At 45.0% G+C, this 1,153,433-nt stretch overlaps 3 protein-coding genes across 7 annotated transcripts; 1 reads left to right on the top strand and 2 right to left on the bottom strand.

Annotated features, from left to right (window-relative positions):
- The first annotated feature begins 429,157 nt into the window (after positions 1-429,157).
- Positions 429,158-588,853, top strand: MUC6 (mucin 6, oligomeric mucus/gel-forming). Of its 2 annotated transcripts, XM_085644896.1 has the most exons (37): positions 429,158-429,295; positions 448,766-448,816; positions 450,134-450,157; positions 469,944-470,184; positions 471,007-471,130; positions 471,629-471,716; positions 472,990-473,102; positions 473,531-473,738; positions 477,290-477,418; positions 478,361-478,481; positions 486,641-486,779; positions 487,487-487,591; positions 487,897-487,987; positions 488,175-488,312; positions 490,491-490,664; positions 491,627-491,721; positions 492,529-492,658; positions 494,018-494,267; positions 494,941-494,993; positions 495,317-495,423; positions 496,816-496,967; positions 498,475-498,616; positions 500,402-500,512; positions 501,075-501,260; positions 502,773-503,012; positions 505,195-505,351; positions 512,778-512,918; positions 516,953-517,015; positions 519,288-519,335; positions 527,866-537,297; positions 542,035-542,061; positions 550,927-554,544; positions 560,984-561,010; positions 573,007-573,033; positions 574,800-574,841; positions 579,235-579,334; positions 588,525-588,853. In XM_085644896.1, exons 1-37 carry the CDS (start codon positions 429,241-429,243, stop codon positions 588,700-588,702), a joined length of 17,127 nt encoding a protein of 5,708 aa, XP_085501022.1. In that variant the 5' UTR covers positions 429,158-429,240; the 3' UTR covers positions 588,703-588,853. The 2 variants fall into 2 exon arrangements, with proteins under 2 accessions (XP_085501022.1, XP_085501023.1); XM_085644897.1 differs by lacking the exon at positions 550,927-554,544.
- Positions 588,854-642,396: 53,543 nt separating this feature from the next.
- AP2A2 (adaptor related protein complex 2 subunit alpha 2) lies at positions 642,397-1,138,132 on the bottom strand. 4 transcript variants are annotated; one of them, XM_085644892.1, is made up of 24 exons: positions 1,137,916-1,138,132; positions 979,236-979,304; positions 800,334-800,476; positions 795,511-795,704; positions 775,712-775,841; positions 774,655-774,756; positions 762,728-762,836; positions 762,237-762,387; positions 761,209-761,377; positions 746,067-746,204; positions 739,479-739,661; positions 707,066-707,163; positions 706,470-706,701; positions 704,548-704,724; positions 698,794-698,922; positions 693,265-693,428; positions 689,506-689,583; positions 680,553-680,635; positions 674,016-674,104; positions 666,032-666,156; positions 644,282-644,398; positions 644,093-644,162; positions 643,119-643,253; positions 642,397-642,592 (listed from the first exon to the last, which is right to left on the bottom strand). In XM_085644892.1, exons 1-24 carry the CDS (start codon positions 1,137,980-1,137,982, stop codon positions 642,515-642,517), a joined length of 3,030 nt encoding a protein of 1,009 aa, XP_085501018.1. In that variant the 5' UTR covers positions 1,137,983-1,138,132; the 3' UTR covers positions 642,397-642,514. The 4 variants fall into 4 exon arrangements, with proteins under 4 accessions (XP_085501018.1, XP_085501019.1, XP_085501020.1 ...); XM_085644893.1 differs by lacking the exon at positions 689,506-689,583; XM_085644894.1 differs by lacking the exon at positions 698,794-698,922.
- Positions 821,095-829,408, bottom strand: LOC146860893 (uncharacterized). The gene is made up of 4 exons (XM_085646472.1): positions 829,093-829,408; positions 824,963-825,049; positions 823,317-823,442; positions 821,095-821,502 (listed from the first exon to the last, which is right to left on the bottom strand). Exons 1-4 carry the CDS (start codon positions 829,406-829,408, stop codon positions 821,132-821,134), a joined length of 900 nt encoding a protein of 299 aa, XP_085502598.1. The 3' UTR covers positions 821,095-821,131.
- Positions 1,138,133-1,153,433: the final 15,301 nt, after the last annotated feature.

Here is a 1,153,433-nt window from a genome sequence, read left to right as displayed (position 1 = left end):
AATACCCATGTGGGCCTCCGGGCCGAGGAAGCTGTTCTTTTCATCTTTCTGCCCCGCTGTGCCCTCCATCACGACGTGAAGTATTTCCGTCAGGCCCCACAAGAACGCTCATTGTGGCAAGTTCTCTACGGCCAGGCATGCCGCATTTAAATCCACAAAAAGGTTTGCCCTGAGGCGAGAACGAGACAACTGCATGGTGGAGTAGCCATGAATTGTTTGATGCAGCGATCACAGTCCAGAGTTAAAATTATTTCTCCATTTCTCCTTACGCGTTTCAAAACCTAGCGGTTTCTTCGTCAGAGGAACATCACTTTGATGGAAAGTAGCCCCAAGCATTTAAAGCGCACGCGCAATTACTTCCAGGTTGGCTTGGTATTAAGCATGCTGGTGCTTGTAGTTTAAGGTGACAGGCATCATTATTACCCCAGTTGGTCCCATTCAAAGTGCGGATGAAAGTCATTAAAATACCCATGTGGGCCTCTGGGCCGAGGAAGCTGTTGTTTTCATCTTTCTGCCTCGCTGTGCCTTCCATCACAACATAAAGTATTTCCGTTGTCAGGCCCACAAGAACGCTCATGGTGGCAAGTTCTCTGCGACCAGGCATGCCGCATTTACATCCCAAAAAAAGTTTGCCCTGAGGCGAGAACGAGCCAGCTGCAGGGTGGCGTAGCCATGAATTTATTTGATGCAGCGATCACAGTCCAGAGTTAAAATTATTTCTCCATTTCTCCTTACGCGTTTCAAAACCTGGCCGTTTCTTCATCAGAGGAACATCACTTTGATGGAAAGTAGCCCCAAGCATTTAAAGCGTACGCGCAATTACTCCCAGGTGGGCTTGGTATTAAGCATGCTGGTGTTTGTAGTTTAAGGTGACAGGCATCATAATTACCCCAGTGGGTTCCATTCAAAGTGCGGATGAAAGTCATTAAAATACCCATGTAGGCCTCTGGGCCGAGGAAGCTGTTCTTTTCATCTTTCTGCCCCGCTGTGCCCTCCATCACGATGTGAAGTATTTCCGTCGTCAGGCCCCACAAGAACGCTCGTGGTGGCAAGTTCTCTGCGGCCAGGCATGCCGTATTTAAATCCACAAAAAAGTTTGCACTGAGGCGAGAACGAGCCAACTGCAGGGTGGCGTAGCCATGAATTTCTTTGATGCAGCGATCACAGTCCAGAGTTAAAATTATTTCTCCATTTCTCCTTACGCGTATCAAAACCTGGTGGTTTCTTCATCAGAGGAACATCACTCTGATGGAAAGTAGCCCCAAGCATTTAAAGCGCACGTGCAATTACTCCCAGGTGGGCTTGGTATTAAGCATGCTGGTGCTTGTATTTAAGGTGACAGGCATCATTATTACCCCAGTGGGTTCCATTCAAAGTGCGGATGAAAGTCATTAAAATACCCATGTAGGCCTCCGGGCCGAGGAAGCTGTTCTTTTCATCTTCCTGCCCCGCTGTGCCCTCCATCACGACGTGAAGTATTTCCGTCGTCAGGCCCCACAAGAACACTCGTTGTGGCAAGTTCTCTGTGGCCAGGCATGTCGCATTTAAATCCACAAAAAAGTTTGCCCTGAGGCGAGAACGAGCTAACTGCAGGGTGGCGTAGCCATGAATTTATTTGATGCAGCGATCACAGTCCAGAGTTAAAATTATTTCTCCATTTCTCCTTACGCGTTTCAAAACCTGGCAGTTTCTTCGTCAGAGGATCATCACTTTGATGGAAAGTAGCCCCAAGCATTTAAAGCGCACGCGCCATTACTCCCAGGAGGGCTTGGTATTAAGCATGCTGGTGCTTGTAGTTTAAGGTGACAGGCATCATTATTACCCCAGTGGGATCCATTCAAAGTGCGAATGAAAGTCTTTAAAATAACCATGTGGGCCTCCGTGCCGAGGAAGCTGTTCTTTTCATCTTTCTGCCCCGCTGTGCCATCCATCACGGCGGGAAGTATTTCTGTCATCAGGCCCCACAAGAACGCTTGTGGTGGCAAGTTCTCTGCGGCCAGGCATGCCGCATTTGAATCCACAAAAAAGTTTGCCCTGAGGCGAGAACGAGACAACTGCATGGTGGAGTAGCCATGAATTTTTTGATGCAGCGATCACAGTCCAGAGTTATAATTATTTCTCCATTTCTCCTTACGCGTTTCAAAACCTGGCAGTTTCTTCGTCAGAGGATCATCACTTTGATGGAAAGTAGCCCCAAGCATTTAAAGCGCACGCGCCATTACTCCCAGGAGGGCTTGGTATTAAGCATGCTGGTGCTTGTAGTTTAAGGTGACAGGCATCATTATTACCCCAGTGGGATCCATTCAAAGTGCGAATGAAAGTCTTTAAAATAACCATGTGGGCCTCCGTGCCGAGGAAGCTGTTCTTTTCATCTTTCTGCCCCGCTGTGCCATCCATCACGGCGGGAAGTATTTCTGTCATCAGGCCCCACAAGAACGCTTGTGGTGGCAAGTTCTCTGCGGCCAGGCATGCCGCATTTAAATCCACAAAAAAGTTTGCCCTGAGGCGAGAACGAGACAACTGCATGGTGGAGTAGCCATGAATTTTTTGATGCAGCGATCACAGTCCAGAGTTAAAATTATTTCTCCATTTCTCCTTACGCGTTTCAAAACCTGGCGGTTTCTTCGTCAGAGTAACATCACTTTGATGGAAAGTAGCCCCAAGCATTTAAAGCGCACGCGCAATTACTCCCAGGTGGGCTTTGTAATAAGCATGCTGGTGCTTGTAGTTTAAGGTGACAGGCATCATTATTACCCCAGTGGGTTCCATTCAAAGTGCGGATGAAAGTTATTAAAATACCCATGTGGGCCTCCGGGCCGAGGAAGCTGTTCTTTTCATCTTTCTGCCCCGCTGTGCCCTCCATCCCGACGTGAAGTATTTCCGTCATCAGGCCCCACAAGAACGCTCGTGATGGCAAGTTCTCTGCGGCCAGGCACACCCCATTTAAATCCACAAAAAAAAGTTTGCCCTGAGGCGAGAACGAGCCAACTGCAGGGTGGCATAGCCATGAATTTATTTGATGCAGCGATCACAGTCCAGAGTTAAAATTATTTCTCCATTTCTCCTTACGCGTTTCAAAACCTGGCATTTTCTTCGTCAGAGGAACATCACTTTGATGGAGAGTAGCCCCAAGCATTTAAAGCGCACGCGCAATTACTCCAAGGTGGGCTTGGTATTAAGCATGCTGGTGTTTGTAGTTTAAGGTGACAGGCATCATAATTACCCCAGTAGGTTCCATTCAAAGTGCGGATGAAAGTCATTAAAATACCCATGTGGGCCTCTGGGCCGAGGAAGCTGTTTTTTTCATCTTTCTGCCCCGCTGTGCCCTCCATCACGATGTGAAGTATTTCCGTCGTCAGGCCCCACAAGAAAGCTTGTGGTGGCAAGTTCTCTGCGGCCAGGCATGCCGCATTTAAATCCACAAAAAAGTTTGCCCTGAGGCGAGAACGAGCCAACTGCAGGGTGGCGTAGCCATGAATTTATTTGATGCAGCGATCACAGTCCAGAGTTAAAATTATTTCTCCATTTCTCCTTACGCGTTTCAACACCTAGCGGTTTCTTCGTCACAGGAACATCACTTTGATGGAAAGTAGCCCCAAGCATTTAAAGCGCACGCGCAATTACTCCCAGGTGGGCTTTGCATTAAGCATGCTGGTGCTTGTAGTTTAAGGTGACAGGCATCATTATTACCCCAGTGGGTTCCATTCAAAGTGTGAATGAAAGTCATTAAAATAACCATGTGGGCCTCCATGCCGAGGAAGCTGTTCTTTTCATCTTTCTGCCCCGCTGTGCCGTCCATCACGACATGAAGTATTTCCGTCATCAGGCCCCACAAGAACGCTCGTGTTGGCAAGTTCTCTGCGGCCAGGCATGCCGCATTTAAATCCACAAAATGTTTGCCCTGAGGCGAGAACGAGCCAACTGCAGGGTGGCATAGCCTTGAATTTATGTGAAGCAGCGATCACAGTCCAGAGTTAAAATCATTTCTCCATTTTTCCTTACGCGTTTCAAAACCTGGCGGTTTCTTCGTCAGAGTAACATCACTTTGATGGAAAGTAGCCCCAAGCATTGAAAGCTCACGCGCAATTACTCCCAGGTGGGCTTGGTATTAAGCATGCTGGTGCTTGTAGTTTAAGGTGACAGGCATCATTATCACCCCAGTGGGTTCCATTCAAAGTGCTGCTGAAAGTCATTAAAATACCCATGTGGGCCTCCGGGCAGAGGAAGCTGTTCTTTTCATCTTTCTGCCCCGCTGTGCCCTCCATCCCGACGTGAAGTATTTCCGTCATCAGGCCCCACAAGAACGCTCGTGATGGCAAGTTCTCTGCGGCCAGGCACACCCCATTTAAATCCACAAAAAAAAGTTTGCCCTGAGGCGAGAACGAGCCAACTGCAGGGTGGCATAGCCATGAATTTATTTGATGCAGCGATCACAGTCCAGAGTTAAAATTATTTCTCCATTTCTCCTTACGCGTTTCAAAACCTGGCATTTTCTTCGTCAGAGGAACATCACTTTGATGGAGAGTAGCCCCAAGCATTTAAAGCGCACGCGCAATTACTCCCAGGTGGGCTTGGTATTAAGCATGCTGGTGTTTGTAGTTTAAGGTGAGAGGCATCATAATTACCCCAGTGGGTTCCATTCAAAGTGCGGATGAAAGTCATTAAAATACCCATGTGGGCCTCTGGGCCGAGGAAGCTGTTTTTTTCATCTTTCTGCCCCGCTGTGCCCTCCATCACGATGTGAAGTATTTCCGTCGTCAGGCCCCACAAGAACGCTCGTTGTGGCAAGTTCTCTGCGGCCAGGCATGCCGCATTTAAATCCACAAAAAAGTTTGCCCTGAGGCGAGAACGAGCCAACTGCAGGGTGGCGTAGCCATGAATTTATTTGATGCAGCGATCACAGTCCAGAGTTAAAATTATTTCTCCATTTCTCCTTACGCATTTCAACACCTAGCGGTTTCTTCGTCACAGGAACATCACTTTGATGGAAAGTAGCCCCAAGCATTTAAAGCGCACGCGCCATTACTCCCAGGTGGGCTTTGCATTAAGCATGCTGGTGCTTGTAGTTTAAGGTGACAGGCAGTATTATTACCCCAGTGGGTTCCATTCAAAGTGTGAATGAAAGTCATTAAAATAACCATGTGGGCCTCCATGCCGAGGAAGCTGTTCTTTTCATCTTTCTGCCCCGCTGTGCCGTCCATCACGACATGAAGTATTTCCGTCATCAGGCCCCACAAGAACGCTCGTGTTGGCAAGTTCTCTGCGGCCAGGCATGCCGCATTTAAATCCACAAAATGTTTGCCCTGAGGCGAGAACGAGCCAACTGCAGGGTGGCATAGCCTTGAATTTATGTGAAGCAGCGATCACAGTCCAGAGTTAAAATCATTTCTCCATTTTTCCTTACACGTTTCAAAACCTGGCGGTTTCTTCGTCAGAGTAACATCACTTTTTTTTTTTTTTTTTTTTTTTTTTATAAAGACCTTTATTGTGCAAAAGAATGGTCACACTGCGTCACGCCAACAACCCGGAGGCAGGCCGCAATATCAACAAATGTTTACAATTGAGGTGTACCAGATTAGGAGACGTAAACAATGTAATATCCTAACATTAATGGCGATACACACCCTCAACCCTGGTGAGGAGTACCAAGGTGTAACCAGTGTAGAGTGGATTGGTCTTACATTTTTGGGTTTCGTGTACTAGAAACGAATCCTAGGCTCACGGTCTCATGAGTAACATCACTTTGATGGAAAGTAGCCCCAAGCATTTAAAGCGCACGCGCAATTACTCCCAGGTGGGCTTGGTATTAAGCATGCTGGTGCTTGTAGTTTAAGGTGACAGGCATCATTATCACCCCAGTGGGTTCCATTCAAAGTGCTGATGAAAGTCATTAAAATACCCATGTGGGCCTCCGGGCAGAGGAAGCTGTTCTTTTCATCTTTCTTCCCCGCTGTGCCCTCCATCACGACGTGAAGTTTTTCCGTCATCAGGCCCCACAAGAACGCTCTTGATGGCAAGTTCTCTGCGGCCAGGCACGCCGCATTTAAATCCACAAAAAAATGTTTGCCCTGAGGCGAGAACGAGCCAACTGCAGGGTGGCATAGCCATTAATTTATTTGATGCAGCGATCGAAGTCCAGAGTTAAAATTATTTCTCCATTTCTCCTTACGCGTTTCAAAACCTGGCGTTTTCTTCGTCAGAGAAACTTCACTTTGATGGAAAGTAGCCCCAAGCATTTAAAGCGCACGCGCAATTACTCCCAGGTGGGCTTGGTATTAAGCATGCTGGTGCTTGTAGTTTAAGGTGACAGGCATCATTATTACCCCAGTGGGTTCCATTCAAAGTGCGGATGAAAGTCATTAAAATACCCATGTAGGCCTCCGGGCCGAGGAAGCTGTTCTTTTCATCTTTTTGCCCCGCTGTGCCCTCCATCACGACGTGAAGTATTTCCGTCGTCAGGCCCCACAAGAACGCTCGTGGTGGCTGGTTCTCTGCGGCCAGGCATGCCGCATTTAAATCCACAAAAAAGTTTGCCCTGAGGCGAGAACGAGTCAACTGCAGGGTGGCATAGCCATGAATTTATGTGAAGCAGCGATCACAGTCCAGAGTTAAAATTATTTCTCAATTTCTCCTTACGCGTTTCAAAACCTGGCGGTTTCTTCGTCAGAGTAACATCACTTTGATGGAAAGTAGCCCCAAGCATTTAAAGCGCATGCGCAATTACTCCCAGGTGGGCTTGTTATTAAGCATGCTGGTGGTTGTAGTTTAAGGTGACAGGCATCATTATTACCCCAGTGGGTTCCATTCAAAGTGCTGATGAAAGTCATTAAAATACCCATGTGGGCCTCCGGGCCGAGGAAGCTGTTCTTTTCATCTTTCTGCCCCGGGGTGCCCTCCATCACGACGTGAAGTATTTCCGACATCAGGCCCCACAAGAACGCTCGTGATGGCAAGTTCTCTGCGGCCAGGCACGCCACATTTAAATCCACAAAAAAAAGTTTGCCCTGAGGGGAGAACGAGCCAACTGCAGGGTGGCGTAGGCATGAATTTATTTGATGCAGCGATCACAGTCCAGAGTTAAAATTATTTCTCCATTTCTCCTTACGCGTTTCAAAACCTGGCGGTTTTTTTCTGCAGAGGAACATCACTTTGATGGAAAGTAGCCCCAAGCATTTAAAGCGTACGCGCAATTACTCCCAGGTGGATATATATATATCCACAGTTACCGAATCTTCACAACTCCATAATTCTGAGTCACAAACGGAATGGACACCATTTTCCTTCTTGCAAGTTGGTTTAATCAGTTGCAATTCCGCCATGACGCGTTTCAGCCCCTAGAGGCCTTGATCACATGACGTACTCGTGTTTCCTCTAACCTTTAAAGTGACAGTGCAACAAAAGAGCTGAAAAAAGACTTTCCGTCTGTTTTCGTACAGCAATGCCAATGTTGAATTTGCATTTTGAATTTTGTCATAATTTGCCACACAGATTCATACCAGTTTAAATACAATTTTGTAATATGTGCAAAGCGCCTCCTATAATACAGAATTGATTTCACAGATATAAATGTTAACAGTTTTAAATACTGATAAAATGTGTGCAAAATGATGCATTGATCTGTGCTATGTTAAAACAATTTGGCAGTCCTGAATAATAAAAGACTGATTAAATGATCATATTTCTGTGAAAAACACGCGGTTTTCAAAATGACCTCCTATGATCTCATAACTATCAAACAAATCTGAGTATCATACATACTTGTGCAAATAACGCATTACAGTGCAAGGAACGCAATTAACAGTACAACATGATAAGAACCCTGGAGGAATTGATACCTGTTTAAATACCATCTGTACCCTGCCAAACTGGCCTTCCTTAATTCATCATCATTAGATAACATGAATAGCATCACTATTGAGTACTATCAGAACTTGTGCAAATGCTGTCTGTAACTCTGCAAATAACACTAATATCCGCTAACAGTCATGTCAAATTGTTATAACATATCGGTTAAATTACCATCTTTACTGTGCAAAGGACACTTTCATTTGTGCAAATTAAGCAGAGGAATAGTGCAACTTCCGTACTTAATCCAATAAGTGCCTTTGTGCAACCAAGTGCTAAAGTGCATCAGTGTGATGTCCCCAAGCGGACATTGCCTAAAACATTAATTCATATACAAACATTAGTGTTCGGCCTGCCTCAGATGACAGATCTAGCTCATCCTAAGCCGCCGAAAAACAGGAAACAACTAATGGAAGAGGGTGGCCGTATTGACCAAGGGAATTGGCCACATCAAATCAATACATGGCTCCAATATGGAATCCATTAAAAGCAAACTATATACAAATGTGCAAAAATCATCATGATGATACAAGTGCAATCATCTGTTCAGTGCAGAAATAGTCAGAGCCAAGTATATAAGTCCTTGGTCGTGTTCAATCCATTTGGACTTTTGCAATCCAATTCCAGATTGTACTTGCTCTCCAAACGCCTGAGAATTGCCTCCCTATTACCCCCGCGTCTAGGGGAGAGAAGACTGTCAATCACAAAGTATCTTAATTGTTGAAGGTCATTCGAGTGGACATCCTTAAAATGCCTTGCAACTGGATAGGACTCATCTGAGTTTGTAATGGCCCGTAGGTGCTGGAGCACTCTCTTGTGGACCTGCAGTTTTGTGCTACCCACATACTGCAGTCCACAAGAGCACTCCAGCACATAAACTACATATTCGGACCTACAAGTCAACCATTTGTCGATGATGCAAGGTCTGTCCTTAAATGGAGAGATATATGATGTTTTGTTAATACCATATTTGCAGACCTTGCATGTTTGACACTTAAAGAAACCCTTACGGTTCGTTAGCCAATTACTCTTGGATTTTACTTCTGGGCTGTTGTTAACTACCAAATCCCTGGTGCTAGGAGCCCTTCTATAGGTGATCATAGGTGTGCATGGTATACTTTCCCCCAAGATGGAGTCACTCTGAATCAGATGCCAACTCTTCTTTAGTATTCTATACAGACTCTCCCTTTGTCTGTTGTATGTGAGAATGAGTCTCGGACTGTTACTGTTACCATCCTCCTTGGTGTTAGTGGTAGCCTGAGGATTCTTGATGTTGCGTCTAGGCTGTTTCTTAAGGAGATCAGTGCGAGACTTAGCCCTGGTGCGCTTTATCGCATCATCTATGATGCGATTAGCGTAACCTCTCTCTCAAAATCTGTCCTTACATTGTTGCTGGGCAACTACTAGGTCCTCATCCCTACTACATATTCTCAGAATCTGCAACATCTCCCCATAGGGGATGCTGCAGATGGTATGCTTCGGATAAAAACTTGATGAGTGGAGGATTGTGTTGCCCACGGTCACTTTCCGATGCAACCTGGTTTCCAGCTTTCCGTTTGCAACATATACTTCCACATCCAAGAAGGTGATGGACCTATCAGTGATGTCGTGAGTGAAATGTAAGTTTATTTTTGGATGTAAGGCTCACTGAGTGAAAAAGAACTGCAGTCCCAGTCGAGCCTCTATGAGAGTGCAATTTGATTGCTGATTGGAGCATTATATTGTCCATCTATGAGTTTTTTTATTTTGTTTGTTTGTTTCATTGGGTGGGTTAAGGAGGAATGTTATATTTCCGGAGGCTGCGTGGACTGTTCCATGCAGACCTCCCTAACAAGGGGTGTTTTGAAAGGCAACCCAGTTCAGCATGACCATGCTGCTAATGGTCATGACGTAACAGGGGGAAAATAAATAGCCTGGGGGCCTGAGCCTCAGCAGTTAAAAAATGTAAAGAACACTATGTGGGCACAATTCATTTCATGGGCTTAATCAAGGCCCTTATGCACATGCGAACTTGACAATGCTCGTGGCCAATCCTATGCAACATATACCCGGGGGCAGATTTACAAGCCCCTTGCGCCACTTTTGCGTAATTTTTAACATGGGAAAAGTGATGCAAAAGTGGTACAAGAGGCTTGTAAATCTGCCCCCCAGTGTTTGCGTCCATCAATTGAAAAATATGTGGGTCTAGAGCCCACAACTTTAGTTACATAAGTACTTCTCACAGAGCGTATTTCTAAACATTGATTATGACTTTCAAAAATGTTCACAGGAGGGCGCCATTGTTGCACGATTTTTCATAAATTTTCTGTTGATCACATATAACATGCATTTGCACTGCAATCGGTCTCGCCTTTGGGACCTTATAAGTATTCAGGGGCATATTATCAAGCACGGCGTTAAAATTATCGCCGCTTTAGTGGCAGAAAACTGCCGCTGAAGCGGCGATAATGGGCTTGAAAATATGCCCTTGAGAATTCCCATAGAAGCCCATGTTCTGGTGTCAACATGGGCTTCTAGTGGAATTCTCACGGGCATATTATCAAGCCCATTATCGCCGCTTTAGCGGCAGTTTTCTGCGGCTAAAGCGGCTATAATTTTAACGCCGTGCTTGATAATATTCCCCTTAGTGATGCAGCATATCGCACATTAGTGCAACGTTAATTTCAGTGGCTATAAATGTATAACTGTGTAAGCACTCCGTCAAATAATCAGATGCAGCTCCCTCTAAAATTCGACACCATGGGGTAATTTGGCGGCTCATATAAAGTAAAATTGTACGCCCCTGGGGGTGTAAATAAAGTGCGGAGGAGCTGTTGCCTTCCTTGAGAAGCGTGGGGCGGGGTCAGCCACCAGCATGATGCTTTTTACACCCACCTGTAGGTACGAAGATCTGTTAAAAAAAGAGGGAGAGAAGCGGGCTACCTGAGTATAGTGCAACACAGACCTGCAACTCGCTGGCCACAGGAAATGACCAGCCTGCAGCATAGCGCCCTCAGGGAGAGCGATAGCAATATCGGGATTGGAATGAGGCTTAGTCCACGTCTCAGTTAGAAATCCAAAGTGGGGATGATTAGAGGCCAACAAATCCCAGATATTAATGGCATGTTTGGGTAGTGAGCGCACATTGGCCAGGAAGCAATTCCAGGTTAAAATTGATTTAAGTATCGCATTTGGAGGCTTTAGTTGGGAAGGTGGTATCTTCAGATCGGTACTATTGTAAGTTAAGCATTGAAATCTGCAGTGCCTGCAGGAGACGGGACCATCTAGGACAGCTGGGAACACACATGTAGGTTTATGAGGATTCCTTTGATGGCTCTGAATTCTGATGGCTATGAGATCAGAGCTGGAATATTTTATGCGTACCGGAGTTTTTACATGCGGTTCCAAGGTAGTATTTGTAGGGGTACTGGCCACTGGCAGCGTCCTGGCGCGGACGGGCGCAGACGGGCTTGCCTTCGGCGTGCCGCCGGCGCGCCCGCTGCGCGCGTCCGCTGCGCGTTCGCCAGGCCATTGATTTTAAACCCCAGTGCCCCGGAAGTGGTGGGGGGAGGGGGAGGAGTCAGGCCCTAGGTCCACCCTCCGTGCAATCGGCACAAGCCGTGACGGACCGGGGTGCAGGGCGTCTCCAACAAACAAACAGCGAGTAAGTAATAATTAAAATTTTAAAATGATGAAAATATGTGCAAATAATGCAATCAAGGCGTAGTCAGCACCTCAGCAGCAGCGCTCAGCTTTGTCCGCAGTGCGTTCGCCAGGCCGTTGATTTTAAACCCCAGTGCCCCGGAAGTGGTGGGGGGAGGGGGAGGAGTCAGGCCCTAGGTCCACCCTCCGTGCAATCGGCACAAGCCGTGACGGACCGGGGTGCAGGGCGTCTCCAACAAACAAACAGCGAGTAAGTAATAATTAAAATTTTAAAATGATGAAAATATGTGCAAATAATGCAATCAAGGCGTAGTCAGCACCTCAGCAGCAGCGCTCAGCTTTGTCCGCAGTGCGTTCGCCAGGCCATTGATTTTAAACCCCAGTACCCCGGAAGTGGTGGGGGGAGGGGGAGGAGTCAGGCCCTAGGTCCACCCTCCGTGCAATCGGCACAAGCCGTAACGGACCGGGGTGCAGGGCGTCTCCAACAAACAAACAGCGAGTAAGTAATAATTAAAATTTTAAAATGATGAAAATATGTGCAAATAATGCAATCAAGGCGTAGTCAGCACCTCAGCAGCAGCGCTCAGCTTTGTCCGCAGTGCGTTCGCCAGGCCGTTGATTTTAAACCCCAGTGCCCCGGAAGTGGTGGGGGGAGGGGGAGGAGTCAGGCCCTAGGTCCACCCTCCGTGCAATCAGCACAAGCCGTGACGGACCGGGGTGCAGGGCGTCTCCAACAAACAAACAGCGAGTAAGTAATAATTAAAATTTTAAAATGATGAAAATATGTGCAAATAATGCAATCAAGGCGTAGTCAGCACCTCAGCAGCAGCGCTCAGCTTTGTCCGCAGTGCGTTCGCCAGGCCATTGATTTTAAACCCCAGTGCCCCGGAAGTGGTGGGGGGAGGGGGAGGAGTCAGGCCCTAGGTCCACCCTCCGTGCAATCGGCACAAGCCGTGACGGACCGGGGTGCAGGGCGTCTCCAACAAACAAACAGCGAGTAAGTAATAATTAAAATTTTAAAATGATGAAAATATGTGCAAATAATGCAATCAAGGCGTTGTCAGCACCTCAGCAGCAGCGCTCAGCTTTGTCCGCAGTGCGTTCGCCAGGCCGTTGATTTTAAACCCCAGTGCCCCGGAAGTGGTGGGGGGAGGGGGAGGAGTCAGGCCCTAGGTCCACCCTCCGTGCAATCGGCACAAGCCGTGACGGACCGGGGTGCAGGGCGTCTCCAACAAACAAACAGCGAGTAAGTAATAATTAAAATTTTAAAATGATGAAAATATGTGCAAATAATGCAATCAAGGCGTAGTCAGCACCTCAGCAGCAGCGCTCAGCTTTGTCCGCCTGAGGGCTATAGCATTCTAAGGCAAGACAGGCCTATCAGGGCAGGCGGAGGCCTGGCTCTTATATTTAAGGACCCTATTAAAGTAACTATTATAGAACAGCATTGCACTAATCTGATGGAGATAATGATCTTCAGAATTGACTTACATTCACAATTCTGCTGGAAAGGCGCCTTGGTCTATCGACCACCTGGACCTTTAACTAATTTCTCATGTCGATTACTGGAAATAATCTCTCCGCATGCAATTTCCACGAATAATTTTCTATTACTTGGGGACTTTAATGTCCAGGGAGAAAATACTAGCAACAAGGAAACTCTCTCCTTATTAGCAGACCTATCTACTCTAAGTTTAAGCATTATAAACACAAATATCACTCATCAGGCCAGGCACATGCTCGACCTTATTTTAACCAACTCCTCGGACATCCGCTACAATGCGACAACTCCTCTTGAGTGGTCTGACCATTATTTGGTGGACTTCTCAATCCTAAGCAAACAGGAGCTAGGAGGACATGAAACCAGACTCACCAGAGTCTTCAGACAGTGGCGTAGAGTTACTCCTCAATCTTTTCAGGACCTCTTTATCCCGCCATGTTTCAATGAGTTGGATGATATTGAGGACCATGTAACAGCTTTGAATGCCAACCTTGAAGCAGCCATTAACCAATTAGCTCCATCTAAATCACAACTGAACCCTCTTAAACGCGTGCAAGCCCCATGGTACATACCTACTCTGAAATCAGAGAAATCCCGTTGCAGAAAGTTGGAGCGGACCTGGCGCCTCTCACACAATCAAAATGATAAAGTCTTATTCAAAAATGCTCTAACAACTTATCACAAAAATTTGAGGCTCGCCCGTAAAATGCATATCGCGACTGAGATTGACAATGCTGAAAATTCCTCTCGTACGCTCTACCAAATATTAAATACGTTTACTAATCCTAAAGCTTGTAAAACAGATGCTGCTCCCTCACAACACCTCTGTGACAATATAGCAAATTATTTGTCTCAGAAAATTGAAAACATATATCAAAAAATTACTTCGACTAGTAGGCCTTGCCCCAGTCAGCCCCTAAATTCCATCCCCGTCAATGAGACATTACACACCCTAGACACCTTCCCTGCATGCACCTTATTGGAAGTTGCTGCTCTCCTAAAAAGTACCAAATCTGGCTCGCCGCTAGACCCTATGCCTGCCAAAATTGCAGCTACTTTGTCAGATTCGCTCGCCAGTCCTATTTGTGCTATCCTTAATAAGTCACTAAAGGATGGTGTTCTTGCGGCGGAGTGGAAGGCAGCCCAGGTCGTTCCTATTAAGAAAAATGTGAAGCTGTCACCGGAGGACTTTACCAACTACAGACCCATTTCGCTGCTCCCCCTCCTCAGTAAACTCCTCGAAAAACACATCAACAAACACCTATCCACGTTTATTGAATCTTCCCAATGCTTAGACGAATCACAATCCGGTTTCTGTCCAAAACATAGTACGGAGACTACATTAGTGGAGGTCATAGACAACATCAGAATGGCAGCAGATAAGGGTCAGGCAGTGTTATTGGTCCTGCTTGACCTGTCTGCTGCCTTCGACACCATATCCCATCAGGTCCTCATCACCAGACTTGAGGAGATGGGTGTAAGAGGTAAAGCGCTAAGTTGGCTGACTGATTTTCTGACCAACAGGACGCAAACTGTCAATCTAGGTCCCTTTAGCTCGTCAACCACCGGTATCAGCAAGGGGGTTCCTCAGGGCTCTTGCTTGAGCCCTACATTGTTTAACATCTATGTAGCCCCCTTGGCAGGATACCTCAGACGGCTTGGGTTTGACCCCATATCCTATGCCGATGATACGCAACTTTTGATGTCTTTCGACAAAGCAAATCCACTTACCCTGGACTTGTTCTCTGAGGGCATGAAAGGAGTTGCGCATTGGATGAGGGAAAACTATTTACAACTAAATTCTGACAAATCAGAAATCATGTTGTTTGGAGAGGCAAAACTAAGATGGTCCCCTAGCTGGTGGCCAGAGGAATTGGGCTCTGCCCCGTCCCCTAAAGATGTTGTAAAGGACCTGGGTGTGCGCCTGGACAATGATCTTACTTTTGAAGAACATGTTAACAGTACCGCCAACACCTGCTTTCATACTCTCCGCATGTTGCGTAGGGTCTGCCCCTTTCTTCCCTTATCTACCCGTAAATCTTTGGTCCAATCACTGATTATCAGTAGATTGGACTACTGCAATGCCTTGTTAATTGCAGCGAAAGAAAAATCTCTATGCAAACTGCAGGTGGTCCAGAACACCGCTGCCCGATTAGTAAATAACGCACTTCCCAGGACCCCCTCAGCTCCTTTGCTTCACGACCTCCATTGGCTCCCTATAAAAAAGAGGGTCAGATTCAAAATCTGTTGCATGGTTTTTAAATCCCTGCACAACTTGGGTCCTGGCTACTTTGCTCGGAAACTTGTTAGATACATTCCCACTAGATTACTGAGATCCAGCCAACTTGCATACCTGCAAATCCCTCGCATCAAATTTGCCCGGATGGGAGGTAAGGCGTTCTCCTATCTGGCACCCCGTTACTGGAATCTCCTCCCATTACATCTTCGCCAATGTACTAATTTAGGGGTCTACAGGAAATTACTGAAAACACATCTTTTCTAATCATACTTCCCTCAGTGGCCAATCAGCAGTCTAAAGCGCAGAGATACCCCGTATGGGGTGATTCGGGCGCTATACAAAACCCGTAAATAAATAAATAAATAGTGACAAAAACAAGCTTGAGCCCCCTTGTGAGTGTGGAGAGGTGATTGAATAAATCCCTCTTGATTTTCAAATAAATATTTCCATAATGCCTTCTACCATGTATTCAACGTTTGAGGACAAAGGAACCTTAATTATTATAAAAGGATTTCCCTCTAATGCTCAGCTTCGAATGGCACAGGGACCAGTAACTCGAATGGTGGCAAGTCCCAACACCACATAGGTGAAAACAAATAACTCACTGTTGCCTTATGTCTTCCCTATACAAGAAATCATACAAGTACCTCAGTAAACCGACCAACCACTTAGTCAGTTTATGATTATGCAGTTTTCAGGTAGTCACTAAATCGGTGAAAACGCCGATAATATTATCTCAAAAATAGTGAGTGCGTGTAAGACTGAGTGAGGGTTGATACATTGCATGGTGATGGATAGATGGCATAATAAGTGGATGAGTTAGTGGGTCACTGAGCGTCTAGTTAAAGAAGGTATGCAAGCGCACAGGCCTCTAGCTAGATAGATGGGTGCAGGATGTGTAAGTGAATGGGCGCGTGTCGACCATAGAGTTGAAGGATGCACAAGGGATAAATAGATGAATGTATGAGCACATATATGAATGTGCACATTCGTGAAGAGATTGGTGGATGGATGAGTAGTTGATCAAAGTGTGGGAGGCTGGATGGGTGCGTGCATCTGATTACTTCGGCTTGCAGTCATTTCAAGACATATTCTTGCCAGGCCGGATGGTCAAGCAGTCCACAGGGGCAAAGAGGTGAAGTGATAGTGTTGGCCCTGGACAGACTGCAGCCAGGATCTGTTTGATCACTCAGGCTAAAGAGCTTATTCTCAAGAATGCATAGTTCATTCTATTCCGAGACGCAGCGCTTTCAGGGAGAGCACTGCAGATTCCAGCTGCTGTGGAAGTCATGTTTGAGGTTTAACCCTTTTGGAGGGAATAAGCCATGCAGCAAAGGGCTCAAATGCAGGGGGCATAATTCCCTTGGTGCAGCAGGTGCAGTGACACCGGGGCACAGAAGTCTGAGGGGTCAACTGAACCCTGATTATTGCTGTATTTTATCATTTAAACAGCAGCTGGGGGACTAGATTTCTTTCTTGCACTGGGGTTCAGGTCACGCTGGCTAAGCTTCTCTACAACTGCCATTACTGTGGCAGACCATAGATTACCTCTGGGGATTCTTGCGAAGGACCCCATGCGGTGCACTGCTCCTCCCCACCCACCCCACTAGTATATGTAGTGCACCTTTGTACTTACTACCTCTCCTATGTGATTTTAGAGTTTATCTGTCTGTATCTCTTCCTTGAGTGACTTTACCACTTGTACATTTGCAATTTTTCCCTCCTTTCACTCCACTTGTATATTTGCAAACAAAAATTCTGTTTGTATCTCTTATGTAACTCATGTAATCCAAAGTCCTTATGTAACCCAACTGGTTCTTTTGTAAAGCGCCCTGACACCTTCGGGTAATGTTTGCGCTATATAAAATCACATTAAATAATAATAATAATGATGATGAGGGGTGTACGAACTTCCGGAAAACGTCGGGGCACAATAAACGCAATTGGGACTACAGCAGCTGTAAATGCTTTGCAACCCAGTAATCAGTAGAAGTGCTATAAAACGTCAGAGGAACAAGGCGGTGTGAAGCTGTAGAGCACCTAGAGGCAATTCACTTTGCTTGAACCGCTTTATTCTTTAACACCAGCACTTTTCATACCAATCTTCTGTTTCGCGCTTCCTCGTGTCGGTTTAATCTTCCCTGATTTTATTTTAAACAGTACGGGCCTCATGTAGGTAGCATACCAGTTACCACTTCTTAAATACCGAGCCGTACCGAATCGGTATTTAAGAAGTGGTAACTCGTATGTAGGTAATGAGTCGGTAATTTTTACCGATTCGTTACAATTCGGTAATTACCGAATCGGTATTTACCGATTCGGTAATGAGGCATACTTTCCCATTGAGGGGAAGGTATGCCTCATTACCGAATCGGTAAATACCGATTCGGTAATTGTGGAGAACATGCAAGGGTGGCAGGGTGTCACATTGACACCCTGTTGCACCCCTGATTCGGCCATGTGTGCACATGTGGCACACATACATGCCCTAAGGGCATGTATGTATGCCACATTGCACACTGCTACGCGCGTAAAAATGCTTACACACATACATTAATTATTTACCACCAACTATAAGTTGGTGGTAAATACCGACTCTTAAACACACCCACACACTCCCCCTACATCTCGATTTTGCTTTCGGAATTTACCGAATCGGTAAAATTACCAATTCGGAAAAGTTACCGATTCGGTAACATTACCGATTCGGTAATTTTACCGAATCGGTAATTTTACCGATTCGGTAAATTCCGAAAGCAAAACTTGTCCCCCTACATACCAATAGCCAAAATACCGGTCGGTAACGGTATAATTACCGAAAATCGGCCGTTACCGACCGGTATTTGGCTACCTACATGAGGCCCTACATGAGGTATTTCTAACTGTCAATTCTCGACATTTAAACTGTGCAGCTCCATTATTGTGCATGGGTGCAAATCATCACTTAAAAATAAGGTTCAGGATATCATCTATCAAAGTCAATGCAGTTCCAACAGGAATCTTCAGAGGTGTAATCTGAAAAGTCTAAATTGATCTTTAATGGCATACTGTCCTCTAGTGGCCTGATTATGTATTGCACCGAAGAATAGCAAAATTATACAATAGTTGTGAATGTATTTCATCCGTCTTTCATTCCCTGCTTTGGAAATGGCTGACCTGGAGTAACAGTCGCAGCAAGCACGGAGACGCCTGAGACCACTCTGTGGAGCCCTCACATAAAAGGAGCATCAACGGCTGCTTTCGTTACTGTCGCTTGCTTTGTTTTCAGCGCCAACAAAGCACCAGCTAAAGACACCCAAAAGGATACTAAGGCTGCAATGCCTAGACAGGAGGACCAATGTAAAAAGAACAATTGATGGACAGAATGCTGCCCAATGTCAAACATTCACCCCAGGACAGAGATCTGGACCTAAATCCATCGTGACCCATGCCTTTCCAGTTCAGACCCAACATATGCAAATCAGTCTTGACCCTGTTCCCCATGGGAACAATCCAGGTCCTCCCGGGACTGGATACAAGCATCCTGGGACCGGTTTAGGGGCATCACCCCTCATCAGACAGGTTAGCTTGACTGAGTGGCATGTAGAGCATGGTACCCACATCTCAGCATACCTGTCCCACTCAGGATGACAACTGCAAAAAGAACAACTGATAGACAGAATGCTGCACAATGTCAAACATTCACCCCAGTACAGAGATCTGGGCCTAAAATTCATCGTTTGTTTGCTCCCCATTCCTTTCCAGTTCAGAACCAGCCATATGCAAATCAGTCTTGACCCTGTTCCCTATCGGAACAGTCCAGCCCAAACTGCCAGGCTAGGTCCTCCCTGGACTGGAAACAAGCATCCTGGGACCTGTTTCCGGGCATCACCCCTCATCAGCCAGGCTAGCTTGACTCCTGTGGCATGGGGAGCATGGGACCCACGTCTGGGCAAACCCATTGCACTCGGCGTGACAAATGCAAAAAAGGGATGACAGGGCATCAGGGACATAACAAAGGACCCCACAGCCCCTGCAAGCCTACAGATGCAAGTGTGAGGTGCCCCTTCAGCATATCTTGTAGGGGGGCTCCCTCACGTTTTGTTACGCCACTGGGGGGCATTGTACATAGTGAAGGAGTATTGTGGCCGACAAAAATAAACTGTTAGTGAAATCGCAATGGGGGGAAGAGACAGAGAAAGGAAGGACCAACACGGACAAACACCAATAACAAGCCAGCATTTTTGAATGCCTCAGATAACTACCAATGGCAATCTGTGGGTGTTCCAAAAGCCAACAGGATACAACAGGTCTTTGAGGCTCGAGCTAAAAAGTAATGTCAGCGTCGAACTGGATGAAGTCGGTTGGAATAGCGAAACCAACGTTATTTTTCTAAAACAGTTGTATTGTGGCCTTTGCACAGCGCGTTTACTACTCCGCAGAGTGGGGGCGGTGAAGCGCTTATCCACGGGGACAGTTAATATAAATGTCGGGGAAAATAAACAATCTTTTGACCCAGAACAGCTAATTTGTGTTTCACCCACATGATGTTTAGGTGTAAAGAGATATTTCAGCGAGTTGAGCGGAAGAACAGCTGAAGAAAAACAAGCATTGGCAATGCATTTTGGTTATTGTTTTATAGATCAATTAATAAATGCTGTCATCTTAACCGGAAACGAAGTAGTGGACAACGAGAAGAAATCTGACTTTCACACCTTTGGATTGGCCCTGTAGTGATGAGGCGTATATGTGACTATTTTCAATTAATCTTGCTCTGTTGCTACTCACCTGGTTGTGAGAAGAAAACGTGAATGGATAGTGCCCGCGCTATTACTAATGAGTGTGTGAAGGAAGCTTCTACGTTGCACCTGGAGGGAGTGAAAGGACAGAACGGAGAAAAGTAAAATAGAAAGAAAACTGCAGAAAATCCAAAGGCATGAAATTTAGTTTTAAGTGATTGGCAGATCAATATTTTTAATCCTTCAGTGACAGTGGTTTCAAATAGAATGACTGCAGAAAGCACCATGGAGCCGTCGGGTCACAAGTTAAAATGGCCACTAAATTTGCACAGAGATACAGTGCAGGAAAGTGCCTCTTTTGAGATGTTTAGCCCCCACTTTTTGCCTGATGCATGATTTGATTTCGAATGTAAGTGCACTGGGTCCCTGCTACCAGGTTCCCAGTGGCAGATCTCTTTCCTAAAACTGAACCACGATTGACACAACTTCAGCAACCCCTGTTAGCCCCTAGTAAATGGCACCCCTGGTATCTAGAGCAGGAGAACTGCAGAGGGTCATCTAGGGCTTCAGCAAACATTGTGCCACACTAGGGACCCCTCACCGAGACCATGAAAACTGCCATTGTAGGCTGTGTGTCCTGGTGCAGAAAAAACTGAAGAGTCAACATGGCACTGCATGAGGTATAGGTAAGTCACCTCTACTGCAGGCCTTACAGCCCTAAGGCAGGGTGCACTATGTCCCATGTGTGGACATATCTGTATGAGTAGATATGACCCTATAATATCCAAGTCCAATCTTGGATACTGTAAGTGCACAGGGAAGCCATAGAGAGTACATGGGCTGGATACTTGTCATTGCGAGTTTCCTATCTCCATGATGGCTTCACTGTACCCTACAATATTTGGTATCAAACTTCTCATCTAAATTTTGTGTTTTGTTTTATATAGCACAAGCTTGACCCGAAGCTATTAGAGTGCTTTACATGAGCACCAGTTGCGTTACAGACGGACACATACATTTTGTTAGGCATGAGGAGACTAAGTACTTTGCCCAGAAGCACATAAAGTAGAGAGTCCTTGTCAAGACTCGAACCCGGTTCACCAGCTTCAAGGTTGACTGCTCTAGCCACTGGGCCTCGTCCTCTTCCTTTGATGCCAGTGTTACATTTATTAATACATACACACAGGAGACCTTTTAGAGGGCCCCCTAAAAACCTACCAAGCACTTGTGTGGTCTACGACTAGTCTAGTCACCAGGTATGCCCAGACGTGGTTCCTGGGCTCACTGTGCCACTGGAATCAAGCTATCCTGGCTGAAGAGGGGTGAAACCCCGAAACCGGTCCTAGGATGCTTGTTTCCGGTCCAGGGAGGACAGGGCTTGGCAGTTCGGGCAGGACTGTTCCCAGTGAGGCACAGGGTCAAGATTGATTTGCATATGGCCAGGTCTAAACTGGGGTGGCATTGTGAGCAAAAGAATGATGGATTTAATCCAGATCTCTTGACTGGGGGTGAATGTTTTGATTTGTTCTGCATTCCGTCCATCAATTGTGTGTCTTTTGCTTTCTTGCCCTAAGTGCGCCAGGTATGCCCAAACGTGGGTCCTGGGCTCACTGTTTCACTGGAATCAAGCTATCCTGGCTGAAGAGGGGTGAAACCCCGAAACCGGTCCTAGGATGCTTGTTTCCGGTCCAGGGAAGACCTGGCTTGGCAGTTTGGGCTGGACTGTTCCCATGAGGCACAGGGTCAAGACTGATTTGCATATGGCCAGGTCTAAACTGGGGTGGCATTGTGAGCAAAAGAATGATGGATTTAAACCAGATCTCTTGACTGGGGGTGAATGTTTTGATTTGTTCTGCATTCCGTCCATCAATTGTGTGTCTTTTGCTTTCTTGCCCTAAGTGTGCTAGGTATGCCCAGACGTGGGTCCTGGGCTCACTGTTTCACTGGAATCAAGCTATCCTGGCTGAAGAGGGGTGAAACCCGAAACCGGTCCTAGGATGCTTGTTTCCGGTCCAGGGAGGACCTGGCTTGGCAGTTCGGGCTGGACTGTTCCCATGAGGCACAGGGTCAAGACTGATTTTCATATGGCCAGGTCTAAACTGGGGTGGCATTGTGAGCAAAAGAATGATGGATTTAACCCAGATCTCTTGACTGGGGGTGAATGTTTTGATTTGTTCTGCATTCCGTCCATCAAGTGTGTGTCTTTTGCTTTCTTGCCCTAAGTGCGCCAGGTATGCCCAGATGTGGGTCCTGGGCTCGCTGTGCCACTGGAATCAAGCTATCCTGGCTGAAGAGGGGGGAAACCCCGAAACCGGTACTAGGATGCTTGTTTCCAGTCCAGGGAGGACCTGGCTTGGCAGTTCAGGCTGGACTGTTCCCATGAGGCACAGGGTGAAGACTGATTTGCATATGGCCAGGTCTAAACTGAGGTGGCATTGTGAGCAAAATAATTATAGATTTAACCCAGATCTCTTGACTGGGGGTGAATGTTTTGATTTGTTCTGCATTCCGTCCATCAATTGTGTGTCTACGACTAGTCTTAGCCATCCTGCCACCACCAGACATGTTTCTGACCTGTCGGGTGAGAGGCAGAGCTCTCAGAGGCCAGGGACAAAGACTGCTCTGGACAGAGGGGCTTCACACCTCCACTGGGCTGGGAAGGCCTGCCAGGACGGTAACCTTCAAAGGCAGTGCCGCCTTTCAAATGTAATCCAGGCCTCTCCAGATGGTGGAGGATGCCAATCCCCCTTTCCTGTTCCCTTTTTGAGGGAGGACAGGCAGGAAAACTAGTTACATTAGGAAGTGTGCCCACATTCTGCCAGCACTGCCCCTAAGGTGGGGCAGGCGATGTGAACATTACTTTTCCAATTCCCCCATCTTGAGGTGGTAGCAGGGTCGGACTGGGAATCAAAACCAGCCCTGACAAAGTGCTCGGCCGCCCCACCCACCCCCACCCCCCAGGGATTGGGGGTGCAGCCGAGCTCTTTACCAGGGTCGATTTCTAGGGCTAGGGTAGTGTCCCTTCCCACAGGAAGTGGTCCCTTATAGGGTGTAGACACCCTAATGGCAAGTAGCGCTTTGGCTACTACCTGTCACCCCCTTTAATGACCCTAAATTCAGTATTTAGGTAGAATTCCCGGACCCTGAACTCAGATTTGATGGACCTAAGAAGAGTAATGACCAAAGAAGAGCTGCTGACCCGGAAAACAAAGAAATGCTGCAGAAAATTTGCACCAAACACTGCCGGCTGCTTCCAGAACTTATCAACTGTGGTGTGCTGTCCCATCCTGCAACTTTGTGGACTCCAAGAGCCCCAGAGCATCTCCAGTCTTGGACACATTGCCAAGAACCTCCTCAGGAGTAGAGTATCTACTCTCCAGCAGGCACTGAACTGCGAAGTCCGGTTTACCGATCTGTTGTCCCTGGTGACTCCAACTCAGCATCCAAGCCAGAAGAGGTACATCAGCTCCGGAGGGTCAGATCTGTCCCTCCACCAAGTGAGAGGAGACCAGGACCTACCGGAGGCATACGAGGGGTACCGGATCCCCTATACCAAAGACCAAAAAGAAGGATTCCAATATGGACTCCAACTACCCACGACACATACACCGGGAGAGGGACTTCAAGACCCCGGAGACCTGCTCCCTGAGTGACCAAGCAGTCCCGGAATCATCCCTGCAACCTGTCTGTCCCTGACCGCGAGGACCATCTCGACACACGACACTTGGCTGCCCTATCTGCTCTGCACCCAGCCTGCCCGGCCTGGGTAACGATGAACCAACTGTTCTCCTCTGGTCCCAAGCCCCTTGCAACCTGATCCCTCGAGTAGGACCCCTCGGTCTTACCTTTAAGTCCCTCTATGCAGCGTGTTTTCAGATGGCCCCCTTCTTCATAGAGCACCTGCTACCAGCAACCTCAGCACCCTGCTACCGGCCGAATCCGAGACGCGTCTAATCTTCTGCTGCCAGAACACTGGATCTGGCCCTGCTACTTACCTAAATGCAATAGGTGAACCTTGAGAACCCACTGTGTGAATCAATATGCTTTTCCCTATTTTCTCCCATTTACTTCTATTGCGCGCAATTGTCCACAACAGTGATTTATTTTGCGAACTTTGAAAAATCATAACTTAAAAAGTAATTACCTTGGAATGAAGTTCTTGGTCTGAAAATTATATAAAAACTGATGTTATTTTTACCAATTGGTCTCAAATTTATTCTTGAGTGTGTGTGTCAATTATTGCCTCGGTGATTACAACAAAAGCTTAGCACTACCTCTGATAAGCCTCACTGCTCACCCAAATTACTACAAAAAGAACATTAGTATTATCTACTTTTTCCCCTGTATACCAGTAAGGGATCCACTGGACTCTCTACACAGTATATTTTGCTTTAGTATACTATATAGAGAGCCAGCCTCCTAAATACAGTTTTACCGGCAAAACTAAATTGCATATTGGGTGGAAATTGGCTTTCATTGAATACTTATCATTTGTGCATTATCAAGAAAAATTATCCTATTTAAATCTTTGTTTCCATCACACCTCAGAATTACGAAAATATTGCTTAGTTTTTGCTTTCTGAACTGCTGAATGTGTACAGTTCATTTAAAGGTATTTATATTTGAAGTGTCACAAAAAATGACATCATACAGCCTTTTACATTCTCTGTACCCCAGCAAGTTTGTTACATATTTTACTTTACTTTTCTTTCTCTGACTGTAAAAGTGAGAGGAGTTTATAAATACCAATACCCTTGATCAAAAAAATGAGCAGCAAAAGACATAGCCTGTTTGACACATGTCATTGAATAGTAGCAAATGTAACAAGATAAATACAGAATTTGTACGTGACCAGCGAATAAAAATAACAAGCTTTCCACGGTTTGTGTGTGTTTCAATATGAAACAGCCATACTTTATGATTCAAGAAAAAAAAATTATCACTCAGTTTAATGTAATAGAACCAAATATATTATAAAAAGTTACCTGTAGATGGGAGGCTAACAAATAAATACATGATATTTAACTCTATTTTTTTGCCTCATGCACTCTTGCACTCACATGCACTCTTGCACTCTAGACAATGTCCCCTACCTATTTTCACACACATAGTGTTTCAACAAAACAGACGTGCTACCCTTATTCTACAAAGTGATGGTGATTCCCCGATGGAGACTAATGTTCAGGCCCCTCACTAATGCACTCCATGTGAGCTAGCCTTCCTTTAGCAATTAATTCACTCTTTCTGTCCCTTTCTCCTCATGGGGTTTAGAATGAAATAACTACAGTTAAGAAGAGAACACACAGCAGTCAGTGCTTAATTTGAGCTGGTAATTTCCAGTGGTCTGCAACGGAACTTCATTGCCATCACCGGTGCTATGACAGTCTGCCACATGGTGGCGGTGTCTGCCTAATTTAGGTATGAGCACAACAACAGCTGTTTATTGGTTCAATTGACATTTGCAATGACTAATACCTGTCTACCAAGCCCTTCTTATAGCTTTGGGACCTGGAATAGTATGAATTTTCACATTTGTAGGAATATGATGGTTAGTTGTTATGTTGGCACTGTCACTGGCAGAGCTGGCAGAGGCAAGCGATGGTGCAAGTTGTAGTGTTCTCCTGATGAGGGCCCTGGCACTCATTATTTTACAAATTAAGCACTGACGCAGCCATCCTTTAAAGATGGACCGATGTGTAAACCCCATGCTAATAGGGGGAGGGATTCTTTTTTAGGTCTCGCCTGACCCAGCGCATGCGCTGGTCTGGCGAGACTTTTTGTGAGGGCTCAAAAAAGTGCTACCACTGTAGCCTAGAGCTACAGTGCACATGCGCGGGCGCGCGCGCCTCACTTTCGCGGCCGCACGGCCGCTTTGATGTTTCATGGCGATCACTGCTTTGATGTTCTCTCCGCTTTTTTTTCCAGTTTATTACTTCTATGTAGTAATGGTGGCACCCGTGCGCCGCCATTACTACAGAGCAGTAATAAACAGAATCAAGCATTGGCATAGCCAATAGGTCTCGCTTTTGGGACCTTATAAGTATTTAGTTATGCAACTGTTGCATGGCTAAACGCTTATAAGGTCCCAAAAGCGAGACCTATTGGCTATGCCAATGCTTGCCCTTGAAATACTTTTAGTAACTCCCTCCCCTATGTCTCCCCTCCATCAATATACCTGCCTGCAGAATCAAACGAGAAAATGTGAGTTTGCTGCAGAAACTGAAGCGCCTGGGATAGAATTAAAAGAATATAATGTAAGATTAATGATATTTCTAAGAGGCAAATATTAGAAGTGTAATCAATCTTACTGGGGCAAAAGATGATAGTTGTTATCAGAATTATAAACACTGAACAACAGTCTCACTCACTAATCTAACCCTAGGTGAGGTGAGGCCCCCCCAGTGGGGCTGGAGCAGTGTTTCTCGGCGGCGGTGCAGGTTATCAACATCACCTGGTGTAAGTGTCTTAACAGTACTTCCATGCTGCTGATGTATGGGTACTTTGGAAAGCAACCACACCACTTTATTTATGTATGTGATAGAAAACCTCTGCAACACTGGGGCCTTCTCCGTTGACCTGGTACTCCCACCCAAGAGAATCCTTACTTGAAATAACAAAGGGGCATATCAACAAGGGCTTTATCTCTGCTTTTTTTGCTTTCAAAGCCAAAAAAGGAGAGATAAAACTAGCACCCTATCAACAACAGGGTGCTAACATGCAAATTTGCATGTTAGCACCCTTTTACTCTACGCTTCCCCTTGCATCTCTAATGAGATGCAAAGGGGGCGTTCCAGAGTAAAATAATAGGAGAAATGTCGCTAAGCGACATTGCTATTATCAAGAATGTCCCTAACCCTGTTAGAGACAAAAAAAGCAGCGCTAACCGCGGTTAACGCTGCTTTTTTACATCTGGTATTTTTCTGACTTAGCCATGATATCCTATGGAAGGAGGATATCATGGCTAAGTTTGCCTGTCCCTATCAACAAGGTAACGTGAGATTATCGCTGGGTTTCCAGCGATAATCTGAAGTTAGCCTGTTAACATGAGGATTTTTATCGCTATTGAGATAAGCGTTGCTAATAGCACGCTATCTCAGCGATAAAAATTCACGCTAGCCGGCGATAATTATCCTAGCGCTAAGTGCGCTTAGAGATAATTATCACCGGTTGTTGTTGATATGCCCTACAATACTGTAAACATGCAGCAAGAGAAAAGAAGAGTAAACACAGCGCACTGTGTCCATCTAAAGCTGCAGAGAAGGGTAGCACGAGGAACATCTGACATTGTAGGCATCTCTGAAAAGCGCATATGCTCCTGTGAAATGGAGGCAGCCGGATGCAAAGCTCGGAAGTGCAGGGCAGCTAATCTGCTTGCATTTTGTTTCAGGCTCTTGCACCCTGATGGCTACTCCCTGACACTGGAACAGTAATGGCCTCTATTCCACCAGACTGGTGTCTTTTAATACAGCGGGATTTCTGGTGAATTTTAGGTCGAACCTAAACAGCGCTTGCGCTGTAGGCGATCTGTTGTACCTTCTTTGTGGAGTTTGACTCCTCCTTTGCTTAGCATTGTCTTATCTGAGTGTGGCATTGGCTGATGGGCGTTGCATGTCCCACCTTTCCATACAATTAACTCCCATGGAGTATTGCCGCGGGAACGAGCAGGGACACGCACGCTGCTTGAGTGTTTTTATATTCTATTTGTTTGTTTTGCCTAAATGCACTTTGGCTATAAAACGTGTTCATCCAATGTTAGAACAAATGGGTTTTATTTTGTAATGTACTCGTATTTTGTTTTGCTGGCTTTTTTTCTTTCATTATGTAAAAGTATTTATTGTATATTTTATTTATTTTTATGTAATAAATGCCTGCTAAGGGTCGGTTGGTACAGGTGTGCAATGTTACTTTCACACCGTATATTTGTTATTATACAATCCAGAGTTTAGGCATGTACGCTTGTTTTATTAGGTATCCGCTCACTAACGTGAGCCATCCGAATTTGCCCTGCATCTTGTCCCAGTCCGACCCTGCTATCAGCAACTAGGCCCAGGGACCTGCACAAGCCGACTGGGGCAAACATCTGGTGCCCAGAGTCCCAGCTCACCCTGCGGGGCCTCTGCGTCAGTGTCTCTCACTCACAGCTTATTCTGAAGAAATAATACTGAACTGTACAGGCATGGCCGTAGGAGACCCCCCCACACACACACACCTTACCTCAGTGTTTAACCCCTCAAGCGCCACCACCTACGGAAGAGGAGAGGTGCGCACTGATACGAGGAAGCGGAGTGTCATGTCTGACTCCCCAGGTGTTATTAAGGCACTCGGACCCAGTGGTAAGAGACAGGGCCTGCTCGAATGTAATCTGCTGGACTGACGTACACGGGGCTCTATACCACAATATCGAAAAGCAAGATTTTGCTCTCTTAAAATATCGTAGGCAAAATATCGCAGGCAAAAATATCGTTTTTTCAGTATGTCCGCAGTATTTTCCCTTAAATAATATCTACATGTATAAAGAATGCATACTATCTTCTATTCATACCATTTAAATGTGGACAGTTAAATGATAAAATACATACCACATACTAAAATATGACATCACAACTAGCTGTATACTTAGCCCCTACATTTACTTTAATACTTACTCGACAATATTATTATAGACAAGCATCTGCAATGCAATAGGTCTCGCATTTACGTAAGTTTGAGATATTGGCATTGTAAATGACAATGCCTTTTATTTATGCTTTGGTTTTTAAAACATAACTAAAAGGCATTCTCATTTACAATGCCCATAGCTTAAATTACTAGCTTAGGTGGAGCAATGGAAAACGTGTTACCTTGATCTGCATTTTTGAATCCCAACAAAGTAAATTAGTCTTTAATACTTCCTAAGTCGGTAAACCGACTGCCATGGAATTGAGTAAAAGTAACGCCTATTATTCGCAGTGCATACAAATGGTAAAAGTGCAGTATGCAGCTTATGCAGCACTATGTCTAAAACAAAGTATTACTATTATTCAAATGACTGGAAAAATAATTATATCATATGGGGCTATTACATATTCAAATTGTGAGTTTTATTTTCAACAGATGACTCAGCTTTCAACTAGTAATTTATATCTTTTCAAATTACTTTTTTTTCTAAATAGGGTATAATCTGTACTGTTTTACAGATGTAGGCCTTTTATGTTGATACAAGAGAAGACAGCCAGCCCTAAATGCCGTACCCCACAGTTCTGGCCCCCTTCGATCTCTGCATTATGGAATATTCAGGACCCTGTATACACTTGTGGTGTGCAAAGCCGATGCACGCAGTTCAAACATCAACTCATTTTCTAGCTCACAAGTCCTGCACTGTGCAGCACCAGTGAATGGTTGGGATAAACCTTTCTGGTAATGTCATTGGATTGTAGAGGGACCCATCATTGCCAATAATGCAAAGATCTGTTTCCTGGGATGTACCTGAGCTCCCTCAGGAGTTGCACTTTGAGAGTAAGGTGGAGTCAGTGATACACACCAGCGAGTGTGGAAAAGACTGCTGTTACACGCTAGGGGCACATGACCCTTGGAGAGTGCCATTCCATTGTTATTTCAATATACTCAAAAACAAAATGCGGAATTAGCACCCATCATTTGAAAGAGTCTTATTATGAATAATTAGAACATGAAACATCCATGGTGATCAGTAGAAGAAGCAGGTCCACAATTTTGCTTGTAGTCAGAAATAAATGTTCTTTATTCAAAAGTATTCAAATATTTAAAATCCAAAGACTATAAGAGTGAATCCTTTAGCCAACGCGTTTCGTCTCTATCGAGACTTCTTCAGGGCTAAAACAAAACATATATACATTATTTACAATTTACATATATATACCTATATAAAAAAAGACATTTTGGTCTGTACATATATCTATACAGGTGTATATACAAAACCTTTATCAGCTATTTCTTCTTTCAAAGAGCACAAAGAATTCTTCCGAGCTAGCAGATCAACATTTGACCAATTTTATAATGTGATATCATCATCGTTAAATCATTTAGTTTTGTCATAAGACATCAAACATTCTGAAAGGATAGCATAAGAATGGTGAAAAACCCTATATTGACATAATCATTACATTAATAATTTATCAGAAGGAGAGATTAACTTCAATGTTTTTTTTCAAACATCATCGCTACTGTCATGATAACATCACAGATAGTTTTAATGATTAATTTCTGCATTTCATACAATAATATACCTCAAGATTAAATATATATGGAGTCAGTTATGTTCCACTTAAAGAAAGAAAAAGTTTCAGCGGTACAGGTGAGTATTGTTGCACAATAATAATCTGAAAAGCAAACAAGAAAATAGTGTATAAAGCCACATCTTGATCCTATAAATGTCGCTCATATTAGCCAAAGTAAAATATATGTGAGTACATGGTCAAAATAGATTATCAATTATACGATCTTAATATAAGAAGCAGATTTGTTGCTCCATGGATTACATTCAATGAAAGACAATTTTGGCTAATCTTAAAATCTATCAAACTGCCAGTGCTAACTCATCTATATCAATAAAACAACTCAGTTGAATAACTTCACCATATTAGTTAAATACATATCTTCATATATGCAAATATTCCATTTATTTAGACCCATTATATCTTGTCAGAACCGCTCTAATATTTATTGTTGCCAAAACCGATCATTTACCATCAAAAAGTATTGACATCTAAAAAATAAGCCGAATGTACCAAACTTGGGCTCGTTTAATACTTGTGATAACTGATCCACTCATATACGATAACAAAATGGTATTTCGAAATTTAAAGAGAGCACCAGATATAGTACCTACGAGCAGATCCTATCCAGAAGGCATATCCACTATAATGACCAATATGAGATGGCCATATTTGTCTTGAATAGAAAACATAGAATCAGTGGTCAAAGCAATTCAAAGTAATGCAAGATACCACTAGACACAGACCAGTTGTCATATAGCCCGTTGACAAATAAAGATAGTCCATCATTCGTTGCATCTCATATAGGCCCATTTTTGCCAAAACTTTAAGTCAATATCAGCCCCATAATCCATAATCGGTACTCTCAGACACATAAATTTCTACCCAAACAAGTTGAGTAACGTTTTCATAGTTATATTACATACCAAAATGGGCAGGGTGGCCAGCAACAATCTAAGACGTCCGTATTCCAAAGCGGTAAGCCGACTAGTGGCATCTCCTCCATTTTTATACTATGTAAATTGTTTGATTAGCTTCACCTGTGTTGTAACGACATCAAAAACAGACAAAAGTAAAACTAATGTCTTTTAAATAAAGTTGCAGCAGCCATATTGGTGTGGGTTAACCTTACAAGGGCGCATTGTTTAATATATTGCATTTTTGTCCTAGTTCTTCCTTATTCGAAATGTCAAAAGCAGCCATTGTGCCAAATCACAGTGACTCAATATATTTGTATTGTTACGGCATATCTAATGGTATCGCAGACACAAAAATGATATACCATTATGTAGAATTGAACCTATGAATGTAGATATTCAAATGCTATAATACAACACACCACCATATTGTCAGAGGGCGCCATTTTGCTAAAGTTCCGATCTCGTAAATAAGCGCGGTCGGTATCTAATTACCATAAAGAAAAGAAAAATTATGTTCAAGCCTTAGGTAAAACTTGATTCATAACAAACTATTCAAATATGAAATGTCGTTACAAAATATAACAGAAAGTGTGTGTAATTAACCGCAAAAGCAACAGCGGCCATTTTAGTAAAGTGTCGATCTCTCGAATTATCAGCGAAGTTGATATCGGCCATGTTGATAAAGGCACGATGTTTGGAAACACAACATTAGACTATAATGGACGGCAGCTGTTATGATAAAATTTGAGAGAAAAGAACTACACCTAAGAGTATAAAAGGCTTATGATGCAGCACACAAAACCGTATTGTCTAACGGTGCCACTTTCATAAAGTTCTGATCTTGCAAGCATGCGCGATCTGCACCTTATAATCATAATAAGGTAGTACAAAAGAGCTATACTCAAGCCTCAAATTGAAATTAATTCACAGTTATATAATGAAATTTAATTACAAACTATAACCAAAGATTTTTTTCAAAATTGATCGCGACAGCAATAGTGGCCATTGTGGTAAAGTATCGACTTCTTGAATGGCCAGTGAAGTTGATGTCGGCCATGTTTGTAAAGACAGAATGTTTCAAAACACAATATTAAATATTCATCCTTACTTAACAACAAATATCACAATAAAATTAAGAAAAACAAAAATTTTCAAAAATAAAAAATAAAAAGCATTATTATAAGGTGTTAATATCTCAAATGATCAACAAAATTAGTATCGATCATATTTATAACGAACGATATTTCAAAACGCAAAATCGTATTTTCATCTTTAAATGGAAACTCCTATCACAATGAAATAAAAATGAAAAAAATATAAAAGGTGGACAATATAAAATAACCTTGTAAACGTCCAAAAGCGTATTCACACTAATAATTGATCACAGTAGTTCTAACATGTATTGCTATAAAGTTCTTGTCATTCAAACAACCAGCAATGTTGCTGTCAGCCAAGTTGGTAACAAATTAACAGATTGTATGACCACATTTGTAATGGATCACAGTAACTCTAACATATATTTCAATGAAGTTCTAATCTTGCAAGAACCAACAATATCACTGTCGACCATGCTAATGAAACGTAAAATTAATAAATGTCAGAAATTCCTACAGGAATAAGCACCCCTGACATTTATTGACAAACATTGTTTCTATTGGTGAAAATTCAAATTTTTGAAAATTCTGTACAAATAGGTATAATCAACATTGTCCACATCAGCACAGCACATTTTATTTCTCCCTTTCACTAAGAGACAGTCGGGATCCTAATGATTTTTTGAGGTCTTTCTCTCCTCTCTCTCACAAAGGAGAGTGGTCAAGATACAATAATTTCAGTCAGTTCGATTAGATACAAGATGGTAGTGTCATAATAGAAACCTTAGAAATTACAAAAAATTATGAAATTCATTATTTTGATTAAGCCCAAATTTCATACTACGAAGGCGACAAATCCACTTTGCCTCAAGCTGTCTTAAATGCAATTCTCTATGTCCACCCCTTTCATTCTGTTTCACATGATCCATAGCATGAAATTCAAAAATCTTGTTGTTTGGATGTTCATCATAGATATGATTAGCAATAGGATATTTGAGATCAGCATTTGTAATAGCCCTAACATGTTCTTGAATGCGTATTTTCAAACTTCGTATACTGCTACCAATATATGCTTTACAACATTCACATGTGATAGCATATATGGTAAATGTAGTATTGCAGTTAATGAAGTGATCTATTGTGTATTCTTTAGAGCTATTGTACGAGAATCTGGTGATTTTATTTTTCCCAAATTTGCATATGCAACAACCACCACATGTGAAAAAACCTTTAGGTTTATCCGGCAGCCATGTCTTAGTCAACACATTGGATTTGATGTAACTAGGACATAAAGTGTCTCTAAAGGTTGGTCCTCTTCTGTAGACCACCTTAGGTTTCTTTGAGACAGTGCCCTTTGGGATAAAGTCAGAGCCCAAAAAGTGCCAGTTTTTTCTAAGCACATTATAGATATGGCTGCTATAGGAGTTGTATTCAGTTATGAAAGTGACTTCTGTCGTGTTTTGCATGCTGTTCCTTCTTCGTTTCGAACTAGATCTTATCATCTGTTTTCTATCCAAGGCAAGTGCCCTACCTTCAGCTTTGTCAAGACACTCCATATCATAGCCCCTTTTTGTAAAGTTGCTTTTAATTTGATTTATGTTCTTAAAAAAATCAACGTCACGGCTACAATTTCTCCTAGCTCTGACCATTTCTCCATAAGGGATTGCCTTAATGGTGGAGCTAGGGTGTGAGCTAGTAGCGTGCAAAACACTATTACACGCAGTGCTTTTTTTGAAGATTTCACTATGTATGTTTCCATCATACACATACAACCTTAAATCCAAAAATTCAATCTCACTAATGGAGTATTTGATCGTCAATTTCACATTAAAACTATTGGTATTCAGATATGTGTGGTAGGCTTTCAGACTCTCAATCGAGCCATTCCAAATCATGATGATATCATGTATGTAACGAGCATAAAAAATTATGCTGTCACACCAGGTTTCAGCTGCTGGGCCCCAGGCATGCTCCTTCTCAAACAGACCCATAAAAAGGTTAGCGTAGGATGAAGCAAACCTGGAGCCCATCGCAGTACCTTGTTTCTGCAGAAACCATTCACCATCATGTAAGAAAGCATTTTGTGTCAATATCAGTTCAGCCATATCCAATAACATCAAGGTGTGCTCTAGTTTTTGAGCACCACGTTTGAACAAAAAATGCTTTAAAGCCTGTATGCCTTGCTCTTGTTTTATACAGGTGTATAGACTTTCGACGTCCATTGTTACAAAAAGTAACTCCACATGATCCCATGTGAAGTCCTCCAATTTGCTGAGTAAGTCACCACTGTCCCTTAAATAAGATGGAAGATTTTGCACAATGGGTTTGAGATAAAAATCCACGTATTCCGCTATACACTCTGTGGGCCCACCATTGCCGGAGATAATTGGTCTGCCAGGAGGGAAAATACCCCCCTTATGTACTTTGGGCAAGATATATATGCATGGAAATCTTGAGTGATGAGCCTGCAGATATCGATACTCATGATCAGACAGCAAGCATGACTCGTGCCAGTCACACAATCTTGCATTGATGGTGATTTCAATTAAAGATGTTGGATTTTGACTTAGTTTTTCATAGCAAGCAAGATCTGTGAGTTGTCTGTTGATTTCACCATGATAATCACGGCGATTCATTATGACTATACTACCACCCATATCTGCCTCTCTTATTACAAGATTTTCATAATTTTTCAAAGTATTCAATAAAGTCCAATCTTGTGTTGTCATATTTGTGAGATGTTTGCATTTATTGGGTGATAGATGTTGATCTTCAAGCTTATAAAGGTCTCCAGTCACTTTGTTGTAAAATTCATCTATAACTGAGTCATTAGATTGTGGTGGCATAAATTTAGAAGTAGTGCGTAACCCACTATCATTACTAAGATCTTCATAAATGCCCAACATGTTGGTAAACTGTACAATATCGCCAATCTGATCCTCGTCATATAAAGTGGCTAGCAGATGTGAGCTATGAATATCTTCAATAGATGGTGTATTTCCACAGTGATTCAATGCAGACATACGAGGCATAGAAGGATGTTCTTCAAAATATTTTTTTATTTTTAGTTTGCGTATAAACTTGAATAGGTCCAAATGAACCTTTTCAAAATTACATTTATTATTCGGGCAGTAACTGAGACCTTTACAGAGCACATCTAGTTCATGCTTCTCAAATTCTTTGGTAGATACATTGATCACACTTACATCATTGATAACAGTGGTGTCACATAAGTTTGAATCAGCATTACAGAGAAAGTTGTCTATTTTTTCATGTTGGAAACTTGTTCTCTTACTTTTGTTCCTGATCTGGTATTTTTTGCCACCCCGCCTTGTTCTTCGTCTGTGTTTTTCTTTCGAATGCCTAGGCGGTATCTCTGTACCTCTTGTAAAAAAACAGACGATGTACTGTCTGTTGGGGCACTGCTGGATCCTTCTCCCTGATCGCTCTCTACTGAAGAAAGCGAGATACTGCTAGATGATATGCTAGTATTGACTCTGGGATCAGATGTCACCTGTGCTTTGTTGACAACATCATCATATTTCCTAGCAAAGGTAAATATGCGTCCTTCCTTTTAATCACCCTCATCTCTTAAGATTTTCCTGTGTTTTTTCTCCTTTAAGTACAATTGATAACTGTTGAGTTCCCTCTTTAGAATTTCATTATTTTTCAAAATCACCTCTTTCAAATTGGATTCATTGATCTCTCTCTCTAATTCTGTTATCTCCTCTCTGATTTTTTTCACTTTCCTCTCAATATACTATTTCATTTCTGCAGTTTTCTTTCTGGATATGTCTCTTTAAGTAAGTAGCTTAGCATCCACTGTACATCATTCTAACACACCTAAGCCAGGTGTGCACAATATACAGCTGCAAACACGAATAACTAAATAAACAGCTTTCGTTTTCAGATTGCTTCGCCTTACAGGCTATCCTCACGATCAGGTTAATACCAATTTAACTCCTAGCCCACTCTCCTTTACTACCTAAAGGCTTCCTTTCTGGACCTACCCACAACCCTTTCTATGCAAAAACGTCCGGTTTCTAAGCTCTCCTTGACCCCTAAGTTAGAATCCCACACTCTGATTGGCCAAAGCCCCAGAATTCTGAAGGCATTATAAGTGGTATTGGCAGGCACTGTATCAGGAGATCATGCTTATAACAACAACAACAATCTCCCATGGAAAATGCACCATCTCGGAGAGAATCTTGGACACAAGGGAATTATTTATCACCTCCACTCCGTTTTCTACCACTAGATCAGTAAAGTACGTAAATACAAATGTAGATTTACTATTGCACATAATGGTAGGCAATATATTGGATGCAATATTTCTGTCATGCATATTTAATCACATGTTATATTGAATAAACCTCGACCCATATACATCCATGTGTACCCACTGAAGAGCCTCCTCACCTTTTCCACCTTCACTTATAAGCTGAGGAACTATTTACACTTTGTGTTCATTTACTTCAAGATCACCTACGGCTTTGTAAAGCCATCCAAACCTATGCATTTATGGACAGTATTTACTCTAGCATGCAATAGGTCTTAGTCGTATGAGGTCTTCCAGTGTGTGAGCTCTACTGTGCCAGGCAGATATTTTCAGTGGCAAGTTTGGTGCCTGAGAAGTTGGGTCTATAGGGCCAGGCTGGCAAGTGATGCTCACTCCATGGTACATATAGTGTATAATATCCCAGTGCATCTTATGAATGTAGTTTTGGAGCAAGGAACAACATTGTGGAAAAAGGGTGAGTTAAGTGAACCGACAGCAACTGCAACGAGGGTTGTATCTGTTGCCCTTGCATGAGCATCTTGCTGTAGCATGTCGATATGGATTTAAAGGGGTTTAAAGAAGCGTGGCTCTAACTCGTTTCTGAGTTTCCAAAATCTATGAAAATATTTCGCTTTTGAGGAAAGCAAAGCGTGTTCATGAGATAGGCTTTGCCCCTCATCAAGCTGTGTCCCAAGACACGTGGGTTCAAAAGCTATTTTCACACTTTCTAGAGTGAACCAGTTACACAGGATGCCCTTGGGTTTCGGTCATCAGTGGCTGTTGTTTCAAGGGGTAGTTGGAAGTGGTTGTATGTCATTACAACACATTCCGTTGCAATGCATGCCTTTACCACGCATGCGTTACAACGGAATGCTATTTCCTCGCACAACCTTTACCACGAATTTTCCTTTACCACCCATACTTGCATCGTAATGGAATACTCTTGGTAAAGGTTATACCCCTCCCCTGTACCCTTACGTGACCCCCAATCCTTATTATTATTACCCATGCCCGTTACCCTCAATCTTTATGTATATATATTTTTAATACTTTTATTCCCCTTACCTCTTCACGTCTTCTCCTTGATCTTCCTTGCTGACGTCCTACGTCGTAAATAGGAAGCGTCATTCCGTTTCCTCTAAAACGACGCGATTGTCACCACTTCCTGACGTTTTAACATGTTCTTTTTTGGGAGGGAGGGGGACGCCCCAAGCCACCTTTTTTTTCAGCACGCATTTTTTTTTGGGGGGGGGGGGGGGAAGACCCCAAGTCCCCTTTTTCTATTTTTACCCTTTAACACACGTCTTCGCCGACATCAAAAATTGACTGAATCGGACGAAGATGAACACGTTCCAGTGCAGCTTGAGTGGTAAAGACGGTCGTGGAAGGCATACGCGTGATAAAGACGTTTACGTGGTAAGTGTACCGTTGTAAACGTAACGCGTAGAAAAGCCTTCGTGGTTAAGGATGTTTCCCGTGGGAAGTATTACTAGGAAGGGTAAATATTTATTTAAATGTTTTATATAGCGCTAGCTAGACCCAAAGGTATCAGACTGCTTTACAAAATCGTGAACAGGAATACAGTAAATCAGGCACACAAACATGAAAAGAAGCAAGAATTCAAAATAGCAAAATAGTAAACATCAATGAAAATACATACGTCTTACCCTCTAAAGAGACAGTAAAATCATGAGCCTACATCCCCAGATACGCCCTGAAACATGGGGACGGGGACTATAGAGAGGTATCCTCAGGATTGAATTCTTAAATCCTGGCACCAGTTAGAGGAATGTGGATGCTGCTCACACCCACAGAGCAACAGGAATAGCCAGAAATAAACTGCTGGGACACAAAAAGTGCAATGCCTGTGTTCCACTGGCAGTCAATACTGTGCCACATTGCTGAGTAGACAAAGCCTTCTCTCCAGGAAATTCTTCAAAAGGAAGGTGCACCAGGAACCAAGTTCATTTCGCAAGGTTAAATCCATCATCTTCATTTATTAATCCTTAGTATTGTACAAATTTAAAATCCAGCCAACGCATTTCAATCCATGAAACATAGGAACTTCATCAGGGCTTAAAGAACAGTATGTCGTGATCACAATACTTGAAAACATTTGTCAATTTACCACCCTAGGACAACTATCATATCAAGGGGGCCAATTTTTCCCATCCACAGATGGTATAAAGGGACCATATCTTGTCCCAACTCGAGATCAAAATCTTATAAACAGCAACAATAACCTGCGGTCGGCGTTCAACTAATGAAATGTGTTGGCTGGATTTTAAATTTGTACAATACTAAGGATTAATAAATGAAGATGATGGATTTAACCGTGCGAAATGGAACTTCTTTCCTGGTGCACCCTCCTTTTGAAAAAATTACTGTTTCTGTTCTCCAGTAGCACTCAGTGCCGGAAGTGTTATGAACAGGACATTACATTTCTAAATACATGTTTAGGTGCAACATTGATGGTCCGCTGCTGTTAGCTTTTGTGCATATGTTCCCAGGGGTACGGAAGGTCCAGGGAACTTGGTCCCTGGACCGAATACCCAGTAATTTGTGTTTTGAGTGGGTGCAGGAGAGTCACTAGAGGCACTGGACCTCTCCAGTCTCTCTTGATAAGTTTTGCAGAGTGATATGAGTGATTTCTCCTCCAAAATTCGCTTTTTCTACATTAGTCCAAAGAAGGGTCCCATTCAGTATATACAAAAGATCTTTGTTTTATTTTATTTTTTATGTTTTCATTTTGAGCAAACTTTATCGGTTACATCTTCATTTCTCCAGGTTGTTATATGGAATACATTATATGTACAGTAGCAGCCGACACCTGTTTTTCGCCCTGTATGGTCAATGTGACCAGGGCTTTCCCAAGGCTTCATGTTTGATAGAAAGATTCCTTTTATGGATAAAAATTATATTTCCTTCAGATGAGCTACTTTTATATACAATATTGTACAATTTTGATTTTAATTTTACGAACGGCAGTCCTGGGTCAATCTCATAGTCGGTTTCCGTGGCTGGGTGTTATCATGGAAAATTGTACAATAATGCATATCAAAGAAGCTCATCTGAAAGAAATCTAATTTTTATCCATAAAAGGAGTCTTTCTATCATAAATGAAGCCTTGAGAAAGCCCTGGTTGCATTGACCATTCAGGGTGAAACACGTGTCGGCTGCTACAGTACTTTTTATGTATTCCATAAAACAACTTGGAGAAATGAAGATTTAACTGATAAAGTTTGCTCAAAATGAAAACATAAAAAAGAAAATAAAACAAAGATATTTTTATATACAGAATGAAACCCTTCCTTGGACTACTGTAGAAAAAGCGAATTTAGGAGAAAACACTCATATCACTCTGCAAAGCTTTTGTTCATATGCCTTCTCTCCAGGAAGTTGAGGTGCGGAGAGAAGACTTAACTGAAATGCCACCACTAAAAGCAAACAGAATCAAGATACAATGCAAGGGTTGGTTGAAATGTTTTTTCCCTTGGATGAAATCTCTTAAGATATAAGAATTTTGAATTACACAAATTTCATCATCATGTTTAGGTCGTGCCTAGGCAGCACATGCCCTGCACAGCGAGGCATGCTATATTGATGTATGGTATAGAAGCTCCGCCCATTTCCCACCCATTGTTACAATTGGCTTCTGTTACTGTCCTTTCGAAATCGTTGCTTTTCATTCCTTCGTGAGTAGGCTTAGAAGTCCCTCCTTGGTACCACCTTGTCTGCATTTGTAACCTCCCATAACAATTGGACTTTTAACTTGTGTTGTTACACGATCTGCTTTTTCTAGTCAGTGAGCACCATTTTCTTTAATGATCTTCCCTATTCCACCCACAACGTTGCAGCGTGCCACCATCTTTTATATTGTTATTAGTCATGTATTTTTTCATTTCCAGCGTGGTTCGCCTTCACTTTAGTGTCCACGCTTATTTATTTATTTATTTTATTTACAGAGTGACCGCTTTCACGTTAGCGGCCACACTACAAAACCTTTATTTATTTATTTTTACACTTTGTGTAAAAGCGCCCCATACGAGCTTTCAATTTAATGTTGGCCACTCCCCTTTCTTTAGATGCTGTTCACTGTAACCTGAATACGGCGAGCAGCGTCAAAAGAAAGGGGCGCAGCCACTATTAAAGTGATCTCGCATTTGCAAGAGTTTGAGCTATTGTCATTAGAAATGACGATGCCTTATATATATGTGCTTCTTTTAAAAACACATAAATAAATGACATCATCATTTACGATGTCAATAGCTGAAAATCTCGCAATTGCAAGACCTATTGGATTGAAAATGCCTTTTCTCTCTAGGGGGCAATGTTTTCGACATTTGCGCTTATCTACAAAACATCAATTAGCTAGCTTTGCGCAAGCTGTACTTTTCTGCTGGGCACATAAATGTATTTGTAGATGTAAAGCAAGAATTCCACAACAGACTAGGGCATCCTAAGGAATGAGAAAGCCTCTGCAGCTTTGCATCACAGTTGTCTCGAAAAACCCAACGATTATAAATGCCTCCATGTACTTGGGGAAAGACATAGAGCCATCCTTTGTATTGGCTGCCTATCCTTCGAGGAACCGGGTTACAGGTCCAGCCCTCACTAGGAGCCAGCCGGTGCTGTGCCGACGTCTAAGGGCTTTCACTGCTGAGCAACATTCTCTACTCACTGACATTGCACATCCTGCACCCATTCATCCATGTAGGACACACAGTATACTACCTTTCACAACAACACACACAGGCTCCCAAGAACCTCACAGTATTCTTACTGCCTGTTCACTGGCCACAATTTGTTAAATCCACAAGACAGTGTATAAAAAAATAGCTCCTTCCGAGAGCACCATATTAGTGTACCTCGCAAGCACAATGCATCAGTGCACAATGTTTCTAATATAAAACTCAGCTTCAAACCCCTTGGCCCCCTCTTCAACAACCTATTGACAAATGCAGGCCTTCACCTTATCCCATGCAAAGGACTTTGAATATCCCTGGCTAGCCGCACGTCTCAGTTCAAAACTACTCCTAAATACAACCAGGACTTCAACTGCTCAAAAGGGAATGGTCTTTTCCAACTATACACCCTGTAATGCAGCACAGGCTCAGCCAACTCTACTGTTCACTTTATTTCACCTTATACATCACATGCCACACTGTGCCCATTTATCTACTCTTAGGCTACCTCACCTATAGGTCTCAATTAATATCACCCACTACAATGTGCCCTTTGTGTACTCGTAGGCTGATTCATCACTACTATTCATCCTACAACACCTTATATGGCTTTAAAGAGATTACACACCACACTGTGCCATTTAGCGACTCACGGCTGTGCCAACACGGCTGTTAATTCTACAGCACGTCATAGGGCTTAGAAGACATCACACACCACACTGTGCCCTCAATCAATTCCTAGGCTGAGTAAACACGGCTGTTCATCCCGCGTCACCCTATAGGGCTCAGTAGATATCACACACTACAATGTGTCCTTTATTTTCTCCACTACTGTTCACACTACGACACCTCATGGGGCTAAAAAGAGATCACACACCACACTACGCCCTTTGTCGACTCCTAGGCTCAGTCAACACTGCTCTTCATTCTACGTCACCTCATAGGGTTTAGAAGATATCACACACCACACTGTGCCCTTTATTGACTAGCGGCTCTGCCAACACTACTGGAAGCTCTTCTTCCCCATTAGGATGACCAAACTTGATGCACTACTGTGTGCTCTTTATGACCAAGGACAATGAGGGCACTGAACAAACATCACTGTACACCCTACATTATGCCCCTGGAATGAATGAATAAACGTACATTACTGTATTTCCTTTACTGCCCCTTTCGGTGAGTACGCCACTTTTTTGTCAGCCACTCTACATAAAGTAAAGAAACACACTCCAGCATGTAGAATACACTTTACATTTATTAATCATGCACAAACATTTGCGCCATGCTCTCAAGCAGCATTAAAGCTAGACCTCTTACACTTACAACATATATGCATCTTGCTTACATTTAACTTCCACATTTGATGCACCAATAGTCAATCTGGGGCTCAAACACAAAACTAAGTTGCCCATTTCAGCAGGGCACCAACAAGAACATTTAAAACTAAAACCCAACATGGCTAAGATAAAAACCTCTACAGCATGGGTACTCACAAACTTTCTCTCGGGGGGCAAATTTACAGTGTGGTTTGTGGCCGAGGGCCGCACCGTGGCGGCGGGGTCATCGGGGGAGGGGGCGGGGCTAGAGCAACAAAAAAAACCTGTGACCATGAGGTGGAACACAGGTCCCTGCAGCGGACGCCTTCGTTCACTGAGCCACCGGACCCGGCATACACATATCTCTCTCTCTCTCTGTCTCCCTCTCTCTCTCTCTATCTCTCTCTCCCTCTATCTATCTCCCTCCTTCTGTCTGTCTCCCTCCCTCTCTCCATCTCTCTCTCCCTCTCTCTGTCTCCCTCCCTTTCTCTGTCTCCCTCCCTCTCTCTCACTCCCTCTGTCTCCCTCCTTCTGTCTCCCTGTCTCTGTTTCCCTCTCTCTCTGTCTCCCTCTCTCTCTGTCTCCCTCTCTCTCCGTCTCCCTCTCTCTCTATCCCCCTCTCTCTGTCTCCCTCCCTCTGTCTCCCTCCCTCCCTCTGTCTCCCTCCCTATGTCTGTCTCCCTCCCTCTGCATGTCTCCCTCTGCATCCCTCCCTCTACCTCCTTCCCTCTGTCTCCCCCTGACTCCCTCCCTCTGTCTCCCTCTGCCTCTGCCTCCCTCCCTCTGTCTCCCTCTCTCTGTCTCCCTCCCTCTGTCTCCCTCCCTCTCTCTGTGTCCCTCCCTCCCTCTCTGTCTCCCTCCCTCTCCCTCCCTCTCCCTCCCTCTCCCTCTCTCTGTCACCCTCTGTCTCCCTCCCTCCCTCTCCCTCCCCCTCCCTGTCTCCCTCCGTCTCCCTCTCTGTCTCCCTCTCCATCTGTCTGTCTCTGCCTCTATCTGTCTGTCCCTGTCTCTGCCTCTATCTGTCTCTGTCTGTCCCTGTCTCTGTTTGTCCCTGTCTCTATCTCCCTCCCTCTGTCTCCCTTTCCGTCTCTGTCTGTCTCTGTCTGCCCCATCCCTGTCTCTGCCTCGATCTGTCTCTGTCTGTCCCTGTCTCTGTCTGTCTCTCTCTCTATCTCTGTCTGTCTCTATCTCTGTCTGTTTCTGCCTCTATCTAGCTCTGTCTGCACCTGTCTCTATCTGTCTCCCTCCCTCTGTCTCCCTTTCCGTCTCTGTCTGTCTCTGTCTATCTCTGCCTCTATCTGTCTCTGCCTCTATATGTCCCTACCTCTATCTTTGTCTCTCTATCTGTCTCTATCGCTGTCTGTCTCTGTCTGTCTCTAACTCTATCCATCTCTGCCTCTATATGTCTCTGTCTGTCCCTGTCTCTGTTTGTCCCTGTCTCTGTCTCCCTCCCTCTGTCTCCCTTTCCGTCTCTGTCTGTCTCTGTCTGCCCCATCCCTGTCTCTGCCTCGATCTGTCTCTGTCTGTCCCTGTCTCTGTCTGTCTCTGTCTCTGTCTGTCTCTATCTCTGTCTGTTTCTGCCTCTATCTAGCTCTGTCTGCGCCTGTCTCTATCTGTCTCCCTCCCTCTGTCTCCCTTTCTGTCTCTGTCTGTCTCTGCCTCTATCTGTCTCTGCCTCTATATGTCCCTGCCTCTATCTTTGTCTCTCTATCTGATTCTATCGCTGTCTGTCTCTGTCTGTCTCTACCTCTATCCATCTCTGCCTCTATCTGTCCCTGTCTCTGTTAGTCTGTCCCTGTCTCTGCCTCTATCTAGCTCTGTCTGCCCCTGTCTCTATCTGTCTCTGCCTCTATCTGTCTCTGTCTCTATCTGTCTCTGTCTCTATCTGTCTCTGCCTCTATCTGTTTCTGTCTCTATCTCTATCTGTCAGTCTGTCCCTGTCTCTGTCTGTCTCTGTCTCTACCTCTATCTGCCTCTATCTGTCTCTGTCTGTCTCTATTTCTGTCTGTTTCTGCCTCTATCTGTCTCTGTCTGTCTCTGCCTCTATCTGTCTCTGCCTCTATATGTCCCTGCCTCTATCTTTGTCTCTCTCTCTGTCTCTCTCTCTCTGTCTCTATCACTGTCTGTCTCTGTCTGTCTCTACCTCTATCCGTCTCTGCCTCTATCTGTCTCTGTCAGTCTGTCCCTGTCTCTACCTCTATCTAGCTCTGTCTGCCCCTGTCTCTATCTGCCTCTGCCTCTATCTGTCTCTGTCTCTATCTGTCTCTGTCTCTATCTGTCTTTGTCTCTATCTGTCTCTGCCTCTATCTGTTTCTGTCTCTATCTGTCAGTCTGTCCCTGTCTCTGTCTGTCTCTGTCTCTAGCACTATCTGTCTCTGTCTGTTTCTGTCTCTCCCAACTGCCCTCTGTCACCTCACCCAACTCACACACCCTGCTATCCTCTGTCATTTTTTGTCACCTCACCCCCCCCCCCCCCTCACTTGTGTGGCAGCTGAGGCAGCTTCCCTTCCCAGGCACACACGCAGCCCCTTCCGAGTACTTCACAGGTCTTTAAGAGACCATTTGCATGATAACGAGGCTTTCTTGTATTTCACCTCTTCTTAGCGCCCCTGCAGCTCCACTCACTTGAATCGCCCGGCCCCCACAGAGCAGAGTCTGTGTTTGCTAACACTGTAAAAAAAAAAAAAACACCGGTACGATGTCTGCAATTTCCGCGGGCTGCCAAGAAAGGCTTGCCGGGCCCCGTACTATGAGTACCCGTGCGCTACAGGATCCAGTGAAAGTATGCACGATAGGAAAATGTACTGTGAATGTGCATGGCCCAGGCACAGGGATGCAGCCGACGTGCACATCATATGAAATGTGAATATGCATAGACCCAATACTGGTTGAAACTACAGGGACAGCCAATGTGTGCACTGCAAGAATATGTAAGGTAGCCTCCCTCTCCAACTCCGGACTTCACCCTCCCTCCAGGAATTCAGAAAGGGACTCAAGTCAAGACCTGGCTAATCAACTGATGTCACCTGAGATGCTTTACTTTCAGCACCTGGATACTTTCATGGGTGATTTGCCGCACAAATCTGGTTTGATTGATTGATAAAAGTTATAGTACCTGAGCATAAATCAGCGCTGACCAAACCACAGGGATAAAGCCAATAAAAATTACCTGACATATGTAGAAAATCAACACTGGCCCAAATCACAGGGATACAGCCATTAAAAGCTACAGTACATGTGTAAAGACTCAACAGCGACCCAAGCAACAGGGTACAGCCAATTAAATGTATAGAACCTGAGCATAAATTAACGTTGACCAAACCACAGGGATACAGCCAATAAAAGTTACTGTAAATGTTTATAGACTCAACAGTGAGCCAAACCACAGGGTACAGCCAAGAAAAGTTACAATACATGAACATAAATCAACGCTGACCAAACCACAGGGATGCAGCCAATACAAATTACCATACATCCGTAGAGAATCAACAGTGACCCAAACCACAGGGATACAGCCAATGAAAGTTAAAGTACATGAGCATAAATTAACACTGACTCAAGGATGTAACAGAACCAAGCATGCCATTACCACGCATGCCGCTACAACGCTGTCTAAACCACAAATAAGTCTAAACCACACACAACTTTACCACGCATTCTACCACCATGCATGTCCATAGAGTTACATTAAAATGACCTTTACCACGCATACTTTTATCACACATACCTTTACCATGCATGCCGTTACAACGCAAATTCATTAAACACATTAACAAAGGTTTCTACACTGCTGAATATATTTTTAGAGAAATAAATAATTTTTGTTCAAAAATGTAGTAAAGCTTACAGCAACACAGTTATTTTACTTTCTGAAAACATTTTACCAAAAAATATTTAAAACAAATAAACACAAGACATATATAATTTGGAGCAATACATCAGAAACAATCCAGGTACAACTGTAGTCCTTCCTTTGATTTCCTGCTTGTAAAACCATCTGAGCAAAACTAAAAGGGCTGTCGTAGTAAGTGCCGAACTTAGAAAACATTTTCCTCAAACCATAAAAAAAATACACTTTCAGTCAGAATATTTAAAACCTTAAAATGTATATTCCGAAGCATACTTTTTGTTCAAAATGTGGATACCCCTTCAAAAAAAGTAGAAAACGAGCAATTTACCATGATCAGCTCTCTCAGAACAGTGGCAGTTTGCTGTGGAGACACTGCCATTAAGTACAGTGTTTAGGCAAATAAAATACCTAACATGAACAAATTATTTCTAATGATTAATATTTATCTTTTTCTCCATTATTTCTCAGAATTTGTCATCCTGTAGTCTTTTTTTTACCAACTTCTGTAATCAATTACCATAATGTGAGTAGCTATTAGTTAATTTTTCATGAAAGTAATCAGATAAAATTCAAAATTATTTCGCTGGTTGGGGTCCTTCAGGACAGGTACAGGACAGTGACTGGGGGTGTATTTAATGTTCAAATTTTGCTGGGGATGTCCATTAGGGCAGGTGCTGGGGAGTGACTAGTGGCAAAATTAATATTCTAATTGCACTGGGGCATCTCTCAGGGTAGGTGCTCGATAGTGACTGGGGGCAAAATTTAATATTCTAACTCTCCTGAAGGCATCCCTCAGGGCAGGTGCTGGACAGGGGCTGGGGGCAAAATTGCTATTCTAACTTCACTGGGGATTTCCCTCAGGGCAGGTGTGGACAGTGACTAGTGGCACAATTACTATTCTAACTTCGCTGGGTGTATCCCTCAGGGGGGCAGGTGCTGGACATTGACTGGTGGCAAAATTAATAATCTTACTCCACTGGGGGTGCCCCACAGGACAAGTGCTGGACAGTGACTGGGGGCAGAATTACTATTTAAACTCCACTGGGGGCGCACCTCAGGGCAGGTGCTGTACAGTGACTGAGGGCAAACTTACTATTCTAACTTCACTGGGGGCGTCCCTCAAGGCAGGTGCTGGGCATTGATAGGGGGTAACATTTGTATTCTTACTCCACTGGGGGCATCCCTCAAGGCAAGTGCTGGACAGCGACTCGGACAAAATTACTATTTTAACTCTGCCGGGGGCGTCCCTCAGGGCAGGTGCTGGACAGTGACTTGGGGCAAAATTACTATTCTAACTCCACAGGGGTGTCCCTCAGTGCAGGTGCTGAAAAGTGGCTGGAGGCAAAATTACTATTCTAACTCTGCTAGGGGCATCCCTCAGGGCAGGTGTTGGACGTTGTCTGGGGACAAAATTACTATTCTTACCTAGATGGGGCGTTGCTCAGGGCACCTACCGGACAGTGACTGGGGGCAAGTTCTCATCAGTGATAGGAAGGGTGAATAAAAGTTTAATGGCAAAAACAGAAACATGTTTTTTCTTTTCTTACAGTGCCAGACCTATACTGCAATTACTCTGGAGACTCAGATTATATTCACCGTTGAACCCCAGACCAGCTTGAGGCATTACACATTTAGAAGTAAGTCAACCTTTACAAAAAGGTCATCAAAACATGAAGCCATAACAATACTACAGAATATGAAGCTAATAACTTGTTCCATCTTTTTGCCTCCACAATTAGAAAATCAACAACATTGGCTGACGAAATACTCAAAGCCCAAACCTGATTCTGAATACCACTGACTTTCTCATAAAGTACCAAGGCACACTATACTTCAGGTACACAAATCTCACCTTTCCATTTTTCCTTCTCTAACAAGCGCCCTTTTTTTCTAGGTTGTAATTTTCAAATAAGCTATGCAATGTAACAATTTCAAAAGAGTTTCTACAAAGTTCCTTTTCTCTGTTGCTAGCCTAAATTATCTAAACAATTTGTCTTTTTTTTTTCAAACAGGCACCCAAAACAGTATCCAAAAATTATAAATATTGTGAAAAACACGATAGTTTATACTTTTTCCCCTTTCTTTTTGTGTCCACAACTAGTAAACCAACAACTTTGGATGGAGTAAACCACAAAGGCCTAACCGGATTTCAAACATTTCAGACTTTCTAACAAAGTACTAAGACATATTATACTTCAGATAAACAAATATCACCTTTCCATTTCTCCTCTAATAAGCAACTTTTTTTCTAGGTAGTAATATGCAAATTAACATTGCAATTTTACATTTTCAACAGGGTTTCTAAATTTTCTAAACTGTTCCTTTTCTGTAAAGCTAGACAAAATTGAACAGGCAATAAAGGCCTTATTACAAATTTCGCGGTCTGCCATATCGGAGGTGGCGGTCCAAGCGCAGTGAGCTTGCCTGTCCCACTGCCGTATTACAAGTTAGGATGATTGGCTTTGCAACGGAAGCTGCTGGATTGCATATACCGCCAACTACCGGGTTTGCGATCGGGGTAAGGCAGCCGCCTCAGGGGAGCTGCCCCGCATTGCGTTTTACAAGTTGCCTGTTCCACGAGCGGACCATGGTGGTCCTTCCGCCTGCCGCATGCTTCAAGGTGGCGGTGACAAAGGATTTGGGGTGCATACTCACCCTTTTCTTCTTCCAGGCGGTTTCCAGTGTGCACCCCTTCCTCCCTTCCATCCCTTTACAGCAGGATTTTCACACTGAGGATTATGACCCTCTGTGCGATGATCTACAGGTGAGTCCTTTTCATACCATATACTCATTGCCAGGACTGCCCACATATGGGCTGAACCCCAGTAATGGTAATATAATATTGTCCCACACATATCATGCATATGTGTGCATCTGACACATATGCAGCCAAAATGCACACACATGCATCGATATGTCTGGTAATAGTGCTCACCACTGCTGCAAGATTCCCTCCTCCACATCGGCAGCCCTGTGGTCAACTCATAATACGGCTGTCTTTGGACTATCAGTGCTGTGGGCTGATGGGGGATGCAGTCTGTTGGTAATGGCCCTTTTTGCAGGGTCATCCCTAAGCTTTTTGACCTCCCTCCTGGAGTTTTCATAACCTGTTTTTGTTGGCTTTATGACTCTGGGCACTTTACCACTGCTGATCAGTGCTAAAGTGCATATGCTCTCCCTGTGTAAATATGACATGTGAATTGATATGTCCATGATTGGCTTATTTGGTTTACCTGTTAGTCCCTAGTAGCGTGGCCTGTGTGTGCCCAGGGCTGGTAACCCAAATGCTGGTGGTGGGCCTGCAGCGCTGGTTTGCGCCACCCACAGAAGCAGCTTGTAAAGTGTACCTCAGACCTGCCACTGCAGTGTCTGTGTGCAGTCCAGAACTGCCATCTTGGCTGTGAAGTGCACCCACTTCCCAGCTCCTGAACCTTCCCTTGGCATTATGTAAGCCACACCTATGGTACGGTGCATTGTATGTGTAAGGTAGGACATGCCTTGGTGTGTGTAGCATGTCCTGGTAGTGAATTACACCCAATTTTGTTTTTCACTACTGTTCTCCATAGGCCAGAATGGGCAGTTTGACTATTACATTCTATAGTCCTAACTGACCCAAAGAACATGGTAGAAAAACGAATTTAGTATGCCTGAGCTCAGAATATTAAAATACATCTTTTAGTGAAGTTTATTTTTATATTCTGTGTTTGAAAATACCACTTTTAGAAAGTAGGTATTTTCTTGCCTAAGCCTTCCAGTGTGCTCTGCTATTATGTGTATTGGCTGGTTTTGGAGTGACAGGGCTGGGGAATTCCAGGAGACAGGGTGAGGTGTCCCAGTGGTGAATAGAGAGATCTGCATCTAGATGGGTGGGAGGAGTTGCACCTGGGAGCTGAATCAGGCTGTGCCTTCCCTCCACAATGCTGGCTCCACCTCCTGTGGTGCGTCTGATGGCAGACCCCCTCTTTCTGAAAGGAAGGATGCAGCCTGGTAAACAAAGTGCTCCAGGACTGGGCAGAACTGGTTCTGGCTGGGTTCAGTGACTTGTAGCTTCTGAAGAACAAAGACTTTTGGGGTATAAATATCAAATGGTATTGCTCCTGGACAACAAGGGGAACCTCTGTCCGTGTAACTGAAGGAATCTGCAGGAGGTAACTGTCCTTGTGCTTATGTGCTGTTTCTTGGATTGGTCTGCAGTAGTTTTCACTGGACTTGGAATAAGAGGAAAAGGACTTTGAAGAGAACTTTTATTTCAACTTGCTAAAGCAATCACCTAAGGGCTAGAAGAGAGCTAGCCTCCTGCTGGAGTCTCAGGCACATCAGACTCCACCAACAACCTCCTGTTTCCTCCCAGCGAGGATTTCTCTCTGCAGGTGAGGCTCCTGTGAGTTCCAGGGCCTCCAGTTCTACTGTGGAGAAGAGAGTGCTAAAAATCATCCCGCTGCTGCCGCTGAGTGCTCGCTACCGGAGATCATCGCATCATACGTTTGCGGGCTACCAAATGCTCGCTAACCCGAAGATTATCGCATCGCATGTTTGCAGGCCTCCAAGTGCTCGCTAACCAAAGATCATCGCATCGAGTTCATCGCTTCACGACATCGCAGCGCGGATGCCGAGCGTTCGCCATTTTCATCGCATCAGGATCGTCGCACCCTCGCGGAGCGCCATTTCTTTTCATCGCAACAAGATCGCACACGCAACAGGCTCGGCGCATCATCCTTCCTTCGCGGCAAGGATTTCAATCTATCGCCGGCTTAGCGTGTAAAAGTTTGTCACTTTGTCCTGCACACAGATCAGCGCATCATCCTCCCTTGCGGCAAGGATTCAACGCATCGCTGGTCACGCGTGAGGAAAATCATCGGCACAACTCCTTAGCAACTTTTTGGTTGCTTTGCTACAGAATCCAGGTAGTTTGTGAGTAAAAGGGTCGCAGAGACCACTGCCTTGAACTGAACTCCTCTTCGCACACTTTGAACTATTTTTGCAGCATTTTAAGAGTAACCCTATTTTCCTAGTATTGTGGATTCTTACTGTTATTTGTCTTGTGTTAAGTCTATATATAAAGATACTTATTTTGTTTAGCTACTTGTGTGGTGTTCCTTTGTAGTGTTCCTCACTGTGTTACTGTGTATGGTCATAAATGCTTCACACACTGCCTCTAAGATAAGCCTAGCTGCTCGTGCTACGTTACCACAGGGTTGAGCAGGGGTTATCAAAGGGTGTAGCCCGATTACTCTGACTTAGGAAGAAGGGTCCCTACTTGGACAGTGGCCAGCCATTGCCAACTAGAGACCCCCATTTCTAACATTGGTGGTCAGCGGTGAGGATCTGGACTTGCATTTATGATCGCATACAGTAATTATAGTGTACACTACTAGTGAGTGCAGACCATAACATAACCCCATATACGTTTTTTGAGGTTTTGATTCTATTTTTGATTATTATTGCCAGTTATTGCTACAATGGGTCTTGCTGAAATGAGACCTACCTTTTACATAGATGACCTGTTGACCTACAGTCTAGAGGAGCTAAGGGGGTGAGGAGAGAGGTTTAGAAATGAGTAGGAAGGAGACTCAGCTATCCTTGCAGACATCCCTGAGGCTTTGGCAACAAGACTGATGGAGATTCATGGAGTCCCAGTACACCTACCAAGAGGGTAGTTGGTCTGAGGGTGGCTCTGTAGAGTCGGGAGAGGAGGAAGCAAGTGTTATGGAATATCTCATAGGTAGGGAGTCCCTTGCTGAGTCTATTGCCTATGGTAGTGACCGATTCCCTTCATGGTCCCCAGAGGAGTTGATGGACAGGTGGGAGGGTCCCATAGGTCGGGAGTCCCTTGCTGGTTTTTGTGCCCAGGGTAGTGCCCAATCCCCGTCATGGTCCCCTGAGGAGTTGGACAGACAGGGGGAGAGGGAGCAACAGCTGGAATTAGAGAGGCTCCAAATGGAGATTGCCCAGCTGCAGGCACACCTAGCGCAGATAGCAGTAAAGGAAAAGTTAGCTCTGGAGGGTAGGTTATCCCCTGAGCGCAGTGTTAATTGTCTGGATTCACCAGTGAGAGTGGGGTCCAGTGGTGGCAGCAAAGTTGAGTTATGTAGTGATGACAGTGTAGTACACCCACCCAGAGATGTGGCACCTGACTCGAAGAAGGGGGTTGATCTACACCAGGGGATTCAAGGATATGAGGTAGCTCCATTGGTGTGCAGTGTCCCTGAGGTGGATTGGGGAACTAGCGCAGGGGCCCACAGTCCTAGTGAGGGGAAGGACACCCTACCGACTCTAGATGTGAGGTGCAGGGAGAGGGGTTCACCCGTGGTTGAAATCCTGGTGTATGAGTGTGAGAATCGCCCAGATGAGTGTGGGTTGAGTGATAGAGACAGTCATGTAATGTCTCGCCCATTTAAGGAGAGTGGTGTGGGGTACGTATGTGAGGCACTGGATTGTGAGGTGAAGGTTAGCACCTGCATGGAACTGTGTAATCCAATTGTGGGAGAGCATATTGTGAGTTCCTGTTTTCCAGAGCTACACCAACACCTGTTAGAGCGCGAGTTCTCTGATAATAGGGGGCTTGCACAGGAGGCAGACCTCTGGGTGAGTACCAGAGGCTCTGTAGAGGCATTAGGGAATGACCCTAATAGGAGTGGTTCAGAGGTCTTCCAACCCAGAGTGGTGGGAGAGGTACAGAGTGATGCAGCTAGGTCCCCTTGTTGTGAGGAGGTTGTAGGGCCTCACATCCTGTCTTGTGGGAGCAGGAGTGAGACTGGGATAGGTCCCGAAGTGCCCCCACCTCAGTCTCCAGTACTGGATGGTTCCATGAGGGAACACCAGGTAGGGCATCTAGTCTGTCCGGATGGACCATCAGTTGTGGGGAGTCTCCCCGTGTTAGGTGAGCTGGGAGTGCCTGTAGTCAGGCCTCCATCAGTTCTTGTGTCTGGCAGTGCCACTCATAGAGGGAGGGTGCAGAAGTCCAGCTTGAGGGGTGAGAGGGGGAAAGAGTCCCCAGTGGGAGAACCAGTGGGTCAAGGGCCAGTCAGGAGGGCTGACCCCCAGAGGAGTGACCCTGGTGACACCACTTCTGTCCTGGGAGATCTTCGCGCCCTGTCAAGTGGACAGGGACCGGGAGATCTGTGCCAGGTAGACTGTCACGCAACACAAGCGTTATGTGTTACCCTCGGGGAGGGTGTTGGTACTCCCCAAGAAGTCCTGGTTCGCCGGGCAATTGCTCAACCACAGGGATGGTCCCTGGGTTGGAAGGCCAGGTACAGGCGATTCCTGACCTGGAGGGAAGGACATCGGTGGGTGGTGTCCTGCCTGTGGGGTTGATGTTGTGTGCGCCCCTTGAAGTCTTGGTTGGCCTGGCTTTTGTTCCGCTGCAGGGGTTGGTCCCTGGGTTGGTAAGTCAGGTTCAGGTGTTGTCTGACTTGGAGGGAGGGACAACTGTAATCAGTGTCCCGATCATTTTATTTTTCTAAGAGCACCACTCCAGGTGGGAGGGTGCAGTATGCTGGAAGGGGGTGCAGAGGGAAGGAGTCCTCGCCTCTGACCCCAGTGCAACCTGAGGATTTTTCCAGGTTGGTAGATCGGTCGCAGGGTCAAGGCCCTGAACTGGTGGAGGGGTGTGTTTTCCTCGAGGGGGGCCTGTGTGCTCCCCAGGAAGTCCTGGTGTGCCAGGCAGACTGTTGCACAACTCTAGAGGAGTGTGTTTTCCTTGGGGGGAATTGGTGTACTCTCCCAGAAGTCCTGGGTTGCCATGCACAGGCCCAGCCTAAGGGTACAGACCCTGGATTGGAGGGCCAGGTCAGGGTGTCCCCCCTGATCTGGAGGAAGGGGCCACTGCTAACAGTGCCCCTACCGGTTTGTGTTATGGGGCACATCTCCAGGTGGGAGGGTGCAGGGCCCCAGTAAGAGGGGCAGGGAGAGGGCAGCCTCACCCATGACCACTGCCCAGTCTAAGGGTACAGACCCTAGGCTGGAATGCCAGTTGCAGGATAGAACCCCTGAACTGGTGGGCAAATTGTCCAGGACACCTGCCACAGTTGCCCTGACAATTCTGGAAGGGCTTACCGCTCCAGGTAGGAGGGTACCGAGCCCCAAGGAGGCGGACCAGGTGTGGGAAAGCCCACCCCAGTCTCTCGCCCAGCCGCTGGGTATAGGCCCAGGGCTGGTGGGTCAGTGTCAGGGTGTCTTGCCTGACCTGGTGAGAGGGAGAGTGGACAAAAGGTGCCAGGCACCTGGGGTTACTGCCCCCCACTCTCTGATGCCACAGAGGCTTGAGAACCCTGAGAGGCATAAGGCCTGGGTCTCATCACTGACTACTGTCAATGGCCACTGTGGCTTGTTGTCTGACTGGTGGGACACACCTGTGAGCCAATTAAGGTTAGGTGCTGCACAGGTGGTGTCCACAGGTGAGGAGGAGGACCGGGTGTGGGAAAGCCCACCCCAGTCTCCGGTCCAGCCACTGGATACAGGCCCAGGGCTGGCGGGTCAGAGTCAGGGTAGCGTGCCTGACCTGACAGAAGGGAGAGTGGACAAAAGGTGCTGGGAACCTGGGGCTCCTGCCCCCACTCTCTGACACCACAGAGGTTGGAGAGCCCTGCGAGGTATAGGGCCTGGGTCTCATCGTCGACTACTGTCCGTGGAAACTATGGCTTGCTGTCTCTCTGTTGGGACACACCTGTGAGCAAGCTAGGGTTAGGTGATGCACAGGTGGTGTCCACAGGTGAGGGGCAGAGTTCCGCATTGGTTGTCTTAGTGGGCCCTGAGAGTGTGGACAGAGGGATCCACCAGGGTTCAGATTGGCGTAGAACTGGAATATGCCCCTGCAGTCGCGTGCCAGTTCCGTGTTCTATCGCCCAAAGCAGGGAATCCCATCGAGGTGGTGATTGGTCTCCCCTGCGTTTTGGCTGGAAGGGGGTTGTGTTGGAAATGGCCCTTTTTGCAGGGTCATCCCTAAGCTTTTTGACCTCCCTCCTGGATTTTTCCTAACCTGTTTTTGTTGGCTTTATGACTCTGGGCACTTTACCACTGCTGATCAGTGCTAAAGTGCATATGCTCTCCCTGTGTAAATATGACATTTGAATTGGTATATCCATGATTGGCTTATTTGGTTTACCTGTTACTCCCTAGTAGCATGGCCTGTGTGTGCCCAGGGTTGGTAACCCAAATGCTGCTGGTGGGCCTGCAGCGCTGGTTTGCGCCACCCACAGAAGCAGCTTGTAAAGTGTACCTCAGACCTGCCACTGCAGTGTCTGTGTGCAGTCCAGAACTGCCATCTTGGCTGTGAAGTGCACCCACTTCCCAGCCCCTGAACCTTCCCTTGGCATCATGTAAGCCACCCCTATGGTAGGGTGCATTGTATGTGTAAGGTAGGACATGCCTTGGTGTGTGTAGCATGTCCTGGTAGTGAATTACACCCAATTTCGTTTTTCACTACTGTGAGGCTACCTGCTCTCCATAGGCCAGAATGGGCAGTTTGACTATTACATTCTATAGTCCTAACTAACCCAAAGAACATGGTAGAAAAACGAATTTAGTATGCCTGAGCTCAGAATATTAAAATACATCTTTTAGTGAGGTTTATTTTTATATTCTGTGTTTGAAAATACCACTTTTAGAAAGTAGGTATTTTCATGCCTAAGCCTTCCAGTGTGCTCTGCTGTTATGTGCATTGGCTGTCTGGTTTTGGAGTGACAGGGCTGGGGAATTCCAGGAGACAGGGTGAGGTGTCCCAGTGGTGAATAGAGAGATCTGCATCTAGATGGGTGGGAGGAGTTGCACCTGGGAGCTGAATAGGGCTGTGCCTTCCCTCCACAATGCTGGCTCCACCTTCTGTGGTGCGTCTGATGGCAGACCCCCTCTTTCTGAAAGGAAGGATGCAGCCTGGTAAGCAAAGTGCTCCAGGACTGGGCAGAATTGGTTCTGGCTGGGTTCAGTGACTTGTATCATCTGAAGAACAAAGACTTTTGGGGTATAAATATCTCTGCTGAAACCCCTACAAATGGTATTGCTCCTTGACAACAAGGGGAACCTCTGTCCGTGTAACTGAAGGAATCTGCAGGAGGTGACTGTCCTTGTGCTTGTGTGCTGTTTCTTGGATTGGCCTGCAGTAGTTTTCACTGGACTTGGAAGAAGAGGAAAAGGACGTTGAAGAGAACTTTTATTTCAACTTGCTAAAGCAATCACCCAAGGGCTAGAAGAGAGCTAGCCTCCTGCTGGAGTCTCAGGCATATCAGACTACCCCACCAGCCTCCTGTTTCCTCCCAGCGAGGATTTCTCTCTGCAGGTGAGGCTCCTGTGAGTTCCAGGGCCTCCAGTTCTACTGTGGAGAAGAGAGTGCTGAAAATCATCCCGCTGCTGCCGCTGAGTGCTCGCTACCGGAGATCATCGCATCATACGTTTGCGGGCTGCCAAATGCTCGCTAACCCAAAGATTATCGCATCGCATGTTTGCGGGCCTCCAAGTGCTCGCTAACCAAAGATCATCGCATCGAGTTCATCGCTTCACGACATCGCAGCGCGAATGCCGAGCGTTCGCCATTTTCATCACATCAGGATCGTCGCTCCCTCGCGGAGCGCCATTTCTTTTCATCGCAACAAAATCGCACACGCAACAGGCTCGGCGCATCATCCTCCCTTCGTGGCAAGGATTTCAATCCATCGCCGGCTTAGCATGTAGAAGTTTGTCGCTTTGTCCTGCACACAGATCAGCGCATCATCCTCCCTTGCAGCAAGGATTTAACGCATCGCTGGTCACGCGTGAGGAAAATCATCGGCACAACTCCTTAGCGACATTTTGGTTGCTTTGTTACAGAATCCAGGTAGTTTGAGAGTAAAAGGGTCGCAGAGACCACTGCCTTGAACTGAACTCCTCTTTGCACACTTTGAACTATTTTTGCAGCATTTTAAGATTAACCCTATTTTCCTAGTATTGTGGATTCTTACTGTTATTGGTCTTGTGTTAAGTCTATATATAAAGATACTTATTTTGTATAACTACTTGTGTGGTGTCCCTTTGTAGTGTTCCTCACTGTGTTACTGTGTATGATCATAATTGCTTCACACACTGCCTCTGAGATAAGCCTAGCTGCTCGTGCTACGTTACCACAGGGTTGAGCAGGGGTTATCAAAGGGTGTAGCCCGCTTACTCTGACTTAGGAAGAAGGGTCCCTACTTGGACAGTGGCCAGCCATTGCCAACTAGAGGCCCCCATTTCTAACACGGTCCTACGGTGTTCAGGCTACCAAACTCATAACAAGGCCCTTAGTCTATTTTTGAAAACAGACATACAAACAGTGCACATAACGTTATAGTCATTGTATAAAAAAGCCCAAGCTTATACTTTTTTTCTCTTTCTGTTTTTGTCAACAGAATCGAAAGAAATGGCTGCAGCTAGACAAACACTGTCCGTGAAATCAAGATGGGGGAACCAACTGCTTATACATAGTGGTTACCTTTATTGTAAGGATAGATTGACTAAGCCCAGGAGTCACTGGAGGTGTGTGCAATATTTTCTTCATCCCATTGCACAGGCTGAGCACTTACTCTTGGTGAGTGTGTTGAAGGCACATTTGAACATAATCACTCTGCAATGGAGATATACGTTAGAGAGAACATTCAACAAATCAAACATCTTGCATTCACCTCCAATGAATTTGTGGGGAGGTCTTGAGGGAGGTTTCACAAACTATTCTGATCCGTGTAGCTAGTAGTATGCCTGCAATACCCAACTTTAGAAAGATGATTCAGACGCATAAACAGGCAAGTAATCCCCAACGTGTTACCCCACAGACCTTTTCTGGTATTAATATTCCCCAAGAACTTAAAATTACTTTCACTAATGAAACTTTCCAACTGCATGGTAACAAAAACCCTCAAAAAAGAATACACATTTTTTCAACAACCCTTAACCAGCTAACACTTGAGAATAGTGATATTTGGATGATGGATAGTACTTTTAAATCCACACCCTATCCATTCACCCAAATATACACTATTTCTGCTAAAATAAATAATACAACCATACCATTGTTATACAGTTCACTTCCAGATAAACAATCCTCAACATATTCTGAATTTTTGTCAGTAATAAAATCCAAAACCTAAAATAAAAGTGATTATTGACTTTAAAATATCAATGATTAATTTCATTTCTAAATTATATTCCACCACCCAAATTCAAGGACATTTTTTCCACATTTCTCAGGCATTTTTGCAAAAAAAAAAAAAAAAATCCTTAGTTGAGGATTGATTATATGTCTGACAGTAAATTGCAATTTGAATTACGTAAACTTCCTGCCTTATGCTTCATACCTCCTGAATGTGTAGAAGAGTTCTACACATCAATTACTGAAGCAGATCATTTTATAGAAAATGATGACAAATTAGCACCCTTATTAAATTATTTTGAAGACACCTGTATTGGCCATCCAAGTAGGACAAGTTGCAGGATTAAGCCTAGGTTCCCTATTTAGTGTTGGAACTACTATGTGGCCTGCTTAGAGGGTGCTGTGAAGACTAACAATGCCATCGAGGGATGGTACAACTCTATCAACTCCTTCAACAAACCTATTGTCAAATATCTCCCAAACCTCTATCACTTCCTAGACATTTTGAAGAAGGAGCAAAGTTTCCAGGAAATAAGAATTACACAATCTTTTACAGGTAGTCTGAATCCCCGAGTATCTAAAATGAGTAAAGAAATGTCAGAAAGACAATTGGCAAAAATCAGAGAATTTTAGACGAGTGCATCAGAATACTTAGAAAATATTGCATTTATCTTGCACTACTAACATCTACTAACACTCTGTCCCATTACTAGCTTGTTTTTAGAGAACTCTGATTTTATTCGGCATTTTTTAACACATTCTTTTGTTCTAAAATGTTATTAAACAAATTCTTGCTACGTGATTTCTTCTTTTTTCAACTCTTGGAAACGTTTTAAGTCCACCAGTCACCAAGACCTTTTTATTTCCCATATATCCAAATGTGTCTCCCACATACAAATCCAAAACCCTTACAGAAAAACTTTTTTTTTTTTAAATTTTTAAATGAGTTCCAGTTCCTGACAAGGGAAACCATCCACTTTTTGCAGAAAGAGTTATCCAAAAGCCAATTTCCAAAGTATTATCCAAAGCTGAAGTCTTCTCCATCCACATGTCATAATCTGATAAAAAATGACAAAATCCTTTAGCAAAAAGTAATCCATTGTTACCGATCAAAGTGTTCTAAAATGAGCTTAATTCCAAACAGGTTTCCGTCCCTTATAAAATGAAATCCCTAGTTTACGTAGAAATTCCAGACATCATCATCCATGTGCTCCTACCTGGTTCCACCAAGTAAGTGATGTTTCATCGAAATAAAAAAATGTGGTGTTTAAAATTAATAAGATGTTCTTTTCAAAATCATTGAAAAAAACTACTTACTGATGTGGTTTATGACTTTTCTAATTATTTATTGTAAAAAAAAAAACATGGGGATGTGGGCGTACTACTGCAACCTGTATGAGAATGGAATTATGTGTTAAACATTTGTCTATCTAAAAAGTAAATAAAGTTTGTCTTACCTGGCCGCAGCTCTCCCTTGCTTCCGATCTCCACTGCGACGGTACACCGACTGTTGAAATTCGTACAGAATAGAAAAAGGCAAGTTTCAAATCAATTTATTCACTAGGCTTTAAATAGAAGCGGCATCCCCTTGCTAGCATATTGACATATTGATATTAAATGGCTTTGCCATACTTGGAAATATATCCTTTAAAGGCAGAAGAAAGACATGCAAGCGCAATGCATTCAAGGGTGATTTAAAAACAGTATGGGACAATGAAGGAATAAAAGAAAAATTATATAATATATATATATATATATATATGCCACAATTTCCTTTTGCAAGAAAGATAGCGTCGCACTCCAGTTTGTGTCGATTAATTTATTCTTAAATCATTTGTAAGTCAGCAAAAAAGCCACACAGGTCCCAACGAACGCGTTTCGGTATTCGCAAAATACCTTGTTCACGGTCGTTTGTTTTACTCATACTGACTCGTATTTAAACATGTGATACAAAAAAACATTCCAAAAGGAAATGGTAATACCTCATTTCCTGTTCAGGACAATGATTACTCCTCAGACTTCTGGGAGTTGTAGTTCCACCTGTTTACTATTCATACTAAGCAAGTAAGCTTAGAGACAGAACCTAAACTTTACAAACAGTAATTTGAATTAGGTAATTAATCAGCAAATTTAAATGTTCAGAGTCGGCGAGACTGAGAGCCATAGTTCAAATTAAGAAAATATTTACACAGTTGTTTTGTCCAATTATTTAGATGTTCATGGAGTTGCACGGTCAAATAACCATTCGATTCTTTTGTTTGCAATGTCCGTGAAACGCCACATTGGCTATAAGTTGTAGTCCCAATATATTGAGTTGAGGATCATATGACTAACCCTTCAGTGGGAATTTATTCGTTTTTTCATTTTTTTCATTTGTTCGTTATGTGATTACATATATATTTCTCAGATCCTCCAGCAACTATGTACAAAGAAGGTGGGGCATTCAGGGCTGATTCCAAGTGGATTTATTATTTACAGGTCACCAACAGGATATACGGTCTCTCAGGACGCATTTCGGCTTCTTGCCTATCATATAATTCAGTAAAAACGCACTCTCAGGGCCAGGCAAGGTAAATGCGTCAATCCATTTATTTTAAATAACCCGTTTCGGATGCGCCACATGTGATCAGCTGAAATTAGTTATGTCAAATAAATGTAGAGATTGCTTTTTTACGGAAGTGAGATATTCAGTTAATGACTGTCGGTGTGCTCCGCCAGCGTACGCACCACTTCTCCACGGTCTGCTGTTTCCAGAAGGAGTACTGTGTATTCATTTAATACATTTTTTCTAGTGAAAAATGGTATCGTGTTTATTTTTTAATTAAGACATTATACATTTTTCAAATAATTTTGATTTATTTAATTTCTGAGTATTAAATATTTTTGCAATGTATTTAAAAATATGAATAAAACAATAAAACCTTATCAATATTTTATTTTAATAATGTTTTTGTAATAAATCTTTTTATTAACATAGCTCAATAGACCATACATTACAATAAGCATTTCCAACAGTGCACAGGAAGGCAGGCACAGTACTTCATCAACAGTGTGTTTACAGGGTGATGTCTGGCAGTGGAGGCCCCCAATACCATTCAGTGCTCCAAGCTCATTCCTCTGTACTTCTGCCAGGGTGCCCATATCCTTTCCCACTTCTTAACACAAACCCTTCTTTTGTAGACCGTTTCTTCAGCACGCTGGCACCAATCAAGGTCCCGTCTCCAGTCCTCCAGCGTGGGAGGCAGCGGCACTCCCCACCTCCTGGCGATGTTTCTCTTCGCTATTCCTGCAGCCAAGGCCAACCATATTCCCTCGTAACTGAACCAGTCCAAGTCACCTTTTATTATCAGAAGCAACCATTTCGCATCCGTTGCAACCACCCTCCACACAATCCTGGACATAGTGTCTGTGACTAGCAATCTCTGGGCATTCCCACAAAATGTGCATGAAGGTTTCCTCACCCTGGTATCCCCACACACATAGCGCTGTAGGGGTCCTGCCCCATGTGTATAGGTGGGTCCTCGGGTAGTAGGTGCGATGTAGTACCTTCAATTGCACTAGTCTAAATCTGGAGCAGACTGCTATTTCTCTTGGGCTCTGAATTGCTTCCTGCCACTCCTCGTCATCTATGGGTCTTTTTCCTATGTGTCTCGGAGGGCCCTCAAGGGATCAGGTCCATTGTTTATCAGTTTGCTATAGACCGTAGAGGTCGGCTTCTCCTTGATTGGGTCCAGTAGCGACCTATCCTCTAGTGGGGAATATTCTGGAATAGAGGTGTCACTATGAATGTAGGCTTGTAGTGCGTGTATTAGCCTCATGTGGTGATATCTTTGAGTTTGGTGCAAGTTATATTCCTGCTGGAGTTGCTCAAAAGTAAGGGGGGAGTCTCCCTTCCACACGTCACTCAAGTATTCAACCCCTCTCAGCTTCCACCCTTGAAAACCTGGTAGGGACGCTACCTGCCTCAGGGGATCACCCACCCACAACGGGGTTTTACCAATCAGCTTCCACGCCCAACCTAGTAGTTTATTGGCCTCTCTCCAACACTGAATCAACACTTTGGTGTGCAATGGCCACTCTGCTCGTGTCTTTCAGGAGTATAGAAGAGGCTCACAGTGTCATCTCGGCATGGCGGCTCTATCTGATCTATAAGCTGGTTCGTCCATGTCTGCATATACCCAGTCATTGATTACCTGGAGCTGCGAGGACCAATAGTATAGCCGAATGTCAAGAACTGCCACTCCACCATCATACACCCCCTTCTGTAGCTTGTGCAGCACTATTCTAGGTGCGCCACCCTGCCACATCAACGTTCTAACTTCCTGGGCTACCCGTTTAAAAACTGTCAGAGGGGCCGGATATGGGGTGTTTTGGAGTACACATAGGAGGCAAGGTAGTGTTATCGTTTTAAATAAAACCGCCCTACCCATGAGTGAAAGCGGATGAGTGCGCCAATGACTGACATCTGCGCCAAGGCGGCTTATTTGGGGCCCGAGATTCCTGTCAAGGAACTCCTTTGGATCCCGCGTGACATAGATACCCAAATACTTAAAGGCCTCCGACACCACTGGGGCCGAACATTGCGCTGGAACTCTGGGGGCGGGGGGCTCGACAGTGGAAAAATCACCGACTTGGACCAGTTAATGGTTATTTTAATAATGTTGAAGTATATTATTGAATTTAAAATTATACTTAGTGTTAGATCTGGGGGTCTCTAGTTGGCAGAGGTAAGCACCTTAGACCAAATAGGGACCCTTGCTTCTAGTCAGGGTACAGGGACACACACGGTAGATAACCCCTGCTCACCCTCTAGGTAGCTTGGCTCGAGCAGACAGGCTTATCCCCAAGGCAATGTGTAAAGTATTTGCACGTAATCACCACAATGACCCCCCTAGTACACCACAAACTGAGACCACACAGGTGAGTATATGAAAAATATAGCTTTATCTAGTTTCAGCAGTAAAACTCTATTATCATAGCATTGCACATTAATCTTCTGTTTCTCTTTCAGCTTTCTTGGATCGTTAGGTACGCAAAATAATTAGTCTCTAGTCTATTGAATGAATTCCACAAAGAATATGATCGCAGGTTCTGAGTTCTTAATACACGTTATTCCGTGGTGCCCTTGCGCTCGCGACTGTAGCGCTCTTCTCCGGCTGTCCCCTCGATGGGAACCAGCTGATTAGACCTTACGCGGCAGTCACCGAGCCCCCACACGCTACGCGGGCTGTTCGGGACTTGCGAAGGATGCTACTATGTCTCGGATTCCCTTTCCCTCTACAGACTCACCAGGATGGGGCCCGGGGTGCGAGGACTCGGCGCGTTGGAAGGTTTCTTCGGTGCAGGGCTCCTGCCACTCGCTAGCGCTGGCCAATCCGGTCGCGGCTCGTTCGTCGAGCCCCCAGTGACGTCGGCAGAGGTCCCCGGGCAACAACCAATCACAGCGCAGCTCCTCCGGCCAAGCCTCCACGAACCACCAATCGGGTCGTGGCCTTCTCGCTTCTTCCTTCGCGGCTTTGCGGAGCGAGTTGGTCGAGACGCTGCCGGGCTTCACAGCGGCTCAGGAGGCACCCACGATCTTTTAGGCTGGCAGGAATGCACGTGCCGATGAGCACGCCGATCTCCTCTCCACGGCAGCCGGTTTCAGGCAGGACTCGGGGCGACGCTCTCAAGCAAAGCGGAGAGCAGCCAGCGCAGTTCACGGGCAGAACAGAGTCTTGTAGTCGCGGCAACCTTGATGTCCCTGGGTTGCCAAACAGGAGGCCAGTTCTTCTCAGGCCCTTGGAGATTCAGAGTTTGAAGACACAGCACACAGCAAAGTCTTGTTTGTAGGTCAAGCAGGTAGGGTCACAGCACACAGCAAAGTCCCTTCTCCTCCTCAGCTTCAGTTGTACAGCAGGACAGGTCAGCCCTTAGAGCACACAGCAAGGCAATCTTCCTTCAGTCCTTCAGCGGTCCGTCTTTCAGCAGAGGTTCCTCTTGATTGTAGAATCTAAAAATCTGTTGTCAGGGGTCTTGTACTTATACCCCTAAAAGTCTTTGAAGTCTTTGTGCAAGTGGGTCCTGAGCCCAGTCTGATCCAGTTCTGGGTGTTGCTGGAGCACTTTGTTTTCCTGGCTTCTACTTTCTTTTCAGAGTGAGGGGCAGAGTCGTCAGCCACCCAGCAGGAGGTGGAGCCAGCAGTGAGGCAGGCAGGCACAGCCCTGTTCACTCCCAGGTGCTATCTCCTCCCTCCACTCTACTTGCAAATGTCGCCACTCAGCAAAGGGCTGACTCAGCCAACCTCCTGGGGGATCCCCAGCCCCTGTCACTCTCAAGCCAGACAGTCAATCCACAAGCATGCCCAGGCACACAGAAGGGTCAGACAAGAGAACAGCTACTCTCTAAAAAGTGCTATTCTCCAACTCAGGATTTAAAAACAGCCTCTCCTAAAAGATGTGTTATTAAATGCTGAGCTCAGGGATATCAAACACTCATGTCTTATCTTGTTCCTATGAGAAGATAGGCGGATAGCCATTGGCACCAGCCTCCCCCATGTTAGCCTATGGAGCAAGATAACCTTGCAGCAGTGAACACACAAAATGGCCGCTGTTCGCTACCAGAGCATGATACCTGCACTAGTACATGCTCTACCTTTTACATACACTGCACCCTGCCCAGGGGGGTACCTTGGGCCTTCCAGAGGGATGACTGATGTGCACAAAAAGGGAAGGGTTAGGCCTAGTCAGTGGGGACACTGACCAGGGTGACATGGCAGTCCGGGGACTGCAGGCAGGCCTGCGGTGGCAGGCCTGAGACACCATTTTAGGGCTACTCATGTGGGTGGCGCAATCAGCGCTGCAGGCCCACTAGTAGCATCTGTCATCACCAGCCCTGGCACACACAGTGCACTTTACTAGGGACTTCAGGGTGATACAAATATGCCAATCAGGTATATCCAATCAATATGATATTTTACACAGGGAGCACTTACACTCTGGCACTGATTAGCAGTGACAGAGTGTCCAAAGCATCTAAACCAGCAAAAACGAAATCCAGCACAGCATCAAAAATCCAGGTAGTAGAGGCAAAAGATAGGGGAAAAACCCACGCCAAGGATGTCAGGTCTAACACGTGTCCCCTCCAGCTGAAAGTGGGGAGAACTACCCAACCTCTTGGGAGTTCTCATCACTAAGGCGGAAAAACCTGGACAGACCATCAGCATTGGCGTGTTCTGTACCGGGACGGTGTTCCACCGTGAAGTCCATTCCCTGTAGGGAGATGGACCACCTCAACAGTTTTGGATTCTCACCCCTCATCTGCATTAACCATCTGAGTGGCCTGTGGTCGGTCTGAACACGGAAGTGAGTCCCAAACAGGTAGGGCCTCAGCTTCTTCAGGGCCCAGACCATAGCAAATGCTGCCCTTTCAATAGCGCTCCACCTCTGTTCCCTGGGGAGTAGCCTCCTACTAATGAAAGCTACAGGTTGGTCCCTGCCCTCGTCGTCCATCTGTGAGAGTACTGCTCCCACACCTTGCTCTGAAGCGTCTGTTTGCACAACAAACTCACTCGAAAAGTCAGGTGCCTTCAGCACTGGCGCTGTGCACATTGCAGTTTTTAGGGCATCAAAAGCAGTTTGACAGGCCTCGGTCCAATTCACTTTCCTGGGCTGATTTCTAGAGGTTAGTTCTGTCAAGGGGGCAACAATGGGGCCGTATCCCTTGATGAACCGTCTGTAATACCCGGTGAGTCCTAGAAAGGCTCTCACCTCTGTCTGGGTCTTGGGGGGTTCCCAAGCCAGAATGGTATCAATCTTAGCCTGTAGGGGCGCCACCTGGCCGCTCCCCACCTGGTGTCCCAAATACACCACCGATCCCTGCCCTATCTGGCACTTACTGGCCTTGATAGTGAGGCCTGCCTTTTGCAGAGCCCTCAACACTTCACAGAGGTGTTGCAAGTGTTCCTCCCAAGTGGAGCTGAACACAGCAATGTCATCCAAGTATGCGGCACTGAATTGCTCCAGCCCGGTCAGTACCCGGTTGACCAGTCTCTGGAAGGTGGCAGGGGCATTTTTCAATCCAAAGGGCATGACGCGAAACTGGAAGTGCCCCTCTGGTGTTGAAAATGCCGACCTCTCCTTAGCCCCCTCAGTTAAGGCAATCTGTCAGTACCCCGAAGTCAAATCAAAGGTGCTGAGATACCTGGCAGCTCCCAACCGATCCACGAGCTCATCAGCTCTGGGGATGGGGTGCGCGTCCGTCTTGGTGACCGCATTGAGCCCACGGTAGTCCACGGAAAACCGAAGTTCTGGCGGGTCACCGGGTGTAGCAGCTTTCTTGGGAACTAGGACCACTGGGCTAGCCCAGGGACTGCTGGAGGGCTCAATCACCCCTAACGCCAACATCTTGGAAACTTCTTCCTTGATGCTGGCCCTGACCTTGTCAGCTACTCTGTAAAACTTCTGTTTCACAGGTAGACTATCTCCAGTGTCCACATCATGGACGCACCAATTGGTGACACCTGGGGTCAGGGAGAACAGGGAGGCGAACTGACCCAACACCTGGCGACAGTCTCTCTGCTGTTCTGGGGTCAGGGTGGGCGAGAGGACCACACCATCCACTGACCCGTCTTGCTCCTTGGTTGCCAGGAGGTCAGGGAGAGGATCACTATCCTCTTCCCCACCATCATCTGTAGCCATGAGCATTGTCACTTCAGACCTCTCAAAGTGGGGCTTGAGGCGGTTCACATGCAAGACTCTCAGGGGCTGCCTAGGAGTCTTCATGTTGATCAGGTAGGTCACCTCACTCTTGCGCTCTACCACCTCGTATGGCCCGGTCCACTTGTCACGGAGCGCACAAGGCTCCACCGGCGCCATCACCCACACTTTCTGCCCAGGATGAAATTCAACCAGAGTGGTATTCTGGTCGTACCATCTTTTCATCTCCTCCTGGCTGGCTTCTAGGTTCTCCTGAGCGAGCTTCCTGAAGCGCTGCGTCTGGTTGCGGATGGCCAGCACATAGCTGAACACATCCTGGGGGGGTTTCCCACGGGATTTCTCCCACCCCTCTTTCACCAGTGTGAGAGGTCCTCTAACAGGGTGGCCATACAGCAGTTCAAAGGGGCTGAACCCTAAGGACTTCTGAGGCACCTCCCTGTAGGCAAACAACAGGCATGGTAACAAGACGTCCCACTTCCGTCTCATGGGCTCCGCTAGGCCCATAATCATACCTTTCAGGGTGCGGTTGAACCTTTCAACCAACCCATTTCCTTGAGGGTGGTAAGGAGTGGTGAACTTATAAGTTACCCCGCACTCCTCCCACAGAGACTTCATGTACCTAGAGATGAAGTTGGTACCCCGGTCGGAGACCACCTCTCTGGGGAACCCCACTCGGGAAAAGATCCCCATCAATGCACGGCCCACCACGGGTGCTGTGATTGTCCTGAGAGGGACTGCTTCCGGGTACCGGGTGGTGTGATCCACCAAGACCAGGATAAACCTGTTGCCTAAGGCGGTCTTGGGATCCAGGGGCCCTACGATATCAATGCCCACCCGCTCGAAAGGGGTGCTCACTACAGGAAACGGCTGGAGGGGCGCCACGCACTTCCCTCCGCTCTTACCACTGGCTTGACAGGTTTGGCAAGACTTACAAAACGTACTGACGTGCTTCTTCATCTGGGGCCAGTAGAAGTGGGTGACAAGCCTGTGATAGGTCTTGTCTTGCCCCAGATGTCCTGCGAGAGGCACGTCATGAGCCAGACCCAGTAAGAAGTTCCTGAAGCGCTCGGGTACCACCAGCACACGGGCTGCACCGGGCTCAGCAAACTTAGGCTCACTATAAAGTAAGTCATCCTCCCAGTAAATCAAATGTTCCTTGGACCCTAGGCCCGCTGCCTGGTCTGCAGCCTGCTGCCGCACACCAATGAGAGAAGGGCACTCCTTCTGAGCCTGGCAGAATTCCTCCCTGGAGGGACCACCCTCTTGCTGCCAATGGGTCAGCTCAGGCAATTCCCCCAGTTCGGCCACCTGTTCCCCTGTAGGTTCCAGGGCATCCCCCTCAGGTTCTGCTTCCTCCTGGACCGTGGGAACAGTGGGGACCGGTTTCCCGCGCCCTCTGCCTCCTCCTCTCCTGACAGGTTCCTGGGCCATTGTTCCAGGCTCCGGTTCTACTAATCCACCCTTACTGGCTGTCATGGCACGTGTGGATACACAGATCCACGCTGGCAGTCCTAACATCTCCAAGTGAGTTCTGTGCTCTAAGTCCTTCCATGGAGAACTCTCCAGGTCGTTACCCAACAGACAATCTACTGGCAAGGCATCACTGACACAGACTTCCAAGGTACCAGAGACTCCCCCCCATGTAAAGGGAACACGCGCCATCTTGCAGAGGCGCACTGAAGTGTCAGCTGCCACTACTGGGCGGAGCACATTGGGAATAACTTGCTCTTCAGACACCCATTGACACCTGACAGATGTCACACTAGCCCCGGTGTCTCTCAGAGCCTCTATCTCCCTCCCATTGATGGTCACCTTTTGCCCGTATTTTTTAGTGTTAGCGGGTATCAAGGTATCCTGGACCATCTCTTGGTCTCCTAAAGAGACAAGGGTCATCATAGCTAATCCTTCTTCCCCACTGGAAATCAAATCCCCTCCCAAAGCTACACTAGTTAACCCTGGGACTGGAGCAGCAGCTGGTGCTGGGGGTTTCTTGGGACACTTAGGGGCGATGTGCCCCACTTCCCTACAAGCATAGCAAGTAGGCGGTGGTCTGTTATCCTGTCTGCCCTTATGGGGCCAAGACTTCTTAGGCTTGGGGGCTTGGGACTCCTTCTCCTGGGAACTGTTTTGGGGCCCTTTAGAGAACTCCTTACTGTTACCCTTGTCCTCCCCACCTTTCTGCTGGGGACCCGGTCCACCCTTGGCTGGAATACTTACCACCCCTTTGTTGACCCTGGTGCTAGTCCAGCGGTATGCCTCTTTAGGAAGCTCACTGGGATCAGTTAACTTGCTGTCTAAAAGATGCTGGCGCAGCTCTGGAACACATAGACTACTCAAGTGCTCCCAACTAATCAAGTGACACAACCCCACATAATCAGTAACTTTGCTGCCCTTTATCCAACCTTCCAGTGCACGCGTGTACATACTCACACACTCCACCCAAGTACTTGAATCAAGTTTCTTGAAGTTCCTAAACTTCTGGCGGTACTGTTCTGGTGTAAGCCCATACCTGAGGCATAAGGCCTCCTTCATAGTGGGGTAGGTTAAGGTACCTGCTGCTTCTAAGGGTGCTAAGACATCCCTCCCAGAGGCCTCAAAATGCTTCCACAAACCTGCCCCCCAACTCTTCTCAGGCACTTCATTCATCTTCAAGGCAAGCTCATAGGATCTAAACCATGCATAGATATCCTCACCCCTCTGATAATTCTGCACCAAATCTTTCGGTATGTATACTTTACCCGCCTGTACTGGTTGTGCGCTGCCACCATTCGGACTGGACTCCACCTGTTTAGCTTTAATGTCCAGCTCCCTCATGCTCAACTCATGAGCCAACTGGAGTTTTCTCTCTTCCAAAGCGAGAGCATTCCTCCTCTCCTCCGCCTTCTTCTCACTGTCAAGGCGCAGTTTCCTCTCTTCTGCTTGAGCTTTGAGCTTAAAAAGTTCAATCTCATGGGCCCTAATCCTCTGATTCTCCTCCAGTTCCTCTGGAGAAAGGCCCCTACTGGAGTGGGTGCTGCTCGCCCTCGAAGGCGACACATTTACTGGCAAATCATTGGATCCAAATCCATGCTCCTGTGTATCATCCTCTCCAGTAGTATCTTCTGTTACAACATTTTTGGCCTCCCACCAGGCCCTTAGAGCTTTCTGTAGCTCATCTTTGTTAGCGCTGCCCTTCACTGGGCATCCATACTGTTTGCAGAATTGCATTAGTTGATCCTTCTTATATGTGAGCAACTTTTCTACTTCAAATTGCAATTCCACCTCCTTGCCTACTCCATTCAGAGACATGATGCTTCCTAGGTCTTCCAAAAGTAGGTTTAAAATACTTTTGTGCAATGCAACTGCTAACTAGACTAGTGATGTACAAAGAATCACTGCAGGTCAAGTGCAAATACTGGTTCTACTCCGCACCGCTGACCACCAATGTTAGATCTGGGGGTCTCTAGTTGGCAGAGGTAAGCACGTTAGACCAAATAGGGACCCTTGCTTCTAGTCAGGGTACAGGGACACACACAGTACATAACCCCTGCTCACCCTCTAGGTAGCTTGGCTCGAGCAGACAGGCTTATCCCCAAGGCAATGTGTAAAGTATTTGCACGTAATCACCACAATGACCCCCCTAGTATACCACAAACTGAGACCACACAGGTAAGTATATGAAAAATATAGCTTTATCTAGTTTCAGCAGTAAAACTCTATTATCATAGCATTGTACATTAATCTTCTGTTTCTCTTTCAGCTTTCTTGGATCGTTAGGTACGCAAAATAATTAGTCTCTAGTCTATTGAATGAATTCCACAAAGAATATGATCGCAGGTTCTGAGTTCTTAATACACGTTATTCCTTGGTGCCCTTGCGCTCGCGACTGTAGCGCTCTTCTCCGGCTGTCCCCTCGATGGGAACCAGCTGATTAGACCTTACGCGGCAGTCACCGAGCCCCCACACGCTACGCGGGCTGTTCGGGACTTGCGAAGGATGCTACTACGTCGCGGATTCCCTTTTCCTCTACAGACTCACCAGGATGGGGCCCGGGGTGCGAGGACTCGGCGCGTTGGAAGGTTTCTTCGGTGCAGGGCTCCTGCCACTCGCTAGCGCTGGCCAATCCGGTCGTGGCTCATTCGTCGAGCCCCCAGTGACGTCGGCAGAGGTCCCCGGGCAACAACCAATCGCAGCGCAGCTCCTCCGGCCAAGCCTCCACGAACCACCAATCGGGTCGCGGCCTTCTCGCTTCTTCCTTTGCGGCTTTGCGGAGCGAGTTGGTCGAGACGCCGCCGGGCTTCACAGCGGCTCAGGAGGCACCCACGATCTTTTAGGCTGGCAGGAATGCACGTGCCGATGAGCACGCCGATCTCCTCTCCACGGCAGCCGGTTTCAGGCAGGACTCAGGGCGGCGCTCTCAAGCAAAGCGGAGAGCAGCCAGCGCAGTTCACGGGCAGAACAGAGTCTTGTAGTCGCGGCAACCTTGATGTCCCTGGGTTGCCAAACAGGAGACCAGTTCTTCTCAGGCCCTTGGAGATTCAGAGTTTGAAGACACAGCACACAGCAAAGTCTTGTTTGTAGGTCAAGCAGGTAGGGTCACAGCACACAGCAAAGTCCCTTCTCCTCCTCAGCTTCAGTTGTACAGCAGGACAGGTCAGCCCTTAGAGCACACAGCAAGGCAATCTTCCTTCAGTCCTTCAGCGGTCCGTCTTTCAGCAGAGGTTCCTCTTGATTGTAGAATCTAAAAATCTGTTGTCAGGGGTCTTGTACTTATACCCCTAAAAGTCTTTGAAGTCTTTGTGCAAGTGGGTCCTGAGCCCGGTCTGATCCAGTTCTGGGTGTTGCTGGAGCACTTTGTTTTCCTGGCTTCTACTTTCTTTTCAGAGTGAGGGGCAGAGTCGTCAGCCGCCCAGCAGGAGGTGGAGCCAGCAGTGTGGCAGGCAGGCACAGCCCTGTTCACTCCCAGGTGCTATCTCCTCCCTCCACTCTACTTGCAAATGTCGCCACTCAGCAAAGGGCTGACTCAGCCAACCTCCTGGGGGATCCCCAGCCCCTGTCACTCTCAAGCCAGACAGTCAATCCACAAGCATGCCCAGGCACACAGAAGGGTCAGACAAGAGAACAGATACTCTCTAAAGAGTGCTATTCTCCAACTCAGGATTTAAAAACAGCCTCTCCTAAAAGATGTGTTATTAAATGCTGAGCTCAGGGATATCAAACACTCATGTCTTATCTTGTTCCTATGAGAAGATAGGCGGATAGCCATTGGCACCAGCCTCCCCCATGTTAGCCTATGGAGCAAGATAACCTTGCAGCAGTGAACACACAAAATGGCCGCTGTTCGCTACCAGAGCATGATACCTGCACTAGTACATGCTCTACCTTTTACATACACTGCACCCTGCCCAGGGGGGTACCTTGGGCCTTCCAGAGGGATGACTGATGTGCACAAAAAGGGAAGGGTTAGGCCTAGTCAGTGGGGACACTGACCAGGGTGACATGGCAGTCCGGGGACTGCAGGCAGGCCTGCGGTGGCAGGCCTGAGACACCATTTTAGGGCTACTCATATGGGTGGCGCAATCAGCGCTGCAGGCCCACTAGTAGCATCTGTCATCACCAGCCCTGGCACACACAGTGCACTTTACTAGGGACTTCAGGGTGATACAAATATGCCAATCAGGTATATCCAATCAATATGATATTTTACACAGGGAGCACTTACACTCTGGCACTGATTAGCAGTGGCAGAGTGTCCAAAGCATCTAAACCAGCAAAAACGAAATCCAGCACAGCATCAAAAATCCAGGTAGTAGAGGCAAAAGATAGGGGAAAAACCCACGCCAAGGATGTCAGGTCTAACACTTAGGTATTAAAATTAATTCATACATGAGTATTAATACACTCCCCCACCCTATACCCCTATATCCTTACTTCCGGTCCCTAAATTCAAGTGTCTTTGATTTTTATACATGTACAAAGTAATTGTTTTAAATTAATATTGTAGTATAGATTAATACTCAATTTTCTAAAATTGAAACTTGAATATTAATTTAATTTCCCACCCTATACCTCTATATCCCTTACATATCCCCACCCTATGCCCCCACATCCCATCCCTAGAATCCATTAAAAATGGTCATCAACAATATGTTTTTCACTCCCCCATTTTTAAAAAGTATTAAAATCTCCTAATATATTTACCACTATACTTACCTATATACTTACACATATATGAGCGTTAAAGGTATGCGTAAATGACATTCATTGTAAAGGCATATTTGTGGTACAGACTTCATTGTAAGTGCCTGTCGTGGCAATGACTGCGTGGTAAAGGCTATTTCCCCTGACTCAAACCACAGGACACAGCCAATAAAAGTTCCAGTACATGGGCATACATCAACACTGACTCAAACCACAGGAATACAGCGAATAAAAGTACCCATACATGTGTAGAGACTCATCAGTGACCCAAACCACAGGGAGCAGGTCGCGGTGCCAGCTCTCCCTCGCTGCCGTAAGCCCTTACTTAGCCATTTCTCCCTCTACCCTTCTATTTTCTTGTCCTACATACCCCTTCTTGTCTTCCTCTGCTGCCTTCATTTTGCCGATTCCTGCCTTATCTGTTCTTTGTTCTCCACAAATCTGCTCAGTCTGTATACATTGTTGCCTGCTTTTGCCATTCTGTTCATTTTGTCGATATCGTTGCCTGTCTTTTCCACTTCTCTTAATTTTGTGGGCATCATTAACTGTCTGCTGATTCCACATATTTTACCATTACAGCTGCCAAGTTGTATTTATTTTGTCTCTATAGTTGCCTGGTTGGCTTGCTGACCTATTGTTTGTTGTGTTTTTAAGCACGGTGCACAGCGAGCCTCGCCACTCGTTTTCCCACTGACTGCCGCTCCCACTTCCTGCCTCCCAGCAACCCTCCCAGAACCTACTTAATGGAGGCCGCAGTACCGCTGTGCAGCGAGCAAACCATTAGTGCACCAAATGCAATCTCATCTGCGCCTGTCCATTCCTGGACCACACTCAGTGCCAGGAACCCTGGATCTCCCGTCACCAGCAGCTACACCAGGACCAAACTCACTGTCCTAAACCCCAGATGCTGCAAAAACTGCGTCTGAAGCTCCCCACACACAACAACAGGACCCGTTGCATCCTACCACTGCTTCTTCGCCTGCTCCACCGGAGCACACGCTCATGCAACTGCCACCATAACGTCAACCACAACCGCACTGGGACTGCTCCACTGCCTCCTGCTCAGTGCCCGATTGCTCTGCAAGCCCACCACCGAGATCTGGGACACCATCACCTCCCTCACCCCATGTGTCATCTTCCTCACCGAGTTCTGGCTCAACCCTGCATCCACACCCTACATCGTTACTGCCACGCCCAAAAACACAAGATTGTGCACCAGAACCGCATCAACAAACGAGGTCTGATTGCCATCGTCCACAAAGAATCCATCCACTACACCACTGCCACAGACGACAGAACACCAATCATGGAACACTTTAACTTCCGACTCAGAATAGGTGGAAAAACTACCTTCAAAGGCAATCTTGCCGATAGACCTCCAGGAACATGCCCTGGCTTCTGGGACACCATTCCCAAATTCATTGCTCCCCAAGCCATTAATACAGAACACTACATCTTCCTCCAAGATCTCAACTTTCAACTCAATGACCCCAACAACGCCAATACAGCCAACCGTCTCAAATCATGAACACCATATGCCTCACCCAGCTAGTCACAGACTCCACAGACATTGCAGGGTACACACTGGACCCTATCTTCACAGCCAGCCACAGAATCAAGTGCAGCCATGTCACTGAGTTCACCTAGACAGACCACTCTATCACTCACTTCACCTGAAAAGCAGCCGTCAGCGCCACCATCAGACCACCCAGCACCTCACACCTCAGCAAGGTAGCTGAAAGCTAATGGACATACGCCCTTATCACCTTCCACCCTAATATCACCACTACCAATCTCTGCCAATCCATCAAGAAATGTACCACCTGGATCTCCGACTGCAACAAAAGAGTTGCCCCCATCAAACCCACCAAACTCAAGAGATCCACAAAACAGGCCAGCTCATCCTCTCTCTATCTGAAATCCAATCCACCATGAGGGCCAACTTCTGCCTGTACTAGAACAGCTTTGCTGAGTGGATGCAAAACACAGGCAAGACAGAAGTGCTGATCTTTGGGAACAACAGCTCCCTGTGGAACAACTCATGGTGGCCTGCTGACATGGGGCCCTCTCCTACACCACAGATCACGCCTGGAACCGCAGCATCATCTTGGACAGCAAACTCACCATGAAGAAAAAGATCAATGCAGTCTCCTCTGTCTGCTTTCTCACTCTGTGAATGCCCCAAAAGATATTCAAATGGCTCCAAGTCTCCACCAGACGCGCCGTCACTCAAAGCCCTTGTCACAAGCCGCTTGGACTACGGCAATGCATCCTACGCTTGAATTACCACACACCTCCTGAAAATACTGCAGACCACTCAGAACTCAGCAGCCAGACTCATCCTTGACCTCCCCAGATGGACCCACATCACCCCTCACCTGAAGAAACTCCACTGGCTCCTGCTCCATGAGAGATGCCAATTAAAGATTTTGAACCACACCTACAAAGCCCTGCCCAACCAAGGACCAGCATACATCAAACACTGTCTGAACCTCCAGCAACCCTCCAGACTCTTACACTCCACCTCCCTTGCCCTCACTCACATCCTCCGCATCCACCGAAGCAATTGTGGAGGAAGCTCCTTCTCCTACTTCAGCATGAAGGCCTGGAGTAGCCTCCTCCCTCCAGGAAGTCAGAAAGGGACTCAAGACCTGGCTAATCAACTGATGTCACCTGAGATGCTTGACTCTCAGCGCCTAGATACCTTCATGGGTGATTAGCCGCATATATCTAGTTTGATTGATTGATTGATTGATTGATAAAAGTTATAGTACCTGAGCATAAATCAACGCTGACCAAACCACAGGGATACAGCAAATAATAATTACCGTAAACGTGTAGAAAATCAACAGTGGCCCAAATTACACAGATACAGCCGATACAAGTTGCAGTACAGCAGCATAAATCAACATTGACCTAAACCACAGGGATTCTGCCAATAAACTTTACAGTACATGAATCAGCACTGTGCCAAACCTCAGGAATACAGCCTATTAGACCTGCCAGCCTTAAGGTGGTCTTCCCCCAAACCTTTTGCCTGCTTTCCTCCAGTGTTGCTAATGTTGTTCTGTTGGTTTTAGGACTAATCATAGTTTGATTGACTTATCCGCAGATGGCACATTAATTTAGCTATAAGTCCCTAGTAAAGTGCACTACATGTGGCCAGGGCCTGTAAATTAAATGCTACTAGAGGGCTTACAGCACTGATTGTGCCACCCTTTACAACATGTCTTAGGCCTGCCACTGAAAAGCCTGTTTGTGCAGTTTACACTGCCATGTCGACTTGGCAATTAAACCCCCTTGCCAGGCCTTAGACTCATTTTTTATTACATATGTCAACTCTAACATAGGCCCCAAGGTAGCCCATAGGCCAGGGTGCTTTGCAAATAAAAGACAGGACATGTATTTTAAAATGTTATATGTCCTGGTAGTAAAAAACTCCCAAATTCATTTTTCACTACTGTGAGGCATACCCTCCATTAGGTAAACTTGGGGATGCCTTGTTACGTCTAATACGTGTAATTCTCAATTGGAAGGAGGTAGATTTGTCATGTTTAGTACCTATGGAATTGCAATGATAAATCTTCTCTAATGATAAAGTAAATTTTATCAATACAATTTTTAAAATGCTACTTTTAGAAAAATGCTTAGTCCTGTATGCCTGCAGCCGTCTCCACTAGCTAGACCCCTGACCCTCAGTCAGAGATCTGCTCTTCCCCAGCACCTCCGCCTAGCTGTGCTCTGCCTTCGGTCCTTCCCAGGCAGGGTTCGAGTCCGCACCTCGCTGGTTCCTGCTTGTGCCCGCTGCCTGTGCCGGTATCACTCTTTTACCCCCTGCATTGTGCCCTTACATAGCTAATTACCGCTGTCCCCCTCTTTTATTTTGACTCCTCTGTTGTGTGATATCTTCAATACTGATTGTGCCCTTATCGAGCATTCTCAACACTGTTTTCCCCTTTTACTGTATTATTGTTTTCCTCTGCTGCTGTTGTATGTCAACTGCTTGTTATTTTTTCCCGCTGTACCCCGCTCCTGCCTCCTAACTGCACGCTCGACCCTCCTCCGCCACATAATAGCGACCACTGTGCAGTCACGCCACTGGCGCGCCGAAGGCGAGCCTAAGGCAAGCCCGTCTGCACCCGTCCATGACCCGACCGCGACCAGTGCCAGGCCCTGGATATCCGAGGCCTCGTCGATACGACTCCGCCGCCATTCACGCATTCAACCCTGGAAGACACACCTACTGCCAAAGAGCTGCACCTAACACCACCCACGGACAGTTCTCCTGCAGACACTGCCAGCGATCCTTCACCATCAACAGAACCCTCACGACCGCCGAAGACTGGACGGCCGCACCACCGAAGCCCTGACCTGCATCCTCCTCAACGTGCGTTCCCTACACAGACACTCCATAGAGATCTGGGACCTGATCGACACCCTCTCGCCCGACATCGCCTTCATCACTGAAACCTGTACCACTGCCAACCCCGGCCCCGACATCGCCACCGCCTCCACTCACAGAGCAGGACACACCCTCGACCCCATCTTTGCAGGAGGAACAAACATCCGCTTCAGCCACACCACGCAGCCCCTCTGGATGGACCACCACTGCGTACCCTTCACCTTCAACACCACCACCACACTCAAACCCCCCGCGCCTGCCACAAAGGAACTGGAGTAAGATCACAGAGGATTACCTCAACACCACCCTCCTCCTAGACCCCCCTGCACCATGACCGATGCCAACTCCGCAGCCAAAGAACTCCACCACTGGATCTCCAGCTGCGCCGACAAGCTTGCACCCCTCCGCCCCCCCGCCAAGCAACGCCCCCTGAAGGCTGCCTGGTTCACCACCAAACTCCAAGAACCTAGACGCTCCTGCAGACGCCTCGAGAAAACCTGGCAAAACCATCAAACCACGGAAGACCTGAACAACCACAAGAGCGCCCTGAAGGAATACCACCGGCAAATAAGGGACACCAAACAGACGCTTTCATCAAAAACAAGATCCACACCAGCGCAACCAACGCCAAAGAACTTTTCAACATCATACAGCAATTTACCGAGCCCCCAGCGAAGCCCGGATGTCACACCATCCCAGGAACTCTGCAACAAGCTCAGCTCCTACTTCCATCTGAAAATCAAGGCCCTCTATGACAATTTCAGCTAACAGATGCCGGGCTCCACCCACCTCCCCACCGCCGACAACCAGCCGACCGTCACAACCTGGAATCCTGCCACTGTTGAACACATCACAGTGACCATGAACAACACCCACTCAGGAGCCCCCACAGACCCCTGCCCTCCACACATCTACCACAGGGCCACCGCTGCCATCGTACCCGAACTAGGACGGACCATTAATGCCTCTTTCAAATACGGCATCTTCCCAGATGACTGGAAGGGGGCAGAAGTTAAGCCCCTTCTCAAGAAGCCCACAGCCGACCCGACGGACCTGAAAATCTACCGACCCATCTCCCTGCTCCCCTTCGCTGCCAAAATCACCGAGAGACTTGAAAACACTCGGCTGACTGCCTTCATTGAAGAGAACTCCGTCCTAGACTCCTCCCAGTCCAGATTCCGCAGCAACCACAGCACTGAGACCGCCCTCCTCACCGCCGCTGATTACATCCGCATGTTACTCGACCAGGAACTCACCCCATCCCTCATCCTATTAGACCTCTCCACAGCCTTCGACACCGTCTCTCATCGCTCGCTCGCAGCCAGACTTCACGACGCTGGGATTCGAGGAACTGGATCCGATCGTTCTTCTCCGGCAGAACTCAGAGGATCAGACTACCCCCTTCCTCTCCTAACCCATAGAGATCAACTGCGGAGTACCCCAAGGATCATCGCTCAGCCCCACACTCTTCAACATATACATGGCCCCCCTTGCCGCCATCGTCAGACAGCATGGGCTCAGCATAGTCTCATAAGCCAACAACACCCAACTCATCCTCTCCTCACGAAGAACACCGAAGACACCATAATAATAATAATAATCTTTATTTAGATGTAACACATATCTTTAAAAGAGTTTACAAGATTCACAGTTAAAAAGAAACCAACTGTTTTAAAATACAATACACTGTTATATGTTACACTGGCTATAAAAATACAACATAAGTATTAAAACAAGGCAGTGTTCTGTGGAATAGGATTAGATGTATTGATCTATCACTTTGCAGAGCATGATAAACGTTTCATTTCTTCTTCTCTAAAATTTTTGTTAACAAATACTGTTTTGCGTAAAGTTACGATATACTTGTTGAATAAAAGTTATTAAACCCAGGTTTAAGTCTTTGTTTTCAGGGTTCAGAGCCACAATAATGGCTTGCCTGCATGTCCGAACACCCATCCTATTCCACTCTACTTTAAGTTTACACCTGCGTTGCGAGTTAAAAGCTGGGCAGAGACAAACTACATGTAGCAGGGTTTCGGCCATCTTGCCGCACCCTCTGCAGATAACGTTTTCCGCCATACGTCGCCAGGGGGGCAGATCTTGCAAAAAGCGCCAGTCACCCATCCTGATTGCCATAAAGCTGCGTTTTAAGTACAGTGAATATGTGCAAGACAGATAAGATGCAGGGGCTAGCCGTCTGTAAGAATTTACAAGAGCCCAAGCATGACTACGTTTGGTGAAGAGGGCCTTATCCATTATGAGAGAACTCATTCTCACACATTTTTTGATGGCAGTTTTGAATGCTGCCCGGCTGGGGTTGAGGACCCATAGCTCGCTCGCCGACATTTGACAAATGTAATCCTTGAAAAGACAACCAAACGTACCGCCAGGGTTTTTCTGGGTAATTTCCAACCAGACCAAAGATTCTAGTGTGCCTAAGTCTGCTTGTCGCAGTTTGTGGCAGAGATTCAGGAGATGTACCAATGTTAGAAGCATCATAATTCAATATCCCCAGCTCAAGTCTTACCTGAGCTGGAGATGCGGAGTTTGGCAAGTGGAGTACCTTTTTATAGATTTTGCTTGTATGTTGGTTTAAGGCAATATTCAGCTTGCCCCTGAATATCTCTATACCATATGATAGAGAAGGGCCGATTTTTGCTCTCAGAACTTCTAAGAGTGGTAAAAGAGTTGGGCCAGAGATATTTTTCGAGACTTTAGCTAGTGATACAGCAAGGGTTATGGCTTTGACTGTGAGCTCGTTACGATGTTTAGTAAGGTTACCTCTAGAGTCCAAATGGACACCTAGGTACTTGTACGAGTGACCTACAACGAGGCTTGTGTTATTATATGACCAACCTCCAACAATGCGCCGTTTCCGACCAAATGGGACTACTTGTGTTTTCTTTAAATTAACCGAAGACACCAGACTCTTCTTCCAGGAAGGAATGAAGGACGTTGCGGCCTGGATGAAAGATAACTGCCTGAAGCTCAACTCGGAGAAGACTAAGGTCCTCATCCTAGGTCACTCCATCTCCGCCTGAGACAACACCTGGTGGCCCTCCACCCTCATTAGCCCACCAACCCCTACAGACCACGCATGGAACCTTGGCATCATCCTGGACTCCTCCCTCACCATGACCCGCCAGATCAACTCCGTTCCTCCACCAGCTTCAACTACCTTTGCATCCTCCAAAAGACCTTCAAATGGGTACCCCCCTCCCCCCCCCGAATGCAGAAAGACCGTCACCCACGCACTCATAACCAGCAGACTGGACTACGGCAAAGCGCTCTATGCCGAAATCAACAGAACTCTTCTACACAAGCTCCAAACCATCCAGAATGCTGCAGCCAGACTCGTCCTGGGGACCCCACGACATGAACACATGACCCAGCGCCTACAAGACCTCCACTGGCTCCCCATCGAGAAGAGAGTAACCTTCAAACTCCTCACCCAAGCCTACAAATCTCTCCACAACATCGGACCCAAATACCTCAACGAGAGAGTCTCCTTCCACATACCCAAAAGGAACCTCCGCTCTGGAGACCTCGCCCTGGCAAAGACCCCCCGCATCAGCAGAAACAGAACTGACGGATGAGCCTTCTCCTACATCACAGCCAAGACCTGGAACGAACTCCCAGCGAGCATCAGATGCTCCCCGAACCTGCACACCTTCAGGAAGAACCTCAAGACCTGGCTCTTCGACTGAAACCAGAGCTGCACTCCCTCCCCCCTCCCCAGCACCTTGGGACACTCACAGGTGAGTAGCACACTTTATAAACCTTTGATTGATTGATTGATTGATTGATTGATTGATATGTCTGGGGTAAGTGACAGCTGAGCCTTGTGCATTTCCTCTAGACAGCCACACACAAAGGGAGCTTAGGTGTGACTTGAAGGGCCATCCACATCCTGATGAGCCATTCTGAGCAGGACAGGAGGGAGGAGATGGGCACAGATCCACACTTACACCTGAATACAATGTGTCCTATCCCCACACAAAGGACTGCTTAACCCCCTATATTGGGTATTGAGCCAGGGCAGGGAGTGAGGATCTCTGTGTACTTTAAAGGCCCTCTTTGATGTCTCCCCCACTGCAAAGGCACCTCTGGGTATAAGAACTGTACTTCTGAGCCTATCACTTCAGTACACATCTGGACCTGTGGATACTCTGCCAGAAAGAAGGACTGCTGCGCTGCTGAAGGACTGTCACTCTGATGGACTGCTGCTCTGGAAGAACTACTTTCCTGCTGTGCTGACCTGCCTTCTATCTGCTGCCCTCCTTGCCTGGGTGAGAAGGATTGGACTTGCATCACATGAACCCAGAGTGACTCCATGGACTTGCTATCTTGCCTCCTGTTCTGAAGTCTCAGGGACATCAAAGACTTCCAACTCACCCTGCTACAGCACCTGGCAAGTGGTGCCAACCCAGTCCTGGACCCTTTGAAGTGGGTATAATGTGCTTCTCCAGCAGAAATTTAAGGCATTGATGCTGTGGCGCCACTCAGAACTGGTACAACTCTATCTATGACAATGAATTGCCGCTTCTGCGAGGATCGAGTGCATTTCATCGCCTATTGCACGGCTCATCACCTCCATCACTAACGCATCTCTAACTGTGAGCATCTCGGAGCCAACACATCATCTTCATCCTAAGGATCGATGACAAAGCATTGCCTCCTCCACTCTTCGCATCTCCCTCAATGTCAACACAAACAAGATACTTTGCAGCGGGTCAAGGCTGGGTCCTGAATCCGACACGCCATCCATCGCAGTCGGTCTGAACTTTTGACTTTGTCCCGGTCAAACAGATAGCCCCGGTTGGCACTTTCAGCACTACATTTCAGTTTATTATTTAAAAAATCTTATCTCCAGTTCTACTCTAGGTAATTTAGGGTGTGTTTGTGACTTACCTTGAGGAGGACTGTGGTTCCTGCCTGGACAGGGTGCATACCTCTACCAACCAGAATCCCAATTTCAAACACAGCCAATAAATTGTGAAGTACTATGTGCATCGAAGCAGCAGAGACCCACACAACAGGGATACAGCCAATAAAACTTACAGCACTATATGCAGGAAATCAACACTGGCCCAAACCACAGGGATACAAACAATACAAGCTGAAGTGTATGTGCTTAGAATAATAACTGGTCCAAATCAGAGGTATTCAGCCAAAAAAGCTTACAATACATGTGCACAGACTCTGCACTGCCCCTCACCACAGGGATACAGCCAATAAAAGTTACAGCACTATGTGCACAGACTCAACATTGACTCAAACCACAGGCATGCAGCCAATAAACATCACAATACATTTACATGGAATCAACACTGGCTCAAACCACAGAATATGCATCAATCCCAAACCACAGGGATACAGCCAATAAATTTAACTGCAAATGTGCACCTCATCAACATTGGCCCAAACTACAGGGAGGCATGCAACCAATAAGAGTTGCAATACATGTGCATAGAATCGACTCTGGCCAAAGCCAAAGGTATACAGCAAATGTATACACTGTAGGAAAAGTTACAGTAAGCCTGCATTTAACAAAATTAATATAAGTATTCTTCTATAAGTTGCAGCTCGCGGAGCTACTCATAGACACACAAGGCAATTCTCTTCCAAAGCCATTACATTCTGAAGGATGCCATTAGCAATTACTCTTGGGGCCTGATTCCGCGTTTGCCCGTCCATGGGATCGTCAAACCCGTGGTGGAGGTGTGGTAGCGGTCATAGATCACCAGAGCAGTGGTCCGACCACCACATTACGAGTTTGGCAGTCAGAACGTGAGGGGACCGCCACAATAGTCGGGGATCCGTGATCGCCGGAGGTGACTCGGCAGTCCTAATGCCACAAGATGCTTGGTGCTGCAGCTCCGGCACCACAAGCATATCGCCTTCCCGCCTCACTTTTCATGGTGGTGAACCTGCCGTGAAAAGTGAGGCAGGGAGGAAACAAAGGGGGCCCTACAGGGCCACCCTGTGCCTCTGAGCCTGGGGATACATGCAGGGGGGCACATGGTGTGCCCCCTCGTATGCATGCATACACCCCCTGTTCCTACATGGCATGGACTTAACAGTCGATGCTTTGCAGAGACAGCCTTTGACGTTCCCATGGTGGTGCCTTTTTGAAATGCACTGCCATGGGAACGCCATGGGACCACCCTTCAGACTACAAAAATATTTGTGATATGGTGTGCGGCGGGCGGTGAGCTTTAGCGGTGCGGGAGTAGGGCAGCTGCGTTGCGGCCTGCTCCCGCACCGCCAAAGTTGTAATCTGGCCCTTAGTGTGAAGTGCTGCAACAGAACTTCTACTGTTTACCACAGTGCACCAGCAAGAAGAGTCACCAGCTCACAAGTCATTTCTAGGTCTCGCCTACGCAGCGCGCATGCGTTGCTTAGGAGGACCTTTAGCTGCCGTTCTGCTCTTTTTCGAAGCATACACTCGTGCTTGTGGCGGCATCCACCTTGCGGGAGCTAGCAGCAGCGTGCATTCTAATTGGCTGTTACTCGCTCCCACAAGGCGGATGGTGCCACAAACACAAGTGTACGCGCGCGCGCGCACCACTCGTGGGTGCACCCCTACTCCTCCCTCATGTCCCTACTGCTGTAGCCTGCACGCCTTTTTTTTTTAACTTTCGGCGCGAGGCTCGCGCGCTTGTTGTACTTGTCCCAATTGCTGAGCCGCATAACTCCTCCCCGTGCAACTAACGTTTAAGAACATCCAGGTTTTCTAAAAAGTAAAAGAGTAATGCTTTCGGTGTCCGTCATACTGTCCCTTTTGACAAGCTGGAAGTAGCGGTAGATTTCCTCCTACCTTAGGTCTCACAAGCCGACACTTAAAATCTGACAGATTTCATATTACTGTTACACCCGCAACATACCCCCTTGATAGATTTTGGTGATGCTCGCAGTGAAGTTGTACTGTTCAGGGCACAGGTAATGACAGCCGCTGGTCGTTTGGTTTGGTTGTTACTTAATAAACCTAGACAGCCCAGGCATGTCTGCAGTACTGGGGGAGAGCAAACAGCAAAGCTGCCAGGCATGGTCTGCCAAGGGCAGCATCATCGAACTGAAGGGACCAAGACATAGCGTCTAGCTCCCATTGCATACAATGATTTTTCTCTCCTATGAGAACTAGTATTATGCTTTACTGCCATTTGAATTCTCTTCTTCTCAACCGTGCGCCCATAAATAGGAGAACAAAGTTATTTCGGTAATGTGAAACCCCTCATTACCAAGCCCCCATCGCCCCCTTGTCATTTTCTTCCAGACCCTTTTTTCTCTGACCGACATATCCCGTCCTTTAGAGCCAGGAAAAATAAGATGAGACTTAATCGTTGTATCCGTTGAATAGTTAGTCCATATTTTCTCTCCTATCAAGTCCACCAGTCATCAAATCTGCTTTTATTCAATTTATAGCCAGCATAAGACATCCTGTGGAAAATGTCTGAAGAGGCCTCTGCTCAGGTAAGAATCGATCAAGACGCTGTCCTCATAGGTTGGCATGTTTTCTGAAACAATAAAGAAAATAGTCTCACACGATTGGCTTGTTTACGGACTCACTAAAGGTCATCTCTGATATTTTGGAAAGCATCATGTGAGGAGGGACTCGTCTTCTACATGAATAAGGAGCGAGTAATTGCAAGGAGCTGCATACAATTACCAAGTGGCCGTGGGTCATATATGACATTTGAAGCTTTTTAAGCAACAGCAGCTTTATCTTCGGTTTTGTAGTTTTCTTTTTTATCATTCTGAGTATTGTCTTATAAATACCAACATGGCACCACAAGCAAGGCGGAACAGAAGGTGTCCCACATGACATAATACCTCATGGCAGCTATGCACATAGTCCTGTGGTATTTAAAATATAAAATACTTGTTACGCTGGTTTTGTTAAGGCATTGCTTATAAATGATAAGAAATAATAATCACTATTATGCAATAGTATCTTACCCCAGCTAGAAAACCATAAAAAATATTTATATAAATAAAAATACATAATTAATATAAATACATTTATTTTACAAGTAATAATAAAGTGCCTCCATCCGTTTCTTAAAAGCTTGCTATATGGATAGTGAGTGACACCTGTTTTTATTTCGCAAACCATTCATAATGGCTTAGATACACAGCATTATCTATAGTTAGTATTCTAGAACAATATACTTTACTTTCATATTGGGGGAGTTCCTTTAAAATGACATGATGATTATTGGTGTCTTAAGGGGGCTTCTGATTGATCCTTATTGAGTATGTTGATAAATATCGAGTAAGGATTTGTATATGTTTGTACAAAAAACCAATAAACTACGTTTTCAAAAAAAATGATTATTGGTGTCTTATAACCCATAAATAAATATTCTATACTTCAAAAAATCGTCCGGTCTGCATGAGACAAAACCTTGGGAAAAAAGCAGGTTTCTGACACTCTTCTGTCTTGTCGGTACCTTCCAGTATCTCAGAGACTACTGAAAGTTGAATCTCATTTCAGCTCTTAAAACAAGCATTGGCATAGCCAATAGGTCTCGCCTTTGGGACCTTATTAGTGTTTAGCCATGCAGCAGTTGATGTTGTTGCACCAAGGATATTGTGCTGCATAACTAAATACTTATAAGGTCCCAAAGGCGAGACCTATTGGCTATGCCAATGCTTGTTCTCTCTTGTCCTAACCATTCGCCTTTCTCTCACACGAGACCTCTAGATTCAGATAGCAATCAAAGGGTAATCTCCGGAAGTACCCCTTTGACACTTCCGTCTGCCTCTGCAGAAAAGGCTTTGCTGCACCACTTGATTTCTTTTCGCCTGGGCCACAGATGGCGCGTGGATGGGATGCCTCCTCCTCACACGCTCTCAGGTTCCCCTGCCTTGCCTCTGAAGATCAGGCCTCCTCTGATCCCTACTACAGCCCTCCATCCAGCACTGCAATGACGTGACGTTCTCCACCGCCCTGGGGTCTAACGACACAGACCCATCCACCTGAGGACACTATCACCGGTGAGGCAGTGGGAGTTCATTGCGGGAGGTTTCCTTTTCCTCTCGGAAGGAAAGACTTTACTGTTGAAGTTTTCTTTCTCTGGAGCATGCTTGCCGCGAGTGCCTCTTCCTTCTCCGTGCTATCAATAGTGGAGCAGGTGCAGTGGAACCGAGGTGAAGGGGCATGAGGCCTCTGCATCCCTACTTCGGCTCTATTTTAATTCCAAACGGGGGGTAGGAGCTGTCATTATCCTAATTCGCCTAAGAGACCAGGGTCCTCTTGCTCCGCCTAGGGGTGCCATGTGCTGGAAAGCAGGTGCTGCCCGACTTCAGCCTCCTTCCTTAGGGCTTTCAGACACTCTCCGCAGCAGCTCCCTTTCGCAGCAGTCACTCTCTGATCTGTGCACCTCACTGGTGCACGTTGGGTAGTTTGAGCTGACACCGCACAGCATTATATTGCAGCTCTAATTTTCTTCTTTATTTCTGGGAAGTCACTCGCGAATGAGGGGCACTAACTTTAAAAGCGCGCTCTCTTGATGTGTCCTTGTTACCTTCCGGTCAATACACCTGCACGGATGGGGCATTTAAAAACGTATCAGCAGCACCATAGCACAGGAAGGACATGCAGACGCCACGATGCTTGACAGCCTTAACTTTGAGGGAGTCAATGCATGGGTCATGCAGAGAATGAAAACACGCAGGATAACACACCTGGGGTCGTAGCCTTTACTTTAGTCCCCACTAATGCATAGCAGGGACCTTTACTAGTTGTGGTCTGTCACCGCAGCAACATGTTCATCCTTGCTTGGGTAATATTAAGAGGGTATGAAGGGATCAGCGAGATGGAAACTGCGCTGCGTCACCTTGGAGTATGGTGCCAACAAAGGCCTAAGATGGCGCTATCCATGCAGGCTTTTCACTATGGGGACTGACTCTGAAAATGATCCCCGTTTGGAATTATTGTATGTAATTATTGTATGGATGTCCCGATCACCTCAAATGGCTCCGGGGTACGTGGATCACTCATTGTTGGTCTCCCTAGAGCACCTCACGAGTAAAGGGTCAGCGGACAGAGAGCGGCCCTCGGACTGCCGTGCTGGCAGCCGCGGAGAACTCTCTGTGGAAAAGCAGCATGCTTGTGAACTGTTCAAACCAAGAGCTGCATTGTACAGGAACCCGGCACTGCGATCCTGGTCGTGCACAATAACCTGGCTGAGAAAAAAGGTCATGCATTAAATCTCCCCTGTCAACGCGTTCCTCGGCTCAGTGGCCCCAGCCAGAGTCCACCCTGTCCCTGTGCTGCGTAGATGGCGTTCTTACTCTGGAACTGGACAGTATAACCCTCACCGGGAGTGACAGGTAGAACACAGGGTGCATACATCAACGATGACCACTTCTTTGCCAGATAGGTCCCCAGCCGGAGCAGTTTGGCTAAAGGCCGACAATGGCTTGCAGGTCCGGTTCTAGGATTTTTGGGTGCTGGGGCCCTCTAATTTACAAAAGGGACACCTTTAGGGCTCCAGAAGCAGCGTTGTGGAGACTCTTCCTGGGCCCCAGCTCCTACTCTCAGCCACCTACAAGCACCTCTTTTACAACCCATTTCAGGTTGAAGGTGTGAGAATTGCTTGGGGGCTGAGAGTTAAACCTGTGGGGCGCTAAAGTGCTGGACAAAGGGCATCCCGCAGTGTCTCTGAATGGGCTGCCGGGCAGGAGGTATCATTGCAGGACAAACTTGTAAAATGCGTCTCCTTGTAACTGGGACACTAAGAGGCCCGGGGAGGGCTGGGACTCTAAGAGGCCCAGGGCCCTCCCTCTCATGGGCCCAATTGCTAAGGGAAGCGTTTCTTTAAAATAAAATTGAATCGGCGGGAGTACAGGAGGGCTGGTGGTGTCTTAAACTGGTGCGGGGCCCCATGCTGGTGGGCTGAGTGCGTGGCCCTGGGCAGCTGCCCTCACTGCCTATGCCTAGCGCCGGCCCTGTAAGTGTCCAAATATTACTGAGGCCATAAACATGAAGGCACTCGATTAAAGCAGTGGTCAAGCAGGCAATGCACAAAAAGGGGGTGTACTATTTGTCATATCGGGGTGCAGGGTCCTAGTGCCCCTTTCACCCGATACGACATCAATGTTGTATCAGGGTGCAGAGGGCACTAGGACCCTGCAGCTCGATACAACATTATTTCGGTACAGTGGCCCTGGCTCTGTGCAGGACAGCAGGCCCACCAACAAGGTTAATGAGATTCGTCCTTACATTTGAACACCTACCTTCACCTCGACCTAGTTTGTAGTGTATGCTGCATATGATCACAATTTTTTGATCGGTTCATTTCATCTGGTTCTGGGGGGAGGGCAGTGGGAATGACTACGTTTTGTTACACTTTTTACTTTTTGAATGTATAAGGCACTGGAGTTCTTTGACTCGTAATACTATTTGTACTAAAGCTATGTTTTATTGACTGTAACTGGTGCACATTAAAAAGATTTAAACCATAAGGATCCCAAAGAGCATAATTCAATACCTATTCAAATTGAACACACAGTAAGAAAGAAAACATATACCCTGAATGAAGGTTACTGCAAACAGCATGTATTAGGCTCAAGGTACATGGAACAATCTATGTACATGCCAATGATGGTTGCTCCAATATGTGCAGAGGTGTGATATAGTGCTCGCGCAGAGTGACTTGTGAACAAGGAAATGACTGAGGATATAAATACAGAGAAGTTCAAATGCAGCGCTGAAGCCAGCTGCCATCTGTCTGCCAACACAAATATGATCCGCTTTGCCAGGGGCAACTAGGAGAATTCCTTAGAGGTCCTAGGTGTGAGGTTAAGTTTACGTCCAGACACCAAAATAGCGTTGATGGTTCGACTCTGTGGATAGCATGTTTGTTTAAAACCATCAAGGAAGTCCTTCATCAGGAACTGCGGGGTGGCGAGAGGGCAACCTGTATGGTAAGGTAGGAATAGAAATAAAACCGGGTCTGGCATGTGTGAAAACAAGGAGGTGGTGCTGAGAATCATGCAAGAGCTCACCTTAAATCACAAGAAACAACACCTTCTGATGGTGAATATATGGAGAGGAGGAGGACGTAAGCCTGCTCATCCTGACAATGTCTGTATATAGAATAATATGCCTCAGTAAATCAACTGGTAAATGTCATTGCGCCAGCCGAAAGACAAGGTGAGAGTAAGGGAAACAACTCACTCCTGTGCACCCTGGTCCGGTCATACAGAACTGAAGTGAGCCCTTCCAGGAAATGGGGCTTGTGAAATATACTAAATAAAGGACACAATAAATGTGTAATTATTTAAAAACTAACCCCCAGTCAGCAGGTTAATGATATGCTAGTTTGATGTGCCCAATAAGTTAAGGCAGTCAATAGTTACCCAACAAATCATAAAGGGAGCCCTTTCTTCTATTTTAGGCTGGAATGCGCTGCAAGGATCACAAAAGTGCAATATCAAATCTTGTCCGAATTTCAAAAGGCATTCAGAACTTTATCTTTAAAAAGGCCCCTTGGAAGCGGGCTCGGAAACTCACCTAAAGTGGCCGATCACCGCAAATGCAGAGGAAAGACAGTGGTATGCGCCATGTCCCCCGTAGATAAGGATCTCCAGACATGACGCGAGTCTGCACGGTGGTCAAAGACACATTGGCATACTACCAAGATGGCCACCAGCGAAATCTGCATTTCTGGTACACAATTGCGGGCCCGCGATCATGTATCCAAAGACCTAAAGAATACCAACACTCCCCTGAGGCAAACAAAGACCCATGGCAAATGGTATGATTGCCAGTGCCACATAAATTAAAAGGTGCCACATAGTGGACTGCTGTAACAGGAGCAGGCCTCACACAATTATGTGGTGGGTCCATTTATGCATAATTTTATGGTGGCCTATAAACCATGTAGTTTCTGAAGTCAATGCCTTGTACATTAAATTCTAAGCACAAGAGAAATGAATATGTCAATTTAGAAGCGCACAATGTTCCTTATAAGTGCCATCCCGAGGACAACACTATAACTTAACTCTAGGCATCATACATTTGAACAAGTAGGTGATATGTCATATGCAGTATCATAAATGCAGTTTTACATATAACAAAGAAGACATCTCTGGATAAGGCATAATGAGGGGTGCCAGGCTATGGGGATACAATCATATAAGCTGATGTTAACATATTATAAGTAAAAGAGATGCAATGTTGGACCACTGTGGAATAGATTGACAGTTTTTTTTATAGTATTTGATAAGGCATCAGCTTGCACTGAAGTCAGGGATGAGAAAGGAATACATCATGTTGGTGGGAGTAGAAGTTCACTCAACCATTATTTAATGTGGCCGTCTGTCTGGCAATTTCCTCGAACTCATGAAGTCCTTTGGAGACTGTATCAAGAAGGTGTATCCACTTACATTCCCATATATTCAGGATATTGGTAATGTCCCCATCCCTGGGGTTGTTGGTATTCTTTTCTACTAAAAAACATTTTTAGCAAGCTTTTTACAGGGTGGTTTGATGTAGTAAAATGTTTTTCTAAGAGGGACCTTGTATCTTACACCTTATCCTGCTCCAATAGTGTGGTATCCTGGCCTTAACGTCTTGACATGTTTGGTCCACGTACAACTGGACACATGCTGCTGACAGCTGGCTGGTGGCTTACACACTACGTTTGAACTTCTCTGTATTTTTATCCTCAGTCACTTCCTTCTTCACAAGTCACTCTCCACAAGCACTTATGTCAAATCTCTGCACATATTAGAGCAGCCATCACTGACATGCACATAGATTGCCTCATGTACCTTGAGCCTAATACATACTGTGTTCAGTATTCTCATCCAGGTTCTATGTTTTCTTTCTAAATGTTTGTTCCTTTTGAATAGTTATTGAATTATGTTCTTTGGGATCCTTAAAGAAATATAGGGTGTCTAAAAAAATTGTGTTGGCACCGACAGGTCTTTCTTTTGTATGTATAAACTTTAGATTGAGAGCAGATAGAGTTATGATGTTTACACTCTATGGAATTGTAGTTTAATGTCCGTTTTAATAGCTCTGCCTTGCTGTCTGAGAAGGAAGACTGGACCTGCTTGCCTTCATGCCAGTTTACTCAGCATGACACCAAGGGTCCGTTGGCTGACCTGCTGGGCAGAGACAGCCGGTATTGATGAGCGCAAGGGGCATCGTTCTCCCACCCTGGGGGTCAAATAAAAGAATGAAAAGAAAAACAGAGTGCTATAAACGAATTGCAGATGCTGCCCTGTGACAAAGTGGGCTGAAATATGCGCTTTATGGGAGGGGGTAGGAGTTGGAGATGCACATGTATCGGCTGGGCGAGATCTGCCTCACTCTGGCATTGCAAGGTACGGCAGTGACATCGCAGTGGTCGGTGTGGTGGTTTTATCATTATGTATAGGGGTTCATTCGGGTTGTTAAAAATAATGGCCCAGGGCAGGATTAAAAAAGTGCATTCAATAAAAGGTGCCTGGGTGGGGGATCGAGCGTTACATTGTTAGAGGGGTGTGATGTCACTGACCTCTGCCTCCCCATTCCACCCAGCAACTGCAGTTGCTGCTTCTTGCTTTTTATTGCTAGGCGGACTTTGGCCTGGAGACGGGGACGGAGAGTCCTCAGCCTCCTTCCAGGGTAATGTTCTTGAACCAAAGGTGCCACGCAGTTCACGTTCAATGACAAAGACATTATATGCCACCATATCCCTGCAAAGCTTGAATACTTTCAAACAAATGGGTTGTTATTCCACTTGTCAGAGCCAGCACTAGTTAAACGAATAAAACTGTCTCCCTGAGTATTAGCAGCCTGTCCTGGCACAGTTCTGATGATCGCTCCCTGTGCCTCTTGCATAGGACAATCACTCAAAAGTCGACCACGTAAGTTAAGAGGCTGCCAGGAAAAGCAGCATGGTAAAGTACAGTTGTGTCATCCTTTGGGGTGCGGAGGGGACTGAGGAGGAAGTTGTTGGGATTGGGCTGTCAGAGTGCCTGATAGTAGCCCAGATGGTTTGCTGTCAATGTGAATTGCCCAAGCTCAAACTGGGTGCCCTTTATGGCGCAGCAGCACTGCAGAACTGCTTTTTGGTGCAGAGCTGTGAACGGCAATGTTTTCACATGTGAACATGCAAGGCTTGCAGATTGTTTCTTCACGGATAATAGTCCATTCAGATGGATGAAGTTGTGCGTGATGCCGGAAAACATATAATGACATCACAGCGCAAATATTGGTGAAACTATGTTCTCATCAAGCATAGTGGGTTTCGTGTGAAAGATCTACCCCACTGCAGGAGACTGAATATGTACTCTACAAAGACACGTTGATCCTATGTATTAGAGACCCACAATGATGGAGTCGCAGCAAACGTCCAAAATGGAATGCTCGCAATAAGTACATGGATGGCAAAGAATTGCCTTAAGCTGAACTCTGACAAAACAGAGGTAATGATCTTTGGCAACCTCTCCCCCAGCTGGTCTCCACTCTGGTGGCCAGCAGAGTTGGGCCCACCTCCATCCCCCGTAACAAAAGTCAGAAACCTAGGAATCATCTTTGACGACAAACTATCATTCCTACAACACGCCAACAACGTCGTCTCTTCGGCCTTCTACACCATTAAAAGGGTAAAGAAACTTCTACCTTACCTTCCATCAAGTGCCGGCAGAACTCTCATGAGCACACTAGTCATGTCCTGGGTAGACTATTGTAATGGTCTATTCCTTAACACCCAAGAAAAAGTTCTAAACAAACTACAAATGGTGCAAAACGTAGCAGAAAGGATCCTTACCAACACCCCCAAATTTAAACCCACATCCAACCTAATACGTAAGCTTCACTGGCTGCCCATCAGAAGCCGTACAAAGTTCAAGGCCCTATGTATCGCCTATAAAGCAGTAAACAACTCAGGACCTGAATTTCTAAAAAAAACGCTATGCCCCTATAAGCCAATCAGACCCCTACGTTCTTCCACAGCATACCTATTAAATGTCCCCAGACCAAAAAAATCATCATGAGGCGACAGAAGATTCACTGTCGCCACCGCCAAACTCTGGAACACACTCCCCCTTTACATCAAGACGGCCCCCTCTCTCCTTGCATTCCGCAAACAACTCAAAACATGGTTGTTCAACCAATAACAGACCAGCGCCCATTCTGTCCCATCATCAACCGTCCGCAGCGCCGAGACTCCCAAGGGTATTTGTGCGCTTAACAAATTGCATAAAAAAAAAAAATATCTTGTTTAAATGTGGAGTAATTGTTTTTTTTTTTACTTTCAGCATGACCATAAAGGAGTGTTCATGACCAACAATAGCTGACAATGCTCTGCACACCTTTACACGTGCCACATACTTGCTATGTAAGGATGTATTAGTATCTGGTAACTGCATATTTTGTTGAGGCCAACTGATAAATAGAGCGTTCCAAACTAAAAAGCACTACATACAGCAGAACTGTAACAGCATTTCCAGGCTTTCAGGGGCTGAAAATCTAACCCTTATCCAAATCTGCCTTATCCTTTATCATCACTAGCAAGCTGCACTTGGGAAGTTCATGCATTTAAATGAGAAAAGTAAGACTACATGTCTCAGAATGCAGAGAGAAATTTACATAAAAGCCTGCAACTGCTTGTGTCATACATGATATGGGTCACATGGGAGCTCTGCTTTGACACCAGGCCAGACAAGTCAATTGATTTTGCAAAACATTTTATGTACCTCAAGTTTTATTGTTGGTTTTATGGGAAGCAGTACGGTTACATAAATTGCATCAAATGTTCACCCCTCTATATGTTCGTTCTTTCAAAGTCTCAGAGCCCGATTACGATGGAGAGCCCTCAGCCTCCTTCCAGGGTAATGTTCTTGAACCAAAGGTGCCACGCAGTTCACGTTCAATGACAATGACATTATATGCCACCATATCCCTGCAAAGCTTGAATAATTTCAAACAAATGGGTTGTTATTGCACTTGTCAGAGCCAGCACTCAGGGCACCACCAAGCATATTTTGGCCCTCAAACCACCAAGGGACCACCAGGGAATGGCAGTTCCCTGGTGGCTGTGGGGGTGCAACAGAGGTCCGAGCGCTGAAGTCCTAAGAGGGCGGTCGGACACACGGTGCCCCCGCGAGTCTGGTAGTCCTTGGACCGCCAGACTCGTAATTAGGGCCTCAATCTCTATTTCACAGAGATTTTCTGAAATTCAATTTCTTAGGTGATATTTGCTGTGATAGTAGTGTATTTGAGATTTAACATTATCAAATTCACGTATGATACAGCAGCTCCGTAGTTTGAACCCATACTGTTTTGACCAATCTATAATCACAAAGTCATAGATTACATTTTAGATGGGCCTGCTCTGCCTTTCATGCTCTTAAGTTGAAAGCATTGAGTGGTGTTACTAACAAATGGACTGATGGTGTCACTGTAAAATGCTTAGACTGGGACAGACACATAACAACATATTCTGAGTTTGGAATTCTGGGAATTGTAGTTTTTGTTTACTTCGTTTGTGCAAATTTAAACTTTCAGAATGTATCTTGTACAGTATCACCACTTTTTTATGCCCTAATCTACAAAATACAGTAAACAGGCAGAGATGTGTTACTGGTAGGAAACACGTGAGGTTCCTACTTTCATGGGTGGATATGTGCGCTTGACACGTGGGGTAAAATGCCTCAAGTGGATTACATTTTTTTTTTTTTTTTAATTGTTGCAAACTTATGCCTTAAAATCCCCCATTTGCATCAATGTTTTTCAAAATTGTCTTTGGGAGGAAGAACTCCCTGCACCTTCCATTTTAAGTTTGGGCTCGCTTGTGCATTTGACTCGTATCTAAAATTTCCCACTCACCACTTTTGAAATCCACCACCCACTACTGCTTCTGGTAGAGCTACAGTGATATTATTTAATCAAAGGAGAGAGAGAGAAGCTGATATCCATTCAGCTTCCAAGCAAGGATAGCTAATCAGACGAGAATGGATCACTTGTCCTGTATTACAACTAGGGTCTGGTATATTGACCATCTTAAAAAATCCTCAATCACGTACAGGAGTGGTGGAGCGGTATATCTTGATTATCCACTTCTCAGATCACGTCATAGCATCATCATTGGATCTTTTATTAAAATATGCTTTCCTCCACCCGGAGGTAGACCAACTGGTGATTACAGTAGTGACCAGTAATCGAGTGAATGCAAGTGAAGTGAATTTAAAATTACCTACATCCCTCAACAAAGAGGATTTATTCAGTTGGACATGGGGCAAGGATAAAATCAGAGCTATGCATATATAGAAATGTTACTGTTCCATAACACCTGTGAGTTCATGTGAATGGTCGATATGTTTCAGCCCTTCTATTGCCCCGCTGGGTCAGGGGGCTTTCTTCAGGACCAGTGCGAGGCTAGTTGCTCAAAAAGCAATGCGTGAGACAACAAGCTTCAGAGATCTCCTTGGATCTGGCCAGCTGACCTGCTGCAACTGAACCTGCCTGACACCTTCTGCTGGCCTCTGCTGGAGTGAGTCCTGTTCCCCAAGAGGTGACCCCCCCCCCACCAGGTCCTGGACCCTTGGTTGGCATCCAAGAGACCTCCTTGCCTCACAGAAGGATCCATCAAATATGGCATGAAGTGATGCAAAGCCTTGCTGCACAGCTGACAGCTGTATCAGAACCGACACAGTGTGATGGGAAGCCGCAGATAGCTTTGCCACACAGCGGCAATCTTCACTGGAGCCGACATTAAGCACATCGCAGCCCCTCAAAGCCTTGCCACACAGTTGAGAGTTTCATCTGAACTGGCATCAAGATGTGGTCCTTGTGAAAACTATACCTGGCTGATGAACCCTAATTAGGGCAAACTGGTCCTGGGTTGCTTGTGTTCTGTTTAAGGGAGGACCTGGCCTGGCAGCTCAGGCTGAACTGTTCCTATTGGAGAAGGGAGCAAGACTGATTTGCATATAGCTGGGTTCAAAGTGATGTGGGATTTGTGCAGTATACCGATGAACTGTGATGTGGCCCGAGTAATTAACAGTGGCTGAGATTATTACAAGCATTCTATCCACCACTTTTTGTATTCTTGCTTGGAAAAGGGCAGCATTCTGTAACTCAAAGTGAAATCAGTCAGTGGTTGAAGTATGCTCACTCACTGCCCCATGATGCATGCTGCAGTGGCTGGAAATAATTGTGAATAGCACAAAAAAGACTAACGGATGAAGTCTGGCCAAAAACCCCTATCAGTAACTATGCTAGAAACATAACTTTAGAAAAATCAAAAGGTCTTGGCTAACACCAAACATTATAAAACCCAATTTGTTACCATTGGCTGCCAGCCTCTTGCCTTTTCTAATGCTTTTTTGTAATATGTTTGTATACGTTTTCTTACAAACAGACAGAAAGCCTTGCACAGACAGACAGGCACAGATAGACAGACAGAGAGACTTGCACCAACAGAGAGGCTTACATTGACAGAGATGCTTGCACAGACAGAGAGGCTCACACGGACAGACAGACAGACAGAGAAGCTTGAACAGACAGACAAGCTTGCACAGACATACAGAGAGGCTTTTCACAGACAGACAAAAAGAAATACATGCATAGACAGGCAGGTTTGCACAGACAAACAGAGAGGCTTGGATATACAAACAGAAAGGCTCGCATAGACAGACAGGCAGACAGACAGAGGCTTGCAGAAACAGATATTCAGTGGCTTGCATAGACAGACATAGAGGTTTGCACAAATAGACATAGAAGCTTGCACAGATAGACAGACAGACAGACAGAGGCTTGCACAGACAGGTAGAGGCTTGCAAAGAGAGAGGGAGATTGTATAAACGGATAGACAGTGATGTTTGCACAAACAGGCTTGCACAGACAGAGACAGACAGAGGTCTTACACAGACAGACAGAGAGGCTTGCACAGACAGACAGGCTTGCACAGACAGATAGACAAACTGAGAGGCTTGCAATATGCTCAGGCTTGCACTGGCAGATAAGCTTACACAGACAGACAGAGAGACTTAAGCAGACAGACAAAAAGGCTTGCACAGACAGACAGAGGCTTGCACAGACAGGCTGATTTAGACGGAGACTTGGATAGATAGACAAGACTTGCACATATAGACGTAGAGGCTTGCAGAGAGGGACAGACATAGGCTTGCACAGACAGACAAACAGGGGCTTTCACAGACAGGGACAGACAGACAGAGAGGCTAGCACAGACAGACAGATTTGCAAAGATAGATAGAGCTGGAAAGCTAAACAGATAATGTTGTAAAGGTAGATGGACTGCCAGATAGATAGGACAGACAGATAGAGTTGCAAAGGTAGATGGACTGACAGAGTTGCACAGGTAGATGGACAGACAGACAAATAGAGCTTTAAAGGTAGCTAGACAGGCAGATAGCTAGCTAAATAGATAGGGCATGAAACTGGAACACATGGCAGAGTTAAAATGAGTAATATAATAGTTAAATGGTAAAATAGGCAGGACATACAAGAGCATGAAAAGTACTCTAGAAAGCCATACAAGCAAGACATAAGGCCTAAATTAATTTTCAAATACAACTGTAGCCTTCAATTGAAATGCAGATCAGAATAACATACAGGAGTGCAGTTAAAAATGCACTTCATTGAGCCCATACTAAAAACATGGGGATGTGCACCTTGTGAAAGAGGACAAAATGAACTCACTCAAAGTGAAGTTACGCAGTAGTTGAAGCGGGCTGAGCCCCTGCTCTAAGTTGTATGCTGTAGTGGGTGGAAGCAAAATGTAAATTACACACCAAGAGGCCAATGATGAAGACAGCTGACAGAAAGACTCTTTCAACAATTACATTTTACAGATATATTTTTGAAAATCAAAAGGTCTTGGCTAACGTCAGACCTAAAAAGTGGCCGATATTTACAAATTGGGGACATTTGCAACGTGTAAAGACACGCTGTTGAAGTGTTTTGAATGTTATGGAAGGTTGGATGGATTTGAGCTTGCTGCAGCAATTTTTTCTTTTTTTCAGGAAAATCGACAGTAAAAACTGACCCAGCAGACCATAAAAGAGGCCCACAGACTGCCCAAAAAATGGTCCACATGCTAACCTGTCAGACCAGCTCATCGGGCCCTGCCTGATTGATGTGTAGGTCAGTTCAACACTGTGATCAGCTATCCACATCCAGGTGCAATAACCCCAGAAGTCAGCGGGAGAACAAGAAAGGAAATCTGTTGTGTCATGCCCTCAGAGCCATCAACAGTGTCTCAGCCTAATCGCCTGCACTCACATCCACAGTATTCTGTCACAGGCCTCCTCACCGGCAGTGACAATCGCAGTGTACTCCCATATGCCATCTATGAAGAAAACATTCTTTTACTGAATATAAAGACAACCACTGGGCAGGAAAGCTGCATTTGCTTTGCATTAGATAAGGCTTCCTAGTGCAAACTCCGTAGTTTTGCTCATCAGCAGTGCAGTTGTGTCCAGTGGTAAGGTATATGTTTGCAAATTATGTAGATCCAGCAATGATCCTTGAGGTTTTTTTTAAGGAAGACATGTGCATAGTCAATACACAAATGGGGTGCCAGGCAGGTGGCATAGATGGGATGGTATGGTAAGGGTGGGCCTAGGCCTTGTCAGTAGGCTACAGCTAGGTGCCAGTGAAGCAGTGAGCACAGGATCAACATCTGGGTATACCAATCGCACTTAGTGTGTCACACTGATGAATGCAAAAAAAAAAAATGATGGGTGGAATGGTTAAAACCAGTCCCAGGATGTTTGTCTCTGGGCCAGGGAGGACCTGGTTTGGGAGTTTAGGCTGGCCTGTTCCCATGAGGAGCAGGGTCAAGAGTGATTTGCATTAGGCTAGGTTAAAACTGGGGTGGCATACTGAGCAAAAGAACAATGGATTAAATACATATCTCTTGACTGGGGGTGAGTGGTTAAAAAATGTCAGCACTCCGTCCATCATCTTGTTGTGTTTGCTGATCTAAACTTAGCCACTGGTAATTATTCTGGACTCCACCCCATTCCTTCTTTGTTTTGCCCACCATGCCACCTCGGACGGGTACCAGCCATATGCAGTTTAGCCTTAGTCCTGCCCCAGCAGGAACAATCCAGCCTAAACTGACAGGACCGGTCCTCTCTAAATGGTAACACAAACAACTCCTGACGAGTTTCAGCCTATTTGGTCTACATCAATTTCATGCTGCTTGATCCCAGTAGCACAGTCAGCATGTGCACCATCTCTGGACTGAGATGCGGCCCGAGTATTTACCAGTGGCTGAGATCAATTCAGCATTCCACCAATGCTTCTGTTCCCCAGTGTGATGCCCTACGTGCCATGGGTATAATCAGCACTGCTAATGTAACTCACTGAAAAGGGAATACCTCTTGTTTACTCCACTATTTTTGCAAGGTCCTGGCCAAAACATGGCTTGATACCTGTGAAGAAAATACAACCTATATTTGTGGAATGCACCAATTCCGTAAGTTTCTTCGTGGACACGACCTGAACCTTTAAGAAAATAGTACTGAAATGGCATTAAACCCTTCATTCCAGACGAGCAATTTAAACAAGTGATCCAAGCAATGGTGTTTCAAGGTTTGACTCTGGAAATAGATTACTGGTTGGAATTTCTTGTCAGTGTTTACAGGAATGCAGGATAATGGGACGTAAATGTAAATACGGTCCATGATTGAAAGGTTTTCATGTATTTTTTAAGATGAGGAGAGGTCATGAGTATAAATAATATAGAAAAAGGATCATTCTAATTTAATGCACTAGAAAAGACATACAGTGATTCAATTCTGGACTTAAGGGCAGAACTTCTGGGGCAAAGTTGGAAAATGTAATATGAAATCTCCTTCTGCACAAGCTTAGGTGTCTGGCAGCATTCTGTTTTGCCTCAGCTACTTCTCTGCCCCTTAGTTAATCATTGACTTAACCCTTGCACATTTGTTTTGTTTGCCTTTCTCAGTTCTCTCTTTCTTTCCTTTATCCTCACCTTGAATCATTGTCTTATGGATTTATGACGAGCCTTCTAGTTTACATATGTGTGACTACCTGGAACTCGTTTAGAATTCTCAGTGTCCTGGTGCTTTGATTGTAGTTCACCATAGGGAACTGAGCTCAACCGTGCTCATTAATGCTGAGAAAAGGGTAGGTTTATCACTGAACAGCAAAATATATTTGCATGCCATTTATCTCGAGAGATTACTGATTTGTCTTTGTTGTGTCTTCTTTCAAAGAATACAGAGCAATGATTTTGTGAAGGTCCTGAGCCGATATCCACTGCCTGCCCTTAACCACTTAAGTAGTGCAGTCTCTTCCTCCCCCAAGAATCCCCTGGTCCCTAGTTCATACTTCCTCATAGTGTCTCTCAGTTGGAACAGGTGAGCGAGAGGGATTCTCAAGTAGGCGTCATCTTGGAAACCTCACTGTCTTCCTCATATCCTGCAGTTTGGCCGACCCACTAAAAAGCTCAATATGGATTTTGCTGAAAATCTCTTATAAACCAAGATGCAGGCACGTGAATGTATCAATTATGTTCTACTGGACAAGGTAGAGGTAGCTTCTCTGTAATCTCCCTCAGCATCTTGAAAATAAGACCTATAATGCAAGACAGGTAAGAGATGGACCTTTTTCACTTCTGGTGTCTCTCCTGATATGTCAATAGCCTTTTAGACAAAATTGAGGAGAGGCAGTGATTTAAGTTTCCAAACAACATGGGTCCGAAGTGCTGCTGTTCCAGGAGACACATCTACTAGGGAACAATTGTCCATGTTTATGATATATGGTGTTGCCATTAGCTACAATGCAGATTTCGCTAGAGGTTCTAGAAGTTTAGCAAAAAGTGTCCTGCACCAGGTTTGACAGACTGAGCAGGGATGTCATGGTGTCCGGATTCTGTATGTTAGAGTGGGAAAAATATTGTATATGCATGCCCGTTCCCCTGGTATCAATAACCATCTAGCAATTAATTAGATTTGAGGTGCCATTAGGCCTTCTTGTCATTGGGGGTGACTTCAATAGACTGATGGATAGGACAATAGACTGATTCACTTCTGTCACTATCATACACATCCATACACAGGTCCTATCAGTTCATGCTCCTTTCGAGGGAAGTGACTACCAGGACACAGAACATGTGGTTCCTGAATGCCTGGTGGCTCACAATAAATACATTTGTTGATTCCCTTAGTGTAGAGATACAATAATACCTCAAGACTATCACTGGTTTTGTAGCCTCTCTGAGGACACTCTTGGAGGACCCCTTTAGACAAGGATAAGGAGGTGATGTTGGTCTCAGGCGTGATTGCCCAGCTGGAATGTGGAAAACTCTATGCCCCCATAGGTTGCAAGGAGAGGTTTTAAAATGTTATTCGGACCTCTTGCCAACTCATCCAAGTCATGTTCACAAAATCGTGGGAGGTGTTACATCTTCCTACGAACCTGCATGATATTGAAGCCTGATCACCCAGCTTCTCATTCTGCCTCATATAGGCCTATTACACTAATCAATGCAGATTTTAAGATTTTTGCTAAGGTGCTTGCAAATCGACTCCTCCCAGTAATATACAATCTGTTCTTCCAAGACCAAAGTTCCTTTATGCCACAACAACCCAGCCATCATAACATACAATGATCGTTCAATGCACTGGCTCTGGCACAGCAGCTTTGAGGGCCCCTGGTGGTCCTTCTTGCCGACTTTGCCTTCTACTCATGAAGATAAGGAGTCTTTATATGCTAATGACCTATTATTTTATCTCAGCCACACCAAGCACTCTGGCTCTAGGGCTTAACATGTCTTGAATTAATTTGGAACTTTCTCAGAAATTAGAGTTAATTGAACCAAATCAATCATGTTTCCAGTCTATGGAGTTCTAGAGACTAAATGGTGGGACACACTGACATCAGTTGCTACTGACAGGCCATGCGTCTGGTCAAAAGATACCTCGCCAATGGTAGAGGTCTTGAAGGAAAACTATGGCACAGGGGCATACTTTGACTGTCCCTTATGGGTCCCGGCTGCCGTTATTAAAAAGATTGCTTTGTTCAAAGCCTGATATATTTTGCAAAACTGTCCATTGAGGATCACCTCCTCTTTCTTTATGCATGTTAACTTCCTACTGTGGTCTTTCCTGTGGCAAAATAGAATATCTAGAGTATCAATGGCAAAAAGTTGCAAATCTTCCTTTGATGGGAGTTTGGGGATGGCATATTCAGAGCCACTGGAATTATGATTGTGCAGCTGTAGCGTCTTTCACATAATTATACATTTGCCACATTTGCAACATAATCCATCATCTGCTGTGTAATCTGTAGATTTTAACAAAATAAATAGTTTATAGTTAAAATGGTTTGAAAGTTACAAAAAAAGCAGCAACGCATTTGACCGCGCAGTGGAAGGCACTTTGCAAAGCTTGACTGGTAACTTTTCTGTTGTTTATTGCTATATTTTAGTGTAAAACTGGTACCAATGAAGAGGAGTAGAATAAAAGACTACCCTTCGGATTACGATGGCACACAATGAGTACAGTCAGTCACTCACAAACAATAACCACTCACTTCACTCACCCCCCACGCGCCTGGGGTTTTAAAATTTAACCCCTTCGACGCGCTTGACGGAACGGTTCCGTCATGCACGTCGGTTGGGCTGTGCTTATGACGGAACCGTTCCGTCATGGCCCCGCCCGCGCACGGAATCTTCCGCGTGGAGCGGAAATCCGCGCCGCGCTGAAGGGGTTAAAGCACATACCATGACTGAGGAAATTTAAATGAACCTTTAATATCATATGGAACACACATCAATACCTCATCTTTGTGTCATCAGCTAGCAGTGCATGTCAAAGTCATATCTATTAAAAAAATCTTTTATGTTAAAAATAATCCCTTCTCAAAATCCTCCAAAATATTGGTGCAACAGAATGTAATCCAAATAAACAATATATATATGAAACAGTAATCAGACAGGAGACCCCTTACAAAACAGTGTTACTAAATCAGTTAAAAAGGCTGATCCATAATTTCTTAACCAACAAAGGTCCTGATGATTTTAAATGCCACCGGGTAGAAATTTGACATAGAGCTTGTTGTGATATGAATACCCCAAATTGGTTCTAATTTTATGGTTTGCGTGTGTTTTTATGGAGATTAAATAAATTGCTATTCCTAATCCGAGAAATGTTCAGGCCCAAATATTTGTCCTGAAGAAGGTGACTGAGATTTTTTTTAGCCAACTGACACACGTTGATATATATATATATATATATATATATATATATATATATATATATATATATATATATATATATATATATATATATATATATATTATCTACTGGCGGTCGCCAGTAGATAGTTATAGTTAGGACCGTGTTTCCATAGGAAATCTGAAAATTCTATTTTGAATAACTTTGGCGCTGGTTGACGGATCCTCGAGAAATTTTCAATTTTAATGGGGCGCTCCGCTCAGCTCCTACCCTGGAAGTCTCGGGGTGATTCGTCAAGCGGGGGCTGAGAAAAAAGGGGGGTCCCAAAACGCGTTTTCCCCATGCATTTTCCCATAGGACCTTTAGTCGAAGGTACAGTCCGAACGGCTGAACAGAATTACTTGAAATTTGGTAGTTCTCAGGTCAGGGATGTGCCTTTTGCATATATGGTGTCAATCTGTTCAGCAGTTCCTGAGAAAATTGCAGATAAAAATACATAAATATCTATATGTGCGCACCGTGCGCGTACCATAATGTGCGCAAGCGTAATTGTGATTGGTGGTTACATGTCAGTCAACATTCGAATCGGTCGAAATCAGGAAGTGTCATCCGTCATTTTGTGTGAAACAGTGAAAAAGAAAGGTGGAGAACGTGAAAAGGGGGCAGGGTACAGAGTTCCTGACCCCCTAGCTTTTGTCAGGGGGTCCCTGAAGGACCCCGAAGGGTGAAAAAAACATTTATTTATTTTTTTTAAATCGCGAGGTGCGCGCACCGTTGCGAGGTGCGCGCACGGTGTGCGCACGGCGGAAAAAAATCATAAATAAAATAGAATTAAAAATCAAATTTAAGTGTTTAGATGTTAGGTGGCTCTAAAAAGAGCCGTTGTGTTAATTGAGGAACAGTGGAACAAAAAAATGAAAAAAATTATGGGGTGCCGCATGTGTGCTGCTGTATCTTGCTCTCTATTAGGGGAATGCTGGTGTCACCATAAGAGAGAAGAGCATTGCACGCATTGCACCGTATATGCACCCTCTTGAACAGAGGTTGTATATCCAGAGGAACAGAAGCAGGTGAAGCTGCCGCCGCAGATGAAGTGCTTGGCTGAGCTGCCGATGATGTGCTCGGCTGAGCTGCTGCGGATGTGCTCGGCTGAGCTGCTGGAGGGTTGTCTCTAGCATCTCGAGCAAAAGCCACAGGATGTACTCCTTTAACGTGCCTGATCATAGTGAAAATACTAAAAGAGTATTTCTTTTTAGGATCTCCTCTTGATAAGACAACACCACAAATAGTGCAGGTGACTTTTGGAGCATTCACCTTCTTCTGCCCCTCTGGAAATGTAAAAAATTGCCATATTGCCAATTTCTGTTTCCTCTGTCTCACAAGGGTCTCCTGCTCACTCCCAGAAGATGACTGCTGCTCTGCCATTCTCAAGTACTGGAGTACTGGAAAAGCTGTTCAGCTCCTTTTCCCAGGGAATCAGAAGAAATAATGAGGGGAGTGGGTGTGGTGTTGGAAGTTTCTGGAACTGAAACTACTATAAACCAATGAAAAGTGTTGTTTCTTAATCACATGACCTGAACCTACTATAAACCAATGAAAAGTGTTTTTTCTAAATCACATGACTTGCCGTGCGCGAACGGAGCACGCGCGCATGCGCGTACGGAGCATGCGCGTACGGAGCACGCGCGTACGGAGCATGTGCGTACGGAGCACGCGGGCATGTGCGTACGGAGCACGCGTGCATGCGCGTACGGAGCAAGCGCGACGTACGCATGCGCACGTGGAGCACGTACGCATGCGTGCACCGTGCGCGCACGGTCAAAAACTCTAAAAAAAAAAATAACATTTTAAAGTGTTTATACGTTTATAGAAGATATTAACTATGCTGTTCAACTTTATCCAAATAAAAATAAAAAAAGAGCTGATCCATTCCATATTACAGGATAAAGTCAATCTATAAATATATACATAGGTAGCTTAATGTAAAATAAATATTTAAAAAATATAATAATACATTCATAAATTAGCATTTAAAAAACCTTGCAAATTCACTTAAAAAACAATAGGTTTCACATATGTTATAGTTAGGAATTAGCATTTAAAAAACCTTGCAAATTCACTGAAAAAACCATAGGTTTCACACACGTTATAGTTAGGAATTAGCATTTAAAGAACCTTGCAAATTCACTGAAAAAACCATAGGTTTCACACACGTTATAGTTAGGAATTAGCATTTAAAAAACCTTGCAAATTCACTGAAAAAACCATAGGTTTCACACATGTTATAGTTAGCTGGACATTTCACTCGTACAAAACCATTGAAATTCCCCCGTTATAGTTAGTTCAGCTAACTATAACTCGCGCGCCTACAATCCACTGCTGATGACGTCACAGATTACATCACTCATGACATGGTCATTGACATCACTCATGACATCACTGATGACATCTCAAATGACATCACTGATGACATCACTGATGACGTCATCCATGTGATAAATTACCACATCTTCTCACACCCTAATATAACCTTTGATACACCGACTCAAAATTTCAGAGTTCCATTCTCAAAACCATACATACTCCAATACCAATAACTACATACCCACTTATTAACTCTTAGGTCTACATACACCTCCACTCATTCACCTGTACAGTCACTTATACTGAAAGTCACTCCATACATCATATGCATTTATACACCTATATAGACACTCACACACCACCAATCATCCATAGAGGTACTCTCACACCTAGTCAGTCATGCAAATAATCACACTGCCATTTACTCACCTATGTGGTTATACACACTCAAGTTCACTTACTCATAAAAATAGTACCACATTCTTACGCTCTTATAGAATCATTGATACAAGCACACACTCATCCATACAGTCACTCTCACAATCACACACTCACATCTACCCACTTATATACTCTTACACGCATATATACTGCCTTCACATATGTAGTTAGTCACAAATGTACCACTGAGATATACATTCAATCCCTAACATACCCATACATACACTCACTCAACCATACAGTCCATCACAGATGCACTCTTAAAACCATGCACCCATAGAATCACCCACTCACACATCTATGCATAGAGTCACACACACCCTACCCACACAAACACTCAGGAACCCATACAGATACTGACACAAGCAATCAATAACTCATATAGACACTCATATAGCTATTCACAAAACTATGCAGCCACTTATACACCAACATACAGACACATACAGACATTTACACAGTTTAGTCACTAGTCTGCAGTAAGATACATTTAATGACTCACTTATAGAGTCAGTTACGCACCACAGAAAATCCTCCATTTACACACTTGTACACCCACTTATTCTTCAACAGGCCTTTCCCTATATATATTAAACATATTAAAATTGTTCAGAAACTCATACTCAATGGATGATGTCATCAGTGATGTCATTTGAGATGTCATCAGTGATGTCATGAGTGATGTCACTGACCATGTCATGAGTGATGTAATATGTGACGTCATCAGCAGTGGATTGCGGGCGCGCGAGTTATAGTTAGCTGAACTAACTATAACAGGGGAATTTCAATGGTTTTGTACGAGTCAAATGTCCAGCTAACTATAACATGTGTGAAACCTATGGTTTTTTCAGTGAATATATATATATATATATATATATATATCTTGCAACAATGTAGCCCAAACATTGTTGACGCCGGCGCTCGTTGCTGGGGCGGTGCGCTTCCCACGGCAGGGCTATGCCGATAAATATCCAAGCCAGTTCTCTGTCTTACGACAGAAATTATGAAGCGCACTCACTCGTAAGTAGAAGTTGTGGCAGTTTTATTGTTCAATTCTCATCATGCCCAGCTAACTATAACATCCATAAAACCTATTATTTTTTCAGTGAATTTTTAAGGTTTTTAAATGCTAATTCCTAACTATATCAGGCCTGAAACCTATGGTTTTTTTCTGTGAATTTCAAAGGTTTTTTAAATGCTAATTCCTAACTATATCAGGCCAGAAACCTATGGTTTTTCACTGAATTTCAAAGGATTTTTAAATGCTAATTCCTAACTATATCAGGCCTGAAACCTATGGTTTTTTCAGTCAAGATCAAAGGTTTTGTAAATGACAATTTGTAATGTATTAATTGTTATACTGATTTTTTTTATACTGATTTACTACATTTTTTTAACTATTTATTTTTAGATATATTTTTTTAATTACATTATAATTACATTATACATTACAATACAAAATATACTTTCTCAGAATGAATTACTTTAGCTTAAATACTTGGCAAATAGGCAACAGACTTTTAAGTACAGTAGTTACAGTTGCTGCAATGGGCAACACAATTTCAAACACAAAGCAACATTGAGCTGAATATGAATTTCTAGTTAAATGCAATTAGTTACTTTATGGATTACTTTTCTAACCACAGGACTGGATCTTAGATTCAGTCCTTGGACATCTCCTGTAAACAGTTGAGCAAAAGTGTTTCGGTTACAGTAGTTATTTTTAAGGGATATTATTGTATTTTAAAAGTTGACACAGAAAACTTTTCACATAAAATCACCAATGTTATCCTATGGCAGAAAATTCACATAGCAGATAAGTAGTGTTATCGTTACTTTTTCTTACTCAGTGGTGGATCCTGGATCCAGCACTGGTCAACCTCCTGTAAACAGTTGAAAAAATGTGTTTAAGTCATACAGACGATTTTTTAGGAATATTTTGTAGTTTGTGAAATTAGAAACTTTTCTGCTGAAAACCACACAATGGATTCCTATAGAAGGAAATACAAGTTACTGGTAAGCACGCTTAGAATTACTTTTCAGAGTCAGTGCTGGGCTAAAAGATGCAGCACTGGGTTCTCTCCTGATAACAGGTGAGTAAATTGGAAGAGGTTCTACCGAGGCACAAGATGGCTGCCAACACTTCCTGATCTGGAGTGTTGACAGCCAATTAAAATACAGCTCGTGCAGGGAAGGGTGCGCGCTGGGTGCGGGGAGGGTGCGCGGATCCTCCAAAGCCATAGATATCACTAACTTTTTTACCCTAATTTTCTCAGGAACTACTGAACGGATTTACACCATTTAAGCAAAAGGCACGAGTCTGAACTGAGGGTTCCATGATGGAATATCGTTAACATAAATATCGTCAGAAATAAATATCGTCACTAAAATATCGCTTACATTAATATCGTCATCCTATACTTAAACAAGAATTCACACAAATATCGATTTTTTTTTATCGACAACCCTAATATCGTTCACACTAATATCTACAACATAAATATCGACTACTACATTATCGACTTTATTTTAAATATCATTACCTTAGACATTTATATCGACTACACTAACATCGACGACCTATCTGCTTATATAAATATACAAAAAATATCGTCTTTTTATTACCAACTCGATATGCACGATTCTTTTATTTTACTCACTTGTTTTTACTATTTTACTTTACAAAACTATTCACACATATAATTATTTAGTTTTCCTAATACTTATTGATATAAAAATATATAATATATATTAAAAAAATTACATTTACTGATACTATCATACACTCCGATGGACTAAATGTGAAACACATTTCATTATTTTCTACATATAAACTATTTACATATAAAACAAAAAAGCACATATAAAACTTTTTACAATGTACTTTAACAAACAAATAGTGATGCAACAAACTCTTACGAAAATAACGGTTTTCTAATTTGAAATTACGTTCTCGACCAATGATTTTGAAATTTCACTAATTGAACCAATCAAAAGCTACCATTAATTAACTCACTAATATAAAAACAATTATACACTTTACGTAATTTACCATTTTTGGCACAAACTTGGAGAAAAACGGTTACCTTGCTGAGAGAAGAGAATACAAACCTACGACTACAACTACAAAACGTCATACTACACTTCAAGTAAGTAAAATCCCATTGCTTTTTTCATTCGAACTTAGCAAAAAGTAGATAAACTCCCTGATTTAAAAACTGTTCTTCTTTAGAGTGAAAACAAAACATGTTGAACTTATCAACAACGACCAAAAAATTAGATGTAAAAACATTTATAAACTACCTTATCCATGTCTACTTAGATAGCTGATAAAAATTATTTAAACTTGCTAAGTAAATGTACTATCATCCAAATACTATAAGTAACACAATGATTATTTTTTCCACAGACTCTACAAAATTATTTACCTATCTACAACTACACTACCAACATCTTCTACTACATCAAGTAAGTATAGTCACTGTATGTATAACAATTCTGAAAGTAAAATCAAACACCTATAACACTAAATCATGTCTTTCAATTATTCTTTAACACTACTACAGAACTTAAAAATAAGAAAATTCAGAAAGAGAAATAAGAATAAAAGAATTACCAGTGAAGCCACATAGTAAGTATATGTTCACGCTTTTTCCTGCTCTTATACACATCTCTGTAAATCGTCTTCAATGTTCTTAAAAATACATATATATATTTTCCACAGATCTACCTTAGACATGGCAACTGGAGCTACTTTCATTACTTCGCAAAAAGGGAAACTAATGCTGAACTACATGGGTTACACCTACACCCAAGAAAGAGTAAAAGCGAATAAGACCCATTGGAAATGTAGCAAATATTACTCAAGTGCATGCTATGGTAGAGCAACAACTGTTGATAACAATGTGGTAAATGTACGTGAGCATAACCACCCACCTGATGTAACAGAAGTGGAAGTTAGAGAAGCACTGGAAACATTGAAATATGCTAGTAAAGGATCACAAGAAACAAGCACTAGTATTTTGAAAAATGTTTTAAGCAAAGTGCCAGAACATGTGACAGGACAGCTACCTTCTATTCCCAACTTAAAAAGATTAATTTCAAAAACTAAACGTGCTTCAGATCCAACTCCACCAATGCCAGAAAGTTTTAAGGATATAAAAATATATCCTGAATATACCATTACACATAATGAGGATAAATTCCTAATGTATGACAACCAGAGTCATGACAAACGAGTTTTACTTTTTGCTACTAATAGTAATTTGCAAAAACTTAAATCATGTGAAACATGGATGATGGACGGGACTTTTAAAGTTTGTCCCAAACCTTTCTATCAACTTTACACCATCCATGGGGAATACCAAGATACAAATATCCCTCTAATTTATACTCTGCTGCCAAACAAAACAAATACTACCTACGTTGAACTTTTAACAAAGATCAAAGAATTAACAGATAATTACTATCCTCAAAGAATTATAATTGACTTTGAAATAGCCATGATTCAAGCTATCCTTAAGATATATCCCCATACCTCAATACAAGGTTGTTATTATCACTACAACCAAAGTATATGGAGGCACTTACAAAAATCTACCTTAAGCATTGAATATTGTACAAACAGTCACTTTGCTTATCAAATAAAAAAGTTGATTGCATTGGCATATGTACCAACAACAGAAGTAGCTAACTACTACAATTTATTAATTGACAGCCCTTTCTACCGCACCAATGAGAAAATACTAACTCCCTTCTTGGACTATTTTGAAGATACCTGGGTTGGAAGATTACATCGTTCAGGCCACCGTAGACAACCTAAATTTCAAATTCCATGGTGGAATGTGTATGCTAGTACAATAGCACAGAAAGCTAAAACTAACAACGCAGTTGAAGGATGGCATAAACCTTCCAAGCCACTTTAGGAAGAAGTCAACCAACACTTCACAAACTAATCCAAAGCATTAAAAAAGAACAAAGCTACCAAGAACTCAGAATAGAGCAATCCCTTTCTAAAATTGGCCCTAAACTAAGTAAACAAACATTAAATATGTACGAATATCTCCAGCAAAAAACTAGACTGTACCCAAGTATAGAAGGTCTAGCATACTTAGACCTAATAGCTAAATCCATCCTTTAAATATAAATTTACCATGTTTAGTAATAATTTACTTTTTATTCTTAAAAAACAAATGAATATTGTAAAATATACATTAATATGTTCAATAGAATTATATATTAATTGTTTATTGTATATTAAAAAATGTTTTTCATTGTTAAATATTTTTCTCAGATGTTAAAAAATGTAAATTTATGTTATGTACATATCGTGATAAAATCAATGTCATAAAAAATATGTAATATATTAAATTTTTATAAAAAATATAAAAATTTAATATACTAATGTATGCATAATTGAAACTGTATTTATGTACAAAACTGCAATATAATTTGTTAACAAAAATTATGTTAAATGTTTTATAAAATGTTCAAAATCTTTGCAGTACAAATTAAACTATGAATAAAAAAAAGATCTAAAAATTGTTATTTCTTAATTTAGAAACTTGTCATATGTATGTAAAAATGTTATAAAAATGTTTTTAATTTATATTGTTGAAATGAATATTACAACATGACATATATTATTCTTATTAAAAATAGTAAATAGATAATGCTGCATAATAAACCATAATAATTAACTATTCTAACTCCAATCCTACGTAAGTCAGGGTAAATGGTGGATAGTAAACCATTATAATTAACTATTCTAACTCCAAACAAAACATAAATCAAGGAAAGTGCTGGATTGTAAACCATAATAATTTACTAATCTAACTCCAATCCAACATAAGTCAGGGAAAGTGCTGGATTGTAAACCATAATAATTTACTATTCTAACTCCAATCCAACATAAGTCAGGGAAAATGCTGGATAGTAAACCATAATAAATTACTATTCTAACTCCAAACATAACATAACTCAGGGAAAGTGCTGGATAGTAAACCATAATAAATTACTATTCTAACTCCAATCCAACATAAGTCAGGGAAAGTGCTGGATAGTAAACCATAATAAATTACTATTCTAACTCCAAACATAACATAAGTCAGGGAGAGTGCTGGATAGTAAACCATAATAAATTACTATTCTAACTCCAATCCAACATAAGTCAGGGAAAGTGCTGGATTGTAAACCATAATAATTTACTATTCTAACTCCAATCCAACATAAATCAGGGAAAGTGCTGGATTGTAAACCATAATAATTTACTATTCAAAGTCCAATCCAACATAAGTCAGGGAAAGTGCTGGATAGTAAACCATAATAAATTACTATTCTAACTCCAAACATAACATAAGTCAGGGAAAGTGCTGGATAGTACACCATAATAAATTACTATTCTAACTCCAAACATAACATAACTCAGGGAAAGTGCTGGATAGTAAACCATAATAAATTACTATTCAAACTCCAATCCAACATAAGTCAGAGAGAGTGCTGGATAGTAAACCATAATAACTTACTATTCAAACTCCAATCCAACATAAGTCAGGGAAAGTGCTGGATAGTAAACCATAATAAATTACTATTCTAACTCCAAACATAACATAAGTCAGAGAGAGTGCTGGATAGTAAACCATAATAAATTACTATTCAAACTCCAATCCAACAAAAGTCAGAGAAAGTGCTGGATAGTAAACCATAATAAATTACTATTCTAACTCCAAACATAACATAAGTCAGGGAGAGTGCTGGATAGTAAACCATAATAAATTACTATTCTAACTCCAATCCAACATAAGTCAGGGAAAGTGCTGGATAGTAAACCATAAAAAATTACTATTCTAACTCCAAACATAACATAAGTCAGGGAGAGTGCTGGATAGTAAACCATAATAAATTACTATTCTAACTCCAAACATAACATAAGTCAGGGAGAGTGCTGGATAGTAAACCATAATAAATTACTATTCTAATTCCAATCCAACATAAGTCAGGGAAAGTGCTGGATAGTAAACCATAACAAATTACTATTCTAACTCCAATCCAACATAAATCAGGAAATGTGCAGGTTAGTAAACAATATAAATTTTTCTATCTAAATTATATTTTATACCCTATCACCCTATAATACCAAAATAACGCTTCTTCAATATTAATTTAATATTTTTTATTAAAATTAAAAAATAAATTTCATGTAAAATTTAAAATTTCGAAGTTAAATTTTGATTTCATGATAAATTTCTAATTTATTAATATTTTCTACACTTTTAAAACACGACATTTTTAAATTACTACCCACCCTAATCCCATATAATACCAACAACCCACTCCTAAAATTTTTTTTGGGAAGTTTAAAATTTAATTACAAATTTAATTTGGTGAACAATTCGAAATTTCTAATTAAAATTTCGATTTCTTAATTAATTTCTAATATTTTTATATTTTAGAAATTTTGTAAAAACCAAATTTTAAATTACTACCCACCCTTATCCCCTATAATACCAATAACCCGCTCCTAAAATTTTTTGGGGGAATTTTAAAATTTAATTACAAATTTAATTTCGTGAACAAATCGAAATTTCTAATTAAAATTTCGATTTCTTAATTATTTTCTAATATTTTTATATTTTAGAAATTTTGTAAAAACCAAATTTTAAATTACTACCCACCCTTATCCCCTATAATACCAATAACCCGCTACTAAACTTTTAACAATTCTTTTGTAGAAAATATTTTTTAACACATATTATTACTAGTAGGAGTTTTGTAAGTTTTTTAAAAACATAATACATATTTTTTTATAAATTTTATAACAACTTATATTTTTCTGTCGATATTATATGAAACGACATTTTGATCAACGATATTCTGTTCATCGATATTTTTTCTTGACGATATTTTTGTCATTCTCAAGAAACGATATTTTTTACAAAGATATTTTCTATTACGATATTTTTCACAGTCGATATTCTTACCACGATATTAATGCTAGTCAATATTTTCCCGTCGATATTCTATCTTTATACCGAACTGAGGACTACCTCTTTGCCAAATTTGGTGTAATTCCGTTCAGCAGTTCGGGCTGTAGCTGCGTCAACAGGTCCTAGGGGAAAATGCATGGGGAAAACGCGTTTTGGGACCCCCCTTTTTTCTCGGCCCCCGCTTGACGAATCACCATGAAATTTTCAGGATAGGAGCAGACCGGGGCTGGCCAAAAGTTTGGTAACTTTCGCGAAGATTCGTCAATCGGCGCCAACGTTATTCCAAATAGAATGTTGCGGATTTCCTATGGAAAATAGGTCCTAACTATATCTACCTACTGGTGACCGCCAGTAGGTTATATATATATATATTACCTACTGGCGGTCGCCAGTAGGTAGTTATAGTTAGGACCACGTTTCCATAGGAAATCCGCAACATTCTATTTTGAATAACTTTGGCGCCGGTCGACGAATCCTCGCGAAGTTTTCAAAATAGGTGGGGCGCTACGCTCCGCTCCTACCCTGAAAGTCTCAGGGGGATTCGTCAAGCGGGGGCTGAGATAAAAGGGGGGTCCCAAAACGCATTTTTCCTATGCATTTTTCCATAGGACCTTTAGACACAGCTACAGCCCGAACGGCTGAACAGAATTACTTGAAATTTGGCAGAGAGGTAGTCCTCAGGTCAAGGAAGTGCCTTTTGTAGGTTTGGTGTAAATCTGTTCAGTAGATTCAGAGAAAATAGCCTTTAAATCAATATATATATCTGAGCCAGCTTACGGTGCGCTTACGGTGCGCTTACCGTACGCGTACGGTGGCGTGCGCGAGCGCGATTTTGATTGGCTGTTAGATGTTAGTAAACATTCGAATCGGTCGAAACCAGGAAGCAGCGGCTGCCATTTTCTCTCTCGCTCTCTGAGTTGGGCAGCAAAAACGATGCCAAAAAATGTCTAAAGAGGCAGTTTTTTTAGATCCTAACCACCCAGCATTGATATAGGGGTCCCCAAACAACCCCCAAGGCCCAAAAAAAAAATTTTTTTTTTTTGGAAAATCGCCGATTACGCTTACCGTACGCGTACGGTAAATTTTTTTTTTTTTTTAAATTATCCACACCCTCCCCACCCCGTGTGCAAATGGTGCCCGAAGGGCACCATTTGTGCATGGCTTATTACTGGTCAAGAAATAAACAAAGAATAAATTTCACAAAGATGCGCATAATATGTCCCCCATGTGCGCACGGTGCGCGAAGCGCATCGTGCGTACATGGCTCATCCCGCATAACGTGGGCACGCGGTGCGCGCAGCGCACCGCGTGACCACCGTGCGTGCACGGCACTACTGGGCGCGCACGCCACGAATGGCGTAAAGTAACTTAGCATTTAAAAAACCGTACAAATTCACTGAAAAAACCATAGGTTTCACACACGTTATAGTTAGGAATTAGCATTTAAAAAACCTTGCAAATTCACTGAAAAAACCATAGGTTTCACACATGTTATAGTTAGCTGGACATTTTATTGATAAAAAACCAATGAAATTCCCCCGTTATAGTTAGTGCAGGCAACTATAACTCACGCGACCGCAATCTTCTGCTGATGACATATGTGTCTTTATGAAAAAAAAAATTTGTAATATATGTATAGCTAAAATTTAATGGAAGAAGACATGGGCAAATAAGTGTCTAAATACAGTATTAGCATCAGCAGAGGATTGCGGTCGCGTGAGTTATAGTTGCCTGCACTAACTATAACGGGGGAATTTCATTGGTTTTTTATCAATAAAATGTCCAGCTAACTATAACATGTGTGAAACCTATGGTTTTTTCAGTGAATTTGCAAGGTTTTTTAAATGCTAATTCCTAACTATAACGTGTGTGAAACCTATGGTTTTTTCAGTGAATATATATATATATATAGATAGATATAGATAGATATAGATATAGATGTAGATATATATATATATACATAGATATATACATAGATATATATATATATATATATATATATATATATATACACAAAGGAATTCGTTTCAAACTCGCATAAATCCTCATGCAAAGACGAACACGGACCCATCAATTGGTGCAAACTTTTTATCCAGTCCAACATGAACGCACCTCCGCCATGACGCGTTTCGGCCTACTGGAGGCCTTGAGTCAAATTTTATGCCAAATATGCCCAAGGACGCTATTGATACCTTCCACGATGTGATAGTGGAAGATTTGAAAAAGTTGCACCGTAAATTAAAACACCGAAAAGGTTTAAAAGTGAACAGGAGAAGAAATATGCATCCCTAATTAAAAAACTGAATAATGATCATCAAATTATTGTCACAACATCAGACAAGGGTGGCAATATCGTTATGTGGCCGCAGAAACAATATATTGCTGAAGCTCAGAAACAACTAAGCGATCCTCTGTGCTATGCCAAATCCAGTTTGAAACATTACAATGTTGCCAAAGATCAACTTAAAAAAATCCTTTTCAAATGGAAAAGAGAAGGGATGATCTCAATGCAAGAATACCAATTCCTACATGTGGAAAATCCAGTTCTACCAAGACTATATTTAAAACCAAAGGTGCACAAAGAAACATTTCCAGTTCCTGGACGTCCCATTATATCAGCCATACAAAGTGTTGCGGAACATATCACTGAATATATTGATTATTTTCTACAGGACCTAGTAACAAATTTGCCAACCTATATTAAAGACACTGGTGACTTTTTAAGAAAGATCAGAAATATTCCCCAGACTGAAGATTTGATATTTATCACTCTTGATATCGAATCACTGTATACTAGTATAGAACATCACACTGGGTTAAAAGCATTAGAATATTTCCTAGGAACTAGATCAGTACATTGTTATAGTCATAACAAAATGATTATGGAATTGGTTACCTGGTGCTTAAACAATAATTATTTTATGTTTGGCAATTAAATACATCTACAAAAGAGAGGAGTGGCGATGGGGGCCTGCTTCTCTCCCAGCTACGCATGTTTACACGTGGGCTGGTGGGAGGAGCAGGTCCTCAGACGCACACACCATGTGGCTTTCTCTGGCCACGTGCTAAAATGGATGCGATACATTGATGATGTTTTTGTTTTATGGAAGGGTGACGAAAGCAGTGCTAAGGAATTCATTAGAGAAATCAATATCAATCATGCAAATTTAAAGTTTACATCGAGCATCAGCAAACAAGAAGTAGATTTCTTAGATGTAAAGGTCTTCTTTCAGGAGGGACAAATAGCAACCAAACTCCATAGAAAAAGCACTGCTGGAAACACCATATTACACGCCAGCAGTGCTCACCCCAAACATGTCATCAATAACATCCCCTACGGTGTATTATTAAGACTTAAACGCATATGTAGCACAGAGGTCAATTTAGCCAATTGTATCTCACAAGCATTAGAAAGATTCAAACAAAAAGGATACAAAGATGCCATTTTAAATCAAGCACTTGACAAAATGCAGGCCAGGTCCAGAGAATCTCTACTGAGAAATGATAAAATCACTAATACAGATACAGTGACAGACAACCTAGATTCAGTCCCGAGGTTCATAACCACCTATAACCGCCAAGAAAGGAAGATCAGGTCTATTGTAACACATAGCTGGCCTATTCTATTAACAGATGCAGTTCTAGCTCTTCGACTTCCCAATACTCCGACAATCACATATAGGAAGGGACCTTCCATGAAAACTCAAATCAGTAGAAGTTTTCCAGAATTAAGTAAAAACCAAATGTGGCTGCAGTCCCGGCCGGGATTCGTCAAATGTTCCAGCTGCAGGGCTTGCAGATTTGGAACTAACACTACACAATATACCACCCCATTCAGTCCAGAAAGGGTAAACATTAAGGGGTCTTACAATTGTAAAACCGAGTATGCCATCTATGTCCTGACATGCACCTGTGGCCTGCAATATGTGGGCAGCACTAAGCTACAGGTGCATGTCAGAATCCTCCAGCATCTCCGGGCAATCGTTAATAGCGATAGCTCGTACCCAGTGGCCAGACACTTTAAGTCTGTGCACAATAATGATTTTCAGTGCCTCAAATATTTTGTAATCTCAGCAATTCCAAAACCACGAAGAGGAGGAGATAGAGACAAAATGCTGAGAAGGATGGAATCAAAAATAATTGTAGAACTAGATAGTAAATTTCCTAACGGACTCAATACCACGGAGGACTTATATCATTTTCTATAATAGACGGTATCAGGAAATCAGGAATCAATAGATCTGCACACATTACAATAAGGCACCTTCCCTGCCGCACTTTTGATCTTACTCCTTTTTTTTCTTTTTATTGTAGAATAATTTTTATAAACAAAAGACTTTTTGATATATCAAATTAAGCCCATTTTGGGAATTTGTCTATATAAAAAGTATTTCAGTTTTTATGTGGGTTGCACATTTCACTACTGCACTTTAATAATTAATCAAAAAATAGGAAAAAAATAGGGTCTGTATCCTTTCGGTTTTATAAAAGAGATGAAATAACGCGTTTGAAAATTAATTATATCAAAAAATTAGGTCGTGTTCAATCAGTCAGCATTCAGGCTGTATACAGATATTGTGTTTCCAATCATTATGAAATAGTTAATATGTATTATAGCCAACATTAACGCAATTTGCACAATTCAAAATACATTTGTTTACATAATATATTTGCGTATTGTTGCACATGTATATGTTTACTTATTGCGTATTTTGCACATTGTTGAAAAAATATATTTATTTGCGAATTTTGCACTAAAAAAAGCGATTTTTGTAAAAAAAAGCGATTTTTGCACATGGTCATAAATACAGGCTACAAATACGTATATGAATTGGTTTTAAGTTTCTCACAAAATAGTGGGAAAGGAACATAAAGTTAACATTATGAAAATATCGTTATGATTGATGGTTAAAACACTGATGTTTATTTATAGGAAAATATTGCATTGATGCCGGTAAAAAGTACACATATTTTCTCAAAAAAAACGCAAACAGAAAATCTCTTTAATATCAAATGTCAGATGACATTTGACTAGTTAGAAGAAAGACTCACCTTTTGGAAAATGCAAAAAAGTGGCAAATAGTATGTTGTCTATGTTTAGTATCACGTGTGATGTTTGCACAGCGTTTGTATACATAAAAAGAGTCATGGCCGATAACCAACAATCTGTGAGCAAGGACACCCGCCCGAAACGCGTCAGATTTTGCAGCTCGAAGAATAAAATATTTGTGCCTAAGAATTTGGTACTCGTGTTGTCTTTGGTTCGCCGAGAGGAAGTGATAAGACAGCCCACTTTTCTTTGATGTATATATATATATATATATATATATATATATATATATATATATATATATATATATAGCAAACAAGATGCGGGTCCTTCCGGGATCGGTCCCGTTGCCAGGTGATGCGTCTTCCGGCAGAAACCCAAGCCGGCAACAATATTCAAAATTTCCTTAGAGTAACGACGCACACTCAGGAATCCATTGCAAACCACAGAGGTTTATTAAAGTGAACCGCTACGCGTTTCGACACCAAGAGTGTCTTGATCACACGATTTTCACAGTGAATAATGCCGTGTATATAACAATAAGAAACATAGAAAAGGTACTCCACTCGGAGAACACAATGCTGTCCCGTATTTTTGGCAGCCATCTTGTAAGTGTAATCATAGTAAGTGTTGTCTGTCTGAATGAATGTAGATTCACCAATAACTTTTGTAAATTCACACAAATTAAAGCCTGTTTGCTGAGTCATGATTGCAAGTTATCATGTTTGAGATAAATACACGAACTAAAGTAGAATTACAAAATTAAACAGTTGACAATTTTATACATTAAAAAATGTCTCACTGATAGCTAACATGATTCTCAACTCAAGTCAATTGTGTGCAGGATCTGCACGTGCACATTCTTGTATAACGTTCCAGATATAAGGATATTATTTTGCAATAATATTATACTTGAACTCGACAAGTGTCAGCTTGCAGACAACAATGAAAATTTCTTCACATAGAGTTAAACAGGCAAGTGCTCTGAAAATTCTCTGTTGGTTCCCCTCATCTGATGGACCTCTCTCAATACAGGCGCCCTAGTGGCTCTAAGCAGGATTTCACATGATTCTTATCTGTTAGACCCCTAGTAGTCACACACGGAATATAATCCTGCACGGTGAAACATGGACCAAAATAACAGTAAATAAAGTTATAATTGAAAAGAAAAAAAGTTTTTTACGTCAATTAATTCGATGTAGAGTGCCCAGGTGGTTCAGTTGAAGAAAAGGGTAGGGTGCCCGTGAAATACTAAACCCACAAGTGCCAGTGAAGGGTCCCTTCCTTTCCTCCTAAAATGCAACAAAAACAGAGCACACAGTTAAAAACATATAAAATTAGCTGTAAACTATGATCACAAAATTTCAAATACAATTAGATCAGAATCAACACACTGTAGAACTTAATACTTTCTCAGTCCTCATGTAGATGACTTGCTAGTTCTTCATCGAGATTGTGCCCACCTGGGAATCTCGTTTCAAGTTCTATGATCCATTTGGATTCCTTTTTCCTAAGGGCAACTTCTCTGTTACCGCCCCTTTTCCCTAAGTTGATCTGTTCTATCGCAAAAAACCTCAAAAGGGAATTATTTGATTGGTGTTTGTCTCGAAAGTGGCGGGCAATGGGATAGTGTAGATCTTGATTTGTGAAGGCTCGTAGATGTTCCTGAACTCTTTTCTTAACCATGCATGTGGTGCTGCCTACATATCTCAGTTTGCACGGGCATTCCAAAACATATATCACAAAACTAGTGCTACATGTTAGGAATTGCCAAATCTTTTTGTTATGTTGGATCCCTGGGATCTCAAAATCCTGTACCATGTGGCTTGATTTACAAGCCCTGCAATGTCCACAGGGATAGAAACCTTTAAGGTTATGGATGCTTTTGTTCGGAATTTCAGAAATGTCACCTTTGACCAGGATGTCCCTCAGACTCTTACCTTTCCGATAAGTAACCAGCGGTCTATCTCCTATACTGGAACCTATCACATTGTCAGTTTTTAAGATTTTCCAATTATCGGTCAGTATTTTCTTAATTCTCTCAGAGTCGTGGTTAAAAGTGGTGATCACTCTGGTTACAGTGCCCTCACTGGATATAGGTGGTTTAGTCTCAAGAGTGCTCGATCTAGTGGTTTCCTTAATTCTATTGATGGCTCTACTCAGAGCCCATTCTGGATAACCTCGTTCCCTAAACCTAGCAAGCATCTTCTCTTGTTCACACATATACATGTCATCAGTGCTGCAGTTCCTCCTCGCCCTCAGTAACTCACCAAATGGAATGCTCCATTTAAGAGCCTCTGGATGGGCACTGAGGGCATGGAGGAGACTGTTACCTGCTGTTTCCTTCCTGTGTAAATTGGTGACCAACTTGTCTTGTTTAACCATCACACAAGTGTCCAGAAACTCCAGTTTTTCTTTGCTAATGTTGGAAGTGAGAGTGATGTTGTATGGATTAAGATTCAATTTGTCAATGAAGGCCCGTGCTTCTGTTTCCGTACCGCTCCAGACCACAAACAGATCGTCAATGTACCTAATCCATATAACCACTGAATTGAAATCAGATTTCCATCTTTGCGAATTTCCTCCTCCCACTTACCTAAGAACAAACTGGCAAAGCTCGGCGCAAAACATGAACCCATCGCGGTTCCGCGTACTTGTTTGTACAGATCATCGTCAAACATAAAAATGTTATTGGTTAGACATATCCTCAACATTTCAACAATCATGTGTGTGTGTTCTAGATATCCTATATCCCGTTCTTTTAAGAAATGAAAACAAGCCTCTATACCCTGGTCGTGGTCAATGATGGTATAAAGCGAGCTTACATCCATAGTCAATAGGAAATACCCATTCACCCAATTGACACATTCAATTTTGTTAAGGAAATCCTTAGTGTCTCTGGTGTAGGAAGGGAGGAGTGTGACATACTCCCTTAGAAAATGATCAATGTACTTGGATATGTTCTCATTGACACTACCTATCGATGACACAATAGGTCTGCCTGGTGGTTTGGTTGCATTTTGGTGTATCTTAGGCAACAGATAAATTATAGGTAGTTTGGGATAGTCTTTTTTGAGAAAACAAAATTCTGGCCAAGATAGTAGACCATTTTCCTGCCATAAAGACAGTTTCTTCCATGTGTTGATTATACTTGCATTATACTCTCCAGTATTGCTGACAACATAGAAGTTTCTATCATTCAGTTGTTTATGTACCTCTTCAATATATAGCTGCCTTCCCCAAAGAACAATGTTACCCCCTTTGTCTGATGGTCTAATGATAACATTGGTGTCTTTGGCCAGGGAGGTGATGAAGTCTCTTTGTTGTCGAGTTAAGTTAAACCTCACATTTTTAGTTTTAACCGTTCTGTACTTGTGTTTATTCAGTTCTCTATTAACAACTTCATGGAAGGTGTCTAGTGAGTCATGTGGGAGAGTAGGATAGAAAATCGATTGTGGTTTGAAGGGGGTGCATGCTGCTCTATCTGTGCTAGTATATTGTGAATGTGTATCATCTTCACCATTGGTGGTTACATCACCCAGATCATATACAGTTTCAAGTAGATTAGCATCACCCACAGTGAGTCCGGGAGGATTACAACCTTCGTCTGAAGTATTTATCACATTAGCAGCCTGTCTGTTGTTGAATAAAGAGTGCCATTTTTTTAACTTTAATTTTCGAATGAACTTGAAAATATCCACTCTAGTATTCGTGTAGTTAAACAGTTCGGTTGGACAGAAGGTCAACCCTAAACAGAGAGTGGTTTTTTCACCAAGAGTCAAAGTTCTAGATGATAAGTTTATAATAGTTTGATTTACCATTGTTTCATCCATGTTCACTTTGCTCTTCTGTAGCCTCCACGTCTGGTTCCCACCGGCTCTCTGTTTAAGTCTCCTCTGTTTTCGTTTGAGGCGTTTCTTCTTTGAGCGACCCTGCCTCTTGCTCTTCCTCTCCCCCGGCTCCTCCCTCTCGTACCTTGAGGTGTTGCTTGTGACTGTTCTTTTTGTCGACGTGTCCTTAGTACCCGGAACTCGTCTAAAAAAGTTGCCGGTTTGGAGGTTATTTCCACTTCAGAGGTACTGCTAGTTGTTGTTCCTGATACATCAGTATCCGTGTCACTGATCACTACCTGCTCTTGTGTGGTTGTCAGGACATCCGAATTCGTGTTATCTTCTGTACGTGCTCCTTCCTGACTATAAAGATGGTCATACTTAGGACTGTATGTTAAAAAAATACGGCCACTCTCATAGTCCCCACAGTCCCTATGTAATTTTCTTTGTTTTCGGAACTTAATATCATCCTCATATTTTTTCAGTCTCCCCTTAAGTTCCTCTTTGAACTTCTTGATATTTTCCTGTTCTGCGCTGCTACTAAACTCATCGTCCATTTGTTTAAGTTCTTTAATAATAGCTTCTCGATCTTCCCATGCATATTTCACCAGTATTACTATGATTACACTTACAAGATGGCTGCCAAAAATACGGGACAGCATTGTGTTCTCCGAGTGGAGTACCTTTTCTATGTTTCTTATTGTTATATACACGGCATTATTCACTGTGAAAATCGTGTGATCAAGACACTCTTGGTGTCGAAACGCGTAGCGGTTCACTTTAATAAACCTCTGTGGTTTGCAATGGATTCCTGAGTGTGCGTCGTTACTCTAAGGAAATTTTGAAAATATATATATATATATATATATATATATATATATATATATATATATATATATATATATATATATATATATACATATATATATCACTGATAAAACCATAGGTTTCACACAAGTTATAGTTAGCTGTACATTTCACTCGTAAAAAACCAATGAAATTCCACGTTATAGTTAGTGCAGGCAACTATAACTCACGCAACCGCAATCCTCTGCTGATGACATATGTGTCTTTATGAAAAAAAATATTTTTAATATATGTATAGCTAAAATTTAATGGAAGAAGACATGGGCAAATAAGTGTCTAAATACAGTATTAGCATCAGCAGAGGATTGCGGTCGCGTGAGTTATGGTTGCCTGCACTAACTATAACGTGGAATTTCATTGGTTTTTTACGAGTGAAATGTACAGCTAACTATAACTTGTGTGAAACCTATGGTTTTTTCAGTGAATTTGCAAGGTTTTTTAAATGCTAATTCCTAACTATAACGTGTGTGAAACCTATGGTTTTTTCAGTGAATTTGTACGGTTTTTTAAATGCTAAGTTACTTTACGCCGTTCGTGCCGTGCGCGCCCACTTCACGCAGTTCGTTCCGTGCGCGCACGGTGCGCGCACAGTGAGCACGCGGTGCGCTCACTTTACGCAGTTAGTGCCGTGCACGCACGGTGGGCACGCGGTGCGCTACGCGCACCGCGTGCCCACGTTACGCTGGATGGGCCATGTACGCACGATGCGCTTCGCGCACCGTCCGTACACGGAGGACATATTATGCGCTTCGTTGTGAAAGGTTATCTATTAAATGTTCTCCGATAATATAATGTGCCATGCACAGAATGTGCCCTGCGGGCACCTTTTGCACACGGGGGGGGGGATATGTGGAGTTTGGTTTTTTTTAAATTATTTTTTGCCGTACGCGTACGGTAAGCGCATTTGGCGTTTAAAAAAAAAAAAAAAGACCCCAGACTGCGTGTGGGGGGAAGTGAAGTGAGTGGTTATTGGCTGTGAGTGATTGACTGTACTCCTTGCGTATCATCGTAATGTAAAGGGGAGTCTTTTATTCTACTGATTTATAGTGGCTTGTTTCCTTAGTGTAAGGGTCCCTCTAAACTTTGTTCAAACTAATGAGGTGCAACCATTGTCAAGAAAGCTTTAACAAGTGTAAAAATGACAATATAAAGAAGCTATCCAATATCAAAATGTGCTGCATTACACTATATAACTTGCCTTTAGAGACGTGTGTCCCATGCTCACTGCGCGACTGTATTTAAGCTAGACTGTCTGATGAGGGGTGATGCCCTGAAACCGGTCCCAGGATGCTTAGTTCTGGTCCATGGAGGACCTGGCATGGCACTTCTGGCTGGACTGTTCTCATGAGGAACAGGGTCAAGACAGATTTGCATATGGCTGGGTCCAAACTGGGGTTGCATGGTGAGCAAAAGAACGATGGATTAAACCCATCCCTTTGTGACTGGGGGTGAAGGTTTGCATTGTTCAGCATTCTGTCCATCATTCATTCTTTTTGCTTTTATCGCCCTAAGTGGGAAGGGTATGCCCAGACGTGGGCCCGGTGTTCACTACACCACTGGATTCAAGCTAGCCTGGCTGATGAGGGCTGATGCCCCGAAACTAGTCCCATGATTGTTGTGTAGCTGGGCTATCACCCATTGTGGAATGAGTAGTTGCTCAATAAGCCTGGAGGGCCTGGCACATAGCTTGGCTCAAGTCAATTCCTTCCATGGATGCTCGTTGAATTACTCTCTTTTATCCCAGGCATGGTTGCTGGGACAGGCAATTACAGATGTGGCATGCTTTTAGCTCCTTCTGCACTCGCTTATCTCGCTGAGGGAACCACACTCTGTCTCTCAAGGCTCTTTTGGTGACTGCACTGCAACGATATCCTTCATGGGCCAACTGGATGACCTGTTACCTTGGACTTTCAGGTATGATGATTTTAGAGCCTCTCATTATTATGCCTTCTTGGGTGATTGTTAACTCATCATATACATTTTAGAACTTTTGTAATTCAGTATCATCAACCAAAGGCTTTGCTCGTCATCTCCATGATTGGGTTTCAATGAGTTCTTTAACAATAGTCAGCTCCTCGTCTGCATTGGTGAAGGCAATGATTTGATTCACAGACAAGGCTGCTGGTGTGCTGGACTTAACAATAACATTGAGATATTCATCAACCATCTTGGATGTTGAGCTAGGGCGATGTAGCGGCACTTGTGAAAAGTATTTGGCTGGGTTCTGATTTTTCCCAGGTTTGTGTACAATATCATAGTCATACTCTTGTAGCCTCTACCCCCACCTTTTGATTTGAGGAGGCACCTTAGTCTTGGGGTTCCCAAAAATACTGAGCAGCGCCTGGTGGTACGTGATGACAGTAATTTGTTTCCAAGGAATATATGAAAATGTTTGCTGGCCCACATTGCAGACAGACTCTCCTCTGGCTGAAAATAGGCATGTTCTGTTTCAGACAGGTTTCAACTGGCATGGGCCACAATGTATCTCTGTGCATTTGGATGGTCATGGTGTTGAGCAAGGATTGCCCCCAGCTCCAGGGGCTTGCATCCACCCACTGTGACTTCGGTATGCAGCTTGGGGTAGAAGTAGGCCATTTCAGTTGCATTCTAGATTGCATGGTTGATTTATTTGAAACTCTGATCACATTCAGAAGGCCACTGAAAAGGAATATTCCGCTTTGTCAAGTCTCTCAATGGGAAAATACGGTGGGGCAAATGGATGACATTGATTGGGAGGTGGCACTAATGCACCCAAGAGAGGCGGATCCAATTCAAGATACTTCATTGGATATATTATGATAGTGCGTGATTAACTAGGACCCCCTGAGTTGGAGAAAATAAAATTCCTAGGACACGGAGACACAGTCACATGTATTTACGTCCAGACACGTCTGCAGACGCTAATCATTCATGAATATTCAACAAATACTCCCCTGTTATTTCCGCACTACGTAATACGTCACCAGAGTAGCGTTTCACTTTACGCTATGACGTAACACGTACTTACACCTGTATCGAGTTACCCCTTTGTAGCCTCGATATTTAAACGCGGTAAAAACCACACAGAAATGTTTATCCTTTCTGTCCAACAGCCCGGTTATTTGCAGTATTGAGGCAATCTGTGTATTCGACCATCACCTACCAGGTAAGAAAGCTAAATAGTAAATGTGCGTATACGACATCATGCACTAAATCTACTCTTAACCAGAAAGAACGAGATTATACATTAGAAAAAGTTATCCCTGGCTTACTGCGATAAGTTCCACAAACAAATTCTTTCTGTTTTAAAACTACGACATAAGGACTTGGATGCAAGGCATCAATTCCATTTTTCATATGTCCCCCATTTAAATTCCTGAGTCCATCATATTTTTCAAACAAGCTATGTTTCACATAGTAAACTACCATCTTCGAATGGAATACTTTTCACCTTGGGCCTCTGTTCCCTTTTTTTCCCCTAGGAAACTTGCCCAATAGAATAGACGCTCGTCATCCATACGGCATCTTATTGCGAACTGAACTCTGGATAATCTCTATATAAATTAAAATACCAGGTAATTACAGATCAACTTTCGACATTTGTTAGCATTATCATTATTAGACAGATACTAATAAATAATATATACATTTGGCTCTCCATTTTCAGAACTATTCGTTCAACAGTGAATGCTTCCACAACATCAACGTTTATTGATTTTACATGGTACAGAGCATTCAATTATCAAACCTCGGGTGTACCTACACCAGACAACAGGTACCAAATCGTAACATTAAATAAAGTCATTTATCCTTTTCTTCTTAATAGAGAATATGCACTTAAGTACAATCCACTATAATTACAGGTCTTTTTAAATCGTCTCAAAATAAACCTTTGATCCATCCATGAGGATACCAAACCCCCAGGGGACCTTTATCAGATAACAGGTACCGAGTTGTAACATTAAATAAAGTTACCTTTCTTTTCCTTGTCTGAAAATATACTTAAGTACTATCCATTATAATTACAGGGCTCTTTGGAAACTTCCTAAAAACTACAAAATCCTTGATCCGTCTGTAAGGATTTCACTTTTAGTAAGCATTATTATACTTTTTAATTATTTTTTTGAATATTATATACCCAATAATAAAACGTTTTTATATAATTATCCTTATCTATATATTTTTGCATTTTTTATTTCATTTTCAAGTATCTGTCTACCTATTTTTTCTTATCTACTTTTTCTCTTTGAAATAATCCTCGCCCATATTCCCATAGAATGTTTATGAACAAAGAATGTGCAATGTAGATATACACAGATATATGAAGAAATTTGCAATTGTGTCAATTACATTTTGTAGCCACAATACGTTGAATATGAAATTGAAAAAATACCTATGTGAGATAGTATTGAGTTTATGTTTTTTAATTACAGGAGTTGTGGCTTTTCCTGACGAAGGCGTACTTTTCGCCGAAACGCGCGTAGAAGACTATTATATGGCCACAGAAGTGCCCCTATTTATGTATAGCTGTTGTAATTTTAATATAATTATTGTATTGAGTGACTATATATTGCACATTTGTACTTTATAAAAAAAAATTTACTTTGTGATATCTTGAAACATTAATAATAAACATTACTGTGTAATTTTTAATTTGTTGTGGCTACACTAATTTGACACTCTTAAAGTACAACATATTTGACCTACTAATTGCCTAGGAAGTTACTGTTTCAGTGTATATTATGATAGGACTTGCCTACACAAATTTGAAAGGGCAGAGTCCCCCCACTGTCTGTGTTGTAGAACAGAGCGAGGAACACACATACATGCTCTCTGGGAATACCCTAACATACACTCCTACTGGTCCACAATTTTAGAGGAACTCAACAAGATACTGGGGCAAAATATACCAATGGACACCAAGTACATCATGCTCTGCATACCCTCTGAGGTAGATATCCCCCAAATCAAACTCCCATTCTGTAACCTGGACCTCATAGTGGCCAAGTGAGATGTAGGGCATTGAAAACAAGAATGGACCATTATATGGGTGCTGAAAAAGTCACATACAAGGCAAGGGGTTACCCATAGAAGTTTTATAAGTTCTAGGGTCCCTGGCTGCAATACTATGGGAGAAGAGACTGAACGGCCCTCATCATTGCAACCAGTGTGAAATGTGAGAATTAATGGGGGACTTTAAGATGTTTGATGACCCTCCTACGATACTGGTCTATGGCACTTTTGCCTGTTTGACCATCTATGCTTCCACTCCCATGTATTTATGGGATCACTGATAGAATATCGACCACCACAATATCGACTTACACAAATATCGGGAAATAAATACCGTTGTCAAAAATATTGACCTCCTATATTTATCATGGTAAGTACAAAAATATCCCCCCAAAAAATATTTGTTGTAAAGAATATTGATGTACAAAATATCATTTTTTTAATATATGTATAAAAAATTATGTAAAATTAATTAAATAATAAATGTAACTTAAAACATTTTATTTAGATTTATTTGTAAATTTTAACGATTATAAGTAATACATTTTATTTAAAAAATAAAACATACATCAAATGTAATATATATATATTTACGTAACAACAATTAATACATAATAATTTTAATTAATTTTAAAATGTTATAAATATATAAAAATTATAAATAAATATATACACATACACTTGTAACATAAAAATTAATTTACAAACATTATATTATAAATTAAAAAATTAAAATCTTAAATATTTTTTAAACCTACATTGAGTGCAACAGTAGAGAAAGTGTTGGAAAGCGAAGGGGTACAAATTACTATTCCCATTCCAGCAAGTGCAACAGTAGAGAAAGTGTTGAACAGCGGATAGGTAAAACTTACTATTCCTACTCCAGCAACTGCAACAGTAGGAAAAGTGTTGGATAGCGAAGGGTTAAAATGTATCATTTCAACTCTAGCGAATGCAACAGTAGGCAAAGTGTTGGATAGCGGAGAGGTAAAAATGTGTATTCCCACTCCAGTGAATGTAATAGTAGGGAAAGTATTGGATAGCGGAGGGAAGTAATGTGCTATTCCCACTCCAATGAGTGCAACAGTAGGGAAAGTGTTGGATAGCGAAGGGTTAACACTTACTATTCCAACACCAGCTAATGCAACAGTGGGGAAAGTGTTGGATAGTGGAGAGGTAAAAATTAGTATTCCCACTCCAGCGAATGCAACAGCAGGGAAAGTGTTGGATAGCGGAGGGGATAAAATTACTATTGCCACTCCAGCAAGTGCAACAGTAGGGAAAGTGTTGGATAGCAAAGGGGAAAAATTTACTATTCCCACTCCTGTGAGTGCAACAGTAGGGAACGTGTTGGATAGCAGAGGGAATACAATTACTATTCCCACTCCCGCGAATGCAACAGTGGGGAAAATGTTGGATAGCAGAGAGGTAAAAATTAGTATTCCCACTCCAGTGAATGCAATAGTAGGGAAAGTGTTGGATAGTGGAGGGGAATAATTTACTATGCCCCCTCCAATGACTGCAACAGTAGGGAAAGTGTTGGATAGTGGAGGGGAAAAAATTACTATTCCCACTCCAGCGAGTGCAACAGTAGGGAAAGTGTTGGATAGTGGAGGGCTATAAATTACTATTCCCATTCCTGCAAATGCGGCAGTAGGGAAAGTGTTTGATAGCGGATGGGTATAAATTAGTATTCCCACTCCAGTGAATGCAATAGTAGGGAAATTGTTGGATAGTGGAGGGGAATAATTTACTATTCCCAATCCAGTGAGTGCAACAGTAGAGAAAGTGTTGGATAGAGGAGGGAAAAAGATTAATATTCCCACTCCAGTGAGTGCAACAGTAGGGAAAGTGTTGGATAGTGGAGGGCTATAAATTACTATTCCCACTCCTGCGAATGCAGCAGTAGGGAAAGTGTTGGATAGCGGAAGGGTATAAATTACTATTCCCACTCCTGCAAATGAAGCAGTAGGGAAAGTGTTGAATAGCAGAGGTGTAAAAATGACTATTCCCACTGAATTCAATTCAAATTTAAAAACAAACAAAATATCAACATCAATAGAAAAGATAATAAAAAACAACAAAACAAAACATATATAACAAATTAAAAAATTACAAAACATAGAAACATTATCTTAAAAAAGTTAAGAAATTACATACTAAGATAAATTTTTAAAAATGTAAATATAATTTACAAACAAATAAATATTTTGTAATAGAAATAATTTATAATCAAAAACATTAATTATATATAAATGTAATATTTTGTTTCCTATCCTATAACACCACACAATTTACAAAACATATCTAAAAAAAAAAATGTCATTGTACCTCCATAATTAACCCAATACATTTTCAAATAAACAATATTATTAAATAAAACTCACATTAAAACAGATAAAAATTATTGTACTGACCAAACGTTAACCCTATAGAACCAAAACCCACAAACAAAATAAAAACAACAATTATCAAACAAAGGGGGTCATTACAATGGCGGGCGGACCTGGGTCTGCATGCCATCGTAGCGGTGGACCCACCAACCAAATTACGTAGGGTGGGCGCATCCCGGGGCTTTAACATTGTGTACGGAGTTGCTTGCTGCAGCACCGTTCGCAATGTTAAAACATCATGCAGTGCACCACATGGCAGGCACCACGAAGTGCCTGCCTCCTAGTGCTGGGAAATGTTGGGGTACCATGGGTACCCCCACAGTGTACCACCTCCCAACACAGAGGGGACCCGCAACTGTCCTCTGAATCCAATCTCCGACAGCCTTTCCATTGCGGTTTCACCACCATAGAAAAGCTGCCTGAAGCCAGCTTGTAATCTGGCTCTGCACCGCCACCATTTTGCAGGTCCTATCCGCTCCGCCAGGCAATCGTAACGATTGCCTGTGGTGGAAGCATGGTGGGCGGTCTTTGCGCCCAACATGCTTGCGGAACTGATTCCCCCACACCATCGTACTGTGGCGGGGGGAAATTGGCACTCAGCTGGCAGTGACGGGCCTTCCACCATCAAAATGACCCCCATATTTATCAAGAAATAAATGAATATTAACGATCAAGTATTTATTACTAATTTAAACTAAATTACTTTCCACCCTCTACCCCAATAAACACCACAGCACACACATAAAAATAATTACACAATTTCCATAACTAATTTTACATTAATAAATTAATATCAATTAAGCACAAATCATTAATTAATTTTAAAAAATTTACTTCCCACCATTTACCACTATAAACACCACACCTCACACATCAAATTAATTACACAATTGCCATATTTAAATTCTAATTAATTAATTAGCATTAATTAACAAATAATTAATTACTTATAAATAAATTACCTCCCACCCTATTCCCCTATAAACCCCACCACCCATTTCTAAAAACATGACACTATAAAAACAATTAATTAATCAATTGATAACAATTAACATGCACATTTTAAATAATTATTAATAGATTTATTCCCACAATTAACACTATAAAATAAAATTAAATGAATAATATATAAGAGATATTAATACATTTATCAAAATTAAATTACTTCCCACCCTACTCCCCTATCAACCCACAACCCGCTCCTAAAAAAATGACACAATTAACATAATTACAAATTCATTAATAATAATTAACAAACAATTAATAAATAATTAATAATACATTAATTCCCACAATTCACAGTATAATATATTAAATAAATAAATATTAATTAATAAACAAGAATAATTCAATTATAAAAGTCATGCAAAACGTCGCAAAATCTTTTTTTCCTAATTTTCTTTCCAGTGCTAAAGCGCTGGAAACAATGTAAAAGTAATGCGAAGCAGCCATAGCGCTGCTTCACATTCCTTTGTGCCATGGGGGCATACCAAGGGTGGTGCATGGGTGTTCCCATGCAACCACCTAAAGTTACTAAACACAGTAGATTGGGTTTAGCATGACAAAACTGCGCCCTTTTAAACTAGGCGCAAGAAAGGCGAAATGCTTGCATTTCTCCTTCCTTTTCCGACTTTGCATGCACTGTGCAGCATGCATACAAAGTGGGAAAATCTTTCCCTCATGTCTAGGCATTGAACCTGTTCTGGACTCACACACACACCCTAGCGCTATGTCGCTAAAGTGTGTGAGTGGCGCACGTCAGCTGGAATCAGCGCTGTCGCAAGGGAAAGGGGAGGAGAGAGCCATATCTTTGAAAATATGGCGCTCTCCTGCTCCCTCCCTGTCGCGCAACGCAGCAAAGCCTTGCAGGGGGCTGCGCTGCATGAATTTTTCGTAAATCTTCCCCTCAGTGTCTCTCCCAACATGTGTCATCTGAAAGAATCTAAAAGGCCACCATCTATGATTCTGAGGCGCTTGGCTTCTTCATCGGTGAAATCCTAGAACTTTCACTGTTTGATAAGCGCGTCAAGCATTTCAATAAACTCATCTATTGTTGCACCAGTCTGTTGTCATGCTATGCTGAAGATATTTCTTTCATAGTCAACATTTGGCATTTGATTGAACTAGGCTCCCAGCACTTCAATCACCTTTCGGTATGACATTGCATCAGTCTATGAAATTTTCTTTGGTGCTTCTTTCACTCCATCACCTGCAAGTTTTTCAAATATTTAATGATTTTCTTATTATCTTCCTCATTTAATTCATATATGAAGTCATCGAAGGTTTCAATCCAAGGTGTCCATCTAGCACCGATGTTCTGTTTCTTGAATAAGTCAAACAGCTGTGGAGGCTTCAAGAACATGGCTGCATTTTATTTTGCAATCACTTCTGCCCTCATTTTGCTTGCACATGTCGTTCAGCTGATTTCGCCATGCAGGGCAACTCCAGCAACTTCTGCACGTATCAGCCATGTACAGAAGCATGTATTGCGGTATACTTTAATCACCCCTGTGTGTATGTTCTCTTTTCATGTACCTTGTTGGCGTTATGGTTATTTCTTGCTTCATCTGAATAGTTGCTTTATGTTTGGGACGCAGCGTCTCTGCTGACAACCTTATCGGTGGTATTGGCAGGTGGTCTGAATACGCTCCTTTGATTACTTCTGTGGATGTGTATGAACTGGAGCAGGGCTTTGACTCCACGTGTGCCGCTTTCAGACTGCTTTACATTGATTCCGGGTACACACGGCACACACAAGCAGTTTGCCGTACCTTTGTAATCTCTCAAGTGGAGCAGATTTATTTTCAACTGGCACGTATTCTCCTACACATAATCAGTTGTAGTGTCTTCCCCTGCCCTGGAGCATGCAGATAGATTACAAAACACATGGCAGCTGCTGATAAACATATCTTTTTCTCCAACATCCATTTACGCTCTGCCCATTATGTCATAATTCCCAGAACCACTCATTTACATTTTTGGGGGGGTGTTTTATATAGCACGAACTAGACCAGAAGGTATCAGAGTGCTTTACATGAGCACCAGCTGAGGTACAGGCAGACACATTAATTTTTTGTAAGGCACAAGGACATTAAGTGATTTGCCCAGAATCACAGGATGTTGAGCGTTCCGGCCGAGACTCGAACCCGGTTCCCCAGCTTCGAAGTGAACCAATCTAGCTGTTAGGCCACATCCTCTCCCCTTAACACCTCCCCCGCATATCAAGTAGTTCCTGTTCTGCCCAGAACCACAAGGGTTCTCGTGCGTATAGAATCAATACACTACAGACGTGAACACAACCACACAGCAGCCGGCCATTGACACTGCTACTGGCAATGGTAACGGATAAAGTACTGGGCTGAATCTCTTTCACCAATGGGCTTACACCAGCTTCCCTTCCCTTTGTATTTGGTTATTGAGGGATGAACAAAAGCCACTGACTTCCTTTTTGTCTACTTCACTAATGTATTTCCTGAGTACTTAAATCATTTGCCCATTTGCCTCCATTGCTTTTCTCCTTCATCCTAAAAATGCTCCTTGCACTTCCTAACACCATGACTACCTCAAAATCCATTTTGTCTCTTTGCTAGGCTTTGCTGTTTTCCCCTTTAATCCTTTGTTCTCCTACCTATATTGCATGCATCCTCTTGTTAATTCACTTTACTCCATGCCATCTGTAGGAACCTGGGTTCACCAGGCCCTAAGGGCGGTAACGTGGCGCGAGCCGGTCAGGCAATCAGAGGGCTATGTGTTAAGCAACCATACACCACACGCTTCTCATGGACTAGAGTCACACACAATAAGGGACGCCACACCGTTTAAATTATGCAAATACTTCAAGTTTATCCAAGTATAGCTGGTCAGTTGCAGTTCAGAAATAACAAGGTAATACATGAATCATAATACCATCGTTCAGTACATGCGACACTCTTGGTGATATCTATGCAGTGCCTAACCTCGTTCATGTACCCACGCCCGCTGGTTAAATGCGGGAGATTCTAGCGCTGTGCGCGCTTATGTAAAGTCTTTCCCTGAACAGGCCGTCTAACACAGCGTACTACTTGTAAGGGGGAACATTGGGTTCATCAACATGGCGCCTGTCGAACTGAGCGCTCCTCGTGACCACTGGCCCCTAGTACTGTGAAGCAAGGTATATAAAACACAGCGCTACGCGCAATCAGTTGCATATGGAAACGTTTGCGTAGAACAGTTAGCACAACGCGTTACTCGTAATCAGTTGCATATCATTACCTTCGAGCAGAGCATATAACACAGTGCGCTACTCGCGTTCCTGGGCAGGTAATTAATTTCGAGCAGAGCATATAACACAGTGCGCTACTCGCATTCCTTGGCATGTAATTTACTTTCGAGCAGAGCATATAACACAGTGCGCTACTCGCATTCCTTGGCATGTAATTTACTTTCGAGCAGAGCATATAACACAGTGCGCTACTCGCATTCCTTGGCATGTAATCTACTTTCGAGCAGAGCATATAACACAGTGCGCTACTCGCATTCCTTGGCATGTAATCTACTTTCGAGCAGAGCATATAACACAGTGGGTTACTCGCAGTCCCGGTCTCTCCGGCTGGGGAAGCAGTGTCGGTGGCGTGAAGCGCCACACGAGGGTAATGTCAGTCAGTTCTTTGGGCGGCTTCCAGCGGGGAGGGTGACCGGACTTGAGGAGCGGGTCCCTATGCTCCGGTGCAGTTCACAGAGCACCGCGCTCAGTATTACCAAAGGGGGGACACGGACAGGATCCCTCGGCGGGGTCTCTCCGTCGCGCAGGCAGGGGAGGGGACTCCCACGGAGGGGACAACCCGGGCCAAGTGCGGTGTGGTTTCCAGACCAGCAGGGGGCGCACCAGGGGAGATCTCGGCCTCCGGGCTTACCTCCGTCTCGGCGTCAGCAGGCGTCCGTCCTCACGACGTTGGGGGAACTCGGCCCCGACCTTGCGCACCTCCTCACACGGCTGCGACGGCAGCGACGGGGCCCCGGGCTTCGCCTGGGCCTCGCAACACAGCAGGGCACTCCTCCAGGCCTCCAGGCCGCGGCGGTGAGCGCGCTGGCTTCATCGTCGCAGGGGGGGGACTCAAATTAAGGATGGGGTAAAGTGCTCAGCGGAGCACGCTGCCAGGGGTCCCAGACCAGGGCAGGGAGCGCGGGGGCACAGCGCTAGTACCTGGTCGATCCCCGGTGGCTTGGCAATCAGTTCAGTAATTAGTTCAATAGGTTAGCTTGGACACGCAGTCTCAGCTCTGGCATAAAAGGAGCACGCTGACGCGCCGAAGGCGCGCCAAAGGCAAGCCCGTCTGCGCCCGTCCGCGCTCAGGCCGGGCGCAGGGCCATACCCCCTAGCCCTCCCCCGCCGATTAGGAGAATCACCTATTCTGGTAATGAGATGCTCAAGTGGGACCATGCTAACAAGGGAACACACTGTCATAAACTATCTCCAGCCTCCCTCTACGGATCGGATAAGACCCTAGACAGAAACGGTAGGAATCCTATATGCAAGGACTGTTCCACCCAGTTGCCTAGGTTATTAAATCTTCCTATCAAACAAAGGGTCTACACTCAGGCTCCAGACAACGGGGTTGGTATGGACACTTTGAAATGCTCTCTATTTAATGCCAGATCGCTAGTCAAACATTCGGAGGAATGTGCTCTCCTTTTGGAAGAAAAGAACATTAAATTGGCATTTATTACTGAGACATGGCTGGAGGCATCGTCGGGTCCTGATCTGGTGAAAGCCACTCCTTTTGGCTACCGGTGCTATTCACTGGATCGAACTCATAAAAGGGGCGGAGGGCTCGCAGTAATATATCATGACTCACTGACCCCACATTTTCTTCCGGTCCAAGTTTTAGGATGCGAAGCTCTGTCTTTCAAGATTTTCTCCTCTTCCTATAAACCTTTGAAAGGAACGCTTATTTATCGCCCTCCCGGAGGGAAAAACGACTTCTTAAACTCATTGAGTCTGATGCTTGAAGATGGTTTGAGTCAACAAACTTTCATGGTACTCGGAGACTTTAATTTCCATTTGGAAAAAAATGAAGATCCAGATACAGCCAGATTGAACAATATCATGGCTCTTGACGGTCTTAAACAACTGGTCCCTGTTCCCACTCACTCGAAAGGGCACACTTTAGATGGGATTTTCTCTAACAATTGTGATCTGATCAACATCTCTGTTTTTCCGATCACTTGGTCTGACCACTTTGTAGTCGCTTTCGAAGTTAACTATGTGAGAGGGGGCTTCGAGCAAAAGAAGGAAATCACTACTAGGGCGTGGGGTAAGTTAAATGTTAAACATCTGGAATCTACCCTCACTGATTCAATGTATGCAGCCCCTCAAGATCCTGATGCAGCGACTGGCTGCTACAATAGTTGGATAAATGACGCCTGTCTTAAATTAGCTCCCCCTAAAAAATGGGTTCCAAAAAGGGCACTTCCCACCGCCCCCTGGTATTCTGGTGAACTGAGGGATAAAAAACTACTTTGTAAGCGGGCCGAAAAAATATGGCGGAAGAACTATGATTCGGCCGACTGAGTAGAATTTAAACTTTCCATTTCCAGCTACAAAAAATCCCTTTTGCTAGATAAGAAGGAATACTTTTCTTCGAAAATCACGAAAGCTAAATCGGATACCAAGGAGCTTTTTAAAACTGTAATTAATCTGTCCAATCCCAGGATGCCTAACGGCCCTGTTGCCCCGGATTTTTGCAAAACTATAGCCACCTTCTTTAAGTCAAAAGTGGAAACTATTTTCCTTTCACTCTCAGAACAGATAGACAAAACCTATGACAATTCAGGCTCTAAAATTTCGCTCCCATCAGACAGTACCTTTGATCATTTTCTACCTCTGAACTTTGAGGACACTAAGAAACTTATGACCAATATTAAGTCAGGTGCCCCATCTGATCCCTGCCCCACTTGGATCATTAAGCAGATCGCGGACACTATTTGTAGTGTCTTGACTCCCCTGTTTAATGACATGTTCCGTACTGGAACTTTTCCCAGCTCTTGGAAAAAAGCATCAGTACTTCCACTTTTAAAAAATAAGTCCCTGGACCCTACAGATCCAACTAATTATCGCCCTATTTCTAGACTTCCCCTCCCTGCCAAAATGGTAGAAAAAGCCATGAATAGGCAACTTAGCAACTTCCTTCAGGATAATGACTCCCTGGATCACTCTCAATTTGGTTTTAGAGCCCTTCACAGTACGGAGCTGGCTCTTCTTAAATCCACAGAGGAGATCAGAGAGGTGATGGACAAGGGAGGAAGTGCGATGCTGATACTATTAGATCTCTCTGCGGCTTTCGATACTGTTCACCATAGGGTATTGATGAACAGGCTTTCTGAGATAGGGATAGGTGGTCAGGCATGGAATTTGCTGCACTCCTTTCTGAAGGACAGATCTCAAACTGTCGAACTCAACGGTGATGTCTCCGAACCTTTTTCACTGCCTTGTGGGGTTCCGCAGGGCTCATCCCTCAGCCCCACATTATTTAATATATATGTGGCACCCCTGGCGGGCATCATCAGATCTCATGGGTTTCAGCTTACCTCCTACGCTGACGACACTCAAATTGTGCTGTCGGTGATGGAGGGAACAGAAAAAGAAACAGGGGTTCGTTTTTCGGACTGTATGGGATCCATCTCTAGGTGGATGTCGGCTAATTGCCTCAAATTAAACTCAGCCAAAACTGAGGTTATGAGATTTGGTAATAACCCTCGGATGTGGACTCCCGACTGGTGGCCAGATAAGCTTGGTCCATGTCCCACACCCTGCAAAAAAGTCAAAAACTTGGGTGTGATGGTGGACGACAAACTTACGCTGGGGGACCAGGTGAGCAAGGTGACATCTGGATGCTCCTTGGTCCTCAGAATGATTAGAAAAATCAGACCTTACCTTTCGGAGGGATGCCTCAGAACGGTGGTGACGGCACTTATACTATCACGCCTTGACTACTGTAACAGTCTGTACGTTAATATGCAGATACAACATCTAAATCGCCTACAGGTTATTCAAAATGCTGCCGCCAGACTGCTAACTCGGACTCCGAGGACTGTTTCAATCAAGGGCGAATTACAGAAGCTTCATTGGCTCCCTATTCGTCTGAGAGCGCGCTTCAAGGCGGCGTGTATTGTGTTCAGGGCTCTGAACGGGATCGGGCCAAAGTTCCTTAGACAAACATTTTTTTGGTACGTGCCTAACAGAACTCTTAGATCAGCTGAGGCCAAACTAGTACAAACACCCCAGTTTAAAAAAGTTAATTGGGGAGGTAGAAGTTTTGCTCATAGCGCTTCCAAGATCTGGAATGAACTCCCATTTTTGTTAAGAAGCTCCTCTGATTTCTGCTTCTTCAGATAACATCTCAAGACTTGGTTTTTCTCACAGTTCTAGTTTTTGTTACTGTTAGTTGGCAGTGCTTAGCGCCAGGACACCGCAAGGTAATCGTGCGCTTTATAAGCTATAATAACATAACATTCAAGGCTTACAGCTCGCTCTTGTCATGCAGTCTCAGTTCTTAAAGTTAGGTTTCAGTTCTCAGTTGACAGATGAAGTCTTTTGGCGCAGATGTATCTGGCGCCCTTAAGGGGTTCTGTTACAGGGGTAGGGATGGAGAGGGCGACTAGGTCCTTCCTAGTCAGGCTGGCAGAGAGTCTCTGGGTCCTCCTACTAGTGGGCAAGATCAGTGGGATTCACAGGGCACCTCACTCACTTAAGAGGCAGTATCTAAATCCTGTCACTCTCAGAGGCATAAGTCCCTGGCTAGGCCCTACCGCCTACACTCCTGGTGGATTCTTCCAGCTCTGCTTCACCCCAATGGCCAACTCACCACAAAAGTTTCCCTCCCACTCTTAAGTAGCCCTAGGTCAGGTGACCTCTAGCCAAGGCGGCAAAAGTAAAACCCCACCTCCCTTCTAGAAGGTTCCAGCTTCTTCCAGGAGCTTCCCCACTCTAACTATGGGACAAAAAGGCGGGCTGGTATCGCAACATTGTTGTGGGTCCCAGCCAGCTCCTGGCAGCTAGGGTGCTACTATGAAAAACGACCACCCTGCAGTAGCAGGGGTCTGTGGCAGCCATCTTGGGAGAAGGGAGCACCTGCACCTTAACACTGCCTGGCAATGAAAAGGCGCCCGGAGACCTAGTCCAACATAAAAATGAGGGTGGAAAAAATGAGGCACGATACAAAAATAGAAGGGGAGACCACCCTAGGGCTGACAGGTCCAACATGCGTCCCCCCCAGCCGAAAGAGGGGAGAGCTACCCAACCTCTAGGGAGTTCTCTTCACTAAGGCGGAAAAACCTGGAGAGACCGTCAGCATTGGCGTGGTCAACCCCGGGCCGATGTTCCACCCGAAAGTCCATCCCCTGTAGGGAAATGGACCACCTCAACAACTTGGGGTTTTCGCCTCTCATCTGCATGAGCCAGCGAAGGGGGCGGTGGTCGGTCTGGATAAGGAAGTGAGTGCCAAAGAGGTATGGCCTCAACTTCTTCAGAGCCCATACCACTGCGAAGGCTTCTCTCTCAATGGTGCTCCATCGCCGTTCCCGAGGGAGGAGTCTTCGAGATATGAAGGCCACAGGTTGGTCCTGGCCCTCGGTGTTGAGTTGCGAGAGCACCGCACCTATGCCGTGTTCTGAGGCGTCGGTCTGTACAATAAATTCCTTGCTGAAATCGGGTGTTGCTAGTACTGGAGCTGTACACATCGCATTTTTCAGCGTATCAAAGGCTTCTTGGCATGCAGCTGTCCATATGACCTTGCGAGGTTGTTTCTTTGAGGTCAACTCCGTCAAGGGGGTCACGATGGTACCATATCCCTTGACGAACCGGCGGTAATACCCAGTGAGGCCGAGGAAAGCTCGGACCTCGGTTTGGGTCTTGGGGGGCTCCCAAGCCAAGATGGTTTCAATTTTGGCCTGGAGGGGTTGCACCTTACCTCCGCCCACCAGGTGTCCCAGGTACACGACAGATCCCTGTCCAATCTGGCACTTGCTGGCTTTAATGGTTAAACCAGCGCGTTGCAGCGCCTGCAATACCTCCTGGAGGTGTCGCAGATGGTCCTCCCAGCTGCTACTGAAGACAGCTATGTCATCCAAGTAGGCTGCTGAGAAGGACTCCAGGCCAGATAGTACCTGATTCACTAACTGCTGGAATGTGGCCGGAGCATTTTTGAGCCCAAAGGGCATCACTCGAAATTGGTAGTGGCCCTCTGGGGTGGAGAACGCTGTCTTCTCCCGTGCTCCGTCGGCCATGGCAATCTGCCAATATCCGGACGTCAGGTCAATGGTGCTGAGGTACCGGGCTGCTCCCAGCCAGTCCACCAGCTCATCTGCACGTGGGATGGGGTGAGCATCTGTCTTCGTGACAGAGTTCAACCCCCGGTAGTCCACACAGAACCGGAGTTCTGGCGTCGTACCCGGTGGGGCCGCTTTCGGCACCAACACCACTGGACTAGCCCACGGGCTGCTGGAAGGTTCTATCACCCCCAGCTCCAGCATCTTTGCCACCTCACGCTGGATGCTATCCTTCACTCGGTCAGAAAGCCGGTAAGACTTGTTCTTTACCGGGGGGCTATCCCCTGTGTCCACATCATGGGTACACCAATGAGTGATTCCAGGCGTGAGGGAGAACAACGAGGCGAACTGTCCCAGGACATGGCGACAGTCCCTCTGTTGCTCTGGGGTCAAGGATGGGGAGAGGACTACACCTTCCACCGAACCATCCTTCTCTTGTACCGCAAGAAGGTCAGGAAGAGCTTCACTCTCTTCCTCTTCGCTCCCATCCGTCACCATAAGGAGAGCAAGCTCCGATTGCTCATGGTGCGGCTTCAGGCGGTTGACGTGGAGCACCCTGAGGGGCTGACGGGGGTTTTTTACATCCACAACGTATGTGGTCTGGCCTCGCCGCTCCACAATGTCGAACGGGCCAGTCCACCGGTCCTGAAGGGCACAAAGCTCCCCAGGTTCCATAACCCACACCTTCTGTCCAACGTCCAACTCGACCGTCCGAGCGTTGCGGTCATACCACTCCTTCATCACGGTCTGGCTAGCCTCCAGGTTCTCTGTGGCTGCCTTCCACAGCTTGGCCATCTGGCTGCGGAACGCCAGCATGTAGCTGACAATGTCACGGGGAAGCTTCTGCGAAGTCTTCTCCCACCCCTCTTTCACTAAGCTGAGGGGACCCCTAACGGGATGGCCATAGAGCAATTCAAACGGGCTGAACCCGACTCCCTTCTGCGGTACCTCCCGATAGGAGAATAACAAGCAGGGGAGGAGGACGTCCCACTTACGCCTCAAGCCTTCGGGAAGGCTTCGGATCATCCCCTTCAATGTCTTATTGAAGCGCTCTACAAGTCCGTTAGTCTGGGGGTGGTAAGGGGTGGAGAACCGGTAGGTCACTCCACACTCCTTCCACATGGCCTGCATGTAGGCCGACATGAAATTGGTGCCCCTGTCCGACACCACGACCTTCGGGAATCCCACTTGGGTAAAAATTCCCAACAGTGCCCGCGCCACCACCGGTGCAGTGATGGTCCTCAGAGGAATAGCCTCTGGGTACCTTGTGGCGTGGTCCACCAAAACCAAGATGAACCGGTGTCCCGCTGCGGTCGGAGGGTCCAATAGCCCAACAATATCGATACCGACCCTCTCAAAAGGGGTCCCGACCACGGGGAGCGGTTCCAACGGGACTTTCAACTTTGTCCCGGTCTTGCCACTAGCCTGACAAGACTTGCAGGTCTTGCAAAAGGCGTCTGAGGCAATCTTCATCCTGGGCCAATAAAAATGGGGGACTAACCGTGCAAAGGTTTTGTCCTGGCCCAGGTGTCCAGCTAAGGGGATCTCGTGCGCTAACTCCTGCAGGAAGGCCCGGTAACACTGGGGGACCACTATGGCCCTCGAAGATCCATGTACCGGCACCCTGGGCTCACTGTATAGGAGACCATCCTCCCAATACACATGATAACCTCCCAGTTCCTGACTAGCCACTTGAGCTTCGGCCTGCCGCCGCATACCCTCAAGAGTGGGGCACGTCCTTTGTGCTCGACAAAACTCCTCCCGGGTAGGCCCTCCTTCCACTTGCCAGTCAGCAAGGGTCGGCAAGTCCTCCACAGGAACGACATCTACCTCCGCGGACTCCGGGGGCACCTCTGCGGCCTCCCCATCCGACTCACGGGGCATGTCCTCTACCACCTTCTTCTTCCCACGTTTGGGTTTGGGTTGGGCCATGATTCCAGGCTCCAACTCCGGGTGAGTTCCATGCCGGGCAGCCATGGACCGCGTGCTCACGCAAGTCCACCCTGGTAATCCCAGCATCTCAGTGTGAGCGTGAAACTCGACGTCCTTCCATTTGGTGTGCTCCAGGTCGTTCCCTAGCAAACACCCCACAGGCAAGGCAGGGCTCACAGCAACTCGCAGTAGGCCTTTGACTCCTCCCCACTCGAATAGAACACGAGCCACTGGATAGTGACTCAAACTGCCGTCAGCCAATACGGCCGGATGGAACTCCTCGGGGACTACTTGGTCTGGGGACACCAGCCGCCGCACGACAGTGGTCATGCTGGCCCCTGTGTCCCTCAGAGCTTCCACCTCCTCCCCATTAATTCTCACCCTCTGCTGATACTTAGCAGTGTTCGGGGGCAGGGGCACTACGGGGACCACTTCTCTATCCCCGAGTGAAACCAGCGTCAGGCCTGTCCACTCCCCTTCCCTATCTAAGGGCAGCTCCACCCCAAGCGCTATACTACTCACCCCGGGACTTTTCCCGCCCAATGGGGCTGGTGGTCGCTTGCGACACTTGGGATCTCCTCTGTAGTGTCCAATCTCCCCACACTCGTAGCACCGCACAATCCTTGGCTGCTGACTCCTGTCAGGGTAAGTGGGTCTTGTGGAATTGGACGGGGGTGGGGTTCCTACTCCCTTCCCAAACTTATTTTGGGGACCTTTCGAGAACTCCACCTTTTTTTCTCCCCCCTCTTTCTTCTGGGGGAAACCCTGTCCGCCTTTCGAGCCATCTCCCCCGGGGCCCTTGTGAGACACCCGGGTGCTCACCCAAATATCTGCCTCCTCCGCAAGCTCTCGAGGATCCTTCAGCTTGCGGTCCACCAGATGTTGGCGCAGCTCCGGAAAGCTCTTATCCAAGAGGTGCTCCCTTAAAAAAAGATCGTACAACCCTTGGTAGTCCTGTACCTCGCTGCCACGCACCCAACCATCTAGTGCCTTCCTCGCATAATCAAAAAAATCTACCCATGTCTGGGTGGACAGCTTATGGCTGCCACGAAACTTCTGCCTATACTTCTCGGGGTTCAGGCCAAACTTCTTTAACAAGACCTCTTTCATGGGGGCGTACTTAACCTGATCCGCCTTGGCCAAATATAACAGGGTGTCCCTAACAGTGGGAGGTATATACCGGTAGAGACCACCTCCCCAGTTACTCTCGGGTACCCCATGGGCCGTTAAGGCTACCTCGTATGCCTCCAACCACTTCATGATGTCATCCCCTAGTGTATAATTGGCTATGACTTCTTTGGGTAGGTAGAATTTTGGTTCTTGAGGTTCCCTGGGTATGCTGCCACCATTGTCTTTGTTAGACGCGTTCAATTGGAGGGCGCGTAGCTCCAGCTCTTTTAACTGAAGCTCGTGCGCCAGCTTCTTCTCCTCCATTGCCCATTTCTTATTCTCCCTTTCCCTTTCTCTTTCCTGTTCCAGTTTGGCTAGCTCCCATTTTAACTGCCTCTCTTCCCTTCTGTCCTCATACTCCTTGGGAGACGCGCTCCTACTAGACCCTGTCCTACTACTGGCCCCAGAACGTCTCCCTGGGGGCACATTTTCAGTCTCCTCTATGTTTACAATGTCTAGGACTTCTTGGGCGCTCTCCTCCTGAGGTGCATCTGGCGCCCCCTGTCCCTCATCCCCTCTCCCTTCTGGGTGGGATTCTACCCATGCCCTAATGGCGGTACAGAGTTCCGGCGCTTTGGCCCTCCGCATCCCAGGCACCCCCAACTCCTGCGCGAACTCCCTTAGTTGCTTCACTGTGTACCCCTCGAGGTCAGCTAACCGGGATTCCATTCTGGCAGGTGGGGACCTAGACACTAAGGAGAAAATTCCTAGGGTATAGGCAACAGTTACCGGCTCACCAGGCTTCTTGCACTCTCAACCTGGACAGTGGAACTAACAATGCAGCAATCAATGTTTTTAGAGCTTTGGAACACAACAGGCGTTTAATTGTGGCGCCTTTCGCCTCACGGAAGGGTGCTGTATGGTCACAAGTCCCAAGGATCCCACCGCTCGCCAACAATGTAGGAACCTGGGTTCACCAGGCCCTAAGGGCGGTAACGTGGCGCGAGTCGGTCAGGCAATCAGAGGGCTATGTGTTAAGCAACCATAAACCACACGCTTCTCATGGACTAGAGTCACACACAATAAGGGACGCCACACCGTTTAAATTATGCAAATACTTCAAGTTTATCCAAGTATAGCTGGTCAGTTGCAGTTCAGGAAATAACAAGGTAATACATGAATCATAATACCATCGTTCAGTACATGCGACACTCTTGGTGATATCTATGCAGTGCCTAACCTCGTTCATGTACCCACGCCCGCTGGTTAAATGCGGGAGATTCTAGCGCTGTGCGCGCTTATGTAAAGTCTTTCCCTGAACAGGCCGTCTAACACAGCGTACTACTTGTAAGGGGGAACATTGGGTTCATCAACATGGCGCCTGTCGAACTGAGCGCTCCTCGTGACCACTGGCCCCTAGTACTGTGAAGCAAGGCATATAAAACACAGCGCTACGCGCAATCAGTTGCATATGGAAACGTTTGCGTAGAACAGTTAGCACAACGCGTTACTCGTAATCAGTTGCATATCATTACCTTCGAGCAGAGCATATAACACAGTGCGCTACTCGCGTTCCTGGGCATGTAATTTACTTTCGAGCAGAGCATATAACACAGTGCGCTACTCGCATTCCTTGGCATGTAATTTACTTTCGAGCAGAGCATATAACACAGTGCGCTACTCGCATTCCTTGGCCTGTAATCTACTTTCGAGCAGAGCATATAACACAGTGCGCTACTCGCATTCCTTGGCATGTAATCTACTTTCGAGCAGAGCATATAACACAGTGGGTTACTCGCAGTCCCGGTCTCTCCGGCTGGGGAAGCAGTGTCGGTGGCGTGAAGCGCCACACGAGGGTAATGTCAGTCAGTTCTTTGGGCGGCTTCCAGCGGGGAGGGTGACCGGACTTGAGGAGCGGGTCCCTATGCTCCGGTGCAGTTCACAGAGCACCGCGCTCAGTATTACCAAAGGGGGGACACGGACAGGATCCCTCGGCGGGGTCTCTCCGTCGCGCAGGCAGGGGAGGGGACTCCCACGGAGGGGACAACCCGGGCCAAGTGCGGTGTGGTTTCCAGACCAGCAGGGGGCGCACCAGGGGAGATCTCGGCCTCCGGGCTTACCTCCGTCTCGGCGTCAGCAGGCGTCCGTCCTCACGACGTTGGGGGAACTCGGCCCCGACCTTGCGCACCTCCTCACACGGCTGCGACGGCAGCGACGGGGCCCCGGGCTTCGCCTGGGCCTCGCGACACAGCAGGGCACTCCTCCAGGCCTCCAGGCCGCGGCGTTGAGCGCGCTGGCTTCGTCGTCGCAGGGGGGGGGCTCAAATTAAGGATGGGGTAAAGTGCTCAGCGGAGCACGCTGCCGGGGGTCCCAGGGCAGGGAGTGCGGGGGTCACAGCGCTAGTACCTGGTCGATCCCCGGTGGCTTGGCAATCGGTTTAGTAATTAGTTCAATAGGTTAGCTTGGACACGCAGTCTCAGCTCTGGCATTCAAGGCTTACAGCTCGCTCTTGTCATGCAGTCTCAGTTCTTAAAGTTAGGTTTCAGTTCTCAGTTGACAGATGAAGTCTTTTGGCGCAGATGTATCTGGCGCCCTTAAGGGGTTCTGTTACAGGGGTAGGGATGGAGAGGGCGACTAGGTCCTTCCTAGTCAGGCTGGCAGAGAGTCTCTGGGTCCTCCTACTACTGGGTCAGATCAGTGGGATTCACAGGGCACCTCACTCACTTAAGAGGCAGTATCTAAATCCTGTCACTCTCAGAGGCATAAGTCCCTGGCTAGGCCCTACCGCCTACACTCCTGGTGGATTCTTCCAGCTCTGCTTCACCCCAATGGCCAACTCACCACAAAAGATTCCCTCCCACTCTTAAGTAGCCCTAGGTCAGGTGACCTCTAGCCAAGGCGGCAAAAGTAAAACCCCACCTCCCTTCTAGAAGGTTCCAGCTTCTTCCAGGAGCTTCTCCACTCTAACTATGGGACAAAAAGGCGGGCTGGTATCGCAACATTGTTGTGGGTCCCAGCCAGCTCCTGGCAGCTAGGGTGCTACTATGAAAAACGACCACCCTGCAGTAGCAGGGGTCTGTGGCAGCCATCTTGGGAGAAGGGAGCACCTGCACCTTAACACTGCCTGGCAATGAAAAGGCGCCCGGAGACCTAGTCCAACATAAAAATGAGGGTGGAAAAAATGAGGCACGATACAAAAATAGAAGGGGAGACCACCCTAGGGCTGACAGGTCCAACACCATCCTGATGATCTGGCTTGTACATCTTGAAGTAGTGCATCGTCTTACCACTTTTACAAAACACCTCTTCTCCAGCTGTTTCTTTATTTGCTTACTATAAAGTTTCAGTCACAACAAGGGTATCATTGAGCTTCGGCCTTTCCTCCTCTTCTCCATCCACCTATTTCTAGTCTCTGTTCGAGTCTCTTTAATATATTCTGCAGTAAAATTGACCTTCCTAAAGTCTAGGATTGGTAATGTACACATTTATAATGCTTTAGTAAGTATTTTTAGGTAAACCACACTGAATGTTGAGCACTAGACATCTATCAGATGTTCCCCATAACTGAGAAAATGATCTCAAATCGAACCATCACATTGTGCCTCTATGACCAGCTGCTTGGAGAGCATCCCTGTTATGGTACATTATGTATGTTTCTAGCTGTTATTGCTGAGGGCATAATGCAATCAACACTGGACCCTTTAGACCTTCCCAGAAGAGGACCTCACCATTGTTTGCTATCCAGAAGGGAATCAAATGACCCTATCCGCATTGATCAAGCCCCCCAAAGCTGGTCTTAAGTTCCAATTGAGGTTAAAAATTAAAAGGCCCAAAGAAAGATTTCATAATGAGTAGTGTTAGAAATTGGGTTACTGGTTGACTGAGGTGTGAGCCCTGGTCAAGTAGCAACCCCAATTCTAGTCAGCTTAAGGCACAAGCAAACCCCAAATCAACCTGTGCGTAACCCCCTGGTTGCTTGGCACACAGCAGTCAGACTTAACTTGAAGGCAATGTGAAAAGTATTTGTGCAGCACTTCAAACAGTAACACAGTGAAAACACAGCACATCAAGATCCCAATGTTAGAGAAAAAGAGCACAATTTAATAAATAAAACAAGACCAAAACAACAAAAATCCAATCAGTAGAACCGGAGTTATGACTTTTTAAAGAATAAACTGTAAAATAGCACATAAAAGCATAAAACGCCAAGCAGAGATATCTGGTTGCGCTGGACAGGGTTAAAGTTAAAAAAATCAGGCTGGCCACGATGTTTTACCTTCACAAGTTTTGTGCCAAGAGTCACGTTTACGTTGGAGCGGGACTCGGGGAGCAAGTAGAGTGTCGCTGGTCAGTGGGGTACCAGGAGAGGGCCGTCTGTTGCGAACTTACGGTGAGAGCGGGACAGTTCCGGTGTGAACATGTCCAATGGCGGTCGTGAAGTGTCCAAAAGTTTGATTTAGGAGCCCAATGAGACACACCAAGGGTCCAGGACCTGAGGGGCACAACTTGGGGGTCAGGAACTCACCGAAGATGGGTCTAGGAGCTATAGGGGAGCCTTTCATGTCCCTGAGGTTCAGAGCAGGAGGCCAGCAGACTAACCCTTTGAGTCACTCTGTGGTTCTGGGTTCAAGATGGGTTGCAGGTCCAGTTCTTCCTTTCCAGGCAAGAGGGCAGCAGGCAGCAGGTCAACACAAAAGGGCAAAAGCTCCCTTAGAGTTGTAGTCCAACAGAGTGGCAGGACTTTCAGCAGCACAACAGTTCTTACTGGCAGAGTATCCACAGGTCCAGAAGTGTACTGATTTGTTGGTGCCTGAGGTCCTTTTTTATACCCTGGTGCCCTGGTTCTGGAAGGTGGGAGAGGCTTCTAGATGGCTACTGTGAAGTGCATGGCATTCCCAGAATCTCCTACCCTGGTTCCAAGCTGGCAGAAGTGACAAAGCAGGGACATTAGGCCCTTTGTATGAAGGCAGAGCATCGGCTATTCAGCTGTAAGTGGAACTGTCCTCGGCTCCACCTTCCCATCCTGTCAGCAGATTGCCCATCCAGGTCACCAAATCCCTCTATTGTGTGACTGTCTGGGGGGGAGTCACAAAATCTGTCGGTTACACCCAGTCATGTGAAGCAAGACAGGCTACAGGCACAAAAAGGCTAAAAGCAGGAAAATGCCAACTTTCTGAAAGTGGCATTTTCAAAATTGTAATTTAAAATCCAACTGCATCATAAGATAGGATTTTAAATTCCAATTCCAGAGACACCAAACATGAACCGGTCATCCCTCCGCATTTGTAAATGACACTTATATAAGGTAATAAGGCAACTCCAATGTTGTCCTACACGAAAGCTAGGCCCCACAGTAGGGAAAAACTAATTTGGGGGGGTTTCACTACCATGACATGTAGAACTTAAATGTACATGCCCAATCTTTTGATTACACAGAACCCTGCCATATGGGCTACTTAGGGCCTACCTTAGGGGTGCGTTATATATATTAAAAGGGGAGTTCAAGACTTGACAAAGGGGTTTAAATGACAAGTCTACATGGCAGTTTGAGCTGTATTCAGGCTGCAATGGCAGACCTTGAACATGTTTTCAAGTGCTACTTAAGTGGGTGGCACAATAGGTGCTGCAGGTCCATGGTAGCATTTAATTTACAGGCCCTGGGTATATGGTATACCGCTTTACAAGGAACTTAGAAGTAAATTAAATATGGAAATTAGGTATAAGCCAATTCACCATGTATTAAGCAGAGAGCACAAGCTTTTTAGCACTGTTAACAGAGGTAAAGTGCTCAGAGTCCTGTGGCCAACAAAAATAAGGTTCAGCAAAATGGAGGAGGAGAGGCAAAAGGTTTGGGGGAAGACCACCATAAGGCTCACAGGTCTAACAGGCAGGGTGTGATTTTAATCATCTCCACAACTTCAACACCACCCTCCTCCAAGACCCCCTCACCACCATGACCGACGCCATCTCTGCAGCCACAGAATTTCACAGATGGATCTCCAGATGCGCCGACAAGATAGCCCTCCTCCGCCACCCAGCCAAACAACGCCCCCAGAAGGCCGTCTGGTTCATCACCAAACTCCAAGTCACCAGGCGTACCTGCAGACGCTTCGAGAAGACCTGGCGAAGCCGTAAAACCACAGAAGACTTAAATAACCACAGGCGCGCCCTGAAGATGTACCACCAGCTCATAAGGGACACCAAACGGACCTTCATCAAGAGCAAAATAGACACCAATGCAACCAACACCAAGGAACTTTTCAACGTCATTCAGCAATTCACCAAAACACCCAGCGAGGTCACAGACGTCACTCCATCCCAGGAACTTTGCAACAAGCTCAGCTCCTACTTCCATCAGAAGATAAAGACCATCTATGACCATTTCAGCGACCTCCGCGGACCACCAGCCGACCATCACCACCTGGACTCCCGCCACGGTGGAACTCATCCCCCCAACCATGATGAAAACCCGATCTGGAGCTCCCACGGACCCCTGCACTCCGCACATCTACCAGAGGGCTGCCACCACCATCGCCCCGGACTTCAACAGACCATCAACGCCTCCCTCCAATCCGCCATCTTCCCCAACATCTGGAAGCGGGATGAAGTTAAGCCCCTCCTCAAGAAACCCACGGCCGACCCTACAGACCTGAAGAACTACCGGCCCATCTCCCTGCTCCCTTTTGCCACCAAAATCACCGAAAGACTCGTGAGTACACAACTGACCACGTTCATCAAAGAAAACGCCATCATAAATGCTTCCCAGTCCAGATTCCGCAGCAACCACATCACCGACACCGCCCCCCTCGCCGCCACCGACGACATATGCATGCTACTCAAACAGGGACACAACGCAACCCACATCCTACTAGACCTCTCTGCGGCGTTCAACACCGTCTCACACCACACCCTCACAGCCAGACTATATGACTCCGGGATACAGGGAACTGCCCTCAACTGGATCCGTTCCTTTCTCTCTGGCAGAACCCAGAGGATCAGACTCCCCCCCTTCATCTCCGAACCCACAGAGATCAGCTGCGGAGTACCATAGGGCTCATCACTCTGCCCCACGCTGTTCAACATTTACATTGCCCCCCTCGCCGCCATCATCAGACAGCACGGACTCAAAATAGTTTCCTACACCGAAGACACACAGCTCATCCTCTCCCTCACGAAGGTTCCCAATGACACCAAGATCAGCTTCCAGGAAGGAATGAAGGATGTCGCGGCCTGTATGAAGGACAGCTGCCTGAAGCTCAACACTGAGAAGACAGAGGTCCTCATCCTAGGACCCTTGACCTCCACCTGGGACGACTCATGGTAGCCCTCCACCCTCGGAAGCCCTCCCACCCCGACAGACCACGCGCGGAACCTCGGCATCAAACCTTGACTCCTCCCTCACAGTGACTCGCCAGATCAACGCCGTCGCCTCCACCAGTTTCAACTGCCTCCGGATTCTCTGAAAGATCTTCAAATGGATCCCCCTGAGCACAGAAAAACCATCACCCACACACTCAAAAGCAGCAGACTGGACTACTGAAACGTCCTCTACGCCGGCATCAACAGAACCCTCCTACACAAACTCCAAACCATCCAAAACGCTGCGGCCAGACTCATGTTCAGGACACCTCGCCACAAACACATGATGCAACAACTCCACGACCTACACTGGCTCCCTGTTGAAAAGAGAATAACCTTCAAGCTTCTCATCCACATCTACAAATCCCTCCACAACATCAGACCCAAATACCTCAATGGCAGAGTCAGTTTCCACGCACCCAAAAGGAATCTCCGATCCGCCGACCTCGCACTAGCAGAGATCCCCCGCATCCGCAGAAGCAGAGCAGGACGAAGGCCTTCTCCTACATCGCAGCCAAGACCTGGAACGAGCTCCCAGTTAGCATAAGAAGCTCCCTGAACCTACACGCCTTCAGGAAGGACCTCAAGATCTTACTCTTCGACTGAGCCGGAGCTGCCACCCCCCAGCACCTTAAGACCCTCACGTGTGAGTAGCGCGCTCTATAAACCCCTGATTGATTGATTGAACAACAATGTGTGTTCAAGTAGGATGTGTGAGGAGTCAGAAACTACTTCTCAGGAAAAAAAAGTAATTGTTTAGATCTTAAGGTGTAAGCTACAATAATATGATGCTATAGTGATGAGCATATGCAGTCCACATATGATAAGGAAGACTGCTCAGGACAAGAAGAGGTCAAAGGGTTGCTAACAGACATCAACCACTGGTTCTCATGTCAAATATAACAAACACTTTGTAGCATCTTATGGATGTTGGGGACCCACCCTAATGAGTCACTAAACATTACATTCTTTGACTGAGCAAATTCATTAGAGACTCATTCTTTCTAAGCAGGAATGTGAAAGATCTGGATAAGGCTCAGATAACCAACACACGGACTTCAATAGGTGTAACGTTACATGCACACCACTTGTTTGACATGCATGTCCGTTTCCTTCCATGCTTTCAGGATCTCCCGGAGAACTGCAATCTCTCCAGGACTTCTAATCACTCGGCTATCAGGTTGCCCCCCTGCCCTTACCCTGTGGCCTGTTTGTCTTTAGTCCATATTGGGATAAGAAATAATTCTCAACTCAAAGCTAAATCAGATATCATTGTTTTCCATTCTCTTGCCTGGTACATGAAAAAGGAGTTGGCTTCAGTTTAATGTTTTACACAGTGGCTCGCCTTCCGTACTAGGTACTGTTGAAGTGTACTGTGCAAGCACTTGGCTTAGAGTTTGGAGGGGCAGGAGCATTGTCAACAATTGCTATACAGCTACCTTAACACTCTACAAATACCCATGTATTCAAGAATCAGCATCCTTCATTTGCGATCTTAGAGAAGTTAATATGAATCAAACTATGCCCACACTCTAGGCCCTCCCTGTAGTACATTTATTGAACAAAGAACCCATCTGAGACAAAGAGCCTACATAGGAAAAAACGTAAGCAGCAAAGCCACCTTCAATGTACTACTGATCCCACGATGCGCCAGACAGGCTGCCAGGTCAAGGGTTCCACCAGCACAGACATCTCATCTTTAAGTTCGCTGATGGAAGTCCAGGTGTTTCTACATCTGTAAATGGCTTAGGAGACCAGGAGTTTGGACTAGTCGTTTGGTTTAAAATTATGCGATTATATGGCATCATCAAGGACGCCCCCAGCAGAAGATATTTAGAGCGAGATCGGTCACTCTGTGCGTGGGCTACATGCATTCAGGTATTCTGAGGTACATCTTGGTGATGTCTGGCTTCCAAGATCCTTGAGTATTTGCTTAAGAATTGTTCACATTAGCAGATTTAGTTTTGCAAAAGCTCTCTCTGTTTTACCTTGAAAGAGCAAGGCCTGTGTGTCCTTCTCAGGGTCACTACTGAGACAACGTTTAGATTCCAGAGATCAAAAGAAGGTGGAAAGGGTTCTCGGAACCTGAGTTTTCTTCCAGTTAGGATCTGTGATTCCACATGGGTTGCTGGTTCCATAGATGACCAGTAAGGAAAGTTTTGAGTTTAAGCTTAGGAGTCAAATTAGCTTCCCAGGAATCTCAAGTGAAGGGTGCTTTTTCTTGTATTTATATATCGGTATTTGTAGAGTTTGCACGTACTTGTAGAGGAGCTGAGTGCTGAATATGGGTGGAATACTGAGATATGCTTCAGGACTTCTTACACGAGGCAGAACACTTACAAGTGGCAACTCCTATCATGCAGAGAACTGTCATATTATCTACATAGGTGATTAGTCAAATGCTTTCTCCATTGCAGCAGGGTTGGTTGCAGTTCTAATGTTGTCTTCTGGTTTTACCTTTGTTGCAGCTTTTTTATTTCCAGCCTGGCTTGTGTGTGCCAAAAAACCTCAAGAAAGCTCTCGGCCTTTAACAGGTGAACCCCTGGCTTCCATGTCTGAAAACGCATACCTGTCAAGGGTAACATAACTCGCCATGCTTTATTAATAAAACCGGAAGTGAGTAACAAACAACATTGCTTTAGCCCTCACTATATACACCATACATGAACGACTGCTCAACTTATAAAAGTAGCTAATAAAATAACAGCAAATTATTTGAACTAGCTATAAAGTGCACTGAATTTAGAGCGACCAGATTCTGAAAAGCAAGAACCAGGACAGGTTAGGCATAAAAGTAGAACTAAAGCCTTTGGTGTTGCATGTATGGCTGACCTGTTCCTGTTTTTTTGCGTAGCCTTGTAAATAAGTGTACCAGTGTATAAATACACATTTACAAGGCTACTTTATATAGCATTAGCTTGACCCTTATCCCAAAAACTAGGACATGTATTGAAAAAGAAGAAAAGTGTCGGGACAGACCTCTGAAATCCGGAACTGTCCAATAAAATCCTGGACGTCTTGTCACCCTAACAGAACTATTCGCTTCAAACACCATCACTGTGAAGCGCGTGGAAACCAGTGCGAGTGAGACAGCGCCCAATACCCTCCTCGCTGCTTAGTCTTCGTTTCACGAGGCTGCCTAAGAAGCAGTGGCCAATAAATCAGTTTTATGTTAGTCAAATTCATAAATTTTATCAAAGGGTACAAACAAGCATTGCCCTGCGTTCCTGGATAAATCACATGCTGGCAACCGAAGCGACTTGATCACAATACAGGGCGAAGCAGCTGCGCAGGCACAGCGCGGGTGCAGGCGGACTCTCGCTGGGCCAGGCGGATGCCACACAATGTTGGGCCAAACCAGGAAAAGTGCAGTGACCTCTCCCCTTCCAATCCCAACCTTCATTGTCATGGGGCACGGGCCGCTGTGCACGCCTGTCTGTCCACTTCCCGTGCGTCCACGCGGACCAGTGTCCAGTTCGAGGCCGTGTTATACATTTTCATTAAAGGGAACGTGTGATTAACATTAATCGATAAGAAAATGAACTAAAACCGATCATCGCCTCTCCATTTTATTAGATTCCACGAACTAAATAGAATGATGTATATTACAAAAGTTCCTTTTGTGGTTTGCCAGTCCATCTACAGTGCGGTATCATTTCCCTTTCGCAGAAATAAGAGCAGGTGAATATATTTTTTAGTGGCCTCAGCACTCAGACTGACGGATGTCCATTTTGAGTTTTATTAATCATTATTACTAAGCATTATTCGATGTAGTAAATGAAGCTAATTGCAAAAGTAGTTTACGGTACATACCCGTTAATTCAAGCTCTTAAAAAGAAGGCGAGGTTGACATAAATAATTTACAACCTGTGCTATTTTACACAGTGATTTCTAGAAGTGAAACTGGCCGCAAAACTGGGACACGTCGGAACAGATTTAGGACCTGTTTTAGAGTTTGGGGGACAGAGGAAAGCATCACAAACGTGACAGAGACCCAAACCTTCGGTCCACCCGCTCACTATGAGTCAGCCAGACCGCCAGTTTTCTGGCGGCAATGCCCAATGCAGGCCCGGGCATCTGAAAACTCCCTCCAATGGCCTGATGGAGTTAGGCCCTTCGGATTTAGCACATCGGACTGACCTCCGTGTTCAAACCAGGCAAACTGATATATTTTTTTCTATTTGTCACAAACAGAAAACAAAATAATGACCACCACACCGTGGGAGAAATCTTCCAGGGTATACAGGACATTAGCTTTTTGTTTTCCAGAAACAAGCTCCTGCATTGGCAGTTGGTTTCTGAAAAGCAAAAAAGTGAGGTATGCAGCCACATAAAAGATGGCGGCTGCACACCACTCTTTCAGTGCATTCACAGGAGGCAGCAGGACTGTGACTCCTGTGAAGCCACAGAGATCACCACAGGGTTGGTAGTTATCTCCTAATTTGAAGAGCAGCAGTCCAGTCAGGCTGGTGGAGGAGATGACCTCTTGCACCCTGATGGACGGCGAGCCACCCACCAGACCCTTAATATGGTTCAACATTTGTAGCACTATAAAAAGATGCTTTGGGTTGCAAGGAACAATACAAAAGTTGTATCTTCTTGATACAATAAATGTAGGCATTTCTAGAAAAGGTGACTAAGACAAGGGAGGGCAACCAAGAGGGGATGAGCATTGTGCACACCATATCACCAAAATACTAGGGGGTGATTGTGATACGGCCCGTAAAGGCTCCAACCTTGGTTGGGTCGGAAGCCTGGTTGGGAGGCGTTGAGCAGGTTGTGTTCTTCAAGGTACTCTTTGAGTTGGAGGTTGATGGACTTTGGCGGGGAAGGGAAGTAACAAGATGGGGCAGTAATTCTTGAGTTTGTTGGGTTTAGGGAAGAGTTTCTTCAAGAGAGGCTTGACTTCAGCGGGCTTCCATGTGTTGGGAATGGTGGACAGGTGATGGAAGCATTAAGGATCTTTGTGAGGTGGCTGCTGATTTCTTCTATTCCCAGGTTGTAGATGTGGTGTGGGCAGGGGTCCATGGGTGCTTCAGAGTGAATCAAGTTCATGGTGGGGGCGTCTTGGATGGAGAGCTGTTTCCAGTCGGTGAGACGGTGGCCGTGGTTTTTGTAGGCTTGTGTGTGGAGGTCAGTGGGTTGGGGGTCGAAGTTGCTGTAGTTGTCTGTGATCTTGTGGTGGAAGTAGTCCGCTAGGGTGTCGCAGAGGGTCTGGAAGGGGTGGATCATGTTTTCGGTGGCAACTGGGCAGGCAAAGTCTCTGACAATGCTGCAGAGTTCCTAGCTGTGGTTGGCACTGGTGTGGATGCGGTTGGTGAGGGTGTTTTTCCTGGCCACCCTGAGGCGGTGGTGGAAATGGTTCAGGACAGATCTGTAAGGGTTGCGATTGAAGTGGTTCTTGCTGGAGTGCCAGTGTCTAAGCCAGCGTGCAGTGGAGTGTTGATCTCTGAATCAGTGCCGGCTTGTCTGGAGTAACAGGGGTCAGGAATAGGGCACAATCAGAAGGCACACAAATAAACACAGGTTTAGAACCAAGCACACAAAATAACAATAACATTGGCAACAATAGCAGAACAGGAGTGAGTGGGAAAGCGGGGTTACCGGAGTTGGAAACGCTGCAGCACAAGGCAGAGGCATGAAGGGGGAGCTTGGTACGATAAACAGTGAAGAGTTGCCAATGCTGTGTTGGTTGAAGCAATAAAAAGCAAGATAGGGCCTCGATTTTGGCTTCCAGATGCTTTTATAAGATCACATCTGCTGTCAAAAGATACGGGGAGTAGGGAAAGTGAGAGAGTTCACTGACGGCTGCCAGACAGAGAGACCAACGTCCCTTTTGTAATAGGTTTTATCTGGTAGCAGGGATGGGTTCTGCTCTGGTGGAAGTAACATCTCCGCTAGTGCTTGTGTTGCCCGTTTTCCAGCCTATTTGTTCAGAAGGCAGAACAGAGGGTCCATGGTGCTGACTTAATGTGCTTGGGTGATACTGTCCTTTAGACGAAGCAAGTGGGGAGATGGCGGATGTGAGTGAGTTGGACTCAACAGAAATTCCTGTCAGCAGAGTGCCGATGGATTGGAAATGTCTGCACACGAAATAAGCATAGCCATTAAGGGGGTCATCTGCAATAAAGTGCCCTGGAGAGTTATTGCTGCGTGCGATGGGCATTCGAGTGCCTATTTCTCTGTGATACTTCCAGTCATTATGAAAGGGGCACCATTGCCGCCAACGTGGGCTGGGGTTGAAGTCGTCCCCATATTTAAATACAATTTGCCTGCAGACTACAGGCCCATAAGCCTGATAGTTCACAAAAGGTATTTTGTAGGGTCTTATTGGGTTGATTACAGAATTGGATGGCAGCAAATGGTATTTTTACACCTTTGCAGGCAGGTTTCAGGCAATCAATTAGTACAATCGACCAAGCATTTTGACTTTTGTTGTTGTACTGGGAAATAGTCACCTTGGGTGGTGGCCGACTGCACGTTATGTTCGTGGGCCTGCGTTCTGCATTTGATTTGGTCCAGAGGCTAACTTTTTGCCGGTTACTCCAGGAGTTGGAGGTACCAAGCTACTTGCTGAATGTCATTGTGAGGCTGCAGAATAAAAGCCATGCACAAGCCTGATGTGGGCAGCTCAGTGAGACATTAGAGCTATTCCCGGGTGGATAGAGGGGCGAGGCAGGGGTGTGAGCTTGCCCTCACATTGTTCTGACTGTATATAAAAGGCCTTATAATTTTTTTAGGTCAGTTTGAGAACGACGCACCTAGGCTGACAAACATGAGGGTTCCTGCCCTGAGGTTTGCTCTTGACATCCTTCTTTTGTCTAAATCCCTGATGGGTCTCTAGAAGATCTTGGATCATTTAAGAGTTTCTGCAATCAAAGGGCCCTTGAGATAAATGTGGCCAAAACAATATATATGGTCCTGACCTAAGGATCTATGACCAGGGCTAATCCAACACTTGCAAGAGTTTCACTCGAGCGAATATGCACTTTTTCATACTTGGGTATCACACTAACAGAGCAACTCGGGTGGCATGAACATATTATGCAGCGTAGGTTAAAGCAGGAACTGGCTGTCGCAGGAATTATCAAGATGCTGTATAGTTCACAGTTTTGTCCTGCCTGTCCTCCCTCCGGACCTGCAGATATATGAACATCATGCCCTAAGGACTGCTTCCTATGGTGTACAGCTGAGGGGTCATATGGGTGTGCCCACTTTAGTTAAAGCAGAAAATCTGCTCATGCGCCAGTTCGTGGGTGTTCCCATAAATACTCCTTTACTCCCGCTTAGGCTGGACCTACGGCTTAGAACGTTCACAGATAAAATCCGTCTACATCCCATTCTCTTTTTTTAAAAAAATATTATTTTATTTGCATTTGTAAACCAATACAAAACAGGTAGCGTGTCACATTTTATCACAACTTCAGCGAAGCATCTGCATGTTATACACATCCAAAAAACACCTCAATCCCCATATCCCATAGACCAGTGAAACAGCTGGTCGCCACGCCATGCACTGTTCCAGCAGTATGCTCCCCAACATCGTTGTCTCCCCCCAGAGTCATCTACATCCCATTCTCTACTGGAAGAGACTTTGGGCCACCCCAGAGCTCTACTCTTACCGGTCAGGTCTAAAAGAAAAACTTAGGTATATGGGCTCCTGCAACATACCCTGGCTTTGATATGTCAAACCCACTCTGACAGAGATTGGGAAGGTAAACTTGTGGTGTACCCCCGGTGAGGATGATGTGATCCTCAAGTCTAATTTAAAAGCAGCCTATTGGCCATATAAAGATTCCACATTGCATTCGCAGGATAGATCAGGGTCCCTGGCTGATGCTTTTCTCTCAATCAAGGATTACTTTTCCAGAGAGGAGTTCCTGGATGAGATCAAGGCACCACTAGCTCGGTGCTTGTACCTGTTATTCCAATATGAGACCTTACCCCTACATTTGTTTACTGTGAAGTGGGCGAAAATCCCAGGGCAGGCGATGTCCAGCTTGTGACACCTCTGATGAAACTACCCAGCATGCCACGTTCTTCTGCCCAGCTTACAGCAGTGGGAAGCTTTGTTGGATACTTCTGTTGTGTCGGAATATGGGCAACAGAGAGCACAAGGTGGCCCTAAGGATACTAAGTTCTGACACTACCAACATTTTGATCTACGCTCTTACTCACTATCTGGTAGTAATGTGGAGAGTAGGACAACATTTTGTGCGCCATTTGAGTAATACATTAGTGCTAACTTAAGAAGGCTCTCACTATAAATTAATACCACTGCACTCATCTGTGCACATCCTGATTATGGAGCACATATATTTGAATTGTTCTTAGCTCTTTAAAGTTATTTTTATTCTGTATATAATTTATTTTAACAAAGGACAAACAACCTATATAGGATGTGTTTTTTGCTTTTTATTGCAACATAAATGCCTTGGGCATGTTTGATGTGAACATTTTAATCGTGTGTAGGTTTTAATGGCAATGTTGTTTTATTTCCTATGCACTTTTATGGCTGTTCAGCCGAAATAAAGGTTCTTTGATTGATTGATTCAGTAGGGGTCCACAGAAGTCAATAGTCTAAGAACCACTGCTATAGACCACATAATGAATGTGAACTATGGGCCTCATCACGATGGCGGTGGGACTGCCACTGTCAGCCCGTCAGTGGCGGTCCCACCACCATCGAGCCCTTCCTCACTGCATGCCGCATTTTGATTGCGGGCTGATGGTTGGCGGTTTGAGAGATCTGTTGGAGGGAACCGCAATCCCTACAATGGTGGCAGTGCCTGTCAGGCACTGCCGTGGGGATTACGATGTCCCTTCCTGCCAGCCGTTTCACTGCAGTTTACCCGCCATGAAAAGGCAGGCGAAAGGGACATTGGGGGTCCGTAGTGGGCCCCCTTCCTCCCTGGCCCTCAGACATGGGACCTGAGGGGGCACCTATGGTGCCCCCCTACATATCCCTGCACCATGAAGCAGGCACCGCATGGTGCCTACCACATAGTACAGGGATATGCAAAATGTGTATTTTTTGGACTGCAACCCGCAATACACGCCGCAATACAAAAAATTTGCTTTGCGACCGCCTTGAAGGCGGTCGCATTGTAATTCCCATGGCAGGACCGTAGATAGCAAGTCAGGCAATCTCATTCCCAATATGATGGCAGTCAGCCCAAAGTCCGATGGCCATCATAATGAGGCCCTTTTTTTAACTCAAATTATTCCTTATTTTTTTATGAATTTTGGTTTATAATCATTTGCAAGGCACTGTCGCTTTTGAAAAACACAGAGGTGAAGGTTTGGTTGCATTCAAAAACATACATTTTCATGTATAATAATAAAACATGGCATTTATGGTCCAGGTGACCGAAATAAAGATTTAGAATGAAACATGGCATTCAATTATTTCAAAATGCTGTTTGTTTTTAGTTCTGTTTTTACTTAATCAGAAGAGTGTGCACTGCCCTGCTGGATTTATTTTGTGTTAAAAGCCTAAAGTGTAGAGTCCTGGTTCCAGTGGAAGCTGCAGAAAGTAAACAGTGCTCATCAATACACTGTTTAACTTCTGTACTTGCAGTGACAGCTGGTGACCTTTGACAATAGTGGGGCGTAATATTTACCGTGAATTGTAGAGAATGAGCCAAGCAAGTGAGCTTGACCTCTTATAGGAAGGATTTGAGGGGGCTTCCCCGAGGAAATTCTGAAACAAAATTAGGTAAAATAGTACACTTTGAAGCACAATGTTCACGTAAAGTCATAAGCTTCGAAAGGGTGCTAATTAAATAATCAAGTCCTCTCATGGGGTGCCAAACAAATGAAACTTGACACTCCCTATGAGTTGACCCCATTTTCTTTAAATCTGCTCTGAGGGCTCCCAATATGTCATTAATCACCTCAATTGTGACAGCGCCAGCAGTTTGTCATAGGTGTCCTACACATGCGCTGACTGCCCCTTAGGCCAAAGTCTCCGCCTCCGCCTCCGTCTCTATATCCCCTATCCTTCTCCTCCAAGACCAACTCCCTCTTTATGCTGGCTGCCACTATATGTTTAGCCAATACCAGGTGCTTTCTAAAATGCTCCATAATTGGCACAGACAATAGCAGTGACCATTAATCTTAAAACCTATGATATTTAATGTTTTTAAGATGGTGATCATGCTGAGTGGCACAACATGGCATGGTACAAAGTGTCAGCCAGCATGAAATGTTTTCATACTTTCAAGATGGCCGGCATACTGTGTGGCACTGACTGATGTAGCACAAAGTGGCAGCTATCTCAAAAGTATAGAATTCATTGGGATCGCCCTTTGTCCAGTGACGAGAAGATGACAAATAATATCAGTCAAACTACATATTAGTCTTCGTTCTATCTTGCTTCACCCAGACTTCACCAGCCTGCACTCCAGAAATTGAAGAATTCAGCATTACAAGAATCTACAAGGAACACCCCAAGTCCAATCAGATAGTAACAAGGACTGGCAAATCCAATAGGTCTCGCCTACGAGAGAGCTATTGGCTTTGTCAATGTTTTTTAACCATATTTTACAACAGCGTGGCTGCTGTGTAGCATTGCTGAAATTAAAAGAAAGTGTAATTTAAAAAAGTGCTGTGACTCTGCCAGCGCTGGCAGCAAGATAGCACTTTTTAAAAATTGCTAGTGGACAAGAGGCAAGCAAATACGAGTGGCAATTAAGCCAATGAATGTAAGCAATGGGTGGGCTCGAAGCCCACTGTTAGAAAAAAAAAGGTCTCAAAGAGACAGGGCGTGTGCTGTTTAGGTAAGACCTAAAAAGACTGCTGCACTGAAAGAAAGAAATTAATAAACCCAATTGCTCTCTGTATAGAATGTGTCCAGGAGATAAAAAATAGACCATCATACTTTTTAACTTAAGTGCTCAATAGGAGGTGAAATGCTACACCGAACACAAATAGTATAAGGAGAGAGAGAACTTTTCTAGTGGGCGGAGCTAGAGTCCATTTTATGCATATTTTAAAGCATTTGATCTGGCACCTGCGAAGGAAACAATACATTAATGTGGCATTGATGGATGACACCCATGCAGTAGAAACAGAAGCACTGAGGATGACAAAGAGGTCACTAGGTATTAAAAAACAGATCATAGACTCAACTACATTGAGATGAACAGAAAAACATGTATTTTAGTACTGCCAACCTTGACTGCCCCATAAACCTTATGGATTGCTTAATTTCATTAATGTCTTTATTCATTGTGGCAGATTAGTAAAATAAATGTTGTATTAAGGTGATTATATTGTTTTATGATTATAATATGTGAACTAATATGATTCATTTTAATTCGTGGTTGTTTTATGTAATGATTTTTATGTTGACTAGTAATTAAAATAAGCAAAACGTGATTTAGGTAATTAGTTAGTGACACCATTACGTCCTCTGAGTTACAACAAGGTTCTTATAAGGAAAGCTTTTTAATTAATTTGAAAACCTCGGAGCTGTAGTCTTCTTTAAAAAAAAATTCTATGATTTCAAAAAATGGATTGAGACTCATGAAGTGCTGACAATTCATTTACCTTGTAACATTTCGGATGGTCTTTTAAATTGTGCTATCTAGCAGATATCTTGGTAATGTAAACTGAAAACCTCTTGTTGTCCTCTTCCCCTTCTAATGCTAAAAAATTGAATTATAAATATATATTTTTTAAATTATAACATTGTAATGCACACCATTCTATTTAAGTTCTATGATAACGGGGAAGCTGAAATATCATTGCCCTGTCTAAGGAAGGAAAATGAAAGAGAAATTGTGAATGTAAATTTGTCGCACGTTAAAATAATTCATCTTAGAGTGGTCCATATATATTTTTTCACAGCGCTACAACACCCACCCAGGCTTGTGGCATTACATGTCAATGGCATCACACAAGGTAGTAATGCCACAGTCTGTAGACAACAGCTACAGCTCTCAGATCACCCAGTTTCATGCTTGAGTAGCTCGTCCAGTCCAAGTTTTCCACTGCAAGTTGCGATATATAGTCCCACTATGAAAAACAAAACTACAAGTCCCAGCATTCAAACAAAATTCCTGATCTGGAAGATCCACACATGACCCTGGGCAACTTGAGAGCACTGAACTGGGGCATTCAACATTGTGCTCAGGAGGGCCGCGTGCATTTCTCGTTTCCAGAATAGCCACACAAGGTTAACTCTTTTTATAACTAATCTAAATGTAAAGAAATCATAATATGATCAGTGTTTGCCCTAAAAACCGGGCATGGAGCTGAGCCTCATGAAACTATTTTGGGCACTCTTGAAAAAGATAGTCACGAAGAGTCCAATAAGTGAGTGGACTGAAATCTGTATAAAGCACTGAATAGCTTCAATGCGCTCCTTGGGTCTGTCGCAGATGTTTACGAATGAATGGAAGGCTTCAGAATGTTCTTGAGAGCGGAATACCCACCATTTCATGTGTTTAGGAATTGGGCATTAATTGATATGAAAGTCAGAGTACTGAGAGACCTCAATGCAGCACCTTTGCCAGGGGCCTCATGTGCACCAGTGAAAACCTGCAGGAGTCAATGGCCTCACAGGCAGCCGAACGATGACCATGCGTGGGCCATGCACGCGTCAATGTCTAACATGAGATATGGTAACTGCGCACCTTATCGCATGTGAAGTCAAACAAACATAATATACTAATGCACCACTACCGCTGGGTTGGCGCTTCAGGCACCCAGATCCATGCAACATAATACTGCCAGGGGGTAAACCAGACCTTCACCGCAGGGAATACCCACCCTCCAGGCGCCCCGATTCGGCATATGACCGATGGATTTCTGTGAGATATGAGTCATGGGAGCCCTTTTCACATTTTGGAGAGAGGCCTCATATTTTGTGTTACGCCACGCAACGCTGCCCGCAGGTAACCATGCTGGTGTTCTATGAAACATTGTGAATGATATGAAGCTCCTCAAATTACAATTACTGTTTTTAGCTCTGCCTTCTTGTGATACAGTGTTACATTATCAATGAAACCCTCATACACACAACAGTATTCAGAGTACTCTTCGCTGTATATGTCTACAGCTGAAAATATGTCTGATGGTTAAAAATGATTCCCAAAATATCACTCAAAATGTAGTCATCATGTTTGTATACATTTCATGTATTTATAAAAGAACATATGCTAATGAAGTCAATCAATCAATCAATCATGGCATTTGTAAAGCGCACTACATACCCGTGAGGGTTTCGCGGCGCTAGGGGGGTGAGGGGAAAGCTGCTACTGTTCGAAGAGCCAGGTCTTGAGAAGTCTTCTGAAGGTCAGAAGGTCTTCAGTCTGCCGTTGGTGGATGTGGAGGGTGTGCCATGTCTTGGCGGCGAGGTGGGAGAATGATCTGTCTCCGGCGGTCACTCTTCGGATGCGGGGGACGGTGGCGAGGGCGAGGTCTGCGGAGCGGAGCTGGCGGGTGGGGGTGTAGAGGCTGAGTTGGCTGTTGAGGTACGTTGGTCCGGTGTTGTGGAGTGCCTTGTGTGCGTTGGTGAGGAGTTTGAAGGTTATCCTCTTGTTGACAGGGGGCCAGTGTAGGTCTCTCAGGTGGGGTGTGATGTGGCTGCGGCGAGGGATGTCGAGGATCAGGCGTGCGGAGGCGTTGCATGTTGTCACAAACATCTGCTTAAGTATTGAGCTGGCACCGGGCACAGTGTCCCCTTGGAAAAAGGGTATGCCATTGTTTGTATAGTCAACCTTCGAACTGCGAGGATGCGGGACATATTGCTTTTTGCGTTCGTTTCAGTTGAGGATGGACGGTGCACAGCAGAAAATCGCTATACAAACGCCGATAACATGGCAAAAATATAGCCACAAGATTGAATGAGACGCACAAAATTTGTTTACATAAAATTATGGTCTTCCCAAGTTGTTACACTGCTATGCTATAACTCCTAGCAGCTATCAAAAACAAAACAAGTTCCTGAATTTCGACGAGGACGTAAACTTTTGAGGGAAAATGTCTTCACCTTGGTAAAAAGAAGAACCTTTTCAGAGAAAGGTTCAAACGGCATTTGCCACACGTTTTATGGCTAGCATTCAGCTTGTGGCTTTTGTTTACCGGTTTCAGACAGGACTTTACAAGCAAACAAATGCCTATGCCAACTCCCTCAAGCACCCTGCCAATAAACAGTGTCAGTTTTACGGGGCGCAACTGGAACCACACTGCCGGGTGGTGGAGGGTAGGAGGGGTAAGTGGGGGCTAAGACTCCCAACCAGGGCCGTCTCGAGCACTGATGGCAGCCATTACAATAGTCTTTTTGGTGCTGTCCTGCCCCATAACCTACTTCTCCATGAATTCCTCACTACCTCTCTCCAAAAGTGCACCTCATCGCTCCCTAGCCTCTTTCTAACATACATTTAATTTTTTATAGTGCTACTCATAGTTCAATCACACTCAATTCTCTGATCTGCACGGTACACATTCTTTGCAGTAGGCACATTGACCCTCTACACTACTTTATGATGAGCCAAAACTGCCATTAGACAAAATTCCGAACTCTCATCCATGGAAACATCAATCAGGAAAGTTATCCTGACATTTTTATTGTTGCCTGAAAACTGCCTGATGAACAAGGACATTCATGTGCCTTTTAACCAAAAATCATTTTTAAACACAGCGCCCTCCCCAAAGTCAACACGGTCACACCGCCTTAAAGTCAGTCCTGCTCCCAGCACTGGGGCAGGACAAGCATTTCCACAAATTGGGCTCAGAGCTAACCTAATAGCCATTATAGGAGGGAAAAGATGTTTGTAATTGGTGGGGTGTGATACTTCCTCCATATTCTAGCAAGCAAAAGAAGTCAACAGATTTCTTGTAGATGATGTAAAGGAGAGTAGACTTCTTCCCTGAGAATATTTTTAAACTTTTGTGCTCAAATTTGCTAAAACACCACAGACCCTTACAGGGCATTCATGAAATATTCCAGTAATTTCATGGTGCACCAGAGAATCAAGACCTTTTCTTATAATAGGTCTAGTTTAAATTTTTCAAATGTCCTATTTCAGAAATTACTTCCATTAAACCAAGGTCGTAATTTTTTATAGGTGAGCCCTTATTCCAAGAAGTACATTCAATATGACAGTGCAAAAATTTAGCATGGATATTTCAGCCACAGTCATTGGTACCTCTAACCATTCCATCTGTTATGCAAGGGTCAGCATTTGCAATTGACACCCCTATAAAATGAGTACAGGAAATCTTTTGACACTTATCCACACTTGATGTGTTCCAAGAGGCAGCACAGAGTGAACCCAACAAACTGTGTAGGGAATCCAGAGCCAGTAAGTTTGGGAAGGTCGCTAGACCTGGAAAAACTCTGGCAAATCTTATATGAAACAGTCACCCCAGCTCTGCCGTCACCTAGATAATAACAAAGAGCAGAGATGTAATTTGCGACACCTCTGAATTCCTGACAGAGTTCAGCACATACTTACAGGAGTTGTACAGCTCTAAAGGTTTCCCATTTCCTCACCTCAAGAGCTCACAACCTACTTTGACACAATAGCACTGGCATGGATGGATGTAGGGCGCAGGCAATGTTTGGGTCAATCCATAATGGTAGAAGAGATAGTAAAGAATATCCGTAACCTCCCAATGGGCTGCAAATTGTACACTGAATATGCACGGATGCTGGCACCCTGGCTGCTGTGGGTATGCACAGAGGCATAAGATCAGGGAACGTTACCCCATCCCTCCGAGAAGCATTGATGATTGCACTCCCCAAACCAGGCAAACCAAGCATGAAACCAGACTCATACAGGCCACTTTCGCTCATTAAGACAGACAACAAAATACAGCCTTAAATACCGGTAGTCAGAGTACTACCCTTCATGCCGCAGCTGGTCTGCCCTGACCCGATGGGATTTGTACCTGGTAGGTCTATGTCACACAACCTGCACACACTGTTCACGGTACTACATCATTTCGATCCGATACTGCGGCAGCAAGAATTTTTAGACATGACCAAAGCGATTGACTCATTAGAATAGGCCTATCTTTTCTATGTGTGGAAACGACTGCGCATCAGCAACCATTTCAAGCACTGGATACGTTTGGAGTACACTCGCCTGATAGCCAGGCTCAGGCAGAACAGAGTTGTGTCTGCCCTGATACAAGTGGCTAGGGGGATGTGGCATAGATGCCGGCTGTCCCCATCCTGTTGTGTTGGCAATGGAGCCGCTGGCTGTCAGGTTGCACTAGCATCACATGGAGAGGAAACTAGCATTCATGGAGAGGAGGGTTTTGAAATCACTGTATGCTGAAGATGTCACACTCTATGTCAAAGACCCGGCAACTAATAAGGCACACCTAATGTGTGAATTCATTCGCTTTGCTTCCCTTCTGGGAATTATGATAAACGGTACAAAGTCCCTTATGATGCCTCTCACAGACTGCACAAAACCATGAGTCTGTAAGACAGAGCCCTTTAGATACCTGAGGATCCATTTTAGCAGGGACATGCAAGAATTTGTTAGGGAAAATTATAGTAAAGTGCTGACAAAAACAGAACCATAGGTAGATAAATGGATCCGTCTCCCCCTGTCGCTGGTCAGAATGCTGTTTCTTGCCAAGGTGGTGATACTACCAAAATCTGTTCAATAATATATACATTTTACTAGACACAGCCTTCTTTCAGCAGTTGTGATCCCTTTTGACAAGGCTGGCGTGGGCTGGAAGGAAGACCCAGCTGAAGTGGGAGGCTTTGACAGTCGCGCATGAGAGAGACGGGCTGGGCGAGCTGAATAGACGGGCAAGTGATGGCTGATAACGACATGCATGGGTGCGAAGGACAAACTGATTGTGGATGCAGGGAAAATGTATTCTTTGAGTGTGCACTTAGAGGATCAAAACAACAAAAGCAAATTAAAAAAGCTTATTAATTTTCAAGAATATCAGAGATCTGCAATAACTGCAAAATTAGTAGATTTCCAAAGAATGTGTGAGACACTTAAGGACATTTCTGATGTGGTCACTATGGTTTACATGGCATACGTAGCCAGAAAGGATACCAGTGGGAACGATGTTAAAGGGCAATCCTAGATTTGAAAGCCCATCAAAAAGGAGATCTGCTGAAATGAAATTTCTGATGATGAAGGTGGTGGATAAGGGGGAAACAGCTGCACCATCAAGAACCCCATCTTTCCCTACACTCTAACTGAGTCGTCACAACTGAGAGGAGGGCAGATGTCACATCAATCCATTTTTGAAGGATTTCCACTTACCGCCTCCACAATATCTCTGACGTTAATCTCTCATGCCTGCAGACTGTCTTTTCTGCCACCTTCCCATCTAGACTATGATACAACATGTCAGCTAACATCTCGCCACAACATTGAATGACAGCAAGGTAACCCTAAAATGAATCAATGATGCAGGCAAACACAAACATGCTGGCTGGCATCCTGTCTGGGCATAACAATACACCTAAGCATCGCTTACAGAACAAGGCAACAATTTTCTTATGACACTAGCATGACAGACCTTCCACTTGCATACCAGCACAAGGAAGCTAACTAACATCCCATTCCAGCACTGAAAAATAACAAAAAAGATGTGTCCAAAACACAACTATCATGTCCAACATCGACAAGCATCCAGGGTGCAACCAGATAGAAGAATTTATTAAACCCATAGATATTACTAATGAATATACAGCAACAACACACACTTCCTAGATAAACACTATTCAAACAACTCCTCCACCAGGATAAAAAGGTCAAATATGCATTCTCATCAACGCTAGATCTAAATAAAAACAGTTATTACAAAAGTGACCGAATCATGGGGAGGCAATTCAACTGGCTATCTATAATTGACCCCTGACTTATCCAATGATGTAGCCCAGACAATGCCCAAAGCAACACCACCAGGATATAAAATCACCATGTCAAGTCACCTGAATAAAAGAGCTGATTAAAAGAGCTGAATAAAAGTATTAACAGCATCACAATTACAATGTTGGACTAGGAGTCCCTGCACATCCCGTAACCATGTTAATTCTAATCATTGGATTGCTGTTGTGGGAGCCGTACCCCAATAATGACCTGAACCCCAATATTTGGTCACCCCGATTTTCATCTAAATAACACGGCTCCAATGTCTGCAGTGTATCTAGTGGTTCTATACAACACTCCTCATCAGGAAAACACAATTTAGCAGAGAGAGTTAAACTGAAAAATATATTGAAAGCATAAAACACTGAATTCTAGATCAAAAATAGCCAAAAAGTGAATTTACTAAAGAATAGATAAGATACGGTACAGAGACAAATGCATGAAATGCCATGAAGGTCCAAATACAGAAGTACAGATACATGCAAATTCATAAAACATAGAAATTCCTAGGTAGGCACAATCAAAGCAAAAATTCCAAGTGTCAAATTAATAATGATTAGTGACAGCTTCCCAATAGCAAGTTTAAGTGCAAATGAACAGATTTATGGATAAACTTCAAAAGTCAATCCAAAGGAGACGCATGAGAAGGCACCTACAAGAAAAATAGTAAAATTTCCCACCAGAAACAACCCAGAGGTTTTATAGACAAATCACATAAGCTAATAATTGATTTTTTCAAATCCAGCATGGTATGATCATGGTTAGGGTCGCATTGGCAGATCATAAACAACAAAGTAATATTCTAGATCTTTAGTACTAACCCATTTCTTAAGGTAAGAGCAATCTTCCACCTGGTCCTTCAACAACTGTGCTGTACATCTCTGTGCAGCACTCCAGAGATGTACAACACAAAATGAAATATTTCTTAAACAATGGTTCATAGAATCAGCATGTCTACATCAGCACTTCCAGAGGAAGTCCTTAAAAATGATCCTTTGCATACTCGATGGAAGCTTCATCCACAATACACGTTTTTTAACCATGATGTACATTGACGTCATTCACTTGGTGCACCATGGAAACAAAAGGGAGATATGGCTCACAGCAGAACAATGATTTGGAGGGGAGAAATGAGCAGGAGCAAGTTGAGTAGAACACTAGGAACTTCATCCAAATAAAAATAATGGCATATTGCACTAAAAATGTGATATAACTATTCATAGAGAATGCTACGGCATGAAGCTCTGCAAATCAAATGCTACCTTTCCCCAAGGACACAATGCATCCTAATAATTTACCTCCATCCAGCCCAGAGCACCTCTTTCACTGCACCTTGCTGCAATTATATTGCTTATCTCACCATAAGCACCCCAATTTAGTTGCCCTTGGTGGCCTCCACCAAGTTGCAACTTCCATACAACCCAGCCCGCCATCACGCAGATGCCGCTGTGGATGGCAGAGTATTCATGGTCAGGCCAGGGAGCAGATGTGGTCCTTCAAGCAGCTGTCATTCCCCCCAAAAAATACACTGTCCAAACAGGAGAGCCTCCCCCTTACCAGAGAGTCTTCAAACACACATGCAGCTGAGTTCCTTGGGGAAGTAGAGCTCTGCCTGGAACCCATCCTGCAAGATCCTTGGGTTAAGAGGGAAGGTCACAAAGATGCACTTGCAAGTGCTAGGCACAATCTTCAAAAAGAACAAGAACCACTGGCTGTGGCACACTCAGCTCTGGGTTACACACCTTAGGGAGCTAGTCGGGTCTTTCTGGAGTACGGACAGGGTCCCATAGCAGCAAGACTCCCCGCTGTGGATGTTGTGCAATTGCTGACCACACCTGCAACCTCACTAAACTCGCACAGACAAGGAGGAAATGCTTTCTAGGCCCAGTTAGTGGCAGCCAGGACATATCCTTGGTGTACTGTGGCACAGGAACAAGTCTTTGCAGTGCTGAATAGCCTTTTGGCTTTGTATTTCAGATTTCACTCATAGTACTTGATCTGTCCTTTCTATGGTCAGTTCCTCCACAAAGCAGCTAAAGATGAGTTCTTCTCTGAGACGTTTCTTCCTGCAGAAATACCTCCAGTGCTCTCTCACTGTAGCAGTGCAGGCTCCTTGTAAAAAAAACAGGCCCTCAGCAATCTAGTAGAAGTCTTGGACTTCCGGGTGATGTTCACTCATCGGGCTGTGAAGTTGTCTGTCAGAGGCACCAGCTCTAGATCACAAATGTTTCTCCAATGCCTTGTAGGAGGGTCCATGGGCACTCACCAGTGAGAAGCCCTGGAACACTGATTGAGGATAGCGACAGACTTTACCTTTAAGTGATGTAACTGAGAATCTCCATCTTATAGAAACTGAAAACATTGTCGAAAAGGAAAGAGTAGCTTCTAAACCTATCAATCTACTGCTAAAGTAACACCTTTGGGAAAACAAAAGGTCCGAAAAAATCAATATCAAAATCTGCACTACTAAAGGAACTGCTGTCTCTTCTCCTCCCACACCCTAGAGTTTGGTGACTAACAAAATCTTCACGAAAGTATTAACCCCTTGTGTGCCACGCCCTTTCCCTGCCCTGTGCCGGGCGTTGCATTAGCGGGCGGGGTTCATGACGAGCTGGACTCGTCATGGGCACAGCGCAACCGCGGCCCATGACGAGTCCAGCTCGTCATGGGCACAGAAGCGGTTAAAGGAGACATGCAATACACACCGCCCACCAGGCAGGCTATCTCCACCTTGCACTTTGTACATCATTTTCACAGTGTGTTAGATCCAACATCCTTAGTGTAGTATTCCCCCAAACCTTTTGCTTTCACTCCTGTTCTCTGAATTCATTAGCGTTGGCATTCGGACTCTGTAAACTTTACCACTGCTAACCACTGCTAAAGTGCTTGTGCTCACTCCATAAATTAGCTCACACCTGATTGGCACCTTTAATTTGCTTATAAATCCCTAGTTTATTGTACTACAGGTACCATGGGCCTGTAAATTAAATGCTACTAGGGGTCTGCAGTAGTCATTGTGCCTCCCACAAAAATAGCACTTTAAAACATGTCTCAGGCCTGCCATTACATATAGTAGGGTAGTTTTAGACTGCCATTTCAATCTGGCAAAAGCATTGTTTTGTCAGGCCTAAACCTTCAGACGTAATACATATAAATCACCCCATGCAAAGTGCATTGCATTTAAAAAGTAGGACATGTGGATTTATGTTTTACATGTCCTTATAGTGAAAAACACCTAATTTCATTTTTCACTACTGTAAGGCCTACTTCTCCCATAGACTAACATTTGGTTTAATAGGTGCCAGTGATTGATTGGGAGCAGGTAGAATGTCATGTTTAGACTCAAATGAATTGTAGTTTAAAATCCCCTTTATTCGTAAAGTGGGATTTTAAGTCATAATTCTGAAAATGCTACTTTTAAAAGTTAGGAGTTTCTTGTCCTATCCATTTGTGCCCTCTGCCAGTGTCCTGGGGCACATGACTGTGAATGACTCTGCTGTTGCTTTGTGTATTCCTCCCAAACAGTGAGACTATAGGGGACTAAGTGTGGGCAGGGTGGGCCATCCTGCCAGGATGGCTAGAGGCACAGCTGTTCCCTGCCCCACTTACCCTTCAAAGGGCTTGCCTCCAGCACACACAAAAGACCCTGACATCAGCCTTTTGTCACACCAGACTTCTTGATATTGGAAGGGTAGAACTTTCCAGAACCAGATGTGGTAATACTATCTCCCAACTTCAAAGATTGGGACGAGGTATAAATATTGGACAGAAGGACTTCCATTCAGTACACACCTGGACCTGTGGTAGACTTCAGAAGGACTGCGTTGACCTCCAAAGGAATGCTCTGTTGCAACCAGAGGACTGCCCTGCTGCTTGAAGGGCATCCGATCTGCTTGAAAAACTTGAACATCTCCTTAATCCCAGAAACACCAAAAGTGACTTCAAGGGCTAGTTGGCTGGCCTCCTGTTTGAGCTACAAGGACATGGAAAGCTCCTGAGGCCGTGAACTCTGTACCTGGCCTCTGCTGGAGTGAGTCCTAACCCCCACGTGGTGGTCCCTCAGTTCCAGGACCCTTAGAAAGGGTGTTAGAGGTCTTAAAGCTTAGGACTTAGAAACATTTTTACCTCAAACTTCCTAGAGCTCCAACAGAAGACTGGGATCTACCTGCCAGCCGATTCATACAAGATGTATCATCGGTCGGCCTGACTTCAGAGTAGCTCTTGCTATGTTAATCTCCACAGCAGCAAATCCTGATCAGGGGGACGTCTCGGCAATCTTATCCAGCCATGTGGAACTGCCTTTGACTACAGGCTGCAGCTTCGTTTCACTGTTAGTTTTAACATCTAAAAAGTTGTCTAAGTCTAATTTTTTTTACTGGGTTCAACAGCGACTGGCTCTCCATCAACGATGGCAAACACCTTGTCTTCGAAATCAAGCTTTTCCTGCTCTGGACTTTTTCCTGCTATCGTGCAGAGCTTCACTGAGACTCTGTCCAGTAGCTCTCCAGGGACAACGACTCCTCCTCAGACACCGCCTGCTGCCTTAGCGAGTTGAATACTACCTTCTCCTGCACTTTTCTTGAAGACATTTTCTAAGTCCGAATGTAAGCTGAAATGGGGCCTGATCCACACCGTTGTATTCGACCCATGCTTCATCGAAGTCGGCCTAAACTTTCGACTTTGCCCAGGTCTCGTGTGACCTGATATCCAAGGTTGGCGCTTTGAGCTTTTAGGCATTGTTTTACACTAAAACTCTGGTTCTACTGATTGGATTTAATTTGTTTGGTGTCATTTTATTTATTAAATTTTTCTCTATTTTTTTTAATTGGTTTGGGATTTTTCTTCTGCTATGTTTTCACTCTATTACTGTTTGTGTGCTACAAAAATACTATCTACTGTTCCTCTAAGTTAAGTCTGATTCCTTTTGAACCAAGCTACAAGAGAATTAAGAACAGGTTAATTTAGTGACTTTTGTGGTTCACTCAGACAATGATTAAGGTTCTTGCCTGAGTGGGGTTTCCCACCCACTCAACCAATGACCCAATTACTTACACAGTGGAAATCACATGGGAACCTATCCACCTGGTCATGTGCACACATTGCACACACATCTTGATGCACTGAAGTACCCAGTAGCAGAGTAGTAACAAGCAATTTAAAGAGAAAAGACCAGAAGGCAACTCTCCCAGCACAGGTCACGGGTAAAAAAGCATGTCCTGTAAAACTAACACAGCGGGCCACAACTGTCACTACATTCTAGTCGAAAGGAGAGGGCATTGGGAGTGTCCCTCCAAATGACAGAGATTGGCCCTGGGTCACAAATTATTGAACAGCTGTCCCTCAGTGTACACACGTGATGGTTGAGTGCACAGATGCAAAAAATGGGTCAGAAAGCATAAACTGAGGATGCTTGTGTAACTCAAAGCAGGCATTCATGCTCACAAAACTATGCAGAAGAGATTTCCCGTAGCAGCACGCCTGCTGCAAGCAGCTCCAGCCACCTTTAAAGGTTTTAACTCAGCTTGGCTTCCTCTATACTTAATAAAATGGGTACTGTTGATAGTAAGTAAAAACAATTCATGAAAACAAGTATTACGTACCAAAACAATGCGTTTTCATTAATTTTGCAATGTACAAATTGGCATTGTTTAAGAAATACTATACATAGACCTGCATAGTTAACTTGATGAACCTACTCAAGTTACATACATACAGAAGCTGCGAAGTTACAAGACTTCTTTTTAGTAGTGTATCACTTGGAAACGTTTGAATTGGCACGCGGTGTATCTTTGTTTCTCATGAAGGGCTTCTGAATTTGGAGGTAGGGTCCAGCAGTGGCATTTGGAGAACGCCAGGGCAACATATAAATTAGACGCTGGCATAATTTGTGTCATTTTGGGAATTCTGTGTGATGTTTGTTACAGAAACGTTCCCAAGTTACACCATTAACCCACCTTAGATAATTATGCATCATTTGTGATACAAATGTACTGCAAACGCACCATTCACTGTAAAAGAAAATACCACGAATGCTCGGGAACCACAGAATGTGAGCAGGTGTTATTCATAGCGCTTTTGCATTTTTAGCTAAAATATGGAGCAAAATGATGGATTCGCATTTCACATGATTAAATGTGATTTCACTTTATGTTTGCCAAATTTTTACATAGTTATGCAATATCAAATGGCGCGAACCCCCAACTTGGAGCCAGGTGCACTGATGGGGAAAGGAGTCTCTAACGCCCCTGAGACACTCATGAGGATTGCAGCTTAGCACATCACAACTTGAATGAATGTGTATGGATGCCACTGCAGAATTTGCTGACATGTGTCTCTGTGTCGGCATGTTCCACCAAACACAGAAGAGAGAACTCGGTGAAACGAGGCCCTGACATTAAAACAACTGCTTGGACGTGTACCACTTCTAGGCTAGCACGGGTGGTGTGAGCCATATGGAGAAGGGGGCATGGAGTGAGACACCAGCGAGAAGGCAAAGAGGTTGTAGGCAGCGATGGGGAATGTGACAAGTGGGGGTGGCAAATGGGAGACAAAGAGACACATCCTGATCACCGGCAAAATAAAACACATACAAAAGGCATGGAGACAGGGTAACTTGCAAGCAAGCACTTTCCTACCTAAACTGTACTCATGTTCCATGACTAACTCCAAACCCACCTCCGTTTAACAGCCGCCCGCATAAAGCCTCCACAACCAACGCAACAGTTTAAGTAGGACATTGTCTGTACAACCAAATGCTACTCAAACATGCCAACCCCTCGTGCAATAAAGATGAATAGGTCTTCACTGCACCAAATGTACACGTTATCATCTATGCATTACAACGGAAGCGTTTCGTTTTCTTTGCAATGTAAGAGTATTTGATGGAATGTAAAGAACACAACTGTAACTTCTTACTGAGGAGACTATTTCTTGAAATTCTTGCGTCATTAGTTCTCCCCTTGTGGTACCAAAACGGCTCTATGCCACAACATAAAAGCTGTGCATTCTCAACCAGCTCACACGAGCCTAAACACTTACCAAGAGGGACCTGACTGTTAGTGACTGCTCCTCGTTTGACAGACTGAATGCAGACAACGCGAGATGACGCATGAACACGCACATTCGGGCTACTTGAGAAACTAGGATTAGAGCTTTGAGGCAGTATGACTGAAGCCCAGTGGGGGCATTAGAACACATAACGAGCACGGCCTGTGTAACTAATTGAGTAGGATATGTTCTGTTGAACGAGCAGGAAAATTAGTAAAACATTAAATACATTTTGCAACATCGCTACTAATGAAGCAGAATGCAATCTTCACTTCACACACTGTGAAGATGATGACACAGCTCCTTATGCAGTGTCAACTAACCCTCCGCGGAGAAAGTCGCATTACTCATTTATACCGTAGTCCTTTTTCACACGCAAGTATCAATTGTTTACACTTTTCCAGCTATTAGGCCGAGGCGGCCCTTTCACACAGCTCAAACACTTACTGATGCATGCTGAGTGAAAAGTAAACAGCAGGCACCCAGTGACTCATGCCAAGCCATTAAGAAAGATTTAAGAAGGAAAAGCATACAACATGAAGGCAAATGTTTGGGTTTGGCAGCAGGACATGGATTTGTTTTATCGCAGGATCAGAGTCATTCTATTATTCAAACCTTCGTCATGATGCCGCAATGTTTGCTAGTTGACTAGTTGCACGTGGTTTCTATTGGGTCCAGTGGTTATTATAGGCGCTCTTGGATACACTAATAAATGTCTATGGAGAAAATTCCAATCAGTTCAACTTGTCTCTTAGAACTGGTTACTAGTGTCTATTGATTTTACCTGGTATTGGTTTCACCAGTAGAGAATATAATCCCATGCTCTAAACCCTATGGTTTGCCACTGGTTCCATTAGCAAATGCTTGCTCTTGCTAGACTGTTATGCACCGGGGTGGGAGAGTAAACCAATGATCCTTTCAAAGCACAGTATGGTGCTCACAGCTACTCTTCATTTAATGTAAGAAAATGTGTTCCTGCAGTAGCCACTTATTTAGAAAGCTGTTCTAAATATGAGTCTGGTTTCACCTTGGAGTAGCCAATACAGGCATACCGAGCACCTCACAAAACAGCAAGAAAAAACAAACACTGTAGATTTCAGCCAACCTATCCTATAGGTCTGCACTTTTATCTGGATGCATACATTCCATGGAGGATGCAAGTCGTAGGATTCTGGTCCACGCCTGCTTTCCATTACAATCCGCAGGAGTTAGTCCTTTTTAACCTTCTTTTCTCACATTGAAAACATGATCCCATGTGGACGAAAGCCATTCTCTACACCCGTGATGAAAAGGGGTTCTTTTGGCTTCCTCCCAAATATACTGGCACACCTACCCCCACTGGTTTTTAGACCAAGTTAGATTTATAAAGAGGTCAGGAGAAGCGAATGGAATATGCGAGAATACCCACAACCCTATACCATTTTCCAACAATTCCAACATCACTTTTCCCAACCAAACCGTAAATCAAGCCCAGAGTTGAAGCGCCAAATGGTGCCATTGACCAAAGGGCTCAATACTCAAAGCCCTTCACCAGGGCGCAAGTCGGGGGTATACGCGGGTGGACGGCGTTCACCCACTTTTTTCACAGTGTGGACTCCGTCCACCCTGTCAAGAAGTTGGGCCCCACTAAAAAAGATGCTGCATTCGTCCCAATGTAATTTCCAAACACCAGGACACTCACAGCAGCGCCTGCACTTTGATTTCTGCTTTCGATCCACAACAACGTGCAGGTGGGACGGGATGGTATGGGGCTCTCTTATTTGTGACTCCTGCTGGGCCCATAACAAAGGCCGAATTTGAGGGGTGATCAGGCCTCCTTTTGTTGGAGTCTCCTTGCTGGCAGCAGTCAGGAGCCTCACACATGATGCAAATGAAGTAGAAGGGAATCAAAGGCTCACACCTTGTTAGCACTTCACACATACTTAAGAGAGGCAGCTTTTCACTTAGTTCAGGCTCTGTTTAGGAGAGATGCATTCACTGTAAGAAGTCAGATGTGTTGACCTTTCCCAGTATTTGCACAAAATAAATAGCATTTATATAGTGCTTACTACCCCTGAGGAGGCGTTGTAATAATTTAAATATCGCTATTTTTTGTTTTAAAGCACTATGGGTAGAGGGAGCTTTACGCCGACAAAAGGCAACATTGGTTTATGTGAAGCATACAAATGTGTGACTCCTCTGCCTAAATCATTAGGGTTTGCTAGTATTCTGGAAATGTGCACAAATGTACTCATGATAGACCTGCTAAACATATATGTGAGTGCTTCAGAGTTGATGTCACTTCTTGTGATGCCACTTCCAGTGATGTCACGCGCTGTGATGTCACGCACCTCACACGCCACGATGTCACGGGCCGTGATGCCACTTGCATACTGATTATTTAGGTTAGTCCCCCCAGTTCTTTTTTTAGGACTTGTGCCCTGCGCTTCACTCCAAAACATGTCTTAGTCTCGTAAAATGAATGTAGATTAGTAACCAAACATACACGCCTACTAAAAGTAAGTGGCTCAGACCTTGAGAGGACTCAGATCTTGGGACGAATGTTATAATTTCCTTTTGGAACTTGATATAGATATATATATAGAAAAATCCAGGAATGACTTTAAACCAAAATCTAGGTTTAATCCTATAACTTTACATGATGGGATCGATACTTTTCATGAGGTCATTCTTAAGGATATGCTTGACTTATGGAGGAGACAGCTGAATACTTTTGCACAGAATTTGACACCCGCACAGAGAAGTGGACTGGCGTCCCTTGAAAAAGCGACTCATTTTGTCATAAAACCTTCCGACAAAGGAGGAAATGTGGTCCTATGGGACATTGACAAATATCGTACGGAGGCTAAGCGCCAATTGGAGTTTTCTGGAAGTTATTTACGTTCCAGTTTGGGCAGATACAATAAAACCATATGTGAATACCATGGTATGTTAGAAGACTGGCAACAAAACGACTTATTGAGCAAAAATGAATATCTTTTTTTGCTCGTACAGAAACCTATGGTTCCAGTCTTTTACATTTTGCCCAAGGTGCATAAACATCCGACAGATCCTCCAGGAAGACCAATAATTGCAGCGAACCAGAGTCTTTTAGAGAATACCTCCATTTATTTGGACTATTTTCTTAGTCCATATGTATGCAACCTTCCCTCTTATTGTAGGGACACTATGGACTTTCTCTCTAAAATACAGGAGATCCCTTGGCAGGATACTTACATTCTGGCAACAATTGATGTTGTCGCGTTATATACCTGCATTGAACATGACGTTGGTATTGCAGCATGTAAATATTTCTTGAGGGACAGACCGCTAACACTGTTTGACCATACCACTGTCTTATTACAGATGTTACACTTTTGCTTGCATAATAACTGTTTTTTATTTGAAGATCAGTGGTACGAACAATATACAGGGACTGCGATGGGCAGTTGTTTTGCACCGAGTTACGCCTGCCTCATGATGGGGTGGTGGGAGGCAGAACATCTGTGGCATGACGGTAATGCAAAATATCAGGAAAATGTCATCCTGTGGACCCGGTACATAGATGATATTTTCATGATTTGGGACGGTCCACAGGATGACCTTGACTGTTTTATCCAGGGTCTTTCACTGAATGAACTGAATTTGGAATTCACGAGTAAAACCGATCCTCAGACCATTGAATTTTTAGATGTTCAGGTTGAGGTAGGAGGGGGCACCTTACAAACGAAACTGTATAGGAAACCTACTTCAGGCAATAGTATCTTACATTTTGGAAGTCACCATCCAGTGGGTTTAAAACGAAGTATTCCCTATGGTGAATTTTTAAGAGCAAAGAGAAATTGCAGTACCCAAGCACTGTTTGAGAAAGAGGTCACTAACATGCAGACAAGATTTAGGAGTAGAGGCTACACTGCCAAGAATCTAAAAACAGCCATTCGGAAAGTGGACACTAGAGAAAGAAGCAGTTTACTAACTCCTAAACCTCAGGCTAGTGATAAACAGGAAGTAAGATTGATCACCACATATAATTCCGCATCACGAGACTTACATCAGATAATACGCAAACATTGGCATATTATTAGGAGTGATGTTATTATTGGTAAATTGGTCAGCCCTACTCCTCACATCACTTACCGCAAGTGTCGATCCTTAAGAGACCTCCTAGTTCACAGTCACTTGACTATACCCAGTTCTACATCCAAATCCTGGTTGAGGGAACTCCCAGGGTTTTACAAATGTGGTAGATGTAAGGCGTGTAGTTGCAGTTCCAATGTTAAAACTTTCTCTCTCCCCAATGGCAAGCAAGGAAAAATACGGAATTTCATCAATTGTAACACCGAGTATGTTGTATATGTCATCAGCTGTATTTGTGGCCTACGCTATGTGGGGAGCACAATCTTCCCTGTAAAGAAACGCATTTTGGAACATCTGCGCGCAGTGAAAAATGGTGACATGTCATATGCTATTGCGAAACATTGTCATGTAATGCATGGTGACATCAAGGATATCAATACTAAGATTGCATTTTTTGGTAGCGACAGGGTTCCTGCTAATACTAGAGGTGGTGACCGGCAACGGCGATTGAGGCGCCTAGAATCAGAATATATTATTAAATTATGCAGCAAGTTCCCTGGTGGGCTCAATCAGGAGGAGGATCTCCACATTCATCTTGGATAGTTGGACCAGAGTCTATTTTGTTTATGATTAGCATGATATTATCTCTTATGCCTGAAACGGAATTGTAGCATTTCTTGGCAATTTTGTTCGGTATTATCACTCCTGGTCTTTCCCTACCCTTCTTTGATGTTTTTGGTGTTTTTTCCTATGAATGTACCCATTACAGTTTCCAATGCATCTTCAAGTATATATACATACACATACTTTTCCTTGACACTATTGCCCCTTATCCCATTGTCATCTTAACCTTCATCTTTATCTTTATCTTTTTCTTACTTTTTCTTTCTTTTTCTCTCCCTTCTTCCTTTGTCTTTATCCTAGCTCCTTGTCCCTTTATTCCCTCTATATCCCCTTGTTTCTCACATCTGCCCTGGTAACTTTGGGTTATGACTTGCCTATATCCACTTCGGATATATGCATTGATGCCTGGGCCTTGTGCTAGTCCTCTTGAGCGGCTGCTCGAGGTGTATCTTGGTTGGCCTAGGTTGTTTTATGTGATTTTTGTTTTCAACATATGATGTTGTTAACTTGCTGGTATGTTCTGTCCTTGTACATTTATTCTCTTTTGTGTTTAACTAGCAACCCGCAGGTGGTCGAATAGGGTGACTTAGCTTTCCCCCGCAGTAGGTAACTACGAGAAAGGTTATATATCCTTTACGGTGTTTGGAGTGGCAATTGCCTTTATATATGTTAACTTTGGGTGAGACATCTGTTATTCATGCACTTGCATAATACCATCTAAAAATTAGATAGAAATTGATCTTACGATGTTGGTCTTCTTTGCCACTTGGCATTTATTTTATATTTTTTATTATCTTTATTTTTATTCTTTTTTTCATACATATATGTTGACTCTCTGTACTTTACTTTGATGAATCATGTATATGTATTTGAAATTGTGTGATTCTATGTATGGATTTCACATTTATTTACTGTGATAGTCTGTTTTTCACTGAATCAACACTGCAGTTTCACTTTGTAACTCAACCCTGTTTTCTATGTCTACTAAATTGTGAGGAAGTACTTTTAAGCCCTTGACCACTTCCGGGTTACTGAATGACTCTTTGACAAAGACGGTTGTCGTTGAAACGCGTCAGAGTCAATAAAATTGTGTTTCGCCTATTTGAATCCTGAGTGCGTCTCATTTCTTATGCTGGAGCAGCGTAAGGCTTTTTTCAGATATATATATATATATATATATTATCTACTGGCGGTCGCCAGTAGATAGTTATAGTTAGGACCGAGTTCCCATAGGAAATCTGAAAATTCTATTTTGAATAACTTTGGCGCCGGTTGACTTATCTTCGTGAAATTTTCAAAACTAATGGGGCGCTCCGCTCAGCTCCTACCCTGAAAGTCTCGGGGTGATTCGTCAAGCGGGGGCTGAGAAAAAAGGGGGGTCCCAAAACGCATTTTCCCCATGCATTTTCCCATAGGACCTTTAGTCGAAGGTACAGTCCGAACGGCTGAACAGAATTACTTGAAATTTAGCAAAGAGGTAGTCCTCGGGTCAGGCATGTGCCTTTTGCATATATGGTGTCAATCTGTTCAGTAGTTCCTGAGAAAATTGCAGTTAAATGTACATAAATATCTATATGCGCGCACGGTGCTCGCACGGTGCGCGCACCAAATGTGCGCGAGCGTAATTCCGATTGGTGGTTAGATGTCAGTCAACATTCGAATCGGTCGAAATCAGGAAGTGTCGGACGCCATTTTGTGTGTCGCAGTGAAAAAGAAAGGTGGAGAACGTGAAAAGGGGGCAGGGTAGAGAGTTCCTGACCCCCTAGCCTTTGTCAGGGGGTCCCTGAAGGACCCCGAAGGGTGAAAAAAACATTTTATTTTTTTTCAAAAAGTCGCGGGGTGCGTGCACGGTGAAAAACCCATAAAAAAAAAAAAACATTTTAAACTGTTTATAAGTTTATAGGAGATATTAACTATGCTGTTCAACTTTATCCAAATTCAAAAAAAGAGCTGAGCCATTCCATATTACAGGACACAATCAATCTATAACTATATACATAGGTAGTTTATTGTAAAATAAATATATAAAAAATATAATAATACATACATAAATTAGCATTTAGAAAACCTTACAAATTCACTAAAAAAAACATAGGTTTCACACACGTTATAGTTAGAAATTAGCATTTAAATAACCTTGCAAATTCACTTAAAAATTTCAATGGTTTTTTACGAGTGAAATGTCCATAACATGTGTGAAACCTATGGTTTTTTCAGTGAATTTGCAAGGTTTTTTAAATGCTAATTCCTAACTATAACGTGTGTGAAACCTATGGTTTTTTAAGTGAATATTATATATATATATATATATATATATATATATATATATATATATATATATATATATATATATATATATATATATATATATAGATAGATATAGACAAGCAAACACTGTTTGTACCATAATGCAAGAGGATTTAATTGGTTTTGCCTGAGTTATAAGCTGGATAAATATTCGATTGAAAAACTGATTTTACTCAAGAGATAATGTTAAAATTTTGGATTCCAACGATTCACAAAGCCACAACGTTGTCATTGTTGACTGTCCAGAGGCAATCAAGGGTCGGGCACCTACTCTGCACTCATAGGGTCCAGGCACACACTCCACACTCACAGGGTCAAAGTCAAGCCCCCCAGGCACACTAGCATGCTCTCACAGGGCTCAGGCACATACCTCCTGCTCACAGGGTCCAGACCGACATCCTCTGCTCACAAGGGCCATGCATATACATTCTACAATGCAATACACGGCCTGTGCTCAATGTATTATGTAGCTTTAAAAATCTCCCATCTCTTCATGCCACTCTGTCTCAAGTCTTTTACTATGTGATATTCTTTGTAAACAGCATGTTTCCCAATTACATGGCTCCAAAAATTAAATTCTTCAGATACCGCAAGCATTCAAATTCTAGATTGATGAAAGTTCAGTCTCTCTATCTTCACTAATCCTAACATATACACACCCCCTCTACCTTCACGCTGCTGTACACAGCAAACTCCACAACATAGTCAACCCAACATTCAAGAAGCTGGGTACCCAAATCTGCAACTTATCTCCTTAGCCCGGGTGTTGAAAAATTATACCTGACCAACTTTGCTGGTGGTCGCCCATCCAAAAATAGTTCACAGAGAATCCAACCAAAATCCCCCCGTGTAGTAGGCCACGGAAAACAGGCTACACAGTAAGCAGAGTGCGAGAAAAATGTAGGCCATGGAAACTCCAAGCCCTTTATCAAACACAGCGTCAGTCTTTAAGAATGTTTCTGTAATATTGTGATGTGCTTTATACTATGGGATATTTTATTACAGGTAAGAATATCGTTTTTTTTTTCATACATTTTTAATATTGTTCTACCAAGTTTTTTAATATTGCTAAAATGTCACATTATGACTTTTGTATCTTTTAAGAAATTGATAGTTTAATTGTTTTATTATTTTTCATTATGTATCTTATTTTTATTTTACATATTCTGGGAGCAGGTTGTAGTGCTAGTAGGAGAATAGGGTGTGAAGTGTTTTTATTTTTTAAATATTTTTGTTCGGTTTTATGATAATTTGTAACGTTTTACTAATGTATGTTTTAGTGTATATATTAATTAAAATGTTTTATAAACGGTTTTCGATGATTAATAGTTTTTTTATTATTTTTAATTTTTTTATGCAATGGGCCCAACATTTAATGGGAAGTCAGATGGTTAGACAGGAGTGCAAAGGGTAACCTGTGTATTACTGTCTCTTCAACACACACACATATGGGTGCTGTAATGTACTTATTTGGCATGCGTCATGCATGGCTCACGCCAAATAAGTACATTACAACAACACATCTTCCATTGTAACCCATTGCAATGATCTGATTGATTAACTGATCAGGGTAACATTGATAATGCCACCACAACCAATCCGGGAAAGAGGTGTAGCTCTGTTGCACGTAATGGCGTGTCTAGGGAGGAAAGATTATGAAATTGGGGGAGGATTCAATATGGTGAAGCAGAGGCTGGAATCCAGACTAACTTTTTACACAATACATATTACCTCTGACACCATTGATCACAACATTTGTTTTATCGACTAGTCTGTTTAATGACTGCGATTTGAAACTCTTTTTTTCACTTGCTTAACAATTCTTAAATGAATGAACACTACTCCTTAGTAATACACTCCTTCTATACATAAAACGGTGACATATATTTACATATATACAGTGACTTCATAACATATCTAAATAACACTGCAGTTAATTGAAAAACATTCAAAAAGCCAGTTTTGGCGTGACAATAATCATGTGTCCGATATTGTTTGATTTACAGAACTTGAGCCAATGAGCTCCTATAGTTCTGGCTACTATTGCGGTCCTGGGCAGAGTCGGATACCTATGACTATAAAGAGTTCGACCAAACATATAGATTGCATTCCTTCTATTTATTTGCTTTAGGAGACGAGATGGTTTCTAAATTCGTCTCCCGCATAGGTGTTCACGATTACCCCAAAAAACTACTGAAGAGGGCATTAAAAAGGGCTTAGTACACGCCCAGAGACTCTCTTTTAACTCCAAGACCAGACAAAACCAGCCCAAAACTGGTATGCGTCACTACTTTTTCAAGTAGAACAACAGAAATGCAAAAGATCATCCGCAAGAACTGGGACACAATAAAAGGAATTCCATCATTTGCACAGATACCAATCTTTGCCCTTAAAAAAAACACTAGCATAAGAGAAAAATTGGTACGTGCAAATACCATGGATAAACATCCAGCAGCAACACTGAGGTCCATGCTTTCACTGCCTCCAATAAAAGGACACAAAAAATGCGGTACATGTGTATCATGCGAGAGTACAGTGGAAGGAACAAAGTTTGTATATGGACAAAAATACTTGATCCATGAAGATTTCACCAATTGTAACACCCACAACGTCATCTACTGCGTTGTATGCCCATGCCCACTGGCATACATCGGAAAAACGACACAACCGGTGAAAAACCGCATTTCGCAACATCGATCAAGAATTAAATGCAAAATTGTAAATGCACCGATGGTTTCCCACTGCATTGAGAAAAATCACAGCCCAAACGAACTCAAGTGGACAGTTCTACGCCATATTCAAGGCAAAAATGTTGACGCAACCCTTTCAAAGACGGAAGCAAAAAACATTATGTTCCTAGGGACAATAGAAAATGGATTAAATGAAATGACGGAAATATCCAACATCATTTAAGAGAGGCCTGACATGTCATCTCCTCGAGAAGCCAATTTTAACAACATAACATCTAGTTTATGTAAGCAGTGAGACACCAACAGCACTAGTTCTAGAAGTGCACAACCCGAGATACATCCAGATATCCGGGATCCAGCCCAGCTCATAATACGACCACCCGCAAATACGACTACGCACCAAAACATGCAACTCTCGCCCAGGAAGTAAATAAACCAAACATCAGAACAGTAACCTAAAAGACAACACTAAGTCAAGACTCCCGACACAACGACAAACTAACCACACCGTGAAACCGCCATCTACTTGTCCAAATAATTCTTATATACAACAGCCAGAAAGTGCAGATCAGTAAAAGGTCGTACAAAAGAACATCGCGTCCCTGCCAGGACAACAACCATGTAATCTTCACAACTAACAATCTCGGGCTGTCAGAACAGCAACTATGAATGTGCTGGATGTCGCCAAAAAACACGCAACGGCAGAATAAAGTTTTCTCGAACATTTTTTTCGGCAATAGCAACAGCTAGGTTTCCATGACTACAACCACCAGCTGGGACCTAAACCACGGCATACGTAATGGCGCCGGATACCCCACAAAAACCAATCAGCGGAAGAGGATTTCCCGGCATTTTGAAAACGCCAGAAGAGTAATCCAGAGCCGAGAAAGAGCAGGAAGAGCGAGGAGTAGCGCACCAGACACCGAGAGCCCGGACGATTGAAAAAGGTACGATTCAGTAAGCCCACACGGGACGCGCCACGAAAACACCGCGCTTGTACAAATCCAGAATTGATGCGACACGCACGTTAAAAAATCACGTTCTAAAAGCTATATTAAGATCTCTAAAGCACGCCCAGTAGGCTGACACCCAATGCGCCACGAGTGAAGCGGTATTTTATAAACACCGTCCCCTGCACGGACCAAATATAACACACAAGCGGTGAAGCCCCGCATGGCAACCTGAGCACCATTCAAATACACAAAGGCACCTAAAACTAACGTAAGCCATAAGCTCTCAGGCATGACGTGAAATGATAATTCAAGATGCACCAGCCACTATAACAAATATGGAGCACTAAATACCATCACTAACAGGTGACTATGACACCCTTGGCTCAGCAGCACCTATGACAACAACAGGGTGTAGATGCCAACCGTCTGTGTTCTCTTGCCCCCCAGAAAGAAACAAGTAAGACGCACAAGAGACAAGTCATCCCCCGTGAGCTGGCACCTCATATAACACGGCAAGACAAAAAAGACAAGTCCCCTTGTCTTAGAAAGAGCGTAAGTTGACACAAGACTTTTTTCATGCACTAATTTCTCCATTCACAACCATTCAATTTAGCACTAATACTAAATATACACTATTATGATTCGATTACAGGAATAGAAGTCCGATAACAACTTTATATCAGCCCTGACGACGACCTTATAAACACCCCACAGGTCCGCATTCACACTGGTCGAAACGCGTTGGCGAACATGCAGTGATCGTGAACACCTATGCGGGAGACGAATTTAGAAACCATCTCGTCTCCTAAAGCAAATAAATAGAAGGAATGCAATCTATATGTTTGGTCGAACTCTTTATAGTCATAGGTATCCGACTCTGCCCAGGACCGCAATAGTAGCCAGAACTATAGGAGCTCATTGGCTCAAGTTCTGTAAATCAAACAATATCGGACACATGATTATTGTCACGCCAAAACTGGCTTTTTGAATGTTTTTCAATTAACTGCAGTGTTATTTAGATATGTTATGAAGTCACTGTATATATGTAAATATATGTCACCGTTTTATGTATAGAAGGAGTGTATTACTAAGGAGTAGTGTTCATTCATTTAAGAATTGTTAAGCAAGTGAAAAAAAGAGTTTCAAATCGCAGTCATTAAACAGACTAGTCGATAAAACAAATGTTGTGATCAATGGTGTCAGAGGTAATATGTATTGTGTAAATAGGGAGGAAAGATAACATCTTTTGCACTTGTCTGGAATGCTAGCAGCAGTTCGACCCAGCCCTGTGAAAGGAGGCGTTTCCTTTGTTCTTTGGCCTCTTCCTGTCCGAACTGTGCTCTCAGCTTCAGTATAAGTCACTATCGAATGGCACCGCATATATGCCTTGGAGGGGGCGCTCACCTTCCAGTGTCAGATCACAATACACTTTGCAAGCAATAAGTTGAAGTCCAGAAAGTGGGGCGTAGGTTTGTTCATCTTGGTGCGTTAAAAAAATAACCGGGTGCAGACCTACCAACTGTGTAGTATGTAGCATGGAACTTGCTGTACTCCGTAACTTGGCAAACTAAGGTGCTTTGTGGACTCTAACCAGTACTGCAAAAGAGTGGAGCATGACCACATCATGTCTAGCTGACAACAGGTACACCAGGTAAAAAAAAGTTATTTTACTTCTGGTGAGGTAAGCACCAGCAGCGGCTCCTCCACTATGGCGAAGGAGCCTCACCCCCCAAAAACATCATGAAAGGAAAAATACGGCACTCGTTTTATTTTTCGTTTCCTGCCGAGTCTTGGGGGCAGGGCCTGGTAGTACAAGGCACTGATGGGAGTGGTAGTGCACTCCCATCACTGTGCATGATGGATTGGCCGGCTGTTTCAGGCCGGCCAAACCGTCATGCCCAGTGCAAGCTCTCTCCAACCCAGCAACAGAGCTGGGTTGTACAGAGCAGGCACAGACTCACAGTCCGACTTGGAGCGGGAATGGAGGGCACTCAGGCCAATCATGAAGCTGCTCTCTGTGCAAGAGCAGCTTCAGGATTGACCGCAGGGCGTTCTGGGAGCCTGTGCCCTCCTGAAGAGGTGAAGAACAGCGCAACGGGGACGGCTGCAGGTAAGTTTTTTTATTTGTAATTTTTTTTATCCTCCCCGACCGCCCACCCACCCCCTGCTCCTCCAGCTCACCGGCCGCTCCTGGGAAGCACTATGTACCACAGAGAACTGAATGAGTTTAAAGCTGGCCTTTCTAGGCACAGTGGCTGGATAAGATAGAATACAGTCCCATTCCTTGTCATTAAAGGCCCACCAAAGTTCCACTTCCATTTTATCTCACAGGCTAGCCAGGGTCACCTGAGTATGCTCACCGAGTCCTTTGGCAAGCCAGCTGACGAGACATCTGCCATTACCCAAAACATGAAGGCTTTGTAGGACCGCATGCATGTACAGCTGTTCTGAACTAATGCTCCAGTCCAGCTGAAGTACGTAAGGCATTGCATTAAACATTAAGAATTGACCTATTTGAGTAGCATATTGTTCCGTGACCTCCTCTAAAGACAAAAGGAGACTGTCCTGGAAGAGATTGTTCAATGTTTAAGGCCAGCAAAGTTCCAGCGCTTCAGGTTAGCTTCAGTTAAGGCACTCCTGCTGTACAGTAGAGGAATGACTGGCATATAAGGTAGGGGAGGGGTGGTGAGTCATAAGCTTCTTCTAAAGCAAGCATAAGCTACTCACAGCAAATGGGGGGTCTTCACTAGTCAGGCAGTTAACCCATTACTCAATCGTTGCAAAAGTGACATTGAACTGGCTACAACTACCATGAGGCCTTGTCACTCCAACTCCAACCAAGGTGGAGGCATAGCATGTTTACATCGTAGCAATCTTACAGTGAAAGTACTACAGACTGACCTCGTGCCGTCCTGTGAATACCTTTGCATTGAAGTGACTGGTGGCAACAATCACTCCTGCAAAATGCACACTTTTTACCACCCCCCTCGCGACAACCTTCCCTTCACAGAACTGATCATGGACATTATCGCGGCCAATGCAGACTTCCATGGCACTCAGATCTTCCTGGGAGATTTCAACCTCCACTGGAACAATGTACATGATGTGGTGGTCAATAGCCTTAAATCCTTCCTACTTGACCTCAACTTAACCCAAATCTGTGACAGCCCCACCCATCTCAAAGGAGCTACCTTAGATCCTGTTATTGATAAGCCCAACTTCAACCTCCTGGACTGGATCCTCCCATGTGATTGGACAGACCATTATTGCATCTCCTTCAGCATCCTGGATTCGGTAAAAGCAAGTAAATACCAGCCTACGAACCCAAAACAGCTGAAAAGATGCCTTTGGAACATCAACCCACAAGATCTGACTGCTCTCTGCGATAACATCATGCCCCCCTCCACCGAACATGTCTGATGTCCACGACCTTACGACCCACTATAACCACACAATGTTGAACTTACTAGACTCGGTTGCACCACTACAGCTTAAAAGAATGTCCTCTAAATGCTCCAAACCATGGTTTACTGATAGTCTTTCCGAAAGAAGAAACTTAAGACTTGCCGAAAGGCAGTGGTGGTCCTATCCCTCCCTTGAGCATCTCTACCCCCTGAGATCCCTGAGAAGCATATATAATAAACGCATCAGATGCTCAACTAGACCTAGCAAAAAACCGTCCCAAAAAATTGTTTGAACTCATCAAGTCCCATGCCAATAGTCATCCGAACGCCACGTCACAGGGTCAAGGGACACTGCAGGGACACTGCCTAATTTTGAAGAATTTGCAGACTTCTTCACAGATAAGATCAGGAAGATTGAAACTGAATTATGATCTGCTCTGGACCACCTGTCTATCAGTCCATTGACCTCCCATTTCCCCTAGGCGTGGATATCACTGACCCTGCTCAACCCTACCCCCCTAAAATCAATGCATCAAAGAGTTTGTTCCAAACCTTGGATGAATGCACTATACACAAAACACTGTCGACTCTGAAACCTTCCAATCACTACAACGACCCTCTGCCATCAAACCTTTTCCCAGAAGTTAGATCCTCCGTATTAACATTGTGGACTACGATCGTCAATGCATTACTTTGTCACGGTGCTATTCCAGACTGCCTAAAATTGGGTCAAGTTACCACGATTCTAAAGAAACCAACTGCTGATCCCACGGACCTGCATAACTTTTGCCCAGTCTCCAACATCACCACCCGCGCAAAGCTCCTGGAGAAATGTGTGCTTGCCCAACTCTGCAACCACATCGACCATTTCCAACTCCTGGACCAATGCCAATCTGGTTTCTGCCTGGGCCACAGCACAGAGTCGGCACTAACGCACATTGTCGATGATGCGCTAAGAATGCTGGACCATAATGAGTCATGCCTACTGATCCTTCTTGACCTTTTGTCAGCATTTGATACTGTCAAACAAGATTACCTAATTGACCTCCTGGAACACAGGATGGGGCTGCCTAGGCCTGTGCTTAACTGGTTCTCTTTGTTCCTCCTGAATAGATTCCAAAGCTTCAAGGTGAACCAATCCTTGTCCCATCCTGCACCGGTTACGTTGGGGGTTCCCCAAGGTTCAGCACTCTCTCCCACGAACTTTAACTTGTTCCTCGAGCCTCTAACAGAAATTCTGAAATCATACAGCATTCACTATCACATGTATGTGGACGACACCCAACTATATTTCAAGATCGCCTCCTCTGAGGACATTTAGACCCTCAACTCAGTCCTGCTGGAAGCACAAAGCTGGCTGACACGGAACCACCTGAAACGAAATGCTCTAAAAACAGAATTCCTCCTAATCTCACCCATAAGCAATCCCCGGTCTTGGAACAATGGCCTCCAGAAGTGCCAGCACCCTTTTACTCAAACCACAAAAATGCAAGAAAAAAAAGACCTACAATCGAGCCTTCTCAGGGATGGCGCAGAGGATCTGGAACTCTCTTCCCCCCAAAGTCAGGATGATCTCTTCCACTGCCTGCTTCAAAATGGAAGTTGAAGGGCTCTTGATGAAGAAATATGTGCCTCAGTCTGCCTTCCCCACTTGACTCTGGGACTATAGATGCTGTTTTGTAGCCCAGAGGCTTTACTCGCGTGATTGTTGGACATTTTAAGACTTTGTACTTTTCGCTTTGTTGAATCTGTTTGTTTGCCTTTACCCTTCCTGCTGCATAATCTGTAAAGTGCTCTGATACCCTCGGTGGTCATGTTTGCACTACATAAAACTTTATAAATAAATACGTAAATAAATAAATGCTACACTCCTCTTGCCCCTACTCTCTTGTCTCCCATGTTACAAGTTGAGCCCAAATTATTCCTCAAACCAAGCTCAAGATTCAGGAGAAAGTCATGCACACTCCCAACAAGTAAAGAATCTAGTAAGGTTTATTTAGGCTATGCGTTTTGGCATGAACAGTGTCTTGAGCACGAGTGATAGCGAAAAGTAACAGCAGACATTAAATACAGAACCTGGTGCATAAACATAAGCAAAGGACTTTAAAGTGAATGCGACGAAAGTATAGTCAACAAAAAACTGCAATTTGTAGCTCAATGATTGCCTCAAGGAGAGGATAACCAGATCCTTACATCAGACTGTACACAGAGAAGAGGGGAAAATAGCATACATGTTCTTATAAGACATCTCATGTGACAATGGAAATTAAACAGCCATATGTAAAAAAACATCATCATTATAATCATTGCTGCTCGTGCAACACATCTATGTATCTCCAGTTTGACTGCACATATCGTGTCATAATGACCTCATCACATCAAATACAAAATCGGAAAATCATGAGGGGGAGGTCATAGTCGTGCTGGTCATACATACTATCCTGGCATATAGCACAGTCCACACTGGATGTTAAAATCCCTTGTGAAAATATGCTTAAAATGAATAATCAAGAACACATTATTAGCACCCAAGTGGATCAGGGTACAGCCAAAATTGAAGCTCAAGGGGGCTGATGTCACATTTATAGTTATGCAGTCAAAGTAACATAACAACAAAACCAATAACAAAGAACACAAAAAGCACCCTTGTAGCGTTATTGAGCCACCCAGGGTGACAACTTAAGCTCATGTAAAAAAAAGTGTGTTTCCCATGGTAATTTGAATAGGGATTTTAGACACAACTACAGCCTGAACCGCTGAATGGAATTACACCAACTTTGGCAGAAAGGTAGTTCTTGGACTTGAACGCGCCCTTTTTAGGTCTCGACCTTGCTATCGCGTAAGCGATCGCAAAGCGAGACTATAGAGAGCGGGTTTGAAAAGTGCTCCCAAAAAGCGGATTGCATGGCTAGCACGCGCACAATCACGCGCATCGTGCCGCCATGCAATCCGCCTTTTGGGAGCACTTCAAAGGGTCCGCTCCCCCGCCCCCAAGCGCAATAAACAATGCCGCACTAACTGTGTTTCTTGACACCTGTCTTTAGAAGATAGGGGTAGTGCAGCATTAATAGATACAGCGATTTGCCCAGTATCACACAGTGTGCTCAACTTGTTTTATGTTCAAAGCTGCGTAAAAAAGCCTTCTAGATATGGGCAGGCATGGCGGTAGACCATTGCAAACTGAATTTACGTCACATTGAAAAGGCTCTCTCTCGCCAAGTGTATCCTTGGCATTCTCACCCCTTGAGCACATGCTGGCAGGCATATGAAAATGCACGAGGCTGGCAGAGCGCAGTGGTTACTGCTATTACACAAAACTGCTTTGATTCTTAACCAGCCGATTACCGCGATGAACACCACAGACAGCACCCATCATAATATACTGCATTGCTAAACACTTACAAGGTCCCAAAGGCCACTGTACTGTGAAGGAAATCACATAGATAAGACATTGTCATTTACAAAGCCACTAGCTCTAACTCTTGCAAATGCGAGACCTATTGCATTGCAAATGCTTGTTGTTGTTTGATGTAAATACGCTCAGTAATTTAGAGTTATTAAAATGAATCCAAATTTGTATATCTAGTGACGCAAACCCTCCAGATCTCGTGCAAAGATCTGTCTGGCTGCCAACACTTCAACCAGGTAGTGTTGGCAGCCATCTTGGGACTCGGTGTCAGCCAAATCATAAATAAAAATCTTAAAAAGAGAGGATGGGGCAGAGTAGGAATACCCTGACCCCCTAACCTTGGTGCTGGGCTCCTAGAGGGACCTCAGCAGGGCTAAATAACAATTCTTAAAAACATTTAGAGGTGGAAATCATGACAGATTTGCAAATTTGCAGCAAAAGGATGAAAAAAAAAATAAAGGAGGTGTGCACGGGGCCCCACTCCTGAGGCTCTTATGAGCCCCGGGGACCACCACCTCCCCAGGGCTTTATTGAAATTAAGGAGGGCGCCTAACAAACCCCCATCCATTGGTCTCTGAAAGCCCTGGGTGCTGCCATCTCTCCGGAGCTTCAATTGAATTAAAGGAGGGGGTCGCACATATTCCCCTCCCCCTGGGCCTTACAAATACCCCAGGGATCTCAACCTCCCCAGGGCAAAATACATTCAAAGAATGGGAGTGGGGCCGGCCTGTGCAAATTGAAGGAAGGGGTCTGCATGGCCTGCTTCTGGAGCCGCTATTAGCCCTGGGGGCCGCATACCACCAGGGTCAGCTCCTGCTATCTCCCGAGGTGCCCACTGTCTGGAGATAGCAGATTCCTTTTGCTTGGTAGGAGCTGTGGCAGTTTGTGCCAAGCGAGGGTAAACACTAAGCTGTCAAACTGTTCCCTCTTGATGGGAGCAGAGTTTTTATCTGTTTCCCTACCCACTGTCATGCAGGCAGGGAAACAGATGAAATGATTGCTCCTGCACACAGGAAGCTGTAATTCCAGCAGCTCCTGATGCGTTCGAGCAATGCCAGCTCCTGCAGAAGGTGGGGAGCCAGCTGACACCATGGTCCCCAGTGATACACACTGGGTGCCCTGTAAGCATATTTCTCATCGACATTTGTGTCTTTACTGTACAATTATATGGTTGTGATCTTTACATTTTCACATTTGTGGGTGATATTTCTCTAGGTTGATATTGTGTTTCTCAATAAAGTGTCATACAATCATAAGGCTAACTGGCAAACTTAAACACCCACCCCCTAGTAATGAACAATGCAATTGCTTTGAAGTCTGAATTCAGTCTGATCTCAAGGTGAGCAGATACGCAGATTTGAGAACCTATTTTGCGAACAACAGCCCTTTGCCCAAAAGCCATATCATTAATTGATGTCAGGCTATCTGAACTGCATCCTGTGATTACTAGAGTAAATATAGTTTTAAAAAATGTTGTTTCAAACTGTCCAGAGAGTTTGTAGTTCCCCTACAGAACACCCAAAGAAAAGTGGTGTGGGGACACTCTGAATTTTCTACGTTTTTCTGCAAACCTCTCAGCATTTATGCACACACCACAGCTAGGTGTCTTAACCTTATTCTCATTCTACCTTCATGTACACAAATACCACATCTATTAACCCAATAATTCTGACGAAACAATCTGCCACAATTACTTTCAATAAATAATGGTCCAGCACTCTGGATATCCTGGTGGCAAAACATAGCCCTCCAGAATCTATCATCACTAGGCTATTACTTTTCCTTGGGTCATTGCACCTTTGGCACCGTAATTCTGAACTTTGACTACAGTGGCATTGCTAGACCTTTGCCCACCCTCGATGGTCCCTGAGTGTGCCCCGTGTAAGAGCTGGGGTGCTGGCAATTCCTGTGTTTGCTGCCCCGTAGGTAAGATCCCTCTTGCTACTCCACTGCTTGACTAGCAAACCTCTCCTCATTTAAGCATGTTACTCTTTTAGCATGCAGTACTTTACTATTCCAGGTACACGCATAAGTCTTTTAACATTTTTGCTGGGTTTCACTATGTCTGACATTTCCCTGGACTGGCAATTACTTTTTTATTCTGTTTTACACTAATTCTGTAAGGCATCCTAGCAGCACTACATCATACTCCTGGCTACCACAACCAGGCAAGAAAAAATGCACTGATACCAGTGATGTGCACAAGAGAAATTAAGTGCACCCTTCTGTACATACTCCAGAGCATGTACAGTGATAGAATTGTAGAACTAAGCACCTGATTTTCCCTGCACTTGTGGCTCTTTGAGCTATGGGGTTCTTTATGCACCTTTAGCTGCACTCATATACTGGTGCCCTACACGATGCACTGGTACTACCCTCTTTTCGTGATGACTCCAGAAATGCAGGTAGCAACCTCTCTCTATTCACAAGCTGTCCACTAGCTTAACCGTGCTGTCTCTAACCAAGTGTGCTCATATTTGCATTTGCTTATGTGTTTGATACGTCCTTTATGAGCCTGTCATAGCCAGCATAAATTTCAGATTTGTACATTTAAAGTCCTCCAAAGTACAGAGGTTCAAAGTAGGTTTACTGCCTGTTCACTCAGCAAGAGGCAGTATTCTGCCATCATGCCTACTCTGACATCATACATTTTCATAATATAAAGATCCAGTTACACATGCAGATGATAGCCTGTGCTACACATTAAATAGTTTCACTTGTAATAATGCTAGGTGAATATACCATCATGTATCATAGTCTTGCATAAGGCATCGTATATCGACCTGTACAACGCCATTCCACTTTATTATATTGCAGATTTGCATAGGACAAATGTGAGTGATTTACACGAGAATCAGACGTTTCACGTGAGAGACAAGCATTACAACTTTTATTTATCTGGAGTTAGCCAAAGCCTTTTGTTATTTCTAAACTTATATATAAAATACACTTACTTACAGTGGTTTTCAGCCAGCTCTCTTCATCCAGTGATCTGTTGTTATATCATTCACATTTTATTTCTGCCTACTACAGCATGCAGCATGGTGCAGTGGGTCAATCGGCTTCAGTCATTGGAACTGCACTGAGTGTAGGCATTCTCCCTTTCATAAAAAGCACAAAGTAGTTCTCTTTGATGCAAGGGACTGCTAGGGCAAAGTCTTTATTATTGAGTCCAAAAATCATTCTTGCTATTAGCCAATATTTATTTTTTCATATTAGCGAGGGTCCAGCAGCTCCTCAAAATAAGTTTTTAGGAACGGGCAGTAAAGTCATTTGCCTAGAGTCACAGGCTGTTAAGCATAGGCCAGGATTCCAGCCTGGTTTCCCACTTCGAAAGTCTGCAGCTCTGGCCAATAAGCCACACCTCTTCTCTTTTCCAAAAAGCAACCTCAAGCATGTCGCAGATTGGCTACTATGGGTCTTGGAGTAGTCATGTCAGATCCATCCTCAGTGTATCATTTTGTCTGTTCTCACAACTCTCACATAAAGGATACTCTGATCTCCAGAGAAACAATGCCCATCTGCTTTCATAGAGCTTTTCTGTAATTTCAAACCTCTGCCTTGAACAAATATTCTTCTCAAAATTTGCATGTTGGATACTACACTCTAATGAGCCTGATCTAAATGTCTGCTTGCCCCTTCATTCCTTTCTTTGGTTGCTGTACTATTCATTGCCATTACCTACATTCTGCCGAGTCTGCAGTGCTTAATTTGAGCTGGTGGCTACTGGTGGGGCCCACTGGCATTCATTTTTGGGGGCCGCGCTTATTTCTCCTCATCAGACATTTACCAGAGTAAAAGAAAGAGGAAGACAAAGACAGAAAAAGTGTCACAAAGGGAGAAAGCAGCGACCTGCACAAGTGAAATACAGAGGTGGGGAATGTCTGGTGGTAATTAAAAAAGGTATGAAGTCAATTCAAGACTACATAACTTTGATATTCGACATGCCAATGTTTATTGGCATCAGCAGTTGGCTTCTGGGTGTTTGCACAAAATATCAGAGAAAAAATATTGTTTAGACTAAATAAGTGTCAAGAATATTGAGGACAAAAATATCACCAAGGTAAGTTTCTATGGTAAGCAAACTTTAACTATGCTTAAATTCACAGATATGTACCTTGACAATATATATATTATCAGGGAACAAAGATGTGGAGTTAAGAATAATAAATCTATACTTATCTCGTTGCACTTTCTCGATATTTTGGTCCTTGAGATTTTTGACATGATATTCTGCCCACACAATATTTATTTCCATGAAATTCTGTCAGACAACCAGCTTCTGAGCAGGGCTTTGGGCACTGGCACTCATTCTTTTACAAATTAAGCAATGCCAGTCTGCTTTGTCGGGTGTCTCATTTGTTTCTCATTTGTTACTAGGTTTCTTACTGGGGGCTATAACCAGTCGGGCTATAAGGTCAGTATCTGCTCTTTGAGTCCGGCAATCCACTCTTAATGTCCGATTCTATTAGATTGTTCTGTGAACTATGATTTCCTTGGAAAAACCTGGAAATTTCTGTCCTACTCAGAGGCACATATTGAATGAGTTTGATTAAATGTTTAGTATGGAACACATTATGAAGCTCATGAAGAAACAGGATGATATCCTAGGGATAATATATACTGAGTACCAAACACCTCCCAGTCTGAGTCTCTTCCTCGACAAGGAAAACTAGAAAACACAGCATTAGGTAGAACATTACCATTAGAAGTTGCAACCATTCTGAGGAAGAAGGAAATAAACCCAACTAATTAGAGCATGAGCCAGAGTTTAAAAAACATAAGAATCTAATTCTTTCAATTATCTTTATTCGACTGTCAACCGATAGCCATAAAAGCACAATCGTTAAAAGGACCATTACATCATGCTAAAACATTAAAACACATACATATATGTTAACATTAACAATTTTAAAACAATTTTAAAACAAAATATGATAATCCCACGCAAAATGATCATTAATAAGACCGGACATTCAAATTCATTTCTCCTATAGTCTTATTTTTTTCCTCTCATCAATTACTTTCAGAATGTACAGTGAAACACTATAGCTAGTTAAGGGGTCTCCTAATCTCATCATAAAAACCATAGCCTCCTTACATGACCTAATATTATGGGTAATAAATAATGGCTTTAAATAAAACCGCCTTAGATTCTTATAAAATGTACACAGCAACATAAAGTGCAACGTGCTCTGCTTACTTAGACTGTCACAAGGACATACATAATCTGCGGGCGGGTGTAACCGCATAGTAGGAAAGGCTACAAGAAAATGTACGATGCCACATCTAAACCTCGTTAGAACATATCGATGTTGTCCAAAGGCAACCTGTGAAAGGTCATTACTAGTAAGCGTATCAGTGCTATATGACATATATTGGGAGACAGTTGATTTGTTCTTTTCAATCAATACCCTTGAATTCATCATATTTTCCAAAAAGGTGTCTCCTATTTCTTTCTTAGTGTGTGCCAAGGTTTTGGACATTTCTGACCACACTGATGTTTTATACGCCTTTTCTAAAACCGTTTAAAGATACAGCAGCCACGAAATGTTAAGTGCCTTTTGCAATTTGAGACAGTCTAAAATAATTGATTTAGTAAAACCTGTTTCCTCTCTTTTCCAAATTGAGTCCCACAATAATATAGGTCGAGCCAGTTGGGAATCTTCTAGAAACCTAAGGCCCACCTCATGGTGAGCAATAAAATTAGATGCAGATGGTGGTAGGTATAATAAGCGTTTCAGGAATATATTTTCTTGAAGTTGCAAATCTTTGCTATTAGAGGAACCCCATAGCCCTGCCCCATACATGGCTATACTTATACTTTTTGCTTTAAATAAGTCTACCATTCCCATAATTGGCCGGCTCACCAACTTAGAGGAAAATTTAAAAATCCCTTCGGATGCCTTACTCATTTTTGCTTTCGTGTATGCAATATGTTGGGACCATGAACCATTATCCGTGAAAATAATACTTAGATAACAAAAGAAATTCACGGTCTTGATAATGGTATTTTCAATATAAAAGGTTTTAGAGGATTTAGGTTCAAGCACACATTGCATGGTGTAAGTTTTAGATTTATTTATAATAATTTTCTTCTGTAGCATAAAATCAGAGAATGCATCCATCAATCTCTGTAAACCTATTGGGGTTCTTGCAATAAGAACGGCATTGTCCGCATATAATAAAATTGGTGTTGGGCGACCTGTCACCATAGGGACGTCTGCATGAATTGCCTGTAAGTGATTATCAATACTGTTTAAAAATAATGGAAATAAAATTGGTGCTAGAAAGCACCCTTGCCGAATCCCCCGTCCCACATTAAAGTTCGCTGTACATTCTCCCTGAGGGCCATAACGGACCCGGGTAGTAAGTTTTTCGTACAGGCGGGAAAGGAACCCAATAATGGCCCTAGGGGCACCCATCTCTGATAAAGTTGGCCACAACAAATGGTGATCAACTAAATCGAATGCGCTGCTTAGATCAGCAAAACAAAGGTAAAGGGATTCTAATTTTGCCCTAGTATATTTCCCAATAATCAATACTAGGTTAGTACATTGTTCGATAGCCCCTAAACGTTTCCTAAACCCATATTGGACAGGTGACAGAACAGAATATTCAGTCACCCATTCCTCCAATCTTTTAAGGAGAACCCTACTCATTACTTTCATAGATGTATCTATGAGTGATATTGGACGGTTATTTCTAGGGTCTTCTTTATTCTCCTTTTTGAATATAGGTATAATTACCGATTCGTACCATGTCTTGGTAATTATATCAGTAGCAGCTGTATTAAAAACCCTAGTTAGAATGGGTCCCCATAGAGTAGGTGCTGTTTTGAAGACATCAACCGGGACACCATCCGGCCCTGGGGCCCGTCTCCCTGCACTAGTATTAATAGCTTGAATCACTTCTTCATTTGTAATGTTCAGGGAGAGGTTAATTCCACTGGCTGGGTGTTCATCCTGCCCTGTATCCAGCTCCCTATTACTTAGAACATTTTTGGAAAAATGTTCCACCCATTTATCTGCTGGTACAAAAGAACACATATCTGGGACACTATCGTTCTTCAGAAATGGGGCATTTACCGTCTCCCAGAAAAGTTTATTGCATCTAGTTTTAGCAGCAATGGCCAGATTTTTCCATGCCTCTTCCTTAAGAATCCTTTTACGGGATGTTATGGCAGTTTTATATTCGAACCTTAAAGATTGAATAATAGATAGGTCACGTGGGGTTTGGGACAGGGCACATTTTAAACACCTAAGTGCTTTGGTGCAGGCGCCATCAAACCACCCCTTCTTCTTATTACCAAATGGCCCAGGGATCTTTGTTAAAATGGAGTTGATCGATTTAGTAAAGTTAAAAAAGTTCTCAATTAATACCAATGGGGTAATTTCCTCCTGGAGGCAATATGGTATTTAACTTTTATTAGCAATTACAATTTTCTTCATTGTTAGTATGGGGTCAATACCAGTCCATTTAATGGTATCCCTATTAGTTCCAACCGGTTTTATATGTGTGATTGAGTTAAGGACATCCATCCTCTTCCCCCAAAACAGGAAGGGTAGTCTTAAGAGGTTATGGTCACTAAGCACGGAGGGAACCACAGTGAGATTGCCACACAAATGGCTTACATGGGCGGAAACCAAGACATGATCAATTATAGAGCAAGAGTTTCTACCTATAAAGGTTGGATCGGGGGTCTCATTTACACCCCCAGCTCCTCTAAGGAGAACAAGATCATATTTAGCCATCATCAGGTTAAGTGCTTCCCCATGGGTCATGTGGCAGAAATGATCAGATTCCTCCTCTATATTTATAAGGACACATGGCTTAGTATTAGGTGCTCCACAGGCCTGTAGGTTGAAATCCCCTGCCCAGATAATAGCTTACTCAACATTAATCCCAGATAAAAAAAAGTTCCAGGCCCTGATCAATTTCTATTATCACATTATCACGTGAACTATCAAAAACATTATTGTAAAAATTTGCAGTTATCAGATCTTTCTCCCCCTTTTTGCTTAGCCATAGAAATTGCGCATATGGGCCTATGGTTAAAACCTTTCTGAAGACGGTGGCAATTTTATTTGAAAGAAGAATTTGCAGGCCCCCCTTTGCCCGTCCAAAATGTGATCTAGTAGCTACTACAAAATGTGATGAATATCCTTCAACATGGACGGGCTAGTAGACCAGGTCTCCTGAAGACATATAACATCGTTACTATGAATGAACTTGGCCCAATCAGGTATAAGAACCTTACCAGCAAGCCCATACACATTCCAGGTTGCAAATACAAGCCCGCCATTGTTGTAATGCTCAACACGATGATTTACTGGGTAGTTTACGGAGTCATTACTAATTCCCTCATTGTTAGATAAATCATAAATGTCTGCTGCTAAGGGTGAAAACAGGGTGCTTTCAGTTACAGTTTGTGACCCATTAGTTCTATTGTCAGATGTATTCACATCCCTAGCAAGTAGTATGTCATTCAATTTTCCCAGGCAGCTATGGTTGTGGTCATCAGGATGGCTAGCCCTAATGCTAGGGGCGTCGTTAATAGATTCCCCGGCTACAGGTGTCATGGTTTTGTTACCTACACAAGAGAGAGTTGGCCCTTGTTGCACTACAGTGGTCAACGTGGGGGTGAGTCAATCAATGTCCTCTAGATCTTGTCAAATATCAAATCTGTTATACATTGGCAACCTGCAGCAATCTTGGGTACTAAAATTAGTACTAGGGTTAGTAGATCTCTGCTTTATAGAGTAGTTAGAATTATTCGTTGGGAGGTAAAAAAAAGCTAAGGGGCAATACATTTATACCATTTCTATTTACAAGATTGCTGCCGAGTCTCCATAGAACCTCCTGTACCAACCTCCGTGACCTAAAGGTAAGTACAATACAATCACCTGGGAGTTTTTTCTCTATTTTCCCCACCCAGCCGACTCGTCTTACCATTTTAAACTTGACAAAAAGAACCCCTGAGAGACCGGTTTTTGTCCCCAACCAGGAAAGGGACTTATTTCTCAGACCCTCCCATGTTTCCTTGATCATAGGAGTTAGCTGTGGGGCATTTGCTAGCACAATGGTATATGGGGTAGCTCCTGGTGGCAGATTTAATCTGTCCTCCTCCATTACCAAGTGGGGCACACGTGGGATAAGCAGGGGTCGAGGCTGGGATTGCGTGTCATTTAAATTAAGGTGACCCAGAGGCCCTGTATAGGAAACATTATTGACTCCCTTATGGCCTTCTAGTGGTTTATGTGCCATATGCATGTCTGTAATTTGCATAGGAGGAGTCATCTTTCCAATTTCCCGCACAAGGTTTAGAGGATTATGTGAGGGGTTTATTGCGGAGTTAGTTGAAGTTATTCCCCGTCCCAACCTTAGGGTATCCTCAATGACACTAAGCTTTGTCATCACTTTGTCTAGAGCAGCCAAAATAAGACGATTACTAGGAACATCAGGTGCAGCTGGCATATCTAGACCCGCACCTGCCCCTTTCCCAATGAGTTGCAAACTCTCATGTTTGTCCGACAAAATAGACATGGTAGACAGTACAGCGTCCATATGATCTAGACGGCCCTGAAACAGAGCAATGCTTTTGTCTATTAGTTCTTTAATGCGCCTAAGAGCCCAGTCATCAGCATAGTCCCCAGGAGTGTTAGAAGCTGCGTCCACAGGTGTGTAAATTAGGGAAACAGGGGGTGTGACTTCTGTTTGCGTGCCAATGGAACATGTTTGAATCACTCCCCCATTAGCACGCCTCCTCTGTTGCTTAGCTTTTTGAATACAAACACCCCCCTTGTGCTTCCCTGGAACCTCCTTCTTTTTGTCTATATGTTGAGGTTTAGTTGCTTGATTCCTAGTAGGTCTGCCATGGCCTTGAGGAGTAGCTGCAAGAGTAGTTTCTACAACTGATAGGTTGCATGGATAAGACTCCGCCTGTACAATAATTGGCGATCTAGTAACTCCAGTATCTCCGGAAGAAATATGGCCCAGAGAGAGACGCTTCTGCAAAGTCACAGGATCGAGAGAGAGGCACCTCTCGGTCAATGCGATTTTGTGGTTAAGCATAGATTCAGCCCTAACAATGATAGTGGGACACTAATGATAACAAGGTACAAAGTATGAAGATACAAGGGAATAATTGTGGCACGGACAAGTCTCCGCGTAACAAAATATATGTTATGGCCACAGTACCTGGGGGCAGACGATGAGTCGACAAGACCCCCGTCCGACTTTTGTTAGGGGGGTGGCCCAGCCCGGCCTCTTCTGGGTGATGGCAGGCAAGGACGGGCCGGCCCTTGGCCCAGGCTTGGCCCGGGCGCGTCCCACACGCGTCCCGTGAAGCGGGTGCTGCGACTTGATTATATGCGCCTCCAGGCGCACCGAACGCAGAACGGCGTCAGCGCCTCCTGGCACGGGCAAAGCAGCCTGGATCTTCGAGTCCCCCTGAGCGCGGTAATGAGGGTGTTGAAAAGCGTCTCCCCTCCAATCTGTCCGGGTGTATCCTAACAGCACCCACTGTTCCCAGGTTTCAATATAAAGTTCAGGGGGCTAAACACATATACTTATGAAAAATCAAATGCCTCCTTCCACCTTCAACCTTTAGCTGCTCCGTATCTTTTGGCCTCAATGCCTCTTCAACTCGTGTGCATACAGCCAGAAACACAGCCCAGTCCTTTTCAAAAAGACCCGGTGTCCTCTTTTAAAAGAAAAAATGCGTCTTTAAGCATCTTTAAGGCAATAAAGCTAGTAGGTTCGTGAAAGTAAAAAAAAACAAAAAAACTTACACCTTTTACTACCCCGTACCTCTTGTCCTGAGTGCCTCCTCAGTTTCCTCCGCATACAGCCCGAAAAACCATCCAGTCGTTCTCCACAGTCTGGCATTGGGGTTTTGCTGAAGTTTTCAAAGTCCAGAGTCTTCCTACAGGAGTAAAAACCCTGGCGCCCTCAGCTCTTTTCTTCTCCAGCGTCCTAGGAGAAGTGGGGCCGGCAGGTCCGTCGGGTTCGCGAATGGGAGAGCGACCTAGGAACCTGGGAACGCCCGTGAGAGCCTATACAGCGGCTCTCGACTCGACGGTTTCTTACTGGGGGCTATAACAAGTCGGGCTATCAGGTCAGTATCTGCTTTTTGAGTCCTGCAATCCACTCTTAATGTCCGATTCTATTAGATTGTTCTGTGAACTATGATCTCCTTGGAAAAACCTGGAAACTTCTGTCCTACTCAAAGGCACATACTGAATAGTTTCATTAAATGTTTAATATGGAATACATCATGAAGCTCATGAAGAAACAGGATGATATCCTTTGGATAATATATACTGAGTACCAAACAGCTCCCAGTCTGAGTCTCTTCCTCGACAAGGAAAACTAGAAAACACAGCATTAGGTAGAACATTACCATTAGAAGTTACAACCATTCTGAGGAAGAAGGAAATAAACCCAACCAATTAGAGCATGAGCCAGAGCTTAACAAACATAATAATCAAATTCAAAGTTAGAACATCTAGAAAATCCTTTAAATCCTGACTATTCAGTGGATCGGTTAATGGGTGACTTTATTTCCAGACTGCATTAATGCCCATGTTTTTATAGCACCAAGTGGCTCCCCCGCTTTAAAAATAGTGTGAAGTGTGACAGTATGTGAGAGATAGACATGCAAATTAAAATTTAATATGGATAATCAGCTTACCCGTGAGGCAGCGGGATGCTACATGCCTTTGCAACAAAAAGGAGGGTAATCGAAGAAGGTCCAACCATATGGCCGTAATCCATATTGCAACATGCGGGAGGCAAAGATGCTGTTGAATGAGTAAAAGGATGCCAAAAGAGCAAGAATGGGAATTGGTAACATCAGCAGTAGCCATGCTCTAGTAAGTCTTTGCTATTACCTGCTGCTGAATAAATGCATCCCACAAAGGAGGAATGAAAGTGAAGAGCAATCAGGTCTGCCAACCTGAGCACAAAATATACAAACTTTAAAAGGCCACCATTCCACCTATTCCTGATAAGCCAAAGAAAGCCAACCTTTTGAGCAGGATTTCATGCCCCAAGCCCCACTGAAGCTCTTCAAGCCTTCTAAAGGTGAGTGAGCCCTTCTCAGGCCGTGGCTCAGACTGCAGACATACTAGCCCCCTGCACATTTTAGGGTGAGAGCTGAAGCACGTTAGGTTGCTGCCTGACAGCACAAGAGTGAATCGACCTGCCTCATGGTACCCTGCTGTCCTCATCCCAATACCTCTCTTAGATCTATGATACACTTGTTCTTTCTAGGCATGCTTCTGACTTTCTTTAATTTCCTCCCAGAACAATTTCCACTCTCATTATTAGCAGTGAATCATATTTTAGGGTAAACGTGAGAAAATGTGACAAAAGGTGACTCATCCTGCTTCCATTGTTTCTGTTAGAACAGCAGCATAGCACAGTTTTGTCCATTTTCATTTTGTTAAATCTGAGCCAAGCTCTTCTCTTACTTGTGAGCCTTGTGAAAAACACTTTTTATATCTGCACCCACAAGTTTACTTCCCTTCCCTCCTGGGTCTGGTCTTTTACGAGTTGCAGATATGAAAATGATGATGAATAGAATAAATGCAGTGCATGAAAAAACTATTGAAACTGACTTCATATTGGATGGCAGTACATACATGATACTAATCTAGGATGAAATAGTTGTTCATAGCCTGTGGCTAAACATTTAAATCAGCACCAAAGTTTCACAACCAGGATTTTCTAATGTACCTTTCATACACACACTTGATCATAACTCAATGGACTTTCTAGCTACAAGACCTGTCGGTATGATGATGTGTTGCTGTTCAGATAGCTAGCTAGACAGTCAAAGAGTCCACTAAGTGCCAGTGTGTGAACTTCACTCTCCCTAAGAGTCTCTTGCTTGGTTCTTATATACTATTTCTCATTGTTATTATGAGAAAAAAAAACTTTGTGATTTGTGATGTAAGGTGTGAAAAGAAACATATGAATTAGCTTATACACTTGTCCAGGACTACTGTGTTCCTGTTGCCAGGGCACAATTGGGAGATGTTGAAAAACTTGGTTAGTTTAGACAGTTCACAGCCTTGACATTGAGTTTGGGATCAATTTGACTTTCTTTCTTTTGTTTGATTTAAGTAGTCATTTTGCATAAGTCTGTTGTGAATGCTGTCAGACTTAATTTCCGAGACCCTTGGATGCTTTTCTGTTTTTCTTCACTGGTGCAAGGGTTATAAGACTGGAGAAACTCAGGGAAAGAACAGCTACAGGTAAGTGTTCAGTCCATGAATCCTAGAAGCTCTTTCCCTAATCTTATTGTTTCATTACTCTTAGTCCTTCTTCCCTTTGTCTCTCTCTTCTTCCTCGTTTTAGTATCTTTATCATTCTGGCTATACAAACTACTTTTGAGTACTTTCTCTTTCTCTCTCTCTTAACATTTCAGTTCTACTTGATTTACAGAGGTTTACCCCTTTACTACATAAATATCGCCCTCAGTTCCCCTTTCAAGTAGGGTTTTTTTGTTTCTCCCCTCAGGGTTTTTATAGCTTCGACTCCCCTTGTTGCCAATCTGAGCTTGTGAGTATTTTCAAAATAACAATAGTGCATTGTAAAGAAAAACTAAAGAGGTTAAGAGAAAGGGAATCAAAAAACAACCTAAGTGTCTTTAGTCCATTTTCGGTGCTTTTCCTTATAATGACTTTCACATTTCCATTTATTACTAGTTCATGGTCAAATTAATATATATATATATACATATATATACTACCTACTGGCGGTTGCCAGTATTTAGTTATAGTTAGGGCCTTGTTTCTATTAAAAAGCATTTTTTCTTCTGCCAATTTCTTTGGTGCCAGTTGACGAATCTTCGCTAAATTTCCAAAACTAAAGGGGTGGTCAGGTCAGCTCATGTGTTGAAAGTTTCAGGGTGATTCATCAAGCGGGGGCCAAGAAAAAGATGGGTTTTCTCTATGTTAATTTCCATAGGAAACGTAAGACCTGGCTACAGCCCGACCTGCTGAATGGAATTACACCAAATTTGGCACAAAGGTAGCTCTTTCTCAGATATACAAATGTGGCCACAGAGGATCCGGGAACCCCCTCCCCAATCTCAGGCTTGCAATCTGATTGGCTGCCAACAGTTCCAACCAGGAAGTGTTGGCAGCCATCTTGTGACTCGGTTGAACGGAGTCACAAGAAAAAAGGGTAAAAGAAAGGACTGAAAACAAGAAAAGGGGACAGGGTAGAAACACCCTGACCCCCTAGGCTGCTCAGGGGGACCCCAGGACCCCCAGTGTTTTTTAAAAAACAAATAGGCGGGAGTCACGTTGGGTCCACGAATCCTGCCAAAATTTCTTTTAAAAACGAAGCGCGGCCTCCTGCTCTTCTGTTCTTCTAAGCCCCCGGCTGGGCCAGATACCGAGGGCAGTTGGAAATAGTAATCTCAAATCATTAAATACGGGGGGCACACGCCCCCCTCCTGCAGGCTCAGGGACCGCCACCTCTCCAGGGCTTTATTTCTTTTAAAACACACTCTGCAAATGCCTCTTGATGCACTGCTGGTGGGGGGATGAGGTCCCATTGTGTCCTGAGGACCTCAGGACTAAAGTTGACTTCATCCTCCAAGCAGCAGTGTGAAAGGAGGGGTGTTTGCAGGGTGGTGGAGAAAGGGGGTGTAAGCTTGGACCCCCTCTCAGAAATCCAGCTGTGTGGGGCTTACTGGAGGTAACAGAAGGGTTAGTTGGCCCCAGGGTCCCTCAAGAGGAAAGGGGAATTTATCCCCCTACCAAGAGTGCACCAGAAGGGGCGTTTGCAGAGTGGTGGAGAAAGGGGGCATGGCCTGCAACCACCTGTCAGCAATCCCTCTGTGTGGGCTGTAGGAAAGTATGATCTGCTTCTTCTGGTTACTCCCACTTTTTGCTTGATGTTACACTGTTTTTGACAAGTCTGACTGGGATCCTGCTAATCAGGACCCCAGTCTATCTGCTTTCTCCCTAAAATGTTATGTCATGTACTTAGGTACACTCCACATTGGATACTGGGGTACCCTTGTCAGTCCCTAGTATATAGTACACATGTACCCATAGCATAGGTACCCCAGAGGCCCCCCATGGGCTGAAGCATGTATTGTGCAACCTATGAGAGGCCATGCAAAATGAAATTAACGGCCTGACATTGCAGCCTGTGTAAGATCGTGAATGCACCACTTACTTTAGATGTAGGTTTACTATATCTATAGGTCACTACACTTAAAACCCATACATCAACCCTATAGCAGGCCTTGACAATCCTGAAGGCAGGGTGCTGGATTTTACATGAGAGGGTACCCCTGCATGAGCAGAGCACCCCTGCAGCCTTCAGAGCCCATTCTCCCGAGTTGTAGGTAACGCAGCCAGACATGGAGGTAGAGGTACATTATATGCTCGCGTAAAATGCTATCTCGAAAGCGGCTGCAACAAACCATGTGGTGTTTGGAATAAATCACCTTGGAATCATACCTCCTTACCAGTAAGCGGTGTGGGAGGTACGCTTCCACCGTTCAGAAGCAAGCTTCAGGGAGTCCCTGGTCTTCCCGGTACCAGTCCTCTCGAGCCGGACAGCACAAAATGGTTGCTGCCGACCAGAGACACATTTCTGCCCTCCTGCTGCTGAGACAAGCTTGAGCAGAAGAAGGCAGCGCAATAGGCATCCTGTCACAGGGAGGTGTGACCACCTTCCAGACAGGATTTAGTGTATTGGGGCTGGGTAGATGCACTGCCAAGGTCCCTGAAAGTCTGCATGAGGGGCACATTTGGTGTCCCTGTGCATAGTCCAGTTCAAACCAGTCCGGAGAGCCATTGCCTCCTGCTCTGGTGCAACACTGGACAAAGTACAGGAGAGTATCCTCCCCACTGTCCTGACCCTCCCCTCGGAGGGTCCCCTGCATTGGTCCAACCCTCTCCCGTGGGTACAAAAGGGCTTACTTGGCTGTAGGACCCTAGATTTGACGTGGACAAGATTCTGAACAAGAAACCACTGACCTTCGACCATTTGGACATTCTGCACTTCGCTGGACTTTGACTGGGCCCGACTTCGTCTCCCTCTCCGACCAAAGTATTGTCTGTGCCCATGCACCATACAGGCTCTTTGCAGGACCTGTGGAGCATCATGGACAACTGAAGCAGATCCCTTGGGGTGAAGGAGTCACTCCGCTGCATTCGCAGGCACCATAATGCAACTGACAGGTCTGCTGATCTTGAGCTCCTGTAGACTACAAAGGCTCCAGCAACACAAGAGGAGGGTTCCTATGTTTTTTGAGATTGAGCTGCCGTCCCACCAAGTTTGAGGCCAGTATCTCTTGAAGGGATTGCATAACCCAAACCCCTGTGCACTGCATACTTTTGCGAGTGCATATGCTTGTTGGCATTCCTCAACTAAGTGCATTGGACTATCAATAGCCCCTACCTCTGTGCACATTTTGTACAAAGGACTTTGGCCTCCTTGCACTCCGTGCCCTGCAAGCTGTTACTTTGTGAAACTGCTAGAAGTCCCCTTGCGACTCCTGTGCCTTCAGCCTGTGGGTTCATTTGAGGGACAAACCTTCTTTTCTTGGGCTCCCCTGCTTGCTCCAGTCCTGCCTGGACTCTCCTTGCTGTGGTGAGTCCCCTGGTCCTTGCTGGGCCAGACCGTAACCTTCTTTGACCGTCTTCGTGGGTTGCCGCTGCCAAGGCTTGTTGGTGCTCCCGCCAGAAACCGACCCCTCAGCACTCGACATCCTTCATGGGACAGCTCGTAACCAGCTCCTGGTTGTCCTCAACATCTCCTGGTCCCTGCGGCTGAAGAGTCAAGGTCTCCATCTTCACACCTGAAGTACCCGACATCGGTGGGCATTCGTCTACTGAGGCCCTGGTCACTCCTGAGTGACCCAGACTCTGTCCCCTCTGCTTTCAGGTTCCTTTCATCAAAAATCCACCTGCGAGTTCCACCAGACACTTTTCTTCTTTCGAGCAGTGGCATTTCTTTGAAGACTTCCATTGAGAACAACAGCAGTTTCCGACGCCACTTCAGCCCTATGCACCTGACTTCCCTGGGATAGGTAACTCTGGTATTTTGGTATCTATGGGTATCCATGGGTGGGGTGGCTCTTCAACATTCTATGTTCCAAAGGGTTTCTTCGTAATCCACTGGGAAGAGTGCAACTGCAACTCTCCCATTGAATTGTACGTAGCATTCTCACACTGCAGCCGTACTCCGTGAGGTCCCTACTCACTCACCTTGGGAGGTTACTTGGGGTCCCAACGATTCTACATCCTCTAGACTCTGTCTTCCCTCGAGTGGTGGTTCTTATACCTTTATTTCATTATATGGTTTGGTCTCCCCCGGGAGCCCACAGTGTATTAGTGCTGCTTACATTTGTTTCTGTGCTACAGTATTGTGTACTTTATGTTTATCTGTGTGTAGCATATACTGTGAGGTATTTAAGGTGTGTTATAATAATATGTACATATTTATGTAACTACTGTGTGGTTCTCCTTTCATTTACCCAATACATTAAGGTTGCATTCTGGTAAAACAGGCTGCTTAACATTTCTTCAAGACTAAGCCTGAAGGCTGCTCTCCACAGCTACCACTTGGATAACTTTCTAAGGTTATCTTTGACCTCTTAAACTGGTGCAAGGTGCACACTTTAGCCAGTGGACAACATATACCAGGCCAACTTCTCACAGGGGCTTATTGGAGGTAACAGGTAGGCTAGTTGGCCCCTAAGTACCCCTTGCAGCGAAGGGGACTGTATCCCCCAACCAAGAGCGGGCCAGGAGGCGCATTTGCAGAGTACTGGTGAAAGGGGCATGGGCTGCTATCAGAACTCCGCAATTCTGCTGTGTGGGACTTACTGCAGGTAATAGGAGGGGCCGTTGGCCTCCAAGGACCCAAGGATGTCCTTGGGGGCCAACGACCCCTCCTGTTACCTCCAGTAAGTCCAACAGAGTGGGATTGCTAAGAGGTTTTCAGAGGCCATGCCCCCTTTCTCCACCACTCTGTCAACACACCTCCTGGTGCTCTACTGGATGGGTTGGGGTATGAAGTCCCCTTTACTCTTGAGGGACCTTGGGAGCCAAGAAGCCATCCTGGTACTTCCTGTAAGTCCTACGCAGCGGGTTTCCTGAGCGCTGGTTAGAGGCCGAGCCCCCTCTCTCTACCACTTTGCAAACGCAACAGCTTGTTCAAAAACACAGGTTTCAGGGATGTTATAGATAGAAATTAGCATTTAAAAAATCTTAGAAATTCACTTAAAAAAGCACAGGTTTGAGGGACGTTATAGTTAGAAATTAACATTTTAAAAACCTTAGAAATTCACTGAAAAAACCACAGGTTTCAGGGACGTTATAGTTAGGAGTAAGCATTTTAAAAACCTTAGAAATTCACAGAAAAAATCAAAGATTAGAGGGTCATCACAGTTAGTCTGACATTTTACTCATACAAAACCAGAGAAATTCAGCTGTTATAGTTAGCTGAGCTAGCTCTAACTCACACCCCGCAATGCACAGCTTATGACCTCACATATTACATCATTCATGACATGGTCCATCACATCACTGATGACATCACTATTAACATCTCAAATGACAGTAGTGATGACATCATCCACAGCATCTCTGACACACCCACTCAATCCACTGTACAATCTTTTATACACCCACTGCCGCTCCCACACCATCATTCAGAAACCCATTCACACAGGAGGAGGTTGGTTGCACACTGCCTCACATCCCAGCACTCAGTTTGCCCTGATGCATCATAGTAAATGAAAAGGCTCCCTTGAGCTAATAAGCTGACGAGCTCTGGTTGATGCACCTGCGCCCAGCGAGTGGTACAGAGACCTGATAAGACTTTGGCCAGCACCCTCAAACATAATGTGTTGCTCTCTACTGAAAAAGGACAACTATCCTGAAATACGTGTCTAGAGATACACAGTTCTTGCTGCACCAACAAGGGTGAAGTAAGTGTTATCATGAACTGCATTTACTATGATTAGGCTATTTGGTTTTAGGTTTAAACCTATAATAACTGATAAAACCCCACCGAATGGAAAATAGCCATCACTGGTGTAATCATAAAAACACTGAAAAAACACCTTTGCAACCACAAACTAAGTGCCATTCAAAGAAAGGAAAAGATGAGTGAAAGAGTCATTTTTATTTCGTCCTTAAGGGGCCAATGCAATGTAACTTTGTTATACAAGGTAGTATCAAGAAAGACTGGGCTAACAATATTCTGTTTAAGTTTTGTTGTTTAGGGATGAAACTGAAACATTGTCTCTTCTTCCTTCTGCTTTTTTAGGTTTGTGGTCTTTGGTCTAAAGATGCTGGTTTAAATGCATTTTTAGGTCTTATTTAGTTATTTTATAAACTGTAGAGAATCGGGAAATATCAAAACCATATTTGAAATTTTGGCTATATTTGACTTCACTGATAGGTAAAATGGCTGGTTTCATTAGAATCTTTCCTAATATGTAGCATCACATTTACCTACAGACAGAGAATGGGTGAAATCCTTTGATACATCTGCCCCCCTTTCTAGTGAGTCAATATTGACTGTAAGTGAATTGCCAAACACCCAAGTTTTCAAACATTCAATGCAAGATGTAGTGACAGGTATGTGTGAAAAGAATGTTATCACCAAGCATCTGAGATAGTGGTGAAAACATGACACCAGGTGTTTGGTAAACATGGAACACAGTACTGCTGAAAAAAGTTCCTACCAAGTTCAATTAAGATTGGAGTGATATTGTTTGTATTTGCAGTAATTCACCTACGTATATGAACAAGTTGTATGATGGCCTGTCAAAATCAATACCTGAGCTGAAGTGCTTCCCTGTAAGAGATCCTTGTCACTTGCTAGATGGTATGCTGAAAGCATCTTTACAATTTTCAGAGTTAATGAAGAATGCTATTGACTTAGTAGTTCATTCTGGTGCAGTAAAAATGCATTTGGTTCTCATATACCCTGTGCACACACTACCTATACACATGCACTATCAGTGCAGAAAGCAAGCAATAATTCAAATTAAATTAAAATTCCATAAACACCGGAAAAACACTGTTTCTTTTGTTTTTAATGGCGCAAAAATGTGTAACCACTGATAACCACTGTTTTTTAAGGTATTGAAAAAACTGAGAAAACCCCACCAGAATTTACAAAAAATAGAAACTGAAAACAGGAAAGCCTAACTATGATGTATCTGGGCAAACAGAGTGTTGGGATGTGAGGCAGTGTGCGCCCACCCTCCTGCTGTTTGAAAAGGCTCCCTTGAGTTAATGAGCTGACGAGCCCTGGTTGATGCACCTGCACCCAGCGAGTGGTACAGAGACATGAGAAGACTTTGGGTAGCATTTGCAGCAACCCCAAAAAGAATGTGTTCCTGTGTCTAGAGATACACAACACTGGCTGTACCAAGGGTGAAAAACTAAAGCCTGTCACCGAAGTAAGTGTTATCATGCACTGCACTTACTATGATGCATCAGGGCTAACTGAGTGCTGGGATATGAGACAGTGTGTGCATCCTCCTCCTGTTTATAAACCCATTCACAGAGCCATACCAGTACTTACACACCCACTCACTGATTCATTGATCTATACTCACATCTACTCACTCACCCATACTGCAACTCATAGAACCACTCACTCACTAATACAGCCACTGACATATCCACTAATACAGGCATACAGGGGCTGACACACTGAGTAATTCACCAATAAAACTGCTCACATTTAGGAACTCACCCATACTGTCAATCATACTGCCACTTACTCACCTCCACAGCTACACACCAACACACTTACTTACTCATACAAATAGGAATACATACTTACTCAGCTATGCAGTCACTGGCAAAAGCATTCACTTATCTATATAGCCACTCTCACATTTACTCACTCACTTATACAGTGACTCATATACTCCATCCCTCACGTATACTGCCTTTCATGTACTCAGTTACTCACTCATAAAGACACATGCACTAAATCACTGACACAGCCATAGAGACACTCACTCACTCATATAACTTTACACACATGCTACCGTACCCCATACAGCCACTGACTAACCCACTCACTGATCCACACAGGCAGTCTCACACCTCCTCACCCACAAACACAGACACCCAGACAGCCATAGACATAGTCAGCAACCAATCAATCACCCATATAGCCATTCATGCACCCACAAACACACTCATATACTCACTTAGACTTTAAATGACAGACAGATACATACATTCATACAACCAGTCATTCACCCATATATTCACTGAGACAGCTAATCACTCACTTATACAGTCAGTTATGCAACCACTGAGTCATCCATACAGTCACTCATAAGCCCACTGATTCACAAATACAGTTTAGTATATATATGACCAAGACTCTTAGGAGTTGAAACGCGTAATGGCGGTGACATTGAGAAAATAAATACTTGAATCTTGCACCAATTTTGTGGTCCATGTCCGTGTGTGGCGAGAGGAAGCAGAGGACGCTGCGGATATCGTGATATATATATATATATTGAAAACTCAGAAACTTTTTAAAAACACTCACAGTCACTGGATGATGTAATTAGTGATGTCATTTGAGATGTCACCAGTGATGTCATGAGTGATGTCACTGACCATATCATGAGTGATGTAAAATGTGAGGTCATAAGCAGTGCATGTTGGGGGTACAAGTTATAGGTAGCTCAGCTAACTATAACGGCTAAATTTCTCTATGGTGCATACTGGAGGTACTTGATGGGCTATTTGGCCCCCAGGGACCATCAGTATTCAAGGTGAATTAATTCCCCAACTTACAATGCGCCAGGGTGTGCGTTTGCAGAGTGCTGCAGGGAGGGGGCATGGCCTCCGGCGCGATGCCAGATTTTTTATTTTGTAATTTTTTTTAGAATGGGGCTGTGTGGCCCCCCTTCTTTTACTATTGGTTGGGCCCGGAAGACCCCATCCCAAAGGGCGTGACCCCTATTTAAAAAAAATAAAGATTAAAAAATGGGAATGGGGCCACGTGGCCCCCCTCCCAAAGCCAATTTAGGCCCCGGGGACCACATAACCCGGGCATGGCCAGAATTTTCTTTTTTTTTTATTATTTCTTTGGAGGGAGGCCACATGGCCCCCCCCCCCCCTCAAGCCAATTAGGCCCCGGGGACCACATACCCCGGGGCCTGACATCAGCTTTGGAGACCAATTGCCCCCATGGTTCCTGCCGGATTCCCGTGTCCTGCGGGAGCCGGCATTGCTTTTCCACAAGGGAAGCTGCTGACATGCAGCTCCCCTTCTGGAAAAGCAATCCTGCTTTGCTTCGTTGAAACGAAAGCAGGTTTCCCTGCTCTCGCTTCAATGAAGCAAAGCAGAGTTTGCAATGACAGGGCGGGAGCCGCATGGCTCCCGCCCTGTCATTGCAAACAGCAGTGTCCCAGGGGTGGGCACCCCGGGACACTGCAGGAGCGGGCCCTGGGGGGTTGTGGTCCCAAGGGCCATCAAGGGATCCAAGAGGGGGGCTGCACAGCCCCCTCCCTTAATTTTAAACACCCCAGAAAGGTGGTTGTCCCAGAGGCATGGGGGTCCGTAACGGACCCCCAAATTTAAATTTAGAGTGCCCCAGGGAGGTGGTGGTCCCCAGGGCATGTGGGAGAGCTCGAAACCCCCACACATGTTTTATTTATAAACAGAGCCCTGGGGAGGTGGCTGTCCCCAGGGCTGCGGTGGGGCCGCGTGCCCCCGCGTTGTTTCTGAGAGCCCCGGGGAGGTGGCGGTTCCCAGGGCAGCATGGGGGATTGGGACCCCCACATATTTTTTTCACAGCCCCCGGCAGGTGGCGGTCCCCCGGGCTACGGGGTCCCCACGGGCCCCTGCTAATTAATTGGCAGTGCCCCTGGGACCTGGCCCACCCGGGGGGTTTTGGAAACCAAGCGCGGCTCTGGGGTGCTTGTGGGACCCCATGAACAGGCCCTTTTATTGTTTTTTAACCTCTTTTTTCTGTTTTCTTGTGACTCGGTTCTACTGAGTCACAAGATTGCTGTCAACACTTACTGGTTTGGAGTGTTGGCAGCCAATTAGAATGAAGCTCATGGTCGGGAGGGTTCGCGAAACCTCGGCCACAGATATCGAAACTATTTATTTTTCTAATTTCTCAGGAACTACTGAACGGATTTATACCATTTAACAAAAAGGATCTTTCTGAACCAAGACCTACCTTTGTGCCAAATTTGGTGTCTAAAGTTTCGAATGGAAAATAACATGGGGAAAACTCGTTTAGGGACTCCCCTTTTTTCTCAGCCCCCGCTTGACGAATCCCCCCCAAATTTTCAAGACAGGAGCTGGCGAAGCGGCCCACTAGTTTTGAAAATTTCGCGAAGATTCATCAACCGGCGCAAAAGTTATTGAGAAAAGAAAAAACACTCTTTGAATAGAAATGAGGTCCTAACTATAACTACCTACTGGCGACCGCCAGTAGGTAAAAAAATATATATATATATATATTATATATATATTATATATATATATATTTTTTTTTTTTTTCACTGAAACAAAACATAGGTTTCAGGGACGTTATAGTTAGTTGGACATTTGACTCATATAAAACCAGAGATATTTGCCTGTTATAGTTAGTTGAGCTAACTAAAACTCGCGCGCCCGCAATGCACTGCTGATGATGTCACATATTACATAACTCATGACATGGTCAATGACATCACTGATGACATCACTGATGACATCTCAAATGACATCACTGATGACATCACTCATAACATCATCCGTGAATTTGTGTTTCTATAAAATGTAAATATGTTTTATATATATATGCCAAGAAGTATTGAAGAATGAATGCATTTACAAGTGCCTAAAGGAATTATTTCGTATGTGTGTGACTAACTGTATAAGTGAGTGATTGAACGTGTCTTACTGAATACATGGGTTAGTGACTAAACTGTGTAAAAGTCTGTATTAGTCTCTCCATTGGTGTGTAAGCAACTGCATGGGTTGCTGAATACCTACATGAGTGTCTATATAGGTTATTGATTTGTTGTCTGAGTATCTGTATGGGTCCCTGAGTGTCTGTGTGGGTGGATGGGTGCATGAGACTGTGCATGGATGTCTGAGTGGGTGATTCAGTGGTTGTATGGATTAAAAAGTACATCTGGAAAGGGCTGCCTGGGTGAGTTAGTGTGTCTATGGGTGTGTTGGTGAGTGAATAAATGTCTCAGTGGTATATCTGTGACTAACTACATATGTTTTAAGCCACTATATGTGAGTGTTGGAGTATATAAATGAGTATACGTAAGACTAAGTTATTTCAAGAGTGGGTGTATAAATAAGTGTCTGCTTCTATCAGTGATTGTATAAGACAGTAAATATGTGTTAGCATCTGTATAAATAAGTGATGTTGTATGTCTAAAAATAACAAAGTTGGTGTGTATAACTTTATTCATGATTAAATGGGCATGTGAATCATTCTTTGCATTACTGACTATGTGTGTGATTAACTCTATGGATGAGTGGCAGCGTGTGACTACATGTATAGATGTATGAGTGCATATTATAGTCCTCTATTGATGAGTAACTACATGTATAAGTGACTGGATGTGTGAATGTGTGGACCTAGGAAATAGTGAGTGCTACGTAGTATATGACATTCTTCTGTGTATGGTTTCAAAAATAGTAGTCAGCATTTTACAATGGGTGTATCAAAGTTTATATTAGAGCATCAGTATGTGCAGCAGATTGTCACGTGGATGATGTCATGAGTGATGTCATCAGTGATGTCATTTGAGATGTCATCAGTGATGTCATCAGTGATGTCACTGACCATGTCATGAGTGATGTAATATGGGACATCGTTAGCAGTGCATTGCGGGTGCGCGAGTTATAGTTAGCTCAACTAACTATAACAGGCGAATTTCTCTGGTTTTATATGAGTCAAATGTCCAACTAACTATAACATCCCTGAAACCTATGGTTTTTTCAGTGAATTTCGAAGGTTTTTTCAATGCTAATTCCTAACTATAACGTCTGTAAAACCTATGTTTTTTTCAGTGAATTTCTAAGGTTTTTTAAATGCTAATTCCTAACTATAACATCTGTAAAACCTATATTTTTTCAGTGAATTTCGAAGGTTTTTTAAATGCTAATTTCTAAGTATAACGTCTCTGAAACCTATGGTTTTTTCAATGAATTTCAAAGTTTTTTTAAATATTGAACTACTATTGTGTATTTGTCATTAATACTATTTTTTCTAACTTTTCAACTATATAAAATAAACTGCAAAAGTGCTATGTAACGTAATACATTTCACAAATTACAATGAGTTTTTAAATAATACAAAACAATTTAACATTCAGATAACAATTTTTCTCCCTTTTTTTTCTGTCATCAGCTACTACTTAACTTCACTATTCACAGGGATGCCAGTGCAGTTTCATCATAAACAGCAGGGAAAAAAACAATCAACTAGATTGTTAAAAAAAAAAAAACTAATTCTCTCAAATATAATACAAAATCAACACAAATAACACATCCAATAGTATTTCAAATGTTCAAAGCTTACCTTTACTTCGTTGATTGTCTGCAAATTTACCCAATACGCCAGATAATGTATAACAAATTTCGCTTTGAAAGCATCCAGTATGAATTCCTTCAAGATCTTACGTAGTTTCTCTGCACATATTCCCAATACGCCAGATAATATATCAAAAATTTCACTTTCAAAGCATCCAGTATGAATTCCTTAAAGATCCTACGTAGTTTCTCTGCACAATTTTTCCAATACACCACATAATGTATCAAGAATTTCGCTTTGAAAGCATCCAGTATGAATTCCATAAAGATCTTACGTAGTTTCTCAGCACAATTTTCCCAATACACCAGATAATGTATCAAACATTTTGCTTTGAAAGCATCCAGTATGAATTCCTTATAGATCTATACACCTTCCCATTAAAGCCGAATAGTGTATCTAAAATCTTTGTTTCAGAAAAATTAAGTATGAGTTGGGTAATTCATAAGGCAATCTCTGTTTCATTTCCAAGTGTGTATCATTACAGTGACTCCAGCCATTATTACACTTTAAATAAACTGTATAATGTCCACTTGTAGTAGTACTTCCAGTATGGAAAACAATAGCAACTGTTGCAAAAGTTCTTCCAGAAATATATACGTGAATAGGAACAAAAATGTTAATTTTGGTTTCCACTTTTCCACTTTTCTTCCATTTGGTCGACAGTGTTGCAGCATTATATTCAAATATTTTCCATATCTTTGTAGGCATAATGCAGATAGAATTCTTGATTTACAACGAGAACACATCATCTCATGATCAGCTTCTTTTACTAATTTGGAAAATGGTACAGATTTGCAGTCAGGTATTGTTAAATATAAAAATCGTTCTCTGTCAACTATAGTGCTTGAAGTTAACGAACACTCTTCACATTTATGTTCCCATTTGTAACTGAGTCCAAATAAACTCTCAATCTGAATTCCTTCATCTTCTAGTACTCCAAGCATAACCATCAGAAATTCTTGTGCATCTTGCTGCATATTAGCACTGAACGTTAAAGATCCAGTACATGTATCCAACAGTTGGAGAATACCAGATGTAGAATGAATCTTACTTCTATCAGTTCTCAATTCTTGAAATAAAGTGTAGAGTGCAGAACATAAAGTTTTTTCCAGACTTTCCATAATTTCACCACAAACATCTTCAAGATAAAATATAACATTCAGAATGACATTACCATTGCAGTTGACACCAGAAGCATTTTGTAATTGGTATCCAACAACATCATCACTTGTTTGTATTTTCTGCTTCTTTACATCTTTTCTGTTGATTTTCTTTCTGCTTTTCTACCATAGTTAACTCTTCAACATATTTGCATTTTGAACACACAACACGTTTCTCATAAATAGGATATTCACCTAAATGGGGAGCATAAAGCCTTCTCAAACGATTATATTCTGTTACACAATTAACATCAGCACTAACCTTGTTCTCATTAAAATCAATTAAATGCAAACCAGACAACGTTCTAACTCGAGATAATGCAACATATACCATTCCCTCTTTAAACACAGTTTTTCCAACATTTACCAAAGCATTATCTACACTTAAACCTTCTTATTTGTGAATAGTTAGAGAAACTGTTTTCTATGAACACACAAGTCTTTTACAAGCAAACAATGTGCAGCAGAACGTGCAATCTGTCTTACCTCAGCAATCTGATCAAATTTAACTTTCAAAAATTCAATTCCTTTTCTATTTTGATATTTCACAAAATCAACAACTTTCCCCATTGCTCCATTCACTAATCCTTCTTCTACATTTAGATTACGCTTCAAAATTACCCGACAGTTTAAACATACATCTAAATTGTTTTCTAAGCCAGCAGTTTTTGATATAGACTTTTCCAATTTAGTCTGTAGTTTTTCTGAAAGAACAATTGTTATTCCTTGATGCTCTATTTTATCAATAGCTTCAATGTGAACTATTTCTTGATTTTCCAATTTCATAAGCTCTCTATTAAATGTATAACACTCTTCCAGTGTAGGCATTAAGCAAACTATAAACTTTTTTTCTTTCATTTTCTTGTACATTACTTCTGCTGGTGTGTTTTCATTTGTAAACAAGTTCTTCGGTAGATGACTTTGAAAAGCTTCTTTACCATGTTTGCTTAGAACACCAATTCTTACATCTTTAGGGATATTTGCATAATCTTCATCTCTTGCTTGTCGCATATTCTGAGTGAGTTCTATATATTCAAAATTTAACCACAGATTCACATTTCCAATACTTCCCAGAGATTTCTTTGTGTCTTCATGTAGAAGAGTTTTAAACATTGATTCTCCTTTTACAGGGGTTAGTTGTAGCAGATCTCCAAATACAATTAAATGTTTTCATCCAAAGAGAACGTCGTAATCTGTTTTTAATACCGGTTGCATTCTTAAGTGTACAAAAGCAAGCATTAAGTTTGAGACCATGCTCACCTCATCAATAATTAAAAGTTTCATTTTCTGCAGCACTCTTGACACTTCATAAGAAGCTTCTCCAGACAACTTCTGATATTCTAATTTATTATCATGCTCCACTGGTAACATCAATAATCTATGCAAATTAACTCCTTTAACATTGTGTGCAGCTAATCCAGTTGGAGCTGTTACCACACAACATAAATGTGAACCATTAGTTTTTTGAAGATAACTGGTCTAAACTTTAATTAAAAAGCTTTTACCTGTCCTAGCTTGACCACTGATGTACATCAGAAGAGGTTTAAAAGATGAACACAGACATTCTTTTTTTTCATGCAACAAACCTTGTTCTATCCGTTCTGTCACTTGCACATATATTTCTTTCTGTTCAACATTTACTTGTTCTTCTAACTTTTCCAATGTTATATTCTCCTCGTGTGCTTGTTGCATTGCAATTTCGACTTCATGCATAGCAATCGCTGCTTCATTTTCCAGCATTGGTTGCCCAAGAGGATCTTGACTACATGGACCACTACTTTGACTATCTTGAGAACTTTCATGAGCTATTTCAGCTGTAATAGTCTTTTCCTGTTCAACTTCATCATTCAACATTTTTAAATATGTAGGGAAAATTGGACATCGAATGCTATCTTTACAAGCATTAAAAGAATCTTCGTAGCAGTCAAACTCTCCAAGTAATTCACTTTTTCTACACCATGGTTTAAACAGCTGCAGAAGTGCTAAATAGTAAAATTCACGCTTATCTCAAGTTTCACAACTAAGTTTCTTGTGGTTTATAAGATTACCCTTTGCATGTTTTACTAAACAACCATGACATCCAACTACTGCAAACTTTCCTTCTTTTAAATTTTCTTTAACATTTCTTTTGAAGCTGTAATGTTGAAGTACTTTATACAGACATAGCTGTTCCAGATGTTGACTCCTTTTCGGATAGTATGTGTCCAACATATTAGTTTTAAGAATGTCTGTACTATCTGGCTCATTTGATGCTAATTGTTCAATTTCTTCCAATGATTTTAAAACTCTATTTAATTTTTAGGCAAGACCTAAACTTACCCAAATGATTCCTCGTGACTTTGTAAATAAACTTGAAGAACACAAGCGATCTGAACATTCATGCAATCCAATTTCTCGGTGGGAAAGCATTTTCAAACTAAAGCTGTACAATTTTTTGCTAAGACCATTCTCTTGTGCAATTTCTTCCCACATTTGTTTCATCTCAGTTTTTTCAGATTTTGTTATGTACGATGTAACATAACGTGCAACAGCAATTGAGTTATCCGCAACATACTGGATGTCCATGTTCGCATTCCACATTTTTAAAATGACTGGATTGTAGTCATTGATATACTTTGACACTTCTGTTTTTTTTAAGTTGTAGGTATTCTTTGGAGATTTCCGAGTTATTGTGTGCCTCACAGAAGAAAAAAAAGTATTTACTCTTCCTTTACAAATGACTAGACGGGGAAAACCAAACCGACATTTGGTGTAAAACTTTCCTTTAGACTTGTATTTTCTTCTGCAGTACTTTCCACAACGGTGACTTTGGAAATGTAAAACTTGCTGTCTCAAGCTTCTATCTCCTCCTTCTCTTGGAATCTCACATGTCACATACTGTTCAATGAAAGACAATACTGTTTCATCAGAATCAGTTCCAAATTTAGGTGCATCCTTGACCCCTTGACCCATAGTAGCATATGTACATGAGGTGCACCTCTTGCTTGGTACTCCTTTCTCCAAAAGAAATGGGTAACTTCTCCAAGAGGTGGATTCTTTTTATTACAGATAAAAGACATCATACCTTGAAACTTATGATTAAAATATCTGCACACATTTACAGGATCCAATGAACACAGTTCACCAGGAGTCTTTTTTCAACATTTTTTATTTTAGAATTGGCTTCTCTTAAAAACTCAAGCAAATCTTCCCATTCATACTCTGCACAGCTAAGTGTGACAAACCATGTTGGTGTACCGAAGTTCCATAACATACACTTGAGTTCTCCATGACGACGATACCAATACTCATTTGTTCCACGTTGACATGCCATCAAATTGATTAACTGTGCTTCTAAATTTTCATCTGTTTCTTGAACTTTCTCCACAAATTCTTTCGCAGAAAGAAAGTGATTCATGAACTCCAGTTTTAAGTATATGATTCACTGCATACGAAAGAGAAGACAGATCACTTTCAAACAAAAGGTGAAATATGTATGGCATGCACTGTCAAAATCTAGGATCTTCAGAATATAATCTTGTTGACGGATATTCTGAAGCTGGAATCCGTACAGGTCGGTCATCATATCATCCACCTTCTCCAGTAGGAAACAACTGTGGAAAACAACGAGCTTCCAAGCTTTTCTCCCATACACTCATTGGAGTTCCCTGTGCTTTTTTCATTTGAAATAACTCAATGCTACTTCCTATCACTTCTTTTGAATGCAAAGGACATATTGTATTATGTTCATAAATCTCTTTAGTCCTTGACTTGTCCACTTTCTCTATTTGACCACTTGAAATTTCAAAATCATCTTCTAAACATATTACCTGTTCATCCACATTCACATTTTTGCAATAAATATTGTTCTCTATAAGATATAAGGTAGTCTTTTCAACTTTATTAACATCCACAAATTCTTGCCATATTTTCCGACTCCTTGTGGGTACACCATTTACTAAAATAACTACTGCCTCATCTTCCTCTTTCTCTCCAGCAATAGTTTCAATGTTTTTCTTAAAATCCAAAGGTAAGTACACCACTCTTCCTTTCAGCCTTCTTTGCAAGTCTGTTGGTGGCAGTTTACCTGTTTTAGGCTCCATCCGAATTATAATTTAAAAAGGATGAACAGATTGAATTAGAAACAACTCATATGTATTCAATTTTTCCAGCTCCTGCGGAATAGCTACTAACTCCAACCTATTATGCACTGCTCTAGCAGTCATTTTGTTCTCTTCTAATTTTTTGTAACAATATTTATATATACGTTGATCACTACCTAACTCAAATCGACCTTCAACAAACAAGTAAGTTGCAAATTCTTCCCACTTACCATTGTTCTCCTTTTCACTTTTCAAATAGAAATCAACATTCCTACTTTGACTTTTATAATGAGTACGTCGACAACAAACACAAACATAGTTTGGTATTTCAGAGCACACTACATTAAACTTTCCAATTTCTTCTTGAAACTGATCAGTGCTAATCACTTTCTCATCTCCTCCAACATCTGTAATTGTCATAACTTTCACTTTCTATGAACTGTTCTTTTGAACCAAAATATCGCATTTCAATATCATCACACTTTTTTTGAACATCTGATAAAGAACCATGTAAAAGACTTCAATTTAGTTCACTTAAACTTAATGCAGGACTTTTTACATAGTACAGTTTCTTTAAAAAGTTCCGCATTTCTGAATGGTGTACTGCTAACATCCTCAAATGATAAAAAACACTTTTACAACACTTTTCTTGAAAGACAAGCCAGAGAATGCCCGTACGTCTCAGTATATTTTCTTACATTACATGGATCTAGTCCTTGTAACAACTTAATCTTCTGTTTTATACTTTTCTGAGTATATTCTCGTAGCAAATTTCGCATTTTATCAATGGATTCCTGTCGAATACTACAAATGCTACTACAACTCCACTTATACACAGTAGCTCGTGGACATTTCCCTTGCACTTCTTCAGCTATTATCTCTTCTGCAATTTTACCAACCATTTCCTCCTTTGGAAGAGGAACACCATCCTAAACTTTGTAGCAACGACCCCCAGTATCAACTGCAAATGATAAACTATTTTCCTGGAAGTAACTTTCCTCATTAAAAAAAGGCTCAGTACTAGAAGTATGTCTCCAATGTCCACTAAAGATTTTACAAAAGTTGGTTCTGTTCACAAGTCTTTTTTTTCTACTTTTGTCTTTCAATACTTTCACTATTTTATCCAATACTTGTAACCCCTTGTGTGCCCATGACGAGCTGGACTCATCATGGAGCACAGTTGCGCTGTGCCCATGACGAGTCCAGCTCGTCATGAGGCATTCCCTGGGGAATCCCTCTGGTGCGGCCACCAGAGGGATTCCCTTTTACTGCAAATAGCCTCGGGAGCTGGGGAAGAGCTTCCCCAGCTCCTGAGCCCCCCCCCCCTTTCACTGTAATGACGATCGGCGCGCACGTCGCGCCGACGTCATTACAGGGAAAGTGAAACTAAAATGAGCCAAGAGGCTCATTTCAGGTTTCACTTTGTACATGCTCAGGGGGCTATCTCAGCCCCCTGAGCACGTAGAAAGATGGGAGAGGTATCGTTGGAAAGGGGAGAATCTCCCCTTTCCAATGGTACCCTTCCCCAGTGGATCCCTGCTTGGGGATCGCCACAGGAGGGCGATGCCCAAGCAGGGATCCATCCACTAGACACCAGGGAGGGGGGAGCGGCCCCTTGGGGAAGGGCCTTTGCTCCCCCCAAATAATTTGGGCATTATTTAGTCTTTTTGCCCCCCCGGGGGAGCAAAAAGCCCACTAGACACCAGGGAATTTTCCCAAAAATAAAAATAAGGGTGGGGGCTGCCCAAAATGGGCAGGCCCATGCCCCCACCCCACCCCCCAATAATCACAGATTTATTTTCAGTTTTGTTTAGGGTGGGGGCTGCCCGAAACGGGGGCATTGGCCCCCAATATGCCCCCCGGGGGTGCAAAAAGACCACTAGACACCAGGGAATTGTAAAAAAATAAATAAATAGGGGTGGGGGCTGCCCAAAACGGGCAGGCCCATGCCCCCACCCCACCCCCCAATAATCACAGTCTTTCTGCCCCCCCCCCGGGGGCAGATGGGGCATTGGCCCCTAATCTGCCCCTTCGGGGGGGCAGAAATCTCACTATACACCAGGGATTTATTTTCAGTTTTGTTTAGGGTGGGGGCTGCCCGAAACGGGCATGCCAATGACCCCACCCACCACCATTACAGCCTTTCTGCCCCCCCTGGGGGGCAGATGGGGCATTGGCCCCCAATATGCCCCCCGGGGGTGCAAAAAGACCACTAGACACCAGGGAATTGTAAAAAAATAAATAAATAGGGGTGGGGGCTGCCCAAAACGGGCAGGCCCATGCCCCCACCCCACCCCCTAATTATCACAGTCTTTCTGCCCCCCCGGGGGGCAGATGGGGCGTTGGCCCCTAATCTGCCCCTTCAGGGGGGCAGAAAGCCCACTATACACCAGGGATTTGTTTTCAGGTTTTTTTTAAGGTGGGGGCTGCCCGAAATGGGCACACCAATGCCCCCACATACCCACCACCATTACAGCCTTTCTGCCCCCCCTGGGGGGCAGATGGGGCATTGGCCCCCAATCTGCCCCCCCGGGGGGGCAAAAAGACCACTAGACACCAGGGAATTGTAAAAAAAAAAAAAATAGGGGTGGGGGCTGCCCAAAACGGGCTGGCCCATGCCGCCACCCCCCAACTATTACAGTCTTTCTGCCCCCCCCGGGGGGCAGATGGGGCATTGGCCCTAATCTGCCTCTCCGGGGGGGCAGAAAGCCCACTAAACACCAGGGATTTTTTTTGCGCAATTGTTTTTAGGGTGTGGGCTGCCCGAAACGGGCACGCCAAGGCCCCCAACCTCCCCCCCCACAAAAATGACAGTCTTTCTGCCCCCCAGGAGGCAGATGGGAGCTGTAGCCCCCAATCTGGCCCCCCCTGGGGGCGCAGAATGCCCACTAGAAACCATGGATTTTTTTGTTTTATTAGTGATGGGGTAGGGGCTCCCCAAAAATGGGCATTACAATACCCCACCCCACCCCCAGAGAAATTCCAGTCTTTCTGCCCCCCCCCGGGAGGGCAGATGGTAGCAGTGGCCCCTGCGCCAGCGAGTACGCAGGCTTTTTTTATGCGTGGGGGTGGGGGCTACCCAAAATGGTCATACCAGTGCCCCCACCCCCACAAAAAATAGCAACAGTCTTTCTGCCCCTTTAGGGGCATATCAGGATGAAACCCCCTTCCCCGATTCCCCCCCAGGGCGGCAGAAAGGCCACTGGGCTCCGGATTTTTTTTAGCAATGTGCATACCTGTGGATTTTGGGCCCTAGCATAGTTGGCACGTAGGCAAACCTAGCAAACCTGTACATTCTTTAAAACTAGACACTGAGGGGAACCCTGGATGGGGTGACTTCACTGGCTCTCACCAGGTTCTGTTACCCAGAATCTATTGCAAACCTAAAAATGTGTCCAAAATAACACATTTTCCTCACATTTCTGTGGTGGAAAGTTCTGTAATCTGCGTGGGTCCACAAAATTCCACCCACCCTGCGTTCCCCAAAGTCTTCAGAGAAAAATGGTACCTCACTTGCGTGGGTAGGACTAGTGCCCGCGTCAGGCAAGGGCCCAAAACCTATTGAGGAGACATCAAAATTACCTATCACAAAACAACCTGGTTTTGCAAAGGGGGTCCTATGAGTTTTTGGCCCCGGGCTTGGCGGCCACCTAGGGAAACCTACCAACGTTTCCTTACCCAGAATGCCCTGCAAACCTCAAATTTAGCTGAAAAAATCACCTTTTTCACACATTTTTGTGTGGGAAAGTTGTGGCATCACCGGGCTGACACAAAATTCCTACCACCCAGCGTTCCCCCTGGGGCCCAAAACGTAGTGAGGCGCACTACGTGTAGGACCCTTGCCTGTTGAGACGCACTACGTTTTGGACCCTTGCCTGTCGCGGGTACTTGGGCCTCCCACACGAGTGAGGCACCGTTTTTATCGGGAGACACGGGGGAACGCTGGGTGGTAGGAAATTTGTGTCAGCCCGGTTTTGCCACAACTTTCCCACACAAAAATGTGTGAAAAACGTGATTTTTTCAGCTACATTTGAGGTTTGCAGGGCATTCTGGGTAAGGAAACGTTGGGGGATCCATGCAAGCCATACATCCCTGGAATCCCCCGGGTGTCTAGTTTTCAGAAATGTGTGGGTTTGGTAGTTTCCCCTAGGTGGCCGCCGAGCACCGAGCCAAAAACCCAGGTGACCCCAGTGCAAAACAAGGTCGTTTTGAGGTAGGCAATTTTTATGTCGCCTCACTACGTTGTGGGCCCTTGCCTGTTGCGGGTACTTGGGCCTCCCACACGAGTGAGGCAACGTTTTTATCAGAAGACCCGGGGGAACGCTGGGTGGTAGGAAATTTGTGTCAGCCCGCTGATGCCACAACTTTCCCACACAAAAATGTGTGAAAAAGGTGAATTTTTTGCCAAAATTTGAGGTTTGCAGGGCATTCTGGGTAAGGAAACGTTGGGGGATCCATGCAAGCCATACCTCCCTGGAATCCCCCGGGTGTCTAGTTTTCAGAAATGTGTGGGTTTGGTAGGTTCCCCTAGGTGGCCACCGAGCACCGGGCCAAAAACCCAGGTGACCCCCCTTGCAAAACCAGGTCGTTTTGATGTAGGCAATTTTCATGTCGCCTCAATACGTTTTGGGCCCTTGCCTGTCGCGGGTACTTGTGCTTCCCACACGAGTGAGTCACTCCAAAGAACAGGGGAACCCTACTCACAACGGAACCAGGGTAATGGTTATATATGGAAGAACAGTGGTTCCAGTGGATAATAGAAAGAATGATTTAAGCAATGAATACGCACAATGGCAATAGATTTAAAAGGACTTGGTAATGTCAGAGGACAAAATGAAATCTCTACACAGTTGAATCAATACAATATTTTATATAAAGCAGGAAATAGTATATACACTTCTTTTAAATCACAAACATAAAGACATTTTTGTGCATAGTGTCCCCAAGTGAAAATTGGAACCAAAAAGTGACTGTACAAAACAAAATGCTTTTTAGAAAAGTGGGTTTCCATAAATAAGAAGAAGAAAAGAAAGAACGACCATATAAATATACTTTTTCAACAGTCTACGTATGCAATGATACAGGCTGGATTGTGGTCTGTTCTATGTGCTTGTCGACGGCGTTTCGACCCTCCTGTGAATGCGGGGTCTCTTCATGACTAACGATGCAGGGACATCTACAATAAATTAATGAAGGTAAGCATGAGGCCCATGTACCGGCACAGATGCGAGAAACTGTACTGAAAGACTAAACTAAAGGATGGTTACCTGGGTGTGGAAAAAGGCGCAGCCTGAGTGAAGTGCCTTCGTGCAAAGTGAAACAAATAACTCACGTGAGGACCCAGCCGGGTTCTACAATGGTAATTCCAAAGGAAAGAAGGTAATGTTTAGTTATTGGCACTGCAAAAATAGTGACTACAATGGTAGTTTCAAAGAAATGAAGGTAGATACTGCGGCATTGGTTAGCTGTAAACAGTAAGAACCATGGCAGAAAAGAGAAAGTCTGAGTTTACCTCATGAAATGGGTGGCTGGCTCTTTCAAATGGAAATAGGGCTGAAAAGGCTCCTCAGATGTATTGCTACAGCCGTAGCAATTGGATTCCCCTTATCGATCTCAGCGTGCAGGGGTGTAGAATAGGATGGTACCGCAGTGAATGGCTATGGGAATAATGATAGCAGGTCGATATAGGCTGAATTAAAGGAGGGTGAATTAGTGAAAGGGCACTGTTAAGCAGTGCGCACATGTACTCACAATTAAAGACGGGCGGACCAATCTCCGCGTGTGCCGTTGCAGCGACCTGGATATGCTGCAGGAAAGTGAGCGTTCAGTGCGCTCTTGGTGTAATAACTCCGAGCGGTTGTTGTCCGCTTCGGTATAAACATGGGTTGCCGCCAATACGACCTGCGGCTCATCACGTAGCGTTGTGGAGCGCTGATTCATCGTACTATCGGGTGATCGGTATGCCGGTAGTGTGGAAACTGAGGAAAGACTTAGGGCCATATGTACGTAGCCGAATACCGGTCGGTAACGGCCGATTTTCGGTAATTATACCGTTACCGACCGGTATTTAGGCTTTTGACATGTAGGGGGCTCATTTCTGTATTCGGTAATTTACAGAATCGGTAAAATTACCGAATCGGTAATTTTACCGATTCGGTAAATACCAAATACAGAAATGAGATGTAGGGGGAGTGTGTGGTGGGTGTGGGGAGTCGTTATTTACCACCAACTGTAAGTTGGTGGTAAATGACAAATGAGTCAGTAAATACATTTTTTAGCCCTTAGATGTGTGCAATGTGGCAGACACACATGCCCTCAGGGCATGTATGTGTGCCACATGTGCACACATGCAGAAATCAGGGGTGCAACAGGGTGTCAATGTGACACCCTGCCACCCTTGATTAAGCTCCCCCCATTACCGATTCGGTATTTACTGATTCGGTATTTACCGATTCGGTAATGGTAACTGGCTTCCCATTGATTCCTATGGGCCTCCTGGCCCATAGGAATCAATGGGATACAGATTGCCATTACCGAATCGGTAAATACCGACTCTAAAATACCGACACTTACCGATTCGGTATTTTTTTTCCTACATTACATTTACCGATTCATAAATACCGAATCGGTAACATTCGGTATTTATGAAGTGGTAAATGTAATTTACCTACATAAGGCCCTTAGCCCCGTTACGAAGAATATTACGGTGAAATGCGTGCAGCGAAATTCTAGTATTCTTGGAAGATGGAGTGACATCTATTAATTGTATGAGCCCTTGGCTACTTAGTGAGGAGACTTAGAGCATGTAATGTGGGTACTCCCTGCTCTATTGTGGCCTTAAGTAAACTACAATACATATGGCCAATTATCCTTGCATCATGGGCACAATATCTTGCATATATCCTCAAATGTAGGAAATATGCTCACATTCTTCATATTACAGTATGAGCCACCCTATACAGGATATAAGAATAAAGTTATGCTAAATATGATGCGTGGAAATGTTATTAACATTGTTATCATAAAACGGCCGTGAACAAGGACCTTCAAATGCTGTAAACATTAGCATGATAAATGTAATTAGCGTGATCATATAATATGTTGCCTTGTGAGGGTACAGCATGCAAGGGCATTGTCCAATGCTCAGGTAGTAGATAGATGGAACGTATGTCATTACTATAAGGTGGTTACATAGCCTCTCCATTCCTCAGCGGAATTTAGGCCTTCTTCTATTGAATTGACCTTGTCTATCCATCTACATTCTATGCGTTGTAGCATGTTGGTTATGTCACCACCTCTTTCTGGTAGGGAGGCGATATCGATCACATGCCATTTCAGTTCGTTGGCCGTGTGGTTTTTTTCATTGTAGTGAGCGACCATGGGAGCATTTAGAACAGATCTGCGAATACGGCTTCGATGCTGGCAGATCCTGGTCTTAACAGGTTGTTGGGTTTGACCTATGTATGGGAGGTTGCAGGGGCACCAGATGCAATACACGACATTGCGTATGTTGCAATTTGAAAAGTTTTCTAGGGTGTGTTTGAGGTTGCCATGCTCAAAGGTAGAGGTGTTGAATGTAAACTCACAGGAGACACAGTTACCACATTTGTGGTGTCCCTTAATTTTGGGTAGGCCCCACGCATTTGTGAGAGTATTGGGTGAGTTCACTTTCTTCTCCGTGGCTGACCTAACCTCATGGTCTTTTATGTTTTTCCCTCTTTTGTAGGCGAAAAGTGGTATCTCGAAGGTCGGGTCTATGCTTCTGATAATGCTCCAGTTTTTTGTAATGAGGTTGCGTACTTGATTAGTATGTGTTCCAAAAGTAGTGACGCATGGAGAAAACAGTATGCGATTCGGTAAATTACCGAATACAGAAATGAGCCCCCTACATGTCAAAAGCCTAAATACCGGTCGGTAACGGTATAATTACCGAAAATCGCCCGTTACCGACCGGTATTCGGCTACGTACATATGGCCCTAAGTCTTTCCTCAGTTTCCACACTACCGGCATACCGATCACCCGATAGTACGATGACTCAGCGCTCCACAACGCTACGTGATGAGCAGCAGGTCATATTGGCAGCAACCCATGTTTATAACGAAGCGGACAACAACCGCTCGGCGTTATTACACCAAGAGCGCACTGAACGCTAACTTTCCTGCAGCATATCCAGGTCGCTGCAACGGCACACGCGGAGATTGGTCCGCCCGTCTTTAATTGTGAGTACATGTGCACACTGCTTAACAGTGCCCTTTCACTAATTCACCCTCCTTTAATTCAGCCTATATCGAATAGCCATTCACTGCGGTACCATCCTATTCTACACCCCGGCACGCTGAGATCGATAAGGGGAATCCAATTGCTACGGCTGTAGCAATACATCTGAGGAGCCTTTTCAGCCCTGTTTCCATTTTAAAGAGCCGGCCACCCATTTCGTGAGGTAAACTCAGACTTTCTCTTTTCTGCCATGGTTCTTACTGTTTACAGCTAACCAATGCCGCAGTATCTACCTTCATTTCTTTGAAACTACCATTGTAGTCACTATTCTTGCTGTGCCAATAACTAAACATTACCTTCTTTCCTTTGGAATTACAATTGTAGAACCCGGCTGGGTCCTCACGTGAGTTATTTGTTTCACTTTGCACGAAGGCACTTGACTCAGGCTGCGCCTTTTTCCACACCCAGGTAACCATCCTTTAGTTTAGTCTTTCAATACAGTTTCTCGCATCTGTGCCGGTACATGGGCCTCATGCTTATCTTCATTAATTTGTTGTAGATGTCCCTGCATCGTTAGTCCTGAAGATACCCCGCATTCACAGGAGGGTCAAAACGCCGTCGACAAGCACATAGAACAGACCACAGTCCAGCCTGTATCATTGCATACGTAGACTGTTGAAAAAGTGTATTTATATGGTGGTTCTTTCTTTTCTTCTTCTTATTTATGGAAACCCACTTTTCTAAAAAGCATTTTGTTTTGTACAGTCACTTTTTGGTTCCAATTTTCACTTGGGGACACTATGCACAAAAATTTCTTTACGTTTGTGATTTAAAAGAAGTGTATATACTATTTACTGCTTTATATAAAATATTGTATTGATTCAACTGTGTAGAGATTTCATTTTGTCCTCTGACATTACCAAGTCCTTTTAAATCTATTGCCATTGTGCGTATTCATTGCTTAAATCATTCCCACACGAGTGAGGCACCATTTTTATTGGGAGACACGGGGGAACGCTGGGTGGTAGGAAATTTGTGTCAGCCCAGTGATGCCACAACTTTCCCACACAAAAATGTGTGAAAAAGGTGATATTTTCAGCTAAATTTGAGGTTTGCAGGGCATTCTGGGTAAGGAAACGTTGGGGGATCCACGCAAGCCATACCTCCATGGAATCCCCCGGGTGTCTAGTTTTCAGAAATGTGTGGGTTTGGTAGGTTTCTAGGTGCCGGCAGAGCTAGGGTTCAAAAACTACAGCTAGGCACTTTGCCAAAAAAGGTTCATTTTTCACTGCGAAATTGAGGTGTGTCCACGATGCGTTTTGCGCCATTTCCTTTCGCGGGCACTAGGCCGACCCACACAAGTGAGGTACCATTTTTATCGGAAGACTTTGGGGAACACGGGGTGGGTGGAAATTTGTGGATCCACGCAGATTCCAGAACTTTCCACCACAGAAATGTGGGGAAAATGTGTTTTTTTTGGCAATTGTTTAGGTTTGCAAGGGATTCTGGGTAGCAGAACCTGGTGGGAGGCAGTCAAGTCACTCCATCCTGGATTCCCCTGGGTGTCTAGTTTTGAAAAATGTATAGGTTTGCTAGGTTTCCCTAGGTGCCGGCAGAGCTATGGTTCAAAAACTACAGCTAGGCACTTTGCTAAAAAAGGGTCATTTTTCACAGCGAAATTGAGGTGTTTCCACGTTGCGTTTTGCGCCGTTTCCTGTCGCGGGCACTAGGCCGACCCACACAAGTGAGGTACCATTTTTCTCGGAAGACTTTGGAGAATGCGGGGTGGGTGGAAATTTGTGGATCCACGCAGATTCCAGAACTTTCCACCGGAGAAATGTGGAGAAAATTGGTTTTGTTTGGCAATTTTTTAGGTTTTCAAGGGATTCTGGGTAACAGAACCTGGTGGGAGGCAGTCAAGTCACCCCATCCTGGATTCCCCTGGGTGTCTAGTTTTAAAAAATGTATAGGTTTGCTAGGTTTCCCTAGGTGCCGGCAGAGCTATGGTTCAAAAACTACAGCTAGGCACTTTGCCCAAAAAAGGGTCATTTTTCGCTATGAAATTGAGGTGTGTCCACATTCTGTTTTGCGCCGTTTCCTGTCGCGGGAACTAGGCCGACCCACACAAGTGAGGTACCATTTTTCTCTGAAGACTTTGGGGAATGCGGGGTGGGTGGAAATTTGTGGATCCACTCAGATTCCAGAAATTTCCACCAGAGAAATGTGGGGAAAAAGTCTTTTTTTTGGCAATTCTTTAGGTTTGCAAGGGATTCTGGGTAACAGAACCTGGTGTGAGGCAGTCAAGTCACCCCATCCTGGATTCCCCTGGGTGTCTAGTTTTCAAAAATGTATAGGTTTGCTGGGTTTCCCTAGGTGCCGGCAGAGCTATGGTTAAAAAACTACAGCTAGGCACTTTGCCAAAAAACGGTAATTTTTCACAGCGAAATTGAGGTGTGTCCACGTTGTGTTTTGTGCCGTTTCCTGTCGCGGGCACTAGGCTGACCCACACAAGTGAGGTACCATTTTTCTCGGAAGACTTTGGGGAATGCGGGGTGGGTGGAAATTTGTGGATCCATGCAGATTCCAGAACTTTCCACCAGAGAAATGTGGGGAAAAAGTGTTTTTTTTGGCAATTTTTTAGGTTTGCAAGGGATTCCGGGTAACAGAATCTGGTGGGAGGCAGTCAAGTCACCCCATCCTGGATTCCCCTAGGTGTCTAGTTTTCAAAAATGTATAGGTTTGCTAGGTGTCCCTAGGTGCCGGCAGAGCTAGGGTTAAAAAACTACAGCTAGGCACTTTGCTAAAAAAGGGTAATTTTGCATTGTGAAACTGTGGTGTGTTCACGTTGGGTTTTGAGCCATTTCCTGTCGTGGGCACTATGCCTACCGCTACAAGTGAGGTACCATTTTTATCGGGAGACTTAGGGTAATTCAGATTTGTAAAGGAACTGTTATTACGTACTTTCGATGCATTTTTGCCTTCCAAATGAAAGACATTGTGTAAAAAAGAAGTAATTCTAAAAAATGACTGATAATTCTCATGCTAGTATGAGTATTCCCAAATTCGGAAAAGTGCAAATATCTACTGTTTCTAAACTCTATATTTTGTTTCCATTTCAGAAATACATAGGTGTCTTTCATACCGATTTTTCCATGTACACATTTTTACAGAATAATTACTATATACCCGGTACATAATAAAAAACCATTGCAAGTTGCTGCTCAGTTTTTGGCTCTGGGTTCGTCGGGTTCTTGGTGAACCTACAAGTCCTATATATCCCCACAACCAGTAATGTCCAGCGGATGTAACGGTACATTGCTTTCAAAGAGCTGTCATAATTACAAGAAGTTACAGGTGAAAAAGTTGACACAAAAGGCGCTTTTTTTCAACAAATTTTCAATTTATCCTATATTTAACTGTTAGTTTCTATAAAGAAACCTTGATGGATCTACACAAATGACCCCTTGCTGAATTCAAAAGTTTGTCTACGTCTCTAAAATGTATAGCTTTTCAGGATTCATTATTGCTTTTGTACCCATTTCTACCATTAACTGCAAGGAGGTCGAAAGCACAAAAAATAGCAAAAATAGGCTATGTCCCAGAAAAATGCAAAAACTGTGTAAAAAATGTTGGGTTTCTGACAAAAGTCTGGTATCCCCTAAAAGCTGGGAAAATGGTGATTTCAGCCCCACAAACCCTTTTTTGATAACACTTGCAGGGAAAAACCCAGAAGCTTTCATTTGCAGCCCGTTTTTCCCATTTTCCCCCCAAAAAACAAAATTTTGCTGTATTTTGGCTCATTTCTGTGACCCTTCCAGGGGAATGCACAAACCCTGAGTACCTTCAGAATCCCCATGATGTTGGAAGAAAAGGACGCAAATTTGGCGTGGATACCTTATGTGGTCAAAAAGTTACAGGGGCCTCAGCGCGCACTACCCCAAATAGCCAAAAAAGGGCGTGGCACAGGAGGGGAAAAGGCCTGGCAGCGAAGGGGTTAACCTCTTTAAAATCAAAACGAACAACTTCTGTTTCAAATTGAAAGCAGTATCCACTATACTTTCAGTACGCTGCTTCTCTTTGAATTGGAACATTCTTCTTTTATATTTGCAGCATGTTTTCAATAAATTCTAAATCACTCTAGATCGAAAAAGAGAATATACGACGTTAATTCGCATGCGTTTAGTACGCATACCATTACTACGCGGTCGTTAGTACGACCGCGTTTTTAGTTCGCATTCCTTTCCTACGCAATTCGGAACAACGAATTGCAGTAGGGGGTGCTGGATGTTGGAATAGTATAATTTACTATTCCAACTCCAAGCTATGCGGACACTAGGGAAGGTGTTGGATATTAAATCCAACACCTTCCCCCCTAACGCAAGTCGCTGTTCCGACTTGTGTAGTAAAGGTTTTCTAAGTAACAACGCATGCGTACTAACGTCCGCGTAGTAAGGGCATGCGAAGTAACGCATGCTAAGTAAACGCCGTTTACCCAAAAAAGTCTCTGACAAATTTCTTGAAATTGTTTTTGTCTCTGAGTACCAGATACTATTTCTTTATCATCTTTCCTTTTCCTCGTATTTGAAATTGAACTCTGCTTCACCTTACTTGAAAAATTCTTCTTTTTGCTGTGTGTGATGTTTTTCTCATTAAATGCTCATAATATTTTTTTCAAAAATTGTCTTTTGCTTTTACTCGAACAAACAATTTCTCTACTACTCACATTTTTTTCCACTTCAAGATCTTTCCTTTTGGTCAAATATATATTTTTCTTCTCTTTTCTTTTTTTTCACTTTTTCTAAGCAATCCAAACTAAATAATTTTCTGAAAAACAAAAAATAGATTCAATTATGTTCCACATTTCTTCATTATGTTAAAATAATACCATACAATTGCAACACTTGCACTAACAACTTCCACACCCAGTGCTGCAACGTGATGGAGCACGACAGATGAGCACTAGGATGACAAGTAGTGCCAGAGAACAATAAGCAAGTATTTATTTAATTATTTGCATGCTCCTTTACAATTTATATATAACTGCACTACCTCATACTTTTCACCTCTCCGTCACACCCCACCACCCCACACCACTTTCTCTGCAACCCACCGCAAACAACTTTATAAGTAGTATTTTTTTTAATTTCAATCTATGTACTTAGAATGATATTATCAACCAAACAGCACACATAAAAATGTCCATTATTACCTAACACTTTTATTAACATCTTCGCAAACATAACACTGCACCCAGGGCTTTAACTGGAGGGGGTGTCTGTGGGGATGTGACCACCAGCACTTTATTTTTGGGAGCCCCGAAACGGGTCTTTATAGGGCTCCATTTTCCAACCTCACAAACTTAATCCGTTTTTCTTTTTCTTTATTGCACTGCAGTGACACTGTGAGAGCATGTACATTGCTCACTACTTAGAAGTGCAGACATCATACCAAGTGACTCGCATTGTAGGAGAAGGGAAATCCTTCAAAGAGAGCCATTTTCTCTCAGTATTTCCCTTCTCTTTTTGCGCACCAGCAACATCATCAGGGGTGATTAGCAGACAGACCACCATGCGCGCAACGCCCATTGCCCCGGACTCTCTGACACAGCTTCCTGGGACACACACAGAGCCGTACCCGAGTACTTCACCGGTCTTCTAAATATAATTTTTTTGTAAAGGAGACTCTGTTCTTTTTCACCCCTTTTTACAACCCCTACATGCCCACTCTGCCTATTGCTGAAAGAATTAGGCTCCCCAAAATTTCCCTCTGGTTGCGCCTCTGTAAACGACCACAACAAGCCAACTCCAGTACGAACCTGCTCTCACCTTACACACGGTCTTGTTTTAATGCTACGAAAACACACACTTTGCCTGCCTCACTAAGTTCTCACACCCCCTCTTTGATATGAACATAAAAGCTTTCCAATTACTTTTATATTCCTATACTGTACTTCACATGGAAATATAGAACTCAAGGTTCTCACCACCCCAAATTAGCTCTCTGGTATACTTTCTCAAATATAAGAAGTACAGGTATTCCGTATCTGTCAGTCACGGCCACTTTAAAACAGTGTACCTATAAACAACTCGACAAACCGTTATGTTTCTAAATTAACGTATTACACTTAAAAGCTCCTTTACATTTCTTTCGCTAGATGTACCGTTGTTTAAAACATCACCAGAGGAGGGTGTTGAAGTATGCTCCACAAAGAGTAACTCAAAGCTTTGTTATTCTTTATTACAAAATCTGCCTGTCAATGCTTTTCGCAAGCGTTTTCAACGCCTTAAGAGGGTAGCTGGATGTGTATAATATGTTGCATTTAAGATCGGGGGCGGACGATGCACGGAAATAAGAACGTATATTGAATAAAGGGCGAGTGGATGCATGGCCAGATGCATCAATGGATAGATACATAGATCAATGTATCAATGTATGGATGGATGGATGAATGAATGCAAAAACCAGTACTTACAATAGACGGGTGGGCTGATAAATGCTTAGGATTGATTCTGGGACAGATATATCTGCATGAATGGCACACTGCTTACTATAGGCGAGTGCACTCATAGATGCTTAAGTTAAGCGGACGAACAGATTTATGTATATATATAAGTAGGAATATATCCATCAATTAAAAGATGGTTGAATGGTGCAGTGCTTAGGGTGCATGGATACTGTGCTTTAATTGGGCCTCCAAACGACTCTCTACCAGGCTCAATTTTCGGCCCTCTCAAAGATAGGTAATTTATTTTTTTTATTATTACACTGCAGTGACAGCATGCACATCGATGTAAGCATGCTTATTTTGCTCACTACTGAGAACTGGAGACATCACGCTAGGTTGCCCACGTTGTAGAAGAAAGGGAAATGTTTTTTTCCGAACCTACGATAATTGGAGAGGGTTTTCTAAAGCACACAATGATACTTATCTTGATTTAGACCACGCCCCAACTTGCATAGCCCACACCCCTTTAAGAGCTTTGCCCCCCCTTTTAGATCACCCCCACTTTTTTCTCCCACTTAGAACCCTAACTACACCATAATAACAAACAAACAGTGTAACCTTCCATTAATATCTACAATGGCACCAAGTTTCATAATTTTCCATCAACGCTATCAGCCTTCTATCACAGTACAAGAGTGTCTATCAGCACAAAGATGTCTTATCCACAGAAATGTTGTGTAATTTCTGTACCTGTCTTCTGGAACACTCATCACCAAAACGTATTAAAACATGGGAATTTGCCAGAAAAACATATACCATACCATAGAGCGATTCATAAATGGGCACACTGCCACTGCACCACCCTCTTCCCCATCCATCCATAACTTTACAAAATTAAAGAAAGAGCCACACAAAACCTAGTAAACACACTATACCAATACAAGAACTTAATTTCAACAACCATCCACCAGAACGCTCATGAGCAAAGCGTATTAAAACATACAAATTTGCGGGTAAAACATATACCATGTCATAGGGCACTTTATAAGTGCTCCCAGTGGAACTACATCACATTCAGTAGCTCGACATCTGCACATTACTAAATTCTGTGTTTTAATCAGAAACATACCCACCCCCACCCTTCCTTAATCCCTTCAGCGCTGCGCGGATTTCCACGCCACGCTGAAGGTTCCGTGCGCGGGCGGGGCCATGACGGAACGGTTCCGTCATACGCACAGAGCAACCGACGTGCATGACGGAACCGTTCCGTCATGCGCGTCGAAGGGGTTAACCGTACGAAATCAAACAGAAACCCCCCCCATTCCTAGTAGCGCCACTATACCCATACACAGGCTTAATTTTAACATGTGTCTACTGGAACACTTATCAGCAAAAACTATTCAAACATGCAAATTGGTGGGTAAAACATAAACCATCCCATAGCACTGTTTATAAATGGGCCCAGTGAAACTACATTACCTTTAGTAACTACACATGCCCACGTTACAAATATTCGTCTTATAATCAGCAACATACGCACCTCTCCCACCCATCCCTTGCTTAACCTTATGAAATGAAACAACGAGCCCCAGCACTCCCGTTACGCCACTATAGCCATACATAGACTTAATGTCAACAGGTGTCTGCCGGAACGCTCATCAGCAAAACCTATTAAAACCTGCAATTTTGCAGCTCAAACATACACCATACCATAAGACGGTTTATAAATAGTCACAGTACCACTACACCACCTCAACACCCGCCCTTGCTTAACTTTGCGCAATAAAAGAAAGAGCCCAAGCAAACATAGAAGCGTCACTATGGCCATACACACCCTTAACTTCAACAGATGTCTCCTGAAAAGCTCATCAACAAACCGTATTAAAACATGCAAATTTGCGGGTAAAACATATACCATGCCATAGGGCGCTTTATAAGTGCTCCCAGTGGTACTACATCACCTTTAGTAGCTCCACATCTCCACGTTTCTATATTCTGTATTTCAAACAGCAACATAACTACCTCCCCCACACCCACCCCTGCCCTTGGTTAACAGTACGAAATCAAACAGAAACCCCCCATTCCTAGTAGCTCCACTATACCCATACACAGGCTTAATTTTAACATGTGTCTACTGGAACACTTATCAGCAAAAACTATTCAAACATGCAAATTGGTGGGTAAAACATAAACCATCCCATAGCACTGTTTATAAATGGGCCCAGTGAAACTACATTACCTTTAGTAACTACACATGCCCATGTTACAAATATTCGTCTTATAATCAGCAACATACGCACCTCTCCCACCCATCCCTTGCTTAACCTTATGAAATGAAACAACGAGCCCCAGCACTCCCGTTACGCCACTATAGCCATACATAGACTTAATGTCAACAGGTGTCTGCCGGAACGCTCATCAGCAAAACCTATTAAAACCTGCAATTTGCAACTCAAACATACACCATACCATAAGACGGTTTATAAATAGTCACAGTACTACTACACTACCTCAACACCCGCCCTTGCTTAACTTTACACAATAAAAGAAAGAGCCCCAGCAAACGTAGAAGCGCCACTATAGCCAAACAGAGGCTTAATTTCAACAGATATCTCCCGAAACGCTCATCAGCAAAACGTATTAAAACATGCAAATTTGCCACTAAAACATATCCCATGCCATAGGGCGTTTTATAAGTGCTCCCAGTGGTACTAGATCACCTTTAGTAGCTCGATATCTGCACGTTACTATATTCTGTGTTTCAATCAGCAACATAACCACCTCCCCCCCCACCCCGCCCTTGCTTAACCGTACGAAATCAAACACAAACCCCCACCATTCCCAATAGCGCCACTATACCCATATACAACGTTAATTTTAACAGGTGTCTGCCGGAACACTTATCAGCAAAAAGTATTCAAACATGCAAATTGGCGGGTAAAACATAAACCATCCCATAGCACGGTTTATAAATGGGCCCTGTCGAATTACACCACCTTTACTAGCTAGACATCTATATGTAACGAAAGTCGTTTAAACACTCTGTAGAGTGTATAGCAGGGCATGGGGAGCGTAAACAAAGTTCTAATTCCCAAACTTTTGATATACAGTCCCTTTACTGTATCAATGTTAAAGATATTAAATGGAATGAATAAATTGACGATTGTCTCAAAAGGGATAGTGAAGCTCACCATGAGTAAAACACGAACCACTTCAACACCTACATATATCCGCCACAGTGACACAGCCTAACAAATAGTATCACTTAGTTATAATCACATGTAGTTCTCTAATGTCAACAAACTCATACAGAAAATATACCGCACATTTACATTTTTTTTAATCTCTCACACATTTATAAAACATCTCTTCTAAAGAAGCACTCCCCAACTACTTCTATTCCATAAGAACAGACAATAATTCATACGTTTACTACCATATATTTTAGTATATCTACCTTTTTATTATTCACTAGTCAGAAACTACAAAAACTATTCACTATACCCAAATGCAAACCAGAAACCATATTCATATTTATCTCAACTTAGGATCACATGATTCAAACTTTGCGTACATGTAAAAGTGTCAGGATGGGCGCTCGGTAATGCGCTGAGTGCCAGAGAATCGAACTCCCGAGCAGCGGCTTGAACGCCGCTCACGAACAAAACTACGTTTCCCAGAAAGCTCGTGTGAGGCCCGCTCCACGTGACAGGCGCACGCCGAAGAGAACGTATATAGGCGGAGACACCTTTCAGGGCGGCGCCGAATATTCCCGGATGTTACCCGTCTTTGCTGTGAAGCGTCGGCAGTTCTCCTCGGCTGGAACTGCGTTCCTCGGCTTCACGAGTCTCGCCCCAACGAAGTCCCCTCCGCTCGCTACCAGTCCGGAGCCTTTGTCACCCAAGAAGTTCTGGGCTGATACACCTTCGCATCCGTGCTCCTCTGCTCCTGGCTCCTCCTGGAGCATTGAGTGGTAGCGCGACGCCACCTTCAACGCCCTAGGATTTCCGGGCCGTTTAACCTTCGCGTCCATGCTCCGCTGCTCCCGGCTCCTCCTGGAGCATTGAGTGGTAGCGCGACGCCACCTTCAACGCCCAAGGATTTCCGGGCCGTTCAACCTTGCTGCTGTGCTCCTCTGCTCCTGGCTCCTCCTGGAGCATTGAGTGGTAGCGCAACGCACAACGCCATAGTCCAAGGATTTCCGGGCCTCCGCGTGTCTAGTAGAGTTGCGCTCCTCTGCTCGCTGGTCATCGGAGCATTGAGTAGCAGCGCCAACACCACCCCAGACCACGACCGTATAGCAACGGGTCTCATCGCGGCAGGAACACCCCCGATGAGATACAGCAGTACCATGAGGTAACGGTGCTGAAGGCCCCCTTGCATTCTCCAAGAAAGGAAGGCGGAGCGTTGTTCGCCCCACGCAGGAAATACTTTGGGGACATTACGCTCATGCTAGAGAGCCGCTCCTGGCTCCCAGATACTGGTGCCTAGTACGGTACCTTGGCAATACACCCCACCTAACATCAGTGACTGAAACTGATTAGGTGGCGTAGAGATTATAAAAATCCCAGTCAAAAGAGGAGGGAGGAGACGACAGGTAAGAAGGAGCTATCCAAGAATGGGGAACCAGGGGAGGTGGTAGGATATTCTATATCTCACTATTTGTTTATCTTGTTACAGGTCTCCCTCCCAGCTGTTCCTATCCTTCCTTCCCTCGCTCACCTGCCTCCTCCGTCTGTGTGTGTTACACATCCTCTGGACTAGGGGCAGATGGGAGGTGGACCCCTATAGAGCATCAGCACCATCCTGAGGAGAGGAAGCCTGAGGGAAACACGACAAAAAGGAAGTATCACTTTTCCTATCTCCATCTCCTCTCCATGTAATCTCAAAACACTGTACACGGCCCCACTGTACAACAAACTACCCTGACTTACATTCAAACCTACCTCTCAGTGTCAAAAATAAGACCACAACCTGCCCACATAACATTACTGCATTTTGTTTTATCGCTTTTAACTTAATAACACGTACGTCTCCTACCACCACCCCCACCCCACTATTTCCACAAAAAGTATCAGTTGCAAACGTGCAACATTTTCTTTATCTCCCCAAATACATTACAATCTCAAATTAACACTGTACCTCATTTTCAAAACAATACAGTCCTATAAAGATGACAAACTACACTTCCTCTCTGTGAAAAATTCCTAAACATATATAAAATACTTATATAGCAACAGCTCAAATTTTATACACATTTCATAACCAATATCAAACACCACACTTTACTAACACTATATTACTTTGAAATAAAAAATACTTTCAAAATTAAAAACATCACCTCAAATACTTAATCAATACTATAAAACACATAACACACCTTGTTCATTTCTAACTCACCTTTATAGTTGTTATCCAGATTTCAAATGACACACGCATACAATTCTCTCTTTCTCACATAGTACATGTAAAGCTCCGACTTCATCAAGAATGAAACCAGAAATGGCACAATTTCTCTGTCGCTCCACACATAAATACATGTAAAGAACAAATCAGAATACTTCATTCCTTAAACGACATTCCAAAACTTACCACCATTGGTTAATTTTGAATTTTCCTTTCCAAAACTACTTATTATTCCGCGCCACACACAGGTCACAAGTTCAACCTATTTTACCACCACACTTTTTGGAACCTTCTACGACACCTGCAGGTTAAAAGTTCATAATTTTTTTTTTTAACCTAACGATATACTTTTGCAACATTTAATCGAACATTCAACAGCACGGGCACGTTAAAAGTTCACAATAGGGGTCAGTAGTTCATCAGCTTTATTCCCAACTCCAGCAGCACCTCACCTTACACCCCCAGCGCCATCAGACCCGTAGGAGTCAGTGCTTTCCACTTTCCAAATATCAAATTCATCTCATACACATACATTTACCTTTGCACTCCCTATATAACACCCCCTAAGCACTATAAACAAGTTACAATGTTCGAAACAAAAGTTCCTCCAAGTAGCTATAACTACATGCTGACACTACTTGCACTTATGTGGCACAGCGGCCAGAGCACATGACTTCACAGCATATGACACACAGTTTAGGCTCACGCTTTCATCCCCGAGTCCGGCAGCAGCTAAGCTTAGCAGTATGAGACTCTACACACTACCTCACATATTTTCCATACCCCAAAACTTTCAGACCAGTACGGGTCAGTAGTTCGTCCTAGTAGTTATAAACACATGCTAACACTACTTCCACAACTGTACTGCAGCGGACACGACACATGACTTCACAGCATAAGACACACAATTTAGACTCACGCTCTAATCCCCGAGTCACGCACCACCTCACCTTAGCAGCATCACACTCTAGGCAATACCTCACCTAATTTTTATAGCCTAGCACTTTCACACCGGTAGGTATGATTAGTTCACTTCACACCCCCTCTATAGCACACCCTAAACACCCCACAGAGGTTACAGTGCTCCTACCCTCCTATTTCCCACTTTTTTCGCCCTTTTTTCCCCTTACTCGCTTCAACGGAATCACAAAATGGCGGCCAACACTTCCTAGATGCAAACGCTCGCAGCACTCACAGCCAATCAGCAGAAATCTCGTGCTCGTAACGCCTCAGCCAATCAGATGGCAGAATTCCCAAATATCAATATCTGTAAATTTCAATATTTCTCAAAAACTACTGAACGGATTTACACCAAATAAACAAAAGCGTGCTTTCTAGACCAAGACCCTTCTCCCTGCCAATGTTTTGGGACCCCGCTTTTTTCTCGGCCCCCCCTTGACGAATCACCCCCAATCTTTCAAGATAGGAGCTGATCTCAACAAAGAATTTGTTTTGCAAATTTCACGAAGCTTCATCAATCAGCGCCAAAGTTATTGCGAATAGAATGTTGCCATTTTCCTATAGTAACTAGGTCCTAACAATAACTACCTACTGGCGACTACCAGTAGATAAAAAAATATATATATATATATTATCTACTGGCGGTCGCCAGTAGATAGTTATAGTTAGGACCGTGTTTCGATAGGAAATGCGCAACATTCTATTTGGAATAACTTTTGCGTCGATTGACGAATCCTTGCGAAATTTTCAAAATACGTGGGGCGCTCCGCTCCGCTCCTTCCCTGAAAGTCTCGGGTGAATTCGTCAAGCGGGGGCTGAGAAAAAGGGGGGGTCCCAAAACGCGTTTTCCCCATGCATTTTCCCATAGGACCTTTAGTCCGCGCTGCAGCCCGAACGGCTGAACAGAAAACCTTGAAATTTGGCAGAGAAGTAGTCCTCAGGTCAGGGATGTGCCTTTTGCAGGTCTGGTGTAAATCTGTTCAGTATTTTCTGAGAAAATAGCATTTAAAAGCATATATATATCTATAGGCGCGCACCGTGCGTGTACGGTAAGCGCACCCTGCCGTGCGCGAGCGCAATTCTGATTGGTTGTTAGATCTTAGTAAACATTCAAATCGGTCGAAACCAGGAAGTGTCGGCCGCCATTTTGTCTCTCACAGTTCGAGGGAGGTGAAAAATAAAGGTGGAGAACATGAAAAGGGGGCAGGGTGGACAGTTCCTGACCCCCTAGCCATTGTCAGGGGGTCCCCAAAGGACCCCCAAGGGCCATAAATGTTTTTAATATTTTTACGAAAAATCGCGGAGTGCGCTTACCGTGCGCGCACGGTAGAAACGGTAAAATTACGCGAACGGCGTAACGTGGGCGCACGGTGCGCAAAGCGCACCGCGAGCCCACAGAGCGCGCACGGTACGCGCACGGTGAAAAACCTTTAAAAATAAATAAATACACAACTTAGCATTCAAAAAACCGTACAAATTCACTGAAAAAACCATAGGTTTCACACATGTTATAGTTAGGAATTAGCATTTAAAAAACCTTGCAAATTCAATTAAAAAACCATAGGTTTCACACATGTTATAGTTAGCTGGACATTTCCCTCGTAAAAAACCAATGAAATTCCCCCGTTATAGTTAGTAAAGAGAACTATAACTCACGCGACCGCAATCCACTGCTGATTACGTCAGATATAACATCACTGATGACATATGTGTCTTTCTGTAAAATAAATATTTATTAAATATGTATAGCTAAAGGTTAAAGGAAAGAAAAATGGGTAAATAAGTGAATAAATACTGTGATGTAATATCTGACGTCATCAGCAGTGGATTGCAGTCGCGTGAGTTATAGTTCCCTTTACTAACTATAACGGGGGAATTTCATTGGTTTTTTACGAGGGAAATGTCCAGCTAACTATAACATGTGTGAAACCTATGGTTTTTTAAGTGAATTTGCAAGGTTTTTTAAATGCTAATTCCTAACTATAACATGTGTGAAACCTATGGTTTTTTCAGTGAATATATATATATATATATATATATATATATATAGATATAGATATATGAACACAAAAGAAAGAGGGCAGAGGCTATAGAGATCCGCACCCAACAGCTGACAAGTGTCTTTGAGTCCACAAGATAGCGCAAAGAACCAAGGAGTACTCCCCTCTATACTCCTTATTTAGGAACAAATCCTATCATGAACACAAGATACACAGAGGGTTCAGCGCTATATAATGTACATTTGTTATTCCAAGTTCAGGTTTCACATCAAAGAATAAATTATTCAAGAGTCTTCATTTCTTGATAAAATAAATTTCTTCTTTATTTTTCTTTAAAATGTTTTCTTTATTTTCAAGAAGCCAGAGATCATAGCCAACGCGTTTCGTCTCACATCGAGACTTCTTCAGGGCTATTCAGATTAAAATAAGAAAAATACATTACAAATCCAAAATTTGACAACTTATTATTTGTGTCTATGGATGTTGAAAGTTTATATACTTGTATTCACATCCAAGACGGTATGAGAGCTCTCAAATACTTTCTTTTTAAACGGGGAGCACAACATTTGGAACATACTGACATGCTTCTGACTATGGCTGAGATGATCTTAACACAGAATGCATTTTTGCACAATGACACATGGTTCCTGCAGAGACAGGGCACTGCCATGGGCTCCAGATTTGCTCCGTCTTATGCAAACCTATTTATGGGACTGTATGAGGTGGAGCATGTCTGGGGCCCTAGAGCACATCCTTGGAGTGACAATGTAATTTTCTACGGACGTTACATCGATGATATTATCATGATTTGGCATGGAACAGTGGATCAACTTAATTCTTATCATCACTATCTGAATAGTAACAATTTCAATGTGAAACTGACCATTCAACATTCTGACAAAAGTATTGAATTTCTGGATTTGAAACTGTTTGTAAAAGATAACGGTATACACAGTGACATTTTTAAAAAAAAGACCTCATGTAATAGTTATTTACATGCTTCAAGTGCGCACCCTCCACCAACCATTGCTGCCATTCCATATGGTGAAATGGTCCGCGCAAGACGAAATTGTAGCCTAGATGAAGATTTTGTTACTAACGTCAAAAAAATCAAAATGAACTTCACCAAAAGGGGTTATAATCAAACCTGTCTTGACAATGCCGAAAAGAGAGCTATGTCCCTAAAGAGGCAGGAGACATTGATACCGAAATCACGAAATAAGCCAAACAGTGAGATACAGGAATCTGTGGTTCTGTTTATTACAGAATACAATGTATTCAGCAGCCATATCTATAACATTCTAAGGAAAAATTGGCATCTCTTAGAGAAAGAAGGTTCTTTAGGCAACACCATACCTAAGAAGCCTAAAGTAGTATATCGAAGGAGTAAGACACTGAAAGATATACTAAGTCCAAGTTATGTTAAAAAAATCCAGACTCCTTCTACTACCTGGTTACCCAATAAACCTTTGGGCTTTCACACATGTGGGAATTGTTGTGTCTGTAGATTTGGTGTTAATAAAACCAAAAAGTTCATGGGTAGCCAATCTAGGGAATTTTCAATTAATCATTTTATTAATTGCAACACGACATTCACAGTATATATGGTTATATGCGCCTGCAAAAAGAAATATATCGGCAGCAGTATCCGCAGCCTTAAATTGCGGATACAAGAACATGCCAGGGCAATAAGAAATATTGATGTGAAGTATCCAATAGCTATGCATATACACTGTGAACATCCTGAGGATAAGAACTTCACCTTCTTTGGCATTGACCATGTTAAGGTACCAGAACGGGGAGGAGACAGGGAGATGATCTTGAGGCAACGTGAAGCATCATGGATATGCCGTCTTAGGACCGTAAGATTTGGTCTGAATGTTAATACTGAGCTACATCATTTTTTGTAAATATAGATTAGCTGCACTCTCTGTTGAACACTGCAGTGGCTTATATTTATATTCACATTTATTTCTGTAAGGACTGTAAGTCTGAAATTCTATTCATGACTTATATGGCCAAGGTGTACATGAGAACACCCAGTGATGAGACCTATGCGCTTGTTCCTATATACATTTGTCCTGTTGGACATTGTTTAATACCATGATTTTTTAAGTGAAGCATAATACGTCCTCTTCTTCAATTCTTATTCACAAATTAATGTAATGATTGTGTTTCTTCTGATCTCTGTACGATTTTGTACTCTTCATATATAGACCCTAAATTGGTCTAATGATTATGTTTCTCTTTGATATGAAATCACTTTAAAGAAATAATGATAAAGTACTTGTCTATAAAATATATTACTAATTATAACAAACCGACACGGTAAGGACAAATTAAAGCCCTGAAACTATTTGGGCTCCTTCAGGTAAAAACATTTTCTACATATACACTCAAAGATGGCCGCCGTTTTAAACCAAAATAAATTAAGATATACATGGCGCGTTTTCAAATGCGCTTACTTCTGTATTAAAAATATCGTATGAACAATGATGCCTTTACACTTAAAGCATATTGACTTATCTATATCAGGCATTTTTAGTAAGTCTCATCATGTTTGGTTAGTAGTAAAAAACTATTAAGACTACGAGGAGAATATGTTGTCCTACCCGCGATATTCGAGTAATATATTTAAAGAATCATGTAGATTGAGACTAGTAATTCAAATTAATAATTCCTATACTTTGCTAAAAACATAATTTTGCGAATATATAAACCATGATATACGCTTTTGTGAGCGGGTTATCAAGTCAAAAATGGCCGCGATACTGGGATCAGTTTGCGGTGTTCCTTGACTTCAATTCCAAGTGTTGTCCGTTTTCGAATCTCTGGTAATTGACATTTCCGGGCGGGGAGCTTAAAAAGACGTGGCTGTAATTGCTCGTCTTTGCATCGACAACACGAAGGACATACATCTTGGGCTACCATGCCATTCTGGGTGAGTTTAATCTATGTGCGGTTGCCATTATGTCTCGCAATGGACAATAATGTCTATGCAGTTTATGTTCTATTCTGCTTTCTAATGTTAATACATAGAAGCAACTTTATAAATTCTGGTTTATTGACAGCTCGTGTTTTTAAAAAAAATTTTGTATCGAAATGCGGACGATGTTAAATGCTCATATACTATGAGGTCACTGGTACTCGTATGGTTTACACTGTCATGTCATAGGTTGGTGCAATTTAAAGATGTCCGCCTCAGATTAGACATAGTGTGGCATCTTACTAGTACATTTCCGTAGTGAATATATGCTATGGTTCATATTGCTGTGGTCTATATTGGCGCAACTCAAAGATGTCTGCCGCGGATTTAATATAGTGTGGTACTGCATCAGTCTATTTCCGCTTTTTAACTAATCTTATGTTTGAGCTACGATGTCACTCACACTTAGATATATCCTTGTTGAATGATACACAGACATGCAACAGCGTCTAGTATGGAAGTGAAGTAGTGACGCGTCAAAGTTATTTGACATGTTATGTGGATATTATTCCCTTCCCCCCTTTTTTTAAAAAAATATATATAATTAACATGCCATGATTTGTTTATTTAATTCATGGACGAAACCGTATTGGCATATGAAATTGTTCTACATTGAAGTGTCATATTTTCATGCTACTCAAAGTTGTTCGCAATTGAATCGATATAATGCGGTGTTGTACTAGTCCATTATAATTGTGATTAAGATTTCTACTTGAGCGACGGCACTATTCTTACTAAACTGCTTTGTTATACTATAATGTTGACCGATATCTAGACATATAACAGCGTTTAACATGTTAACCTATAAGTGACGCGTCACTGTTGTTTGTCATGATATGTATGTACCACTCTGCTAATATATCGAGTGGGCAAATTATTTTACTATGGAATTGGACTTTTATTATGAAAATGATTCTTGACTCTTTCTTTGACTAGGGTCTCTTGGGTTTTCTGCTTTTCCGAATAGAGACAACTGGTGAATGTTGATTTTCTCCTGTTTTTTGCTCTGTTATATACCGCTTGAGATAAATGTTTTTTGATACAAAGACGATTAATATAACAATATACCAAAATTGATATTAGAAATGTGTGATGGTTTCTCATGCTTATAATATGTACATAAATATTTGACAGGAGTTCTTAATTTGATTATATATATTAATCATTATAGATACTGTGTACCGCATAGAGGTTCTGAATTTCTGAAGAAGTCTAGAATACATGAAACAATTATATATTTGACGAGATCACGCAATATTTCACTGCCAAGGTATGCCTATAACCATTTGCACATATACTTTTTCGATCTTTGTCTTTGATAAATTGTTAGGATGGAGTTTAAAAATAATTTTCGATCCTTGTCTTTGATAAATTGTTATGATGGAATCTAAAAATAATTTATGCCTTAAGGTGTAATTATCAAATCATGACCCTCATATTGGAAATATGGATTGTTCGTGATCCTGAATGTGTTGCACTTGTCTTTGTATGTGAAAGATGTTAAATTTCAAATTTTGGATTTGTAATGTATTTTTCTTATTTTAATCTGAATAGCCCTGAAGAAGTCTCGATGTGAGACGAAACGCGTTGGCTATGATCTCTGGCTTCTTGAAAATAAAGAAAACATTTTAAAGAAAAATAAAGAAGAAATTTATTTTATCAAGAAATGAAGACTCTTGAATAATTTATTCTTTGATGTGAAACCTGAACTTGGAATAACAAATGTACATTATATAGCGCTGAACCCTCTGTGTATCATCAGATATAGATATATATATATATATAAAAATCTTCACTAAGAAAACAGAGATTACAGAGACGTTATAGCTAGGCTGACATTTCGTTCGTACAAAACCAGATAAATTCAGCAGTTATAGTTAGCTAACTCGCGACCCCGCAATGCACTGCTTTTGACCTCACATATTACATCACTCATGATATGGTCGGTGACATCACTGATAACATTCTCCAGTGACTGTGAGTGTTAAATATACATAGCATGGTGTATTGATGAATCAGTGTCTGTATAGATGATTCAGTGGGTGCGTGACTGACTGTATAAGTGAATTTAGTGAATTTATGGGTGAGTGAGTAGGTTTTGAGAATGTCTATATTAGTCTGTCAAATGGTGTCTAAGTGGCTGTATCGGTTGGTGAGTGGGTACGTAAATGGCTGTACGGGTGATTGATTGGGTGTCTGAGTACCTGTATGAGTGTATGAGTGTCTGTGTGGCTGGGTGAGAGGGTGTGTGACTGCCTGCATGGATGAGTGAGTAGGTGAGTCAGTGGCTGTATGGGTTAGTAATTGTGTATGGGTTAGTGAGTGTATAAGTAAGGGGCTGTATAGGTGAATGAGTGTGTGTATGGGTGTCAGTGAGTGAATTAATGTATCAGTGGTATATGGGTGAGTACCTGGATATGTGAAAGGTAGTATAGGTGATTGTTGGAGTATGTGAGCGACTATGGGTGAGTGAGGGATTGTGATAGTGGCTGTATAGGTGAGTGTCTGCTTGTGTCAGTGACTCTATAGGTGAGCGAGTATGTGTTAGTATCTGTATGAATAAGTGAGTGAGTTTGTATACCTGTAAAGGTGAGTAAATGGCTGTGTGAGTGACACTAGCTGATTGAGTATGTGTGTGAGTAGCACTATGAGTGACTGACAGTGTGTGAGTGGCTGTATGGGTGACTGATTGAATGTGTGTGTAGACCTATAAATCAGAGAGTGGGTGTGTAAGTACTGGTATGGGTGTGTCAATGGTTTTGAGAATGGTAGTGTGGAGGTTGGCGTGGGTGTATGAAAGGTTATATGGGGGTGTGAGTGTGTGCATCAGAGATTATGTGAATGATGCCATCAGTGATGTCATCAGTGATGTCACTGACCATGTCATGAGTGATATAATATGTGAGGTCATAAGCAGTACATTGGGGGGCGTGAATTATAGTTAGTTCAGCTAACTATAACTGCTGAATTTCTCTGGTTTTGTGTGAGTGAAGTGTCAGGCTAACTTTAACGTCTCTATAACCTCTGTTTGTCCAGTGATTTTCTAAGGTTTTTTGAAATTATATCTCCTAACTATAAAGTCCCTGTAACCTTTGGTTTTTTTCAGTGAATTTCTAAGCTGTTTTAAATGCTAATTCCTAACTTCAACATTCTTGTAACATTTGTTTTTTCCAGTGAATTTTGAAGGCATTTTTAATTTTATTTCGGAACTGTAACTTGTAAACTTTAAAAGTTTGTGTGTGAGTTGCTGTATAGGTTGGTGACTGGGTGTGTGAGTGGCTGTATGGGTCTGAGAGTGAGCGTGTACCTGAGCCACCCTCATTTGAAAATAATACAGATAACCCGGGTCACAAGACGGACCCTTAGGAGCCCTACCGCAAAGGTTCTCACTTTGAGGTTTGTCTCCCTGGGCCTGATTGTAGTTATAGAGCTGTATTTTATAAATTGATGTACTATGTTGGAAATCAATTAATATATGTACACTGGCATAAAATGTGATTGGATTGATTACGTTTTTATGTATTTAAAAAAATGTCTTGGTACTGCGCACTTTTATGGTTCATCGAACCAAAATAAAGTTAATATTGATCAATCGAGTGTGTAATATCTGGGTAATTATGTAAGTGCATGAGTAGTGCCTTGGTGATTCCATGATTGCATAGGAAGTGCCTGTATGATTCTATGAGTGCAATTGTCAAGAACACACTGCAAAGTTTTTTTCTAAAGGGTTTTTGCCACAGTTTTTGGGGATCTTCGCAACAACGTCATGATCCCTGTGGGCACGTTGCGAAAACGGAAAACAAAAGCAAACAATCAATGACCACCAACACATCCAAAATAATATGTAATTGTGATCTTTCAAAGCATGTTTAAGCTCATATTTTTCTCCTACGTTTCTTTAAAAATCATCTTTCAGACCTATTTTCTGTTTTCGTGGTTATTCGGGACGTAGCAATGATGCTGTTAACTGCGACAATCGTGCGTTTTCCATCAAATCTAAAACACATTATATCAACACATACTACAGTATTTTACGAACTAGGCGTTTCTTACAGTATTCTCTTAAGTCATGTTTTTCTAGAGAGTTTCTATAAGCACCTTCTCAGAAACCTTTTTCATGTTCTCACACTGACTCCAGGGATGCAATGATGTGGGTAATCACAATCCCACTGAACACTTTGTGAAAACGGATAACAAAAGCAGACATTCAATGGCCACCAACACATCCAATAATAATATGTAAAAAATATTTTCTGAACATTTCCGTACGTATATCACTATATGCATACTTCTTTCAAAGCATGTTTAAGCTCATATTTTTGTACTAAGTTCCTTTATAAACCATCTTTCCGACCTATTTTCCATTTTCGTGGTTATTCGGGACATCATTAACCGCAACAATCATGCCTTTTCCATAAAGTGAAAACACATATATGCACACACACTGCAGTATTTTACACAGTAGGGGTTTATTACTGTGCACTTCAAACTCATGCTTTTTTAGTGTATTTGTAGAACAACCATGTCTGAAACCTTTATTCTGCTTTTGCGGTGAGGCCAGAGATTGCGATAACGTAGATAATCTTGATCCCCGCGGTTCCATAATGAAGGCAGAAAGCAAAAGCAAGAATTCAATAGCCACCACCACATTGAAAAATTATAACTATATAATTAATTCTAACCATCACAGTAGATAACTCACTATCTATTTAACTCTATTGAAACATTTATCAGAATCTCGACATCACTATAACAATCCGTATTAATGATTTACATTTACAGTGTGCACACGGGGGCCACGCTGGCAGTCGCAGTATCTTTACGAATATCGTGCGCAATTAAAAAAATCTATTTTGGACTGATAACTTGTGTCACTAACACCTCCATTCTCAACCATGGGATCAGAGTATTTTCACCCTAATCCCTTATGTGGGCTTTAATACAGAATTTCAACACCAGGAATTATTCACAATAGATAAAATGGCGGTTCCAACTTTCTATTCAGATTGCATCCAGCCAATCAGAGCATTGCCGTTGGTGCGTGCATTCACGATTCATCGTAAAACCTCCACGAAATATCCACGGCAGAGATATCACTGTAATTTTAAGTATAAATTTCTCAACTATTGAACTGATTTACACCAAATTAACAAAAGGCACTTCCTTGAACAGACATCTACGTCCCTGCCAAATGTGGTGTAAGCCCGTTCAGCGGTTCAGGTTGTAGGTGTGGCTAAAGGTTCCTCTGGGAATTAACATTACAAATGCAATCTTATTTCAGCCCCCAAATTCTCGTTCTCCACTGCATGGATCACCCCCAAACTTTCCATAACAATAGTACACTCTATGACATTTTTGGGGGAAACTTTTATGCAGATTGGTCAAATGATGGCAAAGTTATGTCCAAGTCAAAAAACAATTTTTCTATGAAAACTAGGTCCTAACTATAACTACCTTCTGATAGGTAATGCATATATATTTATGTGTAAATGTTCCTTTTGGTCTCGACATAATGCCAGCGAGCTGCCTTATCACTGGTGGTGCTTGTAATCAGCACTACTCTGATCACTGTTCAATACTCCAATTCACTCGCTCTGTTAAAAAAAAGCCTTGGCACTCCAAAAACGTAGTTGGATAAGCGGTTTATTCAACAAGACAGATGAACAAACGTCAATGCGTTTCGGTGTAAGCACACATTTGTCATGACTTGGGCTATCAGAAAGTGCATTTTAACTAATGAGAAATGATTACGTGTGTTTAAACATAAAAGAAAATAAACCTACCAGTTTGGCATAACACAGCGACATTTTGGAAGGGCTAGTCAAACCTTTCACATGTACAATTCATAACTGTCATTCCTCTTTAAATACATTCAATAGTGGAGCAACATTGTTTTATGTTTACAGTTCGATTCTCTTGTCACTAATTCATGTGGGCATAATACTTGCACACTAATACGGCAATTAGGGACATGTTCATTGTGAAGGGGGGCCATATTAGAACAGCCATTAGGCAAGCATAATAGTCTAGTCATTTTCATTTGACCGTGCATGTTACATACGCCAGTGTACAGCAATACTATGCAGGTTCATCATGAATGGGCACCAAAAAAAAAATGGCTAATTGCAATTCTAAATGGTACATCTAGAAAATGATACATGTAGTATCTGTAATACAACCAAAGTGGGCTAATTATGCTTAATGCGATTTACACTTCAGTCTCGACCAGTGCCTTAGTTAATATACATCATATGCCATGAGCTACTAGCTGACAAATCTATACAATTATTGACACTGTACAGGTGAAAAGTTGCTCCTCTCCCAATATCATGCACCATGCATGTTTTCGTCAAAGCATGTTTATTAACATATATATATTACTATGGAAATTTATATGTATTTTTCTCATATTGACATTTCACGCATCATGTTATAATGACAAATCAATAAAAAGGCAAACAACCAGATCTATATAAACGCAAGATGGATGCTTCAGGCTTTTGACCAGGGTCGGTGAAATCCTACAGAGTTGCCAGCACACCGTGTTACATATCTACCTCTGGCAGAGATTATAGGTCTTCCAGGGGGTACTTCTCTGCTCTCATGTTCTTTTGGAAGTAGGTATAGTAATGGAACTATGGCAGGATCATTTTTGAGAAAAATGAATTACTCGACTGTGAGTGAGCCCTAGTCATACCACAACTCTCATAGATGAGTTAGTCAGAAGTCAGTTTATTGACAGAAATAGCTGAATGGGTGGAACGGCTGCATGCACCCTTGGGCTTTAAATGATACACAAAATGTAAGGCATGCAAAAGCTGATCAAGATTGGGCAGCACTAGAATTGAGGGGTATATCGTGAAGTTTGATACGAAGTAACTACAAAGCCTAAACATTGACAAAGAATTACATTCATACATAAAACATCTTTCTTAATTCCTGGATCTTAGATAGCAGAAGCATATGGTTTCTTATTTTGATTATTTGTTTTTACAGAATAATTGTATGGCAAGGAACACAGTACTGTTTTTAAGAGAAGTGTTAAGGAATATAGCCCACTTGGGCATAACTACGCCAACAAATTTCTTAGGAAGAGACTATTTCAAAACACTTTGCACAATAGGGGCAAAAATCAATACGATCAACACACTGGTGTAAGAATAATGAGCATGTTATCAGTGAACGGAAGTCCCACTAATGTTCACTGAGATTTAATAATTAGTGGGTTTCAATCTGGTTTGTTTTGGAAATCAGTATTATGTACTACATTTAACATCATGGTCAATAAATTAAGTACAATAGGTAGTGCACTGGTGCAAGAACAATGAAACCACCATTCACAAATGATGTCCAAATAATGTTAAATGAGATTCTACATTCTGAATATATGGATAGAAAATTTGTCTGTGCAAGGACCATGTTGAACACTAACAAACAGTTAGTTTTCCATGTTTAGCAATGCACATTTGAATACTGGGCTTTTAAATGCTCTTTTAAATTGGTGTCCTTTGTTATGACCAAGGATACGTGATAGACAAAATGCGGCAGCAAACTAACTATATTCACTGAAACAAACAAAGGTTAAGTAACATTACAGTTAGTTGAAGAGTTCTGTGGCAACATAACATTTGAAATTTACAAAACCGCTGAAATTCACCAGTTATAGTTATCTCAAGTAACTATACCTCATTACCCATGGTAACTATTACGCCAGGAAGCGGGTATACAGTCACTATTTATGGCAGCATTAAAGGCCCTTGTATGGACCCGGGACCAATAACTTGGGTCTATCTGTAATATATCTAGCAGAACAGCATCTGGGCGAGGTGCCTTATGTTTAATTTATAGACTGGAGTTCTCGCTCAACTTCTGGTCTTAAGATTTGTAATCGAGTAACCTCGCTTTGTCCGGCGTTCCTGCACTCATTTCTATTGTCTAATGAATGCCCTGTTCCCCATAATTTTCCTCCCTAAACAGGTTGCTAAAATGATGTTCCCAGTCTTTTCGGCCAATATGATTACTTATCTGGTAGGTGCAGCATTACTAACTAGTTTCCATAAGTATTTGGAGTTCTTCTCAACTGTTGCCGGCTTCAATTCCTCCCATAACAGGCGCTGTTGACTACGTTTTTTTGTTTTTAGCAGATGCTTATATGTCTGCCTGCGAGTCTGGAAGAACGTTTCACTTTGCCAGTCACAGTGGCGTGAATAAGGTCGTGTGAAACTAGCCTATTTCTCTGATAGCATTCCTCATCATACCAAGCAAATTTGGGTTTATTTTCTCGACCTAGGTTAGTGTAATTAACTGGGCGTGTTCACATTAGTTTAATCTCTCCCAACAATGCCTGAAATGTATCCAAATTAATTCATTTGCTACGTCCTGGTCGGTGTAAAAGACCTCTCCCACCCTACCTTTTAAAGCTTCTAGCTGAGGTATCCCAGCTAGATATGTATGAAACTTCTAGTGAATTGTTCTCCGAATATTAGCTGATAGAGATTCTGGAATTATAGCTGGACCCATTTACTAATGGCCAGAGTGCAAGTCTCAATGTGAGAGGATCATGATCACTTTCTACCCATCTCACTATAAGCATGTCACTTGTCTTAATCCAGTTCTCAAGGTTAACTAGAACCTAATTAATAAGTGAACCACTAGAACCTGCTCCATTTGTGTTTTTCTGGCTGGGCTATCAGAAATAGTATGGCCATTTAATGGCCGAAGACTCTACTCCAGTAGTAAATTTACAAATGTGGCTTGTCCCGAGCCATATCAGGTTATGATACATCAAAATCTCAGCATTAACCATTCAGTCAAATAGATGGACATTGAAATCCCTACAAATCAAAAAGAGATATTTGCCCCTCGCAACCTTAGCTTCCCCCATTTCAGAGAGGCTTTGACTTTTTAATATCTCCAAATAGATCATCTTATTGGACCATATCAGTTGCACATCAACCCCCTATCCTGTTGGAATGTTTACATTAATTATATCCATGCCGGCAACCTCCTCATTTGGTCTCAACAGCCTAACATGGAGTCAGTTGGGGTCCACTACTGGCGAAGAACATTTGACCATCTCACAGTTTCAGTTACATGCAACATAAATTGCCAAACCCCCACACCATCTACCCATTTTTGTCTAACAGCTGGGGCGTTAAACTCATGATAACCCTTGCGACTATCTTCAGATAAAGCAATCCATGACAGAATATTCATGCAGAGTGTGTTCATGCTGCTTGAATTAATTATTCGGTCTGGTGTTTCATATTAGAGATCATCCTTGCCATATGGAATTCAAATCTGTGCATTTCAATATCTCTCCTCCAATACTTTTCCGGAGCTTCTGCCACCCAGTGCCTGGGTTAACAATCCCCAATCTTGGTTGCTACTATGGCTCTGATTACGATGTCAGGTGGACCTGCGTCCACATGACACCAAATCAGTCTGGAACCGCCCGACCATAGGTCAGTGGTTTGAACCACCTGATTTGGATGTGACCGCCCATTCCGCGGTCGGAAACCTCCATTCTACAATGGAAGCTTGTGCTGCAGGCCAAATAGGCCTGCATCACAAGTTTCCATTGTAGAATGGAAGTTTTCAAACATCCCTGCACCGTGTGGCAGGTACCATGCGATGCCTGCCACACGGTGCAGGGATATTTAGGTAGGCACCATAGGTGCCCCCCAGATCCCATTGCCGAGGCCCAGGGGGAAGGAGGCCATGCTAGGAGCCCCCAAAGATACTTTCAGACAGCCTTTTTATGTCAAAAAAGGCCGACATGAAGTGGCTGTCGGAAGGTACCATCATAATCTCGACGGCAGAGCCGAGGCTGGCTCTACTGTCTTCAGGGGATTATGCTGGTTTCTGACGCTATGACAGGGTGCTTGAGCCCATCGGAACTGCGTTGGAATCCCCCCACTGGTTTCATACTGACCACCATCATCCTTATAAGACAGTCGGAATGAACCTACGATATCGACATCGTTATTGGGCCCGTATTAATTGCCCCTCAGTCACTTGACTCAGATTTGAGAGGTATTATAAATCTCAAGTTATAGTTCGGAATGATATTCATATTTTCAAAGCCATTGGCCAGCAGTTGATTATTTGTAGACGTTTTCCTTAGGGTTATAAGCTTGTCCCTCTCAGTTTGCCACTGTATCGCTTCTGTTCAATGAGTGGAACTATTAAACGATTTTACTACTTCCTTCTGATTTGTGTTATTTTAATTTTTTAAACGGTCCTTTTATCAAGCAGTTACTTGAGAACCACAGATCATTAACGGACAGTGTTTGCCGCTCGCAGGGGGCCTGGACTTCACCAATTGTCAGTGTTTAACCCAATCCCCTATCCCCGAGAGTAACAGATTGCATAGTGTGACGGGCTGTCGACCTGTCATCCGTTTGTTACAGTGACCCGTTTCCCTCTCTAGCTCCCTTCTCCTCCTGCTACATTAGCTCCCATGTATTGCATCCCCTGTCTCCAAATCTTTTTGAGTTTAAGAGGGCAACCCCTGGCCTGGTATGTTTCACATTCAGCTAGTTGACACCAGTCAAGGTCGTCCTCCCTGTCCTGGACTGTCAGAGGCCTATTCGCTCTCCAGAGTCTAGCCAGATTGCGCTTTGCCACCCCGCGACAGTGTTTAACCAGGTGTGTGAGTATTTGGGCCACTTCTCTTCCCCACTATGCTCTGCAGCAGTGGCTTAGCCCTTTAGTGGGATCAATAGACCTGTTACTTTCTTCATCACTTCCCTCACCCCTGTCTAGAATTATTTAGCTAGTGGGCAGGGCCAGAGTGTGTGGTAAAAAGTGCCAGTATTGTTGCAACCTCTGGTGCATTCAGCCAATTCACTGTGGCCCATCTTATATATTCTGGATCTAGAGAGAAACGACCTATGTAGCACCCGAATCTTCCAGGGGGTGCAAGCTTTCTGTTCAGGCCTCTCTCAGTTGGACGAGGGTGTCTGATGTGTTCTTCATCAGGGTGTCTGATGTGTTCTTCATCATCTTTTTATATATTGGGGAGACTGCCTTGTTGGGCATGCGATATAGGAGCAGCCTGGCCTCCATGGGGGAGTAGTCTGAGATTTGTTCGCCCTCGGCCAGATAGCATTTTAAGTTTAAGGTGTGCTGTAATTGCCAGTACTGGAAGATCTCCCCCCTGCCCTAGTTCGTATTTGGACTGCAGTACACTAAACAATAGCAGTGTGCCCCCTCTCCAGACTCCTCCCAATTTCTTTATCTCTGTTGCATGCCATCTTGTGTGTATGCGTAGCTTTCTCACTTCTCCCAGGATTTAACTAGCCCACAGCGGGTTTTCCGCTGTTAGTTTGTTGTTCATCCCAGTCTTCGATAGGTTGCTTTGCAGCCTGCAGTACTGTCTGGGTGGAATATATGTTGTTACTACGCATTCCGTTGCAACGCATGCCATTACCACGCATGCGTTACAACGGAATGTGTTTTCCACGCTTTGCGTTACCACGATTTTACCTTTACTCCGCTTTTTCTTTTTTTTCCTTTTTCTGCAGGTCTCTGCCGACACTGAAAACGGACTGATGCTTTTTTTCGGATTAGGATGACGTTATTCCGTGATGACGTTGCTTGCGTGGTGAAGATGGTCGTTGAAGCATTACCCGTTGTGAAGACGTTTACGAGGTAAGTGTATCGTTGTAAATGTAATGCGTGGAAAATGCTTCGTGGTAAAGGCTGTTTCCCGTCTGGGTGTGGAACGGAGGCGATCCTTTCTTTGCCATCCCGTAAAGAAGTGCCAGGTAACCCCCGTTCCCCATGGCCTGATAGTCGACCATTGTACGCGTGTTCGTCTCCCCCTCCAAACACATATTCGTTCACCACTACCAGCTGGGCCGCCCAATAGTAGGCACGGAGGTCTGGGCCCGGTAGGCCATCGTCAAAGGCTCCGCACTGTAATTTCGTTAGGGAAATTTGCGCCGCTCCTCCGTCACACAATAGTGACCTCAGTGTGCTGTTAATTTTTCAGAAGTATGTGTCTGGGATTTTGTATGATGTGTTTTGGAGTATGTAGAGCCTGCATGGGAGGGTCATCATTTTGAAGAGCATGGCCCTTCCCATTAACGAAAGGAGTAATGTGCGCCAAGAAGTCGCTTCTGCCTCGAAGCAGTCTATCTGGGTGAGAAAGTTGTGGTCCAGAAAGTCTTTCTCCTGTCTAGTTATGTGGATCCCTAGGTAGCTGAACCCTTCCCTCACACCGGAGCCGGGCTGTGATGGGGCAAGGCCATCTCACTGGTCGAGAGCAGGAAGATTAGGGACTTATCCCAGTTTATTTGGTATCCTGCGTACCTCTGAAGAGATCAAATATGTAAAGGAATAGTTGGTATCGAGAAGCGGGGCTTTGAGTTGACACATAGAGCAGGATGTAGATTGGTGTTATGTTTTTTAATGAGAGGATGCCTATACCCTTTACATGGAGATCATCCAAACGTTGTGGTACTAATCTGCAAGAGTTACAGAAGAAGAACTCAACCTTGTAGGGTAAGATGTTTCAAGATTCGCCATTAACCCCCCCACCTTGTTTTCTAGTCGCATTCTCTTGACATCACTAGATTTGATGACTCATAGAGTTGGCACCATGTGAAAGAGATTTAGTAGGCGCTACTATTCAGGTTTGGAAGTACATCAGTATGCTCATTATGAGTCGTAGCTTCTGGTGTTTTATTGTCTACTGGACCAGGCGGAGGCATGCAGTGTGGTCTATCTTTTTTAGCCCCAATATTAGTAATTCCAAAACACTGAGGTTCTTGCAATTTGGCGTGTCCCGCAGTTATTGATATTTCATTGTGCTCGAGTGCCACTCTCCATTTCTTAGTACTCCAGTTATACAATCGTCTCCAAAATGGGCAGCGTTTAAAGTTATTACTTGCAAGTGCTCTAGACTAGCATCTGCTGGTACTATTAATTCATTTGGATCCATTTCAGGTCGTTGTGTGTTGTGGCTGCAGTTTTCTTTACTGCTCCTTTTCTGAGGTTTATCTTACTTAATAATCCCATACCCGTTTTTGTACCTTTCTTCTTTTTTTAAAAACATTTTTGGGGAGAAATTATCGATTGGATTTTGGTCACTCTCTCGCAATATGATTTACTTGTCATTTTTGCTTTGATCTTTGCCTCAAAGATGAGGTAGGGATTTTTTTCTGTTTGTTTTGTCATCCCCTTGCTATGTGTTTAACAAAGTATATGATTTGGAGTAGTAATTGCTCTGGTTCCCACTTCTGCTGCTACATCCATTGGTTGGTTCCTGTCTGAACAGGGCTCTGAGTGAATGTGTGCATTGCTTCTTACCCTTATTCATTCTTTTTCTTTTCCATGGCTGCGATTTTAATGGGAGTGCAAGAAGGCCGTCTGCAGACAATTGCTCAGTTTATATACCATCTTCTTCAACTATATATGGTGGCATGATTAAAATTGAAGTGCTCTGGTCATGTTTACCTGCGTCTCCCACAATACCACCATTAACACTCTTCTGGACTATAAAATTTATAGGCGAAGTACTCATGATTTCCACAGTTTTTACACCTATTTCGTCATTATCCCTTGGCCATAGTAGCTCTGTCTGTAGTATCTTGAATTTACAAGTGTCTGTACTATCGCAGAGAGCATAGCTATTGTGTGATTGGACCCACCGCGTGTGTTCTCCAAGAGCATCAATAATAAGGTTCAGACACTATGCAGTGAGTACAAGACCTCGGATGTGATGGTGTCGTGTGTTCCCAATTATGCCCACTGTAGTATCTCCCCTATGTTAGCCTTACTGCACGTCGCAGGCCACTTTTTTGCACATGTTACAAAAGATCATGCTTGTTTTTGTGCCACACTGTTATTTTACAAATAGGTTGCAAATGTTTTGGTATTTAGCTCTGCTGCTGGTATTCAGTCGGAACATTTCACAAAAAGTCAAACACTGCTCCCTGTTTTTCTCTATGGTCAGACACTAACACCCAGACATGATAGAGAAATCTAGTCTCTTTTTTTGAACATGGCAGTTCTTATCATATAATCAGTGACTTGTCGTTTTGAAAATAGAGAGGAGAAATTCTCACAGAGCAAAGGTCCTGAGGTGAGAGAGCTGCGACATCTGAGATGTAGAAAAGCTATCTATGAAAGCCAGGTATGGGGTCATTCACTAATCCCAGAGATCTCTAATATATCAGTGTGCTCCCATAGTGAGGGTAGGTTTAGGCAGAGTTGTCATTGAATATGACTTGGCCTTTTATTGTATAGTCTGTTGATCATGCTAATTACATTCTTGACCTGGATATATTTTCTAATTCCAGCGCATTTGCTTCATAAGAAAGCACAATAGTTTCAGTGAATGTTATAAGCTTTCTTCATGTCTCTTTTTTATTTATTGTGGACATGTGTGAGTGAGAGAAGAAATGGTGATGACCTGCTACCATGTTCCCTGAGAGGGTCTACATTGTTGTGTTCTGGGATGCAAACTGACTTGTTTCTCTGGGAAGTTTAGGAGGGCAAGTAAGGCACTATGAGCTAGTTTGGATTTGGATCCAAAGGTACTGATGTGGTATGGTGACTCAGTCCCTACATACTGACATTCTGTGGTTCCAGGCATTTTTCTGTTTCTTAGCAGAATCCCTGTAATAGTGTTCTTTATAATCGCACTTCTAGGTGAACTTACAGATGCCATTTTACCTTCAGGGAAATGCAGAAAAAACAAATTAACTATCATGGACACTAATCTCCCACTTACATTTCACTTCATCACTGTTTGATCTTGACACAATGGCTCTAGATCTGTGTACTCCTACTGTTTGTGCACACCATCTAATTTTCCATGTGCCCTTTTCAGTTATGGTTGATAATGTGGGGTCTGGTAGGGTGAATTCATGATTTATAGGGGGCATTGAATCAATTGTCAAGGTTGTCCAATTGTTTCGTTGTACTGGGATATCCTGCTTGTTCTTTCTCCTAGTAAAATTGCTATTGTAAATACTGATGAGTGTTTACTGTTGTCCTTGTTACTCATGGTGTCCATTTCCCTTTAGCTTCTGTTATTAACACCCTCTGCCTCTTCTAATGTATCACAACTTTGTTTTCCTACTGAAATGGGCTGGGCCTTATTATCACAGCCCCCGATGGTAGGCATAGTGCTATATCGGCAATGTTCTTTATCACTTTGGCCTTCTCTTGTTTAATCAGAAATGACCCGACACCTCTAGGGTCTTGTGCGGGACTAAGATCTCTCATAGGGCTAATATATCTTGCAACTTAGATTCTCCCGCTGCCTAAGTTTCCGTTGCCTTGACACCTTTGGAGGACTTAGAGAAGAAGTGAATCATGAGGGCAGCTGGAGGGGAGAAAATGTTCCTTTCACCAATTTCTCCCATAGCATCGTCTTGTAATGTTACATGATTCAAGTCTATATAGCTCATAGCCCTTGTTCTGATCCTCCTGTCCTTTGGTTGAGATGTCAGAAGATGATTGTACAGTTTCATTGACCACTTCATAACTTTTAACCTATGAGAGGTTTTCCCTTTCTTTGCAGTCATCTTGTGCAATAGTGGTTCATTAATTGATACTTGATCAGATCCCACTATGATATCAGATGCTGGTGGATACTAAGAGTAAAAACCAATGGTCAGTAATCAATTGGAGACCAATCTAGAGTCATTTTTTGATGGTACGGAGTAATTAACAGGCATGTTTACCAATGATGATAAGCTATGCAGGGCGAAGTTAGATGGCATATGGCAGTAATAGGTGGGCAAGCCGAAAGCACAGCTAAGGGATGTGGCACCTATGGGGGCAATACATGTGGGGGGCCAGGCCAGACACCAACAAGCCGCACCGACACCTAGGCTGGCCGCATCCACGAGCGTTACAGGCCTCCCCAGGCCTAATGTACCTTGAAGAGTTAGGAGACATTGACCTGAACTCCTTTTGCTGCCAAACCAACCCACACCCATGTGACACACAATAACTGATGCTCCTCACCTCGTTTACTTAATGATCTTTTCTCCTAGGTCACTACTTGTTAGTCTTCAGTACTCCTTGCTACTCCTTGGTATTCCCTAACACTCCTAGATACAACTTAGTGCCCAGAAACTCGTTTCCCCTTAAACAATGAACCCTATTCAGGCCTAGACAGGTGACAGACAACCCACATGCACTTGGTTTTTCGCCAAAGTTCCCATAAGATTTTTAGAGGCATCTGCTGTATTGCTGTGTTACTGTGTTTGCTACCACCTATGTATACATGTCCATGCCACTACCCATGCCCAATCCTCCCATGCCTCCTAGCCCCTGTGACACTGTCGAGGTGGGGAGCAGAGGAGGCAGAGTGGCTTGACAGCCCGCTCAATCAATTCAGATGTCTCAGTTTGGCTTGGGTTTGGCTTTAGCGTCTGATGAGCACAGTGTGGAGGCAGCGTTAGAGCATTAAGGGCAGCAGCAGCTATAGGACCTCGCCTCACCTTACGTTTTCTGTGGTGCCCCTCCCGCCCCCGCTAAGGCTCCTACCTGCCAAATAACATGCACCAGTCACCGCCTGTTTTGCAAATCAGGCTGCTTCAGCCTGCTCCAGGTCATTGTACAGACCCACTCATGACCCACTCAGAGACCTCTCACAACATGTTGACATTGCGGCTCACATCCACAACCTGTAGCATTATCCTCTGCCCTCACTCTCTTCTACACCTGTGTGTTTCTGCATCCTCTTTTCTCCTGCTTGACTTTGCACCCTCTCGCCTTTTTATGGTTTGGCTTGACAGCTCATCTGTCGCTAGACAATTAAGTGAGCATCACTAGAGAGGGACTTATGCGCCTCCCACATGTTGGGAGCCAGGACTACATTTTTTGATGGCAGAAGTTGTGTGCTTCCACTAAAAAGTGCTTGCTTTCCACACAGCTGTTACTCTTTTGTTTATTTATCCAGCTACCTGAGCTTGCGCATTATAATGCTAATAAAGTGTCTTAGATAAATAGATAATTTGTGGTGCAGCAGCACAGATGGAAGGAGGGGAGTTATTAACCTACATGGATTTTTAGATCTGGCATAACAGTGCAACTGACACTTAACCTTTTAACCTACACCGATAATATTCTACAGTTCTTTGCTTCCAGACAAATGCATATCCAGTACCATGCTATCTATGTGTAATTTCATATTTTCTTGGTCATTTTCGGGTGGGATTTAGCCTCTGATGGTTTTTAAGATAATAAATTGATACACCATGACAATCTGAGTAGTGATAGGGCATACACTCTAGGGAATTGGCAAATATTGAAAACGCTGTTGTCACAGTCAAGGATTAGGTGTAGTGTAAGCGAGGCCATTTCTTGTTTATAAAAACAAAACCTAGCCTGGTAATATTACAGGCATCTGGGGCAACACCAGTGGCATTATAAAAATTCACCAACAATAACTTGGATATGTGATGTTACAACGCATGCCATGACATCGCATGCCGTTGCAACGCAAACCTTTACTCCGACTTTCTGTGGGGGGGCACTGGAAGTTGGAATAGAATAATTTTCTATTCCAACTCCAGTGTGTGCAACAGTAGGAGTTAATTCCAACACCTTGTACCCACTGCTGCACATCTTTTGCATTGCAACGACAAGCGATGTAATGGCATGGGTTGTAATGGTTGTGTTGCGAAGGTTGTTTCCCCAATAATTTATCGGACCCATGAGAATATAACAAAGCCTGCAAACAGGGATTGTCCATTGGCAGCACCTTCATACGACAAGTAAAGGCCAATGAATCAAAGATTATCAGCCCACCCTTTTGTGCTTCCGCCCTTGAGGGGATGGAGGGCACAAAAAAGGTCTTATAGCACTCAAGAAAAGTACTTTTAGTATAGACCCCTATCTCCTGAAGACATATTACCTCAAAACCTTTAATAAAAGCACACCAGATAATATCACTAAGCTTGCTTGTTATCCCGGCAATGTTCGTTGACAAGAGTTTACAAGCCTTTCCTTCTCCGCTCCTAACAGGACCTGGCAGGACCTTGTCTATAAGTCAGTCCCAGGTGTCAAGAGTGGTCAGGGGGCAAATCAATTAGTGAGAGGAATATCTTGAGTTGGCAGCTGACTAAAAGGCTGCTAGTGCGAAATAGGAGCCAGCTGAGACAGTCATTCCCTTCCCCAGAGGGTCTTACTCTAATAGCAGAATCATAGGAGTATCCCAAGGGAAGGGCTACTATGGATGAAGCGGGCCGCGGGGGGTTGTTCCGGGCAAATGCATACAAACCCCTATCTACCATGTGTGGCCTATTAAAATTGATAACTCAGCCTCCTCCCATATGTTTGCTCGACCTGCCTATCCAGGAGACTCTTCATACCAGATTGATAAAGCCCTCCAGTCTTAGGCCCAGGATCGTGTTGCGAGACAACCAATGTAACACTTTGTCCTTTAGTTGATCAAAGGCTTCAGTGCCACCTCAGGGTAATGCCGGGACATTACCAAGAACTACTGCATATGGGTTTGACTCCGGGTGTAGGCTTAGAGCCGGTAACCTCTGCGTCTGGCTTGTCCCCATCTGCATTGATGCCCGTGTCTCTTGGCAAGCCCATGTCCCACTCGAAGGTTCTCCCCATGCGATGGTTTGCTGACTTGGAAGAGGTCTGAGCATTGAAACAGGGAATTTCCGTATCTGTTATTACACCTGAGGTGTCAGCCTTCGAGGGATTTAAGTCCGTCAGCGGCCGGAAGGGGAGGAGTTCTCTGCCGTGCAAGTCTTTCTGGGGTGGAAGGGTCCTCTGCCCTTTGATCCCATTGGGCCCATAGTAATGTGCTCTTGCACTATCTACTCGAGGGCCAGGCTCTCCTACTGGCCTACTCAGGGTTGGTTGTGCCTCTACTAGTGTATCCTGTTGTGGCTTTAGGAGCTCCAATTCTATGATGGCTAAGCGTTGAAAAATGGGGTTCAATTTTATCAGAAGTAACTCAAGCCAGCCTTCCATCATTACCACCAGTCCTTGGATAACATATTGTTTACCCCTTGCGCCAAACCGTTTGCCCTTGGGCGTTTCGCTTTACTCGCCAACAGCGGGCCTTTTCTTTTAACTCCCTTCCCTAACTCAGTTCCAAGGACTATCCCTGCCCCAGTACTCCTTAACCTGTGGGTAGGATCCCCCCACTTGTCACGGGTGTCCTGCTTGTCCGGAAGAGGTGCTGGGTCTGACACTATGGTTCTGGCCACCTCTCCACCCAGGCCAGATCCTACATCTGTCCTGTCCTAATGATGCTTAAACCAGGGAGGAGAGAGCTCTGGTCTAGCTCTACAGGCCCTGCAGGGCTATCAGGCTAGGCTATAATGTCCCTTCCGTAATTAACTCATCTGAATCCAGAACAGGGTACTAGGGAACTAGACAAATGGTGTGCGACAAGCTCAAGCTCCTTGTTGATGATCCCCACTGCTCTTACAAGGAAAGCGCCCATGGTGGTACCTTGTAATGCCGGTGCCCCTGCCGCCACCCCATGCGTTTTCCCACATTTGTCAGTTGCAGGCATTGCAGTCACCAGGCATTGTGCAAGTGGACTCGCTGCCTCCGTCTAAAATATATCGCTATTCGCGTGCGATCAAGTAGGTCTAACCCCCACCTGACTTAACCCAGATCAGCAACGCTCAACCTCCTACCCTGTTTAGTGATGATTAGTGAAGAAAGTGAAATCTAAGGTGCTGGTATGCACGAGACACTTTCTGATTATCCACACCCTGAGGTAGAATGATGCACTACAACAGTCTCAGCATACTGGATCCAAATCAGTCCTCAGCTCTGCCAACCAAGAGGGGTGGCCCAGCCCAGCCTCCTCCGGGCTCTGACTGGTGCGGACGAGCCCGCCATTGGCCCAGGTTTTGCCCGGACGCGACCCGCGCTGCAGAAGCGCAGCTGCGCTTATCAGCGCGTGTGGCGCGGGGGAGTCCGACTCCTCCTCCTTTTCCTCCTCCTCTCATGCTCTGCCTGGTGGGACTGAATCCGCGCTTCCTGGGTCCCAGCAGAAAGCAACGGCTACAAAAGGTATTCACTTTTCACACCACGGGAGGGCAGCTGAGCTTATCAATGCACGCGGCGCATGGGAATCCGCCTCCTCCTCCTCTCCTGCTGTGCCTGGTGGGACTGCAAGTTCCTGGGTCTAGGCAGAAAACAACAGCCAAAAGTATTCACTTCCCGCATATGTGTAATGCTTCACATTATCATACAGCATTCCTTTAAAGTCAGACCTATTGGCATTGCCAATGTTTGCTCTGGAAGTGGTTTAGTCATTATACTCAGTTGGTGACCTGGTAGCTTGGGTCAGTAGTGCAAAGAACACCCTTTTAATAACAACCATATTGTGCACACAGCACTTAAATAGTTCTAGACTGTCTGACTCTTGTTTCCATTATGTTACACCGCAGACTTTGACAGTGTTTGCTTTAGGAGATTGCTTTTGTTAAAATATACTTATGACAGCATATCAATGATATCTGTATTTGCAAAGGGATGTATAAATTTAAACGTATTCTCCTTAACTTGTTCTTCCAAGTGTTAAAGTTAAATATGCTTGGATTATTCAATTTTTCTTTGGCATCCAGCTGAGTTCATTTGTTGTTAATGCTGCATGATGGTTGGAAGGTGGAAAGAGGCACGTACATGCATGGTTGTTTAGTTTTAGAATTAAGGTTGTACTGGCATCCAGGGCAGAAGGACACCATCTAAGCAGATGACATAAGGATTAATGGTAGTTTGGCAAGAAAAACTGTCTATTTTAACCTATCAAGACACCATAACAGAGTATAACCCTGAAACCTCAATTTACTTTTAATTCTGTGGAAAAGGTTATTCATTCATTAATTCATCAACTTGCTGAAGCTGATGCAAAAACTATTGTTAGGACTCGGAGAAGACTATTAATTCTCCTCCAGTATGCTAGAAGCTCCCTCGAGATGAAGAAAGTCACTGTAGAAATCGCAAGCAATCAGGCAGTGTATTCCTGACACTTCTCATGACCGCCATCTATAAAGCTCCAGAAAAGCAATACCATTTCTGAGTATAGCATTACACCTAAGTGTAGATTACATGTCTCCACATTTGATAGAGCATCCTACAATAAGAGTTACGAGTGTAAATTCACCACCAGTAACTTTTCCATGTAGGTGGAGATCTCTCCCATGGTGGCAGAGATCTCGCTATGGAACACATTTGGCAAAAATGTTTTTAAATCTTTCCATATAAAATATAAATGGGGGTCTTGGGGCTTAACCTGCTACCCCTGAGCAAAAACAAAGAAACACTGGGCGTCCTAGGTGTCAAAGTGAATTAAAAATGAGCAGCCACTCATTTATTATTCTCTGGTCCTTCAAGGAGTGCCATATAATGTCCTGCAAAAGCTATATACATATTCTTTTTGGTGATGTCTGTAAAGGGGCAGGGGCACCACCTTTTTCTTTTAAGTTGTCAGGGGCTGCAGGGAGCTCTGCAGCTCCCCAGCACCATTAGAAACAAAGCACTTAGTCTCCTGGGTTATTGAATCCATGATCCCAGGAGAACTCACCATAGTTTTTTAAAGCACTTCCCACGGTGGAGCTTTTTCTCTACAGCTAAAGTGAAGCACCATCGTGGGGCTGGTTCTATGGCTTTATTTTATATGGCCTGAAGATATATAAAAAACAATGCAAGGCCCTCTTATGGTGTTTTTATGAGTGCATTTTGTTGGGGCTGAAACATGTTAGACAAAATGACATTAAAAAAACAACAATATGTCTCTGACTGTTTACCAGCCGCATCCCGTGCAGGTAAAAGCGGAGGGGCCGGGTGGGTGGGAATTTCAACAGACGATGAGAGAAAATGTATTATTTATTACATTTTCCCTCATCATCGTCTGTCAAAATCCCCTCCCACCTGGCCCCACCAGGCTGTGTAAGGAACAGAACATCAATGGTTTTAATTAACAGGTCTTCAATTCCCATGAGGCCCCATTTGATCAATGAATCGGCCCATTAGGGGGCGTGGAATTCAGCCGCATAAGAGGGATCGAAGTCCTGGGCTGCACGCGATCTGTTCCTTACACAGCCTTTGAGGAAGATAGAATTTTGAAACACGTCAGGCCACGCCAGAAACAGCTGTCAAGCCTTATCAACAGCCAGTAGTGTGTTCATACCCTGAATACTAGGCATCTTGCCGCACGCTCGAGTTGAGTGCAGCTCTATGCTTGGGCAAAACTGGAGCGTGAGATATTAGGCGGCGGCCCCGCTGCCGAGCTCGCACCACCCCTGGATGTGAGGGGGCCTCGACGCTGAGATACACACAGCCATTTTTCGTGGAACATGGGCGTTGGGATTGAGAACACACACGGACTGCTGAGGCCCATCTGCAGGCAAAATATATATAAATTCCAGCAAACCTGATATGGTGACTAGCGACTCCAATATGTCCTCGGATGCCAGTTTAGCTCCAAGTGAGGAGGAATCAGATGACAGCAACCCTGGTGCAAAACGAGGGGATCTAGGGCAATTAACATTGGCAGAGGAGCTAGACTACATCAGGATGGAGCGCAAACAGTCATTACGCCCGCGCAAACAAAATGCCCCAACAAGCAAAGGCGGAATGCAAGGAGGCGCGAGTGACACAAATGTTCCAGGAGCAAGGGGAAGGCGGCAGCAAAAGCAATATTGGAAAAATAACAAAAAATAGATGATAAAACTCACCAACTTTAACTTGGATCAAGCTGAGAAACAATTATTATCGTTAGGCCTGTCCTTCTGTCCCGAGAGTAATTTTGGATACTGCAATACCCGCATTGATGTCTTCAAATTTATTAGGAAGATCAAGTTAAGGAAATATTTTACCATCAAAAACAATTTGGAACAGAAAAAGAACTTTGAAAGCAAGATTAACACTACCCAATCAGTGTTACAAGCTAAAGATATGTCCTTGGTCAGAACCCTACATGAACTCAACAACAAAGACATACAAATCAACAATACGCAAGAGTTAGCAGAGGCAGAGGCCAAAGCCCTTTCAAGCCCATCTCCACGTTTTGTCCCAATATGCCCCGTGATGCCATAGACATTTACCATGATCGTGTCATTGAGGAAATGAAAAAACTACAATATAAGACTAAAACCCAACAAAGGGCACCTAATGGGCAAATGAAACAATATTCAACGCTGATGAATAAACTTAAAAAGAATAATACCATTATCATCAATAAATCAGATAAAGGCGGGAATATTGTGCTCTGGGATAAGAAAGAGTATATCAAAGAGGCATATCGCCACCTCAATGACGAAGTTTGCTACAAAATAATTAATATGGCATCTGTCAAAGTGATTCAAAAGAACTATAAGAATGAACTTCACGAATGGAGAAGGGAGGGACTCATCTCTAGGGATGAATTTATGTTTCTCAACAAAGACTTTCCTTCCTTACCTAACATCTATTTCATACCGAAGGTGCATAAAAAGGAAACACCTGTTCCGGGAAGACCCATTGTTTCATCTATAAATAGCACCTTTGAGAACACTTCTAAATATATCGGTTTTTATCTTCAGGAATTTGTTACGAACTTACCTGCATACATCAAAGACACTACCGTCTTTTTGTACCAATTGAATATCTGTGAATGGTCTAGAGAATATATTTTTTTAACTATGGACGTATCATCCCTATACACAAGCATTGCCCATTCGGATGGAATGAGAGCAGTGGAATTTTATTTGGGCAAGAGACCTATAGAAATGTACCGCCATAACCAAATGCTGCTTAGATTGATTCATTGGTGTCTACACAACAATGTTTTCAGTTTTAATAATGCGGTTTTCCAACAACTAAGAGGAGTAGCTATGGGGGCATGCTTCTCTCCCAGCTACGCAGGGCTCCACGTTGGCTGGTGGGAGGAGCATGTCCTCAAGGTACTGCATGCTATCATATGGTCTAAACATATCGTCAAATATTGGCGATATATCGATGATGTGTTCATTATATGGCATGGCACAGAAGAACAAGCCAAACAGTTTGTTGACACCGTCAATGAAAATGAGTTGAATTTACATTTTACAGCCAATATTGATTGTACTGTTACTAATTTTCAGGACATTCAGGTGCAAATACTAGATGGCAGGATTGAAACCAGTTTGTATAGAAAGCCCACATCGGGAAATATGGTATTACATGCAGGGAGTTTCCATCCATCGCACACCATAGCCAGCATTCCATATGGCGAGTTTATTCGTATCCATAGAGCATGCAGTACTCCAGAAATTAGAGAATATCATCAGTTGGAAGCTAAAAAAAGATTGGAAGCTAGAGGCTACTTACCAGGTAGACTAGAAACGGCTATGAGGAAAGCAAATGTCCTCAACTGCACAGCCCTTTTAGATCCCGATAGGAATCTCCAACAAGAAGGTGGTTATTCCACTGATCAAAGGGACAGTGAACTTTAGGAAATTAGACTAGTCACTGGGTATAGTAGACAAGCCAAGTGCATTAAAAATATAATCAAAAAAGAATGGCCGATCATCCTTACCGATCTCACTTTGAAAGAAGTTGTCCCCAGTACTCCGACAATAACCTTCAGGCGTGCATACTCTATACATAACGATTTAGTGAAGAATAGCCCAGAGACTGACATTACTACGAGTTGGTTATCTCACCGTAAGGGATTGTTTAGTTGTAGCTCATGTCGAGCATGCAAGTTTGGCATCAACACTGTCACTTATGTGACACCTTTTTCTGACACTCCTATAGCTTTGAAGGCCCACTACACATGCAGAACAGAATTTGCCATCTACGTACTTAAATGCAGTTGTAATCTCTGCTACGTAGGGAGCACCAAACTGCAGGTGTATGTGCGAATCCTGCAACATCTCAGGGCTATAGTAAACTCTGACCAAACCTACCCAGTGGCCCGACATTTTAAAGCTGTACATAATAACAATCTCAACTATACTTTGTTATCGATGCCGTGGCACCAAACAAAAAGGGTGGTAATAGAGAAGAAACACTAAGTCAGTTAGAGTCACGTTATATAGTGAATCTCGACAGCAAATCCCCGGCAGGCTTGAATTTAGGGGAAGACCTATATAATTTCTTATAACAATTTGTTATATATACGAGAACACCTACATAGATACCTTATCCCGAGTGGCAATGACACATGTCTTTGTTTGTAACTTCTTTACCACTATGAAATATTGTGACCCCTGGAAGTATCCACCTATTAGGGGATTTTCCAGCAACACTATGTAGTAAATTTTCTCGCTTAGGTTTGATGCTTTTCAAGATTTTCGTTTTCTCCTTTTTCATTTATTTCTTAATACTCTATTCGACATGATATAATATAAATATAGAGTATTTATGCCTCACTCGCATATATGGATAGGTTAGATTTTAAAACCTCCATGTTAAATACAGAATGTTGTAAGAGCAATTTTTGCCTACCCCTTTTTAACTTTAGGCTTTTAAGTAATGTAATGGTTATCATGCAAATAACGATTATGGCTGCCACCTCTCTCTTTATTATGATATGAGTTAACCAAAAAAAATCATGTTTGAGCACGTAAGCACTTTTAGCACTGTTATAATTATAGGCACATTTACACTTTGAATAGCACTGTTCTGTTTTTTTTAACTATTATCCTCTAGCCATTTCATTATAAAATTGCGCTATTGGAACAGCTTGTGGTTAATACTTATATATATAACTACGTATTCTATATGTACATGGGCACGGGTCATTGTTATATAGAATGCCCGTTGTAGTCAATCAACCACAGCAGTATTTGCACATCTATACTATGAAGGTCTGAAAACAACAGGGTATTTGTACCTGGTATACTATTCTATTTTAGCGTTTACTTCATTTTCTGCACTAGAGTATAACGTTGTTTGCACATGTATATTATAACATCATGTACGTTAATGGGTATTTGAACCAGTTTTTATCCTATTAAATGCTGTTTTTGCACATCATTAGCGTTTTTTGCACATATGCGTTTCTTTGCACATAAGCAGTGACTGTTAACACATTATGCTCATGCATCATCAATATCATTTATTTTGAACATAATATGTTTACTTGATGAAATTTACATTGTGTCCTGTTAAATATAGGTCTACTAAAAAAACAGACAAGCATTATGCATTAGACTTATATGCTTATTAGCAATGGGATTAAGATCATATTTGCATCAACCATCTATTGTAAAAGCATTGTACACAAGCGTTCTTATATTATGGATTAATATGGTTAAATCCGATTTATTCAAGTTGCACACCACCTGAAAGACGTTTTCCTCAGCCTATCCAAAGCCACTGAAGAAGGGAGAAGTTCCTGAAACGCGTTTGGCGCTAATGTGGATGTTTATTTTCCTGTCGTGTTCCTGCTGGCGAGCTGCCATTAAAGTATTTACAGCTTCATTTATCTCCGTGTGGCTTCATTCCGAATGGGTTACCTGTAAGTTGGATATTAGACGGCCTTTACCCGGTCGTGGAGACGAAGCCCACCGTTTAAACGGATCTGTCACAGCACCACCGAGTGTTGCACTGATGGGACGGAGGCAAGCTGGCGCGAGCAGGAGGTTGCCAGCTTGAAGCTCTTTTGGCAGCTACAAAGCGGGGCAGGAACCTACATGAATTGAGTGCATCGTGTATTTTAATGATTTTTGACTTTGTGAAAACGCACCCACTGAGGGAGTAAAGGAGTGTACTACATCGCCCAGAATGCCATAAGGCCACGCCCATCGCGGCGAATGCGATTTATTCAAGTTGCACTCCACCTGAAAGACGTTTTCCTCAGCCTATCCAAAGCCACTGAAGAAGGGAGAAGTTCCTGAAACGCGTTTGGCGCTAATGTGGATGTTTATTTTCCTGTCGTGTTCCTGCTGGCGAGCTGCCATTAAAGTATTTACAGCTTCATTTATCTCCGTGTGGCTTCATTCCGAATGGGTTACCTGTAAGTTGGATATATATATATATATATATATATATATATATATATATATATATATTCACTTAAAAAACCATAGGTTTCACACATGTTATAGTTAGGTGGACATTTCACTCGTAAAAAACCAATGAAATTCCCCCGTTATAGTTAGTTGAGATAACTATAACTCGCGCGCCCGCAATCCTCTGCTCATGACGTCACATATTACATCACTCATGACATGGTAAGTGGCATCACTCATGACATCACTGATGACATCATCCTTGTGATAGAGTGGCGGTCGCGCGAAAGTGAATTTGCAAGGTTTTTTAAATGCTAATTCCCAACTATAACGTGTGTGAAACCTATGGTTTTTTCAGTGAATTTGTATGTTTTTTTAAATGCTAAGTTATGTATTTAATATTATATTTTTTATATCTTTATTTTACAATAAACTACGTATAAAAAATATATTTTTTTTTTAATGGTTTTTCACCGTGCGCGCACTGTGCGCACACCATGCGTGCACCCCACGATTTTTTTTAAAAAAAAATTAAAAAATGTTCTGCCTTCGGGGTCCTTCAGGGAACCCCGGACAAAGGCTAGGGGGTCAGGAACTCTCTACGCTGCCCTCTTTTCACTTTCGCCACCTTCCTTTTTCACTCTCGCACTCAAAACAAACAAAATGGCGGCCGACACTTCCTGATTTCGACCGATTCAAACGTTGACTGACATGTAACCACCAATCAGAATTACGCTCGCGCACGTTAGGGTGCGCGCACGGTGCGCGCACAGTGCGCGGCTATAGATATTTATGTACTTTAACTGCAATTTTCTCAGGAACTACTGAACAGATTGACTCCATATATGCAAAAGGCACATCCCTGACCTGAGGACTACCTCTTTGCCAGATTTCAAGTAATTCTGTTCAGCCGTTCGGGCTGTACCTTCGACTAAAGGTCCTATGGGAAAATGCATGGGGAAAACGTGTTTTGGGACCCCCCTTTTTTTTCGGCCCCCGCTTGACGAATCCCCCCGAGACTTTCAGGGTAGGAGCTGAGCGGTGCGCCCCATTAGTTTTGAAAATTTCGCAAGGATTCATCAACCGGCGCCAAAGTTATTCAAAATTGAATTTTGAGATTTCCTATGGAAGCACGGTCCTAACTATAACTATCTACTGGCGACTGCCAGTAGATAATATATATATACTTCTTTGGCAGTTGAAGGACCTTCAAGGCTGGTGGGAGTAGTCTGTTGGATATATTTGATCGTTGACCAGTTTCACGCGATCTTGACACGGAGCCCTCTCCATTGAATGGTTGGCGCTGAGGGGTGAAACTGCTTTCGGGTGCTTCCCGGATATACTTGCCTCCGGAAGGAGGAGTTGGCGCCTGACCCCCCCTGGATACTGCGACCGGCGGACCTGTGGACACAGGCTACAGCGGACTGCAACAGAGGTGATTCTCCCCTGCCGTGATCGGACGACACGACACGACAAGAGAAGGACCCGAGACACCATCAAACGACCAATTGAGGTATCGGGGGTTGGAGAGTTTATGTGCGGTAGTGGGTGGTTGTTGTTGAAAGTTTGACCAAACTAATCAACCCCCACGTGCGGACTAATTGAGCCCTTATTTGAGCATGACGACTGACAGCGTTCGTGAACGGGAGGCTGCGGCACTATCGATGTTTTCAGACAGCCTCCCTTTGCCTGTAACTAGCCGTAATGGACTTACTACGGATGTGGCCACACAAGGAAATACATTAAAGGATAAGTTCAAAGTATTAGAGAAGAAACTAAGAAGCGAACAGAGTAAGTGGTGGGAGTCTACGTCGTTGCAAAGCTATATTGATGTAAATCGCATCCCCCGTGGGTTGCGTATTCTGACGGCACCCAGCTACGAAAGCCCCAACCCCGAGCTCATGCGTGAATGGGCAGAAACGAACTTGGAATCCTCACGCAGGATGGTCCTAATATTGATAAAATATGCTGATATCGATAGAGCCACACTACTCAAAGAGATTGATGCTTTAAATGAGGAACTTGATAAGATCGAGGATTCTGATGAAAAAACCAAACTAAGAAAGGACATGACTGAGAGACTCAAGAAGGAGGAAAAAATAATCATGGAAAGAAAAACGTTTAAATTTCAACGTGATCGCAATGATTACCAATTGGGTCAGATATTCACGTTTTCGAAAAAATATGACTCCTTGCGAATCTCAAAGTCCAAGGCGGTTCCTGTCAATAGGGGCCCTAATAAGGAGGCCTTTGCCAATGATACAACTCAGTTCGACCTCAGCTCAATGGGAGGCAGTGACTCGGAATCGGAACTACGAGACAATTCGCCAGCTGGTATGATGCCTAGACCCACTCCAGCACAAGAGATGAATTTTTTATGCGAGGAGAGAAGGCAGACCCTACGCCCAAGGCCGGCAATGGTGAATCAAACCGGAAACATTCAAACTACAAATCCCGGCAGAGGCAGAGGGCAAGGAAGAAACACCTCAAATCCAAACAGGAGAAGAGGAAGGGGTTATTGGGCGAACAACCAATAGTTTGTGAAGACGCCAAAACCATCATCAATCTGACGCCCTTAGAGCTAACTGATGACGACAAGAGAATACTTGCATTAGGCTTGTCCTTTGCACCACAAAACAACTTTGACTATGCCTCTGTGCGTTTTGATATCTACAAAGCTGTCCGCAAGCTTAAGCTCAAGAAATCATTTGCTATGCGAAGCAATCAACGCAATACTCTTGACTGTGCCAATGAAATCTCTCTTCAGGATACCATCCAGGATCTATGGGACACTGAGGGTATAGGTGGCAAGGAAAATTCCAATTGCCTTGATGGTACCAGCCCAAAGGGACCTATCACATCTTTTAGACCTAAGTCTACCTACAACCCGGTTATGCCCCATGATGCCTTAGATATTTTCAACGACAATGTGACAGCTGAGATCAAAGCATTACACACTAAAACCCAAGCAAAGAAACAACAATACAATCGGCAGACTCAGCAATACAATCAGCTTATCGTTAAACTCAAAAGTAACAAAAAGATCATCATACGACAAAGCGATAAGGGTGGCAATATCGTCTTACTAACCAAGGAATTCTATGACCACGAAGCCTTTAACCAACTAAACGACAGGAATTGTTACATTCGCACAACTGCAGCAGCCATCCAGATTTCAAATAACGAATTCCGTAATAAATTGGCCAACTGGAAGAGACTTAAACTCATTACTGAAGCTGAATTTAATTTCCTGAAAAAGGATAATCCAGTCATCCCCACATTGTACTTTATCCCCAAGATACACAAGGATCCTGTCAGACCCCCGGGCAGACCAATTATTTCAGCACGCGATGGCATGTATGAGAAAACGTCTCAATATATTGACTATTTTTTACAGGACTTTGTGAGATCATTAGATTCATATGTACAGGACACAGGGGACTTTCTACGTAAGATCAATGGAATCCAGTGGAGAGATGATTATTGGATGGTAGCTCTAGACGTAACATCACTGTACACCAGTATTGGTCACAATGACGGCATCCAAGCCACCAAATACTTTCTATCACGCAAACCATCACAGTTTGCGAGTCACAATGAAATGCTGATTGTGATGCTAGAATTCTGCCTCCTTAACAACAATTTCATGTTCAATAGTTTGTTGTACCGGCAACTGAGGGGCGTAGCCATGGGGGCTAGTTTTTCCCCAAGCTACGCCTGCCTCCATATGGGTTACTGGGAGGAGATGATCCTTCGGAAAGAGTATGCCCAGTGCCTTAATGACAAAGTTGTTGTTCGGCTATGATTTATTGATGATTTATTTGTAGTGTGGAATGGTTCATTAGAAGAGGCCCATGGGTTTATTGAGAGTCTAAATGTGAACAATCTCAATCTCCAATTCACTGCTACATGTAGCCAAACTAGTGTCACCTTCCTTGATACGGAGATCTACATCCATGCTGGTAAACTAGAAACTAGGTTATATCGCAAACCCACTGCAGGTAACACCACCCTCCATGCTACGAGTGCACACCCACCCCATCTCATCAATAGCATACCCTATGGGGAGATGTTGCGGTTGAGGAGAATTTGTAGCAATGACACTGATCTCAAGACAGCACAAGGACTGAGCAAACTAAGATTTAGGGCGAGAGGTTACTCGGAGAGTATTATTGAAAGTGCTATAGTTAGATCCAATGCACACAGTCGCAATGATCTGTTAAAACCCATTAGTGGAGTCACTAGCAGCATCATTTTGCCACATAACCAAGAAGTGACCAACAAGAACTCACCCAATACTTTCAGAATCATCATGGGCTATAGCAAACAGCAGGCAGACTTACGCAGAATCATCAACAAGAACTGGCCCATTGTGCGTAGTGATCCTGTCATTGGTCCTCTGCTCCCACAGCAGGTTACCATCACACATAGCAGAGCCCCCACGATGAGACAAGCATTGGTCAATACCAATCCAGAAACCATTGACAAAACATCATGGCTACAACTCAACAGTGGTTTTTACAAGTGTAAAACTTGCAACGCCTGCACCTATGGTGTTAATACCAAAACATTTATTGATCCGTTTAGTAACAGGCAGCACAGGATCAATAAACTGTTGACATGCAAGACTGAATTTGCTATTTATGTCCTTACCTGTCCGTGTAACCTTAAGTACGTGGGTAGCACGAAACTAGCGGTACACAAACGCATCTTGCAACACCTGCGTGCGATCTCTAATCAAGACAACACCTACCCCGTAGCTCGTCATTTTAGAGAAACTCATAGTAGTGACAACAAGGGTTTAAGCTACTATGTTATTGATTCCATTGAGCCCAGCAGGAGGGGTGGTGATCGCGAGTCCAATCTCCGCAAGTTGGAAACACGGTACATTCTGCAACTTAACACTAAGGTTCCTTCAGGACTGAACATGACGGAGGACTTGCATACATGTTTGGCTTGATCAAACAGGGTTGCATAATAATTTTGACTATCAGCCAAATATTATATCTAATATACCCTGTTGATGTCAATATTACTCAGATGGCACACTTTGTTAGTCTTCCACCCTTTGAACATAAAGTTTTTACATGCGGTTGTGTCTACTCGGGAATTTTATCATGGGAAACTTTTTATCTGATGTGTACATAGCAGTATTTTACATTTTAAGTCATTTGTCTTAACCTCAAGAAATTTGCAAATTTTAGGTTATTTATTTGGTATTTTACTATTTATTATTGACAATTTGTACTTATATATGTGATTTTTGCGTATTTGCACATCCCAATCCCTTCATGAATCTCTGGGTTTTATCTCTTTTTATCTCTTTTTATCTCTTGAGATTCAACTTAAAAACTTCCATCTATAAACCCACCACACCTTACTCTGTGGAAGCTTCCTTTAATGAGCATACATTATTTCTTTCGGATTTATTTAATCCGTGCTAATGCCTTTTATGTTCCATATTAACCCAATATGAGTTTCATAAATAGAATACTATGTCCCTGTGTTACACCGGAATGAGTTCCATTTTTACATATGCATTGTTTAGGAAGTATATTTTTCTGAACATTTAAGCGCAGGCACTTTAATTGTATTTCTTACCTTTTTACTAATATTTTTCCTATTTACTGCACTACTCACTTTTCTGATAGCATTGGTCAGTGGGATAACCTGGATTTTTTAAACATAATATTTTTTTTTATTATCATAATATTTATATATTTTTATGAGGAATGTTATATTATGTTCTGAGGACTGGCTGAAACAGATTGATTCCGCTTTTGGCAACTTTGTTATTTATGAGCAACTGGTTAATTCATTTTTAATTCCTTAGAGTTTACAAATGCTTATTATGTATTTTTTCAGGCTTTATGGGCATTCATGCCGTCATTGCAACACACGACTTACTTAAGTATTCATCTACATGTCTTGTATGGATAATTTGTTAGCCTGTGACTTGATATTCCGAATCCATTGCCAGCGGTAAATTGTACTTTCCTATCCATCCATGTCCTTGTACCCATGTGATTCCCCCATGTGACCTGCAATATCACTTTAAATTTGTGACATCACGAGCTAAACGCTGTCATGTGATCAAGGCTCCACGGAGCCGAAACGTTATGGCCGTCGCTCTGGGCATTAAATGAAAATTGCACTATTTCCAAGCTCGTGTACTTACTTCTTTGGCAGTTGAAGGACCTTCAAGGCTGGTGGGAGTAGTCTGTTGTTGGATATATATATATATATATATATATATATATATATATATATATATATATATATATATAAGTCCAACGCCTCCTCCAATTCGGGAAAAAGCACAGCACACTCCGGAATTCGAAGCAAGGACTTTAATGAAGTAAAATGCGCGTAGTGCAGCAGTCCCATCAAATGCTAAGGCAGACGCGTTTCAAGCCTCCAATGGCTCTCATCAGTTCCTGTTCCTGGGTCTTCGCGCTCTCTGTGATGGTCAACGAGGTGCAAGTGAGTTGAAAACCGCTCCCCTATGTGATGTCATTATCTTCTCCCCTCCAATGGGTAACTCGCGCTTACAGCCTGCCTGGCTGAAGCATGCTGGTAAATGCAGTCCTGAGGGGTGTTCGTTCAGTAACAGAATCACTCCACCATCAAGTGATGTCCCAAAATACTGGATCAGGGCCACACTCCAGATCAAGAGCCCTGCAGGATGACAAAAAGCCTTACATCCGACTCCTTACTCAGGCGAAAATATCTCCTCCTCTCTCCCCAAATGCAGTATATCACACCATGTAGGCAGTCCAAACTGCTCGGGGGGGCTCCGTGTTTTTGCAGTTGTCCTTTGATGAAGAGCGCATGCTCGAAACGCGTCAGGACTGTTGGACGCAATGGGCACAACTTGGCTTCCCCTGATCTTTATTTACCTTGTGGGAGTGCGGCTCAACTAGGGGCAACCTTTTCTTCTCATATTTGCGGCCCGCCTGGTCGCGAGCCGACACCGCCGCTGAGAGGGCGCATCCGTGCTGTGAATTTGTACAGTGCTAAACGGAGCAGAAGGTGATTGTCAGCACTGGGGGCAGTGCTTGTGTGTGCACCGGATTGTTTTAGCCACAACTGCAACCTGCCAGCAGCCCACTGAGATTAATATTTAAATGGACTTCCAGACCAAAAATGCTTAGCGAAACACTCACCTGAGTTTGCTTGTAATTTGAAATAAAGGGAAGATACTGGAATAACGTATGCTGGTGGTTCTTTGCAGGTGTCCTTTGATGAAGAGCGCATGCTCGAAATGCGTCAGGACTGTTGGACGCAATGGACACAACTTGGCTTCCCCTGATCTTTATTTACCTTGTGGGAGTGCGGCTCAACTAGGGGCAACCTTTTCTACTCATATTTGCGGCCCACCTGGTCGCGAGCCGACACCGCCGCTGAGAGGGCGGATCCGTGCTGTGAATTTGTACAGTGCTAAACGGAGCAGAAGGTGATTGTCAGCACTGGGGGCAGTGCTTGTGTGTGCACCGGATTGTTTTAGCCACAACTGCAACCTGCCAGCAGCCCACTGAGGTTAATATTTAAATGGACTTCCAGACCCAAAATGCTTAGCGAAACACTCACCTGAGTTTGCTTGTAATTTGAAATAAAGGGAAGATACTGGAATAACGTATGCTGGTGGTTCTTTGCAGGTGCCCTTTGATGAAGAGCGCATGCTCGAAACGCGTCAGGACTGTTGGACGCAATGGGCACAACTTGGCTTACCCTGATCTCTATTTACCTTGTGGGAGTGCGGCTCAACTAGGGGCAACCTTTTCCTCTCATTTATATATATATATATATATATATATATATATAATATATATATATATATATATATATATATATATATATATAAACACACAGCGTCTTCTTCACAGAAGGACTCGCACTCGGGAAGGAGAATGGACTGTTTATTAGTCACTCGTTACGCGTTTCGTCAGTGAAACTGACTTGATCACACGAAGTGTACAACAAAGGGGAGGTGTATACATAGCTGAGAAAATAAACGACAGACAAAAGTTTGTCTAGTGGTGTCTGTAACGTTGGCGGCCATTACTGAATGTCAAAAGGTTGCCAGTTTGTACATATATACACGTAAATAAATGGTTACATGCTGTATCAGTGACATCAGCATATGCAAAAGTAAATATACATAGTATAACAGCTTGATGTAACCAGTATTACTAAAAATTACGCAACAGACAAAGATTTGTCTCATACTGCATACATCTTAGGCAGCCATTACTAAATGTCGAAGAGTCAAATGACAAAATATAAAATTCCGTGACTAGGAACTATGACCTAATAGTACTAATATGTGCAATTTTAAACCTATGTTTTCTTAGGAAGTCGGGCATAATTTCCCTTCTCTTCTTTTTTCTTTCTTCTTTTGTTGCACAGGAGGAAAGGAAGGGTCGCCATCTCTTTTGGATTACTCTCATCCGCACCGGTTACCCTACCCTTTTCTTCCCGGTTCTAGGGGGCACAGTAAGGAAAGAAGTTTACATTACATTCTTTCTTTGTAATTTTCTCGTTTCATTGATGAGCTTATGATTTTTTATAGCACTGATTTTGCATAGGAGGTGGTACAGTGCTGATGGTTTAGAATTGTGTCTGATTTGAGTGGCGACTGACATTGCAACAAGCAAAAGCTCTATGTGCATAAAGGCACTATGCCGTATATATTTCCTTTCCAACATGGATTTGTATTGAAATTGAATTTCATGGGGTTACTTGACTTCTTAAATAAGTTAATGTAATATATATATAAATATACAGTATGTCATGTGACCACTCAAGATCCCCAGTATGGGACATGTTTCTATGCACCGTTTACATTGCCTCTATTTATTTGCTGTGGAGTAATGTAGTGCACTAGCGAGCACACACTATTTGTGTATGTGAATTATATGCTTGCAATATTGTAATTATTTTGTGACAACGTGTTCAATACATGGCACTATGCAAATCATAGGTTCATAATCAGCTAGATTCAGCCCATTATGCAGATACCTGTGTACTTTGATTTTGACCACTGAGGTTTAATTTGAACAATGGGCACAATATGTATTGAAGAACATAGTCACGGAATTTTATATTTTGTCATTTGACTCTTCGACATTTAGTAATGGCTGCCTAAGATGTATGCAGTATGAGACAAATCTTTGTCTGTTGCGTAATTTTTAGTAATACTGGTTACATCAAGCTGTTATACTATGTATATTTACTTTTGCATATGCTGATGTCACTGATACAGCATGTAACCATTTATTTACGTGTATATATGTACAAACTGGCAACCTTTTGACATTCAGTAATGGCCGCCAACGTTACAGACACCACTAGACAAACTTTTGTCTGTCGTTTATTTTCTCAGCTATGTATACACCTCCCCTTTGTTGTACACTTCGTGTGATCAAGTCAGTTTCACTGACGAAACGCGTAACGAGTGACTAATAAACAGTCCATTCTCCTTCCCGAGTGCGAGTCCTTCTGTGAAGAAGACGCTGTGTGTTTATAAAATTACCGGGAGACCTGCTCGGTTTTACTCGCCACCTGCCAATGGGACACGGATTCCAGGAAACAAGGTCATTCTTTGGTGAATATATATATATATATATATATATATATATATATATATATATATATATATATATATATATATATATATATATATATTCACTGAAAAAACCATAGGTTTCACACACGTTATAGTTAGGAATTAGCATTTAAAAAACCTTGCAAATTCACAGAAAAAAACATAGGTTTCACACATGTTATAGTTAGCTGGACATTTCACTCGTGAAAAACCATTGAAATTCACCCGTTATAGTTAGTGCAGGCAACTATAACTCACGCGACCGCAATCCTCTGCTGATGACATAAGTGTCTTTATGAAAAAAAAATATTTGTAATATATGTATAGCTAAACTTTAATGGAAGAAGACATGGGCAAATAAGTGTCTAAATACAGTATTAGCATCAGCAGAGGATTGCGGTCGCGTGAGTTATAGTTGCCTGCACTAACTATAACGGGTGAATTTCAATGGTTTTTCACGAGTGAAATGTCCAGCTAACTAAAACATGTGTGAAACCTATGGTTTTTTCAGTGAATATATATATATATCTATCTATATATATATTCACTGAAAAAACCATAGGTTTCACACATGTTATAGTTAGCGGAAATTTTACTGATAAAAAACCAATGAAATTCCCCCGTTATAGTTAGTGCAGGCAACTATAACTCACGCGACCGCAATCCTCTGCTGATGCTAATACTGTATTTAGACACTTATTTGCCCATGTCTTCTTCCATACATTTTTAGCTATACATATATTACAAATATTTTTTTTTCATAAAGACACATATGTCATCAGCAGAAGATTGCGGTCGCGTGAGTTATAGTTGCCTGCACTAACTATAACGGGGGAATTTCATTGGTTTTTTATCAGTAAAATTTCCGCTAACTATAACATGTGTGAAACCTATGGTTTTTTCAGTGAATTTGCAAGGTTTGTTAAATGCTAATTCCTAACTATAACGTGTGTGAAACCTATGGTTTTTTCAGTGAATTTGTACAGTTTTTTAAATGCTAAGTTACTTTACGCCATTCGTGGCGTGCGCGCCCACTTAACGCAGTTCGTTCCGTGCGCGCACGGTGCGCTTCGCGCACCGCGCGCCCACTTTACGCAGTTAGTGCCGTGCACGCACGGTGGGCACGCGGTGCGATGACAAAGCAAGAAAGCACGTCAACAAATCTGTTTCTGCTTTCCTCCGTGACTATGGTATGGGTGCCATTTACCACAACAACTTGCGTTATGACATGCAAGACATTTATAGAGGAGATGGTGTGCACTTCAATGATGAAGGGAACAGAGTCTTCCTCTTGAACCTTAGACTCTGCATCGGTACTTACTTGTAGGTACCACTAAAAAATCATTTCATAAACACAACGGCTCTTTTTAGAGCCCCCTAATATCTAAACACTTAAATCTGATTTTCCTTTTTTTTTTTTTTTTTTCTACCGTACGCTTACCGTAAGCTTACCGTACGCGTACCCCGTGATTTTTTTTAAAATCAATAAATGTTTTCTTTGTACTTTACAGTCCTTCTTTGACCCCCTCACAAATGTAAGGGGGTCTGTAACTCTCCTCATTGCCCCCTTTTCTTGTTTTCACTCTTTTTTTTCTGAGTGAAATACACAAAATGGCGGCCGCCGCTTCCTGGTTTCGGCCGAATCGAATGTTTACTAAGATCTAAGAGCCAATCAGAATCGCGCTCGCGCACGCCACCGTACGCTTACCGTAAGCGTACGGTAAGCGTACCGTAAGCGGGCTCAGATATATATATTGATTTAAAGGCTATTTTCTCAGAATCTACTGAACAGATTTACACCAAACCTACAAAAGGCACTTCCTTGACCTAGGGACTACCTCTCTGCCAAATTTCGAGTAATTCTGTTCAGCCGTTCGGGCTGTAGCTCGTTCTAAAGGTCCTATGGAAAAATGCATGGGGAAAACGCGTTTTGGGACCCCCCTTTTATCTCAGCCCCCGCTTGACGGATCCCCCCGAGACTTTCAGGGTAGGAGCGGAGCGTAGCGCCCCACCTATTTTGAGAAATTCGCGAGGATTCATCGACCGGCGCCAAAGTTATTCAAAATAGAATGTTGAGGTTTTCCTATGGAAAAGGGGTCCTAACTATAACTACCTACTGGCGACCGCCAGTAGGTAATATATATATATATATATATTCACTGAAAAAACCATAGGTTTCACACACGTTATAGTTAGGAATTAGCATTTAAAAAACCTTGCAAATTCACTGAAAAAACCATAGGTTTCACACATGTTATAGTTAGCTGGACATTTCACTCGTAAAAAAACAATGAAATTCCCCCGTTATAGTTAGTGCAGGCAACTATAACTCACGCGACCGCAATCCTCTGCTGATGATGTCAAATATTACATCACTGATGACATATGTGTCTTTATGAAAAAGAAATATTTGTAATATATGTATAGCTAAAGATACAGTATTAGCATCAACAGAGGATTGCGGTCGCGTGAGTTATAGTTGCCTGCACTAACTATAACGGGGGAATTTCATTGGTTTTTTACGAGTGAAATGTTCAGCTAACTATAACATGTGTGAAACCTATGGTTTTTTCAGTGAATTTGCAATGTTTTTTAAATGCTAATTCCTAACTATAACGTGTGTGAAACCTATGTTTTTTTCAGTGAATTTCTACGGTTTTTTAAATGCAAATTTGTTTTTGAGAATTTTGGTAAACCTATGTATAAAATAATATATGTACTATATCCTGCATTATGGAATGGTTAATTTTTTTTTTAATGCATTTTTTACCGTGCGCGTACGGTAAGCTGACGCTACGCGCTCCGTACGTCATAAGTACGGTGAGCTTACGTGATACGATGCGCGTACGGTAAGCTGACACTACGCGCTCCGTATGTCATAAGTACAGTGCGCTTACGTGATACGTACGTGACGTACGCGTACACGCATGTGCGTTGCGCGGAAGCAACGTCGCGGTTACGCAGGGGCGTGTAATGCGCATGCGCGAGTGCGTCTTACGTACGCGCTCCGTAAGCGTCATGTTTGCGCTTGCGTACTTGTTTACGAGCGCGTACCGTAAGCTTACGGAGCGCGCACGGTAGGTCATGTGATCCACAAAGAACACTTTTCATTGGTCGAAACTACTTTCAGTTCCAGAAACTTCCCACACCACACCCATTCCCCTCATTACTGCTTGAGATCCCCTAGGAGAAGGAGCTGAATTGACATTGAGATACAATGGCAGAGCAGCAGACCTCTTCTGACAGTGAGCCTAGCAGCACCATCATCAGAGAGAGAAGGAGGAAACAAAAGGATTCTTTTGTGTGGGAGTATTTTACTTTTCCAGAGGGGCAGAAAAAGGTCAATGCTCCATTGGTCACTTGCACACTTTGTGACCGTGTTTTATCTAGAGGAGATCCAAGGAAGAAGTATTCCTTTGGAAATCACTCTATGATGAGACACATTAGGGATAAACATCCCAGGACCTTTGCTCGACATACTGAAGAAAACTCTTCAGTAAGTCACCGGAGCCCAACCTCAGAAGCTCAGCCGAGTACATCATCGGCAGCTCAGCTGAGCCCTTCCTCTGAGGTGGGAGCATCACCTTCTTCTGCTCCTCTGGACATTAACCCTCGATTTCGGAGGGTTTCAATGAGGTGTACAACGTGTTGTGGTCTTATTGTTTTTGGGGAGACCAGTGTTTCCCTTATTAACAATAAGATAGACCAGCACGTTTGTAGACGCTCATAATATTCCCATTCTTTCTTTCCTCCATCCCTGTATTAACCCAACGGCTCTTTTAAGAGCCAACCTTACCTCACAATTTTTTTTTTTTTTTTTTAAGCTTTCCTTTTTGAAAAAATTTTTTTGCCGTGCGTGCACGGTACGCGTAATTACGCGAAGTTCGCGGAATTTTTCCGTTTACGCCGTGCGCGTACGCTACGCGCATTCGGCTATTTTTCGAAAAAAAAATAAAATTAATTTTTGCCCTTGGGGGTCCTTCTGGGACCCCCTGACAAAGGCTAGGGGGTCAGGAACTGTCCACCCTGCCCCCTTTTCACGTTCTCCACCTTTGTTTTTCACCCCCTCAGACTGCGAGAGACAAAATGGCGGCCAACACTTCCTGGTTTCGACCGATTCGAATGTTTACTGAGATCTAACAACCAATCAGAATCACGCTCGTGCACGGCGGCGTGCGCGTACGGTAAGCTTACGGTACGCGCTCGGAGCGCGCCTATAGATATATATATTGATTTAAATGCTATTTTCCCAGGAAATACTGAACAGATTTACACGAGACCTTCAAAAGGCACATCCCTGACCTGACGGCTACCTCTCTGCCAAATTTCAAGTAATTCTGTTCAGCCGTTCGGGCTGTAGCTCGGACTAAAGGTCCTATGGAAAAATGCATGGGGAAAACGCGTTTTGGGACCCCCCCTTATTCTCAGCCCCCGCTTGACGAATCCCCCCGAGACTTTTAGGGTAGGAGCGGAGCGGAGCGCCCCACCTATTTTGAGAATTTCGCGAGGATTCGTCAACCGGCGCCAAAGTTATTCCAAATAGAATGTTGCGGATTTCCTATGGAAACACGGTCCTAACTATAACTATAACTATCTACTGGCGACCGCCAGTAGATAATATGCACATATATATATATATATTTTTTATTTGGTAATGACATCTACATCCAACGACGTGGTGTTGCGATGGGGGCATGCTTCTCTCCTAGCTATGCATGTTTACATGTAGGCTGGTGGGAGGAGCATGTCCTCAGGCAAACACACTATGGTATTTACAACAAACATGTGGCACTTTGGTTGCGTTTTAAAGATGATGTTTTTATTTTATGGCGTGGTGATCTTGCCAGTGCAACTGAATTTGTTACTTCCATCAATATCAATCAGGAGAATCTCAAGTTCACTTCATCTATTAGTGAGTGTGAAGCTGAATTTTTAGATGTTAAAGTGTTTATACACCACAATCACTTGGCCACTAAACTCTTTCGGAAAAGCACTGCTGGAAACAATATTCTTCATGCCAGCAGTGCACATCCTAGACACATCATTGATAATATTCCATTTGGGGAATTATTGAGACTCAAACGGATTTGTAGTGAAGCGAGTGATCTCAAAATGTGTACAAAGGAGGCACTGGAAAGGTTCCGACAGAGGGGGTATAGGGAATCAGTCTTGAGGGAAGCAGTTCTTAAAACAGAAGCCAGAACTCGGGAATCACTATTTTCATCTACATCTAATACATCTTTAGATAGTGAGTCCACTAACATCAGCCAATCCCCCAGGCTCATTACAACCTATAGCAAACAGGCAAGGCAAATCAGATCTATTATTCAAGAACGTTGGCCAATTTTGAAAACTGATTTAGTCTTAAAACCCAGATTACCGGATAGGCCAACGATAACTTACCGGAAGGGGCCCTCTTTAAAAACGCATGTTTGTCATGATTTTCCTGAGCTTCAAAAACAAGAGGAGTGGTTGAAATCCCGGCCGGGATTTAAATGCTGTACCACATGCAGAGCGTGCAAATTTGGAAAAAACACCACCCAGTATTGCACACCATTTAGCCCTGATCCGCTTAATATACATGGATCTTTTAATTGCAAAACTGAATTTGCTGTCTATATATTAACGTGTACCTGTGATCTTAGATATGTAGGGAGTACCCGGCAACCAGTACATGTTAGAATTCTTCAGCACTTACGTGCTATTGTAAATAATGATGCGTCTTATCCGGTGGCAAGGCATTTTAAAGTTTGTCATAACAATAATTTGCAATGCCTCAGTTATTTTGTTATCGCCTCGGTTCCAAAAACTAAGAGAGGGGGTGACCGGAATAAAATGCTTAGAAGATTAGAGTCTGAATTCATTTTAAAATTAGACAGCAGATTTCCCAATGGGCTAAATACAATGGAGGATCTGCATTTGTTTCTTTAAGACATGTCAAATTTTGGGTCAGATTTATTTTAGAGTGTATTGCCATGACCGCTTTCGCGTAAAAATAACATATCATGTAAAAATGATATTATGAATTTCCATTTTGTTCCTCTTTTTCTTTTATTTTACATTTTATCTTTTCCTATGTGTGCTTAATCGCACAAATTAGGGATACACAAAAAAATGTTTTTTCACTTTTTGTATTTGACATAGATTCAGTGATGTGTCTGTCCAGATTTAAAAATCAATATCAACATTAAATTCAATTATAGTGTTTGTGTTTATAAGATTTTAAAATTCAAACATTTCAAGTGCTTCACATATTATATTCTGTGTTCTGATAACATATATTATACTTTTAGGTATATTAGACAAATTTTAGTACAACATGTATGGTTAGGCATAAAATTAGCATAATTTGCACAATTTTCTTCCTGTGTTTACATATTTGCGTAATTTGCACATTTTGATATGATGAATTTTAATCTGATATCTTTGCACTTTATTGCGTTATTTGCACAGTCAATCGAACATTGATGCCATCATGTTATACATTTTTGGAACATTTGCATTATATGCATAAGAACTTTGTTTTGATACCAATTGAGCACTTGATGAATGTTTTATGGTATTTTGGATTTAAACCTGTTACTTAATTATTTATATACATTCAAGTTTGAAATGTATATGTTTGGAAAACAGACTAATGTAATTCTGAATAGTGTGTCTTCACTTTTTAAAAGTCACATGGTGTAATAAAATAGTGAAAAAAATGTAACCAATGAAATACCTTCTAGTATTTAAGGGGCACATTTTATCCAACTGACTGTCTGTGAGCAATGGCGGATGCCCGAAACGCGTCAGATTGGTTAAACTCGGCTGATAATAAATTAACAACAATTGTGCCTTACCTGGATTTGCGTTTCCATTCTTCGTTTCTACGGATTTTTTGGAGATTACAAATGTGTGATATATATATATATATATATATATATATATATATAATCAATTATGGATTATAATTTTATTTAAGCTGCAAGCTGCCCCTTTGAATTTTATCACGGTCACACTTTTGGGGTTAGGATGAGGTGGCACACAAACATTATCATACACGTCAATAGTTACCGATTTTATTCTTGTATGCAATGAAAGTCTAAGACATAAATATCATTAATTTGCTGAACATAATTTTTGTAAATACTATCTTTACAGCTCCATTCATAAATATTATCCACAATTATGACACTAAGTCATAACAATAGAATTGCCATCAGACATATAATTATGGTTCAGGTGAGTGGTTTTATTAATCAAACATTTGCGGGGTTTTCTATATGCAAATTTTTTTTTTTATATGTAAACCCTTTTAAAGTCTTTAGTATATATTTAATTATATTTATATATTTATTTATATATTTATTGTAAATGATGAATTTTATATAATTTTTATCATTGAGATATATATTTAGCTATATTGAAAATGTCAACATGTTTTCTATATATCTACTACCATTGCATTGTAAGACACTATTGGTAACTGCATAAAGCACTATGTCACTTTAAAAAAGAAAAAAATGCACTTTCAAAAAAATGTTTAAATGCCCAGGTGAGACTGCTGCTAGCGTCATGTGATCTAGGGCCCACGGGCTCGAAACGCGTAATGGCTGTGCTAAACTTGTGAGCGGACGAATAAAGATCCTTTTAAGCACCAAAGCGTGGTCTGGGCTCCTACCTGCAGCGGCATATCGAGTGCGTGGAAAAGGGAGTTGAAGCCATATATATATATATATATATATATATATATATATATATGCACATATATATATATATATATACATATATAAAGACCAAACGCGGTCTCCCACTTCCTGACGGTGAGGAAGGAAGCACACGGACGCCAAATCGTGCTTCGTTGGATTTTAATAGACGTCAGCACCCACACAGCACGCCATTACGCGTTTCGGCCCCAAGGTGGCCTTGATCACATAAAGTAACTGCCGTTATTATTTTCCTTATATACTAAGCACTCTATGACCTTGTGATGCTTGTGATACTAGACATAGAAAAAATGTATACATGGTAAGTGAAATCGATACATAGTATACAAATATACTTGCAATCATTACACCATAGATTTTAAAACAAGAATCCATAATATTGGCTTTGAATTGTATCTTACTCTTGCCATCTTGAATATTGGGAGATGTACAAAAAATGATTAGAACTAGTTCTAAAGTGCAAATGTTGGTTGTGCAAATACGCAGGTTCTAGTGCAGTTTGTAGTAGCATTAAAGTGCAAGATATACATTCATAGTGCAAAAATGTAATTGTGCAAAATACGCAATAATAGTGCAAAATACAAGCAATCGCATAATATATGCACATAGCAACTATGTTGTAAACCTGATACAAAATGTTAATGGGTACATAAAAAGGACATCTCTCTAAAAGATGGCAGGGAAGCCGAAAAGAAAAACTGATCGGCAAACCCAGGATTCTGTTAAAATCAATTACCAATATATCAATCATAAAAACATTGTCAAGAGGTGAAAAGAGTGCAGATAATAGTAGGGTAGGGAGAAGAGGAAAGAGGGAGATGAAAAAATACTGAAGTACAAAAAACCAGTACATATGTACATAATTTTGAATTTGAATTCAACAATTCACCTAAACATTTGTGTGACGAAACAAAAATTAAGCAGATCCGGTTAGGATGATCTCACATAAAATATGGCTGGCAAAGATCAGAAAAGCCAACTTTGGAAACCGGAAACCGCCAGCATCAGAAAAAGAAGTTTTTTTCTTTATGTGGAGAAACAAAAGAGAAGAAAAGAGCACATTTCAACAAACAGCAAACCAAAAGTTCTATTATCAAATACTAATAACAAAATACTGTACAAATACCCTTATAATTAATGAGGATAAAAAATAGAAAATGACCAGAGCGTTAAAAATACTGCAGACAAAGAACAAAAGATCTCAGCATGAATTGTCAGTGGATAATCTGCAGTCATCTATTGAAACACTGAGCAGGATTGTATGATGTAAACTGTAAGGTCTCAAATAAAATTGTGCAAGTCTTCAGTGTTATTCAACCCTGTAGGTGCTTTGCTGTCAATCTCATGTATATATTTAGTTTCGAGCTGTCTAAGTAACTTTTCTCTGTTACCCCCTCTCCGTTGTACGGGAATACTGTCAATAACAAAGTATTTGAGGCAACTGAGATCATTGTTGTGATGTTTTTTTATATTCACTGAAAAAACCATAGGTTTCAGGGACGTTATAGTTACAAATTAGCATTTAAAAAACCTTTGAAATTCACTGAAAAAAACATAGGTTTCAGGGACGTTATAGTTAGTTGGACATTTCACTCATACAAAACCATAGAAATTCCGCCGTTATAGTAAGTTGACCTAACTATAACCCGCGCCCCCACAATGCACTGCTGATGACGTCACATATTACATCATTCATGACATGGTCAGTGACATCACTGATGACATCACTGATGACATCATCCAGTGAATGTGTCTTTCTTTAAGACAGCAGTATATATACACATGAAGAGGTTTCTGCTCTGCATAGTGAGGTCTGTCCAGCACATCCCCGCTACACTTGGTATTGTGTGCATTATTATTGGTGGGTGACTTGCATCTTTCTTTAAAATTAAAAAATTTATTATATAAATACCAAGCTGTATTAAAGAATGAGTGGATGTATAAGTGTCTGGATGGAGGATGGATGACTCACTGTTTAAGTCAGTGATTAAATGTGTCTTACTGAATATATGGGTTAGTGACTAAACTGTGTGAATGTCTGTATCAGTCTGTCTGTTGGTTTTCTATAACCTGCTGCATTAGTTGGTCAGTAGCTCCACGGGTGTCTATATGGCTTATTGATTATTTGCCTGAGTAATTGTATGGGAGACTGAGTGATTGGCTGTCAACACTCCAAATCAGGAAGTGTTGGCAGCCATCTTGTGACCCGGTAGAAGCGAGTCACTAGAAAACAGAGAAACAAAGGTATAAAACAAGAGAAGGGGCAAGGTAGAAACACCCTGACCCCCTAGGCCTCCTCAGGGGGTCCCTGGAGGACTGAGTGTGTGTGTGGTTGGGTGGGGGTGTATGACTCTGTGCATAGATGTGGGAGTGGTTGATTGACTGGGTGAATGACTTTAAGAGTGCACGTGTAAACAGTTCTATGAGTGAGTGAGTGTGTGTATAGATGTGTTTGTGAGTGACTGGATGTCTCAATGGTAGATGTTCAAGTAAGTACAAAAGTAAAAGGCAGTGTATGTGAGAGTTGGAGTATATAAATGACTATATGTGAGAGACAGTGATTGTGGGAGTGGCTGTATGGATGAGTGTTTACTTGTATTAGTGATTATATAAGGGAGTAAGTATGAATTAGTATCTGTATGAATAAATGAGGTGGTGTGTGTATAACTGTGTAGGTGAGTAAATGGAACTGTGATTGATTCTTTGCATGACTGACTAGGATAAGTGCATGACTGACTAGGATGAGTGGTGGTGTGTGAGTGTCTGTATGGGTGTATGAGTGCATTTGATAGTGTATTGATCGGTGCCTACATGTATGAATGGTTTTATGGATGAATGAGGGCATGTGTCTATAGACCTAGGAATTAGTGAGTACGTTTGTAGTAACTGGTATTGGTGTGTCGATGGTTTTGAAAATGGTAGTCTGTATTTTACAGGGGGTGTATGAAAGGTTATATTAGGGTGTGAGGAGGTGCATCAGATTGTCACGTGGATGATGTCATCAGTGATGTCATCAGTGATGTCATTTGAGATGTCATCAGTGATGTCATCAGTGAATTTCAAAGGTTTTTTAAATGCTAATTTGTAACTATAACGTACCTGAAACCTATGATTTTTTCAGTGAATTTCAAAGGTTTTTTAAATGCTGATTTCTAATTATTTTCTTCTTTAAACCTATAGTTTTTTTCAGTGATTTTAAATTATCTCTTCATTGTCAACCTAGTGAAAACAGCCAATATCCTCAGTTTTCCAGCAATAGCTTCCACACAAAAAAATTGTCACAAATAAGAACAAAAACAAACGGTAATAATATACAGAGTAGACGTCCCCGTGCATAAAAAATTAACACAAAAGCACCAGTTCCCAATATTTTCAAAGAGCAGCCAAATCTGGGGTGCGATCCAAAAACAGGGAATAAGCCACGTGTGCAGTAGGTATCTAACATCTGCATTTTACTAGTGTAAACCAGGACGACTACAATGTGAAAGGGATCGCAGCCCATAATCTCATCTGAAGCGCAACATATGTCATAGAGTTACTGATCACGCAGCTCAAACACCCATGAAGGCCACAACACTCACTGCCACCAGCCTCAGGACGTTCCCCCGGACCACTCCCCTCCCTACTACCACCGAGGCAGCGCAGAACAGGACAGCGGATCTTCCAATAACGGCATGGTCCCTCAGCCACACAATACCTGAATTTTGGCAGATATGGCAAGCAAATATGTGTGAAGGACGCAACTCATCCGTCAATAATAATAATAAGTGTAGCGGTGATGTGCTGGACAGACCTCACTATACAGATCATAAACCTCTCTATCTGTACATATACTGCTGGTGCTTGTAGTGTTGTGCACAATAGACACAGCCATGTTACCTCAGGCAGTGGGGAAGATCTCGGACATGTAGCTGTGTTGTCTTCTCCTGGAAGCGGATGTGCAGTGGGCTGGTCCAGCGTACGCCACTCCAGCGTAGGAGTATGAATAAATAAGCCGGGGTTCTGGGCGTGGTTCACTTGTGAACTGTGAAGACCAACGAGTCTGCCAGAGCGGCGGGCCTCACCCTGCCATGTGGCTGCCACCATGACCGCGGGTCTCCTCAACACAGGTCCCCTGCGAACCCAGCGGCACAGCACCGCAGACTTATGTCTGTACAGACTACTGCCTTCGATCTACACTGTGGACAGCAGACATCACAATTCAGATGGAGTAGCGATTGCAGATGATGCAGTCCAGTATGCAAGATACATTGATCCCAGTGCGGCCCTCATGGACCACGCATCATCGCAGGGTGCGCACACGCTGCGTGCTTCAGGTGCCACTAACTCAGTGCACCACAAGTCATCGCCACGTGACCTTATTAAGGCTGAATTCAAAAGACATTGGTCCGAGTGCAGCCCCCCGGATCACTTATCATCGCAGGGTACGTACACGCTCAGTGCCAAAGGTACTACTAACTCAGTGCACCGTAAGTCATCGCCACATGGCCTTATTGAGGCAGAATTCAATAGACAAAAGACATTGGTCTGAGTGCGGCCCCCCCCCAAACAATGCATCATCGCAGGGTACGTACACGCTGAGCGCCAAAGGTACTACTAACTCAGTGCACCATAAGTCATCACAAGGAAGAGTGAACAGTTTTATGTCAGCAGTGAGGCATACTATCACTCGAAAATCACCCAAAAATACTTATAATATAGAAAAATCATCTGGATAAGTCTAGGTCTTGCTGCAGCATGAAATCGAGTTTTTAAATCTGTACAAGGAATTGAATACTTGGTACTGAATGAACCAGAGAGTACAGGTATTCTGAAATCAAATATGTTGGATACATACTATCCAAATAGAAGTCCATACCTGGAAAACATATGTCTATATGAAATACTTCAACATTATAGTTTAAAAAAAAAATGTTACAGAAAAAATAAATGAAGGAAAATATGCTGTAATTGGATCTGATGGATGTTTGGTAAAGCATGCCAAAGGAAATTTGATTAATCACAGGAAGTTAAGTTGTGATACTCCAGATAAGAGAGAGTTTTTCGATTTAGCTCTTCAAACCTTGCTGGACTGAAATGGAATTACTTGGAGATTTTGACTGCTATGAAGATTCTTTCAATGCATGTAAAGATAGCATTGCATGTACAATTTTTCCAAATTATCTCCAAATGTTGAATGAAGAGATTAATCAAGAAAAAACTATTGCTGATGAAATTGCTAGAGATAGTTCACAAATGGAAATAATTTGCTGCTTATCTGTGTGTAGAAGGTCGTTTTGATTTAGGTACTGTACAATGTATCTGTAAATATTGTTACAATAAATTAGAAGAAAACAAAATGCCAGCTAGAGCTGTCCATAATGGCTTAGAATTAGTAGATATACCGCCTGAACTTAAAGATTTAAATACATATGAGGGCATCCTTATTCAATCTGTGCACCCTTTTCAGGCTATAATTTGTATGGAGCCTAAAACAGGTAAGCTGCCTCCAACAGATCTACAAAGAGGTTTAAAAGGAAGAGTTGTGTATTTACCTTTAGATTTTAAGAAAAATATTGAAACTGTTGGTGTAGAAAGAGAGGATATTGAACCTGTAGTCATTCTTGTTAATGGTGTACCACAAAGAGTCGGTAAATATGGCAAGAGTTAGTAGATGTGAGGAAAGTCCAAAAGGCTACATTATATCTGGTGCAAAACAATATTTACTATAAAAGTGTAAATGTAGAAGAAGAAGAAATGACTTTAGAAGATGAAACAGATATTTCAAGTGGACAAATATAAAAAGTGGAGAATTCAAGAAAAGAAGAAATATATGAACATTATACTATACATCCTCTACATTCAAAAGAACTGATAGGACATACTATTGAATTGTTCCACATGAAAAAAGCAAAAACGAACTCTCATGAGTGTGTGTTAAACAAGTTTGGAAGCTCATTGTTTTCCACAGCTCTTCCCTACTGAAAAAGGTAGACGATATGATGAATGACCAGTTCATATTCTAGCTTCAGGATACTGTACTTTACAACCGTACTCAGAACAACCAAGATTTCCTCAGTGTATTTCATAAATGTTTCATCTTTTGTTCCATACACCTACACTGTGGTCAGCAGAGCGCACACTTTAAATTGAAACATGATTTATTTATTAGAGAGAATTGTACTCCATGTCCTCGAACTTTGTCAAGAGGAAGTGACTAAAAACATTCCTCGATGTCTGTGCTGACTGCTGCCTTCGATGTACACTAGCGATAGAAGGGCTCACAATTCACATCGAGTAGCGATTCTGTGGCTCGCCCGCACCTTAATGTTGAGGGGCATGTCTGATTTTTATCACCTGCCACTTGTTCATAATGCCACTGCAAGACCTTTACTTGGAGCTGGGATCAGTGGTTGGTAATTCAACCTAGGGCATCACTCCAAGCCCTCTTTCTAATCCATCTTTCAATATATCTAGACAAGGAATTTGCATGCCTAGAGTCGCTGATATATACTGAAAAAAGACAATCTCATTTCTCACACTCTTGAGATTGTTCTGTTGGACACAAGTTTAATCAAACTTGAGAATAAACACACTATTGTCTTGATGAGGGTGCAGTGAGATCACCAGACTGCACAGTTTGCTTTAACTGCGTATGTAGATCCATAGTTGTATTATTTGTGATGTCATTTGTGAATTAATAATATGATTGGTGACGTAATTTGTGATGTCACGAGTGAATAAATAAGAAGTGCATTGGGTGGAAATGTGTGAACAACTGGAGTATTTTAGAGGGTTTCCTTATTTTGGATAATGAATAAACTTCTCAATGAAAGTTTTTTTTTTGTTGTGGAATTTGTAAGGTTCTTTTATTGTTATAGATTAATATCTCAGGGCCTAGGGAACCCTAACACCCCTTCAGGAAACCTTGCACTACTGGCCATGCTCTGAGTGTAGAGCACGTGTATAGTACACGTATTGTACAAAGGGCATGGCCACTGCAGCCGTGCATAGTACTTGCTTTTTATAACTACAGATCATGCAAGAGGTGTACTGGGTACACGGAATAGCTTGTCGGTATGGTCTGCTCATTGCACAGATCAGGCACAGATTGCACCTTTCTGGTGCACACACACTGCAAGGTATACAGTAAACCTTGCATGGTTTGGCTACCCTGCAGGTCCTGTGACCATGCTTTGCTAGGCATAGAAATGTTTTACATAAATTATTACAGCTTCAATTGAATAAGGAATCATTGGATAAAACAGAGGGTGAAATTAAAGAAAGACATGGCAATACATACTAGCATGGTGAATGCAGGAAGTGGCGTAGTAATGTCGTAAATTGTGGTGTACCAGACACCAACAGTGGGTGGTGCACTCAGATGGGCACAGGACTCGAAGTACACAGGGTAAGGCGTAGCTGGACTCGGTGCTAGAAGGAAGAACGATGTATACGGGTCCTTCTCGGACAAAAGGCAGATGTAAACACATCTTTGCTGAGGTGTAAATACAGTAAGATGATACCAGATCAGTGTACATGCCTGGTTATATAAAAGTAACGAATCACGCGCGTGCCTGCAAACAGCAAAGCGTGACACCCGTGTTCACTTTATGTGTCTCTGTATTAACTGAAGCTCGACAGCTCTAGCAGAACCTGCTAGCCCAGGGATTAGGGAAACAAAAATCCTAGTTTTATCAACAATTACTAGCCTGTTGTCACAGCATTTCACTAGATCAGCCCCACGGCTCCAGAGAGAAACCTGCCATCATAAGAACCAACCTGGGTATGGAAGCGCAACTAAAAATACTGTGCTCTGGCCCAGCGATGGACAACTGAGTCCTTCGGCACGCCCACTCATGCACATAAAAACACCGCAAAGCAAAGAACTTTTCAGGTCAAATTCATTTCACTTTCACACTAGCTCACATAAGCCACTTTAGAACTTGATACTGAACAAACTACCAACAAAACTGAATTAAATACCAACAAAACAATATACACTGTCAAACAATCATTTGAGGGGTTGTTTGCTCCTGGGGTACTGTCAAACAATCATTTGAAGGGTTGTTTGCTCCTGGGTTATGTATGTGTTTTAAGGGATTCTCAGTGGATTCTGATCTCGCTTGCTCTGAAGTTCTCATCCATGCTCCACAGGTAAGTTGGTATTTGAGCTGGGAGATGGAGTGTGCAAGAAGACAGGGCCAATAGTGGGAGGCTAATTTTTTAGATTGTTGCAAGGGTGGCCTGTTGGGTCCCATCCATTCTAGGAGTGGGAGGGGTCAGAAAGTTTGAGGCTTATCCAAGAAAAGGACCTGATTCAATCCTGTTTAACATCAAGAAAATCGTAAGTCAATTGTTAATTATGTTTGGCTAAATTAATTATTTGAATAAAGACAGCTACAAATATACTGATAGTGTAAGACCACTCAGCTTCAGGGTGGTCTTCCCCCCCCACCTTTTGCCTTCTCGCCTCTTGTTTTGCTTAATTTGTTTTTGTTGGCCTTAGGACTCTGTGAAATTTATCCTTGCTAATTAGCCCTAAACTGCTTATGCTTTCTACCTAAAACATTGTAACATTGGCTTACACTTGTTTGGCATATTTAATTTACTTGTAAGACCCTACTAAAGCGGTATACCATATACAGGTAAATGCTTCTAGTAGGCCTGTAGCACGTATTATTCCACCCAAACTATGGACAGTGGATCACAATAATTACATGGGAAATATTTCTTTTTTAAATATACAAAAAAACAAAGAAGTAGGGAGCTGCTGAAGTACGGGAAGTAGAGATGACTAAAATAATTTATTTCCCTTGTAGGATAAACCCAAGATAAGAGGTAAAAGCGAAGGAGAAAGAGAACATATCCCCATAATAATATTTGAAAAATAAGGAACTGTATATAGGGGAGGTCAATAACAAGTCCTAAGAAGTAGAAGAGATGCTAATCCTGAGGAAGGCCAGTAGACCCATGAGGGGCTCAGGGAAGGCCGAAACACGTTGATAGAATAACACTAAGCTTGAGGGGGTATGGATACTAAGAAAACTGTAAATCCCTGAGACACTGATTTTAACCCTGCCAGGCGAAGTTAAGAATAAAGATTAGTTGAACATTCACCTAAGTAGTTTTAATCACTCTTTTTGTGTTGAGAGGATCCAGATCCCAATCAGGATAGAGGGTTTGGTTCAATCCCCTCAATTGTTGTGGATTTATTGGAAAAAAAAGTTTCACTCCATCAATTGACGTTGGTCTGCTTCTCAATGTTGATGCAGCCCAATGATGAAGCATGACACTATCTACTGTGTGAGGGCAGTATTAAAAACCAGGTTGTTTTTCCAAAATGGGAAAATAAGCAGCACACAGGGACAGATTGGTCCCACTGAATCCCCTTTCCCTTCTGTGTGTGTGTGTAGGTTGAAGTAGGGAGGCTGAAGGGAAAGGTAGAGAACCTCTCGCCCCCACCCCGGCTGGGTGTGTGTGTGTTGAAAATAAATTCCTTGCCAAGCCTAAAGCTCCCTTTTTATTAGGTCGAGCCTAGTGCTGAAAAAAAGCACTGCCAAAGTCAATAGGTCTCGCCTACGCAATTCCCCGTTTTTTAAACTTTCACCTGCACTTTCATCTGATGCATTTGTTTCTGCCTTGTTCTACCAGCACACGTCCCCTGTTGAGGTCTGATCTCAGTTCCTTCATACCCCAGAGATCGCTGCGCCGCCAGTAAATCCATGTGCGCCTCTAATAGAAAGTGCAGCGGGGCCTTTCATTCTAATCAAGAAAGAGGCCTTTGACGTGCGGAGCCATCCGGGGTATTACATGACTCCCTACTTATGCTTATAATAAAGCAGGGTGATGGAAATGCTAATTAACTAATGCTATTATGTGACGGCAGCTAGCGACAGTCGTGGAGCGAGGTTCCTTTGGCAGCTCCAGGACTTCTGCACCCAGCCCTCCTCCTCCCTTTCCAGCTCCCCACACTCCCCTGACACCACCAATCGCTCCTTCACTTCAAAGCGGAGCTCAGTGCAAGCTAATTAGGGTGCCTTGTCATACTGGCGCAGGATGGAGCTGTTATTAAGCTGAGATAGAGCGCCTTAGAAACCATGCTTAACTGTTTTAATGTTAAACACCGTATTTTATTGAAACTGCCCTTGTGGGGCCAAGCACAGCCGGGCGTGCCTTATGCACAGCTTGGCGTGCCTTGTGCATAGCTTGGCGTGCCTCGTGCACGCCAGCGGATTTCCGTGGAGAGTGTTACAACCACCCTTCTCAAGCACTTGCAATAGGTAGTCCGAGGACACACAAGGGGCTTGATTATAATGCATGAAGGGCTATTTTACATCTCAAAGGTACATTAAAAATGCCAAGGCTAAGTTCTTTATCTCCCATATTAATTGCTACAAAAAACGATCTTTTTTTTATCACTGCAGCAGGATTTTTAACTTTTCAGGACTCAGAAAGTGTGCCAGGCCTACCGGCGTTAACAATGATTCTTGTTAATGCATGACTTAGTGGAATATTCTATTTACAAAAGCAAGGATAAACAAGCATTTGCAATGCAATAGGTCTCGCATTTACGTGAGTTTGAGCTATTGATATTGCAAATGACAATGCCTTTTATTTTGGTTTTTATTTTTAAAACATAAATAAAAGACATTGTTATTTACAATGCCAATAGCTTAAACTTGCGTGAATGCGAGACCTATTGCATTGCAAATGCTTGTTATATATAAGGCACCAATACGGTAGGCCCTAGACAGCCCTCAACAGCCCATTGGGAAGTGTTTTTAGAGGGGGGGTTATTAGTACATGCAAGAAGTACTTACAGCTAGTATTAACACCACATTCACAAGTAATGTCCAGTCAAGTGTCAAAAAATGAATCCTTGCTCAACTTGTGGTTGCTTGGCTCATGAGCAGACAGGCTTAAGGTAGGAGACAGGTGTGCAAAGCATTTAATAACACCAGTGACAGTAAATAAGTAAAACGAAATACACCATAAAAATCCAACACCAATTTATAAAAATAGAAAATACTTTTATAATTAAAGTGATATCAAAACTACAAAACTCCAATGTAGGGATCCGGAGAAATTCATTTTTAAGATTCAAATATTTTCTAGTGTAAAAAACACTAAAGTGCCAACTTGGGACATCTGATCGCACTTGACTGGGACAAAGTCAAAGTTTGAGACCAACGGCGATGGAGAGCGGGTCAGTGGGGTGGGGTACAGTCAAGATTTTACCATCTAAGTCACTTTTGTAGAGCTTTTTCTCCCAACGTCAAGCGAGGCTCTTTGTCAGGCTAGGTTGCAGTTCAACGATGGCAGCTGGCTTAAGCGCAAGGCCTTGATGAACGTCTGGAGGTGATGTCATTGGTGAAACACTCTGGGGCTTCAGTGGGGCAAATCTGAATCTCAGGCCATGTCGTGGTTCAACGTCGCCGGTTTAACTCTCGGCGACAGGTCAGTCAACTTATAGAGCTTTTTGCCAAAAATTCTCCAAATGGTCTCAAACTTCAGGATCTTCTACCAGAAGGTCCTTATGGGGTCTTGAAGTATCCAGAACAAAAATCCAAGGCTCTAGAAGCACTGCATTTGTTCTTTGGGAAGTTCAAACTACAAGACCCAGAATGCACTTGGCCAAAGCCTTCGAATTCCAGGTGAAGCTGGTCAGCTGAGTTCTTCTTGGTGGAAATGATGCAAGTGGAGCTCTTTCAACCTGTTGCTTTCATGGAGTCCACTCCTTAAACTTTCAAAGCAAGGCAAAGTCCTTCTGGGATGGCAAGCAGGAAGGCACCCCTGACCAATGGGGTGCAGGGTGCCACCCTCAATGATGACCACTTCCCCTGAAGTGTGGCATATTCTTGTCCCAGAAAACACTGTTCTTCAAAAAACAAATTAGAGAAAATCTCTCCTGGACTTAAGGCCTGGCTCGCTCATCCTATGGGAGTGGCTAACGTTCCCTAGCACTCCCCTGCCAGCCCGCTACTAATTCAATTACAGGGGCTCCCATCTGACTAGGGGTGCAGAAAGTTGGGGTAGGACTGGGTCCTGGGTCCTGTCCTAAGTGTATTTCCTTCAATGCAGACCAGTCTGGCGACCCAGCCCCATCAACGCCTTTTGCTCTGCAGCTTGCAGATCTCCTCCCACTAGATATCTCTATGTTTCCTTACAGGCCACTTCACACCTCATCAGATCAGTTTGGCTCAATCTGTCTAAGGCTGGTCAATCAGGAGAGGGTGCTCCAGAGCTGGATGAAGGCATATCAGAAAAGCAAGTGCTATAATTTATTTTCTGTCATAGTTACAATAAATCCAACAATGGCAAGTTGTTGGAATCATTCTAAATATTATTTTGACACTCTGAACTATTAATTTACCTCACTCCTGTCAATCGTTAGACTTTATTATTGTTTAATAAAGCCTTGTCATGTTAGCCTTTGGAACTAATGCACTACAATGGGGGAAATTAAATTGGCAGCTTTTCTCTCACCAGGGCTTATAAAACCTATTTTATAACGTCACTGCTTATTTTAACCCTACCCTTAGGGCACATAAGGTAGCCCCTAGGGGTGACTTATATGTAAAGCAGGGAGTGGCATAGCTAATAGGTCTTGACCATGGCTTTGCCAATATGTTTTAGTTTTGTTGTACATTAGTGTGGTTGCAATTTGGTATAGCTAAAAGTTTGTGGTATAAAAGGGTGTTGAGTAAAGGTTTGTAAAGTTGAGTACAGTGTAGTTTTATGAAGTGGTGAGCAGTTTAGTGGTATGGTGTGTTAAGGAGTGACGCGTAGTGTTGTGTTGTGTAATAAAGGGAGCATAGTGTTGTATAGTGGAAGGGTGTAGTGTTGAATTGAGTTGGTTGTTAGAGTGGAGTATAGTTTTTAAGTGGAGTAGGCTTTTTGCTTTTTTGAGTGGAATATTGTAGATTTGTGTTTTGTTGACTGGAGATATAGAGTAGAGTGTTGTAGAGTGGAGTGTTGTAGAATGGTTTTGTATGAAGTCGTGTAAAGCATACTTGTGTAGAGGAGTAGGTTGGCGTTGATTGCAGTGCTGTGGTTGCATTGTGTGTGAGTAATTCCATGCAAATAAAATAGACTCTTTTTTATATGTGACTAAGGTTTGTATTTCACCTTGTAGTTTTATTGCATACATATTTGTGATTGTGCATGCTATTTGTTTCTATTATAAAGGTTTTTTTAGGTTGGAATGGAAGTGTTTAGGCACATTGTTTGGGTATATTGTTTCTTATCAGGGAAGCGAGACACACTGCAAGCATGCAAGGTGTTTGGAAAGTACTGACACTTTATTGTATTCGAAGTGAGAAGAGTGCGACTAGGAGGGGGAGGTGGAGAAGAAGGGCTGAATCGTTTCTGGTTGTGTTGTGAAAGCAGATGCATAGCTATAAAGATCGCTATCGCTCTTATGAACAGCATATTGGTCTTGTTTAGGAATGTAAAGCCTCAGTCAATTGCCCGAAATTACAGGATGGGAAACTTCTCACAGAGATACAACTATAGTTTACAAGCTGCAAATAAGTTTGATGTAGCTACTAAACTACATCTGGTGTGTTTTACGTATATTTAAGTGTCTGTAAAGTAAATAGTTACATGGTTTTGAGGGGATATGTGCTTTTAGGGCCTCTAAAAGGCAGCGTGTGTTTTCGTTCTTATCTATATTTTTGAATTGCAAGTGTTGCGTACATAGACCAGCACATTCTTTTAATAGTATGCCTACATATGGAACACTTTCAATTTAAAAACAGAAATTTCAAGAAAATATCACGTTACCTTTCAGATGACCCTAAAGTACATTTCCAAAAACTGGAAAAGAGACATACAGCTTTTCAGTTCGCCTAAAATGCACCGATAAATGTCAACATTTGAGTAAATAAGCGCATACTTTTTTATAACCCACAAACATGATGTAGAATGAAAATTAAATAAGAGAAAGGGACACTGCTTTTCTATTCACAAACGCTTTATGTGAAATAAAAGACTGTGTGTCTCTCTCGTTTGCTAAAAGACTGTTTATTTACAGTTTATTTGAATTTTGATTTGGAATACTAAGTAATTATGGTTTAGTATCCAGCGCTTTCCCTGAGTTTTGTTGGATTTGGAGTTAGAATAGTAAATTATTATGGTTTACTATCCAGCGTTTTCCCTGAGTTAACTTGGATTGGGAGTTAGAATAGTAATTTATTTTGGTTATCTATCCAGCATTTTCCATTAGTTTAGTTGGATTTGGAGTTAGAATAGTAAATTATTATGGTTTTCTATCTTGCACTTTCCCTGAGTTAAGTTGGATTTGGAGTTAGAATAGTAAATTATTATGGTTTACTCTCCAGCGCTTTCCCTGAGTTTAGTTCAATCTGGAGTTAGAATAGCACATTTTTATGGTTTGCTCTCCAGCGCTTTCCCTGAGTTTAGTTCAATTTGGAGTTAGAATAGTAAATTTTTTTGGTTTCCTATCCAGCATTTTCATTGAGTTTATTTGGGTTTGGGGTTAGAATAGTAAATTATTATGGTTTACTATCCAGCACTTTTCCTGAGTTTTTTTGGGTTTGAAGTTAGAATAGTAAATTATTATGATTTACTATCCAGCACTTTCTTTGAGTTTAGTTGGATTTGGAGTTAGAATAGTAAATTATTATGGTTTACTATCCAGCGCTTTTCTGAGTTTAGTTGGGTTTGGAGTTAGAATAACAAATTATTATGGTTTACCACCCAGCGCTTTCCCTCAGTTTAGTGGGGTTTGGAGTTAGAATAGTAAATTATTCTGGTTTACTATGCAGCGCTTTCCTTGAGTTTAGTTGGATTTGGAGTTAGAATAGTAAATTATTCTGGTTTCTTATCCAGCGCTTTCCCTGAGTTTAGTTGGATTTGGAGTCAGAATAGTAAATTATTATGGTTTATTATCCAGCCCTTTCCCTGAATTTATTTGGGTTTGGAGCTAGAATAGTAAATTATTATGGTTTACTATGCAGCGCTTTCATTGATTTTACATGGATTTGGGTTTGTAGTTGTAAATTCTTGTTGTTTAGTATTTAGTATTTTGTAAGTTTATTTGTAAATTGTAATAAGTTAATAGATGTATGCTAGTTTTATTTTTATTATTTTTTACAAGTAAATATATTTTTATTTTCATTCACAAATATATTTTTAACATTTTTTGGTTAGAATATTTATTTTTACATTAAAAAATATAAATAGACACATTCATGCTATTTACATTTTATTAAAGTATTTAACATAATTGTAATATTTATTTATTATGCAAAATGTGAAACAAATCATACACTATTTCATATAATTTTCTTTGGGTACAGTGTTCAACAACTGGATATTTTTTGTAGCATGGTAATGTAATGGTAAAGTAAAACATTTAAATTATTTTATTAATAAACATTTTCATTTGGATTGTTCATTTTTTCTGTAGAAAAAGAAAAAAAATGAAGACATTTGTGTTTATATTTGAACAATATTATTTATATACATTTAATTAGTATGAAAACATATACAGTTTAAATGTTACAAGATTCTATTTTATTATTTAGTATATTGAATATTATTTTTTATAAAATAATATTTAATATGTTAAATCATTTACAATGTTTTTACATAATTTTTTAGAATAAACATATATTTTTAAACACATTTTGTATCATATTTTTAGGTTAACAGTGTATGGAATAAACATATATTTTAACATACATTAAATATTATTTTATATTTTTGGGGAATATTTTAACATTGAGGGGTCGATTCCGATCCTGTAAAAAAGGCCCTACGAATAGCCGTACGGAGCGTTTTCTCCGTACGACTCGTACCAGGTAAACTCATTTCACAACCTAGGAAGTAAGATTCGTACAGAAAGCCTTTTTCTGTACGAATCGTACAAAAGACCGTACAGCAAAAAAATATCCACGATTCCGATCCGGAAATGCTTGTACGCGACGTCCGTACGTATTTCACCAGCGTTTTCCGGCCCAGCAAGTACGATTCGTACCTACGTCACTCCGTACGGCTCTTTGTTTACGGGAGCCAAACACAGCCGGAAAAGCAGAGACCGACGCGAACCGCAAAGCCACGGAGCCCCGGTACGCGACGTACAGCCATGAACCCCATCGTACGTGTCATCCCGGTCCTCTTGGCCTACGACCTGGTGCACCGCACCCGACGCACACGCCGCAGAAGGTGAGAACAACATGCGTGGGTACGGTGCGTACCACACGTACCCCTACGGTGCCATGACAACAGTGGTACGGACCGTACCCAAGCATGAATGCGTGGGTACGGTGCATACCACACGTGCCCCTACGGCGCCATGACAACAGTGGTACGGACCGTACCCACGCATTAATACGTGGGTACGGTGCGTACCCCTACGGCCCCATGACTACCCAGGTACGGACCGTACCCACGCATGAATGCGTGGGTACGGTGCGTACCATACGTACCCCTACGGCACCATGCCAACAGTGGTACGGACCATACCCACGCATGAATACGTGGGTACGGCTCGTACCCCTACGGCCCCATGAGTACTCAGGTACGGACCGTACCCACGCATGGATGCGTGGGTACGGTGTGTACCATACGTACCCCTACGGCACCATGACAACAGTGGTACGGACCGTACCCACGCATGAATACGTGGGTACGGTGCGTACCCCTACGGCCCCATGAGAACTCAGGTACGGACTGTACCCACGCATACATGCGTGGGTACGGTGCGTACCCCTACGGCCCCATGATTAATCAGGTACGGACAGTACCCACGCATACATGCGTGGGTACGGTCCGTACCACACGTACCCCGTTACGGCAGCAGGAAAATTTGGATACGAGGCGTACACATGCCAGGAATGTGGGCATAGAGGACTGGCCCAGCATGTTACCTCCAAATTGTTGTGTGTGTAGGTCCTGGCCAGCAGTGTAAAGCTCCAAGGGGGTGCGTGGGTGGGTGCAGAGGCCTCCCAGCAGTGGACAGACATATGAGGGGTGGGTGCGGATGACTTCCAGCAGTGCCCAGACATATGAGGGGTGGGTGCAGAGGACTCCCAGCAGTGTCCAGACATATGAGGGGTGGGTGCAGAGGACTCCCAGCAGTGGACAGACATATGAGGGTTGGGTGCTTATCACTACCAGCAGTGCTCAGACATATGAGGGGTGAGTGTATATCACTACCAGCAGTGTCCAGACATATGATGGGTGGGTGCAGAGGACTCCCAGCAGTGGACAGACATATGAGGGGTGGGTGCAGGGGACTCACAGCAGTGTCCAGACATATGAGGGGTGGGTGCAGAGGACTCCCAGCAGTGGACAGACATATGAGGGGTGGGTACATATCACTACCAGCAGTGCCCAGACATATGAGGGGTGGGTGTATATCACTACCAGCAGTGTCCAGACATATGAGGGGTGGGTGCAGAGGACTCCCAGCAGTGGACAGACATATGAGGGGTGGGTGCAGAGGACTCCCAGCAGTGCCCAGACATATGAGGGGTGGGTGCAGAGGACTCCCACCAGTGGACAGACATATGAGGGGTGGGTGCAGAGGACTCCCAGCAGTGCCCAGACATATGAGGGGTGGGTGCAGAGGACTCCCAGCAGTGTCCAGACATATGAGGGGTGGGTGCAGAGGACTCCCAGCAGTGGACAGACATTTGAGGGGTGGGTACATATCACTACCAGCAGTGCCCAGACATATGAGGGGTGGGTGTATATCACTACCAGCAGTGTCCAGACATATGAGGGGTGGGTGCAGAGGACTCCCAGCAGTGCCCAGACATATGAGGGGTGGGTGCAGAGGACTCCCAGCAGTGTCCAGACATATGAGGGGTGGGTGCAGAAGACTCCCAGCAGCAGACAGACATATGAGGGGTGGGTGCATATCACTACCAGCAGTGCCCAGACATATAAGGGGTGGGTGTATATCACTACCAGCAGTGTCCAGACATATGAGGGGTAGGTGCAGAGGACTCCCAGCAGTAGACAGACATATGAGGGGTGGGTGCAGAGGACTCCCAGCAGTGCCCAGACATATGAGGGGTGGGTGCAGAGGACTCCCAGCAGTGGACATACATATGAGGGGTGGGTGCAGAGGACTCCCAGCAGTGCCCAGATATATGAGGGGTGGGTGCAGAGGACTCCCAGCAGTGTCCAGACGTATGAGGGGTGGGTGCAGAGGACTCCCAGCAGTGGACAGACATATGAGGGGGGTGCATATCACTACCAGCAGTGCCCAGATATATGAGGGGTGGGTGTATATCACTACCAGCAGTGTCCAGACATATGAGGGGTGTAAGCAGAGGACTCCCAGCAGTGGACAGACATATGAGGAGTGGGTGCAGAGGACTCCCAGCAGTGCCCAGACATATGAGGGGTGGGTGCAGAGGACTCCCAGCAGTGTCCAGACATATGAGGGGTGGGTGCAGAGGACTCCCAGCAGTGTCCAGACATATGAGGGGTGGGTGCAGAGGACTCCCAGCAGTGTCCAGACATATGAGGGGTGGGTGCATATAACTACCAGCAGTGGACAGACATATGAGGGGTGGGTGCAGAGGACTCCCAGCAGTGTCCAGACATATGAGGGGTGGGTGCAGAGGACTCCCAGCAGTGTCCAGACATATGAGGGGTGGGTGCAGAGGACTCCCAGCAGTGTCCATACATATGAGGGGTGGGTGCATATCACTACCAGCAGTGGACAGACATATGAGGGGTGGGTGCAGAGGACTCCCAGCAGTGTCCAGACATATGAGGGGTGGGTGCAGAGGACTCCCAGCAGTGGACAGACATATGAGGGGTGGGTGCATATCACTACCAGCAGTGCCCAGACATATGAGGGGTGGGTGTATATCACTACCAGCAGTGTCCAGACATATGAGGGGTGGGTGCAGAGGACTCCCAGCAGTGCCCCACTCCCAGGAGGATGGATGTCATCCACACACTGCATGACACACCACATGTGGGTGTGAGGGTATACAACACATGCATTCCCACCCATGGCGGATGCCCCACAATACACACCCGGATTTAATGCCAACAGACAGTCATGGAAATGCATACTAAAATAAGTTAGCCAAGGGGAACACACACTGTCACGCACATCACAGGAGTGATAGGAATGTCCAGGTGCTGTTCCAGCCACCCAGATGTTGTCTCTCATGTAAGAAATAGGGTTCACTGCGACTAGATACAATGCCCACAATTGTGAGTCATGTGCCCAAATACCCTGCATTACACGTGCCATTTGTGTGTTAGGCTGTGATTACACACATGCATAGTGCTGAAAAGGGGCAATTGGTCCCTGATGCCATTCCTACATACACATACAAGTACAGTGACTGGCAAAGATGGCACAGACGATTCAGCAGGAGACATCGGTGAGCATGCATGGCCATTGTTGAAGGGATCCGTCACCAACAAAGGATATGTTGACACAGGTCAGCACAACAATTGTGCAACTGTTTGCAGGGAACATGTCAGGTGCCACAGAACACTTCCTGGGACAATGTCTCACAATCCAAAGGAACACACACTACCAATTAATATTTTCACAGACATTGTGATGGCACACAGATACCATGGTCCACCTCATGACCATCAAACTAAAACATTTCTCAGAACCCTAACACATTACCAGAACACCAACTTCATGGGCCTCATCACCAACATCAAGTACCTGAAATGAAATAGTGTGGAAACTAAAAGAAAAGGCTTTATTCAGCACACAAAAAACAAAATTATTATAATACACTATTTACAAAGGCCAATGGCCAGTCCATAGTTTGAGTCCAAGGCCAAGGGTGGGCGTATGTGACTGTGTCCACCCCTACCTTGCCTGCACAAAGTCACCTCAAGGTTTGTCGACCGGGGGGGGGCATCATCAGTGGGAGTACCAGGCACCGCAGAGACAGGAGTGGGTTGGGTAGGTGTGGTGGGTGCAGGGCTGGACGTATCCACCACAGGGGGGTGGTGCAGCGCCAAAGGTGGTGGTGAGCAGCTCGCTGCACACTGCTGCCAGGGCGTCCAGAGGAACCCCTGCACCGGAACGAACACCAGGGCCAACAGAGGGGGGGTGTCCGAGGGATGGGGTGCAGTGCTCTTGGGGGAGGTGGTGGACATGGGGGGACTCAACTCCCCTGGCCAGAGACTTCCTCAACCGCTTGCGGAGTGGTGTCACAGTGGGGCTGAGGGACAGACTAGCCATGTAGGTCACTTTGGGTGATGTCTTGGCAGGGGAGCTAAGGGGAGTGGATTTGGAGGAAGTGGGTCGTGAGGACTGCAGACTCTGACTGTGGCTGCGTGTCTGCCGTTTGCCCCAGACCCTGTGGGTGTGACTACATCCCCATGAGTGTGCGTGCCAGTAGGTGTGCGCTGTGCCTTAGTTGGGGGTGTGCTGGATGTGTCTTTTGTGGTGTGTGCCTGTGACTGTCTGTGTGTGCTTTGGACAGGCATGGGAGAGGGCAGTGTGGAGGGGTCTGTGGTAGGGGGGGACAGAGCGCCGCAGGAGAGACACTGCTTCTGTCAGTGAAGAGTCCATGGACCGCAGAAAACTGTGTTGCTCATTCATCGTTGATGACATGCCCTCCACGAACGACACCAACTGTGTGAGCAGTCTAGTGTGTTCATAGAGGACATGCAGCATCGATGCCTGACCAACCTGCAACTGGTGCACTGTGCCCACAGACTCTTCACTGAGGGCAGCAGGGGTGACAGGGGCAGGGGCTGCGGTGCCTGGTCTGAAGGAGACACGGTGGGACCGTGCACAGACAGAAGGGATAGGAGCAACTTGGAGGGCAGAGATGGCAATGGAGGAGGTGGGTACCGATGGTGGGATGCTGCCAGATGTTGTTGCATCCTCCGCCTCCTCAAGGATGTCAGCCTGGGACCCGTCGGTGTCGTACATGCTCTCGCCTCCGGACAGGTCCTCTGACTGACTCCCCTCGCCCTCCATGCCACTGTCTCCTGCTGACTCCACAGCACTGGTGGCACTGTCGCTGGGTCCCTCCTCAAGGTCCATGCCGGTGTCTCTCTGGCGTGTGGATGATGATGCTGTGGGCAAGGAGAAGAAACCAGAAAGCATCAGTCACCTGTATACATCTGACACATGAGCACAAGAACAATTGGTCACAGTGCATATCAGACAATGCATCATGAGTAACAGCTGGATTACTCCGCACATATGTATGCCCTGTACTGCCCAGTTGGTAGACCCACCATGCCACTTTGACACCAGGAAACTCAATACACAAAAGGCCACAACTTGAATGAGCAATACACTGAGAAGCTAGTGTCTGTGAACCGGTGAGCACAGCAATACAATGAAGTCATGACACCTCTTGTTTACCCTGAAAGAAACAGGAGTGGTGCACTCAAGGTTAACTAACACACCTCAATACTCAAGGTGTCACCACACTCAGAGACCTGTAAGTCCCTTGGAACACAAAACTAACAAATGTTGGTACCTTGGGACTCACACAACTTTAACCAATCTACATGTTTGGGATGTGCCAATTGGCCATTTTGCAAAAAGAACACTGATGCGCCTGCATGCACGATGTTGCACAAGGCAGTGCACACGAAAGTACATTGACACTGTCATTGAAGAAGCTGGCCCCTTTTCGGAGGAGCCACTGTTAGAAATAGATGGTGTTTCAGAAAGTACATATACATGGGCCCACGGGGGTCTGGACGTCTTGACACTCGTTAGTTTGTATCACCGACAACAAATGAGTCTCACAAAATCAAGACCACCGTGGGAACATGTATATGGAGAATCTGCGACAACATTTATTTATAATAGTGGCTTCATTGAAAAGGTGCCAGCTCATTCCATGACAGTGTCAAGGTACATTTGTGTGCACTGCCTTGTGCGACATATTGCATGCAGGCACATTAGTGTTCTTAACACAAATTACCAAATTTCCACATGTGAAACATGAACAACTGTTGACAAGTGCTGTGAGTGCCAAGGTACAAATCATGAAGAGTAACAACTTGAATCATGTCAGTTGTCACCAGGCCATCCGTCACCTGATTACACAGTTGGCTACACATCTGACCTACTGCCTGTCATCTGGAGTGGCACACCTGTCCACACCCAGGACAATGCATAAGCTAATGGGCCTGGAATTGGGTGGTAAAAAAGACCAGCTGTACTGTGGGGACACCCTCATGGCAAGCCTGAATGTACACACAGATGTCAGCACACACAGTCCAAACTGCGTTGCATCTGAACCACACACGTGCCAAAAATGTATGAGCAGGATTATTGTTGGTAAAAAAATGACACAGGCTGCAAAGCACGTACATTAAGCACTGGCCAGCATCACAGGGGCACTGCCCAGTGTATTTTAGTCCAGGCAATTCTCACACACAAGTCAGACCTGGCACTGAAAAATCAGAGTTGCACATGTATGCTTCTCCCGCATCCCCCTCCCCCAATACCTGAGTCTATGTGATTTATACAGATCAAGAAGTGACACATCTTATTCAGGGTTACAACAACTGTGCTTGGAAAATTGCTTCATTGACACCACATCACCTCGTGGGGCTGACAACACATATTTGTGACAAACAACCATCAACAGATTGTTGTGAATAGCCACACAGGCACTGCCCAGTGTGAGTATGCACAAGCAACATGTTGTATCCCTGTCCAGTGGACACATGTAGCACACATTAACCAAATAAAACTAGGCCAGGGAACAATGCCACAGAGGCAGACCAATGCAGCACACAGAGAGAATGTGCAGTGTTGGATGACACACATGATTAGGAGGCCAGGGTGTCTCAGGGGACTGTAGTGGGCACACTGTTCCATGGTCCTGAAATGAGCTGACTCTACCATGTACAACCGTCATGGCACTATGCATATCTCACACTCATGCACATCATGTCTGAGGCCACAACCTTGCACATGCATGCTGCAAGGGTGTCCAGTTGAAAGCTCACACTCATATGTTGAGAATCAGCATCAGTGACAACAACTATGGACCCCCTACATAGTGAACAGGTCATGGCACAGGCAAGGTACCAACACAAGTCACAGACCACCCTCCCACATGATGCAGAAAGCAATGTGCACTTAGATGTACTGGCACCCTAGATGACCATGTGCAAATGCGATTACACACACACCAGGGGACACAAGTCAAGGAGAGGAAGGGATGAAAAAGATCCCCAGGTGACATTTGTAAACAGCAAATGCACTGCACATATGAACTCTGGGAGTGTATTCATGCAAAATAGCACTTCCTAAAGCTGGCGACACATAACACAACAAAAAGCCATGTACCTACCCCCTCCTTGCTGCAGTCTCTCCTCTAACTGCCTATCGAGGTCAGGGAAGACCACAACCAGGACACGTTTCATGTGGTGGGTCAGGTGTCGGCGCCCGCCGTGGTGGCGAGGTGGAGAGAGCTTGAGCTGGACCCGGGCGATCCGCCGGGTCCAGCACCGGATGTCCTGCCACCTCTTGCGGACCTGGCCCAGCTGCCGATCACGCCCCCCGCAGTCCTCACGGCCCTGACAACGTTGGTCCAGATGACCCCCTTCTCGTAGGCAGTTACCTGTCAGGATGACAAAGTGACACAACATCAATACACCTGCTCCATGTCCCAGAGACACACATTAGAACATCTTTGAAATGTGGAACAGGGCATAGGATGCTGACAGGAATAGCCTCATTCACAACATGCAAGTGGCCTGTGTGCAAGCGCCAATGCAGTACATGGCATTGAAAGTCTACAGGTGGCATGAGGGGTGCAAAACACTCAATGAACATGCCACACACTGTGCAGCACATGCAACAGCAGGCTGATGGGCAGCACGTGCCATGCAGTCACATGTCCCACTCCACTGACGCACCCTCAGCAGACTAGACAGACAAACCCAGCCACTGATCACTGGCCTGTCATCGACTACAGCGGATACAACCCTCACTCTACATATGTGCCATTTGCCAGGGGGGAGTCACAGGTGTCGTGCCAGCTCTGCAAGTTAGACATAAAGCACGGCTCACTTTTCACATCAGATGGTTAGATCAGTAGCCTTCAACATGCAGCTGTGGTGCAACACTTCACATAGACACTCACCGACATGACAAGGAACATTCACACACGTCAATGTCCATGAGGTCGTACACGTCATTTGGACACTCTCACCACAGGTCCACCCAACTCATACACATCTGTGGGTACAGTCACCTGTCACACCGGGGGGACCACTGAATCACCGCAGGACAACATGAATAAAAGCCCCCAAGGATTAGCCAGGCTGAATGTCTCATGCACTATGCAGTGAAAGTCACTGTAAGCACCATGCAAGTGAGGAGTGCACACAGGAACTACATGATGCACTGCATGAGTGACATAAGCATGCCCCCCCGGGACACACTCTGAACAACATTGCATGTCAGTCCCACTTGGACACAATATTGACAGTCACACAACAGGTGCATAGGCAAAGGTAGTGGACTCAGCACTCACCTGCGCCCCTGGTCGCCCATACCGGCTGGTGTACTGTGGGAGGAGGACATCCAGCAGGGCCTGATTCTCCTCCAGGGTGAATGGCTGGGCCCTCTCCACAGCACGAGACATGGTCCAGGGAAGCAGAGACAGCAGCAATGTTGTCAACAGGAAAGTTGTGTGGGCAAGTGCCCTCTCATGGCTTCTGGCTGCCTTATATCTGTCTTGCTGAGGGCCATTCATTTTGAGGAGTACATAGTGATTGGTCTGAATCATTTGCATCTTACGTTTACTCCAATCCCTTTAAACATACACCAGTGACAGCATTTGCATCGTTCAAATTTAGAGCATCATGTCAAGTCAACAACCACTTTGCAACATTGTATTTTGTGGCCAACTGACTTTTCCAGGACACCTGATGGAAAAATTTGAAGAGAAAACTCGGTATCCATGACAACCTGCATGCATTTAGGGCCTAATACCTATCCCTTATGTGTCCCCTATGTAAATTTGAAAGCCACACACAGGTACGGTGCGTTTCACATGTACCTTTACGGCACCAGTTGCACAGTGCATTTGACACGTACGTGTAGGCACTGGTAGTACACGTACGTGTACTACCAGTGCCTACACGTACGAGTACAACTAGTGCGTACACGTACGTGTACATGTACGCCCTGGTAGTACACGTACGTGTAGGCACTGGTAGTACACGTACGTGTACTACCAGTGCGTACACGTACCTGTACACGTACGTGTACATACTAGTTGTACTCGTACTTGTACTACCAGTGCCTACACGTATGTGTACAACTAGTGCGTACACATACCTGTACACGTACGTGTACGCACTAGTTGTACTCGTACATGTACTACCAGTGCCTACACGTACTTGTACAACTAGTGCGTACATGTACGTGTACAAGTACGTGTACGCCCTGGTAGTACACGTACGTGTAGGCACTGGTAGTACACGTACGTGTACTACCAGTACGTACACGTACCTATACACGTACCTGTACACACTAGTTGTACTCGTACTTGTCCTACCAGTGCCTACACATATGTGTACAACTAGTGCCTACACGTACGTGTACACGTACGTGTACGCACTAGTTGTACCCGTACGTGTACTACCAGTGCCTACATGTATGTGTACAACTAGTGCATTCACATACCTGTACACGTACGTGTACGCACTGGTAGTACACGTACATGTACTACCAGTGCCTACACGTACGGGTACACATTTCACACGCTTACAATGGTGATACAGCCGTACACTTGCCAGGAATGGAGGGCTACGAGTCGCACATGGATGTCCATCAAGTACTTGGCATTGCATACTTTCATGTGCAGGCCCTAGGTGTGTTAGCCAGTGATCTTGCACAAGTACTCTCATCTAGTTGCACAATTGATGTGTTCTGACCTGTGGATACATGTCATGTGTGATGGGGCACGATGTGGCACACATCACCTTGACACTTGCCACATGTGTGTCTGTAGTCCAACTGTGTCATGCATAGCAGCAGTGGGTGGCACAGTCATCAACACCCGCACCTGTCTCCTGATGCCAGGGACAGGGACACTTTATCAACTGACCTGTCACAATCAGCGTGCCCCTTTGGGACTATGTCGGCTGTGTGTCATGTGTTCACATGAGCTTCATGTCAGTGTCCCGTCAACGGCATCTGCTGTTGGTGCATCCAACAGGGGTCTGTGTGGAGATGGGCATGTAACACATCTACGCACACCATGCCACCTGTGGATTCCCAAGGCTGTAGGGTCTGTGTGCATGGGACATCATATATTTTCAGCCATACATGTGTTTGTTGTCTTGATGGCTGTGTCTTTGTGTTGTCACGTGTACCCCTTCATCGCACTGTGTTTGACATGTACATTTGACATTCCATGTGACCTGTGCACGTGCCTTGCAGTCAGCTCTCTGGATGAGATGACATCCTTCAAATGCAGCTATGTGGTTGTGTGTCACTCCGGTGATATCTGTGGCTCTTCACTCAGACTGGCCCCCAAATCTTTTCAGGGCATGTCATGTTGACTTGACAATCAACAGGTGTATCATGCATTTTGTAGGAGTGCCAGCAAGCTGCCATCTGTGTCCTGGATGTATTGCACACACCCGACTCCATAGTTACCTGATGTGTATTAGCAGTGTAGCATGTGCTATGTTCATTGACATTTATGCTTGCCGACTCTCAAGCTTCCTTCTTCAAAACTATGTTTTGCAGGGCACCACCTGTCCCAAGACTAATGCCAGACTTGGGCGCCATGAGGGAACGTGCCGCATCCGCCGTTACAGATTCACTCAACAGTTGATTGAGGACCTGATAAACAGGCTGGCACCACACCTCCAACCGCAACATAGGTATCCTACTGCGCTGACCCCCAAGGTGAAGGTGATGGCAGCCTTACATTTTTTTGCCACAGGTACGTTTCAATTGACTGATGTGGGTGGGATGTCCCAGACTATGTTCAGCCGTGTCCTGCGTGATGTTTTAGCAGCCATGTTGGAGCACCTTGATGAATTCATCAAATTTCAGAGTCCAGAGGGGTTGAGGGATGTCAAGGGGGATTTATATGCCCTGGGTGGGATGCCCCATGTAATTGGGTCCATTGATGGTACACATGTGGCTTTTGCCAACCACAGGCACAGGAACAAGCCTATCGCAACCGCAAACATTACCACTCGATAAATGCCATTGTGGTGTGTCTTGCTAACATGCTGATTTCCCATGTCTGTGCACGTTTTCCAGGATCAGCACACAATGCCTACATCATGAGGCGTAGCAGTGTGCCACAAATGGTGGGTATAGTCTTTTTGTCCTGTGTTGCGGTATCTTTGTCTCTTACGGCATCTCATGACCCACTTATTTACATGATGTTTCCATGTAGGGGGCTCTGGCTATCCCAACATGCCATGGCTGCTGACACCTCTCTGCAACCCAAGAACAGCTGCAGATCACCGGTACAACGATGCACCCGGCCAGACCAGGCGAGTGATTGAGAGGACGTTTGGACTCCTGAAGAGCCGATTCCAGTGCCTTGACAAGACAGGCGGGTCCCTCCCTTATGCCCCGGAGAAGGTCTGCAAAATCTTCATTGTGGGCTGCATGCTGCACAACATGGCAGTTGAGAAGGCAGTGCCACTCATCCTGGATCCAGATGAGCAGGAGCATCCACCCGTTGAGGATGAAGGACTTGGTCACGAAGCTAGTGATGATGAGGAGGAGGGGATGATATCCGGAGTCAGCTCATACGCAACTTCTTCTCATAATGGTGAGTCACTGGCTATGAGTGTGCAAGCTTGTAGCGTTGAGTGGCATGTGTTGCGATGTGTGTGTCCAGCTGACTGAATGCAAAGTGACTTGGAGGTGTGTTCTGGTGTGTCACTCAAGTGATGATGTCATGCAACACAGTTTTGCCGAGAGACTTGATTGGCAATTTACATGTGTCCAACATTGTTGCTGTTTTGTACACTTCCATGTGTGCGTTGAGAATCTTTTTTTGGTGACTTCTCGTGTGTCTGTCATTCCCAGGTATTTGGCACCTGTTGTCTGGTCGTGTCATCGTTGTCCTCCTGCTATTCCTCGTGTGGATTGCAACGTGTGCTGAATCAGCGTTCCATGCACAGACATGTGGAAATGTCAGTTTGGGTAAGTATTGCAGCAAGGCTTTATTGTGGTGATACAGGTTGTGAATGTGTGGTGACTGCTTCTGTGCATGTTGTGGTACCATGCATACATGTCTTCTCACCATGGAGCATATGACATGTAGAATCACTCCCATGACATGATAGTCAGCCTTCTTGACAGTCATCTGTAGTGGAATATGGCGTCTGATGAAGGCTTCAATGTGTGTGTACCTTGGCTTTGAAACATTGCAGATGCTACGGGTGGACATAGTGGGGGACATCACAACAACATGCTCTTTGGGGAATTGCAGCCTCTCTGTGTGCAGCAGGATGTGTTTTGCTCATCCCCTTAGCTTGTGTGCCAGTTCATTGGGATTGACATAATCCGTGTTGTGAAGGGGGGGTCCAGCGTATGTCTCACATGTTCTGTCAAATGACCTGTGAGTCTGTTAATATGGAGGCATATCCCTTTGTGTGTGTATGTGGAATAAAGGTGTTCAGCACAATCCAAAGTGCCTCATCTCGGTCACTGCAGATATCTTACCAGTTTGCATGCGTCATCTATGGCAGAATTGACAAAGATTGAGCATATGAGTGTATGTGTACTTTGGCAACATGCATGCAGTGCTTCATGGCTAATGATCTCTATTGTGCATGACTTACCTGGTTGTGTATGTATTTGTGCAGGTTGCTGCCCACAACAGGACGTGAATGCCTGCTGATGGTGTGTCTCCTTTGCGCATCTCCGCATTTTGTTGCCTGACACAGTGGCTGTCATTTATGGTGATTGATCATACACTTTCTGGGAGTGACCCATGAGTGAGCTGACACTCCTTCCTTGACATACACCTGTTGCACTGTGCCTTGCAGACCTCCTTGTCTTTGTGTGTTGATTTTTTTTTTTATTTTTTTTTTTAAACCTTTTATTACAAAATTAAAAAATATACAGAGATGGGCCTACAACCTTCAGGCCGGCCGCTAGCAAGCAAGAGGAGCATGTGATACAAACAATAGCGCGCATGCCGCGGCAAAGGGAAATGCACAGGAGTTAGAAGCGGTGGTAGCCACACCATCCGGGCACACATAACGGTTTCATTTTAATATATATAACAACAAAAGAACAAAACCACAAGGCAACCCACAATCGAAAACAGCAGCATGTGCTCCCCTAGCGGGGGGGACCCTACCAATCCATAGGAGTAGCAAGGGGGGGAAAAAGGTCAAGACTGGGATTAGGTGGACTCAGTGTCCGGGACCGGGCAGATAAACTGTCTAAGGGGATGGGGCCGGTGACGAATCGGGCAATAACGGCGGGGTACAGATTCCCCCGCGGTAGGCGTTCCAGGGGCCCCATACGTTCACCCATGTCCCAGGCTTACCTCTCGCAACATACACCACCTTTTCCCGAAACATGCACCAATCCATGTTATCCTTCCATGCCGAGACAGTCGGCGACCTCTGGGAACCCCACAGTTGAGCAATGTCGCGTTTGGCCACCATATATCCCAGAGTCACCCACCGCGTCTGCGGCACCGAGTAGTCGGTTGGCTCCCACACATTCAACAGGCATCTCCTCGCTTCGGGCAGCAGCGACACACGCGTAACCACCCGCAGGACCTCATGCACACCACGCCAGAATCGCTCCACCTCCGGGCATTCCCACAAAATATGGAAAAAGGTCCCCAAAGAACCACACCCACGCTTACACAACCCGTCTACAGCGTATCCCATACGCAGTAGCCTTGGCCCCGTGACATAGACCCTATGGAGTACCTTGAGCTGGACGAAGCGAAGGCGGGCCGGTATGGCCACCTCTTTCGGGGAGGCCACCGCCGATACCCAGTCCTTGTCATCCAGCTCCAATCCATCGGCCACCCATGCCTCACGAAGGTTAGTCAGCAGTCCCGAGCGGTCATTGATAAGTTTCTTATAGATCAATGAAATCGTGCTGTCGGGTACATGTTCATCTAGCACTCTATCCTCCAGAGGGGAATACTCCGGGATGGAGGCAATGTCCGGGAATACGGAGCATAGCGCATGATGGATCTGCATATACCGAAAGTACTCCCTGTCCTGTAACTGGAATTCTGTCCGTAGCATCTCGAACGTTTTGAATCCCGCCCTAGTCCAGAGATCACCCACCCTGCTGATGCCTATCATGTCCCACTTTTCAAAGCCCTTCGAGGTCCACAGGGAGCCCAACTGCTCAGATGCGTATAGTGGCGACGCCCGGGTCAAACGACCTTTCCACCTCATCGCCGCATTAGCCGCGTGCCACACTCGTACCATGACACGCGTGGGGCCCGTCAGACGTGCGTCAAGCGAGCCGGAGTACAGCGCTCGGTTATAATCACCACCCGGCAGTAAAATCTTATCCATTTCAAAGGCCGGGTTTAGAGCGGGCCCGTACAGGCCGTGATTAATCACAGCCAGCTGGGAGGCCCAATAATACCGTTTGATATCCGGGAGGGCGATCCACGGGAGCGTCAGCTTCGCCAGGGCGATACGCGGTCTACCCTCCCAGAACAGTCGGCGCTGCAAACTCTCTACCTCGCGAAAGTAGCGCGCCGGGACGACGTCCATTGTGTTCTGCAGAGCGTACAGGAAGCGCGGCAGCGACATCATCTTAAACAATGCCGCCCGGCCGAGCGGCGAGAGCGGCAAGCGCCTCCAACGCGCAACATCCTCCTTCAGGCGCTGGAGGGGGGGAAGCAAGTTCTGACTATATCGGGCCTCCGCGTCCAGGGTAATGAAGACACCCAGGTACCGGAATCCCCGCGGGGCGATCTGGATAGGACAGCCCCGCGGAAGGACAGGGTCCTCCCCAGAGAGAACATAGACGCACGATTTAGCCCAGTTGATGACAAGGCCGGAGTTACGACCAAATGAATGCAATACATCAACCAGCACTATCAGTGATTTACGTGGGGAAGCCAGGTACAGGAGAATATCGTCAGCGTATAGAGATACGCGGTCCTCATACTCGGGGGTCCAGCGGAGACCACGAATAGAAGGTTCCCACCGCAGCCACTCCGCCAGGGGCTCCAAATCGAGCGCGAAAAGGAGCGGCGATAACGGGCAGCCCTGCCGCGTACCCCTGCCCAGCTCGAACGAAGCCGACACTCTACCGTTCACCACGACCTGCGCCAGCGGGGCAGAGTACAGCAATTTTACCCAACTGATGAATCCTGGGCCAAACCCAAACTTCGCGAGCGTCGCCCAAATATAAGGCCATTCAAGCGTGTCGAACGCCATAGTGGCGTCCAAGGACGCCAAAATGGCCGGCTCTCGTATGAACGGAACACGTGCGAGCACCCCATGCAAACGCCGCAGGTTGAGCGCTGTATTGCGATGAGGGATGAAGCCGGACTGATCCTGGTGAATCAAGTCACACACTACGCCGACCAGCCGATTGGCCAACACCTTGGCGAGGATTTTGGGCTCTGCATTCAATAACGAAATAGGCCGATAGGATGTGACCCGGTCCCGTGGCCTCCCCTCCTTATGGATAACCACGATAGTAGCTAGACGCTGGTCTAGCGGGAGGGAACCCGCCGAGTGGGCCGCGAGGAACATAGCACGGAGATGTGGTGCCAGCGTATCCGGTCGTAATTTATACAACTCGATGGGAAGACCATTAGGGCCCATGGCCTTGCCGGAAGCGACCGATCGTATGGCGAGGGCAATTTCTTCGGAAGTTGGAGCAGCGTCCAACGACACTCTGTCCTCCTCCGAAAGGGAAGGCAGCGCGATATCCCTGAGCAGGGCGTGGGAATCTTCTTCAGAGCGGGAGGACACCGGGGAATACACCCCACGGAAATAGTCTGCAAAGCAGGAGACAATTTCTTCTGGTTCAGTGACACACACACCATTCTGTTTCTCAATCAACGGGACAACTCGACTCGCTCTCTCCTTTTTGTCCAACCATGCAATCAATTTACCAGCCTTATCACCCACATCATACAGTCTCCCCTGTTGCTCTCTACTGAGGCCCCTGGCCGCCTCCGTGACGAGGGCCTTATAAGCCGATTGCTTGAGTCGGAGAACATGTAATTTGTCATCCGTCACCCCACATTCTACATCACCCTCCAACTCGGTTATCTCCGCTTCAACACGAGTCACCTCCTCCCGCTCGCGCCTCCGGGAATGGGAAATAAGGGACAAGGCCTCTCCCCTGAGTACCGTCTTGAACGCCTCCCACAATGAGATCGCCGATGACACAGACCCCACATTCTCGTCAAAGTAGCGCTTAAGGGATTTAACCAGCTCTGCGCGAATGGTGGGGTCACGCAGGTACCAGGGATTAATCGGGACCACCCTACCCTCTCCCCTCGGAAGAATATCAAAGTGCAACAAGAGTGGAGAGTGGTCCGAAATACCCCGTGCCAAATGGCGCACCTCCCCTATCCTCCCAACGTGCGCCGCCGGAACCAGGACATAATCTAGCCGTGAGAGACTACCATGAGCCCCTGAATGGAAGGTGTACTGCAGCTGCGTGGGATGTTTCAAACGTCAACAATCCACCAGCCCCAAGGTATCCAAGAGGCCAGACAACCATGCCTGGGCACGGGGGAGATCCCTAGGGGGGTGACGATCCACAGTTCCGGAAACCACAGCATTAAAATCCCCCCCCACCACTAGAATCCCCTCCGGAAGGCCAAGGAGGAGGCGCCCCAGATCCGCAAAGGTGGTCATCTGCAGCCCCGGCGGGACATAGACAGACACAAAAACGACCAGTCTGCCCTCCATTCTACCCACCAAAACCGTGTAACGTCCCTTGTCGTCATGGTGCACCTCATCAATCTCCAACGGGAGCGAGTTCTTAACCATAATGCCCACACCCCTTGAACCAGACGTGAAGCCCGAATGGGCCACAAGGCGGTAGCCCCGTCTATTCATGGCACAAAAGGAGTTGCCAATGAGGTGTGTCTCCTGCAGAAAAACTATATCGGGCGAAATTCGCTTCAAGAACTGCAGGACCACACCTCGTTTTATCCTGTCCCCCAATCCATTAACATTCCAGGACAACAAACTCAGTCCCCTACCCCCCATCATAAACAGAAGCCATCACTCGTCCCCCTGAGAGCACTTTAGAAATGATACAACGATGCTTTTGCCTTGTGGTAGAAATGAACAACACCCCACCCCAACCCACCCTCCCCAACAAAACTCCCCCCTCCCTGCACCCCTGCATGAGCCCAGACAGCCCCCCCAACTTGCAGTGTGCCTGTCGCCCCTATATAGTGAAACTAGCTAGACCCCCTAGAGGAGGAAAGAGTACCCCTTCTAGACCCCACACAACCTCCAAGGGAGGGGAAAGAACAAAGACAGAAGCTTTAGTCGAAAGTGGCATCATAGTCGTCCAGAGTGAGGTCCAATATCAACCCCTCAGTCCCGATCCAGTGGGCCGTCTCCTCCCGCCGCCCCCCCCCCACCATCTCGAGCACCACCCCCAGACAGAGTGTCCAGCCAGTCCCAGGCCGCTTCGAGACGATCAAAAAAGTGCGTGCGACCATCCACCTCTACCCGCAGCTTGGCCGGGAAGAGCATGGCGTATTTTAAGTTCATGTCCCGGAGCCAGCGCTTAACACCCAGGAAACTCAGTCTCTGTTTCTGGACCGCTTGAGTGAAATCGGGATAAAAGTTCACCTCCATATTTTCCAGCTTAATCGGCCCTTGCAGTCTGGAGGCTTGCAAGATCGCGTCCCTGTCCCAAAAGTTAAAAATCCGGGCAATGAGAGGCCGCGGAGGGGCTCCGACCTTCGGCCTTCCCCCGGGAACTCTGTGGGCCCTCTCCACGGCAAAGAATTTACTCAGTCCCCGAGGCTGGAGATGGGTAACGATCAGGTCCTCTACAAAAAGATCCGCCGCCGCTTCCTCCCGTCCCTCGGGTACTCCGATGATGCGGATGTTATTCCTCCGGGCCCGACTCTCGGAATCTTCCAGGCGCCGATCCATAAGCACACTCGCCTGACGAAGTCGGTGCACCTCCGTTTGGAGGGCCGCCACCTCAGTCGTGAGGCCCGACGCGGTGTGGGCCAAAGAATCGACCCGGTCGTTGGTCTTGGAGAGATCAGCCCTCACCAGGTTGACATCCACTAGGACCGCGTCGATTTTATGGGCTAAGGTGTCAAACCGCTGGCCCACCGAGGCCTTCATCTCAGCAATGGCGCCCATGACGTCTTGCAAAGTCAACTCTGTGGGCAAATCCGGGGCATCCGGAGGGCACTCAGAGGACTTGTGCGGTCCACCGGGAGATCCTTTCGGGAGGGTGTAGCGGTCCATGATGTTGGCCTGATGTGCGGCGCCACGCCGGGTCGACTTGGCCTTCAACCGATCGCCATCTTGTTTCGTGGCCATCGTCGCGGGTCTCACCCCCTCACCAGCCACGCAGTAAAAGGCAAGCAATCAAGGCCACGGGCTCCGGGGGGTCACCCCAGGACGGCGGAGCGGGCCACAGCAGGCAGGCAGGCTGGGTCACCCAGCGAGGCCACCCCAACACAAGGAGCGCCGCGATCCCACTTGCAAAGACGGCAAGGGGGCGCGAAAGTGAAAGTGAAAGTGCGGGGTACGCGACTCGCCAGGCCCAGCCCGCCGTTGTTGTTCACTTTGCCACCGGGTCGCCCCCAAACGCGAGTCCGGGGTCAGGAGCGAAGAAGGCCGCAAACTTCAATCGGTGCTCACTCCGGCACCCGAGGTCCGATTCGAGAACGGGAAACGGGTACCACCTCGGCTCAGGCTCACCGACACAGTCCCCTCAACCGATGCAGGATGAAGACAGGATAAACGTAGGAGGTCGCGGAGGTCCTCGGGAGCCTCGCACCTACGCGGCCATCTTGGTTGCGCGCTAGGCTCCTCCCTGTGTGTTGATTTTTGCATGATTTCTAACCCCTTCCGCCTGCTGCTGCCTCACCTGCAGTCCCGCCACTCCGAGTGCCCTGATTCTGCAACCCCCACGCCTCAGAAATGCTCAGCCCTTCCCCCTCCACCCATTTGTAATGCAGCCAGCAGCTTTTCTGTGCCACTGTAGCCCCAGCGCCGTGCCAAAGGCCGGACCGTCTGCGCCTGCAACATGCACAGTGCACGACCCTCTAGTCTTTGCATGACCCACGTCACACAACAGGCTCATGCTGCAGCCACTCTCTAAGCAATGTCCTCATGACAATCATCCTCCTGCCATCAGGCAACCCCTAAGCACACACACGACACCTTCGCATGCTGAGTGTGCTACTCCAACTGCCTACACAGCGCTGCCCAGCCTACCAGACCCTGTCATTCCAACCAGGTTATGTGCATCCTACTTCACACCCGCTCCATCCACCAGCACGCCATTGGACTCTGTTACCTCCTCAACACTACAGCCCCACACATCACCTTCATGACAGTAACCTGGACAAAAGCATCCTCAGCACATGACGTCTTCATTGCCATCTTAGACGGATCCAAGATCACCCGCAGGGACGCCAACACCACTCCCGGGGGCTGAATTGGTAATTATTCACAAGTACACCCTCAGAGTCACAAGTCCGGGTTCGCAGCAACTCCGTAGCAACCCTCGGAGTAACACTCATCTACAGATCTGCAGGCCTACATCCACAATTCCTCTAAGCCATCAACACGTACATCTGCACGCAGGCCCTCACCTCCACAGGCTACATGTGGCTGGGGGCCATTAACTTCTTGCTGGAGGGGACACACACCACCATCCATCATTGGTCCATCAACATTTGAATCCACGTCTCCAACAAGCAACACAGTGCCACTCACCCCGCTACCGATCCCTCAAAGATGCCTGATGTAAATCGCCACAGACAAGCTGTGTGGGACACTCAAAACAACACCACCGCCACACCCTGCAAACTCACACACTGGATCAGCAACTGATCCATCAATCTTGCCACATTGACGGACTTTCCTGTGAAGCACAACAACAGTTAAGGCACCTGGGACAAGGCAGACCTACTGGACTCCTACAGACCTAGCCGGACTCTTGTGCAAACCTTGCAACACAAAGAGACATAATTTTCCTTACAGCCCTGGAAAACACCACACACAGCCATCACCATATCATCAGCAAGGCCAAGTGGAGATCCTTCAGATAGTGCCGAGACACCCAAACACACGACATCAAGTAGCTCATCAGCATTGTGAGTGAACTGACAGCAGATCTCCATCCAAGACACCCCACCCTTGCAAGGCAGATCCCATCCCTTGCTACTTTGTACCACTGCAAGCTCATACACAACAGCCTTGCACACAGAGGCAGACAGCACTATTATCCACTGGGCAAACCCCCCTCAGGTCATGGACTCCCATCAGCAGCAAGTACACAACCGGGATCATGTGCACCATCCACTCTGGCTCTCCATCAGGCCCCTTCCCACACATCTCAACCACATCATTTGCCATCCTTGAAGCCCACGTCCTGAGCGTCATGAATGTCTCCTTTGAGTTAGCCACATTCCATGGCTGCAGGAGACATGCAGAGCCCCAGGCCCTTCTTAAACAACGGACGGCAGTACCGCAGGATCTCCTGGTACATCAGCCTACTTCCCTACCCAGCAAATGTCACCAGGAAGACACTCAGCTAGCAACTGACTAATTTCCTACATGCAACCAGCTCCAGCCAACTGGCACCAGACCGTTTTACACAGTAATCACACCACTGCAACCGTCATCATTGCCAACACCAACGACTACTCTGCCCTGCTCAACAATGGTGAGGCCACCACCCTTGACCTCTCAACGCCATTCTACACCATGTGCTACCACACTGTCAGATCACACGCAGGCAAGCTAGTGTTCATCATGGATCCATCGCTCACAATTAACATGCAACTCACCAACATCTGTACCTCATGCTGCAACACCCTCTACATGCTGCTGATGACCCCCAGATAGATCCACTCCAAGGCAAGACAGACCGTCCCCCTGGTCCAGGACACCAGCCGGCTCAAATACAGCACCGGCCTCTACAGAGGACAACAGCAAACATGCAGGAGAACTTATCCACATCCAGGGTGCATCCGCACACCTCATCTGCAACATCCCCCGCCCCAGCCACATCACCGTCCACCTGAGAGAGGTACAATGGCTCACTGTGTGCTGCAGGATCACCTTCAGACTCCTCAACCACACTCAGGAGGCAGTCCACAACCCCAGACCCAAACCGACCTTGGACGTGTGTCATCCAACACCCCGTTGGTCCTACTCCATGCAGCCCACCTTGCCCTGGCAACAATTCATCACATCCACATAACCTCTGCATGCAGGATATAGTTCTCCCACCTCGCAAAACAGACCTGGTACTCCCTCCCCGGGCACATCAACATGACCCATGATCTCTACACCTTCATGTAATTCTACCAAATTGGTCTGTCAGAGCAATATAGCAAGCCCCCCCTCAGCAGCTTGAGGCCATCACGGGTGAGTGTTAGGCTCCATGTCTGTATTTTGTGATACATTGTGAGCCATGTGTGTCCTCGACCAGACTCAGATCCAAGTGTATGGATGACTGTAGTTAGTTCCACACTCAGGCATACTTTAACATATCCCCACACGTAGGTAGTGGACTCATGCTAAATGACTGCAACAGGAAATTTCAATTATTACATTTTTAATTTCGAGCTCTGGGGCGTGATTTGTGCACAGAAAATGGGGAAATGCAGGGACCATAGAATCCAAAGTTCACAGGGGGAGATGGGATCCTTGGCATTTGAAGTCATCAGAGTCCAGCCCACAGTGTTTGGCATCATTGGTCAGACTGTGACCAGCAAGTCCATGTGGCTGGCCCGCTGCCTCTCACGGTCTTTTCCGTGGACGACCAACCTTCCTCCGGGGACCCTCAGATGCAGGCCTTGAGGATGTTTGGGACGCTCCGTCGGACGAATCCTCCTCCTCCTCCCTCCCTGTGGCTGGTGCTGGTCTACGCCTTGTGTCACAGGGAGGGTTGCCCATGTTGTCGGCGATCCGACGGAGTGAATGGCTTATGTCCCTTTGCACCGCCAGGAGCTCAGCCAGTCTTGCCTCCATCTGTCCTTGGTGTTGTTGTTGACTGGCGTGTTGCTCAGCCTGCTGGTTTTTGATATCTGTGAGGGTCCCAACTACCTGGCTGATCTCCTTGGTGTCACGCCGGTATGCCTCCATGATGTTGCGGATGTGTGACATACCGGTCCCTTCAGCTGGCTGGTCAGGTTCTCGCCTCCGCCTGCCTCCACTCCCACCACCCCTGCCCACACGAGCCGGGCCTGCCGTTGTGGGCACATCGGGTCGACAGGACCCCTGAGGGATGGCAGTGGCGGTGTTGTCTGCCTCCTCCTGGGTGCCTGCCGCACCTTGTCCCTCCTGGTCAGACTGGCTCTGTTCACTGCGGGCAGGGCTCCTGGGTGTCTCCTGTGATGTGGCAGGAATGGGGGTGGTGATTGGCACAGATGTACCTGAACCAGGTGCTGCAGGGGCTTGGACACCAGAGGGTCCAGGTCGGTCGGGGTCATCCACGGAGTGTTGAGAGGCGTCGCAGCTGGTGGGATCCGGTTCCTCCGAGCCAGTGACTGTGATTCTTCCCCCCCATTGTTGGGGGGATGTTCATCACGTTGCCCTGTGTGTAAGAGAGAGACAATGTTAAAGCTGTTTAATGCAACATGCATGTTTCATACACATTCAAGTTTGCACAGTTCCCCCAGGTAGTTGTATGTGCCTAGCATTCTCCTCAATGTTCACTTGTGTATGGGTATGTTGCGGGGGACAGATTGATATGTTCGCCTGAGTCTTTGACATGTCCATTTGTGGCTTGGATGCTTCTTCGTCTATGTATTGGTGTTGTTGTGTTACATGTCCATTGTGGCAGTGGGTAAATCCATTGCCTGTCCTGGTGGTGTGTGCTTGTGTAAGTGGTGTGTGTGACAGGGCCTGCTGGTGGGTGTAGTGTGATTTGGCACTGGGGCTCCCAGGTGATGTAGCTGTCCCCCATGGAGCATGCTGCCATGACAGTGAGTGTGAGTTCCTATCCTAGATATCTGACCTTGTTGTGTTGGTGTTTGTGTTTGCACTGGTCACAGGAGGGCCTTGTGCTGCCTACACCAGGGTCAAGTGTGAGCTATCTTGTCAGTACTTTCCCAATCCCTGGGCATTGTGCATGGTGCATGGTGCATGGGTATGTAGCTGGGCCATATGGGATGAGGGCAATTGTGTCTGATTTGGAATTCAAACATGCGTTTTGGTGCACCCACCCTCCCAGCATACGGGACATCCATTCTTGGGTTCGTGTAGCATGGGACATGGCATGGCCTTGCTTTCTCAATGGGGCATACACATGTTATTGGCATTCGCGTTGTTTGTGACTGTGGTTCTGGCGGGTGAGGACTTGGGGGTAGTTGCGTGCATTAGGTGTAGTTGGGGTGTGGATGCCATTACCCCCATGTTATGTAAGTTGTTTGTGTACTCACCAGGCTCTGTGGGTCCTTGGAGTCCATATACTTCCACCGGCGGAAGCATGGCCATCACCTTCTCCTCCCAGGGATGGTAATGTACTGGTCTGCGGGGCGCGCCACCTCCAGTGATGTTGGTCTGGGCATGCTCTTCATTCATTTTTCTCTTGACCGCCCTCCGCAGATCGTACCACCTGGCTTGGCATTCATTCCTGGTCCTTCTGATGGGTGCGACAGCTTTCACCCTCTCGACGATCCTCTGCCACAGGTGTGATTTTTTAGCTATGCTGGTCTGTCTGACCAATGTTCCAAACAGCTGTGGCTCGACTCTGATGACTTCATTGACAAGGATGTCCAGCTCCTCCCTTGTGAACTTTGGATTCTTGTCGGTGGGCATGGTGTGGGGTGAGGGTGTGGATGGTTGTGGGTGTGTGGGTCTGAATGTGACGGTGTGTGTGTGAATGTGGAGAGGGGGTATGTGTGAAGGGGTGTGTGTGTAGGTGTATATGTTTAGGTGGATGGGTGCAGTGGTTTGTGTGTGCTCTGTAGCAGTGGTGAGTCTGTTGCAAAGGCTCATGATTTGTGTGTGTGGTCCCTTTTTATTGGTCCATTTGTGGGTGGGGCTCAGTTTGAATTTTTGGTGGGTGTGTTATAAGGGGTGGTTGTGAGGTTGCCCCTCTGTTTGCCTGTTTGGATGTGTCCAGGTCAGTCCTTTTCATTTTTTGTGCAGTGTAGACGTGTTTTGTGGTGTTGTGCGAGTCGAATAGGCCCTCCTTGTGCTGTTTTACAGTGTCCGTGGTTCAGTACGGAACAGGGGAACGAGTCGTACAGGCACACACCCCCATGCATTGTGTATGTACGGCGCATACACGGACATTGCTATGTACGGTGCGTACACCCCATTGCTTCTGTACGGTGCGAGTGCGGAGACCGCCATCGCGTATGTACGGTGCGTACCCGCAACATCCACCGTACATACGCGATGTTGGGGGTACGCACCGTACATTCGCAATGGGGTACGGTGCGTACATACGCGCTGGGGGTACGCACCGTACATTCGCACTGGGGGGTACGGTGCGTACCTACGCGCTGTGGGTACGGTGCGTACCTACATGCTGGGGGTACGCACCGTACATTCGCACGGGGGGTACGGTGTGTACCTACGTGCTGGGGGTACGGTGCGTACCTACGCACTGGGGGTACGCACCGTACATTTGCACTGGGGGTACGGTGCGTACAAACTTCGCTTCATGGCGGGCAAAGTCATTCCCCATGTACGGGACGTTTTCCGTACGAATCATAAATTGTAACGCCGGTCAGGATCGTACTAGTACGGTCGGACTTCATTTTTACGATTTGTACGGAGAAGTGTCCGGGTCCGTCTCGTACTAATTTTCCCGCTACGATTCGTACGGATCGGGCTGATCCGTATGTACTTTTCCCGTACGGATCGTACTTCACGGGTCGGACGTGACTTGTACCATTCGTACGGAAAAAAATACGGATCGGAATCGACCCCTGAATGTATATTTTACAATTTTCAATGTTTATTTTAAACATTCTGAAAAAATATCGTTATAGGTAAAATTATACATATATTTTTAAACATTTTATTCAATATTTTCCATTGATGTCTATGGGGAGTTAGTCCTATTTTCATTTTAATTATGCGGCCATTTTGTTTTCTTTTTCTAACTTTTGTATCTATCTGTTTCGTTTTTAGGTCATTTTGGAAGACGGAACCTCGCAGTTGGGAGATGCTTTTCGTCTGTGCAGGTAATTTTAGTTTTATATTTTTTTAAGTTAGTTTTAAGGTAGGGGTAAGTTAGTAGTAGTGTATATGTGTTTGTTAGGGTGTTATTTGATCATTTGTGGGAGAGCTAGGTGTTTTTTTGGTAGTTTAGTGTTAGATGTGTTTGACTTAGTGTCTGATATAATTAGAATGTTATGTAGTTTTAGTTATGTGTTTATTATATGTGTTTTGGTGTATTTTATGTTGCTATTTGTTGTTGTGGGCTTGTATTTTTGTTGTGGGTGGGTTTTGTTTAATTTTTATTTACAGGTCCTCTGTTTGGTGCACAGACGGAGTTGTTCACACTTTTTGTTTTTTTTAAATGAAGGACAATGTTGTTTCTTGTCTTATTACAAGTTACTATACATTTCCTTTTTTTTCGAGTTGTTGGAGCGTTTTTTCATAAACTAATTTCGGGTTTTAAGGGTTTCATTATTTAGAGGATTGCGGCGTTAGATTTCCCTTTTCTACAGTTGTATTTTTACAGTTTTTTGGGGGGGTTCCTTTTTTAAGGGATAAATTTTTCCTTGGATTGGTGTGGATTTATTCTTTTGTGAGGATATTCTACAGCTACATAACTGTAAGTAAAACAATTTTTATTGTTGTGGGTGGGAAATATTTCTTTTTCTTTCTCTCCTTTTTTAATATTTATATCATGTCATATAATTTTCGGTTATAGTTAAAATTTCATGACCTAAGTATATTTATTAATTGTGTTGGTGTGACAGAAAAAGGTTTATGTTAGTTACATGAGAGATATGTTTGTTATGTGTTTGTATTGTTTTTTATTTAGCACTGAAGCAAATAATACTTACTTTTTGTATTTGATGAGTTTGATTTCTTTGATGATTTTTGTAGGTTCAGTTTGTAAAAGCTGTGAATAAAAATATGTTTATTAGTTATGTTTTGTACATTAGATATTTGTAAAAAAGCAGAGCTATTTACTTTCTTTATAGGTTAAGTTTTACATTTATTATTTATACTATTTATTATGTTGAGTTGAATAAGGTACCTAATAATATATGTGCGTTGTTTTTTTATCATTTTGGTTGTATTGCAATGTAGTTTTATTTAAAAAGGGGGAAAATTACATTATTTTAGTAATTTAAGGTAAGGATGTCGAGGCATTCATATTTAGAAAAAAGTTTGATTCTAACCTGTGTTGTAGTATAATTTGATATAGTAGTTTGTGTAGATTTTCTTTCTTCTCTGGTCTCTCTCTCACAATGTAATGCTCTTCCTCCGTGTTTGGCCGATAAACGATAAATTTGTGTTAATTGATTGTTTGTTTTTATAGTGTTTATTTAATTTGCTTACATTTCTATTGGTTTGTGTATTTTTAGTTTAGAAACATTGGTTGAGATACGTTATTTGAATTTTATAGCAGTTACTTTTTAATTAGGTAAATATATGTAATGTTTATATTTATGTTATTTGTTGTTGTTATTTAATTATATTTGTAAGTAAATGTAATTTATAATATTTATATTTGTTGTATATTATATAAATATAATTTTCGCATTGTTGGAAAGTAATTTAATGTTATATTGTCAATGTATTAATTTGATTTAGTATAATTATATTATATTTTTTAATCATTTACTATTTTTTATATATGTTGTCATAATTTATTATAATTATTTGGGATATTTTACTTAATTAAATATTTGTAAATTGTGTTTATTCAACGTTATTCAATGGTAAATGGTATTTCCGATATTATTTAACTGCATTTTAGAGATATCTGTGTAGTCAATATTTGTATTCTTGATATTTTTGTTGTGTTTCATTATAACTTAATGTTAACGATATTTTAGTTGGTTATATTTAAGTTGGCGATATTTTTGTACTCAATATTTATTTAGGCAATATTTTTTGATCGATATTTGTGTAATTTCTTGTTTAACTATAGGGTGCCGATATTTGTGTGTACGAAATATTTGCTGCGATATTTTTGTATTTCGGTGTTTTTGTGGTCGATATTTCATCAGTGATCCCACCACAACACCCACTGCCCACCCCTTTCACGCTAAGCATACCAGAAAGGGGACCTTATGTACAAGGCAGCTTTGAGCCACATCACGTGGCTTAAAGCTGCCTTGTAAATAAGGCAAGGCCCCTTCCACATGAACGTCCTAAAAAGTGACCACTAGGCCTTTTACCCCCTCTGCTAAGCCTATGTTTGGTTATTTTGCATAGTTCACGCTTAGGCCACCATAATGTTTTGTTCATACAAGGCATTCACAACATATTTGAGTCCTTTTCTTCCAACATCCTGCGGATTGTGAAGGTACCCAGGGTTTGAGGATTCCCCTGGAAGGGACCAAGAAATTAGCCAAAATAGAGATAATTTTTTGGTTTTCAGGGGAAAAAAGTGCTGTAGAAGAAAGCATCTTTTTTTTCCCTGCAAATGTTTTCAACAAAGGTTTTGTTGTGCTAAAATCTCCAACTTACCAGCTTTCAGGAGCAGAAAGACTTTTGTTTGGCGGCCATCTAGGTAAACCTACCAACCCCAGACATTTTTGAAAACTAGACACCCAGAGGAGTCCAGGGAGATGTAGCTTGCATGGATCCCCCAACATTTTCTTACCCCAAATCCCCTGCAAACATCAAATTCAGCAAAAGAAAATCAAATTTTCCTCACATTTAAGTGTGGGATCAGCATGCAGGCACAAATTCCCTACCACCCAGGATTCCCCTCTGTCTACCAATAAAATGATGCCTCACTTGTGTGGGTGCCTAAAGCAGAGTCAGTCTAAAAACGTATAAAGTTAAAAATTGAGGGAGAAGAAAAAATGTCCATAAAGGGAGTGACTTTTGTATGTGTTTTTAGGCTGACTCTGCTTTGGGCACCCACACAAGTGTGGTATTTTTATCAGGAGATTGAGGGGAACACTGGATGCTTCCCCAGCCCCAGCTCCAGTCCTGAGGCTCATAAACAAATAGGGAAATCCCTCTGCTGTTTGCAGCAGAGGGATTTGGTGGTTGTGTGCAGAGGACGAAATTGTTCTGTCTTCGAGCACCATGACGCATGACGGAACCATTCCATCATGTGCACTAAAGGGGTTAAGGGAATGTGAAAGGTAGCGTTTCTTTTCATTCTTATCTATTTTTTAAATTGCAAACGTTATGTGCAAAAGCACTTAAAAAAAATAATTGTAAACAATATGCCTGCATGCGCAATATTTTCAATTTAGAAAAGTAAGTTAGAATGAAAATACACTCCATCTTTCAGATGCCCCTAATGCACATTACTAAAAAACTGTTGGAAAAGAGACACTTCCTTTCAATTCACGGAAATGCACGGATAAATGTTAAAGTTTGAATGAATAAGCACATACTTTTTAATAAATCACAAACACAACGTAGAATGAAAATAGTTTAGGAAACAAGCGAAAGACACGCTGTCTTCTAATTTGTACATGCTTTATGCGAATTACAAGGCACCATTACTTTCTCTCGTTTGCTAAACTGTTACAGTATTTTAATACTACATCGCATTTAGATCTGATAAAAATGGCTTGTTTTATTCAAATTTTAACATTTGTCTGTGCCTTTGTGTAAATTGAAAGGGGACGGCAGGCAGATGCAGTACAGGACTGTTTGAAAATACAACTAAATGTCGAAAAGAGAATGCTCTACCCAAAATTGCGACACTGAGGAAGAAAAACAAGCAACATGCAGATAAAGTTCCAAATACTGAGCACAACTTGAAACACAATCACAAGCAGTGTTTGACTGCATCACTAGAGTATTGAACAGCCAATGAAAAAAGCAGTGAAGTACTTTCCAATGGTGGCAACGTCACATCCAGCCTCCCCCAGACCTCTATTAATGAGGCACCCTTCTCCAGAGCCATCCATTTACCAGCAAGCCCTCGGCCCGCCCTTTGCCCCAGCCCCCTGGTTATAGGATCACTGGACATAGAAAAAACAAAATGCTCCCATTTGTCAGGTAGAGGGGAAATTATGAATAAACAGGGATGGTGTTGGCATCACTTAGTGGCCTATTAGGATGGCGGAAGGAAAACCACCCGACCGCAATGGAATCGGAAATCAACCACCCGCCGACACCATGGAAAAACCGGTGTCCAAATTAGGAACAACCGCCAAAAAACACAGAAGGCGGCAGAACGAGGCCAAGAGAAAACACCTGTAGCGGGCAGAGATGGCCAAAACCTGTCTGCGGCGGTCACATTTGCGGTGGAAAACAATCAAACCGCCGCCAGGACAGCGGAGACACCGCACATTAAATTATGATAACCTTGATGGCCCCGCGGTACGTTCCGCAGTTTTCGACCGCCGCGGTCGCAAACAGTGGTGAATGGGAGAGCCGGCGTAAGAGCTGCAGCATAGCCACCGCTGCGGACGCTCCATGACAAATATGGCGGCCGAAAGAAGAAACCCACAACAAGGCCACAAAGTGCACACAGCAAACTAGCCATGCACACAAAAACACAGGACACACCCCAATGACACAACCACATGGCAAATACAAAAATACAAATCCCAGGACAACCCACACAACACACCGGTCAGCAAAACCCCATTTGGACACACCCACATAGCTGAGTATAAAACCAGCCCCTTCCCTGACCACAATCCTTTGCAACATTCCAAGACTGAAGGCCACAAACCCTGACAACAAAGGATAGGCAAAGCAACACACCATAACAACTCATACCACACACAGCACCACCACCACTCCCACACCTGCACCTCTAACCCCCTTGCACTTCACACACCATAAACATCACCCCCACCCCCACCACTCACACCCCTGCACCCGTAACCCCTTTGCACATCACACACCATGGCAACACATAAAATGCCAAAATTCACAGAGAGTTAGTTGAAGGTTATGGTAGATGAGATAGTCAGAGTGGAACCACAACTGTTTGGTAGCCTGGTCCAACAGACACCATTAGCCACAAGAGCACAAATGTGGGCAAGGATAGTCGATAAGGTCAATGCAGTAGGGACCACCCCGCACTCGAAAAATTAAATTATGAAGCGGTGGCATGACCTGAAGAGGGTTCTCCAACAGAAGAGGAGCAAGAACCGTGAGCTGGCACAGAGGACTGGATGTGGCCCTCCCATCCCACGAAAACCATTCAATGCATGGGAGGAGAAGGTGCTTGCCATACTGCATCCAGAGAGTCTCACAGGAGTAGCCGCGGGAGTGTAGGCTGGTAAGTACAAACAAATGACTACCACCACACTGCTATGTACTGTCTTGCAAAACTACAAAGCTACACCTCCGAGGCCCAAGTACATTTATCTGCACCACACACTCCCCAACACATGTCTCACAGATCCAACATTAACTCCCTCACATCCACCCCAAACATAGCTAGCAACATTACCATGGGGGCATGTGCACAGGCAGCCAGCAAAACAACTCCCACCAGGCCCCCTTGTCCCACAGCTCAGCAAGATGGAGCACTCCACACCTAGAAGCAGTTGGAAGCCATTGGCTCACCACAAACAAACTAACAGGTAGGTAGCCATCAAGCCATGGAGGCTGTTTGGGGTAGGAGGCCTGCACTAAAACTCCCACCATGCCCCCTGTCTCACCCCTGAGCAGGATGTAGCACTCCACACCACCCAGAAGCATTTGGAAGCCATTGTCCCACTACAAACAAACTAACAGGTAGATAGCCATCTTGCCATGGAGGCTGTTTGGGGTTGGGATGTCTGCACTACAACTCCCACCATGCCCCCGTCCCACCACAGAGCAGGATGTAGCACTCCACACCACCCAGAAACATTTGGAAGCCATTGTTCCACTACAAACAAACTAACAGGTAGGCAGCCATCTTAACAGGGAGGGGTGTTTGTGGGTGGGAAGACTGCACTACAACTCCCACCAGGCCCCCAGGCACACACATGAGCAGGATGGAGCACCCTGTTTGGGGGTGGAAGACCTGCACAACAACTCACACCAGGCCCCTTGACCCACCTCTGAGAAGGGTGGAGCACTCCCCCACCACCCAGAGGCATTTGCCAGCCATTGAATGATTCACACTCACCTAACAGGTAGGTAGACATCTTCCCTGGGAGGGCTGTTTGGGGGTGGGAGGCCTGCACAACAACTCAAACCAGGCCCCCTGACCCACCCCTGAGAAGGATGGAGCACTCCCCCCCACCAGAGGCATTTGCCAGCCGCTGAATGGTTCACACTCACCTAACAGGTAGGCAGACCTCTTCCCTGGGAGGGCTGTTTGGGGGCCAGAGCAGCAAGGACCAAATCAGGAACAAGAAAGCATGGTTGGTGGTACAAATCCAGATATACACATGACAAGACAAAGGTATGCGGGAGATGACAATGGGCAGTTCATACCCAGATGTAACGTCTGACAGGGCAGAGTAAGCAAAGAATAATCCTCACCGAAATTTTTAGTTGCTCTAGTCCCTAGATGGCAACATGTCCCTGTACTCACAATTTATGCACGTTGCGCATGGTATGTATTGACAACTCACACCATGGACAAGTAATATATGTACCACAGCATCATGTCAGGAGGCACAGTAGTGCACATAGAAAAAAATGGGATGATTAGTCAACTATGTGGTGTACAAACAGTGAATGATATACAGCTGTCAATGCACACTAACCCCAGGTTCGCTGGAGAAGGGAACTAGAGGCTTGTTAGGGTAATAGGAGACGGCTTGCCTCCATCACAACTTGATACACACAAATGGGGCCGCTCCTATTAGAATGACCAGGAAACAACTGAGTAGTGTTAAGTGACTGTGAGTGTAGACACCTCACTAAAAATTACGGACTGGCCTCACACACCACCTGGTGTCATGCTTCATCATCGGCCAGTCCTCGCCCTCTAAAAACTTGGTTTGATAGAGGGCGGGCATACACCTGACGACAGGGCTGCACTTCTAACTAAGTGGGGCCCAAAGTGGATAAGTGAGATTAAAAGCCATTATAGTAACCTCATTCTATATTTAATGATTTAGGAGACTATATGGTTTATAAAAACAAGTGTACGGCGCATTTGGGAAAATTATTATCCCCACGCCGTATAATCATTGGTCTAAAAATGGGTCGACATGTTTCTGCCTAATGTCAACAGAGGTACTCGGCATTCATCAGGACCTTAGTTTGTTACCAAGAAACGGGCTCCACTCTTACCAAAATGATGGTTAAATGGAAACAGCGGTGGAGGGACCGTGGTCACTCTCTGCTGTATATGTATGGTTCAGAAAAGTACCCTGTAGGAAAAAAGAAGAAAATGTAATATAACACATACCCAGCAACCAATAGGTTAGGGGGTCATTCATAAAGAAACAACCAGGCGCAACTATATACAATATTATGTGCGCATAGTGCAAGTGTATAACACGTGACTGGCATACGTGAATACACAAGTGAGTAAAAACACGGGGAAAATTACTCCCCATTTCTTACCTACAGCCTAAACTCCAAATACTCCATGGGAGGGGGAGTAAAGGAGAACCCCTGTAGTCAAACTGTGAAGAGGCAAGCAGATAAAGAAAAACTAGTTTAGGCAGTATTTTTTAGCCAGAGTGCGTGAAACTAAGGAGGCATGAAAGTATAACCCATATCTTAACACACACGCATCCCACTGTCATTCATCCAAATCACAGCGTCTTACTTCATCAAGGTGCGTTCTCCACGGGATCACCTAGCAGTGTACCGCACTCCTCCCCAGTGACAAGTAAGTGAAGGTAGAACCTTTGGTTAAATAGCAGCTTTAATTGGTAAAGTGATGGGAGGGGCCGCCCGATCGTAACGTTACTGCGGGGCCCAGCAATGAATTCCGGTGTCCCAATCGCTACCAGCGCAAATGCTGCCTGGTTCAGCCTGCCTTCCGGGAAAATACGTCATGACAGGTATCGATGCAGAAAAGTATGCCAAATTACTGAAGTCTCGGTGCCCAGATAATGTCCACAACCCCAGAACTGATACCTGATTACAGGAATCGGAGATAGGTGGACGCGCGTTTTAGCAGAGGACGGCACCAACCCTGCGTGTGTGCTGAAGATACTGTCGTTACCATTAGGGAGGGGCCACAACCAGAAGTATCCGTCCCAAGCGACGGAGGGCGGAAGTCAGGCAAAAATGCTCGGAATGAGCTTAGTAATGAGCATAGGCTCATATAACGGGGGAAGATCTGTGATATAAACACTGAGTATAAATCTCAGGTGATCAATAAAACCTGCAACCCGTATAAACCATAATTTTCAATACACATAGAGTGAGGTAAAAAAATTATTATATACATTTTCCTTCCCAGTGTCTACGTATAAAGTGCTCGCATCAACTGAGCTGACATTATAAGTCCAGATAGGGCTATCACAATCTCGGTAAAAGGATACCAGCCTGATAATAACGGTATACAGACCATACATCAGTCGGGAAAACTATTGCGGTGTATCTAATTCATGTTGGATAGGAAGTATGGAACAGGTGTCCTGATTAAATATTTGTTCCCATCTTGCTGTATCAGGTTTATTATCTTCCCACTTGAAGCCAGGGGATTTCGTAGTTTAAACCAACGGCCCATGTGCGTAAGCGGAACACCCAACGCTGTTCCCTCTGAAAAAGGGCTTGGGTTGTGTCAGTCTTTCTTTTTTGCATAACCTCCAGAACCACCCATCTGATATCAGTGTCTTTGTGGTTTTACTCGAGGAAGTGTTTAGTCAGTTTGGTGTTAGATCTACCGCACCGAATAGTGCTACGGTGTTCATTGATTCTAGTTTTTATTTTTCTCGTAGTCATGCCCACATATCTAAGATTACATGGGCATGTCAACAGGTAGACCACCCCCTTGGTATTGCAGTTGCTAAAGTTCTTTAGCCTCCAGGGGTTCCCAGTCCCAATGTCCACTTCTTTCGTTGTGTATGTCTGTGGACATGCTACGCAATTCCCACACGGGAAATGTCCATAAGGTTTCGACTGACCCCAAAGTGTACTTTGGTCTATATTTTCTTTCTGATGTGTTTGTGCCTGGACTAGATCATCCTGTAGGCTCCTGCTGCGTTTAAATGCAAAAAGCGGGGTTTCCCACTTTTGATCAGAGCTGTTCAAAATAAACCATTTCTTCCTGATGATGTTTTGAATCTGATTTGATACAGGAGTATAGGTGGTTACACAGACTATCCTGTTACTTTTTTCTTTATTAGTGGTTTCCAAGAGGCTTTCTCGGTGGTTATTCCTGGCCCTCTTTTTTGCTTTCTTAACCATAGTTTTAGGATAGTTTCGGTCCAACAGTTTCCTCTCTAGTTGATTGGCTTGTTCTTCGTAGGTACTCATATCAGAACAATTCCTTCGAATCCGGAGGAATTGTCCGACTGGTAAGTTCTGTTGTAGTGCTTTAGGGTGGAAACTCTCATAGAGCAGTAAGCTGTTTTTGTCAGTTGGCTTGTTATGTACTTTGGTGTGAATCCCATCCGGGCCCATAGAAATCACCAGATCCAGAAAGATGGCTTGATTGTTGTCAATGGAGTATGTAAATTTCAGATGTTCGTCTTTGGAATTTACCCACTGTGTGAAAAGGGTAACTTCTTCCACTGTGCCTCGCAAGATGATAAGGATATCATCTATGTAACGTTTCCAGGTTTTTAGATGTGTCACATAGGGGTGATTCTGGTTGAAAATGAAATCCTCTTCGAACTGGTGTACATACAAACATGCCATGCCATGCTTGGCGCGAAAGTGCTTCCCATGGAGGTACCGGAGATCTGGTGGTAGATGGTACCTTCAAAAACAAAGACATTTTCAGTAAGGGCAATTTCTGCACACTCTAAGATGAAAGGTATCGGGGTGATGTATGTCCATTCCATATTCAACAAAATGTGTTCGATTACAGCCAGGGTACGTCTCTGCGGAATACTGGTATAAAGCGCCTCAATATCCATGGTAATGAATATGTCTTCAGTGTTGCTCAACTCCAGATCACGTAGGTGGCACAGGACATCTTTTGTATCACGTAGATATGATTGTGATTTCTGGACAATGGGTTTCAGAAACCAATCGCAAAATTGTGATAAGGGTTCAAGCAGAGAACCTATCCCGGACACAATGGGTCTACCAGGAGGTGGAGTTTTGCCCTTGTGGATTTTTGGCAAGATATAAAATCTGGGAGTCCGCGGATTATCATTAATCAAAAATTCTGCTTCCTGTTTCGTTATCCAATCGTTAGTGACTGCCTCATGTACCAAGATCCTGATCTGATTCTTGAGACGGTTGGTAGGGTCACTAACATAGATCTCATAACTATTGGAATCACTCAACAGTCTATTGCATTCATTCCGGTACATTTTCAGGTACAATAGCTGGTTTAATGATCAATTCTTTGTTATTTTTCAAGGATAGAAGTGCGTTCCTTTCACCTTTTGTCAGGTTTTGAAAGCTTTTGGTTTTCTGGAAATCAATTTTGTCCACCTCATTCAGTACTGCCTGTTCAAATGCCTGGATGTTACATGATACTTCCTGTGAAGCTTTCGGGCTGCACTACAATGACCATCTCCCATCTGACCCAGAGGTGACCAAGAACTCACTGCAGAGGTGCAGAGGACAACACCAGCAACCTGCAGAGCCAGTCTCCCCTCCCGGTACATGGACTCTCGGATGTTGACTCCCGAGATTCTCTAGACGATGAGCTCGAAGCCGGCCCATCTGGTGTGCCAGGGGGCAACAGGTCCCAGGACCCCATTGTCCTCCCCACCACATCTGCTCCAATACCAGCGTCTCTGCAGATCCCTGCTGTTACGGCCTGTGCGTCCTCCACCACCACCATCACCACCACCAGTGCTGCCTGCGACACTCCCCCTGTCCCAGAGGATGACCACCCCACACCACCGACTGAGGAGGGCAGGGAGAGGATGCGGGTGCCTACAGTGGTGAGGCAACAGGTCTGTGGCAGCAGGAAAGGTGGGAGGGGCAGGTTCACTCACAGACACTAAGAGGCTGGGACTCAATCCCTGGACCACATTAACAGAGTCCTTGGGGCATATGAACGTGCCCAGGGACAAACGGGCCAGTCAGAAGAAGTGTTCCGCAAGCTCATCCTGCTGATGAGGTCCATCGACACCCGCATGGGACAAATTGTGGACGTCTTGGGCCAGCAAGTGGCAGTACTGAGGGACAGGCCTGCGCCACAACCAACACCTCCACCTCCCTCTGGTGGGCTACAGGATGACAGTACACCATCCTCCGCTGCGGCCAAAGAGAGGGGTGAGTCCTCAGACCCCACTGGCCCTACAGCAGGCCTTTCCCCTGCCAAGCGACAAATGGGCTATCCTAAGAAAACCCTGGGAGTAAATGGAGGCAAAGCACCTGCCAAACGCCAGTCACAGAGCCAGACATGATGGCAACCCTCTTCAACACTGCATTGACTTTTTGGACTGTCCTTCCTCGCACTGCCTTGTGAATGACATCTGTCTGTTGGACTGGGTCACAACATCAATGTGGTGACTACTCTATTCTCTCATTTACCACTCACTGCTCCACTAATCACCTCAATGTAAATTTTCACCCCCTCACATGTCACCATTGTAAATAAAAAATCTTTACACACATGTTGTTGTGTCTGCTCTGTCTTTATTCCAGGATGTACAGTCTTCAACATGATTACAATGTACCAGGAGTATGGAATGTATGTAGGCAAGGAGAGGTTGAAGGCACCTAGGAAAACACGCCAGAACAACATTTACTAGACTGGGTGTGGTATCACAGACATCACACACCTATCATCAAGATAATCCAACATGCCCACATTACAATGGGCAACAAGTGTCAACATATCCTGTCGATGTACAAAACTACCCTGTCCCAGAAACATTGTCAGCCACCACTGAGTAAACAACCGGCTGCAGTCACAAAGCCCACATACACCTTCACAACAACAGCAACATCATCAGACAATGGATCCATTGTACATTGTCACTCACCTTCAAGTGAAGTAGCGGGTGATGAGCTGTTGACGCAGGTCAACACCTTCCTCCTCTCCACTGTCATCATCACTGGACACGGGTTGGTTTGCAGGCGGGGACCTTTGCTGCTCATCATCATCCTGGATCAGGGGGATCTCCTTGCGAATGGCTAGGTTGTGTAGCATGTAGCATACCACTACAATCTGACACACCTTCCCGGGCGAGTACATCAGTGCACCTCCGGTCTTGTCCAGGCAGCGGAAAAGTGACTTCAGCAGACAAAAAGTACGCTCCACCACACGACGTGTTCTCCCATGGGCATCATTGTAGCAGACATCAGCTGGTGTCCTGGGATTCCGCAGTGTGCTCAGCAACCAAGGACGGTTGGGATATGCAGAGTCACCTATGTGGGACAAACATAAATACACATTGCAATGTTGCTGGGACAGAGGACAGCATGTCACACACACAGCACGCAATTTGACTAGGCATACTCACCCACAATCCATGCACGCTCTGGAAGCAGATTAGCCATCAGCTGTGGTAAAATGCTGTTCCGCAGGATGTATGAGTCATGGGCCGAGCCGGGAAATTTGACACACACGTGCAAGATGATCATATCTGCCTGGCACACCACCTGCACATTTATGGAGTGAAAATGTTTCCCAAGTCTTGTAGATGTGCTCATGTGCCTGTGGTGGTACAAGCGTAACATGGGTGCAATCAATGGCACCAACAACATGGGGGATGTGTCCAAGGGGATAAAAATCTCCCTTCACTGCAGCCAATTCATGCCCCCTGGGGAAATGGATATATGTGTCCTTGTAGATCATCATAGCAGACAGAACATCATGCAGCACCATGCTGAACATAGGTTGTGACATCCCACCTGTGCTGGACAATGTGCTGGAATGATCCAGTGGCAAAAAATGCAGGGCCGCCATCACCTTAGACGTGGGGGTGAAAGCTATCGGATATGTTCAGCGAGGCTGCAGGTGGGGCTCCAACTGAGCACAAAGGGTCTGTAGGGTGGCTCTATCCAGACGGAATTTCCGGATGATCTCCTCATTCTCCATGTCTGCCAGCACTGTGAAGGGATGATGCAGATTTGGTCTCCTCCTAGTTGAGATGAAAGTGGACATGTGTCAATGCAATACATCATGAGATGGGCACAGCATCTCACGTTTTGGCGGACACAACGCCAACAATGACTGTCATCAAAATTGTGTTACAGACCAGCTGACATGTAGGGACTACTTCAGCTACACTAATCGTACACCTGTCAACTGACAGACAGCAAGTACCTCCAAATCATCCTCACCATATGAGAATGAGGATATGGCCACATTCACCATGGGCACACCTGGGAAGTATATCATCCAGCATTTGTGTAAAAATGTAACACCACTGTCTCACACCTAGCTGCTGCACCTGACACACCTTCAGGCGTTAGTCGAACCTGGCACACATCAACAACACAATGACCACAGGCTGAGCGTACATGATGAGTGTGTGCATGTTCAAACATAAGAGAACAGGCACATATGGACAATCTTCATCTTGAAAAACATCGCTGTGATTTTCACTGCACTTTTACGCATTGACATGTGTACACATTGGGGAGTCCATAACAGCACTGTCCTGTGTACAGGCCCATCAATATCACAAATGACATGTGAGGGAGTACATGCCAATCTAAGAAATCACATACACAAACATGGCATGTGTAGTCAGCAGTGGGGTACATGGCACATTGGCATTGTGTGCACAATGACGTGCCATTAACCATGTGGCCACTGTGCACTGTTGATGACTGCCAGATGGCCATTGACACAGCATGATGTGTCCATTGGTGCTGTCACAGTCATCCGCCACCCAAATCCCGGTCACCCATGTCACTGTATGGCACCCAAACCGCAGTAGCTACCGCCTGGCCCCTGTGGTGTGTCACTGCCAATGCCCAGGACACCATCGCGGTAGTGATAGAAATATATGTGTTGGCAAATGGCGGTTGGCATGCTCTGCCACCCAAATCACGGTCATAGGCACCAATGTATGGCACTCAAATCGCGGTAGCTACCACCTGGCCCCTGTGGTGTGTCACCGCCAATTCCCAGGACACAATTGTGGTAGTGATAAAAATATATGTGTTGGCAAATGGCGTTTGGCATGCTCCGCCACCCAAATCACGGTCACCCATGTCACTGTATGGCACCCAAATCGCTGTAGCTACCGCCTGGTCTCTGTGGTGTGTCACTGCCATGGACCATGGCCTTATAGCCAATTGGAACCGCAATCGCGGTGGCCTGATGCAATTTTGAAAATAGCGGTAGGCGTGCTCTGCCACCACAGGTCTGGTCATTGGATGACTGGATGCAATTGAATGATGCACCACCGCGGTAGTGCACGCCTGGCCCCTGCGGTGTGTCACCGCCATGGACCATGCCCTTACAGCCAATGGGATCCGCAATCACGGTAGCATGATGCAATTTTGAAAATCGCGGTAGGCGTGCTCTGCCACCACGGAGCCTGTCATTGGATGCAATTGAAAGATGCACCTCCGCAGTAGCACCCGCCTGGCCCCTGCGGTGTGTCACCGCCATGGACCATGCCCTTACAGCCAATGGGATCCACAATCGCGGTTGCATGATGCAATTTTGAAAATCGCGGTAGCCATGATCCGCCACCAGGGACTGCTGCCTGAAACCCCTCACCACCCACTGCCGCCGCTGCTGTCTCATTTCCACAGTGATGGCAAGGACTGAGAAGATCCGTGCCAGTCCCTTCACAAGCGAGGAGCTGGAGGTCCTGGTGGACGAGGTGCTCACACAGTACCCAAGGCTATATGGTGCCCCAAATGTCGTTGTAAGTCTTCAACAGTGGGGGTGAGAGTGCAGGGGGGGCACACATGCAGTCGGTCTGATGCAGTATGCGCCTGAGAGTGTGGGGTTGTGTCATGCACTGACTAACATGCTGTTTCCTAGGGTGAAGGGGGGTGTACCCTACTCCACACATTTCCTTGTCTGCACATCAAGATTGGAGGGGCATGTGTTGTCTTGTTAGCCATACACTGACGCAGCAAGCTGGTAATGCTGGAGTCAGGACAGTGATTGCTTGTGTGAATGGCTGTGTGGGTCCCTGTTGTCCATCTCAGTGTGAGTCCATCTGGCCTGCACAGTCACGGCCCAATCTGACAAGGACACATCACTGAATGTACAGTGTTGCATGTGTGTTTTTTGCAGGACTCTCCATCAATGAGCCATCTCAGCCCTGTAGCTTGCACACGCAGGCCCTGTGAGAAGGGTGTGGGTTTGTGAGATCATGTCCCTCAATGTGACATCTATGGCACAGTGAGCTATTCACAGGGCAAGGTCTTTGAGGCCTGCACAGTGTTGGACACAGTGAGTCTCCCCCCAAACACGTTGATATGTGATGTATGTCTTGATCTACCTAGAAATGGACAGTAGATGTGGGCAGACTACACATGGCTTTCTGTGCTGGCATCCTGCTTGTATATGAGATGTGCAGGTACTGTCCCCCCTCATATCTGCATGCATTTAAGTGTGCATCTCGCATGCAGATGTACCATGTGAGATGCATTCCTGTCTCTGCAAGACATATCTGTGGTGATTTGTTACATGACAGTGTGTCACTGATGTTTTCCCCCTCTTGTCTCCCATGCCTGCAGCTCAAAGTACACCAGTGTAAGGCCATGTGGAGGGCCATTTCGAGCAAGGTACGGGCTCTGGGTGTCTCGAATCGACGGTGCACCCACTGCCACAAGAGGTGGGACGACATTTCACGGCTGGCAAAGAACGTTGCGGAGATGACACTCGGGGTGCTCCCTCGCACTGGCAGGTTGGCACGGCGCAGCATGACACCACTAATGTGCCGCATCTTGGCCGTGACACAGCCTGTGCTGGATGCACGATTGAAGGAGCATCAGCAGCAAAGTAGGGGTGAGTATTCTGGGAAGGGTGACTTTGGCTGTGTGTGGCTGCATGTGTACACAGCCTGTGCCAGCGCTGGGCTATGTGATGTTCTTAGTGTGATGCAGTGGCTTGTAAGTGGCCTCTGTGCTGGGTGCAGCTGTCATGCATTTGTCCTACCTGTACTTCCTAAGGGATTTCGAGTACTGGGCATTTCAATAGCATTCTGGGTCATGGGCTTCAGGTCTGAGCTATTTGTGTTACTGTTTGAATGGAGCCATATGCAGGATGTTGTGCTGTGTGGTCATCACATGACTCACTTATGCCTGGTTTTCTTGTTTACTCACACAGTTTGAGTAACAAAAGTGTGTTTGCACAATGTTAATGCACAGGGTGGCGTACAACTTGTAGATTTAGTCATCTTCAGTGTTGCTTTGCATGCATATGTTTGTTCTGTTGCTGCCACTGACCTGACCCTACATCTCTCTCTCTTATGCAGCATCTCCCGTGGTCATGGAGGGACAGGGGACAGACACCAGTGGTGGGCAAACAAGCACAACAGCTGCACAGGAGCCCAGTGACACAGATGTGACCAGCTCCTCGGAGGGGGACAGGAGTCTGCTGGAGGAATCACAGCCAGAGACGCAAAGTTCAACGTCATCTGATGCCAGCAGTGACGCATTCATGTTAGCGGGCACAGAGAACGGGGACTCTGCATCATCTTCCACCACACAGCGAACAGTGCCCACCCTCCCAGCCACTTCCTCTGGTGCTGCCCAGGTTCGCACCAGTAAGAGCGGAAGAGTGTCCTTCACCCCAGGCACCGCTGCCCCTGTCCCCCCTGCTGCCATCAGTGCTAAGTCTGTAGACCTTTTGCGCCAGCTGTGTGTAGGCCAGACAGCTCTCCTCAATGCATTCATAGACCACGACAAAAAATTGGCTCAGGTGGTTGCTTTCATGGAGGGCATACATTCAGACGTGGGTGAGCTGCACAGGACTGTCCAGTCTTTGTCCTCTGCAGTGACAGCAGCCCTTCAACTTGCACAATCTCGTAGTTTAGCTCCAGTCCCTTTGTCCACCCCATGCCAGTGGCCACATCTGACGATAGTGACCACGCTCCACAGACCTCAAGGTCATGATACAGCACACCTAGCACACAGCAGCAGTAGCCCAAGCGGTCCAGGGCGCAGACACCTCCCCACAGAAAACCAGAGCCAACCCAGAGCGCAAAGACAAAAGCCCCTCAGGCGACACCAGGGGCCAAAAAGCAAAGAAGCAGACCTCAGAGTCACATGCCTCAGAGCCATCCCCAGCCAAGGACTCTCCTGTCCCAAAAGCGTCTCGCAAAGACAAGCAGACAATTTCCGTGCCCACTGAGAAGGTGGTGCCTGCCAAGGGTACACATTAGAAGGGCTCCAAGGCAGAGTCACCCACTACCTCGACTCCCATTCCAAGCCCAGTCAGGGAAAGGAGGGCACTGTAGGGGGAACACCTGGTAGACAGGGGATGGAGGGACAAAGGCAAGTCCATGCGAAGCGTACCGCTGGATCCAGCATGTCCCCAGAGGGAGGGCCAGCATCTGCACCTGATGCAGCCTTGGTGTTGAGTGTGCCTGTTGTGTCCACACCACTTACCATTGATCCAAAGTCAGGCAAGCCATTTAGAATCCCCAAGAAGTGGAAAGGCACCCCTCCACAATCTCCCACCCACACTGTGTCTCACGTCTGCATGACTCCACCTCCACGTGTCACTACACCACCTCGTCCAAGCAGCCCTCCGGCTTTCCAAGCCACTGATAGCTCTACCTCAGCTGGGCCTCTCTCTCCCCAGTCAAGTGCTCCAACTGTGCGCGACACACAGCCAGCTCCCAGTCTGACTGACAGCCAAGTCTGAATGTTAGTCACCCTCACACACCTGTCTCTCCCACAGCGGGGCCTGTACTGCCCATCGTGACACCCCTGATTGTGTTTTGCTGACCATGGCAGGGTACAGTCGCACACATTCCCTGTGCAGCTTCTCATGGATTCACTCAGCACTTTGTCCTGCCCACAGGCCTTGTCGTTCACTGCTGTGTGCCCCCTGCCTGTGCAGCTTCTCATTGGCTCACTCTGCACTTTGTCCTGCCCACTGGCCTTGTTGCTCCTTGCTGTGTTGAACTATTCCCTATGCAGCTTCTCATGTACCTCATCTGGACCTTGGACTGGCCACTGGCCTTGCTGTTTGCCCCTTGCCTTCGCAGCTTCTCATTTACCTCATCTGCACCTTGGACTGGCCACTGGTCTTGCTGTTTGCTCCCTGCCTGTGCAACTTTTCATGAACTCACTCTGCACCTTAGATTGGCCACTGGCTTGCTATTTGCCCCTTGCCTGTGCAGCTTCTCATGTACCTCATCTGCACGTTGGACTGGCCACTGGCCTTGCTGTTTTCCCCTTGCCTGTGCAGCTTCTCATGGCCAAGCTCTGCATTCTGTGCCTTTCTCTTCTCTAATGTTGGTGCCTATCTGTGCAATTTGTGAATAAAGACAGTTGCTCCTGTTGTCTTTTTTGTCAGTGTCCTTACTGAATAAAGTTTTTCCTGTGTGTATATAGTTGAATGTGCCACATGCCCTGTGTGCCACTTCAACATTGCCAAATGGCTTGTCTGACTTGTTAAATTTTGTACTGGGGTGAGAGGGACTTCAGTTCTTCCTGACTCTGATACTTGTGTGTGCAATGATGTTGTTTTTAGATGGTACGCCGTTATCATTTTCATTCTTTGTTCATGTTGGCTATATTGTACACATGTCAGGTTTGGGGGCACTGCCAGCACAGTGTGGGATTTTTTCCACAGGATTGCAGGCTGGCTGGCCAGGGTCATCATGTATGTGTGTTCTTACTTTCTGTGTGCCCAGCAGTGTAGGTGTATGATCATGTTGTGAGGGTCAGTCATCCTATTCACATGGGTTACTTCCAATGTGTGCACTTGGGTGGTCAAGAAGTGAGCAGTGTGAAGGGGGTGAGTTTGTCATGAGTGTTGATGTGTGTGTGCCCATGCAATGTCAACTACACACATGTATCACCCAGGAGTAGAGTGCCTGTTTGTGTGATTGTTCACGCCTGTGATTGTGTGCACATGTGTGAGTTATATGTTGTGCACTGTGCAGTGTGTTGGTGTGTCCTTGCAGTTCTGGCTGACTTCTACTTGTTGCTTCTGGCAATTGTGAATATGCAGAGTGTGTGACTGGCAAGTCAGGGTTGTGTTTTGTTGATCAGCCATGTGTCTTGATACTTTTTGTACTCACTGTGCATACCTGCTCAACCACATTGACATTGTGGGTGTGATGTTCTCATGCATTGTTGTCATATGGTGCTTTATTGCCTCCAGTGTGGCATGTGGTGTGCGGTGTCATACCATCCCCTATCTCTGCCTCAGATGCCTTGACATTGTGAGTCTGCACTCCCTCTATTTGTGTATGATACACTCTTACCATGTCCACTACTGAAGTGCACACCACTTCACTTTGATGTCAGCTGTCCCCTTGTGTTGCCTGTGTGTGTGTCTCCCCATCACTTCCTTTGTGACACTGTGCTTTGTGGTGCTGATCTTTGCCCAGGAGCAATGTGCCGCTCAGGACATTTCCTCAGTTATCTGTGTTGTTCTTGTACTGTTCAGCAGTTATGGTTGCTCATGTTCAGTTCACCTGCTTGTGCTGCCCAGTCCTTTGGTAAGTTGTTTCTACTTTTGTGTCCCAGACTTGTGCATCTGTGGGTGTCGTGTTAGGTGTATGTGTGTATGCTGGGGTACTGCTTGACTTCCCGAGTGTGATGTTGTCAGTGTGCTGTTTCGATTGTTGTTGTGGGTGTTCATGGTGTGTCACTCATGGCTCTGTGGAACTGTTATGTTTTGTGTGCACACACTGCTTGTTGTTCATGCAGTGCTGTGGGTGTATGTTGCCTTGTCCTGGCCTGGTGTGCATCCCCTGATGTCCTGCTGTGTTTGCTATGTGATGTATTGGCATGTGCATCTGTTGTGTGTTTGATGTTGCTTTGTTATTCTGTGATGGTGAACTTCTTGTCTGTATTGTGGTATGTTGTCTGTGCATTGTTCCTGGCTGATGAGGTTGTGCACTCCTGTTCTGTCTGTGCTCCCATTGCCTTTCCACAATTTTGCTGCACAGGTCATGTCTGGTCTTGTTGTGGTTCTGTGTGTGTTTCTGTGGAGTTATGTGCTTGGCTGTTGTTTTTGTGCAGACATTTTGTCTGGCATCCCTGTGTGTGTGTGATGTTAGTGGATACCCCCAGGGAATGTGATTGTTTTCTGTGTATTGACTGGACATTATTGACACCCTTCTGTGTGTCTGGCACTGGTGTTGTGTGCTGCAGGTGTGAGGGTGTATGTGTGAAGATTCCTACTTGTGTTTGACAGTCATGGAGTGTGTCAATGTGCCCTGTGTGTTGTGCTGCTGGCATACTCCTGTGAAGTAGTTGTGTACATATGTGTGGTTGTTCACAGTTTCACATCAGGGCCTTCCTTTCATCCCTGTGCCTATACATGGGTTGCCTTGCTGTCTCCCTGAGACGTTGCACTGAGGTGACTGTGGTTTGACTTCACTCACTGTGCCAGCCATGTGTGCTTTGTTGGAGTGAGGGTGTTGTTCTCTGTTCCTTGTCTTGCATGTGATGTACACATTCTTGTTGGTTATCTCCTTGGCCTTCCATTTGTGTGCACCTCACTTTGGCTTTCCTATATGTTGTGCTCCATTGCTGGTGGTATGTGGCTCTGTGGCAGGCTGTGTGTCCAGTAGGATGTTTGTTCATTGTATATGTGTGTGTTCATTTTGTGCTTGTACTCAGTTTTCTTGCCATAAATGGGGTGTTTTTGTGGTGTGTGAGTTGCCCTGGGCCTTCGCTTCTGTGCTGTGTGTTCCTCTACAGCCACTCCTGCTGTCTCCCTAGTTGTTTGTTGTGTGGTGCAGGGTGTGGATTCACCTAGCTTGTTCTTGTGCATGGGGGTGCACAGGGGGGCATATGGCATGTCCCTTCATGTTGGGGGGCTAGTGTGTGGAGGGTGGATGTGTGTCCCTGTGTACTTTATGCCCTGCCCATGCCTGGCGCTGGCCCTGCCTTCTGCATTGTGCGCATGTTTTTCCTTGTCTTCACCTCTGCGGTGACGTGACCGGGACATTACTTGGAGATCGTGGAAATGTGTGACCTGGCTGCGGAGGGTTGAATTGGTGGCAGGTAGGACATGTGTGGGTACACTTGTGGATGTGTTCCTGTCCCCACTAGGGTGTCTAGTGTGACCAGGGACACTGTATCTGCCCATGAGTTGTGTTTTGTGTTTGTCTGCGGGATTGTTATTGCGTACCTGCGGCGGCGGCCGCGACGGTCCATGAGTTGCTGGTGATGTATCAGGTACAGCACCGGAAAGACATGAAGAGCTGGATCCACTGCGGTCGGGACCGGGAATCAGGTTTCGCGCTCCACTGTCGCGCTTCCGCTGTCTCTGGTTGTGCAGTTTCTCCGCTGCGGTGCGACTGGCTTTTTGGGGCATCCTGATTTTTACAGCGGACAGGACGTCTTTCCGCACGGCGGTGAGTCTCCATTGGATCCCACCACCGCGGTGGCAGGCGCACTTTGATGGCGGTGCGCGTCACACCGCGGCAGACGGGAAATGAGCTGTGTTTGGCCATCCTAATATGGGGGGCATGTGGTCCGCTGCTGGCGTGCGGAAAAATACATTTTCCGCCACCGCAGGCACCGTGGTGGTGCCACCGCCCGCAATCTTAATAGACCCCTATATCTCTACGCATCTAAAAACAAAACAAGGAGAGTGCTGACCGAGGTGGGACTCATCCTACAGCTGTGGCCTGACCTACCTCTTACGAACAGCGGGGTCCCACCATGTGTTGCAGGGATCATGAGTATCGACCGTCCCCAAGAGGGCAGGGGTGACTATGATGTGAGATAAACTGTTTGATGTTTGCACCTTTCTTACACATATAGTACTTGCACTGAACAGCCAGCCGCATTCACGGAACTAGACACACCGCTACAAGCTACTGTCGGGGGTGGGACTTTCGGCTGTGGTTATATGAGTTTCACGCTAGGTATGGTTTATTGTTCTTAGCACGCTACATTTTGGGTTTGCATAGTCGTTATCATGGGGGAAAGGGGCTATATACTTGGGTAGTTTTGGCTGTGTAGAGTTCCCCTTCACATAGTATATTTGTTTTGGGTACACAGGCGCTCTGCAAATTTGGGGGGTGGGTAGTTCTACGTCCACGTTGCAGGGAGGCAGGGTGGGGGTGGGTTCCAGGGTGTTTCAATGGGTTTTGTTGCAGTTTCATGTGTGTTCAGTGCAGTCTAGTAGACGGTGCCTCCTTCAATGCACCTTGGATCGTGAGCAATGTGATTAATAGTTTTCCACAGACCATATGTGTATTGTCTCAAAAGCTATCATTTGTAGGTGGAGGTAAGATGGACCTTCATGAGGAAGGGCCCCTTGCCCCACGTGTAAATGAGCATTGATCAGGACGCAGCTCCGCTATTGGGCCGACTTAAGTTACTCTCTTGGAATGTGAACGGCTTGAAGGATTGAATTAAGCGGGGAATAGTATTACAATATCTGAAACGACACGCCCCTGACCTCGTATTGCTCCAAGAAACACATATCCAGGGATCCTCCTACTGCGCACTCAATAGATGGGGATATACGTAGGCCTGGGGGTAGTTCGCGGAGTTTTGCTAAACAGAACTCCACGAAGTTACAAAAAAACTCAGAGAAGTTCCGCGAGTGGCAGAGTGCAGTGCAAACTGCAGTTTGTGCTGGTATTCCTGCAGCTCTGGTATAAATTGTACCCGAGCAGCAGCTCGCGCTCGCGAACTTACTGTTCATGATCGCAAACTTACCGTTCGCGATTGCGAGTGTGGAAAAAACTCCGCTGCACATCACAAAGTGGAGTTTTCTGCACTCCGCGGAGTGCAAAGTGCAGAAAACTCCGCAAATTCCACGAACTGATCGAATTTCACTGCCCAGGCCTAGATATAAGTTGGTGGCTCATGCGGGCTATGCTAAAGGGCCCAGAGGGGTGGGTATTCTGACACACAACTCCCTCCTCTTTCAAATACAAAAGGTCACTCAGGATCCACTTGGCGGATTTGTCATGGCCTCGGGGCAATAAGGGGGTAGACCCCTTAATGTGACTTCCCTATACGTGCCACCAGACTTCACTCCCCTAGTCTTACTGATCCAGGAACACATATGTTGAGCCTGCCTGAGGGTGATGTATTGGTGGGGGGAGATTGAAATGCAGCCCTTCACGTAGATCTAGACCCACTGCCGACCAAACGAGGGGAACCACCCGGGAAGCTATTGGCAGACTTCCTTGGGGCCTTGGGCCTGATAGACATATGGAGGATTTGCAACCCTACGTCCAAACAATACACTTTCCACTCTGAGGTACACTGGAGTATCTGCCGCATAGATTATCTCTTCTGTAAAGCCACCCAGCTCCCCATGTTCGGCGAGATCTCCTTCCTTCCCAGGGACATCTTGGACCATTTCCCGATTATGAAATACTATGGAGGCGTTCCACCCCCCCACACGTTACAAAATGGTTCTTAACCTCTGGTACCTCAGAATGCAGATGATAAGAGACAAACTGGCGGAGGTCACCAAAATTTACTTCGCCAGCAACGACGATTCTGTTGACTCAGACGTAACGCTATGGGAGGCTTATAAGACGGTGATCTGGAGTTGCGGGGTGGCGACGGTAGCAGGTCATAGAAAAGAAAAACAGAAACAATTGGAGGAGATAGAGAAAGAGATTGTCCTTCTCAAAGGCAGTTTGGTGGCATCAGGCACACCAGACACCATGCACAAATTATCTATAAAGCAAAAGGAGTACAGGGACATCGCGGAGGATGCAGCTAGGGCCCAATATCAAGCCACTCATCATCGTGTTTATGATATTGACGGCAAGGCCAGTCAATTTTTAGCGTGGCTCGACAAAAAGGAGATGGCCAGAAGGTGGGTGGCTGAGATCATAGACCAGGGGGGCGCGAAACTACAGGATAGAGCTGGGATTGCAAGGGCATTCCCCAACCATTTCGAGCGGGTTTATACTGCTACACTGACATCCACCCAAGTGGAGGCGACGGAACTGCTAACCACCATGCTTCTGCCCATTTTGAATCCCCAGGATGTAAGAGATCTTCGATGCCGCCTTGACAACCGAGGAGGTGTCTAAGGAGATTGGCGCTTTGCAGTCCGGAAAGGCCATGGGCCCCAGTGGCCTCCCAATTGAACTTTACAAAACCAACGCCTCTATGATTGCCCCATTTCTTGTGCAGATGTATGAGGAGAGCGTGACTAGGGGTGTCTTGCCTGAGATGCAGAGACTTGCGGATATTGTAGTCATACATAAAAAGGGTAAACCCCCTGAGCAATGTAGCTGACACAAGCCTATTTCCCTCTTAGATCCAGAAGTCAAAATATTAGCTAAAATTATGTCTCTGCGCCTCTCGCCTTATCTTTACAAATTGATACATCCAGACCAATCCGGTTTTATGCCTGCTAGGAACACCGCGCTGAATTTCTGCCGCCTTTACGGAGTTCTGGGTACGGCCTCCACCATACAGGAGGACTCAGTGATTATGTCCCTTTATGCCAAAATGGCTTTTAACATGATTGAGTAGCCCTTCTTATTCGCCTCACTTGAAAGATATGGGTTTGGAGGTTGATTTTTACCCTGGGTGCGTCTTCTTTATTCTAGGCCCCTAGCTCGGGTTACTGTGAATGGAGGCCGATCAGCAACCTTTGCATTGGGGAAGGGTATGAGACAGGGTTGCCCCTTTTTACCTCTGCTCTTTGCTCAGGCTCTCGAACCTCTGGCTCTCTGGATAAGGGGGGACCCCCTTTTTAGGCTTCACAATTCGTCGGTGGATTGGATGGATAAAATCTCCTTCTATGCCGATGATATCTTGCTCTATTTGGCCAGACCCCTGTTTTCTATCCACAGGGTACTACATATTTTTGCACTCTTTCAAAAATACTCAGGTTACTCTATTAATTGAGATAAATCACTGATTTATGTTTTGAGCGGAGACCCCACGACTCTACCCGTAGGTTGCGAAGTCAAAATAGCTACAGACGGCTTTCGGAATATACATCACGCTCAATTCTTCAGTTTTCCACGATCGAAACCTTGTACCCCCCCCCCCGCGAGCTGCCTTCGAGCTGATGTACAGCACTGGAAAACGCTGCCCTTTCGCTATTAGGCTGATGATGGCGCTTCCACATTTTTGTATCCCCTACAGAACACGCCCCATTTGGTTCCACCTCATTACTTTCACTCCATTGATTCTGAGGTATGTGCCTTGCTTTGAAATGAGGGTACTCCCCATATTGACCACACTAAGCTCACAATAAGCCGGTATGATGGTGGCATCACCCTGCCCGCCATTAGATCCTACTATTGATCCTCACACTTAGTGGTCCTGAACCACTGGGTGCATCGACCCGTTACAGATCCTGCCTATAGGATGGACAGGCATAATATGCTTCCTGGTAATTACCTAAGAGCACTCTATGGTGGTGCAAAACACGCGCCCAGACTCACCCCATATTCCACCACAGTTTCTCTATGGCACAAGGCGATGGCTGCTCTGGGTTGGAAAAACAGAATTATGCAAGTCACTCCTTAGCTTGACGCTTGTCAATTGGGTATGCTGTCAAAGCAGCCAGGGTTCGATAAATGGGACCTGATTGGCCTTTCAAGGGTCGAGGACATGTAGACAAAGGGCAGGGTGATTCCGTTTAGCGACCTGCAAAGAGACTACCAATTGCAAGGGGGGGACATTTTGCTACCTCCAGGCCCGTAACGCATTACATAAAGCGATCCCTAAACTAACAGACTTGCCGGTCTCCTCGCCCTTAGAAGATAGGCTATTGGACGACTACCTCCAAGAAAAAGCCATTTCATTGACTTACCATAAAATCCTTAATAACATGCCGGATACCCAGGATAGAACTCGTTCAAAATAGGTAGACGACTTAGGGTACATGGATGATGAAGACTGGCTGGAAGGCCTGGCTTCTCCCCGCGAGGTGGCGATCTGTTCCCATTTTAAACTCCTCCAACTTAAACTACTCCACTGAGCCTACTATACCAGCTCACCACTTGTTAGGATGGGGGTACTAGACTCCCCGGCCAAGGATGCGGTCACACCAGTACCTACCTACACCAATGGGGGGAATGCCCGATCCTCCAGCAGTACTGGGGAAAGGGTATATCTGCTATGTCCTGGATATGTAATACACCTATTGACAACCCCCCCCCCCCGGCTTTGTCTTCTAAATATCTGGGAAGCTACGGATTTGTCTAGAACTGAGAAGTTGTGGGTTTCTTTGAGCTGCATTGTGGCGAAGCGCATTATAGCCAGAACATGGAAGGGAGTCGTCAAGCCAAGATTCACCGATTGGGAGTCAGATATGGATTGGTGTTTGCAAGCGGAGATGGCTATCTATGAGAGCAATGGATGCCCCCATAAATGGACACAAATCTGGGGGCCCTGAAATGAGAGTAGAGGTTTGCTATGTACCCCTTTCAGTGATCCTCCCTCATTGGCGATTAATAATGAGGACATTTACTGTCTTGAATATAATGGGAACTATGAAACATGTGATTACATTGTAGACCCTGTGCAACGATTTGTCTTTTACGGAACAAAGATATTGCGATTACCGAAAAATGTTGATGACTGGACCACACTGCACTTGCTTTGGTTTGTGGTGTTTTTATGTTGATTATTTCAATAAAAATGATTTTTTTTAAAAGAAAGGGCAAACAATGACTCAAACAGGAATCAAAGAGAAACATTGTCTCCCAACAGAACACATAAACACAAAAGCATAATGTTAACAGTAACATCTCTGTGGGAGGAAACAAAACACAAAAAGGAGGGACAAAGAGGAAGGATTAAGCACTACCAAGCAAGCATTTTGGAACGACAAACAAAGGGACAAATAAAAAGGCAATGGGTGAGCTGTAACCGTAGAGTGAACACAGCATGTCTCAAAGAGACAGCGAATGCTCTGTCTTGACTCAACCTAATAAGGTAGTTTAAGACTTTGGAAGTACCTTTAATTCCAAAGTCGAATTTTGACATAGTTTTAATTTAAAATCAGCAGGCAAGGCAGGGCTAGCTTTTAAAATGACAGCAGTCACCACAGCAGTGCACACTTATCATAAATCTACTGAGCCTCTAAACCTACATACCCTACCATATACTAGGAGCTGACAGGTAGGTTGTCACTCCAATTGTAATTACACTTAATAACCATGTACCTTTTAAACAGAGCACTGGCCATGGGCCTGGTATACAGGACACAAGACACAATCAGAGTCAGTAAACACCAGTCTCATCAAAGAATGGGGGTGATCAGGGCAAAAAGGATGACTTTATCACACGGCACCCCCAACCCAGATAAAAGGTGATGGGTAACTAAATTACACTCTGGGAGACCTCGTCAGCTAAGTGGAACAACCTGTAAAGTCCATCTGCATTGGCAAGGGCAGTCCCAGGTCTGTGCTCCACAGTAAAGTCCAAACCCTGTAGGGAAATGGACCCCCTCAACAATTTAGGATTTTCCTGTCCTCATCTACTTGAGACATCTGAGAGTTCTGTGTTCAGTTCGAACACGGAAGTGAGTACCAAACAGGTATGTGTTATGTCTTAACATCAGGTAGCTCAGTGGTTGCCTTAGCGATAGAGCCTGGATTCTTCTGGAGTATCCATGGGAACTGGATGCTAGACAGAGGAGTGCTGGCAGTTGCGGGGAGAGGATGTAACTGGGGGTTGCTCTCCTTATCTTAATAAAGTTCCTTCACTTTTATCGAGTCTGCTGTCTTAAAAGTGGCAACGAGGATGGGATCGTTGTGAGCAGACCAAGGAGGAAAAAAAAAACGTATGGTCTCAGCTTCTTTAATAAAGGCTTCCTTCTCAATGGCACTCTGTCATTGTTCTCTGGGGAGTATCCACCTGCTAATGAAGGAAACTGGCTGATCTAAGCCCTCCTCATTTACTTGTGCCAACATTGCCCCAGTCACATGTTCTGATAAATCTGTCTGAACCACAAACTCCTTTTTATAGTCAGGAGCCAGTAACACTGGTGCCTAACCCATAGCCTCCTTCAGTATGCCAAAGGCCTTCTGATACTGTAGGGTCCAAATTACCTTTTTGGGCTGCTTTTTAAAGGTGAGTTCTGTCAGAGGAGTCACAATGGGCCCATAGTTCTGAGCATACCTTCTGTAATACCCAGTCAGGCCATGAAAGGCCCTGACCTGTGTCTGGGTTGTAGGAGACTCCCAATATGGAAAAGTCTGAATTTGGGTTGGAGACATTGGACGTTGCCTCTACTTGCAAGGTTGCCCAGGTACACCACTGAACACTCCCATATCTGGCACTTGCTGGCTTTAATAGTCAGTCACACCTGCTGCAGGGCCTGAAGGTCTTCCTTCAGGTGGACCAGGTGATCCTCCTAGGTGGAACTTTATAGAGCTACATCATCCAGATAAGCTGCACTGAATATTTCCAACCCAGACAGGACTCTGTTCACCAACATTTGGAAGGTGGCGGGTCCATCATTAAACAAAAGTGCATCACTTTGAACTGAAAGTGACCCCCAGGTGTGGAGAATGCTGACCTCTCCGTTGCTCCTTAACTGAGGGCAATCTGCCAGTAGCCTGAAGTCAAGTCAAATGTACTCAGATACTTTGCAGCCCCTAACCCAGAGGTCTTCAAACTTTTTTAGGTTGAGCCCCCCAGCTAAATTTTTTTAGATGTCGGGCCCCCCCACCACCTGACAGAAATGTTTGGAATCTGGTACACTACATAATCGACCACCATATTCAGGGGTAATTACAATTAAATAAAACACATATCCATCCAAATGCCCTTCCCAAACACCTATGGATTGTTATTTAATGCACACCTCTAGGGGTGTATTCTATCCTTTGGTAACATGCATCCATCACAAAGTAGATGAGAAAAAAATGAACTGAACATACTAAATGAAAAAAATGAAATGAAAAAGGAGAAAAAAATGAAAAAAGTGAAAAAAAACAAAGCGTAGACACACATCATTTCATGATGCTCATAAACTGAAACCTTTGACCTCATCTTGATGCCACCCGACATGCTCGGTGTCAGTGACCCATCATCCGACATTAAAACCAAAAACGTGCTGATACATCTCTGTGTTCAACGGGAACAACACCATTACAACTTTGTATTTCTAACTCACTTAAATGTGCAAAATACCTTGAACCGTATCCGCGCCCCATCTTGCCAAACACAGAAGTGCTAATGTACGATTAAATGACCATGAGCGTCCCCAGAGTATTTCAATCATCCCATGTGACAAAAAACCATGAAACTAAACAAAATATGATATCTCATTACGTGCCCCTTCTCAAACCCATAAAAAATAAAAACAGTGAAACATGCAAACATTTCTCTTCATCACATTTTTTGTTTAAAAAACATAATCATTGCTTTAAAATTCAAACTAATGATAAATTCGTCAATGTACAATGTGTCTGAATGTTGCCAACTCAGTAAATGTCCACACTATCTTCATGAAATCGTTGCATAATTGAAACTGCAGGGAAAGCCCGCTGATGTGCTCAATGCGTCCAATTTTATCATACTAGTGAATCTCCAGTGTTGTATTTTCCTTTAACTGTTTCTTTCCCAAATGTTCATTTTCATCACAATTTTAAAATAAGGGTGCAAACTAACCGATTGGACAGAAAGAGGTATATGTCAATTCTTCAGAAATTCCAAGGTGGCACGCGACAATTACAATGCATTTGAGCATCAAAAAAGTTTATAACACTGGCAATTTGGTGTGTTTTCTACAATTACTAAAGAATTGACATGCCCATACTAATGTAATTTAAAGAAACTTTGCCTCCTTTCCGTGAAGAACTAACCATCCAGGGACTGTTCATTCCGACAGCTGAAATGCTTCAGCTGCAGTGGGAGGCAGGGAGTCTCCTTTGCTGTGAAACCGAAAGCAAACTGCTTTCACTGTTTTCTTTAAACAATCAGATAATTATGGGCACGTTGTGCCCCATCGATTAGGAAAGTGGGAAACAATGAGATATTAGGGTGGAGTGCACCCCCCCTGAGATGGTGTTGCGCCCCTGGGGGGCGCGCCCCACAGTTTGAAGAACTGTGCACTAACCTATCAATGAGCTCATCAGCTGTAGATATAGGGTGAGCATCAGTCTTATTGACTGCATTCAATTCTCTGTAGTCCACACTGAACCTTAACACATTCTTTCCTCCTTGGGGATCAGGTTTGGGTACCAGCTCCACAGGGCTGGCCCATGGATTGAACGAGGGTTCAATTGCCCTCAATTTCAGCATTTTAGCTACTTCAGGTTTGATGCTGGCTCTGACCTAGTCAGACAATGCGTACAACTTGTTTTTGACAGGTAGGCTATCACCATTGTCAATATCATGCACACACCAGTTGGTGATACCTGGGGTCAAGGAAAATAGACCAGCAAACTGCTCTAGCACTTACTTTAAGTCTTTGAACTCCTGGTCTGCCAACCCAAGAGAAAATATGACTCCCTCCACTGATCCATCTTGCACATTGCAGATGAGGGGTTCTGGCAGGGGTTCAGTTGCCTCCTCTCCTGTGTCATCAGTGACCATCAGCATGGTCATGTATGCCCTGTATTGGTGGGGGTTTCAATCTGTGCACATGCAGAACCCTGTTTGTACTCCTGAGGGTGTTCAGGTCTACCAAGTAGATAATCCCACCCTTAATTTCTGAGATGGGATGGAGCCCAGTCCACTTGTCCTGGAGGGCCCTGGGGCCACAGGCTCTAACATCCACACCAATTGTCCTGGTTTGTACTCCAGCCTCGTAGCCTTCTGGTCATACCAAAGCTACACACGAGATCTCATGCCCTAGTGCATAGTCTATCATATTGTTCTTTGCTTCCTTGAGGGGCGTCTCCCAAGATTCTCTCATAAGACACTGTGGCCCTCTCACAAAACACAATCCCTTTCTGTGGGTCCTCCCTGTATGTAAACAGCAGGAATGGGAGGAGAACATCTCATCTCCTCCTGAGTTTGTCAGAGAAACAAATGCACACGCCCTTCAGGATCTTATTGAACATTTCCACCAGACCATTAGTCTGGGGGAGATATGGGGTGGGGAACTTGTAGGTAAAATCACATTCATCATACATTGCCTTCCAAAAGGCAGACATAAAAATAGTGCCTACATCTGACTCCACCTCCTTTGGGAAACTCTCTCTGGTGAACACATCAAGTAGGGCCCGAGCCACTGAGGGAGAAGTGACTGTTCTGAAGGGCATTGCCTCTGGATATCTTGTGACGTGGTCAACTACCAGCAAGATATAGCTGTTGCCTCAGGCAGTTGGTCTATGGACCAGCAATGCCCACCTACCCCTTTCAAAGAGAGTACCAACCATTGGAAGCGGTATCAAGGGAGCCTTTAGCTAGCCCCTGTCTTGCCACTGTCCTGACAGGTTACACAAGAGCTACACAATTCCTTCATTTTGGGCCAACCTATTACCTACCTATTACATATGGTGTGTGAGGATGCATAGGTCGGTTTATAGCAATGTGATCAGAAGGCAACTGAGTTACACTAACTGCTACAAGAAATTGGCAGGCAACCCTACTTGGGAAGCGGGGAGTTTGATTGCGGACAAACTTTTCTCTTGAAAAAAGATAGGTTTGTTGGATGAAACGGAATTTAAATACTTACAAAATATGAGTCCAAGATTTCCCTTCATCTATCCGCTTCCGAAAATCCATAAATCCCGAGAAAATCCCCGGGTAGACCTATTGTTCCCAGCATTGGCAATCTGACTGAACATCGTTCAGAAATTGTAGACATGTTTGTAAAACCACTGGTGGTGAACTTGCCTTCTTACATCTGGGACACTATGGATGTGTTGAACAAACTGCAGGAAGTTGTGTGGGGTGAGAGCATGAGTTTTGTGACACTTGATGTAGTAGGACTATACACTTGCATAGAGAATGATCGAGGACAACTAGCTTTGAATTGTTTTTAAAGAAATAGCAGTGTTAGTCTTTTGGGACACTCTCGAATGATTCTGGTAATGAGTGACTTGATTCTAAAGAATAATCGTTTTCCCTATGAAGGGTAATGGTACGACCAGATAAGAGAAACTGCCAAGGGGTCATGGTTTGCTCTCTCTTACGCCAACCTATTCATGGAGTGATTTGAGAGAGAACATGCTTGGTCCTTGAATGCAGGAAAATTTATGGATTTCATCCTTTTCTGGGGACGTTTTATTGATGACATCTTGGTCATCTGGAAAGGAACCAAGGAGGATCTTGTAGAATATGTGAGTTATTTAAATAACAACAGGTCATAATAAATAAATACTAATTCACAGTGTGTCATGACATGGAGAAAATAGATTTTTTCGATGTACAGTTATATGTAGCCAATAATGGGATTCAGAGCAGGCTATATCAGAAGCAAACCTCCACAAATAGCATTTTAACAGCAGATACTGCCCACCTCTCAGCAGTGATTAAAGGTATCCCTTATAGGGAAATTGTAAGAATTCGCAGGAATTGCAGCAAAGATGAGGATTATACTACTTATTTATGAGATCTGAAAATCAGATTAAGCAATCGAGATTATCCTGAACATATTTTGAACCAAGCAAAAAAATAGAGTTAATGGGATTAAAAGGCAGGAAACGTTGGTGCCAAAACTAAGAAACCATTCTCAAGAAAGACTAGCCTTTGTATCTACTTATAGCACTGAACACAATAAGGTCTTCAAGGCTTTAAGCAAAAATTGGGATCTTCTTAAAGGTTTTTCCCAGATTAACTGACTCCATTTCCAAACAAACCGTTGGTGACATATAGGAAATGCCCTACGATGGGTAGCAAAATCACCAGGAATTATCTGGAACCAGTAAGAGATTCAGTTTCTAACTGGTTTCCCTCTCAACCAAAGGGTTTCTACACCTGTGGCTTATGTAGTATCTACGAGCTCTAGTTTAATAGATTAAAGGAGTTTAAATATAATACGCACAAAGCATTTGGCATAAATGACATTTATCACCTGTTACAGTTGTTTCGTGATATATGCCATTGTATGCAACTGTGGAAAGTGTATTTTGGGAGCCCGGAAAGAGCATTGAAAATGAGGATTCAGGGACATCGTGGACCCATTGCTAATGATGACGTAAGATCTCCTATCCTGCAACATATGAGGGTCTGTCATTCGGGTAACCTCAGGTTCGAATTCGATTGGGATTAAAAAAAAAAATTGACAAGTCATTTGACCGAGTAGACTGGCGCTTTCTCTTCTAGACCCTTCAAAGATTTTGCTTCTGTGAGACATTTATCAATATGATCAAGGCCAATTTTGCGGGCCCCAGTGCAAGAGTCTTAGTTAACAGAGTAGCCTCTGACCCCTTCCTTCTGGAACGGGGAACGAGGCAGGGGTGCCCTTTATCCCCGTTCCTATATGCGCTTAGCATTGAACCGTTAGCTGCATGGCTCAAAGAGAATCAAGAACTTAGGGGAATTCGATTTGGTGCCGACGAACATAAAATCTCGCTGTTGGCCGACAATATCTTACTGATGATATCAGACCCACAGCGATCTATAACAATACTCTGTGAAGAATTGGGAAGTTTCGAGGAGGTAGCGGGATTCCGCATTAATTTACAAAATCCTTTCTCCTTAACCTAACACTATCGGAGGCGGAGATGGGAGACCTGGTGGCTGCAACCCCCTTCCAGTGGCCAAGAAAGACTTAACATATCTGGGAATACATTGACCCCTAAAATCTCTGGGTTATTTGCATCTAACTACCCTCCACTCCTACGCCAGCTCCAGGCTGACCTTAGGAGATGGGCACCCCTTTACCTTTCCTGGTTGGGCAGAATACATGCCATCAAGATGGTAGTCCTACCGCAATTTCTCCATCTGTTTCAGAGTCTGCCCATTGAACTCAAAAGAGCCTTCTTGCATGGGGTCCACACACTCTTAAGAAAATGTATATGGCAGAATAAAAGACAAAGTCTTCCGTTCAGTCTTCAAAAGCCCGCAGATGAGGGTGGCTTGGCGATGCTCGACCTGAACCACTATTACAAGGCAGTTCAACTTCGGAACTTAATATGGAACCCGAAGGTGGACCGACTGGCGAATGCATACATTAGTACACCCACTAAAATGACGGTTAAAGTATGGGATGACATACGGAAGCAGAAAGAATGGACCACATTCCCCTCTCCATTCCCTCCCATTCACTACAACCCTGCTTTTCCACCAGCACTACAGCTGGGCCCCTTTGACGCGAGGTGGAGGGCGGTTGCCTCACCATAGCTGACATGTTTTACAACTGGGACATTCTAACATTCGCACTCTGTCAAAGTGACTTCCACCTACACAACACAGAACACTTTCGTTATCTTCAGTTGCGTCACTGGGTCCTACAACCTGAGTTAAGAGAAGGGGCGACAGGAGAACTCATTACCTTAGAGCAATACGTGGAGGGAGCCAGCTCAGTGAAAGGGGCCATCTCCTTCTTATACTCCCTATTGCTGCACACACTTCAATCTAGACGCCCACAATACCTGGAATTCTGGGAATGCACATTAGGCCAGGATATCATTGACAATCGGTGGAAAGCCATATGGAAAGATAAAAAACTCCACTGTCACTCCCTAAGTCAACGTGAAGCCCACTACAAGATTATGTACAACTGGTATCTGTATCCTGAGAAACTGAAAAAAATATTCCCTAACACATCAGACTTTTGCTGGAGGGGTTGCGGCCGCTTGGGCAACTTCCACCATATATGGTGGTACTGCCCATCAATTCGGCCCTTCTAGTCAGAAATCCTGGCTCAAATTAAAGAGATTGAGCACATGTGGTGGGGGTATAACAATGGTATGAGAGTCTCGTTTGGATCACAATTGCAACGGTCGACACCAGTGCAATGTTTAGAGAGTTATTTTAATGAAGCAACAACTGAATTGAAACAGTGGGGCATTCCCAGTACTGCCGGTCCCCGGCGCCTCCCTAGTGGCCATACCTTTGAGCCCTACCCAGCCCTTGGCCAACAACATGCCACACATTCTGGTTATTAGTCCCCTTGCGTCCTCCTCCACATCACGCAGGGGACAATCCTCTTTAATGCACTTAGGAGGTCCTACACCTTGGGACCACTCGCCCCAGGGGGTTTCCTATCAACCCCGAGTACTTTTTCCAGCTACCCCCGTGTGTCAGTGCCTTTCATAGCTACCACAGGTCTCCAATGCACACACGCCGAACCGGCTGGGCATCAGCTTTCGCTTACGCATGCATTCCTGGTCCTTTTTGCTATTTGCGTCCCTGACTCGTGTGGTCTAGACTACTACAATAACGACACATGCGCATTACCCACTATAATGATCAATCCTCAGCCAATATGGCGGACACATACGTCTAGACCACGAGGTATGCCGACGTGCGTTCTAGTTTACGGAAGTCGCGCCGGTATATGAGCATACACTGGTTTCCGCTTACTCCCGCAACCGGCAGCAACCAGTGTCTTACGGTCTCCTCCCAGCCATCAGCAGGTAAGCTGCTTTTGACACTGTCCCGCGTCACTTTACCTCTGCCCTCACCTTACCCATTGCACAATAACGGACCCCTTCCTCCAACTTCTTCCTTGTTCTCATCCAGGCGCACCCGCCTTCTCGCACGACCGAGTATCATGGATGGCAACGATCACGTTCTACTTGGGGTAAGATTCTCCCCACACACTCTTCCTTCACCATACTCAGTCTTCCCTGCTTTCCTTTACACACGCTCCTTCTGTTACAGCTCCTAATCCTCTGCTGCTACATGGCTCTCGGGCATTCCCGCTCCTCTGCCAGACACTGGATGCCCTCACATACCACTCCTGGGGTAAGTTCCCACACTTTCCATGCTGGCACCATCCGCCTCACCGGATTTGTCCTCCTCATTTTTTGATTCCATTATTTTCAGCCTACACACATCCACCCACTGATCGGCACAGCCGCCTAAGCCCCTCCAATCTACCTTACGAACTTCGTGCCAGTACACGCCCGGTAAGGAGTCGTCCCCACCCCTCCTTTTCCTGCGGCTTACACCTCAGTGGCCATCATGCTCATCATTTTTCCCTTCCTCCCGCAGCGGCCCACAACCCCGTGCCCGCATCATCCATCCTCGCGCGGCTCTACCACTGGCCGGGTTGGAATTATCACCGGCTCTGTGGTGAGCATCCTTGACATGTTGTCGATAGTCCTTATTTCTGATCCCCCCACCTAGTGGCCTCCACTCTGGGCTATCTCTTGTTTTTACTCTCGTTTTTCCTCTACGCAGGGACTTCCTTTCTTATTTCTTAGAAACGCCACACAGGTAATGACCTAACCATCTCCTAGGCTGTGTTCTTGGCACATTGAGTCTCTGACCACTGTCAGCACATCTTTAAACACAAACCCTCCCCCCCTTCTTCTGCTTTCCTTCCATGATCCAGTCCTCTGTCTCCTCAGTCTCTTCCACCCTGGCACACTGTGCTTTACTACTACAAATTCACCGCCATATACAGTCGCTATGTCATCCAGCGTTTACTAACCCTTGAATCACTTTATACATTATGTTCTAGTACGTTCCTTTACCGAATGAGCACATGACACCCACCATGTCACTCGTGCCCACGTGTGCCCACACTACTGAACCTTGTCACGCCACTCTCTGTACCACGTGTTTTTTCCCCGCCATGTATTAATGATGATCACACCATGAGAGCGGCACATGCACAAAAGTCACCTGCCACCACTCGCCTTTTTTGTTGTCACGCAAACTTCACAGACACTTAAGGTGATCCCCTCCCCCATGTTCCCATTTACATGTCAACAGCAAGAATTTCCAAATGTCCCCCATGTTTTTGTATCCTCCCCAGCCCTGAAGAGAAAAAGGACTACCTCTAGTGACAAAACTCATGTCGGCTGGTTGTTTGTTTCAATTAACTCTCTAAACATTATACTGGTGTCGACCGTTGCAATTGTGATCCAAACAAGACTCTCATACCATTGTTATACCCCCACCACGTGTGCCCGGGACTGTGCTCAATTTTCCAGTGTGGGTCCTTCGACTCACATACTTCCGGGGGTTATTGGGTAATATCCCCGACCTGGCAGCACCGTACTTAGTCTGATCATAGTAGACAATACGCAAATAGGTCTGAGCGCCATTCTTCCTGACTTCACTAAAAAACCCTACCCCTAGCTTTCAAATTAAAGAGATATTGGGATATCGTATAGCAGACTCTCCAGAATTCATGCTGCTAGGCCTGCGGGACCAGACCCTGAAATACCAAATTAAAGCCAATCAAGCTATTTTGTGGCTGTGCCTGGGGGCACCCAAAACAGCACGCACAACTATGGCAGGCACTCACTATGGAAAGTATGAGTGACTTATACAGGGACAAATTAAAAAACTTTGAATATGCCTGGTCCCCTGGTCAACTATTTATCTAGTGACCTTCCACCAACCACGAGGGTCAGAGCACTGCACCTGTTCCCGTTTTAATCAGAGCCACCATGAACATTTGAGCCCACTCCAGGGTCAGGTTCGTTGCACCAGATTCCCTGCACCAGATTCCCGAGACCTCGTCCATCCCAGGTTGCTAATTTTGCCCCACTATGATTTATTTTCTCCCTCCGCCCTCGCTAAAACTCTTATTTACATCCCCCTATTTCTGACCCTCAAAAGAGAGAAATAAACATCTACACTCCACGAGGAAATGATCTGGGGACGGGGGTGGGATATGGGAGGAGGAAAGGACTGACGTTACAGATGATTTGTATTTGCTTTTGTTACGCTTTTCATTTGTTTTATCAACTATTAACGAAGGTTCGTAGGTAATACCTGAAGAAATAACTACATGAGATGTGAATTGGATCACCCGATAGAATCTGTATATGGTATTAGATTGCTGATAGCCATATCCGAACGCAAAGATGTATTACCATGCTTGTTGATTGATGTTCTGTAAAACTTAAGAAAAACAAGTTTGACAAAAACAAATTGACAAGGATAGGAGAGGTGGTAATATGGGACTAAGACTAAGACAGGAGGAGGCTAGGTAAATGTAAATGTAAATGTGTATGTACTTGTAAAGCGCACTACCACCCCCAACGGGGGTATCCTGGCGCTTTTTTGCTCATACCGCTGTGAAACCCTTCCTAGCCTTTCCCTGTGAAATGTCCACTCCTGGGCACCCCCATGGTGAAGCCAGGCATCCCAGCGCTGCTGGGGCCGTTGTGGAGATTAAGCAAGCTATTGCCCAGAGTTGCAGCGTGGGACTCATGATTAGAATAGGCACCGAGGCGAGAATTATCAGGTCCGAGGAAATTGAATACAAGACCCGCCGAGGTGGGGGATTGAACTCTGGTCCCGGGCCAGAACCCTGCATCAGGGTCTGCCGCTCTAACCATTGAGCCACACTTCTCCACTAAGTGGATAAGTCGACTGAGGACGGTGTGATTTGGCATCAATACAGAAAATAAGTTGCATTACTTCGTATAACATTTGTATTGTTGGCATTGGCTGGAGGTTTCACAAGTGGGTGGGCCATCCCATTAAGTTGAGAGATGAAAGGCTGGGAAAAGAGGTTACCTGGTTAACAGTATATAATTGGAGAGGTTGTCAGCATAGGTTACGGAGAATGGATATGCATTTGATTCTGGTCTAGAGACCTGCAGTTTGATGGAAGGTTGGTGCTGTACACCAGCAGTTTAAGTGATGTGGAAGTATTTTAAAAGAGTTGCCTGAAGTATATAATCTTTCTTGTGGAGTGGGTTCTGGTGCGGAATATTTCATTTTGTTGATGAGGGCATCTCGGCATTGATTTGGAGTATTATTAGTTCTTTGTGTAATACAGGGTATCCTCTGGTTCGGCGGACCTGCGATTGGCTGGAAAAGAGTTGGTGTTTTCTAGCGCTGAGAGGTTTGTACTACTACTGAATTACCATTGCAGCAGAGGATTACATGAGTTACAATGGTCTGATAACAGTTTCTGACCAAAAGATAGGATATCCTACGAAGGGCTACGCTTTTAAGCAACTTAAAGACACACACAAAAATAGACACTTGAGATTCAAATTGTTGATGTGGCATCCGATTGAAGGATAGCTAGTCTTAGTAGAATACAGGGTGTCCTCTCTGGCCTGGCGGACCTGTTATTTGCTGGAAGAAAAGTTAGACTTGAAGAAGCACACAAAAAACGACACATGAGATTCAAATTATTGATGCCAGCATCGGTTTGGAGGATAGCTAGTCTTCATAGAATACAAGGTGTCCTCTCTGGTCCAGGGGACCTTTTATTGGCTGGAAGAAGAGTTAGAGATCATGTGATAGGATATCCTAGGGAGGGCTCCGGATTGGAGGATACCTAGTCCTTGTAAAATAAAGGGTTTCCTCTCTGGTCAGGCGTGGAAGGGATTGGGTAGAATGAGGGTCTGAGCATAAATATGGGTGGTCGACACTCATTAATATATGCATGGATTTCGAATTAGATGAAACAAGGGATGTGATTGGTACTTCCATTAAATGGACCAAAGAGGGAACAGGTTTCTCGGAAGGTTGTGATTGGTTGAGAAACGGGTATAAATAAGGTGAAACCAGGGAACAGATTGGATGAAGGTCAGTACTGGGAAAAATATTGCCAGGGGTAGATAGCCTAGACTATTAATGGATAGATATTATAGTGGTGTTTTCAAACCCACGGTTTGGTGGAAGTGAGGTCTAATAGGGCTTGGGGCTCAATGGTAATGGGGTCACTAGCTTACTCTTTTTGGAAAGGAATTTATGTAATAGACTAATGGAAATTGAGGTATTTTTCATTATAAATGTTTTTTTTCTTGTATAATTGTGGGTCGGTTAGAAAGGTATGGAGTCCTTGATTCAATATATTTTTTTGATGGTGAGAATTTTGTCATTGAATGTATTAAATAGGATACTTAACTAAATCCTTTTGTTATAGATAAGATGGGAGTGGAACACACGATCTAGTGGTACAAAATTGAATCTATGAGGATTTGTGAGATAACAACAGGAGCTAACTCTGGGTGGATGATAACATTGGGATATCGATCAAGTGAGTCAGGCAATTTTCAGGCCGGGGATCTTTACCAGGGAAGAAGGAGGACAATATAGATTATGTTTATCCTTAAAAATATTTTTTTTAAATGGTATATTCTGGAATTGGGAGAGAGGGGTGTGCAACAACATCATGATATTACTCAATCTCCATATACAGGCTAAATGTCTCCTAAAAATGGGAATTGTATGGGATGTAAGGTCACTGTCACCTGATCTCCATACACAGGCCAAATGTCTCCCAATGATGGGAACTTTGTAGAATATTAGGCCACTGATGGAATTATCTAATAAATTTATGAATTTAATTATTCTGAGATTGTTACCTGATCTTTATACACAGGGCAAATGTCTATGAATAATGGATCACAGGGGGTTGGTAGGCCATCGGTATATCTCTGGTGACAAATTCAAGAATCTAATGGTTCTAAGAATGTATTAATTTTGTATGAGTTCACTGAGACCTTGCGCTAATGCTAGCCACTGTCGTTGAACTGCAACTTGACCTGAGGAGGAGCCTTGCTCGACATTGAGTGAATAATTTTTAAAAAAGTGGGTAAGTCAGAAGGTAAAAGCCTGACCGAGCCCTACCACTCATCATATCTGACCCATGCTCCAGCCTGAAACTTTGACTTTGTTCTGATCAAGCACAAGCAGATGTCCCAAGCTGGTGTTCTTGGCTTTTAGGCACTAGAATTTCTATCAATTGGTATTGGATTTTTATGATGTGTTGTGTCTTACTTAGTCACTGTTATTGGTGTTTTTCAATACTTTACAAACTTGTCTCCTAAGTTAAGCCTGTATCCTTGTGAGCTAAGCTATCAAGACCTGAGGAAGGAGTAATTTCTTGACACCTGAATGGACCTTAATTGTGATTGTGGTGTTATTACTAGCTGTAGGTACCTAGCTACACCCACTAATTAAAAAACCTTCCAAAATTTGGTGATAAGCGGTGGGGATAGTACTTGAGTTTAACCACACCATACAGCATTTAAGTGAAGATCTTTAAAATCAGTTTTTTCCATATTTAAAAAAAACAACTAGCAAAAGCCTCCAGCATAAAGATGTATAGGTAGCAGCCTAAAATCAATGGGACTGAGGTGGAGGCTCTGAGATATGTGAGCCAGTGTGATGATGTCATAGGGAAACTGATTACTTCAGAGAAGATCATACCTGGTTTGTATCACCAGGTAACCGGGGCAAACAGCAGAGCCAAACTCCATCCATGAAAATGGTGAGTTTGAAATGTGAAGGTGTGACAGGCCCTAAGAAGGTAGTTGTGCCTCCTGCCCTCCCAGCAGAGTGTCTAATGGGAAATGATCTGTAAGCCTCTGACTGGGTAGGGGTGGAGAGGACGGTCCATGGAAGGATGCTGAACTTCCCTGAGTGGGTATGTGTTGTGGCTAGGTCATAGAGTGCACAGAAGGGAAATGCTGGACAATTGGACCCTGGAACAATGGGCCAAGTCTCCAATGACAAGAGAAAAGGGCACAGGGTCTTGTGAGCCAGCCCAAAGAACTCCAGAGGTGCAGGAGGAATCTGACCCTGAGGAGGAAGATCTGGCCTCTGAGGTAAGGATTCCACCCCTGAAAGATCTGCCTGACTTGGCAGAATTGCATGGAGGCCTCAATGATGACCAGTTCCCATGAATTGTGGTATATTCTTGTCCCAGAAAACACTGTTCAAATCGGATAAAATCTCTCCTGGAGCTTAGGTCTGGCTCGGTCATCCTATGGGTGTGGCTAACGTTCCCTGACACTCTCCTTCCAGCCCACTACTAATTCAATTACAGGGGCTCCCATCTGACTGGAGGTGTAGGAATTTGGGGTGGGCGTGGGTCCTGTCCTAAGTGTCTTTCCGTCTTTGAAGACCAGTTTGGCTACCCAGCCCCTTCCTGCCTTTTTCTCTGCAGCTTGCAGATTTCCTCCCACCAGATGTCTCTTTGTTTTCTTGCAGGCCACTTCACACCTCATCAGAGCAGTTTGGCTCAGCCCATCAAAGGCTGGCTAATCAGGAAAGGGTGCTCTAGAGCTGAATTCAGGCACATCGGAAAAGCAAGTTCTATAACTTGAGAACGGAAGCAAGTAATTGAAACTGGTTGCTGATTGGCTATGTTTTGCAAGTGCATATTTGTATATATGAATAAATATGATGCCAGTGGGTATCAATTATCGGGGTTCCCATGTTGAAATTCCTTTAGCCACCAAGTACGAGACGGGATTGGTCTTTACACTTTCTTTCTGTTATAGATCCTGCAACACATGTCCACTTCTTAATTGAGGTTGATCGCGTTTTTGGAGGTTCACACCTTTCCACCATATAACTTATATCGATTTCTTAGTTGGGCATTAATGAGGTGAGAATAAGCAATATTCTTATATTACCCTATTTTTCCCCCAATATTCTTATATTCCCCTATTTTTCCCCCACTTGAAGTTTGTATATAGCCAGGTTGATGGACGTTTAGTTCTCCTTTGTTCTAATTGGGTGTGTGTCCATTTAGATATAATTAATTTTAACTCACACTATTATCACACTGTATAAGATTTGTGTCTTTTTAGTTACTTCGTCTGGTCTATTTGTGCCTTTAATTTGTGTGATTTTTACCTCTTACAAAAACAATGTGGGTGTTGTCTTCGCGGTTCATAATCTATATGTATATTCAATGACAAACTGTGTACTTTGTATATGTAGGGTCATGTTATATATTTGTCATATCATACGGGTCGTCTTTATCTAGTGATGATTTTTGGATGTTATGTTGATGTGTTATTTATGTCATGTTTTGTTTATAATTGTTACAGCCCTGACGAAGTTCCCTCTGGCAAATGGGAACGAAACGTGTTGGCTGTGTGCCAGTTTTATGATTAACTTAATAAAAGAAGTATTTTGGACAAAAAAGGCCTAATTGATTAACTTCGCAACGAGCGCACCTTCCATTTTTTTCTGAACATTTGGTCATTATCTGCATCTCCGGACGGTGGGTGCGGGAAGCGATTGCACCATCTATAAATAGACTGTACATAGGGATTGGATGTGCTTGTGCTTGACTTTGGTCAGTCGTTTGTTCTATTGCTGTTAATGAATAAATAACAGTCTTCCTGATTGTTTTAAATATCTCCTGCTCTTGATGCCTTTAACTATCCAGCCCGGTAAAACTCGTTTGAAGGTGCAGCAAGTATTTTTGATACAGTATTCACATGGATGTACAATAGATCCAGCACATTAAACCTAGAGGTAACTGATTTCACAGTCAAATCATTAAAATGTTGATGACACTCACATGCATTCTCGAAGTCCAAGAGCAGTGACCCAATAATTATTATCTGTCCACTGCATTATAGTTTTACTAGTGGCTAAAGAGAATTCCTATCAATGTAATTCCTATTAATGTACCACACCTCCATCAATATTGATAAATGTATCAACACTTATAGCAGACCCTGTTAGTTAAGTGTCTTTTTGTTACAAATTACCTCCTATTCAGTTCAATATACCATGGAAGGAGAATTAATACCTTTAATTATGGTATCTGCCAACGAACTGTTGGGTTAATGTTATATTTAAAAAAAGAGATTACAATTTTACTTAAAACTCCTCATTAAATAATATTAATGAAGAAAGTTGTCTCGGTATCCTTGAATCACTTTTAAGCATCCTACTTGCTAAAAACATACGTTATTCATTGACTCGATAAAGAGAAACAGCTCCCCTGGGACTGTATGGGGCCACGGCAAGATGTTCCACAAGACCCATGTTTTGTTGTACCATGTGGACTTGGGATTTTCAGTTTTAAAGTTTATTAATCTAAAAAGGTAACACCAATAGTTATCACAATAAAATTCAATTTGTCAGTTATTAGTAAATTGTAAAGAGAAATTCTTTGATTCCAAAGAGAGGTTTATCAAAGAAGAACAGAAGTGAGCATTATATTAATATAAACCAATTTTCCCCTCAATCAAGAAATAAACAATTTAATCTTATAATCCAATTATAATTTTAACAAAAAATCCTCAAAATGTACTTTTATAGTATCTTTAATTTAATTGATGAATCATAAACCTAAATATTTTATTTTGTCAGGCTTCTAAGAAAAAAATGAAAGAAGCAAAAAATTGTGATGTACAAAATGTATTAAGAGGTAATATTTGTTTGAATTTACCTTGTAACTTTAAAGTGCAGAAAAAAATTAGACTTGGTCTAAAAATGCAGGAAGAGATACCTCAGGATTGGAGCAATACAGAAGAATATCAGCAGCAAACGTGATACACAATGTAAGCAGGAAGAACATTCAGGCTTATGGAGGGGCCGAGAGGAACTAAAGAGGGGAGTGCACCCTCCCGTGTTTTAACACTGCATTACCAAAAAAGTACTCCCCAATAACCCAATCACTGATAAGTGGTCGGGTCTGTTAGAACAATCCCTAAACTCTAACTGCGTGGAAATCCCTACGTGAAGCTGCAAAAAGAACACCACTACTGAGTGGGAAAGGAGGCCAATCCTTTTGTTTTATATTCCCTCATACACCCTAGTGGTGTCATGCTTCATCATCGGGACACCCTGATGCCTAGAAGTCAGGGTGGGCTCAGCCATCTTTCAGGGAGCTCTTAGGAAGACATTTTTGGCCGGGGGATAAAGATTAAAAGCTCACCAACAGATCCCAGTTTCCCTTTATTCTTGGATCTGCCGGGGGTAATAATAAAATATAAAGATAGGGTCAGTAGGGATATTATGGTCCTAAGACCCTATAGCCAATATGTTTCAGTCCGTGTTAGCCCCATAAAGGGTGCTGGACTTTCTTCAGGGCGAGACTGTGTGCCCCCTGGTATGAGTAGTAAAGAGAATTTCCCTTTTCTACTTTTTATAAGGGCAGGTAGCTGCTCCTTATTATTTTTGGACAAGTTTGTCTCGTGTATTCACTCCATCTGGGAAGAGAAAAAAAGAGAAGAAAGAGACACCACACACCGCTGTATTTAGAGTTCTAGATTGTTCATATCTACATGCGTTTATGTACATTAACTCGTGGTGAAAGGTTTTCCCAATGAGTTGGGTTATCACACTAATGCGCCTAGCATTAAAGGCGAATTTCTTCAGGTTCGAGGAGCAATTGTATCTACAGGTCCACGGTACATCGATAGGCAGCACGTTTGCGCCTAGTATAGCCTGTTTATATATTGGACAACTAGAAGAAGAACATGTCTGGACCCCGAACCCCTATTCTGACAACATAAAGGGATGGTGGCGCTACATAGATGACATCCTGGTGATTTGGGAGGGTGACACAGCCACATTGGCCAATTTTCATACGTGGCTAAATCAACTCAATCCACACCTGAAATTTACTATGTCTCATAACCAAGAACAGGTGTCATTTCTAGATGTCAAACTCAGTGCAAAGAACGGAGGGGTTACTAGCTCCTTTTTTCAAAACCAACAGATAAAAACAGTATATTACATTTTAATAGTGCTCACCCCCATGCCCTAAGGGAGAACCTGCCGGTGGGCCAGTTCTTACAAATCCGCAGAAATTGTGCGGATCTTAATGAATACAAAGCGGAAGCAGAAAATCTGGCAAAAAATTAGAAGAAAGATCTTATCCCAAGAGGATTATTGACAAAGCGAAGAAACGATCCCGCAACACTCCCAGGGAGGCCCTACTAGAATCACACTAAAAAGAAGAACAAGACACACTTATATGTGTTACAACTTTTAATGCGTCATCTAATGACATTAAAAAAATCATTAACAATAAGTGGACAGTCTTGACCTCAAATAAATGGAAATTTGACAAACCAATGTTCTCCTTCAAACAGAACAGGAGTCTCAGGGACTCCCTTATACACACTGACTTCAGGAAGACTAAAACAAAAACAACACACCAATTAACACTATGGAACCAACCAGGAGTCATGGGTCATTACCCATGTGGCTCCTGTGTAGCTTGCCCTTTCACTGAGCACACAAAAGAAATAGACCTAGACATGCAGTACGCATGGGAACAACGATCACACACAAATTGTAACACCGATAAGGTAATTTACCTCATCAAATGCCCTTGCCAGCTCATGTATGTTGGAATGACAGGGAGAAAAATAAAAGTGTGCATTAGTGAGCATAGAAGTACAATCAGAAGGGCAATAGCATCAACTAGACTCACTGCTCACTATTTAGAGAAAAAACACACAGACACAGACTTGTGGTGGACAGTAATTGAGAAGGTGAAGGGTGATGGTGACATGTCAAAAATCCTACTCGAACGTGAACAGCGATAGGTGTACAGACTAAGAACCCACATCTTCGGACTGAACGATTCAATACCGTGGAACCAACTTAACAAGAATAGGTAACTGACTGTATATCTATATCTCATGATATGGAGCTGATGCCTAAAGTTTAAAAATCTGGCCATCTCTACCCCTATAGGTCTCCCTTTAAAAGCAACACGTGAACCTATCACACTGAATACCATAATGACTTCAAACCACATGAACAAAGCATATGTTTTCTCTGTGATTTTTTCGTTTTTTTATGTCACAAATATGAAGCATAACGGACTTCATCACAACCCCCCCCTTTTTTTCCTCGTTTTCCTCGTCTCTGACGTTTTGGTACATCAAGTGTGCGATCAAATTTACATGATATACAGTCCTGGATTCAATTAAAGAGAATTAAATCCTTGGACTTATAATACTAATTTGAGCTCCGGAACTGACACAAAAGTATTATATGAGCGACAGTATTGTCACAAGACTTTTTGTAATATAATATAATAAATTCTTTTAAACATAACTGCATGTCCCAACCCCACAGACACATTAATTAGAATTGTGATTGAGGATTCCCTTGGTAAACAGAACAGTAGTATGAGCTTAGAACTACATTATCCGTAGTACCTATGTGAGTCGCTCTGACTCGAATCACGCGATACAGACACAACAATAAGAAATTACCGCTGAGAATTCATATTGAAAACAGAGCGTTGGTTTCAGTTTAGAACTACATCACCCATAATACCTATTCGAGTCGCTCTGACGCGAATCATGCGACCCGGAAATGGGCGGGGTACATGGCACTATTCAACAGACAGAGGTGCATTTATAGCGGGAGATCGAGGGAAACTCGGAACTCCAAGCGGTGGAACCACCTCCAAGTAGGACGGAACGAGGGGCAGGACCCTTGATGGCGTGAGTAAATATGAAGCGGAATCACAAATATAAGGAATGAGAGAGAGCCAGCCCCCTCGGGAGCCAGCCTCCATCACTGTTCTCATGATTGTTGTCTGTTTTGTCTCCCCATCACAACTGTTGGCCGACTGTTCTGGCGTCTCAAAAATTCACCAAATTAAAAAACCTGATGATTGTGATTGTCTATACTTCTGTGAACGAACAGAGTTTGACTACAGGGCTACCCCACAGAGTGGTGAGGTTCCACTAGGAGTTGAAACCTCTCCCAAAACGGGGAAAGAGATATATACACACATGAACGAGTACGGAGTGAGAGTCTGCTTGACATATTTTAATATTTCTGAGAGATACGGCGATTTTTAAGGTTACTAGTTTGAGTGGGAGTGAATGACACGGATGTTGTATCAATGCCAACAACACACTAGAGAGTGGAAGTTGACAGGATGTGGCGAAGTGCCGTCACTTTAATGGGCATTATGAAAACACGAGCGTGTGATAGACAAGGTGTGATTTCACAAGCAACCACTGCGTTTTCATTGGGCAAACCTTTCACCACAGGTTAATGTACATAAACGCATGAAGATATGAACAATCTAGAACTCTAAATACAACGGTGGGTGGTGTCTCTTTCTTCTCTTTTTTTCTCTTCCCAGATGGAGTGAATACACGAGACAAACTTGTCCAAAAATAATAAGGAGCAGCTACCTGCCCTTATAGAAAGTAGAATAGGGAAATTCTCTTTACTACTCATACCAGGGGGCACACAGTCTCGCCCAGAAGAAAGTCCAGCACCCTTTATGGGGCTAACACGGACTGAAACATGTTGGCTATAGGGTCTTAGGACCGTAATATCCCTACTGACCCTATCTTTATATTTTATTATTACCCCCGGCAGATCCAAGAATAAAGGGAAACTGAGATCTGTTGGTGGACTTTTAATCTTTATCCCCCTGGCCAAAAACGTCTTCCTAAGAGCTCCGTGAAAGATGGTTGAGCCCACCCTGACTTCTAGGCGTCAGGGTGTCCCGATGATGAAGCATGAAACCACTAGGGTGTGTGAGGGAATATAAAACAAAAGGATTTGCCTCCTTTCCCACTCAATAGTGGTGTTCCTTTAGCAGCTTCACGTAGGGATTTCCACGCAGTTAGAGTTTAGGGATTGTTCTAACAGACCCAACCACTTATCAGTGATTGGGTTATTGGGGAGTACTTTTTTGGTAAAGCAGTATCAGCAGCATACGCCAACATTTTTCACTGTTTGTTGCCAAAATCAAAATGTGAAATATCATTAGTTTGCTACGTCTGGTTATAAAGGGATCCAAAGCAATGATAAAAAGAAGGTGAGTAAAGGGACAACTATGACAAATCCTTCTTTATTCAGCATAATTCCATTAGCAAAATTGGCTACGTTGGGGCAATATAAAATAAAGAAATAAAGTTTATTGTTTTAGGTTGGAAATCAAATCATTTAAACTTTTATAGTACTAGCCAATCTTATCAAATAAATATGAAATACATATATAAGTAAATAAATATCAAATATGAAGATAAATACAATGTAAGAATAACTATATAGGAATAATGAAATACAGAAATGCACTAGTGGAAGAAGTCAAGAAAATGGTAAAGCAAAAGACATCAAGGGAAAGAAAAAAAAGAAAAGGAAAAGAAAAGGTCAGGTAGATAGGTAACAAAGAGTAGAAGCAGTACTAGTAGATCCGATCAGAAGCAACTTATTTTGGTCTAGCTAGACAATAAAAGTATAAAAGTAATAAAACCATGCAGATACGTACAAACCGCAATAAAATCATACAACAGGCAAAATGCAATTAGAAGACTATAAAAGCCACTAAAAGCAAAAAGTCATAAAATATACAAGACCCATGCAGACACAAGCAAAATAAAGGAGGTGCCTCAGTTACTACATAATCAGCGTCGCCCTCTGCTGTATTGCACATTGAATAAAAGTAGCAGTTAAAAAACAAATTGTCATAGAAGGAAGGACCTGTAAATAATTAAAAGCTGCTGTGTAATAACGCATGTTTGCTCCTTTCAAAAAATGCAGCAAGTAGCGTATTCTCAGCAATTAATAAAATTTACAAAAAAACATAAGGTGAATTGTACTTTGTCCTGAATGATTGTTGCAGGGACAGGCAGGTAGGCTACAGAAAGTTCACAGTGCATAGTCTATGTCTGACAAACAAATATCTGTCGTGCTTGTTACACACCCATGTATGGTAAGGTGCAGTGCAAATTTGCCACCCTCCGAATTGTCTCATCCATTCTACTCATTAAAAAGTATTCTTTATTGATCTGTGAGAGGCAGCTGCCCCAATATTCGGAGGAATGTTCCAGGCATAGGCAAGTGTCGCAAATACACCTAATCCAGTAAATGGTCAGGCCTCGGTCAAGTTTTATACAGTCAGCAAGCACTGCTCTTTTCAAAGTGGTCTGGCTCCTAGACCAAATTCTCAGACACAAGAGGAGTGGTTGCTGCCCTGCAAATCCTAATCCCAACCTCAGAGGGACAAATAAAAGAACTGCTGCTACTGTGAACAGTTAATAACCTTTTGATAAAACCATTCTCAATTGCTTCTAGACTCCGCTGAGCATTAATGCTCCATTACCTGACCCCATACGAGGCGGCGACACAGTATTTAACTGTATAAATGGCCACCGTTCCTTGATTGGCATCTTGCCTAATCTGTGGGCAAAGGTAAGGAGAGCCTCAACAGCTTTAGAAAAAGCAGCGGTTCTGCTGGTCTTTAGGGGGCCCCATGCTAAGTGAGTGTCAAAGGGAATAGCTGGATATGAGAACAAAGGCACATTGCTAACCTTGGATCTATCAACTGCAAAGGTGGTGTTGTTCTTTTTCTTTGCACCAAAAGCCACAACATGCGTTTTGGCCCGATTAACCGTCAGATCTAAACTGGTCATAAACTGACAAAAATGGACCAACGAGCGTTGCAAGCCAATTGCACTCCTAGCCATTAGAACAGTATCATCTGAATAAATTAACGTAGGAACACTGCGGTCACCTATATAGAGAGGTTTTCCCTCAGTTCCTGCAAATTCTACTCCAGGCCATTTACGTACAATGAGAAAAGGAACAGTGGAAAAACACAGCTCTCAGGCATGCCTCTCACCAGGTTAAAGGCTGAGGTAGTTTCTCCACTCGGGCTGAATCTCACTTTAGCAGTGATCTCATTGTGAAGCTCTTGGAGGAAATTGACAATGTACTGGTCAACCCCTATATCAGTCAGTATGTTCCAGAGCTTGGATCTGTTGACAGAATCAAAAGCAGTATTCAGATCCATGTAGGACAGGTACAACTTGCCCTACCTAGCGAACGTGTACATACTTATAAAAAGATATAAATTGAGAGACTGGTCCACAGTGCCGAGACCTGGGCAGAAGCCAAATTGGACCTCTGAAAGCACATTGTGTTTATCAGCCCAAATCTAAAGGTGATCAAGCAAAATAAGTCCCATAACTTTGGAAGTTGAACTAAGCAAAGATATGGGGCGGTAGCATTGTGGGTCATGTTTCGACCCCTTTTTCAATATTGGGATAATAACAGCATGAGACCAACCTTTGGGATGGCCAGTCTCTGAGGCTACATTTATAACACTGGTCAATAGCAGGACCCATAATGAGGTATTAGCCCTGAACATGTCTAAATGTATCCCATCTGGGCCTGGGGGAATGCCCAGCCAGGCAACTGGCTATTGCCAGGAGGACCTCACTCAATTCTATCTCAGGAGCAGCAGAAGGTGCCACCAGGGGCTAAGAGTGTACAGGGGAACTTAAGGATGGCCCAACTAAATTGTTGATAAAATGATCTGAAGACTCCATGGCAGAGCCCTTGCAGAGCTTTGTAAAGTGAGAGATCCAAAGGTCAGGGGGGACAAGTCAAAAAGATGATGACTGTAAAACATATCAATATCTATGAAAAAATAGAGTAAGAATGAGGAGACTAGAAGACAAAGATGACAACATTCTGACTCCAAGCAACCGGGATATGGAGGAGCATTGTAGAGAGATCCACAGACATAAACCACAAGTACAACATGAAATATGGACCTATAGAAGAAAACATAAAAAATTAAAAAATATTCAGGACAAGCTACTGAACCAAGAATAAAAACCTGTAGTAAAAGTCACAAAGAATAATAGAGACTGCTAGTCCTATAGAAAAACAAGTAATTAAGGGGTCCATTACGATGGCGGTTGGATCGCACCGTGAAAAGGGACCGCCCGCTATGTGTGCGGCAGTCCCGCATACACAATTAGGATGCGCCTGCCACGCTGGCGGGCGTATCCCACATTTATTACATTGCGGCGGGCGGTGCTGTCAGCAGCACCCACCGCAATGCAAAAAAGGCATTTGTACATTTGCATGCACAACATGGCAGGCAGCGCGGTGCCTGCCACGTTGTGCATGCAAATGCAGGGAGGTACCATAGGTACCCCCCATGTGTCCCCCAGTCCCAAAATCCTGAGGGCCGGCAACGGGTCCCCAACTGCGAAAACCGCATGCCTCATTGCCGCCACGGAAAGGCTGCTTCCCGCATGCATAGTAATATGGATGGCGGTGTCTAGCAGACACCGCCACCATATTCAACCGTTCTCCGCCTGGTCGACTCGTCCACCTAGCAGAAAAGAGACAGACGGTTCGCCCGTCCGCCGCGGTACCCCGTGGCCATCATAATGTGGTGGGGGGAAATGGGAGGTGGGTGGGAGATAATGTCGGGTGGATCGCCACCGCCATGCGGGTGGTGGCGATCCACCCGACATTATAATAGACCCCTAAGTATCGATGCTTTGAAGTCTCCATCTATACTCTTCTACAAATCTACAAGATAGTTTTAGGGGCACCAGGTCCTCATATGTGGTTGATTTATCTTCAAAAATAACTTTAAACAAATGTGGAGGAATGAGAGGAAATCTGGCATTCATAGCTCTCAACTTCAGTCTCATGTCGAGAAGTTGCTTCCTTCTATCTAATGTCACTTTTGCAACATCATGAAAAAAGAAAAGTCAATGACCACACTATATTATTTTCTATTTTATTTTAACTGTGTTCAATACTTTTATGAGGTCAGCATATTCCAAGAAAAGAAGAATACTTCCTCTAGGTTTCGCAGAATGTTTTGACCCAATCTATGATACCTCTGGATAGTCAAATGATAGTAATTGGCAAGCCCACAACTTTTGGAAGAATATACTTGAAAAAGGGGATTGGGTCAGAATCTCCTGAATGTTCAGGAAGTCCATAATTTCAAACATTATTCCTGTGATTTTTATTTTTTAGATCTACAGTGTGTTTTTTGAGAGAATCAACATCCAATTCTGTTTGTCCATTTTAGCTGTAGTATACTGTAAGTCACTCACCATTTGATGAAGATGTCGGTTTTCAGAGGAGAAAGGAGTGCACCACCTTACAAAATGGAAGGTGTGACCCCCCATGAAGAAAAAGCTTTCTGGATTTTAGTAAATCCACCAGACCACCACAAACAAAACAATTTGGAGGCAATTGAAAAAGAAAAAGCAATCTGAGAAAGAAATGAGTGCTACCTCATAAATTGGTGGGTGCAGATTTCTGTGAAGAAAATACCTCCAGAATCCTGCAGCTCATCACAGAGTGTAGGGGTGTTGAAGAAAATCTGCTATATGTGTGTAAAGAATCCCAGTCGCTCTTGAGATAAGCACAGTGCGGCCATCTTGTTGGTGACCTAGCCATGCTCCCAACCTTGACATTCTCCATCACCTTTTTGTTATTGATAAGAGGATTGCAGGAATGAGAGTGAGTGGCTTGGTTCCCATTTAACTAACTACTGGAAGAAAGATTGAATGATTGAAACTGTGTCTGGGAACTTTCATTTGTGTGCACATGTTTTACACAGGTAAAAGAAAAGCTAATATGTCTATGTTTTGAGAAACAGTGGGGTGCATTGCCTGCAGCATTTCTATGAAAACGTCCCAGATTGAAACGACATCTTGGGCCACAATGTGAAAGCTGGGAGCAGGGACTCTTTGCTGATTAGATTGCATCAGCGAAGTTTAGCTGTTCCCTCAAAGGAGAATGTTATAAATATATTTGTGTTGTTAGTGGTGGACTTAGAAGATATGCACATGAAAACATTGTATGTGTCCTGCTTTTAGCAAAGATCAGTATTTTCATTGTATATTTAATAAAACCGGTATGCATGCATTTCTTTGCGAATAAAAACACCTTAATTCCAACAAGATTGTATTATGACAGAACGTTTTTAAAGGTGCCTGCACAAGGTGATTAGTGAGGAGAACTGCATCTTTACAGGAGGCTACGTTACCCAGACTGCACGGTCTTCCTAAAAAAAACGTCGTAATTCAGTAAAATGAATACATCAAAGGAAACGCACTAGCTCTGACTAACATGATACTCATCCCGTTGCATCTTTACTCTAACAAATTACCTGCATGATGCCCTCGGATCAAACCCAAATAGGAAATAAACTACACTGTAAAAATCCACAAAGTGCCATAACTTTGATGAACAACCCATCTATGTTATAGTGCAAAACAAAACATGAAAGCCAATGGCAGATGGAGGCTGACCCAAAGCCTGCTCTCCCAATACTTTAATTGTATTTTTTTGAAGACTTGATGACATGTGACATCTTTTGTTTGTTAGTTTGTATAATGCCTTAAAACACTAAAAAGACTTTATTTTAAAAAAGAGTGCACATCACATAATTTTTAAGAGACACATATATATGTGTATGTTGTATCACAAGCCAGTGCAACAAGATCTTTCAGAGTAGACGGTGTGTTGCATGCTGAAGACATTTATCTGATCCTCGATTGAGCTTTCAGAGACTCTGTGTATTCACCTTCCAAATTTGGATTAGCTGTAATCTCCCGAACCTCAATGTCAGCAAGACAGGGGTTCTGATTCTGGGCCAGCAGCTTTTACTTCTGTTAATATAACCAAAAAAGCACAACATCGTAAAATGATTAAAGTTGCATCGCAAATATTTACAATCAACATCCTGATAGACACACAGCTAAAACTTTTTTTTAAATTTAAAGCATTCTAAAACATTCAAACTTCAGTTCTTTCTTTTTCTGCATATTACTCACAGCAAACAAAAATGTACTAATGCCGAACACTATTGCCTTTGAGGTGTCTGTTTTCAGTATTCTTCAAGCCTAGTCATCAGACTTAGACATAACGGTTTAACCCATTTCCTTCTTGGAGCAGCATATGTCAGACGAAAGAATAGGATATCCACTATGTCTTCTTCGGCATTTAAAGTGCAATTAGTTTCCCCCTCTACTGTTCGACCCTGAGACCAGTTAGCCATAACCGAAATAATCTGAGGGGCCTCGAACCGAAACTTCATCAAAAGTAGCTTCACTACTTGAGGTTGGAGTTCATCAGGATAGAATTCAAAACTTGACATTGGCTTAAAACTTAAAAACTGTAGAGAAAGTCTTCCCAACCTAGAGCCTAGGTGCACTTTAGTTAATGTAAATTCCCAATAAATAAGTTGGAACTCATCCTTGGAGTAAGTGGCTATCGATCCGGGATCAGACCAAAAACTGCTCAGACTCAATTCACAGAGCCAGGTCCGCACTTAGCGGAGCCAAGGACAGTAAGTTGGCTGTCTATTTCCGTAAATTCCTTCCGGATGCTCGGTTTCAGTCTGATATCTTGAAGCATGCGGAAGTGAGATCCCTAATGATGATAAAGGAGCCATCCTTCATTGTGTGAGGCATGTGTACAATATTCTGATATACAACCCATTATTTTGGTGACGTGGTCCAGACGCCACTGTGGGGAGCAACATCGAAATAGTACAAAAGGCTGCTCTGCTCCTTCTCTTCAGATCTTTCTCCTCTGGAAAGAGCTGGGTTCAATTAAAAACATTCATACTTAAAACAGCTCAGTCTCTCTAGATTAATTTGCACATCTTGGGACTAAAAATGTGCGTGGAAATATTCGGTGTGTCAAGCAGGGGCCAGAAAAGACCCATGCATTTTCCATAGATGTTTTTCACAGTGATACCACAAGAAACTGATGAACGGAATTACATTAAATTTGGCAGGCAGCTGGATTTTTTACAGACTGAACACTTACAGCCCACAGCTTTTCATTGGTTTGCTGCAGCATCACTCTCATTTCCTTCATTCCGGTTTGTGAAGGAATGCCTGTCATGTCATGTCCTCCCCTTGTGTCTGGCCCTCTTCTGGAGCATGAAACAAGTTCTTGTGTCCATCTGCTGCTCCCGTTTTTTGTAGCTACCTGTTTTTGTGTTCCAGCTCTCCAAATCAATGCTGGTTTTTTCCCCTCTGCAACAGTCCCTTTCTTCTCCAACCCCTCTTGCCCACTCACAGTTTCAAAAAGCTCCCCACCCTCCCTCTCTCAACCCCCATCCCACACCCACCACCATACCTGTACGTTACTTCATGTTACACTATTCACATTGCTATGTACTTTTGGGACGTTTTGTCACGCAGAAGAAATTGGCCACCATAGGTGTGGGAAAACTATGTAAACACTTTTTTGTAAAAAGACGCTATGTGAACAAGACCTTTGTGGTCGAAATGCATCATTACTTTTTGCCTGCAATAAGAGAGTGCTCTGGTGCGGCCCGCTCCTTCCTGTCGCTGGTGAAGGATTCCTTAGAAGATATTTACATATACATGTACACAAATACACAAATATATATTGTTAACGTGCTCTAAACTAAGTTTAGTTGATTTATAAGTTTTGAAAAATGTGTTATTCAAAATATTCTTATGTTAGTGAATGTTTAATATAAATTAAATTGTAAATATATGAATATTAATTATTTTAAAATATTTTTTAGTTATTAAAATTAACATAATTGTAATAAAATTGTAATTTTATTAAAACTACAGAATATATATTTTATATATATTATTGGATTTAAAATGTAATGGGAAAGTGTTTTTTCAAGGGCTATGCGATGAGTAGATTAGTGTGGTGGTAAGTATTTTCTAGAGTGCAGGGATGAGTTGTTTTTGGGTTCGGTAAGAGTTTTTAGGGTTCAGTTAAGGGTAGTTTGTGAGGGTTGTAAGCAGTTTTTACTGTCCACGGATGGATAGTTTTTTGGGGTGGTAAAGCCTTTTTAGGGAACGTGGAAGAGTAGTATTTTGCAGTGGTGAGATGTTTTAAGTTTCAGAGAGGTAGGTTTTGGGGTGGTAAGTATTTTTAGTGTTCAAATGTAGGTAGTGTTTTGGGGTAAAAGTGGTTTTCGGGTTCAGGGGTGAATACTGCTTTGGGAATGTATTTTTTTAGGATTTATGGGTTGATAGTGTTTTGGGGCAATTGAGTTTTATTGATCAGGAGTGAGTAGCAACTTGGTGGTTATTGGTTATTTTGAGTTCAAGGGTGGGTGTTAACTCAGAAGTAGGGGGTTTTTAGGACTCAGGGGAATGTAGCGATTTGGGATCTTAGTGGATTTTAGGGTTCAGGGATAGGTAATGTTTTGGGTGGTGTTGGGACGGAAAAGTACCCTGCATTGAGACAGATGGGCAACACTGCCCTAAGTGCCCCAGCTGTATGGATATCTGGACCCCTGCTAATAATTTTTGGTAATGGAGAAAAACGGATCATGTCTAGGCACCATGACCTAGGCCTGTCTCAGGGTAATGTGGTCTTGTTAGATCGGGGGAGGGCATCCTCATAGTGGTAAGGGGCAACTCCATACCCAGCAGTAAAGTGATAGGAGCGCTGTGGTGTCAGTATAACTGTATTGTGTTTTATAAGAATCAGGACTGTGAACTGGCCTTTTTCCCTGTGTCACTGGAGTGGCGCCTACACGCCATCTCAAGCAAAGTTGTGCTGCTGTGTACTTAACTCGCCATTGGCCTCCATTATGACTGTATTTATTGTGGTGCAGTGCACACCTTTACAATGAATTTCGTTATAAAGACATGAATGGTAAAGACATATGCATTTTAAATGTAAGCATTAAGCGTATATATATATTACCTACTGGCAGTCGCCAGTAGGTAGGTATAGTTAGGACATATTTTCCATAGGAAATCCGCAACATTCTATTTGGAATAACGTTGGCGCCCATTGACGAATCTTTGCGAAATTTTCCAAACTTTTGGCCAGCTCCGGTCCGCTGCTATCCTTTAAATTTCACGGTGATTCGTCAAGCGGGGGCTGAGAAAAAAGGGGGGTTCCAAAACACATTTTCTCCATGCATTTTCCCATAGGACCTGTTGACGTAGCTACAGCCCGAACTGCTGAACGGAATTACACCAAATTTGGCAAAGAGGTAGTCCTCAGCTCAGACGAATGCCTTTTGCTTAAATGGTGTAAATCCGTTCAGTAGTTCCTGAGAAAATTAGAGTTAAAAATATAGATATATCTGGGCGGAGCCTAACCACACATATCATTGTGAGATCTGATTGGCTGTCAGTACTTCATCCAAGAAGTGTTGGCAGCCATCTTGGGACCAATATACATGATAGCACCTCATTAAAAAGCATTGTAGTTAATAGAAGGTTTTAGGACTTTAGTTACATTATAAATCATTTGTTGATGGTACCATACTCATTTTAGGAATTGTGGTGTGTTCTAAGGTGATTTTACCATGTGAAAAAGCCTTCTGCTGTGATAACATGAATCATGTTTGAGAGAAAACTAGTCTCTCTTGCTTTTCCCACAGAGGTTTGGAAGGTGATCTATAAGCTAAACTGAGAGCATATTTTCTGTAAATTCACATTATCATTCTCAGTAAAACATGTACATCCAACAAGGGCAGAGACTGTCAGTTGATTCCTTTGTGTTCTACTGCAGCTTCCCAGAGTGTTCTAAAGAACAACTAGAGCGCTAACAGTCCTACTTATGACAAACGTATTGCACACCGGAAGCCATCTTGATTGGAATAAAGTGGTAACTCTTAAAACCTTTAATTTAAAAAGGAACAAAATGAGGGGGTTAATTTTGTCATAGAAAGTATGATTAGTGCTGCAGAAAGAAAAATTAGGGCACATTTTGAGTGACTTCTCAAAGCCTCTTCTATTTCATTAAAATATTCTGACATGCAGACTGAAACTTGCACTTTCAATACCAGCAGCAGACTTCCCTGGTGAGCAGTAGCTTTACTACAGTGATCTAATGAGCAACTAGAGTGCTAACATTCAGAATTTATGGCAAATGTGTGACACATCTGAATGCCATCTTGATGGAACCAAAGTAAACAACTGAAAGTATTTCCTACTGAGGTGAATGCAGTAAATGAGGAAATTAGGAAACTTCATAACAAATAAATCTCCCAAGATGGCCACCACAAAAGAACCCAAATGTAGCCCAAATATCACCCAGATGTAGCCCAAGTATAGCCCAATGACAGAATGTCCCAGAACAACTAGAGTGCTTACTGTCTTACTTATGACAAAAGTATGGCACACCTGAAGCCATCTTGATTGGAATAAACTGGTAACACTTAAAACATTTAATTTAAAAAGGAACACAATGAGGGGGTTCATTTTGCCATAGAAAGTATGATTAGTGCTGCAGAAAGAAAAATTAGGGCACATTTTGAGTGACTTCTCAAATCCTCTTCTATTTCATTAAAAAATTCTGATATGCAGACTGAAACATGCACTTTTAATACCAGCAGCAGACTTCCGTGGTGAGCAGTAGCTTTACTACAGTGATCTAATGAGCAACTAGAGTGTTAACATTCAGAATTTATGGCAAATGTGTGACATATCTGAATACCTTCTTGATGGAATCAAAGTAAAAAACTGAAAGCATTTCCTACTGAGGAGACTGCAGTAAATGAGGAAATTAGGAAACTTCATAACAAATAAATCTAGACAAAATAGACAAAAGAGCCCAAATGCAGCACAAATATCACCCAGATGTAGCCCACAAGTAGCCCAATGACAGAAGTGTGCAAAACACGTCTTTTTTGTGTATTTGCAGTTTTAGATAGTGCAGACTTGTCAGGTATTGGAGTGCTTTACATGAGCATTGGTTACATCACACAAGATCAAATTCATTTTGGTTGTAGACATGGGGCGATTAAGTGATTTGACCAGAATCACAGAATGTTGAGCTGAAGCAGAAACTCCAACCTGGTTCCCCTGTTGCAAAGTCTGCAGCTCTGGAAGTAACACCACATCCTCTCCCCTAGGTGCAACATTTAATCAAGTGGTCAACTGGATAAAAAAACATAAAGATTACAAATAATTTAAAAGTTCTTTGTCGCTATTTGAAAACTCAGAAAATATGTCCTCATTTTAGTTTTTTAGAGCACTAACCATAATTTTGATGCAAATATGACCCTCTCATATATGTAATTTCTAAAGGAAATGCTCTAGGTATTACAGTTTTGATTACATCAAGATGACTTCAGGCGTTCCACACTTTTGTAATAAATATAGAATGTTAGCAATCTAGTTGTTCATTGAGATACTGTTGAGAGGCAGAGGCCAGGGGCACGGACTCTAAAAATTGAAGTCAGGTAGGAGAGTGCAGAGGCAACAATTTGACCACACTGGGCAGGCAGGCAGGGCAGTGGCAGCACAACAGACTATGGAGGGCAGTGGAAAGGGGGGCAGGGGCACCAAACCAACAATACAGGACTGGCAAGAGAGGCTGTGGCAATATAATAGACCATTGTTGGCAAAAGGAAGAGACAGTGGTAGTACAACCATACATGCCAACAGACCCGTTTCAGCCAGGAAATGTCCAATGTTCTTAAGCTCAAATGGGCTTTATTTGATCTGTCTCCTGTCTACAATCTCCTCTTTTTCAATGTAACTCAGGGGAAAATCAATACCCCAGTTTTTTTTTTTAAATCTCCCTCTTACCAAGTTCAAAATGTTCACAAGTATGGTACATTGGATTATGGTAGGTAGATGGAATTGGGTTAGGGACATGGACTCGGATAACAGAGGACAGGAGGGACATGGAGAGGTGCACCAAACTGACCCTACAGGGCAGGCATCAGGGTTTGCAGCAGCACAATACACCACACAGGGCATGCGGGACGGAAGTGCAGCACAACAATCCATAGAAAGCAAAAGGGAGGGGACAGGACCATGCACATGGACAACAGAGAACAGAGGGGAAAGAGGCAATGGTAGCTAGCTGACCATAAAGGACAGACAGGAGAGAAAGCTGCAGCATAACAGACTATAAAGGGCAGGAGGGACGTATCAGGGGCATTACAATGGAACAGACAAGCCAGGAGGGAGGGAATAGGGGTCTGCATATGGAAACAGAGGGCTGGGGGCAAGGGGACAGGGCAGGAGCAGCAAGATGACCATGGAGGTCAGGCAGGATGGGCACTAGAAACAAGACACACCATGGAGAGCAACAGTGAGACTATGATGGCATACACACAGACCATGGAGGGAAGGTGGGAGGGGGTCAGGGGCAGCTAGCTGACCACACAGGGAAGGTGGGAGGGGCCACGGCAGCACAGACGACCAAGCGGGAGTGTTAGTGGCGGCACAATGGCTATGATGGGCAAGAAGGAGGGTGCAGGGGCATGCACAAAGGACCATGGAGGATAGAAGGGAGGGTCAGGACCTGGGCACAGACAAGAGAGTTCAGGGGAAGGGGCCTCACAACAGACCGCGCAGGGCAGGCAGGAGGAGCAGTTTCAGCACAACAGACCAGCGAGGGCAGAAGGGTGTGGCAGTAAAATGAACCATGGAGGACAGGAGGAAGCGGATAGGGGCATGGCATGTGGACAGGCAGGGTGGAGGTGGCAGGGACAGGTTACAGTCATCTGACAAAGCTAGGCAGGTGGGAGGGGAGTGGCAGCTCAACAGAACACTCAGAGTAGTTAGGAGTGGCAGGTCCATGGAACATGGTGGGCAAAAAGGATGGAGCAGGGGCATGCACAAAGACATCGGAGGGCAGGGGGAAGGAGAATAGGGGCAGCAAGCTAAGCACAGAGGCTAAGCAGGAGGTCAATGATGGGCCATAGAATTGGGCAATGCAGGGCAGGAAGAGTGGACTGGTACATCATGCTGAATGGAGGGCAGTGGCAGCACATCAGACCATGCATGGCAGGAGGGAGCAGGCTAGTCCATGGATTCAGACAACAGAGGATAGGGAGGAGGTGGATGGGACAGCAAGCTAACTGTTCAGAGAAGGTGGGTATTAGGAACTTTATTGTTTTTAAAATGTGTGTCTGTGCGAACTACTTAAAATATGAACAAGTATGCAGCATAATCTCACTTTTATTCAGGAAGAAGAGGACGCTTGTGACTGTGACTCCGGGCTCACTTGGCAGAAACACCCCTTGACCCTCCACCCCATTGCAAAATGTAATGCCCGTGAAAAGGGTAGGTGGACGCAGTGTTATATGGAACATAGTCCCGAGAGCACGATTGAAACTGAAAACTAGATATAGTATATGGTATAAACTATGCACCAAAAAGTGTGATATAAGATGAACCGGGGCGTGAAATATAATATGCGACACATTGTGCGCAGTGACAGATTCATTGGAGAGTGCGAGATAGCACAGGCACTAGCGCGTGCTATGCGATATGCGCCTTGGAGTGTAATATGCACAGGGCAGTGTTGTGTAACCTAACTAGTCTCTAAACTTGTAATATAACATATGTTCTGGGGAGTGTAACGTTGCAGATGCACTGTGACAAAGATATGGATCCCAGATTGTAATATGTATGGCATAGCGCTGTGCGTTATAACATAGGCATCGAGGAAGGCACGTTAGATGGGGCAATATAACCCGTGCGAAGTCAAGTGTGGCATGACATATTCACGGGTGGTGTTACAGTGCACATGGGTTGGAGAGTGTCATAGCATACGCACAAGCTGGTGGAATACAACACAGAGGTGTGTGGCACTCGGCGGGCACTGGTGGGTGTAACACAGCAATGGGCTCAGCCAGGAGCACGCTGTGACTCTCAAGTGAGGTTTGTCTCCTTTCCAGAGAGTAAAATAAAAAGTATTACACATCCGGCGGTGGATGTGTGTTTTATTAACCGTGAGGGGGGTTTCTTGCATAGTTTGGTTGAATTTTTGTCGAATCCACTTTGAATGGCTTGGTGTGCGTGTCTATTAAATGCGCCCGTCAATAGCTACCTATGTTTGTATAAATAAACGACAAGGGTGTCTACTTGGAGAGTACCCATCAGTGGGGGCGCCGCGATTAGGCACAGTAGGGCGTCAGACACGTCAGAGCTTCACTAGTGGTGTAAATACATTCCACGTGGATTCATTGTATGCATAGTCGCCTTTTAATGAATATCACGCACATCGTCATGGTGATAGGTACATACGGTTTGTCCAGCATGTCCTAGGTGTTTCTATAAATATATATATTTTTTTAAATAATAAAAAACAAAGGCCGGCCCCGGGGGATGGGGTCCCCGGGGCCATAAGTGGCCTGAGGAGGGGGGCAACGCAGCCTCCCTCCTAAAGAATTTTTTTTAAAAAGGCCATGACCCGAGGGTTGGGGTACCCGAGGCCGATTAAGGCCTTGGGAGGGCCACATTTAATTTTTTCAACAAAAAGAATTAGGGTGCAGGCCCTGGGGGATGGGGTCCCCTGGGCCAATAAATTAGAAAAAGAAGGGGGGCCACACAGCCCTCCTTCTTAAAAAAATAAAAAAAATAAAAGACCGGCACCGCGCCGGAGGCCACGGCCCCTCCTTGCAGCACTCTGCAAACGCGCCCCCTGGCCAGTTGTAAGTTGGGGAATTAATTCCCCTTCAATACTGAGGGTCCCTGAGGGCCAACTAGCCCAACAGGTATCTCCAGTATGCACCAGGGAGCTCTGTGGCGCGTACTGGAGGTACCTAGTGGGCTAGTTTGACCCTAGGGACCCTTAGGATTCAAGGGGACTTAATCTCTCAACTTAGAATGGCCACAGGCCGCGTTTACACAGTGGTGAAGGGAGGGGACGGGGCCTGAGGTGACGTGTGCAAACACACCCTGTGGCGCGTTTTAAGTTGGGGAAATAATTCCCTTTCAATCCTGAGGGACCCTGGGGGCCAACTAGCCCACCAGGTGCTTCCAGTAAGCACCACTGCTCTGCGTTGCAGAGAGGTGGTGCAGGCCGTGCCCCTTTTTACACCTCTCTGAAATGGCGCTTACTGGACGTACCTAGTGGGTTATTTTGCCCCTAAGGACCCTCAGGATTCAAGGGGACTTAATCTCCCAACTTAAAAAACGGCTACAGGGCGTGTTTACACAGTGGGGAAGGGAGGGGACGGGGCCTGAGGTGACGTGTGCAAACACGCCCTATGGAGCGTTTTAAGTTGGGGAAATAATTCCCCTTCAATCCTGAGGGCCCCTGGGGGCTAACTAGCCCACCAGGTGCTTCCAGTAAGCACCACTGAGCTGCGTTGCAGAGAGGTGGTCCAGGCCGTGCCACTTTTTACACCTCTCTGCAACGCAGCTCTGTGGCGCTTACTGGAGGTACATAGTGATCTAGTTGGACCCTAGGGACCCTCAGGATTCAAGGGGACTTAATCTCCCAACTTAAAACGGCCACAGGGCGTTTTTACACAGTGGGGAAGGGAGGGGACGGGGCCTGAGGTGACGTGTGCAAACCCGCCCTGTGGCGCTTTTTAAGAGGTAGTTTTAATCCCCTGCCCTATTATATACTAGGGGCTTACAGAGGAGGTCATGCTTATCACAGGGGGACCCCCGGGTCATGGCCTTTTTGTTTAAATTCTTTAGGAGGGGGCTGCGTTGCCCCCCTCCTCAGGCCACTTATGGCCCCGGGGACCCCATCCCCCGGGGCCGGCCTTTGTTTTTTATTATTAATATTTATAGAAATACCTAGGACATGCTGGACAAACCGTATGTACCTGTCACCATGACGATGTGCGTGATATTCATTAAAAAGCGACCATGCATACAATGAATCCACGTGGAATGTATTTACACCGCTAGTGAAGCTCTGACGTGTCTGACGCCCTACCGTGCCTTATTTATACAAACATAGGTAGCTATTGACGGGCACATTTAATACACACGCACACCAAGCCATTCAAAGGGGATTCGTAATACTTTTTATTTTACTCTCTGGAAAGGAGACGAACCTCACTTAAGAGTCACAGCGTGCTCCTGGCTGAGCCCAATGCTGTGTTACACCCACCAGTGCCTGCCGAGTGCCACACACCTCTGTTTTGTATTCCACCAGCTAGTGCGTATGCTATGACACTCTCTAGCCCATGTGCACTGTAACACCACCCGTGAAAATGTCATGCCACACTTGCCTTCGCACGGGTTATATTGCCCCATCTAACGTGCCTTCACCGATGCCTTTGTTATAACGCACAGGTGCTATGCCATACATATTACAATCTGGGATCCATATCTTTGTCACAGTGCATCTGCAACGTTACACTCCCCAGCACATATTTTATATTACAACTTTAGAGACTAGTTAGGTTACACAACACTGCCCTGTGCATATTACACTCCAAGGCGCATATCGCATAGCACGCGCTAGTGCCTGTGCTATCTCGCACTCTCCAATGAATCTGTCATTGCGCACAATGTATTGCATATTATATTTCACGCCCTGGTTCATCTTATATCACACTTTTTGGTGCATAGTTTATACCATATACTATATCTAGTTTTCATTTTCAATTGTGCTCTCAGGACTATGTTCTATATAACACTGCGTCCACCTACCCTTTTCATGGGCATTACATTTTGCGATGGGGGGGTGGAGGGTCAGGGGGTGTTTCTGCCAAGTGAGCCCGGAGTCACAGTCACAAACGTCCTCTTCTTCCTGAATAAAAGTGAGATTATGCTGCATACTTGTTCATATTTTAAGTAGTTCGCACAGACACACATTTTAAAAACAATAAAGTTCCTAATACCCACCTATCTGAACAGTTAGCTTGCTGCCCCATCCACCTCCTCCCTATCCTCTGTTGTCTGAATCCATGGACTAGCCTCCTCCCTCCTGCCATGCATGGTCTGATGTGCTGCCACTGCCCTCCATTTAGCATGATGTACCAGTCCACTCCTCCTGCCCTCCATTGCCCAATTCTATGGCCCATCATTGACCTCCTGCTTAGCCTCTAAGCTTAGCTTGCTGCCCCTATTCTCCTCCACCCCGCCCTCCGATGTCTTTGTGCATGCCCCTGCTCCATCCTTTTTGCCCACCATGTTCCATGTACCTGCAACTCCTATCTACTCTGAGTGTTCTGTTGAGCTGCCACTCCCCTTCCACCCACCTAGCATTGTCAGATGACTGTAACCTGTCCCTGCCACCTCCACCCTGCCACATGCCATGCCCCTATCCTCTTCCTACTGTCCTCCATGGTCCATTTTACTGCCACACCCTTCTGCCCTCCCTGGTCTGTTGTGCGGCAACTGCTCCTCCTGTCTGCCCCACACGGTCTGTTGTGAGGCCCCTTCCCCTAAACTCTCTTGTCTGTGCCCAGGGCCTGACCCTCCCTTCTATCCTCCATGGTCCTTTGTGCATGCCCCTGCACCCTCCTTCTTGCGCATCATAGCCATTGTGCTGCCACTAACCCTCCCGCTTGCCATGCATGGTCGTCTGTGCTGCCATGGCCCCTCCCACCTTCCCTGTGTGGTCAGCAAGCTGCCCCTGACCCCCTCCCGCCTTCCCTCCATGATCTGTGTGTATGCCATCATAGTCTCACTGTTGCTCTCCATGGTGTGTCTTGTTTCTAGTGCCCATCCTGCCTGACCTCCATGGTCATCTTGCTGCTTCTGCCCTGCCCCCTTGCCCCCAGCCCTCTGTTTCCATATGCAGACCCCTATTCCCTCCCTCCTGGCTTGTCTGTTCCATTGTAATGCCCCTGATCCATCCCTCCTGCCCTTTATGGTCTGTTATGCTGCAGCTTTCTCTCCTGTCTGTCCATTATGGTCAGCTAGCTACCATTGCCTCTTTCCCCTCTGTTCTCTGTTGTCCATGTGCATGGTCCTGTCCCCTCCCTTTTGCTTTCTATGGATTGTTGTGCTGCACTTCCGTCCCGCATGCCCTGTGTGGTGTATTGTGCTGCTGCAAACCCTGATGCCTGCCCTGTAGGGTCAGTTTGGTGCACCTCTCCATGTCCCTCCTGACCTCTGTTATCCGAGTCCATGTCCCTATCCCAATTCCTCCTGCCTACCATGATCCAATGTACCATACTTGTGAACATGTTGAACTTGGTAAGAGGGAGATTTTGAAAAGAAAACTGGGGTATTGATTTTCCCCTTTGAGTTACATTGAAAAAGAGGAGATTGTAGACAGGATACAGATCAAATAAAGCCCATTTGAGCTTAAAAACATTGGACATTTCCTGGCTGAAACGGGTCTGTTGGAATGTATGGTTGTACTACCACTGCCTCTTCCTTCTGCCCACAATGGACTATTATATTGCCACAGCCTCTCTTGCCAGTCCTGTATTGTTGGTTTGTTGCCCCTGCCCCCCTTTCCACTGCTCTCCATAGTCTGTTGTGCTGCCACTGCCCTTCCTGACTGCCCAGTGTGGTCAAACTGTTGCCTCTGCACTCTCCTACCTGCCTTCAATTTTCAGAGTCCATGCCCCTGGCCTCTGCCTCTCAACAGTATCTCAATGAACAACTAGATTGCTAACATTCTATATTTATTACAAAAGTGTGGAACGCCTGACGTCATCTTGATGTAATCAAAACTGTAATACCTAGAGCATTTCCTTTAGAAATTACATATATGAGAGGGTCTTATTTGCATCAAAATTATGGTTAGTGCTCTAAAAAACTAAAATGAGGACATATTTTCTGAGTTTTCAAATAGCGACAAAGAACTTTTAAATTATTTGTAATCTTTATGTTTTTTATCCAGTTGACCACTTGATTAAATGTTGCACCTAGGGGAGAGGATGTGGTGTTACTTCCAGAGCTGCAGACTTTGCAACAGGGGAACCAGGTTGGAGTTTCTGCTTCAGCTCAACATTCTGTGATTCTGGTCAAATCACTTAATCTCCCCATGTCTACAACCAAAATGAATTTGATCTTGTGTGATGTAACCAATGCTCATGTAAAGCACTCCAATACCTGACAAGTCTGCACTATATAAAACTGCAAATACACAAGAAATAAGTGTTTTGCACACTTCTGTCATTGGGCTACATGTGGGCTACATCTGGGTGATATTTGTGCCGCATTTGGACTCTTTTGTCTCTGGTGGCCATCTTGGAAGAGTTATTTGTTATGAAGTTTCCTAATTTCCTCATTTACTGCAGTCTCCTCAGTAGGAGAATTCAGTTCCGTGTGTTCCAGGTGCACCCTGCAGTCACTTCTCACTTTTGTTTGGCGATCAGGATGGACGCTGCTTTTTTGCTCTGTGCTCTGCTCCTGTCCTGCGTGCCCGGTTAGCGGGGGTGGGGGGGAGGCAGGCAAGCTGAGAGCTTAGCTTCACAGCTCCGGTCATCGGTCAGAGGGGGAGAGTGACAGGCGAGCTGTGAGCTCGGATCAGAGCAGGGCAAGCAGCTACGGGACGGCCAATTCCGGGAGTTATGAGCGTGAGGACCCAGGCTCCTCCTGCCTAGACTGCATCATCTTTCTCCTCCTCCCCTCACTCTCCGTCCTGTGCCTGGATGACTGAGGTGTTTGAAGAGACTGGGCTGGCCGAGAGAGGGGGCAAGTACGATCTTTTACACGCCTAAATACGCCAAAAACGCCATTACTGTCTTCCTTTTTGGAGCACCTTGGGAACATGTGAGCAAGGAGAGTGCTCTCCCTACTGGGGGGTACACAGTGTAGTGCCCAGGGTCTCCGTGTAGGTGTCCCAACTAGGTCTGGGCCCGGCCTGTGGAGCCTCGGTGTGCCCTGCTCCTGCTCTTTCCCCCCCGTGTGTACGGGGCATCTTGTGCTTGGACACCCCGTCGCTTATTGCAAGCCTCTGCTACATCCTGCTACATCCTGATAAAGCGCAGACTTTTATTCACTTTTTTAGTCGTCATTTGGTCTGACTGACTTGCTGGCGACTAGGTTAACAAGAGGTGAAGACAAGAGGGGAAAATGCATAAATTCACAGAAATTAGCATGGGCAAATTAAACGGCACAGGCTCCAGACCGAAGCCAAAGCCATTGACGAGGGGGCAATCAAGGCTGGAACCCATAGTGCAATCATCAACCTTAAGTCCACACCCGTCAAATAAATCGATCAGTAAATATTTTATGCCAACAGCATTAACAACAGTAATGCTCGCAACATCTACAACACCTACAACAACAACAATAACATCAACAACATCAACGCCAAACTCAAAAACGTCAGCATCTTCACCGATACCAGCACCAGTGGAGCCCGCCGAAAAACAACAAGGGAAAAGCATGTTATACATCAGGGCACTAGTACACTCAACACCACAAACCACTAATGGCTCGAGTTGTGACATAGGAAACATGGATTATGACAAATGGCATTCTAATGAGTCTTGTATTAGATTGGAGAAAGACGAATTGGAGCTGGGAGATGCTGAAGTTTTCGAAACTGCGATATGGCCCGAATGCCTGGGCACGCAAGAGATAAGGCAAGGAGCCCTAGATCCCCCCTCGATAGGGGAGACAGAGCAAGCCTCAGAGGGGCAGGCACCTCAAGAAATTTTGGAAATCTCATCGGTTTTGGAGCATATGGAAGCTTCGAGAAGGGCACAAGAGGAATCAAACCAGGGGAGACTAGAAGTCTTGGAAATATCTTCAACTCTGGACCAGATAAAAAGCGACACTCCAGAAACGTGTGTAGAAGCCATAATAAAACCACTTCCATCAATAACGCAAACCTTCGCCTCGGACCAAAACTCACATATGTCGTTGGAGGGACAGAAAGAGATTAGCGTTATGGGAAATCAGGACCTCCTCCACTCAACAACTGAATCAAAATGTACACCACATAATGGATGTCTGAATCAAAATTCTTTGTTATCCTCCATAAATTCCACATTGGCAACAACCATTAATGCACTTACTTGGCAATCGCAAAAACTTGAAACCCAAATGGATACAATACGGGCTCTTTCAGTAGCCATGGTTAACATCGAAATCAAAATCAATCATTTAGATAAAAAGATGGAGTTGCTCAGGCTGCAACCGAACGTTAGGTGTTCTTGCCTCCCAATTGTGGAAAAACTCAGCACCTTGCCGGAAGTGCTAACATCAATCATAAAAGAGTTAAAACAAAGGCAAGAGGCAACCATAGTTCAGAGCACGCAAAGAGAAGCTGATGGGTCCGCAAAAGATGTCACTCAAGAAACCAAGATTAGCTCGGTAGCAGCCACAATCCCCCCAAATGGTCCATACACTGAAGTTGAAGGGAGTATCGTACACGACTATGAGGGGAAAACTGGCATAGTAGAAATCGATAAGACACCGATGAACACCCAACGAAGTACACAAACCTTGTGTGCGGGCACATCATCGCCTGTTCAGCAATTATCAGCAGCCTCCAGCCAAACCAAAACACTGTCTGAGGAATCCACAAATCAAGGGGCATATCAACAAGGGCTTTATCTCTGCTTTTTTGGCTTTAAAAGCCAAAAAAGCAGAGATAAAACTAGCACCCTATCAACAACAGGGTGCTAACATGCAAATTCGCATGTTAGCACCCTTTTACTCTACGCTTCCCCTTGCATCTCTAATGAGATGCAAAGGGGGCGTTGCAGAGTAAAATAATAGGAGAAATGTCGCTAAGCGACATTTCTCCTATTATCAAGAATATCGCTAACCCTGTTAGAGACAAAAAAAGCAGCGCTAACCGCGGTTAACGCTGCTTTTTTACGTCTGGTATTTTTCTGACTTAGCCATTATATCCTATGGTAGGAGGATATCATGGCTAAGTTTGTCTGTCCCTATCAACAAGCTAACGTGAGATTATCGCTGGGTTTCCAGCGATAATCTCACATTTGCCACTTAGCACCAGGATTTTTATCGCTATTGAGGTAAGCGTTGCTAATAGCACGCTATCTCAGCGATAAAAATCGGCGCTAGCCGGCGATAATTATCCGAGCGCTAAGTGCGCTCAGCGATAATTATCGCCGGTTGTTGTTGATATGCCCCCAAGAGAGCTCATATGGCAATAATAGTGGGGCTATACACTTAGAGCACACTGCAGATTTGAGCAAAAACTTTTCGAAAAGGGCAAAGAAAGGCCTGAAAAAACAGGCTAAAAACCTAAAACAACAAAAAAAGGTAAAGGCACAACAACAGGCCGCGAGAGAATTCATTGATGCTGGATCAAAAAAAATATCGGCAGTACAAGCGCCCACTAATAAGAACCTGGAATTACAGAAACTATACCCAATCTTCCAAAGGGAAAATCGGGTAAAACATCATATTATATCAAATGATCTTACAAACGATCAGATACCTCAAATAGCTTCGTATGGACCAGCCAATAATAATGAGGAAAAGCAATCACAGCACAAACCAAACGAACCTTTGCCATTGGCCGGTACAGGCTGCCTGACCACGGTACAGCACAAAGAAAGCTCAATAATAACTCAGCAGACTAGACCAAATAGAATAGTGACAGCATGCAAATCGCTGAGTAGTAGCGTGCTTCAAGAAGCCACCAACAAGCAGGATGTTTTTCCAACAAACACACGTCGATTGGACACACATTCTTTTGCAGTTAGCCCACTAGTACAAGAGCATATGGAGGCGAAGAACAACATAGTCATTTTTACACCAGAATATACGTCACGTGGAAGTATGGACATACTAAATCGGTCGAATATTCTACAAATTTTCCACCATATCCCAGAGCTTTCCACCATCTCTAGTGAAGACCTAATCCATGTCCAATTTAAAATCTTGGACAATAATACAACTAGAGAATCAACAATACTAAAATGGACTGATGATTCGTTTGTACAAAAAATCATGAAAGAAAAAGAAAGGTTCGCACACTGGGGGATCAACGTTCATATCGTAGAGGAAGAAAAATACCCATTTATGCTAAAAAGCGGACAGCAAAAAAGCTCAGCACAGAGCCTACGAAAGTCCATCTTAAAAGGGACAAAACATGTCCCTCGTACAACAGCATTTTCCAATATAAAAATACAATTCCAGACCGAGTCCCTCCAAACAAAGCACATGTGCTCCTAGCACACAAGGTAAAGGAAACATGAATAATAGACCTGGCAACACTTTTAAAATAATATCATGGAACATCTATGGGCTAAAAGCTTCTCTACAGAATAAGGAAGCCTTCGAATTCTTGCAGTCCGGTGATCTGTTATGTTTGCAAGAAACTTGGTCGCTCACTCCAACGACCATACCAGCCTTTACGGAATTTCAACAGCCCGCAAGAAAGCATAACATATTTGGAAGACCGTCAGGGGGTTTATCAATATATACACCGATCAGCAGCAATATAGAAATAAAATCTCTATTAAACACGGTTATGGCTCAGGCAGTCCTAGTACAGGGACTGAAAATAAACGGATGCCCAATTAAGATTATTCTCATGAATATCTATTTTAATCCCAAAATGGCACCCAGACATACCGAAATGAAACTGCTAGTGGACACCCTAGAGGAACTACTGAGTAGCCGACCTAATTGCGGGATTATAATAGTCGGAGATTTCAATACGAAAAACCTTGGTACAAACTTAGAAGAAGCATTGCCCCCCGACAAGGCTGGAGTGACGATGAATACATTCTTAAGTACACATAGTTTGAAATCAATACAAATGCTCTCCAGAACCAAACTGGCCCCTGGCAATGATACACAGGGCCATCCTAAATCACCAATTGACTATATGTTCATATGTGGTCGTCTTTTTGGGCAAGTGACAGAATTTCAAAAACCTTTCATCCCAACCAGCGACCGTTTCCCACTCGCCATTTCTATTACTTTAAACACTGCCTGCCTCCAGTCCACTAGCACCTTGGGCAACACTAATGGAGAGGAAATATACGTTTTGCCAAGGAGGTTAAAATGGACTAAAATAGATACAGTAGCGTTAACACGGTGGAAAAATAATTGGCCTGGCATAGCCGTAGATTTTATGATAGGCAATATTAACGCAAACTGGACAAAACTAACGTCCGTAGTATATCAACTCCTGAAAGGTAAGAAACATCATTCTCACTCTATAGAAATCTTTGGTCGCCAATTTCAGCAAAGATGTGAAAAAGTGGAGCAAAGTAAAAAGCTGCTCAGAACAGCAACACGGCTGTACAAGCAAAACGGAAATCACGTAACTTATTAAAACCAACTTTTAGCAAAGAAAAACCATAGGAAAAACGTATGGGATAAGGAAAGAAAACAACAAGAATCGGAGTGGCTACATGTTTTTTCCTTGTTAAAACCAAACAAACAGGCAGAGTTTTGGGCACATATTAACAAACTATCTGGGCATAGCCATGATAGGTGCAATGTGATCGCTTGCGAAATATGGATAAACCATATAACAACATTATATTGTGTTGCACAAAATCTTTCACCTGCGCACAGCCAAGAGCAGTCCTCACCCGCTACCCTGCCTGAAGCTTCATCAGTAGCCATAGAAGATACAACCGGACAGGTAGTGGTAAGGATTGCTTCAAATATGGAGACTCTCTCAAACGCCACGTTTGCAGGGAAACGTGTGAAAAAAATTCTAATAAGCATTAGAAAAGATGGGGCACCTGGCCCCAATGGGCTACCTGGTCACTTGTTTAAAGAAGATTGCGACTTCTGGAGTAGTATACTTACGCCACTCTACCATCACTGCCTAGTAAACTCTACAATCCCAGAATCTTGGAAAGGATCTCTATTACAACCTATTTACAAAAAGGGCAATACTGGGGATCCCGCAAACTACAGGCTGATATCCCTTCTAGACATTGAATCCAAAGGATACGCTAGTCTTCTACTACAAGATCTTCAGACGTGGGCCAATGAAAATGAAATCCTTCCAAGATGCCAAAATGGCTTCAGGCCTGGTGCATCTACAATGGATAATATCATAACATTGGCTTACATGATAGAACAAACAACACAGAAAAAGTCTCTCCCTTTATTTGCATGTTTTGTGGACTACTCCGCAGCCTTTGATGGAGTCAATCGCGGTCTTTTGTGGCAGAAACTACAAGGCTGGGGGATACCAGAGACCCTTTTAAAGGCAGTAATTAGCCTTTACACTGAAACCTGGGTTTGGGTGAAAACCTCAAGAAATTCGGCCACCAAAAAGATCTCAACAGACCGTGGCCTAAAACAAGGCTGCGTATTGGCACCTTTGCTTTTTAACCTTTACACAGCAGATTTGGCCAAAATATTTTTGAACGCAAATTTTCTATCTCCGAAAATTGGCTTTGACACATTTTTTTTGCTACAATATGCAGACGACATGGTATTACTAGATCACACAAAAGTAGGCATGCAAAGATTATTGGACGCATTAAATCGCTACAAAAGCAGTATGCTAATAAACTCGGTCACCACTGGAGGTTGGGCAACTTGAAGATATCAACAGTATCCAAGTATAATTACTTAGGGGTATGGCTGATGAGCAATGGGAAACCAACCGTTCACCTTGCCTCAGCCAAAACAAAGGCCAAGGCAGTGACATTTGCCTTGTGTAAGCTCAATGCTAAACTAAACAGCCCGACGACAAAATCCATCAGAAAAGTTATACGGGCAAAACTGCTGCCCTCAATTACATATGGCCAGTTAGCATTCCCAACTGCATTCGCCAATAGCCTTGAACACATGAACTGCCGAGCGTACAAGCGAATCTTCCAGATCCCAGCCCATACACGTAAAGTTCTGGTGCGACTGGAATTCGGGCTGAATAAGCAAAACTATGAGCACTGGGCAACGTTTGTGCGGTATTATCTAGGAGTTTGTGCGGCTACCCCCAATACTCTGAAGTCAACTCTGAAAGTGATCTTCATGCAACCTAACAACTTGTGGAGCAATGGCCTGAAAACTGCCTGCACTGTACTACATCTTGACATGATTAAATTACAGAACTTAATCCACCTGCCAGGCACATTAAAATCTATCCTAAAGAAGCAGGTCAGGGCACTCTCGAAGGAAGAAGACATGAAAGAGCTGACTAGATCTAAAAGCAACATCGGGTTTCTCATCACTTCCTACGAAGATCGGCAATGGCAAGCATACCTCGACGCTGCACTAAATAAGTCAATTTTAAGGCAAATTCTAACAGCAAGGCTCATGGTATTGCCGATAAAAGATATCAACAGGCAATGGAAAACACTTGAGACGATTACCAACTGCAGACTATGTAACCAATATGTAGAATCCATGGTACATCTGGGCTGTACATGCAACTGTCTAACACATGCACGTCGTACTTTTTTAAGACCATTGTTTTTGAAATATGGGATTCGTAACTGCAACGATGCTATGACTCTCTTGTTTAGTCTGGAGTTACCTATGGAACTGGCTAGGTTTGCCAAATTTGTGCACAAAGTAAAAGACTGCTTAAATAACGCATCTTGCAATCTAGAACTTTAAGACTGCACCTTGGGCATGTCTAGACTTGACTTGTATGTTGTGATAAGACGCATTTAATACTTATTGAATCTATATCTCACTTCTTAAATAGGTCTTTGAATGTTTTATTCACATGAATTTCTCTGTATCGTGACGCTCCTGCTCAGGGGGACAGATGTCCTGAGCTTTTTAACTTGATACACGAGTTACACTATCTTTTTATAAATTGATGATTTTATTTCTTCTTTTAGCACTTCTTGATTAGATTTGTAGTATTTAATTGTGTCCATTGCAGTAAATAAGCTCTTGTATATTATATTGGAGATATTTTTGTAACAATTTTTGTTAATTGATACAATAAAATGTACTTACTTACAGTAGGAAATGCTTTCAGTTTTTTACTTTGATTCCATCAAGAAGGTATTCAGATATGTCACAGATTTGCCATAAATGCTTAATGTTAGCACTCTAGTTGCTCATTAGATCACTGTAGTAAAGCTAATGCTCACCACGGAAGTCTGCTGCTGGTATTAAAAGTGCATGTTTCAGTCTGCATATCAGAATTTTTTAATGAAATAGAAGAGGATTTGAGAAGTCACTTAAAATGTGCCCTAATTTTTCTTTCTGCAGCACTAATCATAATTTCTATGGCAAAATGAACCCCCTCATTTTGTTCCTTTGTAAATTAAATGTTTTAAGTGTTACCAGTTTATTCCAATCAAGATGGCTTCAGGTGTGCCATACTTTTGTCATAAGTAAGACTGTTAGCGCTCTAGTTGTTCGTTAGAACACTCTGGGACATTCTGTCATTGGGCTATACTTGGGCTACATCTGGGTGATATTTGGGCTACATTTGGGCTCTTTTGTCTCTGGTGGCCATCTTGGGAGATTTATTTGTTATGAAGTTTCCTAATTTCCTCATTTACTGCAGTCTCCTCAGTAGGAAATACTTTCAGTTTTTTACTTTGGTTCCATCAAGAAGGCATTCAGATGTGTCACACATTTGCCATAAATTCTGAATGTTAGCACTCTAGTTGCTCATTAGATCACTGTAGTAAAGCTACTGCTCACCAGGGAAGTCTGCTGCTGGTATTCAAAGTGCATGTTTCAGTCTGCATGTCAGAATTTTTTTATGAAATAGAAGATGATTTGAGAAGTCAAAATGTGCCCTAATTTTTCTTTCTGCAGCACTAATCATGATTTCTATGGCAAAATGAACCCCCTCATTTTGTTCCTTTGTAAATTAAATGTTTTAAGTGTTACCACTTTATTCCAATCAAGATGGCTTCAGGTGTGCCATGCTTTCGTCATAAGTAAGACTGTTAGCGCTCTAGTTGTTTGTTAGAACGCTCTGGGACATTCTGTCAGTGGGCTATACTTGGGCTACATCTGGGTAATATTTGGGCTACATTTGGGCTCTATTGTCTCTGGTGGCCATTTTGGGAGACTTATTTGTTATGAAGTTTCCTAATTTCCTCATTTACTACAGTCTCCTCAGTAGGAAATACTTTCAGTTTTTTACTTTGATTCCATCAAGAAGGCATTCAGATGTGTCACACATTTGCCATAAATTCAGAATGTTAGCACTCTAGTTGCTTATTAGATCACTGTAGTAAAGCTAGTGCTCACCAGGGAAGTCTGCTGCTGGTATTGAAAGTGCATGTTTCAGTCTGCATGTCAGAATTTTTTAATGAAATAGAAGAGGATTTGAGAAGTCACTCAAAATGTGCCCTCATTTTTCTTTCTGCAGCACTAATCATACTTTCTATGACAAAATGAACCCCCTCATTTTGTTCCTTTTTAAATTAAATGTTTTAAGAGTTACCACTTTATGCCAATCAAGATGACTTCAGGTGTGCAATACGTTTGTCATAAGTAGGACTGTTAGTGCTCTAGTTGTTCTTTAGAACACTCTGGGAAGCTGCAGTAGAACACAAAGGAATCAACTGACAGTCTCTTCCCTTGTTGGATGTACATGTTTTACTGAGAATGTCAGACTTCATTCTCACATGACTGAGAAAGATAATGTGAATTTACAGAAAATATGCTCTCAGTTTAGCTTATAGATCACCTTCCAAACCTCTGTGGGAAAAGCATGAGAAAATAGTTTTCTCTGAAACATGATTCATGGTATCACAGCAGAAGGCTTTTTCACATGGTAAAATCACCTTAGAACACACCACAATTCCTAAAATGAGTATGGTACCATCAACAAATGATGTATAATGTAACTATAGTCTTAAAACCTTCTATTAACTGCAATGCTTTTAATGAGGTGCAATCATGTATATTGGTCCCAAGATGGCTGCCAACACTTCTTGGATGAAGTACTGACAGCCAATCAGATCTCACGATGAGATGTGTGGTTAGACTTCGCTCAGATATATCTATCTTTTTAACTCTAATTTTCTCAGGAACTACTTAACGGATTTACACCATTTAAGCAAAAGGCACGAGTCTGAACTGAGGACTACCTCTTTGCCAAATTTGGTGTAATTCCGTTCAGCAGTTTGGGCTGTAGCTACATCAACAGGTCCTATGGGAAAATGCATGGGGAAAACGTGTTTTGGGACCCCCCTTTTTTCTCGGCCCCCGCTTGACAAATCACCATGAAATTTTCAGGATAGCAGCGGACCCAAGCTGGCCAAAAGTTTGGAAAATTTCGCAAAGATTCGTCAATCGGCACCAATGTTATTCCAAATAGAATGTTGCGGATTTCCTATGGAAAATAGGTCCTAACTACAACTACCTACTGGCGACTGCCAGTAGGTAATATGTACATATATACATATACATATATATATATATATTTTTATTTTATTTATTTTTTGCACACAAATGTCCTGCACGGAAGGAGCACCTTCCCAGCCGGTGCACACGTCGAGATCAGGACACGATCTCGGTATTTATTCAACACAAATGAAAAAAGACGCGGCACTCCTCTCGATGATTGAGATGTTAGTTTAATCTCAGATAGTAACCCTCCCTACGCGTTTCGAACCGTAGTTCCTGGTCACGGTAGACTGTTACAATGGTCCCTTTTCCATTTCTTGGTTTTATACAATTACTTCAAGGTGCCATTATTGTTGCATTATGGGTATTGTAGTTAAACAAGATGCAAAATATTCGGAATTAACATCATTCCTTACTGAATAGTGATACTTTTTACAAAGAAAGTGGGTATTATTACTTCAATACCTTTCTAAGTATACACAAAATTGATTGCTAAGTGCAAGGTACCTAAGTGCAAATGGTTAATTTGTTTGTATGCAAATAATATATCATAATAAATGGCGAATGTTTGAGGCTAAGTGCCTGTAAGTGCAGCAAGGTCTGCTGTTGTGTGTGTCTGTATGGATACAAAGCAAAACTATAATACAAATTTGTATGCATGGAACTCAATAATAACAACGTGGGACTCAGCTTCACATATAATACAATAATGGCACCTTGAAGTAATTGTATAAAACCAAGAAATGGAAAAGGGACCATTGTAACAGTCTACCGTGACCAGGAACTACGGTTCGAAACGCGTAGGGAGGGTTACTATCTGAGATTAAACTAACATCTCAATCATCGAGAGGAGTGCCGCGTCTTTTTTCATTTGTGTTGAATATATATATATATATATATACATATATGTATATATGTATATATATATATATATATATATATAATATATATATATATATATATATATATATATATAGATCAAAAACTTTCCAAATGTGCAGTCGCGCACAAAGACAGGAACGGACAACTTAAATTGCCAGTGCTCGAAATTAGAATTTAATAAATCAAGATAAGTGCACAGCTAATGATGCATTTCAGGCCACTCGGCCCTTGCTCACATGATATGTATATATAAAGATAGATAGATAGATAGATAGATAGATAGATAGATAGATAGATAGATAGATAGATAGATAGATAGATAGATAGATAGATAGATAGATAGATAGATAGATAGATAGATAGATAGATAGATAGATAGATAGATAGATAGATAGATTTTGTTAGAACTGGGGGCCTCTAGTTGGCTGAGCTAGGTACCTTAGTCCATATAGGGACCCTTGTTTCTAGTCAGGGAAAGGAGGGACAAACTCTCAGATAACCCCTGCTCACCCCCCGGTAGCTTGGCATGAGCAGCAGGCAGGCTTATCTCCAAGGCAATGTGTAAATTATTTGCAACTACATTCTCAGTAACACAGTGATAACACCACAAATGGACACCACACTGGTTTTATAAAAATAGCGGTGAGACCAAACAATAGAAATCCAACATATGCGTATTCGTAATATTTCACTTTGCCAGTAATTAGGCCAGCAATCACTTGTAGGTTCTTGCGGTAATAATGAGCAGTTCACGATGATCTAATGCAGTCCTAATACAATGCTATGCAGTTCATAATGCAGTTCGTAATATAGTAATACGACAGTCCTTATTGCAAGTACTAATGCAGTTCGTAACACAGGAATAATGCGATTCGTAATGCGAGAATATGGCGGTTCGTAGTGCAAGAATAATGCAGATCGTAATGCAAGAATAAGGCAGTTCGTAATGCAAAAATAATGTGGTTCGTAATGCAAGAATCAGGCAGTTCGTAATGCAAGAATAATGTGGTTTGTAATGCAAGAATCAGGCAGTTCGTAGTTCAAGAATAATGCCATTCATAATGCAAGAATAAGGCAGTTCGTAATGCAAGAATCAGGCAGTTCATAATGCAAGAATAATGCTATCCGTAATACAAGAAAAAGGCGCATATTGCAAGAATCAGGCAGTTCGTTATGTCAGAATAATGCGGTTCATAATGCAAGAATCAGGCAGTTTTTTAATGCAAGGAATAATGCTAAGCCAAAGTGCGCGGTCAACTCGGGCACTACTATGCCCCAACAACGGAGACAACGTTCGTAGGTTTAATGGGGCGGCCCAGGTACTACTGGGCAGGTACAGGCCGCTCGGGGACTCAGCTGGCCTAACGCCGTGCAGTGGGAGAGAGATCGGAGCACTCCTGTACTCCTCCTGTACGCCTCCCCAGGACACACACGCTTTGGGCTCCCGACCGGAGTCCAAGCCTTACCTGGGGGGTGCGTTGCCTCGCTCTCTCTCTCTCTGCTCGTCGGACGTTCTGCTGGGTGGCCCCGATGACGTTGCAGCTCCGTTGCTAGGCAACGCTGCAGCCGGACTGGTTATGGTGCTGCCTTCTCCTTCGTTGACGATCTTGGGCAGATTCCTCTTGGCGAACACGATCACACTCCCTTTCACCTTGCAGCTTCCTTAGCTTACAGAAATCCTTTAGCATGTTGCAGCTCGGGCCGGCGCCGGCGATCCTTACTCACAGCCTCAGTTACGATGACGGCTCGGGCCACAAACAGCAATGCAGCAGTGTGTGTGAGAAGTTGGCCTGGTATATGCCTGGTATATGCTGTCCACTACCCTGTACCAGTCCAAACAACCCCTTATTGGTTATAGGTTAAAGACAACCTTTATTGAAAGCTATCCTAGTGGTAGCTATAGAGAGCAGCCTTCAGGCTAAGTCTTGAATGAATGTAAAGCAGCATGTTTTACCAGTCTATAATATCTTGAGTTCATAAATCAAAGACAACCACACCAGGTATATATATAAATATATGTATTTATTTCTAAACACACCCTCCTAGACTCTTCATGAGGTTAAAGGTCAAAACATATAAGTTACACTTCAAATATGACAGTAATAAGCAAAAATACATGTCAGGCCCTGGGGCGAGCCAAACCATATACTAAAATAGTGGTATAAGAACCACAACTTAACTAGACACAAGGCCTAGAGCCTGTAGAATCACTGGGACCCCAAGGAACCACCCAAGGTAGTGACACAGGGGACCCATGGGGGCCGTGTGCAGTGTGTGAACACAGCAGCGATCTCCTGTTAGCTTCTATGGGGAGAGTCGCGGTTAGATTTTTAAAGATTAGGGACACTTAGAAGTGAATCAGGACCAAACCCTTTGGGAATTAGGAAGTTCTAGGGCCAACACCCATGGGAGCACTGGAGTACTCGTGTTACCTCACCCAGGGAAGCCGGGTGCATTGGTGTCAAATGGTGTCGGGTCGTGTCGTCGATTTCAATGGGAGCTGGCAACATATAATGTTTCTCAAGCGTATCCAAACATAATTCCAAGAGTGTGTGCAGACTGGAATGGTGCCAAGCCCAAGTGGCACCGGACTGTGTTAATGACATTTGAAAATGGGGCGACGTCTCACCCCAACCAATCGCACAGCTAAAGTGATGCCACCATGGCAATCATGTATACCAAATTTTATCATCACAGTATTCCTTTACTCCATCATTTTCAATGTGTCTTTCTTTTCTTCAACAGTGTTTGAATCCACACGTGGAATGTAAAATGCCAATTTTCAAGCTTCTAGTGTTCAACCTGTGTCCATCCGGACCACTTGAGAGAACACGATTAATGCAGAGTTCATTTGAAGCAGCGTTTATTCAATTAAAACCCAATGCATTTCAGGCTGTTAGCGCTCTTCTTCGGAGGTCACTGTAAATAAACAATGAAACAACTCCAATTACCATTTAGAGCCATGTTCTACCATCACTAAATTATATATGGTTTACTCTCAATTAACGATGTGTCCCCCATCAAGCATTATACACAATTAAGCCCCTTATCTCAACATTGTGACTTGTCTCCCGTTTCCCACATAGCGCGCCAATACCTTCTAGAAAAATCATATTGGGACCTTAATTCTTTATTCACCCTGTTCTTCTCCAACAGTCACCTGTTTATACTTCCTGCCAGACTATATATGAAACATTTCTTTCTTACCTCCCCTCTATCCCTCTTCAATCAGTGCCATCCCACCTTTTATACAACAATCAGTGTGCAACATTTAACTCGATATGCTTAGCCATCCTTAGTTAGCTTCATCTTACTTCTCATTTATAATACATGTGCATAATGCATTCGCTAATATTTAATACTACTTTTTCTGTCTTCACCGAATCATTAACTCAGTTTGTACCCCTTAACTAACATCTCCCTCATGACACTTCCCATACCTGCTTCGTAGCGTTTTAAAATCTCACGTCCTCAGTTTCGTTCAAACAAAAAAGGTATACGCCCTCCCCTTTTAACTAGTTTCCTTACTGCCTCCCAATTGGCTAACTAAACGTTTTTCCGCCATAGTGGTGACGCGAATCCTTTCACTAATTACTTCTATGTTGAGCGAACTTCATTACCCATAATACAACATGCTTGTGGTGAATCTATCAGCAAATCAACCTAAAAATCGCAAACACATAGTCAGTTGTTTTAGAGTTCATATCCTTGTAAATAAACGTCATCTTCCAAAATGAACCTCAATGTTTTACCGTCCGTGTGGATTAGTACATTTTCATTTATTTTCCTCTTTCTTCTCCTATTTATTTATCTCAACGGGTGCAATCCCAGTGCTGGGCAATAAGTATAAATGTTCAATTGTAAGAATAGGATGCACACCTTCTCATATAATGTTTCTCAAGCATATCCAAACGTAATTCCAAGAGTGCGTGCAGACTGGAATGGTGCCAAGCCCAAGTGGCACCGGACTGTGTTAATGACATTTGAAAATGGGGCGACGTCCCACCCCAACCAATCGCACAGCTAAAGTGATGCCACCATGGCAATCATGTATACCAAATTTTATCATCAAAGTATTCCTTTACTCTATCATTTTCAACGTGTCTTTCTTTTCTTCAACAGTGTTTGAATCCACACGTGGAATGTAAAATGCCAATTTTCAAGTTTCTAGTGTTTTCAACCTGTGTCCATCCGGACCTCTTGAGAGAACACGATTAATTCAGAGTTCATTTGAAGCAGCGTTTATTCAATTAAAACCCAATGCATTTCGGGCTGTTAGCGCCCTTTTTCGGGGGTCACTGTAAATTAACAATGAAACAACTTCAATTACCATTTAGAGCCATATTCTACCATCACTAAATTATATAAAGAAGTGCTGCTGCCAGGTAGATGCGAAGTGTCCCAAGAGATCCAAGCCTGGATCGAAGATGAGGAGAAACTGAAAGCAGAGGGGACAGAGTCTGGGTCACTAGTCAGTGACCAGGAAGGCGATAGGCAGATGCCCACCGATGTCGGGTGATTTCAGGTGAAGGAGGTGAAGCTTGACTCTTCAGCCACGAGGACCAGGAGGTGTCGAGGATGACCAGGAGCTGGATTTGAGCTGCCCCACAAAGGATGTCAAGTGCTGCAACATCAGTGCCCGAATTGGACACAAGCCTTGGCAACAGCAACCCATGCAGAAACAAGTAAGATGCTTCGGTGCAGACCAGCAAGGTCTGTGGGAGACACCAATTGGTAGGGAGTCAGGGCACATCTGGAGCAATCAGGGAATTCCAAGTAAATTCAAAGTTACCCCTTCAGTTAACCACCAGTCGACGGACCAGCGATCGCGAAGGGACCTCAAGATGAAACACAAAATGGCAGCCCACGGGTCACTCGGGGTGACTAGGCTGACAATCTTCAGTGGATTCTGTGCTCAAGGTAGGGGCCAATAGTTAGCCTAAGCACGACTTCAGGAGCTGTCAAGAAGTCAATGCACTTGCAAAAGTGCACGGTGACCAGGAGTTCTGGTTCCATGCTACTCACAAGGGCTGTGGGTCTCAGCTTTGCTGGGGACTCAGGTCGGCCTCTGAGATGTCTGGAAATCCTCTTCCTGGGCTGCAAATACTTCAGAGTCCGGTGTGAGCTTCAGAAATGCAGACTGGCAAATTGCTTCGTTGGTGCCTGCCAAGCAGGGGAGTCACTCCTTGACCGCAAGGGAGATTTCTCCAGTCCTCTAGTCTTGAGTAGAGCGTCGAAGTTCCAGGATTCAGCTTCAGAGTTTCATCCAGGGATATCTAAAGTTCTGGTTACAGAGGTTCCTTACTTATACCTAAGGAAGGGGTTGGTCTAGCTCTGGGGACCCACCTATGGGAGGGTTTGGAATGAGGGGTGGCTACACCCATTTCCATTGTCTAGTTTCATGCCAGAGCAGGGGCTGGAAGCCCCTAAACCGGTTTGAGCTGGACTATGCACAGGGACACCAAATGTGCCCCCAGTGCAGGACTTCAAAGCACTCAGAGAGTGCTCCCACCCAGCCCCAATACACATCTGCCTGTCTGGGAGGTGGTTACACCTCCCTGTGACAGGAAACCTATTGTCCAGGCCACCCCTGCCAGAGTTTCAGTCAGCAGTAGGAGGCCAGACTTGTGTCTGTGGCTGCAGCATCCATTTTGTGATGCCAGGGCTCTATTAAGTTTCTATCGGGTATACCAGTGCTGCCATGTCTTTCCCTCTAGAAGGGTGGGATCATACTCTCACACTAGTTACTGGTGTGGGGATATGATTCCAAGGTGTTTAAAACCAAACACGACCTGTTTCCGTGCAGCCAGTCCAAAGTTAGTATTTACCGTTTGGTTATAATGCACTTAAGAGTATATGGTCAGGCTGCACCACTGACAACCCCGGAGAAGAGATTCCGAAGGCTGCAGAGGGGCTCAGCTCATGCCTGGGCACCCTCTCACATATAACCAAGCACCCTGCCTTCAGGATTGAGAAGGCCTGCCATAGGGGTGACTGACAGGTTTGTATGGGCAGTGTTAGGTGAGGCATAGTGAACCTATGCCTCAGTAAGGGGTGCATGCACCACCTTACCCAGGCTGCAGTAACAGACAGACCTGTAGTGTCATTTTGGGTGGCTTTTCAGGGATGGCATAATACATGCTTCAGCCCCTGGTAGGCCTCTGGGGTACCTATGCCCTGGGTACATAGTATACCATATAATAGGGACTCACAATGGTACCCCGGAATCCAATCTGGAGTGTACCGAAAGTACTTGCAATCACTTTAGAGAGGAAGCAGCTAGGCTGGGGCCCTGAATAGCAGGGTCTCAGCCAAACTAATGTCAAAAAACAGTGAAACACCAGCAAAAAGTGGGGGTAAACATGTGAAGCAGATCCTACTCTCCTACAGCGTGGACAATGTTAAAAGCTGTGGGGGCAATGCAGTCGCGGGGCACCTCGTAAACAGCACCACAGACCACACGGCAGTCTCAGACGCGCAAAAGCACACGCACCAAGTGTCGCTGAGACACGGTTGGAAACTTTGATGTTCCTGAGTTTGCACAACAGGGGACCAGCTCTCCTCGGGCCCTTGGAGACAAGTTACTTCAGGACACAGCACACAGCAAAGTCCTTTCAAGCAGGGGGGTCACAGCACACAGCAAAGTCCCGTGTCTTCTCCTTAGTCAAATCAGCAACCTGTAGGCCGGCCCCAGAAAACACAGCAAGGGCGGTCCTTCTCTTCAGTCTCTTCAGCTGTTCTCCTTTTGCAGAGGCTCCTCTTGATCACGAAGTAGTTTTAATCCTTTTTCAGACTGGATTTCAGTCTTGAGTTCAGGGGTTTCAGCTTTTACATTTATACCCCTAAATGCCTTTAAAGTCTTTGTTTTCAGGGGGCTCTGACCCCGGTCCAAACCAGTTCTGGGTGTCTTCCTGCCAGTACACACCTTCGTACTTTGATAGTGAGGGTCTGGGCCTCAGACGCTCCCCAGGAGGTGGAGACATTCTTTTGCTGCAGCAGCACAGCCCTCTTCACATCAAAAGGGCTACTCCTCCCACCACACCAAATGCAGGCCGGCCTGTGCTGTCTCACCTACTCCTCCCTGGTGTCAGGACACCTCCCAGGCCCTGTCACATCCAAACCCAGACATCAGTACACAACCAGGCAGAGGCACTCAGGATGGTTAGGACAAGAAATCAGCCACTTCTAAAAGTGTGGTTTCTAAACAAACAATTAAAAAACTATCTTCATAGAAAGATGTGTTATTAAATTCTGAATTCAGGCATACTAAACTTAATCTCTCCATCATATGCCTATGGGAAGATATGCTGGGAACATGTGACACATCATTCCCCATTCTGTCCTATGAGCAAGATGTCCTTCCAATAGTGAAAAATGAATTTGGCAGTATTTCACTGTCAGGACATGGTACACACCTCAGTACATGTCCTACCTTTCACATACACTTCACCCTGCCGGGGGGGGGGGTACCTTGGGCCTACTATAGGGGTGTCTGATGTGCATAAACAGGGAAGGGTAAGGCCTGGCAAGTGGGTGCACTTGTCAGGACAACAAGGCAGTTAACAAACTGCGTGCAGGCACTGCAGTGGCAGGCCTGAGATCTCTCTTTAGGGCTACTTATGTGGGTGGCACAATTAGTGCTGCAGGCCCACCAGTGGCATTTGCATTACCAGCCCTGGCACACATACTGCACTTTACAAGGGACTTTACTAGTAAGACAAACATACCAATTATGGACAACCAATTACCATAACACTTTATACAGGGAGCACTTGCACTTTGACACTGATCAGCTGTGGCAAAGTGCCCAAAGCAACACAATGACAGAAATAGAGGAGGTAGAGGCAAAAGGTCAGGGGTAACCTTGCTTGGTTAATGCCAGGCCTAACATAGATATATTAGGGTTTAGGGTGGGTAGGGGTTTGGGCTGTCAATGTAATTTTAGGAAAGCTGGAAGTGAGGGGGGCGGTTTTGCAGCAGTGGGGGATGGTTTTGTTACTAGTGACCGGTTTTGCAGCGTTGCAGCAATATTGGCCTCCAGTGACAAGAGAAGCAGTGCATCACACTTGCGCACTCCCCCACCCTGGAGTGGAGGGGGAAAAAAGGGGGGACCGGTTTGAAAAAATGAGAAGGGCTGCTTTTGATTCCCAGTCCAGCCGTGCTTATAGTGAGCAGTGGCGTAGCTAGACGTTGTGCCGCCCGTGGCGGTCACTGCGTTTGCCACCCCGTGGCAGCATCTAAGAGCAGGGGTGGTGAGTCCCAAGACTCCCGCCCTGTACGGCCTCAGGTAAGAGCAGAAACTCGTGCTGCCCTGGGTGGACCACCCCCCCAATTCCCCTTGCCATGCCACTGATAGTGGGCAGACCGCCCAACCATTACTTATTATTGGTTGGCACCATTCTCACTCTTATTTCTTTACTTCTTAGTGGTTAGCTTCTGTAGACGTCCTTTCTGTTCATGTGTTCAGCCATGCCCCGTAGCATAGATGCATTACTTGTGTCCCTCCACGACTAAGTTTTTTTAGGTGCTTTTTTCTTAGCGTGGAAGCACTCGACCAGAGAGCGTCTCATTCATAAGTCTCCCTTGTCTAGTTCCCCACCTACCACTTGTCCTAATTCCATTGTCTGATGTTGCCATCTCCCACTCACTTGACCTCCATCCTTTCAGTTGTCTGTGGTATTGCCCCGATCACCCAACCACTCCCTCTCTTCTATTATCGCGGTGTTACCCCCTTCTACGTACACACCCTCCTTTCCTTCAGGGACGTGGGGGAGGGAGTTGAGAGTTCACGGCCAATCTATATTTTGTTCTCCTCCCCCCTACCCCCTCATCCCCATCACATGCTGAACTTTAATTTCTTATTTATTTTCTTGTTTGCAGATTTATATAGCGTAAACTTGACCCAAAGGTATTGGAATACTTTACATAAGCACCAGTTATGTTACACGAGCACATATTTATTTTTGGTGAGATTAAGGGGCATATATACAAGAACTGCCACTACCTAGCGTTAGCGGTAGTTAGCAGCAGTTTTCCTAACGCGGACTATCGCCGAAAACTATCGCCCTGTTAGCACTGTTTTTACAATATGTCCCGACATGGCAATAGTTTCAGGTAGCCGTGGTGAAAACTGCCGGTAACACTAGCATCAAGGCGATACAAATTCTGCCGTTAGCAAGTAAAAACTGATGAAAGGCCCATTAGCGGCACAAAAACTCACGTTAGTGAGCCTGTGACTTTTTTGGTCTCTAAAGTCAAAAACAGTCTATTAGTCCACCCCCAATTAAAAATAGGAAATAAAACCAATGGAATGCAGATGGGAGCAGCCAGGGCCAAGTGCAGCTTCTGATGTAGTCATGCTATGTTTCCTTTGCGGGCGGGAGGGGGATGTACTCACGGAGCAGGGCAGTGCAGTGGCGCAGTGGTATGCCCACTCAAGTACGCAATGACATTGCAGTGTTGTGATTGACTTAGGGGCGGGAGCCTGCCAGCCTGCTTCCTATTCCTGGAAGCAGATTCAGGAGAGCAGGAGCACAGAAGACGTGGGACCCGGCCTTGAAGTGAGATTTTTTTTAAAAACGATTTACAACCGCTGCTCACCACCACCTCGCCCCCCCCCCGCGTCCCGCCCCTCCAGTGCCCTTTGACACGTTTCACGCCTCCTAGCCCGGACGCCCGCGAATGCGCATTTCTTGCAAGAAATGCGCATGCGCGGGCGTCCGCGCATGCGCATTTGTCAGAAGAAGTTGGAAACCAGGAAGAGGGAGCACCGGAGACGCCGCGCTTCAGGTAAGTGTCTTTACTATTATTTAATTTACAATTAGGGTATGTTTTAAAAGGAGGGCGGGCGGGAGGTGGGTGGCACATAGTGGGGCTACGCGGAGCACGTAGTGTGCGTAGATTTGGGCACACTACGTGCTGCTTCACGTAGCCCCACTACGCCCACTACGCCCACTACGCCCACCCTTAGCTGTTACGGCACATTCTCTCTCCTTAGGCAAAAAGTTATGCCTGGGCAACCTTGTAAAGTGCTCCACATCAGGGTTTGGTGTTATGCATGCATAAGGCTCACGGGCACTTAAAGCGGATGGCATGCTGTTTAAAAATATTTCCCTTTGTTTTGCGCTGTAAAGTCTGTTGCCAATCAGGAGAAAGCTCTTGAACATTGTGCGTGATGGCCAGACCCCTGCGCGTGCCACATTTCCGGATTGGTTGTGCCCTTATTACGTCCTTCCCAGGTTCCCCTGGCACTCTAGTTCTGTTGCTTGGAGGGGTTTCATATTAAACTGTCTCACACGCCCCCAGCAGCGTCCACAGGTCTGGCGAAGTTAAATTGGAACTGTTGGACATTTGGGGAATCGTGCCGGGTACATTCTCAGGAGAGTGCTGGAGTCTAGTCCTGCGTGCAGTTTAGTGTTTAGAAACCGGCAGATTGACACGAGAGAATAAAGCAAGGTAACCTTAGAGACAAGTCACGTGCAGGCAGGGGCAATGAATTAAACAAGGAGTGAGGCAGGGCCGCTGGGCACCATGAGAAGGAGCGACCACAGCAGGTGAGAAGTTATCAATACAGAGTACAGCAGGTGCAGTAGCACCAGGATAAATCGTTGTGTGGACTGGGCCCCATAGCACAGTAGTTTTGGCTGCGTCTAGCCTGAACCAGGGATCCAAGTTTCTGTGTTTGCATTAGGGGCCATACCATCCTAGCGAAGCCAGTCCACCACCCCAAAACTGTGTGTCCACTCCTCCAAAATCGCAGCTTCTTAAATGGGAAAACTGCCCAAGCACTCACAAACACATACAAACACACACTGCGATATTGGAACTGTACATCAAACAATACAAAGGTCATCCACAAAGGTCGATTTTCCATTACTGCATGGACCCCAAACAACAGAAAAAACATAAACACAAAGTCCCTCACCTCAAACACACAGACAGACAGCCCCCAGCAGAAGAAATTGACAGAAACGCATGCATCCCGCTAAACACCTGACAATAACGACTCCTTCTGCTGTACACCTCTGAACTTCTAGACTCAGGTCTCTTCTTTTCCCCAAGAGTTCAGACACCCTGCTTCTACCTCATCCTTGTAAACCTAGCTGCACCCTAACAATCCAAGTAGCCTTCTTCCTTCTCTGAGTGCAGGAAGAGGCTTCCCTCGCACGTTGGAGCGGCTCCATCTGCCCTGGCTCACGTTTCGAGCTTTCCTCTCCAGAGCCAGCACCAATAAATCTCTGTCACTCTCAACCACCTTGTCTAGCAGTGGAGTGCACAATAGAGCTTGAGGCGAGCTGCTGCCGCCTACTGGCGAAACAGTGTATGAGGCACAGCAGGCGAACCCACAACCACAACCCACTCCGTCTGTGTACCCGGCCTTCCCAGTTCATGAGGCGCGCAAATCATCATGGGATATACTGCACCACTGCTAACAGAAGATTACCCAATTCATACATTAACAAATAAATCCATGGGTAAATGAAAGTGTGTATCCATAACTGAATAGAGGGTTCAACGCATGAATAAACAAATGCATTGAAGAATGATTGCATGGATGAATGATTGGCTCATGAATGAATACGTGAATTAATAACTGTATAAATGAAAGCATGCATCGATATTAAAATGAATGATTAAACGCACAAAAAACCAAAAGTTTGGAAGAATAAATGCATGAATGGATTGTTGAATTCATGACTGAACAATGGAATTATTGACTACAAGGATAAACAAATGCATGGGTAATAGAATGAATAATAGAGAACATAAACAAAGGCATGCTTGAAGGACTGCATTCTATGCAGGACCAATGAATTATTGATTCCATAAACAGTTGGATGACTTGATGCACATGTGACTAAATGATTGAATGCATGGATAAACAAATTAATGGATTACTTCTTGAATAGATTAATTACATTTGGACGGTATGTATGAAATAATTTCTCGGTGCAATAAAAAATGCATGCTTATGTAAATTATGGAATTAATTTGTGTAGAACACCTTTGCAAAGTCAACCTCCTCGATGCAAGGCTGGCTTGAAGGGCTAAGAGTACAATAGAAACAACACTGCTTCTCAGGGCATTGCCACTTTCCATTTTCTATCTTGCCCCCAGCCACACGCTCTCCCTCTGTGTTGCGTCCTGCCCTTGCCCTCCCTACCACCAACAATAAAAACAAGCATTGGCATAGCCAATAGGTCTCGCCTTTGGGACCTTATAAGTGTTTAGCTATGCAACAGTTGCATAACTAAATACTTATAAGGTTCCAAAAGCGAGACCTATTGGCTATGCAAAGCGGCCGCATGGCCGCGAAAGTGATCGCGATCAAACATCAAAGCGGCTGCGAAAGTGAAAGTAATCGTGGTAAAGCGCGGCAAGCGCGCTCGCGCACATGCACTGTAGCTCTAGGCTGGCCTGGTAGCACTTTTTGGAGCCCTCTCAATAAGTCTCGCCAGACCAGCGCATGCGCTGGGTCAGGCGAGACCTAAAAACAAGCACTGACAAAGCCCACAGGTCTCAGCAATACGAGAGCTATTGGCTTTCTCAAAGTCCCTGACTTTCAGCCATGTGGAACAGCAACCATGCTGTTACACAACATAGCTAAAAGATACTGTCACTGATAAAAGCCAATAGCTCTCGCATTGCCCAGACCTGTTGACTTTGCCAATGCTTAATTTTAACAAGCATATGCCTTTACCATGCTTGCTTTTATCACGAAAAAGTAAGTATTTTACAGGAAAATATAATCCCTTTCAATTTATTTATAAAGAGTTCATACTTACTTATAAAATCCTTATAATTGCATGTAAAACCTTTACCATGCATATGCCTTTACCATTCATGCTTTTACAACGAAATTAGTCGTAAAGGCATGCGTGGAAAGGCATATGCGCTGTAAAGTCATGCGGGGCAAAGGTTAAGCCTGGTAATGGCATTCACATAGTAATGGCCACATTGTAACTGCATGTGTTACAACACAATGCGTGGTTCCGTCATACATCATAAAATGCACGTTTATTTTTAAAACATTGAAAATTCGTTTATAATATTAGTGATATGTCATGAATGTAGAATTTTATTTAAAATAAAGACAACAATAATATTAATTTTAAATCAATACATTATTTAATATAGAATATTTATTAAATATACCATTAATTACATATAAAACAGGGAATCTAACTCACGCATTAGTAAAATAGTATTAAAATTAAATGAACGTACTGCAGGTCAATTTCCCTCTGTGTACGCGATACCAAAAAGGAAGCACAGCACCAAAATAAAAGAGGAATGGATAAACGTCATGCCACCTTCCTCACTTACTAGTATGTGTGCTTTTTTCATTCGTGGGAGCCGAGAAACGACTAAAGAGAGCGTGCAACAAACGTGCCTACGCTGTTTCAAAATGCATCCTGCTTTGGGAAAGGATTTGTGATAGCAGATTTTCCTCTGGTGCGTACGTTTGTTTCTCAGGTGTGCTGAGTCTGATAAAGTGCAGATCCTGTTTGGTCAGGCTGCCAAGACTGCCACTCTCTGGGCTCCATGTGCGGATAGGGGGTGGGTCCAGCTCGCCTCAGCCTATAAAGGGTTGGGTTGGAGCCGATAGCTTCAGGTGGCAGCAGCAGTACTGCCCAACAGGTAACGGAGCTCCTTGGGGGACTCCATCTGCTCGAAGGCCCTCGTGAGAGTGCAGCTTCACCATGCTTTGGGCCCTTCTTCTGAGCTGCTGCTATGTCAGTCTGCTGACCTTCGCAGGTAGGTGAAACTTTGCTGTGGTGTTCACCAGCACACTATAGGGCTAGGGTGGAAGCCCCATGATGTGCGGGCACTATTGGGTCCATCTCTGCCGTGAATGGCACAATGTATTATATAGGTGAAAGGGGCCAGGTGTACTTAGATTTCAGTTTGCGAGTCTCAAATTGCGATGTGTTGCGACTCGCAATTAGAGACTTGAAAAATGAAATGTACTGATGTGCCTCAGACACATTAGCGATTCCCAATGGGGTCACAAATGACCTACCTCATCAATATTCACGAGGGGGTCGCAATTTGCAACCCAGTGGGAATGTGCAATAACACAGGGATGGTGGCCTACTGGGGACAGCAGACCACCATGTCTGTGTTGGCTTTTTTAAATAAAGCAACATGTTTTTTTCAAACGCAGCCCATTTTCCTGAAAATGGGATGCGTTTAAAAGAAAAAATGAAAAGTTTTCTTTTATTTTTTAAGGGCCGGCAGAGGTCCATGGGACCACAGCCTGCTCTTAAAAAACATTTTCGCCACCATTCTCAAAGGGGAAGGGGTCCCATTTGCGAATGGATTACCATCAGATTGAATCTAATGGTAAATTGTAAATGCTTTGCAACCGGTATTTGGTTGAAAATCATTTCTACATACCTTTGCGACTCACTATTAGGAAGGGACACAATTGACACGCAACTTCCTAATACCGACTCGCAAACCCATTTTTGCAAAATAGGGGATTGTGCATTGGAAAAGTCTTTTTTGTTGTTACAAACGGCCTGGTTCTGCGAATCACACCATTTGTGACAGCAAAACAACTTTGTACATCTGACCATTGGTGTCTAGAAAGAAAAAGCGCGCACATGTATCAGCCACCAAGTGTTGTTGAAGCTATGGGCCACATGCATCAATAGTGGAAATAGCGATTACCTAATTGCGATTTTCTGCGAATCCCAGTTTGGTAATCACTATTCCTATTGTATGAAACTCCATGAGTTTCATTTAGGGATTCCCAGTGGGTCGCAAATCGACCTACCTCATGAATAATAATGAGCTACGTCGCAATTTACGACCAACTGGCAATCGCTAAAAGCATGGGATCACTGCCTGCTCTGAAAAAACGTTTTCGCTCGCATTCCAAAAGGCGAAGGGGTCTCTTGGGGAACCCTTCCCATTTGCGAATGGGTTAACACATACTTGAAGTAGGTGGTAAAATGCAAATGTTTTGCGATCACCTTTCAGTCACAAAACATTCTTGCATTCTTCTGCGATTCAGTATTAGGAAGGGACGCCCTAAACACTCCCCTTTCTAATTCTAATAGCGAGTCGGTATGTGTTCGCAATTCCACATTACAATCCGGTAACATTATCGAATCGCAAATTGGAATTCATACATGCCAAAATGCATTTTACCGGTCGCAAATGGCCCAATTCTGCTAATCGGGCAGTTGCGACCCGTAAAATGCATGATACATGTGGCCCTATAAGATGAAATAAATAATGCAGACGCACGAGTCTTTCTTGTTCACACAGAAGGAAAGCACGTGTGAACCGAGTTGATGCTCCGAGTTGATGCTTACTGTCCACCCCTTGGAAAGAGTCGGTAGAGACATAAAATGGGTTGTTGGAGAGTTCTCACAGCTGAAATTCAACAAGCCGCAGATTGTTCAGTCTGATGGAAAATGTTCAAAGAGGAACTCCGCACCATGGCAAATGTTCAAAGAGGAAAACCATACCAAGAAATGTGCCATCAACATTTTCGAAGTACCACTGGTTGATGATCTTTGCTGCTATCTCTCCACCCGGCGGAATTGAGAAGGAAATGTAAGAACTGGTTCTCATTGGTGGAAATAGTGGCTAGAATAGATTTCGAGGAGACTACCTGTGGGGGAAACACTGTCCGACAGGAGGCCACTTTGACAATGTAGATTAATTTAAAAGCTCTGTGAAGCAACGTTCTGCGTACACAATTATAAAACCAACCAAGCTTCTTTTACTAAAACTATGTCCCATCTATAACATTTGCAAAGCAGAACAGAATTTGGTTTTCCTCCTCCTCACTCCATAGCAGTAAACATTCTGAAGAACCATGGGCTCCATTTGTGACAGGTACCAAAACTTTATGATATGTGACCTGACCGGTAGAAATCTGTTGTCTTCATTCCTTAGGTCAACTATGAAAGAAAGGCACCCCCTAGTTGCTTTCATGTCCAAGAGGAGGGGGAAATAAAATAGCTAGCATAGAAAACCTCTAATCTGACCTATATTTCTTTAAATGTGACCATGATAGGTTCAGAATTGCCACCAACCCAACATCTATATTAAACAGAACAATCAATCACAAAAATAATATTGTTGTTTATTTTATTAAACCTCTAAAGTATGAATACTGTAGATAAATGAACGCATAACCCCACAAAGACCTTCAACAAATCAATCTTACCATTCAGACCTACTCATTCAGCCTACACTCATACATAAAAAAGAGAGATTCAACCATATGAGGGATCCAATATGAATCTACTGGGGACAAGTCCTATAATTGTTGGGGATAATAATATCACATCCATCAAAAACTTCTGATGAATCTGTCTCTCAAGGACCACTCCTCATAGGTATTGTTGGTCCACGCCCGTTTCAGTGGAAGAACCACCTTCCTCAGGACCAAGGTAAGTATAAAAATGAATCTCAAGTAGAGAAGCCAGGGGTTATCTTTGGCCAAACAAAACCGGTAATCACGTTCCACATATATCCACAGTATTATTGGCTGATATGACACAAACTGCCATGAGCAAACAAATCAGCTCCCATTAGAGAAGATGCTAATTAAGTCCTCTCGGAGACCTTCTATCGTGCTCCTCCCTTAGTGCAGGATGGAACGACAAATCCGGGCCCCTATCTTTCAGTTCATTTTATAAGCGGCTTCCAGGATACTTTCCAACTCCATATTTGGCAGTTCTATAGGAATCCGGCGAGTCTCCTGCTCTGAACGGTCCTCATATGGTTGAATCTCTCTTTTTTATGTTTGAGTGTAGGCTGAATGAGGAGGTCTGAATGGTAAGAATGATTTATTGAAGGTTTTTGTGGGGTTATGTGTTCATTCAGCTAAAGGATGTATACTGTACTATATACAATTCTCAATTCTTGAGCAAATGTATGTACAGACAATGATAAATATATATATATATTTTTTAATTTAAATTTAGTGTATAAAGAAAACATAAATTTAGTGCATAAAGAAAACATACCAAAAAAACGTGTTTGTGCTTAAAGAAAATACTTAAGAGGTTTAATAAAATAAACAACAAAATTATATTTGTGATTGATTGTTCTGTTTAATATAGATGTTGGGTTTGTGGCAATTCTGAACCTATCAGTAAAGAAATATAGTTAATTTCATAGGTCCTCATTAAATATGCCTAATTTCAATTTGGGTTGAAAATGTTAGGGTTACCACATGTGGTAGATATAATTACCCCTGGGTTAAGAATTTACAGTGTGTGGAAAATAAATCCTATTCTGAGTTTTCAATAGGGCAAAGAGACATGATATGCACATTCGGTTTTTAGGACACTGAATTTCACGTTTTAGTCTTTCTTCCATCCTTTTTCCTCTGTGACAAAATTTATCATATTTGATCTCCCGGGAATGTCTCAAGGGAAAAACTCTGAAGGTGTGATCATTATCACACACTGTGCAATTTCAATCCCTGTGCAAACTAGAGTCTAGAATTCAGGGGTAGATGTAGGAAACATTTGTACAGTCACGTACACTCAGATATGTAAAACAAATTATATATATATATATATGTAAAAAAAAAAGTATTTTTTATTTACATTTTTTTTATATATATATAATTTTTTTATTTTTTATTTTTTATTCCTCAGAGGAACTGGGGCTGCTTTTTAATTTTGTAAGAATAAATGTATATATATAGATTTTTTTTTTATTCTTAATTTTTCAGGGTCAGCAGTGTGCTGGTCTGCTGACCCTTGTGAGCAGCTATCTCTAAGATAATGTTCAATGAGTTCCAGTTTGTGACATACCTAAGGAATTTCAATAATATAGATCATATTCCAACTCGCTCAAAATCCTTATTTTGCTAACCAACCTATTAGTACATAATTCGGTTCTTAGAATAATTTTCCGGTCATGAAAGGACTAGTCCCCAATTGCAACCAGAAGAATTATAAATAGGACTCTAAGCCTTTAAACTGTAATAAGGGCCTTAATAGATAAGAAGTTAAAAAAAGAAGAAATGATTTGCTCTACTTTTGCCTTGTACAACATTTTAAGAAATATGCCTGGCAGTATCTTCGCATGGGCAATTGTCCAGGGCCCGCATTTCTAAGGGGCCGCTGGTAAAAAGATTAAAACAGTCTGACGTCCCAATGTAAATTAACACTATGTAGATAAAAAAATGTCCTTTTTAATTTGACAGACGGACATGCAGGCTTCACATAAGCTTAGTGTGCATACCAGACATGCACTCTGTATCCCCCACCCTAGGAGACAGTCGGTGGCAAATATATTTTAAAAAACCTTTCTGTCTCATGTCTCTTTCCTCACTCTACATCACCTCCTCCATTTCACTTCTCATCTTTTACCTCAAACCACTCTCTTCATCCTATTCTCTGTCCACCTCTCTCTCTGCATCTTTATGGATCTATCACCTCTCTAGCTCCGTTCCCAGCACATCCCCTATGCCCATATCACACCTCACTCAACACACCTCTCTTTTTCTTTTCCTTTCACCCCTGCCTCCACCTACTGTCCTCTCATCTCTCTCTGCCACTCTCTGTGCTCATTTATAGAGCTCCTCTTTCTACTGCATCCTCCCCACGACCTCAGCCCTCTCTCTGCACCTCAACGTTCTGTATCCATTACACCTTCCTGCATCTCTTCTCCATCCACTTGACTTCTCACTTAACCTCTTCTGTCTCTTTACGTTACGTCTACATATCTCTCTGTACCTAATTTCTCTCTAGCCGCCACTCTACCTCATCACCTTCTAGCTCACCTTTATCTGTACCTCACCTACTGCTCTACCTCATCTCTCCCTACCTCATCTCCCTCTCTCTGTCACATCTCTCTAACTACCTCATCTCTTTCTAATCCACTCTTTTCATTTATTACTATCTAATCTTATAATTAACCTCACCATTCATTAACTACCTCACTTCTTCATTTTTCTTCTCTCCCCTTCTATTACCTGTACCCCACTTCTTTCACTACTTTAGTTGTTTCTTGCTTCCACTTTTTCCCTATCTTTCATTAGCTTCCTCTTTATGGCAAGTGCATTTCACCCTTTCTACCTCCATTTTTTCTACCTCACAATTTTCTCTCTACTTTTCTCTTTCTTTCTCACTTAGTATCTCTGTTTCAACATCACCTCTCTTGTTCTGCCTCTGCTCTGTCACTTCTTTCTACACCACATCTCTCTTTTTACCGCACCCTATCAACCTTTATCTCTGCCTCATTATTCTCTTTACATGACCTATCTTCATATACCTCTTTCCATGTAGCCCTTTGAACTCACCACTCTCTCTCTAACTTGCATGTTTCTATACTTCTTTCACAACCTAATCTCTCTGTCTATGTCTCCCTCTTTCTGCATCAACTTCTCTCAAACATCTTTTTACTTATCTGTTTCTTTGCCGTAATCTTCAGTGTACCCTGCACCTACCTCTGCATTTCCTTTTCCCTATCTCAAGCTCCATCAACATCTCTAACTTTCTGTAAAACCTTCCTTATCTGTCTACCTCCCTTTCTCTATAAATCTCATCCTCTTTCTCCACTCTGAGTCTCTTTTTGGGTGCCTCGCCTTTCTCTCTTTATCTTACATCTCTCCCTATTTCTCAACCTCATCTCTATCTCTACCTCTATTCTCCTCCCTCTACTCCTGTTCTACCTCTTTGTGTTTCTCCTGTCTGCCACCGCATCCAAGGTCTGATATTTGACCAATTCGGTGCACGGTGGCTATCCTGGGGAATGAACACCTATAAAGAGATGAGGGAAAATTATACAATTTCACCCAATGAAAGTCTTCAGAGCAGGGCTTTTATTGTATTTATTGCAGCAAGAGTAGGGCGGTATTTTTGTCATTACAGATATCTGAAATCAGTTTCAAGCACAATGTGCATATGTCTCAATTAAACATTTTTCACAAGTCTACTGAACGTCCATCATGTCACCCTGGCTTTTTCTTTGCATGAATTGAAGCAACAGGCTGGCTAACTGTTGAATTGATTGTAGAATGTTGTTGCTGCAAGACAGAAAATAATCTAGATCAAAGCACAAACAAATGGTTTCATGTTCAAACTTTTTTTGTACTGTTAAGAAGACAGATGCTGGTTCTCTTAAGCTTTCGACTGTTTCTGAGTGCCCAGTTTTTGAACATTTAACATATACTTTAATATTATTTGGAATTACAAGGAATGTATTGAGTTCCAAATGGGTCATAGATTTTAAATAAGTTTTACCGCACAGGGGACTGTCCCCGGGCTCCAAAAATCCTCAAGATGGCACTGAAAATAAGAGACTGAGAGAGAATGTAATGACATCTAGACAGCATGGCCCTAGCAGAGGAACAATGTGGCGCTGTATATTATTGGGGGAAGGATACAGGCAGAGGATGCATTAACCACCTCGGACAAATTACATTTGCCTAGCTACTTAAGAGGCTGAACGGATGCTCGCAGATTTTAGGACTACAGGTGGGTTGGGATCCTGATATCAGCCCTGAATTTAATATGGCAACCCAATGCATTGTGGTCGGTGTGGTCCTAGCTTGTGCCCATTGAACTAATCATACAAATGCAACCCTACAATTCAGTGCCTTCATTTCTTCAATAAGAACAATGGGTGTATCTTAAAAGTGAAAGCCTGGAAACACTATCCATGATGGTGTGGCAGGAGCGGGACACAGTAGATCACTGTATGTTCTACTCACCAAACTGAGACGAAATAATACACATTTGTCCTTTAATAGCATCATGCATTGGTAAACCGGTGTTATGCATGGCAGTCCCTCAGTAACCTGCCTCTGCAGTAGAACTTTGAGACATATTTTACTGTGGCGGGCCAACTGGGTACAGTGGCAAGTAGAGTGAAGTGTGTGGCGGATAAGATGGCAAGAGTCTAGAAAACGGACCGCATCGTTAGATTGCCTTGATTAGATTGGTCTCCTCGCTTTTCTGTTTTATGAGAGGAAATCTTGTCTAGTCGCTATGCCGACACTTTTAAAAACTGGGGAAGCGGGAGCGGGTACTGGCTCCCACTCTTGACTGAAAATTATGCGATTGGCAAATCACTTAATATTCCTGCACCTACAAATATTGTAAATATGTGAAATGGAATTCTAAACATGCCTAATGTGACAGAGCATTTCAAACTTCCCATCAATGCTGTTGGCCAGTCCGCCCTGAGCGGAGAACTATGGAAGGATAGCGTTATCCGCAGAAAAATGGTGAGGCTCGAAATATCCGATTGTTGTAGGAAGAGGATTGAGATAGAGAGAAATCTGGTACGTGTGAATAACGGCTGGAGAAAGGAGACAGTACGAAAAAGTTCATTTTAGTTGTTTAAGGAAAGATGATTAAAACAAAGGGGAGAGTTCTAGATGACGTTCGTGTGTGTGAAGGAGGAGAAGTGAAAGAAAAATGTTTTGTTTGTGTTTTTGGGGACCAAGAGGAGCTGGGAAGAGAGAAGCATGAGACTGATGCACCTAGGATGGGGGTATGATGACTGCCTCCATGTAGGTATCCTTAATGACCTGGTAAGAGGTGGTCGCCCTAAATGTGGATGCAGGGGGGGGGAGAAAAAAGATAAGAGTAGGGGGTGAGAAAAAAAACAGTTGAGTGGGAGAGAGAGGAAGACAGTGAAAGATGGAGAGAGAGCAGAGTAAATTAAATAGGTAATGTGTCAGTGGATGGGAGTGAGGGAGTGAAAGAGATAAAGAGAGATGGATGAAAATTGAGGGAGAGGTCACCACAGTGAGACTAAGAAAGGACTTAATACAGAGTGACAGAAAAAGAACAGGTGACAATGGTGTTGAGAGAGACAGCTCTAATGATTGGAAGAGGGTGTAGAGGGAGGGAGTCCTCATCTAAGTGTGATGGGAATGCAGTTCCACTGGACAGCAGGATAGGTGCAATGCACTCCTCCGCGGAATGTTCCAGCAAATTTACTTCTTGTGGGGTTTTTTCTTTTTATACAGGGCTCATCTCATTGTTCAGGAAAGGTTGGCCAACAGACCAATATGTTGCCCATCAGGTTCCAGAGCTTTGTCAATGAGAGCACAAATCAAATTAGATCCTTCCTAAGTGATTGTCAGGTTGCACCCCACAGATTATAGGTTCTGTCTGAAACAAGCGAACACTGTCAATTCTGGATATACTAGGCTCTGTCATGTTCCATAAAATCGTATAGCACTGTATTGCCTTTAGTGTGGACAATAGCATGAGAGCTTGTTTTAACAACAAATGACACATTTCACCTATACTAATCTGACAATGGCAAGTATAGTTACCGGAGGACACCTCAGCGTTGAGACCTATGTGGACAACCGTGGATGCCGTGAAATAAGGAGCAAGGAACAATTTTCAAGCAAAATGCTGCAAACAGAGCCCAACACAGAAATGGCCATGTGCCACTGTGCATTAAATTACAGGCTCTTTAATACTATTCACCTACGTAACCACATCTCACTTCCTACCTCAATCCCATCGTGCAAGTCGCTGCCCTTCCCCCCTGGAACCTCCCAAGGAGATAGACAACTTCTATGATGGTGGTTTACCGTGAGGTAGCCTTTTATTCACACAGTCGCAGCCAGGATTAAAAAACCTAATAGCTAAGTAGACGTTGGTTATGTGAATACATGACACCAGATCAGTAACAGCTCAAAGAGTTTAAGTAAATAACAATTGTCTCCACTTGCCATTACAGTGTAGGTCTCCCGAATGCATGGTGCCAGAAAGCCCCCTTTCCTTATACATCACCCACGTCCTCCAACAAGGGCATCAGAGAGATTATTGGCAAGCATACATTAACGACAACTTCCCCTCCATCACCAGAGGGTTGGGCAATACCCATATTTCCATACCAATACACACTTCAGGGAACCACATAGCGCAGGGATCCACATAGCGCACCGTCCCTGCTGGGGTACGTGTCACCATGCAAAGCCCCCAAAATGTTCAAATCCAGGTATCACAGGTTAGGGCAGAAGGGTCCAAGACCACCAGCATATCAGTCCCCCCAGCTGCCAGCCCAGTGCCCACACAAATCCACATCCTGCCAAGGGGTGGGCCAGTCCAGTAATTCAGTCAAAATTTCTTGGGTCGCCCCCTTTGCTGCTAAAATTCCACCACAGGGCGAGGAGGTCATTGGAGACCCACCCTCGCCCCACAAGCCAGCTCACCGGATAATGTCACTGGGGAAGGCACTCCTGCATGCATCGCTACCCCTTAACTAGCACTGAATGAACCCCACAGCTGAGTAAACCAAAAACCTTCTTCTTTATACAGGATGTATCGTCCCACCGGTGGCCATAGCAGCATTCCAGGCAGCACCAGAACATTTGATGAACCAAGACTCACCTGACCAAACCAGAACAATGTCGAGCTTTCCTATACCAGAAAACCACTAGTGTGCACCCAGCACACTAAAGCCATCCACTTGGTAGCGAAACTCATTGACGGACACAGTATGCCCAAAGACAGCAAACTTGGTCTCTGACAACTGTCCAAGTGGCACTGGAGCATTTGCTGGACAAAAAACTCACCTGGTAAAAGCCAGCAAAATGCTCTGTCTCCCTAGACCCTGGAACAGCCACCAGTACATGAGCAGGACATCTGAATCAACGGCTTGTTGTCACAGGATGCCCACTATGAATGTCTTGGTCCGACTGACTGCCCCAGCCACAGCTCTGGGCAGCACAAGACCGTACAATGGATCAATGGTCTCTACGCCATCATATAGATCAGTCTTCTCATGATGACCCGGGAAATCAACCAGAGCTGCATCTGGTGTTCTAAGTCTTAGTAGTACTGCCCTTCCCCAACTGCCTGCATAAAGTACAAAAAGATCCCACTGCCTGGCAACTAGCCGCCGGGACACACACTATTCAATTCTCCTCTCTTCTACTCTGGCCTTCATAGCGCCCCCACCCCCCAGACTGATGGGCATATTCCTCCAAGGGGGCATTTTGTTACGTATCTTGCACTCTGAGCGCCTATAAATGGCAGTCACCAGAGAGCTAAAACGGCTTGCCCATATAAGCACTGGACTTTCCAGGCATGCCGCTGAGTTGAATATACTCTGATATGCAATTTGGGTTACCTTCCAGATCCCCCACTGGATCCTCTTGAACCTGCTGGCTGACCAGGTGGCTGGTCATATCAAACCCCTGAACACTTAGGAAAATCCCATTGTGAATAAGATATCAGAGAACACTGCCGAGCACTGCATGCACTCGCATCACTGCCGTATACTGACTCCCTTCTTTCATAACTGGGCCCACTTGTCTGTAGAAGGGCACTTGTGGACCAGAAAGTTTAAGGAAAATAAGCCCATGTTTGCTCCTTGGACACCCTTCTAGCTAAGGACTTCCATTCCGACCTGCAGGCTGTCTGCTGGGGACCTGAGGCATGGGACCATGGTGAAAACCCAGCAAAACAATGTGCCTCAAAGCCCTCCTCCTGCAGAGCTGTGAGATTGGCCCAATATGAATAATCATATGCTCATGATGTGAGTAATCCCGGGTCCAATTAGCTCGTGCTGCCTAATTGTTGCTTCTTGGCCGCACATGTCTGTCACCATGGGGTAGAAATCCCCCTGGAGACAAGGAGCCAAGTCCGCCTGTGAGAGGTCCATACTCGCTGTAGTTAAAGCCTTGGTCGGCGTTCTGGCTTACTCACTGAATATCTGAGAGTTCCACCTCGATATGGTAGAACTACGCTATCTAGCCATCTAAGCAACCCTGAGGCCCCGATAATGGAGCAGCGACCCCCCCTTCACTTTGATTTTGATAAGAAGATTCAAATACCCTGCATTATGAAGGATAATTAGGTAGGATTTTCTACGTGGCCTAAACCCTGAAGAAATGGTGCTTGCTTGGTTGTCTACAGCTCCGCACCCCGTCCACACAAGAAGCACACTGAGGCCAGAGGGAGTTGTAACTAGACATACAATGAAAGTCCATGTCTAGATAGACTGTGAATCTGATGGCCAAGCAGCGACAGCTAAAGTTTTCTCTTGTGTCACTTGATGGTCATTTTTTGGAATATATATAAATAAGACAAAACCCTTCATCTTGCTAAGAAGACTGCCCCCTTTGTAGATGAGAAGTCAAACTGATGAGATGATTTCCAATTGTTTCAGAAAAAAACCGTTTTGTACCGTTTAGTATTTTGTCGATCATATAATTCGAGGTTTAGTTTAACTTGTGTGACCTGCTCACTCCAGGTCATTACTGGCACTGTTTCCAGTCCTGAACTTTTCATCTACAAATCACCGATTTCAGGAGTGTAGGTCTTATTAGTTCAACAGTAGCAAAACAGTACTACAACACCCAGAATGCATTGTCTGTGACACATAAGTCAAGCGTAACACAAGGAGAATTGGGGACCAGGAGCGGACTTAGAAAAGAGGGAGGTCCAGTACCCGTGCTCCCACAAGATAAAGTGTATGTACTTGGGGGGTAGCTGTTCCTCAGAACTCAAAAAAAGAGGAGCTCCAGGATCCACTTCTTTTTAACTTACCGTATGGACCCGTGAATAAAACCTTGATTCTGGGCTCCATATAGTAATTTTAATGCATTCACTCACCTCCCTTTTTATAGGCCCACACACCCTCATGCACAACTGCGGCATCTCTTCAAAAGATCCCCGCCAAAGAGCCCTCTCGCGGGGCCCGTGAGGGACTGCAGCACCACCCCCACGAGGAGCAACGCCCGATGATGAAGCATAACACTCGCAAGGGTGTGTGAGGGCACTATCTTCTAAAGGAGAAATTCCTCTTACACTCACACTAACCCAACCTCACAAGAGTCTTATATACCAACAGTCGGTCTTTTTTTGAGTTCTGAGGAACAGCTACCCCCCAAGTACATACACATAAGTCAAGACCTGAAGGGACGCCTTAGACTGAACTGCTCTGCTCAGAGAGAACCGATACCTCATTGGGAACCTGCTGGCCAGGAGAACCTTTAATATGTTACGCTTCCGATTTTCCTTTAATAAAAAGGTCATGAGTTCCTTGTTCAAAGGCTTCAGAGTCGTATGAAGTTTTGGTGGGATGAGGAGTGAGCAATTGCTCCAGAATGCTGGAAATGCAGAGGGCAGAACTGGAGGCACAGGTCCTGGTATGTTAAAATAACTGACATGGACAAGAGATTGGAACAAGTCCTGGACTTCATCAGCAACACTCAAGAGTCAGGTGATGGCGCATAGATCTGTGGATACCAGGTGGGGAAAGTGATACTAGACTGGGATGAGGGAGGGTAAAATCAGCCGCAGTCCATGCAGGTAACAGAGGTTAGGCGGTGGGCGGGTAAGGGGGGATTTCGAGGGATGCTGCGAGGGAAAATTAAATAAATAATTAATTTTCCCTCAGCATCGTCCCACGAAATTTCCCTTACCCGGCCCCACCGCTGTTACCTGCACGGACCCTGGCTGGGTAAAATTGGAATGATGAGGTGGAAGTTCACTCTATTGGTGTCGCAGGATAAGGTGAGCAGGAACACACTGAAGGGCAGTAGCAGTGATTAATCTGAAAAAAAAGTGGCAGGGCCCTCTTCAGGAGATCACGGCAGCTTGCACCACCCATTGCCACTACCAGCGCTGCCAAATACAGTACCTACACAACTACTAACCATGACATCGCTACAAGTGTGACAATGCAGATTGATTGAGGCCCCCAAAGCTATATGAATGGCTCGGGCAATAGGAATTAGTTATTTTTAGTGCATATTGAATGACTAAAGAAGTGTTGCCCTGCTCTTCTCTAAATTACACAAATGGCACCATCATGTGGCAGCTGTCATAAATCTCGGTGATGACAAATAAGTGACAGTGCCGAGCACTGAGATCCACCAGCTCAAATTAAGCACTGGGCAGTAGTAGGTCACAAACCATAAGATAGTGGGTCAGGTGTAACAGCGCATTTCTGGCCCTAGCTCTGGCAAAAGAGTGAGAATGTCATATCTGCTACCATTTGCAAGTGTGACAGTGGGTATTCGGTACTAAAAGCAATGGTCTGGGGCTTAGGCGGGTAGCAGCGCACCTAGGGCACAGCTGGTCCACTGAAACTCAGTAGCGCAGGTGAGAATCTGATGCCCATAGTGGGACGAAGCAGTGTTCTTGCGGCATATTCGAGGCCTCTTAAAGTCTTGTGCAGAGTGGGCACAGTCAAAGACTTCAAGCCCAAGCTTAGGCCTATGGCCAGCAGCAACTCCCCAAGATAGCCAATGAGCCTCAAAGTGTCGCTGTTCGCATGTGCTCTAGCAGAAGATTTAGGAATGGCATCAAAGGGGGCGTGTTAAGTCTGCCAGTTGCATGAGATGAGGAAAGGTGGAAGAGTCAGCCCCCCAGGGACAGGTGGGTAAACCACACCACCACCCTTAGGAGAAGAACGGCTGATGGTTTCTGGGGACAAATAACCCGTTCTACGTGACTCCCCAAGCACCCTCGCACTTTAACACAACCTGAGTCCAGAATACGGGCATGTGCCTGCACTTAGTACACAGGACAGGAAGTATCCGCCTGATTACAAGCAGTATAGTCTTAGGGTAACACCCAATATACCCTTGAGGGCTTGGGCAAATTTAGTTGCAAAAGTAGTGTGCCAACAAGGGATTTTGTTTAGAAGGGTTAAGTTTCTTTGTACATAGCGAAAAATTAATTTTTAGATGAGTTCAAAGCTGATACTCAACCACATATTATTTGATTGAATTTAATCAAAGATATGCAACACACACGGGGTATCTTTTTAGTGAAAAAATCACTGACTTTTTATATATAAACAATCAATAAAAAGGAGTACAAATAGACAATTGAATGTGCAGTGTAACATGAAAAGAGAAAACAATTCAATATTATTATCAGTTCATGACACAAAATATCCAATCCAATAAAGAACACAGAGATCTATCTCATGTTTGGAGAGCAATCAACTGTACATAGATGATGTGGAAATGGATAATGTAGTCGACGTTTCGGTCTGTAAGGGCGTCAATCCGTCAGACCATCTTCAGGACAGTAGAGATTTCAAAAGGGGACTCTTATGAATCATTGAATTCAATTAGAGGTGATTTCATCTCCTCGTCGATTTTGGTTATGCTCGTTCCGATCTTAGTTGGGTAAGAGTATTCCTTTCTGATGTCTATGAAGGAATAATGCAGCACTGAAAGTCAGTATTCTGAATATACTGTTCTCGTGCGTCAAAGGGGCCAAATAGTCCTTCCTGAACGAATTCAAATCCCGTCCGCTCGAGTTCCCACTGGCGGACGGGATTTGAATTTGTTTCCTCTCTGACAAAAACATTGTGCAGAATTAAGAACCTCAATCCAGGAAGGACTATTTGGCCCCTTTGACGCACGAGAACAGTATATTCAGAATACTGACTTTCAGTGCTGCATTATTCCTTCATAGACATCAGAAAGGAATACTCTTACCCAACTAAGATCGGAACGAGCATAACCAAAATCGACGAGAAGTCCTGGGTTTTGAGAGAGGGAGAGGGTGCCTTCTTCATGCCCTTGACTCTCTGGTATGAGCCAAGTCATGCCTATTCTTTGGGGCACATTTACTAAAATAGAAAATGCAACACAGCACATGGCCATACTAGTAAATGGCACTGCTGCTCTCTTCGTCAGTGCGGGAGCACAAACAGGTGGCTCAGCTCCTCGTGCACACCTTTGCACCATAGTACAAAAGTGTATGGGTGATGTCTAGCACTGGTTTGGAAGGTACATTTCCAGTACAAGAGCCTTTGCTTAAACATACTTTAAAACTCTTCTCATGTTGTATGCGTGCTGTACAGTGCAGCACAAAGGAAATGTGGGAAATGTTAAGACAACTAAAAACATTTCTCCTTGTTACTGTATGAGTAGAGAAAACATTATTTTTTGGGTGCAAGGCCCTGTTTACCACTGTTAGTAGAAGGGCTTTGGATCACAAAACCATGAGTAATAGTGTGTGAATATCCATGCACAGCCCATGGAATGTCCTCTTGACACAAAATAACAGCTCCGTTTGCATAACTTTTAGTGCTACATTCAATGCAAAAACGTTTGCTCTGGAAAGTAAATACTATATCAACACTTTGCACTGCTTTGAGTCACTTCTTGTGACCTTGCACCGGCACAAAGTAATGATAAATCTAGCCCCTGGACATTCTTTTTGAGATATAGCGTCAGCATCCCCAGTGATCAAATTTTTGAATTGTCATTGATACAAACGTGCAGCAGTGACATTCTGCTGGTCTAATAGGATATGGCAACTGTTAAGAGTCGGGAAAATGTAGCTTTATAGCAGAAGAAAAGCAGACACAACACGTAAGGGCAGGAAGATGCGGTTGCAAATAGTCAAGCTGCTATGTTGTGGTATGCACACATTCGAACAATGCGGTTTTCAACAGTGCTGCACTGTAAAAAGACAGGGCATGGCCTAGCCACAGATCGTGCAGTGGGTGATTAGGACTCTCAGACAGAAACAAATTGTACGTCAGCACTGACGTCCTTTCAGAGATATGAGGCAGAGTGACACGTGCCCCAGGTTACTTACATGTAAAAGCTTGCATCCTATCTGGAAATGTAACTCTGCACATTGAGAGCCACATTCTCACATGCGCATCTAGTAAAAGCTTGAAGCAGCACACGTGAAATCATGCATCCACCGTGCAAACCCCCCTGTCTGCTGCTGAAAGAACCGAGCTGTGCAAGCAGCAAATGGGGGGAGACGGATGCCACTGCTCTCAGCCCTAGTCCTGCTAGCAACAGTAGTGCTGGGCCCACAGCCTGTCCTCTGATCCCCAAGTGACCCCTGCGGTAGTGTGCTAGCCCATAAGTGAGTATTATACAAGTGTCAGTTAGACTACACACGGCTCCACAAGCTGGCAGATGTAGGGGAGCCAGTGTCCGGGAGGCGGCAGACTACGCATGGCTCCGTGAGCTAGCGCAGAAAGAGGAGCGAGTGTCCGGGAGTCGGCATAATACACATGGCTCCCCAAGCTAGCGCAGAAAGAGGAGCGAGTGTCCGGGAGTCGGCATAATACACATGGCTCCCCAAGCTAGCGCAGAAAGAGGAGCGAGTGTCTGGGAGGCGGCAGAGTGCACACGGCTCCACAAGCTAGCGCAGAAAGAGGAGCGAGTGTCTGGGAGGCGGCAGAGTGCACACGGTTCCACAAGCTAGCGCAGAAAGAGGAGCGAGTGTCTGGGAGGCGGCAGACTGCACACGGCTCCACAACCTAGCGCAGAAAGAGGAGCGAGTGTCTGGGAGGCGGCAGACTGCACACGGCTCCACAACCTAGCGCTGAAAGAGGAGCGAGTGTCTGGGAGGCGGCAGACTGCACACGGCTCCACAACCTAGCGCAGAAAGAGGAGCGAGTGTCTGGGAGGCGGCAGACTGCACACGGCTCCACAAGCTAGCGCAGAAAGAGGAGCGAGTGTCTGGGAGGCGGCAGAGTGCACACGGCTCCACAAGCTAGCGCAGAAAGAGGAGCGAGTGTCAGGGAGGCGGCAGAGTGCACACGGCTCCACAAGCTAGCGCAGAAAGAGGAGCCACGAGCCAGTGTCTGGGAGTGAGCACTGTGAGATTGCACACGGCTCCACAAGCAAGCCCAGCTAGAGGAGCCAGTGTCCGGGAGTCAGCAGTGTCAGACTATACATGGGTGTGCAAGCCAGCCCAGGTAGAGGAGCCAGTGTCCAGGACTTTGCAGAGTGTTAGACTACACATGGCTCCACAAGCTAGCCCAGCTAGAGGAGCCAGTGTCCGGGAATGAGCACTGTGAGACTTCACACGGCTCCACAAGCAAGCCCAGCTAGAGGAGTCAGTGTCCAAGAGTCAGCAGTGTCAGACTATACATGGCTGCCCAAGCTAGCCCAGGTAGAGGAGCCAGTGTCCGGGAGTCAGCAGCGTCAGACTGCACATGGGTGTGCAAGCCAGCCCAGGTAGAGGAGCCAGTGTCCAGGACTTTGCAGAGTGTTAAACTACACATGGCTCCACAAGCTAGCCCAGCTAGAGGAGCCAGTGTCCGGGAATGAGCACTGTGAGACTTCACACGGCTCCACAAGCAAGCCCAGCTAGAGGAGTCAGTGTCCAAGAGTCAGCAGTGTCAGACTATACATGGCTAGGCAAGCTAGCCGAGGTAGAGGAGCCAGTTTTCAGGAGTTTGCAGAGTGTCAGACTACACACGGCTCCACAAGCTAGCCCAGCTAGAGGAGCCAGTGTCTGGGAGTCAGCACTGTGAGACCACATCGCTCCACAAGCAAGCCCAGCTAGAGGAGCCAGTGTCCGGGAGTCAGCAGTGTCAGACTGCACATGGCTGCGCAAGCTAGCCCAGGTACAGGAGCCAGTGTCCAGGAGTCAGCAGCGTCAGATTGCGCATGGCTGCGCAAGCTAGCCCCGGTAGAGGAGCTAGTGTCCGGGAGTCACAGCATCAGACTGCACATGGCTCCACAAGCAAGGCCAGCTAGAGGAGCCAGTGTGCGGGAGTCAGCTGTATCAGACTACACATGGCTGCGCAAGCTAGCCCAGGTAGAGGAGCCAGTGTCCGGGAATGAGCACTGTGAGACTTCACACGGCTCCACAAGCAAGCCCAGCTAGAGGAGTCAGTGTCCAAGAGTCAGCAGTGTCAGACTACACATGGCTAGGCAAGCTAACCGAGGTAGAGGAGCCAGTTTTCAGGAGTTTGCAGAGTGTCAGACTACACACGGCTCCACAATCTAGCCCAGCTAGAGGAGCCAGTGTCTGGGAGTCAGCACTGTGAGACCACATCGCTCCACAAGCAAGCCCAGCTAGAGGAGCCAGTGTCCGGGAGTCAGCAGTGTCAGACTGCACATGGCTGCGCAAGCTAGCCCAGGTACAGGAGCCAGTGTCCAGGAGTCAGCAGCGTCAGATTGCGCATGGCTGCGCAAGCTAGCCCCGGTAGAGGAGCTAGTGTCCGGGAGTCACAGCATCAGACTGCACATGGCTCCACAAGCAAGGCCAGCTAGAGGAGCCAGTGTGCGGGAGTCAGCTGTATCAGACTACACATGGCTGCGCAAGCTAGCCCAGGTAGAGGAGCCAGTGTCCGAGAGGAGGCAGACTACACATGGCTCCACAAGCAAGCCCAGGTAGAGGAGCCAGTGTCGAGAGGAGGCAGACTACACATGGCTCCACAGGCTAGCCCAGGTAGAGGAGTCAGTGTGCGGGAGTCAGCAGAGCGTCAGACTACACACAGCTCCAAAATCTAGCCCAGCTAGAGGAACCAGTGTCCGGGAGTCGGCAGAGCGTCAGACTGCACACAGCTCAATAACCTAGCCCAGGTAGAGAAGCCAGTGCCTGGGAGGCGGCAGACTGCACATTGCCCTACAAGCTAGCCCAGGTAGAGGAGCCAGTGTCCGAGAGGTAGCAGACTACACACAGCTCCACAAGCTAGCCCAGGTAGAGGAGCCAGTATCTGGGAATCAGCAGTGTCAGACTGCACATGGCTCCACAAGCTAGCACAGAAAGAGGAGCTAGTGTCTGGGAGGCGGCAGAGTGTCATACTGCACACAGCTCCATAACCTAGCCCAGGTAGAAGAGCCAGTGTCTGGGAGACAGTAGACTGCACATGGCTCCATAAGCTAGCCCAGGTAGAAGAGACAATTTCTGGGAGGCGGCAGACTGCACATGGCTCCACAAGCTAACCCAGGTAGAGGAGCCAGTGTCCAGGAGTCAGCAGTGTCAGGCTGCTCACGGCTCTACAAGCCAGCACAGAAAGAGAAGCCAGTGTCTGGGAGTCGGCAGAGCGTCATTCTGCACACAGCTCCATAACCTAGTCCAGATAGAGGAGCCAGTGTCTGGAAGGCGGCAGACTGCACACGGCTTCACAAGCTAACACAAGTAGAGGAGAGAGACAGTGTCGCTACCTCAATTATTTTCCTCGGATATTGCATACTTTGCTCTCCAAGTGTAACTTCGATAGTGAATCAACCCATGTTTATTAACAGACTGACAAGATGCAACTACATACAAAAGGAGAACACACTCAGTGACATCATGATGCTGAAATTGACATTGTTTGCAAACCCCTGCCATTGAACATATTCCCTTTATCTACTGTATCAAAATTGGTGTAATAATGCACCGTATATGTATTGATGCTGATAAAATCTGTTCAAAATGCAGAATTGCGCTATACAGGTATTGCTAGTATTTTAGGGGAAGTGGGACTGGATGATCAGCCAGCACATCAACAGAATTAAATAGTGTAACAAGTACATCTTTTTGTCTCTTCCAGCTGCCTCAAATGACAATGAAGACCCTGCAAGCCACTACCAAATATGGAATGGTGAGTGTCAGACTTATGCTTAGGTCATACAAATTCTAAAGACTGTTTTTCCGATTTTCCTGCATTTTTCTCGCTATGTTATTCTTACAAAAGGAGACTTCACTGTATGATCCAAGAATGGGGAATATCAAATAGAGATTGCCTATGTTTTCCAATTTTACATTATTTAGTAATGTATCATAATCGTGCCCAATACATTTCCATGTAAATGGGCATATGCAAAACAGTGTTATGCTTATTGTCTAGGTTTTTAAAAGAAGAAACACAGACCTGTGGTCAGCTGTTTCCCTACTATTGAAGCTAGTGGTTGATGACTGCCATAATTACAGTCTGATGGGTTCTTATTAAATGGCACTGTAATTATGTAATGGGTTCTGGATTACTTGCGAAAAAGCTATGAAATGAGTTCTTGATTATTGACCCAATAACGATGTAATTTACTTTTTAATTTACTCGATTCTGAGATAATAACTCGTGGATGTAGCATGATTACAGATAGAATGAATATTTGATGAAATTCTAATTAGTGTTTTAATAACTCCTTGATGGATCATGATTACTGCCACAGAAAAAAATTGGCAAGATTACTGGCAAAGGAACAGATTTGTAGCAGTACAAACAGGCTATAATGGTTATATTGTCACTCTATTATATGTTCAACATTTCTGATGCAAAAGTACAACAACAAAAATGTTAATTGCAGCATATTTTGGCACAGAGCAAAAAAAAAATGTTAAAATAGAGACAAATATGTTTCAAAATGAAATACCACATTCATAAAATGCTCAGTGCGTAATTTCACGGAAATTAGGTTTTACCCTACAACATGTCGTTTTAGACAAAGTAGATTACGGACCACAAACTGGGTTACTATGAAAAGTAATAACAATCAAAACCTTACAATTTTACCAATTAATACAATTTATAGTTTTAAATATGTCTAGCTTTCCCTCAGCTAGTTTCCTGTTGAATCAACCAGTGAAATAATTTTTCTCGAGTGGCATTGTAAAGATTCAGTGAAGTTACCTAGGTGAATGACAACATTGATCATAGTCAAGGAAATACAAATACCTACACTTTTTAACTACCATATCCCCGCTTCAAGATACAAAAATATTCCATATCGAAATAAACTAGTTTGTGTAGTTACCTGCTATTTCAAATTCTGTAATGTAATATAAGCATCATAAAAAACCTGTTTATAAAATTGTGTAAAGATTAGAAATGTCTTTTAGCATTCAAGTGGCATATGCATGTATCATATTTGCACCCTTCTTGCATTTTGACTCTCTCTTTTTCTCATCTCTCTATGTACAGATGATGTAACTATAAACAGCAGTGGTAAGCAGACGACCAATACAGCAAAATGATAAGATAATGGTGGATGTGACATGCTTCTCACAGTGTAGTTTCTTCCAGTGGGTCCACTACCAAGTTTGACAATGGGAGACAGAGGAATTACACCATTTCTAATGATTAAATTACTTACCAGTAATCTTCATTACTACCCTTTCTCTTGTACTAATATGAGGTATCCAACCTCTGCGCAGGCACCACGTGACCTAGCTGGGCCAATCAAAAGTAAAGCAAAAATACACTCTCTGTCTCTCTCGTATGCCCCTCCTACCATCATGGCAATAAAAGAGGGCTAGACCTATCACACCTCTTATATATCCCCAAGCTGTATAATGGAATCTAGATTGTGAAAAGGGTACAGGGAGGGAGGATCATAAGTACCGGTACAATAAAAAGGGTATTTGGAATAATGAAGATTATCGGTAGGTACCTGAATCATTCCCCAGGTAGGTCTACCCTTTATCTTACACGGTAAAAGATTATCCTGTAAATCATAAGCAATAGTTATATGTGACTTAATCCATCTGCTCAAAGGTTGAGGAGACATGTTTTTTGTCCATAACAAAACACACCAAAATTAGGAAACAACTTCTTGTGGTGTGAAACTTTGTGATAAGGTCAAACAAACTCATATCCCCTAAAACATCCAAAGTATGAAGAGCTACTTCAAAAGTAGTAGTTGCTGGAAAAAAGAAGGCAAAATAGTTTTTTGTTCCGTGTGAAATGAAGGTAGTACTTTAGGACAAACACTTGGCCCCAATTTAGGAACTAATATATCGGAAAAAAATCTTAAATTAAGGGGTCTACTTGACCAAGAACACAGATCTCCCAGTCTATGGGTTGGTGTTATGGCCACCAAAAAAATTCAATTTCAAAGAAAGATGTTTCAAATCAATCTCTTCCAAAGGATTCAAAGTGATGGACTTGTAATGCCTTAAGAACCAGAAGAAAATCCCAGAAAGGAGAGCTAGAGCTAAAATGTCACCTCAATAAAGAGTAACCCTTTAGTAACCTTGCACCTAAAGCATATTTTAGGAACAACCAAAGGTGCTCTAACTGCCTTTATTGTGGCTCACTGAACTTTCAAAGTAGTAACTGCTAAACCCTTGTCTAAGCCTTCCTCCACTATCAGAGGACTTAAAAATTTCTCCATACACCATCTAGAAAAAGATGACAAATGGTGATCATAAAAATTTCTAGTAGAAAATCTTTTCACCTGCTGAATAGAAGTGGCTACAAGAGAAGAAAGACCTACATTCTTCAAATCCCTCTTCTCAACAAGCATGCAGACAGTCTCATCCTTCTACATTGATCCAGAGGAACCAAAGGGGAATTTGATGTACTGGAAATATCTCTTTACAATCATCCTCTACAAGGGAAGCCACCCCATTCCCAGCCAAAAAGGAACAACCTGGACATGGTCCACTCTTTCGTTCTTTAATCTGGCTAAACGTTTGGGTAGTAGAGGAAGGGGAGAAAAGGAAAACAATACAACAGGAGGCCATGGGCAAGTCACAACATACACTCCCCAACAATCCTGCTCTTGAAATATTACAAGGAATGTCGGTGGAAGAGTAGTTTCTTCATTGGCAAAGAGATCTAGTTGAGGAGTACCAAACTGGTAACATATTTGGTTGAAAACAGAAGGAGTGAGTCAGAAGTCGTGGGAAGAATGGAAAACCCTGCATGACCTTTCTGCCTGAACATTGTCCCTCTTTTGAATATAAGTTGCTGACAAAAGATGAGTATCTGCTCAAATGAGAATTTGTAAATCGGGATCTGTCATATATCAGGATCCCTTGCCTGACTGTCTATTCACGTAAGATTTAATGACCATGTTGTCAATTCTTACATTGACAACCCAATTCAGTAGAATGTTGGAAAAATGTAGAAGAGCATGATGAACAGCCTTCATTTCCTTCCAGTTCAAGGAGTAAGATCTTTCTTTCCTCAACCATCTCCTCTGAACTGACCAGTTGCCCAAGGTGACCTCCCAACTCAATTTGCTTACATCTTGAGTTAGAATGAAAGGCAGGGGCATGGATAGTGGGATACACCCGATAGGTATGACTGAGTAGGACTGTCTCTGATGAAGAATGGATGAGCCAATCATTTAGATACGGTGGATAAGAATCTCCCTGATCTGCAATTTGATCACGATTGATGCTAGAAATTTCATGAAAACTCTCAGGAATGATGTCAGACCGAATGGAAGAACTTGAAACTACCAATGTTGATCTTTCACACAAAATCTGAGAAACCTCTGATGAGGAGGAAAAATCGGAACATGCAAGTAGGCATCTCTTTAGTCTAGAGCCATCATCTATCCCCCTGGGGATACCAGGGGGAATATTCTCTGAAGTTTTTCCATCTTGAACTGTGTCCCCCTGAGTAATACATTCTATTTCTCTAACTTGATGATCGATCTGTTATTTTCCTGTAGATTTTTTGACCAGGAAAACAGTCAATAAAAACCTTTTACTCCCTGATCTTCTGGAGCCTGACACATTTCTTTAATAACAGTTTTGATATGCTTGAGCCTTGATTGAATCTTTTAAGTTTGACATCTGGTATGTTTCAGAGTCTGAAGGGACTTCCTCAAACTCCAAAGCATAATGCCTTTCTATTATTTGGAGAACCCAGGTATCTGAAACATTTTCTCTTTGAGTCTTGCCCAACTCCAACAATGGGTTAGCTCTCCTAGACACCAGAGTGGACACCTTCTTGATCCTATCTGTTCTAACTTCCCCATCTCAGTTAGGGATCCTCTTCCGGTGTCTTGGTCTGACAATGTTTTGATCTACTTTTTTTGGCAAACCCACAGTAAACACACATTTGATCCCCTTTGTCGGAGACCACAAGAGAAACCCCCCAGCAAAATAGACCCCTCAGCCTTCATTCTTGTCCTGGATGAGTCATGTCCAGCTCTCTCAAATGACCCGACTGCAACCCTTGACATCTTTACCAAATGGATTTACCAGGCGGTAGAGAACTTGTCTCACGACACTTGTTGTGGGCTTACAAGGGACTCCCCTTTCAAACCTTGGTTCTCACCTACTCTTAAAACCCAGAAACAACTGTGCAAAAAACTCAAACGGACATGGAGACAGGAGTACTGTCAGATTGCTAAGATGGCCCTTAGAACGGCTCAAAAAGCCTATCATGCATTGATCATGCAAACCAAAAGCCTTTATTGCGCAGAGCGCATTGCCCTTTCCAGGAACAATGCTAGAGAATTTTTTTAAATCGTAAAGAGTTTCCTCTCCACTAGAGCAGAGGCTATGATTCATCCCACCTCATCTGCCTGGTGCAGAGAACAAAATTAAAGCTCTCCAAGCTAATTTTGACGCCGGCAATAGGCTTTCAGCTTTGAACTTTGCCCTTAATCAGCAGTCCCTGGCTTCGCCATCTACTTTGGTCACTTTTACAGCCATTGCTCAGCCGGACTCTTTGGTGGTCCTCAAGTCTCTTAAATCTGGATCACCAGCTGATCCCTGCCCAGCTAGATTGTTGTCTCTGGTCGCAGAGACTATCATTCCAGTGGTTAATCAACTGATTAACCTTTCTCTTACCACAGCTACGGTGCCTGTCACTTGGAAACAGGCCAGAACTGTCCCGATGCTGAAAAAGCCTACTCCTGACCCCACCATCTCCTCCAGCTATCGCCCTATTTCCCTCCTTCCTGCAGTGGCAAAAGTTTGTGAAAAATTGGTTAACAGGCAATTGTCAGAGTATGTTGAACGACATGACCTGCTTCACCCTGCTCAATCTGGCTTTAGAGCCACTTACAGTACTTAGATGGCTCTGGTGGAAGTTCCTGAATCCATCCGGAAAATGTTGGACTCAGGTGGTCGGGCAGCCCTGAGCTTGTTAGATCTATCTGCGGCGTTCTACACTGTGCCTCACTACCTGCTCCTGGACCCTCTCTTAGATATTGGTGTTTCAGGGTGCACTTGGAGATGGTTAAAATCCTTTCTTGAGGGTAGAACGCAAAAGACTTGGATTTCTCCTTTTTCTTCCTCTTCCCAGACAGTGACCACGGGAGTGCCTCAAGGGTCTATTTTGAGCCCTCTTTAACATCTATGTCACTCCCCTGATACAGCTGGCTGAGGGGCTTGACGCTTAGATCATTGCTTATGCTGATGATACCCAGCTCCTCTCTACATAGAAGAAAAATGATTCTGACACCACGCTTGCCAAATCCTGTCTGTCAGCGTTTTTTTCGATGGCTGTTCACTGCTCAGTTGAAATGAAACAAGGATGTAACTGAGATCCTCCTTTTCGGGGATTTCCCTCCTCAGTTTCTAAAATCACTCTGGCCAGACAATTCTCCTTTGCCGATCTTGGAAGGCCTCCCCACGAAAAACCTAGGACTTTGGTTTGACGAGAAGTTGAACTTCTCCACTCAGATCAAGAGGCTCACTGGCAAATGCTTTGACATTTTGAAATCCTTAAAAAAACTTCCTTCCATTTCTTCCTAGGTCAGCTATGGAAACTGTTATGTGTGCACTGGTATCCTCACGCTTGGATTACATCAATGCCTTATATGTAGGTTTGCCTGGCTACCGTCTGAACAAACTGCAGGTGGTTCAGAATGCCGCGGCCAGAACTCTCCTTAATGTCCCTATAAAGACCAGTGTGGGACAACAGTTGGGGATCTCCACTGGTTGCCCATACTGGAGAGGATTAAGTTTAAATCCCTGGTCCTGGCACATTCAGCTCTCTATGGAGACGGCCCTGTTTACCAAAGAAAACGCTCCAGGTTCTTCATTCCTAGCAAGTAGCTGTGCTCTGCGATGCAGATTCTCGCCTATGTCCCTAGGTTTCACCTTAAGAGAATGAGTGGGAGCTCTCTTGCCTTCATGGGATCTTCGGCCTGGCACCTTCTCCCTCTGGATCTTCGCAGCATTCAGGATTCCAAGCTTTTCAGGAAAAGGCTCAAAACACATTCCTATTCATCTAGCCGCCTCCTCTCTCCTACCTCCAGGCTCGTGCTGGGACACTCTTTTGAGTAGCCGTACGCGTTACAAATCCCAAATACAAATTTCTGGACAAAAAAGGAAAGTCTCCCTCTGACCAGGGGCTCAGAATAGTCAGAAACGTTTCCTGGCCTTTTAGGGGAGGAGACAGAAGCTTTGAACACCCCTAGTAAATTTAAGTGACTCTCTTTCCGGCCTGAAAATTGAAACAAAAACTTCTCTTGTTTCTCTCTTCTTGCAACTCCTTGAGTGGTCTCTGGTTTAATCTGAGCCCTAAACACTTGTGCATGTTTCTGATTCTAAAAAACTCTCCGAAGCTGGTGCTCTAACTGATCCCCAATTAATTTGCTTCCAGAAAAGGGCATATGCAGCAGTCCTGCCTTTTGAGCCCCATAGCTTCCTAATCCCTCAGATAAATTTGACATCTAACCACTACATCAGAAGCTGAGGCAGATGCTTTCAAAAAATCACAAGGCACATCTGACAAAAATCTAGCCTGTATTCCCATATTAGAAAATAATTCACAACAAAGTACCATCCTGTATTTCTGAAGTTAAAGCCTAAAAATATTTTACTAAATATTGGGATGTGTAAGCCACATAAACTGCTGCTCTCGAAGCAAGATTTAAACCTGAAAAACTCTTCAAGGAATTTTCCACTTTCCGGTCCACAAAGTCTGTGACTGGAACCTCCTCAGTAATCACCATGGAACATCCAGCAAAGCTAGCTGACATATGGGCAAACATAATAGATGAGGAAATATCCATGTCACCTTCAGCTAAGGGATACAAGCATGTTAAGAACTTAGGAAGGTCTGCCTTCTCCGGGTTCTTCCATTTTCTAAAAAGTAAATCCATCACCTCCCTATTTATAGCTAAACAAGCTGGAGAATGGAACTGTAATTGTTTAAATAACCCAGTACTAGTGCTTGGAATTTCCTCCTCCATGGGAATTGGTATCTTATCTCCCAAATACCTAAACAAAGAGGAAGGTTCAGATTTTTTATACATTTGCTGTTATGAGTAATATCAAGGACTGGTAATTGTTCCTCTTCTTAGGAGACAGACATGAAGAAACAGCTAAAGAAGAAGTAACATCTGAAGGAGCCGGGTTCCATGTTCTATGTCTGCTCTGGAACCCCCGAGTCAATGTCTCTTTTTGACAACATGGACGCGTGGAGGGAAGGAAAATCGTTAGCCAATCAATCATTACAGTTCCAATGAACCATGACTCCAAAGAATCAGAGACTCCCAATTAAGTGTAGTTAGTTTATTACAAAGCCAAGAACAATTGGACATACAAGCACCTCAGAATGAGGGTGTAGAAATACACTAGAACTAATACAAAGCCAAACCTACTGGTGAAACTAAGGCGATGCAAAATGCACAGAATAACCAGTTCCAGAATCAGGATACAGAAAATATGGCACCCACATCGAGATTTGCCTTCATTGGAGGTTCGTAGGTATAAAACATTAGTCTCTCCCTACACTACCACTAATGTGACGTCCCTACTTAGCATTTCCCAAAGGCAAGATCCATAAAGTTGTCAGCACATGAAGTCTTCCAAAGAAGTCTCTCCATGTGCAGATGAGTCAAGTAGCATAAAGCTACAGAGCTCGTTCTAAGATGCTCTCTATCTCAAGGCAAAAGCAGAAGTCCCCCGGGTACTGTCCCTAACTTAGATACTTCACTTTGCATGAGTAACCCAAAATGTAGTGTGACATCAGACCATCCAAGCAAGCCACCTCCTTGTAAATAACTTTCCACGATGCTCCCAGGCCTTGGCTAGATGGCCTTGATTTCCAGGCTTATCCTGATGAGAAAGGACAACCGTCCTTTATTATCAGTATCGCCGTTCAATGTATCCCCTCCTCCCTAAGCCTAACTCCTGAAACAAAGACATTATTCTAGCTAACAAAGATGAAGTGTCCACCTGCAACGGAAATGTGGGAAAGAACAAATTCAACTTGCACATGAATTTCTCTAGTAAATTTAATGCAAGAGCCTCCAGGGGAAAAATACAGTTCAGGCCTGCAGAAATGGGTCAACATAAGAAATGGCATATAGCCTCATGGTAGTAGACAAAAAAAATGAACATTATTACTGAGCACATCTAAGTTAACACGTTACATAAGCACATCAATTGTATAAATACTCATTAGCTACATGTAAGAATTCTGCACGTTAATGTTTTCACCTAATCATACGCAGTTGCAGCGTTAATTTCTTCACGTTCACATTTTTTTTTACAGAGTTTTATATAGCACGAACTTGACCCGAAGGTATCGGGTATCAGAACGCTTTACATAGAACCAGTTGCGTTACATGAGGACACATTGATTTTTGTTAGGCACGGGGAGATTAAGTGATTTGCCCAGAATCACAGGATGTTCAGCGTAATTTCAGAGACTCAAACCCAGTTCCCCAGATTCGAGGTCGACCGCCCTAGCCGTTAGGCCAACTCCTCTCCCCATCTGAATGTATCCCTAACCCAGGAACCACTACCTGCCCTTAAAAAAAGAAACACATTTTTTTAAATGCATCCCATTTTCCTTTAAGGAAAACGGGGTTCATTTAAAAAAAATAATGCTTTATTTAAAAGCAGTCCCAGACATGGAGGTCTGCTGAGCCCAGCAGGCCACCATACCTGGGAAGGCCAGCCATTCCTAATGAGGTCTCAAATTGCGAGTGCCTCATTAAAATGCATGAGGCATGCAATTTGCGACCCCATTAGGAACCGCTAATAGTGTCTCAGACACTGTTTGTACATTGTGATTTGCGACTCACAAATTGCGACTCACAATTTGTCTCAATTTGTGAGTCGCAAATCACAATGGTTGTACATCTGGCCCTGTATGTGGTTGCGAACTACCCATGATTATAATGCTCCCCTACAAATGGAAGATCAAATCTGCGCTCTAACACATTAAAAGAAGAAACTGGGGTGGGGGTAGGACAGTGAATAGCGACCACTGGCATCTTTATATTTAGCAAGTGCATCAGACAAAGAGGAAATGTATTACTTCACGTGTTCCTCAGAGAGCTGAAAACTTGCAGAAGAAGAGATAGGAGAAGACCTGCATTGCTCACATCTCTTTCCATCAGTCTAGTCTTGTCTGGTGCAATGATGTTGCTTGGAGGAGTGCGTTCTGTGCTCCATGACTGCAGAACACAGGACTAGTAGACTGGCTGACTTAAATAGAGAAACAGCAAGGACCCAGCCCTTCCTGAGAAGTGCTTGCAGAAAAATATGACCTTCTCCATACTTCAAATACTCATTATATATATCTTTCTTCCTTATTTCTTCTTTAATATTTGCTTATATAAAAGATAATAAGTCAAAATATATGACATAGAGGAGCCTTGAAACCCTGGCGATATGGACGAAAGTACCAAAAAAGGATAGAGTTGCAGCTCTATTGTAGCACACCTCAATGGTTACCAGATGAATACACCTTTTGATAGATGGAACGCACGTCTCCTGTCCCAAGGAAGACATGCTGAAAAAAGCACAACACAGGACAACTAAATGCGGGAAATCCCTGAAATTAGGCTCTTCCTGCGTCCACATGGCATCCAATAAAGGAGTGCCAGGTCTCTCGTCGGGCCACTGCAGCTTACACCACACATTGCCCCTGCCAGCCGCCAATGACAGTACAAACACAACCATTAACAATCACACTTGGCTTGTGAGGCAGGTATTAGTCATTGTAAATGTAAATTTAACTGATAAACAGCTGTTGTTGTGCTCATACCTAAATTAGGCAGACAGCGCCACCATATGGCAGACTGTCATGAGCCCCGGTATTGGAAATTAGGTGCCGGTGCCAAGCATCGGATACCACCGGCTCAAATTGAGCACTGCAATAGCGAATTCTTACAGACTGAAGGAGAGCGTGCTCCTACCATCTCGCTGACCTGCTGAAGGGTGCTTTTGAAAATGCACAAACTGGGTAAAAGGAAATAGCGCTCCAATGTTTAGGGAAGCTGCACAGTCAGATAACACTTCCTGGAGAAGCGTTGTCACCACCATCCTTCAACTGAAACCGTGCCCACAGGAAGGCACGATCAGGAAAGCAACAAGGTCATGATATGATTAGTTTGATAGAATCCCATCCCCCATATAACAACCAATAAAAACGTTTTATATACCAAGTATTTAAACATGGAAATCAAGTATAATCAACACTTAAACACTTGATACCGTGCTATACACTGTATCCCACTTACTAAGAGTATTAAGAGGATGCCTGAAACTTCCCATCTCCGACAGGGCCAGCCCCTCATCCCTATCACCTAGTGGTGGTAACTCCGCTATGGCAGGGAGCGTCGCCCCACTGCTTTCTCGCAGGGCGAGAAGCAAAAAACATAAAATGGTAATAACTTTTACTTAATACCATTTTATGGTTCTTTTTGCCAGTGGGATAGTAAGCGGGGATGCTCTGCTTACAAAGGGCAGGGGAGGAGTGATTTGCCCGCTCCTGAGTGCGCAATGACTGTTTGGTCGGCAGTCTTGGGCCGCCCAAACCGGTCATTAGCACCCCCCTGTTCTCCATGCAGGCTGCATTGCAGCCTGCATGGAGAACATGCCCACCCCTCCAGCCCCTGGCTGAGTGCCGTGTCACGGTGCTCAGACCAATCACAATGCTCCATTGGAGAGTTGTGATTGGCTTAGAGGTGGGAGCCTGTCTGCCTGCTTCCTGTTCCAACCTAGAGACGGACACAGGCACGCATGAAAGAAGATGCGGGACCCAGCGGCGGTGGCAAGGTAAGTTTTATTTCTTTCTTATTTCTTATTTTTTTTTTTTGATCCGTCCTCGCCCCCCCATATGCCCTCCCACCAACCCGCAAGCCGTGCCGGCCACTCCTGCTGTTAAACCCCCTCCCCCCTAGAGTTTACTTTACAGAAGTTTGGACCAGCTCCGTAAATCCGCGATGTCTGTAGAGCATACAAATGAACTAGAAAGTGTGATGGGTCGGCCCTCTTTTATTGCCATGATGGTAGGAGGGGCATATGAGAGAGGCAGAGGGAGGGTGTGTTTTTGCTTTACTTTTGATAGGTCCAGCTAGGTCACGTGGTGCCTCGTTAGATGTTAGATATCTCATATAGTAGTGGTACTAGAAAAATGGGTTGAGGAGGTAATGTAAATCTCAAGGTCATGACTTAGGAAAGCTCAGTCAAACAAGATTATTAGGAATTACAGGGGTCCTTGTTTGGGGTGTGCAATGTTGCACTTTTTTTAACTTTCACAAAGGTCAATGAAAAACTTTGCTTACATCTGTATGCAAGTCAAAAACAGCCTGTATAGAAGATATTCTATGTTAAAACAGTTAGGACCTGATTTAAGGTTTGATGGATGGGCATCAAACTACTAAGGTGGCCAACCCAGTATCCCAGCGTCTAAAGGTGCCCTTTAATGGTGCGCAGATGCACTCTGCAAAATGTAAACCTGGAAGGAAAAAAATATACAAACTTCTATTGGAAATGAATTATGATGCAAGCATGTGTGTAGTTTGAGTCACATACTTTGCGAGCCATGTTGTGCTTGGCTGTTTCTGTTATCTTGGAAATGAGCTAAAACTACGAATCATTACATCAGCCAAATATTAGCAGCGCAGAGTGTGCATCCACCGATGTAATGCTGCTAGGGACACATATGAGATTCCTAAGCTGGAACAATCGGTCCAGGCCCTGGAACTAGGAAATGGTTAATGGCCAGTTTGCCGATGTTCTATCATAGGCTAATTTTTAGGTCTCGCCTGGCGTAGACTGCGCAGACATGCGCAGTCTCGCTGGTGAGATTTAATGAGTTAGGGTAGATTTCTCCCGCCTCTCTCTTCCATTGGCTGGCGTCACCGTTTATGCTAAACGGTGGCCAGCCATTGGAAAAGAGCGTCTAGTGACGTACAGTTTTCTCTTTTAGAGCCGTCCCAGTTGGGGTTGCTTTACATTTGTGGTAAAAGCTTTTCTTATCTTTATGGGGCCATGTGTTTCAAACATATGGCCCCATAAAGACAAGAAAGCTTTCGCGAAGGAGGAAAGTGAAAGCCGAACGTGCTTGTTACTTTTGCGGCCGGACCGCGCTTGTTTAGCCTAGCTTCTGTGAATGAATAATTTTGAGCTACAACCTTCCTCAGACTCGTATCAAGCTCCAATAAAAGCATACTGACTGATGACTCCCCAGAGCTTAGAGCTAGCTCTAAAACAATGACGTTCGGGACTTTCTAGTTCGTTACTGTGCTGGGTTAGCTTTGTTGCATGATCACACGTATTTCACCATAATTGTGTAAGTCCGCAATATTGGCATTTTTAGCAGAGAGCAGTGTCTTCTCGGGACAATTTTTCCCTGCCGCAATCGTCCCTTGCTTCCAATGTCGGTATTGTCGTGCATGCGCGAGGCTCCCCCAGCATTTTGCATCCTTTTCTCCCGGCTCTCTAACTTAGGAGACGGAAACTGTCCACACGCACAACAGGTGAACAAACAGGTCTTTGTGAGGACCGCGCACCCGTGCAGCAGCCACAGGAGATGCTGCTTCAATTGTTGGCCTCATTAGCATGCAGCTGACAGACTACTATTTCAGCGGGGATGACCGCTCCCGCTCCTCTTGTCAGATTCGTCGACGTTTCAATAACTGCGAAGCCTCACTTCAAAATAAAAGGCCGACACACAAGAGGCCAACCTTGGCCTCTGAACTCCCAGTCGGCGCAGCCACAATATTACTGTTCCATCAAACAAGGGAACTGGGGTTCCATTTAACCAGGGGCTCTACGACGGAAACGTGGCAAGCACAACTAAGGTTACAAAGAAGAGATGTACAATTTAGCCCCCTGCCCACCAATAGTCTGGAATACAAAAATGTATAATTTTATAAAAATAGCAGACCCGTTTTCCACCTATTCATCAATAACTAATAACTGTCTGTTTTTTTTCACATAATCTACTATCCTCTTCCCCAGAGGCACAGTTTAATGCGCTCAGTCAAGGAAAAAAACTGTTACCAACAGTTTAGAATCGAACAGCAAAAGGATATACAATCTTTTTGAGAAACTAACGCATGCCTTCAACAGAAAATACGCTGCTAATACTGTATATGCATTGATTGAATTTAAATTTTGACATTATGCATCATATAAACTTGAAAAGTGTGAGGTTCTGCAAAAGAGCTCCAAGTGGGCAGGAAATGAGCTCTACTAGACGTTTCCAAGCAGGATCAAATATTAAAGCAACTGTTTAACTAAAACCATGTCTGTTTACGGTAATCTCATAAAAAAGGCAAAATGACTCATTTCCTTGGTTCTTCTGCCAAGAATTTCTTTCACCTAGATGCAATTTATTCTTTGCCTACGAGGCTCCGGCACATTCTAGAAAACATTTTTCTCAAAGACAAAAAATTAATTTTGAATTCAAGGCGTCAGTCACCTATTAAAACAAGAACATTTAGTAATAAGTATTTTTTTTAACTCAAAGCATTTTGAAAATCTAGTGTTTGCAATAATACATTACACGCATGAGCCATCCCACCTATTTTGTATTCTAAAAAATATATTGAAATCTAGAAACCCGAGTCCGCTCAAAAACCCTGCCAAATCTGATCTGGAATGGGAAAAACCAGATCAAGTTGTGAAGGTCTTAGATAAAGCGGATACTAACACATTTCTCACTATAAACAGGACTGAACACTATACAGTCGATATTTTCATTAAGGTCCATTCATCGTTATCACAAAGGTTCACTTTTGGCAATTGTTAGTCGACATTTTACCCAGCCATTACTGGGTAAAATGTAAATGGTGAACGAGTGCTGATCCCGATTCAGAAGTGAGCGGGTGATATCAGATGGGAACATCTTTAGGCGAATATCAGAGCAGGTTGCAATGCTCCATCAGACACTCCTCTGATTTAAAAGGGGGGTTTTCCTGTGTGTCCTGCTTGCAAGCACCGCGCCTGGTCCAGGCATACACTGGTCGAGTGCATCAAAGGAAACTGGGGGACTGAAGGTGGAATTCTAAAATCCATCCATTTTATAACAAATCACTCTCTGGAAATTCTCCAACAAAACCGGTTTCTACAGAAATCAGACCCAGGAAATATTTGTATTCACAAGCAAGCAATAAACCATCACGCAACATAAAACACATACTTTGCGGAAATGTAAAAAAAAAAGATTTGTTACGATATTAGTTTACTCCTAACATGTAATTTCTTTATCCATTTAGGTCACCATAAGCCCTTGTTTCTCCCCCCTCTCACCCACCCCCAATAGTTCCCATTTTTTCATCGATTTAATTATTAGACCCTGTTGGGGATTAATCTAGAAATGGTTTCCTTTCCATTGTTACTTCCACTACAGCTGTGCTTCGCAGCCACTTTGAGTTTAGAAAACTGTTTAACTTGGGCCTGCACACACCGAGGCCCACTTTCCAGCAGCTTTTCTCCAGCATCTGCTATTGAAGTCTAGTTCCAATTTACAACAAATAGCTTTTCCAGACCTTAACGCTTGAAATTCAGTCCCTCTCGGCTGCTTTTCCCATTCAATCACTCTACACACTATTTCAAGGAGAAAACATTTTCTGCCAATTATTACACATCTGGAAAAATGCATGTATAAGCTAAAATACACTCTGCAGAAAGTCTTAGTTTTCTGCACATGGCCACAAGAAGGATTTCAAGGGCCACTGACGGATGTATGACGTTACAACGCATGCTGTTGCAACGCATGCTGTTACAACGAAAGTTTTACAACGCGAGTGCATTGACAACGCAGGACATTACAACGCAAGTCTTTACATCGACTTGCACTAGATGGCGTGCTAACATTAAAAAAGTGTAATTTACTATTCCAACTCCAGTTTTAACAGTTTCGTTGTAATGGTAGTGCGTTGTAAAAGTTGCGTTGTAAAGGTTGTTCCCCGCCACTGACCATACTCAAGGCAGCGAAGTCATTTTCGGATTTTCTTTTTTTTTTATCTTTAACCGAAACTTGCCAGCAGGTGCAGATCCCTCTGACTCTAAAATAAGACCGTCTGAAGAAGAAAAAAAGGTTTTGCAAGAAGTGGAGGAAGGGTAGCAGTGTACTTGGTACAGCGGATTAATGTAAATGATGTATACTCAGGAGTTTGTATGGTCTAGTCGATTAATGCAAAAAATGTCTACTGCAGTAAGTTAGGGCAAGCGCACTTCCGACCTAGGGTTGACTAATGCATATATTACCGTGAGCACAATAAATGCAATCACAGACCTGAACGCCATGGGGATAGTGAGTCTAGAGTGGAACACAGTGCCCCTGGTACTAAGAATGTGTTACTGAGGCAGGTAGACGCAGATGTGCTTCTCAAGACTACCCAAGAAGGCCTGGTGTGTTTAAAGAAGCAATGCACTCCTAGGCAAGACCAGGTCTTTAGTCAGACGATGACAGCAACAACAGAAGGTTGTAAGTGGAGGTCTGGAACATTAGAAAATTCGAGAAGGCCAAATAAAAGGCGGTTTATTTCTGGAAATGCAAGCCCCACTGTGCCTGCTGTTGGAGTGAATGCAAAGGAGATGTCCCTCAGTGATGTAGAGTTGGAAAGGGAGCCCGGTTCTTCTTCGCAAACATTATTCCTACACTAACCTGCCACACAAGAACGCCTTGTATCTAGTATAAATAACAATGGAAACAAGCATTGAAAATGCAATAGGTCTCGCCTTTGATTAAGTTAAAGCCATTTGCTTTGCTAATGGTATTGTATAGCAAAGCAAATGGCTTTCACTTAATAAAAGGCGAGGCCTATTGCATTTTTAATGCTTGTTTTTAAGGTTGCAGGAGCATCCAGCAGAGTCCTGAGAACTTATATTGGAAATCACACAGGAAATGTCACACCTTAAAGACCAAGCAGAGCTTATAGACAAAAACCAGTCAGTCAAAAATAGGTTGGCTTGGTTAACAGCCACAAAAACGAATACATTACAGCACACTAATAAACAGAAATAGAAACAATATCTTCAATCACAATCTGGTGTCACATATATATATTTTAAAAAAAGACAGTGCAAAAACAGTTCCTAACCCCCCAGGACAGTTCTAATACTACTAAGCAGGTCAGTTGCAGACAACAGATCCACAGCCTTCCTAATACCAAACAGTAAGGTGCTTTCTCGAGCTAAGAGAAGGATCTTCAAGTTGGTGAAATGTTGTTGTAGGTTGTCATTGTGGGGGCTTCCTCTAGGTCGTTGTTGGGATGTCCTGCACATAGGGGCTTTGGTATACAGTCGGAGGCTTAAATATTCCCCCAGAGGGTGTTTCAGTATCTACCTGATGATGGTGGCTAATGTCACTCCCACAGTAGGTGTTAGTCATGTTCCTTAGGGAACACTGTGGTATCCTTCAAAAGCCAGCCATGATCTGAAGCTCTATCAGAAGCTACGAGTAGATGGAAAAAACTCTCTTGTCCATTATTTTCTTAATGAAAAATTATTGTGACAACTAGTGTGCCCAATAAGGTGAAATGGGAGATAAGTTTTAAACTCTGAAAAGTCCACCGAGATGTTTAAACTGCAATCCGATTCGTGCGCTCTGGAATACACCTTCGGCTCCCCGCGGAAATTGTTTTTGTAATTTAACAAGGAATGCTACAAGTAATAATGTCAAGATGCTTGGTATGTACGGGATATTGCCCAATAGGTACACTTGCATCACTCACAAATGTATTCATTCAAACTATTTATGGGGAAGTGGATGGTGAATCTTTAATCCAACCGACTAATGCAAAAAATGTGCAACTTGTTCATTATTAACAATCCTTGATGATGTATAAGGCCAAAGAATGCATTTATTCACATCGATTTAATTCCTTAAATGTTTAGTTGTGCGGCATTTTCTCTGGATCCTTAAGTAATTGGAGGGTACTGGGTGGTTCTCACGTGGGTAAGGACATTTACCACCGCTGTCCAAGTGGCCTCAGGGTAATACAACACTCCAATTTGACAAGAAAGTTACCCCCTTTTCATCACCTGCCTATCCCTTAGCAGCAACGATGAGCAGTCGGCGCTAACTCAAGGAGGCGGTGCAATGTTGGAACTCAAGCTCAGAATCAGATCCAAGTAATTAGGTGCTGTCAGAACTCTGGCCTAGATATACTAATATACTATATTGCACAAGCATTCACGTAGCACTGTGCGTTATTGCTCTTTGCTTACGTGCCTTTTTAATGGTAGGTAAATAGAAACAATGCTTTGCTTTGTTGTGCTCCAGTTGGGGCAGCGGGAGCACTCCCACAGAGCGATTAACCCCTGATCGCGTTTATGGAGAGTATATCTGCCATTGTAATACAGAAAAGTGGAACAGTTAAAAATATGGCCAAAACAAAATACAAAAGATCCAAGCAAATTTGGACCTGGGAGCTCCACAATCGAGGCTGAATTGATGGCAAGTGGTACAAAACGCAGCTGCTCGTCTTCTGCAAAAGATCCGTCGGCATCAACATCCTCCGCTAAACTGCACTGGCTACCTATAGAAAAGCTCATTAAATTTATGGACTTATGCATAGCGCTCAGAATTTATTACAATAACTGCCTAAATCTTTTAGGTCAAATGCTGCACCTCTACGCCCCTCGAAGACTTATTCAGTCCACCTAGTACTATCGGGTAGCTATGCCCAAAACACAGAAAAGCTGGAGCGAAGCTCGTTCTTTCTCATTCCTGGCGTTGAAAACTCTGGAACAAGATGCTCCTCTCCCTGAGGATGACCTCAAATGTACTAACGTCCAGGAAAGGGCTTAAAACATGGCTTTTTTTGATGAATCTATTAAGCATTTTGGAACTTCTTGGGTTCGAGAAGTTTCTAACAGTGGCAAACCCTTTGTGGGCAGCCATGCACTTTATAAATCTGATAAAAAGAAATAGAAAATGCAATATGACCTCAAACAAAATATAGTTTTACGTGGTAAGGTCATATGGCCGGATTCTTGACTACCTGACCATCTCCAAGAATCCTCTCAGGTCGCAGGATCTTTTTATCTTCTAAATAGTGTAGAGGGGAGTAAATCCGATTATTAGTACATATTCACCAAATCAAATCTCATTTAGGAAGGACCACTGACTTCGAATCTAAAATGTATAAGATTTTATTACAACTAAAAATAACTGCACATACAAACACCTTAGCACAAGGTGAAGAAGATAAATAGGCACTAAAACAAACGCAAGTCTGCGCAAGAGTCTCATACGACTCAGAACAAGAAGAATAACAAGCTCTAAAAGCATAAGAAATGCAATAGTCAAACCAATATCTACATTAGGAATCATTACCCTAAAAGAAAACAGTTAGTCTTTCCCTACCCTATTTCTATGGTGACATCCCTACTTAGCATTTCCCCTCTCAGGCAAGAGAATAAAAGGTGTCAGAAGTGAAGACTTCCTAAGAAGTACACTCACTTAGTCAGAGCTCGTTCTAAGATGCTCCTTGTAGCTCCCCTTCTAAACCTCAACTGCTCCACCCTCGGGGCACTGTCCCTAATACAAAATCCCAAAAATGTAGAACACGCCCTTCGGCACACCTCTTCAGCCAGGTCTTCTTCCAGTACTTTTCCAGCGAAACTTGTCTCTACTCCAACGACGGTTAGCTTGACCTTGGGTCCCAGGCACCTTCTCCGCCGAAAGTATCATCCCCACATTCCAATGTACTCCCCTGTTGGCTTCTCGTACGATCCTAACTCCTAAAACAAAGAGCTAGTCTCACTAATGATCTAAATGTCCTTGCACCTGCAACAGAAAAATGGGAACGAAAAACTTTCCTCTTCTCTAAGATTTCCATTCTCCTGCAAACCAAAGCCTTTACCAAGGAAAATCATTTTCAACCTACAACGTTCAGCTAACATAAGAAAATGAACAGGCCTTTCTCTTCAAACGTATATGCGATCAGGCCTTTACACTGTTAAACACATTACTACATCACACTCTAAGCCTTAGTTCATCACTTTTATACGTGAATAAGCAACTTGCACGTGTAACTTTAACATGGCACACGTTTAACCTAATACATTGCATTACAAAAACTAATCATTATGCTTTACTAAAATACATTCACAATAATCTGCAACATTACTTGTCATGAAAAGCATGGTTACAATTCTAATCACCTCTATGTTAAAACGATTCTAGTAATACATTTCTATGACACCCTTAACCTACATCGATTAATATGTGGGTGCGGACTAACGGTGAATATGGTGCACCCCTACAAATTTCAGAATAACATGACGCTCTATCAAAGCCATTGCATAACAAATTACACGGACCCCTACCAACTACGTTTTTCTGTGGAGAAAGGTTCAGATATCATAGACAGTTTTCATGAACATTCAGGTTTACTATACTCGATGTTAACTGCAGCTGTTCCGTGTAGAAGTTCTGCTGGACATATAGTCACGGTGTTACTAGTTGGTTATGATAAGTCTGACCTTGTTTCTTTAGCCTATGCTGCAAGGCTGGACAACTCAGTGGCTTTGAGCCCAGGTTAATTGAAAAAACTGAAAACATAGTCCAAAAACCATAGGGTCTCAAAACTCCACATCCAAAATGAAAAGTCCCACCTAAGCACACAAGAAAGGTAGATTTCACAAAGTATTAGCATCATGTTAGCAGGGCTACCATGGTTACAGTGACTGGTAGCAAACTAGAGACACATTTCAGGGAGAGATCTTAAAATACTGAAATGAAGAGTGAATGCCACAAAATCGTTTTAACAACAAAATAAGTTTCACACAATTAATAGAAGACTATATCGTCATTGTGAATTTTACAAACTCTGCCTAACAACCCATTAAAGTGTGTATCCTGAATTCTTATAAGTATCCTATTATATATACTCTGATTTCCTTGGAGTGAATAATTCAATAGCATGCACCTAGCCTGCCTAGCTCCGGTGCCAGTCTTTGTTGTGTTGTTAAAGCCCTGGGAGTTTCTAGCCCCTCAGAAGATTATATTATATATGTGCATAAAAGGATAGACCCGAAGGTCTGTCCACTTTTGTAAGGTCTTTTGTAATGATGAAGAGGGGAATTGTATAATATTCACTAAACACTTTGGGGCATATTATCAAGAAACGGCATTAAAATTATCGCCGCTTTAGTGGCAGAAAACTGCCGCTAAAGCGGCGTTAATGGGCTTGATAATATGCCCTTGAGAATCTAATAGAAGCCCATGTTCTGGTGTCAACATGGGCTTCTATTGGAATTCTCACCGACATATTATCAAGCACATTATCGCCGCTTTAGCGACAGTTTTCTGCCGCAAAAGCGACGATAAGTTTAAAGCCGTTTCTTGATAATATGCCCCGTAGAAGCTTGTTGTGATGTTTCTGGTTTCCATTAGCTGTTGTCCATATTCTAAAATATTACGGACTTTCGAATCATGAAACCGGGGGGCATATTAGCAAGACCGCCGATAAAATGATCGCTGTTTTAGCGGCAGGAAACTGCCGCTAAAACGGCGATAATGGGCTTGCTGATATGCGTTATAGAATTCCAATAGAAGCCCAGGTTAGATGTCCTGCACATCTAACCTGGGCTTCTATTGTAATTCTATAACGCATATTAGCAAGCCCATTATCGCCGTTTTAGCGGCAGTTTCCAGCCGCTAAAACGTCGATAATTTTATCGCCTGTCTTGCTAATATGCCCCATAGTAATTAGTTATTTGAGTAGAGTGATAAGCTGAAAGAAACGGTCAAAAAAGTAGTTTCATATACAATTATTGTGTTGCACTGGCAGAAACTGACCCATGTTGTGTTTCGTTATCTCGCCCCGCTGTAGGTCTGGACAAAGTTCGCTGTTCGACCTGGGGCAGCGGCAATATTCTCACTCTGGACAGGGACACATATTTTTTCAATGGGACCTGCAACTACATCTTTGTGAGGGTCTGCAAGAACACACCGCCGGAGATCTTCAACGTGCAGTACCAACAAGGCGAGAACGGGACCATGAAGGTCATCACCATCCTGATTGGACCAATCAACATTGTTGTGCAAGGGAAGAGCATCACTGTTAACAACAAGTGAGTACTCGCCTTTAAGCGACAGGATGCTTTTTCTTTGGAGGATTTAGGGCAGGGCCGGCTTTAGGGCAGTGGGACCGGTGCGGCTGCACTGGGCGCTGACCTGTGAAGGGGGTGCTGATCTCAGGGGGGCACTGTGTTTACCAATAACTTACGATTGGAGAGACGGGAGGCACTTTTGTCCGGTGGTAGTGATGGTATCCGAGGAGGCAGTTATGGGATGTGGGAGGCGCCAAAAATGATTGTCGCACCTGATTTAGGGTGTGGAAGAATCAAAGAGTGGTTAGTGTTCAATGGCTCTGTTAGTATGTTCTAAAGGTGAACAGGGATATTTTCCCTAGGCCTGGCCCTCTAGAGGACAGGCAGTTCTGTGGCAGCCGCTCACATAGCAGGCATGCCTAAGGTGTGCATGATATGCAACCCTATTTCAATCAATCATTTCATAAATATTGATATTTTTGTGACCCTGACAATTTCCCCCCTGGTCGGTCTGCTGTAGGCATTAGACATAAATATCATGTCCTAAATACTGTTTCCTGAATGTTACCCCAAGGGCTGTAGATTTTGTCTTATGAACTCCTATGAAAGTATAATTTGTAGACAATGTCAAGGTAAGAATATTATTGTCACATGATAGTCTGACAACAATATTTTGCTGTTAATCCACTTGGAAGCCTGCTCCTCCTCAATATCACGCTATATTGATTACCCATTGAAGCTAGTCAACATGCATAGCGTTATGTCTATTTTATGCACAGATGAAATTTGGAGAACATCAACGATTACTGCGGCTGCTAACACTTTTTTGGTTTTGTTTGCCAGGAAAATAAAGTTCCCTTACAGCTACAACGGGATCCAGATCATGAAATACGGAAGTCAAACCGCTCTGATAGCCAAGCAGCAAGACCTGGAATTGTCTGTCTTCTGGGATAAATACAGCCTCTCTGTGAGTACCACGCGGGTCCCGGTGGCACGCTTTCCTAATGCGTAATCTGGAAAGCCAAGGACAATTCATTCTATTGGACAGTGCAGGAAGATGGCGATGAGAAGCTTCTCCAACGAAGCTGGGAGAATTAGTGGGGCCAGTAGTAATTACACCAGTTGGCCAGACTCCTGGAGATTGTTACTCTCTGTTTGAGATGAGAGACATCTATGGAGTATTCCATTTGTAGTGGGCTAGAAGTCTTGATGGCTGTGGGGGGAGGGAGAAGGGGGCATCACAGGGCCCAGTGGTGAGCCTCAATTTGTCTTCTTATTGAAGGCCGGTAGAAATTATTGCTCTGAGAATGGGTGGAGTCTCCCAAATTTGATTTCACTGTGACACAAAATAAGAGCAATAAAATGCACAGGAATGCAGTCAGGAGGTACAAGGCACATATTGAGAATACAGATGAATAAAACATCTAGTTTTCTTGAGCCCTAACAGTCATTTGAAAACCCACAGGTTGACGTAGACAGAAAATATGCCGGTGAAACTTGTGGGATGTGCGGGAACTTCAACGGCGAACACCTGGATGAGTTTAAAGAAGAAGGTAAGCTCCTATGAGGGACTCAAGTGTTTTCATCAAGGTTTGCTCATGTTATTATGTAAATCACTTCTGTGAAGTGGTGAGAGTGATATCCCATTGGTCCATGCTCGTTTACCTGCAGTGTTCCAGTGGCATATTTTCCTGAATGTCTATTTGGTTAGGATTTGGAGTTGAATTGGTTTCAGATCACAGCAGACTTATCCAGTTGCTGGGGTGGGAGTCGGTACCATCCACTGAGATTAGGACCCGGCCCTAGAAGGACAGGAACACAGAAGGCAAGAAGCAGAGCGTATTAGGCTATTACCAATGTACAGCTTGAAATCATTATTGAAAAAGTAGCAAGCCTAAATATTGATGCATCGAGAGTGCTGTAGCTGTTGCAAGTACTGCAACTTCAGGGTGAGCGGTAGCACATAACTCATTACTACTATTTTCACAAGGGATGCTGCTCGTCTCGATTTGACTGCCATGGAAATGCAGTGCAAGCTCCTCAAACCACAGTAGTGGGCTACGTTTTACGTTCATTCAATGTGGGGGAGGGGGGCAGTACTTTAAGTGAATGTCCACTTTGTGTGGCCATTCAATCCTGTAAATCAGATGGGCAACCCACAAAAAGAACTGGATCTGGCGACATCGCTTCCATTGTGGGGAGGTGATAGAGGAGGAAAAGTATCGAATGCTGGAAGCCACAGTGAACAGCATTGATGGAGATTTGTCGGGACATTTTTCAGCACCTTCACACAAAGGCAAACTTAATATACCACATTGCAACACAGTAGCTGTATGAGATCTCAAGAAGTGGAGAAACTCCAAGTCATTCATTAGATGCTCTTGCAGAACCGTGTGGGGATTCTTGTAGTGAAGGCGGGTCCTGTGTGATGAGTTTGGTGCTGGTGCTGAATTGGGGTTATCTTTATGTCACTTGTGGCATTGTCCAGGAAAACGGGTCAGCAGCTGGCTACTAAGTACAAGCAGTGCATCAGGAGAGCTTGGTTAGTCCCACAGTTCTAGATGTGAGCCCTAGGTCAATAGTGGAAAGTTAACTATCAATACTGAGAAGTATTCTTGCCAACTAGCTATGAGCCGCTGGTCACTATGGGAGAAGTGTCCTTTACTGGTAGAACATAGCTCTGTTGGTATCTTAATGCGTCGACAGGTTCTATACCAGGTTGCACTAAGGAAGTCTTTTCTCTATGGCCACAGTTCTTTCACTGCCTCATGTACATTCTGGAAAGTTGCATGGATTTTCTAGTTCACTGTCCTATTTCTTCGGCAGGAGGGAATCTTGTTTTTCCATACCAGTATGCCTTGAGTCAGCAGATAGATGACCCAGGAGTGAACTGCCCATTTCAGACTGGTACAACCACGATGCTGCCAAATGACATATATGTAAGTGTCATCCTGCTCATTCTCTGTTAATGTATACTGATCACAACCAAGTATTTCAAGTTTGCAATTTTAGCGTAAAGCCTAACAGGAACCCTTTACATTTGATCTCCTATACATTTGTGATGCAACAATGAAGTCACTAAACCGTTATTTTTGACTTAATGAGGCCCTCACATACATTTTCATGGATTAGCCCAGGTACTGCTGCATAAACATATAATGCCTCTTCAATGAAGGCAAACATTGTGTGGGTCAGCCAAGACATGGCCATAGTTTCCTGTGTGCTTGATTTTGTCTCTGGTTCTCTGTTGTAGGAGTACCACAAATCCATACATGGTTACTGGCCACCTGAATGGGCCAGATCTTGTGCTCCCATAACACAAGCGAACAGTCCTGATTTAATCCATGACTCAATCTCTCTCTTCCAGGTCACCATCTGCTCGGAACTGCTGGACCAGGTGTCATCATCCTGCACTGTGCCAAAGGACAACTTCATTGGCCCGTGCCAAAGAGAAATGTACTACTGTAAAACACCAGGCATGCCGAATTGTGTCTGCTCTACACTGTCACAATATTCCAGTCAGTGTGCCAACAGCCTGCAGCAAGTCAACAACTGGAGGGACCAAACCTTCTGCCGTAAGTGGCCTCAATGGGTAACCAGTGTTAGCTTATAAATTAGGACGCTGGGGCTCAACCCCTCCCCAAAATGTATCTCAGTTTAACACATGCTTTCAGATTCTGCTGTCTCAAAACCACAGACTGCAATGCAAGACAGTTAGTTACTATCTGCATCTAAGCGAGTCTCAGGTATCCAGGAATGTTCATGGAGTAATATGTGTTCATATCAGTGGCGGCCGACATAGGTAAGCGCAGTGGGGTGTGGCAGGGCGCGGCGGGGGGGCGTCGACAGACAACGGAATAGATATTATTTATTTATTTAATTATACCTATTCTGTTGTCTGTCAAATTACCCCCTCCCTCTCCGCCCCGCCTCACCGCGTTTACCTGTGCCAGCCGCTGCTCGTTCATATGCAAAGTTTCATTTGACAAGTCGGAAAATGAGGAGTCCTGTCTACTACAACGCTCCTCTTTGTAGGGAAAGAGATGAGAAGACAAGACCACTCAGTCAGTCCACGTGTGCGTCGCTGTGACTGTTACACCGCACATTTCGAGTCTTTTGTATATAATAGCGTTTATATAAAATCAGTTTGCAGCAATTTAACGATTCAAAATGAATAAATGAAGGGACGGTGTGGTGGAGCAACATTACAATTGAGACGGGTCAGATGGCCAGGGTCAACAGACAGTGATGATGATGATGACTTAACTTTGGACAAAATTGATTGACCGCAGGATGTGATCATTGTGATGATAAGGAGCAAACATGCGCATCCTGGGTTTTACAAGACCATGAAAAGCCACGCATGGTGGCTTCATGTGGTCTTGTATATATGGGCCAGCACATTGTGCCTCCCTGCGTAAAAAAAAGGTTGCAGCGCAAGGGGCTTGTAAATAAGCCCCTGAGTTTTCCTATCACGATTTTGAAAGGGAATCCCTTTCCTTTTAAGAATTAGGTACCATCTCCTTTGAGATTTAAGTAACCTCATCTTTGATAGCTTTATTTCGGTCGATGACCATAAAAGCACAGATAAAATATGTACATTCAGAATAAAACATAAATATTAATACATACAAGTAAAAAGTTATTAAACAGAGTTATCAAAGTTGAGATTTACACATTAATGATTCAGTTAATAAAAGTGGACCTCCTTCGCCACATGCTGTGCAAGAAACGGGAAACAGTGAATACGATAGGGGGCGAAGTGTCATAGCGCAATATCCTACATGCTTGTGCGCATTGTTTTAGGCCTAGATTTCTACATAATGGTACAAGCCATGATCTACGAATTTCTTTATAGGCAGGGCAGAAGAATAAGATATGAACTAAATCTTCTTTGGTTGTGTTGCAAGCCGGACAAAGCCCCTCACTTCTTCCTGGCCATTTGCAAGTAAAGTCCCCGATTGGGAGGCAGCCGTGCCTTAACTGAGTATATAATTTTTTGGCAAACTGGGGCTGAATTTGGTCTAAGAATTCCTCCCTGCTGGGTGCCATCTTGACTTGCAAAAATTCTGTGGTCAACCTACCCATAGTCTGTGAGCGGTACAGCAGAGTTAGCCTGTGCTGCTTTAGTAGCACTAGCAAGTCCTTCTTCTGTACCGCTAAACAGCTCACCCATGGAGAGTCCCAGAGTTGAGGCAGACCTATCTGGTATATTAATGCTTTAAGGTGAGATAGCCAGGGTATACTTTTAACCTTCAGTTGGTCCCAGATAGCCAAGAATTCAGCTCTATAGTCATTGAGCTCGGGCACTGTCCATAACCTTCTCCAGTATAGGAGGGGTCGGTTTGACAGAAATTCAGAAATGGGTTCCAGGTCTAGATCTAACCTCAAGGGGACGAGAGGTGTACTCTGGGGGAGCCCTAGCAAGTTTCTAACAAATGTGTGTTCAGCCCTTGATAGGGGTAATACACGGGTGTGGCCCCAGAGTTCTGCACCGTATGTAGCGGTAGGTCTTGCTTGAACCCTATACATTTCAAGGGCTGGAGACACTGGTTTAAATTGCGTTTTCCTGTGAAACTTGCTAATGCCACCAGCTACCTGTGTCAGCTTTAGGGCAGATTTGGTCACCTGGGGGCCCCAACCGAAATCTTCGGTCAGGGTAACACCCAGGTAAACAAATGTTCTGACCCTTTCGAGCGGAATGCCATTCAAGGATGGGCAGGGGCGGGTGCGCTTTGGTGGGCCGAAAATCATGTACTTTGTCTTATCTAAGTTCATTTCAAGTCCACGCAGAGCGCAGAATGTTACAAATCCATCCAGGACCCTCTGGATGCCCGTTGATGTCCGTGATAACAATAAAGTGTCGTCAGCGAACATCAAAGCGGGCACCCGTCCAGATGACAGGCGAGGGGCGTCATTATTCCTGACCGAGTCCAGGTCACCAACCAGGCCATTTATGTAGAGACTGAAGAGTGTAGGTGCCAAGGCGCAGCCCTGGCGAACTCCTCTGGTGACGGGGAAAGGGTCGGATAAATCGCCATTCTTACCACAGCGTACCTGGGCATAGTTCCCTTTATGGAACCGCTTTAGGAGCTCTAGTAAGTATGGGGGGAGCTTTAGATCTTCCAATACCCTCCATAGCTTTTCCCTGGGCACGAGGTCGAAAGCGGCCCGTAGGTCAACAAATACCAGGTATAAGCTACAACCCTCCAGTATTACTGTCTTCCAATACAAAACCTGCAGCCTAAAAAGTTGGTCCAGAGTCGAAATCCCGGCTCTGAACCCAGCCTGTAGGGTGGTTAGTATTTTGCTTTCATCTGCCCATTCTAGGAACCAATCACTGGTCACAAACCAATAAAACATACCTACCAAATCATAATGCGGGGGGAACGTCCCTTTATGCCTTTTCTTAATTATTTTTCGGTATGGGCACTAAACCCATTTTGCAAGTCGCAAATTAATGTCTAACTTTCAAAATGGGTTTAGTGCATTGTAAAAAGCATTTTCTGTTTACAAACCATGTGATTTTGAGAATCGCAGGGTTATGAATGCAAAAATGGTTTTGTACATCTGGCCCTTGAGTAGTAGAAAAGAAAAAATATATCCAAATTAATACACCACACTTTGGTTATTCTAAAAATGTTATTTTTCTACAGGTACATTTGTGCTGCTGTGCTTCACAATCATAAAAACATTATTTTTTATATAAAAAATGTCACTTAATTCTCGAATGATATCCCCAAGCTCCCATCATGGGTTGACCAGATCTTGAAAATAAAAAACCTGGACATTCAACTAAGGGAAACAGAATGGCATACTTTTGAGTACTTAGACAATGAGGCATTAAGGGGAATTACATGAAACTTTTGCACACAGATTCATTTGTTTTATTGAGTTGCATTCTGCATAGGCTGTTAACAAATTGTGGACTGGAACATATGAGAATACGTCCTCTTCTGTGTTCAGTTGACACTCTCTGGAAACAGGGACATGTGTTCAATTTACTGAACTTTCTAGTGACCAATGGGCAAAACTGGGTTGTCCCGAAAATCCGGGATGCTTAGTTATTCAATCCCATTAGTTCTTTAAAAAGACATGATATGCATGTTATTCTTCTCTATTACAGCTGTCGCCGTCTGCCCAGCTAATCAGGTGTACGACGAGAGCGGAATGCCCTGTATCGCCACATGCACCAACCCCCAGTACACGTGTCCATCCAACCACCCAGGCGTCTATGGCTGCTTCTGCCCAGAAGGTATCCTTCATTTCAATTTAACCCAAAAATGTCCACGCATCCCTTAACTCACTCAAACTACATGAATAATGGAATGCCAAAGAAAGATATTTCAGGGATAATGTGCAAATACCCAGATAGCAGTACCAAGGCTACAGGTACTTGGTGGCAAAATTGTGTTTCACCCCAAAAACGTATTATTGGGTAGGTACAAAAGAGCAGTGGAATATAGTGGGAGAAGTCATAATGGGGTAACAGGTGGTGTGAGGCAAGACAAAAAGGCTGAGGGTGAAAGTAAGGAAGAGAGACAGAACGAAGGGAGAAAAGAGAAGAAATAGGTGAATCTGACGAGAGATGTAGGAGAGAGTGAGAACAGGGAAGGGATAGGAGAAAGTAATAGCGAGTGCCGGATAGTACATTGAAGTCGAGAATGAGGCCAAGGTAATTTCTCATGAATGTAGTGATAATAATGAGAAGAGAAGAAGAGCTAGATAGACAGAGAAAGTCAGGGGGATAACCAAGAGCCTATTATTGGGTTATGTAGATAGAAGAACATAATGAGAAAAAAAATTGAAAGACTGAGGGAGATAAAAACAGGCAAATAAAGGGTAATTAAAAAGTAGATGGGGAGATTTTGAAGTGAGGAAAGAATTGTGAAGAGAAGAAAGAGATGAGAAAAAGGACAAGAACAGGCTGGGGGAGAGGAAAGGTAAGCGGGGACTAGGGTGAAAGGAAGGGGGGGAAGAAAATCATATACGGAGGGGCAGGAAGAGATAGGGAAGAGGTAATGAGATAAATGTCAGAGACACAGAGAGGGAAATAAAAGAGGGACAAATGCTTTAGTGGTATATGAATAATACATCTGAATAAAGAGAAGTCCTGCAAGAGGATCACAAGACAAATGCGATGGGACTGAATGTGGTTCAGGAGGAATGTGCTTAGCCCTTGTACTTTGTAATGCAGGTACTGTTCTGGATGACATCACTGGCACTGGCGAATGTGTCCAGGTGACTGACTGTCCCTGCAAAATCAATGAGCAAATCTACACCCAGAATGAGACAGCAACGTTTTCTTGCCAAACCTGGTGAGTACCAGACCCACCCAATGAAGAAGGGGTGGGATTGTGAAATATGAATGATACCAAAATCCATTGTGAAGCCCCAGGCTTTACTTTGCTAGTCTGGCTGTGATCATTAATTGGTATACCTAATAAATCAATCAATCAAACAATCGGTCAAATAATAAGAACTTGAGTGAGTTAAAATAGGTTAACCATAGAAGCGCAAAATCACAAGATATTCATCGCAATAACAACAAAAACACTGATTGTGGTAATCACCCAAACAAAATAAAAAAAAGGCAATGATTTTATAATGTTTTCCAAAGCAAGGAATTACGAAGCCATACAGCAGATTTTAACAAACATTGAAAAGGCAACAGATCTCGCCTTTCATTAACTTAAAGTCATTTGCTTTGCTATACAATACCATTAGGAAAGCAAATGGCTTTAACTTAATCAAAGGCGAGGCCTATTGCATTTTCAATGCTTGTTATCTCTATGACTGTGGCCAAGTCACTAATTACATATTATTGGAAATCTCAAAGCACCCTGTTTCGAGGTTGGCTAAACAAAATTATCAGGGTTATTAATGTATGCAATTCAGACCAGGACTGAACAGACGTTTCTTGAAATGCAGCGAACTTTTGTTAGAACCTTTTTTGGGGTGTCATTTAATGGGTTCAGTTTTAGTCAATATATGTGAATTGAACTAAATGACATTTTGCCACCTGTTCTGCAGGGGAAACAGCGTTTACAACTCTACCATCACAACGCGGCACCATTACAACGTGGTTGTTACAACGACCGCATTGTTACCACGCATACATTTACATCGCAAGTCATTACTACGACTTGCTGAAGGGGGCGCACTGATGTTGGATTTAGAATCCAACACCTTCCCTGGTGTTGCACAAGCTGGAGTAGGAATAGTAAATAATACTATTCCTAAGTCCAGCGCACCCCCGACAGCAAGTTGTAGTAATGACTTGCGATGTAATTGTATACGTGGTAACAACACGGTCATTCTAATGACTGTGTTGTAATGGCATGCGATGTATTCGCATGCGTAGTAACAGTATATATTCCTACTACACCGCTTAGGTATAGAATGCCTGTGGATGCATTGAGGAGGGCAGCAGGGACACGGGGCGGGGGAGGGGGTTACAACTGTGGGTTGATTGACATTTGAAACTTCCCTTGAGTAGTAGAGAGAGAGTAGTAGAGAGTGAATAGTAGAGAGTAAGTTGTAGAGAGTGAGTGAGTAGAGAGTGAGTAGTAGAGAGTGAGTAGTAGAGAGTGAGTAATAGAGAGAGTGAGTAGTAGAGAGTGAGTGGTAGAGAGAGAGTAGAGAGTAGTAGAGAGTGAGTAGTAGAGAGTAGTAGAGAGTGAGTAGTAGGGAGTCAAGAGTAGAGTGTAAAAGAGTAGTAGAGAGTGAGTAGTAGAGAGTAGTAGAGAGTAGTAGAGAGTGAGTAATAGTGAGTAGTAGAGAGAGAGTAGTAGAGAGAGAGTAGAAGAGTAAGTAGTAGAGAGTGAGTAGTAGAGAATGGTAGGGAGTAGTAGAGTGAGTAGTAGAGAGCAGAGAGTAGTAGAGAGTAGTAGAGAGTGAGTAGTAGAGACTGAGTAGAAGAGACTGAGTGGTAGAGTGAGTAGTAGAGAGTAGTAGAGAGAGAGGAGTAGTAGAGTGTGAGTAGTAGAGAGTAGTTGAGAGTGAGTAGTAGAGAGTAGAGAGTAGTAGAGAGTAGAAGAGTAGTAGAGTGAGTGAGAGTGAGTAGTAGAGAGTAGTAAAGAGTGAGTAGTAGAGAGTGAGTAGACAGTAGTGAGTAGTAGAGAGTGAGTAGTAGGGAGTGAGTAGTAAAGAGTAGTAGAGAGTAGTAGAGTGAGTAGTAGAGAGCAGAGAGTAGTAGAGACTGAGTAGTAGAGACTGAGTAGTAGAGAGTGAGTAGTAGAGAGTGAGTAGTAGAGAAAGAGGAGTAGAGAGTAGTAGAGTGTGAGTAGTAGAGAGTAGTAGAGTGAGTAGTAGAGAGTGAGTAGTAGAGAGTGAGTAGTAGAGTGTAGAGAGTAGTAGAGAGTGAGTAGTAGAGAGTGAGTAGAGAGTAGTGAGTAGTAGAGAGTGAGTAATAGAGAGTAGTAGAAAAATAGTAGTAGAGAGTAGTAGAGTGAGTAGTAGAGAGCAGAGAGTAGTAGAGAGTGAGTAGTAGAGAGTGAGTAGTAGAGACTGAGTAGTATTGAGTAGTAGAGAGAGAGGAGTAGAGAGTAGTAGAGAGTAGAGAGTACTAGAGTACTAGGGAGTAGTAGAGAGTAGAAGAGTAGTAGAGTGAGTGAGAGTGAGTAGTAGAGAGTAGTAGAGAGTGAGTAGTAGAGAGTGAGTAGACAGTAGTGAGTAGTAGAGAGTGAGTAGTAGGGAGTGAGTAGTAGAGAGTAGTAGAGAGTAGTAGAGTGAGTAGTAGAGAGCAGAGAGTAGTAGAGACTTAGTAGTAGAGACTGAGTAGTAGAGAGTGAGTAGTAGAGAGTGAGTAGTAGAGAAAGAGGAGTAGAGAGTAGTAGAGTGTGAGTAGTAGAGAGTAGTAGAGAGTGAGTAGTAGAGAGTGAGTAGTAGAGTGTAGAGAGTAGTAGAGAGTGAGTAGTAGAGAGTGAGTAATAGAGAGTAGTAGAAAAATAGTAGTAGAGAGTAGTAGAGTGAGTAGTAGAGAGCAGAGAGTAGTAGAGAGTGAGTAGTAGAGACTGAGTAGTAGAGACTGAGTAGTATTGAGTAGTAGAGAGAGAGGAGTAGAGAGTAGTAGAGAGTAGAGAGTACTAGAGTACTAGGGAGTAGTAGAGAGCGAGTAGTAGAGCATAGTAGAGAGAGAGTAGTAGAGAGTAGAGAGTAGTAGAGATTGAGTAGTAGAGAATAGTAGAGAGTAGTAGAGAGTGAGTAGTAGAGAGTAGAAGAGTAGTATAGTAGAGAGTAGTAGAGAGTGAGTAGTAGAGAGCAGTACAAAGTAGTAGAGAGTAGAGAGTGAGTAGTAGAGAGTAGTAGAGAGTAGTAGAGTAGAGAGTAGTAGAGAGTAGAGAGTAGTAGAGAGAGTAGTAGAGAGTAAGCAGTAGAGAGTGAGTAGTAGAGAGTAGTAGAGAGTGAGTAGTAGAGAGTGAGTAGACAGTAGTGAGTAGTAGAGAGTGAGTAGTAGGGAGTGAGTAGTAGAGAGTAGTAGAGAGTAGTAGAGTGAGTAGTAGAGAGCAGAGAGTAGTAGAGACTGAGTAGTAGAGACTGAGTAGTAGAGAGTGAGTAGTAGAGAGTGAGTAGTAGAGAAAGAGGAGTAGAGATTAGTAGAGTGTGAGTAGTAGAGAGTAGTAGAGAGTGAGTAGTAGAGAGTGAGTAGTAGAGTGTAGAGAGTAGTAGAGAGTGAGTAGTAGAGAGTGAGTAATAGAGAGTAGTAGAAAAATAGTAGTAGAGAGTAGTAGAGTGAGTAGTAGAGAGCAGAGAGTAGTAGAGAGTGAGTAGTAGAGACTGAGTAGTAGAGACTGAGTAGTATTGAGTAGTAGAGAGAGAGGAGTAGAGAGTAGTAGAGAGTAGAGAGTACTAGAGTACTAGGGAGTAGTAGAGAGCGAGTAGTAGAGCATAGTAGAGAGAGAGTAGTAGAGAGTGAGTAGTAGAGAGTAGAGAGTAGTAGAGATTGAGTAGTAGAGAATAGTAGAGAGTAGTAGAGAGTGAGTAGTAGAGAGTAGAAGAGTAGTATAGTAGAGAGTAGTAGAGAGTGAGTAGTAGAGAGCAGTAGAAAGTAGTAGAGAGTAGAGAGTGAGTAGTAGAGAGTAGTAGAGAGTAGTAGAGTAGAGAGTAGTAGAGAGTAGAGAGTAGTAGAGAGAGTAGTAGAGAGTAAGCAGTAGAGAGTAGTAGAGAGAGAGTAGTAGAGAGAGAGTAGTAGAGAGTAAGTGGTAGAGAGTAAGGGAAAAGGACTAGATGGCTGGCACAGGCTCCGGTGACAGCATTTTTACTGTAAGTGTTTAGTAACTGGAGGAGCGGCGCAGCCCTCCAGCCCCACCGGGAGCCTGACACAGAATGTACAACCGTAGCACAGTAAAATCGATCTCCTGAGACAAAATAAGAGGATTTAAATGATACAGCAGCTTCGTGGCGGGAGAAAGGCTAGATGGCTGGCGCAGGCTCCGGGACAGCATTTCACACGATGGCAAGAATAATGTTAGATTTACAGAGCTGCTGCTGCCAGTCAAACTGATGCCAGTTTAAATTTGCTCTCTGTATATCTACCTCTTGTGAATATTTCGAGAATCTCCCACAGTGCTCGTTAGACCAGAGTTGGACACCCATCCATTATGGCGTCACTCAAGACAAGACAAAAGGCTTTAAATATCAGTACAGCTGTAGAGTGTAGTCGTAAGACTGTTCAACAAAGCCATGTTACCATGAAGCAAAGACTTCTGTGTCATGCCGTTAACGCATCCCGAAGGTGGGAGGTGTGGTGTTATCGCTTAATTGCTAGCTGTTGGCTGGGCCATGAGGCTTCACAAGGAGATCACATTGTGTGACCCTGGGCAAGGAAACATTATTAATATGCACTGCTTCCATATTCTATTCATCACAATCAGGAAGGAGTGCATACAAAAGAGCAAAACCTCCTTTGTTCATTTAAAAAAATAAAATAGATTAGTCAAAGCATTGATCGATGGAAAGGAAGCTACAGGGGTGCTTGAAAAGATCACAACGGGCTCCTCTTCAAACTTCAATTGCGAAAATGACTTCGACAAAACTGTTTAATGTTTTGCCGTTGTCTTGTGAATCCCTGATCAAGCCTTTGTAAAGGCATAGTACTAGGCTAAATAATCCCCTCTCCTAAGCCGGTGCAACCTTTCTTATCTGCAATGAAAACAAGCACGGCGCACGGATGCGGAGCTTGTCATTATGGGACCATGTGTTTTTGAAACACATGGCCCCATAAAGATAAGAAAGCTTTCACGGCAGAAGGAAGGCAGACGAGCCCGTCCAAATGGAACGGCTCAGAAAGCCGAACGAAAATGTCACCAACACCTCTTTTCCAATGGCTGGCCACCGTTTAGCATAAACGGTGACGCCGGCCAATGGAAAAGAGGGCCGGGGCGTAATGCCCTTTACAGAAAATACCCCAAATCATTAAATCTCGCCAGTGAGACTGCGCATGTGCGCAGCCTATGCCAGGCGAGACCTAAAAACGATCATATAGTAAAACCTAAAACATTTGTAGGTAGATTAGCGCAGGTCTACACGTATTAAACCCACACTTCTTTAGGAGCGGGATTAGATATCAAAAAAGAAGAAATAAAAATAACATCTACAAAAGTAAAGAAAATGCAAAAAGCGTCTGGGTTGAATTTTCATCACAGGGGCAACACATTGAAATGGTACTAAACTGGTCTTGGAAAAGACAAATAACCTAAATAATACCCAACATAAACGTGCATAGAAGAGCTCAGTCCCAGGCTATGTGACACTAAGCAGATAAGGCTCCGAACCTAAAAAGTTCTGCATGATGGAATATTATTTTAGCAACAGCTTTATAACCTCTGCTGCCTCTCTTAGGCTGTTTGTATGCTCCATAAAAACCTTCGTTACCAAACGTTTGTCGGATTTTAGAATATAATTAGGGTGAAAGAATAAAGAGGTTTTACTTCGCTAAATTGAGATGGATTTAATATGCAAGAGCCACTGAATTTTCAGGCCCTTCAAGAAATTCAGACAACCTTTAGTGATTGTTATATTCAGAAAGGTCTTTCGGTTTGTCCAAACCGAAACCTATAGCAAGAGAAGGGACAGTTTAATATGATCATCTACATAAGGGAGAACCCAATCCTCATGGCAGAAGAAATCAGTGCGATTAGGGGGTAGACCAAGAAATCAACCACGAAAGAAATTTTCTTCAATTTGCTAGTTTCAAGTGAATAAATTACCGCTAACACCCGAGCCATAGGATAGAGTAGGTGCACTGCATTTTTATAAATTTTCATCAAGGCTAGACTCGGTTTGCTTACAATATAAGTGGAAAACTAAATAAGGCTACTGAGCATGTTTTTATTATCCAAAGCTAAGACAGGGCACCCACAAGCTGAGCAGAATCAAATGTGACCCCCAAGAACGGAATTCAGTAAACTAAAACTGAATTACATTGACCCTGGAGTGCGAATCTTTTATTCCTCTTGGAGTGTGAAGAACGGGATATTTCGCTCATATTCAGCCGGGATCCGACACCCGGAACTCGCACCTACCCCGTCTGGAGAGGAGCCAGTTCTCTGTCGGAGACTTTCCTCGCATATCCTCCTTTTAAACCCATCGCCTCAGAAGAAGGAATAATATCCGAAACGCCGGTGCAATATTGATTGTGCCGACAATATGTGGAAACTTCCAAAATAAGCATTCATATTCACTGGGGACCTCTTGAGCCTCATGGTACTTGCCTCCTTTATTTCATGTATGTGTGTCTCAGCTCCTCAAATGGCAGCTAACATGGCAACATTTGAGCTACAAGGTACTTAGGTTCTTCATATAGTCAAGGGTAATAAACTTTATAAGAACTAGTAAGTGTTATAACTCTGTGAGTATCTGCGACAACCGCAAACTAATGTACATCTCTCAAGCATACAAGCAGGCTTCAGTCACCTGTCTAAGAACCAGAGGCAACGTCTCTGGTCACAAAGAAAACACTGGACACATCAGAGTGCCTTCAGCCCAGTCAAGCCCCAATATTCTGTCCCTGTGACATGTTGCCAAAGGTACACAATCTGGCATGAAATAGAAAGTTCTGAAAAGACACCCACTTGTCCTACCTTCTTGGGAAGAACATCTAGCACAAATAACCCGTAAATACTCCCAGGTCTCTTACCTTACTCCTGAACAACACACTTTAGTTGTTAAAGAAATAGAAATATCCAGAGGTCATTGGAATGGGTAAACTAAATTAAATGGTTAAACTAAAACCAATATACATGTTGAAGAGACACGGCAGAGTCAGTATTTTGAAGGCTGGGAGATTACCATTGCATTACATACATCAATAACGTATCCCTATGTATACAGCATCCTGCCAATCATCTCTAACGGGGAACAACCTTTACAATGCAGTCATTACAACGCATTACCTTTACAACGCAGTCATTACAATGCAACATCCTTTACATCGCATGCCATTACAACGCAGCCATTCCATCGCATGTCACTACAACGCATCACTACAACATATACCATTACAACGCATTATAAGGTAAGTAATGGGGAATAGTAATTTTTACTCCTACACTATCCATCACTTACCCTACGGTTGCACTCACTGGAGTGGGAATGGTAATTTTTACCCCTACACTATCCAATACTTACTCCACTGTGGCCCTAAAAGTAATATGCGTTGTAATGGTATGCATTGTAATGGTGTGCGTTGTAATGGAATGCATTGTAAATGTAGTTTCTAAAAATGTGTTGTGATGGCATTCGTTGTAAAAACATGTGTTGTAAAGGATGTTGAGATGTAAAAACTGTGTTGTAAAGACATGCATCGTAAATGTTTACGTTGTAACGTCATACATTCATCTCTAACACCATAGAATAAAAACATTTAATGAATCGACAACAAAATGGATGCATGCACTACTTAACACTCATCCTTGCAACATGGATGGATTCACCTTCCTTAGAGAAAAAAAGGAAGAATCTGGAAGCATCTGGGTTGAATATTTAAATGTTTATGTCTGAATATGAAGGGATATCTTTTGCAGCCTGAACATATTTATTTCCCCTACTTTCTAACCTACTTTGAGGCTAGTTACCCAACTGTTTAGTCTGTGCATGGTTTACCTTTCTCCATTCCATTTTACTGTAACAGGATATGATGTGTTATGGGAGATAGCTATGTAGATATCTTTGCAATTCCTATTAATCTAAAATGTAAATGAATAGAACATATTTGGTGTGCCTACTGGTATTTTGGCTTCTGGAACGTTTCAGTTCCTTCTTTCAGAGATCTACACTGAGAGACAAGGGTCAGTCAGTGGTCATTATGACTAATGGGATAATATACCTTTTAGAGGAAGACCACCAGAGTCTGGGGCTTTGACCTTTGTTCCATATTTCCATTTGATACTTTTTTCAATGTTTCACTGGATTCCAAATGAGGCACATCCTCGGACTGCAGACCAACCCAGCTTGTTTGTTTCTCTTGATTTCACAGCCACTGCCTCATGGGCCAGTGGGAGTGCTCCTATGAAAATTGTCCAGGGAGGTGCTCCGTCGAGGGAGGGTCACATGTCTCCAGTTTTGATGAAAAAGTGTTCCGGTTCCACGGAATTTGTGACTATGTTCTTCTCTCGGTAAGACTGACCACAATCACCATTTTTTGAGATGCAAGGATCAACGTCGCCAATCCGTCACCAAGGGCGACAGACACTCTTAACTTCCTGAACTGTCTAGTTGTAGTAACATCTATGGCGCGTTGGTAGCAGTCTAGCCACAGTTCCTTCAAGCAATATTTGCTGAGAATTTCAGAACATGGGGCAGGTTTGATCCGTCTTTTGATGTCATAGTATAGATTCCCACCCTCACTCATCTCAGGCAAAAGTTACAGATGTATGCCCAGGCCTTGAAAGGGTACTGTTGAATGTTAAGTGTTGCAGAGAAGGTTTCTTGTTCCAGGAAGGGTACAGCATGGGTTTTTCTTTGATGAACCCCAAAGCAATTAAGACATATATAGGGGGCAGTGTAGAATGTATTTCAGTTCTGGACCTTTACTCAGTCGGTGCTTGGCAAACCAGCATGGAAGTCCAAACTATAAGGCTTGGCTTTTTGGTGTTCGCACAGGATCCCATTTCCAAAAGGAGCATGCTTGAGTTAGATGTTTAACCAATAAAATACTTTTCTGTTGCTAACAACAAATATGTCTTGTATTAGCATCCAGTAATAAAAGTATCTCACCCTATTTATAAAGTGTGGAGGTATTTCAAGTTAAATTAGTTTAGAATATTGGCTCTACTATTTTTCCATAAAAGGACATTTTTCTTTGTTTTCTTCCATGGAACAGAGCTCCAAACTGCCACACAATGGAACCCTCATCGCCACATTTGAAAGTTGTGGCGTCTCCTCATCTGAAACCTGTTTGAGCAGCCTCACCTATACGACGTTTGGGGTAAGAGCTCTGGCGCCAGGCCTTGCTGGGCAAAGGATACACCTAAACAATGTTATGAGGTCCCCATTTCCTACCTTGGGAACCCTTTAGTATTTTTGCACAAAAACTGGCAAAGCCAACTTCACTAGCATAAACAATGCAGTACTGTCCACTTTTGTGTGGCATTTTACATATTAACGTTTACATTTTTCATGGAAAACAATATATTATCATTTTCAATCATGCCATATTCTCTCTGATGCATATATGGTCTATATTGTCCATGGAATATTAGCTCTGTAACCGAGATGCATTTACTTTCCCAGGACACATCGGAGCCTCTGGAAACCATTGTAATTAGCAAGGAAAACTATCTCATTGTCAACACAGAAATAAGCCCATTGCCGCATGTCACAGGTAATTTTTTGAGTCTAAGGTCTATGGACCCTTTCCATTACACTGGGTGTGTAGATTTCTGTCAATGCTTGAGCCAGATGACAGGGACAGACTGTTGTGTTCCACATGGGTGTTACCTTGGTGCCATGAAACACTTCCCTTCATGAGAATAGTCATGCTGACCATCCCCTCATCTCTTGCCTTTCAGATGGCCTGATTGTGTTCCGAGCATCTTCTACCCACGTGGTGCTCTACACTGACTTCGGGCTGGAGGTGGTGATCCAGAGGCTTCCCGTGTTCAGCATCTATGTGTCAGTGCATACCAGCTTTGGCGGTTCTACCAAAGGTAAGAAAACAGCAGCCACAAATTGAATGTGTAGAGATCTGTGTCTGTGCTGGTTTAAGACTCATCCAATGACTGGCAAAAAGACCTGGGGTTGATGGCCGTCTGCACTAATTCAGGAGGTTTTGCACAACTGTTCTCTCAACTGGATAGTGATGCACTAGCCAGTGGGGCACAGGGAAATCCCCCAGCTGACTAGAGCACTGTGAGCTGCTTTTCTCCGCTAGGTGGGTTGAAGAATCCAAAATGCGACCATACACAAAGCAGTCACAAGAGAGCATGCTACTTTCTTAAAGGCATAAGATTTGCTGATGCTGCGAAATAATGTTCTTCAGCACTGCATAAGACCACAGAGCATTGGAAGATCTCATGAGTTTCTCTTCTGGACAGTATGAAAAATCTACGACCTTTAATCACGATAATTGGAACGCTGTTTGATAACAGTATGAAAATGTCTTGGGGTAGAAGTCCCATTTGACTAAACAACACTGGAAATGGTTGTACTTGCTCTCCCAGTCTCATGTTAAAGAATATTCACAGAGCTGATTTTAAGTCTCAGGCCACGAACATGGAAGAAGCCTTCTGGTGAGTCGTGAGTGGAAAGTGTCCTGCAGCAGTGGTCTGCTCAAGGGTCGGGAAGGGAGTCGGGCGCCCAAACTGAACTGAATTTGAAACATTAATGGTCCATTCAAAATGGTAGAAGAAGGAAGTCGGCAAGACCGGTTAGGAAAAAAGTTCAAAGGGATAGAAGATGAACTTGGAAATTATGACTAGAGAGGGATTGTGGATCGGGGAGAGTATTATTTGGGGAAATATGAAATTGCAAGGAACTATTGATATGGGGGGTCCCGCGAATACCCTCTACTGTAGTGGTAGTGAGATGTGTTTTTAACACTCCAGGGTTTTTAATCACCCCATTGCAAGCAGGTCATTGTCAACACCACCACCATCACAGGTACCTGGTATGTCGCACTCGTCAGGTCTGTATACATGCAGTGGCAATTGCTTGGTCCGGATGTTTGTCTTGAGGTCCAACAGAGTGGAATTATCGAGTACATCACTGCTGCAGGTGGGGTGTCTCCGTACTTATAATTAAGGCTCCCTGTTTTCTGTTTTTACGGATTTTTACAGATGAATACAGACAGAAAACAAGCTGTTTTCTGTTTGTATTTATTTTTAAAAGTGGATAAATACAGAAAATGTGCTTCTTTTAAGTGGCTCTTCGTGCTGTTTGTCATTAATTATAGCCCAACAGCTGAGTAGATGGACAGCATGAGAAATTAAAAAGCAGGTTGAAATTTCTTTAAATAACTGCATGTCTCAAAACACATTTGTGGCATAATGCTAATGTTTGCCAGTGGATGTACTCTCATGTTTTATTTGGCTAAAACACGACGCACATCAAAGTATGAGTGCATGCTGTCGTTTAAATAAATATGGAAATGTACAGTTTTACAACTACATTTATAAGCAAAACACAAAATAAATATGGATAAATACAGATAAAAAGTCCAAAAAATAAAAATGGATACCTTAAAACCGGGAGTCCTACTTATAATATACCTCGCTCCCTTCTCCCACACTCAGGTGCCTCATTGCACTGTACACTGCCAGATCCAAAATCTTTTCATTCGTTTCTTTTATTTTGAGCTGTCTATTGATACTTGCCTGCAGCAGCATTGGCACTTGCACAGTCAGGATGTGTCCAATATCATGCCCGAGCAATCTTGGAGCCTGGCTTTCTGGGGACCTGTTACTATATCCCGCACACGAAAACATGTGTATTAATTTTAAAATATAAATTTGTGTTCAGGTGAGGTGGCAGTCTTTTAAAATATAATAACCTTTGTATCTACAGATAATCAAGAGCAAACTATTTATGTGACTTTATAAGTACTGCACCAGACCTATTGGCTTTGCCAGTGCTTGTTTAACTCCGGTGATGTCAGCATCTCCAGGGTTGATTACAAGTTCAAATCCTTAGTAAGTTTCCTGGTTCTTTTGTTCTTTTAAAATAGGTAAAGGGATATTGAAGAAAAATAAGCGCTGGATGGTGTTAGGAAAGAAACTGAATATAGACCAAAGGCATCGTCAGCATGTTTTCATGATACAGCGCAGCTGATTTGTATATGAGACAAAATAGTCCATTCACTTCTTTGAATCTGTTCCTTACATTCATAGGGCTGTGTGGGAACTTCAACCAGGACACAAATGACGACTTCCTGTCGAGTTCTGGTATTGTCGAAGGATCAGTCACGCTTTTTGTGGACTCATGGAGAGCAAGTCCCAACCCACATGTGTGCAAGGCTGCCAAGAATAAAGACATCAACCCCTGCTCCATGAGTGTGTCAAATGGTAAGCAGCCTCACTGGTGAGAGATGTATTGTCTAATGCTGAGGAATAGTGAAGTTCAAGGATGGGCTATGGGGCTGCAATGGTGAGGAGCGTGAAAGCCAGTTGGTGAGAAACAGAGCGGTCCATTGTTGAGCAAAAGGACAGTGTAGCTATGTTCTATAGGATATGCTACTTTTAAGCCCTGAGGGTGAAATAAGACATTCTAAAGGTGAGCTAGAGAGTTTTATAATTATGATCAGTGGGGAGGTCGACCGGTGTGAATTGGGACAGTTTCGTTTCTTAGAATTGGTCAGTTTATTGGCATGCATGTGTGATAAATGGGAAATCTACTGGCGATCAATAATGTCTTATTGTGAATAAACTGGTAGGTTAATTATACACAATATTATGGTAAAATGGTCACTAGTAACTTGATTTAATGTGAGAAATGTGTCAGACTGATTAAAAGCATCATGACAAAATTGTGACTCATATAGCACTTTTATTTGAGCGATTCGAAGGCCTAACCGAATGTTGGTTGGGTATTTGAGGGTGTGCAAAAGAGATATCTGATGGTAGGATTTAAGCATGTTGATTGTCAGCAGTTTGATGGTCTCACACTGAATAATTGCACAGTTTGGTGATGTAAGAAACAGGCTAATTTTGAAGAACACGTCAGTCCCAAAGATAACCAATCTGCAAGTCTAAGGTGATGGTTAGTTTAATAGTGTGGCATAAAAACGTCACCGTATTTGATGTGATGGTCTAACTGATAGAAAATGGTGCTGCAATATAACTGGGTACCACAAAGGAATTTCACAACCTGCTGAAAAGTGGGGTGAATTCCTATGACACTCAACATCCAAAATTATATTTCTTCTTCAATTATTGGTCAAAATTGCCAGCACCATTGATGGAACAGCTGAAACGCACACACACACTGTGAGTATGGATCATTGATTCTATCCTGATTGCTTTTGCAGAGCTTTGTGCAGAAGTTCACTGCTCCCAGCTACTCAAACCATTCGGGGTCTTCGCACAGTGCCACAGGATGGTGGATCCAGAACCATATTACAAGGTACGCAAAGGAAGCCTCAAGTCCTTCACAGGTGACCCTGCCACATAGCTGCGGGGCAAGGAAGAATGACAAAAATAAATTGAGGCCCAGTCAGGGGTTTTATTGACTAGCTCTAGGGTGTTCTTCCCATCTTGCCCTGAAGAGGCAGTATGTGCCTATAGAAAACAATGGAATGCATGACTCAACAGTGGGGCTCCCTCCAGGCACATAAAACCCACCAATGACCCTTCACAAGCTAGGTTACAGTCTACCCTGATACTGCCCCTTTCACAACTGGAGATTTGGCCAGTGTGTTCATCACCATTACGGCTGGTGTCTGATATTTATCTGCATCGCCTTGCATCACACGTCCCGCGGTCTGAACCATTCAGTGATAAGTGAAAATACATTTTCTGCTGGGTAGACACTTATTAGGTGCTCAGGGCTGACCAGTTGGCATTTTGTTACTTAGCCAATAAATGCTTTAGAGGGATCACAGCAGGATGACCTCACACCATGGTCGAAATCATAATGGCAACTCTATATAAATGTGGAAATTCTCACTCTTGCTTTCAAGACTGTAAGAAAACGTTCTTTTGATCTGAGGCTCCATTGGGCATCAGGTGCTGGTTTGCAGTGTTAAATCGGGGCCCAGTGGGCACAGTCTCAAGAACATTGCCAATCTGGGATCTTCTCTGCCAGCACTTGGTGACCACGGGGATGTGCAGAGAGTGGAGGACATGTCAATTTCTGTAGTCCACCTTTTTGAAGTATTATTTGGTGCCTCCTCATCTCTAACTCAGCTGTTCTGACATTTTGTTGTTGCAGAGATGTGTCTACTCTGGTTGCAATTACCAGGAAACCTTTGCCTTCATCTGTGACGCATTGGGTTCCTATGCGCGGATGTGTGCTTCCAAGGGGATCGTCCTCGTCGATTGGCGTGCCACTGTTAATTGCAGTAAGTGACTCTGCCCAGGCCAGGGACAAGCTGGCATCACTATTGAACACTTTAGGAGCTGCTCCTTGATGCTCACCACATGTGCTTCATCCACTCCCCTTTCATCACGTTGATGCTTTTCTGATGATACACAACTGCCACAGTAATGGGTCAACATCTAGAGAATATAAGGTCTATTGATGAGGAAGGAAACCAGAGTCATGTTGGGCACTTAATATTGCTAACCCATTCACGAGAGGCTTGAGGTCACCTGGTGCCTTTCAACAGTATGAGCTGGACATAACAATGTGTTCCTTCCTTGGGAAATCATCTGCAAATGAGTTCAGTAGCTCTCACAGTGGGATAGGGGAAGGGGTCAAGTTGCTCATCAAAAATTACAGTTGCATTAAGAGCCCCGACAGACTTTGAGTTTTCCTAGTTGCTCCACCCCTTCGCAGAGGACCCCTTGATCTGTGGCACATCTCAAGGTAGAACCATTTTTGTGGCATATCAAAAAGGCTACGGAATACTGGCTGTAAACCTACCAATAAAGCTTTTCATTTTCTTAAGAGAAGCTCCTCCATTTGATAGTCCCCCCAAATAAAAATGGTTCTCCTATAAGTTGGATGGTGCCATTGGTGCCATTGGGGAACCATTGCTTCAGGTCCTCACCGAGCAGCTACACTTCAGCACACATTAAACACTTACATATGAAAGTAAGAAAATACCTGTATTCCCGAAGCATGCCAGCATTCTGACAGAAAAAGCACTAAGATATGAAAGACACCAACCCAATGAAGACGTCCGCTCTTCGAGTTTCAATGGCACATCACATTTTCACTTGTTGCTCTTTCCACAGAACAGTGCTGCTTCGCGAGCAGTCCTGAAGCCAGGGTTCCAGCTGACAGAGCTTTTGTTTATCATCTGGGGCTGTTATATCAAAGCCAGTTTAGGTCAAATGTTATAATGATCTCATGACTCTCTCGTAGAGCATTATTTCACCCGTTCCCGTGATGCATTAAGAGCATCTATCATTCAGTAGCAGATTGTCCTATCCTGAAATCTAGATACTTCCACGAGAGGCAGCAGGGCTGGGGAAGGGTCAGCAATGTGAGGTTCACTCTTTCTTAGCCTGACCAGCCGTCCGGAGGCACTAGATAAAGCTGCGTCTCCCTGAGCAGTGAACTGAAAAGGAGCCAAGCCCAAATTCCTCGCCACATGTGCTTTGGTAAATGTTCCCCTTGATGTTCAGAAGCCCGTATTCAAACTCTCAAATCCACCGAGCTTAAGGGGGCTGAGCTGTCCTGTGGTGGCTACTACAGCTGCACGGTCAGTTGGATCCATTTCCTCTCTGACCTATGGCTGCCATTTTCTTTTCAGCGATACCCTGCACCGGTAACCAAACATTCAGCTACAGCTCGGAGGCCTGCGACCGGACCTGCCTGTCTCTGAGCAACAGGCAATATGAATGTTACTCCCCCGATGTTCCCCTCGATGGCTGCAACTGCCGCAGCGGCTACTACCTGGATCACATGAACAACTGTGTGAAGCGCTCCCAGTGCCCCTGCTACCTGCCCGACAACGTCATCCTCCTGCCCAACCATAAGTCCACCATAGAAGGCCTCACCTGGTGAGTTTTACTCCTCAACACGACAGATTTGGAGAGATATTTTTCAATGATGCGCAACACGAAACGTTATTGAATTTAGTGCATCTTCAAAAAGATGCAAAATCATAGAAAATGATGCTGGGAACCTGATGTATGAGTCACTCCCTTTTTTTTCATCATTGTTGAGACTGTGCCTCATCAGTTTACTAAAAATGTGGGAAAAGATTGCTTTGAATTGATTCAGCAAAACATTGTGTCTCACGTACACCCAACAGCTTGAAATCTCATTCACACTGTCTTCAGTTATAGTAAGGTGCTGGAAGCCATGCTCAATGGGACCCCATCTCCTGCTGGGCCACACCGAGAAAGAGCTAGAGGTCTACATGAGAGGATTTTGTGCAGTTGAAAGGGCTGATGACAGCCGCGGTCCATGCAGGTAACAGTGGTGGGACGGTGGGGTGGAGTAAAGTGGGATTTCGAGGGACGATGCAGAGGGAAAATTATTTATTTAATTTTCCCTCTGCATCGCCCCTCAAAATCCCTCCTTACGTGGCCCCACCGCTGTTACCTGCATGGACCGCAGCTGGATGATACCAACCTTCTGCCCAATACAGTTAAAAGACTGGTTGGGAACTTTAACATCATATTTATTGAATGTTCAAAATCAGTAACGAATGTGTTTTCGGTTTTCCAGCTACTGCATTAATGGGAAGCTGAACTGTTTTGGCAAGCCTATCAATGATTCAGGTAAGACAAGGTGCTTTTTGCACACTCGCCACATCCTTTCTCCGCCTCCTATCCCTCGCCTGTTTACTGTCCAGCATCTCACGACAGACCTCTCACTTACCCTCCAACGTTGGCTCCACTTATACAATCCCACTCTGCCAGCCAGTGTGATATGAGTGTTTTGGGCAAGCTCTTCCATTCACAAGGCGCCTTTCTCGTTCCCTCTTTGCTATCTCTTCCTTTTCTGTACCCCTCGAACGCTTTGCGGTGTTTTCATGGCTGCGTTGCGCACTGTACAGGAAGGAAGCATATCACACAGAGTAAACACTTATTCATCTTCCTAGGTGTCTGCATTGCCCCCAAGGAGTTCAAGGCCTGCGGCAATGGAGCTAAAAAATGGGGAGCTGCCTGTGCTCCCACCTGCCAGATGAAAGCCACTGGAATCCGCTGTGTGAGTACCTTATGGGCAGGGACCTGCTGGGACGGCTGCAAGTACAGCCTCCTCGAAGGAGGCTGGGATAGAGTGTGATGTGGAATGTTTGATGAAAAGTTGGGACAGCAGAAGTTTGACTATAACTACAAACATGGCTTGGAAATTTTTCTTCTTTTACTCCCAGATTCTGGGGCCTTAACTGTAACTGGTGTATGACTAATATTGTGCAACACTTGTCTGATTTCAAGCCTGATGATCTCTTGTCCGGGGAGGCTGACACTGCTGCCTGGTCCTTTAGTCTGAATTCAGCCACCAAGTTATGGCTGGTTCTCTGGCACCTGCTTCTGGTCCCTTGGCCTCTGCACTTAACTCTGTTTTGATTGATTACTGCTCCTGTCTCTGGGTAATGAGATGGTCGCTTTCACCATATACAGAGTGAAATGGAAGGCTGCCTAGAAGGACTTCTGGGTGATTGTGAAGTCTATGGTTCTAGGAAATTGAAGCATAATAATGCCTTCCCAAAGCAGTTCCCAATCATGACATATCTGGTGGGTCGAAGATTGATGAGATCTCCATTTCAACAAGTCGCCTACGAGTGCAGAAGATCGCCTTCACTGGAGGCTTCCCTTCTCAAAATCTCACAGGCACACTTAGGAATGTCACAAGGTACTTTGGAAGAAACTGGCAAAAAAATATTGCTTAATGAGAACCGTGTTCAAACAACATGGGGTTTTTGCAAGTTTTTTTTAATGATCTTCTTCTGCAGAATTTGAGTAAATCCAGGGCTTCAATGCAAGGAGAATGTGCTCCTTCATCCCGTCAGCGCTGCACCTGAATACACTATGAGGTTCTTGCCAGGGGATTGAAGCACATGCTACTCTCTGTCAAGTAATCACGCCACCACTGAAGAGCATACACACTTTTAACTGTGAGGATAATTAGCCCTCAGACAGAGGCCGTTCTAGCAGCCTCCATATCCACCCATACCCAAGAGCCCACAGCTCTTTCTGCCACAGACATTATACTTCACACTTGGTTGTTACCAGCCACATCTTATTGTTAGCAGTAGCTCTGTGTGTCACCACCAGAAGCAGGCATCATCATTTAGTAATTGAGAACATTATGAAATGGAAGACTGGGTGTGAGCTCAAGAAAGACCCACCTCCCAGGGCCGTCTGATCCAGCACAGAAATAAAGGAATCCGTGTCCATCGGCCTTCCTGCCACTAGTTGCGTCAGTGTGTAACTCATGCTGCTTATGTGTTTTTGTGTGTCTCTAGTGCCAGAACACCCAGTTGGGTAACTACATGTGTTATAAAATCTTTAATCAATCATGCTAGGAATGAAGGAAAAACTGAGTGGATCTGTTTGACATGGTGCTGAGATGTTGGTCTGATCCCTTGCCTCACAGATTCCCACCCGCTGCCAGGCTGGCTGTGCTTGCCAGAATGGACTCTACGAGGACCTTGATGGCGACTGCGTGACAGCGGACCGCTGCTCCTGCGAGTATGGTGGCTTCATTTACAGGACTGGGAAGATGATGCAGAAGGATTGTCAGAGTTGGTAAGCCCCCACCTTTTCAGCCATTGCCATCCAAACTATCACTGACAACTTTGTCTATTACAAAGGATTGAAGCAAACTCAGTGTCTCTACATCCATCCCATTAATATTTACTGTCTTAAGGGCAGGGCTGGACTGAGAACACAAATCAGCTCTGGCAATTTTATTGGACCGGCCCTTGAGAGGGAGGTCGCGTGGGTGGTGGGGAAGTATGAAGCACTGCAAAACCAGCCCCCACCACTCCAAAACCGGCCCCCACCGCTCCATAACCGCCCCCACCCTTCCAGTCTCCTGGGGAAACCCCAGATGCCCACTGTGGGCAGTCTGTCCCTGGTGAAGGGTGATCATCCACAATAATGCACGGAGACCACGCGAGATCGATTCATACCTTCACTTCATATTACAGGCACACAGCTTTAAATAACAGGCACCCTACAACGAAAAGCAACAGTCCCAAGTGTCCTTTCTTCACATAGGAGAGATGAGCCCATACAAAAAAATGCAGTAGGGTTGCTCAGACAAAATCAGCACCGGAATTCATGAAGACCTGGGTACATCCCAGCAGACCACTCATAGTGTTAGAGAAAAGGGAAGGCTGAATTAAATAGGTGGTTCAGATAACAGTCATCATGTAATTCATCTTATTTTTAAGGGTTTGCGCCTTGTATTCAGTCGTATCACTATACTCCAGTTTGCTAGCTATTTCCGTTCCTGGGCTACTGAGCACATGAAATGCTAATGGACCAATAGTCCAAATTTAACTTACCAGAGTTTATGAAAGCGAGAATAATCACAGAGACTGGAGCAAACGAGAAGAAATAGATGATGAAAAAATGGGAAGATGCAAAGTTTGGTGGGATGGTATAACGACTTACCTGAGAAGACAGAGAATATAGACTTTTCTTTACAGAATTTGAACACAATATTACTTGCTAAACTGTCTAGGTATCACCATAACATTTCTCTTAAGATGGTTGTGTTTTATATTTAGTTTTCAATGAGATATGAAGACAGCAAAAACCTACAAGGTGCCAGCACATTAGCTAACGTGTGAGCCCCCTAAGGTAGATTTAAGACAAAAAACTTGCAAGGTGCCAGAACATGAGCTATTGGGTGAACCCCCTAAGGAAGAGCTCTGACAAAAAAAAACTACAAAGTGTCAGCACATCAGCTTCTCTGTGCAGCCCCTAAGGTACAGCTAAGGCCAAGACCTCAATAAATCATATGATCGATAACTAGTGGCTGGTACAAATAAAGGACTTTGGCGGTAGATAGAGGAATACTGAGGGCCAGGGAAACGAACTGCAATTAAGGGCCACATGTTGGAAGGGCCAATCCTCACAATACAGGACTGTTCTTGCATGACTCCCATTTTCTTTAATGTTAGGGTGTCACTGAGTCATATGTAAGATTTCATTCTTTACCCCCGCTGCACATTGTGAAGTTGCAAGTTAGCCTTGTAAATGCTTGTTCGACGGACTGACATCTGCTCTTTCTCTCACACAACAGTTTGTGCACGGGCGGGCATTGGGAGTGCACAGAGAACCTCCAATGTGCGTCCACCTGTGTCCTCTACGGCCAAGGCCACGTCAACACCTTCGATGGCCATCAATACGTGTTTGACGGCAACTGCGAGTACACCCTGGCGACGGTAAGATCAGCGCTCCAGCTGCAGTTTACTGCTTGCTTTGGGGCAGTGGCGAGCAGGGCCCAACCCCCTGACAGGGCAGACATCAATGCGTTTTGCTTTGAAATTAAATTGCAAATGAATCAGGCCACCGAGTTCATACCACAGCCACCGCCAACCCAAGCTATGGCGAAATGATGACTAGATTTAGAGGCTTTTCGTGATTTCTCTCAGAGTTGGAAAATCTGAAATTGTGCAGTGTTTATGACAGTGGGAAAGCATCAGTCATGGTGATTTTGAGGTCTGGAGCAGTGTGCACGTTGCATGTACTGGGTCCAGGTAACAGTTAGATTGGTGGACACCATCACCGGACTGTACATCAATTGTCACTTCATCTATCGTGACACATATTGGGCCATAGAAACCTGATGCATGCCCCCTCCAAACTCATTCGGCCTTGAAGGTGACATGCAGTAGTCTGGTGTTTTTCTTCTTAAAGTGCCATTTATTTTATTTTAGTTTATTTTATTTAATGCAATTTTATATAGCGCCGACTTTACCCAAAGGTGTCAGAGCGCTTCACAATATAACCAAGTACGTTACATGAGGAAATGTACATACTTACACGTTACAGATACAAACGAGATAGATGAAAAAGTAAAATAAAACAATAGATGGCAGTCACACAAGAATCAAAAACACAATAGGATTAGGATTGCACAGGTATAAATGACATATTTACAACACTGTAAGAACTTCCTTGAGGGGCATGAAAAGGGATGTATTAATTCTGAAAATGTGAAGTGGAAGTGCTATGTAGGAGAATGAGATGTTGTTAGGGGAAGTCATTCCATCCTCTGAGGCATCACCGTGACATTGAACGTTGTCATTCTGTGTCTCTGAAAATTCACCATTTAGGGTATTGGTCCTCTGGTTTATAGACTATCACACACCGGAATGTGACTGAGTCCCCTCCAGCCCGACCAGCATTTCTGAGATGCTTCATAACATTTCATAATACATTGAAGTTGGTAAGCCAAATAAAACTAGAGCCTGGGGTTGGCTTCTTCTTTCTTCTTGGACTCATGGGCTGATTAAATCAAACCAGAGTTGAGCCAAACGTCTAAGGCACAGTTTTTTCTGCTTCTAGCCGGATTTTTTAACCCAGGAGACCCTGAGGCCTAATTGTTTAGCTGAATTAATTATTTTGCAGGTAGTTATTCTTAAATGAACTCATATTAATTCATTTTATCTAACTTGGTTGTGTTAAAGATATATATATAAAGTATCTGATTACCCTTTTGTCGTAAAACTAGAGAGGGGGTATAGTCTATTAGTCAGAAGTGCACACAAGAAAACATGGGCTCATGACATTGCTTTCCAAGTCTCTTGAACAAGTTGTGGTATTCTGAAAAATAAAGTTACCTCCCTGTACCTTGGAAGTCCTAAATGTAGGTCAGGTGAGTGTGTTTTCTACATAAAAACACTCAGTTGAGGGCTTCCTTCATATAAAAATAATAATCAAAGCCTACGACAGAGTTCAGCTTGTCTGTTTCTCTGTCTCTATGAATTGTTTTTCGTGTTGTCTTCTAATTTAGGAAGGGGCTGAAGACACACCTCATTGAAGAACACTCCATCACAACGCAGTAACAATCCTCTTTCCTTCTCAGAATCCAGCTACCCCTTAATCACCTGTTGAATGTATCTTGGCTTTTATCCCCGTACAGCACTATGTTGCCTTTGCATTCATACATAAATACATACATCTTTCCGATCTCTAATAATATATGCATGTCTTTGACCTTCTAGGACAGCTGTGGTGTGAACAACTCTCTCTCCTCCTTTAAAATTGTGACAGAAAACGTCATCTGCGGTAGGTTGGGCGTCACCTGCTCCAGGGCGATCCGGATTACCATCGGGGTAAGTAAAGTCACTCCTGTCCGCGTGCTTGCTCGTCCCTGTCAAATTCCCACTCACAATCGGATATAGAAGGGTCGCATCTTCTATGGGTCAGTGGCTACCAGTAACATCATCAGTTCTTCACTATGATACTAGTGCCGCAAGAGTCCTCCTCTGATACAACAGCATACAAGTTCCTCGCCGCAAACTTAGTACAGTGCGAGTCTTACACTCATAAGTTTGATTAAGTGTACCCATCTCTGTAACATTAGGAGGTGAGTAGTCCTGCACTCTGGAAGTACAGCAGTACAGGTACCAGAGTCGGCACTAGGGCGAGACCAGTTGTGCCTGTTGACAATCCATAAATTGATCCCAGAGCCCAATCAATCATTCATGCAGAGTACATCACTTTGTATACTATAACAGAGCACCTTCATTAACCCCCCACTCACCACATAGTTTGCACCTGATTTCCATTAGCTTCCTTACTCTCTATAAGACCAATTTTCCATTCAATTTCTTTGATAAAAACACTTCCTGATTATCCTAGAGGAATCCTTTTTAACACTCTCTCCCTTTACAGGACACGGTTATTCAGCTTTCGAATGAGCACTACACGATCACCCCAAATGTCCCGGACCCAAATATCCGAGTGGTAAAAAACATTCTGTTCATGACCTTTGACATCACCATCCCAAACAAGTTCATCATCTCTCTTCTGTGGAACAAGAACATGAATTTGTTCGTCAAGCTCTTCAAAATCGGCAAGGTAAATATGATTGATTGGGGCAGGGGGGAGCTTCTCAAAGGTCTCCTGAGAGAGAAATGTAAAGTTTACCTAAATAGGCCTAGTCCCAGGTGTAAACTCCAGAATACATAAACATAAATAGATGATAAGGCGCTCCAAATAAAAACTTTTAGGGAAACCCCATCTTTCTTTATTCCACTTGTACATGCCCTGAACTTAAGTGAGCAGTTCAATTATAGCTTATAGTCCAATGATGAACTGATTGATGCTCGCCAGAAGAGAATCAGGTGGAAATTCAAGCTAGCTAGCATACATGTATGTATGTACATATAAAGGCATGAATGCATTTAGGTATGTATGTGATAGTTGTGAAGCGCGAACCTAGCCAAAAGGTCAACACTTGAGTCAACTAATGATAATCTGAGTAAGGCATCAGACTTTGTCAGCACATAGGTATAGAGGGAGTCTGGTTGATTGCTTCGGCCCTTGGCGAAAGGCCTTTCACTTGGCAAGTATTGTAAATGAGTGCATTCTGGTCCAATTAGTTTGTGGGTTTATTATTAATTAATGGGCTCGGGGGTGGAACTCGAGCTTACACAAACCCTAGGATGGGAGGTCCCCCACGACCCGCTGCGCCTGATCCTGGGGTGTTTGACAGCCTTGATGGATCCCGGGCCGATAGGTGCTTCCTGGGAACCGCAGTGGCGGTGGCGAAGCGCGATATTGCGGCGCTCTGGTCCCAAGCCAAGCCACCTACTATGCGAAAATGGAGAAGGGGAGTGGATTGGTGTGGAACTCAGGAGGAGCCCCTTTTCGAGGCCCGGGGATGCCCCGAACTTTTTGGCACAATATGGGGCAAATGGTTCAACTTACTGCCCATCTGAGGGGCTCGAGTGTATCGGGTACATGAATATTTACAAGCAAGTGTTGTACTCATTTCACAAGTGCCTTATGAGTCCCTGTCACCTTCTTTTGTTTGTACTGTATCTGAATAATGTGTCTACTTTGCTACCAATGTATTTTTGTTCCCTAAAAGAATCCAATAAACTTGATTATCAAAAAAAATAAATGAATGGGCTTATGATCTGTGCCATCACAGATGTCACTACTTGGTAAAATTGTTGGTCTGTGTGTATCAAAGAGTGGAACCAGACATCTCGCTCACTAGATTTCGTCTTTGCCACTGTGCAAGGACAGGAGAGAGTCTTAGGGACCAATACACTGCTGTTTACCACTGTGGCCATAGTAGGTAGATACATAGTATTGTTAGTAAAGGCAATAAAAAAAAAACACAAATGGTTAAGAGACAATCATAAGCTGTGACGAGGTTATCTGGAGAGCTGGCTAAATTGGCAGTGTGATTCCCACCATAAACTGTAGCTTATTCCAGGGACAGCAGGTGGTGGTTTGGCCTAGTCCGGATGACTCAAAGATGACAAACCTCTGTCTGTTATTGGACCTAACCACAGCACACCGATGCAGGCCCAACTTGAGTCTCCCTAAACTCCTGACCCTACGTGTTTTTACCTTCAGGTCTCCGTCTGTGGACTTTGCGGCAACTACAATGGGAACCAGAAGGATGACTATGAGACCCGCAGCAAGTACGTGGCCCCCAACATGCTGGACTTTGTCAACAGCTGGAAGGAGAACCCGTTGTGTGGCGACGTGAACATTATTGTGGACCCCTGCAGCAAAAACCCATATCGCAGCGCCTGGGCGCAAAGGAATTGCGCCATAATCAACAGCGAAAGCTTCGCACTCTGTCACAGCGTGGTAAGGATTGCTTAACACTAGCGTCTTTACATGCAAGACAACAATGCGTGGTTTCTTGGTAAGTCTTTGCTACGTCTCCAGATACAAAATGTGCTGACAGCAAACGGGGCATAGGAACTACTCAGAGGGCGCCCCTGGCAGACAAAGATGTTACCATGGGCAAATTCAAGACATTCCCTTGTGTATATTATCACATTTAAACCAGGGATATTATTAATAATTCACACAGACTGGCTCTGGAGAACATTTGGGGATGTCTGGAACATCCCCAAAGAGCACATGAACACATCTTAGTGAATACCCTTTGCATAGGAGAGCATTAGGTATGCGGACCGCCATCTACCCATCTACCCATTTGTTTCAGTGCAAGTCTCTGATGGTCACTTTGAATTCTTAATTTGCTCAACAGAACATCAGTGTGACTGGTACTAGTGCACAGTGAGGGGGGCAGGACCCAAGCTGCACTTATTAAATTGAGCCTTTAACCCACAAGCCACACCGTAATTAATGGGGTAAACCCCACAGCTCTCTGCAAGGAGTACAATAACGCTGTGGCACCCGTAAACCACGGTGAGCATACATGCAGGACCATGTGATCCACAGTGCAATTTAAGGAGGTTATTGGCCTATGTCAAGGTAATAATTAGGTGTGGAAAATGCTCCACATTGTGCAGTGCAATTTTATTGGCCCAGTGTGCACTACAAAGATGGCCTTGGCTCACGGTATGAGGCACAGTGCGTAGATGTGAATTATAATAATAATTCGCATTTGTAAAGCCCGAACATATCACCCCTCACAGGTTTGAGGTGCTGGCGGTTGTCAGGGAGATTAAGTGAGCTATTGCCCAGAGTCACATGATGGTAAGCTGAGCTGTCCTGGGAGATACGACCGTGGGCCCCGTGCTCCGGAGTCAGCCTCTCTGACCGCTGCGCTGCACCTTCCCCTCAGTCAGTGTTCAGTGACACAGTGTGCACTGCAAGATGGCCATGCCTTACTGTGTGAGGCACAGTGATCCATTACTAGATGTGAGTTCAATGAAACAAAGACGGTTGTGCCTCACAGTATGAGGCATAGTGATCCGTGAGTATAGCATTTCACATGAGTATAGGGATCTTTGGCATGTACTGTGAATACGACAGTGTCCTGCAAAACACAAGACAAGGGTCAGGTAAACCAATGTGTGCACTGCATAGATGTCAATGACTCATAGTGCGCAGTGCACGGAGGGCATGTGCCCAGTGTCTACTCTAAAATTACTATAGTGACCCAAGCTTTACACTGCATTGATGCTATAGTAACCCAAGCGTAACACTGCATTAGTGCCTCTACGTGAGCACTACAAGGGAATATTTGGCTGAATCCCTGGTAAGAAGACCATCTGCCACAGAGCACGCTACACGGAGTACAGTAAGCACGGTGTGCATTGTTATCAGACTAGCGTCCCACAAACTGCACTACACAGGTACCGTGACTCGTGATATCCACTACACGATTAATACTGAAGCCTACTGGCTAGAAAGGAGCATCATGGAATGAACTGCAAAGATAGTGACCCCAAAGTACTCTAAAAGAGAGCGGTTACACAGCGTGCACCGAGACAAGACAAGTGTTTCTCACAGTTTGTTCAATGAGGGAAAATCAGCAGATGACGGTGAGGCTCACTTGGAGTATGGTGACCTGTAGCATGCACCGTCAGTTGGAGAGTGGTCCTTGTTTGCTGGGAAACATTGTAGCAACTCACAACCGCAGCGTACAACGACCAATCACAGTGAAAAGTACAGTGACCCACACCGTGTACTGCAAGTACAATAACCACCACTGTTAATGAGACAAAAATAGAAACTTGCCACCACATCGAGGACTCCCTTCACTCAGGCAGACTACGGAACTCGAGGACCAGAAATGTGGCTGAGATTTAGAGCGCGGAGGCAATCAGTGGAAAGGAGATGTTTGTTAGTGATATGAGTGTTCCAGGAAGATGTTGGTTACCCATCTGATCCAGTAGCTTGCCTAAGAAGAGAAAGACCTCTCTTCATGTGGCTTCATCTAAAACCTTCCAAATCTTGCCAGGGCCTGCCCCTGGCTGACCGCCTTACCTTCCGGTCCCTGCCTCCTCATTGCTATTCTTTTCTCCCTTCCCGAATCTGTGTCTGAGATGAAGTCTGCATTGTGTTCCTGCAGGAATACCAAGGGCCATATTATGAGGCCTGCCTGCATGATGCCTGCGGCTGTGACTCTGGCGGCGACTGCAAGTGCTTGTGCGATGCCATCGCTGCCTACGCTAAGAAGTGCTTGGACAAAGGGGTCTGCATTGACTGGAGGACACCTGATTTCTGCCGTAAGTATCATTATTGGGATGAAACTGATTTCACCTCCAGCAACGTGCTGCTGTCTTTTCATGTAGTCAACAGTTCACTCTGTCGGCGTATGTTCCATGTATGTGTCTCTGCACCTAACAGAGGAGTATAAGCATGCCCTTCCATCTTTGTTGTAGAGATCTGCTCTTCCTACAGAAGTATCAGTTTTTCACCTAAACACCCACTCACCCTCTTACAGCAGATACATCATGGCAGCTGCATTTATCATTCCTATTAGCAAAGAAGATCGTATTTATCCTTCTTTCCACTGCAAACAATGGTATCATTCGGGATGTGTGAAGGTGCCTAGTTTACACATAATTCTTGAAAAACTATGATAACCACAAAAAGTGCTCATATGTTGGTGCTTACGCTTCATAATCGGGGATTTCACAAGCACTTTTTCTTGCATGCAACTTACTCACAATGTATCAGCACAACATAGCTTCAAAGTACTTACAAGAAAAAGCTAAGCAAGAAATGCACTTGCATACAAATTCTCAGGTATCACTAGTGCCAACTAAGATACTGAAGAGAAAAGGGTGCAAGTGTGTCGGGGACTCTACCACAAAATTGAGTACCTAATATCACCCTACACTAGTACAGTATGGAGAGGAGAATATCAACTCTCACTATATTGTCACGGCAAGTGTATGTAAAAGTAGATTTACTATTCTTTACTCCACATCCTTCTACCTTGATGACATGCACCTTCAAGGGCGGTCGATGTGGAGATAGGAACACTAAATCTACACCTACTTATAAATACTTACCTAAACAATAGAATGTAATCAATGTCCTACATGCAATACTGTTGTAAGGAGAAATTTGTCCCTCGACATTCTGGCATAAATCTGATCAGAGCCATATGAAAAGCTGGAAACTGCAAGCTACAGATAGGTGAACAATAAGTAACTCCATAAGACTATGCCTGGGTAATAAAAAACTCACACAGCCCCAGTATCAGTCTAAAGAACAGACACGTCTATCCTTCTGCCTGGCACAGATGGCTGCATCCATCTTCCTAGTACAGTAACTGGCGCTTCATGGTGCACCGATCGCCTTTCTGCAAGAAACACATCTCCCATCTGAGAGGTCCGGCGCATTTGAATCCGCATGGGGCTCACAGTGCTATTTCTCCTGTTACAGGAATTATTCCGAGGGGTGTGCACCCTACTTCAGAAAACTGTTCTATTCCGCCACACACAATCCATCATGGACCTACAGGGCAGGTATACCCCGGTCACTGGGACACTAGCAGGTCACTCATTACTATTGGCTAACATATATGCCCCGAATGCAGGCTCCCCAGACTTTTTCAAGAGCTGCACACTCAGATTGGTTGCAGTGATTTAGACCTCCTCATTATAGGAGGGATTTTAACTTACTTATCGACTCCACCATTAACACCACAGCGCCCGCACGGTCAGTAAGCCAAGATCACTTCACATTAAAAGGGGCATTTGTGGCACACATGCTTTAAGAGATGCCTGGTGCCTTAAGGGTATTTCAACATTGGGATTTGCTCATTATTCAACCCAACACAACATGTGTTTGTGTATTGATTATTGTCTTCTATCTGTGACTCTATGTCCATAGCTCGTTACATCCCAACATCTACCCCATACATGCTTAGACCATTCCACTCTCCATGTCACATTCCACATCCCTTTTGGCGGTGGCCAGGTGAGACAATGGCAATTCCCCACACTGGTGCTACAAGACGTGCTTTTCTGCTCCTAACTGCATACGGCAGTTTTCGATCATCATCGCATCAATGCGAGCTCAGTGGACTCACAGGTCATCCTCTGGGAGGCTTTTAAGCACACATTTGAGACGCTTGCAAATCCAAGCACTCAGGAGGTCTGAGAGACCTTTGCAACAGGCTTATGCGCATTGAGAAATAGTTGACCGACTGATGTTTGAGCGTTGCATGACGCCATGGAGATCCACACCCACTTATCCAACTCTCGCTGCTGACTGGGTACAGAGAACTGGCCGATGAAAGGTCAGCTTTTTGGGCAAATATGCTAGGGCTCGTAGATACATAGAAGGCGAGCGCTCCAGTCTTACACTAGCCTGACTCCTCCATCCCCTGAGAGGCACTTCCTACATTGCCAAGCTTTGTACAGATGGGGGATCAAAGGCCACCTCCAAAGAGGCGGTCCTAGCGACAATATCCAATACTACACATGCCTCTACACTACCCGACTTTCAGTCAATGTAAAGCCCAAACAGCCTATCTGGAGGAGGAGGCAATGGTGTGGCTATGTAATTCTCAGTGCTAGTCCCTTAGTGAACCTCTCTCTAGAGAGGAAATAGTGCAAGCCATCAACTCCCTTGCCTGGCCTTAACGGATTCCCGGGTGAATTCTATAAACATTTTAAACACCTCGTTGTACCACGACTACTAGCCGTATATGAGGAGTCCATTAATACTGGCTCCCTCCCACTATCTCTACGGGAAGATGTGATAACCCTTCTCCTCAAACCAGGCAAGGACCCTCAACATTGTGGGTCTTACAGACACCTATCACTACTAAATTTTGATAACAAGATATTAGCCAAGGTCCTCTCCAACCATCTTGCACTCCTGATGGAACAGATCATATCCACGGTGCAATTGAGGTTCGACCCCCTTTGCTCCACATCTTTCAAACTTTGCACTGTCTTCTCTGTCCCCCATAGAATCTCCCCGGATACTCAGACCATGACAGCCTTACTGGATGCCAAGAAGGCATTTGACTCCCTGGAATGGTCATTTCTTCTCTCTGTGCTAAACAAATTGGGAATTCCCCCGTGGACTTTCAGCGCTGACACACCTCTTATTCGCAAACCTTACGGCCCACATCAGGGTTAATGGTTCTCTAACCACTCCAGTTTCTCTCACACGTAGTAAAGGTAAGGGCAGCTCCTTGTCCCCTTTCTCTTTATATTAACCATGAACCCATAAGTCAGACACCTCCACATGAGCCACATGCATCATGGCCTACACCTTAAACCAGGCCCTCTTCTAACTTTGTTCTATGCGGACAGCGTATTATTATTTTTATGGCATCCAGAAGAAAACCTAGACCCAATTCTCCGGCAAGTGGTCTGATTCAGGGGCCATTCTGCCCTCCATATTAACTGGTCCAAATTCAAACTCTTCCCTCTAACTCCTGTCACAAAACTCACAAAGTGCGAACTGACCTGGCATGACGTGCCAGTTAAATATCTAGGCATTGTCCTACAACAAGATAGAGAGCAAGTAGTGTGGCTAAATTATGGCCCTGCGGTCGACACACTATCAAAACAGGTAGACCGCTGGATCCCTTTACAGCGATCTGTGGCTGGACGGATTGTAATAATTAAAAATGGCACTCCTCCCTTGATTCCTTTACTTCTTCCTAAATATGCCTTACTACTCACCAACTCATTCTTTGCGTTGTTGCACGGACAACTCCTAAAACTCATTTGGGCTGGTAAATGCCTACACATAAGCTGGAACACGATCGTACTCCTATAAGTGAGAAGCGGTTTCGGCATACCTCACCTACACCTATATTATCTGGCAGCGCAGTGTCACTACGCACATCGATTGGTCCCATGCAGATGCTAGACTCCTCTACTCCAAACATGCTTCTATACTTCCAAGGAGAATCCATCTTCAACCAAACAATGTCCAAACCTTGTGCACCACGTGCTGGGCATGGCAGAAACGTCAGCGTATTTTAGGAAGCACTCTACTCTAATCTCTAGACTTAACACTATTAGGCAACCCTTAGCTCCCCATCACCTGCGAAACCCCGGTCAAATGCACTTTGACACGGTATGGCTTGCCCACTTTCTGGGACCTTTTCCCAGAGGGTCATGCCCTGATGCACTCAAAAGATACATGCTTTGCCTCAGGCTCAGTTATGAACCATTTCATAATGCACCACATGCACAGTTCGCTGGGAGCTGCCATATTTACATACCCGCTAGCACCAGACGACTTCTTTCCCTTAACCCTGGTAATAAATTACCCTGATGGGAGACGACTAGAGGGAAACTGTATCAAGTCAGTATGGCGTTATTACCAGCCCATGATGCAAAACTCAGGACCTACTGGGAGGAGGACTTAGGCCAGCACCTGAGTGATAAGATGTGTATTGCCTGCTGTGCTCAAACCCTCTTGGTCTGTCCTAATCATTGTCATGAGTTTATTCACTTCAAATTTCTGTGACGCGCCTACATCACCCCCAGCGACCAACATAAATATGATCACACAAGTCCTTCCGACTGTCTCAAATGTCACATCTCAGATGCAAATTTCATACACATGACATGGACATGCAGGCACATTGTACACTACTGGGGCGAGATCTTCTCCTGTCTGACTCAAATGGTGGAAACTGATCTAGATTCAGACCCACTCCTTGCCCTGGTGGGTTATGTACAAGATCTCCCGAAAAGCACAAGATGATTCATCGCCATGGCCCTACTGCTGGCCAAATGTGAACTAGCTCTGCACTGCCAACTTCCCCTGGTAAAAAACTGTCTGACCAGGATGACATATTGAGATACCACCAGTGAGCTTTACTCCTCTCTCCAAGCTCCCAACCTCAAGACCGAAAGATATATGGCAACCTCTACGCCATTATCTACTACTGAATGCCAAGATGTCCCAGGGATCTCACGCCAACACAGCAAAGAATGCCAGCCACGAAAAGCCTTCTGGTCCCACATCACCACACCCATCTACCTCCACCCCCCCACCCCCCACTTGGATCTTCCCGGGGAATGCACACGTATTAGCTGTCCCTTGCACATCTGCCATGGATCCCCCACTTTTTCCCTCCTCCTTCCTCTCACTGATGACACACTTGCTGTTGCATATTCTTCCACTACAATGCCAACACCTGGGTTCTACGACTCCCCATATTTGCTAGTGAGGAAAACATCTTGGTTTCTCTGTTCTTTTTATTGTATAAGTGTTTCTTTTATAATGGGCTCTGAACACAATGTACACACTGATTATCCATCACCAGATGTGACCAACATACCTCCCATGCACAGTACTGCTTGCCACCCCTGCCCATCCTGTCACCTTCTCCCAAAAGCTCTCCTACAGTGGATACGATACTGCTTATCCAGAGGTTGTACCTATGCATGACTTTGTATGCAATGCCACTTTATGACATGCTTTACGACATTGTGTTGGCTTTGCGTTTGTAATTACAAAATATTAATAAAAACAATTAAACAAAAAAATCGAATCCTGACACATTGGCCATTCCCTTTCAGTCCCACTCTTCTCATTCCTCCCAACCAAACGCAGATAAATACTGTGCACAAATCCGATTCTTTTATTGTACACAGCAGGACTAACATAAGAAAGGCGCTGTGTGCTGCCTAACACATTACATGCTACAGTGATCTTGCATAGGAAAGTTACTCTGCTCTTCAAAGTGATTTTACCTCAGTGCACCAATTTAAGCCTTTGCTTTAGGGTTTGTTTAAATATATTTTTTAAAACACATGCACTCCAAATGTGCCATGGCATAAACAATATATGCAGCTATGCTGAGTGCAATATCTTATTTATCACCATTCTTGAGGTAGATGGATCGTCAACTACCCGAGGCTTTGCCCCTCATGAGTCATGCACCGTCTCCACACTGGAAAACTGTAATAAAAAACATATTACAAAAAGTGTGCCTGCATATATATATATATTGCTAGCGAAAAGATAGACCAACAACACACTATTTATAGCAACTTTTGGAATAAAAGCACATTCATGCCTTCATTACTCCGGTGCAAAGGTCAAATTTAAGTTTATTATCACAGTACAGTAAAAGTGACAGGAGAAAAACACGTTTACTGCCTCACAGTTTCCATGTTACAGTTACTTTATAGAGGGAAACGACATTTCTAATCATCATAATCTCTCTTCGGTGTGATTTTTATATTGCTGCACACATTTAACCCGTTTCATTCTTGTTTTGGCTGAATATATTTTGTTAAAGCATATACACATGAAAAAATGTTAGAGCATAAAGCATATTTGCAGATGCCCAGAGTATAATATGAAATTTATTACTGCTGTGTTGAAGGAGGGAATTCATAACTCAGGATTTATCGCGTGTGAGTAATGACCACTCCCCACATGCAACAACAATAAAAAATATTTTATTACACTGTGCACATCTGCATATCTGTGTGTGTTTGTAAAGATAGATAGATAGATAGATAGATAGATAGATAGATAGATAGATAGATAGATAGATAGATAGATAGATAGATAGATAGATTAGATGGATAGATAGATTAATTTTTTTCCTGTAATTGTGTGTCTAGCGCTTCTGCAATAAATAATGACGCAATACATTTTGTGATCTAATTCCTTGTAACACAAACATAGTTAAAATATCATATTTTGTACAACTTGAGCATCTTTGTGACATATAGACACAATTTGTTGGCAGTGAGGGTAACAGCCAAGGGCGCACATGTGCATAATCTGTGAAATTCAATAATGTTCCTGTCACACTCAACCTAATGTGGTCCCATTGCCACTGGGCCACGTCAAAGCAAAGTTCAAATCTATGTAAAAGGAGCGTGTAAGTATTAGCCGTTCCTTTGTACAATAGTTCACAAAAGTATAGTCTTCATCCGTCTATTCATTATCATTCAATCACAAAAAGGTCTCTTGGGAGTCTCATTTAGTTGAATTTTCAGTTCCAAATACATTCAATCCATGATCCATCAAAAAAGAAGCAGTCAAATCAATCCAGCCATCAGTTAAATTAATAAAGCCAACGCGTTTCGTCCAATATGGGCATCCTCAGGGCTCATAATCCAAATTGGAGCACCATAATTCTGATTCTTCAGAGTGCTATGCTGATCCGGTGTATTCACCTGGAGCTGTCCTTTTGTTGTTCTTCTCATCTGCTGTATCAGGCGCTCCCTCTTCTGTGGCTCCTGCTCCTTTGGTGTGCAAGTTCCCCGCTCCTTACCTCTTTACTTGTCCGTACCTGATGCTTCTCTTTATAGCGGGACCCCAGCCAATCTATGATCTGGCAGATCTTCAGCTAAACTTCGTTTTCCTCAAGAAGGGTGTCTTAGTAACATAGGCTCATTTGAAACATGTGCAGCTTTACTTGATGCTATCCCTTTAGAGGCAAAATGCAATATTTTTGTTTCCACACATTCATTAGAGAGACAATATACAACTAAATTGAATTCAAACCTTCTAAAAAGTAATCCATATAAGCCACTTAACATGGTATCGCTGTTGCAAGGACCTCAAACGCACTTGTAGGTTTTTCCAACATATGTTACGTATGTGTTGTAAAAACTTCGCATTTACACCTTTGTGCATTGTGGACAGGTGAGGTCAAGACGGGCACTAGCTTACATTTTTCCCTTACTTTACTTTCAGCTGTGTACTGTGACTATGAAAATACCCACAACAAGAATGGTACCAACTACGTATTATCGAGGAGTGTGAACTGTACTTGGCATTACCAGGCTTGCGAGTGCCCATTTCCTCCTCATGGCTACCCACGGACCAACACGGAAGGTGAGTGGGTCATCCACGGATGATGGCCTTATTCCTAGGTGCATGTGTACGTACCACACATAGGCAGAGAGAATGACAGGCTGAAGGTGTGTTTTCTTAGGTGCTCCTTATATCTGTTAGTTTCTGAATAAAATTAAACTCTTTTCTGTTACTGTGCGAGAAAAGGCCTGGGACAGGCATACAAAAGCTCAAACTACAGAATGGAAAGTTGAATGCAGTGTGGACCAGGGCAAATTTCGAAAGCTAGATATAGTTGGGGACAGGAACATTGCTTCCAGCAGTCTTGATTGGGACAAGACTGAAAACTGAGAGAGTGTGGCATCCGGAGAGAAGCCAGGGTTAGGAGAGAATTCAGGTTCCAAAGACGACATAGTTTGGTAGAAGAAAGAGGGACTGAAGGCGAACAGGAACTGATGAAAATCAAGAGTTAGAGACATTATGTAGAAGCAAAGGGGTAAGGCGAGTACGAAGGGTTAGGTGACACAACGTCTGGGAGAGTCAAGCTGGGATGATGAAAAAGAGATGAGAGAGAAATTAAGATAGTGAGAGACAGTGGTAGAAGAGAGACACACGCTGATAGACAAAGGCCCGAAGAAAGAAAAGTGGGAGAGGACATGGAAGAGCTATAATATTTATAACAAAACAAGCAATCAGGCAGAGGCAAGTTTGGAGACAAAAAAAGGACTAGTTTCATGTTAGCAGAGTAATTGTGCTTATTATCACAGGAGGGTGCCTGTTCCTGAAGGGTAGAGAAAGCGGGCCTATTTAGTCGCTCGAAGGACTAGTGAAAGAGACTCTCTCACAGACAGGCTTGGATTGAAGATATTTATAAGGCGGGGGAATTCCTCCTTTTAGGAGGAGTGCCCTCACACACCCATGCGGACATCATGCTTCATCATCGGGCGTTGCTCCTTGTGGGGGTGATGCTGCAGTCCCCCATGGGCCCTGCTAGAGGGCTCTTTATCAGAGATTTGTTGGGGAGAAACACCGCATTGGTGAGTGCAGGTGTGTGGGGGGAAGAGAGTGAGTGATTTAAAAATCCTGCACTGGTACCCTAAAAAACTTTATTCGAAGGTCTGTGTAGTATGGTTAAAAAAGGTTACAAGAGAAGGCCTCTTGATCTAGGAGGAGTATTTTCCTTCTGCTTTGTCTAAGTGGTAGTGGTAGTGGAAGATCGATCAATTAGGTCGACATGTTTCACGCCTATAAGAGGTCCATAGTGGATCCTCTGGCGTTTCATCAAGACCGCGCAAAATTTGAAAAAAGGGAGGAATAGGGGTCTGACATGACGACACTTAGTACACTCTATGGTACCAATATTCAGGTGTTGTCAGGGCGTCAATGCACCCGTAGAGGAACGATCACTTGGAGTTCATAAATCCAACCCCAACGAGTAGTAAAGGCTGGCATCATCGGCGTGGAGCGCAGAATGGAGAGGACTACTGAGCCTCTCCAGGATCACGGCATTTTACCTGCCTTCCGCTGCTCGAATGCCGTTCTTCGAGCAGCAGGAAAATCGCTGCGATCCTGGAGAGGCTCAGTAGTCCTCTCCATTCCATGCTCCACGTTGATGAGGTCTTTAGATCTCTTTCTGCTGTGATAAGAGAAGACCTAAAGCTAAACAACATGGTACTTTGCAGGTCATAAAATAATAAACTCCATGCAGTTTGATTATTGCTTTGTTGCTATTACCACCACAACATCGCCCCTTTCTTACAAGCAGCCCTGAGATAGGTTGAGGTGCACTCTAAATGGCGATTCAAACGAGAGCAATGGAATCTACTCTGCCAATGGAGTGGCAATCTTGGCTTAAATTCCTATGACCCATTGTTGCTACTAGAGGACAGTTCGGAAGGTAACACAAATGCATCACTAATCGATACTGCCTGTCACTCAGAAGCTTCCACACTTATGAAAGAAGCATAAACTGTGGCCTTTCCCCTTGCAGGCGTCACTTTAATATTTGGGATGAGGGAGGTTAATAAGCCTGGTTGTTCCTCATACGCAAGAACACTTTCAGGAATCTGGCCGAAATGAGGTCCATCAGCAGTTGGTGGACCTGCATGTCGAGGGATGAGCACGGTAATGTCATAAAACATCCATAAACAGCATGATGTTGCACAACTAGGCTCTAGTTCCACTGATGGAGAGAATTTGGCAACCACTGGGTAGCCTATAAAGTCCATGGAAGCAGCAGTGTGCGTCACTCATGGCCAAGGTTTTGTGGCACTAATAGGAAATATGTTTAACTCTACCAGTTCATGGTGATTTTGAAGCAATGTCATGGGGCATTTTTGGTCTATTTTAAGTATTTCTCAAGGTTATTTATTCCAGTGGCAATTCAAAGGGATGAATATGTTTAACAATGCAAAGCATGGCCTATTATTGCAAATGTTATTTGAAGAACGTCCACTAAGCAGCCAGCTTTCCATAATATAGTTCTTTTTTAACAGTCTACTCAACAAGAACAGGGAGTGTTGCAAATTCGCCAAAGTGCCTTATAAACAAATATTTTTAAACGGGGGGCATCCCAGGTCTTTACTAATAATTGCAAGCTGGCTTTAAAAATTGCAATTATTTTTAGCACGAAAATAATATCTCCGTTGCTCAACGAACTGGACCACAGATGGTTTTGAAATGGCTTCATTTTGGTCCTTTTTGCAAACACTGTTCTAAAAGCAACGCACTAAAAACCTCATAATAATTTTCTCTAGAACAAATTTGTTTCAATAAGTAGACTGTGCCTTAAATTAATGTTTTCTCTTCGTATCTCATGATGTGCATATTTAACCATTGGCTACCATATACAGTGTCACTCGTGAGCAGCAACTCCCTCTGAGCAAATGGGTAATGTTGGCATGTGTGCAACATACACCATGAAGAAGGAGGCACTAGCTCTCCTCGCTATGGGACATTCCCCGTTGCTAACTTAGTCTACCAAAACTCTCCAATGATTATTTTCAATACCTCTGCCCCACCTCCTTGAAACAGAGTGATGTATTGCATGAGACCTATCAACTCACGGGGATCAATAGTGTGTATAATACACTATTGTACAACACTTTATTCGATATAAAAATATCATAAAAGTACGAACATAATTGATTCATCAATAATCAGTAAAAGTCCATCATTGTGCCACATGGACGATAAAAAAAGAGAATTAAAAAAGAAGGAATATATACAAATAAAATAAGCCATAAAAATCGCTTCCTAATTTGGCAGAGCTATTGGTTTTCTTCACATGTTCACCTAGTGAAAACCTAGCATCACATAGTGCAGGGGAAGGCGAGCTGGAAACCCCTGCATTGAGTCGGTTCCCAGCTCGCCTTTGGAGGCTACAAGCAGCCAATGCAGCGGCAGACTTGGTAAGCTTTTATCCTTTTCAGAGAGGGAGGAGGTTACTCAGGGCAGGGGACTAAAGTGCCTGGCCTTAATTTGAGCCGGTGGTTTCTGGCGCTCGGCACCAGCACTAAATTGTCAGCACCGTCACTTATGAGAGTTTGCCTTATGATGGCAAGGTTTGTCTAATTTAGAGACGAGCACAACAACTGTTGTTTATTAATTCAATATGCGTTGAAAATTATAAATTCCTCATGGCAAAGCCATTCTTTGGGGCTTGAAAAAGTCAGAATTGTCACAACTGTAGGAGTGTGATATTTAGTAGTTGTGTTGTTACTGTACTTGGCAGTGGGCAGTGCAGGGGGAAGTGACCTCCTGATGTGGGCCCTGGGCATTTTGTTTTACAAATTAAGTACTGACAGTGACACTTGTCGGCATGAAGCCCCGCCCCCTCCTCACATGGTGATGTTTTTTTTCAATTTTCATGTCTGTTACATGTCTATTCATTGGACTGCATACACATGATATTAGCACAATAATCAAGGGTACATACATGTCTCCCAAGATTGCAGGATTGCAGGAAATAAGTCATGAGGGAGCTAGTTTACTTCTTTTGACCGCTCTTTACTCCTTCCTATTGTTTAGCTTCTGCCGTCTCGTTTTGACTTACGCTTTCTTTTTCTCCCAAACAGGATGTTACAGGTGCACGCTTGAGGAATACTACGATGATGATGAAGGCAAATGTATGCCCTGTGGTAAGTGAACATGAAATTATCCTTCCTTCTGATGCGATGTAGGCCGCACAGCATCTTCCTCACAAGATCACGCAGCGTGGTCCTCCAAGTGGGTACAAATTTAGGGAGTGTGGACTGATGCATATGCCTTACATTTGCTTTACTCAAAATTTAATTTTTTGAGTTTGTTCATCTTTTTGCTCTAGTCAACCCACAAACACCCCTACTCCTCTTTCTCAAATGGTTCCTAATGTCAGTCCCATTTCCCCATCTTGGCACCAACAATCTACTGCAGGGCAAGACAAAAGATGGCCGAGCCTGACGGGAAGCGTCAGTGCCGCAGTAAGGCAAGACTAGGAAGCCTCTCAGAGAAGGGAAATCAGATTGTCATTAGAAATAACAAATGTGGCTCACCGCCGAAGGAAATAGGAGGCAACACTCAGAAAGGACTCCAGAAATCTTTGCACAGTCCCTGCAGGTAGGATGCCATACTCTTTTGCCTGATCTTCGGCACTCTATTGCTCAGCTCTGATAATGCTACTGCCACCTGGATCTACAGAGTGCAGCAGCATAGAAAGTGAAATTACCTCGGCTATTCTCTTTTATTCCTAAAATGTAAGTGAGGAATCAACATTATTTCTTATATTTCTTCTTTATTCCTCACACAAATAAGGTCTACTAAGTGCATTGCCATGGGATTTGAAGGAAGAGTGACATTAGGTTGACATATGGCTCACAGCTTCTGGTCTTCCAAGCTAGGTAGAAAAATGTGTCAGTAAGAAGGGTTCATCTTTGCTTCTATTTAGCTGTCGACCTAGCTCAGACTTGGGCTATTCAGAACTTACAGACAGATATGAGGCAGTGCTAACTTCACTGGGATGAAAGCTATACTTGAATTGTTCATTTCTAGCCCACCATACAAGAACCTGCCTCAAGAGTGGTTTGATGGGTTCCAGAAACCCTGGTTGAAAGCAGCTCATTGATTTTGCTTAATTTGACTCTAGTTCACAAATCATTAATAAGTAGCAGACTATAATAACTAACATTAAACGACTGGCACAGGGCATAATATTTGCAGACACTCATCCGTTGCAGTCGATCAGTTCTTTAAATGCAAAGATGCCATGAAACATTCAGCCACTAGCTCACATTAATTTAAATATCTCATTTTTTAGGCCTAAAACAGGACAATCAGGGGCTGTACTGTGTGCAATCCTCTCGGTTCCCCTGTCTATTTTTTACAGGTTGGGGGAAAAAGTCTTCCCAGCTGCAGAGTCACCGCCACCTATGCCACAGAGAAAACTGATGTCTATTCTGACAAAATAATGCCAGAAATGTCCCCAGTGCACTAGTAAAAACAACCTGCAGCGCATTGGGGACATTTGAGACCAGATGTGCTGCAAAGCAGGACATTTGCGAGCACGAAAATATTTTTTCACGTACAAAACACCAAACTATGATTCTACAGTATTGCAATTTGGGTTTGCAACTTGGTATTTGGAAGGATTATCTTTAGGGTGTCCTTTCCAAATACCGACTCGTAGTGGTATGTATTAATATTTTGCATCTGAAATGCGGTAGCTAAACATTAATATTTCACAGATACCTCAAAGGAGGTGGTAACATGTTCACAAATGTGTAGGGGTCCACAAGGGACCCTTTCTCCTTTCAGAATGTTAAAAATAGATATTTTTCATAAGAAGGCAATGGTCACTCTTAAAAAATGAAAGTTACACTTTTCATTTTTCTTTTTTTTAATGCATCCCCTTTTCCATTAAGAAAAAGGGGTTGTATGTTTTTTAATGATTGCTTTATTCAAAAGCAATCATAAGCATGGTGGTCTGCTGACCTCAGTAGGCCACTATCCCTCTGATGGCTATAATTCCTAATAGGACGCCATCTCTGTGATGCCTACCATTCCTAATGGGTCACAAGCTGAAGCCTACATCATTCATATTCATGAAGTAGGTCAATTTGCAACCCACTAGGAATCGCTATTTTAAATTTAACGCTTTCATGCATTAGGAATTGCGATTTCCAAATTGGATTCAGTAAAAATCTCAATTTGGTAATCGCATTTTCCAGTATGAGTACATCTCACCTTGTTCTCTTATGTTCAAACAAAGGCACCGTGCTTGTTGGGTCTGTTTTTGGAAATAAAATAAGTGTTGATAGGCCCTCGAAGCTGTAAATGAATGGTGGATTCTGCCATACCTGTTGTTTTTCCCCCACCCGAAGCTGCATTCTGAATGGCATCTGGATCCTAACCCTATGTAAATGTTTTTTATTTCAGTCGCACTGAGCACAACAACAAGAAAGACAGTGACAACTACTATAACAAGTAAGCAAGCTAATTTATGTCCTTTGCAGTTTGCCAATTTAAAGAGCCAGTCCTCACTGATTAGTGTTTAATATGATTCTTAGATTGGATGTTCATAGGAGGGGGGTCTTGCTCACTTTCAGGGGTACAATTCTCTCAGGAATTGAACCCCTTAGCAGCGTTGTTTTCTGAATTGTGACATACAACATGATGACAATGCTTGACTACCCTGAGTCCCTTTCTGCCTCTTGCATCTGTGATATGGCGCTTTCGTAGGCCTTGTACACGGTGCATCCTTTAAGCCATTGCTTCCTGTAAATATGCCATGTGCCCCTTCTCTGGTGGCTCTTGGGTGAAAGAAGACATCTTGTAAAAACGTCAGACCTGACAAAATGGCCAAGAGCTTCCTTTACTTCCCCCACCTGTGCTAAATCCCTGGCCCCGCTAAACTGCACATTAGCCTTACCTCTCGACGAAGACTCTGTGTGCACCACCAGTAGAAAGGACCCTGCACCCACACACGTCCAGCTCTGAAGTTCATCGATGGAGGTGAGAGTCATCGACGGAAGAATAGGCAGCTCTTTAAAGGTAAGAATGTATGCAGAGAATGCATGCAGATTTATGATGAAAATTCCCTTTCAAGTGATCAGATTGTATTAAACCGCCACCATTTTGTTTGGATTCAATTTTGAGCAAGGAAAGCTGGTCTGGTTTCTAAAAGCACTTAAGGAATTTAGTTGTTCAATACAAGGTGGAGAACACAATGTAATGATGTCTGGTGAGACAGTGATGACATCTTCATTGCAAATTTTCGGTCAGCGGCCACGTGTGAGGCCGGAGTTGGCATGCCAACGTCACTTTTCAAAGCCTTCTCGAATTGTTTCATGGGACTAACATGCCTTCTGGTTTCTTTACAATGTGAGACCACAGTCCCTGAAATGTATCGAGATGTTGGATTAAAAAGGCAGAAAGTAATTTAAATTTCACCTTCAGCAGCTAGATATTGAGATGTGTTCATCTGAATTGTTCTAGTCTCTGTACAATACCAGCAACAAGAGGAACAATTCGGCAACAGTCAGATATTATCAAGATCATCAAGCGATCTAGTAATTCGTCTATAAAATCATAAAACAGCTTAATCTTGCTAACTTGAATCCAAACAGTTACTGTTACCCGAACCTACAGTAACTAGACAGACAGCAAACCTCACCCGGGTTTCTTGTCCTTGGCTAATCAAGTATCTATCAAATCAAATTAAATTAGGGCTATGCAGCATTTATTCAGATTGATTTACAATATTATTTAATATGTGTACAAGAGCTTCTACTCTTGTAATGTGATGGAGGTACAGCGGAAGAGTCGCTGGTTCAGAGGTTGTGCTGCTCCAGCCAATGATTGGCTGGGAACAGACAATCCTTACACATGCATCTTTAAACCACGTCATTTGATTTCAGCCAATTTTGTTTTTCAAAATTATTCATAGTGTATAGTATTTATTAAATTCTTTGCACAGTTACCTAAAACCATTGCAGTAGTTGCGCCGTCGATACATCCTCGGGAACAGTAGTCATGCTAGACATCGCATTTAAAAGGCATTCTTGCACAACAGCCCTACTAATTCTACCTATTCATAGTGTATGGAGAGTTCTTATGTGGGTCACGTTCCCCTACCGCTACATCTCAAGGCACCACAATTAAACCAGTCCATGTTTTCCTTTGGTGAATATCCTTGCACCATAGACACCAAAATTGTAACTGAGTTTGAAATAATGTTCATAGCACTGAGACAATAGTATTTCTGCACAGTTCCACTGGCAAAGGAAGTGATGATAAACTGTGGTTTAGTTTTGAATTATCACGCTTCTGTGCAAGGCAAACTTCCTTTCCCCTTTTTCCAGAACATTTTCCAATAGCCACCTCATAGTAACATACTTCCCTGTAATAGGGATCCATGATCCGGTAGAGTGATGGACGTCTCCATTGCTGAGTGGCTGCTCAGCTGCTGAGCAGTGGTGGCTGGTATTTGAAGGCGGTGGGGGCAGGCGGGTCACGGGGGGCAGAGGGAATTAAATTAAAAAAAATAAAATACACACTTACCTGTCTGCCGCTGCCGCCTACCGTCGCCGCCGCCTCCTTTCGGTCCTCTTCCCTGCTTCCAGGTCAGGAAGCAGGATGCATCTGGCTCGCAGCCTCCTGAGAGCCAATCGTTGTGATTGGTCTGAGCGCCAGGGGTCGGCGCCCAGCCAGAGAATGGGAGAAGGGCATGCAATGCAAAGTGTGTGTGAATGCTTGGCCAGCCCCTGATGGCCGGCCAAACAGTCATGCGCACTTTTGAGAGAGCAAACCACTCCTAACCTCCTCTGCTCTGTCAGCAGACTAGCCTCGCGCCGTCCCTCCCACAAAGCTGCCGCAACAAGGAAAAGATAAAATGATAATAACTAAAAGTTATTATCATTTTATTTTTCCTTTAGTGACACTGCTTAAAAGCAGGAGTGCGCCACTCCTCTGCCTCAGCGGAGGAGCGGCCACTGCTACTGAGACTTGCTCTCCATCCCTATGCCATTTCTAGGTATATATATGCTCATAAGCTTTCCAGCTGACCCCCGACAGCATATTTAAATGGATCACAATAGAGACTGTGAAGTTCCAGACTGGTCTGTACACTGTCTATTACACTATACGTTTTTTTTTATATCAGTAGGGTGTGTACACAGACACTCATGATTAAATCATCATATTTCAATAAAATGCACCAATCATCTCATGGGGCAATTAAGTGTGGAGTCACACCCAATGATTCTAGCGATTCAATTCCTTGAGCTCCATTCAACATTTCACAACCTGTTTTTTTGGACACAAGTACGTCCTGGTGTAAAATGCATCACTCTGGTGAGGGAGGACTAGTGCAGTGAATGAACGAAGGTTATCTTTGCATGTGTAAGTAAATTACCATTTCATAGTTTTAAGTAAAAAAGTAAAGATGTCAAATCCCGATGCAGATTCATTTGATCTGCTAAGGAAATTACATCTCATTGTGATTCATGGTGTGTAAACCAATCGAACAAGCTGTTGATACAGTGAAATCTGCCTCCTGCCTCAGAAGAGGCAGAAGCCATGTTGGAAACTCCAAAGGTATGCAACTGATGGAGTCCCACCTGGCTTGTGGACCTTCTGAAGCTGAGGCAATTATTACTGTATCAAGGCAACTGCAAGGAAACAGTGAAAATGGTGGCAATAATCTATGTTATGTTCTCCGACCGCTCTTGCTTTTACTGTGCCGTGAGATATTGTGACACATTACGTGAATGTGCCCTCTTACATTACTTTGTTAGATATAAAATCTTGAGGCTCATTTCTTTAGCTTCATCAAGTGTACAAGCTTTAGAGTAAATGACTATTTTCACATATTATTCCTAAAATTAAAAGCATGTTCAAATAGCCTACTCTGGTTTCTTTGCCCATTTGCAGTTTCTAGAATTAGACGTTATGCTCAGTGTTTAATAAGTAGTGGGGTTCACCAAAACTAAGCTTAAATAAATGCAGGCAATTCAATGCTAAATAGGTAGTGGGTTCACCAAAATTAAGTCTTAATACATTCAGGCAATTTGAAGTTAAATTCCTATGATCGCCACAGTTTCACTTTTTACTTCAATATTTCACCTCCGATATCATTAACGTTACTGTGTCACAGGAACTACCTAATTTGATCATAAGTGTGAGAGCTATAGATTTCCTTGACTGCAATAGATACTGGGGATTGCATTCCGGTGGTTCCTGTACACTATGTAAAACCCTGAAGCTAAATACATTTATATTACCATCACAGTCTGCAGGTCTCTTACCAACTAGCAGCAAAGGGTATACAGTATAGAGTAAAATCATTGTAGGGTTTGTTTACAGAAGATATATAGCATCCATCATACACTATGCTCAATTAAATGCACCCATTTGTTACGCAATGGCACTGCTCAAACATCCAGTCTACCTAAGTTATTCAAAATGTAAAAACATTTTTATTTCTAGCTTTAACCATTCTTAGCCATTGATGTTAGTGGCCCACAACACTCAAGAAATAGGTATTACCCACATAAACCATAAAATCAACTCTGCAGCAAATCTGTATGAAATTCGTATAAACATTCTCAACGTGCTCCTGCATTATACCCATATGTTGACACCGCACGCTCCATAACCAAGAAAATGAATGAGGTCGCGACCATAGCTACAATGCAACGAGAAGGAAAAGGCAGAGGCTTCTCCCAGTGATAAATCAGCTAAAGTCCAACCATACATTTCAGAGCACTTATTGCATTAGATGCAGCCGAGTATAAAATGTAAAAGCAAGATTCTATCTTAAAGTTAACATCGCTTCTGTAGTCTTCCGTTGTCAAAATTCAATTCATATTTATGCATATACCTTGAGGTAGTTGCCAAGATATTTTGGAAAGTTGTCATCCAGTTCCTGCAGTCTGGAGGTATTTTTGTCAAAGGAAGCTTGCGATAGCATACCATTGAGGCAACTTTCGATAATGAACATTTTATTGCTTTTCCAGTTACACTGGATTATTCTTTTTTTAAACTATTGGTAGGTCCTGCGGACACCCAGAGATCTGTGCACAATCGCAGATCTATGCACCCATCTGTTATTTTTATTTAATCCTGAAAATAAATCTCTATTGTAGTCTCAAATCTTTCTGTGTGAGTATATTTGTATGTGAGTTAAGTCTTAGAAGCTGAAGCAGTGCGAACAAAGTACAGACGGTAACTACTTTTGAGGAGAAAACACTTTATTTTGCAGTTGTATACAGCACCAACTAGATCAAAGGTATTGGAGTGCTTTACATAAGCACTTGTTACATTACACATTCATTTTTTACGCAAGGAGAGATTAAGTGATTTGCCCAGAGTCACAGGATGTTGAGTCATCATACAGCCCTAAAACTGGTTCCCCAGTTCCAAAGTGGCAGCTCAGGCTGTTAAGCCACTCCCTTTAGCACCTGTGATGTGAAGGAACACTTTGCTAGTAAGTGCCAGGGTTCCCAAAATAAAGGGTAGCACTCAAGACCTTGGTTGAGATTTAGTGATATCACTTGGAATTTAGGTGAAGTCTGAAGTGTTAGAACATCGTCAAGATCCGTGGCCACATTTTCACTTCAGCTCAGATGCAGGTCAAAAAGGCAATATACAAGTTGTTCAGATGTATTTTTTTGTATCTTTTGAAACCTTATTAAATATGTTGAAGTTGAACCTAGCCATAACAAAAGCAGAGTGCCATGCAAACTTTCATCTGTCCACTATTATAAAGTCATCTTGCTCAATTTATTTTATGGTCTGCCTTGATAGTGCAGTTGTCTCCAGACAATTATGTGAACATCACTAGAGAGAGGCTTTGGTTCTGCCCATGTGTTGGGAGCCAGGAGTATATGTTTTAATTCTACAGAAGTTATGTGCTTCCACAAGAAAAGTGCTTGCGCCCTCCATGCAGGTGTAATCCTTTTGTTTATGCAGCTGCATGAGCTTGACATTTTAGGGGCATACACAAGACATTGCAAAACTATTCAAGTGTCTTACATAACTAGATAATGTATGGTGTTTTTCTCTGGCTGTAACACAGATGGGAGGATGTCAGTCATTAACCTACATGGATTTTTAGGTACGACTTGACAGTGCAACTGGATGACCCTTTAACCCTTCACCAATATTATTCTAAAGGTTCTTTGCATCCACACAAATACATATCCATTCCCATGCTATGCATTCACAACGCTTCACGTTACCATACAGCATTCCTTTAAAACCAGTCCTATTGGCATTGCCAATGCTTGTCTTCTTTGTTGACAGTCACAACAGCACACAACTATTTACCTCATTGCACAAAAGGTTTTAGAGACATTCGCCATTAGCCAAGCTTCCACTAGCTCACATAAGTAAGATGAAAAGACACACACAAAATGAAAGCTTCTAAAATGGTGAGAATAAAGCTTCCAGCAACACTGTTAGGGAACTGATCCAACAACCATTGGCAAAGTCAATAGATCCAAAGCAAGGTATGCACAAATTTGTATTTGCTAATACATGCACAAATGGCATTCATAACTACATTAACGTTAGAGCTAATGGCCTTCCCAACGTTAAGGATTGTTTTCATTGTTCCAATATCAAAAACGCCACATGCCACAGTCTATTCGAATTCATGTTATTTTAGCATCGCTTACAAAAAAAGTTGCGAAAATGAGGATTTGAATAAATAACACAAGAAAATGTCATGATAGATAGTTTAAATTGTTACCGGCTAACTTATTAGGATTTTGGAAGTTTGCTCTAAGGATTCACATCAGACAAAATATAAATACATTACTTATAAGCTTCCTGTATTTACCCAAATGTGACTGGCAGAATACTTTGCAAATAGTTTCTGATCTGTGGGTAGGGTCCTTAGGGGTGGCCGAATTTGTTTTCCCTCGCAGAGTAGCCCCTCTATATGTAGTGATAATTGGCTTTCTGGTTTCGAACTGCAGGAATGGAATGCTGTAGACATTGTGACATAAAGAAAGGAATCTATGGGAAATAGGTATACCTATTAAAAGTAAATTAGCCCCCCCCCCCATGCATTACAATGCAAGGATTCCATAGGATGCTAAATAATACAAAAACAGCAATTATCATGTGATGAAAGGGCAATACCCCGCTGTGGTGGAGCCAACTCCCACTCTATGTGTATGTTAAGTTATTAGTAACAGCCAGACCTAAAAAGAACCGAGGGGTGTGCTTTTACACAGCGGGCGCTCTGCTGCTAAACAAAGGCATTGTTATTTAGTCGCCGCATTCATTCCGGACACTCCTTTTAACCAAACTATTCGTTATACCAAATCAAATCATGGCACTGATAACAGTGCACAATTATAATCACAGACAACTAAAAAAGAATGTTCTTTATTTATGTGTTGAAAACCAGACAAAATGAAAACCTCTAACATGTAAACTAATAACTTTGTCCATGCTGCACCTAGGCATGCTAGGGCTACCTATAATCACATTTTTACATAGCCAAAATAATGCTAACTGACACCCTGCACAGCCTCATTTTCAAACTACATGTTACAAAAAAAAGTGCTTTGGAGAGCCATCGGGCACTGGTAATGCCATTCAGTGGTCTTTGGAAATAGCTCACTATTTCTTACCTCCTTTTCTCTATCTAGTGTGTTGGCGATCAGAGTCCTTCGTATTCTGCATCACAGGACAGTGACCAGGGTCAAGTTCAACCTAACCCCATTGAGGCTCAATCAACATCTTATGGGCTGTGTTGGAGCCACCCACTCACGTGCCACTGACATGTTTTGAACGTTTCCAAGCGGAGAAGCTCCCGAACGTCTCACACTACTAAGTATGAAGATGTAAAAATACGAAAAGATGGGGCTTAGGGGGTCCTCTGGATGTTTTTCCAGACAAAGCATTTGATTCACCCTGGGCTGCTCACCAAAACCCTTTATTCACTGCAAAGCTCTGGGGGTTCATTGGCACTGGTCACTCCTTACAACAAAAGGGGGGCAGCAAAGTTTGCTGGCTGGGATGCAGAACTACATGGATGATCGTCGCTGGGCTTCCAGCGTAAAATGCGTAATTCTTCGAAATTATTTCATAACGATTTGTTGTTCTTCGCATTACAACACTCAAAAACTCAAAGGATATTGAGAGGATGTAAATACCAATCCCATCTGTACAAGGATCTTCTTGAGAGCCTCTCACCTGCACTGAAAAGATCGACGTCATATATCAAAGATCAGATGCTCAGGATCCTCCGCAAGCCACGAAGACAAACAATCGCAACCATTGAACCCATGAAGATCCCTTAAGTGGTGTAAGAAGACCGTCGTAAAGTCACATTTAATAAATGCGACCTGAACTGAAACATGTAAGTAAACAACATTGAGGGATTAAAGCACAGGTGACAGACGTACACCCAGACATGAAAGCAACACTTGGTCGGCACTTTTTACGCGCAGGACGGCTGGTGCAACGATGCTACAATATATGCTGCCACCCAAGAAGCTACTAAAACTTTTGGACTAGATCACCGCTACATATGCCACACTGTTAGCCACTGCCTACGTCCTTTCTGAAAATCTCATCTTGAAGGGGTAAGATTTCTAAATAAATACGTTTACAAAGAAAGTGAGCAAAGTCGTATGGGAGAACTTTTAAGGTAACTGATAACTATCTTTTCTGATAAGTAACTTATTTTGTGTGGGGTGAACACTAGATACTACTTCTTTATTTGCAACCTTTTATGTTGTGAATGGTATTGGGCTTAGAACAAATATACCTAAATATGCAATACCTAAATGAAGAACGGCATTTAAAATTGGGCAGAGATAAAAGCTCAGTATCTCAAATATTCCTGACTATGACATTGCCTTCATGGTTGGAAGACACATATTGCTCACTCAGACAGTGCATAGATAGTGCACACTACCAAACTGACCTTTTAAAAAATATTATATATTCTGAGTTTTGAGAATCAAAGTAATTATATAGTGCCTATTTCTTACAGCTACAAACATGCCCTCCAGCACAACCAGAAAAGCGATTACGATGACAGAGACACATACCGTTAAACAAACAACTCCAACAGTGTCAACAGCAACAACAGTGGAGAAAACAACTTCGGAAGCACCCAGCATGCCTTCTTCACCGTCACAATCAGCAACAATAACATTGACAACCATAAAAGAGACACCAACTGTGGTCATGACAACGGAGACCCCTCCTACTACCAAATGGACACCATCTACAACTTTAAACCAGACCCTATCCACCAGCTCCATAACATCAATTCCCCCAAAATCAACCCCAGCTTCACCTACCACCCAGAAACCAACTACAATATTAATGTCATCCGCAACAGAAACGTCACAAACACTAAGTACCTCTGAACACATAACTACGCCGTTAACAACCATAACAACAGAAACCATTCACACGGTAACCACTACTGAAAAACCAACTACAATAGTGATAACTAAGACTCCTACCACTGTATCAACTCAGACTATAACTACTACTTCAACAAGTAGCCGAACACCAACCACAAGCCCAATTCCAACAACTCATACATCAACCTCTACTCATACACCAACAACAACCATCACAACTGAAACACCAACTACAACATCATCAACACAGACATCAAAAACTAAAACAACATTCACAACCACCTCAACACCAGCTACCACACAAACTCATACTGTACCCACTAGTGAAAGCTCAACTACTACAGTCACCATTAAGACTCCTACTACCACACCAACTCAGACAACTACTGCATCAACAATTAGTAAAACACCAATACCAACCCACACAGAAACCACAACCATCACAACTGAAACCCCAAGCACTACATCATCAACCCATACACCAATAACAAAAACAACATCCACAACCACTTCTTCACTAACTACCACACATGGAACCCATACCATACCAACTGCTGAGACCCCTACTACAACAGTCACCACTGAAACACCAACCACCACATCATCTCAGACTAGAACTACTACATCAACAACTAGCCAAACACCAACCCCAATTCCAACATCTCATACATCATCCACTACTCACACTCCAACCACAACCGTCACAGCTGAAACCCCAACCACATCATCAACCCATACACCAACAACAAAAACAACAACGTCAATATCAACTACCACCCAAACAACTCCTACTGTACCCACTTCTGAGACTCCAGCTACAATAGTCACCACTGAGACACCAACCACTACATCAACTCGGACTACAATTACTACATCAACAACTCATCAAACACCAACCACAACCCCTTTTCCAACATCCCATACGTCACCCACTATTCACATACAAACCACAAACTTCACAACTGAAACCTCAACTACTACGTCATCAACACAGACACCAACAACTAAAACAACTTCCACCACCACATCTACACCAGCTACCACAAAAACAACTCATACTGTATCCACTAGTGAGTCTCCAACTACAACAGTGACCATGAAGACTCCTATTACTACATCAACTCAGACTACAAGATCAACAACACGCCAAACACCAACCACAACCCCAATTCCATCACCCACTACTCACACACCAACCACAACCATCACAACTGAAACCACAACCACTACTTCATCAACCAATACACCAACAATATCCACAACCACTTCTCTACCAACTACCCCACAAATAACTCATGCCATAACCACTCCTGAGACTCCAACTACAACAGTCACCACTGAGACACCAGCCACTATATCAACTCAGACTAGAACTACTACATCAACAACAAGCCAAACACCAACCACAACCCCAATTCCAACATCTCATTTATCACCCACTACTCACACACCAACCACAACCATCACAACTGAAACCCTGACCACTACATCATCAACCCATACACCAACAACAAAACCAACATCCATAACCACTGTAAAACCGACTACCACCCAAACAACTCCTTCCATAACTACTACTGAGATTCCAGCAACAACAGTCACCACTGAGACACCAGCCACTACATCAACTCAGACTAGAACTACTACATCAACAGCTAGCCAAACACCAACCACAACCCCAATTCCGACATCTCATACATCACCCACTACTCACACACCAACCACAACCATCACAACTGAAACCCCGACCACTACATCATCAACCCATACACCAACAACAAAAACAACATCCATAACCACTTTAACACAAACTACCACCCAAACAACTCCTACCATAACTACTACTGAGACTCCAGCAACAACAGTCACCAATGAGACACCAACCACTACATCAACTCAGACTACAACTACTACATCAACAACTCATCAAACACCAACCACAACCCCCATTCCAACATCTCATACATCACCCACTACTCACACACCAACCACAACCATCACAACTGAATCCTCAACTACTACGTCATCAACACAGACACCAACAACTAAAACAACTTCCACCACCACATCTACACCAGCTACCACAAAAACAACTCCTACTGTATCCACTAGTGAGTCTCCAACTACAACAGTGACCACGAAGACTCCTATTACTACATCAACTCAGACTACAAGATCAACAACACGCCAAACACCAACCACAACCCCAATTCCATCACCCACTACTCACACACCAACCACAACCATCACAACTGAAACCACAACCACTACTTCATCAACCAATACACCAACAATATCCACAACCACTTATCTACCAACTACCCCACAAATAACTCATGCCATAACCACTCCTGAGACTCCAACTACAACAGTCACCACTGAGACACCAGCCACTACATCAACTCAGACTAGAACTACTACATCAACAACAAGCCAAACACCAACCACAACCCCAATTCCAACATCTCTTTCATCACCCACTACTCACACACCAACCACAACCATCACAACTGAAACCCTGACCACTACATCATCAACCCATACACCAACAACAAAACCAACATCCATAACCACTGTAACACCAACTACCACCCAAACAACTCCTTCCATAACTACTACTGAGATTCCAGCAACAACAGTCACCACTGAGACACCAGCCACTACATCAACTCAGACTAGAACTACTATATCAACAGCTAGCCAAACACCAACCACAACCCCAATTCCAACATCTCATACATCACCCACTACTCACACACCAACCACAACCGTCACAACTGAAACCCCGACCACTACATCATCAACCCATACACCAACAACAAAAACAACATCCATAACCACTTTAACACAAACTACCACCCAAACAACTCCTACCATAACTACTACTGAGACTCCAGCAACAACAGTCACCAATGAGACACCAACCACTACATCAACTCAGACTACAACTACTACATCAACAACTCATCAAACACCAACCACAACCCCCGTTCCAACATCTCATACATCACCCACTACTCACACACCAACCACAACCATCACAACTGAAACCTCAACTACTACGTCATCAACACAGACACCAACAACTAAAACAACTTCCACCACCACATCTACACCAGCTACCACAAAAACAACTCATACTGTATCCACTAGTGAGTCTCCAACTACAACAGTGACCACGAAGACTCCTATTACTACATCAACTCAGACTACAAGATCAACAACACGCCAAACACCAACCACAACCCCAATTCCATCACCCACTACTCACACACCAACCACAACCATCACAACTGAAACCACAACCACTACTTCATCAACCAATACACCAACAATATCCACAACCACTTCTCTACCAACTACCCCACAAATAACTCATGCCATAACCACTCCTGAGACTCCAACTACAACAGTCACCACTGAGACACCAGCCACTACATCAACTCAGACTAGAACTACTACATCAACAACAAGCCAAACACCAACCACAACCCCAATTCCAACATCTCATTCATCACCCACTACTCACACACCAACCACAACCATCACAACTGAAACCCTGACCACTACATCATCAACCAATACACCAACAACAAAACCAACATCCATAACCACTGTAACACCAACTACCACCCAAACAACTCCTTCCATAACTACTACTGAGATTCCAGCAACAACAGTCACCACTGAGACACCAACCACTACATCACCTCAGGCTACAACTACTCCTTCAACAATTCATCAAACAACAACCACAACCCCCATTCCAACATCTCACACGTTAGGCACTTCTATCACGACTGAAACTCCAACCATTACATCTACAGCCCATACACCAACAACGAAAACAACATCCATAACCAATACTACACCAACTACCACAAAAACAACACATACCATACCCACTAGTAAGACTCCACATTCAACAATCACCCCTGGGACACCAACCACTACATCAGCTCAGACGACAATTTCTACACCAACAACTAGCCTAACACGAGCCTCAACACCAATTCCAACATCTCATACATCACCCACTACCCATACACCAACTACAACCATCACAACTGAAACCACAACCACTACTTCATCAACCAATACACCAACAATACCCATAACCACTTCTCTACCAACTACCCCACAAATAACTCATGCCATAACCACTCCTGAGACTCCAACTACAACAGTCACCACTGAGACACCAGCCACTACATCAACTCAGACTAGGACTACTACATCAACAACTAGCCAAACACCAACCCCAATTCCAACATCTTATACATCACCCACTACTCACACACCAACCACAACCATCACAACTGAATCCTCAACTACTACGTCATCAACACAGACACCAACAACTAAAACAACTTCCACCACCACATCTACACCAGCTACCACAAAAACAACTCATACTGTATCCACTAGTGAGTCTCCAACTACAACAGTGACCACGAAGACTCCTATTACTACATCAACTCAGACTACAAGATCAACAACACGCCAAACACCAACCACAACCCCAATTCCATCACCCACTACTCACACACCAACCACAACCATCACAACTGAAACCACAACCACTACTTCATCAACCAATACACCAACAATATCCACAACCACTTCTCTACCAACTACCCCACAAAAAATTCATGCCATAACCACTCCTGAGACTCCAACTACAACAGTCACCACTGAGACACCAGCCACTATATCAACTCAGACTAGAACTACTACATCAACAACAAGCCAAACACCAACCACAACCCCAATTCCAACATCTCATTCATCACCCACTACTCACACACCAACCACAACCATCACAACTGAAACCCTGACCACTACATCATCAACCCATACACCAACAACAAAACCAACATCCATAACCACTGTAAAACCAACTACCACCCAAACAACTCCTTCCATAACTACTACTGAGATTCCAGCAACAACAGTCACCACTGAGACACCAGCCACTACATCAACTCAGACTAGAACTACTATATCAACAGCTAGCCAAACACCAACCACAACCCCAATTCCAACATCTCATACATCACCCACTACTCACACACCAACCACAACCGTCACAACTGAAACCCCGACCACTACATCATCAACCCATACACCAACAACAAAAACAACATCCATAACCACTTTAACACAAACTACCACCCAAACAACTCCTACCATAACTACTACTGAGACTCCAGCAACAACAGTCACCAATGAGACACCAACCACTACATCAACTCAGACTACAACTACTACATCAACAACTCATCAAACACCAACCACAACCCCCATTCCAACATCTCATACATCACCCACTACTCACACACCAACCACAACCATCACAACTGAATCCTCAACTACTACGTCATCAACACAGACACCAACAACTAAAACAACTTCCACCACCACATCTACACCAGCTACCACAAAAACAACTCATACTGTATCCACTAGTGAGTCTCCAACTACAACAGTGACCACGAAGACTCCTATTACTACATCAACTCAGACTACAAGATCAACAACACGCCAAACACCAACCACAACCCCAATTCCATCACCCACTACTCACACACCAACCACAACCATCACAACTGAAACCACAACCACTACTTCATCAACCAATACACCAACAATATCCACAACCACTTCTCTACCAACTACCCCACAAATAACTCATGCCATAACCACTCCTGAGACTCCAACTACAACAGTCACCACTGAGACACCAGCCACTACATCAACTCAGACTAGAACTACCACATCAACAACAAGCCAAACACCAACCACAACCCCAATTCCAACATCTCTTTCATCACCCACTACTCACACACCAACCACAACCATCACAACTGAAACCCTGACCACTACATCATCAACCCATACACCAACAACAAAACCAACATCCATAACCACTGTAACACAAACTGCCACCCAAACAACTCCTACCATAACTACTACTGAGACTCCAGCAACAACAGTCACCAATGAGACACCAACCACTACATCAACTCAGACTACAACTACTATATCAACAGCTAGCCAAACACCAACCACAACCCCAATTCCAACATCTCATACATCACCCACTACTCACACACCAACCACAACCGTCACAACTGAAACCCCGACCACTACATCATCAACCCATAAACCAACAACAAAAACAACATCCATAACCACTTTAACACAAACTACCACCCAAACAACTCCTACCATAACTACTACTGAGACTCCAGCAACAACAGTCACCAATGAGACACCAACCACTACATCAACTCAGACTACAACTACTACATCAACAACTCATCAAACACCAACCACAACCCCCATTCCAACATCTCATACATCACCCACTACTCACACACCAACCACAACCATCACAACTGAAACCTCAACTACTACGTCATCAACACAGACACCAACAACTAAAACAACTTCCACCACCACATCTACACCAGCTACCACAAAAACAACTCATACTGTATCCACTAGTGAGTCTCCAACTACAACAGTGACCACGAAGACTCCTATTACTACATCAACTCAGACTACAAGATCAACAACACGCCAAACACCAACCACAACCCCAATTCCATCACCCACTACTCACACACCAACCACAACCATCACAACTGAAACCACAACCACTACTTCATCAACCAATACACCAACAATATCCACAACCACTTCTCTACCAACTACCCCACAAATAACTCATGCCATAACCACTCCTGAGACTCCAACTACAACAGTCACCACTGAGACACCAGCCACTACATCAACTCAGACTAGAACTACTACATCAACAACAAGCCAAACACCAACCACAACCCCAATTCCAACATCTCATTCATCACCCACTACTCACACACCAACCACAACCATCACAACTGAAACCCTGACCACTACATCATCAACCCATACACCAACAACAAAACCAACATCCATAACCACTGTAACACCAACTACCACCCACACAACTCCTTCCATAACTACTACTGAGATTCCAGCAACAACAGTCACTACTGAGACACCAACCACTACATCACCTCAGGCTACAACTACTCCATCAACAATTCATCAAACAACAACCACAACCCCCATTCCAACATCTCACACGTTAGGCACTTCTATCACGACTGAAACTCCAACCATTACATCTACAGCCCATACACCAACAACGAAAACAACATCCATAACCAATACTACACCAACTACCACAAAAACAACACATACCATACCCACTAGTAAGACTCCACATTCAACAATCACCCCTGGGACACCAACCACTACATCAGCTCAGACGACAATTTCTACACCAACAACTAGCCTAACACGAGCCTCAACACCAATTCCAACATCTCATACATCACCCACTACCCATACACCAACTACAACCACCACAACTGAAACCACAACCACTACTTCATCAACCAATACACCAACAATATCCATAACCACTTCTCTGCCAACTACCACACAAATAACTCATGCCATAACCACTCCTGAGACTCCAACTACAACAGTCACCACTGAGACACCAGCCACTACATCAACTCAGACTAGGACTACTACATCAACCATCACAACTGAAACCTCAACTACTACGTCATCAACACAGACACCAACAACTAAAACAACTTCCACCACCACATCTACACCAGCTACCACAAAAACAACTCATACTGTATCCACTAGTGAGTCTCCAACTACAACAGTGACCACGAAGACTCCTATTACTACATCAACTCAGACTACAAGATCAACAACACGCCAAACACCAACCACAACCCCAATTCCATCACCCACTACTCACACACCAACCACAACCATCACAACTGAAACCACAACCACTACTTCATCAACCAATACACCAACAATATCCATAACCACTTCTCTGCCAACTACCACACAAATAACTCATGCCATAACCACTCCTGAGACTCCAACTACAACAGTCACCACTGAGACACCAGCCACTACATCAACTCAGACTAGGACTACTACATCAACAACTAGCCAAACACCAACCCCAATTCCAACATCTTATACATCACCCACTACTCACACACCAACCACAACCATCACAACTGAAACCCCAACCACTACATCAACCCATACACCAACAACAAAAACAACACCTATAACCACTTTAACACCAACTACCACACAAACAACTCATACCATAACCACTACCGAGACTCCAACTACAACAGTCCCCACTGAGACACCAACCACTACAACTACCACATCAAGAACTAGCCAAATACCAACCACAATCCCAGTTCCAATATCAAGTCATACATCACCAACTATCCATACACCAACCACAACCATCACAACTGAAACCCCAACTACCACTTCCTCAACTCATAAACCAACAGCAACAACATCCAAAACCACTTCTGCACCAACTACCACACAAACAACTTATATTGTAACCACAACTGAGACTCCAGCTACAACAGTCACCAATGAGATACCAACCACTACATCAACTCAGACTAAAACTACTACATCATCAACTAGCCAAACACCATTCACATCCCCAATTCCATCATCTCATACATCACCCGCTACTCACACACCAACCACAACCATCACAATGGAAACCCCCAAAACTACTTCATCCACCCTGACACCAACAACAAAAACAACATCCATAACCACTTCTACACCAACCACCACACAAACAGCACATACCGTAACTACTCATGAGATCCCAATTACAACAGTCACCACTGAGACAGCAACCACTAAATCAACTCTGACTACAACTACATCAAGAACCAGCCAAACACTACCCACTACTTCAAGACTAGATACCCTTACATCACCCTCTACTCACACTCTAACCACAACAATAACAACTAAAAGCCCAATCACATCATCCACCCATACTTCAACTACTAAGTCAACTACACCATCCCCAAACGCTTACACACAAACAACCCATACTATAAGCAGTACTGAAACCTCAACTACAAGTCCAAGAACTGCAGTATCAGCAGGGACATCACCAACATCTTCACGTAAGTTTGATTGTAGGTGTTTTGTTAAGCAGACATCTTCTTCCATTCTACTACGAATGGGGCTTAGAGTCTGGAAATCATTTGTTCCAATTAGATTATGTGTGCACAATAAATATTTATTTTTTCAGGTATATTCATTCTGTATTATCACAATCTGAAATCAGAGAGTTTGCATTCATTGAGCAAAGTATTGATCAATATGTCAGCTTAGTAATATACCAACAGGCAAGTTTTGTTCTTTTTCTGAGTTAACTAAAATGGCCGACTGAATAGTATGTCACTATCAACGTTGCCCTACAATGCTGACATCAATATAGTAAACTGTTTGCTTTGTATTTGAAGAACAACAGCGGATTTCAGGTTCGCAACTGGTTTTCCTTATTAGTCTCTAAAAAATTAATTTATTCTAATTTACATGGAGAAGGCAATGACATAACAAAACCTTCTTTCAAGTTGTAGATGGACAGTCATTTGATGAAATCATTGAATGATTTGAATATTTTAATCTAAGCTGGTGTTCCTCCCTCCCCCTTTTCCCCATTTCACTCAGTCAAGTTTCTTCTTTAGTCTCCCATTGCTCTTCCCCCTCTTCTCAATTTTCCCCAGCCACTTCTATCTTTTCACAGCCCAAACATTGTCTCATAATCTCCCCTCTCTCTTGGCAGCTTGCATAACATGATTCTCGTTCCTCTTTTCCCTTTCTGGTGGTAGTCATAGCTGCCCTGATCACAGTCTTCCTCCATACTTCTGTTTATTCTCTGTGCAGTTTTGCTATTTTATCCTTCTCTTCTATATCCAATGTGCTTCTATAGTTGCGACCTTCCCACTTCCAGAAAGATGAGCAAGATTGGAAGAAGTCTGTCCAGCCTACAAACTTAACCCTTTATCACATATCACATTCAGATTATCATTTCTGTTCCCTCTATGCAATCACATATCTTTTATCTTTGCTCATCGTGTCCTCATCATCCCATCTTCACCTACCTTTCTCTACCATATCTTGTCATTACTCTTCCGTTTCCACAATCTTCATCCCACACCCTTTAATATTTGAATCTCATTTCTCAACCAGGAAATTCTTTGTTGGCTATCAGTCCTCTTTTCGTTCTCCTTCAGTTCCTCACGTACTTCTTTAGATTTACACCAATTTCTTCATCTAAATTATTGACATGAAGTTTAATTTCTGCTTTACTTTTGGCATCTCTCTTTACCCTCACGTCCACTTCTCTCTGTCTTTCACTAAAACTGCATCTAATCTTAAACTCCTATATCTTAATGTGGCATTTCTAAATCTTTGTTGAGACCGTTTGTTCCTTTCTATTTTACCTCTTTCTTGATGACTTTCTCTCTTTATTATTAAGTATTTGCCTGCAACTTATACCAAAACTGTTCTCTTTCGTGTGCAGCAACAGTCCTTGTAGGTAAGTCCAGAGGGGTAGGCGGGGAAATTATGTCGACAGACGACGTAATAGGAATTATTTATTTATTTAGTTTTCCCTATTCCGTCCTATATCAAGTTCCCTGCCTCCCGCCCGGCCCCACCGCCCTTACATGCACGGACCGGCGTTGTTTGTGTGCACAATTCTATTTCTCAGCCAAATTACAACAATGTGATTCTTTATTCATTCTTTGTGATCTTTTTGCTGGTGTCGATTTTGTTCATGGTAGAGCACTCCTCTTTTGACACTATATCTACACTTGGCATCTCAGTGTATGGATGTTCGCAGGGTCAGTCGTATCTTTCCAATTATTTTTTATCTTTCAAAATTTAATATTTTGTTTACTCTGCCCTTGGTTGGTGTTACACAAACCTCAGTTTTGGTCCCTTTGTCTCACTTTCTACAGTTCATCTCGCGTTCTCATATCTTCTTCTAGCTTTCACATCATTTATTTTCTGACGAGACCCAGACTTCCTCCTTCTTCCATCTTGACCTCACTAGTCTAGTCTCTCTTGCATGTCTGTGCACACCTCTCCTATGATCTCAAATGCACTCATAACATATATCAATTAACACCTTTAAGACTGGGGTGCATTTATTTTCATCCTCTATCCTGTATTAAGGATGGACTTTTCAGTTTATTTCTACTCACTGTCTGTTTAATTCTCTTCTGATCACAGTCGTCACATTATTATTGGCAGCTCCTGTTTCCACCCACACCTTATCTCTTCCTCATGACTCATTACCGAAAGTGTTTTTAAGTGCTTCAACTTCAGCACACTGCTCACCCCAATCTCACACCTGTTGAACGCACAAGCTCCACGCCAGGGCACCCACCCCATGGTCATTACATTTATGTCTACTAACTTGAGAAAATCAACACATGGCAACAGTAGAAACAATCTACATTTATCCTATTAGAAAAATATAGGCCGTGTGAGCATTGAACGAAAAAGCAAATACTTTATAAAACAGTGCCTTTTAGAACATTACTGCTATATTAGCCTCCTACCCAATGGATATAGTTCCAAGTCTATGGACCTTGATTGTGGAAGAGCTTAAATGTGTAAACACTGTGGCTCTCACCACGAGTGAGAAGGTAATATTCATCGCATGCCACAAAATCGGACTTCATTGCACCGAAATGTATTGGGTGCGATAAATACCACTGCTTAAAATGGGGGCTAGCATGCGAATTTTGATGCCTGCGGCTCTGAAATATTAATGTCCCAGTATGGAACAGGCATTATTCCCCTTATATATATAATCAGCTTTAACCTGCTGAAATTTATCTGGGAAGGGAATTTTATTGCAATACTTTGGATTACTGTTACCACACCTATCGAAATTTAACAGCCAGCTCGTAATTAGGACTATATATGCTGCACAACTAACATATGTGAAGTGCTGAACCATGGTTTTGATAGCAAGTCCTATAATGCACTCATCCGGTGTTCAAATCTGATGACCATTCACCAACATAGATTTTTAATTATTATTACTTGTAAGACACCGTAACTTTGCTGTTACTTCAGAGTATGGATGTGAAGCATATTCAGAGCCGTATTGGCTGTAGCGGGCACCGGGTTTTTCCCCGCTGGGCGGCTAAGGTGGGGGCCGGTTTTGGGGCCCTGGGGGCCGTTATTGTTACCTGGGGTCCACAAAATTTCCCCCCTGTAACAAAACCGGCCGAAAGTGTCCCTAGCAAACAGGGACCACCCCTGCTTCCTCCACACGGGGACAGGCCGAGTAATTTGCCTGGGCCAATTTCAGGTCCCAGTCCAGCCCTGAGCATATTGAAGGACTTCATGTAGTTCAATGGGGGGCGGGGGAAAGTTAACCACAGTAGTGGCCATGGCACGGATCGGGGGGTGGCAAGGTAGGGGGCGAGAGGGATTAAGGAGATTATTAAAAAAAAGACAAAAACTGAGCTTACCGTCGCGTCTCTCCGTCGTCTCTCAGGAACGGAACAGAAAACAAGCAGTCAGGCGCCCCTGACCAACCACATCACTGTAATGTATCATTGTGATTAGTCTGAGCGCCGTGGTTAAGCACTCAGCCAGGGACTGTGGGCCTGGGCATGTTCTCCATGCAGGCTGTAATGCAGCCTGCATGGAGTACATGTGAAGTACGCATGACTGTTTGGCCGGCCGAAGAGGGCCGGCCAAACAGTCATTGTGCACTTTGGAGGGAGCTACCACTCCTCCCCTGCTCTGTGAGCATAGCAGCCCGCCCCACCTAGTTATGCAAAGCTACTGCAGCAGGACATAATAAAATTATAATAGCATTACGTTATTATCATTTTATTTTTCCTTTCTTTCACTGCTTCAAAGTAGTGGGGCGTCGCTCCTCGGCCTTAGCGGAGGAGCCGTCACTGCACTGGTTTAACATACCTCCTTGGCAATTGTCCTCCAAGTAGCTCTAGACAGAGAGTGCCCTCATGTTTCTTAGGGCAACCTTCAGGGATGTGGGTTTTGAGTTACCAGCACCCTCCATGTCAGTAGGATACCACTCATCCATCCGTGGTCTTTGCTTTTTTAGAGCATAATATTGATGTGTGGGTTCCCGAGCTGTGTGAACAAACGCCAACTAGTATTACAACTGCCAGAATCCAGTGGTTTGGTAAAAAAAAAAACGTAAAGAATAAAAAGTGCTGTCATGCTAGCCAACATGAAGCCATATGGCATTTCTACAAGTGTTTCATGGAATGGGGTAGAGGATTCTTACTCAGCTATGACCAACAACCCAAACGTTACACTTGAAAGGACGACACAGTAAAATAAGGAAGTTAAAAGTGCATTTTGTGTTTGATATCCTGCGTGTGCCATAACTGAGATTTTTGCATTCTGTTGAATGAACTTCTGTTGCCTTTTTGTAGCATGAGGACAGTCCAAAAGCCTGCTCCTTCTGGGACGTTCCTCCGTCCTGAATGTTCTGCAATATAATTCCTTCTTTAATGACTTCTCAATTGCCAACCCTAAGGAGACGCTTGGTTCTTGAGAAAACAACATGCTACAGGTTAAAGGTTTGAGTGCAGATGTAGTGAAATTGTGAGAAGGTTCGAATTGATTTTTCTATGCAGCAAAAGTGCGGTGAATTTAAAGCAACTTTTTCCCATTTTATAGATGAACATAACTGGGCAAGCTCGTGGCAATACAGCAAAGTGGTGTTGTATTCAGCAATTTCAGTCATAGATACTGGCAGCTACTTTTCGATCTGTCCCCACTGTCAGGTCACCAACGTTTTAGTGCCTAGAAGAGTTTTAAGTAATTAAGCATTTTTTCTGATTGTATTTCAGGTACAACAGCTACGTCAACAAAACCAAGTAAGTGGTGACTTGCAGTTATCTTGTCTCTGGCTAATTAATGTTTTGTAATTTCAGGTAACTTTTTGAGTGGTAAATTGCAAAGGAGGGGTGAGCAATATGGAGAGCGGTTGAGGTGGTGAGGTTGGGGCAGCCTCACACAAGTCAGTTTTCTAACACCTGGAGAAATTGAATGTCATATGCTATTCTGTAGTACGTTGTGTGGACGACAGGTCTGTACCCCACCACCTACTGCAGATGTTCTAAAATGGTGATACTCAATGTTGTCCTTCTGGCAGGAGTCGAAAATAAGCAAGAGAGAAGAAATAAGATCTCAAACACTTTTCTGAGAAGAGTGCCATCAACTCTTCGAACTAGAACAGGAATTGTCGCAAAATCCAGTTTGCAGAAATGGGATCTCGGGGTCCATCGATCTCAGTTGATATATAGATTAAGTTAAATATGTTTGGACGTAGAAGTCGGTCTAATGTTCGATTGTGTTAAGTTTAACATTCGTAACCAATACTTAGTAATTCAGTGACTCCTCAACATTTGTTTATGCCATCAAATTATTTCTTGGATTTTCAGAAACGTATTTCCCCTTGCAAGGGAACAGTGAAGGAGAGTTTTTATTGCCCCTGGAAGATGCAATCAATTACTTAACAAGTACAACAATGTGACTATATTATGATGGTCAGTGGCGAGTAAGATGTCTATTGTTGTGAATATATGAATTTATTGGCCAACCTTCTGAACAGAATCACATTACATCGCAACTGCCCTCAGAGGAACTCTGGATGGAGAGTACCCTCATGTTTCTTGGGACATCCTTCAGGGATGGGAGTTTAGGGTTACCAGAACCCTTCATGTCCCATATATTGAACAGAATTACAGATTAGATGGATACATTTAGAAGTCATTGCAAAATGTAAGGTGATAGTGAGTGCGACAGTCTCAGACATTACAACATAAAAGTATATGCTTATGATTCGTACTCACATGATAGGAGTCGAACAGGGTGGCCACTGGGAAACAGAAGGGATTTTGATAAGATTAACTCGATGTTGTCTAGCATCAGCCATGTTGGTCCACCAGTTGGAAAACTTAGGCTGTCAATGCAGACTTGAATGACGGAGGGGAATGTGCAGCCCTTAATTGAACTTTACTGATTCAGACTAAGCAATGCCCTGTTCACCTCACATCCTGTAAATTGAATCGGCCTGTCACTCCATATATCGACCCCGATGTGGGCAACACGCAGGATCTATGCCTGGAAGGTTGCTGTTGGGAACCCTTGCAGCCCGTCATGATAACAAGTCAGTGAATGTTCACTACAGGATGGGAGGGGTCGCTGACCAGTTAATTTCCCAGTCCACAAGATGGTTTTCAGGGTTGTGTGTTGGCCCACTCCTTTTTTGGTCTCAAATTGCACTGTCGCTTGCGAGACATTTTGTATACATACAGGGGGCTGAGAGCCCACCCATTGCTTATCATTTGTTGGCCTCATCATCACTCTCATGTCCTTGCTTTTCACTGATCAGCATGTGCAACCTTAACTTCCTCTTCGTGTGCTTGTCCATTCTGTGGAGCATGGGCCAAATACTTATTAATTTCTTTATTGGTGCCCCTCCACTGGCCATGCACCTTCAGAGGTACTCGTTTTTTTAAAATGTAAGTTGCCATGTTGCTTGCCCCCTGCTGCTCTCCTTCTGCTGTTCATGTTGGGTATAGCATAAAAAGCGATTTGATGCAGTCAGTACTGTCTGCGTCTTAGCCCTTTTTTCCCTAACTTTATTTTGTTTTGATTCATTTTCTTAAGTTGCAGCTTAAGAATACACCCCTACCGGTTACATGTTGCATGTCCGCCCCTCCCATCCCGACACAAAAGAAAATATTGATAAAGCCAAATAGCTCTCAGATATGCGGGACCTATTTGGCCTTGTCAAAGTATTTTACACAGTCCCATGGCACTGGTGTAAAGCAAGAACCTTATGAAAAGCTTTCAGCAAAGTTAGGCTCTCTTTCTGGACATGTTCTACCATTCGTTACAAGACTTTTCAGAGGGCACTTGGGACATTAACTCGATTTTTTGTGTGGTGTGCTTTGATTTTATTTTGAAGGGATATAATTGTATAGAAAATATCTGCAAATGGTCAACTGGAATTGCCACCAAGGTTATAAGTTTGAGCAGGCAAGCAAACACAAGCAGATATCTCCAGCCTGGCATCTCCAGCTAGGCATTGCTAGATCCTGTACCCCCTCAAAGCTGCTGGTGCTCGCCCAGCCCACCTGTCCTCTATGCCTTCTACTCCCCTTAGACTGACAGGCAGGCCTTTAAGTGGGATTGAAAAAGTAGGGGGTTTCCTGAAAAGGGCGGCCATATATAATTTAGGGAGTGGCTTAAACATATACACTAAAATTTGCGTAGAGGGCACCCCTACCCACATATTTGCATAGGGATTACAACTGCAACTGGCATACATCACCACTGCTTTGTGCACATTGCAGAGGGCCAAGGATTGGATGACCATGTATTCGCACATTTTTGTGCCCCTAACGGGCACTGAGAGAAACTTCCACTGCCTTCAGCCTCAACTCAATTGTGCCCAGTTATCAATTATCAACTCAATTTAAGTTGTACACTAAACAAGACTAATATGCTGCCTGAAAAAATCAACATTATCCTGGAAAAAGCAAACACAGGTAGGGACAGCAACATTAAGTACAGTATGTGAAAATAAGCAGTAACAACTTGGATTACTTTAATATTTTTACAGTCATTGTTCAGGAATCAATCAGTGCTTTTGTATGAAAAGCTAAGGACAGGAATACAGGGCTCCTGAAGGGACCCGCTTCAGCGTCCATTTTAAATTAGTACCGGGTCTGAAAGTCGAAGAAACCAGGCCCACTTTAAACCATGCCCACAGGCATGGACAGGGTGCCATGTGCTGTGCCCGCCATACAGCATGAATAAACCTGCCAGAATAAACAGCACCACTAGCAGACATAGTGTGGCACTGTGGCCTCAGAATACATAAACCACACTTTGTACTCTAGTGTGTGGCCCTCTAATGACACCCCAAGTCTCATTGTGGAACAGGCAGACCACAGATGCACTGTGTTACCCTGAGCAGCAGCACGTCCCTGAAATGCACAATAATGAATTGGAATATTGTTACGAATTAGGAACGTCCGCTTGACATTGTGTTCATGTCGCTTCACATTTTTCATTCTTTAGATCTCGGCTTAGAGAGTGCTTAAGCCTACCCTTAGGCTTCCCATTTGCTGGCTCCATCATCGCTCTCATATTCTTTATCCCCATCTGTCCATAGTATGCATGTGTCATGCCTGTTCCTGTGTTTAGCCCTCCCCAAAAGCATTGGACCTTTACTACTATCCATCCACTGCTCCTATTTTAGCAACTGTTTGAGGAACTACTTTTTTCTTTGTTGAAGAGTACTTCACATGAGCACTTGTGTTTTAACTTGCTCCGACCTCCATTTTTGTAAACAGGCCTGTAAATCCTGTTCTTATCTCATCACATTTCCTGTGCATTCAAATACCAGGGCCAAATGCCAAATGGATCCATCAGCCTATTTTTGGAAGTAGCCACAGTCCTCTAGGTTGGCTCTGCAGGGATAGAATGTTTCTTACATGAATCCCCATAGCTGTGGCCCGCTCCATCCATTCTGTGATTAGACTTTAGTTTTTCTTCATGTTGCCGATGTCAGCCTCAATGCTCGGCTCGACTGGGTTACCATGGGTCTTCTATACAACATCATACTGGCACCTTTCATTTTATGATTGGACTATAGTTTTTAATTACCATGCCGATGTCAGTCTTTGCAGGGATACAATGTGTCTTTTATCTTACCTGCGGCTCACCCTGAATATTTTGTAACAGATTGTTTTTTTCACTAGTATGCCGATGTTTGTCACCCCCGCTTGGCATACTTGCAATTGTACATTGCCTAGATCGCCTCCTACTGACCACCATCTTAGGCTAAGGCCCCTGAGCATTGAGCAAGTTGCAAGCTGACGCTGCGGTTGGCGGCAGTATCCCATATATCCAACGAGACTCCTCTGTTGCTCTTTAGTGTCTCCGGACGTAGTAAGGATAAAGTACGGTTGATTCACTAAACTCCAAAAGCAAATGGTAAAATTTTTCGTTCACATCAATGTATTGAGTATTTCCTTTAAGACTATTCCCACTGTTCTAATATATTTACATTTGGTGAGTGACTGTCACGTCTGTCTAAGTGACGGGAAAGCTACTTAGTTTCTATTTCAACCCAAAAAAATCAAGCAAACCATTGTTTTCAAGTTTTGGGCTTTTTATCCTTTTTGGACTTTTGTGAGTGCGATTGGTTTGCTCCCCGTCTTGGGTTATACCACGTTAGAGCCAATCTGATTTAATCAGTATATGTGTATTAAGGTTTTTTTGAGAAACCTTGTTTCAATGCACATTTTACTTGCATGTTTTATTTAGTGAGATTATTTAAATTATAGTTTGGTGACTGACTGTAATGTCCTTTTAAGTGACTAGGATAACTACATGATTAAGTGAACCACCCTTTCCTAGTTTCTTGGTGTTAACCCCTTTTTAGTTCTCGGCTGGACAGTGCATGCGCTGTGTAGAAGAGACTGTCGTAGTTGGTGTAATGTGACACAGCTAACCACAACGCTGGGAAAACGTATGCAAAGTGTGGGGAATGTTTTAGCAAATACTGAATGCCTTCTTATTTATCTTCTCCCCACCCGCTGTCCACCCCCTCCGGTGTTGTGTAGCTTACTCCGCCCTCGCTGTCTTGCTTATCCCAACCCTGCTGCCAGACAAAAATGTGCTATGACACGGCCAGTGCTGGCCATGTCATATCGCTTTTTTCAAGGACTTTCAGCTATGTAAAACAGCAGCTGTACGGTTATACAGGATGGCTAAAAGACGTTGACATTGACCACGCCAATAACTCTTGCATTGCCGAGACCTATTGGCTTTACCAATGCTTGTTTAAAGATGGAATGGTATGACTCTTTCTTATTATCGTTCTTAAAACTCTTGATGCAAACACAAGCTCACACGAATACATTTTATATTAATTTCATGTGTCACTTCTGATTGACGCGTTTTCCAACACCGATGGTCTCGTTTTTTTCTTTATTTTGAAACATTATTCCAAACTCTTTACAGCACCTACACAGGCAGATTCCACATCCAACAACCCACACCCGGCGATTCTGAAATGTATTATTTGTCTTCCCTGCGTCTTAATACTGTGTCTTGGTCATTATTACAGTTTGTTATGGCAGCTTGCACTATCTTTTAACATGATTCGCTGAAGTGGTATGGTTTGGGGTACTCATGGAACCCTTACCGCTACCATAGAGCCTAAATCCGGTCATCAAGGTGTGTGCCTGGCACAACCAACCTTCGGACTGGCCAGACATCGGAGGTCAGAAACATATTGTTCCCATCACCCACATTAATCCACGTGCAATTAAAAAATAATATCCAGCATTTCCTTCAAAAACTAGACTGTAACGTTCCCACTGAAGCAGGTAGACACTGCTATATGTGTACAATTGTAAACACTGCTATATTTACAATGAGCTAATGTACCTATCCTGGACTCCTTGTAAAGCACCCAAAAATGTTCTGAATTATGTCAGCACTATAAAAAGGCTCATGCAACACACGGGGCACAGTTGAGCTTCCGCGAATCCACGAACCCTGGTTGACCCTGCAGAACCACCTCCAAACGGCAGGTGTCCTCCACCTGAAGTGGTGGGCAGGCATGCTTATTGATTGGGAGCCTGGGTCTTCATCGCAAATCCTGCAAAGTAACAGAAACACTCAAACAAGAGACCTGGTAGCATAAAACATTGTGACAATTCACATAAATTCCCCTATCCTTTGGAAATAGCTGCAAACAAGTTGATTCTCAAAAAACATTTAGTGAGCCTAGACAGCCATTGTAAATTGTCTCCTAGGAGTGGAGTGGTGAAGGGAGCAGATGACCCTGTCACCCTTTCTTAACAGCTGAAATCCAGCACAAGTTATTGGTCAGGTATTTAACAGTCAAGATTGCTTCCAAACTTTCTGGATTCATGGCCCAATTTTTAGAAAGAAAGACTTTCGTGACCCACCTAGCTGTAAGGGACATGAGGCGGACAATTTTTTATTTTAGCTAAAGCATTATGTGGTAGCGCACTTTAATTTACAACCAGTGCATTGTCCATTGAAATGGCCACTAAATCCGGACAGATGCACACAAATGGTGTGTGGAAATCGTGTTTCAGTGAATATGTACCATTTGTGCATCACCAAGTAAAGTGTTTTGATTGATTTTGACCTTATTGAAATTTATGTTTCCATCACACTTCAGAGTTATAAAATCAAATGTGCTTCATTTTTGCTTTCTTAACTGCTGAATGTGTACAGTTCATTTACATTTTGTTGTGTATTCCAAAAAATGACATTCCACTTCCTTTCCTTTCACGCTCCCTATACCCCAGCAATAGTATCACATAATTCACTTTGATTTTCTTTCTCTGACAGCAAAGTGAGAAGAGTTTGTAAACTCAAGTTCTCATGTTAAAAAAATGAAAAATTAGCAATTTCTCAGAAAATATGGCCTGACATTTGACCTCAGTCTTTGAAGCACAGCAATTGTGACAACATAAATATAGAATTTCAAGGCATCTTTATCGCTTGGACTTCAAGACCACCAAAAATCAGGTCATGACCCACAGTTTGGGAAACACTAGGCTGGACGATTACACATGCTGCAGTGCCTTAATTTTACAGGCTTAGGTGCTTTGGTACTGAGTTTCGACAGTGGGAGCACGCCCTGGGCAGAGATTTATAGGTGCTGGGGCGCCATTCTTTGGCAGGCTTGTTATGGCCTAAATAGACTCACCAAGCAAACGGTGGCAAGGCCCATTCTAGTATGGCTTAACCTTTGGTGCAATGAATTTGGTCCTTTCTTTAGACTCCCTGTGTGCGAGTTTCTCTTACTAGCCCGGGCTGAACAGACTCATTGGTTTATCTTTGTAGAGCTTTGGGCTATACTCTTTCAGGACTCTCCTTAGTTCTTGTGCCTAGGGGATTGGCAGAGAATAAAAAACGCTATTAAAGGCTGGTCTTGAGGGAGGAGGACCACAGGCTACTAACAATGTTCAAGGCCCAGCTTTTTCCCCGAACAGAAGCCATCACATGACTTCAAGAGCTACCTCTCTGTGATCTCCAAGACTATGCCAAGCCTACAAAGCTCTCAATGATGCTTGCGAATGGACCAGCTCTCTAGGTCTAACAGGGTCAGCTTGAGAGATGGGAAACCATTGGACGAGTGCACATGTATGTGCTCCACCAGCAGTGTTAAGACTGGTATGCATTTTGCTCTTTTCTGTTCTCTGGTTGGCTGACTCAGGAATGACGTGCTTAAACCCCCATTCCTGACTATGTGCATTTGGTCTGCCAGGTATGCTATGCTGTACTTCTACTCCATAATCGACCCCATACTGGCCTTTGGTGTTTCTCAGTTTCTTTCCAGAGCATGACAACCACATAAGTGATGTCTGAAGAAGGGTTAAATAGTGTTAGCCTCCATCTTTTATTTTGCTTTTTATATTTATTCACATTCTGTTGTACCGATGACTATTTTGATTGCTGTCTCTTTTACCAGGACTTTATTTGATAAAGAAATAAACTGTATTTCAATGCTTTATAATTGGTTGATTACTGTTTGAACTGTATATTGTTATTATGTGCAATACATGATGGTGATGAGTAGAAGGGGGAAGAGCCGTGGATGGATCTACACATCCAGAGCAAGGAATTTGTTAGGGGCCTTGTGTTTTTATATTCAGCTTGGTGCCTATTGGACTAGGTGGCAACATGGCTAGGGCACTGTAGAGGCTTTCTTGGTGATGTTAACGGCCAATAAAATGTGTAGATATGTAGCGGAAGGTTATCACAGGAGTTACGTTAACTCAGTAGCTGGGAATTGTTGAGGGTGGAATGAGAGTTGAACGTGAGGATGTCAACCGTATGTTGAAACCAAAGAGCATGCTTAGATTCCTGGCAGAGGGGAACGGTGGTAATATAAAAAAAAACTAGAACTGGGGTAATAATTTTGTTGGCCAGAAAAAGTCAAGAAATTATTTAGACAGGAGTGCCAAGGCCATTGTAGCTACTAAACTAGGTTGCTTTTCAACATAAACATCAATATTGGCATCCTAGGAGGCCTGCCAGCGCTGCCTAGTCTTTTCACTTGCCTTCCAATTACAACACCAAGTGTCCTAATGTTCTCCTTGCGCATCAAGTGATAGTTTCCAATACCTTGTCCTGGAACCATGCCTCAGCTATAAAATACACCTCCTGGATCTTATACACCCTGGATATATTTAAAAGCCTACATTATACTTCCCTCCTTTCTCCCATATGTAAGGCCATAAGCTCACTAGGCTTTCAGTTCTTGGTTGTCTACAATCTCTATCCTTCAAATGTAAGTTAGTGTTACTGGCGCTGGGGAGGATTAGAAATACTGCCATGATATGTCTGCCTTTTCAGGATCACTGATGACCGGTGAGAGATACCCCTTCCAAATTGAGAAAACTGCTGCAAAAAGGACATACAGAAGCTATATCTCCATAGATAGCTGCCTCAGACTAACATAACCCGTTGGGCATAGAAGAAGTGACTTATCAGAGGGTCCAAAAGCATAGTTGCATTCAGTTGAACGCTTGGAACCTAGATGAGATCTTGAAGAGAAACAGGTCACAAAAGGAAATAAAGCATAACTAGAAACAATCAATTTTCCAAGCTCATTTATCTTTAAAACATCTAGCAATGTGATGGCCTTTCAAGCTCTTTATTTTCTTTCACAGCTACACCAACGACAACATCAACTACGTCAACCAAAACATCCACCCCAACTACAACACCCACCACAAAAAAAACATCAACCCCAACCACCACAACAACCACCCCAACTACAACACCCACCACAACAAAAACATCAACCACAAAATCCACCCCAACTACAACACCCACCACAAGAAGAACATCAACGTCAACCACCACAACATCCACCCCAACTACATCATCTACCCCAACAACATCAACCCCAACAACATCAACCACAACCACCACAACAACTGAGATCACAACTGAAACAGAGTTCACTTCTTCAGAATCAACACCTACCGAAACAGTGTCCCCCACCACAGAAACTACAGCATCTTCCCCAACCACTACATCAACTCTGCCAACCACAACATCCACATCACCTACTACAACGTCAACTACCAGGACATCCACTTTAACCACAACATCCACCAGGAGAACATCTACCCCAACTACAACACCAACCACAACAAAAACATCAACCAAAACATCCACCCCAACTACAACACCCACCTCAACAAAAACATCAACCCCAACCACCACAACATCCACCCCAACTACATCAACTACCACAACATCCACACCAACCACAACATCCACATCTCCTACTACAACGTCAACTACCAGGACATCCACATTAACCACAACATCCACCAGGAGAACATCTACCCCAACTACAACACCCACCACAACAAAAACATCAACCAAAACATCCACCCCAACTACAACACCCACCTCAACAAAAACATCAACCCCAACCACCACAACATCCACCCCAACTACATCAACTACCACAACATCCACACCAACCACAACATCCACATCACCTACTACAACGTCAACTACCAGGACATCCACATTAACCACAACATCCACCAGGAGAACATCTACCCCAACTACAACACCCACCACAACAAAAACATCAACCAAAACATCCACCCCAACTACAACACCCACCTCAACAAAAACATCAACCCCAACCACCACAACATCCACCCCAACTACATCAACTACCACAACATCCACACCAACCACAACATCCACATCACCTACTACAACGTCAACTACCAGGACATCCACATTAACCACAACATCCACCAGGAGAACATCTACCCCAACTACAACACCCACCACAACAAAAACATCAACCAAAACATCCACCCCAACTACAACACCCACCTCAACAAAAACATCAACCCCAACCACCACAACATCCACCCCAACTACATCAACTACCACAACATCCACACCAACCACAACATCCACATCGCCTACTACAACGTCAACTACAAGGACATCCACATTAACCACAACATCCACCAGGAGAACATCTACCCCAACTACAACACCCACCACAACAAAAACATCAACCAAAACATCCACCACAACTACAACACCCACCTCAACAAAAACATCAACCCCAACCACCACAACATCCACCCCAACTACATCAACTACCACAACATCCACATCACCTACTAGAACGTCAACTACCAGGACATCCACACTAACCACAACATCCACCAGGAGAACATCTACCCCAACTACAACACCCACCACAACAAAAACATCAACCAAAACATCCACCCCAACTACAACACCCACCTCAACAAAAACATCAACCCCAACCACCACAACATCCACCCCAACTACATCAACTACCACAACATCCACACCAACCACAACATCCACATCACCTACTACAACATCAACTACCAGGACATCCACATTAACCACAACATCAACCAGGAGAACATCTACCCCAACTACAACACCCACCACAACAAAAACATCAACCAAAACATCCACCCCAACTACAACACCCACCTCAACAAAAACATCAACCCCAACCACCACAACATCCACCCCAACTACATCAACTACCACAACATCCACACCAACCACAACATCCACATCACCTACTACAACGTCAACTACCAGGACATCCACATTAACCACAACATCCACCAGGAGAACATCTACCCCAACTACAACACCCACCACAACAAAAACATCAACCAAAACATCCACCCCAACTACAACACCCACCTCAACAAAAACATCAACCCCAACCACCACAACATCCACCCCAACTACATCAACTACCACAACATCCACACCAACCACAACATCCACATCGCCTACTACAACGTCAACTACAAGGACATCCACATTAACCACAACATCCACCAGGAGAACATCTACCCCAACTACAACACCCACCACAACAAAAACATCAACCAAAACATCCACCCCAACTACAACACCCACCTCAACAAAAACATCAACCCCAACCACCACAACATCCACCCCAACTACATCAACTACCACAACATCCACACCAACCACAACATCCACATCACCTACTACAACGTCAACTACCAGGACATCCACATTAACCACAACATCCACCAGGAGAACATCTACCCCAACTACAACACCCACCACAACAAAAACATCAACCAAAACATCCACCCCAACTACAACACCCACCTCAACAAAAACATCAACCCCAACCACCACAACATCCACCCCAACTACATCAACTACCACAACATCCACACCAACCACAACATCCACATCACCTACTACAACGTCAACTACCAGGACATCCACATTAACCACAACATCCACCAGGAGAACATCTACCCCAACTACAACACCCACCACAACAAAAACATCAACCAAAACATCCACCCCAACTACAACACCCACCTCAACAAAAACATCAACCCCAACTACATCAACTACCACAACATCCACACCAACCACAACATCCACATCGCCTACTACAACGTCAACTACAAGGACATCCACATTAACCACAACATCCACCAGGAGAACATCTACCCCAACTACAACACCCACCACAACAAAAACATCAACCAAAACATCCACCACAACTACAACACCCACCTCAACAAAAACATCAACCCCAACCACCACAACATCCACCCCAACTACATCAACTACCACAACATCCACACCAACCACAACATCCACATCACCTACTACAACGTCAACTACCAGGACATCCACATTAACCACAACATCCACCAGGAGAACATCTACCCCAACTACAACACCGACCACAACAAAAACATCAACCAAAACATCCACCCCAACTACAACACCCACCTCAACAAAAACATCAACCCCAACCACCACAACATCCACCCCAACTACATCAACTACCACAACATCCGCACCAACCACAACATCCACATCACCTACTACAACGTCAACTACCAGGACATCCAGATTAACCACAACATCCACCAGGAGAACATCTACCCCAACTACAACACCCACCACAACAAAAACATCAACCAAAACATCCACCCCAACTACAACACCCACCTCAACAAAAACATCAACCCCAACCACCACAACATCCACCCCAACTACATCAACTACCACAACATCCACACCAACCACAACATCCACATCACCTACTACAACGTCAACTACCAAGACATCCACATTAACCACAACATCCACCAGGAGAACATCTACCCCAACTACAACAGCCACCACAACAAAAACATCAACCAAAACATCCACCCCAACTACAACGACAGAAACATCAACATTATCAAGTAAGTATGATCATTTGCAAATTTCACTGTACTAAACTAGCATTTTGCCCCCTTAATTATTGCTTGACCTGGAATAATTATCTATTCTTACTTAAACTCGTAGATGTGGGTCGCAATTGGTAACTCCGTGAAGAATTTTGATCAAGAATCTACCCTTTTTTACATTCATTTCATGATTTTTATGGAATTATTTTACCTCTGAGCAACTAATGTGCAACAAAGTTTAAACATGAACAATTTTGCAAATGATCTGAAAATCCCTGGAGCAAAAAAACATGATTAATATTTTCATAGCCACATTTAATGTTTAACTGCTATCACATGCGAAACATTTTCTCAGTTATGATACTTTTATTTTGATTCTAAAATTTGGCTGTGAATCTAACAGAATGAAGGCTCACACACCCACTCTAGTTTTAATAGTCAGCATAGTAAAAATACCAAGCACAAAGCCTTAAAGACAATGTGTTTCCTGACAGGAAGCCAGTGCAGGGAATGAATCCCCTCCTTAGCGGAATGTCTCTTGGGAATGTTCAGTGGTGAGCTGCTGCATTCTGTACAACTTAAAGTTTGTTCAGGGGTGGAGCTATTGATGTTCAGATACAAAGCATTGCAGTATTACAACCGTCATTTAACCAGGGCAATGATGACTGACTGGTGTAGTTTCGATGGGATGTAGGAGATTACCTTTTTCAGGGTCCTCAGGATGTGAAAACAAGTGTTGGCAGTGCGACTGACCTGAGCATCAAAGTTCAGAGCGTCATCAAAGATGTCCCCCAGGTTTTTGGCTGACCTGATGAGGGGCGCAGACCTCTGGCCACCACATGCTTGACCAGATGGTGTTTTGCGAACCAAACACAAGCACTTCAGTCTTGTCTGCATTGATCTTCAGGGAGTTGTCCTTCATCCAGCAAATGATGCTGGTCATACACTGATTACACCTCCCCACCACTCCTTGCAGGTCATTAGAAATGGAGATGATGATTTGCGTGTCGTCAGCATATGACAGCGCTTGAAAACCAAATGAACGTATCAGGTCAGCTAGAGGGGCCACATAGAGATTAAAAAGAGTAGGGCTCAGAGATGAGCCCTGTGGTACCCCACAGGAAAGACTGAAGGCCTTGGCCTTAAAGACTCCACAGCTGACTGTCTGTACCCTGTTAGATATAAATGAGTGGAAAAGCTGCAAGGCTGTCCCACTGAAACCCACTAAACTAATGAATGCTGCCGATGGGTAAGGCATTATAAAGATACTCGCCCCAACCTTATGAATCTGGGCTCTGATGCTGTCAGTGGCCACAATAAAGGCCGTTTCTGTGCTGTGACCAGCACAAAACACGTTCTGAGAGAGATCAAGAATCCCTTGAGTATCAATAAATTTCATCAGCTCCTGATTGATAAATATTTTCAAGATTCTAGCAGGAGCAGGGAGCAAGGAAATAGGACAGAGATTCTTCAAGTTATAGGGATTGGCATTGTGTTCCTTAAGGAGCGTAGTAATAGTCGTTTCCTTCCAGATGCCAGGATAGATTCCAGATTGGAGCGCAGAATTTAACACCTTGCATAGAAATGTGGCTATCGCGTCCGGAACAAGCTGGAGTAAGGAATGCGTACACAGGTCTGAGGAGGCTCCTGATTTTAAACTCAGCAGTAAATCCTTGGTTTGCTATATAGAAATATGAGGGAAGGCACCAAGGAGATTTTTAGTAGGACAGTAAGCAGGCTTATCAAAGGAGATTTCCTCTACCACAGGCGGGTCAAGGTCTCGAATGATGCTGAGTACCTTTTCTTGGGAATAAACTGCAACTTTGTCACAGAACTCTTGGGAGGAGTTAAGCGTCCGTTGCCTCGGACGTTCTGATAACTCCTTTATTACTTTAAACAGAATATTCGAGGAGTTATTGGTAGACCTAACCATCTCTCTATAAAAGCAGGCTTTGGCCTGTACTATGGCCTGTTTATGGTTCCGAAGACGTTCCTTCTGTTTCTCCTTTTCACTGGTTAATGGGTCAACACTCCACTTCCGCTCTTGTCTGTGGTATTCCTGCCTAAAGAGCATGAGTTTAGTAGAAACCCAAGGGTAAGAGGGTTTACTTCTTTTGACAACCCTACTTTTATAGGAAGCAGCAATGTCCAGGGCATCATAAACCCAGTCACGGAAGCCTTCCGCAGATGGGGAGTGCGAACTGTCCCTAGCAGCAAATAAAAAGTCCAGGGCTGCTTCCCATCCTTCTGCTGTGATCTTGTTGAAGTTCCTACAGCCTAGATGTCTAGGGATGGTCAGGCTCATTGTAGTAGGGAATGAGGAGCAGTAGCTTAAACAGGATCAGCCAGTGGATCAACCCAACTAAGGGGCTGGACTTCCTCAATGACTAAGTTATAAAGATTTGTGAAAATCCCATCTAGGATAGGGCCCGCCATTTCCGTGACTGATCACACCAGCTAGTCAAAGCCAAAGGTGGTCATGATTTCCAGGAGGATGGCAGAGTCCTAACTTAGAGGATCATCGCAATGAAAATTAAAATCCTCTCAAATAGATCATTGGGCGGCAGTCAAGTATGGTTCTAGGGTCTGGCACCAAACCTCCCCAAAGTTAGCTTGCTAGCCTGGTGGGGGATATACCAAAAGACCCACAAACGTGTAGGTAGATGAAATTTTAATCCCAAAAGTAGCTGCCTCCAGGGATACACCTATGCTCTTATCCACTGGGTGAAAAGTACAGCTAAAAGACTCATGAGCAATTAGGGCTAAACCACCCCCCTCCGGCCCGGACGATCACATCTAAGGATGGAGGGACTGCATCTATAAAGTCGAGGCCAGAGTCTCCCTTGGCCCAGATCTCAGTAATAAATAGGCAGTCGAGGGACAGTGTCTGGATTACAATAGAGATTTCGGATTTGTGTTTATTAAGGGAACATGCATTAATTAATGCCCCACGAATGTGCCTGGGATTGTTCACCTCCTTAGTCTTATCTTTAGATGTTAGGTTAAAGTCGACTATGCGTGTAGGATTGAACTGACAGTATTGGCAGTGCCCCACCTCACTGCTAAACAAATTGAGCTTATCAGAGCACGCCCCATACTGATTTCTAGGACATAGCCCTAAAAGTTGGGCACAAGAATATTGTCTAACCCAAGTACCCTTAGCTCCAGATTTCAAACAGGCATCATCCTTGGCCCCTAGTGCCGTCCAGGCGTGGACGGGCACAGACGGACTTGCCTTTGGCATGCCTTTGGCACACCAGGGGCACATCCGCTGTGCACTGGCGCCAGCTTGAACTTAAATGGCTGATGCGGTAGTCCAGCAATCAGAAAATGTGGACGTTTCTGCTCCCTCCACTCAAACGAGAGCCATGGCGGACTGGGGAGATGAAAAAGAGCCAACAAACCCTAAACATACTGGAACTCTAATCAAAAGAAAAAATAATAACACATTGGAAGACGAAATAAAAGACAGATTAAAGGGTAATCTTTTTTAAAAAGTGTCAGTACCTCCACTCGCCTGCTATTCTGATGCGCGCCAACTTGAACTTAAATAGGGGCGTCCATGATGTGTATCAGTTGGTCAGCAGCCACCCAAAATGGCCGATGCAGCAGTCCAGCAAACAAAAAATGAGGGAGTTTCAGCTCTCTCCACTCAAACGAGAGCCATGGCGGAGCGGGGAGCTGAAACAGAGCAAACCAACCCTAAACGTGCTCGAACTCTAGTCAAGAGTTAAAATAACAACATATAGGAAGACGAAATAATAGACAGATAAAAGGATTTGAAGAAAAAAGGATTTGAAGAAAAAAAAAAAGATTGGCAGCACCTCCACTCGCCTGCTATTTCATAGCACTTCCTATTGCACTGGTTCTGGCATCTGTAAAGGATGATGTACTCAAAATATGGTGGCATGCAAAGCTCATTCTAAGCATAAGAAGAGCTGCAAATGGGTCAAACACATCAAATATTTATAGGAGGAAAAGAAGCAGAGGAGCCACTTGCTAAATGGGGATGTGTTAAAGAAATAAATGTATATACCTGCATTCCTAGCGCTGTTGCTAATAGTTAGCCCTTGAGATAGTTCTTAGTCCAGAAAATGTACTTTTATAATAATGTTTTTAAATATTAACCTGCCCAAAAAAATATATACACATACATATATATATATATATGTATATACATATATATATATATATATATATACATATTTTTTTCTTTTTTTTTATTGCCAATAAATCCTCCCCAGTGTGTAAAAACAAATATTCTAAATATAGAACCCAGTCAGCATAAAGTTAAATACACTAGCCCGAATTCAACTTTCAGTTGTGATAAACCTACTGGATAGTGTTAATGTGCTACAAAAGAAAAGCATATACACTTAAATAATACGCATTGTTGCATGAAACACTTTTTAAATAGTACCACGTTATATATCCCCCGACAAAAATCACTCTTTCTAAAAACATTGAGAGATAAACGTGCAGAATCGGGCAAACAATGTCTACTGGAAATGAAAATGAGAATGACACTCAGATGCTCCAAATCTTTCCAAAGAGTATTCAAATCAATTAGTTAATCATGCGATATGAACAATACATACCAAGTAAGGTGTATTATGGTCCTATTTTGCCATCTTGGGGTTAAGGTGACATTTATCACCCACATGTTTCTCGGCGTCATGGTTTACTGTTTTGTTTTACTCTTGTGTTCACAAGAACCCCTCAACTGCAATATAGGACCATATTACATACTTACCCCTTAAGCATATATGTGTATATATATATATGTATATATACATACACACACACACGCACACATACACCTCGTCTACTTCCCTTGATGAACTATATCATCAAGGCTCGTAGATGCAGAGTTAGAAATAGTAAAGCTACAGTTTATTAAATATATGTAACTAGTCCTATTTCTTGTAGATTGATTTTTATGACTTCGAAATTCTGACAGCTATCCAGAGGAGTTAGCCAATATGAAGAAGATTGAACTAGTATGTCTCCGCAAGTATTGTCTATTCTTATCCATAAAGTATGGAAACCTTTCTTCCTCCCCGGTCCACGGTCCCGAAAGCATCGCCCTCAGCAATGCATCACCTAACTCACCCACTGTTGATGATTACTTTGTGAAACTTCAACACCCTTTTTGTTGAAGTATTTCAACATTCAACATCAGAAGTTATCTGAATAGTCTCTCATTTAATGGACTCAAAGGCATCTGCTTTAGCTGTCCTTTCCGTATATTGGATGCAGTAAATCCCAACTATACTGTCATAGCAGATGAACCCTCGTTGAAGCCTGAAGAAACAACAACCGGTGCATTACACTGCACTGCACTCCACGGCAGCAAGCAGAGTGCATTGCATCCACGCCGTTCTAGGAAGGGCAGGAACTAAGCAATGTCATGAGATGTTAGAACCTGACAAACACTAACAATCGTAGTGTGCTACCCTAGAACATGCAGATGTCTGAATTTGCCACTGTAAAAACCATTGAAAGGACACAGGACGGTCAATTTATCTGGCTAAGTAAAATATCAAACGACACAACTATCCTCCTTGTTAGGTAAGTATTCATAGTCGTGAATAATCTCAAACCTATACTATGCAAGACATAGCATATGTCCCATAATTCCTGAAAAGATAAAGGTCTGCCGCCTTTCTCGCTTGTACAGGGAAGAGCTTTGCCGAGTTTAGTGCAGCATTTCGGTAGCCGGTGCAAAACATGGCAAGTTCTAATTTTCTGAGCGCACAGCCAAGTACCGTCTGTAGAGTTGCATGGCCAACAGGCGTGCACTCTACAAATGCCGAAGCAAACCGAGGAAGCCAATCCGGTTCCTTTCGGCTCTGGCCGCCGACCATGAATGGCCGCCATGGCTGGCCTCCTTTGTAGACGTTGAGTCATATTGATGACAGCAATGTCGGAGGAGGCTGGTAAAACTGGTGGGCTACGTTACTCTATAGATAAATCTTGAACACCAAAATTCACCTGCGTTTCTCGCGTGCCACCACAAGTTTTCGCCTAAAAAGGACAAAATTGTGTTATAAAAGCAGTAAACAAAAATCCCTGGAGCATTTCATGACTGATACCAAAGTGTATTTTTTTTTTTGAACGATCATTGAATTTTCCTTTCGAATTTTTGGCAGCATGTAAGATTAATGTACTCGTTTCAGGGTTTTCATTCTGGGCCTCCTACGTCATCCAACCTACAAGCTAAATTCAGACTGCGAAACCAGAGATATTCCCAGATGCTGAAGCACACATTTTATAAACCTAAAGACTTATGTTTAAACCACTTTGACTTTGTAACCTCCAAGTCATTGCTGTGAATGGTACATTTTGGCATTTATTGTTATGGCCATTGCAACTATTATATTTTCAGCTGATGTAATCCTTAATCACATAAAAGTTTGTATAACCAAGTATGTTTTTTCTGGTTATTTTTCAGGTACAACTGGCACATCAACAACAACAGGTAAAAAAAGAGGGGTTTAAGACTTTTTCTCTGAATTATGCCTTGGAATTTCAAGTCATGTTGACAACGGTAGCGAGCAGGGCAGTGGTGAAATGAAGAAGAGATGCTGGGATGGCTCAGGGTCTTGTTTAGACTCGGTCTTGTCTGGGCTCTTGCCTGAAACATATTCAGTGGTTCTCAATTTTGTAGCAAGATTGACTTTTCCTGGCATTCTAACATGCATTTACAGAAGTGACCATACAGGTTATGTTTCCAGAGCCTGAAAGAGAATAGTGGCAAGGTCATTCACTTTCGGAAAATCGCTGTGTCCTTTTTGTCCTTCTGTTCTGATGGACAGCTGTCCCAGTGTTTCATGACGAAGACTGCCTTATTTACCTAGCAAATCCAGGCCCGAAAAGGAAGGTATCTGGTACTCCTTTGGTAATTTACCTAGCATCGAGATGGTAGTAAATTAGAATCACAGATCACAGTCTGTGTTTTTTCTCACCATTTGAGTTCAATCAGCATCAGCAAACTCTGTCACCTTTACTGGTGACAAACAACTTTCAAGGACAATCGCCTGGAACATACTATATCACCTATCATTTCTATTATCTTTGCCACAACAGTTAGGCATCTTCTTAAGAATGGAGAAAGAACAGTGTGCAGCCTCATTCTATGATGGTGATATCTGTCGGAGTCCACCTAGCTAATGAATAATGTGTTCTTACTTAGACAATGAAGATTCAGGGTAATTAGATAATGTACAACAGTTTAAAGTACACGGTGAGTGATATGGCACACTCCTCCCCATGAAGTATCTACACTTTCCCTGGCCTGCACTACTGGGAGTGAGTGCAAATCTAATCATTCAGGTTAAACATCTAGGGAAGGTTACTGACTGGGACAGGGGAGATGCTGTTGATTGTTGCTAGGGTAAAGAGACTTTGCTCTGGAGGTAGTTCTTTTGGTTACCTGGGCCCAAGAGTATGGAACGACTTGCCCCTGTCGCTTCGTCAGGTGCAATCAGAAGATCCATTTTAACTTAATACAGGATAAGGTGGATAGACTAAAACTAAACCTTAGACTAAAGGATTACATTAAATTGTCTCTTAAACTCCTTCATGGCTTCCTTATGGACAGCAGAGCCCAGCTCAAACCGCTTCACATTCTACTTCAAAATGTCAGGTCCTCTGGCCCGCAACATCTTTTCAACCTGGCGATGCAATGCTAATCGATGCAGATCTTGAGATAGTCTAACACAAGCCTATGGATAATCCTCTGAATTTAATAAATGAGAAGTTGGACAAGAAGTATATCCGTACAAGGACCACTACAATGGATGGCTGTACCTGAAACTTCTCCAAAACCCTCACCCTTGAAATAGTAGTTTTCCTAATTATCTGCAGGGGTCTAGGAATTATAGTGTTTTGATGTATTTCTCTTTTTGTGCTCTCCACCTTACATGTGATACAATCTACCCCACTGCTTTCAAGACTAGAATATGTTTTGGTACCAGGCAAATGTACATATTTGCAAAGTTATCTCTCATACATTGGTACTACAAATTCATGGCTAGATGACGTGTGGTGTAGAAATTCCGGGCTTTTTCATGTCACAATAGAGCAACCTTATAGTCCCTCAGTAGACTGGGTAAATATTTGATAATACACAAGTGCTTCAGAAAAAATCATTTATAAATATTCAACAATTCATTCAATTAATAAATCGATCAAAGCGTCAAAGCGGAGGTGTAAAGAACACTGAAGCCTCTAGGAAATGTATTACCGAGTAAAATCATATGCACATAAGCACTCAAATGATTAATGGCATTTACAGTCTCTCATGAAAGAATGGCAAAAACAAGTATTCCGTTTTTTCAGTACACAAATAAGGGGAAGCAAAACTTAAGGAACTCACAAAAGTATGCATACGCATATGCCCAAAATCACAAAATAGAGATCTTTGCAACATATGTGTGAGGTTAGCCTTAAAATGGTTTAGTGTCCATAAAGTCCTTTGTCAAATCTGTGGTTTGCACTTCAGAATGTACAAAGTGACATGGAATAGACACTGAGGTTTGGGTGTATAGTGACATGTGTACATAAGACCATCCTCAGAGCATTAATTCGTATCGAAAAAGGCATACATCAGACAAGAAAAAATGCAAACCAGTGGTGAAACAAATCCCATGAGAAATTACGTGCCTTCAAAGAATTGGGACTGCTTGAACTTAGGCACAGCTTACGACCACCATCCCACCTGGTCTGATGTTCCCAAAAAGATGGCAACCCAAAAACTTTCTGCAGGTCAATCCTTTTTTGTTTAAAATCTCTTCCACCATCTGCTGATCCACTTGTGCTTAGAAAAATCAGAAACAAATTCTAATCAGAAAGCAGGGTCAAGGTGTATGTTTCAACTAGCAGGGCGCAACATCAAGAAGAGAAAAGAAGTGTGACTAACCTGAAAAACACAGACTTTCGATGACAAACACAACTGGCGTGATACGTCCTTTAGACATTTGGGCCCATATGTAGGTAAAACAGTTTTTGCGATTCGCAAAACGCAATGTAGGTAGGATTTGCAAAATATTTTGCAAATCCTACATATTCCTTATTTGCGAATCGCAAATTGAGATTCGCAAATAAGGAATACCTTCCCATTCATTCCTATGGGCTAGAAGGCCCATAGGAATGAATTGGAAGACATTCTCAATTTGCGATTCCCAATTAGAAAATCGCAAATTGAGAATGCAATTTCAAGGTTGCAAGGGTGTCAATAGGACACCCTGTTGCACCCCTGAAATAAGCATGTGTGCACATGTGGTGCACATACATGCGCTAAGGGCATGTATGTGTGCCACATGGCACTTTGAAAAATGCAAAAAAGTGCATTTTTCAAAGAAATCGCAAATTACCACCAACCTGAAGTTGGTGGTAATTTGCGATTCCTTAAGCCAAAATCGCACAACTTGGGTGCTTCCTACATTGCATTTAAGGAATCGCAATTTGGGATTCCTTAAATGCATTCGCAAAATAGGGAATCGCAAATTTTGCGATTCCTTATTTTGCGAGTGGGTTTTTGTCTGCTACATAGCACACTGCCCAAATTGCGATCGCAAACGGTGAAATTCACAGAATTTCAGCATTTGTGATCTCAATTTGGCTTCCTACATATGGCCCTTGCTGTCTTTTAGGATCACCCTGGTTTGTATGGGAGAGAGTGGAGCTTCTCATAGACCACTACAGCTAATAGGGTGTAATAATATAACAGGGCCTCAAATATTGTGGATCACCCCACATCATGCCACAGGCAACCAGTTGATATACATAGAAGGCGACCATTATAATTTTTAGTTACCCTACTAAGTCTTCTGAGGTGGTCTTCTGAGGTTACCTAGACTGTAGAAATTTGCAGGTGACTTTGTCTCAGGGTTGCTGGGTTTAGTGAATTTATGTTACTGTCCAGCATGGAAAGAATTCACATTTTTGTCCGCCACCCCATATACTAACCAAACAACAGTAGTAGGCTAAGCACTACCGTCATCACCATACCTGTGTGATCTTGTAATGCAGTTTGAATCTATGATTCTGCCCAATGCAACCATATCAAACTCTAGCGAAAGATTTTTGGGGAAGCAGCAGCTTGAGTAAACCTTCTGTGACCCTGTCGGAATGGTAGGCACCTGTCCACCATGTTCAAATGTCGAAGTCAAAGGAACTTATTAAGCGCACAAATCACCAGAAAGGTCTCATGGCGCTTACGGAGACTACATATAGGCTAGAGATCAGATCCGAACAGCATTATTGATGTTCGAATAACCAGGTTTTTAGTTCCCTGCATAAAAGCTTGTGGTCAGAGATGGAAAGAAGATGAGAAGGGAGCTTGTTCCAACAGTCGGGGCGAGAAAAGAAAAAGATCGACCACCGTTTCTTGCAGTGCGAATTCGCTGCGAGGTGAGGAGATGATTTGTGCTTGATCTTAGAGGTCTACCTGGCTGATACCAATTTAGTTTTTTAGCTAACTACCTAGGTCTGGTTCCATGTATGCTCTTATGGGCGAGACATAGTATTTTAAAACGACCTCTCTTTTTTACCGAGAGCCAGTGAAGAATCCTCAGGCTGGGAACTGATGGGGCTCTTGGTGGGAGATTTAAAATAAGTCTGGCAGCCGTGTTCTGGAAGATCTGAAGTTTTGAGTGTAGGTCTTCATTTATGGAGGCTAATAAGGCATTCCCATAGTCCAAACGACTTACAATAAGTCCATGTACCAATGGTTTTCTGGATTCAATGGGAATCCATTGAAAGAATTTGCGTAATTTCCGCAAAATCCCATAGCAAGTGCCTATTACAAGATTTACATGATTTTTCATTGACAACTTATTGTCGACCGTTATTCCGAGATTGCGCACTGCTTGTTTAGGAGATGGGCATGGGCCCAGCGTTTTAGATAATCCTTATGCAGCTTTTATGTTAAGATTATTTCTGTGCACCTTCACGACCATTATCTTCTTTGATTATTTATCTCAGTGACAACCACACTGAAAAAAACAACAGCAAAACAGTCAACAACAGATAAGAAATTTCTACCTTCAAGTGAGACATTTAGGGTCTAGGAGAAGGAGATAAACGCGTTGGTAGCACGTTTAAGAAAATATGGGGAGTGGGGGGCTATCAGGAGAATTGGGACTTCTGGAGGCAGGCAGTAACCACCATTCACCCAGCTAGAGATGGTGCTTTACTGATTGAATACCTGACTGACAGTAGTTTTCTTTTTTGCCTGGATGTATAATGGGTTATTTATTCCACTGTTTTCCACAGCACAGCTTTACCAGTAACTATTGGTGGATTTTACATAGAACAAAGTGTCCTCATACATATGAACATCTAGTGCCTCTAACATAGTGGCAAGAAACAAATTAAGGCAACATGGATTAAAGTACTAAACAAACACTATCATGCTTTACTGCTGGGTAGTTATTTTAGGAAGTCTTCACATCCTAAAGATTTCCTGAAAAAGAAGGCTAGGTTGTGTCCTTGAGTCAACTGGAAGAGTGCTTTCCAGAGACTTTGCTATGTCTATTAGGGATATATACTGTGCATTATGTACTATAGGCATCTAGTGTCTTTGCTGCTGAAGAGGAGGCCACTTGCTCATTTAAAAAGTCACAAGAACCCAGTGGAGACATTCTTCAGATACACTAGATGACGAAGGCAGTCTTCGTCAGTGAGGAGTCAAAAGAGCACCTCACAATAGATAAGAGGAGATGCAACCGATTGATGGGGAGAAGAAAAAAGAGAAAAAAACAGATGAAAATTGGTCTAACAGGAGTGAATAATTTGGTGGTACACTCCAAGTTGAGGTAGTCTTAAAAACATACATTTTTAGAGCAGTAAAAAGTCTAGCGTCGCGAGGGAGTGTTGATGCCTCGTTGACAATTTTGGTTCATTCTACTGCAACATTTGCTTTGAGTCCAATGGGAGTTAAAAGTAACATCTTGTACAGCCTCAACAACCAGCATTTCAGACCTTTTGTATCTAGACATGATTTCCTGGGAATAAATTCACTTTGTAAGTGATACAGCAGATCTTAAAGAAAACTGTCACAGCAAGCGGGAGTCAGTTCATTAACTAAACACACAGAGATGTGATCGCTGTTCATGGCCCCATGCCTGTGCTTTATGTCACACCACTTCTATGCTACAAATATGTTCTTGCCTACATTGGGATATGACCCAACCACCTCTTGGACCACATCGTTTTCTGTACCCCAGAAGAGTTAGTCGGAAATAATGGCCATCACATAACAGCTTTAGGCATCTATCAAGTATGAATCCTGGATACTCTGCAGCAGATACAAAGGTGTTTTTATCCCTAGGGGGTTCAAACTACTACAGCCAGTGCTGCAAGTAGAGGAAATTAATAGCTTTAATTACAAAAAAAACTAGATTTTGTACAAATTTATCATTTGCAAACAATATCGATATTTTGAAGAATATAAAGAAATATCTTGAGTGTTTTCATCTTTTTAGGAGAAGATACTCTTGGGTACAGCTGGGTGTTACAAAGGTCACCAGCAGATTCAAGTATAATTTGAATAAGATGAGCATTGAAGGTAAACCTTTAGGACATGATCTGGTAGCTCTTATTTGTAGAAAAAGGGCCAAGGTTCATCCAAAAACAAGGTGCTGCAGGAAGTGGCTTCCATAATTTGGGATCTACTGTTTGGGAGACACTATCAAATGCAGCTTAGAAATTTGGCAGTACCTGAATATTTTTTCTAGGCCATGCATAGCCTAGCCTGGCATGGGAAGTAAAAATGTCTCCATGCAGCATTTAGTTTTAAGATTAAATGATAGGTTGTTAGTGGTAAGATTTCGGTTCCTGGCGGCAATTTATTTTTCAATTCCTTCTTCTAGAATTGGTAATTTCCAAAACCAATGTCTACCATTATGTTATTCTCCAGATACCAATGAGTATTCTGTAAAATAGAAGCGTTTGGGCCACTCATTCACAAAGCGAGAAAGCTCCCTTAATCTGGTGTTGCACTGATAAATTTCAGAACTATAGGATCATATAGGCTGTGGTAGGCAGTCCGCCAAGGTTGCTGCAGGTCTTGCTTCTGCTCACTTTACAACAGATGAAAGTGCTTTCGTCAGCAAAGTAGGGAATTTTTCATTAGAAATCAATGCTGGATGAGCTTGGCATTTATAGTTTTACTTTTCAGAAAATAACTCAAAAACCGGGGTAGTTTTTAAAAAACAAAAAAGGACAATGATACTGACTTGCAAAGAGTTGAGTTCTCCCAGCCTGTTAACAGTGACACACATTTTTTTCTTTTTTTTTTACCTTTGTCACGTCCTCGTTTGTGGTTCAGATACATCAATCAGCACCTTCCACAAAACCCTATTATTCATAAGTCATTGGTAACAAACTTGACAAAAAGTGCACAAGCTATTCCATTCACCTTTTACCTGTGAAGGGAAAAGGCCACGTTAGTCAAATACATACAGTGAAGAACTTTACATTTACTCCACCTGCCTTCAGCCGCATTCTCCTCTCCCCGGTTGCCATCCGGTTCCTGGGTTAAAGAAAAAAAAAACAAAGAAGTTAGTGACCCAGATAAGGACAGGGGGCCCTTTGGGTCCTCAGGTGTCATCGTCATCATCTTATTCGTTGCCTGAACCTTCCAGCCCCCCCATGTAAGGGTGCAAGGGGGACCCCTTTGGGTCCTAGGATTAACATTTTCACTGTCATGTCCACTAGAGTGAGAGCAGGGAAAAGCTGCAATGGAGAGTACTGCCTTAAATAGGTTGAATCTCCTGCTGAACGTATGGTGACAAAAGCAAAAAGAGCAAATTATGGACTGAACTCTAGACAAATCAAACATTCACCCCCAGTCACAGACCTGGGTTTAATACATTGCTTTGTGGGTAAGTGGGGCGGGTATGTCTAGACATGGGTCCCGTGCTCTCCAAGCCACTGGAGTCAAGCTAGCCTTGCTGATATGGGGTGATACCCCGAAACCAGTCCCAGGGTGCTTGTTTATGGTCCAGGGAGAACCTGGCCTGTAAGTTCGGGCTGGACTGTTCTCATGGGGAGCAGGGTCAAAACTGATTTGCATATGGCTGGGTCCAAACTGGAGTGACATGGTGAGCAAAAAACAATGGATTTAATCCCGGATTCCTGTACTGGGGGTGAATGTTTGACATTGTTCAGCATTCCATTCATCAATTGTTCTTTTTGCACTTGAAGTAGATGCCTAGTGGCAAACAGGCTGCCACAAATGATTCTGTGTAGGCAGAGCTGGGCTGCACAACCAGTGGTTTGACCATTTGCAAATAGTGGAAGACATGCAGGTCTGGCAGGCAGGTGCCTCACTAACCCCTAAATGAAGCCCTATGTAGGAGGATAAGGTGCAGTCTTTTAGCATTTTCTCTGACATGGGGGCATTGTCAAACGACGATGACCAAACTGCCGAAAGACGTTTACCGTACTGAGATAAATTACTTTGAATGCAAGTCATTTATCAGGAGATCTATGTGGAACATACTCAGAAAATGTTGTTCTTCCATAACAACGATGATGGTTGGAATTATACTCATTCTTGTGGTGCAGAAATCTGAAATATTTGTATAAATACAAATGTATTGAGGGAGAGTGTTTTTGGAAATGGGTACGCTCAAATCAGAGATCTCTAGATATAGTGAAGTTCCAAGTGTTTTCCCTTTTTTACTTCTGAGAATGACTAGAGGGTCAAGAATTCCTCTTTTGTTTGTCAACATTTATTTCCAGGCATTCTCACTCGTCTTTTTGCACCTTTTTTAGCTTGTGAAGTGTGAGAGGCTGGCCTGGTATATGATATCCACTAATGTAGGTGGGCATGATGCACTAGTCCAGACAACCCTTATGGTGATTTAGGAGGTCTTAGACAACCTTAGAAAGCTATCCAAGTGGTAGCTGTGGAGAGCAGCCTTCAAGCTTAGTCTTGAAGGAGTGTAAAGCAGCTTGTTTTACCAGAATGCAATCTTATAGTATAGCTTAAATGAATAGAAACACAACAAATATTTATAAAAATATGTACTTATTATATAATACTCTCTAGTATGTTCCAATATCTCCAACACGGAGATAAACACATTGTATACAATACTTTAGCAAAGTAACATAGTAAAGAGTACGAAATACACGGTGGGCCCCGGGGGGACCAAACCATATACTAAGAAAGTGGTAAAAGAACTACGACTCGAGTCAGGACGATGTCGAGAGGATGTAGATTTGCTGGGGACTCACAGAACCACCCAAGGCAAGTAGATAGGGACCCCAAGGAGAGCATGTACAGTGTGTGAACACGACCACATGCTCCGTACAAGTCTATGTGCAAGTCGCTGTTGGATTTTTAAAGATTAGTGACCCTTCCCGGTGGACCCTGAAGAAACCCTGTGGAAGACTGAAGGTTGGAGAGCCGCTCCACCCGTAGATACCTTGGTACCCAAGTTACCTATCCCAGGGAAGCCGAGTGCATAGGTGTGAAGTGGCGTTGGAAACCACCGTCAAACTCAATGGAGGACTTCAGGAAAGTGCCGCTGCTGGAATAGGAGAAAGTGTACGGAGGAATCCAAACATGGATTCTTGAAGAGGAGCAGCTGAAAGCAGAGGGGACAGAGCCTATGTCACTCAGGGGTGACCAGGAGACTTAGAAGACGAATGCCCTCCGATGTCGGGTGCTTCAGGGAAGATGTCGATGACCTTGACTCTGCAGCTGTGAGGGCCAGGCAGCACTGAAGACCAAGACCCAGATACAAGCTGTCCCACGAAGTATGTCGAGTGCTGAGGGGTCGGTGTCTGGCGGGAGCACCAACAAGCCTTGGCACATGCAACCCAAGCAGGAAGTCGAGAAGGAGCAAAGTTGGGACCAGCAAGGTCCAGGGGACTCACCACAAGTAGGGGAGTCAGAGCAGGCCCTGAGCAATCATGATAGCCCAAAAGAAGCAAGTGTGACCCTCAAGTGGACCCACAGGCCAGAGGCACTGAAGTCGCGAGAGGACCTCAAGCAGCTCACCAAAAGATGCAGGCCACGATGCACACGATGCGATGTGGCTGAAGATTTCGGTCACTGCAGGTGCTTGAGGTTGGGGCTACTTGGAGCCCAAGGATCTTCTTGCAAAGACAACAATAAGCCTTTGCAACTGCAAAGTGGACGCGGTACTCAGGGGTTCTGTTATTGCAACCCCCATGAGCAATACTGGCCTCAAACTTGGTGAGAGGGTGGAGCAGGCCTCAGGAGCTGTGGAAAACCACCAACTGTGTTGCAGAGCCCACTGAGTCTGGATGAGCTCAGGGTCTGGAGACCGATCGACTTAGCAGCGGTGCGTCACTCTAAGGGAGATAACTTTGGTTGTCCCTGATGCTTCACAGGCCTTGAAAGGTTCTTGTATGATGCACAGGCACAACTAATGCAGCAGACTGGAAGGGAGACGAAGTCAGGCCCAAACAAAGTCCCACGAAGTCCAGAGTGCCCAGACAGTAGAAGTGCAATAGTGCCTGATCTGAATCTTATCCCACAGCGAATCTAAAGACCTACACCCAGGTAAGCCCTTAAGTACCCTAGGGAAAGGGTTGGGAAGATTCAGGGGACCCTCCCAGGGGAGGGTCTGGACAGGAGGGGAGTTACTCCCATGTCCTTTGTCCAGTTTCGTGCCAGAGCAGGAGCCAACGGCTCCCAGGATGGTTTGAACTGGACTATGCACAGGGACACCAAATGTGCCCCTCTTGCAAACTTTCTGGCACTGGCAAACACACCCACCCATCCCTAATACACTAAATCCTGTCTGGGAGGTGGTCACACCTCCCTGTGACAGGATGCCTACTGTTCCACCTTCATCTGCTCAAGCTTGGCTCAGCAGCAGGAGGGTAGAAATGTGTCTCTGGTCGGCAGCAACCATTTTGTGCTAAAAAAAAAAACATTTTGTGATGTCTGGGACTAGAAGGCTGGTACTGGGAACACTGAGAGCCTAACAGAGGGCTCTTCCAGTGCTTGGAATCATACCTCCCACACTGTTTATGGTGTGGGAGGTTTGATTCCAACAGGTTTGATACCAAACATGATAGGATACGTTGCAGCCGTTTTTCAAGATGGTCATCGCGCGATTACGCGGTGCCCCTCTATATTAGTTTATGGCTGCTTCACTGAAATCCCAGGAGAATGGACTCCGTAGGATGTAGGGGTGTCCTGCTCATGCAGGGGCACCCTCTCACTTAGTACCAAGCACCCTGCCTTCAGGATTGCAAAGGCCTGCTATTGGGGTGACTTATAGGTTTCGAGTTCAGTGACCCTTAGATATAGTAAACCAATATCTTTAGTAAGTGGTGCATGCACCAACTTACACAGTCTGCAATGGCAGGCCTGTAGTTCCATTTTGTATGGTCTCTCATGGGTGGCATAATGCATGCTTCAGCCCATGTGAGACCTCTGGGGTACCTATGCCCTGGTTACCTTAGTACCGTATATTAGGGACTGATAAGGGTACCCCAGTATCCAGTATGTAGTGTACCTAAGTACTCAACACAACAATTTAGGGAGAAAGCAAATAGACTGGGGTTCTGATTAGCAGGATCCCAGTCAGACTAGTCATTATGCAGCTTAGCACCAGGCAAAAAGTGGGGGGTAACCATGCAGAAGGATCCTACCTTCCTACATGAAGTTTCTAAAATGTAGAGGCTTTTTGGGGGTAAATACTCTCTATTGCTCTGCCTCCAACATTTGGCAGGGGTCATTAAGGATCATAAAGAGTAGGGAATATGGATGAATGATGTAGGAACTGTAGCATCCCTTTGTAAAGCGTTTGCTCCTTCTCTTGACGAAAAAGTTATTTTATCAGTGTAGCTATTTGTATCACCTCTAATTAGATATTTGTACACTGACTCTGTGTTGGTGCCAGCACAATCTGATTGGCTTAGAAGGCATGAGAATTTGCGACAAGCAACTAAACTGTTTGTACTACAAACACTGGAGTATTCTACCATCATCCACCTAAAGGGTTTCAAATGAGTATACCAGATATTTACCCATCACTGTCAGTCCTCTGCAGTAAACCCACAGCTCAAAAGACCAACTCTGAACAGTAAAATTTGGCAACGCAACCAACCCAGAAATGAATGTATCCCCTTCTATCACTGCAGGTCTTGAAGACACCCAATGTTAAAACATTACATCGTCAGGATTATGAGAATACCTGGTGGTGACACAGCCAGCGTACAAGAGACTACCTGCTGCTAACACCAACAGCTGTCAATAGTATTACCACTGCTAACCCTGCCAACCTGAAATCTATGCTATCAATTACGATAGATATGTTGAAAGAAGTTTAGAAAGTTTGATATTGTTGTACTGGCATTTAAGAAAGCAGAACAGTGTGTATGTATGTTGTTGTGTTGATAGTTCAGAGGATTATGAAGTGGTGCAGGTGAGCGCGTGGACCCTGCTAATCTACAGTTTCCTTTTTTCTTTACAAACAGAGTCCTCCACTTCAAAGCAGGTGACAGGTAAAGTAAAGTGATGAATGTCCATTCTGACGCCTGCTTCTTTCCCACCGTGCACCATGGCTGAAGGAGGGCACCCAGTGAGGTGTCCTTTGTTGCCTGTTGGGACGTCTAGGGGGCGGGGAGGAGTCTGACAACAAGGGATGTTGCAAACCCTGTGTCCCCATCGGTCTATTGGCAAAGCTGGAACAGCCTCGAGGTTCAGGGAGGCTTCTCTGGAGCATATTTGGTAACCTCTGGTGTGCGTGGCATGATTGCACAATTAAGAACACTTATCAAGCTTGTATATTTTATCATGCGTTTCTCAAACCGTGGAAACGGTGTAGCAAAATATGTGGCCACCCGAAATTCCTTTCTATTCCAAGCTAAACTCTGCTGCTCTGAAGTAGTAAAATGAATACACACCTTAAACTTGCACAACATATCTGATTTGTACCATCTAGTACCCCACTATGAATTACTCGAAATATCCAATGGACCCGAGTTCCTAGACCCAGCGGGCCCACATAGTTTCCCCCAGGGACTCTGGTTGCTCAAAGCAGCCCAAATCTCCAGATACATTTCCAAGCTGGAATGAGTAATAATTAGATCTCGGGTGTGCTAAATAAGAACTCCTGGTTATTCCCTATTCCTAGTGGACATTAATGCCAATCTCATACTGAGCAGGTGTTTACGTTCAGCAGAGGTAATGTTCCAGTCAGAAACCGTATTCTGAGGAGCAAGGGAGTAGCCAGAAAATTAAAGTAGCACCCCCTTCACTACACTTTGACCCATATGGCACTGTGATCGAGCAAAGTGAGCGATCCTGACCCATTCTGTGAAGGCCGGTAATTACTGTTCCCCCTTTGATTCGGTCCCTCTTTCTTTCTATCTTTTCCTTTATAATTTGTTCCTTCTTTTCTTCTTTCTTTCCTACTTCACGTTATTCTTCCTTTCATTGTTTTCTTTCGCCTTTCATTCCATCTATCCTACTTTCCACCTTTCCTTTCCTTCTATCCATTCATCTTTCAATCTCTTCTTTATATTTTGTCGTTTTCTTTCCTTTTTTATATTTCCTTACAAGCCCTTCCTTCATTCTTTATTTCTTTCTTCTTAGCTCTTGTCCTTCCTTCACCCCTTCTTCCATCTTCCTCTATTTTCTTACTAATTCCCTTTTCTTTTTCTTCTGCTCCTCTTCATCTTTCCTTCTTTTCTTCATTCTTTCTTCCTTTACTCCTTCCTTCCCAACTACCATCCTTCCCAACCACCACCCTTCCCAACAACCTCCCTTCCTTGTGTCTTCTTTCCTTTACATATTTATGTTTTTTCTTTTCTTTTCTTCATTCGATATTCCTACTTTCCTTCTTTCTTTTCTCCATCCTTTTTCTTTTTCCATCTACATTCTTTCTCCTTGTGGTCCTACTTTCATTCTTCGTTCTTTCTACGCTTTTTTTGTCTTTCCCTCCTCCTCTCTGTCTGTTTCTTTCCTTCTCTTTCATACAGCGGGCATGATTTTAAACAGCCTGCACCACACTCTTCCTTCCAGAGGTGGCGTGCCTGCGGTCATATCCACATGTGGAGTTATACGCAGTGAAGTTAAAAATGTTATAAGCATCCATTGTTGCAGTATTGGCACAGCAAAGCTGCCCAGAGTTTCTCGTTCGAAAGATCTAGGAGTAGCTGGAAGAATGATGAAGCAGTGAGAGGACAAAGTGAAGAGAGTGACAGCTGCTCTCTGGCTATGTGACCTGTTGATAATCATGTTTCTACCATTTACTCCTCTTTTTCAGAACAAGATAACACCACACCGACGACAACCACGCCACCTCGGGGTTAGTCATTCGGTTTTCTCCACTGAGGGTCATGTTTGTTCTCACTTGTGTATAAATCAAGGAATGGGACCTGGCGAAAAATAGCTTCAATCACGAGGCGACCTGATCGTCCGTATTTTTAAAGCTTGCATGACTGTGGAATGAGAGTGTTCTTTGGTATTCATTCTTCGCCAGGTGTTTTCTGTGCTTACGGGGGCTTACAGCGGAGGTATCTGCAGCCACCAGATTTTTTCCTCTCAAGATATCTTAGGACCCTCTCCTGTCGTTATAAACAGGCTTGCTAATTATATGAGGACCCTCTCCTCTCTTTATAAACAGGCTAGCTAATTATATGAGGACCCTCTCCTCTCTTTATAAACAGGCTAGCTAATTATATGAGGACCCTCTCCTCTCTTTATAAACAGGCTAGCTAATTATATGAGGACCCTCTCCTCTCTTTATAAACAGGCTAGCTAATTATATGAGGACCCTCTCCTCTCTTTATAAACAGGCTAGCTAATTATATGTGGACCCTCTCCTCTCTTTATAAACAGGCTAGCTAATTATATGAGGACCCTCTCCTCTCTTTATAAACAGGCTAGCTAATTATATGAGGACCCTCTCCTCTCTTTATAAACAGGCTAGCTAATTATATGACGACCCTCTCCTCTCTTTATAAACAGGCTAGCTAATTATATGTGGACCCTCTCCTCTCTTTATAAACAGGCTAGCTAATTATATGAGGACCCTCTCCTCTCTTTATAAACAGGCTAGCTAATTATATGAGGACCCTCTCCTCTCTTTATAAACAGGCTAGCTAATTATATGAGGACCCTCTCCTCTCTTTATAAACAGGCTAGCTAATTATATGAGGACCCTCTCCTCTCTTTATAAACAGGCTAGCTAATTATATTAGGGCCATCTCCTGTCTTTGTAAACAGGCTAGCTGGCTGACTCTGAGATCTCTCGACAGGTTGTTATCTGTCAATGTGCTGTATTGTTTAGTCTGCGTCAGTCGCACCTGGCAGCGGATTGGCTCTGCGTAAACCTTCCAGAGCTCTCCAGCTATATGTATATGTCACTGTCCCACTATCAAAGTCAATGGTGGGAACTTTCAAATACAATCTATATGTGGCTACAAACTGCTGGAGATACCGAACACTGGGCTAGTGTGCCACCCCAGAACACTCGCGGCACTGGTGCCGGCCACGCCTCTAGGCTGGCAAACGTATGTGTGTGTCAATCATGAGAAAGCCAGTTAGAGTGCTGCTGCACACATATATTGCTACAACTGTGTGCACTTGTAGAACATCCATTTACTAACTTCCCTGAGACTGAAGATGCTTCCAGCTATCACAGTCCTGAAGATGTGACTCCTGGACCAAAGATAGCAGCGTAAGGGGGATTGGTCCTCAACTGACAGGTCTCCTGACCTCTTCATAAAGTCACGCTGCTCCCTGTATTGGTAGCAAAAGTTGTGAGGAAATAATCCGGCGATATGTGGCTTGGCCTGAAAGTTCTGCTCGACAATACTTGATGGTCATACTGAATTTGGGGGTATCCAGTGAAGAAAGCCCCTATGAAAGTAAGCTTGCCTCTTTCATAGGTACCATGATACGGACTGCTTCTGGAACAAATTACAGACTTAACATCCCATTTATCCCGGGACATTAAAGAGATCCCATGCCTGAAACCAAGAACTTCACAGCTGTGAGTCTACTTTCGAGAGCTGCAGTGGTGGAGCCAGGGCTTTAAGTGGGATGAAAAAACTGGGGGGTCTCTCCAAGGAGCGTGGCCAATGTAATTAAGGGTGTGGCTTAAAACGCATAGGCAAAAAATCTGTGCTTAGCATAGTGTGCCACCGACTTGTATTTTGCTGTTTCTGTCATTGCATCCAGACATATGATACAAGTAACATCACACCTACAAGAAGTCAGGACTATTGGCTTTGTCAATGGTTGTTAGCTGCATAAGATAAATAAGCAGCAACTATGGCTTGTATATATTATTGGAAAAGCTTCCACTTAAAACCCTGGTGACACCACGACAATGCTGCTGCTCCTGAGTTTCAAAAAGAGAAATGGCAATTTGCAGTGTGCGCTATTCAATAGGGCCTCCTACTCGCAACAGCGCTCGGAGTCTTATGTTTTAACAAGCATTGGCATAGCCAATAGGTCTCGCTTTTGGGACCTTATAAGAATTTAGTTATGCAACTGTTGCATGGCTAAACACTTATAAGGTCCCAAAAGCGAGATCTATTGGCTATGCCAATGCTTGTTTGTTTTTGCACTTTTATATAGGGCCAACTCGACCCGAAGGTAGAAGAGCGCTTTTAAAGGAGCACCAGTTACATTACAGAAGGTCAAATTAATTATTTTTTTTTACGCAGGGGGGGGATTTAAGTGATTTGCCCAGAATCACAGGATGTTGAGTCGACACAGACACGAAGCTGGTTCCCCAGTTGCCTGTAGCTCTAGACGTAACACCACATCCTCCTGCCCGCCCTTCGTCCCGCTTGTTGTTTGCCACTACCGCTGTCCATTATGTGGCAGCCTGCCCCTGCTACAAATATTGGCAAAGCCAATAGGTTTTGCCCAGGCGCGATCTGTTGGCTTTCCCAATATTAATTTGGAACTGTTGCACAGCAGCACAAGCTGCTGGGGCAATACGACCGAAAGAAAAAAATAACTAAAAATGATATGACACGTCCAGCGCTGACCTCGCCATATTGCTGTTTTTTTTACTTCAAACCATGATGCAACGTTGCCAGCTCTGCTGTGAATCACATCAAAATAAACATTGTAAACGCCAACAGATCTCACAGAGGCTTTGCCAATGCTTGTTCCATCTGTAAATATGGATAAAAGGATGAGATCTTTACCCTTGTGCTCACAGCCAATCACAGAAGTGAAAACAGATCCCGTGAACATTGGGAAAGGTTGCATTGCACTAAGAAAAAATACTTCTAAGGTCCCAAAAGCGAGACCTATTGGCTATGACAAGCGGCCCTGTGGCCGCGAAAGTGATCGGGATTGCGATTAAGACATCTAAGCGGCCGTGCGGCTGCGAAAGTGAAAGTAATCGCGGAAAAGCATGGCGCGCGCGCCCCCGCACATGCACTGTAGCTCTAGGCTGGTCTGGTAGCACTTTTTGGAGCCAAAGTCTCGCCAGACCAGCGCATGCGCTGGGTCAGGCGAGACCTAAAAAGCAGGCACATGCGAGATGTAAGAAGCAAGGATTTCCCTTCCCCTACAACGCTCACTTGGCATGACGTCATACCGTAACTTCTCCACTAGCAGAAGTTAGCAGTGTGAGCACGCACACACGGATGTGCCTGCTGTCACTGCAGTCAGGGAAAAAACGGACGGTCTGTGCCAGGGCACAAAACAGAGCCCGTTTCGAGGCCATCTTTAAACAAGCATTGGCATAGCCAATAGGTCTCGCCTTTGAGACCTTATAAGTGTTTAGCTATGCAACAGTTGCATAACTAAATACTTATAAGGTCCCAAAAGCGAGACCTATTGGCTATGCCAAGCGGCCGCTATCAAACATCAAAGCGGCCGCGAAAGTGAAAGTAATCGCGGTAAAGCGTGGCGCGCGCGCCCGCACACATGCACTGTAGCTCTAGGCTGGCCTGGTAGAACTTTTTGGAGCCCTCTCAATAAATCTCGCTAGACCAGCGCATGCGCTGGGTCAGGCGAGACCTAAAAACCTGCCGGTGCTCATGTCCCGGTGAGACCCGGCCCACTTAAAGCCCTGGGTGGAGTGCTTGGTACTGTGTTCTTATAGCTTGTAGCGGCGCTGTTAAATTCTCCCCGTGTTGCAGTGTTCCAGACTGTAACACACTCGACTTCTAGACACGAATTAGAGAACTTAACAGGGACCCAAGACTTTGGGCTGCGTGGAAAAGAGTAGAAAGCACAGACAGGGAACGATGTACAGTTTTAAAGGGTTTAAAAGAGAGACTCTCTCTTGGAATGTTGGGTGTGGCTTTCCAGTGGGGCGTCCGATGTCCGGCAGCAGTTAGCTATTTTGATATTTGAAAGTGAAGCTGAAGAATGAGTGATGGAAAGGGAAATGTATGTGTCTTCAGCCTGTTGCATACCAAATATTAAAAAATAGTGTATGATGGCGCAGGGACTTGGAATAAAGTAAGAAGATCAGGCGGCACAGGTCAGAGCTCTGAGGAATGCTTACGAAAAGGAGTCTGAGGGAATTTGACTGAGCACCAGCACTCAAATGGCTGAGAAGAGTGTCGAGTGACTGCTTGCGACTGGTGATGTGGTTCAAGACCTGGGGGAGAGAACACAGAGGCATGGTGGGTAATGGGTGTGAAAGCAATAATAATGGAAACTCAGAACTTTGTTCGATTACCTTACCGGTGACATCCTTATTTTATTTTTAAATTTGATAGTTTGTTACGTGGAGCAGTATGAGGGCAATGTGACCAAAGATGGATGTTCTCTAACCATCAGCCTGACCAGATGCCAGGGAGGCTGCGACTCTCAGTCATGGTAAGAATCTCAACTTTGGGACATGAAAGAAAAGGTGGACAGAGGAGCAAAAGGAAGTAGCCGCCAGTCTTAAGGGGAATTCAGACACTTTTCCACTTTTGTGTCAATTACACATCTGAAAGCTCAATAATAGACCTCTTTAGCTTCTCCAAACTAAATCTGGGAATTAGTTTTTTTTTAAAAAGTCACTACTGCTGCTTTTGCTTCATGTACCACAAATCCTTGATTGGGAGGCAGCGTGGATATTTCCACCCGTGACTAGTAAGAGCAGTGGCCTCCAGCCCAGTCATTGAAGGACCTCTTTGCGTAGTCCTCTGAAATAACATTCTAAAAAGAGAAACCTGAATTCATGAACTGCCCTTTTTGGCATTCCATGTGTGTTTGAAGAAGCATGCAGCCCCTATTTCATCATAGTATGTGCACAAAGTTAACCAACCTCCTGCCAGTTTTCCTTGGCCATGCCCAGCATTCGATTGGTAACTGGGGCCTGACCCTATGGAGAAAGCCGTTTATCTTCCCTAAATATGGAGCGCTGGAATGGAGCGACATATGCTGGCCATAGCCAACAGCAAATGCACCTGTTGTTGAGTGGCAGCAGCCTGCTCTGCGTCCACAACCTGGAGGCTCACCACTGACCAACTACTCCCAAACCCGACTTTGCCCTTATGTATCTATGCACCACATGAGCTCAGTCCCATGCATCTTACCACCCACCTGATGCCAGTGGGCTCCCTAGAGTCTCCTCCGGGTTTGTTTTGGCGGGACATCAGTTACCACTGCACCGCCGTCTGCCACTCCAGCTGCTGTTCGTCTTCAGTGCAGTGACAAAAGATGAAGAGCCCTACATGAATTAGGATTCAACAGGTATTTGTTATCCAAAAAGTAAAACCCATCTGCGCAGCAGTGGTAGACAACAAATGACTGTCATTGTTTTTAGGAGGTGTGCGCTGTTTTATAAATCTATGATGATGAAGCACATGCGCAGCATTCACCTCACATGCACATGCTACCCACCTCCAATTGCACAGAAAATACACACAAACAACCACACCAAGATGCCACAGACCTAGTGGCACAGTGAAAGACCGGCAGTCCACATGCACTAATGACCATACCCAAACATTTACTAGTGCGAACAACTTCTCAACTCACAAAATACAATGATGCTACCAAACACCGTATGACTCTCGCCCACAAATACGAAAACGATGCACACAAGAGAACTAACAAAATACAAAATGCAAAGATAGTGATAGTTTTGAATAACCCACTCCTGCATCCTAGCTGGTCGTGACTTGTTTGCTGCACAAGGACAATTTACCTGCATTAATTGAGCCGCCATTCCAAAAGATCCGAACTTCTATTCTGTATCTGCCTAAATTTCCATGCATAGAGAAAGTGTGGTGAAGGATCAGAAAGGAAAGAGGAATTACTGAAAGGGCGCCGCTCGTAGGCTTTGGTCTTTGCCGCTGGTGTTTGTCTACTGATTGCGAGGCTGCGGAGCAGCAGGACCTTCGCCGCACAATCGTGTGCTACAGACTCTGGGGTTTCTCTAATCAGGACTGCGAGGCCCCGGGAGCATAGCGTGGACATCATTACCTCCACCTGGCGTCCTCTTCCTGACCCCTCCCTCCCAAGCTTCATCACGCCTCGCGGCCCCCGCTTCGCGGGAGCCGCTCGTAGGCTTTGGTCTTTGCCGCTGGTGTTTGTCTACTGATTGCGAGGTTGCGGAGCAGCAGGACCTTCGCCGCACAATCGTGTGCTACAGACTCTGGGGTTTCTCTAATTAGGACTGCGAGGCCCAGGGAGCATAGCGTGGACATCATTACCTCCACCTGGCGTCCTCTTCCTGACCCCTCCCTCCCAAGCTTCATCACGCCTCGCGGCCCCCGCTTCGCGGGAGCCGCTCGTAGGCTTTGGTCTTTGCCGCTGGTGTTTGTCTACTGATTGCGAAGTTGCGGAGCAGCAGGACCTTCGCCGCACAATCGTGTGCTACAGACTCTGGGGTTTCTCTAATCAGGACTGCGAGGCCCAGGGAGCATAGCGTGGACATCATTACCTCCACCTGGCGTCCTCTTCCTGACCCCTCCCTCCCAAGCTTCATCACGCCTCGCGGCCCCCGCTTCGCGGGAGCCGCTCGTAGGCTTTGGTCTTTGCCGCTGGTGTTTGTCTACTGATTGCGAGGCTGCGGAGCAGCAGAACCTTCGCCGCACAATCGTGTGCTACAGACTCTGGGGTTTCTCTAATCAGGACTGCGAGGCCCCGGGAGCATAGCGTGGACATCATTACCTCCACCTGGCGTCCTCTTCCTGACCCCTCCCTCCCAAGCTTCATCACGCCTCGCGGCCCCCGCTTCGCGGGAGCCGCTCGTAGGCTTTGGTCTTTGCCGCTGGTGTTTGTCTACTGATTGCGAGGTTGCGGAGCAGCAGGACCTTCGCCGCACAATCGTGTGCTACAGACTCTGGGGTTTCTCTAATTAGGACTGCGAGGCCCAGGGAGCATAGCGTGGACATCATTACCTCCACCTGGCGTCCTCTTCCTGACCCCTCCCTCCCAAGCTTCATCACGCCTCGCGGCCCCCGCTTCGCGGGAGCCGCTCGTAGGCTTTGGTCTTTGCCGCTGGTGTTTGTCTACTGATTGCGAAGTTGCGGAGCAGCAGGACCTTCGCCGCACAATCGTGTGCTACAGACTCTGGGGTTTCTCTAATCAGGACTGCGAGGCCCAGGGAGCATAGCGTGGACATCATTACCTCCACCTGGCGTCCTCTTCCTGACCCCTCCCCCTAATTATTTAAGATACTCCAACACCCGCGTGAGCGGGACGCGAGCGGGGCGCAGGCCGGGGCGAAGACTGGGCAAAGAGCGGGCCGTTTGAGGCCGTTCGAGTACGGGCGAGGTAGGGCCAGGGCCAATCCCTCCGGTCTGGCATCGCTCGTCAGTGACTGAACTGAAGATTGTAGCCCGGATCATGACTGCCAGAGAAACATGGAGTAAATCTGCATTGGCCGCTGGTACGGCCAACGGTACTTTGGACATGTACTTCGCTAAGGCAGATTCTTTGCTGATCGATGAAATAACCACCTTAGAAAGGTGCATCTCACAGGAAATTGATTGGGTTAGGAGATCGTCTCTGGGACCCCTCGCACAGGCCACCTCCCCAGTACAAGTACCAGAATGTATTGCAACTGATGTGGGGGGGGGGGAACCTGGTATCTCTGAGTCTAATATTTCGATTACATCCATTGCAGACTGTGTTATTTCTGATCCTGTAGAGCTCAGCATACTACCCTTCCCACCACTCAGGCTCCCCCCTGTCCAAGATACCTTTAAAGCAAGTACCACCGCTAAGGTCCCCACCATGGATAGAAACCATCCATCTACACAGTCAAGGCAGGGGGAACGGGAGGGAGCAATTTCTAAAAGAAAAAGAAGGGCGCAAACTACGGGCGGGCGCAAGCCCAAGATTACAAAGCATAACCCGAGGGGCGAAGATACTCAACACGGAGTAGCTTGCATGGGGATAGACCCACTACACACCACGGACCATATATCCCATAGTCACAACGCTACACCGCGAGAGGACGGGTTTTCTCTCTCGGACATTAATTCTCTCATGAAGAAAATGCTCATTCCTCTAGTAGATCGCCTCGCAAATTTGGAAATATCTTTAACGAATCTTCAAAAGGGAATTGACCAAATAGTGGATGCTTCTAAAATAGCTAGTCAAAATACGAAGCCCACGCAAGTACCTCCAGTTAAGGAAGGTTGCCCCTCACTAAAGCTTGCACAAATACATCATCCCAGATCATCCATTCCTCACACACCAAATCCGCCGATTCCACCTTGTACTGCAAATTCCGGGCCTCATGGGATGACAGTTGAACCTATATTACGGATGCAGGGTAAGGGTACAAGACACAGGCCAGTTAACTTACCTCCGGAGGCAGTCCCGTATACAGTCATTCTAGCTGGTATTCCTGAACTAAAACCATCTATTAGTGAACCTGTGGAGGCCTTAAAAAATAAGGTTATCCACTGGCTCTCCACAAATAGACTTCTCCCTGCGGGCATCTATAGTGAGGTCCTCATGGTGAGGAGAGTTCCGTGGCTAGGAAATACCAGAAAAACTATTCATGGAGACTGTGTACTGATAAATTTCACGGACCCCCGTACAGTCTCCCATATATGTAGCTGGCCTTACAATGCCCTGGGGTCCTCCATTCAATCCCTTCCCCTCTCATTCTTCTACCCGTCCATAACTACTGAACAGGATGAGGAAGGATGGGAATTAGTAGGCAGGAGAGGGGGTAGAAGGGGCCTAGGGGAAAGAAGGGAGCACCCCTCTACAGGTTTTCCTCGATTTGATTATCTCCCCACCCACAATAGGTTTAGTACTCTAGATATGGTGGATTGACCGAGAGTGTTGGGGGGAGGTGGTGACCTGAATCAAAATAAGATCAAAATATCCAATAAACAATCAGAAATTCCTAAGGAGAAGGATTATCTTGAGTACACTAAAGCTAATGAAGAAGGATGCCTAGGGATTATCAGTCCCCTACCCAACATGGCCACGGAGCGGGTTGCCCAAGAAAACAACTCTGCTTCTAATCCACTGCCGGCGACGAACTTTGGTGCGGTTCCGCACCCAATCCCACAATCCGCGACAGGTAACTCTTCTCCCCTCAAGATCCTATCCTGGAATGTCGCGGGCTTAGCTAATAAATTGAATACCCCGACCTGGAGTTCCTTTTTTGAGGACAAAGATATATGTCTGCTCCAGGAGACCTGGGCAAGGGAAGATATTACCCATACGGGCTTTGCAACATTTTCAACACATGCAACCTGGGGGGGAAGAGGGCGCCCCTCAGGTGGCCTTGCAATATGGGTGGCTACCGACCTGGGATGCAGGGCTGCCATCCTCCCGTCGAATACGGAAGATATCCTAGTTGTACTGTTGGAATGGCCTAACTCCCAAAGCCTCCTGTTGATAAACGTCTATTCTAGGCCAGTTAATATCTCACAGGAGTCGCCTACAATTGCGTAGCTTGTGCTTGCCCTCAATGAAATTCCGGAGGGCACCCCCTTTTTAATAGGAGGCGATTTCAACTGCCACTATGAGCCCCTCTCAGGTACTTTGGAAGGGCTGGCTTTGGAGGAGGACCTCTTGTGGTCCATACCGCCCTCGCAGGCTCCGGCCCCAAGAACATGGTCCCCTCTGGCCCTACAAATTACCTCCCTAACCTTGAAATATGGCCTTCGGGCCTGCAATGGAAGGTTCAAATCCGACATACCTTCTAGATGCACTTTCAATAGAGTGGGCAGACAATCACGACTTGATTACGTCCTGGTTCCCCTGACCTCATGGTCGCATATTAGAGACTTTTGGGTAACAGTTAGGGATGATAGTGATCATAATGCCCTAGAACTAGCTTATGACCATCCTGGGTCTGAGGCCAGGGGGAAACAAAGGGTATCTCCTGAGGACAGCCTGGTCCTTGAGAACAACAGGCGTAGAGTGAAGTGGGAGCAAATAGCTTCCCTCCCCGGGAAGATACCTAAGCTATACGCGCAGGTAATTCCCATATTTGAAAAGGTCCAGGCACTCAAGATGAAAGACATCACCCAGGACGTACACATGCAACTGGGGCAGATACACGATGACCTTGTCAAATCGCTCTCCGAATGTTTAACCAATAAACCAAATAGGTTTAATGGAAAAACCGTCGGCCCCCTCTGGTATAATAGTGCCTGCCGCATGGCAAAAACCGATCTCATGATTTCAATCAAAGAGGGAAAGGGCAACGTGGAAATCAGGGCAAGGAGATCAGCTTATAAGTCTTTGACTTCCAATGCTAAAAGTGAATGGGAGCACAAAAAATGGGTAAAACTTACTACTTCCCTGGCCAGCGGGGACTCGCGCAAATTCTGGCGCTGTGTCAATACAGGTTCGGAGGAGCTGGCCTCCGCCATACAACCTAATATCTCAGCTAAGGTATGGCAAGATCACTTCCAGTCCCTCTGCAAATTACCGGAGGATGACAGGGTGAGCTCCACCCAACTGTCTTGTCCCGTTGGGAATGGGGAGCTGTTCACAATAAAGGAGGTACGAGCGGCTGTTGCTGGGCTGGCATCTGGAAAGGCACCAGGCTTGGATGGTATGCCGGGCGACTTATTTAAGCAAGAACCGGATGTTTGGGCGCCCTACCTTATGATTCTCTTTAATGCCATCCTGGGAGGCATGGCTATGCCGGGTACTTGGCTGGGCGCAGAGATTGTTCCAATTTTTAAAAAGGGTTCCCCACTGCTCCCATCCAACTACAGACCTATTAGCCTTATTGACGTGCCACAGAAGATCTTTGGCAGACTTATGTTAAATCGCCTTCAGGATTGGATTGAAGAGAGTGCGATCATGAGCCCATATCAAGCAGGGTTCCGAAGAGGTATTTCCACTATCGACCAAATCTTCCGTTTGAATCTTTTATATTGGAAGACTGTGTTGATTGAGGGTGGCAGCTTATACACGGTTTTCGTGGACTTGCGTGCCGCCTTCGACCTAGTGCCCAGGGACAAATTATGGGCTGTTTTATTGGACCTCGAGGTTCCCGCTGACATCCTATTAATCTTGAAGAGATTACACCAGGGAAACTTTGCCAGGGTAAGATGTGGAAGAGGAGGCACTCTCTCGGACGCCTTCCCCGTTGACAGGGGGGTTAGACAGGGCTGTGTCCTTGCACCGACCCTTTTCTGCCTCTTTGTCAATGGGGTTATAAACCATCTTAGCGAGGTGAGCAATACTGACGCCCCCAAGCTGGATGGCAGCAGGGTCCCCGCTATTATGTTCGCGGATGATACCCTGCTGCTTTCCAAATCCCCCATGGGCTTACAACGGGTCCTGGACGGGTTCACGTGTTTTTGTGTGGACCGCGGATTGGAGATTAATGCTGCAAAAACTAAGTATATGATCTTCAACCCGCCCTCCACAAAGCGTGCGTGCCCCTCTATAGGGTCCTCCAGACTAGAGCGGGTTTACACGTTTGAATATCTGGGGGTAGTAATCAACCAGTCCATGACGTGGGACTCGCATAAAACTAAGGCAAACATGAAATTGACTCAGCTGGTGGGTGGCATTGCCGGGATGACCAAAGGACTGACTTATAAGCCATTTGCCCCCCGCCTACAAATTTATAAAATCCAGGCTAGAGGGGCAGTGACCTATGGAGCTGAAATATGGGGGCATACGCCTGGGCAGAAGCTGCAGGTAACGGAGAACAACTTTCTCAGGCAATTGGCAGCTTTACCAACTAGTACCCCACTTTTGCCACTCAGATTGGATCTGGGCCTAAGACCAATTTCAGAGGAGCTGGGTCTTAAACCCTTAACTTTCTGGTGCAAAATGTGGTCTTCGCCGGATCTTTCCAAATACAGAGCTGAGTTGCTAGAGATTCAGCATCTTTGCAAAAATATACAAATCCCATGGCTAAGATATATCAAGCAAACTTGCGAGTCACTGGGTAGACCAGAATTGTGGTACGACCCAGCGTCTGCATGTTCCAGGGTCTCACGAAAATTCATCTCGAAGGCTTATTATGAGTACAACTTACGTGCTGCTATCACGAGTCCACGGGAGGGGTCTCAAACTGGTCACTTCCTGGGTTTTAAAGACTCATACCATCTAGAGCTTATATTTGACGACATGGGCCCACCACTAACAAGGAAGCTATATATGCAATGGCGTTATAGCACTCTCCCCCTTAGGGCGCACACGGTTCTTTGGGCAAATTTCCATCACACAGCCCAATGTCCCGCTTGCGCGCATTCGAGTGAGACGGATTTGCATGTCATATTTTTTTGCCCAGCCTACCAAAGAGTAAGGAACTATTGGCTTCGCCCTCTCCTTAGAAATCTGGGTTTTAGACAGCATGCCCCAGCTTTCAGAATACTGAAAACAGATCTTTCTGCCCCAACTGTATTTGCTGTTGCAAAATTTTTAACATCAATGTGGATTACCCGTATGCATTGTCTTAAGTCATCTCAATTGAATGAATCATCGTGACGATTTTAGTCTAATTGTGTCTCGTCTACTATCAACTGAATTATGTTTGTATATTTTATTGTGTATAATTCTTATTGTACTTATTTTGTATTCTTTTATGGTCCTAGTGACCGAAATAAAGACAAATGATGATGATGATGATGAAAGTCCAACAAATATGTTTCGTGCACAGGGGCGGCGCTTGGTCATTAAGATTGGGGGAGGGGAGAGCTTCATTTTACTGACAATCACGCTGGCAGATCATGTTAAAATACATAATATGACAAAGCACGGCGCATGAGAGCAGCTTAACACGCAGTGAAAAGGGAGATGAATGCAGACTGGTAGGAGTACTAAGTTAGAATAAAAATATTTGCTAAAATAATCAAATAATTTTAGGACTTTCAAAACAGAGATGAATGTGTGTGTGTTTTTGTCAGTGTGTGCATGCAAAACTCTCAGGTGAAATCCGCCAGACACCTCACCATACCCGACTGAAAGCACCTGTGCCCAACTATTCATTAGAAAATATATTATTAGGGGGGTGTATAAATGAAGCCACACCCCTGATTGTGCAGATCACCCAGATGCCTTAGTATGTCTCTCTAGGTTCTGATGTTTACATCTAGCAGGGTTGCTTTCAGAGAGAAAGGCAGGACTTTGGCAAATTTCCAGAAAAGTATATGATGGATCAAACCCCAACACACATTAGCTATGGGTTGAGAGGTACCGCATCTCCCTTTTCCTCGCACAGCACATATAAAACACAGAAAAAAAAGTAATCTCATACATACCTCAGATCCCTAAGGGAAACCCTAAATGGTTTTAAAATTGCCCTCACACACTAATTAGTGTCATGCTTCATCATAGACCATGCTACAACACCCTGGCGCAGACCAATGCTCCACTGTGGGGGTTAGTCTGCGCCAGGGTGTTGTAGTACGCTCTATGATGAAGCATGACACTAATTAGTGTGTGAGGGCAATTTTAAAACCATTTACGGTTTCCCATAGGGATTTGAGGTTTATGTGATTTTCCTTTTTTTTGTCTGCATATTATATGGATCAAAGTCCACAGTTTTACCCTTCACAATGTCACTTCTTAACTGTTCCAACCTAGTTTTTGCCTAATTTAATGCATCTTTGTCTATTTTTGAAAGGTACGACAACACGTTTGATGTCATCAAGGGAAACTGTGGCTGCTGCGTGCCAGTCATAGAGGAAATCGAAACGAAGCAGGTACAACTGAACTGCCCAGATGACAGCCAAGTCACCATGGACATTAAGATCTTCAAACGGTGCACCTGCAACTACAAAATCTGCACTGAACACCACTGACAGCTTCCGCTGGCTTGAAACAGGAGGGCTGCTCACACTGGGATGGACGCTTACGCCTAATTAACCTGATTTAGAGAGAATTTGTTAATACAAGCTAGACTGCATGCATTTATGTAACAGACAAAGAAAATAAAGTGTGCTTTTTGTCAAATTTGGAAATTGTGTAAAAATTCAACATTCTAATCGCTCAGAACAAATGGTGCGTGGCAATCACCTTTCACACTCGTCAGGGCCAGCTGTGGAGATCATGCCCAAGGTGAAATAGTCCTTTTTGCACAAGGTTGGTTGTGCATACCCCTCTGAATGTCGCCCTCCAGGCACTCTATTTGAAGCCTCAGTAAAGCCAGTGCTCCTCACTCACCACGTGGAAATGCAAGCAGATTGCGTTAGGAAGGCACCCTATACAAAACCCCCATTGCAGATGTCATACGTCGCAGCAGAGGAAGACCAGATGATCTGAACTTCTGAAGATCGAATCTCATAACCAGTGAACGAGAGGTACCACTAGGAGGAGTTAGGTGTCCTCTGAATATTGGATGAGTAGCGTTCATGCCCATGGGTGAACTCACATACACTCAGGGCCGGCTTTAGCACTGGTGGCGCTCAGGGCGGCTTCGCCACGGATTCCCTCACTACCACCCTTTAACAGTCACCATAGCCACTCTCTCTCAGATGCATTTAATACATTTTTTTGCATCACTCATCAAAGTTAAGGGTGTCAGAGCACTTTACATGACACACACATTACACAGAGACAATCAATCATAGGTGTGGTAAATCAGTGTATAAGAAATGTTACATAACACAGAGGACAACAAGGGGTGGATTCACATGTCATCCATACAGGTAGGCAGTATAGTTGAAGAGTACTTGGTCAGGAGAAGCACAAACTCTGAAGTTAAAATGTAACACAATAGATTGGGGCTCTCTTTAATAACAAGAACTGATTTGCACCCAAAGGAACCCTTATAACATTAGAGAATAATGAAAGTCTGGGGGAAAAATCCATACACTCTAATCTATACCCTGAAGTCTGCACCAGTTCTTTGATGACAGTTAATAGCTCACTGTAAACTGCAACTAACACAAGGAAGTCTCTGACAAAAGCAGTAACCCACTGATCTGTTTATATTATATTCACTTTCTGATCTGCATGGTACATGTTCTTTGCAGCAGGCATATTAACCCCCTGCGCTACCTGACCATGAATCAAAACTTCCACGAGTCAAAACGTCTACTAGACAAATCTCCGATCTCACCAGGAAGAACATTAATCACTGGCATTTTCTTGACATTTTAATTGTTGCCTGAAAATAGCTGGAGGCTAGGAACGCAGCAGCAGGTGTTTTTAAGCACCAAAAAAACTAGCAAGCAGGTGCCCCCATGAAAAGTCAGCACCCGGTGCAGTGGCACCGGTCGCACCGCCCTAGAGCCCTGCATACACTCTCCTCGAGGCAAGTCTCTGCTCATTAATTACAGAGCACTCTAGCCTGTCCGACTCCATGGCTTCGTAAGAAATCTGCACCAAATCCTCCCCTGGCAGCTGCACCCTTTACCGCCCAGCGCATTTCTTGGATTTAGATTATGGTTATTCCAGGCACAAGTATTTGTGCCCTAAAAGGTAATTAAGTTGTTTTTCATTAAAAACATTTGCATGATTAGTACTCAACTAAGCAAGACTCCGAAGAATGATCTCTGTGCACCTCTTACTCGTGTGTAATTCTTCAGTCATGTGACCAAAGGTTTGATTATAGTGCTGGTCAACCGCCAGCGATATAACGCAATTTAGGTGGTTGACATCATCATCTCTCAGTGCTTAAGTTGAGCAGGTAGTTTCCGGTGCTCGGCACCGGCACTTTATTGTCGGCACTGGCACTTATGACAGCCTTCCACATGATGGCGCTCTTTGTCTAACTTTGTGATGAGCACAATAGTTACTTAACAAATTATAATTCAATATACATTGAAATGACTAATATCTGCCACCCAAAGCTATGAGAATAGTTTGGGCGGCAGGTATTACTCATGAGCGAGGCTCACAGGCCTACACTAACGTGGCACTTGTGAGTAGAGCCGCCACAGCCATTCTACCAGCTAAGACAAACATAGACATGTTTGTTCATTATCCCAAGTCGCACTTGCCTTTCCTGAATTCACAGAGCTACACCTGGGGTCACTAGGCCAACTGCAGCACTCCCAGCCACACCTCACAGCATTCACAGTCTGAGCTGCTGGTTAAAGTTTGCACTTGAAATCCATGATTCCAGTACCCACACATGGAACATCATACACCATCACTAACCCCACTGCTTCATATATGGACAAGGCTGCCATCTGGAGAGACGCTGCTATAATAGCTCGGTATGTTGGACGAAAAAGTAGGCAGTGTTTTATCATCACAAAGTAATACTTGCAGCGGACTTCTTTACAAAATCCCCGTGTTTGTGCTTTGCCTAATAATTTTTAAGTAAGCATATACAGGTAAAAATGGCAATTGCAATTTAAAATTGGACCAAGGTTCAATAGCTCCAGCTAAATTACCGGGAGCCTTTGGAGCCGCTAGACCTGAATGGCTAAGATATGGTGCACAAAAAAATGGCAATCACATGACACATGCAATTGTGCATCCAGGGCGAGGGGGTAGCAGACGAGGAGCACACTGCTCATCCTTTAGTCATCATAGATGGGTTACCACCCCATTGCAATTCAATCTACTGCACTCAAATCCACCCTATGCCAATCCAATCCACCCCACCCCACCCCACCCCACTAAAATGCAATCCACCCCATCCAGTCCACCCCACTGCACTGCAGTCCAATCCACACCACTCTACTTCAACCCAACCCACACTACCACAATCCAATCCACCCCACCCCAGTTAGGTCCACCAAACGTAACTCAATCTAATCCATCCAGCCCACCACACTCCAATCCACCCCATTCCAGTTCAATCCACGCCACCACTCTCCATATCAACCCACCACTCCAGTCCAATCCACCCCCTCCAGTCCAGTCCAATTCACCCCTCCACTCCACTCCACTCCACTCCAAAACCACCCTACTCTAATCCCATCCACCAAAATCCACACCAATTTAATCCACCCCACTCCAATACACATCATCCCATTTCAATCCACTCTATCCAGTCAACCCACTCCATTCCTTTCCACTCCACTCAATCCAACCCGCTATACCCACATCCAATCCACCCCAATCTACTCATATCACATCCACCCCACTACCTCAATCCACTCCATCCTAATCAATTTCCTCCCACTCCACTGCACTCTATGGCACTCTACTCTATGACTCTGCACTCTACAACACTCTCTGCCACTGAACTCTACTCCACTCCACTCTACGACACTCTCCTCCCCTTCTCCACTCTACTCCAACAATTCCAGACTACGACACTCTACTCTCCCCACTCCACTCTAACACTCTACAGCACTAACTTTCAGCCATGCTGAATAGCAGCCACACTAGTGTGCAACATGGCAAAAAACATTGCCAAAGCCAAAGGGGGAAGGGGGGAATGCCTAGTGCTCATGACAGATCAAATCAGGTTTATGGAAGGCATCAATGACTCAAGTGTAGGAACGTTTATATCGGTAAAAGTGGGGTAACGCTGGGTGGTAAGAAGTTTATGGATTCCTGCGGATTCCTTGGAAACTGGGGAGGAACGTTGGTGGTAGTACATTTGAGGCTCCCTGCAGATTCCAGAACTTTTCATCTCAGAAATGTGCAGATTTGGTAGGTTTCTCTAGGTGCTGCCTGAGCTAGGGCCCAAAATCCACATCTACCAAAATTGCAAAAAAGATCAGGTTTAGTAAAAAAAGGTGATATCCTCTGAATCAACATAGTACATGTTTTTTTTTGTTCAAACAGTTTTTTTCAGAAGCATAGAAAAATATGTTACATAGTAGAAAGCATATGCCACTACAGGGTAAGGTATAGCACAGCGTACACATCTGTAGATAAGCGGTCATCAAATAGACAAAATGCAGTATGTTGGAGGGAGTTAACAATAAGAGGCGAGATGACCTTTTTGGTTTGCAAGTAACAAATGTGAAGGGGGTCTACTGTGGGAGAAGCATACAGGCGTACCCAATGATGGAGTAGAGCAAAGCGAAGGCACCCTATGTGGGGTAGGAATTGAAATTTCTGAGTGTGCAGGAAACTGAAGCAGAAAAGAAAAAAGGGAAAGATAGGAGAGATAGAAAGAGAGAAGATACAGGGGTGTGGTGGGGGTGTGGGCATAAGGTTCCCCTGGTGTGTGGTGGAGGAAGGTCTACAAGGTGTAAGGTCAGTGCATTCAATAGGCTACGTGTCCGTGTACTTTTGTGTACTTTTTTGTATATAATGTTGTCAGCGCTATTGGTGGCAAATAAAATGTTCCACCATTTCTCAAAGGAGGTTTCTGTGGTGGATTTACATTCTAATTGAACTGCTTTTTTCCACTGCTAGCATAGGGTTGAGAAGTAGTGAGTCATGTGTGGACAGGTTAATGTTAGGTTGGCGCGCCGCGAAGCCAAGTGTTGAGGTCAGTAGGTTGGAGTCAATTGGATTTTAAAGATGTCTTGAATGATATGGTGTATTTTGGATCATAGCTGATGAACCAGTTTGCATGTGAAGATCATATGTTCAAATAAGACAGAAGATTTCAGCATTTGTCTGATTGCAGGATCCCCAGTTTGTGTAGCCTCAATGGAGTCCAATAGAATTTATGTATCAACCAAAATCTGGTTTGTGCTACTGAAGGTGTAGTTTTAGCCAGAAAAGGAGAATGCCAGATTTTATGCCAGGTAGAGTCTGAGAAGTGTGAGACTCGGTCTTCTTGAATGTGAGAAGACCGATTCTTTTTTAGGTTTTTGAGGAGGTATAGTCTTGGAGGACCTACTAGTTTCTAAATGTGAGATGCAGCATGGCCTATCCTTCTGAGATTCCTGAGGAGGTTGGGAAGGTCTGGATTGTGCGGCTTCAGGAGCTTCCTAATGATTCTTTTGAGTTTTAAGAAGTTGAAGAATTCAATCGGGGGATGTCATGGTGTGAGCTCAGGTCTGCAAATGGGATGGGTTTAGTGTTGAGCCTAAGTCTCCAAAAGAGTTAATACCTCTTTTGGCCCATTGTTTCCAGAATAAAGTTCTGCTTTCTACTTTATTATTGTGATTATGCCATAGAGAAGCCGTAGTAGAGTTAGTTGGTCAGTGTTTTTTCAACACGGAGAAGAATTGAGACCATATCTGCTGTTATGGGGGATGAATGGGCCATTGGGCAGTTTTTACAGGCCACAAATAGACAACGTGGAATTTAGCGAGATCGGGAAGAGTAGCTGGGATTCAATTTGGAGCCAGGGGGTGGGGGTGTATAGTCAGAGGTCTTATTAAATCACTAGCAACCTTGGGCACCACAAACACCTGTTATTTCTAGAAGTCAGACCTGTTCAGGCCTCCACTAGTTTTACTCCATTTTAGGGTGGGACCGGCGATCCTAGCTCTCTTCCTATTCCATATGAAGTTCGAGATAGCCTTGTCCACTGGGTTAAAGAAGGTATTGGAGAAGTTTATGGGAAGCATGCTGGAGAGAAACTTGACTAAGGGCACCATTATCATTTTTGATGCGTCAGCCCTGCCCTACCATTTTAGGTGTTTGGGAGACCAAGAGTTTAGTAGGTCTTTAATTCTAGAAAGTGTTTTATTTTCGATAATAAAGATAAAGGCATGTAGATCTTTACCAAACCAGATGCCTAAATATTTGAGCACCTCAGGTTGCCATTTCAGGCCAGAGTCACTAAGAATTGTTGAAGTGCAGTGAATATACATGGGGAAGATCTGCGTTTTAGTGTGGTTAAGAGTGTAGCCAGATACCTTAGAATAATTACTGATTTGGGATATAATGCGGGGGATAGGTATGTCTGCATCTTCAGGGAAAATTAGAACATCATCGGCGTAAGCTGCAACGAGTTGCCTGCCTGATTGAAACTCATCACCTTTGAAGTCATCGTATGCTTTTAGAGAGAATAAGAGAGGTTCGATAATAAATAATAGGAATAGGAGTAGAGAGAGTAGGCATCCCTGTCTGGTACCTTGGGCTAATGAGAATGAGTTGGACAAGTGGTCATTTAGCCTGACTTTCACCACTAGTGTCACACAGAGAGCCATCACCATTCAGATAAATTCTCGCATAGTTGGAATTTACGTAGTGCCTCATGCAGGAAGGTCCAGGAGACCTTGTCAAATGCTTTTTCTATGTCGAGAACCATCGCTGCGGTGGGTGATGACCAAGCTTTTTAGAGAGCGTGGCAGAAGAATCGGATGTTGTTGGCGGCTAGCCTACCATTCAAATATCCAGTTTGGTTTTGGGAGATGAGTTTAAGTATCACTTTCTCTAGTCTTTATGCAAAGATTTATTTTAGTGTATATTTTACAGTTGATATTGTTTAATGTTATCAGCCTGTAGTTTTTGATATCCAATGCATTCTTACCTTCCTTCAGGATGACAACTATTGTGGCCTCAGAGGCCGAGCCAGTGATGTGGCCAGTGGAAGTGTACAAGTGGAACAAGGCTAGTAGAGGGTTGGATAGTAGAGCGGGGAATGTTTTTTAGAAAGTCCCTGAGTACCAGTCAAGGGCTGGAGCCTTACCTGGCATGAGGGATTTAATGGCCGAGTGAATTTCCTCTCTGGTGATTGGGGCATTGAGCTGGGATCTGTCTTCTGCAGAGCCTGATGGGAGTTGATTATATTGTTTGGGGTGTAGAGGTCATAGTACAAGTTATGGAAGACCTCCAGAATCTCAGATGGGTAGCAACCATAATGCCAGATTTGTTTTTGATAGCTGTGTTGATGGTTTTGTTTTTATTTAGAGTGTTTCATATAGTTAAGAAAGAGCCTTCCTGTCTTTGTTTCTAGAGGTCAATTTCTCTGTGTTGACAATGTCCACCCATTTCGGCGCTCTAGTGCTTAGTATTTAGTTATATTCATATTGTAGTTTGCGCAGCTTAGGGATATCCCGGGAGTTAGTGGAGTGTCTAATGGATTCATTTAAGGACTTGATCTCTTATTTGTTAGAGTCGGGACGCTTATTCAGAGATTTGTTTCTGGTAGCAGCTACATTTATTAAGGTGCCTCTAAGAGTGGCCTTCAGGGTGTCCCACCTATTCGAATCCAAGGTGTCACTTGCTCTGTTTTCTTCCAGGAATTGTTGGATTTCTTCACTAATTTTGGCTTTTGATAGGTCGTCCTCCAAGAGAGCATCATTAAGGTGTCCAACGTTGGGGGGTAGGTGAATGTCTGTGAGGAGTGAACGATCAAGAGATATGCATGCATGGTCACTAATTACTATGGGCTCAGGCTTTGAATTTTGTGCAAAGGAGGCTAGAGACTTCCTATTAGAAAATAATCAATTCTCATGAAGGTATGGTGAGGGGGCAGTGGGGGAGTAGAACGTATAGTCACTACCACTCGGGTTGAATAGCCTCCAGGTGCAGATTAGATTGCTGTTAGTGCAGCAAAGTTTCATCTGTTTGTGACTACTGCTGCAAGGGAATTTGAGTGAGGAGATTCTATTCAGGACATGGTCCATTGGCAGGTTGAAGGCCCCCTACAATGATGCCAACGAGAGGCGTTTGACCAAGTCCTGACAGAAGGCGACCGAATTGTTGTTAGGAGCATAGATGTTTACAAAAGCGCTCTCTCTATTTTTCCTAAGATCCTGGTGATTACCCATTGTCCTTGATGATCGTGCCAATGGAAGGCAATGGACATTTCTGATTTCTTTATGAATAATGTGATGAATCCTTTTTTTTTTATCTATGGCTGGGGAAGATAGAACATCTGTGCCCCAAGGGCAATAGAATATGGCATCTATAACAGAGTTGATGGGAGTCTATTGTATTAGAAATATGTCTTCTTTCACTTCCACTTCGTTCCCTGTCCCCCATGGCAAGTTTTTGCTGTTTTAACCGGTGTGAAAGACCTTTACTGATAGGGTTCTGATGCCAGCCATCGGTTAATGGTGAGGAGAAGGGCTGTCCTGAAACAGGCCAAGAGGATGAGAGCAGATATCCTATTCCTTCAAGAGACCCACTTCCTGGGTAACAAGGTCCAATGCCTAGCCAGATGGGGATACACACACATTTATCACTCGGGGTTCACGCGGCGGTCCAGTGGGACAAGAGTCCTGAATAGGTACACCATTCCCTTCCCTTATCTCAAGACATGGGTTGACAAATATGGTAGGTACACAGTAGTTGTGGAGATATTATACGGCGAACATATTACTCTATTGAATGTGTATGTCTCACCCCCACTGGGACACTCCTTTGTCGAGCTGGTGAAGCCACTCTTGGGTGAACTACCAGACAAGCTTGTGACAACAGGGGGAGATTGGAATGGAGTCATTAATCCATCAGTAGATAGATGGTGCCTGCATTTGCCACCCAAGACGTCTGGCCAGACATCCCTCTCCTCCCTTCATTTCAGCCCTGGGCCTTCTCAATGTGTGGAGGGCCCACAACCCATCCCCTGGTGGCTATATCTTCTACTCTGGTACATATGGTTCTCATTCACGGCTAGATTATTTCCTGATCCTGGATAACTACTTGCACAGAGTGGGGGGTGTGGCAGTACATCCTAGGAGGCCTTCAGATCACTCCCCTGTGACACTGGGACCATAAATTGCACATAGATGCCAGGTATTCCATTGGCACCTCTCGCCATTACACCTGCAAACATATGAAACATATCATAGATGGATATTTGCACATAACATTGGCACAGTATGGTCCCCTCAGACTCTCTGGGAGGCCTGAAAACAATTCTTTCTGGGGCAGACTTCAGTTATTGAACAGGGGAGCGCTGAGCAGAGCACATGACATAGTTGTCCATGAGGCACAGGGTCAGGACTGATTTGCATATAACTGGGTCTGAATTGAGGTGATGAAGTGAGCTAAAGAACGATGATGGATTCAACCCAGAAATGTGACTGGGGGTGAGTGTCTGAAAAGTTTCAGTGCTCGGTCCATCATCTCTTTGCGCTTGCTTTGTTAGCCCTAATTTGGCAGGGTATGCCCAGACGTGGGTCCCTTGCTCACTTTGCCACTGGATTCAAGCTAGCCTGGCTGATGAGGGATGTTACCCCGAAACCGGTCCCAGGGTGCTTGTTTCCTCTTCAGAGAAGACTTGGCTTGGCAGTTCGATCTGGACTGTTCCCATGAGGCACAGAGTGAAGACTGATTTGCATATAACTGGGTCTGAACTGAGGTGGCGCAGTGAGCTAAAGAACGATGATCGATTCAACCCAGATCTGTGACGGGGGGTGAGTGTCTGAAAAGTTTCAGTGCTCCGTCCATCATCTCTGTGTTTGCTTTGTTCGCCCTAATTTGGCAGGGTATGCCCAGACGTGGGTCCCTTGCTCACTTTGCCACTGGATTCAAGCTAGCCTGGCTGATGAGGGATGTTACCACGAAACCGGTCCCAGGGTGCTTGTTTCTGGTTCAGGGAAGACTTGGCTTGGCAGTTTGGTCTGGACGCTTTCCGTGAGGCACAGGGTCAAGACTGATTTGCATATAGCTAGGTCTGAACTGAGGTGGCGAAGTGAGCTAAAGAACAATGATGGATTCAACCCAGATCTGTGACTGGGGGTGAGTGTCTGAAAAGTTTCAGTGCTCCGTCCATCATGTCTTGTGTTTGCATAGTTGGTCTAGAGACACAGATCCTGGAGATAGATAGTCAGAGTCAACAAGCAGAGGGCCAACAAACATGTAGTCAATTATTAGGCCTGGTGCAGCAGCAATATCATCAAGCCTTAATGGGTGAGGAGAGGTTTGCCTGGCAGGATTCTCAGGGTCGTATACACCAGGGGGGGGGGATTAATCAAGTCTCATGTTCCATAGATTATGCCAGGGTGCTTCCAAAGCTCCCATGTCCCCCTAATCATGAGCGAAATGGGTGTCCAACTCACAGATCCTAACATTATAGCAAATGTCTTTGCATTCCACCTTGCGGCAGTCTAGGCTAAGAGAGAAGTACTCACAGAAACACAAAAAGAGGAGTTTGTATGGCCACTTTGTTCCCAGTCCCCATGGCCCCCTAAAGGCTGGGGTCTAAGCACGCTGGGGAGGAACGCCTCGCGGCTGTGGTAGACATGAACTCAAACAAAGTGCCTGGTCCAAACGGCTTTCCCAGCAAATTTTTCTAATTATTTATGCCCAAGCTTCAAACCCACCTCCTAGATGCCATGTTGTCTGCAGCAGAGGTGGGCATCATGCCCCCAGACTTATGCCATGCAGAGATCATAGTCCTTCCCAAGCCAGGGCACCCAGCGGACGACCCCCGCATCATATCACCCGATCACCCCCCTGAACCTAGAAGTCAAGATCCTAACCAAAGCTTTGGCAAGTAGACAGATTGCTATTATCCCTGATTTGATCCATCCCGATGAATTTGGTTGCATACCAGTATGGCCACCCAACACAATATGTAGCGAGCATTTAATGCGCTGTTAATGGCGGAGGGATTGAGGGAGCCAGTGATGCTTCTCCTGGCCGACATTGATAAGGCATTTGACTCCGTCAATTAGACATATTTATTCCTTCTCCTTCAGCGCCTTAACTCTGGTCCACGATTCATCTCATATGTTCGACTCCTATATATGGATTGATGGCATCAGTATGGGTGACTGGAGCGAGGTCAAGTATTTTCCCCATACGGTGTGGTACGAGACAGGGTTGCCCACTGTCCGCTGCTGTACGCTATCGCCATTGAGCTCCGGGTGATCTGGTTGCGGATGGACGCACAAGTGCAGGGATTTGAGTGTGGGGGTGGATGGTCAGATAGGATCGCTTTATATGCCGAAGATGTCCTATTCTTTATCACAAGGCCAGACATGATGAGACCTCGGGTGTTGCAGATAATGCACTTGTTTGGGGAAACATCATGCCTCTACCTAAACACATTTAAATCTCTGATATATATACAGTGGTGCTAGGCCCTCAGACTGGATTGGGTAGTAGGTATACAGGTGGCCATGGACAGATTCAGATACCGGAGTGTTCATGTGTCCCCAGTAGCCACTGTGCATGGAACACCAATATTGGACCAATAGTCACTTGTTTATATAAAGATATGGTCTGGACTCTCACTGTCCCTGATGGGATGGTCTGCAAGCTTTAAAATGGTCTCAGTGTCCAAATTTCTCTACCACTGTTCAGCATCCCAAGACAGTGCTCTCAAAATCTGAACTCAATCCTAAATGCATTTCTGTCGGAGGGAGAGGTTCCACGCATGGCCCTCAGTAAATGCTTTCAATCCACATACTGTGGCGGTATAGCGACAGCAGATGTCAAGTCATATTACCCCACCTTCAGATAATAAATGAGTGGTGGTATGATACCCAGGGAGACTCCGCATACGTTCGACAAGATGGCACTGGGTGCAGCTCCATTTCAAGCATATTTATATGGCAGGGGGAGCAGTGTCTTGCTTCCTCCCGTGTTGAAAGTGTTTCTTGATTTGTGGCAATTGACCCTTCAACAAATGAAATGGTGTGGCAGATTGACAGACCAAATGCAACTCTGGTGTGGAGCCTTACTCCCCCAGGTGGCAGCATTAAAAGGGTTTTGAAAGTGGTACCTTATCGAGATGTCCACCTTGGGGGATGTCACACCAGGGCACGACCCTGAAGTCCTACCAGAAACTTCAGACAGAGTTTCAGCTGCACAGCACTCAGTTCCATAAGTTCCTGCAGCTTCGCCATGCCTTGGGCCCCTAAATAAGGGAGTTGCCTGATCTTCCAGAATTTAATTCACTAGAGGGCAAGTTACTGATTGGAGACCTAGGTGATCATAAATCTACCAGACCCTGATCTCTCATGAACCAGACACCTTAGGAGCCCTACGCACAGCATGGAAGGCAGATGTGCCACATTGGAAAACGAAGACTGAACTAAGATCCTGAGTTCCCTTAGAGGAGCGGTCAATTGCAGCAAGGCTTTGGCTAATTCAATTTAAGTACCTCCATAGAGTATATCTGACACAATGCAGACTATGGCATATGGGTGTGATCACCACTCCCAAATGTCTCATATGCAGTGCAGTGGAAGCACATTCTTTCATACTGTGTGGAGCTGCCCGGCGCTGGAGGGGTTTTAACAGAGGGTGGTTGTATACTTGGACCGGGTCTTGTCGTGGCAAATTCCATTTAATCCGTGACTGGCCCTACTTCACCTTATGGTAGGTGTGGGTGGAAACAAATGCAAGATCTCTCTCCTCAGTCTTTGGCTGGCGCTCGCTTAATATGACATAACTAAAGAATGGAAGGCAGAGGGATTCCCCCCCATTGTCACTATGGAAAAAGGGTAAGGACCACTGTATGGGAATAGGAATTGCAGGATACAAAGCCAGGGGATGCCCTCAAAAACACCCCAAAATATGGAAGAGATAGGCAGAATATAGGGGAATTGAACTAGAGTCAATCCATCAGAATCGCCAGCTTCTGGATGATGAAATATGGGACCTTTCGCGGCCTATGATGGACTGATCCACACTAAACTACCGATGAATGGGTGCTGTGTGTTTGAGGTGTAAATATTTCTGGACCACCTTGTTGGTCGATGGTGGGCAGGGGGCGGGAGGAGAATGGAAGGCCTGTTTTATCTTATGTTTACTGAAATGTATGTCACATTTATTGTTTTGTTTTCTCAGCCACAATGGCCATGTTAGATTTCATACAGATATTTAAATACAATGTTATTTTTTTTAAAAAATGTCTCATATTCCTTTTTCTTAACTCCATATAGACATGTTTTGCACTTTCCATATTTCCAGAGTGCATTGTTTTTGCTTGTCAGCCGATACTCTTTTTCCTCAGAGATATACATACCACTCCTGTGTGTGTTGTCCAATGGTCTGGCTTTCCAGTATGTAACCTTGAGATACTGGCCAATTTTTTTTATTGAAATATTCATTGGGTTGAAGAATGTACCAGTTTCATTCCAAAGTTGACCTTACATTTTGGTGTTCCGCATTGTATTCCATGAAGAATCTGATCTGAGGTTCATTATGATCCAGACCTCAGACTAAATGGGCATCCAGGGGTTTTCTGTTAACTATTCCGTATAATAATTCCTCTTTTTTGTGTACATACTCATTGGTATGCTTCATAAAGAATTATTTTCGGATAACCTTATTCTCTAGATAGATAGAATGCCCTTTCAGGCTTAAAGTATGTAAAAGGGAGTAGGGAATCCGTGTATTTCTCAAGTTTTAGGGGGACAGAAGCACCATACAACACCACAAAAACTCATCTAAAATGTCTGTTGTTCTAGTAGAGTTTTTAAGAGTAGGATTAGCACAGTGCCAGGCCCGCCGAGCCTGAAAAGAGGCAAAGCCTTTTGCTACTTTTGCAGAAAAGTCTTGAAGCCTAAAATGGTAAAAGGTCAGACCCATACCACCGTTTTTTTTCAGTGAACTTCATGTTTTTATTTTTTAATAGCTCACTTAATTTAAAACCTGTATTGTGCATGACTTCTAAGCACCTGCAGCAGGGGTTGGTTGAAGGGCCTCATTTACGTCACGGCCAGGCTGTTTTGCTGGTGTTTTTGGTATCACAAATCTATGGTAAGCTTCAGTCTGGCCACTGGGAACCTATGGGAAGCTTTTCTGACCCAAGACTCCCCTTCCGAGGGTCAGCAATTCTGAAGCTATGACCGCAAAATCCCAAGTGGTGACACATGAGGTAGTGAAACTTACCCTACCCATGGATCCTTTTCAGGATTCATGGCACTTGCATACCTACAATGGTGTTCGGGTTCAGTGGCACTTACAGAGTTACAGCAGATCCTGGGAACTGTTTTTGGTGTAGAGGTACGACAAATGCCAAAAAGGATACATGGTCTCGAAGATGTTTTTTGTATTTAAACTTTAAGAGTACCCACTCTATGACCTGGGGGTCACATAATTTTTCTTTTGTGGCCAGCCCATCAGAGCACTTAGATCCATGGACCAAACTTTGAATCTCTAGATCCAAAACGAACAATGGGAAAAAAAGTCTCCCTGGTCCAAATGGATTCCATAATGTTTTTCTTTTTTAAATGTTGGATCCCTGTATTGGATCTGCAAACCTTCTGTGGTTAAAATGACCAAGATTCAGAAAACGGTTAACCCATTACCTTCAGCTCAGCAACTTTTTAAATGTTTGTTTCTCTAAAGTTATTGAAAGAATTTGCATATATTTTAATGGATTTAAGTCCTACTTTCATGCCTAATTCGGTATAAATCTGTACAGCAGTTCTGGCTGTAGGCACAAACAAAATGTATTATGGGAATTAAAATGAAAACACACACCTTTTACCCCACCTTTTCACTTTTCCCCCTACACAGTTTATGAAAATTGGTGTGTATGACCTTACCCAACTACTCCATTCATTTGGGATCAAAAGTTACAGACAAATTAAAAAATATATTTCCAATGAAAAAATATTGCTGAACTGTAAGTACACAATGGTGAATGCCAAGGTGTAATATATTTGTACGTATAAATAAATTCTAACAGCACCTTTAAACCATAAAGACTAATGTGGGATGTGAATGCATGTGAGATTTTTTAAGTCAGGATAATTTAAGGACAGCTTGTGAACGATTTTCCCAGTTACTGTAAACTGGCCATTCATTGTGTGATAAAGGGCACAAGTACCCATTTTAAAAAAAAATCCTAACTTCTTCAATGGTTCCAAATTTGGCATGTTGCAATAAAAGTACTATACTCTCAACAGGGGCAGTGAAAGTAAAGTTTGTGCGTAGGAAGGGTGGGTTAAGGTAACATATGAGCCAACTTATGAGAAAAAATAATATACCTGTAAAAAAAAAAAAAAAGAAAAGTTAATTGACTTGTCAGTATGTAAGGTTGGAGTGTGACAAAAAAAAATCTAACACACTCAAACCGGGGGTTAAAAACACATTTGGACACAAAGTCAGTGAGGAAAATTCACATTATCTCAATCAAAACAATGTACTTGTCGAAAAAGGTTTTACAAGTTTCAAATTCAGAGTGAATTAATAAAACTATAGCAGAGTAATCAATTAGATCAGAAGTAGAGTGAGATGAATGCAAAATAATTTATTGCAATAATTTATCTGTAATCTTAACTTCTTAACTTTCTACACAACCGTGATTTTGATGTGCAGGGAAGAAAATAGTACAGCAAAGATGGGCCAGAAGGAACTAATTATCTTGTGGAAAAAAACAAAGTTTTGAGTCTTGAATTCATATATTTCTCCTAGTTGGTAATTCAGCATCAGGATTTTTTTTCTTCAAAGAGTGGGAGAGTGAAGTGAGTGTATATTAGTTTGGGAAATAATTACTGGTGGACAAATGACTTTCAACTTTCAAATTCACAACCTCTTGAGAAATTGCAAATTAGAAAACATATTGATAAAAACATAGAATACAAATTAAATCTTGAAATCGTCATACATAAGGTGGCCCTAAAAGGTGACTTTGCAATTGATAACAGACTTACACTATATGCAAGAGTTCTATCCGGCTCTGAGTGTTCGAGAAACACTCACTTTCCATATGGTTTAAAATGCCCTTCCACCATTTCCATTGATCTTTTTCAAATGAAGACGTCATATGAAGTGTTAAAGAAAAGCCTTTTGATAATCCTAAAATCCTTCTTTAACCAGTGTGTCCTAGAGGAAACATAGTGCAGGCCTCTCCAACATAAGAATTTAGGTTAATATTAGTGCTAGCAAGGTGAAAGCTCTCCATTACAAAGCATATTTCAAAGTAAGTACTGAATGTCTGAACTTGAATCCGCAAACCAAAAGGCGGAATCTGCCTAGCCATGAAGTGATCGTTTGCAACTAAGTTCCAAAAACAGACAAGCATTGGCAAAGCCAACAGGTCTTGTCTATGCAAGAGTTATTGACTTTGAAATGGGTATTGGCCATGTTGTACACCAGCGTGGCTGTCATTCAGCATAGCAACACTTTATGATGTTGTATAGAGTGGCGTACAGTGGCTTGGAGGGGCATAGAGTAGAGGGGTTAGAGTGGAGTAGTGTGTGTTAGAGTGGAGTAGTGTGTGGTAGAGTGGAGGGTGGAAGAATGGAGGGGCGTAGAGTGCAGTAAAGTGTTGTAGTATGGAGTAAAGTGCTGTTGAGTGGAGTGACAGTGTTAGGTAGAGTGGAGTAGAGTGGCATAGAATGGAGTAGCATAGAGTGTAGTAAAGTGAAGCGGTGTACAGGGAAGTGGCATTTAGAGGGGTAGAGTGTCTTTAAGTGGAGTGGCATTGGAGTAGTGTGTCATGGAGTCGAATTGAGTGGCATAGCGTGGAATGGAGTGTCAAGGAGTGGAGAAGAGCATCAGAGTGGAGTGGTGCAGAGTGAAGTAGAATGGAATACAGTGGAGTGTCGTAGAGTGGAGTGTCGTAGAGTGTCAGAGTGGAGTGACGTGGAGGGGCATAGAGTGGAGGAAAGTGCTGTAGAGTAGAGTGCCGTAGACTGGAGAAAAGTGGCATAAGGGCAATAGAGTGTCATAGAGGGCAGTGGTGTGGCCTAGAGGGCTGTGTCATGGCACAAAGTGGAGAGTCGTGGCATAGAGTGGAGTGTTGTGGCATAGAGTGGAGTACTGAGGCATAGAGTGGAGTGCCGAGGCATAGAGTGGAGTGCCGAGGCATAGAGTGGAGTGCCGAGGCATAGAGTGGAGTGTCATAGAGCAGAGTGGAGTGGCATAGAGCAGAGTGGAGTGGCATAGAGCCGAGTGGAGTGGCATAGAGCCGAGTGGAGGGGCATAGAGCCGAGTGGAGGGGCATAGAGCAGAGTGTCCTAGAGTACCTGGTTGAAGAGTGGAGGGTCATTAAGTGGAGGGTCTTATAGTGGAGTAAAGTGTCAGTGTAGAGGCATTGCGAAGAGTGGCAGAGTGGAGTGGCACAGAGTGGAGCAGAGGGGTGTAAACTGGAGGGGCATAGAGTGCCATAGTATCAGAGTGGAGTGGCATAGAGTGGAGTAGAGTGCCAGAGAGTAGAGTGCCGTAGAGTAGAACGGCATAGAGTGGAGGGTCATAGAGTGGCATAGCATAGACTGGAGTAAATTGATGAGAAGTGGAGTGGCGTACAGTGGAGTGTCATGGCATTGAGTGGAGTGGAGTGTCATGGCATAGCGTGGAGTGTCATGGCATAGAGTGGAGTGCAGTGGCATAGAGTGGAGTGCCGTGGCATAGAGTGGCATACACTGGAGTGTACTAGAGTAGAGAAGCATAAAGGGATGTATTATGGAGTACAGCGGCGTAGAGCAGAGTGGAATATAATAGAGTATAGTGGAATAGAGAGGAGAGAAGTAGAGTGTCAGAGTGGCCTAGACTGTAGTGCCATAAAGTGGCGTTGAGTAGAGTGAAGTAGAGTGGAAAGGCATTGCGTAGAGTGTGGTAGAGTGGTGTGGCATAGCATGTTGGAGAGTGGAGGGTTGTAGAGCTGAGCGTTGTGTGTAAGAGTGGAGTATTGTAGAATAGAGAGATGTGTCAGGGTGGAGTAGCGTGGAGTAGCATAGAATTAAGGGGCATAGAGTGGAGGGGCATAGAGTGGAGCGGCATAGAGTGGAGAAGAGCACAGTGAACAAGCATAGAATGGAGGAGTGTAAAATGGATGCACGTAGAGGGGAGTGGAGTAAACTGTTGTAGAATGGAGTAAACTGTTGTAGAGTGGAGTGCCGGAGAGTTGACTAGAGCGTCAGAGTGAAGTGGCATAGAGTGAAGTGTGAAAGTGGTATAGAGTATCAGGGAACGTAGTGTAGAGTAGGGTGAGGTGAGGTAGAGTAGAGCAGAGTAGAGTGGCATGGAGTAGAGTAGAGTGGCATGGAGTAGAGTGGTGTGGAGTAGAGTAGAGTGGTGTAGAGTAGAGTGGTGTAGAGTAGAGTGGTGTGGCATCTTGTGGCGTGGCATGGAGTATACTGGAGTAGAGTGGCGCAGTAAAGAGGGGCATAAAGCAGAGTGTCTTAGAGTGAAGTGTCATGTTGTAGAGTAGACTGGCATGGAGTGCCGCGGAGTGGCGTAGCGGGTCATGGAGGAGAGTGGAGTAGTGTGTCAGAGTGGAGTGACACAGAGTAGAAGGGCATAAAGTGGCATAGTCTACAATAGAGCAAAGTGCCGTGAAGTGGCATAGTGTGGTGTGGCGTAGAGTGAAGTACAGTGGCGTAGAATGTCATGGAGGGGAGTGGCACAGAGAAGAGTAGAGGGTCGTAGAGTGGAGTAGGATACAGTATTAGTACCTTGGATTGGAGTAAATCGGAGTGGAATGTCAGAGTGGAGTGGCTTAGAGTGAAGTGGAGTAGAGTGAAGTATCAGAGTGGAGTATCAGAGTTGAGATGCATAGAGCGAAGTTGAGTCGCATAGAGCGAAGTCGAGTCGCATAGAGCGAAGTCGAGTCGCATAGAGCAGAGTAAAGTGGCTTGGAGTAGAGTATATTTGCGTGAAGTAGAGGAGAGTGTTGTAGAGTAGCGTAGAGGGAGTAGAGCATCATAGTGTAATGTGGAGTAGTGTTGTAGAGAGGACTGGCATAGAGTGTAGTAGAGTGTCATGGAGTGGAGCTGCATATAGTGGAGTATGCATGGTGTGGTGAAAACTGCCATTTGCGACAATACATTTTCTATAGAATTGACCATTACATTTGCACAGATATACAGTTTCACTGATCAAACTATACAGCGTACAAACGATAATGTATGGAAATGGCATCACCAAGTGTATTGATTTATTCTGATTGTATTAAAATATTTGTTTCCACCACACTTCAGATTTACAAACAAATGTGCTTCATTTGTGCTTTCCTAATTCTGAAATATTCTGAAATATTTGTACAGTTCCTTTACAGACATTTAAATTGTGTTGAATGTTAGAAAATAACATCCTACAGCATTTCGTCCCACATGGGTACCCAGCAGGGCTGTCACATAAATCCTCTCACTTTGAGATCAGAGAATGAAAGACCAATATCCCAGGAAGACAGAACCTGATATTTTTATTGGTTTTAATGACATAGTCAAAACACAACCAAAATATAACTATCGCTCCCCTTTCCTGTCCCCACCTGCCCCCAATCCCATCCGCAGCCAAGCACATTTGCAGAACAACAGTTCAAGACTTCCATCCCAATGTGTAATTGGGCAATCGGTAATAATCCCACTATTTACCTCACAAATCTTGGTGAATTTCTGCAGACATCCCCGGGCCAAATAATTAGGTTCTTCCTGTTTGGCACACATGTTCCATGTCAGCCAAAACTTCAGGGTCTGTGGGTTTGGTTGGTTCCAGGGTAATGCAATGTCTTTTGGCCACCACAGTAGCCACACCCACGAGAGCCCTGTCCCCACATTTCCGCCAAATCATTCATTATTCCCAGCGGGGTTGACTTTGGAGTCAAGATGACTGGAGTATCTAGAACCGCCAATAGAGTGAAACCTATACGTGACCAGGAGTGGATAATAGCGGGACACTGCTGGGACATGTGGTAAAAGTCTGCCATCGGAGTTGGACGGCGAGCACATCTGGGTTCAGTGAGGATACCGGTGTGTTTCAACAAGTGCAGAGTTATGTAGATTTAGTGGAGCTAGTGGAGCTGGATCAGGCAGTGGTCATGCAGGCCTCTCTCCATTCAACTTCCTCCATCTCTCCCACCCATCTCTCCCATTACAGTTTTAGTGGGGTCTAGTGTCTCTGGACAGACCTTGAAATTTGACCTCTGTCTTTGAATGCATAGCAAATGTGACACTTTGAGAACAAACTTTAAAGACCTGTGTACAGAATGTGAGCACTTGTGGAAGAATATAAAGAGCGACGGTGAACAGGCAATACTCCACAAGAGTGAAAAAGTCATTCTGGGCAGCCTAAAACAAATTCAGCAACCAAATAGAAAGCAAACAAATGTAAGTTACAAACCAAAAATCCAGTGGTAAGCAATGGGCAGAATACTTCCCAGAGAAGCTTTCTGAACATTCCAAGATGTCTTGGCAAACCAGACAGCTGAGCTGTCTGGTACACTTCGATCTAAAAAACGCATTGACCCACAATACTAGCCCTCAAAGGAGTACCTCCTCAACATCTTTCTTTACAAACCTGTTTCCACGAGAGATTTGGAAAATAAAATCAAGGAGGCCCACAAACGTCATGAAGCAGTGATACATTCACAGGAGCTAGACAACAAGGGGTGCTGGGATTTTTTGTTTGTTTTCTTTTTATTATATTCTAATAGTCACAATGATAAATAGCTTGGTAAATGTATAGAAATAATGTTTCTAGCACTGCAAAAATTTGCCAACCACATTTGACTAAAAACTCTCTAAATAGTGCAAAGCAAGACATGAGGGCTAATCGGAAGAGAGGATTTTACAAGCACACAACATGCCTCAAAATTTTTGACTGGAATGATGGAGCAGCAAACATCAGTGATTCGTATAATCCTGAGACGCCCCTCAAAGTATATACCCCTAAAATATCCTCAATTCCTCAGCCTAGTAACTTTTACAGTGTTTTGTTCTATAAATGTGAACCTGTTAAAGCATGCTTATTTCCTCCTCCATTAAAAGTCCTAAATTTTTAGAACATTCCATTTAAAAAGGTAGTCATCCTTGAACAAAAACTCTACCTGGACTTAAGTATGGGTGGCTCTCACAGCAAAAAAAGGGCTCGTCCAGTGTCAAAAAATATTCAGCGTGAACCATCCATTAAGTGATGTAGAGCTACTGCAATAGCCACAACATATTTAGCGCCATAACAATCTAAATTCCATCATACCCTTCATGTGTAGAGGGTCCAAATTCAATAATGATCAAGAGTTATGTGTAATAATTTCAAAGTATTCTAAAATTCACCAAAATTCCCTTATCTCATCAGCTTGGTTAATTTAGCCAGTATAGGTAAAGTTACTAAATGGTTGGTAGTACTAAAAGAAGCAGAAAAGATGGCAGGCCTGAACACACCACTACATTCGCATATGACAGAAGCTGTGATGCTGGGTGAGGGAGCAGCTTCTGAACAATTAAACTCAGCATTAATGCAAGTCCCTCTGCATCTTGATGTGTATATGCATACTGACATGGAGTTTATGCAATCGATACAAAATCTTTACGATGTGTTAAAGTGTGTTCTGCTGATTTAGTTAGTTTGGCATCAATGCCATCTTGTTCAAAATGGATACTGTATTATGAGGTTCATTCTGTGTTTGTATTTCGTGCCTGACACTACATGCAGCAAGATGAGAATTGTTTATTTCTAAATGACACTGTTCTGGAAGAGCTCGCTAGAGGAAACCATTTTTCTACAATGTCCAAGGTCTTTCCTGCCTCCACAATGTATTGCATCCAGTCACAATGGTTCACTATTGTTTATTTAACTAGTTTGTTCTAAAACCTCCCGATGGTATTAGGTGGGTTATTGCTAAGGTGATAGGGTTATATGACGTTTCAAAATTGGTTTGTTCGAGCAATGATCATGCTCACTTAGTGGTTGCTGTAATTTCTTGCAAGAAAACTGATTTTTTGTATCTTTTATTTATAGATTTTATAGAAATACAAGCACACAAACATCTCAGGCAAATCCAACTTCACAGCCTGTAGGGAACATCAGAGCTAAAGTAAATGTTGACAGTGGGTCATAACCTCTTCGGTTGTTACATTGTCTCTTGCTCCTCCTGCGAGTGCGATGCCGTGCCCCATTCTGGGGAGTCTGCAACCACACCCTCAGTGAGTGTGCGCTGCAGAGCGTTCTTAGTTATAGACATGTTGTGGGCCGTTGGTCACTCATGGGTCTAACTGAGACATGCCATTTTCGGGCCGGGGCCAGACGCTTCTCCCCTATTTGGGTGTTATTCTTGCTCAACAAGTATGTCTGGAGCTGCACCCATGTACTTTTAGGCAAGGTCATGGCACGTAGTCCCAGGACGATTCTAGCTCTACCTAACGACACACCATGTCCTGACACCATTATGTATCTTTAGGTGGGGGGGTGTCTTTCCTCAGAGCATCTCTACCCTCCTTTTTGCGAACAGCAGGGCCAGCGCCCAAAATATACTACATGACTGTGGGTGGGCCTTGACGTGTCCCAGTAGGGATATTTCTACTGGACTAGTATGCCAATCATCTGCATGGCGGTCTCAAGGATATCTGGGGGTGTTAATGGATACAGCGGTATCCTTCAAACCCTGGGTGCGGGTCACTGCCACCACCTCTTTTTGGCTTCTAAAATCATTAGGAACGTTCTTAAACTACCTACATCCAATCACCCAGAAGGGTATTGTACATGCATTACTCCCTTCCAGATTAGAGTATGCTAATGTACTCTATCTGTGGTGGGATCCTCGGGCCCTGCTCACTTGGCTTCGTTGTGTCCGGAATGCTGCAGTTGGTTTGTACTGAATATTCCAAAAAGACACTATCAGGCAAGGCCTGAACTAGCTTCATTGGTGGTCGGTTACATCTAGGCTCAAATTTAAAACACCTATGGTTATGCACAGAGCATTCTATCAGAATGGCCCTAGGTACAGCCAAGACAACCTCAAAAAATATCTTCCTCCTAGGGCACACCGCTCGGCCAATCAATCTGCTGAGCGCCCCTAAAGTGCGGAAAGCTAGATCTGTTGGCAGATCTTGTTCTTTTTGTTCTCAGTCTCTGGACCTTGGATATCTCCCTAGTGGAAACCTGCTTAAGTTGTCCCACCTGAAGACCTTTCTGTTTCATGAAGCGTAATTCGGTTTCTACTTCCATTAACGTCAAAGCGCCAGGATGCTTCTAATGAAGCAGCAGCTGCGCTACATAAATTTCTCTTCATTCATTCATGCACATCCGCACTGAAAGAAGAGACTGGCGGGCAGTTCCAGGAAAAGTGTAACAAGCATTTACAATGCAATGGTCTCGGCATTGGTAAAGTTAGAGCTATTGGCATTGCTCATGACATTATTTTTGCTTATGTTTTTTGTTTTTTGTTTTTAAAACATTTAAAGAAACAGCATTGTCATGAGCAATGCCAATAGCTCTAACTTTAACAATGCCGAGACCGTTGCATTGTAAATTAAGTTCTTAATGATAATATCAACTCCATTTTCATCTTTAACAAGCATATGTGTGTTCAATAAACGTAGCCATGTTACACGGCTGTGTGTTTACTAGCATGTGTGGCCGAATTTAGCGCTCTAAAATGACTGCATACCTGAACTCAGCGCTATACAAGACTTCTTAGTAAACATATACACGAGACCCCAGAGGCGCAACTAGAGCCAAGTTTCCGGGGGGGGCTAAGAAAAAATTTCGGGGGGGGGCTGAATCCTTAAGCAATAGTCAGAATGGAGCTGCAGGGGCTCTTAGAAGGGGTGAAACAACAGCGAGGCCTCATTAACATCCAAATGGTCTTTTAAAGACCTGTGAAGTGCTCGGGTGCGGCCTTGTGTGCGCCGGGAATCTGTCTCCTCCCGGGCTGCCACACACGACGGGGGGGGGGGGGGCTGAAGCCCTTTGAGTCCAATGGGTGTTGCGCGCCTGCGAGACACGCATAAGAAGTGAGGGTTAAATGGCTTCCTGGTGGCAGCTTCGAGTTTAAGATTCCTGAACAATGCCAGACATTACAGGATTGCTGGATTGGGGTAACGCGACGAAGCGCCCTGAAGCACGCAATGAGCCCTCGCCACAAAAAGGGAACACGTTCTGAGGAACATATTAAAAGAGGGAAACGTGAAGATTGGTGATGTGATAAGGGATTTAACAATGTGTCACTGAGAATCTCCTTCCCAGGGAAAACATGTGTTCTCTGGCAAAACTACTGCCCGGACCTCAGTTTCAATCTGGCGCCCTGCGTAACAATCCCAGCTCCGGCACTAGACCAACCAGTCGTGTGATCTGGGGCACATCACTCTGTGCCCTGCTTGAAATTCTAAATGTGAAAAACGACAATGTGCTGTCTAGTAGTGTTTCAGCTCCTCGTCTCTTCTGTGTCCCGACTAAACCGTTTCCCGGGGTACCCCCACACACCATCCTGCTCCTGCTGCAATAAAAATGTTCTCTCTGCAGCCCCGCGCTGCCCCTCGAGGCCTGTCATCTTTATATGAAATACCTGAAGCAAGTAAAGGGCTATTAGTTCTATAAGTACGCTCACGCCCAGAGCAAATGCTCTCAAAAGATGCGTGAGACTTGTTTATTTATAATCCCTGGTGCCCACAGCTGTTTGAATCATGCCATTCACTTTCGATAACCGGGTGAATAAAGCTTACGCTGCCTTTTTATGTCCCGGGCAGACTCATTACGGCTGTTTGTAGTGAAAAACGATGACACGGCTGAACGAGAGGGGCGAGAAAGCACAACGCCGCGCACGCTCGGTTTCACTGGAGATACGGAGGGTATAAAATCGCTCATTAATCGGTGTGACTTCACAGAGCTAAAAAAACAATAATGAAAATAACAGGCTCGCTGGGAGGAGGGGGGAGAGAGACAGAGAAAGAGAAGGGAAATATAGGAGGAGAGGGAGAGAAAAGGAGAGGAGGAAAAGAATCAAATGGATCGAGCAAGGGAAGCAAGAGAAAAAGAGAGACTGCGATAAGGAGACAAGAGAGAGGAGGGAGAAGTGAATGGGGAGGGAATGAAAGAGCAGGAGAACGAGGAGAAGGTGAAAGATTTGTCCAAACCAAGCGCGACAATCAGCCGAGGGGCCGCCGCAGCAAAACAAGGCTCAGTCAGACACATGTGAAAATCCCGCAACATGGCCGCCATTCATAAACATCAATCGGGTAATTAACAACACTTTTGTTCAAAAGCAAAGCCGCGCAGCAGGATTTGGCGCCGAGTGTTTCTTCCCTCTCTCTCTCCCTACCCGATTGGAAATTCAGCACCATGCTTTGGCCTTTCTAAAAGTGATCAAGCGGTGGGGCTGCAGGGCGATTATCAGCTCTTGCTTTGGTTATCTGCAGGAAACATTATTCCTTGACGCCGCTCTCCCACAGGTGCCTTTGTGAGATAGAAAAGACACGTGGCGCCAAAGCGGAGTATAAAGGACTCTTCCTCCGGGGCCACTTTCTGAGGAAAGAAAAACATCTACTCTCGCAGCCTCGGCGGGAAAAATACGGGTTCCGCAGCGACTGGGGTTTTTCCGGTGATTGGAGACTCTACATGCCTCGGTAGAGAAGCCACAGGCCTCTTGAACAAGGAGATCAGGTGAGGGAGCAACACCGGGACACCACCGCCTTACTCCGAGGCATGGCAGAAATGCCTCGGAGAAAGGCAGCGTCCTTTTCGGATTCGGCGGCGTGTTTTGCTGTTGTCTCCTCCCTGAGACTTTTCGCAAAAAACACGCCCCCGATCCGAAAAGGACGGGGCCTAATCGGAGTGACTGACCTCTTCTCCAGTGGCTGGCCAGCATTTACGAGGCCAGCCAATGGAGAACAGGGGAGAAGAGGGGCGGGTTCAAGCCCCTCTTCTCCAAGTCATTATCTCTCGCGAGCGAGACTGCGCAAGCGCAGCCTTCGCTAGCCGAGACCTAAAAAGCATTTTCTGCTCTGCATTTGGCACAACGGACGTCCACTCGGAGGCCCAGTTCTTTAAGCAAGTAGGGCATATAAATATATTTTATACAGAAACTAGATTTGCCAGAGTCTGTAATTTGGGGAGAATTCTCCAGTGAGTCTGCAGCAGAAAGCCCACTCCCCTTCTGTGAGTGGTTGGGCGGTGTCTGTGGCCCATCTCACTCACCTATCTTGGCATATTGGTGCACTTGACTGCATCTCCTTATATAGTCTTGCTTGGGGGTGGGTTGGCAAAGAAGCCTTTCAAGTGGGGCAATGGCGGTGGAGACCCGGGGGATTGGATGCACTGGCCCTGAATGCCACCCTAAGTCTATTTTAAATAAATGAGTCTAATAGAGTGTATTCACGTCCTAGGAAAGGAGTAAGCCCCCTGGGTATAGGTCTCCTGGTGTTGTCTGTTTAACCTTAGTGAGATGAGCTCCTGCCTTTGAGCCACATGTGGTGGGTAGGGATGACTTGTACAAGACAAGAAGTTTTGGGGTAAATATCACCTCTGCTTTAAATATATGGTGCAGTCCTTCCCAGGCCCAGAGCATGCTTTGTAAGGTGCCTGCTTGGCTTTGCAGTCTGGGGCCTAGTGCATTATTTTAATAAAGTGGCCGTGCAATGTCTGTTTCAACTGCTGTGTGTGGCTGGAAAGGCGTTGGGAATTGCCAGAAGTGTGCAAAATGGGCCTGCGCCCACAGATAGTGCAGTTCAAAGTCTGGGGCTGTGAGGCCTACCTGCGCAAATGGTAGGGTTAAATCCTTCCATCTCAGTCTGGGATGATTTCAGGGCCCAAGTGAGCCGGGTCATGTGGGATCTGACAAAACTCTGACTTAATTAGTGGAATGGTAATATTAGTAAAGAGATACAACAGTTGCAACCGTCCCACCATCTTGGCTAGACCCAGCCGGCCAGCCAGAGACAGTGGAAGACTGATCCAGTGGTCAACCTAGGCTTCTATGCATGTCAATACCATACCAGAGGTTTCCTTCATCACTCGTTCAATGTCCCTGCTTACATGTATGCCTAGATATTTAACATGGGTCAAACCAGAGAAGCAGGCACTCCAGTTTGCATTTCTCCATTGAGTGGGTCAATGGACGTATTTCTGCCCAGTCAATTGTTATTCCAGACAGTTGAGAATCTAATTATCAGGGTAGGGCCAGGGTGTGTTATTCGCAGGGTCAGTGAGGTACAAGGTAATGTCGTCTGCATAAAGGGAAACTAATGTCTCTCTCTCACAGAAGCTGATGCCCTTCTCTCTAGGATGCTAAGCCTCACTGCAAAGGGTTGCACTGCTATAGCAAAAAGTATAGGGGACAAAGGGCACCTCAGGTGTGTACCTCGTGCAATGGTCATTCGCACAGACAACTGTTCTGTCTGATACGAGTACTAGGGCCTTAATACAATAATCTTACTCACCCGATGAAGGTAGAACCTAAGCCCAGGTGTTCCAGCAGGTTCAACAGGAACCCCAAACTCCAGCGTATTAATTACCTTAGTGGCATCCAAGAAGACCGCTGCTGGCGCAGTCAGCTGAACAGTGTAGAGAGGTTGCACGAGGTAGACTTACCCACTAGGAATCCTGACTGGTCAGTACGCAGCACGGTGGGAGCAGTGGCACCAGGCGGTTGACCAGAATCTTGGACACTATTATATTGTGAACATTGATGAGACGGTGGAGAGATGAGTCACAGTTCTTCAGGGATTTTATTCATTTTTTAGGTCGAGCATTCGAGACCTCTTGTATATATTTTAGTATATGCTTATATGTGTATGTACTTTGTGGGCTCTGGAGATCAGCCCTAGGACTTGTCTGATTCCGCTTAGGGACTTTTTTTTACCTGTTCAACTGCCTGTATTTAACTGTCTTGATAGAAAACGATCAGCAGAGGTCAGTAAAATACCAGCATTGCCTTCAGCTGAGGGAGTTTCTTTTGTTTATTTTCCGGCAACTGCCTCTATTTAACTTTGTTAGAAAACCACCAGCAGAGGTCAGTAAAATACCGGAATCACTTTAGCATTCTCTAGATTCCAGTCCATAGAAATGGTCTTCCACGAGCACCCGTAGACATTAGTATTTTTTTCAAATCTTGTGTTTTCAGTGATATGACCACCTAAGGCCCTGAATTTATAATAAAAACAGCAATATTTCTTTCCATGTGTACCCATACCTAGCGTGTCACACAGTTTGGAGCTTACTTTCCCTCCATGTTAAAGAACAGTAGATGTTTCAGCACCCAGGCTAATGTCCTGCATAGCTAAATACAAATAAGTTCCCAGTGGTGAGACCAATTGCATTGCAAATTCTGGTTTGCACTTATGACCGTAATAGCTCTCTTGAAGGTTAAAGTGCCAGATTTTAAATATTTGGTGGAGGTGAAATGTGCTTCCTATGCACAGAATTTCGCGGGGGAAGCGGGGGGATGAAAATTGTGTAGCTGTGGCGGCAGAGGATAATTCTGAGCTTATTTGCCACCAGATATTTCCTAGCGCTTCATAACTTGTGAATATATGATGTTAAATCTCAGAGGTTTGCAGGGCTTTAAGTGAGTAGGGTCTTGCCAGGGTCTCTATTTTTACCCTCGGGTGGAAGGAAAAAAAACTTCACTCTGCAATAGTAGCATGCGTCACTGCTTTTGATGCACCTTGAAATTGACAGATTTTTCAGGTTTATATAGCGCAAACTTGGAGCGCTTTACATGAGCACCAGTTACATTACACAAGCACAGTCATTTTTTTAATCACAGGATGTTGAAGTGACTCGTTTTTAGGTCTCGCCTGACCCAGCGCATGCGCTGGTCAGGCAAGACTTATTGAGAGGGCTCCAAAAAGTGCTACCAGGCCAGCCTAGAGCTACAGTGCATGTACGCGGGCACACGCGACGCGCTTGACCGCGATTACTTTTACTTATGAGGCCGCTTTGATGTTTGATCGCGATCACTTAAACTTTCGCGGCCGCGCATAGCCAATAGGTCTCGCTTTTGGGACCTTATCAGTATTTAGTTATGCAACTGTTGCATGGCTAAATACTTACAAGGTCCCAAAGGCGAGACCTATTGGCTATGCCAATGCTTGTTCAGTTTTCTATAGCGAAAACTTAGGGCGCTTTACATGAGCACCAGTTACATTACACAAGCACATAGACATTTTTTGAATCACAGAATGTTGAGCCAATGTGAGTCTCGAACATGCTTTCTCAGGCTTGAAAGTCGAAGGCTTTAGCCTTATGCCACAACCTCACCTACAAGAACGGAACCATTTTTAGTATTTTAACACCTTGACCGCAGCGCGAATTCCGCCGCGGTGCTGTACAATTAATGAGTGGGTGGGGTTCGAATGGCCCCCGGCCGTCCTCCGCACACGCCCACAGACGTCGGACGGCCGGGGGCTGTCCGCAACACTGAACTGGATATACAATGAAGTCATAGGTGTTGCTTATTTGTAGGTATAACGTTACTTGTTGCATTATATATCTGGATGTATGCCAGAAGAAGCAAAATACCAGTCGGCAGCACACTATGCTCACGACAGATTTTTAGTGTGTGTTTTAAACCATGCCCTTAATTACACTGACCACGCCCCTATGGGAGACCCTCCCCTCCCCCCCCCCCTCCCCCCAGTTTTTGCATCTCCTATCACCCTATGCTGCCATTTGTATGTCCTCGCAGCGCTCTCTGAATTCTGGTACCTTTACGCTCTGGTCCCGAGGATGCCGTCACAGACCGGATTATGGTTATCATATTTAATGGCTTTTTTCTCACTTTTCTGCCAATTATCAATGGAGATGAAGACATGGACCAGTGTCTGGAATCAATATGACCCAACAGACTTTGAGATGTTGCCAAGCAGCGTCCCTGCGATGGAGGCACCGGCCGGGTTTGCAGGAGAACTATTTAAGGATTATATCAGACTACGCAGCTGTTGTCTGAGTGTTTTGATAAAGCACTATGGGCTCAGCCCGTCACCTCTCCCGCCATACCAGTTATCCAGTGCTAACCTCTTAAACACGGTGTTTGATTTCCAAATAACTAAATTGTCACATAAATCCAATAATAAGATGACATTCTATACAACTAAAAACCTTATTAAAAAAAGATTTTAACATAAAAAAAGGTCTTCTCGTTTTTTTATACTTGCAATGCTGGCAACTTCTTTCTGCCTATTCTCATGCTTGTTTGTTATAATTGTTTTTGTTATGGGGGAGCGGGACATAAATAACGTGGGAGTGGAGGTTGGAAAACAGTAATTTAATAAGAACACAAGCAGCAGACGAACACTAGGGGAGAATCAACAGATGCCAGATTCCAAGGGCAGACTGATGTGATGCTTAGGTGGTGGGCTGATGCAAAATGGTGGTGGTGAATAATGTTTGGTGCTCAGGTGGTGACACTATATGGTGTGGATTGGAGGTATGTTGTGGATTGTGGAGTAGAAATATGTTGTTTGGTGCGTAATTATGCGGTGTGTATTGGAACTGTATGGAGTTGAATTGTGTGGCCTGGAACTATGGTGTTGAGTGAAATTATGCTTAGTGAAATTATGTCATGGTGTGGAGTGCATTTATGTTGATTGGTGGTATGTGGTATAGAGTGCTTTTATGTGGAGTGTATTTATGTTGCATTGAGTACAGTGCAATTATGTGGTGTGTAATTGTGTGGCACTGAGTGGTATTACGTGGAGTATATTTATGTTGCATTGAGTAGAGTAATTATGTGGCATGTAATTATGTGATACTGAGTGGTATGTAGAGTGTAGTTATGTTGCATTGAGTAGAGTGTAATTATGTGGCGTGTAACTATGTTGCACGGAGTGGTAGTTTGTGGAGTGTATTTATGTTGCATTGAGTAGTGTAATTATGTAGCATATAATTATGTGGCACTGGGTGGTATTGTGTGGAGTGTATGTTGCATTCAGTAGAGTGTAATTATGTGGTGTGTAATTATGAGGAGTGTATTTTGTATTCAGTAGTGTAAATATGTGGTGTTTAATTATGTGGCACTGAGTGGTATTATTTGGAGTGTCTTGCATTGAGTGCAGTGTAACAGTGTAACAAATAATTATGTGGCACTGAGTGGTATTATTTGGATTGTATGTTGCATTGAGTGCAGTGTAATTATGTAGCATATAATTATGTGGCACTGTATGGTATTATGTGGACTGTATTTATGTTGCATTGAGTAGAGTGTAATTATGTGGCGTGTAATTTTGTGGCACTGAGTGCTATTATTTGGAGTGTATGTTGCATGGAGTACAGGCATATGTCTGTACTGGAGGAGTGACTGGGGGTCATAGGCCGGAAGCAGGCAGATGTCTGTACTGGAGGAGTGACTGTTCACAACGGGGGTCATGGGTAGAAAGCAGGCAGATGTCTGTAAGGGGTGACTTCACTGCGGGGGTTATGAGTAGGAAGCAAGCAGATGTCTGTGCGGGGGGAGTGACTGTCCACAGCGGGGGTCATGGGCAGGAAACAGGCAGATGTCTGTATGGGAGGAGTGACTCTTCACAGCGGGGGTCATGGGTAGGAAGCAGGCAGATGTCTGTACTGGAGGAGTGAATGTCCATAGCAGTTAGTGCCAATATCGGCAACAGTTATCACAACACACATAAGTACATAAATAAAAACACACGACACTGAATGTAAGTGGAGAAATATTGCTGCAGGTTTATTAGCATAAGCAATATGCAAACATGGTGGGTTATCTTACGGGCGATCCCAGGGCAGGCCAGCCCCTAGGCCGCCTGCCCGTCTGATAAGCCTAGAGTCACCATGGCAACGCCAATTGGTGTATACCTAATGTTGGGAGGGTCCCCCCCCTCCCACCTGTGGACCACCAGTCCACTTGCTACACACGCCCCCCCGTGATGGGTGGGCGGAGCATACATGGCAGCCCCCGGTTGCTCAGACCCACAACCGCCTGTCGGATAGCGGGGCGCCGTCGGTCTTCCAGTGGACACGCTAAACATCCCTGGGTATCCTGGCTTAGCACCACACGGTGCTGCTGCATGCTATACCCCTTGGTATGTGCAGACCCTGGATCGCCCTGTAACTCCTCCTGCAACACAAAGTGAGAATTGTTAGAAAACCTGGCCCCCCCTTTGTCCCTCCGGACGCCGGGTAAGCGGATGGGCGGGCAAGGCGAACGAGCGGACAAGAGGGCGAGGAGGGGGCGGAGACAGAATATGTACCCCCCTGGCTCCTCCCCGCCGGAAGCAGCTATCTGCTGGGGTCTCCCTCGGTCCATCCCAGGGACACGACCTCCCACCCCTGTGCCTTCCTGTGGCACTAAGGCGGCCGCCCTCAAAGGGGCGGGCCGCTGCGCAACCCCCCCCCCGGGCAGCCTTACATAGTGCCAATATCGGCAACAGTTATCACAACACACATAAGTACATAAATAAAAACACACGACACTGAATGTAAGTGGAGAAATATTGCTGCAGGTTTATTAGCATAAGCAATATGCAAACATGGTGGGTTATCTTACGGGCGATCCCAGGGCAGGCCAGCCCCTAGGCCGCCTGCCCGTCTGATAAGCCTAGAGTCACCATGGCAACGCCAATTGGTGTATACCTAATGTTGGGAGGGTCCCCCCCCTCCCACCTGTGGACCACCAGTCCACTTGCTACACACGCCCCCCCGTGATGGGTGGGCGGAGCATACATGGCAGCCCCCGGTTGCTCAGACCCACAACCGCCTGTCGGATAGCGGGGCGCCGTCGGTCTTCCAGTGGACACGCTAAACATCCCTGGGTATCCTGGCTTAGCACCACACGGTGCTGCTGCATGCTATACCCCTTGGTATGTGCAGACCCTGGATCGCCCTGTAACTCCTCCACAGCCTTGGGAGTGGCCACCGTCACTACCAGGGCCCCCCCACCAAAGTCCCCTATTATTAGCAACCCGCAGCTGTCAGTGCTTCCCCTAGATCCAGTAAAAACAACTCCATGCCTAAATCCGAGAGGTGAACCCCATCGCCTTTCAGACATCCCGTTGATTTGGCGTGCAGAAGGCCATGCCTGATGAAACCAAAGCCTCTTTGCTCAGTGAACTTGCGCATAGCGCTGTTAACTTTTCTTCTAGATACCTCGATGGCGTCGCCTGAGCGAGCACCATGCCAAATCGCGCGTGGTGTCATCTCAGACCACCACAGTTCACACGGCCCCAACAACACGCTCAACTTGCAGAAAGTATCCCTCATGTCTTGTAGTAGAGCTCTCCTTCCTAGTGATGTGAGGTCATTCCCCCCCAGGTGAACCACCAAGAGGTTGGGCGGGAGCCACCCTCCCCGGAGTCTCTGCTTCACTTTCCGTAACAGGTCGCACCAGAGCAAGCCTGGGAAACCCAACCACGTGATGTCCGTGTTGGCAAAGCCATTCTGCCACTCTCTTGCCGCCGCCCAATGTGCCAGTCTTGCAATAATTGAGTGACCAATTACCCACACCTTCATACCTAATAAAGAGAAAATAGGTTTTGAGTATATGTTTATTAAGCGAAAAACATCAGCAAAATCAGCACATCTACAGTCGAGGTATACGTCAATCAGGAACCAGCGAAAGGGGGGGGAGGCCTAATAAGATTGTAGGTCCCGACTAGACAGCCCAACCAGTGTGACCCACTGCCCCCCCCGGCCACTCCTAGGGCCGGATGTACCGCTTGAAGCAATGCGATTGCCAGCGCCCCACCATCATGATACCTTCTGCGGGCAGTCCTGCCAGGAACGCTGTGGTGGCCGCACCTATGCGGAACGAGTGGCTGCTGAATATTTTGTCCCTGACCTCATGGCCAGACAGCCTAAGGCAGGCCTTGAGGATGTGGTCTACTTGAAATCTAGTGACCGGGAGGCCATCCTGATGCACCAGCAGGTAACCCGCCCCACGCGGGCGAAGCGGCAGGTAGGTTCTGACCCAAGCTACCGGGCAATATCTCTCATCCCCCAAGCCATGTAGCACAAATACCCTCCCTCGCCCTAGCTGGTCAGTTTTGGACTGTCTAATGACTATTTTCACGCACCCCGGCTCTAGTTCTACGTCTTTTACGTTCAGAGCCACCCCCGAGGAGTCAGATTTTGAGCGGGCCACTAGTTCCCCGATCCTGAAGGCACCAAAGAAGGCTAGGGAAAAACAGGCCGAGAACAGTGTAGCTTCGTACCCTGAGTGGGTGGCCCTATCCATACAGTCCAACATTCCTTGTAACAGTGAGAAACTAATGGGGGACCTGGGATCAGGGGATCGCGGAACCAGTTTGGCCCACCCTCGCAAGGCTGCTTTGATCACAAAGGCCTTGGTGGGATCAGCCTGACCCCTCAGTCTGGCGTGGTGGCTGATGGCAGCGAGGTGACCCGTTATCCAGGAGTGTGTTTTGCCCTCCCCTCTGGCCCACAGCAAGAATTGTTGGACTCTAAGTTCCAGGGCCACCTGATCCTCCTCCCAGCCCCCTGTAATTGCACAAAAAAGAGTGACACAGCTCCCGTAGCGCTTCGCAGTTCTGGGGGCTAAGGACCGTTCTCCCAGCTCCCTCATCCGTGGTCCCACTTCAGCAGCCGCCACAAGTGCGGCGGGAAAGGAGTCCCCTCTTGACGTGCGCTCGGCCAGGCCTCCCGGAAGCGGTGCCACTGGAAACGAGACAAAGAGTCAGCGGCAACATTAGAAATCCCTTGAATGTGCCTGGCCCTGCACTCTACGTTGTTAAATAGGCAGGCCCTGACAAGCTCTCGCAGTAGACACAGGACTAGGGAGCAGCTGGCAGACTGGGAGTTGATGGCCTGCACCACCGCCAGGTTGTCTGACCAGAAAAGCACCCGTTTGGCGGACAGGGCCCTGGGCCAGAGATGAAAAGCAACCACAATTGGGAAGAGTTCCAGGACGGTGATCTTGGACGTGACCTTTTTCTTGTGCCAGGCGTTAGGCCACCTCTCTGCACACCACTCCTTGTCCAAAATCACTCCGAACCCTTCCCGGCCAGACGCATCAGAAAAGAGGGACAGCTCCCGGCTGTTGGCCCAGGGGTCGCGCCAGATGACAGCCCCATTAAAGTTGACTAGGAAGTCTGCCCACATGATTAGGTCTTCACGCATCCCCTTGTTCAATTTAACCATGTGGTGCTTCCTGCTCACCGAGGCCGTAGCTCTAGCTATCCTTCGCGCAAATGCCCTGCCCGCGGGGATGACTCTGGCAGCAAAGTTTAGCTTCCCCAGAAGGCTCTGAATGGCAGCCAAGGAAACCTTCTCCCTCCCTACCACTTGGCTAATCTGATCTCTCAGGTCCCGCACCTTGTCGGCTGGCAGCCTGGCCTCCCCCGCCACTGTGTCCAGCTCAATACCTAAGAAAGAGAGAACCTGAGCCGGGCCCTCCGTTTTCTTAGGGGCTAAGGGAACGCCAAGGTGATGCATCAGAACCTGAAAATCAACAAGGGCTGCCCTACATTCCTGAGTGCCATCCCTCCCGATGAATAGGAAGTCATCTAAGTAATGGGATACCCCAGAAACGCTGTAGGTGTGCTGGAAGGCCCATTGAAGGAAGGAGCTGAAGGCCTCGAAGAAGGCACAGGAAACCGCGCACCCCATGGGCATGCACTTGTCAAAGTAGTACATGCCGTCTACCTTGAAACCCAGCAGGTGTTGGCTACTGGGGTGCACTGGTAGTAACCGAAAGGCCGACTCAATGTCGGCCTTCGCTAACCAAGCTCCTTTGCCAGCCCTCCTTACCAGGTCAAGTGCGACATCCAATGTACAATAAGACACCGAGCATGACCCCTCCTGAAGGCCGTGGTTTACTGAGCTCCCTTCTGGGTAAGACAAGTGGTGAATCAGTCTGAAAGACCCTGGTTCTTTTTTAGGGACCAAGCCAAGGGGGGAGACTACAAAGTTGTCTAACGGGGGCTCCCTGAAAGGACCCGCCACCCGTCCCAGCCTCAGTTCCTTCTGAACTTTTTCCTTTAAGACCTGTGGGAGGACCCTAGCAGATCTGAGGTTCTCCGCATCGCGGCCGGACAGGGGACCTACATAAGGGATGGTGAAGCCCAGCGAGAAGCCTTCAAGCAGGAGCGCACTGTCAGCGGAGAGGGGGTACAGTCTAAGTAACTCTAGCATGCGGTCCAGAATGACAGGGGAAGGACCCTTGCTGGCCAGGGGCGCAGGAGAGCAGGCGACTTGATCGGTGGGAGAGAGGTGGAGGGGTGAGGCCGCAGCTGGGGAAAGGATTGGGGGCGACTCAAGCAGATGTTTTGGAGGAGTCAGCAGGCTTCTTGTCCTGTTTGGCTTGGCACGAGGAAGCGGGGTGACGCCCCCCGCACTTGCTGCATGAGTGCTGGAAACGGCACTTGACCCCCCAAGAGCAAGCGCCGGCATTAAAAAGGTTGCAAGTCCCAGGCGAGACCCGCTTGGCCCCCCCCTCCCCTGCCACCTCCTCTACGCCCCCCCCCGAAAGGACTGCCTCGCGTGCTTAACATTGAACTGGGAGCTCCCTGGCTGTCCGCCCCCTCCTCCTGACCCTTTGGGAAGCGAGACAGGACTCTGGGATCCCCGAGACCCCATGTGGTCCATCCACAGCTGTACCTCTTTCTGGTGCCATTCCATCTCTGGGCAAATGGCCATTTTCTTTCTGAACTCCATGTCATAATTGAGCCACCCTTCCCCGCCCCACTTCTGCGCCTCTGTGTGAATTAGCCTCTGGTACAGTACCAAGGCCTGGCCCTGTTCAGGAAATTTTTCAAGTATAACCGATTGAAGAATGGAAAATGCGGCTAGCCAGTTATCTATTGTTTTATCCGGCCACTGCTGGAACCTGACCTTCTTATCGTCTTCCTTCCCCCCCAAGCCTACGCGCGTCTTGCCCATGCTGGCCCAGCAGAAGTAGTGAAAAGATGTCTAAAAACTCACGCCTCCAGATGAATTCCTTTACTGCTAAGGGGACCTCCCAGATCAACGAGCTATGGCCAGACAGGAGCGGGGCATGAGTAACCTCCTTCTTGGCTGGGACCTGCAGAGGTGGGCCTGGTACTGTTGCGCTAGCTAGTTGTGTGGACGCGCTGCCCCCCGGGGCGGGGGGGGGGGGGCGGTGGTATCGATGACGGCAGCAGACTGCCCGGTTAGCGGCTCACCTCCTGCTGGTTGACGGTGCTCACCCCCTGCCGGGAGGGGCCCTGGTGCAGGGGGGCCAACGGGAGCCGCCCTCTCCTGCCTGACGGACATGACAGACCCTGCCACCGCCGCCGTTTCTGCACTTCTGGGCAAGGAAATAGGCGGTGTGCACGGCACCGTGGACAGCTCGGGGGCCTGACGACATGTCCCTTGTGGTGCCCAAACAGTGGCTGCAGCGGAAGGGTTCCCTCCCGCACTGTCAGCAGTCGGCCGCCCCCCGGATGAGGCTGCCCGCGAGAAACCCGCCCTGACCTCTTCCATGAAATTTTTAAGAGTCTCATTGAGATTGGCGAGGTCCTCCCTGGATGCAAAGTTAGTGGAAGGAGAGCTTAAACTGCTCGATGGTGGCGGGCCAGCCGGGGACGGCAGGGGCGGAAGCCCGGAAGAGCCCTTGACGGCGGACACAGAGCGGACCCTGTGTGCAGTTCCTTCAGCCGGGAAGTCTCTAACCGTGGCCCTGCGGATTCGTTTGGGGCGGGGAGGTCCCGCCTCCTCGTTCGACTCTTGTCCCGTCGTGTGACCCCCAGAAATGACCCCAGAGTCATCAGGGCAGCTGGCCTTGAGGAGGTCTGCAGCCCAGGCCAGTCCTTTGGATTTGGCCATCTCAATAATTGCTGCTAACTGTGCGTCTTGCGAATTGCCCAGCTGGGTCTCATCGACCTGGGACGGCGTCGAGAAGAGCGCTGGGGTGCCCTCACTATCCATCTCAGACTGGGTCCTAACCTGAAAGAGAAATGAACGTAAGCATCGGCCAATACCACTTGAGACCGGCCCCTACCCACCCTTAACCAATCCGCGCCGTCACACCCGCTCTTACTTACTCTCGCGGAAGCGAACGCACCTCCTTCAGCTCCGAGCGTATGCTGTCCCAGATATCCTGCATACAAAGAACAAAGCTGTTAAAACGCGCCCCAGGGCGACATTGTCCTTGGCCGAGCCAGCCAGGAGCCTACTCTCCCCTTCCTTCCCCACCATTTGGCACACTTACACCCCTTTCCGGCAGCAAGCGTGATCGTCTGATACACCTAAACCTTCGCACGATCTAGGAGGAAGAGAAGAGAGGATGAAACGACAATATCACTTCCCTGCTGCTATGACCAACATGCATGGAGATAAAGTGATCGCGCAGAATCATGGATGTTAGGCATTCCTAACAGGCCCGAGTTTATCTCCCAGTTCCCCCGGACACTTCGGCTCCCTCGCTAATGAAGATCGGGGTGACCGAGGAGAACTTGAACCTGAGACTGAACACAGAACTCTAACACAAATCCCTAAGACTGACGCATTAGTCCACTAAAACACCAGGGCCAGCTTGGGTTACTACACTTTCTCAAAGTGTAGTAACTCATCATTGGCCTCCCCACTCTGCACGTCATGGTGAATGACTGGTCCTTGCGTCATGACACGATGTGCAGTATAATTGGCTGCTCTGAACTGGAACTCGACTCGTTCCCGGGCCGCAGAGACTGAGAATCCCAATAAATGTGGGACAGGGTCCTAGGTGCGCGCAAATAGATTTCTTTTTAAAGCGTTCGGATATGAGCGCACTTAAACTGAAACGCTGTACATGACCTCCCATGAAAGCGCTCCCTTTATCCTAGTACGCATCACGTTACATCTTGGGCCTTGAACAAACATACCGTGATCCAGGCATACCTAAACATGGATCGTGACCTTTGTTTCCTCGCGCTTCCATCGCTTTTTACCTCCCCTCAATATATAGCGCGACTCGACCAGAAGGTATTGGAGCGCTGAACCGGAGCCCGTATCACATTGCACGTTCAGGCAGGGGAGATAAGTGCTTAGCCCAAAGTCAGGGTGTGGACGCGACCCCCGGGCTCGCATCCTGGTTTCATGCCGCAAAGACGGCAGTAAAGGCCTACACATAGCCGGGGCTGTAGGGTGCCACCCATGTGGGCGCAAGCTCAACCCGACAGTGATGGTGCGCCGGCCGGAGCACCGTGTATACATTACACATTCGGGCAGGGGAGATAAGTGATTAGCCCCAATAAACGGCTGTGGACGCGACCCCCGGTTTCATGCCCCAAGTCAGCAGATTAGGCCTTAACATGGCCGGTGCTGTAGGGTGCCCCCCCCCTCGTGGCGCGAACTCGACCCGGAGGTATAGGAGAGCTGGGTCGGGGCACCGTATTTACATTACACATTCGGGCGGGGGATGGAAGTTCGTAACCCAAATTACAGGTTGTGGACACGACCCCCAGGCTCGAACCTGTGCCCTGCAGCGAAGGCCGGACTGCGTAAACTCTGCCCGAAATAGCTTCCAGACCGACCCTCGGCACCCCCCCCCCCTCGCCCGCCCCCAGGGAGCCCTCACGCTGCTTGCGCAAAAACCGTGTGAATATCCCCTGGCCTACATAGCCAAAACCCCGGACGCAACCTTGTGCTCTGCCCCTGAGACTGCCTGTGATCTCCTACGAGACCCGGACCTGGCTGCACTCCAGGTCGCCCCCCCTGCCGCAGCTGAACTGGACTGAGCAGAGGGCCTTAGATGCACGGGGGGCGGGTGACAAGAAACAGCGAGCCTGAGGCACAGTATTGTTATCTGCCGAGGAGACGACACTGGGGGGAGGGAGTTGAACACCAACACTGATCGCCACGAGCTACCAGGGAGAGTGAGAGGAATCAGACGCTCCTAAACCGAGTGCGCTCGGGGCCTCCCGCAGGAGCAAACTTGATATTTAAATATCGATGTGGACATCAAGGGGCACGGGGCACATGGCCGGGGCACTAGCCCCCTCGCACTCTACTCTCACATCGCGACACGCGACCCACAGGATTCTGCCCCTCAGCGTCCACATCCGACCGCGCGACCGACACCACAAGGCGAACGAGCGGGCTAGGCGCTGTCCCCCTCAACGTACACACGATCCTGCCCCCCTCACAAACTCTTTCCCCGAGCACGGCCCCCCCCCCGCCCGTGGCACGCCGACCACAGGGCCCTGTCTCCTGGTACTGCCCAGGGACAAGGCCGGGGCGAGAGGGAAGTAACCGGCAGACTCACCGAAGTAAAGACGGGCGACACGACGGAGCACGACGGACTGCAGGCAAGGCGAACGAGCGGACAAGAGGATGGGAGGAGTGACTCTTCACAGCGGGGGTCATGGGTAGGAAGCAGGCAGATGTCTGTACTGGAGGAGTGAATGTCCATAGCAGTGGTCTTGCGTAGGAAGCAGGCAGATGTCTGCAGGGGCGGAGTGAGTCACTGCTGTTGCCTTGCCTGTCAGATATTGCATGAAATGCTTGTGTGATTCATGGCACAGAGGTCACGAGGAGCATGTCAGGGAGTGAAAGTCGCCCTGCACCTCCCATGTCAGGAGCTGTCACATGATCCCCCAAGGAAGCAATGCGTGAGTTAGCGTCACACACATGGCCACACAGAGTCCAGTCTTACCACTGACTCGGCTGATTCAAAGAAGCTAGTCATGTCCCTTCACAGTTTCTAGCGCGAGGAGAAAAGGCGCAAAACCGGTGAGGCAGGAAGTTAAAATGCAGAGCACCCATTGGAAGGCTTGAACTTGGAAGTGCTAAAAAAAATGTCCGTCAAATAAAAAAGCTTTCACTTTAAGGTCAAGTCCTTTAAACGAGGAGCGTGTCAGGGAGTGAAAGTCTCCATGCACCTCCCATGTCCGGCGCTGTCACATGATCCCCTGAGGATGCAATGCGTGAGTTTGCGTCACACACATGACCACACACAATCCAGTCTTATCACTGGCTCGGGTCATTCTCAGAAGCTCGGGAAACAAAACAAACAAGTCTGTAAGCGGTCGCCAGGCAGCCGCGGTTGTGACGTGAACTTTTCGCTTTTTCTGCCGTCCCACTGGGACGGCCTTGCCTGCTTTCCTTCTGAAGTAAAAGGTTTCTTTTCTTTATGGGGACCTGAAGACAGGTAATCTAATTAGAAGGGACTTAAGACACAAATACCACTGTTTGGGGCGGCAGTGACTGTGCATTTATTTTGTCCCAAAAAATGCTCTTTATATGCCACGAGTAGATAGAAATTAATTATAGTGTTGCTGGCACCCCCCAGATCCTAAACACTGTAAGATGATCTAATGAGCTAATGTACTTGCTGACAAGATGCCCCTATAATATGTAGCTTAAAAACATTAAAATCATGCTACTCAGCCTTTCATTCCTGACACAAGAGTGAGACAGCAAACTCTGTCAACAAACTTGTATATTCTGCCGTCAGTATAACAATTCTGAGCTGGTGTCCCCTATCTAGTTCAATAAACAGTTATTTAAGCATCAAATTAATGTGACATTTTGGGGCATTTTGAAAAGCAGAGCGCATAACACCGGTAGACAACTAGTACTATTAGCCATTGATTAACTTACAGCTGTGGAGGTGGTGGTGTCCTTGGGTGATAAATCCTTAAAACCCAAGGTCACAGTTTTTACAACCGTGGCTTTATCGGGTATCAAACAAGAATAATTGTAGAATCTTGACAGGAGGAAATGGTGATGGGGTACAGAAATAAAAACTGGAGAGTGATAACAGGGGAGCTCGAGGATGTACAAGAAGAGAGGAAAAGGAAAGAAAGATAAAGAATGGTAAAGAAAGGGGTGGATGAAATAAAAGTAATAGTGAGCAGAGAGCAAGAGAAAGCATTGCAATAGAGATGGATGATTACAGAAGAATAGGTGGGCGATGCACATCGAAGCAGAGGAGACAAAGATGTGAGAGGTGGATGAAGGAGGATGAGAGGAGTGTGAGGAAGTAGGATGATGGAGCAGGAGAATGATGAACACATTTGGTGATGGGAGCATGGTGATGGGTAGGCATGTACTGAGAGGGGGCAATAAAAGGGTAGTGGAGGAGGGGTAGGGAATGTGGACGGTGGAAGATTAGGCGGATGAGGAGAAAGGAAGGTGGTCGGAGAGTGAAAGTTGTAGGGGAGAGGAGCAGCGTTAAGAGGAGAGCTGTAGAACAGAATGGAGAGGAGAGACGAGGGTGATGTGAAAAGGAGATGATAGTGAGGAAGAAGGTAAAGAACAGGAACGAGGGGGGACCAGGTCCGTCACAAATGAAGAGACCGTTCAGTTTGGAGTCATTCACACGAGCTGTACTAGCCACCAAATTAAAGCCCCAGTTGTCAACTTTGGAAGCTGTACTGTTGGAATAGGGGAAGCTTAGGCTTGAAAAGGGTTCAGAATCGGTCGGTTTTGCTCGGGTAATCAAATGTGATTGCTCCTCCAATGGTCATTGCGCTTATGTGAAGTGAACGTATAGCAGTAGGCACTATCAAAAACCTTCAAAAGCTGCACAGACCATTACTATCTCCTTAAAATGTGAATGTCCGCCCCACCTCCATTTTTGCAGGTCGTTTGGATGCTCATGAGTATACTCTATATATACATATATGCCAGGCCAGGCCTTGGTGCTGCCATTGCTCAAAATGTTTATTTTCTCCAATTTAGAACAGGTACATGGTAGCAGGCTTGCAAGCTCTAGTTACGAGCACCCACACAAGCAAGGCACATGTATGGCGCAGCTCAAGCTTCATTTACATACACAAAAGCGTTACTCAATATGCAGCATAAGTGAAGGTATGGTGGACAAAGGAGGATGAGGTGGAGAGAGTCATGATGGAGGTGGAAAGAGGGGGTGGTGAAGAAAAGACGGGAAGGGTACAGATAGAAGAGTAAGAGGGAGGAAGGAGAGGGAGAAGGGTGAGCCAAAGAGAGGCGGGGTAGTGAGGAAGCAGGTGGTGAGGTGGCGCGAGTGAAGCTAGTGAGGCAGAAATTAAGGCGGGCAAAGCAGAGAGGGAAGAGAGAAGGATGAGGAGGCGAAAGAAGGATGTGGTAGAGGCACAGTGAGAGGATGTGAGCTGGGGAGAGGAGACAAGTGAGGCAGCAACAGAGGAGGGCGAGGCAACAGAAAGATGAGGGTAAGGCAGAGAGAGAGAGAGAGCGAGCAAGAGAGATTATAGGCCCAGGCAGGATGAGAGTAGGAAGAGGTGGTGAAAGAGAAAGAGGTGGGTGAGGTGAAGAGTACAGAGGCAGAGGTGGGAGGATGCAACGGCGTGAGGGGGGCAGGAAAGGAGGGTGTAGTGGAAAGGCAGGCAGTTGAGGTGGACAGAGGAGGGTGGCATTGAGATAAAGGACAGTGTGGCAAAGACAAAGGTGGGTGAGGTACAGAGAGAGGTAAGTGAGGCAGAGAGCAGATCAAATGAGGGAAAGAAGAGCTAAAGCATACAAGTACAAACCCCCATAAATTCAGAATTAAAACTAATAAGCATGACCTTGCCAGTAGATACGGTTATGCAGCTCATCCCCCTACAAACAGGGGTGGCTCCACCGTAATGGCGGAGGAGCATCGCCCCTTTTGTCAGAGCCTGTCAAAGAAAAATAAAATGATAATGAAACAATATAATTTTACTTTTCCTTGACTGTATTTGACATGAGTGTAGGGTGTGGCGGGCCAGGCTATGACATGCAGGTGGTGTCACTCAGAAGTGCGCATGTATATTTGGCCCACCGCCCTAGGCCGGCCAAACATACAGGCGTACTTCTAATTCTTCAACCCTGTGTTCACAGCCAAGTTGGAGAAATGCCTCGGGCTGACAGGCAGTGCCTGAGCAGTAGAGCTGGCCGCTCAGACCCAATCCAGATGCTGCTCTCCCAGAACAGCAGCGTCTGGATTGGCTGATCAGCCTCTGTCTTCCCAGAGACTGCTGGCAGAGCTCACAAGCAGGAGGCGGCCGTCGGAGGCTGCGGGGGCAAAAGGTAAGTTAAAAAAAATTATTGCCTGCAAAGATCACCCAGCATGCCCAAACCCGGCTGCTGTGGGTAGCATGCATACCACCAGCCTGTTATAGAGGCCCCTAGTTCTAGCTGCCCAGATGCTACAGAGGTATGTAGTACCAGGGGGCTGCATGTAAGAGCATCCGGCATGGCACAGCACTGTAGAACGCGGGCAGAGGGAGGCTGCAGCTGTACTACATAGGGGCCTTTGTACACGGACGACACAGCCTCCATCCTGTGACCAGCTGGAGGACTCATTGGGGGTTCACAGTCCAGGCTCTGTTTCATAGCCATCTTCTGGATGCAGACAAGGGGGCACTCTGCTGCCCAGGCTCAGGTACACCTCCTGCAGTCTGTGGCCTTCTCTGCTACCCATGTAGTGACTTAGGGTTCTGTTGGACCAGCTCTCTATGGTGTTCTGCTGCTCCTGGGACAAAGGCTTTACGCTCTCCAACGCACGGCGAAGGATCTCAACAGGATGGTCTCACTCCCTAAAGTTAATGCAGGCACAATGGGTCCTGCAGAAGGGTTCAAAGCTAGAGCCCAGCTTCACCATCTGTAACTGGAACATAGCCACTGCTGCTGGAGGAGAGGGCTGAATCAGCAGCTGGAACCCAGCAGTAGTGCCCTGCACACTAAATGACATTAGTTGCACCATTAATGCGATGAAAACCCCAGGAGAGAGGTGGAAGTGGCAGGCACATCCAGGAAAGGAACAACAAAAACCACAGTGGTAGGGACAATTTGCGCAGGGAAGTGAAAATATTAGTACTGAAAACAAACTAGAACCCTTGCTACAAAGTAAACAATATGACGACCACCAGCGTCGTAATTTAGGCAAACTAGGTTTACCTCATATATTAACAAACTTTGAAAACCGAGCAAATGGATTCAAAAGTAAAGTACATATAATGGTTCAAGTACACATCAAAAATGAAGTTCTTTGATTAAATGCCAAATGTTCATATCTTGTCTTTATTCCGTGATATACTTCTTCGCTGCAAGCACACTGCAAGCAAACACGTGTTTCGTCCTGACATTAATAAGTCATGGACTTCATCAGGGCAATTCTTATTAGTATCAATTAGCGTGTCATAAGAGTCAAAGAGCCAGAAGCGCAACGTCTGCGATCCCAGTAGAATCTTGAGCTGGAAGCCTCCAATCTGGTTATATTTCAATGTATCTCTCTGATGTATTCAGCTCTAGGTATCAGTCATTTATCCTTAAAGTAACCGGATAGGGTCCACAATCTAGACCACTCGTGGTATCCTCGGAATGGATCATGTTTACACTGGCAGAGCGGCGGCAGTAGAGAGCTGCTGAGGCTCCAAGGTCTGGCAATGCCATTGATAAGGAGTGGGTGGGGCAGTGGCAGCTCCTCCATTAGGGTGGAGGAGCGTTGCCTCACTGCTTTCTCGCAGTGCGAGAAGCAGAAACATTTTAAATACAATTATATGTTTCTGCTTCTCGCGCTGTGAGAAAGCAGAAGGCAGGGTATGCCTGATTGGGGGCGGGCGGGACGGTATGCCTGGTTGGGAGACGGGTTGGGGAGGATTGGCTTGCCCACTGTTGTGGGCCCTGACTGTTTGGTCGGCCCTCTGGGGCCAACCAAACCAGTCATGCGCACTTTACATTTTCTCTATGTAGGCTGCAAAGAAAATGGCCTCCCTACAGGCGCCGGGCTGGGCGCTGTCCTCACCAATCACAACGCAGCATTGTGATTGGCTTAGGGGAGGGAGGATGCATGCTTCCTTTTCCAGGAAAACGCGGGCGTGGGACCTCGCGAGGAGGGGAGGCGGCGCAGGACCCGGCAAGGTAAGAGTTTTTTTTTAACCCCCGCATGAACCCCTGCGCGAGTCATGCGAGCCGCGACTTGGGGGGGAGGGAGGCTGTTGATGGGGAGGTCGGGCAAGCATCATGGCATATTAAGTCTGTTCTTTGCTGCTGTTCCATTAGATGGAAAACTACTGCAGATCTGCTTCACAACCTCAATCTTGCTTTTAGTACATTCTCGGACACCAAAATTCAATACACATCTGACGATACACCTCAGGTTTGCCAGTGTACCTCAGGTCTACCGTAAGCATCTCTGCTGATAGTCCATAAACCGGAAAAACCTTCAACTCTGGCTTATCAATTTCTTTCTTTTCTAGACCTACTGTGCTATTCCATTGCAGGAGAAACTAATGAAGATCTGCAGGAGAGGAGCATCCTGGTAGGAGGAAGCATGATGAGTTTCACTGGGCACATGCAAGGAAAGTGTGGCTTGGGAAGAGAGCAGGAAGAGCTACATAACGAAACCAGTTGGTATACATGGAGCAGCCTCGTGGGAGGAAGAGGACTGCAGTTGAATTGAACCGTCCAGATGCACATGGAAGGAGCAGCCCAGCAGGAGTAATAAGAGTAGCAAGTCCTGAAGAAAGGGACCGGCCGGATGTGCATGAGGGAGCAGCCCAGCAGATGGAACGGGTGTGGACAGCTCTCCAGGAAGGAACCTGCCAGCACTACTACTAGGATGCTCACATCTGCATTATGCCAAGGGCTGACTGCAATGCTGACGGACTGCCGTCCTAGCTAGTGCCTAAGGGCAACCTAACCAGAGTAGATTGTGGCTAAAAGGGGTTGCTCAAAATCCACTTTCAGTGTTTGTCTGTTATGTGTGTTTCTGTGTGGTAATCTGTGACAACAATAGCTTTTGTCAAACAGCTAGAGTGGTATGCAGGGGAGACCTAGAAACTAAATGAAGGGTTCCTTGCGGGAGGTGTTTGACAAAATGCATTAGTCCTTTGATACATTATTTGACTGAACAACATCTCCAACCCTTAGGGCACAGTTCTTCAAACTATGGGGCTGGAGGGGGGGGAAGGTGCGACACCATCCCAGGGGGGGGCACGCTCTCCACCCTAATATCTGATTATTTCCCACTTTCCTAATCGATGGGGCACGGCGTGTCCATACTTTTGTCATTGTTAAGGAAAACCGTGAAAGCAGTTTGTTTTAGTTTTCACAGCACAGGAGACTCCCTGCCTCAGTGCTCCGGAAGCATTTCAGCTGTCAGAATGAACCGTCCCGGGATGGTTAGTTCTTCACAGAAAGGAGGCAAAGCTTCTTTAAATGACATAAGTATGGGCATGTCAATTCTTTAGAAATTGTAGAATGCACACCTAATTGCCTGTGTTATAAACCTTTTTGATGCTCAAAGTCATAATTGCTGCGTGCCTCCTTGGAATTTCTGAAAAATTGACATATACCTCTTTCCATCCAAACGGTTAGTTGGCACTCCTATATTAAAATTGTGATGAAAATGAACATTTGTGAAAGAAACAGTTAAAGGAAAATACAACACTGGAGATTCACTATAAAATTGGACACATTGAGCACATCAGCTGGCTTTCCCTGCAGTTTCAATTATGCAACGATTCCATGAAGATAGTGTCGACATTTACTGAGTTGGCAATATTCAGACACATTGTACATGGACACATTTATCATTAGTTTCCATTTTAAAGCAATTTATTTTTCTGTGTCAATGATTATGTCTTTTAAACAAAACATTTGGTGAGGAGAAATGTTTGCATGTTTCACAGTTTTTATTTTTTATGGGTTTGAGAATGAGAAGGGGCACATGAGGCATCGTATTTTGTTTAGTTTCATGGTTTTTGTCACGTGGGATGATTTAAATACTCTGGGGATGCTCACGGTCATTTAATCGTACATCTGAAAGAAACACGTTAGTGATAGATTTCTTACCTTATAATATCCCCAGGCATCAGACTGGATCCGGAAAGTTTTCGTCAGCAGTACCCCTGCGTGTCGGAAGTTGGCGTTGTGCGGCTCCGCGTCCGTTGCTGGTGTCGTATGCGCCAAGATGACATCACGGAGACAACTTAGGCGCCACCCATGCTCGCTGACATCAGTTCTTTCTTTTTCCGCGCAGCAGCGCAGATCCGAGAGAGAGTGGTACCCCTAGTTAAAAGTTTTAACTTGGTTTCTGACAACTTGCTTTGTCTTGTACTTGACTCCTGGTGCAATAGAGATGGCCGGGTTTAAGTCCTGTGGGGCCTGCCGTTGAAACATGACTGTATCGGACTCTCACGACGTGTGTCTCTTCTGCTTGGGGTACGCCCATGACCCCGAGGTGTGCCCTGATTGTCGGGCCATGGCGCCGAAAGCTTTGCGGGAGCGTTCCTGAAAGTTGTTGGAGGTCCAGCAATCTGTTCCGCTCTGATCAAGGTCCCGATCCCGTGGGAGGTCGAGGGACCAGTCACGGAGCAATCAGCTTCACTCGGAATGAGGGACAGTTAAGTCTCGGCGTCATAAAAAGTCGATGCGACGTCGCTCTGCCTCTACCCCTCACCGGTCGTGGGACGCGGTGGAGGGGGCAGGCGGTAACTCCCCCGCGGCTCCATTGGAGCCTCAGTCGTTGCCTGCGGCCTACTCTCCCTTTCCGGGGCCGCACACGACTTCGGACGAGGTGCAGGCCTTTATGTCGGCCGTGCGCCATTTGTTTGCCCTGCCGGGTCCCTCCGGAGCGCCTTAGGGTGCCGCGGATCCGTCGGAAGGGTTTGCCCCCGTGCCGCCGCCTCTGGCCTCGGCTATGCCGGCACCATACCTTGCGGCGGCGCCGGCTATGGCCTCGGCGCCGGCGCCGACCCTGGATCCAGCTCTGGGGCTGGGCGCGGTGAGCCAGGACTGATATCTTACCCTCCCTTTCCATTTCTTGGAGGGGAGTTTATCCTGTTTCCCAGGGCACCTCATCCCTACCGGCCCCGTCAGCAACCAGTGGACGAAGGGGAATACTGGGAGGGGTCCGAGGACCCTCTTGCAGCTCAATGCGAGGATGAGCCTCCAAACCCTGGTACTCTGTCCCCTTCTTCCGTGGCCACGGAGGAGGTTGGGACTTTTTCGGTGGTTTTGCGTCAGGCAGCTGAGGCTCTTAACCTCAAGCTCCCTTCTGTACCTATCAGGACCAATCTCCTGACTGAGGTCCTGCAGCCACAGTCCTCCTCTGCAGAGCCGTTACTGCCCTTCAATGAAGCGCTTACTGATATCCTGTTGGGCACCTGGATTAAATCTAAAATAGGAGTCCCTGTAGACAAGGGTGTAGCGCGCCGCTATCGCCCGGCACCGGGCAATCCCAGCTTTCTCACACAACACCCGACGCCTGAGAGTCTGGTTGTCCCGGCTTCTGCCTCGCAGAGTGCGTTCCCTTCTGCTCCTCTGGACAAGGAATCTAGGAAACAGGAGCAATTTGGGAAAAAGATTTTCACATCTGCCAGCTCTGGGTTGCGGGCGGTGAATGCTGCGTGCCTGCTAGGCCGCTATTCCCATTCTGTGTGGGACACTGTGGCACAGGTGCTGCCTCAGTGCCCTGTGGAAGCACAGGAGGTTCTCTCCCAAGCCATTACCGAAAGGAGAGAGGCTGCAAAATGTACTATTCGTTGTGGGTTTGACACGGCCGATTCTCTCGGTAGGGCACTTTCCACAACTGTGGCGCTTCGTCGTTATGCTTGGCTCCGAACTACTGGCTTTTCTGGGGATGTCCAGAACACCCTGTTGGACATGCCCTTTGACGGTACACGCCTCTTTGGTGATAAGGCGGATACACCCTAGAACGCTTTAAGGACTCTCGGGCTACGGCCCAGTCCTTGGGTCTCGCCACCACGCGCACTCCCTCAGGGTCTGCTTTTCGATCCTTTCGAGGTCAAGGTCGTGGCGCCCAGGTGCGTTCTTTTCAGACCCGCAAGGCTACGCAGCCACAGTCTCAGCGCAGCCGCGAACTTGGGACCCGCCGTGGTGGGTCCAGAGGACAGCGGACGGGTCAACCCACCACCTCCGCCGTCGTCTTTAATAAATTCCTAGTCCTGTATTTCAGTCCCACCTGATGCCAGTGGGTGGCAGGATTCGCCATCACCTTCCCCACTGGCGCTCCATAACCTTGGACAGGTGGGTTCTGCAAATAGTCCGCAGGGGCTATTCGCCCGCCCTTCGAATCTACATCTCCGGCCATGCCACCTCAGTACCACCGCATATTGGGGGAACACTTCGCACTTCTCCAGCAGGAAGTTACGGCCCTCTTGGCCAAGGGGGCCATCGAGCGCGTTCCAATGCCAGAAGTAGGTTGTGGTTGTTACTCCCACTACTTCTTGGTTCCGAAGAAGGACTAAGGTCTACACCCTTAGACCTCCGGAACGTCAATCGCTTCCTCCGCAAGGAGAAGTTCAAGATGCTCACGCTAACTCAGGTCTTGTCTGCTCTAGACCTGCAAGACTGGCTGGTAGCGTTGGACTTGCAGGATGCTTATTTTCATATTCCCATCATGCCAGCCCACCGGCGTTACCTATGGTTCACGGTGGGCCACTAACACTTTCAGTTCACCGTGCTACCTTTCGGCCTTACCAGCACCCCTCTGGTGTTCACGAAAGTGATGGCGGTGGTCGCAGCTCATCTGCGCAGATCAGGGGTTTCAGTCTTCCCCCTATCTCGACGACTGGCTGTTGAAAGCGGGCTCGCCCCAGGCAGTCTCCCACCTCCAGACAACAGCTGACCTCCTGCACTTGCTGGGGTTCTCCATCAACGTACCGAAGTCGCACCTGATACACTCTCAGAAGCTCCTCTTCATCGGAGCAGCTCTGGATACGGCGCAGTTTCGTGTTTATCCTCCCGAACAGCGAGTCCGGGACATTCGGTCTATGAGTCTGATCTTTTGGCCCTGGTCCTGGGTTTCAGTCAGGAAGACACTGAGGGTGCTGGGCCTCATGGCCTCCTGCATCTTGCGGATCGATCATGCCAGATGGCATATGTGGGCTCTGCAGTGGGACCTGAAGTTCCAGTGGACGCAGCATAGGGGAAACCTGTCCGACTACATCCAGATTGCAGAGGGCACTGAACAGGACTTGCAGTGGTGGCTCACGAACCAGCGTTGGGTTAGCGGCAGATCCCTTCCCCAACCGGAGCACACAGTAGTGACGGACACGTCCCTCCTGGGATGGGGCAGCCATATGGAAGAGGCTGAGATCAGAGGCCTCTGGCGGAGTCCAAACTCCACATCAACCTTTTAGAGCTCAGGGCGATCCTACTTGCACTCAAAGCATTCCTTCCCTCTGTCAAGGGGAGAGTGGTGCAGGTGTTTACAGACAACACCACCGCCATATGGTATTGCAACAAACAGGGCGAAGTGGGGTCGTGGACCCTATGTCAGGAGGCTCTACGTCTCTGGACACGGCTGGAACGTCAAGGCATTTCCTTGGTGGTTAAACACCTGGCAGGTTCACAGAACGCCAAGGTGAACGAACTCAGCAGACGGTGCATTTTGGATAACGAATGGCGTCTTCACGCAGAGGTGGTGCAAGGTCTCTTTCAGGAGTGGGGAGAACCTTGGTTAGATCTATTCGCCACCAAAGAGAACTCACAATGTCAGCAGTTCTGCGCGTTGGAGTTTCCAAGGCGGCACTCGCTAGGCGACGCTTTTCGTCGCGAGTGGAGTTGCGGTCTGTTGTACGCCTTTCCACCTATACCACTTCTGCCCAGAGTGCTTAAGAAGATCAGGCGTGACCAGGCCCAAGTCATTCTTGTGGCACCAGACAGGGCTCGAAGAGTTTGGTATCCCGAGCTACTCAGTATGAGCGTGGATCCCCAGATCAGACTGCCTCTTCGGGAGGATCTCCTGTCGCAGCAACAGGGGACGGTCCTCCACCCGAACCTGTCCAGCCTCCACCACCTTGCGTGGAGATTGAGCGGTGACAGCTGATTCCATTTGACTTGCCTCCCGAAGTCTGTAATGTGATTCTGGCAGCCAGGCGTCCCTCAACTAAAACGGTATACGCCTGTCGGTGGAAAAAATTTGTGGCATGGTGCACAGCAAAATCTGTTGATCCTCTTGCTGCCCCTCTTTCTAAGGTCCTATTGTTCCTCCTTTCTTTGGCCCAGCAGGGCTCTGCTTTGGGCACTATCAAGGGATATATACCTCTCTGCTCTTTCAGCCTTTCTTAGATTGCCTGATCAGCCGTCTCTTTTCAAGTCCCCGTTTGTCAATAGATTTCTCAAAGGCATTACTCACCTTTTCCCTCCTATTCCTTTTGTGATGCCTCAATGGGACTTGAACCTGGTTCTCAAATATCTGATGTGTGCTCCATTTGAGCCTCGTCATACCTGTCTTTTGCAGTAATTGACTTTGAAAACTGTCTTCCTGATGACCATCACCTCAGCGAGTGAGTGAGCTCCAGGCTCTTTCTTGCAAACCTCCTTTCCTGGCGATTCATCCGGACAAGGTTGTGCTTCGACCGCGTCCTTCCTTTCTACCAAAGTAGTCTCTGCCTTTCATCACGGGCAAACTGTAACTCTGCCCACTTTCTTTTCGCCTCCGCACCCTTCAAGAGAAGAGGAGAGGCTCCACCGCCTGGACACAAAACGTGCGCTCTCATTCTATCTTAACCGCACACAACAGTACCGGGTGGATGACCAGCTCTTTGTTGGCTACGTGGGCGCCAAGAAAGGCCGAGCTGTGCACAAGCGAACTATCTCTTGATAGGTTGTCTTATGCATTAAGGCCTGTTACTCTCTAGCTAAAAAGGAACCTCCGGTTGGGCTACACGCCCATTCTACCAGGGCGACAGCAGCTACCACAGCATTGGGAATGGGGCCCCCCTGCAAGACATCTGTCAGGTGGCCACTTGGGCCTCGTTGCATACTTTCACTAAGCACTATTGTCTTGACAGTCCAGTCCAGAGAGACGGGTTCTTTGGCCGTTCAGTTCTCCGTGACTTTCTGGTGTAATCTCACTTCACAGACCCACCACCGGGGTTGGTATTGCTTGGGTATGTATTCAAAGGTAAGGAATCTATCACTAACGTGTCTCTTTCAGATGCACAAGTTACTTACTTGTGTCATGATTTATCTGTAAGAGACATTAGTTAGTGATAGATTCCTTACCGCCCGCCCATCCTCCCCGTTCTGCGAACTGTTCTCTAGGGTTCAGGTCATCCCTTTCAGGGCCCTAGTTCTATTGCACCAGTAGTCGGTCTCTGGCATGGCTCTGCGCTTCTGGCGCGGAAACGTTGTGTACAGAACTGATGTCAGCGCGCATGGGTGGTGCCTAAGTAGTCTCAGTGATGTCATCTCGGCGCGTACTACGCCAGCGATGGACGCGGAGCCACACAATGCCACCTTCCGACGCGCAGGGGTACAGCTGACAAAAACTTTCCGGATCCAGTCTGACGCCTGGGGATATTCTAAGGTAAAGAATCTATCACTAACTACTGTCTCTTACAGATATATCGTTACACAAGTAAGTAACTTGTGCAATAGCACTTCTGTTTGGCAAGATAAGGCGCGGAAACGATTCAAGGTATATTGCACATTTAAGTAGTGGGTTAGAAACATGTTGTTGTAATGATGTTGTTCCCGTTGAGCACAGAGGTATCAGCACATTTTTGTTTTAATGGAGGTCAAAGGTTTTAGTTTATTTGCATCATGAAATGATGTGTCTACGCTACGGTTGTTTTTTTTTCTTCACTTTTTTCATTTTTTTTCACCTTTTTCATTTAGTATGTTCCATTCCATTTTTTCTCATCTACTTTGTGATGGATGTATGTTAATAAAGGATAGATTACACCCCTAGAGGTGTGCATTAAATAACAATCCATAGGTGTTTGGGAAGGGCATTTGGATGGATATGTGTTTTATTTAATTGTAATTACCCCTGAAGATGGTGTTCATTTATGTAGTGTACCAGATTTCCAAAATTTCTGTCAGCTGGTAGGGTGGCCCGACATCTAAAAACATTTAGCTGGGGGGAGGGGGGAGTTAACCTAAAAAAGTTTGAAGACTTCTGCCTTAGGGTCTCTGAACTGGTGCAGCTAAAGTATAACCAATTAATCTGCATCAATCTGGGCATTTGCTGAAGGTATTCTGTGACCCTATATTGAGTCTAAGAACTACCTTGAAGCGAATCTGCTACCCTTGTGGTCAGTGTTTTGGAACAACATTGAAAGAATCATTTTTTTTTAAAAACAAATGAGGGTAACACCTTCTTGTACTTGCTCGCGAGGCAAGGAACTTCATGTCAGCTGCATCTTCAATCCTGTTTCTCTAGGATTTAACCAAACATCTCTGTAACTAAGTATAGAGGTTTAATCTTGGATTGGTAACATTTCTTTTCTAGGAACACAGTAGTCATACCCAAAGAGCAAGTAGGCCGCAGTGAGAAATTGCCTGTGCAGAGATATATGAAATGGACTGAGCTCGTCAGAGACTGGCGTACATGTTATATTTATTGGCAGTTGGACAACCAGGACACAAGGTAGAAACAGAACGGGATGGCAGGGAAGATACACACAGAAATGATAGATATCTTAAATTTATAGATAATTAAAACTGTTCTGAAAGCAGGTCACATAATCTTCGGGATACATTTTCTTTACTTGTCCGTAGTGTGAGCCGATACATCTAGAAAGGAACAAAAATAGTTTGCATTAATTATATTACGAAATTAGTACAAATTCAACGCGAGAACCCCATCCTTATAGAAAGCAATTAGCAAAAGGCCTTATCTTCAGCTAGAAATACCTAGTGTGTTTGCATGTCAGTGTCTGAGACGGTATTTCTTCGATGAGGGGAAAAGAATAATCAATTAGGCAGAGGTTTAGCCTTTTATCATGCATACCTGCTAAGAGTGTCGCTATTTAACTGTGGAAACTAAGGCAGCTTTGTTGAGGACGCCTAATAAAGAAGCCATAGCAGTATTCAACATAAACAAACCTTGCAACATTATGTGACAGCCGGGATAGGTTCAAACTGGTGCATCTCACCAAGAGGCACACCGGCGATTTCAAGAGAACATTTCCAGAACCTTTCAGTAAGAAATATAGATTAAATGGTGGGGATGCAACTGAGAAGGCACAAACCTGTTTCCGCATTCTGAAATCTGCACTGAAATTTAGATCACCCCCTTGTTTCTGACTCATTCGCATACCTGTGCCTGTGTGTTGGGCTCAAGACGAAGCAAACATCCGACCTGGCTGCTTTTTGTGTGTATGATCCCAGCTCCCACAAAGTTGGACGGATTGGGGTCTACCTCCTCCAAAAGGGCCGAACCAAAGCCAATGATCTGTTGGGAAGAAGTACACAATGGTCATTTCACGCCCACCTACTTGCAAAAACGTTCACACTTAGCATCTTAAGACTGAAATTGAAGAATTGATCTAGAACAGTGGGAAGAACACTAGATAGCCAAAAGAACAGAAGACCAAATAGGCTAGAGAAGCTAGTTTGAAAGAACTGTGTAATTAGACTAAACACCACCACACATTCAAAGATGAATTTGTTTTCAACATGTCACCCCATTACTACGATGATATCCATCCATGGATTACTTTTTTTTCTTTTAACATTTCACAATATGATCAGACTGGGAAGAAAATCTCATGACAACTGTATTTTCTAAACAGTTAACAACATGCTACTGCTATGCAGGAAATGTGGTGTCTTCTACCACATAGTGGCTTAAAAGTACTGCTTTGCAGTAGATTAAATGCGAGGTATGCAATGAGAAATTGCAGATTTCCGAGGACTTCGAATTTTAGATAACTGTTCCTAAATATGTTTGCACAGGAGACTGATCTACCCTCTCGTTGACCCCTCCATACAGTTCACACAAAGCGTTACCTGTCCTTTGTTCATCTGACCAGTTAGAGTCCTATGGCCGGTATTGACCTCCATCAGCCAAAAGGCATTAACAATTAGGCACTGAAGGCTCTTCAGTGAGCCCCTCAGCACTACAGCTTAATCATACCACATCTTACAAACATGGTTATCAACATACTACCTGGACTCTAAGAAAGCCTTGTTAAGTGGACATAGGTTGTCCACAATTGAGCCTCCGATGTGCGAATACTGTGGCTAACAATGGAGGGATAAACGAAAGCAAGAGTCGAAAGCCACACTGACCTTAGCCTTTGTGATCTCGGTGTCCATTGGATGCTTTGCTTTAAATATGTTTTGCACTTCCTGTTGTGGGCTGAAAATGAAAGAAACAAAATAAAGGGGAGCACTCAAAGGTGATGATTAAACAATCTGAATGCAGTAGGTCAGGTCTCAGACCAGCACGCCCTGCTCTGCCACTTCACACTGGCTTACCTGCTAAGCTGCTTCCATCGCTGAAAGAAGTCTTGTCCTGCCATTTCCGTGGGCTGGAAGAATTTGTTCAGGGTGATGGGCAGCTTCACTGAGACATTCTGGAATGTTCCGCCATACCTTAGTGGACCAAAAAAAAGATAGAAGACAGAGTTTGGGAGAGTGTTTGAAAAGATGAGTAGGGCACCTGCCAAGAATTTTTCTGCTGCTCTGAAGGCATGCCTCAATCAAGTACTGATAAAAATCAGCAGCACTTTCCACAGAAATGAAGGTTTCCCATGTCATACTTGGAAAGTGATATCATAAATAATGCTCGTAAGAGAGGGCTGATTAACAAATATTATTTGGACAGTGTTCATAAACTAAAACTGATCAGTGTTTACAGTACGCAAACCAGGTGTGAGTTTTTAATCTACACATGAGAAGCATGAACACGAATTTAAAAAACTTAGGATTGTTAGCGCTAACGCAGCCCAACTAAAGCTACCACAATCAATTCATTGCTCTTGCACATGAGCTTGTTACTATGAGACACTATGCAAAAGGTCACATACCTATCTTTGTTGGACTAGCACCTAGTGTTAGTTCAAAATCAATTCAAATTTGCACGTTATCACCAATCTTAGTAATCTGGGAGGGCAATCACTTTGCAACTTACAATACGTTTTATGTCAGGCTGTTTTTCTGTCAACTGGTCAGCCTTTACCAAGTAAGGTGATGTGCACTTAGTCACAAAGCTGATAATGCTAACCTGCATGTTGGACCTTTAACCAGCCTTTCAACTGACTGCGTTTGAGGTATGTTCAGGTGAAATAGGACATGATGAAAGGCACTTCTTTGCACTGTGAGACAACATTTTAGCATCGAATACCGAAAATTAGAACACTGATGGTATGCAAAGTCTAATTTTATAATCCCTTTTGTGCATTGAAAGGGTAAATATAGTCATGACTTGTGTTTAATATACCCTCACAGCTTGTATGTGGAAGCAAATTCTGGAGTAATATCATAATGCTGATGACGTGCTTCTACATTTCAAGGAAACCAGTTCTGCGATAGGTCAAATAAAACGGCAGCAGGACACTTGGCTCCACTGTGGCAAATGGCCCAGTTCTACTCGACCTAGAAGGTGCATAACCTCAAAATGTGTTTATTTTTACATTTGTTTATTTAACAGCTTGTATAATACACAGTCAGGCCCCCGATTAGGGACCAAGGCAGGCATCAAAAAGCATAAATGGTACAAACAATTTCCATGAATAGGAACAACAACACTTATAAACTTCCCACCACCCTCCTCTCCCAATCCCCCACGGCACTGTAGATGATACTGTGACCCCAAAGCAGCATAGCATCACATAAAGGCATTTCGCAACAGTTGATCAGTCCCAGAATTAAATACAGCAAGAGCATCAAATTACAGCATCTATTGCAAATCAGGATTACTCAGGAGATACTTAGATAACGTAGCCCAGAAATCTTTATGGCGTGAGGTCTCAGGCAGTTCCTCAGCATATATCCCAAGTTGATCTTTACAGTAGAGTAAATCCCGGATCCACTTTTTCAATGTTGGGGTAGTTTTAGACCCCCAGCACTGCACAACAGCCCTTTTAGCCAATAAGGTCGAAACAGCCATCAGTTGGCGGTTGCAGGGTTTAAGATTCTTTACCCAACCCAATAGGCAAACATCAGGAGTACACAGCACAGGTTCAGATACAACGTTCGTAAACATAAGCGTGACCTTAGTCCAGAATTTATATATTCCCATGCAAGTCCATGCAAGATGCACAAAATCTGCATCCTCCTGTCCACTACGAACACAGCACGCACTCTCCCGCAGACCAAAACACTTCAGTTGTATCGGGGTATAGTATAACTGGATGATGCGGAGGTTACAATTTGCCGTTAATCAGCCAGTCAGGGTACAGCAGAACCTCCACATGTCCGGCGCCAAAGAATTCCCTAGTATCGCGACCCATTGTTGTAAGAAGGGGAATCAAGCTGTTCTCTTTCCCTAAGAGACGCATTATACAATTTTGTGATCAGGCCACTGTGTTCCTCTCCTGCTAACACCACCTGCAGTGCCAAAAGCGTCTTGGGTTCAGCCGGGTACTCTGGGTAGATGGTGCTAATTGCCTGCCTCACATGCAAGTGAATCTGTTGCGATGTACTAATTAACCAATGCACTCTCCGTACAGTGGTTCCCTGCCTTGCTGCTCAGCCTATGATGAGGTCATATAGAATGTTCAGTGGGTTTGGATTGAAGGGAGAATCAGTTGGTGTGGAAGGGCTGAGCAGCGAGGAGGCTGCTCCTGGTGGGGCACTTTTAGATCAGAACATCTTCCTGTATCTTAGAACCTGTGATGTAACTTAAAGAATAAATCTACTACCTTTACTTACAAGACATGCATGCGTATCTTTCCATGTTTTAACAGAATCCCAGCTTCAAACCCCAGTCCCTGCCATCCTGTATTTCGAAGAGCAACCTGAACCGGCCTTGTTTATAAAGGTCACCTAATTGTGTTATTCCCGCCGCACCCAATGCTTTTAGGGCAGCCGGCTCTTGTGCAGCATAGATGTCTGGATGCGCCGCAAGGGGTAATGTTGGGGCATAAAGATACTGCAATTGTGCAAGTGCCGCAAGCATCTTTCACGCCCATTACCTCAAAATATGTTTAGAACAGTGTTATTCAAAGTCCTTGGAACATGTTTATATTTTGAATTCTATGTCAGGACCGAATGCAAGGATTATGCTATCCTTTCTTCACTTTATTGATAGCAGCCATTTCAAAGTCAAAGCAACTACCATTCCCATGAACCATAGGGAATAAACATTAAAACCACAGTGTCTCCACAGATCGAATGTCCCCTCCGATGCACCAATCAGGAGTCCCCAGGGTGTTTATAGTCCTCTGTTTGTGACCATACTTCCTCTTTCTTCGCTGCTTGCAGCTAAGATAAGTCACCTTTGCTCTATTTGAGTACTGTTTGTAATATTATCTGCAGTATTGTTTATGCGCTTATTGCCTTTGTTTCTTTAATGTGCGCTCATTACCTTTGTAATATGCTGTAGTGCGACTACCATGCGCGGCATACCCCGGTTTCCGTTTCCCTCACGGAGCGGTTGTGACGAGTGCGCGCGCCAAATTCACCTTCGCGCTCCGCTCGTTTTTCGCTGTTTACTTTGCCATCATTTCTGTATTGTGTGGTCTTTGCTCGAAACGCCGCTACTCGGCGCTTCGCTTTGGCCGAGGGAGTCATCCAGCTCCCTAGCGGCTGTTGTTGGTGCGGGCTTGCGGTGGCTTAACGACGCCACCAGAGGGCGCCTGACTAAGTCCTCTGACGTGGCGGGCGTGCTTGGGATTCTGATCATTCCTGAAGCGTCGGAACCCAGCGCCGCACCACCGTACGCGAGTCTGGTCTGTTGTCTGCCTTGCACGCCCCTGACAAGGGTCTGTATCTTGCCATTAGGCACCTTTTAACAGTTTCACGCCCCTGTGTGAACGCCCGGTTGTTTGGGTCTGTATCTGCCATTAGGTAGCTTTGCAGAGTTTTCTGCTTGGGGGTCAGTATATCTTAGGCCAACAACATTTTGTTTCATGCAGAGTCAGCAGCGCAGTTATACTGCAAGGACCCATTTCAGGCAGACTGCCCATAATATATATTCTGCACCAGGGCTGTTTGGGTCCTAGGCTGCAAGCCTTTTTTCTGCAAGCACTGCCCGCCCATATTTTGGCTGATCCCCAGCCACCCGTAGTTAAGGTTAACCTCCTTTACAAATTTTATTGGCCATTGTCTGTTACCCATATACTATGGAGACCTCCCATGACGACGACGTCTACGACGATCAGTGGAAAGAGGACCCTCTGGCGGCTCTTCCCTGGGGCGACGATTTCTATGATGCTGTTGATGAGCACATCCACAAAGCGGTGGAATTCGCCATGACTCCTTTGGAGGAGTGGTTATCCCGCAAAATTGACCAAGCCTGTGAAAAACTGGCCAGGGCCGCGCAATCCTCAGCTTCAGGCCTTCCTCCCAATGACCCTGCCTCAGATGCACATTCCCATTCCTCCTAAACGGGCTAGGGATGCGGGGACGAGATCCGACGCCTTTGCCCGCCTTAAGCAGGTTTTCCTATCTAGTTGTGCTCCCCCTGCAACCCCCTCTTCTGTACCTCCACCGATACCCTCTACCTCATCGGGCGGGGATTCTGATGACCAAGGGGACGTGGATGCCTCTCCTGAGCGGTCCCGTCCGTGGCTCCCTTCCAAGCCGCCTGCGGCTGACACAAACTTGTGTGCGGACATGCTGGACCCAGACGATGTCTTACACCCGCGCTCCTCTGACTGGGCCCCCTCTGATAAAGTCGCCCAATATGTGGCCAGCAGGATTCGCCGTCCGCTCGAACTTGCAACTCGGAATTGCCTTAGGGCAGAATGTCCCTGCCCTTCTTTGGAGGGGAAGGTAGCTGCTACTCTGGAAATTGACCCCAGAATGGCTACCTTCCTACAAAAATTTGTTAAAGACCTTAAAAAGGGCATAGACAGGTCCTGGCGAGCCTGTCAAGATAAATTGTTGGATATCTTGGGGCTCATTACCAAAATTTTGGATATGGCAGAGGAAGCCAAGGTTTCGGGCTCCCTGATATCTCCAGAGCATCTCTCCTCATGGGCCCAATGGGTAGTGGTGTTCCTCGGAAACGCCAACTGCGCGCTTTCCACAGAAAGGCGCAGGTCTCTTCTTATCAAAGTCGATCCCAAGCTCGGGGACCTGGCGGACACTGAGGCGGGTCCTGTGGCTCAGGGTGGCCTTTTTCGTTAACCCTTTATCAAGGAGCTGGGTAGGTTCGTTAACACCTTCACCTCCCTAGATAGGGCTCAAATTTCCATCAGGAAAGTGTTTCGCCCTCGTGTTTTCAGGGGGGCCAGACGAGGTAGGGGTCGCTCGTCCGGCCGTCCAAACCAGACCAGAGGACAAGGCTCCAACCAAGGACAATATCAGGATCAAGTCCGTTTTGGAAACTTGTACCCCCACCAGGGGCAGACGAGGTAAGAACAGAGGCGGCAGAGGAGGAGGCGGCTCCATTTCTTCCGGTGAGTGTTCTCCCTTCTTCCCTTCTAAAAGTGGGGGGCCGTCTGGTGCATTTTTCCCCAATGTGGACTTTATCACGGGGGACGCTTGGGTCCTACAGACAGTAAGGGGCTTTCATATAGAGTTTCAAGGAACCCCAGTCCAGGTAGTACCTCCCTGACCACTTTGTTTTTCAGAGGTAGATGCGGGATTGATCGACCAGGAGGTCCATGCCCTTCTGACCAAGGGAGCAATAGAAGAAACCGTGCCGCATTTAAGAGGTTTTCTCAGAAACCTCTTTCTTGTCGACAAAGTGGATGGGGGTCAACGTCCGGTTATCAACTTGCGAGAATTCAATGAGTGGCTGGTTTACCACCACTTCAAGATGGAGGGAATCCATCTCCTTCGAGACATCCTGCGTCCTGGATGGCGCGTCTCGATCCCAAGGACGCTTATTTAGCGGTGCCCATCTTCCCTCCTCATCGCAGGTTCCGTCAGTTTCAGTGGTGCAACAAAACCTACGGGTTCACCACCCTTCCCTTCGGTCTGTCTTCCGCCCCCTGGTGTTTCACCAAGGTCTTGAGGCCGGTAGTGGAGCGCCTGCAGACGTCAGGCATGAGACTCATTGTCTATTTAGACGACATCCTGCTGATGGCGCAGGATCCGAGAACCCTGTCTCGACACCTACAAACCACAGTAGATCTTCTCCAGAATTTGGGGTTCATGATAAACGAAAACAAATCTACACTGATTCCCTCCCAAAGAGTGGTTTTCCTTGGGTTCCTGATAGACTTGGTGGAGTCCACTCTCAGCCTTCCTGCTCACAAGCTGACAAAGATTTGCCACGAACTTCGGAGAGCTTTAACGCTGGCTCGGATCTCCCTCCGACAATTGGCTCGGATAGTCGGTCTTCTGTCAGCCTCCATTCAGGCCATCTTTCCCAGCCCGCTCCATTACAGAGCTTTACAACGCCTCAAAGCGGAACATCTCCGCAAGGGTCGCCCTTATTCATTCAAGGTGGGCCTGACAACAGAAACAAAGAAGGAGCTTCAATGGTGGCTCTCCCACATGGAAGCCTGGAATGGGTGTGCCATCTTCGGTTCCAAGCCCGATATCGTTATCGAGTCCGACGCGAGCAGATCCGGATGGGGTGCGAAGTGTGGTGACTTCACCACGGGGGTGTGTGGTCTCCTTCGTAACAACAGTTGCACATCAACTGTCTGGAGCTTTTGGCGGGTTCATTCGCCATCAAGTGTTGGACCAAGGATTCGGTTCGCTCCTGCGTCCTTCTCATAATGGACAATATCTCTGCAGTCCGGTATATCAATCATCTAAAGGGCACTCGCGAGCGAGCGCTTTCGGGCTTGGCGGCGAACCTCTGGCAGTATTGCCTGGACCATCAGATCTCGGTCACGGCAGAGTATCTGCCCGGCCAGGATAACCAGGTGGCGGACTTTCACTCCCGCCACTTCCACGATCTGAGTCTCTGGAAGCTACATCCGGGGGTGTTTGCAGATCTTCAGAGTCTTTGGGGTCCCTTCTCGGTCGACCTCTTCGCCTCCCGCCAGTATTACTAACTTGCCAGGTTTTACAGTTGGAGGCCGGATCCTCTGGCAGAACAGACTGATGCTTTCCTCCAGGACTGGCGGGCCGAAGCGGGCTATGCCTTTACCCCGTTTGCAATGATAACCCGGGTTTCAGCCCAGGTTCGCCGGCAGAGAGCGACCATTGTTCTCATCTCGCCGATTTGGAGGTCTCAAGTCTGGTTTCCGGTTCTAATGGAACTTTCCTGGGATTCTCCGATCCCACTCCCCCAGTTTCCTGCTCTTCTTCTGAGTCCAGACGGATGTCCTCACCCATTGATCGAACAAGGCCGCCTGACTCATGGCATGGCGGATTACAGGGGACGATGGGCAGTCCCGGGCCTTTCGGGAGCAGCTGAGACTTTCTTGTCCAATGCCTGGGCAGACAGCACTCGAGCGTTATCGATCCATGTGAAGACGGTGGTGTCGTTGGTGTCTGCGATGGAATTTCAATCCCATGGCAACTGATGTGACCGTCATCTTGAATTTTTTGGCCTCCCTAGCAGAGCATGGTCTCGCATATAGGACCATCAACACCTTCAGGTCCGCAATTTCTGCTGGTCACGCTTTGGTTGATGGTTCACCTGTTGCAGAACACCCCTTAGTTTGTCGACTCCTCAGGGGTATACGTCTGTCACTTCCCCGGAGCCTCGTTATTCCCAGTTATGGGATGTTAACAGAGTGTTGAACCTTTTTCAGTCTTGGCACCCGAATATGTTTCTGTCCAGGAAGGAAATTTCGGCAAAGATGGCCATGCTTCTGTGCCTGATTTCTTGCAGACGGGTCTCTGATGTTAGAGCTTTAGTGTGTGTCTGGTAGAATCTTCTCTCCCACCGGTGTCACGTTTACCATTCGTAGACGCACCAAGTATGGGACGACTACTGTCTCCTATCTTGCTTTCCCGGACTCTCCCAAACTCCGTGTAGTGGCCTGTCTCAAGGCCTACGAGGAGATGACGGAGGAGTTGAGGCCCCCTGGGGAACGCCAGTTGCTCATTGCGCTTAAGAAGCCTCATAAGGCAGTCTCTTCTCCCACGATTGCCCGTTGGGTCTGTTGGATTATGCAGGAGGCAGGCATAGATTTACGAGCTTTTGGTGCTCATTCTACAAGAGGAGCTATGGCCTCCAAGGCCTTTACCCTGGGAGCTCGTCTGGAAGACATCCTGAATGCAGCGGATTGGTCTTCAGACTCAACCTTTAAGCGGTTTTATTTCAAACCGGTTATTGACATGGCTCATTTGGTTGTGAGCAAGCTTTAAACTAGTATAATCCTTGCCTCCGGTCCGGACATAGAATGAAAAATGTCCTAGCTAACGTAACGGAAAGTTTCAATTCTATTAAGGACTCGGAGGCGAGGATTATCCCACCCAGGGTACAACTTGGTTGTTTCTTCCCTCCCTCGTATTGGGGTAAGTAAAATGTTTACGTGACATTCTGGTATTGTGATCTTGTACATGCTTTGTTGCATTCTCTCCTCAGGGCTAAACCTTAGCCACTGCTGTCGCTTACGCCTTCTTTCAATTTTCCAGGGGATTCGAGTAAACAAAACTCCTGATGTGAATCTGCTGGCTGACTGAGCGACGAAAGAGGAAGTATGGTCACAAACAGAGGACTATCAACACCCTGGGGACTCCTGATTGGTGCATCGGAGGGGACATTCTATCTGTGGACACTCTATGGTTTTAATGTTTATTCCCTATGGTTCATGGGAATGGTAGTTGTTTTGACTTTGAAATGGCTGCTATCAATAAAGTGAAGAAAGGATAGCATAATCCTCGCCTCCGAGTCCTTAATAGAATTGAAACATTATATATTCTTCCTCATTACTTTACAGGGTGAAGCTGCAAAGGAGGATACAGACCACAGCAGCTCAAAAAGTTGAAAACTACAGATAGTTCCAAGGATATTAGGCTCATGATGGGCTCTAACTATTCCTTAAACTCTGCTTACTGTTCAGGTTACCTATTATGGCCTATTAATCAGTACATGCTTGACATACAAACCTGATACGCTGCACTCCATACATTACTGTCACTCATGGCAATCCTCACTAGAGTGCTCTCACCTTAGGATGATCATCACTCTCGTAGTAGCCAATTCTTCAATTGCAATAGTTACTACGCAGAGCAGTCTCATGTCAGAAGAGCTACATCTCCTAATGCTCTGTAAAATGTGGAAAGCTTTCTCAAAATCCCAGAAATGAAACAAGTTCATTACCTGTAATTATGGTTTTGCAGCTTGAAACTCTTCTAGATTCGCATGATTTGCACAACTGTGCCATCTAGTGGTTATATTTGGAAGTGCCTAGTCTGGTAAAAGCTTTCTTACTATTAAGTGGGAGCAATTGGTTTCTTTTGCAGCAAAAATGCTCTTCTAGATTCACATGCACATGCTTAAAACGGGTTATGTAGTGATCTCACCTGTTTCGCTGAATGAGTTACAGGAAGGAGTCGGAGCAAATGGATTTTTAGTACTGCCTAACCTACTACTCCAAAAAGAACAATTGATGGACAAAAGGCAGAACAATGTCATACATTCACCCCAGTACAGAGATCTGGACCTAAATACATCATTTTTTGCTCACCATGCCATTCCAGTTTGGACCCAGCCATATACAAATCAGTCTTGACCCAGCGCCGAATGGGAACAGTCCAGCCCAAACTGCCAGGCCAGGCCCTCCCTGGACAGGAAACAAGCATCCTAGGACCGGTTTCGGGCTTTCGGCCCTCATCAGCCAGGATAGCTTGACACCAGTGGCATGGAGATCACAGGACCCAACGTCTGGGCATATCCTTCCCACTCGGGGTGACAAATGCAAAATGAACAATTGATGGACAGAATGCAGTACAATGTCATACATTCACAACAGTACAGAGATCTGAGCCTAAATCCATCGTTTTTTTGCTCACCATGCCATTCCAGTTCCCATTGGGCGCAGTGTCAAGACTGATTTGCATATGGCTGGGTCCAAACTGGAATGGCATGGTGAGCAAAAAACAATGGATTTAGGCCCAGATCTCTGTACTGTTGTGAATGTATGACATTGTTCTGTATTCTTTCCATCAATTGTCCTTTTGCATTTGGATGGGTATGCCCAGACGTGGGTCCCGTGCTCTCCATGCCACTGGAGTCAAGCTATCCTGGCTGAGGAGGACTGAAAGCCCGAAACCGGTCCTAGGATGCTTGTGTCCAGTTCCAGGGAGGACCTGACCTGGCAGTTCAGGCTGAACTGTTCTCATTGGGTGCAGGGTCGAGATTGATTTGCATGTGGCTGGGTCCAAACTGGCAAGGCAAGCAAAAAAACGATGGATTTAGGCCCAGCCCTCTGTACTGGGGTGAATGTATGACATTGTTCTGCATTCTGTCCATCAAATGTTCATTTTGCATTTAACCTACTACTCTATCTTTGAGTTTAAATCTATTCAGTAGTGTTTTATCAGTGTATGTGCAGATGCCCACATGGCCGCTCTGCCGATCTGCATTGATACATTTGCTAAGGAAGGCCATAGTAGACCCTTTCTTTCTTTTTGAGTGTGCTCTTGGTTTGTTGCTTAAGTTTTTATTGGTCAGTGAAGAGCATATCTCAATGGTCTGAACAATCTGGTGTCCCTAGGGCTTGTGTGGAGTGTCCTGAGCTTTTAACGGCTTCTGAGCGAAACTTCGTAGCATGATAGCCTAATGAATCTGAAAAGGTGATATGACCATTGGTAGCACTTTTAGGTGTGTTCTCATGATCACCTTGTCGTCATGTAAAGAATTGAAGAGTTCTTGCACAATTAGTGCTTGCAACTTCCTCATACTTCTCAGGGATGTTATAGCTACTAGTAAAATGGTCTTTAAAGTGCGATGATTGAGTGTAGCTCTGTGCATGGGCTCAAAGGGGTCTTCATTAACCTAGTTAAGATTCCACTGCCGGGTACATGCAGCTGTCCTTGCAGTCAGTAGTCTTTTACCTTGCCCCGTGAATCTCTTAATTAGGGGGATAGAGAAAACCTTCTTTGCACTCCTTGTATATAGGCTGTGAGTGCTGAAAAATTCACCCTCAGTGAAACCAAGGATCAATTACATTCAGCTTGATGTGCGAGGAACCCGACTATGACAGTTTCATTGTGCAAACTGGCTATGAACGACTTGTCCTTGCACCACGCTAAGTATATTTTCCACTAAAAAGAATAAAATGCCCTAGCGTAAGGCCTCTTTAATAATTTTAAGTGTTGCACTTGATAAGTGTAAATGACAAAACTATTTCAGGAGCCATGCCATCTCCTGTAGATCCCCCGGGTGTAGCTGAAAAACCTTTCCCTGCTGTTTGGTTTAGGTGACCTTCTGTAAGGGAATGCATATTTTGTAGATTATATAGTTATAGAAGGGGTGAGAACCAAGGCTGTTGCAGCCATCTTTGTGCTACCGGGATCATAGTCATGTTGGACGCTTTGAACTTTTACAGAACTAGTGGAATTAGTGGAATTGGGGGAAACGCATATGCACATTTCATGAACCAACTGATCGATAGCACATTCCCCTAAAAGACTATGGATGGTAATGTGGATGCAAGGGACTGCATTTTTTGATTTCTTCATTTGCAATTAGGTGCATCTGAGGTTGACCCCAGTGCTGGAAGAGTGTCTCTACTATAGGTTGTTTTAGTTTCCATTAGTGTGTGCAGGTTGTTCTTCTGCTTAACAATCTGCCTCTTGTGTTTTCTACTCCTGGGACATGATTCGTTATCAGTGAAAGTTTTATTGGGATGGTCTGGGCCAGCTGGCATAATGGGTATGACACTGTGCGCCCCGGTTTGTTGAGATAGAACATTGCTGTTGTTTTGTTCATTAGTATTTGAACTGTCTTGTACTGAATTTGGCTCTGAAATACCCTCAGTGACAGTAAAATGATATTCAGTTCCAGATCCTTTGTATTTGGCAACTTCCTGTGCTGACCATAGGAGTCTTACCGGAAATATGCACATATGTGCTCCCCACCCTATGTGATATGAATATGTTGTTAGGATGGCCTTGTGTTAGTGCTGTATTGCATGGCCTCCCCTCCCAACATGCTGGATGCATTCCACCATCTCACTCCTTTGCTGACCTTGTTTGTCACAACCACTAGATCCTCTCTCAACTTATCATTGTTTGAGGCCAATCCTATAGTGTTCTCGTGTTTAGTCTGTGCTTGGAATGAGATGAATGTATGATGCCATAATTCCCAACAATTTCATGATTGTACTACGTGTCCAAACTTGCTTTGTCTGGTGAAGCAGAGTGTGCTAAGACTGCATGTACTCTCCTTAGAGTTGGATACGCCATTGCTTTAACTTTATCAATTTCTCTCTGCAGAAAAGTCTTCCTTGTCTCTGGTGTTGGCGAGTACTTTGCCCAGTTTAAGGTGAACCCAAGACTGAGTAATAGTGGCACCACTCTTGTGAAGGTTTGTGGGCATTAGTGGTAGTTGACTGCTCTTACCTGTCAGTCATCCAGGTAATGGTACACATGAATGGTGATTTTTCTTAGGTGTGGTGCAACCACCAAGAGTGTTTTTGTACACACTCTGGATGCGGAAATGATGACAAAACAGCACTTTGAATTTGTAATATTCCCCTAGTATCAGAAACGTTAGATACTGTCTGTGTCAATGGTATACAGGAATGTAGAAGTAGGCATCCTGAGATCTATTGTTGCTAAATAGTTTCCCCTCAAGTAATGGGGTAATGGAATAGCATCCTGCAATGTTGCAATGTGGAATCTTTGTCTTTTTGTGCACCTGTTCACAAATCTAGAGCAGGTCTCATAGTCACGTCCTGCTTGGGGACTAGAAAATAGACAGAATACACAGGTGCTTCCTTTCTTCAGTGGGAGCTTTTCTATAGCATCCTTTAAAAAAAACTGCTGTACTTCTCTTGGTAAGATCACCAATTGGTTCTTTATGGATCTCTGATGACTTGATGGTTTTGTTTAGTGGTTTGTGTAGGAAATCTGTACAAAAGCAATGCTTTACAATATTTACTACCCACTTGTCGGTGGTGATGGACATACATTGATCAAGGAAGTCCTTTGTCCTCCTCCCACACACTTTCTGTGTTCAACAGGAGGGGAAGGGACACAAGTCAATTTGTGGAGCTGGAGGCAGAACCACTAGAGTTTCAGCCTCGTCTTAAGAATGGCTTTTGTTATGATTGTTGCGGACATTGGGAGGGTGAAGAAAACCCAAACTAGCTGCCTCTGTCTTTAGGTCTGTTACAGGAGAAAATCTCTCTTGAGTTCTCCTGTCTGTGGGTAATCCTCTCAAAGGAGTGTCTATAGGTCTGCAAACCCCCCCCCCCAAGGTTGTCACCATTTCATTTGCTTTCTTCATGGCCTCAAAGGAGCGGTCTACCTCTGGGCCAAAGAGGAGTTGTCCTGTGAGTGGCAAATCAGTGATTTCCAACTGTTCTTGTTGAAATCTCTATGCAGTCATGCATGCCTTCTAAACACTGCACCTGTTGATGTCTGCACGCTATATTTTCTGCTGCACCCACAACTGACATTACACAGCAGTCTGCAATATTCTTTTCCCCCTTCCAAAATACCTTTTTCTCTTTTCGAATATTTTTCAGGGAGGACGACATTAAAATTAGCTATATGCCATTGTGCATCTGCTGCTCTCTCAATTGTCTTTCCTCCGCAGTCTAGTCTCATGCTCTCTTTTTCCAGCAGTCGCCCCATGGATGCTGGTGATACTGTCCATTTCCTTGATGTGGATACTATTAATGAGTCTGCTTCCATGTGCCCTTGTATGTATTTTGGATCCACGCTAGATGCCTTGTATTTCTTTTCAATACATGGCGTAACAGCCAAGGCTACATCTGATGAATTACGCTTGGCAACATCGAAAAAAATGGATTATTTTGTACACAGGATTTAGGGTCTCCAAGAGAAAACAATTATCCTCTTTTGCTACCTCTGTTTCTACCCTAAAAGTCTCCGCTACCTTTTTGACCACCCCATGGGACAAAGTGTTGCCATCTGGAGGGGATGCCCTCAAGGGGTATGTGTCTGCTGCTTTCTGTGGCGAGTCTGCCTTGATGGCTTCCCACAAAGTATCATTCACCGACATCTGGAAATCCATGTCCTTGGCTTTTACTTGTGTGAGAGCATATTCCTCTTCTCTGAGTTTTCTGTTCTGGTTCTTGTCCTTGTGGTTCTTTGACACCTAATGCATTTGATGATTTACATTGGGCTAAACTGTACCTAAAGCCTTCTTTCTCTTTTTTTAAACCTCGATTTCGGCCCTTGGGGCCCCTTTCTTCCTTTCAACGTAGGTGGTTTTAGAAGTTTTACTGTCCTTAGGGGACAGTTTCTTCAAAGGCGCTTGTCCCTCTCTTGACCTTCGACCTCAATCGTCCTCCAAAGTTGAGGCGCTGCCCTTCGGCATCTGCTTACCAGTATGTTTCTCTCACCTGGAAAGATGGGGATTGTCTTGAGCTCCTTCTTGTGCATCGAGGGCTTAACTCTTTGTGGTGCAGTTTTGCTTGATGCTTTTAGCTTTGGCGTTGCAGGCATGGCGTTGAGTGTCTTGTGTTCAGACCCTTCTGATGATTTACGGGAATGGGGCACTGTTGGTTTAGGGTTTAGCTCGACAATCTCCTTTGTTTACTCGAGGTTGGAGTCTCTTGTGTTCTCCCTGAGCTTTCTCGACCACTGAGAAACCCATTTCCTCCAAACGACTGAGCACCCTCTTTTTGCTTCTCCAATTCCGACAACCTGCCAAGTCTGTTGCAGTGCAATGTGCTTTCTGTATTTTCGCTTTGTGCACAAGGAATTTTGGCTTGAAGTGAGCATGGAAAGCAATCCTCTGACGTATGATCTCTAGGGAGGCAAAAGATGCTGACTGGGAGTTTGTCGCTGAGCACAATTTAAAGCTTTTACCCAGGGATCCCACGTGGACTACATATTCTCAGACCACATCAAAAACCCCGATCACAAAGTCCTGAAAACCTCTCCCCAGCATCGAGGGTCGATTCCTATGACCTTTTTTGACCCCATTGTGTGTTTTCTTGAAGGTATCTTGAATGATCTTCGCCATTAATAACCCTCGCACTGCGCCTAACCGGTGGAACTTATTCTCCCGCCCCACTGGCGATCCCAAAGAACTTAGCCAACAAGGATGGTACAGTTGTGGTCGTTGTTGGCCGCAGATTTTATTATGGTTACATACATATTGGCATGACGTCGGTCATATTGGGTTATTTGCGAACTGCCATATCTTTGGACACAAAGCTGTGCCCCCCCATTCGTAGTTTGTTGTATCTCCAGTTCGTAAATGACCCGACCCCCCAACCAGTTCTGTTGTTGGTCCTTGGTATTCTTTCTTTGGTCCAGTTATCACCAGGACCACCATTTGGTTGGTCACCCACGCTTTCTGCGTGTAGGGAGGGGTAGCTTTTTCTCTCCCGGAGTTAGGCCCCAACTCGCTACCTTTTGTGCCCTGCCGACAGGCCGGGTCTGGGCCGCGAGCGCCGTCTCCGTTTGCTACCCCCCTTTGTTGGCCAGGCCACATCACCCTGCCGTGCGGCATCCCAAGGTGAGCGGCCCTCCTCCTACACACCGCCCTGTCGGTGTGTCTCGTTAGCCAACCATCATACAGTTTTCCGCCAATGCTCGTGTTTGTTTTCCACTGCTTTATGAGACTCTGCACCCCTCCAGTGCCCCCTGCTGATCATTTCGGACCATATGATGGTCGTTCCCCCGAAAGCTGCAGATGCCCTTATGAGGTCTTCCTGGATGGCGTGGCTTAAGGCTCTCCTTCCCATTTGTGCCAAGTCATTTCCCCGAGGTGGATGATCAGTAAGTCTGGGTGCCAGGCTGCATCTGCCAAGAGATGTTCAAGTGTTGTCGCCAGCCTGCTCCATTTCATCCCTGGTTGTCCCAACCACCGGATACACGTGCCTCTGGGCTTGCCTGCCAGCCTGTGGCCCGTCTGCTGCCACCAGGTTCCCATCCTGGCAACAAATGAATGGCCCACTACCCACACCAGCCGGGGGCGCTCTCCTGTTGAACAATGGATTGCATGTCAGACAATCAGACAGTCATCGTATCAGCTTTTGTTGTTTTTTTTTTTGTTTTTTTTTTTGGGGGTTTGTGGTGTGCCACCCTGCCGTGCGGCATTCCAAGGTGGCATGTTGCGCGCCACTGACCCTGCCGTGCGGCATCCCAAGGTGAGTGGCGCGACCCTTCCCGCGGGGTTCAAAGCAGCTGTGGCCTGATATATGTTTTGTACGCCCTGGACCGCCACCGGCCCATTTCCTGAATTCTTGCCTCTGGCATTCCGTGTTGTGATGCCGCTGTCGCTGCGCCGATCCTGAACGAGTGAGGAGCAAATGCTCGCGAGGGCAACCCTGCCTTGTCCAGGGCCTTGCGCATCAATGTAGTAAATTGAAATCTGCTCAGGTTACTACCGTCCTGATGCTTGAACAATGCTCCCCCGCCTGTTGGGCGAGCTTCCATATATTTATGCAAGTAGCATACTACGCATGACCTGTCGCTCTGTATGCACCTCAGCTGTACTACTGCGCCCTTTCCCTCCTGGTCCGTTTTTGACCTTCGCAGCTTTATTTGCACTGAGGCTGGCCCGGGTTTGACGTCCTCCGCTTGGATGCAGCGCTCTGCCGTCCCCTGCCTCCTGGGAGCCACTAGCTCGCTAATGCGAAACGCACCAAAGAATGCTATAGAGAAAGCTGCTTGGAACAGGAGGAGTTCAAAGTTATCTTTTGTACACCACGCCAAGGCTTCCAACAGCCTGCCAAGTTTCTCAAAATCTATGGGCCTCCTGCCATCAACCTTTTTTCCTTCGGCCCGCCTCCACCCTTTCATGGCTGCCTTGATGTACAGGGATGCTGTTGGGTCTTCCCCTGTATGGATTTTCGCATAATGGGCCATGGCTGCCAGGTGGGCCTGTGCCCAGGACCTCGTCTTTTTGTTGGCGAATGCCCATTGTATAAAGCGCTCCGCCGCCCTTCTTGTCCCCTCCCTGTCGGTCAGGGACCGGACGCCACCTATCTCCATCACTGTTGATGCGTATTTTTTGTAGCGCCGAGCCGCCTCTGGCGTGAGGGCCTGGTTCACCAATATGGAGAGATCTACCCCCCCAGGTCCCACAGTTGCGCTGGGAAAGGTGTCATGCTTTCGTCCGCCCCAGGTGCCAGCTCCCTGAAACGGTCCATCTGTGACCTGGACAAGGCGTCTGCTACTGTGTTGTCCACCCCCGGGACATGGCGGGCCTTCACCTCCAGATTCCCTTCCAGCTGCAATTTAACCAACTGACGCATTAGCCTTAAGATGTTGGGGCACCTTTCCGCCCCCCCTGTTAATGGCTTGCACCACCCCTTTGTTGTCAGACCATAGTGTTAGCTTCATGTCTTTTAGCTCACGTTTCCATATCGTCAGGGCCACAACAATGGGGAACAGCTCCAAAAATGTTATGTTGCCTGTGAGACCTATTCTGTGCCATCGCTCCGGCCACTGCCTAGCACACCACTTCTTGCCAAGAATTGCCCCGAATCCTGCACTACCTGCTGCATCCGTAAATAGGGCTATCTGCTTGGCTGTTACCCAGCCCTCCCTCCATATGAGGATGCCGTTGAAGTCTGCGAGGAACTTGTCCCACATTATTAGGTCTTGCTTGACCCCCTTTCCCAGCCGTACGTGATGATGCTGGTGTGTGAGGCCTGCGGTCAACTGTGTGAGTCGCCTTGCGAAAACCCTACCCACCGGTATGACCCTGGCAGCGAAGTTGAGCTTCCCAATTAGCCTCTGTAGCTCCTTGAGCGTTGCTTTGTTCTTGCCGCATAGGCCTCGCACTTCCGCCCTAAAGTCCTCTACCTTGTCTTGAGGAAGCCTAGCAGTTCCAGACACGGAGTCCAGCTCTATGCCTAAGAATGTGAGTTGTGTAGAGGGGCCCACTGTTTTATCCGGAGCCAGGGGAATCCCTAGCGCCCCCGCCAGCTCTTCAAACGCCGCCAATGTGCTCCCACAGATTGGTGACTGGGGGGGACCCGTAAACATGAAGTCATCCAGGTAATGGAGCTTCCCCCCTTTCGGGTGTCTATCGTGCAGGGCCCATTCTACAAAGGTGGCGAACAGCTCAAAGTATGCGCAAGATATGGCGCAGCCCATAGGCATGGCTTTATCAATGTAAAGGTCCCCTTCCCACTGGAATCCCAATAGATGAAAGCTTGAGGGGTGGACAGGTAACAGACGAAAAGCGGACTCGATGTCTGCTTTGGCCATGAGTGCCCCCCGCCCTGCCGCCTTTACCATGTCAATAGCATCATCCACCGATGCATAGCTCACCGAGCATGCCTCTGGGCTTAGCCCATCGTTCACTGAAGACCCTTCGGGGAAAGAGAGATGGTGTATGAGCCTGAATTGTCCTGGCTCCCTTTTGGGAACGACCCCCAGGGGGGAGATCACCAGGCCTCTTTGCAGGTGCGGTGGTAGGGGGCCCTCTATCCTGCCTAGGGACTTCTCCTTCTCCAATTTCTTGGTGACCACCCCTGGGTGTTGCCTTGTGGATTTCAAGTTCTCTGCCCCCCCTAGGGGAGGTGTGCCACTGAATGGTATCACAAAACCTTCCTCAAAACCTTTTACCAGTGTCGCTGCGTCTGCTCTGTTGAGGTATTTGTTTGCTAATTTACGCAGCTGATGTATGTTAATTGGGGACCTGGCTAGCTGGCAATCATCCAGACCCCGTACTTCCACCTTAATGTTGTCTTTTCTTGTCCTTTTTATCCCTCTTCTGCTCTTGCTTGCCTCGACACCCAGCTGACGGGTGCCCGCCCCCGCAATTGGAACATGCGTGCAGGAACTTACATGCTGCACCCCACGTGCACGCCCCGGCATCAAATCTCCAGCAAATTGCAGGGGGGCCATTGGATGAGGGTGGTTTCCCCGCGCTGAACTTGGGCCTATGAAACGCCTTCCCCTTCCCTCTATAGGAGCTTCGAAAGGACTGGTCATTCTTTCCCGGCCAAGCTTTCACCTCTTTTGCCACTAGCATCTTGTGTATAAACCCAGAGACATCCTCCTCGTTCCATTCCATCTCTGGATGCCTCTGCATCTTCAGCCTAAAACCTTTGTCATACTCCAGCCATGCATCACCTGGAAATTGTCTCTGGGCCCAATGAATATTAGATTTGTATAGCCATAAATCTGCTGCACAGCGCGGAAACTTTTCTACAATGATGCACGCCATAATTCTAAATGCATCCAACCAATTGTCAAAGTTTCGCTCCTTCCTGGCGCCGCGCCTCTCCCTCTTGTCTTCCTCTTTCCTATCGCAGGCTGTGAGGTCCAACCCTTCCATTTGCACCTCTAGCAAGGAAAAAATGTCTATGAACTCTTTGCGCCATAACCTTTCTTTGACCGCCACAGGGATAAGACTTGCCAAGCCCGTAGCTCTGGTTGTCAGGGACGCAGGGCCAGGGGATGGCCTGCTGTAGCCCTCTGCAGCTGGTGCCTCGCTCGTTGGGCCGCTTACACCACCCGTGTATCCCCATGCCGCCAGAGGTGACCCCACACTGCCCTGGCTACTCTGTCCTCCTTGTCCATGTAGTCTAGCTTGCCGCACCCACCCGGGATCTATCAAGTGCCATGGCAAGCCGGACACGTCATCTGCGCGCTGCGCCCCTGCTTCCCCGGCCCCCTGCCCGAAACCTTTGAGCAATAGCGGCGCCATTGATTTTACACATTCTTGCACAATGGTCGTTATATGCTCACCGCCTGTTGCTCTGCTGGGGTCTCCACTGCCGTCGCCTGCTGGTGCGCCCCTTGATGGTGGGTTCCTTCTTTGCGGCTTCTTCCTGGGGACCTTCCTCTGAGCCTGCCCTGGTGCAGCCGTCCCTGGTGCTGCCGTCTTATGCTTCTTGGGCGATGGTGGGCCAGCGTCATCCGTTGCTGGGGCCTCTATTCTTTCTCCTCCGTCCTGGCCCAAATGTGGCTTCAGCCATTCCTTGCCATGGACCTCCGCTGCCTCCCTGATGCGCTTCAGGAGCTCTGTAATCTCCTCAGGTTGCCCCTCTGCCAATCGTTGTTGGCGGGGTGCTGCCGCTTGCCGATGCACCAAATGACGCTCTTTCTTTTCTTTTTTTTTTTTTTATCGCCTCGTCTCCAACTACGTTATTTCAGCCTTTCTGCCAATTGTCATTGCCCTCAAAGACCGGGCCGGGTGCGCCCGTTCACTCACCCCCTCAGTCTCAACAACGGCCCTTTCTCCAAATCCGAGGCCAAGTTTGCCCCCAAGCCACTGATCGCCGGCTTTCTCGCTGCACAGGTTTTTTAAGCAAGCGTTTGGTCTAAACGAGACCAGCCCATGCGATGTTGCCGTCAGTGGTTCACTGTCTCTTTAAGCAGGAAGAACACTCCCCGGTCCCGGCAAAACGTACGCAAATACAACGTTCGCGTTCCGCTGGGCGCACCCGCGACTAGTGCGCCTGCGCCGATGCCAGGGTAAGGAGCTGATCCTCACGGTCACGGGAGCAAGAGCGTGCCACGGTAAGATCGTTCCGGTGGTGGCGGTAGGATCGCAACGTCCTCCGGGTGGCTCGAGGGAGCCCTGGGACTCCGGCAGTGCCGAATGCAGGCCTTGGGGAGCGGGAGCGTGACTGTCTTCGCCCGGCGCTGGTTGCTGAGGGGCGCTTGTGTCGACGGAACCTCTCCACACCTGCCAACGACCCGAGACCCTAGATCCTGCGGGGTCGCCACCCGGGAGTTCCGCCAACTCGGAGAGGGGCGCGCCTGGTTACCGCAGTCTTTGACCTACGCCTGGTCGCCGCTTCCTCGCGCAGCACTTCGTCGTTCGTCCAGGCAGCACTTCGTCCTTCGACCAGGCAGAACTCCGTCCTTCTTGCAGGAAAACCACGTCGGTGCGCCGCTCTCCCAGCTCCACGAAGTTAGGAGCTGCTTGGGAGAGCGGTTCCTTATATTTCCCTATTTTCTTCCCGCCGTTCTGGGCATGCACCCCCATTGGGGGGTTTGTATCCTGCATCGCCCCCCCATTGGACGAGGGGGGGGGGGGGGGTGGGGGTTGGTTGGTCGCCACCAAGCTAGCCTGCGGGCAGGAGGGGCTACCGCTTGCCGCTTCCGGTCGCCGGAGGCGCCCAGAACCGGTTTTTCTGCCACCTTATGGCGCCGGCCCCTGAGCCTCTCCCCCCCTTCGGGGAGGAACGGCGGCCTCTGCAAAACCGGGAGTTCAATCGATCCATCAGTAGGAAATAAAAATCTAATTTGGTGGGCACGCACAACAGCACTGTGTTATTACACTCAATGTCATACAGCAGCTCCACATATGTCGACCCCTCTCAACCACCAAGAACCTTTTATCAAATAAGATACCTCTGAAACAAACCACTAGATTGTGGACTTGAGCAAGGCATGCAAATCTAGAATAATTTGATGCTGCAAAAGGCATTTTACAGGTAATATTAGTCTATGTGCTTTGTAATACAAAGCTCTCTGGTGGCTACACATGTTCACTCTAAAATAACATAAGGACTTATTTCATTCATTTAGAAACATACTTCTGCTTTGTTGAGCTCTTCAGTATAGACACTCGAAGTCAAGCATTTTCGATGATGACCAGTGCGACAAATGACATTTTTGCTTTGGGAAATTACAATTAATGGTAGCACCCAGAGATATCAATGTTTCAGAAAGGGTGTCAAATATACCAAGCAGGGAATCCATCTCTTAAGAAATCTTGTACATGTACACCAGATATGAAATGAAATGGCATTATAGCGCCACTGGGCCCAAACGTAAGAAGGGTAGTGGAGTGGCACATATATTAAATTTGACAACAGCAAATGTATTACAAGGGCCCCTCAAATCACAATACACCCGCTGTAAATTCTCTAAGTCTGGAGAAGTAGAACAGTAAGGCAACTCAGCCATATATGACTCGTATCACCAGGAAAGGTGGCTCTGAGCTCTCAAACCATGCTCCTCTTCCCCAAGAAGTGTACACCCAGATCATCCGAAGCAATACATCAGTTTGAATACTTTCGGGTTCGTAACGTTTTAGCATGAGATAGAAACAGGAGCATTTATCACAGCAGACAAAGGTATTACCTGAACTGTATATTCAAGACAGGGGCTTCTGAAAAGTCTGATATGCACTCAATATTCACAACTTGCTGCACCTGGGCACCACCATCCACTGTGGGATCCACTGGCTTCGTTTGAAGGTTCAGATTTGAGAACAGTTAAGGAATGACTGCAATAAATCTCTTTGTTTGGACAGTCTGAATTCTGCAAAGTCTAGCAAGGTAGATCATACGGATCAGTAAATAGCAAGTCAGTGGTGATGTGGTTTGCATTAGAATAAGCTCTCTTAAGGGGCAGGGCTCTTGCATGAGTTGTCATTGCCGCAGGGCAAGCTACCTAAATGAATATAGACCAGATCAAAATCAGGTTTCTAGCCTGACCGGTCTATTTCATATTCAGCACACAATCAGACAAGTATAGCCTACTACGCATCATGAGAAAAACATAGCCCTCTGTCCTATGCTACAAGCATACTTCCTAATTGCATGCAGAAACTGGGCTGGGTTAGACAAACCTGATCACCATAGAAAGTGAAGAAAATGTGCTTTAAAATAATAGTTCAACTTAAAAAGCATAATAAGAACCCAAGCAAAACATCACATCATACACTACCCATGGGAAAAATGCCCTGCTGTAGCACGACTGTGGCATCCGTTTGGAGATGAATTTGCACATTAAAAGGCACAAAGTCAGCAATATTGCATTGGAACAAGCATCCTGGACAGTAAGCTTCACTTTGCAAATGTACCAAATCTTTCACCAGACACAGTAAGCTTCATATAGCGAATTTCCCCAATTTCTCACCAGACATACGAGCTCACTAAAAACATCACCATAGCAGATGAAACGATTGGCTCCACTGCAAAAAAGTAAAAAGCATTGGCAAAGCCAAAGGTCTGCTCTTTGTAAGGTACTCCAATGGCTATTTTTTGTTTTTGTATTTCAACGCACTGAGAAAGAAAAAAAAATGGCCTTCTGATTGGTCAAGGGAGCTTTTTCTCCTGTCTGCCATTTTGGTACTGCAGTACCAGGTGATCTGATTGGCTGACTGCAACTTCGAACAAAATGTTGTGGCCATCATTACAGGACTCGGTCTCCAAGTCTTGAAAGAAAAGAAAAAACTCGGGAAGGGTGGGTACACACTGATCCACAGGGCCACTTGACGTGATCCGAATGGGACCCCCATTTAAGTTTTTTTTAAAATGGAGAGCGGGTACAGCGGTACCAAAAAGAGTACAATGGGTCATAGACCAGACCATGCGGCCAACTATAGGCAGTACAAATAATATATATGTAACCATACATGCACACACATAACCAAAACATTTAGAGATTTGAACATAAGCACAACAATGCTCTTTTGCACCGAAACACAATTGGACAGATGACTGTATCTGGTCACCTCCTGTTACGTTAAACAGCTGCAATGTTGGAGCCCAGGGAAAAATCGGGATTAAAAACTCAACTTCTTCAATTCAACATTCTGAAGACAATACTTCAGAAGAGTTCAGTTTCTCTGAGGTTACATGAGACAATGTGCTTCCCCTTCCATAGACCAGTGAAAGATTAGACAACCATGCCTCTGCTACAATACACGCTGAATCACTATCCCTATAGATGTTACTGTTCAGAAACAGAAGCCTTACTGACTGCAACACACTCATCACTTACTTAATCCTACCCCCCAAAAACGGAACATTAAACCCCACAGATCTCATTAACCCCTTTGCTGCTAGGCCTTTCACCCCGTGCTAAGCCCTTTTTTAGGCTATTTGGGGTAATTCGCTCTTAGCCCCTGTAACTTTTTGTCCACATAAGGTATCCACACCAAATTTCCGTCATTTTCTTCCAAAATCTTCAGGATTCTAAAAGGAACCCAGGAATTGTGGATTCCCCTGGAGGGGAAGAGAAATTGGGCAAAATACACCTTTAGTTTTTTTTTCAGAATAATGGGAAAACAGTGTTGCAGAAGAAAGCATCTGTTTTTTTCCCTGCAAAAGGTATCAACAAAGGGTTTGTGGTGCGAAACTCTGCCTCGTCCCAGATTTCAGGAACAGGCAGACTTTTGTCAGAAAACCGAATTTTCTACACAGTCTTGGCATTTTACAGGGACATAGCCAATTTTTCCTATTTTTTTGTGCTTTCAACCTCCTTCCAGTTAGTGTTAGAAATGGGTGTGAAAGCAATAATGGATTCCGGAAAACAATATATTTCTGAAAAGTGGAGAAAATTCTGAATTCAGCAAGGGGTCATTTGTGTAAATCCTTCAAGGTTTTGCTATAGAAACTAACAATTGAAATCAAAAATCAATATGCCATTACGTCCGCTGGACCCTTTTGGTTGCAGGGATATATAGGACTTATAGGTTCACCAAGAACCCGAGATTTCCAGAGCCAATAACTGTGCTGCGTCTTGCAAAAGTTTTTCATTGTGAACCTGGTATATAGAAATGTATTTGGTCAAATATAAAGAATGAAAAATAGGTACCAAGGAAACCTATATATTTCTGAAATGGGAACAAAATATGTCGTTTAGAAGCAGTGGTTATTTACACATCTCAGAAATTGTGGGTACTCATACAAGCATTTACACACATTTGGAAGGCAGAAATGCAAAGAAAGTCAATTGGTAATAACACTTGTTCTACTTTTCTGTGTTTCCTTAAGTCTCCCGATAAAAATGGTACATCACTTGTGTGGGTAAGCCCAGTAACTGCGACAGGAAACACACATTTTTTCAGTGAAATAGACCCTTTTTTCACAAAGTGCCGAGCTGTGGATTTTGGACTCTGGCTCTGCTGGCATCTAAGGAAACCTAGCAAACCTATACATTTTTTAAAACTAGACAACCAGGGGATCCCAGGATGGGGTGTCTTGTTTGGCTCTCACCAGGTTCTGCTACCCAGAATCCCTTGCAGACCTCAAACTTTGTCCACAAAACCAACATTTTCCTCACATTTCTGTGAAAGAAAGTTCTGGAATCTGTGTGTACCCACAGAATTCCACCCACCTCTCATTCCCAAAGTCTCCTGATACAGATGGCACCTCACTTGTGTGGGTAGGCCTAGTACCCTCAACAGGAATTGGCCCAAAATGCAACATGGACACATCAAATTTTCCAGTGAAAACTGACCCTTTTTTCAGAATGTGCCTAGCTGTGGATTTTGGACTCTAGCTCTGCCAGCACCTAAGGAAACCTAGCAAACCTATGCATTTTTTAAAACTAGACATCCAGGGGAATTCAGGAAGGGTTCTGCTATCCAGAAGCCCTTCCAAACCACAAACTTTGTATAAAAAATAAAAAGTGACTGAAAGTTCTGGAATCTAAGGGGAGCCACAAATTTCCACCACCCAGCATTCCCCCAAGTCTCCCGATAAAAAGGACCTTGTTTTGCGAAGGAGTTACCTGTGTTTTTGATCCAGGGCTCTGCAACCATGGAGGGAAACCTACCAATCCCTGAAAACTAGACACTGGTTAGACTTGCATGGATCCCCCGTTTTCCTACCAGAATCCCCTGCAAACCTCAAATTTCGCTGGGAAAAAAAATCTAATTTTTCTCACATTGCTGTGTGGCAAAGTTGTGGAATCACCGGGCTGACACAAATTTCCTACCACCCAGCATTCACCCAGGTCTCCCAATAAAAATGGTACCTCAAGGTCTGGGTGGGCCAAGTACCCGGGGCAGGGAAGGGCCCAAAACATATTGTGGAGACATCAAAATGATCACAAAACGACCTGGTTTTGCAATGGCGGCACCTGTGTTTTTGGTCCCGGGCTCTGCATCCATCTAGGAAAACCTACCAAACTCACACATTTCTGAACACTAGAAAACTGGAGGAGTCCAGGGAAGTGCGACTTGCATGGCACCCCCAGCGTTTTCCTACCCAGAATCCAGTCGCCGCCGGAATTAATCGCGGGTGGGGGGGAAACGGGTAGTGCAAGTGGGGGGCCGGTGGGAGCCTGGGTGGGGAAGCGGGGAGGAGCAAGGTTGGGGGAGCTGGGGGGAGCGTGGGTGGGCGGTAGGGCGGGTGGGGTGCAGGGAGTAGCACAGGTGGGGGTGCGGGGGAGGATGAATATATTTAATAATAAATAAAAAATGAAGTACCTGTCCGCAGGCCGGTTCCCACGTTATCTTGGTGCCTGCTTCTGCTCTCTGGACTCCAGCTTCCGGCAGGAACAGGAAGCAGGCAGCCTCTGTCCCCTCGGCCAATCACACTACAAGGGCAGCGTTCTGATTGGTGGGGACGCTGCCCAGCCAGGGGTTTACGGGGAGGCCATTTTCTCCATGTAGGCTGCATTGCAGCCTGCACAGAGAAAGGGCAGAGTGCGCATGACTGGTTTGGGCAGCCCCAGAGGGCCGACCAAACCAGTCATGAGCAATCAGAAGTGGGCGCGCCACTCCTACGCTGCTCGCAGAGGAGACCCATCCACCCGCAACCAAACCCTTCTGCTTTCTCACAGTGGGAGAAGCCGAAACATAAAATGGTAGTTATTACCATTTTTTGTTTCTGCTTCTCGCACTGCGAGAAAGCAGTGGGGCGATGCTCCATCGCCCTAGTTGGAGGAGCAGCCCCTGCCAGAATCCCTTGTAACCCTCAAATTTTGCTGAAAAAAAATAATTTTCTCACATTTCTGTGTGGAAAAGTTGAAATGTTGCAGCTAGAGTTTAGTTGAATTAGATTTGTTTATTCCTTGGACTAACGATGCTCGGACTCCTGGACACCCTTTCTTGTGGTCTCTTGCAGACTAGAGAGATGCTTGCTTACTTCGAATTGAGGAAAGCTCTCCTCTCTACAAAGTTCCACAGTTTGAGTGCAAAGGCTTCATGCTTGAGCATTCTTATTCTCTCATCAGTAACCTTTATTTGGTGTTCTGAAGCCAACACCTTACTTAATTGCTTAACCAAATGCCCTTTTTCACGACCTACTATTTCTTAATTCAGATTAATGGTTTTCCTTTATGGAACGTACTTTCTGGATGTTCTGTAGTCTTTATATAATTTTTGTACCAGTGATGTTTTTGCTTATACTGTAATATCAGCTTCTAAACAATTTAAATTTGTATGTTTAAATTTAAGATTTAAAATCATTATAAAAATGACTAGATCTTACTAATTTGTTAGTAAAACTCTAAGTTTACCTCAACTCTCTTTCTCATTTCCTCTGGAGCCTACTAGTTTCACAGTTTAAGGCAATAAATGTAAATGCTAGCTCTATGTCACCTCTTCGTGTTGGCCAACAAAGGTCCATACAACCAATGACACGGTTTGTCTTACAATGACTCCTGTAGATTAGGAGTTAAGAATCCCTGCTCAATCGCTCTGTGCAACATTTATGTCACACCTCCAATAGACTGGCTTCTCTCTCATCATGGCTCAGTCAACTTTTATGAGAACGACAGCCACATTTCTCTCAAGCTAACCAATCACCTAACCCAATCGGACACCATAATAAGAGGACTATTAGTACTGAAACATGTTCAAAAACTGAAATTCTAGTGGTGGGTCCAATACACATCTGCAAAAACACAGATACTTTGTGCTCTCTGTCCACTCTTTGAGGGGAGGGGGTGGGAGGGGGGGTCGTCCCCATCAAAAATAAAGCATGCAGTTTAGGAGTCATACGGAATGCTAACATCAGCATCAACTTTCAAGTAGGAACAGGTATTAAGTAACCTTTCCATCAAGTCAAACTTTAAACAAGCATTTGCAATGCAATAGGTCTCGCATTCACGCAAGTTTGAGCTATTGACATTGCAAATGACAACACCTTTTATTTTTGTTTTTAAAACATAAATAAAAAGCATTGTCATTTACAATGCCAATAGCTTAAACACGTCTAAATGCAAGACCTATTGCATTGCAAAAGCATGTTATTGCACTGGTCAGGCAACATGCTAGTAGTGTTTCAGACCAGACCTTATAGTCTTGGGTTGCCAGTATAGAGTATGTGTAATGTTATTGGTTTGTTTTTGGAGTTCATGGTTTATTGGTTGGTGGTAGTAACCTACCTCCCTCCTCCCTCGGCTGTAGCCAGAAACATTTAATAAACTGCAGTTTATTTTTTGCAGGGCAACTTTTATATCTATTGGTAGGAGGTTTGCCTTGCACATCTTTACATTTGGTGTCGTTTTCACCCCAAACTTCTTGCTTCTATCTTGTTTCCTATGTTCTTTCTTATTTGTAAAATTAATAATGCTATTCAGTGGCAAATACACATGCAACCCTTTAGTATTATCACTGGTGAAATACTTTTCGTTTCTCCGTAGCAATGACCATAACTAACACGTTGATGGGATTTTAGAAAGATATTGCTTTGATTGTCAGACAGGCACCGTCTGACCTAAAAGTCATTTATTAAGGCTTGACTACTTTTCCTGCTTGGGCCAGAACCCAGATCCTTCGTTGACCCCTCATTAGTAGTCTCCGATTTCTCAATGCCGGGAGATTTCAGCCCACGCATCTCTTCTGTGTTTGCTCTTCTCTGTACCTCTGTGATTGATGGTCTGTTTGTTCTTTAGCCGTCGGAAGACACCATTCCCTGGAACACACTGACGTGTCTGACGATGAAGTGCCCGCTCATTTAGAGAGTAGAGAGTATTTTCACAAATAAATCTCATCAGTTTGTTGTAGGAAGCAAAACGTTCTTATGCCGTGTCAGCTTTAGTTAAAATGTGTCCTTAAATTGCAAAGCACAATTATACGTGTAAGCGTTTTTGGCACGAACTAAGAACCATTCCTGATACTAAACACCTGACAGACGTTTCGCACCAGTGCACTTCAATATTGAACCCGCCCTCCAGAACACGGACGAGATGTGCACATAATCAAACGAGTGGTGCGCGCGCGCCATATGGTTTCAATAATCGCGCCCGTGTCTGGGCACGATAATTGAAACCATATGGCAGGAATGCGCGTAATAGACACCAATAGGCCATGGGCGGAGCAATGCGCCCGCCTTTATCCTATTGTGTGCTATTTTAAAAACGAACACGTAGGCAAAGGCCAATAGCAGGCCACAAAAGTAAAAACACACGCACGAGCGTGTACAATTCCAGGGTCCATTTCAGAACCCCGGACAAAAGGACTCTCGCCTGCGCGAGCACTGCTGCGCCGTGCAACGCAGGACGCAAGCCCTAAAAAATGACTCCCCATTTCATTCCCACCTCTCAGCGTGGCAGTTGGGGCCCTGCCTAGCTGAAAGCTAAAGTACTGCACTGCAATGGCTGACAAATTAAAAGATTTCAAATGATGTAGAAGCTGCAAATTTATTTTCAACTTAAATAAGTACAATCATATATCTGCACACCTCAAAATTCTTCACTGGCTCAAGCCAAGGACAGAATCACCTTTAAATGTCTCCCCTTCACTTAGGAGTGCATCAAAGGCTTGCCCTTTAAATACCTGGAAGAAAATACATTGTACAATACACCCCAGCATGTAGTCTACGCTCAGATCGTAATATCAATAGTAATGGGCGCAAAACCAATTGTATAAACAGCAGCCACTGAAGGTTATTTTATTCCAACGTGGGCAGCCCTCACCTTTGGAGAAACTTGTTTAGCAATAAACGACATTCCCAGTCTCTGATGCAGTACAAGACCCACCGGTTCTATCCTGCAACCAACACTATAGCATGCCTCCTATCCATGCTCACTTTCGGACATTCCATCTGCCGATGTTCTGGTTTTGTCTTGATCGGTCTCTCATGTTCTCACAAAACTCTCCTGTGGTGTAAGACTGTATTCATGGATCATTGCAGTGTATGCTTCTTTGATGCCTCTAAGCGATTTAGTTATGCAATCTTCACTTTAAAAGTAAAACATCTGAAGCCCGTAATAGGCCTTATAACTATGGACAATATCAGAATTAAAAAACACGTACATATTAAGAATCTCACCTACAACCTGAGAGCACACCCAAAGAATGATTATCATTGCACTCTATTAAGCATACATATATGTGGTTATGCAGCAAGCAGAAGCATGCACAGTTCCAGAAAAGGATATTAGACCGTAGATCATCAGAACAAATAAGCGTTGGGGTGAAGTTTAGGAACTGCGTAGAAGTCTTGTTACCGTAAAATATCAGCATCCGCCCTGAGGGAAAACAAAATCTCAGGGTAACAATAGCAGGCATAAAAAGTCAGTAGTCAAATATGAAGCAGCAACTTCCATAGTCACAACTCTTTGAATTTAAAGGAAGAGGTGAGACAATCCATGCCAGCAAAAACTGAAGTTCAAGCATACACACTTCCGATACCATCTCTGAAATTCTGCCTTGTGCCTTTAGGCCCTTCAGACAGCATTTACCCATAAACTAGCGAATTTCCAGTTTGTTCTACACAAGGTATACCTGTCAGGCAACACAAACTGTGGGTCAGATGAGATGATTACTACACTTGTTTTAGCAGCAGTCAAAGAGGTGCTGAAGAGGATTCCTTCTGGTCTATCAGTCAAAAACTGTGCAAGAGCAACATGTAAAGAGCCAGCCTTTGAATAGGAGAGAGGATGTGGCCCAACGGCTAGAGCGGTCGACCTCGAAGCTGGGGAACTGGGTTAGAGTCTTGGCAGGGGCGCTCAACATACTGTGATTTTGGGCAAATCACTTCATCTCCCCGTGCCTCACAAAAAATGAATCTGTCAGTCTGTAATGCAACTGGTGCTCGTGTAAAGAGCTCCGATACCTTCCGGTTGAGTGTGCGCGATATATATAAAAAAACTCCTACAAAAAAACAAAAAAAAACTCTAAACGCTGGATGTCATACCACCAAATGCTGAGATTTAAGATGACAAATGTTGCTTGAAAGCAGTCCTATGTGAGGGTTTGGAAAGCTATGCCGCCCTGCCAATATAAATTGTTTTTGCCTGGCCATAGGCGATCTCCCTCACCCCCGTCAGAAAGACAATCATCAACCATGAAGCTCGCTGTAGGAACACCTGTTCACTGACTGTCACACCACATCCGGACTCTGTTGTCGAGGGGGCATCCAGTGGTCACTCCTGTTTCCTCTACAGAAATAATGAAGCAGTCAGTTGTGGCAGTGTGAGAACAGTCATGGGCACATACCTTTTTCCCTGTACTGTAGGAGGATTGATTACAGACTCCGCCTGAGGAAAGTCCCACAGGGCCTTTGCCTTCATGATGTCAGAGATATGCAACGTTTCTGTAACTGAATGTAAGAGATTGTGTGTGCTTTCATGTTTGCCTGGACTACTTGTGTATTGCACAAGATGGTAGTCACCTTTATGATTGGCTGCCAATGGCTACTCGGACTTGAGTGCATGCAAGTATGTCTCATCTGTTTCCTTACCCAAAACAGTTGTGTGTCTTCAGGAGGGAGGGGGTATTGGGAGGTATCCGACCTGAACCCTTTCAAATAGTCCTCTTCATAAGTGAAATCTATCCCTCCTGTTTCCCCACTAAAATATCAAATCCCCTGGTAATTGACCTCTCTGCCATTCCACATCCACATAGATCATCCGAAATGGTCCATGAGGGAAACCTGAATGCATACCCCACAAGATGATCGCATAAGAAGCACGCGTGTCCCTGTTTGGAGGGACACTGTAAACCTGAAAAGGTGCAACCTCACTGGATTGGACAAGTCTGGCCACCAGAGGAGGATAAGCATTGGTCTCCTCAGTCAGGGCTTAGTTCAGCACAAGGAGACAGGACAACCTAATCAGGACTAGGAATGCTGCTGAGCCTCCACCATCCTTACAGACTGAGACTAAATCAGGAAGATCTGATGAGATGCTATACTAGAAACTTTCAAGAGAAAGAAGAACTTGCCTGCCTGCACTGTGAGCTGGAGTGAAGCTGCCAGGAGGAAGTGACATGGGATATGACCGCAAAGGCCCAGCTGCCTGGAAGCAGCTGTATGCAAAAGTCCTGAGAAGCAGACTGCCTTCGAAACAAAAGATCATCCCGGACTGCTTCCCAGGAAACATTCACAAGACCATCTGCATCCAAGAGAGGCATACGTGCCATCAGCCGTCGAGAAAGAGGAGTCTGTTCAAACTCACAACCCTTTCTTTACTTGTAGGGGACATGTACCAGTCTTTCCAACTGTCCCTGGAAGTTGTAAGGAAGATAGACAACGATCAGCAGCGTGGTCCCATGCCATTACCTGGAAGCTACACTGAGTTCTGGATGCTTGGAATAACTTTGCGAGGCCAAGCAGTTTCGGAGACATTGCGGTATAAATACCCAGTCAAGATACTGTTGTCTAGAATAAAAGAGAACTGTCCAGCTGACTTTCTATTGTCCCTGGACCCAAGGTGACTTTGCGGCTGGAAACTCTCGACAGTGACTGGTGGGTTTCAAGTGACAGGCCACTACCCATGTACCAAAAACTCTGGGACACCTAAGGTGAACTAGCACACCAAGATGAACTGGCAACTAAGCCACTGTCCCTTCATTAGCCCAGAGGCTCAGGTAACTGGCCCACCACAGAGGGCAGCGTTGACTGATAACACCTCTCCCTCAGGGCATAAAGGGTTGTTTTACATACCCGTCAGACAAGTGGGCTCTTCTTTGCTTCAGATAGAGGGTCCTGGGCACATACGTCTAGATCATCGTGGTAAGGGTACAGGGAACATTCATGAGAACATCCCTGAAAGAAATCACTGCAAACTGAAACCAACACTATTTTGTCTTCAATATTCTGTCTAAAAAGGATTACACCAAATCCAAGGACTACAGTCCTGAATTCGATAACATTGGCCATATGGACTCATGTTTTAATAAAGCATAATACCTACCATTAAGAAGATACTAACATGTTTGGGCTTGGCTCTCCATCCCAAAAGATACTAAGCACTTCTGGTTTTTATTTTCATCGCTGCTTAGGGCGTTTGTTTTTCAGTGACACACTGAATGAATATTTTAGTTAAGTGCTATCTCCGCTTCTACCACCGCAGCACTTCTTTAAGTAAGCCTTGTGTGCTGAACTCCACTACCTTGACAAGATGTTTTTGTTTATTTTGGTTAGCAGTGACGTGCAACGCTCCATGTGCCAGTACTTCATTTTTAAAAGAATAAGTGCTGGTCCCAAGGAGCCTGAGGCAGGTTATATCGATGGTCAGGATGCCAAATACCAAGGCTGTGCAGTCTTCTCTCCACCTAAATCCTCTTTTATGCATCACTATACACTCCCTACCTTTTTATCTCACACTTGCAGGTTCATCCTCGCTTTATTCCTATGTCACTGTTTTTCTGTCTGTCTCTTCCTCCTTCCTTTCCTCTTTTGTGTTTTCTCTCCCTTGCTCTGAATCAAAATCTGTTGAGAAAAAATAAGTGGTGGTCCCCAATAATAAGTTCCAGTGAGCAACCACCTGCCCAAATTAAGCACTGCTATGTGCACGGACATAACTGCTTTAGAAACTGAAACTAACAGGAACCTTTAGGCTCTGGTTAGTTTTAGTGTGATTGTTGCTTGGGGGCACAGCTCAGCCCCCCAGACACCAATCACAACAGGAGAGGTACCTTTGGAGATCTCCCCTTTCTAGCAGTACTTCTCATTAGTGGATCGCTGCAATAGGGTGATCATCAAACAGGGTTTCCCCCCTCTAGACCACCAGGGAGCTTTCAAGTTGAGGGAGCACCGCCACCCCCCCTCCCCTCAAGCCTGACAATTGCTACCCACATCCACAAAGCTCCATAAATAGTCTTTCTGGAGCGGGTGGCACATTGGTGGGGAGGGGTTATCTGTCCATCCAATGGGGAAAGGATAGCCACAGACATCAGTCCAAATCTATTAAATAAAATGGTTTCTGGGCCATCTTGGCAACATTGAGACATACCCTCTAACCCTTAATAGTAAATAGTCTTTCATAAGCAGTAAACCATTTTTGATCCAGAAGAGCTATACCACTTTTTCACTCATTGATTTTAGTTTCAGGATTTACAAAAATGGATGGAATTTCTGGTGATAGCCATTGATTTTCGTATATGAGCCAAGCATAACACAAATTCAGTAAATGGAACATATTAATCAAATTCAATTGATTGGATTGTGTATGAACAGAGAAACTGTCACATTTCCCAGCCTTTGTTCAATTTTTACATCACTGGCGGTTTCATCTGCTTTTGGAGGAACAACTGCCATGAGAGATTCAAGATAATGAGGTGAAGGCAAACTTCGAATATTGAGAATGCAAGGGCTGCTTCACTCAAAGGATTTTTAAAAATTGAGAGGTTGTTTCTTGTTTGAGCCTTTTATGAAGGTGCCTAATGTGCTCAATCTTCAGATAGCTACTGGTTTGGTAATAAATATTAATCCAAAAATGCAATGGGTGCGAGGCAGTATGTGTAATACAACGCATTCTCTTTCTGTGAATGGTTCCTCATCTAACAGTCATTGTCAGTGAGACAGAGAGAGATAACATTCTACTCTTGTTGGCTTGTGTCTCAGTGAGTAGATGTGTAGCCACAGACCCCCATTAAGGGGTTTAGCAGAGCTAATGGCATAATTGAGTGTTTATAAGGCCGTGAGACCTTTGAGCTCTTTAGATAGGTCTCTTGGGGCCTTTCAGGTCTGTCTATGTGTAGCAAATTTGCCTTCTCTGCATTGTCTCTTCTGGTTTTTCACCTTTTTATAGACCATATTTTTTCTGATTTTATGACTGTGCACTTTGATACTGTCATTGTGTGCCTTGCCCTGTTAAATGGCTGCAAGGCATATGAGGTAGCAATCTAACCCAACAGCAAAACAACCTTGATGGCTACGTAAACTTGCTTTGTCCTGCATGGAGCTTTTGGTGCCAAAACTGAAAACCAGCGAAAGCTCAAATGACTTGGGTCTAAAAACCTGTAAGTCAAATGGTAAAAACTGTAACCGGTGCGACTCGCTTGGCTTACATTACCTGCACTTCATTATGGTCTGTCTAAAACTGTGCCTAGGTCCTGGTCAACTGTAACTTTACATTGGCATTTTGTGTTTTCTTGGCGCTTTTATTTTAACTTATAAAGATTCTTATCTCTAGTTTCTCTTATCCAATTTTAATAATTTTGGTATCTCTTTCTGATCATTAAATCTCCCATATTTTTCTAACTAGCTTTAAAAATGTTTGTGTGTTGTATTCTCAACTTTCATGTTGTTGGTAGTGTGTGAATTTAAGCTATTTTCTTTGGGCAATTGACTACTGCAGGTGAACCTTTCTCTTTGCTAAACAGTTACCATTTCAACTAAAGAGTCGTCAACTTATCATTGGTTAGCTGCAAATCATTAATAGATCATTAGTATTGAATTGCAATTTGGAGGGACAGTCTAAACATGCCACTTCCAAATTGTGATTTACTATCCGTATCCAAACCCATTTTAGAAGTTGGTAAAACGTTACTGATTCCTAAAATGGGTTTAGTACATAATAAATTATATTTTAGCTGTCACAAACTCTCTCTTTTCGTAAATCAGAGGGTTTGCAAGTGCTATAAAGTTTTATACATCTCGCACTCGGTCACAATGCAGAATTAACGTTGGGTGTGTACCCGAGCTGGAATGCAAAAACACTGACTGGATTGTGACTCCCCGATACACCCCGCAACCCCACCTTTCCACTCAACCCTAAAGATTGTACATACTTATTTGATGGTAAGCAGAAAGTGATACGATGACGTTTATCAAAAAACTATACTGACATCTGTAGTAAAATTAGGTTAACAACTTGCAGTCATGTGCTGGTTTAACTGCAGTCCGAAGTATGCTGTGGAGCGATTGAAAGAGAATCCTTAAAATATTATGTGGGAGTCTGCCACAGTGGAAACACAGAGCTGGTCTCAACAGTTTCTGAAATTCAAGGGGAAACATGCCTCACTCTGGTGAAAAAGCTAAGGCCAATCCTCAAGGAGATGCGCTGAGAGCAAAACGCAAAGAGCCTAGGGGTTTATTTCTGATCTTATTGGTGTAGCAACCAGAAGATTGTGTGGACATACCAAACGGAGAATAAAGATTAAACACACAATTCTGAATTGCCCTTGTGTAATCACTATGAAGTTAATGAGGTTATGAAAGTAAAAAGATGCTTTAAGTTCCATATTAACAAGACATGAGCCATCTGAGGGGAAAACAGATCTTGGTGCATCAGAGGAAGGGGGTGTGAAATTCGCACGTACCCACTGTTGTGTGGCACTAGATCTGCTACTCTAAGCAGGAAAGCTAAGGTAATCAATATACCCCAATAAACCAAGCTAATGGAATATGAAATAAAGTAAAATCAGGGTGAAACTTTCAAACACGGTTTTGCAAGTGAAAGTCTGCTGAGGCCAAAGTCAGTGTGAAATACTGCAGTAGCTTTGTTGACGCAGTGTCTAGCACTACATTCAGCTGGTATGGGTCTACAGACTTGGGCATATGAGGATTAATTCAAAAAGACAAACACTTTTATACAATGTTGAATGCAAGCACTGTCATAAACGAAACGTTTTAAAAGAAAAAGCTGGTAGCAAAAGTAACACTGGATTAAATATCCTCAATCCACAAGCATGCGCATGCGCACACACACACGCATTCACTCAACCCACGCACACGCTGGTGTCTCTTACCCAGGTTTTGACGAAACTCAGACTTGAGACCGATCTGTAGCAGCTGATTTTCATAAAGAACTCCATTATTTTTACACACAAATCTAGGAGGAAATTTGAAAAAAGGGTAAGAGGACTTTACTGCAGGCAGTCGTATCAAAGATGACACCAGGCCAAATGACGGAGGGTGACATGCAGCAAGCAGAGACAAACCGTGCACCAGAAGTTCCCTCTTCCAAAGACGTTGCAAGCCAGTGTACTGCATTAGCAGCCCAACAGCAGGCATTTCTGTGAATACCAATGGTGTTTCATTTACGATCTGATTCTCCTATTGATGTTCTTTTCTTTGCTTTTACACAAAAAAGCATGAAAAATTATGTTTACTTGGACTGTGAGGATACCGTGACAATTTACCTGATGGTCCCTTGAAAGGCACTGTAAACATTTTTATTTAATTTCAGTAATATTGATAACCTAACGGCAAACTGAAACCTAGGAAATAACATCAGAAGTTTGGTAGATTAAAGTATTGAACCACTTGAAGAATGAATGCAGGCCTAGCTCTTAAAAGAACTGTTTCCTTGTGAAATACAGGATAGGGAGAATAAGTAGAAAAGGCAGGATTCCACAACCATTCTTGTCTAATTACCAGATGCATGAAATCCACTTGGTATAGGTCATCTGTATACGGATGCAAAATCAGTTTAAGACATCACACAGAACAAGAGATTTGTAGTAGCCCTTATAATGGGTGATGTCGTAAACTCTAATTTTATTAATTGTTATGGGTACCACAACTACCTTACAGCTTTCTTGTTCAGTTCAAATGGAAAAAATGGAAAATGCAGGGCTTCACACACTTGCTGTTTTCTAATAATATGACATATGTTCACATTATTTATTTATTTTAGGGTATTTATGAATACAACTTCCACTCCCATGGAGTCTCCATTCCTAATGGACTAAGGGAGAGGTTCTAGTTGTCGAGGTTAGCAAACAAGCAGGTTCCGCTATTTGCCAGAACCAAAGATTGAATAAACTAAGTTGCCGATATGATGGCCCGCTACCCTGAAGGGTTTATCCCACTTCTTATACCTACATTTTGTATCTGCAAGAAAGTAGCAGGAGGAGGAACGCAACAACCAGGTAGGGGTGTACTTCATGGTTTTTGATGCAGAAATCCAGGCCCGTAGCCATGAAATGCTCTACACATACCACCATAATGTGATGTCCCTGTCTTTGTTGGCCTTAATACATGGGGAACTTCAGTCTGTCTCTAGCCGAGCCACTCCTGCAGCTATGCTGGCTCTGCCAGGACCCTCTATGACCACCTGCTACCCATCTACAAACTGTCTCTGCTATCTGTAAATTCCTACACTTGCTTTAATACTGGAGGTACCAGGGCAATTTCAATCTACACTGCCTGTTTGATGATGAAAATTCTCTCAGGACGTCCCTAAATCATTGAATATGCATTAGAGCAAGAAATATATATGGCCATCATGCATAATTGTGACTAGATACTAGAAAAATTGAAAACCGGTACTTGTGAAATGTAACATCAATGTGTTCACTGTTTGCAAAACGATACTGTCACAAGGTGTTCTGTTTTGAATAATGTTGAACTACAAATAAAGCACAGGAAATGACATAAAACAGTTGCGAAAAGTAGTGCCAGCTACCGTGAGAAAGGCTGTTCTGTCCGAAACGCGTTGGTGTGACAGACTGGGCTCCGTTAATAAAACCTAATAACCTATAAAGTTCCAGAGTGCGGGATAATCGGGAATATATATGAGCAGTTGATCTGGCCAGCCAGACATGAGACACCATTTTCGGTGTCAAACGGCAATCGCTGGTTTTCTTGACTACACTATTTGGAGTGGGGCAGGAGTGATGGTGTAGGAAAGTCTATTTAAGTTTGGTAACTAATGATCCAAACTAACGTAGAAAGAGCCTGGAACACACTACCTCGAAAGCACCTGCTTCAAATTAGGAAGGCAAAATAAACACTCTTTCTGAGGAGAGACTGCTGACTATAGGATTCTACTTGCGCCTGGATGTGCATTCTCGAGGTTGTATGTCAGACTAATGAGAACAAAAATATCTCACCTGCTAAACTTTTAGGGCAAAAATGCTGAATACACAAATATTGTAAAGGATAAATATCTAATATTAGATTTACTATTCTTAACCCCACATCTATGTACCTTGGAGATATGCATCTTTCAGCAAGGTATATCACTCTAAGAAATACCATCAGCACCTGAATGTCTCTCTTGCATTTAAGGTAGTTCGTTACGAGGAGATTTAGCACCGAAAGACCAAAACAGAAATACGAGATTTGCATAAATTCTCAGTGCAACCAAGAAAAGGATCCTCTATCGAAATACTGCTTGAACAAGATGGCTAATCCTTCTTAACACAATTCTGGGCAGGGCTGAATGATGTTCTAAGTCACCTAGCAGACGTGCCCACATGGTTCCGAACATCACTGAAGCACTGCAGTTTGAAACTGGCAAGAACAACAATATCACACGGCAATATCTCAGATAGACCATGCATCAGTACAATTTTAAATCTCATCACGGCCTATTCAGATAAGAGAAATACTTAATTCAGCATCTACTTTGAAATATATTTACATGCTGTGTGTGCCTATGGAGCTGAAGTTTGTGAAAATAAAAAGGAAAGAATGGGATTTTATTTTTTAATCTATTCACACACACACAGCTTTCAGTCTGCTACAGAAAGTATTCAACAACTTGTTGAGAGGTACAAGAAGCTCTTGGACTTTGCACCCTAATAATAGCTTGCATGCGTATTCCAAAGTTGAACTTTACAATGCTGGCAGAAATGTTCAAATTTTGTTTATTAAACGCACTCCAAAACCTGGTGAATATCATTTTTCATGACGCTAGAGGTGACAAAGCAGTGAATTACGCATTGATTTTGTGCCACTTGTTAAGATTTAAGTGTAGATCCTAAATGAGTATTCAATCCCAACAATAACCACATTTGAAGAGTGTCATCGTGGTAGGCCTACGAGTACTAAAGTAGAAACACCAAGTTGTAAAATGACTGTCAACAAAGTGTATGTTCATAGTGATAGCAATAAAGATGGGAGGTATACACATTAATCTTAGATCTAGTGGACTCCAATGACTTCAGTTTAAATTGTGACAAATCATTTTTATGACACTATGCAAATTCCCCGTCTGCCTTACTTTTTGTAATTGATCATTGTTGCAGAACAGTTCCTCTCACTAACAGCCGTGTGATTGTTGATAGAAACCAGACTCTTTTGGAATTCTATTGCTGCTGGAACGTTTAGCAGAAATGAATTAAAAGACAAGGTTTCCGTTTCATAATATTCTCCACATTTTGATTATTATTGGATAGTTAGATGGAAATCTGTAATACCTAGTGCTTATGTGAAAAACTTTATTTTTTGTGTGTTAAGTACTCCAATGGTTGGGGAACGTATGTAAAATTAATTATAAATATTGAACTCTGTTTTTTATTGACACTAATGAATACTTTTTGTTACACTGTTAACCAGGCCTATTACATTTTTCCACCATGCGCCAGTTCATGATCCAAAGCGGTTTTGCCATATTAAGTCAACAATCTACATATTCGTCTGAAATGTATGGCTTTAGACAGGGTAAAGGAAAGATACCTCTTTTGCTTTTGAGCTTTGAAACTGCCTGTGGCCCTAAATGTTATTTTTTTAAATCATGGCAAGAGAACACCCTTCAGTGCTAATATCAGGTGTCCATTTGCTTGCTGATCATTTCTCAATGAACAACTCCAATGAGGGAAAAACCTTAGTTCTATTGCCACATACAGGCAGAAATTAGGCGAAACATTGGCCAGTGTTGCATTTAAGTTGAAAAGATCTTCTGTGAGCAGTTCCATCCTGCACCAGGCTGGGTGATTTCGCTGCCAGCTCAATAGTTGGTCCCCTTCTTTGGAAGACTCCTTTACCAGTGTCTGGTGAGGTGGACTTGCAGATGACCCTTGGTGCCAGAAACAGCGGTGCACCCAGAGCGAGGTCTGAAACGATGATGACCCTCTCTGAACAACACATTCAGGAGGTGCCCCTGGTCTTGGTAGATGGTGGCGGTGCAGAGTTGAGAGACCGCACTACAGATCTGTACCCCACTGAGAGGTGGACAGCATCCTCGAGTGAAGTCGCCGTTATGAGCGGCTTACAAGGACACTGTAGCAGTGAGAAGCCCTAAAGCAGAAAATGTCAGGGTCTTGTGCAGAAGACGTTGAAAAAGGCCAAAGTAGTACACTATTTCCAATATAATATTCTGAAGACGCCACAGAATGAAACAATCAAGTTAGTACTGTGTTAAGTTAAAAGAGTACCATATTGTTGTATTCTCCAAATATAGTTTTCATAATAACGTTTAAGTAAACTGGATATGAAATGATTACAGATGGTAATAAGCTTTACAACATTGATGTAGGCCTAAAAAACCCTGTTCTAGAAAACATGGATGATGTGAGGCCATGGTGTCAACTAGCAAAATTATATTACACATTCTCTTTCAAATAAGATGATTTATGGAGATGTATATTTACCCATGAAAAGGTAACGTAGAAAGCAAATGTACATATAATGAAATTTAGATCTAGGGACTGTCAGAAATTATTTCACATTTCTTCTGGACTTTTATATTACGGTGGCATGGAGCACAGTCATAAAAGACATGTGATTAACGGAGTGCCACTAAGGCCATACCTGTGAAGCACCATATCTGAAAGAGATCAATCACAAGTCGGGCAGGTATTCATACACGTGTGTGTAGAGAAGGTCAAGGGGCCTCTCACACAGATAGGACAGCTACGATAGGATTGTTTTTTGTATAGTTCACTTCTGCCCACATAGGAACAGTACGCCATAACCGGAGAGGCACTAGAACATTTGTATGAAGGCTCCTGCCACGTCATAGGATTTGAGTGTATTATAGTTTATTCTTGTCAGATACCATAAACCCCGAACGACTTGGTTGGTGATTAATGTAAGGTTTCAGTGTGAACTGCCAGAACATCTTTGAAGCCACACAAAAAGAGGGGTATATGCCAGTCGCAAGAAACACAAACTGATAGGGAAGTCTGCCTGGTATCTAAAATGGAGCAGAATACATAGGAATGTGAAGTAGGTTGTGAGGATGTTTTACAGAAAGTAATTGCAGTGAATGGAGAAATGCTGTATTTTAAAAGGCAGTTTAGATGGGACCATTATGAGAAGTCTACATGTAGTTGACCTTTGAAAGATGTTCCTGGTGTGTTCCAAATAAAAGTTCATAGTGCCATCTGTAGACCAGTGCTTATTATCTATTTAAACAAGTAGGTGGTGTGGTGGAGTCTTTAAATACGGCAATCACTATGAAGTTTATTGGGGCTGTATGAAGAATGGCAAAGTAACTAAACTATTAACCAGTTAATGGAGCATTGTTCTAGTCAGAGGACATTGGGTGGTTAGTTTGGTATTCTACGTAACCAAACATCATTACACCACCGAGCTGCAACCAGGCCATAAGAGAAATTACATATAATCCAAATCCTTCTATAACTGGATCTATAAACACATTCTTACAATGAAAGGATTACAAGTATTTATGGGGGAAAAAAACCATGACAAATATTTCTAAAAGTGCATCTCATTTTAGCTTCACAGTGGCTACAATTCCCAAAATGCTTCCTTGTTGGAGGAGGTAGTACATAATTCTACACCTTTACAGTAATAGTGGCAGGCTCCGGAATGCCTCAAACAGTATCTTGACTAAAGAAAGCACGCAATTGAGCCCTGAAAAAATATTGAAGAGTATGTTAAATGGAAGTACAGAAAAGAAACTTTAAATAAGCATACAGGCACTTGAAAAACCAAATGAGAAGTAGAAGTGTATGACAATTCCATTAGATTGGAGGATGCTGTTGGATGAAACTTTAAGATGATGGTACCTAGTGTCAACAGAGAGTTATATGAGGAGTGTGAGCAGGACATAAATTAGACTTCCTCATGAAGGTTGAAAGGTAAGGTAAACAGTACTGCTCGTTATGGAGTGACAGATTGTGACAAAGCGGTGGAGGAGCTTGCACAGGCGATGGCATCAACGGTAAAGGGAGAATGATTGGTGAAAGAGGTGCTGGAGGTTGTGATGGGAATATGGCCCTACATCGGTTAAGCACGCATGTGGGCAAAGTTTCAATTACGTTACAAGGCGATCAATGTAATGAAGTCAGAGAAATCTCAGTTATCCATGCAGTATCTGGATTAACAGCACACTGATGTAATTTGTAAGAGTGTTAGAAAATTGTAGGGGTGCATGTCATTCTTGTTGCTTTATATTTTCCAGCGAGATCAGATAAAACCCCACCCAGGGGTTAATTCGCTGGCCCGTGGAATGTCAAGGGTATATATCTCTTTGAATGACTGGGGACATTGGTGACTTTCCCCTATTATTGGCCTTAAACAGAATTACAAAGGACTTAACTCTTGAAAAATGAAGGTTCAACCAACCAAGACCACGTCTTACCAGAAAGGCTCTAACAAATACATTAAAATGCTTACTCAGCCATTACGTGACAGATGAAAGTCCATCACAAGTGTGTACACAACTTGGTAGTATTTTATTTAAGGTATCACTGATATTTTACATTCAAAGGTGAAGACTGCTCACTGTTTGAAGGCTTCAACTAAAATAGTGGGCAGATGCCGGCAACACTCAATATCCCATTCCTCTTGCTACAGTTCTCCTTCTACTGTCAGTTCCCTTGGTGGGATGGCCCCTACTTAGGTGAAGTTGTGTTCACCTTGAGTATTTAATACAATATCTACACAATGTGAATACACCAATACATCCAAGTCTACAACTTGATGTATGCATCATGTGCAGTTATTTCACCTGTAATGGGACCATCCCAGTTTCTTACATTACCAGACATATCTCCCCCTCCACCCACTGTTACCAGATTACATCGACAGACCGAGAAGTTAAGGTAGGTTAATTTGGAAACCTAAATTATCTTTCCTCTGGCCCAGCAGCCTAATTCACAACTCCAAGCTGAAACTAAGCAGAAGGTCTTTCTAAATCAAAGAGGTATTCAAGGCAAATGATTACAATGCCAGGGTTTGATTTGGTAAAAATAGCTTAAGTTATAGAAAATGCTAACATAGACAGAGAATTTAAGGTAGGTTAAAGTGGAAACCTAAATATTCAGTGCGACAACCACATGCAGAAGCAAGTAACCTCGTAAAAAAACTCTAGCATAAACTATTTTTCAAAAAATCTCAACTAACAATGCACAACTCTCTACAGGCAGGAACAAGATAAATGTAAATGTTGGCTAAATTTGATTAAGGGCTGCAAAATTCCAACAGTGAAAATGTGGCCATAACTAACTTGGTTCTTGGGTCAACTGCACTCTTTGAAGAATGTGCAACTGTCACCTTTAACATTTGGAAGATGAATCGAATGTATCTTTGCTACATTAAGCTATCCCAACAATCAGCTATTTATTGATTGGGAAAAGGTCACCCATTGCAGTACATCAGCTACTAATTAATTTTGTTGACCGATCATTGAGAACATTATTAAAATGTACCTGGGCAGTACATAAATTGTGACTGGGCTGATAACCCTTTGGTTCAGTTTAAAAAGTCTGAACGCCTGCAGATTGGCTACCATAGCTTACTAAACAAGAGCAGAAAGACATTCAACAAGAGTCCTGAGTAATGGGCCGGTGATTAAGTGACTGTCATTCGTAGTAGATTTGTACTATGAGTAGTCTCAAATACAATATGCTGCTGGCCTGAAGCTGTACTGTTAACCCTTCATTTCCTATGACCACACAATATCTCTTCTAACATGTAGCAACAGAGCACAAATTATGTCGCAGGAGGGCAATTTAAACATTTAACATAGCCCATGACTGGAAGCCAGCACCACTCACATTTAACACAATGTGAATGGTCACTACAATATTTTCTCCATGAAAAATTCACATGAGCAATATAAGTCGGACTTTCTGATTATGGTTTCAAAACCGACGTTTCTGCAATGAGTTTGCGCACTCCACATCAAACTAGAGTCAAACCTACATCAAAAAATCATAAAAACCAATGAACAGTAATGAGTTGGGTAAATATAACAAACTCAACGTAACATCATTGAGCTTGGGGAAAAACCCAGTTATGCTCTATGTTTGTAGATGCGTTCATCCAGGTGTAATAGCTAATGTACACAAGATGTAGTGAGTAGAGTAAAAAAAAAGATCACAAAACACCAGGGCATCCACAGTGATATGTACATTTCTTAAAAGATAAGTAATCCGTGCGAGTTAAAGGTATTATCACCATTGTAAACTGAATGGCTGTACTAAGTAGTATTGCATTCTGTTTACAAATGTTTTGAAGATGGAACATGACTGCTGTAGGGAAGATGTAGTAGGTGCTACAGATAATAGATTAGGATTCCCCCAGAGTGACGCAACCATGATTGAAGGTTTCTAAAGTGCAATACCAAAGGCAGCTGAAGGATAGAAATAATCACCACTTTTTGCAAGTGCAAACCTAACAAAGCCGAATATAGAGAAAATCTAATTGATATTGATAGAGATATATATATATATATATATATATGCATATATATATATATATCACATTAAGCTGATTTAAAAACTAACTGCATGAATTTAAGACATACAGCCATGTAGACTTCACTTTGACATATGGCTTTACTACCTAAGTAGCAGACACAAACTACTAGCCATATGGTCTATGACCAGGAAAGCAACGTTCCCTTTCCAACAAAACACAGAAACATGGAAATATGAATGAAGTCATGGTTTCATGCTTCTTCCAAGATATGTGAACTTAAGTGGAAGTGGTGTAAGATCTCCAGTTACCAAACAACACAACAGCAGGAGGGTGAGGTCCTGCAGGACCGAGATTGCTTACTTGTGGATCAGTTCATCAGCATCATGCACAGCAGCGGCAGGTTCCTCAGAGGCCACCTCGGTGGCAGCCGCATCAGGGCTAAGTCAAGCAGCAGAAAGAAAGGAAACAGGAAAGGCAGCAATAGAGAGGTCAACAGTCAAAGAGTTAGTACAGAGAAAGGGAAGCAGTGGTGTAGCTCCAGAACTCCCACCCCACAAAAGACAACTAAAGTTGTTAATGGGTTAGCTGTGCTACATCTCACACAGACAGAACACTGCAAAGCATCACAAACTGGTCACTACATCATTCCATGACCAGAAAAGGCTAGATAAAGGGTGTGAGATGGCCTATGAGGAAGTGAAGGATGAACATGTATGGCACCTTCCTGATAGGCGGTGAAACTGTAGAGGGCAAATAGAAAACACGTAAAGGTGTAAATGAAACAATGAAAAAGGGGCAAACCAGTCTTAAAAATGCAGTGTGAGCAACCCTTAGGAAGAGACAATGCGCATTACAGCAAAGGAAAATAACATTAAAACACACGATGGACAGTGGTTTCATTTTATAGATGGCTCACAAGCAAAATCTCTATTTTACAAACTGAAAATATTTTCGACTTCAGTGTGTTAATTTCTACCACCTCTAAGAAAAAGAAATGTTTCAATAGTAGCTATGAAATGCTCAGAATTATTAGGAATAAGTGAAAAGTGAAAAAACGGATAGGGCAACTGCACGGCCAACTTCAACATTGACCGTGGATGTGGCTCGTCACCACCATCATGGATAAGACAAATGATGATGACTGGAAACAGAAAGTTAGGACAGTAACACCACCCAAAACTGTGATCTTCTCCAGAGTGTGTCTACTTAACATATCAAATGAAGTATTGTTGTTTTATGCCATAATATTGAAACACAATGGTGTCCTTCATTTTTTTTTAGTTTGCAGGTATTTCAGCATCAGAATGGCCACAAATTAACAGCAATAACTTTCCAAATTCAGGAAAAAGGATCTCTGAACACTTTAGAAAACTGTTCACCTTAATCCTATAGATTAATTATAGGAATTTTGCCTCGGTACTTTTTATGTATAACATTGTCTCAGCCCTCGAAGCTGGTTGCTTCCTCCATTACAAGAGAGTCTGTTAATCGGACATAGGCTGAGACCTTTGCATTTTAAGTCCTACTCTAATATTTCTCAATTTAATTTTAAGCTTCTCTAATTAGTTATTTTTATTTGACATTTCTTTGAAGTTGTCCTGTCACTTTGTTTAGGATTAACTGGACATGAAACATAAGAAAGTGGCCATGGTGAAGATCACTATAACCATACATTGTCTTCCTTCAGATGATAACATTTATAAAAAAAAGTTTTTAGCCAAGAGGAAAGAAATGTGTCTGGCTTTGAAGGTAACATTTTTTCAACATACTCAATAAGTAAGTCAAAGAAAATAGCCACATTACAAATTAATCCGCTGCATACTGTCGGGGAGTGAGATCAGTGTTCCACAACATTGCCTGCTGTGAAGAGGTCGTCCTAAATAAAGCTCGACCTTGAGAGCATCCTTTTTGAACAATTTTTAGACAGCACTTTTTACTACACTTCTACCATTTTACACGCAATGCATAATGGATATTGCTAATATCCAATTTAATGATACTCAAACCAACACCTAGGGACCGTAGGAAGCAGAGTCTGCCTTGCCAGGATTCAAACTTTTGACCTTCAGATTGAGAACTGTAGATGTCAATAGCGAGCAAAAACTCAAAGAACCACGTTGCAGAGTTTTGAGCTAATAGCAACACTTTGTGAGCAGGATGATACCAAACAACTCCAACCAGGGCCGAGGTTCCCCGAGTTCTCAGTTTGCCTTTAACTGGGTCACACATTCGAAGATTCAAGGCTTCAGGCATCTTCTAAAAATAATTAGGGCTGGAAGTTGCAGGATTTATGCCAGGAGGCCAGGCCCCAAAAATTGAATGATGCCTAGACCACCACAAGAAAAAAAAAACCTCATAATTGAAGATTACTGTGCAATCATAATTAGCTCAAGTCCTTGAATATGAAGTTCCATTTGATTTAAATTAAGCACTGTAAATATATTAAGAATATTTCCAGGCATGCTTTCAGTATATCCCCAAAATGGTGGCAGGCTTTGTGACTGCAATTGGCAACACTTCATGAAATTTTATGCTAAATCTGTTTCAAAGTCAAAATTTGTGGTGTATTCCATTTTTTTTTTTTTTGACTTCATGTGATGGTTCATCCTTGGGAAGGTAATGTTAGTATAGTTAAACTCACACTACTCGCACTGAACGACACCTGGTGGACCACCAAGCTTGGGCCCACACCGACAGACCATGCCTGTAATTCTGGCATCATCCTGGACAGCAAACTAACCTTGAAACGCCAGATAAACACAGTCGCCTCCGCTATTTTCCACACTCTTTTGCATGCTCCGAAAAGAACTTCAGATGGCTCATGGTCGACAACAGGAAAACAAATCGCGAGCCAACTCAAATATGGCAACGCCGACTATGTAGGAATCGCCATCTCCTGAAGAGACTCAAGACAATACAGAACTCAGCTGCCAGACTCACACTCAACCTCCCCAAATGGATCCAAATCACCCCCCCCCCCACACACACCTCAGGAACTTCCACTGGCTCCCCATCCAGAAAAGATGCTAATTCAAGATACTGATCAACGCCTATAATGCCCTCCATGACCACATGACCAAGGACCAGCATGCATCAACTACCCCCAGAACTACCACCTACCCTCCAGACACCTGCGCCCCACCTCCCTCACCTTCCCTGCATTTGTCGGAGCGACAGCCGAGGACGCTCCCTCTCCTACCTCGCTGCCAAAGCTTGCAAAGACCTACCCCTCCACCTCCATACAGCACCCTCTCTCACGGTATTCAGAAAGGGATTCAAGACCTGCCTCTTTGACAGATCGCAGAAGGATCCTAGTACCTGGATACCCTCTCAGGTGATTAGCCATGCTCTACAAATCCAGAATGATTGATTAACTTCATTTCACCACATGGACTCAAGTAACACCCAGGTATTGATGTGGACAACAGCTGTTTCTGCATTTCTTTTTTTTTTTTTTTTTTTTAAATTGGAATATTTACCTATTCCTATAAACAAAGCCTTTTTGTTGAAGGCTTTCATTGAGATTAGTCTTCAAGCTTTTTTAAGAAAATGGGTTTCTTACCTTTAACAATTCCTCTATTCTGCCTGTCCATCTCAGAATTAATTATATGACTTATCAAACCATTATGTATCAGCATTTAAAGAAACCAAAAGTTTTCAGATATTTCTCTTTTTTATACTCTACTGTGTTGGAAGGGAAACCCAAATCATTGCTTCCAATGCTACAGATAAACATTTACCGGAAGTGTTCAAAGATACTTGCGCTGTAAAGGGTGCCAGTTTTGGAGACTTCAGGGTAATCATTCATAATCTTCAACGTGGAGATGTTTTGAGTGAAGACTAGGAATTTCTTGGGTAATGATTTCATAGAGCACTCCACAGTCTTAACTATCCCAAACAAGGGAGGCTTTGGGATAATAGTGTTAAAATTAGTGGCCAGAGTGAGGCATTTAAAAGAAAATACCTGTGGAGTGAGAAACTGAGCACAGGTGGAGCAAAGACACCCTTTATTTTTCATACAGGCCGCTTTAAGGAATTATCCTATGATGGATATGTCTGAGACACATTATAAAGACAAGGGACCATCAAAATAGACGTTCATCACCATCTGGGAAATACCTTGCAAAGTTGTCTTCAGAGCCAGCAGCAAGAGGAGCCACTGCAGAGGCAGCGTCAGAGAAGACATCCACTAGCAGGCTGGCGCTGGAGGCCGGAGGTGGAGCGGAGTTTGTGGACGGAGCTGCACCCAAGCCCAGCAGATCTGCAGATGGAGAAGGAGTAGACTGCAGAGACAAAAGAGGATATTTTTAAAATTCATTGCAAATCACTAAAAGCGATTCTAAAAGTAATCTTGGGTAGAAATCATATTTAAAAAAACGTATGGATGGGGCATAAAGCCAATGCCCACAACCTCTGCACTTCATCAATCCACCAAATTTGGTTTGATAGCTATGGGTCACCTTTAAAAATGACAACAGCTTATTCAAACAATAACATAGGCACCATTCAGGGTCAGACATGAACTCATCATTGCGATTACCCCAAATTCTGCCCATCCCTATCTGTTTTGATTTAAAAAATAAAAATAAATTAAAGCATAAACATCACATGAAAATAACCTCTTTACTTCTGGAGCTTTCAAATTTTCAAAAAGATGCACTGTACAGTAGGAGCAGAAGCCACTCACATACTATAGCAATATCTTAGCCCATCAGATTTTGGTCATGCCGGCTTAACTCTCATGCAGCACAGAAAAACAGATACTTCACTACATGCGCCTAGAAGAACTCAGGTTTTAACTTTGACAGACAAGGTCAGCAGCATAAACCTCACACGGTATTAGTTACGCAAGGAATTACCACAGCTCACAGTTTTCTAAAGAATCTATTGCTCATTTGATAGTACACTACATAATCAAATGCTACTTTATCTAGGGAACAACCATGTTGTAAAGTGTTAATGCCCACTCAGTCAGAGAGGTTGTACGACACTACAACGCTGACAAACGCCACGCATGCCTTTACCACACAAAGTTTTGTTTTCTTTAATCTGTTTTATTAGATTTTCATAAATAGGGCAGACATACACAGTACACATTCCTTTTGATAGTGGCCATTTGGTGGGTACATCGATACTGAATATACATCAAATCAGAACAGATCCTTATTTCTGACTGCAGCGTACATATATGACTGCTGTGTGTGTTTGTGTCTTGAACATAAATCGCTGGTACTCATGGAGGCTCTACGGAGGCTGACTGCAGGCTAGCTCTGTTAGCTCTCTCTATGTAGTGGTCAGTGAACTGGGGAGGCGGGTAATAATATACCAGGGACTACTTAAAGCATAGGTGATTGCGTGATAATAAATCGGAGAGTTCCCTGGTCCCCCCGCCTGGTTTATCCTCTGCACTGTTGTACATAAAAGGGAGTACGATATGTGTCTGACGGGCAGTATTGGGTAACCCCCATTTATCTCCTCCTCCTATTTACTCAAATCTGCACTTTATTCCAGCCACTGCCCTCCTTCTCGGATGTGTGCCCCTAAGCAGTGGTGTTAGTCAAAGGTGAAGCCTCTGTGTTGGTATTGTTTATGTTTTGTAGCTCGGCAAACACAGTTTACCACACAATGTTTTACCCCGCATGTTATTACCATGTAAGGTAACTATCTAGGGTAAGAGCTTTACACTGTATATGATATATATCATGTGAACAAGGCTATTTTGGTGTGGTCGAAACACATCATGGACAATTCAATTTAAATGTAATAAATGTATCATTTTCTGTACCGTGTCATTTGGAGTCTGTGCCTGCTTCTTACGGTGTTTTGACATTATCAGTATTACTTTCTGATATATATGAACACACACATATATATATATATATATATATATACATATATATGTATGTATGTTACCAGGACGTTATAGTTCGGTACAGATTTTACATACGAAACCATAGATATTCAGCAGTTACAGTTATCTCAAGTAACTATAACTTGCGCCCCTGCCATACACAGCTTTCTCATCAATACGTTTACAGCAAATGTTGCAGTACTATTGTTAACGACACAGAAGAGGTCATGAGTGATGTAATATGTAAGGGCAATTAGCAGTGGGCATGGGTTATAGTATGTTTAGGGTACGAATTACAGTTACTTGAGATACCCAACTATAACTTTAATAAATAAAATTAATTTCAATGGTTTTGTGTGTGTAAAATATGAATTTAACTATAACGTCACTGTAATTCCAAAGGCAGCCAACCTGGGAGGAGGGGAGTGTGGGGGGTGTACACACACGATCCCCTCACTGCGACAATTTCCACCCTACAGACCCCATTCCCTGGGACCCGGCACATTTTGTGGGTGAGGCACTTGTGCCTCTTCTCGGGGACCTACTGCAGGAGCCGGCATTGCTTTTTGGACTGAGGGAGCTGTCCAAAAGCAATTCTGCCCTGCTTCATGGAAGCGAGAACATTTTTAATACTATCGCTTCCATGAAGCGGAAGAGTTTGCCATGGCTTGGCGAGAGCACAGACCAAACTGCAATGTGCTGGGGGAGGGCACCCCAGGACATTGCTGGGGCCGGCCTCCACTAGCATCTTGCCCCAGGGAGGAGGTGGACCCAGGGCCGCAACGGACCCCCTTCAATAAGGTAAAGCCGAGTCCCAATATGGCTGCCAATACTTCCTGCTTGAAGTGTTGGCAGTCAATCAGAGCAGTGCATTTCCCTGCACGAGCTCTCTTTGTTCGCGAAGACTTCGACCAGTGATGCAACTATAATTTTAAACTTACATTTCCAATGAACAGACTTGCATCAAGCAAAAGGCACTTCTTTGAACCAACATCTACTTCCCTGCCAAATTTGGTACAAGTCCATTCAGCGGTTCGGGCTCTTGGCTGTGGCTAAAGGTTCCTATGGGAATTAACATTACAAACACACCCTTATTTTGCGCCCTAAATTCACGGCCACAACTGCAAAGATCACCTCCAAACTTTGTCACTGTCAAGCTGTTGGGAAATTTCATGAAGATTGCTCAAATGCCGCCAAAGTTATAGTCAAGTCAAAAAACAGCTTTTCCTATAAAAACTAGGTCCTAACTAGAACTGCCTACTGGCAAGTGCCAGTAGGTAATATAACTAGATATCTATAGCTAGATATACATTTTTACACACTTACACACACACACACACACTTACACACACACACTTACACACACACACTTACACACACACACACACACTTACACACACACACACACACTTACACACACACACACACACTTACACACACACACACACACTTACACACTTACACACACACACTTACACACTTACACACACACACTTACACACTTACACACACACACTTACACACACACACTTACACACACACACTTACACACACAGACACACAGACACACACAGACACACACACACTTACACACACACACACTTACGCACACACACACTTACGCACACACACACTTACGCACACACACACTTACGCACACACACTTACACACACACACACACACACTTACACACACACACTTACACACACACACTTACACACACACACTTACACACACACACACACACATTTCCGCATTGTAAAGGCTGTTTCCCACCAGAGACTAGGTGTCACTCTTTCCCTTGGAAACAACCACGGATGCAATCCGAGTGGGAGCTTTGAAGGCATGCTCTGCACAAACAATACACAGCAAAAGCAATTTTGGGGAAGATGAGCAGTAGCCAGAGTGCGGGTCGTATAGAAATTGTTTGTCCGGCTACTATATTCACGTTCTCTGTACTGTTACACTTATTTCCTGCTTTCTCTATCACACTTTGTTGGGAACCAAGGCGGCTGGTCATAGGAATAATTTACTTATGCGCACGGTTATTACCAAATGGACAGTAGAAAATAGAGCAAACGCAAGATGATGGACGGAGCGCAGAAAATTTTCATCAGCCAGGCTAGCTTAAATCCAGTGGCAATGTGTGCAAGGGACCCACATCAGTTTCAGCGCTCCGTCAATCATCTCCTTGCGTTTGCTTTGTTCGCCCTAAGTTGGCAGGGTATGCCCAGCCATGGGTCCATTGCTCACTTTGCCACTGGATTCAAGCTAGCCTGGCTGATGAGGGCAGTTAGCCCAAAACCGGTCCCAGGATGCCTGTTTCCGGTCCAGTGAAGACATGGCTTGGCAGTTCGGGCTGGACTGTTCCCATGAGGCCCAGGGTCAAGACTGATTAGCATATAGCTGTGTCTGAACAGTGGTGGCGAATTGAGCTAAAAAACGATGATGGATTCAACCCAGATCTGTGACTGGGTGTGAGTGTCTGAAAGGTTTCAGCGCTCTGTCCATCATCTCCTTGTGTTTGAATTAGAAAATGGAGTCAATACATTATACCTTTGGACAAGGAAAAAGATATTTTACTGCAGAATAAGTGCAGTTCAGTCCCTGCAGCACATCTAATTTCTCACTTCCCTGAGTTATCACTGGGGAATGGTACTAGAATACTTGAATCAGAAAACGGGAGGCATTGGCTATTATCTGGGCTACTTGTAGTAGTCTTTCAAGCCCGAGTTGAGTCTCCAGATGAATTGACAAACTGTCGTAAGGATAAAAACCTACAGGTTGGAAGTAAAGGTCTGTTCTCCCCAACCACTCAACTGAGTATGGCAGCTCAACGGAAAGAGAAGAGGTAATTCAGTCTCCACACCCATTCATATCGGAGGACCTTTTACAAGATTACCTCTAGCAAGTAAGAGAGAGCACCATTCTACATGGAAATTCAAGCTTCCATTTCTGAGGGGCCACCTGCTCAGAAGGCAAGATGTAATCAATGTGTTTTACCCTCTCCTTTATCTATCTCCCCCACCTATGCAGTACAACTAAAGACATAAGTCGAATGACTATTGAATCATCTGTGATGTTTCCTCACAACCCATTCCTCTTGATCCCACACAACTTGATTTACCCCTCCCATCTCCTTTAGTATCTTGAAACAAGACTTTTTCTGATATTTGCTGTGTATAAGAAGTAAAAAGAAATACAATAATTTCGAGTTCAGTTCAAGGTCCAACTACTGAGAAAATAAACTTTGAAGATAAGAAAATGTTTCAACATTTCTTGCCTGGGCACTCAAGAGAACCATAACTGTTCTACAAAAAAGATGAAGCTTTTCTCTGAACAAATGAACACTCGAAAGCTAAAGCCTGTCCAGCCATACTGGCTTCAATTGTGATTTCCCTTGTGACATCTGAAGACTATTATAATGGAGTGGAGCCCTTGAGCTGGTGGTCCGTTAACGTCACTGACTGAGCCAAATGTTAAAAAAATTAAAATATCAGAGTTGGTTGACAGTTGATTAGTGCAACAAACAGTTTAATCACAAAGCTACATTACTTCTCCTGCAGTTAAACAATACTAAGGAATGTAACACTCCCTCAGACCTGTAGCCCTGCTTAAAGACAGACCAATGAAACAAAGACTGCAAATGCAGGGACAGACCACTCGCTGACCATGGCTGCCTTCCACTATGGCCTCTCTGCAGGGAAAAGTCCATGCATGTGTTAATCAAAGTGTGTCATTAGCCTCATGCTGGCAAGCAACTGTAGACTCCAATCACAAGACTGATCTGAGAAACCTCAAAGAGGATGGATCCAGGGTACTGATGGGCTGGGATTGGCTGCAGGCATCTGCTAGTGGAGTGAGAAGGCAGGAAGGAGGAAGGGCGTGGTCTCGCTACCGTACCCAAAGGCTCAGCCAAAAGGTCCTAAATCACACCAAGTCAAACGAAATTTCAATAAGAAACAACACAGTCAATCCAGCAAGATGTATATTGAGCAAAAACATAAAACAATTAAAAGCTACACAAAAGCCCTACCCACAAACGGGAGAAAATATATTTTAACAAGCCTGGGGGCATGCAAGTAACATTTCTTTTATTTACACTAAGGTACACTGAGACGTACTGGTCTGAGTTATTGTATCATTTCAATTAATATTTCTTTTAATATTAACAGTGACTATAAACATTTTCCTCCTTTAATCAAACTACCCCCTCCCCACAATCAGAAGGGCTTCTGGAATAACATGAAGTCAGAATCATTTCTACTTCTCCGTCAAAAAAAGGATGAAACCTAGCACACTGACTTTCCGGTGATTCTCAAAAAAAAGATATCATAACTACCCGAAGCATGTCGGCTGCAAGATAGGTTTGTCAGCTAGGGCTACAAAAAGTAGGGTGCAGCTCTTGAAAGCAAGAGAAAGCTGGTAGATCAAGAAGTTAGACCCAACCAAAGGTTTGTGAAGGGCTCAGTTACCCTTGCTCGCCTCTAGAATGAAGGCACTTTCGTTATTTGATGTAAGTTTTGCATATAAATGCATTGCATTACAACGCTATGTAGGTGTTAAATGTAGTATTACTTTCAATTTTTTTTTCTCGGGCCTTGTAGGTATTGCCTACCAATGTAAGTATCTGGAAACACCTCTTCTATGATGTCAAGGTGAAACCTACATGCACCTGAACTGGATGTCATTCAGATTTTTTCACTTTTAAGCAGTCCTGTACAATTAAAGTTCAGCCTTTGTAACTTATTTCATCTACCTCTGAGATTATTTCCGTCACACGAATCTCTAACCGACTTCAAGGTACAAAACTATTGCTAATTATGAATAACAGTTGTGCAGCATACATCTCATATGGATTCACATGCTGTGACTATAGTAGCACTCATTTCAAGGAGAGGGCAGTTATAGCTGTAGGACGTCCAAAATAAATTCTTAAAAAATGCTAGTCCAACTGGCAAATTTCGTCTAGCATTAGAATCAAGGTGATAATGTCTAGTGTATGCATGCTTTAAGCACCAGGTGGCCATGCTATAGCACTCCTGTGAGAGTAGATTGCATAAAAACATCAGCTTTCTCCACTGTGAAATATGCCTTGCTGTTCCGATCAACTGGCTGCGAACCAACTGTTAACACTTTAATATAGTGAATCTGTCACCTTCGACAGCAAAACAGAGGAATGGCCGCTGGAGGCTTTGCCATTTGTCTGCCCATTCTATTTAGCGTGGGCAGACAAATGGCAGGTTATCAATGCCGGTCACAATCGGGTAAAACCTGGCAGTAAAAACTGCAAACTGACCTGCAAGCCATGGGGGAAAAAAAAACCTTGTTTTTGATATTTATTTATTTTTTAATCCTTCTTTGGGATTTTGTTTATGAACATAAAAAAAAAATAATAATAATTTGACATATGACTCATGTCATGTTGGCAGAGCAGTTGGTCAAACTTTTAATGCATTTCAAGGAACTGCCATGAAAGCGGTTCCAGGAAATGCAAGGGATGTCCGTTTAGTTGGCAGAGATATCTAAATTTGGTGGCCGGCGTACCCTCACTATGGTGGGAGTAAAGTACTCTGCCACGGCGCCGGTACATAATCCATCCGCCAAACTAAAGCAGGCCCTAATCTGCCATCTCAAAAGTGTTATTCATCTGTCTTCGTTGCTCTGTCCATGAGGGAGATTTCTGTCAGCACGGTGTGGGGATGCCCAATCCTTATCCCTTTCTGAGCTGGGGAGCTGACCTGTCTGGGGGAGGTCCTCGGGTGACCCATCTCAAAGGACCCCAAACTGGCTCTACTGCAGGTCTCCAACAGAGCTGAGGACAACAGATACAAAAAAAGCATTACTGTGGACAGGGCTTTGTAGTGGAAAATCTGGATATAGTCAGACACTGGAGAATGCAATGCTTAATTTGAGCAGGTGGTGGCCAAAGGCACGCTTTTTTGCTTTTAGTGGGGGAGACGTCACTCATTTTTGGGGTAGGTGGGGCCAACCGACACTTATTTCTTTGGGACTGGCATTTATTTTTCCTCATCCAACTTTTCCCAAGAGCAAGTGAGGAAAAACAAAACGGAGAAACCATAAGAAAGATAAAGACGGAAAAACCGTTATAAGGTAAGAAAACAGGAACCTGCAAGAGAGAGATACAAGCGCAGCGAGTGTCTCGAAGTAGGTTAAAGAGGCATGAGGTTGCTCCCAGGCTATGCGGCCTTGGTATTCCATGCGCCAGTGACAAACGTGGGCTTCTTAGCAAAGCTTTGGGCACCAGCACTTATTGTTTAACACATTAAGCACTGGGAGGATGGGTGATGCTCCACTCCTGGGGGAGTGGAAAAGAGGACTTGGACAAATGCATGGACCGACTAAGGCCAATCTATGCTGCCAGGGGTTGCCTGCAGAATTACAGAAAGATCTAGGGGGACTGGTTTGATACAGGGGGATCATACTGCACTACATACCACCCTCCTAGAAGTCCTAAACAATGAGGTGCTAACCTACAAAACCGGATGATGGGGCCATTATGCAGCCTAAATCTGGGTAGCAGGATCTGGGCACCTGTCGGTGCATGGGGACAGCCGGCGAGGGGGGGTGGGGCTGGGGTGGGGAAGTGCAGCAGTCACTCTCCTTTTTCTCTGTGATTAATTCAGTAGTCTCAGCTATCATAGCATGATTTGTGCTTACCTTTCTGGACAGTGTAAGTTGAAATGGCAATAAATTACAACCTAAAAAAGCATTATTCGTTTTCATTTGTGGCAACAAGATCAATCTTGGGGCTTTCACGATTTGCCAATACAAACGTCACAAATTCTTCCTGCAAATTTCCTATGAAAAATGGATTGTACATGTTGAACTTAAATTGCGTGTGAAGTAATTTTCATAGCTTGCATTAGTCAGTTTCATATGTATATGGGTCTTCAAATTTTGTTGTTCCGCATTCATTCATTTCAGAGTAAGAGATTGCTTTATTTGCTGACAGACTAGATTTTCTCAATTTCTTTTTTGACTGGATCTACTGCTGGTCTAGCAGTTCTTGTGCAGGGCCATGATACATCGGCTCTTTACAGAGAAAGACACAACCTGGTTCTACTTCCATGTAAATGTCTTTAGGGTATGATGAGCTCGATCTGTGGACTGATATCCACCATTTTGCTGGTGGATAGCACAAACACACATGACTGTCAAAATATTCAATTTAACATTGCTTGCTGGTCTCACTCACCCGTGAGACAATGCCACTGAGCCACGCAATGCCTGCATGGCTTTTCAGGGCCAACGTTTATTCCCTCAGCAGTGTCTGTGACTCCAACAAACTTCTAAAGTTTTATCAATAATAAAACAGTTCAACTTTAATTCCCTGCCAACTCGTTATGCGACCTGGATCCGTTGTAGTGATAAAAATTAATTTTGCATCGATAGCTGTTTTACAAATTGGAAAAATACTTTGCGTTTGCAATTTTACATCATGCCGGACCCAACCAAAAACTGTCAAAATGCTCGGAGACTGCTTTTGTGCTCTGTTACTTCAAGCTTAGTGAAAGCATTGTGACCCAAAGATAATTCAGGTATCGACATTCACAGAAAGGCAACAGCAGAAAACCTAATATTAACATAGTGCTATATTAAGAGGCACGGTGAGACAGCAACTGATGTATTAAAAGATACTGAGTCATTTCCTACCAGGCTTAGTTTCAGCAACTCACAACAACTAGCACATCAAGCACTAGATGACAACTATGCAGAACATACTAAAATGGAAATCATTCATACTGCAAACTCTAAAGTTCCATTACATTCATTTACAAATCTTGTATAGCGCTTCCCCACCAACAAAGCCTAGTCAAGTTGTTTTTTATTCCTTTAATTGAGAAGGGAAATGCTACTTACCAGTATGCATCTGTTCCTGGCATGTAGAGCTGCAGATACACACACTTAGCATAGATCGCGATCTGGTGTTGGGCCCGGATGTTTGCACTTGTTTTTGTCTTGGAAAAGTTTTTGGCAGTCACGGGACAGGTGACAACTCCTTTGGACTATAGTGTGCATGGGCATCGGTTCAATCCTCAGATTGTTTTTCGCCAGCAGGGAAATGATGGAGTTTTGTAAGAGACAGAAAGATGCCCTTGTATGCTGTATCTAAATAAGATAGCACTGGAACGGATAAATGTAGCCGGGGAGGCGGGTGGGCATGTGTGAATCTGTCAGTCCCTAATGGTCTTCTTCGAGTGGAAAGAGGCACAAGCTGGACAGTCTCTAGTCTCTTGTCTCGTGCTCTGGTGAAAGGCAGAGGTTGTAGACCTCATGCAGATCGGTGTGGGGAAACTTCGACCCACATTGAGGACACTTCTTGAATGGGATCCTTTCCATGAGCCAGAAGCCAAGGCAGGCCCGAAGGCCTTCGTCGACGATCGGAATTGAGGACTTCGATTTGGATCGATGCGCGACGATTAGGGTTCGCGACCGAGACAATACCGTCGAAAGGGTGGAGGATTGCACGTCGAAAGTGGAATCGGTAACGGTTCCGAGCTGGAGAACGACAAACACATCCGAGCCCGATGGCGGAAAAAAACAATCTGAGGATGGAGCCGATGCCCATGCGCACTATAATCCAAAGGAGGAGTCAACTGTCCTGTGACTTCCAAAGACTTTTCCAAGACAAAAACAAGTGCAAACAACCGGGCCCAACACCAGATGGCGATCTATGCTAAGTGTGTGATCTGCAGCTCATATGCCTCGAACATATGCTTAAGAGACAACAGTGATACATTCAGAATATTCATAACAATCTCATGTATCGGTATGCAGGATTTCTCTAGGCATTATGCTACTGCTTCCCTTAGTAGTACAACTGAGGATCTTTACACTCAGAGGACACTGCCAGTGTGTATAATGAACAATTTCGCCTTCAGTCATTCCAAAACAAGGATGGTTGTGAGACCTACGGACATTCTCTAGAGCTTCAATACGAAACAATTAAGGGAAAAAAACATGCAATGGGTTGAAGTAGATTAAGACACTAACGAAATCTGCATCTCTATGTGAGACACACATGAATGTTCTTTGTGGGTACAATTCTGGAGTTGTGGGCTGACACAGATCATAATCTCAGTGCCTACAACACAAGGCAAAAGTCACAATGTTGATGCTACTACATGTCTCCCAATACGGTGAAAGCGCAACCAAATCACACGTTAAAATGGTGAAAACACTGCTGCCATTGGGCGAAGGGATGTCTCAAGCACGGTGAGATGCTTTCTAAATTTTTGTATTTGAAGCTCGATACACATTTTCTCAGTTGATGTGGACCACTTATGCTCTTGCTAAGTGATAATCTGACAACAATGCCTATAGGGTACTCGTGATCAAGAACAGGTTTTTTTTAAATTAACTAGTCAACTGCCTGTCACGTAATGAAAATAGCCATGATATTCAAGTGGAACAGAACTAATGCACTGTATCCCTCAAATAAGAAATTAAAGCATTAAAAAGTAGCTCTGTATGACAGTTTGTAACAGATCTGGTTTGCTGCTTATAGGAGTTACATTGGACATACCACTGTACTGGCGATGACCGGGGCGGGCTCAGTGCCTCCGTTCAGGTCAGATGAGCTTCTCTCCTTCTTGGCTTCATCCAGATCGGTGACTGTTCCTGGGCCCTTTTTCTTCTTCAGTTTGGTAAGGATTGAGGACTCCCGCTCTGGGAATGGAGGCATCTCCTCCAACACCGTGGCCTGAGCAATAACACCAAGAAAGAGATGAACAGCCTAATCAGGAGTGCTGCCTCAGCAGAGGAATATTATGAGAGCAGTGTGATACACAAACATTCTGAATTACACGACTTCACATGCTGAAATAAATTGAAAAATTGCATTACCGGGCTCCACAAAGATGCAGGACATGCACCTGCAGATACTGATGGGCTACCATTAATGCAGATAAATGAATAACATTGTAGTGTAAGATGGCCACCCAAGCTACCTCAACACTGTTCATAAAACTGCACACAAACTCAACATATACATGGTAAAATCCAATGCTTTGACGAAAAATAGTCAAGTGCTGTTGAAGGTAGGGTATATTGAGCAATTATGATGGGCAGGAAACCCAAGGCCGACAATGAGGTGTTCGGTAAGCTCACGCATTTCCTTTAATTACAATGGTTTATCTCTTCATAGTCCAGCAGTGTAAATTTCTGACCAGAGTGACTCTCTTGTGTATATCATTAGGTTTGCATCGGTGATAAAAAAAATAGTCCTAACTAAGCAAAGGAAATGATATAAATAGTGATGGGTCAGTGTGTAACCCAGCCATGGTTTATTTATATCCACAGTAAACATGTACTGAGATAATGGTTTTCTGAATGAATTCAGTGGACCTTGTGTGTATATTGTGCGGTTCTGAAAACGTACTGGATTTGGCTCCTCGGTGGCACGAGTGCAGCCCTATTTCTGAATCTTCTAAAACAGTATGAAATCAATATGTCATGATGACACTATTACTCTACTTTAACAGTGCATCTTGTACTTTTAGCTCATATTAGAGGTGGACAAAAGGAAAACGTCCCCAGCCAAGTCAGGGAAACGTTGCCTTTTTCCTAGACAGACGAAGTTTTGAGACACCTACTCCTGCAGCGAGTTTTCTCGGTTAAGACACCTAGGACTTTAGGTTGCAGGGAATTATTTTCTCTTGAGCCACTCAAAGATGCTCTGAGTGGCAACAGGGTAACAATGGCCGAAACCTGGCACCTTTGTAACAAATTCCCTTTTTGCGGAAGTTCAAGGCTGGGACTTTCTCTTGTGGGAAATGAGATGTATAAGGCTCAGGACTCAGGAGGACAGTAGAGGCTGTAGTGGCAAGCTTGCAGCCCATCACAAACGCAACAAAGTTTATTTTTTAAAACTATGAAAATTGTGACTAAACTAGCATTGACAAAACCAATCATTTTGGAGTTTAGCTGTCTTTGCAAGCATCACTAACAACATAGAACAAGTTCAGTATTACCAGCAGAAGTGCATACTTCAATTAACATACAGAAAAAGTATAACATGGGCACCAGTAGATATTAGAATGCTATAATGTTTACCTCACTTCAGCGTCAAAGGCCCCCTCTTAACATTACTGCAACGCACTGCCCAATTTAGTGGCTGTGCCACCAAGCACCAAATCATAGCAAGACTGGTTGTGCCACTCATGTTTCGGACCAACAACTTGCGAGACCCTCTTCAATATGCCACACTTGCGTTACTCCACAACTAATCAACTGCTGGACACAATGAAGCCATTTGCAGACAGTGAGCCTTAATATTCCATGTTTACAAGTGGCATTGCCTTATCGGACGACACCTGTTGTAAGTGCCAATGTTGAAAGACCACCTCACCCTCCTTCCAACCTCGAATTCTTAACCTGCTGAATGAGACTGTGCGGGTCCTGCAAACATGCAAAGCACAATGTGCCGCTACGGTGTGCCCTTCCTACCAGGATGTCTGTGCTGGCTATGGTGCTCAGTCGTAGGTACTCCACAGCTCTTTGCTGCAGCTCCACATCTGCGTTCTTCAGTTGGCTGTCACTCCGCAGCACATCTTGAATGGTGGTCTTGATTTCCGGAAAGAGGTTCACAAACTTAATGTAGGTCGACAGCAAAAGCGCTCGCGTGGGGACACTGCAGAGGTGGAACTTGGAGTGCAGAAGGTTGAACTGGATCAGGGGACTTGTAAAAGACAAAGAGTAGATTAAGAGCTGCCTGCAACTGTGCAACAATCAAAAGGCCACTAATTAGTGCAGCAGCAGTACCTGGGTCCATACAGATTTTCAGCACCAGAACGATGAGCAGTGTTTACCAATCATTTATTAAAATTCCATATATTTCTAAAGTATGTGTGCATGTAGGTAATTTTGAGACGTAACATTTGAGAGCACTGACATTTAGCATTGTCAGTGCCCGAAAACAGGGACAAGTACATTGCTTGAATACTACTATAGTATGAGTCGCTATAATAAATGGAATTACAAAATCTACCAACCCCCCAAATTCTTCCCACCCACTGTGACCAACTCCAAGAAAACCACTGTACCTGGATCTCGGATCACCGGCTATCAGATTTCCAAACTCTCCGAGGATGTAGCCTCCTACTTTGACTAGGTTTTCATGGCAGGCTGGGGCTTGCAGAGCCTGTTGAGATCAGATAAACAGTATACTGTTACTTGAAGGATCACGCACGTCTCCAAGCTAGTCTTGGGCTGCTCCACAAGTCCACATCTCAAAATTCACCTATTATACTCCTACAGTTACATTTCTCAATTGTTCTAAAACAGCAGCTAACACCCTCTTGGTTTTTCCAAGTGTCATCTTTCTCAAGAGTACAGAGCATTCGGGTTTCTTCATTATTGTGTGGACAGTCAACACAGGAAACACAGTGAAGTTAGAAATTCGTGGGAGAGCTGATGCGCCGTATAGGCACCAAGGCATTATATACCCCAGCATCTAGATTTCACCAAGAACATATGTATACGAGTCCACGCCTCTCAGAAGAACTAACAGGGGCTTCATTGCACGCCACCTCTGCAGAGTTCCCAACTTCGCTTGGACCAATCTACGCAGCACAATAAGATACGCATACGTGGGAGATTATCGAAGACACAAGGAAATTAATATTCATCCTGATTTAAGATGGTGTTAGGCTTAGAGTAGGCTAGCTTGCAGTCAGCAGTGATTCAAAAATCATGCGATGTCCCAGGATCTACAGGTCTCAGGAATAAAGACATGAAATCTGACTTCCTGCAAAAAAGTAGATTTGTTGCATATTTGTCAAAGTCATATCATTAGCAGGGAACAAAAGATAAATGTGGTATATGGAATTTAACCATCTGTCTCAAACATTTCCATCCTAGCACAGCAGTAAGATGTGATTTGAAAAAAGGGTTTTTATTATCTAAAATAGTACACGCTCCTTAGGGTGGCAGTGCCATTAATCCCACGACCAGAGACTAAACAGAACATGCACCCAACAGGAAATATTTCTACAAGAATCTCAAATCCATGTTTAAATAGTTGGAAAATAAGATTTAATTAATACTGTCAAAACATGCCTGAATCTAATGAGACTCAGACCTCTGGTTGTGAAGTAAATATAAGGTATACTACAACAAGGAGTATTAGGATGTTGCACAGCATATATGTCGAATAAATAAGTTACAAGCTACTGTTTACAACTTCTGAACCATTTCTAAAGAATCAACTACGAGCCCTATGAAATGAACTCCAAAAGTTTAACAATTTCATATAAAGCAACTGTTGCCCTTCCCCCCCCCCCCCCCCCCCCCCCCAAGAGGAGAAGATTATACAACTGATCTAGGACAACTCAGACGAGATGCGTCAGGCACGTTGAATGGTCTATATGTGGGTAAGCACAACAATGATTGGTTCTAGCTTGTTATGTAACAGACAAGCTAATTAACGATGGAATGGAATATGCCACGTCATTTAGAGAGGTTCATTCAAACATTTACATTCATTATTTAAATACTGTCTATACAATAGGAACTGTAACGAGTCAGATTCTGCCAGTAGAAATTCCTAAAATCAGGAGAGCACCAAGACATAGGGGTTTTTTACTTGGAGGTACAAATATTCATCTAATAAGCATTCAGCAGAAATATGACTTGGGAACACAAGCAAAGCAGGAGCTATAATCCCAATGTCTACATTATCTGGCAATAGTTAGTGCATCAAGAGTTAGGTCCTCCCTGTTGACCACGGAGCGTGTGAATGCAGTTCGCCTATAGAGCTGATGCAGATCAGCTTGCTTTCAACTTAACATTACTTGTACACAACAAACCTCAAACGTTCGATCATCATCATATAGTATCACTGACAATGTATCAAACAAACTTTTTCCAAAACTCCCTGATCTTTTGTTCCTTGTCGCACTATTTTGCATGAATCAGAATGCATTTCCTCTCTTCATATCCCCATAACCACAGATTTACTAAAAGTTACTAACACGAAGTCTGACCTCGGATGGGTTGGGAGCACCTAAAAATGACAGAAACCAACTGAAGTCTAAAATTCAAAGCCCATTTATCAAGCTTATTAACTAACTCCTGCTCCTTCAATATGCTCATTTATCATTCTATTATTCTGCTCCACTACACAGGCAATCTTCAGATGGAACAGACAACATCACACTTTATTAATACCCTGTTCTGGAAATAATTTCAAATAGGTTTTGATAAATATTGTACTCCCATTGTTATTTTCTATACCACTTGGTCACCTAAAAACGCATAGACCAGTTTGCACAGTGCTTTCATATTAGCTAGAGTGGTAAAACCTAGTTCAAAATGCTTGCTACAACACTGCAGCCTAATGGCATGCATGAAATCGAGTGAGAGAGTCTAGAGAGCCTTCAAAATAATTTTCTAATTTATCCCAAGGACAATCGCCAGGCTCCTCTAAACCATCAACAACTTTTTGAGCATCCTTTTACTTCATTTTCATGCCGACCAAATATAATGTACTCATTTAGCAGTCTATCAATACCTGGCCATTAGCACTCTTCCATGACTTTCAGTTAGTCAAAGTCTTAACCAATTGTCCATGATAAACAGCAAATATAGTATCCCTTTCTCTACCATTCCAGTGGAACCACTTCCTCCAAACAGATCAGTTCTCTACATACAGTCAACACAAAAGTCATTTTAATAGATGCCTTAACTTCTGCCTGCATCTACATTTAGGCCTCCATCTGCAAATTAACGTGCTCAGCGGTGTGGTCAAGTCCACAAGTCCCTCTTTTCTGTTTTGTCAACTGTTCAAGTAGATCCAGTTTCTCTAATAAGGCCCTGCAGCATATGCTTCTTTCTGTAACTTTACAGACAAAAAGAAGACTAAAGAAACAAGGTGAGCTCAAACCTCAACTTACATCACTGATACAGCGATACCAAAGCATAAATGATTAACACATTTGCAAAATGCAATACATTGTGGCTAATGCGGACGCCAAATATAGTACCTAAAATTCAAATGGCCCCTTCCACTCTCGCTCGTTGCAAAACTGAAGGCAAGCAAAGTAAATCAAAAAATCCAGGCCATCTGAGTAGACATGAAAACAGAGCCCTAATTCTGGATTGGCCTCCTATTAAGGGAGCTTTAACAAAATTCTGCAACATCAATCTGGAATTTGGCCATAGACATTGACTCCTAAGCTGTCCTTCAAGACTCGAGAGGCCAATATATCCAAAAATCGGCTGAGGCAAACCTAGAATGAGATATCTACTCCCTTTTATTTACCAGCAATTGCATGTACCTTTCATCAATGTCCTAATCCAGTGGTTTGTAACCGTTTGACTTCTGTGGACCCTCCCTTAATTACTGGATCCCTGGGACACCCACTGAATCATTATTGGGATCCAGGGACCACTACAGGGTCATTAATGGAAGCCAGGGACCCTGGCCTCAGACATTTCAATGATTTTAACTGCAAAACAAAACGCAAACAAGCATACATCAAACAAATACACAAAAAATGAAATATTTATTTCACAAACGGATATTTAAAAAAATCTAAATTTTAAATGAAATGGCAAGATAGGGGTTTTGTATATTGACTTGAGGCCACCTATTGATCATACTGTATTCTGTCTGCTGTACTCCTTCCACGAATCAATCTGATGCTTCCAACCTAATTATTAGGGTCCAATTTCCAATTCTTCACATTTACATAATGTTTTAAAATGTTCAATTTACATTTTGCTTCTTTATTTATATACATTTTGTTATTCTATTAACAGGGGTGGCTCCGAGCGTAGCCTGGCTAAGCAAAATGCCCAAAAACAAGCTCCAGAGATGAAAAATAAAATGGTAATAAAGGAAATTTATCACCATTTTATTTTTCATCCTACCCGTCCCAAACAAAGTGTTAGGAGGGGGCAGGGCTTGTTGAGTGGTAGCAGCAGTGGGGAGGGTGTTGTGCCTGAGCACTTTTCAAAGTGCGCATGTCGCTTTAGCTGGCCGTCTAGCGACGGCCAGCCAGGCATGCGCTCTTTGAAAGCTCTAACCTAGCTGCTTTAAGACCACTGGGTTAAAGCAAGCACTGGGCTCCAGTGTCTTCGGGAGTGCCGAGAGAGGCCGCTCCTTCCAATCCTGGCGCTGCTCTCATGCAGCATGAGAGCAGCGCCAGGATTGGTTAGGAGAGCTGTTGACTGTCATGTGCTGGAGAAGATGAAAACCGAACCGAAGCGCGGAGGACGTTCGTGCAGGTAGAACAAGTTACTTACCTTCGGTAACGATGTATCTGTAAGAAACATTAGTTAGTTAGATTCCTCACCTTAGAATATCCCCAGGCGTCAGACTGGATCCGGAAGATTTTTCGTCAGCAATACCCCTTGCGCGTCGCTAGGCGTCGTCTGCGGCTCCGCGTCCGTCGTCGGCGTCGTGCGCCGGGATGACGTCGTCGGAGTACTTAGACGCCGCCCTCGCGCGCTGACGTCAGTTCTTGTACATAGCCTTCCGCGCCAGGAACGCAGAGCCATGCAAAGACCGACACTGGTGCCAAAAATAAAATCTAGGGGCCTGAAAGGACAACCTTAACCCTAGATGTCAGTTCGCAGAACGGGGAGGATGGGTGGGTCGGTGAGGAATCTAACTAACTAATGTTTCTTACAGATACATCGTTACCGAAGGTAAGTAACTTGTTCATCTGAAAGAAACACGTTAGTTAGATTCCTCACCTTAGAATAGATACCCAAGCAATACCATCCCCGGTGGTGGGTCTGCGAACCAAGATCACACCAGAAAGTCCTGGAGGACAGAACGGCCAAAGAAGCCATCCCTCCGGACTTGGCTGTCAAGGCAATAATGCCTGGCAAACGTGTGTAGCGAAGCCCACGTCGCCGCCTGACAGATGTCCTGCAAAGGGACTCCCCGTCCCAAGGCAGTAGTAGCCGCCGTGGCCCGAGTAGAATGGGCGCGCAGCCCAACAGGAGGGTCCTTTTTAGCCAAGGAATAGCAAATTTTTATACACAAAACGACCCACCGAGAGATGGTTCGTTTGTGCACAGCTTTCCCCTTCTTAGCGCCCACGTACCCAACAAAAAGCTGGTCGTCCACCCGGAACTGTTTTGTGCGGTCCAGATAAAAGGAGAGCGCACGTTTTGGGTCCAGACGGTGGAGCCTCTCTTCCTCTTTGGAAGGATGCGGAGGCGGAAAGAAGGTGGGCAAGGTGACAGACTGCCCAAGGTGAAATGGAGTCACCACTTTAGGAAGAAAGGAGGGACGAGGCCGAAGGACAACCTTGTCCGGATGAACAGATAGAAAAGGAGGCTTTGAAGATAAAGCCTGGAGCTCACTCACCCGTCTAGCCGAGGTGATGGCTACCAGAAAAGCAGTCTTTAGAGTTAGAAGACGAAGAGGGCAATTGTGAAGAGGCTCGAAGGGAGCGCACATCAGGAACGTCAATACCAGATTCAAGTCCCACTGAGGCATTACAAAAGGGACAGGAGGGAACGTGTGTGTAATGCCTTTGAGAAAGCGTGTAACCACAGGGGACTTGAAAAGAGAAGGCTGATCAGGAAGCCGCAAGAAGGCGGAGATGGCAGCAAGATAACCTTTCAGGGTGCCCAGGGCAGAGCCCTGCCGGGCCAAAGAAAGAAGGAAGAGGAGAACCTCAGAAAGAGGGGCGGAAAGGGGATCCACAGCCTTTGCTGTGCACCATGCCACAAATTTGTTCCACCGGCAGGCGTATACCGACTTTGTGGAGGGACGCCTGGCTGCCAGAATGATATCACAGACTTCAGGAGGCAAGTCAAATGGCATCAACTGCCGCCGCTCAATCTCCACGCATGGAGGTGGAGGCTGGACAGGTTCGGGTGGAGGACCGTCCCCTGCTGCTGCGACAGAAGATCCTCCCGAAGGGGCAGACGTATCGGGGGATCGGTCAACAGACTGAGTAGCTCGGGATACCAGTATCTTCGTGCCCAATCCGGAGCCACCAAGATGACTTGGGCCCGGTCGTGCCTGATCTTCTTCAGCACTCTGGGCAGAAGTGGTATAGGCGGAAAGGCGTACAACAGACCGCAACTCCACTCGTGACGAAAAGCGTCGCCGAGCGAGCGCCGCCTTGGAAATTCCAACGCGCAGAACTGCTGACATTGCGCGTTCTCTTCGGTGGCGAATAGATCTAACCAAGGCTCTCCCCACTGCTGAAAGAGACCTTGCGCCACTTCGGAGTTCAGACGCCATTCGTGATCCATCATGCACCAGCGGCTGAGTTCGTCTGCTCTGGCGTTCAGAGAGCCCGCCAGATGTTGAACCACTAGGGTGACGCCCTGGTGTTCCAGCCACGTCCAGAGGCGCAGAGCCTCCTGACAAAGGGTCCACGACCCCACCCCGCCCTGTTTGTTGCAATACCACATGGCGGTGGTGTTGTCCGTGAACACCTGCACGACACTTCCCCTGACAGAGGGAAGGAAGGCTTTCAGTGCAAGCCGGATCGCTCTCAACTCCAACAGGTTGATGTGGAGACGAGACTCCGCCGGAGACCAGAGGCCTCTGATCTCCGCCTCCCCCATATGGCCACCCCAACCCAGGAGGGACGCATCCGTCACTACGACATGCTCCGGTTGGGGAAGGGAGAGGCTCTTGCCCTTGACCCACTCGCGGTCCGTGAGCCACCACTGCAACTGCTGTGCAGTGCCCTCCGAGATCAAGACATGGTCGGACAGGTTGCCGTGATGCTGGGCCCACTGAAACTTCAGGTCCCACTGCAGAGCCCGCATGCGCCGCCTGGCGTGATGCACTAGTAGGATGCAGGAGGCCATCAGCCCCAGAAGCCGCAACACTAGCCTGACCGAAACCCGGGATAGAGGCCGAAAGATGGGAATCAGGGCCTGTATATCCCGGACCCGCTGTTCCGGTGGATGGACCCGGAACTGCGCCGAATCGAGAACCGCTCCGATGAAGAGGATCTTCTGAGAGGGACTCAGGTGTGACTTCGGCACGTTGATGGAAAACCCCAGCAAATGCAGGAGATCCGCCGTAGTCTGGAGGTGGGAGACGACTGCCTGGGGCGAGCCCGCCTTCAACAACCAGTCGTCGAGATAGGGGAAGACTGAAACCCCTGATCTGCGCAGATGAGCTGCGACCACCGCCAACACTTTCGTGAACACCCGAGGGGCACTGGTGAGGCCAAAGGGGAGCACGGTAAACTGAAAGTGCTCTTGGCCCACCGTGAACCGCAGGTAACGCCGGTGGGCCGGCAGGACGGGGATATGAAAATATGCGTCCTGCAAGTCCAACGCTACCATCCAGTCTCCAGGGTCTAGGGCAGCTAAAACCTGAGCCAACGTTAGCATCTTGAACCTGTCCTTTCGGAGGAAGGCATTGACGTTCCGGAGGTCCAAGATAGGGCGTAGGCCCCCTTTGCCCTTCTTGGGAACCAGAAAGTAGTGGGAATAACAACCACGACCTACTTCTGGGCTCGGAACGCGCTCGACGGCCCCCTTGGCCAAGAGAGCCGAAACTTCCTCGCGGAGAAGATTCAAATGATCCCCCGAGATACGGTGGTGCTGCGGTGGCATGGCTGGAGGGGTCGTCTCGAAGGGGAGGGAGTAGCCCCTTCGGACGATTTGCAGCACCCACCTGTCCGATGTTATGGACCGCCAGTGGAGCAGGTGATGGCGAACTCTGCCGCCCACTGGCGTGGTATGGGCCTGAAAGCTCGGACTAGGAGGGCTTTGAGGCGGATGCTGCCGGGGTGAAAGTGGGCTGACCACGTCGGCCTCCATTTCCGCCACGGCGGAAGCCACGTCCGCGACCGCGCGCAGGTTGGTTCTGCGGCTGGTGGCTTTGCGGACGTGAGGAGGCGCCCCTTCCTTGGCCACGAAAGGGGCGAAAAGCGGAGGTGTGCGCCCGCGGAGCCGAGAGGCCCAAGGACTTGGCCGTAGCCCGGGAGTCCTTAAAGCGGTTCAGCGCACTGTCCGCCTTCTCACCAAACAGGCGAGTGCCATCAAAGGGCATGTCCATGAGGGTGGTCTGGACATCCCCGGAAAATGACGTGGACCGCATCCAGGCGTGGCGGCGGAGCGCCACCGTGGTTGAAATCGCCCGACCCAGCGAGTCCGTGGTGTCAAGCCCACATCGTATGGCGTGCCGTGCTGCATCCCTCCCATCGGCCAAAGCCTGGGTAAGACGCGTCCGGACCTCCTCCGGGCACAGGGGCAGCACGTCCTCCACCGTATCCCACAGGGAATGGGAATAACGGTCCAAGAGACAGGCGGTATTTAAGGACCGCAGGCCCAAACTAAGGGACGAGAACAGTTTCTTGCCAAACTGCTCGAGTCTCTTGGAATCCCGGTCCGGCGGAGCGGTCGGGAAGGAGGATTGGGAGGTAGAGGCCTGGATAACCAGACTCTCGGGGGTGGGGTGTTGGGACAGGAAACTGGGGTCGCCCGGAGCAGGGCGGTGGCGCCTGGCAACGTTCCTATCCACAGGAGGAACTGTGGAGGGCTTGGACCAGGTGCCCTGCAGAACGTCAGTGAGGGCCTCGTTGAACGGCAGCAGAGACTTAGTGGAGCTTGCTGAGGTTTGAAGCACCTCAGTGAGGATGTTAGTCCTCACAGCCACGGCAGGCAACTCGAGCCCAAGGGCCTCGGCCGCCTTGCGCAGCACCACAGAAAATGCTGCACCCTCCTCCGAAGCCACGGTCGGAGGAGAAGTGAAGCCAGTGTCTGGCGAGGTGTCCAGCCCACTGGCCTCCCCCAGTTCATCTGCCCAGTCCTGAGAAAGCTGTGACTGAACAGCCAGAGGGTCCTCGAACCCCTCCCAGTCGCCCCCTTCTTCCGATTCCTGATAAACAGGAGGAATGATCGGAACCGGACTGTAGAGATGGTAGGACTCAAGCGGCGTCGGATGCGGCGTCGGTCGACGCCGCGCCGGCGCCGGGTCCGGATGAGGGCTAAACTGGGGTGTCGGCGTCAAAGGCGTCGGCGGCGCCGGTGACGGCGTCGGTGGTTCAGGCGTCGGCGCCGGTGGAGGAGTGACTAGGTCAACCGGCGTCGACTGGGGCCCAGGCATGGGCCCCGCGGGGACCTGCGGCGTCGAGACCGGAGTCGTCGACGGCGCCGGGGCCGGAGCCGCCGGCACGCGAGGTCGCCCAGTCGAGTCCGCGGGGCCCGAAGGCGCGCCAGCGGGCGTCGACGGCGGGGCCAGGCTCCTCATGGCCGAGAGGAAGGCACTGATCTCCGCCGGCACCGCGTCAGTCCCAGGGACCGGAAGGTATGGAGGCGGACGCGGCACCTGCGGCTCCGCCGGAGCCGCGGGGGTGGAACCACCCTGACCCTCGGCCGAGTCGCGCGACCGGCGAGGGGAGTCCGAAGAGCGGTGTCGCCTCTTGGACTTCTTTGAGCGTTTGGACTTACCCGACGACTTGGAGCCGGACGATCGATGGCGTCGGCTAGGGCTCCGCGAGCGATCCTTGGACCTCCTCCTGGACCGGGATCGCGCACGACGCGGAGCCGAGTGGCGAAGCTCGAGAAGCTTGCGGGACCGCTCCCGCCTAGCCTTCGAAGTCAGGGCCTGACAGTCGTTGCACGACTCCGCGTCGTGGTCGGGGCCTAAGCAGTAGAGGCACCGGCGGTGGTGATCGGTCACCGACATCAGTCGATGACAATCCTCGCAAGCCTTGAACCCAGGCATCCTACCGGCACCAGATGTCGACAGACAAGGATCAAAAATGATCAAAAAAGATTTAGTCAAAAAAGACTAAAAGGGGTAGCTCTCCCGGATCTGCGCTTACTGGCGCGGAAAAAAGAAGAACTGACGTCAGCGCGCAAGGGCGGCGTCTAAGTACTCCGACGACGTCATCCCGGCGCACGACGCCGACGACGGACGCGGAGCCGCAGACGACGCCTAGCGACGCGCAAGGGGTATTGCTGACGAAAAATCTTCCGGATCCAGTCTGACGCCTGGGGATATTCTAAGGTGAGGAATCTAACTAACGTGTTTCTTTCAGATAGTGTGTTTTTCTTTATTTTAATGAGTTCCCACCCATTTGCCCACCCCACCACTCTCTAGTGCTGCCAGGAACAACTGTCTATTAATATTATTTTAATTTCGTAAGCAATCGTGCAAGTCCCTCCCCCATCCTACCACCTTTCTCCCCCAAGCTACACCATCTCCCGACAACCCACCCCCCCAGGTAGGCGTGAAGGATGCCCAGGGGTCCCTGGACCACAGGTTAATAACCGCTGCCTAGTCCAATACACACTGGACTATGATAATGGCATGGTTATCGTCCATCGAACTATATACCAAACAAATCCACTGACTTCTTAGCACAGACGTTTTCATGGTAGGATTCCAAGGACTTTTTCCGCTCTCCCATCAATACTTTTTAATGGTGCCAAGATCTTGTATAGCCACCCTCAGAGACGGGGCATTTTCTGTGGCAGCTGCTAAGGCCTAGAACTCCCCTACAGCTTTACCTTCACTCGGAATGCATACAACTCTAGTTTAGAAAGAGTTGCAACTTTATCTTTTATTGTCTGTGTGCAATTTAGTATGTATTAGCGCCAAGATTCAGCATGTGTGCACTTAAATACCCATATAGACCATTCTTGCTATATGTTTAATTAGTGAACAGTTTTTAAGCAGACTTGTAGTTGCTATTAAACGAAACATTGGCGACGCCAATAAGTCTCGCCTTTCTGACCTAGTGGGTTTGCCGATGCTGATGCTGATTCAAAAAGGTGTGATGATGTAGCGGCTTCGATTGGATGCGTTATTCCCACGGTGTGTGCATAATGCACATGCATTATTAGTTGCCATGCGTGCATTGCGAATGACGTGAGCGCCATTGTTTATTTCCCGATGCAAGATGGTGGACGACATTTGGCCTATTAAAAACAGAAATACAATTCAAGTAGCTTGCAAGCGCTTTTTCACTGTAAAGCATTGTTGGACGACTCTAAAAACAATAAATTAGATTAAAGTACAAGTTACTTACCTTCGGTAACGATGTATCTGGTAGAGACAATTCTAGCTGCAGATTCCTTCCCGTAGAATTATCCCCAGGCGTGAGACTGGATTCGGAAACTTTTTGCCACAGCATCCCTGCGTGCCAGGGGGCGGGGCGACACCACGCGTCTCCACCTAGGCGTCGTCCGCGTACATGACGTCAGCGAGGTCACATAAGCCCCACCCCGGCGCGCCTACATCAGTTTTATTCGGAGAATTTTCCGCGCCGCAACGTGGAGCCACCAGGCAAACTGTGGGAGTAGGGGAACAGTTTGCGAAAGAGTAGAAATAAAGAATGGAGACAAGCCACACCATAAAGAGCGGTGCAACACTGCAGCCTCCAAAGGCAGGGGCGGAAGAAAGAACAGAGCCCCGAGCAGCCACCTTGCCAGCATGTAAACCGCCTGTCCCCCACTCTCCCCCGGAGACAGGGAACATATATAAAGGCAGGACACCTGAAGCAGGCCTACAACTCCCACCCAGAAATAGGGAAGGGGAGCCAGCCCCAGAACAGACAGGACAACAACAACAACAACAACAACCCTCCAAGCCACCCCGGCACAGAGGGCAACCATCCTCCAAGGAACAAGGGTAGGGCATGGCCAGGTAACCCCCAGACAGAGGACGGCAGAGGGGCAGGGACCCCCATCAGCAAGAGGAAGGGAGGGAGGGCAGAGATTGAAGGTAATACCCCTCCCCAAACCTGGAGCAGCCCGAGTAGCGGGGCACAGGAGCACCATAACCCCATCCTGAAGAGAACCAAGGGGAGGAAGGAACGGCAACAAGACGGAGCAACCCGCCAAGAGCAAAGGAAGGCACTCACAAGAGAGACAGCCCCCCACCAGGAGGCGAGTGCCGAGACCAACCCACGGGTCCTCGCAGAACGGGGAGGAAGGGCGGGCCGTGAAGGAATCTGCGGCTAGAATCGGCTCTACCAGATACATAGTTACCGAAGGTAAGTAACTCCTACATCTGATAGAGTCCACTAGCCGCAGATTCCTTCCCGTAGAATAGATACCCTACAATACCCACCGGAAAGGAGGGTCTGCGAAAGGACCCCCCCCCCAGCCATAACAGGACAGAGGGTCACACAGGGGACCAGACCTGCGGACCAGGCAATAACCCGGCCCCTCCCAGGCAAGAGGAGCCCCCCACAAGAAGAACACCACTGACCCCAGAGGGATGGGGGAAGAAGAGAAAAGGGGGGTGGCCTTCACACTCGCGATAGAGGAACCAAGGGCCAGGCCAGAGAGGCCAAAGTACCCCACACCCCTCCAAGGCAATAAGCTTCCCTCCAAAGCCAGGGGAGAGCCCAGAGGGCCCAAGGAAACTAGGGAAAAGAAGGCTAAGCCACACCAGATGGAAGGCCACAGCCCAACCAGAGCGAAGCTAACAGACAAGCTGCCAGAACTGAAAAAACAGCCCAGGGCCCCAGGAAGACAGAGTGGGCAACACCTGACAAGGGAAGGCACAGAATTATCCCAAGCAGGGAGAAGAGGAAAGGGCCGGACATACCCCCACGAGGAGTCATGCACACGCCCTCAAGAAGTAAAGCAACATACAGAAACGCCACGGAGAACAGGCACCAAAGGGCCACCAGAACCCCCCAGCAGAGCGCACGCTGTATAACAGCTACCACTACCCCACATAGGGTACGTCAAGTCCCAAGACATGGGAACCCTCTTTGGAAGAACTTCCGCAACAGAGGAAAAACAAAAGAGCCACAGGGAAGACACCCCGCAAACGGCTTGACAATCAGCCCAAAGAAAAACAGAAGGCCTAATCTGTGGGCCAAGTCTGCGTAACAGGTCTAGCAAGAAACACAGCGAACAAGGGCCGTTCAGCAGCCAACATTGCCAAAGTCCCCACAAGGAGGACTCAATGGCCAGAAAACACACTTCACCGCAAGAGCGACCGTCCCAAGAAGGACCAGAACCAGCTCAACTCCTCAATCACGGAGGAGGAGGAGTATTATAAGGGGGGGGGAAGGAGGACGGAGCCCCGCCAGGAACCTTTGGATGGCAGAGTCAGCTGGGGCATGGAACAACAGGTTACCATCAAACAGGAGATCAATTAGCCGTTCCCGAATATTTTCGGGGAAGACGCCGTCCTGAAGCCAAGCATGGCGACTGAGAGCAACTGAGGAAGCCATGGCCCGGCCCAGCACCTCCGAGATGTCCAGAGCGGAGTGAAGGATAAATGCCGCTAGCTCCCGGCCATCCAACGCATGATGCCGTAAGTCCACCTGAACAGTCTCCTGTGAAGCTGCGGACCCCACAGACTCAACCGAGTCCCACAGACAAGAGGAGGCCCTAGCCAGGACACACAAGGTGTTCAGGGCCGCGCTGGTCGAGGCAAACATGTTGGGCCCCCAAGAATCCAGCCAGCTGGCTTCCCGGGAGGAGGGAGTCAACAGCGGCGACAGGGAGGGAAAGGCAGTCAGCAAAAGAGGACTGGCGGCAGAGAGGTGGAGGGAAAGACACGCAGGGTCACGCGGCACCGGAAGGTGCCGGTGTAGAAGGTGCTGAGGCACCGGATCCCCTGAGGCCAGACGCCCCCAAGCCCCAGTCAGGGATGAAAGGAGCGAACCCTCAAAGGGAAGCAAGAACTCCATCCCACCAGAGCCCTGGTGGAGAACCTCCAAGAGGTGATCCACCGGAAAATGAGCAATCGTGTCACCCATTCGCAGAATATCCACAGCCGTGGACACCGCGTGAGGAAAGGCCGCACCCGCCTCCGTAGGACCCCGCAGCGAGAAAGCAGCTCCTCCGTGGGCAACAACTGCAGACTAAGGCAGCCGTCCCCCAAGCCAAGCGGAATGGGCAGGGGCCAGACCTAGAAGGTAGGAGGAGCCGAGGAATGTGGGACCTGCCGCTCCTCCGGCGAACACTGCGGCCTCAGAAACGGTGGGGAGCCACCCTTCGATGATGCTGGTGAAAAAGACACCACTGGGTGGCCAGTCTCCAGGGAGGATGACACCAATATGCAGGCCGCCTCCGGAGAAGAGGGAGCGTCCGAAATGAATCCGCAACTCGACGCCTGTCAGGAGCCGTAGAGTCCGCCACCTGAGGCTGAACGGTAACGCCAGCCAGCGCCAAAGGAGACGCTGGATAGGGCTCCTCGAAGTCACACTACGTCGGGGACGAGAAGGACCAGGGAAGTGACACGAAGCCCTCCGCCAGCCTCGGCCCAGTATACGACACAGGTGGTCCGGCGAGCCATGCGGTGCAGCCAGGGCCGACCCAACCTCCGACTCGCCCTTCGACGAGGCAGCCACCTGCGTGGAGGGACGAGAAAGTCCCGGAAGAGGCCGAGGGGTTCGCGCCCAGCCTCGACCCGGAGCGGGACGAGGAGAGTCCACCGACCCCTGTGGCACCGTCTGGCCCAGCAGCTGCTGGCACCGTAGCGGCGTCACCTCTGCCCTAAACACCTTGTCCAGGGACCGAGAGGGGCTCGGGGATGCGACTCGAGCCCCGGCGACCTACCGCGACCCCACAGGGACTCCCGCAGGAGTTTGCTGCGAGGCAGAGACGCCGAGGTGTGAAGGAAAGACCCCAGAGGAGCCGTACCCCAACAGCACCACATTCTCCAAGCCTGGATCCGACCCAGTCGGCGCTGGAGCCACTGGCGTCACCGCTGAAGGCCCGCACAAGGCAAGGGAACCGCTGACGCCCCAGGAGCAGGAGGAAACACCAGCGAGGCCTGCAAAGGCACCTCGTATGTCTCCATCTGGACTCTCGACGCTCCATCACCGGGAAACGGTGGGTAGGAGGACACGCGGGCCGCATCACCCGCGGAGAGTCCACGCCCCCGGCAGGTCAAAACCGGGCCCCCGGGGACAAACTGCGACACTTACCCACTGATGAGCGACGCTCTCGCGACATCAGGGAAGGGCGATGACTACCACGGCTGTATCTGAAGCAGTCTGCCGAGGCTGATCGAGGTGAGGAGGTCGACCTGGAGAGACGCGCTGAGAGAAGTGTCATTCGGCGCTCCCGCCGCGACTTTGGCTTCAACTGTTGGCATGCCTCACAATCCGCGGTGCTGTGATCCTCCCCCAAACACCACATACAAATGCGATGAGGGTCCGTCGCGGACACGACGTGCAAGCTTTAAAGCCCGAAGGCATTTGCACACTGTTCCACCAAGAGAAAGACAATAATGAAGAAAAAAGGGCCCGAAACAGGCCCGTCGCAAGACCGGATCCGCGCTGCACGGGGAAAAGGAAAAAACTGACGTAGGCGCGCCGGGCTGGGGCTTATGTGACCTCGCTGACGTCACGTACACGGACGACGTCTAGGCGGAGTCGCGTGGTGTCGCCCCGCCCCCTGGTGCGCAGGGATGCTGTGGCAAAAAGTTTCCGGATCCAGTCTCATGCCTGGAGATAATTCTACAGGAAGGAATCTGCGGCTAGTTGTCTCTATCGGATATAATTGTTATGAACTATAGGGGTTTTGCGGAGCAGTGGAGGAGCGGGTAGGGAAGGAAGGAACCGGGTGCCTACTTTTTCTATAGTTCTCAGTTAATGCTAAAACATCCTGTGCAGTGGCAACAAAAAAAAAAAAAAACACATCTTCACAGTCCATCCATTTTCGAGGGCAACTACAGTAAACACCTCCCGGACACTGTCACTGCTCAACTTTTAAAGGATTAACCTTGCAGTAGGAGATGCCTTCTTGGTACCACAATCTGTCTTACATCACTCTTGCTCAGTTTCGAAATTTGATACATATGTTTGCAGAAACAGTGATTCAATATGATGTTCAATATTCATTGTACCTTTCACCGCAAAATGGGAACCCCCGTTACACATGTATGTTACAGCTGTCATCCTTTTAAGATATGACATTTTATTACTTGGCCCAGCTATACGCCCCGATAACTATCTCAGGTCTAAGAAGTTTGCCAGCCTTACATTCAGGATTCGCTGAATATTTTGACATTGACTCCTACAGTAAAGGATTATATCCAATGTGGGCGTTACTCATAGATTATCCTCTTTTTTGTTCATTATTTTCTTTCCCATTTTAGCAGCGTGCCTGCTCATGCTCTGATTTTCAAAATTATACGAATCTGACAAGTGTCACCACACTATTCCATTTATTCCCTTTATTTTATTTTGTACCCACTCCAAGGTCAATTTTAACACTATCAGTACTGCCTACCTGTAACGCCATTTGCTTTCACAGTTCTAGATAAACCTTGTCCTCTCCCATCCCTCAATTTGTCCGAGATTGCTATGGCGCCTTTTCTTTTATGGAACCATCGCCTCGTACACCACCAGCTCCAACTGGGGGTGCTACACCAGAAACTTTCCTATACCCGTTCCTGTATGTGATCCGCAACCATAATTAGGTCACATACATTTTTATTGGCATTCGTGTCAGCAAAAGTAATACAATAACCCCAGTCCCCAACAAATGCCCCCCTCCTCCCCTGGGGCAAGCATAATTAAATGGCTCACACCCCACAAGGTTAGTTTGCAGATAATCCATTATTGACACCACATATTGTTCCAGTGTTCCGTACCGAAGTTGCTTTCTTTGTTCCATCATACTATTCTACATTTTATCATACTTATATAGACCACCAGACCAAATAGTATCCGTGTTTAGCCACCCTCAGAGACAGGGCATCTTCTGTGGCAGCTGCAATACACAGTATTTGCATAGAACCAACAAAGTAAACAACCATATCAAAGCAGATGCAACCAACTTCGAGAATCATTACAAGCTGGGCGTGAGACGACCCTACATAAAGAGAGAGTCTGAAAAGAGGGACAGAAGGGTAAAGAGAACAGATCATTGTAGAAAGAAGGACAGCAATACGGTTAAAAGCAAGTTATTCCAGATGTAGTCCAAGTCTGTTTTCAGTGTCTTAAGAACCACTATTAGAGTATCGTAACATCTCAGTTCGACTAGAGAGCTCCAGAATGCAGGAGCCCTTCCTGACAATGCTTGCTTGGCAGCTTTTTTGGGGTTGCAAATGTCTTATGTTTTTCATGCGTCTCAGTTTTTTAGCTGTAGCTGCTTGCATGAACGAATCAGGTTTCTTATTACAGCTGGTGCACTGTTCCTAGATGCAGCGATTGTCTTTAACAGTGAAGGGCCTTTTGTTACAAGTATGCACGCTTTCCTCCGTTACAATCAAGTACATTTCAAATCGTTGTTCTACTGATGTCGCATAATGACAGGGATTATGGTGTCCCTGAACAGGCACAATTTGTCTTTCGTTACCCTGTAGTAGCACACAAAATACTATTTCCTTCACGCGGCACAGCTCGAAGAGGAGCCGAGGCATACTGGAACGTGCAGCGAGTACAACGCTTTGCAACATTTCTATCCTTTTTATACTTATGTCAAAGTATAAACCTACGTTGCTTACGGGTGGCTGTTTCCCAAGAAGTTGCGGAGAGAACACACCTTGCTGTGTTTTGTAAATGAACATTATTTTTAACTAAATACATATTCAGTATGCAAATGCCTTTTTCATACACATGAGCTAACCTGCTGTTTTACTTGCTCACGCATGAAGTCAACGCTGCCTCAGTCACTTCCACCCTTGCATAAACCTGCATTTTATTAAGACCGACCTTCCTTCACAGGATAATTTCCATAGCTGCCTTCCGGTTTCCAAGGAGAAAAACACAAAATTCCACGAGCACACCACAAAACAAGCATGAAAGGAATACCCATGCCAGCTACACGACTGTACGCGTCAATCACTGCTTATCACTCCCAAAACGTGAAAAACAATTGACAAAATGGCTTAGAAAAAAAATGATTTCAATGGGATTCGATTTATAGTGGACACACGCCACAATGCTTAGTTCCAAAAATAGAGTAATACATCATGTATAAAATGTTTTTAATAAAAAAATAAATATACATTGTTAGACATCGAGTCCCGAGTTGGTAGAGGTATGGGTGGGCAGAATTTGCGAAAGTGCCTTTCGCAAAATATCGCGAAAAAAAATCTCCACGATCACGCGAAATTTTACGTGATCACGGAGATTTTGTGCCGATTAATGCGTTACTCGGGCACCTGCTTTATTAATATCTGAACAGATATAAATAAAGCAGGTGCCAGAGTTGAAGGTCAAATGCTATAAGTGCTTCCTGTTGGGGTTTAATTTTTGTGACAGGAGCACTGTGCCAGAATGAATCCTGCCCTGCATATTTATCCAAGAAGATGCCACCGTTTTGTGCAATATCTCTACTCAACTGGAGTACCTTCTACTGGCTAATCAGTAAGTGCTACCTCGTTGGGTAAATGTATAGTGCTTTTCCTACACTACAGCTGCGTAAAGGGCCAGAAGAGTTGTCTCCAGCGACCATGTGTGTCTGTAACTTTGCCACCGCGCCGATGGGCGCCGGGGTCCCTCGAGTGAGCTGTCCATCATAGTGGGGAAAGGGCGGGAAGATGTTGCACACCGCCAGTGTGTGGGGCGGGGCTTATATGCAGTTCACATGCCTCTTGTTTATACAGGGTCAGAGACCGACCAGAGCAGCAGATGAGGAGACAGAACCTCCTGGTGTCAGGAACTACACGGGGATTGCGCTCGAGAAACCCATGGATGCACAGACCTCCATCAATGATTACAGCAAATTGCTGACGGGAGATATGGGGAGAAAGCACACCTGCCTAGCCTCCACTGTGTGCTGATTAATGCGTTACTGAAAGTGACCTTCAACTCGGGCACCTGCTTTATTTATATCTGTAAGACTTACAGATATATTATAAATATAGCAGGTGCTCGAGTTGAAGGTCAAATAGTGTGCTTCCTGTTGGGGTTAAATTCTCGTGACAGGAGCATCGTGCCAGAATAAATCCTGCCCAGCATATTTATTCAAGAAGATGCCACCGTTTTGTGCAATACCTCTACTCAACTGCAGGGTCGGCGACAATTTCCGTTCCCTTGCGGATCGTGGAATTTGAGACACTTTCGTGTTCCGCGCGGAATGCTAAAATGTTGAATTTTCGCAATTTCCGCGAGCGGAACGGAAATTGTCACCCACCCTTAGTATGTTTGTACCCTGTCCAAGTAAGGACCACCACTCTAGTCAGGGTAAGTCAGATGCATACTAAAAAATAACCTCTGCTCACCCTCTGGCAGCTTGGCACAGAGCAGTCAGGCTTCTCGAAAGAGGCAATGTGTAAAGTATTTGTGCAACACAGTAACACAATGAAAACACCACAAAGACTCCACACTAGTTTGAAAAAGACAATTTTATAACTAAATCGAGACCAAAACGACAAAAAACAAATTAGTAGGAGCAGAGTTTTTAATTTTGAAAGAACAAAAAGGAGATCTAGCTCTTAGAAGCAAAAAACGCCTAAGGGGGTTATCCAGTAGCAGTGGCAAAATCGACAGTTCAAGCTTACCACGTTGGAGCGCAGGCTAGAGACAGGAGCCACACAGGCCCAGTGAACAGAGCACCTTGATCCTGGTCACAACAGCAAGATGCGTGGTGCAGACAAGCAATGCATCGGTGTCGAGCTCGCAGTCGAAGGGATTCATTAATTTTCTTCACGCAGTGGCAGCAAAGAGTCGGTCTGTTGAGCGAAGCATGAGTCCGAGTGAGTCATTTCCAAAGGTGAAACTGGGTTAAACCACACTGGAGGCACGATGTGTCAATCTTTTCCAGGTAGTGACGGTGATGCGTTGGTTCCGAATCAGCGGTTACGGATGCGAAACAGTGGTTCAGAGTATGATGCGCCAATTTTACTCCCGTAACAGGGTCGATGCGCCAGTTCTGCTACATGCTGATTGGAGATGCGTTGATCTCTCTGGTGCAAGTATCTGTATCCATTTCCAGTGAATCAGGCACAGGAGGAGGAAAGATTGTGCCTAGTCTCAAGCAACAGGAGGCAAGATAACAAGTCCTTGGAGATCACTTTGGTTGCAAAGCAGAGTCCAGCTCTCCTCAGCAGGGTCAGCGAGCAGTAGGGCAGCACAACAGAAAAGCAAGCCTTCCAGTTTAGCAGCCCAGCAGAGTGTCAGTCCTTGATGCAGCACAGCATTTCTTCCGACATAGTCCAGTTGTAGGTCCCGAAGTGTTGGATTTGGTTGGGTCAGAGGCCCAGTACTTCTACCAAGTTGTGCCTTTGAAGGGGGGTAACTTCAAAGAAGGATCTTTAAAGTACACAGAGGTCCTTTTTTCCCAGCCCTAGCACCAGCCTATCAGTAAGGGGTAATCAGCCCTTTGAGTGGGGACCGGACACTACCTATTCAAGTGCAAGTGTCAGCTTGTCACTCCCTTCCTGCCCTGGAAAGGCCATCAGAATACATATGAGTGTTCAGACAGAACTAACCTTCCTGCGTTTGTGGCTGTCCAGAGGGAATGCACAAAGTGAAGCTGTCACCCACCCCAGACGTGTATTGGAATTAATCTGCAGGCACTCAGACAAGTAAGAGCAGAAACAAGCCCACTTTTTAAAAGTGGCATTTCTAAAATAGTAATGTTAAATGCAACTTTACCAGTTAAGAGAATTTATATAATTACTATTCCAAAGATAAGAAACATGATAAAACTACTCCTTTCTAATCAGGAATTACAATTTAAAAGTGTATTAAGGAATTACCAATGTTAACCTAGGAGAGAAGTAGTCCTCATAGTAGTGAAAAACAAATGTAGGTATTTTTCACTACCAGAACATGCAAACTTTAACCCCTTCGCCGCGGCACGAATTCCGCCGCGGCGCTGGGGGGGGTTCGGGGTCAGCGCGGCGCTGCCATGCTCGTGACGGAACCACTCCGTCATGAGCCACGGGCGCACTGTGCTCATGACGGAGTGGTTCCGTCACGACTCCGCCCACTTGCATTGATCGCCCGCACTGGCGGGGAATCAGTGCCGCGTGGGCGGAGCGGCCGCCAACGGCCGCAGCATGACGGAACCACTCCGTCATGAGCACACGGCGCCCGTGGCTCATGATGGAGTGGTTTCCGTCATGAGCAGGGAATGGGTTAAAGTACATCCCCAACGTTTACACCCCTGCCCTGTGGGCTACATAGGGCCTACATTAGAGATGACTTATGTGTAATAAAAGGGGAGTTTCAGGCTTGGCAAAGGGTTTTAAATGTCTAGTCCAAGTGGCAGTAAACTGCACACACAGGCCCTGCAGTGGCAGGACAGAGACAGGTTTGAAAGGCTATTTGTGCGGGTGGCACAGTCAGTGCTGCAGACCCACTATTAGCATTAAATTTACAGGCACTGGGCATATGGACCACCCTAAGTTTGACAGGTCTAACATGCATTATATTAGCAACACAAAAAAGTAATGTTTAATAGAGGCATTTCAGTACTTCAGAGAAACTCTTTCTAAGTTTTGTATGGGAACTGTGTTTTTTTCAAATAAACATACCATACTACCTATGATTACCATATAACCACACAAACTTATGGTATGCATGTGCATGACTCACATTTTATTACAATTAAGAAATAACGTGTACTTTACCGATTAGGGTGAACTCCAACATCGTTCCGTGAAGGGCTAAGTTACAACCTACCTTGCATTCCCCACAACTGCTTACTTGCCACATGCATTGATATAAAGCTTCAATCCAATTTACTTGTAGGGGAATCTGTGTTTGTTTCAAACACGATCCACTTTATCAATGACTAAGAAGAAATCTGGCCGAGATTAGTTACTGAACAGATTTCTTACAGAGAAACGTGGTTTTCTGGACAGTATGCTAACATTTGCCCGATACCCCATAAGATTGATCGAATTCTTACAAAGGTGTTACATAGTTTAAAGTTGTAGTTAACTTTAGTGCCACCCACATGAAAAGATCTCAAATGAAGCACAAGAACATGCTGGTAAAATCTCAATTTTATTTCTAAACTAACCACAGCCACATACCTCGGTTTAACCAACAATGTGCATGTACCTCCAACCCCTACAACACCAGCATACTACTTCTGTGCCACTTTACACTTATCTTTCACTGATGAGAACACCTTTGAGACACAACCACCTCCACTAACACACCAATTTGGTGGCAGGCACATGACACTTTAGGGTAGTAAATGGAGATACACCCGGCGATGGCACTGGGAGTGGTGTAAATGGCCCACAGCAAATCCTTAAGTTCCTAGAACCAATCCAATATGTTAGCAATGGACAATTTAACATTGTTGTTAATTATCCTATTTCATCTTTCCACTAAGCCATTGCTAAGGGGATGATACAAAGACGTCTTGGTATGCATCACACCTCAATGTGACATAAAAAATCCTTCAATTCACAGGAAGTGAACTGAACTCCATTGTCTGTCACTAACTTACTGGGGTTTCTTCTCTCATGAACACAGATTGCAAAAACCCAATTATCTCAGACGTGTTGGAAGACTTCACAAATTTCACTTCTGGCTACCGTGAAAAATAATTCACAAGCACAATGCCAAATCCACATCACCGCATTGATGGGGCCAATGACATCCATACCTAGCTTAATCCAGGCTATCTCATGAACCAGCACAGGTGCAACAGGGCTTGGTAAAGTAACTTGAGACTTGTCAGTGATGGCACAAGCCACACACTCCCTCACTAAATGCTCCACTTCTCGATCCATCCCTGGCCACCAAAACCTATCCCTGAGATTACTCTTCATGTCCCTCATACCCAAATGACCTTCATGTTCTAAATATGAAACTTTCCCATGCACACTAGTTGGTAAAACTAATATACCACCCCTCTTCAGTATCCCACTGGACATACTCTGTTTCAGAAAGACATGCTTAACAGAGTTAATGTGCGCATAGGATTTGTTCCTGGACCAATAAAACCTATAATTCTTGTAAACTGTCATCACCTTCATATGATTTCCACTCTCTCTGAAATGCAGTAATTCGTCAAATTGGTAACGACGCCAACCATACTAAAATTTTCCACATCAGCATCCTCTATAACAATCACTTCCTTTTGAGACAACCAAGAAAGACTATCTGCAAAAATATTCCTTCCACCAGGTAGATACTCAACAGGATATTGGAATTCCTGTAGCCTTAATTGCCACTTGGAAATACATGGTGTGGCTTTTCTATCTACTTTAATAGTGAACAAATTAACCAAAGATTTGTAGTCCACATGAATAGTGAATTCCACCCCTCTACAAATAGTTTCTAAAATGATCAACCCCCCACCAGCAAGCCAAAGCCTCACAATCAATCAATGAATAACAAATCTGAGTCCCCCCCCTAAGAGCACGAGACACAAAAGCAACTACTTCATATTTTCCCTTTCGTATCTGCAGTAATACCGCACCCAGCCTGTACTGGCTGGCATCTGTGCCAATAACCGAAGGCTTACATGTATAAAAAGGTTACAAAGGAATTTCATTAACAACCTCCTTTTTGATTACATTCAATTATTCATCAACATCCTTGGTCCATACACATTTCTCATTCTTGAGCAACAACCTTAAGTTGTCTGTTCTCTCAGCACATCTGAGGATAAATCGGACATAAAAACCCAGCATGTCAAAAAATGATAGCAACTGGTCTTTATTTTCAGGCACGTAAACTCCTGTTATTGCCTTTACCAAACATTCTTTGGGTTCAATTCCTCAAGCTGGAATCTTATACTGCTGATAATCAACACAATCTAATGCAAATTTGTGCTTGCTGGCTCTCAACGTCATACCTTTCTCTTTTAAAACCGACGAAACTATGCCTAAGCACTTATCATGGGAAGATGTATCCAGTCCAAAAACCAAGATGTCATCCTGAAAACACCGGATATTAAGTATATCTTTGCATGATGCTTCCATCACATGCTGAAAGACCGACAAAGCAGAGGCCAACCCGAATGGCATTCGCTTAAACTTATATAGCCCTTCAGGAGTAATCAACAGCATTAAATTCGATTCATGCTTCAATGCAACCTGAAGATATGCAGCAGTCATATGTAAGGTTGCAAAATCCTCTGCACCCTCAAGTGAGGAAAGCATCTCCGTTATGTGTGGCAAAGGATGCTTGTCAACGCAAATCCTGTCATTGTTTCACAAGTCAATAAACATCCTTAGCGACTCATTGGCTTTTCGTGGTAACAAAATAGGGGAAAGCCACTTTGAGCTCTCAATCGTTTCAATTATCTCTTGATCACACAGATGTTTCAACTTCTTTCTTAACTCATCCCTCATGGTGATGAGCACATGCCTAACGTATACTTTCTTACCACTAGGTGCAGTTTTGAAGCTTAAAACATTTTCTGGATTCACATGCAGTGCATTATTCCACCATCTAGTGGTTAGGTTCAGAATACCCCACATTTTTGTTGTCCTGTTTTGTGAACATGTGTTTACAGATGACCACGTTGCTGCCATACTTTTAAAGGTGTATTTGCTATTAAGACAAAAACAACAATTGATGGACAGAATGCAGAACAATGTCATACATTCACCCCAGTACAGAGATCTTGGCCTAAATCCATCGTTTTTTGCTCATCATGCCATTCCAGTTTGAACCAGCCATATGCAAATTAATCTTGACCCTGTGCCTCATGGGAACAGTCCAGCCCGAACTGCCAAGCCAGGTCCTCCCTGGAATGGAACCAAGCATCCTAGGACCGGTTTCGGGGTTTCACCCCTCTTCAGCCAGGATAGCTTGATTCCAGTGGCATGGAGAACCCCGGTCCTAGGATGCTTGTTTCCGGTCCAGGGAGGACCTGGCTTGGCAGTTCAGGCTGGACTGTTACTGTGAGGCACAGGGTCAAGACTGATTTGCATATGGCCAGGTCTAAACTGGGGTGGCATGGTGAGCAAAAGAATGATGGATTTAACCCAGATCTCTTGTCTGGGGGTGAATGTTTTGATTTGTTCTGCATTCCGTCCATCAATTGTGTGTCTTTTGCTAGAAAGACAGACAATGGTTGATCCTTCCTACCTTGTTGAAGTTGCTCTTGGTGTTAAATTCCGTTTTTCCCCTTACACTTGTGTGGTACAGCTGAACAGTCTGTGAGATCCATTTGGCAATTGCACTCTTAGTTACTGAGGTCCCCATATTATTGCCTCCAAAGGAGACAAATAGTTGCTTCGTCTTTCTGCTCCGCCCTGTCTTTTCAATGTAGTACATTATGGAACGTCTTGCACCCAGCGTTTGTCTGTGTGCGTCTTTGGAAAAAACGTGGAATTTTTTATTGTTTGGTTAACATTGAAGTGCAGATTTGTCCTCATGATGATCCTATCCTTGTGTATCTGAAACTATGATTCTTGAAGTGTGAATGCTTGCATCTCACTTTCCCAGAGATGTGATGGCTACCAGAAATGCTGTCTTTAGGATGAGCATTTTTAATGTGGCCTTGTGCAATGGTTCAAGCGGTGCGTTCATTAATTGTGTGAATACCACATTTTGATTCCATGCAGGTACTTTTTTTTGGTGGTGAAATTCTTTTTGCCCCTTTCAAAAAATCTCTTCATTACTGGATCTGTGAAGAAGCTACTTCCTGTGTGACCCCTCGTGTAAGCCACAATTGCATCTAAGTGTAGGGAAATGTTAACTTGCGGTCTATCCGGTGTGAGAGGTATCTTAACACTGTAGTGTCTTTTTGTGTTCTTCTTTAATAGTGCTTTTTTAAGACACAACAGAAGTATTCTTCCATTTAGCTATCTAGCACTTCCTTGTTGTTAGCTTTCATGCTTCTCTTAAAATAGCCATTGTGTTTTCTGGTACCATTAGATGACCAAACTAAGTCTTCAGGAGCCAGGCTCAGACTCTGGTGGTAGTACCCTTCTTTCTTCCATTGACAATAATTCTTGTTGTGTTGGTAATTTCAGAATGTTCCCTTAAACTATTTCCATTTGCTCTGAAAACCATGTTTGCCTTGCCCACTGTGGGGCAATTAAAATTTGTCTCATATTCCTTCTCCTGCATTTGCAGATTAATGTGTGTAACAACGGTATTGGGGGAAAAGACTAAGCAAATATCTCTGACCAGTCTATCGACAGAGTGTTTCTCAGGGATGGGTGGTATGGTTGTCTGGAGGCAAAGCTTTGGTATTTTATGTTCAGTGGTGTTGCAAATAGCTATATTGTTGATGTTCACCAAATCCAAAAGATCTTCTTGAGTACTTTTTGATTTAGTTCCCATTCGTAGGAGCATGAAGATTGTCTGCGGAGTCTGTCTGCTTCTATAGTGTCCTTGCCTGGAAGATAACCTGCTAATATTTCCATCCTGCTCCATATTACCCACTTCCAGAGTACTTGGGCCAGTCTTGTTAAAGCAAGGGACTGTGTTGCCCCTTTAACCCTTGCTTGATGATGTAAAACATTAATGTGTTGTCTCTGGATCAATATTTTCTTTCCTAATAGCTCTTACTGAAAGAGATTTAAGGCTAGTTACACAGTCTACAGTTCAAATATATTAATGTGTTGTACTCTATCTTGTTTCTTCTAGACTCCTCTCACCTTGACCTAGCCCATGTGAGCTCCCCAACCCATATGCGAGGCATCTGTTGTAATTGTCACTGTATTCCGTCTCACATAAGGAATCAAAGGGATACAGGATATCATTTCCCCTGACAATCTGCCCACTATCAGAGCTTGCCCCCTCTGGTAAAGGGGAGTTTCCTTCAACGGCTGTATTCGTTTTTTTTGCTGGGATGTGCCTTCCCCTGTATTGAGTTGATCCTTGCTCCTAGAAACATTTTTTCTTGCTCTGGTGTTGGTGATGACTTCTCTACATTCATTGAGAATCCCAACTTAAATAGAGTTTTTATTACCTGCTGTATATGATCTTTGCACTTGTTGCGGGAGTTAGCTCGTACTAACCAGTCGTCCAAGTGAGGATAGACATGTATGTCTTGTTTTCTTAAGTGAGCTTGTACTGCTGCTAGAGACTTTGTGGAGACTCTTGGCACTGATTTTATACCAAAAGCCAATACTGCGAACTGGTAGTGAGTTTTATTTACGACAAACTAGAGGTTTTTTTGGGTGCTTTGTGTATGTGTATTGGGATGTGCAAGTAGGCATCCTTTAGGTTTATAGTTGCCAAGTAATCCCCGTTTTGCAATTGTTGGGTGACTTCCTGTAAGGATGTCATTTTGAATCTCTGTGTTCTTAAAAACTTGCTTGTAAATCTGAGGTCTAAAATTGAGGGTAGAGATCAGTCTACCTTCGGTATTAGCAAATATGTGGAGTAATTTACTTTGTTGATTTCTGTTCTTGGAACTCTTTCTATTGCTCACGTTTCCAGCAATTCCTCTACCTCCTTGAGTAGGTGAGCTATTTCTTCTTTTGAATAGACCTTTTTTGGTCCCTTTGTTGGGAGCCATCTTGCCCAATTCAATGCAATATCCATGCTGTATTACGTTCATGATCCATTTGTCTGATGTTATCTTCCTCCACTCCTGAAGGAAGTTCTTTATTCTGCATCCCAATGGTGTTGTGTGAAAGGCAGTGATTTTTCGGGACGTCACTTGTTGGTGGGGGTTTTGCCTCCCCTATGAGGCTGTCTCCTTCCCCGTATTCCTCCTTGTAAGGACTTTCGTCCTTGTTGCTGGTACTACTAGTGCTGTTGGGGTGCCGGTGCTTGACTGCTTCCCTGGAATGCCTGATAAAATGCTCCTGTTGGAAGCTGCCTCTCACTGTATGCCTGTGAGATAGCACTGTGCATCTTCATATACCTCCTCTAAACTGCAATGCCCCCATGGACTTAGCTGTTTCATTGTCTTACTTGAGCTGATTCCAGGGGTCTTCGACCGTACTCTCAAACAACTGTTTCCCATTGATTGGGTATTTAGAATGCTAGCTTGTACCTCCAACTTAAATCCAGATATCTGCAGCCATGAGTGATGGCGTGGGGTGAACCCCATTCATCATCTGGTGGCTTGAGGTGTATGCCGCGTTCAATGACAATTTCAGGCATGTGTTGGCAATGTTTTTGCCCTCTTCTTCCAGGTGTGCAGCTCTCTTCTTGTACTGATCTGGTAGGTGCTTCATAAGTTCAGCCATTTCCACCCATTGCTGGTAGGTCATTATAATGTGTGATGCACCACTGGTTTGCTGCTTTGAGGTTTATCCTTTTGCTGTTCTTGTCAGGAGCCAGCCCCTATGTTGACAGGATGTTGGCCATCTTTCATGCTATCGGGGTGATGATCAAATCAGCAGGTAATGTCCCCTTGATGTATACTGGGACACTGGATGAATACTTCTATTTCTTTTCTGCCGTTTGAGTCACAGCTCTTCAAGTGTCAGGTTCTTTGAATGCCTCCCTTCCTTGGTCTAGGACGCTAGACAGCATTGGCAGGAATTGGTTCCAAGCTTGTGATGGCAAACGGGTCTCCAGCAGAAACAAAAATGTTGTTTTTGCTGCACTCCATATTTATCTGCAGCCTTCTTGATAACCTGGTAATACATGCGAATGTCATCCAGAGGTAAAGACTCAACGGATAGCAGTCTACTCCTTCCCCAGGGGAGTCTGTCTCCAGGTCCTGCCACTGTGACTCAGTGTACTCTGATTCCTTTAAGTCCTGATGCATGCCCTCTAGTTGTTCCACTTCCTCTTCGGAAAAGAGTTGCTGTTCTTCCCCCGGAGGCACTGGTGTCAAAGGAGGTTCAAGTTCTTTGACAACCGTCTCGTCCTGATCTTTTGGCATCAAAGTCTCTGGTGGTATTCGAAATCCCTTTAAGGATTCAAAGCCTTTTTTTAAGTAAGGCAGCAATTTCGGCCTCGAAGAGCCTTTACTTCCTTTCAATTTCTGCCGATCATTCTTCAGTGTCGAGGCTCGATCTCGATTTTCTCTTCGGCACCAAAGAACCCTTTGACGACGTATCAGTCGTCGAGCTTCGGAGCTCGTCTTAAGACCTCTCCTTATTCAACATTGAAACATCTTTCCCTCAACCGTCCTTAGATGACTGGGTCTTTTTGGGAGATTTTCCTCCTGCGGTGTCCCTTTTGAGGGATCTGAGGGGTTCTCGGTTTCCGTCCTGCCTTCGGTTGGTGAGCGTTTGGACTAGGAGGCTCCCTTTGACGTCCTTGAGTCCGATTTTCAGGACACAGGCCCTTTCATCGGTGTCAATGTTTCTTTTACCGTCCGTCTTTCTTTGTTGCCTAACCTTCGACAAGCCTCAAGTCAGCGCCCAATGTTTCTGCCTCAGCATCTGCTGTGACATTTTCCTTATAGTCGCTCAACAGACCCAGGTCTCTCAGGGATGTAGTTGTACCTTATCCCTGCATGGTATGACGGGTTCGCCTCTGTCTTTCTCTCACCATCAGCATCTTCGACATGAAAACAACACAGGCTTTGCAGTCTTCTCAGTCTTCGCTTCAATGTTCCATGAGCAGCAGGCAGAGGTTGCAGACAGGGCAGAACTGGAACAGAGTCCACTCTATTAACTTTGTACTGGGAGCCCGCTGTCTGGGCATCCACGAAAAAAAAACAGAGGAAAAAAATCGATACTGTCCCTCTTGACTTCTTCTCCGCTACCTCTTTGGCGATGTTCTTCTCGGAATTAGTTAAAACTTTTGACGAATTTCTGAGGAACTTCTTCGTAACTTTTTCTTCCTCATGTTGGAGAGTCTTCAGCCAAGCATCCAGACCCAGAAAAAAAGAATCTAAAAATGGTGACCAAATGAGAGCGCTACCGGAGGAGGACATACAATGTCACAGGAAGCACCAAATAGGGTGTTGGTCGATGCCCAACAACAAAAAATAGAAGATTGAATACAAAATAGTGGCAAATTCGGGTCCCAAATGCGCACGCATGTTAATTCAGAAAAGTTTCATGCTGCAAACCGTTATGTACAACTAGAGTGGCACCTGACTTCAACTTGATTTGATGACAGAAACCCTTCAACTTCTCCAATTCTCGCTGAAAAACTTCTGGAAACGCACTCACCCCAGGGAACACATACTCTGCACAAACTGTTGTGCAATCTTTCTTTAACAATACTTGGGGAGGACTGTTTAGATCAAGGATCATTCCTAGATTTCTCTGTTCCAGTCACCCAAAAAGACACGAGCCATCCTTTGCCACATAAATTGTACCAGGAGCATCGTTACCACTAAAATTCAAAATGGCATCAAATTCACCCAATGCCTCTATGGGCTTTTCTCCATAGACAACTGGACGCACACATGACTTCCAGAGAGCCTTATTACAAAAAACTTCACACTCTTTGATCCCTATTATTGTAAAAAAGGGTACAGAATCCATCATAACATTAATCAGAACACATGATATGTCAATGAGACAATATGGTCTTTTCCCGCAACATGACCCAATTTGCAATAATTCCCTCTTCACACACTCCTTCTGCCTCCTCCACACACAACACCGCACTGTCCTCATCAGATTCATATTTAATTTCATTCCTAGCCGTCCTCTTAACCACATTAACATATTTTGGCGAGGATTTAGTGACACTAGATTTAAACACCTTTGTCAAGTGTTCCTTTTTATACATACCTGTAGCACACATTTTATCAAAATCAGGACAACATGAAGCATTACCCAAATGATTTTTGCCACTGCATCTGTAACACTCTACATTTTTCCTTTTCCCTCACTTTTCCTCCTTTTATGTTTCACAGATTCCACCCCCTGCAAAGCATGTACCTGTGTACTCAAAGACATCTTCCCCATATAGGCAGAATTAGATTCTATACTTCTAGCGATTTCAATAGTTTTTTCCAAGGTCAAATTTTCTGTGGTTAATACTTTCTCTTGCATCTTTTTGTTATTGTTTATTTCTACTAAATGATCCCTTATTTCCGCTTCAAATGATTTATATTCACAAGAGACTTCTAAAATCCACAAAGCACCAACGTAACACTCAATAGACTCCTCCAGCAATTAATGAATTACACAAAATTTGTGCCGCTCCATTATCACATTTTTCTTTTTCTCAAAACTAGTATCAAGCATTTTTAACGGCAGTAGCATATTCATCCAGTACATCCTCATCACCTTTGGTACAGGTAAATGCTTTATTCTTTTCCTTCCCTTGAGACCTAGAGAGTGTTTCCAAATACCAAACTTCTTCTTGTGAGTGAATACATCAACTTCAATGGCTTCCAAATAAGCCTCAAACCCCTCTTTTCATTGTTCCCAATCAATCTGTGGTGAACCTGATGTAATTAAAGAGGCCGGAGGGGGAATGATGCTTTGCTGCATGCTAGCACTACAATAGCGAAACTACCACAGAACTAAGTGCAAATACGGTGTGCGAATCACTGTAGATCTACAATGCTTAACCGCAAAATTTACCAAAGCAGTAAGTTCACCAAAAGTGCAACAGTCCCTTATTATGAAATGATGCAAATACAGTATGCAATATGGTGCGCGAATCACAGTAACTTCCACACTGCACAATCTCCCAGTAGGTTTAACTTGAACATGAGGACCACATCATATGGTGTGTGAATCACTGTACCATAAACAGGGTTTGCAGGTTAAGTATAACACTGTGCAAAACACTGAGGGGATTAGCACCAGTTTACAGTGCCAGAGAATACCCTGGCAGATAATCCAGTGTGTACATCATCAATTTAAAATGGCTCAAATGAACAAGAATGAGTAGCATGCTCCAAAGCTGAAGTAAATCAACTTCTTTAATAAGAAATACCACTGAACATTAATCCGCAAATGTAGGTGTGCGGCGTGACTTGTGCATAACTTCACAATTTAGATCTGATGACATCTGCATAGGACCAATCCAAAATGGCATCAAACACACACGAATGTGTGAGTATGAGCGTAAGACCCAGATTGTGGTGTAATAAAAAGTCCAAAGGTCGCAGACTTTACAACTCGCCTCGTGAAGAAGCCGCACCACCACAGCAACAACTGGATATTCGCCTTGTATCCTCCTTCCCACCCGAGATCCAGGATCTCGCTGCTGCAGACTGGGACAGGGAAGACTAGCCCCCATGAGCAGACTCAGACAGTCGTTTATGAAGGAATGGGGGCCGTGGGACGAGAGCTAAGTCCTAGTCACCATTTCACCACTAAGAGATCTCAAATGAAGCACAGTAATATGTTGGTAGGAGCTCTTAATTTTATTTCCAGTCCGAACAATGTGATTGACCGAGCAGCAGACACCGCACCAACTGCCAGTCACTTCAACCACAAATACCTTCTACATTCTAATTCCACTGTGCTTTCTACTCCCTTCCAAGAACTAAACCCAATACCAAGTTGTATGAGATTTTTTTTGTATGGTGCCTGTATCCAACATGAACTTCATGCATGGAGCCTGATGGCCAGTAAAAATCACTGATGCAAAAACTCCATGAACCAGACTCAAGTGTACGGTCTTCTCTGCAGGAAGAAGCAACAACATGACAGAGGGAGACATCTTGGTTAACAGTATGCACGGAAAAGCAAAAATATGCCAACTCTTTACTGCATTTTGCCCTTCCCTTGGAGACATGAGATCTGCAAGGAGATGGAGTATGTGAATCGAAACAGGAAAGATGGAAATGAAGGATGTATATCAGCAGGTTATGAACCATGTGGCTCCTTACCTCAAAGACAGTTTTTGCTGCATATCCTTGCACATCGTCTCTGTTAATAACAATCTGGATAACCCGGTACCATACTTCCTCACTCACATAGTCCCCAGCAATGCGAATCAGATTCAAGATGGTGTCCACATACCATGTGTAGTCTACCGCATATTTCTCAGCAAGGATGGCAACCTTCAACACCTCAAAGAGGAAAGAAAAAAAGAAGGATAACGTAACTTACCTAGTAAGCATCTGTTCTTGGCATGTAGATTTGTAGAGTCACATGCTTTGCATACTCCTGCCATCTCATGTTGGGTCTGGATGTTTGCAAGTTTTTTTTCTTCCATAAAGTCTTTCCAGTCAAGAGGTAAGGTGACGCCTCCTTTCGGTGATAGTGCGCATGGGCATCGACTCCATTGTTGGACTGTTTTCCCGCAGAGGGTGAGAATGGAGTTAGTAAGTGTAGAATAGAGATGTCCATGCGTATGTATGTAAACTGCAACAACTACAGGAGATTGGGGAGGCGGGTGAGCGCATGTGAATCTACAGCTCTACATGCCAAGGATAGATGCTTACTGGGTAACAATATCTGTTCAAGGCATGTGAGCTGTAGATCACATGCTTTGCATAGACTATACAGCAGTATACTCCCAAAGTGGTCGCTAACCTGTAGTTGTTGTAGTTGTCTGAAACACTGTACTTTAGCTTGTTGCGTCGTTAACACATCTACACAATAGTGTTTGGTGAATGTGTGCGTTGTCGACCATGTTGCTGCCTTACAGATGTCAGCTAGGGGAATATTCCCTAAGAAGGCCATAGCAGACCCTATTTTGCAAGTGGAATGCGCTCTAGGGGGTATTAGCAAAGTTCTTTTTGCTTTCTGATAACATGTCTGGATACATTTTATGATCTATCTTGCAATGCCCGATTTAGGTATGGGATTGCTTTTGTGTGGTGGAGAAAAAGCTACAAAAAGTTGCTTTATTTTGCGAAATTCTTTTGTTCTTTCAATGCAATATAGTAGAGATCTTCTAACATCAAGGGTGTGTAGAGCTCTTTCTGCTACAGAATTAGGTTGAGGAAAGAACACAGGTAACTCAACCGATTGATTGATATGAAAGGCAGAAACTACTTTAGGGAGCAATTTAGGATTGGTACAAAGAGCCACTTTGTCTCTATGAAGCTGAAAGAAAGCTCTTGTATAGTTAATGCCTGGAGTTCACCAACTTTACTCAGTGAAGTTATTGCGATGAGGAAGGCAACCTTCCATGAGAGGAATTGTAATTGGCACTATGCACTGGTTCAAATGGTGGACCCATTAGCCTTGTAAGGACTATGTTTAGGTTCCACACTGTTGCAGGTGGGACTCTTGGTGGTATGACTCTTTATAACCCTTCCATAAAGGCTTTAATCACTGGTACTCTAAATAGTGATAAGTGTTGTCTGTTTTGTAAGTATGCAGCTACTGCTGCTAGATGTAAGCGAATGGATGTGTAGGCTAGTCCAGATTGCTGTAAATGTAACAGGTAACAGATGTTCTGTACAGAAGCATCAAGAGGACTGATATTGTTATTGTTACAATAGATAACAAATCGCTTCCATTTTGCTGCATAAAATGCTCTAGTAGTAGGCTTTCTAGCTTCTTTTAGGATATTCATATAGTCTGGTTGTAAGTACAAATAACCAAACTATGACTTCAGGATCTAGATCGCAAGGTTGAGTTCTTTGGGATTTGGATGCCCGATTTCTCCATGGCTCTGAGTGATGTGACTGGAGGTGAAATGCAGCTTTTGGTGTGGAACTATTGACATCTCCAATAGGGCGGTTAACCAGGGTTGACGTGTCCATGTTGGAGCTATGAGAATTAGTGTGAGGGATGTTTGCCTGAGCTTCCAAACTACCAGTGGAATGAGTGGAAGAGGCAGATAAGCGTAAGCAAATATCCCTGACCAGTTATACCATAGGGCATTGCCTTTGGAGAGCGGGTGTGGGTACCTGGAGGCAAAGCATGGGCATTTTGCATTTTCTGCTGTGGCAAACAGGTCTATCTGAGGAAATCCCCATTCCTGAAAGTAGGGGAGGAGAACCTGAGGATGAAGTTCCCACTCGTGGATTTGCTGCTTCTGTCTGCTGAGAAGGTCTGCAATCGGATTGTTTACTCGTGGAAGGTGCTCTGCCAGGGGATAAATCTTGTGGTGTATAGCCCATTTCCAAATGGCTTATGCTAGGCGTGACATTTGGAGAGTGTCCGCCATCCTGTTTTTTTTTATATAGTACATAGCTGTAGTGTTGTCCATGCAGACTAAGACAGCTTTGCCTACTATGTGAGCTTGAAAGGCGTTGAGCGCTAGAAACACTGCTAGTAGCTCTAGATGATTTATATGGAGATTTTTGTGCTTTAGACTCCACAATCCTTGGATTGCGTGATACTGTAAGTGAGACCCCCCCCCCCCCCAACCAGTGAGCGATGAGTCTGCTGTTAGCACTGTTCGTGGAACAGGGTCGATGAAGGGCCGCCCTTTGGCTACATTTTGTGGGTTCCACCACTGCAGAGAGTGATGGGTGCGGCCGTCCACCAACACTAGATCGGTTAATCGACCCTGCAACTGGTTCTACTCGCTTGCTAAGCATTGTTGTAGGGGACAAATGTGAAGTCTTGCATGGGGTTAGATTATGATACAAGACACCATCATTCCCAGCAGTTGCATGGAAACTCTGGGTGGTAAGGAGTGGTTGGGCTGAAACAGAGTGAGAAGAGATTGAATACTGCGAATTCTGGGTGCATTGGGAGAGGCTAGAGATTTTGGAGTGTCTATGGTGGCTCCCAAATACGTTTGTGTGTTTGAAGGGTGCAGATGAGACTTCAGCGCATTCATTGTAAACCCTAGTTGGTGCAGTAAGTGAATTGTGGTTCGAGTGTGTTGGAGACACTTTTGGTAAGTGCTGGCTTTGATGAGCCAGTCGTCCAGATAGGGAAAGACTTGGATATGCTGTCTTCTCACATGAGCTGCGACTACTGCCAGGCATTTGGTAAACACTCTGGGACTAGTGGTGAATCCAAACAGTAGCACTTTGAATTGGTAATGTTGACCCGCTATCACAAATCTGAGATATTTTCGATGAGCGGGGTGAATTGGAATGTGAAAATACGCGTCCTTTAAGTCTAGAGTAGACAAAATCACCTTTTTGTAGAATTGGGAGCACTTGTTGGAAGTGTCACCATGTGGAAATGTTCTGCTAGTATGTAGAGGTTCAGTTCTCTGAGTTTCAAAATAGGTCTTAATGAGCCGTCCTTTTTGGGAAGTAGAAAATACAATGCCTGAGCCTTGATATTGTAATGGTACCGGTTCCATGTCTCCTTTTAGCAAGAGAGACTGGGATTCCTGTTTGAGGAGGTGCAAATGTTCTGGGGACAGTTTGTGAGAACGAGGTGGAATGTTTGGAGGATTGGTGGTAAGCTCTAGACTATAACCATGTTGGATAATTCCGATAGATTGCCAAATGGGGAGGAATTGTGTAAGATGTCTCCAGACATGTGTTAGATGATCGGGGGGGAGAGTAGGTAAGTCACTGCTTGTTAGAGGAAGGGGGGTTATGGGGTGTGGAACCTTTTCCTCTACCCTTGCCGTTGTTTCCTCTATATCCTCCTCTAAAGAAACCTCTTGAGGAGGAAGATGGATTTTTGCCTTTATAGGAGGAAACATTGGTGGCTGAGGACTTGGTCTAAGACCCCCCACGATAAAAGGAGCGACGAAAGGAGCCCCGGTTAGAAGGAGACTGTAGAGCTCCCATGGACATAGCTACTTCAGTATCTTTTTTTCATTTTTTCTAATGCCTGATCAACTTCAGCCCCCAAAAGATGCACTTTGTCAAACAGGATGTTTAAGATGAATTGCTGGACTTCTGGTTTGAAAGCGGAAATCCTTAACCAGGAGTGTCTCCCTAGTGTTAATCTCTCGAGCTGCAGTGTTGGCTGCATCTGAGGCACATCTAAAAGAGGAATTGGAAATGAGCTTTCCTTCCTGTACTGAATCATGTGCTATAGTTTTGTGCTCATCTGGAAGATATTGGAGCAACTGCTCCATTTTGTCCCAGTACGCTCTATTATACCTGGCTAAGAGGGCCTGAGTGTTGGCGATGCGCCAATGATTAGCCGCCTGGGCAGCTATTCGTTCGTTTGCCAGAGGCTTCTATTGATTTTGATTTTTTGACCGGAGGGGTGGGGGTGAGAGTTAGGGAGGGGGCATTCCTAGCGGTTTGTGAATTAGCCCGTTTACGGGCATTAGAGACAACAAGTGAGTCAAAGGGTAATTGTCACTCAAAGCCTGGATCAGATGGAACAGGCTTATACTTTTTATCAATTCTGGGAGTCCGAATGCAAGCACGAACAGGGTCTTTGAAGAGGTCATCAGTGTGTCTCATCATGCCTTTGTGCATAGGGAGAGTCTGACTAGATCTGTGTGTACTACTTAAAGTTTCGAACAAGAAATCTTCAAGTGATTCTTTGTGTAGTTGTACCCCATGATATGAGCTCTAGCAAGCAACTCTAAATATCCTACATTGTAGTCAGGAGGGGAAGGCTTTGCAGGGTAAAAGTCGGGGTCATTATCAGTAGGTGGATCTATAGTGTAGTCTTTCCAAGGATCTACAGGTAATTTAATATCTTCATCATCTCCATTATCATCTTCATGCTGTGAGGGTGGAGAATTGTGTTGTGTGAAAAGTAAACGTTCTAATAAAGAAGAAGAAGGTGGTGAAGGTGTAGGGGAATGTGGTGAAAGAGGAGGAGGAGAAGGGTTGGTACCGACATTTTTCCTCTTTAAAGGAATCTTATATTGTATGTCCTCGGACTCAGGTTTGCGTTTACGAGGCAGTTTGGAAAGATGTCGTCCTGTTTCAGGGTTGATGTAAAGTTCCTTTTGTTTAGGATCCAATTTGGGGAGGGGGGGTGGTAAGTCAAGAATCGGATCCTGCAGCTTCAAAGGAGCATGATTTGGTTTCGGCCTGAGGACTGCGGTGCCAGGATGGAATGACCTTTCAGCATGGAAGGTTTGGGCTCCGAAGCAGTTTTCGATTTTGGCTCGAGGATTTTGGTCCTGAAGCAGTCTTTGACTTTGAGCTTGAAGGTTTCGGCTCGGTGCTGGGCTGTGGCCGACTCGATCCCGAGCCGGAAGGCTTGACGACGGGTTTCGGTGATGAGCCAGAAGGCAGGGCGTCAAACAGTCTCGGTGCTGACCTTGGCCCGGAGGTGGAACCTAAGACTTTTGCTTCGTTTGACTGGATTTCGGGGCAAGGGGTGTTCGGTATTCACAGGACTTTAACCCTGCGGTAAGTCCTCTTCCATCTGGGAGTCCGATTCAGGAATCGATGACTGCTGCACTTCCTCTTAATCTTCGGCCCCTAGTGCATCGAATTCTTCTTGCTTGGATCCTTCACCTAAGATGCCCGGCGTGTATTCGATGTTCTGGCTTTGCATTTCACGACGTCAAGCCAGATGATTGCAGAGAGTTTTCTTGAATCAGAAGGATCTGCAAGCGTCGCAATCTTGTTAGTTGTGCTCTGGAGATAAGCAAAAGTTGCCCACTTTGTGCGAGTCAGTGCACGGATATTTTGCATGGCACCAGGGACAACATTTGAATGGAGTCTGTTCCATCGACTGCGAGGTGGACCGACGCAGGTAGGCCCGTTGGCCTTCCATGAGTTTTCCAAAGGAAATAGATATTTTCTTCAACCGATACCACACATGGAGAAGTGGGATACGCATACGAAATAATACTGACGCGGGTATAGTGGATTGTGCACCGAGGGGAACCCGAAGAACGGTTTCGACCCAGAGCGCTGCAATTCACGTCTGAACCCAATGGCGGAAAAAAACAATCTAACAATGGAGTCGATGCCCATGCGCACAATCACCGAAAGGAGGAGTCCGCTTACCTCGTGACTGGAAAGACTTCTTCGAAGAAAAACTTGCAAACACCCAGACCCAACACTAGATGGCAGGAGTATGCAAAGCATGTGATGTACAGCTCACATGCCTCGAATATTACATTTCTTAAAGTATCAGATTTGGTGGATATAACAATTTTAACACCTTCCTACTTCTAGAGCTTCTATGGTTAGCTTTTGAACTAGCAGAAGACTAAGACAACCATGGCACTAGAAGAGGCTTAGAAGGCAACAAACACCATACAACCACTTGCCAATTGATTAGACATCCAGATTATAACAACAATGCTGATAAAGTAATATGTAGATTTAGTGTCAGATAATGACTATTGTTTGTGGTTGAACCTCAGGCAACTCACTGTGTGGGTCTTGTAAGAGAAATGGCCAGAGAAGAAGAATCGAGGGGAGATATTTGGCAATTGACCGAAAAGAATTCAGAAGACATACTTCGAGAGTAAAGTCTTTCGGCATAATTAAACTGGTCTATACTGGGTTAGGTCTCCCTATTCTATCCTTAACCACTTTGGATTTTAGCTTCAATACATACATTTCTTTCTTCAGTTATATTAAGGTGTTTTAATCGTAAAGAATGTCTTCTGAAAACGTTTCACAGGAGGACAAGAATTACAAAGTACACAGAGGTCATCAGCTGCCACTCACAATCTCCTCACGAATAGAGTAATCTGCTGTCTCCAGGTAATTAAGCATCTCTGCCACGATCTGCTGGGCATTGCTGCGGTCACACATGGCATACAGCAGGTCCACTGCCCTCTGCCGCACGCTCACATCCCGCTCGGTCTGCAACAGAAACAGAGGAGGAGTTAACAGAACAGAACTCTATTTGACCCAGGCTAGACTGTTTCATACCAACATCTTTTATTTAATTGTTTTTGATGTTTACAAGGGATAACATGTTGCTAAAGCCACAAATGGGCTTCAACCTGCTGAAAAGACTAGGTATAGACAAACACACAACTCAGTTTATTGACCTCAGAGGTAAGGCAGGCTTGACCACACAGAAATACAAAATACTGACCTCCTGATCACTGCAAAGATCAGCAGCCGGCATGACGTGGCTGAGCCATGTTGCTGGAGGGACACAGACACTTTTGGAAATTTGCTGAGCTGAATATGAAAGGGTATGTAAAGGCTTACCATGCTTTTGCCTATTCCCCTTACAGACCTGCACAACTACCTCACTAACAAATTAAGACTCCTTACTACATTGGCTCAATTATAGCTTGAACTCATGTCAAGACTCTGACTTTGCAAAAAGCAGAGACTGGTGAGAGGATCTAGTATAAACTAACATCAACAAATGATGAAATAACATGAGGAATGGCAAGGCAAAATAAAGTTACAGAATTGTAACTTCAGTGGTAAAACGGTAGTAAATGGCCAAATTATTAGGCAGCTAAGATGTGACTAGGTTGAAAGAAGCACAAGAACATTTTCCTGGCATTGAAGAAACTAAACTTGCTTTCTGGAGAAGAATGAATAAAACTTTAAGCATTGTGAATCAGCCAGAAGTTGTTCTGCAGCAGAGGTCTCAAATACTTCCGAAATCAGTACCAAATTATCAACTGTTAAAAGCGATTCAAATTAAAAAGAGAAAACATTTATAGAATACGCTACTTAAACAATTGTTATCTATATATGTCTCACCACCACCTATTAAGTAGAAACCTATAAACGACCCTGTTCTGACAAAATGCTGTAGTTAAAGATGGCATCCCATAGAACAATCAACATTTTCCCAGGTAGGATTTAGAATCCGACACACATTGTGCAATCTTTGCTGGCACTGCCAAGCATTATCCTGAGCCAAAGGGGCTTCATTCCTTCCAATCGGGGATAATGGCCCAACAACAAGATCAAAAAAGCTACAGATCCCTTAACTGGCACCAGTGAAATAGGCTTATGACTTATAAACAATACTGTTATTAGGTCAACTATATCTAAACTGTTGAGGACTTTTTTTCTACCACCTATGATCACCTCCTGGTATTCATCGGAAATAACAGTCTTCCTGTGGTTTACATACAATACATTAAGGCCAAGTTCAAAGATGCCAAAAGAGAATGCAGAACTTTGGCATGTTAACACATGGTATAGCTTTTGATGGCAGTCATCATGACCCCGTAGAAGTAGGATAGCCGATGTCACACATCACTTAGAGTCCCATTTTTATTCAATCAATCAATAATTTGTAGAGCGCACCACTCACCTGCAAGGGTCTCAAGGCGCTATGGGGCTGCTACTGCTCGAACAGCCAGGTCTTGAGAAGTCTCCTGAAGGTCAGCAGGTCCTGGGTCTGTCGCAGGTGGTTGGGGAGGGTGTTTCATGTCTTGGCGGCGTGGTGGTAGAAGGATCTGCCGCCAGTGGTCGTTCGGTGTATATGTGGGACGGTGGCGAGGTCAGCGGAGCGAAGCTGGCAGTTGGGAGTGTAGAAGCTGAGTCGTTTGTTGAGGTATGTAGGTGTGGCGTCGTGGAGTGCTTTGTGAGCATGGGTGAGGAGCTTGAGGTGATCCTCTTGTTGACGGGGAGCCAGTGCAGGTCTCTCAGGTGGGCAGTGATGTGACTGTGGCGGGGGATGTCGAGGACGTGGCGTGCGGAGGCGGTCTGTATGCGCTGAAGTCTTATCTGGAGTTTGGTTGTGGTTTCAGCGTAGAGGGCGTTGCCGTAGTCCAGCCTGCTGGTGACGAGGGCCTGGGTGACCGTCCTTCTGGTTCCGGTGGGGATCCATCCGTAGATCTTGCAAAGCATGCAGAGGGTGTTGAAGCTGAAGGAGGAGACGGCGTTGACTTGCTGGGTCATTGACAGTGATGAGTCCAGGATGAACGCCAGGTTGCGTGCGTGGTCGGTGGGTGTCTGTGCAGCACCCAGCGAGGCCTGCCACCAGGAGTTGTCCCAGGCAGAGGGGGTGGGGCCGAGAATGAGGAGCATTTTGTAAGACTAATGAGGGAACCTGGTGTTCTTTCTGAGGTCAGAGGAAAATCTGCATACTTCGCTCATCTAGTTTTGGGTGCAGATGTTGCTAGTTGCTTTTCTTTGTAGAGGACTGAGTTTTGAGGGGGCTCATCATCAGTCCCCCAAAACCCACATTGCACAAGGTCACAGACTTCACCTTACATTGTGTTTTCCTCTAAAGGTAGGAGTAGGTATAGAGATGCAAATCAGTAAAAAGTGTAATCGTTTGACATCATACTATGACGTGGCCAAGATATCCCTACTACTTTGTTGGGAAATGTGCAGTTGATAAGGATGACAAGGGCAAACTACAAAAAAAACATTACGCTACGCACAGTGAGAATGGAACGAGGGCAACTAGAATAATTTACGCCATGCTGCTATAATAAAAGATTTGTTCACGTTCCGGAGAAAAATTGCACATGGTAGTTAAGGCACAATCTCCCATGTAGAATATTATTTGGATCCGGTCACCTGGACTCAACACTTTGACAACCTCTACGCAGATACCAAGGGGGTTTCCAATGATCATCATTGGTTAAGGACTGATTGTGTAAACGATTGTTCAAGCTATAGGATCCACTTCACCTTCGAGGACACAATAAAGGCAATTAACGCTATTAAGTTGGTTAAGGCTCCAGGGCTGGATAAAATTCTGGGAGATTTGCTTATGCATGATCTAGAAGCAAGAGGTCCTTATCTTAACTTAATTAGCAATGTGGTTGCTTTAGGTGTACCGGTCCCCCCACTTGGAAGGGGGCCGAAGTAGTACCGTTAAAAAAATTAAAAGAGTAAACTCGATCCTGGGATCTACAGGCCAATAAGCCTTCGACACAATGCAGAAAGTTTATGGCAGACAAGTTCAGGATAAACTGAATAACTGGATCTGTGGAAACAATGTACTAACAGTTTACCAGGAAGGGTATCTCTAAACTGATGCAGGATTTAGGCTAATGTGCTTCTTATGAAATATGTTAAAATAAGAGATGCTCATATTTATATTGCATTTGTAGACTTAAGGGCAGCATTTGACCTTATGCCAAGTGAGCTGCTCTGGGCACAACTGAAAAATCAGTGAGTCCCCAGATGACATCCTAGCTGACTATTCGCGGTGTGGGGGTAGTAGAATACCAACAGTCCATATCCGTAAAATTGCTGAACTCTCAAGCTTAAAACACAGGAACTACTACTTTAATGGAACCTTTGATGTTTCATTATGGCGCTTGCATACCACACAGTTCCTTTTAGGGTGCTTATAAACTAGACCGTTTGGATGGACACGCGCTAGTACGCAATCGCTATCACGAGTCTCAAACACATGAACTATTACTTGAATGGAATCTTTACTGTTCCAATAGGGTGTTTCCAAACAACACCGTTTGGACGGATGCGCTTGCTATTGCGAGTCCGTCGTCCCCTTCTTTTGCCTTTATATCTGAAAGGCAAAATGGCGACAGCGCAGAACACCGCTTCGCACAGAGTACTCAGTGTTCTTCCGATTTACACATAATAGGAAATCTACATACTTGGTTTCTATAATAATTTTTAATGTGTCATTCTCAGACAGAACGTATGGACTTGAACCCTTCCCTGACTAAAAATTGTGCACCTTTTATACACCCTCTAGGGCCCACACGGACCCGGCCTGACACCTTACAAGAATTTATCACTGTTGCTCAGTTATCACGAGAGACTGGCCATTCTTTAACTGGTGAGTCAGATCTGGTATGCAGGCTGTGCTTGTGGGGTGTTTACGAGACTGTTACGCTATGATGGGGAACTCCCTTATTAATTACTTATAATCGGGTTCATTTTAGTTCTCAAGATTTGGACTTGCGTTATTTTGGAAATCATCACGATTGAACAGTATATGTTTCTTAGAACAGAATAGGGTGAGTGAGTATGTTCGATATATGGGAGATCTGACGCTTAGATCTGGATTATTACAATCACTATATATATATATGATCTTTTGAACAACTAGGTGGACCAGTGGTCTCCTTTGATAGCATGGCTGTGCTTTTTACTTGACCTTAAATTAAGACATTAAGGCAGTGGTTCCCAAACTTTTTTGACCAGCAGCTCCCTTGACCTACTTGCCATTGGCCGCGGCTCCCCATTATGCTACTTTTTTGGGGCGGGTGGAGAGATGTAAACCATGCCTCATGAGCACTTACATTTTTCTGCATGTAAATAATTCGGATAAACTGATTTTTTCTTTCAATTTGTTTATTAGGGTTTTGCATGCATTTCATTACATTAAACATTCGCTTATATATGCTCCAATCATTACATTACATCATCATCAACCTTTGCGTGAGCTATAGTGAGTGGGTGCTGTAGTTCGTTAGTTGCCGAAGGTATCTATTATAATCGGTAAGGCTGGTCGCCCCCTAGTGCGCTCTGCTCGGTCCCCGTGTATGTCTGCATGGTAATGTCGCCAGCGTCCGTCTCTATCGGGGTCAGCACTACCTCCCCAATGTAGTGTATGCAACGTTCCCTTCTTTCCCAGGTTCACTGTCAGGTCATGTATCTAGGACCACGGCGTGTAAGCCGTCAACCGGGGCAACTACCGCCTACGGGGCGGTTTGGAACGGGCCCTAGGGAGGGGGGGGGGGGCCCTTAAACTTGGAAAAAGAAGGGGAGGGGAAAGGAAGGGAGTAGGAGGTGAAAAATGGAAGGGGGGGTGGGAGTGCGGGACTGGTGGGGGCGAGGTTCTCGTGCCAGATTGTGGGAGGACTGATAGCTAGTGCGAGCGATCCGTCCTGAGGTCTACCTGGGAGAGGGGGGGGGGGGGGTCGAGCCTGTCGGTCGTCGCTTGTCGCGACACAGGGGGCCGGGTCCGCGTTCGCTCTCGCAACTAGGTACGCTGTCTACCTGCGGAGTCGTCTGCGCCCTCCGCCAGGTTGGGGCGGCCAGGGGATGTCGGAGAGGCGTGAGGGGTGAGCTGTGGCGCGTCCGGGGCGTCACTCGACTCGTATTTTTGCTTAAAAAGGATAAGGAGGTGCGCCCATTCCATAGATATCGGGTGTTTACGGGTGCCCTTCGCCGCCTCCTCCCTCAACAGTTCCTCCTCGGCTGCTCCCCATTTGAGCACTGCGCCTGCCCATGCCGGTGTGGACGGTCCTTCTGGGGCCCTCCAGTAAATAATTCGGATGAAGCTGATGAAGCTATTATAATCATACGGCCTCCCTCTTGCATGCAATCTCCACAGTGCCAGCTGTGAGCACATTCATGGATGCAGGTGCTTGGCCTTTCCCTTTAGCCTTTACTGGACACTGTGTGCCAGTGGTGCTTCTACAGCGTCTCACAGACATCATATTTACCTTTGGCCTACTTTCTGTATGGCTGCAAGGCGCACACTTAGCGAACATGGGGAAGTGGTCATCCTGGGCCGGCTCTCGCGTCGCCACTAAAGTTCACTTAATATGCCAGCAACCCTCAATCTACATCCCAGTTCAGAGGGATTCACCATGTGCCTGCTGTACTTTATTTTCCCAATCTCCATTAGTTTGTCCAGGGAGGGAGATGATCACCTTGGAATTGCTGCCCCAAGTACACTCTATCCCTCTCAGAGTGCTAATAGCACTCACTCAATGCCACAGCAGGTGGCGGCTTACCTCGGGACTCTCCCCTCCTGATTCCTCTGTGTACTAGCTCTGTGCTGGAAGTGAAGGTGCACACCTTGGGCCTTCAGCCCCTCTTTCCTCCTGTGTCTCTTTGCCAGCACCTTGACCCTGGGTGAAGATGCTCAGTTTGGACCCAGTGCCGTTTTCTTCACCAACCCTCTTAGTGTGTCAGTATTGTGCGCAGGATGGAAGTGCACAATTGGTGCCTGTGCAGGATGGAAGTGCACAACTGGTGCCCACTGTCCCTCTCCACTAACCCCCTCAGTGTGCCAGCATCGCGCCTTGGAGCGGAAGTTCCCACCTGGGATCTCCTGCCCCTCAGTGTGCCAGTTCTGTGTCTTGCAGTGAAAATGAATACCAAGGGCCTCCGTCCCCCTCTACACCTGGCCCCTTACTGTGGACTCAAACTTTCATTCTTTTGACTATGAATGAAGTACTAAATATTCCACCACAATTAAATTTATGGCGTGCCTTATTTGACAAAGGTGATTAAAATGGAGCAATTTGAATGCCCGTCTAGCATATCATGTTTATCTTCTCTCCACAATATCACAGAGCAGGCACTTGTGTTGACACTGGCCCACCTAGCACACTGTAAAAAAAAATTGAAAATGGAAAAGGCAAAATGTCTCAAGTTGACAGCTGCGTCAGGAGCACCGGACTTCCTTGGTTTGAGCTTGGTATTTACTCACATGTATGGGTTCTGAGTCGTTCGATAATGAACCTTAGGCTACTCTGTTGCCCATCGAGTAGCACTGCTCTGTCAGTTGTGTATCTTGGATTTGTTTATGTCAGCCGCATTTCAATCCAAAGGTAATTCGGCTGTCACGCTTCAAAAATACCTGGCGCCGCCTGCTAAAGCACACAAACAAATCCAGTGAGATAAGTGTACGAGGCCTTAAAATGTGTGTGCACGGCTAAGAAAATTATTTATGGAGAAGTTTGAAAACACAGCATTGACATTGTGTTGCAAGCTCTTGTGGCACATTAAACTCAGCTCAGGTTTCAATTTATAATTAGTCTTCCACTGAAATGCTTGGAAAAACCTAGTCAGTTTGCTCCATACTAGGCCTGGGCGAAAATTTCGTTCCGTTCGCGGAAATTGCGATAATTTGACATTTTCACGTTCCACAGAAAGCGCGAAAATGTCGAAATTTCCGCATTCCGCAGCTTAGCGATAATTTGGTTCTTGCTCGCGCTGTAAAATAATACATTCTTGCGCGATCGCCTTACCTGAATCCCTGCGTTCGCCGACAAGTTTTCTTGATCCGGTCGCGTTCTCCGTGAGATGTTGTATTGTTTTTAGCCATTTGCGCTGTCTCGCGACAGTTCGCGCCCGCAGTGACGTCATGCGATCACGTTTTTCTTCTCGCGATCATGTACCGCGAGAAAACTGAAAACAAGATGGCCGCGCCCGCGAGCAACCACATGGGTAAGTTGGCGAGCCGCAACCATGAAGAAAATCTCGCGAACATGCGGGAAAAAAACTTCCACATCTTCGCAATATTTCCGCGTGTTTGCGATAATTTTTAACATTTTCGCGATAATTTGCGAAAGTGGATTTCGCAAATTCTGCCCACCCCTACTCCATACCCAATGCGCATATGCAGGATATGTGGCCGTTTTCAGTGTTCACATTTAGACCTCCCTAAGCATCGCAATCCGCACAAAAAAATATGCTGTTGGTGTTCCAAATAACCAAGAGCAACCTAATATAGTGCAGTGGGAAAGTTGGTTGCAGTCTGTTCATATTAAACAACTGGCGTACGAGTACTGATTCCATAAAACTGGCTGGAGCAGTGGTTCCCAAACTGGTGCCCACCCACTCTCAGTGCCCCAGGCTAGTTTTGAGGGCACACTGGCCCAAATAGTTAGGTTACACCAGAGTAACTATGCTATGGTCCATTGGGCGGTGAATGGTGAACTGGGCCAATACCAATTAACACAGGAGTGAGACAGGGGTGAGTGCTAGCACCTACCCTGTTCTCACGCTCTATCAATGACGTTGTTGACCATCTCAACAAGTGCAGTCATGACTCCCCGAAGCTCTGCAGGTCCCAGGATCCAGCACTGCTTTATGCTGATGATACTATTTGTCTTGCAGATGCCGAGGAGTCTCCAAAACCTTTTAGATCGCTTTAATTAATACTGCACTGGAAAGGGTTTGGAAGGATTATGTAACTTACACTGTAAGCATCTGTTCTTGGCATGTAGAGCTGTAGATTCACATGCTTTGCATACTCCTGCCATCTATGTTTGGGTCCAAATGTTTACAAGTTGTTTTTCTTCAAAGTAGTTTTTTCCAGTCACAAGGTAAGGCGACTCCTCTTATCGGTGATTGTGCGCATGGGCATCGACTCCATTGTTGGATTGTTTTCCCGCAATAGGGTGAGAATGGAGTAAGTGTAGTACAGAGATGTCCATGCGTATGTAATGTGAATAATAACTGCAAGGTCCAGGGAAGACTTGCTCACCCTGCTAATAACTGCAAGAACCACAGGTGTCCAGGGAGGAGGCAGAGCGCATGTGAATCAACAGCTCTACATGCCAAGAACAGATGCTTACAGGTTATGTAAAATAATTAGTTTGAGGCATGTGTGCTGTAGATACACATGCTTTGCATAGACTATATAGCAGTATTCTCCCAAAGCGGTGGTTAACCAGTAGATGTTGCAGTTGTCTGGAAAAGTGTTTTTAGCACTGCCTGCCCTACATTGGCTTGTTGGCATGCTAGTACATCCACACAATAGTGTTTGGTAAATGTGTGTGGAATAGACAATGTTGCTGCTTTACAGATGGCAGCTAGAGGAATGTTACCTAAAAAGGCCATAGATGCCCCTATTTTGCAAGTAGAATGCGCTCTAGGGCTATAAAGTTATTTTGGCTACTGTGTAGCAAGTTTGAACGCACTTGATACATCTTGAAATGCTAGATTTAGAAATAGGATTGCCTTTGTGAGGTGGTGTAAATTCTTTTGTTCTTTCTATAAAATACAATAAAGCTCTTTTGATGTCAAGTGTGTGAAGAGCTCGTTCTGCTACCGAATCATGTTGAGGAAAGAACACGAGTAACTCAACTGATCGTTTAATATGGAAAGCAGAAACCACTTTTGGAAGGAATCTTTATGGAGCTGAAAGAAGGGTTCTTCTAAAATTAATGGATGTATCTCACCAACTCTCCTTAATGAAGTGAATGCAATGAGGAATGCAACCTTCCAAGAGAAACTGTAAAGGACCCTTGTGTAGCGGTTCAAAGGGTGGACCCATAAGTTTTGTAAGCACAACATTAAGATTCTGCACTGGTGCAGGTGTAACTCTTGGTGGTATAACTCTTGTTAAGCCCTACATAAATGCTTTGATGATAGGAACTTTGAACGAAGACAAATGCTGTCTGTTTTGCAAATACGCAGCTTCTGATGCAAGTTTCAACCTAATAAATGTGTAAGCTAGCCCACATTGCTGTAGTTTAAAAAGGTAACAGCCAATGTTCTTAACAGAAGCATCTAGAGATAGAATAGTGTTGTTACAGTGAACGACTAATCGTTTCCATTTTGCTGCATAGCATGCTCTGGTAATAGGTTTTCTTCCTTCTTTCAGAATAGTCATACAGTCTGGTGGTAAATTTAAAAACCCAAACTCCATGACTTCAGGAGCCAAATCGCCAAGTTGAGTCCTTGGGATTTGGATGCTTGATTTCTCTATGGTTCTGAGTGAGGAGACTAGAGGGGAGATGTAGGTTTTGAAGTGGAACTGCTAAGAGCTCTAACAGGGTGGTGTATCATGTTTGACGGGCCCATGTGGGAGCTACCAAAATCAGTGTGAGTAATATTTGCCTGAGTTTCCGAACCAGAAACGGAAGGAGTGGGAGAGGCGGAAAAGCTTAGGGAAATATCCCTGACCAATTCATCCAGAGGGCACTGCCTTTGGAGAGAGGGTGTGGGAACCTGGAAGAGAAGTTTGGGCATTGTGCATTGTCTACTGTGGCAAACAGATCTATTTGTGGGTATCCACATTGCTGAAAGTATGGAATGAGAACTTGGGGATGAAGTTTCCACTTGTGTATTTGCTGTCTCCTTCTGCTGAGGTCAGCAATTTGATGGTTTACTATTGGGAGTTGTTCTGCAAGAAGGTGAATCTTGTGAGGGATTGCCCTTTTCCAAATTGTCTGAGACAGGCCTGACAATTGGAGAGAGTGTGCCCCCCCCCCCTTGTTTTTGTACATAGTACATTGCTGTCATGTTGTCTGTGTAGACTACGACAACTTTGCCTGTGAGATGAGACTGAAAAGCTTTCAGCGCTAGAAACACGTCTAAAAGCTCTAGATAGATGATGGAGACGTCTGTGTCTGTTGTCCCAGAGACCTTGGATTCTGGAATGTTGGAGATGTGCACCCCAACCGGTGAGAGATGCGTCTGATGTTAGCACGACTTGTGGAACAGGGTCGAAGATTGGCCGCCCTTCAGATAAACTTTGTGGGATTCCCCCACTGCAGAGAGCGATGGGTGCGGCTGTCTACCAACACTAGATCTGTTAATTGAACCTGTGACTGATTCCACAGACGTACTAAGCATTCTTGTAATGGACGCATGTGTATTCTTGCATGAGGTACTACTGCAATGCATGAAGCCATCGTTCCCAGTAGGCGCATGAAAGTCCTGGCTGGCAAGGTTTGGTTGGTTTGAAACTGCCGCAATAGTTTGGATTTTGGAAATTCTGGCTGCATTGCGGCAGGCTAAGGCCGTGTGAGCATTGAGAGTGGCTCCTAGATAAGATTTTATTTGTGAAGACTGTAGGTGAGACTTTTGAATGTTGACCATGAAATCTAGTTGGTGCAGTAGGTGTAGCATGGTCTGAGTGTTTTGAAGACAACTTTGGTGTGTGCTGGCTTTGATGAGCCAGTCGTCTAGGTAGGGAAAAGACATGAATTTGTTGCCTTCTGAGATGAGTTGCTACCACTGCTACGCATTTTGTAAATTCCCCAGAAGCAGTAGTTACTTCGAATTGAAGTACTTTGACCTGATAGTGTTTGCCTGCTATCACAAATCTGAGATATTTGTGAAGAGCGGGAATGTGAAAATATGCGTCTTTTAAGTCCAGTTTGGACAAAAAAAAAATGCCTTGCTGTAGGAAAGGAAGAACCTGTTGAAGCTTTACCATATGGAAATGTTCTGACAGTATGTAGTGGTTTAATTCTCAGAGATCCAAAATTGGTCTTAAGGAACCATCCTTTTTGGGGAATTAGTAAATACAGAGAGTAAACCCCTGAACCTTGGTACTGAAATGAAACTGATTTTATGGCTCCCTTTTGTAAGAAAGATTGCACCTCTTGTTTGAGTGACTGCAAATGGTCTGACGACAATTTGTGAACGCGAGGTGGAATGTTTGGTGGATTGGAGGCCAGCTCCAGACAACCATGCTGGACAAGGTCTAGCCCCCATTTGTAGGTTGTTCTAGTTTATCAAATGGGGAGAAACTGTTTAAGTTTTCTCTCGACAGGTGTCGAGTGATCGAGGGGGAAGTGTGGGCACATCACTGTTTATTAGGGGAAGTTGTGTTACGTGGTGTGGCGCCTTTACCACTGCCTTTGGAATGGTTTCCTCTATATGCTCCTCTGTAGAAACCTCTAGAGGAAAAGGATTGGTTGTTTCCTTTGTAACAGGAAGCATTTAGGTCTGAGGATGTTGTTGTGGACCCTGCTCTGTAAAATAAGCGGCAAAAATAGCCTCTATTGGATGGGGACTGTAGCCCTCCCATGGAGTTTGCCACGTCAGTGTCCTTTTTCATCTTTTCTAAGGATTGGTCAACTAAAGGACCAATCAGGCGTCCCTTGTCAAAGGGGCGGTTCAAAATGGACTCTTGAACCTCAGGCTTAAACCCAGAGATCCTAAGCCATTCATGCCTTCTAAGGAGAATGCTGGTATTGATCTCTCTAGCTGCAGTGTCAGTTGCATCTAAAGCACATCTTATTGAGGAGTTAGAGATGAGTTTCCCCTCTTCAACTAACTGCTGTGCCTTAGTTTTATGTTCGTCTGGGAGATATTGAAGCAATTGCTCCATCTCATCCCAGTGTGCCCTGTCGTACCGAACTGGTAGTCCCTGTGTGTTTGCGAGGTGCCAGTGATTAGCAGCTTAAACAGCTACTCGTTTTCCAGAGGCATCTATTAGTTTGGATTGTTTATCTGGGGGAGTTGAATCCCCAGAAGTTTGCGAGTTAGCTCTTTTGCGAGCATTGGACACTACTAGGGAGTCAAGAGGTAATTGTCCCTTAATAAACACAGGATCTGATGGTGAGGGTTTATATTTTTTTTATCTACCCTTGGAGTTAAAATACGTGCTCTGACAGGGTCTTTAAAGATATTATCTGCATGTCTCATCATGCCTTTAAGCATAGGGAGTGTTTAACTTGACCTATGTGTGGACTCAAGTGTTTCAAATAGAAAGTCCTCTTCTAATGTTTCTATATGTAATGGAACCCCATGATACTCTGGCTATGAGCTGTTGATAAGTCATATTATCATCTGGTGGTGATGGTTTTTCAGGATAAAGGTCTAGCTCATTGCCTACTGGAGGGTCAATGATGTAATCATCACATGCGTTCGCAGGCAAATGAGTATCATCATCACCCTGATCCACATCTGTATCTGTAGGCGGAGATCCCCGAGGTGTTATATATAATGGATCTTTAACTATTAATTGTGGATAAGATGGTGGAGGTGGAGAGGGTTGTGGGGCAGGATAAACATGGCTAGTAGCCATGTCCTCCTCCTTCAGGAGAAGGTTATCAGAAGTGTCCTCTGCAGGAATCTTGTGTTTTGCTGGATTTCTTGCCAAAATGTGTCCAGTATCAGATTAAAATGAATTTTCTTTTGTTTGGAATCAAATTTGGCGTTAAGAACAGCTAAAATTGGTTCTGGAGGCTTGAGAACATTGTCCTTGGATTTCGTCGTGGAAATCGACTTGTCTTTAGAATGTTTCGGCTTCGAAGCGTGTTTGTGTTTAGAAGTGCAGGGGTTTCAGCTCCGAACCATATTTGTCCGTGGAGCCTGATGATTTTGGATCCGAAGGTAATTTCGGCCAACTCGGTCCCGAGCCGGAAGGCTTGGCGGTTTGTTTCAGTGCCGAGCCGGGAGGCAGAGCGTCAGAAACATTGTCTCAGTGACAACCTTGGCCAGAAGACAGAGGTAGTGCCGTAGCCTTATGAGTTCTGGAAGAGGATTTAGGGGGCAAAGGGTCTTCGGTACTCAGAGCACCCTGTCCCAGAGGCACATCTTTAGACTCCAGATCAATCACGGAATCGGACTCTGGAATGGAGAGGGCCTCTTCTTCTGCAGAGGATGATTTGATCTCTTCTTGTTCGGATTCTTCCCCAAAAATATCTGGAGCGTGTTGGATGCTTTGGCACTGCATCTCTCGTCGTCGAGCCCGATGATCGCGGAGACTCTTCTTGGACCAAAACAACTTACAAGCGTTGCAATCTTCCTCCCTGTGCTCCGGAGAGAGGCACAAGTTACAAACTTGATGTAGGTCAGTGCGAGGGTATTTAGCGTGGCACTCAGGAAAGAACTGGAATGGAGTCTGTTCCATCGGTAGAAGGCTGACCCGACGCAGCAAGGCCCAATGGCCGCCCACAAGGGTTTTGAATGGTTGAGTTTGTTGAGCGATCCAATATGCAGAGAACAGGGAAACTCGTACGGAAAAAATATCGTCGAGGGTAGAGTGGATTGCGCACCGAGGGGAACCCGAAGAACTGTTTTCAAACTGAATGTCAGAACCCGATGGCAGAAAAACACGCATTAATAAAATGGTAATAAATACCATTTTATTATGTGTCGCACGCTCATGCTGTTACAACGCAAGGGCAGGGGGCTGGGATGATTCAAGCAATTGCACTATTACTTCAGCACACTGCCAGGGCACATGTCAGATTGGCTGGCTGCCTACAGCCAGCCAATCTGACCTGCGCATGCAGACTGCAATCCCAGGGCTGAGAAACAGCTGAGGGATTGTAGCCGAAGGCCACCAGCCTCAAAATTAGCACAGGGTTAGCAAGCTCCAACCAATCCTGGAAGTGCATTGGTTGGTTTCGGGTTGTGCAAGGGAGGAAGTCCTTCCCTTTCTGCCCGAGTCAGCGCCGAGGAGAGAAGATAGAGATGGCAACCGGAACCCTCCAGCAAAAGCAACATGTAAATTGTGAGTTTTCTGGGCATCGCGCTCTACCATGTTTACATGCTGCCAGCTGCTACTGGTAAAGCGAATGGGAAGCTCTTTTCCCCAAACCCTCCTGCCTCTCAGCACAGATCCCCAAACCCTCCTGCTTCTTACCACAGAACGATGAAGTGAGATGTAGTGAGCTGTGATGTTGTGCTTTAAAATGCGGCAGTCTTTAAAGTGTGTCAGTCTTAAACGCTTCCCTGAACAGAATACCTCAACCTCTGTCGAAATTCACCTCCTTCTGTGCCCGTCCCAGAGCCCACCGTCAGGCTGGGTTCACCTATAGGAGGCAAAGTTTCACCTGAGGATGGAGCCATGATGACCCACCTACATTCAGCCTACAAGCAGCAATGGATCTCTAGCCAATCACAGGACATCAAACATTTTACATGTTGATTTCTACTTACTCTCACCAAACCCCTCCTCCCACTCCACTATACATGAAACGATCACTAAATCAGTTACCACCCAAACTAAGGGGTCTGTTACTGTTAATGGTTTGCAACTACTCCAATCGCAGACCACTGATAACATACCTTTGCGACTTTTAAACACCACCTCCTATATGAGATAGGTAAAGTATCACAGAAGCCTTTTTAAGGCATCTGGAAGATTTGTCTGAATCATAAAAGGGCCTTTGCACATTGTAAAAAAACATTTTGATGTGCTAACACTCAATTTTGCAAAATGCAGTGCCTGCAACAACAAAAGTGCATTGACATTAGACCCCAAGAATCAACACAATACTGAACCATTAACAAAGACAATTCCTGAAGGCTGTATTTCCAGCATACCATATGCTCTATTAAATTTAATATTTGGTCGTCTTTCATAGCAGAGTAAGCCACCAAAATAAATTGGTGAAACTGAAACTCTATGAGGAAACAACCTACTTTTTAAAGTTCATTTCACAGATTGAAAAGAAACATGTTAATAATGGCCAAATGCTACAAACTTTTGTGGCCGTACTAATGTATCCAATTCCTTTAATACCTTTAATGCATTGATGACGGTCTCTATATGCGTTTTGACAGCTTCATGGGAAAATTCGGAGCTAGCGAGCGTACACATGCTTTCCAGGGCGAGGTAGCGAAGATTTGTCTCTCTGTGTTGTAGGAACTGACCCAGCTGGTTACAGGCTCGAACAAGAAGATTGGGTTCACTGTGGAGAATGGAAAGAAGGTAAGAAAGGAAAGGAACCCGTAGTGTAGGAAACCCTAGTTTGATACCCTGTAGACACAATTAAGCTCAGAGGTTTGGTATGCATCCTTGAAGGTCAAAGAAAGAGGAAACTCTTGATGAATTTGCAAGCATCTGTGAGTAATTATAAGCTTCACAGTTTAGAGTGTCCACAGACTATTAGAGCGAAGTATGCACTGCATGAAAAAATATATAAAAAATGTCATAAAGGTTTCAAAAAATTCTGAGGCACACCATTTCAAGTGCACCTAAAATATTTAGACTGACTTCTAAATATGTATGTGAAGGGTGACAAGCAGAACATATTCTGGTGTTGGAACAATGGAGCCTCTAGAAGTACACTAGTGTGGTGGGAATTATTCCGATAGTAGTTAGGATAAATGACACAGCATGCAAATACTGAACTTTGTTTTAGCAGTGTCTTCTTGGTCAGGTAAATATTGGACATTTATTCGAAAGATTTTTTTTTTTTTTTTTTTTTAACTCAGCCTTACGATGGCACAGAAAAGGTTGCCGATATCTATAAACTATCCACTGAACACAACTGAAGGAGACACCACAATAATCAATACTTCCCTGTTGAAGCACCCACACTCTAGGCCCATTTTTCTTTCATAGCGAGTCCCTCCCCACTCTGTCCTCCCTCAGAAAGTCCCTGAGCACTTTGCTCATGTGATTTATCGGAGCACCTGGTTGAATGCAATGTTACAAGTGCCTACAACTGGAGAGTGGCTCTACTTTGTAAACCGTATACTATAGGATTGCAACAGGCACTTCTACATCGTATGCAGCTTCATTCTGTGCAACATCTCCCTGCTCACCTGTCATGATGGATGATCAAACTTATGGCTTCAAACAGCACGGCATTCTTTGCATTTGAGTGCTGAACCTTCTTAGACTTTGGTGGCTCCTGTGCCTTGTTCAGTATGGTCTCAAGACACTCTGTCAGACGGCCGCGCACTGCTGGGTCCTCTGGTAAGAAGAGTCAGAAACACACAAGAACTGATCAGTCCCACTTCTCAAGAAGTTCATCAATTGTCGTGACCTAAACACTGCTAGGTTTGGCATGAAACTAGACAGCAAGTCTTTACTCTTTATTGAGAATATTTGATGTTGGAAGTTATGAAGAAGTTCAATAAACGCTTTTAAAAGGTTTTGTAAGTACATGTCTTAGGAAATGACTTTGGTGACAAATGTTCTTGCCTATTTCTCAGGTGTATACTTGGAAATGCGAACTCTTCTCAGTAAACCCCGCTGACTCTTCATAGCATTCACCCCTTCACCCTCCAGTTTTCCACCTATGTCAAGTTACCTGGAGGTGGGTAGCACTGCAATAGCCTGAGAAGCTTCACAGAGAGCCAAGGGGCTGGCACAAAGTAATAGGTGTAATCTTGAAGATCTGTTGATGCAGACGTCACAATCTGGAAAAGAAGGTGCAGGAGGTGTGAGCAACATCAAAAGGCCAATCTTTATTCCAAACATTTAAGTCCCATCTAAAGGGATGGATAAAATCAATAAAAGCCAGTAAGGCCCAGTCTCACCAATCAACACCAACAGCAAGAAATCCCATTCGTTTTTTCCACTATTCTGTTTTTGTTTGGGCCAAAGGGCCTGTTTTTAGGCTTCAAACAGCTAACATTTGACCATTTCTGATAAAAGCGCAATTAAAATGACATTATTCTTTAGAAAGCATCACAGCAAAGCTCGAAGAATCAAAATTGAAAGAAAACAATACAATCACTCTGCTATTTGCATCATTCCCGAAAAAACAACTTGGTCATCAACAGAGATGTAAAACACTGATCAAGTGAACCTGAATTCCATTTTATTAACCTAATAGTTTATTTTTCAAAACATGTAACTTGTACTAGTTAATTATTTACCATGTTTGCTTTACCTGAAGTAATGCCCCCAGACCCCATCTGCGAAATTAGCCAATAGGTTGCAGTTCTGAGCTTTTGTGGCTTTTTACTATCCAAAAAACGCCTTGTATATCAATGACTCAACTGGTATTGTGTTAAATGTAACCAACATGGAAAGGTATTGCAAACATTTCTTAAGACCTATTTTGAACAGTGCAATTCGCCCAGTATTAAGTGCAGCCAACAAACAAGTGGGATATTATATGTGCCTCCATATTAATAAAGGAATTTTCTGCTAAACACACTAACTGTACAAATCGTTTAGGAGTAAATGAGTTTTAATAGGTTACATTGAGAAACGTAGGCTCTAGAAGACTTGGCTGGAAAGAAATGTCTTAGCGACACTTTACAGCCTCCTTTAGGTGGTCAGTTATTGAAATTATCAAGAAAAAGTGACAAAAGTAATATATACAAGTGTTGAAACATTTTTTATTGTTTTCATAGCAACAACTCAGTACAAACCCCGCTTCCTCCCCGGCCAAAGAATATATTGCACATACAGAGTTACCAGCCAATATCCGGGAGAATAAGCGTCCAGCCCATACGGGCCCTCCCCCCTCCCTCCCCACCCCATGTCAGTGTGCCTCCTGTCTTTCGCCTCGCTCCTGATGTGCCCCCTCCCTGCCATAAATCAGACATGGGGGCCCACCCTCCACTAGAGAACCATGGCCTTCCCCCGCGCTTTAGCCACACCCTTGCTTCCAGTGCTCGCTACTACTCCCCTTCTACTCCCCGTTCCCTGCCTCCTCCTGCCCGCCAGATGTGTCCCCCTCTGTCCCGTTGTTAGCCATCAGCCCCTGAAGTTCCACCACCAGCGCCTCCCACGCACGGGCTGTCGCCAGCGCTTTTTCGTCAGCCCTCCGAAGAGCTAATTGCAACCGGAGCGCACCCTCCGCCCCCGCCCAACGCGCAAAGGCCGCCCTCCACCGCAAGAAGCTAGGCCCCGTCCTGGACTTCCAGTGCATAGTCAGTTCCCTCTTGGCCATTATCAATCCTAAGTCGTAAAACTTGCTAGTGACCTTCGTCCGGCGGGTGTGTGGGAACCAAAGCAGTAAACAGGCCCCAAGGTCTGGTTCAATAACACGGTCCGTCACCTGATTCAGGCAATCCAAAACCTCTGCCCAATAATCCCCCAACTGAACGCAGGACCAAAACATGTGACGAAAATCAGCACCCTCTCTTCCGCACCGCGGGCATTGCGAGTGCGCACCCCCAAAATATTGCAATATTTTAACCGGCGTCAAATATGCCCTGTGCAACGTAAAACATTGAACCAACTGGAACCGGGCATTGCGCGTTCCCTTCCAGGCCCGCCGCACCAGCGTGGTCCAGGTAGTCTCGGGGATCAGTTTCTCAAGGTCCAATTCCCACTTGCCCCTCAAGGCGGCAAGGGGTGGTAGGTCTTCCGACGACAGAACAAAAGTAATATACACAAGAGCCACATTCAATTTAACTCTAAACTGAAGGCCCATCAAAACATAATTTCATTTTAAATGTTTTTTAAATACCAAAGAACATAAGATACCAAAATGAAATGAATATCACTATTCCGAACAATATGAACAAGTCTAGTGTAGTATCCTTCCTTCAGTGTTTTAGAACTCTCCTTTACTAGGGTTCCTTATTCTTAGAACCTTACATGGTTGTATTCTGTTGAAGGAATGTTGATGTTGGAAATGGAGAAGGGTTGAGAGAGAGACAGAGGGAGCTGAAGGAAGAAAGCGGAGGAGTTGGATGCATCTTACAATAAATACATATAGTTTTCAACAAAGCGTGGACATTTTACATTGGCAACAAGCGGCAAGAACCAATCAGCACCTTATATTTCACCTCAACTCCACTGACAGCCATAAGGATCCTTTCCCTACAGTAAGGCATCTCGCTTCGAATATGGACTTTAATTTTTGGGGGGGGGGGGGGGGTGCTGTTAAACGAGCATTTGCTTTGTGCTCTAATTATTTCAATACCACTGTATTTAGAGACCGTGAGTCTCATTGAGAACCGCTCAGTGAACCGCGCAACACAGCTGATGATCCGCGTGCCGGCAACAGCTAACTTATCTCTGTGCCTAGATACGAAACATCACAAAGCGCTCCCAGCACAAGCGTGGTGTTTTGCCATCAGTACTTACCATCCTCAGGCAGTTTAAGTCAGTCTATCTTATCTAGATGCAAGATGTGACCGGGCATATTGTCTTACTGAGCCATTCTCGACACGCAGGATCAATTAGAATTAAAGCGATTCAACGCGACATCCCATGTGACTATGAAGACTATTCCATGCACTGTCATATGTCACTAGGAAGCCAAAAGTAGAGCGGCCATATTGGTTTGGGAACGGCTTTATATTTGCCACTACTGTCTAGTACCATTGAATTTCTTATTTGCAGGTGGATCTCGGTATCTATCGGATCCTGGTGTATTAACTTAATACTTTTCAGGTGGTCCCCCAGTATCTACAGGATACTGGCTTTCTTTAAATCATGCAAAACATCTCCTGACCTCCATTCTTTTGGTTACATACAGGGAACCTCGATAGAAATGGGGAAAATGCAAGAATGTTTTTGCACCTTATGCATGTGTTTGTGGAAAGTCCTTAAGTGCAGAAAAGAAAACGTCTTTATTCTTACATTGTTTGGGTCCAGAAGGCCAAGACATTTTAGAACAGCTACTTGATTTAATAACAGAAGCAGCACATGATTTAAATGAATATAAAATATGTCTTTACATTTTTTACCAAAGGTATAAGCAGCATTTTAAAGAAGTCATTTTGGTAAATGCATGCAAAGAGTGGGTGAAACAGTGTTAGAATACATCGTTGTGTTGAGGAAACTCGCTTCAACTTGAACTTTTGGAGGGATTTCGAGAGGAGCATTTGAGGGATCAATTTATGTTGGGTTGTAATGTAAAGAAAGCCAAAGAAATGTGTTGGCAGATAGATAATACATCCTTCAATGAGGTACTCACTATAACAAAAACCTGCGAGCACAGTATAGCATGTGTGGATGAATTAAAGAAAGGGGAAATCAATGACGGTAAAGAAAGGGGCGTACATGTTGCTCAATCTTTAAAAAAGAGTAAGGAACAAGAGTTACACAAAGGTTGGGAAAGAAATAGATTAATGCTAAAAACAAAAAAGACATTCCAAGGCAAATGTTATAGATGTGCGGAATATGGACATGTAGCTAGTTACAAGGAGTGCATTAGGTGAAAGGCCAAATGTAAGTAGTGTAAGCGCAAGGGCCATGTGCCCAAGTATTGCAAGAGTGGCAATAAAAAACTAAATCAAGAGACAGGAAGTAAGTGATGAAGAAAGAGTAGTGTTACAAGTCATGGAGGTGGGTGATGGTGGGCCATTCGAAACTGTACAAATATAGAATGTGCCAGTATGCATGTTATTTGATTCTGGTGCTCTAATTACGCCCTTCCCCCAGTATGTATATCTGAATAGGTTGAAAGGCAAGGGTGTCCTTCATAAGCCTGACATCCGCTCAAAGGGATACAGAAGGGAACAGATTAAGTTTTGTGGAGAAGTGTGGCTCACTGGTTAGAGGAGGCAGACCTGGAAGCAGAGGTCAGCCCGGGACCAGGGTTCAATTCCCGGCTCGGCTGGGTCTTGAGTCCAAAATGTCCATGGCCTCGACAATTCTCGCTCTGGTGCCTACTCAACTCATGGGTTCACACTCTGCGACTCTGGGCAATAGCTTGCTTAATCTCCACAACGGCCCCTCGCGGCGGGATGCCTGGCTTTCACCTTGCGGATGCCCTGCCGGGTTATCTCACAGGGGAATACCAGGACGGGTTCCCTAAGCAAGCGCTTAGAGACCGCTTGGTGATTTGCGCTATATAAATTCCTGTACATTTACATAAGTTACGAGGATACTTTATAGGTTGCATCAATAGGAATAGGAAAAAGATATAATTCAGTGAGGGATAATTCCGTTATCAGTTGGTTTCTCCAAAAGAATTTGATGATTTACTTGAATGAATGGGCCGCGGGGAGACTAAGAGAAGTTAAGAAAATTATAATGGGTGCTAACAGAAAACAATTGGAATGATTGTGTCAAGTAAACATGGTTAGACCGGATAATGAACAGTTGTTCCCAGAAGAGTTCGGAGAGAAATTGGGCTGTCTAAAAGGGTATGCCCCTAAATTAAAAATAAGCAACATTAGCGGTGTTCTCATCAAAGTGAAAGAAAAGATTAAAAGAAGAACTTGAAAAATGACAGGAGAATGTGATTATAGAAGAAGTTGAAGCCACAGAACGGCTTGCACCTGTGGTCATAGCACATGTGGGAATGGAGAAGCCAGATTGTGTGTTGACTTAAGGGAGTTCAACAAGTGTGTTGTAAGCGACCATGGACCTTGGCCAATACTTACGAAATGTTGTCATTACTAGAAGGGGCAAAATGCTACTCATCTATTGACCTCACCTCTGCATATCACCAGGTGAAATTAAACCAAGACACACAAGACTTGACTGCCTTCATAACGCCTTTTGGAACTTTTAAATTTCTCAGGATGCGGTTTGAGCGAATTTTTGCTGCAGCAGTCTTTCAGAGAATGATGGAGTATTTTGAGGGGGTAGGTGGTGTAAAAATCTATCAAGACGACCTGTTCAATTTTGGAAGTAGTGTAGAAGAGCGCAATAAACGGTTGAGGGAAGTCTTAGGACAGTTGAATGAGAATGGTTTAACATTAAAAGCAAGAAAGTGTAACTTCAATCTGTGGTACTGTAAATTTTGGAACCATGTTGGTAGCATGGTCCTACCCTGCCGATTTTGGTATCAGCGAACCGCAAATGACTAATGCGGTATGTATGAGTGTTTTCGTCATGTTTCACCGATGAATTCACCGTGTATACGATACTACATGTCGAACCCTCGGGTTCCATTTTAAAAGGGTAACCATTTTGTGGTTGCCCTCACATAGGCTGCGCATTGAGGCCATGCCTAGGCCTAAAGGACACGCAATCTTTCTTTGACTTCTTTGTGACCTATGCAAACTGACTCCGCTGCCCGAGGTCAGTCCTGCCCGGCTGGTTCCTTTTACTGCGGCCTTATGGGATTAGCATCAGGGCCCAACACATCATAAAGTCGTGCATCCCACACGACTTTGACTAATCTCTTTTACACCTGACTCTGTTTCCTACTTTATGGCTCGTTTTACGAGGAGGAGGTGTCCGTTTTATTGGGGTCTGCTGATATCTGATGAGGGTTCTGAGCCTCGCTGGGTAAATAATTATGCGCTGACCGAGCTGAAATGTGGGATTATCATCATGACTGTGCTCTTTCTTTGAAGCGAAAATATGTGAACGACCACTTGTAAAATAGGGGCGGTGTTGCCCAGAGCGTAATATTCTGTATATAAGAAAAGACTGGTTTTTGGTTGGGAGCAGTCTCCTGAGAACATACACCGTGCTGTACTTCTCGGATACCTGTGATTGGTCTGCAGCCAATAAATACGATCTTTGACTTCATCTAGAAGACTCTGTGTTTCTGTGGTCTGAAACAGGAAGAACTCGAAGTCTTCGGGTGTGTCCCCTGGCACCGCTGGGTTGGTTCTGAAAAACCCAGTACTTCAAATCTCACTGAAATCGATCACTTCGGTCATAAAATTACACCCTCAGGTATTGAACCAAGGAAGGAGTTGACTAATACCAGAAACAGCGTGGCCACAACAGCATGCAAGGAGAAAGTAGTCCAATTTTTAGATATGTCGGAATACTACAATAAATTCATTTTGTCATTTGCAGAGAAGATGCAAAACACGAGAAGATTATTGGAAAAGGGTATGTCGTTTATGTGTAACTCTAATTGTAGGAAAGAGTTCAACTTGGTGAAACATGCTAATCGGAGTCTGCGTCATTGAAGAGTTTTGAGATATGTCAAGATACCATAATCATGTCGGACGCAAGTTCAGTAGGCCTAGGGGCAATGCTGCTACAGGAACAAGATGCTGCGCAACATACCATTTTATTTATTTCTCCAAGTCTAAAGAGGGCAGAGATCAACTACTCTGTGGTTGAGAAAGAAACCAAAGTAGTCTTTTGAGCAGTACGTAAGTTGACGAAGTGTGTTTGGAGATGTGCTTTTTTAGTCAAAAACAGACTATAAACCACTCAGATAGATCTTGGAGAGGAAGGGAAATAATAACTTTACATCTCGGAAAAGAAAGTGAGTGGTATCATTACAGGAGTTTTAGTTCAGCGTGATTATGTATCAGGTATGAACAATAATCTAGCGGATTGTTGTTCATGTCTGGTAGAGAAGAACATGGCAGATGAGTTAGAAGGCGAGGGTGATATTAGCAAGGATGAGGACTATGTAGTATTCCTGATCAGGGACAGTGTAATCGACGAGGATTGATGAGTGGATTGTGGAACTAGGTAACGAAACAAAATTGCAAACAGTGATCAAGGAAATCAAAGAAGATTGTAAGGGATACTCAAAATCAAATGAGATTTGAAACCATTTTGGTCAGTGGGGTCTTAAAATGCATATCAGGATGGGCTGTTACTATGAGGAACTAGACTGATTCCTCCTAGTAGTGTGAGAGAAAATCTTATAGAATTTGCAAGATGACAGTCATCTGGGTATCTCAAAAACCAAATAAAGATTAAGACCAATGTATTGGTGGCAGGGGATGTACATCCAAACCGAAAGGACTTTAAAGGAAGTGCAATGAACGTGTGAAGTGTGACAAAACATTGAAATCAAGGCTGCAACCCATGGTCCTGAGAAAACTGCCCAAAGAACCATGGGCGGAGTATGCCATTCCTATTTTGGGCCACATCAGGCTGTCCAGTAGTGATAAATAGGTCATCGTATTTATTGACATGTATGCCACTGGAATCAAGCTATCCTGGCTGAAGAGGGGTGAAACCCCGAAACCGGTCCTAGGATGCTTGTTTACAGCCCAGGGAGGACCTGGCCTGGCAGTTCGGGCTGGACTGTTCCCATGGGGCACAGAGTCAAGACTGATTTGCATATGGCTGGGTCCAAACTGGAATGGCATGGTGAGCAAAAAAACGATGGATTTAGGCCCAGATCTCTGTATGGGGGTGAATGTATGACACTGTTCTGCATTCTGTCCATCAATAGTTCTTTTTGCATGTATTCAAGTTGGCCTGAGGTGGAATTAACTAACTATTAATAGAAGAGATGTAATGGGGTTTCTTGAATGCATCTTTGCGCAAGAAGGCTTTTCCTCCACTCTGTTGTCAGACAGTTGAGTCCAATTTGTGTCTTAGAATATGGAAAGGTTTCTTGATGATAGAGGCATCATTCCCAAGAGAACAGCCTTGTACCACCCAGAGGACAACGGAATGGTGGTAAGGTTCAACTATGTCTTGAAAAAAATTATTCACAGGGCTATGGCTAATCAGTTGTGCTGGAGGAAAGATATCTTTAATAAGGTTAAGAATTATAGTTACCCAACACACAATGACAGGAAAAAAACAACTTTTGAGTCGTTTCGAAAAAGGAAGGCATGCACCTTTCAGTTTGTCCCTCTTGAATGTACGGTAGAACCATGGGAAAAGAAAGAGGTTGAATTGAGAAGGATGCTTGCAAATAAAGAGACTGGAAATGCGGAAAGCTGTCAAGAAGACAGACGTACAAGTTAGAGACATGGTGAGAACAAGATACCCTTGCAAAGAGTCAACTACCCTAAGCTTTAAGTTCTTAACTCCCATGAAAGTGATGATCTGAAGATCATAGAGTATGAAAATTCACTAGGGTAGCTAAATTAACAGACATGACAAGTATTTTAAGTGGTAAAGTCGAATGTCCAAATGAAAAAATGCATACTGGGTTAGGTGGTGTGTGTGTGTTAGGAGAAGCGAAATCTGTCATACCACTCCCAGATATTTGAGAGACGACGTTTAAGAGTTCAACAGTTACAAGGATGTATAAATAGTACATAGAACAATGTATCAGTGTACATTTAAAAATCTTATTTGTATATACATTGACTTTGGATTGTTATCTATGTAATGCTTATAATTTGAACATTATCAAGCTTGTTCCATCATGCATGTTCTGTTGTATGATTACCTTCAGGTTAGATACAGTAACTTATAAGCTTTATTATATTTGTTGTCATTAGCAGGGAGGTGTGTATTATACTTCCTTCAGTGTTTTAGAACTCTCATTTACTAGGGTTCCTTATTCTTAGAAGCTCACATGGTTGTATTAGATGGAAGAAATTTTGATGCTTGAAATTGAGAAGGGTTAAGAGAGACTGGGGAGCTGAAGGAAGGAGGCGGAGGTGCAGGATGTATCTTACAATAAATACATCTCATTTTCAACAAAGCGTGGATTAATCCTTTTACAATGGCGGCAAGAACCAATCTGCACCTTATATTTCAGCTCAACTCCACTGAACGCCACAAGGATCCTTTTCCAACAGTAAGGCATCTCGCTTTCAATACTGACTTTAATTTTTTTTTGGGGGGTGGGGGTGGAGGGGAGGATGCTGTTAAACGAGCATTGATGTGGTCTTCTACCCCTATCAGGCAACCTACCTCCCTCTGTCATTTGAAAAGAAACCTCAAGAGCCTCTTCTACAAGCAACACCCTGTAGTAGCATAGCTATACATTTTACAGGCTACCGCTAACAATCACCATCCTCACTTCTCCTTTCTTCATTTAACTTCCACTCTTCAATCTCCTGAGCCTGCTTTTTTAAAGCTAATTTTTAATTCCCATAATCCACCTTTTAAAAGTAACTAACAGTGCTACAAACAAAGACTATTCTTTACCACAACAGAGGGTAATCGGAGGTAAATATCAAAAGACCAATTGTCATCTCATCTTTGTGAGCAGAAGGACAGCCACTCTCAAAGACGAGGGTCACCTAAAAAACGTGGCTCTATTGAGCACTCCTGATTTGGCAGAAAATGGTGACCCTTACACCCACTTTTAGCAATACAGGGACCCACATCTTCCTGCTTCTAATTTACATCTGAACTACTTGGACAAAAGTAGTGTCAACTCGGGCTGAAAACCCATCGACTTGGGCAGATCTTCTCCAGTTTGATTAAATACACATGGGCACGAGAGGACAAGCGGGTTGGTTCACTGTGACACGTAGAAAGATGGGTTCTATGACAACTCTGTCTCCACAGGTCAGGGCTCGTACCACTGACAAACTAAGTTTAACAAGATAGTTTCACCCAGACCTAAGGCTACCATAAAGCTAAACAGACGGAAGGAAGTTGGAAATTGAGCTCAGTGAGGAGAATATATATTCTTTTTAAAAACGACGAAACAGAATACTGGAGTAACGTGGCCTGCTGCATTTGTGCTTGGAAACCTGAGTAATATGAGAAAACCAGCATTACGTCTATAAGACAGAAAGCAAGTCCAGAAAGTGTCACCATATCAAGAGACTACCTTCTGTCTTTATGATCGGAGAGGGTAGAAGTACCTTTGTTTTAATGTGATACTACCTATGGACACATACAGTTGTGAGTGGTCGCCTGGGTGCCACGACTGAGAAAGAAAGGTGAAGATGTTTAATCTCTCATATATATATTTCATATTTGTTAATTTGTAGGGCTGCATTACATTCAAAGTTTTAGAGATGGAGTTTGTGAGTTTGTTTTAGGCACTTTACAAGCACAATTGAACTATTAGTTGTAAAATGTGGAATAATACTTGTGAAATGATGGAGCCTATATCTGAAGTAACAGAAGACCATGGTCAATACATCTATATTTTGGCCTCACAGCACTTGTGTAGATAAGGAAATGAGTGGGTACTTAATTAGATAGCACATGGATATATATATATGGGGGCAAGGGACTCCGACAACTATTGCCTGCGACCCAGAGGTCGATAGAGGCATGGAAAGCAGCTGAGAGGCAAATGAAATGGGACAAAAAGCGTACAATGGAAACATCGCTATGGGAAGGCGTTCACCTACCTGAACTGGAGTATCTGAAAGGCTTTGAGTCATGGGATATAATGAGAATATCCAAATTGGGAGACCTCCTTGAGAAAGTGTCCCTGATTACCTTTAACACCATACAACAGGAATACCTGTCAAGTGACAACCAAAGATATCAGTACTTGCAACTACAACAGACATGGACGGCAGAGCAGGTTCACACTATAATATACCTGAATATGCACCGCTAGAGGGAAGACGTCTTATGAGACAAATACCGGAGAAAGCTATCTCGTGGACATACAAGACCCTGATGAATAATATCCCAGACAATTTAAAAGGACTCAGGACACAATGGAAGACCACCCTAGGGGAACTGGATGACGTGGACTGGGAGGCTGCCTTAATGCAAACCAGGGAGGTCGCAATTAGACTAAGATTACGACTGATACCATTTAAAATTCTACATTGGACATACCTTAATAGATACCATCTCCATAGAATGGGACAAGCAGAAACTCTAGACTGTTTGCGATGTGGCAGGGACATATATCCATACCCTCTGGGAGTGCCCACTCATACAAACATATCTGGCCCAGATCTTTGAGGAACTTAGCGGACTAATTGGGTCGCAGCTGCCTAGGGAGGCCAAATACGCCCTACTGGGCATACCCTCAGACATATATGTGCCCAGACATACTCTCACCATGTAATTTAGGAATAGTAGTGGCCAAAAGGGATAGAGCAAAGCACTGGGGCCCCCCTCCACTCCAACGATAAATTAATGGAAAACCATGATGGACCTCTATATGGAGGCGGAAAAGGTGACCTACAAAGCAAGAGGGTGCCCAAAGAAATTTACTAAGATCTGGAGCCCCTCGCTGCGCTATTATGGATTAGAAATGTGCAATGAGTCAGGCACTTCCCTACCAGTACTAGAACAACAATAGCAGGCTATGGGGGAACATGTGTATATTACTCTATAACTGTATTTTTCTTGTATTGCTCTGTGTGATAGTATCTGTGCGAACTCCCTCGTCTATATTGTATTGTTATGCCTTCTCAAAAATATCAATAAAAATATTTTATTTTTCAAAGAAAATTGCCGACTAGCAGGACAACCGACAACTGTTACGTCCCTTGAAAACAGACCACCCCACTACATACAATTAAGTCATGGCAGTAAGGAAGAATCCCTTCATTTACAGCCATACAAAGGTGCTCAATTAAAAACAGTGATTTTGCAGAAGACACCAATATCAATTCAAAAACAATATATAAATGCCAAAAGGATATATATTTTGGTTTGTCATGTAGAGAATACACAAGGGGGCATCTGAAAACGTGTGGATGGAATGCAAAACCCACATTATATATGTGCAAAGGCTTCCATTCTCAAGAAAATCACAAAATGTTCCCTTACTCTGCTTAGTCGGGAAACAGCCAAAGACACAGATGTTTTGAACTCTTCTGGGTTCTTCTGCGCCAAAGTGGTGATGAGACTAGTTGCAGCTGTGACCACACCCTGGAAGTCAACAGAAGCCAGAGTCAATACATGCAATTCAAGCTCACATTAGCAAAATGTAGGACTCCTGGAATTGGAGTTGAAACCACTCCCTTGTGCCCCTTATAAGAACCAGCAAAGAGACAAAGCCAAAGCCGCTATACATAAAAACAATGTAGAACAGTAGTACACCGCACACCCCCAAACAGCTTACAACCTGAAGAAAAATGTGAGGGAAAGCCTGCTGTCTGCAGATATAGGGAGAAAGAATTTAAAACATGGCAACTCATGCATTTTGCTTGGCAACTGCTCAAGTGGTGACTCAGTCATTCAAAAAGAAGGAGTAGGATGAGCCATGGACACAACCTTATTACAATAAAATAATTTATAACGCCCCTTCTCTGTGCTGTGAGATGTATGGCCAATCGAACCCATGTGCTCACCATGACAACCTCTACGATTCAACAGAATGAACATATGCATTACATTATCAGGCAGATACAGATAATTAGCGCTCAATAGTAACTGAACTTGTAATGCTGGAATGAATACATTGTGAAGAACTGGCTCAAATTTTAATAGTTTATGAAAATTGCACTACACTGCCATCTGTGAAAGCTACTTTCAGGTTCTATCACTGGAAAACTACCACAATTTGTGATTTTACAGAAACATCTTAATTTCCAAGAATAGGTAATACAGGATATGCTCCAGCTATTTCTCACTGGCTGCAAAACAGGAGGAGTGAGCTGGTTTACTTTCCCTCTCAGCAATGCAACCATAGAGAATATTATCAAGACAAGTTTCTATTTTCATTTACCACAGGTTGTTATGAAACGATCTTCAAAATTAAGAAAAACTTTGGTTGCCCCAGCAAAACTAGAATGCTTTAAATAAAGTAAATGATTAGTCCAATAATGTACCAAGATGTGAAGGGTAGAACAAATAACAGCTAAGAAGCTGGAAAATGAATCACCAGGTGCTGATCGTTAAGAAGATGAACCACACGCGATGTCCAATCCCCCATTGGCACAAGGTCTGAAGACGTTCTGTACAATCGCAATAAGCAGAGGGCAGCACTTTGTTTTACACTGTCCATAGTGTCCCTGAGAAAAGAAAAAGTCTTATTAAATCCAGAATTCAGTTTGAATTTCAGCAGCAGTATTGCTTTCCAGTATGTTTTACATCTGAAACGCAGAAATGATAGGTAATATTTTTCTGCAAAACACAACCCTGTTAAGTACAGCAGCATTCATTATTCAAATAAGCATACTCAAGAACTGTTCTACATGAATTAACAGCAAAGGCAACATGTTAAACCTAAAAGGCTCAATGAACTGAACTCGAGTCAACTACAGAAAGATCAGATGACTGATGTTGGGAGACTGGTTATCATGAAAAAACAGGGAGATCCATCTACTTCCTCATTTAAAGCAAAACAAACTAAATAAGGATCGCTCTTTCAAGAGCAGTCCAATGAACATCAGTTCTCCAGCATTTTTCAGGGCTTAACTGCCACTAACAATGGGAGGTCATTTCAATGCCTATTGTCTGTGAAGGAAGAAACCAGTTCCGTTCCTGTAACGATATATTTGAGCATTGAAACTATTCTAAAGTAACATGCGGTGCATTATTCCAGCATCTACAAATTGGGCCCAGAGACGTTTTGTAGAACAAGTTACTTACCTTCGGTAACGATGTATCTGTAAGAAACATTAGTTAGTTAGATTCCTCACCTTAGAATATCCCCAGGCGTCAGACTGGATCCGGAAGATTTTTCGTCAGCAATACCCCTTGCGCGTCGCTAGGCGTCGTCTGCGGCTCCGCGTCCGTCGTCGGCGTCGTGCGCCGGAATGACGGAGTACTTAGACGCCGCCCTCGCGCGCTGACGTCAGTTCTTGTACATAGCTTTCCGCGCCAGGAACGCAGAGCCATGCAAAGACCGACACTGGTGCCAAAAATAAAATCTAGGGGCCTGAAAAGGATAACCTTAACCCTAGATGTCAGTTCGCAGAACGGGGAGGATGGGTGGGTCGGTGAGGAATCTAACTAACTAATGTTTCTTACAGATACATCGTTACCGAAGGTAAGTAACTTGTTCATCTGAAAGAAACACGTTAGTTAGATTCCTCACCTTAGAATAGATACCCAAGCAATACCATCCCCGGTGGTGGGTCTGCGAACCAAGATCACACCAGAAAGTCCTGGAGGACAGAACGGCCAAAGAAGCCATCCCTCCGGACTTGGCAGTCAAGGCAATAATGCCTGGCAAACGTGTGTAGCGAAGCCCACATTGCCGCCTGACAGATGTCCTGCAAAGGGACACCCCGTCCCAAAGCAGTAGTAGCCGCTGTGGCCCGAGTAGAATGGGCGCGCAGCCCAACAGGAGGGTCCTTTTTTGCCAAGGAGTAACAAATTTTGATGCACAAAACGACCCACCGAGAGATGGTCCGTTTGTGCACAGCTTTCCCCTTCTTAGCACCCACGTATCCAACGAAAAGTTGGTCGTCCACCCGGAACTGCTTTGTGCGGTCCAAATAAAAGGAGAGCGCACGTTTTGGGTCCAGACGGTGGAGTCTCTCTTCCTCTTTGGAAGGATGCGGAGGCGGAAAGAAGGTGGGCAAGGTGACAGACTGCCCAAGATGAAATGGAGTCACCACTTTCGGAAGAAAGGAGGGACGAGGCCGAAGGACAACCTTGTCCGGATGAACAGACAGAAAAGGAGGCTTTGAAGATAAAGCCTGGAGCTCACTCACCCGTCTAGCCGAGGTGATGGCTACCAGAAAAGCAGTCTTAAGAGTCAGAAGACGAAGAGGACAATTGTGAAGAGGCTCAAAGGGAGCGCACATTAGGAATGTCAAGACAAGATTCAAGTCCCACTGAGGCATTACAAAAGGAACAGGAGGGAACGTGTGAGTAATGCCTTTTAGAAAGCGTGTAACTACAGGGGACTTGAAAAGAGAAGGCTGATCAGGAAGCCGCAAGAAGGCAGAGATGGCAGCAAGATAACCTTTCAGAGTGCCCAGGGCAGAGCCCTGCCGGGCCAAAGAAAGAAGAAAGAGGAGAACCTCAGAAAGAGGGGCGGAAAGGGGATCCACAGCCTTTGCTGTGCACCATGCCACAAATTTGTTCCACCGGCAGGCGTATACCGTCTTTGTGGAGGGACGCCTGGCTGCCAGAATGATATCACAGACTTCAGGAGGCAAGTCAAATGGCATCAACTGCCGCCGCTCAATCTCCACGCATGGAGGTGGAGGCTGGACAGGTTCGGGTGGAGGACCGTCCCCTGCTGCTGCGACAGAAGATCCTCCCGAAGGGGCAGACGTATCGGAGGATCGGTCAGCATACTGAGTAGCTCGGGATACCAGTACCTTCGTGCCCAATCCGGAGCCACCAAGATGACTTGGGCCCGGTCACGCCTGATCTTCTTCAGCACTCTGGGCAGAAGTGGTATAGGCGGAAAGGCGTACAACAGACCGCAACTCCACTCGTGACGAAAAGCGTCGCCGAGCGAGTGCCGCCTTGGAAATTCCAACGCGCAGAACTGCTGACATTGCGCGTTCTCTTCGGTGGCGAATAGATCTAACCAAGGCTCTCCCCACTGCTGAAAGAGACCTTGCGCCACTTCGGAGTTCAGACGCCATTCGTGATCCATCATGCACCGGCGGCTGACAAAGGGTCCACGACCCCACCCCGCCCTGTTTGTTGCAATACCACATGGCGGTGGTGTTGTCCGTGAACACCTGCACGACACTTCCCCTGACAGAGGGAAGGAAGGCTTTCAGTGCAAGTCGGATCGCTCTCAACTCCAACAGGTTGATGTGGAGACGAGACTCCGCCGGAGACCAGAGGCCCCTGATCTCCGCCTCTCCCATATGGCCCCCCCCATCCCAGGAGGGACGCATCCATCACTACGACATGCTCCGGTTGGGGAAGGGAGAGGCTCTTGCCCTTGACCCAATCGCGGTCCGTGAGCCACCACTGCAACTGCTGTGCAGTGCCCTCCGAGATCAAGACATGGTCGGACAGGTTGCCGTGATGCTGGGCCCACTGAAACTTCAGGTCCCACTGCAGAGCCCGCATGCGCCGCCTGGCGTGATGCACTAGTAGGATGCAGGAGGCCCTCAGCCCCAGAAGCCGCAACACTAGCCTGACCGAAACCCAGGATAGAGGCCGAAAGATGGGAATCAGGGCCTGTATATCCCGGACCCGCTGTTCCGGCGGATAGACCCGGAACTGCGCCGAATCGAGAACCGCTCCGATGAAGAGGAGCTCCTGAGAGGGACGCAAGTGTGACTTCGGCACGTTGATGGAAAATCCCAGCAAATGCAGGAGATCCGCCGTAGTCTGGAGGTGGGAGACGACTGTCTGGGGCGAGCCCGCCTTCAACAACCAGTCATCGAGATAGGGGAAGACTGGAACCCCTGATCTGCGCAGATGAGCTGCGACCACCGCCATCACTTTCGTGAACACCCGAGGGGCACTGGTGAGGCCGAAGGGGAGCACGGTAAACTGAAAGTGCTCTTGGCCCACCGTGAACCGCAGGTAACGCCGGTGGGCCGGCAGGACGGGGATGTGGAAATATGCGTCCTGCAAGTCCAACGCTACCATCCAGTCTCCAGGGTCTAGGGCAGCTAGAACCTGAGCCAAGGTTAACACCTTGAACCTTTCCTTCCGGAGGAAGGCATTGACGTTCCGGAGGTCCAAGTTAGGGCGTAGGCCCCCTTTGCCCTTCTTGGGAACCAGAAAGTAGTGGGAATAACAACCACGACCTACTTCTGGGCTCGGAACGCGCTCGACGGCCCCCTTGGCCAAGAGGGACGAAACTTCCTCGTGGAGAAGATTCAAATGATCCCCCGAGATACGGTGGTGCTGCGGTGGCATGGCTGGAGGGGTCGTCTCGAAGGGGAGGGAGTAGCCCCTTCGGACGATTTGCAGCACCCACCTGTCCGATGTGATGGACCGCCAGTGGAGCAGGTGATGGCGAACTCTGCCTCCCACTGGCGAGGAATGGGCCTGAAAGCTCGGACTAGGAAGGCTTTGAGGCGGATGCTGCCGGGGCGAATGTGGGCTGACCTAGTCGTCCTCCAGAACCGCCTCGGCGGAAACCACGTCCGCGACAGCGCGCAGGTTGGTTCTGCGGCTGGTGGCTAGGCGCACGTGAGGAGGCACCCCTTCCTTGGCCACGAAAGGGGCGAAAGGTGGAAGTTTGCGACCGCGGGGCCGAGAGGCACAAGGACTTGGCCGTAGCCCGGGAGTCCTTAAAGCGATTCAGCGCACTGTCCGCTTTCTCGCCAAAAAGGCGAGTGCCATCAAAGGGCATGTCCATGAGAGTGCTCTGGACATCGCCCGAAAATGACGTGGACCGCAGCCAGGCGTGACGTCCAAGAGCCACTGTGGTAGAAATGGCCCTACCCAGCGAGTCCGTGGTGTCAAGCCCACATCGGATAGCATGTCGCGCTGCATCCCTCCCATCGGCCAGAGCCTGGGTAAGTCGTGTCCGGACCTCCTCCGGACACAGGGGCAGCGCGTCCTCCACCGCATCCCACAGAGAGTGGGAATAACGGTCCAAGAGACAAGCGGTGTTCAAAGACCGCAGGCCCAAACTAAGGGAGGAGAACAGCTTCTTGCCGAACTGTTCCAGTCTCTTGGAATCCCGGTCCGGCGGGGCGGTCGGGAAAGAGGATTGGGAGGTAGAGGCCTGGATAACCAGGCTCTCGGGGGTAGGGTGTTGGGACAGAAAACTGGGGTCGCCCGGAGCAGGGCGGTGGCGCCTGGCGACGTTCCTGTCCACAGGAGGGACTGTGGAGGGCTTGGATCAGGTGCCCTGCAGAACGTCAATGAGGGCCTCATTGAATTGCAGCAGAGGCTCAGTGGAGCTTGCTGCAGACTGAAGCACCTCAGTGAGGACGTTAGTCCTCACAGCCACAGCAGGCAGCTCGAGCCCAAGGGCTGCGGCCGCCTTGCACAGCACCACAGAGAAAGCAGCGCCCTCCTCCGAAGCCACAGTCGGAGGAGAGACGAATCCAGTGTCCGGAGAGGTATCCAGGCCACTGGCCTCCCCCAGTTCATCTGCCCAGTCCTGTGACATTTGAGCCTGAGCGGCCATAGGATCCTCGGATCACTCCCAGTTGTCCCCATCATCCGATTCCTGGTATACAGGAGGAAGGTACGGAGCCGGACGGTAGACATAATGTGTCTCTAGTGGCGCCGAACGCGGCGTCCATCGACGCCGTAGCGGCGCCGGGTCCGGAGTGGGACTGAACTGGAGCTCGACGTCGAGCGGAGTCGGCGTCGGGGGTGGTATCGGTGTCGACGCCGGCGGAGGAGGCGTGACGAGGTCGACCGGCGTCGGCAGGGACTCGGGAACGGGTCCCTCGGGCGCTTGCGGCGTCGAGGCCGGAGCCGTCGACGGCGCCGGGGCCGGAGCCACCGGCAGGCAAGGCAGCCCTGTCGGGTCCGCGGGGCCCGAAGGCGCGCCAGCGGGCGTCGACGGCGGGGCCAGGCTCCTCATGGCCGAGAGGAAGGCACTGACCTCTGCCGGCGTCGCGTCAGTCCCAGGGACCGGCGGGTATGGGGACTTGCGCGGCACCTGCGGCTCGGCCGGAGCCGCGGGGGTGGAACCACCCTGACCCTCGGCCGAGAAGCGCGACCGGCGAGGGGAGTCCGAAGAGCGGTGTCGCCTCTTGGACTTCTTGGAATGCTTCGACTTACCCGAAGACTTGGATCCCGACGACCGATGGTGACGTCGGCTGCGGCTCTGCGACCGATCCTTGGACCTCCTCCTGGACCAGGATCGAGCGGCGCGCGGAGCCGAGTGGCGAATCTCGAGAAGCTTACGGGACCGCTCCCGTCTAGCCTTCGAGGTCAGGGCCTTGCAGTCGGAACACGACTCCGCGTCGTGGTCGAGGCCCAAGCAGTAAAGGCACCGGCGGTGATGGTCCGTAACCGACATCAGGCGGCTACAGTCAGCACAGGCTTTAAAACCAGGCATCCTACCGGCACCGGAGTCGATTGACAAGATCAAAAAGGATCGAAAAAGTTAGTCAAAAAGTGACTAAAGGGGTAGCTCTCCCGGATCTGCGCTTATTTGGTTCGGGTGACAATCATATGCTATGTTAGTTTCACTTACTGTGATGTTCAGCCTTAATCCACATTTTTTTAACCATATATGTATCATACGCCCAAAACGTGTCGATATTCCCATAATTTGAAGTAAATGATTGATACTACACAGCAATATGGCATTTACATGAAAATAGCTTTGAGACAAGGAAAGAAGGAGCCAATCTGGGAAAATGTAAAAGTGCTTAATATTACATTGACACTTAGTGTATGATGGTATTAAAGTATCAGAAATGCAATTCCATATTGATTTGATGTGCTATTTTAAAATGTGATAAGTTTGTTCTCAAAATATGCCCCACTTGGGAAGAATTTCATAGACCAACCTTTCTGAATTTATCGGGCATCACAAACACACGATTGAACGGAAATTATATTAACAGATATGAACCGCAGGAGCTAGTGGACCCACTGGGAATATCGATTGGTATATGTTATGATCTAAATATGCTCAAGGCGAAAAACATTACATTTGACTGTTGGATATTATTCACTCGGACATCCAGTATCTGCACATCACAGTGGAATATAGAATTGACTCCTGCAGTACTGAACCAAATGAATGCACCATTATTCTCACTGGATATGCGATTTTTAAGCTCATATGTTAATAACATCTTAGGGGAAAATAAACTGGACATGGATCATGTCAATGACAACAAACTGGATAGTCTCTCTTTTCTTCCCACGTACAAGTCGACAATGTAAGGATCCTTTTCAGGTCGAGCCTAGCACAGCACGCATGCGCTGCTCTATGGGAGGCTTCTTGTGAGCACTCCACACTGTTCCTAAACTTTTTCATGGGAGTTTGTTAACTCCCACATATTCTATTAGCCTTTGCGTGTAGCTTTCAGTAATGAAAGCACGCAAATGGCCAAAGACGGCAGCATGTCTCACCTTTTCCATTTACCTTAACTCCCCTGGCCTAGGGAGGTCTGGACTCATGTTCCAAAGTAAACAAACATGCTCGCTTTCGCGGTCGGGTTTGTTTTAACTTTATTTTTCAGCCTATTTAATGTTTAGCAACACTAAGCAACCAAGAATAGGTCATGGCTATATATATATACAACTAAGTTGAAACTTTTTATATCGCACCTGAACTAAACCAAAAACCATACTGATTTTTTACTATTTATATTCACAATACACATTACAAAACAAACACGCTCCCCTTATTGCTGAAAGTTGTGTGTGCGCCGGTGGGAAAGTTCAGCATCCCCCCGCCTGGAATAGACAGACTGCGCTCTTCTGCTGCTGTGGCGTGCGCCTTCCAGATATAGCCTCATACAGACGTAGACAGCTGCTCCTTCCCCTTCCTCCCCTTGTTTGAGATACTTTCCCCGAGGCTGCTGCTGTTTCAGGGGCGTAGATTTGGTGTACAGCGGCCATGACCCCATGGTCTGTCAGTACGCTTGCCTAACCTGAAGGTGGGTGCCTGAAAACAGGCTTGTGTTGGGCTTAGGTAGGGGCATGGAAGGGAGGTACACACACTACGTTTCTGTTTCATTGTAGTTTGTGAGGAATTGGTTGTAATAGACATAACCAGTCAAACTTTGAGCCGGTCGTTCTTTACCATCACTGCATTTGCTTAGTTTTGTTGGGTGTGTGGGTCGAACAGGCAACATTTGTGAGCAGTGGGATTTGCTTTTTATGTTTTTTTTTTGTGCGCACAATTTTCCGGAAGGTGTTTTCTTTCTGTGTTTTTCTTTCTTTTTTTGTTGGATAGTACTCAACAGCAGCTTTTGAGCATTAAGAAGGCCATAGACAGCGGCATTAGTCACCCTGTCTCAGAGGAAACCACAGAGTGAAGGACAATGGGGGAGAGCGCCATGAAGATGGACATGGAGGACACCGAAAAATTGTCCAGCACAACTACCACTGTTAAACAAAATGTGACTGGTTGCTCGGTCTTCTTTCTGATGTTTGTAAACTCGCAGCTTGTGGGCTGCATGGCTAACCACTTATATGGTCCCAAAGGCGAGACCTATTGGCTATGCCAATGCTTGTTCTATTTATAAACAAGTAGGATACCACTCTGTTCAAGAAAGGTCCTAACACAATTTTTAACTCTTGCTTGACTACCTTTTTTCCAGTACCATTTTCAAAGTGAATGAATTTCGCGCATTATTGTGCAAATGGGTTTTGTGAGTTATATTCACTGTGCGTCCCTGTCCCATAACTAGCACATTTTATTGGTTTTCTGCATTTAAGTCAGAACTCTAACTTAGTTCTTAACTGCGCTTTTTTCAGTTAATTCATTTTTTTATATATTACTTGTTTTCTAACCCTTACTGCACATGGCTGTTAGAAATGGGGGTCTCTAGTTGGCAAGGGTTTGCACCTTTGTCCAAGTAGGGACCCTTCCTTCTAGTCAGGATAAGGGAGTTACACTCCTAAAATAACCCCTGCTCACCCCTTGGTAGCCTGGCATGAGCAGTCAGGCTTATCGTAGAGGCAATGTGTAAAGCATTTGCACATAACTAACAGTATTACAGTGAAAGCACTACAAAAGGACACCACACCAGTTTAGAAAAATATCTAATATTTTTATATATCGAAAACAAGACCAAAATCGATTTAAAAAAATCCACCATACACTTCTCATAAATCTTCAATAATTAAAAATAGACTTGAAATACAGTTCTTTGAAGTCGATAGCTCCGTCTGGGGCTATCATGGCGTTGTGAACAAACAAATCCAAACAGTTCTGGCTGACCGCAGCGTCGCAGGCCAGCTATGGTGTTGGGAAGACCCGCAAAACAGTACCTTTAGAAATTGTAGGGCATAGACGACCTCTCAATGAGCCGTGAAGGGCCTGCTTCGGTGCAAGAGTCATCGGGCCCTTGAAGTCACACACGTTCCAGATCGAACTCCTCGCGGTTGAAGTCAGGAGCGTCGGTGGGCATCGGGGCTGCATTGCCAAGAGCAGCGGTGCAGCGTGCAGTGCCCTCAGGTCGCGGTGCAGGCAGCAGCTCGGTGACGGCCGGCCAGCGGGGTCGGTGAAACCAGGTCTGCGGTGCGGAGTGATGCGGTGCGGAGTGATGCGGTGCTCGTCGCGGTGCTGGCAGGTCACGGTGCAAGCAGTGGCATCATGATTGCTGAAGCGCTGTAAATGGCACCGGATGGCCACGGCTGTGGTGCGGGATGAGGATGGTGAGTCTTTCAACTTACGAGTGGTGGCCTCGAACTACGGTACAAGCAGCAGCGTCTATGTCGGCATGGAGCGACGTCGTTGGTCATACCAGGGCGCCGGCATGAAGCGAGGCGTTGCCGAGTGCAGTGCCCACAGGTCGTGGTGCAAACAGCGGCTCGGTGGCAGCGTCAGCGTCGGTGAGACCAGGGTTGCAGTGCCCTCTGCTGTACCTTCAGGACATGGAGTCGGCAGTGACAGCGTTGGTTTGCTTTTTCTTCTGTTGTAGCACAAAACACACAGTCCCCAGTGCTGGTAACAGATTAACTTGAAGTATCTGCTGTTCCTGAGACTTCTTGAACAGAGGGCAAGCTCTAAGGGAAAGACAGAAAAAGGAAGTTGCAGAAAGTTCAGTCCTTTCACTGCCCAAGACAGAAGCAGCCAATGCAGGCCAACACAGAAAAGCACACAGCAATGTGGTAATCCCTTCCTCACAGCTTCTCCAATTCTTCTTCTTGGCAGTCTTCTTGGTTCCAAGGAAGCCCTCTTAAGTCTTGTATATCCCTGAGACTTCCAACAGGAGGCAAGCTCTACTTCAAGCCCTTGGAGAAAACTCTAAAAGCAGGATGATGAAAGTACAATTCAGTCCTTTCCCTGCCCAACACAGAAGCAGCAAACAGTAGGACTACCAGGTAGAGCACACAGCAAAGTGGGAGTTCCTCCTGAGGGCTTTTCCAGCCCTTCTTCCTGGCAGGTTCCTTATTTCAGCAGTAATCTAAAATACTGGTGTCTGGGCTCCATTATTTATACACCAAAAGCCTTTGTTCTCTGGAGGCAGAGTGTCTGTGCTCAGCTAAAAACAGTTCTGTCCTCTCTGGCCCAGCTTCCCGGCAGGAGGTGGAGACAGCATTGTCCAAGGCAGACCGGGCCTATTCAGGTGCAAGGGAAATCCCCTCCCACCACTAAATGCAGACAGGGCCTATTCAGGTACTAGTGAAACCTCCTCCCACTTCTCTGAATGCAGCCCAGGTCTATTCAGCCCAGCCCTGACTCATTCAGGAAAAGCAGGACACACATCAACCCCCCCTCACTGGTGGCCATCTGAGAGAATGCACCTCCCCAGCCCCCGTCACTCCAAAGCCAGACAGTCAATACACAAACCAGTAGAGGCACATAGAATGGCTAAGCAAGAAAATACCTACGTTCTAAAAGTGGTATTTTCAAACACAGAATATAAAAATCATCTTTATAAACAACCGCAATGGACCGCAATCCGCTAGCTCCTCCTCCGGGTCGCCCCAAGGGAAGCTGGTACATGAAGTTCTTGAGTGGTTCACCCCAGTGGGTGCCAGTAAGTACTTGTTGAACTGATGATCTCTAGACCCGATACATGTCCCGGGTTTTAAAATATTGCCCGAGACATGGCTCGGGTTTCGGGATAACTTCCCTCCTCAGTAGAGAAAATAGTTAGGGGTGGAAGAGAGGGCCGCCAAGCAACCGTCAAGGGCCTCAGTGCCCACACAGGCACGCAGGTGCGTCATCCAGGAGCTCGTCAGCTCAAAGCTCGAGGGAGCCATTTTTATAAACAACCGCAATGGACCGCACTCCGCTAGCTCCTCCTCCGGGTCGCCCCCAAGGGAAGCTGGAGTGCGGTCCATTGCGGTTGTTTCTAAAAATGGCTCCCTCGAGCTTTGAGCTGACGAGCTCCTGGACGACGCACCTGCGTGCCTGTGCGGGCACTGAGGCCTTTGACCGTTGTTTGGCGGACCTCTCTTCCACCCCTACCTATTTTCTCTACTGAGGAGGGAAGTTATCACGAAACCCGAGCCATGTCTCGGGCGATATTTTAAAACCCGGGACATGTATCGGGTCTAGAGATCATCAGTTCAACAAGTACTTACTTGCACCCACTGGGGTGAACCACTCAAGAACTTCATGTACCAGCTTCCCTTGGGGTGACCCGGAGGAGGGGCTAGCGGAGTGCGGTCCATTGCGGTTGTTTCTAAAAATGGTTCCCTCGAGCTTTGAGCTGACGAGCTCCTGGACGACGCACCTGCGTGCCTGTGCGGGCACGGAGGCCTTTGACGGTTGTTTGGCGGCCCTCTCTTCCACCCCTAACTATTTTCTCTACTGAGGAGAGAAGTTATCCCGAAACCCGAGCCATGTCTCGGGCGATATTTTAAAACCCGGGACATGTATCGGGTCTATAGATCATCAGTTCAACAAGTACTTACTTGCACCCACTGGGGTGAACCACTCAAGAACTTCATGTACCAGCTTCCTTTGGGGCGACCCGGAGGAGGGGCTAGCGGAGTGCGGTCCATTGCGGTTGTTTATAAAAATCATCTTTACTAAAAGATTAATCTTTATATACTGAGTTCAGGCATGCTAAACTTTACTATCCTATCTTGTCCCACTGGCAACTTATATTTATATAAGATGTTATAAATAAACTCCCATTCTACCCTACGGGATAGATAGCCTTTCCATAGGGAATAACGAAATGCACTGTAATTCACTACTGGGACATGTCACACACACCTGTACATGTCATACCTTTAACATACACAGCACCCTGCCCACAGGGGTACCTTGGGCCTACCTTGGAGGCGACTTATGTGTAAGAGAAGGGAAGATTAGGGCCTGGCAAGTGGGTGCACCTGCCAAGTCGACATGGTAGTCACAACTGCGGACAGACACTGCAGTGGCATGTCTGAGTTACCTTTACAGGGCTACTCATGTGGGTGACACAATCAGTGCTGCAAGCACACTAGTAGCATTTGATTTACAGGAGCTGGCACACTCAGTGCACTTATCTAGGGGCTTACCAGTAAATCAAATATGCCAATCATGGAAACACCAATCCATAATACAAATTTCACAGAGAGCATATGCACTTTAGCACTGAATAGCAGTGGTAAAGTGGTAAAGTGTGACTTGTGTTCTTTGTGTTTACACCTGAGGCGGAAAGCCGGGTGTTAGGCCACTCGCAGCATTCTCTTTTTAATACAAATCCGAAAGTTCCCGTTATTTCTGTTTAGCGCCGTATTTTAATAGCGAACCTAGCATCTCTGCACTCCCCTGACCCTCGGATACATTGCCATAGACCCTGACGCTATACTAGATCAGTGGCGGCCATATTGGAGTAAGTAGCCAGTCCCAGCGCTCTAGTCCCCAGCGCCGAGACTACAAAAGGAGGCATCGCGAGCACTCGCGAGACTTGTGTTCTTTGTGTTTACACCTGAGGCGGAAAGCCGGGTGTTAGGCCACTCGCAGCATTCTCTTTTTAATACAAATCCGAAAGTTCCCGTTATTTCTGTTTAGCGCCGTATTTTAATAGCGAACCTAGCATCTCTGCACTCCCCTGACCCTCGGATACATTGCCATAGACCCTGACGCTATACTAGATCAGTGGCGGCCATATTGGAGTAAGTAGCCAGTCCCAGCGCTCTAGTCCCCAGCGCCGAGACTACAAAAGGAGGCATCGCGAGCACTCGCGAGACTTGTGTTCTTTGTGTTTACACCTGAGGCGGAAAGCCGGGTGTTAGGCCACTCGCAGCATTCTCTTTTTAATACAAATCCGAAAGTTCCCGTTATTTCTGTTTAGCGCCGTATTTTAATAGCGAACCTAGCATCTCTGCACTCCCCTGACCCTCGGATACATTGCCATAGACCCTGACGCTATACTAGATCAGTGGCGGCCATATTGGAGTAAGTAGCCAGTCCCAGCGCTCTAGTCCCCAGCGCCGAGACTACAAAAGGAGGCATCGCGAGCACTCGCGAGACTTGTGTTCTTTGTGTTTACACCTGAGGCGGAAAGCCGGGTGTTAGGCCACTCGCAGCATTCTCTTTTTAATACAAATCCGAAAGTTCCCGTTATTTCTGTTGAGCGCCGTATTTTAATAGCGAACCTAGCATCTCTGCACTCCCCTGACCCTCGGATACATTGCCATAGACCCTGACGCTATACTAGATCAGTGGCGGCCATATTGGAGTAAGTAGCCAGTCCCAGCGCTCTAGTCCCCAGCGCCGAGACTACAAAAGGAGGCATCGCGAGCACTCGCGAGACTTGTGTTCTTTGTGTTTACACCTGAGGCGGAAAGCCGGGTGTTAGGCCACTCGCAGCATTCTCTTTTTAATACAAATCCGAAAGTTCCCGTTATTTCTGTTTAGCGCCGTATTTTAATAGCGAACCTAGCATCTCTGCACTCCCCTGACCCTCGGATACATTGCCATAGACCCTGACGCTATACTAGATCAGTGGCGGCCATATTGGAGTAAGTAGCCAGTCCCAGCGCTCTAGTCCCCAGCGCCGAGACTACAAAAGGAGGCATCGCGAGCACTCGCGAGACTTGTGTTCTTTGTGTTTACACCTGAGGCGGAAAGCCGGGTGTTAGGCCACTCGCAGCATTCTCTTTTTAATACAAATCCGAAAGTTCCCGTTATTTCTGTTTAGCGCCGTATTTTAATAGCGAACCTAGCATCTCTGCACTCCCCTGACCCTCGGATACATTGCCATAGACCCTGACGCTATACTAGATCAGTGGCGGCCATATTGGAGTAAGTAGCCAGTCCCAGCGCTCTAGTCCCCAGCGCCGAGACTACAAAAGGAGGCATCGCGAGCACTCGCGAGACTTGTGTTCTTTGTGTTTACACCTGAGGCGGAAAGCCGGGTGTTAGGCCACTCGCAGCATTCTCTTTTTAATACAAATCCGAAAGTTCCCGTTATTTCTGTTTAGCGCCGTATTTTAATAGCGAACCTAGCATCTCTGCACTCCCCTGACCCTCGGATACATTGCCATAGACCCTGACGCTATACTAGATCAGTGGCGGCCATATTGGAGTAAGTAGCCAGTCCCAGCGCTCTAGTCCCCAGCGCCGAGACTACAAAAGGAGGCATCGCGAGCACTCGCGAGACTTGTGTTCTTTGTGTTTACACCTGAGGCGGAAAGCCGGGTGTTAGGCCACTCGCAGCATTCTCTTTTTAATACAAATCCGAAAGTTCCCGTTATTTCTGTTTAGCGCCGTATTTTAATAGCGAACCTAGCATCTCTGCACTCCCCTGACCCTCGGATACATTGCCATAGACCCTGACGCTATACTAGATCAGTGGCGGCCATATTGGAGTAAGTAGCCAGTCCCAGCGCTCTAGTCCCCAGCGCCGAGACTACAAAAGGAGGCATCGCGAGCACTCGCAAGACTTGTGTTCTTTGTGTTTACACCTGAGGCGGAAAGCCGGGTGTTAGGCCACTCGCAGCATTCTCTTTTTAATACAAATCCGAAAGTTCCCGTTATTTCTGTTTAGCGCCGTATTTTAATAGCGAACCTAGCATCTCTGCACTCCCCTGACCCTCGGATACATTGCCATAGACCCTGACGCTATACTAGATCTGTGGCGGCCATATTGGAGTAAGTAGCCAGTCCCAGCGCTCTAGTCCCCAGCGCCGAGACTACAAAAGGAGGCATCGCGAGCACTCGCGAGACTTGTGTTCTTTGTGTTTACACCTGAGGCGGAAAGCCGGGTGTTAGGCCACTCGCAGCATTCTCTTTTTAATACAAATCCGAAAGTTCCCGTTATTTCTGTTTAGCGCCGTATTTTAATAGCGAACCTAGCATCTCTGCACTCCCCTGACCCTCGGATACATTGCCATAGACCCTGACGCTATACTAGATCAGTGGCGGCCATATTGGAGTAAGTAGCCAGTCCCAGCGCTCTAGTCCCCAGCGCCGAGACTACAAAAGTAGATAGGCACACCTCCGCGCAGCGGACGCGAACAGCGGCGCCGGAGTGGCGCCGAAGTCAAGCCAAAGTCCTGCCCGTCTGCGCCCGTCCGCGCTAAGTCCGGGCCTAGGGCCATAAATTACGTCCCATTTACCCCATGTCACCCACTAAAGATTACTTATTATCATTGAACACCCATTCTTTGAACTGTCCCCAAACCATCGTGGTAGAAAAATGGACTGAACCCTTTTCTTGCCCACAATGTAAGCAACACATATTACCCTCCACGACACAACGCCTTAATAATACTGGGAGGACCCTTAAGGGAGCACTTATAAATGCACGCTCCATGTGCAAGAACGCTCAACATATATATGACCTCATTACTGAAATGGATCTCGACTGCCTAATGGTAACTGAGACGTGGCTCAAAGACTGGACCAATCCCGATATAGTTTATGCCCTCCCCTCGGGCTTTCTAATTCAGAGATTGGACCGACCTCATCAACGTGGAGGAGGATTAGCCATAATTTATCGTGACTCCTTTAAATGCACCACTGCGGAAATATCTGAAATAAAAGAAGCTGAATGTCTCAGTTTCAGTCTGCAAGCCCATGACTCTTTCACTTTTTCTGGTCTATTAATATATCGACCCCCCGGACAAGCTACCCGCTTCTTGGACAGCTTTGGGGAAGCTCTCGCTAACCTAATTCTACGCTCGGCCAATTTCACTCTACTAGGAGATATAAATATACATTTGGATAACCCCAATGACCCCAACACGGTTTACTTCAAAGACATATTGACCATACTAGGCTTGACGATTCTAACTCAGGAGCCTACTCATAATGCCGGGCATATATTAGATTGCATATGCTCGAATATCAATACACTAACTGTTGATCCTCCTCTGACCCAAACATGGTCAGACCATAAACTTATGAGTTTTAATCTAAAAATAGACTACAATAAAGAAACTAAGTCAATTCCCACCACCACAAATCCCACCCCCTGCTGGAAAAAAATCATCGAGCACCCGGAATTAATGAACTGGGTACAGACAGCAAAACCAACACCAGTGGGAAATGTGTGCACTGATTACGCAAACTATAACAACTGGGTGAAATCCATTGGGGAAAAACTGACAACAGGAGGAGCCAAATCTAACAAAATACAAAGGAAAAAATCCGCTCCCTGGTACACTAAATCCCTAAAAGCCACGCTAAGAGAAGTGAAACTCCTGGAAAGAAAATGGCGTCGCCATTATAAAAAGGAAGCTAGGGAAATCTATAAGAATGTTAGGAGGAATTACCATACCTCCATCAAGTTGGCGAAAACTAACTATTACACCAACTTGATAGAATCGACCAACAACAATCAAAAAGAAATATTCCAAATAGTCAATGGCTTCAGAAAACCCAAAATACTATCACAGGAAATTCCACCGTCTCAAGCCCTCTGCGACAAAATAGCGGAATATTTCGAACAGAAAATTACAAACTTTACAAAAGAGTTTCCACAGATTAGTCAACCAGCATTAAATACAGCTGACCCTACCATCCAAATAGACTCACCTTGTACTACCACATGGGATAATTTTACTTTGATTAATTCTACCGAGTCTGCTCAAGCTATCTCTAAATTGAACTCAGGCTCCCCTCTTGACCCCTGCCCACCCCTACTGCTCAAGGCTATAAAAGATGAGGTCAACCCAATTATAAACTCAATCCTGAACTCCTCCCTACAAACAGGAGATATCCCCGCATGCTGGAAGGTCGCGGTAGTCAAACCCCTTCAGAAAAAAACTATTCAGGACCCTACGACACTGTCAAACCTCCGACCCATATCACTTCTTCCAGCACTATGCAAACTCACAGAGACATGTGTAAACAAACAACTCACAGCATATCTCGAGAACAACAATTTGTTACATCCCAATCAAGCAGGTTTTCGCTTTCACCACTCAACTGAATCTGCCCTTATTTTCTCAACGGAAACTATCAGGGCCGCTTTGGATCAGGGCAAAAGAGCCGTCCTGATCCTACTGGATCTCTCTGCGGCGTTCGACACGGTGTCCCATGATATTCTACTTCATCGCCTGAGTAGTGCAGGCATAGGGGGCACCGTGTTGAAATGGTTTACCAACTTCCTCAGACAAAGAAAACAGACTATTCTCCTAGGTCCACATTACTCTGAGGCAAGAGAAGTTCAATCTGGGGTACCTCAGGGCTCTAGCTTAAGCCCCATATTGTTTAACTTATATATGGTCCCCCTAATGAAACTTATCTCCTCTTTTGCTATCAGCTCAATTGCCTACGCCGATGATACTCAACTAGTTGTAATCCTAGATGAGGACGCGGCAATTGCTGAACGTTCCCTCAGAGATTGTCTGAAGGCCACTTTCGAGTGGATGAACACAAACCACCTGAGATGCAACACTGCAAAGACGGAAATTTTACCCTTTGGGAAAAATAATCTGTTTTCTCCCCAAACCTGCTGGCCACCTAATGCTGAAGCCCCGCCGAGTACCATAAAGAGTGCCCGAAATTTAGGAATTAAAATTGACGAGGCACTATCCTTCAAGCAACAGACCAGTGAAGTGGCTGGCTCCTGTTTCAATATCATCAAAAGCCTTCGGAAATTCTTTGACTTCCTCCCCCTACCAGCAAGGAAAACGGTAGCGGTGGCATTGATTACATCTAGGTTGGACTATTGTAACGGACTGTATGTGGGTGCCAACAAGGCCCTCCTACATAAGCTGCAGATGGTGCAAAATACTGCAGCAAGGCTGGTGCTAAAAATGCCAAGAAAATCCTCAGCATCCGCAGCACTTGACACCCTCCACTGGCTCCCTATCCAAAAGAGAATCCTATTCAAACTACTGATCATCTCTTTTAGAGCATTCCATAAAAGAGGCCCTACCTACCTGACTAACAAATTTAATCGTTACCACCCCGGACGTCATCTAAGATCTGCTACGGCCAACCTAATGACCATTCCAAAGTTTCGATTGGCCACTAGAGGGGGAAAGTCCCTGGCGGTCAAAGGCTCTAGAGCCTGGAACACACTTCCACCTCAAATTCGTGAAATCTCCTGTGAGAGCAAATTCAGGAAAGCCATTAAAACCTGGATTTATAACCTAACTGCCTCCACCTGCAAAACCCTGGTCTAATATCTACTTTAGGGTCTATTACATCTCCCTTCTGCCTACGAACCACACAAATTGAACCTAGCGCCAAGATGCTCCTCGGAGCGATAGAGCGCTATATAAAATCCCCCCAAACATAAACAAACATAAAGTGCCCAGAGTCCTAAAACTAACAACAGCAGGTCAGGAAAAAATAGGAGGAAGAAGCAAACGTTTGGGGAACTGCAAAAAAAGGGCCATTTCCAACAATGGCCCTAAGCCAATTACTAGCATAGTCAGCTAAGCTTAGGCCTCCCAAGTTTCATGACAATCCAGTCCATGGGGAAAAAAGTGTTGGGGGTGGTGTGCTGTGACAAAACAAGTACTTTCCCATTTTAACTCTTATAGGTAATATTGTTCAAGCCTTAGACCTGAACCGCTGAACAGATTGTGGCACGAAAGTAAAACTCTACAAAGAAGCCAATTCTCTATTAAACTAGTATGCAACATTTACAGATCGCAGAAACCTAACAGAACTGTAAGCTGAACTATTTTGCTGTTGAGACAGTAAGTAATTTAGTAGTTAGGAATGCCCGATTGATCAATGGAAAGTGAAGCATTTCTTTGCATAGGTTTGTGGTAGAATATGTGATGAACCTAGACAAACGTCAGTAGGGCGACAGTGGATGGCAAAAGGTCTTGATACAGTCAAAGAACGATTGGAAGGGTAGATGGGTTCGGAGAGCAGGAGGAGACTGTTAATGCTGCCCAATAGTATTCTTTTATGAGGTGTCTCTTCAACTCCTTCCTATATTGGAACAGGATTGTGGCAGTCCTGATGGTGATGCTGTTCCAGAACCATTCATGCAGAAGTTCTATTGTACTGTTTTTTTCTTTTTTGATCTTCCTCTTATTCACTCCAATGGTGTTCTGACTGCAGGTGTTCTGGGAGTCACTCCAGAAGGTCAACTTATCAGCCAGACAGGTGAGTGTACTTGTCAAGATTTTAATGATGCAGTTGGTATTTAAGGATGTGCATGACATTAGTTCGAGCCCTACCAGCCTACAATAGTTCAAGCTTTAAAACGTACGTATATTGAGCAGAGAACAAGCACTGATTGTGTCTAGTCATCTCTCGTTTACTCCCCATCTATATAAACACACATGCTATACATGACTAAGCCCACAATGCCTTCCTAGCACTCTTAACGAAAGTCTGCAAACTCACTGTCCTTCTCTGGTACTTTCACTCTCAGAAGACCGTACTCATCGTATACACCACAACCTAAAATCAGTGGCGGCTGGCGGCATATTACATCGGAGAGGTGCAAAAAAAACATTTTACAAATCAAAAAGTTAATGATACTGGAGGAGAATCTAGCTTCACATTTGCTTTTTTTGTAATTAAAGTAGGCTAAGCCCTGTACATACAGTACAGATCTCTCTTATGCATGAAGAGAAGCAGCCACATTTTAGTGATCATGTTATAGGAATAACAGTTCTTTCTACGTGGCCGAGAAATAGCCATTTTACAGGTTACAGCAAACTGCATGTAAAAAGGTATTAAAAAATATATATGTAAACTGAATCAAACATTAATGCACAAAACATTTTGCGTAGTACAAACTACATAGTCCCCAAACAAGAGTTACCACAAATGGATTGACGTACCCAGCTACCAATATTTTTGGTATTTCTCCAGCAAAAGCTTCTCCCATTTCTCGGCTGCCCACATTGGCGATACAATGCAAAGCCAGGCCCATGAACGTGGGGTTGCGGCTGGCCAGGTCATTTTTTATTGCGTTGTTGATGAGACGGATGAGCTCACTGTTGCAGTTCACAAGTACAGAGATGAAGAGGTAGCCCTGCAGGTAAGGAGGTATGAATGAGGAACAAACACCAAAAGAGTACGTCATCGATGGTCAAGAAAAGAGCTGGTTCTCCACCTTCTTGTTATTCACCACAAAAGACCTGAACAGCTGCATACAGACACGTTGTACAACCTAAACACTTAAGAAATATCCTGGCTAACACATGGTGTTGGTTCTTGTACAACAGAAATTACTTTATCATCTAGATACCAAAGCTTGAACTGTCAGGAAACACTGAAGAATCAAACACAGAGTTTTTGTATTCCGACAGTGTACTCTAATCTGTGAAAATAGTTCGGAGTGATAATACTTCTTTGTTTAATGCACTTCTGTAACTTCTGGGGACAAGGATTTGCCCACTTTACAGACCCTTTATCACACAAACAAAATAAGTTCCCGTTACAAATAACAGGTTAGCTTAAGATGTTATCTCACGCCTCAAGACAGCGGTGTCCAACCTTTTTAAGTAGGGGTGCTAAGTTACAATATTTTTGTTAGCCAGTGGGGCAAACGAGCAGGTGATCCTCCCAAAAAAGGTTTGAAGAGAATCTCTAAAATAATGGGCCAAATGGTGCACTTTCCAGCCACATTTTTCTTTGATTGCTTATAAAAAGAATGCCATTGAGCTGGGCAGTACAAGCATTAAACGCACTACATCCAGAACCTAATCCATGTCACCAGAAACATTTTACACAATAGAGAGGATGGAAAATAAGAAAATGCAGATCAGAGAAGGAAGTGTGTAGGAGGCTAGGACATCTTTTGGCTAAGGTATGTATCGTGTATGTCCTGATGGCATGGCCCGAGTGTGGGGTGGCTGGTTTCAAGATCTACTAAAACCTAAGCAGACTACAATAAACAAGTCAGCTAGAGCTTTCACGTTTGTTTACAGCCTAGATTCAAGCTGCAGCAGGAGCGGCTTGTAGCATGCAGGGATCCTTTTTCTTGGCTAATGCAACAGGCAGGCAAAGGCGCTACTCTAGGAAGAGGGCCTCTTGGAATCACTCTAGACTTCCAGGCCTAAGGGTCTCGGGAGCGAGCAGGGAGGCTTCTGCATTCCTGTGCCAGGCCCCACCATTTGTCTTGAGTGCATCGCGGCCGCGCTTCATTTGACTTGCATACACAAATGCTCCATGTTTGCACCCCCTTCCACCGAGCTCTCCCACCCAGTTGGTTCGGCTGCTTGTTTTAATTAGCAGCTTGTTATGTATATATTGTTTTGGGCAGAACATACCCTTTTAAATTGCACCTGCAGGTACCCAGACATCATGCAGGCAGCAGCGACATCAAGGCCTAGTAATTACTAATGCAAAAGATAAGTATGGATTAGTCATTTACTTAATGATCAGACAAATGAAAGCACCTCTTGAAACTAAATCATGGGTGTTTGTATTACCCAACTCAACGGATCGTGTTTTATCGACCTCGGGAGGATAAAATGGTAGTTCGCCCCATAGAGAGGGCTTTAAGTGGGCCGGGTCCTGTCGGAGCTGAGCACTGGTAGTTCTCAAAAGCAGCAGCTGAGATGGGTCCCTATCGGGCTCTCTATTTTTGCCTGCAGCAGTACCATTGCTTTTGATTTAACTTCAAAGAGACTCGCGTTAGTTATTTTACAGTCTCATAATTTCCTAACTGAAGCATTTTCAATAATATATACAACGAAGCAGAGGTTGTTGCTTTTTTTTTCTTTTGGAACTAACAACCATCGACACCGCCAATAGTCCTGGATTGTTGTAGGTATAAGGCTACTTGTTGCATTATATATCGAGATACAATGAGAGAAACAGCAACATACTAGTCGGGTAGCACACTATGCTAAACACAGATTTTTAGCTTTTGTGTTTTTAAGCCTTAAGCCCTTAATTACATCGGTCATGCCCCTTTAAGAGATCCCCCCTGATTTTTTCATCCCACTTAAAGCCCTGCCCAAGCAAGCAGGGCTTTAAGTGGGATGAAGTGGGATGCAAGCAATATAATGACTTCTGCCGCAGACATACTCCAACTTGTTTTGCTTCTCTGCTTACACTATCAGGTTCCTTTATTTTTAAACACGCATCTGCAAGAATCGATGAAGGAAAACACACTCCGTTAAAGAGCAGTTTGACAGGACGCATAGCTAGCTGTAGGAGGCTCGGTTGCATCACACATGGCACCGTTCTATACTTGCGTTAAACTGTGCTTGGTTCCAACATGACCCCTTAGCATCTTGTGCTAATGGCCATAGCTCCTAAAGCGAACTGATGAACAAGAAACGTCTAATCAATACTCTAATGCACTATAAATACTCAAAATAAGTCGGATCCAAATGTCTTTTGAGTTGCAGGTTTCCCACCCGATGCTATATCTGGGAGTGACCCCCTGCTGCTGAAAGAGAACCTTTTCGGTTTTCAGGTCGCAGATGTGCCTCTAGCTGGTAGGCTGTTGATACCGGTCATACCTTTGCTGCAGGCTGTGCTGAACACACCTCACTATGGAAAGTGACCCAGCTACATTTGAGCACTCAGTCATTGCAAATACAGATAAAAATTGGACTCTTACATACAGATAAATGACACTTTGCATATGTAGAAAAGATCTCCCTGGATTTCCTACTTGCTGATAGTCTAACCCTCATTGGGACCATCGAGCTGTGACTTGGTGAACCACATTCTGTCTTCAGAAACTCAAGACTTTTAAACACATTCTGTATCCTCAGGATCACAAACAAGCAGTTGCAGCCACAGCAGTTGTTTCTGCCGTCCTAACTGCCCATGCGAGACAAATGTGTCCCACCGCTGGCCGTTCTTGATGAGACTTCCAGGTTTCAGCACTAAAACAAGCATTTGCAATGCAATAGGTCTCGCATTCAGGCGAGTGTAAGCTATTGGCATTGTAAGTGACAATGCCTTTTATTTAGGTTTTAAAAACGAAAACAAAAATAAAAGGCATTGTTATTTGCAATGTCAAAAGGTCAAACTCGCCTAAATGCGAGACCTATTGCATTGCAAATGCTTGTTTTAGCCAAAGGGCCACAGAAAAATGCACTGGTAAGCCACTTTGCAGCCCATGGGTGGTATGTTAAGTAAGCCAGACAAAGCCATCTAAAAACAAATATTAATCTAGCTGTGTTTACATCAAACTCTACAATTATCATAGCTTTAATGTACAAACAAACATTTCCCTAACAAAAATCCTGAAATGCTTGCTACAATATATTACAACAACAATCAAAGCTTTCAATCCCAATTTAAAAGTCTCAAATTTCAGTAAACCACATTTAATGCTTGGATAAACAATAACCTTTTTGATGAGTCATGGACACACATCACCAAGACCAGTCAAACGCCCAAGACCAACTTTCCTTTTCTCCCAGGCTTACAGGGTGCATGTGCCTTTCAAGTTTCTGTCATCTTGTTGAGAACTTAATTACCAACCTTTCTTCAGGCACTATACTTCTCTCCTTGGTTATTGACTGGTAAACCATTACCGGGTTCTGGCAAACATACTATACTGCAGCTCAGTATCCTGTCTTTGTACCCATCTCCAAAACTTTCTATGGCTACCCCAGGATGCCCAGCAGTGCTTTGCTATAACCTACAATAAAATAATATAAAGAACAAAGTACCCCCTACCATATATTATAAGGATATTGCAAGTCACAGAGGAGTTCCATTACCTTAGAGAGGAATTTATTAGGTTATGCAACTCAGAGGTGACTTGCAATATCATGATCATATATGGCAGGGGGTACTTTATCACATATATTACATGGTCACCCTAACCTTTCCTAAAAACCACTTAAAATCTTGGCGCGTAGCTCTTTCATATGAAAGAGCGAGCATGTTTGCAAAAAAGAAGAATACAAATAAAACCTCTAGTGCAAAATTAAACACATCAAAAACGTGTTAGTAATTTGTTGCAAACAGATATTAGAAACAGTTCAATAGAAGTCAGTTTAAATGTATTTATTTTTTAAGCTGCACTAGCTTGGAAAGAGTAGAAACATGCAGAGATTCTAGCTTTTCTCCAAGGAGTGTAAAAATTAAACATACCCTCTCTGCTTGTCTTTGTAAGCTATTAAAATAGAGCAGAAGAAAGAAAAGCAACGTTCGGTTTCGTTCCTTTAAACAGCTGCTTCAATTATGCTCAGGGACCAAGCCTGCCTTTCACCTCAGCTGCCATCTATGCTAGCAGCAGGCATGGTGACGTCAGAACTCAACGGAAGTTACTTTTGATCGTCAAGGTCTGAGGCCTTTTCCTTATAATCGGCGACTGGGTGGCGTGACAAGTCGCCGATTATAAAGAAATTAGAGACTGCCCTTTGTACAGGATTTATAGATTCCCATGTATTCTAAATCAAATATCATTGATGATACTGGTGAATTTATGACAACTGCCTCCTAGAGTGGAACTTATTTATTAACCAAATATGGTTGAAGTGGAATAGTTAACTGGTATTCAATCTCAGATAACAAAACTTTCAGCGCTCACTAAACAAACAATTATTTTCACTATTTGGCCACCAGCCTCAAAATTAGGGCATTTTTGTTATACAATCAACTCAAGCAGAAAGGTTGATGAACGAGTGCAACGAAGCTGAAGTGAAACTGGCCCTGTAGGGACAATGGTTTAACAATCACTCACAATCTGTTTTTCTGTGTACTTGTTGGAGCTTAACAGATTCACTGCTTCCATGTGTCCAAAGTCGATGTCGTGGCCCAAGAGGAAAATGAACAGCAACTTGCAGACATATTTCTTTTTGCTGTAGCCATCCAACGCCTTGTCACCTAGTGAACAATGAGTGAGAAGGAAGTTGGTTAGAGTGTGACTGGCACGCCCTCCCTGACCAAAAACACTGACCTATAAGTGGATACCGCTGCACTTCCAATGACAGAAGTGAAGTGATATGGACTCTGAACTGTGAGCAAGGAAGAGAAACATTACTTACCAGGATAAATTGGCTATCCAGCCTATGAAAACTTCTTCGATTCAAAATAACTGGAATAATTTGGCACCTGTGGCGTTTTTGACAGAGTATAAGTGCAGGGACTATTCATTTAGGAGAATACAGTGTATTAATGAACATCTGATAAAGGGTCCTCTTCGTGTCTGATAACACTGCCACCTGTCTGCAAAGCCAGAGGTTAAATGAGATAAGGCAACGAGAAGCCAGTCTGAAATTTGGTCAACCCATAACTGTCAGGCCAATACCAGCAATTTTAATTAAACATAAAGGTGGGACTTTACTGGGAAAAACAGATGTGTTGGTTCGTGTTTGCATGATTTACTTTAAAAATCCAGCTGACTTAACACACATCTTTCAAACACACAAATAAGACCGGCCAGGTTGTAATCTTGAAATAAAATGGTGCCATACCAGACTTAAAAATTTGGGAATGTAATGATTCCAGAGGGCGCCAGGCGAGAAAGCAGATACCTACCTGAGTGAGTAAGTCGTTGAAGCTCATCTGAGCTGACTCCAAATAAGGAGCGAGGTCAAACTTCGACGACATGAAATTATTTTTCTTGCCATTTCGTTTTGATTTCCAATTACAAGCCATGGCTCAGACAATTTGATACTTGCAGCCATGATGTTTGTTTTGGCAGACAATGGCTACTTTGGCAAAAGTTTATGGCACCCTGTAAAGAGGGGTGTAAGACGGATCAATTACCCAATGCCGCGAATATAGTTTACATATTACACACAATAAAGCAATTAAATCACATCCCTTTCATTTTCACAGCAATTAAAATTACATACTAGCAATCATGAAAAATGCCATTTATTAACAAAAGAATGGAATTCCTCTTAACAGAAGTCTTTGCACTTAATTTAAACTGGCCAGCAGAAATCAGACCTGGGTGCCTCGACCGGGAAGGCGGACGTTACTTCACAACACATCTACAGTAAGCCTGGGCGTTGAACTACGCTCCGTTCGCGGAACTTGCGAAGTTTTGGTAACTTCGCGCTTCGCGTAGAGCGCGAAGTTGCAGATTGCTACGCAATCTAGCGCGTAGCGTAGTAAATTTGCTTCCTCGCGCGCTCAATATTCATTCTCACGCGCGCGGTAATGTCTTACCTTGATTCTGCGATCGCCAACTTGCTTTTCTGTCTGTTTGCGAGCGCCACGAGATTTGTACTATGGCTGCCCAAGCCCGCGAGAGTGTGCGCCCCCGAACACGTCATTGGTGCGCGCGAACTGACTTCCGGCGGCTGTTTTGGTAAGATCGCGATCCCGAACATGGAAAAACTGCAATCTGGCAAAGAATATCTCGCGAGCTTCATAAAACCTTCTCTAAAATGTTCATTTTGCTCAGAAAACTCCTCAGATTGTGATCTTGCTGTAGTCTTTGTGTAAGAAAGAGTCCTTTAATTTTTTTAACACTTTTTTTTCAAGAGGAAGGAAGTGCCCCTGACACTGCAACTTCCTGTTCCTGTCCAGCAGGCTCCTCCCACGTGCTTTGTGCATGTGTTGTTCACTTTCATTTGGATTTGGAGCTGGAAGGATCACTTTTTGTGTCTGTCTGCTGCATCACACCATTTTTTTGGATTTATTTGAGGAATTTTTGATTTGAGATTTAATTGACGACAAGTAAGTTGGAGAATTGGTGTGATTGTTTCATTGGGGCTTGTTTGTACCTACATTTTTCTGGGATTTTTATTGTTTTAAAAAATTATTGTTGTGGTGGGTGGCCTGTACTACTTTCAATATGGGCCTAGTTGTTTTTCTCTGCAATTTCAGCCAGTAGGGTACCCATAGGTCCATGTTTTGTGGTGTCTGTAGAATTTCTACATCATGTAGGGCATGGATGGCATAGGATTGAAATGCTAAACGTGGCTGTGGTGTATTTCACTGTTGGTGTGTGTGTGTGATTTACCTTTGTTGGATGTGTGTGCTTGTGGCCTAGTAGTCTTCCACTAGGCCCAGAGGTAGTCAGCCTCCAAGCTGTGGTGCGTGATTTTGAATGTACAGTTGGTGTTGTCTGGTGATTTTCCTTTACTCCACGGATGGCTTTGGATTTTGTTGCAAAAGGTGTGTTTGGGGTGCAATAGCATTTTTTGGGTGTGTGCTAAACAAATTGGGCTATTTTGGCCTGCATTTAAGGCAAGGGATTCAGCTCGCGAACTTTCGGTAACTCTGCACAGCGCGACAACGCGGACTTACAGTTTTCGTCATTTTTGCGCTCGCAATATGCGTGTTCGCGCACGCGAGAAAGCCTTTTTGTACAGTTCGCGATCCCGAACACGCAGCTTTTGCAATCTGGCAAACAATATCTCGCGAGCAACATAGACCCTTCTCGAAAACGCTTTTTTGTGCATTTCTGCACAAAAAACTCCTCAGGCTGTCATTGAGCTGTAGGTTTGGAGCAGGGAGAAGCTGTTATTTGTCTGGAAACCATTTTTATGAGAGGAATTAAGTTCCACAGACACTCCAACTTCCTCTTCCTGTCCTTTCCAATCACTTTCTTGTGTGTTATTGTGGTGGGGGGGCTGGGCATGTGTGTGGCGGCCATTTTGGGAAGGCATGCATTGTGCCTTTGCCATAGGCGTCCATTGACTGTCTCCCATTTCTTGTGGTTGTTGTGGGTGTGTGGCGGCCATTTTGTGAAGCCATCCAAGCAGTGTGCTTGCTTTTGCCATCCGGTTCCAAGCTTGTGGCCTAGTAGTCTTCCACTAGGCCCAGAGGTAGTCAGCCTCCAAGCTGTGGTGCGTGATTTTACATGTACAGTTGGTGTTGTCTGGTGATTTTCCTTTACTCCATGGATGGCTTTGGATTTTGTTGCAAAAGGTGTGTTTGGGGTGCAATAGCATTTTTTGGGTGTGTGCTAAACAAATTGGGCTATTTTGGCCTGCATGTAAGGCAAGGGATTCAGCTCGCGAACGGCCATTTTAGGAAGGCATGCATTGTGCCTTTGCCATAGGCGTCCATTGACTGTCTCCCATTTCTTGTGGTTGTTGTGGGTGTGTGGCGGCCATTTTGTGAAGCCATCCAAGCAGTGTGCTTGCTTTTGCCATCCGGTTCCAAGCTTGTGGCCTAGTAGTCTTCCACTAGGCCCAGAGGTAGTCAGCCTCCAAGCTGTGGTGCGTGATTTTGAATGTACAGTTGGTGTTGTCTGGTGATTTTCCTTTGCTCCACGGATGGCTTTGGATTTTGTTGCAAAAGGTGTGTTTGGGGTGCAATAGCATTTTTTGGGTGTGTGCTAAACAAATTGGGCTATTTTGGCCTGCATTTAAGGCAAGGGATTCAGCTCGCGAACTTTCGGTAACTCTGCACAGCGCGACAACGCGGACTTACAGTTTTCGTCATTTTTGCGCTCGCAATATGCGTGTTCGCGCACGCGAGAAAGCCTTTTTGTACAGTTCGCGATCCCGAACACGCAGCTTTTGCAATCTGGCAAACAATATCTCGCGAGCAACATAGACCCTTCTCGAAAACGCTTTTTTGTGCATTTCTGCACAAAAAACTCCTCAGGCTGTCATTGAGCTGTAGGTTTGGAGCAGGGAGAAGCTGTTATTTGTCTGGAAACCATTTTTATGAGAGGGATTAAGTTCCACAGACACTCCAACTTCCTCTTCCTGTCCTTTCCAATCACTTTCTTGTGTGTTATTGTGGTGGGGGGGCTGGGCATGTGTGTGGCGGCCATTTTGGGAAGGCATGCATTGTGCCTTTGCCATAGGCGTCCATTGACTGTCTCCCATTTCTTGTGGTTGTTGTGGGTGTGTGGCGGCCATTTTGTGAAGCCATCCAAGCAGTGTGCTTGCTTTTGCCATCCGGTTCCAAGCTTGTGGCCTAGTAGTCTTCCACTAGGCCCAGAGGTAGTCAGCCTCCAAGCTGTGGTGCGTGATTTTACATGTACAGTTGGTGTTGTCTGGTGATTTTCCTTTACTCCATGGATGGCTTTGGATTTTGTTGCAAAAGGTGTGTTTGGGGTGCAATAGCATTTTTTGGGTGTGTGCTAAACAAATTGGGCTATTTTGGCCTGCATGTAAGGCAAGGGATTCAGCTCGCGAACGGCCATTTTAGGAAGGCATGCATTGTGCCTTTGCCATAGGCGTCCATTGACTGTCTCCCATTTCTTGTGGTTGTTGTGGGTGTGTGGCGGCCATTTTGTGAAGCCATCCAAGCAGTGTGCTTGCTTTTGCCATCCGGTTCCAAGCTTGTGGCCTAGTAGTCTTCCACTAGGCCCAGAGGTAGTCAGCCTCCAAGCTGTGGTGCGTGATTTTACATGTACAGTTGGTGTTGTCTGGTGATTTTCCTTTGCTCCACGGATGGCTTTGGATTTTGTTGCAAAAGGTGTGTTTGGGGTGCAATAGCATTTTTTGGGTGTGTGCTAAACAAATTGGGCTATTTTGGCCTGCATGTAAGGCAAGGGATTCAGCTCGCGAACTTTCGGTAACTCTGCACAGCGCGACAACGCGGACTTACAGTTTTCGTCATTTTTGCGCTCGCAATATGCGTGTTCGCGCACGCGAGAAAGCCTTTTTGTACAGTTCGCGATCCCGAACACGCAGCTTTTGCAATCTGGCAAACAATATCTCGCGAGCAACATAGACCCTTCTCGAAAAACGCTTTTTTGTGCATTTCTGCACAAAAAACTCCTCAGGCTGTCATTGAGCTGTAGGTTTGGAGCAGGGAGAAGCTGTTATTTGTCTGGAAACCATTTTTATGAGAGGAATTAAGTTCCACAGACACTCCAACTTCCTCTTCCTGTCCTTTCCAATCACTTTCTTGTGTGTTATTGTGGTGGGGGGGCTGGGCATGTGTGTGGCGGCCATTTTGGGAAGGCATGCATTGTGCCTTTGCCATAGGCGTCCATTGACTGTCTCCCATTTCTTGTGGTTGTTGTGGGTGTGTGGCGGCCATTTTGTGAAGCCATCCAAGCAGTGTGCTTGCTTTTGCCATCCGGTTCCAAGCTTGTGGCCTAGTAGTCTTCCACTAGGCCCAGAGGTAGTCAGCCTCCAAGCTGTGGTGCGTGATTTTACATGTACAGTTGGTGTTGTCTGGTGATTTTCCTTTACTCCATGGATGGCTTTGGATTTTGTTGCAAAAGGTGTGTTTGGGGTGCAATAGCATTTTTTGGGTGTGTGCTAAACAAATTGGGCTATTTTGGCCTGCATGTAAGGCAAGGGATTCAGCTCGCGAACGGCCATTTTAGGAAGGCATGCATTGTGCCTTTGCCATAGGCGTCCATTGACTGTCTCCCATTTCTTGTGGTTGTTGTGGGTGTGTGGCGGCCATTTTGTGAAGCCATCCAAGCAGTGTGCTTGCTTTTGCCATCCGGTTCCAAGCTTGTGGCCTAGTAGTCTTCCACTAGGCCCAGAGGTAGTCAGCCTCCAAGCTGTGGTGCGTGATTTTACATGTACAGTTGGTGTTGTCTGGTGATTTTCCTTTGCTCCACGGATGGCTTTGGATTTTGTTGCAAAAGGTGTGTTTGGGGTGCAATAGCATTTTTTGGGTGTGTGCTAAACAAATTGGGCTATTTTGGCCTGCATTTAAGGCAAGGGATTCAGCTCGCGAACTTTCGGTAACTCTGCACAGCGCGACAACGCGGACTTACAGTTTGTCATTTTTGCGCTCGCAATATGCGTGTTCGCGCACGCGAGAAAGCCTTTTTGTACAGTTCGCGATCCCGAACACGCAGCTTTTGCAATCTGGCAAACAATATCTCGCGAGCAACATAGACCCTTCTCGAAAACGCTTTTTTGTGCATTTCTGCACAAAAAACTCCTCAGGCTGTCATTGAGCTGTAGGTTTGGAGCAGGGAGAAGCTGTTATTTGTCTGGAAACCATTTTTATGAGAGGGATTAAGTTCCACAGACACTCCAACTTCCTCTTCCTGTCCTTTCCAATCACTTTCTTGTGTGTTATTGTGGTGGGGGGGCTGGGCATGTGTGTGGCGGCCATTTTGGGAAGGCATGCATTGTGCCTTTGCCATAGGCGTCCATTGACTGTCTCCCATTTCTTGTGGTTGTTGTGGGTGTGTGGCGGCCATTTTGTGAAGCCATCCAAGCAGTGTGCTTGCTTTTGCCATCCGGTTCCAAGCTTGTGGCCTAGTAGTCTTCCACTAGGCCCAGAGGTAGTCAGCCTCCAAGCTGTGGTGCGTGATTTTACATGTACAGTTGGTGTTGTCTGGTGATTTTCCTTTACTCCATGGATGGCTTTGGATTTTGTTGCAAAAGGTGTGTTTGGGGTGCAATAGCATTTTTTGGGTGTGTGCTAAACAAATTGGGCTATTTTGGCCTGCATGTAAGGCAAGGGATTCAGCTCGCGAACGGCCATTTTAGGAAGGCATGCATTGTGCCTTTGCCATAGGCGTCCATTGACTGTCTCCCATTTCTTGTGGTTGTTGTGGGTGTGTGGCGGCCATTTTGTGAAGCCATCCAAGCAGTGTGCTTGCTTTTGCCATCCGGTTCCAAGCTTGTGGCCTAGTAGTCTTCCACTAGGCCCAGAGGTAGTCAGCCTCCAAGCTGTGGTGCGTGATTTTGAATGTACAGTTGGTGTTGTCTGGTGATTTTCCTTTGCTCCACGGATGGCTTTGGATTTTGTTGCAAAAGGTGTGTTTGGGGTGCAATAGCATTTTTTGGGTGTGTGCTAAACAAATTGGGCTATTTTGGCCTGCATTTAAGGCAAGGGATTCAGCTCGCGAACTTTCGGTAACTCTGCACAGCGCGACAACGCGGACTTACAGTTTTCGTCATTTTTGCGCTCGCAATATGCGTGTTCGCGCACGCGAGAAAGCCTTTTTGTACAGTTCGCGATCCCGAACACGCAGCTTTTGCAATCTGGCAAACAATATCTCGCGAGCAACATAGACCCTTCTCGAAAACGCTTTTTTGTGCATTTCTGCACAAAAAACTCCTCAGGCTGTCATTGAGCTGTAGGTTTGGAGCAGGGAGAAGCTGTTATTTGTCTGGAAACCATTTTTATGAGAGGGATTAAGTTCCACAGACACTCCAACTTCCTCTTCCTGTCCTTTCCAATCACTTTCTTGTGTGTTATTGTGGTGGGGGGGCTGGGCATGTGTGTGGCGGCCATTTTGGGAAGGCATGCATTGTGCCTTTGCCATAGGCGTCCATTGACTGTCTCCCATTTCTTGTGGTTGTTGTGGGTGTGTGGCGGCCATTTTGTGAAGCCATCCAAGCAGTGTGCTTGCTTTTGCCATCCGGTTCCAAGCTTGTGGCCTAGTAGTCTTCCACTAGGCCCAGAGGTAGTCAGCCTCCAAGCTGTGGTGCGTGATTTTACATGTACAGTTGGTGTTGTCTGGTGATTTTCCTTTACTCCATGGATGGCTTTGGATTTTGTTGCAAAAGGTGTGTTTGGGGTGCAATAGCATTTTTTGGGTGTGTGCTAAACAAATTGGGCTATTTTGGCCTGCATGTAAGGCAAGGGATTCAGCTCGCGAACGGCCATTTTAGGAAGGCATGCATTGTGCCTTTGCCATAGGCGTCCATTGACTGTCTCCCATTTCTTGTGGTTGTTGTGGGTGTGTGGCGGCCATTTTGTGAAGCCATCCAAGCAGTGTGCTTGCTTTTGCCATCCGGTTCCAAGCTTGTGGCCTAGTAGTCTTCCACTAGGCCCAGAGGTAGTCAGCCTCCAAGCTGTGGTGCGTGATTTTACATGTACAGTTGGTGTTGTCTGGTGATTTTCCTTTGCTCCACGGATGGCTTTGGATTTTGTTGCAAAAGGTGTGTTTGGGGTGCAATAGCATTTTTTGGGTGTGTGCTAAACAAATTGGGCTATTTTGGCCTGCATGTAAGGCAAGGGATTCAGCTCGCGAACTTTCGGTAACTCTGCACAGCGCGACAACGCGGACTTACAGTTTTCGTCATTTTTGCGCTCGCAATATGCGTGTTCGCGCACGCGAGAAAGCCTTTTTGTACAGTTCGCGATCCCGAACACGCAGCTTTTGCAATCTGGCAAACAATATCTCGCGAGCAACATAGACCCTTCTCGAAAACGCTTTTTTGTGCATTTCTGCACAAAAAACTCCTCAGGCTGTCATTGAGCTGTAGGTTTGGAGCAGGGAGAAGCTGTTATTTGTCTGGAAACCATTTTTATGAGAGGAATTAAGTTCCACAGACACTCCAACTTCCTCTTCCTGTCCTTTCCAATCACTTTCTTGTGTGTTATTGTGGTGGGGGGGCTGGGCATGTGTGTGGCGGCCATTTTGGGAAGGCATGCATTGTGCCTTTGCCATAGGCGTCCATTGACTGTCTCCCATTTCTTGTGGTTGTTGTGGGTGTGTGGCGGCCATTTTGTGAAGCCATCCAAGCAGTGTGCTTGCTTTTGCCATCCGGTTCCAAGCTTGTGGCCTAGTAGTCTTCCACTAGGCCCAGAGGTAGTCAGCCTCCAAGCTGTGGTGCGTGATTTTACATGTACAGTTGGTGTTGTCTGGTGATTTTCCTTTACTCCATGGATGGCTTTGGATTTTGTTGCAAAAGGTGTGTTTGGGGTGCAATAGCATTTTTTGGGTGTGTGCTAAACAAATTGGGCTATTTTGGCCTGCATGTAAGGCAAGGGATTCAGCTCGCGAACGGCCATTTTAGGAAGGCATGCATTGTGCCTTTGCCATAGGCGTCCATTGACTGTCTCCCATTTCTTGTGGTTGTTGTGGGTGTGTGGCGGCCATTTTGTGAAGCCATCCAAGCAGTGTGCTTGCTTTTGCCATCCGGTTCCAAGCTTGTGGCCTAGTAGTCTTCCACTAGGCCCAGAGGTAGTCAGCCTCCAAGCTGTGGTGCGTGATTTTGAATGTACAGTTGGTGTTGTCTGGTGATTTTCCTTTGCTCCACGGATGGCTTTGGATTTTGTTGCAAAAGGTGTGTTTGGGGTGCAATAGCATTTTTTGGGTGTGTGCTAAACAAATTGGGCTATTTTGGCCTGCATTTAAGGCAAGGGATTCAGCTCGCGAACTTTCGGTAACTCTGCACAGCGCGACAACGCGGACTTACAGTTTTCGTCATTTTTGCGCTCGCAATATGCGTGTTCGCGCACGCGAGAAAGCCTTTTTGTACAGTTCGCGATCCCGAACACGCAGCTTTTGCAATCTGGCAAACAATATCTCGCGAGCAACATAGACCCTTCTCGAAAACGCTTTTTTGTGCATTTCTGCACAAAAAACTCCTCAGGCTGTCATTGAGCTGTAGGTTTGGAGCAGGGAGAAGCTGTTATTTGTCTGGAAACCATTTTTATGAGAGGGATTAAGTTCCACAGACACTCCAACTTCCTCTTCCTGTCCTTTCCAATCACTTTCTTGTGTGTTATTGTGGTGGGGGGGCTGGGCATGTGTGTGGCGGCCATTTTGGGAAGGCATGCATTGTGCCTTTGCCATAGGCGTCCATTGACTGTCTCCCATTTCTTGTGGTTGTTGTGGGTGTGTGGCGGCCATTTTGTGAAGCCATCCAAGCAGTGTGCTTGCTTTTGCCATCCGGTTCCAAGCTTGTGGCCTAGTAGTCTTCCACTAGGCCCAGAGGTAGTCAGCCTCCAAGCTGTGGTGCGTGATTTTACATGTACAGTTGGTGTTGTCTGGTGATTTTCCTTTACTCCATGGATGGCTTTGGATTTTGTTGCAAAAGGTGTGTTTGGGGTGCAATAGCATTTTTTGGGTGTGTGCTAAACAAATTGGGCTATTTTGGCCTGCATGTAAGGCAAGGGATTCAGCTCGCGAACGGCCATTTTAGGAAGGCATGCATTGTGCCTTTGCCATAGGCGTCCATTGACTGTCTCCCATTTCTTGTGGTTGTTGTGGGTGTGTGGCGGCCATTTTGTGAAGCCATCCAAGCAGTGTGCTTGCTTTTGCCATCCGGTTCCAAGCTTGTGGCCTAGTAGTCTTCCACTAGGCCCAGAGGTAGTCAGCCTCCAAGCTGTGGTGCGTGATTTTACATGTACAGTTGGTGTTGTCTGGTGATTTTCCTTTGCTCCACGGATGGCTTTGGATTTTGTTGCAAAAGGTGTGTTTGGGGTGCAATAGCATTTTTTGGGTGTGTGCTAAACAAATTGGGCTATTTTGGCCTGCATGTAAGGCAAGGGATTCAGCTCGCGAACTTTCGGTAACTCTGCACAGCGCGACAACGCGGACTTACAGTTTTCGTCATTTTTGCGCTCGCAATATGCGTGTTCGCGCACGCGAGAAAGCCTTTTTGTACAGTTCGCGATCCCGAACACGCAGCTTTTGCAATCTGGCAAACAATATCTCGCGAGCAACATAGACCCTTCTCGAAAACGCTTTTTTGTGCATTTCTGCACAAAAAACTCCTCAGGCTGTCATTGAGCTGTAGGTTTGGAGCAGGGAGAAGCTGTTATTTGTCTGGAAAACATTTTTATGAGAGGGATTAAGTTCCACAGACACTACAACTTCCTCTTCCTGTCCTTTCCAATCACTTTTTGTGTGTTATTGTGGTGGGGGGGCTGAGCATGTGTGTGGCGGCCATTTTAGGAAGGCATGCATTGTGCCTTTGCCATAGGCGTCCATTGACTGTCTCCCATTTCTTGTGGTTGTTGTGGGTGTGTGGCGGCCATTTTGTGAAGCCATCCAAGCAGTGTGCTTGCTTTTGCCATCCGGTTCCAAGCTTGTGGCCTAGTAGTCTTCCACTAGGCCCAGAGGTAGTCAGCCTCCAAGCTGTGGTGCGTGATTTTACATGTACAGTTGGTGTTGTCTGGTGATTTTCCTTTACTCCATGGATGGCTTTGGATTTTGTTGCAAAAGGTGTGTTTGGGGTGCAATAGCATTTTTTGGGTGTGTGCTAAACAAATTGGGCTATTTTGGCCTGCATGTAAGGCAAGGGATTCAGCTCGCGAACGGCCATTTTAGGAAGGCATGCATTGTGCCTTTGCCATAGGCGTCCATTGACTGTCTCCCATTTCTTGTGGTTGTTGTGGGTGTGTGGCGGCCATTTTGTGAAGCCATCCAAGCAGTGTGCTTGCTTTTGCCATCCGGTTCCAAGCTTGTGGCCTAGTAGTCTTCCACTAGGCCCAGAGGTAGTCAGCCTCCAAGCTGTGGTGCGTGATTTTACATGTACAGTTGGTGTTGTCTGGTGATTTTCCTTTGCTCCATGGATGGCTTTGGATTTTGTTGCAAAAGGTGTGTTTGGGGTGCAATAGCATTTTTTGGGTGTGTGCTAAACAAATTGGGCTATTTTGGCCTGCATGTAAGGCAAGGGATTCAGCTCGCGAACTTTCGGTAACTCTGCACAGCGCGACAACGCGGACTTACAGTTTTCGTCATTTTTGCGCTCGCAATATGCGTGTTCGCGCACGCGAGAAAGCCTTTTTGTACAGTTCGCGATCCCGAACACGCAGCTTTTGCAATCTGGCAAACAATATCTCGCGAGCAACATAGACCCTTCTCGAAAACGCTTTTTTGTGCATTTCTGCACAAAAAACTCCTCAGGCTGTCATTGAGCTGTAGGTTTGGAGCAGGGAGAAGCTGTTATTTGTCTGGAAAACATTTTTATGAGAGGGATTAAGTTCCACAGACACTACAACTTCCTCTTCCTGTCCTTTCCAATCACTTTTTGTGTGTTATTGTGGTGGGGGGGCTGAGCATGTGTGTGGCGGCCATTTTAGGAAGGCATGCATTGTGCCTTTGCCATAGGCGTCCATTGACTGTCTCCCATTTCTTGTGGTTGTTGTGGGTGTGTGGCGGCCATTTTGTGAAGCCATCCAAGCAGTGTGCTTGCTTTTGCCATCCGGTTCCAAGCTTGTGGCCTAGTAGTCTTCCACTAGGCCCAGAGGTAGTCAGCCTCCAAGCTGTGGTGCGTGATTTTACATGTACAGTTGGTGTTGTCTGGTGATTTTCCTTTACTCCATGGATGGCTTTGGATTTTGTTGCAAAAGGTGTGTTTGGGGTGCAATAGCATTTTTTGGGTGTGTGCTAAACAAATTGGGCTATTTTGGCCTGCATGTAAGGCAAGGGATTCAGCTCGCGAACGGCCATTTTAGGAAGGCATGCATTGTGCCTTTGCCATAGGCGTCCATTGACTGTCTCCCATTTCTTGTGGTTGTTGTGGGTGTGTGGCGGCCATTTTGTGAAGCCATCCAAGCAGTGTGCTTGCTTTTGCCATCCGGTTCCAAGCTTGTGGCCTAGTAGTCTTCCACTAGGCCCAGAGGTAGTCAGCCTCCAAGCTGTGGTGCGTGATTTTACATGTACAGTTGGTGTTGTCTGGTGATTTTCCTTTACTCCATGGATGGCTTTGGATTTTGTTGCAAAAGGTGTGTTTGGGGTGCAATAGCATTTTTTGGGTGTGTGCTAAACAAATTGGGCTATTTTGGCCTGCATGTAAGGCAAGGGATTCAGCTCGCGAACTTTCGGTAACTCTGCACAGCGCGACAACGCGGACTTACAGTTTTCGTCATTTTTGCGCTCGCAATATGCGTGTTCGCGCACGCGAGAAAGCCTTTTTGTACAGTTCGCGATCCCGAACACGCAGCTTTTGCAATCTGGCAAACAATATCTCGCGAGCAACATAGACCCTTCTCGAAAACGCTTTTTTGTGCATTTCTGCACAAAAAACTCCTCAGGCTGTCATTGAGCTGTAGGTTTGGAGCAGGGAGAAGCTGTTATTTGTCTGGAAAACATTTTTATGAGAGGGATTAAGTTCCACAGACACTACAACTTCCTCTTCCTGTCCTTTCCAATCACTTTTTGTGTGTTATTGTGGTGGGGGGGCTGGGCATGTGTGTGGCGGCCATTTTAGGAAGGCATGCATTGTGCCTTTGCCATAGGCGTCCATTGACTGTCTCCCATTTCTTGTGGTTGTTGTGGGTGTGTGGCGGCCATTTTGTGAAGCCATCCAAGCAGTGTGCTTGCTTTTGCCATCCGGTTCCAAGCTTGTGGCCTAGTAGTCTTCCACTAGGCCCAGAGGTAGTCAGCCTCCAAGCTGTGGTGCGTGATTTTACATGTACAGTTGGTGTTGTCTGGTGATTTTCCTTTGCTCCATGGATGGCTTTGGATTTTGTTGCAAAAGGTGTGTTTGGGGTGCAATAGCATTTTTTGGGTGTGTGCTAAACAAATTGGGCTATTTTGGCCTGCATGTAAGGCAAGGGATTCAGCTCGCGAACTTTCGGTAACTCTGCACAGCGCGACAACGCGGACTTACAGTTTTCGTCATTTTTGCGCTCGCAATATGCGTGTTCGCGCACGCGAGAAAGCCTTTTTGTACAGTTCGCGATCCCGAACACGCAGCTTTTGCAATCTGGCAAACAATATCTCGCGAGCAACATAGACCCTTCTCGAAAACGCTTTTTTGTGCATTTCTGCACAAAATACTCCTCAGGCTGTCATTGAGCTGTAGGTTTGGAGCAGGGAGAAGCTGTTATTTGTCTGGAAAACATTTTTATGAGAGGGATTAAGTTCCACAGACACTACAACTTCCTCTTCCTGTCCTTTCCAATCACTTTTTGTGTGTTATTGTGGTGGGGGGGCTGGGCATGTGTGTGGCGGCCATTTTAGGAAGGCATGCATTGTGCCTTTGCCATAGGCGTCCAAACTTGTGGCCTAGTCGTACAGTAGGCCCAGGGGTACAACTCAGCAATCATCACGGCGGGTTTTTTTCCCTTGCTATTCTTCTTCCTAAGTGTACACTACACAGTACAAATACAAAAGGATCCCTGGCCTTGTCAGTCTCTTAATGGCTGGCTATACTGTTGATGTTGTTCACTGACTGCATGAAATTTAATAATTGTGATGACAACCCACGAGACACTAATAAATTATATATTATATTATGGATCTTTTGACTGATGTTCTTCTGGCTTTTTGCTTTTAGGTGCACAAAAGACAGAGGTGTGTCATCATCATCCACTGTTGTGGTGCCAGACCGACGTCCTGCTGCTGTAGTGTACACAACGTGACGTGTCAGTGACCTGACCAGGCATCTCTGCAACTTGTGCAACTGAGTGCTGTTTTGACATCTGTTGAAGATGCCCCCAAAGAAAGCAGGTAGCAGGTCCTCCGGTACCAAGAAAGTTGCCATGGAGAAGAAGGAACAGAAGAAGAAGGAAGTGTCACTTAAGTCTGGTGTGCCTCCCAAAACCTTTTTTGGTTCACCAAAAATGAGGCCTGCAGCAGCGGTGTCGGGGGGGCAAGCTGGGGGCAGCACCTCCACATCAGTGGGCCCAACCCACCAACCCATGCCCAAGCAGATGAGTGTGGAAGAGGTAGCCAGCCTTATGGTAGAAAGCAGTGATGCTGAGCCTGAACTAAACTTATCGCTATCTCAAAGTAGTACACAATCCACGCAGGAGGGAACATCATCAACACAGCAGATAAGTGGTCAACAGCCGCAGCTACCGCCCGCAATAGTAGCTGTTCCTCCTGAAGTAGGGGCAGTTCAGGAAATTGAGCCTCATGCAGAGGAAGAAGAGGAAGCCACTCCTTTAGAAGTTGCATTGGCTTTTAAATCCCCAGCAAGGAAAAGGAGGGTTAGTACATCAAGTTCTTCACCAAGCCCCCCTTCTGATGATCTAGATGTCACTTGGAAGCCACAAAGTGAGTCTGAGAGGGAAACACATCACAAGAGCAGGCATGGCAAAAGGAAGGTTCCAGAAAGCCTTACACTTATGGATGTTGATGTAGAAGAGCAGGTTGATGATGATGATGATGATGAGCCAGTCATCACAAACATCACTCCCGGGCCTGAGGAGATGGAGAGCAACATTTTTACATTATCCAAAATGGATGCGAGGGATGTAGCACGCATACCTCCAACACAGGTAACACCAACACGACCTCCAGCTTCCATATTTACATTAGCAAAGGGCCGGCAGCGTCCTACATCCAGCACAACAAGCACCACCTCAGCAGAAGTAGGTAGTGGTCCTGCACAGAGTCAAATTCAACACACACCCTCCAGTTCATCCGGCATTGGAAGTGGGAGTGGCACCTCCAGCAGGAGACAAAAGTTAAGCTCCCCAGTGTGGGACTACTTTACGGTTAGCCCAAAGGAGGAGAACATTGCTGTATGCTCCGTTTGTCATTCCTCTGTTAGCCGTGGAAAGCTTGGTACAAACTATGGTACCGGAGGCCAAATGACCCATCTGAAAAAACACCACGCAATCCAGTGGGAGGAGCACCTTAGGCTCATCAAAACTGGAACCATTGCTGTTGGGCATAAACGAGTAGAAAGTCCGCTCACGGTGGAACAGGAAGAAGAGGGAGACATTCTCTGTGCTAGTGGTAGACAAAGTAGCCCTGTCCCCAGCACTGCAGTGGTAACGCCCACATCCTCAGCCACATCTCATTGGCACAAGAGTAAGAGCCAGCCTGAGACACCAAGGAGTACAGCTGGGCCAAAAAGTGCGAAGTCGACCACAGGAAGGAATACCATGCAGCCTACCATTCTTAGCATGTTTAGTAGGCCGGAGGGGCAGTACGAACGCAATCACCCAATAGCACGTTTGTACAATGCTAAGCTGGCAAAAATGTTAGCACTGGACCTTCTCCCTTTTTCTTTTGTTGAAGGGGTGGGTTTTCTTGAGTTTGTGACCACCATCTGCCCAAAATGGAAAGTTCCCAGCCGCTACTATTTTGCAAGAGTTGCTGTTCCAGCACTACATCACGACGTGCTGGAATTGCTTGGAAAAGCCTTAAAACAGAGTGCTGTTCAGAGTATACACCTGACAACAGACATGTGGACCAGTTGCCAAGCCACTGATTACATGTGCATCACTGCACACTGGGTCTCTTTTTCGGGTGTTAAAGATAAGATATCTGACGGCGTTGTTGACACCGCTGAGATTTTTAAAGACACTCGCAAACATGCAACTGTAGCCATGTTTGCAATGGAGAAATCTCATACTGCTGCTAACATTTTGGATGAGTTTAACAGCAAGGTGTCGGAGTGGCTGCGACCAAGAGGTCTTACCATTGGTTTTGTTGCCACGGACAATGGCAGTAATGTAGTTCGGGCCATGAAAGATGGTGGGTATTTCAGGGTGCCATGTTTGGCACACTGCATTAACATTGTTGTGCAAGACTTTCTGAAAAATGAAAGCAAAGTCAGCAGCTTACTGACCACCTGCAGAAGAATATGCACACATTTCAACCATTCTTTTAAAGCCCGGAAGGAGCTGAGGGTGATTCAACGTGAGCATAAAATGCCAGTCAAAGCACTCATCCAAGAGGTGCCAACACGTTGGAACTCAACGTATTACATGCTTGAGCGTCTGTTTGAGCAGTATATACCACTTAATGCTTATGTCATGAAAAGGTCAGGGGATCCTACAGTGAAAGGCATGAGAGTTGAGATGACCCAATGGGACCTTGTCAAAAGCCTGACAGAGATGCTACTTCCTTTTGAGGTCTTCACCCGTGAAGTGAGCCGGGAGGACTGTACTATGGGCCAAGCTATCCCATTGTTGTACATGCTAGAGCAACAGCTGAAGGATGTGGCAGAAATGTACGCAGATGTGGATGACAAAGTAGAAGCACATTCTTTGGCAGACACCTTATCCGCTCGCTTATCTCACAATACAAGGCTTCAAAATAACATTCTGTCAGATCCACATTACATTACTGCCTCAATTTTGGATCCACGTTACAAATTATTGCTGCGCAGTAATGAAGTCATTCCTTTTTCAGAATTGAATGTTGCCCAGTACAAAACTTGGATAGCTAAGGAAGCCACTGAGTTTGAAAACGAAAGGATCTTCATTAAAGGCCCGCCCCTCCAGGTCAGAAAAAGTACTGCAGGGCACCCAGAACGAAGTTCTACTTCAGAAGCCAAGAGCAGTGCGTTTGCCTCCCAGCAGTCAACACTGCCAGCAGCAATAACATCAACAGCACCAACAGGATCATCAGGCACATTTCAAAAACCGGCAGGGGATTGGTTTCTACGGAAAGGGTATTGCACATCAATGACTGATGCAAAGGCAAAAGAGGCCCAGGAAATCGGAGCACCCCTGAACATTGAGCGGATGGTTCAGGCCTATCTAGATGACACAACAGAGGTCTACATGGAGCAAAGCCCATTGGTGTATTGGTATGGGAAAAGAAGCCAATGGCCAGTGCTCAGCAGGCTGGCGATAAAGTATGTGGCTTGCCCTGTTGCAAGTGTCTCTTCAGAGCGTGTTTTCAGTGCTGCTGGTGCCATTGTTACTGTCAAAAGGACCAGTCTCTCGCCCAAAAGTGTTGAGAGGTTAACCATGATCAAAATGAATCAACACTTTATACCACCAGAGTACAAAATACGTGAATCACAGGAGGAAGAGGAGAGTGACTTTGATGACATAAGTAGTGGATTGTTAGACGTACTGCTGTCCGAACCACCAGAGTTTGAGGACGAGCTCCTCTTCCCTGACAACTAGGCTTTCAAATTGTTCTCCCTTCCTTTATTTGTGTGTGACTGTGTGTATCTGTTTTTCTGGTTCAAAATCTACATTCACAACAATGCCATCAACAGTCTCCTTTTTTTATTTCCCTATTGGAGTTGCACGTCTGTGCATAACTGTCACCTCCACTCCTCAGGGTCCTGCTCCATGTTCCGTACTCTCCCTAAGTACATTTCAAGCAAGTCAGACATTGGATGGAGATGGAGAATAGTACAATACATGTTGCCTCTAACAGTCCCTCCATAAGAAGTGAAACGTGACTCCACCTATATTCCATTTTGTTTCCAATCCGAAAGAAACTCATCACTGACTGGCAGAAGGCTAGGCAGGCATCAGATCAGACAGCCAAAGAGAACACAAAGACAGGTAATGAGTGATTATTGTGAATGATGGTGGCATGCATTGCATTGGATGCTGGCTCACTACGAAGAATTGTGCATGCCATGAAGTAGAACTATACTAGTTTACCGACAAAGTACAAGTGACTCAGGTGTGGTGACAGTTAATGTTTCCTTGCTGTTTAATAATGACCACATTGTACTCCTACCACTGCAGGTGCCGGCCAATATCCGTTGCAATTTGGTAATATGGAATATATTATAAACTTAATCAGTCACTACAGACTGAGTTGGTGTTGGAGAATACGTACCACACGGTCACCATCATTGAGGATGCTGAGCATACTATCTTTGCACACAGTCAGTTGGATTGGAGAAAATGTATGGAATAACGGCGTTTGATGGGCTGACATAAAAGGTAAAAAGTTTGAACAAGAACCACAGCAGACCTAGGCTAGATGTCCTTGTAGTGGTGTGGACTGGAGTAGAGTGTAGTGGTATGACGGACAGTGGCGCATTGATTTAGTCACTTCATTAGGAAAATTCTAGGTTGCTGCAGTGCATTTGACATTTCTCTGGCTCGGTCAAAATGTAAGTAAGGGGTAGGGTGCCTGGCCTGTGCCGCGGTTCTCCTGTCCTGTGGCTGTGCTGGCTCCTGAATCCTGTCCCGTTGTTGTTGTACCTTAATGCTTGCTGTAGAGTAGACACACTATGTAGCCTATCCAAGCTGCCTCAGTCTGAAAGTGTTCTCTCCAGAGTGTTGTCTTGCACTCCACTGTAATTGAGTTTATTGTTGTAAAGGCTGTAATTTTTCAATACCCCGTTTGTTTTTCCATCTACACTTACAGGCCGGCCTTTACCCTGTGCTACAGTGGGAGAAACGACTCACACGTACCTTACCAATACGCATCAGGCTTTTGATGGGCTGACATAAAAGGTAAAAAGTTTGAACAAGAACCACAGCAGACCTAGGCTAGATGTCCTTGTAGTGGTGTGGACTGGAGTAGAGTGTAGTGGTATGACGGACAGTGGCGCATTGATTTAGTCACTTCATTGGGAAAATTCTAGGTTGCTGCAGTGCATTTGACATTTCTCTGGCTCGGTCAAAATGTAAGTAAGGGGTAGGGTGCCTGGCCTGTGCCGCGGTTCTCCTGTCCTGTGGCTGTGCTGGCTCCTGAATCCTGTCCCGTTGTTGTTGTACCTTAATGCTTGCTGTAGAGTAGACACACTATGTAGCCTATCCAAGCTGCCTCAGTCTGAAAGTGTTCTCTCCAGAGTGTTGTCTTGCACTCCACTGTAATTGAGTTTATTGTTGTAAAGGCTGTAATTTTTCAATACCCCGTTTGTTTTTCCATCTACACTTACAGGCTGGCCGGCCCTTTACCCTGTGCTACAGTGGGAGAAACGACTCACACGTACCTTACCAATACGCATCAGGCAGGCAGTGATACCCAAGATTGATGTGCGGAGTGTCCATGGAAGGGAGGACCAAGAAGAATGACGAGAATGATGCAACTCCTCATTTGGACCAGGATAATACAGTAACTTTAGTATCATCATTCGTCTTTACATTTATTTGCTTGCTTTTTTCTCTTTAATCATTACGACTGTGTGTTGTGGTTTGTTTGTTAATTGATCCAACTTTTTTTTAGTTTCCTTAGCTAGCTTGAAAAATGAAAGTAAGCCCGGTAGAGCAGGCAATTGGGTTCGGTCTGAGCTCTGAGGGCGTCAGACAGGCAAGGCAAATTTCAATTTCGTCCCTGACTGTACTGTCTCATTGGGTCATAGTAGTTATAGTACAACTCATTATCTCATTAACCATCAAGTTATCCTCCTCAGCATGCATGCATTTGCTTTCTCTCACTTCATACTTTGATTTCTTTGATAATGGATCATGGTCGTCTTACAAGATTGTGTTTTACTTTTGTTGTGTCCATGCATATTGTCTGTTTTTCTTTCTCAAACCTTTCCCAAAACCCCACTTCCCATCCAATCATCAATCCCTAACCCTCTTCCCCCGGGCTGTGTGATTTATATTGAGGTGTGATGTGATGACTATGTACACCAATTGATCACACGCTTGCTGGGGCAGATGTGGTGAAAGCAACAGTAATTCAATTTCAACTAAGGCAGGGCAAGGATCTTCTTCTGCTTGACCACCCATGCTGTAGTTTACTTTGTGTTCTGTTCCACTCCTCCTCCCTGAGTCTCAGTCAAGTGACTTTCTCTTTCTTTTTTCAAACGCTATTGCCAGTGTCTACTACTACCACCACTATAATGGCATCTACTCCGTCAATTTGAGAAACCAACCATGCAGCCATCAGTGTGCCGAACTTCATCATCAATCACAGGTAAGAGTTTGGTGGGAGGTATGGACTAGGAGGAGAGACTGACAGTACTATGACAATTAAAAATAACTCAGTGAGGGGTACTGCATCTATCGGTTTGTGTGTTACAAAATCGGCAGATCTTTTAAATCAAACACTGGCTGTGGGCATGCAGCAGCACGGAAACAAAGTAAACAACCATGTAACTTACATTGAATTCGGAAAACTGTAACCCACCACAAAAAACATTAACATCATATAAATAAATAGTAAGTATATTTTTAATATCCCCTAACAAAAATAAACTATCCCGCTCTGACCTAACCCACCCCCCTCCCTAACCCCAACGAAACGAAAGTCCAAAGTCCCAATGTCCGTTGAAATCCCCAACGCCCACAAACCCACCCACCAACAAAAGGAATTAAAAAAGGGGCAAACGACGAGGTCCTCTACTGTCGGCGGGCCTTAAGGTGTTTATCCACCAGGATCTTGACCCGCTCCTCCATGTTCTCCTCCCAGCGGGCCATCCGGCGGAGCAGCTGGCGGCGAAATGCCCTAAAGTTGCTTCCAGGGTGGGGGGCAGCAGTGCTGGAAATCGAGGCGCAGCGGCGGGCAAATGCCGGACCACGGCGCCGTGAAAGTGGAGGCCGGGCCTGACTGGGGCCCGGGGCATTGGAGGAGGCTGCAGCTTCAGCCGCCTCCTCCTCCTCCTCCTCCTGAGCCACCAGCCGGCAATAATGCTCGCAGATGGCCTCCAGTCTCCGGCGCCGGGCCCTAGCGGCCAACTCCTTCCTTGATGGTTTTTGGGAAGGAGTATCATCTATATCAAAAAAGAAAAAGAACATGTTGGAGCCAATACTCTTAGCAAAACAGGAACACTAATCATTCAACACATAGTGTCACAGTATCACTAGCAAGCACAGTTCATAACATTTGGGATTTGGTGCTGGGGTAAGTATCTCTAATCCTACTTCCTTGGACTCTAACATTTGTGACCATTTCAGACATTATTTATAAATATAATCGTACTATGTATGTACTGCGGTACACCAGTCGTGCTGTTCTTATCTGTAGTTTAGCCCAATTACATAACCTTGTTGTAGGCGGCATGCCAGGTCCATCAGCTAAGCTTGCACCCAAGAGAAACAGATATGAGCCACATGATGATGCAGACTCACGTTACTTTTATTTACTACTACTGTCTGCAGGTGGGGAAGCTCATCTTTTTGTCTGACGCCTTACGGCCGTTGGCACTGGTCATACTCTGTTACATGAGGGCAAATGGCATGCACAATTTCACTTACACCCTACCATGGGTACTACAAAAAGGCTGATTATTTATTTATCGGATCCAACGATCATTGCTTATATTCATATTATAGATGCTGCTAGTGCTAATACGATATACGACATCAGGTCGGTAGCGGTCGGTGGTGGGAGTGCTGCCGGTCGGTGACGTGGGAAGGTGCAGGGTGGGGATAGTAAACGATGGATTAAGGACATTCACAGGTAATTAAAGAATACATAAAAAAAAAAACATTGCTGCACACAGTAGCACACACTGCATCGCATTCGGCGGTGCAGTGCGCACCTTGAAAATAGTTTAATTTATTTTTATGTTGATTACCTGTATTTGGCCGTAACAGTAATACACAGTTTACTCGCCAGTGCCACCCACCCGTCCCCTCCCCATGTCGCCGCCCGCCAACAATCCCACCACCAACCGCTACTGCAGAGGGTACATTGCTTTCATTGCTTGTGTAACCAATATACATAAACATTAAACAAGAGATAGGCCACCCTTTGCAGGCTGGCTGCCCCAATCGAAAATACATTAATAATAATAGGTAGGGAGTGGTCCCCAGAGTGGGAGGAAGGGGTTTCCGCTTGATAATATATGACGTGCTTGCAAACTACTGCAAGTGTACTGTATGCTCATAATACTACCTTGATTCCTCTAGGCTTTGCTACTGTCGCGCAGTTTCTGTTACATTTTCTTCAAGGTAAGAATCTCCAGTGACACTTTCCACCTATACTGTCTCTTGGTGATAGTACATCCAGGCATACATCCATTAAAGTAAACGTCTATCCTTTTGTATATATCTCTTAACAAACCTTAGTTGGTTTCACCAACAAACACCCATGCTTCTGCTCCTTCCTTCCTTGCCTTGGCTTTGAGTTTGAACCAAAAACACCGCTGATTCTTGCTATCTAGTACTATCCACCCATACTGTGTCGCCCACCCAGGCAGGCATTCTTTCACCTTCCACCCATCCTTCAACAACCCATGCATCTGATCTTATTACTATCAGACTCCTATACATGCTTCCAACAACATATCCTTCTCTGCCGGTCAGTCATATTGTTTATCTCGCCCGTCCTTCCACCCTTAGTGCTTTCCCTCTATGTTCAACACATCCATGAAGGTCATCTGATCTGAGTTTGTCTTCTCCATAAAACATTCACAGCTGATTTTGGAATCAAATAGAAGAGGCCATTGGTTACTCTACTCACGCTGGTAATGCTACGTAAAGGGTGTCTTCTTCAACCGTTGTATAATGTCGCACAGTACAGTGAAATAGTGAACACAGTTCCATCTAGCTGTAATGTCAAGAAGTAATGAATATAACTCACCGCCGCCGGCCACTGCTGCTGGATCCCCCCTGGGCCCTGTGTCTCCTGCAGGTGCCGCCAGTTCGCCTGCCCCCTCCGGAATGGCCGCATCGCTGGCCCCGACGGCACTGGTGGATGGTAGTGTGCCTAGAAAAAAGCATCAAATTTTTTAGATGCCTGTAAACCTCCCCCTATTTTAAGTGTTCACTTGGAACATTGAACAAAAAGTTAATGCGATGCAACATACATCAGCACTAGACAGTAAGTACAGTCAGTAGACAGACACTAGTAGGATATGGTTCCACTTCCGAGGGTCATCTAGTCCTACTCTACTCTTTTGAAAGTTAGCCTGAGCCATGAGTAACCCTTTTAGATTCATCATGTCGACTACTACTCTTTTGGTGCATATTATACCTGCCAGCGTATTGATGTGCAGTAGATGCCTTTAAGGCCGCTTGACTGTTGCGTACAAGTGAAGAGGTCGAAATAAAAACAACATATTGACTTTGTTTAGTTTATATTGCTTAGCCATCACACATACATGTTACACTTTTTGGCATGACTGCAAAATGCTAGCATCATTCACCAGTATACTATCTAACGGCTAACTCGCAGTGTTTTTCTCATATATCATAGGCGAAAGATTCCCGTCTACAAACCAGAGATTTACAGAGCATAGTGGATGCAAGATGATGTAACCAGTATTTCTACGTTCTACGGTGAGGGATCTTCCACAATTATAAAGATCTTGGCTCTTGTTCTTGTTGTCAATCATGCACTTGTAAATGTTTACTGTTTTAATGTTAGGCTTTTTGCTGGCTTATTGACTATGGCTGTCGTAAATTAAATTTCATATTAACGATGTACAGAGTTTGATACTTGTTTCAAATAAACCTTTTGAACTTACACATAGACTCTGTGGTATTTGGTGTGGTGGAGTGGACTTACACAAGTGTGTGAGCAAAATGGTGTTTGTTATTATGTTCTGGATTGTCTCTGTCTCCGTCATCATCAACATTGTGTATCGTCTTCGTGGGGGGGTCGGGAGTGGGACCCTAATGTGAGACACTATAGCTAGTCTGTTAGGGGATCCTGGGTTTTTCTGACTGAGGTGTGATCAGTAAGATCCAACCTCCCATCACCACCATCCTATTTTGTTGTGCATAGTTCTGTATGTGGCTCTGCAGAATCATAGACAATAGTAGTATCATGTACTATCCGATCAAAAATACTAGTCAAATATCTGGTTGGGAATTTTGTTTGTGGTAATTGTCAAAGCCTCAACATTGAGAAGACTTGAAGAGGACAACCAAAGGACAGGACCCAGTGGCTAGAGCTATTGGTCAATCAGAGTTTAATTGTTGCAAAGAAAACCGTCTATTAAAGAGTGGGCAACTGTGCAAGCTTCGCTACACACAGAGTAATAATAATAGTAATAGTAGTAGTAGTAGTATTAGTAGCACAGAGAGTCATAGCAGAGGGAGTTAGAAGCAACTTCGAGGCAGGGATAAACAGAATTAGTAAACAGATAGTCAAGGTCAAAGAAGTAAGCTTTTGTAAAAAAGATTCAGAAAGTGGAACCATAATTTAGAGTTTGGGAAAAAAAAGATGCAGTAACATAACATTTAGGGAAATATAAATGTCAATCTAACCAATGGAGGACTTACTGGGGCCAGCTGCAGGAGCCTCAGTAGAGGAGAGGTCCTGGGGTTCCCCCGCCGACTCCGACCCCGTCTTCTTGCCCCTGGGTGGTGCTGATGATCATGTAAAATATAATACAGAAAGAGACCAACATTAAGGAGTGCTGTGAGAAAAATAATAAATCATTTGGAAAAACAATAAGTCAAAGAACATTTTAGGAAACAACAAGTGCAATAAAATTGCCCTATCTAATCAGATGGATCGACTACTGGCTGCTTCCTAGTGCATTTACGGATCGTCTACTTATTTATGAACAATCCAGTGTTCCTTGATCATTCTGATTCCAAATACTAACAAAGCCTAGTAAGTACCACCTGACCTACACCACCTATTCCAGACGGGCCAATTGTTCACTAAGTCTGCACTTGAATTTTTTTCAGCCATCAAATGCATAGATGATGAGATGGAGGACACATGCATAGTTGCATACATTAGTGCATACATACAACAAATTGTGGGTTGGTTGCATAATGCTGATCTAGTTCTGCTACTGACTGACCATGCTAAGCCTACCACACACTAAACAAAGTACAAAAGGTTCGACGGAGGACTGGGGTAAGCAGCACTCAGTGACAGAGGATGCGTCACGCAGACCGCATAAAACAATTAGTAACTACTACTAACAAACTAAACCTAGTATCCAATATCCATCCACCACTATTTCACAGTAGGACAATGCAAGGACTAGAGTCTCTCTAGCAAATCGCATTACCTAACTTCAGTTCTGTAAAGTAAACTCTTACATAATCAGCATCAGCACAAGCTAGCGCAAACTACGTTGCAAACAAGTAAGAGTACCACCGGGAACCTGGGTCCTTAAATCAAAGAACATTTTGCTTTTTGGAACGTAATACCAGCAACGCTTGGCACGCAGCAGTAATCTTGTTGTTCATCTAATTTAATATACACAATCAGTTACTCACCAAGCCCGATGACCTCGACACCTAGCAGGTCCAACAGGTCCTGCTCCCGGTCCAGGATGTCGGACCACCGGTGAGCTAGCTGGTTGTGGGTGCGCCGGATCCCAGTGCACCGGAACACGGCCCGGCGCACCTTCGCCCACCGACGGTGCCGCTCCTGGGTAGCGTACCCGGAGCCGGGCCTGCCGCCTGCTGCCAAGGTCAAGGGGAGGAGGCGCTGGATGAAAAAAACAAGAGCCGCCACCTCCTCCTCCCCAAACAGTTGCCGGGCCTGCACCCCTGCAGGACGCATTCTGCCGCAAGGCAGGCGGCGCTTCTCTGCGCCTGCAGGTCCCTTGCCCTTGGGACTTGGTGTGCCCTTGGCCATGGTTCTGGGGTGGGTGGGAGGCGGAAAAGAAAAGTCAGAAGGGGAAAAAAGTTAGGGGGAAGAAGATAGAAAGAACTTTATAAAAGTAACAAAAACACAGTAAAAGTAGAAATAAAATGCAAAATATAAACTGAGGCAAACAGAGAGATAGATAATAACTAAAAAAAGTCAGGAAAAAGGCTTAAAAGACAAAGGATTGCTGAGATAAAGGGAGGATACAAAAGTAGGCCCAGAAACATGGCATAGAGTGAAAAACAAGATGGCCGCGCCCATTCGCGACCGCGTGGGTAAGTTCGCGCGATATTTCTCGCGAACATGTACAATTTATCGCGAACAAGTAAAATGCGCTCCCGAACACGTCAATGCACATCGCGAACACGCTATCCGCGACCCGGAACAGGAAATAAGGCATCGCGAGCGGGCGGGACTATAGAAAAACAAGATGGCCGCGCCCATTGGCGACCGCATGGGTAAGATCGCGAGATATATCCCCCGAGCATGCAAACAGTTCCCCGAACATGCTTACCGCGCTCGCGAACAAGAAAAAGCCATCGCGAACAGGTTGCCACAAGCAACTACGCAAGCTCGCGAAGCTTCGCGAAGGTCGCGTAGTGCAATGACATCTTCGCGAAGCTTCGCGAAGCGCGACTACGCGAACTACGCCCAGGGTTAATCTACAGGTAGCTGCCATCGGTCAAAATGAAGGTAAGTAGTTGAGGGAGTACCACTTGGGAGTAAGGAGCTGCTAGGGTGTACAATTTAAATGTCTGGCATGTCACACGGGCCGTTGAACAAGGTCTGAGGAACAGTTATTGCAGTGGTAAGGAAAGAGATCACTTTCATTAAGGTTGCAAAGTAAAAAATAGAGGGGAACATCTGTGGACAAAGAAAACAAGTACTGGCACGGACAATAGGTCCGACGTTAGCTAGCCACCTTTTTTGGCTTTGTCAAAACTTGTTTCGTCATGGTATTTTCTAAATGTGTTGCTGGAGAAACTACGTCGATCTTAAAAAAATAATTTTAAAAAGGTTAAAAGCAAATTAATTTTGTAGGTCTCAAAAAGCACACATTGCTATTGACATAGTAGTTCCTGGCACTTAAAGGAATTACTTTGTGTGGGTGTGCTCCTTGTGAAAGGGCAGAATGCCACAACACACAGTGGTGTTAGCCAATGGTTGAAGTGGGCTAAACCATTGCTGCATACTGTATGCTGTAGTGGGTGGAAGAAAAATGTGAATGACATAATAGCAGACCAATGAGTAAACAGGGCTGGCTGAAAGTCCCCGCATGCATGTATATTATACTTTTTTTTTTAGTAAAATCAAAAGGCCTTGCCTAATGTCCGATCCACAAATTAAGTGCAAGCTCGCCAGCTGGTATCAGCCAATTTACAGTACATGTACTGTCGCCCGTTAAAATGTTGGTGCCTTCTTGTATTGTACTATAATGGGTTTATATAGCCATTGCTATTCTTGGCGCTGTAGCAGTTTACACATGGGGTAAACTTGATTTCGGAACTCAAGATTAGTGTTTAATCCAGTGGTTACTGATTACCTACAACCATAAAACCAGTACTCATAAAAGATGCCATGTTGCTTTTGCCTCCGACATGCTCTTCCTCATATTGCTGTCCCCATTACCACACTTCACTTACTTTATGTGAAACATTTGTTATTATGACAGCCCAAGACACTTTCTCTATGACGGCTTCAAGCCGCCTTCAGCCACGCTGCCTCCATAACATTACTCTGGAACAGTGCTTCCCAAATGTTTTAGAACCACGACCCACTTTTCAGTATAACAAACTTTCGCGACCCACCTAGCATTAGTGGACATCAAAAGAGCGATTTTTAATGTAACTAAAGATTCGTGTGGTAGTGCATTGTCACTTACAGATAGCACATTTTCTATTGAAATGAGCACTACATTTCCACAGACAAACAGTTTTATAGATCAAACTAAATTGCACACAAATTGTGTGTGGAAATAGGGTTTCAGTGAATACTTATTTGTTCATCACCAAGTAAAGCGTTTTGATTTGTTCCGATTTCTTATGATCCTATTCAAATATTTCTTTTCCCCAACACTTCAGAATTACAAAAAAATGCTTCTTTTTTTTTTGCTAACTGCTGAATGTTTAAGTTTATTTACAGATATTTACATTTTGTTGAGTTAAATCCTATAGCCTTTTCTTTACGCTTTCTGTATCCAAGCAAGATCGTGACATAATTCACTATTCTTTCTCTGACTGCAAAGTGAAACCTTTCCAAGAGTGTGATCTTAAAGGCTTGTTTACAAGGAAATAGGATGTCAAAAACTCAACATGCATAGCTAGAAACTGAAAGAGCCAGCTGGTCTTTCTGCAGACAATATTAAAAGAAAGGAAAGTGGTGTAAAAACTTAAATGCAAAACTGGACGACCGATGGACGAGGATGAATGTCACAGTCTTTTGCAGGACCTGGATAAGATGGCGGCTTTCTTTTTCTCTTACTTCATCCGATGCAAGAGTGGCTTGGAAAAAGCTGCTTCCCGATGCAAGGTTGCAGGACATCTCCAGCTATTTCAGTATCGCCCACCCACAGACACACAATGACAACACAGCAGCTGTCACATCAATGTCAGTTCCCTCGTTGATTGGCGAGCACTCCTCATGTAAGCCCGTCTCTCGTGCTAGGAGGCCAGCATCCACGAGTGAGGGATGCAGAGCAAGCCGCGGGGCCCCTACGTGGCCAATGCAAGACAAGCAGTAGTCAGGGTGGCCCCAGGCCACCCATATCTCAGTCAAGCTTGACAAATTGTGCATTTACCCAGCAGTCGAGGGCTCCGCTCTGAGCGGCTCTGGAAGCAAAGCAACAGAGGAGGAAAAGCTGGAGGAGAACCTTTCAGGATTTCACGTAAATCTTTCTGAATATCTGATGGGGAGCAAAAGGCTGCATTTCTGTAGTGAATCAAAGGCCAGCATCCAATGAAACCCCACTGTATCATCATTAGCTGTCCCTCCACCGTAATATCTACAGCCATGAGATGGTTTTCATTTGACAAGGGGGCAGAGAAGCAAATGTGCATGGCGTACGCAGCTACTACATTGATCTGGTCTTGGTTTGGATCTTCAGCCTCAGTCATACTCTTAAAAATTCTCAGTACAGGATGGGTCTTGCCGTGGATACTACTCCTTCCTCTGCTGTGTCATGTGAGAAAGGGAAGTCCTCTCTGGCATCTCAAAGACAAGGGCTCTTTGGAATTTTGTTTCCCATATCTTTGTATTTCCTCTTTCTGGGTGCCAGATCTCATCCATTCTTTCTACATCAGTGAGAATCTCACGACATGAGACCATCATAAAGAACATACAATTGTAAGTAAATGCTCAGGTCAGGATTCACACGGTCTCTGTAGCTGGCTGCATTTCTGTGGCATCATGACATCAGACCACTTCAGCTCTGGACACAAAGTCATAGAGACTGATTTGAATGGTGAGGTGCTAGCATGTCGTGCTCCACCCACTAATAAATGCTAGGTTTAGTCTTCCTCTTCAGATCACATCTTTACCATCTTCAGCACATACATTTCAATGTGTTCCACAGTTTGAATGCATTGTATCTTTGGTCGCCTTCTCCACATTGCCTCCCTCCCCCTCCCCCCCGCCCAAGTAGACACTATAGAAATCCCATAGTCTACTAAGGATGGTTCTATCCAACTTAAAATCCAATGGAGTTTAAACTTGATTTGTTGTTATGTCTGGCTTGACAGTGCAGAAGTTTGCAAGACCTATTGTTACCCATTCTTTAAAATATATATAAAGCGGGTTTTGGCTCTGCCCAGAGGAGCATTACCCTCCCACTTCATGCTATCGGCAATTCCACCTCCTATGGAGTGCTTGAACTGAAATGCAAAAGTGGCTATTTTACATCTCAAAAATATTCTATATCACCATCCACTAAATTACTAAAGCCCTGCACAGAAAAAGCAATAATTTGTTTCAACGGTTTAGCTAGGGCCCAAAAGGCAAACCAGGTCTACTGTCTTTGTCAATGCTTGTTTAAATTAGCCATGCAATTTTAACAAGCTAGACACAGGAGATCCAATCTTGATCAGAGTTCTGAATGCCACAGTTGCAGCTTGCCTATGAGGCAGAGGTGCTGGGATACACAGGCCAGTGGCAAATAATTCTTGAAGGTTGTCAATGGGAGAGAGAGGTCGATCTCCCACCACCTGAACAAATGGGGTTCCAAGGCATGAATTCTTACGAAGACAGTAACTTATTAGGCCAGTGACTTCCCACAGGAAGATACTGTATTTATGTTTACATCGCTGTACTCAAAGCAACACAAATTACCATGACCAGTAAAAAGAGGTTCTTGTATGGCACCTGTCCACAGCATACCTTATTTGCTAACATGCTTGTCTACTGCAAGGTTTCATGAGCCCGTGTGTCAAAACACCCCGCTACCACAACTAGAAGAGCACCATTATGTGACGAGCCACAAATTAGCAGTCAAGGAAATCAAAGGTGGTCTAGTTTATGGCCCTCATCAACAGTTTGTGAATTCCAAAGTATCTACTTAAACCATGAAGGCCCTTCAGCCAGTCCAAACACTGTGGACGTTACTAAATCCACATCGAAGGTCCTGAACTGAGGCATAGTGATGCTATCGTTAAGACACAGAGGACTTGGCATCAACCTAACCCACGAAAAGGCTATGTGGAAACTGGTTTGCTGGACAGATTCCATTTAAAGAACCCAGTTTTCTTTTTAGTATATAAACCATTAACGTCTTAATTTCCATAAGGGATTTAAAAGAGAAGGTTGGGTGCAGTCTGTTCTCAGAGGTAACAAAAGCAGATTATACCATATTATGGCAAATACATTTTACTCATCTACTACGAGAGTTGAGAGTTGATCAGAAGATGTGAAATTTGGATACTAGATTAAAGACACTTGTGAAAAATAATGGTCTAAAAAAACGATGCACAACTGATTCAGTGCCATTATTCCTCTTCTTTTACCAATTTATGATAAAACTGCTGACGATAATGACAGTTTTGTGTGCTTATGTTATTTATAAAATGTACATAAGCCAGAAAAAAGAGCTTCACTGCGCGTTTACAAAATGTATAGACAGTAACATACAGAAAGATTTAAATTCAATAAAATAACCTGCAATCACAGTTGAAATGACAATATAAATCTCCAGAACCGACCTAAAGCACTGCACACAAAGTCGCCACAATACATTTATCAAATCATTAAGTGCAAGATGAAAATAGAAGATACGTAAGCAAAAAACATCAAGCGCTGGAGCTTGCTTAGGGACTGAAGACAATCAAAGAGACGCTTGGGGCAGCTGCCAGACACAATTCAATGCCAAAAAGAAGGCTGCCTTCGAAATCTCTGTGAAGATGAAGCGACGCTATGCCTGCGCTCGGTCAACAAACACTGATGAACATTAAATTAGTGAAGGTGCGACCAAAAGCACAACTTATGTGCAATCCCGCACCCCATCACTGCTCGGAAGCAGCTGGACCAGGATTTCACCCTTTAATGAATGATGATATGCTTTTTAATGATCGATGGGACATTTCAGTGCACAAAGATGACCCAAATACAATATAGATCTCCATAATACACAACTACAAAGTTAATAGCTGCGTGAGCAGGCATCAGCACGTAACCCACTGTGTGACCAATTTCTGCCCTATCACCAGTAAACTAACAAAAAGTATGAAACAAAACACTGGAATGTCTGATCAACAGCCGGTGTGGCACCATTGGTCGAACATTTCCTGAGAATGACTTCATGTGGCAAATCACCAACGTTCTGAGACCACCCCCGCCCCCCAAACCCAGAGGGGCAAACATCCCAATGATGCTAAACAGACTTGAATGCACATGGATTTTTAAGTGTGACTCAATATCTAAAGGACTCAACACACAGGAAAAATGGAACAGTATTCTGTAACCTGATGGTTCTAACTTGTCATGATGCCACTGATGAAGTATCTCGATAAACTCTAGGAATAACTTGTTTTAACAGATTGAGCTTTGTTAGCCCTCTGGTTTAATTGTATATAATGTTTTACGTATAATGTCTTGAACATACATTTTGTCTATTGCCACTTTTCCAATCATGGGCACCTTTCCCACCTCTTCTGTCCAGATTCTAGTATTTTAAGTTTTACTACTTCCTTATTCCCAAATACGCTGCTCGTGTTAAGCCACAAATCATCCTCTGCACGTGATGCTCTAGATGCGTTTTAGCCTCCAGCAGTAAAGGCTCCCTCCCTTTTTCCCCATACGCTGCTTTTGGCAAGCCGTGCTTCTCGCTCTGCCATGACTCTAGACACGGTTCTGCCACCAGCGGTCTAGTTTTTTCTTTGGTGGAACGATCTCGCCTCGCGCAGGAGCTCCAAGTTATATCTTCCCCGGCTGCATTTGTTCCCATGTGTAGGAAGGTGGCATCTGACTGCATGGTTGCTCCCACCTTTTTCTAGGTGTTTTGCTGGTTTTCAACTTAGTCTGGCTGGGATCCTGCTATTCAGGACCCTAGTCTATCTGCTTTCTCCCTAAAACTGATTGCATGTACTTTAGGTACACTCCAGAGTGGATTCTGGGGTACCCTTATAAGTCCCTAATATATGGTATACTATGTACCCAGGGCATAGGTATCCCAGAGGCCTACCAGGGGCTGCAGCATGTATTATGCCACCCCTGGGAAGCCATTCAAAATGACAACAGGTCTGCTACAGCGGCCTGTGTACGGTGGTTTAGGCACCCCTTACTGAGATATAGGTTACCTATATCTCTCCATATCACAGCACATGTAAACCTATCAGTCACCCCTATGGCAGGCCTTAACAACCTTGAAGGAAGGGTGCTGGGTTTCATGTGAGAGGGTGCCCATGCATGAGCAGAGCCCCTCTGCAGCTTTCGGAACCTTTATTCCGGGGTTGTATGTGATGCAGCCAAACCATATACTCTTAAGTGCATTATAACCTTGCGGTAAATGCTAACTTTGGAATGGCTGCATAGAAACATATCGTTTTTGGTGTCAAACACCTTGGAATCATACCTCCACACCAGTAACTGGTGTGGGAGGTATGATTCCACCCTACTAGAAGGAGAAACATGGCACCACCGGTACACCCGGTACCAGCTTAACAGACCCTGGCATCACAAAATGGATGCTGCCAGCCACAGACCCGAGTCTGCCCTCCTGCTGCTGGACGAAACTCGGGCAGGGGAGGCCTGGACAATAGGTTTCCTGTCACAGGGAGGTGTAACCACCTCCCAGACAGGCTTTAGTGTATTGGGGCTGGGTGGGTGCACTCCAAGAGTGCTTTGATGTCTGCACTGGGGGCACATTTGGTGTCCCTGTGTATAGTCCAGCTCAAACTGGTTGCAGGGGCACTCAGCCCCTGCTCTGGCGCGAAACTGGACAAAGGACATGGGTGTAGCCACCCCTCTGTCCGGACCCTCCCATAGGTGGGTCCCCAGAGTTTGTCCCACCCCTTCCTTAGGTATAAAGTAGGAACCCCAGACTACAGGACTTTAGATTTACCTGGACGAAACTCTGCTACAGAATCCCAGAACTTCTACTATCTACACGACGTTGGATGACCGAAGAATCTCCAGTGGAGTAAAGGAGTTACTCCCCTGCAGGGCAGGCACCAAAGACGTATCTGTCCAGTTTGCATCGACGCTGCTCCCGAAGGACACCGACGATTTTGCAACACAGGAGGTGGGCTTCCAAGCTTACCAGAGGCCGATCCGTGCTCTCAGCAACTATGAGATCCAAAGCCCTCGTGGAGACCGTGAAACCCAAACCCCTGGACACAGCGACCTTTGCAGCAGCATATGCTTCTTGGCGATCCCTGATGCTGTGCTTTGGGCTACTTGTAGTCCAGACCCCGAGCAGTGATTACACCAAAGATGGCTGGCCTACACTCCTCGAGTGACCCGTGGGCTGGTATCTAGTGATTCCTCTTGAGGTCCCTTCGCGTTCCCTTGTCTGTCGATTGTGGGCCCCTGAGAAGGGTACTTTGACTTTCAACGGGCTTACCTGGTAGCTCCAGACGTGCCCTGACTCTCCATCGCTTGGGGAGTCCACAGGACCTTGCTGGTCCACACCGAAGCCATCTTTCTCTCACCGCGTGTGTTGCTGTTGCCAAGGTTTGTTGGTCTCCAATCCGGAAACTGACCCCCCCCCCTCCCCCCCCCAAGCACTCGACATCCTTCGTGGGACAGCTCGCCTGCGGTCATCGTTGACGCCTCCTGGTCCCCGTGGCAGTGGAGTCAAGCTTCACCTCCTCGCACCTGAAACACCCGACATCAGTGGGCCTTCGTCTATCGTGCCCCTGGTCACTGGCAAGTGACCCAGACTTTATCCCCTCTGCTTTCAGGTTCTTCACATCTTCGATCCAGGCTTAGATCACACCGGACACATCTCCTAGCCACAGCAGTAGCACTTTGCAGCACATCGCCATTGAAATCAATGACGATACCCGACACCATTTGACACCTATGCACCAGGCTTCCCTGGATGAGGTAACACAAGTACTCCGGTGCTCCCGTGGGTGTTGGCCCTAGAACCCTCTAAGTCTAAAGGGGTTTGTTCAAAGTCCTCTCCTTTGGATGAAGAGGTGTGGCGCCGCGGCCAGGGCGACTGACACCGGAATCTGGGGATCACGGTTCGATCGCCAATGGCAGATTAGCCCAGCACCATGTGACTCTGGGCAATAGCTTGCTTAATCACCCCGACGGCCCCCAGCGCCTAGAGACCCTTACGGGTGATTATTCGCGCTTTACAATTGTGGATTATTATTATTATAAGTGTACTTATTCTTTAAAATTCCAACGCGACTTTCCTATTGAATTGTACGGGGCTTACGGCTGTGTTCTCACACTGCACACGTCCCCCGTGGGTCTCCTGTGTCACTGCCTTGGGTGGTTCCTTGGGGTCCCAGCGATTCTACGTGCTCTAGGCACTGTGTTTAGTCAAGTCGTGTTTCTTATACCACTTTAATATATGGTTTGGTCTCCCCCTGTGGCCCATTGTATATTGTGCTATTTACTGTTGTTTAATAACTGTATTATTGTGTGCCTTGCTCTCCAACTTCATAAAGAGGTTAGTAAAGAGTGTTTAGAAATACATATAATATATATATATATATATATATATATATATATATATATATATATATATATATATATACATACATACATACATATACATACATACATACATATATATATATATATATATACACACACACATACACACACATACCTTGTGTGGTTCTCCTTTCTTTTAGTTGGTCAGGAGGTTATAGTCTGGTAAACCAAGCTGCTTTACACTCCTTCAAGACTTAGCCTGAAGGCTGCTCTCCATAGCTACCACTAGGATAGCTTTCAATAAAGGTTGTCTTAAACCTAATCATCAATAAGGGTTGTTTGGACTGGTGCAAGGTGCCCACGATAACTAGTGGACAGCATATACCAGGCCAACTTCTCACACCATTGTTGTCCAGACTCCCGCCTCATACCTGAGAAAACTGTGCCGCAATGCTGCGGCCCCATTAATTGTTGCCAAGGCTCAGCCACATCTAGATGAGTGGTTGCCAATTGGGTGATGACCCATTGTGAGGAATACGTGTAATATTTTACTTGGCATAAGCGACAGCCATTCTGCCTGTGGTGTCCATTTAAGTTTCCTTCGTAATTCTTTTGTCTTTTCACTCTGCCTGTGCTATTATTTTAGTTGACTTCCTGACTCAGCTAAAAGCAATGTACGTGCTGAGAGTTTGTAGCTGCCAGAGCACCTGGTCTCAGATGTTAACTGTCAACCATTTACTGCTGCCATAAGCACTCCTGCTCCCCCTCCCACATTGCTGACCAAGTGGTTATTCATCTGCCATTGTTTGCTGAAAACTATTTCTAAAAAACTTGTTCTTACTATTTCTGTTCACATGCTTACACTGCAGAAAACCTGTATAAAAGCCCTGTGTTCTGTGACTTCCGTGTACTACCTCAGGCAGCACTTGAGTGCTGTGTGGATGTGGTCCCACGCATGAGTGATTAATAAACTTGTTATTTATTCCCAACTCCAGTGATGATCTCCATTTTGTTGGTCTTTGAACCCGTGGACAAAAGGGTGACCCTGCAACAGTGTACCCCTAAAAGGGTACATTTCCACAATTGATCATTGGGTCTACCTAATGTTAAAGAATAATGCCTATTTCCTTCAGAGACATGTCATGACTTCTGATACTTCCCCGCTGGCTTTGCTTTCCCCAAGCTGGACATATTCATACTAGCGGCTGCCAGGACGGTAACGGGCTCCTAGCCCCTCGCTTTGCTTGACCAATGCGGTCTAAGTAACTGGATCCCACACCGAGGTGAGCCATTTGATCTCCTCCCACCCCTTCAGAATCATTGAGCCACAGAGCCTGACCCCCCCAAACTTAATTTTGGTTCTCTATTGACCCGCGGGGTTGCCTGTAATCCGATATCATTCATACTTTTAGTGCCAATATAAATTCAATGCAATTTGCTTTGTCTGCATGAATCATAGCGCGTCTAGATTTCAATCAGTGCCCTCTTACAGGGTCCCCGTTTCATCTCCTATACGAGGACTTGCTAGCGGCTGCTACAGTCCTACTCTTCTGACCGGCTGGCCATGCAGTACTTACGCTAATTTGTTCTGTGATTAAATAGGTGGAAACTACTGTGAACTCCATTGTCTTTCTACAGGCGATTATTCCCACTTTTGTTATCAACTAAATACAGTCACTCTTTTTCCATATTATTTTTTTATGCTTAGGGCCATATTGTCAGCCCTGAATGTGGTTCCATAATACTCATGAACACCCAGACTCAATTTATTTATTACCTTCTCAGGCAAGCACTGGTCATTTATTTAATACAGTCCGTTTGGATTGGGTGCATGTCCTTACACAGACTTTCTCCTTTAAATTTTAGATACTGGGTGCTCTTACTCCCGTCCTGATGATGGCCACACAGTCAGAGATCGAAATGCTATTGACAGCAGGTTTATATAGACTCCAATGACACTGGAATATTTGTATAGATAGGAGTCATATGTATTTTCAATGGTGATGCACATGGTTGTGTTTCGCCTAACACCATGCACTGCACGTCTTTCTTTATTCATAGCACGAGCACCAGATCTCTTTTTTTGATGAGAAATAAACTGTTCACATGTTGCAAATAAATAAATGTAATTGATGAAGATTCTTTAGCTATTCGGCCTGTTTTACGTGCCTTGGTAAAAATGTTTTGTCCGTTGGTAGTCTTCATATTTTAAAAGACTTTTTCACTTTGTTTAAAAATGTATTTCCCAGTGAACCATTGTTCCTTCAAAATACTATTACCCCAGGTTCTCTAAAGTAAAGGGGTAAGCCTTGTTTTAAAATATATACCATGAATGATATGCCATGCATGTTCTTCTGTATGCCCTGTATTCACCGGAGGTCAAGTACAGCAAGATGAACCTAATTAAGAGTTAACGGACGTCAACTGAAATCTATCGTTTTATTTACTGGCGTATAGTCTCTACCCACGACAAACAGAGGATACACATTGTTTTTATGATTGTATATTGTGTTCCAGAGACATTTTCTGGATTAGGCTGTCATTTAATTATGCTATAGGTTAAAATATATACATCTTTGTTGGGGAGCCAACTGAACGTTAATAAGGTTCAATAAAATCCTGATTTAACTGGCTACCTTAGAAACGCACACAAATCTACAATTCACCACTCTGTTTTTTGGCATTGTGTCACTTCCCTATGTAGATAAATTCTGACGTCACCATTTATGTCTTTTGAGTCCTGAAAGACTTCATTCAGCAGCCTGCCGACTCACTATAGAAACAAACGGCAGTTATAAAAATAAAAATTTAAATTAAAAAAAGAAGATTCTGAAGACGGTGGGCACATACCGTTTCACTGTGTCCGGTAACCAGATTTTGAAAAACAAACAACTGGACATTTCACAAACAAGCAGGATTACAAATTAGCATTGGCTAATTGAGGGGAACAAAATAACTTAACTGACAGTGCTCAATAACATAGAAAACACAAACAATGATGCGTTAATGGGGTTAAGTGTAACTTTTGCACAAAGCATCTTCTGTGTTAACTAAATTGCTTTGGTTGGAAACTGCTAACTAATTCTATTACAGGACCGGAGGCTTCGGATTATGCTTTCTCCTTCTTTACTGTATCAACTCACAGCAGCCAATAAACATACAATTAGTAACACAACTACATTGTCCATGTGACTTTGCGTCAGCCACGCCTCCTTAGCCCTCCATAAGAGTCCTGGTCACTGTCCCAGCCTCCTCTTTCTTTGCTGCTCACAGCATGAGATAAGTACCCCTCGTTTTCATTATGTTATATGAGACGATTTAGTCGCAATATTGCTTCAGCGCGCTGCGCTTTGCCAGGTGTCATTGCTTACTTGTAATGGTTGGTAGCGAAGTTTGTTCATACGCGATTCAGCGTTGGTGGAGAGGCGCACTGCGCCGCTAGCGGGGGATCGATGGTAATCCTCTCCCGATGTAGATTGCAGCATTAAGGAGCGCGAGCTTCACACGCTTGTACCGCGCCGCTGGGCGGCATAATTTCGGGCCGTTTAAGGCCCAGCGCGTTCAGCGCGGTGTCGAGGGCTTCCCTCATCGCCCGAGGACACGCAGAGCCGGATGGTTACCGGCCGACGTGTGCAGCTCACGCGAAGCCCATTTGGGCTGGTTTTCAGTAGGATTTGGGCTCGCGTTGGACTGCACACGCCGATCTCGGCTTCCGGGGGGTTTCAGGAGCGCATTTTCGCTCCGTGCTTGTGACGCCTGACTGGCTGGAAGAATAGTCTCCCTAGGAGTGAGCACACACTCCAGAAAATCGATTAAATTGGCTCGGACGCCTGAAAAAGGCTGTAAGAATAATAAATACAGCATCTGCTGAGGGGGCTAGGTACAAGATTGATTGTGTGCACCTGGGCTGGCCCCCCCATTACTCCTCCAGGAATATATAATTATTGGCTCTTCTACCGCTGGTGGATTGGTTCAGTTCCTCCACCTTGCAAGCATGAATGAGTGGGTACGGTACGAGGAGGATGAGGAGGATGTCTATTATGAGGGACAGCAGGAGACTGTCCTTGAGGAAGATATTGTAGAGGCTCTGGACGCGTCGGTCCAATCCTCTGTCAACAGGGCACTGGAGACTACAGTTCCTTCGACTGTACATCAAGCATTGGCAGCTGCTTTAAAACCAATTACCAAGCAGCTGGAGAGCTTTGCTAAACGCCATGGTTTCACCAAAGGGAAACACGGGGGACGCTCGAGCACAGAGCTGGCAAAAGTGCGCCGCTGGCCACATGCCACGACCCTGGATACTCTTCCTCCACCCGCGGGTGGCGACCACGCGTATTCGGCTGGCGGAAAGGCCAAAAGCAAGCAGAGAGTCTATGAAGACACTGATTCCACCACCACTGATACCGATACCAATACCACGGACGAGGAGTCTCCCCCTAAGAAGATGGTTCCAGCTCCTCCGGAGACGGCGTCCACTACTCCTTTCACTTTCAACCCTAGCGAGATAGTGCACCCGAGGTCTACTGACTGGGCACCAGCACCGGAGGTGATCGACTACCTACATGAGAATATTCGAAAAGGGTTTGACAAGGAGGTCAGGAATCGACTTCGGTCGGAATGCCCTCGGCCGGATCTTCCAGATAAGGTAGCAGAGACACCGGAGATAGACGTAAGCTTGCTCACGTTTTTGAAAAAGTTCGCAAGAGACCCCAAGAAGGGGATAGACAGAGCCTGGAGAGGGTGTCAGGATAAACTGCTTGACGTCGTGGGTCCCCTCGCGAAGATTCTAGAAATGGCTTTGGTGGCCAAAGAGTCGGCAGCTCCAGTGGATCCGGATATCTTAGCCGGGTGGGCACAGAGAGCAATCTGCCTGCTGGGTAATGCCAACTGTGCCATATCAACAGAAAGGCGCAAGTCCCTGCTCATGCGCATGGACACTAATCTCACTGATTTAGCCGCGGCTGAGCCAGGCCCGCTTGCGGAGGGCAATTTGTTCGGAGACCGTTTCGTGAAGGACGTGTCAAAGTATGTAGGGACTTTCACGTCGCTGGACAAGGCTCAATCGGGGATAAAGAGGGTGTTTACCCAGGGCCTTTTCAATAGGGCCGGACGAGGTAGGGGACGCTCGTCAGGCCGCTTCGCCAACCAAGGTCCCCCAAGAGGTGATTTCGGACGAGGAAGAGGTGACTGGGATTCTACCAGAGGGGGTACCTTCTACCCCACCCGCCGCCGCTTCAACAAGCGCAGATTCCAAAGTGGCGGGAACAGAGCAGGCTTCCACGCACAAAGTTCCACAGGTGAGTGTAACAGATTTGTCTCTTCTGCCATTGGGGGGTCGCACTCAGTATTATCTACACAATTGGCGCACTCTGACCCAGGATGCTTGGGTGCTTCAGACGGTTCAGGGATTCCATCTGGAATTTTACGAGCCTCCCTGTCAGGACACATGGGCCAGGTCTCTCCATTTTTCCCAACACGAATGCAATTTTATAGACGAGGAAATAGAGGCCTTGCTGCAAAAGCGCGCAATAGCTTTGTGCGATCACAAACCTCACGGCTTTTGCAGCAACGTGTTTCTGGTCCAGAAAAAGGGAGGTGGATACAGACTAGTCTTGAACCTGAGGGATTTCAACCATTTTCTAGTATACAAACACTTCAAGATGGAAGGGATACACCTTTTGGCAGACCTCTTGAAACCGGGAGATTGGCTGGTCAGGCTGGATCTAAAAGATGCTTACCTGTCCATCCCTATTTTTCCTCCACACCGCCGTTTCCTACAATTTCAGTGGAAAGGTCGGTGGTTCGAGTATTTGGCCCTTCCTTTCGGGCTTTCCTCGGCTCCCTGGTGCTTCACCAAGGTGATGAAGCCGGTGGTCGCGCATTTGAGAGAGCAGGGGATTCGCATGATCATTTACCTGGACGATATCCTGATCATGGCTCACAGCCCGACTCTAGTTTTGCAGCACTTGCAAATGACAATGTCTCTCTTACAGAATCTAGGATTTGTAATCAATCAGACCAAATCTGCTCTCATTCCGTCCACCAACACACACCGAATTCCTGGGGTTTGTGATAGACTCCAAGAAGGCGCAGTTGCACCTTCCCAAAGCGAAACTCAAGGATCTCAGGAAAGAGATAGTAGCCATGTTAGACAGGCAGAGGGTGTCCCTCAGGACCATAGCCAGAATAGTGGGCTTATTGGCATCCTCCATACAAGCAATATTTCCGGGACCACTGCATTACAGGGCATTGCAGAGACTGAAAATTCAGCACCTTCAGAAGGGTCTAGCTTATTCGGACCTGGTACCGATCTCTCAGGAGGTTCGAGACGAGATGCAATGGTGGCTGGGGCACGTAGAAGCGTGGAACGGCAGGGCCATCTTCGGCTCCTTACCGGAAGTAGTCATCGAGTCCGACGCCAGTCGTTGGGGCTGGGGAGCGCGTTGTGGCGACATCTCCACAGGCGGAAGATGGTCTCCCCAGGAGTTAGAGTTGCACATAAATTGTCTGGAGCTCCTAGCGGGCTCCTTTGCAATTCGGACGCTGTCGCCCAAACAGACAGCTTGCTGCATTCTGTTACGAATGGACAACGTGTCAGCCGTGAGATACATAAACAAGCTGGGGGGAACGAGATCGCCCCTGTTAGTGGAGATTGCCAAGGATTTTTGGCACTACTGCCTGCGTCACCAAATAACAGTAATAGCGGAGTATATTCCAGGGCAGTCCAACCTCATAGCGGATTGGAATTCCAGACATCTGAGGGATTACAGCGACTGGAAGTTGATGCCGAGCATGTTTCACTGGCTGCAGAGGCTTTGGGGGCCGTGTCAAACGGACCTGTTTGCCTCCAGGTTGAATCGACAGATTCCCCACTTCTTCAGCTGGAGACCGGATCCAGTGGCGAAAGCCACGGACGCGTTCCTCCAGGATTGGTCGGGAGCAGTGAATTATGCCTTCCCGCCATTCCTCCTCATTCCGAGAGTAACCTCTCATGTTCTCAGGCAGCAAGCGGAGGTGATCTTAGTGACACCACGGTGGAAATCGCAACCATGGTTCCCGATACTGCTGGAAATGAGCTGCGATCTTCCCAGGAGACTCCCTTGGTCGGAGTCTCTCCTCCTGGGACCTCACGGGGAGCAACATCCTCTGATCACATCGGAGAGGTTGTCGCTGATGGCATGGAGAATTTCCGGCAACAGTGGGAAATGCCGGGAATTTCGGAGGCAGCTTCAGGCTTCATCAGGCAAGCGTGGGCTCCTTCCACCAGGAAACGATACTCATCAGCCTGGACAAGCTGGATGGGTTGGTGCGTGGAACTGAGTCTGGATCCCGTGGGGACCGGACTATCCGATATTGTGAATTTTCTTTCGGAAAAGGCTGCGAGTGGCCTTGCCTATCGCTCTGTAAATAACTTCCGATCGGCCATTTCGGCGGGGCACGCACCGGTGGATGGAAAACCGGTGGCCATGCATCCTATGGTATGCAAGCTTCTTAAGGGTATTCGGATGGCAAATCCTCCCAAGCCCAAATATTCGGGCTTATGGGATGTGTCCTTAGTCATTTCTTTGTTCAACAGTTGGCCAGTGAATAGTCAGTTGTCAAGAAAACAGCTTTTCGCAAAATTGGCGATGCTATTGTGCCTATCGGCCTGTAGACGTTCATCGGATGTGCGGGCATTGGATATTACAGGTAGAGTATTTACTCCAGAGGGAGTTTCCTTTACTATCACGGGTCGTACTAAAACACTGTCTAGACACATTGAGTATAATGCTTTTCTGAGTAACGAAAAATTATGTGTGGTCCAATGCTTGAAAACCTATAAGGAATGTACCCGACCTTTGAGGTCTGAGGGTTCTACGCAGCTCTTGCTTGCAATACAAAAACCTTTTAAACCAGTGACTGCTGCAACTATAGCCAGATGGCTGCGTTATGTTATGAAAGAAGCAGGTGTTGATGTTCAAATGTTTGGCGCACATTCTGTGCGAGGTGCAATGGCTTCAAAGTCATTTATGCTAGGTTCTAGTATTCAGGACATTATGCATTGTGCGGATTGGTCTTCAGAGTCAACATTCAAACAGTTTTATTATAAGCCGGTGGGAGATATAACATCTGTGGTATTTAATAAGCGTTAAACTAGCATAATCCGAAGCCTCCGGTCCTGTAATAGAATCAAAAATTAGCTAGCATTCGCGCCAAGAATTTTCAATTCTATTAAGGACACGGAGGCGAGGATTATCCCACCCGGCTATGTACAATATGATTGTTCATGTTTACCCACCCGTTGATGATTATATGAACCTTTGTGGTAAATGGAGTTTACCGGTTGTTCATGTTTGGTTTTTCCTAGGTGCAGACAGGAAGTCTGAATGAAGAGGCCTTCACATTGAAGCTTTTTGAAAGGCAGTTGTGTTCCGGTTAATCGTTCAGATCAGACGGAAGGTCTGGAAGCGGATATCTTCACGTTGAAGACTGCGCGGAGGACTTGGGTTCCTGTTAAAACTTCCAGGTTGGAAGAGGTTGTGAAAGTTGTGGATTATTAGACTTTACACAGTTCGAGCAAAGAAAGAGGAGGCTGGGACAGTGACCAGGGCTCTTATGGAGGGCTAAGGAGGCGTGGCTGACGCAAAGTCACATGGACAATGTAGTTGTGTTACTAATTGTATGTTTATTGGCTGCTGTGAGTTGATACAGTAAAGAAGGAGAAAGCATAATCCTCGCCTCCGTGTCCTTAATAGAATTGAAAATTCTTGGCGCGAATGCTAGCTAATTTTTGATTCTGCACTGGAACACATTAACACTAGCCTTCCTCTGCGTTCCGTAGGCCCTTTTTGAAAACAGGGACATATGTTAATTTTACTGTAATTTCCTAGGTCAAATGGTGAACAATCGATACTGTCCTGGCAAATTCAAGACCACCAGTCATTATAGCATTGTGAGAAAGTGGTTGACTTCATACTAATTTATCAACCACGCCCAAAGATAAAACTGTTCATTTAAAAATAAATTTCTTAACCATAGGATAGATGGCAGAATACCAAACAGCATGATAATCTGGGAAAGTTTCACGGTGCAAATTCCGTTTTGTTGTATTCTAATGAAGTCTAGCTGATCTCATTTACAGTGCCCAGCCTTCGAGCTGTTAACCTCGTGTTAGTACATATCCGGTTTTCAGATTACATTATTGATATGGTTTCATCTTTGGTGTTGGGCAAGACTTTTAGATTTTGCATACACACACACACACACATCTATCTATCGATCGATCTCTCCATATCCCTATATATATATATATATATATATATATATATATATATATATATATATATATATATACATATACATATACACACACACACACACACACACACATATATATATACCCATCAGGGGTAACAAGCGCTAAATAAATGCAAACTTGTTTTCCCTCTTCTATCCTTCCACTATCCTCCTGAATACAAATAACTGACTAACCTATCCACCACTCAAATTACTTTCATATTTCACTATACGAATTCAACACTAATTCTTTATGGGTTCCAGAGTAGCGTGCTACTCGCCGAAAAAGAGCTTTGATGCCTAGTCAGGGGTAGTAAGCACTATATAAATGCAATTACAATATATATGTAAAGATACACACACATTTACCTTGAGAGTCTTTCAGCCAACCCTCTTCATCCAGTGGTCAGTTGTGAAGCCAGTCACAGTTTTCTTCCACCCACAACAGCACAGGACAATGGCTAATCTCACTGTGAGGGACGGTATTCTACTCTTTCATAAGGAGCGCAATCGCACAAAGTAGTTCCCTTGCGCGCCACAGACCATCACAAAATGTGCTTTTTCACACCAATTTTTTTAAAAAATTATTTTAATCAGGTATTGTTATATTATGGAAAGTCCTGTCAGCTCACCCAGCAATTATATTTTACAAAACCCATGACAAAAAAAAAAAAAAGGGAAATTGAAACACTAGAAGGCTGGCAGTCAACGCCAGACCTAGTGGCTTAGCCAATGCTTTTTTTTTTTACTGGCTCCAGCACTCTTTTGCATAAATTCTTACAGGCGCTGGATCAATTCTGACATCAAGATATTGATTCGAAAAATTCCTTTTTCCTCCTTCCATAGGCGTTAGTCTTTTCAAAAATTGATTCAGTAAAAAAACAGACACAGGAAACGGTTCTGCAAAGGGCCTCAAGTTGCAACAGAATAAAGCCTGGGGCGCCAATGTGTTTTGTTGTAACTACCTTGGCCTTTGCAAGGATGGAGCAGCACGGACGATATCTCGAATCCAAGAAGGAAACAAGATACGGTGGAAACAACAAATGCATGACTCACTCCCGGGAGACACCGAACAAGCTCTGGTCTGCAGGGGCCTCGCCTGGCAGACTGCTGGGAGGGGGAGCAGATGGGAGGACAGCCTTGCGGTGGGTACCGTACACAACAATCGTACACACTGCATCAGGAGCGGGGCTATTTATAGAGCTACTAGGGATGCAAAGACTGACAGTTCTGTAAATCTATAAAAAATGAAAAAACACCGAGGCACAAGTGTAGGTGCCTGTCAGGAGCAGCATCCTGCCTCACGTGGCAATGACAAGATCAGTCAGTGTTACGCTCATTTCTAACGTTAGCTTGCAGACAGGCAGCCCTTCCCAGCGCTTACGGTAGCACCGCATCTACTCAGAATGTCCAAATGCTGCCTTTAGGGCCCATTGCTATCTCACCTGTGTTCAGAGGCGCAACTAGAGCCAAATTTCGGGGGGGCGGGGAAGGCGATATTCTTCCAGCTATAGGCAGAGTGGAGATGCAGGGGCTCTAAGAAGGGGTGAAAAACAACGACGCCTCTACCAGCAAATTACCTTTTAAAGACCTGTGAAGTACTCTGGTGCGGCAGTGTGTGCGCCCAGGAAGCGGACTCACACTCACAGGTGGGTGCAGGACCATGGACTAAGACAGACAGACATACATACATACGTGCAGGACCATGGACACAGACAGGCGGGCACACACACAGGTGGGTGCAGGACCATGGACTAAGACAGACGTGCTCTCACACATACACACACACAGGTGGATGCAGGGCCATGGACTCAGGCGTGCTCCTCACACACACACACGTGGGTGCAAGACCATGGACTCAGACAGGTGTGCTGGTTGGCTGGATCTCCATCAGGGAACTCCACCTGACAGACATAGACATAGACACACAGAGACAGACACACAGACAGACAGACAGACAGACAGACAGACAGACAGACAGACAGACAGACAGACAGACAGACAGACAGACAGACAGACAGACAGACAAAGTTGTGCTGCTTGGGTGGATGGATCTCTAGTGACAAAATATTGCATCAGGGAACTCCACCTCCCCTGATGGTCGAGGCCCAAGAAAGAAGTGACTTGGCAATTCAGTGAATCCGCAGTAGTACTTAGCTGCATCTTCAAAGATAGCTGCCGTTCCAGTACAAGGACAACTAAACTGCCTTCGAGTCATGCAGGATCCGCAGACAAGAACCGAAAACTCATCACACATCTTCTCAATCAGTACTTTAAAGGCCGTCTGCACATCACTAATACAACATCACTTCAATAAACCATACTTGGGTTTCACCAGACAGAATCCTATACCAAATCATACCACACGCCATCACTCAAATTTCACATTATCTGCTCCACATTCCTCCAAAACCATACGGGTAGCAAATTGTGGCATAAAGAACAATACTGTCACACTTCGCAACATACATCCTGGAGGTACAGAGATGAAACTACCACAAACGCATCACACTGTTGTGCAACCAACACCGCATAATAAACAAACTGTCCAGGTTGGCAATACATATGAAGGCAACATCACACTAGAGCTGAGCAACTGACATATCCCCACCCCCATCCCCCAACAAATTCAAGAGAATAAATGATTAAATACTACGCAACACAAAATTTCACAACCATCTCCCAAGATCAAAATCTCTTTGCTTTCACACCAAGTATTACAAATGATTTACAAATTTAGCACTGAAAAAGTTGCAACTAACCACACACACAACACAGCAACAAACAAAATACACAATCAAAAGACTGTTTATCGAGTTATATGATGAGCTTCCTAGACCCACATGTAAGGGCACGCTGAGAGCATGTGCTTCGATGATATAGCAACGCTATGTGGCGCTATGCTAGCATGGCATTGCATGGCATAACTTGCCATAACAACCTTCTTGCTTGCAATGCCACTCTCTAAGCAAAGCTGAAGAAGGTGCAGACCTCGTGTATTGTAACCTAAAATAGATGTGATCCATCAAGGTTAGTGCCTGTTTTTTCTTACGCCCTCGCCTTGTCAAAGTTTTGCCAAACAGGCAGGTTTTGCCTCAGAATGGTAAGTCAGAGACGTGATGACGAGGGAAACTCTCCTTGCCATGCGATCTCGCTGCAGAAGCACAGGAAGGATCAGAATCCCTTAAATCAGCAGATTTTTTCACAATACAAACGGGGTCAGAGGAGACTTCCTTTTCCGGTAAAGCCTGCTGTTCATCTCACTGTAGGATAACCGGGTCGCTGCCTCCTTCTCGCGCAGCTTCCCGAAAACCACATCATGTGACTGCACTGCTAAACTCACCGCAGTCAACTTTTAACCTTTACTCCACCGACCTATTTTCTGACATTAGATTGCAATTACTTAGCAAAATTGCTAACCTGATTTTCCTCACGAAACTGGTAATCTGAGCTCCACTCCTCCATTACTTTCCACCAAGGAGAGACTGACTGATCCTTCCTTGCATCAAGATTGCAAAGATGTAGGAGCAACTTATGTCATCAGAGGGACAACCGTGGAGGTTGAGAAGACCACAGAACCAAGAGTGTTAAGTCAGCTACTCCAAGTCCTGAAAATAGAGACTGGAGGAGCGTGAAATTTGTACTGTGTAAATACGCATAATTTCGGCAAAATGATTAGTAATTTAGTGAAAACAGCCATTTTTTACACGAATGGCGCATTTGCTGCAATTTTTTTATAGAAAAAATGGCATGCAATTACAAAATATGTAATAGAGTAATTTACGAGAATACTGCCTAAAAGTAAGGCAACATTACAGAAATGATGCTAATTACACCAGTATAATGTAAATTTCGCCCAGCTCGTATCTAAATAAATAATATATATTTCAACAGAGCAACAGCATGGGAAATTCTCACTGCACATCATAAGTGCTCAGTGCCTTCTTAGTGTGTGCTAGTGGTGGGCATCGGCACTGATATTTGGGGTAGGACATATTTGTCATCCGTAGACAGTGGCCTACAGCAAGAGTGAAAGGGAAAAAGAAGGCGAAAGAGAAAGGTTAAGAAAAGAAGACAGTATGTATGAAAAAGAACCTGCAGGAGTGAGATAAAGCACAGAAGTGTTGGAAGATGGAATAAAGAGGCATGAGGGGAATCAAGATTTGGCGGCCTCGGTACAAATTAGCACCAAGGACAGGCTCTTAAGAAATCTTTGGGCAGTTATACTTATTGACCACCAAAACCGCATTGCTGCTCATTGTTGTAAATGACCATCTTTTGCTTGGCATTCCCCCAGGTTTTTTGCCTTTACTAACCTAATTTTGCTGAACCCATTTTTGTTGGCCATTGGAGTCTGTGCACTTTACTCTTGCTAATCAGTGGTAAAGTGCTTGCGCTCTACCTTTAAAAAAATGGTAAAATTGGCATCCACCTAATTGGCAAAATGTAATTCACCTATAAATCCCTATTATATTGTTTAATACGAACTTAGGGACTTGAATTAGATGCTACACTTGGACTGCAGTGCTACCCACTAACAGCAGTGTAAAAACGACTCCAGCTTGCCATAGCGGCCTGTAGTGCAGTTTAACTCCAAGAGTCAGTTGGCTGATTTCCTGTGTGAACTACAGGGATACAACAAGTTACAGAGGCCTTTCCTGCTTCTCAGCTGACCGGATCAGACTGGACCTGACCTGGACCCCAATGCTAGCCCCGGTGGGAGCAAGTACTGACCTCCAAGTGCTTTCCTCAAGCCTACCCATCTGGGATACAACCAGATTAATCTTTCCTCCTTGTTGGGCTGAAGGGGAGGGTAGAAAGGGTAACAGATTGATTGAGATGGAAGGGGGTCAAACCCTTTGAGAAGTAAAGCCTCTTCTGATTCTGAGAACCACTTAGTCCAAAGAAGCATGTGCTGGGCAGATGGCTGGTCAGTGCATTCAACTCACTATTGTACCTCACAGAAGTGATAGCCTCAGGAAATACTAGTCAATAATTACAGCTGACAACTGTTGAGACCCTCAAAATGATCACAAAACAAGAATTTCAAACAAGGTTTAAGACCCATTAGGGCATGAAAAAAGTTTGCGGAAACATGTTTGTTAACCCTTCAAAAATCTCATCATGATCAGGCAGTTAAACAGGGACGGCTGGTCAGAAAAATGCCGACAGGGCAGCACTGTATCCCTTCCTGGTGCCCACTGTGCTGCAATAGTGGGCTGCCGAGAGCTTAAGACAAAGGACCTCTGACAGAAGAGCCTTGAAGGGATCCACATTCTGCTCTACACACCAAGCGACAAATCTGTTCCAGAATAAACAATTGTGATGGAGGGGTGATAATCTGACAATATTATGTTGACTATCACTTGCATACCCTCACTCAATTTCCAGGCATGAAAGCTTGGGAGGCTGGGATTCGATATCTGTCACACTGACTGGGTAACAAGTTCAACCATGAGAGAAGGCGGAGGGGGTCACTGGACAAGGCACAGAAACTTTTCATACCACACCCATCTCAGCCAGCCCGGGGAGATGATGATGATGGCGACGACTTAGGCCCAAGTCGTAGTGAAGAGTTTTCAGAACTCTAAGAATGTAATGGTATGGAAATATACGTGTAATTTAGTGGCAAATTCCACCTCAATCGGAAAGCGTCCCCCAATGCTCCACAAAGTGAATAATTGCAAGCAGAAAACTACGGACAGTGGACACTGTTGAGAGTAGCAAAGACAGCCCAACTGAGGGTTCCCCCCAGGGTAAATGTGTGCACATCAACTTGTGTTGCCAAGATTACGCCAACGGAGGCCATTATCCCTGATGTTCAGAGAGCCGAACAGATGATGGACATCTAGCCCAATCCAGTGGGCCAAAGCCCAGATTCTCAATGTGTCTTGACAGAAAGTGAGAACTCACTCGACCTTGCTTGCTGATGTACCACACTTTAATACTGTCTGCCGATATCTGGACAAAGAGAGAAGAGAGGTGAGAAAGACTAAAAGCCAGCCAAATCACCCCTAGTTTGAGCAGGTTGATGTGCAATACCTGCTCTTCTGGACACCAGAGGCAGTTGATCTCAATCTCCTACTTGACAGCAGTATCCACCCTCGGGTGGGTTGCTCACATCATGCAAGCCATGGCTGGTGGGTGGTAGAAGGACATCTCTGAAATAGGTGCTCTCCACTGACCACCATGCCAGATCAACAGCAGTGTCACGGGAGATAACAATTGTGATTGACAGATCTTCCTCATGCTCGATCTACTACCTGCAGAGTCACCACTGGAGAGCTTCTATATTCCAGCATGCGAACGCTAACAGGAGGAGGTTAAAAACCAGCAGACAATGCAGGATAAGAACAGGACTGAAATCCATGCTTCCAACAGAGACATTGCAATCGTATCTCAAATTGCCCAGATCCTCTGAGGAGGAGGGAAAGCTTATAAATATGCTGGGTTCAGTACTGCCCCCATGAACAGAAGGTTCTGAGAGGGCTCTAGGTTAGACTTGATCACGCGGATGGAAAAGTAAAAGTGTAAAAGCTGCAACACTCTTACATACAGGTGACACCACCATCCGCAGCAAGCCAGCTATGAGCAGCCTGTCATGCAAGTACAGGAGGATAAAGGGATCCCTTGCCATCACAACGACCAAAGATTCTGATGTCCGACCAAATATTAGGACTGGAATTGGTAGATTTTAGACCAGACCAATAAAGTGAAGCTACCTTCAATGCAACTGCAGAATTGTTATGTGGAGCAGGTATCCTGCAAGTCGAGGGACACCTTCTAGTCTGCCGCTTCCAATGCCAGAAGAACCTGAGTAAGGGACAGAATATTCGACTTGTTATTGCACAGGTATGAGTTCAAGAGCGGAGGTCTAAGATCGGACAAATACAGCTACCCTTTATGGAAGCCAGGAAGTATAGAGTAGCACCCTAGCCCATTTTCCTGCTCAGGAATCAACTCCACTGCTCCTTTGTGCAGTAGGGCTGCCATCTCCTGTTGTAGTATATGAAAATGGACACTGACTGTAAGGACTGAGAGAAAGGGATGAGGTGTGAGGTCTGCAGGAACGGTAGAACATACCCCTTTCTACTATCTGAAGGACTCATTGCTCCTATGTTATAGCGTTCCAAGCCTGTAGGCAAAAAAGCGGGGGGGGAGGGGGGGCTGGCCGTAATATTTCGTAGTGTATGGAAAGGAACTTTCACCTCCCAAAACAATGGGCTAACCATGGAATCCTTATAGCTTAAAATTTTAATAGATAACCACTACACTTTCAATAGGATGCTATATTACCGACCCCCTGGGTTGATTTCCTGAAGGATATAGGCAGCTCCCTGGATGTAATATCCCAGTCATCTGACTTCTCACTTTTGGGCGATTTTAACTTGCACCTTGAGGACTTACTAGACAGAGATGCAGTACAATTTATTGACATCGCAAATAGCCTTGGCCTCGCTCAGCAGGTGTTTGGCAGTACGCACTCTGGAGGACACCTTCTTAATGGAGTGTTCACTAGTAATAAGTCCCTACAATGTTTTTCATTGCTACCGCTTGTGTGGTCAGACCATAAAGCGGTCATATTTTCACTTCTTTTCCAAAAGTTACAGGTAGATAAATCAACCTGTGTGGTTGTTTGGGGATGGGTGGGAGGTCAAGAGCAGGGAAAAGAACAAAAAAAATCAAAAAATAAGCAACGGAAAAACGTGCGGCCTTGGAATAAGATGGCTGCGGACACTCTTGAAAAGTCCCTATCTCAGAACCTTCTAAATTTTATAGAGGATCCGAATATGGCAGCTGCTGCCTTCGATGAATGGCTTAGGAGGTCAATAGATCAGGTGCTACCAGCTAAATCTATAATCAGCCATAGGTTAAGACCCTCTGAACCCTGAGATTCAGAACACCTCAGATCACAAAAACAAAAATGCCACCATCTAGAAAGGAAGTGGAGATCTTCTTACGATTCGAAGGACAGAATTGTCTATAAACAAGCTCTGCTTGAGTATAAAAAATGTGTGCATGAGGGAAAAACTTGCTACTTTACTACAGCCATACTAACTGCAAAAAATTCCTCAAAAGGAACTTATTTTTCTAAGGTAAAAACGCTGGCCAAATGTTCCGAAGCAACAGAGTCACCTAAAAATCAGACATTTTGTAACTCATTGGCTACATTTTTCCAAGATAAAGTTAAGGCAGTTTACAGTGGCTTCTCTAGTCTCCCTGTTCAAGGAACCTCATCCTCTCCCGGGACGTTAGCTGCATCTAGTGCAGTCAGTGAAATCTCCTCAGCCCCCCAGACTTCAGTGACCCCCCTGAACTGTCGTTCTTTCCTTCACCGACTACCGAGGTGGTCATTAACCTTCTGCAGTCCACTAAATCCGGTTCCCCAATGGACCCTTGCCCCCCTAAAATCTTCTATCTTTTGCCAGAATTATTTGCCCTACAGATCTCTCCTATTTTAAATCAAATGTTCTCTTCAGGTATATTCCCCACAAGTTGGAAACTGGCATCTGTTCTCCCCCTGCTGAAGAAGCCAAATTTGGATGGGGCAGATCCTAACAACTATCGTCCAATTTCCAGACTCCCTCTGCCTGCTAAGATGGTAGAGAAAGCCATGAATGGTGCTATTTATTAATATTTTGAGAAGCATGCTTTCCTGAATGCCACCCAGTTTGGTTTTAGAAAGCATCATAGAACCGAACTGGCATTGATCACAGCATCCGAATTGATTAGGAAGACCGTTGATGCAGGAGGCAATGCAGCACTTGTGCTGCTTGACCTCTCTGCCGCATTTGATACGGTGAACCACCCAAAATAATTGGTAGTACTGAAGGGGATCGGTATTAAAGAGAAAGCGCTTGCTTTACTTGCATCATTTTTGTCTGATCGGGAAAAATTTGTGGCTCTTGGTGAGTTTGAGTCACTGAATTTTACACTGCCATGCGGAGTGCCACAGGGTTCTTCGTTAAGCCCAACCCTTTTTAACATTTATGTTGCACCACTGGCAAGGCTAATCAGGTCCCTGGGTTTCTCGGCTATTTCTTATGCGGATGACACCCAGATTGTAGTCTCAGTGAGAGGCTCCCCTGCTGATACTGCTGCACAGTTTCACACCTGTCTTCCTTAGGTTGGGGATTGGATGGCCACCAACTGTTTGAAACTGAATTCCAGTAAGACCAAAGTCCTACTTTTTGGTGGCCATACTAATTTCTGGTGCCCTACCTTGTGGCCGATAGAATTGGGCCCATTACCAAAGCCTACGAATAAGGTGAGAAACCTGGGAGTCACGTTTGACTCTATGCTTTCTTTTGAAAGCCACGTCAATCAGGTCACATCCCTCTCTTTTTTCACACTAAAACTACTGAGGATTCTTCCATTTATTCCGGTTGAGCTGCGGAAGCTAGTGGTTGCGGCTCTGGTTTGATCTAGAGCCGACTACTGTAATGGCTTATTTAACAACCTTCGGAAGAAGTGCCTGTCCAAACTACAGATTGTGCAAAACTCTGCTGCACGTCTTCTGCTGAACATTCCAAGACACAAATCTGTCTCACCAGTGCTTAAAGAACTACACTGGCTGCCAATGAAGAGGTGGATTGAGTTTAAGGCTCTTTGTATCACTTTTAAGGCCACGCATGATATAGGGCAGGGCTTTTTAAACATAATTTACAGCCTTACATACCTGCTCGCAATCTTCGCTCATGCCACTCCCATAACCTGAGAGTTCCCAGGTTTAAAAAATGCTCCTGGGGTGGAAGAAGTTTTTGGGTCGGCACGACCAGACTGTGGAACTCCCTTCTGCCATGGTTCAAATAAGAAACACACCTGTTGGCCTTCAGGAAGGCCTTGAAGACTGGGCTATTTAGCCTCTGACGTGGCCCTGAACCGTCCAGTTAATCCTGTCTGATGAGCTAGTGCCTTGACACCTTCGGGTGAATGTTACGCGCTCTGTAAATTTCTTTTTAATTTCATAGAAAGGAGGATACCTGTCCTCCCCCGGACCACGCATGCTCCTTCAAGAGGAAGTTAAAGCAGCTTTTGCAGATGGTGTGGGAATGGAAGAGGAAAACTGATGGGTTTGGAGGCCACTGGTTTTGCCTGTGCTTCTGTTCAGTCTGAAAAGCTGGTTTTCTTTCTGGGGAGGCTGAGAGGGTTGGTACTGGTGAAAACTGCAGCACCTCGAGAAGCGTCCAAACTTTTTGAATTGGCTGTAGACATTTCAGGAGATGCATCAAGGTTGCTTGTATTCTGCAGAACTAATTAAGTAACTGTATCAGACGAATGGGAGGGAAGAAGTTGGCTGCCTCCTTACTATTGTCTCGGTCATGCTGAAAAATGGTAGGCTTTTGAATTGGGTCTGAATCAGAGACAAAGCTTTCATGTTTGTGTATCAAGAACGTTGGCAGGAAGAATCTCATAATTCATGCCTGTACCATTCTTCTACTATCCTTTGGGCTACCCTTCTTCACTTTTGCAGGATAGTCCTTGATTTTGATATGGCTTGTTTGAAAGGAGATGCCGTGCTGATGGTATTCACTTTAGTAATGCTAGAGTCTGTGCCAATGGGGGCTCAACAGGTAAAGGCCTTTGTGTCAGAAAATGTATATGGTACTGAAGGCGTTACATAAGGAACAGATGGAAATACAGATATGGGAAAGGAACCATTGGCTGAAACCTCATGGGGCTCAAATGCACACCACCGAAAGGGATGCACGGTGAAACATTTCCATCATGGTGTGCAAAAAACAGAAGGCTGGATCAGCTCTCAGTGCCAGGAATTTTCAAGAGGCCTGAAGCAGCAATGGGTAAGGCAGTAGCGAGGAACATGTAAGAACCCTGGAGCGGGCGCTGGAGGTAATGGCACTCGGTAGATGCTTAGAAGGAATAATAATAATAATAATAATAATAATAATAATAATAATAATAATAATAATAATAAAGGGAATTTATAAAGTGCTCAGCTACCTCCGCTGAGGTGTCCCGGCGCTAAGGCAGAAGCCAACAGAGCAGAGCGAACGGGGTGCTAATCCCTATACTTGAAAGCCAGGTTTTGAATGCCTTTCTGAACTCCAGCTCCGAGTTCAGCATATGTAGGTGGAGAGGCAAGTCATTCCAGTTTGGTGGTTCCCACCCCAAACGATCTACCCCCCTAGCCTGGCTTTGGGAAAGTGAGGGACAGTGAGGTAACGTCTGTGGTTGGATCTCAAAGACCTCTCCTGCTGGTAAAGCCTTGAATTCAATTTTCTTGCCGACTGGGAGCCAATGGAGTTGTCTGAGATGAGATGAGAAATGGTGGCAGAATGGAACCTTATGGACCAAGCTCGCGGCAGCCTTCTGCACTATCTGTAGCCTACTGATCAGACAACTAGGCAAGCCCGGGTAAAGGCCGTTGGCATAGGCAAGGTGCGAGGTCAGCAAGGCATGCACAACGGTTCTTCAGCTTTCATCTTGCAGAAAGTCAATACATTTTCTGATAGTTCTCATCTTCTCAAAGCAGGCAGCCGAAACTTGCTGGACATGGGTCGATAGGGACAGGCCTTTGTCCCCATCGAACACCAAGGTTCTTAACCGAATCCTTAGGTACTGGTGGATCGCAGAGTTTACAGGCCACCAGAGGACTGCAGGGGGCGGAGAAGCTTGGTTAAAAAATAGAAACTCAGTTTTATTGGCGTTGAGCTTTAAGAAGTTACTGCTCATCCAGATAGCAATGTTTTTAAGACAGTCTCTGAAAGAATCAAAGACTGACGACGACAGATCTCTGAAAGAAAACATCAGCTGGGTGTCGTCCACGTAGGATATCACCTTGACCCCATTCTTAGTGATAAGATCCACCAGTGTCGTCAGATAGATGTTGAAAAGTAGAGGGCTCAAAGCCGAGCCCTGAGGCACTCCACATCCGAGTGGTTTTGTCGCAGCGGAGGTGTAGGGGTGGAGAAAGACTTGTTGGTCTCAGCCGTCGAGGTAGGAGGCAATCCATTCTAATGCCATCCCCGGATGCCTATATGCTTAAGTCTGTCAAGCAGGATGGAGTGTGACACCGTGTCTAATGCTGCCCACAGATCGAGAAGTAACATGACCGACGAGCCTCCGTCAACCGACCATCGGATGGAATCTACTACTTCAATCAGTGCCGATTCCGTGCTGTAACTAGTGCGGAAGCCAGATTGAGAATCATGCAGCAACTCGTTGGCTTCTACAAAGGCGGCCAGTTGCTGATGGGCCCGATTCTCCAATATTTTTGCCGAAGCTGAAAGTAAGGAGATTGGTCTAAAGTTACTGGCTACTTCGGGGTAGGTGTTGGGGTTCTTCAGGATAGGTAATAGGAAAGCAGGTTAAGGATCTTACCCTCCGCATAGAAACATAAGTGAGGAATTTCAGATGGAGATGAGGGCCTGGGTTGAGCCATTCGGCTAGTAGACTATACTGCAGTGCTGGCTAGGGGTCCCTTGGCGACCCGGATTTGCATTTTCGTAGTTCAGCCAGTGATACCTCCGCGGGAACTATGGAAAAGTCAGTGAACACCGGCTGGTTCTTGATAAGGCAATGGGCTGTCAACCTCCGCACTGGGGGAGGGAGACGGGGGAAGGAGGCATAAATCTGCAAAATGTTATCTTCAAAATAGTTCGAAAGGCTATTGCACAGGCCCAGAGAAGGGATAGGTGAGTTTTCAAGTGCTGTGGGATTAGTGAAAGATTAGTGAAAGATTTCACAATCCTAAATACTTACCTGGAGGAGTTTTTAGCACTGGCGATGCGGGCAGCTACGAAGTCCCTTCTTTTGTTGTTGGGTAATTTATGATAGTCTTTCAAGACTTTTCTGTAAATAATTTTGGCATCATGTGAGTAGGCCTTTCTCCACGCACGCTCCAGTCTTATCTAACCTTAATGACATCATTGGGGGCAATGCTTCTGACACCAAAATGGAGCCGACCCCCAACGATTGAGAGCTATGGAAAAGTTTCCTGATTCAGCGAGGTGCTTGGAGATGTATATATCAAAGGAAAGTCCCAATTTAACAAACTTCATAAGAAGCGGGCACGGACTAACTGTTGCGGTGTTAACAAATATCTATTATTTAGTGCTTGATCCTGTCCATGACGAGTTTCGGCCACACCAGATGACCTTGACCACATGTTCGCGCTACGACATTTCCCATATTTTTAAACTAAATACCACGTGATTCAGTAAAACGCACAAAACAATGGCAACTGATGACAGGCTATAGCGATATATCTTAACAGAAAGAGCTGCGACAATAATGCATATAACGCACATATACAACTTTTAAAGTTTATAAAATTAAGAATTAATTATTAAAAATACTGTCTCCAAAACAAATATCTAATCGTGAAAAAACACAACCATTCAGTATGTAAGGTGAATGTACTACACATACATATATACATATATACATATACACACACACACACACACATACATATATACACATACACACAAATTACCTTAAAATACAGCAACACTTAGAAGTTGTATTTAATAATCTCAGACTTTCACCTACATAGGTTACATCCTTTTACATATATACATTCCATTTAGTACTGAATCTTTATATTTATTACTTTACTTCTAATTCAGCATCTCGACTGCACTACCCTATATCTCACCCTATACTTCACTTAATATATCCTCTACCTCCAATCTGACTCATCCCAAACTCCATTAAGCTACTATGATTCTCCAAAATAACCCATTGTAGACTCTTCCCTCCTCTACCCTTCTTTGCATCATCTCGTACCTCTTTTACTATTCAGATCTCCTAAACACGCCTTTCTAAAACCTTACCTTCGACTCTTCCTCCCCACACCTCGCATTTGCTCATCCCAAACCTTCACCTAATGCTATGACCACCCAAAAACCCCCCACTTTCTAGACCCTTCGCTCTTCTGTCTCTTCTCTAACCTTTTTCAATCCAAATACCAAACTCACATGCCCACTACTCAAATTAATTTCAATCTCCCTATATTAATGCACCACTAATTCTTTTTGGGTTTCGGATTAGCATGCTACTTTCCGAAAAAGCACTTTGAGACCTTGTCAAGGGTATTAAGCGCTATATAAATGCAATTACAATAATACTAATCACTATCACCAGTCTACTTAATCACAAATGCAAAAGCTACTCCCTAACATACACAATCAAAGCCTGTGACAAATATATATAACCCTGAACAGCAAAATATACGACATGTCGCCAATTAGCACAAAAGGACTCTTGCCCCCTTCTACAACACAGCAGGGAAGGCCAAGTTTAGACTTTCGCTAGTTGTGCAGCCAAGAAATCCAGAAATCCCGCTAAACCGCTGCCATAAACTGGAGGCAATCCTTTAAGAGCCAGACAAATGAACAGGCAAAGCCGATTCATGATGACGTCTTCATAAGAAACACTATGAAATGAGCATAATGGTAAAAATAAATAGTTTGAAGGCCCCAACAGGACATGTTGATTGTAAGGGATTAGGAACCCAATGAGGAGTAAAATAACAAAGAAAACAAGCATTGTAAAGCCAATAGGGTTGCTTTTCATTCCATTGGCTTTGGCAATGTTCACTGAAAGAAAAAAAAAAACACAGTAGACATGTACGTCTCATGACGTAATGGCAACATAGTGTCATGATGTACGCACATACGTCATGAGGTGGGCATAAATAATCAGTTTATTTCTTTTTTTCATGTAGTGTTTTAGGATCACGGGCGTCACTCAGAGCAATAGATACAACATTAATTTAAATACACCATATTTAAAAATGGAGTGGACAGGCAGCAAACGGGATGTGCTAGGTTCCTCAAAAAATAAAAACTTTAAAGAACAACCGCGACGGAAGGGTTCGGAGAGAACTGAATGTTGGGCGCTGAACCAACAGAGTAGGCAAGGTAGCAACTAAGACAAAGGAGGCAGAAGGGGGATAAAAAACAAAGCAGAAAAAGCGAGGAGAGTTGGAGGAAGCAACCGATAAGCTGGTTGGAAAGCAACACAGAGCACGTAGAGGGCAGAGGACTGGAATAAACACATGCACTAATGTACAATACAATACAATTGAATTTATCAAGCGTGCAGCTGTTTCCAGGGAAGCGTAACGGTGCTAGCAGAATGGGCTGAGGGCATAACAGGCATACCACGGACAGCAGGTCTAGGAATTCAAAAGATACGTTTTCCTGAAAGCAGATTGAGTTGGGGCAAATCGAAGTGCAGTTGGGAGTGCGTTCCTAACCTTCGCCGTTAAGTATATGTCTGACCTCAAGGATCTGAGCTGGCAGTAGGCCTTAAGCCTTCTTCTCAACTACAAAGGGCCGTTCTGCTCTAGGGCTCTATAGGAGAAAATTAGTGCCTTGAATGTAAGGGGGCTAAGTGTAGCGGACGTAAACAGGCAGACCTCGACAGGTGCGCTGGAACTTTAAGAATGAGACGCGCAGTCGCATTTTGAATGATCTGTAGACGGTGCAGTAGGTAGGCCGGCAGACCCAGATATAGACTATTCGCATTGTCTAACTTTGAGGTGTCCAAAGAATGGACAATGGTCTTACAGGCAGCTACTGGAACCAGGTGCATCCTCCTCCTAAGGGACTTTATGGTTACAAAGCAGCTAGCAGAAACTGCTCTAACCTGTTGCTCAAAAGACAAGGCGGTATTCAATTTGAAACTTAGGTTTTTACATACAGGAAGATGGAACAGGAGGCGCACCAAGTTCCCAAGGCCACCAGTTGAGCAAATCGGAGGACTGGCTTGTGCCCCCCAAAATAAGGATTTAAGTTTTATCGCAATTCAATTTAAGGCAACTATCGCTTATCCAATCGTCAACTGATTTAAGGCATGTTTAAAAGAATTGAAAGAGCCTGCTACATTGTCCTGGAAGGACAGGATGAGCTGGGTAGTGCTAAAGGATAAAAAGTAGTTCCCTGAAAGTAAACAGTGGGAGGATACAAGCCATCTAATACAGAGAATGGGGGAAAAAGCTATGGTCCAGATGAGGGACAAAAGCAAAAAAAGTAAGAAAAGCCAGGGTAAGCAATGGGCTGGACCAAATACCACTAATTTTTAGTAAACGCTGCCTGTAGGTAAGACCTCAGACATGTTATTGGCATAGACCAGAAAGCTCTGGTTCGCTTCAGCACTCCTGGATACACTGTAAAGCACAACTGTAAACTAATGGCAGGAGCTGCACATATTGAGAAAAGACCATTAACATAATTTGTCTTTCTGTTGTCTTCTAGTATTCTAGTGCCCATACCATCCACTCAGGTTGATTTGAGGGGTGTGTTCCCATTGCCTATGCAAGGCTCAATTAGCATGCTAGGTCTCATAGTTTTCCTTTTAAGAACTGGCCTAGAGATAGCTATATTATATATGTGGAAATGGTACTTACCCTGTAATCCTCTCTTTGTAGCGTGTAGTGCTATAGAGTCACATACTCTGCGTACTCCTGGCATCCAGTGTTGGGATTTGATGTTTGAAAGAAAAAAATTACAGGTACAGAGACTTTTCCCCTTAGCTGGCAATGGTCATGGGCATCAACTCAATGTTAGATTGTTTTCTGCACAGAGGGTCAGAGAAGTCTGGAGTAGTGAGTGAACACTATATGATGCACGTGTATTGCACAAACAATATGACCGAGAGAGAATAGATCTGTAATCAGAGCACACATGTTCAGGGAGGAGGATGGGGGCATGTGAATCTACAGCATCACGTTACGAACAGACACCTAAAGTGTAAGTAACATTTTCCATTCATAGCATATGTTGCTGTATATACAAATGCTGTACACAGACTGTAAAGCACTATCGTCCTATAAGCGGTGGTTAGCAGGTGGATGATGCAGATGTCTGGAATAAGGTCCTTAAGACCATGCGGCCAACTACAGCCTGTTGCCCGACTAGTATATGAAGAAAATAGTGTTTAGCAAACACGTATCGACCTTGCATATGTCCACGAGGGGGATGTTTCCTTAGAAGGCCATGGTTGAAGCCTTCTTGCGAGAAGTGAGCCCTGGGGGTAATTGGGAAGGTTTTCTCAACTTTTGTATAACAAATCTGGATACACCCAACTATTTAGAAATTCCTGCTTTAGATATAGTTTGCCCTTAATGAGGCTTTCCAAAGAGAACTTTGGTTTTGTTCTGACTATGTAGCACATGAGAGCGCTCTTAATGTCTAGCATATGAAGCGCCCTATCTGCTACGGAGTCTGACTTGGAAAAGAAGTCTATGAGCTATGAAATAGGTAACCATCCAAGGAAGGAACATAGCTTTGTTCTGAGCACTACTTTGTCCTGGTGACTTGGATGAAGGGTTCTAGCAGTGTGAGAGCTTACAACGTACTAATAAATTTTAAAGATGTTATCGCAACTGGGAAGGCAGCCTTTCAGGAGAGGTACTGGAGTGAGGAAGAATGCAAGGACTCGATTCGATTCATAAACTTTATTCGATTCAAAAAGAAAGAATCATAAAAGTATACAGAACACCACTAGAAAATCATTCTACAATTTGTACATTAAAAGAATAAAAAGAAAAATGTGTACAATTTTACATCATTTGTCAGAAAGCAGTGGGAACCATAAAAGGTTTTTAGACCAAACTAGCTATACCGTTTCCTGATCTGGAGAGACAATCTTATAAAACTTAACATAGCACAACATACTCCAGGAGATGATAATGATAACAAGTAGTCATAGCCTTCTTTATAATTACATGGTTGCTGTTCTTTTAGAATAGGCTTAATAACCCTACTCCTTGGTTCCTTATATAAAGGACAAAAAAGAACAATATGGATAGTACTTTGACTAACTTTGTTAATACAAGGACAAGGGGGCAGCCTCTCACACCAACCCCCTTGTTTTGGAAAGGCAAAAAGAAAATGAAGTGTGTTTAGTCTAAACCTTGTCAGGTAAAAACGCCATTCCACATGAGTGGTAAATGTTAGATAAAATTGGTGCTGTAGTTTGCCCAAGCAGTTTATTGACTGGTCTAGACATGACATGCTTAAACTTATACGATAACTTGTTTTAATTAGAGTTTTTATGTCTCCCTGTATTTTTTCGGGGTTGTCATAAAAGTGGCCCAGACCTATTCTGTGCAAAGTATCGCGGACGTATGAAAGCCATGGGATCTGCATTGCATGGTCAAGATTTTTGCAGTCTTGGAGGATATCTTTAGAGAGCTGAAGGTCTTCTGATAGCCATATTTTACCCCATAATAATAAGGGCGAAATGCGAATGATGTCAGTCACATATTCCATTCCCATCTCAGTGTGACAGAAACGGTTAGATGATCCTGATGGGATTGACAACAAACGCTTCATAAATTTGTTTTCCATGACCTGGATCATGGCTGGGCTTTCTGTACCCCAGACCCCTGCCCCATAAGTGGCCACAGATAAGCATTTTGCTCTATACAAGCTTTTTAATTGTGCGACCGGTTTTTGCCCTAGTTTACAACAAAAGCGAAAAAGACCCTCTATGGATCGACTAGTACTTTGTACTCGCGCCTTCATCAAGGGGACCCAACTCAATTTACTGTTAAAAAGATTTCCCAAGTAATTAAAATTATCCACTTTTTCAATGGTGTTGTTGGTTACCATAAGCGTACGGGTTTTTGTCCCTTTTGGACCACAGACCATTACGAAAGATTTTGCAAAGTTCACCTTTAGGTCCAGGTCCAACATGAAGTTATTAAATGCATCCAGACAAGTCTGCATGCTATTTGCTGTGAGGGTCATTAATACCGTATCATCGGCATAAGATAACATAGGTATCTTCTTGCTGTTTACCTTTGGGAAATCAGAGCAATGATCCAACAAGTACTTTTCCAAGCCATTTGTATAAACTAGGAACAAAAAAGGCGCTAAAATGCAACCTGGTCGCACACCCTCAGTTGAGGGGATAGATTTTGTTTTCCCCCCCCCCTGGCCCAAACCTTATTGCCACGGTTGTAGCTGCATGTAATCTGCGGAGCAAGGTAACCAAGGGTTCCTCAAAACCCATATCCTCCATCATTCGCCATAATTGGTTTCTGCAAACAGTGTCAAAGTCCATGAAGGTCAGATGAACAGAAGAATTCCTGGCCTTCATGTACTTACTCATAATCAGTGCCAAATTTAGACACTGTTCGATTGTTCCCTTTCCTCTTCTGAATCCATATTGGGAATCTACAATTGGGCCCACAGAGTCTGCCCACGTCTCCAATCTAATAAGGATTATCCTTCCCAGTAATTTACATGATGCGTCAATTAATGATATTGGGCGATAACAACGAGGGTCGCTCTTATCACCCTTCTTGAAAATCGGCACCACCACTGCCTCCTTCCAGGATAGGGGAATACGACCAACAATAACCGCTTTAAATACATTTAGCAGCAATGGGGCCCATACAGCAATGTTGTGTTTAAAAAAGTCCAATGGCACTGCATCTGGGCCAGGGGCTTTTAGTGGGACACCTTTCCTCAAGGCCTCTTCAACTTCCTGCAATGTAAGCGAAGAACTAAGCAAAGAAGCTGTCAGCGAGAACTCCATATCCTTTGTTTCATCCTGCAGTCCTAAGAGCGCTAGTGAATTGGGATTAAAAATTGCCCCAAAATGGGCCTCCCATGTCTCACCTGTTATCTGCATCACCATATTATCCTCATCATTGCTAGAAAATAGGGGGCGATTTACCACTTCCCAAAAAAGCTTGCTGTCTTTTAATTCCGAGGCCTTCTCTAAATCATCCCAAGCGAGGTTTTTTAAGTCCAACTTCCGTTTTCTAATTGCCTCTTTGTAGGCACCTCTAGCCGTTTTTACCAGCTCCTTATTCCTTGGTTTTTGTTGCAAAGCCATTTTTAATGATTTTAGAGAGGCAGAACATACAACATCAAACCATTTAAAACCCTTGATCTTGTCATTACCAATTGGTTTTTTAAGATACTCTGCCACATTTCCACATAGGATTTCAAAGTTCGTAATAACAATTTCAGGGTCAGTTGTTGGTAATAAACAGGACTCAATTTCGGAGCTATTGGCACTTAAAACCTCCGCCTCTAACCCAATTGCGTCTACTTTCCCCCACTTCAAGATAACACCTTGGTTCCCATTATATTTTATAGGTTGGTCCCAGACTGGGTGCCTTGTGCTAACAGGGGGGCATAATGTTAGAATCAGAGGGTTGTGATCGCTTGCCGGATATGCAAGCGTCTCAAGTTTATCAATGTATTGAGAATAACCACTGGACACAATGGCAAAGTCAATAACACTCATCGAGCCTCTAGTTCCCTGGAAAGTTGGTATTGGGAGGGAATTTGGGGCAACCCATGGTTCCATTATGCATAAATCGTTAATTACAATAATGTTATTTAACGCATCACCATGGGGTGTGTGCTTAAAGTGTTGCACAGGGTGTTCATTTAGATCTTCCAAGCCACATACATTTGACCCACCAAATTTACACAATGAACAGTTGAAATCACCAACCCAAATGATAAAAAGTAGGGGTAAATCGCTACGCACCTTGGATATAGCTTCCTGCAAGCTCACAATTACAGATATTTCATTTTTATCAAAGACATTGTGATACCAATTAATCAACAATAAGGGCACAGGAAACAGAGATTGTAGCAAAAGTAATTGGTACCAGGGAGTGTCCACTATTTTAGATGTTGTTAAATTATTCAATTTTAGGGAAAGTGCAGTCAGTATCCCACCCTTTGCCCTGCCTGCCTGTGATGGCACAGCTAGTACACTAAAGGACTGAAAACCGTCAATATCCTGATCAGTTCTACTCCATGTCTCCTGGAGACACAAGATATCATGGCTACCCGCATAATCCAGCCATGCTTCATCTTGTAGTCTCCCAGAAAGGCCTGCAATATTCCACGAAATCAGGCGGAACCTTGTTTCCCCTGACGGATTACCTGGATGTTCGATACGGGTGGCCCCATCCAACCTAGGGGCAGGCAAGGTCAGCTCATAGTCTACAATATCACAAACCTCTGATTCCAAGAGATTATCCCGTTGTACATTACAAGTTAATACCACCTCATTAGTATTATCCCTCGATTCATCATAACTATGTTCCACTAAGGAACTAGCCTTTTCGCTGAATAATTCAATGGGCTTTTGACTGGTTGGTAGTCAGTCTATCCCCTCCATCCCCACGAGTGGGTCAAAACGATTACTTAGGGCAATATTATTTGGCATCCACCCAAGGTATTCCTCACCCCGAAATCTCATTCCGTGAGGATTTCGCGGTGGTTGTAAAGGAATATTACTTGGTGTCCACCCGAAATATTTCTCACCCTGGGGTCTCATCCTAGGATAATTTTGGGATTGTTGAAAAGCAACATGCTTTAGATTGGGGTAAAAGTATTCTAAGCCTATACATTGTATATCCCCCAATCTACCAAACCTTGGTTTACAACAAATAAAATCTTTAACCCAATTGTCCCTAAAGTTTATGAGGATACAATCCCCCTCCAAATCTTTCTCACTTGGCCCCACCCAAGGAACCCTTCGGACACTTAATATTTCTGTTCTAGAGGCAGGGGGAAGTGCCCTATTTTTATTGAGCCAAAAGGTTACTTTATTTCTAAGATCCATGTTTGACTCCAATTGATTTGGCCTGACTCCTGGGACTCCTGTCAAAATTGCGATAAAAGGAGCGCAGTCAGGGGGTAGATCTACACAAACCGGCTTCTTTAGTGGAGCTTTTTCTCTATGATTTATAAATCCCTGTTGTGGTATTACCCTAGGCCCAGAAGTGACTGCCTGCTTGGGTGCGGATAACTTTGATGTGGATGCAGCGGCCACTACGGGCTTTTGCTGACAACCCATAGCAACCACCAAAGTAGAATTATTTGAGGCAGTTTGTAAGGGTACTTTAGCAAGAGTGGCAGTTGGACCATTTGCGACACTACAACTTGATGTTTTGGTCCCACTTTCTTTATAGCATTCAATCAATCAATCATGGAATTTATAACGCGCACTACTCACCCGGAAGGGTCTCAAGGCGCTTGGGGGAGGGGGTCTGCTACTGCTCGAACAGCCAGGTCTTGAGCTGTTTCCTGAAGGCGAAGTGGTCCTGGGTCAGCCGCAGGTGGACGGGCAGGGAGTTCCATGTCTTGGCCGCTAGGTAGGAGAAGGATCTTCCTCCAGCGGTGGCTCTCTGGATGCGAGGGACGACGGCGAGGGCGAGGTTTGCGGATCGTAGCTGTCGGGTGGGCGTGTAGAAAGTCAGGCGGTCGTTGAGGTACCTTGGGCCCAGGTCGTGGAGGGATTTGTGTGCGTGGGTGAGGAGTCTGAACGTGATCCTCTTGTTGACAGGGAGCCAGTGCAGGTCTCTCAGGTGGCTCGAGATGTGGCTGCGTCGGGGGGCGTCCAGGATGAGACGGGCGGAGGCGTTCTGGATACGCTGAAGTCTTTTCAGAAGCTTGGCTGTTGTGCCGGCGTAGAGGGTGTTTCCGTAGTCTAGTCTGCTGGTGACGAGGGCCTGGGTGACAGTCTTCCTGGTCTCGGTCGGGATCCATCTGAAGATCTTGCGGAGCATGCGGAGGTTGTGGAAGCAAGATGAGGAGACAGCGTTGACTTGTCTGGTCATCGATAGGGAGGAGTCCAGGATGACGCCCAGGTTGCGTGCGTGGTCCGTTGGCTTGGGTGCGGTGCCCAGGGCCGGGGGCCACCAGGAGTCGTCCCATGCGGAGGGCGACGGTCCCAGGATGAGGACTTCTGTCTTGTCCGTGTTCAACTTCAGGCGGCTGATGTTCATCCATTCGGCGACATCTTTCATCCCTTCGTGTAGGTCGGCTTTGGCGGTGTCGGGGTCTCTGGTGAGGGAGAGAATCAGCTGGGTGTCATCGGCGTAGGAAATGATGTTGAGGTTGTGTTGGCGTGCGATGGCAGCGAGGGGTTTCATGTAGATGTTGAAGAGAGTGGGGCTGAGCGACGATCCTTGCGGGACGCCGCAGATGACTTCGGTGGCCTCAGAGCGGAACGGAGGGAGGCGTACTCTCTGTGTTCTGCCGGAGAGGAATGAGATGATCCATTCCAGAGCAGTCCCCTGGATGCCGGTGTCATTGAGGCGTTGGACTAGGGTGCGGTGGCAGACAGTGTCAAATGCTGCGGAGAGGTCAAGGAGGATGAGTGCCGCTGTTTCACCTTTGTCGAGCAGGGCTCGGATGTCGTCGGTGGCTGCGATGAGGGCGGTCTCGGTACTGTGGTTGGCTCTGAATCCGGATTGCGATGGGTCGAGGGATCCGTTCGTCTCGAGGAAGGCGGCCAGCTGCTTGTTGACGACCTTCTCGATGACTTTGGCAGGGAATGGAAGGAGCGAGATTGGGCGGAAGTTCTTGAGGTCGGTCGGGTCCGCTGTTGGTTTTTTCAGTAGTGCGCTGAGCTCGGCGTGCTTCCAGCTCTCCGGGAAGGTGGCTGTGTCGAAGGAGGCGTTGAGGATGTCTCGGAGGTGAGGTGCGATGGTAGAGGCGGCCTTGTTGAAGACATGGTGGGGGCAGGGGTCGGTCGGAGATCCGGAGTGGATGGTGTTCATCATGCGTGTCGTGTCTTCGGTGGCCACTTTGGTCCATGTCTGGAGGATAGCGGCGGGGTGTGTAGGTTCGGTCGATGGGTGCGGGGGTGGAGCGCCGAAACTGTTGTGGATGTCGGCGATCTTGCGGTGGAAGTACGAGGCGAGGGAGTCGCAGAGGTCCTGCGAGGGAGTGATGTCGTTGTTGCCGGCGCTGGGGTTGGAGAACTCCTTGACGATGTTGAAGAGCTCCTTGCTGTCATGGGCGTTCTTGTCCAGTCGTTCCTTCAAAGATTTCTTCTTGGTGGTGCGGATGAGCTGATGATGTCTGCGGGTGGCGAGTTTGAGGGCGGTCATGTTGTCGGTGGTCTTGTCGAGGCGCCAGGCCTTCTCGAGGGTGCGGCAGGCCTTCTTGGAGTCCTTGAGTTCGTCGGTGAACCAGGGGGCCTTCTTGCTTCTGGGCCTGGTGAGTGGGTTCTTCAGTGGGGCGAGGTCGTTGGCACAGGAGGTCAGCCATTGCGTGAGGTCGAGGGCTGCTGTGTTAGGGTCCGTTGTCCTGACCGGTGGGTTCTGGCTGAGGGAGGTGGTGAGCTGGTCGACGGTGATCTTGCTCCAGTTTCTGTGGGGAACCTGCTTCGGGTGGTGCTGGACCGTGTTCTTCTTGAAGCTGAAGTGGACGCAGCTGTGGTCAGTCCAGTGGAGTCCGGTGCAGTGGCTGAAGGTGACGTGCTTGCTGGATGAGAAGAGGGGGTCGAGCGTGTGGCCGGCGTGGTGGGTGGGGGTGTTGACCAGTTGCTGGAGTCCGAGGTTGGCGAGGTTGTCCAGCAGGGTGGTCGTGTTGCGGTCGTTGTTGTTCTCCAGGTGGAAGTTGAGGTCCCCGAGGAGGATGTAGTCGGCGGAGGGGAGGGCGTGAGGGCTGATGAAGTCCGTGATGTCTTCGCAGAACTGTGCGCGTGGTCCCGGGGGTCTGTAGATGAGGGTGGCTCTGAGGGTAGTCTTGGGGTCGGTGTGGATCTGGAAGTGCAGGTATTCGGCGGTGTTGAATGCGTCGGTGGAGTCAGTCGAGATGCGAATGGTGTCTTTGTGTACGATGGCGATCCCTCCTCCGGTCTGGTTGACGCGATCCCTCCTGATGATCTTGTAGCCGTCCGGGATGGCTATGGCGATGTCGGGGGCTGAGGAGGTGTTCATCCAGGTTTCCGTGAGGAAGGCGACATCTGGAGATGCGGTGTCGAGGAGGTTCCAGAGTTCCACGGCGTGTCTGTGGACGGAGCGTGTGTTGATCAGGATGCACTTGAGGTGGTTGCTGTTGTCCGTCTTGGTGGGCGTGGTGCTTGTTTGGAGGCAGGAGAAGTTGCAGGATCGGCAGGCGAAGGGTCCATGGGTGTGTCGCGGGGACGCTCGGTAGCACCCGGGGGCTCGGGCGGTTTTGAGTGCGATGAGCGTAGTGAAGTCGTAGGTCCTGCGGGGAGGCTGGCGGGCGCGGGGGCCAGGGGGTCTGGCGCTGGGCGCGGTCCAGGCACGGACGGGCGCAGACGGGCTTACCTTTGGCGCACCTTCGGCGCTCAATCGGCGCTCCCGCTGCGCGCGTCAGCTGCGCGGTCGCTCAGGGGGCGTCATAAATAAGGAGCCGGGAGGGAGGGTCAGCTGGGAGGCGGGAGCGGGTTGTCCAATGGGCAGTGGGGGGAGGCGGGGACTGCAGGCGGGAGCAGGAAGGAGGAGAGCGGGTCAGCGGTGGCGAAAACGGCGGGAAAAAACGGAGCGGAAGTCACCGGGGCAGCGTCGGAGGTCAGCGGGCGAGGAGGGGCAGCAGCGGCAGGAAGCGACAGGCAGGAAGCAGGAGGCAGGAGGCGGCAGCGGCGTGAACCAGGTGAGTGGCGTCAGGCGGAGGTAACAGGGTGGGCAGGTGCCAGGCAGCGACAGGTAGGCAGAGCAGTGAGGGGGAGCGACCGGCTGTGGGGGCACAGGGGTCACACTGACCAGCCCGCTACTGTCCCTTTAAATAAGGAGCCGGGAGGGAGGGTCAGCTGGGAGGCGGGAGCGGGTTGTCCAATGGGCAGTGGGGGGAGGCGGGGACTGCAGGCGGGAGCAGGAAGGAGGAGAGCGGGTCAGCGGTGGCGAAAACGGCGGGAAAAAACGGAGCGGAAGTCACCGGGGCAGCGTCGGAGGTCAGCGGGCGAGGAGGGGCAGCAGCGGCAGGAAGCGACAGGCAGGAAGCAGGAGGCAGGAGGCGGCAGCGGCGTGAACCAGGTGAGTGGCGTCAGGCGGAGGTAACAGGGTGGGCATTGGGGTTACCCCCCATGGTTTCAATAGGTTTACTGTTCTTAGCCAATTTCTCAAGACAACGAGTATTGACCGATACAAGATGTTCTAATTGGTCCAGTTTCAAATTTACTATTTGCGTTCTTTCTACAAGAGGCGTCAGAAGCCCTTTAACCAGCTTTTCAATATTAAGCAATAATTCATCATTATTTGGGCAGGAATGATTTGTATGTACATAATCCCCAGATGAAATCCCCCTTTGTTTTGCTGATTTCGATGTTACTCAGAGTATTTATTTTTACTGTTTTGGCTCTACTACCCTTATTGTGACCCCCTCCTTTTTTCCATTTACTAGTTTTTATAATTTCAATTCCTACTGGCTCGGGTTCTAAGACCTGGGGTTGTGTTAATGTGGGCACTATAAGGCTCAAATTACAGTTTTGGATGCTATCCCCACTAGCAGTGCTTGATGATATACAATCTTCGTTTGGGCAGTCCACCAGGTCAATCGAAGAAATTAAATAAGAATTAGAATTCATTACAGGAATTGGGCTATCTACCAGATCATTTACTAAACTTTTTTCAGGGGTAATTATAGAACCAATACGTCCTAGTGAAGAGCGTTTCCCTGTTACCAGATTTATTGAGAGGCGCTTTTCTGTAAGAGCGATTTCTTTTTCCAATATCCCTGTTGCCCGAATTATAAAATCATCCAAAGTTCCAGTTGCTTTAACACTACTCGTTTTCAATGTAACCTGCCTACCCTTTCCGGAACGTAAGGCCATCATGGGGAAATTCTTTTGAGAGGAGTAATACAGGACAAGATCCCAACTGAAGAAAACAACCTATAAATCAGACCATTAAAAGATAATAATAACACTTAAAAGTTTTAAAACAAATACTTCAGGTCTGTGGTGAAAGAGGATAAGCCCGGCCCGGCCTTGGACGGCCCGCCCTTTGCCTGGGCTTAGCCGCGGGCGCGTCCTTCTAAAATAGCAAAAGGAGGGAGTGATGGGCGGGGGGGGGCGGGGCCAGCAGGGAGAGCAGCCCAGGTGAATCAGATTGGGCTCGCAGGGAGTCCTGGGCGATGGAGTCCCTGCTAACGTGCTCGCAGCCCTGCCAGCAACAACACGCCCCAAGTCCTAGCACAAGAGACTGCCCCTCTCCCGACAGCAGTTCCCGCTGATGTCACACGCGCTGCGGGACCCGCGGAGCGGGTCCGGCGAGTTGCTGTGACTTTTCCAAAGGGCAGAGGGTGAAGAAAGAAACAGCAGCAGTCCGGTGGCAGGTCCAATCAAGGGCAGGTAAGCAAGGACTCAAACGGGGGACTGTGAATCAGGTAAGGACAATATTAGGGTTTCACACTAGTGCTGGGGGAACCGTGGGAGAAATTACCATTTTAAGGATTTTCATGTATGCCTGGATTACAGGTATGAGGAAGAGAGAGGAATGTTCCCTGTTTTGCATAGTCGCATGGCTACAACAGCTAGATGGAGTAATTTGAGATATTTGCTACGCCTGACTTCTGGAGCTGAAGTATTTATTTATTTTATTTATTTATTATGAGTTTTATATAGCACTAACCAGACCCGAAGGTATCGGAGCACTTTACAACAAGAATTCACCGTAGGATACATTAAGCAATTTAGTATATACAATGTCCCAAGACACATTGCATAATATCGACATGGAGTGCAAAATGTCACTCGTAAAGTAAGATATCGCAGTACAATGTACAGGGAACATATGACGCCCCACTGAGGTAGTCGTAGAGAACCCAATGACTCACGGAGGGGTTCGACCAGTGAGTGGGGGGCGGGAGGTAGTCATGCGGAGAGTGAGGTAGAGGACATTGATGACAAAGTGTCCGGGTGATACTAGGTTTTGTCTTCGGCGACTGGTTTGTAGCTATCCATTTGGGAGAGATCGGTTAAGGAGGAAGTCCTTGAGTTGCCTTTTGAATTTTATCTAGGGGGGGGTTAGTCCTGATATGGACTGGAAGGGAGTTCCATATCTTCGGCGCACTTTCTGCGAAGGATCGACAAGCGTTTGTCTGCGAGATTTCGGGGGGGAGGGTGGGGGGGGGGCAAGGAGTAGAGTGTTTGTGCTCCTTAGGGTTCTTGACTGACCGGCCTTCTGGAGTTTAGCAGCCAGGTAGGCGGGTTTCCCTGTGTGCAACACTTTGTGAGTGAGGCAGGAGGTTCTGAAGCTGGCACGCATTTCAACAGGGAGCCATTTTAGCTCTTTGGGTGCAGGCGAGATGTGATCATATTTCTTTACTCCGGTGACCATTCTGGCTACTGCGTTCAGAGTTGATCTGAGTGGAGCAAGATGGGATTTTGATGCTCCTGTGAGGGTTGCAATCCTGTAGTCCAGTCTGGACAGTACCAGGGATTGTGTAGCTTGTTTGAGGTCACTAGGAGGGATAAAGGGTTTTATTTTGTTGAGTAGTTTAATGTTGAGGAAGGCGCTCTTTGCGGTGTTTTTGATGCGTTTGTTCATGTCTAGTTTGGGGTCCAGAGTGATTCCCAACAATTTTGCGGAATCAGCTAGGGTGAGGCTATGGTTGAGAGCCTCGATGGCTTTTATCCATTCTGTGATTTGGGGGTTCTCCTCTTTGTTGGATATGAGGAGGATTTCCGTCTTGTCCTGATTTAAGTTAAGTGGTTGCGTTAGAGCCAGTGCTGGACTTCTCGTAGAATGGCGTTCAGTTTCTGGATGTCTTCGATGGCGGTGGTTTCCAGATAAATTTGGGTACCGTCTGCATAGAGATGGAAGGGAATGTTTTTTTTTTTTTAAGTATGGAGGTATGGGGCTCCATATATATGTTGAAAAGTTGTGGGGAGAGTACTCCCCTACATACAGGGAGTGGGTCAGACGAGAAGTTCTTGATTTTTATACTTTGGGTGCGGTTCTGTAGGAAAGAGGTGAACCACTGTAGGATCACCTCTTCTGCTTCCGCCCTTTCTTGAAGTGATTTGATGAGTAGTTTGTGGTCAACCATGTCGAAGGCTGCCGATAGATCCAGGAGTATGAGTAGGCAGCATTGGCCTTTGTCCAGACATTTGTGCACATCGTCTATTACATTTAGGATCACTGACTCTATACTGTACCTTTTTCTGAACCCCGATTGATGAGGATCAAGAAGGTTGGTGCTGTCTAGGTGTTGAGTGAGTTGGAGAAGAACACATCTTACCAGAATTTTCGCTAGAGACGGGTCTGAAGTTGTTCAGATCGTTTGTGTCAGAGCCAGGTTTTTTCAGTAGAGGAGTGACTTGGCCCATTTTGAGACAGTCAGGCATGACTTCCGTACTCAAGGAGCCATTTATAATCTTAGTCCAGTGCGGGGCTAGGCATAGTTTGAGCTTTTTGGCCAGTTGGGCAGGTAAGGGATCCATGATGTGTGCTGAGGGTTTGGTGTTAGAGATCATTTTGATGACCTCTGCTTCAGAGATGGGGTTGAAGGATTTCCATAAGTTAGGAGGGTGCTTGGGTATGAACTTCTGACTCAGTGGGCGATTTACTGTCGTGGGGACCTCTCTGTATGTCCAAGGAGAATTCTATCTTGGAGATTTTGTCATTGAAGAAATTGACAAAGTTGTCACACAGGTCTTTGGAGGCCATAACCTGTGTCATGGGGGTTTGGAGGTTTGTTGCTTGATGAGGCTGAATAGTTCCTTGGGTCTGTTCTTTGCTTTGTCCAGGGTGTTGCAAAAGAAGGAGTTTAAAAAAAAATAATTTTATGTGTTACTTGTATCTCTCCCTTACTGCTTTGAGTCTAGCTCGTAAGATTGTGGACGGGTTGTTTTGCCACAGTCTTTCTGCCGCTCTTAGTTCTCTTCTTTCTGAGGTCAAGTCTGAATTGAACCATGATCTGGAAGGAATGTTCCTGGCTCTTTTTAGTTTCAGGGGGGCTATTTGGTCCATAATGGAGGTCATAGTGGTGTTGTACTGAGAAGTGAGTTCTGTTGCTGAGAGTTCATCTGTGTGGAAAGGGAGGAGGGAGTTTACCCTCTCCTCCAGGTCTGAAAGTGAAATTTGATTTATATTTCTCACACAACGCGGAGGGTCCCGAGTGCAGGATTGGTCTTGGATCCTTTGGTTTAGGTGGAACAGAATGATATGTTGATCCGACCAGTCCACAGGCAAGGTGTGGTCGATGGACTGTATCTGCATGAGCGATAATGGCGTCGAGGATAGAGCCTTTGTTGTGGGTTTTCTCTGTGCAGTGTTGGGTGAGATTGAGGTTGCTTAGAAGATCATTGAGAGTTTTGATTAGCGCAATGTTTTCATCTTTCCATTTTAAGTTGAGGTCGCCTAAAATTATGTTGTTTGAGCTATAAGTTATTAGCTATGTGTTAATAGGTCGGAGAGGTGCTCTCCGAAGGTGGAGGTGTTTCTTGGCGGATGGTAGAGGAGATGACAAAGTAGCGAGTTGTTGTCACTCATCTTAATGGTTGTAGTAAGACATTCGAAAGAGTTATATTTGAGGGTGTCGGTTTCCGTTATGGAGATGCTGTTCTTGTGTATGATAGCCATGGCCCATCCTCTCTGGTTTTTTCTGTCTTTGTGTATGATAGCGAAGCCCGGGGGCACAAGCATGTCCACAATTAGGGGAGAGAACTCGTTTAGCCAAGTTTTGGTGATGAACGTGATGTCAATGTCATGTGTAAGGATGGTCTCTGCCAATTAGGTTGCATGTTTAGAGGCCGACCTGCAGTTAATGAGCATGCAGTTGGTGTTGGATCTCTCGTTATTGGAGTTCTTCATTAAAGGAGCCCTGGTGATATTAGTGAGGCGGGCTGGGGGCCTTAACGGTCTGGTGGGAGGGGGGGGGGGGGCAGTCTCTTTACATACCAGTGATCACCTGAATCTTGGATCTAGAGACGACAGTAGTGGTTGTGTCAAATGTGGAGGCAAGATCTATTGCTTCTTTTGTGGACAAGGAGGCTCTTTTTCTTTTGGGTCTCTGAGCCTGGTTTGGAAGGGGGGGGTTGTATTCCAGCTGAGCCGTTGGGTCTCGTGAGGCCTTGAGTGATTAGTGTTGGCGTATGGGGGTATCGGAGGTGGATGTTGGGCGGGCTTTCTGAGTGTGGTGAGGTTCCGTACTATTTCGGAGAGGTCCAGAATTAACGTTTCTAGCTGGCTTTCCAGCAGGGCCAGTCGCTGGTTCGTCTACAAGGAGGGAAGGGAAGAGGCGTCTCAGGCGGATTTTGCGGCTCTTTTGTTTCTGGGTATCTGAGACTGAGTCGAGTTGGGGGTCGTGGATGAGCCAGGCAGTTGGATATTGGGTGGCTTTGCGTGAGTGGTGTCAGTAAATGAGGTGACCGGTATGGGCTGGGCACTCTGTTTTGGCTTTTGGTGTTGGAGTTGCCCCAATTTTGTCTATGGTAAGGCATTGATATTGAGGGTTGGCGGTCTCTGCGGGGTTCCCACTGCCATCTTTTGTGTGGCAGTGGAGGGAGAGAGATAGGCTTCAAGGGTAGCGCCTTGAGATCGCAGGTTGTTTGTTGAGAGTGGGGGATTAAGGAAGGTGGGGGTGGGGGTTGGCTGGGGGGGGTTGGAGGGCCTGAACTGTGTTGAGGTTCCGTTTAGGTTTGGGGGTGGGAGAGAGTTGGACGCTGTCGGGGAGGAGTAGACAGAGTGAAGGATGATGTTTGGAGGGAGAAGGCAGGCTTGCAAAGCAGAGGTCTTGTGGGGGTGGTGGGTTCTGGAGGGGGGAGGTGGTTGGAATGGGGTTGGAGAGCCTAGTCTGTGTCGGGGCTCTGATTTAATAGGGAGGGTGGGAGAGAGTTGAGCCCTCTCTGGGAGGGGTGAACTGAGTGTCGGATGGTGTCTGGAGGTTGTCTTGCATGGCAGAGGTCTTGTGAATTTCCTGTGCAATCGCATGGAGGGGCGGTCTATTAGGGAATAAGAGGATGGACAGGCAAGAGCTATGAGAATGTGGAGTGGCGTCGCGGAGCGAGGGGAAGAGGGAGTTGAAGGCTTCTAGGTTGTCGTTATTGGCTTGGATCAAGACTGTGCCGTTGGTGTATATCGTTACGGAGGTGCAGCCGCTATGTTTGGGGCAGTTAGGGAGTGTGATTGTAAGTTTGCAGCTGTGGGTGGTGTTGGTTATTTTTGATATGTGCAGATGTGTCTTGAGGATGTTGTTCCAATTAGCCGGTCTCATGGTGTAGAAAATGAGGTCAATTTTTATCTGGCCTTTGGAAGAGCAATAGTATTAGGGTTTCTGGGTGTTGTCTAATCAGTCTGTGTTTAAGGTTTCTTTTTGCTTTAATGAGTGAGGTTGGGGGGGAAAATGATGGAGAAGGAGTTCAGGCCATGTGGTTTTAGTCCTTTAGGTAAGGAAGGGCGGGATGGGGTGGTGGGTGCCATAATGTCTTCAAGTCAATTGGACGGAGGGGATGCACTTGTAAGGGGTTAAAGGTGGGATTAAACACAGAAGTCTATCCACTATGCTAGCTCTAGAACTAGAGAGAAATGATCTAACCTACCGAGACAAAACCCAGGTTAAGTGCCTTGCGGACTGTAAGAAGCTTTTAGTAAATATTGTATCTGACTTCAGTGGTTGGCTAGGGTGTTGCTAATTAGCCCACGTGTAGGAGAGATCGGTGTGATGAGTAAACCAGGGGCTTTTAAGGAACTGTGGCCAAAGCGTCGCCAGGAATAGACAGGCTCCTTTCTAGTTTGGGGTAATTCAGTGTAGTGACCCTGTTCACGGAGCACTTCTTACTAGCCCAGATCGTTTGATCAGCTGATTGGGAAAAACATCTTCTCCATCAGCAATTCTGTAAGGAAGATAGTTGCCATGCAACTATCAGCAGGTGTTTAAGTAGTCAATAATATCCTGGACTGTAGGGTTTAGAGGATATAGCTTCTTAGTGATACAGTAGTGGATACATCTGTGCTTCAGAGCATGCATATGTTGTAGGTCTGTGGGACTCCCACAGGATTTGCATTCATTCCTGAGGAACACCTCGGTAACCAAATTCCAAGACCTCACGCGGCAGATGGCTGGATTGAGTTGCTCGGGATATAGGTGCCTGGTCCGCACTAGATTCCTATTGAGAAAGTCTGGTCTGTTGGGGAGTTTCTCATGGGGCATGACCGACATCTCGAGGAAGGCAGAGTACTAGGTCTGCCTGGCCCGCATGGGGGCTACTAGGATGAGGGTCTGTGATGGTAGCGATGAGGTCTACTTCTCGAGTGCCCCATCGCTGGAAGTGCTGGTGCAGGACCTGCGGCTTGGGTTCCCCTTTGTGGACTTGTTGATGCATCTTGCTTAGAAGGTCTGCTATGTCCTTGCCCACCTCTGGGAGATCTTCTGTGGCACTAGTGTAATGCGCCCAGTGGTAGGTTGTCTGGTCTAGCAGGGAGAGTGAGTGGGTGTCGCTCTGCTTTTGTAAGAAGTACATAGCGGTCATGTTATCTTGATGAGGACTACCTTGCCTTTGATGAGCACTAGGGAAGGGCAAGACGTATTGCTGGAAGCCCAAGGTAGTTGATGTAGTTGCTCTACTGCTGGACGAGTCCACACACCCTGCATTGTGGTCCTATTGAGATGAGATTCCACCCGGGTTGAGAGGCACCCGTGGTAATGGTGACTTGCACATGGGGTCTAGCAAAGGCTGTTCCCGCCCGCAACAAGCGGTTGCTCTTCCACCACTGCAGACCGCGCTGAACGTTGGCCTTTATTAACACTAAATACTCCATCTGACCCCTTCACCTGTGACCACTGTGCTGAAAGACAATTTGGCAAAGGATGCATGCGTAGACAGGCTTGGGGTAATAAAGTGATGCACGAGGCCATCATGTCCAACAGACAAATTACAGTTCTGACTCTGAGGTGACATTATGGCTGAAAAAGACTTACAAGCTGGCCTGAAAGGGCACCCTTCAGGGCTTGTGTAGGCTACGGTAGTAACAGAGTTCAACACCACCCCTAGAAAGGGATGTATTTGGACAGGCTGTAGAGGGGACTTGGCCACATTTAATTTGAGCCCAAAGCTGTGGAGAAGCAAGATGGTTGCATGTGAGTGTTGTAGCCACTGTTGGCTGCAGGCACTCTAGATCAGTCAATCGTCGCGATACGGGAAAATGTGGATGCACTCTCTCCTTAAGTGGTTGGTAGCCACTGCCAGGCAGTTGGTGGAAACCCTTGGAACAGTGGTGACACCAAATGTAAGTACTTTGAACTGATAATGCCTGTCACTTGGCACAAAACGTAGGTAGCGTCTGTGGGCGGGATGGAATGGCATGTCAAAATTGCCATCCCTGAGGTCTAATGTTGCCATGTAGTTGCCTTACTCGAGCGAAGGTATCACTACCAACAACTTCACTATGTGGAACTATTCTGAGAAAATGAATCTGTAGAGAGACCAAAGATCCAGGATGGGTCTGAGGGAGCCTTCTTTTTTTGGAATAAGTAGAGTGAATATATCCCTTTGACCTGTTGGTGCTTGGGCGACAGCTGAATGACACCCCCTTGAAGGAGCTTTTGGACCTTTTCCTTTAAAAGATGGAGATGTGTCCTGCTGAGAAATTACCTGTGGTGTAAAATGTTGGGTGGGAGCAGAAGAAGTTTTAAGCAGTAGCCATGCTGAACTGCCTCCAAAATCCACTTGTCTGATGTAATTTTCTGGCAGCTGGGGAAGAAATCTTGAATCAATAAACCTGAAGCAGGGACCATACCAGAGCCCTACTGCTCGGAAGGGAGGGAGACCTTAAATCACCAGGCTATGGGATACACCCTTCCTACTCTAATCAGAACAGACAACAAACTGGTATCTACTATCGGCATACAAAACTTTCCTTTTTTCAACTGAGCACCCTGTCCAATGTCACAGAAAAGGAAGAGATTCCTTTTCTTATATTAGACCGTCACCTACTTTATGTTCATCATTGGGTCCCATCCTGGTCCTTCAAAACCAGGATGGGCTATATCATATTCCAGGAAGCACTTTGAATATTTCCATGACTGAGTTACCTAAAATTATATAAAAATACTCAATGTTTCCCTTTATTGTCTGATGTTTTGGTATGGCTAAAAAAATCTCGATTCTGTTCTCGTCACTTGCCATCGGACCAAAGAGGAAGTCACCAAATTTTTTATTTTAGATAGGCTGAATGAATGTAACCCCCTCCATCGGTTCACCGTGACTACTAATGATGTGGCAGTCTCGTTCTTGGATGCAACGATCCTAGCTGGCATTAACGAAGTTGTCCACAAGGCTCTATACCAAATCAGACAGAAATAGCTTTCTGCATTTCATAAGTACACACCCTCATGCCCGGAGGGAGAATCTCCCTGTAGGTCAATTCTTGCGAATAAGGAGAAACTGCTCAGAGATCAACGAGTACAAAAGAGATGCAGAGATCCTTGTAGAGAAATCACTGGAGCGAGAATACCCCAAGCAGAGTAACGAAAAGGTGAAAAAACAAGCATGGAACAACCTGAGAGAGGCCTTAGAGTACAGTAGAAGGAATGAGAAAAATTGTTTAACCTACATCAGCACATACAATAGTCTTCTAACCAAATTAAGAAAATCATAAAACACTAGCGCATTTTGACCTCGAACCAATCATCCTTTGATAAACTGCTGTTTCCCATTTAAAAAACACAGGAGCATTAGGGATAGATTGTTCCACACAATACCCACCAGAAGAGACCGCCTTTGACAAAACACTGTCTGGAATCTCCCAAGTGTTGTGGGCCACTATCCCTGTGGCCAATATGTAGCATGTCCCCTCACTTGTCACTCCAAAACTTTGGAATTAGGCTTATTTACACCTTGGGAACAGCGCACACACACAAATTGCAATTCAGAAGACGTGGTCAATTTAATGGAGTGCCCGTGCAAACTATGGTACGTAGGGATGGCAAGTAGAAAAATTAAGATAATTGGGGAACACCGCAGTACTATCTGTTGTAGAAAAACGTCTACTAAATAGACAGCACACTATGTCGACAAAGAACACAAAGATTGTGAGATACACTGGAACATAATAGAAAATGTGACGCATAGTGATGACATGACCAGGACACTGCTGGAGAAGGAAAAGCGCTGGTTCTACAAATTAAAAAAACACAAGGTTGGCCTCAACAAAGAAGACCCATGGAATCAGTTGGATTTGTTACATATATGATTTCACTCATACATTCTGGAATAGAAAATGAACACAGGAGGGCAGTATCTTTTGGGTATTTTAGAACTAAAGAGTATTTACCCTGACATCATTTGATTCCTAGAATATGGCTTGCGGTTACCAGAAAATATGATGCATACATGTATAAATTTGACTGTGGGGTTTCAATTTTGTGCTGTCTGATATTAGAAAACGTGTGACTCTGGGAATTCACCCTTTTAACATACTAATACCTGTGGGATCAGGCTACACTTGTGACCCAGAGAATGCTCCTTGCACAGTCAGGCACCAGAATACCTACAGTAGCAGGCTAGTTAAACTTAAGTGTAAACATGTCTTAATGGGATGTGTATGTTGGTTGTCCCCTTTATGATTTTTTTACGTATTATTATAAATTAAGGGCCTCATGATTTCAAGTGGGGATGCTGACAGAATAATATCCTCCTAGGACCACAAGAATAAGGACTAAACACCATGTCACATGGATCCCCCTAGGTCTACCCTTACGGCTGAAAAAGAGGTACAAACTGGTCGAATGTTGGGACCCTTTAGAGAATGGGATGGCTTTGCCAGTAAAAGAGAGAGATCAACACACAGAAAGGGTTGAATTTGGAGGCGTTGTAAATGGCACTTGGCCATATTTATGTTGAGTCTAAGGCTGTGGAGAAGCAAGATGGTCACCTGTGTATGTTATAACTACTGTTGGCTGCATACATTAAAAACATTTTTTATTAAGGTCGAGCAAAGACAGGCATAGCATTACAGTTATGATAACACATGGCAATTGTTCATTACAGAATCCGGCAGGTTCACCTCCTCGCACCAGTAGTGATCGCAGGACTAATTCTCCTTCATTTTCCCGTTGCCACATTAAGTAATGTTTGGGTTAGTTAGGGTTTGGATTATCTCTCCCATGGGGGCCGTGCAATGATTCCCTCTATATGCATTCCATTTGTCCCATATTTTCCCCCATTTCCTTGGACATCCTCTGCTCACATAAAACAGATTTTTCTGCCACCATACACCAGTCCATATCCCTCTTCCAGTCCCGGAGGGTCGGTAGGGCTTCTGACTACCACCGGCAGGCTATGTCACATTTCGCTACCATTAGGCCCAAGGTAACCCAGGTTTGATCCGCTCGTCCCAGATCAGAGTCCCCCCATCCCCCAAACATTCAATACACACCATTTGGGAGAGGGTGTTAATGCCTCTCCCACTATACCGGAAATGCAGGATACTATGGTGAACCAGTAGTGGTGGATTCTTTGGCATGCCCACAGAATACGGTACAAGTCTGCAGAGGTGGTCTTGCTACCTGCTCTTTATAGGTGCCTTAGACAGCACCAATTTGGGGTGGATGTTTCAAGGGCACCCATGGCCTTAGTAAGGTCACTGGCCTTTAAGTTTCTTTAGCATTTGGTCAACCTGCGGGCTGTAGGTATGTTCACCATCGAAGGGCAGGTTGACCAGATGCTGTAATACTTCCAGTTTAAAACCAGAGACATAGCCAAGTGTGGTGTCTTACCAGGATGCTAGTGTCAACCCTTTGGGCCGCAGTGTCAGCGGCATCTAGCTCATGGTGACGTTGGAGAAGGTCTTCCCTTCTGCCACCAATTCCTCTACTCTCATTAATCTATACTCCTCAGGGAGTTGTTCAAGGAGGACTTGCATATTATCCCAATACACCCTGTAATATCATGAAAGCAGGCCAACGGACCTGGTGATTCTCCAATGTGTGGTTAAATGCACCGCTACACTTTTCCGTGCTGCGTCTGTTTTCTTGCTCTCCATGTCTGGAGGTGGGGCATCTCCTGTAGTCTGGAAATTTGTGTGCTTACAACCATTTTGTACTACGAGGAAATCAGTAGATATGTGATCATGTATGTAGGGTGGATAGTTGGGAGTGGGTTTGTATTTGTTGTCCGCCCGGGTGCTACTACCCCTGCTTTCACAGGCTCTTTAAAGGGGTTTAGGGTGGTTTTGCGCATTCCCTTAAGGATTGGGAGGAACTGTGCTGGATTTTGGACAGTCTCCACCAGAAAGTGCTCATCCTCATGGAGGATGTGCATCTCCCCCGTTTAATATGTGGCCATCCTCTGCACAACTTCATGATACTCTGTATTATCATCTGGGAGAGATGCAGCGGCGTCACTACGGGGGTGCGGACCGCACCGGGTGACACCCTCACATGGGGTGACACCCAGCAGGGCGCAGGGGGAGGGCGAAGGCAGTGCTCACCGAGTTGTGGGCACCATGCTCTAAATGGTAGAAAACAAAACATAAATGATACTTAACAGACCAACGTCATGGATGAAAAGAATCGTTTGCAAGGCTCTGTAAAATGTATTTTTGTTCATATTTTTTTTAAATATACCTGAATACCAGCGTGTAGGTCAAATCTGTTTTTAGGCCATACCTAAAAAACCCTTTGCACGGTTTGAAATAACTTGGGAAGCCGCCAGGCTAGTCACGTGCTTTTGGAGAAGCGCGGCTGGGCTCGTCACGAAAGCGAAACTAAAAGTTCCTTTACGTTTCAGTAGATCGACAGGTCAGCTGCGAGCTGCCTCCGCCCCAGGACAGAAGACGCGTTTTAAAGCGGAGGTCTCTCTTTTTCAGACACACATCAGGTGAGAAATATTTTTATTGTACCAAAATATTTTTTGTAGCGAACTCAACACACGATAGGATATATATACTTTTTGTACTCCAGGAAGCCCCCCCGTTCTGTGACACGCAACTGCCGTGGCTGTTCGGGGATTGTGTTAAAATTCACTTTGAGTACCTTGCGGATGTAAAGTGTCAGTAATGACGTTGCCCAAGAACGTTCTCTAAGTGCGAGGTGGGTGAGTGCCTAGGAACATAAATTCAGATTGTAATGGTACTACTGGGCCCATCTTTTGAGCTGTCGGGACTCGGGAGGCCTGCGAAGACGACTTTCAGGCACAGCAGCTCTGTGTACATGCTGAGGCCTCTGCCTGCTAGCCCGGCAGTTCTTCTCTTACTGAAGACAGTGGCTGCAAGACGGGGTTCTCACTCTCTTTCCTCTCCTTTCTTTTATTTGCTCCACTGTGAAATGGATCCAAAAAAGAAAATCACTTTTGCTGGAAAATCAATGTCCTATTTTTCTGACATTTAATTCCAAAGTGAAGCATCGCGAATAAAAGTTTAAAAATATGAAAAATAAATAACTAAATAAAGTAAGACAGAGTGGTAGCAAACTGGCCAGATTGATTTTATTCACACCCAAACACATTAGCGCCACTTTTACAGAGTTTGCCAGTGAAGCACTATTTTTGTTGTCTTGGCCTTGTTTTCCCAGGGCTTGGAACTAGTGCACCAATCCTGGAGGTACAGCAATGTGTGGATTGGAAAACAAAATTTGTACTGCTGCTCTGCATCTAGGGATGTTGTCTTTTTTTACCATACTGCTTACGTTTTGTAAGGATATAAGAAATGGTCATTGAAATGGGTCCATTCAGGGCCCTGTTGTCATGTCCTTAACTTTTCAGGCAAAAGCACTCACTGATTTCTGAACAGTGAGTGTAAAAGCGTTAAGGTAACCATGTTGTTCCTGCTTACATTTCACATGGTTTGCAAAATTTTGCATTCCCTATGATTGTTTGCTTTTTCCAGGATGCTGTCACTTTTTTTGTAGGCCACATATTGCTCTTGCCCAGTGCGTAATTTAAATTGAGCCGCATCCAGGTGTTTATAGCTGGCAACAATTGGGTTGTAGTTGAAGGCAGTCTGAGTTTCTCAGTGGGGCAGTATGGTGTTCAGTGGGGGAGAGGATGTGGCACTATGGCCAGAGCTGCTGAATTTGGAACTGGGTAACCAGGTTCAGCCTTAATAACCAGTCCACCAGACCACTCTCCTAAGAGAGCACCATCTCATGCTAGACCTTAGAAGGCATCGCAACACCCTGGTGTCGTAGCACCAGCAGGTGCACCCTAGCATGACAAGTGTAGGTTAACCTTCAAGGCTTGTCCACCACTATTCATACTGAAGTTCACCTCCAGACTTGCGGGCAGGCCTATGAAGCAGCACACCCTAGAACAACATTGACCCTGTCACTGTGATCACAGGACCCTTGAGAAGGGCCAGCTGTAGGGCGGTGCAACCGGTGTGACCGCACCAGGTGCTGACTTTAGGTGGAGGCATCATTTTTGCAAGTATATTATGGTTTTAAAAGCGCTTGCTGCCTCCTTCCTGCCCTCCAGCAATTTTCGGTAACAATAAAAATGTCATGACGACTCTGGTGATTAATGTTCTTCCTAGAGAGAGATCAGAATTTTGTCTAATGTAAGATTTGACTCATGGAAAGGTAGCTCAGAGGGTTAATGTACCTGCTGCAAAGAACATGTACCATGCAGATCACAATGTGCACATAATGTAAATAGGCCAGTGGGCTACTGCTTTTGTCAGAGAGATCCTTTTGTTACTTGCAGTTTATAAGTTAAAATCCTAACATAGAACAGTGATCTATTAACTGTCATCTACTCCGCAGCAACACAAGTCACATTTTTTATTAACTTTTGATACGTTTGAGCTACAAACAATTTATTAGTTGAAATAGTCAGATCATGCTGCAGATCTTGCATTATGAGGCAAATATGGCAGAGCCATTATTATTTAGAAAACATTTGCAAACTAGGGTTTTTAGCCATTCATGTTTGAACTGCTGTTGTGGAAAAGGGAGAAGTGCTGATGACAGAAACTCCATGGCTCGGAGACAAATGGCTTGCGCTTTTTATCGTATTTGGGGACATTCTGTGATTAGAAGTATATCCCACTTTGTGAATACATTTTACTGTCAATAACTCATTATAACCTTAAATAATCATGTGTATCCATTGGTTGATAAAACTGGGCAGTGAAACCAAACAAATACAAAAAATTGTAATGTTTGCGCATTCTGGCCACACCTCTGGCTCCGCCCACTGATCCAATCCTTGGGTTATTCCCGCCCTCTGATTCTCCAAACACAGTTCCCCTACATTTTTCCCCCCACTTCGACCACTGATATATCGTGTTGCTGGATAGTGGGAACACCACACCAGTACAAAGTACCATACCTATGATATTATAAATTCCAATAAACTGTTGACTAGCAGGGAGCCCACTGTACAACCTGATTAATGAGTCATTATCACACTGTTGTTAACAGGCACATTTTGTAAATATAGGACCTACATTTACAAACATTACTAAGGATTCTGTATGGTCACGTTATTTGCGAACTGTGTCCACTGGCGGACTCGGAGCGGAGGAGGTCCATGCGGTAAGTCGTGAGGGGGTGACACCATGAGTTACCCGCACCGGGTGACACCAACCCTAGTGACGCCACTGGAGAGATGGCCTAGCTGGCTACAGATCACCAGATAACGGTGCCAAAAAGCAAAACTAGTGATATCAGGTCACGCTGGTCCGAGTCGAAGTCACACTTCCAGGCTAACCTTGAAGTGCAGATCAGCTACAGTAACCAGGTTAGGACCGCTGAAGTCTACCTTCACATATCTGTGTCAAAAGTCCCGTTCGCGATGGAGGATGCCACACTTAGCAGGGAGAGAGTCGCAGGAGAAGTCCTTCCTGGCAGAGTATCCATAGGTCCAAAAGTGTACTGAAGAGTTGGCGTCCGTACAGACCCTCCAGGATTTTGCGATTTGCAAAAAAATTGCAAAATCGGCAGTTTTGTAAAAATGCTGCAATTTTTACAAAACTGCCGCAATTTTTACAAAACTGCCCGCGAAATTTTCTTTTCAGCTCAACATGGCAGAATTTTGCACTTCCCCGGTCGCTATTTTTTTTTCTTTACACCACACCCTCCTGTCCTCCTGTTTAATTCTGTGCAGTTAGAGCTACTAGGCCCGAGTCTGCACTGCCCTTCCCCCACCCATCCCCTTTCCCTTCTATAGACACCCTTTCACTCCTCCACTTGCATTTAATTAGCGTATTTCCATCATCATTGGTTTCAGCCCGTTTGCCAGACTACCCATCCTCCCTCCACTCCACCCCTTAAATCGAGCTCCTCCTGCCACAGATAAGCCATCTGCAGCTTTAAAGACACTGTGTGCAGGACACGAGTCTCTCCCTCCTACAAGCTCCAACTGATAATCAGACATCCGTTTGTCTATCATGAAACGCTGCACACTGTAGTACATTTTAATTTCCTATACACTCGGAGTCACAGATCAACAGTCAGGAGCCACGTATCTGCCCACGATCGCTTTGCCTCATGATAGTACGGAAGTATTCTCTTCCCCCTTCAGATCACGGTCCAAAAATATTCTCCGTCTTCCACGTTCCTGGATTCTTCAGATAAGGGCACAGTAGTCAGTTCGAGCACTTCAAGACTTCCAGGGACAACACAGATTTGCTTTGCATATGCATAAGGGAGTGCAGCACTCCGTCTCCACTGATGTATTATGGTATCGGATATTCGAGTTACCTTTAGTATCACCTGTCCTAGACTTCCATGGATATTACTACAGTCTGAGCAATGCCACAAGCCTTAAACACCAGAACACTTTCATTTGGTGTCTTAAAAAGCATGAATACTGCCCACTCAAGTCAAAGCAGCTCCTTCTCATAGACTCCTAGTCATACAACTCAACATTGCAAAGCTGACATATCGATGCAGGCTGTTGTAAGGTAGATTGCTCACTCCATCATCCAAGAAATATGTCTGAAAAGGGTATTAATGACTTCTTTCCCCAACTCAAGATGTGATACAGCCCACAACATGGGCAATAACGGCAACTTGTCCAAGAAATATTTCACATTAGACGCAAAAATAATCTCAGTCCCTTCTCTCAGAATCCTGGGATATTACAGATTTGGGCACAGGAGACAACTTAAACCATCATCCAGGCATGGTCGAACTGGGGCAGTAAGTAGGTCCAGACACCAAAATCAAAGTGGCCCCCATTAGCGAAGCAGACAACTGAACAAGCATTTACATTGCAACGGTCTCGGCATTGTTAAAGTTAGAGCTATTGGAATTGCTCATGACATTATTTTTGTTTATGTTTTTAAAACATTTAAAGAAACGGCATTGTTATTTACAATGTCAATAGCTTAATCACTCTCAAATGCGAGACCTATTGCATTTGCACCCACACACAGATTAAGCTATTGACATTGTAAATAACAATGCCGTTTCTTTACATGTTTTAAAAACATAAACAAATAATGTCATGAGCAATTCCAATAGCTCTAACTTTAACAATGCAGAGACCGTTGCAATGTAAAGGGTCAGCTTGCTCCCCTCATGCCGAGATCTGAGTTGTAAGCTGTGTGGGTTACAGGTAGTTGGTAGTCAGTAAGGAGTTCCGCCTTCCACATCTAGGTACATAGGTTCAAATCTAGATTCGGGCCGTCCATTCTCAGCGCCCGGTGTGACGTCAGCTCTACATTGTTTGAGGCCGAGTTGAACATTAGCCCACTCTGAGCCAGAGGCTGGCCACAGGCCCAGTGAAGTTAGAGTGCGTCTGGGATATCTTTGAGTGACGTGCAATGCCTAGGTTGTAATGTGAACAGGGATCAAGTTGGATACCTGGACTCCTATGAAGGCAGAGCAATACCCATCATTACAGCGCCACGAAGCACCAAAAGTACAGAAGCAAGCACTGAACAAAAAATATAGAACTTTCACTCCCAAAACCACGCCCACTGACATAACCCATGGACATGTATTTACTTGTGTCTCAGGAAAGTTTAAAGTATACTCATGACAATGTGCACTGGTATCAGATGTAATTCTGGACTTAAGGGAAACTAGTAGCCAAATGCTGGTATACTAGGGGATCCTATGGCAAAAGACTGGTACACTGGAAGTAATTATTGGCATATGGGATAACTGTGGCAAAATGCTGGCATTGGCAGGAGGAACCCAATTTGTGGAATAAAGGGGCACTCTTGGGAAGAGAGGTGCTGGCATATTAGCACATGGAATATAGAGGTAGTAAATTCTGGTACTGTCATATTGTATGTAACTATTGGCATAAGGGGGCACCGATGGTATGAGGGAGATCATCCATGATAAAATGCTGGTCCGGACACCATCGAAGTGATTGACAAATGGGGCCTACTGCATATTTTAAAATAAATTGGCTGAACCCCTGGGGAGCGTGAGGCTTTACTGACTTGGCACCTACAACATGCCGGAACTATTGGCTTTGTCAATGGGTGTTAATTGCATAAGACAATAAGCAACAACTATGGCTTTGATCTATATGATACTGAAAATGCTTCCGTTTTAAAATGATGAGACTGTGAAATAACTAACAAGGCTCTTCAAAGGCAGTGACTGGTGGGACTGCTGCAGAGTTAAGATTTTTTTTCACTCGGAGGACGAGGGCAAAAATGGAGAGCCCAATGAGGACACATCTCATCACCTGCTTTTTAGAACTGCCGGTAATGAGTACTGACAGGACCCGGCCCAATCAAAGCCCTGGCATTACCGTATAAATCACTGATGGGCAGCAGGAATGCCACAAAGTCACCTTAGTCTGCTTGATCCCTCTATAAGTAAGCTTTCCAAAACAAGCCCAGTCCCTGTGCAGCGTATACCTAGCGGCCTCTTGCATCTTGACTCCCTTTAGGGCCCCACATGTGAGAGGTCGTTTCGGAACTTCACCTGTCTGTCACAATAGATGCCTCGTTTAGCCTGCACCCGTAGCCAAGTTTTGGGGCTCCACCACGAAGGTTATCAAGACCTCTGAGAGACTCTCCTCGCGTCTAACAATTAGGATATCTCGTTTATAGCTGCAGTCAGTTAGTATTAGAAAGAAAGAAAAAAAAAAGTTCAAGGCCCCAAAAGTTTTTCCTAGGTGCACAACCCCAACTCTGCAAAACACGAGGCAGTATAGTTCTGATTCCACATCATGCCAATTTCTTCACCACCCTTTAGTTTCGTCTCTTGATCCTCACGGTGGTACGGGTAGATAACCTAGAGCTGGCACAAGCAGGCTAACAAACATACATCCAAGCTTCCACCTGCCTCCAATGCTGGCCACACCTAACACGCTTCTATCGCCACTTGGCAAATATCACACTCTGTCCAAGGGGATCTCGCTCTTGGGTGTGACAGCCAGCCAGCCAGCCTGCATCACACCCACTCGGACATTGCGTGCCCAATGGGCATTTCGTACTTGTTCTTTTGGGCTGAGGGGTCCCCACCTAACCAGGAGGCGGGGGACGTTGGTTTCTTAGCTTTAGAATAAATAGCCATGGCCTCGCCCGTTGCAATGCATGCACTTAATGCGTGCGACAGCAGGTGCTACCCCAGTGCCCAAGACCAGTTTTCAACACTCTTAAAGCCACACTCGCAATGCACAAGGAAATTGCAAAAAGGCATGTAGCCATTACTAGTGGAACAAAACTCGTATTCATTTCAGGCAAAGGGGCTTCTCAAGGGGAGGTATAAGCCATGTCAGAATACAGCTGCAGGCAGCGCCCAATCCGTGGTGAAGCTGTGAAATCAGGCTGTGAGTACAGAGTTCGAATCCGGGGATTTCGGGGGGTGGACTATAGACAAGAAGTGCATTGTTTAAGGATGTGGCAAATCTGAAGCTGTGGGTCTACCATCCTGACTTTCCCACTGTGGCCAGCGTGTCCAAGTCTTCCAGAGGGTACTGCTGTGGCTCCTCTGTAAGCGGTGGCGGCTCCTGCAGAGAGGTAGGTGGGCACCAGCCTGCCTCGTCTCTTTGCTCTTTTCCATTGCTGCTCGCCGGGCTGTCCAGCGCTCGAGCCGCCCCAGCCTCCATCGGTGGGGATCCCTACTCACAACCGCTGCCCTGGCCACGGAGCCTCCCGTCGGACGGGAGCCCGCAGGCCGGAACACTGCACTAGGAGCCCAGGGCTTCTGCTCCAAATTGCCTTCGGCTCACAGGGAAGGCATGTAGACCTTGCCGGGGGACAGAGGCTCTAAACAGACACAAAACACCCACAGCTAGCAGCAGCATCCAGCTACACACAGAGCAGCGCGGAACACATCGCCCCACCCACTGAATAACTACTAGCCAATATCAAACGTCCCCTGTCTCGGCACATGGCGTCTATTGGTTGCGGCACGTTCGAGGAGGTGACGCGGAAGTCGGGGAAGGATATGCTTAAGGTGTTTAGGCCATGCAGCATGTAATGTTGTTCTGTGGCATGTCTCACTCGCTCAAGGCAAATTGTACGTAATCTCAAAAATATGCTCTTCCAGACACAAAAAAATCCCGACAACTGGGCTTTCCCGCTCTCATAACCTGGACCCACCCTACCCCTTAACAGCTGCATAGCTGTCCATGAGCAATTGCAGTTGCATTTAGCCGCAGGCACAGACAGTTATGCGTTTAAGACGATAGAAATATGAGCGCAGGTATCGTGCTATTTACAGCCACATTTCGGGATAACAGTAAGGGTTAATCTCGCTAGGTGACCTATTTAGAACAATAAAAACTGGAGCGAGGCACGCGCTCAGCGGCAGGGAATCTGCTGACCCTGTGAAGAGGCACAGCTGAGATAAAGCATAAATCTGAACGTGGCACTCTCCTATTTTTTTGCCATCGCCGAATGGAGCTGCATTGTCAGAAAAATGCCCACGCGTTTATGGTGTTGTTCAAAACACAATCGGACCATAACAACCGCTCCCTTTACAAATCTAGATGCTGCTTTTGAAATATAACACGAAAAGGCACAAATACATGCAAATAATACAAATTGTCGGAAGATTACGGCCAAGCAAATAGAGGAACAAGGCAGAGCAAAAGGCACACCACTGCCTTTCTCCGAGGCAGAGCAGAAATGCCTCGGAGAAAGGCAGCGGCATTTTCGGATTCGGGGGCGTGTTTGTCTTTTCTCTCCTCCAGCCATTGGCTGGAGGAGAGAATGAGACTTCTTGCAAAAAACAGGCCCCCCGATCCGAAAAGGACGGGGCCTAATCGGAATGACTGACCTCTTCTCCAATGGCTGGCCAGCATTCAAGAGGCCAGCCAATGGAGAACAGGGGAGAAGAGGGGCGGGTTCAAGTCCCTCTTCTCCAAGTCATTAAATCTCGGAGCTAGACTGCGCAAGCGCAGCCTACGCAGCCGAGACCTAAAAAGTGGTAACATCAGAGAAATTAACAGTGAAAACTGGCGCCCACTTGGTCATGAAATCGGCCCAAAACCAAAAAAATACCACACAATGATCTGTCAGATCATCCTGTCTGGCACTGCCCGATTGCCCTAGAGGACAGTTCGACCCTGCACCCAGGCATGCCTTTGAGGTGTCAGATCAGACCCTCTAGCATTTCGTGATTTGGCTATTCACGAAAAATAAAAAAAATAAAAAAAATAAAAATCACAAAATCAGCTGACTAGCACGATGGCCGCAATATTTATAATTTTGGCCACGATATTTCCAGAAAAGTGTCTACCGGGAAACAGCAAAACAAACGATGCCCTTTTATTGGCTGTGCGCACATGTCACTACTGCCGCCGTCCAATATCTGCTTCCTCCTGGCCAAGATGTGAGAAGCGCAGGGTTGGGTTAGACATGCACAGGCCCACCATCAACACAGGAGGTGGTGGTGGAGGCTGGCTCTTTAAAACTCAGTGGTCCCTTCAAGCTTGTGGGGGTTCAGCAGCAAAGACCCTGCAGCCTGCCCTTTAAATCTCAATTTAGGGCAACTATGAACCTGCAAAACGGTGCAGTTTAGCTGAGGTCTCACCTAAGAGTGTCACAGCAGTGCACAGGCTCCACTCCCTTAATTTCCTGTACCCCGCGATGACCAGTTAAATCCCAAGGGATGGGGAATAACAATAGCGTGGACAGTTTTACCGAGCAGACGTGCATGGCACACCTTATTCCGCAGGGTTTGACACCTTCCGGGTAAATGGAAAGAGGGTGGGGGTTGTGGGTATGTGGTGAGGAAGGAGTCTGGGGCAGCGCAGGTTTGCTGGAGGGGGGGCTGGTGGGGGTAATCCACACTCCCTGCGTGCTGTAGGAGTTTAGGCAGGGGTTAAACTGCGTTTGCATCCGTACCCCCTACCCGACCCTTAAGCAATATTACCGGTCGTTTTTTCTGGCCATTAAAATCCGTTTGATTTTCATGGTTGCCACTCAATACAGGTGTGGAAACAGTAGTGTAGAAAAGATGCCATGAGCCTTGGTACAAGCTGGAAAAAGAGACCCTTTCACTGCTGTAGAGGTGTATGGATTCAATGGGCCCTCAGGTCTCTGGGCCCCAGAGCCTCTGCACCAATGGTGACTACGTCCATGTGGGAACACTAATACAGTTAAGATCAGGCAGAGCGGTATCCCATCCAGGGATACCACCGTCCCTGGCTCCTAATCGGATCCATGAGGCAGACAACAGCTCATATTAGTGTTTCAGAATCAGGCAGCGTGCTTCAAGGCACGCTGACACTATGTGGCACAGCAGCTAGCCTCCCAAAGCATTCTGGTACTTGTAGTGCTTAATGTTCTCAGGCAAACAAAGCAGCTGCCCAATCCCACTGCCCTAATATCGGTCAGCACATACCTCAGCTATACTCAATACAAACGCATCTAACTGGGTCTCGGGGGGGGGGGGTGCTGCATCACCATTTAGTCGCCGGGTTGCTCCTTAACTACACTTGGTCATATGATGCACTAATAGCACTCTGAAGCATGTCCCTTTTAGCTTTTGCAGCACCCCAGGTGTTTTGCTGCATCGGGAACAGAACAGATGGGGGCAATCTCACTGCGCAGACACTTAACATGCCTATTTCACAGCGAAATACTCTGCTAAATCAGTTTACATTGATTTAAGGCTGAAAAGGAATGATTACAGGTACACTAAAGCTGCGCAATAATGCAGCTAAATTTCTGTTTTTGTGCCGCTAAATTTCTATTTTTGTGCCACTAAATTTGCAAATCTATGCCGCATTATCCTGGGGGTCTGTCTGTAGACTAGTATAGTATTTACACACAGTTGTGCCTTTGTGAAGTGGGGAGAAGCTTTTAGAGGCATGTCTTTGAAGTGCACAGGTGCCCTACCTTCCTGGTCCTGGCTCCAGACTAACTACAGGGAGTACGCAGTCTTGTGTGGGGACAGGACACAGCCTATTTAAGTGTAAGTGGGGATAGGCCCAACTACTCCCAGCCATCCTGCCAGTGATAGCCCATTCAGTCACACCCAAGATCTCCATTGTGTGTGGCTTTCTAGGAGGAACACACAAAGACCAACTGCCAACTACACCCAGTCATCTGACTAAGACAGTCTGCAGGCACCCCATGGCAAAGGAAAGAAATACCAATGTTCTGGAAGGGGCATTTTCAAAGTTGTAATTTAAAATCCAACTTCACCATAAGTTAGGAATTTAAATTCCAATTCCAGAGAAACCAAACATGAACTGATTACCTGTTCGCATTTGGAAATTACTCTTATAAAATGAAATAAGGTAACTCCAATATTATTATATGGGAGAGGTAGGCCGTGCAGTAGTTTAGAACAAATGTAAGTGTTTTTCACAACCAGGACATGCAAAACTTAAAAGTACTTGTCCTACCTCTTAAATACATCGGACCCTGCCCTGTGGGCTGTCCTTGGCCTACCCTAGTGGTGTTTTCTATGTATTAAAAAGGAAGCAAGCAAAATGGTTACTTTGCTTGATTTAATAGGAAGTTTTGAACTGTACACACAGGCTGCAATGGCAGGCCTGGGACATATTTAAAATGCTACTTCGGTGGGTGGCACAATCAGTGCTGTCAGCCCACTAGTTGAAGAAACATTATCTCGCCGTCACATTAACTGCTGTTTTTTTTTTACTTAATCAGACTTCAACCATTCACTGATTTCAGTGGTGTATAGTATTTTTTTTACTTATTCTCCATTTGTGATGCAAGTCAAAATTACACTCTTTTAGCCAGTCATCATTTTTAAACAGCAACAACCAGTCACAGCCCTGAAGAGAACCTCATCAATTTCACTGAGGCTCAAAACGCATCAGCATTTTTTCACCACCAGGGGGGCATATGCAATTGATTAAGATCTACTCTTGGGGAATGGTTAACATTTCTATCCTTAAGAGCTTAAATAATGTTCCCAGTGGGCAGCAGCACTGAAATTGAATAACCAATTTAGAAGTACAACAGGATTATGGTTGCTGCTGTTTCAAAATGATGACTGGCTAAAAGCAATTATGTTAGGCCCTGTATAGTTGACTATATTCGGGCCAATCCCCTCCATTCTATGAAGCAAGCCCACTAGTAACATTTAATTTAGAGGCCCTAGGCACAGGTAGTGCCACTTAACCAGAGAACTGCAAGTAGCTTAAACATGCCAATTGGGTATAAGCCAATCTAACATGTTTTAGGGAGAGAGCACAAGCACTTTAGCACTGGTTAGTAGTGGTAAAATGCACAGAGTCCTAAGACCAACAAAAAACAAACTATGCAAAAACAAGGAGGTCTGAAGGCAAAACGTTCGGGTGAAAACCATGGCAAGGATATCAGGTCTAACATGCATCATAGGGGTCGGCAGGGTGAAATGGGCTGCCTTACCCACAGGAGGTATTGGGTGATCCCTCTGGTGAGTATGTGATGGTGGAAGAGGTGGTGTATGAGGAGGAGGTCCAACAGGGAAAGGACTGGAGCCCCTGTCTTTGTGTTTCATGCTTGGGAGCTGGAGGAGGCTTCAAAGTCATTTCTCCCTCAAAGGTTAGCTTCCTCTTTTGTCGCAAAGTCTCTTTTGGTTTTGGTGGCAGCTTGGTAGAGATCTTGCCCATCTGCATATAAATGAACAGGTGTTTCTGCTGTGTATCTAGTTCCTTCTACAGCCGCCAGAGGATGCATTGTTCAGAGTCTTCATAGCCGGTCATGGAGGGTATTTTCCTTGCAGACTGATCTCGGCGCCAAAGGATTTCTCGACAGAGACTGGTTTTGATGGCACCTTGGCCTTTGTGTCAATGTGGGCTTTAGTGCCAGCAACAAGGGGCCACTCAGCTTTGAAGGGCCCCATGGCTTGCGTAGCATTTTTAGGCCCAATGGAAAAGCTGGATCGTTGCCCGGAGGAGGGAGCATTATCGGCTGCAAAGGTTTTGGTCAGTGCAGACCATGGCCTGAAAGCAATGGTGGGCCGCTGGCTGTTTTTAAGGCAATGAGCTTGATGTCTGACCCTCTTTGGGGAGCAGTGATCTGTTTCGGTTTATGGCCTTTATGCTGGCCTAATTTGTGTTGGAGTCGACCATAGTCACAGCTAGAGTCTTCACCCAATGCTATTAGCTTCCAAAGGGTCTGTTCTTTTTGCTCTTCAAACTCTGAATTGGAGTAACAAGCCCCCCACCCCCCCCTGGGATGGGTGAGAACTGCCTCGACGCAGTGTTCCCCAAAGATGTTGGGGTGTTGTCTGACTCCTGTCTCTGTATCCTCTTCTGTGCCCACCTCCGCTTGAATTGGTACCAAAGAGGAGTCTTTAACCTGAAGGTGAAGCAGGCCAAACATGTGGTATTGTATTCAGGGAGGCAGAGGTTGTACACTTCGTGGTGATCAGACCATGAGAATTTGGAGTGGCACGGGGGCAGTACTGGAAGGGCATCCTTTTAAATAGTGTAAATGCATTCTGCAGAAGTTCTTTGAGGCAAAGGGGCAGAGTCATGGGAAGAGCCTGACACACTGGCTGTGAGGCGTCAATGGGAGCTCTGTGCCCATGGAACGCGGTCTGGAGAATGGAGCGAAATTGAAGATCTGTGGCTGAGCTTAATTTATTCCATTGATACCAGATTCAAAATAAACAATTAGGTCTGAAAGAAAGTGCTGCAAGCCGTTAAAAACAAAGAGTCCTGTTGGTACATGCCTGAACCAGATGGCAGAAAAAAACCAATATAACATGGACTCAATAACCATGCACATTGTCAACTAAGGGAGGAGTCACAAAACCTTGTGACTTGATAGACTACTTCATAGAAAAATAACTTGCAAGCATCAGAGTCCAGCGCAAGATGGCAGGAGTATGCATAGCAAGCGTATCTACAGCAACACATACTACAAACACACACGTAATGAGTAGGCTTTGGGTCGGTCTTTTCTTCCACTGATCTGTTTACCTGGCAATTTCAGTTTCACATCTGTATAAACATAAGTAAACTTCTGTGCCAACAGGCCAATTACTTTACTCTGCTATTGCTTTGCTTTCTATTGTGTATTCTTCCTAAAGTTAGACATGTGATTTTAAACTCTCTCTTCTGGTTACAATAATTTAAAACCAATCAAACCTTTTATTTGCCCCAATAAGAACCCTATTTTCCTGTGCACCTTAAAATTGAAAAGTTTCCAAACGTGTTGTAGCCTGCTAGCAAGCACTCAGTCTTGAATTAAAGTTAAATGCTATGGCACATGCTTACAATCTCTTTTAAAAACTAACCTTCGCACGATAGTGCCAATGCGCAACCTACTGCCTTTGCCATTCTGATGTTTTCATTTAACTGAAAGCTAATAGCACTGCTGTGCATAATTCCCAGATGTAATCAGAGCAGCTGGTGTTCTGTTTTATCTCAATGCCTTTCTACCCAGGCTCTGGTTGTTCTTAGAAACAGACCAACCACCTGCATCCGACTGCATGAGAACTGAACTCAGATGAGCAGGGTTGGCTCCTGAAGGTTAGCAGATACAATGTAGCTAGAGTTAGGGAAACATTCATGATAATTTTTTCAAGCAATTTGGCTCTAAAAGTTGGCACCCTAAAAGGAAGAATCCGACTAACACGGAAAACCTTAGAAGGCTGATATACAAGAACCTTTACCAGAGGTTGAAGCCTATGGTTTAGTATAAGATTATGCCCCTAACTAAATACACTTTTAAAGAAGATTTTCAGATCTCCAATTTCACATGGAACTCCATACATATATAATACCTTGGCCTTTATTTCTCTCCCTCCATACCCACATCTATTTCTCTCAACTTATATGTATAGATAAATTAAAAATGCTTACTGCAAGGTGGCATCCACTTCATCTCTCTTGGTGGGGTCGTCTGGACACCATCAAGATGATGCTCACCCCCATAGCTCTCTAAATTATTTCTAATATACCATTACTTATTCCAACCAAACACTTTCACAAGATTAATTCTATACTGACAACATTCTTATGAACACTAAGAAACCAAGGATGGCACTCATCACAAAGCTTTTCAATTAAAACAGCTATCGCATTGGTTATCTAATTACACACCCAACAGACCATTATGGGTCGACCTTGAAGCTTCATTTAAAGAACCTTTTTCATTTCAAGAATATCCTTCTTTCACTCGTAAACCTAAAAAAAACTCACATCAGTAATCAAATACTCTAGTAAATTATTGCAATCTACCCTTCCTCAAATTACACATGATTTTAGTACTTTTCTTAACTCCACAAATTGGCACAACAAGCAGGTATTAATCAAAAACAAACCAATATGTTGGCAAACTTGGAGAATCAAGGGTCTAATATGGGTTCACCAGTTATAGGACCAGGGAACACCCCTCCACTTTAGGCAAGCACAGAAGTTGTACCATCTACCGACTTCTTTCAAACACAAATTTTTAACCTTGCAACCTGCGATTTCAGATGCTTCTGCTCAACTTTCACATACACCCACTTTAGCTTCTATCTCTCACAACTTCTGGAACAGTTTTCTCCAATTACATCCGAAGGCCTCTACCATTTATTCTTGTTTAACACAACTACTCACAAACAGGGATAAGTCTAAAATGGAACTCCTTTGGGAAACTGACCTGGGAGTTAATTGGTCCGTCTCTTTTTGGAACCATGTATGGTTAAAAATAAGAAAATTCTCTAGAGCAGCAAGCACCACCCAAACAATTTTTATTATCTATAACAGATTACGCTTTACTCCCGCACATTTACATAGGATACATGCCAATACTCCTAGTTCATGTTGGTAATGCTCTCACGATTTTGCTGATCTAAATGTTTAAGTTTTGGCAACAGGTTTGGTCTCAAATTATCACTATCTTCAAAACCAAAATTCCTTTATCCTTTATTAATATTTTCTTAGGTAGCTTGTCTCCTGACTGGCAGAGTAATCATTCACAATTCCAAATCATTGATTTATTATTAGCCGTGGCTTTTCAGCAGATAACAAAGAATTGGAAAGACACTTCCAAACTATCATATCTCGCCTGGTGGTATGCTATCTGCCACAATCATAGATTAGACACGACTCTTGTCTATCCAATTTCACTTGCCACAAAACGATTACACCCATGGGCTCCTGTCACACATTTCTTAGATAATAGTGCGAAAAAATCCTTCACTCCCCAGATTTCGTTCCAACAAGTTGCTAAGCCTCCTTGACTTCCTTTATTTTGTACTAGTACTGTTTCATATTTCATCTTAATACTATGTACATGATACAATTTTGAGACAATATTACACTATCCTTTTGTTTTATTATATATATATTTTTTTGTGTCATTGCGGTTTAATATGAACCAGACTCTTTCCGCCTTTCGACTTATTTATTCTCCAATATGTTTTTCTTTTTTATTCTAATGTAACTATATATTGCTACTACCTTCCACTTGTCTAATCATTTATTTACCACTCCTTTAATTGATTATATGTACGAAGTAATGTTCATTAACTGATTTATTTCAATAAACTTACTTTTGAAACTTAAAAGAACCTTTACCAGTTATGGGGCTGACATCTTGTACATTTGCCTGACAGTTTTACGTTTTTAAAATTGGTTTTGTTAGGGTTTTCATATACAAACAATAGCCGTGGTTGGTAGAAATCATTTACATCATTACGATTCCTCGCACAGCTCCCGCGGCAGTGACTGCTGGGGGTGTCGTGCCAGTGCGTCTCTAAATCGGGCGGTTTAGCCATCAGGGTGTCCCAGGATGAAGTGAGAGACAGATGCCTTATTCTGGCCTGCATCAATACGTCCATTGTTCCTGTAGAGGGGTACTGGTAAACCCAGGGCCGAGCTCCAGCTGTGACACTGTGGGTTCTGAGAGTGTGGTTGAGGGGTAAGGAGGCCGTCCAGTGTTCCTAACTCAGTATTAGGGTGACCAACTGGCATGGGTGAAAATTCAGGACGGTGAATGTAAAAAATCATGACAAAGGGTCAAAATTCAGGACAGGTCGTCAAAATTCAGGACAAAAGTTAAGTTTTACAGACACATCAGAAGAGGTCACACAATAGTATACAAGTAAGTAAATAGACAACCACTTAAGTACAAGTTAAAAAGTTTATATTAGGTTGAGACAATTGTGCACTTCATTGTTTTTCAGTATGCGCGCAGCTTTGAGCAAATGTGCAGGTCTTTTTGTGGTAACAAAACCTCCCCCATCCCACCTTTCCAGCCTCCCAGGGAAACGCCCTATGCCCGGTCCGGCCAGTCTGACCTGGCTACCACCATCCAGTGGTGACCCTCCTCTTCACATAGACCCTCTCTCATGTGTATTTAATTTCTTTTATAGTGCTACTCATCCCAAGTAAGTAGGACCGGGTGTCTGAGTGCGTTACATCAAACACATAATATAAAGACAATGACTCATAAATGTGAAAGTCAATCTATACGAAATGTACTTAAGTTAATGGGGGTTACAAGGTGTAATCATTCTTTCATCCCTCATTCAATCTTTCACCATTCATTCTGTCCTTCCATTTGTGTGCCCATCCATATCAATAGTCAACCATTTGCAAACCTTTCCATCATCTATCCTTCCATCCACCCACCATTCCACTCATCCATCCCTCCATCCACCCTTTCACTCATCCACCCTTCCATTCATACTTTCAACTTATCCATCCGTACACTCATCCATTCACTCTTCCCCTCATCCATCCAGCCATCTACCCTTTATCCCATCCAGCCATTTTCACTTATTCATCCACCCAGTCATTAATCCTTCCACTCATTCACCCTTTCAGTCACCCATCCATCCTCCCTTTCTCTCTCCATCCCTCTTTCATTTAGCCATCCATCCTTTCCTCCACCTACTCATCCATTCATGAATCCATCCATTGACCCTATCACTCATCCATCCTCTCATCCATCCACTCCTTCACTCATCTATCCACCCTTCTGTCCAACCACCCACCCTTTCACTCACTCATACACCCTTTCACTCATCCACCCTTTCACTTATCAATTCATCAATCCATCCATCAGTTCACTCATCCATCCACCCATTCACTCATCCATCCACCCATTCACTCACTCATCCATCCACCCATTCACTCATCCATCCATCCTTTCACTCATCCATCCATCCACTCATCCATCCATCCATCCTTCCACCCATACATTCATCTATTTACCTTTTCTCTCATCCATCCTTCCACACTCATCCATCCATCCTTTCTCTCGTTATCCATATATTCACCCTTTCATTCATCCATCCATTCACCCTTTCACTAATCTATCCAGCCATTTACCCATCCCTTCACTTACACACCTATTCACAGTAATTATGAGCTGAGCCTTTGTCTGCTGAGGTGCAGACAGAACCTCATCCAATTGATCAGCGAAGAGAATACAGAGGATATCAACCTATTGATCACATTCTATGTTGAGGCGCTATATACCAACATCCCTCAGGATGCCACCATTGAGGTCACAAACAACCTTCTGAGAGAGTCTGAACTCCCCACCAACACACCGGCGGATTTCATTACAGCCCTCATCTCGATGGCCTTAACCAATAACTTTTTCAGGTACAAGACCTCTACATACCATCAGGTCCAAGGTACCAGTATGGGTAGTACCTTCGCTGAGAGCCTGGCAGGCCTGTACATGGCTCACTTTGAGACTACCCACATCTTTACCGACACTAACCCCTTCCACGAGAACCTTGTCACGTGGAAACGTTACATTGATTATATTCTGATCTTTTGGAGGGGCCCTCGGACCCTAGCGAAGACTTTCCACAAATGGATTAATAACCAGGACCCTCACCTACGCTTCACCATGACGGCGAGTACGAAGGAGATCCCCTTCCTGGACCTCATGATCAGCATCGAGAATGGAATGTTGCACACCACCACCTATAAGAAAAACACAGACTGCAATAGCCTCCTTAGCTTTAAAAGTTTCCATCCAAGAGCACTAAGAGAGAATCTACCTTACGGCCAATTCTTGAGAATTAGACGCAACTGTAGCAGGATTCATGAATTTGAATCCCAAGCCAATCACCTGGCCAACAACCTCATGGAGAGACACTACCCAGGTGAGGTTATCAGACAAGCCAGCAAACGGGCCAAGAACAATACACGAGAAGGTCTTTTGGAGACAAGGACACCCAAAACCAATGACCTCATAACCTGCATAACTACTTTTACTCCACTCTCCAATCAAATCAAGAAGATAATCAACCGGAACTGGAGGATTCTCAACAGCAACACACTGGCTATCGAACCACCCCGGTTTGCCTTCAAGAGAACCACCATCCTACGCGATCAACTGGTTCCCACACGCCCTCTAACACCGCAAGCAACCAGAGAAACCACTTTGTGGAACCTCCCGGCCGTCACAGGACACTATCCCTGCGGGAGTTGTGGGGCATGCTCCTCCACACAGCACACTAAGTCACTTCAACTGGGGAACTTCCGATGGGAACAACGCAAACACACAAACTGCAACACTACGAATTGTGTGTATCTCATCACATGCCCCTGTACCTTGTATTACATCGGCATGACCACCAGAGCAGTCAAAACAAGGACCAGCGAACATAAAATCACAGTGCGACGAGCACGCACAGCCACCAAACTCACTAACCATTTTTTGGAAAAAGGCCACCCGTGTGAGGCCATCCAGTGTACTATCCTAGAGGCCAATCCAGGTTGGAACAGTAACTCCTTATTCAGACGTGAGCAACGGTGGGTCCACCGCCTCCACACTAATACCCAGGGCCTCAACAATGAAATTCCCTGGACGGAGTTATAATTCACCAAGAGACCCCACCGTTAGGGGCGTAATCCATCACACTCCGACTTAACATCCCTACATGACTAGGACCCTTGAGCTATCTAACTGCACTCTCAGCATAACACTTCTAATAACAGACAAACACCAGGCTCAGTAATACTATTTCCTGAGCAGTGGCCCCTTGGATGAGCTCTTCAACCTCAATGTGAACTCCGCCATCCACTACCCCACTTCCATGCTGCTACCCCACACCTTTCCCTACTAGTATTGGGATGGGTGACGCACTGAGTACGCGACTCGGTCTGCGACCTCTGTGTGTACTCCGATACAAATAACGTTTTTTCACTGATCATATCCCACACTCCCCCACCTGGGGACTTAGCTCCCGGTTCTCGCCCCCGGGCGTAGATATGCATAAGTCACACACTGTGAGGTAATTTCACCTCCCGTGCTACCCCCTTCTCAAAACTTGGCTCACGCGCCTATACGGCATAAATTGTGTAAAGCACACGCGCTACTATTCATTGACTGCAGTATCATAGCGCCCTCAGTACTTTGCTAAAAACATACTTGAAGCAGACTTCCTTGGCACGCATGCGCGCAACCTTACACCAGCGTCGCATGACATGCATATGCGTAGTCTAGCCACTGGATGACTGGGCATCACGGGACCTAACCGGAAGTAGGCAGCTCCTCAGTCACCGCAGCGAAGCTTAAACAGACAGCACAGCTATCTCGCCCTCCACCTACGAGCTGGCGTCCGGACAGGGTAGGCTATCCACGCCGACACCAGAGTTAAACCGTGAGTAACCAATGCATCTTGCTGCCTCCATCCCCTTTATAGTATTCTTCTGTACCTCTGTACGATAAGGCTACGACAATAATGAGACGGCTCTATGCACGTTTTCAGTTGCCTCCTCTCTCCTCCCCTATCTGGCGTCTTTACGGCAATCACAGCCCAAGAAGGTGCGGGCATCCCACGCCATCAGCTCATGGAGAAACTGTATCTCCGTATTTAGGTAAGCCGATCGCCATCCCAGTGGCTCTTGCACAGTAACTCTCTCCCTTGTCATATGAGTATGTATAGAGACCTGACCAAGTATGTGCTAACCCTCTCCACCACACAAACTATGAAATTGGGGACAGGCCGAGTGTGGCCCTGAGGCACTGCACACCACCGGTCGTGTCTCTACCCACGCTTCACCTAAGGTTCCTTTTGACTGCTGTCACGACCTCGACCGGGACGACACGTGTTGCTGGGGGTGTTCACCTCTTGAGCCCGGGCACTATTCCTGTGCTACGGCCACTGGCTATGAACTCTCCCCCCCACTGCGCCTCGCTATGGATTATGACGCAGGCTACCCTTTGGTGATCATACTGCTTTTAAACAACTGATTTATTATGTCTCTCACTACGGTTTTCAACTCTTCACATTCCCTGGACCATTGCTGTCTGGGTCAACATACCACAGGGCAAAGAGCGAACAGATCTGATCCCTGTGTGTTTTATTTCCCTTCATTTCTTCTTTTCTCCACAGGTCATTATTTAGGGGGCACAGATTTACTCAGGATCTATGGCAGCCACTGACTATTAGTTTGTAGGCGACCTCTCTTCCCCCCTATTTAGTTTCGAGTGGGCCAATGTCACCCCACTCAGAACACACACGTCCGTGCACTTACCACACACCACCCACACACCTGGTCCTGAAGAAACGCCAAGGATCTTTCAGACCGTTTCAGGCGTGAAACATGTCGACCTTAGCATAGTTACCTGGGCACATCGCGCCCACGCTGGTAACCCCTAACCTACGGGTTTTTTTTACTCTGCCAAGGGTACCTCTTCATTAAAACTTCCTTTTTGGCAACCCTTAGGCATTTTTAATTCGCACTGCATGCACGCACTGTCCCTCACACCTAATCTGTTACCCACACACCCACATGCACCCATCGGCAGCTCTCTAAAAAGATCTCCGCCAAAGAGACCCTTCGGGGGACCCGTAGGGCATTGCACCGCCGGCCCGATGAGGAGCAACTGCCCGATGATGAAGCAGGACATCCCTCGGAATGTGTGAGGGCAACAAGAGACAATTTGCGTCTGTCCCCACCCCTTGACCTGGCACCCCTCTTCCTCCCCTGTTTTTCTTTTATGTCCTCTCATTTTTGAGTACTGCGTGTTGACTCCTTGCGTACAGCGACCCTGGAACAGTGCCCCTTGCTTGATTTACACAGACAGAAGAGGCCCATCAATGACTTCAATTGTAATTCCTAAAGCAAGGGGTGGGGTGGCGTGGGGGAGGGCTCACTATGCCCTTGCACATGGGCAATCTGAAAAAGTGGAAGTCATGCATGATGCACAGTGCCACTGTGACATTGTTTTGTTTCCAGGGCTTTAAGCGGGATAAAAAAAACTGGGGGGGGGGTCGCTCCAAAGAGGGTGTTAGATGTAATTAGGGCATGGCTTAAAACAACTAAGCTGAAAAAGTGTGCTTAGCATAGTGTGCCACCCGACTGGTAATTTGCTGCTTCTTTCATTACATCCAGATATACAACACAACAAGTAGTGTTACACCTACAAGCCAGAACTATTGCTTTGTTAATGGTTGCTAGTGACATAAAATAAAAGCAGCAACCATGGCTTTGTTGAATATAACATTGAAAGTGTGTCAGTTTTAAAATGATGAGACCGTGAAAGAGCAATAACCCTTTTTTTTTTTTTTAAACTTCTTCAACCAGCATCTTCCCATGAACTGGATTCTCACATAGCAGCATGGGCGTTTTTGTTCATTTCTTCCACCTGACAATGTCCTGCCCTACACGAAGGCAGGAGGAGGCCCACGACATGCAGTAAGAGCACAGACTGGCCCACTGTAATTCTGTATGTGACAATCAGCCGCAGACAGAATGACAATGGGCAGGGTGGGGCTGCTCTTGTGCTCAGAGGAGTGCGAGGTGGCCCCATCAGGGACTGAGGCTTCTGGCAGGGGAACAGTGATATTCCCCAATGCCCAAAATTAATGAAAAAAGGCGTCCGTAAAAGGGATCATCACGGACAACGGCCGTGAGATCCAAATTACGGATGGTCTGTGAAATTTACGGACGGTTGATCACCCTACTCAGTATAGCGGGTGACATTGCTTTGGGGTACAAGGGGCAGGGCACGTGATGTGTGAGTGGGGTTAATGTAGGTCAATGGGTAGCAGCTAGGTGTGATGCCTGCAGCGGAGAAGAGTGAATAAGGTAGATAGGATGCGCAAAACGATGTCCTCCATGATGGATTCACGGGGAGTTTATTGTTTAGAGTGACTTGATTTAAGAGGTCAAGAAAGGTATCCCAGGCTGCCGAAATGGGCCCCCTAGGTAGGTGTCAATCTTCTTCATATCGTAGCGCCTCCCCCTCAGCCTTCACGTATTTCTGCATCACGCTGTGCCATGCCACCTCCTATGGCGCCTGTTCTGCCCTCCACTGTACGGTGATAACTCTTAGCAAAGAGGAGGAACATGCCAGCATAGCGTGCCCTCATCTTGTGTAGCTTCCTATGCTTGAGTATGCCGAAAGTGCAAGCTTCCCACATGCTGATGTCTAAGTTTGGTAACCGCTTGTAGTACTGTGTGGATTGGGTGTCAGTAAGACGATAGAGCCAGGCAGGACCACAGACTGCTGTAGATCCACAGTGACCACCAACATCGGAGGCAGCTGAGGTGTGCTTGAGGGAAGAAGTGGTTGAGCTGTTCTGGCGTCAAATTGGCCCTGTGCAGGATAGAAAATGGTATAATTTTAAACCGGACATTTCTGGAAACACGTTGAGGAAATTCCAGAGCCCGTTCCCACTCTTTGTCATGTAAGGCCTGCCCTATATCGTCCTCCTATTTGCCTCTCCGAGTTGCCAGTAGGTACCCTGTGTGATCCCGTAAAGCTTTGTACATCCATGTTATTAAATGGCGGGCCCGTTCCCATGTACCATAGGGTCTACGTAACTCAGCGCATTTGGGGTTCTTAATCTCGAGTGGACCAGAGGATGTGACATGCATGGCTTTTGCGGGCAATTGCAACCTGTAGGGATCATGTGGTCCAGGGCACACCCTGTGGAAAAAGGACATTTTAAAGCAAGGGTATCGTCAGTGTCTGGATCTGTTGCATGTCTTTCCCATGTACCTCCCCGCTAGCCATTGTGACTCCCACTGTAGCCAGATGGTATGCCTCAAACGATGCGCCGAGCCCGCCTCTATCGACTGGAAGCTGCAGCTTTTTCAGTTCTATACAATGACGCTCGTCCCCCCGATAAGCCCCCCCAGGCATGGTGTCTATGTCCCAGAGGAATAGCCACTGGGTAATGACAGGAAGTTTTACAAAGTAGTAGAGTAGCTGAGGTAGGATTATCATTTTGGAGAGGGCTACTTTCCCAGTTGTGGCTAAAGTCCGATACTTCCAGAACTGTACTTAAAGTTTAAGGGCTAAGAGGGCTATCTTGAAGTCGCCTTCAAAGAGATCGGTTGGGAAGTGATAGGTACGGACTCCGAGGTAGCAGACCGCATTGTTTTCCCAACTCAGGTGGGTGTCTCCAAGTCTCAACTCAAGTGGGATGCATCGTGGTTAAGCGGGTACATATGTAAGGGGTAGAGGCCTGAACTAATGTCAGAGGAAGAAGAGGTAATCCGCATATAGAGACTCCACGTGAGTGACATCATCTAAGGAGATACCCCAGTGCGCACCATCCAGGACAAGCCGGACAGCAAGTGGCTCCATGGGTATTGTGAATAAAAAGCGGGACAGCCCTGTCTGATGCCTCTGCCCGTGCGTGCCGACATAAGGTGGTCACGTGAATTCTAGAGGCTGGGCTGTAGTACAGCTATATTGTGTAGGCCAGGAGGCGCCTACCAATTCCCTGTCTGACCAGCACCCAGAAAAGGTAGTCACACTTGAGGGTCTTCTCTGTCTTTTCCAGATCCAATATCCAGGAGGACACATGTGAGAACCACCTGGGAAGCTTGGTCTATTATGTGGAATAGCGGTCGGATATACGGAGATGTACTGCGCCCTGTAGCTAAACCATATTGGTCCAAGTAAATTACCTTGGGCAATATCCAGGCATATCAATCGGCCAGGATCTTACCCAGAATCTAATCACCTGTACCAAGGATGGCGATTTGTCGGTAATAGGATAGTTGGGTCGGCACTCTGTTGGGTTTCGGGAGGTACACCAGGAGGGAACTTCGGAGTTACAGTGGCAGTTCCCCAGTCTGCAGGGCTTCATTAATTACCTACTCCACTATAGGGCCAAGGTATTTGGCGAAGATGCTATAGCAATCTATTGGTAGTCCAGCTAGGCCTGGAATTTAATTCCTGGCTAAATCCCGAATAGCTGGTTTAATTTCGGGACTGTAATGCATGCATCTTCTATGTCATCTCTGAGAGCATTAGGGAGGCTCGTCAGGAAGGCATAGACGCTGGATGGGAGTGACTCCTTCGATATGGAGGAATAGTATTCAAAGGAAGCATTAAAGATGTCTCGCTGTGTGAACAGGCTGCTGGCAGGGATATCTCCAGGATGAGGCTTGAGCGGGCGTCCTGTAAGCCAGCCACGTGATAAGGCACCAGATGTGTTTCCCTAACGCTGGGGAGACGCACAAGCGTTCACAGCGAGTTGTGCTAGTAGAATGTATGAATGTGCCTCCCCCTGGGAGTACGCAAAGTGACAGCAATCCGACTTTGCTTGCAAAGCGCCAGGTGGTGATGCACTGAGGTCAGCGTCTGATGCCACACAGGGCTGGGTGGCTTCGGGATGCAGCTTACGGTAAGGACCAACTGACTGGTCACTGGGAGCTGATGCCTGCAAAATCCTGCCACAAAGATATATAGTCCACCTTAGAGATGTTTCCGAGTGTCCAGGATGAGGAGGAGGCAGCTAATGCTAATCCGGGCCTTGTGATGGCTGATCGGCAGGCGGCCCATAATGATGGGAGTTAGGCTCATTAGGCAACTAAGTGGGACCGATGTGAGTGATGTCCAATGACACGCCTTTATATGCGCTCCATTATACTATTTTTCAGGTGAACTGAACTCCTGCCATCATTGTCAGAAATGATGCGTCGCAGATAATCGTGTCGAAGGGTGGAGGAGGAACACAGTATATAGTCATGGCGAAGGTAGAGGTCATGTGGAGCGGAGTAGAATGGAGTGTGTGGCTGAAGGGTCCTCAAGGCGTCTGAAAGTGCCCATTGATGAACCTACCCCGCAGAGCACTCGGATTGTGTGGAGGAGATTGGGAGCAGTTTAGCTGTATGTGGAGTATGCAGTTGTAGTCACCACCCAATATTCAGGGCGTCCCAGTATCATTGTGTCCCAGAATGCCCCCTGATCTGCGTTCGGTGGATACATGCACCCCAAGAGCACGCGTGAGCTATCTAATCTGCCTTCGATCAGTGCATATCACTCCTCCTCGTCAAGGACAGTGTCAAGCAGATGGAAAGGGACACCCAGTCGGATCTAAACTAGTGCTCCACGGGAGAAGGTAGAGTAAGTGGTGGCAAAGACAGACCCTCTCCAGCACTTTTGCAAGCACTGCAGATCCACTGGTTTGGGTTTCTTGAAGAAATATGATGTGTGCTTTCTTGCCTATCAGTTTTTCTCTTTATACATTTTCCTCCTTCTCCTTACAATCCTCCTTGACACATAAGAAGCATTCAGGGTCCAGCCACTTAACAAAGCACAGAAAGCATGCTTTTCCCCACACTGTAACCCTTCTCCCAAAATATCTTCACGCTCTCTATCAAAGATCGAGGAGCACACTTAAATTAAGAGGAATTTAAATACCTATCCCTTGGCTCACAACTTTAACTGTCTTTTGGGTCCAGCTTCTGGAACAGTTCAGAAGGACCACACAATTTCACCAAGTCTGAGAAACGGGATGAAAGTGCTCACCTGCATCAGACAACTACTACATCTTCGCCAATTTAAACAAAATAATCGATTTCTACCAAAACAAATCTTAAACCGTCTACATATATTCTCTACAAGTACTGAAAGCTGATGCATTAATTTTCTGCTATCGTCACTTCACCATTACCTTTTTTTCAATAAGATTATGTAGGCAGCGAATATTTCTAATTAGATGCTGTTTGTGAGCACAGAGTCCAAAGTACTTTAGTAAGGAGCTGGATTTTCGTTTTGAATTCACACATTTTCTTTAGACATTGTCGCCTCTTGCCTGGTGTTGAATGTACATGATTCAACAACAGGACCACCATTTTTATTAAGTGAAACACAATAGTGGTGATAGACTTTGGCAGAGATGCAGCAAAAATCCTAGTTCCTTGGGCTGGTGTAGTTTTTAATGTTCCTTCTGAAATGGAGAATCTGTTTTCCCCCTTTAGATGTAGTCCTACTAAGACACAATCTCCTAACCAAAACCTGACGATTTGGCATGTTTCTTTGCATCTGCATAGTCTCATTTTAGATTTGTCGCAATAATCAGTTTGTGAAATATTTTGCTGCCCTTTATCCACAAATTTAGATATCTGTGGGAGTCTGGTTTGCTGTCATAGCCAAACATCATGCCAGAAGGAGATTCGCCTGTTGAACCATGTGAAGTTCCACGATAATGTTTAAGAACTTGACAAAGTGCTTGATAAATTGCACGGTGTGCAATTTTTATACACTGCGTTTTTTGTAATGGCATAAACCTTCCTGCTATCTGTTTGCATGTGGTCATAATGGTGTGCTTTTCTATGATTTATTTGCAGGTATTGCATAAAGTGTCTACATTCCCTTCCACTAAATGGAGGCCCATTGTCAGATTTAGGTGCGGTGGATATACCACTTTCGGTAAACAACTCCTCTAGAACAGGAAGTTCTCTCATAGTAGAACTAGATGATATTTGTTGTAGAAGTAGAAATCGAGAATATTCATCAAAAACATCAATCAAGTAGTCCACTATCCCATTAAAAAAAATTAAGGTTGCAGTGTTTCAGACAATAACTGGAAAATCTAACATTATTAATTTTTCTGGTAATGCAGGTCTTCCTGGGCACTGAGAAATGGCACAACCGAACAACACTTTCAACTAGCATGTCCATTACTGAGAAGAAAACGTCGTCTGCCAAGATTTGCTTGTCTTTGCAATGCTCTTATGACTCATGAGCAGTCTCAACTAATTTTGTTTATGTGACAACTGAGGTGCTACAGCTTGGGTGTCCCTTGAAAGAAGACCATTTGCTGATATAGAAAGGTTTTTGAGTTTGCTTGAAAGTTAACACTTCTTAGTATTATACACCAAAGAAAGAGTTGTTAGCAACATTCACTTGAATAATTTCTGTAATGTGACATTTTCAATAGTAGCTTTTACTCCATGATCAGCTAGGGAATTGAGTGCATAATTATAAAGTTAATGTGCTCCTTTGAAAGTATTGGACTGTGGGAGTGGATGGGGGTGGGGGTTAGTGAGAGTGGATAGCATGAAATAGAGTCAATTGGGTTATATTTTTTCCTGGCTTGTGAATAATTTTATAATCTTACTCCTGAAGACATACTCCCCATCTTTCTATTCTTGGAGGCATCGTTGCTTTAGAATTTCCAAATATGGTTCGAAGAAGCTTGGTGATTGGTAACTACAGTAAATTTAAGAAGACCTTCAATTATCTTGATGTAACGCAGTCCAGCCCGACACTCAAATATTGCTTCTATCTTGTCTCACTAAGGTGGGTCACTGCGTTTTTGGGCCACAGTTCTAGAACAGGGACCACACTCTACATTCCTCTACACTCTACATTCCACTAAGTAAAGTCAAGTTACACCTACATCACTTCTATGCACGCTCCTCTACCAGATCTTCCAACAACCTGCATGAAACGTGCACCCAATGATGTTGTTCCTCTCTGCACACCTAAGAAGCAAGCTTGTCACTTCACCAAGCCCACCACCACCCATAAGTCCCACATCTGTTTCCTCATTCAGGCAACTAACGTTTAGCCCCCAGTCCTGGTAATTTACAGAAGCCCCCAAATCGCCAGAAAGATGATGATCTCTTTCTTCTAACCTCACACCTGCCTACCCCATGCTCTAACGAGGTTACTACTACTAGTATTGCACTCCTGCAGCTTTGTGACCAATAAAAGACAGGATATGATGTCAAGGATGGTTATTTACAAACAGAATGTGATGCTCTAAAGACATCCGCTGAATTTCACACCGCATTCAGCTCCCAAACATGCCAGTGATCTTCCTGTATTTCCTTAGTGGTGAAGTATGTGCACCAACTCAAAATGTTTGGAAAAATTAAGTGAGGCGAGATTCAAAGTGAGTCTTCCTCCATACTTGATGTCTGAAATGCAGACAGTGTATTGGGTTGGTACACAAATCTTGTCAAGAAGACCGCAGCCTGTCATGGTGTCTCAGTAAATGTGTAAGGAGGCTTCTCTAAAAATAGAGTGAAGATGGCCTTCTCTAGAAACAGAAGTTAGCTGCTTGCTAACCTTTGGTCTGAGAAGGACTGAAATAACCGAAAATAATGAGTTCAAGCTATGTGTTGTGACCACAGAAAAAGTAGGAATATTGTGCTGTTAATTGGATACAAGCAACCTAAGCTAACTGACAAACGGGAGATTGGAGAGAAACAAATCTGTTGCCTATACAAAAAAAACTGTGCTGCAATACGTCTGGTTACTGATTAGGTACCTCACAAAAATGTTAGGGGAACGGTAAAATCACTGCACAACATGACCATTCAAAGCCTCTTGAATTTTGAACCCATTAATTGTGTATGAGGGCTTACTTTTTTAAGTTGTACGAAAGCAAAAATGCCCTGTGATATATTATTGATGTAGAATTTTTTGTAACACTGACTCTTTCCCCCATCAGTCTATGAAGCTAATCTGGGCCGCAGAGCCTGATAACCTACCAGCAGGGGTATGGTGCCACAATGCTAATGCATGTTTATCAATCAAGTAACTTTATTTCGATCACTGGGGGTCTTAAAAGTACACCATAAAACAAGACAATTACAAACACACAATACAAATACGGCATGTTTATCACATTTTTTTTGTATTAGTATTATTTTTTTAACAGAGTTTTATATAGTGCGAACTTGACACGAATCGGGTAACAGAGCGCTTTACATAGCACCAGTTGCATTACATGAGGACACATTCATTTTTTTTAGGCACGGGGAGATTAAGTGATTTGCCCAGTATCATTGCCGAGACTCAAACCCAGTTCCCCAGACTCGAGGTCGACTGCCCTAGCCATTAGGCCAACTCCTCTCCCCTTCTCCATTTAGTCAGTGACACTGAGGGTTTACTTTCCAGACAACTAGAGTGGCAACAAAAGTAAGGATATTTTTCTATACCTTCTGAATGACATTTTGTATTGATTGATGTAACCTATTATCATCTTGTGATCTGCCTTATTACTCCTCTGTAATGTACTTGATTGCTGGTGTTGATTAATGAAAAGTTATTGAAAAAAGTAAGTATATTTTTCAAAATAACTATTGATTTCTTTAATGGATGGAACAGTAAAAATGCAATACGAGATGAATCTTTCTCATCTTAATGCAAGATTGCTTGCTAACAGATGAGTCCCAAAAGAGCAAGGGTTTCTGAGAAGAACACTATACCGAGACCCCTTGCTTCACTCTTAAGGCAACCTGCATCTTCATTGCAGGCTGCAACTCCAGTAGTTGCTGGACCTAATAGGCTAATTATGCTGTTGCTTTATGGAGGCAGGCAGTATCCACACAGGATAACTGTCATTCTTGCATGCACGTCACTAAAATCACTGGACGAACTTGTCACAACTTTGCCTGAAATTCCCTCATTTGCTCAAATGATGGAGGATATCCGTAACGCCTTCCTATTCTAGACATACAACCCTGGGACTTAAACCTACATTAAAGGCCCTTCACTAATACTACACTGTAAAACTTACAGTGAATATCGAAAAATCACAAACTCTTAGGAGAAAAGGCGATCTAAATTCGCTGGGTGATATCCCAGCAATAAATTTGACATGGTATGCTCTTTTATACACTTAGAAGTTACCTTTTCTAGTTGCTTGAGGTGGTTGGAACACCTAAGCATTGTATAACTTCCTGTTTCAACCTCTACTGCTGAATTAGTTAGGTATGACAACCATTTTGCAACCTAGAGGAGGGCCACTCGAAATGCATGAGGCAGAGGTATTTACTCTACTGTATAGGGTTGATCCGAGGCCCTAGAAAAGAAGTGTTTGTAATATTTTGTACCACCCAAATGTGTGCTCCAAATCATTAGGGTAAGATGGAGCTTAACCTCGTGGCCAGTGCTAACCTAAACCCCGGTGTCAAGATTTATGAGTGCATGAGATTTGTGGAGGAAGAAAGTTTCTTTCTGGTTGCCGGAAAGAGAGTTTTCAAAAGATTCAAATAAAGGCAACTGCTTTTTGGTTTCACATATAATGTACCTCATGATTCTGCCATAACTTGGAAAATACTGGGGCCCCTGTTTATAGGATGAAAAAGCCCTTAACAAGGAATATACAGACTGTACAAAAACACACCTGGGCTGGGTACGTTAACTACATATGCGGGCAAATAAAGTCTAGAACATGTTTCAAACATTCACAATTTTTATAGAAAAGCAGAAAATTTTGACCAAGACCGATGTCATTCAATTATTTTTTTATCATTGTTTTATTGTATCAAAAATATTTTTTAATTTGAATAAATATATTTTTTATATATATATTTTTTGTTTGGATTTTGTTAAAAGCGTTTGTTGTCATAGATATCAGTGAATACATGAAAAAATTATTCATAGTTAATACATTCCTGTAAAGAGGGTGGAATATTTGTCACTCTTTCATATCATATATATCACTTCGATGAATAGTACATAGTCATTGATTGCTTATAATGTACAATACACATGTTGAAACAATGTGAAGAAACTGGCGGTTTGTTGACAAACTACGTGCGTTTTGGCAAAGCCTTCATCAGGACTTCGTCGCAGTATACACCATGAAGAGTGGCAAAGTATCGTTTAATTGACTGAATCAAATTACAGATACTGATCCTTAGATGGTGGTGAGATAATTCTCAAACAGGTTAACTGCACTCTCGGTGATCAGATGGCCGTGTGATTCAAAATTAGATGGGCAATGTAGGATGGTCGTGTAGACACTCACCCGAGGATATAAGATGATTTTCGCAAATATATCTTGCGATATGTGAAGATTCTTGACTGTGGAGGAATGGGAAACGGCTATTCCCTGTGCATATTTATATTTAACATGCCAGGGATCAATAGGACTCCTACGGTGCTTCGTTCTGAATTGTTTCAGTATCACAATAACTTATGGGGTCCGGTGTAATTACCCATGAGGGGCCAGCACAACAGGATGACTATTGCAATGAGTTTGGTGGGTGATGACAGTTAATTTCTTACTCTGGTCTCCGACAATAGGCAGTTACGTTTTTTGGGGGTAGATGAAATTGAAAATCGCAGATTTTACGAATTACATACAAAAAAATTAAAGGAAATGTATTTGCCTGGGTTCTATAAAGAGTGAATTTTGTTATTGGACTATTCTCTATTCGCTCGGCAGTGGTACTTCTCCCTCTTGTAATAAATACTGTACTGTCTACATAAGGCCGGGAAACCCACGGAACGATGTAGCTTTTATAGACCCATTTCCCACCTCAATGTTGCGATAAAACTTCTTGCAAAGCTTCTGGCCAATCAGCTTCGACAGGTGATCACTTCCCTCGTCCATCCAGACCAGTCTGGTTTCATGCCAAACAGAGGGACATGCCTGAATCTTCATAGGGTCATAAGCCCAAGAAACGAGAATATCTCCAAAATGGTACTATCTATGGACGCTCCTATGGCGTTCAACACCCTGGAATGGACCTACATGTTTGGGGTGCTTAAACAGATGGGGTGCTTAAACGGATGGAGTTTTTTCCCAACTTCACGGATTGATTGAGTCTACTTTACAGGGACCCAGTTGTCCATATCAAGGTCAATGGCAGCATATCCTGCAACTTGAAACTAGGCAGGGTGACTAGACAGGGGTGCCCACTTTACCCGCTGATATTTGCCCTTGCCCTAGAGCCGCTGGTGGCGTAAGCCTGGCAAGACCCGCTGGCACAGGGTATTAGTTGGGGGTGAACCATGGGAGGAGCGCATATCTCTATATGCGGATGACATCCTCTTCTATGGAACTATCCCTCGGCGACCCACATATTGCAAATCTTTGGCCGACACTCCGGGAACACCATCAATTGGGACAAGTCCTTTATGCATTTGATAATGGATCCTATGCCAGTGCAACCCAGGGACGTACGTCTTCCCTTGTCCACTGGGAGCTTCAAATATTTCGGGATCCATGTCACTATGGACCCCCACCTTTTCTATCGACTCAACCTGGTTCCCATCCTGGAGCATTTCGCATCAGACATCCATCACTGGAGGGCACTGCCGCGCTCCCTATTGGGACGAGTGGCAATGTTGAAGATGATGACATATGCTGTATGTGTTGAAACACACCCCTCACCGACTTCACGACGATTTTTTTCGCAAAACAGAATCCCTTCTCTAACTACTTCTGTGGAATACAGCTCTGCCACGCATAGCCCTCCCCAAGTTGGTGCGGGGGGTGTACGACAGGGGCATTGGTCTCCCTGACATTAGGAAATACTATTGGGCGACAACTAGCGGTGTCCAATGATTGAGCATTTGCATCCTGAGATGATTCCGCGCTCAGGTGGAGAGGTTTTTGAAGGGGAACTGGAGATTCTCGGGGATGCTGAGAAGTTTCTGCCCCAGACACTCACCGTGGCCCGTGTGTGGAGGATGGCCACATCATTCCTGGTTTGGAGGGAGAGGCCCACTGAAATGACACACTGTGGTGCAGTGATTCCCTTAGTAAAGTGCACAGGTTACAGGGCTTCAGGTCATGAATCCTCATAGGCATATCCACGGTGGGTGATGTGTGGAGGGACGAAAATATGCTTACCTGGTCGGAAATAAAAGGCCCAATATGATTTAGCACCCACTCAGGTCTTCCGATATATGTAACTTCACCATGCCCTCAGAACGCACATCCCTAATCGCACCTCCTTCCCAGAATCATCGCCGCCAGAGGACAGAGTCCTCTCTGTGGCGTTACCCAACAAAACTGTCTCGCTCATTTACAAGAAATTACTCAATAATTCACCGAACATCCTCACCACACTTAGAACTAAACAGGAAGGAGACATTGGAGATTGTGAGGGAGTGGGAGGACGCGGTGGGAGCCTATCAGGAGGTGGCCATTATACAGGGATTAGCTTGGTCCACAAACGTATCCTATATCGCTAATATTACTCCTGCATGGCGGTCCGGGCCATGGGCCACTGTCAGATGGACTGCTGCTTTTGGGGTTGTGGGGAGAGAGGAACCTTCTTCCATACTCCGGCTGTAAAAACCTATTGGCTGGAGTTGCAGAGGATCATGGGGGGGGGGGGTCATGGGAATGGCACCCCCGGACACGGCGAAGATATGCCTCATACGTATATGGGGAATATCCACTGCCAAGATATAGCAAATTGTGACTTCCACTGGGTCTTGTGGTAGGCAAGCAAAACATTGCAAGTTTATGGGGCGCTAGAGAAGCTCCAACGGTGGTGGGGTGGGAACGAGATATGGACTGGTGTATGGCAAATGAAAAGTTGATTTATCTGGGAAGGAGTTGTCCATACAAATGGGAGCAGGTTTGGGGCTCATGCCGCTCCCACAGAGGTTTGAAGACTAACTCTGACTTGGATCACAGTGTCCACGACGAGGGCTCCCCCTAATACAGTGGAAACTCCAGTGAAGGTGTGCGCTTTATTCAATTTCCTGAAGTCGTAATGCTTTACATGTCTCAATTGTAGGGGGTCTCACCCCAGAGTTGGCACACAAAATTGTTATGCGATGTACTTTCGGCATTAACACTGTTTGAAAATAAAATAAAAAGATTCTAGAAAAAAAAATACTGCACTGTCACTTACTGTGGCACCATTTACTTTTATTATGCAGATGTGCTTTTTAGACATAGCCAAGGGACTTGGTCACTTTCTGTTCTATTAAGAAAATTAACTTTTTATTGGGGTTAAATGTTTGCCGTTCACTTCTATGCACTGTTTTAAAGACACTTTTCTAATTAATAAATTAGTTTGTAATTAGATTTTGTTCTAATGCACATGCAGTGCATATTGCAAAGTAAACAGAGCAACAAGGAAACAAACTGGTTTGCCCCTACCGCCGGCGGAGCAGATTTAGCCTGTCATCCCCCACGCTCAGAACAGCTGGCTATCCCAGAAGTCACATACAAGAAAAAACAAGCATTGTCATGGCCAATAGGTCTCGCTTTTGGGACCTTATAAGTGTTTAGTTATGCAACACATTATCAGTGCTTAATTTGTAAAATATGAGGTGCAGGTGCTCTATTTTTTTTTTTTAGGAGGACACACCCTCTTCCCCGGCCTGCCCACTTCATCCTGTGGCCCCACCCACTTCCTTTATTGGCACCACCCACATCCACAAGCCTCAACACGTCAGAGCTGATTCCTCACTCGAGTTCCACAAGAAGCTGAAGACCTGGCTCTTCACATAAGCACCTCAGGGCCTCACATCTACATACCTGCCAAAGTACCTTGATACCCTCTCGGGTCTTTAGTGCGCTATACAAATCAATATAACATAACTTAATATAAAATATGGAAAGCCTATGACAATAACTGAAAAGTTAACTCAAATTAGAGAATGTGTGTAAATCTCAAAATGCAGCTTTAGGAAGAAAACCAGATTTCCTAGAGTGCAAATAAGACTTCATCAGCATACTATCCAGCACTGTCAAGGACTTCTGATTAACGTGATCGACATTAGATTCTGATATGAGTCAATCATGGAGTTGCTGCAGACTTTAAGCACTAGTGTCAAAGATAGCCAGTAATTTATGAATTATTATTATTTTAAATATGAGGAAGAAGAAAACACTGAAACCTACAACACACCGCCCTATAAAAAGCAAAACTACAATATATTGAAGTCCACTGAAAAACTCAAGCAGTTTGTGCCAGCAGAAGCAAAGTCTATACAAGTATATGCTCTGCAGTGTAATTCCATGGCCGTAAGTACCTAGCACAGGAGTGGAAGAGCGTAAAACCAGTGGCTGCAGAGCAGCTAGTCAGTATAGGTCAAAAGAGACATTAATGGCAAGTTAGTTTAGGTAGATAATGCTGCCACTGATGGAAGTGGTGAAACTGCTAACCTGGTCACAAGCAACTGCACTGGTACACAAAGGCTGCCCCTCTCCTATCACACAACTCATTGCACTGGAGGACCAGGGATTGCGGCACTGCAGTGAATACATGCTAAGCACACAGGCATCAATCTGGTCAACCGGGCAGTGCACAACCACCTGCCAGTGACCATGACCACGCAGCATACTCCATCATCATCCTGAGATCAACAGAAGGCATGAAGTAACAAGAGGGACTACCAGCAAGGGCACATATGTCCAACTGTGGCACAGGCTCCAGCACCTCAACCCATTACTGATCCTTACATTTGTAGCCTGCACTCTTTTTGACCTGTTAAATCACATAACATTATTTTAATTCTTTATAACAGAGACACTCCCAAAATGCCACCAAACGCAATCACTATTACTAACTAAAGGGTAATCTTCTTTGTCCCACCCATTGTTAAAAAATAAGGGTATGCATATTAGATTTGAGCATAATTCACCTTACTCTCCATTTGGACAAAGTTCTGCCAAGCTCAGACATGATGATACCACAGCAAAAAGGGAAACTTGGTTTCCCTTTTTGGTAAACATGCAATAAAAATGCACCATTCATTTAAAAGAATTGCAAAAATCAGCAAATTAAGCATATTGCATAATGTATGCTAGACTTCGAAAGGGCACTACCGCCAGAGAAACATGTGAGTGATCTGACCAGACCTCTTTCTGTACGAGGGGTTCAACTCACAATAAGTGCTCTTCAAAGCAGTATCTAACTTCGTGAATCACCATGCAAGAGCTAATGTGGCGGCTACCATCAACAGAATAGTGTCAAGCCTGGGAGACACCTGGCTTTCCACAGGGAAATTTAAAACAGAAACAAGAACGTGTGTACGTTCACCCCGTCCCATTTCAATGCTTTTAAGAGGGAAGACACTGTTGTTGTGCATTTACATTTCTAGCATTATCAAACCTTCACCTGAGGCATTACAAAGAACATTGGTAGTCAAACATACTAGATTGCTTGGTAATATACTTAACTAAATGCGATTTGCGATTTGCCTGGTTTCATATTCATTTCAAATGCTAGATAATATACATAACCAAAATGTATACATATGGATAACACAATTCTGGTTCTGCCAGTATTTGCATTAAACCAACATAAGACATAGTTACATCTCCGTAAGACTCTCTGCAATAAAACGACATTATCCACTCATTTGATGGTATTAAACCACTCCATGACGATAGCCAGGTTCTCACTTTGCTCTACTGAACTTGCATGTCTCTAAAACAAGCCTGGGGGTGCACCAAGCATCCCTCCAAGACATTGCTTAAGCAAATCTCCTAGTCTCAACCTAGATAAACTAGGTTTACGTACAAATATACCCTAAACTGCCAGTAGACAATGGGACACGTGTAAACGTTTGGGATTTAATGAAGTACAAAATTATGAAAACTGGAATGCCCACTACGATAGGGTACCACACTGGTATTGAAAATATTACTTGTAAGGAGGGTGCATCTTGTTGTGGGTATGGAGGTAGTAGAGACAGGGCGGGATCGGAGTTAATTTCAAATATACCAATCTGGGTATATGGAAGGGAGCACGCGGGCCTGTGCCGCTCATAGGATGAGTTGATGCGGCTATTTTCGAATAACTTCTTCTAGAGAAATGTTGGGGTATTATAACTACTCTACGTTTATTTGCAACCCGGGAATGGTAGAAGAATCAGCGAAACCGATGAGCTTGCAAGAGCAGATCTTCGCTCCTCAAACTTCCCTGCCTTTGACTAAGGCAGTGATAGCAGCAGACAAGGCAGTGTGGACTCCAAGTAATATACTTCGGACGGTTGAGCTCGGTGCAGGCTAAAGGCTCAAGTAGTGAGTTTATGAATCTAGTCAAGTCTGTAACTCAAATAATGTACTCTGCTTTCTTGTGCCTTCTTTATCTTCTTGCGCCTCGAAGATCCAGGTTCAGTGTTCAGAAAACGGCCCACGGCTGCAGCTCTCTGCTGCTGGCTTTTAACTTTACAAAAGATTTATTTTGCAGCAAAAGTGAAAAGCCAGCAGCAGCGGAGGAAGAGCTACAGCCGTGGGCCCGACACATTATAAAATATCATTTATTTAGCATATTGAGCCATGTCAATACTTTGGAGACAAATATGTCATGATTATTAGAATCTAAAGTGAAAGTAATTACCTACCGGGACAGCCTTAATAATCTGAGATGGAGGCCTGCTGCGCCACACGCTCCTTACTTCTGTCGCCAGCTGATGATTGGCCTGCAGCTGCGCAGTATGCTAGGTGGGCGCGGTTGAAAACAATGAATTTTAGTCCGAATTTGGGAACACACTTGAAGATTCGCCACGGAGGGATGGGGGCGGGCTATTAATACATTTGTAATCATTCATTGGTAGCGCATGAACAAATGTAAATAGGGTGTGACAGTGACGGTGACCTACGCTGAGGCAGGAATCCAGGCAGTTTCACTTTCTGGAGGTAATTGTGTGGATTGTAAAAAGGCGTAATTGAAATATTTCCAGCACGCAGTCACGTTTGATATCAGCTCTTTACCGGGGAGGCTGGGATCCTACTCTTAGCTTAATGAACAGCGTGCAGCCAACTTTTACTCATATTGCTTGTAGAGTAGAGACTAGAGTGTAGAACCGGCCCTGACAAATAAGTGCCGGTGCTAAGCACCGGAAAGCTCCGGCACAAATTAAGCACTGCACATTATCCTTGGTGCAACAACAATTTGTTGCATGGCTAAACACTTATAAGGTCCCAAAGGCGAGACCTATTGGCTATGCCAATGCTTGTTTTTTGTTGGGTTTTTTGCACATTCTATATAGCGCGAACTTGACCCGAAGGTACTGGAGCACTTTACATGAGCACCGGTTATGTTTACACATTCAGGCACAGGGAGATTAAGTGATTTGCCCAAAATCACAGGATATGGACGTGACCCCGAGGCTTGAACCTTGGTTTCCAGCACCAAAGTCGGCAGTCTAGCCGACAGACCACATCCTCTCACGGTTGTAGACTTGAGTAAGCTCTACGCACAGTGAGTGCCCTAAAGATATACCAACAGTGAAATTGGGGGGCAGTGTTTCTGCTATTGTGCAATATATGGTATCTCACCCAAAACGTATTTCCCCTGTCCTTCGGCTATTTTTGTAGTTCTGCCCTATTGGACGACTGCGCTCTAGCCACACCCATTGTAGAAGAATGAACCTTTAACAGACAGAAGCAGAAGCTGAGGTACACCTACGCCCCTCTCCCTGAATCTCTGTAGGGAGCTGAACTGGATTAGTTTGTTTACATTGCCTTAAGCGCTTATTTCGTGCACCGACTGCCCCTCGTTCAATGTCTAATAAATGCAGAAAATAAAATGCAAAGTAAAAGAGGAAAATAACATGAGACCATGACTACGAAAGGAAAATATGAGTGCAAAGAAATGGACACGTGGAGAAGCTAATGTAAGGATTTGCAAACGATTGGAGTGAGGGGAAGGACAAAAATGCAAAGAGAGAGAAACGAGGTAAAGGCATGAGAATAAAATAAAATGGAAAATAATGTAAACGAAGAAAACAAAGAACTTTTGGCTATTCAATAACAACATTTTCAGAGCTGCTTTAAGACATTGCATGGATACAACACGAACACAACCAAAACGCTCTTTCTGTATTTGCAGGGGTAGAGATTTTGTATGACAAGTCTCATTTTTAGCCTGCAATTTTATCGGGGGACTTGTAGTTTTCTCTTTTAACCAGTACTGGAAATAAGAAAATAAAATGCAAACCATACCTATTGGCCTTGTCAGAAATTGTTTAACCACGTTACAATAAGCTGAAGGCACTAAGTGGTATATCAATGCAATAAGAATCCAATGTAACGCAAATAGCACATACAAGGTACCTCTTCACAGTTGTCACACGCACAACTGATAGGGACTTACTTCACTGTCGCAAACCTCGTAATCTCACCCAACGAGGACAATAGAGACGAGGGCCAATCATAGTTTTGCGTTGCTTGCCTCAAGAGCAAGCGTTGTAATTCAAGCCTCGATTTCGATTTTACAACCGCGCCCTTCCTCCCCTTCTAGACATACAGACAAAACAGTACAAACAAGAGCGAAAGATGGCCCGTGAGGCGTCCACTCAACGCCCATCTTGAAAGAGTCTTTACTCCAGTTCATAATATCACAAGTCAAGCAGAATACCGCAAAAACAAAGTTCATATCAGAGGATGGGCAATCATAATTATCTGTTTTGCTGAAGTAGTATTTTAATACCTGTTAAGTATTGCTAAGGCCAGTAAAGGTTTTGAAATATTACGAGAAAACAAAAGGTAGTAAAAGTTAGAGAATAATATAGACACGCAAACACACTTTTCTTTCAAAAAAATGTGTAATGTGAATAACTCTTTGAACAATGCATATAGCAGTTCCCTGCGACTTGCGACATACAGATAAAGAACAGTGCAAATCCATTACATTTAAAAAGTCGTCAAACCAAAACCAAGATGGCACGCGTAGGGTAGAGGGCATGTGGTAGCTATGGCAACTGGTCCAAAACGCGGCTGTGTGGACTCGCCGTGTCACGTCACAGGAGGAAATGAAAAGAAGTACCAGAAGTTATACTTTAAACAGAAAGTTTTGACATCTAGGAAGTGTGGAGCTTGGATGCAGACGGCGCACCCATCGTTTTGAAGCACTGCATTTATAGGCCTGGGCTGAAGGTACTCAGAGGAGTGGGAGGCATGTGGGATCGCTGGGCTAGGCTCTGGACATACGCGCGGGTGCGCCGAAAGTGAAAGGATACTCGGAGGAGTGGGAGGCATGTGGGATCGCTGTGCGCGAGCGAAAGTGAAGATGATCAGCAACAGAACATTGGATAGGAGGAGCAAGGCGCGCGCTTGTGCGCGTAACAGCAAGCTGGTGGCCGCCTTTGGTAGCACTTTAAATATCCGCCTTACTAAATGTCTCGCCAGACCAGCGCATGCGCTGGCTCTAGCGAGACCTAAATATGAGTTTCTGGGACATCGTTTGCTGCCCTCCCCTGGCAGCCGCAGGCCTGTGCGTTCTGATGAAAGGAGTGTCAGGGGTGTCAGAGCCTCGGGGCTCAAGGGGGTGAAGGGATTAGGGGTCAGTAATAGGAAGCGTCTGTCTGTCTGTCAGCGGCTGCCTCCAGGCCCTCGGACAGCAGTCAAGTTTAAGACGGTTGCTTCCGTTCCTGTGCCAACTGCGAGTTTACGTGTCCTCTCTGTCCCTGCAGCACCTCCAGGCTGATGGCCACCGAAGGCCTGATAAGTATGACGGAGGAGGATAGCTCTGGGGCCAGCTCTTATCCCGGCTTCCCCACTTATGAAATTGTGTGACTTTGCTCAAATTAGTGGATATTCGTGATAATTCAGACTTCTGATTCTCCTACAATGAGAACACTTGTAAAATGGCAAAACTGCCATGTAAAACAAGCATTGTCAAGGCCACTCGCTTTGCCTTTTGTAAGATGCACTCTGCTTTAGTAAAACTCATAGAACAAGGACCACATGAGTAAATTTCAGTGGTAATGGAAGAAATGTCCTACACCTGTGTCCCTGATGATGTCACAGGGGGGATTCTTGCCCCAGTTTTTGCCTTGTGGGAGCGGGGAAGCTTTGAAAGTGTTTGAGAGTAAATATCTGCAGTGCCCTGCAGCAAACTGAGCCAGCAGCCAGGTGATGCTGCTTAAGGAGGTAGAACTGGCTGCCACTCACAGACCATGCTGAAGGAATATGGGAGACTATTGATTTTACAATGCAATATTCGAACTGGTCCGGTAGGCCCACTCATGAAATATTCCAATACTTTTTCATGGTGTGCATGACCCTCCCCAGGGCTTCTGGGGGTTTTCTTGCTAAAGTTCCAGGTTTTTACTTGGCCTCTCATGATTCATAGCACCTTTCTTCAGACCTCCTTTTCTTGCCATTTCATTTTTCAATCACATACGTTATATGACTAAAAATCTCTGCTTGGGAGGGGCAGGATGGGAGAATAAAAATATATACATTGCACAATCTCAGGCAAAGCGCAGTATAATCGAAGGCATTTTCTTGGTTCATATAGCAGAGCTGTCACTCAAGATTTGAAGACCTGGCAGATTCAGAGAGCCCAAGTGTCCCACCAGTTGCCCGGGCCAGGGACACACGCAGAGTGCTAATAATGATGAGTAAACCAAGCCAGTAACAAAGGTCATATTCAATATATGGTCCATATGGATTAATAGTGGTGGGCATGACCACTACTGTTTTTTTAATAAATCTTTTTTGTGTACCTCTCGTAATTTATTAATACGTTGTTTCTTTGAGTTATACACTAGGTGAACAATTATTGATATGTCATCAAGGTCGAGTGGCATGCCTTCCTGGGAATCAATGTAAAGTGGAGAGGAGTTGGCCTAACGGCTAGTGCGGTCCACCTCGAATCTGGGGAACTGGGTTCGAGTCTCGGCAATGACGCTGAACATCCTGTGATTCTGGGCAAATCACAATCTCCTCATGTAACGCAACTGGTGCTATGTAAAGTGCTCCGAAACCTTCGGGTCAAGTTCCCGCTATATAAAATCTCCATTAAAAAAAAAAAGGATCATGTTCTGTCACTTACTAAGACGTCAGTACGGTCAAAGGATGTACGACGTCATGTCTGCTACCCCTGCCATTTTGGTGTCTCGACTTCAATGTTTCCAGTCATCCCTGGCATAACATAAATAATTGAATGTGGGGCATACTTCATAGTCATATGTGTACGGTAGAATCTTACAAGCCCAATTGTCAGCACATAATTAAAAAGACAGGCCAATACTTGAGAATTAAACACGTATCTATTAATAAAAAATAATGAGCAACATTTTCTGGATAAAACGGGTTTTTTTTCTCGAAAACGACGTTGTTTGGTGGAAATAATTTATCCAAAAATGAAACGTTTCTGTTTCTTAACAATCCGTGTGTGCTTTTTAGAAACCGACAGGTTGATTTGAAAAAGTATTGCATTTTCAAGTCTCTACTGTTTGCTGGCATGTTCTGGAAAGAGGTTCAAGTGTTATTTCTGAAATGAATATGGGGTTGGCTACGAAACTGTGTGTTCCTAGCAATAGTACGAGAGCAGACAATGAACTGGAGACTAACCTATGGGTCAGTCTTTAATTGCCGTACATATCAGTGTATCATGGCAGGCAATATGCCAGAGGCTCATTTGAGGTATAACTTTACATAATAACAGATTTTTAAAAAAATCTGAAAATTGATGACAAACAAGTCGATGCAAAACAAAGCGTTTTCTGGAAAACGTCAGATCCTTGTTGAATGGCCTTGGATACGGCGATTTATGTGTGGTCAGTATCATCCAAGGAAGGCAGCCCTACCCACGAAGTCGTAAATAGGAGTTCTCTATCTTGAGTGTCTGTCTACGTCCTGCTGCTATTTTCATGGATAAAAGTGTCAGAAAGCCATAACACGCGTATTTGTCCATTTCAATGAGGTGACAGCTACATTTGAGACACTGCACTACCCACCAGCCAATTTACTTTCAGTTTGCATGTGCACAAATATTCGCCAAATTACATCGTTGCTTTTGTCACAGCAACTAAGTACGCTGCTCTTACCTAACCAACCACAATCCGATGAAAGGTTAGTCCCTCTTGGGCACCCGTGATACATTGACTTTGTTCCAGGACATCCTACCTGTGCACCCCACGCAGTTTTAAATACCCGTTTGGATTCTTCGCTGTCCTGGCTTCGGGAGGTTGATTTCCTGCCTCACCGGTGTGCTGATCGTATCCCATCTTTTGTCAGGTGTAGTTTGCTGTGACGTGCCGCACAGATCAGGATATGGGATGCTGCAGGGCTTCTTGCAGCACTGACACCAAAATGCGCAGAGCACTAACTAGAAACTTCCAGCTGAGCGGCACTGTCTCTGCAAGTCAGACATAGAAAGGAGACAGCGGAGCCACTCTTGGAGTGAGCCCGCGGCCATCTTGGAATAATGTGTTAGAAGCTAGTAAAACATAATCCTGCAACGGTTAATAATTCAAGCCTACTAAATAAAAAATAGTGAGTCAAGCGAAACCGTATGTTGTGTGACATATCGTGCAGGATCTAAAAATACATCTTCAAATAGAACTATAATTGTCTTGACATTATGAATAGCTAGTCGTTTTTTGTTAAATTTTCAAAAAACAGCACGTTAGAGGGCCATAAGGTGATGGTGACAGATATTAAGAGCAAACAAGCAGCGCGTCACCGGCGCTTTACTTTGAACATTAAAAGTAAAGTGCGGGTGCCGCAATTATAGTAAAAGTAAAGAAATAGATGTTTTTTTCTATTTCTTCACTTTTGCGAAAGTGAAAGCGATCGCGATCACGAGGGTGAAAGACAGATGGCGGCCGGCTGCGCGCGTGTACGCTCACGTGAACGCAAGCGCTAGGCCAGCCAGTAGCGCTTTAAAAACTCACCTACTAAATGTCTCGCAGAGCAACGCATGCGCGCTGACTCAGCGAGACCTAATAAAGCTTATAAATGCTAGCCAATGTATGCAGCCACATTCTGGGGCCTCCCCAAATGTGGACTTAAGTGAGCAGTTCAATGTCATGCCACTGTCGAGAATGAAGATGATCGGAGAGATTACTTCTTTAGCCTCCTATTAATGATACATAAACAAACATCTGTTAACGGCGTACTCTGAATCAGCTGTCAAAACGGTCCTCGACCCTCACCCCCAAATGTAATCGCGCTGAAACACTAGAAAATAAGGAGGAGCAGACTAACCCCACTGCCGGTCCTCTCACCACTCCAGGACATACCTGCTATAGTTCACAGAACCGCTATGGTCAGACTTAAACCAGGGAAGGTAGTCTGCACATGGGTGAGAAGTGAAAATGTCATGGTGACGTGTGACAACCATCTTAGTAATCAGACTTATTTAGTCTGCTTACTAATAGGGTGTCCTATCCCTAAAATGGTCATCAGTATGACATGTTCACTTCTCACCCATGAGCAGACTAGCTTCCCTAGTTGAAGCTTGTATTGAGAGGAGGAGTGTCTGGTGTCACGCTTTCCGGAAGGAGCTTGAGGCCGGAGCTCGCTGGTCTGTGACTGGCGCCGAGGGGCCGCCTCAGCCAGCTGACGTCACCTACTTCTACTCTGCCAGTCACCCGTGGATTGTGGGTTTGTTGTTGAGCGTATTGTGCAATGCCACCTCCCCACAGGAGAGGGACCATGTGAAAAGGGACCAGAGAAACATAGTCAGTGAGCTGGGTGATGGTGATTTTGGAGACAGCAAGGGATTCAAGGTAAAGCCACTCTGACTCTGCACACCCATACTTCGTGCCTCTCAACCACGGGGGTGGAAGCCTGACTGCATCACTGGCACCACTGTGGGAATATAGGAACCAGTGGAGTGGATCATAACATTCAACTTGCTTGCCTAACTCTGCGGAATTCCGTAGTACAACTCCGCCCAGCCCTACGTTTAATACACCAGCTAAGAACCTTTGGAAATTCAAATAGCCCTAGCTACTACGTTTGTATCGTCTAATTCTTTTTTTATATCTCAGGTGCTTCCCTCTTGGTATTTAAGCTCTGTAAACTACTGCAAAACTGACAAAGATTAAAAATTATTCCTCAAAGAAGTCTTGAATTTATAGATGTACGTTTTTATTTAATGCTTTCTAACACATTCTGCTGTACGGAAGGGTTGTATATATTTCAGCTCCAAATTGTACACCCCAATGGAGTACGCTTTTTACAGCCAGAAAATTCTTTGTAAGTTTTACACATAACTAACTGAGGAATATGCTACTTACCAGTATGCATCTGTTCTTGGCATGTAGAGCTGCAGAGTCACACACTGAGGATAAGATCGCCATCTGGTGTTGGGCTCGGATGATTGCAGGTTGTTGTTGTCTTCGGAAGAAGCCTTTGGTCACGAGGTTGGTGACTCCTCCCCTGGACAACAGTGCGCATGGGCATCCACTCCATCGGCAGATTGTTTTTCGCCATGATGGGAAAAGATGGAGTATATAGAAAAGAAAGAAAGGATGTCCATGTGTAATGTCTAAGTAAGACGGATGCTGGAACAGATACAGGTCCCGGGGAGGCGGGCGGGCGTGTGTGACTCTGCAGCTCTACATGCCAAGAACAGATGCATACTGGTAAGTAGCATATTCCGTTCGAGGCATATGAGCTGCAGATCACACACTGAGGATAGATTATACAGCAGTGCTCCCCTTAGCGGTGGTCGCCTGTATCCGTTGCAGCAGCTTGAAATAAAGTTTTTAGGACAGCCTGGCCCACGGAGGCCTGTTATTTGGCCTGCACGTCAACACAATAGTGTTTAGTGAAGGTATGCGTGGTAGACCATGTGGCTGCCTTGCAAATGTCTTCTAAGGGAATATTGCCTAAGAAGGCCATAGAAGCCCCTATTTTACGCGTGGAGTGCGCCCTAGGGGGAACTGTAAGTGTACGTTTAGCCTTGAGGTAGCATATTTGGATGCATTTAACTATCCACCGGGCTATTCCTGATTTGGAGATCGGGTTGCCTTTGTGTGGTGGCGCGAAAGCAACAAAGAGTTGTTTTGTCTTTCGAAAAGGTTTTGTCCTGTCGATGTAATAAAGCAAGGCTCTTTTGACATCTAAGGTATGTAGGGCCCTTTCAGCTACCGAGTCTGGATTTGGGAAAAAGACCGGTAGTTCTACTGATTGGTTAAGGTGGAAAGGGGAAATCACTTTTGGAAGAAATTTAGGGTTTGTCCTAAGAACCACTTTGTTACGGTGTAGTTGTAAGAAAGGTTCCTCAAGTGTAAGGGCTTGTATTTCACTTACCCTGCGCAGGGAAGTGATTGCGATAAGGAAAGCTACCTTCCATGTTAGGAATTGCAATTCACATTTGTGCATAGGTTCAAATGGGGGACCCATGAGTCTTGTTAGAACCACATTGAGATTCCACACTGGTGCAGGTGGCAATCTTGGGGGAAGAATTCTTTTGAGACCTTCCATAAACGCTTTGATGGCTGGTACCTTAAAAAGGGACAGGTGTTGCCTATTTTGCAAGTAGGCTGCCAAGGCTGCTAGGTGTAAACGTATAGAGGAATACGCTAGATTGCATCTTTGCAAGTGTAGTAGATAGCAAATGATGTTTTGGATGGAAGCATCCAATGGATGTATGTTATTATTAGCGCAGTAGATGGCAAATCGTTTCCATTTAGCGGCATAACACGCTCTAGTAGTAGGTCGTCTGGCTTCCTTTATGATATTCATACAGTCTGGAGGGAGATTGAGGTAACCGAACTCTAGGACCTCAGGAGCCAGATCGCTAGGTTCAGTGTTTGAGGATCTGGGTGTCTGATTTCTCCATGGTTCTGGGTTAATAGATCCGGGGAGAGGCGTAGCTTTTGATGTGGAACTAAAGATAGTTCCAGAAGTGTGGTGAACCACGGTTGACGTGCCCAAGTGGGAGCCACTAGTATTAGTGTTAGTGACTGTTGTTTCAGTTTGCGTACCCCAAATGGAACTAGTGGGAGAGGCGGAAAGGCGTACGCAAATCTGCCTGACCAGTTCATCCATAGGGCATTGCCCTTCGACTGTGGGTGTGGAAACCTGGCGGCGAAGGTTGGGCATTTTGTGTTTTCGGCGGTGGCGAACAGGTCTATGTCTGGTTGTCCCCACTTTTGGAAGAAGGGGAGTAGAACTTTGGGGTGTAGTTCCCATTCGTGGATCTGTTGTGTGTGGCGACTTAGGAGGTCGGCCACTTGATTGTGGATCCCTGGGAGATGTTCTGCTAACAGGTAGATGTTTTGGGGAATTGCCCATCTCCAGATTTGCTGTGCCAGTTGGGACAGTTGGAGAGAGTGTGTCCCTCCCTGTTTCTGTATATAATACATTGTCGTCATGTTGTCTGTGCGTATGAGGACAGTTTTGTTCTTTAGGTGAATTTGAAAGGATTTTAGTGCTAGGAACACTGCTAAGAGTTCCAGGTGGTTGATGTGGAGCAGTTTTTGTTGGCTGGTCCATCTGCCCTGAGTGGTATGGTGGAGGAGGTGGGCTCCCCACCCCGTGAGAGATGCGTCTGTAGTTAGCACAACTTGTGGAAGAGGCTCTAAGAACGGTCTCCCTTTGGACAGGTTGATGGTGTTCCACCATTTCAGTGATCGAAGTGAGCGACTGTCCACCAACACCAGATCGGTAAGTTGTCCGTGAGCTTGGTTCCACTGTTGTGCTAAGCATTCTTGTAAGGGACGCATTTGAAGTCGTGCGTGTGGGACTATGGAGATGCACGACGCCATCATGCCTAGGAGCTGCATGAACACTCTTGCTGGAAGAGATGGATGAGTTTGAAATTGAGAGATGAGATTTTGTATACTGGCTATCCTGGCTGTGCTGGGATAGGCAATGGCTTTGGATGTATCTATGGTTGCTCCTAGGTACTGATGTAAGTGGGAAGGTTGTAGGTGGGATTTGGGGTAGTTGATAGTGAATCCCAAATCGTGGAGTGTTTGAATCGTGCGATGAGTGTGGAGAACGCATTTTTGGTATGTATTGGCTTTTATGAGCCAATCGTCCAGATAGGGGAAGACATGGATCTGTTGTCTTCTGAGATGCGCTGCCACGACTGCTAGGCACTTGGTGAACACTCTGGGTGCTGTTGTTACTCCGAATGGGAGAACTGTAAATTGATAGTGTTGCCCATCTACCACAAATCGTAGATATTTTCTGTGAGCGGGATGCATAGGGATGTGAAAGTATGCGTCCTTGAGGTCCAATGTGGCGAGGAAGTCTCCCTGTTGTAAAAGTGGGAGGACTTGTTGGAGAGTGGTCATGTGAAAATGATCCGAATGTATATACTGGTTTAGTAGTCTGAGATCCAGTATGGGCCTTAGTGTTTTTGTCCTTTTTGGGAATGAGGAAGTATAGAGAATATACCCCTTTTCCCTGATGTTGAAGGGGAACTGGTTCTATCGCATGTTTTTGTAACAGGGATTGAACTTCTTGTTTGAGGAGAGAGAGATGATGCGAGGACATTGGACGTTGTTTGGGCGGTATGTTTGGGGGGGATTGTATGAGTTCGAGGCAGTAGCCAGACTGGATAATTTGTCTTACCCACCTGTCTGTGGTGATGGAAGTCCAGACAGGCAGGAATTGTTGGAGTCGTCCCCCGACCGGAGTGGAATGGTCTGGGGGGAGTGGTGGCAAGTCACTGTTTGGTGGCTGGTGAGGTGCGGGTGTTGTTGTTGTTGCCCCGTCCTCGACCTTTGTTATTGTTTCCCCTATAACCTCCCCGGAAGTAACCTCTGTTAGGGGATGTTTGTCCAGAATTTTTAAAGGTGGACGTGGTCTCAGTTGATGTGTTTTTGGAGCCTCCTCTATAAAAGGAGCGACGAAAGGAACCCCGGTTTTGATGAGACTGCAGTGCTCCCATAGACTTGGCAGTTTCATTATCCTTTTTCATTTTTTCTAATGCAGTATCCACTGCAGGGCCAAATAGCTGCTCTTGGTTGAAAGGTTGAGCTAGAATTGCGGTTTGAACCTCCGGTTTAAAACCGGAAATACGGAGCCAGGCATGTCGTCTGAGTAAGACGCCAGTATTGACCGCTCTAGAAGCAGTGTCTGCTGCATCTAAGGCGCATTTAATGGAGGCATTAGATATTAATTTGCCTTCTTGGATGAGGTCAGAGGCCTGGGACTTAAAAGGTTCAGGCAGATGCTGCATAAGGTCCTCAAGTTGGTCATAATGCGCTCTATCATACCTGGCTAACAGGGCCTGGGTATTCGCAATACGCCAATGGTTAGCCGCCTGCGCGGCGACCCGTTTGCCCGAGGCTTCTAAAAGCTTAGACTCCTTGTCTGGGGGAGGCGTTTCTCCAGTTGTCTGTGAGTTAGCGCGCTTCCTGGCATTTGATACGACTAGGGAGTCTAAAGGGAGCTGGGCCTTAATGTATGCAGGGTCTTGCGGGGCTGGTCGGTACTTTTTTTCGATGCGTGGGTTGAGAACCCTAGCTCGAACAGGGTCCTTAAAGACTTCAGTAGCATGCTTTATAACCCCTTTGATCATGGGCAGTATGTGAACAGTCTTTTGTGACTGCTCAAAGGTATCAAGGAGAAAGTCCTCTTCAATGGCGTCTGTGTGCATTGTAACGCCGTGGAATGTTGCTGCCCTATTTATAAGTTGGCCGTACCCTAGGTGGTCATCAGGAGGGGAGGGCTTGGAAGGGTAGGTAGTGGGGTCAGGCATGTCAGGTATAGGATAAGACCAGTCATCCATGGGTGCTGGGTCTGGGAACGTAAAAGGGTCGTTTGGGTCAACAGGATCATCAAATAAATCAGGGTCCGCCCCTCCCCCTAAGTCATCATTATCATCCTGTGGAGGAGGTGAATGATAGGGAGATGGTAAAGGTAAAGGTAAAGGTAAAGGAGAATCAGGAGGAGGAGGGGGGGACGGGTTAGGAGGTAAAACAGGAGAGGAAGGACGAAGTGGTGAAGTAGCACAGTCCTTTTTCCGTATGGGAGCTGGGGGAGGTGTAGTGTCCAGCTTCCGCTTTTTATATGGGATGGCAGTCACATGTCCCGTTTTAGGATTGATGTAGATCCGCTTTTGAGTAGGATCTGGTCGAAAAAGATCATCTGGCTCCGAAGGTGGTGTCTGTGACGTCCGCTTCGGGTCTTTATGAGCTTGTTTCGGCGGGGACGCAGTTTTCGGCGCCGATGATTTTTTCGGGTCCGATGGATTTTTCGGTGTCGACTGATTTTTCGGTGTCGACTGATTTTTCGGTGCCGACTGAGGTTTCGGTGCCGACTGAGGTTTCGGTGCCGACTGAGGTTTCGGTGCCGACTGAGGTTTCGGTGCCGAATGAGTTTTCGGTGCCGATGGACTTTCAGGCATCGATGTTGAAGAACGTTTCGGTGCCGGTGGAGACTTCGGTGCCGAGGAACGTTTCTGTGCCGAAGGAGATTTCGGTCTTGGAGCCTGTTTCGGTGCCGACAATGGGTGTTTGGGTGCCGAGGGTGTTAAAGGCACAATCAGGTGAGGTTTGCTCGAGCCCGAGCCACCCACAGGCTTAGATGTCTTCGGAGCCGGGCCCGAGGGCGGGGCTTCTGAAGAGGATTTCCGGTCGCGACTGGGCCCAACTGGCGGAGTCTTGACCAATGCTTTTTTGGATGGGGCAGGGGCAGGGGGGGTGGTACTCACACGCTGCCCTGGAGTGATGAGGTCATCGGAATCGTCGGCTTCGGACACGATCTCGAGATCTTCGGTGTCGTCTTCGGGAACATCTTGAGCAAAGATGTCCTCCGGTTCTGGAGCTGGTTTGGCCATAATATGGCGTCGAGCTCTTCGGTCCCGGAGGGTCTTCTTCGAACGGAAAGCGGAACAAGCTGGACAGGTGGACTCGTTGTGTTCCGGCGACAGGCAGAGGTTGCAAACCTCGTGGTGGTCACTGTGGGGGAACTTCGCTCCACACTGGGGGCATTTTTTGAAGGGTGTCCTGTCCATCAGCCGCTTCCGGAACCGGTCCGAGTTGATGTCGACGTCGATGAAATGAAGATTAAAGAGTTAAATTGATTGCTGGAAGTTTTCTGCTGGAGCGGAAAAAAGTTCATCCGAACCCAATGGCGGAAAAAAACAATCTGCCGATGGAGTGGATGCCCATGCGCACTGTTGTCCAGGGGAGGAGTCACCAACCTCGTGACCAAAGGCTTCTTCCGAAGACAACAACAACCTGCAATCATCCGAGCCCAACACCAGATGGCGATCTTATCCTCAGTGTGTGATCTGCAGCTCATATGCCTCGAACATAATGTTTACACGTGGGTCTCGAGATGTAGTACTTGTTAATATTTCGAATAGTGCTTTGTTGGCTGGTGGGTTTTAAGGCCTATCAATACTGTGCTTTGTTCAGCTTTTTCGGCGGATAACTTATCAATACCTATAGTACCTGCCTTTATTCAGAGAAGTGGAATTTCGGAGCTCTCAAATTTCCCGGGTCCATGTGAGAGTGGATCATTCAGTCAAGGTTTTAACTCTGCATCGTGGTCATTGTAGACCTGCTTGGCAAATGATTATAACAAGACTACAAACCCCAAAAATGCTAAGAAAAACCTGGAAAGGATGAACTCAAGCATGGGTTTGGGAAACTCCACAGCGCTGCAACTCTGAAAGGAAAACTGCACAAATCCCTCAATTGTATGGATTGTTCAGAGTGACGACTCGTCCATCTACGGACTTCTGTGCATCGTAAGGGTCCGACGACAAAGCAAAAGGTAACTTGAGACTTGGCGTCAAGCTGCGTATCCCGGACAAATAGACACGTTTTAGAGGCGTGTTGCGATTCAGTGTTTTACACGGTAGGGCCTCAAAGTGAGAGACCACTATCACAATGTAATGCCAATCGAATTCCACAAGTCCCAAGCTTGAAACGCAATGCAATAGTGGAACTCACGGAGATGGGCGTCTTGCACCAGTGGGCAGGGTCAGATTGGTAAGGCAGGCACCCGGGCAATGGCCGAGGGGCCGGTATCCAAGTTCCAGCTGTGGGCTTTTTTTTGGGCAGTCTGGGGGCTGATTTGGGCGGTGTCTGTGCTGTTCGATGCCGCCAGCTGCCCAGTGGATACCCAAGTGGCCTTTCTGGAGGCAGATGGGCCTCTATTTCCTCCCTTTTACCCACGGGCGGAGAGGTCAGTCCCTTTTTCTCACTGGGCCAGCCCATTTGGGTATTCAGATTGAGCAGGGGTGGGGGGCCTGAGCAGAGTGGCCTCACTTGTTTTCAGGCATGTTTCACCAGTGTGAACTAATCCGTGCATTTTTTTTTATCTAAGTGAATTCAGCAAAACATGCCTCTTTTGGAGACCCCCCCCCCCCTTCTTTTCATTAAACTTATCCAAAGCAGTGTTTTGCAAAAAGGCAATCCGAAAATGTGGGCCACTTTTTAGGTCTCGCATAGTGTTGCTGCGCACATGCGTAGCTCGCTCGGCGAGATTTATGGTTGATGAGTAGTTTTTAGAAAAGGGCTTGAAGCCCCGCCCCTCATTTCCATTGGCCGGCGTCACCGTTTATGGTAAACGGTGGCCTGCCATTGGAAATGAGGGTTTTTGGAGGATGCCCTTTGGCCTCCGAGCTGGACTCAGTGGCCTGCTTTGCGTCTGTCGCAAAGCACTTTCTTATCTTTATGGGGCCATGTGTTAGAAACACATGGCCCCATAAAGACAAGAAATCGAGGCTTGATTTAACATTGCGCTTTAACTTAAAGTGAAAGCGCGATGCGAAAATAAACACAATGCTGTGTGCGTAATGGCGACAGCTTGTTTTGGACTGCTATAACACAGCTGAGCAGATAGAGGGAAAAAATTATATTTGACACATCAACGTGAAGGTGTGTGCAATGGACACCAACATAGACGCAGGTCAGTGTTTTTATATTTCAGAATTAATTTCCGCATACATCATTGATTTAAGCACCAATGACAATTCCAAGCAGCCCCAAACCTTTACTTTTGTGTAACGCTAAAGAGGATTTATCATTGTGCAATGGCGCGGGAGTGTGTGCACCTTACTCACCCTCCTGTACATATCTTTGCAGACACACAACCACCAAAGGTTAAATCAACATTATGTATCACTTTCTAGGATGTTTCACTTGTTGCCCATGGAATTATGGTACAATTTACCCTCTGCCGAACCAAACGAGGACGCGGAGCATAAGAGAGAGGAGGAGAACGGAATAGATCGCTAGACGCGGAAGAAAAGATATCGCCAGAACAGACGAAAAAATGAAAAAGATTTATCATGAATAGAACAAAAAGATAAGAGCGATCAAGATCTGATCCCTCCTTTGAAGACAGAAAAGAAGGAGTAATCCTCTGCTATATATAAAAAAAAATTTTTATTGGAAGTCATATTGATATCCAGAAGAGTACATTTTGAGCAAAGTAGAAATATCATATATCATCATCTTAAAGAAGAATACAATCTGGGTTCAACTCACTAACCGAGGTCAAGAACGAGAACAGCCAATTGAGAGAGGTGTAAAACTCAGAGCGGGTTCCTGACGAAGGCCTAGCCGAAACGTGTTGTGTCAATCGACCGCCTATGTGCTCATCTATCGAGTAAAAATCTGATAAAAATATGTTTTCACTGCTTTTTGAAAATTGTTACTGTTTATTGAATGCACAATGAAAAACAATCATAGTAAAAGAAATGAGAAATTATTGTGATATCACAAGCAGGCAATGCAAACATATCATGAAAAACTAATCATAGTTTAATCAGAACCCATATACAGTATATTGGAATTAACTTGTATGTATATTAGTAACATGATGACATATTGATATATTGCTGCCTACAAATATATATGTTGATATAAAGAAAATAATTCACTGTAAAAAATTGAAAACGAAACCAAAAAAAATATATTTATATTTTGTATTAATTAAAGAGATATATCATGAACTTATTAGCCTGTTTGTTTTTCCATATGCAGGTATATGGTTGTTAGGCATGCATGCTAACTGTTAGTAGAATTGGAGATAGCTTTGTCCAATTGGGAGTCAATTTGCAACTAGTGTGTACCTGACACTGTGCCCGGTGTTTCCCTTTTTCCCTTAACAATTTACCCTCTGTTCATTGGTTGAGCCTGCATTCATTTGGCGCTGGGATTTCACGTAAAGGTTGCGCAAATTTGCGTCACTTAGCGGCTGGCGCTTTGTGTGGAATCCTGGTGGTGCTTGCACGGGTTCCGTTTCCATTCTGCCCACTTTGCATTAACAGGGGTTTCCTACTACAGAGGGTAAATCTTTTTGGCAGAAAAATCCTTTTGCGTTCAAATAATGACTGGCAATGTCATATTCACAATTTGCATTGTATACCGCACCTATACGTCGCACAGGTATTTGCACTGAAGTTTAGTGCATCTGGGTCCAGCTATCTGTAGAAGAGGAAATTGATTGGCCTGACCAGATGACGTCTGAGGCCAACAACTGGATTAAATCCATAAGTCATGGGACTCAACGTCCACAGAGTATGAACCGTATTTCACAAGTACAACGTTACCTCCATAAAATTTAGTTTTGAAGCATCAGTTTTTGTATATATTAATGTTATAATTCAAAACAAAAAAAACACTGACATCGCTCGTTATCATTAGCTAGGCACACATGATGTCCCCAGGGCACAACGCCAGTGCTTTAAATGGAAATATAGAATTGCTGCTACAGACTCTTTAAGAGTACCTGCTTGTTACCGAGAAGCAGGCGCACAACGCCCATTGGGCTCAAAGGGCTTCAGCCCCCCCCTTGTCTTGTGTGCCAGCCCGGGTTGAGACAGCTTCCCGGGCACACACACAGTTGCACCAGAGTACTTCACAGGTCTTTAAAAGACCATTTACTTGCTAACGAGGCTTTGTTGTGTTTTCACCCCTTCTTAGTGCCCCTGCATCTCCACTCTGCATATTGCTGGAAGAATCAGCCCCCCTGAAAATTTTTGTGGCCCCCTCCCCCCACCGAAATGTGGTTCTAGTTGCGCCTCTGCCGAGAAGTGCCGGTACTCTCCCATTAAATGAATTGCAGTAGCAGGAGGGTAAGAGCCCAGGGGTACGAATGAAGGGTTGGATTTATCAAAACTGCGCGCAAACTAACCAAAAGTGACACAAACTGCCACAAAATGTGATTTACTTTCCAGCGCAAATTCTTTGGTTGCTGCGTTGCATTGCATGACGTAATAGTAAATTTGCCCTGAAGACTATTTCTAGCGAAGAGGGAACAACATAGATCATATCACACGTGGGGAGGTAGTGTCATGTGGAGAGATGCGTCTTTAGGTTCTTTCTGTATCGCAGTAGGTTCAGAGCAGGTTTGATGCCGGTGGGGTTGTTGCTCCTGACTCGGTGAACAGATGCAAAAGGCCTGCTTCTGGTTGCTTTCTTCTTACATTTCTGGGCCAACAGTCTGGCAGTGTCCTGGCGCCTGATGTGGTGCTGTCCCCTTGTGGTGGTTAATTTCTCAGCCAGATATGCATAGGTGTTCCTTCTACTGGCTTCAGAAGTCACTCTGCTGGTGTTGGAGGTGATGCATGACTGAAGGGACAATGTTTAGGTGTCTGTGATGTTGACAGTGACTCTGACAGGCGCCTAAACCCTCTGTGTTAATAAAAGTGGATGTCTGGACCCCAGCATGCATCCCAGGCCCCGAGAAGAGGCTGTCCAGTGACTATAGCTTAGGAGGTGGGGCGGTCTTCTGTACGACACATGAGTGTGTGGTGTATTCTTCTGTGCATTGCTTGCAGTAGTAATTCAAAGGTGAGGATATTAATTTTCTCCATTCATTGCACACATTTAATAGACAAGCATTTGCAAAGCAGTAGGTCTCACATTTACACGAGTTTAAGCTATTGGCATTGTAAATGACAATGGCTTTTATTTATGTTTTAAAAACCAAAACACAAATAAAAGGCATTGTTATTTACAATGCCAATAGCTCAAACTCGCGTAAATGCGAGATCTATTGCATTTGCTTGTTTTTAGCGTGCCCGGGCTGATTTTTTATCCCAATTCAACCCTGACAGTGGGCGCACAGCCCCTTCTACTAGGGAAGATCCCGTCCTGTAGTCCGTTACCACCTTCCATTAAATTTGGCAAGAGTGAGTCACTTCTCATCTGCAGTGGAAGCATTCCCAGCCGGAAGTCTACAAGACGCAGCTGCAATTCCAGCTTGGATTATTATTAAAATGGTTGGTTTAGCGAGGCCTCGCGCATATTCGAATTCCCCAGGCATTAAACACGTGGATACAAACTCGGGCTGGCAGGCCTCCGTTTACATCTTCATTGCAGGTTTACGCCAATAAATCAGACGCTTCCTCTGCTGCTGTGCCACATTACAAACACTGCAGTGGCCATGCACAGGACCAGCTCGCCTGCTTTCATTTGTCTCTCCAGAATGCAGTTTAATTTGGTTTCTCCTAGGGTGAAACAGTAAAGTGATGGGAGGTGTGGTTAGGCAAGAATCACAACGATAAACAAAACAAGCATTTGCAATGCAATCCGTCTCGCCTTTGACACCTTATAAGTATTTAGCGGTTCAACACATTATCAAACATTATTGCACCATAGCCTCAGTCACACGTATATTCAGCACAATGACAAGCCCAGCTGATGGTAATCACCACAGCACAGGGAAGACCCAACGATTTCTGGTGATTATTATGTAAATATTTTTTTAATGTGTCAATATCAAAGAGGGTGAGAAATTTTGCAGGCTAGTTCACTTCCCCTACAAAATCAATATATCAACAAGAACTGGCCTTCACATGTAAAGTGCACACTCAAGAACCATCAAGAATCAACCCTCTACCATGTGTGGTTTTTATGCCCAGCACCACACTGGAGTTGCACCACTGTTCAGCATGGGTGCACTTTCACCAAAGAACATTAGCAATTGCAAAACAACTTCCGGTGTATGCAGAAATAGGAAAGACATGCCATGCTTTCGAAAATCTGTGTTGAAGTAAACTGATTCCAAGCGTTTTTTATGCAGCAACCACACCATTTACCATAATGTGTTGATAGTCCAATAAACATGAAGTATGTGGGCACGACAATTCCAATGTTCAAATTTTTTCTCTCTTATTTAAGGTTTTCATTCCAAAGTCAGAGGAATTGTGTTAAAAGTGATTGGAAGCACATCAACATATAAGACAAATATTTCATACATAATATTTTTAGATTAAGCATATTAAAATAATTAATATAGTGGACAGTGCACGTCTGAGGTTTTATAAACGCGAGTTAGAAGTTTATTGCGTCATTATGAGGACCGCACCTTAGTATTTCATACCAATGCCACAGCAAATACCTCTCCTCCCTATAGTAGATAGGAGAGGCCTCCCAGGGATCCTGTTCCTGCCGTATAAATTAAGGAAGCCATATTGGGCCCACAGTGCACTTACGGGCAGGGCCACTCTGAGTCCTCCTTTTGTTGCCTTTTTCTATGGCGAATCCCTCCCTAACACTAACCCTTAAACAACATGTCACTGATCAGTGTACGTTATATTTCTTGCTCTTGAGTTTCTGCACTAACGCTTCCGATGGTGTTAAAGGCATTTGTGCAGCAAACCACTCCATTGGGCGCAGAAAAGGCAATACTGCCCTAGGGTCACAGGATCAACACAATGGAGCCAGCAGCATAATTTACCTTCAATGAAAACCTGTGTGGTCTTGTCTACGGCCGGTGAAATGTTAATGTACACATCCACCACTTCGCTCCAATGTGGCTGAGAAGTAGCCCACATTGTTAACAATTCACAAACTGCTCTACAGGAAAGTGGGTGCGCGATTCAAAAAGCTGGCAAGGGACAGACAACTGCACAATATCCAGGGCTTACTCTGCTAAACAATGCCTGCAGCAGAACACGATAACGCCGACACATCTATTTAACAAAAAAAACAGACAGGAGCCAGCACTGACAAGCACAGGCCTAGCCTCTCTCCAGTCACCGTGCTTGCTTGCTGCACGGCATCAGCTAGGCCCAGTTACACACAGCTTTTAGCGGCAATCCACCCGTGCACACAAGGGGGAACCGAGGCCTTTCTACCCGGTGACACCGCCCTCTCCGCAGCGTTAATGACAGCGTCGAACAAGATGAAAATATATCACAAAAACGCCCCTTCAAATTGGATCCCTACAACAGTCGCCACAAGACAGCACATATCTTTCTTAAAACGCCCTTATAACTAACTGTCGCATTGTCCATGTTTTTACCTCTGCAATAAATCGGAGGTAAAATGCTGAAAGAAAGGAGTTTCAAAAGCCCAAATGCTAACTAAACAGTCTGATTCAACCAATATGGCACAGGAAGAGCCACCGCCCCGCCTTAGTGGTCTATTTATAGCGATATATTTCTAAACACAAAGCACTGGCCCAGGTATACAACATGGTTTTTTAAATGACCCACAGCGCCGCCTGTGAATATGGTGCACCTCAAGGTACATGTGTATTTAGCTAGTATTAGTCTACTTCTGGGCGCTGCACCAACATAGCAAGAGAGAACTCATTCAGCTGTCGCTGGTCAACTGACTGTCTCACGAGAGGGTTGGCACATCTAGGCCACCAGCAGTGAAACGGACAACAGATACCTCCAGGGGAGGTTTGTCAGCTATGGGGATGGACATACCTTCAATGCTACACCAATTAAAGCATGACCCCCGATTGCACTCGTGACATCGGGGAGGTGTGTGTATGCGGTGTTTACTAATGTCCAACAGACAAACCCAGACAAAACACTATGAAAGTGCCTGCCCTTTTAATATTGGAAGAGGTATTACAAAATAATATTTTTATCGGGATTGACACATGCAAACAAAATAACCTATGTTAATGCCACGTATTGGGCATTATTAACGTTATCGGGAAAAAGAAAAACAAAAACAAGCATTGGCATAGCCAATAGGTCTCGCCTTTGGGACCTTATAAGTGTTTAGCCATGCAACAGTTGCATAACTAAATACTTCTAAGGTCCCAAAAGCGAGACCTATTGGTCGTGCGGCCGCGAAAGTGATCGCGATCAAACATCAAAGCGGCCGCGAAAGTGAAATTAATCGGGTCAAGCGCAGCGCGCGCTCCCGCACACATACATGGTCGCTCTAGGCTGGCCTGGTAGCACTATTTGGAGCCCTCTCAATAAGTCTCGCCAGTCCAGCGCATGCGCTGGGTCAGGCGAGACCTAAAAAACACACTTATACCTCACAGGGTGGTTATAAAAATGTATGGTTACGCCTGTGACAACACTGCACTCTCGGGGGATTTTCGTTTCTCGTGGATGGCAACACTTTATAAATCTTAGTTTTGTTAAATAAAAGGAGGGACAAAAATGATGTGTGCTGCTCTTGATCGCACCGTGCCCTACAATAATACCGTCCTGCCCACGGTGAGGCACCAGCGTGGACGAGATCACCGAACAAGGCTTCCCTCGAGCAGCGAGGCCTCTTCCTACCAGTGACTCCTCACTCGAGCAAGAAGGCCTCGCTGTTGCTTTTCAAGGCCCAGATAGTCTCTCTGCCTCGCTCGCCCCCACCCTACCGGCTCGTCTGTTGTCTGCGTGTAATCTCCCTTTGCCTCTGCCCCGAACCAACCACCCAGCAACCCGGACGCACTGCTGGCAACACAACTGGCATGCTTCTGGGAGTCTTGCATGTAAGTGTGCTACTAGACCGCATTGACTCCAGGAACTGCTGCTCGGATTTCACATGCGTGAATGAAAAAAGTAACAAGGCTTGCTGACCGAAGGTCACGCTGTTAGTGCGCTCTGGAATGTTATTGTTCTGAAAAAGTGTTAGTAACAACGAAATAAGCGGTGTCCTCGTGAAACAAACAGCTAATGCAGAAATACTGCGAAGAAAACAGAGCTAACTGTATGTCTGGATGTTCAGCAACATCCTGCATAGGCACAAAAGCGGCATTGTAAATCCGCACACTCATGGTCTGTTTATTGTTTGCAGATGTCGTCACAGCGCACAGAGGTCAAAGGTATAAGCAGTCACATAAAGCAAGCCTGCAAGTGCTAACAAGCATGACGCGGTCCCGAAAGTGAAAGAGGATCTCTTGTCTTTATGGGGCCATGTGTTTAAACACATGTCCCCATAAAGATAAGAATCCTTTTACAAAGCAAGGAAGGCGTGACGAGCCAGTCCAAATGGGACGGCTCAAAAAGCCAAACAAAAACATCACGAACAGCTCTTTTCCAATGGCTGGCCACCGTTTAGCATAAACGGTGACGCCAGCCAATGGAAAAGAGGGGCAGAGCTTAATGCCCTTTACACAGAAAACTCAAAATCATTAAATCTCGCCAGCGAGACTGTGCATGTGCGCACCCCACGCCAGGCGAGACCTAAAAAGAAGGAACAACAAACTGTAGCAAAGGTTAGTCACTTTATTTTATTTATTTATTTTGAAGGTTTTATATAGCGCAGACAAGACTCTTGCGGGTATCTGAGCGATTTACAACAAATATAGAAAAGAGGGGAAATAGACACATACAAACAAAATACTATTAGTTATATTAGTCCAACAGTGGTAACTAATACAGCATAACAAATATCAACAAGACTGCATCTAATAGTTCAACTGAATTTGGCCAGGAGAATCGAATTCACTTCTTTTTTGAAGGATGCCGTGTGAGGGTTCTGTCATGTTTTGGGGGCAAGGCATTCCTAGGGGCCATTCCTGAGAAGGTGCGGTTACTTTAACCCACTTTTGCAATGAAAGGCCTTTAGTCACATCCTGGTTAAGTGCAACCTCACTCTTCTTAATTAGATAAAAACAGGCAGCGGCAAAGCAGCACGTAATCACACTAGTGAAGATCCTGGAATACGCACGTCACAGTACTATCTTATTTCCAAGGTAAAATAACTTGGAAAGTGAGGCAAGTTCATGGTCAACTCTTATGTTTAAGGGGTTAATATTAACAATATAGATTCGCAAAGAGAAGAGGGAGAGGAGTCTAGAGAAACAGATTTTTAAGGCAGTGAAACCTGGTAGGCAATACCATGAAGACAGACCGCAGGTTGTTACTTCTTCAGCAGACCCCCCATAAAGTCACAAAATGCAGACATTTCCAGACCCATAAAAGCTCCAAATAAAGATGACCGGGTACGGTTGCGCCAGATCTTCAGCGCCTCAGTAAAAAACGGAGTGATAACTGGTGAGTGATGGTTCTGGAATTCTGAAACCAATGAGCAAAGGCTATTAGTAGGCCAGAGAGACTAAAATATTGCCAGTCAGTCACCTGCAATGGTAACAGTAGATTTGGTAGATCAGTTGCCCTCAAAGGTAAAGGTATTCTAAGCTGATAGTAGGCCTTTTCTAAAGCTGAACAATTGCATATTACGCAGGACCTCCTGATAGCAAAGGGAGGATAACAATACAAGGGGGGGCGATTCTTCCCCGCCAGAGTGGAAGGATGGTAGGTGTTTGTTCCAGAGAATCTTGGAAGCTGTTCAATGCTAGAGTATTTGCAGGTGCAGGTACACTCACTAAAGAAGGAGCTTCCTGTACCACAAGGGTACACTCCCAGTATCAGATGCAGCAACAAGTTGGTTTGACTCAACTGACGACTGATAATGAAGCCTCTCAATGTCCTACTGTAGAATGGCCTTCAGGGCTACAGTTAACAACATTGGTTTCACAACTCTAAGCTGCACATGGTCTTGAGTTCCAAAGATCTGTGCGAAGAACAGGTAAAAAAAAAAGAAAATGAACATAACTTTCATTGGCTATATCTGGCCATTGCACCACACTGGCTGCACTCTTAAGTGCTGCTAAATTCACCAGTGCCTCCTTCCAAGAACACAAACATTTTCTGAGGAATCAGAAATCTCATATTCATCACAATTTAAGCTTGGCACAGCTAGTCAAATACTGTAATACAATGTGCACAATCAATAGCTTTAAAAATAAATGTGTGAATCCAAGACATCTCATAGCAAGACATCTCATTTGTCAGTAATCGTGCTCCCTTTAAAAAACATGATTAATTCAGAGGGAACACAGTTGCTTATAATAGATCTGTCTATCCAGTAACACAAAGGAATTCATTTAAAATGCTCCGTTTTACAAAAACAGAAGGGATTCTTGGTTCATTTCAGATTACTCAAATGTACTGGCATGGAGTATGGTTCAGTGTAATAACCATGCCTACTAGTGGCACCTGCGAACCGCTGTGCTTTCAAGTGACAATGACATACACAAAACCGATGACTTCGGAAGAATTCTTCAAATACCTATGGCATAAAACACCAGTCAAATGTTATTCTGAGTGGATCTGCAACCCCAGAAACTCTACCTTAATTGTTTCCAGGCCAATGTAATCCTACAAAACAGACTTGCCCTTTACCAAGTCTTATCAAGCATTCGTTAGGTTTAGTGTCCACTTTTGATTAACCGCTGTAGTAATAAACTCAAATGAGCGGGTTGAGAGGAGTTTAATGTAAATAAGCTACACAGCAGGGACAGCATAAACGATGGCAGTACAGGTGAGTCCCAACTGTTCTCTCACTCGTTCAAAACCTAGAATGTCATGACAGTGCAGCCAGGCAACCATCATTAACATTCCACATGACAGAACCTAACATGCAGTACAACTTAACCAAAAGCCATTATAGGGTTACAAAACTAAAAAGTACAAATATATGAATATAGCAACCGCTTTCTCAAATTCCCTGTGTATGTCCTCTTCAGGTACCTCAAATTCACCCAATGAATTTGCATCAACTTATGGTGCATCAAACATTTATTCCTTGTTCTGGGTGGGGTCCAATCCGAACATGCTACTCTATCCACCGCACAGTCGCCCATGTAGTAAATGTCCCTGTTTTCTATCACCTTCTACATACAGGATATTGAGATCTTTGACTTCCGCCCATTGGTGTACCTTCACGGACCAGATGTTAGATTAAGGCCCTTAACCCAAATGGCCTTCCAATCCATAAATGCCTCATGGCTATGGTTGGAAATTCTAGGTTTTCCACAGTTTTCTCAAGTAGTATATTTACAGCATGGCCAGAAGAGTAATGATTTTATTGGGAATCTTTTGATCGCCCTTATTATTTGGATTCTGCCAGGCATGTCACTCTATATGCATGGTTCATTTTCATGCATGCTTCATGTTCTAATATACCTATGCATCTTCTTTGTATTCAGGTTTTGTTTTAAAATCTTCTGTCAGTCTCAACTTTTTCTTTTTTCACAAATACTGGTGTTTTATCCTTCTCTTTTTTCTCTCACATGTATTGGATCTTCACAATACTTTGGTATTCCATTTTTGATACGGATAAGGGGTATTTAGGGCACCACTTGTGGTCACTCTGGCTTCAACTCACGTACTGATTTTAACAAGAATGCCATCAATGAGATTGTTGATATTCTATCAGTTGCAGGCATACATATCATGTAGTCTTTGGTTTGTTTGTGTCCTTTGTAGTGAATGATGTGACAGCTTCCTGATGAAGGCATTCCTGCCGAAACCCGCGTAGTGTCATTAAACAATCAGCTCTATAAAATCTGAGCCATTCACATTATGAGCTACACTGATATTGTATCATGTTCAATGAATTATTGTCTTTTGTTTTCAGTTGGATATACCCAAGATTAGCACATTGAATAGGATCATATGACCGATAACTAACTTATCAAATGTATTTATCATTCATGCATTGATCATTGTCTAGGACACTGTTCATATAAATAATGTACTAGGATGTTGACAACTCTATTTTTAAACTCTGTACATATAAAGATAAAACATTATTTTGTTATAATATTGGAAGTCTCTCTAGTTATTAGATGAATTGTAATTATAATGTCTATCATGTGTTAGTCTAAACCTTGTATGCCTGCACATTTTTATTACTTGTTTCTTGCTCAAGTCTTTTTCGAAATAATTAGTTTTTTTACCTGCACTTGGCATGTCACCTTGTATGCAGCGGCCCCTGTTTTATAAATTGGGGTCCAATTAAAGTCACCTTTATCTTTCACTCCTACCGGGTGGGCTCCTGTTGTGAAATTTTACATGAATTCGTTAGCTGGCAAAACACTCCCAGCAGCGTCCAGCCTAATCCCTTCCTGCTGTAAGCGTTCACTTTCAGATCATTGTGCTTTAGCGTCTTATATAGGCTACATTACTTCTGCCTTACTCATCCAAGACCACATTCTCCCCCGTTTCCAGAGCACTCGCACCCGAGTCTGCGATCATCCTTTTCGCTCAATGTGTCCAGTACGCAGATGCAACTCCAAGCTGTAAAGACCGGAGTGCCAGTCTGTTGTTGCATCGTCATGACTTTGAATGGGCAAGAAGCTCTATAGAACCTCAGATGTGATTTGGGGTGGTGCCGACTTACTGCCTAGGGTTGATTTGAAGTTGAGCTATGCTTCAATGGCAGCACCAGTTGCTGCAGGTCCCCCAAGACCATGTGTGCCTGCCCTCATCCAAAGTCTATGTGTACCTGTGTACAATTAACGTCCCAAGGAAATTCTACAGGAGACTGTCTAAGCTAATTTCAAGAAATATCCACCATCTGTGCTGAAGCTGGATGAACAAGTTACTTACCTTCGGTAACGCTTTTTCTGGTTGATACAGTATCTGCCTGTGGATTCCTCACCTTGTGAATATCCCCTGCGCCAGCAACGTTCGGAAACTTTTGTAGCAGTCCACGCCGATGTGGTCGAAGACGACGTCACAGAGACACGGCTCCGCTCGCGACTCCGCTGACGTCACCGGCTCCATAAGAAGACCTCATCGGCGTGATGACGTCAGTTCCGGCCCTTTTTTCCGTGCCTTCGAGACACACGGACAGACTGACAGCAATATGTACATAAACAGTATACACAGTACACAATATGCATATCAACACACACAGTGTGGAGAATAAACATCAAAGCACTAGAAAAACATAATGCCCTTGACAGTAATAACATATTTGAAACCATCAATAGAGCTACAGCCATAGAATTACTGGCATAGAAGGATGGACAACGGGGAGGCGGGTGGGTCAGTGAGGAATCCACAGGCAGATACTGTATCCACCAGAAAAAGCGTTACCGAAGGTAAGTAACTTGTTCTTCTGATGGATACATCTGCCAGTGGATTCCTCACCTTGTGAATAGATTCCACAGCAGTCCCCACTCCCGGAGGAGGGTGTCCACCCTTCTATACCAGAAAGTCCTGAAGGACGGCACGAGCAAAATGTCCGTCCCTCCTCACCTCGGAGTCTAAACAATAATGTTTTGCAAAGGTGTGAAGGGAGGCCCAAGTTGCCGCCCTACAAATGTCCTCCACAGGAACCCCCCTAGACAAAGCAGAGGTGGAAGACTTTGCTCTAGTAGAATGAGCTCTTAAACCCTCCGGAGGCTCCTTACCAGCCAAAGAGTAGCAAATCTTGATGCACAAGACAATCCACCTGGAAAGGGTGCGCTTGTGCACCGCTCGACCTTTCCTGCAGCCAGCAAAGCCCACGAAGAGCTGATCATCAATCCTGATGTCCTTTGTCCTGTCCAGGTAAAAGCTCACTGCCCTTTTAGGGTCCAAACGGTGAAGTCTCTCCTCCTCCTTGGAAGGATGAGGGGGAGGATAAAAAGAAGGAAGGGTAATGGATTGTCCCAGATGGAAAGGAGTTACCACCTTAGGCAAAAACGCAGCCCTGGTCCGGAGTACCATTCGTTCAGCATGCACAGTCAAGAATGGGGGCTTTGAACTAAGAGCTTGAAGCTCACTTACCCTCCTTACCGAGGTAATTGCGATAAGGAATACTGTCTTGAAAGACAACAGCCTCAAGGGACACTTATGTAAGGGCTCGAAGGGAGAACCCATAAGATAGGTTAGTACAAGATTAAAGTCCCATTGGGGCACAATAAAGGGAGTAGGAGGAAACTTATTTGTAAGGCCCTTTATAAAACGAAGAACAATAGGTGATTTGAACAGTGACGGCTGATCCGGCAGGCATAGGAAAGCCGACAAAGCCGATAAATATCCTTTTACTGTAGCCACAGCAAAGCCTTGCTGAGCAAGAGAAAGGGCAAACTGCAAAATGTTGGACAGACGAGCCTTCAAAGGATCAATGGATCTCTCTCCACACCATTTAACAAATTTAGACCACCTGTAGGAGTAAATGGACTTGGTGGAGTGTCGCCTGGCCGATAAAATAACATCCACCACATCTGGCGGGAGAGAGAAAGAATTCAGGTTGCCCCGTTCAATCTCCAGGCATGAAGGTGTAAGCTCTGGAGGTGGGGGTGTAGAACCTGCCCCTCCGACTGCGAGAGGAGGTCTGCCCTGAAAGGGAGACGGAACGGAGGGCACGAGGAGAGGTGGAGAAGATCTGTGTATCACACCCTTCTTGGCCAATCCGGGGCGATCAATATAACTTGGGCCCGGTCTTGGCGAATCTTCCTCAGAACCCGAGGAATCAAGGGTATGGGAGGAAACGCGTAAAGGAGTCGTGAGCTCCAACTCAACTGAAACGCGTCCCCAAACGCTCCCTGCATCGGATACTGGAGACTGCAGAATGACGGGCAGTGAGCATTCTCGTGAGTGGCGAACAGGTCCACCCGAGGAGTTCCCCACATCCGAAAGACACAACGAACTACCTCCGGATGAAGCCTCCACTCGTGGTCGACGGAGAACTGCCGACTGAGATTGTCCGCACGCACGTTCAGAACCCCGGCCAAATGATTTGCCATCAGACAAATCCGATGGTCCTGAGCCCAGGACCATAGACGCAGGGCCTCTCTGCAGAGAGAAAGAGACCCCACACCTCCCTGTTTGTTTATATACCACATCGCGGTCGTGTTGTCCGTCAGGACTTGAACAGACTGACCGTGAAGAGAAGGGAGGAAGGCCTTGAGCGCCAAACGTATCGCCCGCAACTCCAGAAGGTTGATATGAAGCAACCTTTCCTCTGGAGACCAAAGACCCTTGATCTCCAGATCCCCCAGATGAGCACCCCACCCTAAGGTGGATGCATCCGTTATCACTGTGGCCACCGATGGAGGAAGATGAAAGGGCTTTCCTTGAGACAGATTGCCCTCCACGCCCCACCAAGACAGTTCTGCTGCAGCTTCTATGGAGATCCTCACAGACTCCCTGAGATCTCCCTTGTGTTGATACCACGGCTTGCGGAGGCACCACTGGAGCGCCCTCATGTGCCAGCGTGCATGGTTGACCAACAGGATGCAGGAAGCAAAGAGACCGAGCAGGCGAAGGACCTTCAGAACTGGAACGACCGCTCTGTTGTAAAATAAAGGAATCATTTCCTGTATGTCGAGAATCCTTTGAGGAGGAGGGAATGCTCGACACACAGTAGTGTCCAGTACCGCACCTATGAACAGGTTGCACTGAGAGGGCACCAGGTGAGATTTGGGCACGTTGATCGAAAAACCCAATTTGTACAACAGCCGAGTTGTATCCTGCAGATGACGCAGCACCTTCTCCGACGACTCCGCCTTGATCAGCCAGTCGTCTAAGTAAGGGAAAACTGAAATCCCCGACCTTCTGAGATGGGCTGCCACCACAGCCATCACCTTCGTGAAGACTCTAGGTGCCGAAGTAAGACCAAACGGGAGGACCGCAAACTGATAATGTTGCGATCCTACCGTAAACCGGAGGTACTTCCTGTGTGACTTCAGGATTGGGATGTGGAAATATGCATCCTGCAAGTCGAGCGACACCATCCAGTCCTCCTGATTCAGCGCCTGAAGAACCTGCGCAAGGGTGAGCATCTTGAACTTCTCCTGTTTCAGATAAAAGTTCAGGATTCTGAGTTCCAATATCGGACGCAATCTGCCGTCCTTTTTCGGAATCAGAAAATACCGGGAGTAGGGGGGCGTGGTTTGGACGCCGGAGAAGATGGCGGCTTAGAGCGACGCTCCTCCCGTGGCAGAGAAAGACGGAGTGATTTAGGGGTTAATTCCTTTCACATAAGTGCCAAAAATGAAAGTCTCATCGATCGGAGGCTGAGCCCTGCATCTGGGTTGATTTTGAGGCAGTGAGGCGATCCTGGAAGCAAGTATGAGCGCGGTGCTCTGGAGACCACGCACGAGCGGAGTGTAGCAGTTGGGAGCCTGCCGGACCCGGACGGGCACTGATGCCGCTGCTTTCCTCATCGGAGTGCTGGAGGGATCGGAAGAAGCTCGTTGCCACCGTATCAACAGTGAGTGGATTTGAATGCGCATAGAGCATTCCCGAACACGCTTTGAGACCGCCGATGTGTGGAGTGTGGAGTATGCCAGATGACGCAAGATGGCGGACGTAGGATCTCGCTGGGAAGCTCTGATGTTCCGAAATAAGAAGGAGACGCGGAGTTGAGGAGAGGCCAGCGCAAGTGTATTGCTAAGCGCGTGGGAAGGAAAATCGGCAATAATATTTTATAATCAACCCATATGTGCTGAACGAGGCCAATAAGCGGCGAGATAAGCAGCGAGATATGGAGGGACAAAATGGCGACCGCGAGAATCTCTGCAACCCCTGTGCATGATCGGGACGCGAAGGCGGCTGCCGGTGCGTAAGAGGGGCGATATACCCCACGGCTAAATGGCGTGAATGCAGCTGGGTGCAACGGCGTGTAGCAGGTACAGAATATCACAGGCAACAGTGGTGTAAACGGTGGATGAGGTTTTGATGCGCACGATCACTCCCCTGTTCTCCGCAAAATGGCGGCTGTGGCGGCGATTATTGCGGCTGTTGAGGCTCCTCTCTGATCATCGTACTAAGCTAATTAGAGTCTAACAATCACAGAGTTGTCACATGGAGGGTGCATAGTATGCTTAGATTTGAAGGCAAGATACACTGCACAGGGGATGGATGGAAGTGTGGGCACCATGGCTCTTCCCATAGATGTATGATCGCCGTCATTACTCTATGCTGCTGATCCGAGAGTCCTGGGATCCTGGGGCCCTAAGTGAGCGGAAGGGTCTGAAAATCTGAGAGTGCTGTAGAACGGAGAGAGCTGAGAGATCTGAGAGAGGCTGCAGGATCATATCCGAGTATTGCGACATGTGAGACTGGAGCAGTTATACAGCGATGTAGCAGATACCCAATGTCGTGCTGAACACAGTTGATCATCAGTGGCGCAAGAGACCGCAAGTGAAACTCTGACATTCTGAGGGGAACTCTGCACTTCTAAGTTACTGATTACTCCATTGACAGCGGTTGGCGGAGTTAAGGTGGACAATTCCCTTGCGCTGGTAATATCTTATCCATGTGCCTGCCTGGTGTCCCAACCAAAAGTTATTTGGGCCTGCTTAAAATCATCAGTCTCAACGACCACACCAGTGCCTTCCAACAGTGAGTACAAAATGGGAGACAAAGACACAAAGAACCTGAAAAGACTTAAGGCTGAACCTCCGGCACCAATCAAAGGTAAGAAGGATGCGACCGAGACGATGGACATAATACTGAGGAGGTGAAGGAGATTGCAAGGTCCACAAAAGAAGAAATTGTTGCTATCCGTGAAGACATTAGAGACACTAATGCCAGACTTACAGAGTCAGAATCAAGAATCAGCCGACTGGAGGACTCAGAGGCCAAAGCCTGTAGCTCTCTTAAACACCTACACATATCCACGGATCAGATGTCAAGGAAGCTGTCGGAGTTGGAGGATAGAAATCGAAGAGGGAATTTACGCATTTTTGGAATACCGGAGGGGTCAGAAGAGTCATACGGGTCCTGTGTTCAATTTCTGGAGACTTGGTTCTCACAAGCAACCAACCTTAACTTTCACCACCCACTGGAATTTGATAGAGCCCATTGGGTCCCGGGCAGGATCGTGCCGGCCCATAAGGGGCCACGACCGATTGTATGTAAACCATTACGTTACCAACATGTGGAGCAAATACTGTCATTTGTACGCAAAAATAACCATGTACTCTGGAAATCTAGTAAAGTGTTCATCTCACAGGATTACAGTAAAGAAACAGTCGATACAAGGAAAGCCTTTCTTGCTTTGCGACCACAGCTGAAGTCGCTGGGCTACCAATTTGGTTTTGTGGGTCCGGCAAAGTTCCGCGTCTTTATTAAGGGCTCCCCGCAGGTCTTCATAGATCCGTTAAAACTCAGGAAATGTTTGGAAGGAGGCGAGGAATTGCACATGGATACTTCATCAGCGGCCTCTACTTCCTCCACTAGACAGGACTCTTTGTCTTCGTAGCAAACTGTTATGTCACTGTGTCATTTGCGGCCATACAGTGTTGGGTCCTGGGGTATTGCTGTGCTGCTGCAATGTTGGGCTCTGTTGTGGAATAGAGGGGGAGGGGAGTCCTAGCTTTGGAGCTCTTTGGTGCTCTTGGGTGGCTTGTACCTTGTTCAAGTGATGATTATTAATCACGATTCGTTAATGCATACATCTAATGCAGGCATATAAGGGGCTCTTGCATCGCAGGGTGTTGATTTGGTTGAATAAGGATGAATAGAGAGGAGTGCCACCGGGTGCGACTTTTGTTAAAACAGGTTGGGGTCGGTAGAGGTGGGTAGCTAATGTTGATCACCTCACTGGGGTAGCACAGCGGCAGCTCTAGCTGTATCTGTTGATCTATTGATCGCTACCTGGACAGCTTTATGTTGTTTTATGTGTTGGGTTGATTCCCGAATTACTACCATGGATACGTATTGAGGCCATGGGAGGGTCACTATTTTTTCCGAGTCACCATGCTTACTAGTTTATCTCGGGGTGGAGGGGTGGGGGAAGGTGATTGGGAGGGAGAGGGGGAGGTTGGGGGGATGGGAGAAGGGGAGGGGGGGTACGTGTTTGATTTCTGTGTTATCTTTTCTTTTTGTCATTGTTTATGCCATGTTCCAATGTCCGCCAGGTCCATCAGCATCTTATTGCCAATGCCTATGCCGGTTGCACTGCCGCAACCCTGTTGGTATTCCTGTCATGTTCCAATGCAGGCCAGGTCCATACTCATTCCGTTGTCAATGCCTATGCCAATTGAGGTGTCAGGACCCTAATAGCGTTTTTGTCAAGTACCAGTGTTCACCAGGTCTCATATCATTCTCTTGTCAATGCCTATGCCGACTGTACCTTTACCTGCATACCAGTGCTGTGTGTGATGGGGTGCTCTGGGAGAGAATGAGGGAGGTCCAAGTAAATACATTTAAGTGTTGTTTATTAACAATCCACCATGTTAGCTTGTGAGTGATTATGTCGTTATCCACAATTGACACTCCTATAGGTGTAACAAGACTGAACAATTTGAAAATACTCTCTCTCAACGTCAAAGGTCTCAATCAGCCAGTCAAACGTCAGAAGGTCCTGGAGTATGTACGTAGACAGAAAGGTGATATTGTATTGTTACAAGAATCTAAACTTGAGGCCTCACAGTTTCATACTCTCAGGAACAAATTCTTTGTTGAGGTCGTAGGATCAGAGGCGATAGGAAAGAAAAATGGGGTTCTGACATTGATTGCAAAAAAAGCAAACGTGGATTTGCTCTCCTCCACTTCTGACTCCAAAGGGCGGTGGGTTACGACCAAACTGACTAAAGACGACACTGAATTTTATGAGACAAATGTCTATGCCCCTAATACAGGTGACCTAACCTTTTGGTCCGATCTGTCCAGACAATTAGAGACTATCCCTGAGTCAGCCATACACATTCTGGCAGGGGACTTTAATCTACCATTTGACCCAGTACTGGACAGGGATTCCAGATGCTCCTTTCGTAGCAATAGATCCCATAAGGCCTTCACTAATCCATGTACTCGATTCCATTTGGTAGACACATGGAGGTTGCAGAACCCTGATGGGAGGGATTATACCTTTTATTCTCCTCCGCATGATTCATTCTCCAGGATGGACTATTTATTTATAACAAAGAATGGCATCCCTCGAATGGAAGGAACATCTATAGAACCAAGGGTTTTATCCGATCACTCATGTATCTCCCTATCCATCTCCAATGTCAAACCTTCTACTCAACAAGCAATCTGGAGGTTTAATGAGGAGGTCCTCGAAGAAGACCAACATAGGGTAGCGTTCGAGGCCGCGATCAGAGAATACTTAGAGCAGAATAAAAGGGGAGACACTACTGAATTGATTCGTTGGGAGGCGCTAAAGAGTACGATAAGAGGGGTAGTTATTAAAATAAAATCTGCCATAAACAAAAACCACAATAAAGCTCTGGAGATTTTAGAGGGAGAAATTGCAGCGCTAGAGAAGAAACATTTGTCTGATAGAAAGGAAGAAACAATGAATAAACTAGCAAGTAAGAAGTATGAATATAATAAACTAGTAAGTGAAAGAGCAGGGGTTTGGTTAACTAGGAGGAAACAATTCAAACTCTGTGCATCCAACAAGGCGGGGAAGAGCCTCGCTGCATACCTCAAATTTAAAATACAGAAAAATACAATCAATTCCATCAAAGACCAGGGGGGGACAACATACTCGGACCCGGTCAAGATAGCGGAGGTATTCAAACAATTTTACGAGCAACTTTATGCCAAAAATACAGAGGTAGTCGACTCCAAAATTGGCGATTATTTGGATGAGTGCAGTCTTTCCTCCCTCTCCACTGTGGATCGTGAAGACCTTAATGGTCCGATCACGCTTCAGGAAGTCATTAAGTCATTGAAATGTGGTAAGGCCCCCGGACCGGATGGGTTCACGGCTAGATTCTACAAGGCCTTTTCGCCACTTTTATCGCACCCACTCTTGCACTTATTCCAGGAAATCAGTCGCTGTAGGGGAGGTGAAAGGTACGTTGTCGGAAGCCATTATTGCGGTGTTGCCAAAGGAAGGGAAAGACCCGGCGCTACCAAAGAACTATAGGCCTATTTCGCTCATTAATCTTGACTGTAAGCTCTTAGCTATGATTCTGTCTAACCGACTTCAAAAGGTCCTACCCAAATTGATATATGCTTCACAGGCGTTTTTTTTAAAGCATAGACTGTCTAGTGATAACACCAGAATACTGGCGCATGTACTTGAAAGAGCGAAATTGTTATATACCCCTACTGTTGCAATCACACTTGACGTCAAAAAGGCGTTCGACAGAGTCGATTGGAACTATTTGAATGCGGTCCTACATAAATTCAACCTGGGTCACTTCTTCACAAAGATTGTGATGTCTCTATATTCTTGTCCCTCTGCGAGGGACAAGAATATAGAGGAGGAAACGCTGAGGAAAATGAGCCGCCAGCTCTAACCCTCTGCGAGGGTTAGAGCTGGCGGCTCATTTTCCTCAGCGTTTCAACTGCACCAGGGCACCAGACAGGGATGTCCTCTTTCGCCCTCATTGTTTTTGCTGGCCATTGAGCCGTTTCTCTATCGCTTGAGAACTAACGAGGGTATTGCTGGAATCCCATTTGGAGATTGTGTCATAAAGTTGACCGCATATGCGGATGATGTCCTAATAGTGTCAGAAAGGGCGGAGGAAGCTATACCGGCCCTCATGTCTACCATTGATGATTTCTCCAGGGTGTCGGGATACAAATTGAATAAAGATAAAACAGAGGTTAAACTGCTGAATAATGTGGGTAACAGGGATGAAAGACGTCGCCGAGTGGTTGAACACGGACAAGACAGAAGTCCTCATCCTGGGACCGTCGCCCTCCGCATGGGACGACTCCTGGTGGCCCCCGGCCCTAGGCACCGCACCCAAGCCAACGTACCACGCACGCAACTTGGGCGTCATCCTGGACTCCTCCCTTTCGATGACTAGACAAGTCAACGCCGTCTCCTCATCCTGCTTCCACAACCTCTGCATGCTCCGCAAGATCTTCCGATGGATCCCGACCGAGACCAGGAAGACTGTCACCAAGGCCCTCGTCACCAGCAGACTAGACTACGGAAACACCCTCTACGCCGGTACAACAGCCAAGCTACAGAAAAGACTTCAGCGTATCCAGAACGCCTCCGCCCGACTCATCCTGGACGTCCCCCGTCGCAGCCACATCTCGAGCCACCTGAGAGACCTGCACTGGCTCCCTGTCAACAAGAGGATCACGTTCAGACTCCTCACCCACGCACACAAATCCCTCCACGACCTAGGCCCAAAGTACCTCAACGACCGCCTGACCTTCTACACGGCCACCCGCCTGCTACGATCCGCGAACCTCGCCCTCGCCGTCGTCCCTCGCATCCAGAGAGCCACCGCCGGAGGAAGATCCTTCTCCTACCTGGCGGCTAAGACATGGAACTCCCTGCCCGTCCGCCTGCGGCTAACCCAGGACCACCTCGCCTTCAGGAAACAGCTCAAGACCTGGCTGTTCGAGCAGTAGCAGACCCCCTCCCCCTAGCGCCTTGAGACCCTTCCGGGTGAGTAGTGCGCGATATAAATTCCATGATTGATTGATTGATTGGGGGAATCTGGTTTGACGTGGCAGCAAGGCTGCTTTAAGTATTTGGGGCTGGAATTTGACAAAGATCTAATCACAACTTTGGAGGTTAATGAAAGTTTGACTCTGAAGAAAATATCTAAATTGTTAGAGGGATGGTCCCCGAAATTCCTTTCATGGTGGGGAAGGGCGGAAACCTTAAAGATGATGGTGACCCCACTAGTGAATTATCTGGCAAGTATGTTGCCAATGACATTCTCGGAGGCCTTCTTGAAAAGGGTGGACGGGCTATTTGGTGGATTCTTGTGGCAGGGGAAGAAGCCCAGGATATCTATGAGGAAGCTACAGCTATCAAAGGGAAAAGGCGACTTGGGTCTTCCTAGCTTCAGGAACTATCAGACGGCCTTTCTATGTAAACAAGGGGCACAGTGGTTAAATGAGGACGTAGATTATACTCCGCTGTGGATCACAATTGAAAAATCACTGATTGGTACTGCCCCCCTAATGGCTTTACTCTCTATGGACCTCTCCCATCTCCCCCACTCAAAATACATCCTATTAAATACTAGAAGAGCACTTCTAAGACTAGATCAGGCTCATAAAGTTGGTTTGCTGTGGAGGAAGTCTACTATGGTATCTTTATGGTATAATCCATCGTTTAAGCTGGAAGGGAAACCTCTGCAGTGGAGGGATTGGTCTAAGAAGGGCATTAATTTGGTGAAAGACTTATTTGAAGGTAGACATCCATTGCCGTTCTCCTCGCTCCAAGCCAGCCACAATATGTCACCAATGGATTTTTATGACTTTTTGAAACTCAAGGTTATACCGTCTACTCGCTCCCTCAGCGTGAGTGACTCTTGGCTTCAGACCCAGGTTCCACGACTTTTGAAGTCGGGTCACTTTGTCTCTAAAATTTATAAATTACTTCTCCCTGCCCCAGGGAAGGCGTGTAAGAAAAATGAATCCAAGTGGGAATCTGAGCCTAACTCTACCGGTTTAGTATTCGACTGGGATTTGATAAACACTGCTGCCCTAACTAATAAGATTTCCCCGATTCTAGCCCAAACTAAATATATGCTCATCAATAGGACATACTGGACGCCAGAAAAACTCCATAGACTCCATCTGAGAGATAGCCCCCTATGTTAGAATTGTGCTTCAGAGGTGGGAGACTTAGCCCATATGCTCTTTGGATGTCCTGTGCTGGGATTATTTTGGGGGAAAGTGTTTGATTGCATAGATCATATCTTCAAGGTCAACTCTAAACGAGAATTTGTTTATGTTATATTGGGGGTACTGGACCAGGAGCTTCATAATGACAATGATCGTCAACTGTTAGATATCTTGCTCACTTTAGCTTGCAAGGTGGTACTATGCAAATGGAAAAACGCCTCCGAGGTCTCATTCAGGATCTGGCAGGAATGGCTCTCGTTTCTAAGAGGAGCTGACAACCCTGCTCTACACTCATCCCCATGGCGCGCTTCCCATAAGAGGCTCTGGAAATCCCTGGATAGATCTTTGTTCTCATTTGACCCGCCCTGAATAGATGTGATAGGCTATAAAGTAAGGGGGGAGGTGGTGGCGGACAGGCAACACACGAGGAGATAAGGCATTGGCAGTCATGGAGCGCATTTTCCATAGCGCAACCGGAGTTTGTGGGCTGAACCTGGATTCATGGCATATTTTAATTTAATTTAATTTGTTTTAAGTTCGTTCATGATCTTTTGAAGTGAGGAGCTGATTTACGGTCCGGCTTACGGATCCTTTGATATGTCGATGGAATGTGATTTCATATATGTCTGGGTTGGGGGCGATTCCCCTATAGATTTGCCAGCTCTCTGGTCCCTTGGGTCTGTTTGCCGGGAATTGTACATGTCATTTATGGTTTGTTTTGTATGTTTTGTCATTTTTTTCTTTTCTATTTCTTTATCAATAAAAAAGATTTGAAATAAAAAAAAAAAGAAAATACCGCGAGTAGCACCCCTGACCCCTCTCCTGCTCCGGAACCACCTCTATCGCACCTTTTTGAAACAACTTCAGGACTTCCTCCTGCAGGAGAAGACGGTGGTCCTCAGAGCAAGCCCCTTGGCAAGGAGGGTAATTTGGAGGGAACTCCCGAAAGGGCAGGGCGTACCCATTTTCTACAAGATCCAAAACCCAGAGATCTGTAGTTACAGACTCCCAATCTTGTAGAAAATGGGTAAGCCGGCCCCCCACAGGACCAGCATGATCCGGAATGTCGAATCTAGGGCTGCTTTGCGGTGGTGGGAGGGGCAGAGGAGGAGGAAGAGGAGGAGGAGGAGAGCTGACGGCCACGTGTGCGACCCCTAATTCTTCCTCTGTAACCTCTCGACGAGGAACCTTGCTGCTGCTGCTGCTGCTGCTGCTGGGTCGGTCTATAGGAGCGAAAAGTCACCTTTCCAAAGCCTCTATACCTTTTGAAAGTACCTCTCGGCTGGGATTGAAGGCCTAACGACCTAGCCATAGCCTTACTCTCCTTGAAGCGTTCGAGAGCAGCATCCGCCTTCTTCCCGAACAAACCAGACCCATCAAAAGGCAAGTCTAATAAAGGTGACTGAACATCAGAGGAGAATTCAGAGGACTTTAGCCACGCACCCCTCCTGGTGGCGACCGAAGACCCCATGACTCTGGCAACCGAGTCCGCTGTGTCCAGACCACTTTGAACAACTTGGCGAGCAGCCGCCTGGGCATCAGTCAGAACTTCATTGAAGCCGGCCCGATCCTCTTCTGACAGCTTCGGTGCCAACTTTTTTGCCGAGTCCATAAGCGCATGGATATAGCGCCCCAACAGACACGTTGCATTTGACGACTTTAACGCCATACAGGCTGATGAAAAGACGTTTTTGGCCGATTGGTCCACCTTTTTGGCCTCCCGGTCTCCTGGAACCTGAGGAAATGCCCCTTTTGATCGTCCCGAACAACCCGCCTGAACTACCAGGCGAAGGGTGCGAAGATAAAAATTCAGGATCCCCAGGAGCCACTCTATACCTCCTTGCCACTGCCTTGGAGTCTGCAGGAGCTGAAAAAGGTTTGCGTCATACCTCCAGCACAGGTTCCATAATAGCTTCGTTAAATGGTAACAAAGGCTCTGAGACCGCAGTCGGTGAATGCAACACCTCCGTAAGAATATTGGACTTAAATTCAGTTGTCGGTAATTGGAGGTCTAACAATTCTTCAGCTTTTCTTATCACCGCATGATAGGGTGCTACCTCTTTAGAAGGTTCATCCGATGGTGGAGTGATCTCCCACTCTGGAGACAATTCCAGCCCACTTGCCTCCTTTAACTCCTCAAACACATCATCAGATTCGACCAACTCTCCCTCTTCAGCCTCTTCCAACAGAAAGCGTCTCTCTTCCAGCACTCTCTGCGCTTCCCTTCTTGAAAGAATCCGCACCTGCGGCGTCGGCGGTGCCGTGTTCGAATCCGACGGCGTCGAACGAAGTCGAGTCGGCGCCGGTGAAGAGGGAAGCGGCGTCGATGTTCTCGGTGCCGGCAGCTGCCAACCCTACACAGGGTTACACGTTGGCCCTGTTTTAATAGCACACTCAACCTTTATAATGATACGCCGCCTAAGCTTCGTAGCCACTAGTCTGGAGATCTATCGCTGCATGCCGCATCATAGTCACTGCGCGCACCGTGGACAATAGCAGCATGCGCCGCCACTCAACACTGGCTATGTATTACCTTACTGTTGTGACCACTTACCTGAGACTCAAACAGCGTCACAAATTTAAGATTGCATTTTATGTTGCCACTATGTGTGTCATGTTTTGTCTGATTACTGCCAACAGGTTTTTAGGTCTCGCCTACACAGCGCGCATGCACTGCTTAGGAGACCTTTAGCCGTCGTGCAGACAACTAGGAGTAATAAAACCCCTCCAGTAGTTGCACCATTAGTTTTTAAACATATCCTGGGCCGTCATTAATACATACAACAGGCAAGGATTCCCAGAGATATTTTTAACTCACAACACTTCACATAAATCACACCAGCTCTGGTGTAATGAGGTATTGTAGCACAACCAGGGGGCATTCGGCCACCCAGTTGGGACCCCAATGATGAAGCATGACACCAACCAGGTTGGTGTGTGAGGGGTCTTTTAAGAAAACATAATGGTTCCATGAGCTTACCACAACAGTGAGTGTCATAAAATTACTCAGTGGGTTCGTCCACATTGTTTAGACTATTTTCTTGCTTATCCATCCTAAGTACCTCTGCTAAGTTGTGGATTGACTGTCTGGCTTTGGGGTGACAGGGGCTGAGGATGTGCATTCTCATCAGACAGACACAGTGGGGGGGGAGGGGTTGAGGTGTGACCTGCCTCCTCTGGATTAGGCAGGGCTGGACTGAATAGACCTGGGCTGCATTTAGAGTAGTGGGGGGAGATTTCCTTGCACCTGAATAGGCCTGGGGGATGCCTTGGACAATGCTATCTCCACCTCCTGCCAGGAAGCTGGGCCAGAGAGGACAGAACTGGTTTGGACTGAGCACAGGCACTCTCTGCCACAAGAGAACAAAGGGAAAGGTGGTATAAATATTGGGCCCAGACCCTAGGACTTTAGAACTCTTTTGGACTCAGAAACCTGCCAAGAATAGCTGGAAAAGCTGGGAGGAAGAACTACCACTTTGCTGTGTGCTTGTCTGTATTGTCCTGCAGAGGTTGCTTGTGCTGGGCAGAGAAAAGACTGGACTTTCTGCAACTTCTTTGTTTGAGTTTCTCCAAAGGCTTGAGGTAGAGTTTGCGCCTGTTCAAGAAGTTTCAGGAACAGCAAAGACTAAGATCATCTGCTACCAGCACTGGGAACTGTGTGTTTTGTGCTGCAACAGAAGAAAAAGCTACCAGATGATGTCAATGACACCGCTGCCGGCTCAATTTCCTGAAGGCACCGCAGAGGGCTCCTCCGCACCGCAACCCGGGTCTCAACAGCAACGCCGTTCGATGCCGCCACCAAGCTGCTACTTGCACCGCGACCTGTGGGCACCGCACTTCACACTGCCTCTCTTCACAACACTGCTTTGGTAACCCCCTACGTTGCCGCTCCACGCCGACATTGATGACGACGCTGGCACCGTGGTTCGAGGACACTGCTCGTAAGTTACACGACGCACCGCCCTCATCCCGCACCGCAGCCTTGGCCTACCGATGCCATTGAGTTCGTCAGCACAAGACAGCGCTCCAGCAACGACGATGCCTATGCTTACGAGCACTGTATCACTTCGCACCGCAGCCCTGGTTTCACCGACGCCGCTGCCTGCACCGCGACCTGAAGGCACTGCATGCTGCACTTCTGCACTTTGCACCGCAGCCCCGAACCCTGCCGGCGCTCCAGACTTCAACCGTGAGATCGATCTGCTTCGCATGTGACTTCAAGAACCCGACAGCTACTGCACAGACCTCCGGAACGGACGCCGGCTCATCGGAGCTCAATGAGAGGTCGCAGACGTCCTGAATTTCTAAAAGGTACAGTTTTGCGGGTCTTCTTGCCACCGTAGCTGGCCCGCAATGCCGCAGTCAGCCAGAACTATTTGGATTTGTTGTTCATGACACTGTGATAGCTCCGTCAGGGGCTATCTACTTCAAGGAACTGCATTTTTTATCTATTTTTTATTGAGGTTTCTGAGAACTTTATGGTGGATTTTTATCGTTTTTGGACAGGTTTGCACAGAAAAAACTTGGTTATTTTTCTAAAGCTGGTGTGGTGTCCCTTTGTAGTGTTTTCATCGTATTCCTGTTGGTTATGTGCAAATGCTTCACACACTGCCTCTGAGATAAGCCTGACTGTTCGTGCCAAGCTACCAAGGGGGTGAGCAGGTGTTATTTCAGTAGTGTATCCCCCTTATCCTGACTAGGAAGAAGGGTCCCTACTTGGACAGGGTAACAACCTGTCAACTAGAGACCCCCCATTTCTAACAAACCGGAAACCTCGTAGAGGAAACCTACAGTTGTTTATGCTCAACCCTGTGGTAGGGCCAGGGTGACTACTGATGCCAGGATAATTTCAAAATTGGATGTGTGTACAAGTGCCAGCAAGAGGGGCATATGGTTAGATGGGGTTCCTGACAAATATGTGCTCTCCCATGTTGCCTTGTTGCTGCACCCGCACCTTTCTCATCCAGATCGTGTCAGAAATAGGTGGTTCACACACACCATGTGCTTGGTGGTCCGCTCTTAACATCGAAGACCCTGGTAAGACACAGTAAATTTCATTACACGGTGTTTACACAGGTGTAAATGCCAGGTCAACCTAAGGAGACTATGGCAGTGATTGAAAGAAGAGTAGCTGCCACAGGCATTTATTTTCTTTTTAAAGCCAGTACTTGGCAGCACTGGGACAACCAATCTGGTTTCTGAAATCCCCGAGGCTGCAGCATGACCCTCTGCTTCCTTCATGGCTTTCAATTTGGTGGGCATCCCGCCAGCCATGCGCTCTTCTTCGTTTCATCCAGTGAATCCTCACTGGCAGCCAGGAGTCGGCTGGCTGAAACTGGGTGAGCTGGCAGTGCTCCTTCATATTATGGGAGGGAGAAGAAGTGTAATACCCAAAATAGCTTTTGGAAACAGACCACCATTCTTCTAGTGACACTCTACACTACCTATGTCTATTACAAATAACATATTATTGAAGTTTGCACCTCTAACTGACTCAGTTCTGGCTCTATCTGCAACCCATGCCTTGTTTTCTTCTAATCCTTAGACACTATTTTCTCTGTGATGTTTGGACTGTTCTAATCTATTAGGCTGGAAAAAAAGCCGTAATTGCCCTCTTCCTAAAAAAAAACCTGATGGTGAGCGATCGTCAAAGAAATTTCTGTTACCCTAAATCTCTCTCCTACCCTAACCACCCAAATATTGGAAAAATAGGTCAACCGCTTTTCCTATTAACTGAGGATAACATCTTGTTGAATCATGTGCAGTCTGGCTTTCTTCAAGTTCATGGCACAGAAACTGCAATCCTTGCTGTTGTGGATGATCTTCACTTCATTAAAGATCAGAGGGGCAAGGCAGCCTTACCTGTACTTCAGTGTTTCCTTTGATATAGTTTCTCCTGACAATCTGCACTACTGCAGTCTCCAGTGACAAGCCATGGCACGCCTCAAATCTTTGTAAGGCAAGTGTGAACCACTTCAAATACAACCCTTTAGAGCTTCTTTTCACCCCCTTAAATGTTGGGTGCTTCACTTTTCTCCTCTGTCCTACTCTCTTTTGCCTATAAATGATGTCACTAGATTCCCTGGCCATATCCTATGAATCCTATTTAATGTACTATGCTGATGACACTCATAGCATTGTATCATAGAATTGTATCCATCAAAGACGACATTGAGCAGATCCAGTCTAAATTTCATGATTTTGTAGTAGCTGTGGCTTCCTCTCATTCCTTGTCTTACAGTCCAATTCCCATCTCTCACCATCAGAATATCCTCCGCTGGTTTCCTGTAGCTAAGCAACTATGCATTTGCCATCATATCATCTTTAGAAGAGGGCCCGTTTAGCAACATCACCTTTCTTCTAAGCTTCCCTGATCCCTATGAAGAGCACTACTAACCTTTCAATATCAGACCATGTGGTGAAATTCCATGAAATGTTTGACTTTGTTTGGGATTATCCCTTGGGGTCAGCTTCGCCCCAAGCCTCCCTATGGATCTGACCTGCATTCTGTCTTCTGAATTATAATACAAACATTAACTTATTTGCCCCCTTTGAGGTCCTTCGAGCAGTATATATAACAGAAGTGGGAGTTTGTATTGCTTGATTATTTGTCTCAAATGACACTCCTGCTGTGTTGCTGCCACTTTTCACATTACTTTATCCATTCTCAACACAATATTAGAACATTGGAATGTTGAGGGCTCCACTGAAGACAATGAAGTGCTCCGGGCTTCTAATGACTGGTAGAAAGCCTGGAGCATCAACATTGCAATGTTAGTTCACAGCTGTTACTGTGGACAAAGGCCTCACGGAGCCCAGGGGGATTTCAACCACCTTGGGCTCCGTGAGGACTTTGTTTTACAAATTAGAACTTTCTGCCTTCTGGGGCGGGATATGTTCTTATAGCCTTAGAGTCCTCTGTAGCGGGCTCTACAAGTAATTAAAGGCCCACTCCCTTGTTACAGGTACGAGTCGATGCTGAAGCGGGCCTTTAATGGCCGGTAAAGCCCACTACGTTGGGCTCCAAGACTATATTATAACCATTGGAATGTTGAGAGCTCCACTGAAGACAATATTGTTGTTCCAGGCTTTGTTTCCCACTTTCTAATTTATAACATTCCATCCTCAGTGGGTGGAATGTTCTGATAGCTTTATAGCCCTTCTGCCTCAGGTTAGACTGGTTGATAAAGGCCCACTTACTCGTTGTAGACCCAAGCCACACTCAGGGCCTTTAACAACCAGTAAAGCCCTCAGCAGCGGCTAGACACTCCTCCCTCAACCTGTGTTGTCCGACCAACTAGAAGGAAAAGGAGGCAGGGGTAAGTAAGAGCTGCCTTTATGTAAGATTGTCTTGTACTAAAGAGAGGATGGTGGGGCACTAAGGTTTCTACTGCCCTATCCTTCACTTCCCCGTGCAGTGGAGATGCTCTGGGTCTAAGGTAGAGTGATGGCAGAATCAATTATGAGAAAGTGATTGTTTAAGAGGAAGCACATAAAACGAACGCTATAACACCATGGATAAGTTCTGCGGTTCTTCCTCTCAGCAAAGCTAAAGCACATAAAACATCTTCCTGCTTCCCTTTATCCTTGTTAGTCTGAACACTAACACACTAATCACTAGTAGACTACCCTGTAATTATAGAACTTAACATCTTGCCACTACAGGGCTAGAGTACATATTAACTTTGAAGCTTCCTACTGTGTGGTCGACGTGTGCTGGCACATCTTTCTTCACTGAGGCACACAAAGGAGGCACATTCGCACACTGCACTGAAGAACTGCAAACCGAGGGGAGGGACCTTGTTTCAGACAGGCTTTTTAGAGGCATCAAACACGACTGGTTAAAAAAAACTAAAATGTGAGTGGTGCATTACCGTCTGGTTCTGCTATTGTTATGGCTAGTACCCAGAGACGGCAGGGAATACCCTAGTAGGCTTGTACTGGGGTAATAAGTAGACCTGGTTAGAAGGGGAGAAAGGGAAATACGGGATAACCAAGCAATAATTAAAAACAAACTTACAAACAAGGACAGCATCACTGGATACAAGCAATAGTTAAAACAGTTGAAATCGAACTAGGGTCGGAAATGCTTGTGCAATTTGGTTGGTTTCGTGCACTTGTAGTGAATCTTAGTGCCTGCCAAATGGAGTGAAGATGCTCATAAATTATCGCGTGTACTAATAACACTGGCAGCTAAATAATAGCTGGCCAGGTTCCCTGTTTAGCGAGTATAAGGGGCTGCAGTTGCTGACCCTGTGGTGGGAGCTATTGTGCCCTGTGGTGATTCACGCAGTGTATAATAGCAGAACCAGACGGTAGAGCACCACTCACATTTTAGTTTTTTTTAACCAATCCTGACGAAGTGCCACCAGACCCGTTCGGGGCTAAAGAGGCACAAAACAGGTTGACCCACTTCACTTTGGCAGCCCTTGAGGAACATTAAATCCACGTAAGGGCCCACACACTGTCTTTTAATCAGGCTCGAGCTACCTAAGCCAATTAACCAGACCAGAGTAGGACTGCTACTTACCTATTTTATCTCACCTACCCGTGCACTACCCAGCCCTCACACCCGCACGCACCCAACGGCTTCTTCAAAAGATCTCAGACAAAGAGCCTCGTTTACGGAAGCCCGTCAGGCATTGCAGCGCCAGCCCGACGAGGAGCAATGATGAAGCATGACATCCTCCGGGGTGTGTGAGGGCATCACGAAGAAAGACCTCCCTTTCCCCTCACGTCCAGTTAGGAACTGCACACCCTGCTGAGTCTCATATTATATATATATTCACACATACATACACGATTCTAGCCATACATAGGGAATATCTTTCACACCTCTTTCCATCATTACAGTTACTCCTCTCCTTTCACTGCCCAAAAACAAAGTCTAGTGCCACACTCACAACCCCATATTTACACCAATACACTTCACAATGTATTCTGCCTCCTCCTCAATAAGTCTGTGAACTCAGTCCTACCTCCAACATCCACCATCCCCAAAACTTTCACACATCACTGTCCTCAACTTTTAAGCTATAAATTGCTCTACTAAACCTTCGGGCAGAGTAACTGCATACTACTTCTAAGACCTGGACAGACTAGTCGCCTCATGTCACAATGGGCTTTGGACCTTAAACACAACAAAGAATCACCAAGACAATGTTCTTGTCATTAAACCGCTGTTTGGTTAATAACATTGCAAAACTGGCTCCAACCTTAACTAACTCCAGTGAAAACAGTGATTTTTTTATATCCACCTCATTACCGCACGCCACTATAGGCCTCTCGTCATCAAATGATGTGTAGTCCATATACCCGCAAGCAATTCCATTTCCTATCCCTCAGTTGCGGTCACTAAGGAACATTGTGGAAATAAAATCTCACAATGCCTCCTACCTCATGCAAAACCACCACAACTTTTCTGATCTTCTTGATGCCATGCCCGAAACACCTTTATTATTACAATCCAGGTGGCATGCACATCTTACCAACCCACCTGCACCTTCACTCCCGGTCTCATAACTGCACTTGAAGTAATCCCAGCAGATTCTACCTCCAAGACAGAATCAGATGCAACTCTGCAGCAACTCAGTACAACCAGTAAACGTACAAGTGGGCTAAAAGCCACTTCAAGAACACCAAAGGCTTCATTGCTACAACAGCATTGCTAAGTGCAATTTAACTGCACAATAGGCTGTCCTGATTCTCACTGGCAGTACACCTTAGTCCAACCTCTTTGCAAGCCACCTCCTTTCCAAAAGAACTTAAAGAACCAAACCTAGCATTCCACTAATCATCGCCTTGTGCACTCGTACATTTTTTTACAGCCCGCCCCTCGGAACTGAGATTGTTTCTGCTACCCACTCCTTTGAAACTCTTGGACCTTCAAATCATTAAGCCACTCTGGCATTTTACTGGGCTCTCAAATCCATCACGAATCTCTTGTCAGAAGCATGTAGTGCACTGCTTTTAATCCTTGGTGGGGCAACTTCTCTACAAGAAACCTAATGCTTAATCAGTTCTCAACATGTATGTATGTATATGGAATTTCCATAGCCCAAACATAGCCAAAAGCAGCAGAACTTTATACATGGTCATAGACAAGCATAAAATAAAGTCAACGAGTAATGGGAGAGGAAGCTGGGTTAAGGAAAGGATAGTAAATGCATTGTTGTGTTCTGTTTTTTAAAGACGGAGTCTTCAACAAGTTCCTAAATTGGAGCTTCGTTGGGGGGGAGGGAGTCCTGATGGATACATGGATGTTGCTCCAGATCGTGGATGCATAGATAGTAAAAAGGCCTGCTTTCTAGTTTCTTCTTTTTTAACACTTGCAGTCTAATGATCTCCTGGATGAGAGTGTGCCAAGAACCACCAGAGGCAGTGAGCCTTTCTGCAAGATAAGCCAGGGTGCTTTGTAAATTATGCAACTGGCTTAGAAGATGGTGCAGTCCAGCAGGGAGCAAATGTAGTCCTATCAGGGCAGGGGAAAAGTGATCATATTTCTTTTGCCTCTGAATGAGAAGTGCGTAGGCGTGTAGGAATCCCATAATGGGTACAAGTGTGGAGTCTGAGAGGCCATGGAGTAGGGCATTAACACCATCCAGATGAGCAAGTACGAGGTCTTGAGCAACAATTCTGAAGTAGCTTTCAGGAAGAAACAGTTTGACTTTCTCTAGGAGAGAGGGTTGGTAGCAGGCTGTTCGGGTTTTTGGTAATGTGTTCCTTTAGGGTGAGGTTAGTGTCCAGGGAGAATCCAAGTAACTTGGCATTTGGTAAAAGTTAGGGTTACCGATCACTACATTGTTGCGGTATAACTACAATTCTCAACTATACTAATTTTTTATTTATTTTATTGTTTCAGCTAACAGCCTTAAAATACTTTAAGAATGTGATATAAAAACTCAATAAAAACATATGCACAGCAATCTATCAACAAATTAATTGGACATTAAAATGCAAGAACAGTGAGATGCTAAAAGTATGCATTTCCATCAAAGGCATACAACCTAAAAACATATATAAATTATTTCAATGCAATAAAGTACACGTGCAGTGTAACAATAAATGTGTGCGTTACCATCGGAGGTAACATCCTAAGACAGAGAAACATGTGCGCCACTGTCAGTTAAAAAGTATGAGGACATTCCAGTGTAAGCATCCTGCCAACAAACCTATGGAGAAGAAATGCAGTGCATAAAAATGGTATAGAATTGGGCAATTTATGCAAAAGCTAGCAGGGCGTTCCATTATGGGAGACACCCAGGTTCACAGAGCCTATCTACTTAAGCATATACCTAGTGTGGAAGGCAACTCTCTCAGGCAATACCACATAACCCATAATTATGACGCTATGGAGGTGACCACCTAAATATCATCTGGTTTAATACATAGCGCCATTGCTGGTTTAAACACCTGTAACCCCATAATATTTAAAAAGGGGTATCATATTTTGTGCAAAACAGAATGAACAAGTTACTTACCTTCGGTAACGATGTATCTGTAAGAAACATTAGTTAGTTAGATTCCTCACCTTAGAATATCCCCAGGCGTCAGACTGGATCCGGAAGATTTTTCGTCAGCAATACCCCTTGCGCGTCGCTAGGCGTCGTCTGCGGCTCCGCGTCAGTCGTCGGCGTCGTGCGCCGGAATGACGTCGGAGTACTTAGACGCCGCCCTCGCGCGCTGACGTCAGTTCTTGTACATAGCCTTCCGCGCCAGGAACGCAGAGCCATGCAAAGACCGACACTGGTGCCAAAAATAAAATCTAGGGGCCTGAAAAGGATAACCTTAACCCTAGATGTCAGTTCGCAGAACGGGGAGGATGGGTGGGTCGGTGAGGAATCTAACTAACTAATGTTTCTTACAGATACATCGTTACCGAAGGTAAGTAACTTGTTCATCTGAAAGAAACACGTTAGTTAGATTCCTCACCTTAGAATAGATACCCAAGCAATACCATCCCCGGTGGTGGGTCTGCGAACCAAGATCACACCAGAAAGTCCTGGAGGACAGAACGGCCAAAGAAGCCATCCCTCCGGACTTGGCTGTCAAGGCAATAATGCCTGGCAAACGTGTGTAGCGAAGCCCACGTCGCCGCCTGACAGATGTCCTGCAAAGGGACTCCCCGTCCCAAGGCAGTAGTAGCCGCTGTGGCCCGAGTAGAATGGGCGCGCAGCCCAACAGGAGGGTCCTTTTTTGCCAAGGAGTAACAAATTTTGATGCACAAAACGACCCACCGAGAGATGGTCCGTTTGTGCACAGCTTTCCCCTTCTTAGCACCCACGTATCCAACGAAAAGTTGGTCGTCCACCCGGAACTGCTTTGTGCGGTCCAAATAAAAGGAGAGCGCACGTCTTGGGTCCAGACAGTGGAGCCTCTCTTCCTCTTTGGAAGGATGCGGAGGCGGAAAGAAGGTGGGCAAGGTGACAGACTGCCCAAGATGAAATGGAGTCACCACTTTCGGAAGAAAGGAGGGACGAGGCCGAAGGACAACCTTGTCCGGATGAACAGACAGAAAAGGAGGCTTTGAAGATAAAGCCTGGAGCTCACTCACCCGTCTAGCCGAGGTGATGGCTACCAGAAAAGCAGTCTTAAGAGTCAGAAGACGAAGAGGACAATTGTGAAGAGGCTCGAAGGGAGCGCACATCAGAAATGTCAAGACCAGATTCAAGTCCCACTGAGGCATTACAAAAAGGACAGGAGGGAACGTGTGAGTAATGCCTTTTAGAAAGCGTGTAACCACAGGGGACTTGAAAAGAGAAGGCTGATCAGGAAGCCGCAAGAAGGCAGAGATGGCAGCAAGATAACCTTTCAGGGTGCCCAGGGCAGAGCCCTGCCGGGCCAGAGAAAGAAGAAAGAGGAGAACCTCAGAAAGAGGGGCGGAAAGGGGATCCACAGCCTTTGCTGTGCACCATGCCACAAATTTGTTCCACCGGCAGGCGTATACCGTCTTTGTGGAGGGACGCCTGGCTGCCAGAATGATATCACAGACTTCAGGAGGCAAGTCGAATGGCATCAACTGCCGCCGCTCAATCTCCACGCATGGAGGTGGAGGCTGGACAGGTTCGGGTGGAGGACCGTCCCCTGCTGCTGCGACAGAAGATCCTCCCGAAGGGGCAGACGTATCATGGGATCGGTCAACATACTGAGTAGCTCGGGATACCAGTATCTTCGTGCCCAATCCGGAGCCACCAAGATGACTTGGGCCCGGTCGTGCCTGATCTTCTTCAGCACTCTGGGTAGAAGTGGTATAGGCGGAAAGGCGTACAACAGACCGCAACTCCACTCGTGACGAAAAGCGTCGTCGAGCGAGTGCCGCCTTGAAATTCCAACGCGCAGAACTGCTGACATTGCGCGTTCTCTTCGGTGGCGAATAGATCTAACCAAGGCTCTCCCCACTGCTGAAAGAGACCTTGCGCCACTTCGGAGTTCAGACGCCATTCGTGATCCATCATGCACCGGCGGCTGAGTTCGTCCGCTCTGGCGTTCAGAGAGCCCGCCAGATGTTGAACCACTAGGGTGACGCCCTGGTGTTCCAGCCACGTCCAGAGGCGCAGAGCCTCCTGACAAAGGGTCCACGACCCCACCCCGCCCTGTTTGTTGCAATACCACATGGCGGTGGTGTTGTCCGTGAACACCTGCACAACACTGCCCCTGACAGAGGGAAGGAAGGCTTTCAGTGCAAGTCGGATCGCCCTCAACTCCAACAGGTTGATGTGGAGACGAGACTCCGCCGCAGACCAGAGGCCTCTGATCTCCGCCTCTCCCATATGGCCACCCCATCCCAGGAGGGACGCATCCGTCACTACGACATGCTCCGGTTGGGGAAGGGAGAGGCTCCTGCCCATGACCCAATCGCGGTCCATGAGCCACCACTGCAACTGCTGTGCAGTGCCCTCCGAGATCAAGACATGGTCGGACAGGTTGCCGTGATGCTGGGCCCACTGAAACTTCAGGTCCCACTGCAGAGCCCGCATGCGCCGCCTGGCGTGATGCACTAGTAGGATGCAGGAGGCCATCAGCCCCAGAAGCCGCAACACTAGCCTGACCGAAACCCAGGATAGAGGCCGAAAGATGGGAATCAGGGCCTGTATATCCCGGACCCGCTGTTCCGGTGGATAGACCCGGAACTGCGCCGAATCGAGAACCGCTCCGATGAAGAGGAGCTTCTGAGAGGGACTCAGGTGTGACTTCGGCACGTTGATGGAAAACCCCAGCAAATGCAGGAGATCCGCCGTAGTCTGGAGGTGGGAGACGACTGCCTGGGGTGAGCCCGCCTTCAACAACCAGTCGTCGAGATAGGGGAAGACTGGAAACCCTGATCTGCGCAGATGAGCTGCGACCACCGCCATCACTTTCGTGAACACCCGAGGGGCACTGGTGAGGCCGAAGGGGAGCACGGTAAACTGAAAGTGCTCTTGGCCCACCGTGAACCGCAGGTAACGCCGGTGGGCCGGCAGGACGGGGATGTGGAAATAAGCGTCCTGCAAGTCCAACGCTACCATCCAGTCTCCGGGGTCTAGGGCAGCTAGAACCTGAGCCAAAGTCAACATCTTGAACCTTTCCTTCCGGAGGAAGGCATTGACGTTCCGAAGGTCCAAGATAGGGCGTAGGCCCCCTTTGCCCTTCTTGGGAACCAGAAAGTAGTGGGAATAACAACCACGACCTACTTCTGGGCTCGGAACGCGCTCGATGGCCCCCTTGGCCAAGAGGGCGGAAACCTCCTCGTGGAGAAGATGCAAATGATCCCCCGAGATACGGTGGTGCTGCGGTGGCATGGCTGGAGGGGTCGTCTCGAAGGGGAGGGAGTAGCCCCTTCGGACGATTTGCAGCACCCACCTGTCCGATGTGATGGACCGCCAGTGGAGCAGGTGATGGCGAACTCTGCCGCCCACTGGCGTGGAATGGGCCTGAAAGCTCGGACTAGGAAGGCTTTGAGGCGGATGCTGCCGGGGTGGATGTGGGCTGACCTCGTCGTCCTCCAGATCCGCCTCGGCGGAAACCACGTCCGCGACCGCGCGCAGGTTGGTTCTGCGGCTGGTGGCTAGGCGCACGTGAGGAGGCACCCCTTCCTTGGCCACGAAAGGGGCGAAAAGCGGAAGATTGCGACCGCGGGGCCGAGAGGCCCAAGGACTTGGCCGTAGCCCGGGAGTCCTTAAAGCGGTTCAGCGCACTGTCCGCCTTCTCGCAAAACAGGCGAGTGCCATCAAACGGCATGTCCATGAGAGTGCTCTGGACATCGCCGGAAAACGACGTGGACCGCAGCCAGGCGTGACGTCGAAGCGCCACAGTGGTGGAAATGGCCCTACCCAGCGAGTCCGTGGTGTCAAGCCCACAACGTATGGCATGTCGCGCGGCATCCCTCCCATCGGCCAGAGCCTGGGTAAGTCGTGTCCGGACCTCCTCCGGACACAGGGGCAGCGCGTCCTCCACCGCATCCCACAGAGAGTGGGAATAACGGTCCAAGAGACAAGCGGTGTTCAAAGACCGCAGGCCCAAACTAAGGGATGAGAACAGTTTCTTGCCAAACTGCTCCAGTCTCTTGGAATCCCAGTCCGGCGGGGCGGTCGGGAAAGAGGATTGGGAGGTGGAGGTCTGGATAACCAGGCTCTCAGGGGTAGGGTGTTGGGACAGAAAACTGGGGTCGCCCGGAGCAGGGCGGTGGCGCCTGGCAACGTTCCTGTCCACAGGAGGAACTGTGGAGGGCTTGGACCAGGTGCCCTGGAGAAAGTCAGTGAGGGCTTCATTGAACGGCAGCAGAGGCTCAGTGGAGCTTGCTGCATACTGAAGCACCTCAGTGAGGACGTTCGTCCTCACAGCCACGGCAGGTAGCTCGAGCCCAAGGGCTGCGGCCGCCTTGCGCAGCACCACGGAGAAAGCAGCACCCTCCTCCGAAGCCACAGTCGGAGGAGAGATGAATCCAGTGTCTGGCGAGGTATCCAGACCACTGGCCTCCCCCAGTTCATCTGCCCAGTCCTGGGACAGTTGGGCCTGATGGGCCATAGGATCCTCGGATCCCTCCCAGTAGTCCCCATCATCCGACTCCTGGTGTAGAGGAGAAAGTAACGGAGCCGGGCGGTAGACAAAATGTGTCTCTAGCGGCGTCTATCTCGGCGTCCATCGACGCCGGACCGGCGCCGGGCCCGGAGCGGGACTGAACTGGGGCACAACGTCGATCGGGGTCGACGTCGGCGGTGGAACCGGAGTCGACGCCGGTGGAGGAGGCGTGACGAGGTCGACGGGGACTCGAGAACGGGTCCCTCGGGCGCTTGCGGCGTCGAGGCCGGAGCCGTCAACGGGGCCGGAGCCGCCGGCTGGCAAGGCAGCCCAGTCGGGTCCGCGGGGCCCGAAGGCGCACCAGCGGGCGCCGACGGCGGAGCCAGGTTCCTCATGGCCGAGAGGAAGGCACTGACTTCCGCCGGCGTCGCGTTAGTCCCAGGGACCGGAGGGTATGGGGACGGACGCGGCGCCTGCGGCTCCGCCGGAGCCGCGGGGGTGGAACCACCCTGACCCTCGACCGAGTCGCACGACCGGCGAAGGGAATCCGAAGAACGATGTCGCCTCTTGGACTTCTTGGAATGCTTCGCCTTACCCGAAGACTTTGATCCCGACGACCGATGGCGACGTCGGCTGCGGCTCCGCGACAGATCCTTGGACCTCCTCCTGGACCGGGATCGAGAGGCGCGCGGAGCCGAGTGGCGAATCTCGAGAAGCTTACGGGACCGCTCCCGTCTAGCCTTCGAGGTCAGGGCCTTACAGTCCGAGCACGACTCCGCGTCGTGGTCGAGGCCCAAACAGTACAGGCACCGGCGGTGATGGTCCGTAACCGACATCAATCGGCTACAGTCCGTACAGGCTTTAAACCCAGGCATCCTACCGGCACCGGTGTCGATAGACAGGATCAAAAAGGATCAAAAAGTTAGTCAGAAATTGACTAAAGGGGTAGCTCTCCCGGATCTGCGCTTACTGGCGCGGAAAAAAGAAGAACTGACGTCAGCGCGCGAGGGCGGCGTCTAAGTACTCCGACGACGTCATTCCGGCGCACAACGCCGACGACGGACGCGGAGCCGCAGACGACGCCTAGTGACGCGCAAGGGGTATTGCTGACGAAAAATCTTCCGGATCCAGTCTGACGCCTGGGGATATTCTAAGGTGAGGAATCTAACTAACGTGTTTGTTTCAGATGAAATGGTTTTGCCAGACCACTAAAGCTACAATCAGAGCAGTCATACATACATATATAACTTAATAAGAGAGAGAGGGAAATTACTGGAGCCACTCTTAATCCACCTGGGCTAGTATAGTTAAACAAAAAAAGAGTGTATCCTATAGGACTGAGAATTAACCAAGAAATGAGAAATAACAAAGAAGTGAATCACTGTGTTTTAAAAGTACCCTCACTCACCAACCTAGTTGGTAACATGCTTCATCATAGGGTTCCCACCAGAGAGGCCGAATGCCTCTCCGGTGTGCTGTGACGCCTGATTTACAGCGGAGCTGGATTAAGTGAAATCAGTGCAAATTGTGAAAGTGCGGTTTAAAAAGGTGTCACAATTTCATCCAGAGATAATTTTAATAATGGAAAACTGGACACAGTTAAAAGGGGTGAGGTGGACGTGTAAGTTTTGAGGACTCGGAGTCCTTCGGAGGGATGAAGCAGGTGTCCCACGGGCGGAAGGCTTTGATGTAAGTGTGACTACAAGCCTCGCCCCCCACCAGGACTCATGCTGTGATGTGCAATCCCACTTCACAGATCAAAAGCTTTCAGAAATCCTGAAGGCCACATTTAAAAAATGTAAGTTCAAGCGGTTCTAGACACCACAGGTCAGCTTAGCGAGCGCATACCGCCGTGGTAGTCCACAAAGGTCCTGACGAATGCTTCACTTAATATCTCCAGAAGCAGAAACATGTTGACCACCTTTCACATATATTAGGATGTAGCTGGTATAATAATTGCCAGAACTTACACGTCCACCTCACCCCTTTTAACTGTGTCCAGTTTTCCATTATTAAAATTATCTTTGGATGAAATTGTGACACCTTTTTAAACCGCACTTTCACAATTTGCACTGATTTCACTTAATCAAGCTCTGCTGTAAATCAGGCGTCGCAGCACACCGGAGAGGCATTCGGCCTCTCTGGTGGGAACCCTATGATGAAGCATGTCACCAACTAGGTTGGCGAGTGAGGGTTCTTTTAAAACACAGTGATTCACTTCTTTGTGATTTCTCACTTCTTGGTTAATTCTCAGTCCTATAGGATACACTCTTTTTGTTTAACTATACATACATATATATAAGAAAATCCAAGGTTGGGAGGATACCCAACCAGAAGTTTAGGTACAGTATTCGCTTCACTTCAGGGTACAGCACATCTAAATATTCTAAGCACAGTAGGGCAATGAGGTTACTGAAATAATTGCTTGTGATAGAACTTGGCTTCAACTCCTGGCATTTTTTTATCTGCATGTATTCATACTACTTTTCTTTAATCAAATCTGTAGTATCCTATCTGATTCTACCAGGTACTTTCCACAAGGACACCATCTGTAGGTCATTTAAAAATTCTGTACATGGGACAACCGTATATGGCCAAGGCATGTGCTACTGGCTGTAACTTCTAGGGTTTCTGGGTAAACTGCGGCCTTAGGATTTCTTACTAGCCTAACCCAGTAGACAATTGGCCTGAGGTGATAATTTCAGATATATGGATATAATTTAGCTCCACATACAACATTGCTAGAGGGCTGCCTGGACTAAGTCCCAACAAAATTGGAAGGAAGATATTTTCAGCTACTTTGAGTGGGCGAACGTTCACAAACCCGCATAGCCCCACACCTTACAGTGCGGCTGCCACTGCCCTTTACTGATATATTTGCAAAATACCACTGATACTTCTAGCACCGGCCTTATGGCTAAACTTTAAAACTGCTCCAGCTAATTGTCTCAAAACTAGCGTAACCTTCTGAATTGGACTACCCCATTGCAAATTCTCTGAGAATCGAATTCCCAAATAGTCAAACTGCTTAACAGTTTCCAGGAGTATATCTTTAACCAAAGACTTTCACTTAAACCAGGAAGAGAGCCTCAATACCATACTCCTCCTTTTGCTACTATTAACGGTCAACAGCTTCTTGTCTCAATTATACTGAGATTGATTCAACACAGCTGTACTTCTATTTCGTCTCATCCCACCATAACCAGTTTTGTCCTTGTCCTACATCAGCAGCCTTTCTAAAAGTCAAACATCACACAATGCTAGCTGTCTACTCTAACTTTCCTTGGCATCAATGGTACAGAAGGCAATTGTTTCTACTCATTTCTCTCTGACCATCCCTTCTCAGTTTATTGGTCCTGCTCTTATACCCATCTCTATCACAAGCAGTGGTATTTCAACAAAGCTCATTCAGGCCCCTCTGCTTTTCTTTCTCTACACCGTTCCTTTGATTAAATGTCTTTCTACAGCTTCTCCCTAATGACACAGGGTGTACTATCCATTCTTTAGCCCCGTCAACCTGAAATTCAAATCCCAAAACACTCAGCCATAAAATGGCTCTCAGCTCTCTTCATCGTAAAATAATCGAAGACTAAAACAGTTTACTTAACATCATGAACATCTGCTATCACCCTAAGCCACTTAGTCCACTGAGATACCTCCAATACATTCGATCACATTCTCCTTCCGGCAAAGTCCAACATGCAGCTCAACTGCAGTATGATGAAGCTAACTTCTGTCGCATTCACAGCCATTTCTAAAAGGAAACATCAGCTTAATATCTAGAAAATATGCCAACACCTTTGAAAGTGCTTTACTATCAGTCAATTATCGCTGCCCATATATGCACAAACTTGCACACACGTGGTCAGCTACCTTTGTAAAAATCCAATAATTTAAAAGATGGCACCGCATAGAGGTCTCCATATGCACTGGCAGCAGTCAATAAAAATTAATGACAGAAAACATTTCAAAATGTTCATCCTGCATGGGCATACAGGTGCATATACAGACAGATCTTTGAAAATCATTTAAAAAGAAAACAAGTATTGGCAAATCCAAAAGGTCCGCAGCCAATATCAGATCCACTGGCGTTGTCAATGCTTGCTGCATGTTACAGGAAAGTTTTGGTGGTTAAAACCAGAACAACCTTACGCTTTAGAAATCAAAAGAACACAAATGTGGGCAATTAAGAAGTCAATGCTGAAATCCAGTGTACCCAGCCAGAGCAATCAAAAATAAGGGTATTTGAAAGGATCATGTTTACTGTCAAAACATAATTGAAACAATTTGTTATGGTGAAAGCCTGAAGAGGAAATGTTCAATGAAGGGTCCCCAATGGTGGATGGATGACAGAATACTGAGAGAACAGAGCTGTCAAATTATTGGAGGGACACAGACCGAGGACTCAAACACTACCATCGGTAATTCACTCCAAGTTACTATCGGCTGTAATTATCTATCGCATATAAACATACATTGACTCACAGATGCATCAATCTGGATACTCACCCTTGAATTTAGATCGGATGTTGGCCAGTTCCTTGTTTATTCTTTTTATTTCAGCTTCCTTACTCTTGCCTGAAATGCAAACAGAAGAGCAAATGATAAAAGACCGCACAGGAAAATATCATACCATTATCAAGGCCAACTATGTGCAGCATGATGCTTACTGAGCCTTACGGAGAACGGGACAGTGCTAAACTGTGTCCCCACTTTCACAGCCAGCATGTCACCTCCTCAGTAACCGAGATAACCCCCTACCCTTCAGAAGTCTACTCTGCCCGCTCAAACAATTCCCACTAATGTTATAACCCAACTTAATAAACCTTTGATGATCTGAATGCTTCAAAGTCATGCTCGCATGCAACAAGCCACACACTACATTTTCCCTCATTTATTTTTAATTGTGACCATGAAATACAAACCCATGACAGCAGTCTGTTAACACCCAAATCCTTGCTTTGATTGTAATGCTTCAAATTTGGCCAATTGCTCTGGGAAACCCGCCCAACTCACACTGTAGCTTTGACAGGCTGACAGGCTCAATAATAACATCGGAAGATCTGCACTGGTAGATCTGCATGATCAAGAAATTGGAGGCCAGTCCAAGTGTGAACTCAAGCGTGCGTGTGCCTTCAAGTGGGCAGTAAAGATGTCTGCAGCATTTGTTGTGTTGCTTATGAAAACATTAAAACGACCAACAAGTCAACTAAATGTAGTCTACGGATACACATTTCTTAAGGTGTCTTTGTCAATCAAGAAAACAAATATCTAGTTCAATCTCGGATGCAGATTCACAAATCCGCATGCCCTGAATTAAAATGTTTGACAATTTATTTAGATATTACAATTGAATCATACATGTGTATTATTATCATGAGATAAATTTGGAAGTGTGCTGTACACTTTATTTTATGGAATACATCGTCCAACCCACTTTGTCTTAACGGCCCATCACCATATATTTTAATAGTGACTGGTTGGCTGTCACTGAAAAAAGTCTGTTGCAGGCACCAATACTCAACATGGTGCACTGAACACCGTATTAGGGGGAGTGGGGAGGGGTGGGAGAGGAACAAGCACTCACAAAGCAAAGCCCACGGGTATTGCTTATTAAGAGCTACTTGCTTTGACAATATCTTTTAGCCATGTTGTATAGCATTACTGTTTAAGAAAACAGAGGGCCAAAGAAACTCCACTAGGCACCCCATGCAGTGAGTTTTCGTCCAGGGGATCTTGGTGCCATTGCTGCCCCCTTGGAAGTGGAGCTGTATTATTTCGACTTTGAATCTGCTTTACCAAAGAGCAAACAACCTGCACAACGTTTGGATCAAACATCCTCCTCTTCTCTGGGGGTCAAGCGTTCAGATGAGAGATGGCAACGTGGAGTGTTGTGGTGGGGCTAGGACGGTGCAGAAGCAATACAGAAGCCAGGGGGTGGAATAACGGAGGGCAAGGGTGAGGGAAGATACAGAAGGGGGACAAGAGAATGTGAGGGAAGCAACAGAAGGTGGGTAGCAACACAGAGGGCCCGGAGTAAGCAACATGGGGGCACTGGTGGGGAGGAAGCTACAATGAGGTTGTAGGGATGGAAGTAAACAAATGGGAAGATAGAGCAAAGAGGAAGGAGAAAAGAAAAGTAAATGGGTGAGAGAGCAACGGCAGTGGGCGAGGAAGAAGCATAAGGGCAACAGAGTGCAACACAGAGAGCTAAGAGAGGAACAAGCATTAAAAATGCAATAGGTCTCGTCTTTGTCGAAGTTTGAACATTTGTTGTATGCCTATGTATAGTGCTTACTTTATACATTGCATATATAGTGACGTTTATTCACTTGTGTGTGTATGTATATGTATATATATAAATGCATGTATGTAAATGTTTATATGTGTAATTGCTAATGAATGGCATGTATTAATTATTTGCTTCTGTTATGTGCAAAGATCTTTCCATATAGATATATTTATATATATAGTAATATACTTATGTATGTATAGATTGACATATATGTATGGTTACAGATATATCTAGGCGATTATATTAGTATTTGCTATTTATAGCTATGCAGGTTTATTTATATATATTTGTCTATATATTACTGATTAATGTTTATGAGAGGAGCAAATATATAAATGCATGTTGGGAAATATATATGTTTTGGGTTCTATATACTATTACCATTTGCTGCTAATGGTATTGTATAGCAAAGCAAATGGCTTTAACTTAATGAAAGGCGAGACCTATTGCATGTTTAATGCTGGTTTCGTGATCTCTTCCCAGATATGATGGTTGGTGGATCTTTCCTCTGTGATTTTGAGCTTATGGCAGAAGATGATAACAGCTGTGCGCCTGGTGTGGGATTGCTTTCTTAGTCCAAACTCCAGCCTGATCTGGGTTGGTGAGGTGTCGGGGTAGCAGTAAGATGTGCCAATATATTCAGGCTGTTGTAGTGTCCAGGACCAGTGTATGTCTGCCTTGAAGGGCCTCGCTTCCATAGGCCAGGTTTGGGGCCACTTTTGCTCTGCCGATTTCTAGTATCGGAATGAACGAGTGCCCCCCATTCAAATTCTTAAATATGAGCAAGAGTCCAGGTGCAAGAGCAATATATTAGTCACTCTCAGACGGACCTACCAATTTGCAAAAACAATTTCTGCGCAGGATGGAAGCGTTCTGGTATTGTGTTATGTACTTTTAGTGGAACGTGATTCCTCCAGGTACTATTGATTGCAAGCATCACTTGCCAATCTTCGAAAGAGGTGGAATAGGCTGTCAGAGGACCAGCTCACGGCTTGAAGGCCGAGGCAACTGGCCTATTTACCACAGCCCTGAGGATAACGGCCTTTCCTCTCTCCTCTCACCTGACAGTGCCTACCTGCCCGGTTTATGTATAGGCGCCAAATATCCGTTTCAACTTTTGATAAATACAAGTCACGCGACTGAGTGCCAGTATCCAATTTAGAACGGAAATATTTGTTTGTAGGTATGTGCCCACCACAGGCTATTAATTAGTAATCTGCAATACGCTGGGTATTATTCTTAGTATTATAATAATAATTATTATTAGCAAAATAGTAATGCTAATAACCACAAAAATTAATAAGTGCATCTACTATTACAAACGTAATAACATAAGAAGAGAAGCGACAGTAATATAACAATAGCAGCGCTATACTAACAGCACTTCTTACTGCTATAGTGTTATCCTTTTCAGCAATTATATTAACACTGCCATTCTCGCCATTACTTGAATATTATACCTCTGAACTGCCTTGCGATTTCCATAGCACTACAAGAGGGTCACTGGTGCCTGCGTGTTCATCTGTAGGAAATAAATACCACTTGTTTCGCCGTTTGTGGAAAAACCGGTAGCGCATAAACTGAAGAACATCTGAAAACTGCACTCAGCGCTAAACCCCGTTTTTCTGATGTCTACGCGCCGATGTGTGGGCTGAATCAGTTTATGTCAGTGTTAGGAGCGGAGGCTGAGCCTGTCCTGCGGAATGTCACCAAGACTCTGCACCCGACCTAGCGGCGCGAACAGAAGCTGCGGTCCTGCCGCCTGTTTATCACAAGCCCCACGTATGGAGGCAGGAAGGGGAGGGGCAAGAGCGGGGCAGGGACGGCAAGATAGATAGATAAATAGATAGATAGATAGATAGATGTGTTTGAGTTTAGAAATAAGAAAAGGAAAGAAAAATGGAAACTATAGAGGCATATGTGCTAGAAAAGGAAAGAAAAAAGGAAGAAACAGAAATTATGTAAACAGAAAAACGGGAAAACGAAAGAGAAAGCAAGAAAAACAAAGAGAAGGAATAAAGAGGGATGGATCAGCCAAAGTTCATAGGGAGACTACAGAGATTCCATGAGGGAAAGTAAGCAACAAAGAAAGGGCGAGTAAAGGGACTTACGAGGGAGGAGGGTTGGAGTACATATGAGAGGAGCTCTGAAGACAACACTTTTACAAAAGGAGCTAAACTTATGGGCGCAGACTGCTTGAGAGCTTCTGACAGAAATAGATAGAGGGGAAGGCGGGTAGAAAAGAGAGGCTGAGAGGGATCAACGAAAGACAGATGGGAACAAGGAGGAAAAAGAGGAACAGGGTTGAGGAGAAAAAGAGGGTCCCCAAAAGTAGGCATGAAAGTGTGGAGCAAAAAACACTCGAGAGGGAGAGAGAAAAAGAGGAACAGGGTTGAGGAGAAAAAAAAGAGAGAGATGAAGAAGAAAGCTGGGCGAAGACAAAGTGAAAAAATAATTAATAGTGAGGAAGCCAGAGAGGAAGACACTATACAGCAGAGAGGGGTAGGGAGAGGAAAGAGTTCAACACAGACCAAATGAAAGAAAATATTTAAAAAAGAGAAACGCGAAGAAGAGATGGCAAAGAGAAATATTCGGTGCGGCAAGGAGAAATAGACAGCGCTAAAGAAAACAAGATCACACCGAAATATGGGTCATTGAGGAGCCCAGTGGCTCATCTGACATGCAAAGAGCGCAGTTTATAGGCCACAGGTCCTCTTTGGCCGGGAGCGGCATGCTACACCCACTCGCAGCTGCTGCACAGTTCTCCCCCCCCACCCTGTCTTCAGCCGCTGGGCGCCATGACCCTGGGATCCACTCCCACGCATGCGTCACAACAGTAAGGATGATCATAGTATTGCGGCAGCTGTCAGGTTCCTGGAGACGACACAGCTCACAGTGTCGGTCTGCTCTATTGCAGCGCTGTTTCCTATTTTTCACTCCCCGGGGCAACCATATAATGTGGAGAAAAAAGTTTAGTAAATCTTGTGACACGGGTCTCCATAATTTTGTATTTAGAAATAATCTGTTCAGGTAGGAATGTCTATCCAGCACTTAGTTTTCTAACTCCAGTTCATTTTTCATAGCAAACTTGATCACAATTTCCAGCTAATCGTAACTGCCTTATTGTGTGCACAACAAGCATTCGCAATGCAATAGGTCTTCCGTAACTAAAAGTTTGAGCTATTGGCATTGCATTAATATTAGCAACGCCAATAGCTCAAACAATGCAAGACCTATTGCATTGCGAATGCTTGTTTTACCTGTGCCGGTAATGCGTGTATTTTCAAGGTTCACGAGGAGCAGATGTGGTTATTAACGTCATCTGGGCCCCACAGCAAGTGAACCATTTTAAGAAGACAAAGTCTTGTTCAAGCACAGTCGGTCATCACATTCTTTGGCACATTACATATTAGATTGCAAAATGATATTCATGCAAAGGGATTTTTAGTTCGTAATTCTCTGCTTTCCTCATAACCCGGCAGGGTGATCGGGGAGTTATGCGCTCGCTGCTGAGAATAAGGGGTGACTTGCAGGTCATGAGTCCGAATACCAGAACGGAGAGCTCAGCCTTTGACACTTCCTTTGTCGATATATTGTGCACCCGTAAAGAAGTTCAAAATTACAGCTATTTACAGCCGTTCGAAACTACACAGCCATGGTAGTAAATGCCGTGGAAAACACAAACCGTTGCTGCTTGTGTGGAATAAGAGACCTGACTAATTGCGCCTCGCTGAAGTGTCTGGAACGCAGATCCCTCAGAAAATGACGTCACTTATTGCCCACTGCTCACAATTTTGGCCTTCTTCAGCCAAAAGATTCAACAATTTGTGCGCAGGTTGGCAGCCTTGAATTATCCGGTACCAACTTAATATTGCAACCGGAGGAGCAGGGCAATAACATTGGTCTTTGGCTCTCACAGTCTACGGGTGAAAGCTGCAAGTTTCTTTTACTCTGCCAGAGGCAACTCTGTTTCTGGACAAACCAGCTCGCGCTCTCCTCCCCCGCCATTCCCCTCCTCTCTCGCCATTCCCCTCCTCTCTCTCTCTCTATCGCTCGCGCCTGTAAAACGAGCTCCATGTCACAGGAATGTGCGGAAGAAAGCGAGACAAAAAACAGAGAAAACTACCAGCAGAACCCTCTGGGGTTAGAGTCACGGATGCGGCTAATGACAATATCGAACATTAGGTGAATGAAGTGCTGCCACGCCTCGCAGTGTTTCCCCAAAAAGTTACTATTGAGCGGAGTCGGGTCATAGAAAGGCGCTTAGCCTGGAGAGAAGGACCCGGTGTAAACACATATCATGCCGGGTTTATTTATCCTAAACAAAAGCGGCTGCTGTTAAATGTTACTATTGCTTACTTTGCAAGCATTGGAAAGGGCGAGCGGGCAAATTCATGTTTTCAGTCCCCTCCCCTCCCCAATCACAGCAATGGTATTTCCTTTTCCTCGCCACTGAACCCATCACGGAAGGACTGAATTCTGCGCCCTGACAGGCATGTCGATACTATGGATTCTGTCTGCATGGCGTGGCGAGCCCCTCCTCCCCCACCGCACAGCCACAAGTCCTCCAGGCAAATAGGTAAATAAACAGAGCGTGGTGTGCCTGAAGCAGGTGCCCTGCTCCGAAATACAGTAAACAAGCTTTTACGGCAAAAGTAAAGCAAACTAGTCTGTCCAAATGGGACGGCTCGAAAAGCAAAGCAAAAACGTCATAGACACCTCTGTTCCAATGGCTGTCCACCGTTTAGCATAAACGGTGACGACAGCCAATGGAACAGAGGGGCGGGGCTTAAAGCCCCTTACTGAAAATACCCTGCTAACACTAAATCTCGCCAGCGAGACTGTGCATGTCTGCGCAGCCTACGCCAGCCGAGACCTAATAAACGGAGCGTGGTGTGCCTGAAGCGGGCACCCTGCTCCGGAATACAGTAAACAAGCGTTTACGGCAAAAGTAAAGCTAACGTGTCTGTCCAAATGGGACGGCTCGAAAAGCAAAGCAAAAACGTCATCGACACCTCTGTTCCAATGGCTGTCCACCGTTTAGCATAAACGGTGACAACAGCCAATGGAACAGAGGGGCGTGGCTTAAGCCCCTTACTGAAAATACCCTGCTAACACTAAATCTCGCCAGCGAGACTGCGCATGTCTGCGCAGCCTACGCCAGCCGAGACCTAAAAAGAAGCACACCAGTGAGAAAAGGTTGTAAATCTGCACTGTTCTGGAGTGCTTAAAGAAAAGGAAAAAGTAGCAATTGAATGATGGGAAGTGGAAAAAAATAAGTCAGGGGAGGGACAATCACCAAAAGAGGAAGGAAAGCCCACACAAGCTTACGAATAAGATCCAAGCAAATGACGGTGACAATGAAGCCAACCAATGGGAAGTGCTGGACAGATTCTAAGTCCACTGTAATCTAACAATATGTCTCGCAACAAACAGCTTATGCATAGTTTAGTAAGCAAGACCTAAAAATGGGACAGTTGTGGTGGCGGGGAAGAAGGTAATTAAGTCTCGATAGAAGGGAATTTAAGGGGGCAAGCAGAGACATCAATGCACTAGTCACATAAAATCAATTAAAAGAAAAGTGCCAGACCGTATAGTAACCACAGTTTTACTAAACATGCACCAACTAACACTTACTAAACTGCACACTCAAATACAGATTTCCTAGTACCAAAGACATGTTTCTCATGTGAGTGGGGAATGTACATTTTCTGGGATAACAATTTCAGGAAACTGGAGTACAAGGGGGATGGTCTGTAGTCTGGATAATTTCAGAGGATAAAATGATTATTTCGCAATGATAATTCAAAACTAGAGAACAAGCAAGAGGTGTCTTGTGGATTTCAACGAGAATACCATCAGAAACTCTCCTGCTTCCAGGATGAAAATGGCTAATCCAGTTTTGCCTCTGTCACTGTTGCAACATAACAGCACCTATGGCACATCTTGCTGCCACACAGTGCTGCAGAAGGAAAAGTTCTCCCTCAGCCTTCTCCGACACAGGACAATATCAGGAAACAACAATTCACAGGAAACCCATTCCAGCAGAAGGAAAGTTGAACTGTCACCTATCAAGAAGACCATGAGAAATAGATATGCTGTCCTCATATGCTCTTCTAACGCACGACATGGTTCAGAGAACCACATCCACCAAGAAACTATTGTGATTTGAGAGCCAACAGTTGGTGCATATAATCACACGTATGTTCAGAGAAGTGGGCACCCCTTTAATGCAGATAGGTAAATGCATCATCTTAGGCTTCTGTGATGAAATAGCACCTCCACTATAACTTCCAATAGGCAAATCTAAGCTATGAGTTTATGCACCCGGTGGGCCCTGACTGCTTTACTGCAGACAACTCTTGCCAAGCGACTTTTGACTGAACACTTACATGACTGTGTAATGAATGTGGGACAGCACCCAGCCGGCAGTAACAAGATGAGGTAAGTGTATGTGATTATTGCCAGGAGCAAACTGATGCCCACAGTCTACTTTACTACACCCACCGACTATGAATGTAACAGATTTCATAAATCGTCTAACAAGCCAGAGGTACAAATGCATACTTGGTGCCAAATGCACTCCTCGTTTCCATGATGCCACAGGTCCTGGGTCAATGGCTTAAAGCGGTGAACAGGAGCAAATACCTATTTATACGCACCTACTGCAATGGAGGTGGGTAGTGTCTAAAGTTCCCGAAGCCCTGTGTGGAGTAAAAATTGCAGTATCAGAAATAAGGGAACACAGGCTGTGGTGAGCGTTGAATAAGACTCCATACAGCTTATACTGCCTAATAGAGGCTCATGATCACTAAGCCACAGGAGTAGGTCTGGTGCTGGAAATAGGATTCTAAGATCTCAACCTACAACAGGACGATAACTAGAGGTGGGCGAGCCAACAAATTAAGAGGGAGAACCATGGAAGAGCTGAGTTAAGGGTCGTCTTTGGGCTGTAAGAGCCCGTGCACAATCCAAGCCTTGAAAATATTTGGCATGTAAATAAGCAACAAACATATTATAATATGATAACGTGTCATCAAAATTCAAAAGTTATTTCTTTAGCACAGGGAAGAGTTTTACCTTGGTACATCAGATAATATCTCTGCATTAAAAAGTAGTTATTGAAAGTCAGATCTTTTAACCAAGAACTGAGAAACAATCCTGTCCCTCCCTGATGAAAGTGCTATTAGTGAACTAATAGGCAAGTCATTTGTCATGTGTCCACTTTGTGTAGCCTAGATTCTTATCTTAGATGAAGCAACATTGTAGGCTATTAAATAAAACACAAGAGGTCCTCTGTACAGCTCACATCCTGAACATGCATATTTTAACGAGCACTCGAGGTGTGATATCGTTCATAAAGGACCTCCGGTGAAATAATGTATTTGCCTAGTATTGTTTTTGACAGTTCGGTCGCACAGCTAAGCCGGTATTGATCCCTGGTTTTCTAGTTTCAACCTGTGCAATTCATCCTCTATGTAGGTATCTTTTTCTCACGGTCACATTTAATGCTTTGTCCTTAATTCCTTCAGGATGACTTTAGAGTGTGGATGACCGTCTGAATTCACCTTTTATTTTTGTCAGCAGTTTTCTTAGGGCAAACTTTGCCCATGGACATAAGAGTGCTTTAAATTAAATACAGACAATGATTTAAAAAAAAATTGGCAAAGGTAAATTCAAACAGGATTCAAGGATGCTGAGGCAAGGCAGGGATTGCAACCTGGTTTCCCATGGTGCATGGTCAGCAGCTGTAAGCCACTAGGCCACATCTCCTCCTGTGAAAGCTTGGCTCTTTTGGGCTCGAAGTTCCAAGAGGACCTCGAGATCAAGCAGAGTAAGGCATCAAGTTAGAGTCAGGCTTGAGCTTTTGTGGCTAGTCTATCTTTAACAATAACAAACCTAGCTATAAATACAAGACTGTCATTATGGCCATCATGGGAATATAGGGATTTGGACATTCAGGTCTACCAACTCCTGTGACCGGCCAAAGACATAACTGTTACTTTCCTAGATAATCCAAGTCTTTCCATGCACCCAAACCACAAATTTTACATTCCACTATCTTTAAGTTTGCCACGTGTGAAAATCCCCTCCAACCGACCAACTACTCGAGAATGTTTACTTCTTCTGTGCCCGTTGCAGGACACTTTTTTTCTGTGTATATGATATGTCTTCAAATGTTGCCCCAAGCATTTTACCTAAATTTAAAATTTCACAAAAAAAGAATAATTGGTGTATATTTGTCCCTTTAAATAGGAGGGTATGGGCCACCCTCCGAGACAAGGATAATGTTTCGTATACTATATGTCTTGATTTGTTGCCAAATTATTGTTTTCTGCAAAAGACATTACCATGACTGTACTGTAACTGAACCAATGCACTTTTGTTTTTAATGAATAAAAAACTGTTTTAAAAAAAAAAAACATGTTACCATGATTATCCAAAGAGTAGCGACAATTGCGGCACACTATGCAGGTATGTAAATACTGGTGAAAAACTTGGCGTAGCTTGCACAAAATACCATTAAGGGATAAGTAAGGGACATCAGATGATTTACTGTGCAAGCAACTCATTCCTGCAGACTTGACCGAGGCTCCAAAGCTTTGGGAGTTTGGGTTATTCAACCAAAGAGGCATAGGGTGACAAGCATCAGTGACATGCAACAACATTTACAAGGTTGTGTTTTTTGGTAGGGTGGGGGAGTGGCACCCACTTCACCCGTGACAGAATCTCAGTGTCTTCAAATAATAGACTAAGGTCTGGTCTCCAACTATGTACTTAATAAAAGAGCTAGAAAGACAGAATTTAGTAACAATAACAAAAAGGAACATCACTGAAACAAGCACTAGCAAAGTCAATAGGTCGCATCTTTGAGTACTAATGGCTCTGCCAATGCCTTTGGTTTATGCTGTACAACAATGTGCTGCATGGCTCTCAAAAAAACATAATAGGTCTGAGCAGGGGATGTGAGGTGGGCAATGGAAAAGTAGTTTGGGGTAGCAGGTAGGGGAGGGAGGGAAAAGAAGCACATGATGGAGAGAGCAACAAAGAGGGTAGGGGTAAATGCACATGGTAGAGAAGGGAGAAGCACACAGGCAAGATCAAAAGGCCAGTGGCATGGGGCATTGGGGAAGGGGAGAAGTACATGGGCGATAAAGCCACATGGAGTGGGAGGGCAGAGGGTAGCAGCACACTATTGAGAGAGCAACACATTGCGGGCTTGGGAAGAGAACCACACCAGTGAGATTGCTGGAAAATACATCTACTCTCATTAAGTGTTTAAGCAAAAGGAAAGAAGTAGTTCCCTAAATGTGAGCAATGGAAATGCACAAGTAAAGATACTCTGATCTGGGGGAGGGAGAAACAAATTGGACAAGACAAGCCCTTGAATAAGAAACAAGCAATTGAGAATGAAAATAAAGCCAAGCAATTGCAAGCAATAGGCAGATTTTAGGCCCAATGTAAATTATTGGTAAACTGGTACTAGATCTTTTGCAATAAGACAGCTTGCACTTTCTGGTAGGCTCGACCATGAAGCCTACCAGACATAACAGCAGTACAGCGGGAGAGAATATTTTCTGAAGTTTCAGGGGGAGAAGACAGGATCGTCCTCATCTCTACCCACTTTCTATTGTTTAAAACCGCTTCATTTGGAAGTGACAAATGTCACTGACTAGTCACTCTATTGCAGAAAAGTAGGCATTGCCGTTTGTGGAGCGAATACAGGAGCTGGAGCTGCTACTATAAGTGATGTCCTCCTCCTACTGAAACCAAACAGAGAATTACAGATAATGAAGGCAAACGAATACGACGACTTACCAAGAAGCAAACAAAACACACAAACACACACAAACAACACACACACGCACGCACTCACTCAACAGATGTATTCTGCACTGTGGGTATGAGAACGCTGGCTGGCAGGCCTGATCTTGGAAGCACTTCCTGAGGTGGCTATTACACTGAACAGCTTCTGCGCTGCTAGGCAATGGATTAGGGCAGACGTTTTCACAGACACCTGGTATTTTTAAAGCTGTTGGCACTAGAGTACCCACTTAAGCATATCGCTGTGGAAACAAATGGGATAGGAATAAGGCGGCACTGGAAATGTGAGTCAGGGCATGATTACGCATCAGTGTACCACATGGGTAATGAATGCTTGCACTTCACAGGCAAGGGATCAGGTAGATCAGTTCTTTCTAGCTGAGGGGAAATGGATGATCACCCGATTATAGCAAAGGCAAGATTGTGGGTGAACTGCCCGTTTGAGGACAGGGTCCTAGCTGGACTCTCAAGTTTAGGGGCAATAAAGAACAGGCCTTTGAGGAGGTCAGCCATGGAGGATCATCCTTTCTAAGCCAAGGATGCGGATAAACTGCCCCTTCCAGGGCTGGAACATGGGCAGACTGCCCCTTTGAGACCACAATCTCAGATGGAACCGGGGCCAGCGACAAGTGAGAGTGGGATATTCTAGGACAGGGGTGACAGGGGAAATGGAGGATAATCCTTTCCAGGCTAGGATCGTGGGTGGACTGCTGTTACCAATTCAGGAACAGGGGCTTGCTTTTCTGTCCAAGCCAGTCCTGCGGGTGGACTGTCGTGAGCAGGTCAGGAACACAGGTGGACCGCTAAGATCATGGGTGAACTGTATTTTCCTGTCTAGAGGCAATGAGGCTGGTGTTCTATGGTCGCGGACATGAGAGGGACTGCCCTGTCAAGACAAGGAGTGAGGGGTCACTGCCAGAATCCCAGGTGAGGGCCATGGGAAGGCCCACCCTTCCAAGAGTAAGTTAATAGAATACCATTCTTTCTAGACCAGTAATAAGAGAATCACCCTCTCCTGCCAGTATGGAGAGTGGAAAGCCCTTTCCTGAACATTGTAAATGGCAGCCAGTTTTTTTGGGCCAATATCGATGGAGTATGTTCTTTACAGTTTACGAGTAATAAGGGATGATCTTTTAAAGACCAAGAACTAAGGAAAAATCTTTCCAGGCAAGAGGTAGCCAAGGGCGGCCTCTCCAGTTGGTGGGCCAATGGTTGGAGGCCTCTGCACACCAGGGCCACTTGCTTTGAGACAAATATATAAAGCACATGAAGAAATGGATAATAGTAAGGATTCCACTCAAGTAACAAAAAAAATAACATTTTGAATATATGAAAGTCCCAACCAAGGCTCCACAGCAAGGTATACAATGTTATTCTATGGCGAACATACCACTGGCGAAAGCCTGACACCGTCATAAAAAGGAATCAAGTTTAGGGATGCGAGGGCTCTTACGAGGTCCAGATGCTCATCAGAGAGCATGTACAATATTACAATGAAAATCAGATAAGACTAGAATTAAAACACGCTGTTTAAAACTTCAAGCTCGCACTTGTGTGGGGTGTGAATATGTGCTGCACATGGTAACACTTGCGTCTCTGCAGGGTCACCATTATCTGCTGAAACATGACTTGCGCCTACACCCACCTCCGCAGTCACCATCTCAGATCCTTTGCATCTTTAGAGGTGGAACATTTAAGGTCTTTGATCTTAAAACCTGTGCTATGGCAACAAGTCTAGATAATTCTAGTGGATCGAGTGTGCAAATGAAGGTTGGAGAGAACCTGAAGAGTTGCCGCGTGGTTCTAAATCTATGGAAAAATTTCTGAGGCTTTCGTTCACTGCCAGTGTTCTTAACTGTAGCAACAAATCTATGACCTTTGCAAGTGAGGGTAGAGAATGAGGACAGCCACAAAGAGCCCAAAAAGCAGAGTCCATGCTGGACGAAAACCCAGGTCACGTGGTCCTGGCTACCGACGGAGCTGAGAGGATTATCCGCTTGTTGCAGGAGCTAAGGCAGGCTTCCAGGGATGGTTGCTGTAGTGATGCACTGCCCATATCCTCACTGTGCTGGGATTGCTTGTGCAGTAATCCAGATCTGCAGCCCCGCAGAGCTGGTTCACCCAAACCGCGCATTGAGTAGATTCAACCCCACTTAGTACTTCCATCTAACAGAACCTACAGGATGCTTGATCACAGACCATTCCAAAAACGCAGAACTTCATTTTTGAGAAATGTGTAAGAATCGTAAAAGAAAGCGAAGATTTTACGTCGAGTCAGAAGTAGTAAACCAAGTCTGCCTCGAGGGCTTCTGAAAACAGGGGTCATCATTCTTCAGGGGAAAGACTGCTAACTCTTATCCCAAAAACAGCCTGTATCGGGTTGTGTATAGTGTGATATTTAACAAACCACCACGAACAAAGAATTGCCAGTGTTTACAGGCTAATGCTCCTAACGTGGTTATAACCGTGACATTTGCACTGGATTACTTGAAAGGTCTCTGGTATTATCAAAACAAACTATCTATATTGTTCAAATTGAAAAGACCTTATAATGCACATTTATGTTTTTGTAAACAAAATAGAGGCTCAGTGGGCCCCTTACTGCTAAACACCAAAGTGCACACTGACTGCACTTGGGATGACGCTTTACACGCAGTCTTCTATGTAAAGAATTCTTTAAGGGAAGCAGGCAATAAAAGGTTGGAGGCACACAGATAAAGCTCACATATCTCATTGGTGCTACCAAGTGAGCCAGGGATAGAAAGATGCGTCTCATAGGGCAAGGAGGACTTGCAATACTGGAACAGGGCCCACTTCACGGGTATCACCACCTCGCTAGAATCTGCATGCTTCCACTGGCGCCCTCCTGCAGTCCCGAAATGCTTTGTTTAACCCTGTTGCCCTTTATGTGAAACAGCTTCCCCTTGACCTTTTCTTTTTAGACGTGTATGGCTGGGAGTTGCAATTCCCAAGTCAGTATGTTGTACAGTATAGTGCAGTGTTTTATTTACTATTTTCAATAAACATTTACTTGCTTGAAAAAAAAAAAAAAGCATTTCTAGCTAATTTCACTAAAAATGTAATATACAAATATTTAACAGGTAATATGCTCCATCTTGGGGTTCTGGTGATATTTCCAAACGACTTTCCCTTCTGCCTTACATTAGGAGGTTTTACCGGAGCCTTTTGATGGAAATGTTATACGGGATAAAGTATCTCCTGCTGTATATTATAGGGATATTACAAGTCACTGAAGTTCCTTTAGAACGTCATGGAATTTCAAGGTGACTGGTAATGTCCTTATAATGTACGGTAGAGGGTGCTTGTAGTCCTCATAATACATGGCCACAGCATCCACTTCACACAAAACTATTATATCCTGGGTATGGTGCTCTTCTATGAGAAAGAAAGAGGATGTGTGTAAACATGACGAATAAAATTAGAATTGCTACTGCAAAATGAAACACAGCAAACAGTTAGATATGTGTTGCAAAAAATGCCAGAATCAGTTTATTGCAAGACAGATTAAAAAAATAAAACAAAACACAAACTTAAAACATGTAGACACATGCAGAGAGGTTCTATCTTTCCTATAATTATCCAAAGTTAGGAAAATAAACATGTTGCCTTTAAAATCTCATGTTCTGCTTATCACTGTTCAAGTAAAGGGAAAAAAAAGAGCACAAGGAGGAAAAACCAATGCCTTTGCACTTTTGAAACGGCAGCTTTAATTATGGTCTTTGACCTGTATTTCCCTTTGGCTGCATGCTCTGTCAGCAGTTACTGTGACGTTAGAAATCAACTGTAATAAGTTATTACAGTTAAGCAGCTACGTTATTCCTTTATTACAGGCAACTAGTTGCCTTACAAGTCACCTGTAATAAGGCAATTAGAGACTGGCTTTTACCAAGGGTTTGAAGGCTCCCTTGCATTATATAGGACAATATTACACAGTTATCTGTTAGGTCTCATGGGTTTGGGAGAAAGTGAGAGATACAGATGGAAGTGAGAGTTAGCGAGATCGAGACAGACAGCGAGAGAGACTGACCAATAGATAGACCAAATTGCAAGTTAAGGCATTAATCTCATGTACAAGATAAAAGGACTGATTTACTGGAATCTAGAGGAAGACAGGGAAGATTAATGGTGAGGCAAGGACCTTTTCAAAGCAAACCCTACGATGAGATGTAGACTATCAGGAAAGTATGTAGTGAAGTGCCATGGACAGATCTAAATGCCGGGGTAAGCAATTAGAATTGGCTCTGTATTCAGCCGAATAGTCAACTTGCTGCCTTCGTCTGTTTGCATTGCTTGAAAAACAGGCATAAGTAGCAAACTTAACAAACAGTCTTGGGCAAGAAGGCAAACGCACATTTGGGATAGCCAAAAAAGAGGCTGTTGTAGTAATCTATTTTACCCATGATTAATGACTTGATTGGGGCGTTGAAACTGTAGAAAGCGAAGAGGAGGGGGGAATACTGCATATGTTTAGCATTTGAATTCTGTCCGCCCTGGAGGTGGAAAAAATTAATTCAAGGCCACAGTGGAAATCAGGGTTATTTATAGTCGATGGGAATTAGACAGGGGTCAAGAGGGTTCTTGGAGTGATTGAGCCTGGGAAGTATTTTTTAGGTCTCGCGTGGCGTTGCAGGGCAGAGACCTGCTCCTCCTCCGCGAGAGATTTTGTAAGAGAGGACTTTCAGAAGAGGGCTTTAAGGCCCGCCCCTCATTTCCATTGGCTGGCGTCACCGTTTATGCTAAACAGTGGCCTGCCATTGAAATGAGGGTTTTCTGGAGACGCCCTTTCGCCTCCGAGCCGACTCGCAAAGCACTTTATCTTTATGGGGCCATGTGTTTCTAATTTGTAACACATGGCCCCATAAAGACAAGCAGCGCGGTCCTCTTTCACTTTCGGGAACGCGTTTTTTTAACCCCTTCCTCACAGACGGGTGTCAGACTCAGCAGAGAAATGTGAGCGCCGGTCGGGGCTGGGGGCGGGCCCCCTCTGCTCCCTCCTATCCCGCGGACAGATGGAGAGTTGGTTTCGCCTTGTTTAGTAGTGAAATTGGAGTGTGTACGTGCCTGTAAGCTTTACCCTGCCATGCTAATGACAGGATGGAAACGCGAGGCTGCTCGCAGGTCTGCAAGGCCTGTGCATGCAGTTTGCCCTGAGTTCAGTACGTTTCCACAAGGCACTGCGTGAATTCGTTGCTCTGCCACTTGTTTCCAGGAGTGTGAACCCAGGTGAATCCGAATGGAGAAGCATAGGGAGGCAGTTACTTGCTTATATGGATCAGATCTCTTTCTTAGGGCTATCAAATTCTGCAGAGGGGGGACGCAGCCAGAAAAAGATGTCCGCCCAGGGTCACGGCAGGCTGCCCAAGGGCGGTGCTGCTGGGACTGCTTTCTCCGGATTTCCCAGGCTACTCTTGAAGTGCTTGGAACAGCACGACCCCTCGAGCTAGAGCGACACAATGACCCCCATCCAGTCTGGTGTCATTGTTCGTGGAAACGGGGTACTTTGCATAACCCTCCAGGGCCGAGGGGGGGGCGGGGACACTAGGGGCGTTGTTAGTGGGAGGGGGGGGGGGGGGGGAGAGCACTTACCATAGGTTTCTACTTAGTTCAGAGTACTAAGGGCTTTTTCGCATTGCACACCAGTGGTGCTACAAACACATCAGTACCCCTTCGATTTCCGGTATGGCCCACTGCCCAGCGGCTCCTGTGCAGAAAACAGACACTTGGGACCTCTCCTGCATGCTCCTTAACAGATGAGTCTGGCACCGCATACGCAACTGTCACTGAATAACATGTTCTGATCAGTGATTAATAGGAGTCCGTTATCGACTTGCCAAGGATGAAAGGCTGAGTCGGAGTCTCTAACCAGTTACCTCCACCTCTCCAATTAGGAGTTTAGTCCGCTGTGCTACCTTATTTTCTCGCTATTTTCTAAAAAGACAACCGTTGGCAATTGAAATGACTACCGCATTGCTTGGGAGTGTAGCTGTTGGCATTTATTCTGCTTCGGGAAAGGGACCTTATTTGCGGTTAAAAGCTAACAAACCACACACGGAGGCGTGCGACATAGTTGTCCCATAAAGTGTATAGGAAGATATCGTACCCTCATGACTAAACATCGATGCGTGACCATAAACTCCTATGCAGCTGTCGGCGGGGCGGTCACCCAGGCAGAATCCAATCTCACTTCTTTATACAGTGGACAGACCGCACCTCATGCGGTTTCCAGAGTATGCACCCGGTCAGGGTGGTCGGCAGGGGCTCTTCGTTTCAGCTGGCCCAATCCAAGTGCCATGAATTGCCCGATGAGGCGCTTGCTAACAAGTTTAGGCTATTGGCATTGTAAATGACAATGCCTTTTATTTCTGTTTTAAAAACTAAAACAAGTTATTTGCAATGTCGATAGCTCAAACTCGTGTAAATGCTAGACCTATAGCATTGCAAATGCTTGTTGTTTTGTGGAGTTGAGCATGAACAAGCTAAGAGACTTCTACTGTCGGGCTGCATATATGCAATCAGAAATTCAAGTTTTAATACAGACAAGGATGCACTAGAGAGAGAGGATGTGGATGTCACTGTATAGAGATAATAGCAGAGGGCCATTCTGTGCCTTGGGGTATCCGTACAATGGGGGGAGCACCAACAGGGAGGCCAATGAGCAGCAGGATACCAAGAAGGCAGACAGCGGATGCAGCTAGTAATGTATGAATGCCATTTAGGGGTAACTAGGAGTAGTTCATACTTTCCCCATGCTTGGCATTAGGGGGCCCCTGGCTCTGCCCTTCCTATGCCTATTTCAGGGGTTCTGTAACAGTGTCAGAAACAGAAGGTAAAGAGGGAACTTTATCCTATTTACTTGCAGTTTCCACATATTGTCCTTCCCCTAACTCCTGAGTAACAAACAGGAAGCAGTTGGAGGTTATGTAAGCGGCAACATTGTGATGCCATTTTTCCACCAATAGCATTTTGTTTATTATAGTGATGAGATTAGCTCAGGATGGAAAGAGGTGAAGGGGGAAAGGGAGATAAGGGAGTTAAAATACAAGGCAAAGTCTGATGCCAATAGCCATGGTGGAGTGGTGACCATACGACAGGAGAGCAATGTGTTTGTGTCTGAGTATTGGGAAAAGATAATAATATGGAAGGAGATTCACTTTACAGACCATTAATTATCTTTGAGAAGTACATGTTTCTGCTTGTTGAATGTAGGTGTTTTAAGGTGCAGATGTTGGGGGTTTAAAAACGCTAGAGAAGTGATTTGATTAAATGACTTGATGGTTGTGTTTATCAAGCGTTGACTAGTGGCTGAACAGTGAGTATTGTTGAATAGGTCATTTGAGGAAAAGTTGGTTAGAAAGATTAGGCTGCTGGGGATCTAGTCAAGCTCCTCTTCTTGCTAACATTGAATTTACTAAGTAGGAAAAGTGGGATATTCTTAACCTCACCAAGCCGAGTGCGGCCATGAAGTCGGCTTGCTACAGCACAGGGATGACTTCTTGTAGAGTGACTATATGGAAATGTTCTGACAGGATGTACTCATTGAATAGCCTGCGGTAAAGTATAGGCCTTAGGTCTTGTCTTTCTTGGGTATAAGTAAGTATAAGAAATACACTCCCTTGCCATGCTGGTATAGCAGCACAGGTTATGGTACTCCTTTGAGAATGAGTGACTGTACTTTTTCTTGGAGTTGGGGCTAATGTTCTGCACATAGGGTGTGGCTGCTGGGTGAAATGTTTGGTGGGGATGCAGTGCGTTCTAGACAGTAACAAGTTTGTATGATGAAGATGGCCAACTGGCAGAGGCAATTCTTTCCCTCTGCAATAGGGATGGGAAGGGGGGAAGAGGGAGAGAGTCAAAGCTATGTAGGGGTGGCTCCCTTGGCCGCACCCCCTTTTCCCCAGCCTCTAGTGTTACCTCTGTAACCCTCTCAAGAGTAACATCATGTTGACTGCTGCCACTTTTGGTAAGTGGTGGACGATACTGGGGAGGTGGTTTTACTGTCAATCTGTAGTGGGGCCAAAAAAGAGCCTTAGGGAGAGGGTGTCTGGGGAGCACCCATGATCTTGGCAGTATCTTTTTTTAATCTTCTCCAGCATCCGATCCACCTAAGGACCAAAGAGATGTTCACTACCAAACAGCAGGTTTCGCACAGGCTGTTGAGCTTCTGTTTTAAAGCCAGAAACACAAAGCCAAGTTTGATGCCTAAATAGGACACTGGAAAGTATTCGCCTAGCCACAATACCAGCTGCGTCAAAGGCACAACGGACGTTGGAGATTATCTTGCCTTAGTGGCCAGCTCTTGTCCATGCTGCCTTTATTGGTCTGGGAGGTGATGGAGTAGTTCTTCAATTTCGTCCCAATGGGCTCTGCCATAGTGTGAGAGCAAGCCAATAGAGTTCTACAATGTGAGGCCAATTGTGCAGAGACTCTTTTGCCTACAGCACCAATCTTCTTGCTGTAATTTTTTGGAGATGGAGTGTCACCAGTACCTTGGGCGTTGGTGCATTTCTATGATGTACAGACTGCCAGAAAGTCCAGAGGAACTTGGTGGTGGATGTAGGGAGTGTCCCTACGTGACTGTTTATTTTTCTTATCAAATGTGGGCATTATGACTCGAGCTTTAGCAAACTTCTTAACAGGGTCTGGGGCTCTCTTTACCATCTCCTTATGCATTGGTGGAAACTGCAGGGTGCGCTATGTGGTGGGCAGTGTCTTGACCAGGAGGACTTATTCTTCCTGGACAGTGTGCATGTCTACCTTATAGAGAGTGGCAGCCATACTAATCATTTTGTGATATGAAGTAGTGTCATCTGAAGGGAAGGGTTTGACCACGTAAAGATCATGATTGTCCTACAGGTAATTTCTGGGCTCAGGGTCATTCAGGGCCTCATAGGGATCTGCGGGGTATGAGGGCCTTTCGCTCCACAAGAGGAGTGTGGTGAACCCACTGGAGAATGCAATAAAGGTTGGCACAGAAGTAGGTGGCACTGGGGGTAGAGTGGTAGGAGGAGAAAAAGGAAAAGAAGAACAACATTGTGGAGCAGAAGGACATGCAGAATGTGGGCTAGTGCCCTGTCCTGATGTTAGTTGAGCTTTAAAGGAGGCATGGGCTCCAACGCAAGATAATTCTCAAAGGTTAGTTCAATTTTCTTTTTGGGAGGGGGGGGGGGGGGGGGCAACAGTGTCCTGCGCCTTAGGTGCCAACTTTGCAGAAATCTTTTCAGTCTCTGGGCAGATAAAGAGTCTCTTTTGGCATGCATCAACTAAGCTTCTCAGAGTCATTGGACCCTGGCATTGATGGGGACCTTGGCACCGAGCAGCACAAAGTTGAAAGGCCCCTATCGGTACTCGAAGTTGAGATGACAGTTAATGTTGTTTGAAGTTTTAGCAACAACGGACCTGTCAGCATCTAGCAAGCCAGAGGCTGGTGTGGGGCCTTTAGCACCGTGAAGGATGCAGCACTGGCTCGGAGGCCTTTTGTCAGTGTTGACAGCGGCCCAGAGGCAGTGGTGGACTAGAGACCTGTTGGTGGGTCTCTGGGCTGGATATCCAACCACTGCTGGGGAAGTGCTCAGCCTTTGTGCAGTGTTTGTTTGCAACCACAGGGTGAGAGGACGTACGCATGGCCAAATACTTGGGGTGCTGCTTCACCCTATGGTCCTTCTGCTCCCCAGAATCAGATTGGGAGCTGGCTTCTGGACTGAACTGAAGAGGCTATGATCTTGTCGGGTTGGCCTCCAATTACTCTTCAAACCCATTCTCAGAAAATCCTTCGGGTGTCGTCTTCTTCTCATGGTTGTATTCTCCATTATGCAAGTCTCCGATTACGCCGATACCGCAGGGTTTTATTGGAGTGGAAGGCAAGGCAGGCCTGGCAGGGAGCCTTGTGTTCAGACAAGAGAAAAAAGGTAACAGCTCTGATGGTGGTCAGTCCAAGGGTACTTGGGAGTGGCACGGGGTGTCTTTTCTGACACTGTAATGTTATTTTCACTGTGGAGACACCAAAGAGGAGGGCGTTGATGAAGTTCCTGTCGTTGAAGCCCGGTAAATGCAAATACTAGGAGAAAAGAGATATGTTGAAAGTCTTTTTTAGGTCAAAAGGAGAGGACAGGCTGAAGAGGACAGATGAACACCAAAAGGCGTCAACCCGCAGCGCGATCAGTAACAGGTACGAACCAGATGATGGAAGAAAACAAAATAGAGCCGATGTCCATGCACTTTTGTTCATTACCAGTCATAAGAGGAGTCACCATCTCATTATTCGAAAGATATCTCTGAAGAAAAACAAAGTTGTCCAAGTCCGAGCCCAACAGGCAGGAGCATGCAAAGCATGTATATCTACAACTAGGCAGCCACAAAACTATCATTCAATGAGAATTTTCTGCAATTTGTATTAGTTCCATAAAGGTATGTTTGCAGGAAAGGAAAGTTATTCAACTTCGCACCAGCCACAGAAAAATAGCAAGAAATAAAATGGCCAGGCAAACCAGGAAACTGTTTAACCTAACTGCACAAAAATAACAAATGTTAAATTGAGGATTCAAAAAACTGGAATAGTAATGTGCATTTAGGTCTATTCCAAAAGATTTGCTGAGTTACAGTAAGTAAACAAGCATTGAAAATGCAATAGGTCTTGGCTTTCATTAAGTTAAAGCCATTTGCTTTGCTAATCGTATTGTATAGCAAAGCAAATGGCTTTAACTTAATGAAAGCCAAGACCTATTGCATTTTTAATGCTGGTTTTGTTTTGCTGCCTGCATTCCACGTATTGCACAATAGCACATGCTGCGGCACACGTAAGATTTTATTGTACTGTAATTGCATTTCTATGTCAGGACCGGAGGCTTGGGATTATGCTATCACTTTCTATGCTTTATTTGCACAGCAGCCATTTTAAAACTCAAATCTGGACCATCTTTCCCAAACACCCTCGGTGAAAGTGGTCAAACAAAACAAAGAAGGGACAACATATCCCTCAGTCCATAGCAACCAATCACAGTCCGGGACCCTCTCCTAGTCCCTCTTCACTGCTCTGTTCCTCCTCTTTCTTTGCTGCTCAGCAGCCAGAGATAAGTGTTTTTGCAGTTCTCTGTGTTATTGCTGTATTGTTATTGCGGTGATAATACAGGCGGTTGTGGGATTGACTTTGGCATCCCGCTCCCGTTCATATTGTTTATGGGCTGTTTTTTACTGTATCACGCTTTGTGTTGTGGCCCTCAGCGTCAGCGCGTTCAGGGGCTCACCTCGGGCTTGGTGTGAGACTAGTCCGCTGGTGAGCGACGCCACGCGCTTCCGCTGTCTCCCCGCTCAGGCTCGGTTTGTGTGGGAGTGAGACATTGGAACAGAGCCGCGGCTCCTTGTTTGCTGGTGCAGTGGCCCGCGGGTCCTGTTTCCGGGCTTACGCGGTCCGGCTGAAGTGACAGTTGAAGAGGCGTGGTCAAGACACCCGACCGCTAGGGGCGCTGCTGCGTCTGACGCGACGGTCCTCTCTCTGGCAGCGCGACGCACTGAATTTTCGAGTGGCTTTCTTCGCATTCCGCCGCCGCTGCCAGCCTGCCTCACGCCTCTGGAGACGAACGCCCTCTTTGAGGGTCTGTAGCGCTTCGCTCCCGCCTGTCTGACGCTCGTTTTCACGAGCAGTAGAGTCTTTGTTGTTTGGACGCCCGCTGGGTGTATTTTGGCGCTTACAGCACGCAGGCATTTACCAGGTGAATTGAGGCCTGGAGGGGACGGTCCCAGGGTGTTTGGTGTGCCCTTCTCCCTCACGCCTATTTTGTCCCTCAGGTCTTTGACTGTGTTGCATTCAATAAAGGGGTTCTACCCTGTGAATCTGGCTGGTCCCCAGCATATTGAATTCAGACTGTTTGAGGGTTCCCACTGGTTTCTTTCTCGTCCATCCAGTGGTCAGTTGGGTTGTTCAGCATGTTCCATAATTGAGACAATAACTGGGGAGAGGATCCCCTCAATCAGCTACCGTGGGATGATGATTTCTACAACGTGGTTGATTCTTCTACCTACCGTGCCGTAGAAGAGGCCATGGGCCCTATGGAAGAGCGCCTTTGTAAACGTTTGGAACAGTTCTGTGCTCGGTGGGCTCCTCCTACACCCTCTAATCAGCAAGCGGTCCCTTCGGGCGACCTGGTACCTGCGAAACACCCCAAAGTGAACGGTGTGAATCAGGATGCCTTTGCCAGGCTGTGGGATGCTTTTTTGGCCCACAATGCTCTGCCGCGCTCTCCTGTGATCCCTTCTCCGCCGGTGCCGCCCACTGATCCATCCAGTCCGGCTCTGGACACAGGTGATTATGTCATTGGGGATACGGATGAAGAGCCGGGACCTTCTAGGCCATAGCGGCCCGCTTCTTCACCGCCCCCATCGGACCCTCAGGTTCCCTCCGTTAGCTCTGATATGCTAGACCCTGAACTGGTGGTACACCCTCGTTCCTCTGAATGGACGCCTTCGGCCAAGGTGGCCGCTTACCTGGCCAGTAGGATTCTCACCCCTATGGGGAAGGAGGCGCGTAGCCGACTTCGTTCGAAGTCCCCGCCCCTCCCTTGACGGGAAGGTCGCACAGACCCCTGAGCTGGATACCTGGATGGAGACTTTTCTCGCAAAGTTTATCAAAGATCCCAAGAAAGGGATAGATCGGTCCTGGAGGGCATGCCAGGATAAGCTCCTGGATGCCCTCGGGCCCATGACGATGGTGTTGGATATGGCAGAGGATGCCATGGCTTCAGGTGCTTTGATTTCGTCGGAGGCCCTCTTGGGATGGGCGCAAAAGGCGATAGTCTTCTTAGGAAATGCGAACTGCGCGCTTTCCACAGAGCGTCATCGTTCTTTCCTTATTAAGGTGGACCCTAAGTTGGGGGACTTAGCGGACTCGGAGGCCGGAGCTGTAGCCCAAGGGGGTTTGTTCGGGGAACCCTTTATCAAAGAATTAGGAAAATTCCTGAATACATTCACCTCCTTAGATAGGGCCCAATCGTCTATTAAAGTCTTTCCCTCACGGATATCCCATGGGGCCGGTCGAGGCAGGGGCCGCTCGACCGGCCAGGTCCCTGTTACCAGCACCAATAACTCCAGGGGACAAGGCTCCAGGCAGTGGTAGTACCAAACACAGGCATGATATTCCAATTTGTACCCGTCCCGCGGCAGACGTTCCAGAGGCAGAGGTTTCCGCAGAGGGGACAACGTTAATAAGGCCGGTAAGTGTTTCTTGTGCTTCCCTGGTGGGAGTGGGAGGACGTTTGGCCCGGTTTCTGGGTGTGGAGGACGATCACGTCCGATGCCTGGGTCCTCCAGACGGTGCAGGGATTTCAAATAGAATTCTGCGGTGAACCTCGGCAAAGCTTCCCGCCAAATCCCATTCGTTTTTCGCGGTCAGAAGAGGCCCTGTACGGCGCAGAAATCTCCGCTCTCTTAGACAAAGGCGCGATTTGACGCACAGCCTTAGATCCTCTCGGTTTCATCAGCAACATGTTTGTAGTGGACAAGTGGGATGGGGGACAACGTCCGGTCCTCAAGCATTCAACGTTTGTTTGGTTTTCTGTCATTTCAAAATGGAGGGTATTCAACCCCTCCGGGATGGTCCGGTTGGATTTAAAGGGTGCTTACTTGTCATCCCTATTTTTCCACCTCACAGGAAGTTTCTTCCATTTCTTTGGAAGGGTCAAGGTTATCACTTCACTACTACACTTCCCTTCGGGCTGGCCTCTGCCCCTTTGTGCTTCACAAAACTTCTCAAACCAGTGGTGGAGTACCTCAGGGCAAGAGGAACACGTCTCATTGTTTACCTGGACGATATGCTCTTGCTGGCCCAAGACCCGGTTTCTCTTCAGGATCAGTTGCAACAGGCCGTGAATCTGTTGGAGGGCAAGGGCTTGGGCTTTGTCATAAATGTCAAAAAGTCCCTCTTGGTACCGGCCCAGCGTGTCACGTTTTTGGGTTTCGTGGTCGATTCCACGAAAGCAACTCTCAGTCTTCTGTCGTGGAAGATAGGAAAAATTTGTCACAAGCTCAGACGGACGCATACGAAGAGCACGGTTCCCCTGCGTCAGATAGCCCGCATTGTGGGCTTACTGTCAGCCTCGATCCAGGCTATCTTTCCGGGTACCCTTCACTATCAGGCGGTGCAACGACTCAAAGCCAAGTTCTTGTGGAAAGGTTTTCCGTACTCCCACCCAGTAACCCTGTCGGGGGAAGCGGTGGAGGAAGTTCGTTGGTGGCTCTCCCACATGGAAGCATGGAAAGGTAGAGCGATCTTTAATTCCGCCCTGCACCTAGTCATAGAGTCAGACGCAAGCAGGTCAGGCTGGGGCGCTCGGTGTGGAGATTTCTCCACAGGAGGTTCGTGGTCCCCACAGGAACAGGAGCTTCACATCAACTGCCTGGAGCTTTTGGCAGGCTCCTTCGCTGTGCCAAGGACAGAGTTCAGTCTTGCGTCCTATTGAAAATGGACAACGTTTCAGCGGTCCGGTATATAAATCACCTGGGCGGTACTCGCTCAAAGGTGCTTTCAGACCTGGCAGCGAATTTGTGGCAGTTTTGCCTCGACAATCACATTTCCTTGACGGGTCGTCAGAATTTGGTGGCCGACTGGCATTCGTGTCATTTCAGGGATTCTGGTCTGTGGAAACTGCATCCGGACGCGTTTCTTCGGGTGCGGGACTTAGGGGTCCTTTTTCTGTGGATCTTTCTGCCTCCAGGTTGGACCACCAGCTGCCTCGTTTCTTCAGCTGGAGGCCGGACCCCCTGGCGGCAGCCACGGATGCTTTCCTGCAAGACTGGACGCAGGAAACGGCTTACGCGTTCCGGCGCCTTCGCCATGATCACTCGAGTTTCCGCTCAAATTCAACGGCAGCGAGCCAGCATGGTTTTAATTACACCAATTTGGAGGTCTCAAGTTTGGTTTCCGGTTCTTCTGGAACTTTCTTGGGATTTTCCAATCCCACTCCCCCACTTTCCAGAGCTTCTCCTCAATCCGGACGGTGTTCACAATCAAATGGTTCTCGAGGGCTCTCTCCACCTCAAAGCGTGGAATATTACAGGGGACGATGGGCAGCCTCCTGTCCAGGGCTTGGTCAGACAGCACGGTCAAACGTTATCGCTCCGCCTGGATAAGGTGGTGTCGATGGTGTGTGCGACGGGGTTGTGATCCCGTAGTCGCAGACATGGTCGAGATCTTGAATTTTTTGGCGCACCTCGCTCAGCAAGGCCTGGCTTATCGGTCGGTCAACACCTTCCGTTCGGCGATTTCAGCAGGTCATTCCCCGCTGGGGGAAAACCGGTGGGAGAGCATCCTTTTGTTTGCAGGCTCTTGAGGGGCCTCCGGTTATCGCTTCTCGGAGCTTTGGGATGTTAATAGAGTGTTTAATCTTTTTCTGTCATGGCAACACAACGAGTTTCTCTCCAGTAAAGAATTATCAGCGAAACTTGCGATGCTTCTTTGTTTGATTCCCCGTTGCAGAGTTTCGGACGTGCGAGCTCTAGACGTCACGGGCAGAATTGTTTCTACTTCAGGAGTGTCTTTCACTATCTGGCGCAGGACTAAGACTCATACTCGGACTATCGAGTACCCAGCGTTCCCGGACTCTCCTTAACTGTGTGTGGTCCGATGCTTGAAAGCGTATGAGGAGATGTCCGAGGAACTTCGTCCTCCTGGAGAGCGGCAGCTCTTAATTGCGCTCAAGAAGCCTCACAAGGCAGTTTCATCTCCTAGTATCGCATGTTGCGTCATGCAGGAAGCAGGCATTGCCTGCGGCAGTTTGGGGCTCTCGGCACGGGGGTCGATGGCTTCTAAAGCTTTTTCTCTGGGTGCCCGTTTAGAGGACATAATGAATGCGGCGGACTGGTCATCCAACTTTTAAGAGGTTTTATTTTAAACCGGTCATTGATATGGCCCATTTGGTGGTAAGTAAGCTTTGAAGCAGTATAATCCGAAGCCTCCGGTCCTGACATAGAATGAAAAATCTCCTAGCGAACGTAACGGAAAGTTTCAATTCTATTAAGGACTCGGAGGCGAAGATTATCCCACCGCAGATCGACGCAGCGATTCCCACCCTTCGTTGAGAGTAGGTATCAATTGGATTTTCTTGATCTGGTTTTTGTGGGACAATGTTCGTGATTTTGCATGGTCTTCTTGGGGTCGAATTTGAACAAGTCAGGATCTTGTATTTGATTGATGATGCTTATCTCGCAGTTTCTTGCTTTGTACTCGCTTTGTTGCATAGGCCTTCCTTCTCAGACTGGGTCCTGACTGTTTTCTCTTTGGTTTCCAGGATCGGATTCCGGAAAGCAGGACACTTGATCGAGGTTGAGTCGCTTCCTCGCAAAGAAAGAGGAGGAACAGAGCAGTGAAGAGGTACTAGGAGAGGGTCCCGGACTGTGATTGGTCCCTATGGACTGAGGGATATGTTGTCCCTTCTTTGTTTTGTTTGACCACTTTCACTGAGGGTGTTTGGGAAAGATGGTCCAGATTGGAGTTTTAAAAATGGCTGCTGTGCAAATAAAGCATAGAAAGTGATAGCATAATCCTCACCTCCGAGTCCTTAATATAATTGAAACTTTCCGTTACGTTAGCTAGGAAATTCTTCATTATATAGTGCTTACTACCCCTAACAGACACTGTCGGAGTTGCAAAAACAGACGTTAACAATTGTAAGAAGGTGGTTCTGGCAGTTTCCAAACGGGAAATGAACAATGAGACGAGTGATGTTGTTCTGCTAGTATCACTGAATCGACATCCATCTGGGCCAAGCTGATAGCGCTAACGAAAACTAAGAGTCTGGGAGCCACGCGGACACCATTCATCTTTAAAAATGTGTTACTAATGCATCGCTTGCCGCGCTTGGAGCCCATGGCGCCAACAATAGGTCGCATAGGGCGGGCACCATGGTGGTTGCGGGCGTGCTATCTCCGACCCTCAAAGGTTAAAAATGCATATATCTCGACTAAACCTCATCACCACAGGAGAAACAGAAATCCACACTGCATGAGCCATTCCTACCGTGAAAGGCAAGACCGAGATGCAGTGAGTGAAGTGCGATGTGCACGGGCGCCAGACCCTTGTGATTCACTCGTGTGATTCCAGGAGATGACATGAAAGGGGTACACATTCACAGCCCCTGATAATTGTGAGTGAAGACTGGCAATTGTGGTTAGCTGTGTACCTGAAGCCTTTTCTGAGAAGAACTCTGAAACTATTTTTTTTAAGGGTGTACTATGTCCTGAAGTCATATGAAGTCAAAACATCACCTGCCTGACAAGTGTCCAATTGAGATATTAAAATATGACAGTCTGTAAAATAATCAGCAGGGTTATTTGGCATTTGTGGAGCTCATATTATTTTAAGTGCTTCTTTAAAAAAAATTAAAAAAAAATTGTTTCAGGTTGAAAAATTGTTTGATTGGCAACTTTGGCATATTGACATGCTATATCAATTGTATTGGTAATTGTAAGAAATTAGGTTATTATTGTGTGGGTACTCACCTCAAGTAATAATCACAGTCCTTTTCAGGTTGAATGAAACACTAGAGTCACTAAAAAAACTTGAGCTCAACCTCCTAGTAGCTATGGCACAGAGCAGACAAGCTTAACAGCTTACTTTTTGTTACCATTTGTTTGCTTGAGAAATGCTTTTTTGTAAAAATGCCCGATACCGCACTTTCACTTTAATGGCAGCCACGCTCCTTTCTTTAGAGACAACTTGTCTAAAGAAAGGGGCACGACCGACATTAAAGTGTAAGTGACGCATGGGTGTTTTTACAAACTAGCATTTGTTATGCAATAGGTGTCGCATTTATGAAACTAGTAAATGCGAGACCTATTGCATTGCAAATGCTTGTTGTACTTGTCATCTTAAGTGGGATGGGTATACCCAGACGTGGGTCCAGTGCTCGCCATGCCACTGGAGTCAAGCTATCCAAGTTAATGAGGTGTGATACCCCAAAACCGGTATTAGGACGCTTGTTTGCAGTCCGGGGAGTACCTGACTTGGCAGTTCGGTCTGGACCGTTCTCAGAGGGAGCAGGGTCAAGAATGAGTTGCATATGGCTGCGTCCAATATAGAATGGCGTGGTGAGCAAATAAAGCTAAATAAAATATAGATTTAGGTTGTACTAAGGGTGAATGGACTTCTCACACATTATCACCTGTGTTGAGCTGTGTATTTCTGTCTTGATTTATCATTTATCTGTTTTATAAAGCAGGAGCCGAACCTGGTCTCTATCGGGCTCTCCATTTGTGCCCTCAAGGTGAAAAATAAATCTTACCCTGCAGCAGTGCCACCCTTCACTGCCTCTGATGTAACTTCAAATAAAGTTCTTTCACAGTCTCATCACTTCAGAACTGAAGCATTTTCAATATGTTAATACTGCATAGCCATGGTTGTTGCTGATTTATGTTACCTAAACAAAAACCATTGGCAAAGCCAATAGCCCTGGCTTGTTGTAGGTATAATGTTATTTTGCATCAGTATTATCTGTATGCAATGACATAATCAGCAAAATATCAGTCGGGGACACTATGCTAAGCACAGATTTGTAGCTTATGTATATTTAAGACACGCCCCTAATTACATAGGCCACGCCCCTTTGAGAGACCCCCCCCCAGTTTTTTCATTCCACTTAAAGCCCTGAAGGCACCTCATACTGCGTAACTCCTGAGGCTTGAGCCGGGAGTCTGTCGCTTTGCGCTAGCTGAATATCTGAGCATTGGAGGGGGTGCAGAGTGGTTGTATTGTACTGTTTACGTGTTTTTAAGCTTTTTAAAATCGTGTTGTCTGATCTCATTGTACTTTTGAAAAAACTACTTTAATTACTCACCAAGCGGCTACATTACTTTGAGCTTACTTGCTTTTCATTCAGTGGAAGGTTCTTCACTCGCTCCCGCTCCCCGGTACCTTTCCATCTACCTGACCGCCATCTTGGGGGTAGCGCAGGGAGCAGTCTAGTGTCTGCTTCCTTGACGCTACTAAAGTGGGGCATGGTGCGAAGGCGCAGCGGCGTAACTCCTGAGGCTTGAGCCGGGAGTCTGTCGCTTTGCGCTAGCTGAATATCTCTGAGCATTGGAGGGGGTGCAGAGTGGTTGTATTGTACTGTTTACGTGTTTTTAAGCTTTTTAAAATCGTGTTGTCTGATTTCATTGTACTTTTGAAAAAACTACTTTAATTACTCACCAAGCGGCTACATTACTTTGAGCTTACTTGCTTTTCATTCAGTGAAAGGTTCTTCACTCGCTCCCCGGTACCTTTCCATCTACCTGACCGCCATCTTGGGGGTAGCGCAGGGAGCAGTCTAGTGTCTGCTTCCCTGACGCTACTAAAGTGGGGCATGGTGCGAACGCACAGCGGACGCGCGCAGCGGGCGCGCCGGCGGCGCGCCGAAGGCAAGCCCGTCTGCGCCCGTCCGCGCCCTGACGGGACCCAGGGCCACCCCTCTTTCTTCTGGTTCTCTGATCCCTAAACTCACGTATTCACGTTCTGTTCTGTATAGCCTCCAAGTGCCTTTAGGGCCTCAATGCTCTCGAATATGCTGTAACGATGTCCCTTTGGTCTGCCCCTCATGTGCCCTAGCTCTTACATCCCTCCCCTCGGAGTTGTGTATCGCCTCTGCCTCCTTTTGGAAAGCTACTCCCTCTTCAGTGACAGCATACCCCTCCGACCTCGCTCCCGATCTTAGTTTTATTAACCTAAATTGTAGATCCTTGCCCAAACACAAAAGGGACATATTCGATCTCCTTACATTATCTAGTCCGTCAGCCTTGTTTTTAACTGAGACCTGGCTTAATGATAGCTCTGGCCCTGATATTGCTACTGCTCTCCCCGATGAATACACGTTTGTGGGACGTAATCGAACGTCTGGGGTAGGTGGTGGCATCGCTATCATTTACAAGAGGTGTTATTCCTGTAAATGGGAAGATCTGGACATCCCCAATTGTGAAGCTGGCAGTTTTAAATTATTATCCCCTAATTTTACTCTGTCCGGCGTCCTTTTGTATCGTCCACCTGGTGCGGCTGTCGCTTGGGCAGCCTCCTTTCCTGAGCTCATTGCTCCCTTTCTGTTGGAAACTACCAATTTTATGTTGTTAGGTGACCTCAATATCCATTTTAATGATACCCTATGTTCTATCAGCGCACACCTTATACAGGATCTTGCTGCTATTAATTTAAGTCTGCTTAATTCTGGCCCAACTCATAAAGGCGGTAATCTTCTTGACCCAATTTTCACTAATTTGGACACTGTAACTTGTTTACCCCCTAGGCCTATTATTTGGTCAGACCATTTTATCGTAGAGTTCTGTATTAAAATAGCGGGTGCTACTTGCCTTTCCGACAATACTCACCCCCCTAGAATCCGTAGGAACTGGCAAAAACTCAATTTGGAGCACCTTAATAATTCCCTTTTAAAGACCATGCCTCAACTTCTTAACATCCCCACGGATGATGTTATGACAATTAGCACCTGGCTTACTTCTGCGCTCGACCTCTGCCTTCCAGCACGCAAATGTAAGCAAAATTTTCTGCACCCCCCTGCCCCCTGGTTCAACGAACAATTAAAAATGGAAAAGTCCCGTTGCAAAAGACTGGAGCGTATTTGGAGATCTAACTATTCTCTTGCAGACAAAGAAAATTATAAAACTGCACTCCAAAAATATCACGCTCTTTGTAAAACTACTAGGGCCAATCATGTTAACAACACTATATTGAAAGCCCAGAATCGCCCCAAAGCTCTTTTTAAGACAGTCCAGGAACTATCAGGTATGGCCTGTGCCCCTAAAGCCCCCTGTTTGGATAGCATTCAATGCAATTCCTTGGCCGACTTTTTTATGCAGAAAATTGACAACATCTACGCGGGTTTTGGAGCCCCACTATCTACTCCATTTTCATCCAGCCCACCCACACAGAACTATGACCAACCACTTCCTCTGGATGATCCGGTTCAGTCTTCACTCCCTCTCTTAGATAAGTGGGACCTCATTTCTATGCCCGTCTTTCAGAAATTGTTGGCAGAGATCAAATCTGGTTCTCCCTTAGATCCCATGCCCCCACAGATTTTCTGTTCTCTAGCCCCTGCTTCACTTGACTGCATTTTGGCTCTTTTGAATGCTTCTCTCACCGAAGCTATTGTCCCTAATGTCTGGAAACATGCGATGGTTGCTCCACTTTTGAAAAAAGCTAACGCAGACCCTAGTAATCCAGCCAATTTCCGACCGATCTCCTTACTTCCCGGCCTCTCGAAGGTGCTAGAGAAGCACGTTAATCGTCAGCTAACTACTCACATTGAGTCGGCGAACGTTCTCCACTTCTCCCAATCTGTCTTTCGGACGGGCTTTTCCACTGAGTCCACCCTTCTGGGAGTTACGGAGACAATCAGACGTCAGGTGGATGGAGGAGAGACGGTGGCACTCATCCTTTTGGATTTGAATGCCGCTTTTGACACCGTCTCTCATACCATCCTCCTTTCTGCCCTGAGGTCTGTTGGGATTTCTGGCTCCGCACTTGCGTGGATTTCCAATTTTCTTTCGGACCGCACTTTTCAGGTTTTCTCTCCTTCTTCGGTGTCCTCTGTTCATAATGTTCCGCACGGTGTCCCCCAGGGCTCTATCCTTAGCCCCCTGTTTTTCAATCTTTACATTAGACCCCTTGCTTTTCTTGCTGTACAGTCTGGACTATCTATTTAATCATCTTCTCTCTTTCTGCTAGATCAACACTCTCCTTGTTCCTCTCTTAGTTCAGGGCTCACGAACATTGCCAATTGGATGACGACCAACAAATTGAAGCTGAATGGAGATAAAACGGAATTACTCCTGTTTGGGCCGGACTCCGCTCTCTGGGGCCCTCAACATTGGCCTCAGCAAATGGGTCCTCTGCCGGTCCCGGCAACTACAGCTCGCAACCTTGGGGTCCTCTTTGACAATCAGCTATCCATGAGACAACATGTGATCAAAGTCGCAGCCACCTGTACTACTATTATCAGGTGGCTGAGGAAGATTACGTGGATGCTTCCTCATGACACCCAGAAGCTTGTGGTCCAGGCCTTAGTGACATCACGGCTGGACTACGGTAATGTTCTACTTCTGGGCACCTGCAAAGAGGTCTCCCGGAAGCTCCAATTGGTACAAAACATGGCTGCCCGATTACTGTGCAATTTGCCCAGATCTGCATCTGTTTCCTCTGCTCTGCGCAGCCTGCATTGGCTATGCATAGAATCAAGATCTAAATTTAAAGCTTTATGCTTCATGCATCGCATTAAAGCTGGTAAATCTCCCCATTACCTATCCACTTTAGTTCACCAATACTGTCCCTCTCGTACTCTCAGATCCTCCTCTCAGTGCAGATTTGCTGTCCCTCGTTTTAAGCGCACCAGAATTGGTGGGCGCTCTTTTTCGTACTTGGCGCCCTCACTCTGGAATTCGCTTCCTATTCCTTTGCGGTCTGAAATGTGCTATCTTAAGTTCCGCAAAGGAGTGAAAACTTGGTTGTTCTCCTCGTAACTTTCTCTTTGTACCCTTGCCTGCTCTACATTGCTATGCTTCAGCGTCGGGAAACCTACGGGTAGCTGTGTGCTTAATAAATTTATATATAATAATAATAATAATAATAATACTGACGCAGCACCAGTCCACTCGGCTGATGAAACAGCCTCTTGTACGGTGGGCCGCTGACAGCCAGGACACACCTGGTGCCAACAAGTGCCACTGGGAACTAAAGCCACAGAATACAGCTCCGACAGCATCAACTTAGGTTTCCATAGCTATTGTGTATCATCACACTAGAATACACCATGTGGAAACCAGGAATATTTCACAGCGAGGACTCAAAAACACAAAGTCTGTGTCCAAAGGCTTGCTCTGTAGGGCATGCTGGCCAACCTTCGCAGAGTATCGGCATTTTCCAGGGGCGTGGCACTGAACAAAACACTCATGGGATTGTTGCCCCTGCTTTTCTGCACGAGTGAAGAGAAAATTCACGCTAACACTCCTTCGACCTAAGCTTACAACCAACAACATGACCCCACCCTACACAAGCCGCTTGGAGTCCCGAGAGATTCGGTTTCAAGGGTAGAACAAGATGTTCACAAGGAGCTACCTACCGACTGTAATGCTTCCTGATCATCACAGCAAAGGGCCAGCCCCACACTAGGTCTGAGAGTGGCCATAGCTGCCAGGCCTACAGAGCGACCCGGCTGCGCTCAGCGCCCACAGCACATATCCGTGCAGCTCACTGCGCCCACAGCACATATCCGCAGAGCTCACAGCGCCCACAGCACATATCCGCAGAACTCACGGCGCCCACAGCACATATCCGCAGAACTCACTGCGCTCACAGCACATATCCGCGCAGCTCACTGCACCCACAGCACATATCCGCGCAGCTCACTGCACCCACAGCACATATCTGCGCAGCTCACAGCGCCCACAGCACATATCCGCAGAGTTCACTGCGCCCACAGCACATATCCGCAGAGCTCAGAGCGCCCGCAGCACATATCCGCAGAGCTCACAGCGCCCGCAGCACATATCCGCAGAGCTCACAGCGCCCGCAGCACATATCCGCAGAGCTCACAGCGCCCGCAGCACATATCCGCAGAGCTCACTGTGCCCCCAGCACATATCCGCGCAGCTCACTGCGCCCACAGCACATATCCGCAGAGCTCACAGCGCCCACAGCACATATCCGCAGAGCTCACAGCGCCCACAGCACATGTCCGCGCAGCTCACAGCTTCAGATCTGAGCAGAGCCGCCTTAATACTCCATCCTCTATAAAAACGTTAGCTGCTGGGTCGGAAGATATAAACAGTAACATGAGGTGCTGAGAAGAGGCCAGTCTCAGCGCTGCCTGCCACGTGTCAAACGATGCTCGCTGGTGTTTGGAGGCGCTGGGCTCGAGAGTAGAGTCCCCCTCAGTACCTTCAGAGACAGCTGGGGTGAGTTCCACTCTTCAGACACCCTCAGGGGCAGCTGGGGTGAGATCCACTCACAGGACGCCTTCAGAGACAGCTGGAGTGAGTTCTACTCTTGGGGTGAGTTCCCCTCTTCAGACACCTTCACAGGCAGCTGGGGCGAGTTCCCCTCTTCTTACACCTTCAGAGACAGCTAGGATGAGTTCCCCTCTCCTGACACCTTCAGAGACTGTAAAGGCGAGTTCAACTCACAGTGCGCTTTCGGTGATAGCTCCCATGAGTTCCACTCTCGGGTGCCTTTACACACAGCACCAGTGAGTATTTTTTTTTAGATGTATAGCGCGAACTAAACCGGATAAATCGAGTATCAGAGCGCTTTACATGAGCACCAGTTTCGTTACAAATGGACTCATTCATTTTTGTTAGGCACGGCCAATTAAGCGATTTGCCCAGAATCACAGGATGTTGAGCATCGTTGCCGAGACTAAGCCTGGGCAAAGCACTATGCTACACTCGCGTAGTTTGCGAAGTTTGCGCTACTTCGCACTACGCGAATTGCACGTAGCACAGTGCAAACACGCGTAGCGTAGCGTTGCGTAGTGCAGCGGTCATTTTTTGATTGCTCGCGGTCTTCAACGTCAAGTTGGCGACCGCGACCAAGCAAAGTGACATCCCGGCGAGACTTTCCTCGTTCGCGATCAGCAACATCAAGTTAGCGATCGCAAGCGTGGAAAATAAACCTCCCGGCGAGATTCTCAACGCGGGGAGGTCAGGTTTCTCATTGCGAGTGGTCGCTTATGCTCGCAATGAGAAACTACCAGTCCGCGTTGAGAAAGCTGCCGCTCGAGTAAAAATCTACTCGAGCGGCAGAAAACTACAGCTCGCACTGTGCAAGATGCCGTTTTCAATGATTGCACAGTGCGGACAAGCATCCGGCACTGTGCAATCATTGAAAACGGCATCTTGCACAGTGCGAACAGGGTACTACGCAGTTCGCGAAGTGCTACGCGTAGCTCACGAAGTGCACTTATCGTAGCTACGCGTAGCGCTACTTCACTACGCCCAGGGTTAGCCGAGACACAAACCCAGGTCCCCAGCTTCGAGGTCGACCGCTCTAAGTTCCACTGACATAGTCGCTCACCGTCTCCATAAATACAATAACTGAGTGCAGCCGCTGTGGTCATACAGCGAGTGCTCGCCGGGTGTGTGAAGGAGGTGCTGGTGCTCGCTAACACCAGCGAGGTGTGAAGCGCGGCGATGAAAAATAGAAGATTCAGTTGGAATTGAAGTCCAAGGAAAAGCATCCTGGAGTCGTGAAACCCTAGTTCATCTGCCATACCAGCAAGATAAAAGTACAACTCTCTTGAGGCCTAAGTGAGGCTATTAGCAATTTTTGAATTAAAAAAATATTTCTAATAAAATCGTTCACGAAGCGCATACTGGCGCATGACCCATAGCAGCCGAGATGTTTGATGTGTCCCCGTTTAAACCTGGATAGTTGAGTCAGCATGCTGACCACATTACGGACTATCACAAAATTGCCCCACATGTGGTGGCGTTTAACATACAACGTTCTTTTGTGAGGATAATAATGCCGCAACCACTGTGTGGCATCCCTTAGAAAAACGCAGTACACGAGAACCAACAGTAGTCTTTGTGCCAATGTGGTACTGTTAGCAAACGCACACCACATTCGAATCGTGACAGTGCCAACTAATCCCTGGTCTGTCCGCGGTCGATCTACAGGTTAACACTGCAGTTGGTGATAGAGACACCTGCTGCTTACAGTGGTTAGAACCTGCAACACTGTGGTGTTATGCACTAAATTATAAACAAGGTGTAGTGATTTAAATCATTGCTTAAGTCGATCAGAAATCATGATTACTAAAATTCTCATACACATAAACATGTATTTTTTAAAGTATCCACGGTCGTGCTCGCGCACAGATGCATTTCCACTGCTCTTAGAAATCTGATTTGTGGCCAGCGAATCCCAGTGCTTCCGTTTATTGCCACCACCGTGGAGATGCGCGTACTCGGGTTATTATTTATGGACATTGTTCGGTTCCTCCATTTGTTAATGTTAATGTTATTGGCACTTTTGGAGCGCGACTGCTACCCGAAGGTGTCCTGGCGCCATTATGTGATGTCCATCATTGGCCTGAGTTGGGTAGGTGCAACTGGTCTGAAACGTGTACTTCACAAAATGCTCTTTAAACACTTCACTACAATTTGTTACATTTTGCTGCTCGGGTGCTTTGTTTTCCATCGCTGATGCCTTTCATGTGTCTGATAACTAATTTAAAAGTGTGATTAATTTGGGTGTTCGATAGTCCCATAACCCTGAAATGTACCAAACATGACGTGATTGAGTTGTTTTACAAGCCCAAATTGTCGGCGCAGTTCTCAAAGCGAAAAATCCCTCTGATCTGTCGAAGCATTTTTAACTAATATGTTGACCCAGGGTTGATTTCACCACCACACACTAAAACAAGCCTCCATCTCTTGTCTTTATGGGGCCATGTGTTTTTAATTAGAAACACATGGCCCCATAAAGATAAGAAAGTGCTTTGCGACAGCACCAATGCAGGCGACCCAGTTCGGATCGGAGGCCAAAGGGCGTCCACCAAAAACCCTAATTTCCAATGGCAGGCCACAGTTTACCATAAACGGTGACGCCAATCAATGGAAATAAGGGGCAGGGCTTAAAGCCCTCTTCTTAAAGTCCTCTCTTACAAAATCTCTCGCGGAGGCGGAGCAGGGCTCTGCCCTGCAACGCACGCAAGACCTAACAAGCATTAAAAATACAATAGGTCTCGCCTTTCATTAGGTTAAAGCCTTTTGCTTTGCTATACAATACCATTAGCAAAGCAAACAGCTTTAACTTAATCAAAGGCGAGACCTATTGCATTTTCAATGCTTGTTCTTTCACAGTTGATGAAGTATCTACTAGCAGAATCTCTTAACTTATTTCCCATCAAACTAACATTCGCCCATTTGCACTTTGTTAACTGATGAACACTTTTCAAGATAACAACTAGGTGCAAGTTTTTCGAGATATTGTATATTAATCTTGAAAATAATATCCGTCTCTGCAAAACATAATAACATAGCCAAGTGCAGGGTGCTTGGCTATGGAGCAAGGAGACATGTCCCTCCTACGCTGCCGCGATAGATGCTCCAAAGAGTTGGTTAGTGGGAGCAGTGAGGTTAGTGGGAGCAGTGAGGATAGTGGAATGGGCAAGAAGAGGGAAGAAGGAGCAAGGGAGACAGGAGGATGGGGAGCGGAAAATGAAGAGTAGTGAAAAAAAGGAGATGTTATTGGGGAGAAAAGGGCAAATGAAGATCTGGATAACAATAGACATCCTCAGCATGGCCTAAAATCTGTCCCATACTATTAACCAGTGGTACCTGCCTGGCATCCTAGGAATCAAAGCCTTGGAACATGAGTAACATTGGCATATTTAATGTACTTGTAAGTCCCTAGTAAAGTGGCACTACCTGTGCCCAGGACCTGTAAATCTTATGCTACTAGTGGGCCTGCAGCACGGATTGTGTCACCCACTTAAATAGCACTTTAAACATGTCTCAGGTCTGTTATTGCTGCATATGTGTGCTGTTTTTAAACTGCCATATCGACCTGGCAAAATAAACATTTTGACAGGCCCAAATTTTCCTTTTAATACTTCTAAGTCACCCCTAGGGTAGACCCTGGACAGCATAGAGGGCAGTGTATTTAAAAAAAGGGACATGCACTTTTTAGTTTTGCACATGGTAACTCGTAAATTCGTTTTTCACTAGTGCAAGGCCTATCTCTCCCACAGGCTAACAGTGAAATTACCTTATTACATTTAATAAGTGGTCATTTCCAAATGGGAGCAGATAACCAGTTTATGTCTGATGTCTGTGGAATTGTAATGAGACATCCTCTCTCATGGTTATGTCTAATTTGAAATTACAATTTTGAAAATGCCACTTTCAGGAGGTTGGCATTTTCTGGGCTTAGCCAGTTAGAGCCTTCGGCCTGTCTCTGGGTCACATGACTGGTTGTAGTTGACTGTTGGGCTTTGTGTATTCCTCCTAGACAGCCACACACAGTAGGGAGCTTAGGAGTGCCTGGATTGGCCATTACTGTCAGAATGGAAGGGTGGAAAGGGGCACAGACCTACTTGAATAGGAGGTGTCCTGCCTCCACACACATGGCTGAATACCCCCTGTTGTGAATCTGGAACCATGACAGGAAAGGCACAATGCATGGGGACTTTAAAGGGAAACCTCTAGAAGCTTGTCCCACTTCAAAGGAAGGCCCAGGTATGAATTAATTAAATTACTTTATTCGGCTTCTATCATTATAAAAAACCATAAAAGCAGTCACATAAAAATACATCACATATTTATAAAGATATATAATAATATAGCAGCTATTTCATAAAAAACATTAAAAAAGATAAAATTAAGTTTAAAAGAAAGGAAGTACTATGAAACTCAAAGGGGTCTGTAATATTTACTGTCTGTAGGGTAAGGAGAGATCAAGTCCCCCAATCTGTAGTCGTGTAGTTTTTATAGATTCAATCGATGTCGAAAGATACATTTCAGGAACTTCACTATTGACCTTGCTATCCATTCCTCGTCCAATTGCTGTAGAGCCAATAATGCTGGACAACACCTTCTAATTCCCGTGAGTCTTAAAAACGGTATTAGCAATTTTTGCATATACTCCCTATAGAATTGGCAAAAGAAAACTGTATGAATTGTTGCCTGTTTGGAGATATTATCACAAGGACAACAAGATAAGACCTTATCCCAGTTGTTACTTGCTGGGAAGGCTACCAAACGATGGAACAAATTCAGCCTAAATCTAACCAAAAGAAATCTTTTAAAGGTGGTAAAATCATAGGTTAGATATGGCTGAATATTAGAAGTGGTTTGGAGAGCCATGCTTTGTTGTAAAGTTAATTTTGACACTTCATTTGCAATCCGTAGTTCTTCGAGATGGCTAAGAGAATCCTTTTTCAGTGTTTTTCTAGATACCGCTAGGATTGAGGTTGGGACTAGATAGTACTTTTCCATACCTAGATCAGTTAAAAAAGATCTTATGCAAGTTAACCATCGAATCTTGGTTACAGAATCCAGCTCCATGCAGTCTCGGATAATTAATTGTGTAAAGGTATTCTTATCCGATGACCATATACGGTGCCAGAGTAAAAGAGGTTGAATTCTGGCTAAATCTGAAATGTAGGGGATGCCCAATTCCAAGTGGCATACGAAAGTCGATGCACTCGTAGGGAGGGATATAAGGCATTTCAGGAAGACATTCTCAATCACTTGCAATGAATTTGTTTCTACGTGACCCCACAGTCCAGCCCCATATAGCGCTACAGATTGACATTTAGCTATGTATATTTTTAAGAGTTCCACAGGGGGTCTCTAACCCAATTTTTGGGCAAAATTAACAATGGCCTTTGTAGTTCGAACAAGCTGAAGCTTTCTAGATTCAATTGCTGGTTTCCATTGTAATTTGCGATCAATAATAATTCCCAAATAGGGATATTGGGCTGTGGTGGCAAGTTTCTCTTGATTCAAATAAATTTTCTTCATCGTTTTTTTACTGGGGCCAGAAGACAAAGGTTTTTTTGATATTTATTCGTAAATCTAAAGTGCCCATAAAATCGGAGTATCTATTCAATGCCCTTTGTAACTCAATCGGGGTTCTGGCCAATATCACCGCGTCATCAGCGTAGAGTAAGGCCGGAATCTGACGATCTTTTACACATGGGAGGTCCTGACTCCCCTTCAACATTGCTCTCTCCAAGCAGTTAGTATAAAGCGTAAAAAGAAAGGGGGCCAGGACACACCCCCGTCTCACTCCTCTCTCCACACTGAATGAGGCGGTTAGTTCTCCATTAACCCCAAACCTTAGCCTAGCTGAGGCATTAGAATACAGTTCACGTAAAAAATTCAATAGTGCTGTGTCTACTCCCATGTCCCGTAATGTGGACCATAATTTCGAGTGGCTGACGCAATCGAAGGCCGCAGACAAGTCCACGTACACCATGTAGACATTGCCTCCTTTAGCAGATATGTATTTTCCCAACAATAATGACAGGTTTAAGGCCTGATCAACTGTCCCTAGCCCCTCCCGGAACCCGAACTGAATATCCGATAGAATTTGGGCATCCTCGGCCCAGCCCTGGAGGCGTTCTAGGATAATCCTCCCCACCATTTTGCCCACCGAATCTAATAATGAAATTGGCCGGTAGCATGTAACATCTTGACGATCTCCTTTCTTAAAGATGGGGATCATGATTGATTTAGACCATGAACCTATTAATCCCACCCCACATGCCGCATTAAGGACTCTTGTCAGGATTGGGGCCCCGAGTTCTAGATTTGATTTAAATAGGTCCATAGGTACCCCATCCGGGCCCGGGGCCTTTCCATTTTTGCTAGCTTTTAGTGCTAATATCACTTCTTCCATGGTGATACCAATATTTAGGGGATAGGATGTTCCTAAAGACTGCAGGATCTTGGGTATCCCCTTCCGTGGAGTTATTTGCAAAGATCTTTGAAAAGTGCTCTACCCAGGCCCCCGCGTCAATTGCCACCTCAATAGTTGGAGAGTCTTTAGAGTTGCAGAGAAAAGGAGATTTGACTATGGTCCAGAAAGCAGAACTATTTTTGTTTTTAATGCTTTTCTGGAGTTGCACCCATAGATCCGACTTAAGTTCAGTTTTTCTATCTTTTAAGGCTGAATTATATTCTCTCCTCAAAATTATTCTTTCCTGGGGCGCCCTGTCTATTTTTTTGCAAAGGTTTTTTAAGTTTGGAATGTGCAACCGTGCATCTGTGGTTGAACCAACCTGGTTTTTTTGAAGGAGTTATTTTTTTTGATTTCACAAACAGAGCATTGTTAGTTGCTTTCAGGATCTCCCCAAAGTGGGGCCAAAAGTTCAAGTTCCGTGGTGTGCAAGTCTAGGCATTTTACAATGTCACGAGAGACCTCTTTCATTATTCTACTTAGAATTTCTACCGGATCCACCTTTTCCCATTTCAGGGAATATCCATTAAGCTTATCCAAGTAAAGAGAGTTTTGTCTTAATGTGCTAGATAAAGTTTGGATTCGGTATTCATATAGTGGAATAAATGTTATGGTCAGGGCACAGTGGTCACTTATTACGGTGATGTGCGTATCAAATTCCTTTGCCCGATTACCCACCGAATTCGAAATTAAAATAAAGTCAATAATAGAGTGACTTTCTCTACCTATAAAAGTTGGATCCGGCCAATCGGTTTCAGGATTCCTTCTATTGTCAATTGCGAGATCCATATCGATTAGTATTTCATTTAATATAGGACCTACGCCAGTATGCGAGAAGTGGAGGATTGGCTCCTCTTGTTCGTCTATTAATCCACACAATAACCCGTTATTTATTTTACATAGATGTAAATTAAAATCACCTCCCCAGATGATGGTTGCACCCATATAGGATGCTTTGGTCAATGTTGTTAAATGAAAGGAGATCTGTCGGAGAACTACCCGTAATTCATACTCCTTTAAGTTGTTATAAAAATTAACCAGGAGAACCAATTCCCCTTTAGCAAAGCGAATGCTCAGTATTTGAAAATGGACATCAAGAATGACCGGAGTAATTTGAACATTTCCTAACAAGTTTGTAATATAGATGATTAAACTGCCCTTTGCTCTGCCGGAGGATGTAGGGTCGGCGGATGAAAAGTAGGTTTTATAACCTACAAGATGTATTGCGTCGGTAGTCCATGTCTCCTGTAGGCAGATTATATTTGAATGTTCAAAAAGTGTTGGGCCCTGACCGTTTTAAATTTTAGGGGATAAACCTGCTATGTTCCAAAAAAGCAATGTTATTGGTAGTCCTAGTTTATGCGAAATTTTCTCCGACTGAGTTTTAAACTGTTTTGATGTTAAAGCTTCCATAGGTCTAGATGAGATGGAATTATTTCCTAGAATATTAGGTGTTATCGGTTCTATTAAATCTAGACTTTTGTGGGGCAATTCGGGACAGACTATCAAATCTTTCAAAGGTGTTAATAATATTGGGTGATTGCTGCCCAACTGAACTATAGAACTTTTATCATTATTATGTAAGCGTCTTGCTATTTTTTGCGGTAGTAGTTTTTCGTCCTGAATTTCACCGTGGACCTGGGCGGGGCGTCAATCCACAGCTTCCAGTCCCGAAAGAGCGGAGTATCAGTTCGAGATAGGCAGACTATAACTAGGTAGTTCTCTGATGCAGCCAAGTCGAGGACAGACTCTATGGAAATTAGACAGCATGGATTGAGGATAAAAATATGTTAAATCTCGAGTGGAAATTACATCTCCTCCATTCTCTCTCGGCCAATCACCCATGTGTCTAACCACATTTCTATCTCTAAAATTAATAATAATGAGATCGCCTCTTATATCCTTGGGTCTATGTCCCAACCACCATAGTCTCCTAACATTAAGAATTTCGCCATCAATATGGGCCGGCAAGGGTCTATTACAGCCTAACCAATGGATCACTTTGTTCTTAAGTTCCTGCCGTCCCTCAATCCTTGGTCCATTTAATTCCGGTACCCCTGTCAGTACTACCACGTAAGGAGCCGCTTCCGGGGGGAGATCTATTATTTGTTGTTTACCCCTTATCATGTCGTTAGTTGGGAGAGGTCTACTCATAAGTTTGTATTGTTTCTCCTGTTCAGTGAGAATCTTATCTTTACCAGCCTCTCGATCTTCACTAGGTCTAATACTAGGCTTATTATGGATCCGGGGAGTCGTTGGGAGAGATTCGTTCCCTACTAGAGAATGTTGAATTGGTAATTTGTCACCCGATCGTTCTTGGGGAGATTTAGGGTCCGTTGTTTTTGGGTCTGTGACTTGAGTAAAAGCCCTGATCACTTCTGTGTTGGTTTTAATAGTTTGTTCCATAGACTCTACTTGAGCAGACATTCTTTTTACTCTCTCTAAAAGGGGCAGTATCAATGATTTCACTAGTAATTCCATCGAGCCTATTAGTTCTTTAGTTCTTTCAAAGATTTAGGCGATGTTGGGAAACTATCTATAATGCTATTCTCTGTTCTATATTTAGAGGTAGCTAAAGAGGTATTTTTCTTTTTAGGTACTTTAACGGACCGCCCAGCCTGAGTGATCCCATTTTTATTCTTTTTGTTTTTCTGTATAGAATGCACCCGGGTTTTATGGGATTTTGGACCATTAGAGTCATCTATAGATATGATTGAAGCCTGATCTACACTAATATCTTCGAGTGATGGACTAGAATGTAAATCTTCTACATTCCCTTTGTTTGAGGTGATTAAATCTTGTGACTCCGTAGGGATATTGATGTCATGTATTTGATCTATTTTATTCCTTTTATTAGGGGGTGGTGTAATGGCCCTTTGAATGTTACCCAGTAAAGAGCGTTTCTTATAAAGAGGTTCGGAAGACAGACGTCATTCTGTAATGGCTATTTCGTGCTCCAGAGCTGATGCTGCTCTAGTTATGAAGAGATCCAAAGTCCCCCTCACTGAACCGCCCACCATTGATTTTCTGGGCTTAGTAATACGTGAGGTCATGATCCCCGATCACAATAATAATAGTAACACAGAAATAAAGTCAGTGTTTTGGTATATTGTGGTACGAGATGATGAAAACAATAGCTATACATAGACAAAATGTCCAGTCATATGTAGATCACCTGTGAACAGGGACGAGGGAACACTCACAGAGGGCCAGGTTCACGTACAGCCTCCCAACGAGATCGATAGCGGGACGATTTAGTGGAGTGGCCCAGCCCAGCCACGGCCTGCCCCGGACGGCCACAGACGGCCCGCCCTTTGCCCGGGCTTAGCCCGGCGTCGCCCACGCGCGTTCCCGCGACGCGGGGGTTAGAGTTGTTTTTAAAGCGCCTCCAGGCGCGGGTGGTGGTATGACAGCTTCCGGTACTGGGGAGCCGGGGAGCCTGGGAGTTGTAGTCTCCCTCCACACAGCGGCCGCGGGGATACCAGACGCGGCGGCGGGAGGGAGACACGGGCAGCAACAGGGACGTCGAGATGAAGGGATTCAACAGGTAGGCACAAGGTCCTCGCTTTAGCCCAAGTGACTTGCCAGAGTAGTGTGTGTTATGCGAGGGAACTCTTTTCAGATTACTCCTTGGGTTTCAGCACAGGTTCCACAGACAAAAATCCAAGAGATTAGGCCCCGCACGGCCTCCTCCGGGCTCTGACAGTAGCCCTGGGCTGTTCTTATGCGCCTCCGGGCGCGGGAGGATCACGGTGGTGTCTCCTGGCGCTGAGCCTTATGGGAGATGAAGTCCCCAGAGCAAAGTGCAGCGTGCCTGGTGGCCCCAAAAGCAAAATGCGGCGTGCAGTAGCAGGAGCCCTAGGCTGTTCTTATGCGCCTCCTGGCGCGGGAGGATGACTGTGGCGCCTCCTGGCGCTGAGCCTTGTGGTGGATGGGAGTCCGCAGAGCAAAGTGCGGCCTGCCCGTTAATCCACCGCCACTCAGGCGTCACCCGCTGTGGAGTTCGGGTGCATCACTCCGGTACTGCCGGCTGCTTCCAGTCTGCACGCGCTCGGGCAGCCTCCACGCCCGCTGCTCTCCCACAGGTCTGTCGAGCCTAGATAGCGCCCCCGATTAACTCTAGATCGAGGAATCTCGGCTCCGCTGGCTGCCTCATTCCTTCCCCTTGCAACACCAAGAGGACCTCTCCTTCCACGCAGATCGCAGGCAGCTCCGTGGCCTCTGACAGCCTCCACTCCGAGGCACAGCCGCTGGTTAGGGTTGTGGTAATCTGCAACCAGGCCTCACGCAGCGCAACAGGGCCTGCAACCGGCGTCCCAGCTGATCGCAGTTCCCAGGTGTAAATATGGGACCCGCGACACCAACTCTTCAGTACCCTTCTGGACTTGTGGAACTCTACCAGAAAAGACTGCTGCGCTGCTGAAAGGACTGCCATTCAGCTGGACTGCTTCTCTGAAGGACTGCTGCCCTGCTGTGTTGCCTGCTGCTCTCTTGCCCAGGTGTGAAGGACTGGACCAGCATCTATTCAAACCAGGACCTCAGAGTGACTACAAGGGTTAGTTTGCTGGCTTCCGGACTACAGACTCAAGGACAGAAGGCACCAACAACCTTGAATCCAGCACCTGGACTCTGCCATCTATGAGCCGTACCCTGCCAAGTGGTGCCACCCCAGTTTTGTACACTTAAGCGTGCTCTGCCAGCCTATCTGAGGATCCAGGAGAAAAGACGCATCTCCTCTGCTGCACTGCGCAAACCAGAGTAGAACCAACATCAGCTCTGCTGCCAGGATTCTCTCAACACCAGGATTACGCATTGCCCTAATAGCCCGCATCAGAACCGCCGCTGTGTGAAGTTTCCCCCGACATGCCCTCACAGTGCAAATCTCGCGTTGATGGCAGCCTAGGCGAAGATGCAGGTTCTCGCATTGCAGCTCTTCAGAATTAACGCATCGCCTCGACGCTGGACTTCACATCACAAGCCCTCGTCAAAGCAATCCTCTGACAATGCAGGACCTTGCATCGCAACTCTGCAGCCCCTCGGAACCGACGCATCGCCTCGAGTGCATGAGGAATCCTCGACGCAGAACATCACAACGCTTCGCAACCAGCATTTAGGGTACTCTTGTTCAGCTGGCCTAACTGTGTTCCTATAGCCGGTCCGCTCTCCATCGAATAATAACTTCTGAGTAGTAGGAGATTGATGCTAAGGCAGTTATCTTCGATTTTGGCAGAGGGCTTGTGTCCCTACTTTGCTTATATACCAAGGGCCTCATGTACAAAGGGTTTTAGCATTTGCAAACTATCTGATTTGGGAAATCAGAGGGTTTGAAAATGCTAATTCCCCTTTTACAATGTTCCAAGACAATCAAACAATTTGGAAAAGGTTTTCTGAATCGTTAAATTGGTTTAGGAAAGTTCTGTTATTGCATTCCACGTGGATAAGTGATGGCCCCTCTATATTTACCTATTTTGTACCCTACCATGGTGGTCGCGGCACCCTCACCCACCGTTTCAGTAGCTTAACCATAGTGCAATGATTGGTCTTGTTCGGCCCGTATAAAGGCATAAGTTAATAGCCAGCCAATAGAAAAAAGATAGTTCTACAGATATGCGTCAAGATGAATGTATTTCCCTGAAAAGAAAAAAAGGGGAGAATATCAAGCAAATTAGAGTCAGTGCCTGTATGGAACAACTGTTGGACATCCAAAGGCAAGGTGCTGCGCTCTCAGGGATACGATCACCAAGCAACCTACAATGCAGCAACCTACCAACAGGTACATAGCAGGAAACACTAGCACAATCAAACTGTTGATACCGACCGCTTTAAATGTCAATGGCTTGATGCATTTTATCAAGCGTAAACATATCTTGAATTAATTGTGATCCAAGAATGAAGATATTGCTCTGCTCCAAGATACACACTTGAATAAATCAGAATCAGCCAAACTAAAGCGTGAATGGGTAGGGATGGTAATCAGCAGGAGTCATACTGTCAATGTCAGGAAAGGGACTATAGACAAAACTTGAGAAAGCACAGCAAAGCAATATTATTCAGGAAGGCGCTCCCACATAAAATTATCAACAAATGTAACGATCCCAAGGGCGGGTACATGTTTATTAATCTGAAAACATTAGACATGTCTCCGATTATTGGATACTTGTATGCCTCCAATACTGACAGAGATCTGTACCCCCCACCTTCCCTCCCCAAGTCTCAAGATTACTCACAAGTTGGACACTCATGAGCAATACACAGAGGAGACTACAACTTGACACTACACCCGATATTAGCCGAAACAGGATATCCAGATAAAAATAATGACGATGACAGGGCAGTACCTTCATGCTGGCTGACCTTGGGTTGGCCGATAGATGCAGATTGCTACACCAGTGCAATCGTGAATATACATTAATTTCTAACACACATGAAATTTCATTACGCACAGATTATTTTCTGACCTGTACATCCTTATTACCAAATTTGAGCAAATGTGACATTTTGGAGAGCAGGGTGACAGACCATTCACTAATCTTAACAACAATGGACCAGTAAAAAAGACATCAAGTACATACATTGCGACATATTTAGCAGAAAACAGGAACTCTGTGCCATTGGCACACCTGTTATAGGCAGCCGGAAAGGCTAATTGGACGGAGCTGATGAAGACAGACTCTTCGTTGGCAGAAAGAAAGCTCAAAACGACAAGTCCCAACTTGAATTGAACATAAGAAATAACACAACGCTAACTCTACTCAACATATATTACTCAAACTAGAAAATTAATATAACCTTAATATACCTCTTACTGCAAACACTATGAAATGTTGAAAAAAGTTGCCCGCCTGTTAGCAGCCCAATTGCGACAAAGTGGGTCTCTGAAAGCAGTCATTAAAAAAAACAAAGTCAGCCTACTACACCAGCATCCAGTAGACAACATTGATCTTTACAACATACTACGAGAAGCTACACAGCCCAGTTCAGTGAGACACGAGACAGACTGAGGGAGCTTTCTTCAATTGTTTCAAGCTACCTGCTCTATAATTTGAAGGAAGGAGAGTTCCTGGAAGGTGAGATCACCAAAGAAGATGTTGCCCAAATACAAATCTTGGAAAAAATATTGGCTGCATGAATAACAAGTGGGTTTTCTACCATGTCGTTTCTTCCAGGTACCATCTGCAAACAATAGCACACTTGCTATGGAATAGGAGGGACAGACTTCAGGAAAAGCTAGCTGCTTCATTGTAAGCTAAAGTAGTGTTCGACAAAGTAAACGTGGACTGTCTCTTTTAGACCATGGGCAAGCTAGGGCTGGGATGAGATTTAATTTCAAGAGCCAATGGCTGTACATAAGCACAACCAGACAAGTTTCATGTGGGGGATTTTTTGTCAGAACCCTCTCCAATAAACACGGGACCAGAAAAGAATGTTCACTCTCTCTCCACTGCTTTTCCTACTCGCGTTGTGTCGTGAGCCCCATCCTAGCGAGCACACGTCCCCAGAGGCGGAACTCCTCACCGGCTTTCCGCCGCTCCGATTTCGACTACACTACCCAGAATCCCTCGCGCGTGACGTCGCGAGAGGACGGCATAAAACAGGAAACAGACTTCCGCGACGCCGTCGGAAATTCTCAGGTCTGGGTGATTCTCCTGCCAAAGTTCCCGTCCTGGTATCCTGGTCTGGTAAGGGTGCCTTGCACCACCTCAATCTTTATCCCCAAGCCATCCTCCGTTGGTGAGCAGCTGCTCGTGCGGAGGCTGGCCCATTTGCGAGTGTCAGCTGGCGTTTTAGGCTGGCGGCGTGGAAGCGCTGAGGATTTGCTAGGCCTGCATTGTCGGCCGGCGGGGGGGGGATTTGCTCGGCCTCCATTGTCGGCCGGCGGGGGGAGTTGCCAGGAAGAGCGGCTTACATGCGCTCCAACTTAAGGTCTACTCCAGGTCCTCCTGAGTGCACTCTCTAGGCATTCCCAAGTGTGTCCCACTCGCATGGGGTTGCTACAGTTCCCACAGAAGTCTGTGTAAGAAGCATTACACAAGAACTACATACAGCTAAGGTCGTATGGATTACCAAAAGTTTACGCTGATAAGTCAAGCAGCATTTAAGGGGATGTTCTACTGTGACTGGATGAATGTGGCTTGCTGTGTTATGTGATTGAAACATATCCACAGTCTTGTTTAACTGTGTTGTCTCTGGCGCCATCTTTAACAGGGGTTGGTAAGAGTGGTAGAGGTCTACGCTCTATCCCTGTGATGAACGGTGGAGTCTAGAGAAGGGTAGGTACATGGCAAGAGAGTTCAGTGCCAGGCTATTGAAGTGCGATACTGAAAGAAAGAAAGTGGGCGCGTGTATATGTAGTTATTGTTCTTTCTCTCATTCCTGCAGTGATACCAAAACCAGTCCGCCCACACAGAAGGTGCCCCCCCCACCTTCTGTTTCTACTACAATCCCTACATGGATGATTCTTTTCCTTTGCAGGTATAGGCGGTACAGTCACCGGGCCTGGCTTATATACCAGGCTTTCGCATAATGTGTATTATATGAAGGAAGAGTTTACAGTGTGCGTTCTTTTTCTCATTTCAGATCTCCATCCCTGCTGTTCCCTTCCTTTCCTTCCCCCTCTTGATCCTTCCGATGACCTGTGCCATTACGGCTTGTAGGCTTAGATAGATCAAGAGGTGGACCACTCATTCATCAAACCGATCCCGAGGACTGGTCACCGTTACACGTTGGACCCGCTGTCAGCTGCAATATGAGAATCAGACGGCATATAGGGGATTGAAACAGTAGTATGTGGTCAAATAAAATATTTCCTCTTGGCTGACAACATCCTGATGAGAATCACAAAGCCCCAATCATCATTAAATACATTTACGGCAATAGCTGAAGACTTCTCTGAAATATATTAAATAAACTGGTGACAATGTGAGATTAAGCCCATGACAAAGATGACGATTTGAACTAGTTTAGACCCACAAAATATGGGTTGGGTCCATAAAGGCCTCACATAGGTAGGTATTAAGATCAATGGAGGGCTTGAAGGAATGATAGACGACAAACGAAACCACTTAATGCAAACAACTTTCAATGATATACAACACTGAACCTGCCTGAATCTTTCCATTCGAGGTAGAACTCAAGTTGCTAAATGGAAATAGCCCAGAAATTAAATTACATAATTGGTATGCTACCTTTTAACACATCACTTGAAACGTACTCGTCTAGACAATGATATCAACACATTCATATGGCAGAATAAATGCTCTAGACTAAGATTTTAAGCTACATGTACACACAACATCAGGAGACCTGAGGCTACCACATATGTATGCGTAATACTGGACCCATTCCCTATAGGAAGTGATATATTTTACCTGACCTTATACGTTATCCCTTATATGGACATGAATGGAACGTAACCTCCTGAGTGGAGCACATGGTTTGGTACGCATGCATAAATAAAGTGCGAACCTGTATTTTGGTATCAATCCTATTGTGAGGACCTCCTTACTAACTGGAGAATGGCACACAAGGATAAGAGTAAATTTGCTCATACATGCCTCAGCACCCATCAGCATAAATTGAGGGATTACCATCAAAAGTAAACTGATATACTGGAAACCATTAAAGGCAAAGGGCAAAATAGACCAAGTACTAAAGTCCTTCTAAATACTGGAGGCATAAATGCTGCTCCCTGTCTCAGACCACTGGCAACCTCTCCAGCCACTGCATTATCTCCGTAAGATACTTAGGTACCAGAAAAACCAATCACAACTTCTCCTGCATTAGTTCACAACTATATGTGGGGGCGGGAGGTATTCAGTGGAGGGAGGACAGGGCTTCAACAACAAGCGCTTTGAGCAGTCTTTCTACACATTACCAGGCAACAGTGGCAAACAGTACTTAATAAAGAATATACAGCGGACAAATGGGCTGCGTTATTGGAGACACACAACAAACAGCTCAGAGAAGCAAAACTAAAACACTTGTATTTCAGAGTAATTTTCAATAGTGCATCATTCGGACTGCCAGCGATGTGTGTCACATAATTGCGACTTAATACACATACTCTGGTATTACCCAACACTAGAACAGTACTGGCGTTCAATTTGGACCGACGTGTCACAATTTCATTACACTCACATGACTGTCTCTACCAATTTAGGCTTACAACAGGACACCAGTGACCTGATGGGAATGATTAACTAAAAAAGAACTGGATCGCAACTTCTCTGGCCACAGCGAAACTATGCATCCTCCGACACTGGGGAACCCAAGGAGAACACACTACTGGGGAATGGCATGTGGAGATCACAAGAACTGTAGGTTGGGAGCAAATGATATTAGCGACCACTAGACACGTTTAACGAGAGAAGTTGGACGGAACTTTTCTGTCTGTTCAAATATGATCAAATTCACTGTTAAATACAGGGAAAGCCATGATGACAAGAAACTGCAAAGTAAATTGTGTGGTAAAGTATTAGAGTACAGTACAATGCACTTGATAGTGACTAAGATAAGACAGTCTCACTTCTCACCTTAAGTGCCCATACAATGCTCAATGAAATTGACGTGACTGTACTATTCTGTTATTAGAAAGAAAACAAGAATTGTTACACAAAATATAAAAGGCATTGAAAGGTAAATCTCTGTTCCACTGGCAGCCAGTGGAGGCTAGCGAGAACTGGTGGCCTGTTCAAATTACTGCAGGTGCATGATTACTCCTAAGGGCTGATCACATATGTCCTGGTAATAATCGCCCCCAATAAAATCTGATACTGAGGGATTCCGAATTTATGGCATGGGATAAATACCACTTATTCTGAATTTAGCCCTAAAAAAATGGAGCATCGCATGTGGATTTTGTTGTGCACTATATGAAAATCCAGGCATTTTTCACCTATTACATTTTGGGATGTTTGGCCAACCGTAATTTAACAGAGGGTGTGGATTTTTTTTTATCACATCCTGAATTACCAGGTGGGCTCAAAAAACATAGCACCATTTATATTTGCAATCCCTGCCCACACCTGCACATAATTTACCAGGGAACTTGTGATCAGGCACTTTGTTTAAAGTTTGGTATTCTTAGCTTAGGGGTGGCATTTGCTGGCAAATCTAGATACAGTTCGTTACAGAAATCCAGCCTGGAAAGAACACACTCAGGCACCAGGGTCGCATGGTGATCTTTCAGAAGAAATGGAAGGGTTTTCCTCAAGAGACTCAACATGTGGAAACGAGGCCAGGCCCCCGAGTCACTGTACATTGTGGGAGTAATTCTTATCTAAGAAGACTCCCTGGGACTTCACGATCTGCTCGGAGAGAGGAGCTCAACCAACTTAAGAAGGTAGAGACTGCGGTCCCATCTGCAGCCCACCTTAGCATACAAGGAGTCTGTATCTGGTACTGACCAGTCCAGCTTGGCACATGAGCAGCACAGCCTGACACTTGAGCAGCCCCAGCTCTCACAAACGATACGCTGCCCAAGCCAGGCACTTGAGCAACCTCAACTTGCACAAAAGCAAGCCAAACTTGGCACAGGAGCAGCCTCTGCCTTTTGCTTGAGGAGCGTGCTCGCCAGTGGTGAGGCGAAAAATATTTTTTAAAACCACTTACTTTTTCCATCGTCTCTCTTCGTCACCTCCACTTCTCTTCTCTTCCTGACTCAGGGTCCGAAAGAAGCAGGACGCACACAGGCTGCCCTAAGCCAATCACAACTCTGTAATGCAGCGCTGTGATTGGTCTGAGCACCGTGGTTCGGCGTTCAACTGGGGAGACGGAGCCTGTGCATGTTCCCTACTAGACTGTGCATTACAGCCTGGTGGGGAATATGCAAAGTGAAAATTATTGTTTGGCCGGGCGAAGATGGCCAGCCAAACAGTCATGCGCACTTAAGTGCATGAGCCACTCCTTTTCCTCCCTATGCCACCTGCCCCGCCCCACCCTAACCCAGCCCAGCAGCAATGACAAATAAAATGATAGCTTAGTTATTATCATTTTATTTTTCCCTTTTCCGCTGCTCTGAGAGCAGTGGGGCGATGCTCCTCCGCCTTAGTGGAGGAGCCGCCCCTGGTGCTCGCACTGAGCAGCGCTGGCATATGTAAGCATATGTGGCATATGTAAGCGCCAAGAGACCTAGCAGTCCCTTGCCTTGATAGCAGGGGCCATGGGTAAAGCTTGCTTAGAGTGCACTAAAGCGCTCTATGCTTGCCTCGCTAAGGATCTTTTGCATAAACTACAGACTGCACAAAGTGTAGGACTCAAGAGGAGAGATCCTGTGTCGGTGGTCAGGCCATGCCTGCATTGGCTCCATGTGAAGGAAAAGCTCATCTTCATGGTATCAGGTTTGCCTTTCAAATGCCTACACATATGGGCAAGCCCAGGGACCCCAGCTTTAAAGGGTCTACTTAAGAAGGTAATACCTCGCTCTATGTCACCTCTGTCTATTCCCCAGTCTCAGCCATTCCCACTCTCCGCTGTAATCTTAAGGACTATTGGGACTTAGGACAAGACGCATGTCTGTTGTTTTTATGGGATTCCGATTCTGAAAGTTTGACATAGTTTAGTATTTTGGGGCAATATGCTAGCACAAAATGTGTAATAAAATTCAAAATGGTTCTAGATAGGGCGCCCCAAATAAGCCTTGCGTAGGGCCCCACAAATCTTTAAAAAGGACATTGGTAACATCACTTTTCTTAGGGAAAAGAGTTATAGTCAATGCGGCGGCCAAGCATCTCCACGAGACAATTTATTTCTGTGGCTTACATTTTCGAACTACTGCACCACTTGGGTCACGTGCCTATCCAGGGCTTTAAGTGGGCCGGGTCCTGCCGGTGAACTTGGGGACAACAGGGCGCCTAGAATGAATGAACAGAGTGGTATAAGCGTTGGTCACAAAACAAACTCTTATGTTCAAAAAGCACCTTCATATTATCGGCTCTCGCCGGCTCTCGAGCCCTAGCGCCTACAGTCGTTTCAAATTACATTACGTGGAACAAGCACACGATGAACAATTCGAGACTGGTTCCATTTAAGAAAAAAACGTTGAAATCTGACATACTTGGGATATGAGTTTATAAAAACAGGCTCGGGCTCCTCCACACGAGTGACCAGGGGTCGTTTGGCAGGCACTGCAGACACTTTTCCAACGTGTCAGAAGAATTCACTGACATTTTATACAAGGGACTGACTGCAGGCGCGGTAGGCCCCTCTACACGCCCCTCGCACAAGGGTAACTAGAGGGTTAAGTGACGCCGAGCTGGCACTGAAGTGAAACCGCATGCATCCAAGTGACAGGCAGCCCCTTCATACACCAAACATTTCCAAAAATCAAGAGTTCTTCCCAAAACCAGGGTAAACAAAAAAAGGCTATACGCGGTCAATGCGTGCATTATGCACTAGGCTGTGATGGGCAGACGGGGAGGGAGAGGCCTTCACAGGCAGCAAACCTCTTCTAACTGTGGCAAACACTGTTTCACAGTAAATGTTGCAAGACCTACGGCTGAAATAAACATGAGAGTCCATACTCAAGTGGACAGAGCATCCTTGGTGTCCTCACTCGCCTGGCAGGTGTGGGCAACATGTATGGGAGGGTTGCACGGTCCGTCATCTCCAGCTCTGTTAACAATTCAAAACATGTCGGTCTACTAAAATTTGACAGCTGTGGCCAGCGCTGAAATACCGATGTCGCTTTGGCTTTAGAAATTGTGTTCAGTCACTCATAGCTTCATTCATTCCGTTGAATCACTCCAATATGTATCCCCAATCTCAGAATTTAAAACTATTGTTTGTAACTTCTTCCAGAACAAACAAGTGCTCGCAAGTCAGCCGCTGTTTATTTTTGCATCGCGCTTTCACTTTAAAGTGAAAGCGCGATGCAAAAATAAACACGGGCACCATGTCTCCTTTTGAGACGGCCCAGCCGGACTGGAACGCGCTGCATCTGGGGGATTTCTTGTCTTTCTTGTCTTCATGGGGCCATGTGTTTAAACACATAGCCCCATAAAGATAAGAAACCTTTTACGCCAGAAGGAAAGCAGGAGAGCCCGTCCAAGTAGGCCGTCCAAAAAAGCCAAAAGGAGGCAACATACATAGCTCTTTCCCAATGGCTGGCCACCGTTTAGCATAAACGGTGACACCAGCCAATGGGAAAAGGGGGCGGGGCTTAAAGCCCTTTGGTAAAAGTAAACTTGTTGACTACAAGTCTCGAGGCGAGGAGCGCATGCGCGCTCCAACGCCAGCCGAGACCTAAAAATTGTAGAGCGATGTTAATCGGAATTGACAATTATCACTTTACATTTGGCTCCTACATCAGGGGTCCTCATAGAACGGCCCGCGGGCCGCCAGCGGCCCGGCAAGCCTTCCCTGGCGGCCCGCGGACCTTCCAGACATCGTACCTGTGCAAGCACCGCCGGTTGCAGCAGCGCGGAGCTATGGTGGCCGGGCGATTCTTTTAAAAGCCAAGTCACTTGTAAATGAGGCTTTGTTGTATTTCACCTCTTTTTAGCGCCCCTGCATCTCCCCTCTGAATGAGTGGAGATGCAGGGGCGCTAAGAGGAGATGAAATACAACAAAGCCTCATTAACATCAGTGTTAAAGGCAGAGCCCCGACACTGCGATCAAAGAACAACAGACACTGCTGCTACGTGCGCCATCATGAAAGAACAGACGGCAACAGTTTTCCTCTCCTCACGTCTGCTCCACATTAAGACTGAAATGCGAACAAAGTCCAAGATTTATTGCATTGTATTAGTTCAAATTAGCAAGCACATTCTTATGGAAAGTGAGGTTTCAGATCCGGCTCCTTTGGTATTAAATGCAACATATTTGCCAAATTGATTTCAGCACGTACACGAAATAACCGAAAATGCCCTGCAAAAAGTGGAGAGAATAGCAAGTCAAAAGACAAGTCATGCATATAAACTGTACTTTATGTTGAGAAATATGATAATTTGCTCTCAGAAATGTCCTCAAGTTCCATTTGCCCTTTTGGTTTAAATAGGATTCTTTTTTTTCAAATTTCGAGGGTTTATATATTATTGAAAATCCTCACTGAATGCTTCGGTAGAAGAAGAAGATTGTTTGGAAGCATATGGACCTTTAGAAATTACAAACATGTCACCAATTAATATTTTCACTGTTGCTTGCTGACGTAAAGGTCACGCCAGGAATGTTTAGGTTTCCAGTTTGAAAGGTAAAACGTGCCACTCCCTCGTTAGATGAAAAGCTAGAAATGTACATAAATTGCCTCATTACCAAGTGAATGGTCTTTAAAAGACCCGTGAAGTACTTAGGTGCGAAGGCTGTGTGCGCTCTGTCCACTCTGTGCCCCGCCCCGCCTCCCCTCTCATCGTGTGCAGTTCAGGAGAGAAATTGTTTGTAGAGAGGCAGATGTAAGGGAATATCGCAAGGACGCCTTTTAGGGCTGAATCGAGGTACTGAATCAATAAAAAAGCAGAGGGGAAGACAGAGGGAGGGAGACAGAGAGAGGGAGAGACAGAGAGAGGGAGGGAGGGAGACAGAGGGAGAACAGAGGAGGAGGGAGGGAGACAGACAGGGAGACACAGATTGAGTGAGACAGTGAGTGAGAGAGAGGGAGGGAGACAGAGAGAAAGAGACAAACAGAGTGATGGAGACAGAGGGAGACAGAGGGAGAGAGAGAGATAGAGAGAGGGAGGGAGACGGAGAGAGAGAGAGGGAGACGGAGAGAGAGAGAGGGAGAGTGATAGAGAGAGGGAGAGTGATAGAGAGAGGGAGAGTGATAGAGAGAGGGAGAGTGATAGAGAGAGGGAGAGTGATAGAGAGAGGGAGAGTGATAGAGAGAGGGAGAGTGATAGAGAGAGGGAGAGTGATAGAGAGAAGGAGAGTGATAGAGAGAAGGAGAGTGATAGAGAGAAGGAGAGTGATAGAGAGAAGGAGAGTGATAGAGAGAAGGAGAGTGATAGAGAGAAGGAGAGTGATAGAGAGAAGGAGAGTGATAGAGAGAAGGAGAGTGATAGAGAGAAGGAGAGTGATAGAGAGAAGGAGAGTGATAGAGAGAAGGAGAGTGATAGAGACAGAAGGAGGGAGGGAGGGAGACAGAAGGAGGGAGGGAGGGAGACAGAAGGAGGGAGGGAAGGAGACAGAAGGAGGGAGGGAGGGAGACAGAAGGAGGGAGGGAGGGAGACAGAAGGAGGGAGGGAGGGAGACAGAAGGAGGGAGGGAGGGAGACAGAAGGAGGGAGGGAGGGAGACAGAAGGAGGGAGGGAGGGAGACAGAAGGAGAGAGGGAGGGAGACAGAGGGAGGGAGGGAGACAGAAGGAGGGAGGGAGGGAGGGAGACAGAAGGAGGGAGGGAGGGAGACAGAGCGATAGATAGATAGATAGATAGATAGATAGATAGATAGATAGATAGATAGATAGATAGATAGATAGATAGATAGATAGATAGATAGATCTATCTATGTGTGAATGCTTGGTCTGGTGGCTCAGTGGACGAACCTTAACCTCTTCAGTGCCCATGACGAGATAGTCTCGTCATAGAGCAGGGTTGCGCTGTGCCCATGACGAGACTATCTCGTCATGAACCCCACCCACTAGTGCAACGCCCGGCACAGGAGGGGGAAAGGGCGTGGCACTGAAGGGGTTAAGGGACAGTAAAACACACATAACAAGTCACTTCAAAATAGAACTATGTTAAATAGTAAGGACTTATTTGTGGACTGTACAAGCTTCCAGGTGTAAGGGATGTTGAGATAACATGCTAATGCCATGAGACTGCCTTTGCCTCGAGTTACAAAGACAAGGAAACTGCTCTCACCATTCGACAGGCAAAGACAACGTCAACTACACCCCTCTGAAATCAGAAAACATGGCTTAAGGCAAAGTTACACAAGTAATGCAGAAATAACTTACAACAACCCTGGTAAAAGAATGGACATTTACATACCATGAATCAGAGCTCAGAAGAGCAGAATTTTAGCTCAAAAGCACCTACAGTGCAGTAAAATCTAGGCACCCAGAACTTTCGTAGCCATCATAAACAGAAGAGCAGCCCAAGTGGAATACCATTAACTTTGTTGACCAACAAAGCACCTACTACATGTTTACCTCTCTCCTTGCTTTGGTAATGCACAAAGTCAGATTCTGGCTGCTGCATCCATCAAAACAAAAGTACAAACCAACTAGTTTAATGAACCCTTTGGGTAGGATGCTCCAGTGCACACTGTACACTTGTGTTTACAGTGATTGTTTTGGTACTTAATACTATGATTTCTGATTTGTCAATTGTTTGATCTAGTTTTAATACTTTGTATGTTTTTGTTTATTGTAAAACCAATAGTAATCCGAGACCCAACTACTAGATGGCAGAATAAGAAACAGCATGTGAATTCATAAGAGATTTATTAAACAAACAAGCATTGGCAAGTCAACATGTCTCGCTACACCACTCCACTCACTTTAAGCCATGCTTAACAGAAACCACACTGTTGTATATGGTTAAAAGACATTGGCAAGCATAGTGTAGAGTGGCATAAAGTACAGTGGCATTGCATAGGGTGGTGCTGAGTAGAATGGAGCGGCGCAGAGTGGAATGGAGGGGTGCATCATGAAGGTGTAAATGTGTTGTTAGTGTACCATTTATACATTATCGATTTAATCTAACCCACGTAAAATATAATTTTATTTTAGTTGAACAAATAAGCCAAAAGTTGCAGGCATAGATAAACAATGCAAACACAAGGAGATGATGGACGGAGCGCTGAAACGTTTTGGACACTCACCTCCAGTCACAGATCTGGGTTGAAACCATAATTGTTCTTTAGCTCACTTTGCCACCCTAGTTCAGACACAGCTATATGAAAATCAGTCTTGACCCTGTGCCTCATGGGAACAGTCCAGCCCGAACTGCCAAGCCATGTCTTCCCTAGACCGGAAACCAGCATCCTGGGACTGGTTTCAGGCTAACAGCCCTCATAAGCCAGGCTAGCTTGAATCCAGTGGCAAAGTGAGGAAGGGACCCACGTCTGGGTGTACCCTGCCAACTTAGGGCGAACAAAGCAAACACAAGGAGATGGACATATACTTGTTTCCCAGTTGGTGCTTTAATCTTGAAAAATTCATAAATCCGGTCATACTTATTGGATTTTTGTTGTTTTGTGCATAAAAATAGAAGCTAAGTTTCTAAAATGGTGTGGAATGAATGAATGAATTGAGTTTTACAGAACGCACGTAGCTGCCCTGAGGCGTCCAAGCGCTAAGATTACCCACTGAGGCTTAGGTTGCTTGAGGGAAGGATATCTAACCCATCTACTAATTGATGAACAGAAGCGTTTTCAGCTGTTTGCGGAAGGAACTGAGGTCGGGGTTGGACCTTAGATGCTGGGGAAGAGCATTCCACAGCTTGGCCACATTAAAGGAAAAGGAGCGGCCTCCCGATCTGGATTTCTGTATTTTCGGCACAATGGCCAGATTGGCAGAGGTTGAGCGCAGCTGTCTGGCAGGATGATAAGGTGTTATAAGGGGGAGATTAATTGCTGGGCCTGAAGACCAGAAGGCCGGATGTGCAATGCAAAGTGATTTGAAATTAACTCTTTCTCTAACGGGAAGCCAGTGCAGTCTCCTTAGGCCGGACTTTACTGATGATCTGCGGGGGATTTGTAGAAGAGTCCGTGCAGCTCAATTCTGTATCAACTGCAGTTTGCGTAGAGTGAAGTCAGGCGCTCCCAGATATAAAGCATTCCCGAAATCCAACCGTGATTGGATCAGGCCCAGAACCACGGTCTTTCTTGCTTCGAAGGGGAGTAGAGGGAGGATCTTTCTGATGACTCTAAGGATGCCGAAACAGATGGCAGATAATCTTATTGCCTGCTGGTCAAATGACAGGGACCTATCCAGCCAGACACCAAGGCTCTTAATGGTATCTTTAGGTGCAGGGGCAGGTCCTGCGCTGGGTGGCTAAAGAGTATCGATGGAAGATGGTGCGAGACGACCTAGGAGCATGAGCTCAGTCTTGTCTCCGTTGAGTTTGAGACAAGACTTGGTCATCCAGCTCTTAACCATCTCCAGGCAGCCTGCAAGATCCACACACGCTAAGGATCCCCCTTCCTGTGCCAGAGAGACCACCAGCTGAGTATCGTCCACGTAGGTAATGATCTTAATACCAAACGGATGGACGATCTCAGCTAGTGGCCTCATGTAGACGTTAAATAACGTCGGGCTCAACGATGATCCCTGCGGGACTCCACATCCCAGAGGCTTACTGGTGGAGGTGACATTGCCCTCATATACCTGGAAGGATCTATCATTCAGGTAGGACCTGAACCACTCCAGGGCCACCTCAGATATTCCGGTGTCCAGGAGACGCTGCAAGAGGATATCGTGGTTAACGGTATCAAATGCAGCGCTCAGATCGAGGAGGATGACTGCCACCGATCCTCCCCGATCTAAGATCCTCCTGGACTCCTCTGTCACAGCCAATAGTGCAGTCTCGGTCCCATGCTTGGGGCGAAAGCCTGACTGGGAGGGATCGAGCAGCTGGTTTTGTTCGAGAAAAGTTGTTAATAGGCCGTTTATGTATTTCTCCAAGATTTTGGCTGCCCAAGGCAGCAAGGAGATCGGGCGAAAGTTGTTAAGATTCTTGGTGTCCAAATTGGGTTTACATAAAGGTGTCTCCTTCAAAGTAGTCTGCTCGGAGGATGGAAAGGAAGAGTAGATGAGATTAATTTTCTGGAAGAAGAAATTGGCCAGATCTTCACAGCGGAGCCGAGGATTTTCGTCAATAAGTGGAGGCGTTGGGAGGTTAATAAGACTTTTTACAATCCTATAAATCTCCTTAGAGCTGGAGCTGGCCTCTGCGATTTTGTGTGAGTAATATAGGGATTGAGCGCTCTTTATGTCTTTTTTATATGCTCGGATAGCCTCTCTATAAATATTTTTGTCTGCTCCAGCATATCCTAGTCGCCATTTGCGTTCCAATCTCTTACAGTAGCACTTTTTCATCCGTAGATCATTCGAGTACCAGGGAGCTGAAATCCTAGATCTTTTTAAGACAGTTTTCTTCATAGGGAGCGTGGCATTTAAAGAGTTGTTTATCCATTCATTAAACATTTCATTGGCCAGTGATGGAGTCTGACCAACTGAGGGAATTGAGTTTTGTAACTCCTGAGTCCACTGAGCCAGCGGGATTTTATACCAATTGTGTGTTTCTCGCACTGTAGGTGCGAGGGACGGAGATTTGTCAGTTTTCCATAGAAGCGGGATTAATGCATGGTCTGTCCAGGGGAGTGCTATAGGGAGGCATGCCTTCAAGTTGGGACAGTTGCTAAACACCGGATCCAACAAATGACCTTTGGTGTGCGTGGGGGATAAAACCAGCTGGGACAGCTGTAAAGCAGAAAAATCTCCAATTAATTTATTGGCGATGGAGTCATCAGGTTCATCGAAATGAATATTGAGATCGCCCAATAACGTGAAGTTGGAGGGTGAACAAGCTAGGTCAGCGACCAGCGAGGGCAGAGATTCGTGAAACTGTTTGGCTGGGCCCGGTGGGCGATATATAAGTGCTCCAGAAAAACTTGTATTGGGAGAAAATTCCAGGAAGAAAGACAGGCTTTCGCAGTCCGAGAAGGGGTTAGGGGTGCAGCGACAGGTGAAACAGTCTCTGAAAATGATTGCTAAACCACCCCCTCTTTCCTTTACACGGTCCTGTCTCACAATTTGGTAACCCTGCCCCAGGGTTTGAACCAACTCAGGGTCGGATTGCGGAGTTAGCCATGTCTCGGTGAGAAAAAGAACATCAGGTTCTCTCTCCTCGAGTAGCAATGATAGTTCTGTACAGTGTCTAGGCAGTGACCTACAGTTTAAAAGAAACATTCTAAACAAGTATTGCCTGTGTGTGTGGGGCTTAGTAATGAGAAGTGTATTGCAGTCCCCGCCTTGAATAGGTAGGTCAAGCGGAGGGTACTTATATATGCAGGACAGATTTACCTGTGAGTTAATAACTCGTAATTCTGTGAAGGTGTATCTCCTGATATTTTTAGTAGGAGAGATAGGGGTTGTGGCCCCTGGTCCCGGCCCATCGCAGACGGGCGCACACGGGCTTGCCTTAGGCGCGCCTTCGGCGCACAAACGGCGCGCCCGCTGCGCTTCCTGAAGTGACACATTTTTATATGTGCAGGAGGACGACCAGGGGGGGCGTGACCTCAAAAGGGGCATGGCCAGCGATCTCGCCGGTGATGGCGGCAGGGTGTTTGCCTCTGCCCAGGGTCCCGTGTCAGCGCTAGGTCCGCTGCACGGCGAAGGCAAAAGCGTGTAACCCCAAGAGGAGCAAAGTGATGCAGTAAGTTGGATTAAAACAAATAGATATTAAAATTAGTAGCAAGTTTTGGCCTCCTCCCGGCTTCCGCCTCAGGAGGTATGATGTATGATGGAATCTTTTTGTGGTGCTTTCACTGTGTTACAGTTTGAAGTGAAACAAATACTTTATACATGGTCTCTTAAATTAAGCCTGACTGCTTGAGAAGAGGATACATTAGGGTGTGTATTTGAATTACCCCGACTAGGATTGTGGTTCCTGCTTGGACAGGGTGCATACCTCTACCAACCAGAAACCCAATTTCTAACACCAACTGAGAAAGAGTTGACCAGCCAGTGCTCAATTTGTAAAAGAATGAGTGACGGCGCCCAAACCTCTGATCAGAAGACCATGGCAGTGCAATTAAATGTCAGCCCGCCCAATACCAAAGCTGCACAGTCTTTTATCCAACTCATGCCCCTTACCAGACACTCCCTGCCTCTTTAACTCACTCTTGTAGGTTCCTGCTTTCTCCCTTTGTGATGTTTTTCAGTCTCTCTCTTTCTTCTTCTTTCTCCTTTGTGTGTTTTTCTCTTTCATACTCTCGGTAAAAGTCTGATGTGGAAATAGAAGCACATGTACCCAAAAATGAGCTTTAGTAGATCCCACCAGCAACCACAGGCTCAAATTAAGCACTGGTTGAGAAAAAGCATGTATCTATCGAGATCTGCAAGAGATTTTGCTTAAACTGCACCCATCTTACACTAAGGGCCTCTATAAGTATTACAGTTGTTTGCTCAGTTTTAGCATCACATCCCCATCCCACACCTCCCACCCAGCAATTACCAACAGCAGGTGAATCCAGCAATTAGCTTAGTAGGAGAGGGGGATTACAGGGCCAAACTTCCCTTGGCAAAAAGCTCTTGACCTACAGATACTAAAGCTTTTGGAACCCCACTAGTGCCGGTAAATCACAGGCCTCTTGTTTACACTAGTAATGACTCACTCTACCACTAAACTCCTAATGATGACCTGAGTGGAAACTTCCCCGGTGTTGTGTGCAGAGGACCTTACTTTCAAAAGGGTGGTTTTGTACATTTGCCATTGCCCTCATTGACTTGCCTACTTACAGTGGTAGCTAGAACAACTGAAGGGCCATATAACAGCAGCATTGAAGGTGAATAGAGACAGTCGCATCACCATAAAAATGCCATGAAGTTCATAAGTTAGGGTGCCACCTTCACCTCCTGTCGCACTCTGAACTCCCACCTACAGCATACACTTTCTGCAACATCACAAAACTTTTCAAACACACTACACATTAAACATCACTAACTATATCACACACCAATACCCCATTTTCATGCAAACATCACTGTGATGAACAGAGATCAACAGAGGGGAGCAGGTCAACTGGCTTCCACTCCTACAATCTGCTCACACATGAGAGCAGAGTGCAGGAGCTTGTGCAAGCCGATCGGATTATCTGTGACCTGCACATTGCTGCAGGTCACAGAAGTGCAGGTAAGAACAGCTTACTTTCTGCTTCCAATGTTATTTTTTAACCCCTATTCCTCATTCAACCTTGGGCAAGGTGAAGTGAGAGGGGTTGAAGGTCTACCACCCCCCAATTTGGTAAGGAGGGGGGGGGGCAAACGCCAGAGACGCAATAAGCTGCTTAGACATTTTTTCACCGTCCTCTTACCCTAGGCGGGATGACCTCTCTATTCTCTCCTCTCTTCTCAGACACGGTTAAGCAAAGAACGGGGATAGAGTAAAATAAATCCCCCCAGCCTTGGGCAAGGTATGAGGGGGGTAACATCCTTGGTCCAGACATGCCAGGAAAGTTCAACATTAAGCCTTTGATTAAATATTCCCATCCTATCAAACAAGCTTCAAATAAGCTGTGTAGATATCTCTAAGTCGGACAGGCTCTCTGCAGCCTTATGAACAATGCAGTATAGGGTCTCCCAATCCTTCAGCTTTTGTAGTTGCAATTTTTTTAATGTATTTTTTTACAAATTTCCCAAAAATGAAAAGGCCAACATTTTACTATCATCCTTTCATTAGTCGGAGTAGTTCAGAGAAAAAATACACTTCTAGGAAATCCCATTTTATGGATAAGTGAAAAACGAGTTTTCCCCCCTGTATACTTTTGAAACCGCTTGACAGACTAGTACCAAATCTAGCACACGCTTAGATGCTCCCTAAAATATTTTTGCACTGTTTTAGGCAGATTGGTCGAGGGAGGAGCAAAGTTATTAACGGCACGTGGAGCAAGTTATAAACCTTACCTCCAGAAGCATGACTGGATCTTTGAATAACTAACTATAAATATAAAAAATCAAATATCTGTAGTTATCAATGAACCAGATTGCATCTTCATTCACCTGATTAGTGGTCACAGCAGAGGGCTAACAAACTTTGCCTATATGCGGATCAAAAGGAGAGCCTGTAGGATCTCATAGACCTTTACTGTTTAACAGCCTTCCACCAGCAATGACCTGGCCTGAGGTGGGCAATACCCAGCACATCTACTTGAATTGGTGAGCAGAAACTTAGTCCCTTTTTACTAGGAAGGCTGGAAGCCATGATCCCCTTTGTCCGAGTTACAGAACCCACAGATGTGAATGCATGTTCTCAATCTTAAGCAAGGGCTCAACCTGTGAAAGTCACAAAGATCTCTATCAAAGTGCAGAGCGGTCTCGAAATTCTCAGGGTTATGCCACAAAAAGAGCCCAGCAATCCAGAAGAAAATGTCAGATGGTACAAAATTCAGTGACATTCACTAAAAAATCCACTCATTTCTTGAGTGCTCTCACTCGGGAATGAAAGTTAATGTGTTGGAGTGAAGGGCTGGGTGTAGGTCCAGGTAGCATTGAATCTGTGTATTGAGGACTGTGAGTTCCTTTCTATATATGGACAACTTCCCATACTGTAATACAGCCAGGCTGATAATCTAAGAGTAAACATTTATGTGGGTTGGACAGTTACAGTTCAGTTTACACTATTAGGTCTTCTACTGTGATAATGTATCATCTTCCTATGAAGTCAATCATAAATAACCGTTTTTCAAGGAAAAGGATGTGTACAATACATTTTGGAAACTGATGAGAAAAGACCGCCAAACTACAGGTAATTTGTGAGAGTGACACACAGGAAGGGAGTAAGACATGGACATGTACAGGCAGGAAAGAAAATTGAAGTGGCACCAAAAGTCTGGGTAAGATTTAGAGACAAGAGTCATTTTAGAGGGTTTAGTGTGAGAGGCTCAACAAATATCTTCGTGGGACAAAATGTGGCCCAGACTAAAGTGTGTAAAGATGTGACGTGCAAAAAAGCAACACCAAGCAAACCTTGATGGATGAAAGAAATCCTTCTAAGACTAAGGATTAGGAGGAAGGGGATGGGAAGGATCACTCTTTAACAATTACAGGAAAATTACAATCTGAAATCAGTGCTGCCCTACTCATATTGAATGAAGTACAAACATGGATTCGTTCTAACTCCTAAACCTTAACTCCATATCAACTGGAAATAAGGACAGAATTTAGGGAATGCAGAGAACAGGAAAATGAAAAAAAATAACAACAGCTTCATTGTGTTCAGCCCAAAGCAGCAACTTGTATCAATAGTTCCACCAACAGGCGGCCGGACGAGTGGCAGATAAACTTCAAGGAAAGGGATGTTTGCATGGTGTTTTTTGCTTGGGGTCATAAAGCAAACGTTATATGACATCCGTTTACCGGCAAGGAGCTGTCCAGAGCACTCAAGTTCAATTAAGGAATATTCCTGTAGTTTGATATGGGTGTGCACCAGACAATAAGGTGGCAATTGTAGAGCCACGGTCACATTTCACTCAAATCTACATTGCATACTGTAGACAGGAACTAGTAACTTTCTGCAAAAATCGTGCGAAACGGCGCAACATAAAATTATGTATCCCTCTGCAAAACGCGGTCTCCAACATCTCACAGGTATTCGTTTATAGACCTTGGCCTGGGCTCATCCCACTCGCCCATCCCCCACCCGGTGCCACAGAGGATTACGTAACACCCCCAACTGCGTCACAGACTGTCTCCTATGTAAAGCCGTATTGAAACCAATCAGCTGATCTAGTGAAGTTTACCTATGGTGGCAAAACCTCATAACTTCTCACTGGCAACGAGTCACAATTTTTCTGCCTCAACACACACACAAAATTGTTAGGTTTTAGAGGGTTTAAGGTCTGTGGTAAGCAACAACAAAATTAATCTTATTTGGGATTTCAGGACCGGAGGCGAAGGGTTGTGCTTTTTTTCTTTTCATCTTTATTACAGCAGTGTCATTAAACAAAACTTTTTTCAACATTGTGCTAAAAACTACAGCTCTCAGGAGTCCTTGGGAATAACAGTCCAATCATAGCAGAATAATAGTTCCAACAATGAGTCAATCTGGCTCATACCGGGTCAACCATAGTCCTTGCTTTATCTCAGTTCTACCTCTTTCTTCTCTGCTCGCTAAGTCATGTTTTGTTACTCTTCTTGCTGGTCACTGTGAGTTTATCTATTTACATTATTAGTGCTGCTGTGTGTGCGTGTCACTCTTGCGACTGCAAGACGCGTTTCTGCAATTCTCTGCGGCTACTATTTTGGTGCGGATCGGCACCGCCGTGCGGTTCTCCACCCGCTCAGTAACGCTACAGGCTGGTGCAAACTGGCTCTATTGATGCGCGATTCTGTCAGTTCAGAGAGGACAGTGCAGGGATCGCTCACCGGTAGCTGCAGCCTGGAGTCTATTGTCTGGAGAGTAACACCCCAGCACACGGTGTCTGTATTTGACTGGAGGGAACCCCCTTATCTGTGGGTTATTGACGCCCTACCAAGTGAATTATTGCATGCATTCCTACGCCCCCAGGGCGTCCGTATTTTCAATTGTTGGCCACTAATGCCTAGGAGGGAACACGCTCCCAGGCACAATATTTTCCCCAATTGAATATTGCACCGTGGGTGATGTGTTCCTGGGCTTTGACCCAAATACTGTCTCTATGTCCACTATAAATCCCTTGACTGGATCCCCAGGTCCCCATTCGCAGCCATCTGAGAGCCTACACTAGCCCTAAAGGGGTTTTTAATACATGTCAATATTGCCTACACTAGCCTTAAAAAAGGGTGTTATTGTGCTATAACCGACTGTTTGGCCATAGTTTCAGGGCTTTGCCATTGCAGTAACCTTACATTCCCTAATATAGGCTGTAAGGAACATGTATGAAGACTCTTTGGATGCCCTACCGTGGGGTGATGACTTATGATGCGGTGGACGGTTTGTTTACAGGGCTGTTGATGAGGCCATGGGTACTATGGAGGAGCGTCTTGCATAATAAAACGCCAAATAACCTCAACCACCGCAGGGGGTCGCAGGGGCAACTCCAGGGCCCCCGGCACCTGCACATTTGAAACCAACCCGGCAAAACACCTTGGTGCAGACGGAACCTGTAAAGCTCTCACCTCTCCAGACCAGAAGGACGATTCACCCTCAGATGATGAAGCAGGTTCCTACAGACTGTGGCAGCCTTCTTCCTCCCCCTCTCTCTCTCTCCCCCCCCCCCCACTATCGAAGCCCCCACTATAGAGTCAAGATCAGTTCTGTTCGATCCAGATGCAATTCTTCACCCTTGATCAGCGGAATGGGTCCCTCGCGACAAGATGGTGCACTATGTGGCAAACCGCTTACGCAAACCCCTGGATAAAGAAGCATGTATTTGCCTTCTAGCAGAGTGCCCGTCTCTAGCAGACTAGGTAGAATTGACACCAAAAATCGACTCTACAATGGCTACTTTCTTAGCAAAATTTGTCAAATACTCTAAAAAGAGCATTGACAGATCCTGGAGAGCTTGCCAGGACAAGCTTCTGGACGTGGTGGGGCCGCTCACTAAAATCCTCTACATGGCAGAGGATGCCAAGTCTTCGGGCTCCCTGATCTCCCCACAGGAGGTCTCATTATGGGCGCAGATGGTGATTATCTTTCTAGGTAACACCAACTGCGCTCTATCCACAGAGAACCATCGCTCAGTGGACCCAAAGCTTGGGGACCACGCACCTCGGAGGCAGGGTCCCAAGGAGGGGTGTTTGGAGACCCTTTTATTAAAGAGCTCAGAAAGTTTTTGTTCACTTTCACCTCGCTAGACAAGGCCCAAAGGTCCATCAAAAGGGTTTTCTCCACCCGTGTTTTTCACGAGCCAGCCGTGGCAGGGTCCTCATTCAGCATCCCAAGCCCCCTCTAGAGGACAAGGCTGCAGGCATGCTATTACCAACACCAGCAGCGGTTCGCCAAATTTTCCCTCACTAGCGGTCAATGATTCAGAGACAGAAGTTTCAAGGGGCAATGTAATCCCTCCAATTCTGGTGAGAACCCGTCACTCTTCTTTGGTCTAGGAAGTTGGCAGATTGAAATTATTTCTCCGCAGGTGGAGGACGCTCACAATGGAGGCGTGTGTCCTGCAGACAGTGCAAGGATTTCAAATAGAATTCTATGGCACCCAGTTCCAGCCCACCTGTCGTCGGGTGATCACTTCCTCTTTCCAGGAAGCCGCACTTAGAGATGCGGAGGTTCAATCCCTCTTGAACAAAAGTGCAATTTGAAGGGCAATTATCTACCCCCAGGATTTTCTAAGCAACCTATTCCTGGTCCACAACTCCGTTGGAGGGCGTCGCCCTATCATCAATCTGAGCGAGTTCAACGAATGGCTGGTTTATCACCATTTCAAGATGGCAGGCATCCATGTCATGCGGGTTGTGTTGCGCCGAACGATTAGATGGTCCGTTTGGACCTCAAAGATGCCTACTTGGCAATCCCAATATTTCCCCTCACCGGAGATTGCTTCAGTTTGTTTGGCGCCATCAGGGGTTTGATTTTTCCAGCCTTCCTTTCAGGTTCTCCTCTGCCTCTTGGTGTGTCACCAAGGTTCTCAAACCGGTGGTGGAACACCTGCGGGCACTGCGAATGTGCCTCTTTATCTACCTAGACGATATGCTTTTGAGGATCAGTGCCTCAGACAGTTGTCACTTCAATTACAAATGGCGATAGACCTTCTGGAGGACTTCGGCTTTGTGATCCTCGACATAAAGTCCCTTTTGGTCCCTTCCCAGACAGTAACCTTCTTGAGGTTGGTCATTAATTTGACAACCTCCTTCCTGAGCTTCCTGTTGCGGAAGATCGCAAAGGTCAGACATGAATTGCAGAGAACTCTGGGGAAGCCTCACACGTTGTTGCTGCAAATCGAAAGTCTCCTCGGCCTTCTTTCTTCCTCCATCCAGGCCATGTTTCCGGGACTCCTACATTATTGTCCCCTTCAAAGACTCAAGGCCTCCCTTTTGAGCAAAAGCCTCACTTATTCCCAGACAGTGCACCTCTCAGAAGATTCGAAGGAGGAGATCTCCTAGTAGCTTTTGCACATGGAAGCCTGGAATGGGAGAGCAATTTTTGGGTCGCCCCAGACCTCATCGAGTCAGACGCCAGCAGGTCAGGCTGGGGTGCACGATGTGGCATTTTTCCACTGGAGGCTGATGGTCCCGCCAAGAGCAGACCTTGCATATAAATTGCTTAGAGCTCCTAACAGGGTAATTTGCAGTCCATTGTTGGACAAAGGACAGGATTTAATCTTGTGTTCTCCTCAAGATAGACAATGTTTTGGCAGTCCGATACATCAATGGTCTGGGGGAACACGTTCCAGGGTCCTCTCCGACCTCACCACAAATTTCTGGCAATCCTGCCTGGACCATCAGTTCTCAATGACAGCGAAGTATCTGCCGGGTCGGTACTATCGTGACTTTTGGGACTTAAGCTAGTGAAAGCGCCACCCGGAGGTGTTTGCAGCATCAAAACTGGATCCCCAACTTCCCCGGTTCTTCAGCTGGAGGCCGAATCCTCAAGTGACAGTGACAGAAGCCTTCATGCTAGACTGGGCTCTGGAACAGGGCTATGCATTTCCCCCATTTGTAATGATCATCCATGCATCTGCACATATCCAGAGACAGGGAGCAGAGGTGGTTATGATAACACCAATATGGAGATCAAATCTGTTTTCCAGCTCTTGTGGAAGTTTCCTGGCATTCTCCAATTCCACTCCCCTGGTTGCCTCAGCTTCTTCTCAATCAGGATGGCAGGCCACACTGACTGGTATTGGAGAACTCCCTCACCCCAATGACCTGGCGAGTTACAGGAGACATTGGTCGGTCCAGGGACTTTTGACACAAACGGAGGATCTCTTCAAGAGCCCGAGCAGATAGCACCATTAAAAAGGTACAGATCAGCTTGGAACAGATTGACACGTTGGTGCCTGCGAAGGGGTGTGGATCCCGTGGTCGCAGATGTTGTCCAGATACTCCATTTCCTAGCAAGCTTGGCATCTGATGGCTTGGCCTACCGTTCCTTCAATACCTTTCGTTCAGCTATTTCGGCGGTCCATACCCCTTTAGGCGGTGCTCCGGTGGCGGAACACCCCTTTGTGTGCTGCCTCACTAGAGTAATTCTGCTATCTGTCCCCCCAGCTTCACGTTATTCAGTGCTGTGGGATGTGAATCGGGTGCTGAACCTGTTCTTACTGAGGCACCCCAATAGGTTCTTATAGCAGAAGGAACTTTCCACTAAGTTGGCAATGTAATTATGTCTAGTGTCCTTCTGACTAGTGTTGGATGTTAGAGCCCTGAATATCGTGGGTATGCTTTTTTACCCATCTGGAGTATCATTTATTATTGGTAGACGGACAAAGTATAAAATCAGAAAAATCTGCCACCCTGCATTTCAATATTTGCTGAAATTGTGAGTGGTGCAATGCTGAGGGCGTATGAAGAGATGTCTGTGAAACCAAGACCTCCGGGGGAGAGGCAACTACTCATCACTTTACGAAAACCGCATAGGGAGGACTACTCCCAGACCATCGGGAGATGGCTCCATTGGGTGATGCAGGAAGCCGGCTTTCATCCAAAGGCATTTGGAGCCCATTGAGCTAGAGGAGTCATGGCCTGTAAGGCTATCTCACTGGGACCTTGTCTCGAGGACATCATGAATGCTGCAGACTCTTCCTTCAAGAGATTTTACTTTAAGCCGGTTATATATATATGGCTCATTTGGTGGGGAGCAAGCTTAGAATCAGCATAGTCCTAGACTCCGGTCCTGAAATAGAATGAAAATTATTCTTAATAACGTATAAGAAAGTTTCAATTCTATTAAGGACACGGAGGCGAAGATTATCCTGCCCGGCGAAAGGTCACTTTATGGAACCCCCAACGTCTTTTACTAGTAGGTACTAAAGAGTCTTCATTTACTGTGAGGTTATATCATGCCTTTCGCAATTGGCCACTTTACTAGTAGTCATTGTTTAGTTGAGGTTGTTAAGACGTAATTCATCTGTTTTCATGGGAATCCATTCTTATGACTTTCTCTGTTCATAGGATCGGAGAATGCTAAACAGGACCAGTGAGAACGGTTAGGAAGCGGGCTCACAATACGAAAGAGGCAGAACTGAGATAAAGAAGGACTAAGGTTTATTTGGTGCAGCCGGATTGACTCATCATTTGAACTACTATTCTGCTATGTTGGACCATTGATGCAGTTACTCCCAAGGACTCATGGGAGCCGTTGTTTTGAGCACAACATTGAAAATGTTTTGTTTGATGTTGCTGTTGTAATAAAGATACAAAGAAAGAAAGCATAATCCTCACTTCCTTGCCCTTAATAGAATTGAAACTTTCTCATCTGTTAGTTTGGAATAATTTCATTTAGGAAGCCTAAACCTACAAAATTGAAGTTCAGTTTCATGAATAACAGCTTCTAGAAGAATCCAACTGACATAGGATCTATAGCAAATATATATTCAGCAACCAAGTGCGCTAGTTTATGGAATTTCTTAGCCAATATTTTGTATGCTTTGTGTTCACTTAGCTATAGGTACTTCCATTTGAAATGTAATATATCTATATATTATTTTTTTTATTTTTATTAATGCATAAATCCCAATCATATATTCAACAATTACAGTTCCTTAAAACAGAAAAGCTGAAAACAAGAAAAAGGTCAAGGAAAATCATTTTGGTTCCCCCCCTCCCCCGCCTACCCGCCCTCCCTACCCACCCACTGGGAGTTGGCATCGCTCGAATATCTTTAGTTGGAGTATAGGTTGACTTTCACATTATAGTTTACCGATACTCCTCAATCCATCTAGTCAGTGGCACCTAGATTTTCAAGCCTGTTGTTCGGGAACGCAGTCCCCTTCTTATGTAAATAGCCTTTTCAAAATTATAGTTTGCTAATAACCGAAAGAGCCATTGCTGAAACCCGGGGGATTAGGATCCAACCAGGCAGATGCAAGACATAAGCGAAGGATCGCCATACCGATAAATACTAATTCTTCACCAGGCTTACCCTGCATGTCCTGTGATATCCCTGGTCCGATCAAGGTGGGAGACAGCAGTCTATTTCTAAAGCCTCTTTGAAGAATCTAGTGATCTCTTGTTTTAGACTGTTAAGTGCATTACAGGAGGCAAAGATGTGACTGCGGTCTGCCTGATATAATGCACACCAGGGGCAGGCAGTTCCTCTCCCCGTCCCCCATTTAGCAATACTTTTTGGGGTGTAGTATAGCGAGAAGCATGCTTTATAGTATTGAGCCTGGAGTCGAGCCTGGATTAGAATATTCTGTGCTAATTTAGCGGAGTGAAAAAATAGGTTTTCGGGGATTCCAGTCTCAGCTTTCCACTTTGACGCCTGATTTTCCATGTCATCTGTCATTAATGAGTTAAAAAGATTATAGATATCCAATAGAGAGATCCCTATTCTTTATTAGTTTATCTATTATATTGTTACTAGCAAAGCCTATAGGCCCCCCCTTTTTTATTTAAAAATCACAAATTTGCAAATATTTGTAAAAATCCCTCCATACTAGCTCATACCAATCTTTAAGATTTCCAAAAGAGACCATTCCTGTTGGTGAGAAAAAGGCGCCAAGCTTGGTCCCACTGCAAAACTTGTTGTTAATGGAGCATTCAAAGACATTTTTAAAATAACGAGGGGTACCCGGCAGGGATGCCCAAGCTAGCCGCTACTATTCGCAATTTATATAGACCCCTTTTTACGTAAATTGCTAAATAATTATTATATTATAATTATTAGGCCTATAGTATCCAACCGATGAGAAACCAAGTCCTGGCATACGCCGATGATATTGCTCTAGTGACTCCCAATCCAGTAACGGCTATATTTGAAACTGAGGTAAGGGGGCGAGATTCGGGATACTGTCGGGATATTCCCTTAACCGTAGCAAAACACAAATTATCTGTAATGAGAAGGTAATGGTTAATGATGTGCGAGTGATGAAAAATGCAACATATCTTGGCATCGATATCTCGCAAATGTCAACAATATTGTTAAAGATAATGTTGAGCCACTAATTGCTAAAACGAAACCAGAATTGTTGAGACTAAATAATTTACACTTATCTATTATTGACAGATGCAACATCAAAGTGTTTATATCTGCTGCGTGCAATCCCGATGGAATTTACCACAAATTATCTAAAAGGAATCGAGGATTTATTTGCCCTATTTATCTGGGCATACACTAAGCCAAGAAGGGCATATAAATATCTTTCTTTATCTACGGAGAGGGGAGGTTTAGCCCTACCGAACATTGGACTTTATTACTGGGCCACTACACTACTATATAACCTAGTTCTTGTACAAGAGAAGCCTAGAGACCACACAACAGAAGCAGTACCAACTACACTGGAACTCGCAATGGGGGTGGAAGTTTGGGACTGGGGCTGGGTCTGGCGATATTTAAATGATAATCATTACATGAAAGTTTGCTTTAAAACGCTGCAAGGGGGGGAATAGAATTATGAAATCAGTTAGGAAATTAATTGGCTTGGGTCGCCTGAATTACTACACACTGCTCAGTAATAATCCCAATTTACCCAAAACCTTTAAAGGTCCAATCATTAAAAGATGGGGTGAGGCGGGTTGGACCATTTGAACTGTTTATTATTTTTTTGCTGTTAAATAAAACAATGTTGACCAAAGGCCTCATTGATGAATATTTGTAAAGCAATAAGGTCAGCAGATATCCAAACATTTGGATTCACTGTCAAACCGTAACACCTTTCAAACGAAGGCAAACAAGAACTGGTTAGTCCAATATCTTTGAAAATACTTCACATAAGAGTGGGAATGGATAGAAATTTCCTGAAACGGTTCCAATCCTTCATCACCTCTACATTGCAATTTATTACAACTGGCAATTTCAGATCACTATCCCTTCACAGTATCTTGTGGCATACCTTAAAGCTCTATCCTTTCCACATACCTAATCAACATTTAACCACCACCTCTCAGACTAATGATACACACAGATGGAACAACAATACACAGATGGCATCTAAATCTACTGTAAAACTCAAATCTGTACAACATCTGCTCCCTAGAACTATTCATGGAAGATTTAAGTAGATGGACACATCAAAGTCAAAACCACTAAGACAGAATTCTTCTCACATTCAGAAATCCCTCATCCCCAGCCCATGACTTGCTCCAAATCCTCAACAACCCAAGACTCTTAAACGGAAGCCCTCTCCAGCAAAACGCCAAGGACTCCAGACAAGCACAGTTTCAGCAAAAGGGGCCATGAAATCAGATCATATTACCCGTCATAAGAGGTCTCTACTTGTTACACCTAGATGATGGAATTTGAAGTTGGCCTGACCACACAAACGGCTACAGCTTGAACTAACCTCCTGCATGAAAAACAAACACTTGATCAGAGGGATAAGAACCAGCACAAACAAAATATGAATGAAGTTTAGTAATGCCAAAAGTAAAGTAGAAGATCAAGACTATGAACAAGTTTTTCTCAAGCCTGGCTTCAAAACTATGTAACAAACTGCCTGAAGATCTTAGGGGCCGATTATGATGGCAGGCGGACTGGAGTCCTCACGCCATTGTAGCGGGATCGGGACTGCCCGCCTGTCAGGCGGCTGTACCGCACCCCTAATCATGATGCGACCGCCACCGCGGCGGTCGCATCTGGCAATTTAACATTGCGGTGGGTGCTGCTAGCTGCAGCCCCCACCGCAATGCTAAATGGCAATGTTGTGCATTTCCATGCACTACGTGGCAGGCACCGCGCGGTGCCAGTCACCTTGTGCATGGAAATGTAGGGGGGTACCCCCCAGTGCACAACGCCCCCCCCACCCCCCAGAGGGGACCCGTAACGGGCCCCCCCGAAGCCAGTCTCAGCCAGCCTGTCCATGGCAGTTGAACCGCCATGGAAAGGCTGGTTGACGCCAGCATTGTGATCGGGCAGGGGATGCCGGCTAGGCACCGCCACCATATCCCCAGTCAGATCCGCTTCATCAGGCAATCGCAACCATTGCCTGTGGCGGAAGCGTGGTGGGCGCTTTTTGAGCCCGCCACGGTTGCCACACGATTCCACCCGCTATCCTAATGTGGCCGGGGAAAATAGGAGCCAGATGGCAGCGAGACCGCCACCTCCGTCTCTCCGCCATCATAATGAGACCCTTAGACTCCATAATAACCTGCTATCCTTTAGGAGGCAACTAAAGGCCTGCCTATTCAAAACCATTATGATGTTCCTCTTCTCTGATGTTCTTTTTGTATCTGCTTCTTTATTACTCATTATTATCATTAGCCGCGTTTATACTATTCACCCACCGACCACTGTTTCGACGTCTTACTGGTTACCAGTATATAAAAACTTTACATTTACATATTCTATTTTACTAGTACATTGTTTATTTCAATTTGTTTTATCTTCTTTTTTTACTTATAACGTAAAATGGAGTTTACAAAACCAAATAGGCAGGCTTACGGTAGGAGCAGGAGGGGCCAAAAAACAACAGTGTATTCAGACTACTCCCGTTGAATCCTTATCGATGGCACCCTCTGTTGCTATTGATCCACCGTTGTTGTCAGCCCCCTCGGTTGTTCTACATGATAATCTCGACCATCTGATTAGGTCTCTTATTCTCCCCATCATTGAGAGTTTGAAGAGTGTGGAGAAACGACTTACAGATATAGAATCTATTTTAAGCAGGAAGGTAGATTTGGTCAAAGGCCAGGTGAATGTGCCCGTTCCCTCTACCCTCATAGACCCATTACCTACTTTTATTGCACCTAATGTCACACCCCATTGTATTAATGCTATACCCCAACCTAGTAACCAGACAGCTCTAAACCACCAAGGTTCATCGCCCCCTAAGATTGTAAATACCTTGGTTGAGAAATTAGCTAATATCCCCCCCGGGGGAAGAACATCGGAACCCCCTGGGAATATGGGAGGAAAATGGGGAATCGATAATGATTATAGGGCTCTGGTGAACAACGGGCCACAGGTCAATCTACCACCAGAAGCTGAGCCCTTAGTGGTTGTCCTAACGGGGGTGCCCCCTCTGGTTGATAACAATAGAGAAGGGTTCACCCAGTTGAAAAACAAAACTATGCATTGGCTCAGTTTACACAGACCACTCACCAAGAACATTAATGGTGAGATATTGCATGTTAGACGTCTCCCTTGGTTGGGTGGTAGATGTAAAGACATTGAGGGAGACATAGTGGTAGTTAACTTTAGAGACCCATGTGCAGTTGATTACATACTGAACTGGCCTAGGGGAAATGGTAACAACTGCATTACCCCACATGCTTTGTCATATTTCTACCCTAGATCTCTGGTGTTCCCTCTATCCTATATAAGTAAACAGCCACTAAGTTCTACAAATATACCTAGAGTACCCACCAGTAGGTACGTGGCATATGGTCTACACTCAGCCCCTGCTGTTGACATTACAGGGTGGAATACTGTGCCTTCGAGAGGTAACAGAAACGTCAACATGAGACTGGACCACCTGAGACCCTTCACTCCCTTGGAGGTAGAGAACAGATTTGATGTGTTCTCTGGTATGGAAGAATGTGATTGAAGATTACAGTCAACGCCGGGCAGGGAGGGCAGCCCAGAACGCCACCAGTCCATCAGGTAGTGATTGTGAGATCCATAGCGAGTCCATCAGATCTGTCATTGGGATTAAGGCATCAACAGTGGCTAATAGATCTGCTACTGGAGGGATTGTAACCACTACTTATCCCCAGTCGTCGGTGTGCAGTGCTGATGGCTGCCCATTGCCAAAACTAATATGCCCATTCGAAATTACGAATGATTCTATTCCAGGGGTGCTGGGTGGGAAACAGGGGGTTGTTATTGACCCGTTTGTAACAGGCAGTGAGGCTATCCATATTGTATCTTGGAACGTGGCGGGATTACAAAAAAAGTTGCTTCTCCCAGAATGGAACATCTTCATCGAGAAGTTCGATGTATGCATGTTCCAAGAGACATGGAGCTTGCTTCCTGTACACAAACTTGGTTATACAACCTTTTTTCTGCCTGCTCAAAGTTGTGGGAAGGGCAGACCAGCAGGGGGTTTACATGTCTGGGTTAAAATAGAACTGAACTGGGATGTTTCTACCTATGATTTAGCGAGTAGGGACATTCAACACCTTTCACTTGTAGAACCAAAAAAAGGTAGTAGGATAGATCTATTTAACATCTATTCCAGAGGGACCCCTGGGAATACAACCTCAAGCACAGTAACAATTTTGGACCAGGCACTAGCTAGCTGTCCCTCAGGCTCTAAAACCATTGTGGGTGGGGATTTTAATTGCACATTTGAACCCCTCGGTGGGGATGACCCCTTGGGCATTGAGGAAGAGGACTCTAGATCGTCCATCCCGGCACTGACACTCGCCCCAATTAAAAAATGGTCATCAAAGGCAATTCAGATTAACGCCCTCACAGTGGAATACAATCTAAGAGCATTAAATGGTAGGACACTCTCTGACCGTGCGGGAGCAATGACTTTTAATAGGCTTAGTGGCCCGTCCAGAATTGATTATATTCTATTGGATGTCACCTTGTGGTGTGATCTAATAGATATGGTGGTGGTACCCTCACAGGATAGCGATCATAACCCCCTGTGTATGAAGTTGAGGTGGGGCAAACAAAAAGGTCGTGGGAAGAACGCCCCCCTGAGGTCAACCAATGAGGTTGTCCCATTCAATGGTAATCGTAGGTTGAAATGGGACAAGGTTCAACTTCAGGTTGAAAATCTGGCAAGGATTCGGGCGGATGTAGTAGACCTGACCAGGGAGTTGATGGATCTCGAATTGGCAACAGATAGTGCCATGGGGTCATTTTTTGCACTGGCCTATAAACACACAGTTGAGGAAGTAGGGAAGTACTTTGTAATCCAGGGTAAGAATGCCAGCAAGGGGAAAAAACCGCCAAAACCCACTAACCCCTGGTATTCAGACATGTGTAAGGAAAAAAGGAAAGAGTTAACTCTGGCCCTACGTAAAAAGAGTCAACCCTTAGTTAGAGTAGCCAGGAAGGACTATTCAAGAGCTTTGATGTTGGCCAAACGCGAATGGGAGGAACAATTTTGGCAGGATCTCAAATGTTCCTCCAAAATGAAGAACTCTTTGTTGTTTTGGGAAATGATTAATAAGGCTAGGCAGCGTACCATGCCCCCAATAGTTAATCATATTACAAGCCAACAATGGTACAGCCATTTTTCTGCTCTGTATGGTGGTTTGGAAGGGACTTCCTCCCCCCCTTCTGACCCGGTGTGTAGGGTCCCCCATAGTATGATGTTTGAAGATCCATTTTTGGCTTCAGAGGTGGTATTGGCTATTAGACACCTGACCCTGAAGAAGGCCGCTGGCCCTGATGGGATTCCAGGGGACCTTCTTCTGGAAGAACCCGAAGCTTGGGCTAAATTTATTGCCATATTAATGAACTTGATTTCTAGGGGATACCCCGTGCCAGACTCATGGAAGGGAGCAGAGGTGATAACCGTGTTCAAAAAGGGTGCCAGAGATGACCCTGCCAACTACAGACCGATCGGTCTGATTGACGTGATCCAGAAGGTAGTTGGTAGGGTCATCATCATGAGGGTAGGTGTCTGGATGGAAGAGGAGCATGTTCTCTCGCATTTTCAAGCTGGATTTCGCAAAAAGGTGGGCACGATGGACCAGGTGTTTCGCTTCTTTGCGATCTATTGGAAGACGGTTACCATCAATAAAGGTAGTTTATACCTGGCTTTCATAGACCTCAGGATGGCGTTCGACCTGGTCCCTCGTGCAAGGCTGTGGGAAATCCCACAGCCTTGAAACCCAAAAGCGGTCCAAGGACCGCTTTTGGGTTTCATTGTGAAACTCCATGAGGGGAATTATGCGGGGATCAGATGGGGTACCCAAGGTCAACTGACAGAGAGGATACTCGTGAAGAGGGGTGTACGCCAGGGATGTGTGATGGCACCAACCCTGTTCTCTCTCTTTGTGAATGGAGTGGTGGATCATCTGAGAGAGGACTCGGCAGATGCGCCATCACTGGCAGGGGAAAAAACACCTACCCTACTCTTCGCGGATGATACCATTTTGATCTCAAAAACCCCCGCAGGTCTCCAAAAGCTCCTGAATCGTTTTAGTGCATTTTGTACCGATAGAGGTCTTACCATCAATACCTCTAAAACAAAGCTCATGGCCTTATCACCCTCGAATAGATTTAGGAACAATCTCGTGCTCAATGGTGAGCCTCTGGAGCTGGTAGACTCCTTTGATTATTTGGGTGTTAGGGTTAATAGTCGGATGAGCTGGAAAGATCATTTGGCCAAAATGTTGTTGAATCATAAAAGAGTTTCAGGGGCGGTTCTGAGAGAACACCGGGAGTCCACGAGTAAACCTGTAGCACCAGTTCTTGCAATTTATGAGGGTCAAGCATTACCATCCGCCCTATACGGCTCTGAATTATAGGGGTTTGAGAACTTAACGGAGTTGGGTATATCTGAAAATAAATTTTTGAGAGATTTGGTAGCCCTTCCTCCTTCCACTCCGTTAACCCCATTACGGTTAGACTTGGGCAGGCGTTCCCTTAAAGATATAGCGCGCTTGCGCCCATTACTTTTTTGGGTCCGCCTACGAAGGACCAAGGAGCTTCACAACTATGCAGCAGTCTTAGACGAACTGATTTTGCTTAATACAGGCAATAAGATTAAGTGGCTGAGTAATTTGAAGCACCTGGTTGTTTTACTCGGTCTGAACGAATCGTGGCTGAGCCAATCTCCGCCCCCCAAGCAAATGATTAAGAAGTTGTATTGGGATTGGGTTCAGCAGGAGATTTTTTGTAGAGATAGAGGGGGATCCCTAACTGAGCGGTTCTTGACGTTCAAATGGTCAAGGAAATTCGAACCATTTTTGGACTTTATAGAAAAACGCCTGGATAGAGCGCTTTATCTAAAGGTTAGGTTTGGGATTCTCCCGGTGAATGATTTTATCTCTAGGTGGAATAACCAGGGTGGATTAACGAAATCTTGCCCGGGATGTGTAGCTCCTAACGAGTCTCTGGCGCATTTCTTCTTTGCCTGTCCCGCATACAGGGTAGCTAGGAGCACTTGGCTAAAGCCTTTATGTAGGGGGTTGGGCCTTAGATGTCATAAAACGGCCCTGCGGATTCTTTGCACTGATACGTCCTCAACCGCCATGGTTTGTGGGGTAGCCAAATACCTGGCCAGTGCTTGGTCGACACGTATGAGGAGGACCAAGGCACTGTCCTATCCCACTTAATTGCTCCAGGTACCCTGTAGAAGCTCCCCCAAATATGTGACAGTGTTTTAAATGTATAAATTAGTAAGCGGAAAAATGAACATGTTTTGACGTTGTAATAAGGATTGGTGGGTTTTCGTGTTTAGTTCACTGTACTGTAAAAACTGTATACTTTTATGATGATTTTTTTATCGAATAAAGTAAATTACCTACCTACTATTGTGAAGTAACCACAACATCCTAGTTGGTTAGATTACATAGAAGAAATCAAATGACACCTCAATGTGTTATTGTCTTTCTTTTAAACAGCATTGACCAAGCTCAAGTCTTATTCCTAGGGATGTTAAAGGAATATTGACTCAAACTAGCAACACAATTAAAAGATTAACGATGTATGGCCCAAACCAAGTTTTTGAAAGGCCACTGATAGTGGGTAACTGGAACAAATAGCCCAAACTGGTTCAACTGAAGTCAATGGAAATAACATTTAACACTGAAGTCGGTGGAAAACAAGGTTATGCTATGAGAAATTGTCAAAAAGACACAAAATATTGTCTGCTTTTACCTTTAGTCCAAACAGTGTTTGCCTTTTGATCAGGATTATTATAGAGCTCTATAGTTCCAGGGCCAGCAGTTGTTGTATTAGTTGCGCTTCTTCTTGGTACGAAATCGGACAAAGAGCACAACGATTATTTTCCCTCCGAACAGAACAGTGTAGTAGTGTGTTGTATAGACTATTGAAAAGGCTCTTTCAGCTCTGCAGCTCGGCTGCAAAATTCGCACTTTGTCCGAATGTTAAAAGAAGACTAGTTGGTAGATTGTAGCTGAGATTTTAATTCCCTTCCATTAGATCAGTTCCCATAGATGTCTCCCAAATTCTTTAGAAATTTGTTTTCTGTTAACACCTGAAATCCTAAATTGGTTTAGGAATACTGGGGTGTAATTGCTCCTCTTACAGTACTTTTTTTCCAGTCGGTCAGTCTCTACAGTCAGGACCACCCCAAGATATAAAACATCTGATTTAATGCACAAGAAGCCATCCTATCCGTTTATGTGCCTTCCTCCATGTTTCACCCTTTTGCAGGCTTTCTAAAAGAGTTACTAATTTGCGATACCCATGTCCCATTAAAAAGACATTGGGTTGGAAGTCTGGTTATGTATTTTCGCCACCCTCCCAGCCCACAGTTCAGGTTGTTTATTTAAGTTTCATTTTCCGTATTTAACAATTTTAACTTTGGAGGCCAAGTGTTTTTCGCTTTCACATTAAATTGGAGGGATGATTTTCAATCAGTCTGTTTAGGGTTTTGAAATGTTTTTCTGAAAGTTTAGACCCAAGAGGCATCAAATGACAACCTCTATGAAAGCCTTGCAGGGATTTTCCTTCTTCGCAGTTCTCCATAGTTATTTATTGGCTCGCTGAGGCAGTGGCTGAAAATTATTAAGGTTATTTGTATACTTGCTTGATGTCTTTGCAATGCAAATGAAAGGATGGAATGGCCTAATCATTCTCTCATACACACATTTTTTTAAACATCTTTTTATTCAATCAAATGATCTTTATTCGATTTTCAGTAACAGTCATAAAAGCACAGTACAAACAGTTAAAAATCCTTTTATTGCAAATAAAAAGAAAAAAAAAAGTACAACAACTTCATAGTGTGCAACATCAAGACGCTATCAATATTGCTCTCCCCATTATGCTCATGGCCCCCGTTCGCCCAGCCCGCAATCCAATTACGCAATAGTTGCAGCAACTGCGCGTATCCGACTTTGAACATCAGCTCTCGTAAGTCCTGGTTGAGAACACAGCCCCCCCCCCCTGTGGTCTTTCCATTCACCCCCCCCCCCCGATGTTAGTCTTCACCCTTCCAAGCCCAAGCAATATTATGCTTGGCCACCAATAACCCCCAAGGTCATCCATATCTGGTCCATGCGTGTGAGGTCCGTTTCCTCCCAAATGTTTAACAATCACCATTTTGGGGAAGGTTCCTCATTGCTGCCATGAACATTATTCAGACAAGCCATCACTGAATTTCAGTAGCTCTATGGCCGGGCAGCTCCAAATCTTGTAGTAACAAGCAGTGGCATAGCCAATAGGTCTCGCTTTTGGGATCTTCTAAGTGTTTAACCATGCAACAGTTGTTGTTGCACCAAGGATATTGTGCTGCATAACTAAATATTTATAAGGTCCCAAAAGCGAGTTTTCATTGTAGAGGTGTGCGAAAATGCGTTTTCTTTTAAACTATTCACTCAACTTCATGAAAATGTTCCGAAATTATTACAAAAATAAATTTGTAATGCTAAATGTGATTTGCTGGTACTTTAACATTACGTTCTTTGTTTATGAGTGTGCATGGCAAGCAAGAAAAACCTCAGTGCAAAAGCAACAGCAGATTAGTCGGAGCAAGAGTATTTCTCGGTGAGAAATTTTCTGGGTGAACTAATCTCTTTGGTGCACACATTCCATAACACAAAATGTTGTGAACTTCAGGGGATTCATTTCAAATTCAACTAGGCCTGCTTAATACCACTATTCAGGAAACCACATGAAAGAAGAAAAATGCACTGCAGAACTTTTTTTTCTCCATTTGTTTGGGATAAAGTGTTTTTTAGTTTATTTACTATTGTTATCATTTTTGATCAAATGAAAGAATATGGCACCCATCCAGGGCTTTAAGTGGGACGAAAAAACTAGGGGAGGGAGATCTTTCAAAGGGGTGTGGCCTATGTAATTATTGGCGTGGCTTGAAACACATAAGCTTAGCATAGTGCCCCATCCGGCGGGCATTTTGCTGCTTCTGTCATTACATCCAGATATATAATACAACAATTAACATTACACCTACAACAAGTCAGGGCTATTGGCTTTGCCAATGGTTGTTAGTTGTGGAAGATAAATAAGCAACAACTATGGCTTCGTTGTATACAATATTGAAAATGCTTCAGTTCTGAAATTAAGAGACTGTGAAAGACCTACAACGAGTCTCTTCGAAGTCACATCAAAGGCAGTGAAGAGAAGAACTGCTGTAGAGTTAAGATTTTTTTACCTCAAGGGTGAGGGCAAAAATGGAGAGCTCGATAGGGACCCGTCTCAGTTAAAGAATTAGAGACTTGCAGTACGAGACTACTGAGAAACAACTGCCGATTTATGATGACAATGCTGAAACAGGAGATAATGTGGATGTCTGAAGTGGTAAGGGCAGACAGGATGCCGAACGGGCCTTTGCTGCAATTACACATACGAAAATTGGGGTAGAATTAGTGATCTCAAGGTAGGCCCTTTGATCAGGCACACGGGTAAAATGATCACTGGCCCAAAATGTTTAACTACCTTCAAGTTTTCAGATCTGAGACAAATATGGGAAGTACAGTCCTCACAGATTCGTTCACTGCACCTCACAGAGCAACATTGCTTAAAACTTTAACTGTACCCCTGATACAGTCAGCAAAAAAGAGAAACGCCACATCATTGCACAAAACAAAGAATCAACGCTGAACAGATCTGGCTGTAGTGTGATACTTCTGACAAAACTTGAAGATGAGAAATAAATAAACAGAAAAAAACATCTGGTTGCATACTCTGCTTCTGCGAAAATTGTCACGGACACCTACCAAATACGATGCAGGTGTGTCTTGAAAAAGAGAAATCTGTCAACTACATGAGTAGACCAAGCTCCACTTACAACAGAGGACAGCACTAGTGAGCAACAATAAATCAATGCAATGGCAGGAGCTGAATGTTATGCTTCGCCGGCATAGCAGTAATCTGGAGTGGACACAAAGCGCTAATTTCAACAGTGCACAGTATCTACACTCCTACTGGCTGCACTAACTCACGAACCTGGTGCATCTCATTGCTAACATAGAATATTACCAAACGGATGAATGTGCACAAGATGTTCCTTCACCCTTTGCAGGGGGCCCTGCCCACTGTGATGGATCCAGATGGGAAAGCAATACCTCCTTCCATCCCGATCCCGCTTGTGAACTCTCCTCCAACTCTGTCGACCGGGCTGATACAAATAGAACGGGGGAACCGAATACTTCCCATAAAAACAAATTTCTTACCAGAGATTATTTAAATTTATTTTTTTTATTAACCAATGACAGTTTAGTTACAATACAACATTACGTTAAATTCAAAGCACTAAAATTGGAAGCCAACATGCTTGTAATCTGCAACAAGCATTGGCAGCAAACTAATGCGTGTGACACACGCAAAAAAGTGAAGCGTGGGAGAAGTAGTAGACCAGGTGGAGGATATAAAGCTACAACAAGCATTGCGGCACTGGCGCTTTACTTTTAACATTAAAAGTAAAGCGCGGGTGCCGCGATTATAGTAAAAGTAAAGATAGTTTTTTTTCTATTTCTTTCCTTTTGCGAAAGTGATCGCGATCGCGAGGGTCAAAAGCAGACATGGCAGGATCCACAAGACGTGCGGCCGAGTGGTGCTAATGACCCGTGAAAGACAGATGGCGGCCGGCTGCGCACGTGCATGCACGCGCGCTCACGTGAACGCAAGCGCTAGGCCAGCCAGTAGCACTTTGAAAACTCACCTACTAAATGCGAAACCTAAAAAGTACCCGTTTGGCCACTTTATTTTTTAGGTCTCGCCTGACCCAGCGCATGCGCTGGTCTGGCGAGACTTATTGTGAGGGCTCCAAAAAGTGCAACCAGGCCAGCCTAGAGCTATAGTGCATGTGCGCGGACACGCGCGCCGCACCGCGATTACTTTCACTTTCACGGCCGCTTTGATGTTTGATCGCGATGGCGATCACTTTCACTTTTGCGGCCGCACGGCCACTTGGCATATCCAATAGGTCTCGCTTTTGGGACCTTATAAGTATTTAGTTATGCAACTGTTGCATGGCTAAACACTTATAAGGTCCCGAAGGCGAGACCTATTGGCTAAGCCAATGCTTGTTTAGATTGTGTCGTGTAGCTGCTCTGTCGATCTTTACAAGGGTACTGTTACACAGATTTGGAGTTCTCTTTACAACTAGACCTTTACTTCAAAGCTACAAACAGTTCCTGGTTTACTTCCCAACCATCACACCCTCACTGACCTTTTTAGGTCTCGCGACCTGCGTAGCACTGCGCAGCAGTGCTCGCGCAGACGACAGTCCTTTTGACCGGGGTTCAGAAATTGACCCTGGAATCGCACACGCTTGTGCGTGTGAGATTCCTTTTGTGCTACGCGATTGGCCTTTGCGTGAGTCTTTTTATAAAAGACTGCACGCAATTGGCCAAAGGCGGGTGCATTGCTCCGCCCATGGCCTATTGGTGTCTATTACTCGCTTGGTGCGCGTAATAGACACCAATAGGCCATGGCACGCAGTGGCGCGCGGGCTTACGCGCTTGGTGCGCGTAATAGACACCAATAGGCCATGGCACGCAGTGGCGCGCGCGCGCACCAGTCGCGGGCTTCTTTGTTTGTTTGCTTTTGTTTCCAGTTTACCTTTGCATGCATTACATGGAAGGCGCATACTCAGACTAGCGAGAGCATTTGTGGACATGGTCACATACATACATGATTCCCTTTAGTCTGCAACTGTCGGCCGTATACAACTTACAAGATAAACAAGCACAACTGGCAGCACGCTCTCCGCACGAGGATCACATCGTGTGTGTGTATGGGGGGGTGAGGGGGAGGTCTTTTTTAGCCTCCCCGGAATTCTGCAGCCAAGTTCTCAGCAGCGAGCATGCAGGCGCATTAAACGGAGGCCGGGATTTGAGAGATGTGTCTGGAGGGAAAGCTTATTAAATCCTGAGCAGGGAGAGCACAGGGTAGTGAAGTGGGTCGGAGCGGCGTATCTGAGCTAAGAGGCGGGAGTGGAGGCCCGGGGCGGGCTGACTGACGGTGCTGGAACCCTCATAAGAGGGCAGGCGGTTCTGCCTCGCCAGGGGAAGGCTGGAGTGTAACCGGGACAGAGAGGGACCAGGGTGGACAATGCACCCCATCCTCTCAGAGCTGGTGTACTTTCAGGGGGGCTGGGGTGAACTGATAAGATGTTAGACTACGGAGCCCTCATACAGTGGGTCCGGATTCATGGCCTCACCAAGTAAGCAGGACTTGGGGAGGGTTTAACCCCAATGCCTCCTTCCGTGCAGCAGAGACATCCCCTAAACTCTGGAGGACTTTGGTCAAAGCGGGGATGGGGAAGGGGGGGACGCGGCACATCTGACGTCATCCGAATCTTTGAACGAGACACGTTGGGAGATCACGGAGATGCGAGTTCCCTTCATGCGGGGACGTACAGGGCGCAGTTAGTATGTAAAAGAGATTGTGCGGAAGATGCAGGAAATACCTGGTCATGTAGGCATTTACAGGTTATAGCTGCATTTGCCTACTTACAGCGCTTTGTTCTCCGGTAGGTTTTTCTTATTCAAAGTGTATTTTTATTTTATGTTACATTTTTCGTGTGTTTTGTAACCTGTATAAAAACTGTAATGACCCTGTCTGCACCTGTGTGGAGATAGTACTGCTGTCACAAAAACCCATCTGTTCGCAGCCGATATCATGCATAGCGCAGCTCCACCCGCTGCCTTCCCATAATTCCCTGGGAGCATTTAGTGAAATGTAAACGTCGGTTCCGGGCTGGCAGCAATTACTTTAACGACTATTGATGGCGAGGAAGTAAAACCGCGGGTCCTGCAGCCTTATCATTCACTAGATCTCTGTTCTTGGCGCCGAGGGTCACACAGTGATGGAGAGGCGCACCGCGTGAGCTGTGCCACAAGCTCACAGCCCCAGTTTGTGGCACTATACAGTGTAGATTCAGATTGCAGCAGGATACCATTTTACTAAGAAAAAACTCATTTCTTCGTCACCTAGGATGACGCCCCCTTCCTCCCCCCCCCACTGCTTATAGGCGCACGCAGCAATCTTGAGCTACTGTGGGCTCGGCTGGACACACAGACAGACACCGGACACCTTCTCTCGCCCGCTTCTAAGTGTTTCACGGGTCTTTAAAAGATCACTTCCTGCTGAACGAGGATCTGTTTGTTTGTTCCCAGATCCCTTGCATTATTCACTCTGCATATTCATTCCAACTGTAAAGTACTTTTGCTGCCACCAAGGGATGGCGCAAGGAGGTAGAGCAGGGCTGAGGCTCTGGGGGTGAGCTGGGAGCAAGGGGGTCATCTGCTTCAGGGTGGTCGGGATTGGTATTATAAGGAGTGGGCAAAACTGAAACAAGCATTTGCAATGAAATAGGTCTCGCATTTACGCGAGTTTAAGCTATTGGCATTGTAAATGACAATCCCTTTTATTTATGTTTTAAAAACCAAAACATAAAAGTGATTGTCATTTACAATGGCAATAGCTCAAACTTGCGTAAATGCGAGACCTATTGCATTGCAAATGCTTGTTTTTAATGCTGCTACTCAAACCTAATTGTACTTTAACTTGCTTAGAAACTCTCTCACTTGAATGTCTCACCATCCGAGCCCACCATGGAGCATCAGATGGAGAAAAAAATGCTGTATAGTGGTAGGGAGCTTCCAAGAGAGAGAGAGGAGCACATTGTATAAGTTCAGAAAATCAACAAACGGAAATCTCCTTTTATTGTGAATTAGAATGGGAAAAGCAGCGCCCACCTGTCACGTTGAAATTGAAGGGTAAGTACTAGGACTGTTTCAAACAAAATCACTCTGGACTTGATTGAGTCACCTTGTAGCAAAATGGGTTTAGGCTAACATACAGAAAGAGTAGGATTGGCGATTTTATTGCTTGAAATTCGCATCACTATCAGCTTTATGAGTTGCAAAGCTGGACCAATGATATTGAAACCATACTCGGATCAAAGAAGACATCAGTTGACTAGCCAGAAGGTTCCTGCCAGAACTCTCTGGAGCAAACCCTGTATATTGGAGGCTTACAGAGAGCATGCTTTATCATCATCCAGCGATGAAACCTTATCACTCAAAACAACGCCCTTTTCTAGGACCTTTCAAAAGACAAGAAAAGGCCCAGCATCCGTTCAAGATGCAGCTTGTCTGGCACTTTCCAGTGCGTAGTACAGCAGTGTAGTTTTTCCTGGAAAATTCCTCAGCCCGAGTTCCTGCAAGCCCAATCTGAACTTTTGGATCCGTTTTGAACAGAATAAAAAAATGAAAATGCATATGCAAATGTCTCACAATCTCTTCTGTAGCCTAACAAGTAGTACGTACCTCCGTCCTCCTTGATTCTATGTACAGGGTATCTATTTAGAAGTACGAAAAACGTAATAGGCAGAGGACTGGCAGGGGCTGCCAACCACAGTGCGTTTGCTCATGGTCCATCTCCAGGATTCCACAAGATCACACAACCCCATCACATGGTACATAAATTGTGGTTGCCGTAAATCATTGACAGCGAGAAGGCTATACCAAGCTATTACTTGTTCTTAAGGGAAATTTACTGAATAACCTCTTAATACTGTGCTCCAGAATTCCTGCTCGGTATGCATTAATTCATTCGAAAATGACACGTGATTGTGAAGGCTATGTTCACCACAATGGCCATGTTCTTCTATATAAATTGTGGAGGTATTTGGAAAGTGTATATTTTTCTCAGTGCTGATAAGACACTGATATGAGGAAGACCTTCATTAAGTTGAACTATAGGATAATCACAAATAATGATGAAGTGTTTTACTGCGCCCAAATAACAATGTTGCTGAAAAAGTATGCAACCTTTGTTGTATGTGTATAGTGGGTTGGCATGATGCGCTGCAATTAAATCCAGGATAGTGGTTTCAACGCTCGTTAGAACACAAGATGTGACTGTTGTTGAGAAAATAAATTCTGAGTTAAAATGCTGGAGGACAGGGAGGCTTCTTGGGGTGAAGTGAGTTATGAGTGGCTGAAAGTCTTCCTCAGATAGGAGTTGTGTGACTGCATAGCAACTTTACTTACTAACTTCTTACTGGATTAGCAAATATCGAACCAACTTCCATCAACCATTCAAAATGTGCAACACATTGGTAACTGTACGTTATTTGAAATACTCACATCTATAATCACAAAGTGGTTATCTACACAGACAGCAGAGGTGAGGGTCAAACTCCTGAAGGGTGCCATCAGTTATGTGCAAGGGATATAAGCAAAGTGAAGCAAATAGAACAAATGATGGAGAGAATGCTGAACAATTCAAACATTCCCACCCAGTCACAAAGAACAAGGTATAATCCATCGGTTGTTTTTGCTCACCACGACATTCCAGTTTGGATCTAGCCATATGCAAATCAGTCTTAACCCTGCTGCTCATGGGAACGGTCTAGCCCGTACTGGCAAACCAGGTCCTCCCCGGACCGGAAACAAGCAGCTTGGGACTAGTTTCAGGACATCACTCCTCATCAGCCAGGCAAGCTTAAATCCAGAGGCACAGTGAGCAAGGGACCCAAGTCCTGGGAGGACCTGGCCTGGAAGTTAGGGCTGGCCTGTTCCCATGAGGAGCAGGGTCAAGGCTAATTTGCATATGGCTGAGCTTAAACTGGATTGGCATGGGGAGCAAGAAAACGATGAATTTAGGCCCAGATCTCTGAACTGGGGTGAATGTTTGATATTGTTTAGCATCCTATCCATCAATTGTTCTTGTTGCATATTCAAAGTGAAAGCATGGTATAAGCTACCACCGGTCAGTCGAAACACCTAAAGAACCACATAAAATAAATTTGAACTTGTGCCTTTGGGCAGTGATACCAAATATGCCATTTTAAACATAATCTATCACATTGCCATTACATTCTGAAAGTGCTGTTCACCTCCTGATACTGGTTTGCACAGAACATGCATTTATTCTTCATCTACACTTGCAACACAGCTTAGTCGTGGCCTTCAACGTGCAATATCCTTTACCTTGAACGTAGAGAGTGCTTTGCGTAACTGCAATACTCTAGCATGTTATCTTATAATGCTGTAACATGGAGATTACATTGAGACTTGCTGTGGTCCTGCCTTAAGTCTTACTGAGATAATATATCAGCACTCAGTATCGACCCACAGCTTCAATATAACAGTCTCATTTCCCAGTTTTGTTTGAATGGCGTTGCATCTCTTCCAAATATTCTTCCACTATCATTCTCATAGCTTCACTCTTAGATTCACCTTTGATCATTTCAATTGCTTAAACTTTATGCTTAAGCTGTTTAAAACCTCTGCTGACCCATCTGCAGGCTCGAATTCAAGAAGGGTAAGTTGCACGCTTGCAGGTTCAAGACTGGACAATACATAACTAGAAGGGAACCATGTATCTAGTCCAGTGCTACCCAAACTTTAGAACCATGACCCACTTTTTAGTACAACTAATTTTTGCAACCCTCTTAGCTTTAATAGACATGAAGTGTTTTAATGTAATAAAGCCTTGTGTGGTGCGAATTAAGTGCAGACAGCACATCTTCCATTGAAATGGTAACTATATTTGCAGACATACAGCTTTATCAAAAAAGTTATATTGCACAAATATGATAAAAATCAGGTTTCAGTTAATATTTATTATTTCTGCATCACCAAGTAAAGTGTCTTGATTTGGTCTAACCCTACTAAAATCTTTGTTTCCTTCACACTTCAGAATTCCAAAAATGCGCGTCTTTTTGCTTTCCCTAACTGTTGGATGTGTACAGTTAATTTACAAGTATTTACTTTTTGTTGCGTTTTAGGAAATAATGACATCCTCTAGCTTTCCTTTCTCACTCTGTACCTCAGCAGGATTGTCACACAATTCAACTTACTTTGTTTTGTCTGACTGTGGAGTGAGAGGAGCTTGTAAAAATCATTCAAGTATTAAAATATAAGCAGCAGAAGTCTTCATAGCCTGACATGTCTGAAGCGCAGTAAATGAGATGTGATAAATACAGAATCCAACGGCATCTTTATTAATTTCCTGGACTTTGGCGACCCACCAAAAATCAGGTCCTGTCCCACCAGTAGGTCACGACCCACTGTTTGGTAAACCTTGGTCTATTCATGGCGCTAGCTATATCCTTTTCTCATCCTTAAATGAAAAACTGCTCTAGGTTTTCTTTCAATATCACATTTAGACTAATAAATCTCAAACAGTGAAACTGCGCAACGGAAGGACATTATTCAATCTTCAAGAAACAATTATTTAAATCAACTCTCCCCTCACAGAGTTATACTCATGGGTTAAAAAAAAAAACTCCTACAACTGCACACTAGTACGAAAGAAGCTTGGGGGAGGAAGGAGTGGGTAGTAGAAAAGGGGGGAAAAAAAGGTTTTGTCCATTATCAAAATGTGTGCCACATTTGAAAACATGAAGGTCTTACTGATGCACCTCAGGTAGACAGCCAGAGAATGGAACCTATCAAGCAGTACCAATGGATACATAGATGTGAGGGCCCATTCTTAAGTGACCTTTGATCTGTTAGTTTCCTGAAGTATTACTATGGTTGAGCATGGCTTAAATTCAGTGAAAACAGCACTAAGATAAGGCCGGCGCAGGTCACGCCATAGCGCTTTTTTGTGTTAGAAGAGCAGGACAACAAATTCAACATGGGGAAGGGAGGGAGGCGAAGAGACTGTCGGCTCAACATCCTGCGATTCTGGACTTTCAGGGACTTACAGCCATGCTGAACAACAGATGCGCTTCGAGACAAAATGGCTAAAAGACATTCACATTGACAAGGCCAAATCTCAGGCATTGCCGAGACCTATTGGCTTTGTGAATGCTGGTTTAAAAAAATAATAGGAGTGGTTTGAGAGCAACAGCGGAAAGAGCGTGGGAGAAAACAAAATTATTTTGAAAAAGCATTAACCTTTGAAGATCCAATATCATTGATTTCTATCATAACACTAGTGAATAATAGAATAATAAAAGGCAGATCTACCAAGTCTTTGCATTAGGAGAAAAGGCAGTGATGCAACAATGGGCCAGCTGTAACACACGGCTAATCTTTTGTTGTACATCTACGTGAAACTGCGCCATTTCTGTGACATACCAAAGGTGCACAGCCTGCCTGGCTAAAAACTGTGCTGCCGTAATCCAAATCTGCTGCAAGCAAGTCCAAGAAAGGATTGACAAAGTTGCCTCCATGTCAACAGCTCTCAGGACAAGTTTATGGACAGGCCATTTGCCCCAAATCATGTATATGAAGTGTGTTGCTCCAACTGGATAAAAAAAAGAGAGAAGTAGTCAAGACTAACCTTCGCACATAGCTGTGCATGTAATGAAAACCAGAAACTAGAAACATGGTGGCCTGCTGACATGCAGTGAGGCGACAACCATAGACTGTTATGTTACTCGCATCACATAATTGCTTGGAGCACCTTACTGAGTCAGTTATACAGTACAACCAACATCAAGATGTAAGAACTACTGAAAGAGATTGAACCGGTTTTGTTGAGAAGGAGTGTGGAAGCAGCTTTATATTTGAATCACTTTAAAAGATGCTTTAATTTAGACAAGCTGTCATGGGGAATTTAAAGTGACCTGCCTACAGTATTGGAAATATAGTATTCGGCTCTTGCACGTCCATTAAGCCAGGTATTTCAATTGAAGAATTGTTGAAGTTTACATTCCCTCAAAATAACTCTTCTGTGTCTACAAGGAAATAAGTGCAGGCCCCTCAGCCAATCCTCAAGTGTCACCTTCACAACAGCTTGCAACAACCCACATGCCCTTTTAAATGACAAACCTGCTAAGCTCTGGGCTGACATGGAACAAATCTCCTCCGTTCAGATCAACAGTTCTACAATACTCCTCAGCACCTTCCGGGACACTTTTACTCAGGTGACTATGAATACTATGAACATCATCATCAATACATGCCTAACTGTTACAACTTCAGATCTGTACATGTCAAAAGAATTCAACTCTGCTTATAGGCTATGGTGTGGATAACCACAAGATACATCAATTCTTCAGTAAGGGCCGGAGATGTACTACAGGAACTGAATTTTTATATTATTTCTCGACATCTAAAGAAACTTACCGCCGACTCAAATGTCTTCACAAATTAAATACCAATCTCTCACTTTTTAATTGTCAAAGTACCATGATGTAGTGGGGCCTCAGAAAGGTACCCTAAAGAGTCCGGGAAGAACTCCTCAACCTCAAGGACAAAGGTCATAGATGCATCTTGATTTTCAGTCCTCAGCCTTCAAGACTTGGTAGACTATGTTAATCTTTCACCTGAGCTGCAGACTCTGTTTCAGTTGAGGGGGTGTAGTATTTCCATGGCTCAGATCATTCCTTTCATACTATCTGGGTACCATCATTTCCAAACTACCCGTGTAACCAATGGTGTCCTCAAAGGTTTCCCAACCCTCAACACTTTTATGCTATTCTGGAACTACTTTTATTGGGAGAAGTAGGAAACACAGGGTCCTTGGACTTAGCTGTTGGCTCCAATATTATGGAGTTTTTGGTTACAAACATTAAGAAATTGAGTTTTTCACCCATATTTTGTTGCCATTTACAGGGTATTCCAGGTAAGAAAAAAAATGTTGAAATTCAGGTAACCCATGCCATTTTGTTCATCCCCAGGTGTCAAGCGTTCATTTGGTAGGTTCCCCTAGGTGCGAGCCGACCCCAGTCTCAAACACTGAACTTTAATTGAACCTTGGCATTTGGATAACTGCAAAGTAAAAATCTAGATGTTTTTACAGTGTGCTTTGGGGCCTTTGTTGCAGCTCTATGGTGGCGAGCAAAAATATGAATCTCAGATTCTTCCAGCAAATTAGAAATGGGTGCGTTTGAAGAAGAGGAATGAGGGTATCCATTCTCATTTGTTGAAAATTTTAAGTCAGGTCTGTACAATAGAATTACTTCTTCCATGTAGCTTGTCAATGTTTTATTCACCGATGTCTTCCCAAAAAAAGGATTAGATTTACAATAACCAACAAAAAGGAACCATTCAGCAAAATTGTTTTTGTGATATGTTTGGTGTAAATCTGTGCAGCAGTTTGGGTTGTAGCAGAGAACAAAAAAAACTATCATTGCAAGTTTTGTTTTTCTGGTATACCCGTTAACTCTTGATTGACTTGCGCCAAATTTGAACCCGAAATCCAAATTGGACAAGTGAATCTAAATTTTGTTGAAAATCTGTTTAATGAGTGAAGAGTTATTGCTGAAATTTAAAAAAAACACCACTCCATTGACCCGTAAGAGCACTCTCCTTTTGGGCAAACTCAGCTATATAATCTTTAAACTCAATACAACGTAAAGGTTATTTTGAAAATAAGGGATGCTGTGCTACATGGAAAAACATAGCATAACATCACATCAGCAAAACACAACCCACTTGAAACTACCACCTTTCATAAGTAAAGTCACTTCAGTAGCAAACATCTTATAAAGGAAGTAGAGCATAAGGTCGCTCTAACAAGGGGGCCAATAGAGAATGTGAATTGCGATGCTCCATAATGCTTTCTGTGTTATGCGAAAGGCCTAATAAGCTACAGCTTCATGGAGAAGCAATGTCGTTGGGCAAGGTGGTGTTATAGGTTTCATCTCATTGCAGGTCTGGAAGAGCACAACCATTTAAAGACAAACAAAGTGACCCTGTTGGGTGGTCTCTAGTGAACGCTTCAGTGACTGTCCACAACAGCTTGTAGTGAATAATAGTAAATACTACAAATTAGAAACACGATATCATGAAGACAACTTGCAATAAGTCAACAAGACATTAGCAGAAGTGGGTATATGCTGTAAGGTAAAACTAAACCAATGTTAATTCATTTTTGGAAGGGAATGGTAAGATGTTCCCAGAAAGGTAAAACTACCAAATATGGGCACAGTTTGAGAATATGATCTAAAAGAGGTCAACAATCCAAAGAACTTGCAAGATGGCTTTGGGGGCAGAGAGGGCGTCTTTGTACTTAAGGTGAGTATCTCTGGAGGCTTACAAGTCAGCGGGGTTAGAGTAGCAGTGTGGCAGACAACGCTAAGCCAGGACAGCACAGCTTCAATATGGCATCACGCCTACTCCTAACCTTTGAAAAAGGGAAGCACTAAGTCTGCATATAGGAAGCACAATGCAGGGGCCACACAGGCGTAGTAGGTCAGTGTGTCTCTCTCAAATGCTGGGGTGAGGCTGCTGATCAGTTCAGACACATCTTCACATGTTTTCAAACTCAGAAGAGGTTCTTGGTAGAGCAGGCTAGTTCTGACCCCCAAAATGCGTTTTAGGGACAAGTAAACTCTCAGATCTGGTGGAACCTACAGACAGTCCAGGTGAGGTGATAGAGGAAGAAGTGGATGATGATCGAGCCTGTTTCTCTATGAGCACAGCCATCCTCCATCTCAAATTTAGCATACATAAGCAGTGGCCAAGAGGAGCATCATTCTGAAAACAGTGCTGTGCTTTTAGTGACTAAAACAGAGCGTCAGTGCTCCACTCTGAAATAGGCCACTTTAGAAAGACCAGGCTTCTCATAACATAGTGGGATTCATATATTTGATTGCATTTTTACAATGGATTACCTAATAGAACTGCAAGGTTTGAACTATTGAATGAGTTTATAGCTGCCAATGTTATAGAATAGTGGAAAAAACAAGGTTGTTGTTCTGGGGGACATCAATTAAATCATTTTACACTCTGGGTAGGAGCAGTATTAAAAAGGTTTGAACACCACTAACCTAAGGTAACCTGAACAAGCACACCATTTTAGAATTAATTCATTTATTATTTAGCACTCTCTAATATCGTAATCATTATTCTGCTCTCAATCCAGACAATTGCAAACATTAAAATGTGTTACTGCCAATAGGCTTCATACTCTTCTTCCCAGAGTCAGCCCAGCCCCTTCCCTGGGTATAAAGAAGGAAACCTGATTACAGGACTTTGGATTTTACCTGGACTAAACTCTGCAAGCAGAAATCAAGTACTTAGACGGTCTACACTTCGCTGGATGACAGAAGCATCTCCCTTGAAGTATAGGAGTTACTCCCCTGCAGCAGCAGGCACCTAGAAGCATCTGAGCGGTTTGCATCTCCCGAGCTCCTGAGGACTCCAAGATTTCTGCAACACAGGAGGTGGGTTCCCGGGCATCCCTGAGATTGATCTGCTCTCTCAGCAATCCCGAGACCAGCATCCCTCATGGGGACCGTGCAACCCGAACCCCCGTGCACCGTGTACATTTACAGCAGCATATGCTTTTTGGCGATCCTGGAGGCTGTGCTTTGGACTACATGTAGTCCCGACTCCAAGCAGTATTTACACGAAGATCTCCGGTCTCCACTCCACAAGTGCACTGTGGGCTGCTGCTTTGTGATTCCGCTCGCGGTCCCCTCGCGATCCCAGGTCCGTTGGCCTGTGGGTCCTGGCGAGGGCCACTTTGATTTTCCTTGGTTGCTCAAGACGTGCCCTGACTCCCCATAGCTTGGAGAGTCTCCTGGACCTTGCTGGTCCACACCGTAACCTGTTTCATCTGCCCACGTGGGTTGCCTTTGCCAAGGCCTGTTGGTATTCAATCCAGACACTGAACCCTCAGCATTTGACATCCTTTGTGAGACAGCTCACCTCCGGACTTTGGTCATCGTCGACGCCTCCTGGTCCCTGTGGCTGCAGAGTCAAGCATCCTATCTTCACACTTGAAGCACCCAACATCGGTGGGCATTCGTCTATCGAGCCCCTGGTCACCCTGAAGTGACCCAGACTCTGTTCCCTCGGCTTTCAGGTTCTTCCCACCTCGGATCCAGGCTTGGATTCCACCAGACACTTTTCATCTTCCCGGCGGCAGCACTTCGCATCACGCCACTGAAAACGACGAGGGTTTCTGACACCACTTGACCCCTATGCACCCGGCTCCTCTGGGATAGGTTACACGGGTACCTCGGTACTCACAAGGGTGCTGGCCTTAGAACCTTCTATGTTCCAAAGGGTTTGCTTGAAGTCCTCTCCAAAGTGTCCTTAAACTGTAATTTTCCAACCGCGCCTTTCCCATAGAGTTGTACGGAGCACGCGTCTGTGTTCCCACACTGCACCCGTCCTCTGTGGACTCCCCGTGTCACTCCTTTGGGTGGTTCCTTGGGGTCCCAGTGATTCTACGTGCTCTAGGCACCGTGTCTAGTGAAGTCGTTGTTGTTATACCATTTTTTTAGTATATGGTTCGGTCTCCGCTCGAGCCCGCTGGGTATTGTGCTATTTACTGTTGTTCTATTGATTAATTATTGTGTGCTTTGTGCTCTAATTATGTATAGAGACATTGTAGAGAGTGCTTAGTTATAAATAGATATTTTTTATATAACACTTGTGTGGTTCTCCTTTCATTTGATTACTCAGGAGGTTCTGTTCTGGTAAAACAAGCTTCTTTACATTCCTTCAAGATTTAGCCTGAAGGCTGCTCTCCATAGCTACCACTAGGATAGCTTTCTATAAAGGTTATCTTTGACCTAATCACCATAAGAGTCGTTTGGACTGATGCAAGGTGCCCACTTTAACTAGTGGACAGCATATACCAGGCCAACTTCTCACAAACTGCACTGGCATTGCACAGTTAACTCGCTTGCCCCGTTAACCCCCTCGGTTGCCAAAAAGGCCATTTCTGATCTGTCCCCTTTCCACATTCAAACTTCCCCATCATTGACGGCCAGTAAAAAAAAAAAAAAAAAAAAGGATTTAAGTGAACATTTGAGAATATTAGCCACTTGTGCGGCTACCAAGGGTTCAATTCCAAATCATGGTGGCCTGCTCTGGATTACAAATTGACAGGGTTCAACTTTTTAGAGCACTGATTACATTTTTAAAAAGGTAAAGGCCGCAAATTATGACAAATTAAGGAGGATGAGCAATACATATTTATTGGTATCTACTTCAACCTGACATCACTTTGAAACATGATTGTGTTCCCAGAGTAATGATGAGATTTCTTACAGCCTGTAGTATGTGTAAACCAATTAGCTTGCATATGCTTTTACAGCAATGATTTTAACTAACAGTCAATAAAAATTAAAATCAATTCAATCGGCTTGCATTGAACCTAACCACCAGAGATCGGATTTTACTGCTGTGGTAATTTGATGTCTTTTGGCTTTGAATAAATGTACTAAGATGGTAGTAATATTAGAAAATGCCATATTAGATCATTTCTTAATTGTAAGAGCACATATGTAGTAGTGCATATACCATAAGCCGTTGTGGCTTGCCATACAAAAGGGGTACTATACACCAAACAATCAAAATGTTGGAGCACACTGGTACTATTAGAAGTGAAGATAAACAGTCTATTGCACTACATTGAAAAAACACCGTAACAGTGCCCCCCCCCAAACTCACATTTGTTGCTTTTTATAATCAAAGAAAAAATCTAAGAGGTGGAAACCAAAACTGAAAACTTCATCAACTGGAGTCATAATTAAATTGGCGACTATAAAGCCTAATGGTCTACATTTGAAGAAAGCTATCATATTAAACAGTTTTGATATAAAAGATGGGATCTGAATAGCATGTTTAATAAAAGTACTATGTTCATTGGTTATGTGATAATATAGTTATAATTGGTATACAATAAGGAACTGCATTATTACCTTGACTTACGAGACTTAATTTTACCAAAGAATATGCAGTCTATGCAGAAGATGTATATAGAATGTACTGCTTCTCAATAGATTTGTGAATGTTTTAATGTCCTAAATGGCATCCAAGAAAGGTACTACCAATCAATACAGTAATATGCACTCTTATTACACTTCATATTAATTAAAGCTTAATGAAGGAAGGCAATAAAAAAAATATATATATATATTTATTCACTTAAAAAACCATAGGTTTCACACAGGTTATAGTTAGGTGGACATTTCACTCGTAAAAAAACAATGAAATTCCCCCGTTATAGTTAGTACAGATAACTATAACTCACGCGCCCGCAATCCACTGCTCATGACGTCAAATATTACATCACTCATGACATGGTCAGTGGCATCACTCATGACATCACTGATGACATCATCCTTGTGATAGAGTGGCGGTCGCGCGAGTTATAGTTATCTGAACTAACTATAACGGGGGAATTTCATTGGTTTTTTACGAGTGAAATGTCCACCTAACTATAACGTGTGTGAAACCTATGGTTTTTAAGTGAATTTGTACGGTTTTTTGAATGCTAAGTTATGTATTTATTAATATATATATATATTTTTTTAAGGTTTTTCACCGTGCGCGCACCGTGCGCTCGGGGCGCTGCACGCACCGTGCACGCCCCGTGCGCGCACCCCGCGATTTTTATTTAAAAAAAAATGTTTATTTCACCCATGGGGGTCCTTCTGTGACCCCCTGACAAAGGCTAGGGGGTCAGGAACTCTCTTCCCTGCCCCCTTTTCACGTTTTCCACCTTTTTTCCCCCTTTCCTTTTCAGTGCGAGAGACAAAATGGCGGCCGACACTTCCTGATTTCGACCGATTCGAATGTTGATTGACATCTAACAACCAATCAGAATTTCGTGCGCGCGTATAGATATTTATATGCTTTTAAATGCTATTTTCTCAGGAAATACTGAACAGATTGACACCAGACCTGCAAAAGGCACTTCCCTGACCTGAGGCCTACCTCTCTGCCAAATTTCAAGTAATTCTGTTCAGCCGTTCGGGCTGTAGCTTCGACTAAAGGTCCTATGGAAAAATGCATGGGGAAAACACGTTTTGGGACCCCCCTTTTTTCTCGGCCCCCGCTTGACGAATCACCCCGAGACTTACAGGGTAGGAGCTGAGCGGAGCACCCCATTAGTTTTGAAAATTTCGTGAAGATTCGTCAACCGGCGCCAAAGTTATTCAAAATAGAATTTTGAGATTTCCTATGGAAACACGGTCCTAACTATAACTATCTACTGGACCGCCAGTAGATAGTAGATTATATATATATATATATATATATATATATATATATATATATATAGCCTTTCAAATTAGACTACCCTTAAATACTTTTGAAACGTAATTACTAAATGACTTGTACAACATGATGGTATGATCAGAGCGCTTTACATGAGCACAGTTGCACTACAGACTGGCACATTCATTTTTTTGTTAGGCACAGGGAGATTAAGTGATTTCCCCAGAATGACAGGATGTTGAGCATTGTTGCCGAGACTCTAACCCATTTCCCCAGATTTGAGGTTGACCGCTCTAGCTGTTAGGCCACATCCTATATTGGTATTCTGGCATGTATAATTAAATTGTGTTATATCCGACAGTCTTAACATAACCTGAAACATGTATGAATTTGCACCGACATGACAGCTACATATTTGTGGGCATATAGTTGTATTTCATGAACCTTTATCAACAACTATTAAGATATTGTCAATAATTCAGCCATATGAAAGATTAATTTGTATGTGGCATTGTGGAATAGCTACCACCTAGAGAAGAGCTTATGCTCCCAGTATGAAAATGAAGTGCTCATTGTTTACTTCTTTGTAAGTGTTGCTATTGGTGGATGGATAATCTGGTTAATTAGTGTTTTTATATATGCCCTGCGACATGGTAGTCACATGTCTTGATCAAGCCTATCAATATTGGCAGACTTGTGGCAAGTGCCAACATGAGCTATTCATACTCGGCATGTTTTATGGCCCAATAAATTCTGTACTTAAGCACACCTGGGTTGGAATCAACTGTGTTGGCAATATTGGACTATTAAGTAATTGGAGTAAGTAATTGGAGTAAAAAATACGTTGGTGGTTCTTGTTTTGAGTCCCAAAATAAATATGAATTTTTAACTACACATAGCAAGTCCACTCTGCGCCTCCCTTCTTTCTCCACCTTCACCACACAAAGTATTTTCGGTCAGACTTCTCTACAGGAATTGATCAGTAAAATATACATTTTGGGTACAATTTCAACCCCTTGAATTTTGAGGCCAGCAAGGTTTTCGTTCTTTGTTTAACTCTTAACTGACAGTTGAGATCTTTAGAACCAAATTAATTATGGGGGCATGCCCTGAGAGGGAGACAGAGCAGAGGGAACGAGGAGAGGTGGAGAAGGTCTGTATACCACACCCTTCTTGGCCTATCTGGGGCAATCAATATGACTTGGGCCCGGTCTTGGCGAATCTTCCTCAGAACCCGAGGAATCAAGGGTATGGGAGGAAACGCGTAAAGGAGATGCGAGTCTGATCTCAACTGAAACGCGTCCCCCAAACTCCCTGCATCGGATACTAGAGACTGCAGAAATACGGGCAGTGAGCTTTCTTGTGAGTTGCCAACCGGTCCACCCGAGGAGATCCCCCACGTTCGAAATTCGCGACGAACCACCTCCGGATGGAGCCTCCACTCATGGTCGGCAGAGAACTGCCGACTGAGACGGTCTGCTCGCACGTTCAGAACTCCGGCCAGATGATTTGGCATCAGACAAACCTGATGATCCTGAACCCAGGACTAGAGACGCAGAGCCTCTCTGCAGAGACAATGCGACCCCACTCCTCCCTGTTTGTTGACATACCACATCGCGGTAGTGTTGTCAGTCAGGACTTGAACCGACTGACCACAAAGGAAAGGGAGGAAGGCCTTGAGTGCCAAACGTATCGCCCACAACTCCAGAAGATTAATGTGAAGCAACCTTTCCTCTGGAGACCAAAGGCCCTTGATCTCCAGATCCCCCAGATGCGCACCCCACCCTAGAGTGGATGCATCCGTTATCACTGTGGCCACCGATGGAGGAAGATGGAAGGGCTTTCCTTGAGACAGATTGCCCTCCACTCTCCACCAAGACAGATCTGCTGCAGCTTCTCTAGAGATCCTCACAGACTCCCTGAGATCTCTGTTGTGTTGATACCACTGCCTGCGGAGGCACCACAAGAGCGCCCTTATCTGCCAGCGTGCATGGTTGACCAACAGAATGCAGGAAGCAAACAGACCGAGCAGACGAAGGACCTTCAGGACTGGAACGACCACTCCATTGTAAAACAAGGGAATCATTTCCTGTATGTCGAGAATCCTTTGTGGAGGAGGGAATGCTCGACACACAGTAGTGTCCAGTACCGCCCCCATGAACAGGTTGCGCTGAGAGGGCACCAGGTGAGATTTGTGCACGTTTATTGAAAAACCCAATTAAACAGCTGGGTTGTAACCTGCAGATGATGAAGCACCTTCTCTGGCGACTCCGCTTTGATCAGCCGGTGGTCCAGATAGAGAAAAACTGGAATCCCTGAGCTTCTGAGATGGGCTGCCACCACTGCCATCACCTTGGTGAAGACTCGAGGTGCAGTAGTAAGACCAAACGGAAGGACCGCAAACTGGTAATGTTGCGACCCTACCGTAAAACGTAGATACTTCCAGTGCGACTTCAGGATGGGGATGTGGAAATATGCATCCTGCAAGTCGATCGACACCATCCAGTCCTCCTGTTGCAGCGCTTGAAGAACATGCGCAAGGGTGAGCATCTTGAACTTCTCTTGCTTCAGAAAAAGGTTCAAGATCCTGAGCTCCAGAATTGGACGTAGCCTGCCATCCTTTTTCGGAACCAGGAAATACCGGGAGTAGCATCCCTGACCCCTCTCCTGCTCCGGAACCAACTCTATCGCACCTTATTTTAGTAATGTAATGACTTCTTCCTGCAGGAAAAGAAGGTGGTCCTCCGAGCAAGCACCTTGACAAGGAGGGTAATTCGGAGGGAATTCCCGAAAGGGAAGGGCGTACCCATTTTCTACAAGATCTAGAACCCAAAAGGTCTGTAGTGACCGATTCCCAATCTTGTAGAAAATGGGTAAGCCGACCCCCCACAGGACCAACATGATCCAGAAAGGTGGATCTAGGGCTGCTTTGCAGTGGTGGGAGGGAGAAGAGTAGGAGGAGGAGAGCTGCCGACCTCGAGCACGACCTCTGATCCTGCCCCTATAGCTCTTATACAGGGTGTTCTGTTGCTGTTGCTGCTGCTGGGGCTGCCTGTAGGTCCGAAAGGACGACCTCCCAAAGCCTCTGTATCTCCTAAAAGAACCCCTAGGCTGCGTCTGCAGACCCAGAGATTTGGCCGTGGCTTTGCTTTCCTTAAATCTCTCTAATGCCGCATCAGCCTTTTTACCAAAAAGCCCAGAACCTTCAAAAGGCAGGTTCAGAAGCGTTGCCTGCACATCAGGGGAGAACTCAGATGATTTCAGCCACGCACTCCTTGTGGCGACCGAGGAGCCCATAATTCTGGCAACAGAGTCCGCAGTGTCCAGGCCACTCTGGATAACCCGACGCGCAGCCGCCTGAGTGTCTGACAGCACTTCATTAAAGTTCTGCCTGTCCTCCTCAGATAACTTATAGATTCTGCTAAACAGCTGGCTTCTGAGAGCATGGACATAACGGCTCAAGAGACAGGTGGCATTTGTTGACTTTAAGGCCATACTAGCCGAGGAGAAAACTTTCTTGGCCGATTGGTCGAGCTTTTTAGCGTCCCTGTCACCAGGGACCTGTGGAAAGGCACCGGAAGACCTCTCAGAGCAAGCAGCCTGAACCACCAGACTTTCCGGAGAAGGATGGGAAGTAAGAAAGTCTGGACCACCAGGAGCCGCCCTGTACCTTCTAGCCACAGTTTTAGAAACCGCAGGAGCTGAAAAGGGCTTTCGCCATACCTCCATAACTGGTTCAGTGATGGCCTCATTAAATGGTAGTAAAGGCTCTGTCACGGTGGAGGGAGAATGTAAAACCTCAGTAAGTATGTTAAGTTTGAATTCAGCAGTTGGCAGCTGTAAATCCAAAAGCTCCGCTGCTTTCCTAATGACCGTGTGGTAGGGAGCCACATCTTTAGAGGGAGTATCGGCTATAGGAGTAATCTCCCACTCTGGTGACAAATCCAGGCCTCTAGCCTCCTTCAATTCTTCAAACAAGTCATCAGACTCCATGAGCTCACCCTCTTCCATCTCTTCAACCTGGTACCTTTGCTCCTCAATGACTCTTTGAGCTTCTTGCCTGGACCTAATCCTCAGGACCAGCGTCGGCGGTGCCGCAACCAACTCAGACAGCGCCAGAGCCGGCGTTGAACACGGATCCGGAGGAGCAGCCGGAGTCGAACGAGGTCAAGCTGGAGCCGGTGAAGATGGAAGTGCCAAGACGGCGTCGCCGGGAAAAAAAGGCATAAATGGAGCCTGAGCGCAGGCTTGAGGAACCCCCATATTAAAAGCCATTGGACCCATGGGACCCGAAGGGGCTCCAAAGGGGTACATCGCTCTTGTGCGGGCCTGGAATGGGGGGGGGGATATGGCTCAGATTGAGGCCTAACCGGACTCGGGCCAATCGGCACAGACGGTGGAGCCAGCGGAGTCGAAGACTCATCAGGAGCCGGAGCTTCTTCAAATGGAGCCGGAGAATGTGTCGGCGAGGGAGATGGAGCCGGAGCGTGCTCCGGTTAAGCCGCAGGCGAGGTCAGGCAAACATGAGAAGCAGGATTCGAGACAGGAGAGTGAGAAATATAGTCCTTATGACGTAGAGTAGGAGAAGTTGATCTCGGAGCCGCTTCCTTATCCGAACGGTGTCAAGAACCATGCCTCTTCTTCTTTTTATGCTTCTTGGACTTAGAAGCATGTCCCGACGTCGACTTAGACGTTGACCTCGACCTGGAGCGTCTTCGACCTCTCGTCTCTTTTTTCATCCTTGCAATAAACAACTTAGCTTCTCTTTCTTTTAAGGCCTTAGTACTCATCTTTCGGCAGCAAGAGCATCCCTCGACGTCGTGATCCGACGACAGGCACTAGACAGTCCTCGTGCGGATCCGTGATGAACATGTGCTTACCGCACACTATACACGGCATGAAACCGGACTTCTTAGTCAACATCTTCGAACCAGAAGCAAGAAGAAATAGAAACACCAGCAGAAACACATACAACTAGCCAAACCTACGGAGAGTCCCAGAAAACCGTTAGCGTTGATGGCGCGGAAAAAAGGGAACTGACATCATCACGCCGACAAGGTCTTCTTATGCATCCAGTGCTTTTGTGACTATGTCCTCGTCGGCGTGGAGAGCTACAAAAGTTTCCGAATGTTGCTGACGCAGGGGATATTCACAAGGTGAGGAATCCACTGGCAGACGTATCCATCCGAAGCAAAATTTCTCTGAAGCCATTTGCTGCAAAAGCTGAACCTAAGAAGGGAAAATAAACGATGTCCATCAGGTGTAGGTAGAAACCTCACTGTGTGCCAACAGTTGTTTCTTCTAGGAAAAAAAACAATGCTGTGAGGGCAGCCCTCACATGGTGGACCATCCTTTCTGATGAGAACGCTTCCCCCGTGGCAGCGGTTTTTGCAGAAATGAACAACTAGAACGGTGGTTAAACGGGAGGGCAGTCTTCATTGGCGTGGACGAAGATGGAGTCTCTGGAGGCTGGATGTCAGGGCACAAAATATCCCATGTCTCTTAGCCAAAAGATTCAGTGAACAATAATCCTGAAGCAAAACATGATGCAGAAATGCTTGCTAAGTTCCCTGCCACACAGAAAGAAATGATATGGATACAAAAACAATAGCTTATATATGATCGAAGAGCAAAGATTCCAAGACAGGAACACATTCCTAGAGATTCGAGAAGAATGGAAGTAATCCCAGTGCTGGGAAAAAAAAGAAAAGTTTGCTTCGCATGTCTGTACTGGCAGAATCAGGAAAGACGGCACTGCTGAGGTTCTGTAGCGATCCGGACCCGAGAAATCGGTATCGTAGTACTGACACGATTTTGGTACCTATGAACCGCAAATGATCCATTACATACATGACAGTGTTTTCGCTACGCAACTAGCATGAATTCACTGAGAAATAGGGCATTCTGTTGTAAAGTCATGGCATCCATTTTAGTTACGGCATCCATTTTGTTTCTTGCCCTCACATAGTCAATGAACGGGCAATGACCCCGACAGAGTCACCTTGTTAAGGACACGTAAGCTCAAGCCCCGAGAAAGGCTGACGCTGCATGACTAGGCAGAATCAAGCTGCCTCCCTTGCCTGAGGCCAGTCCTGCTATACTGGTTCTCGTGTCCGTTGTCCTGACTGAAAGGCCGAAGACGGTAGCCATGCCCGTTTATGATCCATAAACACCTCTTATCCTACTTTTCAATCCTTCGCACCTGGCTCTGCTCCTCTCCTTCTGGGCTTTTACAATGGGGAGGTTACGATTTTTATGATGGGGAGGATCGGGTAAAGAATGGAAAACTGACAAGGGGACCTGATCGAATACCGAAAACCTACGACTAATTATTGTTTGATGTCTATTTACTGTTTATTTGGGATACCGGGTTGGGCATGAGAAATATTTGTGTAATGTTGCCTAAAGACATTTTCCGTGTATTTAAGGAACAACCCACTTAATGCAATTCGAACAGTCTTGTAGATTCTGCCGCTGTGTGGTTCCTATGACTTCTGTGTCCCTGCAGTAAATAAACCTTGGTCTTTGACGCCACCATCGAGAAGCCCGTGTCTCTGTTTATTTGTGCACCGAGACAGGAGGAACTCAGGGGTCTTTGGGTGTTGTTTCCCTGACACCTCTGGACTCTTAAAAAGTCCAGAACCTCACTGCTGCCAAGTGAAAATTAGTGTTCTGAGGAGCTGCGCTCAACGAAAGAGGCTTAGTACGATTTGCTGTAAATGTATTGATGTGAAGATCAGCTTTTATTCCCTAGTAATTTTTGACTTGAAACTACAATTGCTGAACAGGATCAAATATTTTCAAAAGGCACCCATCATGGAATGCTTGGTCTGCTGCTTCACCCCAAAGTAGTTATGTCCACACAATACAACATATTAGAAAGAACCTCACACAAATCCAACACAGAACAGATATACAGTGTAAATAGATTCAGCACGCCCAAAAAAGCATTCCATCACTCACTTAACAGTACGCATCTAAAGAGAACTCTTAACACCCATTAAAAGAGCTTAGATAAACTAGCAGATGGATCTCGGAACCCTGCCAATTTTGAAAGTACTTCCATTTAAATCAACCACCTACGAATCTGCCAGACAGTGGAGAAGCCAAATAATTCAGTTAGTATATAAAACAGCTGATCATATATATAGGATTTAAAAAAACAAATGGGCTTGGCAGACACTACCCCACTTAAGGGCAAACAGGTTTCGCAGTGCTAATCTTCTACCAAAAGTTTATCCAAGGGGACAACCAATAGCCTTGTTTAAACAGTTAATTTGCGAGTCTATGGCCTTCAACACAGTGTAAGAACAATCTACACTTACAGGTCTATTGGCTTTAATAAATGCATTTCACAATAAGTCAGGACTACTACCTTTGTCATAACTTTTCATAATAAACGGAACAGACCTACGGCACGATAGAACATTCCCAATGAGACAATAAAGCCTGCAGCCTTCGTCATTGTCATAATGAACTCAAGCCTCCAGTATTACACATAAATTGGCAACCATGAGGAACAATAATCACAAGAGAGTGAAAACCAAGCAAACCAATATAAATTAAAGTCTCAAAAACATTATTAAGATACCCTCACCCATTAGTACCTACTAATAGCATGATTCATCATCGGGTCGACACATCCGACACCTAATTTGTCGGCGTGGGCTTGACATTCAAAAGGAGTGAGCACCTCTAGGTTTGGTGCTTAGTGCCATCTGCTATTCATGTGGTTAAAATTACCTCTAACTCCTTATCTACTTCATTTGTTCTTGCAGGAATCTCAAAGGTAAGCCCTACACTTACCTATGTTCTATTACCGCCACTCCTACCTGCACTGATTTTGAGGGGGCGGGGGGACACTTTAAAGTTTTCCTCCGAATGAGATGTTATATTGATGAATGAAAAAAGTGTGTTAACCACTCACTGCTAAATGCATTTTTCCTACTTTGCTACGAGGTAGGTGATGGAAACCACTGTCAGGGACGGATGCAATAAATGCAGACTAATGCTCAGCTCACACCCTCCCTGTGAACACCAGCAATAAATAAATGATGTGTATTTTGTTAAGTACAAACTGTACTGAAACATTGTGCTTCCTCTTTCAAACAACTCTACAGTTCCTTCACAAGACAGGCTCGAGGTAATGTGCTGATTTGATTACAAAAGCCCTGTGGGAGTGCTCTGCCTTTTCTCATTGAAGGCAATCCTAGGCCCCACACTTTTGTCACAAAGGAACAGTGCCAGTGGATTGTTGTTTTTGATGACAACAGCCCCAGCAGTTCTTACAACAATGTTTTACAAAAAATATGTCAAAACGAAATACATTTGACAAAACCAAAAAGATGACAACCACTGACAGATTGTCTTTGTCAATGCTCGTTTATTTTCATATTTCCCATCATTTTGCTGATACTGGTTTTACACTAATTTGCCATTGAGATTTTTGGGAAATAACAGCATGCATCAAACACATTTAAGAAATAGTATCTAAAATTGCAAAGTTTAGCCAAATATTTTTAGGTCGTGCCTGGGAAGCACATCGCTGCTCTGCAAGGCATGCTGTATTAAGGCAAGGATGTGATGCTCCGCCCACTCTCTGCCCAGTTTTTCATTGGTTTGTGTAATTGTCCATTGTTAACTGTGGCTTTTTATTAGTCAATAGGCTTAGTTGTCCCTCCTTAGTACCACATTTTACCATTTTGTAACGTCCCATGAGGACATCCCGTTACGTATGTTGTTGCTCGGTAGGCTTTAATTACAGTCTCCATGCACTATTTTCTCAAAGAGCTTTGCCATGCCTGCTCTTGCCGGCAGGAAAAGGCAGAACACGCACTCTCCTAATGCATTTGCAATGCAAAAGGTCTCGCATTTGCGAGAGTTCAAGCTATTGGCATTGTAAAAGACAATACCTTTACCTGTTTATAAAACACAATGCCAATAGCTCAAACTCTTGTAAATGCGAGACCTATTGCAGTGCAAATGCTTGTTTTTCAAGTTGCTATTTTTTGGTACATTTTATTTTGAAAGCAAAGAATCATCACGCTTGCTTTCTGGGAGTATTTACATTTCATCAGAGAGTATCATAGGAGCATTACAGGTAGCCTCAAATTGTTAAATCTAGCAAATTTGTGCATACATTTTAATGCTGGAACCAACGTCAATAGTGGAAGTTAAGCTCTGCATTTTCTTACATTTCTCACCTTATTAATAAAGACTTAACATTAAAAAACCATAAATACACGTTCTAACAGCATGAACATATGAATACAAATCTTACCTCAATAGCATACAATGCTCTTTCACACATACATAATGAAATACGGTCAACACGCAGCCGATGGGCTTGTGCTGCAGGGAATTGGGCCTACGTGTCCAAAGGACAAAAACATGTAAACTTGACGTCCTTCACTCCAAACAATATATCCTGGGCATATGGCAATAGGAATTCCACAAAAACCAAAGGAAATGATGGACGGAGTGTTGAACATTGCAAGCACTCACCCCCAGTCAACTGATCTGGGTTTAATCCATCACCGTTCTTTAGCCCACTCTGCCACCCCAGTTCAGACATGGCCATATGCAAATCAGTCTGACCCTGTGCCTCATGGGAACAGTCCAGCCCGAACTGCCAAGCCATGTCTTCCCTGGACCGGAAACAAGCTTCCTAGGACCGGTTTCTGGCATTTCAGCCGTCTTCAGCCAGGCTTGCTTGAATCCAGTGGTAAAGTGAGCAAGGGACTCACGTCTGAGCATACCCTGCCAACTTATGGCGAGCAAAGCAAAAACCAAAGGCACAGGGTCAGACTGATTTGAATATGGCCATGTCTGAACTGGGGTGGCAGAGTGGGCTAAAGAACGGTGGTGGATTAAACCCAGATCAGTTGACTGGGGGTGAGTGCTTGCAATGTTCAACACTCCGTCCATCATTTACTTTGGTTTTGCTTTGTTCGCCATAAGTTGGCAGGGTATGCTCAGACGTGAGTCAATCAATAAATCAATTATAGGCATTTGTATAGCGCACTGCTCACCCGGAGGGTCTCAAGGCGCTGGGGGGGGGGGAACGCTACTGCTCGAACAGCCAGGTCTTGAGTTGCTTCCTGAAGGCGAGATGGTCTTGCGTTGTCCGGAGGTGGATGGGGAGGGAGTTCCATTTCTTGGCTGCCAGGTAGGAGAAGGATCTTCCTCCAGCGGGGGCTCTGCGGATGCGGGGGACGGTGGCGAGAGCGAGGCTGGTGGAGCGGAGCTGGCGGGTGGGCTTGTGGAAGGTCAGGCGGCTGTTGAGGCACTTGGGGCCCAGGTCCTGGAGGGCCTTGTGTGCGTGGGTGAGGAGTCGGAACGTGATTCTTTTGTTGACTGGGAGCCAGTGCAGGTCTCTCAGGTGTCCGGAGATGTGGCTGTGTCGGGGGATGTCCAGGATGAGTCGTGCTGAGGCGTTCTGGATCCGTTGGAGTTTCTTCTGGAGTTTGGCAGCGGTGCCGGCGTAGAGGGAGTTCCCATAGTCCAGCCGACTGGTGAAGAGGGCCTGGGTGACCGTCTTCCTGGTCTCGGTGGGGATCCACCGGAAGATCTTTCGAAGCATGCGCAGGGTGTTGAAGCATGAAGACGAGACGGCGTTGACTTGTCTGGTCATCAAGAGGGAGGAGTCCAGGATGAAGCCTAGGTTGCGTGCGTGGTCCGTTGGCTTGGGGGTGGCTCCCAGGGCGGGGGGCCACCAGGAGTCGTCCCAGGCGGAGGGTGATGATCCCAGGATGAGGACCTCCGTCTTGTCGGAGTTCAGTTTCAGGCGGCTGTTCTTCATCCATTCGGCGACGTCTTTCATCCCTTCGTGTCGGCTGGCTCTGGCGGCGTCCGGGTCGCTGGTGAGGGAGAGGATCAGCTGGGTGTCGTCGGCGTAGGTGATGATCTTGAGGTTGTGTTGACGTGCGATGGTTGCGAGGGGGCTCATGTAGACGTTGAAGAGGGTGGGGCTGAGCGATGACCCTTGTGGAACGCCGCAGATGACTTCGGTGGCCGCTGACCGGAACGGGGGGAGGCAGACTCTCTGGGTTCTTCCGGCGAGGAATGAGGTGATCCACTCCAGGGCCCTCTCCTGGATGCCGGTGTTGTTCAGGCGCTGTACCAGGCGCTGTACCAGGGTGCGGTGGCAGACAGTGTTGAACGCTGCGGAGAGGTCCAGGAGGATGAGGGCCGCAGTTTCCCCGTTGTCCATTAGGGATCTGATGTCGTCTGTGGCTGCGATGAGGGCGGTCTCCGTGCTGTGGTTGGCTCGGAAGCCGGATTGCGAGTGGTCGAGGGATCCGTTGGTCTCGAGGAAGGCGGCTAGCTGTCTGTTGACGGTCTTCTCGATGACTTTGGCAGGAAACGGGTGGAGCGAGATGGGGGCGGTAGTTCTTGAGGACGGAGGGGTCTGCAGTTGGTTTCTTCAGCAGGGCACTGATCTCGGCGTGTTTCCAGCACTCCGGGAAGGTGGCGGTGTTGAAGGAGGCGTTGATGATGTCGCGGAGGTGGGGTGCGATGGTGTGGTCGGCCGTGTTGAAGATGTGTTGTGGGCAGGGGTCCGTAGGGGATCCGGAGAGGATGGTGTTCATTGTGCGTGTTGTGTCTTCGGTGCTGACTGAGGTCCAGGTGCGGAGGGTGGTGGTGGGGGGCATCGGTTCGGTGGTGGGGTTCGTGGTTGGTGGGCCGAAGCTGTTGTGAATGTTGGCGATCTTGTCGTGGAAGAAGGCTGCGAGGGAGTCGCAGAGGTCTTGCGAGGGAGTGATGTCATTGTTTCCGGCGTCGGGGTTGGAGAGCTCTTTGACGATGCTGAAGAGTTCCTTGCTGTTGTGGGTGTTGTTGTCCAGTCGTTCCTTGAAGGCTGTCTTCTTTGTGGCGCGGATCAGTTGGTGGTGTTTGCGGGTGGCGTGTTTGAGGACCGTCATGTTGTCTGTGGTCTGGTTGGTGCGCCAGGTGTTCTCCAGGGAGCGGCAGTTCTTCTTGGAGGTGATGAGCTTGTCGGTGAACCAGGAGGCTTTCTTGCTGCCGCGTCTGCTGGGGGGGGGGGTTCTTCTTCAGTGGTGCGAGGGCGTCTGCGCAGTTGGTGATCCACTGTGTGAGGTTGTTGGCGGCTTCGTTGGGGTCCGTTGAGCTGGTGGGGGGGTTCTGGCTGAGGAAGGTGGTGAGCTGGTCGCCGGTGATCTTGTTCCAGCTCCTGCGGGGGACTTGTTGAGGGTGGTGGTGGGTCGTCGTTTTACTGAAGCTGAAGTAGACGCAGCTGTGGTCAGTCCACTGGAGATTGGTGGAGTGGCTGAAGGTGACGTATTTGCTGGATGAGAAGACTGGGTCAAGCGTGTGGCCGGCGTAGTGGGTGGGGGTGGTTACCAGTTGCTTGAGTCCGAGGTTGGCCAGGTTGTCCAGCAGAGCAGTGGTGTTGCGGTCCTTGTTGTCCTCCAGGTGGAAGTTGAGGTCCCCCAGGAGGATGTAGTCGGTGGAATTGATGGCGTGCGGGCTGACGAAGTCTGTGATGTCTTCGCTGAACTGTGTGCGTGGTCCCGGTGGTCTGTAGACGAGGGTGCCTCTGAGCGTGGTCTTGGGGTCGGTGTGTATCTGGAAGTGGAGGTGTTCGGCGGAGGTGAAGGTGTCATCGGAGTTGGTCGTGATGCGGATGGTGTTCTTGTGGATGATGGCGATGCCTCCTCCTGTCTGGTTGACGCGGTCCTTCCTGGTGATTTTGTAGCCTTCTGGGACGGCGATGGCGACGTCGGGCGTTGAGGAGGCGTTCATCCAGGTTTCCGTCAGGAAAGCGATGTCTGGTGCTGTCGAGTCGAGGAGGTTCCAGAGTTCGACGGCATGCCTGTGAACGGAGCGGGTGTTGAGCAGGATGCACATCAGGTGTTTGTTGCTGGGGCTCGGTTTAGCAGGTGCAGTGTTGGGTCGGAGGCCGGTGAAGAGGCAGGTCAGGCAGGTGAAGGGTCCGTGGGTGCGTCTCGGGGTGGCTCGGTAGCAGGCGGAGTCCCTTACTCACTTTGCCACTGGATTCAAGCAAGCCTGGCTGAAGACAGCTGAAATGCCAGAAACCGGTCCTAGGAAGCTTGTTTCCGGTCCAGGGAAGACATGGCTTGGCAGTTCGGGCTGGACTGTTCCCATGAGGCACAGGGTCAGACTGATTTGCATATGGCCATGTCTGAACTGGGGTGGCAGAGTGGGCTAAAGAACGGTGGTGGATTAAACCCAGATCAGTTGACTGGGTGTGAGTGCTTGCAATGTTCAAGACTCCGTCCATCATTTCCTTTGGTTTTGCTTAATAGGAATTCCACACCCATGCACTATGTAAAGCAGGCAGCCGACAACCATAGTAGAATAATACCACTAACTATGAACAGCTTGACAGTGGGCACAAGAATAAAAGTGCTTAAATAATGTTTTATGTAAAAATCACTATGGTTACTAAAACATCATCCAAATACATGAGGATCATTCCACCAACAGCACCCTCCACAAACCCAGATTCATATCCACATCGTCAGGGTAATTAAAGTCAATAGAGTTCAGGAAATTTTATAAAATCGACAAACCATCATATGTCACACCATGAGGCATGACAAATAAATCAAAAACAGCCTACTGGCATTTTTTCAACCATAACCGATCTCAGTGTGTCTGACTAAAATAAAATGAATTCAGCCCCACTGGCAACAGTTCCGTTCTTGAGTTTTTGCATTTCTGTCCTTCCAGTAACAGAGAAGGACCCAGAAGCAAGGAAGAAGAGCAGCCAACCACTGGTCAGAGCACAATACAGTTCCCTTGTTGGTCTTACAACACAAGATGAATGCATGCTGTACATTTCCCTGCCTAGTCAGTAGCACAATGCATGGTTCATCTTCTGTAGCTCTCCTGCCATTGCTTCTGGCAAAATAACGGACAGCCTTTTCATACAATTCCATTTCAATTTGCAAAAAGACTTTGAAGTAGTTGTGCAGAACTTCTCTATCTTCAGCACTGAGCCAGCCCATCAGCTCAATACTAGGTGCTCTTTTGTAGCTCTCCAAATTCCACAATCTATCTTCTGCATTAGAAATAGAGATGAGGGCTGGGGAATTCGTATCACCCGGCACCCAGGACATATTGTTTGCTGACAGGGACAAAAAGTCTTGGTTTTTATTGTGCCTAGGACAAGTAGGCTCAACTTCCTGCAGCAGAAACCTTTCCCAGCACAGAACTCTCAAAATCCTTCTAACCTACTTCCAAATGCATGCTGATTTTATTGGCATAACTTTCTAGGACGTAATAGTCCTTTGATTCACTGACAATGCCCAGAAGTGCTTCCCTCCTTTCTGAGCATAGCGCAAGGCACAGACATCTCTTTGAAGGTTGCAGGGCCGTCCTGGCTTACGCTTTCGGAAAAGAAAAAAAATAAATAAATAACTCTGCTTACACAGTCGCATTCAGACTGCAGGCTGCCACTCACAACTGCACTCTGAAAGCATTTAGGCCCGTCACCGTTCCTTGTAAGCAGAATGCGCAAGTACTGCCTTTCACAATTCTGTGTCCGATTCTCTGCAGTCCCCAAACCCTGCCATGGTGGCCCCTTCCTTCAGAGGTCAATTCTAAGCCTGGGCAAAGCACTACGCTACGCTCGCGTAGTTTGCGAAGTTCGCGCTACTTCGCACTACGCGAATTGCATGTAGCACTGTGCAAACACGCGTAGCCTAGTGTTGCGTAGTACTGCGGTCATTTTTTGCTTGCTCGCGGTCCTCAACGTCAAGTTGGCGACCGCGAGCAAGCAAAATGACATCCCGGCGAGACTTTTTCCTTGTTCGCGATCAGCAACATCAAGTTGGCGATCGCGAGCATGGAAAATAAACCTCCCGGCGAGATTCCCAACGCGAGGAGGTCAGGTTTCTCATTGCGAGTGGTCGTGTATGCTCGCAATGAGAAACTACCAGTTCGCGTTGAGAAAGCTGCCGCTTGAGTAAAAAATCTACTCGAGCAGCAGAAAACTACAGCTCGCACTGCGCAAGATGCCATTTTCAATGATTGCACAGTGCCGGTTGCTTGTCCGCACTGTGCAATCATTGAAAACGACATCTGGCACAGTGCGAACAAGGTACTACGCACTTAGCGAAGTGCTACGCGTAGCTCGCGTAGTGCGAACTGCACTTTGCGTAGCTTCGCGAAGTGCTACTTCGCGAACTACGCCCAGGGTTAGTCAATTCCCATCTGCCTTTGGTGAAAAGCATGGGCCTATCTCCTGTCGAAATCGCAGCTGCTCTCACCCCCACTGTGGCTATTACTGCGATCATGGGAGCTATTATCAGATCTCAGCCCACTAGGTAAGAGGCAGCAAAAGCATAGTAAAATATAAATGATAAAGTTGCATTTGTAAAGTTGAATTTTCCGTAAACTTTAGGACGACAACATTTTGTGCCCAGCCCCACATCAAAAAAGTGTTGTCAAAATCCACTTTTTGAGGTGGGACCTGGTACAATATTATATCATGAAGTTTATGGAAAATTAATCTTTACAAATGCGACTTAAGCATTTATATTTTTACCACGCTGTTGCTACCTCTCTTACCTAGTGGACTGAGATCTGATAATAAAAAAAAACACTTTCAACCTATTTGTTTGCGTTTGTGAGCATGGGCGCATTCTTTTTATAGGATTTTGACAACATTTTTGAATGTTTTAGTGAATTGAAAGCTTGTGAGGTTCTAAAGCTAAATCTATTGATTAAGGGACCCCCACCAATAAATCCTGGGGTATAGTGAACCCCTCCTTACAGCAGCTACAGCGGAGGTGAGTTTTTTATGGGCTTCTCATCTGCAACTTGACAGATAAGATCATGATTAACTAAAAGAAAAAACAGAAGATGGGTTGCTAGAAAAGGGAGAGAAGTATGGAAGAGGGGCAAAGGATAGATGAGTGGGTGACTGTATGGGTGGATGAAAGGGTGGGTGGACGGATGGATGGATGGATGAATGGGTGACAGGATGGGTGGATGAGTGGGTGAAAAGATGGGTGGGCGAGAGAATGGGTGGCTCTGTGTATGTACATGAAAGAATGTGTAGCTGGGTGGATGAAAGGTTGACACAGTAAAAGGGAATTTGGGATAGATTGGTGGGTAAAATGATGGCCGAGTAATAAAGTATGAATGGATAGAAGGATTTCATAGTAATTTAAAATCTGAGAGGATGGATGTATGGCAAAGTAAATGAAAATCTGAGAGGATGGATGTATGGCAATGTAGAGGAAAACCGGAGAGGATGGATGAATAAAATGAATGGCAAAAGGAACAATTGATGGCTGAAAGGCTTTATTGATTGACAGGTAAGTCAAATGATGCATGCATGGGTGGATGGATGGATGCGTGCATAGATAGTCGATGGGTGAACAGATGAGTAGATGTATGGAATGGCCAATGGATGGATGGAATGGGGAGTGACTGTATGAAAGAATGAATGGATGACAGAATGTAAAGGTGAAATGGTGGACATGAGCAGATGTAGCATGAAGGAATAATGGCTAGATGCTTGGATGGAAGTGACAAAGGAGTTTTAGGGAGATTCGAATTCACTTTCATCACTTGCTTGGTGCTGTCAGAACATTGGTCAAAGTGGGGGGTATTTTAATTTTTTGGCTACTCCCTTGAATAAAACCATTAAAGGGCTTTTCCCTTTACTTAGCAGCAGAGTACCACTGTAAATCACACACCATAATCTCCTCTTTTTATAAGAACCCCACCTGTGCATCACTCAGCACGTAGAGGATGCTCCCTGTGCAAATGGAATAAGCTGCGCAAGCACGGGCTGTGCAGAGCTTGATTTGTGCAGTATACTTGAGTGCTAGGAACAATAGTAATGCGAGACTCCACTATGTCTTACATGAGATCCACACGGTACTCGAGCTGCACAGCATATGATGTTTACAGTGACCTGTGCAGGACATGAGCTGTATAATAGGTATGAACAGTGCTGTGCATCATTCATGTAAGCGGAAGGGATAGTGCATGAGGGAATTGTTACACAGAAGGTGTAAAGTGTATGAGCTGCACTACAGAGGATACAAGTTGTTCTAGAGATGAGGTGTGCCATGCCCATGGGATGTGCAGGAGCTATGCATGTGCCATGCCCATGGCTTGTGCAGGAGCTATGCAGAACACTAGTTGTGTGGAGTTTGGGCTTTACTTTGCATGAAGTCTGCATGGTATGACTTGGAAGAGGCAACTAAGTAAATTGCTGTGAAAGGCATGACCTTTCTTCTTAACATCTTCAATGACAAGTCATTTGTGAAAATGAGTGAATGTTTACAAATATAATTGCCATGGTAGTCTACAAGTCTCTTCCTCAGACTAGAAAGAGAGCATTGATACAATTAGAGCAAAGAACTTAATAACGAAAGTGCTGACATATTCAGAGGCTTACCATGAGCTTGAGCAGAGCCCAATTAAACAGTCTGTGAATATTCAAATATTTGACATAAAAACCTAGTGTGTTGAGAGTCCTGTACAATCAGAAAGGTGACATGAACAGAGCAAAGTAAGAATACAAATAGTGATGTAAAATGAGCCCTGGCATAATCGGAGAGGCTGCTATCCAAGCTCTTATATGAGAATGCGGTCATATATTGAAACCTCATTGTTTGGTACCAAATGGGATAAGTAGACTTTTCTTACGGGACAAGTAAACATTTTTACAGGGCAAGTTGATTTCTGAAACATCTTGTTCTTTGGACAAGAAGACATTTTACAAAATTCCACACCCCTCATGGTGCACCCAGGTAAGTTCATACCAGTTTCACTGAATAGTTCTGAAGGTGTCTCTATGCCCAGTTCCTCTTCACTAGAGGCTGTTGGGCATCACTACTACCCCTGTGACTTTGTAAGCATGTCAACCTAATTTTAACAGCCCTCACTTTAAATATAATGCTGTCCACCTTTTTATGGTGGTTGTTCAAAAATACGATTAACCCTCTCTCACATTTGGAAAGGCTGATAATTTGCTACAAACGGCTTAGCTTTTTCCAGTTGGTGTAAAGTCTATAAAGCCCGCCTCCATTGTGGGTATGCTCCAACTCCATTTTAGGCAAACCGAGTCTCCATCTTCTCTATTTTTGCAGAATCGGTGTCATGTCTGCTATTATTCCAGGGGGCGCATGGCCAAGCCAGCCAAGATGGCGAACGCACCTTCCTAGTGCTCCGCTCGGTGGCCCTCGCAAATTGAATGCCAACCTGCTAAAAAATGCCTGAAACTCACCCAAAACCTACACCGCAGCTACCATCGATCACAGGTGTTCCTGCCGCGCTCTGAACTGCGGGCCGACTAGCGCAACTAGCATGAATTGAAACCCGTCCGGCGGTCCTGAGACGTACTCAAAATGGTGGCGCCCGCCAGCTAACAATGGCCGGCCGTGGACCGACCCGCGATCCAGCGACTACCCCTGTGACTGATGCAGCGGTGTGGGAAGGGCACCTGGGCTAACTCCTTTGAAAGCCTGGAAGTCGGCGCGAACACAGAGTGAGAATACACCGCGAGATCGGCGAGATCCAGGGAACAACATACAAACTGCCGCGGCTCTGCGACAGCCGGACACCAGAATCGGAGACATCCTGCTCTGCCCTGGTCCGCCCGGATGAAATAAGCCTTTGCCCCCCCTCCCCCCGTTCGGCGCCGGGACTCGAGACGCGGGGAGGGGAGACGCGCAAAAGTGAATAACCTAGCCACCAGAAGGTACTGAGGAGCGGGCGGCGTAGGGTATTGGTGCGGAGGGGACTCCCCAGGACATTGTCAAGGGTCCTTGCTGTACGCGAGAAGGAACAGGTGCGGACGGCTTCCCAGTTCCCCATTCCCCCACCCAACCAACGCAACTAGAGGAAACGAGATAAGTGCAAGCGGTCCAGGGTCGCGTTCAAAATGGCGGGACCCGACTACTAAGAACGGCCAAAGAAACGCGCGACACATCGACCAGACCCAGCACCACTGCAGCGCTGGGGGAAGGGACATCTGGACAAATACCCCCACATCCAGACCGTGCTGAGGAATGGACGAAGCAGAGAGCAGGTGAGACGGAGACTCCCCTGGGCACTGCCGGGAGATCTCGCAGACTGCGAGAGGGAGCGGGCACTGCTGGTTTCCCCCTCATTTTTCCTCTCCCCCACTCGAAGTGAGTACCCTATCGGGGGTTAGGCCAGTGACGACGCCTCACATTTCCCCACCCCCCTTCTGCCTGATCCTCCCTGCACGGTGTTAGGGCCCCGATAGCATCAAGAGGGATCACTAACCAAGGGGGCACACAAGACCGAAGCAAGAAGACCACCCCCAGGAGACTACCGAACACTCCAAGAAAACTCGGAGTTGAGCATGGAGGCCGAAAAGAACCGTAGTGCCGAACACCCACCGGAGCGGGATCCCTCAGAGCGACACACGGCGAAACATTATCCCCACCAGTACTACTAAGATTGGGAGCAGCTAAGTAACGGGAGACCACGGTGAGACCCACGAGGAGGGCCTCATTATCACGGACAATAAAATCCCCCCCCCCCCCAACACCCCCTTTCTGACGTCTGGGCCAACTAAAACCCTGAATGTGATGGATGACATCTCAGTAGTTCAGTACTAGACAAATCCAGCAACAGCCAACGGATGTCATTATCACAGATTGTGCTGTTATTGACGTGACCCTCTACCACAAAAAGAGAACGATCCTACCGCACAAAGGGGAAAATGCTCCATAAAGACTCACAGAAACAAGATCACATGCACCTGAAGCAATATGGGACGACAACGGATAACAGGCACAACGTCAACCCCAACCATACTACGACAACCCTGTCGCGAAGCAGATGGTGGAGCCCCCAAACTCGGAATCCATGTCCACCAAATTAGACAAAGTCCTGGCGGCAATAGAGCACTCCCGAGTGACCATGGAGAGCAAATTCGGAGAATTAGCCACAAAACTTAACCTACTGCGTGATGACCACAGAAAAATAGCGGATAAAGTCAAAGAGGGGGAGAGAACGTTTCAAACCGTAGAACCGCAAATACAGTCGCATCAAGAAGCCATCTAAGAACTGCAGAGTGAAGTGAAGACTCTAGAAAACAAAGCAGATGACCTGGAAGGACGTTCCCGCCAGAGTAACATTCGAGTTCGGAATCTGCCGGAGGGGGTGGAAGGGGCTAACCCTATTCGGTACGTGGAAACATGGATCAAAACCTTCACCCAGGCACAGGACTTAACTCCGTACTTCTAAGTAGAAAGGGCGCATAAACCACCGGCCCATAAACCACCTCCAGGGTCATCACCCAGACCGTTCTTGCTAAAACTGCTCCATTACCAAGACAGAGACACTGTGCTACGTGCAGCTAGACAAGCGAAAACGCTCAGAGTTGAAGATACGCAGGTCATGTTATTCCCGGATTACTCCTATGCCGTTCAGAGACAATGAGCTACGTTCCTCACTGTGAAACGCACCCTATGCCAAAAAAACATACAATACGCACTCTTATTCCCAGCTCGCCTCAAGATCATCCACGACGGGACTACACACTTGTTTACGGACCCGTCAGAGGCAGGAAACTGGGTGGAGCAACACCTGGGGGAGTTGGTCGAAACACGCAAACTAAACGACCCTCCATTAGGCAACGACAGCAGCACAAGCGGATCAGTCAAACGCAATTGAGCCAATGATCGACCCCCATCACCAAAACCTTCCCCGACCTCGAACAAATCATGGCCGAACGCAGGAGAGCCCTACAAGCAGCGGCAGTAACAAGACTGACAGGGGTAGGCTCGGATGGACACAGAGGTCCACACCTCTTCACTTCAGAGGAGGACATCAGGGATGCGCAAACCTCCCGCGATGGCTCGGTCACACCGCCGTTGGTGACCCCACAGACAGCAGACACACTGATATGATGGCCAAATTAAAATTTGTCGGGCCGGAGAGACGGACTCCCCAAGACCACACAATCCAGCCAACAAACCCCTACATGGCGCAGTGAGTTACACCGTGATGGTTTCCTGGACATTCCACAGCGCTATCCAATACTGGAAAAAACGTGAGTAAGGACATTATCAGGCATCTTCAATTCATCGTTATGAAGCGGGCAGCCATGGCGTTGGCTCCCAACAAAGAAGCTCAACCACCCCCCCCCCCCCCCCCTCTAATAACGAACTAGAGACAGTACGAGATATACAGTTTGGACGCATTGCCTAGAACGATAGGTCCCTAGTTTAATGTTCCCCCTTTTCGATCCTTTCCCTAGAACCCCTACAGGAGCAAACGGACGGAACGATGCAAGCTATGCGGAGGATGGCCACGCTGATTGGGGGGGGGTCCCGAAGGCCCATCAGAACAATATATAAGTGGCCCCTGTCCAGACGACTATTAACATGACCACTAGTATCCCGAACACTGACATAAAACTCATCACATTAAATGTTCCTGGGGCATGCACACAGCAAGCAAACGTTATGCAGTGTATGCCTATATAAAGAGACAGCAAGCCCTCCTACAGAAGACACACCTGACGGCGCCTGAAGTAGAACGCCTGCGTAAGAAATGGCGGGGTACTATTTGCGCCACAGAGTACTCCGTTTTCGCCAGAGGGACCCTGGTCTGGATTCGACCAGGAACTCCCTTTAAGGAGCAGACACGTGTAGTAGATAAGGGGGGACGATATGCTGTGGTAGAGGGATTACTAGGACAGCCCATACTGCTAGGGAGTATATACGCCCCCAATGTAGAACAAGGCCCTTTCTGGAGTCGCCTAACTGTCATGCTAACCCAACACACACTAGCCCCGTGGATACTCTGCGGTGATTACAACTGCACCTTGGACACTAGTCTAGACAGATCTCACCCCCCACCCACGCACTCGCCAGCGCATAAACAGACAGAAATTTTTAATATATGGGTGAAACACTGGGCATTGACAGATGTATGGCGAGCACAAAACCCTACCACCAAATTATACTCCTTCCATCCATTCCACATAACCTGCGAGTACACCTAGATAGATTTCTATGCTCCACCACGCTACTCCCAAAAGTACAGCACACGGACTATCTGGGAAGGGTGCTATCAGATCATGATGCACATATACGGACCCTTAGATGGAAGCCACCTCACCCCACCTGGAAATTGCCGCGGGACTGCCTCGTGACCAGGTGTTCAGACATGAGCATGGGGAACACATCCAGGAGCACTTCACACTGAACGCAGGCACAGCGACATCTCGGCTGATTGAATGGGACACATACAAAGTGGTAGTGAGGGGGCATTGCATACAGCAAACAGTAGGGGTACGGAGAACACTAGAGAAGTCATTACAAGCGGCAGAACAAACCTTAGCGGATCTCTCGAAAAAAGCGGATAGGGACGAGGCCACCTCGGAACAAGTGGCCACTGCCAAAACAAATCATTCGGAGACACTAAGAGACCTCCGCAAATATAATTTCAGGATGTACGCTTCCAGGGTCCACCGAGAGGGCAATGGGGGGGGGGGGGGGGGGACACTCCTAGCCTGGCTTGCCAAACAGGACTGAGATAAAGCCAATTACTGAAATAATGGACAAATCTAGTATTCTCCGACATTCACAGCTAGACATTCTGCGTATTTTCCATGACTATTATTCTAGTATTTACCAAGCCCCAGGGCAGTGTGACCATCAAACGGCCAGTAGATTGCTGCGCCAATTACCTTGCCCCAAATCCCGCCTGCAGATAAAAAAACATTGGAGGTGAGGATTAAGTCCGCGGACATCTCCGAAGCGATTAGAGCGTTAGCACAGAAAAAAGCACCAGGAATGGATGGCTTCCCACTTGAATATTATAGTACTTTCTTAGCCCAATTGACCCCACACATGGTAACCATTTTTTTTTTTTTAAACAGACTTTTATTGATTTTCATGTGAAAAACAAACACATCCCTGTCGCCCAATACCTGGACAATAACAAGGATCAAAAAGAAGTATCATCAGTAGTTCAACAATCGCAGCCTAGCCCCATATCTACCATTCCATACGATAGCTACATTATCCTACCGCCCACCATACATGTATCTTCCAATACAACAGAGTGGAACATCAATCCCCCCCCACCCACTCCCCCCTCTTATTCAAAAACATCCCCAACAATAGCCCCCAACCACCCACCCAAGCATGTCGCCAGCTACCAAACTACTCACTAAGCCAGATGCGCCTCGCAGTCCACCTCCCACGTTCTCTACCACACGGGGCACAGCAGTGAGTCAGGCAAGAACATCGGGAAAAAATCATCTCTCCTGATCCCACGAGCCAGGTACCTCCCCACGCCCCACCCCCACTCTTGCAGTGAAGTGTCGCTCAAGTGTCCCCTGCCACACCCCTCTCCTCCAATCCACCGCACCGTCACCTGGAGGGTGCTTTAGCAACTCCAGAAGTGCCACCCATGCTTGTGCCATTTCCTGAGACTTCTCACTGCCACTACGCCGGGCCAGCTGTAGCCTATAATTCCCTTCACTCCCAGCCCACTTCACCATCTCCCTGTTCCACCTCACCAAACTAGGAGCCTGCCTCGCCTTCCAATGGGAGGTAATTTCTCGCTTAGCCAGGATCAACCCCAGATCTATAAACCGGCTAGTAACCTTGGTCTTAGCGGTGTGCGGAAACCAATGCAGCAAGCAGAGTCCAGGCGACATCACTAGCTCCCTTTCCGTCACAGTCGGCAGGGCAGTCATCACCTCCCGCCAAAAGTCTCCCACCCGCGGGCAGTCCCAGAACATGTGCAGAAGGTTCGCTCCACTCTGAGCGCAACGGGGGCATTCACCCGACCCCCCAAAATACTCAGCAATTTTACCGGGGGTGAGATAGGCCCTATGGAAGATATAGAATTAGATAAGATGAAACCTTGCATTCCGAGAACATTTCTACGGCCGCTCCACAATCGCCTCCCAAGCCTTTTCTGCAATGGGTTCCCCTAGATCCGCCTCCCACTTGAGACGCAGCGCTGTCAACGGTTTGCGCATGTCGCTCGTGATCAGACGATAAAGGCAGGTCACCGCTTTAAACGTGCCCGCCGCCATCACCACATATTGGCAAGCGAGAGACGTATCTGGTTCCCCCAGCCCAGTGCGCCAATGCTTCCTAATGGCTGCAGACAGCGCAGCGTGCAAAAGAACCCACACATGGTAACCATGTATAACGACGCACTAGATAGAGGCGAACTCCAAGGCTCCCTTAGAGAATCGATCATAGTTGCATTCCCAAAAACACAGAGACCCGACACTCCCCTCTTCATACAGGCCAATTACCCTTCTAAACGCAGACTAAGATACTGGGCAAAATACTAGCAGAACGGTATGCCCAAATCCTGACGCCATTGATCCACCCAGATCAATGCGGGTTTATCCCACGGCGTAACACATCGCAAAACTTACGTAGACTATTTCATATACAAGACAGGGCGAGAGCGCAGTTCCCTAACGCGGTGTGTCTAATACTAGACCTCGAAAAGGCCTTTGATATGCTACTATGGCCGTATTTAATTGAGGTTCTCTGCAAAATAAACATAGGACACACACTGATGGTGTACACAAAGCTCCTTTACACAATCCTTACCTCAGGAATCAGAATAGGTAAATATAGCTCTCCTGCGTTCGCAGTAGGAAGGGGACCAGACATGGGTGCCCACTATCTCCCCTTCTGTTCGCCCTGGCGGTGGAACCTCTGGCGATACGTCTGAGACAAGAGGGCGAGGCATGGGGTATTCCATTGGCAAATGCAAAAACAACAGTTGATGGACAGAATGCAGAACAATGTCAGACATTCACCCCAGTACAGAGATCTGGGCCCAAATCCATCGTTTTTTTGCTCACCATGCCATTCCAGTTTGAACCCAGCCATATGCAAATCAGTCTTGATCCTGTGCCTCATGGGAACAGTCCAGCCTGAACTGCCAAGCCAGGTCCTGCCTGGACTGGAACCAAGCATTCTAGAACCCTTGACTGGGGGTGAATGTTTTGCCAATGTGCAACATTCCGTCCATCATCTTGTGTGTTTTGCGGTTCGCCCTATGTGGGAAGGGTATGCCCAGACATGGGTCCCGTGCTCACTACGCCACTGGAGTCAAGCTATCCTGGCTGAAGAGGGGTGAAACCCCGAAATCGGTCCTAGGATGCTTGATTCCGGTCCAGGGAAGACATGGCTTTGCAGCTCGGGCTGGACTGTTCCCATGAGGCACAGGGTCAAGACTGATTTGCATATGGCCATGTCTGAACTGGGGTGGCGTGGTGAGCAAAATAACGATGGATTAAACCCAGATCTGTGACTGGGGGTGAATGTTTTGCCAATGTGAAACATTCCGTCCATCATCTTGTGTGTTTTACGTATTCCATTGGCAGACACATTCCATTGTGTATCCTTATATGCAGACAACCTCTTGATTTATGTCCGCGATGCTACCCGGGACCTAACACCTATCTGGCTGACACTAAGGGACTTTGCGGAGGCCTCAGAGTTAACTGGGAAAAATCTACTATATACCCGCTGAGCCCTCACATGGCCCCATTCGAAATACAGGTCGGAACTCAGTCACTTGCATGGAATGCAGAGGCGCCCAGATATCTGGGAGTGAGATTGTACCACTTCCCCGAGGACCTATACGAAGGGAATCACCGTAGGACGTTGGCAGGGATCCGATCGGCAGTAGGGCTCTGGAAAACGTTGCCCCTAACCCCCATAGGACGAGTGGCACTGGCAAAAATGATTATGGTCTCCCGGTTACTCTATCACTTTACTAATATCCCAGTTATACCACCATGAACATTCTTTAAGGAATTAGATACCCTACTCACCGAGTTGATCTGAGGAGGGAGTCGGCACAGGTTGGCACTGTCAACACTATACTTACCCACGACTGGAGGGGGATTGGAAGCACCTTCTTTTGAGGCTTACTTCCTAGCAGCCCAACTGCAATGGCTGTCATATTGGACAGCGGAACACCATACAGGGGAGACGATCACTGAAGAGGGCTGCATACCATTGCCGGCAATTCATAGGAAGCTACTGCCGGGCACCAAGCCCATGCGTACCAGACCTCTACAGATATCCATTGGCCGTACATGTATGATGAGAATACATCGCATGTCCAAGGGAAGACCTCCGTACTCAGCCCTACTCCCTCTGGTAGGTTTCCCCAGAGAAGAGAAATACTACACCGCAGGCGCCCTCCAAGTCTGGACCAACCTTGCAGTTACGGAAGTAGAATCCCCGTTTGAGGGAGGCCAACTTAAAACGTACGGCCAGATGACCGAACAATATGACCTCCCGTCAGGCCAATTTTTAACACACAGGCAACTCAGAGAATAGCGGTCGCCGCTACTGGAAGAGGTACTAAGAGAGGAGGAAGTAAAAGGAATCCGTACGCATCCAATCTCTTTAGAATGGGAACAATTATTATACACATTCACACATGAAACAACCCCGGCAGAGGCACCAGCAGACTCCCAATCCCAGACCCCACCTCTATCTCCTGCAGGAAGCTTCATGGTAGGACCTACACGCTTCGATCCAATCCTACGCTGATGGCATTTCTGGAGTACCCCCTAGTCTGTGCCGGAGCACCCCGTTGGGTTCCACACTCCTGCACCCCCCCCCCCCCCCACATGCATACTAACACACCCCTGCGTGATCACGCCGTACAAAGGCAACAACACCACAACACCACCCGCACCATCGCTCCTGCTAGCACGTAGTCCGATAGCTCCCTAACGTCCCCCACAGTTTCACCCCTATTGTTGACCGGTTGTAGTTTCACATCGGTAGCTATGATTCCGATGACAGTTCGATGGGAACACATTCAGACTAGACACGATAACAATGGGGAAAAAAACACACAAAAGCGGAATATTCATACATGCCCACTGGTGGCAAACTCAACCAGAACACTACCGCTGAAAAGCACAAACCAACAGGAGGGCTCCTCTCCAAAAGTCTCTCTCTAATGTCTAATGGTTATAATGGTTGTGAATTAGTAACACTATGTATGCTCATGTTTACAATTACAACTGTAATTGTGTGTCAATACATTGTAATAATATAAAAATGTCAATAAGTAATAAGAAATTTAAAATCCCAATAAACTAATTTTAAACTAAAAAAATGTCTGCTATTATTCCAGATGTCGTCTGCCCTTATCTTTCTAAGAACTGTAAAAGTGTCTAATCATTCAGACAATGACAGATGAAATACCTGATGCAACATCAGTGTAAGACAAGTGTCCTATTACCACAATGTCAATGTCCAATAAAAGCAAATAAAACACGCGTGGTCTGAATAGACATCCTGATGATCATATAAGGTAGATGGACATGTCAAGGACAAACACCTTGATGTAAATAATCTAGGTAAGAAATTTCTGAATTTATGGCAGAAATTACAATTCTTGATAAAAGATAATATAACAAGACTTCCATTGGATCACTTGTCAGAGCGAGGTCCTTTGCCCAGATTAGCACACAAGATACTGCTGGAAACGATTCCAACTGCTGCCAGTACAGAGAAGATGCTACGTCGCACCTGATGCAAATAACTAGCTGAGTCCAGGAGAAAGGACACTACAGTTGCAAGTGTTCTTTTCGCAGGGAACATTGCCTTTATGCTTCACTAATGACCACAGCTTTTGATGTCAAAAAGGCACGCAGCATGTTGCTTCTCCCTAAGAAAGTCTAGATTGCAAGTTCTCCTTTCCGTGCCTACGTAGCACCTCGAAATAGGTTTTAGGGTGTTAGATTTTGAACCACATTTAACTACATAAGAAATATTAATTTTATTCTTGTTGTACGCAACATGCATTCTTGCTGTCTTTCTATATTCTGTGTGGTCATTTTAGATGTGCTGCGAAACAGGTTCGCCCTGTTGTAATAAATGCGTTTAGTTAAATGGGTCTATTCTTCTTAGCACCATTTGTGTGTCAGATTGTGAAGAGGGAAATAGGTTTGCTTCTGTTACCACGGTGCCCCAGATCTCAGTTTAGGGAGCAATGATCTCACTTCAACAATGTATTGAGGGTGGGGTGGGTGTTTACAGGGCCACAATAACTTGTCCTTCACATCATTCAGCTGTGGTGCATTGAACCAAGTTGACCTGTGTCACTTGTGGGTGGGAAAGCGAACCTTGTAGAACTACGCCAGAGCTTCAGTTTACGCAACAGTGTCACAATGCCATAAGGGTGGGACCTTCTCCATTTCTACTAATGACAATGGGTTAAGGTGCAGAGCAGCCAGGCGTTTGTTCCCCTGACCACACGGCAGTCAGTGAGCCTCCAGATGACTGATACCCAAGGAACCGCCCCCCAAATCTTAGAGTGGGCGAGATAGTGAACCCTCTTGTAGAAATGGATACAAATCAAAAAGGCCCCATATATAGTCTCCTTTAAAGTGAAGGCACACCGACTCAAGGCTATATATCCACAACAAATGGTTCAGGTGGGGAGTAGGTACAGTATTTCCCTCCACAGACTTGCTCCTCTGCCATTATGCTAGCAGCCTCCATCAGCGGGGCTCTGCATCCCTAAGAAGGCACAACCTTAAATATTCTGATTGTGGTGGCTGGAGGAGACAGTTTCGCTGCTCAGTTTGACGGGTCAAGCCATCGTTTTGATCACAGAATGTATAGAAGATGAACAGGCTATATTTTTCAGGGAGACTAATACCACACAGAACTATGTGGGCAGGAGGGAGGATATTTTCCTTCTTGGGAGAAAGAATTCTAAACTTATGATTTACTTTTCAGGAATAATCATGGAAGCAACTGAATAATGAAGTACCTTAGTGGCCAAAATAAGCACATCAAGTTCGAGAGGAAAAGAGGATCACTACTTAAATCTGCTTAGTACAACAGTGCCCGAACTGCCTCCTCATTCAAAAAGGGCTGGGGCTTGAGCCTATCAAAATGATTGTATAATACATGAGTGCAGGCAACTTAGTACTGTATAGAAAAGCTCTCCATCAAATGTGACTTTTTATGCAACCAAAAAAATTACGTTGGCTCCTATACACAGGTATGAGAAGGAAGAGTGGCAAGGGCAAATTTATTTTAGAAGCCGGAGAGCCAATATCAGGGTTCAATATCAGAAGTTTATAAAGAGGCCCTTACTGGCCATGGGAGTAAGAGAAACTATAAAAGGATCAAAGCAGACTTCCGAGGCATGAAAAATTATAAAAATGGTGTAACGGATAATAGAATATTAAATGAGTAACTAGACTTGGGAATTAGGGAAAAAGCATTCAGCACTCTGTAAGAAAGGTGGAGTGATAAACTGCAGCAATTACACACAGGTCACACAGCTAACCCATTTGTAGGCTGTATAAGGCAAGAAGGATAAGTAGTTCGACTCAGCATTGGGGAACGGAGATAGAAAAGTAGACTAACTGGAGCTGGAAAGCATATGCCCAGGAACTACAAGAGGTAGCTGGAGACTGAAGTTGTACAGTTCCTAACATTTTTGCCTGCAATTACATACAAAGACTGCCCAGGCATCACCACAGGAGAGATCACTCTGAAGAGAATTAATCACTTGAGATGAGGCAGAGGGCTGAAGGTTTAGAAGACCACAAGTAGCTGTGACAGTAATATCCACTCATAATGGAACAAAACAGCCACTGCCTCAACCACGGAGGTTTGGACAATGTCTGTGGAACCTATAGCCCTCTTCCAACTATAACTAGTTCTAATAGATTGAAGGTAGGACGGATTAAGCCAAGACATGGACCACGGAGCCTTGGGAGGTTCCCTGCGGGACATGCCATTGAGACGCAGAAGTCTCTTCTATTTAAGAAAGACCTTCCAAGATATGTTATGCTCGGATGACAGAACCCTTTTTGCACTCTTGGAGCAAAGACACTACCATGTTACCTGGTTCAAATTCTGGTTTTCCACATTATTCCAGTAAGACATCTGGGTAGCAAAGACAAGGTGAAACGATCACTTTTTAAGTACTGGAAGAGTAATTCATCTTAGAACTTGATTCTGCCGCCAGGAAGTGGCTTCGGTTCAGACAACAAGTCAGACATACTCCTGGTCTTAGGCCAAGACACGATCCAAGATTGTACTGTAGCATTAGTCAGAGAGGACACCTAGGACTGTTCCCCAGAGTTAGGTAAAAAAGGAAATCAAGAGTCCCGGTGTAAGGCACTAATGGTACACTTCTGCAGATCATGGGCCTGGATGCACGTCACTCTGTGGAGGAGGATGAACAGGAGAATTCCATACTTAGATCGCTAAAGCCCTTACTCAGATTTGTAGGTTAGTTTGGTAAGAATGGGGGTGGTGGTGGTGGTGGACGACGTGGTGGTGGTGGACGACGTGGTGGTGGTGGTGGACGACGTGGTGGTGGTGGTGGTGGTGGACGACGTGGTGGTGGTGGTGGTGGACGACGTGGTGGTGGTGGTGGTGGACGACGTGGTGGTGGTGGACGACGTGGTGGTGGTGGTGGACGACGTGGTGGTGGTGGTGGACGACGTGGTGGTGGTAGTGGACGACGTGGTGGTGGTAGTGGACGACGTGGTGGTAGTGGTGGACGACGCGGTGGTGGTGGACGACGTGGTGGTGGTGGTGGTGGACGACGTGGTGGTGGTGGTGGTGGACGACGTGGTGGTGGTGGTGGTGGACGACGTGGTGGTGGTGGTGGTGGACGACGTGGTGGTGGTGGTGGTGGACGACGTGGTGGTGGTGGTGGACGACGCGGTGGTGGTGGTGGACGACGCGGTGGTGGTGGTGGACGACGCGGTGGTGGTGGTGGACGACGCGGTGGTGGTGGTGGACGACGCGGTGGTGGTGGTGGACGACGTGGTGGTGGTGGACGACGTGGTGGTGGTGGACGACGTGGTGGTGGTGGACGACGTGGTGGTGGTGGACGACGTGGTGGTGGTGGACGACGTGGCGGCGGCAGACGTGGCGGCGGCAGACGCGGCGGCGGCAGACGCGGCGGCGGCAGACGCGACGTGGCGGCGGCAGACGTGGCGGCGGCAGACGCGGCGGCGGCAGACGCGGCGGCGGCAGACGCGGCGGCGGCAGACGCGGTGGGGGACATGGGGGTGGTGGGGGACATGGGGGTGGTGGGGGACATGGGGGTGGTGGGGAACATGGGGGTGGTGGGGAACATGGGGGTGGTGGGGAACATGGGGGTGGTGGGGAACATGGGTGTGGACGTGGTGGTGAACGGGGTGGACGTGGTGGTGAACGGGGTGGACGTGGTGGTGAACGTGGTGGACGTGGGGGTGGTGGTGAATGTGGGGGTGGTGGTGAATGTGGGGGTGGTGGTGAATGTGGGGGTGGTGGTGAATGTGGGGGTGGTGGTGAATGTGGGGGTGGTGGTGAATGTGGGGGTGGTGGACGTGGTGGTGGTGGTGGACGTGGCGGTGGCGGTGTGGGGACTGCGAGAGTCTCAGAACAGAGCAGGCCAGTATCCACGGGAGCGAAGATGATGTCTCCCCTTTCCCCAGAGACCGCGCACCCCAGCTGAGGTAACAGCTAAAGAGGTACGCAATATCAGAAAAAATGGGAAGACCGGAATGAGCCACCAGGAAGGCTCGAGTGGAGTCTGTGGTGCGGATGGTCAAGGGAACAGGAAAACCTGTAGAGGGAAATACAACAGATACAAAGCATAGGTTAACACTGACTCTTTTTAGTCTAGCGGGTAATCACTAATAATGCAATTGTGTGTACTTTCTCACTTACACATAGGTTCACGAGGGAGTTTGATGATTTAGACCAATACGAAGTTTGTTCTGAGTGTAGTACAAACAGTAACTGAAATGCCTGGTTAAATAGCACTATATTCAGGAACCCGGGACACCCAAAAAGAAAAGAAGGCACTGTCCCAATGCTTCACTGGCTTGAGTCTGACTGACCAAAGTTCACAAGTGCAAACACCAACGATTCCCCAGCCCCTGAGGTATACTTGCGATTTAGTTGACAGTCAGTGGAGAGCGCTTCCCAGCGCGAAAGGAACTGACACGTTGACTCTGTCCGTAGTGTACTCCTTAGCGCGAAAGGAACTGACACGTTGACTCTGTCCGTAGTGTACTCCTTAGATACTCAAAGCAAACACAAACTCCGGACTTCTCCGAATGGTTTTGCCTGGTAGCGCCACCCCGCGCGGGCCGTTTAAACGACAGAGGTCGAGGGTCTTGGATTCAGAGGACAATCCTTACAGGCAGGAGGTAGACAACCCCAGCAGGTCCTTGCGTCCTAACGTCCTTTACAGGCACCAGTTGGGGCACCTAAAGTTCAGCGCTACTTTGCGCTCGTAGTACCAATAAAGTTCAGCAAAAAATGAAATGAAACAAAAAAGAAAACGAAGGAAACAAATAGCGCGACCAGCGCTTCCACTCCAGTTTCGAGTATAGAAAACGAAGGAAACAAATAGCGCGACCAGCGCTTCCACTCCAGTTTAGAGTATAAACAAAAAGGGTTCTGGCACTTGACAACTAAGATCCAGAACCTTCAGGTCCAAAAGCAGGTCACCGGGAAATGCAACGTAAAAACGTCCACTTCTAACCAGCTACAGGATCCAGGTGTGGCTCACGCTCCAAACAACAAAGCCAAGCACCTGGGAGTTGTTCCGGCTTGCTTATAAGCAGGTTCCAGTCAGCTGCTACTTCTCAATGTATTGTGGGAAAGTACACACCCTCGCTGCCCCTACTGCATTATGGGACCTGTAGTATGTAGTGAGATCTAACAGGTGGTGGACGTGGCGGTGGACGCGGCGGTGGAGGCGGTGGACACGGCGGCAGCGGCGGCGGACGCGGCGGCGGCGGTGGTGGACGCGGCAGTGGACGCGGTGGTGGTGGGGCGACATGGTGGTGGTGGACATGGTAGAGGACGTGGTGGTGGTGGACGTGGACATGGTGGTGGACGATGTGGTGGTGGTGGACGACGTGGTGGCGGTGGTGGACGACATGGTGGACGACGTGGTGGCGGTGGTGGACGACGTGGTGGTGGACGACGTGGTGGCGGTGGTGGACGACGTGGTGATGGACGTGGTGATGGACGTGGTGATGGACGTGGTGATGGACGTGGTGATGGACGTGGTGATGGACGTGGTGATGGACGTGGTGATGGACGTGGTGATGGACGTGGTGATGGACGTGGTGATGGACGTGGTGATGGATGTGGACGTGGTAGTGGGGGTGGATGTGGTGTCAAATAGTGAGAAAATGTAAAAGCAAAACACAGAGTGAATGATAAAAAAAAGAAAGCAAGATAGAGCACGAGGGGAAGAAGTGATGAGAAAACGGTCACAGTAAAAGCAAAACACAAAGTAAATGATAGTGGTGCACGAGTGAATAACTAATGCTGCTATTTTAAAGCACACGTCACAGTAAAAGCAAAACACACTGCTGGCAGTGCAATCGTGTGTTTGCTGGCCCGGGAGTGGTGCGTGCGTGCGCTCACAGTCGGCGCTTTTTAGAAGCACATTCTCGGGCTTGTGGGCGCCCCCCTGCTCGCTCCCGCAAGGTGGATGCCACCACAAGCTTCCAAAAAGAGCAGAGCGACGGCTAAAGGTCCTCCTATGCAGCGCATGCGAGACCTAAAAAAGAAGACTACAATGTGTAGGAGTCACATGTCATCCATACTGGTAGGCAATACATTTTAAGAGTGCTTGGTCTGGAGAAGTGCAAACTCAGAATTTAAAACGTATCATGATGGTTGGGGTGGTTTTTACTAATTAATTTTTAACCAAATTAACCCTTTTTACAGCACCAGGATAATGAAAGACGAGGAAAAAATCATAACACTCTAACCCATACCATGCAGTACTTTGAGGACACTTAATAGCCGACTGTTCTATATTAGGATATTCACCTATAAACTGAAAGTAATAAAAGGATCTCTCTGACAAAAGCAGTAACCCACTGACCAAGCTACATTATATATGCATTAGGTGATCTGCATGGCACAGGTGCTTTGCAGCAGGCATATTTAGCCACTACGCTACCTTATTATGAGTCAAAATTGCCACTAGACAAAACTGGATCTCTGTCCAGTAAGCACATTAATCACCGTAGTTATGTTGACACTTGTATTGTTGCCTAAAAAATGCAGTAGGCAAGAAACGCAGCAGCACTGGGCTTTTAGAATCAAAATATACTTGAGAACTGGGCGCCTCCCTAAGTCAGCGCCCAGTGCTATGGCACCAGTCACACTGCCCAAGAACCCGCCCTGTGCCTAACAACTGACCAGGGAAGCAGGCAGGTAATAGCACGCTTTTCTTCAGAGCCACTAAGGTGTTTTCTAAGTGTGTGAATTATCCGGAATTGAGCTTGGGCCTCTTTAGTAAAGAGGAATGGCAGAAGTAACAATCAACTATCTTTTACAATTCAATAGTTCTCGCAACTGCGAGTTTTAGAGCTATTGGTATTGTAAATGGCAATGCCTGTTGAAAAATTAACAGGTATTGTAATTTATAATAGTAATTTTCCATCAGTACCATAACTACCACTATTATTATTACTATCACCACAGAGTAGTAATAATAATAATTGCAGTGGTGGTTATGGTGCTTGTGGTGGTTGTAGCTGTAGTGGTGGTGGTATTGGTAGTAGTGGTGGTGGTGGTATTGGTACTGGTGGTGGTGGTACTGGTGGGGTTAGTGGTGGTTGTACTGGTGGTCTACGTGGATTTTATTTCATTACTTATGCTACTGCTGGAATATTTTTTAACAAAAAAATAAAAAAATAAAAACATTATCATTTGCAACGCCAATAGCTCAAAGTTTAAGTAATGCCAGCCCTATTGCATTGCAAATGCTTGTTTTATGTTGCAGGCATGAGGTGCATCATCTGCTTCCCAAAATACAATCTTAGATTTGTAAACACTCGTAACAGTCCTATGGTAGGAGGGAGTTGTTCAGCCAGTGTTAGGCTAATAGCTAACACAACTTTGCATTTTGATACCTGAAGTTTTAAATTAAAATAAGTGTAGTAGACCTCAGGCAGGAGACTTGAGTTACCAGTAACTGTGGAAAGAGCAATAACTTTAGAAACTGGTGCTTTATTTCACCTTTTCGGTGGTGTGAAGGTTACGTAACTGTTTTATTGCGTTCGAATGGGCACAGTGAGGCTTATTTACAAGTCCCTTGCACCGCCAATGCTTCACTTTTTGTATGGGAAAAAGTGACGCAGGCTTGTAAATAAGCCCCAATGTCGTTGGCAGAATGCTTTAAAGATGCCAGTCGATTGCCGCGCACTCTATGCACACACATATCCTAGAGAAAATCCTGCTCTTAGCAGTGTTGCCACCTTTTGGTGTCCAGTGAAGCTTGAATACTTCCAACTGAAAAACGGTTGTGAAACCAGGAGCAGCTGAATCCACGAGACACCTGGACCCACAGCCAGAAACATCTGATATTAGCAAGGAATTTAATACATCATTAAAAAAATCCCCCTGGGCCTTAATGTCCTGTGGCAGTGGAAATCCCTCAGTGAGGGCACATACGTTGTTGGCAAACAGTTTAAAGCCAAGGTGTATAAATAACCCTCAAAGCCTCATCAGAATGTAGCAGAGAAGTAGCACAATCAAGACATAAACACAGTTGGAAAAAGTGATCTTAAACATCCAGCCTGCACCACAATGCCACAATTTCAACTAAATTCATGCTAACTGCCAGTGATACGGCATCTAAGTTTATGAAAGGTTGAGGAAAAAGAAAGCGATGTAAAGAAAAGAAAAACATCCTAGTGTGAATGTATATATGACATCTAGTACTTCATTACAACCAGGGTTCTCTGGCTCTATAGCAGCTCTGCTGACCTGGTTCTCTGGCTCTACAGCACCTCTGCTGACCTGGTTCTCTGGCTCTACAGCACCTCTGCTGACCTGGTTCTCTGGCTCTACAGCACCTGTGCTGACCTGGTTCTCTGGCTCTGCAGCACCTCTGCTGACCTGGTTCTCTGGCTCGACTGGTTCTCTGGCTCTAAAGCAGCTCTGCTGACCTGGTTCTCTGGTTCTACAGCAGCTCTGCTGACCTGGTTCTCCGGCTCTACAGCGGCTCTGCTGACATGGTTTTCTGGGTCTACATCGGCTCTGCTGACCAGATTCTCTGGCTCTACAGCGACTTTACTGGCCTGGTTCTCTGGCTCTAGAGCAGCTTTGCTGACCTGGTTCTCAGGCTGTGGTTCTTTGGCTGTAGAGCAACTGTGCTGACCTGGTTTTCTGGCTGTACAGCAGCTCTGCTGACCTGGTTCTCTGGCTGTACAGCAGCTCTGCTGACCTGGTTCTCTGGCTGTACAGCAGCTCTGCTGGCCTGGTTCTCTGGCGCTACAGCGACTCTGCTGGCCTGCTTCTCTGGCGCTACAGCGACTCTGCTGGCCTGCTTCTCTGGCGCTACAGCGACTCTGCTGACCTGGTTCTCTGGCGCTACAGCAACTCTGCTGACCTGGTTCTCTGGCGCTACAGCGACTCTGCTGACCTGGTTCTCTAGCGCTACAGCGACTCTGCTGACCTGGTTCTCTGGCGCTACAGCGACTCTGCTGACCTGGTTCTCTGGCTCTGCTGACATGGTTCTCAGGCTCTACAGCAGCTCTGCTGACCTGGTTCTCTGGCTCTACAGCAGCTCTGCTGACCTGGTTCTCTGGCTCTACAGCAGCTCTGCTGACCTGGTTCTCTGGCTCTACAGCAGCTCTGCTGACCTGGTTCTCTGGCTCTACAGCAGCTCTGCTGACCTGGTTCTCTGGCTCTACAGCAGCTCTGCTGACCTGGTTCTCTGGCTCTACAGCAGCTCTGCTGACCTGGTTCTCTGGCTCTACAACAGCTCTGCTGACCTGGTTCTCTGGCTCTACAACAGCTCTGCTGACCTGGTTCTCTGGCTCTACAACAGCTCTGCTGACCTGGTTCTCTGGCTTTGAAGCAACTCTGCTGACCTGGTTCTCTGGCTCTAGAGCAGCTCTACTGACCTGGTTGCAACAGATATAGGGTCGCTTCTGAGGAAAAGTCACCCAGGAGTAAATTTCCAACATTTTGGAATTGGCAGAGGATTATAGGAGTACTGCCGGGAAACCATGATGACAATCACACTTTTGTGAGGCCCGTTGTGGAATTCTTTGTAAATCTCAACATTCTCACATGCGTATATGGGTATTTTTGGAAACAAATATTGGTAACGTACATTTACGCATATGCAAATCCCTCTCAATTACAGAAACCCATTCCCCTCGCAAACAATTTTGGGTGAGACTGTTCTCCCTTTCCACCCTCCTTAAAGACGTACAGTCCCAGGGCATTCCGCACTGGCACAGCGAGCAGGAGACAGGGAGGGACTGGCGATGTGCACACGTTTACATCTCCTGTCCGTACGCGTGCACATCTCCTGGTCCCCCTTCGGCCAAGAAACCGACAACAATAGATCACCCCAAGGCAAGCAACGCATGCGCTGCGTCGCTAGGCGAGACCTAACAGGGAATATCAATAATAGGGCTGGTACGCAGGTAGGCCACAGCAAGGAGTGGGCCTCCAAAACGATGCTCTACTTCATAAGGCGTATTAGGTATTCCCGTCACCATGTATACCAGAACACCTCCCATTATGCAATAGGATGGGACATCGGAATGCTGTGAATGTAACCTCGAGTCGGCCAGGTAAAAATATAATAAACATTTAATTTTGTAGCCTTTTCAAGGTAGATCAGTTACATACCAATGAGAAACTGAAACGTGCACAGGACTCCCTCAACTCAACAAGTGCCAAAGAAAATAAGATGTGAAGTGTATGCTCACTTTTGCCCCTCCCCCCGTACCGGCTTATTAGACCCATAAACTACACAACAGAATAAAGGGAAATTCAAGAACTGATAGAAGAGGAGCTTGACAGGTGATGGATTGTGGTCTTTACAAAACTGGACATACTTGGGGCAGGGGCTCCGGAATCATTCCCTTGTATCAGGAGTGTGTGGGGACAGTGGTGGGGAGGTAAAGGGGCTGGGGGGGGGGGGGGGGGGGAATATGGAATTATTTTTTAATGATAGCTGAAGACAAAGCAAGCACTGCCTGCAAATGTCTGCTCCCTATTTTATTGCAGTGCATACCTTCCAGATCACACATGGTTGGTGGCAGCACAAGCAAGCACCAATCAATCACAGGTGCCAAGGAACAGTCAATGAAAACAGACTCAGCATTGAGGCCCCAGACCAGAAGAGCAAATTGCCCAGAAATTTCACAAAAGTCCTTCGACAGTGTTGGGGGGGGGAAGAGGGGGGGCATTGCCATAGTTTATCAATGTAACACAACCACAGGCATGTGCATCTCAGCGATAACACAAAGGATCGTTCGTGTTCCTGGAACTCTTGAAAATAAGGGGCAATGCCTGGGGGCCGAACCCAGTACATGATGAAAACACATGTGCCGCCATTTCAGGCAACGGTCGCACCAAGTCCTGGAAACGCTCCCTGGAGCAGGTGGCTTTAGTTGTGTTCCAACCGACAGCAGAGCTGCACCACGTGCACAGGGCAAGGCGCGCTCAGCAGGCCCCACACATGGGAGCGTAATGAACATGCCAGGCACAGATAAGAACATTCTCCATTCAATGCCCTCCTGTAGGTCCAAAAACAGATGTCTAAAAAAAAAAAGCCTCGTGCAAAACGTGTTCCAGGAACAATAGAGCCTAGTGGTCCAAGAGACGAAAACAGATAAATTGTATATATTATTTTAGGGCACAAATCAGAACAAGCATTGCTAAAGCCAATAGCTCTCGCTTATGTGAGAGACAAATATTGTTTTTGCCCAAGTCTTTTAGGCATGTTGTAAAGGCCATGTTTGCACAGTCATAGTAGGACGGACCCCAGCACACTAGTGGTAACCTGCCTCAACCCCCACTGTTGGGGCCCAGTAGCCCGGTTCGCCCCGGTCACCCCTGCTCCCTCCCAACTTAGCCTGACCGTGGCTGACAGCAGCGCTGGTAACAAAGCTACTTTCTTGCCAGGCGTGATGAACCCAAGAACACTAATGTAGAACATCCAACAGGACCGCTGACACAAAAAGTTCAATCATTTCAAATTTCAAAATATGCAGGTCACGCATTGTTCCACATGCAGTATAGGATTACATTATTGGTGCATCACAAGGAATGTTAAAACTAGGGGCACTGGGGTCACCGCAAATAAAAACAGGTACACATTTTACACAAAAGTCACACAATCTAACAAACAATTTCTGATTTGGAAAAGTCACAGTCGCTAACAAACACCTTCTGAGGGACACCAACCAAAACCATATGTAAAAAATAATATCTAATGTCCACAAACTGACGTATTCGGGGTTGGGAATAGGAAACATGTTTATTATGATCGAGATCAACTCAAAAGCAGGATCTAACAGTTGGCCAGGAAATCTTGGCATAACAATGAATGGATAGCACTGAAAACCTTTAAATGTCACCAATATTGTAGCGTTATGGAGCAAGTCAAAATTGCCAAAGTTAACTTTATTTTGATACCGAACTCCTACTGAGGTCCACAATCTACAGAAGGAAATAAAACAAATATACATTCATACATATACAAGTCCACAATTAAAAGATAAAAAAGACATCCAATCAATTACACTCCACTTGTGTGGACGACAATAACTACAAATATTAAGGGACAGCGAGCAAAGCACCTTAGAACAGGGTTCTTCAAAGTCGATCCTGGAGGGCAGGATACATGCCAGATTTGAAAAATATCTGCAGTTATCTAAATGGGGACATGCTAAAAATCTGGCATGGATCCGGCCCTCCAGGACCAACTTTGAAGAACCCTCCCTTAGAACATCATATTTCAGTTCACAACACATTAAAATCACTTTATGCTCGCTTATTCCCAAACACTAGAGAAGCAGATCAGGCATACTAGAATGTATTCAACCTTTGTAAATTGCGACGTGCATGGTACAAACTGCAAATAATGCAAAAACGTTCTCAAATACAACCTTACACTATAGCGGCATACGATAACAACTATCCTTTATAAAATTACAATGCGCATGTCCAATATAGAAACATTTGCGATTCACGTCACATTAAAAACAATTACTGGACTCAGTCAATTACGCTAGTCATTGTCCCTCACCAGACTTTTAATGCCTGCAAAGTCTGTCAAAACTGTAAACAAGCGCTTTAAACGCTTCCTGTCCGCTCCCCTACAAGGTGAGTTATCTGTGTACTACTACAACCCAAAGAAGCGGAATGCTGTACCCCGGATTCCATAGAATGGAGCGCTTACATGGTTTATTTATGGTTTATACTGAATCGATAAACCGGACCTAACAACGTGGTGTGTTGGTCGGCCTCGTCTTAGGACAGGCTGCATTTCCCTCATCCTTCTGACACACAGGCCCAGGATGCTCAGCACGGCACCCTCTCGGGCAGGAAACATACTAACTGTTTGGGAATGTCTCCCGGAGCTCGTGTTTACAGCTTCCACGCTAGAGAAAGAAACAAAAGCAGCCTTATCACGACAACGCAAGCTCAGGTCTGAGGACGGCTACGCTACACTGTAACCCACAGAAAGGAGCCTTCCGGGAAGCCTGCTGCACACACTTCACTTGGGATTTTTCCGGTTTCATTTTGTTTACATGAGAACAATGACTATATTCATAACATTGACAATTTAAAGAGCGCACGCCACAAACTGCATAGATATTCAGCCCTTAAACAAGATCTACTGGAATGAACCAACTCTTTTACTACCCACTGGCGTGGTTACTACAATCAGTCACACTCATGTTACCGACCTCACACGCAGAGCCAGCCAGTGGTAACCTGCCGTTTACACCGAGAGCTCAGCAGCAGGTGCTCGGTCCTCTCTGCTATCATACAGTGAAATGACGGTTGCCTTTTGGAGGACAAAACCCATTCTCAAGTGACTCTGGTATCAACAGGCACTGGCAAAGCCAATAGGTCGCGCCCTTGAGAGCTATCGTCTTTGTCACCGTTTTGTAGCCATGTTGTACAGCAAGCACTGGGAACGTCATAGCGTTTTTTTAATTGTTTTTTTTTCTTTTCATGAAGCAACACGGAGAGAGGGCCGGAGACAAGAATGCAAACGAGTAAGGAGAGATTATATATCTCCTAACAAGAACTACCCACTGGCGATAGATGGATAATGAGGTGCCAGTGCTGGGCACATCATACTCTGTTTTTATTGCTCCCAAGAGGCAACGAAGAGGGCGGGGGAGGAGGCAGCTAAGAAGGGGCAACATGGAGGGAGAGAACAACACGAAGACCTGGAGGAAGAGCATGAGGCAACATGGAAAACAAGCACGGGCATAGCCAATAGGTCTCGCCTTTGGGACCGCATAAGTGTTTAGCCGTGCGGCACATTATAGAGACAATAAACCTTGAATGATTTGCTAATGAGACTGTCCTGATTATGAATCTGCTGGCGAAAACAGCTGTTACTTCAACTCTTCCCACACCTCCACAGGGCCTTTATATTGTCTTAGACTTTTACACGAGCACACCACTCTTGATGAATACTGCTTCACAGTTGAAGACATATTTCAACCAGATCCACCCCCATTGGCCTTAACTGGACTTTATTGAATCACAGTGTAGTAGGGGCTTATGCACTTCAAGTAAAATGGAAACCGCCAGCTTCCACCGTCCGCCATGATTGCTAAATTTCATAAACGAGATCTAGCCAAAGTCGTAAACAAGACGGAATGGAGCAAGCTGGACATTGTCAATGCCACCAGTGTCGAGGTGGACTTTTTATGGTGGACCGAGAGTATGAATTCAGAGTGAGGTGCCGTGGAACTTACTCTGAAAACTTTTGGGTATTTAGCAAAATATGGTTCATATCCTTGGCTCAATTTTCCTCAGGGTGCTTGCTCGACGAACAAGAGGGGCTAAACAAGTTCCGGCATCCCACGAGTGCTGCATGGGGCGGCGGGCACCCTTTGTACAAGTGTAAGCGCGCACGGCGTGCTGCTAATACAAGCCTCCTCGTGGGGCTTTGTGTCACCCAACAAATCACAAAAAATAAACAAAGGCCAGACATGCAGACAGGAGGGGTTTGTTTTCATTGACAAATGCGTGTGTGGGCACCGGTTATAAAACTGTGGGAGGTATGCCGGGGCGGGAGCATAGTGAACACGGCGGGATGGGGGGCAGGAGCAAAGTAGACAAGTGAGTACGTGTGAAAGATACCATCTGCTAAAGGGGGGCACTTAGGGGACTGGGGGGAGTGGTGGTAACAGTGCGAGTCCCATCGAGAAGAGGAAGGGATACAGGGCTGATATATCATTTTTTTAAGTTTGATTAGAGTCTGCACGGTGCCTGTAAGTCTGTCCCGGCAGAACCACCCTCATGCGGACAGTAGGCCGCGAGACCCGTGTCGCCTGTGTCCCCATATATAGCACACACACTGAATACAGGAACCAAGCTTTAAAGAACGGCTCTGCGTGAAAACGGAGAGTTCCTTAGAGACACTGTGCTTCACAGAAAGGGGGACTGTTTAAATGTATAAACGAGGAGCCCAGGATTAGAACAAGCACAAAACAAGCGCGCCACAAAAGTGAAAGCGACCACGCTATGTTAAATTACCCAAAGGCCATGGGAGGGAACGTTTAGAGGAAAGGCGGGACATGCACCAGTCTTTGGCCATTTGTATGCTTTCATTATTGAAAGCCACACACAAAGGCCAATTGAATGTGTAGGAGGAGTCAGACCCACACGGAGAAGTCTCTTGGAAGTCTGGAATGATTCTAAGAGGCACTCTCCTAGAGCAGCGCTAGGCTCAACCTAAAAACAGAGGGAAAGAGGGAAGGTGGGGGAGAAAACGAACAGTGGAGGGTGTGCAGGAGGGACTGGGGGCAAGCACACGTGCAACAGTGGCTAGTTGGGATGGGCTGGAGGGAAGAAAACACAACGTAGAATAGTCATGAGGGGCTGTCAGCAAGCTCATGGACAACAAAAGGGGTCGGCCGGAGGGACTGTGGGAGGAACATGGTGGGGAGAAGTGCATGAGAAAAGCAAGTGAAAACATCCTCTTGTAGAGTGTTTAAACAAAAAAAGTAGTGCCTAAAAAAAATGTGCTGTGAAAGAACTCAAGTAATGTGCCCACATTCTAAGGGAGGGAAAAACACATGAAGAAGAAAGTCTACGGCAACTGACCAATAAGAAGTCAGGAAATGAGAGCAACAATAAAGCCAACCAATGGTAAGCAATTGGTGGTCTCTGAGCCCCTGTAAGATGACAAAAGGTCATTCAAGAGAGCTCAAGAAATACATTTAAAACCTTGGTGAGAAATGGCCTTTAAGTCCATCCTCAGAAGATATACCTTAGCGAAGATCCCATGAAATTCATTTGCCAGGTAAGATTTCAGGGGCCATCGCTTGTGACTTTTTAAGGTGCCAAGTTCAGGTTTCAAGAAAAGGAATCCGGCTCAGAGGGTGGCATTGGCTGGTTTATGTACGCTTACAGACTGTTTTAGCTGCCTGTTTGCGAAAGAACTCTTGTATTCCATACCAAAATTTACAGTGGGTTTTAGCCACACCATTGCTCATCATGAGTTGGCTTTTATGTTACTTATTTGCTTGCTTCTTATTCAATGGCTTTCCTTCCTGCTTTTGCTCATTCTCTGAAGAATAGCTTACTTACCATTCTTTAGACTAGATAGGTTGTTTTCTACTGCTCCCACCGACGGACCTACATTTTTTACTCATCACTCCCTGACAGTGCACGTTTTCCTATTTTCTCCCTCATATGTTACTTCTTCACCAAATACACACCCTCACTGCACGCGCTTCTTGTGGTTCCTTCCTCCCCCTACCCTCACCTCGTCCATTTCTTCCCCGACTCAAGCTTTTTTTGCATTTATTTGTAGTTTAAATGCATTTACTCTCTCGCCTCAAGCTGCTTCGTTGCTCCTCATAGTTGCTTTTTCTCCCACCCGCTCCTCTTTTGCACCGCCACCTCCTCCTGTGCAGTCATCTACAAAAATGAGGATTTTTTAGGGCAGCGGGGTCATTTAGTTAGGTAAATGTGCTTTCAGGCACCTTTCACTTTCATCCTTCATAACAGCATGATAAGTATGTGTGAATAAACACCATTGCACTTTTTTTTAAATATACTTTTTTGTCAAAGCTGCACCTGCATTGGCAGAACAAGTACTGGCAATGCAAATAGGTAAAAAAGACCAGACCCATTAGCTTTGCCAATTCTTGAATTAAACATAAATGCAATTTCACTGCCTCGGACGTTGGCCAGTACTAACCTGTGCCTGACCGCCTTCCATTTTACTTTTTACTGTACACAATCTCAAATTATTCTATCTCCTCTGGTGTTTTGCAAGTAGATTTGCACTTCATAAAACCCACTACACTCAAGTGCACCTCATCTGCCTTTTCTTAAGACTCCATTACGACAATGACAAACTGAACATACCTGTACCAAGAAGGCCACTTTAATTAAACAATCTTTTAAATACATTAAAAATGCAAAGCTAATAAAGCGCCCAAGTTTGCTGGTAATCCAGTCGAGGGAAGAAGCCTGCTACCGAAAGATCTTTTCTATCGCAGGGTTTATGAATTCGGATGAAAGTACAAACTTAAGAATGGACAGTCTACTATAACAGCCTACAGCGAAGGCCAGCTGCATATCATAATGTGCGATTGTCCTGCCTGGTTCCAGAGTACAAGATCATGTCTGAGATTATTATGGTCGGGCTCAAGCACCATGAATCCATTCTGCATCAAACGGAAAAGGTGCGCTACAAAAATCATCAGCCACAAATTTAAACCGGAAGGTCTGCAGTCACTCCTACTCTTGAAAAACATCCGATCATGTTACATAGGCAAACAGGTGGGAATAGTGCTAGGATAAATAGAAGGCACCTATTGAGCACCTATAGTGACACAGAAATATGATGTGTCTTTTCATACGCAAAAGTTCGTCCATTACTAGAGCAAAGCCCCTTGGGGGACACATGCCAACAGAGGAAAATGTCTGTCACAAAGTCAGACATAGGATCACTGTCTCGAGAGTCCCGTTATTACAAAGCCAACTTAATAAAAAGTGCAGTAAATTGCCACGTGAGGCATAGTCCGCCCCCTGACATCAAAGCTATGGCTGAGTTTAAAGGCGTGTGCTCAGCTCAGAAAAACCACAAGGCTGTAGACACACCCTGTGGTCGAAGGTAAATAAGTTCCTTTGGAAAAGCAGCTCACATTGTCAGCTGTGTGATACACAGTATCTTGGTATATTGGGAGCGAAAATCCCATCTGATTCTACCCTCCCAGAAATCTTCAAGAGACAGCGACCACCAAGTAATGGAGGGCACCCACATGACATTTATTACATGTGCTAAAAGCGCCCAACAAAGAAAATCACTGGATCACGCACCATGAAATAGCAGAAAACTGGCAGCTAAACATCAATTCAATATTGTGCTTTGATCTAACAAACACGACAATATGAAAAACAAATAAAAAACACCTACATTATACACAGGCAGATGCTTAACTAAATAAATCCTCAATTCAACATGTTCTGACTCGATTGGTCCAAAACAAGCGCATATATGTACATACACAAACAGAGATTTACCAGAGCATCTCCAGCAGGGTGGCAGGAAGTGACTCTTTAACAGCATAATCACTATTACCGCCAACTATAGTATACATTCCTAATAACTAGCTAGCCATACTGGTGACACCAGGATTAGTGGACGATGAACGTTCTTCAAAACAACAAAGTACTCAACACAACTGAACGATAGAAACTCATTGAATTGGAGCCTGCGGTTACATAAGAGGCACACAGACTCATTTTTAGGAACCAACACTTACTTTTGTCTAACGTGACTTATACCAAGCACCAGAAACCCATAAAAAATGAAAAGCAGAAGGAAGACAAAGACCGAAAAAAAGTAACAAAGAAAACAAGTATTTGCAATGCAATACATCTTGCTTTTGAGAGATTTTACACTATAGGAATTAGAAATGACACTGCCTTTTGTGTTAAAAAACAAGCAATAATAAAAGGCATGGCCATTTACAATACCAACAGGTCAAAGTTTCGAAACTGCAAGAGCTTTTGCATTGCTTATGCTTGTTTTTTTTAGTGCAACGTTTACTGTAATCTTGCATAAATGTTTTAAAGAGTTCCTTTGAATATGGTCTTTTTTTTATGCATTTAACCATTATGTTTTTTTATCGTTGAGCGTCCACACAGTGCCTCTTATAGTCTGTAAGTGGAAAAAGTTTATATGCAGCAAATGGTAGGCCCCACTTATGTATTCTAGACCCCGTTGACTCCTACGAAGCCTAAAATTAGGGTCGGGTGGGAGAGAGAAGCTGCTGTGCCGGTCCGCTCCGCAGCCGGGATTGCAAGGTAAGAAAAAGGCCAAGGCCAAGGGGTCTTTATGCCCCACCCTGGCCACCCCGGCGGCAGCGCCCTGCAGTGACGCACTTCCGGCAGCTCCCCAATCCAGTGGCGCGGTGCCAGAAGGCGTACAGGCCGGATCAGGCTTATGACGCCCGTGGCCCACACCCCGCCGAATTGCGTAAGTCCCGGTCCACGGGGCCCGTATCCTAAGCGATGCCTCCTATCCCCCATTCGGGGGGGGGGGGGGGGGAGGTGGACGCTCTGTCCATAGGACCCAGAACCCCCGATTAGACCGGATCCCAAAACTACCCAAATGAGTTACCAACAGGACTCAAGAAAGGGTTAGTTTGTGGATCATTTTATTCATCATTAGCATAGCAAAATGTGTGCAACTGTGATAAATTATACACAAATACAAGAAAGGTTCAAGAAAAATCATAAAATCATATGAACTCTAATCATATACAAAGTGACAGAATCATGTGCAAAAACAAACTATCAACACAATACATTCGGGTAAAAAATTGAAGAACAATATCTTGAAGACACCTTCTGCTCCAAGGGGTCACCTCGCAATCCTGAGCACCACTGGACCACACAAGGTGCAACCACCTGCATCCTTGAGGGGTGGTCCCATGCCCCTGTACCCTTGTACTCTCAAGGGGCACTGCACCCCAAACACCAAGCTCCCCAGGGGCTGTGTCAAAGGTGGGCAGGAGCAGGGAAACCCGTGCCGACCCCGTGATCAAACTGTGCGCTCTAGCCTGCAAGCTAGTTTACATCCTCTGGTTGGCCAAGGACTGCCGAACCTTACCCTTTGGTACGGTCCTGCGGTGGGGGGCTTGCATCTGAAGGACCCTTCCCCACCGTCAAAATGGGGGCTTATTTATGTATTCTAGACCCTGCTGACTCCTACTAAGACTAAAATTAAGTTCGTGGGAGGGAGAAGCTGATGTGCCGGTCCGCTCCGCCGCCTGGATGGCCAGGTAAGAAAAAGGCCAAGGGGTCTTTATACCCCACCCTGGCCACCCCGGCGGCAGCACCCAGCAGTGACGCACTTCCAGCCGATCCCCAATCCAGGGACGCGGTGCTGGAAGGCGTAAAGGCCGGATCCGGCTTAGGTCGCCCGTGGCCGGCACCCCACTGGATTGCGTAAGTCCAGTCCACAGGGGCCCGTACCCTCGTATCCTAAGAGCTGCTTCCATTCCCCCATTCGAGGGTGGATTCTCTGTCTATAGGACCCAGAACCCCCGATTGGACCCGACCCCAACACTACCAAAACGAGTTACCAACAGGACGCAAGATAGGCTTAGTTTGTGGATCATTTAATTTATCATTAGCATAACAAAATTTGTGCAACTGTGGTAAATTCAACACAAATACAAGAAGAAAGGTGCAAGAAAAATCCTAAAATCATATGTACACTAATCATATACAAAGTGATAGAATCATGTGCAAAAACAAACTATCAGCACAATATCTTCGGGTAGAAAATTGAAGATCAATATCTTGAAGCCCCCTTCTGCCCCAAGGGGTCACCTCGCAATCCTGAGCACCACTGGAAAACACAAGGTGCAACAACCTGCATCCGCGAGGGGTGGTCCCATGCCCCTGTAATCTTGTCCTCTCAATTGGCACCACACCCCGAACACTAAGCTCCCCAGAGGCTGCGTTAAAGGTGGGCAGTAGCAGGGCATTCCGTGCCTACCTCCGTAATTTAACTCTGCGTCCTAGCCCACAAGCTGGTGTACATCTTCTGGTTGGCCCAGGACTGCCGTACCTTACCCCTTGGTACTGTCGTGGGGGGGGGGGGGAGCTGCTTCTGAAGGACCCTAACCCCCCCTGTGAACTGGGGGGTGACTTATGTATTCTAGACCCCGCCACAAGGGTGACCACGTCCCCAGGTCCTTCGCCCTCCCCACCACAGAACATCCATTGAGGGAATGCCCAAAGGTCCCCGATGAAGAAATCTGTCCCTGCGTCCGAAAAATGACCACCATCCTCGTGGAACATGTCACCACCCTGAGGAGTTTGTGTGGTATATTGCAAAGGCGACCTGGACCCGGGCACAATAGCGCTAACAGGTGGTCATACTGGACCGGGGTAAATCCAAAGTTCAGGCTGACCGCGATGGAGGGCAGGACGGCCACAGGACCCATGCCCACTGAAAAAGTACCTTTGTATCGCGCAAGCGTCTACGTAGAGGACTTGATGGGTGGGTTCTAATTCACACAGTTGGGTTGATGTGAAGTCAAGCCTCGTAGTCGGCGTCGAGGGATCAGTGCTACATCGTCATCAAACCTCACAGTCAGGACCAGCGCTGATGTCAACTCAGCACTGCGTCGGTTCAAATCAGCTCAAAAGGTGCCACTATGTCTATTTTTTCGGGAAAAAAGCTGCTGACCCTATATCTGAGGCCAATAACTGGAGGGGACACCTCAGGCAAGGGTAGGACTCCCAGATGGCTGAGTCCAGCAACACCAGCAGAATTGCAAGAAGTCTTTTGTGACCCTGAGACTTCGGAGAACAGGATGTCAGACAAAAAGCCCTTGGAGAAACTTGGGTTAAAGGATGTAGACAGCAGGTCTAGTCCTTCCCACTCCCAGGTAAGGTAGAAAAGTGGCAATCTCTCCTACAGCACAGCAATCAACAGGCAGCAGGCCAACACAGTAATGCAGTTAGCAAAGTGTCAGTCCCTCTTGCAGCACAGCAGCTCTTCTTCAGGCAGAATATCCTTGGTTTCTGCAAAGTTCTGATTTGGTGGTGTCATGTGTCCAATATTTATACCCAAATGTGCCTTTGAAGTGTGGGGTGGGGGGGGATTCAAAGAGGCCCTTGAAGATCGCATGGTCCCTGCCATTCCTACCCTGGCTCTAGACTCAATACGGAGGGGGGGGGGGGCATGCAGCTCTTTGTGTGGGGAGAGGCACAGCCCTATTCATGTGCAAGTGTCAGCTACTTCCTCCCAATCTACCTCAGAAAGGCCCATCAGCCTGGTGATGGGCCATCAGAATGCAAATGTCACACCCCCAGCTCCCTTTCTGTGACTGTCTAAAGGGAATGCACCCCACCCCTATGGGTATTCAGAGACAGGCACTGAATGGTTAAAGTTAGAAAATGCCAACTTATAAAAGTGGCATTTTCAGACTTACAATTTAAAAACTGACTTCACCATAACTTTTGATTTTAGTCACAATTGTGAGTGCGGGAACAACAAACTCCAAACTTCTATCTTTTTTCTATTGGTAATGACACTTGAAAGATGTTCTAAGGCAATTCCAGTGTTAACCTATGAGAGGAATAGGCCTTGTGGCAGTGAAAAACAAAATGTAGCAGTTTTTCAACAGGCATGTAAAAGTCAAAAGTACATGTCCTATCTTTCAAATGCACTGCACCCTGCCCATAGGGCTGCCTAGGGCCTACCTTAGGGGTGACTAATATGTAATAAAAGGGAAGGTTTGGACCTGGCAAATAGGTTAACTTGCCAGGTCGAAATGGCAGTTCGAAACTGCACACACAGGCTCTGCAGTTGCAGGCCCGAGCCATGTTTAAGGTCTGCTGAAGGGGGTGACACAATCAGTGGCGCATGCCCACAAGTAGCATTTAATTTACAGGGCCTGGGCACATGTAGTGCACTTTACTAGGGACTTCGAAGTAAATTTAATATGCCAATCACGGATAAGCCAATGCTACCCTGTTTTGAGTACCGAGCATGTGCACATTAGCAGTGGTTAGCAATGGTAAAGTGTACAGAGTCCTAAAGTCAACAAAAACGAGGAAGGCAACATTTTGGGGGTGACCCTGCATAAAAGGCTATTTTCAACAGTAAAGGAGCCCAAAGCGTGTGTTGCACTACAATGCAGAACTCCACCGAGAAAACAAGCACATGACCTGCATCTCCTGTGGGGCGCTTTATGGACAACCTGCATGCTGGAGGTGGATGCTCAGTGTCAGCAGACGGTATGAACCAAGAATCTACAAAGTTAATGTGTCACCGAGATATGTACGGCTTAGAAATAACCGAGGGCTTCCAAGTCAAAGTACAAATGCCAACTTGTGTTACAGATGCTGGGGAATAGGTGAATCATCGGTTCCTGGGGATGGTAAATGCGTCTGGCTCCTTAGCACAGATAGTTTGATCTGGACACAAGATACTATTTATCGAAATAAGTCAGAAGTGGTGCAGGGTTCAGAAGTCTGTGTCTAGTAGTTTGTATTTCTCACCCAGTTAGTCGCAATGCAAAAAGGCAAAGTTGGCACAACTTGGCACTCTTAGAAGAGAGTGCAAGTGACCACGCAAGAGCATTTGCCTCTCAAAAAGCTATCAACGTTATGGGGTGTTTACTTCCATTGGCTCTGATAAACACACACTCCACCAATACTCACACATTGTCACACAGTGCCAAGAAGTAACTCAGTTCCCTGGGTGTGTTGTATAGGCAGTCATTTCAGAGTTACTATCATCCTCCCAAAGAACCGTAGCTTTTGGTCCGATGCGGCTAAATAGCACACCAGGTGAAATTCATTTTAGCAAGCAGCCTTCCCTCCACTACATTGCTACAGGTCCTGCTGTTCATACACAATCCCTGGGACAGTGCAGGAATGCGGAGAATTCAAGCAGATTTTCCTGTTCCTGCCCCCAATCCCCAGCAACGAGCCGGGAAAGCGGCACGGTGGAAAAACAATAAGAGAGAAGGGGCGAGACCACAGTACATTACGATAAACGAAGGCAGAGGAGAAAAAATTATCTGCCCCTGCCATGTGCGAGCAAGCGTTACTGCCACGGCCAGGGCTTCGATAAGTGGCACACCTCCAGAGAAGTCCATCTCCACCCTCGCAGCTTGGCTGTCATCCGAAAGGAGGGGGCGGGGCAAAACAGTTTTAAGGTCTGGTCTCCCATTCCTAGTCCCACTTCCGATGAGGGTGCGTCTCTACAACACGGAACCCCTATGCTGGTATAGCGAGCCTCCTGGTGCCTAAACGGCAGGGATCAACAGTGTGCAGCAATAATCTGCTGGTACTCACCAATGAGTGCACCCCCTAAACAGAAATCAAAAGCACGAGACGTTATCGCTGTGCCAGGAGGCTAGCAACATTCGTCTCTGGGCTATTCTTGGACCCCCAAAGCCTATGGCAGTGATCTTAAAAAGAAAAGAAAAAAAAACTTTTCACACTGAGCCCTCCCAACCCCTCGTTTAAAAGCAAAAAAATAGACCCTCCCTAAATAAAAACACATTTTCTAATAATTATTGATTTAAACTGTCAGCTCTAAACATTGTAGTGGTAATGCAATCAAATATCGGATTGTCAACACGCTACCAGCAACCGGGTCTTCTAAAGTGTAAAAGTATCCACAAGGGATATTCTTGATCAGAAACTCTAGGGATGGGGCTTTGGGGAGTATTTGGAGCTCTCCCCCCCCCCCCCCCCTCCCCCTTTGACACCTACTCTTCTAGGACATGAGCGATAAAAGAGGTTACTGATGGCCCATTATTGAGGGGGCCACTGCCTATTTTTCCTACCTAAAAGCAAACCAGCGTTTTCAACATCATACTCCTTTTGGCCAGTGCCCCCTTGAGATCAATTCAGGCCCCACATTCTGAAGACATCTGGCCTAAGGCACAAATAGGAAGAATTGAGCCTCCCAGGAAGAATTCTCGAGAAATCCCCCCTCTCCCAGGCCTCTTCCCTGCTGATAGGCGTCAGCCAGCTAACGAACGGGCGAATAGTTTTCGTATTTCCATGAAATCATCAGGAAAGACATCATCTCCTTTGGGAACCGTCTCAGATGAAAAGGACTTCTTTCTGAAGGTTAGCGGGCCCAGGTGGAGTCTGCCAAGGGACACAAAGTGTGGCCATACTTGTTGCAAGGAGGGACGGCGTTAGGCATGGGCAGTTGCCCAGGGCCCCATAGTCAGCCCTCCAACTTGGGGCCCCACACACAGTCCGACCACGGCATGAAAGGTGCCACCTTCACTAGTGCGCCACCTTAGGAGGCTCCTCTACCCTGGCCTCACTGCTATGGTGTAGCAAGGGTTACTCAAGGGGAGGGGGGGCATTCCCAGTAGCAAGAAGACACATTCCTCCGTTTGTCCAGCAAATAGGCCCCCTCGCAGAGGCCCAATGGGATGGCTACTGCCCTTCTGTTGAGCTCCCTAGCAGTATAAACCCTCTCTGGAAAGGAGCAACCCTCACACCTTCCGCCCTTGATGAGCTGTTAAGTGCAGCTTGTAGGTGGCTGAGCGGGAGGGGCTGCAGTTTCAGGAGCAGGTGGCATCTATTTAAAAGCAGACAGCCCAGAATGGGTCACCTCTATGCAATTTAGAGGGGCCTTGCACATTCCCTTTCTGCCCAGGGCCCTAAAAACCCTACAAGCGGCCCTGGTTGCAAGTAATGCAAGTAAACCTATATGATAACCATGGGGAGGGGGCGGGGGCACAGGGAGATCAGGGCAGTAAGCATGAGAAACTGAGTAGTGGCAGTGCAATGTCCTTCTTAACTCTCCGAATAATACAAAATCTTAGACACAGCAATCCAGTCTGTTACTGCGCCCCCAGCCCACAACCTAATTTCACGGAATGAGACACTATTTTCTGGAGTGGAGGCGGCTCATGGCAGACTGGTACAGACTTGAAATGTTCTGCATAAACGAATAGCATAGGAATTCTACATTGGAGAAACAAGAGCCTCACTATAACAGCTTTTTATGCTGCACCTCTTCCTTGAGAAAAACCTATTAAGAGGTACACACATGTAAAGGAAAGGCCAGTCACTATCTATTTTTTATTTTTATAACGTACATGCTTTTGAATTACATATACTCAACGTGGTACGGGTAGAGTATATACATATGATAACAGTAGAGTCCATAAATGAGCTAAGTAAGGGCACAGTACATAAATATGACAACAGTAGAGTCCGTAAATGAGGTAAGGGTAGAGTACATAAATACAATTAACGGTAGAGTCCGTAAATGTGGTTAGGGTAGAGTACATAAATACGATTAACGGTAGAGTCCATAAATGTGCTAAGGGTCTAGTACATAAATGTGATAACGGAAGAGACAGTAAATGTGGGAAGGGTACAGTACATAAATATGATAACGGAAGAGACAGTGAACGTGGGAAGGGTAGAGTACATAAATGAGGAACATACAATAAGGTACATTGCAGAGATTTTGCCTTCCGTTCCTCTGCAGACAACTTTGCACCAGGCTTTCCAATGATGTGCTTTAGAGTCACTCTGGGATCAAGGTGGTAATGCTTGGGGTTAGCCAGAACTTGTCTTAAAAGTGTCTGGGTGGATTTTTTTTAAAGTGGCTGTAAGATCCGATTTCTAAGGTGGGTTTCCTGGCTGACAACTGGGTCTGATTTGACAGTAGTCAGTGTGTAGGAAGTGTGGAGGGACAGAAAACCATTCCGTGTCTCATGCAGGTAGGCTCACTTTGGTACCTAGCAGCAGGAAAGGATTTGTATTAGTTCTTTGGGACGAATATACAAGCAAGGCACCTGTGGGTCTCCTTTGGAATTAATGAATCAATGGAAGAATGAGAGCATCCACATAGTGCACTCTTACAGATGCCTCTACGGCTGAATCTGTAAAGGAGCCTGCAAGAGGATCCAAAGTGAGAGAGAGGAGAAAAGTATGGAGATGTGATGGATGTTGAAGGTTTACATTTCTGCAGTAAATTGGCAGGAAGGGAATTGCCAAGACACACTCCAAAGGTAACCATGATCTTCCACCATAGTCAAGAGCTTAAAATATAATTATTGAGAAGAGCATTGTAAGGAGAAGGCAACCTAAAATGTTTTTGAATAAATACTTTAAACTATTCGAACTCTGGTACAAAGCCAACACGTTTAAAATTGGATATTATCCTCTACCAGCAACTACTGAAGGACACTTTTAATTGCAGCAACAGTGTCCCTTATTAAAACCAAAACACAGGGAAAATTCCAATATTCTCAGCGCTTTGCAATTAGGAGAGTCATCTGGTGGACATCCAAATGCAAAAAGCACTGCAACCTAGAGTTAACCATCGCCGATACCTTAATGGCTACTCTTCCGAATCAGGCATGGTAAAAAGCTATGTGTTTGATGAAGGTATTAACTTGCACATCCATGGAGAAAGTGTCCTTCAAAGTGAGTCCCACATTATTATACTTGTGAGTTCAGAGGGAACAAGAGGCACCTGCTTCAGGCAAAGCAGCTGCCTGGTGGAAGAGCTCCAAAAAAAGGGACCTTTGTCATGACCTATTATCGTAGGACAAGCTTGGCATCAGACAGTATTGCACGTCAACCAAGCAAGTTCTTAATCAATTAGGTTTGGAGTCCATACCATTAACTGTGCTGACAAGCTGAGTACCATAGGCAAAAAAGTATACCAACCAATTAATGGCTGGAAATGAGGTTCATTAGAGGTTGGCATACACATCGAAAAAACAAGGAAACCTTGGGTAAACACACACCTGAGAGCAGAGGAAAGGGATATAACTTGACTTAACTTTACATTCTGAAAGCTTTCCTGCAGAAAAGAAGCAAGCCAATTCAAAAAGATATACTGGACTCTAGCTACGAACTTTAATAGAGACTTCGGCGATCGACTGTATCAAAGAGATTTAATACAAGCCAGAGTCCAATGCAACCAATTTCGACGTACTGCAGATTTAATCCACATCAAATAAAACAGGTTCTATCCCATGTCCAAGTTGAAAACCTTGTTACAAGCCAGCAAGTAGACAGTGCAATTGAAGAGAATACTAAAATGTACCTGCAACCATATTTCAGGAAACCATAGCTAAAGAGCCTTAATACGGTAGAAGCAGATACAAAATAGCATTGCCTGACTAGCACAGTACCTGGGGATACATGTAGGTCTCACACTATAAATTTGATGGAATCTATACAATGTTTCCTCTCCAAACACAAATCCAGTCTCAGCAACAACAAAAAGCCACAGCCCTCAATATTAGCTCTGACAATTTATACCGCATGGGGCACCATTCAGTAGATCAAAGACAACAATTAAGGAACAGCCGAGATCTGACTGAGCCGAATTGAAACGCATGCCATATCCCACGATTACAACTTAAGTTAAGAACCATCTAGTGTCCCTTCAGTTTGCCATGCTGAAGAACAAGTTTCCTCGTGCACTCACATCCTGACCCTGGCACTTTCGATTCCATTAATCCAAGAAATGTTCTGCAAACAGGGCAGTCCTCATCCTTCTCACCACACACCAGTCATTAGTTTATCATTTGCTTTGGTGTAGTAGTTTCACTCATTTCCTCTTTCGCTATGTGCCTTCCGTAAAGTTTGTCACTGGCGAAGGATATGTTTTTTGTTATTTTCAGTGAATTCCTATAAACCAGCTATTGGCTACCAGAATTCGTCCTTAAATATTGCAAAGAACTTTCCTCAACCTAACCTTTGAATAGCAAATAGACGAAACATTCTGCTCCAAATGAATTTTCCTTAGCCATGATACTCTCTCTCGTCCAGTACAGCAGTCACTAATTCTCAGTCCTGCGGATTTGTACACCCATCAAAAATAGCCCCTTAAGAATAGAAAGATACATGATGAATGTGTTTATTTATTGGTAGACATGCCTGCTCCACCAATCAAGTGAACACCTGTTGCCCGTCACATAACGGGCATTGCAGTAGGTATCAGTACCTAGCCGAGAATGGGATACCCTTGCCCAAGGCAACAATGAGTACAGTCCTTGCTCAATCTAAAGACCGACCAGTGACTGTCAAACTCTCCTTTCATCCCAGCAAACATTACACTAATTTCCTGTGCCAGTGGTTGGTGCACACCTCTTCCGACGAAGTGGCTGATAAATGCGGTCCCCCTTCTCTTTCAATAGCAATACAACCCTTGACCACAGTGCCGTATATGGCACGTCCCTTGACCGCAGAGACTGTCCCCTGATCCCAGAGATTGGTAACACACCTTGGCATCCTAGAGCATTTCAGGCTTTATCACCTCACTCAATGCTACGTTCCATACCTGCACTAAAACCTCTATTTTCTGTGACACCCTTAGTATGTGGTATAACCTTGAACACATCGCTTAATGATAAATCCGTTGCGCAGCAGTGAACAGTACACTTCTTACCCAACACAGTAAAATGGACATCAGTTTGATCCTAGTGAATAACAAGCTCTTATTCATCTCGATGAATATTACGCCCATTGGCCATTGCTGTGAACTGTACATCACTTTTTTGTGGCAATTCTATATAGCGCGAACTCGACCCGAAGCCTTACATGAGCACCAGTTCCGTTACACAAGAACACTTAGCCACATGAATTAACACAGCATCAGACTACCATGCCACTATAAAGACATGCCATCCCTTGACCATTTCTGTGATTGGTGCAGCCCTTACTCAGCCTAGCGAAAAGGACCGCTCTTGCCCAACCCTGCTCTGAGGGCAGTCCTTCTCAACCAGGGGAACGCTACGCTTCTTGCCCACAGTACGTAACCTTTCTTGAGGTTAGTGAAATCAACAACTCTCCAATTATTGTACAGTTCTTAATCTTCAGTGAACAATATTTCTCAATTACCCCCTTCTCTAGCCAGTGAATGCAACAACCACAAACTCACAGTTCCTGATGTCCGAGATGAAGACCGCCAGGCCCCGCATCCCGTCCCCCTTGGACACGGCCGGCATGGTGCTGGTGGGGAACGACGGAGACGGCAGCGGGGCTAGGGCTGTGGAACGGGGCCGGGAAGCAGCGGAGGAAGATGAGAGAGCCAGGGGGCGGGGTTACAGCAGAACGCGCAGAGCTTCTGAGAGCAGTTTTGCCCTCCCCTACCAGACTCTGGCAGCCAGGCTGTGCCCTCTGCGCGCCCCCGCAACTGTGACAGGAACTACACAAACCAGATTGCACATATGGACGAGCCTACGCTCCACCGCTATAACCATATTAGAGTCAGGCAACTGCTTTCTAGTTTCTCACTCTCTCCATTAGTATAAGGGCGTGACCAATTAAACTGAAAAACCGGCAGTTTTACCGCCTGACCTTGACATGGCAGCCATCGACCATAGCTTGCACAGGCACTTAGAGAATGTTTATATATCAGAATCATGAGAAAAAAGCTTGTCGAGAACTAAAATAGATACGGAATTAAATCCAAAGCATTCCTCAAAAATTACAGTTTCAGACCAATACGTCTTTAAACAAAATTTTGGGGTCTTTTACAGGTATGTTTCTGGAAAATAAAGATATACAGAACGAATTATTTTCATATTGTCAGTGGTGGAGTGCACTGTATTAGTAATGAAACGTCGGTTCACAGAAGCCTCACTCAAGGGTGTTACAAGTAGTAAATCTGAAGATGGCCGTCACACTCAATGTGGCTAACGACGACTACTGTGCTTGCTCTCAGGACAGAGCTGTAGGTATGCGGGGGATCCATACTAGTTGGACAGCCCTGCTGGAATTAGCCCCGCCTCTCTCACCCTCAATTTACGCTGCCACTGGCTAAGAGTGTGTATTCCGACGCGGACGTCAGAGAAAAGTCTCGGGCTGGCGCACACAGGGGCGCTTCCCGTCTCTCTCCGCGTTCTCGCTAATGTCGTACCCGCCCGGTGTAGTGCGCGTGATATTCAGTACCATCTTAATGATTGGGGTCCGAGAAAACCTTTTTGACGACCCTGTTTTCACAAGACGTTTGTATAGTAAGTGGAGGCCAAGCCAAGTGATGGGAATCTGCCAGATCATCAATTAAAAAATGTAAAAGTGAGTCTCAAGATTGAATATCGTGCTTCAGGATTTTGTCGAGTCTTTTGGTTTTTGATGCTAAATTTTCAAAGCTGTGTTGTGGGTAATTTCCATGGTCAGACTGGGATCGCAATTAGGCCTGGGCAGTCCCAAAATAGTGGCCCGTATTCGCTTATCGTGGCCTTTCATGAAACATAATTTCGTTAGTCTCATTTGACTCCTTTTTAGAAAAATATTTGGTAACGTAAACATTTTAAAGCCTAAAGAACCAGTAAGATTTATGGAAACTAGACACGCTGCATTTTAGCCAAGCAGGCGAGGTGAAATTAAATGGCCCAAGGGCCACAATACTTGATCTGGCTATGGTTGGCACTTGGGCAGTTTTTTTACTGCTATTTCTATATCCTAGCCGGTATGAAAATGAAGAAAATCCCTGCAAGTCAGTATTTGTTCTCTGATAAGTTTATGTTTTAACCCTCAAGGTAAGGTGAAAACACCTTAAAATGTGTTCTATAGCTACTGTATTCATCCGTGAATAATAGTTAAACAAGACAGAAAAGACGTTAACAAAATAGGGAAGTTTTTATATAAAGAATGCTCTTCAATTATCATGCTCCGTCCGTTGCAGAATTTGAAAACACAAAAACAGTACCTTTTTGATTGCTTTTTTTTGTAGTTTTTTATAGGATGACTATACATGGACATTGAGGTGAATTACATGAGCAACCAGTCAGGGCCTACTTTTGCGATGGATGCACCCGGTGTGCACCCTACCCCCATCCTTGGTGGAAGTGGTGACCACCTCCACCAAGGATTCCCTCACCACCACCTTTTAACAGTGCCCCTCAAATCTTCATAGGATGCATTTAATTAGTTCTATGGCGCCACTCATACCAGCGTTTGGTGTCGGAGCACTTCGCATTCCACACACATTACACAGAGCTAATCAATCAACATGTGTAAATTAGCGTATAGGAAATGTTACATAAGGTAGAGTACTACAAGGTTTAGGAGTGACATGTCCTGCATACTGATAAGCAGTATAGTTTAAGAGTGCTTGGTCTGGAGAAGCACAAACTCAGAATTGAAAACGGAACGCCATAGTTGGAGGTTCTCTCTAATAAGAATCGATTTCTACCCAAATTAACTCTGCTTGCAACATCAATCTATGCTCTAATATATACTTTGCAGTTTTATGATGACTGTTAATAATTGACTGTTCTCTATTAGCCTGCGCTGCCGCCTCTGGTGCAGAAAACCAGGGTTCGAGCCTCGAGGTCGCGTCCACATCCTGTGATTCTGGGCAAGTCACTTAATCTCCCCGTGCCTGAATGTGTAATGTAAATACGGTGCTATGTAAAGCGCTCCAATACCTTCGGGTCGAGTTTGCGCTATATAGATAAACAAAAAAACGTATAAACTGCAAGTAACAAAAGGATGTCTCTTAGGAAAGCAGTAACCCTCTCACCTATTGACATCATATGCAGTTTGTGATCTGCATGGTACAAGTTCTTTGCAACAGGCATATTAATCCTCTATGCTATTTTATGATCAGTCAAAACCTCAACTCGACAAAACTCCACTCTTTCTCCAGGAAGAACTTAAATCACTAGTGTTATCTTGACATTTTTATTGTTGTCAGAAATTGCTGGTGGCAAGGAATGTGGCAGCAGGTGCATTTAAAACCAAAATAAACTTGCAAACACGTCTCGACTTGAATTTAGCACCCGGTACGGTGGCACCAATCGCACTGCCCTAGAGCCAGCCCTGCAACCAGTTACACTATACAAGATAAAATTCATATTTACTTTAGGCATTGTGTCGTGCTTGGCGCGACCCATAGTGAGCCAAGGCAGGGGAGTATATAACTCTCTTGATCCCGCACAGTGTGGCCAGATTTTTAGACCCGTCCCAAGCCCAATGCAGCTCAAATAAAGCCCAAAATAAGCCCAATCAGACCAGTTCCAGCCCAAAAACCAGCCCAAATTAGCAAGTGTCCAATTAAGCGCAAATCGACATCAGAACCAATTTTAACGACAAATATACATTCTATTCAATATACAGATGGTGGGAGGGTGTTAACTGGGCACCTGCCTTAATGCTACTAATTTTTAAGACCAGTTCTCCCTGTGACTTTGTCATGTGAAACAGGCACTGCTCAGAATACAATAGTAGAAAACAAAGAATAAGCAAGGCATAAAGTGTTCTGTGCAATTTACAGCTCCCTCTAAATTGGATTTTTAATAAAGTCTGTAAAACTCAGTGTCATTATTCATTACACATTAAAAAGCTACATTGAAAAATGGTCACTCACTTCTCGTGATGAGCAGCAGTTTTGTAAATCTTGTGGTTGTTGGATTTCAGGTATGGCAGTTTTTGGCTGGACGTTGCTTTCAGCTAGCAAGTGCGCTAAGTCCTCTGACACCTGCTCACATTAAAGCCCTTAGTAGGAGCCACTTGGGTTTCTTCCATTGCAAGACAGCAAGCAAAGTCAATAGGCACATCCTATGCCTCAGTAAGCTTGTTTCAAGGGGTGAGGCATGATCATGGGCAGCAGTTTTGTAAATCTTGTGGTTGTTGGATTTCAGGTATGGCAGTTTTTGGCTGGACGTTGCTTCCAGCTAGCAAGTGCGCTAAGTCCTCTGACACCTGCTCACATTAAAGCCCTTAGTAGGAGCCACTTGAGTTTCTTCCATTGCAAGACAGCAAGCAAAGTCAATATGCACATCCTATGCCTCAGTAAGCTTGTTTCAAGGGGTGAGCCGTGATCATGGGCAGCAGTTTTTTAAATCTTGTGGTTGTTGGATTTCAGGTATGGCAGTTTTTGGCTGGACGTTGCTATCAGCTAGCAAGTGCGCTAAGTCCTCTGACACCTGCTCACATTAAAGCCCTTAGTAGGAGCCACTTGGGTTTCTTCCATTGCAAGACAGCAAGCAAAGTCAATAGGCAGATCCTATGCCTCAGTAAGCTTGTTTCAAGGGGTGAGCCGTGATCATGGGCAGCAGTTTTTTAAATCTTGTGGTTGTTGGATTTCAGGTATGGCAGTTTTTGGCTGGACGTTGCTTTCAGCTAGCAAGTGCGCTAAGTCCTCTGACACCTGCTCACATTAAAGCCCTTAGTAGGAGCCACTTGGGTTTCTTCCATTGCAAGACAGCAAGCAAAGTCAATAGGCACATCCTATGCCTCAATAAGCTAGGTCAATAGGCACATGGTGTGCCTCCAGAGTAGACGCTCGTTTCAAGTGGTGAGGCAAGTCCCTGTAAACATGGCCAGCACAGGGAAACTGCGAATTGTTCATTAATCACATCTTTGTATTTCAGCTTTGGCAGCTTTTGGGCTGGACACATCAAAGACCTCAGCAGGAGACACTTAGGTTTCTTCCAGATAGAAGACTGCAAGCTAGGTCAATAGGCACATGGTGTGCCTCCAGAGTAGACGCTCGTTTCAAGGGGTGAGGCAAGTCCCTGTAAACATGGCCAGCACAGGGAAACTGCGAATTGTTCATTAATCACTTCTTTGTATTTCAGCTTTGGCAGCTTTTGGGCTGGACACATCAAAGACCTCAGCAGGAGACACTTAGGTTTCTTCCAGGTAGAAGACAGCAAGCTAGGTCATTAGGCACATGGTGTGCCTCCAGAGAAGACGCTCGTTTCAAGGGGTGAGGCAAGTCCCTGTAAACATGGCCAGCACAGGGAAACTGCGAATTGTTCATTAATCACTTCTTTGTATTTCAGCTTTGACAGCTTTTGGGCTGGGCACATCAAAGACCTCAGCAGGAGACACTTAGGTTTCTTCCAGGTAGAAGACAGCAAGCTAGGTCAATAGGCACATGGTGTGCCTCCAGAGTAGACACTCGTTTCAAGGGGTGAGGCAAGTCCCTGTAAACATGGCCAGCACAGGGAAACTGCGAATTGTTCATTAATCACTTCTTTGTATTTCAGCTTTGGCAGCTTTTGGGCTGGACACATCAAAGACCTCAGCAGGAGACACTTAGGTTTCTTCCAGGTAGAAGACAGCAAGCTAGGTCAATAGGCACATGGTGTGCCTCCAGAGTAGACGCTCGTTTCAAGGGGTGAGGCAAGTCCCTGTAAATATGGCCAGCACAGGGAGACTGCAAATTGTTCATTAATCACTTCTTTGTATTTCAGCTTTGGCAGCTTTTGGGCTGGACACATCAAAGACCTCAGCAGGAGACACTTAGGTTTCTTCCAGGTAAAAGACAGCAAGCTAGGTCAATAGGCACATGGTGTGCCTCCAGAGTAGACACTCGTTTCAAGGGGTGAGGCAAGTCCCTGTAAACATGGCCAGCACAGGGAAACTGCGAATTGTTCATTAATCACTTCTTTGTATTTCAGCTTTGGCAGCTTTTGGGCTGGACACATCAAAGACCTCAGCAGGAGACACTTAGGTTTCTTCCAGGTAGAAGACAGCAAGCTAGGTCAATAGGCACATGGTGTGCCTCCAGAGTAGACGCTCGTTTCAAGGGGTGAGGCAAGTCCCTGTAAACATGGCCAGCACAGGGAAACTGCGAATTGTTCATTAATCACTTCTTTGTATTTCAGCTTTGGCAGCTTTTGGGCTGGACACATCAAAGAACTAAGCAGGAGACACTTAGGTTTCTTCCAGGTAGAAGACAGCAAGCTAGGTCAATAGGCACATGGTGTGCCTCCAGAGTAGACGCTCGTTTCAAGGGGTGAGGCAAGTCCCTGTAAACATGGCCAGCACAGGGAAACTGCGAATTGTTCATTAATCACATCTTTGTATTTCAGCTTTGGCAGCTTTTGGGCTGGACACACCAAAGACCTCAGCAGGAGACACTTAGGTTTCTTCCAGGTAGAAGACAGCAAGCTAGGTCAATAGGCACATGGTGTGCCTCCAGAGTAGACGCTCGTTTCAAGGGGTGAGGCAAGTCCCTGTAAACATGGCCAGCACAGGGAAACTGCGAATTGTTCATTAATCACTTCTTTGTATTTCAGCTTTGGCAGCTTTTGGGCTGGACACATCAAAGACCTCAGCAGGAGACACTTAGGTTTCTTCCAGGTAGAAGACAGCAAGCTAGGTCAATAGGCACATGGTGTGCCTCCAGAGTAGACACTCGTTTCAAGGGGTGAGGCAAGTCCCTGTAAACATGGCCAGCACAGGGAAACTGCGAATTGTTCATTAATCACTTCTTTGTATTTCAGCTTTGGCAGCTTTTGGGCTGGACACATCAAAGACCTCAGCAGGAGACACTTAGGTTTCTTCCAGGTAAAAGACAGCAAGCTAGGTCAATAGGCACATGGTGTGCCTCCAGAGTAGACACTCGTTTCAAGGGGTGAGGCAAGTCCCTGTAAACATGGCCAGCACAGGGAAACTGCGAATTGTTCATTAATCACTTCTTTGTATTTCAGCTTTGGCAGCTTTTGGGCTGGACACATCAAAGTACTAAGCAGGAGACACTTAGGTTTCTTCCAGGTAGAAGACAGCAAGCTAGGTCAATAGGCACATGGTGTGCCTCCAGAGTAGACGCTCGTTTCAAGGGGTGAGGCAAGTCCCTGTAAACATGGCCAGCGCAGGGAAACTGCGAATTGTTCATTAATCACTTCTTTGTATTTCAGCTTTGGCAGCTTTTGGGCTGGACGCATCAAAGACCTCAGTAGGAGACACTTAGGTTTCTTCCAGGTAGAAGACAGCAAGCTAGGTCAATAGGCACATGGTGTGCCTCCAGAGTAGACGCTCGTTTCAAGGGGTGAGGAAAGTCCCTGTAAACATGGCCAGCACAGGGAAACTGCGAATTGTTCATTAATCACTTCTTTGTATTTCAGCTTTGGCAGCTTTTGGGCTGGACACATCAAAGACCTCAGCAGGAGACACTTAGGTTTCTTCCAGGTAGAAGACAGCAAGCTAGGTCAACGGGCACATGGTGTGCCTCCAGAGTAGACGCCCGTTTCAAGGGGTGAGGCAAGTGCCTGTAAACATGGCCAGCACAGGGAAACTGCGAATTGTTCATTAATCACTTCTTTGTATTTCAGCTTTGGCAGCTTTTGGGCTGGACACATCAAAGACCCCAGCAGGAGACACTTAGGTTTCTTCCAGGTAGAAGACAGCAAGTTAGGTCAATAGGCACATGGTGTGCCTCCAGGCACTCTATCTGTACTGGCATAACTGTGGTAATCCTAGCGCTAACACATGACAATGGCACCTGCTCCATCAAAGTAGGGGGGAAATAGTCGCGGCTCAACTGGATTAATAGCTTGGAGTATTTTGTATTTCGAGTATGGCAGCATGTTGCTATTATCTAGCAAGTGCGCATCAGTCCTCTGACACCATGCACCTGTAAAGTAGCCAGCTGGTTAACTGAAGCTCTTAATGAGTAAATCTTACACTCAAAGTTTGCTGCAGGTTGCTTCAAATCATTGTAATGGTCATGCAGTTATATAGGGCTGAAATATGTTATGCAAATGCACAGCAGTTTTCCCCTTCAATGGCAGTTGATTCATCAATTACAAAAGAAAATGGTGATGCTCCAATATCTTTTAGCAATTCCCCTTGAAATGTGGACCCAAGAGAGACTTAGTGCTGTACATTTGTTGCGGTGCATTTGGAAGGCAGTGAATTCATCTTTCAAAATTTCACCATACCGACCTATAGTATTAATGGATCTACAACAAGCAGTTTGTATGGGAAACCAGATTTCTGTTCTTTTCTGATCATTAGATATGGAAGGGATAGGTTGTACAAAGGATGCCACAGATGTGCTCGCTGCATTACAGCGTGAGCGGTGTTTAGTGGTTGCTGCATGTTACTTCAAATCATTATAATGGGCATGCAGTTCTATAGGGCAGTACTTGCACGCTGCCTCTGTATGGTCTTATTTTATTGGGTAATCCATCCTTTTGATTCAGAAACCACTACCACCGTTCTTAATGTTTTGGACTCACATGACCATGTTGCACTCTTTAAACTGCAACTGTTGGGCTGCTGGGAGAAGCTGCCCAATGATGAACTGTGTGTTGATGCGAGGGCAGGGGAATACCTCAAGGTGCAAGAGACAACCATCTCTATCTGTACTGGCATAACTGTGGTTATCCTAGAGCTAATACATGACAATGGCACCTGCTCAAAGTAGGGGGGAAATAGGCATGGGTCATCTTGAGGCAAAGCAGTGTTCCACATATGTCGCCATGCAAAAGTTTAATTTTAAGGCATCATATTGTTGTAATAAACGATTTTGTTTGAGGTGTTAAGAAAGGAGCATGAGGAGAGTTCTCCATTGTGACTCCAGGACCTCCGATAGACAAGTGAAAAGGGCTTCTGGCAAATCTGTTACAGGTGGTTTGGGATCGGTAAGTACTTTGTGGGGAACTTGCAAGGATGGTTGGTTGTTTATCTCGCAACAAGATGAATGTTGAGTGGTGCTTCCAACATATGGCGCTGGCCCCATCTGTACCTATACCAATTAAATTTGTAATCTCAATGTTACATGTTTCAAGCAACTTTAGGACTGCATTTGCTATATCTTCGGAACAGGCCTGATCTAATTCTACCATGGCAAGGAAGGTGCTTACAAATTTGTTAAGCTTTTTGCTGAAATATTTAATGCAAATGCACTGGTGTTTTTTCACTGCAATGTGTGTTGGTGGAAGTAGGAGCAAGGGGGAGAATACAGTTCTACAGTTGGCACCAGCAGGACTGGCATGCAATGCTGTGGGGTACACACTGGCAAGAGTAGGTCTTAGAAAGTGTTCTTCTGGTCCTGTCAGTAGCGGGCAGGTGTTCTGCCTCCTTCTGCAGTTAATGGGCAGTTCTGTGAAAATGCTTTTCTACCCCTGGCAACATACATGAGCTGCATGCAGCTCTGGGGTGGTAGCGCACTGTTTCAAGTCTAATCATAGATAGCGCTGTTACATTTTGCATACAAGAGTGGGGGTGGAACAAATGAATATGACTTTAATGCAATGCGTTTCAGTCCAAACTTAATATATAGAATATTTGAAAGCAGTTTTAGGCCCATTCTGTTCTTCGATCATTTTTTAATAGAGTCATCTGGGAAAAAACGCGTTCAACATGAGCATTGGATATCGGGAGAGTCAACATCTTAATAGCACCCATTGCAAGCTCTTGAAAACAATGGTTGCCAGCAGCATCGGTGTAGTTATACACTTCCATCCAGAACGATTCTATGTTTGAAGTGTTAAGAAAGGAGCATGAGGATAAAGTTCTCCATTGTGACTCCAGGACCTCTAATGGACTATTGAAAAGGGCTTCTGGCAAATCTGTTACAGGAGGTTTGGGATCGGCAAGTACTTTTTGGGGACTCAAAGTTTCTAACTTTCTCAGCATGCTGAAAGACTCGGAGAGATGAGCTTTATATTCACACACCAATACTTTCATGAACTCCAGGCACCTTGTCACAATGCCTTTCTTTGACACCGAGGTGAGTTGACTTTGTTCCAGCTTGTTTCGGAAACTGAGCCCAAGATCAGCATCATCCTTTGAAAGGTAAATGGCAGAACTTTGTAAGTCTAGGCTGTGCAACTGTTCTTTATTGTTACATGTGAAAACACTCGGTTTTAGTATCCTTTTCAGTGTGGACAAGTACAGAGTATATAGATCACGGAAGATGTGGAGTGCATCCCCAGATTCTAGCTGAAAGATTTTGTTAACGACCTTTATTTCTTGGAGCACTGGCTTTAAGAAAGTGAGGTAAAGTAGATTTATCTCATCTTGATACATTTATTGGAGCATCCTTGCTGCATAGCAGTGTTCCACATAGGATGCTGTGCTAAAGTGTAATTTTAAGGCATCATATTGTTCTAGTAAACGATCGACACAATTTGCCATCACTAGCCAACGTGTTTGGCAAGGCGAAATTAATTTCAGGGGCATGCCTCCGTCCAATGTGAGATACAACTCTTTATAGTCAGCCTGGCGTTTTGGCGAGTGGGAAAACCAGTTGTATGTTTCTCTGATCATAAATTCTATATTGCTAGGAATGCTCCTTATTGCTTTCTTAGCAATGATGTCAAGGGAGTGGCAAATACAGCGCACAAGTTGCAAGGATGGTTGTTTATCTCGCAACAAGGTGAATGTTGAGTGGTGCTTCCCACGCATGACGCTTGCCCCATCTGTACCTATGCCAATTAAATTTGTAATCTCAAGGTTACATGTTTCAAGCAACTTTAGGACTGCATTTGCTATATCTTCGGAACAGGCCTGATCTAACTCTACCATGGCAAGGAAGGTGCGTACAAATTTGTTAAGCTTTTTGCTAAAATATTTAATGCAAATGCACAGTAGTTTTTTTCACTTCAATGTCAGTTGATTCATCAATAAAGAAAATGGTGATTTTCCAATATCTTTCAGCAATTCCTCCTTGAAATATGGGCCCAACAGAGAATTAATTAGTGCTGTACGTTTTGTCCGGTGCATTCGGATGGCAGGGAACTCATCTTTCAAAATTTCACCATACCCATCTATATTATTAATGGATGTACAACAAGCAGTTTGTATGGCAAATCTGATTTCTCTTCTTTTCTGATCGTTAGATATGGAAGGGATAGGTTGTACAAAGGATGCCACAGATGTGCTCGCTGCATTACAACGTGAGCGGTGTTTAGTGGTTGCTGCATTTTGCTTCAAATCATTATAATGGGCACGGATGTGTACATGGCGGTACTTGCATGCTGCTTTGCTATCATCTGTCCTTACAGGGGCAATCCATCTTTTTAGTTCAGGATCCAACTTCCACTCTTTTCTGTATATTTGTTTATATCCTGACCACTTGCCCATCTTGCAATATTTAAACTGCCAAGTCAGCTGGGAGCAGAAAAACAATGAACTATTTCACAATGATGCTGGACGAATACCTGAAATTGCAACAGACAATATGCAATCAATAGCCCCATCTAGTGGATTGTTATACACTTTTTATTGTAACAATACAGGACACAAAATTAATCCTACACCATTTGTTGCCCAAACCACATTCCTTTACTACAACATTTCAATACTTAGCACCCAGGGGACATGCACCCAACTGATCTGGTCAGACTTTGTCCATTCAGCATTACCCCTTCAGAATTCAATGCATGTAACATGACTGTGCTTCAAGCATGATGTATTGATTAAAAATGCATATTAAACTTGACAAAAAAATAAAATCTCATTTAGGATTCAGATCTCTTTTTTCCTTACGCATTTCCACGTGGTAAGAAAATTAAGGAGGATAATGAATTTGCTGGAGGGATCCATGTTTTGTCTTGCCCCAGCTTTTCATTTATAGATAAAGGCCAAAGGTAAAGGCCCATCAGGCCTACTTTAGAAGGAGTGACCTGCAACTTCACACTTAAATGTAAACACAAGGAAGGGGAACAAAAGAACACAGCTCATCTCTTCACAGGTACTTGAGAGGTATGCTTGACCTGTCCCAGTATTTACACGCAATTTAAATAGCAGTATTTTATTTCTTTTATAGCGCACTTCATGGTATCCGAAAGCTTAACATAACAGACACATTGACAATAAATCATACATCATGCAAGTGTGTAAATCAACGTACAAGATGTGTTGCATGACTGAAGGTAAAAAGATGTAGCAGTCACACATAGCTCAATGTGCAACAGTGAAAGGCGTACTAATTATTAACTGCAAGGAACAAAAGGATCGGTGTTCAAAGCACTAGCCCACTAAAGTAGCTGCATTTAAAAAAAAAACTGTCATTGCAAATGACATTGTGTAGTGTTTTGGCATAGACACATTCAACTTCTACACTACTTTGATTCAGATCTAGGACTGCACAAAGCAGACATCTAACAGATACTTTAACCTCCAGACTTCTCACCAATTATTATTCACTGATTACTGGGCACCTCTGAAGATGTCTTAACCCCATCAAATATTAAAAAATGCACTTTGCAACCAATTCTGCATAACAGATGTAGTACCATGCTTCTCCGTATTGCCACTTTCATTTCTGCTATTTTAAACTGCCTTAAATGAAATGTGTTCCAAGTGAGGAAAGGTGCACAGAAAACTTCACTCTCTTTTGCTTCTAGGAAACAAACAACCCGTACATTTAAATATGGGGATCTAAGTTGGCGGGCATGAATATAGCGCAGAACTTTCAAGCAAGTTGAGGAGACCTGTTTACACGTTCTCGCGGTGGGGGTTTAAAGATTATGCACCCTATTTTGAACAAGCATTGGCATAGCCAATAGGTCTCGCTTTTGGGACCTTATAAGTGTTTAGTCATGCAACAGTTGATGTTGCACCAAGGATATTGTGCTGCATAACTAAATACTTATAATGTCCCAAAAGCGAGACCTATTGGCTATGCCAATGCTTGTTTACTTGTGGTATTCTATATCTGGATACAGTGACAGAAGCAGCAAAATACCAGTCAGGTGGCACACTATGCTATGCATAGATTTTCAGTTTACGTGTTTCTGTGACACAAACAAATACATGATCAAATGTCTTTAAAGTTAAAAGAATGCATTTCTGTAACATGTAGGCACATTTCAGAGCTTTCCGAACTCGTGCATTGTGTCCAGGCCCGGTTCTAGAGGGTGGGGCAGGCCCACCCAAACATGAGCCTGGCCCACCCAAACATGAGCCTTGGCCCTCGCAGTGAGGACATAAGGGGCAATATAAAATGGGCGCTTTAATTTAAAACGTTCCTCCGAACGTTGTTTTTCTTCATATTCTGGGAGATGCGTTATTGGGCCTGGGCTCAGGTGGTCCATGTCAAGTACAATAGGGGCATGGCGAAGGGAACAAATTCTTTATTTGACACCGAGTAACTTTTGCCTACCGTCCTGTGCTGCGTGGATATTTCCATTTCTGTTCAGCGTTTGAGAAAAGAAGTTTGTTTATTCTCATTCGCCTTTCCTGACTACTGCTACTGCTTATCAGATCAGGCGGTGACACAAGGAGTAGGTAATCGAATGTATTACTATTTGTTTTTATTTTAAAAATCTGCACAAGCCCGGCAAGGCACATACTTTGCATATGCTTCATTTAACTTGTTTTTATCCTTAACATGGCCATGGATGCAAGGCAACAATAAAAAATGTCCAGCGAACTGGTGATTAATGATCCTGCTGGAGAGCGGCCCTTTGCCTGTTTGTAGTTTTGAAATGCAGATAGGCTGTATTTTATTTGGATAGCTCAGTGGGTTACTGCCTTTGTCACAGAGATTCTTGTGTTACTTGCAGTTCAGAAATTACAATCCTAACATAGGACAGTGACCTATGAACTGTCATCAAAGAGCTGCATACAAACATGGATGGTATAGTTAGAACTTTTTTTTGTGTTACTATATAGTTAGAAATTCCCCAGTCTTTCATTATTTTAATGTTGCTCAAATGAGTTTGGGCCGATATACATTTTTATTACTAAAGCCAACCTCCAACTACTGGGTATGCTTTAAATCCCGGGTTTGTGCTTTCCCAGCCCAAACCCTCTTAAAATATAGCGCCCAACAGTATGGATGACATTTAATTCCTACACCTTGTAATCCTCATTCACTTATGTGACATTCCCTATAGACTGAATGACATACTTGTATGATTCATTGTCTCTGTATATTGTGTGTGTGATGTAAAGTACTGTGAGTGACACCCTACACTGATATGAATAGCGCTATACAACAAATGAAATGCATATGATAGGGGGCTACAGAGACATGAAGGGCACTGTTGGAGGTTGGTAGCAATGGTATCTGCTGAAAAAGAGGTCATTGATGAGGCGCCAAAAAAGACTTTCGCACTAGCGCTAAACACGGCCCTGTCATTGCCTTTCTGTTTTCATTTAACTAGCATTCAGGTCATTAGGGCAACAGTGCAACATATTTTAAAGTGCGTGCTAATTATATTTATTCTTATATTCAATGTTTTAAGTTTAAGACATCCCTTTTACTTTTAAATAACTCTCGACATGCTCTGTGTTACTGTGCACACAGAATTGATCCGTTGGATCATGGTGACGGCAAGAAAATATAATGTAATCTAGGGCTTGTAGGCTACCACAAAAAGTGAAAAATTGGGCCCGCAGTGGCCCACCCAAATGCACTCTTGGCCCACCCAACTAAAAATTCCTGGAGCCGGGCCTGATTGTGTCATGATGTCTCACTGTCACTTACCTGGTCGCTGGTGAGTCACGCGGTCACCGGTGGTGGGTGGCTGGCAGACTGAACTGGAAACTAACGCTGTCTGGCAGCAGGCACGGTGGCAGTGGCTGGGCCTGGGCGCTGGCGGGCCTTGGGGCTGGAGTGACTGGGGCGGGAGCTGGAGCGAGGTGGGCCTGGGCCCGGGCGGCTGGGGCTGGGCCTGGGCCTGCTGATGAGTGCACTAGTAGTAGTCGGAGTCTCAGTCTCTCGGACTCGTCGTCGTCTCTCCAGTCCTCACACACAGTAGACGTGACGTCACGTCTTCACTGCCTGCGCGCTGCACTGTGTGACTGCTGTGCTGCACTCCGCATTCGTCGTCGTCATCAGCAAGCATCACTCACTTACTCAATCGATCGCCGCCGCGCCGAAAAGACCGTGCTCACGTCAGCCCCCGCATTATATGGGAACCGCGGGGGCTGACCTAAAATTAATTCCCAGGGCCGTCATTGGTAGCGTTTTCGCGCGCTACAACATGACGGCCACATTGGCTAATTATTTGCCACGGCCCACGAGGGGTACGGTAAAGTTAGGTGGTGCCTGCGTGGTCTGGGCTGCTCTTCTTGTCGGTGTGACGTCACGTAGAGTGTGTGCACTGTGCTGCTGTGTAGACTTGGTGGCAGGTAGGTGCCGCAGCCGGGCCCGGCAGGCAGCAACAATGTAACAACTAGTCAACTTAGCCAATGGCAACTGCAAGTCAAGAATAAGATCAACATTGACCAATGACTTGTTGCGTTGCCGACCGTTGCCTGGCTTGGTTCGTTGTTGCTACCTGTGGCTGGCTGCTGGCCTGAAGACGTCACGTGCTGCCTCTCTCTGGGTAGGGGGGTGGGTGGGGGGCTGGGCGGGAATGATGATTGCTGTTGCTGGCCTGGGGCTGGGCCGCTGGGCGGGGGGAGGATTTAACAACTTTGATTGACCGGCGCGCAGTTTAGGCAGAGGCAGGCCCCCAACTTAGAACGAGCGTCACGCGTGTGCTACCCAATGATTTGTGCAATTGCTGCCAATGCCAATTAAATGCCAATGCCAATTTAATGCCAGACTCAGACAGTGCGATCTCATGCATGTGGCGATGGTGGGCGCCCGCCCCAGGCCAGTAATTCCCGCACAACTACATAAATCCAGCCCAAAAAGTAGCCCCCCGCAAGGCATGTGTTTTTCCCGCACAACTGGGGAAAAAGTCGCCCAATTGTGCAGGAAATAGCCCAATCTGGCAACCTTGATCCCGCACTAGAACGCTTTGCATTCTA

This window comes from Triturus cristatus, chromosome 3_1, assembly GCF_964204655.1.
Source record: "Triturus cristatus chromosome 3_1, aTriCri1.1, whole genome shotgun sequence".
Classification (NCBI taxonomy): Eukaryota; Metazoa; Chordata; class Amphibia; order Caudata; family Salamandridae; genus Triturus; species Triturus cristatus.
Note: the sequence above shows the minus strand (reverse complement) of the source record. Positions and strands in the feature narration are given on the sequence as shown.

Coding starts and splice junctions, on each gene's coding strand:
- AP2A2 (XM_085644892.1), bottom strand. CDS start 1,137,982: ATGCCGGCCGTGTCCAAGGGGGACGGGATGCGGGGCCTGGCGGTCTTC. Junction 706,702..707,065: donor GCCGGTGATCCGAGATCCAG/GTACAGTGGTTT, acceptor GTCTTTTACAAG/TCCCCTGATCCAGTTCAACC. Junction 698,923..704,547: donor CGGTCATCGCCAGTACAGTG/GTATGTCCAATG, acceptor GGTGTGATTTAG/GACCTTTTGGCTGAGCCTTT.
- LOC146860893 (XM_085646472.1), bottom strand. CDS start 829,408: ATGACTGAGGCTGAAGATCCAAACCAAGACCAGATCAATGTAGTAGCT. Junction 825,050..829,092: donor GCGGAGCCCTCGACTGCTGG/GTAAATGCACAA, acceptor CATGATCATCAG/CACCACCCAGGGGCAAGAAG. Junction 821,503..823,316: donor AGCAGCAGTGGCCGGCGGCG/GTGAGTTATATT, acceptor TTTTTGATATAG/ATGATACTCCTTCCCAAAAA.
- MUC6 (XM_085644896.1), top strand. CDS start 429,241: ATGCTTTGGGCCCTTCTTCTGAGCTGCTGCTATGTCAGTCTGCTGACC. Junction 487,592..487,896: donor TCACCTATACGACGTTTGGG/GTAAGAGCTCTG, acceptor TTACTTTCCCAG/GACACATCGGAGCCTCTGGA. Junction 488,313..490,490: donor CTTTGGCGGTTCTACCAAAG/GTAAGAAAACAG, acceptor TTACATTCATAG/GGCTGTGTGGGAACTTCAAC.